General features: G+C 41.8%; 4 protein-coding genes, 3 long non-coding RNA genes and 2 other non-coding genes across 39 annotated transcripts; 6 read left to right on the forward strand and 3 right to left on the reverse strand.

Annotated features, from left to right (window-relative positions):
* Positions 1–1,429: 1,429 nt before the first annotated feature.
* On the reverse strand, positions 1,430–28,552 carry FBP1 (fructose-bisphosphatase 1). Its single transcript, XM_045467636.1, has 7 exons — positions 28,254–28,552; positions 16,250–16,412; positions 13,863–13,955; positions 7,933–8,073; positions 4,577–4,714; positions 3,384–3,503; positions 1,430–1,759 (listed from the first exon to the last, which is right to left on the reverse strand). The coding sequence occupies exons 1-7, from the start codon at positions 28,421–28,423 to the stop codon at positions 1,568–1,570; spliced, it is 1,017 nt and encodes a 338-aa protein (XP_045323592.1). The 5' UTR covers positions 28,424–28,552; the 3' UTR covers positions 1,430–1,567.
* Positions 28,553–28,736: 184 nt separating this feature from the next.
* LOC123592516 lies at positions 28,737–68,255 on the forward strand. Of its 6 annotated transcripts, XR_006709812.1 has the most exons (7): positions 28,737–28,850; positions 30,702–30,995; positions 43,394–43,503; positions 52,560–52,668; positions 62,666–62,825; positions 67,128–67,316; positions 67,506–68,251. It is a non-coding gene; the product is annotated as an uncharacterized LOC123592516 (long non-coding RNA). The 6 variants fall into 6 exon arrangements; XR_006709813.1 differs by having other exon boundaries at positions 67,128–68,254; XR_006709815.1 differs by lacking the exon at positions 52,560–52,668 and having other exon boundaries at positions 67,128–68,255.
* A 919-nt stretch (positions 68,256–69,174) lies between these two features.
* LOC123593389 lies at positions 69,175–75,695 on the forward strand. Its single transcript, XR_006710298.1, has 2 exons — positions 69,175–69,549; positions 75,240–75,695. It is a non-coding gene; the product is annotated as an uncharacterized LOC123593389 (long non-coding RNA).
* A 46,913-nt stretch (positions 75,696–122,608) lies between these two features.
* LOC123593803 (aminopeptidase O (putative)) lies at positions 122,609–466,833 on the forward strand. 15 transcript variants are annotated; one of them, XR_006710539.1, is made up of 19 exons: positions 122,611–122,708; positions 158,790–159,718; positions 174,686–174,852; positions 194,877–195,030; positions 202,427–202,672; positions 313,049–313,238; positions 317,252–317,358; positions 341,108–341,210; positions 341,852–341,959; positions 353,181–353,224; positions 363,853–363,913; positions 390,202–390,264; positions 390,683–390,757; positions 442,929–443,045; positions 449,929–450,070; positions 452,028–452,125; positions 453,914–454,043; positions 454,437–454,621; positions 461,111–461,160. XR_006710539.1 is itself a non-coding variant. In XM_045470312.1 (17 exons), the coding sequence occupies exons 2-16, from the start codon at positions 158,922–158,924 to the stop codon at positions 463,227–463,229; spliced, it is 2,460 nt and encodes an 819-aa protein (XP_045326268.1). In that variant the 5' UTR covers positions 122,613–122,708; positions 158,790–158,921; the 3' UTR covers positions 463,230–463,233; positions 465,656–466,833. The 15 variants fall into 15 exon arrangements, 9 of the variants coding, with proteins under 9 accessions (XP_045326274.1, XP_045326275.1, XP_045326276.1 ...); XR_006710538.1 differs by having other exon boundaries at positions 453,914–454,621; XR_006710537.1 differs by lacking the exons at positions 449,929–450,070; positions 452,028–452,125; positions 453,914–454,043; positions 454,437–454,621 and adding exons at positions 463,089–463,233; positions 465,656–465,902; positions 466,287–466,833 and having other exon boundaries at positions 122,613–122,708; positions 461,111–461,197.
* LOC123593930 lies at positions 131,923–132,067 on the forward strand. Its single transcript, XR_006710607.1, has one exon. It is a non-coding gene; the product is annotated as a U4 spliceosomal RNA (small nuclear RNA).
* On the forward strand, positions 173,362–173,468 carry LOC123593936. Its single transcript, XR_006710611.1, has one exon. It is a non-coding gene; the product is annotated as a U6 spliceosomal RNA (small nuclear RNA).
* An 870-nt stretch (positions 466,834–467,703) lies between the features above and the next one.
* LOC123593805 lies at positions 467,704–486,785 on the forward strand. 3 transcript variants are annotated; one of them, XR_006710545.1, is made up of 5 exons: positions 467,704–472,293; positions 472,800–473,019; positions 475,610–475,724; positions 477,218–477,542; positions 485,939–486,785. It is a non-coding gene; the product is annotated as an uncharacterized LOC123593805 (long non-coding RNA). The 3 variants fall into 3 exon arrangements; XR_006710544.1 differs by lacking the exon at positions 485,939–486,785 and having other exon boundaries at positions 467,704–472,317; positions 477,218–478,348; XR_006710543.1 differs by lacking the exon at positions 485,939–486,785 and having other exon boundaries at positions 477,218–478,348.
* FANCC (FA complementation group C) lies at positions 479,463–755,539 on the reverse strand. Of its 5 annotated transcripts, none has more exons than XM_045470325.1 (17): positions 755,348–755,539; positions 729,347–729,407; positions 657,582–657,824; positions 655,909–655,993; positions 650,342–650,436; positions 575,557–575,670; positions 574,607–574,671; positions 549,022–549,186; positions 528,571–528,727; positions 517,787–517,839; positions 516,419–516,518; positions 508,384–508,459; positions 505,764–505,845; positions 503,119–503,293; positions 498,742–498,948; positions 483,254–483,516; positions 482,143–482,188 (listed from the first exon to the last, which is right to left on the reverse strand). In XM_045470325.1, exons 3-16 carry the CDS (start codon positions 657,744–657,746, stop codon positions 483,262–483,264), a joined length of 1,794 nt encoding a protein of 597 aa, XP_045326281.1. In that variant the 5' UTR covers positions 657,747–657,824; positions 729,347–729,407; positions 755,348–755,539; the 3' UTR covers positions 482,143–482,188; positions 483,254–483,261. The 5 variants fall into 5 exon arrangements, with proteins under 5 accessions (XP_045326278.1, XP_045326281.1, XP_045326279.1 ...); XM_045470323.1 differs by lacking the exon at positions 482,143–482,188 and adding an exon at positions 661,971–662,077 and having other exon boundaries at positions 482,701–483,516; XM_045470322.1 differs by having other exon boundaries at positions 479,463–483,516.
* An 85,941-nt stretch (positions 755,540–841,480) lies between these two features.
* On the reverse strand, positions 841,481–913,293 carry PTCH1 (patched 1). 6 transcript variants are annotated; one of them, XM_045469996.1, is made up of 24 exons: positions 913,186–913,293; positions 902,979–903,171; positions 883,502–883,691; positions 880,335–880,404; positions 880,138–880,229; positions 878,536–878,734; positions 878,123–878,244; positions 877,201–877,348; positions 876,228–876,359; positions 875,666–875,821; positions 874,915–875,013; positions 874,022–874,147; positions 867,888–868,006; positions 866,789–867,191; positions 866,059–866,368; positions 861,310–861,452; positions 859,069–859,252; positions 857,377–857,657; positions 855,475–855,612; positions 851,323–851,465; positions 847,876–847,975; positions 847,072–847,326; positions 844,929–845,484; positions 841,481–844,397 (listed from the first exon to the last, which is right to left on the reverse strand). In XM_045469996.1, the coding sequence occupies exons 1-23, from the start codon at positions 913,186–913,188 to the stop codon at positions 844,930–844,932; spliced, it is 4,161 nt and encodes a 1,386-aa protein (XP_045325952.1). In that variant the 5' UTR covers positions 913,189–913,293; the 3' UTR covers positions 841,481–844,397; position 844,929. The 6 variants fall into 6 exon arrangements, with proteins under 6 accessions (XP_045325952.1, XP_045325949.1, XP_045325954.1 ...); XM_045469993.1 differs by lacking the exon at positions 913,186–913,293 and adding an exon at positions 904,821–905,059; XM_045469998.1 differs by lacking the exon at positions 913,186–913,293 and adding an exon at positions 903,859–904,080.
* Between the last annotated feature and the right edge of the window lie 240,140 nt (positions 913,294–1,153,433).

The following is a 1,153,433-nucleotide window of genomic DNA, read 5'->3' on the forward strand; positions in this document are numbered from 1 at the left end:
AAAAATCAAAAGGTGCTTTGTGAGTTCAGACTTCCCTGAGAGGTCCAGCCACAGCTGGAGTGGGAAAAATACTAGCTTTGGGTCTAGTCAGTGGACAAAAGCAGACCCAATGCTTAAACTCAAACTAAGTTCCTTGTTGGAAAACATGAAATTGGCAGGGATTATTTGGAGGGAAAAGAGCAGGATTTACAGACACATATTTAAACTTACAAGTAAAAAAATATATATATTTATCTATTACATATCTATATTTTATTAATACATTAAATATATTAAGTATTTAAAATATTAAATATTTTGGGGCGCCTGGGTGGCGCAGTCGGTTAAGCGTCCGACTTCAGCCAGGTCACGATCTCGCGGTCCGTGAGTTCGAGCCCCGCGTCGGGCTCTGGGCTGATGGCTCAGAGCCTGGAGCCTGTTTCCGATTCTGTGTTTCCCTCTCTCTCTGCCCCTCCCCCATTCATGCTCTGTCTCTCTCTGTCCCAAAAATAAAGAAACGTTGAAAAAAAAAAATTTTTTTTAAATAAATAAATAAATAAAATATTAAATATTTTAGTTAATATGGTAAATGTTTTATAAAATATTTTACTATATCAATATAATTATGGATTCATATAGCAAATAACATTTATTATATATTAACATATCTGTTTAAATCTAGAGCTCAAGAAAGCCCACAGATGTTTTTTAACATATAACTTGCCATGATCTGGGAATTCTAGTCCAGGGTCAGCTAAGGGAGACACTGTTTATACAGTGAGCCTAGTGAGAAATAGACTTGCTTGCAATAAATTGTATTTCCTTAAATTACGTTCTATGATTAATTTTTTACTTAAGGTAATTAGACCTTAGGAATTATTAGGCTTTGTTGTTTGATAGAGTGCTATGTTTTTATTGAAAAGTCACTACTGAGTGGCAACATAAGCCTTCAGACTCAGAAGGTTAGGTCATAGATGGGTGGCCCCCTAACTTTTCACCTGTCCAGTTCCCAGGAAGGCATAAACAGCTCTCTCTGCTCAGGTTAGTTCTGCGCACTCAGACCTGAACGGGCAACACAAAGAACAACGGACACATTAACTCTAAGTTCAGTGGCCAGAGTACCTGGGTTTGTATCCCAGCGCTGCCGCGCATCGGTTGGAGACCTTGGGCAAATTACTTCACCTCTCTGTTCATTCCATCACCTGTGAAATGGGTCATTTATAGATGGTGCCTAGTTGGTAAGGTTGTTGTGAAGATTAAATCAGCTATCTAATTTCTATGCATTCACTGTTATTGTTATAATTATCACTACTACTATTGTTTGACACAAAGCAAGGACGACTCTTTTTTTAGAAATAGAAAGAAGATGTTTATTTCTCTCCTATCCACTCAAAACATGCCATCCATAGCATTACTAAGATAGTAAGGCAGCACCAAGCACTACACAGCATTTGACAGTGAAAATATGCATGCTTTTTATTTCTGCTGTTTAGGAATGTATCATGCTCAGTCAGAAAGGGGTAGCACCGTGTGGGATAAAAGGTCCAGGTAAATGGCACTTCTTTCTGGTGTGGGCAAGGTCACTTCTTCATTTGGCAGCGTGCTTCTTATAGATCTCCAGGAACTCCTTCACGTCTTCAGGCGACCCCAAGATGATTGGCGCCCTCTGGTGGATATCAGTGGGAACAATGTCCAGTACAGCTTCCTTGCCAGTGGTAGCCAATCCTCCAGCCTTCTCCATGACGTAGGCCATTGGGTTACATTCATATAGCAGTCTCAACTGAAAAAAAAGAGCCAAGAGCAGCGCCCTCACACCAGAAAATATTACATAGAAAAGGGATTCGTTCTATACCAAACTAATACAGAGCTAGTGGGAGTTTCCAAGGTAACATGTAACTCTCCCTTTCCTTCTATGAGGTTGTAATAGCCCCTACCCCCAAGGCTGCCTCTAAGACCAAATGGTTAACTTAACCATTTGGTTAAATTAAGCCATTCATCAAGCCAGAGCCAGAGCCAGCAATAGATGGCCTGATGCAAATGGGAGACAGACCACCTGGACTCAGGACTGAATGACATTTTGGCAGAACTGATGGTTCCCTTCTCTTTATAGCACGGAAACTGGACCTAATGAGTGACTCGGTGTGTGTTTTGGATGGAGCTTTGCCTATTCTAAAAGCATTAAACATCCATGGTAGTGTCTGGCTGCAGACATCTGGAAAGCAGACTGGCTCCTCCAAACAGTATGATATTGTTTGCAACGCTGTGCACGTTCCTTTTACAATTCTCCAAAGGCTTCAGGGTTGGGATTTAGTATGTTATACATCTTGGCATTTACTTTTAAATATTAACTTTTTTATTGTGTTCATTTTCATGCAGTCTGCCTATTGAGCAGACAGCTTTTTGCAGGTGTTTCCTGACTCTATTTCCATACAGGTGTCATGGCCAGAGTTGCAAAATTGAGGGGGAAAAAAGGAGGCACCTCAATATCTGTGTTCAGAAACAATTTTTTGAGGCATTAAAGAAAAGTGCTATGGAGCAGGCTAATCACACAGGCTGAGATGCCTGACGTGGCTGTGGCAAGGGCGCTGTTTTAAGCAAATAAGAATGCCTTCAGCAAACTGGACACCACCAGCTGTAAACAGAGATCTGAACATATCTGGAACATATACACTTCTAACTATCTTAAAGGGATTATTGTTCCCATTCCTTCTCTTGCATTAAAAAAAAAAAAAAGACAGTCTGTCTATCGGGGAAAACAAAGGGACAATACTTGGGAAGGAAACACACTGTCACTGTGTAGAAGAAAAGCGGGGCATCCCTCAGCCAGTGTTAAGCAAGCACAGCTCACCCCATGGCTTTGGGACTCTGCGGGCATTAGACCAGTGCAGTCAGTGGTAACAGCTTCCCTGAAAGCTCTAGGTTTCCCCAGAGTCTTTCTTTCCCTAGGAAGGTTTCATTTTCCAAGCAGCCAATGTCAGCTCATTAGTTATTTCTATTTTATGCCTCTTGAAAGCAATCAAAGGAAACCTTTACTTGGATACATATTCGATTTTTCTGCCTTGGCAATGAAGCTGAACTGTTTCATTTCACATTATGAATGGCATTCATTTTTCCCAGGCCAAACCACGCACCCACTGGAAGCACCCGTCCTCACCATAACACTATTACTTATCTTTAGCAATGGAAGGGCTCTCAAGAGACCATTTTGAGCTGATATCACCTGGCTTTAATGAGGACAACCTTTAATCTAGGAAAGAAGATGCCACACATATCCTCAGCATCCTACTGCAGAGCACAATGGCAATATAATAGCTACTGTCATCTTTCTTTCTTCCGAAGTCAAATTCCCTGGGCTGCAAAGGAACTCCACTGCCTCTCAATCACCTTTCGGGGGATTTGTTTACCTTTCCATTGGGGCTCTTCTTGTTAGCTGGGTACAGAAAGATCCCTCCATAGACCAGGGTGCGGTGGACATCAGCCACCATGGAGCCCACATACCTGGCACCATAGGGCGCTGTGTTGTCCTGCAAGGTTAAGATTAACAATAATTAGGGATGCCGCAAAGAAAATGAGTTCTGTGTCCTCTATGCTCATCTGATTCAATAGTCATTTAATGAACACCTACGAGGCGCATATTTGGGGCTGTGATAGGAAGTGTGACGAATATCCTGTTCCCAAGGAGCAGAAACAAATAGCCCCATTCTTACACAACTCACAATAGGTCAAATAACCTGCAGAAGCCCCAACCGGGGATGGGTTGATTCTGGTTATGAGGTTGGGACGGCCATCACAAAATCATACGTTTTACCGGGACATTGCAGGCTGAGAAGGATTTTGCCAAGCTAAGGCAAGGGGGGAGGGGGAAGGGAACCGCCCAAGCAAAGTATGGCAACACAAAGAAGGCAAATGCAAATGCTGTCCACCAGGGGCCTGGGGAGGACCCTGGTGCAGTGCGTGTGTGCAGGCTTCAGGGGTGGGAGGGGAATCCAGGGTAAGGTGGAAAGAGAGATAGTAAAGCTGGAAAGAGAGCCTGGGGCCAGCTCTCAGGCCCTGAATGCCAAACAGTATCTGGGCTTCCTCCTCAGTGGCATTTAAGTAGGAGTATGACAAAACTGGATATTCCTGCATAGAACCAGCTCTATAAACAGCCATTCCTTCTCTTTGTATTTGGTAATTTGTAACCTCTTCAGAAAGATGCCAAGATGGACACTCTTAATCTTGAGATGGTGGATAGAAATCCATTGGACACCACAAGGCGGGCACCTGGGTACGAGAACCACATTCTGTGCCATCTGAGATCAGGGACTACAGAAGTGAAATGTTTTACTGCCATGAACGAACTCATTCATCCGGCGACTTTATTATCCTAATTTTCTTCTGCCAAGAGAAAGTAGCAAAGGCTGACACGGACCCTCGGACTTTGACTTCTGAGGGCAGGGGTTCCAGTGCCCAGGACTAGGTGGGAATTTCATCATGGGGTCAGTGCACAGTGGAATCCAAGGCCCTGTGATCCCTGCCACCTTTAGCCTCCAGGCTAAATCATGAACCAACAGATCTGTGCATAACTCACGGGCCCTTGCCCAGAGCCCTCACTTACCGGGGGGAACTTCTTCCTCTGGACATACTCAGTGACAGCAGGGTCGAATTCCTTGGCATAGCCCTCATTGAGGCTGAAGATATTTCCTTTCTTTTTGATTTTCACATCCCTGTCCACCAAAATGAACTCTCCAATGGCCTGGAAACAGGAAGGAGAGGGAGAGGTGATGAGCTGCCTCCTCCAGGCCTGTGTGAGGGCTGGGCTGGGCTGGGCTGGGCTGGGGGTCCTGAGGCTGGGGGGCACAGGATGCTTCTCCTGGAGCTGGGACACTATGTCCCCAGCCTGCCACTTCAGTAATGGCGAACAGGACAAGGGAAGAGTCAGTGGGCGAAAAGGAAAGAAGAGAAGAGGCTGCCGCAGATGTTGTTAGGGGATCAAAATTTTTGGGTTTGCTTTTAAATGGTTTCAGTAAGACGAGAGAAACCATACAAAAACAGGGAGGGCAGAAATAGGTAAAACAGCAGCAAAACCTGAGGGAGATTGAGAATTGTGTGTCCACTCATATGTGGAATTTAAGACACAAAACAAATGAGCAAAGGAAAAAAGAAGAGAGAGAGAAAGACAAACCAAGAACCAAACTCTTAACTACAAAGAACAAACTGATGGTTACCAGAGGGGAGGTCAGTGAGGAGATGGGGTCTGCAAAGTGTTTCTCAGAACACAGCCCTGCCACCAAGTCCCAGTGCTGAGTTGATGCCTTTAGGGCTGAGGTACTTTAGAGGAGATGACAATCTGGAAGGAAAGTGTCACCTAACTCCTACTGCTCTGGACTGAGGGTTGTTTGGGGCTCCTACATATCCTGAGAAGAGGGCGCTTGAAGACCTGTCCTGTGGGGAGGGGGCTGTTCCATGGAGGTGAGAGGGAAGAAAGGAGGTATCAATACACCTGTCTCCAGCCGTTTACCTCCCCCCCAGCAGAGAGTGTTTCCTGCAGACAGGGAGTGTGTCTGACCTAGAAAGAGAGGAATAGAAGGAGGGAGGAAAGACAGAATGGAAGGAGAACAGGAAGGATGAGGAAAAGGAGAAAAAGAGACTGGAATTAACAGTGGTCATTGGAAGGCTTCATTGTGAGTGTTTCTTCTTTTTTCCTTTTATGCTTTTTTTTCCCCAAAAATTCTGACCACAGTTATGTAGAAACATTCTTTTATAATCAGAAAAGTAAATAAATAAATAACTATATTTAGAAAAGAATTCTTGAGGGGCGCCTGGGTGACTCAGTCAGTGAGTGACTGGCTCTTGATCTCAACTCAGGTCAGGATCTCATGTTCATGGGATTGAGCCCCAATTGGGCTCTGCATAGAGAGCACAGAGCCTATTTAGGATTCTTTCCCCCTCTCTCTCTGCCCTTCCCCCTCCCTCCCTCCCTCCCTCTCTCTCTCTCTCTCTCTCAAAATAAATAAACATTTTTTTAAAGCATTTTAAAAAAGAAAGAAAAAAAGTCTTGAAAACAAATCCATCACACAACAGGTGCTGAGAGCTCATGAAGCCATGCTTCCAGATGCCCTGCCCTGGTACCTGGCCAGAGCATGCGAGACATGAAGGAGTAAAGTCTCTTGCAAGTGCAGACAAGAGACTAAAAAGCCTTCTGAAAGTTAAAGCCTGCTGGAAACGCAGAGAGAGCTGTCTCAGTATTTTTAGCAGAAACCATCAGCCAAAATGAAAAGAAAGCGCTAAGGGGGTCCGAGGTTCGCCCCGCAGGCACCAGAGAGCAGTGGGTTAATCAGATGGTGTCCCCAGCAGGGGACCATTACAGCAGGCATGCACTATTCTTCCAGACACCGAGGGGCCATTAGGTCTCAGGATGGCAAAAGACTATCAAATACACAGAAACTTACTCCCAGAGACACGGGTCTACGATCTGGAAACAAGAAAAGATTTCATTTTTTCTACACGTCCACCAACTCAAAGGTAACAGAGAAGTCACCAGAAGAATGTCTGGGGGAAGCAGTACATCTTTGGCAAAACAGTAAATCTGCAAACATCAGTGATTCCAGAAACTGTCCACTGGGCTCCCGGTGAACTTTGCTCTGGTTCTGCCACTATTTTCCCCTGAGGTCACCTCATTTGGAGGCTTAATCTGGTATTGTTCCCTTAGCCTTGTTTATCTATTAAGCACCGGTTCTTCCAAGGAGGCAAAGTCCAGTTGTGCAAGATTGTAGGGGGCCAAGGCAGCCTACGTTCTCATTTATACCATCTGCCATGCACAGAGTCCAGGGCCTCACCAGGAACAAACTGTCTCCCGCCAGGTGCCAGCCAGGCATCTATACCTTGTGTTCAGTGCGTCAACCAAAAGCACCAAATAGATGAAGTTTCATTACTGTCATAGGAGGACTCGTCAAAAACTAAAAGGTATTTATAAGCCCAGTTCTTTTCCCTTTGGGGCACTGTATCGAATGCACAATGAACGTGCCGACCTACTGAATTCTACATTCAACAGGTTTTAAGTGGGCCAGATATTTAAAAAGATTTCTTTCCCCAATTCATCTGCTTTGTTGAAACCGTCATCTACCTGAATAAAGAGATAATTCCAATTAACAGGCATGTGGAAGGAATTACCAACAAATTAAAACTGTTAATATTTTCATGGCACCCTGGACTCCTCTTTGTAAGGTAGCTTTTCTCTATAAGGTGGCAGGAGGAATTATCTTCATTGCCTTCTTTAAGCTCTCTTCCTTGAGTTTTTCAAAGCCTTATCAAAACTTCAAGGGTTCACAGAAGGTGTGCATGCATGAGCACAACATCAAATGAATTAGGTAGCTATTTTTGAAGAAATGTAAGCCACTGCATTGGGACACCCATTCACCTCTGCAAAACAAGCTAGTTAACGGAGATACTGAGTGGCAAACAGACCATCTACAGGCCCTATCTGGCCCATAAATGTGTTTTAGTTGGCTAGCACATACATTTTTTAAATCCAGTGTTTCTTGAAACATTGGAAGCCTTGGCAAGACTGGGCCCCTATTCCCAAATAGTAACAATTGCTAGACCTCTCCAGCTAGCTTTCCCCATTCCCCACCATTGCCCCAGTCTTCCTTCCCCAGCACACTGCATTCACTTACGTGGCCTGCCTGGACTTGGTGGACATTTGAATCCATTTGGTAATGTCTGTTCTAAAGAATTAATCTTGGAACAAAGTCCCCCACTTATGCTCTGGACAAATATTTCTCACCTCAGTAGGCTTCTCACGATATACACAGTGCCCCTCCATCTCCCTCACTCTTTCCCCACTCCATTGTCTCTGCCCCACTGTGGGCCTCATTTCCCACCTCTACATACCCCCCCCCTTCACCCTCCCACACAAATAACAGACATTTGCAGTCACCAGCCAAGCACCTAACTTCACACAGTGTCTCTCACCGGGTCCAGCATGAAGCAGTTGACGCCATTCGCCATGGCCAGGACCAACATGGTGGCACTGCCATACAGGGCGTAGCCGGCAGCCACCAGTTTCCTGCCTGGCTGCAAAGCGTCCTTCTCAGAAGGCTCATCAGCTGAACTCTGGGATAAGAAAGAAAACACAACATGTTTTTGTTTTATGTTTCCTTTTTCCAGTTCAATCATTAGCAAGATGCATTATCAAGGTACTCTCCTAATACAACAGGGCATCTTCCTAGAAGGGCCTTCCTCCACACATCAGTAATATCCTGATTACATTACCACAGCAGCCTTCCCCCCATACTGCAGATTTCCTGCATCTGGATCCTTCTTTCCAGTCAGGGGCCTCCTCCAATTTTACTAATTTGATATTCCCTCATTTCTCCATTATCACTTTCGAAAAAGAGCATGCCTCCTTGCCAGCTCCCACTAATTTAATCTTATTACAGGCATCAATGTCTTTCACCTGCCTACTCCATCTTTATTTAAACATATTAAGGCTGGGCTGCAGGACTGTTAGTCTGGCGAGGAAATCAATTTTGTGGGCTTTGGCCAGTTGCTGCGCGTGCCTTAGTGGGCAGTGTGGCCTATTGCCTCACACACCCAAGCAATTCTCAGAAATACGGGAATTTAGAAGATCTCTCCAGAGTCATTCCAGGATAGGGCAGTTGCTTTCCATTTTGTTGACCACATCCCACAGTAAAAAAATACACTCACACCACAAACCAGTACCAACACACGTGCACATGCACACACAACTACACAAATTTAATAAAGCAATACTCACACTTAGAACATTACATGTACCCTAATCTTTTCATTTTTCATTAAAAATATAGCCCACCGGGTCATGTGACCATAGTTTGATACTAAGGAAGGGGACGCCTTAAGGGGATCTTCTTTATTAACACCTGATTGGCTTCTTCAGTCCTCAAAACAGCCCCAAACAAATCTTTCAGCTCGAATACTCTCTACTTGGATTCAAACAGAATAAAAAATGAGCAATTTCTGCCAATTTCATTTATTTCTTCCCCAATCAGAGATTCCAGTAGCTGAAAATAAGTACACACATCTGTATCACAATGCCGGAGGTGGAAGTCATCCCAGCAAAAACATCCCTGGTAATTTTTCCCTGTAACTTTTGACACTGTGGCCCAGAGGCCATCTGCATCAGAATCACTCAGTACGCCTATTAAAAATGTGTATTCTGGGGGTGCAGCCTAAGCTTACTAAGCCAGACTTTCTAAGGGGGAATCTGCATTTTACTGTGCACCATACATGACTCTTGCACTGTAGTTTATAAAAAAGGAAGAGTCCAAAAGCCATTTTTTCTCCTTTTTCCCCTCATTCCCACTCCTGTGTCTAATAAATGGTTTTCACTAAGGCGGTTTGTTGGTTTTTTGGCTGGATTGGGTCATGTTATTTGATTTAGTTTGGTTTGTATTCATAGAGCAGTGCATTGCATCTAAACACAGACCAATCACGCTGTCAAGATTTTGAGTTGTTTTCCCAAACTCCAAATTTTGCCAGTGTCCAACCTGAAAAAAAGAACCAGCTTTCTTCAAAGCCAGTGACATAGGGGAGGACTCAGTCCTCCAATTTTCCTCTATCACAACTACTTAACCCTGCCAATGCAGTGAGAAATCAGGTAACAGCAATATGTAAACGAATGAGTTGATTGGGAGCCACTAACGTCTTGAAATAATCAGTTCTCCAGTAAGAAAAGTCCCTCAAAGATCCATCTCACCCGGAACCATCTGTGCCTGCCTGTGCCAACAGTGCAAGAGTAAACAGCTTTTCCTGAAATGTCGCCACCTGAAAAACTTACCCTCTGACTTCCATAGAATAAGAAATGGTCATGTTGTCTATGATCCACACACTCAGAGAAAATAATGCCATGGAATCATGGATTAGGAGGAATTCTTTCCTAGCCTAATCTTTCTAATGCATGGGTTCCCTCCTTCAAACCCCAGCAGTGAAGGCCTTTGTTCCAAGGGATCCATCACATTCCCATGCAGATGCTCATGGACCCACTGATGAGCCCTAGGCAAAATTAGAGAAAGTCTCTAGACCCTACCTTTCACTACCTATCCCAGGCCCCCACCTGCTGCAGGTATGGGTTTGTTTTACTCCACACCACTTCATGAGGAAGACATCATGGAGTCTGGAGACTTAAGGCAGTGGAAGAGAATATCAGGCAAGAGTGGAGCTATGCTATCTTGTCACTTATCTGGTCTTCCCTCAGAGGGGCAGCCAAACACTCCTTGGAAGGGCTCACAGGCATTTGAGAGTCCCCCATAACTCAGCCAATATTGTTCATTTACTATTACACTAGACAACCTAGCCTACAAAAAATAGATAAAACAAAGCCCCTGCCCTCAAGGGGTTTATAATCACTAGTGAACATGGGTAAGTTTTGCCTGGTCAGCAACCACAATCCTTCTGATAACTGCACTCACTGTTAATCTCCTTAACATACTCCTGGGCCCTCAGCTCTCAGGGGGGGCACATGACCCTGGCCTGGCCAACAAAATCATCGCATGCCTCAAGCCATAGTGATTGGTTGAGGGATGGCCAGGTGATCAAAGCCAAGCCAATCAGACCCAATGAGATGACATTCTTATTGCAATTGTTGGAAAAGAGGCTTCCATCTTCTGCTCGACTTAATTGAGAGGGATGGGTGTGAGCCTGGATTTGCTAGGCGCTGTTTTGCCACCAGAGAGGAGGAGCGCAGTAGAGATGGAGAGGACGCGTCTCCTGGTTGCATGGTCTGAGTCCTTGAGTGCAGCTGCACCTGAAGCAAATCTATCCACTGGGCTTTCTACTTATGAGAACCAATAATTTTCTTCTACTTTCCTTCCTTCCCTCCCTCACTCCCTCCCTTTTTTCATTCCGTTCTTTAGTTTGAGTTCTGATACTTTCCATTGAATGTTCACATACAAACCAAGTAATATTAATAGCTAACATTTATCAAACACTTTTTTTGTGCCAGATACTATTTTTGAGGCATTATTTTTAAGTTTCAGTACCTCCCCTTTATAGATAAGGAAACAAGAGGTACAGAGAGTTAGTTACTTTGCCCAAGGTCCTATAGAACTGGTGTCAGTGTTAGGAAGCTGCATTCCATATGGCTATTAATTAATAAGTCTCCCTGTGCTCAGTTAAAGGACTTGAATTGGATTCTGAAACTGCCCGAGCACTTGTGAAACTACATTTAGTTGTGGAGACTGGATATTTCCAAAACCATCTCATACGAAACACGTTTAGCTTAAAAACATTTTTTTTTAAAGGAAAGGAGGACGGGGCAGGGCAGGAAAGCCATTTCCAAACATGTAAAACAAAAACAACCTTATTTTCTGATGCTTTAAAAGGCCAAATGAGGGGCACCTGGGTGGCTCAGTTGGTTAAATGTCCGACTTCAGCTCAGGTCATGATCTTACAGTTGGTGAGTTCGAGCCCCCCATCAGGCTCTGGGCTGACCGCTCACATTGACAGCAGTAAATGTGTCACTTGAAGCATCAGACACATGGATGTTTACCCCCCACCCCAAGACCTCAAATGGTTTCAAAGAATCAATAAGATGTTTGAAAATTGAAATGACATAAAGGCAGGTGTCACACTCTTCTTTTCTTTTTTTTCTTTCTTTTTTTTTTTTTTTTGGCTTTTAAGAGAGCCACTTCGGGTTTATTAAGAGCATGGAGACCTGTTGTGGAGTTTTAGCATTCATCATTCAAGCTGCTGTTGCAAGCTGCTTTGATATATACATATATATATATATATATATATATATATTTTTTTTTTTTTTTTTTTTTTTTTTTTGGGTTGATAGCTAGTTTTCTGGCTCTCAGTTTTCTAGGGATTTTTTCTTTCCTTAAAAGAGTCTTTAATTAGGGTTTTGAGATAGAGACTGTGGCTGGCAAACATCAACACTCCTTTAGTTTTGGTGAAGTCATTAACCAGGAAGGAGTCTACCATCATAGGAAGAATTTTGCTAGAAACCTCTCTTGCTCTACTGTGGATTCGATACTTGATAGGTAAAAATTACCTCCCTCCATGTCTATAATAGGAATGTATGTTTTATGGTATGACTTGGAAAATAACTGAGTTGTTGCCTTTGCCTTTTTGTTATGAGCATTAGAATCCTTGGGGCGCCTGGGTGGCGCAGTCGGTTAAGCGTCCGACTTCAGCCAGGTCACGATCTCGCGGTCCGTGAGTTCGAGCCCCGCGTCAGGCTCTGGGCTGATGGCTCAGAGCCTGGAGCCTGTTTCCGATTCTGTGTCTCCCTCTCTCTCTGCCCCTCCCCCGTTCATGCTCTGTCTCTCGCTGTCCCAAAAATAAATAAACGTTGGAAAAAAAAAAAAAAAAAAAAAAGAATCCTCTATTACCCAAACTGATTTTGATGTGGATCTGCCTCTCAGCCAAGACAGAAAACCAAAATCCACACCAATGATGAAAGAAAACCATCCCACGGTGGTCCTACTTTCCATGTGTTCAAAAGGAGATTATGTGCAACACCAGACAAATCACTCTGAGAAATAAGGTGCAAACTGTGGTCCCGCCTCTCAAGCTGTGGCCTCCCTCTGTCTCCCGAACAGGAAAGCTGGGAGGAAACTCAGAGGTCAGCTGAATGAAGCTGCCTCATCCACTGAGATGAAGGAATGGGCTCAGGCTTCACAGAGGTTTTATTTCTAAAATAAACAAGAGGGGCAGAAGTCAAGATGACATACTTTAGATTTCATAATGTTTATGATGGGCAATGGGGACCCATTCTATTTTTTACCAGTCTGTGTACTTGAGTTATTACACACACACACACACACACACACACACACACACACACACACCAAAAAAGAAGGAAAGAGAGGCTCTGGAGGTAGAGTTACCCACCCAGTTCACATAAGCGAGAGACCCAGGCCAGGAGTCTGGGGCCCCATGCTGTACCAGTGTGCAGCAAACCCTCCACAGAGGGACAGAGGGTAAACATTCTAGGCTTCACCATCACAATCGCCATCACAACTACTTTACCCTGCTGGTGCAGCTCAAAATCAGCCAAGGGCAATATGTGAGCAAACGAGTTGACCATACGCCATTAAAACTTTATTTATGGACAGTGAAAACTAAATTTTATATGAATGTCATGGGTCACAAAATGTTTAGTTTTTTTTTTCAGCCATTTAAAAATGCAAAAGGGGCTAGGGTGCCTGGGTGGCTCAGTCTGTTAAGGGTCTGGTTCTTGGTTTCAGCTCAGGTCATGATCTCACAGCTTTGTGGGTTCGAGCCCCTCATGGGGCTCTGTGCTGGCAGTGCAGAGCCTGCTTGTGATTCTCTTTCCCTCTCTCGCTGCCCTTCCCCCACTCGTGCTATCTCTGTCTCTCTCAAAATAAATAAATAAACTTAAAAAATTTTTTTAAATAAAATAAAAATGCAAAGGGGCATTTTCTTCTCACAGGCCATACAAATCAGGCAATGAGCTGGATTTGGCCCCAGGGAGTCATGGTTTGCAGACTCCTGATTCAGGGTCTTGAAAGGACAATTTTGACATAACTATTACTTTATTGTTGTATATATAATTCTCAGTTCACATAGTATGATCACTGTGACAAATCTATATTGATCCTTATTTTTATTCTCATTTTCCCTCATAAAAGAAAGCAAGATATAGCTAAAAGAGAGAAATAGCTTTCTCTTCCCACCCACCTATGTTTTCCTATATTTTCTTTTAAACGACTTAATGGATCATCATCAAGACGTTAATGCTGGAAAAGTGGGAACTTGAGATACAAACCCATTTCAAGCCTCCCAGTTTCATGATATACATTCTGACAGCTTCACCCATAGAGAAATAGTACTGGGTGCTCAACCTTAACTTTTCTTTTTATCTCAACCAAGGGGCTTGACATATTACATGTTACCTTTTTGTAGATGCCAAAAATTGTTCCAATGGACACAAGGCAGTCAATATTGGAAGATCCATCGAGGGGATCAAAACAGACCACATATTTACCCTGAGCAGAGAAAAAGGAAATACAACTTTACTTTTAAAATTATAGCAAAACAACAAGAATACACTAAGGGGTTAAAACAAGGGACTCTAGGGGAAAGTTCAAGAAATGTGAGTCATTTATCCTCTGTCATGGAAGGGATAAGGTGGCATACAGAATGAAAACAACAACAAAGTATACATCCCAAAAGATCATTAGGCAAAAACACAGAATAATGGGTCTAGATGAAAATGATGAAATACAGATAAATAAGTCAAAAATTCCTACACTGTTGATACAGATGGATCATGATCTTGGTTTGAGTTTCCTGGCAGCCAGAGGAAAAAAAGAAACAAGGTTAGTCACTTATTTTTCTTTATTCATAAGGGGAAAAAACGTAACAATTCCTTAGGTGAAGCAAAGACAGAATTAAGATCTGTAAAAAATCTTCTCGTGCAGATAAATAATGATACTTGAGGTTATAGCGCACAGAGCTCTCAGTAATAGCCCTACTGTGATTCCCAAAGGGCATAACTCTCTGTGGTAGTTGGACTATCAAAATGTCACTCTTTGAACTGGATTTTCAGCGGTGTGCTGGAGCTGGTCCCTATGGGTGCCCAAGAGCTAATGGTGCACATCTCTTCCCAACTGTGCTTTCAGTGATGTCATGTTGGTAGCTTGAAATAAACTATGGGAGTATTGACACAGTTGAAATTGGCATGTGCTACACATCAGAGATTTTTTTTTTTTTAAGAGAGAGAGAGGGGCGCCTGGGTGGCTCCGTCAGTTAACCGTCCAACTTTGGCTCAGGTCATGATCTTGCAGTTTATGAGTTCAAGCCCTGCATCAGGCTCTGTGCTGACAGCTCAGAGCCTGAAGCCTGCTTCTGCTTCTGTGTCTCCCTCTCTCTCTGCCCCTCCCCTGTTCACACTCTGTCTCTCAATAATAAATAAATGTTAAAAAAAATTTTTTTTTTAAAAGAGAGAGACAGGGAGGGAGAGAGTTTACCAGTACACCACTGGGGATTTTCCACCTCCAAATCCACCACTTTAAGATGTGGTTTTTAAATGTTCTGCATCAAATTAAGAGGTTTCTCTGATTCCCTGACCTATTGCTCTTAACAAATCACCCTGGCTGATGCAGAGGAAGCTGTCATCTGGAAAACAGAAACATGCCTATTATCAAGGCATGTTACAGTCAGGGAAGTTTGAGGTAACTGATAGAGGATATTAAACACAAAATTCAATCCACATGCCTAAAACTGCCAAGTACCTTGAGAAGCCCAGCAGAGAAAAACATGAACTTTGAATCTGACATGAAGTGGTATTTTAGGAATGATGTAAAACAAGTTAATCCGATATGGCTTCCCACCCCTCTTATAAAGGTCAAAACTGGGTAGCAGGCAACCTCTTTAAATTAATCCTCCAATTGCTTTTTTCTAATGCTACTCCTTCCTGTCCCCAGTTCATCTCAAACAGGGAAAGGCAGAAAGCCCATGTAAGTGCACATCACATCTCAAAAGGTTTTTTTCAAATCATGATTGCTGTTCTTCAAAAACTGGCTATACTCTTTCATTCACTTCTTCAACAACAATTTATTGTTGAGCCCCTACAAGCTGCCAGGCAAGATGCTGGGATACATAAAGAATATAACCCATCAATGCCTTCAAGAAACAATCAAATCAATGGGATCCAAATAGATTATAATGCATATATCAGTGATAGGAATTGAAAGCAGTTTTTTTTAAGTGTATTTATTTTGAGACAGAGTGCACAAGTGGGAGAAGGGCAGAGAGAGAGAGAGAATCCCAAGCAGGCCCCATGCTGTCAGCATGGAGCCCCACACAGGGCTTGATCCCACAAACCGTGAGATCATGACCTAAGCTGAAATCAAGAGTCAGACACTTAACTGACTGAGCCACCCAGGCGACCTGAGCAGTTTAAATTGGCAAGAAAGGTGAGTGTGAAGGTTGGCTATTTGGTGGGTGGAGATGAAGCGAAAGAGGTAGTTAACAGAAGCCAGACTTTGAAGAGCCTTGAACATGACAACAAAAATTTAGGGTTGGGGATGAGTAGGAGTACATAAGAGTCTCTCCAATGTATGAGTTCAGTGGTGGGGTGATATTGGCATGAACTATGGTGTAGACAGTAAATTTCAGATACAGAAGTGAGGTGCAGTCTGTGAATGATGACTGATGGTTTGAGAAGAAGATAGGATGATTCCTAGGAATCCAGCTTGGCTGAACAAGTGGAGCCATTTATAAAGCTAGGAAGAAAATGGTTACATTGAACCCCTCAACAGTAGAAATGCAGACCCACCCTTTTTTCGGGCTCTACTATAATGGCATGCTTATCTTCTTCTGACACAAGAACACAGGTGGCAAAGGATGACTTTAACATGTTAATAACCAGGTCATTGGAGAGGACATCCAGCTTCTTCACTTGGTCACCTGTCACGTTGGTAGAGCCAGCAATTCCATAGCTAGAGGAAAGAAAAGCCACAAAAATATAAGCCATGACCACCAGAATATGCTAATGCACCTATAAACCCATTGGAAATGGGTATTAGTAGCATTTAGAAGACAGGAAGGAAGACACATGGTTTGGGAGAAAAAAAAAACAGAAAAAACAAGAACGGTCATCTCCCTGGATTATTCATCTGTCCAGTACCTATCAAGTTTCCCAGCACACGTTTGTGGTTACATACATGTTTCTCAACCGTTTTTTAATGGCCCCTAAGAAGGCTTTTTAGCTTTTTTTCCTAATCACACTCCTCCATGAAATTTTAATTTGAATACTACAAATATAGTGTGTATCTGTGCTTTATATATTAAAAAGACTGATCTTTCTCACTTCCCCCCGAAACCAATCTTTACCTCCCAGAAGCACAGGTTTAATGCAGAATGAATCTGCTGAGAGGTGCAGCAGGCAAGGGAAACTTCGGGGGGGGGGGGGGGGAGGGGAGGGGCGGGGAGCCTTAGATATGAGCAAAGACAAGGGATGCTATGATTTTAGAGCTGTAAAGGTCCTGAAAGAAAATATTGGCTGGTCGCATCACCTCATTTTATAGAGAAGGAAGCTCACACCCAGACAGCAACAGGCTTGTCTGAACCAGAGAAGCAGAGCAGAGGTGAGAAGCTGCAGGAAGTGGAAAATCTGGAGTTGCTACTTTATTTTCAAGGTACCTGTAAGTCAGTAATTACAGAATTCCAGAAGCGGAGTGGCTTGTGCAAAATGCAGCCTAGTTTGCTAGAATGTAGTAAGAGGCAGGTTGTTCTAGCCCGGTGTTGAGCAGGAACACTGAGAAGAGGGAAACGTTTTGGAGAAAATGCACAGTCCAAGAGAAGAGATTGCATGTGGGGAGGACAAGTAGGAGTGTTGAAGACACCGCCAAACAGCTGAGAGTGGGTGACAAGGGGCACAGTGGCGGCCCTCGCTGAGGCTGCCAGGAGCACTTGCCTGGGAACCGGTGGTCCCAGGAGCCGCTGCTTCAACTCCTGCAAATTTGTTTTCTCTAAACAGAACTCACATGTCTCTGGCTGGACAGACAAACCTGAGCCAACACTGGGAACCGTGCCACCCAAAACACCTGGCCTGGCCTGACCTGGCCTGACCGTCTCCAGAAGGTAACTCCGGCTTCCCAGCAAGCCCACCATTAGTGCCGCCTCAATGTCATTCACCTGCCCACCTGGGGATGGTGTCTCATCCCACCAGCCCTCTGCCCACTGCCACCCTTCCCACTGTGTCACTCCTTGTTCATGAGTCAAAGACCGAGGGATCTGTCAGACCCACAGCTGTAGCCCGTGGTCCAGGCGTTGGGTCCTCTCCCCACATAATCTTTCTCTCACCTCAACGGTGAGGCCGATGCTGCTGGAGAAAGAAGGCAGCCAGATTCTGGGTGGAACGACAGGGGCTTGGCAGGGCCACCAACCCAAATACACCTCCCTCCCTAGCCCCACTGGCCCTCACTGCTGCTCCTTCTAAAGTCACTATGAATTCAGGCAGGCAAACAGGCTGTGGAAAGGAACCTGAGCTCTCTAACAGAGACCCAGCTCACACCTCACCTCTGCAAGTCGCTTTCCTCTCTGTGCCTCCTTTGGTGCGTGAGCCCACTGAGGGCAGTGATACCTTGTGCAGTGCTAGAGGATTCCATGAGATGAGGCACGCAAAGGGCTTAGCACAGCCTTTGGCATGTAGTAGTAAGAAAAAATGTTAATTATCTTGGTTGCTCTCTCAAGGGAGCCCTCATTAGGGATCTGCACCTGCTGAGGGAGGGGAAGCAGGGGTTTCGGAGAGCCCCCAGGCTTCATCCCCCATCATGTTAGCACGGATGGTTTATCCTTCACTCCTGTGAGGAGGACGACAGGGGTATGTTTTCCTCCATTGTGTCCTGGCTTCCAGCACATAGTAGGCCCTCAATAAACACTTGCCGCATGAATGAATGGCATACACCCAGGAGAGCAGAAACCTGAGCCTGAAGGAATGAGTATAGGAGCAATGGACTTTCAAGGTCATTCCACGCCTTAGAATGCTGGGGAAAGCCACTGGCACGGTCTCCAGAGGGGCAGGTCTATGGGGACAGCTCCACAGAGGCCTGGAAGCCTGGGGCAGAGGGACGAGGCACCTGAGGTAAGCATGGGAAAGGCCTATTTCACACTTCAGCCTATGTTCCACCTGCTCAGGTACCGTGTCCAGCAGTATGGGGGAAGAAGAGTCAGACTCCAAGGCTTCCTAGAGGCTCATGTGAGTGTCCATTCATTTCACAATATTTATCACGCCCCCAGGAGATGTTCTGAGTGCTGGGGGTACAGTGTGGAGCAAGACAGATGAGACCACTGCCCTCATAGAGCTTATATTCAAGTGAGTGAGACAAACAAGAAACAGTAAGTGCTCTGGAATGGTCAAGACCACCAGCCTGGTTCCTCACTGCTGCCCCGAGTGTTAAGCTCCCGCTCTGGGTCACAGCGGGTGGCACCACCTCTCTGTAATGGGTGTCAGGTGCGCCATATAACACTCTGGGGACACGTGCTACACCTGGCACTGAAATGTCCATGTTCCCTGCCAAACCAGTGCAGGTAACTGGCCACCTCTCTGGCTCCAACTCCCTGCAAGGTTGGGTGGTTACCTTTCCCTTTCTCCTCTTTACGCCATTGAGGGTCCCTCCTCTGTTCTAATGAGAAGGACCCTTTCCCAACTATCCTCCAGTTGCTTGTGAAACATGAAAACAAAATATATGGAGATATAATGTTCTAGGCCCCTCAAACTCAAAATTCAGGTACTTTACAACTTTCTTAGGTCATCTCGTGGCAGGGTTTCCCCTGGTGACGCCTGGTGTTTAAGAAAGTCTTTTATAAAGGCATAGGAAAGTGATTCTGAGGTAGAATCAGGGTTCAGGAGAATGAGTTCCCAGACTGCCACGTTGATAGTAATTACAACCAAGTTCATATCCTATCACTGGGTGTTCTTTGCGTTTTGTCTTAGCACACAAAGTTACCCTGACTCGTGTTTGTCCCATGCATTATTCCGCTCAGGGATGGTAAGCCAGGCAGGACAAATGCTCAGTCGGGCTTCTCCCCAACACACCACAGGAGGGGCCCTCAGAAGAGCTGCAAGATGTCCCTGAGGGAACACATTTCCACAGCCCAGTGAAAAGCCAGAAGCATGCAGGGCTCCTGCAACTCTGACAGAGGAGAAACGTCCTCAGAAATACCCTCAAGGAACTAATTAGCTGAACAACACATGGAGCTTATTTTCTCCCAAGTTTTCAGAAACCCTCTTGAAACAAGAAATGTCTGCCTTCTGATCAGTCATCATTCCTCAAAGGCCCCAAAGGATAGATGACAAAGAGCCTTCACTGTGTATTCCGATGGCCACAAGGAGAGAGCAGCGTCACCTGCCTTTGGGATGGACAGCAGACGTGGGCCTTGGCTTCTAGTGAGGCGGCCCATGCCTCTGCCCGGCCACTTTAACTAGGGCTTGGAAAGTGAATCAACTGTGTTCCCCAAGCCAGAATTCTAGACAGATTCCAGAAGAGCCCAGCAGAGGCCAGAAGCCTAGCCTGGTGTAGAAGCAACTTTCGTGCCAGCTGTTGTGAACAGGAGGGCACGGAACCAACTACCCTTTCACACACCACCAGGCTCTTTCTTACATCAGTTCCCAATCTGCAGTTCCCTGGGGCCAGAATCAGGCAGCAAATGAGGCTGCAAGGTTGTGGGGAAACCATAATACAACTCCGTCAAAAAAAAGCCTTCCAGAGTCCAACTATGCCTTACGATCAGTGGAGAAAGAGAATCAAGCCAAAAGGTGAAAAAATGGGTTGCCCTAAGCAAGCTGTAAACCTCTAGGCTGAGCTCCACCCTCTACCCCACCCAGAGGACTCAGTTGGGCACTGATCATGCAGAGATGGGGTCATCAGTTGTGACCGAGCTAGTCATTTGATCTGCCAACGAAGCTTTTCCTAAATGCAAGTTATATCACAGAGGGAAAGGGAACACATCATGGGCTTTAACTCCACGTGATGAGGGAGCATAAGTCAAGCTGAGGGTCAAGCACCAAGTAGCATTACCCCTGCCTTCCCCAGGCGGGATATGTGTGGCATTCCTCAGGCAATCCTGGCTGCCCAACAACAAAGGAAAGGACAGAAAACAGATGGCTGGACTGGTCAGAGTCTCCATCAGTTTACAAATCTCTTAGTCAATTACAAGAAAAAGGCAATTTTATCAATAGCCTAAATCTCCAGAAACCTATAGACTCCCTTTCCTGGAACCCCAACACCACCCTCTTCTCCATAGTGATGTGGGGGAACAAAGGAAGGAAGAAAATGGCAGATAAAATTGTATAACCTACAGCCCATTGACAGATACTTGAGGCAGGCAGAGTAAAAGTTTCTCCAGGAACTCCCTACTGGTCTCAATGTTAACACTTTGCTAGAGGGAAAAACAACCTTGGCCTGACAATAGCTAGGCCTCCAGTAATCTGTGAGTCTTTAGCATATGAAAATCTCTTTGGAAACTTCCCTTTTGACATAACCTCCCCCAGCCCCAAAGTATATAAAAAGCCACTCTTCACAGCCTTAGTGCAGTTTTCTGCCCACAGGTCCTGTCCTCATGCTTTAATAAAATCACCTTTTTTGCACCAAAGATGTCTTCAAGAATTCTTTCTTAACCGTCAGCTCCGAACCCCACCGTCACCCCAAAACCTCATCACACAGGCTAGGACTCTAGATTACTGGAGTTCAAGTCCTGGCTCTGTCACAGGCTAAGCAAGCCAAGGAAAGTCACTTAGCATCTCTAACCTTTGGTTCATCTGTAAAAATGAAAATTAAGTACATCTACTTGGTAATATATGGGGGAAGCGAGGGTCAATGAATTGATATAGGCTTAGAATAGAGCCTGGCATATATAGGTGAGTGAGCAACAATTGGTATCATTCCATTCTCATCCCTAATTTTCCTTGGAAATAAATACACCCACGCTAAGAACCAAGGTGGGTCCTGGCAAGAACACTGCACCAGAGACACCTGGGTCCAAATTCTGTCTCTCCTTCTGAGTATTTATCAAGGTGCCTCAATTTCCTGATGGATTGTTTCTGCTTCTACATTTTGTAAGGACGAGGGTTAATCCAATGCACCTGGTTCACAGCAGCCAAACGGCAGCCATGATGTTCTCAAGCAAGCCCCACAGGCGTCCACTGAGTAAATGTTAGTTGATGATGGGGGAGGGGCAACAATGACCTCTAAACCAGTTTTGCCTGCAACTTTTGAGAAGTCAGCCAGAGCAGAACTGTGTCACAGGCAACTGGCAACAAAAGAAAGTACTCAAAAGTTTGCATTTGAAGAGTCTTAATGGGGATAGTATTGCATTTGAAATACCTTCAAATGCACTCCATTTTTATTCAAATTGTTGGCCTTGCAGTCTAAGTAATTCAAGGGTGGGAAGCATCCTGTCAGGGTTTGAGTCCTTGTGAATTGTTCCTTTTTAAAGGCCTAGACACATAAGAGTTCTTTTTGGAGGTTGGGGAACAAAAATCAACTTGAAAAGTATCTGCTTTCACTTGCACTGTAAACCTCCCTGAAAATTTGAAAAAGCTACATTGCTTTAATTCATATAATAGGGAACTCCTTAAAAGGATAGGCTAAATTTGGCCAGTATTTTAAAAGCCTTAGACATTTGGATTAAATATTAGCATTGTGTTTCAAATTTGCACATGACTTCTAGAATGGATGTGCCATTTCGCAGCCATAAAGTTTGTGATTTATGATGATCAGGGGAAAGCCACCTTTAGCAACATTTCTGTAGCACAGCCCAAGAGACCAGGATTGGAGCCAACACCCCTCTCAGGGAAGAACTCTCCAGAGCATTTCTTCCTGACGTCAACAGGACAGCAGACAGCAAGCAAAAGAACCAAATGAAAGAGCTCATTTTCAGAACACCCACCTGAAGAGAAAGGAAGACAGATTACTATTTACTCCTTATCACTGCAGTGGAACGTAATAAGACCTGTTATTGATTGATTCTGAGGTAAATGACCAACTGTTCACCCACACAGGGATATCCAAGGGTCACGTCGGAAGTTTGTTGAAAGGGCGCCTGAGTGGCTCAGTCGGTTAACTGACTTCGGTTCAGGTCATGATCTCGGGGTCTGTGAGTTCAAGCCCCACATCAAGCTCTGTGCTGACAGCTTGGAGCCTGGAGCCTGCTTGGGATTCTGTGTCTCCTCTTTCTCTCTCCGCCCCTCCCCCCCTCCTCAAAAATAAACATTACAAAAAAAAAAAAAACTTTGACACAAATGCTTAGAGCAAAAAAAAGAAAAAGAAAAAGAAATTCGTTGAAGAAGAGATGCCAACCAGAACAGCGTTCAAAAGTCGCAAACCCCAACCTTCGCTTGTGTTCCTGCCAGTCAAAAGCAGACAAATAGGATTCCCTGTGACTGGCTGTGCTTCTCGTATGGAAAGGAAGTTACAGTTCACTCTCTGGTAATAAGGAGAAGATAATTTAAGAAATATAAAATAAATCTGATAAAGTTTGAAAAATTCAATATCATAAACTCTGCAAATTTGAAAATAAACATGTTAACTGATCTGTAATTCCAAAATTAAAACTGAAGTTCCTTATTATTTTTTTCCATCAAACAACCAAGAGAACCCCATATATAAAAGCAACTTTTATGGGGCACCTGGGTAGCTCAGTTGGTTGAGCGTCCAACTTTGGCTCAGGTCATGATCTCAGGGTTTGTGGGTTCGAGGCCTGCATCAGGCTCTGTGCTGCCAGCTCAGAGCCTGGAGCCTGCTTTGGGTTCTGTGTCTCCCTCTCTCTGCCCCTCCCCCACTCGTACTCTGTATCTCTTTCTCTCAAAAATAAAAACATTAAAAAAAAATTTTTTTAAGTGCTATTGGGGCACCTGGGTGGCTCACTCGGTTAAGTGTACGGCTTTGGCTCAGGTCATGATCTCACAGTTTGTGGGCTCAAGCCCCACATCGGGCTCTGTGCTGACAGCTCAGAGCCTGGAGCCTGCTTTGAAGTCTGTGTCCCTCTCTCTCTGTTCCTCTCCTGCTTGTGCTCTTTCTCTCTCTCAAAAATAAACATTGAAAAAAAATTTTTTTAAAGCAACTTTTCTGGATACCACATGAGCAGTATAGGAGGTTTCCTGTAATCGACCTGATGGTGCAACGTTGCTCTAATATATAACGTTCCATCCTGAAATACATGCCTGGGAATGTATGAGTGCACATGGGTGACTACTATGGATTGAAAGGCAAAATAGAAAGACATACCAGTTTATAACAAAAATAATAATAATCTTCAGCCTAACAAAGTAATGACGATATTGGTACCTGTTTAATGAACTCAATTCATCCTTACACAACGTTCTGAGGTTGAAGAAAAACAGTGGTCTCCATCTTGTAAGTGGGAAAACTGAGGCTCAGAGATATTCCATCAATTGCCCAAAACCTCACAGAAATTGAATAGCACAGCAGGACTCCAAGCCCAACTCCACTGCTCCCCAAAACATGCTCTGAACTCCTGCATGTTCTGTTAAATCCAGTCCTGATTTTCTTCCCCTCTTCCTCTCTGCCTCAGGGCAAAGGTGCCAAAATCCAGTGGCCAAACCGTGAGGCAGGATTTCTTGCCCTAATCCCACGCAGCCCATCCAACAGCAGGCTGAACAACACCTCCAACTGGATAGCGCTCCAACATAACAAGTTTAACGTTTCCAAAATGTTGGAATCACCTTCTCATCCATCCCCAGCCTCTAAAACCAGCTTCTGCTTTGGAATTCTGTTTTGGGGTTTTGTTTTGCTTTGTTTTTGGATGGCATGGCCCTACTCTCAATTGCTAGAACCTTCTCTTTGAGAACCTCACTGCCCTTTCTCACCCAATCCATACTCAAGACTTCCCTGGGGTCTCTCTCCACTCCCCTCCAATGCTCCAGCTCAGCTCAGTGCTTTCCTCACTCCCCACCCTCAATGGCTTTTCCCAATATTTCAGCTGCCTTCCAAGTCTAAACTTCCAGCCATATCTTCCCCAGATTAATTGCTAATCATGCCACTGACCCACTCAACAACTTGTACTCACTCTCTCCCCTTTGCATACACCCGCAAAATATATTCACCCCTGCCATTGGATGCTCCCAACACACTCAAATTTAACATCCACAAATGCCCACCACATGTGCTCCTTGCTTTAGTCAAACTAAATGAGCACATTCTCCAGAAATATCTTCCCACCACCCCTTACCTTCCCTCACACAACTGCTCACCTCAAAATGCTCTCTAGCCATCAGGACTTGGGATCATCTTTCCCTGCTCACTGCCAATGCCCATCTCAGTGCCCCACAGTCCTTTGCATCCATCCACATTGTATTTTTGGCATCTCTATGAAAGCATCTTTCAGGAACTCTATTGTGTTTTGTAACTAATTCTATAATTGTCTTACAGCATAAACTCTCTGTTGTTCTCATCCCTCAATCTCTCCTAGAATTCTGCACATTGTGGGTGTTCAATAACGTTCTGTTGAATTAAACAGAACCAGCAGATTCTTCAGGCAATGATTTGGAAACACGTACAAAGGGAAATCAACTTCATATGCCTTAAGCAAAAGCCTAAACCACTGGAGAAGCACTTTCTCCCAAAGGAGTGAAAACAAAGACAAGAGCAATCACTTCAGTTTGAACCATAAATTCATCAGATCCACTTACAGGCTGACTGTTCTCCTTGGGAGAACAGAAGGTGGGTTGCCCCTTGTATGAATGTCATTACCTTCCCTCCAGAGAATGGATGGAGGGGAGGCAGAAGCACAGAGATAAGCCTTCAAGAACAGGTTTTCTAGAAGCACAATGGCTTCTTGAGGTACAATTCTTAATTTGCATCAAAAATAAAATTAATGGGTAAGGTTTACAGTCAGATGAGCTTTAACTGACTTGGGGAAAATAAAGTCAGAGACACGTGGTATAAAGACTCCCAGCCTGGGCAACAGGTCTATGCACCTCACCCTCAGCCCTCAGCCCTCCCCTTCCCCCCCCCCGCCCCCCCCCCCCCCCGCCCTCAGGGCCCTCATCTGTACAAAGAGGGGCTAGACTAGGTGACTTCTGAGTCTTTCAAAACTCTGTGATTCTATGAATGTCTTATCAACTACAATGAAGCTGGCTACAACAGCAACTATCAGTTGAAAGAGAGAGACAGACAAAGAGAGAGAGAGAGAGAGAGAGAGAGCAAGAGATATTGCACTCCAGGCTCTACTTTTAAACTGATGTGTCCCTGGTGAGACATGACTGAGCTCTATAAACTGGCTTCTGTGAGGTTCCTGCAAATTTGCAATCATGTTGTTCCTCTGGGTACATGCCCTCCTAAGGGCAAGTCTTCAGCAGTAACAAGTTATTTGCAGGCACGGCCTTTTCATCAAAGCCTATAATGAATGTAATTTGGAGGCCTGGCTTGAGATCTTGTCTTACTGCTGCCTGCCCAACTGACCATGTCATACTGAGATAACCAAGTTCTTATTTTCCCACAGGGGTTCAGAAGTGTCCAAGTTCCTGGTCCTTCCCTGTCAACTACCCACACAACCAGGCATCAACCCCTATTCCATAGGTACAACACTGCTTGAAACAAAGACCTGTGTAATGTCCTACCATAGAGGAAGGGTTAAATAGCCCATGATACACTAAATAGCTCATGAAACACTACACAACAGGTAAAAAGAAGGAGGTGGATTTATATGTCCTGACATTGAAGGCTTTTCATTATATATGTTAAATGACGGGAGCAAACTACAGAAGAATATATTAAGTGTGATGCCATTTTGTTTGCTATATTACATATAGGCTATATACATATGTAAATACATATCCATATATAAAATTGTATGAGTATAAAGAAGTATCTGGGAAGATAACCAGTAAATTATTAATAGTTGATACCCCAAGAAATGGATATGAGATGGGTTTCACTTTTTCCCTTGTGTTCTTTTGAGTGATTTGAAGTTTTGTCAAGGAGTACAACTTATTAGGTAGCTTATAGTAATAACAGCAATATATTTTTTTCAAGTATGTTTCACGCCTGACGCAGAGCCCAATGTGGGGCATGAACTCACAACCCTGAGATCAAGACCGGAACTGAGATCAAGAGTTGAACGCTCAACGGACTGAGCCACCCAGGCGCCCCACAACAGCAATATTTTTTTTAATCTGGTATTTACAACTATCTGGTCTAAAATACACACTCTAGGGGCGCCTGGGTGGTTCAGTCAGTTAAGCGTCCGACTTTGTCTCAGGTCATGATCTCGCGGTTTGTGAGTTCGAGCCCCGCCTCGGGCTCTGTGCTGACAGCTCAGAGCCTGGAGCCTGCTTCCGATTCTGTGTCCCTGCTCATACTCTGTGTCTGTCTCAATGATAAATGAACATTAAAAAAATTTTTTTTTAATATACACTCTTATCTAGCACCCTTTTGTCCAGGTCCCTCTAAGGCTGAGGCTATTTTAAAGGTGAGAAAGATACACATCAGAGCACATCTTGGGTTTCTGAGTCTTTTGAGGATTTTGAAAGGTACTGACATGTTTTTTAAATAATACAAGAAATGCCAAGCACCCTTTTTCACAAAGCTCCCTGGTCCTCAAAGGCAAGAAAGGTGGTGAGGGCACCTATACTTGTAAATTAAATCTGAACGAAGATGTTAACTGAGTATTTCCTAAAACAAAGGCTCCTTAGAAACATATTAAGAGTGGCTCTAGGTGAAATAGTAATGGAACCACCACCTTCCTAACATACTTGTTCCAATCCCAGCAAGGCCCGTCTCTGCTTATCATCTGAATAAACGTGATCGACACTCCCCCCCTTTTTTTTAAGAATTAGCTCTGCCAACCCACTGTATGGGACCAAAGCCAGACAGCTCATTAGAAAAGGAATCCAGGTCGTCCACATTATATTTTTTCAGATCAGCTATGAGCATCATACACATTTTTACAGTATTCCTAAGTGTAGGAAACATTAGGAAGCAGTGTGGGCAGTCTGAAAACCCAGGGACATCTCAGCTAAGGCAAGGACCAATCTAAATATAAAATACCTGTGCACACCAGAGTAAACCGAAGGGTATCTGTGTTACTTACAAAAGCCTCATAAAAAGGTGCCCTTTGAATCCCATGTCCCATGATTCCTCTGCTACACACACAACATGATGTGCAGATTCTCAGCATCTGCACCACCTACCGCAGAGCTTCTTGGAAATGCAGACTCTCAGACACCCCAGACCTATAGCAGCCCTTTGCTACTCTTAGGAGCTCTGGGCATGCAGGCTTCCTCCCAGCCTACCTTGGGTTTCCTTTCTTCCTAACAGGACTTGTTTAGGGTCAAGGAGGTACTAAATCAGAAACCTGAGCTTGGGACCCCAATTCCAGAGGAAGTGAAGGAGGTCAAAGAAGACAAAGGGAAAGGAGGCACCTGCGCCAGCACTCTCCTGTAGGAGGCCCTGTTGGGTATGGTGGGCAGGCCAGGTGCTCGGCCTGGCTAGCCAGTTTCACCAGGGAGAGGCAGAGAGTGGGTGCAAAGGCAGGTTGCTCAGCCCAGAGGAGAGGGCTGCAGAATGGAGACGGCTGTGGACTGTGAGCCAGGTCCCCCCCACCTTGGGGCACCCCCAAGCTCAAGGGAGGGGAGCCAGGGCATAAGTGCAGTTGGACAGGCTTTGGGAGAAAGAGGCTACCAGGAAAAGGGAAAGAGAGAGACAGACTCCCATCTGTCAGACAGACAGGCAGGCTGGCATTAGGAGGAAGGGGACCACACATCCCCAGCGGAACAGACAGGACGCTGCTGCCCGATGGCCAGAGGCCTGACTCACAGGTGCGCAATGCCCGCTTTGCGCACAGCGGTGGAGATGGCTTTGACCGCAGTACAGAGCGAGTTGAGCAGCTGGGTCATCTCGCCTGTGCCGCGGGCCTTCCTGCCCTCTTCCATGACGAAGCGGGTCAGGGTGACGATATCCGTGTCGAAGGCCGCCCGGTCCGTCATGCTGAGGCCGGGCTGCGGCGGGCTGGGCAGCAGGTGCAGGCAGCAGGTGCGTACGGCTGGGCGCCGTGAGAGGACTGAGCAACCGCGCAGCGTGTCAGCACCACTCGGAGCGTAACTGGCCAAGGCCAGGTTCAGGCGGTGTGTCCTAGGGGAGCCTATAGACACAGATTGCCGCCTCCCGCCCCCGGGAACACCTCCGCGCCCGGGCCTCCGCCCTGCTCAGATTGCGGCTCCGCCCACGCCGACCCGCGGCTGACGTCCGGGATCCCGGCCGCAGGCTCTGCCTCCAGGCGCCGTCACCTGTCCTTCCTCCGCCGTCGCCTCACCACGCTTGCGCGCCGCCTGCCCAAGGCCTCCGACACTGCGGAGCGGGGCTCAGGGTCACCTGCACGATCTCCGCCAGTCCCCACAACGACCCTGCCACGAGGTACAGCCCTGAACACCCCTCCCCTCGTTATAAAACGGAAGTTCGGCAGGTTACCTTAGTGCTCCCTGCGGCGGGCTGGTGGGTGCGCGCTCTAGGGTACTTGCGGGTGTCTGCGCTCGCGCTCCTACCGGCTGCCGCTCGCCGCCCCACTTGCCCCCTGGTCGCCAACCTGCCCCCTGCCCTCTACCAACCTGCTGGGCCTGTGATCTGGCTCTTCTCACCAACCTCCAGAGAAGTGGCTTCCCTGTGCCTCACTTGTCTGATGGCCCTGGCTAGTTCCTTCATTCGGGCTTTGAGGAGTCCTATAATCCCAGAGCTATCGGCAGACCACAGTTTTCAGTGTCTGCGTGTGGCAGAAAAAAACAGTCGCCGACACAGGGAAATGCCTCCTGAATGCCCCACTGAGGCCAGAGACTCAGTAGACCACATCCTGATCTCTTTGTAGCCACGAGCTTTTGTCTTCAGGCAGTTCATACACTGATTCGTGGAACAACATTTATTGAACACCTACTATGTGCCAGGCACTGTCCTGTGCTGCACTGGGGACAGAGCCTGAACAAAACAGACAAGACTCCTGCCTTTTTTTGACCTTACATTTTAACAGCGACGATAAAACAAACAAACAATAGATGGGTATGTTAGATGAGCCATAGGAGCTGTAGAGAAAAATGAAATAGGAAACCAAGACAGGGAATGTTGAGGGTGAAGGTTAGACAGAGTAGCGAAGGAAGCCTTCACTGAGAAAAAAGGCTGGGAAGCGAAATACTTAAATATAATATCTGAAACGTAGCGACTACTTCTTTGGCCTAGAAACCAGCTATAGCAGCTCCATTCAAGGGTTTGCGGGGTTCTGTGTCAGAAACTTAGCCCCCGGGACATCTCACATTAGCTAGGACCCCAGAAGTCAGCTGGTCCAATCCAGTGCCTCTGATATTTAATCCTTTGGAAACTGGCCCAGGTGAGTGTTGGAGAACTCTGGATTGGGGTAGTCAGGCCTGCTGGATTCCCAGCTCCAGCCTCACCAGCCCAGAGACCTAGGCCAGTTACCCAATCTCTTTAATTCCAGTATATTTGCCTGGTAATCGAGATGACAATTTCAGCTGGCAGGGGTGTCACGAGCGTGACGTGAGATGCTGTTGGCAGAGTGCTCAGCTCCAAGCCAGACACAGAGGATACGCTAAATACACGCCAGAGACCTCTCTGTCTAGCTCGGTTGCTGACCCCTATCGTTGAAAGATTTTTTACTGCAATACCCAGTGTTCGTTGTCTCGCTACTTGGAAGAATGATGAGGTGGGCACCAAATGAGCAGCAGGCACAAGTTTATTAGAGTATAAGATCAGAAAGGAAGAATAGTATGAAAACTCTCTTTACAGAGAGAGGGCATTCGAAAGTGAATGCTTGAGGACTGTAGGCGAGGGTCCTTGTTTCATAAGGTTCTGGTCATGTCCCCTTCCCTTCCCCCTTTTTCCTTCTCAGGTCCTACCTACCCTTACTGACTGGGTAGCTCTCGGTACTGGGTTGTCCATTCCTGATTGGCTCGTTTGAGTGGCGGGGGAGGCATCTGTGGCCGTCCATTCCTGATTGGCTCATTCTCATCGTGAGGACCGTTCCTTGTGGGTCATACGTTTTAAGGTCTACTTGTTTTCACTTAGGTCTTTCGTCAAATTCCTGAGGGAACCTGGGGGGGAGTAGGTGGTGTCTGTTACATTCTTAAGGGGAACCTGACGTCCAAAGGGGTTGGCTGTGGTCAGACCCTCCCAGCATTGTTCCAAACTGTGTTTTTCCCCACCCAGGGACCTCAGGTCTGTCCTTTCCCTCTCTGCCTACTGAATCGTATCTTTTCCTATCAGACTGCCACCACAGTAACAGGAAGCCCACCGTGGACAAGACAAACCATCCCCCTTAGACATAGGCCAGTTTGCATGGCGATCGAGTACGCACTCCGGAGCCAGACCGCCTGGGTTACCGTCCTGGCCTTGCCCGTTGCCGGTGGCATAAGCCTGTGCAAGTTCCTAACCTCGCTGAGGAGCATTTCACTCATCTGTAAATGGGGGGTAATGATGCCGGCCACCGCATAGGATTATACAAGCGACGCTGGTGACGTGCTGCAGAACCGTGACCAGGCTGCTGTGAGTGCATGCCGTGTAGGTGTTTCCTTCTTTATATGGATAGTGTCAGCTGCTGTTGTCATCTGAACAGAAGAAAGACATTTCCCTTGCCATCACAAAGGGGCAGAAGGGACATAGAGATGATAGCCTCAGCCTGTATTTACCTATTGTGCAACAGTGTCCCCTCTATCATGTTGGCTGACTGTGACCAGCTCTTTTCTGGGTCAGGATGCATGAACCCGTCACCTGCGTGTTAGCCAGAGGAAGGAAGGTGCAGGACCAGCGGAAGGTGGGCTCCTCTACACACAGGACCTCTCCCTCCCGGTTCCACCCACCCCCCGTGGCAGAGCTGCTCCCAGCAGGACCCCAGCTTTCTCCTGCTGCCTCATCACAAAACACACTCAGCTTCACACAGTAGCACAGATTGGAGTAACGTGTGCCATATTGGGACTCTTGTAACAGCTAGAAATCTTGCAAAGAAACCGCTCACTGTTTCCTCACCTGGCTCCAACCCCAGGAGATCAGCTCTGGTTTGTGTCAGTGGCAGGAAGTGGACAAGTTACAGTCTAGATGGTAACTCATGACCCCCACCCCCACCCCTGAACCCAGGGAACTTCTGCTTGCTTCTTCCGGCCCCCAGGGCAGTTAGTGTGACAGGGAACAAAATATCAGCTGGTTGCCTGGGAAGGGATTGTGGCAGCACGGTCCCCATGTGAGTCCCCAGCTCTTGTGGCCTCATGGAGGTAATGGCAGTAGGACCAGTAATCTCTGAAGCAACAGAAACTGAACAGCCCAACTGCAGAGCTAACATCTATTGAGCACTTGCTAAGTGCCCAGCACTCACTGAGGGCTTCCCAAGTTTAGTCATCCCAGTGCCCCTAGGGAGTGGCTTCAGCTCGTACTTCTATCCTTACAGATGAGAGAACTGAGGCTTTTCAAGGTCAAGGAACCTGTCCGAGGCTGTGGCCAGCTGGGAAGTGGCAGAGCCAAGATGTACACCCTGATCTCTCTGACTGCAAACCCCACATTCCCAGTGGCCTACTGGTTCCCTGCTAAGTGACATTCACCTCCATGGTGAGGCTTTGAGCCTGCCAGCTCAGCTTCAAAAGTCTGCTCTACAAATTGTCCACCTCTCAGCTCTAGAGCTACTTTTGAAGCCTGTGGTCATTTATTATTTTACTCAACAAATAGTTATGAGCACCTGCCGTGTGCCAAAACCATACCACATGCTTTAGGTACAGTGGTGAAGAGGATAGACATATCTCTTTTCATGTCAGGTTTGCATTCTCTATGAGAGATAGTCAGGAGACAGAATCACATAAGAAGCAAAGATGCAAAACCATCTCAGGAAGCAAAGAGTCCTAGGAAGGACACAAAAGAGGGCAATGAGGTAGGGACTGAACAAAACAGGGAAAGGAGTGAATAAAGAGCTCATAGAAGAACAGCCAAAGAGAGCAGCTGGTGCACAGATCCTGAAGTAGCAATTGGCTGGTGTAGCAAAACCATCTCAGGAAGCAAAGAGTCCTAGGAAGGACGCAAAACAGGGCAATGAAGTAGGAACTAGTTAAGGGAATATTTCTTACAAAATAACCTTTGGTTCAAGACTGAACAAAACAGGGAAAGGAGTGAATAAAGAGCTCATAGAAGAACAGCCAAAGAGAGCAGCTGGTGCAAAGGTCCTGAGGTAGCAATGGGCTGGTGTATTCAGCGAACAGCAAAAAGAAGGCCAGTGCAACTAGAAGAGTAAGTGAGGGGAAGATACAGTAGAGATAAGGTGGGAAAGTGAAAGCAAGAACCAGATTAGGAAAGACCTCCAGGTCATTGAAAAGACCCTTGTGTTCTATAAATAGTATGCCAAGTGGCTTCTGGGTAGCCCAGTCGGTTAAGCATCTGACTCTTGATTTCAGCTTAGGTCGTGATCTTGCAGTTGTGAGATCGAGCTCCATGTCAGGCTCTGTGCTGGGAGCCTGCTTGAAGATTCTCTTCCTGCCTCTCCCCTGCTCAGGTTCTCCCTCTCTTTCTCTTTCTCTCTCTCTCTCTCTCTCTCTCTCTCTCTCCGTCTCTCTCAAAGGAATAAAAAAGAGTATAAATAGTATGGTGAAAAGCCACTGGAGGATTTTCAGCTGGAGAGCGATATGACCTGATCTGAATTTGTGGGAATGAACTGTAGAGGGTCAAAGGGAAGACCCAGCAGAAGGGTTTGATCCAGCCCCTACTTGATTGCCTGTAAGTATGTGAAGAATGCAGTCATAATCTTCCCAAATCTCTCCTTCTCTACCAAATATTTTCACTTCCTTCACCTGTTTCTCCTGTGGCAACGTTTTGAAGTTCTCCCCATCCTGCTTTGGACCCACTGACTTCTTGAAACTCCTTCCCAAACCATGTTCTAGTTCTGTGGTTCCTCCTCTTCTCCAAATCTGCTCCACCCCATACCCCAGTGGTCCATTCTCCTATGTAAAGCAATTAGCCCTATTTCCTCACCCCTCCTGAGAATATTAGCAACAGGCTGGTTACCGCAGCACCAGGGTGGGCAGAGGGGAGAAGCTGAGCCACGGTGCGGTTGCAGTAAGGAGCCCAGCGGGCCCTGCCTAGAGCTCTAAGCTGGGATGACCCTTCAGAGTTGTCCTGGGTTGGGGGCAAGAGGGCCAGCAATTACATCCCCAAGTCAACCCATCATTAGCTATAGGCTGCCCTGGAAAGGGGCATGACACAGGATAGGTGGCTCTCTTCTGCCAGGGCAGCAGTGCCAGGGGCTGGAGAACAAGTTTTTTGTCCTCAGTGAAGAACCGGGTGGCATATCCCAGCATCCACTAGAATAAGCAAAGAAGACCAGGACTGGAGGCAGGGGCTGTCCCTGCATCGCTCAGCTTCCCTCTCCTCTGTGTGTTACCACTTTCAGACATCCCTCCCCTTGCAGTAGCGCGTATGACCACAGGCATTTCCAGACCCATGTTCTATCAGCTGAGCTCTTCCCCCTTGTTCCGACAAAAATTGGTGTTGAACTCTTACTGGCCCAGATCGGTGACCATTCCTCAGCCGGTGATTGTTGTTAGAGCGAGAACCCTGGATCTGCTCTGATTTATAAAAGATGTTACAAATGTTAGTAACTACCTGTTAGACAGATTCAGTGAAATCATGAGTAAAAGCACAGGGCCTGGAAATTAGGAAATCCTCAATCTACATCTGCTGCTGCTGTTAGAATTTAAATAGGCATCAAGGGTTGGTAGCCAGGATGGAACATTCTAGGGCCAGGGGAACATGAAATAGCCTGAGAAAGCTGAAGATGAATCTGAAGGACAGTGAGCAAGCCAGATTGACATGGTAGAGCGTGTCAATGAGAGACCAATGGCCAGCAAGCCTGGAGAGCAGTTTGCCTGAGACTACAGAGGGTTTGAACAAGAGGATAAGGAGTTGGAATGTTGTCCTGTAGACCATTACCACTGTGGGTGGCAGTGACTTTGCTTTGCAAAGTCGCCTGTCCACCCATAACAAATACAGAAACTGGGCGCAAAAAGCCATAGCAATTTGACAGAATAAATTTATGTCTATTGAATCTGATAATAAATATTTGGGATGTATATTTTACATCTTTTTTATTTCATTTTTCTGGAAATTAACTTTTAGGGTATTTTATGAAAACAATGACCCATGATGGACTGGAAATGTTTTTTAAAACTGGTCCTTCACCCCAGATAGTTTGAGAAGCAACACTGAGGCCGGCAGAGGGCCATCAAAGTTTTATGATGAGTAACGTGTGCAGGATACTGCTTTTCCTAGTCGTAACACGTAGGGTAGATTGAAGTAGAGAGAAAATGGAGCAAGAAACGACAAGCAGGAGGCTCCCGTGACCGTCTGGGTTAGAGTCTGTACCGGCCAGTGGCAGCAGAGAACTTGGGGAGGAAGGAATCAGGGCAGGGACTCCTTCTCTACCAGGGTCTTGACTGCATGGAGCCTTTATGTGCAAGGAGAATTATAATCTTCGTAGGTACTGACCTACCTAGAGGCCCCCACACTCCAGACACCATGTGGAGTAAACCTGGGACTCCGAGCAGGATCTTTGGACAAGATGACATTGCCACCTGTCTGATCACACAGACCCGCAACCTCAGTGGAGTCTTGACCCTGCTGTATTCCTGGGCCCCACACCCAATCAGGCCACATTTGTTCTGCTTCTGAAACAGCTCTCCCATCCCCCTACTTCTCTCTAGTCTCCTTTCTGTCATCGTCCATCTCTGCCTTTAGTGCTTTATCTCCCCTGAAGGCGCTCAAGTCTTGTCACTCCCTCACTCCAGAATCTCTCATGGCCCCCCACTGTCTGGGAAAAACAAACCCAGCTCTTGAGCAGGACGTGTAAGACCACCACTGCATGTCACCAAACTCCACAATTCCTTCCAGTGAACTCCCTCTTCTCCCTCTCCCAGTGTTCCAGCTGCTGCAGAACAGCTTCCTGCCCTTTCCCCCTTCCTCCCACATCTCACTCAGCGGCAATGAATTTGTACCTACTACATTGAACCAACTCCAAGGCCACTCCCCGAAGCAAAGGATGCATAGGGAAATTTGACCATTTCATGGTCTGCCGGGGTGCTCACCTGAGACCTGGCTTCTGTGTGACGGCTTCATCATTTTAGCTAATGAGAAGAAAGGTCACAAAGGAGGCATAAGGAAGCTGCCTTGGCTGGGTTTCTTGCTGGTGTCCTAGCTGCCTGTCATCTAGTTTAATCCCTTCTTGAAAAGGAGGGGATCAGGGCAGAGCCTCCTTTTTTACCAGGATTTTGGCTACGTAAGAGTTTCAACATATAAGGAGAATTATGATGAATTGGGTACGTAGGTGCTGATCTACTCAGGAGGTTCCCACAACGTAATGAGGTGTTTAACCCGATTTATAGCAGAAGTTTAGACAGGTTTACTGTGGTGTCTAATGCCATGGAGTAGTAAGTAGCAGAGTGGGGATTCGAACCCAAACACTATACATGTTGCTTCTTTATCATCAGATGAGACCGAGAAAGGAAACACCCAGATTCCAGGACCAGCTCTGCCAGAAACCAGCTCGCCTTAGGAATGTCACTTAGGATCTTTTATCAGAGTGGGGATTTGAGCCCAAGCACTAAGCATATTGCTTCTTTATCATCAGATGAGACTGAGAAAGTGAACACCCGGATTCCAGGACCGGCTCATCTAGAAACCAACTCGCTTTAGGAATGTCACTTAATTTCTTTCAAAAATAAGGAGGTAGAACTACATGTTTTTGCCAGATTCCTTCCTTCTCTTACATTCTTTGACCCTGTGTAATAATAATAGCTGCTATTTGTTGAGTGTGTTTTACACGCCTAGCATCATGCTAAATGTGCTTTCAAACCAATTATCTCATTTGATCCCACAAGACCTTGTGACTAAGTGCAGCTGTGATTGCCCTTTGACAAAGGAGGAGATTGTGGTTTGGAGAAGTTAAGTCGCTCTCCCAAGGTCACACAGTTAATAAGCAGGGGAACCAGGTTCTAACTGGTTGGAACCAGATGGGCTGACTCCAGAGCCCATGCCCAGCCTGTCTGGCTCCCAGACTCTCCAAATCCAGGTCTCCTGTAAGGCTTGGCTCTCTCCAGCCTCAAGGCTGGACCACCCGCTGCCTCCTCACTGAAACCATCCACCCACCTCCACCAGCTCTAGTCCTTGGTAATTTCCTTCCACCGGACAGGTCTCCAGAGGCCCAGCCCCTGTTCTGGGTCAGCTACCCTCTTGTGGTCCCTCCTGCTGCCTGGATCTCCTCCATTATTTTCTTCCTACTCTGCTCTTTCCCTTCTGCCCTCCACACTGGGCTATAAGCTCCAAGGACGGCAGGAACTGCCTTTGCTTCTCCAGGGCATGGAACAACACACTGTACCGTGAAAGAAAATGTGTTCACTTAAGAGCAGGACTTGCTGAGGAGATAGCAAAACTGAATGCTGCTTCCCCTCAACTGGTTCTCACCGGCTGATGTGACCCTAGACACTAGGCCCATAATGGCAGTCACTGAAGACTCTTTTGTGACCAAAGAACAATAGGACTTTTTCTAAACCATCCCATCCAGGGTACTATTGTCAATCCTTAATTAGCATAGCCACCTTGAAACTGGTTTTCCTTTCTTTTTTTTTTTTTTTTTTTTTAAGGAGAGGATGATTTTGTTTTTAATTTTTTTTTAATGTTTTTATTTATTTTTGAAGGAGAGAGAGACAGAGCATCAGCAGGAGAGGAGCAGAGAGAGAGGGAGACATAGAATTTGAAGGAGGCTGCAGGCTCTAAGCCGTCAGCCCAGAGCCCGACGCGGGGCTCGAACTCAAGAACTGTGAGATCATGAACTGAGCCGAAGTCAGACGCTTAACCGACTGAGCCACCAGGTGCCCCTGATTCTTTTTTTTTTTTTTTTTAATCCTATTTATTTATTTATTTTGAGGGGCGCCTGGGTGGCTCAGTCGGTTAAGCGTCCGACTTCAGCTCAGGTCATGATCTCGCGGTCTGTGAGTTTGAGCCCCGCGTCGGGCTCTGGGCTGATGGCTCAGAGCCTGCAGCCTGCTTCCGATTCTGTGTGTCTCCCTCTCTCTCTGCCCCTCCCCCGTTCATGCTCTGTCTCTCTCTGTCTCAAAAATAAATAAAACGTTAAAAAAAATTAAAAAAAAAATAAATAAAGCCTATTTATTTATTTTGAGAGAGAGAGAGAGAACGAGTAGGGGAAGGGCAGAGAGAGAGGGTGACAAAGAATCCCAAGCCGGCTCTTGCACAGACCCGGGTGCGGGGCTCGATCTCACAAACCGTGGGATCATTACCTGACCCGAAACTGAGAGTTGGACACTTAACTGACTGAGCCACCCAGGTGCCCCTGTTTTTCCTAATTCTTTTTTTTTTTATTTTTTTTAACGTTTTTTATTTATTTTTGAGACAGAGAGAGACAGAGCGTGAATGGGGGAGGGGCAGAGAGAGAGGGAGACACAGAATCGGAAGCAGGCTGCAGGCTCTGAGCCATCAGCCCAGAGCCCGACGCGGGGCTCGAACCCACGGACCGCGAGATCATGACCTGAGCTGAAGTCGGATGCTTAACCGCCTGAGCCACCCAGGCGCCCCTGTTTTTCCTAATTCTTAAAACACAAACCCCAAGTTTCCTCCTCCCAGAAACCATGTCAGTGAATTTCTTCACTGGTGTGTTCCCTTGCCTGGCAAGTAAAAAACTCAGCATTATTATGACTTATGGTTATGATTAATCATTCTATTTATGAATGGCTCTGATAACTCTGCTTTAGTCTTTGGCAGCATGTAGTAGGTTCAGCAAAGTTTTGTTGAGCATCATAAACACAAACAACCACTGCCTTGGGTGAGGGGTAATATCTCCATGGATGCCTGAAGAACCGGGGGGCATCCTGGCGAGAATCTCTTCTCCCCAAGACAACTGGGGAAACATTCACAGAGCGAGTGAACTCAGGTTTGCTCATCATCTTTTATTTTTTCCTAATCCAGTTCTTTGTTCCAGCCTTCCTTTTCCAGCGTAGATCCCAAAAGGCATCAATTCAGCGTCCTTCTTGGCAATATTCTCAACGCCTTACCTTCCTGTCTTCCATCACCTCCCCCTAGATACGCTCAACCATCTGCTCTACCCACTGGGCACCGCTGGAGGTCACACCAACTGGATACCTGGAGTTCACCATAAATTCATAAGGCGACACTTTTCTCTCAACACTGTTGGACATGTCTCCACCCAGTTCACTCACCTATTCTAAAACTTCCAGCCACTCACCTCGTCCTTCACTGATTTACTAAAAGCCTCAGCTAGAAATCTAACTATATCTGCCCCAACCAATTCTTTAACTTCTCCTGCCTCAGCTAGAAATCTAACTACATCTTCTGCAACCACTTCTCCTTCCCTCGTTGTAAAGCCACCTCTACATCTGAGTTTTGGAGCCCATCCACTGACCTTCTCAGTAAACTCTGCCCCACCTCCCCTTTCTCCTTCTTGCATATTCACCTACCTCCTCTCAGATGGATCCATCTCATTATCAGTTAAATATGTTCAAATCCTTCACATCTTAAAAGGAAACCAAAATCCTTCTCTCTCTCTCTCTCTCTCTCTCTCTCTCTCTCTCTCTCTTTTTCTTTAGTAATCTCTACATCCAGCATGGAGCTCAAACTCACAACCCAAGATCAAGAGTCATATGTTCTACGGACCGAACCAGCCAGGCACCCTTCACAATCCTTCTCTTAACCCCCTTACTCCTCTCCAGCTACAGTTGCACGGTCAAATCTCTTGAGAAAATGGAAAAAGGTTACTTTCACTTCTATTCGCCCATTGAAAGAACTCTTGCCAGGGTCATGTCACTGATGACTTCCATGTTACTAAACTTAACAGATAATTTTCAGTTCTCCTCTTGACTTCTTAGGAACACATACCCAACATACACCCTTTTTCTTGCAACTCTCGGAGTTTGTCACACCCTCCCCTGCTTTTCCTGTTACCTCTCGAGTTCCTCATGGACCCTCTCAGTGGGTGGTCTCCCAAGGCTAGCTCATGATCTTAATTACCATCTGTTTTCTTATGGCTTCTAAATCCAGTCTCCATCTTACATCTCCCCTTAGAGCTCCAGATCCATATATCCAATTTCTCCCCTGTTTTGCTAAGCCTATATCTTAGAGCTGTGTTAAGATCACAACAAAATTGACAGGAAGGTATAGAAATTTCCCATATACCCTATTCCCCACCCGTGCATAGCCAGCATCACTCACCAGAGCAGTACATTTGTTCCCAAGGATGTACCTACATATACACATCATAATCACTCAAAGTCCTTAGTTTACCTTAGGGTTCATTTTTGGTATTGTACATCTCATGGTTTGGACAAATGAATAATGACATATATCCATCATTACAGTATCACATAGAGAATTATCACTGCCCTAAAAATCCTCTGTGTTCTGCCTATTCATCCCTCCCCCCAACAATTGATCCCTGATAACAACCAATCTCTTTTACTGTCTCCACAGTTTTGCCTTTTCCAGAATGCCATATAATTAGTCATATGTATGTAGCCATATCAGATTGGCTTCTTTACTTAGTAATATTCATCTAAGCTTCCTCCATTTCTTTTCATGGCTTGATAGCTCTTTTCTTTTTAGTGCCAAATAATATTGCATTGTCAGGAAGTAGCACAGTTTATTTATCCATTCACCTACTAAAGGACATGTTGATTGCTTCCAAGTTTTGGCAATTATGAATAAAGTTGCCATAAATGTCCTTGTGCAGATTTTTGGGTGGACCTAAGTTTTCAACTCCTTTGAATAAATACCAAGGAGTGTAAATGCTAAATTACAGAGTAAGAGTATGTATAGTTTTGTGAGAAATCACCAAACTGCCCTCCAAAGTGGCTGTGCCATTTTGCATTCCCACTAGCTACACATGAGAGTTCCTATGGTTTCACATCTTGTCAGCATTTGGTGTCATCAGCTCCAACTGCTTCTTGACTTCCCTACCTAGATGCCTACCTTGATCAAACCCAAGACTGTACTCATGGTCTTCCCACCCCCTCCACACCAAACCAGATCTTCAGCCCAATATTTTATCTCTTGGATGATGACATGACCAACAAACAGAAACCTAAGTTTCTTCTTTGATACCCTCCTCCCTCATTCTCTATATTCAATCCACCCTCAATTTTCTTATTCATTTTATCTTCATCATGCCTTTTGGATTGGTCCAGTTCTCTTCAGCTCCTCTGGTGCCAGTCCAGCCCAAGCTGCCATCTTTCATCCAGGCTATGGCAAAAACCCCTAACTGGTCTTCTTCTGTCTACCCTATTCCCTGTGTGGCATCCAAAGTGATGTTTCCAAAACCTTGAAATGATCATGAAACTGCCTTGTACCTAGTGGGAGCTTAGTAAATCTTGGTAGGACTGAACTGAATTGAATTGATGCTCCATACTATTAATCAGAGTGCCATACCAACTCCACTCTGAAATATGTCTTGGGCTGTCATTTACTGAGCAGAGAACTATGTGCTCATTATTATGCTGAGTGATTTTCATGTGTTACCCGATTTAATCCTGAAGACATTATGAGATGGATATTATTTTATTTAATTTTTATAAGTGAATGGGGCTGCATCAGTTCAGATCTCTATGGAGAAAGATGGCACACTCAACTCAGGGTGATTTCAGAAGAATTACATAAAGGGACTCTTGACAAGGCTTTGTTCAGGGGAAAAGTAAGACACAAGAGAGGATGCAATACTCTAGGGCAAGTAAGGACTGGAAGGACTTCATTACTATTCCTAGGCCTGAAGGTTACCAGGACCTCCTTACCACAAAGAGGGCAGGGTGGAGGAGGCTGCCAGTCAGGAGCTGAGACCAGGGGTGGAGGGATGACAGTGACCCTGAAGGAACATGAATAAAATGCCCCAACATTGCTTTCCTCCCTCTCTCTGTGACACTACATTGGCTGAACCCAACTGGAAGCCAGAGAGCAAGGGAATCCTTGATGCTGTATTATAGTTCAGCTTCCTAAGGCCTATAGCATCTGGGGAAGGATGGAGAATAGAGCTGGAGATGCAAAACTAGAAACATGCAGCACGAGTCCCAAGAGCACAGCCCTCAGAGACAGAGCTCTCTTCCCCCTAAGGTCTAGGCTGCCCACCTCCAGAGCCCTCAGAAAACATAGACTCGTTGTGCACGTAACCACCTTCTTGGAATGGAGATCCGAGAAGTTGAGTTCTTCTGCCAGCCAAGTAATGATGAGTTGATATTCTGAGACTGAGTCATTAACTGGGACAGCATGGAAGGTGGTCCAGGAGATATAGGAAGTACAGAGAGGACATATCAGGGTGGTCACCAACCCAGCAATTTCCCAGTATCCATGTCTAGGGGGATCCAGAGGAAGGGAGGAAAGAAGAGTCTATCCTGACCTTATTCATCCACAGGGTGGAGGGAATATGAAATCCAGCCACTTTTATGACTCATGCTATGGATCCAATCCTATACTTTAAAACAGGTCATTTGATCACCTAATGTCCATTTTGCCCTGATTTAAATCTGGCCACTGTGGTTCTTATGACACATCCCATATCCTTAGACTTCCCCAGTGGCTCACTCTCCAAAATGAGGATCAGAGAACATGGGGACATCCCACACTTGCATAATTCTAATGACCATCTGCAAAGGAAGTACAGTGAGCTGTTACTATCTATTATGAGCATTCTTTCCAACATCTTCCTCTTTCTATTTTCAACGGAAACTTTTTTTTCAGAACATTATTTATTTTGAGAGAGAGAGAGAGAGAGCATGGGAGAGGGACAAAGAGAGAAGTGAGAGAAAGAATCCCAAGCAGGCCCCACACTGTCAGCACAGAGCCCAATGCGGGGCTTGAACCCATGAACTGTGGGTCATGACCCCAGGAGTCAGTTGCTTAACTGCCTGAGACACCCAGGCTCCCCTCCACAGAAGCTTTTAAGACTAGTAGACATCAACCAGCTGAAGGAGAAATACAAAAGTTATTAACCAAGAGGCACCAATTCTGGCAAACTTGGCTCAGTGCTGACAGTTGCTCCTTCTACTTCCTTAATAATTGAATACAACTCCTGCTGGCCACACATTTTGTTGTTGTTGTTGTTATGGTGCCACAGGCTGCTTGAAAGTTTTACTTCCTTGTCCAGTTTGCATAAATTTGTCATCAATAAATTTTTGTTCTCAACATAGCCCCTCCTCCCACCATAGCAAATTATTGGATGCATTTTTTACATGGCTATGTTGAAGAAACGTATTTTCAGACAATATGAAAATGTCAAAATTCATCATAGCTTTTATGCTACTCAATAGACAACTTGAACTTGTTGAAGCTTGACCAAATGTTGACATCCAGACCAAAATATGAGGACAATAGCACTAAAGAGGACTGTAGTGGGTTGAATGGTGGCTCCCTCCAAAAGATATGTCCACCCAGAACCTCTGAATGCGGCCTTATTTGGAAAAAGGTTCTCCGTAGATGTATTTAAGGATGTTGAGATGAGTTCACCCAGGATTACCCAGGTGGGCCCTAATGCAAGGACAAGTGCCCCTTCAGGAGAAAGGCGGAAAGAGATTTGAGACACACAGAGAAGAAGGTGATATGAAGAGAGAGGCAAAACCTGGAATGATGTGGCCACCAAACTGAGGAGCATGCAGAGCTGACTCCTTCCAGGAAAGGTTCTCCCCTGGAGCCATTAAAGCAACCGCAGCCCTGCTGACACCTTGATTTTCAGATTTAGTCTCCCTCCACAAATGTGAGGAAATACATTTCTGTCGGTACCTAGGCCATGGTACCTTGTGATGGCAGCTACAGAAACTAACACAGGGACTCTTCAAATCCCCTGATTGAATTCCTTTGTTACAGATGAGGAAAATCACAGCATTCACAAGTATGAAATGTTTCACATAACTGATCATGTTCAGTCTCTCTAGCAGCTCCGCGAGGTAGCCATTCCTGCTCAAGAGGGAACTTAAGCCCAAAGAAGTTCAATGATTCATGCAAGAAGAAGTTAACTGGGCAACAGTCACAGCAGGTGGGTTCTTCCTGCAAAGCTGATACTTTTCCCACAGAACTTCCATGCCTGGGGTTCAGAGATGTGCAGCAACATGTCCATATAACACAGGGGATGAGAAATTGTCTAGAACACAGATTCTTTTTTTTTTTTTTTTTCTCCCCACGGCTGCTGTAGGGGGTCTACCCAGGTATGACAGTTGCATCTTAAGGTCAAAACTGTTGAACAGTAAGTTAATTTGATTAAATGGGATGACTTCAAAGCTCATTGCTTAGACCCTGGGGCCAAATAAAAATTGATGCCTCCAAACGCAGGGGTAGTAAGCCACCAGTTATTTGAATGGGTGGTACAGGCTGTTCATTTGTTCATGAAATATGCTTTAAGATTCTCCAAACACTCATAAAATCAACATAATCAACAGCTCCCCAAGGCCAAGCTAGTTTGGGTGACCCTGCCTTCTGGTTTGTCTTATAAAATGCTTTATTTATGTGCTACAAGGGCCCCACTTCAAAGTCTCGGTGGTTCCAATGGTAATGAGTGAATAATCCAGTTGAGCAAGTAATCAAAGAACAATAACAATTGTTCTAACCATAAAGCCCCCAGTTTGCAATTACTTAGCAGTTTAAATTCACTTCATTTAGAAAATTTTGCCTCTGAGGCAGGCTGAGACTCTCATTCAGAGGCCAATTAGATTAAATTAGGAGTGACACGTTAGCTGGGGAGACTTAATTCATTTTGGGTTATTTGTAGCTTTAATTATAATCCAGACACAGCCAGAGCCACATTTTGGAACATTTTCTTGCCTCTGTGGGTGCTGGAGGTGATTGGATCCCTGGGAGAGATGTTCCAGGTGGCATGTGACCAGCCAAGTGACCAAAGGCTGCTTTGTCATCAGACTCTGCTCTAGACCTATTCTCCCAGCTGCTGTTGAAGACTCACAGGAAGTGAGCTTGTCTACAAGATCTTCCTTTTTAAAAAATAGCTTTATTAAGATATAATTAACAAAACAAACACATTTAAAATACACAATTTGATAAGTTTGACACATGTATATACCTGTTTAATTATTCTCACAATCAAACTAAATAAACATATCCGTTGCTCTCCTAAATTGCCCCATATCCCTTTGTAATCTCTCCCACCTCGACCCCACACACTCAGGCAAACACTGGTCTGTTTTTTGTCACGATAATTTGTATTTTCCAGGATTTCACATAAACAGAATCATACGATAGGTACTCTTGTTCTTTCACACAGCATGATTACTTTGACATTTGCCTAAGTTGTTTCTAGTATCAATAATTGATCCTTTTTTATTGTTCCATAGCATTCCATTGAATTGATATACCACAGACTGTCTCTCTATTCAGATGTTGAGAAATGTGGGCTGTTTCCAGGTTGGGGTTGTTACAGACAAAGATGCTACACAATTTATGTGCATATGTTTTCATTTCTCTCAGCAAAATACATAGGAATAGAATGGCTGGCTCATATGATAGCTATATGGTTTGTTTTTCAGAAGCCACCAAACAGTTTTCCAAGCCATTGTACCATTTTACATTGCCATCAGCATTGTATGGAAAGTTCCAATTGATCTGCATTCTCACCAGCACTTGCTATAGTTAATCATTTCAATTTTGCTTCTTCTTTTTTTTTTTTCTTTTGAGAGAGAAGGGGGGAGGGGCAAGAAGAGAGAGAGAGAGAGAGAGAGAGAGAGAGAGAAGCTTAAGCAGGCTTCACGCTCAGCACAGAGCCCAACGCAGGGCTTGATCCCACAATCCTGCGGTCACAACCTGAGGCAAAATCAAGAGTCAGATGTTCAGCTGGCTGAGCCATCAGGGCGCCCCTCAATTGTAGTCATTCTAATAGTGGTATCTCATTGTAATTTTAACTTGCATTTCAATTATGACAATGATATTGAATATCTATCTTTTCATATGCTTATTTGTCAACATGTGTCTTCCTCTCCCAAGTGTCTGCTCAAATCTCTTGCTCATTTTTAAAATTTAGCTGTGTTCTTACTGAATTTTGAAAGTTCTTTACATATTATGCATACAAGTGTTTTTATCAAATATATGATTTGCAAATATTTTCTCCCAGACTGTGGTTTGTCTTTCCATTCTCTTAACAGTATCTTTTGAAGGGTTGAAGTTTTTAATTTTGGTGAAGTTCTGTTGACCAAGTTTGGTTTTTTTGTTTGTTTGTTTTGTTTTTTATGGATTGTATTTTGGTGTCCTATCTAGGAAAATCTTTGCCTAGCCTAAGCTTGCAAAATTGTCTCCTATGTTTTCTTCTACATGTTTTACAATTTCAGGTGTGCCTTTAGGCTTACTACATTTTGAGTTAACTCTTCTTTTTGGTGCAAGGTACAGATCCAAGTTGAAATTTTGGCATGTGGAAATCCAGTGGTTTGGTACCTTCCCTTCTCCACTGAACTGCCTTTGCAACTTTGTGAGAAAAAAGTTATCCGTATATATGTGCATCTCATTTCTGGACTCTATATTCTGTTCCATTGATCTGTTTGTCTGTCTTATAGCAATACCATATGTTTTGAATATTGTATCATTAAAATAAGTCTCGAAGTCAGGTAGTGTTAGTCTTCCAACTTTGTTCTTCTCTTTAAAAGCTGTTTGGGCTATTCCAGGTCCTTGCAATTCCATATGAATTTTAGTTTATCAATTTCTACAAAATCCCACAAGAATTTTTTTTTTTTTTTTTTTGAGAGACAGAGAGAGAGAGATAGCGTGAACAGGGAAGGGGCAGAGAGAGAGAAGCAGGCTCCAGGCTCTGAGCTGTCAGCACAGAGCCTGATGTGGAGCTTGAACCCATGAACCATGAGGTCATGACCTGAGCTGAAGTTGGATGCTTAACCAACTGAGCCACCCAGGCAACCCACAAGATCCCCCAAGAATTTTGATTGGCATTTTGACCCACAATTACAGCAGCATGTGTCTTGATTTATCTAGCTATTCTTTCATTTCTGTCGGCAGTGTTTTATAGTTTTCAGGTTACCTGATTTGTTCATCTTTTGTCATATTTAGTCCTATTTTATAATTTGATGTTATAATAAATAGCATGGTTTTTTGTTTTAATTCAACCTCTGATAGTTCATTGCTAGTATATGTAGAGGGAAAAACTGATATAATGTTGTGTCTGACCACCTGTTGTTTTGTCCAGCCTTTTCCAGGTATTTCCAGGTATATTCCCCATTATTCCCTGTTATTCCCTGTTGGCTCAGAAGTCCTCTTTGAAAGTTCCTAATTAGAATTTGGATTCCTTTCTTCTCTTACATGGCTGTATCCCTTTCCATTCCTAGCACCTGACTGCCTTTTTATTATATCATAATTATTATCATTACCATTATGATTATTAAGCTTCAAACTGCATTGTAATTTCTCATTTGCTGTAATTACACCCCAGAACCAGAACAGATGTCAGACAGTTGAGAAGGAACTTTTGCACCAGGGTAAAGGCTTGATTCTCCATTGTTTTAAATCTCCTGTTACTGAAAATTCCCATAGGGTAGTTTTCCTCAAATTCTGGTGTGCATCAGAATCATCAAAGGAGCATATTTTTAAAATATAGATTCCCAGCAGAACTTCTGCCCCACCCAAGGAAGCTGAATCCAGGAAATCTATATTTTTAAGCCACTACACAGGAGAATCTGTTATATACCAAAGTGTAGGCACCACAGGCAAGTCTTGTGAACCACCCGGTTCAGCCACTTGGAAAACCACTAAGCTGTAAAACTTGTCTCCTCTGTGTTCCTATTCTTCATTTTTTCTCTACTCAGGCTCTTTGGTTTCTCAGTTCTCTCTCTAGCAAAGCAGACTTTGGCAAATTATTTTCAAGTGTTGTTCTAAGGATATCATATTGGCATGCTTTCTCACACTTCCTTCCAAGAGAAGTTACACAGTCAACAGCCCCTCCTGCCTAGGAGGCCCTGTGACCCGGCCTCAGCCCAGTCCCCCACCAGCCACAGCTTACTGGTTCAGGGTAAAGTAAACTGGAACAGTGGCTGGCGCTGGTCTCCTGCAAGGGCAGTGTCTAAGCTGGGCCAGAGCAATTCCTGCATTCCCTGCCCAAATGTCCAGAATGGGTAAATCCACAGAGACAGAAATCAGATGGTGGTTGCCGGGGGCTGTGGGGAGAGGGGTGGGGTGTGGCTGCTTAGGGTTATGGGGTTTCTTTGGGGGCAATGACAATGTTTTGGAACTAGATAGAGGTGACGGTCACACAACATTATGATTGTACTAAACGCCACTGAATCGTTCACTTTTGAATAGTGAATTTCCACCAAAGAACAAAAGTCTGAGCAGTGGGTGCTGGGGTGGTGATGTGAGCATCCCAGAGCTCCCAGAGGTCATGTTCCTCAGGAGATCCTAGAGGATTCACCTTCTGTGTCAGGGATGGTGAGGGACACCAGGATCACTCAGAAGTTCTATGTGATCACCTCTGCAGGCAGGGCCGAAGGAGGAGAGAAGGTCATGGAGCTTGGCTCTCTCAGAGCAGTGGGGCTTGCACCTTAGACTGGAAGCAGGAGGTCAAATGGCAGGGCCCCTGGTAGATGGGAAAGGGAAATTCTGTCTCTGTGCCTTCTTTTCCTTGGCCCGGATTTTGAAGAGTTAGGCTAGTTAACAACATCCCTGAATGATAAGGAAAATGGTTCCAGCCATGTGGGGGCAGGCCAGCAGCCAGGTCCAGAGGCTTCCCTGTGAGGCAGTAGGTCCCAAATGTGGGTGTGTATCAGAATCTACTGGAAGCTTCAAAATATTATACCTACCCCAGGGCTTCACTCCCAGAAAAGTTTCACTTCAGAAGGTGGAGGAGAGGAAGGGCAGGCGGGAATCATATTTTCAAACATCAATCCAGGGGAATTTAAGGCATATTCCCCAGAAGAGAGCAACTGCTAGGAACCCTCGGGTGCCACTGAAGATGAGTAAAACACAGACCAGCATGAACAGAGTCCTGGGTGGTGGAGAGCAATGCAGAGCCACAGTAAAGGGTTTAGATTTTATCCCATTTGCAAAAGAAGACATTGGAGCATTACAACTGGGAAATGATAGGATCTGACTCACCCTTCAAAAATTATTATCTCAGAGCAATTAAAATACCATGATACTAAAGGGTTGATCTTATCCACTTGTAGAAGAAAGGCAAATTGTAAGCTTTTAGGGTCATGCAGGGTAACTTCCCTTCATATCTCCGCTGTCTGCCGAGTTTTATCTAAAGCAAGTGTGAGTTGGTAATTCTAACATTTTACCAAGGAATTCGAAAAATATTGGCTTGGCAAAGACCTCAAGAGAACATGTGGTCCAACCTGCAGACTTCCAGGTAGGTCCAGACATAAATCATCTCAGAGAGATAAATACCCAAATCACATGCCAATGCTGATCCTGAGAACCAGCTACCCATCTTCTCTGGTGTGATGAGGACACTCAACACCACTGATTAGAGGTTTGAAAATGTTCTCGTTGTTCTAAAGAAATTAAACAACAAGAAAAACAGGAAACTAAAAAAACGTGGGATACCTTTAGATGCTCAGAATCTGGTTTCTTCATATCCCCCCTCAGACCACTGCAATCTACCATTTGACTTTTTCCATTGAATGCATTGATTCAATTCACATCCAGTCCTCAAATGTTGGTGGAGCACCCAGTAACTGCATGGTCCTCGGAGGACACAGGACAGTCACTGACGCCTAAGACAGGGTCCTAAAAAAGGCAAATTCGACCTCTTAAAAAATCACATGAAAAGTGATATTTATAAGCATGGACATATGATCTCTGTATGTTAGTATGTAAAAATAGTAATGCAAATGTAAACAATGTTGTAAATTTTAAAGAGGGAAAGACTGGAATAATTTTCTTTTTAATATTTATCTGTTTTTGAGAGAGAGAGAGCACGAGCTGGGGAGGGGCAGAGAGAGGGGGACAGAGGATCCCAAGTGGGCTCCGTCACTGACAGCAGCGAGCCTGATGCGGGGCTCGAACTCTCAAGCCACGAGATCATGACCTGAGCCGAAGACGGCCACTCAACCGACTGAGCCACCCAGGTGCCCCTAGAATAATTTTCAAGTTACAAGCTTAAAAGAAAAACAATAATAAAATGTATGACTGTATGTGCAGCATTCTTCAGCTTGTGTTTTAGAAGCTGTATATAAGTGATTGGAAAATCATATCACAGGACTTCTTGTTTAAATCACTTGCTATTATAAGAAAAGGCAACATAATAAAGAGCAAAACAAAACAAAAAATAAAATAAGGCTGCTTGTGGTATGGCAGGAGGCAAAAAGAAACACTGGAAAAAATCTACCAAGATCCACATCATCCTGATGTTCTCTGTTGTTTTCAGATACCCTCCCAGCAGTTTTGCTGTCTCGGGCACATATCGACACACGCCGGTAATGGGAGCATATTAGAGCAGCAGTACTCTGAGGAATCCGTCCGGCTTTTAAATGTGGTTCCATTATGGCATTACACGGCGCCTCCGAGTCCCATGGCCACGTACAGAGGATAGGAGATGTGACCCAAGGAACTCGGGCAAAATGACAAAGGAGACCAGTCAGGCTCTGTGGCAGCAGATAACATTTTCTTCTTCCAACAAACCACAGAGCCTTTTAAAAAACAAATAGAATAATGATGTGGGCGAGAAGTACCCCTCCCTGGGATCAGCAGATGGAGAGGAAGAAAGTAGAAAGCAGGTGAATTGCCAAAGAAAGGCAGGAAAGTGAAAAACATTAAAATTTCAGAGTTAATTATATACCACTGCTCAAGAAATGAGAGATAAGAAGCCAGAAAAATACTAATTTAGTGAAGGTTGAACAAACAATTCTTCTCCCAGTGGCAAAGAAAGGAAGGAGCAAGCATTTCTAAACGCTGGCGATTATACAGATGGCAGAAAGAATAAAGATGAAATTTCATTGACGACGCAAGCCCACATAATAAGGGAAAGTATTAGGAAGACAACAGCAGTCTGAAGTGTTTACAGTGTTGAGTGCAGCAACAGCTCAGCAAGCACGTAGAACGCATTATCTGAGTTGTGAAAAATTACCCTCAGAAATCATGGAAATTAATCCAGAAGTTAAACATTTATTAAAAACAAGATTAGAGATTACAGGAGAAAGGTCGAGTCTGAAGGGTCAACGAGAGCTGCATCAGCTGGTTTCTGCACCGCCCGCCAAGTGGGTTGTGTTTGATTGGGAGTGCAAGGTCCAGATGCAAGTGGAGCTTCTGGGGGCCCCATCCTCTCGGGGGGCCTCCAGTCTGCGCACGGGGAAATCGCCATTGATGTCAGCCGTTCTTGCAAAAAGCTGATGATGCAACGAGGACCCCTGACCCCTGATCCCTCCGTGACGTTCGTAACCTGGGAAGGGAAGTCAGCCTCTGTGTGTGATTAACTGCGTGGCTTGAGTACTGGACAACATTCAAAATTGAACCCAGCCCCTTCCAGCACTCGGCTGCCAAGGTATTGACTCCAATGCCCAGGTGAATGAAACACTTTGCTATGGGTGGCAGAGTTTTGCCTCCCATCCTTTTTTGTCAAAAGCATCAAGCAAACAGGAAAGATCATTTGAATAGACAAGGGAGAGTCTGTCTGATGTGTTTCTTAGCACAGCACTGGAAACGAGGGATGTTGCAGGAATGCGCACAGAGCCATTCTGTGGGTGCAGGTGAAGAAGAGGTTTTCTTGATGACTAATGAGTTTGTACCATACACCCCTCTGCGTGTGAGTTCTTTCCACGCCAAGAGTGAGATTCACCTAGTGTCAGGTCCTCTTGAAACTCTGCAAAAATGTGAATGGCCCAGAATCCTCAGGTAGTCGAGAGAGAAACAAAAAGGAACATTTCCTGTCCTCCTACCTTTGTCTAATTTATTTTCTTGTGGGTATGCATTACTGGCTCCTTCCCCTTAGAACTCCATGAATTTGGACATATATAAAAATTTTACATGACCCAAATTTTCATCAGGAAAAGAAATAAGATTCAAAAGAAAAAAAAAAAATCCATCCCCTTAACACCCTTTAGTTACATTAGAATTTTCAGCCCACAGCCTGAACTTCTCAAAACTCCGTGAAACCCTATTCTCTCCAGCAGGTGCTATTTTGGGAGACAAAGTTGGAATGGTTATGAACTTGGGAGTCAAAAAGGTCTAGGTTTTCAAATGCTAGATTTGTCAGTTACCAGTCGTGTGACCATGAAGGTGTTCAATCTCAGTGTCATCAGTTGTAAAATGGAAACAATAACATCTACCTTATGGAAACATCCAATGCATGAGATAAAAGGCGTTTTACCACAGTGACTGGAGCATAGGAAGATGTCAGTAAATAGCAGTCGTTGTTGCTCTTACTATTATCATTATTATTAAAATAAGCTAGAATTTTGGAATAATTTTTTTCTCTAAATGATTAACTTCAAACCATTACATGGACTTTATTTTTTTTTTTTTATTATTTTTTTTTCAACGTTTATTTATTTTTGGGACAGAGAGAGACAGAGCATGAACGGGGGAGGGGCAGAGAGAGAGGGAGACACAGAATCGGAAACAGGCTCCAGGCTCTGAGCCATCAGCCCAGAGCCTGACGCGGGGCTCGAACTCACAGACCGCAAGATCGTGACCTGGCTGAAGTCGGACGCTTAACCGACTGCGCCACCCAGGCGCCCCAAACCATTACATGGACTTTAATACAAACCACTTTCTGGGCCAAATGTGCCATATAAATAAATGCATGCTATATTGTGACAAAGCAAGAAAGTACTCAGCATTAGAAATATCTCATGGTGCACCTGGGTGGCTCAGTCGGTTGACCGTCCCACCGGCTCAGGTCATGATCTTGCAGTATGTGAGTTCGAGCCCCACATCAGGCTCTGTGCTGACAGTTCAGAGCCTGGAGCCTGCTTCAGATTCTGTGTCTCCCTCTCCCTCTGCCCTGCCCCTGCCTGTGCTCTCTTTCTCTCGGAAATAAATAAACATTAAAAAAAATTTAGAAATATCTCATACAAATATTAAGAAGAAAAAAATTAAATGTTCCTATCCTCCAGTAACTCTTCTTGAGTCAGATGTTTGTTCTTTCACCAGGCACCCTAATTTCAAACTGAATGAAACCTCTGGTATTTCTCCTGATGCCTAAAGTTTTGAGATGTGACAATGTTTGTATTCCAGTATCCTACAGTTCCAGGAAGTTCAGGTGATGACATAATATAAATTCTAAAATAAGAATATATTGTGAAAAATGTTTGTGTTTCAAATAATGTGCATTCATAGTCAGAGAGAAAAGGAGAAAAATGGGTCACAGAGCTCCTCCTGACCATGATTAATTGTGAATATATGCCTCACACTTAGGAGAGTGAAATGTATCAGCAGCAGAAAATAGAAGTGCCCTGGGCACTTGAAGCACAAAAGGATTTAATGTTACGTGAGTTATGTGCTTACCAAATTATCAGAAAGGTAGGAGGAATCGCCTTCTAGGAGCTGTTTGTTGCCTCGCCATCATCAGAAAGGTTGGGAATGGATAAGCTGCCTTCTGGGGTACTTTGATGCGGGTCAGGGATCAGAAAGCCTCGTGGTCTCAACTGTTTCCCCAGAACCACACCTCTTGTCCTCCATCTGCACTGGCAAGAGCGAGTGTCCTTCGCCTCTTGACTCCCACGTGGCTGTGCTGTAGCGTCTCACCTCCATCCCCAGGTTTGCCAACAGAAAGAGTAGAAATGTGCTCTGTGCTAACTTCCACTTTCAGACATCCTGGGAGCACGTCTACTCCAAGTAACCCCAATTGTATCCAGAACCCAACTATAGGAGTGTCTGGAGAGGAGCTTTCTTACTTCTGAAGGAGGTGCAGGTGAAGGTGTGAAGGAAGGCTTGCTAGAAGGGGCTGGAAATGATGATGAGTAGTATAACCACCCTCGCATCCCATGTGGTGTGGAGTGGGACTGGGTCTGGAAACTGAAGAGCCACACATGACCCCCGACTGCCCTTGCCAATAGCTGTGTGGTTGCGGTGAAAGCTTTTGGTTCCCTCACAGGTAAAACAAGGAGGTTGGGCCACACCCTTTCTAAGAACCCTGTCAGTTCTTGAAGCAAAAATGCACTTCTATAAAAAGCATGAGGAGAAACCATCTCCTGTCACCATCCTCCTGCCCTTACTTCCCAAATGTAGCATTGGTTTTGTCTTCGTGGTTCTTGTCTTTTCTTGGAAGCTGATAGTGGCAGCTGGAGCTCAGCTGTTCTCTGCTTAGAAGATTCCTCTAGAAGTCCTCCAACAGATCCTACCTTGGAACTTTACAATATGATGGAGTTGGGTGTAGGTAGAAGTAGGAGTAGAGCAAGAAAAAGAAAGTTGGCAGGGCCGAAGTTCTCTGATCTCACACCTGAATTTCCAAGAGTCCCTAGATAGCCTCTGCCATCAGCCAATATTCTTTGAGCCACTTTTGTGAACAGAACTGAGCTGAAGACCTGTTTCAGGTCCCATGGGTTTGGCATTGGGCCTCCACACAGCCTAAGACAAATCTTTCTTCTTAAGAAACTCTCAGAGCACTGCTTCTCAGACTTCCATGTGTATGCAGAGCCTTAGGATCTTGTGAAAATGCAGATCCTGAGCCAGTGTGTGTGAGGAGGGGCCTGAGATTACACATGTCTGACAAATTCAGGTTCCACGACCACTGCTTGGTAGACCATGCTTTGAGTGGCAAGGTTTAGGTTTGCACGCACCACACTCCCACCAGCCTCACCCCACGTGGGCTGATTTAAATGCAAATATCTGGGATAGACTGTCATAAATTGAGGATTCTGTAAAGGACCCTGAAGACAAGGAGCTGAGGATTTTTTTCCCCAGTAAATATTAAGTACCGATCCTGATGTAATAGGCACCACACAATGTGTTGCTCAGAGACACATAGACCAATAGGTCTGGTCTAACAGTTGCTCCCCTTCCCATATCATCACTTTTTCCTTGCCCACCCTTTCTTCTGAATCTAGCTCTCTGGGTTTGGGCCTCAGTTTCCTCATCTATAAAATGGGATAGAAATATCTACCTATAGAACTGGTCAGAAGAATAAGTAAGATACTACATGCCAAGAGCACTTGGTATATTACTAGGAGCTTTGAAATGTTACTTGTTTCTTCATCATTATGGGTGTCATTGCCTAATCCTGCTTCACCCTGGCACCTTTCTTCCCTCAGGTGAAAAGAAAGATACTACTCACAGTTGCTTGTCTCATCTTCATAGCATGGAAAATCTGCCATTCACTCTCAAAGGATAAGGGGGAATATTGATTGAATGGTATGAAATAGAGTTGTAAAAGCTTGAAAAAATATCTTAAGTTTGTTTATTTATTTATTATGAGAGAGAGAGAGAGTGAGCAAGCAAGCAGGGGAGGGGCAGAGAAAGAGGGAGAGAGAGAATCCCAAGCAGACTCTGCACTGTCAGCACAGAGCCTGGTGTGGAGCTCAAACCCACAAACTGTGAGATCATGAGCTGAGCCAAAGCCAAGAGTCTGATGCTTAACCAACTGAGTCACCCAGGAGCCCCCAAAAGCTTGAAAATTTTTATTCTAAAGTGTTACCCTGTGAATTTATAGAACTGCTTGGCCTAGTAAGTAAGGGTAAGAAAAACAGAAAAAACTAAGTGACAAAAAAGAAGAAATTGAGCAAATGATTAAAATATAGGCATAAATTAAGAATGAGGATGTTCATGGCAGCTTTGTATCTAATGACAAAGAAATTAGAAACAACCTAAATGCCCAGCATTCCAGATACGGGTGTGTAAAACACTGCATATCTGTACACAGAATATTGCGTAGCCTTTAATGTTTACTTTAGATTTTTAGAGGCATGAAAAAGGCTTTTGACATAATGTTTGGAGTAAAAAGAAAATCAAGCTACAAATTTGTATATACCAAATGAAAACATACAGAGAAAAAAGGGAGGAAGGAAACATGCTATAGTGTAAATCGTGGTTGCATCTGAGTGGCTGTGGTTTTGTTTGTCTCCTTGTACTTCTCATACTTCTGAAACCCTCAGTAAAGTAACCACAGTGTATTATGAGCACAAGTGGTGGAGCCAGATTGCGGCTGTACTGGTGTTTTACCTTCTCTGCCACCTACCAGCTGGGCTAGTCACTGCACACAGTTCTCTCCATGTCTCTATTTCCTCATCAGTAAACTGGGGATAGTAATAACATTTAACTGTTGGAATCCTGTCAGGATGAAATGAGTGAACATGTATGAAGTACTTAGAGCAGTGGCTTACACAAAATAAGTGTTTTGCAAGTATTAGCTCTTATTATGTTCATTGTTATTCAAATCATCAAAAGAAAATCAGTAAAAACTGAAAGAAAGATCAAGAATTAGAGAAAGATCTATAAAGATTAGCATGAGATCTGTTTTAAGTCGACATTTTATTTTGAACTAATTTTAGATTAATAGAAAAGTTGCAGAGTTCAGAGAGACCCCATATATCTCTCACCCAATTCCCTTGATTGCTGACGTTTTACATTAGTATAGTATAGGCATCAAAACTGTGACATTATCATTGGTAAATTACTATTAACTGAAACCCAGCTTTTGTTTGAAATTCACCTATTTTTCCATTTATGTACTTTTTCTGTTCTGGAAGGGTAAAATTTCTGAATTCTGACTAATGTGGTTGGGTTGGTTTTAATTGTGAAGCATACATAAAAGCTTATAAAACAAAAATGCAGTGTTTAAAAGAAACAAGAAATAGAACACCACTAGTACCTTTGAACCTCACTTGGTATCCTTTTTCCATCACATTTTTCCTTCCACCTTTCCACCCCAGAGATAATTATCACTCTGAATTTTGTGGCAATAATATCCTTGCTTTCCTTTATAATGTTACCATCCAGCTGTGAATATCCCAATAAAATATTTTTGCTTCTTTTTGAACTTTATATACATGAAATCATATTGTATATACTCTTTCATTCAACATTATTTTGTGGTTGGGTTTTGTGTGTGTCTATGGCTCATTCAGTTTCATTGCTATGTGATACTCAACTAATGTGTTTTTTGTTATTTTCTTCTGCTCCCTACCCTTCCCTGATCAAATAGACCTTCTGCTTTCATGCCCTAAGGATGGCAATAAAACAACAGAAAATCAGATTAAAATGCTTTTTAAAAAATTATTACTTCAAAAGCCCAGATCTTCTAAGATTTAAAGCTTAAACAATAGATTTACTATAGGATTTCTCTGCCTCCACCGTATAGACATTTTAGTCCAGATAATTCTTTGTTGTGGGAGTTGTCCTGTGCATTGTAAAATGTTTAGCAACATCCCTGGTTTCTATCTACTAGATGTTTGTAGTACCTACTTCATCCCCAGTTGTGACAACAAAAAAATATCTTCAGACATTGCCAACATCCCTGAGACACAACTGAGAACCACCAGTTTCGAAGACTAAGGAAAGAGCCCACGTAAACTGCTTGAATCACATGAAAATTCTCTACATGGGAAATTAAGAGAGTGAGAAAGGAATACAGGAGCATGGAATGAGTTGCCTGTGAGATGGGCTCCATAGTCAGTCCCACCCCATGACCAGATCCTGGGATACAGGGTCAAATGACCAAAGCTCCATGTTTATTGGGGACTCCAAAGGAATTCATATTCACCATGTCCAGGAAGAGCCCAGGGTACATGTTCTCCTGTTGCCCATCAGGGCGAGAGAGCAATGTTATGTTTAAGCAGACAGATCTAAGACAGTCTCAACAGTTTCCTGCAACCAGAGAAACTTGGGAGCTACTGAATGTTTTGTGAGTACCCAAGGGCTATAACAAGGTAGCACAGAGAGCTAGAACTCTGAGAAGGCCTACAGCTTGGGCCAGGAAGGACAAAGCAGTGCTCTCCGTGCATCAAGGGCTGAACACTCAATAGAAACAGGAATGAAGGTGGCACCAAGGACCAGCCACTGCTCTCCTCTATTGATAACTTAATTCCATATAAGCTTCCTAAGAAATTAGGCACGAGTCCAGAAAATGCACAGCAGATCCAAATTGATAATTATGATTCCATGGCTTGGCAAAATAGAAGCTTAAGAGGAAATTATTGTTTAAAAATAAAGTAAATCCAGGCTAATTAGACAAGAAAAAGAAATAAAAGACACCTATATTGGTAAAGAAGAAGTAAAACCATCTGTATTCACAGATCACATGATTTTATATATAGAAAATCCTAAGGAACACACACACACACACACACACACACACGACCTATTAGGACTAATAAACAAGTATATCAAGTTTGCAGGATATAGGTTCAATATACAAAAATCAATTGTATTTCTAAACACTAGTAGTGAACAATCCAAAAAATAAGGTAAGAAAATTTATAATTTAACAATTAACAAAATTCACAATTCAATTTACAGCAGCATCAAAAAGAGTAATTATTTAGGAATAAACTTAACAAAAGAAGTGTTGTAAGACTTGTATACTGAAAACTACTGTTAAAGAAACTAAAGACCTAAATAAATAGAAAGACATTCTACGTTCATAGATCAGAAGACTTCATATTGTTAAAGTGGCTACTTTTTTCAAATTGTTATACAGATTCAACACAAACTATCAAAACCTCAGCTTCCCCTTTTGCATAAATTGAAAAGTTGATACTAAAATTTATGTAGAAATGCAAGAGATCCAAAATTACCTAAATAAGCCTGAAAAAGAACAAAGTAGAGGAACTCACACTTCTACTATGAAGCTACAATTATCAAGACAATAGTATTGGCATAAGGATAGACATATTGTATAAATCAATATAATAGAATTGAAAGTCCAGAAATAAGCCATTCATTTATGGCCAACTGTTTTCCAACAAATGACAATATAATTCAATGAGGAAAGGACAATCTTTTCAACAAATGATGCTCAGACACCCAGATATCCATGAGCAAAAGAATGCAGTTGGACTCCTACCTCACACCACATATGAAAACTAATTCAAAATAGATCAAAGACCTACATGTAAGAGCTAAAACCATAAAACTCTTAGAAAATGTAAGTGTAAATCTTTGATTTTAAATTAGGCATTAGATAGTACCCCAAAACACAAGCAATTTTTTTAAAAAATTATAAATTCAACTTCATCAAAATTTTAGTACTTTTTTTCTATAAAAGACATAATTTAAAAAGTAAAAAGAATGTACAGGATGGGAGAAAATAATTGTAAATCATATATTTGATAAGGGACTTGTATCAAAAGTATACAAAGAACTCTTACAACTCAACAGTAAAAGAGCAAATAACCCTCCCACTAAATAGACAAAGGGTTTGAAAGACCTTTCACCAAAGAAGACATACAAATGGCCAATAAGCACAAGAAAAGATGTTCAACATCATTAGTCACTAGGGAAATGGCAACTTAAAACCACAATGAGATAACACTTTACACAAATCAGGATAATTATAATAAAATAGTAAGTTTTACCAAGGTTGTGGAAAAACTGGAGCCCTCATACACTACTGGGAGGTATGTAAAATGGTGCAGCCACTTTGGAAAACAGTATGACAGTTACTCAAAAAGTTAAACAGGGTTACCATATGACCCAATAATTCCTCTCCTAGGTATATACCCAAAAGAGATGAAAACATATAGCCACTTAAAAACTTTTACACAAATGTTCATTGCAGCATTATTTTATTTATTTATTCTTAAAGAGTCTTTTTTTTAATGATTCATTTATTTTGAGAGAGCAAGAGAGAGAGAGTTGGGAGAGGGGCAGAGAGAGGAGAGAAAAAGAATCCCAAACTGACAGCACAGAGCCAAACAAGGGGCTCAATCCCACGAACTGTGAGGTCATGACCTGAGCTGAAACCAAGAGTCTGACACCCAAGAGCCACCCAGGCATCCCACACCATTATTTTAAATAGCCAAAGACTCCACTGGTTGATGGATGGATAAACAAATGTAATGTATCTATGTAATGGAATATTATTCAGCAATAAAAAGGAATGAAGTACTTATTTATGCAACAATATGGAGAACACTTGAAAACACTGTGCTAAGTGAAAGGAGCCAGTCACAAAAGGTCACATATTATATGATTCCATTTAAATGAAATGCCCAGAATAGGCAAATCCATAGAGACAGAAAGTGATTAATAGTTGCCAGGTGCTCGATGAAATGGAGTGACCCTTAAGGAGTATGAGATTTCTCTTTGGGGGGAGGAAAATGTTCAGGAATTAAATAGTGGTAATGGTTGTACAACTTTGTAAATATACTAAAAACCTCTGAATTGTACACTTTAAGAGAGTGAATTCTATTGTATATAAATCATATTTCAATTATTCTTCCAAAAAATGTTTCTCAGATTAAGCATTAATAGTAAATAAACCACAAAAGCAAAAAATTAATTGACTAATTAAATATGTCCTATTTCTTGCAGACCTGAGTTTGTAGCCTGAATACTATACTGGCCACAACTATTCCGAGACATCTCCTATTTTAATTTTTTGTCTTTTTTTCTTAGAGAGTGAGCATGAATTGGGGAGAGGGGCAGAGGGACAGGGAGAGAGAAAGAGAGAGAGAATCTTAAGCAGACTCCATGCTCAATGTGGAACCCAGTGCAGGGCTTGATCCCACGACCCTGGGGATCATGACCTGAGCAGAAATCAGGAGTCGGACACTTGACCAACTGTGCCACCCAGGTGCCCCTGCCCTATTTTAATTTTGAAATTTGCTCTCTCAGTGGTCTTAGCTGCCCTGCGCATCCTCAGGGTTCGTGTGTCCGCCACAGTCTCCCCACACATCTTCATCTCTGGGGCCCCCTGAGACTGTGCCAAAAGCACCTTGGAGATGCCACATGATGAGCTTTGTGGATTGTGGTATTTTATATAAATATAAACTCTCTATTTGTGACCCTCTTTGTGACAAAAGAGCACCCTACCCTTACTCATCTCTTTGCCAAGATTCCAAAACCTGTATTTCCATCCCTGACCTTGGAGTCTTCAACTGCCCACAGGGGCATTCACAATTAGCTATTCTACCATCACTTTCTCTATCCAGGTAGATACTTCATATTTCATAAAACCAAGTGGTGAGGAGAGCCTCTCTTCTCTCTTTCTGTCTGTCACTATTAACAGCCTGTATTTCCACTTTGATGGAAGTTTAGCGTGTACTCTCATACAACCTCCTTGCACTCACAACAAGACCTTTGTGAGGTTGCTCTTACTGCTCTTTCCATTTTACACACAAGGAAACTGAGACTTCAAAGAGGTGAAGGATGTGGCAAATCCAGGACAACCAACCCAGGTCTCAAATGTCCACACCTATGAGGAAACATTCTGTCCTCCATTTCTTCTAGCCCTCCACAGCCATTCAGCAAGGTGTAGCCTGTGTGAGCCAGGGACTGACTGAGTGGACAGAAAAATTTAGCACTGATTCATCCTTCATAACATTTCACCAGGTGGCCCTCTCCATCCCTACTTCCACTGCTAGATGGTTCTCAGGCTCCATCATTGTCTGGAGGGCCTGTTAAAACACAGATTGCTGGGCCCCATCCCCAGAATTTCTGATTCAGTAGGTCTGGAGTACAGCCTGAGAGTTGGCATTTCTAACCCCATGGCTGGTGCTGCATTTCCCTGCTCTGGTCCATCCTGCACACCACCATCCTATTGACTTGCCATCTTGTCTTTCTTCCCAACTAGACTGTGAGTCTGAGGAATGAGGCTCATTCCTCTTTGTCTCTTTTCTGCCTCACCCATTACCCTGCACAGGCCTAGCATGTAAGGCTCCTCCTAGTCTCACCTGAGCCCTCATCCTGAATTCAAAATCCTGCCTGTGGATAATTCCTTGACCCTGGAAAGTCACTCAGCCTTTTCAAAGACAGTGTCTACCTCTGTAAAAATGAGATAATAAGAATGCCTATATGTGGGGTTATTGAGAGATTTAATGAGAATAATGTTGAAGGGCTTAGCACAACCAAATGGACTGTAGGTGCTCAATAAACACTATTATTATTTCCCATTCTGCCCCTTGACAATGGCATGCACATTACCCCTCTATGCCTTTACTCATAACTCTCTTCTAGCCTAGAATATTAGCTCTCTTCAGCCCCTTTTCTCCACTTAGGCTCTTTCCATCCTTTCAAATTCTGCCTCCACCCTATGCCTCCATTGATTTGTCCAACATGTGGGGTTCTCTCTTGTAAATTTGGAGCCCTTAGCTATCTTTATCCCTCACTAGTCCAGACTTTCAGACTGCCTTATACCATCCTTTTCACAATTGTACTGGTTAATTGTCACATATTTGCAACTAAATTGTAGGAAGCTCATGCAATGCTTGCATATTAATGTCCATAGCCCCAACCCCAAATCTCAAGGAGTATTTGTGGAATGAAAAGTTCTGTTCTTAATGGACTCGACAGAGAATTAAGGCATCCAGTTGTATGCCATGTAAAGAAGTAACAAGCAACATGAGAATACCAATTTTTAAATGTTTTGGCTTCAAGGTTTAATTCAGCTGTTAGCACTGGATCTGTTTTCATTGTGGCTTGGAATATTTTTTTCTTAAACGTGAGTTTCTTGGCTGAAATGCAGTGTGTTGCCGCTCTGTAGTGAAACTTGCAACCATTCAATATAAGTGAATGTTGAGGGGAAAAGTCAAGAGCCTGCTCTGGGAACTTTGATGCTCTTATCTCCCAAATTTAAAAGAACAACCCTGCCCCAGTGAGACAACAGATGGAGATGTGAACTTTTGCTCTAGGTCTACATGATATTTTTTTTAAAGGTAGAAACAAGGTGGAGTAAATATTTCCAGCATTCTCTGAATTCCTGAAGCAATGTTGAAATAGACATTTTCCTGAGGAGCTGTTAGAAGCTATTGTATTTGACTACTACAGAGTGAGTCTTTTCCATCCAAAGTTATTTAACTCTTGCTTATTATTATTCTGCAGAAATGTTTTTGGATCCCATCCTATCCCACCACTTTCATGAATATAGTCATAACAGCTGCACATCACTGTTGGACCAGGATCCAAGTCTGTCACCACATCCAAGTGTCTGCCCTGTTTCCTTGTGACCTACTGATCACAGGTTCCTCATCATTTCATAGATGATTAGGAGCTCTCTGGTCAATGGCTGAGCACTTAGGAGTTCCCATCATCTCTTCCCTTAGCAACCATTTATTTGAATACTAAGGTTTTTAATTCATTATCCTGTTTCATCCTCAAAACAGCTCATGAGAATGTTGTATAATTGTGTTCATCTGACCAAAGAACAGAAATGAGACTCAGAAACCACCAAAGAGCTAGACGGCACAACCCGGAAGTAATGGGCATTTGGACGTCTAGGGATGACCACCGAGATGCAAGAGACAAGATGGAGTTGGGAAGTGGGTAGGTTCTACCTCTGCCATGGAGTTGTAACCCTTCCAGAAAATCCCCCTTGGACAGTGGATGTGCCTGCCTGCTGTACAGTCTGCTGGTTCTCTTCGTGGGTCATTGTGATGCCATCACGTCTTTTCTTTCCTTATAGCTCCCTTTTCTCTACCCCTGCTGCCCTAGGTCTGCATCTCCCAAATGACATATCAGCACTTTCATCCTTGCCTCAGGCTTCACTTTCTTGAGGACCCGGGTTAAGACAATTATGTTCTACTCCCAATTTAAAAAGTTAGGTTATTGTTTTAAAATGGTTCAGTGAGGCCTGGAGAGAAAATGGAACACAGTAACATAAACTACAGTTCAGAAAAGCATCTCAAATAGAAGCAGTGGGTAGGACTTCCTTATGAATATGGAATATGAATCTGTGTAGATCAGACAAGTGATTACTTCACATAAAAGTCAAGTTGAACACGTATTGTCTTCTTTGAGGCTTTGTCAAACTTTTGCTTTATTTTCACATAAAACATTCTGGCCTCTCTAGTAGAACAACTGAGTTTTTCTAGAATGAGTACAAGACAATGCTTTCCAGTATGCAATTTTGTTGCTAAGGCCTAAGAAGAGACAAAAACCATAGAGACATCATTTGAACTCCCACTCCTTTTTAGTAAAAACAAGTAGTTTACTTCTCTGCCAAGATTATTATGAAACCAGCCCCAAATTTACAAATGTTATGCCAGGAGAAAAAGCAGAAAAATTTATTCATAAAATTCCTATATAAAACATCTCTATGGACATCACATAAAATTCAATGGCATAAAATGTGAAAAAGCCATTACTATCGTATGTATATGAGCAGATATTTTACTTTATAGCTGGATAAAAATGCTCATGTCCAAAGTATGAGTCAACTTTTGGCCTACATACAAGCCAAGTTAGACTGGACTACATGGAGCAACAAATAAACCCTGAAACCACGCCTTTATAAAGTCTGATGCAGCTGGGTGATCCCCTCTTGTATTGTAGCTGGGCCATGTAGAATGAGGGTCTTCCAAGATCATTGCAGCATGGAAAGAGTTGGCAAAGGCACACCAGCTCTTAAATACACTGGCCTGGAAATGACACCATGGGAAATGCTGGGAGGAAACAATGTGGGGACATCATAACACTGTCCTTGCCATAGTATTTGTATGAGGGAGAAAAATTAATGACTTTATCACTGCTGATTACCAATAAGAATCCATGCTATGGGGAAATGATGTGTGTGTGTGTGTGTGTGTGTGTGTGTGTGTGTGTGTGTGTGTGATTAAATAACCTGAGCAATGTCATGTGACCTGGAAGAGCAGTCATGTGATCAGTACTGATGGGGTATGAGTCTTATGTCCACAAGAGGCGCCATTACTAGGTAAAGAGAAGAGAAATGGATAAATTCCTAGAAACACATTACCTCCCAAAACTGAAGCAGAAAGAGATAGAACATTTTGATAGACTGATTACCAGCAATGAAATTAGATCAGAAATGAAAAAACTCCCAACAAACAAAAGTCCAGGACCAGATGGCTTCACAGGTGCATTTTACCAAACATTTGAAGAAGAATTAATACCTCTTCTTCTCAAACTATTCCAAAAACATAGAAAAGAAAAGTTCCAAATTCATTTTATGAGGCCAGTGTGACCCTGACAACAAAACCAGATAAAGACACTACAAAAAAAAAAAAAACAAAAAAAAAACTGTAGGCCAATATCTCTAATGAACATAGAAGCAAAAATGCTCAACAAAATATTAGCAAACAATACATTCCAACAATACATTAGAAAAATCATATACCACAATCAAGTGGGATTTATTCCCAGGATGCAAGGGTGATTCAATATTTGCAAAACAACCAATGTAATCCATCACATCAATAAGAGAAAGGATAAAAACCATATGATCATTTCAGTAGATGCAGAAAAAGTTTTTGACCAATGTGAGACCTGAAGGCATAAAAATCCTTGAAGAGAGCACAAGCAGTAATTTCTCTGACATCAGCCATAACAACATTTTTCTAAATATGTCTCCTGAGGCAAAGGAAATAAAAGCAAAAATAAACTATTGGGACTGATCAAAATAAAAAGCTTCCACACAGCAAAGGAAACAATCAACAAAACTAAAAGGCAACTTATGGAATCGGAGAAGATATTTGCAAATGACAACTGATAAAGGATTTCTATGCAAAATATATAAAGAACTTATATAACTCAAAAACCCCAAATAATCAAATTTAAAAATAGGCAGAAGGCATGGACATTTTTCCAAAGAAGACATACAAATGACCAACAGACACATGAAAAGATGTTCAATATCAGTCTTCTTCAGGGAAATGCAAATCAAAACTACAATGAGATATCACCTCACACTTGTCAGAATGGCTAAAATTAAAAAAAATCCACGAAACAGCAAGTGTTGGCATGGATATCGAGAAAAAGGAACCTTCATGCACTGCTGGTGGGGATGCAAACTGGTGCAGCCACTGTGGAATACAGTATGGAAGTTCCTCAAAAAATTAAAAATAGAACTACTCTACAATCCAGGAATTGCACTAGTGGGTATTTACTCCCAAAATACAAAAACACCCATTCAAAGGGATACATATATCTGTACATTTATTGCAGCATTATTCACAATACCCAAGATACAGAAGCAGCCCAAGTGTTCATCAATAGATGAATGGACAAAGAAGATATGGTATACACACACACACACACACACACACACACACACACACAATGGGAATATTATGCAGCCATAAAAAAGAATGAAATCTTGCCATTTGCAATGACATGGATGGAGCTTAAGAGTATAATGCTAAACAAAATAAGTCAGAGAAAGACAGATACCATATAATCTCACTCACGTGTGGAATTTAAAAACTGACACAAATGAGCAAAGGATAAAAAGGGAGAGACAGACCAAGAGACAGTCTCTTAACTATAGAGAACAAACTGGTTATTAGAGGGGAAATGGGTGGGGGGGTTTAAAGAGTATCATGATGAAAAAAAATAAAGAAAATAAAACAAAGAAAAGAGGCTACATATGAATGTCAATCCACACTCAGCATTACCCCCAGAGAACAGCCAGTAGTCGATAGCATATTCCTGATCTTGAATCGGTATTTAAGAAAACGGAGAAAATTCCACCTGTAATCCAAATGCATGCACCTTTTTTTCAGTACATATGTTTCAATTATAGATGTAATTTCCACCGTGGCAAGAAACAAGCAGCAAATACGAGACATTGCTTTTCCAAAATGAATTATGACAGCTGTCAAAGTAAAGAAGGCTCACATGAGGTTTTGAAGTGAAGGATGATAATTTCAGCAAAGATCATTTCTGTGATTTCAGGAAGATTATTCAAGGGACATCTGGCAGCAAACTTTTCAGTATCTTGAAAGACCTGAATCAATCACTTCAGGCCCAAACTAGAAAAATTCTTAGCATTGAGAATAGGCTCTCCAGACTTCATTAAGACAACCAAGCTGAATTGCAAACAACTTAGTCCCTGAGAGCTGGACTGTTCTCAACTCTAGGTGATTTCCTTCGCTTATCGGTGGAGTAGATTGATGGCATATTGTTGGGCATACTTAAAAACTCAAGCCCAAATGTTGTGACAGAACATGAAGAAATTATTTCTAGGAATATATGCAACCCAAGAATGGATTAGGTACCCAAGCATTCAGGACTACCTTCCAGGCTGAAACATTCCATCTTTCAGCTTCCTGTCAATATCACAATTGCAGGATGCTATGAGGTGTCCTAAGGAGAAATCTCCCCATAAACAAACTCTGACAAAGTCACCACACATTTGCCATTCTCAATGACCTATGCCCTTGAAATAGGATGCTCTAGAAATACGGAATAAGAAAATAACAAATGGGGGGGTGGTGCTCATCTATGCACGAATCCATTTTCCTCCTAGCCAGATACATATTTTTGGTGAAATAGTATAAAAATATTATCCTTGCCACTAATATGAAATATATTATCTAAAATGTTAACTGCTTTTATTTAAAATTATGATGAATCTTTTAAGTTTTCCTGAAATTGCCTGAGTATGCATTGCATATCATTAAATGGCTCATAAATGAAAAGATGTTCCAGGAATATTCTTAGCTGCTCCTGTGAATAGCCTTTGAGGAGTCAGTAGAAGTGTAGGGCTTATCTTCTGGATTCTGTTAACTTTGAGGCCCCAGGGGAGGCTGGGCCAAGAGGAAGTCATAGTCCCTGACTCCCTGGTGGTCTTTTTACCTGCTTCTGTTCCCTTTGTCTCCTGGTCCACAGGTCTGAGCAGGGATGTCCAAACACTTAAGATCCAGATGGTGAAATTCCATCCAGATATGAGGAGACAGTCACTAAAGGCCTGGAGACAAATAGCAGCTACTGGCCAATGGAAAAGGTCTCTACTCCATGACCTTGAGCACTGGGAAAGCAGGAAGGTTTTGCTGATGTTGCAGGCTGTCTATTATCATGGTGTTTCTCAATTTTTTTTTTTGCCTACATTTTTTGGTAAGAAATATATATGTATATAATATATAACTATATATATAATGGAAACAGAAATTTCCTAAATCAATATTTTCCCCTCCCCTTTGAAATATGCTTATTTTCTCTCATTTTCTATTCTGCTCTATTCTATTTCATTTCTAAAATGTTGCTCAGATGGAAAACAAATCTGTGGTTTCCAGGGGTTATGAACAGTATGTCTGGCAGGAGGAGACAGTGACTATAAAAAGGTAATTTTGCCTTTCGTGGTGAGGGAGAGTTTTGTATCTTGATTATGGTGGCAGTGATCATACACATATATATGTATGACAGAATTGCACACACACATAAAGGTGTGCTCGTAATAATGGGAAATCTGAGTAAGGCCACTAGTCTGTAGTAGGTAAATGTACTGGGCCAGTGTCAGTTTCCTGGTTTTGATAAGGTGCTATAGTCAGCTAAGATGTGTCTATTGGGTGAAGCTGGGCGATGGGTACACGGGACCCCTCTCAACTACTTTTGCAACTTCTTGCGCATGTCTATTTCAAAACAAAAATGTTTTGAATATTACTCAAGACCCATTAAATTACTCAAGGTCACAATCCGTAGTTTAAAAATGAAACCCTGTTCACCAAGAGTGGATGTTGGATCAGCAGCAACTGTGCCTACATAAACTGATTTGTCTGAAGAGATACATCGGCCTGTGCAGACCTGTATTTGAACTGGCTGGGACTCCACAACCTTAAGTCTCACTAGCCCCCGCCTCAACCCCTGCCAGTGGACTGGGAAGCTAGGGGTTGCACAGAGTAGACAGACGTTTATTTCATTTTCTTTGTGTGTCATCCTCTAAATGTCCCTACCCTATCCCTCCCCCATTTTTTTTTTTTAGACACTTGATCCTGGGGCACCTGGGTGGCTCAGTCGGTTAAGAGTCAGACTTTGGCTCAGGTCATGATCTGACAGTTCCTGGAACCCCGCGATAGGCTCTGTGCTGACAGCTCAGAGCCTGGAAACTTCTTCGGCTTCTGTGTCTCCCTCTCTCTCTGCCCCTGCCTCGCTCACACTCTTTCTTCCTCTCGCTCAGAAATAAAAAATAAAAAAGTTAAAAGACACTGATCCTCATTCCACCGCTCGGACATTAGAGCACTGTTTCTCAAAGCACCGTCGTTGGCCCCCTGCCTCACTTAAGGCTATGAATGCAGATTCCTGCTACTCACTGAAACTCACTTAATTAGATTCTTTGGAGGCGGTGTTCAGAAATATACACTTTTAAACAAGCTTGCCAGAGGTTTTTATGTGCACCACGTTGGCTTGAGAAGCTTGTTGAAACCGGATCTGTGAATATGCAGGATGTCAATTACAACACTGGAAGTGAATTTGAGTTAAAAAGTTCCTCTGTTGTGAAGATAGGATTTCTGAGGTTAGCTTTCGTTCCAACTTATATGATCTTTGAGCAATAAAGTTTCCAATGTTGACATAAGCCATGTTTCCTGCCTTTTATGACAAAAACATTACTTTGGTGACTCAGTTTCTCCAAATGTGAGGACAAAAATTCCAGTAATCTCCCTAATTCACAGCACTTCCGTAGATAATGACCGTTTGTTCTCAGATGGAAGTAATTTCATTAGCATAAGTGGATGCATATTTTATAAACACAGACGCATGTGTTTCATATTCTTCTCATATTTATTTACACATTCTGTAAACACATGTATACACAGAGCCACATGGACATTTTTAGAGGAGCACATGGAACATTTTGCACATGTAAATACCACAGTTGATGCCTCTGGGGCTTTTTTTCTCAGGTGGCAAATCGGTTACCACTCAGAGGCTCTCAGTTACTACTTTTCCCAAATAAAAATACACCCAGGTCAGCCTCTGGACTCTTCTCAATCTCCCTCCTCCTCTCGGAATGTCCTGGCCTCTAGAGCGTCTAATTTATTGGGGAACTGATGCATCCTAAAATGGTAATGATTTCTAGTAAGTCAATATCATGGCTTTCCAGATAACATCTCTAAATGTACCCAGCCTTAAAGAAGAGAAGTTAGTCAGATTGACGAGGTGCCTACTTTCCGCCAAGAAGATTTTATAGCTCCCTCCTATGAACACCAAAGGTCTTGGCCATACTTGGAGTCAAGTTAAAGTGAACCTTGTCCTGGAAATTCAGGCCCACACAGAGCTCAGTGGTGGAACGCATGGAATAGCAAAGGTGGCAAAGGTACTCTTAGATGTTAAGATATTTTCTTTCGGGGCACCTGCCTGGCTCAGTTGGAAGAGCATGCAACTCTTGATCTCTGGGTTGAAATTTCCAGCCCCTCGTTGGGTGTAGAGATTACTTAAGATGAATAAATTTTTAAAATAATAAAATAAAATGAATAAATAAATTTTGGAGCACCTGGGTGGCTCAGTGGGTTAAGTGTCCGACTTCGGCTCAGGTCATGATCTCACCATCCATGAGTTCTAGCCCCACATCAGGCTCTGTGCCAATAGCTCAGAGCCTGGGGCCTGCTTCGGATTCTGTGTCTCACTATCTCTCTGCCCCTCCCCCTGGTTGCACTCTGTCTCTCTGTCTCTCTCAAAAATAAAATAAAAACATAAAAAATAAAATTTGAAAATAATAATAAAATAAATGAATAAATAAATTAAAACTTAAAAAAAATAGTTTCTCTCTACTGAGCCTCTTACACGAGGCTGAAATAGACCCAAATGTTATCTCTTGCATCAGAAGCACTCAGTTAACTACAATCCAGTGTCTCTTGAACTAAATTTTATTTTTTTCCAGATACTAAATATAATGTGAGAGGGAAAAGAATGTTAGGTAGAAATGGTGCTCTACCAATGTTCTCTTGATTTAAACAGTGTGTTTTGGTCCAGAGACCGTGTGATCCTGTTTTCCCCCCGCTTTAAATTTGTTAAGTTTTGTTTGTTTGTTTTTTCTGATAGTGAAGGCAAAAATAATAACTGTCGCCTGCTAAGGGTTTATGTTGCACCAGGAACATCCTAAACCCTTTTACATTCATCCTTGCAAAAGGGCTAGGGGGTTAGTGTTCTTGTCCTCATTTTATAGGTGAGAAAATGGATGCTCAGAAAGAGCCAATGGCTTGTTCAAGATTACACAGCTAATTAGTAACTGAATAAAAAGATGTGAATCTAACACCCATGTGCTGGGTTGGATAGTGTTCCTCCAAGTTCACCTATTTCCCAGAACTTCAGAATGTGACCTTATTTGGAAATAGGGTCATCACAAACATAATTAGTTAAAGTCATAGTGGAGTAGGGTGGGCCCCTACCCCAATATGGTGGTGTCTATAAAAAGAGAAGAAACAGAGAGCTCCAGGAGAATGCCACGTGATGACAGAAGAGGCAGAGATTGGGGTGATGAGGATGGCTGGTAACACATGAAGCTGAGAGAAAGACACGGAACAGATTCTCTCCTAGAGGCTTCAGAGGGGACATGACCCTATTGACAAGTTGCTTACCGACTTTCAGTTTCCAGAAGTGTGAGACAATAAAATTTTTGTTGTTTCAAGCCACCCATTGTGTGGTACTGTGCTACGGTGGCCCTTGGAAACTAATACAGCCCATGACATACCCTCCAACCTGTTTACTGTTGAAATTTCGGAAAATTTCAAAGAGAATTTACTTGATCTCAAGTTCCAGAGCCAACCACTGTGGACTGTTACTTTTCAGGCTCCCTTTACTTCCTCCCCACGGCCATTCCACCCATTTCTATGTTTTAAAAATAGTACCAGCACTATTGTGTATTTTCTTCTCCTTTGTTGTTTGGTCAGCTGTATTCTTTACGGGATGTGCCTTTAGGATAGTGAAAACAGCTGTGAACGCCAGCATCCTCTGTGTTCTATCATCATCATCAACAACCTCATCCTCATCATTTCAGTTCCTGGAAATTGGTCTGGTTGAGATGATGGTGGGACCCATCTGTGATGTGGAACATTGGCACAAACAATGGAACAACTGGCTATGCGTGAGGTCCCCAGAAGATGGCAGTGTGCATCATAAAACCATGCCATCCACATTTGGCCACTTAGCCACCAGCCTGTGAATCCTGGTAGATGGCAGGCGACAGGCCTTAGGCTCCGGGAAGGACCTTTGTGAAGGATACTGGAAACAGCAATCAGACCGCTAATTAGCCTGAGAGGCCACTTGGAGTGAATATTTTCAGGCTTTGCAAGGTCTTTCTTGTTTTGTTTTGTTTTTTTATAATTAAATTGTTTTGTTTACTTTTTAAGTTTATTTATTTTGAGAGAGAGAGAAAAAATGAGGAGGAGGGGCAAAAAGAGAGGGGGACAGATAATCTGAGGCAGGGTCTCTGCTGACAGCAGAGAGCCCGATGTGGGGCCTGAACCCACAAACTGTAAGATCATGACCTGAACTGAAAGTCAGATGCTTAACCGACTGAGCCACCCAGGTGCCCTGCAAGGTCTTTCTTGGTAAAGAGAGAAACTGAACTGCCACTCTAAACCCTCCACTTGAAGAAATTTCCCATTCAGACATTGGAGATTGTTGTCACTAATATTTTGACGTATCAGCTACAATCTCTATAATCTGTCCCTTACTGATCTAAGGGTTTAAGGCAGGCATCTCAGTTCCCATGTATATAGACTGTGCATAAAAGAAGGGACGGCTCAGCAAGAATGAAGCAGGGCAAGCTTGGAAGGAGCAAGGAGACAGAACACCAGGACACTATTTCTTCAGTGTTTACTAGCTGTGTGATTCTGGGGTTCTCACTTAACCTGTCTGAGCCTAAGTATCCTCTTGTTCTGTTTTTATTTTGTTTTTCATAGGCAGAATGTCTGCTCTGCTGATCCTGCACTGTCATAGCATAGCTCAAATGAGAAATGACTATTAAAGCTATAAAATATTTTTGTTATCAATTATTTTCATAGCAGTAATTCTCAAACATTATCTTAGATTAGAATCACCGGCAGAGCTTACTAAACCATGGATTGCTGGGCCCTGCCCCAGAGTTTCTTTCTTTTTGTTTCTTCTTTCTTTCTTTCTTTCTTTCTTTCTTTCTTTCTTTCTTCCTTTCTTTCGAGAGTGAGCGTGAACAGGGGAGGAGCAAAGAGGGAGGGAGACAGAGAATCTGAAGCAGGCTCCGTACTGTCAGTGGGCAGCCCAACATGGGGCTCGAACACACAAACCACGAGATAATGACCTGAGCCGAAACCAAGAGTTGGACGCTTAACCAACTGAGTCACCCAGGCACCCCACCAGAGTTTCTGATTCAGTAAGTCTGGGTGGGCTGGAGAATTTGCAGCCCAGACAAATCCCGGGGGGATACTAATGCTGCTGTCAAGGAGGACACCTCGAGAGCTCTCGAGGACACCTCTAGGTTACTTCTTAATGCAAATTAAAGAAATTATTTTCAAAACATTGGGAAATGGTGTCCTAGCCTTTATCCTGTGTGTATGTGTGGTCAGTACCTAGATGTAGTCAAATATGTAACTATCTTTTAGATTGTGTCTCTTCTGCTGGTCTATAATTTGCAAGAGCAGGTGTTTTTGCCTTATGGTATCTGCCATAGTCCACCCACCATGGCTGCCACCACCAGCTAATGGTTGCTGCATGCCTAGTGGGACCAATGTGGCCCTCAGGGTTCCCTCAAAGGCCAGAAGGGAAGCTCAGTGAAGACAAACACCTATCTTGGGAATGCTACCAGAAGTGGTTGGAAGTGTTTGGGTCACTGCTGGCTCTCCAGCCCCTTACCCTGCTCTATTTTCACCATAGTACCCCAAGTCTTATAATACAATTTTCTCTTGTTTCTTAGGTTTATTTCTTGTTTACCATCTTTCTCTCTGCCCCCAGATATAAGGAGCAAGAGTTTTGTTTACTTCAGTATGTCCCGAGAGCAGTGGCCAGTGAATAAGAGGTGCACAAACATTGCCCTGAATGAATGGATAAATGCTGGCCATGCCCTGCCTTTTCCAGTCACTCCTGATTCCACAAAGCACACATGAGCCTACTTACCGCCTTCCAGGATGACCACAAGGACTGTGGTATTGTTTTAGGGAAACACACACTAACCACAATGAACTATAAAACCCAGGTACTCAGTTCACGTTTAGAGCATGAGGTGGGGTTTACTGTATTTAGATTTTACCAAAAATGACAGTGCTGCTGCATTTTCTACATTTTATGGATTCTGAGGTCAAGGCTAGGTAGCTATTATTACCAGTTTGAGATTCTGTTTTTTCTGATCCTATAACTTGTGATTTGGGTTTTGGGATGGAACTGATCATAAGGTTGGTTCAAGATGATGATTAAGATTCTGCACTAAGAGCCTGAATAGACTAGGAAGTTGTAAAGAGAAGGCTCAGAGGAACCAGAAGCTCAGAGAAAGTATAACCTGAAGAAAAAAGATATGCACACCCAAATAAGTGCTCCCCAAGTCCAGTTAAAAGGCAGTACTATGGGGCACCTGGGTGGCTCAGTCAGTTATGCATCTGACTCTTGATTTCGGCTCTGGTCATGATCTCACGGTTTGTGAGATTGAGCCCCGCGTTGGGCTCTGTGCTGAAAGTGTGGAACCTGCTTGGGATTCTCTCTCTCTCTGTCCCTTCCCTGCTTGAGTGTGTGCTCTCTCTCTCTCAAAATAAATAAAAAAACTTTTTTTCTTTTAAAGGCAGTATTAGTGGAACTAGCAACCATTCAACACTGACAACGTTGCAGGTGGCAAGCCAAGTGCTTAGTCTTCAGGAACATTTAATTCCCTACCCTATAAAGTATACGCTAGGCTGTACCGTATGAAGTTATCATTTTTATAAGTCAAAAAAAGGTTGAGCACAGCAATATCATTTGCTTAAACTAAAAATTATCATTCCCATCTTATAGATAAGGAAAATGAGCCTCAGAGGGGATAAATAACCTGTCATCAAGCATTTGGCTAGAAAACTATGGAGTAAAAGATTTTGAACCCAAATCTGGTAGTCTCTAAAGACCATTCCCTTCCCACTATATTATGAGGCTCTTGAAAGAAGGTGAAGCTTAGGAAAAGCCATAAAAAGCCAGTTTGTATTGTACTGGTCAACATTTCTTTTAATAACTTATAGTTCTTTACTCTTCCTTTATAGTCATAAACAATGCACTTCAGGAGAACTGTATGTACAATGTTGAAGGAGCCTGAGTACTGAAAGAACCACAAATGGCTGTTTTCAGGTTATCAAATTTTAATAACATTATTTTGTTGCAATACTGCATCGAGCCTTTTAAAGAGAATGTTCCAAGAACTCATTATGTGATTATAAAATAATAAGCCTGTTTTTACAGAGTGATGAACAAGAGCCAGTCCCTCCTTGTGACAATATTCAGAATGCCCTAAATTTTTTAAAATCCTAAGCACATAATCCTCAAGCAAGAGTAGATAAAGCACAAAGTAATATAAGCAGAGAACTAAACAAAACGTGATCAAAATTAATCTGGTACATATTAAGGACACTCTTTTTTTAATGTTTTTATTCATTTTTGAGAGGCAAAGCACGAACGGAGGAGAGGCAGAGAGAGAGGAAGACACAGAACATGAAGCTGGTGCCAGGCTCTGAGCTGTCAGCACAGAGCCTAATGTGGGGCTCAAACCCACTAATCACGAGATTATGACGTGAGCCAAAATCAGACGCTTAACTGACTGAGTCACCCAGGCGCCCTGTGACACTCTTGATCATATCTCTGAATGATAATAGTCTAGACGTTGGTGATTTTTCAAGTAACTGTGATGGGAATCTTTGGGGTCTTGTCTTCAGTGTTCTGGTTTCATTGTTGTAAGTTTTCCCTTATAGTGTGTTGTTTCATCCTAAACGCACACATTTTCGTGGCACTACTTAGAAGCTTAATAAATATGGCACAAGTAAGTGATGTTGAAAGACGAACATCTTGGTATCATTTTTTCAGGCAGGTGGTAACCACTGTGCTAAACACTGGGATGAAAATAAAGCAGCATTAGACATGTTTCTGGCTGCTCACATTGTATGTCTCAAGATGAAACTTCTGTGATCCGACACTGATTGGTGGATGAACAGAACAGAAACAGTTTTGGACTTCATGAGATTTTGACACTACAGCAGTAAGAGGGGTAAAAACGTGAATTGGTCAGTTTAGACGTCCTCATTCACATGCAATGGGTAGAAATCCTGCTATTTCCACAGTATTAATAGCCACTCTCCAATAACTGGCTTTTTCTAATTGTGACAAGTTGTAACAAGACAAGATGGAGGCACACAAGTGGCTGTGCCAGAGGGTTAAATGTATAAGGAATGGGGTAAACGGATAATAATGGGGATTCTTATGTCCAACTTCACTTAATGAAGGATCCTGATCAGAATCAAATACATATGATGCTTCATGGTATCTGTGGTGTCCAGTGTCACCTTGTTTAAGATAAAATCTGTTGGGGCGCCTGGGTGGCTCAGACGGTTGAGCATCTGGCTTTGGCTCAGGTCATGATCTCACAGTTTTTGAGTTCGAGCCCCGCGTCGGGCTCTGTGCGGACAGCTCAGAGCCTGGAGCCTGTTTCAGATTCTGTGTCTCCCTCTCTCTATGCTCCTCCCCTGCTCGTGCTCTCTCTCTCTCTCTCTCTCTTAAAAATAAACATTAAAAAAAATGAGAAAAAAAAGATAAAAACTTGTTTCCCAGAATCTCCTCCTTGTGTGGTTCCAGGTTAGATTAGCTCAAAAGAGGAATTTACATGAGGAAGTGAAGCAACAGCCATACCTTTTGGAAGGTCACGGTGGTTAGATGCAGTGACAGACATTCTTACAGGTGCTGGAAGATTCCAGGTTGTTCTGTCTCCTGTGCTCCATATCTCACTCTTCTTCCTGGCTTCCGGCCCCACTGACCAATGGCAGCCCCCAGGGCCATCATCAGATGCCTAGCTGTGTAGCCCCAAACACAACAGTTTCTCCTCCAGCTGCTTCTTGGTGGTCCCATCTGGGGGGTCTGGATGTGCTTGGCTTCTGGGACTGATGATGCCAGACTCCTGTGATCCCCTGACCTTCCTTTTAAGCCTTCACTTCTCAACACCTCCCACCATTTTGTAAGGCCAAATTCCTGTAACAGAACCTGCCTTTCATAACTCAAGGTGGTTCCCTTTTCCTCATTGGACCCTGACAGAAATGGCAACAATTTAATTTGTAATAGCTCTGTTGTTGGAAATTGAATACACACTCATAATCTAAAAAAGTTGAGCAATATACAAAAGTATAAGGAAGAAAGCAAAGAAATAACCCCAAATCCCATTTACTTAGTCTCACTAACCACAAATAGATTCGGTGTTAACTTTCCACCAATTTACCTTCTATCCATCCACAGAAAAAAGGAGAAAATTGTTGTAATGGATCTGGGTAAATAATTAAGTTTCATGCCATTGCCAGCCTGAATCCTATATGTGGATTATTTTTTGGATTGAAAAATAGATGTGCTTATTTCTCATTCTACGAGCCTGATTCATAAGCATATATGTTAAAGAAAATTTTAAGTGGCATTTCTCCCTCATTTTAATTAGGCTCCATATACAAGACATTTTTGTTCCAATCGTAACTATAACTACAAATACCTCCCTTCCTCAACCCAAAGAAGCAGAGTTGAGTGTAATTTGTGGCACACTCCATTTCTAACTTGAGTATCATTGCATTTTTTCCCAGAAGAGCAATCTCTTGGGAAAAGAGTCAGGATACTTTGGGTAAGATGTCATAGCAACAGCTTAAATGGAGAAAAGATTGTGGAAATATATCTTCCCACACTTTCCAAACCCAGACTTATGCTCCATTCATGCTTTTAACCATGAAAGACCCAAATAAAGCATGAGAAATTGAAATCATTTTTGTTTCTTTAAAAGCACCCCTTAATTTTCCCTCCAGAAAACAGGTTGGAAGAGAAAATTTGGCCCTTGGCCCTTTGCCAAAGATAGATCCCAAGACCTTCCAACTCTGCAAACCCTCCAGCATGTACCACAGGATGGAACAATGGTATTGAGCTGAGCTGTGGTTGCTGGACAAGGGGACAGCCTCACTCACTAGTTTGGGGGCTCCCTCCTACAGACCAGCTTCCCGGAACAGAGGATTCAAGGCTGTGCCAAGGCATAAGTGTCAAGCTACCGCACCACCTGAAATAGCTCAAAGCTCAAATATTGAATCTGCAACAACTAGGAGTAATGCAGTAATACATTTCACTTCTGGTCTGAAGATCCAAAGTTTAGCTCCAGCTCGGACACACATGTGATCTTATGTAAATTACCCAACCTCTCTGTTGTACAAGGTGGAGATAAAAATGACATAATGTCCGAAAACATTTTGTGAATTGTAAAATGCCACGTGCACTTTATAGAGTGTATCATGGCAATCCGAGTGACTGGTATGAGAAGGGACCATTCACTCCAAAGCATTTCCTGAATCTTCCACAAATTCTCCAGGCTCTGTATTCTCAGTGTCATCCCTGGCTTCATCCTTCCTTCTGCTTCCTCTGAGTCCCACTTCTGTATCATTTCAGATTCCCTACTTGCTGTTCCTGCACCATAATGTGGCAACCCAGATGTGGAATTCAGGTCCTTTCCTCACTTTTTCCCCCCAAAACTTCACACAAGGCCTGTGCTCATAGCAGACTTTGCTAAAGTTTTTAAGGAAACAAAGTGGGTTGCAGAAACTCCAAACAACGTAAAACTGAGTCACCGAGTGAAGTTTCCCTCCCTGCTCTTTGATCTATTTCCCTCACAAAACCAACATTGCTGACACTCTTCCTGGTCTCTTGCTACACTGCCTAAGAGACCTCCTCCTCCGTATTTAACCATGCTCCCTGCACTCGATCCAGGCAAGTCGCCATCACCAGGTGTCTCCCTTTCTTCTTCTTCACCCCCAGTCTTTGCAGGGGAAAGGGAGCGATAAAGAAATTTTATCTTCTCCTGGAGGATAAAGTGTGTGAAAATCACCCCTCCCCCTTAGAAGACAGAAGCAGCTATATAGTCCATTTGTTTTTAACAATTTTTTTCAATTGTTCATTCATTCAATGAGTATTGAATTCCTTCAATGTGCCAGGTCCTGTTCTAGATGGTGAGATGCAGCCACAACAGACAAAAATCCTGCCATTGTGGAGCTTCTACTCTAGAGCAGGGGGCAGGGGGGACAACAAACAAACGCACAATTAAAAGGAATGTATATCCAGGTATGAGAAGTAGACAAAGATAAAGCAAGATAGGGCAATAGGAAGAAACGATGGTGGGAAGGTAGCTTGCAATTTTACGCTAAGGAGTCAAGAAAGGCCTCTTTGAGAAGGAGCCTTTTTAGCAAAGACCAGCAACATGCTTGGGAATGGATCATGAGATCATGGGGGGATGATGTTGCAGGCAGAAGAATGAGCCTGTGTAAAGACCCCGAGGCAGCTTGCTATCACAACTGTATTCTATCTCCATGAAAGATAAGATTTCACTGTTAGCTTAGCTCAATGTTAAGAGTTCCTTTAGGGTCCCAGAAGTTCCTCAAATTTATCCTTACCTTCCTTTTGTATATCCTTTTGGTTGTACCTCCTAAATATATCTTGAGTCTATCCTTTCCTCTCAATCTGACTTACCACTGCATTCATGGGTTCTCCCCTGAATTACAGACATTGCTTCCCAACTGGAGAGTCCAGCCCGCTTCAGTCCCCATCCGAGTGATGTAGAATTTAAATATAAACGCATTGCTCTGCTGCACTAAATAGCTCAACCAACTCCCTCCAACCCCCATACACTTACAGTAAAATCCCACCCTCTCTGCATGGCTGCAGCAAAGATTATCAGGGCCCTACTCCTATCCGCTAGCACTGGCTGTTCCAGGATATGCCCAGAGCATCCTACTGTAAGCACCTGCTGCTCTTCACTTGAGGGAGTTCTTAGTTTGAGCAATGGAGCATAAGTGCCAGGAAATTAATGCTCCTGGGCAGCAGCTTCAGTCAATGATAAATGGGAACTGAAGGATGAATTCTCCATCTTCCTGGCCCCTGGGGCAGGGAAGCAGGGGAAGAGGGAGAGAATAACTGAGGTATTGTCCATGATATCTCCCAGATTTTCCCAGTGGAATCGACCCCAATGGCCCACAGGAGCAGTCTGCTCCATAATGCACATTATTGTTGCTTCTTTCCCTTCTCTGTCTTGCTTCCCCACTCCTCCACCAGTGCTTCATAGAATCACCTCTCCCAAATAAACTACTTGTACTCAAAACTTTGTGCTTTTGTTATTGTTGTAAGTTGAATTGTGTTTCCCAAAATCATATGTTGAGTTCCTAACTCCCAGCTACCTGTGTATATGACCTTATTTCTTTATAGATGTAATTAAGATGAGGTCACACTTGATCAGGGTGGGCCCTAATCCATCCAATATGATGTGTGTTCTTGTGTGTATTTGTGTGTGTGTGTGTGTGTGTGTGTGTGTGTGTGTGTGTGTGTGTTTAGTTACTTTAAGACAGAGTACGAGCAGGGGAGGGGCAGCGAGACAGGGAGAGAAAGAATCCCAAGCAGGCTCTGCGCTGTCAGCTCAATCCCACAAACCATGAGATCATGATCTGAGCTGAAATCAAGAGCTGGTCACCCAACCGAGACACCCAGGCATCCCAAAGTGTGTTCTTTTAAGAAGAGGGGAGACACGCACAGGGAGGAGAAGGCCATGTGAGGGGAAGGCCGTGTGTGACAACAACACAGGGAGAATGCCATGTGACAAAGGCAGAGGTTGGAGCGATACATCTACAAGCCAAGGAATTCCAAGGATTGCCAGGAACACCACAAGCTAAGAGAAAAGCAAGGAACAGATTCCTCCATAGAGCCATCAAAGAGAGCATGCCAACACATTGGTTTCTGACTTCTGGCCTCCAGAACTATGAGATAGTAAATTTCTGTTGTTTTAAGCCACCCAGTGTGTGGTACTTTGTCATGGCAACCCTAGGGACATCAATGCAGTTATCTATTGCTATGCATAACAACTGCCTCAGAACTCAGTGACAAAAACAACGACCATTTTGTTTTATCTCACAACTTCCTGGGTCAGGAATTTGAGAAGGACTCAGCACAGTCTTCTGTCCCATGTGCTGTTGACTGAAGTTACTCACTGGTATTCAACTAATAACAGGGCAAGTCCAGAGTATCCAAGACAGCTCGTTCATGTGTCTGGCACTTGGGTAGGGATTTCAGGGATAGAAGGCTGGACTCAGCTGGGACAGTTGTCCAGAAGGTCTCCACATGGTCTCTCTAACATGGCTATCTTAGGGTTGTCACGGTCCATATATGGCAGCTCAGGGCTCCCAGAGAAAAGGTGTTCATGAGACCCAGGCCGAAGATGCAAGCTTTCTGTGACTTGACGCCAAAGTCCCAGAAGGTCACAAATGAATAAAGAAAAAGCAGAATCAGACCTATAAGTATAGAGAACAGACTGACGGTTGCCAAAGGGGAGAGCGATGGGGGGATGGGCAGAATGGGTAAAGGGGAGTGGGAGATACAGGTTTCCAGTTGTAGAACGAGTAAGTCACAGGGATAAAAGCACAGCATAGGGAATATAGTCAATGCTATTGTAATAGTGCTGTAAGGTGATAAATGGTAGCTACACTTGCAAATATAGCACAAGCTATAAACTTGTCGAATCGTTGTACACTTGAAACTAATGTAACAATGTGTGTCAACTGCACTAGAATTAAAAAAAAATTTTTTTTTAAGGATGGCACTTCTAATGCATTCTATTGTTCAAGAGGGTCACTAAATTCAGTCCAGATTCAAAGTGTTGGGAATAAGATTCCCCCTGTCTCAGTGGGAGAAGTAGCAAATCTACTCACCTGTCTCACCTGTCTCAGCGTCTGCTGCTGGGGGAACCCAACCTGACACAACAGCCTACAAGGGCCTTTAGCATCTGGCCCCTGATCATCTCTAGGGGCATCTCTGGCCCTCACATTCACCTTTGGTACCTGATATGCCAGATTCCTCACTCTTTTCTAACACCCCAAGTTTTTGTCTTGCTTCCATGCCTTTACTTCATTTTTTTATACACAAAGTAGAAAATATATATACACAATAGTCGTTCTTGCTCTTCTCTGCCCAAAATGTCTTTCCCCCTGATTTTTGCTCACCAGGCAGGTGAACTCCTCCTTCAAGACCTAGATTACTGGACATCACCTTCTCCATCCCAGCAAGGTCACACATCTCTCTTCTTGCTTCTGTCTCAACTGCTGGGTAAATATCTGTTTGCTTGTCACTAAGTTCCTCAGGAGAATGGACTCTTCTACTCTCTATCTCTGTACATGCACATCTGTTGATGGATGAATGATCTGTGGGCCCTAAGAACCCCAGGGTAAGTATCCAATCAATTAAGCAGATTGCTGAAGTTTTACATCAGTGTTATGCCAATTCTTGAGTGATCTTCTTGATTTCAACCAGCTCAGTGTAGGAGATGGTCCTCAAGCTGTCATGGGAAAAAGAGACATAGGTGAGAAGACAAATCAGAGGAGATGGGGGGGGGGGCGGGATGAAAGAGGTGATGGGGATTAAAGAAGTCACTTGTTGTGATGAACATTGGATGATGTATGGAAGTGTTGAATCACTACAGTGTACACCCGAAACTAATATTACATTGTATGTTAAGTATACTGGAATGAAAATTAGAAAAATAAAAATAAAATAATGGGACAGCGTATACACTGGATTGTCTCTACACCACCATTTAATTCTCCTTGTTCCCTAATAGGCTTTGTTGACATCTTAAGAGAGTTGTCTCTTTCTTGTCCAGTATAAAAGACGTTACAAGTGCTCCCAACAGGGAAACTTTTGTTCATAGATTCTGTCAGTCCTACTGAATATAAGCTGGAATAAAGCACAAAGGCAGTGCAGGCATTGGTAGAATCTTTCTACATAGGGATCAATAGTAAATATTTTAGACTTTGTGTGCCAAGAGGCAAAATTGAGAATATTTTGTGTAGATGCTTATATAACCAATTTAAACGCAACCTTTGAAACATTTTTTAAAAACATCCTTGAGCTGGCAGTCAGTGGGCCAGATTTGGACCATGGGTCATGGTTTGCCAAGCCAGGGTGTAGCAGATTGGGAGCAAGATTTGGGGCAAGGAGAGCTGGGCTCAAGCCCATACCTGGTCACTTATCACATGATCCTCGGCAGCTTCCTCTAGTGCAGAAGGCCCCATGAAGATTCTACAATATAGAGTCTCTGCTTCTGAAAGGATGGAGCAGAGTTAGGAATCCTGGCTAACCTCCCATGTTCCAGGGCCAAAGGGAGCTCCAGATACTTGATCCTAGCAGAGCAATAGAGAAAAGGTATATACTTAGAGCACTGAACCCCAGGGAACAAACTGTGAGCTTAAACCCCACCTAACACCATGTTGAAGGCCTAGTGATGCTGGGCCATGGATTATGTAAAGGGACCTATATGATGGACCTCAAGCCAATGCAGTGACAGTGGTTCCAAGCAGAGGTCCCCACCCAACATCCCATCCATTTGCATGAAGGCCCAAACATGCCTCTCACAATCCTGGATCCAGTTCTTTTGTTAGTTAGGGATTAATTTGTACTCAAGTCCCATTATCCAGGAATTCAGTAAGCCCAAGTATTCTCAGCCAAGGGTTGTAGTGTGCTCCTGCAGCACCTGCAAATGTGCAAAGGTGTTTCTGGTCAGCCCATTGGCCTTTAGGGAAGCGCATTTGCCAGAGATGATACACATTCTACAATTCATGGAACAGACCCACACAATGAAGACATGTCCTGACCAAATGCCATTAACACTTCCATTGAGAAACATGGCTACTGAGGCACTCCAGCATCTCTGGGCTGTTGGAATGGGGATAGGCGAGACATCCTCTTTATCTTTAACTCCAACGAACTTCACCTTTCTCATCTAAGCTCACAGATGCTTGCAAGAATCAAGACATTATGCATATGAGAGACTTTTGTAGAGTGGCAAATGTTAAAAATCTATCAACCATTGTTATTGTTATGAACAACAGTGTTCTCAGGTAGCTTCTAAATGTGATGCCCTTTTTGAAAAAGTAAATGAGATATAACCTACATGCAGTATTGTGGACAAATCTTAAGGTATAGCTCAATGACTTCTCACAGGTGTGCATACACTTCTTTACCACCCAGATCAAGATATAAGATGTTCCCACCACGGCTAGAAAGTTCCCTCATGCCACTTTTCAGTCAATACCCCCTCCCAGAGGCAACCACTCTTTTGAACTCTCCGTAGATTACTTTGCATATTCTTGAACTTCGTATAAATGGAATTACACCACATACACTCTTTTGTGCCTTCTTTTGAGACTCAGCCATGTTACATTGCTTGTATCAGCAGTTTATCCCTTTTTATTGCTGTGTCATGACATATATCTTTTTTGGGTTGAAAGGAATTTTTTAACCTCACACTTAGAGCAGAAGCAACAAAAAATCATTTCCTTCCCAGCACGACTTCTGATCCTGGTCTCTTTACCAGCCTTGCTCCCATGCTTGGGGAATTATAAAGTCAATTAGCTTTCAGCTGCATTAGATTCAGACCACACTGTCATCCCTAACAACGACAAGGTCCTAGAGGGGAAAAGGATCTGTTAGCTTAACATTCATTAATCTATTTATCTGTCCTTCCAATCAAAATTTGTTTGTCCCATAATTAACTGTTTTATTTACACAGAAATAAGAGAGACAGACTACTCTCTCAATTTGGGAACACGGTGCCTTAACACAAAAAGTACACATGCTGCAAACAAGACATGGGGAGTGGAATGGAAAACTCCACTGAGTGCTTTCCTGGCTTCTTGCCATTCTGTGACTACTTAATGATATATATACATATATATATATATATATATATATATATTTTTTTTTTTTTTTTTTTTTTTTAAGCCAACTGGTCTCACATTTAGGCCAATTTTTCTTTTACTAACATGGTCTTTTTTGTCTTCGATCCAAAACAGATTGAGAATCAAGGAAGATATATTCTATCCACAGTTTTATTCCAATAGTCTGTTCAATTTCCACTAATGACAGTCATTTATATATCTTTAAATATAATATTGGTGCTAAAGAACACAAGGCAAAGGCAACATTCGGAGCCCAAGTTGAGTAAGAATTCCACAGAGATGCAGGTGACGTGGGGTTTTATCAGATTGGTCAATTTGGTCTGCTAATGCCCCTTGCTGGAAACGAGTGCCCCTCAAGGAAATGAGTGAGCCCATAGGGAAGTGTCTGTCAACAATCTACAGGTTTACGTATATGGTGCCTAACACATATCGTCAATGGTGCCATATTAAGTTGAATCTGGACTCCCTTCAAGGCTGAAAAGAAACTCAGGGAGAAATGACCTTACTGCCCCCACTTCTTGTCACTGACATCACTGCACCAATCAATATTGCCAGTATGAGTCTTTGTATTTCGTTGCTCTGTCCCAGGGCTCACCCCAGTTTTGTTTGTCAACTAACCCAAGAGGTGATTAGGAAAATGTTATTGCCACACTGAGAAGTTTATGGGGCTAAATGAAGCCTGTAAATAATGCAGTTAGCAAGTGGTTCTGCCCCTTTTCCTCTTCTGCCTCCAGATCATTCAAGTTGCCCTAAGGAAAGCATCAGAATAAGCCCTTCAGAATATTTCGTAAAGGCTAATTAAAAGACTCCCTATTTTCATGTAATTAAATAGAAATCTTGCCTGTAGAATCAGAATAAAGTTGCTTCATTTGTCCCACTGAACTGACTAAAAATAATCAGGTGTTCTGACTTACTGTCTGTCTTCTCTCCCACCACTAAAAAATAAGCTCAAATACGACAGTGACTTTGTTCAGTTCACCATTATATGCCTGGTGCCTAGACCAGCGCCCGACACATAGTAGATAGACTACACCTACTTGTTAAATAAATGAGGGGTTGTAGAAAAGAAAGAGGAAGGAAGGAAGGAAGGAAAGAAAGAGTAAAACTGAGATAGGTGAAGTGGCTTGCCCAAGGCCCCATAACCACAGTAACCTGGCTATTCAAGAAAGATTGACTGTAAATATCACCTCTTTGTTAAATCTTTTCATTTCTTTCTTCATATCTATTGGCAGTATTCATGGTCTTTAGAGGGGATAAAAGAGGAGAAGAGTTGTCACTTTTCTAGTAATGAGTAATGAGTCATCAGAGTTACTGTATATCATACATGAGAAAAAGAGCAATAAAGATGCTTTGGGAGTGAATACTGGTGACAGGCTAGGCCCAACAACCAGCCAGTAACTTGCTGACTTACAGCATAGGATTCAAAGCCACAGGTCACAACATATCTGAGATCTTAGCCAGGCTAAGACTGCTGTAATTGCATGGGTATTAAAGGTCTGGGTAGTTAGTTGCCCCAAGGGTCTTCTATTCAATCTACTTTTTTTTTTTAACCATATAACCTAAGATTCTTGTGTATCGCAAGACATGCCCATAGAAAAGGTAGAGTTGAGAGCTGATGCTCTTTTTCTTCATGCTTAGGGTATACGAAAGAAATATATCTGTTCACAAATATGCAAATAATTGACTTAAAGTCCAACTGATTTGTAAGAAAATTCTTGAATCACCTCCTGGTGTTCTAGGAATTCAGTATTTCTCAGTGCAAATATCAGACTCCTACTCAGATACACCAAATGGAGACTTGGCTGCTTTTGAAGCATCTATTTACTTAGAAGAATAAAGCCCACACTTAAGAGAAAATGTGCCTTATTTTATTTGATGTTCCAAACGCTTCTTTGCTTAAGAATTACTCCACAGAGATGCCAGCACAGACAATGCAGCTTTATAGTGAAAGGTAGATCCAATCCAGCTCAATATTACCTATTCATATTTCACAAAATTACAAGGCTCACAGCAAGGAGAAGGAGGAACCAACACAGAGAGAAAGTGCTCCTTCTTCCTGGAAAAAAGGAGATGCCAATATGGGGATGGTACCGCATAGCATACCTTAATGCCTTTTTAAAAATTTATGTGTGTACCTTTCTCCTTCTAGTATGTGTTCTCAAGATAGAGAGCAAATCTGTGGCTTTACAATGTTTTCTACCAGCAGAAAAATCACAGTAACCAAGCATACCTGAAAGCTCATAATTTTCCTGGCCAGCCATCTTTAGGTTTATTCCTTTCATTGCATTAAAAACGGAGGCTAATTAAGGCAACTGGGGAGAGAGCAAGCCAAATTGGATTTTTCTTATAGCTTTCCCTTCATCTCACAGAATGATGTCATTAAATGTTCAGACTATGAAATGCCAAGGACAGCCTATTTCCACCGTACTATGGGTCATGCTGGAATGCCAGGGAAATATGCCACAGAATGTCATAAAGCTTTACAGCGCTACAATAAAACCTACATGGAGGCCAAGCAGAGTATGGGCATTTACTTCTCTTTGTAAACAGACTCCATGAAGCCAGAAGGAACCTAGGTGGGAAGCAATGCAGGAAATAATGAAGTGAACAGCATTGCATTGCATTGCCACTCTGCAGGCTTTTTGGTCTGGAGGCCTCTTGAATGACTCAAAGGCTTTACGTAGAACTGAGGATTGGGACTGCCAAATCACACACCTTCTTGGCAGATATACTTGACCACAGGTGGCTCTTGAGTTATAGGGCTCTATTACGTGGCCCCTTGATACCTCTTTATAATTGAGCAAGCTCCAGTGGGCTTTCATAATTGAGATATATTAATCAAATCGGTTTACCTCATTTGTTTGCATGAACCCTGTGATTTGAAGAGTTAAGAGTTAGGTTATAATCCACTAACCAAGTTTGCTTCATACAATTGATTTCCTTAAATTAGGATAGCTTGATTTCATTCTCAGGTGAAAATTATGTAGTCAGACTCCTCTGCTTTTATTGTTTTCATGTGTCTAAGCAGTAGTTGAGTCCTTAACCTTACCCAGATATAACCATTTGTGTTGATGTTGATCAAAACATGTGACTATTACCAACTACCCAGCCCATATTACTAATCTGTACTGTGTGTAAGGCATGGCTCTAAGTGCTAGGAGATAGCCATTGATCCAAAAGCAATAACACCCGCTCACAAAAAAATAAACTAAACACACATTAAGGTGATTAATAACATAAGCCTATGAAAAGGGCAGAGAAATGCAGCAGTTTAAATTAATAACTGGAAGAACATGAATGGAAACAAGGTCAAAAGAGGTAAATATAGCTTATGAAGATCAGGGAAGATGTAAAATTTAAGGGCGGTGACCTGTAAGGATGGTTAAGCAGAGAAAAGGAACAAACAAGTGGAAACCGTTACCAGACATCTGACTAGAATAAAAGGTTGGTTATGTTCCTCTTATGGACTATCTCAACTGCAAAGCTGAGGAATTTAAACTTGTTTTTATAGACAATGGGGAGATATAGAAGTTTCTTAACAAGGGACTTACATTACCTGGGACTATTTTATCATGAGTAACAGAGAAGCCAAGTTGACCTGGCCCAAACAATACAGTGACTTTCTTGGCTTACAGAATGGAAATATCCACAGGTGATACTGGCCTCCAGTGAGGCTTGATCTAGCAGTCCCAACAAGGACATCAGGGGACTTCTCTATGTCATCTCCATCCTCACATGCCATATTGTCCCTCCTTCCCATCCCATCTGCCTCACTGGCAGCTCCAGGCTACTTGTGGTAGCAAAATGGCTGTAGCAATCCCAGACCCCAGATCCCCTCCCACATTTTCCAGAGGAAGAATGAATATCTTTTCTGGTAGCACCTGTGTAAGATAGAGGTCTCAATGTCTCCTTGTGCCTTGATGGATCTGACTGGGTTACTGGCATATCTGGGAACCAGTGAAAGAAGTAAGACAAATGAAAAAAGCTGAGTCTAAGCCAGGAGAAGTAGGTGGGGTCTATCCCCTCTAAACCATAAGGCTCAAAATGTGGAAGGAGAGATTTCATAAAGGAATATCCAGGTACTGTTAGGAAGAAAGAATGGCTACTGGGTGGCTAGAAAGTGACAGATGTCCACTAGAGGGAATAACACAATAAAAGAAGGATTATGTGATAGGCAAGACCAGTCTACCAAGGTGGTGATTTCAGACCAGACCCAAGGGTGATTTCTCAAGTAGAAAGAACTATTAACATTTTTATTTGGAAATAAAGGAATTATCTTTCTAGAGATGTCAGCATTATTCAGAAATCATATCCATAGTTTTCAAGTTTATTCTGCACACTGACCAGCCAAGAGAAGGCAGTGGGCATTCAGAATGCATGAGAAAAGCATGGTCAGCCTTGAAAACTGCCTTTTTGTGTGTGTGTTCCTTTTTTTAAACTATTGGGCTCAGCCCTTTGGCCCTCACAAAAGCAAATTTTGACACTGACTTCAATAGAAGAAGGAAGCCACATTTTCAATAGAAGGGCATTTTTTTTTGTCTGGCTTCAGTCACTGCAGCCGGAACCCATTGTGAACTACAAAGCTATCTGCGCACAAATTAGGAGCACACCCACCAGGCCTTGCCAGCTGTTCTGCCTTCTTCAATGAAGTCACAACTGTCGTTGCCACCATAGTTCAATGCCACAGCAACAATTGTGAGGGCTTAGTGTCTGTATTTCTCAAAGTTTCTGGGGGTGGGGGAGAGAGACAGGTGTCCCCCACCTGGCTTCCTACAACAGAGGCTCATACTCCCCCCAACCCTTACTTATCTGTTCTTTGCAAACGAATGCAGTCCCAGGTCCCAGGACAGTGTGAAACTAGGCAGTGCTGGGAGAAAATCCTTGAATGAGAAGGGTTGACTGAAGGAAGGACAGCGAATTCTAAAGAAGACAATTTGATGGTGATTGGAGACGTGTCCCTTATCAAGTGCATCTGAGCTTGACATGATTCTCTAACCCTAAGAGGAACTCCTTTATGTATGGAAGGCTTTTAATTCACACGAACAGGCTGAACCATCACAGCTCTTGATTGGGAAGGAAAATGCAAGTTCAAGTCAGAAAGAAAAATGAGGAGTGAAGCAGGAGTCTTCCACTCCCAGCCTAGGCTTGTTGGTACTCATTGAACAGCTGGACAGAGAGGGATTTATTCTTATCCTCTCTGGCAGCAAACACACTCAGAATGAGGAACGCTGATTTGATGCTAAGACCAAAGGCTCCAGGTTTAAAAAAAAAAAAAAGTCGTCTTCCCCATGCAGATGGCACGCCCTTCTTAAACACAGCAGCTGATAAATGACCCATTGAAGATAATACTGTGTGTCTGAAAAAATTTGATACCGATGAAAAGCGAAGAGAAATGAACATCTGCAAATTGCTTAGTGCCAAATAAACAGGGCCTAGGTATAGAGAGGCAGAGAATGAGAACAAGAGGAAGCCAGGAGGCCCGGGATGGGTGACACATGATAGAATGTTTTTCCCCAAGTGTATCAAGCACTTGGTCAGTACTAAGGTTTTTGACATTTAAAGCTAGTGGGAGCTATTTCCACTACTGATGGCACCAAGGAAGTGACCTTGGACTTGTTTCTTCCCTTTCCTTCTCTCCCCCTCGTTCCCTATTCTAAAATATCTCTTTGCTAAGTAGCTTGAGCTTTGCCAAGTAGTTTCTAAGGGCCTTGAGGCACAAAACAAATGCAAACAACTCTAATTCAATTTTCTGAAAGCTCACCAAGCAGATGCCACTGACGACATTGCTCACTTTTGCCTAAAGAGAACAGGACAACCACATCTTTGTTCCACAACAGCAACATCTTTTTCTTGACTTTTTATCAGTCTGTGCCCATGACAGTGAGTGACACAGAGCAGCTCCTGATAAAATCAGTAGTCTTCCCCACAGCCCCCCTCATTCTGCTCCAGTCATTGAAAAAATAAAGTGATATTTCTGTGTTTAGTTCTTCTGGCAGTTTCTATCACAACTCCGTATTTTATGCTTATTTCTCAATTTCTTGACTTTAACATGAGACTTTTTTACTAACTCTGGTAAGAAAGATGATGTTTCAGTTGACTTTTGTCTCCCCCATCACTTCTTTCTACTTCTTTAGTGCTTGAGAGTTAGATGGTGATTATTAGATCTTCTACAAGTGATTGTTTAACTATAAATAATATACTATACTTAAATATTATTATAAGATAATAAATAGTATACTTGAATCTCTAGTTATTCCAGCAACTTCCCCTTTTATAAGATGAGGATGTTGCCTAATTGGGGCTCGTCTCCTTTTCTCCCCACTTTTTGCTCTCCGCCTTCTGTTGGCTACAGCCTTTCCGTTATATCACCAAGATGTGGCCTAAACCTCCACCATGTCTTCTGTGCTTTGACTGAGACTAGTTCTCGAACTGGAAATCCAATGCACAGAGGTGACCACTCTTTTACTCTTGGTCCCTGCCAAAGAGATGTATTCCTTTCCAAAGTCAACTATATTACCAAGCACCAGCTCAAAGAGGCACCTATTTGATTGGGGGAGACAATCATAACAGAGACTTTTAACATCCTACTCATTTTCCTGGCCTGAGAGTTTCAAGATATAACCTTGAACCTTGCTTCTTCAATCATTGTTTTTGTGTAAATTAACACCACTTCACCTGCCAAACAAACCCACCACCCAAGGTTTTCTGATGCAGGGAACAAAGCACCAAACTACAAACACACAGAACTTTTGGCAGTCAAATGCCCCATTTTAATTGTTAATGGTCTCCAAGTGTATTCATCAACATTTAATGGTGCCCCTTGAGCAAGCTTCTAAATATATAGAACTCAAACACACCTCTTTCCAGTAATGGAGATCTAAACGTGACTAGGGTTAATAGGAATAAATTTGCTTTTTAAAATATAAGCTGGAAAAATTTCCATTGCAACCCAATGTTTCTTGATAATTGACAGAAAACAATCTTCATATGTTACTTGAAGTTTAAAGTAAGTGCAATAGTATAGCAGTACTTAACTTTTTCTGAGCAGCTGCTAAGATGGCCAACTGTCCTAGTTTGCCTGGAACTTCCTCAGGTTTAACACTGAAAGGCCCACATCCCAGGGAAGCCCTGAATCCTGGAAAAGTCTGAGATGGTTGATGCCCCTGCATATGGTAACAATCATGACAGTAATATTATTTGTGTTCATTATGGGCCAGGTGCTATGGTAAGTGATTTAGATCGTTTTCAATTTTAACCTTCATAATAACCATGCAAAGTAGGTATTACTAGTATCCCCATTTTAGAGTTGGGAAAACTACAGCCTGACAAAGTCAAATTACTTCCCAAGCTTGCAGAACTAAGTGGCTGAACTAAGATTCAAACTCAGGTTATCTGAGTCCATATTCGCTCCCATATTAAAACAAATTCCATCGCATTTTAGATTAAGGTTATCAGATAAAATACAAGGCACCAAATCAAATTCAAATTTCAGAAAGGCAACAAGTAATTTTGTAGTGTGTTCCCAACTGCATGGGACGTACTGATCCTAAAAAATTATTCATTGTTTAACAGAAATTCAAATTTAACTGGACAACTTATAATTTATTTGCTAAATCTGATGGTCGTAGTTTGGGGCAATCACCTGTTCCAATAAAAATAAATTTTTATTGATGCTTTATGTGGCCCAGTATATTTATGGGCTGGTGAGATCTAGCGAGACAGGTTTCAAATTAAAGGAAACCAAATAAATTAGAGCAAAAATGCATCCACGTGTTGTTTTATTTGAGCAACCTGGTTGATCTAAATAGCCTCTTTCTGAGATAGAGTCGTAATTCTGATATATTTGGCTATGAGAATGGAATGAAAGTAGGGGACATTTACCCATTCATTCATTCATTCACCGTGTGTTGAGTGCCTACTATGTTCCAGGCACTATTCCAGATATTAGGTTACAGCCAAATAAAACCAACTCCTAGTTCTACTAGAGCTTACATTTTCTAGGGGGGAAATGGGCACTCAATAGATACACTAGCAAGTAACATGGTTTCTGGGAGTGGTATAAACCATGAAAAAGAATACAGCAGGTTAGGAGGCCAAAATGAAGCGAGGTGTTGCAATAGCTATAGTCAAGAGAAAGTATCCAGTAAGGAATAAAATCCTGAATGAAGAAACTGAAGCCCTGTGTATATGTGGGAAGAAAGATGTTAAGTAGAAGAAAGAGCTAGCGCTAAGACCCAGAGGTGAGAATGTGCTGGGCAGGTCAAAGGCATAGCACAGAGGCTGCAGACAATTAGGTAAATTGCAGAGTAGGAGGCAATGAAGCTAGAGAGAAAGAGGCAGGGGTTAGTCACGTAGGGCCCATTGGCTGTGGTGATAACCTTGGATTTTATTCTAAGTGTGAAAGATTATGAGCAGGATGTTAAGTGATCAGGTTTATACTTCAGATTCACTGTGGGTGCTGTGCAAATAGAGATACTGTTGCAGAAGTAGAGGAGAGAGATGCTAGTAGCCTGAATTAAGATGGGAGCAGTAGAGAAGGGGACTGTCACATTTAGGCTATATCCAGACGGTGTGACCCAGGCAAATGTGACATTTAAAATCATTACCGGTGTCGTCACAAGGGAATCTCCAAGATTAAGGAGCACTGCTACTTTACATTATGATAAGTCATTTGGACTCTTAGTTCAGTTTTTCAATGTGGTTGCACTTTGTAAGCACCCAGGGGACTTAAAAAATACTAACGCTTTGGTCCCATCCTTTGAGATTATGGGAGTACAGGCCTGGACATTGGGTTTTTGTTGGTTTGTTTTTTATTTCTTTATTTTTAGAGACAGAGTGAGAGCCCACAGGGGAAAGGGGCAGAGAGAGAGAATCTTAAGCAGGCTCCAGGCTAAGCATGGAGCCCAATGCGGGGCTCAGTTCCACAATCCTGGGATCATGACCTGAGCCAAAAGGAAGAGTTGGATGCTCAACTGACTAAGCCACCCAGGAGCCCGACATTAATTTTAAAGTCTCCTTGGATGATTCTTATGTTCAGGCAAGTTGAACATCTCTGATTTAAGAATAGTGGGAACGCTGGGGTGTGAAGAGATAACATTTCAGGGCATGGGGCAGGAAAGGAATAAGAGTAGATAAATGAGGGCAAGGAATTCATCAACAAAGCTTTGTTGTTAAAGCAAGTCCTATTAAAAACACGCAGAGATGAAAAAAGGATGGGGGAGGTGCCTGGGTGGCTCAGTTGATTAAGCGTCCGACTTTGGCTCAGGCCATGATCTTGCAGTTTGTGAGTCTGAGCCCCGTGTCAGGCTCTGTGCTGATAGCTCAGAGCCTGGAGCCTGCTTCAGATTCTGTGTCTCCCCCTCCCTCTGCCCCTCCCCTGCTTGTGCTCTGTCTCTGTCTCTTAATAATAAATAAGTGTTAAAAAAAAATTAAAACACTCAGAGATGGCTATAACCATGTATGGTTCCAAAGCCTCTGGCTCTGGAGAGATAGGACAAGTGTTCTGCATGACTACAAACTTTGGGGCTGCCACAGCCTCCCCCACTTCCTGCTTCCCTTTCCCATATACACTCAGAAGCAGATCTGGTCAGCAGTAATTATTGTTGCCTTGCCCTCAAAGCCTGCCATGGCCAGGTGGTGACCTAACTTGCAAGTGTCATCTCCTTCATCAATTTTTGCCTAGGCCAATTCAGTTTCAATGGGACTTCAAGGTCTTAGAGATTGCAAGATAAATTGGGAGGTGACCAGACCGCAGTTCTCTTTTGTTCCTTTCCAGGGAAGGCATATGGCGACCATTCTCCTATACTCTCAGGAGCAGGCCTGAAATTCCCTTGCCATTGATGGGAAAACTCAAACAAAAATCAAAGTAATAATCAATGTCACTTAGTGAATTAGTGATGGAGACAGGAACAGAATCCAGACTTTCTAACTTGGGGATCTCCCGCTTTTAAGTCTAAATGCTTTTTATTTTAATCCAGCTGTGCTGAGTTAATAAGACTTTGACGAAATCCAGCCCTGTATTTTGTAGAGTTAACATATTTGATATTTACCTCAGCTATTTGTTGTCTGTTTAATAAGTTTTGTTTGTCTTCCCAGATGCACACTATTTGGCAGTGTATAATCACATACGATTGTTTACACCATTTACTGTTTGCTTTCAAGTCTTGCCAAGCAGGACTTGGTGTAAACTAGCTGTCTGCAGCAGCCACACTAAGTTAAGCCTTTAAAAGGGTCTAATCGGGCTGATATAAATAAACAAAATGGTATGGAAAATAAGTCCATACAAATTTACTCCGTGCCTGGCCAGCTGGTAAATATTCAGACCTTTTCTCCTACGGAACAGATGGGATTAAATCTTACTCAGGACAGTACAGTCCCTTTGTAATGATTACAGATAGCTATTTAAGTTTTAATTTAGAGCTATAGCCAAATCCTACATGCACACACACGCACGCACACACACAAACACATACACGAGAAATCCTTTCTGTGGAAATAAATTTCAGTCATGGGATTAGCAAAGCTTCACTCTTTTATTTTCAGAGAAAATGGTCAGGGAAGCAAATTTCATAGCTGCTCATTAGAAGGCCAATGGGCAGGTCATGACAGCTGGGGAAGCACAGACAGTTTGATCATCTTTCAAACTAATAAAGGAGATCAGCAAAAATTCACCAACTAACTGCTTAGGCTTCTGAGGGAACTCCGAGTCTAAGGAGAGCAGTTTCTTTCTGAAAGTGTCCAGTGCAATCCATCCCTTATTGTAAAATAGCTCAATGCTTACTTCTTCCCAGTAGTGGTTGCAGGGGTCCTATGGCATAGTCTTTGTGTATGAAAACAATGCAATATCACATAGGAGTTTTCGAACTGGCTGAGAGTTAATATTAATAGTCCCTTGGGTAAAAAGTGAATTTTACATTCATTTCTTCAGTAAATGTTAGTTGAATAGCCACTACATGTCGGGCACTGTGCTAGGTGTCACAGGCCAGGGCAGCAAATTTGCAAAGATGGAAGGCCTAGTCTTTGCTCTTGAAGAATAAATAATTTAGGAGATTTTGTCTTCTTTTTTTTTAATTTTTTTAATGTTTTTATTTTTGAAAGAGAGAGAGACACAGCACAGGCAGGGAAAGGGGCAGAGAGAAAGGGAGACAAGGAGTCTGAAAGCAGGCTCCAGGCTCTGGGCTGTCAGCACAGAGCCCCACGCGGGGCTGGAACTCATGAACCGCAAGATCATGACCTGAGCCGAAGTCGGATACTTAACCGACTGAGTCACCCAGGCACCCCAGATTTTGTCTTCTTTATGCCTTTGTTCACGCTACTTCCTCCAGTGAAAAGCCCTCTTCTGCTAATTCAGAAGAGGCACAGATCCTTCAGAACTCTTTGATTGCTCAAGCTACATGTACACTCATTCACGCCTGGTTCCTCCTGCTTTGAGTCACATGTACTTAGATGTAAACCTATATACTCCATAGGCCTCAAGGGCAAAGGTCAGATCTTGTCGATCTTGGTATCCTGCACCTAGCAAGATGGGCATTCAACAAATACCCGTTGAATCAATGAGTAAGTGAACAATAGTAATATTTCTTTGAAAAATGGCAAGCTATTTGAATAGTTGATTGGTGTGCTTGAATTTACCTCCCCTGAAGTGGTAACAGAATGGTATTTGAGCTTGTCCACATTGTGTAATTAATACCAGAAAGGTTTCTGCTGGCTAAAATCCTGGGAGAGCATTTCTATTTCATCCAGCAAATTTTATTTAAAGTGCCTTTTTTGGAATTGCTGTTGATTTTGGAGCGTGTGTGATGAGGGCATTGTGGTTATGTTTAAAAGGGAGAGTCCTTGTATGTCAGAAGTACATACTGAAATATTCACAGATGAAATTAGGTGATGTCTGGAATTTGCTTCACAATAACTGGGAGGGATAAAGAGTAGGAATTAAAATGAAGAAAGACCAGCCACGAGTTGATTGTTGTTGGGATGATGGAGACATGAAGGTTTGTTAAACTATTCCCTTTACTTTTGTATGTTTTAAATTTTCCACATATAATTAAATTTTTTCTTTACATTACAAAAAAGAATAATCCTTTTTAAAAAAATGTTTATTTATTTGGAGGTGGGGAGAGATTGCATAGGGGAGGGGCAGAGAGCGCGCGCGCGCGAGAGAGAGAGAGAGAGAGAGAGAGAGAGAATCCTAAGCAGTCTCCATGCTGTCATAGCAGAGCCCAACGTGCGGCTTGATCTCACAGACCATGACATCATGACCTAAGCTGACATCAACAGTTGGATGCTTAACTGACTGAGCCACCCAGGAGCTCCCAGAAGAGAATAATCTGATGTAAGGGTCACAACTGGACAACAAGATGTAAAACCACAGATCAAAGTTGCTTCTGCTCAGAACACCCACAATGCTGTAGTTTTGGGATGAAGTAAAAAAAAAAGAAAGAAAGAAAGAAAGAAAGAAATGTACACTTGCTTCACTTCTTTAAAAGATTTTTTTAAATTTTTATTTATTTTTGAGAGACAGAGACAGAGTGTGAGCAGGGAAGGGTCAGAGAGAGAGGGGGACACAGCACCCGAAGCAGGCTCCAGGCTCTGAGCTGTCAACACAGAGCCTGAGCACAGAGCCTGAGCCTGGGACGCTCAACCAACTGAGCCACCCAGGTGCCCCTACATTTGCTTCACTTCTGACCATGCCATTTCTTGACCCTCAGAAGTTGTCACTTTTCTGAGGGCCAAGATTCATTTTCAAGGATTACAATCTGACCATTTCCTCTTATAAGCACATTTGCTATAATTATTTATGGCACACTCTGAGAACCTGTGTAGACAAAGGAAAGAAGTGTATGGTGATGCCAGGATCTCACCCCAGAAATACGTTGAGCTCAACTCTGGAACACCTCCACTGAGGACGAGTAAATGAAAAATCTTCCACCTCCTACCCCCATGCTGTGCTCCACTCTAGCAATTTTCGTGAACCACGTATTTCTTAGATAGCGTTGTTAGATAAAATACATGATGGCAAGTTAAATTTGAATTTGGGGTAAACATTAAATAATCCTTTATTAAACAGAATTATGTCTCAAATACCCACGTGGGACATATTCATTTTTGTTTGCTAAATCTGACAACCCTATTCTTGGGGTTTATATGGTGCTTATAGCTCCAATAGTTAGATTAGTTGATTAATTAATTAAAGGATGATTTTCCATATTCAGTTGGTTTAATTATCCTGAAAAGCCTTTCAGCCCTGCCCTTCAGTAAAACAATGAACTGAAAAAGGCCCAACTTAACTCAAAACCACCAAACTGTGTAGAATACCTGTATTTTCAAATCTATCTTTATTTTAAGCAAAGAACATATACACATTGTTAAAATCAAATAACACTAAAAGGCTGATAATAAAAAAATATTAGGCTTCTGCCATGCCCTCTTCTGAACCCTAGATCCACTCACTCCTTAGAAGCAAGAGTAAGGTGAAGTCATCAGTCCAGTGGCTACCTTCATATCACTAAAAAATAGCCATATTATGTTATTTCAATTTTGGGTATTATATATTGAGTTTCCTTTTAATAAGTAGGGATTTCACTTCTTTCCCACTATTCTCATTCTGTCCTTCTGGTTTTATTACCACTTCTAGGGAAATCAATAACCACATGTTTGCATCATTGTCATTATTTCTATGGAATGAATCATGTCCTTCAACATTCATATGTTGAAACCCTAACCTCCAATGTGATGGTATTTGGAAACAGGGGCCTTGGGAAGTACTTAGGTTTAGATGAGGTCATGAAGGTGGGGCCCCACATGGGGTTAGTGCCCTTACAGGAAAAGGAAGAGAGACCAGACTGCTCATTCTCCTCTGTTTCCATGTCTGTCTCTGTCTCCCTACCCCCCTTTTCTCTCCCTCTCCCCCTTTTTCTCATCATGTGAGGACACAGAGAGAAAGCAGCAGTGTACAAGACGGGAAAAGAGCTCTTACCAAGAACAGAGTCTACTGGCACCTTGATGTTAGACTTCCTAGCCTCCAGAACTTTGAGAAAAAAAATATATTTGCTAAAGCTACCCACTCTGTGGTATTTTGTTATAGCAACCTGAGTAGACTGATATAACCATACATATACTCACTGCAGAGCCAAATAATGTATTATGATTACATTTTATTTCTTTTATTAATTTTTTAGATAAGATTTTCTTTGTTTTTTTCTAGCTTTATATCCTTAATTATTTGCATACATTCTATTATAGTGCAATTCAAAGTATGGCCCCACAGACCAACAATCAATACCATGTGGGAACTTATCTAAAATGCCTAAAATATTAGATATCGACATGCAAAAAAATATATTTAAAAAATTGTCCAACTGTTTTTCAAAGTAGTTATACCATTTTAAATGCCACCAATAGTGTATAAGAATTCTAGTTCCTCTACATCCTTGCCAACATTTGGTATGGTCAGGTTTTTAAAAATTTTAGCCATTTCAGTAAATTTGTAGTGGTACAATGTTGTGATTTTAATTTGCATATCTGTAATGATGTCAAGCGTAATGATATCAAAATTGACTAATGATATCAAACATATTTTCATGCACATATTTGCCATCCATATATCTTCTTTGGTGAAGTGTCTGTTGAAATTTTTTTCCCATTTTCTCTTTGTTGTTGTTGTTTATTTATTTTGAGAGAGAATGAGAGAGAGATAGAGAGCAGGGGAGGGGCAGAGAGGCTCACCACTGTCAGCACAGAGCCCAACACAAGGCTTAATCCCATGAACCATGAGTGAGATCATGACCTGAGAGAAAATCAAAAGTCAGATACTCAACCAACTGAGTCACCCAGGAGCCCCTGAAATCTTTTGCCAATTTTCTGTTGGCTTGTTTCCTTATTACTGGGCACTTTTTATATTTTCTTGCATAAGTCTTTATCACGTATATTCTTTGAAAATATTTCTCTAGTGTATGACTTGTCTTTTCACTATTGTAAAGTGTTTTTCAAATAGTGTAAGTTCTTAAATTGATAAAATCCAATTTGTCAATTTTATTTGGTCTAACGGATCATGTTTTTGTCTTTAAAAATTAAACACATGATACAGGCATCCCGTTTCTAGGTATTTACCCAAAAGAAATGAAAGTGTATGTCTACACAAAGACTTGTACATAAATGCTTGTCACAGCCTTATTTGTAATAACTAATAACTGACAACAACGCAATGTCCATTAATAGGTGAATGGATAAACAGATTGTGGTATATCCATTCAATGGAATTCTATGTAGTAATAAAGAGAAATGAATTACAATTTACCCTTGAATAACAGGGGTTTGAACTGTATTGGTCCACTTACATGCGGATTTTCTATATACATATATATATATAGTACCATACCATAAATGTATTTTCTCTTCCTTATGATTTTCTTAATAACATTGTCTTTTCTCTAGCTTAACTTTATTTTAAGAACATAGAATATAACGCATAAAATATACAAAATATGTGTGAATCAACTGTTTGTGTTGTCAGTAATGCTTCCAATCAACAGTAGGGTATTAGTACTTAAGGTTTTGGGGAATCAGTTCCCATAACCCCTAAATTGTTCAAAGGTCAACTCTCCTGACACACACTACAACATGGCTGAATCTCAAAATAATTATGCTGTCAAAGAAACCAGACCGAGAAAGAATACATACTGTAGGATTACATTTATGTGAAATTCTAGAAAATGCGCACAATCTATAGTGACAAAGAAAAAAAGATCAGTGGTTGCCTAGGAAGGTAGAGGAGTGCAAGAGAAGAGAGGATCACAAAGGGACAAGATGAACTTTCTGGGATGACAGGATGTCGCAGGTATGCAAATTACAAAAAAATACCAAATTGTACACTTTAAATATGTGTGCAGTTTGTCATATGTCAATTATGCCTTGATAAAGCTGTTAAAAAATACTGACTGATAATCATGGTGTTATGTGGGTTGAGGGGAAATGTGGGGGGTGCTTTTCCTTGGGCAGCTTCACAGCAAAGGAGATTGTTTTTGTAACTCCTAGAAGCATGATGGTACTGTCAAGAAACTAAAGTATCAAAATAAGTTCATGGAAAGGGCAACGCACACGGAGAAATGTTAGCTGCTGATGCAGTGGGTCTGCAACAATGCAAAAACTGCAAACTTTTCATCAAGGTAGAAAATAATGCCATGAGCTGTTCTTGTGTTCGGTTGGCGGTGACAGTCTTGCTGTCTATGTGACCCAGTCCACCCCTCCTTTAGTATTGATTTGTAGGTGCATGTGGCCACTTACACAGTTTTCCATGTCTTAGTGCATGGTTTTTCATCCCTTTTCAGTTGTTTAAAAATTTCAACCATGATCAGGTGTAGTTTCTTTCTTGGAAACGTCAGTCAGTTGAGTATGATATCAGCAAAGAATTATTCCTTGAAATCTTTCAGTGCCCCTACCTCTCCAGTATCTCTGCGAATTATCTTTGTCTCTCCTCTTTTCTATCATTACCTCTGCCCTCAAATTGTTGATGATTTCTAGAAGGTTCCCTTGGCTGGTTCAGGACCACTGAAACTGTGATTTTATAACCTTGTCCCACCCTGCCTTTCATGCAATTTTTTCTTGTGACTCAAGACTGCCTAGTTTCACCCTAGGTTTGCTGCAATATAAATTGATTCCAGAAAAAGTCTCTCCAGGGTGGTCACAAGTGATCTGGATCCTCATGGGACATTAAACATTCTGAAGACTCTCTTCTCTTACAATTGGTATTTTGTACTCGTTTGAGTCGACAACAGTTTTGGAGTAGTTTAAGGTGACCATAGTTTTTTTTCCACTTCCAGGTACCTTAAAAGCCTCCCTCCACTAAGTAAAAGAATTCCCTAGGACCCCAGCACACTAGGAATGGTAACAATATGCTGGGACATTCTAGAGTTCTGTGTGTTCACACACAGACAAAATTACACAGATGCTCCTTTAATTAAACCCATGGGGGCTTATTTGAACAAAGTTCAGAAGTCAGTGGAAATCCAAGACTGGAATAGTCAAGGTGTCTTCAATCAACTGTGCAGTAAACTCTACTCCTTTCTGGAAGCTGGCATGGCTCAAGCCAAGCCATCTGCTGTTCCCTCTAACAGTGACTAAAGCCACCCTCGCTGTGTCTGCAAAAGTAAAGTAGATTTGCAAACCTTATGAAAGATTCAAGTAGGACACTACATTGTGCCATTGGGTAGGTACTTTTAGAAAAGCCACCAAATGCATACCACTTTCAAAGACTGGAGTTCATGCTCAAATTATAATTTGAGGCATAAAGCCCACCCATGACATGTTTGCCAATATATGGTCTTTTAAATAGAAAATGTGAAATAAAAGATAGTGAAATTATTTATGACTGTAGCTAGAGATTTGGCAAGCTTTACTTCATATCTTGATAAATCATCCAAACACTGAATAGCATTTGTGTTCAATGGAGATAGAACTAGAATTAATAGGGTAATGTCATCGAAGAGTGTATATTATTAATTCTTAATGGTGTGACATTATTTTCACTGATGGAGATAATTAATGTCCTGGAATCAGAGCAAAGAGGAATATATTAGAAAATAAGTACTATTGCTCTATCATACCCCCATATAGGGCCACCTACATGCAAAATTGTCATCTTTCTCTTTCCATCATTTGTTTCTGTTCCTTCTTTGAAGTTGTCACCTTCTACCCAAAGTAATGGACCCATTAGGAGTCATAAATGGCTCCTTTGTACCCATTGGTACAGGGCCATGTACTCATTAAAGTCTCATTAAATTGATCTCAAAATAAGGGAAGTTTTTGGAAATTCTCCAACTGCTATTAAGACAGGCATAGACTGTACTCGTTATGAGTTGTCTTAATTTGGGTTCCCCCAACAACAGACCCTGAGACAGGGATTTAAGTGCAAGTAACTTATACCAAAGCTGATCAAGCACTGAGGGAGAATTAAGGAGGGAGGAAGGCCAATAAAAGGTAAATTACTGATCAACTTATCTCTGTGGGCAAGTAAGGCTAATTTCTACCGGGGACCCTCTGAGAGACTTTGCACAGCATACCTCAGAATCACCTGAGTGAGGGGTGAGGAAGCTGACCTTTTCATTTACCAATTCTTGTCCTCACTGGTTGAGTGTCACTTCTATGAATTAAATCTCTGTGCACAGGTCAAGTGGGAGCGAGTAACCAGAGAAGACCCTCACGCAGAGATATCCAAGAAGCCTGTGGGCATAGAGGGAGACTCTTTGCAGGTGACCTCCCAGGTGGGTGTGTGGGGGCTGACTGAAGGGGGCCTCAGAGGTGGGTGTGAGGGGGGTCATCTGCAGGTACCCTCCTGGTGGGCCAAGGGGGTATTGGTGGAGCACCAATCACATCTGCTACAAGAACTCTGGTCAGGCCAACCTCGATTCAAAGCCTCACTCTGAAACTTACTAGCTGTTTGGTCCTAAGGTGGTTCATCTCTCTCAGCCTTGATTTCTTCATCTGGGAGGATAATAATAATAGTGTACACCTAGTGGCAGTTCCAGATCCCAGGGTGTTAGGAAGGAGTGCTTAAGGACTTGTCTAGAAGCTGCATTTCCATTGTAAGCACACTGTTGCATTATAAGAATACATGTTTATTTGGGGTGCTTGGTAAAGATTACAAGGTTGCTAAGCTTCCCTAAAGCTAGTTCCATTGTACTTACCTTAGAGAAATACTGTAAAGATAAAATGCATATAGGGCAAATATGATTGCATCACTCCCCTATTTAAAACTCCTCAATGGGGGCGCCTGGGTGGCGCAGTCGGTTAAGCGTCCGACTTCAGCCAGGTCACGATCTCGCCGTCCGTGGGTTCGAGCCCCGCGTCGGGCTCTGGGCTGATGGCTCAGAGCCTGGAGCCTGTTTCCGATTCTGTGTCTCCCTCTCTCTCTGCCCCTCCCCCGTTCATGCTCTGTCTCTCTCTGTTCCAAAAATAAATAAACTTTGAAAAAAAAAATTAAAAAAAAAAAAAACAAAAAAAACTCCTCAATGGCTTTGCATTACCTTCAGGAAATGCCTTTTTTTTTTTTTTTTTTTTTGGCAAAGACCAACACAAGGCAAAGACGATGTAAACCTGACACCCTCCCTATTAACTCAAGTCTTCTTTCCTACCTTTGTCCTCCTCTCTTCTGTAAGTTTCTTGGATGTACCTGTCTGCCACAGGATCTTTGCATATACTGTCCCTCCTGGAATGCTCTTCAGCCCTCACATCCTTAGGCTAACCTGAACTTTCACCACTTAACTCTTCTTCTCACTCTTCTCCTTGCTTGGGCCAGCTCTGCCTCGACCCCACACTACCCTGGCTCTCCCATCACACATTATCATCACTGGATGGCAGGGGGATAATTTCCAGGCACCTTAAACTTCAGCTTTCCAAGAGAAAATCTATTCTAAGGCTAGGGAGATAAAATGCAGGACACGAAGACTTCTTGGGATGGGGAAAGACAGCTACTCCCCACTCATTCCTACAGCACTAAGAACAGACCCCAAATTAATATCCTACCATAATCATCTCATCAAAAGCTGGTTTCGTATCTTACCCATATCCATTCATTATTAATGTAGGAAGAAAAATTGCTTACTGCTTGAAGTTCCTTTTATACACATGTTATCTTTTCAAAATATTACTATATTTCCCTGTAATGAGGAACTTCACAGTCAACAGCTGCTTTGACCGTTGGCCTTTTCTGAGTACATTTCAGTCAATGAAAATACTTACTCATGTCTTCTTTTCTTTTAATTTAGCCAGAAGAAAATATTGAATTATCAGTTTCTCTGGATGAAAACCAAAAACACTGATGGAGAATAGGAGATATGGTGGAACATATTAATGTGTTTTTTTTCCTGTGTTCAAAAGAATCTCTCAAGAGCCTCTGCAGTGTGACTCTGTCCCTGGATTCCTGCTCTCTAAAACTTAGTTAGTAATAGAAAGCTACATGTTTTTTTTAAATCTATAAACACCGCCAACCAGAACAGTGAATGTTCACGTTGTCCCACATGCAACTTCATCACAGGGTACGTTCCTCTGAAAAGGCTAAAGGTAGGTAGAGAAAGAATGGTTGTGATTCTCCTCAACTGATTCTATGTTTTCCATTCTTGAGAATTAAAAAAAAAAATTTCCTCTGAAATTAGGTTTTAATAACTTAAAAGAGACTGAAGCTTATGAGAAAGAACATAGAAATAGGCCAGGCTGTATAATCTCTATTGATCTCCGTGATGTGATTAATCACATTAGTTTTCTGGCAGCAAAAGTAAAACAGTGCTCAGTGCAAGAAACTTTTCTGAAATTCTTGTGCTATTGTTGGTCTTATTTACAATGAACATCACGGTTATACAGCCCAAGGGGTATGCAAGCATTTAACTTGGGATCTTATCTGGTGACCTGCAGATTTTAGTCAAGCTTTTCCAGGGGTACAGTGAAGGATAGGAGGCAGCAATACTGTCCAGCTGCCAAGATTTATCTTTGTCCTCTCTGTAAGCCAACATTCTCATATTGCTATACGATAGGCCAATGATTACCTAGAGCCGGGTGTCTAAATTTTATCTAAAAATGTGCATGATTAGCGTAGGAATTTGCTTCATCTGCTGGGTGGGGTATTTTCACACTCCTGGCAATTAAACATGAGATTTGGGGATCTCTCTCCTCCCATCCTCTTCCAGAGAAGGCCACTCAGCAGCGATGTTTGTGTTCCCTGGCCAGAGATGAGTGGATTAGGCATACACACTTGACCTAAAATGGTCTTAATCGTGCTCTTTCTTTCAGTGATTTGGAATTGGAATTAAGAGATCTGCTATCTCTTAGAAGGAAGAGATATAAACTTGAGTATTCTGAGATGACCATCTTTGCTTATTACATGGCTACAGAGCAAGAAAAAGTGTATCTAGGAAGAAAAAAAAAGAGTAAAGCAGAAATACTTGAAAACAAGAGAAGAGAGAAGACAGCTCTACAGGCTTCCCATGGTTCCTCTGACCCAGATGCATTCCTGCCTTTGGGTTCTGTGAGTCACTACTGTGTTTTTATAAGAAATTCCCTTATATGATACTTGAAACCAGAGTCACAACTAATACAAGCATCCAGCCAGTGGTAACCTTTTGTTACAAGACAAGAGATTAGTGTTTATCAATCCTTTTATGGAAGTGTTTATATTTTAAGTGGGTTTGAAAACCAGTTATTACTGACAGTAATGGAACCAGAAAAAATTAGTGACTTTTGAAGGGCTTTCAGTCAAGTTGAATCCTACAGATTCTTAGGAATATATCTCTCTAGGTTGAGACAAATAGCAAGTTTTTGCATTCAGATAGAGTGTGAATGCGGGATGCACAGATAGAGAGGGGGATACAGAATCGGAAGCAGGCTCCAGGCTCCGAGCTGTCAGCACAGAGCCCAACACGGGGCTCGAACTCACAAACCACGAGATCATGATCTGAGCCAAAGTTGGACACTTAACAGACTGAGCCACCCAGGTGCCCCCACCCATTCTTTTAATAAATAAACATATTGAGCACCTTCTGGATGAGTCAGAACTGGGTGTTGAGATCAGCTGCTCACACTAGCCTGAGGCTGGCAAACCACTTAGTCTTTCCCATTCTGTCAACCACAACCACAACCACAAAAACCATCCTAGGGCCACGCAGGCTATCTTCCTTTGGCTTCTTGCACTCAATCTGTCTTCAGCTTTTTTAAAAAATACAATTTATTGTCAAATTGGCTAACATACAGTGTGTAAAGTGAGCTCTTGGTTTTCGGGGTAGATTCCAATGATTCATGGTTTACATACAACACCCAGTGCTCAACCCAGCAAGTGCCCTCCTCAGTGCCCGTCACCCATTTTCCCCTCTCCACCACACCCCCAGCAAACCTCAGTTTGTTTTCTGTAATTAAGAGTCTCTTATGGTTTGCTTTCCTCCCTCTCTGTTTGAAACTATTTTTTCCCCTTCCCTTCTCCCATGGTCTTCTGTTGTTTCTCAAGATCCACATATGAGTGAAAGCATATGATATCTATCTTTCTCTGACTGACTTATTTCACTCAGCAAAATACCTTCCAGTTCCATCCAGGTTGCTGCAAATGGCATGATTTCATTCTTTCTTATTGCCAAGTAGTATTCAATCATATATATAAACCACATCTTCTTTATCCATTCATCAGTTGATGGACATTTAGGCTCTTTCCATAATTTAGCTATTGTTGAAAGTGCTGCTATAAACATTGGGGTACAGGTGCTCCTATGAATCAGCACTCCTGTATCGTTTGGATAAATTCCTAGCAGTGCTATTGCTGGATGGTTGGGTAGTTCTATTTTTAAATTTCTGAGGAACCTCCACCCTGTTTTCCAGAGTGGCTACACCAGTTTGCATTCCCACCAACAGTACCAGAGCGTTCCTGTTTCTCCACATCCTCTCCAGCATCTGTTGTTTCCTGAGTTGTTCATTTTAGCCACTCTGACCGGTGTGAAGTGGTATCTTAGTGTGGTTTTGATTTGTATTTCCCTGATGATGAGTGACGTTGAGCATCTTTTCATGTGTCTGTTGGCCATTTGTATGTCTTCTTTGGAAAAATGTCTATTCATGTCTTCTGCCCATTTTTTTCCACTGGATTATTTGTTTTTCATGTGTGAGTTTGGTAAGTTCTTTATAGATTTTTGGATACTAACCCTTTATCCATTATGTCATATGCAAATATTTTTTCCCATCCTGTCAGCTGCCTTAGTTTTGTTGATTGTTTCCTTTGCAGCGCAGAAGCTTTTTATCTTGATGAGGTCCCAATAGTTCAATTTGCTTTTAATTCCCTTGCCTTTGGAGATGTGTCAAGCAAGAAATTGCCTGCTTTCACCTCTAGGGTTTTGATGGCTTCCTGTCTCACATTTAGGTCTTTCATCTACTTTGAGTTCATTTTGTGTATGGTGTAAGAAAGTGGTCTAGTTTCATTCTTCTGCATGTTGCTATCCAGTTCTCCCAGCACCATTTGCTCAAGAGGCTGTCTTCTTCCACTGAACACTCTTTCCTGCTTTGTCAAAGATTAGTTGGCCATACTTTTGTGGATCTAATTCTTGAGTTTCTATTCTATTCCATTGGTCTATGTGTCTGTTTTTTGTACCAATATCATGCTGTGTTGATGATTACAACTTTGTAGTAGAGGCTAAAGTCTGGGATTGTGATGCCTCCCACTTTGATTTTCTTATTCAATATTACTTTGGCTATTTAGGGTCTTTTGTGGTTCCATACAAATTTTAGAATTGTTTGTTCTAGTTTTGAGAAGAATGCTGGTGCAATTTTGATTGGGATTGCATTGAATGTGTAGATTTCTTTAGGTAGTATTGACATTTTAACAATATTTATTCTTCCAATCCATCAGCATGGAATGTTTTTCCATTTCTTTGTGTCTTCTTCAATTTCCTTCATAAGCTTTCTATAGTTTTCAGCATACAGATCTTTTATATCTTTGGTTAGGTTTATTCCTAGGTATTTTATGGGTTTGGTGCAATTGTAAATGGAATCAATTTCCTGATTTCTCTTTCTGTTGCTTCATTATTGGTGTATAGAAATTCAACTGATTTCTGTATCTTGATTTTCTACCCTGCAACTTTGCTGAATTCACGTATCAATTCTAGCAGACTTTTGGTGGAGTATTCTGGGTTTTACATGTAGAGTATCATGTTATCTGCAAAAAGTGAAAGTTTGACTTCTTTGCCAATTTTGATGCATTTGATTTCATTTTGTTGTCTGTTGCTGATGCTAGGACTTCCAACACTATGTTAAACAACAGTGGTGAGAGTGGACATCTTGTTCGTGCTCCTGATCTCAGGGGGAAAGATCTCAGGCTTTCCCCATTGAGGATGATATTAGCTGTGGGTTTTTCATATATAGCTTTTATGATGTTGAGGTATGTTCCTTCTATCCCAACTTTCTTGAGGGTTTTTATTAGGAAAGGATGCTGTATTTTGTCAAATGCTTTTTCTGCATTTGAACCAGCCCTGAAGCCCAGGAATGAATCCCACCTGATCGTGGTGAATAATTCTTTTGATATGCTGTTGAATTTGATTTGCTAGTATCTTGTTGAGAATTTTTGCATCCATGTTCATCAGGGATATTGGCCTGTAATTCTCCTTTTTTGTGGGGTCTCTGTCTGGTTTGGGAATCAAGGTATTGCTGGCTTCATAGAATGAATCTGGAAGTTTTCCTTCCATTTCTATTTTTTGGAACAGCTTGAGAAGGATAGGTATTAACTCTGCTTTAAATGTCTGGTAGAATTCCCCTGGGAGGCCATCTGGCCCGGGACTATTATTTCTTGGGAGATTTTTGATAACTGATTCAATTTCTTCACTAGTTATGGGTCTGTTCAAATTTTCTATTTCTTCCTGTTTGAGTTTTGGTAGCATGTGGGTGTCTAGGAATTTGTCCTTTTCTTTCAGGTTGTCCAGTTTGTTGGCATATAATTTTTCATAGTATTCTCTGATAATTGCTTGTATTTCTGAGAGATTAGTTGTGATAAGTCCATTTTCATTCATGATTTTATCTATTTGGGCTCCCTCTCTTTTCTTTTGGAGAAATCTGGCTAGGGGTATATCAATTTTATTTAATTTTTCAAAAAACCAGCTCCTAGTTTCATTGATCTGTTTTACTGTTTTTTTGTTTTGTTTTGTTTTGTTTTGTTTTTGGATTCTATATTGTTTATTTCTCCTCTGATCTTTATTATTTCTCTTCTTCTGCTAGCCTTGGGGTTTATGTGTTTTTCTGCTTCTAGTGCCTTTAGGTGTGCTGTTAGATTGTGTATTGGTGATTTTTCTTGTTTCTTGAGATAGGCCTGGATTGCAATGTATTTTCCTCTTAGGACTGCCTTTGCTGCATCCCAAAGCGTTTAGACTGTTGTGTTTTCAATTCATTTGTTTCCATATATTTTTTAATTTCTTCTTTAGCTGGCTGGTTGACCCATTCATTCTTTAGTAATATGTTCTTTAACCTCCATGTATTTGGAGGTTTTCCAAACTTTTTCCTGTGGTTGATTTCAAGTTTCATAGCATTGTGATCCAAAAGTGTGCATGGTACTATCTCAATTCTTTTATATTTATTGAGGGCTGTTTTCTGACTCCGTACATGATCTGTCTTGGAGAAAGCTCCATGTGCATTTGAGAAGAATGTGTACTCTGCTGTTTTAGGATGAAAAGTTCTGAATATATCTGTCAAGTCCATCTGGCCCAGTGTATCATTCAGGGCCATTGTTTCTTTATTGATTTTCTATCTAGGTGATCTGTCCATTGTTTTAAGTGGAGTATTAAATTCCCCTGCAGTTACCACATTCTTACCAGTAAGATTGCTTATGTTTGTGATTAATTATTTTATATATTTGGGTGCCTCCAAATTCGGTGCATAGACATTTATAATAGTTAGCTCTTCTTGATGGATAGACCCAATAATTATGATAGAATGCCCTTCTTCATCTCTTGTAATAGCCTTTAGTTTAAAAAAATTTTTTTAACGTTTATTTATCTTTGAGACAGAGAGAGACAGAGCATGAACGGGGGAGGAGCAGAGAGAGAGGGAGACACAGAATTGGAAGCAGGCTCCAGGCTCCGAGCCATCAGCCCAGAGCCCGACGTGGGGCTCGAACTCACAGACTGCGACATCGTGACCTGAGTCGAAGTCGGATGTGTAACCGACTGAGCCACCCAGGCGCCTGACAGCCTTTAGTTTAAAATCTAGATTGTCTGATATAAGTATGGGTACTCAAGCTTTCTTTTGACTTCCAGTAGCATGATAGATAGTTCTCCATCCCCTCACTTTCAATCTGAAGTTGTCCTCAGGTCTAAAATAGGTCTCTCGTAGACAGCAAATAGATGGGTCTTTTTTTTTTTAATCCATTCTGATACCCTATGTCTTTTGATTGCAGCATTTAGTCCATTTATATTCATTGTGTTATCTGTAGGTTTCATCCTTATAGTGATGTCTCTGGTCCTTTGTGGTCTTTGCAACATTCCACTCACAGAGTTCCCCTTAGGATCTCTTGTAAGGCTGATTTAGTGGTGATGAATTCCTTCAGTTTTTGTTTGTCTGGGAAAACCTTTATTTCTCCTTCTATTCTGAATGACAGGCTTGCTCGGTAAGGGAGATTCTTGGCTGCATATTTTTCCTATTCAGCACATTGAAAATTTCCTGCCACTCCTTTCTGGCCTGCCCAGTTTCAGTAGATAGGTCTGCTACTACCCCTATGTGTCTACCCTTGTAGGTCAAATCCCATTTGTCCCTAGCTGCTTTCAGAATTCTCTCTTTATCTCTGTATTTTGCCAGTTTCACTATGATATGTCATGCAAAAGATCGATTCAAGTTACATCTGAAGGGAGTTCTCTGTGCCTCCTGTATTTCAATGTCTGTTTCCTTCCCCAAACTGGGGAAGTTGTCAGCTATGATTTGTTCAAGTACACCTTCTGCCCCTTTCTCTCTCTCTTGTTTTTCTGGAACTCCTATGATACGTATATTATTATGTTTCATTGAATCACTTACTTTTCTAATTCTGTCCTCATGGTCCAGAATTTTTTTATTTCTTTTTCTCAGCTTCATATTTTCCCATAATTTTATCTTCTATTTCACCTATTCTCCCCTCTACCTCGTCAATCCTCACTGTCACCACTTCTATTTTGTGCCTCACTTACAGTATTTTTTAATGGATCATGACTATTTTTAGGTTCCTTGATCTCTGTAGCAATAGATTCTTTGCTGTCTTCTATGTTTTTTTCAAGCTCAGTGATTAATCTTATGACTATTATTCTAAATTCTTGTTCAGTTATATTGTATATATCTGTTTTGATCAATTCTTTAGCTGTGATTTCTTCCTGGAATTTCTTTTGAGGAGAATTCTTCCATTTTGTCATTTGGCTAGTTTTCTGTCCCTTATGTGTTTTACAAGCTTGTTATGTGCCCTGCACCTGTGAGCACTACTATATTAAAGAGGGGTCATACACTGTCCAGGGCCTGGCCCTTCAGGAGGTGTTTTTTGGAGATTGTTATTTGCTCTCTGTTTTTGTGACTTGGATGACTTTATCTCCCTACTCATAGTGATGTTTTGGACCCTCCACCAGGTGTGCTTTGATTTGTTCACTAAAGTAGCCTTGGAAAGGAAAACAAACAAAAAATAAACAAAAACAAAAACAAACACACACACAAACAAAAAACCCAAAAACAAAAAAACAGAAACACCAGCTACAAGTAAACAGCAGGCTGGGGGTGGCGCTGATGGAAGAGGTCTTATCCCATACAAAGATAGAAATGACAGAGGCAAGGAAAAATAAAATAAAATAAAATTGACCAGACAGAGAAACTATACGACTTAATCCAGAGAGTGAGAAAGGAAAATAAAGAACGGGGTGTAGAACAGGTATAAAGAGAATAGATTAAATATGTCTGCTTAAATAAACCAACAACCTGAATAACCAGACTAGAGGAGAGGAGAGATAATAAGGAGAAAAAGAAGGAATAAATGTGTATATATATAATATATATATAATATAATAGAACATAGTAAATATATTATATTAAATTATATATTATATTATTGCATATTATATTTTATATAATATATATAATATAATATAAATATATTATATTAAAATATAATATAATATAATATAAAAGATATATAATATTATATATATATAAGAATTGTCTGAGAATGAAATCAGGCAATGCAAAACTGCTGGGTGCCTTGGAACCCGTGGCAGTGCTGGTCTGGCTCGGAGGAAGGGCTGTCCAGTTCCTCAGCATCAATCTCGCTCTCTTAGATGCGGAGTTACAAGGGGCAAAGGGGCGTGGTTTGGTGCAGGCGGGTACCGCCTCCCCTGTGGGTCCCCTGTCCCAGGCCCATCTTGTTGGTGATGGGGAGAAAAATGGAGACACCCAAGTCTCTCCTCCACAGACTGGGAGTCCAAACCACTGTGTTCATCCCATTCTCACTGTGCCTCAGGCACCAATGAGGCGGTTTTTCCTGCTCCACCGACTCCCACGCCTCCCTGGTGCTTGGCTGGAATTTAAACCCCGATGTCAAAGGGACGCACTTGCGGGTGCAGGCAGTCTTTGTCCTTTGAATGGTTATATACTTCTTCCCACAGCACTCCAGGGAGGGGATTGCTTTCTCCTACTGTGGATTACGCCTCTGAACTAGTTACTGAGCCCAGGGCTGGCTCCCTTCCTCCCCAGGTGTGGGAACAGGGCAGCCAGTCCCAGTCCAGAGATAGCCTCGCAGTTAGAGATTGGGTCTATCTCCAATTCCCATCTGTGGTTTTTCTCTTGTCCAGATACAGTCCTACGCTTTCCAAACTCTCTTTCTCTTCCCTTTGTCTCTCTGCGGAAGGGCATCCTTCCCCTCTGTTCCTCCGCCGCCCATTTTATGTCTCCCGGTTCGCAGTCACACAGCCATGGCCTGTCATGTTGTCCCAGTGGGTCCCTGGAGGCGTCCCTCTCACTTTGCTGCCCAGACTCTTGGAGTTCAAGGTCCTTTGGCCTCAACACCGCTATGTGTGAGGGACAGGGGAACTTTGGTTCCGTACTTCTCTGCCATGTTGGATTGTCTTCAGCTTTCTTGGTTCCTCAATATCCATCTCCCTTGCCCAATTTTATCTTCATGTCCTGGTTTGTCTTTTTCACCATCCTGGATTTGCTATTTGGAACCCACCTAGGACACAATACCAGAGCTCTGATCTCTAATGAAATAGACCCCTTTTATCTCCACAATAGCCTGGAAGTTCTTTGATGTCAGGGACATATTTTTCATCTTTGTATCCTCAGACCCCAGAAATGTACCCAATACATGGCAGCACTCAGGAAATGTTGCTAAAAGAAAAAGAATGAATGTGGCTATATGACAAACGTCCAGTTAGCAAGGAATGTATCAATCTTATGTCTCACATATCCTCTTTTCCATTGAACATACTCCTGCGTTAGAGAAGAAAAGAGAGACCAGAGATGAGTGTAGAAGGACTTTCTTTTCTAGAAGCCAGAGGCTCTGTGCCATCTATGGCTGAGCCACTTTAGTGTTTGCTTTCACTGGAATCCTTTGAAAATTGTTGTTTCCTTCTCTGGTAAAAATAAATATTTTATCATGAATGCCACTCTCTTTCTTTCTAGGAATCACTGTATTCCATCCATTTTGACAATACTTTGACGGCTTCCTGTGCCTTTTTTTCTTACTTTTAGTAAAAGGATCATCATTTTCAGTTTTAGTGCTCTTGGAAATGACCCTGTCACTCTAAGCCACAGGATCTCTTCTGTGTTTACTTTTCACATCAGCCTCAATGTGGCAATAAGATCTGTGGCCTAAACTGCTATATGAGTATAAAGTTAACCCTTAAACAACTTGGGGTTTAGGGGCACTGACCCCCTCCCCACCCTGTGCCGTCAAAAAATACACATATAACTTTTGACTCTGCCAAAACTTAGCTACTAATAGCCTACTGTTGACCAGAAGCCTTACCAATAACATAAATTGGTTTTATTGATATATATTTATATGTTATATGTAATACATACTGTATTCTTCCAATAAAGTAAGCTAGAGAAAAGAAAATGTTATCAAGAAAATCATAAGTAAGAGAAAATACACTTCTTACATTACTGAACTGTATTTATCAAAGAAAAAATCTGTGGTAAAAGGACCCACACAGCTCAAATCCCTGTTGTTCGAGGATTGACTGTCTATAAAATCTATAGTAATCTCTTCAATCTATATTGACCAAGTCACTGAGATGACCTGTGGCCCATGTTTGTTAGGCCAATCATATTCAACTTTCATTTACCAACCATCCTTCTCTGGTATGATTTTCCTTTTAAAAACTTGCAAATATTTCATATCCTGAATTTATATTTTGACACATTCACCCCACCTGTCTCTCATCAATCCATAGGTATTTTTAGAGAGAATTCTTTTTGCCACAACTCCTGCCTTAGGAAATGATGGAATGCAACCCATGCTGGGTTCTAACATGCTCACTCCCTTTGGTGTGACATGTGGCTGGACTATGGTGACATTAAATGGGCTAGAGACATGGCACACAGGCTTTAGGCTAATTTCCTTATTCTTTAAGAATTTTTTTTAATGTTTATTTATCATTTTTGAGAGAGAGAGACAGTGTGAGCAGGGGAGCAGCAGAGGGAGAGGGAGACACAGAATCCAAAGCAGGCTCCAGGCTCTGAGCTGTCAGCACAGAGCCCGAGGCAGGGCTTGAACTCACAGACTGCAAGATCATGACCCAAGCCAAAGTCAGACGCTTAACCAACTGAGCCACCCAGGCGCCCCTAATTTCTTATTCTTAAGGAAATTCTATTAAGAGTTTAGAGGCTTATGTAACTATGTTTGGTAGTTAGGGGAAGTTAGAAAAGTAGAAATTTGAAATTAAGAAAAAATGACAACAAGCATGAAATCATTTAGTGACATTTTCTCATTATACAAATGAAGAAAATGCAAGCTCAGACAAGATGAGTAAGTTGCTGGGGCCATGCAGATAGTGACAGAATCAGAGATAATTATGAATTTTCCTTTAGTGGATGGGAATTTAGTAGACCACTCATACCAGAAATCCTGGGGCCTTTTATAACAAGGCAAAGCACAAACTTTATCTTCTAGAGAACATGAAGACCCATTTCCTTTCTGTGAACTCTTTATGGTTCATCCTAAAATAGTGGTAATGGCTTATCAAAAACTGCACTGGTATTAGAGCTAGGCAAAAGGGTATTTTAAAGATTGTTTAAATCTAGTGTACAGAAGAGTAAATTGTGGATAAGTGTTTATTTAGCACATTCAAAGAGTAAGATGGTAGCAGTGACAAAAACAAAAACAAAAACAGAACAGGAGAGGGGCACCCGGTGGCTCAGTCGGTTAAGTGTCTGACTCTTGGTTTTGGCTTAGGTCATTGTCTCACAACTCATGAGTTCAAGCTCTGCATCAGGCTCTGAGCTGATGGCAAGGAGCCCTGCTTGCAATTCTCTGTCTCCGTCTCTCTCTGTCCCTCCCTTGCTCATGCTGTCTGTCTCTCTCAAAAATAAATAAATAACATTAAAAAAAAAAAAAGCAAGAACAACTATAACAGCAGAAGCATCAGCACGGAGTACTATTTAAACATGGAAGAGAAGGCTTGGTATAGAAAAGAGTGAAGAGGGGCGCCTGGGTGGCGCAGTCGGTTAAGCGTCCGACTTCAGCCAGGTCGCGATCTCGCAGTCCGTGAGTTCGGGCCCCGCGTCAGGCTCTGGGCTGATGGCTCGGAGCCTGGAGCCTGTTTCCGATTCTGTGTCTCCCTCTCTCTCTGCACCTCCCCCATTCATGCTCTGTCTCTCTCTGTCCCAAAAATAAATAAACGTTGAAAAAAAAAATTAAAAAAAAAAAAAAGAGTGAAGAGGTAAATCCACAACCCCCCAAATGCTGGAATTACCCCCCCCCCCTTTATTTTCTTTAAAAACATTTTTTTAACATTTATTTATTATCGAGAGACAGAAATAGAGCATGAGCATAGGAGGGGCAGAGAGAGGGGAGACACAGAATCTGAAGCAGGCTCCAGGCTCTGAACTGTCAGCACAGAGTCCAATGCAGGGCTCAAACTCATGAACTGTGAGATCATGACCCAAGCCGAAGTCAGACGCTTAACAGACTGAGCCACCCAGGCACCCCTATGCCCCCTTTTTAATTGCACACAACAAAAATTAATTGCAGCTAGCAGCAGCAACAACAACAAACCTAACTAACAGGCAAAAACCAGAAACAGTATTGTTTACTAAGAAGTCCAAAGAGATATCAGGGTCAGCATCTCAATGTCAGCAATGACTCAGGATCCACTCTCTTTCTCCTCCTCCTTTGTCAGCACATTGACTTTTCATCCTTTCTTAACTTTTTTTTAAGTGTATTTATTTAGTTTGAGAAAGAGAGGGCACGAGTTGGGTAGGGACAGAGAGAGAGAAGGAGAGAGAATTCCAAGCAGGCTCCGTGTTGTCAGCGCAGAGTCTGATGCGGGGCTTAGACTTACGAACTGTGAGATCGTGACCTGAGCCGAGATCAAGGGTTGGATGCTTAACTGACTGAGCCACCCAGGCACCCACCTTTTCATCCTTAGGCTTACCATTCAAGGTCAAGATGGCTGCCACACTCCAGCATCTTTGCCCTCAGGCCAGCTAGCTCTTCTTTTATGACTATCTTTTTGTTAGAAAGGTAAAATCTGTCCCGGGAGCACTTAGCAGTCTTCCCCTTCCTTTTCATTGCCCAGATGGTCCCACATCGCCTAACTTAGCTGTAAGGAAAGCTGGGACCATGAGGAAGGGCAAAGAGGAACCGGATTCCGTAACCAGTTTAGATTTGTAACTGTTCATCCATTGAGACTGAAGGAGGGGCCTACCTTCTTTGAGGTCAACGGATTTTCTTCCACAAAATCAGGGTTCTGTTACCGGGGGAAATGAGGGATATTACGTAGGATACGAGTGAGGCTACAAGAGGGAAGTACCTGATTTATCAAGAAACTGAATTTAGGAGTTAATGCCTTCAGACAGTATCTCTTACAGGCCTCTGTTATGTTCTCTCAGGGGCTTGGGGTTACAAAAGTGAGCCTCCACTTCCTCTGAGAGGATTTTTCTTTTTGGTACTCAGGTCTACATTAAATCCACAAATGCCTTTACTGTGTATTTTTCTTTTGACCCCTAGTCCTCATATCAGTTCGTTTTAGTAGAAGAAACAAACCCAAAATAAAGTGACTTTAAAAAGAAAGCAGCCTATTTCTCTTGGTACAAGTGCAGAGATGGATAGTTTAGAGCTGGTATGGTGGTTCTGTCCACAAAGTCCTCAGGGGTCTGGACTTCCATCTTGGTGCTTTTCCTTAAAGTTCTGAAGATTGAATTATAACCCAAGATAGCTACTGTGGGAATAACCAAGGCGCCTGGGTGGCTCAGTTGGTTAGCATCTGACTTCTGCCCAGGTCATGATCTCATGGTTCGTGAGTTTGAGTCCCACATTGGGTAAGCTTGAGCCCTGCTTCCGGTGGTACAAGCCCAGGTTTGGGGGAGTCCCGCTTCTCTCTCTCTTTCCCTCACTCACTTGCACCCTCTCTCTCAAAAAAAAAAAAAAAAAAAGGAATAACTAACACATCTGTGTTCCAATCAATGGACAGGAGGATGGGAAGAACACAAACTATGTCCCATCTGTTTTGAATTTTTTTATGTTTTCTTATCTATGAGAGGGAGAAAGAAAGAGACAGAGCGTGAGCGGCGGGGGTGGGGGGGGGGCGGCAAAAGAGAGGGAGACATAGAATCTGAAGCAGGCTCCAGGTTCTTAGCTGTCAGTACAAAGCCTGACACGGGGCTTGAACTCATGAACCATGAGATCATGACCTGAGTCAAAGTCAGATGCTTAACTGACTGAGCCACCCAGGTGCCCCTGTCCCATCTGTTTTGAAAGGATGGTTGCTACATTATACTTACTCTTACTGCCATTATCCAGCACTTAGTTACAGAGCCACATCTAGCTGGAAGGGAGGCTGAAAGGTAGTCTAGATACTTTTTTTAATACTTATTTATTTTTGAGAGAGAGAGATAGAGTGTGAGCAGGGAAGGGGCAGAGAGAGGGGGAGACGCAGAATCTAAAGCAGGCTCCAGGCTCTGAGCTGTCAGTACAGAGCCTGACGTGGGGCTTGAACGCACAAACCGAGAGATCATGACCTGAGCCAAAGTCGGACACTTAACCTACTGAGCCACCCAGCTGCCCCAGAACTGTCTTTATGTTGAGTGGCCATGTGTCTGGCTAAGATAGGATTTTCTATTATTTAAAATTTGAGGGTTCTATTATTATGAAAAAAAGAGATTAGATATTGAGGAATAGCCAGCAGTCTCTGTCTTCCCCTCCTCTATTGTACAGAGTTCACCTGAGCCAAGCCAGAAATTCCCTTGAAAATGTTCCAGTGCACTAAATTGCAGTGGATATCAACAGATTTCATGGGCTGATAGCCTCAAGGGGAAAAACAGTCATTAATGAAAAGCATATCTGCTATATGTACTCCAATTATTCCAGAACTTAGGAAATACCTCTGCTTGCGGCATGAATAAATACTCATAAATGTGAGTTTTAGAACTGAAAGACCAGCTAAAGATTTTTAAGAGTTACTGAATAAAGATAAGATGTTGACTCTGTCATTTTGATTCTGTGGTGTGATGATTTTGTATATGTGATCATAAACATTTAAATCAAAATTATACCTACAGCAACAATTGTAAAGAAAAACAGTGTTTTCTAGAAAACTGTTTTTTAAATGGATTATGGCAGCATTCAAAATAAACTTCCTGAACCCTCTTGGACCCAATCAAAATACTTGCTTTTTGTGAAAAAATTTCTTGAGAGACCTTCGAGATTTATCTTTAAGAAATAACACACAAGTTGGGTACCTGGGTGGCTCCGTTGGTTAAGCATTGACCTCAGCTCAGGTCATGATCTCATGGTTCGTGAGTTCGAGCCCCATGTCAGGCTCTGTGCTGATAGCTTGGAGCCTGGAGCCTGCTTTGGATTCTGTGTCTCCCTCTTTCTCTGCCCCTCCCTGACTCATGCTCTGTCTCTCTCTCTCTCTCTCAAAAATAAAGAAACATTAAAAAAAAAAAAAAAAAAAAAGAAGTAACATGCAAGTTAAGGTAAGCCAAAAGCAGGGATGGGTGGACTTCTGCAGTTTGGTGGCCTGGATGCTTCAGCTTTACAAGCTGAGGGATTCTTTTCCTTCAAAAGACAAATACCGTATTTTAAAATATCTAAAGACTGAAGCTACAAATGTAGAACTAGGGACAGAGTGTTTAAAAAGGCAGTGAGTTTGATTCTTTAAATATTCATTTTTAAATATTTAAAATATTTAAATATTCATTTTTAATCTATGTTTGTGTGAAGAGTGAAAATTTGTTGACATTTACAAAATTGTATTGGAAAGAAAACATTTATCACTTAGCTGTTTGTGTATGAAGAATATAAAGTGACTTAAAAATATCTTTGTCTATGTATTTTGAGATATGAGAAATTGACACAAAAATATTTGGACTTTTTAATGTTTCAGATTTAAACGCATCTTCTGTATAGGAAAGATGGCACTTATGTAATTATAGTCTTAACTGTTGTGCAAAAAGTCTTCATAGAACATACCCATTTGACATAGGCCAGAGTCAAATCCTAGAAATCTATTCCTTTAAAAAAAAGATTCCATTTTTTCATAATAAGTTACTTTGTAAAATATAATTTATCCTATATAAACATAAGAAACAGGCGGGAAGAAAAAAGACAGTGGAAGGGGACCTTTATCCTTATTCTTACGAGTAACAAACAACAATATAATTGGTAATGCATGAATAACTTAGAAAAACAAGATAGCTTTTACCACATGGTTTGTTGTCTTGGCTATAGTTGTTGGTTAGCTGCCATACACAGAGTTTTAAGTGAGTACTTGTCCACTTTTCTGAGTTCTTTTTACTCTGAATCATCAAAATGAGAAAACTCTTTTTTTCCCCTTTTTTTTAGATGGGTGGGGGGAGGAAGGGCAGCGAAGAGAGAGAGAGAGAGAGAGAGAGAGAGAGAGAGAGAGAGAGAATCCCAAGCAGGCTCCATGCCCAGTGAAGAGCCCAATGCAGGGCTCAATCCCAGGACCATGAGATCATGACCTGAGCTGAAACTAAGAGTTGGATGCTCAATTAACTGAGCCACCCAGGCATCCCAAAATGAAAAAATTTTGCATGTAAACCAACTTTTAATGACTGTTAATATCAGAAATCACCATACTCTCAATTTCAACTCCAGGTTTTAAAATTCTACTCGAAATCTTTAAAATCAGATATTAAATTCTTTAGAATAAAAAAAGGGCAAATTTCATCATGCTTTTGAAATGCCATGTTCGATTTTATATAAAATTTGTTTCTTGTTTTTCCATTGTACCAAAATTATTTTTACTGGAATCAGTTTCAGTTTTTTTACATATAAACTTTACACTAAAGTTAAAATTCAGTATTTTTTTTCTTCATGAAAAATTATAGCCATTAGAGCTTCTGGTATTATGAACTTTCTTTTGCGGTTAATTAACCAAGACAGATTTTTTTCTGCACAAACCTTGTAGATTTAAATTTTGTCAAGAATATTTGTTTTCCCATCAACATTTAATAAAAGAGAAATTGTATTTGCCATGTCTGTTTTTCTCAATTTTTCCAGTTTTCAATATTACCAACCAGTAGTTTCTTTCATTTTTTATTCTATAACAAAACTGTGAGTAGTTTTAGCTATTTGTTAATTTCATTTTGTATTGCTTATTTTAATCAAGTCCTTTTTTTCCCTGTTAACCTATTCACAATATCTTTGGTATTAAAACAGCCAGGCAAAAACCACAAAAAAATTCTAGGCAGTGATTGTGATATGTTTGGTGGCTTTAGAAGACAGAATTTTACAAATGGAACAGATCTTAGAAATCAACTAGCTCAATCCTCTCATTTTACAAGTGAAAAAACAGAGGCACAGAAAGGTTATGTGACTTTCCCAAAAAGAGATACAAATGCTTCATCAAAGGCAGTAGTCAGTTAAGAATGGAGGTGATGGGCAGATGTGATAAATATTGAGAAGAACAAGGTCAGCACATGTTTAGTTGGACCGTGGGATAAGGGAGAGATACGAGTCTGGGATCATCCTGGATTTTAGGCTTGGGTGACTTGGTGGATGTTGATACTGTTAACAGAGACAGAGAATAACTAAGTAGGTTGGGTTTAAGGGTGAGGGTAGATGATGAGTTCAGTTTTCAACGTTTATTTATTTTTGGGACAGAGAGAGAGACAGAGCATGAACGGGGGAGGGGCAGAGAGAGAGGGAGACACAGAATCAGAAACAGGCTCCAGGCTCTGAGCCATCAGCCCAGAGCCTGACGCGGGGCTCGAACTCACGGACCGCGACATCGTGACCTGGCTGAAGTCGGACGCTTAACCGACTGCGCCACCCAGGTGCCCCTGATGAGTTCAGTTTTAAATGTCAAGTTTGAGATGAGAACTGGATGTCTGGGTGAAGTTTGAGTATTTCGATAGGAAATTTTAGAAAGGCCTGGGTGGAGAAACAGACTTGGGAGTTATCAGCTTACAAGTTGTAGTCCCACAAGAGTAGATGAAGTCACCCTGCTGGGAAAATATCCACCAAGGAGGCAAAGTTGTAGCCTGCAGATGTGTTTTGTTTGGTCCAAAATAAAAATTTAACAAAATTTGAATTAGTGACTAACATTTAAAATTTAAGAAATTTTATGTAAGTATCTGTATATTTATCCGTATATTGATTTATCTTTAAAAATGAGAGGATCTGACATCACCAAGCCAGCATTCCTGGTTGGCAAAAAAAATCATCTAGAGCTAAGTAGGGACCATGAACTCCATTTCTCCATAGTCTCTATTCGCGAGCTGGCCCATAATTTAGGAGTAATTTTTGACACCTTTCTTTCCCTTTATCGCCTTATGTAATCCATCTCCAAGGCTGTCATCTCTAGCCCCAAATTATTAAACTTGTCAACTTTTCTCCATAATTCCTTACACCATCACTGCAAAGCAATTGTCTCTTTGCATCCTTTCTTGTCTTCCAATGAGCTACTATACACAATATCGTTCATTGTATACACAACAGCTAGGGCGGTTTTATAAAATCAGATCCTGTTACTTGCATGTCTAAACCTCTTCACTGTCTACCCATTACACTTCAAATAAAACCCATGCCACTTATGATAACCCAAAAAGGCTCTGCAATATCAGGACTCTCCTTGCCTTGTTGTTCTCATCTTCGGTTTTCTTCCCTACCCTACTTTCTCACTTTCTCAAGGGCACCACATTTTATTCCCTCCTCATAGCTTGCGAACATGTCAACACTTCTCTTGGTTGTTCTTCCTCCAGATCTTGACAGAGCTGGCTTCCTCTCAGTTCAACAAGTCTCTTCAGAGTTACTTCCTTAACATCTCAAACTAATAGGGCACTCTCTGTCCTTTAGTTTCTGCGGCAACTTTTTCCGTCCACACACTTCTGATCTCTACGAATGCATGCAGATTTATTGAGTTATTCAATATGTACTTTCTCAACTAGAAAGGAATCTCCACAAAGAGATTACTGTTTTGTGCACTGCCGTACCCCAGACTGCTTGCCGGGCACATAGTTGGATTTTAATAAATTGTGGTGGAGTGAATATGTACACTACACTCATATATAACAGAGGCCGAAAAAACATAAGGAAAAAAAGTGCACTACTGTAATTCAGTAACTTTTCCTTTCCTAAATACTTGTAAGACTTTGCAATTAGAAATAATCGAGAAACAAGGGCAACCCCACACTTCCCAAAACCAGCCGAACATTCCCCACCAGTCCACGCTCGCCGCAGCTCTGCGCTTGCGCAGACCTCCCCTCGGAGACTCCGCCCAGTCTTCCTGAAGGGGTGGGCCGGGCCGGCAGCGGCCCGGGCGCGCGTGGATGACGTCACTCAACGCGGCCGGGGTAGCCCGTGGTAACCCAGAGTCTGCGGAAGTGGAGACCGGTGGGCAGGCGACTGAGACAGGTAACCTGTACGCTCCCAGTTGGGTCCTTGCCTTCCTCTCCTTTCACGCCGCGATGGCGGCGGGGACAGCAGCATCCTGTTCTAGAGGCGACCGGGAACCCTCCTCAATCCTCATCTTCCGTCGGTGGGGTCCCTATCCCCTCTGAGTCGTCTCAGACTCCTGAGGCTGAACCCGTCCTGGGGACTTGGGCTGAGCTGCCACTTCTCTCCGCCTCAGCTCTTGGGGTGGCGATGGGCACTGACCTCTCCTCTCCCCACTGGCACAGACCCTTCTTCAGCCTGCATATGTCTCTTTCTTTTGCCTCCAGGCCCACTTCACCGCCCCCCCCCCTCCGCTCCTAGCTCCACAAGACTCATCTCCAGTCGTGTTTAAGGAGACAAAAACAGTTTACAGGTCTCTTAATTTCCACTTGCAATGAAGCCCAACCACCTTCCCTGCCCCCCAACCCTGTACCACCCCCAACACCCGCCCCAAGATCCTTACTGAGATCACCAAGCTTTGAATTTGGGTGTCCCTAAAGAGCATTCTTTCTGTCAGTCAGTTTTACTCCTTAACGCACGTATTTGTTGAAAAAGGGAATGGCGAAGGAATGTGAAAATCTAGTGTGATAATAAATGATCCACATGGGATCCAATCAACTGCTGAGATGGATGGAACAGTTACAGCATCTCATTAAAATATTCCTTATTCCTAGTTTTCTTTTTGGTTTTCAAGCGGTGGTGACAAGTACCTTTGCAAAGTTAGTCAGCAAAATAAGTATCAGAACCCCACTGGGAATGTGTAGACAGCAAAAAAAATAAAAAAAAAATTCATATTGTTGATAGTGGGACACCGGTTGTTACAAAACCAACCAGAATAGATATGGGAGGAAAGGCAGGATTCTGAAATCTATGATCTGGTGATGGTTTGGGTTTGTGTTTGTCTTTAAGTATGTTCCATTTTTGAATAGAGCATATCTTCATATAATTTTGAAAAGCCTGCCAATTACTTGCTAATTGGTAAGATTAGATTCTTCTAATATTCGGGGGACAAAGTAGAATAAGGTTATGGAATAATAATAGTCACTCATTGTTAACCATCTGCTGTGTCTCAGGGACTTCATTTGACACTTTGCATATGTTTTCTTCTTAGCTCACACAACAACCTTGTGTGAGTTAGGAATTACTAATCCTCAATTTAGAGAGAAGGAAACGAGCTCAGGTATGTGAGGTTAACTTGCCAAAAACTCTAACTAAATGCTGGAGCCAGGCTTTAAGTTCAGGTCCATGTATGACTTCACAGCATGTACCTTTTTGTTTGTTTGTTTTTAAATGACTCTACTATAAATGATAAAATTCCAGCCTTTTCACAGTAGTCACATCTAATTGTGTGAGTTTATTCACTCAACTATCTAAATGATTTGACACTTTGTAATATCTTTAGTATTAAGTTCTTATATACCTGGAATTAAAATGCCTGGAAAGCTTAATTTATGATTCCCCCTAGACATACACACACACACACACACACACACACACACACACACACACACAAAATCCTTAAGAATGAGATAAGTGGGAAGCAAGATTGCTCAGTACAACCCTTCTTCCTTCTTTTTAGACCCCTCAGGGAATGTGTAATTCATGATTTTGGAAAGTTTTACCCCTTTAAGAATTGAAAATCGTATTGACTATTTTGGATAGAAAAATTTTTAATGTCCTAAACAATTCCTTGCCTTCTTAAATACTAAGTATACTGATGTATTTTAATCTTTTCTTAATGTCTTAGAGCAGTCATTTTATTTATTTATTTATTCTTTAATATTTATTTATTTTGGAGAGAGTTCAAGCAGGGGAGGGGCACAGTGAGGGGGACAGAGGATCTGAAGTGGGCTCTGTGCTAACAGCAGAGAGCCCAATGTGGGACTTGAACTCACAAACCATGAGATCATGACCTGAGCTGAAGTCTGACGTTCAACTGACTGAACCACCCTGATGCTGCTCAGAGCAGTCATTTTATTTTTTTAATTAAAAATTTTTAAATTTATTTTTTATTTTTATTTACTTATAATATAATTTATTGTCAAATTGGCTAACATACAGTGTGTGAAATGTGCTCTTGGTTTTTGGGGTAGATTCCTGCAGTTCATCGTTTACATACAACATCCAGTGCTCATCCCAACAAGTGCCCTCTTACTGTCCTGTGTTATAATTTGGTAATTTCCTCAGAGATTTTATTATATTTGACCACCCAAACTGCTTTGCATTTGGAGTTTACCTATACTTTATGTATTCCATTCCTCACTGTCACCAAGAGATAGTAAACCATAGTGATTAACCATAGGGATGGGGTTGGGGGGAGCATGGGGTGGCTCCTGGGTGGCTGTCATGATCTCACGGTTTGTGAGTTAAGGCCCCTCATTGGGCTCTGCGCTGGCTGCGTGGAGCCTGCTTGGGATTTTTTTCTCCCTCTGCCTCTGCCTCTCCCTCTGCCCTTTGCCTTCTCTCTCTCTCTCTCTCTCAAAATAAATAAATAAACATTAAAAAAATAAAAACATTCAGGGACTGGGGAACCACACTTCCATTATTCAGGTCCTAGCTCTATCACTTACTAGCAGCTCAGTGAGCCCAGACAGGACAGTTGACCCCTCTACACCTCAATTTGTTCATTTGTAAAATGGGAATAATAAGATACTTTTTATCAGAAGATGTTGTGAGGATAAAGTGAGTTAGTTTATGAAAAGAGCTTAGAACAAATCGGGCATATTGGAAGAGCCATGTAAGTGTTTGCTAATATTATTAGTCTAGTTTGGGCCTTAGGTTCTTTGAAAATTGCATTCTAGTTCTCTGAAAATTGTTATTCTTTGAATGATATTTGACATATAATATTTATGAGTTTACTGGAGAATTAAATTATCTTAACTAGAGTGCCTTAACCTTAGCCATTCTGGGAAAATGCTAATTTATTAAATTTACTTTCATTTTGTCTTTGAAATGCAATATGCTTTTTGGTTGCACTGTTTGGAGTGAAGACTTCAAATATTTCATATTATTATATGTATCAAAATAATAGACTTTTAATTTCTGTTTTGAATTTGGGGGATATTTCAGTGGTTTAAATTATGGTTTACCAATATATGGGAGCCCACTCTACTTTTGAATTGAATACCAGTTGATTTATATATCTGTTTATTGTGCTCTGCACAGGTATGCTGTTGCTCTCATGTTATGATTCTATGTGGATAAATACCTCCTCATAGAACTACCATTATGCATTGGTCACATATAAAGCTACCTTCTCAGTGTAATTCTCTTTTTTCTGTCTTCAATGAGCTAAAAAAAAATTGACTATAAGCAAAATGAAATAATGTTCCTTATTGAATTTACAAAGTGTGTACCCATTTTCAAGCATGTATTTTAAATCAAGTTCAAGCTAGGAGTTGATATTGACTCCTTTGGTATCCCTAGTCAGGAACTTAAGAATAAGTGATCTACTTTTTTAATTTTAGTGCCATTAAAGCTGATACTCATGTTAAAACTTCCTGTTGAAAATGTAGGTTGTATGTTTTAAAGATTTTGATTGTGGTAAAATATTCATAATATAAAATTAACTTTTAACCATTTTTAAGCATATAATTCATTGCAATTAAGCACATTTGTAGTATTGTTTAATTATCACCATTATCCATTTCCATATTTTTTTCATCATTCCAAACAGAAACTCTATACCCATGAAAAAATGATTCCCTATTCCCCTCTCCCCCTCCCCCCAGTTCCTGGTAACCTCTATTCTACTTTCTGTTTCTATGAATTTACCTATTCTAGGTGGAGTCATACACTATCCTTTTGTATCTGGTTTATTTCACTTCATATATTTTCAGTGTTTACCCATGTTGTAGTAGAGTTCATCTGTGTGGTAGCATCTATCAGAATTTCATTCCTTTTATGGCTGAGTAACATTCCATTGTATGTGTATAGCATACACTATACTTTTGATGCATATTGAATCATGCTTTTATAGACTTCTCATTCCATATAGTATGAATTTAATACTTGGTGATTTGGTTTGTGAACTTCTAGAGGATGGGAATGGAAATACTTGAAATAATGTTATTGAACAGTAAACAAAATTCCTGGTAATAGTGTTAAACTGGAGCTTGAGCATGCATTATAGTGTAATTTTTCTTCTCACCTATTATTTAGTCTAAATATAATAAGGGAAATAATAATCATGATAACATTACATAGTATTTCTATAGTGTTTACAGCATACCTGGCATTATTCCAAGCACTTTACCTGTGAAGTAGGTACTATCACCATTCTCTTTTATAGATGAAGAAACCAGGCACAGAGAAAAGTAATTGAATTGTTAAAATTGCAAGGCTGGCAAAGTGGTGAAATTGGGATTTGAACTCAGGCTGGGTGGCTCCAGAGTTGATTTATCCTGTTTTGTGTTGACATTTGGCTCACTACCAATTTTGCAAGGTAAATTCTCTTGCCTGCCACACTCTTCCTCTACCTTCTCTTTTTATACCGTTTTAAAATAGAACATTACTTCTGAGCTCAGTAGGTAACAGAAGAGCCTCTGAGCCCAAATTGCCAAAAGGATGACAGGTGCTTCTTCTTTGGCTGGGCGATAACATTTGAATGGCATTCAAACTGCATTTTCAAAGCTTAGTTCATATTATCTTTCTCTGAGAGCCTGTCTTTGAAAAAACAGATTTTGAAACGTTTCAAGATCTCATATTGCATATATATTTTGTTGGCATTTGACTTTAGATGTCGCACAATTCCTTCACTCTTTTTCTGTGTGTAAAAAGTTTTTTGTTTATAACGTTACTGTCGGGATGGTTTATGGCACATTCATTTTGTTGCTAACTCATTACTCTGCATGGCTTGATTCCTGAAGAAATTATCTTCAGATAACATTTTTATATATATAATCAATTTCATTATAATTTTTTCTTGGCTTTTTCCTTTGTTTACATTTTATTTCTTTGACACTTGCAGTTGAAGGTTTGGTTTTTGAAACTGATGGGAATTGGGATATGCTTGATAGATTTTGGCAGCAAAAGAGAGATATATCAGCCTATTTTATTTGCAGTAATAATGTTTTGCATATGTAGCAAGTATGGTGCATATTTGGAGGTATCAACTGTCTGAGTAATGTCTGGTGGAAATAGAATTATAGAATGAATGTTAAGGGTGCAAAGGGTCCTTAGATATTTCTCTCATACCCTTCATTCAGCAGTTGGGAATCTGAAGCCTGGGATGCTTAAATGATTTCCCTACATTCAAATGGTATTAGAATCCATTTTTTAAAAAAGAGTTCCAATGTTCTGTGTTCTTTTTAATCATACCTCATTGTATTTATGTAGCATCCTTACTTGTAAGAGGGACTCCCATTTTTACTCATATGTACTTAATCTTATAATACATTCTAGGTGAGAGAGAATGACTTGAATTGGATAGGTTGCCAAGAGAATGAATTGATATGATGGATTCAAGAGATACTCAAGTTAAATCAGTAAGACTTTGCAATTGTTTACGTGTGGCTGAGAGTAAGAAATCTGGGGTACTTGGGTGACTGAGTAGATGGTGGTGGTGTTCACTAGGAAAACTTAGAGGAGATCAGGACTGGGTGTATGAGGTCAAAGTGAATAGAGCATGGATTGCACATGAGAAAAACTGAAGCTAGAGCTGGAGGACACACCAGCATCTACGAAAGGGGGAGAAGGAAGCACCAAATTGGCAGGAAGGGATAGAGGAGAATGGTATCACAAATACCAAAAGAGGAGAGAAATTTAAGGAGGGTACGGTCATGTGTGTTAATGCTCCAGAATTCAGGACTGGAAGAACCTACTGCAGTTGATAAATAGGAAGTCATTTGCCTCCACTGTGGAATTTTTGTGGCACGGTAGGATGTAAGCAGTGGACTGGAAGGGAGACGGAATAATGGGGGTGGGGAATGAAGACAGTCCTTTTTAGGAATTTGGCTGTGAGGGGAGAGAGAGAGAAGAGCTGGAGGGGAATGTGGGAGTAAGGAAGGGTTTTTGTTCATGATTCCCCCGCCCCCACCCCAAGAAGAGATTGGAACAATCACTTATTTCTGAGATGTAAAGGGTGGAGAGAGAGAGGATGAAGTTGAGGGAGGGGCCTTAGGGGCTGGATGATTGATGAAGCAGGGTTCCAGAGAAGGCCAGTGGGAGAGGATGTCACAGGCTGTGATCAGGGAGTCCTGGGACAGGAAGGACACTTACTCCACCTTCCTGGAAGGGACTGCTTGGGGAAGGGTGGGGATAAGTGTGAATAAGTTTGTAGGTGGGGAGGGAATATGGGAAAATTCTTGTCTGATGGTAGCAAACTTTCCTAAATGAAGTGGGTAAATTTGCTGATATTGAGTGCTGATTCGGTGGAGGATTGGGGATAGAGGTAAAAGTTTAGAGTAGTCACTGAGGGGAAAGAACAGGAGTTGAGGGGGCAACTAGAGAGAGACACATGAAAGGTTGCCTGCCTGGTAATGCTGGGGGTCTCATTGAGGTTGGAATCTGTGAATATGTAGCATCCACCTTTTGCATGGTCGTGTGATATTTATTTGATAATTTATTTCTTTAGCTTTGGTTGAGTTCAGTACACTGACTTTAGAAGTAGAAAACTTGGATGTTCAATTGGTTGAAAGGTTTTATAGAATAGGTATCAGAAGGATGAAAGAGCAAGAGAATTGAGGTTAAAATGTTCTAAGAGTGATTGAAGAAAGGAACCACATTATCTAAAGAAGACCACAGAGTAGAGATTCTCAACTTCAGAAATGTAGAAGCTGTGGGGCTGTTTTGTGCGGTGTAGGATGTTTAGCCTTCTTGGCCTCTACCTACTATATGCCTCCCCCTCTAGTTGTGACCATCAGCAATATCTCCAGACATTGCCAGATACCCTCTGAGGGGCAAAATCACTCCCCGATTGGAGCCTCTGTCCTAGAACCAGAGGGAGCAGATGCATTGAAGATAATGGAAAAGCTGAGGGACTGGAGTTTCAATATAATAAGAGTTGGTGAATAATTAAGAGAAAGAATAGGGAGAATAGGAGGCCATGCTCTGATACAAGATTATGGAAATGAAGTATTTAAGTGATGGAACTGTTCCAAGTAGTGAAAATGTCAAGAATGGACCATTGGTTCACCGAATGGAGTGAAGGCAAAGGTTGTTGGCACTGAGTAGGTAATTTGGGGATAGAGAGAAAGCCTATAGTTACGGAACAAGCTGGGAAAGCAGCTGCCAGAACTGATTTTTTGGATGTTTGTTTCTTTACTCTATCCATTAAGTGTTTCTCAGTTCTTTTTCTAACATCAATTCCCTGACCATGAACCTTCCTTCTGTAGTGTTTTAAAAAGTCATGGTGGGGGCAGGGGGGGGTGCGTGGGTGGCTCAGTATCCGACTTCAGCTCAGATCATGATCTCATGGTTTGTGGGTTCTGGCCCCGCATCAGGCTCTGTGCTGACAGCTTAGAGCCTGGAACCTACTTCAGATTCTGTCTCCTTCTCTCTCTGCCCCTCCACAGCTCATGCTGTGTCTCTCTCTCTCTGTCTTTCAAAAATGAATAAATGTAAAAAAAAATATATTTTTAAAAAAGTCATGGAATTTATTCAGCTTGGTTTTTGTAGTATTTTTTAGGTGAGGAGTTCTTTTTTGTTTCTTTTTCAATATTTTCTTGATCTGATTTTGTGATCCTTTACTTATAAGTATATTACTTTTCAATAAGCCCAGGTTCTGTGCTGTGTGACCTAATTTCGGGGTATTTATTTCTTTTGCATTTGGGCACCTCATTATGAAGCCTGCTATCTTTGGCAGAAGACGTATCAACATATCCTGAAATCTTACAACCTCTTAGAGATGTTCTTCTTTTCCCTTGCCTTCCCCCACCCCATTGTTTTCTCTTTTGCTCTTTATTATTTCATATTTATTATTTAAAAAAATTTTAATGTTTATTTTTGAGAGAGAGAGAGAGAGAGAGGGACACAGAGTGTGAGCAGGGGAGGGGCAGAGAGAGAGGGAGACACAGAATCTGAAGCAGGCTCCAGGCTCTGAGCTGTCAGCACAGATCCCCACGTGGGGCGCGAACCCACAAGCTGTGAGATCATGACCTGAGCCGAAGTCGGACACCCAACCGACTGAGCCACCCAGGCGCCCCTGTTTCATATTTATTTTTAAGCTGTGATTATATGTATGTGTGGTGTTGATTGAGAAGTAATTACAGTGGACTCAGTAAGCTGGACATATTCATGGAATATACCTTTAGATGCTTTTTCCTATGTAATAATGCTTACTTTGCATTATTCATCAAGAAAGAGTGCAGTAACTCCCACCTCTTTTACAAGGCATTAAAAAAAAACTTATCCACAGATGTAAGCTGATGTAGGTTTTATTGTAATATCCCAAGTATTGTCTTGCAAAATAGGAAGTAAGTAGGTGGCATTAAAAGCCTTGACATTTTTACTTGATTCTTACATGAATTATTTTTTGTGAGTGCTGATCTATTTGATCAGTATTATACTGTATTTGATCTAGTATAATAAGTAGCTCTGTCTAGGAATATCCTATTATGGCTAAATCCCCTAATGGTGATGAACTGATTTTTTATGACCTTATTTCTATACTTAAATATGAGGATTTCCAAGAAAAAGATTAATCTGTTACTTCAATAAAGAACGATGACCAATTTTTCTTGAGGACTTAATTTTGGTATTTAGGATCTAACACCTCAAAGGAGAAATGAGTTGTTCTCTCCAAACCACGAAAATGAACATTCATCCTAAATACAAAAGCAGGCCAGAAACATTTTATCGCAGAAGTTGTGCTTTAAAAAGCAGCAGCATTACATCCCCATCGGTTGTTCCCTAGTGGCAGATGACACTTGACGATTTTTGTGCTCAGTCTGCAACCACACTCAGTATTGGACAAATATAAGATTCTTCAGTGATGGCATTCGAACACACGTATGCCCAAGGACTTTGTTGTTAGTAACAAATCATTTTGATTCTGAACATGGTTTAATTACTTTTCTAATAGAGTGTTTTAGGTTCTGGAAATACCATGGTCATAGAATATGTTTTGTTTAGTCATTTACTTACAATGACTTAAGAAAGTCATATTTTTCACACTCCTTGGTAAATTGTTAATGTTATGCAGTATTTGCAGCATTTAACCAGTTTATGGCTAACATTTTTAAAATATCCTTCCAGCTTTGCGCAGTGGCAGTATCGTAGCCAATGAGGTTTATCCGAGGCGCGATTATTGCTAATTGAAAACTTTCCTAAAAATATCCTTCCCTGTTGGAGCACCTCGGTGGTTCAGTTGGTTGAGCATCTGACTTTGGCTCAGGTCATGATCTCGCAGATTGTGGGTTCGAGCCCCGTGTCTGGCTCTGTGCTGACAGTTCAGAGCCTGGAGCCTGCTTTGGCTCCTTCTCTCTCCGCCCCTAACCCACTTGTATTCTGTCAGTGTCTGTCTCAAAAATAAATAAACATTAAAAAAAATTTTTTTTAAATATCCTTCCCTGTTGCTATTGTTCTGTATCATTCTCCAGGTCTGCACTTTTTCCTTAAGCATATATCGAAGTCTCAAAGAAAAATAAATTGTTTTTTTTTTAATTCTTTTTTTTTAACGTTTATTTATTATTGCAAAACAGAGAGAAACAGAGCAAGAGCATGGGAGGGGCAGAGAGAAGGGGAGACACAGAATCTGAGGCAGACTCCAGGCTCTGAGCTGTCAGCACAGAGCCCGACGCAGGACTTGAACTCACAAACCGCAAGATCATGACCTGAGCCGAAGTCGGATGCTTAACTGAGCCACCCAGGCACCCTGAAAAATAAACTGTTTAACCTGCCTTTTAAATCATCCTAATTAATTTTAACATGGTCTCTAATTACATATGTTCAGTTGTATATTCAAATTGAAAAGATAATGGAGATCCTGGAGATCTTCTAAGATATTGAAGCTATATCAAATATGTTTTCTTTCTTATCTTTCTCCCAAATGCTTTTCAGTTTCTAGGAATTAGTTGAAATCTCTTTTCTTGGGAAGGATGAACTGCGTATGTGTTTAGTTCACCACTGAGACCATGATAATCACTAGGAGTATATTTTAAACCTCAGTGAGATGGATTTGAAAGCCATTTACAGAGAATGGGACACCTATTTGTAGTGTGTAAATTGTGGACCTCTCAATGGAGAAATCTGTTATATATTTATTCCCATGGAAGAGAAGAGTGTAAATATTGAGATCTGAATGCTATTTCTAAAGAATCTAATTTTGTCAAATTTTGCCTTTGGGTACAGTACTCGTTTCCTTGTCCTTTGTTGTCTGTAGCTGTAGCCCTGTGACAATCACCAAATAAATCACTAAGTAGAGGGAGTCTGTCTTGATTTCTGGCTAAAGGAAATGTAGTTTCCTAAGACAGGAACAGAGTGACCTCTTGCCCTTCCTACAGCTTTCCTGCTGTAGGAAGTATGGTTTCCTATAGAGGACAGAAAGGTTGTCCACGCTGGGTAGGAAGTGGGGGCTGTAAGGTCAGACAGAGTCCAAGAATTAGGGGAGGGATGTGAAGGGTATTTATCCCTGCAGATGCCAAGAAAGGACAAACTTTTCACCCATACTACAAGTTCTGAATGATGGAAACTTCTTGAAGATACTGAGAAGAGTCTTACACAAGAAGCCCTATGGAAAGTGGTTAGAGAATTTGCCAAGTGGAGCCATTTTTTAGCATCCTTGAACTCCACAGTGAATCCTAAACAGTGTTGATTGGGAAGAGACCAGAGTTACTATAACCAGAGTTAGATTAAGCTAGTGGTTCTCAAAGTCTGGTTGCTAGATCAGCAGCGTCAATATGGAATTTGTTAGAAATGCACATTCTTGGAGCTCACTAGTTGGTATTTTAATGAGATCTTACTATTATTATTTTTTTAAGTTTCTTTATTTTGAGTAAGAGCACATGAGCAGGGCAAGGGCAGAGAGAGGGAGAGAGACAACCCCAAGTAGGTTCTGTGCTGTCCTTGCAGAGCATGACATGGGGCTTGACCCCACCATGATCATGAGATCATGACCTAAGCCAAAATCAAGAGTCAGACACTTAATGGATTGAGCCACCCAGGTGCCCCTCACCAGATCATTCTTATGCATGTGATCCTCAGCCTACACTTTGAGAAACACTGTGCTAGATCTTTGAGAAGAGCAGTAATTTATTGGATTACAATTTTATCCTTGAGGAGTTCTGAGATACAGATGTGTTCCTGAATTGCTGAAGATATTCACAGATATGAATCTTAATTGCTAGCAGTGAAGCTCTCTGAATATTTAATACTCACTGGTAAATTGTATAGAGATGCTTGGGATAAAGTTCTAGAAATCATGAGTATCCTTCGTAGGTTAAAGATGCCCCCCAAAGGCCAGTTGGACAGTATAACATTATAACACAAAACCAGTCAGATTTAAAAATTTGTTGTTATATAGTTCATGTTTTCCAAATAGTCTTTAGGAAACCTACGTTTTTTTTTTTTTTTAATTTTTTTTTTTCAACGTTTTATTTTATTTTTGGGACAGAGAGAGAGCATGAATGGGGGAGGGGCAGAGAGAGAGGGAGACACAGAATGGGAAACAGGCTCCAGGCTCTGAGCCATCAGCCCAGAGCCTGACGCGGGGCTTGAACTCCCGGACCGCGAGATCATGACTTGGCTGAAGTCGGACGCTTAACCGACTGCGCCACCCAGGCGCCCCTGGAAGCCTACGTTTATAGTTATGGGGCTACATATTAAAACTTTATACAGAAAAGGAATGGATTTAATTGAGAAAATACTGGAAAAGTATATCTTTTTGCAGTCTCCAAGCCATGTGTTAGAAGCCAGAAAGGGATCAATAGTATTAAGAAAATACTGTGTCAGTGTGCCTATAGGCTAGTACCCTAAGTTCACTGTTGGGGCAGGAGTAGATTTATCTAAAATGATATATGATTTTTTACTGCATAGAATTATATAAAAATTATTTTATCTAGTTACCAGAAAAATGATTCAAGAACAAAAATTGGGGCAGGAAGCATCTCTCTCTCTTTCTCTCTCTCACCCTCCCCCCTTCCCTTTCCCAGTTCTCTTTGGAGACAGCCTCAGTTACCGGCTTTCTCTATGCCTCACTACCTAGGACTCAGTTAGGGCTTCTTGAAATGAATAAGAATAAAGGCAGTGACTTGTAATTGTGTCACCTATTTAGGATAGATAACTACAAAAAGAGGTAGTCCTCTTTGCAGTGTGGAAAGGAAGTGAAAAAAAAAAGTGGTTAAATATCTAGTGTCTTCAGGGTGTTTTTTTTTTTTTGAGGGGTGTGAGGGCATGGTATCATGACATCCCCCATCAGGAATGGGGGTAAGCTCCTTTCGGGAAGCTGTTTCAAACCACCTACGGTGCTAATATTTCAGAATGAAATCTAACCCATATTTCTTCTCGATGGGAGGAACAGGTGTGGTAGAGCCCAGACTCTTTCTTCGCCCTAGAGTACTACTTTAGGAGTGGGCCCTTCTGCAGGCTTTCAGTACTGGTGTTGGCAGGAAGGAAGCAGGATAAATAAAAAGCCCTGCCCACCTGTCCATTAGGCAGTCAGTCTTCTGCCAAGTTCAGCTCTGTTTGATAAGCAGAGCATGGCTGTAGCAAGAACCCAAGAATTTGTAAAGAGGACCTAGCATCCTTGTTCTTTCAGCTGCTTCCCTCATGGAGGCCTACTGCCTGCCATCTTTCTGTACCATCCACTCCAGTGTTATTCTCAAATACGTTTTCTTGGCTGAATGCCAGCCCTGTGGCTCCCACTGATAATGTGCCTTCATAGAGTAGGACAGTCCTAAATTTTGCTGCAAAGTGGCTTTTGAAAATTCTGATTTCCTTAACAGTTTTTAAAGTGTAGATACAGATATGTTACCAGGCTCAGCTGATTTTTTAAAACCAGTGTTTTCTTGACTTGTGTGCAAGATGATTTAAAGTGGTACATGGATAAGCATCTTTTGAATTGTAATAGTTATGTGTCCATTTTAATATACGGTGGAAAAATGTAAACTAGCCAGTCAAACCCATGATTTCATGGATATTATAAAAGTTGAGTCAGTGGTAAAGTGGATTGAAGAAAAAGTATTTAATAAATAACAAGGTGGCATGAAGATGGCAAAAATACTGAAGGTGGTACATACATGACCGAAGTTTGGGAGATACTCAGGGCTTACACTTTTTGAAATAGTCTTTAAAACAATATACAAAATAAATTCTGAGGTTGAAATGCCATGCCATGTTGGGAGATGTGCACTGGGTGTAGCATAGATCTTTAACTACAAGTTCCTATTCAAGTCAATGTACATCTCTTTTATTTATTAAAAAAAAATTTTTTTTAACGTTTATTCATTTTTTGAGAGACAGAGAGAGACAGAGCACGAGTGGGGGAGGGGCAGAGAGAGAGGGAGACATGGAATCCGAAGAAGGCTCCAGGCCCTGAGCTGACAGCACAGAGCCCGACATGGGGCTCAAACTCACAGACTATGAGATCTTGACCTGAGCCGAAGTCGGATACTTAACCGACTGAGCCACCCAGGCGCCCCAATGTACATCTCTTTTAAATGGCCCTTTTAAAACATGAAGCTTATACTAATCCTTGCTAATATCATTGATACGTTTTTACTGAGTCTTTTCTAAATTATGTAAGATTTTCTATCTTCTGTAGGACATGCATAAGAAAACCACTGTAAGACTTTGTTAAAACAGTTTGCTGTTCTTTTTTGCCACTTTTAAAAATAATAGCTTTGGGGCACCTGGCTGGCTCTATTGGTAGAGAATGCAACTTTTGATTTCTGGGTCATGAGTTCAAACCCTACATTGGGTGTAGAGCCTACTTAAACAAATAGCTTTGTTGAGATGTAATTTACATACCATAAAATTTAGCCTTTAAAACTGTATAATTCAGTGGCTTTTAGGATATTCACAGAGTTGTGCAGCCATCTCCTCTGTCTAATTTTCAGGTATTATCATCACTCCAAAAGATATTTTGGACTCCTAAACAATATTTTAAAATACCTGAGGTCTTTGGGGGCACTTGGGTAGCTCAGTTGGTTAAGTGTCTGACTCTTGATCTTGACCCTGATCATGACCTCCCAGTTCATGGGCTCGAGCCCCATATTGGGCTCTGTGCTGACAGTGCAGAGCCTAGTTGGGATTCTCTTTCTTCTCTTTCTCTGCCCCAATCCCACTCACTCTCTCTTGAAATAAACTTTTAAAAAATTAAAAAAAAAATAAATTGAAATACCTGGAATCTTTGAATAGCTACTAGATGACTCTGTCGGTGTGTTGTAGAGGAGCCTCGTGCAGTAAGTGGGAACTGAATTTTGAGTCTCTTGTTATCATCGGATTCAAGGAGTCTGTATCTGTCATCTGTTTTTGCTAGTAAAATGTATTTTCCTATGAGCCAGAGCAGTGACTTTTTCTCCGTAGCAGAATGTTCATTAATAAACTATTTTCACAATACCTCTTTAAGTACTGAGTTTCCAAAATAGTTTCTATTTAAAAATAGTGTTTTTCAACAGTCTAGAAGAGGAAATCTTACGGAAAAAGCTGATATTTTTGTCTATATTTTCTTTTCCGATTTCTTTATTTTTACCCTACTGAACTCTGTAACCCAGCTCTATTAATCTAGATCTTGTTTCCACTCTATGAATATTTATAGATAATAATAAATTATATTAATTCTCTTAATGGAGTTTGAAAAGTTTTGTTAACTTTTATCCTAGCACAAAAATTCCTGGGTGGTCTGATAAAACCCTCATCTTTATTAAATATTAAGCCAGTTCTTTTATTTATTTATTTATTTATTTATTTATTTATTTATTTATTTATTTATTTATTTTGAGAGAGAGAGGGTGCAGTGAGGGGCAGAGAGAGAGAGAGAGAGAGAGAGAGAGAGAATCCCAAGAGGGGCAGAGAGGGAGAGAGAGAAGCGGGGCTCACCCAAAGCAGTGCTCGAGTTCACCCACTTGGGGCTCGAGGTCACCAACTGTGAGATCATGACCTGAGCTGAAGTTTGATGCTTAACCGACTGAGCCACCCAGGTGGCTTTTTATGTTTAAAGGCTGTATTAACTGAATTATGTCTACTAAAATGTTCAATAGTTATTTATCTTGGACCTGTAGTGTACAAAGCACTTCATGGAATAATAGCCCTTCCTTTTGCTTCTGCTGAAGTCCTACCTGATTTCAACCATTGTACTCAAATTCTGCAGTGAGGACAGCGAATGAATTTGAGCATGAGCTGGGATTATGAAGGTTTTAGAACCATTGTCGGGTGAGTAGCAGGTGAAAGAACTGAGCTTGGAAGAGAAGACTTGGGTAGTGTCATGAGGGCTCTCCCAGCCCTTCCGAGTTTGTCTTGTTCTGGAGAGTGGTGGGGGAAGTTGGCGTGAAAGACGCCTGTGTCAACAAGGCTGGTACTTCTGCCAGCTGAGGAGGCCTACAACATGGGTTTGTGTTCTCGTGTTCTAATTTCCATCCTTAAATACCGTTCCACCATCTTCCAGTTCCTAGAATATCTTGTCCAGTGTCTGATGGTAAGAATGGTTTCTGGACAGTATTTTGGCTATTCATGGATATATGGAATGTTACATTATTACATGAATGCATGATTTTATCTTTAACACATAGAATACAAACATGTAGCATTGTTTGGTATAATGCAGTTTTATGTAGTTGTGTTATTAGGTCAGGATTTAAATTTACTTTGCATTTGGTGTATGTGGAAGATTTTGTTGTTCCTTGAAATGTAGGATCTATAGAATAGTATAAACCCCCTTGCCCATAAACAACAGAATATGGTGTTGTTTAAGAGTGGTGGGGAAGACTCTGGTAACAGTAGGTGTCCATGTTTGTACGGGGATATGGGGATAGTTCTTGACCTGTTTCACTGTTGCTTGTGTCATTCAACTTACAGGGTTAGGATCTAATGAGCTTTGCTGCGCTTGAAATGGGTATTTTTGATCTAGGCTTGGACTGTACTTGAGGTAATACAGCGTAGTGCTGATCTAGGGTCTAGAGCCAGACCATAAGAATCTAAATTTCAACTATGGCATCTAATAACTGTGAACTTAGAGAAGTTATCTTAACCTCTCTGGGCTTCAGTTTACTCATCTGTAAAATGGAGATAATGGACCTCACTGGATAGTGAGGAGTAGATGAAATTATGTATTTAATATGCCTTGCTTATCTCATAGCAAGCACCCAATAGATGTTAGATGCAGTTGCTAATTGTTATTCATACCGGGATATAAAGGTGCCTTCTCAAAGATTTCTAAATAGTCCAGATGAGTTCTGAATTGACTGAGTCCCCAAAGGAAAAAGACTCTGGTCTTCTTGGTCTTTCCAAGGACTTTTAGATTCATGTTGCTTGTTTGGGACCAACACATTCTAGGGAAGTTTTGGGTGAATGGCATTCTCCTGGCTGGCGATAATCTGGATATCTTCCACACTTTGTTCCTGGAACCTCTGAAACATGGAGCATTTGTGGGATGGGAGTTTCTCTGGCATTTTTTTCAAAGTCCATGGCTGAATGTGCAGATACTCCAAAGAAATATTGCAAGAACACTTTGAAATATATCAGAGCACTTTGAAAAATTGTACCGCCTTATGCTACAGGAGAAAAGCAGTATATTTGTCTCAAGGGAGATATAGTAAAGGACACAAAGAGTTTAAGTTAATAGGATGACAAAGTGTACTATATCTAAATCTTCATGAGTGTCATAAAACTATACTCAATTTTATAAGATTGAGGTATTCATTCAACAAGTGTCGATTAAGCACTTATACTGGTTAGCTTTGAGTGTTAGTTAGCTAGGAGAGTGTTAGGAAACCCGTTGGAGTCCTAGTTAGTTAGGAGAGTGTTAGGAAACCCCTTGGCTTTTGTTGCTAAGACTGCTTCTCAAATCAAGGTAGGATCTTCATGCTCTTTTCCTGGTGGCAGGTTTCAGGGGCTTATCCTGGTTTTCTCTCTCAGAACTGCTTCCACCCACTCCTTTCCTGGGATTTTATTTTTCCCAAGACTGGCTGCAGATAGGCTACACTATCCTTAGCTTTCACCTTTCCTTGTTGCCCCTATGGTTATCTTCGGATCCTTGTGGGATTCAGGATTTTACTGCTAATCCTTATGGAAAAAATAGAAGGCGGCTAACAAATGCAGAGTCATTTAAAGATTTGTTGTTTTTACAATTATAGTTACCAATTCAGTGCTAAGATAGTAACTGTTACAATTAAGAGTGAAAGACAATTAAAAAATAACCGGGGCTTCTCTTTTCCTTATGCTGAACATGAAGCTCACCAAATATATTCTATTCTATATTTTTTGTCTCTTCTACCCCCTTGAAAATCCTTTTTCTATCTCTTCTATCCCCCATGAAAATCCTTCTTTCCAACAACACAGAGATTGATGGAATCAAGAGAGAGCCTTAAGAATCCTCCCTGATATCAAGTATGTAGTTTGCATTCCCAAAGAGCTCCTGATAGGATGATAACATGTTTTAACATGGACCCGGCATTTGTTTTAATCAGGTATGATCAGGTGACAGACATGGAGACGAGTTGTCTTTGAAAGAAAAGTTTCTTATTTACAGTTCCCAAGAGGAGGGGGCATACCCCTAAGGCCACACATGGGAGCACCAGGGTGGTCAGGAGGCAGAAGAGCAAGGGGAGAGCAGGAGCCTGAGCCTTTATTGTGGTTTCTGGGGAAGACCAGGCAGGGCAAAGTCAGCAGACTTAGGACTGGCTAGTTTGAGTCCTTTTGGAGGGGTCTGGGCTTTTGGGGTGGTCCCTAGTCCTTGATAGCTTGCCCTGGGAAGAATTGGGGCTGGGGGAATATTGGCTTGGTGTGTGAGTATTAAAGGAGGTGGTTGGGAGCAACTTCTTACTCAACATGTCTCCAAAGGGAAGGGAAATAAAAGCAAAAATGAACTATTGGGACTTCATCAAGATAAAAAGCTTCTGCACTGCAAAGGAAACAATCAAAAAAACTAAAAGGCAGCTGACAGGATGGGAGAAGACACTTGCAAACATATCGGATAAAGGGTTATTATCCAAAGATCTATAAAAAACTAACCAAACTCAACACATGAAAAACAAATAATCCAGTGAAGAAATGGGCAGAAGACATGAATAGACACTTTTCCAAAGAAGACAGCCAGATGGCCAACTGACACATGAAAAAATGCTCAACATCACTCATCATCAGGGAAATACAAATCAAAACCACCTTGAGATACCACCTCACACCAGTCAGAGTGGCTAAAATTAACTCAGGAAACAGCAGATGCTAGTGAGGATGTGGAGAAATGGGAGCCCTCTTGCACTGTTGGGAATGCAAACTGGTGTAGCCGCTCTGGAAAACAGTGTGGAGGTTCCTCAAAAAATTAAAAATAGAACTACCTTACAACCCAGCAATTGCACTATTAGGAATTTATCCAAAGGATACAGGAGTGCTGATTCATAGGGGCACGTATACCCCCAATGTTTATAGCAGCACTTTGAACAATAGCCAAATCATGGAAAGAGCCATCAACTGATGTCCATCAACTGATGAATGGATAAAGAAGATGTGGTTTATATATATATCCTGCCATTTGCAATGACATGGAATGGAACTGGAAGGTATTCTGCTGAGTGAAATAAGTCAGTCAGAGAAAGATATCCTATGTTTTCACTCATATGTGGAACTTGAGAAACTGAACAGAAGACCATGGGGGAAGAGAAGGGGAAAAAAATAGTTTCAAACAGAGAGGGAGGCAAACCCATAAAAGACTCTTAAATACAGAGAACAAACTGAGGGTTGATGGGGGCTGGGGAGAGGGGAAAATGGGCGATGCGCACTGAGGAGGGCACTTGTTGGGATGAGCACTGGGTGTTGTATGTAAGCGATGAATCATGGGAATCTACCCCCGAAACCAAGAGCATACTGTATGCAATGTGTGTTAGCTAACTTGACCATAAATTATATTAAGAAAAATAAAATAAAGAGAAAATTAAAAAGATAAAAATAAAAAGAGGTGGTTGGGGATGTGAATTCTGGATTGGTTGATTTGCATATCGGCTAGCCCTGGAAAGACTTGTCTGTCTGGGGGCAGCAGGGCCCCAAGATGTCAAAGCATCATCAAATGCAAAAAATGAAAACCATGATTAACAGATCTCCTGTCTGGTAGACCTGTGCTTTTATCACAGAAGGGACTCTTTCAGCAGCGTTTTACTGAGTGATACAAAACATGGTAACGTGGCTCCCTGACCTTCAGGAACTTACAGTCTAGCTTAATAGAGAAAGCCTGCACGCATCAGTGACTGGTCATGCAGGGCACAAGGTTATGTACTGGGGAGATCTCCAGAGTGTCCTGGAAGTTCAGTGGAAGGGGAGACAGAGTGTCCTGGAAGCAGTAGAGGGCAGTGGTTAGGAGGATGGGCTGCTGGGTTCATCCGGCTTTGTCATTTATTCGCTGTGTGGTTTTGAGCGAGTTACTTAATCCACATGTTTTAGTTTCCTCATCTGTAAAATGAGTTTAATAATAATAGTACTCATCTCATAGAGTTACTTGAGTAAATTAGTTAATACATGACAAATGCTTAGAACAAAACCTAGCACTTAACAAGTATTCAGTGTTAGCTGTTGGTAGAGCTGTGGGGGAAAGTTTGATTGAGTAGATAGAATTGATTATTTACCATAAAGAGAAGAGAGAAGGGAAGTGTTCCTTTTTTGGGGGCGTGGGTTGGTGGGTGACTGGAAGGGAGCCTGACAGTTGGGAAATGAGAGGTTATAGTCTGGTAGGATAAGACTGAAAAAATAGGTTGGTAAGAGTTTTGAATGCCAAGGAGTTTGCATTTTTCTTTAATAGAAATTCATTCAAGGTGCTTTTTTTTTTAGTAGAGCCAGGATATTAAATTCACACTTCAAGAATCAGTCGTGGTAAGTATGGTTTTAGAGAGAGGAGAGTCTTGGTACAGAGTGTATGAGTCAGAATAGGTTAAGTTAGTATAGTAACAAATAACTCTAAAATCTTTGTGGTTTTAACAAGGTAAAGGTTGTTTCCTGCTAATGCTGCATGTCTATCACAGCTCAACTGGGGACTCTACTTATAATCATCCAGGCTGACAGAATAGCCACCCTCTCATGTTTTGTTTGCCCAAAGAGAGAGAAGAGAGCACTCTGGAAGGTCATGCACCAGCAATTAAATATTAGGCCTGGAAGTGACACTCATGCTTCCGTTTAAAACTTATTGGCTAGAACTAGATGGCAGTCACAGGCTACCAGAAATTGTAGTCCTTCTATGTATGAGGATTAGGGACTGGGGAAGAAGAACTGGAAATATTTGTAAATAGCACTAATGACTGCTCACCACCCATGGAGACTCATTTAGAGGGTTGTTGTATAATAGTTCAAGTGTGTGGTCTTAGTGTATGGATTAGAGTTGTCCCAGGCAATGTGGAGAAGAGCTGGATAAAAGAAAGAATTTGAAGGAGTAGAATTTAAAGGTTGATAATTGATTGGGTAGAGTTACAAAGGAGGGAGGAGTCAAGATGAGGCAGAACTCTTAGACCCAGTGGAAGGTGATGCTGCCATAGCAGACAGAAGTGTGGAAGTTGGTATGTGTTAGGGAATGGTAGGGGCCCACTCCATGCCCTGCAGGCCTCTGGAGCAATGCTCCTTAAGGAGTAGTCTGCCAGCCAGTGCTCAAACAGAGAGTAATCATTTAAAAACTATTATAGTGGGGTGCCTGGGTGGCTCAGTCAGTTGAGTGTCCCACTCTTGATTTCAGCTCAGGTCATGATTTCATGGTCCTGAGATTGAGCCCCATGTCAACACAAACACTGCTTGGGTTTCTCTCTCTCCCTCTCTCTCTGCCCTTCCCTCTCTCGTTCTCTCTCTCTCTCTCAATAAATAAACATTAAAAAAACTATTATAGTAATTATTTTCTTCTTTCCCATGTTATGGTTTATTCTGGTTGTGCTTGTGTTAAATCCGATGATAAAATAATCAGGGCTTGTGTTTTGTAGGGTTTTTTTTCTTTTTGTGATTTGTTTTCATTATGTTTTACAAAAGTGTTGACCTGTAACGGGAAAAAATAACTAGCCCTTCGCCACAGATAGTTTGAGAAGTATTGCTTTGAAGGTAAGGACAGGGACTTAAAGACAGAGCTGGAGGTAAGGAGCTGAGTCCTTTCCATAGGGAGGTTAGTTGAGTACCAGAGATGTGAGCAAAAGACAGATTCCAGAATGAGAAGAGGGCCCAGGACTGTGAGCCTGGGGGACATCCAATGTCTGAGAGCAGAGATGTAAGAGGGGGTGTAGACAGTATAGTCTCCTAGGAATCATTGGAGGTGATGGGAGATTAGTAGTGACAGATGCCACAGAGAGTCAAGGAAAAGGACTGAGGTCCAGCTAGATTTGACAAGAAGAAAATCCCTGTGAATGTTTAAAAATAAACTTTTAGTGAAGTGGTATGGTCAGATACCAGATTTCAACATTGTAAGAAATGTGTGATCATAAAATAGAAGAGGGTATGGGCTATTGGCTGGGAAAGTTTGATAGTAAGACAGAGGCAAAAGCTAGAATGGTACTGTTGGGCCAAGTAAGGGAAAACATATTTTGCTGTTACTCTTTTTTGTTGTTGTTGTTGTTTTGTTTTGTTTGCTGTAGGAGAACCTGAGCAGCTTTAAAGGCTCCTATCAGCTGGGAGGTGGGAGAGTAGATGTGGGAAGGAAGGAGGTGGTGGCCATGTTCATGGCAGGAGCAGGAGTGGAGAGCAGAGGTCATGAGTGAGCCTGGGGGGTGGGAATGGGCTCTGCCTGAACAAGAATGGAGAATAACCCAGTAACTGCTGGTAGATGGCAAACTGAGGGTGGTTAGCAGGAGAAATGGATGGGAACTCGCAAGTCTCTGTGGCTTCAAAACCGGAAAATGCATGGTAGGGCATTACAGGGGTGAAACACTGATGTGGTCCGAGTTCAGTGAGCAGGGACTCAGAAGCCCTGGTTCTGAGAGCATTGGTGAAATGGCTCGAAACAGCATGGGTCCAGCCTGGGAAATTCAGCTTCATACTCCAATCACTGCTCAGTAAATAGGAGCTACTGAGAGACAGAGTCCTGGGGAGATGGGGAGTGGGTGTCGTATAATCCCCTACATGGTTCAAAGAAGAATAAAAATGTGGTAAGAAATGGACTTAACATAAAATTATTTAATTAAACTTACATCTGATATTTAGAAACACAATTGTTATTCATTAAAAGTATGAAAAAATACAAGTATGTTTTAGGTACTGTAAACATTATAATATTTGAAATGCACCTTAAAACCCTCTACCTGTCAAAATCATCTGTTAATTAATTTCTCATTTTCATGGACTTCTCTCTTCTTTTAAGTATTAGAATGGGGGAGGGGCGCCTGGGTGGCTCAGTTGGTTAAGTATCTGACTCTTGATTTGGCTCAGGTCGTGATCTCATGGTTTGTGGGTTCGAGCTCCACATCAGGCTCTGTGCTGCCAGCACAGATCCTGCTTGGGATTCTCTCTCTCTATTCCTCCCCTGCTTGTGCTCTCTCTCTCTCTCTCAAAAAAAACCCAAAACAAGACAAAAAACACAACAACACCAAAAACAACAACAACAAAAAGCAACTTAAAAAAAAGTATTAGAACGGGACAAGAGCTGGGCAGAGATGCAGTGTCTGTTGTTTGTCCTCACCCCTCCCTTCCCTGACCTAATTTTGCTCCCTTCATACTCCTGTACCCAGTTCTAGGTTTTCCCCTCACCTTTGCGGTTTTCTATGATGGGCTTCTGTTTGGTTTTACCTGTGACATTAACACATGGTGGCATGCCGTGGTTACTCTGTAGGATTGCCCTGCAGTAGAGGGCAAGAACACTCTGGAGTCCAACTACTTGAGTTCAAATCTTGGTAATCTTGGACACTTAGCTTCTCCCCACATCATTTCCTCATCTGTAAAAGGGGATAGTAAGAATAAAAAAGATTGCCAGGGATTAGGAGAGTATCAGATACATAGTAAGCACTTAGTAAACAGCAATTATTTTTTCTTCTAGATAGATTGTCTCTAACAGATGTTTTCATTGCTTTTCGCTAGTGTCCAGTTTTTCATAAAGGCACTTAAAAAAAAAACCTGACAAATCATGGTCTTTGCCTCTGGATAATGGAGAGTTGTCAGTATATGTTAGTAGGTCTTGTGCCATCAGCAAGACGGCAAAGAGCACGGGAAAGGGGAAGGATAAAGGGATTCTGTGAGGACAAAGTCAGCTTGTCTGGAGAGGTGTATCCACAACAGGCCACGCTATGATTGATGAGTTCTTTGTTGTGTTCTATTGACATGTCTAACAGTTTTGACACAGAAAAGCTGTTTTCTAGTTTTAAAGTTTAGATGTTTATATGAAACCTTTAATTGTTGTTAGTGCCAGGAACAAATCAGTGTTGATGAAGATACATCTCCTAAGGAGGAATGAGATGTTGCAGTTCAGCAGGTAAAGAACTTTTCCAGTGCCTTTGCTGGTCAGTATGACTTCTTCAAAAAGGAGTAGAAAAGTGAAATTTCTATTTTCTGTAACTGTAATGTGTTCTCCTAGGAATCCTTTTGCGATCACTCTGCTATAATTTAGTTTAAGTGGCACTTTTAGAAAACTGGAACAAGTTCTACTTTGCAAGCAAGTAGCAATCAAAGGGATAAATTCTTTTCTCTTTGAAAATAGAGTGAAATCGCTTCCAATCTGATCTTTGCAACCCAATGCCTGCTGATACTGTGAGCATAAACACATTAGGCACCAGAGAGGAATGGCATCTGGATGCTGAGATGGGATCAGAATAGCCAGAATAAACACAAGCTGCCATCAGGGAAGCTGAATTCCATCATATCACATCATGTTCAAACATAATTCAGGGTAGTCATATACTGATGTGAGTAAAATCAGTTTTTGTTTTCTGTTTTCACATGTTAGACCTCTCTCCCTCCCCCTCCCCCCGCTCCCCCGCCCCGACTGGTTATAATATATAAATCAAGCCACAGCTGACAGTGATTTGCTTTCTTTATCCGGAAAAAGGCCTTTGACTCTAGTTCTGACTTGGCCTCACTGTGCTGATCTTCATCACAGGCACTTTCTTTAATTCCCACAACAACATTAACTCCAGTTGTTGTGTTTTTTTCCCCACATATACATATCACAATAGCTCTTTCATTGCAGGATCACAAATTATATGCAGTCACCCTTATATGCTTCATGAAAGCAGTAAATTTAAAGAAAAGAGAGTCTATTTAAAACTTGAGACCAGAGACCTTAGTTTATCTTATTTACAGTTTGGTTTAAAGATTGGTATTTAATCTTTATTAAATCATACATATCATACCACATGGTAATCCTGAAAAGTGCTACATATTTTTATTTATAGTTAAGGGAATAAAGCAAAATCCCCTTTTCAGTATGTTATCTTGCATTGTTTACTCAGTGATAAATGACATTGCCTCACAGGTATGAGTTTTGCAATGAAAGACCCTATTGTAGCATATATTTATACCGCGGGCGGGGTGGGGGTGCAGTGCAGGCTGTTAGAATTAGGGTTCCAGAGGGAATTTAAACTCTGAATATCCTGGTACTTTGTTCAGTTAAAACATATAGCTTAATGTTGTTTTAACACTGCATTTTTACTTGAAGTAGAAGAAAAATAAAAAGAAATGAACAAAAGGGGAAAGCTTAATGTTAAAACGCTGGAAACCAAATAAAGTGACTGAAGGCATATTGGCATATCCTAAACTCAAAGATCAAAACTGTACCAGAGATAATGGTGATTATCTGATTGGCTTGTTTCTGCTGTTTAAAAATAACTTCCACTTTGAAAGTTTATTAACTGTTTAAGGCATCAGTGAACCATTGCTATCAAAGGTATTAAAATGAGCAGCTGAAAGAAGAGTTCTGAGGGGCCAGACACTTTAATAGCTACTCAAACTTTTGGGTAGAAAACCTGCTCCATGCTATGTCAACTTGTCTGTGATTCATGAGCATTTCTACTGAGGAAGGAAAGAGCCAGATATTTTGGAGAGAGGGTTAGTCTTTTAGAGTATACATTTGTCTTTAAATACAAAGAATTAAAAATTTAAAAGTAAATAAGAGGAAATACCAATTTTAAATAAAGTAGAAATTTGTCCAGGCCCCCTTTATTCAGAAGTTTGGATAATTTAAGCGGAAATGGGCTGCCGTCATGCTAAGCACAAAAACAAGAGCTTCCTAGCAAATTGTTCTTATAAAATAAATAGTATTTTAGGACTAATATATTTGAGGCAAATGTGCTTCCCCAAATTCATTAAACACTTACAAGATATCATTCCATTGTTTTCTGAGCTACCATGATTTCTGATAAGTGTTATTCTGATGAGAGGCCAGATGTCGTTTGTGTCATTTTCCTCCTGTATGTAATATCATTTTGTTCTGGCTACTTTCAAGATTTTTTTCCTTATTTTTGGTTTTAGGAGTTTGTGTCACACCTAGCTGTGGTTTCCTTTGCATTTATCTTGCTTGAGTTCTCAGATTCTTGAATCTTTAGATTTATATCTCTCACCAAATTTGGAAAATTTTAACTATTCTAAAAATAAATGGTTTCTTTTGTGATACTTTCAGATTTACCAGAAGATTTGCAAAGATACTATAGAGTTCCCATATATGTATCACCCAGCTTCCCATAATCTTACATAATCATGGTGTATTTGTTAAATTATAAAAGTAAATTGGCACAATGCCACTAATAACTACAGTTTTCCCACTAGTGTCCTTTTTTATTTTCTTCTTTTCCTGTTTTGGGATCCAGTCTAAGATACTACATTACATTTTATCATCATACCCTAAGCCTCCTTCAATCTGTAGCAGTTTTTCAGATTTTACTCACTTTTCATTGTGTTGACAATTTTGAAGAACACTGGACAAAATTTTTTAGAATGTCCTTCAGTGTGGGTTTGTCAGATGTTTTATAATACTTAAACTGAGCTTATGGATTTGGGGAAGAATACTACAGAGGTCAGGTGCCCTTCTCAATGATTGAATCATAGGATGGGATAATGATACCAGAATGACTTATCACTGGTGATACTAACCTCGATAATGTGGTTAAGTTTATGTCTGCCACATTTCTCTACTCTAAACTTCATAGTTCTTCTTTTCCATTCTCTATTCTTTGGAAGTGAGTCACTAAGTTGAGCTCATACTCACGGGGAAGGAAATTAAGCCTTACCCCTGCCTTTTGGAAGAGGTAGTATCAATTTCTGTTATTTGGAATTATTTAAGGAAGATGTTCCCTTCTTCCCCATTTATCAATCATTTGTTTTTATCAGAATTGAGTTATAGGTGTTTATTTTATTCTTTGGGTTCTAATCCAATACTGTCATTATTTATTTTCCTGCTCAGATTGTTCTACTTTTGGCTATTGGAAGCTCCTGCAGTTAGTTCCTGTGTCCTTTTGAGATGCCCATTCTCCCCCACCCACTGCCTTTTTTTTTTTTTTTTTTTTTTAAGCTTTCTTACTTTTGGGATCTATATGATGCTGTAGGCTCATCTTCTGTTTTTCCTGCCCCAGTCCTAGAATCAGCCCTTCCTCCTAGGAGTTCCTTTCATTGGAAAATGGTATTTAAGAACCGTAATCTGGGTGCTGGTTGTTGTCACTGCTCATTATTTTTTAATGTATTCTTTGCTGCAGCATTCTTATTCACCTGTTCTTCTTGGACTTCAGTTCTATATATGTTAAATCTTTGACCCAAAGTACCTGGGACTCTGTTCACTGGTTCATATTTTTTCTCCCTGGTCTTCAGATTGCTAATAATAATATTTGCTATATAAATATTGCCATATAAATATTTTTGCTATATAAATATTTTCAAGATTACTTATTCTTCTATAATCTCTGTTAAACTTCAGTGGATTTTTTATTTCAGATATAGTATTTTTCAGTTCTTAGAATTTCCTTTTTTTTTTTTTTAAGTAATTTCTTTTTCTCTGCTGAGTGTACCTTAGTTCATTCATTATGGTATTTGTGTCCTTAATTATGATACTAATAACTGCTTTAAAGTCCTTGTTTGCTGTTTCTAGCATTCTAATATTTGGGTCCACTCATGTCAGTTTCCATTTGATTGCTTTTTAAGTGTGGGTCATATTTTCCTGTTTCTTTTTGTGTTTAATAATTTTGGATTTTATCTTGGACATTGTGATTGATACTTTAGTAGAAACTGGATTTATGTTTCTCTGAATAGTATTAATGTTTTGTATTTGTATTAGGAGGCAATTAACTTGGCTGAACTTAAACTTTCAACTTTGCCTTCCCTGAAGTGGGCAGCAGCAGAAATCTTACTTCAGTTCATTTAGCCATACTTGGACTATTTGGTCTGCCTCTAAATGCATGGTTCAGGGGTTCCATAGAAAATTAGGCAGTATATATGCAGAATATGGGCCTCATACCTTTTCTGAAGTTTTCCTTCTTTACTTTCCAGGTACTGAGTCAGTCCTGAACTCTGTTTTCTGATTTTTTAGCCAGTAAGGTTGCAGGTTTCAGTCTGAATTTTAGTAGTATAGTGCCAACTAGGGCCTGCCCTCAGATGAAAAGCAATAACCCAGGAAACTCAGTGCCATTCCCTTCTCCCAAGTGTTAACTCCCTACAGTTTCTGTCAGCTTTCTGTTCATTCTCATGTACCTTCAGATTTTTATTGTTGTTGTCTAGAGTTTACGAGTGCTATCAATAAGAGGATTGGTTTGATACAAGCTACTCTGCTATTACCAGAAGTGGTACTCTCTTTCATTTAAGAGGAAGAACAATATTAATTAAACAATCAAACAAAAAATGTAAAATGAAAACTATAGTGCTATAAAGAAGTACACAGTGCTATGAGATCTAATAATAGGGAAATTGACTTAATCGGTGAGGTCTGGAAAGTTTTCCTTGAGGACATGGTTGGGAGAGAGAAAAAGTTAATAAAGAGAATAGAAGAGGATTCCACATAGTTGTTGAATGAATGAGCAATATGGTCCAGCGTTCTTTGCATCTTGGCTTCTTTCTTTGCATGTATTCTTATCTCCTCAGTCTTTAATCATCTCTCTAGGCTTCTGTGATGATGAAAGGGAGTCTGTCGCTATGGTTCTTAGAAAGTTATACAGCAAACCATGGCCTGCATGAAAACTTCTTAAGCCAGGGGACTTGTGGCTGTGGACCATTTAATTGGTAAAGTGGATTTCGTGGGTTTCTGGTCAGTATGATGAACTGAATTATGAGGAATTCCCCACCCCCACCCCCCCCCACCTTCAAGTATTTAGAAATGCTGGGGGCATCTGAGTGGCTCAGTTGGTTAAGCGTCTGACTCTTTATCTGAGCTCAGGTTGTGATCTCAGGGTTGTGAGTTCAAGCCCCGTGTTGGGCTTCATGCTGGGTGTGGAGCCTACTTAAAAAACAACAATAACAAACAAAAAACTTACCAAGTATTTAGAAATGCTGGACAAAGTATAACAACACACACACACACACACACACACACACATGCAGATTCACAACCAAGAAAGAGTTATCCTAGTTAACCAAAATGGAGAGGGAAAGTGTAGGCTTAATCGCAAGGGGGTTGGATCCTGATACATACCAAGGAAGAGGTGCTTGGCCATAGACCTAGTACCTGTGGAGAACTGAAACTGAGATACCTGTATAAAGCCAGAAGCCATGAAGGGGCGAATGGAGAAAGAAAATTCCATTACACTGTCTCAATAGAGAGGCAAGGAAAATTTCTGTCTACTTGGCGTTATACATGGAAAGAATTCCTCAGACTAAAGGAGTACACTGAATCTTGAGCAAGCCATATAAAAATAAATTCACATTTAAATACATCAAATGAGACAATAGAACATCAAAGATAATGAAAAAGTATAAAAGCTACTAGGGAGAAAAAAACAGATACATATCAAGAAATGCAGATTAATATCAAATGCCTTATCAGCACAAAGAAATGTCAGAATATAGTATAGTAATATGTTCAAAGTACTAAGTGAAAATAACTACCAGCCTAAAATCTATACTTAGTTAAGTGATCATTCAATAGTGAGGATATAATAATGACATTTTCAAACATATGGATGTTGAAAGTTTACTACTCATGGACTCCTGAAAGAATTACTAAAGACATACTTAAGTAACAAGGAAATTGTGGCAGAGTGTATTTTCCCAAAATGGCCATAACAGTGTCTACCTTCTCACAGGCCACTCTGCAGTATGACCTAGCCACTCTCCCATCAAGACATGAAGTTGAGTTCCCTCTCCTTGAATCTGGACTAGCTTAGCTATACAACTCTTTTTGAAACCAATAGGATATGGTAGAGTGATACCACAGTGACTTTTGAGGCTAGGTCAGAAAAGGTCATTCAGCTTTCAACTGGTCCTTTGGGACACGTGCTCTGAGGCCCACCAGTTGCCATATAAGTTGTCCAGCTCTTCTGAAATCTCTATGTTAGATGGGCTGTGTATGACTGCTCCTGATCATCAGAGCCCCCAGATGAGCCATCCTCTTACCACTGAGTGCCGTAGTCATTTTCATAAGATACAGAAAATGGCCCAGCTGAGTGTTACCCAAATTCCTGACCCACAGAACAGAATCAAATGGTTGCTTTTTGAAGCCACAAAGTTTTGAGTTAATTTTTCAGGTAGCAATAGCAACTGGGACAAAATTGAACCCTGATAGGATGAATGGAATGCATAAATCAGTCATGAGTAAGGAATCTGGTAAACAAATACAAGTAAGTATTAACTTTTTTTTTTCTTTCTAAGTTGGATGAGGGTTGTTAAAGATGTGATATTGGGCTGCCTGGGTGGTTCATTCAGTTAAGTGTCTGACTCTTGACTTCAGTTCAGGTCATGATCTCATAGTTCATGAGTTTGAGCCCAATGTTGGGCTCTGCACTGGTAGTACTGAGGCTGCTTGGTATTTTCCCTTGCCTCCCAGTCTCTCTCTGCCCCTCTCCCTCTTGCTTGTATGCCCTCTCAAAATAAATAAACTTAAAAAAACCCACAATGTGATATTAAGACATTAGCAACAATAATATGGAAGCTGATAGAGAGTGGGGAAGAGGAGAGACTGAGGGTAAAACTTTCTAGGGTCTTATTATTTAGAAGACTACTAGAGATTGACTTTAAGTAGGCATGTTAAAGAAATAGATTGTATAACTTATGAAACAGTAGAGGGAAAAAATATTTCAGAAAAAATGCAGCAAAAAGCAGAAAGTAAAAGCTAAGTAGCAAAGAAATCATGGTAGATAGAAGACACAAAATAGGGGCGCCTGGGTGGCTCAGTCATTTAAGCCTCTGGCTTTGGCTCAGGTCATGATCTCACAGTTCGTGAGTTCGAGTCCTGTGTCATGCTCTGTGCTGACCGCTCAGAGCCTGGAGCCTGCTTGGGATTTTGTGTCTTCCTCTGTCTCTGCCCCTCCCATGCTCACGATCTGTTTCTCTCTCTCTCTCAAAAATAAATAAACATATGGGGCGCCTGGGTGGCGCAGTCGGTTAAGCGTCCGACTTCAGCCAGGTCACGATCTCGCGGTCTGTGAGTTCGAGCCCCGCGTCAGGCTCTGGGCTGATGGCTCAGAGCCTGGAGCCTGTTTCCGATTCTGTGTCTCCCTCTCTCTCTGCCCCTCCCCCGTTCATGCTCTGTCTCTCTCTGTCCCAGAAATAAATAAACGTTGAAAAAAAAAATTAAAAAAAAAAAAAATAAATAAACATTTAAGAAAGAAAGAAAGAAAGAAAGAAAGAAAGAAAGAAAGAAAGAAAGAAAGAAAGAAAATACAAAATAAATTGGTTGAGATGAGATCAGTGCTGTTATAGCAGTAATCATGATAAATGTAAGTAAATTAACCTCAGTTATTAAAAATGATAATTATATGTTTTAAATACAGCCAACTGTTGCTTTAAAAGGATACTCAAGGCAAAACAACCCAGAGCAGTTAACAATAAAAATAAAGAGATAGAAAAGATGTATCAGTTAAAAACAAACCAAAAGAAAAGTTGGTGTGGCAATACTAATCTGAGGCCAAATGGAATTTCTAGGTGTTTCACCCAGGGAACACTTGCACCAGGAGACCTATATAGGGATGTTCATTGTAGCATGGTGTATAATAATGACAAATTTAAAAGGATTTAAGTATCAGTAGGGAAATGTGTAGATAAATTGTAGAATATTCATATAGGGACACTAAGCAGCATTTACAAGACATGAGCCAGATTTATGTGCATCTACATGGCTGTATTTCAAAACCACTGAGTGAAAGAAATAAGTTACAGAGTAATATGTCAGTGTGACATTTCTAAATACAAAATAATACATTTGTGCTTCTAAGATTCCTTCTAATTCTGAAATTATTTTATCAAATTTCACAGCAATAAGCTATGTTCCTATGATTATATGCATTTGAGTGTCTGAGGAACTGTGCCCAGAAACAGTATACTTCAGCAAGTAAACTGGCTGTCATTAAGAGCAATCACTGTATTCTACAGAAGGAACACACTTGGAATAGCAGAAAGCTATCTTCCTCTGAACAAGTAGTCTGTAGAATGAAATATTTTGTAACCACTCATAGTGTGCTCAGTGGTATACGGTAAATTTCTCCTTTTCCCTTGACTTGCTTACAAGGAAAGAGATGTGGCATAAAGAGGGACAGGTATGAGAAGAAAAAGTGAGAACCATTTGGAGAAAGATGTTTTTTAAGCCATAACTTTCTACTAGAACCTATGCAAGCCAGAATCCCTGCTCTGTAGATAGCTAGACATAGAAGTCATAAATGACCTCAGATGTCAATTCCACAGATATTTGCTGAGAACCTACTGTGTACGTTCTACTCAACATGGCCATGCATACAAAGATGAATCAGGAATCTCTAGTTGTTTTTAGACCATGGAAGGGTAGAGGTAACTGCAGAACGAGGCAGGATAAGGGAAGGGTCATGAGAATCACACATGTGGCTTTGTAGCTTGAAAGGAGAGTGAAATTATTTTCTTTAGAGGTATCTGGAATGGCTCTACAGAGGCTATTTTACACATTTGTAGGTGTGTGCACTTCTGTTTGGCGAGTGAAAGTGGCAGGGCAGTTTCTTCAGTGTGCCATAACTGTTTAGTATTTGATCCTCTCTTTTGCCCCCTCCTCCCACCTTGCTCAAGAAAAATATTGCTGTATGTTAATCCTTTTGAAGCCTTTAATGGTGTTGCTAAGACAATCATTTAAGCGTTTAAAATACATACCACGCAGTACACTTATTTTAGAGGCAGCAGTGGTTAGCCACTGGAAACTAACCATTGGGTTTGATAAAGGGGGGAATTTTATATGTTATGGCTTATGACAGAGAATGGAAAAATGCTTCAGTGAGACAAACTGGCATTTTAAATTGGAGCACAATAATAGCAAAAAGTGCTGAAGTCAACAGTCTGCTTAGAAATATGGTTACTATTTGCTGAGAGAAGCCTTACAAGGTGGCCACGTACTCGCATTTGCAACAACAGTTAGTTCAGTTCTTCCCTAAACGTGGGGCTGTGACCCTGATTGACATCAGTGAGAGTTGTGAACTTGTCGAGAAAGGAGATTCAGGTCATCTAAGAATCCAAGGCAAGGAGGAAATAGGTGTAATAAGCAGCGAGTTTAACAAACTTACGTACGTATTGTACACAGCTTGGGTTGGAAACCATGCAGAGGTGACCGTGATCTTCTGAATCTTCTGGGGCTGGCCTAAAAATTCTCCTTTCCCCACAAAGCTATTACGGTATGAAATGAGTCTAGTCCATATGACTTGAAGGATAGGAAAGGGAGCATGGGAATACAGAAGACAGTCTTAGGAGGTGACATTTGATTTATGACTTGGACAACTTAAAGAAAATGGCCACAAGAGCTGGAGGATGAGAATTGCAAGGGAAAGAATTGGCAAGGAGAAAAGCATCAGAAATGAGTGACTTTGGCACATTGCTCTACCTCTCTGGGCCTCATTGTCATGATTTGTAGAACTAGACAGTTGCACTAAGCCCTAAGGAATCTGTCAGTTCCAGAATGCAAAGAAATAAAAACTTAGTTAACATAGGCAGCAGGGTCGAATGTTTTTGTTTGTTTTTATTTTTTTCCAGTTTAATTGATGTAATTGACATACAACATTGTATTAGTTTAAGGTGTATAACATACTGCTTTGATATGGATGTATTGCAATGTTTGTTTTTGAAGATGGCAGCCCCTGGGAGTGTTTGAAACATTGGGAATAGGATAGAAACACTGAGAGGAAGAAGATGTTGGCAAGAGAAAAACATTTTTTGTCAAATGTAAGAAGATTCCAAATTAGTAGGAGGAGATAGAGTTTGAGGGAAAGCTTCTTATTTCTGATATTTCCTGTCTTGTGAAGGGTGCTTAATTACTGTAAAATTCTTGATCACTTTACTCCTTCCCTCTTAAAGGAGGTGGAGCGGGAAGAAGAAATCGAGCACGTTCTGTTCCTTTGAGTTCCTCCCTTTTGCTTTTGGGCCAGCAGTCCTGACCTTGGAGGGCTATTCTCCTTACTTCTCCAGGCCCTAATTCTTACCTGGAGAGGGTACCCTTTTGTGGGAGCTTTGACCTGATCCAGTGTTTCCTGTGACCCTGGGGGTAAATCTGTTGAATTTTGGGATTGAGTTTTCAGGTACCTTTGGCTCCCACATTAAACCATATTCTCCAGTTTAACCTCCACCTGTAATAATAGTGATATTTTGGTATCCCTCTGCCATATCCTCATCTTATATTTCAGTGTGTTCAGAATTTGAGTGGGCAAGAAGAGTGCTATTCGTTTGGCCCTTTCATACCCCAGAAGCTAGGATTCAAGGGGAAAGGAATTAGCTTTGGGGAGAAGGGATACTGTTTTCTTTGAGTCAAAAAGGAGAAGGCAATAGTTGTGAAGAACTACAGATACTTGAGCCATGAGGGAGTTTCAGAGATTTGAAATAATCTCAGTAAAGTGGGAGGCCAAATAATTAGCCGAGAATGAGTCAGCAGGCATGGAACTGGAAAGTTAAAAGAAGAAAAGATTTAGAACTGCAGCTATGGGGAGTGTACTCAAGAATCCATGGAAGAGAAGCAAATGATTCCAGTTAGGGTGACAAGGTGATGTTAACAGGCTTGGATGGATGGGATTCTCAGGCTGCCTTATTATCGGCCACCAGGGACAAAAGTGGTGACAACTGCTCTATAGAATACATTTTATTCTTAAATTATATTAATTTTTACAAGTAAATGAAAGGATCTATTAGGGTTAGACTATGAATTATTCTTTACATGACAAGTTCAATTGCTTTCATGCAGAAAAGAAAACACTGTCTTCCTCCTTTGGCCTATTGATTCTTCTAGAGCCCAGGCGAGTGCCAACTTCTTTATAAAGTAATCTCAAAATATTCTTTGCATCCCTGATTTCTCTCAGTTCCTATTACTTTTAAAGTCAAACTGTATATTGCCACATACAGTTTGGTGAAGAGTGGGAGAATAGAGAGTAAGGAAGGATTTCAGGAGGTGATTGCACTTGAACTGGGTGTGGAGACAGAATGGAATTTGGCAGGTGGCTATGGAACACTCCAGGTATGGCCACTGCCTAGTCGAAAGAGCAGGTCATATTTAGGGACAGACTGTTGAGCAGGCCCTTTGGCTAGAGGACACGGATGCAAAGGGAGTATGGTCTCCGTGCCGGGAAAATAGCTTGAAACCAGATTGGACAAGGATGCAGGAAGCCAGGTTTTCCACCCCCCTCCCTGCTTAGGGTAGGTAGGATTTTCCTGAGGAAGTAGCCTGTGGAGAGGTAGAAAATAAAAATTCAATAGGTTTGATTTCTGGAATGAGATTCTAAAAGGAAGGAAGTAAGAGTCTAGTAGACAGGCAGATAAAATCTGAGGGGAAGTGAGGAGGAGTTAAACAGAATAAAAAGGGAGGGTTCAGTTTTACTTGAAAAGTCAAGCAAGCAATGTTGTTTTGTAGTTGATACAAGAATACCTCCTGATATGTAGAAATACAAAGATTATTTTAAATATATCTACCCTGTCAGAGTTGTTATTTCTTTCCCTCGTTTTCATTTTTGGTAAAAGAATAAAAAATAAAGAACAGCATACGCTGAAAGAAATTAGGTACACAACAGGGACTGAAATAATTTCAAATAATTTTTCTTGTAGCCGGATTGCTATTATAAAATAAGAATACATTTTGATTCAGAACTTTTATGAAGAACTTGGGCATTTTATTACAACATCTGTTTCTACATTTTAATTTCTCTTTTTCCTTTTATAGGTATTTGCATACTATTTTTTTTTCAAATGAGAAGACCTTTTTGTTTGCCACAAGAAGGCTATTATCCAGAATGTTAATGGGTTTTCAGCTATTAAGATGTAATGATATACCTTGAGTATTTAACTATAAATTTGAAAAATCTCCATGAACAATCTCAAAGGAATACTTAGAATGCACTCCTGGTAAATTGGCTCATTTTCCTGTAATTTACTGGAAGTGCTGATATGAGAGCAGGCCTAATGTGAAAAGTACATTAATCCCTGGAGTTACATTTTATGTATTAAATTATTACTCTCAAAGAATAAAACGTATGAGGCTATTTAGCCTTCGTTCACATTTGTTACTTAGAATCACAGTAGAGAAACAATCACTTATCTTTGATGCACAAAATTAGAAATGATGCATTTAATATCTTTTAAAACAAGAGGCGCAGTGATGCTCAGTTACGCTTTTGCATAACAATTGCTCTTTCCCAGAACAAGGACTGTTCTAGTTAAGAGCAAGAATCTTCAGGCTTTGTGGAGGCCCCTTTCATTCCATTGGTAATTGAAATATTTTTAGAAACCCATAATGCAGCCTTCTTTGATGTCAGTCAGAAAGATTAGTCTGCCTTCTAGCCATGAGCTTCTACCACATTGGGGGATTATTTAAGGAGGGAGTCAGTTTGCTGAAGTGAAGCAGTGGTTGTAGGAACATTTAGGGTCTTGTTTGGAATTTTGTCTAATGGTGTTTTTCTTCTTTGCCAGGGGACTGAAAGAGCCATAATTGTGACATCAGGTGTTTTTTTGGTAAGCGGCCATTTATGATTCTGGAAGATTAAGGCAGCTAGGAAGCCCCTTCTGAGATTTTAACAAAGCTCTCGAACAACAACCAACGCCATGGACACAAAGCTGGACCCTTCCCGGGATGACCTACCTCTCATGGCCAACACCAGCCACATACTTGTGAAGCACTATGTACTGGATTTAGATGTGGACTTTGAAAGTCAAATCATCGAGGGCACCATAGTGCTTTTCTTTGAGTCTGGAAACAGATTCAAGAAACAGAGTGGGTCCACCAAGGAACCCTGCCGATCAGAGTCAAACGAAGCCTGCAGATTTAGGATGCCTGAACCCTGCCATAGTCCTGTGACAGATACAAGGACCTTCTCCTCTAAAACAAGATCTAATGATTTTACAATCTGTGGTAAAGGTGAAAAAGATACTTCTGGTAAAGATGGTAACCATGACAACCGGGAACAGGCTTCTGGGATTTCTAGCTCAAAGTACTGCTGTGACACAGGGAATCATGGGAGTGAGGATTTTTTGCTAGTGTTGGACTGCTGTGATTTATCTGTGTTAAAGGTTGAGGAGGTGGATGTTGCTGCTGTGCCAGGTATTGAAAAATTGACAAGGTCTCCCAAGCTCACAGTTGTTTCTGAGGAGCTCAGGAATCAGATTGTGTGTGAACTTGTGACTCTGCCTGCAGATCGTTGGAGGGAGCAGTTAGACTGTTATGCTCGTTGCAGCCAGGCTCCTGGCTGTGGGGAACTCCTGTTTGACACTGACACTTGGAGCTTGCAGATCAGGAAGACAGGGGCTCAGACAGCTACTGACTTTCCTCACGCCATAAGGATACGGTACAGCACCAAACCCCAGGGGCGATCAGTTACCTGGACCTCAGACCAGAGTGGCAGGTAGGTTATCTGGGCGCCCCACAGCCCCCTGCCCGTTCATCTCACACACTGGGAGAGAAGCCTTTGCAGGGACACTCTCAGACAGGGGACAGTCTCTGCAAAGATGCTCCTCTTTATTCTGTGGCATTACCCATCTAGCCTCAAATCCCTAGACCCATGGTGAAGCAGGTAAATTCCCAGGCATGCTCAACTCTTAATGGGATTATTTCCCTTAAGTCAGGATGAAAAGATTACTTTATTAAGCCCCTGTATTTCTGAGTTAGGAGATTGAAAGGCAAGCCTAATGATTAAATCCTGAGCCTAGCTCTCTGTTGGGATCTCTGCTGGCGACTTGAGTGCTGTAGATGGAAGCGATATGTGGCTCTGAGCAAATACTTTCTCAAAGTTCCTTCAGATTCCCCCTGAGGGAACAAACTGCCTCCAAGTTTTGTTGGTGTGAGGCCTGCTAAAGTGGTTCCAAATAACGCCAGCTCTGCTTGGGGACTTTTCTTACTGTACCTGTGTCTTGGCAGGTGTGCCTCCCAGACTGTCAGTTGTCAGGTAGCGTGAACCCCTACAACACTGGAATGGTGTGTTTCTGTGGGGTGTGGCGGTCCTGCTGAGACTGCACACTTGCTCCTTTGGCGCTGATTCTTCCTATTTGACACCAGGAGCCTCTGGGTTTTTCGTGTGGAGAGAAGGAATTGATGAAGCATCAATTTCCAAGGGCACGTTAGGTTAGGCAGCCATTTGTTCTGTTCTTCTTGCCCTTCCTCCCACAATTGTTCGAGGTTTTTAGAATTTGAGAATTTTTAAATCAAACTTTTTTGATTCCTCATTATTTTACCTATTTCTTTGTGCTACTGTACTGCAAATCGATAGGAATGCTGATCTCCATGATCTTGTTTTGAGTGCCTTCTTTTATGGCATTAGACTCCCTTGACAGAAGTGGTCGTCTCTGGAAATTGCTTAGATCTCTTCCCTAGCCCCCTTCCCCCTCAAACCTTTTAGATTTGCTTTTTTTAAAGCATCACTTTAATTTTGGGCTCTAATTATCCTATTCCTTGCCTCCAATCTTACCTCTCTGCTCTGGTCTCCCACTCTACTTACAATGAGTTCAGTTCTTGTCTTATTTCTGTTGGAGTCTGAGACAGTCTTTGGGAAATTGCAGGGTTGGTACAAACTTACACCAGTACAAAAGCATACTGACTTATGTATAGAATAACTTATTCGATATTCTTGGGAAACCAGGAGAGAAAGAAACAAGTGTTCTTTCTTTTTTTTTTTTTTTTTCTTTTTTAAGTTTATTTATTTATTTTGAGACAGAGGGAGAGCGCCAGCAGGGGAGGGGCAGGGAGAGAGGGAGAGAAAGAATCCCAAGGAGGCTCCGTGCTGTCAGTACAGAGCCTGACGCGGGGCTCAATCTCACAAACCGGGAGGTCGTGACCGGAGGAGAAATCAAAAGCTGGACGCTTAACTGACTGAGCTAGCCAGGCTCAAAGAAACAGGTGTTCTAATTGTATCTTTAACATTTTTTGAAATTATTAAGGATAGGGTTTTCAATGAGATTTAACAACATATGGTCTCTGAATACTTGATTAGGAAATCAGTTTTTAATACTCCTAGATATTTCATTTTTGAAATAAAATAATGGGGAAGAAGAATCTATTAATAGTAATTGGAAGAAATATTCATTAATGGCCTCACACATGGCTTCCTTCTCAGTGCTCACTACACAGAAAGAGATTAGATTTTTGAATTACGTTCCATGTCAGGTGTGAATTACGTATGGATAAATGCTGCTTTCTGTAAAGGAACTGAAGGGGTGCTTGGACACATCTTGTTCCTGCAAAGATTGTCTTGGCAAATTTACTTGTAATGTTTCCTCTTCTGATAATTCAATAAAATGCATGATCATAGCAGGAGTTTAAACTGTATCCTTGGAAATTTGTGATTATCTGTTAGTAAATAAATGGCATTTATGCAGCCTTACGAGGATAATAAATTTTGTTTTAAAAAAGAAATCCTCAAAAGATGTTTCCTCTCCCTTTTGTCTTTTTTTGGGGTAATTTATGGCCACTAAATCTTTTTAAACTCTCCCACATGCTTAAGAATAAATCTAGGTGTATATTGGTAACTGTTTGGATAGTTTAAGGACTTTAAAATGCTTAAGGATCCCAGGTTGCTAGACAGAAAAAATTCCTCAGTGATAAGAAGTTAATCATCATCAGGGTTACTAGGCTTTATGAATATGATTGTATGAAAATAGAAAATTTTACTGTTGTGTGAAAAATATAATTGGGTAGAGCTTATTTTCTCCAAGGCATAGAGTCTGCTTTTATTAAAACTAACATTTTATCCTTGAGTGGCAGAATACTATATGCATACCTACCATAAATTCTTAGTCCTGGATAAGAAATGTTTTATTCTCATTTTACAATTAGGAAAATTGGATAAAGTTACTGAAAGCTCCTAGAAAAATCCATGTTTCAATTATAAGAGGGAACTATTTTCTTACTTTTGATCTTTACCATGTCCATTTTTATGTGCAAAGATTTCAATATGTTTAAAAAATAATTACATTAGTTTTCAATAAATTTCTATTTTTAATCAGATAGTAGAAACTTAAGAAAATCTCTAAATTGTTAATACCTTCCCTTTTGAGTTCCATCAGTACCTTCTCCCCTTGTCACCCTCCCCCTGCCCCATGTTGAAAATAAAACTTAAATTATTTAATTTGATAATATATAAATAATTATCATTTAGGAGATCAGAGGATCCCAGGCTGGAACGCACATTGTGACCAAACAATCTAACTGTATTAAAAATGTATGAAACAACCTCGCTGGCGGGGGTTGGGGGAGAAGGTGCTGACCTGTCACTTTGGAAATGAGGGGAGTCTGTAAAACTAAAGGCAAAAGGCAGTGCACCTCAGTACTGTGCTGTAGTTGATTAAGGTATTTCCCATGGGGATACAGGTTAACAAGTCCAGGACCACTATACATGTCTACTGGAATTGAGCAATTCAGTCAATTATGTAAACCTGGGAACCAGGTTTCCTACTTTTGAAGTGGGAGGTTACAGAGAGCCAGGGGAGGACCCTAGAATAATCTATGTGCTGATAGATTAGAATTGGAGGCATCACTGTAAACTTATGTTTGGCTTAAGAGGGATACAGATCGTTGTATGTAGAAATACTGTAATTATAAGTAGGTGTTTTCCAAGGGTTAGCATGAAAGCATAAATTTCCTTGCTTGTCAGCCAAGAGGGTCTAAAAGCACAGTGCCTGGATCTTGGTTTTTACCATTCTCCAGTAAGGAAACCAGGGCTTCTTGGAGGAATGGCTAAGACTGGAGGAAATAGACAAGATGAGCCCTGGACACCTTGTAGTGCCAGAAAATAAGGAAGTGTTCAAACAGCAGCAGTAGTAGCCTGCAATTGTGAGTATATGCCCAAGGTCCAAGGAGCCATCTGAAAGAACTCCTAATGAACAAAGCTGGGCAACAATGTAAAATAGTTTTGGATGATGACCTAAAGTATAAAATAAATATTCATGAGTTCACATTGATATAAATATTTGAATAAACAAATGGAGGCGAACAGACAAATCTAAGGTATAGAAGTTGTCCAAATTATGTAGATACTCTATCTTCAAGGAGATGGAACATAACTCCTGGCTCCTTACCAAGTATGGACTGAGAAAAATGAGTAACTTTACATTAGAAAAACCTGACAATCATGACCTGTCAGTGAGGAGGTCAAAATTAACATCAGTAGTGATGAGTCATGTTGATAGTGTGTACCCTTGGTATGATGTGATGAAATGACATCTTTGTGATTGTCCTCTCTCCAAACCCATCATCCCAATGGAACCAAGAGAAAAACATCAGATAAATCCCAGTTGAGGGACATTCAAAAAATACCCAACCTGTACTCCTCAAAACTCTCAGGGCTAACATAAACAAAAAAAAGAAAGTCTTAAACTGTCACAGTCCAGAGAAGCCTAAGGAGACATGAAGGAGATAAAAATAGTATATCCTGGAACAGAAAAAGGATATTAGGGAGAACCAAGGAAATCTGAATAAAATACAGACTTTAGTTAATAATGTGTCTATTGGTTTATCAGTTGTGACAAATATACTAACGGAAAATGTTAATAAAAGTGAGTACGGGGTAAATGGGAAATCTATGTATTATCTTTGCACTTGTAAAAATAAATCTAAACCTGATCTAAAATAATGTTTATTAAAAAAATAAACTACAAATTTGGAAAGCAGTCACCATCTTATACCTTAAAATCTCCTTTTTGTAAGGGAGATTTTTATCAAGTGACCGTGTTTTCTGGGGAACCGAAAATGTATTTGAAGCTATAATAGAGTATTTCTTCCAATAATTTTCAGTAATTTCTTCTTCCCCATTATTATTCTAGTTCTAAAGTGAGATATCTGGGGGTGCCTATGTGGCTCGGTCGATTAAGTATCCGACTTCCGCTCAGGTCATGATCTCACCACTCGTGAGTTGGAGCCCTGCGTCAGGTTCTCTGCTGACATCTCAGAGCCTGGAGCCTGCTTCAGATTCTGTGTGTCTTTCTCTCTCCCCTTCCCCCGCTCACGCATTGTCTCTCTCTCTTTCTGTCTCTCTCTCTCTCTCAAAAGTTAATAAACATTTAAAAACATTTAAAAAAAAATAAAGTGAGATATCTGGTAGTGTGAAAGCTACAGTTTCCTACCTAGGTTTAGCCATTGTGGGATTATGGAAGATCTTGAACTGAAATGCTCTTTCTTGCCTCAGTCATTACAGGTGACATTTAAAAAGGGCTGCCGAAACAAACACGTATGTAACAATTCGATACAACATGCTTCTTGAAAACCCTGTTTACGTTGTGTAGTGTGAGTGTGTGTGCCCTCTAAAACTATTTTGAAGAACTATTTCAGAACAGGGACTGAGTCAAGAATGTGTCAAGGAGTTATTGTTAAGCTGGGAAGGAAGGGGACTTAATCTCTTTTTGGTTCTAGATCCCTAGTGTACCTAAGAAAAAAACTTTTAGAAATGAAAATCTTTAAGGGTGGTGCCTGGCTGGCTCAGTTGGTTAAGTGTCAGACTCTTGATTTCAGGTCAGGTCATGATCCCATGGCAATGAGATCAAGCCTGAGTCTGCTTAAGATTCATTCTCTCTCTCTCTCTCTCTCTCTCTGCCCCTCCCCTCTGGACCTCTGCCCCTCCCCTGCTGGAGCACGTGCATGCTCTCTCAAAAAAAAAAAAAAAAAAAAAAAAAAGTCTTAAAAAAAAAAAAATAAAGAAGAGGTGCCTGGGTGGCTCAGTCGGTTAAGCATCTGACTCTGGATTTCAGCTCAGGTCATGATCTCACAATTTCTTGAGTTCGAGTTCTACGTGGGCTCAGTGCTGACAGTGTGGAGAGCCTGCTTGAGATTCTCCCTCTTTCTCTGCCCCTTCCCCACTGCACTCTCTCTGTCTCTCTCAAAATAAATAAATTTAAGGGAAAAAAAAAGAAATGGAAATCTTTAATTCAAAGTTTATGTACGTTTCCATTTACTTTTCTTTTCCACTGAATAAAATGTTATTTAAAACCAAAGCATTCTCTCTGGTAACCCATTTTCTTTTCCCTTAGGATCATTATAATAGTCGTGGAACCAGCCAAGTGGTGTAGATAATCTGGGTTTAAGCTGATGACATCACTGAACAGGAGTTGGAGTTGAAATTCAGTTAAATATAGGAAACTTATTTTTAAAGCCCCACTTACTTGGATCATCGTTAAAGATAAGGAAACTGATTAGGAAAATACACTATAATTTAAAGTAATATTAAAAGTTTTTAATTCCTTACATCACTATGATGTTGTTTTAGACAAGACCAGAATGAAGTTGGCAAGATACTAAAGAGAATAATTTTTTTCAATTATGTTTATTATTTAGCTATTGGACCAAGGAAAATGTAGACTTCAGGAGTATTTTTAGTTTGATAGCAAAACCAGATGTTAAAACATGTTCCCCCTCCCCCACTGAAGTAGTTTCATTGTTTAATATCTCACTATAAAGGAAAGATTTAAGAGAATTGAGCAGATCTTTTGGAAGAGATTTCAGGTCTGAAAGGAACATTTCTACAGCTAATCCTTTTTTTTTCTTGTTGCTTCAAGAAACCAATACAAATTCATGAGGACTGAGGTAGGGATGCACAATAATGCTGTGATACCATTGTAAGAGGAGGAAGTGATAGTCCCAAACTTAAAAGTTTGCAAGCGTTCTACTCTAGCCTCTTTCTCCCCTTGCTGACATTCTAGATCTATCTCTGTTTCCTAGAATCCCAGGAGAAAAGGCAAGGATGGACTGTCTTAATTTACAAAAGCAACCCAAATGACTAACCAACCAAACGGAAAAACCCTGAATAACCAAACATCAGTAGAAAATAACAAATCACAATGACCTATACCAAAGAGCATAGTATGTTGGAAAGAAGCTGGAAAGTGAGAGCCAGGAGACCTGAGGACTTGTCCCTTGTCCGAGTCGTGCTGCCCATTAGCTGTTTGACTTCAGATAAGGCATTTTACTTCCCCGAACTTAATTTTCTCATGTGCTAAAAAGAGATTTCATTGTAGGATCTCTAGATGAGACTTCCAGATGAGAAATACTGTCTTTGCCTTTATAAACAAGTTGCCTGTTCTGTACCCAAAACACTTGTGCTGAAAAGTGGTGAGTTTCTGACTCAAAGCCACTTCCATTCAGTCCAGTTCCTTTTGTACACAAAATCTGAGTCAAAGTAGCATTCTCCTTGCACCTGCCACATGTCCAGTATGATTGATGGATCCTGGTTTCAGTAATTATGCCATGAAGGAGAATATAATGAGGAAGGTGTGTGTGGAGAGTTGAGGGGAGAGAGTGAATCATAGTTGACATTTCCTATTTTAGTAGTTCGGTTCTTGGTTTTTGTGGCACAAGAAAGCAAGAGGGTTGCTTGCCTATAACTTGGGTTTAAGGAGAACATGGAGTCTTACAAAAGATCAGGTGCTGGAAAGGGAAGAGATGGTAATGAACTGGAAGAGGCCTGATGACTTTGTCACCCTGGCAAGTTTATGAAAGAATCTGACCCACCGGCACTGTTAACATCTGCGGCCCCCTAGCCTCCAGTGACCAGATCAGTATCTCATTATGGGAAAACACCCCAACAAGCTACACTCATGGCAGCTTCAAGCTCATCACCTCCTGCCCGCTTCTCCTGAAGCAGCCCTCTCCCCAGTCACTGAACCAAGTCTCTGAAAACAGGTGATTTTATGGAAAGCGGTGGAATTTGAAATGTTATTTAAACTAAGAATAACCCCCTTTTCACACTGACTGCAAAAAGACAAATCATATAATCATCACCTGAAGAAAAAGAAAATATGTGGTTTGAATCAATCCCCTTCAAGTGTTCCTTCTATCTAGAAGTTTATCTTCTATCTATAAGGTGGCTCCTTAAGACAATGAGCAAGCATGGGAGTGTTTGCCGACCTCTTACCTTGGAAGGCATAGGTCATAGTCCATTGGGCTACTGTAACAAGATGCCACAAATTTATTTCCTACTGTTCTGGAGGCTGGGAGTCCAAGATCAGGGTGCCAGTGTGGTCAGGTTCTGATGAAGGCACTCTTCTGGGTTGCAGACTGCTGATTTCTAGCATGGGGGAAGGGGCTTAGGGGCTAATGGTATCAGTCACGTTCATGCAATCCTTGTCCTCATGTGACCAAAGCACCTCCCAAAGGCCCCACCTTATAATCCCATCAGTTGCATTGGGCATTAGGATTTCAACACAGGAATTTTCAACATATTCAGCCCATAGCAGCATAGTGTGTCTCACCCTTGTTTGACCACTCCACGAACACAAACGTGTCAAACTGAAGTAGTAGCCATTCTGGCAAGTTCTTCCTCCACTTAGAAGTTCTCTTTTATTTATTTATTTATTTTATTTTTTAACGTTTATGTATTTTTGAGAGACAGAGAGTGACAGACAACGAGCAGGGGGAGGGGCAGAGAGAGGGAGACACAGAACCTGAAGGAGGCTCTGGGCTCCCAGCTATCAGCACAGAGCCTGACGTGGGGCTCGAACCCACGAACTGTGAGATCATGACCTGAGCAAAGTCAGATGCCCAACCAACTGAGCCACCCAGGCACCCCCCAACTTAGAAGCTCTTTAATGGCAGCAAGTCATGGGGCCGCTCTCATGCTGTCTTACCCTGTTCTTTTTCTGATTTTCAGTGTCTTCCTCCACATTCCCACAACTCCTGTGCAGTTAACTGAGCTCTCCAGGAAGTCTTTCATTGGGTGGCTATCCCAGGGCATGTGGGATGAGCCCTGGTGTGGGAGAATTTTCCTTTGCGTGCTAGAAGGAATTTTTCAGTCTGGAAATAATGAAGTTCTAAGCATTGGAGACTGGCGCCTGCACATCTGTCCCGTGAGCGTTTTAGCAACATGGCCGAGGTGCAAGGCTGTGCATGTTGAATAAACACAGCTGCATTTATTTCTGTGATTACACATCCAGATAGCTGCAGAGCATGTTTATAAATGCACATAGATTTTCCTCCCCTCTTGGGGCACCAGGGGTGGGGGACAGGAAATCAGCTGTCTGTAGTTCTTGTTTGTAGGTGTGCATGATGGGAGCCATCTTTACTCTTGAATCACTATGTGGGGAGTAAGATTTTCATGATTCAGTGAAGTCCCTACATTCACCCATTCTCCACTTTTTGTTGGATGCCCCAAATTCCACCATTAGAGTTTTATCCAGAGGTTAAAGTTTTCATCTCTGTTAAAATATAGTTACATAACTTTAAATTGTATTAGATATTTGCACTAGGGCATGTGACATGCATAAGGATACCAGGTTGTAAAAGCTCAAAGCGCCATTGCTTATAAAGTCCCTGGTGCTTGGTTTGGGCATGTTGGGAAGGAAGGAGAGAGGCTGCAACTGAGAAAGAAGAAAAGGCCAAGAAAGGAGGAGGCTGAGAGCACGAAGATAATCTGCGATTTCAAGAAATTTTGCCTAGGACCTCCCTCTTTGGTGATTATTTTCCTATTGGCAAAAACATTCCAATAAGAAAGCAATGAGGTCTTCTATCAGACGTGGCTATATTTATGGATGGGGCTTTTACACTTTCAGAGTTACTGCTCTGGAGACCAAGGGGAAAGTGTGGTGTTTCTCCTAATCAGATGGTGGGGGGGGGGTCCCCAAATGTGCGGCGTCCTGATAGGGTGGGGGCAGGCAGCATGGGCAGTGAAAGAATTCACCAAAGGCAGAGCAAAGGAGATAGAAGTTTACTGAATACACTGCAAGGGAGCCCAAGGGAGGACAGCAAAGGACAGACTGTCTGCATCGAGGCTGTGGTTGGGGCTGTTTTTAAGGGGGAAGGTGAGGACATATGGGGACATAAGGAATTTTCCCCTTTTTTCGTACCTGCACCTGGTTGTAAGTAGCTCATAAGTCAGTTGGGGCCTGTGGATATTCTGAGGTTTGTCACCTGATGAGCCAGGTGGTTGCTGTGGGCCCTTTTGCCTTCCTCTACATTCCATTACTGAAGCCTGTTGCCTAAAAGTGGCCTCTACAGAAAATAGAAAACACATAGATTAAAGTTTTTTTTTTTTTTCTTTTTTTTTTTCAACGTTTATTTATTTTTGGGACAGAGAGAGACAGAGCATGAACGGGGGAGGGGCAGAGAGAGAGGGAGACACAGAATCGGAAACAGGCTCCAGGCTCTGAGCCATCAGCCCAGAGCCCGACGCGGGGCTCGAACTCACGGACCGCGAGATCGTGACCTGGCTGAAGTCGGACGCTTAACCGACTGCGCCACCCAGGCACCCCAGAAAACACATAGATTAAAGAAAAAAAAATGTTTAATGTTTATTTTTGAGAGAGAGAGAGAGCAGGGAAGGGGCAGAGAGAAAGGGAGACACAGAATCCCAAGCAGGCTCTGTGCTGTTGGCACAGAGCCTGATGCGGGGCTTGATCCCATAAACTGTGAGATCATGACCTGAGCTGAAGTTGGGCGCTCAACTGACTGAGCCACCCAGGCGCCCCTAAAACACATAGATTCTAGCAGCAAGGGTGCCCCGCCCCCATGTAAAGAGAAGGTTGCAGAAGAGGATTGTGAGGACAGTGGGGGGGTGGGAGGCAAGAGCTTTCTGGGGGCCTGGCTGCGTAACTAATCTCCTTGATGGGAGAGTCCTGGAACCCAGTGACAATAGGACAGAAAGAGCCTTCAAGAGGATGCCAGGGACGTCAAGACGGAACTCTAGAATAAAGTATCTAGAACTAGACCATTTAGAGGGTAAATAATGGAGAATGGGAGAAGAAAGGATGGTGATAACAGTGCTTTTTAAAAATCCAGCCAATGGAAGGATTTCCTTCCCCACACACTCCCTGATTTGTGGGTGGTACCCAGACTCAAATCTGCCAGCAGCATCAGTAGTTAGTTCATAAACCCATCATTCCTCAGTTTTCTAAGATCGGTCTGATTTCTAACACTCAGTCCCAGTGCTGAACACTGTACTGTTTGTGGTTAGAAAATCATGATCTCTGTGCCCATACAAGTGTCCTCTGCCATAGAGTGTGTAAAGCCCTGTACGGGCAAATTAATTAGGAATTCTTCTTCCTTGTCCCTTCCTGTGACCTTGCTTGTCATCTTGAGTTTCCTTTCTTGCTTAATAGCTTTGCAATCCATATCACCTGAGCCAGAAACCTGAGAATATTCTCTTATCTATTGCTGCATAACAAATTACCCCAAACTTAACAGCTTAAAAGAACAAACATTTATTATCTCACAGGGTTTCTGAGGGTTAAGATTCCAGGAGCAGCTTAATCGGGTGGTTCTGGCTCAGGATCTCTTACAAGGTTGCAGTCAGCTATCTGTCAGGGCCACAGGCATCTCAGCTGGACAATTCTCTTCCAAATTCATTTGCATGGTTATTGACAGACCTCAGGTCCTCCCTGACTGTACACCAGAGGTCTCTATATTCTAGCACATGGGCCCCTCCAGAGGCTGTGTGAGTACTGTTTTGACATGGCAGCTGGGTGCCCTCCACAGCAAGTGATAGGGAGGGAGGCAGGCGGGGGGGTGGGAGGAAGGGAGGGAGAGAGAGACACTGAGAGACCCTAAAATGAAAGTCACAGATTTTTAAATTCTGTAATCTCAGAAATGACATCTCTTCTGCCATATCCTATTGGTCACACAGACCAACCCTGCTACAGTGTGGGAGGGGACTCCATAAGGGTATGAATACCAGGAGGCAAGGGTTATTGGAGGCCACCTTGGAAGCAGCTATCTCTGAGTGGCTCCTTTCCTTCTTCTCCTTCAGCAGATCATTAAGTCCTTCTGATTCTTCCTCTACAGTGTTTTTCAGATATGACAGCATCTGAAATCTGTTTCTTCAGGGAAGAGGCATGGAGGCTGATGGAGGAAGTCTTGGGGACCACACACCTAAGGGCACAGGGGGAATATATAATACTATGCTCCAGCCCAAACTTATAGGGAGAAGGAGAGCATACCTCTTGGCAAGCCAGTCTTTTGGGGAGGATTCATTCCCTGTGCAGGGAAGGGGAGACATGTAACACTAGAGTCACCCTACAGAAACCAGGTGCTGAGCACAATAGCAAGTGAGCATGGGTGCTTTCAGACTTGACCTAAGCACCTAGGATTTAAGACCATAATATGAGGTCAGCTCCCCCTTTGCATGGGGCAGAGAAAGTCTTTTTTTTTTTTTTTAATTTTTTTTTTTTTTAATTTTTTTTTTTTTTTTTTTTCAACGTTTATTTTTTTTTGGGACAGAGAGAGACAGAGCATGAACGGGGGAGGGGCAGAGAGAGAGGGAGACACAGAATCGGAAACAGGCTCCAGGCTCTGAGCCATCAGCCCAGAGCCCGACGCGGGGCTCAAACTCACGGACCGCGAGATCGTGACCTGGCTGAAGTCGGACGCTTAACCGACTGCGCCACCCAGGCGCCCCTTTAATTTTTTTTAATGTTTATTTTTGACAGATAGAGAGAGAGACAGAGCATGAGCAGGGGAGAGGCAGAGAGAGAGGGAGACACAGAATCTGAAACAGGCTCTAGGCTCTGAGCTATCAGCACAGAGCCCGATGTGGGGCAGGAACTCACAGACCACAAGATCATGACCTGAGCCGAAGGCAGACACTCAGTCAACTGAGCCACCCAGGCACCCCTTGGGCAGAGAAAGTCTTAGGAGATCTCCAGTCAAAGGTCTGTCACTTCCTTGTAAATATCACAAATAGGTTTAACTCCACATGTCTACTTAGTTTGGAAGTGGCTTCCTAGAGCTCTTGAACTGAGAAAAGTTGTGGGATCCATTCTGCTTCAGTGAGGAAGAAAGCCTTGATTCTCAATATCTACCATTGTCAGAGGAAACGAGTTTATACCTGCCATTTGGCTGGTGGGAATGCACCCCATTTCCACTGATGATACCTTTCTTCCTTGAGACCCTCCTATAAGGTTGGCTTTGGGGGAAAAAGCAAAACAGTTCGTAGAGTTTTCAGAAGTAGGCATACCTTGAACCCCAACTCCGTGAGCTACTTGAGCTGCTACACCGCTGTGCCACCATGCACCCACCACTACCAGCCCCACCTGGGAGGAAGCTGGGAGAACCTCATTAGGTTCTTCAACAGTCTAAAGCTGGATGGTTAACCAAGATTAAGTCAACTGACTAAGGGTCCAAGGAGGCCAAGGTGGGAGTTCAGAACTCGTTGGTGGGAGATTCTGGGCCTTCTATGAAAATTTACCTTTGTTCTTAGATTTATAAACTTGGGACCAGAATCATAAGTTTATGGCCCAGAATAGAGGTCAGCTCTGCCCTCCATTGCCGTTTGACTTGGGACTCGGAGAGGTCAAGGGACTTTCTCACAGTCATTTGATAAGTTGGCCAGGACCATGGGCTCCATCATTTCTAATCTTTCCCTGCCCCGTGTTGGACGTGCGAGCACACTGGCATGCACACTGCCTGGACAGAGAGGCTGCAGCTGCCTGTTTGCTCTGACATCCAGTTTCTGCCCTCCTTGTGACCTCTGAATGACAAGGAACCTCATTTCCCAGGCTGCCTTGTCTTCTGCCTCCTACTAGGTTTGGCCCACGGTTTGGGGCACTGGTGGAAAATTTGACAGCAGGAGTTGGTGAGAAACAAGGTATTTCTTCCTCCCTCCCTGCTTTCTTTGGCATCTCCAGTAGTGACTGAGTCTCCTCTGGTCCCAGCACCTGTTGGACAGTCCCCACTGTGCCTCTGGCTTCTGCCACATGACCCCTTGAGCTGCAACCCAGTAATTCCCAGTAACACCAGCTCCCTCAGCCTGAGGACTCACTGTTGTTTACCCCTTCAGCTAATCCCCGGGTTGCCTCATTTTCCTCTGGCTTCTCAGCTCTTCTATTATTTGTATAGCCAGTTGCCTATGTTAAATTACTTATGTTTGGTAAGATCTAGACTGGTGTGTCCTTTCCTTACTGGGCCCTGAATGATGGAGTAGGACCATCATTCTGTGTGTTCCCTCACATTATAGGAACACAATAAATGTTGAGTCATAATCATGTTAATGAAAAAGGAAAACCGGTTTACCCAAGAGAGTTAGTGCTCTGCTCTATTCCTTTACTCTATAAATCAAGCTGATTAAAACTACATCATGTTGTGCTTGCTTCGGCAGCACATATACTAAAATTGGAATGACACAGAGAAGATTAGCGTGGCCCCTGTGCAAGGATGACACGCAAATTCATGAAGCATTCCATATTTTTGGGTAAGGGGCATCAAGGAATCTACCCCTGAAATCATTGTTTCACTGTATGCTAACTAATTTGGATGCAAATTTTAAAAAGTAAAAAATAAAATTAAAAAAAAAAACAACCCTACATCATGTTTGTCATAATTCCTGAAAAGCAAAAAAGTGGAGACATTTTCTTAAGACATTTTCCTGAGGGTCAGTCGTGTGCCTTCAACTCTGGTGTCAAAAGAATGGATTTCTTTGATCTCCTGGATCTTTTCCATCTCTGTCCTCTGATTTAATCATGGAAAGGATCGTTCTTAGTATGGGTGGGTTTGTAATTTTTAATTGTTGCAGAACGAGCCCTAACGTCATGCTATTTGATTTCCTCCACTCGCTTTGATAATGACTCTACACTTGGCCTTCCCATCACAAGCTTGGTTGTTGTGACCTACAGTCCTGTTTATATGCCAACCCCTGTTCTTGGCCTCCACACAAGGATTCCCGCAAGGGTTCCATTTGAGATGGTGGTTTCCAACACTGGGGATATCTGCCCGCCAGCAACTGGATTTGAGACCACCAGCTTGTTTTTCCAAACATTAATATCTCAGTGATCTCTAAACATATTTTCTTTTCCAGAATGTTTTCTAAAAGGTTTGTAAGAATGTCTCTAAACCTTTTTGTTTTCTTCTGAAGGTATAAGGACCTAAGGGGAAGTGCATGGGTAATATAAATTTTAAATTGGCAGAATAGTGGGGCACCTGGGTGGCCCATTCGGTTAAGCGTTCCACTTGATTTCAGCTCAGGTCATGATCTCATAGTTTGTGAGTTCAAGCCCCACGTAGGGCTCCCTGCTTGGGATTCTCTCTCTCTCCCTCTCTCTCTCTGGCCCTTCTCTGTTTGTACTCTCTCTCTCAAAAATAGATATATAAACTTAAAAAAAATAAATTGACAGAATGGTATTTAAAGCTATATCCAAAAATATATTCTTCCCTTAAAAAAAAAAAAAAAAAAAAAGCAACAATTCTCTTTACATATTTAAGTAATTCATTTGGGAGAAGTTACTACCCAGCTATTCACATAGCCAGCCCTTGGCAGTTTTAGTTCAAAATGCTTTGAAACCAGTCAACTACAAAGCCTCAAATGTTTTCTCTTTAAAAGCTCAACTTAACCTTCACTATGGCGGTGGTGAGAAAAGTGACAACTCATTTAAAGATTCTCCCCTTTTGTTTCTTTGTCTTTCTTCTGCAGGCCATGTGTTTATACTATGGGATCTCCCATAAACAACAGGGCCCTTTTTCCCTGCCAGGAGCCACCCGTTGCCATGTCAACATGGCAAGCTACAGTTCGAGCAGCTGCATCTTTTGTTGTTTTAATGAGTGGGGAAAATTCTGCCAAGCCAACACAGCTTCGGGAAGGTACCGTACATGTGTTCTGTGCTTCTTTCTGTATTGCGCACATGCTGGACCCAGGGATCCAGTACGCAATGTTTTTCTCAACTTTAAAGAGCTTCTTGATTAGTTGGGTTGGAATGAACCTACTAAAAACGTTTTGCCAGAGAAAACAGCAGGGGATGGGGAGGGGCACTTGAGAGTCTGGACAAAGCATGCGGGGCTCTTCATGCCAGAGTTATCAATTCCTAGATTATTTTAGCAGTTGCTTTCACCTGGTGGTTTGTGGGCCATAAGCGGGTGGTCTCAGCTGAAGACTTTTGGGCAGGCAAATGTGTCACAGAAACACTGTTACAGTTGGGTTGTCTGGAGTTCAGTCGTGGAGCCTGTACCAGGTTATTCATTGCACTGAGCAATCGAACTCCTGTTGGCTGACCCACCGGAGATGCCCTGCTAAGGCATCTGTTCTACACACTGTTTGCCGATTCGGTTCTGAACCAAAGGTGTGTAAGAAAGATGGAAGGCAAGTGCTAACGCATCAACGTTTTGTCTGCGAGTCACGTGCCTATTGCACTAGCTAACATTTTCAGTTAAGATCCAGAGTGTGTTGACGCCAGGTAAAACTTTTGTAATTATATTATATATTATTTCTTCATTTAAAATATGGTGTCTCCTCCTATGTACTTATTATAGAAACTTTAACACTTATAGAAAAGCAGAAGTAATACAAAATAACTTTAGAGAAAGTGGTTGCTAACATTTTGCTGCATTTCCCCCCAGTGTTTGAAATCAGTATGTATAATACGTGTTATCATTTCAAAATTGTCGTCGTAGCACGTAAGAGTTTTATATTCCACTCTTTTCACTTGTACTGTATCTTGAATTTTTTCAGGCCACTAAGTATTTTTCAAAAATATGATTTTAATGTCTGCATAATAATTTTGTTGTATATATATCAGATTTTATTTAACATTTCCACATTATCAGGCATTTTTATTATTTCCAGGGTGTTTTTCCTATTACGAATAAAGTTGCATTAAATTCCTGAGGAGATAGTGTGTATGAAATGAGATAGTGTGTATTGAGTCAAAAGTTTTGAACGTGTTTAAGGTTGTTGATACATATCTCAAGTTATTTTCCAGAAAGGTTGCACCAATTTCCATACCTATCTAGCTCTGAGGTTAACCTGGAGCTTCACCTGTCTGACAGGCAAGAGAAAGTCTCTCTTTAATTGGATCGCTTCGATTATCAGTGAGGTTGCTCCTGTCCTTGTAGGTTTCTTAACCATTTTCATTAACTATTCACTTCCTTTGCCCATTTTTTTCTGATAAATGAGCCTTAGTGAAGCTTTTTGAAAGTTTGTTTCACCTTTTAATTTGATTGGGTCTTTAAAAAATAAAGATACTGGAGCCTCCAAGTTGGTAAACGTGAAGATGCAGGGAGAGGCATGGATGTTTCGTGCATCTTCCCACGTCCCTTCTCATATGTGTCTCTTCCATCTAGCTGTTCCTGAGTTGTCTACTCTTCATCAAACGTAGCAGAGAAGTACACTGGCTGAGGGTTTCTTTGGCTCTTTGTTTCCTTATGGGGCCCCCTCATCACATAAAACTTATATTAAACAAATCTGTAAGCTCATCTCCTATATAAAAGAATAAAATAAAATAAAATAATTAATCTCGTATGATATTTGTGGAAAGTATTTTTCCTAGTTTATAATATGCCTTTTAATTTCATATAATGTTTTTGACCTAGAGGAGATTTTAATTTTTATGTAGTCAAATCTGTCAAGTTTCTCTTAGAAAGTCTTTTGTTGCTCTGAGATTCATCTGCTTTGTTCTAATATTTTTACTTAAATTTTAGTTTAATTTTTGTAATTTAATCTGTTGGCAGTTTATTCTGGTCAACTGTATGAAATGAGAACTAAACTTTTTTTTTTTTCCCAAATAGGAAACCAGTTGCTCCAAGATCATTTATTAGATTTTGCTGACTTGTAGTATCTCCTTTTTTAAAACAAAAAAATTATCTTTATTTTTGAGAGTGAGAGAGAGAGAGAGAGAGAGAGAGAGAGAAACTGAGAGGGAGAGTGGGGGAGGAGCAGACAGACAGACAGACAGACAGACAGACATAGAATCTGAGGCAGGCTCCAGGCTCTAAGCTGTCAGCACAGAGCCCCACGTGGGGCTCAAACTCAGGAACTATGAGATCATGACCTGAGCCAAAGTTGGACGCTCAACGGACTGAGCCACTCAGGCTCACCCCTCTCCTTTTTTTAAATTAAGTTTTTTATTTTAACTCCAGTATAGTTAACATACAGTGTTATATTGGTTTCAGGTGTAAAATCTAGCGATTCAACAATTCTGTGCAGTACTCAGTGCTCATCATGACAAGTGTTATCTTTTGATTTGTGAGATCTCCTGTGTCAGAAACTAGTTTTATGCATGTAGTGGAAGGTTCAGTGACTGTTTACTTGATTCCCAAGGTCAAAGCCAAACAAAACAAGCAATATATTTAAAAATTTTATTTTATTTAAAAAAAAATTTTTTTTTCAATGTTTATTTATTTTTGGGACAGAGAGAGACAGAGCATGAATGGGGGAGGGGCAGAGAGAGAGGGAGACACAGAATCAGAAACAGGCTCCAGGCTCTGAGCCGTCAGCCCAGAGCCTGACGCGGGGCTCGAACTCATGGACCGCGAGATCGTGACCTGGCTGAAGTCGGACGCTTAACCGACTGCGCCACCCAGGCGCCCCAAAAATTTTATTTTTGAGGCAACTGGGTGGTTCAGTTGGTTGAGCATCTGACTTTGGCTCAGGTCACAATCTCGCGGTTTGTGAGTTCGAGCCCCGCGTTGGGCTCTGTGCAGAGAGCAGAGCCCACTTCTGATCCTCTGTCCCCCCTCATTCTCTGCCCCCTCCCAGCTCACGTTCTCTCTCTCTCAAAAATAGTAATAAAAATAATTATAATTTTAATTTAAAAAGTAAGTAAATTTTTACTTTTAAAAATTGGTCACATTTACGTGGCTCATTTGGAAATGAACAAAGGACCGGGGTGCCTGGGTGGCTCCTTTGGTTAAGTGTCCTACTTAGGCTCAGGTTAGGATCTCACAGTTTCTGAGTTCGAGCCCCACGTCAGGCTCCGTGCTGACAGTTCAGAGCCTGGAGCCTGCTTCAGATTCCAGGTCTCCTCCTCTCTCTGCCCCTCCCCCACTCACACTCTGTTGCTCTCTCTCTCTCTCTCTCTCAAAAATAAATGTTAAAAAAATTAGAAAATTTTTTAAACAAATGAACAAAGGACAAGAAAATTGCAATAAAGTTACCTTTTTTGCTCCTAATTTCCACCTACCCAGTAATTGTTCCCCAAGGCAATCAAGGTGACCAATTTTCTTTGTGGATGGTATAGTTTCTCCTTTTTTGTTGCACAAATCATAACATGCTATACACCTTTTTGTATTATGCTTCCTCCTCTAGAATAAATGTGTCTTATAGCTAATCTTATATCTGAACATAATAAAGAACTTCCTCATTATTTTTATGACTACAGAGTATTCTGTAAATGGATGTTTCACAATTTAGTTAACTGATAGCTCTTGACTTCACTCTTTATCAAATAATAAATTAAATGAGCATTTACTTCTCTCCTCTTCCCTTACCACATTCCCCAGTTTTAATTAATACAGTTTGTGGTTTGGGACTGATATTATCTTTATATTTTGTTTTTGTATTATACCTCATTCATTTAAGCCTTGTTCATGAGGTGTGACAAATATATATCTCTGTGTAATTAATCAGCCCCCCTATGAAGATGTAGACTCTTTCTGTTCCCCTGGAAATTCCCCATGCCTTTGCCATCTCTCCTTAAGTCATTTCTCCCCAGCCGCACACCAGTCTCCCACTGCTCTGATTTCCATGTCTCTGCGTCTCCTGTGGATTCACATAAATGGACTTATTCTTTCATGTTGGGCTGCTTTTGCTCTGCATGTTTGTGAGTTGCATCCATATTGTTGTTGGTGTCAATAGTTTACTTTTTTATTATTTTTTTATTAAATTTTTTTTTAATCTTTATTTTTGAGAGAGAGACAGAGCGCGAGCAGGGGAGGAGCAGAGAGAGAAGGAGACACAGAATCCGAAGCAGGCTCCAGGCCCTGAGCTGTCAGCACAGAGCCTGACACGGGGCTTGAACTCACGAACCGTGAGATCATGACCTGAGCTGAAGTCTGATGCTCAACTGACTGAGCCACCCAGGCGCCCCAATAGTTTACTCTTTTAAGGAAATTGGTTGGGGGGGGGGGGAGGGGGCTTGGCTGGCTCAGTCGGTGGAGCATATCTCTAATCTCAAGGTTGTGAGTTTGAGCCCCATGTCGGGGGGTGGACTTTGCTTGGAACATTGTTGTGTTTTTAAATAAGATAATTGCTGAGTAGTCACCCATTATATGAATGAACTGCAGGGGTTTTTGTTTGTTTGTTTTTTGTTTTATCTGCCCACCTGGTGAGGGACATTTGAATTGTTTTTGACCATCACAGAGCATATGCTGTGGACATTCAATTATAAGTCTTTTTGCGGATATAGGTTTTTATTTCTGAGTAATCGTGGAGTAGAATTGTGGGATCATATATGTATATTTTAACTCTGTAAGTATCTGCCAGACTAGTTCCAAAGTGATGGAGTCATTTTCTGTTCCACCAGCAGAACACGTGGTGTTGTCAGTCCTTTTAATTTTAGCCCTCCAGCTGGTGGTAAAAAACTTCTCCTTGTGGCTTTAATTCACATTTCTCTGACGGCTAATGATGGTGAGCAACTTTTCATGTGCTTTTTGTACATTCCTATATCTTCCTTTAAAAAAACATCTCTTCAACTCACTCATTTATTAAATGTGGGTTTTTGGTTGTTTTTATTATTAGATTGTGACAATATTTTATATACTCTAGATATAAGCCTTCTGTCTGATATATGTATTGCAAATACACTCTTCCAGTCTGTATGGCTTGCCTTTTCATTTTTTACTAGTAGTCTATAATATAACACTGATTTTCCTTAGAGACGTTTTGTTCTGTAGTAATTCCATTACAGATTAAGTTGTTTCTGTAACAGTTTCTTGCAATCCTTCCTCATCTTTTTTATCTCATTACTTTGTTGTCTTTTGATCTCACTATGTTCCACTGTCTCAGCCTGTTGCTTTCGCGTGGTTTTTTACTATTTTTTTAATAGAAGTTATATCTTGTATCATAATTGGAATGCCAGTTTGCTGAACTTGTTTGGGGTCTTGTAAATTGACTTCCAAGGCTTGTTCTTCCTCTGAGTCCTTAGAACAATGTTTTCTTTGACCTTTATTTTGAGGTTTTTTGTTTTTTGTTTTTTGTTTTTTAATAGTGTTCATGGCTTTCCTCTCTGCTATGTACCAACAGACAGGATAAAGTCTATGGATTTCCCTGCATTCCATTCACTGTCTACTTATATGCTGCCTAAAACCCTCTCTCTGTTAATCACAGGAGAGGTTACAAAGCACACCGCTCCTTTATCCAGGCTCTGGTGCCTTCTTGCAAGTTGTCTAATGAACTTCTGCTGGGCTCACACAGGATCTTTTTCTACCCTCCCTATGTGGTTCCGTGACATGCTGAATTGATTGAGTATATGAAATGCCACAGCCTCAAGCAGGCACTGATACCTGAACTCCTCCAGGCTCTGTGGCTGCCTATTGTGGTTTACTTGTGATAACTACACTTCCTCGGATGCTGTGTGGCTCTCCCTCCTCCCACTTCACCAAGGCTACATACTTCCTCATTCATAATTTGGCTCTGCAGTTCAGATATAAAGGCTGTGTTTGGCAGTGTTTCTCAAACTTGAGTATTATTTGTCTTTTTAGAGGGGAAAAAAAAAATCCCCTGATTCACTGGAGTTGACTTAAATTACTTGTTTTAGAATGATATTTTAGAAAGTATAAATAGAAGACTGGGTATAAACTTTTACATAATATATGTTATATTACATTATGGATATATTATTGATGATATATATTATTATGATATATGTGATATGGTCAGTATATTTATTATTATATATTTCGATAATATTTGTTATATATGTTGTTATTATGTAATAACTCTTACACATCTATAAAGCCAAAATCAAATATAAACTAAACATAGACCAAACTATTAAATCAATGAAATTCAAATTAGCAACTTAATTTAATGTAAAGATTATTATTTCGCTGAAATGAAATTGCCCCTCACTATAACTGTAGTGTGGACAGCTCCATGAAGGTTCTGTTGAGATTATTGTGCGTCTTCTACCCTGAGCCACACAAGGATCTTGTCCTCCACCGCTTTTCTTCCACGTGTTGTAAAGCTTTTGTTTACACAGCATACTATTATGTCATCTAGTCCTTATTCACCAAAAACATCATCCTTATGTTCTTTTCTCGTTATCTTTCAATAATTAAAGCAGTTTTGCATGTCCCTGTGCAATCATATACACTAGTGCAGATGTAAACTGTGAAATTGTTTACCAGTACTCAGTTATATCTGGATGATCCAGCCTGCTTGCCAAATCTGGCCTGCTACCTGTTTTTGTAAATAAAGTTTTACTGAAACATGGCCATCGCCTATGGCTGCTTTCGTGCTACAGTGGCAGAGCTGAACTGTTGTGATAAAGATTGTATGGCCTGCAAAGCCTAAAATGTTTATTAACTAGCTTATTACAGAAAAAAAGCCTTCTGACCCCTTTCGTATCTGTCTATAATTGTCTATTTGAAGATTATCAAAATTAGAACAAGAATTGATTTTAAAATTTTCATGGAAATTTTTCATGCCTGCAGGAATATATCTGAGAATCTTTTTTTCAGAATTAACCAATTCAGGGCAGAGTTGTAATAAAGGAGATGCCTACTGGGATTTGCTTATGTTCATACCACTTACACTTACGTGATATCATGGAGTAGACTTTACCAATTCAAACTGAGAAAGGATTGACTGAGACAAGGAAAAATACTCATACTAATACCTAATACTGCAGTTCCCCTACAGACCACAGCTGAGGTTTTCCAAAGGACAACCGGAAAAGAGTACTAGCAGAGCTCTTTGCTAGTTCCAAAATGGCTATCTCGAGGATGGAATAATGCCTCCAAATTTCTGTGCGCTCCCTAGAGAAAAAGGGTATGTGGCTACAAGATGATACTACTTCCTTTCTAAGTTATGTTTTCTAGATTGTAGAGTGGTCTCCTAGGTCCTCCACTCTGTTGTGCACAATGCCCTTTAAAACGACGAGCTCCCCTAAAAAACATGAGCGGAAAACTGGGCCCCCAAGTCACAGTTGCCATCACAGTGACACATCAGCGTGATTAGCACATTTGGCAGGCACCAGCTGATTTCCCGAAAGAAGCAAAGCACCTGGGAGCAGCATAATGTAATGAGGCAGATAACAGCAACAGAAATGACAGCAGCCTTTGGGCAGGGGACAGACATCGGAAGATGGACCTCTGAGCCCTTGCTACAGGAGGGAAATCATTCCTCTTCGCTCTTTACAAAAAGGAGACTAATGGTTTAGATTGCAGCATGATGACCATCATAAGAATTTTATTAGCTCAGAAGTCACTAGCCTTTTTTCAAGAAGGCTACATCAAAGCTATCGATTTAGATTGGCTGGTTTGGCCCCTTTATTATTTAACTTCCCCAGCATAATTTCATTTGGGCAGATAGAAATGTTAGCTTGTATGTTACGTTGGCCTCTGTTGCCTGCCAAAATGTAGCTCAACTATTATGCACAGAGACCCATTGCCCCCCAAAAGTGCTTTGTATGTAATAGGTGCTCAATACTTGCTTAAAAAAATGTGTTCTGTATAATCAGATAGAAGTTCATGGAAGGAGCATTTAAAAGCACTACTGAATAGTAACAAAAAAGATTTCGGGGTCATTTCTGTACTTACGCTTCTGTTTAGAGTTTATGCCTTTTTTCCTAGGCTCAATAGATAATAAAAGAAAAAAGAACTGGCACAACATTCTTATTTTTCCCTGTTCTGCAATTCTTTTGTTTAGTTTAGTTTTATTTTATTTTTGTAGAGTCTAATTTAGTTTTATTTTTGTAGAGTCTAATTTAGTGTATTCCTACTAACTAGATAAATAAAACATTCCACTTATTTTTCATGGAAAGCCTGATGTAAATGAATAAAACTAACCTAAGCTGCTTACAAAAGTAGGAGAAGAAGCATATGAACAAGAGAAAGGTGTTAAAAACTCTATGTGCCCTCGCATAGTATCTGATTTCATTTTTCTGTGCAAAAGTAAGAAACTGTAGACATTACTTCATCCTGGGCAAAATGCTACTCTGGCCTGCCCAATAGACTAAGTCTCTGACATTCTCTCTCTTGACTTTGTGTGGGGAAATTCCAGGAAAAAGCCAGGATTTCAGGGTCCAGACCCTCCTGTGTGCAATTGAAAGCCAACTTTCTTTCCTCTTGATGGCTCAAAATGAGCAATACTACTTAGACTGCTCCCACAGTATGCAACCAGGAATTACGTATAAGGAAATGATAAAGTAAAAGACGTTTAGGAATGGTTATGATTAAGAGTTTTCACCACAAAGAGAGAATGCAACGTAGAGAAAGCTCCTTGTTTCTAGAACTGAGGAAACTGTATTCTGAGCTAGCACACATACATATGTTTCAAGGGATAGGAGTACAGAGTGAATGCATTCACCTTTTCCTCTTTAAAAAGCTCCTGGTGATCGAGACAGTGTTGTGCTCTGTTACATCCCTCACTTTAAGGCCTCACGTCATGTCTCAGCACTTTCTAAATCTTTGTCCATTCATTCTTCTCATTTGTGACTTGCTTCTGACTGGCTCTTGCTTGCCCTCCTCGTGCTGTACTTATCATATTTGGCATACGGGAAGTCATCATGATGTCTTTTGGGTAATGATGATTACAACAGGCATGGACCGATTCTTTTTGCTATGGATTTTTGTCTTAGGCTTGACATTCATGAATGTTCTCATGTGAATAAAGTTCTCAAGTGTACCTGTGACCATCTGGAGCAGTATGATTTGGTGCCTGGTTTGGTGACCCATTTGGTACTTAAGTTTAAGGGGAACTGGGTAATCTGTGTCACAGGTCAGAATGGTGGGTGAGATGTGGAATAACAAGCCTGGTGAAATGCGATGTATTCCTTTAGGTATTCATTAACCGCGAGGGAAAACCTCAAAACCAATGGAGGTACTTGTGTTCTCAGTTCAGTAGGTGGCGCTCTTTTACCTGGTTCACAAGAATGATCTTGAAGGTCATTCTCTTCGGGGAGTCCTGTGCCGCAGGCAGTACCATGTTGCGGGGAAGGAAACCCGAAGCCCTGCTGGGTGGCATCAGTGCCTGAGAAGTGGTGGCATGACCTGGCACTTGGCCCTGGTTAGGCAGTGCTGGTGCATACCAGCCCAGGGCATTCTTACTGTCTCCTTTGTTCTGGTGCCAGTTCCCGCCCTTGAGCAACAGCAGAGAAGAACTAACGAAAGACAGTCACGCTATGGGTATTCAAGAGGGTGGCACTAGCTCATAAAACCAGAACGTGTAGACTCAGCAGCTCAAAAGTACTGAAAGAGAAAGGGCTGGGGTTTGCTGAAAGACCCAAGCACTGGACAGGCAAGCCAAGAGAGGAAGAGCAACCCAAACCGGGACCTTTCCCTCCTTTTTATTTATCTGTGATTATTAAAAAAAAAAAAAAACACAACACGTATATAACCTGCGCATTGTGTATGGTGTGACTATCTCTATACACATAAAAATACACATTTTCCTTTATACGCATGTCCCTATACACCTTACTAAGCACCTTTAATTTGTAATACAAAGATACTGCAAAATCATAAAATAGCTTGATGCATGGAATAATTTGGGCAGGAAATTCTGAAATTAAGAAGAGGGGCTGGAGAAAAAAAAATCAGTCGTGAGGTAGGAAACAAGCAGGGGCTACAGAAGAATTGAGGAAAGAAACCTGATATGTTAAGTAAAAGCATGTATCAATCTGATATTTCCAAATGCTTCATGTTATTTGTCTAACCTACAGTGGAAGGGTTTAAAAGATAAAGTGAGAGCTTTTAATAGGAAGAATTTAAGTGCCTGTTTTAATTTTCAGGGAAAACAATAACTCCTTAAATAACAAAAAAATTCTGTGAGATGTTTAACTTTGCAAAGATAAATTATCTGCATTTGCCTCTAGAAGCAGGGTGGTTGTGGATGGGGTGGCTGTATTTTTACAGTGTGTTTTGTATTTCCAAGACTCCCCTAAGAATAGGATAATGACTTTTCATATATTTTGTATTTAATTCACTATTAGTGGGCATAATTGATGTGTCAAAATGACTACAGTATCTTAATTTTCTTCTGCTTTTCTTTTTATAAAAGTGATATTCCCAAATAATGAGCAAGGTTTTTTACAGGCTTAGTGTAAAAAAGTTCTCTCTGCCTCCATGGGCTGATTCCATCAAATTCTTCCTTTTTCCTCTTTCCTCTTCCGATGGAGGAAGACTGAACCTTTAAAACCATTCGTAGGACGGTGTTTTAAAATGTGATAAATAAGAAAATAATTAAGGGAATTGTTTTAACACTCCAGTTATAAGAATTTTTAAAACTAAATTTTGAACTGCCTCTTATGATTTAAAAAGTGACCTATTTCAAATCCTTATCATACCTACAAAAAATACAATCATCTTCAAAGAAAATTTCAGTTCCGTTCTGGACACGAACAGGTCTATTTGGATCTTATAGCAGCTGCTATTGTGATCATAAGAACAATACTTGATATGATGTATCTGTCTTACCCGTGAGACCATCGGAGTATAAGAATTTTCCACCCTTAGTAAGTTCCAGTTTGAGGAGGTGGTGAAGGGGTATTCAGGAGCTTTCTGAGGAGGCCCAGAAGGGAGGCAAGATGGGTGGCTGCTCAAGCCTGCTTGGTTAGGGAGTGCCACTTCCTCTGGGCCCCTTCCTACCTCCCCCCTCCCTGTTAGTCTTGCTAATGAATCCGGCCTGGCCGTGAAATCATCCAGTGGTGTGATGGGCTTCTGGCCTTTGCAGAGGAAAAACTCTGGGTTAATTCAAGTACAGCGTGTTCTCTTTGTTTTGCAGCTGGTGTAGCAAGGGAGTCTAGGGCAAGTGGATTGAATCAAAAAGGAAAATGAAGGCATTCACTGTCTGTTTCATCGAGGATGGCTCATTTAAAGTAAACACCATTTAAATAGTCTCCAAATGGCCCATTCTATATGAAGTCATACAGGATGCCCCCTTTGGGCTGTCATTCTCCTTTAAATGGATCGCTTTGTGTGCACTGCGTTTTAATGCCATTCAACCTTAAACCCCCATATGTGGGCCTCATCAGGCCACAGGCTTTGGTGCACATGTGGCAGCCATACCTTCAACATTCTTTGTCTCTGTCTCCAGACAGTCAGCCCAAGCAACAGGGGGAGGTAGTTGTAAAGACAACAGCAGTTAACATTTCTTCAACACTTATTATGTGCCAATTACTATGTCGAGTGATTTCTATATATATTATCTAATTTAATCCTCACATAATCCTATGAGGCAGATACTATGATTATTCCCTTGTTATAGATGAGGAAACTGATGCATAGAGAGATTAAGCAATGTGCCCAAACTGGTAAGTGTGGCTCAGGGAGTTGGACCCCAGCAGTCAGATTCCAGAGCTGGAACTCAATCAATGGACATATTCAGAAAAAATAAGCTCTCATCAATTCTCTTTGCAAGGTAGGCTTATCCCAAACAATAGATAATCCAGAAATTATTTCTCTTTGTCTTTGGAATGCATGCTCTGCTTTCTGGGGCAGTATTTCCACCTTGTTACTTGCATTTTTTGCTGTTGGGTTCGAAGATGAGATCAGGTATTCCTTGAGCAGCTAGCTCCCTGTGGCAGTGGGCAGTCTTCATACAAGATTGGGCTCAGTGGAATAATCCATTAACAGACAACCCCAATGAGACTTTTCTACCAGACATGCCCTCATAGTAAGAAACTAGTAAAAACCTCCCCCAGAGAACTGAAAGCGTTCAGTTGTCACAGTGGTCGCTCCAACATTCACCCAGGGTTGGGCAAGAAGCCCAGGGCTGGACAGCTTTGGGGAGCCTCTGTGAAGGGTCCAACAAGGGTCTTTGGGAAACGCGTTTCTAGCCAGTTTTTATTTGGCCCAGCGCATTGATCCGCCCCTGTTTAACCGTCACTTGGTAGCCTAGAGAAACTTTTTTGCTGTTAAGGCTCGAAATATGAAACAGTTTATTCTAAATGACCTCCACTAAGTAAAGGAACTTTAAGAATCTTAAAAAATGAAAAATCCTGAGGATCATATAGAAGAAAATCATCTTGAACATTTAAGATATGGGTTTGAGTGATATTTTCTTTTTTTTTTTTTTTTTAATTTTTTTTTTTTCAACGTTTATTTATTTTTTGGGACAGAGAGAGAGAGCATGAACGGAGGAGGGGCAGAGAGAGAGGGAAACACAGAATCGGAAACAGGCTCCAGGCTCTGAGCCATCAGCCCAGAGCCTGACGCGGGGCTCGAACTCACGGACCGCGAGATCGTGACCTGGCTGAAGTCGGACGCTTAACCGACTGCGCCACCCAGGCGCCCCTGAGTGATATTTTCAATACATCCTGCCCCTGCCTCCCAAATCCTTTCTTTCCATTGTTTAACTTCAGAGAAGACTACAAGGGAGCAGTGGGAGTTTGGATATATTTTTGCTGGGCTTGACTGAGGTTCTGCTATCACTTTTGCTATCTCACTCCCAAACTTCAGGTCGTTTAAGGTTTCTGCCCGAAAAAAATAAAATAAAATAAAACAAACACATTGATCTCTCCCTCTTCCCTGCCACATCTCTTTCTGGCTTCCAGTGCCCTCCCCACATCACCTCTAGGATACAGACATTCCAGTAAAGGCCCTGGGACAGGATGTGATTGGGCCCTCTCTGTGACCTTGTATAGGCATCTAGCAGAAACCACTTATTCCATTAGCACTGTTCTCTCTGGAAAGCAGTTCTAGTTCTTGCTGTTTCCAGAAGCCTCCTCTTGCCCATGTGCCAGTTGTATGGTACAAGAACCAAAGAGACAGCAAACATCAGATCAAAACTTCAATGCAGAGTGTAGGGAGAAAGCCTGTTGTGTACACGGTTTCCTCTCTTTTCCCTCCCAGCTTTACTGAGATATAATTGACATATAACATTGCTTAGGGTGTACAACGTCATGATTTGATATCTGTATATACTGCAAAATGATTACCACAATAATGTTAGTTAACACATCCTTCACCCCATGTAATTACATTTTTTTTGTTTTAAGAACTTTTAAGATCCACTCTCTGATCAACTTTCACATATACAATACAGGATTGTTAACTGTAGTCACCTTGCTGTACATTACACCCTGTGAACTTATTTCTCTTGTAACTGGAAGTTTGTTTCCTTTGACCACCTTCACCCATTTCTCTGCCACCTCCCCTGCCCCCCAACCCCTGGCAGCCACCAATTTATAATCTGTCTCTGTGAGTTTGACGATTTTTTTAGATTCCACAAATATGTGAGGTCATTCAGTATTTGTCTTTCTCTGTCTGATGTGTTTTACTTAGGATAATGCCTCCAAGGTCCACCCATGTTGTCAAAATGGCGGGATTTCCTTTTTTTTTTTTTATGGCAAGTAGTGCTCCATTGTGCGCGTATACTTCACTTTCTTTACCCATTCATGTGTCGATGGACACTTAGGTTGTTTCCATGCCTTGGCCTTTGTAAAGAACATTGCAATGAACATAGGAGTGTAGAAATCTCTTTGAGATAGTGATTTCATTTTCTTCAGGCACAAACCCAGAAGAGGAAGTGCTGGATCGTATGTTAGTTTTATTTTTAATTTTTTTGAGGAACCTCTATACTCTTTTCCACAGGGCTGCACCAATTTACACTCCCAGCAACAGTGCACAACAGGCCCCTTTCTCTGCTCCACATTCTCACCAAAACTTGTTGTTTCTTGACTTTTTGATAGTAGCCATTCTAGCAGGTGGGAGGTGATCTCTCACTGTTGTTTCGATTTGCATTTCCCTAATGACTAGTGATGTTGAGCGTGGTTTCATGTACCTGTTGGTGATTTGAATATCTTCTTTGGAAAAATGTCTATCCAGGTTCTTTACTCATTTTTAATCGTGTTTTTTGTTGTTGAGTTGTAGGAGTTCCTTATATGTTTTGGATATTAATTCCTTATCAGATAGGTGGTTTGCAAATATTTTCTCCCATTCTCTAGTTGCCCTTTGATTTTGTTGATGATTTTTGTGGGTTGTTTTTTTTTTTTTTTTCTGTGCAGAAGCTTTTTAGTTTGATGTAGTCCTGCTTGTCTAGTTTTGCTTTTGTTGCTTGTGCTTTTCATGTCATATCCAAAGAGTCATTGCCAGTGCTTTATTCTTAGAAGGACTTTCTAATAGGTTAGTACCTCTTCCTTATCTCTAAATTGCCTCTTACTTCTGAGTTGTATGTTATCATTTCAGTATAACCTTAGGACCAAAAATATTGTTCTTTTTTCATTAGTTGACTGATTATTTTTATTTTTTTATACTAAAAAGGCACATATTCAAAGAGTGAAATAGTTCTATTGGGTTTATTATACTCCTCCCCAAAATACCTCTACTGTATTTCTTCTGTTTCAGAAGTAACCCCTTTCACATCTTTTAGCTGATTATCTGATATATATGTCCATGTTGTTCAGTAAGATGCAGGACTGTTCAGGTTGATCTTCCCACTCTGGCAGGTGAGGATTTAGCTCTCTCCATGCCCTCGTAACACACATACCCCCTTCCCCAAATCCCATCGTCCCGATGTAATAAATTTCATAACCTTGATTAGATCAATGTTCTTCACATCATTATATCTATGTTCTTAGAAGCTGAGTCTTGTACAGCTTTGATTATGTTATTGTTTCTGTACAACATGTTAGTTTTTCATGGCGTTAATCATTGTTTTATTGTTTGTTTTTCCTATTTGCTTAGTATTTACCAACCCCAGAGGTGTTGAAAGTTGTTTCAATCTTCTAAGGTGCTCGAATACATCAAGTTGCCTATCAATTTCCTCCTGAAGCAGTCTTTCCCAGGGTCCTGGAATCTGCTGCAGAGCTGGGTTACCCTCTCTGCTGGGCGCATAGCTGGCGCCTGGGATCACCCTTCTCCATTAGTCTACAGATTCCCTGTGCTTCTCTCTTGTATTGGCTTGTCTGCCTTCCTCTTGGTTTACTATATCTTTGTGAAGCATATTTTACATACTTAAGTAGCTTCCAGAGAATAGGATACGTGGGAGGTGAATTTTTTGTGAAACTGCATGTCTGAAAATGTCCTTATTATATGTTGATTTTTTTTCCTTCTTTTTGGAAGCTTGTGGAATCTTGTCTTTGTCCCTAGGGTTCTAAATTTCAAAATGATGTATCTTGATGTAGATTGATTTGTATCTAGTGTCCTGGGTTATGTGCCCTTTCAATCTGGAAACTCATGGCCCCTTAAATTTGAGGAAATCTTCTCAAATTTTTTAACTGATGATTTTTTTCCCTTTCTCTTTTCTCTGTTGTCTTTTTCTGGAGCTTCTATTACTTGGATATTGGGCCTGCGGAACTGGTTTCTATTTTTCCCTCTTTTTTTTTTTTCTTCTTTCGCTACTTTTTGGGAGATTTCCTCAGCTTTCCATTCCATCTCACACCTTTATTGAATTTTTCTTTTCTTCTATCGTGGTTTTAATTCTCTTTACTTTGGAATGCTCCTTTTTTATATTATACTCTTCTTATTTCAGCACTGCAATACTTAGCAGTGTATACTTAGTGGGTATATGTTTGGTGTTCTTTGAAGTTTTCTTCTCCTCGCAAGACCACTGACCTTCAAGTTGCTCGTTTTCATCTCTGTTTCACGTCAGAGGCTTTCTAGATGTCCTGGAAGTGCTTGATTTGTCTGTAGGCATTCAGGAGTAGGGACTAAAATACTGACCGGAAGCTCTGTGCCCACGTAGGGCTTCTCAGCTGTGAGCTAGCTTCACTATAGGCTGATCATAGGACACCTCCAACTTAAGTCTCCTTAGTTGCCTTCTCTTGGGCTGTTCAGCTTTTTCATTCCTCTGCCTGGAGGGTAAAAGACTGATTGCCTGCACTCTGGGAACCAAATGAGAAGCTGGCTGGTGGTCTCAGCATCTGATATGCATATGTTCATCTAATCCCATTTATTTGCCTTCAACTGTGCCAGTTTCCTCCCTTCTTCCCCACCCCCACCCACAGCCGCCCCTAGTCTAGAGGCCTTCTCTCTTACTCTCTATAGAAAACAAATCTCCAGTTATTTGCTGGGGTGTTGTGGGGGGCAGTATGGGGGAGAACTAGCACAGGTGTGTGGAGTAGGGGAGTCCATCTGGGGATCTAAGCCCTTCTTAGATGGTCATTCAGCCAGGCCTGCTTAGTTTTGTGCTTCTTCCACCCCCAGCTTTCTGGGGTTTCTAGAGGATAAAATGAGGTGGCTCTTGTCTTTCTCCGTTGCCAACTCAGGATTCAGATCGGCTGCGTCATTAGCCCTGCCTCCATCCGCATGGTAGCTTCCAGTATTTTGCAGCTACTGTCTCCTATCTTATTCTCCCTGTTCTTCTTGGTGTATGGATTTTTTTTTTTAATCCTTTTACGGAGTGCCTGTCTGGCTCAGTCATTGGAGTGTGCGACTCTTGATCTTGACATTGTGAGTTGGAGCCCCATGTTGGGTGTAGAGATTACTTAAAAATTTTAAAAATCTTAAAAAAAAAAAAAAAATCCTTTTACTGTCCTTTAATTGGGCTTTGGGAGGAGGCAAAAGTAGCTTCATGTGTTCAGTCTTCCATTTTTACCTGAAAGCCTCACCATTGCCATTTATCGAATGCCCAGTGTCTGAAGTTTTTAAAAGGAAAATTCAATGGCCCACGGTAAACACTGCAAAGTGTACGTCACAGAAAGCATGACCAGACCACAGCCCTTTGATGAAAAGAATTTTGTTAGTCAAGATTTTTCTTTTAAACTGAGGCTGTTCCAAAGATTTAGTTCCTCACCCACAACTCCTTTCCCCTTCTTTCATCTCCAGCCTCCCCTCAACCTCTCATCGTGTTCGGTCCAAACTGAAGGTCTTCATGGAGCAACCATGGGGCGGCATCAGGTTGCAGGGAATGAGGTAGTTAAGGGAAGGTAGGAAAACGAGGGAGGTGGGCTCAGTGCAGCGTGTCATGCTGAGTCCGTGTCATGCTTTTATTAGGTCTGCTGTGACTGTCTCTACCCTCTTCTTACTGGCTGGGGATCAGAGCAGCTGTTCTCTTTAAAGCTGTGGCTTTCTTTCAAGCTGAGTAGAAGCTACACACATCACCGGATTGGCTCCAACATCACTGGATTTGGTTGTCTCTTTAAAGAGGAGTGTGCCTTCAGCTTCTTAGAGTGGCTGTTCTGACTCCAGAAGCAGGATGAACTTACAAACAGGTTTGGGAGCATGGCTGCCTCTGTGATGGGTTTCCAGTAGTTCTGAGTATGCCCTTCTATATTCTTTCATCAAATATCTCCTCCAGTGACTTCCAAACTTCATGTCCTATCATACTTATTCAAACTTGATATCATAGTTTTTCTTTATGTTTAAGCCTTTGTTTTCTATTTAAATTTTTTTCTTAAGATTTTATTTTATTTTGGGGTGCCTGGGTGACTCAGTCAGTTAAGCATCTGACTTTGGCTTAGGTCATGAATCTCACGGTTCATGGTTTGAGCCCCTCATCGGGCTCTGTGCTGACAGCTCAGAGCCTGGAGCCTGCTTCAGATTCTGTGTCTCCCTCTCTCTCTCTGCCCTCCCCCCCCCCCGCCCCCCGCTCATGCTCTGTCTCTCTCTCTCTCAAAAATAAACAAACATAAAAAAAAAAGATTTTATTATTATTTTTTTAATGTTTATTTATTTCTGAGACAGAGACAGAGCACGAGCAGGGGAGGGACAGAGAGAGAGGGAGACACAGAATCAGAAGCAGGCTCCAGGCTCTGAGCTGTCAGCACAGAGGCCAACACGGGGCTCGAACTCACAAACCGTGAGATCATGACCTGAGCCGAAGTCGGTCGCTCAACTGACTAAGCCACCCAGACACCCCAAGATTTTATGTTAAGTTTATTTTGAGAGAGAGCGGGCGCGTGCAAGTGGGAGGAGGGGCAGAGAGAGAGAGAGAGAGAGCTCTGCTGTTAGCACAGAGCCCAACGCAGGGCTTTATCCCACAAGCCATGAGATCATGATACAAGCCAAAATCAAGAGTTGGACATTTAACTGACTGAGCCACCCAGCTGGTCCAGATTTTATTTTTAAGTAATGTTTACACCCAACATGGGGCTTGAACTTACAACCCCAAGATCAAGAGTTCTGTGCTCCACTGACTGAGTCAACCAGGTGCCCCTAAAATTTTGTTTCTTTGGATCTAAGTTGGTAGTTTCAGGGGATAATAAATAATGACCCCTCTAGCTTTTGGAGTTTCAAATGACTTGAGAGACAGAGAAGACAAGCATAGGGAGATCGAAATCTAACCTTTATTATTGATTTTTACAGGTAAAACACTTTGAAAAATGTCATGTTAGGTCTGCTGGCCAATGTGGGCATGTTACTATTTGACTCTGAATTTGACATCTTATCCACTCACTGATCATATTGGACAATCACAGGCCACTCCATGAGTGTATGGCCCTCTAAAACTTTTAACAAGAATGACAAAGGGGCGCCTGGGTGGCTCAGTTGGTTAAGTGTCCGACTTCGGCTCAGGTCATGATCTCACGATCTGTGAGTTTGAGCCCCGCGTCGGGCTCTGTGCTGACAGCTCAGAGCCTGGAGCCCGTTTCAGATTCTGTGTCTCCCTCTCTCTCTGCCCCTCCCCTGTTCATGCTCTGTCACTCTCTGTCTCAAAAATAAATAAACATTAAAAAAAATATATATTTACTTAAAAAAAAAATGACAAGAATAGCTCCTGCAAAAGAATTAGTATGGGGCTGAAAGAGAGGCTAGGGCTATTTGAGTAATGGAAATTCCCTACATGGAACATGAGGAAAGGAGAAGTGTGTTCCACAACAAGAGGTGATATGAATTCTCCTTAAGCACATCATCAATTTATAGCAGATGCTCAGGAAAAAAAAAAAATACTGTATTAGATCAGGTTGTAGGGTGCATTCAGATATCAGAAACAGTGAAAGCATTTTCCCATCGTAGAAGTAAGAAGTATAGTGTTATAAGCTATCAGTCATTTGTTTTTTTTGTAAACACCTTCACTATGTTTTGGCCTAAGTGGAACGCACACCCTTGGCTGGGGTGGGGAGCCTCAGCTGAAATTCCAGGCCTGTTACAAACTAGCTGGGAGTCCTTGGCTCCCCTGAAACTCTCTAGGCCTGGTTTTCATCTGCTCCTTAAGGAATGGGGGAGCAGCCCAATACCTGAACAGATAAAAAGGATAAGGGATAAACCTAAGCTTCCACAGCTAATTAGTTTCAGAGTTGGAACTAAAACCCAGGTATCTTCCTTCCCTGGTCTCTCCATTCTCTACCATATCCATTTTAGATGGACTTAAATTGAATTTAGACAAAATAGTTTAGCAACACAGTAGTGATCATTCATGTGTTCATTTCTTCATCTGTGTATTCAGCAGAGCATCTTTTTTTATGCCAAACACTGCTCTAGGCAATATGTATGAACAAAAGATGTTCTTGTCTCTATAGCAGCATACAGCCTGTGCCCTTTATGTGTTTGTAGCCCTTACGTGACCATCTCAAGTACTGCCCTTTATTTATAGCCTCATTTGAAGTGCTTCAAACTGATCCCTGGTCTTTAAGGAGATACAAACTTCCTTAGCTGCCCTGAAACCGTCATCCCTCTAGGCTCTGCCTGAGAACTGCAGTGATGCCCCTTCAGTAGATATGACCCATCTCCAGGAGTAGCTCATGCCATCTTATCACACAAATTCTTTAAGTGCCTAAAGCGAAAAGGTACAGAGTGACGTCCAGAACCATTCATTGGCCTCATTATGGTTTTTCTCCTTCTGTTTATAGGGTGCTCAAGCTGGCATTACTATGTAACCATGCCGATGCCGGCCTCCACCTTCACAATCGCAGTGGGATCCTGGACAGAAATGAAGCCAGAGACCTGCTCATCCAATGATCTGGCAGCAGAGAGATCTCTGTCACCTTCCGAGGCCGACTTCAGGTTGGTATTTGGGAACTTGCTGAAAAACAAACACTTAAGGGAGCAGTATGATGCATTTATTCCAAGCACTGGGAATGTGAGTCATCCCTGCTGAGAAACTAAACCAAAATATGATTAATCAAAGCAGGAAAACCCTACTGGGAGGGAAAGGGAGTTGAGAGGCAGAAATGTGGGCATATTGTTTATGCAGAAAGAAAGAAAAGAAAAGAAGTATATATGAAATCCGCTGTGAAGTCAGGTGAAATATTTTTATGTGTTTGGTTAAGTCAACAGAATCCTCAGATTCAATGCCTTCCCTCCTTCTACACTTTTTAATTTTGGTTTTCAATGCCAATTTGGTCAAAAACACAATAAAGAGGAGTTGCTTGTCTGCTGGATTACTTTGTAGGCCACTCTACTGTTTTCGTTCCAAGGACTGCTGTTAGCAGTGCGTTTGTAGGGGTGGCCCTCCGTCAGTGGGGCTTGTCAGTCTGCTTTGGAGCACAGGACACAAGGTAGCTTGTCACAAGGTCATGGTTACAAGTAACCTCCTGGGTTAGGACTCCATTAACTTGAGTAGTGATTCCTTCTTTTTCAAAGTGGACCAGAGAAAATCAGTTTAAAGTGTTTAAAAATCAGCGTGGGCCATTGGATATTCACTTGCAGCTTCCCCAGACCTTCAACTGTTTCTAGCTTTGAGAACCAAAAGGGAGGAAGGGAATGGACATAGGAGGTACGAAGTGTCCAAATTGTGCATTATTGCATCATGCTTCATTCCTGGGACTTGTACACCCAGCTTAGTTTAACCACTTTTCCTGTTTATACACAGTCACTATGTCCAGTACCTTCTGGTAGAGAAAGCCCAGAGTAAACCAACCAAGGTACGCTTTTAGTGCAAATTCCCTTGTGTTGGTTGTGTTTTGCCATGTTGTTTCCACTCTTACTGCAGTGGTTGCAGTGGTGGTTGGTACTGTTAGGACATAAAGCCATTGAGCCCTCTCCTATGACAGGCATGTCTTACCGCTTGCATTTTGGTTTTTGGAGGAATGGAAGGGATTTCCACTTCCTGTTTAGTAACTTGCCTATTTTGGACTAGTCTTCCCTGAGCTATACACAGTATCCTAGATTGCTTATTGGATTTTACTTATGCACTCTTGGGAAGAGGAGAGTTGTGGATAGAAGTGACACATATTACTTTCATGTGGGAATACTTACTTGCACGTGAGACCCTTTCCTGCCATTGAGCTCAGAGTAGGCCAATGTGGCCTACTCTGTTTTGGGTGGCAAAATTTCTGCATAGGGAGGACAGGTGCTCTAGAGAGTTAGTGCGATCCTCAGTGGACTTGTTAGGAGCAAGAAATAAACTTTTTTCTGTTGTTAAGCTACTGAAACACTGAGGATGTTTGTTATTGCAACATACCCTAGCCTATCCCAAAATGATAGAGAAGTCATTGGATGCTTGAAATCAGGAAAAGTCTTGACTTAAATGTCATCTTGATTAGTCCTGAGGATAAGCCTATAAGATAGATAGGCTTTATTATCTCCATTTTATAGATAAAGGTTTTGAGGTTTTAGACAGCAATGTGTCCGTGTTCATATCTCTACTGAGTTACAACACCTGGATTCCCATCTGGGCTTGATCCCCTATAGAAGTGATTCAGAATCTTTCCTGGGGAGTTTTAAAGACTGTGTATAATGTCCATGCCTTACTTGGAGTCTGATCCACCTTCCCACCTGGAGAGTCACTGCCATGTCTGAGTCACTCTTATTGATTGGAATGAGTTGCCTTGGAACGGAAGATAGAAATTGAGAATTCTGCCTTTGAGCATGAGGGTGCTGTCCCTACTGGTTGGGTAGGTTTCCTGGGGCAAAGCTGTACTGTGCTGCTCTGTAGAATAAAGACTTTGCTTGGGGTTGTCAAATTCTTCATGATGAAGAAGCACTGTGCTCTTCTTCACCTACAGCCTCAGGGCTGCTTGACTGTTAGAGGAGGTGTGCAGTTGAAAACCGTGCGCTGTAGTGCAAGGCAAAGAAAGACATTTGTTATTTTTTCCTTCTAGCCATATTCCCAGGGATACGAGGTTGGGGAGCGGGCAGGACCACTTCTTATGTGCTCTGTCTACTGCCCGTAACAACGGAGATGGCTTTTCACTTTGCGCCCATAATTGTGAAGGAGGAAGCCATGGCCATTTCCATTGGGCATTCTGGGAAGAGATGGCATCTGAAATTCCTGTTGGGGTTCAGGGGAAGGGGATGTTGTCCTTTAGAGTTTATAGCCAGCTGAGACACCATAGAAGGAGAGCACAGTAAAGGTTTTGTTACTGACAGAAGCTGGACTTGGGAATACTCAGGTATACAGTCACAGTGGGCTTTCTAATACTCCATTTCCAAACTAGACAAACTTACCCGTACAGTTACCTGCCTACCTGGACTGCTTCCGGCCTTCACAACACAGATACACGCAGCCTGCCTCTTGGCCAAAAAGTACCCCGTCTGTGGGCAAGCAGATAGGAAAAAAGGCAGCCCAGAGTGGCCAAGCCAATCAGAGCAGCTGGAGAGAGGTCAGAGGTGCCACTCCAGGGGAGCATGTCCTTGTGTGGAGAGGCCTGAGGAACGGAGTCCTTCCCACACTCCCTTCCATGTCTGACATGCTATGACTAAGTTTTCCCTTCATTTATCACTGTGCTTGTCTATCAAAAATGTACTGCTGATAAAATAATAGCTTGCATTTGCTTAATCCTTCCCTGGCTGCGTGCTTCATGTGTGCTGTCTTTAGTCATCAGAGGGTAGCTTTGTGTTTTTATCCATTAAATCTCTGGCTCCATGCTACGTTTGCCAACAAAGGTACTCTGAAGTGCCAACTGCAACAGTGTTTTCGGTTATGTTCACATCTGGTCCCCTTGCTTTCCCCACCCCCCTCTTCTACTTCAAACCTTCCCAAGACCACCAGTTCAATGCACGTAAATGTAACTTTTATAGGGGCCTTATATACCACAGGCTTTCATTTACCTAAAGTGTTCATCTGGGTCCCAGAAATTTGGCCAAAGTATTGGTCACTGAACTTTTGATCACTGTTCATGTGGGCTAAATTATAGGAAGAACATTCCCTCTTCCAGCTCAATTCCACACGTGCTCCAGCCCACTCTGGGTGAGCATTTTCATAAATACGTTAATTAGAAGGCACTTAGGTAAACCATTGAAAGTTTTATTAATTTTCTTCGGCTGCAATATAACCTTCTCTGGCCACAGAGGAATCTTTTTATTATGTTTAACCTCTGGAGGCCTTTGTTAAAGCATTGTCTTCGCTTTGGGCCCATACAGTTTAAGCATGACACGGAAACTTGGATAAAGTCCAGAGGAACTCAGGAAAAATGATTAAAAGCGTGGAAAATAGGCACCACAAAGAAAAGGCATTGAGGTTGCTCATCCTAAAGAAGGGAAAGCTTGGGCAGGGGGCGGGGGGAGGGGGGGGAAAGCAGTTTTCTTTAGAGTTGTGGAGTCTGTGGAAAGTTGCCTTGTGAACCTTGCAGGGTGAGGCCCTATTTCTGTGTCTTTGGAAGGCTAGGAAAGAACGAATGATATATAAATCATAGGGGAAAATGCCAATTTCCAGTACACGCTTTGCTGTAGAGAAGCCTTTCCAAATCTTCCTGGCTTGGTTTGATTTCTCCAGCTCTAGCTCCCTGGTATATTTCAGCTTTCTGGCTTTTATTGTACATCCTGCATTTTGCTTTGCATTATATGAGAATTCCCCTAGGAAATGCATCCAGCTTTCAGATATGACTGCATCACTGCGTATGTATTGTCATCATTGCCAACAGCTCACTGGTGGCTGGTGGTGGCATTTTGAACACTTGTGATTTTTACGGTATGCAAGCATCTACTCTGCTTGCTAAAATATGTTAATAAATTGTCCAAACATCTTAGAGTGTCATTGTATATACCAGAATTTTAAATTTTTTCTTCCATTAAAACTGTGAACTCTTCAAAGGTAGGGTCAGAAATTTATTCCTACGTGTATACGTGGCACACCTTTGGGGTGCCTCGAGTAGAGCAAGAATGCAGGAAATCATTACTAAATGATTGAGTTGAACTGTCAAAAAAGGACCTGCATCTCTAAGGGAAATTTTGGTGATTCCTTTTGAGCCTATGACAGGGAAATGTCTTTGTCAGCTAGTTTCCATACATCTCATTCTGGAAACAAGAGGAGGACCAGAGGAGAACCTCTGTAGGCAGTGTCCAATCTTGTGATTCTGAATAAAACCTGGTCACTCTTCTTCCTTGGAAAGACCTCATGTGAAATGATTTCAGCCCAGGAATCGCAGGAGAGGGAACCAGTGGTCTGGTTCCCATCATTTACCAACCTAACATTTATTTCACCAGTTCTTCCCACTCTTGGCAATATTAATGGGCAATATTGACAAGGAGGAGCAGGAAACCAGAGAACCACAGAGCAGCTGAGCTCAGCTTCTAGAAAAATCTAGGATCCAAATTTACTCAAGAAGATTAACGGAGTATGTGGGGAAGGAAGGTCGGGAGGGAGGAGCTTGTGGTGACTCACGATGTGATGAAAAGAACAGTTCTTATTCCTCAGGAATGCTGTGTGGATTAATTGGGATAATGCACATGAAGTGTTCAGAACAGTTCTTGGCACACAGTGAATGTTCAATAGCAGTTGTGGTAGGAGTTATTGTTTACTATTCTTAATTCTCATCAGTATGGATTATTTATAAATAACAATCAAGCATTATTATTAATCTTTAACTATTAAAATGTTTACCCTGATTATGAGCCTGGGCACAGGGAATAGCTATTTACAAATGCTTGACTTGCTGATGATACTAAGAGTGGGTTGGAGCAGGCACAGCTATAGAAATGAACGGTCGAAGGTGAGTGTGAGAAGAAGCATCTTTGAGTTCATACTGCTTTCATAGAGGACTATTCATGACTTCATAAATGTACAATATGAAGAGGGGCGAGGGCCTCATGTGGAGAGTTGTCAGAGAATCACAGTACCAGAAGAAACCTTGTAAGCCATTTTTTTTGTTTGTTTTTAATGAAAGTATAATTAACATGAAACAAAGTGCACAGATTTTAAGTCTGAGTTTTTGCCAATTGTTTACACCCTAAACTAATAGAGGACGTTCCAGCATCCAGTAGTTCTCTCACCTCCTTTCCGGTCAGTTCCTCCCCTCCCCCTGCAGCCATTTTCATGAGACCACATTAGAGATGAGAAAGGGGCCCTGGGCACTGAGTTGCTTGCCTCACATCACAGTTAGCCCGTGTGAGAACAGCCACTGAAGCCCAGCTTTCCTGATCCCGACGTTGGAACTTATGTGTGGCCTTCCCTGATGCCATGTACATTTTTATTGGGAGAGCCTTAATAGTCTCATTTATCTATAGGTTGATTACCTTAAAGTCCTGCATTTTCTCCCAGGCTTTGATTATTAAAAAATGGTGCTAATACACACAACTGGAATAACCTTCATTCCCCCTGGCTAGTGCCGTTCATGTCCAGAGAGAATTTAACTCACCTTTTCTCTTCAACAAGTTGACTTTTTTTGATACCTCAAATTATTTTCTGATCTTTCTTGGCTGCAGGAAATAGTCTGGCCCTGTGGTATGTGTCTAGATAGGCCAGTGGAATGCCTCGTTGCGAAATTGTGCTTTGACACATAGAATTTAAACTTATGCCCCACCTTTGTACTGAAGATGCCTCCGCACCTCCAGTTTCTCTATTATCTAATGTGCTCTGAAAGTTTTTCAGGAAGTGTAAGCTTTAATTATTATAGCCCGTTATATCCCTATGTAAGTATCTTAGGTGGTTAACTCAATAAATGGCTTTCTTTTTTATTTTATTCATTTATTTATTTAGAGAGACAGAGAGCACGTGAGCAGGGAAGGGGGTTGGAGAAAGAGAAGGAATCTTAAGCAGGCTTCATGCTCAGCGTGGAGCCCGGTGTGGGACTTGATCCTTCTACCCTGGGATCATGATTTGAACTGAAATCAATAGTCAGACACTCAACCAACTGAGCCACCCAGGCACCCCTTAATAAATAGACTTCTTTACTTAATGAGACCTTTGAATGTATACACCAGTACAGTACTTGTCATTAGGTGGACATTTGAAGCCTTTTCAGGTGAATGTTTACCAACAGGCACCTTTAGTCACTTTCTCCATAAAGCAAGGTTATCAACCCAGGGGCTTTGGCTAGCATTCAATGTCAATAATTATATTCTCCCTGTTGCCTTATCCTGGCAGAAGTGTTTATGGGTCTCCACCCATTTTTCTTACCCTCAACAGCGGTGAAATGTCACTGGTGCTGGAAGCTGTGTTCTATGCACCAGGCTGTGGGAGGGCAAGGCTCATCTCCATAGCTGTGTGGATCTCCTTGGGCAGTGCTGGCCTTGGATAAGTGAAAGCCACTTCAGAAACTTGGAGAGGAATTATTGTTGTGGCCTGCCCCTATTGGGACATGCCAGCATTTTAAGGTTTTTCATTATTCACTGTGAATCCAACAAGCACCCATAGGTAAAATTATAATTTGTAAATTAAAATTAGAGGGGTTTTCCATTGTGTTTGAATAAAGGACGTGCTAACAGGCAAAAAAATAGAGTTCCCTTTGATGTGGGTTTCTTTGGGTAGATGAGTTCTCTCGAGGCCTGTGAGTCAAGTTCTAGGAATTCTTTTTCAGCTCCACCTTTGACAGAATAACTGGCAGCGATCAGATGGTACAGGCTGAGCTCTGATCTGTTTCCTTAAAAGGTTGATTCTGTTCAATTTGTATCAAAAGTGGATTGGGGAAAATAAAAAAGTGTCTCTGTATTCCATAAGAGCACAACTTCTGATGGCTTTTAACATGAGCATCTGGATTACTTTTTTAGTAAAATGGACTGGGTTCTTTTGGAAAGTCGAAACCTGTTCTGTCATTTGGTTCATTTTTTATTCTAGGAAATTCTAGAATGGGATCTTTAATTTGGCTTTGCACCATCCTTGCCTTTCTAAGTTATGAACTGTTTCTGATTTGGAGATTTTTTTCCATGGTGATACTTGAAAAGCACATTTCTGAGGGGCAGAAATTTTGCTTTTTATTTTCGGGAGGGGGTTGTTTTGTTGTTTTGAGGCTTGGGAGGTTTTCCTTGTTTACTCTAAAATAAGTAGGAAAATCTACTTTCACTTAGTTTAGATTGAAGCTACTCGGTCAATTCAGCACATCAATAAGTATTTTGACCTATAGTTTTTCACTGCTGCAGAGAACAGACAAGCCAAGAATTCCATTGAACTGTCTTGATCGTGAGCCCATCTGAACTGCCGTCTCTTAGAAGTTGTGCATGTCTGTGAGAGTTCCCCACCTCCATGGCAAGAATAAACCTGATTTACCATAAAGTGCATCTATTTATTTCGTGTTGTTCCCAGGTATGTTGGCATTTGTGGTCACGTGGAATACCCCTGCCGCTTCCAGAATCCTTCTGCCACCACCCAGGAAATTATTCCTCATCGGGTCTTTGCCCCACTGTGCCTCAAGGGTGCCTGCCAAGAGACCCTTCTGCAACTGGTCCCTCCTTGCCTCTCAGCAGCACACCGTGTCCTGGGAACACACCCATTCTCCAGGCTGGACATACTCATCGTCCCCGGCAATTTTCCGAGTCTGGGGATGGCCAGGTACGTTGTTCTATTGTGGCACTTGGATAACATGCTTTGGACATCCTTTGACTATTTCTTGCTTTCCCTGGGCTCTGTCAGGGCTCCATTAGGATGGAAGGGCCACAGTTGCTCATGCTTGGACATCTCATTGCTGCCTCGAGGGACAGTTTGTGTGTAGCCTCCACCATGCGGGAGCCTTTGGGTGTCGTGGGCTCAATCAGCTGCTCTGAAAATAACAAGCTCACATTGTTGCTTGGATTGAAAACACATTGTGCCCCCAGAGTGATGTATGTTGGATCGTGGCTGATGAGTGACTGGTTGGCTTGTGGTGAGAGCATAATGCTAATGGGCCCAAGGTCACAACTCTGGGCAGAGGAACACGACTTAGTTCCTGGGCCACAGGCTGCTCTCCTAATCCTGACCAGCTGTCTCATCCATTCTTGCCATTGGTCATAAGGGCAACGACTTGAGAGCCCCTGTGTCAGAGAGACTGTGGATGGATCAGTGTAAATCCATCACCACTGCTGGAAAAACAGCTCAAAGCAGATGGCTTACCAGGGGGTGGGACAGTGGGGGGGGGGGGGGTCACTTGTCTTGCTAATATTTTTTAATGTAATAAATGCATTATTCTTACTGTTTTCTCACTTTAGTTCTCGTGGATAATCCAGGCCTGCAAGGTGAACCTTTCCCTATATATTATTGACACCTAAAACCCATTCGTTAATGCTATTGTTCCTTCAATAATAGGTACCTGTGTTCCACTCAGCATTTTACTTGTTACATACTCAGGATTTCACTTGGTTATATTTCTGTGTGAAAATCTTAATCATTAACAGTGAATATGCTTGACTGAAGATAGGAAAAATAAGCTCATCAAAACATGTGACTTTAAGTTTTTCCCTATTAGTCAAGGAAATTCCTGCTGCCAATTAATTTCCATGCTTTTGAACAGCTGTCATTTGTGGTGTTTTCCCTGAAAACTGCATACATTCTTAGTAAGACCCATGAGTAGAAAAGAACTGACCAGAACATTTGCTTTTGATCTTTACTACATACGTATACTTTTTAAAGCTGGCTGGCTAGTCTTAATCCTTGAGGAGGTCTGAGAAAGTCATTTTGGCTGATTTTTATCCTGTATTTATGAAGATAATGAGAACATAGAAACTAGGATAATTATATATATTTGGTTATGTGCATCAATATTGTTTTGGATGTCTATATATAGAATTTGTCTTAACAAGGGGGATTCTTTGGTCCCTTTGAAGAGTCTGCTGGACTTAATTTAAGCAGAATTATTGGCGAAGAAAGGGTTGTTCATTAAATGTTTCTCATTTGTACCTAGTTTTGAGGGGCTCTATTTATTTGGGAGTTTTTAGCACTTTATGAGAGTTGTAGCTTTTCAGGGCATGTTTGCTAACAGTTCCAAGTTCTGACGTGAGGGAACCAAAGGCAGAGTATTTTTCGTACAGAGGACCTCATTTTCTGTAGCTCCTTCCTGACAGCAGTCTGCCAAAACCAGAATTTGTTGACCTGCAGGCCATTCTGGAAAGCCTCTCTTTTCGAGTTTGCGTGCCCAAGCAGGTAGGCAGTGGGTTTGCTGCTCTTTGAGATATTTAAAGTGACTTAAACATGCTTTGCTCTGTATTTTGAAAGTAATAAGCCTAAGAACCCTAAGGCCAAATGGTACTGGGCACAAATGTCAGAAAATGTGATGGTTATAACTCAGCAGCAACAAGACCGTTTTTATGCTTTAAAAACAGGAGACCCGTACATTTAAAATTTTGTGGTTGGTTGTCAAATATCATTTTCCCCCCATTTTTTTCTTCCCCTTTAGACTGTGGAAGTAGTCTGCCCTGGTCTAGATGTTTTCCTGGGCTTAGTTACGGTTCCCCATATTTGAGCTGTGGAGGGGGGATTGTGTATCTTCCACTGCCAGCCAGGGGTGGGGGGAGCACTCTGTTTTTCCTAACTCTGGCCTAAATTGATTCCACTTGCTTGGCTTGACTCTCGCGGGATCCCAACACCTTGAGCCACATGCGAGTGAGTGGGGTTTATGACTCAGCTGGCTCCGGGGGCCCTGCTGCCTTATTTATGGTCAGGGCTTTGCTTGGGGCTCTGTAAAAGCAAAGCTGGAACAAAAAATGACAGTCTTGTAGGTCAACCCTGTACCCTAAACAGGAACAGAGAAATCCCAAGTGTAGTAGGAGCCATCCAAAAAGACCTCTGCACTGAAACTTGCCATTGTCCTGTTAATTGCAATGCTCTAGAGATCAAAGGATTTCTTGGTAGATTAAATGGTTCTTTGCCGAGTCCACATTTATAAACATGTAAGCAAGATCATAAATTCCATACCTCTGGACTTCTCGAGTGATTAGGTCTTAATCATAATGAATACCATTTTTTACCATTGTAGTATTCTTTTTTGGTGAATGGCATTAAACATTCCCACATGAACTAAAATGGGTAAATTGTTGGTAACCGTTTTCAAGAGTTTTCAAAAATTTTGGATGATATCCATAAAGATTCTACTGTATTTCAAATATTACATATCGTAGTTTGTATGGAAAAATCTTAAAACTCTCCTCTCTGAGTCTGTTTGGAGCCTGATTCTGATATTTCAGTAAAGTAGGGAGAAACACACTTGTATAATATGATACTTTGAACATATGATAATGACAAATCAATTTATAAGAAGGCAAACGACACTTACACAGTGTTTTAGAATTTGGCGGGCTTTTCAAACATAGCAGTAACTAGAACATCTATCAAAACTGCACCTCAGAGGGGCACCTGGGTGGCTCAGTCAGTTGAGCGTCCAACTTCAGCTCAGGTCATGATCTCATGGCCTGTGGGTTCAAGCCCCACGTCAGGGTCTGTGCTGACAGCCCAGAGCCTGGAGCCTGCTTCGGATTCTGTGCCTCCCTCTCTCTCTGACCCTAACCCACCCGCATTCTGTCTCTGTCTCTCTCAAAAATAAATAAACATTAAAACAAAAATTAAAAAGAAAAAACTGCACCTCATTTTTTGGGTCACCTTTAATATAATAGGAGCCATTACTTATCAACCTCCTTTTCTCAGTCACTGTTCCGGGGAGAGATGCTTTCATTCTCTTCTGATTCTGAGAAGAATCACCGGTTTGCCCCTGAGACACTACTGACTAGTTCCATTCCCTTAATTTTCTCACTTGGTGCATGTACGCTTTCTGTTTGTTTCATTTTGCTTGTGCCTTCCACAGAGGTTGAATCTGCCATATAAGGAGTATACCTTTCTTGGATTGAGTAATAGGGTGTCTAGCCAAAGACGTGAATGCATTTTAAGTGAATCTCCAATGTATAGATCCACTCTCTTTGTGTGGGTATAATTAGTGTTCTGCCATTTTCATTGTGTCCTCATGTTTTTCTCAGGTGTCTCAGCTAGAGATTGACGAGTAAGCCTCGTTTCCCAGGTATTGAGAAATACATGAAAGGAACTCATCATCGTGCTTACATTCTTTGTTATAATAATAATAATGTTAATGGAATAATATCCTGGAACCAGATTGATGACAGTTGCTTAAAAATTAACACCTCAGTCTTACCTCTGTGTGTGTTTATAATAAATGCTTTGCTTTGCCATTTGTCTTTCAGCGGTTCACAATTACATGTCACGGGGCATAATTAGGTTGGCAGAACTACCTTGCTGACATCCAAATACATTCTTTTTTTTCCTCCTCTATTTGAATTTCAAGAATCTTCTGCCATCATTTCAGAGCGGTTTTGTGTTTAGAGCACTGGAAAAAAAAAAAAAAAGCTGTGTTTTCCGTGAGTCTCCTTCTCAGATCTACTATTTGCATGTAGCTTCACCCCTGGTTCCGCTTGGAAAATTGAAAAAAAATACAGTGGCATTGTGGTTGACATTAGGTGACAATTCTGCTTTGACTTGTTTTTCCGCTGGTTTCATAGCAGATTGTCTTGTTTGTCTGACCATTGTTTGCCTATTTATTTATCTATTCATCCTTTCAGTAAATTTCTATTAAGCACATACTGTGTGACAGGTAGGATTTAAGATGCTGAGTCTATGGGGGTGAACAAGATTGATGAGATCTCTGTCATTTCAGAACTTACATGCTGGTCAGGGGAGAAAATCGTATACTTACAAACAAGAAACTAAGATGTGTGCTATGAAGAATGAAAACCAAGTAAGTGACAGGGTGATTGTTAGGGTGGGGAGGCAAAGGCTTCTTTAAAGAGTGACGTTTGCTATGAGACAGAAGAACAGAAAGGAGCCAGCCTGTGACGGTCTGGTGGAAAAGCAACCCAGGCTGAGGTAGTGCAGGTCCAAAGGCCCCGAGATGAGAACCACTGAAATGGGCTGGAGGGGCAGAAAGAGAGCAGTGAGCTTTTAGAATGGCTTCTCTTAGTTCCTTCCATAAACTCATTTTGGGTGCCAGGAGATTCCATGGTCCTTCAGTGCTTGGGTCACCGAGCCACCTGCACACCCTCATGAGGAGCACTAGGAAGAGCGACCAAGAAATGGCAGAGATTGAGTGGGGATTGATGGTTCCAGGCAGTGAGGTGTTATGGGGAGAGAGCTGCAAGAGAAGTCAGATCTTTTCTCCGTTTTGTGAGGACCAAAAGTGCCATACCATCTTGTGATTGGCTAGTTAGAACCTGACTTGGCTTAGCATTTGCTGTCCTTGAGCAGAATTCTCCATCGCGGGGCATCAGAACACCTGGAGCAAGGACTGGCAACTGTCCTCTTGTGGAGAAGAGAGAACACAGTCTCAGGCCACCACATGGCCTTTCCCAGTGGCTGATTGATTCCTTCCAAGCTTTTTTGACACATTGGATCCAGGGAAGGAGGCTGTGTTTATATGCTCTCATCCTAATTTTATTTATTTATTTATTTATTTATTTATTTATTTACTTACTTACTTACTTTGAGGGGGAGAGGCAGAGAGAGAGGGAGGGAGAGGAAATCCCAAGCAAGCTCCAAACTTGGCACAGAGCCTGACACAGGGCTCGATCCCACGAACCCATGAGATCATGACCCAAGCCGAAACCAAGAGTAGGACACTTAACCAACTGAGCCACTCAGGTGCCCCTACTCATCCTAATTTTTAAGTTTTTCAAAGACTGAACAAAAATAGGATCGATAAAAAGCATAGAGAAATAATCACTAATTACTTAAATATCTTCAGTGCACTTCACAGCAGAGAAAAACTATAAAGCTCCCTATTATACATGGCTTATCCTAAAAGATGCGATTGTGCAATAAAAGGCTTCTGGGTGCTTATACTAGTTCCTGACTATTGCAGGCACAATTTTCTCAAGTACCTCAATTTGGGAATGAATGGTGTGCACATACATGCCCAAGAATGAACGTCACCAGCTTTCCCTCCGCCCCCTCCTCCTGGGGTTAGACAGGGTGTTGTCCTGTTTATTCTTATCTCCCAGCCAGTGTGTAATAGAATAAGCAAAACATAACATGCTGGTACAAAGGGCCTGTTGTTTTCAGCCTTCTAATTGTGCTCCTTTTTGCCGGGGAAGGAAGCAGTCATAAATTTCTGTCATTATCTTAAGTAGCAAGGTTTCACAGCTTTGGGAATTTTTCTTTGCTTGTTCTTTGTTGGCTTCTACTTGAATTTTTTCACCCCCTCCCCCCAAACCGAAACCGCCATATTTTTAAATAGCCCTTTAAATTTTAGGGGATGTGACCCCATGGTTTCAATGCAGGATGCAACTGTAGTGATTCTTCCATTCAGGAATCTGATTTGAGCCGTAAATGAGGGCACCTTTCTGTTCACCAAGGCTGCCAGCTCTTCCCCTCTCTCTGATGTGCTGAGGATTTGGGGGGTCTGTGTGTGGGTTTTGTTTCTTTGTTGTTGCTGTTTGTTTCCCAAACTCTCAAATTCTCAAATTTCTTTCTGAGTGGATTGGTTTTAAAAATGTCTTGAAGGGGCATTTCATTCCCGTGTTTTCCAGCATAACGCTTCTGTGTTTTTTCAAGTAGGTGGGTGTGAATGATAGAAAGCAGCTCGAACCATCCTTCTCTTTTTCCTGAAAGACTTTAATCCTGTGTTTACTGGCACGCCAGCCCTTGCCATAGTGATGAACAAGCAACATGTGGGTGAGTGGTGAGGTCCCACGCAAGGAGGCTTAGCTCACAAGTGTCCCCTTTGTGGCTTCCTTTGTGTTCATTCCTCCATTTCGTTTTTGATCTCCATTTTTCTTCTTGAGAAAATTATCTGACTTCTTTTCCATACTGTCTTACAGAGAAGGGTCTAACATGTTCTAGTTCTTCTGTTTTTCTTTCTTGAAATAGAAACTGGTATTCCTACAGTCACATTCTTCTGAGACCTTGAAAGCCCTTGGCCGTGATTATTTGGTTAGTTTTGACAGTACGAGTTTATACTGAGTGGGGCAGGTAGTGAGAAGGTGTATGTGTCTCCATTCTTCACGGCGCAGGTGCAGGAGGATCTATGATGCCTCCAAGTCACTTAAAGCCAGCACATCAGAGAGAGAAGTAAAACGGCCTCATCACGGCATGGCTGTCAGAGTCTGGGGTTCAGACTTAGGCAAGTGTTTTCTGGAACCCTCTCTGAGGTGTATGTATTTGCTTCAGGGTCTCTCCCTGGGAATCCTAGTGTCATGGAGTCTACCTGAAGCTCAGCTTTCACCGTGGGCCCATTTTGAGGCAGCCACAGAGTCTGGGTAACCAGGCAGATTCCTGGATCACATGAGTAAGTTGGGGCCAGGCTCTCTCTCTCTCTCTCTTCTGTTGGAACAACAGCAGAGTGAACTCACAGCTTTTGGCTTAGCCAGAATCTTCTTCTTGCCATCAAACAGCTGTGCGGCTTGTCAGACCCAGAAGTAGCATTTTATCATCATTACGCCACGATTCCTCACCCTCTGAAAGATTAGGCTTAAGTGTTTTGTTTTCTTTGAACTGTTCTCCACACACATAGACTGACAGTCCTACCTTCACAGAACACTGCTGGGGCCGTCCTTCAAGAGAAGTTGTCAGGCCTTTGAAAGGCCTTCCTGAAGCAATCATCCCTCTGCCTACATTTGTAATCTTCTTCTCTCCATAGGCCCCTAATCTCTTCCAGCCCTTGAGCCTGAGATGGCCAGTCGGCACTACCTTTCCATTTTTCCACTGCAAAGAAAAGGCTTTTATTTTTTCCCCCTCCCACTTATTTCTCCACAGAAGCGTCATTACTAAATAGAACATACACTCCCTGGCTGAAAAAGAACAATGGAATTCAGTGCGCAAAGTTGCCTGAGTTGGAATGTTCCCAACCTTGTGGGTTCTCACTCCTCAGACCACTACACAGAGTGAGCAAATGCTACCAGCTTCTGGACTGTATTGTATATGTATGTGGGCATGGAGTAGACTCCTTTGGGGGAAAACACCAACTCTGGAAACAGTCCTCAAGCAAGGCACAATGCATGAATAGCTCTGCTCGGTGGGAACATTGCCTCTGTTGTATTACAGCCAATATGCACCTGCAACCCCCCGACATCTGAGCCACAGAGGCCTGTGTGCATAAAGTGGGTGATTGTCACTTTACCCCACCACTGAAATGTAACTGGAAGAGTGTGCTAGCTACCTTTTATAAAAAGTAGTATTCACTTTAAAAGGCCAAAGATGTGATCCTTTCGAAAATGGATTACTTTTTAAGAAATTGATTGCTTTGTGGGACTTGCAGGTACAATGCAAAAGTTCACCCTGATTTAACCCGAGTGGAGCTCACAGTAGAGCATGTTATATTTCTTAGTTAACTAACCATGCTATTTATAGAGGTGACTCCTCAGAAAGTCTAGACATTGTTCCGGGAAGACAGAATGCCAGATCTGCCCTTCACTTTCCCAGTTAGCTTGCTGAAAATAACCACCTCCCCTTCTCACCAGAAAATGGAAAACTTAGAATTCCATTTCAGGAAAGTGTGAATGATACTTGGGCTCCTCAGCCAGGATTTGGGATGGGCAAAGAAGAGGGGGTGCTCTTGTGATCCTGGGGGCCCATCACTGGGCCTTTATTCCTTAGAGGCCAGCTTGCTGAGTTGTGGGGACTGTGGTTGGCAGATCCTCATATTTGAGTTGGTCCACTCCAAGAAGAGACCCTGAGAACCTGCTTTGAGAATGAGCCAGCTGCAGTTCCTGGCTTTTATCACACATGTGCAATTTCTGAACATCCTATTGAAAGCTGGCAGGTGGAAAGGCCTGGATGGGCAAAGCCAAGAATTCATTCAGTAGATGCATATCAATGGACAGGTATGATGAATGCTGGTGATTCTGTGGCTGCAAGGAAGTAGGAGACCTTTAGTCTAAATTAGGGTTTTCTACAGTAGGTTCCAAGGAAGACTAGTTTTGTGGCATGTTAATAATGTGGGAAAAGGAACTGTGGCGTAATTAATTCAGGAAATGAATGGATTAAACAGAGTTAAAATGGAGTCTTTGCTGGAGGACTTCTAAGAAAGCCTTTAATATCCTATTATCCTGATTTAATATCCTGGTGTATATGTGCCTACTGAAGATGGGCCAGAAGGTGCAGTATCCCTCCTTATGTGCCCAGGGATTCTCCTTTACAGTGTACATTCCTCTTATGGTCTCAAAAAAACCTCCTCAAAACAGAACTTTGAGAAGGGATTCTATTCCAAAATATCTTGGAGCCCACTGTACAGCTGGCTGTGGAATCCACCTTTCATTGTGTCAGTGTCAGTGTCAGTTGAGGACCTGCCATGTGTCAGGCACTGGTGAGAGCCTTGCTTTATCGCAGTGAGGAAGATGGGCTCACAGTTTAGTGCAGGAGGCCCTACACTTTTCTGATTCTACATCTCTTTTTGAACTGTCACCCGCACGAGGAATTTACAGGTGTTTATAAGTTATATACATTTCATACAGCGTTAATATACTTGGGCACACTTTAAAATGCACACAAAAATGGAAATGAGATAGGATGAGAAAAATTTTAAGGAGTTTCTATTTCTCCTTGCATCTAGTGGGTTGGCTAGAGCCCTGGCATCCCTAGAACCTGGGTCCCACCACGGAGACTCAGATTCGGTGGGTTTGCAGTGGGATCTTGCCATCAGCAAATTTAACACGTCCACACAGGTGATTCTGCTCAGGTGTTAGAGAGCAGTGTGTGCACTGGAGACTGTGCAGGGTTGGCAGGCATCTCTGGACAGGTTAAATTCTCCTGGGAAGCCCTGAGACTCCACACCCTGCCATCTTCTCTCAGGTGAGAATGTCAGACTGAGGAAAGAGGATAGCAGGGATGCTCCGTGGTCAGGCTCCCTGCTTGTCTGTTACTCGAAAGGAAGGGGTGTTCTGGAGGAGCTGAACCCAGTGACAGGCCAGGATCCCAGGAAAAAGGAAGGGGCCGATTTAGAATCGCCTGCAGAGTGTCTTAGAGCCCTAAACTTCATTGATTTAATTAGGTTTTTATGCTGAGTTTTTATGCTGAACAGGAGTGGAGGTGATTCAATTTCATTTAGCAATTTACATACACATATATTTTCTTTTTGATGTAAGAGCTAGTTAGTCATAAGCTTGGGATTTTCTTGTACTCCTTGGGCACCTAGGCAGCAGTGGGCGTTTAAATTTTAGGCCCGCAAGCAGAAGGTTCAGAAGGGGCCTCTCTTAGTCCTGGTTAATTGCAAAATAAACAGATCTCAAGGGCAAGGGCCCCTTTCTTTCATAATAACCGCCTCTGCTCAGCGCACCGTCAGTGCAAAACAGCGTTTCCAAATACCGCATCAGGAGCACGCTCCGTGGATAAAGGCCTTCATCCTCCAGCCCAGCCATTTACAACTGAGACCCCCCTCCCCTCACCCCCTCTGAGATGGCAGCTAACTTGTTCCCCCACCCCTTGTTTTTAGCCTCCAGATACCTCCATTTGCAAGCTAATAAGTTGCACGTACATATGTTTGAACAGTTGTCAGGCTTGTCTGCCACTCAAACTGTGCTTTGGTTTAAAACAAACAACAACAGAGAACCCAGAGGAGGGGATGGATGAAGACATTTTAGTTGTACCCGCAGGTGGTGTTGTTTTGACCTTGACAGTCAGTTTTAAACGACCTGTCAAGCACCTTTGTGTGCTTCTGGGCACACCCACCTGGAAGATATTATATCCCCTAAGCTTTATGTGCCCCAGCAGGCCAGCCCCAGGTCCCTGGATTTTGTTTTCATCGATGGAGGGTTAATGCATGCATGGCAGGACTTTACTGAAAGGGGCCCAGCTACAGACACTGTTTTCATTTAATTCTGATTTCTCTTCTCCCTTGGCCTAACCCTCCCCACCCTCAGGCCCTCCCCACCCATCCCCTCCAGACTCCCTCCACCCCCAATCAGCCTTTCCTGCTCTCTCACCCCTCTGTTTGGCTTCAAACCATTTCTTCCTGGCTTTGATATCTTCTTGCAGAGCTGCAAGCAATCAAGAGATTATGGGCCCCAGAGCTCAGCAGGGCACACTGCCTGGTAGGGGGCTCAGGCCCCAGGCCACCGCAGGAAATCGGGCCCAGAAAGCCTGCCAGCCTCCAGGACCCTGCAGCCTGGCCCCCTTCCCCAGGGCAGGGGGCGGGGGCACCTCCTCAGCTTCAGTGCTATCTGGGGAGACATGTTTGGGAAGGAGTCTTACCTTACCTATGTGGTCCAGGGTCACCTCTGTTGTATCTGTTTGAAATTTATCTTTTACAACTTCGAGTCTCCCCTCTGCTTCTGAGCTGTGCATGGTGGTGCTGGAACTTGGGGTGAGGAGAGTGAACGGACGAACAAAAGGAGCCCATTGGATCCAGCCTCGTGCCTGCCAGCACCGGGATAGTTTCATGTTATTTGAGGTTACAGATGATGGCTCTTCACCTGGGGAATGCCTCTTCTGTGGCTTCCATGTCTGAGGCCCCAAGTTGTTGAAGGAAGTCTGTCCCCCTCCCAAAAAATGATGAAGAAGGCAGCAGAATAGAACCGCCAGACATTTTTGGTTCAGGTCAAGTTCATTTCTAAAAGAAGAGATGACAAAGAAGGTGCTTGTTGTCAAGACTCAAGACCAAGTGTCTATCTTCTCGCTCTGTAATACTTCCTCCAGAGGCCCAGATCTAGACAGTCACCTAACCGGCATTGCCACCAGCACGATGTGTTCACAGAGGTGGCCAGAGGAGGGGGTCTCACCGAGGTCTGACTCAGGGTCTGAGAGGAGACTGGTGCTTGTCAGCCTGTCCTCCTCAGACCCCAGGAACCTTCCCAGGCCGTGGCTGTACCTCACAGTGCCTCCCTCCCACGGCCACGTTCTACTCATGTTCATAACTTCTCCCCCGAGGCACCTGTGTACTGGAACCTTAAGATGGGCATGAGTTCCTCCCTGGGATCTCCCAGTCGGGGATGAGGGGCAGAGGGGGCTGAGGAGTGTGTGGGGTGGGAGTGACCCGGCTGGGTCTCCATTAGCCTGGTCTCAGAATGGAAGAGGAGCAGAAATCTGGGCGAGAAATGGCATTCATGTGTGTGCCCCTGCTCTTCCCGTGGGTCTGCGAACCTTCCCACGGGGCTCTGTTTGGTCCAAGCTGGTTGAGTTGGTTTTCTGTCATTTACAACCCAGGGCCCTGACGAATTTACAAGGGCTACTTCTTTTTCACATGTACAGACAAAGCATCATTAGACCTTAGGATTGCAAAGATGCGTCAGTGGCTTTGAGCAACTTGGGATCCTTTCCCTTCCAATTCTTACATGGTAATACCATTGACCAACTCTTCCCAGCTTGCGGAGGGTCTTCGTGCATATATTCTGTCATTTGATCCTCACAGACAAGCTCTCAGCCCTGTGATGGCCCAGCTGTCACAGGCTCCCCGAAGCTACCTTCAGGACCAGCCCTGCCATGGCTCTCCTCATGGAATCCCTCCTACTCAGAGAGGCCTGTCTGCCCAGCGCCTGTCATGATTTTCCATTCTCCCCCCGCCCCCCCCCCCTACCCCGGCAGGGCAAGCTCTGCTTTCTGCTTGGCCCAGGAGTTTATCTCGTGGGGCGATGAGTCTCAGCAGGTGCCGACAGCCAGGATCAGGACCTGGGCTTCTGTCACTCTTGGCCTCTGAGGCATCGGGCAAGTGGATTCTTTCTTTCTTTTTTTTTTTTTTTTAATTTTTTTTTTTTAACATTTATTTATTATTGAGAGACAGAGAGACACAGAGTGTGAGCAGGGGAGGGGTAGAGAGACAGGGAGACACAGAATCCGAAGTAGGCTCCAGGCTCTGAGCTGTCAGCACAGAGCCTGACGTGGGCTCGAACTCACAGACTGCAAGATCATGACCTGAGCCGAAGTGGGTCGCTTAACCAACTGAGCCACCCAGGCGCCCCAAGGGCAAGTGGATTCTAATGGTGGGTTGTTTGCTTGAGGTGAGGAATAGAAACCTGTAGACCCATGCACAGACTGTGAGCTTAAGCAGGGGCAAGACGTGCACTTAATATCCTTTCCTGTGGTTTATTTCTCCTTGGTTAGCCTGTTGAACCATTGTGCTGTTACTGCACGCTTTTTCAGAGCCTATATCAGTCCTTCCGTACTTGGGACGTAGATGATGGAAGGAGGCACAGATTTTGGAGTGAGGAAAGACTGTGTGTCATGCAGCTGTGCCACTGACTGTTGTGACACTCGGCCCAGTTAGTCGTTTGTAAAATCTCTGTGGCTGCTCACCTCCAGGACTCCCGTTTGCATCAGATAAGATCACATGTAACAGCTGGTGCATAGTAGGCTCTTGGCAGATATCAGTCCCTTGCTTCGGTAGGCTTGGAGACATTTGGTAGTTTTATGGGTCAGAAAGCACCTCTATGATTGGCTGCTTACTAGTATGAATCACAAAATTTAAGGTTCCTTACCAACCCAGGATGTCCATGATTCTCTGAAGTAATAGCTCCAGGGAAAAAATAAAAATAGGTGTGATAAGTTACCATGGTACTATGAAAACATGAATGGTTTGTTACAAAGAGTTACTGAGCCCAGATTACTCAGACCGTACAAATGGAATTTCTCAATTCAGTGGAGCATTTTAGAGTTGCGCCTACATTCTTGTTAGGTCTCCCTTCAAGGATGTAGCTGAACTTTAGTAGTTCACATATTAATTTTTCTCCTCCTCCCCAAAAAAGTTGAAGATGGCAGCAGAATAAAACCAGCAGACATTTTTGATTCAGGTCACATTCATTTCTTAGTTCCTTTTCCACATCTAAAAGAAATCCTGAACTTCTGGGGATTTGGGATCCCACCCGGACTCAGCTGGACTGTCCGAGCCCCCTGGGGCTCTGGGTCCAGCAGTTGGAGAAAGCTCTGTGTCCTTGACCCCTTTTCCTGTGGCTTTTGGATCAGAGATGGAGCCCTGTTCAGGAGCCACTGCTCCTGAGGCAGCAGTGTCTGGTCCGTTTTCGGTGGTATCGGAGGCATTATCCAACCTATGCTTGAAAGGACTATGTGATGGAAACTTCCAAAAAAAACCTGTGTCACCACCCCGCCACTTCCAAATGGAGCCAGAGAGGCTCCGAATCAGGAAGAAGGCCAGGCGAGCAGCGGCGGGGCGGGGTGATGTCCTGCTCTGCTCTGCTTTGAATGCCGGCCCTGCTCAGGCTGCCTTCCCAAGGCCCCTCTCCCAGAAGCCCACACAGCATTTTGTAAGTAGTACTCTCCTGTGTTGGTTGAGATAATCCTGTAGGCCAGAATGGGAATGGCTCAAGACACTTTTGCAAAGGAATCAACCTTAAAGGGCCTTTGAATAGTAAGTTTCTATAGTGAAATTGTTTTCTATTTTTGTTCCTAACCTCTGTTCCCATATACCTCATTCCTCATTCTTTAGGTACTTTTATTAGCTTTTTATATAACTTCCTGTGTCTCTTCATGCAAATGCAATAACACCCAGTAAAACTATATGGATATTACCACCCCTCCCTTTCCTTACACAAAAGGAGGCAGCACACACACACCCTGTTTACTCTGTGCTTTTTATCACTTCACATTACATCCTGGGCTGCTTTCTACCAGTAAGTCCTAGTAAGTTTTCTCTCTCTCTCTCTCTCTCTCTCTCTCTCTCTCTCTCTCTCTCTTTTTAAACTTAGTGGCATTGGTGTTCTACTCTGAGGATGTTCCCTTTTTATTTTTCCAAAATACAGATCTTTGAGCTTTCCCCCCAGTATTTTACTGTTGTCAACAATGCTGCACTGAGTATTTGGTGCATTTTGAGGAGTCAGTAAATGCACAAAGATTCCATTAATTTGCCTGCTAGTTGTGGGAATTAGGGCTGTGCCTGCATCTTATTCATCCCCCACTACAGGTGGGACCACACGAAGTTTCTCGGGAAGTTTCAAAAGCAGTCAAATGTCAGCGCTTTCGTGTGGCTCTCCAAAACTTGGAGGAACCTACATGCAATAAAGCAGGGATGGAAACGAGAATAATAATCTTCACCTCAAACCTAACATTCCATGGTGAGGCTCTTGTTCCTTTAGACCCAAGCCACAATGGATGATCCCTTCTCAGTGTTTGGTAATGATGTTGTTTTTCAGATTTCTTAATTTCAGCAATTTTAAAGATGTATTCATCCCATTCTCAGTAACTTGGGAAATTGAGAGAGAGCCTCTTTTTTAAAAATGAACCTACATGTTTGACATTTTTAAATAGCCCATTTAATAGCTATCTCTTTTCAACCGCATTAAGAAATGCCATTTATTTTCCTGGTTAAGAGAACTAAATATTGTTTATACAATTTGGGCTGTTGGTTTTATTTATTTGGGTTGTGCCCTGGTGTTGAGTGAATGGTTGTAGCTGGTGGAGGGACCCACAGCTGGGCTCTCGGCAGCCGGGTGTTTACTCCAGAGACACGGAGGTGGGCAGGCAAGGGGCCGGGCTGAGCCCAGGCCAAAAGGTCAGCAACCCGTCTTATAAAATAGTGCTGCTGTGTAGGTTTCGAGTCAAAAAGTTTGAAAGAGGAAAAGGAGAAATATGCTTTTAACCTTGCAAGAGAGAAAAATAAAGGGGAAAGCCAATGTGGACTCTTTTTTGTAAATAGGAGGATGTTGAGAAGACAGAGATTTTTAATGGTTTTAATCTTCAGACTTGGGCAGAAAGCCAAGCATGATCCGAAAACAGAAAAAGTGGAATGAAATGCCAGAAAGGGAAGTGGAAAGTAGTGGGATATGGAAACAACCAAACGTGTCCGAATTTCCCGGCTTCTCAAGGAATGGGTTGAATTGTGGCAGAGTTGCTGAGACATGTTTTTCTAAGTCCAGATGAATGTCCATATACCACCCCCCACATAATTCTAGAGCATGTCACCCAAAACTCAATTTTAAATAGTGAGCAGAGGCTAGGCAGCTACCCCATTATGGTTTCATGTTGGCTAGAATAATCTAATTTTTTTCAGTGACATCAACGGGAGGTAAGCAAGGGATGTGATTTATCTCAGCTTTAATAAGGCATGACACTGAAGAACAAATTCAGAAGATGTTCTTTATTAGCATAGCAAATAATTTTTTTTAATCTCTAAAGGGCAACCATCTTAGTGGATTCAAAATTGATACGAACTGCAGGCCTTTGCGCTGCGTGTGTGCAGACACACACACACAAGCATTCAGCCTGTTGACCTCCCTGGTACATATTTACCAGAGATACACAAAATACGGTGATCCTGGCTGGGCAGGACACTGTATTTTGTGTGTGACACTGTTAAGGACAGTCATCACTTGCGGGGAACAGACAAAGAGAGCCATCACAGAAAGGCTCGGAGGCTCAGAGAGCACGGTGAGGGGAGCTACTGGCCATTTGTGTTACTTCCCCTACCTGGCAGGACCCCTAGGCCCCTTTAGGGATGTGGTGATCTTGTTAGAAGCTGGAAGGTCATTTTTCCTATGCTCTCAAATGGATGTCTGGTTTGGTGAGAAATAGACTTGTGCTTGTCTGACTCTGAGGCCAAGGGAAATGACTCTTCATAAAAAGAAAATTATAAGCGAGTCCTTTTCTATAGCTAACCCTTGCTCCTCTTGCTGCGGCAACATACGTCCTACCGTGACCGAACTCCAGCAGCAGAACAGCTGGTCACCCCATGCTGAATAACGGGGTGCCTTACTGCTGTTTTGCTTTCTTGCTAAGCCTGTTCCAGCTTTTGCTTTGCCGGCCTAGATAATCCCAACAGTTTCACCGAGCTCCTTTTCGTAATTTCTGTTTTCCTTTTCTTAATCATCTCACTTAACTTCTTCTGGATCACTTTCTAGTTCTCTTCATTGCCCAGAAATTGGAAAGTCCAAACCAGGCCCAGGAAGCTACAAAAGTGTATCTCCTTGGTGAATATAGGATCCATTTATGGAGTACTTAATTCTAGGCCCAGCACTTGCTGGGGACATTTCATGTGTGTCTGTCTCATGGAAGCCTTACAACCGCTGCTGGGTGGAGGCTAGTATTATTGGCATTTGATAGATGAGGAAACCAAAAAGACTAGTTGGGTCTTGCTCAGTCTCCCAAGTTACAAGGCTGAAACTCAACCAGGGTATCTGACTGTGGAGCCTGCAGTTTGAGCCGTGTCTCCCCGGTGCCGTGATTTCATTCACTAATCCCAGGTCCTTATGTTTGACAACTGTGCTGGGTAGCTGTCTTGCTTTCCATTTAAAGATTGTTATGGCCACCTTTTTCTACTTTATTAGCACATGGTTCATCATTCCTTACTTCAGACTGGTCTGCACATGTTCCTGGAAATTCATTTTATTTAACTACTTTTCTAAGCTCTTTGATGCTCCTTGAATTTGAATTCAAGCCTTTGAAGAAGCTGTTAACCTCTCTTAGCTCGGTTGCCTGGAGGATCTAATGAAGTCTCTTACCTGGCGAGTGCCTCCTGGGAGTCTTGGGTGACCAGTGCCCTCCCTGATGTCACCCGCACACTGCCCTTGGTCCTTCCCTGGGTTTCCATGGCATATGGAACGGAAGGATGTGTAGCGTGAGCCACAGTGTGGGCTGCCCAGTCCAAATTTGGGAGAATTTCACAGTAACTTCAGACCTGGGGAAAACTAACTTGCATTTTGTTTCAAGGCCAGGGTTATCATGCACTCATGGCTCTCACCGAGAACCTGGGGCACTGCCAAGATCGCATTTTGTGGAAGCCATGCCTTTGGAATGAAAAAATACCACCTATGAAAAATATTCACCTGATGGTGAATTGTATCACAGCCAGCACGCTACGCAGTACCAGGCGTATAGAGGACATTCAGTTGATTTATTTATTATTTATAAAGTGAAGGAAAGGGGTGCCTGGGTGGCTCAGTCGGTTAAGCGTCCGACTTCAGCTCAGGTCACGATCTCGCGGTATGTGAGTTCGAGCCCCGCATCGGGCTCTGTGCTGACTGCTCAGAGCCTGGAGCCTGTTTCAGATTCTGTGTCTCCCTCTCTCTCTGACCCTCCCCCGTTCATGCTCTGTCTCTCTCTGTCTCAAAAATAAATAAACGTTAAAAGAAAAAATTAAAAAAAAAAAAAAAAGTGAAGGAAAGAATGAATGCCCGTAGGGATAGCAATAGTGATGAAGGTCGTTTTACTTTTGGCAAAGATAGCTAGTGTAATCTCCCCAGTGTCTGGACAGCAGTTTAAGCAAGAGAAGGCAAGACAGGAATCACCATTACAGTTATCTTCCAAATTACAATTAAAGTAAAAAAAATTCTCGTAACACATATTTTAGGACTAGCAGCAGCAACAACAACACGTCAATGTTCCAGAATCTCCTCATGCCCCTGAAACAAGGATTTCGAGAGTCTCTGGTCTTCAGCTTTTCTTTCCTACTCTCCTTCTCTGGTTTCTTGCCCAAAGATGTTAAAATCCGCCAAGGATGGTCTCCTGCAAATCGCTTGCAATTATACCCATCATTACAAGTACAGTGTGGTGTCTACTGCGTTTAAGAACTCAGAAGTACTTGGAAACACTGCTGGGAATAGTTGCTAACTTTCAAGTGGAACCAGAAAATAAACAATTTCTTTTTTTTTTTTTTTTTTAACGTTTATTTATTATTGAGAGACAGGGAGACGCAGAGCGTGAACAGGGGAGTGGTAGAGAGAGGGGGAGACACAGAATCCGAAGCAAGCTCCAGGCCCTGAACTGTCAGCACAGGGCCCGACGTGGGGGCCTCACAAACTGTGAGATCATGACCTGAGCCGAAGTTGGTCGCCCAACCGACTGAGCCACCCAGGCGCCCCAACAACTTCTGCCTCCACGATTATGCTCTTCCAACTGTTTGTCACATTCAGCTCAGAGCAGGATCTTGAGTACAGAATATTTTTTCTGGTTGCCGCGTGGCTCACGGAATCTGTAAACCATGGGAGTGTGTTATTGAAAGCACTTGCAGAAGGGTGGGACCAGGAGCTTGGGCTGGGAAGGCTTTTCGTTATTTACAGAGCAAGGCAGTGAACCCCGAGACTTGAGTTCCCTGTCTCCTCCAGGGAACTGAGGGTGCATTCCTTTACCTTGATGGAGGAAGAGAATTAAAAAGAGAAAACAACCATTCTTTTACATCTCTTTTTCCTCTTTCAATTTCACTGTCTAGTTTTTGTCATTTACCCTTCTCAAGTCTTGAAAATACAACTGCTTCCCATTTGGTAAGCTATTTTTTTCCCCCTTTTCCATTTGGCAACAGCATTTTCCTGTGTTTTCAATGGCACCAAAATTAACATGGCTGTTTTTATTTAACAGGAACAACTTCAAGTTTTACATTACACGCCCAGCCAAAGAATCTTTGATTTTGCCCTGGCGTTTCCCAAGAAGTTATCGTGGCTTTGAGAACTGGGCTGCTTAACTGCTCTTGCAAAGACAGTGGGGGCAGGAGGGCAGATTGGGGAGGCAGGAGGGAGAGAGAGAAGGGAGGAGATGAGGGAAGATTGGCCTCCCCCAAGTTGCTATTTTTAATGTTTGCTTGCCTACTGAATAGCTCGATTTACCAATCCTACTGGATATCGTTTTGACCTTCCCCAGTTTTCTTTCCTGTTGAAAGCGTGATGGATGCGTTGCTGGGACACAAACCATTTGTTCTGTAGATTTTGCCATGTGCCTGCTCCCTTATGAACACCAGACCCTCCACTCCCCTCAATATGGGATACCCACATGGTCAAAGGCATCATGCGTGCGGGAGGTATCCAAGCCCAGAATTTCCTAGGAGGTGGGATCTGAAACCCCAATTAGAAACACTCCAGGAAACACACATCTTTATTTGTTAAACAAATAGCCTTATGTGAGCCTTGGCAAAGACACTCACTTATTTTAAATAAGTGAAGTAAACATTACCGTGCAGGGGAGTGCCTCCTTAGGCAGACTGTGACTTTGAAGCCCAGTTTTAAGGTTTTAAGTTGGAACATGCACTGTTCTTTTTTTCCTTGGCTTGGGTTCTAGAAAATGTTGTTTCCTCATTTAGTAATTGGAGAGTTAATGGGGTTCTTTGTGATGCTACTGTAGAAGAGAGACTGTGTTTTATTCGATTCTGGGACTGTAATTAAAGTGGCGCCCATCGGCGTACTTAGAGTTAAGGTTGCTTCAGCTTTTCCAATATAAACTCATATTTCAGGGGTTTATAACCAGCTATAAAAATTTGCTTCTAGCTACAGACCTGGCATATTCAATGTCAGCCTAGGAATAACCTTTACGCTTTAAAAAGTTTTAAAAAGGATAATTAAAAATTCAGTTTAGCTGTTTATAACTGTTAAGTTACAAGGATACAAGGAAATAAAAATAGCTTCTTTTTATTTTAGCAAAAAGTTGTGACCCATTTTTAAAAATGTGGGCAAGGTTCTTCGAGATTTGTTACGTCTTCAAAGGAAAATACAGCAAAATCTCTGTGAAAGATATTTTAAACGGATATTGTTTCAGTTTTCCTCATGGCGACAGGCGGGGCACTAGTAAATGCCTGCCTCGTCTTCCAAGACATGAGCCTCCCATAGGAGTCCTGGCAAAGCTGTTTTGCCATTGGACTTCAAGTCATTGGAACAGAACTCCTGGCTGAGGAGTGCACAGCAGCCTCTTGCTCGCGCGTGGAAACACAGCCAGTCCTTCCGGTTACGAGGCCGGGGCTACTCTCGCATCCCACCCAGCGCTAGCCTTCTGGCCCCTGCATGTGGGGATACGGTGAGCAGCCCCAGTACAAAACCATGTTAGAGATCCACTTGGGGGCCTGAGAACCGTCTCCCAGCCATTGCTCTGTGAGTGTAGGGAAGGGGAAGAGGGAGATTGCCCCTCTGAGAATCTCTCTTAAGCTCATTGGCAGTTGCTGCAGCAAGTAGCTTTAGGTGGGGCCATTTTTGTTCCTGCTGAGAGATGGGTGTGATCCTGTTTGCACATGTGATTCAGAAGTCCACCAAATAGAACCTTCCTTAAGGCTTCATGCTAAACAGCTTTACCTTCAGTCATTCCTTCTTTAGTAGCTGGGGTTTTGATTGATGCCCTGTGGTGATGATGATGGTGGTGGTTGTGATGGGGGAAGGTCCTGATGATTGGGTTGATGGTATTACTAGTGGAGGAGGTGATGGCCACAGTGGTTGTCGTGGCGGTACCAACATTGCAGTGATGGTGGTGATGGCAACACTGGGAGTGACAAACTTCTGCCTGCCCAGGCTCTTTGCAAAGGCAGTGGCGTTGGGAATCTGTTTGTTGTGCTTTCCCAACACGCAGTATGCCCAGTGGAGCCAACAACTGGCTTTTGATAGATCTCGCCTTCCAGTGAACAATGAGTTTGGTTTGCAGGAGAGGTGATTACACGCCCTTTTTAAAGGGCAGGTCTCCCTTTGAGAGCCAGAGAACAACTCATCTTCTTTTCTGTGGCTCCCAGTTTAGGAACATGGTGATCTGAAGCTTTAGAACCCTAGACCTGTTACTAGAGACACAGTGGGACATAGGTAATATTTCTACCAAAATTGAATTGCTTGCTATGTCCCAGGAGCTACGCCCTGTGCTTTCCATGCATCATGTCTGTAAATCCTTTCAACAACTCTGTAAGGCAAGCTTTTATTATCTTTGTTTTGCAGCTTAGGAAAGTGAAGCGTGGCTCATAGGTAGCAAAACTGGGGCTTGAAAATGGTGACCTTTGTGACATCAAACCCTTTTTACTTCTTCCTCCACTGTGGCCGCAAGATAACTTTTCAGTCCTCCTAGGACTTTCTGGAATATCTCTTATCTTTCCTTAGGTAAGGGTATGGGAAGAAATTCATAAGAGATTATTCTATATTTGGTTTTCTGCTGTAACTTAGCATGAGTGCAGAGAATGTCTTTGCTCCCTACATATTTCCTTATACTCATCGTGTACTCAGATGACCCTGTTAAGATTCATATGGGAACTGTTTGGAGGCTCTTCCCGCATGTTTTCAAGGCTAGAACTGTGGAGTGATCTTTTCCTGACCTGGCTGGTCTTTGGCCAAATAGGACATTGGGCAAGCCAGAAACCAGGCCCAACAGAAAAAAGCAAATAGAAATAAATATTTATCCTCATCCCAGTGGGATCCCTCCATTTTCAGGATCAAAGGCCTACTTTGTGTGTGTCTGTTCGTAAGCCTTGGGTAAGTACACAGAAGCGGGCGACCTGTAGTATGGCAAAGACTCTGTGGTACCCAGGATCTTTAACCCTCAAACAAATTCCCTGGTGATGTTAGGAAAAAAAGAAAAGAAAAAAAGAAAAAAGAAAAGAAACACAAAAAACCAGAATCCTATTTATAAAAATAAAAATATAAATTGCATTCCCTAGACACAGAATAAGAAAAAGGAGGAACGGGGTGGGAGCAAAAAGAAAAGAAAGATGAGAAGAAATGGAAAAGACCAGAGACAGAAGGCTAGAAAAGAAATGATGGAGAATAGTGGTTTTGGAGTGGGTGCTGGGGAATATTTTTATAGGAAGCATGGAAGCAGGCGATAGATGTGTATTCCTCCTGTTGTGTGCGTTGTCTTCTCACTTGTCTTGATAATATCCTTTGAGGCATAAAGGTTTAGTTTTGATGAAGTCCAACATATCTGTTTCTTTCTTGGTTGCTCGTGCCCTTGGTGTCCCATCTGAGAAACCATGGCCCAATCCAAGGTCATGAAGATGTGCACCCGTGCTTTGTGATAGTGTTATAGCTTTAGCTCCTACATTTAGGTCTTTCATCCATTTTGAGTCAAGTGTTGTGTGTGGCATGAGAATGTCATCCCTTGCATGTAGATGCCCACTTGCCCTAGATTCGCATTCCTTCATGTAACAAACAGGTATGACATACATATTGTGTGCCAGGCATTGTGAAAGATGCCTGCCAAGGAGAAAACCGTCAACAAAATAATCATCAGTGTCAGAGTGTTTCAGAACCTGGGGACAAAAAAGGCAGTTTAAGAAATTTGGGGGTAAGGTAGACTTTCAGAGGATTTAGACTTTTGAGCAGAGTTTGTTTTTGTTTTGTTTTATTTGGTTTTCCCAAAAAAACTGGGAAATGAGGAAACCTGCATTAGGATTACCTGGAATACTTGTCAGGAGAGCAGAGTGATTTTATATATATGTGATTCTTCTATGACTAGGTATAAGATACAGTGCTTTATTTTTTAAAATTTGTTTTAAACGTATGTTCATTTATTTGAGAAAGAGAGCGCTCATGCATACACACGGGGAAGGGCAGAGACAGAAGCCCAAGCAGGCTCCGTGCTGTCAGTGCAGAGGCCCACGCGGGGCTCAATTCCACGAACCGTGAGATCATGACCTGAGCCGAAGTCAAGAGTTGGACACTCAACCTGACTGAGTCACCCAGGCGCCCCTAAGATACACTGCTTTATATTAGAAGCCAGCTAGGCCTGGTTATTATTTCCTCTTAGATTATTATCAAATATCTGAGTAACATTGATTTATATATTTTAACATTAAAAAAAAAATCAGATCTTTTTTGTGGTCTTATTTTGAAATCCAAAGAAATGAGGCTATTGTCTAACCACATACCAGACTGCAGTTGTGGAAGTCATTCTCCTAAAAGCCTATTGATGAAGAAATGTTTTAGATGGGAAACATGATCTGTGTCTGGAAAGGGACATTAGAAACTGTTCCCCATTCCTAAATTGGATGCACTTCACAAAACAGGCCATGCCCATGATGCCAGGGCATTGGGCAGAGTTTCCCTGAGCAGCTGGCTGCAGCTGCTCATTCAACCAAAGTTCTTCTTTCTTCCACAAAAACACCCGCAAAAGGACTGCACGAGTACCCCCAACTCACCCTGGCCTCTTGGCAGATCCCGATTGGCTCTAGGTAGAATTCATTATTCCCTTGCTCCTAGATTTCCTTTGCTGTTCATTCCCTGGATAGAGATGGGATAAAATGCCTTGACTCTAGCTCTCTCTTGGTATTTGAGGCCCTTGGTGGTGTGGATTTCACCTGATGTTATGACTGCAGGTGACACAGGGGAGCTCCGTAAAGGAAAACACAATGATACATTCACACGCATGTCTCTGTGCTTTGCCTGCACAATCCAAGGGATCATGCATGTGAAAGAACAGCATTACCAGAAAGACTACGTGAACTACATCAGACATTTGACTTTTAAAATGAGAAATTAGTTGCTTACAACTTGTGAATTGATTGGATATAAGACTTTTTGTATATACTCTAAGGGCCTGAAGGCAAAAGGGTGAAGATCATTAAAAATACTGTGTTAAGTTCTAGAAGAAAAACATGAGTGAATTCCTTTTTTAACTTCAAGCCGAAGAAAACTTCTAGGTTCAAAAATAGAGAACCAATAAAACAAAATATTGATAAATTAGGGCACCTGAAAACAAAATGCTTTTGCATGTAAAAAAAAAAAAAAAGGCAAAGCAAATGACTCATTGGGGAAAAAAACATATCTGTACTTTATGCCGTAGACAAATAAATAATGAGCTTCTAAAAATGAAAGAGGAAAAAAAAAAACCCCAATAACCATATAGAAAAATGAACTACAGATATAAACAAACAGTTCACAGAAAAGAAATCAAGTATCTCTTAAAGCTATGAGAAGACACTCAACTTTGCTCATCATAGAAGAAGTGTACATTAAAACCACTATCATTTCTTACCTATCAGGATGAGAGTCTGACAACATACACTGCTGGTGGAGCTGCGGGGAAACAGGCAATTTACATTGCTGGTAGAAATGCAAAACAGTTTAACCTCCATGGAGGGGAATTTACATATCTAACAAAATTAGATAGTCCCTTTCTTCAACAGTCCAGCTTGTAAGAAATTATCTTACAGATACATTGGCAAAAACAGGAAAATACTCATGTGGAAGGTTATTTATTGGCACAGTAAAAGACCAGAAGCAGCCCAAATGCCCACCAATTTGACTGACTTAGAGAAACTATGGTACATTCACACAATGGAGCACTATGCGGCTATAAAAAAAAATTGCAGACTGTCTCAAAGGCCATGTAATCTTTATATATATTGTTACATGAAAAGAGCAAGGTAGAGAAAGTATGTACAGTATCAATTGTTAAATTGATACTAAACATCAATTCCTTTGATATTTAACAAGAACAATGGAAATATAAATGATAAAAGTTTTTAAAATGGTTACCTTTGGTGGAAGGGAATCAGATGATAGGGACAGAGATAGGAGCTAGACTTCTTTTAACCACACCTTGTGTTGGAGACTCGACTTTGGAACTGAGAAAATATTATACACAATTGTAAACCTATGGTATTTTTTTAAGCAATCCCTAAAAATTGAAAGCAAAATGAAACAAATGAACTTAACTGTGTTTCAGATTGGCAGCATGACTATACAGAGTAACTATTCCAAGTACTTTAAAGTACAGTAGTTTGATTGTATACTTCCAGTGGAGTTACTCTGTTCTATTATATCGTGAGTGGTAGTGATGATGTTAATTTGAGGCTGTTGTCTATTGTAGGATAAAGCAAATGAGTAATTACGTTGGGGTCTTTGAGGACTGAGATTTAAGCCATTGGAGAAAGAAGATCCAGATGTAAAATTGATGGAAGTTAAGTAAAAACTCCATAGTTATGAATTTGAAATGGAAGTGTTTATGGGCTTATCATGTAGTTCATGTTGAGAAAAAAAAATTTCCTATCTGTGTCAACTGAAAGGCCAAGGGATAGTGTCGCAGTGAGCATCTCTAGCACATAGTTTGTGGTTTCTAAATACCATTTCTCACTAAAGGGACCTGGGACTCCTAGTAGAAATGATTGTTTCCAAATTTGGGTCAGGAAATGTACAACTTGTGCCTGAAGGTTTTTGGGTTTTTTTGTTTGTTTTTGTTTTTGTTTTTGTTTTTTCTTTTTTATCATACCAGAAAGCAAAGAAGCTGTCAAAGACAACTGGAGCCACAATCAAAGGACTTGAGAGCCAAACTGAAGACTTTGCCCACTGGGGCAATTTGAGCATTAATAGGATAGTAACTGCAGTGGTTTAAAATACATCAAACATGTTTAGATCCATGAGTTAATAATAATAAAAATAAACTCACATAATTGCTCATCCTCTAATGGTGCCAGAGAATGAATTCATTATTTTGAACACAGATAAATAAAGAGAAAGAATCAAGCATTTATCCTGTCTTTCCTGCATGAGCTGTATCTCAGCATAATCAAATTGTTAAGAAAGGGAGTTTCTCTTTATAGAAGAATTCCAGCTCATAAATTAAGAAGTGATGATAGAATGGAGTATTACCATTTTGCAACCCCTGCTTAATTAATGGATGTAGGCAGTGATCATTTAGGCCTACTAATGGGGGGGGGGGGACAAAGGCGCACACCTCTGTTGAAATTTTCTTAGCCAGCTAAAACCAACCTAAAGTTGCTCAAGCTTCTAGATGTGATTATCAATTTACAGGAAATACAGAGGACAGAGAAACAAATTAAATGACAGACACTACAGGCATATAATGAGCAAAATCCGGGCAATCTTAAAGACTAACAATCTGGTTTTTCACATAAATTGCAGAGAAGAGGGGCATTGGAATCTAAAAAGAAACTTAGAGAAATACCAACCAGTTCTAATTATGGACCTTATTTGGATTTCAGTGTAGACAAACCCAACTGTAAACAAGCATTTATGAGATAATTAAGGAAATTTTAACACTAGGTAGTTGATGATATTGATGTAAATACAATATTTAAGGTATAAGAATAGTATTGTAGCTTTGTTTTAAAATGAGTCTTTTTAGGGGTGTCTGGGTGGCTCAGTTGGTTAAACGTCTGACTCTTGGTTTTGGCTCAGGTCACCATTTCATGGTTTTGTGAGTTCGAGCCCCATGTCAGGCTCTGTGCTGACAGTGCAGAGCCTGCTTGGGATTCTCTGTTCTTCCTCTCTTTCTACCCCTCCCCCACTCGCATTGTCTCTGTCTCTTTCAAAATAAACTTTAAGGAAAAAAAATGAGTCCTTCTGGAGCTACATACTGAAATATTTATTTGAGGGACACAAAATGTACATCATGAAACAATTATAACGTGTTATAGTGAATGGTATGAGAGAGCATATATTGAATTATTTTTGTCTGTTTACTTGATTCTTTCCTCACTAGTCTGTAAGTCTCTGGGCAATGATGACCCTTTATTTTCATTTCTTTCTCCTCGTGAGGTGCCTACCACCATGCTTTGCCATGGTAGAGCCTCAGTAGCTCTTTGGAATGAATATTGAATCACATTTAAGGATGGAAGAGTATGATATTGGCATGTATTGTAAGTATAATGAGAACTATAGACAGTGAGAGAAGAAATCTTTTGATACATACAATTATCAAGGAATGCTTCATGGCTGGAGAAGAGCAGGCAATGTTTTAAGGATGGTAAGAGGAGCATCCTAGGATGACAGGAAGAGTGGCATGGATCCCCAGGATGATAGGGCAGTGCTGATAGTGCTGTATTCAGGGAATGGAACGGCCGGGTTGGGGGGGGGGGTTGGAGGGGCAGGGAGGTGGAGTTGAGGTAGGTCCAACTGAACCCAAAAGTTGTTGGAAGTACTTTGACTGTTAAGAATGGAAATTTTATACTTGTTTTGATGGACAATGAGGAGCCATTATAGATCCTTGAAAAAGGAAGAGACATGGTAAAGGACAGGGGACAGGGATGCTATAAGAAGACTCACACATAGGGGCACCTGGTGGCTCAGTTCAGTTGAGCATCTGACTTTGGCTCGGGTCATGATCTCATGATTCATAAGTTCGAGCCCTGCATCAGGGTCGCTGCTGTCAGCACAGAGCCCGCTTTGCAACCTTTGTCTTCCTCTGTCTCTGCCCTTCCCCTGCTCGTGCTCTCTCTCTCAAAAAAAAAAAAAAAAAAATAAAACCTTAAAAAAAAAAAAAAAGACCCACAAATATATGGAATTCATTTTTTTTTTTTAATTTTTTTTTTTCAACGTTTATTTTTGGGACAGAGAGAGACAGAGCATGAACGGGGGAGGGGCAGAGAGAGAGGGAGACACAGAATCGGAAACAGGCTCCAGGCTCTGAGCCATCAGCCCAGAGCCTGACGCGGGGCTCGAACTCACGGACCGCGAGATCGTGACCTGGCTGAAGTCGGACGCTTAACCGACTGCGCCACCCAGGCGCCCCTGGAATTCATTTTTGACAGAGATGCCAGGTTACTTCGTGTAGGATAAGACAATCTTTTCAACAAATAGTTCTGGAACAACCAGATAGCCTTTTTTTAAAAAAATAATTTTTTTCAGTAGAAAGCTTGGACTTTGTTTTTATTAAAACATTTTTAAATTGAGATATATAATTCACATATAACATTATATTAGTTTCAGGTATACAACATAATGATCAGATGTTTGTGTATATTGCAAAATGGTCACCACAGTAAGTACACTTAACATCCATCACCATACATAGTTATAAAATTTTTTTTTCTTGTGATGAGAACTTTTAATATCTACTCTCTTAGCAACTATCCAATATATAATACAGTATTATATATTAATTATAGTCACCATGCTGTACATTACAACTGCATGACTTTTTTTGTGTTTTATATAAATTTATATTTTATATTTATATATTTTACTATTTTACAGCTGGAAGTTTGTACTTTTTAACCCCCTTCACCCATTTTCCTTACCCCCACAACCCTAGATTACTGTACTAAAAATGAAGAGTGGCCTTAACCTCATGCAATACACAAAAATTTACTTAAAACAGATCATAAACCTAAATTAAAGGTAACATAAAACTTCTACAAAAAAACAGACGAGAAAATCTTCATAACCTTTGGATAGGAAAATATCTCTTAGGATACAAGATACATGAACCATAAAAGAAAATATTGATAAATAAGAATTCATCAAAATTGAAAATTTCTCCTACTTGAAAAATATAGTGAAGACAATTAAAAAGGCAAGCCAGAAGACTGGGAGAAAATATTCATAATACATATGTCTGACAAAGGACTTTTACTCACAATAAATATAATTCTTACAACTCAGTAAGAAGATAATCCAATAAATAATTGACAAGTATTTTTTAACAGATACTTTAGAAAAGTAGATATACAGATTGTCAACAAATACTTGAAAAGGGATCATGCAAATTGACCCCCCCAGTGATACCTCAGTTGACCTCTACATATTAGAATGGATAAAATTAAAAAGACTGACTGACAATATCAAGTTTGGCAAGGATACAGAGCAACTGAGATACTCCTACATTGTTGCTGGGAATGCAAAATTGTAAATAACTCTGGAGAACAGTTTGGCAGTTTATAAGTTAAATATACATTTTCCAAATGACTCAACCATTCCACTCCTAGTTAGTTCTCCTAGAGAAATTAAAGTTGTAAATGTCCACACAATAACTTACACACCAGTATTCATTGCTGTTTAAACTGCAGACAACCAAATGTCCACCATTATGTGCATGGATAAACAAATTTGGTATGTCCATGCTATCCATATAATGGAAAACTACTCAACAATAAAAAGAAATGATACATCTAGCAACATAGTTGTATCTCAAAAATATTATGCTAAAAGAAGCCAGACATGAAAGAGTATATATGGTATAATTACATTCATATGAAACTTTAGAAAGTAAATCTTTAGTGACAGAGAGCAGATCAGATCTACTGAGTTGGGGCACAAGTCAACTTTTTGGCAAGATGGAAAATATTCTATATCTTGACTGTTGGGTGGTTATGTGGGTGTACATATTTGTTAGAACTTATCAAAATATACCCTTTAAACCAGTACATTTTATTGTATGTAATTGAGTGAGCAAAATAGATTGGATGGGTAAGAGTCCAGCTAGGGGAGTGCCACCACAGGATGTACAGGAGTGATTCTGTCCTCTGTCCCCCGCCCCCCACCCCAGCAATGTGTATTTAACTCTTTACTAAGGGTTCATGGAGTCAGAGTTTTTCTTTGGCTCAACTGTTGCCTGTTGTGTGGTCATCCTTGGTCTGTGCCTTCCTAGCTTTAGCCAATATTTCCTTTAGTCTCTATATCACTAGAAACAACAGGACACTGGGGAGAATTTGGTGACTGATGGAAGAGAGCACAGAAAATATTCCACCATCAAATGAGCCTCTATTTTTTCTCCTTTAAAACTGGGGCACCTGAAACAAAACATTAAAAAGAATGTTTTTAAGGAGTGCCTGGGTGACCCAGTCAGTTAAGCGTCTGACTTTGATTCAGGTCATGATCTTGCAGTTTGTGTGTTCAAGCCCTGCACTGGGCTCTGTGCTGACAGCTCAGAGCCTGGAGCCTGGTTCAGATTCTGTGTCTCCCTTTCTCTCTGCCCCTCCCCTGCGCACACTCCATCTCTCTCTGTCTCTCAGAAATAAGTAAAACGTTAAAAAAAAAAAAAAAAAAAAAAGCAGGGCACCTGGGTGGCTCAGTCAGTTGAGCGTTTGACTTCGGCTCAAGTCATGATCTCATGGTTCGGTTTGTGAGTTTGAGCCCCACATATGTCTTGCTGCTGTCAGCAAAGAGCCTGCTTTGTATCCTCTGTCTCCCTCTCTCTGCTCCTGTCCTGCTAGCGTGCCTGTACTTGCAAAAATACATAAACAAACAAAAAAAGGTAGTCTAACTTACCCTCATGGTCTCTAACTTAATTTCCTGCATTTCTCAGTGACTTAAATTAGAGGTATGAAACTTCGCTAAGAAATGCATTAAGACTCCTGCTTATTTTTTTAAAAAAATGTTTTTAATGTTTATTTATTTTTGAGAGAGAGGGAGACAGAGTGTACCCGGGGGAGGGGCAAAGAGAGAGGGAGACACAGAATCCGAAGTAGGCTCCAGGCTCTGAGCTGTCAGCACAGAGCCTGATGTGGAACTTGAACCCGGGAACCGTGAGATCATGACTTGAACCGAAGTCAGATGCTTAACCAACTGAGCCACCCAGATGCACTGAGACTTCAGCTTATTTTTAAATTTTGGTCTATTAACCAGACAAGAGCAAAGACTTTGACACAGAGTTAGGTGAGTGCTTGAACTTTTTTTCTTTTTGCTTCAGTTGAAATGGTATCTATGTAAAATCCCAAAGAGCAGGTGAGTGGAGGGAGTAGACAGCCAAGGCAATTCTGTATTTATGACTAGTCCCAAGTGTGTCTTCCCAGTGATGAGTTCAGAGGCTCTGATGTTTTAGTGGGTTTTTCTTAATTCTTCTATTGTTCCTTGTTTTTGCCTTTGTTCTCTTTGCATCCCCAAATCAGTCAATCCCAGTTGAGGGGATCTTGAACTCAGAGATGTAGTGGTGTAGGGGAGGGATGTGTAGCTGGACATGTTTATCTGCAGGAGAAAGCACCTTGATGAGATTGCACACATTTGGCTGACCTTTTCCCCTCGTGGCTTGTGTGCGTGTGTGCACATGTGTGTGTGCATACATGCATATTTGCAAGTGCATACCTTTTCCCAGGAAAAGGTAATTGCCACATAACTTAAGACACGCATAGAATTTCTACAAACATTCATATACAGGTTTTTGTAGGAGCATAAGTTTTGATTTCTCTAGAGTAGATACCTAGAAGCAGGATTGCTAGGTCATATGTTAAGTATATGTTTAACTTTTTAAGAAACTTCCTAACTTATTTTTGCAGTATTACCTTCCCATTAGCAATGAACAGGTGTTCCCCTTGCTCCACATCCTGGCCAACACTTGGTATTGTCAGTTTAAAAAGTTTTAGTCATGGGTCGCCTGGGCGGCTCAGTTGGTTAAGCGTCTGACTTCAGCTCAGGTCATGATCTTGTGGTTTGTGAGTTCGAGCCCCCTGTTGGGCTCTGTGCTGACAGCTCAGAGCCTGGAGCCTGCTTCGGATTCTGTGTTTACCTCTCTCTCTCTGCCCCTCCCTGCTCACACTCTCTCTCTCTCTCTCTCTCTCTCTCTCTCATAAATACATTAAATTTTTTTTTTAAATTTTTAGTCATTCTTTTAGGTAGATAGTGGTATCTTATTGTGATTTTCATTGCATTTCCCTACAGTTCATGATGTTAAACATTTTTTTATATGCTTATTTTCTTTGGTGTAATGTGTGTTCAGATATTTTACCTATTATTAATTGGATTGTTTTCCTACAGTTGAGTTTTGAGAGTTCATAATTTATTTTGAATAGAAGTCCTTTGTCAGATATGTGATGTGCTAATATTTTCTCCCGCTTGTAGCTTGTCTCTTCATTCCCTCATATTGTTCATGGATATTGTTAAAGTCTCTTTCAAAGAGAAAGTGATATTAATTTTGATGGAGTCTAATTTATCAATTTTTTCTTTATAGATTCTGTTTTGGTGTTATGTCTAGGAATTCTTTGTCTAACTCCAGGTCATGGAGATTTTCTATTATGTTTTTTTAAAAAGTTAATAGTTAGGAGCACCTGGGTGGCTCAGTCAGTTGAGCATCTGATTTTAGCTCAGGTCTTGATCTCACGGTTCATGGGTTTGAGCCCCACATGGGGCTCAGTGCTGACAGCTCAGAGCCTGGAGCCTGCTTCAGATTCTGTGTGTGTGTGTCTCTCTCTGCCCTTACCTGCTCATGCTCTGTCTCTCTCTTTCTCTCAGAAACTAAATAAACATTAAAAAAATTTTTTTAAGTTAATAGTTTTATGTTTCATGTTTAGATCTGCGATCAATTTGAGAAAAAATTTTTGGTGAGATGTAATGTGTAGGTCAAGGTTCATTTTTTTGCCTATGTATGCCCAATGATGTTTTAACATCATTTGTTGAGATACTACTCTTTCTCCATTGGATTGCCTTTGCACCTTTGTCAAAAAATCAGTGACCATATTTTTGTGGTCTATTTCTGTACCTTCTAATCTCTTCCATTGATCTGTGTCTAATGGCATACCTGCTTTGATTCCTGAAGCTTCTTTATAATAATTCTTCAAATTGGGGAGTATGATTCCTCCAACTTTCTAATTCTTTTCAAAAATTGTTTCAGCTAGTGTAATTCTTCTGGCCTTCCATATAAATTTTAGAATTAACTTATCTGTATCTGCAAAATATATACATATACTGGAATTTAGATCATTTTTGCATTAAATCCAGAGATAAATTTGGAGAGTTGACATCTTTACTGTGAGTCCTTACTTTGAGTCTTCCAATTCATGAACATGATGGTGTATCTCTCCATTTTTTTAGGTCTTCTTTGATTTCTTTCATCAGTGTTTTGTACTTTATAGCATACAGATTCTATACTTGTTTTATTAGATCAAGTCCTAAGTGTTTCACTTTTTACAGTTACTATAACTGGTATTCTTTTTAAACTGTGGTTTTCAGTTTTCATAGCTAGTACATATACATACAATTGCATTGACTTTCTATTTGCAATCTTATTTCTTATGTATTAGTTCTAGGAATCTGAGGAAAAGAGTGGTTCTATTTCTTGTGTACTTTGTGTGACTTTTTTTTTTTCTTGCCTTATTGCACACTTAGGACTTCCAATACAATGTTGACAAGGACTGGTATGGGTAAACATCCTTGCCTTGTTCCTGATCTTAAGGAAAGTGCATTCAGTCTTTCACCATTAAGTGTGATATTACTTATGGGTTTTTGTACATGTCCTCTCCAGGTTGAGTATACTCTCTTCTGTTCCTAGTTTGCTGAGCAATTTTAACATGAATGGATGTTGAACTTTATCAGATGCTTTTTTCTGTGTTAGCTGATATGATTATCTGGGTTTTGTTCTTCTTTTTTTAAAATTTTTTTTCTGGAATGTTTATTTATTTTTGAGAGAGAGAGCATGAGTGGGGGAGGGGCAGAGAGAGAGGGAGACACAGAATCTGAAGCAGGCTCCAGGCTCTGAGCTGACAGCACAGAGCCCGACGCAGGGCTCGAACTCACGAGCCATGAGATCATGACCTGAGCCCAAGTCGGAGGCTCAATGGACTGAGCCACTCAGGTGCCCCTGGGTTTTGTTCTTTAGGTTGTCAATATGGTGGATTACACTGACTGATTTTCAAATATTGAACCACCTTTGCATTTCCAGGACAAACCCACACTTGATTGTGGTGTATGGTTCTTTTTCTATACTGCTGGATTCAATTAATTGATATTTTGTTGAGGATTTTTGTATCTATGTTCATGAGCTATATTGGCCTACAGTTTTCTTATATTATCTTTGACTGGTTTTGATATCAGCGTTATTCTGGCTTTATCAAACTGAGTTGGGAAGTGTGGGAGGTTTTTTTTGCTTGTTTTGTTTTGTTGTTTTGTTTTCCTCTTCTGTTTTCTGCAAGAGATTGTGTAGAATTGATGTTATTTATTCTTTATACATTTGGTAGAAACTACCAGTGAAACCATCTGGGCCTAGAGAATTTCTTTCTTAGAAGTTTTCTAATTACGAATTCAGTTTTATTAAAGTTAAGTACTATTCAGGTTATCGGTTTCATCTTGGCAGTTTTGGATGTTTGTGGTTTTCATGCACTTGTTGTCTTTTATCTAAGTTGTTGAATATTTGTGTGTAGAATTGCTGATAGTATTCCCTTACTATCCTCTTAATGTCTGCAGAGTGTGTAATGATAATTTCATTCCTGATATTGGTAATTTGCTTCTTTTGTCTTTATTTATTTGTTTGTTTGTTTGTTTATTTTTGTCTTTCTGAGTAGAGATTTATCACTTTTATTGATCTTTTCCAAGAACCAACTTTTGGTTTCTTTGATTTTTCTCTCGTTGTTTTTTCTGTTTATAGTTTAATAGATTTCTGCCCGTATTTTTATTACTTCCTTCCTCTGCTTGCTTTGTATTTATTTTTCTCTTCTTTTTCTAATCTCTAAAGATAGAAACTTAGCTTGTTGATTTGAGACCTTTCTTTACTCATATAAACACTTTATGACATAAATTTCCCTTAGGCGCTGCTTTAGCTGTATTCCACACATCTTGATATATTATGCTTTCATTTTTGTTCACTTCAATATTTTTTAATTTCCTTTGAGACTTTCTCTTTGACCCATGGGCTGTTTAGAAGGTGTTGATTGATTTCCAATTGTTTGGAGATTCTCCTCTTTTATTATTGATATCTAGTTAATTCTGTTATTGTCAGAGACCAAATTTTTTGTGGTTTCAATTTTTTTTTTTTTAATTTGAGGTTTTTATGACCCAGGATATGTTGTGTCTTGGTGAATGTTCCACATGCACTTCAAAAGAGTTTCTGTTCTGCTGTTATTAGACAGAGTTGTATAAGCGTTCCTTTACCTGTCTCTCTTGTGTTGTACTCGTCTTGTATATAACATCTGCAAAGATTGTAAATCTCACCAGACAGTGTTATATTTACTTCCAACTGTCAAACATATTTTAAAGAACTCAGTAAGAGAAGTATTATATTTATAGAGACATTTGCCATTTCTCTTGTTCTTCCTTCATTTCTAATATTCCAGATTTTCTTCTGGTGTCTTTTTTTATGTGTTTGAAGAACTTTCTTTTCCAATTTTAGGGCACATCTGCTAACAAGAAATTATCTTAATTTACCTTCATTTGAGTGTGTCATTATTTTATTTGAAGGATATTTTCACGTAGACTCCTGGGTATATCTTTTCTTTTAGCACTTTAAAAATACTGTTACTTCCTCTGGCCTCTTTAGTTTCTGATGAGAAATCCACAGTCATTCAAATCATTGTCCCCTTATAAGTGATTTTTCTGGATGCTTTCAGGAGTTTTTCGTCTATAGTTTTCAGCAGTTTGAGTCTGATTTGTTTTGGAATTGATTTCTTTCAGTTGATTTTGCTTAAACTTGCCCATCTTTTTGAGTCTGTAGGTTTATATCTTTGGGCAGATTTGTGGGGTTGTCAGCCATCATGTCTTCAAATATTTAAAAAAAATTGTTTTTTAATGTTTATTTATTTTTGACAGGGAGAGAGACAGAGCAAGAGAGGGGCAGAGAGAGAGAGGGAGTCACAGAATTGGAAGCAGGCTCCAGGCTCTGAGCTGTCAGCACAGAGCCCAATGCGGGGCTCAAACTCACAAACTGTGAGATCGCGACCTGAACCAAAGTCGGTCACTTAACTGACTGAGCCACCCAGTCGCCCCTCAAGTATTTTTTCCTGCACTGCAGTCTCTCTTCTCTTTGGGACTTTAAATGACACAATGTTAATTTTTTTAGTGTTATTACACAGGAACCTGAAGCTTTGAGCATTTTTTTTTTAATTTTTTTTTCCTCTTTGTTGTTCAGCTTGGATTCTATCACTATATCTTCAAATTTACTGAATCTTTGCTTTGTCACTTTTAATCTGTTATTGAGCCTATCCAATGAGGGTTTTTGTTTGTTTTTTTGCTTCTGCTTTGTATCTTCTATTTCTTTGCTGAAACTTTCTACCATTTTATTTCAAGAGTGTTCACCCTTACTTCCTTGAGCATTTTACAACTACTTTAAAGTCTTTCTCAGATAATTTTAACGTCTCTGTCATCTCTGCATTGTCATGCATTGACTGTCTTTTTCATGTGACTGACATCGTCTTGATTCTTCACGTGACAAATAATTTAGGATTATATTCAGGACATTTTAAATTTTAATGAGATTTGTGTCTTGTTTAAATCTATGAATAATTTCTTTTTTTTTAAGCATGCAACCAGTGCAGTTAGGTTTAGGCTAGAAATTCTGACCAGTCGTTTGTAGATTACGGTTTCAATGTCTGCCCTGTTTTAAAAGTCTTTGCACTGCTGTTTGGATTTGTCCATCCTCTGTACCACCCTATGGGAAGCCTAGTGGTCTTTTGTGCAGTTCTCAAACTCTTTGGTATGCTGTTTATGGTCAGATCCCCACATACATGGCTTGGGTTGGGAGTAAACTCAGAAGTTTATAAACAGTGTTATTGGGTGCTGGGCCCTTCCGTCTCTGCAGTCTTCCTTTACTATCTGGTTACCTGGGTCTCCTTTTTTTTGGTCCTCTGACCAGAAAGCTGGGGCTTTAGTTGCCCCCTTCTGTTATACACTGCCCACATCTGTGCCCTTGTCCAGGGTCAAACAGCAGAAGTATTGACATAGGAAAAAAAAAAAAAAAGCAATAGGTGTTTACCCCAGCCTTTTGGACCAAGGCTTCAAAGGAAGCTTACCTCCCTCAGTTTTAGGTGCTTTCCACCACCCCTCCTCCCCCCTGCTGTCTCCACTGCCTGTCACCACAGCCACTGTAGATTGCCTCGGGCTAGGGAGTGAGCAAACAGAGAAAAGAAAAGAAGAGGAAATGGGGAATTTGTCATCTGCCCCCCTCCCCGCATAGATCTTTAGTACCTTATCATTGCTTTGAGTCTAGCCTGGGGAATATTGCGTGATAAATGGAGATTTCACTGGTTCCATAGTATTTTGAGTTCTAGTCTTTATCTACAACTTTTTCTGCTATTTCTTTTTCAGAGTCTTCAAATAGTCATTCCATGCATCTGTCAATATCTCAGATTTGCCTTCATTGGGAGAGAGGGGGTGATGGGAGCTTATTCCACCTGACTTGCAACCAGAAATCCTCTGGGCCTGTGTTCTTTTCATTAACATGTGGGGCCCCTGTGTGGACCAAGAGTTTTCCTCAAAGGACTTTATGGTATTCTTAACTTTTGCTTGTAGTTTGCATTGTAATGACACTAATAAGAACTTACTGAAATTGATTATAGTGGTAGTTTAGAAGGTTAACAATTTATTAATTCTTTTTTATTCACCAAAACTGGATAAAATTCCAAAATGTTTTCATATTATGACTGAAATGTTTATCTTATATGGAAGTAATAATACTGAAGAAGAAACAAACAGAGGTAGTAAGAAAATGTTGAAGTCTTCAAAAATTACATGCTTCCTTCCAAACAACTTACTCATGTGCCAGTAAACTTATTGCATTCTTTGAAGGCTGTGGGGAGCCAAGTCCTGTGGTTTTTCACTTTCTCTCAGCAGGTGAGGTCAACTATGTCACTTCTGCTTTATTTACTGTGACCTTTGTGTGGTGCAACAAGTGTAGGGGCACAGTACCAGGGAAGCAATGCCCTTGACCCTGTGAGACCAGATCTCTCCAGAGAGGCCACAGGCAGGGCTGTCCCACCTACTTTCTCCTCAGGCTGGCTCTGGAAGCTCCAGAGAACAACCCGAGTGTAATGGAGGCCCCACTGCCACGTTCCGGCCGAGGTGAGTGCATGGATGCACCAGTTCTTTAATAGTTGTCACCCTCCTCCCTTCCGTCTTCCCCTCTTCTCTTTTGGTTATTGGCGTTGCCATCCACTCAGTGACCGAGGTCACAAAGCTCCACACGAGTCTGAACTCTTGCTGACCTCCCACTCACTCCATCAGTCAGTCATCAGACGCTTCCTGAGCTTCCTGAGGGCTTTCTGAGCCCTCTCTTCTCCCTTCTGAGGGTGTTTCCGGATTAGAAACCCTGTCATTTCAGTTGGCCTTTGAGGAAGCCTCCTCCTGGGTGCCCCTGCCTTTGGCCTTGCTCCCCTCAAAATCTGTTTTCTTCACCATAACGGAACTGTCCTCCTAAATCGCAAACCTGATTATCCAACCTGTCTGAAAAGTGACTAGAATTGGCTGCTGATCACCTTAGCACAGTATACAAGGCCCTTTCCTGCCTGCCTGTGCCCAGGTCATAACACGGCACCCCACAGAACCAGATTTCTTCTCAGCTCAGATTCCTCCCCCATCCAGGTTTTTTGGGCCTCTGCATCTTCTTACATCTTGTTCCTTGGGCCCAACTTGTCCCTGTTTCCCCACCCCCACCCCCTTTGCTGCCTGGCAAGCTTGTACTCATCTCTGAAAAGTTGCTTCAGGAGTATCATCCTCAGTGGTCCATCTCTGATCCTTCAGTGTGAGTTCATCCCAGCCTCCTCTTTTCCCATGGTACATTCTACATGTTTCTATTACTGTACTTTTCATTCTTGTGTTGGTCTGTGTTCATGTTTCCTTCTCATAGGCCTGGTTCTCAAGGAACTCATAGTCTACTGTGTCTTATTTGTACTTCTGTCCCCGGCGCCTGGCACAGTGTCTGGCATCTAGACGAGGCTCAACCGTGTATAACTAGTTTGTTATTGTTGCCATTCTTGCTCCTTCAGTCTCCTGGGTAAGTTGAGTACCAGACACAGAATGCCTGTGAGTCTTCGAAACCAAGTTTTTTATGGAAATTATAGATAAAATTTATTCAATTTAACCAAGACTCTCTTTTTGCTTTGTCTGATATTGCTGTAATGATTATAGCTTTTGAATACTCTATTACTCTTCAGAACAGAAAAGATTATGTTGTTTCATAGTTTTGGGTTTTTTGTTTTGTTTTGTTTTTTTTCCCCCCTCACAAGCCAAAGTTTAGATTTTACACTTGGCTTTTTATTTCCCTCCAGTATACCTTCCCTTCTTTTTTTTATGTGCATCTCAGTGTTATTTTTTTCAACTATTACTATCTCAGTATTGGTAAGATCTATGCTATGGAAAATAATTTCTGATAAATCTAGGTACAGTATTGCTTTATCTCACTATAGCTAGGTTATTTATGTTTCCTCCCCAGAGTTGCCGAGTCATACCGGGCATATTATTTAAATCTGTAAACACGTAGTCAACAGCCACTTGGTGCCAGAAACCCTTAGCACAGGGGATGCAAGTTAATGCAGAAAATGTGCCCTGGAGGAACTCACGGTCCCCAAGGACAGATGGGCCTGCTCTGAGGGGCTAGGGTGGGGCTGCCTGTGGACGTGGAGTTCAGGGGGAATGGTGTGAAGCCTGTTAGGCAGGGCATAAGTTACCTGTGCCAGTCAGTGAATACCATGTAGAAACTTAAAAAGTGTCCATTTCAGAAAAACAGTAAAGAAGCCCAAGAATTTAGTCATCCATGCAGTCTGTCAATTAACAAATACTTGTTGAACACTTACTATGTAGTACATACTGTTCTAGTTGTTCAAACCAGACACAGTTCGTTCCTTTATGGAGCTTAAGTCCTGTTGGGGGAGACAAATAATAAATGAGTACGTATGTGGGGAGATAATGAAAGTGCTAGGTAGAATAAAGCAGGGTAAGGGCGCTAAGAGTATGGAACTTGCTCTTTTGCAAATGGTGGTGGTTCCGCTTCTTCTTTTCCAATTTGGATGCCTTATATTTCTTTCTTATATTTTCCCTAATTGCTCTGGCCAGGACTTCCAATACTGTGTTGATACAGTGGTGTCGTGGGCATCCTTATCCTTGTCTTATTTAGATCTTTGAAGAAGAGCTTTCATCTTTTCACCATTGAGTATGATGTTGGCTATGGGGGGAAATTGCTATTGTATATGGCCAGTTCAGGGGGAACTCTCTAATGATGTGATATTTGAGCACAGACCTGTTGGAAGCAGCCGAGTGGGCCAGGTGAAGCAGAGCCCCTGAAGTAGACATGTATTTAGCAAGTTGGAAAAACTGCCAAGAAGGCCAGGTTTCTTATGCTGAATGACTAAAGGGAAGAATGGCAGGAAGTGTACATGGAGAAGTTGCTGAGGACCCAGTTGTGTAAGGCCTTCTAGGTCTTTCATTTTGCGTGGTAGGGGGAACCACCTGAAGGTTTTGTGTAGTTAGTAACATGATTTGATTTATACCTTGAAATGGTCATTCTGGATGGATGCCTGATATTTTGGTTTGGGGGATAGGGACTGGTAAGAGCAGAAGCAGGCAAACAAATTAGAAAGCAAATGGAAAAATCCATGTGAGAGAAAATGATAGCTGGGACTGGGGTGGTGGTAGTGAATGAGGTAAGAAGTGTTCATATTTGGGATATTTTGAAAATAGAGCTGATGAGATTTTGGAGAGGATTGTGTGTAAGACAGGAAAGAAAGAGGAGACCGGGACCACTTAAAGATTTGTGGCCTGAACAAAATGTTGATGCCATTTTGTTGAGATGGAAACAGCAGGGAAGGAATAAGATTGTAAGGGAAAATCAAGATTCGTTTTAAATTCATTGATTTTGAGATGTCTAAGTGGAACTGTCACTAGAATTCAAAGGGAAGCCCCCGACTGGAGATATAAATTTGAAGAGTGTTTAGGATGCAGATGGTATTTAAAGTCATGGGACTGGAAGAGCATGTTGCAGAAAGAGGTAGAAAGAGATGATAAGAGGTGTGAGCACTGAGATGTGGTGGGCAAGAGTGTGAGCCACTGAGAAGTGGATTACATGAGGACTGTGGGATTTGGTCCAGTGGAGGTCACTGGTGACCTTGAAAAGAGCAATGGTGATGGAATGGTGGAAAAGGACGCTTACTTGCAGAGAGTTAAGGAGAGGATGGGGGCAGGAAGTTGAGATATAAGAAAAGGAAGCTCTTTCAAAGAGTTCTGTTGTAAAGAGGACCAGAGGGCTGGGGAAGTTGCTGGGCAACCTGCGAAGTCCCGTGAACATGTTTCAAGGACAGACTGTATCAGAGCACACGTGTGTGCTGATGAGAATGATCTGAGTAAAGAGGAAGAAGTGATGAGAAAGGAGAGAAAGGATGGGTGATGGTGGCACATGCATGGTGGTGGCACAAGGGATGGGGGTCCAGAGTTAGAGCAGAGTGGACCTTCGATGGGAGCAGAAGAGGCTCACCTCCCTGTCAGAGAAGAGGAGGCAAACATGGAGGCGGGTGCAGGTAGGGTGGTAAATTTGGTGGTGAAAGAGCGAGGGAGTCCTGTGTCGGTTGCTTCTGTTCCCCACATGGGACTAGGTGGAGAAAACCTGGGGGCAGGAGGATATTCAGAGGCCATTGCTTGGAACAGGTGACATCTCTCTTTAGTTCTTTATGCTATTGATTTCTTGTTAACATCTACTTTTTTGAAATTGAATAGATTCTTATAGAAGATTGAAGAGAATGAAGTTCATTCAAAAAGTAATGAAGCAGAACTGTGTTATTAGGTGCCAGGCGAGGAGCTGATTTCTTTAATGGGTTGAATCATTAATGGGGTGGGAGATGGGGGCCTTCTGTGCGGTAAGAGAGGAAACAGATATGAGTGGGAGAAAATTTGAGTTATGTTGGAACCGAAACAATCTCATTAGTTACTCTTAATATCCTTAGACATTCTGTAGGGACAGTTGATATCCTTTAGCAGATGAAGAATGAGAGCCCAGGGCATTTCAGTAACTGCCCATGGCATCCAGCAAATTAGTGATAGATCCAGGAGTTAAGTGGTGTCCTTGAATTTCTAGTTCATCACTTGGTCCCTGGACTGAAGCAACGTGCTAAATCTTGACTGTAAACCACCTGCAGATCGGGGACATATCCTCATTCTTTAACGTTCAGGCCCTCACTGCTTCACAATTATTCTTCACAATAATTTCTACAATTAGGATGGGAATTGTTTGGCTACTGGCTCCAGGGGAAATGTGATACTCCAATTAGTTGTTCAGTTCCCAATTTAAGGCCCTCTGTAGAAGAGAGCATCTCATCAGCATACATTTGGTTAATGAGGGTTAATGAGTAAAACATGGAGGCTGACTCCATGATGGCTGTAACTGCTGTTTCCTTCTTTTTTTTTTTTTAATCTTTTTTGGATTTATTTATTTGTGATAGAGACAGAGCACAAGTGGGGGAGGGGCAGAGAGAGAAGGAGACAGAATCTGAAGCATGCTCCAGGCTCCGAGCGGTCAGCACAGAGCCCAACATGGAGCTCGAACTCACCATGAGATCATGACCTGAGCTGAAGTCGGACGCTTAACTGACTGAGCCACCCAGGCGCCCCCTGTGTTTCCTTCTTTATGCAAGTGCACTTCCAAGATCATAACCGGGCAGATACATACGTGCGTGCGCGCACACACACACACACACACACACACACACGCTCTAGTAAATATAAACATTGAATGTAAGATGCATTCTGATTTTAGCAATGTCAAAATAGGAGTAGGGAAAGGAGGCAGAAGAGAAAACATGTCGTAAAACTAGAAATTAGGTAGCTCAAGTTTTCATTTGATGTTGTACTGTGGAAACATTAACACTTTGAAGACAAATCTGTATTTTGTTTGAGGTTAGCTTTAAGACAGTTTCACTGGTAGCAATGCCTGGATGGCTCAGTCACTTGAGTGTCTCTTAGTTTCAGCTCAGGTCATGATCCCAGGGTCATGGGATCGAGCCCCCACATAGGGCTCTGTGCTAAGCATGGAGCCTGCTTGAGAGTCTCTCTCTCTCTCTCTCTCTCTCTCTCTCTCTCTCTCTGTCTCTCCCCCTCTGGCCCTGTATTCTGCTCACACACTCTCTATCTTTCTCTAAAAAAAAAAAAGTATTTTACTGGCAAACCTGACTCCATGGATTGGTTTTAGGATTAAATGAGATAATGTATGTAAGGCATTGATAGCAGTCTCCAGCACATAGTAGAGGCTCAGTAAATACTCACTGTAAGTAATAATAATTATTGTATTTTTCTTAATATATTTTTCAGTGAGCAATAGAATTTTTGAAGTATTTGTAATGGTAAAATGTTACTTTTAGTCAGTAACAGCTTTTGCTAGCAATAAGAAGAACTGTACCTTTTGGGGTGCCTGGGTGGCTCAGTTGGTTAGGCATCTGACTTTGGCTCAGGTCATGATCTCATGGTTTGTGAGTTCAAGCCCTGTGTCGGGCTCTGTACTGACAGCTCAGGGCCTGGAGCCTGCTTTGAAATCAGTGTGTCCCTCTCTCTCCCTGTCCCTCCCCTGCTCATGCTCTGTCTGTCTGTCTCTCTCTCTCTCAAAAATACACATTGAGGGGCGCCTGGGTGGCGCAGTCGGTTAAGCGTCCGACTTCAGCCAGGTCACGATCTCGCGGTCCGTGAGTTCGAGCCCCGCGTCGGGCTCTGGGCTGATGGCTCAGAGCCTGGAGCCTGTTTCCGATTCTGTGTCTCCCTCTCTCTCTGCCCCTCCCCCGTTCATGCTCTGTCTCTCTCTGTCCCAAAGATAAACGTTGAAAAAAAAAAAAAAATACACATTGAACATTTTTTTTAAAAAGAAGAAATTTACCGTTTAATCAAATTATTAATATGCAAAAAATGCACAAATGAATTATTGAATGCCTAATTGAGCATGGTACTGGGCTCAGTACTCATCAGAGAGAAGTCTTCTCCCCCACAGATCTGGTCCCTGCCCATTAGCTGTTTATAATCTATGACAGATGCCTTGGAGGTGAAGATGACCACTAATGTTGATTAAGCCTTAATGTGTGCCAGAGTCTGTTCTAAGCACTATACATTTATTCCTGCCAGCAGCCCTCTTAGTTAGGGACTCTGGTTATTCCTTTTTCAGAGAGAAGAAACTAAAGGCTGCACATCCAGTTAGTCGATGGTCCAGTGGGATTTGAGCCCACTGCCTGACTCCCTTGGCCACTGCCCTCCCAGCCTGTTTCCAACATGAAGTAAGTACACTGAGGCTGACCCCATTGATTGCCTGCCTAAAATCCAGTTCCACTGTCTTGCTTGCTGGAAGAGCCTTGATTCTGTTTGGTTCTTTGCCCCTCTCTATGTTTCTCAGAGAAGATGAATCCTGTCCACATTTCCCTTAGTAAATCCTGCTTCATCTGAGCCAGTCATGGTGTCCTCTTTCCCCTTGTCAAGAATGTGGTTAGGCAGGGGCATTTTACAAGATTCTGGCCAAGGACTATGAGGGGTGGCTTTTTACATACTTCCGAGAAAGAGAAAGGGGTTTCTTCACTGAGAGAAATAGACACATAAGGAAGGACACCTCTCTTTTTCTCTTGACCTTTCTCGATCACATTTGGATGTGATACCTAGGAATGTGGCAGCCGTCTTGCCACTGACCTAAAAAGGAAGCCAATACCCAGAGTAAGGCACTGCAGAGACCGTGGCTGAGAAGCAGAACAGGACCTGACATTCTATACCTGGAGGCACTTAGCTCCTGCCTGTCTTGTTATATGAGAGAATAAGACCCCTCATTATTTAAGTTAGTTTGAATTGGCTTTCTGTTACTGGTAGCTAAAGGCATCCTCATTCGGAGCATCCCCGCAGGTGTGCCATGGCATGCTGGTGTTCTGTAGATGTGTAACAGGTATGCTGAAATCTAGATGCCCTCAGCTTTCAGGTGGCTGGGAAGGACCAGGGGCAGCCGGAGTCCCAGACCTATTACCTTTAGCCACAGGCAAGCTTGGTGTTTAATCCAGAGAATTTACAGATATTTTCTATGTGTATCATGGCACTGAAAAGGTTGGGAGGGTGAAAAGATGCTCCACGTCACATGTCGTCAGGGAAATACAAATTAAAACAAAAATGAGGTGCACTATTAGGATGCCATTAGGAGGTGCACATCCCTATTAGGATGGCCAAACACCAGACGCTGGTGAGGCGGTGGAGCAACGGGGACTCTCATTCATTACCAGTGGGAATGCAAAATGGTACAGCCACTTTGGAAGACAGTTTGGCAGTTTCTTACAAGACTAAACACACTCTTACCGTATGACCCAGCAATCACACTCTTTGGTATTGTAACCAAAGTTGAAAACATGTGCACACAACAACTTGCACACTGGTGTTTGTAAAGGCTTTCTTCATATAATTGTCAAAAGTTGGAAGTAACCAAAAGGTCCGTTAGTGGGTGAATTGGATAAATAAACTGTGGTACATCCAGACAGTGGAGTGTCATTCGTCACCAAAAAGAAGTGAGCTATCAAGCCATGAAGACATGGAGAAACCTTAAATGCATATTACTAGGTGAAAGAAGCCAATTTACAGTATACTGTATGATTCTGACTACATGACATTCTGAAAAAGACAAAAAAAAAAAATAAATAAAAAACAACACGGAGACAGTAAAAACATGGGTGGTTAATAGGGATTGAGGGTGGGGAGGGATGAATAGGAAAAGTGAAGAGAATTTTTAGGGCAGTGAAACTGTCCCACATGGTACTACAATGGTGGATACGTATCATTTTACATTTGTCCAAACCCATAGTATATAACACCTGGGGTGAACCTTAATGTAGACTGTAGACTCTGTGTTATAATAGTGTATCCATGTAGGTTAATCAGTTGTAACAAGTGTACCACTCTGGTGCAGGGAAACTGATAATGGAGGAGACTCCACCTGTGTAGGGTTAAGAGCTATAGGGGAAATCTCTGTACCTTCCATTTAATTTTGATGTGACTCTAACACTACCCTAAAAAATAAAGTCTATTTTAAAAAGTCAAAATACACAAAAAGCCTTAGAAGTAAGTTGAAAATGTACCTATGGCTGTGGCAGTTAGCTATATTGGTTGGAAAAAAAGGTTGGGAAACCCTGTCCTAAGTTATCAAAAATATATAATGAAAGTATTATGGGGGCACCTGGCTGGCTTCATTGGAAGACATGCGACTCTTGATCTTGGAGTCATGAGTTCGAGCCCCATGTTGGGTGTAGAGATTACTTAAGTAAATAAAAACTTAGGGGTGCCCAGATGGCTCAGTCACTTAAACATCGGACTTTTGGTTTTGGCTCAGGTCATGGTCTCACAGTTCGCTAGATCAAATCCCACATCAGGCTCCGTGCTGACATCACAGAGTCTGCTTGGGATTGTCTCTCCTTCTCTCTTCTCTCTCCCTCTCTCTCTCTGCCCCTCCCCCTCTTGCTAGCTACATACGCTTGTGCACTCCCTCTCAAAATAAATAAACATTAAAAAAATAAAAACTTAAAAAATATATTCTGCATCAGTGTGTCAATAATAAAAATATATTTTAAAAAAATTTGTTTGAGAATGAGTGGGGGAAGGGCAGAGAGAGGGGAGAGGGAAGCTTAACCGACTGAGCCACCCAGGCACCCCAAGAATAAAAGTATTTTAAAAGATAAACATATGTTTCTAAGAAAACATCCTTTTTCCCTTTTACTCTTCCAGTCTGATGACACCCTCAAGACCCTGTTCAAGTATAATTTCCTCCAAGAAGCCTTCCTCAGGCCTTTAATTGCTCCCTCCTCTGTGTCCTATAAAAGATTTTTCATATTTCCATTGTAGTACTGACATCACTGTGATTTAAAGATTGGTTTTTCAAGTCTGTCTCTGCCAGTAGGACTGTAAGTTCTTGAGTGAAGAAATTTCCCTATTGAGAATGGCTGTCAGGAAGCCAGAACCGAGCTCAGTAGTCATTGCTAAATGAAGCTAGATGTGGTCATAGAAAGATACTTCAGGTCCCACAGTATTGATTCTCAATCTGGGCTGCTTTTTAGCAACACTTGTGCCTGGTTCCCATCCCCAGAGGTGATGATGTATTGGGTGTGGGTTGCGGCCTGGATGCTGGTACTTGAAAGGCCCCAACGATTCCAAAGCGCAGTCAAGTTGAGAACCACCATCCTGGAGAGAGAGAAGAACAGCCAGAGGGAAAGATGATGAAGGCCATTTGAGATCTGTGGCAACAATAGGTGTAAAAGGCACCAGCATCAGTAGATCCACTAGCCAGAGAATCCAGCAGGGGGCTTGTCACAGTAGCCCTGATGAGAGATGGTGATCCCAGCAGGTGGGTGAGAATATTCAGACATAGTAATGGAGGGGCCACTATGGGAGATGCCTTCGAGCAGTGCCACCTATGGCAGCGATTCTTATTCTGCCTACATGTCAGAGTCATTGGGGAAGCTTTGTAAAAACATAAGTACTGGGGCCTCATCCCAGAGATTGTGGTCGAACTCATATGGAGTGGAGTCTAGGCAACGGTACTTTTTAATCTTTTTAAAGCTCTCCAGGTGATTCTAATGAGTTGCCAAGATTGAGAACTACTGCCTTAGAGAAAGACCAGTAGAATTTGACCACACTTCGATATGAGAAATTGAGCAGAGGTTATCCCAAGCTTCCTGACTTGAGATGTTGAGGGTAAGTTTGCATAGACCAGGGGTGGTAAGAGGGCTGGCTGGAAGTTGGACATAGGGTAAGGGATGAGGGGAAAAGATATGAAGATAACTTTTTCATGAGGTTCAGCTTGAGTTGACAGTGAGTCTGAGATCCATGACAGTTTTTGGTGGAGTGTTACATAGACCCAAGTCAAGCTGGAAGTCTGAGAGCAGTTTTTCAGTGTGGCTCATCTGGATCTCCCCACCCCCATTCCATTCCATCAGGTGGTCTGCAGGTGCTTTGGCAGTTCTGGGGGATAAACCAATGAAGTCATTTTATTCATACACATTTTACTTATTAGAAATAATATTATTTTCATGGGAATCCTGTTCTTAATAATCTTTACCCTCTTAAAGATAGTATCTGTGCTAGAAAGACTGTCAGTCACTTTGTCTTAGACAATACTTGGTCAGCTGAATGAAGTTCATCTCAGCTGACATGTTTTTATTTCATCTGCCATTATTGTTCACATAAATTTTCATGTATCACAGCTATACGCCAATTTGAAAAAAAAATGGCTCAATGGTGAAGGGAAAAAGTAGAATGGAATGAGTCATATTAGCACTCAGAGTAATGTTAGAACTTTAACAGTGAACAGGACACCAGTGAAAATATAGAATATGTATCTGTAGCTGGTGGGACAAATGATTCCATGAGTAGGATGATTTAACCAAAGTGACCAAATAAGGATGAAAAGCATGCTGATGGATATCTAAAATTAGATTTTATTGAGACAGCCATCCCCTCAACCCTACCTCATTGTAAACTGCCCTTTTTATCAAATAGTGGCTTTTCTGTCACCGACCGAGACAATATTCGGTGCCCCACTTCATGTAGAGAAAAGCAGGCACAAGTCACACTACTGTTGAAGAGTTCATAGGACTCTCTCCCAAGTTAGTGGCGAGTCTAATTCTCAAAGAAAGCAGACTAGGGAATTTCGCAAAATTCTCTTATGAAATGGAAATTGCAAAACATCCATGGTACAAATGTGTAAAAGCAGTTACTATTGGATGTACATATTAGTAGATTTTTTACTTCACATTTGGGCAAAGCCAGTGATGTGCAGATTAAGAGACTCTTGGCATATATGCAGGCAGTACTTATATGAAACGAATTGCTTGAAGAGTTTTTGTTCATGAAAACCCATGTCACCAGAAAAGGTTTGCTTTGGTTAATGATAATGTTGTGAGCCATGAAGGGCAATGAAAAAAGGTAAGGAGGGACCAGTAGTGACAGATTCGGGAGGAAAAAGAACACCGCCACATGAATAAAAGAAGTTACACTAGAATGTGATAACATTATTTTATTCTCAGAGAACAGTTTGTGATCTGTAACATGCCTCTTGATCCTGATTACATTTGAAAAAAAATAACAAAAAGTGTGACAATTTCTCATAAATGAAGAAAATGGACAGCATGTAGCATAGTGGAGGCAAAGGTCCCTCTCAAAAGATTTTAGAACATGATATGAGTTATAAGCATGTCTTCATGACCCTGATTAGTGTCTGTAAAAGCCATTTCTATTATTTAGGTGGCTTTTTCAAGTGATATGCTATTTGGGGGCTGAACATTAAGATATTTAATGTTAAGTACAAGAAATCCTGTTATCTTGTGGATATATGAGGACAGAGACCCTATCTTGTGACCCTAGTGCCCAGCAGTGTCCGCAGTAGCTCAATTAATATTTGATGAGTGAATGGATCTTTATTCCTTAGAGAAAGAACTAATGGTGTATTGTAAGTTACGCTTTAAAGCCATATCCAAATGCTGCTACATGCTTGCCAAATGCAACCAAAAAATAGATTTGACTTCTATCGGCTGCTCTCTGCCCTGATGGAACATTCAGCCCTATGTTCCAGCTCTTGGATCTGATGTGCTCATCAGTTTGTGTTTACCAAGCCCAATTTATGTTTCCTTGGTGAGAAATCACCCCATAATTTTTAGGACAGTGCTGAATCTGAATATCCAAATGTATCTAACAGAGCTACCAAACACTTGTAGCCCTTTCTGACAGTCTCTACATACAAGGATTCTGATTTAGTAGAAATACAGAATAAGAAACTACGTAGAAGACAGCTCAAACTATTTGTCATTTTATGTCTGACAAATTAGTTTGTCATTATAGATATAATGTCACATATACATTAGGTAAATACTTCTATACCATATCATCCTTCTCACTGATGTGAACTAATTTAAAACAACTTTGTGGGGCTCAGTGGGTGGAGCATCCTTCTTTGGCTCAGGTCTGTGAGTTCAAGCCCCGCATCGGGCTCTGTGCTGACAGCTGAGCCTGGAGCCTTCTTCGATTCTGTGTCTCCCTCTCTGTTCCTCCCAAGCTTGCACTCTGTCTCCCTCTCTCTCTTTCTCTCAAAAATAAATAAATATTAAACAAAATTTTTAAAAAATGATAATTTTGTAATATGCTTTAGTTTATCTTTAAAATTGTAATGAATCTTATTTTTTGTTGTAGTTGTTGTTTTTTTGAGAGAGAGAGAAAGCCGGGATCAGGGGCAGGGGGGGAGAGAGAGAGAGGGAGAGAGGGGAAGAGAGAGAGAGAGAGAGAGAGAGAGAGAGAGAGAGAGAGAGAATCTTAAGCAGGCTCCATGATCAGCATGGAGCCCAACATGGGGCTCAATCGCACAACCCTGGGATCATGGCCTGAGCCAAAATTAAGAGTTGAACGTTCAGCCAACTGAGCCACCCAGGCACCCTGGAACATTTTTTAAGAACAACATACATGGGAGTCTGGCGCTCAACCGACTGATCCACCCGGGGTCATGAGGAATTTTATTTTTCATATACCTAGAACTGTTGGTCGATGTGTGGGTCAAATGCCCATTATGTTTGATAAATAATGGCCTAGAGATAGATAAAAAGAATGTATTTGCAGTTTATCCTTATAAAAACTACATTATACAAAGTCACAGGTGTCCTCCTCTTGGACTCTGGCGTGAGACCCAAAGAATATATGACAAAGGAGAGACACTCTCTTGTCACCAGATGTTCATGAGTCATCACTGAAGAAGTATTAGAATATAAACCTGGCAAAGGGGCATGTACGTGGGGTTCATACCTTAGGGTTACACACCAAAGTTCTTTCTACCAAAGGCCAAGAAGCAAGCTCCTGCTAGGGAGGCTGATGCCCTGGGCATCAGCTCTGGAGTAGGGGCACAGCAGCAGGGAGGTCAGTGCCCCGAGCACTGCAGCTGGGCACACACCATCTAGTGATACGACTCAGGCCACATGCTCACAGACCAGTATGCACGAACACACCCACCCAGCATCTGCTCCTGTCAACACAGGCTGCTGTCTTCAGGGTGGCTGATAATAACTCAGGTGTAAAAACTTGATCGTCTCAGTGAAAACAAGTTATTTGGCCAAGTAGCTATTTACCACCCAGGAGATTAAGGGGAGACCAAGGGTAAAGGAAGACGCAGGAAGATGACTAGATGCTACATCTGTTTGAACATCATATTGAAAAGAATTGATAAAAAGCAATCAGCTTGAAATAGCTCATTATAGAATAGGTCTACAGTGCTTAAATATCAATTTGCCTCTAGAAATAAAAGGTAATTTGTCATTATTTAAGCTAGCAGACGCACCTCTCACGTCTGAAATCAATGTGGAGGGGTAGAGCACACAGCACCAGAGGAGGGTCGAACAGACCTGAGTTTGAGCCCCAGCTCGGCCACTTGATAGCAGACTGTCCTTGGGAAACCCTTGGTGGCTTCAGTTTCTCATATATAAAATGGGGCAGTTGAGCTAAATGATCTTCAGAGTTTTGTTTCGTTTTTTACTTTCAAAATCTCATGACAAGTGAAGTGCTTTATAATATATCTGACTGCTTCCCAAATAAGCTCTGGGCTCTGTGAGAATCATCTTTGCTGAGATTTTCTTACATTGAAATGTCCTCACCTTCCTGCCCTGCCCTCTGTCAAGACTCAGCAAAGTTGAGCCACTGCACCTAATTGCCTCAACCATATTTTCTCACTCCCTCTCATCTGGAGCTTTCTTTATGCTCTCTTACAGCAGTTCTTATGATCATCGTTTCTTCAACCAGATTTTAACTGCTGTGAATTTACCTCATGTATGTTCATCTTTAACTGCAGAGCCATATTGACAACAGCTTTGAAAATTTCCGATTTCCTTTGGCAGGATTAATTTCCAACGACTTAATATCCTTTTCCCATCTGGAAGCTCTGAACGGAATAATAGCAAGATGGCTGCTCCGGCAAGAGGGCTATTATCCCTGTCCTCTGGGTGGGAATATTGAGGGTATGTTAAAATGTATTTCTTCACAGTGTGTCTCACCTCATAAATATTATTTGACTTCTTTTATAATGTTAAAATGAGTCATTGGAAATTTATATTTCTAGGCATCTTGTCTTACAAAATTGTAGATTGTCTTAAAGCAGCGTATGTTATCTGTCTGCCAAATCCGAACTAGTAATATATGAGGCAGGACCATGACCAAGAGGCAAGCCGAAGGACGAATCTGAAAGTACAAGGCCTTTACTTTCATGGAATTGAATTCTCGAGCTATTCTAAAGCAGTTGTTTATCTATTATAAATGTTTTACTGTATTATGTAGGTGAAAACAGAATATCTTCATGGATCCTAAACATTTTGGAAGCAATACTAAGACATTGTTCACTTTGGTTTTTATACAAGTCCTCAGGTTTGAGGCATTTTTACCCCTAGTGGTCAGTGGTTTCTTCTGTCTTGCCTTACAGTTTTCTCATTCCTCACCGCTAATTCTTGACTTAGGGCGTGTGTGGTAGAGGTGGTGCCACGAGCGCCATGGTGGTGCCATGTTTACCTGTGACTGAACAGTGTATGGCACAGTACAGACGGGGGATGTTGGGAAGGGGTAAAACTTTTCCAGATGTAAACTGCTGCGTTTTAGCAAAGTAATGTTATGGACTGTGTACTAGTTTCCTCGGTCTGCTGTAACAAATTGTCCCAAACTTGGTGGCTTGAAACAATGGAAATTGATTCTCTTGTGGTTCTGGAGACCAGAAGTCTAAAATCTGTATGACTGGGCTGAAATCTAGCTGTTGTCAGGGTTACACTCTTCCCCCAAGTCTATAGAGAGAACCTGTTTCTTGCCTCTTTCAGCTTGTGTTGGTCACCAACATTCCTTGACTTGTGGCTACATCACTTCACCATTCAAGGCCAGCATCTTCAGATCCCTTTCTGCTCTATTTTCATATCCCCGTTTCTTCTGTGTGTCAAATCTCGCTCTGCTTCTCTCTTTTAAGGACAGTTGTGACTGTATCTAGGGCCTGTCTGGATAATCCAGGATCATTTCCTCATCTCAAGATTCTTAGCTTAATCACTTCTTAAAAGATCTTCCCCCTTATTCCTCCCTTCCCTTCCCTTCCCTTCCCTTTCTCTCTTTCTTTCTTATGTATTTGCCATATAAGTTAACATTCATAGACTTCAGGAATTAGGGCATGGATATCTCTTGGGGGGGGGGGCGGTGTCATTTTTTAGCCTATCCCAAACTCCATTTGTTCCAAATGAATCAACTAACCTTCAAGGCTCCTATATCTTCTCTCTCTTCCCATGCAATCTGGTAAGTGTTAAAAACAAACATATATTAATTCAACACATATTTATTTAGGACCTACTATGTGCCTGCCACTAAATTCTTTGGCTACAATGATGAACAAATAGATGTGGTCCCTTGCCCTCATGGGGCTTATAGTCTGGTTGGGGAGATGGACATTAAACAAATACTTGAAAAAATACAGTACCACACACTGGTAAATGCTACACAGAAGGGGTAGCTTCTAGCAGGGTCCTGAGGAAGGTCCATCAGAGGAAGTAATGTTTAGGCTGAGATTTTGAAGGACAGTGAGCAGTAAGCCAGGCTAGGAATAGAAAGGAGAGCATTTCATGCAAAGGGCCAGCCTATGGCTGGAAGGAACTTGGAGCTTTGGAGGAACTGAAAGAAGTGTTGGTAGAACTTACAAAGCTGTGGGAAGACTGGAGTGAAATGAGATTGGAGATGTCATCAGGGGTCAGACTAGGCAGGGCCTTCTAGAAATGTGAGCTTCATCCGAAGTGCACTAGGAAGACCAGAAGTTTAAATAGTGGCAGGGTGGGAACAGGTGGGCATGGCATGATCTTGTTTATGTTGTTACAGAATTACTCTGCCTTCTGGTTGGAGAATGGGTTGACAGGATGAGGGTGGTGGCAGTGGCATGGTGAGATCCAAGGTGTGACCATAGTTCCAGACAAGAGGCAAAGTTGGCGTGGACCAGGGCTGGCGATATTGATGGTGGAGAACGTTGGAGAGATGCAAAATATGCCCCGGAGAAATGACAGGAGGGTCTCAAAAACTCAAGAGTTTTATGTGAGGGAGTCATGAGGAAGAGGGAGGTGTCAAGGATGACTCCAGGCTCCTGGCATAAGCAGCTAGATGGATGAGGGGGTGCCATTTGATGAAAGCAGGAGGACATATGGAGGAGCAGATTTAGAGAAAAGATCCTGAGTTCAAGTTTGTATATGCTAACCTTGAAGAAGTCAGTTGGCACAGTGCCTGGCACGGAGCACACTGGAAATAGGAGCCTCTATTTTAGTCATTTTCGAATCATAACTGGCCTTTAAGTCTGTACATTTAGGTTCTAGCCCTGGCTAGGCCACTTCAGATAAATAAACCTCTCTAGGCATTAGTGTCCTCATCTATAAATTGGCAGTTGAACTGGATGCATTTTGTGGTCCCTTTCAGCTTTAATATGCCTACGATGCTATGAAATTCTTTGGTCTTGACCACCTGGACGCTGCTCTGGCCAGCTGGATCTGCTTCAGAGAGGCTGATGAACTAGAACCCTGCACATGGGTGGCAGTTTCTGGTGGAAGCTGACGCAGGGGGAGCCCTGGCCAAGGCAAACTGTGGCTAGTGAGGAGGCCTCATGACGAAGGGGAAGGATGTGGTTTGAGGAGACCAGCAGCTGCTGCTGTCACCAGACAAACATGAAATTCGCTGAGCTGCAGAGGAGATTGTGGCCGAGGAGGGCTGCTTATTAATTGGCGAATTAATGTGATTTGGGGCATATGGAGAAATGGCGACGGGCAGAAAAGAAGATGAAGTCAGAAAGAAAATCTTATTTCCTTCTTTCCTGTGCACTTGTCTGTTCTTGGCAGAGTGGGTTTCAGGGATAGATCATCTCGAGTCCAACTCCTCATCACTGACAGATAAAGAAAGCAAGGTCAACACCAAGTTCCTCAGCCCCAGAACCATGCCCGCCCTCAAGGCTTTTCACACCTGGCCCGTGCTTTCCTGCCCCACCAGGATGCTAGGGATGGTTTCCAGGAGCCATTTTAGGCCCAATTTTGGAAAAACGGTCAAGTTTGGTTTCATTCGTCTTAGAGCCCACCCCTTGAGAGATTATTCATTCCTCCACACCCCCAGATATAAAAACACTGTATGTAATTTGCTACACTTTGGGCTCCTCTCCTCAGTCAGTGCTTTATTACTCAAAGTAAACCTGGCTGGGCCCTGATTCCACAGGGCTCCTTCTGTTCAGCTGACCTCGTCTGGGCTCCTTGGTGGTCATAACGGCACTTGCTCTCCTGAAACACATCCTGTGAGGGAAGCCTGTGTCCAGGTCTTCCATTAGCTTCGATCAGCCCCTTCCTTTTCCTCAGGTGTTGATTGGTTGATTTTTAAAAACTGAACAATGGCTTTGTTTATGAGGAACAGCTGAAAGGGAACTTATTAGGAAAGTTGCTGCTTCATCCTGTGATTGTGGTTAGCTTGTGAGTAATCTAATTCCCTGGCCTCTTCTTTGGAAGCAATGAGCGGTCAGTCTGTGGCTTTATTGTTATTTCACAACGTAGGAGGCACAGCACCCCACCCCTACCTAACAGTTTAATTTAAAACACCTCATTGGAGGATGTAAGCAAGACTTCAGATGGGTCTGTTGTATGGGAGGAAGCACATTTCTCTAGAAGTCACTACTGGGCTGAGGTCTGAGCAAGATCCTTAAAGAAAAGCAGGGGTCCTGGGCCTGAGGCATATTGTAGAGGAGGCTCAGGGGACTTGTAAGCAATATCAGGCATGTGTTATATGCAAGGCAGGGAGAATCTGGAGCAGAGATTCCTCTCCTAAATGGGAGGAGGGGGTGAATGGTGAGGTGAGCCATCCTTTACGAGATCCTCTTTAAGGCTGAGAGACCACATTCTGAGAAAAGGGAGGGCTCGGTTTCCAGAGGCCACACATCTGGTTGACCTCCTTCCAGTCTCCTTGAACATGTTGTGCTCATTACTGAAACAGAGGCTTCCCTGCTGTTGGTCCCCACCCTGGGGACACCCAGCCCATTTCCACTGCTTCTGCAGGTTGCCCCTCTTGCAAGGCTCACCTCAAGGGCCAGTTCATCCCTGGAACCTTCGCCAAGAACCCTTGTCTTCACTGGCCCTTTGGTTTCTGCATTCTTTCCACAGTTGCAGGCTTAGCACATAGTTTCACTTTGTTTTTTGCTGCTGTGTGTTGTTTCCTCTGGGTGGCTGTCAGGAAGATGGGCAGGTTGTGGGTGTTCATTTTCACTGGCTAAATCACTGACATCTTAAGGGGAAGAGCTAAGTCTTGAATTACTCTGTATCCTCTGACAGTATCAGACTTAATTCTGAGGACAAAATACGTGCTCACAAGTACTTGCCTACTTATTGGTTGTCAGTGTTTTTGTCAAGTAATAGATTTTTTCAAGCCACGTGTAAAGTCTACCTGTGTCTCATTTTCCAAATTATTTTCAAAATCATATTGCTAAGATTTAATGTGGCTGCATGAGACAGAAAACTGGAAGTATGACTTAATTAAGATAGGACATTCTTTCTTTTTCCATGCGATGGAAGGGCAGAGGGAAGAGTCCAGGGTGGGTGGGACCCCACAGGGCAAGCACCTAGCCCTTAGCCTTCTCTTTCTTGTTGCTCTGCCCCATAACAAGTGATTTTCATTCTCAAGATCAACACATAATCTACAGTGGCTGATTGAGCTCCAACCATTTTAGGAGTACATTTTAGGCAGGAAGAGGGAGAGAGGGAGGAGGAGGAAAAAGGGACAAAAGGCTCACATCAGCTGCCTCCCAAGGAGCTTTCCCAGAAGCTGCTGCAGAATGCTTTTGTTTGCATCTTATTAGTTCAGACCTAGTGACACCTGGCTGCAAGGGAGGCTGGAAAATGTAGGCTTTATTCTAGGTGGTCATGTATGCAGTGGAAACTTGGGGGTATTAAGGAAGAAGGGGAAATACAGCTAGAGACTCTGACACATGCGACCAATTAGATAAAGTGAGGTACACAGGAATAACTGAGTCCTTTTAGCTTTGTCTCATCAGGCCATTCAAGAATTCTCCAGTGCGCCACTCTTTGCATCGACTGCGTGCCTGTTACTATGCTGTGTGTTAACAGTAGAGAAGAGAACAAGACAAATGTGGTCTTTACGTTCAGGAAGTTTACATTCAGGTTGGGGAGACAACAGTAAGCAGGAGAATAAATAAGTGAGCAATAAATAGTAAGTACTGAAAAGAAAAGAAAATCACATGGCCTTGGTTGGTTTTAAAAACTATCCATCCATTGGGTATGCTTAGAGTTGTTTACTACATGAAGGAAACAGTCTTCTTCAAAGCTATTTTGGTTTCTCTCTTGGATTGTGCTTCTAAATCTCTATGAGCTTTTTAGGTGAATAAATGTGTTAAAATTGCTTTGCTAGACCAGTCATAGGAAGATTTATTTAGACTGGATAGTTTTAAGCTCACGTTTCTAAAAAGTTTATATCTGAGTATGTTTATATTAATTAGGGTTTTATTTATATAATGTAAATGCACATTTTCAGGAGCCATTTATTTAAACATGTAACGACCATTAAGCAAAGTGTTGTCAGTTCTAGAAGAGACTTCTGATGCTATGTGTTTAATAAAGCTGTGTAATTTATAAAATACTTAGAAAAATGTTAATGTTTTATACTTTTTTCCCCAAGGGAGGAATTTTTATTTCCCTATGTTCCAGACACAATGGTATATGATTAAGTTATTTAAATTTTATAATAGGTTGCCATCAGAGTTAGATATGTCTTTGCAAAGGATTTTTTTTTTTTTTAAGTGAATAAAACAAAACAAAGAGCCATCAGCAACAGTTGGGTGGCTTTGATTTGATGTGCTTTGTAGCAGTCCAAGCTGATTTCTCGAATCCTATGGTAAGATTGCTTAGGGTTAAATAGACACTTTGTGAGACTTTCATTGTGTGACTGTTTTATTAACCCATACTTGAATAACTTTCTACTTTCTAATAGTAATTTTCAGCTATTTCAGGCCACGGTTTATCATCTTCTAATTATGGTCAACTCCTCAATCTGAAGAAGAAAGAGAACATCCACATTGTTTAGAGTATCTTTAAGTAAAAAGTCCTGGAGAGCAGTTCTGGACTGGACACGTAGGAATGTTAATCAGCAGCAGTAAACTGTGCGCTGAAGACGTGTTTAAAACAAACCAGGGCTTAGGGAAAAACAGGAAATTTGACCAAACAACTCTTCCTCGTAACAGGTTTTGTGTGTCTTTGTTAAGATCATCACAGCTTGTTTTAATTCTTCTTTAACTTCCTTTCCAACATGTGACGTTATGTTTCTTTGCAGTTTTATATACAGCTTTCATTTAATAAGCGCTCTTCCCTTCAGACGAACCAGGTTCCTATAACAGGAATTGCAAATGAAAGGAATCTATAATGAAATTGCAATGCTGCATATTAGTCCGTAGGCAAATTGGTGTTATAGACTGCTCATTAACCAGTCTTACGCTGGGATGGCGTTTAAACAGCCTTCCAGCCCAACTTATAAGTGGTGACATTATCTGGCATTTGGAAGAATGGGAACACATTTTGCTTACCATTCCTAGCTTTATTCTTATATTCTTAATTTTAAACTTGACCCTTTGTTGTCATCGTAATGTAAGAAACCATTCCCATTTAATCTGGGACAGACAGCTGCAGATGTTTAGAGACTGTAATGCATAAGTTCTCACAGAAACCTGACCTAAAACGGACAGATGTTTGAACTCCTATGTAAAAATCTACTCTAAACATTCTGGGCTACTGCTAGACAGGAATGCCAAACATTCCCAACCACAAATTATACTTGATAATAACCACCTTGATAACAGAAAGCAGCAGACCCCCAGTTCCATTACATGATCTGGAGGAAGATAACAGGGCTTTGGCATTTTAGCTTGGCTTTGGTATATTTATAGATGATTAAGACCAGTGCAAATTGCATCGTTGTGAAAGTTAGGAACGATTAATTCATAAACAAAAATTCACTGAGCACAAAAGGTGTAGACTCTCTTCTCCATGTAACTGGACGGGAGCAGCGAGTCAGTCCCTGACTGTGAAGCAGAAACAAGCCTAAAACCTGGCAGGCTGAGTACACAAAAAGCCATATGGCTCAAGAGAGGAAATGGCCACGCGTTCCCTTTTCAAGGTTCTGAAATCAATGTATTCCTGAAGAACCATTTAAATAAGCTCACCAGCATGTTTTATTTTATGAAACGTGGGGCGTGCCGGTTATGAAATGGGAAGCCTGAAATGTGATACATCCATCTTAACCAGCTCAGGGTTTTTATTCAATTCTTCAAGCTTTAATCCTATTAACTCTCATGCACAAAGGAAATGCAGGGCTCCTCTCTGCCCAGGCCTGGTGGCATTTGTAAACCAAGTCTTGAATTTTACAAATAAAGCCTATTGGTTGATCAAAAATATAGCAAGCATATAGCAAGAAAATTTTTTTTCAAAAAAAATTATCTTAGATTGTTCACTTTAAGAAAAACCCTTAGGAGAGATTGATGACTTCAATCAGTGTATAGATTTATTTTGTTTTTAAAGCAGCTCACTTGGATATGCAGATTTTTGTGGCTTTTTTAAACCAAGTCTTTCGTTGATTTAGGAAAGCTCATTGGTTGATTAAAAATATAAGCAGCATCAATGTAACCACTGTCCAAAAGGATTTTTTTCTTTAGACCTTTTACTTAAGGAGTTTTGAAGGGTGTGGTGATTCACAATCAGTTTATAAAATCAAGGATTGTTTTAAAAGCAACTTTACTTAAGTAAGTCAGAATTTTGGTGTGAAATGCATCATACTTACTTCTGGCTGTATGTCCTCTGGACATAGATCTAACCCAGCAAAATACCAAGATCTGATTATGATGCTGTTGGGAGTTAATCTCATTGTCGTGAACATGGGCTAATAACACATTAGTCCATATTATATTATACCCTTTCCAGCCTGTGGCCTGCTGTTTTGATTAAATTTGGTTCTTGCCATTCAGATTTGAAACCTCAAAGTCCTCCTGTTACCACCTATCCCGTTTATAAAGCCTTTCTCTAAAATTTTGAGCTATTTTAGATCTCCATTACTTACAAAATTGTATCCAACGTAGAATGTTATCACTAATGTAAAATCAGAGAGGGTATTTCCATCCATCCATCCCCTTTGTGTTCAGAAATACTTGCTATTTACAGGTGGCGGGTTGTCATTAGCACAGCCTGCCCTATGCTGCGGTGGCCTGGAATGTCTAGTCATTTTGGTTTACATAACAGTTTCACTGGGGTGTTTGCTTTCAGAGGTCACTTCAGTGTCAACCTCACCAGCACACACATAAGTCTGCCTGTTCCATGCGATTGGCCAAGGAAAAGAAAATATTTTATCCAAGCATTCCCCCCTACTTCATTTCCTTAACCTAAATTATTTGAATATACATTGAAAGAGTGATAAAATTCACCTCATATTCTGAAGAGTAGGTTTATTTTTCTGTCTGATTTCCTATCCTGTCTGACTCTTTTCCTGCCTGGGAGGCACCTGGCCTATTAGCTAGGACGGCTGACTGCTCCCTTTCCAAACACCTTGGCCTGAAGTTAGGAATGCCACTAGGTCAGTACCCCTTAAGACTGTCACCAGAGTCCTCCCAGCTCTGATAGGATCCATTCTGACTCAGAATACCAAGGAACATTCTCTTGGTGAATGAACCTGGGTACTTATGTGCTAGTGCATTGATTTTCCTATAGCTGGGTTTAAGCCAGTTGCCTTTCATTTCAAAAATGCCAAAGTATCACAGAAAGGTATGACATCAGACCAGCTGGCAAAATGAGAGTTAACATGTTTATAATATAATATGATATGATATAATATAATATAATATAATGTAATATAACATAACATAATATAATATAATATAGTATATGTATGCATATACATATACATATACATATACGAGATTTGCCTACAGACAGTGGCCACCAATTTAAGGATTTGTTGATTATTTATTAAGGAAAATTGCAAAGCTCAAATAAACAAACCCGTGCTGGGTGAAACAGTTGACCAAAATTAGCAATTCCCAAGATTCATTAGCATTAATGAGCATAACAGCCAGGGTGGGCAGGCCTTTGTGTCACTCAGTCCCCAGGAAAGCCACAAGTGGCTCCATCTTTTTTCCAGACCTAGCACAGTTCTGCAGTGTGGGCAGGGCAGTCTGCTGTAGTAAGAATACCTGCCGGTCCTTGATCTGGAGGACTGTGCTTTCTGCATTTGGAGAAAATGTTTCAAAATGTTGATTTTCCGGGGCGCCTGGGTGGCGCAGTCGGTTAAGCGTCCGACTTCAGCCAGGTCACGATCTCGCGGTCCGTGAGTTCGAGCCCCGCGTCGGGCTCTGGGCTGGTGGCTCAGAGCCTGGAGCCTGTTTCCGATTCTGTGTCTCCCTCTCTCTCTGCCCCTCCCCCGTTCATGCTCTGTCTCTCTCTGTCCCAAAAATAAATAAACGTTGAAAAAAAAAACAAAAAAAAAAAAACGTTGATTTTCCAGTCATTGCCATTACACATCACATGTCTCTCAGGCTTCTGAGCCATTTGAGGAATGTTTGTGAAATGCTTTAAGTAGGATAAATGAAGGTAAAACTAGGGGCCCTGATTCTTAGCTGGGAATCTGAGGAGGCGCCCAAGGGAGTTACCAGCAGCCCAGAATTAGGCCTCTAAGCCCCACTCTGCTGAGTGTGCACTTCTGAGTGTTCTTTCTCTCTCTTTCTCGCCCTCCTCCTCTCCCTCTCCCTCCCTCCCTTTCCGTCTCTCTCACTCTCTCTCTCTCTCTCTCACACAGAGGTATTCAAGGTAGCTTCACCACAAAGTATGACCATAACTACTTAATGACATTTGGGGAAAAGGTGGTTCCAGAAGAGAATGTGATTAGCATTACCAAATAACTTTAGGGAAGGAAGGATATATTCCAATTAGATTCTTGCCTTCTCTTTAAAATGGCAGACTCGGGGGGCGCCTGGGTGGCGGAGTCGGTTGAGCGTCCGACTTCAGCCAGGTCACGATCTCGCGGTCCGTGAGTGCGAGCCCCGCGTCAGGCTCTGGGCTGATGGCTGAGAGCCTGGAGCCCGTTTCCGATTCTGTGTCTCCCTCTCTCCCTGCCCCTCCCCCGTTCATGCTCTGTCTCTCTCTGTCCCAAAAATAAATAAACGTTGAAAAAAAAATTTTTAAATGGCAGACTCGGGCACCTGCCTGGCCTAGTGGAGCGTGTGACTCTTGATCTCAGGGTTGGAAGTTCAAGCCCCATGTTGGTTGTAGAGATTATTTAAAAATGTTTTTTAAATCTTGAAAATGAATAAAATGGCTGACTTTTCTTTTTAATTTTGCTGTCTTTCAAAGCATGTATTCAAAACTTACACAGTCTAAGATGCTATTCAGGAGTTGCCCTTAAATACAGATACTATCAGTTAATTGCTCATTTGAGACTATTAGAAACCATACTTCTTTGGGACAGAAGTTGGTAGTTAAGTATTCCCTGGACTGGCTACATAATTGGTGGGGCTCGGTGCAGAATCAAAATTCAGGGCCCCTTATTCAAATGCCAGGAGAAAGGTATTAATATAGAGGACTTTTCCTTTTATTCCTCAGTCTTGGTCTCAACTTGTTCTATGTTTTATTTATTGCTTAATGTGATTTTTAAGTAAAGAAAAATTTTACAAATTTAATTATTATTACAACTCATCTTTATATTATGCAAAGCCAATTTTAAAAGCTTTTTAAAAATTTTTATTTATTTTGAGAGAGACAGGGAGAGAGAGAGAGAGAGAGAATGAGCCCATGAGATCTGGGAGAGGCAGAGGGAGAGAGAGAGCAAGAATCCCAAGCAGGCTCCACACTGTCAGCATAGAGCCCTACAAGAGCTTGATCCCAGGAACTGTGAGATCATGACCTGAGCCGAAATCAAGAGTTAGACTCAACTGACTGAACCACCCAGGCGTCCCTAACTGATTTTTAAAGCAAATATAAGAACATTCAACTCACATGCAAAGTCATTGAAATCACATAGTTCTTTGTAGCATATACATACCTAGATTTTCTTACCAGAAGTGGAAAGGCTGCAGAAAACTAGCTCACTCTTTTTTATTTCACTTCTTGATGCATGCACATTCTACCAACACTGTCTACTTTTGACTTCCTGATGACTGAGGAAGAACTAAGAAGAAAATGAACTATAGCTCACCCTATCCTACCCTTTTCTTCTGTCCCATCATTTTCAGCATCTGTGGTTGGCTAATACAGGGAAGTAACAGGAGTAAAAATGATTAGCTAGGGTTTCTCAGTTGTTAGTGTTTCTTAGAACTCTTTTTGATTTCTGGCTTCTGAAATCTGGCTTCAGATTTTCCGAAGAAAATTCTGGCTCAAATGGAAAGCAGAGCCTCTTGGGCAATCCCACTTACTCAGTCTCAGCCGTAGCACATTCCTGAGCTCCCATGCAGTGTGGGTCCACCAGAATTCTTTGTTCATGGGCATTGTGACTGCTCTGTGCGGATAGAGTGGCAGGGACCATAGTCAGACACATATGATGCATATGATAGCTTCTCTGCTCATGTGCATGCTCCATTGTCCCATTGTCTTGGCTTACAAAACACAAGTTCAAAGATAACATTATTTAAGAATTTCAAGACTGAGACATTAAACCAAGCACAGGGAAACAGGGCGCTGTGCACAGGTGGCACACCCATGAAGTTTGCCCTGAGTACTCCTGTGCTTTAGCTGACTTCCAGTGTAGACCAAGATCCTAAAAGGTGTAAGGCTTCATGCTTCACCGGTCTCATTTTTTTTTTTTTTTTTTTTTTTTTTTTTGCCTGATGGGTAGGTCTCGAGAACAAGAAGATGCCAGAGGCTGATGCCCCACCCTGACCCAGGTTGCCCCCATCAACAAGTGATCCAACGGGGGGGGGGGAGGGGAGGGGGCATCAGGGGGGTCTTCTTCCCTTTAGCTCAGCTCTTATCAAACCTTCATCCAGTCTTACTCCCCACCCAACCTAGTGAAATGGAAATAAGAATTGCAGGGGTCCATTTTATTATCACTAAGAGCTTACAGATATTATCAGACTTTATTTCTCTCCTAGGTCAACAGCTTCCCACCATGGAATCATTTTTATTTTTTGTATTTTCTTAGCATGAAATATTTCAGAAATAGAAAAAGATTTAGAGAATTACATAAGTATCCAAGGGCACCCATCATCCGAATGAGACCTGAGACATTACAAATACAACAGAAGTTCCCTGTGTTACCTTCCCCAATTTCATTTCTCTCCATGCCCCTCCCTCCAGCAACCCCTATTCTTTCTCATTCTCCTTCATTTCTCTACAATTTTACTTCATATGTATATACTTTCAAAACATTTATTTAGTATTTCTTGTCATGTTTTAAAGCTTAACATGAATGTGAATTCAGTTCCTATCCGACAGCTTGTTTTTTACCCTCAAAAACTGTATGTTTTTGAAATGTGTCCATGTTGCTGTGGCAGCCTTTGTGTCCAGTTTAATTTTATGTTTCCGAAGTTCCAAGTTTTTGATCTTGTACAGGGTTGTTGATTGTTAGTGAATGCCCTATTTGTAGCTTGGGTGGATTGCATCTAGTGATTAGCCTTTGAAACTTTATGTAACCAAAAATTTGTTTGGAGGCTTGAGTCATCAACTCTTATCTGTTCCATTGAGTTTTCCATTCAGCCTATTGTCTGGGCAAAATATGTGTTGGAAAAGTTTACTAGTATCTCTTGGCAGTCGTTTGCTGTGGATGGCACAGCCGTGTAGAATGAGCTGGGTAATTTTTTTTTAATCACACCATTTACCTTTAAATTAGATTGAATTAGTATAAAAGGAAGCATGTCAAGATACAGAATCCAAGGCAGATAAGACTCATCTCACCTAAAAGCAGAATGAATGATTACTCATCTATAGAGTGCCATTTGGGGACAGCCTATCTGCTGTGACTATCTCTCCACAAATTACTCTTTTATGTAATCATTGCCCAATACCATTATATACATTGCTTTTTAAAGTCTGTAATATTGAGCGTCGTCCTTTGATATGAGTAACATTATCAAATTGATTTCTCTCCTGACAGGAAAGATAGAGCACGATAAGGGCACTCAGCACTTGGGCAGGAGAAAGCCATGAATGTTTTTTAAAGGGAAACGAAATGGTCAAAACACGATTTTTTTTTTTTAATTTTTAAATTATTTATTTTTTTACACAGTTTTTTTAAAGGACAAGAGTACAGTGAGTTGATAATAATTGTTTCCATTTCTAGAGTACCAATTACATGCCCAGCACATACTAAGTGTTTTACATGCATTCAAATTCCACTTAGTCCTCACAATGACCCTGCAGAATAAATACGTGTTTCATCATTTGATAAATGAAAAAAGTTCAAAGACATTAAGACAGTTCCCTCCAAGTCCCAGAATTGGTAATGGGAGGGCCAGAATTGGACCCGGATGTATGTGTCCACAGAGGCAGGGCTCTTTCCACACTCCAGTAAACCAAGCTTGCTGATGCCACAGTTTAGCAACAACCCAGCCCTGCCTTAGGCAGGAATCACCACTGGTGCCTGGCACAGCACGATGACTGCATGTATGCCGTGTCTCTTGTGGATCGGGAATATATAAGTTGGATGTGTGTCCTCTCAGTGGGAAAAGAAGTAGAATGTTAGTGGTTATGTGGTTTCCAAGGAAGAGCCAGAAAAACTAAAAAGTCACTGTGATTTGGGTTTTTACAGACCCGCCTTTGGCCTGGAAGGATCCCTGCCCTACTTGAGGTCTGTCTCAAGTAGCTGGCTGGCTTCTGAAGGGTGGTCGAGCCATCACCCGCCTCTCTCTGCCTGCATTGGGTTAGGCCAGTATCCACTGCTCCAGTAGAAATAATGGCCAGCCGTTCCTCTTACTCTCCATCCCTCTCTCGGCCTTCTGCCCCAACTCTTGAAACCTGGGAGTAACTTCCAATTCCATTCTCTAAAAAGGTCTGTACGCTGGAGTGCATTCTGGTGCCCCACCCTGACATCATATTTTTGAGCCTCTGTCAGCAACTTTTCTACTCACTCTCATTATAGCTCTTTCATATGACCTTGATTCATCTTGCTATCTTTAGCTTTTCTCTCTTAACCATAGCCACAGGTAGTGCTGCGACTCAAGCGATCACAGGATCTCTGCGCCATGGGTGCTTTTCGGCCTTTCTGTTTTAAATGTGTCTTTCATTTATCATCCACCCAGGAACCTCTCTGGGTTGATGGCATAATTTTCAGACTTCCTGACATCTGAATGCGGCACGTACACACCCTCCTTAATGTTGCCTGATTTCAGTCTTCTCGGCCACAATAAATCTGACACATACCTCAAGCCAATGGCATGCTTGTCTTGATATTTTGATCCTTTTTGCTTTACCACAGTGATTGCTTGATTTAAGAAAGTAGCTCTGGCATGTACTATTTTTACTAACATTGATGTGTCAAGTTGGGCTTGAATTTCTGCAACCCCTTACCAACCTGATCATTCCAGACTTAAAAGTATTTTGCCTATCTGATATTTGCTAGTATGACAATTAGGTTTTTTCCTTGTCTTGTATCTCATAGAATAATAAGAAATATGATGAGTTGAAGTTTTTTTTACTAGTTTTTTATAGTCCAACAAGATAGGAACTAAATGGTTCTACGACAGTAAAAAGTAGACTCTAGAATTTTCATATGACTTTTCATCCTCTCTTCTCCAGGTCTTGTTTGGGTGGCATATCTTTGCGTATCTGAAAAGGTGGTCCTCCGAATGGGGCATATGTTTAGATAGATTACACTATTCCGACTATTCCGATAAAAATTGAAATGGGGGTACTGATTCTTTAGTCTTGGTTTTTTTTTTTTTTTTGGCTTGTTTGGTTTTTAAATGTCATCTATCCAACTCCCTCATTTTACAGAGGAGAAAACCAAAGCCAAGAAAGGTTGACCTACTCATGGTTTTTCATATAACTCATAGCAGAAATGAGCTCAAACCCAGGGCTCATGAGTTCATACATGCAGAACTTCTAGGAGAAATTTTGAAACCTCACTTCCACATAATATTGGGTCACTAACTGATGAAGCAATAGAAATGCCTCTTTGAGGCCAGAGTTCTATACTCTTATTATTTATCCTCATAGCTATGTGTTTCCTATATTTTCAAGTAAAAGAGTTTAAATATCTAAAATTCATTTAACCTCAAATCCTGTTACCCCCAAAGAGGCCATCACTTATTTCCATGAGATATGTTCACTGTCCTACTCAATCAGTGACCATTTGTTCAAGTGATACTGCGTGTTTTCTGAGACTTAGCTGTACTATTCCCTGTGCTTGAGCGGAAAGAAGAGACAAAAAAGATTATAATTTGGAAATGCTCGTTTGGAAAGAAAAGACACAAAAGATTATCTAGCAGTAATAAAGTGCTAATTGTGTGGCACCAATCATTAGTGCCATGGAACTTTAAGGGAAATGAAAATCACTGCAAGTTGGAGCAGTCAGGGGAGGCTTCCGGAGTGGTTTCTCACTTGCAGGATAGTTAAGCTTTCCACAGGGAAGTTAAGCAGCAAGACAGGAAGATTTGTCAAAGAGGAACCCGCAGGTCAGGAGAGGCAACAAGAACAGAAAATATATCCAAGGGGGTAGTGAGTTATAACACAAATAAATAGATCAAGAAGGATAGCAGAGGTATGGACGATCCAAAGAAAAAACCAACAAGGAAGGGTGGGAAAAGGAAACGGGGAAAAAAATGGGGAAGAAAAAAAAGATGAAAATGAATCACCTAATTAATGGGTGGGAATGCTGGCTGATGGTTTCCAGGGCCACTGTTTCCAGGCCAATTATCTGTCAAAAATGCTTTGGTTTGGTGGCCAAAGGAAACCGAGGCGAAAACTCCCTGCGAAAATACTTGAATGCTTTCCCCAAACCTCGACTTTTATTTCTCTGATTTGAAAGAAGGCGTTATACTATTTGCCCAAGAATATGACTTGAAAGTTCTGATTCTAGAATTCTTTGGAATTAACATACGTGTGGTGTGGTCTTTATCTCATCACTTCGGGAAGCACCTGACGTCTTTGGAGCCAAAGCATAACTTAATAAATTACAGTTTCCTGGGTGGTTAGGAGGTAACTCTGCGAAGGAGCTAGGGACTTTGGCCAAGTTGGAAGAAGGAACAAAGAGGAGGGGAAATTGCTGCTCTTCATTTCACTTTTCTCTCCCATATTTGGTTCGTTCACAAGAACTCACCAACTCGCAGAACCTAGAGCAATTACTTGGGGACCATCAAAAATTTTTTTGTTTTCTTTATTCTGTTTGTTTGACTTACATGTGTTATACACTAACTTAATAAAGGCTGAGAAAATGCTTAGTATAATTGTTTTCAAACTGCTTCTTTGAAACAGTAATACCTTCTCTGTTTCACCAGCATGGCTATAAAACGTTGTAGGTAGTAAATGCTAAATTCCTGACATAATTCAGTGTAGTCCCGGCCACTGTGCTCAGTGAAGTGATGAGATAACATGCCCTGCTCTCAGTGGAGGGTGAGTAAACCATTAGTAGTTGACTGAGGACATTCCGTCTTGTGTGCGGCCTCGACGAGGAACACAGCTTCTCTCCAAAAACAGAAGGTACAGCCCGGAGCATGTAAAGAATATGAGAGAATTATGTTCGATTTTGTGATGGGTTCCCTCTAAAACTAAATAGAAAAAAGGTGGAAAACTGTGATTAGAAAATTACTTGTTAAACGTCATTGATATGATTATTAAAAAATTTTGAGTGTGTTATACAATTCTCCAGTGTTCCCATCCTGGCATTCTCAAAGGCATTGCTCAACCACCTACTCCCTTTTTTTTAATCCTAGAAAAGTACTGATGATTTAATGTTCTTCTACAAGAATATCCTCCTTTTGGTGGTTTTTATTATTTTTTTTAATTGGTTATAAACAGCAACCAAAAGAACATTCCTGTTTAAAGAAAAAAATAACCACAGGAAAATAGAGTTATTTTTATAATGATAATACTTTATACAGATCTGTGGTCTTTCATCTCAAAACGTTCAAGCACTTTTCAAATGTTGACTCATCACTTAGAAGATTGGGCAGTAATTCTGCTTCCATTTGATTTCAAAGAACTCACTGTGTCCTAAGACATGTGGACTCTCTTTTTTCTTTTTTTTCCTTTCATCCTCCCTTCCTCCTTCCCCTTTTCCTTCCTTCCTTCCTTCCTTCCTTCCCTCCCTCCCTTCCTCTCTCTCTCTCTTTCTTTTGTTCATTTGTTTGTTAAAAGCCAGAAGAAATGTGGCTTTATCCCAACCCACTAGGCACTCTGTGGATGAAGGAAGGAGCCATAGAAAAGCTCTTCGAAATTCTCAATAACACATGCTACAACTTAAAAACCAGAGATGGAAATCTCTACACGTTTTTCAAGGTCCAGAAAGGCATTCAGGAGATTTCGAGGCCTGAATTACTCCAAGATTCAGAAAGCAGACTGCTTTGCTGAATTGACTTTTAATGAGTATGTTTCTTATTTATTTTTTTAATAGGGCAGTTATGTTATTTCTCATAATCCTGCCAAACATGAATTTATGCCTTTCACCTGTGTGGGGAAAGATGATCAAGGATGGATTCTTGGCTGAAGAATATTGTAAATATTGTAAATATTTCTCAGGCCAAGGATAGGAAAATAAGCTGCCAATAATTAAAAGGCTTATGAAGTATACATTAAGATCTAGCCTTTATTGTCTTACTGATTTCCTGTGGTAGGTAGATTTCAATGGCCCGTCTAGCTACTTGTGAGTTGTTAAAGTAGAAGACATGGTTGGGGGCTCTTTTTCAACTCAGGGTCCATAGTTTTTCACCCACATGCTTTTTAACTCCTCCACTTCCAGTTCAAGAATAGTATGAAAATATTTTTATGAGTATGGATCATTAGTATGAGAATAATAAAGTAATGGGAATAAGGTAGTTACTTATAAGTATCAGAAAAATATGTTTCTCTCTCGTCTATGTGTCTAGCATAAGTATACTCCTATGAAATAATTTAGGTCAGTGGCAGAAGATATTAGTTAAAAATTTTAGGGGCGCCTGGGTGGCGCAGTCGGTTAAGCGTCCGACTTCAGCCAGGTCACTATCTCGCGGTCCGGGAGTTCGAGCCCCGCGTCAGGCTCTGGGCTGATGGCTCAGAGCCTGGAGCCTGTTTCCGATTCTGTGTCTCCCTCTCTCTCTGTCCCTCCCCCGTTCATGCTCTGTCTCTCTCTGTCCCCAAAAAAATGAATAAACGTTGAAAAAAAAAATTTAAAAAAAATTTTTTTAAACGTGAATTGAGGGTTGAGATAGAGATCAGATTAATATTGTCTGACATACTAGAGACCATATAGAGAAAGTGAGAGGAGAGACCCCACAGAATGATGGGTATTTGAGACCTCCATCCCAGGCACAGGCTCTGAAAGCTGGGACCTAGGGCAGCCTTCTGGCCACCACTTTATTTCTCAGAACTACACCCGAAGATGGAGGCACTCAAGGCTTAGAATTTCATGAGGAGCATCACTAACTCATGGTCATCTGCTTTGGGATGCAAATTGCCACCTGGATCTTCCTTGGGGGCCTCTGTCTTCATCACACTAAGCAGATCACAAGCCCAGGAAAAAGCCCTTCCCCTCTTGGTCTGGAGAGAGATGGAGAAAGGAAGAAACCAAAGAAACCATAAAATCCCTTTTAATGCTGCTGTTTACTTCTTCCTTTGTCTCAGATTTCCCCCCATATATTAGCAGGTAATATTGCTAAATAAAGATGCTTCAGTGAGGCTTTGAAATCCATACCCAAGATAAGCTGTTTTACCAACTAAAGAATGAATTCTTAAGGAATTGGCTGTGGCACCCCAACTTGACTTCTAGGAAAGCTGAAGATGAGATTCTCTTAGGCAGTTAGGGCTTTCAGACTGGACACATATTTAGGCTAACCTTGAATTATCACAAAATATGAGACATGTGTTAGCAATTCAAAAAGAATCAGACTGAGCACAGACACTGGAGTTGGAACTTCAGGGTGCTGACCTCAGCCCTGCCATTTAACCGTGTGATCTTAGGGAAGTCACTTAATCTCCGTGCATCTCAGTTTCCTCATCTGAGAAGTGGGGACAATAGTACCTATCTCATAGGGTTGTCACGATGAAAGAAATTAATGCATGTATAGCTCTACAATCAGGGACTGGCACAAAGTAGATGCTATAATAATATTTGCTGCTGTTACTATTGTCATTGTTGTTTTGTATAGATAGATAGATAGATAGATAGATAGATAGATAGATAGCTAGCTAGCTAGCTAGCTAGCTTATACTAGTTGTCTACTGACATTCAGATCTTTGAAGGGGAAAGAGCATGGAGTATACACAGGAAGCTTTTATGAGCTGGGCCCTGGTCATGGCGAACATCACTCCTATTCATATTCCGCTGGCTACAACTCAGTCACATGGCCACAGCTAAGTGCCTGGGAAGCTAGAAAATATAGCCTAACATTGAGAGTCCAGTAACAAGAGGAGAGTGGATTTTGGTGAAGAGAATCCTCTGCCACAACCCTAAAACCCATCAGTAATCCCCTAGCTTTTTTTGCTTTTTCAAGAGATCAAGTGCATAAATTACATGTGATACATGTAATAAAACATGTATTTTGCTAACTAAACATTGAAATATGTGGCTTAAATTTTTTACTTGAAAAGTCTTACAAAATCATCAAAATTAAATTAGTTTGGTTTCATATTTAAAGAGTTATGTTAATTGAAAAGGATATCAATGTGTGAAATCAAAGCAGTGCCAGAAGATGTGAAACACATTCTTTTTTCGGTAACAACTGACCCACCATTATAATAAAATCTACATTCACTCCATTGGCTCCATGGCCAGGGTCAATGTCAGTACAATCTGAGGTTAGTGCAGTTGAAACCAGAAAGTATTGGTGAAAATTAAAACCACAAAGCATTGTGGAAAATTGAGAGATCTGGGTGGAATACAAAGGTCAGAACGGTAGAAAATTGTCTGGTGAAAAAGCTAACCCCAAAGAAAATTAAAAGTAATGTGCATCTGACAGGTGGTAGGCAATGGACTTTCTTTGGCAGTTATTAAAGCATACAAATAAAATATAGCCAAGGGCCAGATGTGCTTTGCTGGGTGTATAAACACTTTTGAGAAGATGTCTATAAACTGCATTTGTAGAAATCCAGTTTTAATGCTTTGAAAAAGATACCTATGGGGCACCTGGTAGCTCAGTCGGTAAGCATCCGACTTCAGCTCAGGTCATGATCTCATGGTTCATGGGTTCAGGCCCCGCATTGGACTCTGTGCTGACAGCTCAGAGCCTGGAGTCTGCTTCGGATTCTGTATCTCCCTCTTTCTCTGCCCTTCCCCTGCTCGTGCGCACGCTCTCGCTCTCTCTCTCTCTCTCTCTCTCTCAAAAATGAATAAACATTTAAAAATTTTTTAAATAATAAAAAAAGATATCTGTGTAATCAAGTCCTACAAAAAAGGCTAAACCTTTTATTTCCATGGTCTGTTAGCCTAAGTAGTTACTCATTTTTTGAAGTAGGTCATCCTATCAGGTCACGTTATATGTGTATGAAAGCAAACTTGTGATAATTTAAAAAATCTGGAAAGACATGGGCTGACTTCATGCTTTTTTCTTTTCAAATATATCAGTTTTAAAAGAAAAGTAAAGAAGAAGGTGATATCATGCAAAATTTCTTTAAAAAAATGGCTTTAGACTGATTTCCTACAGTGGGATTGTTCTTTGCTCCTTAGTATTGTTGAAATTTGTGGGACAGTACAGTCAGTTTTCGACAGGGTTAATGCAACACTTTATATTAAGTTTTGTAAGTCCCAATATTTGAAATTATCTTTAAAATGCCTTAAAACATCCATAAAATATACTATATGTAGATATGTTTATATAATCTATCATGTAATAGGAATGTATAATGCAGATTAGTATACGGTGATGAAATACACATGCACGTATTATCTCATGGTACTATTTAAATTATTAGTGTCTGTTTTTTCTTATGTGTGGGTGTGGTTTAATCCATGTAAATTAAATCCATGAAAGATGGAGTTCCGTGGTGTAGAGGAACAAATACTGGACTTGAGTTGGAAGTCCTGACATTTTATGACCTTGGGCAGGTCATTTGCTCCTTTCTAAGCCTTACCTCTGTTGCCTGTAACATGAGGCTACTACTTATTTCGTAAGTTGTATTAAAGATCAAATGAAATGGTATGTAAACTCTAATGGGCTATACATATCAAGAGGTCCCTACTAGATTGAGAGTATCAGAAGGGCAAGCACCATGTCAGTCTTACTGCTAGTGAATTTTCATGAGTCTGTGCTGGAAGTTATGTTGGATGACCAAACCAGGGAAGTAGTTCAGTCCTGTGTTTTCTGCCCAGGAACAGACATAATCAGATGGACTTATGCACAGAACAGTGTTAACATTCTGAAGTAATGAGGGCAAACTAGACTCTTTTCTTGAACTTCAGCCTGTACAAAGAGAAGCTAGAGCTATTCATGTTTAAGTGAAATAAGTCCATAGAGAAATCCAGTATAAACACTGGAAGTTTCCCTCATTAGGCTGTGAGCAGTGGGTTTTATTGGGAACGGATTTGTCATGCTGAAAGTTTTCTAATCATAAGGCCATTGTTTGCCTTGACGGACTGTTAAAAATATGTCTGTTCACCAGACTTTCACCTTTTTTCCAATATTACATCTTAAAAAGAGGATTACTTTAATTATAGTAGCATATAATTAATGACAAGGAAAGGAGTAAAAATGAAAGTGGACAAAAAATCTATTATTAACAGCTGAGGTGACAGTGTCAACCAATTAGAATTTTATTCCCTTCTCCATAAAAATGAGACTTTAAGCATTTTTGGCCATGGCACGTATGTAAAGTTAATCTATCATAGAATAAATTGAGACGAAGCACGTGTGTGTGTGTGTGTGTGTGTGTGTGTGTGTGTGTGTGTGTGTTTTATTTTGAAATAATTATGGAGTCACAGAAAATTGCAAAGAAATGTACAGGGATGTCCTATGTATGTATCACTCAGCCTTCTCCAGTGTTAACATCTTGCCTAACTGTAGAAAAAACTAGGAAGTTGGCATTGATACATTACACAGTTTATCCAGATTTTAGCAGTTAGACAATTGCCCCTTGAACAATGTGGGAGTTGAGGGCACTGACTCCACACAGTCAAAAATCCACATGTCACTCTTGACTCCCCAAAAACTTTACTAATAGCCTGCTGTTGACTGGAAACCTTACAGATAACATAATTAGGTGATTAACACATATTTTGTCTGTTATATGTATTATATACTGTATTCTTAAAGTAAGCTAGAAAAAGAGAATATTACTAAGAAAATCATAAAGAAGAGAAAAATATATTTACAATACTGTATTTACTGAAAAGAATCCACATATAAGTGGACCCACACAGTTCAAACCTGTGCTATTCAAGGATCAGCTGTACGTACATTTATTTCTCTCTACATTTGTGTGTGTGTTTGTAGCTCTCTGCAATTACATTCTGTATGTAGTTTCCACCATGTGTAACCACCATCACAATCAAGGTACTTAAGTATACCATTACCACAGGGCTCCATTGGTGTTTCTTTATAATAATGTGTCATTTCTCTCTGACTTCAAGATTTTTTCTTTCTCTTTGCTTTTCAGAAAGTTAATTATGATGTGTTTGTGGGTTTCTTTGGCTTTCTTATTTGGAAATAACTTAGCTTCTTGAAACTATAGATTTATGTCTTTCGCCAAATTTGGGGAATGTTCAATCATTATTTCTTTGAATATTTTTTAAATATTTTTTCAGTCCCACACTCTTCCCCCTCTGCTTCTGAGGCTTTGATGATATGAATGTTAGAACTTTTGTTATTTTCCCATGGAGCCCCAAAGTTCTACAGTTTTATTTTTTTTATCTGTTTTCTAACTGTTCAAATTGAGTAAATTTTATTGATCTACCCTTCAAGTTTACTGATTCTGTCTTCCATTATCTCCAATTACTGTCAAGTCCATCCAGTGAGTTATTGCGTTATTGTGTTTAACATTTTAGTTATTGGGGGTTTTTTTCAACTCTATAATTTCCATTTACTTATAACTCCTCTTCCTTTGCTCAGATTTTCTATTTTTTCCCATTTATTTCAAGAGAATTTTTAATTAATTATTGAAGCATTGTTTTATGACAGCTGCTTTAAAATCCTCGTGAGATAATTCCAGCATCTGATTTTTCTTGGAACTGAGGGGAAATTAATGATCCCAACCTCAAAACATTTTAAAGTCAGTGGTGAACTGAATCAAACTAAAACAGCAACAAAACAAAGCTGCAGTTAGACTACAGGGTGTATTGATTTAGCCTGACAAAGAAAGGGGAATAGCTTTTCCTGGAATAAATATTATCTACTTAAGTTTTTACTTTTCTTATACTCTCAGTTGAGTATACAGTAAAAAATAAAATTATGGGAAGGAAGGAAGGAAGGAAGGAAGGAAGGAAGGAAGGAAGGAAAGAAGGAAGGAAGGAAGGAAGGAAGGAAGGAAGGAAGGAAGGAAGGAAGGAAGGAAGGAAGGGGAATAAGAAATCAGTCATTAGAAGCAGACCACAGAACAGCCAGATGTTGGGTTAGCAGACAAAGACATTAAAATGACTGGATAAATATGTTAAAGGATCTCATAGAAAAGATAGACAATGTGAATGAATAGATGGGGAATATCAACGACAACAACAAAGGACACTTTAAGAAAGAACTAAATGGAATCTCCAAAAATTAAAAATATCATAAGTGAAACATTTATATGATGGGGTAAAGAATAGACTACACACAGAGGAAAAAGGATGAGTGAACTTAGGAACAAATCAATAGATTTTATCTGAAATAAAATGAAACATTTTTTCATTTTATGAATGGAGCATCTTAGAACTGTAGAACATTATTAAATGGTCTGACACATGTGTAGTTGAAGTTGTAGAATGCAAAGAGAGACAGAATGAAGAAACAAAATATTTGAAGCAATAAGGGCCAAAAATATTATAAAACTTATCCAAGAAATTAACCCACATATCTACTAAGATGTTCAGCAGATCCCAAGCAGGATAACAAACTACAAACAAAACTGCATCTAAGTATATCATGTCAAAATGCTAAATATCAAAGATAAATAGAATATCTAAAATGAAGCCAGATTAAAAAGAATTATTACATTCAGAGGAACAACATTAAAAATGATGACAGACCTCTTCTTAGAAACAATGGAAACTGAACACAGGGCAGTATTGCTGTAAGGATGACAGATGAGTGGAGCAGAATACAGAATCTAGAAACTGACCCATACACATATGGTCACTTTGTTTTTCACAAAAATGCCAAGGGAAATCAGTGGGGGAGTGGGCTGAAAAAACTAGATATCACTATAGAAACAAATGAATCTAAATCCTTCCCTCACCCCAGAAACAAATATTAATTTGAGTTGGATCAAAAACTACATATGAAAATTAGAGTCCTAACTCTTCTAGAAGAAAATATAAAATATTCCTGTGACATTGGAATACAAACAGATTTCTTAGGACATAAAAGTGCTAACAATAAATGATAAAATTAATAAACTTAACAATTCTAATTATGAATATTTGGAAATGAACAGGTTAGCCATAGACTGGGACACAATTATTCACATTATAAAGGGCTTGTATTCAGAATATATAAGGAAGACAACTCACTTTAAAATATGATAAAAGGCTTGAATAGTCAACCACCCACACATACACAAATTAGAAGTGGTCAAAAGGACATGAAAACATATAAAAAAAATCGTCACTCATCAGGAAAATGCAAATTCAAGCCATTATGAGATAACATTTATACCCACAAGAATGACTAATGGGTGGATAGGATTATGTTAGCAAGTATGTGGAACATCTGAAATCCTTATCCATTGCCTATAGAATTGTAAAATGATACAGCCACTTTAAAAAACTCTTTGGTACTTTCTTACAAAGTTAAAAACACACCTACCATATGACCTAGCAATCCTGCTCTGAAGAACTTATAAAAAGAAATGAAAATGTATTTACAAAAAGACTTGTACAAAAATATTTATAGCAGCCTAATACTTGATAGCCCCAAACTGGAAGCAACCCAAATGCCTCCTAAGAAGAGAATGAGTGAACAAATTATGGTATGTTAGTACAATGAAGTACTACTCATCAAGAGAACATGGATGTCAAAAACATTCTGCGGCACCTGGGTGGCTCAGCTGGTTAAGCGTCCAACTCTTGATTTTGGCTCTTTTCATGATCTCGTGGTTCCATGGCACACCACATCAGGCTCTGTGCTGACAACATACAGCCTGCTTGGGATTCTCTTCCCCTCTTTCACTGCCCACCCCTCTTTCTCTCTTTCTCAAAATAAATAAATAAACCTTTTTTTTAACTTTTATTTATTTATTTGATAGAGACAGAACATGAGCAGGGGAGGGGCAGAGACAGAGGGAGATGTGGGGCTCGAACCCACAAACTGTAAGATCATGACCTGAGCCAAAGTTGGACACTTAACTGACTGAGCCACTCAGGTGTCCCAAAATAAATAAATAAACTTAAAAAAAAATTCTGGTGAGCAAAATCCAGTTACTAACGAAGGCATATTATATGACCACTTATATGAAATTCAAGAACAGAGAAAATTAATCTAGGCACTGGAGCTCAGTAGTTATCTTTGGGGAGGGGGTGAGATTGACTGGAGCAAGGCATGAAGGAACTTTTGGGGTAATGGGAATATTCTAAATTTTGATTTGGGTGGTTGTTACTTGTGTGTATTCAATTATCAGAAATCATCAAACTGTTTAAGATCTGTTCATTCTATTGTATATAAAATTTAATTCAATTAAAAAAAAAAAAAACCTAAAGCTCACTAAATATCTCAGAGAGACCCAAGTTCTAGGCTTCACCTCTACCATTTACTAACAGTTGCTCCTTCAGCAAGGTATTTACCCTGAGATTTGTGTCCTCATCTAAAAAGTGGGCATTAAAGCAGTATCTACCCTATAAGGCTGCTTGAGGTTTAAAGTGGTTTAATACATATAGATCATTTAGCATAGTACCTGGCAGATAAAAAATATTCATTAAGTGTTAGTCATTATTTTCTATTGTCCTTTTCTTTTTTTTTTCCCAGTTGTAAAAACAGAATGGTTCACTATTTTGCCCAGGGACACCGGTTGTATATTTAACAGGTGGCGAATTAATCCAAACAGGTTCATTCCAGAGTGAAATTTGTATATCAAATTGTTTTAGAAGAACATGGAGAATTACTTGTGATTGATTGTTTCATTGGTTGGTTGATTGGTTAATTAAGCCAACACAGAGACATGATAGGCAGTTAATCAATGTCATCATATTGAACTGTACGGTAAGAAGATTAATCTGGCAGTGTTGCATATGATTGATTGGCTCATACAGAAACTGGTTAGTTATGAAACAATTAGAGTTGCCCTGAGAAGTGGGTGATGCAAGCCTCAGTTAGGTGGTAACAAAGGGAATAGAAATGAAAGCATGGATTCTAGACGGTGGAGAGGTAGATTCTTGATGACATGACAATTGATTGAATATGGGAGTTGAGGGATAGGATAGAACCAAAGAGGACTCTGAGAAGGATGGTAGGGGCATTAAAACAAGTAGGAACATCAGGGAAAGGAATTGGTTATGGGTTGGGGGATAGGGGAGTCAAAATATGAGCTTCTGTGAAATGAATGTGCACAACCAGCACAACACCCAGATACATTGTGTATCTGTCAGCACAATGCCTGATAATTGGATGTCTGTGGCTGCTCTGGAGAGGTGGGCCCAGAGGGAGCACATTTTAGAAACACATGTTAGTGACAGTTGACATTCTGTGAGTGAGTGGAGCAAGAAGGAGGAGTGAAAGCTGAGGAGGGCCTCGGTGGAAGAGCAGAGTAGAAACAAACTATGGAACAGGGTGGTTTTTGACGTCTGTGTAGAACAATGGTGCTATTGTTGCTTGACCAACTGGATGCATGTTTTATGCTGTTTCCTTCATGTGATTGCCTCTCTTTCTCCTTCATAGAATCAAACATATGACAAAAATGGTTGCGTTTCTTAAGCTTTGAAAGGGCTTTAGTGTGCCCTTTTAGAAAACTGAGCTCCAGAGATGTAAAATTAAATAGCTGAAGTCACAAGAACGTGATATGGTAGAATGTCAACCAAAGTACTAGTTTCTCTGAACTTTTGTTGATACAGCAGGTGTTTACTGAACATTCTTCTGGGTACACTGTAGGATAGAAAGGAATGTAAGATTCTCAAGGAGCTTTTTGTTTTACCAGGAAGACAAGAGAGATAATAAACAGCTGGGTAACAGTACAAAGCCCTTTAAATCACATGCCAAAATGATTCTAGTCAATGAAAGTCACAAGACTAGAGACTCAGTAAACTCAGATGGCCTGATTTCATGTATGAGTGAAGACTTGAGCCTTAAAAGATGAGTATAAAATGAGCAGAAGAGAAGACATTTAAGAAACAAGAAGAGTATACAACTAGGTTTTTAACAACCTACATACCAAATCCCGTTTTAACCTTTTTATTGACACATTTTACCATGGATCGCTATGAAGCAAATGGCTTAGTAGTCAGTCAGTCTTGTATTGGTGTGAAGAGAAACTGTCTAGAGCCAGTTAACCCCAGAAAAATAAGCCCACTGAATACAGGCAGCATTCATTCATTAATTCAATAATTCAACACTTACGGAACAACTGTGTACCGAGCGTAGTACCGGGTGTTAGAGATACAAACATGAATCACGTAGGTCTCCTGCTCTAAAGAAACCAGTCATACAGAAACAACTCTATACTGTTCTTAGACAGAAAAATGTGAAGTGTATAATTGTTTGCTTTATTTTATTTATTTATTTTAAGTAGGATACATGCCCAGTGTGGAGTTTGAACTCACAACCCTGAGATCAAGACCTGAGGTGAGATCAAGAGTTGGACACTTAACCAACTGAGCCACCCAGGTGCACTTATAATTGTCTGCTTTAAAAAGTGTTCCTAGTTCATGGAACATTTATAGAAACTAATCATATTGGGACTTACTAAAAATGTTGATCAGTTCTTCAAAAGAAATAAGACTATCTCTGATCCCAATGCAATAAAATAATAAATTAGGAAACCAGAAAAGAGGACCAATATCTCTCTCCCCTAAAATCTTCTTTCTTCACCTTTGCATCAAAGAAGAAATTAAAACCTAAACTGCAGAGAATATCTAGAAATCACATGAAACACCATCTAGCCCAATTTAAGGGATGCCACTAAAATTGTTCTTGGTGAAAAATTTGTAGCCCAAATCACCCCTTAAGAGTTTAGAAAACAGTGATAAAGTCAACCTAAAGAACACAGAAGAGGCAAGGGTCAAAGCAGACACGAATTAGAAAGCATGAAAAAGAAAACCAAAATTAATGAATGCATCCAAAAGTTGCTTTTTTGTCAACATCAATAAAGCAAAGATAACATTGGCTAGCTTACTTAAGAGGAGAAAGGGAAGAACTAACACAGAAGATTAGAAATGAAAAATGGCAAACAACAACAGATGGCAAGGAAAATTTTTTAAAAATCATATAGTACTCTCTGAACTTTTCAGCAAATAATTTTGACAATCTGGGTGAAAGACATGATTTTCTAAGAACAAATGAATCACCAAAAATTGGCATCAGAATAACTATCACTAGACAATATCCATGGAAGAAATAGAGAAAGTTACCTGAGATTTCCCTGGGAAAAACACCAGACCCACTTGGGTTTCATACATGAATTTACTCAGATTTTCAATAAACTGGTAAGCCCTAGTCATAAAAATATTTCCATAGAAAAGAAGTCTTTTAAATTATATATATGAAGCCAGCAAAATACTAGAACCATAATCTGACAATTTAAAATAATCATATACTATGAACTGTTCTTATTTGTGAATATGGATGTAAAAATCATACACAGACTATTAACAAGTGTAATGGAGTAATACATAATATTTCAAAAGCATGATAAACCAAAACCAGGTGAACTTTATACCAAAAGTATAAGAATGGTTACATCTGAAGAAACATATTAACATAACTTACTGTATTTATAGGTCAAAGACATCAAAGTTCAGTAGTTGCAAAAAAAAAAAAAAGGCAGTTAACAAAACTCAACAATATTCCTAATAAATACTCTTAGAGAAAATAGGGCAAGGTGGATTTTGTAAACATTATTTAAACTATGTGTACGTATGTGTGTATTTGTGATCAGATGCTAGCATTATGCTTAATAGTAAAACAGAAGAATGTGCTGTTTATTTTTTTAAAATTTTTTTTTTTAACGTTTATTTATTTTTGAGACAGAGAGAGACAGAGCATGAACGGGGGAGGGTCAGAGAGAGGGAGACACAGAATCTGAAACAGGCTCCAGGCTCTGAGCTGTCAGCACAGAGCCCGACGCAGGGCTCGAACTCACGGACCATGAGATCATGACCTGAGCCGAAGTCGGCCGCCCAACCGACTGAGCCACCCAGGCGCCCCAAGAATGTGCTGTTTAAAATGAAGATTAAGACAAGGAAAGGTACCCACCATCACCATCATTATGTAACATAATTTGTATTCTAGGGCAGTGGTCAATAAATTATACCACCTGTGTACCAACTGCCTGTTGTTGTGAATAAAATTTTATTGGTAAACAGTACTGCCCATTCATTAACATTTTGTTTCTGGCTGCCTTCACACTACAATTCTAGAATTGAACAGATGTGACAGAGGGTACATGTGATAAAGCCCACAATATTCACTATCTAGCTCTTCATAGAAAAAATTTTCTCATCTCTGTTCTAGATAATACAAATAGATAAGACCAAGTGATATATAAATATTGCAAGGGAGAAGCAAAACTATCATTATTTGCAAAAGATACATATAAAACCCAAAACGATCATCTGAACAGAAAATAAATATAATAGGAAAATTCAACAGGACGGATGGTTACAAAATAAGTTTCTTGAAAATCGTTGCTTTACAAACAATAAAAAGTTACAGTGGAAGAAGAGCTTTAGAAAATCAAAGAAAAAAATATTTTTGGAATATGGAAACATGTGAAGGAAAACCTAAACTTTCTTGAGGATCAGAACAAAAGAAAAAGGATAGAAAGACTTATAAAAATATTTCTCATTGTCACTTATTTTACATTAGCCTTTTATAAAAAAACAAAAACAAAAAAACCCAGCCCCGAGTCATCTGTAAATTCAATTTGATACCAATTAAAGTATCAGTAGGTTTTGGGTTGAACTGATGGGGGAAGAGGGACTTTTAAATGATATTAAATATTATGATACAGATGGGTGCATATGGAAATATGTACATATACATGGATTAGTATGCACACTTCCATTTCATGGTTCTGTCAGCTCATAGGACCTAGAAGCCAAGAAAACCCCAGCAGGAAAAATCATAGTCAGCATAGATTTGGGCATTAGTAATAACATTTTCCTGGAGCGCCTGGGTGGCTCAGTCGGTTAAGCGTCTGACTTCAGCTCAGGTCATGATCTTGTGGCTTGTGGGTTCAAGCCCTGCGTTGGGTTCTGTGCTGACAGCTCAGAGCCTGGAGCTTGCTTCAGATTCTGTGTCTCCCTCTCTTGCTGTAACTCCCCTGCTCATGCTCTGTCTGTCTCTCTCTCAAAAATAAATAAACATTAAAAAAATAAAAAAATATATATTTTCCAGTAAAAGGAGCCATATTCCTCAGGGAGAAATGGCTGATTCTAGGGCTAGGACTGGGAATATATAAGATAAACCTATAGAAACCTATAGAATGCCACAAACTAAGGAAGTACTGAAAACATCAAAGCCCCTAACAGTGATGTGGTTATGTCAGTGGGACATAGGAACCAACTGAAAGAAGTCTCACTGTCCAAACCTGGAATAATTTGAGCAATAAACAAATAATGCAGTATTAGATTATAACCCAAAGTACAAAATAAATACCTTTAAGTCTGCACTGATATAAATAAATGATTGAACAAATAAACGAGGGAGGAAAGACAAATCTTCTGTGCAGAATTCCAAATACCTTATACTTTAAGTAGGTGGATCATAATGCCCCACATCTTAAGTGTGGACTGTGCATGGTGGCTTCCTTCCAAAATATCACATGGCAAGAGGCAAGAAGGAAGTTTGCAGTGGAGAGACCTGACAGATTGTCCTACCACTTCAACTCTGTGATCAAGGCCAATGTCAACAGTGATAACTCATGTTGATATCGCATCCTTTGATATGGTGTGATGAGAACAGCACTTTACAGCTATGGTCTTCCTCTGCAAAACCTGTAACCTCTCTCTAACTATGAGGAAAACATCACACAAACCCAAGTTGAAGGACATTCTTTAAAATACCTGACCACTCAGAATTGTCAAGTTCTTGAAAACCAAGCAGTCTGAGAAACTGTCACAATAAAGGAGGCCAAGGAGAGATGACAGCTAAATGTAATGTGCCCTTGAATAGGATCCTACAAAAAAAGAAAAAAGGGGGGACATTCAATAAAAGCTAAGTTTGTTCAGTCTGTGTGAATTATGGACTTTAATGATAATGTATTAAGATTGGTTCATGGTACTAGTATACAATTGGACCAATACCTTTACAACTGCGTATACATTTTGACAAATGTACTAATGTAAGACGTTAACAATAGGGCAAACTGGATGGGGGTTCTACTGTCTCCCCAACTTTTCCATAAATCAAACAACTCTAAAATAAAAAGTGTAAATAAAAAAGTATACAAATTGAATGTAAGAAATAATAAGGTATGTAGCTCAGCCTCAATAAATTTCCCATGAAAATAATATTTTTAAAAAGAAAAGGAAGAAAAACACTAAAAGTCATCTGAAAAAATAAACGTGAGAATGAATGGGGAAACATTTTTTAAAGATTAATAAAGGGTTCTAGTTCTATCAAACATGAAAACATGTTACCAAGATACATTAATCAGAACAGTCTGTTACTGAGATGGAACTAAACACTTGAAATGTGATAGAATAGCACTAGGAACTAGATTCAAATACATTCAGAACTATTTTTATGTGAGAAAGGTAGCGTTTCAAATCAGCAAGGAAAAGATGGATTGATCAGTAAATGTTAGTGAAATAACTTATAAGCAATTTGGAAGTTTAGCTGCACACCATATTTTCTTTCACAAAAATCCAGACCAAACATCAAATGGAAGCAAATAAATGAACAAACCACATCAATATACAAACATGACTATTTATGCTCTTAAAATGTGGGAATCCTTTTATAGTCAAATGATAAAACCCAGAAACCATAAAGAAATGGTGATAAATATGTTTACATCAAAATTTTAAACTTCTTTATTGAAAGAAATGCCATAAACAAGACTGGAAGAAATAAAACAAAAGGTGGGGGGATATATATAACGCATGGCAAATAAAGGGCTGGATTCCTTATTTTTTAAAGTATTCTAACAAGTACTTTAAAAATCTCTCTCCCCAAAATGAAAATCTAATGTAACCCAAAAGAAAACTGGGCACATGAACTTGGCATTGACTTTTTTTTTTTTTTTTTTTTTTTTTTTTTTTTTTTGTGGGAGGAGAAATTGCTGTAATTACTTTTAAGGCAATTTGGCAATATTTACCAAACTTTCAAAACCATTGTCTCTTTGACTCAGCACCTCCACTGCTAGGAATTTCACCAAAGAATGGGTGGGTGAATGGGCGAGAATGTTCAGTTTAGTATTGCTGGTGAAAACAAAACTCTATAAGCCATCCAAGTGTCCATTAGTAGGGCCAGGATAACTGCATGCTGCCACACCATTCAGTGGGCTTTTCTGTAGCCTTCCAAGGAATAAGGTAGAAGAACTACAGTGGGAGAAGCTCCAAAACACGGTATCATCTTAAGAAGCAAGATGCAGGAGGCATTATGATTTGTCCTATACACCTGAACATATTTTCTGGAAAGATTCACAATAAGTTTTTAACACTTAGTCTTGGAGAAGAAAGACTCAAAGGGGAGGACTGATGAGAATTTTCCTCATCGTTTGTTAATTTTTTACACTGAGATCTTTTTACGGTGCACATGTTATTCATTATTAAAATTACAAAAACAAAAAATAGAAACAAATTACAGACAACCGTTTTCCATAAGTATCACAGAGTGTTAAAACTTACATTGCTTGAGTCCCAAATTACTATCTAACTAGAATTAACAGAGTTAAAATAAATTTAACGAAAAGCAGAGACTTGGCATTTGAATCTGTGTTGTTTTTTTTTTTCTTTTTTTTTTTTCTTTTTACCTCCAGCAAATATATGGATTCATTTGAATCTGAATATAGTTTCATTTGAAACACTGAACATAGTTTATTCCCATGGACTTACAGGAGTCACAGGGGTCTGGGGAACCCAGGATGGGAACTGGTATTATAATATGAAGAGCACTGGACAGGGAGTCAGGACAATGAATGCCACCACTAACTACTAATTGCGACCAGCTTGCTCACTGTGGGACTTTAGCAAGCACCTTATCCTTTCTGAGGCTCTTTTTTCCTTTGTAAAATGAAACCACTGGGTAAAAGGTGGTGGCAAAAGTCCCTTCCAGTTATCAAATTCTGTGGTGTATGTACATTCCACTCCGTAAACTTTTAATGCCCCCAAAGCGATTGTGATGACTACATTAGCTAGCTAACGTAAACATTATTCTTCAAAGTGCCCCTTTCTTGGGTTTGAGCCCTACGTCTGGCTCTGCAATGACAGTGCAGAGCCTGCTTGGGATTCTCTGTCTCACCCTCTCTCTCTGCCCCTCCCCGACTCCCGTTTTCTCTCTCAAAATAAATAAACTTTCGAAACAAACAAAAAGACACACGCACAAAAAAGCAAAGTGCACCTTTAACGGACAAAAACAATAGTATCCCTAGACCCTTGCTGGTATCTTACGGAGGGCTGGTGGTTCTTCACACCTCATGAAGGGGAGTACAGAGGTCCCTTTTCTTACATTTCTGGGCCTTTCAGGACTTCCCTGTGCTTTCCTCCCTCTCCAGAGAATCTCTTGTGTTGTTATCATCTTCTTCCCCATTTCCCACTGCACTTGCCCCAGATTGCACTAGGAAAGTATTTTATGGTACTTGGATAGAAATAATCATGGGACACAAGCTATCACTTCTGTCATAGTATTCAGTACTGATAATTCTTTGAAACATTTTTCTCTACATATCTGTATCTTCATCAACTTTCAGGTTTCTCCCTAAGAGAAGAGAATGGGGAGTGTTGATCATCCAAATGTCATCTATATTTGGCTTCAGAGTGTTTTCTACTTAGCTTCCAGTTCTGGATATATCTGAGATTCTGGGAACTGACTTTAAACAAAATCACGAAGCTTCGCTGTGAGGATACATCTGACTCACAAGTTAAGTGGGATGCTTCCCAGGTGCCCCGTTTCTTAGACCTTGCTCAAGTCTTTCCTACAATAACTTCATACTTGGATTAGCTCACTTTTTCTCAGATCTTGGCAAAACTGACCTTTCTGTATTCCTTAATGTCAGGAGGTGGGTACCATTTGGGCTTCTATTTCTAATCCATGCAAAGTTGAGTAACTAGTACAAAATACCACTTCACTAAGTGGTTAGATGGGAGATATCATCAAAACAATTAAGTAGAATGTGGTACTCACGGTCAACAAGCAGGAAGTCAAATGTTATAATCTTCCCTGACTCGTGTGGAGTTGGCTTGTATTTATGGCAAATTCTACCTTTTAATGGGCAATGACAAAAAATAGAGTATTTGGATTTGCTCAGATTAAAAAAGAATTGATTGCTTCCTCCTCTGGGCCCCCATACCTCTCAATACATTCTTTCATTCTTTCAATTCATTAGCAATTTTAATAACCTAACCTAGTATAGTGTAGTGTAGTAAATGTTAGTTTTGTTTTTCATTTTTAACTTAGATATGATTGGCATATAACATATTAGTTTCAAGTGTACAACCTGATGATTCAGTATTTGTATATATTGTGAAATGATCACTGTAATAAGTCTCTTTAACATCCATCACCATATATAGTTTTTTTCTTGTGATGTAAGTTTTTTCTTGTGATGAGAACTTTTAAGATGTACTCTTATAGTAGCTTTCAAATATACAATACTATTAATTATAGTCCCATGCTGTACATTATATCCCCAGGACTTACTTATTTTATAACTAAAAGTTTGTAGCTATTGACCACCTTCACCCTTTTGGTGATCCCCCCACCCCTTGCTTCTGACAACTACCAATCTGTTCTCTGTATCTATGAGTTCAGTTTTTTCTTTTAGATTCCACATGTAAGTAAGATCATAAAGTATTTGTCTTTCTCTAACTTATTTCGCTTAGCCTACTATTCCCAAGGTCCATCCCCATTGTCACTAATGGCAGGATTAATTTTTATGGCTGAATAATATTCCATTTGTGTATGTACACCACATTTGCTTTATCCATTCATCCTTCATGAATGTTAGGTTATCTTAGGTAGTTTCTGTCTTGGCTATTGTAAATAGTGCTGCAATGAACGTGGGGGTACAGATATATTTTTGAGTTATTGTTTTCATTTCCTTTGGATAAATACCCAGAAGTGTTATTACTGGGTCATATGGTATCTTTTTTTTTTTTTTATGATCATATGGTATTTCTTTTTTTAAGTTTTTGAATAACTTCCATAGTACCTGCACCAATTTACATGTCTTTCAACAGAGCATAAGGGTTCTCTTTTCTCCACATTCTTGCCAACACTTGTTATTTCTTGTCTTTTTTTTATAATAGCCATCCTATACAGGTGTGGATTGATATCTCATTGTGATTTTGATTTGCATTTTCCTGATTATTAATAATGTTTATTAGCACATTTTCACATACCTGTTGGCCATCTGTTGGTTAAGTGTCTGTCTTTGGCTCAGGTCACGATCTCATGGCTCGTGAGTTCGAGCCCCATGCTGGGCTCTGTGCTGATAGCTCAGAGCCTGGAGCCTGCTTTAGATTCTGTGTCTCCCTCTCTTTCTGCCCCTCCCCTACTCATGCTCTGTCTCTGTCTCTGTCTCTCTCAAAAATAAATACACATTAAAAAATTAAAAATATAAAAGAAGAAAGAAGAAAGCTCTACTTTCTTAAGATTTCTTTGGCTATTTGGAGTCTTTTATGGTTTCATACGAATTTTAGGATTATTTGTTCTATTTCTGTGAAAAATGCCATTGGAATTTTAGTAGGGATTGCATTGTATGTAGATCACCTTGGGTAATATGGACATTTTAACAGTATTAGGTTTTATCATCCATGATAATGGAATGTCTTTCCATTTATTTGTGTCTTCAGTTTCGTTCATTAATATCTTACAGTTTTCAGTGTGTAGTTATTTCACCTCCTTGAATAATTTATTCATAGGCCCAAAGCAATCTTGTAAAAGAAAAACAAAACTCCAGACTTCAAAACAATTCCAGACTTCAAGTTATATTACAAGGCATTAAAAAGTATGATACAGGCATAAAAATAGACACATAGATCAATGGAATAGAACAATAATAACAAAAACAGAAATACACCCACAATTATATGGTCAATTAAACTTTTAACAAAGGAGGAATGAATATACAGTGGGAAAAAGACAGTCTTTTCAACAAATGGTGTTGGAAAACCTGGACAGCTACATGCCAAAAGTGTAACTGGACCACTTTCTGTCACCATACACAAAAATAAACTCAAAATGGATTAAAGATCTAAATGTGAGACCTGGAATCATAAAAATCCTTGAAGAGAGCACAGGCAGTAATGTCTCTGACATCAGCTATAATAACATTTTTCTAGATATGTCTCCTGAGGCAAGGGAAATAAAAGCAAAAATAAACCATTCAGACTACATCAAAATAAATAGCTTTTGCACAGCAAAGGAAACAATCAACAAAACTGACATACAACCTGGGGTGCCTGGGTAGCTGACAGTGTGGAGCCTGCTTGGGATTCTCTCTCCCCTCCTTTGTGTCCTTCCCTTGCGTGTGCGCTCACTCTCTCTCTCTCTCTCTCTCTCTCCCTCCCCTTCTCTCTCTCAGAATTAATAAACATTTATTTAAAAAACTAAAACACAACCTACTAAGGGGAGAAGATATTTGCAAATGATGTATCCCAATAAAGGGTTAGTATCCATAATACATAAAGAACATATACAGCTCACCACCCCAAAACCAAATAATCCAGTTAAAAAATGGGCAGAAGACATGAACAGGCATTTCTCCAAAAAAGACATTCAGATGGCCGACAGACACATGAAAAGATGATCAACACCACTCATCATCAGGGAAATACAAATCAAACCACAATGAGATATCACCTTACACCTGTCACAATGGCTAAAATCAAAAACACAAGAAACAAGTGTTGGTGAGGACGTGGAGAAAAAGGAATCATCATGCACTATTGATGGGAATGCAAATTGGTGCAGCCATTGTGGAAAATGTAATGGAAGTTCCTCAAAAAATTAAAAATAGAACTGCCCTATGATCCAGGAATTGTGCTACTGGGCATTTACCCAAAGAATACAAATACACTAATTCAAAGGGATATATGCACCCCTATGTTTATTGCAGCATTATTTACAATAGCCAAACTGTGAAAGCAGCCCAAACGTCCATCAATAGATGAATGGATAATTGCCATTTGCAACAACAGGGATGGAACTAAAGAGTATAAAGCTAAGCAAAATAAGTCAGCCAGAGAAAGACAAATGTCATGTGATCTCAGTCATGTAGAATTTAAGAAGCAAAACAAATGAGCAAAGGAAAAAGAGAAAGAGAGACAAACCAAGAAACAGATTCTTAAGTATAGAGAATAAATTGGTGGTTACCAGAGGGGAAGTTGTGGGGAGGGAATGGGGGAAATAGAGGATAGGAATTAAAGAGTACCCTTATCATGATGAAAAAAATAAAATGATTAAAAAAAATTTATTCCTAGCTGTTTTATTTTTTTCCAATATAGTTGTAAATGGGATTGTTTTCTTAATTTCTCTTTCTGATAGTTTGTTATTGGTATATAGAAATGCAATTTATTTTTGTATATTAATTTTGTATTCTGCAACTTTACTGAGTTTATTTATTAGCTCTACTAGTTTTTTGGTGGAATCTTTTAGATTTTCTTTATATAATATGTCATCCGCAGTGACAGTTTTACTTCTTCCTGTCCAATTTGCATTTCTTTTTCTTACTTAATTGCTTTGTTTAGGACTTGTAATATTATTAGAAGAAGTCTAGGACTCCTAATATTGACCAAAGTTGTATTTTTGTGTTTTTCCTGATCTCAGAGGTAAAGCTTTCAGCTTTTCACTGTAGACTGTGATTTTAGTTGTGGGCTTGTCATATATGGCCTTTATTATGTTGATATAGTGAGTGTTTTAAATGGAAGGACAGGCCCTATACATGTCATCCTTAAACCCCTTCCACTTGGCTCAGTGTTCCATATGTGTCCAGTATTCCTCTGATTGTTAAATGTGAGTTTTATCTTTTGAATGTGGGATTAACCCTGAGTCCTTAGGACTAACCCCCACCCCCTCCAGTGTCTCACACCCATATTGCTATCCATAAGAGAATGAAAAAAAAATCTGACTTCTTCAATTGATTTCACTTAAAACACATGTACTTTTCACTTAGGAAAGTGCTTCTAAAATTTTAATATGTGTATAAATCCACTGGGGATCATGTTTAAAATGCAGATCCTGATTTGGCAGTGCTGAGATAGGTCCAAGATTCTTCATTTCTAGTAAGCTCCCAGGAGATGTTATGGTCCTCGTTCCAGACCACATTTTGAGTGTCAAAGTGTTGCAGTTGAACTTGTGTGTGCTGTTAATTGTTTAATCAGGAAAGAAAGTCATGTTTCAATTTCCAGTGAGTATGTCATTTATTGTTTCTTACACACACATAAATGAAAAGGGGTAAAAAAGGGTGAATAGGGTTACGTGTGAATGATGCTCAGAAAGTGAGAAAAAAAACAATGAAGCTGGCTAGATTTTGCTTTGTGTGTTGTTGCTTCAGCTCCTGAGGAAGGTGAGCGGGTCAGCTGCCAAAACACAGGTTAGTGCGTGGGCAAAACACAGCAGCTGCTCAGTGTTTTCCCCAACAGCATGCCCCCTTTTAGGAGTGGAAGCATAGACAGGTATTGTATCCAAAAGAAATGACAAGGAATGGGACTTTAAACAGGCAGGTGGCAATTGCCCAATTGGGAATTTACCCAACACATTAGTGGTGTGATTTGTGTAACTTATCTTCTACAAAGATATGTTTGTCTACCTCTTTCATCACAATTTAGGCACATTTTCTGGCCCTGAGTTTCCTATGATTTTCTTAATGTGTATGTATGCGCACGTGTACACACACTCCATTTAGGGAAGAAAATTGGAAGCTCATTTTTATCTTTCTGTGATAACTTTTCGTATTTCTGTTTCTTGAAGTAGTTCTGCTTGTTTGCTTCTGTTTTAAAGATTGTGAAAGGGCAGCAGGCCCCCGTGCTGGGGGAGAATGGTAGCAAATGGATCTGTGGTCATACACAGCAGGTGTCATCCTTACACTGTCTTTATGGTAATTGAATTGGTTGAAGATACATGGAAATCCAAACTAGATACACTTTTTAAAATATCAGTAAAACACTTGAGATTGCCATGTGATTGCCATTTGCTGCGATTTGACTGCACACCATAACTACACAATTTAGCCTTCTTCTTGTCCAAAATGGTGCTCTTTGCTATATCTTCAGTTGAGTGCCCACAAGCCCAACTAAATTAATCTCTCTGAAAGTAGAGGGGGTAAAATGAAATGATTTGAGGGAAGTCTGGCCAAGACATTCATGTATCAATATTGTACATGACTTTGGAAATCCTTACAGCTTCCCTGCCAAGGTGGGTGTGATGTCCATTTTAGAGATAAGAAACTGCAGCCCAGAGAGGTAAAGAACTTGGCCTGAAGTCACACGCTTATCATGCACTTGAACCAGGATTTGTACTCAAGTTCTGTCTGGCCTCGAAGCCTGCCAGACCCACTAGCTCTTCGACTACTTCACTGAGAGTCCTCTAGGGCACTGGGCATCATCTGAAGCTGTTTTTAAAAAAAATCATAGGAAACGTCAATGGCTCTCTCTCTCTCTCACACTAAGAATAGAGTCCCGCCTCTCAGCATCACCCATCCCCTTTTCTCTTCTGGCTTTTCTTTTTAAAATCTGCCATAATGCAGAATATGACAACCTCAGTTGAAATATCCATTTTATCAGGGCATCTGGGTGCCTCAGTTGGTTGTGTCTGGCTCTTGATATCAGCTCAGGTCATGATCTCATGGTTTGTGGGTTCAAGCCCCACATCGCTGAACAGTGTGGAGCCTGTTTGGGACTCTCTCTCTCCTTGCCCCTCACTTGCTTATACTCTTTCTCTCACTCTCAAAATAAATAAATAAACTAAAAAAAAAAGGAACAAATTAAAAAGTACATGTCCTTTTATCATGATCAACAATAAAAATCAGGAAGATCCTTCCATTGTACATTTCAGACCTTTAAGAATTTCATTTTGCTCCAAGTGGTCTTGTTGAACTGAGTTCTAAGTCTTCCCTATGACTTCCATTTTATTTTTCAAATTTCTTTTTTTATCCACGAGGAATCCATGTATTTGGGTCATGTACACCACCACTCTTTACTACAAATAGGTGTCTTCATGGAAATTCTGATAGTTTGGAAGCAGTTGAATGTACTAAAATCATAGCCAGTATTTCAGCTGCTATTAGCATTCTAGCTAAGGAGAGTTTATTGTTCCAGTTTTAGTCATTATAATACAGTCCTGTTTAATATTGCATGATCCGTGGGTTGCCATAAACTTGGTACAAATTGGAGTGCTGATATAACATGAAATGAAGCGCCTTGTCTGAATGTTGCTTTTGTTTTGCATTTAACAAATTAGTATGTTGACATTTGTCACTGATGGATTTCATTATTTGCTGAAAGGGTTTTAGGGGGTTTGACAGCATGAATGGTTTGTCCTACAGACTTTTGAGAATTGATAAAAGCATCTTTGTTCTTTGTACAAAAGCACAACAGATATCTTATTGATGGGTACACAAAAAGGGATGGCTTGTGTAGCTGCAACATAAAATAAACCAAGAAAATAATTTTTGAGTTGCTACTTATGCTTTTATGTGCTGTTTTCCCTCTCATCCTTTTTCCCCCCCTGATTAAAGAATGCATTTCATTCACCACAGGAACAAGCTCCAGAGCGATCAGTGATCTTTTAGTAAATTTAAAATATTGGTTTCTTTATGCTCTGCTTACATATTGTTTAAGAAAAGTGGTTTTAAAATGTTATAAAAGCAGTTATTATGTAGGGATTGCATTAAATAACTGTCCTAACCCCTCCAATAATAGAGGTAAGAGGAAGGAGCCAGCCTGTGTGGATCAAGAAACTAAGAGTTGCATATAGAAAAGAAAAAAGATAAAAATTTGACTTAAAAGTCTAGTTTAATCAAAACAGTAAAAACACATGTTCTTCTGTCATCTCTTTTCTATAGTTACATGTACAGGGATAACCTTGTTGTTCAAATGCACCTTCTGTCTACGCATCATCGAGCCCTTATTGGAAAGTTGCTCACCTCACACTTTTGCCCCAACCATTTTAAAACTTACCATAAAATGTATTCTGGGAAACACACACACACACACACACACACACACACACACACACACACTTCCAGTAAACGCCACGATAGAAAGCTACACATAATGAAATCTATCAGTGATCAGATAATAATGTCCATCACTAACTGCCACCACTCAAACTAAAGCAGTCAGACACTGTGCAGAACCATCCATCACCACTGTCATTTCCACAGGGAGTGGAGATCAGGGCCTCTGAGGGGAGGGCTACAGAGGCCCTTGAGCAAGCAGAACATAAAGCAGGTGGGGGGTGCAGATCTGATTTTGCACCACAAAAAACACAAACCAAGGGAGGGAAAGTAAGTACCACTTACTGAATGTCTCCCCTGCTAGACTGTGGTCTCTCTGACCACCCCAGCCTCTGCCCCTTTTGTTCATGAATGTATCCCAGGCACCCAGCACAGAGCCTGACACTTAGCAGGCTCTCAGTAAACATCTGCTGAGTGAATGGATGGATCAGCACCAGTGTCCACCCTATGTGTCCTGTTTGTGCAACCCAGTATTGGACCAAGAATTTCTGTTCCCTGAGTGAATTCACTTTGTAGACCATGGAACCAACGCTGGTCCTACTGCACACGTGTCCAGAGTCCAGTTAGAAAGAGGAGCTGGGCTTGAGTTCCAGCTCCTACCCATGAGCTTGCTGTTTCAGGTCAGTCTTTTCCTCTCTCTGAGCCTTCATTTTCTCCCCCAAAGGGAAAAAATCCACAATCCTCACTAAGCTGTTAAGGTTCAGTTAAAAAGAGAAAGAACAGATGGATGTGAAGGGCCTTTTAAAATTATAAGGATATTGCAATTTATTAATTGAAGAATGTCTCTTTTGGGAAGTCACTGATGGGAGAGTTAATTTACTAAAGAAAATACAAACACATTTGTGAGCGACATAATGGTATTTTTAAATCGGGCTTATTGATTTCCCAACACACAGAGTAAAGCTGAACTTGCAGCCTCGTGTGGAATGTGTGGACAATGCTGCTTGGTGACTTTTGCATGCTGCTTCCCAGTCGTCCCTTAGCTGTCATCTCAGGGTCCTTTCTGCAAAGGAGAAAGCTGAAGATCTGAGAGATCTGGTGGTTGGCCCCGGTTCCCACGCAGTATGGTTTCCCAGAGTTCCAGGGTGCAGGGGCCACTGCAAAGTGTGCTCAACCCCACACATCACGTTGTTATGGGCAAAGGTGTGCCCCTTACACACACACACCCCAGCCTCTCCAGAGCTTCTTCCCAAGCAAGATCTTGGGCCTCAGAGTATCAGTGGGACAGCACATTTCCTCCTTCAGTCATCCATGAACTTCTATTGAAACGATCCCTCTGCAAACTGAAGTGCAAGGTATTTTCTCCTTTGAGCCACTCACAAAGGTGTAGGTAGGCAGCCGGCTTTGTGACAGTCTGGAGAAGGAGCTGCCCTGGACATCCAGAAGCCAAGACTCAGTCCCCAACCTGCTCTGAGCCTCAGTTTCCTTCCTTGCTGTTTGGAAGTGGTAGTTGCCCCAAATGACCACTAAGTGCCTTTCCAGCACTAAGACTCTTTGAACTCCAGGTTTCTTCCTTTCCAACTTATGGAAATTATTTTCCCCACTTTTCCTGAGAGGGGAAGTATAGACCCCAGGCTGTCTCTGACGACTGCCAAAGCGGCTGGTTTTTAATGGAAAGTCAGCTTCCTTCTCAGGTTGCTTAACATAGCAGAAGCTTCTCGAGAACAGAGAAGCCCAATGTTTCCCTCTAGCTTTTTGACGTCATTTGCCTGTGGGTGGGTTCCCGTCCGCCGCCACCTCTCCAACCACACCAAATTTTATTGCACAGATTTAAAAAACACACCTCGGTGTGGCAGGCCACCTCAAGAAGCAGTTTAGCTCAGGGACCCCTGCCGCTAAGCTGTGGCCGAGAGAGCTAGTTTCAGTCCAGCCGTGGACTGTGCCAGCATCCCGTCTGGAGGAGTAAATTAGCCATCCTCTCCCTCTGGGCCCCCCGCCAATAAAAGCGGACTGTTCACTTTACACTATCTCATGGGGGATTTGAAGAATCAATTCTAAACACGGACTTGAAAGCACTTAGCGGTCTAAGAGACAGCATAAGAAGGAGGGTCTAACATTTGTGGCAAGTTTTCTGTGTGCCGGTACTGAGGTAGGCACTTGACTCTTATTCTTTATTTAACTCAGCTAAATAATCATCATATACAAAACTGTCAAAACAGTTGCTTTTTAGGCCACTATGAACCTAAAACTTTTCAGGAAGACAGTGGAAAGAGGGAGAAAAGGAGAAACCAGACCTACCATAAGCCCCCGAGAAGCTGAATGTGTTTGCCGTACGTTAACACCATCCACACAGAATTAAAAAATCTAGTTATGTTCATTCACAACTCCCACATATGAGGCATTGGAAATACATCCACTAACACAAATATTTTGCCCTCTTTGTGCTTTTAAATGTCAGAGGGTTCAGCTGAGTGATTGCATCTCTAGCCACTGATAAATCACCAGGAGACATTCATCTTATTCCAATATTTTCCTTTTTAAGTTGAAAATAATTTTGCCAACCCTCCTAGTATATGTTTAGGTGATTAGTCTTAAATGTGCACTAGGTGGTAAATTCAGGAGAACTGAACTTGGTCGCCAAAATAAGCAACGTTGCCCATGACATTATGGAATAAAAACACACACTCGACTTGGTCTCTCCTGCTTTGAGGCTTCAATCGCCTGGTAACGTGAGCAGTGTTCACGGTGAGGCTCATGTGTGGAAATCACGCCACACAAAAACTGTGAGTCAGGTCTGTTCTCAGAAGAACTGAGGTAATGGCTATTAATATTTTATTTCATACGTTACAGTGTTTGCTTTTGCAAACACTGTAGTTAAGGTTACCTGCCTTGACGCTCCATCATAACCCAGTTTTTCTTTACGCCAGGCTTTCTTTCCATAGATGTGTTCAACCCAAAGGTCAGTTTGCAGAGCCTTAAAAAAAATGAATTAAAGAACGAGAGAGAAAATTTGAAAACAGTTAAGTAAACCGTTAGTTACACACTGAAGGTATGACACCTTTTATACCAAGAAAATAGCATGAAGTGTTCTCTTTTTCTTGTTTGTTGTTCTTTTCCTCCTATGTGAAACTGGTGAGCGGAAAAAAAAAAAAAAACAAAAAACCAACAGACAAAAACAATGTGGTTGAAGCTTTCCTTCAGGGTAGCCCTCTGTCAGTAGGAGAAAAAGCCAAATCTTACCAGAGGGCGCATCCCAGTAATCAGTGGCTGTTAGGTGGGTAACATCCATCTCAGAAGCATTTTGTGACCATGGCTAGAGAAGATGGCGTCCACAATGTCTGCCCTCAGTCGCCACGAGCTTTGAGTGAGACACCAGTCTCAGGCAAGGGGGCTCCGCTGGTTCTGCTGTGACTGGGATTTTGTGAAACACTTTAGAATAAAATGTCTGGCAGAATTGGGTCTGACATGAATTAGCTGTGGCACAGGCAGCTCTCACCATGTGGAATGAATGAGCTCGCTCTCTGGGTCTTTGTGTTCTCATATGTAGAATGGGGAGGGGCAGGTCTCTAAGATCGCTTTTGGATGGACTGTCCAGGGATTCCAGAACCAGTCTCATACCTTCCCCAGCTTCAGTGTTAGCTCATCTCCCTGCCCCAGCCCATCTCCCACCTGTGAGCCAGATTCTACCCAGGCCTTTGAATCCCGTGTTCCTGCCCCGGATCTGCTCCTCTTACTCACCCCCATGACCCCCATGGGCTGAGTTTTTCTTCTTGACAGTGCTCCTTGTGCTCACCTTTCCTCCCCACCTCCAGTCCTCCATCAAAATGAACCTGTTGTCTTTCCCAGAGCCCTTCCTGGCAGCTGGCTAAACAAATATCACATGCATGTTCATCCTGTGCACAGTGGCTATGAAACAGTGTGCTGTCTATCTCCCCCCTGGGCCCTGGGACCATGTAATACCTGAATCCATGGGGGCTGACTCTATTACGGAAGGGTCAGGTGTCTTTGCGAGGCTGGGTCACTAAAATCACACCACTCGGTTGTGATTCCAGCTTCTCTGCCATGGCACCCCAGGCTCATTGCCTCTGGCTTCCGGGCATGGGTCTTAGGTGGCCGTAAGGCACCCAGCACATCAGCTGCGGATACACTCGGTTTCCCTCAGGGCGTGGGAGTGGTCACTGCTCCAGTCTCCCTGTTCTGGCCCACTCCTGCTTTTGCTTTTGACTTCAGGATCTGCTCCTGACCTGAGATGCGCAGCTTCACACTGAGCTGGCCTTGGCCAGAGAGGGCTCTGATCTGGGGCACTGACCTAGGCAGGGTCCACCTCTTTCTGAGGACAACTCAGTGTCGTTTGCCCAGGCTCTGCACTTTTCCGCAGTGGGATGCAACAGTGTTTCTAATTCCCTGCTGCTTGAGAAGTATGGGAATTTTCCCAGATCTCGTGGCAGCTCCTGACATTGCTGCAGAGCAGGATCTTGGGTGGGGGAGGGACAGTCTATAGGATGAGCCATACGAGATCGCTCATCTTTGGACGTTGAGAATGGTCAAATATCAGCAGTTTCATGTGGTTCGTCCCAAAAGTTGTAAAGATGGAAGAGAGTCAGGGCCTTGTCCTGTTTTTATTTGCCTAATCAGCATGCTGGGTTTTGCTTGGAGTGTTACGTTACAGAAATGTCAGTATTCTACATCGAAGGATATTAGTGTAGGTTCTACTACTACTGCTACTCCTTATGCTATTATTATGATGACTACTACTGGAGGTCACTTGAGAAACAATTGATAGCAGTAGAGGGAATGCTAACCCACCCCCTAAGAGTCACTGCGGGCCTGGCCTCAGCCCCTGGTCTTTTGCCTTTGGAACTAGTTATTTAAAACGAACTTTCTCCTAGTCCCGTTCTTGTCTTGTTTGGCCAGTGTGGTTAGTTGTGGCGATAGGGGACGTTGGGTGATCAATGGCCTCCGACAGTGTGGCTGCCACAGTTTCATTTTCAAAATGTCATCGCAATAAAAAAGTCACTTGCTAATAAAAGGTGGGATTCATTGCGAGTGGCGTTCACATCCATGCTGTCACTGCCTCACCCAGATTTCTCAGAGCGGCCGCTGGCTGAGTGTCATAGCTGTATGATGTCATTTCAATCATAACGTAATTTTCCAGCTGGCCAGGATGGAAAAGGGGCTTATTATTGTGGCATGTTTTCCAGTGCGTCTGAAAGAAAATGAAGCAGACATGGATATATGGCAGTATCAGTTCTGTTTTTACAGGTGTGTCTGAAGGATACAAGGTACCTTTTACTTGCAATAGAAATGTGACTCTATGGCAAAAGAAATTAAAAAAAAAAAAAACGTTTTCTCAAGAGATTTAAAGTATATACATAATTAGTGTTGGAAACTGGCCTGGACTACATTCAGCTTAAAGAACTAGGGGAAGGCTTCCCAGTCTCTGGTCTCGTTCCTGTCCCTACTGATGGGACTCTGGCTTAATCTTTGCCTTGATTTTTCCGAGAAGAAAATGGAGACAGCTCCCCCCAAGATATTCGTCTGCTTGTTTTTAACCTTTCACTAAAGGACAACACATTGCAGAAAAGTGCACAGCTTAAGTGTACAGCTCATTGAGCGTTCACAAACTGAGTTTAGCTTTGTAACTAGCACCCTGATCAAGAAGCAGAATGCGACCAATGCCCCGGAAGAACCCATGCCCCCCCTCCTTCCAGTCACTTCCCTCCTGACACACACAAGGCCCAATGTCCTGACTTCTAAAAGCAGTGAGACCCATGTCAGACTTCTGACCTGAAGAATGGTAAAATGGAGATTTGTGTTGTTTTAAGCCTCTAAATTTGTAGTGATTTGTTATAGCAGCAACAGGAAACTGATACAGTGTTGCAGCTGGTAAATGGGAGAACCATGATTTAAACCCATGGCTCTGTCCCCAAAGCTTGAGTTCTTAAAAACCACCATAATATATAGATAGCATTACCTTTAGCTTGAATGGGTTTCAGTCTTCTGTGGAGGATAAGAAGGTAAAATAAAAGTCCAGATGTCAGCCAGCATCAGGGTAAGTTGGGAAATAGGTAGAATATGGCCTTGAAGTACATACTCTTGCCCATCCTGCAGTCCCTGCGTTCAAACTGCCTCCTGTCTAGAAAAATATGAGATACATTACTAACACTTAAGGGTGAATTCTTTTAGCACAGTAGCTCTTCTGGAAGTATTTGCATTCTAAGAGACCCAAGGAGTGGCTCTTTAACATCTATGAGAAGGACGGCTGAACTCGGGTGCTGTGGCTGGCCCTACACCTATATGCAAACCCCTTCTTCCTGCCCACCTCTGCCATGGAATCAGAAAAAGCCAAAGAGGGGCGCCTGGGTGGCGCAGTCAGTTAAGCGTCCGACTTCAGCCAGGTCACGATCTCGCGGTCCGTGAGTTCGAGCCCCGCGTTGGGCTCTGGGCTGATGGCTCAGAGCCTGGAGCCTGTTTCCGATTCTGTGTCTCCCTCTCTCTCTGCCCCTCCCCCATTCATGCTCTGTCTCTCTCTGTCCCAAAAATAAATAAACGTTGAAAAAAAAAAAATTAAAAAAAAAAATTAAAAAAAAAAAAAAAAAGAAAAAGCCAAAGAGACTCTTCCCCATGCTGCTTTACAGCCTTGGGTAACCAGTGAGAGGAAATCTGCTCTGGGCTTTCTGGAGCAAGTTTTGCTTTCTTGATGAAAGCAATAGATATTGCTGGCACAGCACCCCTTTTCTCCTGCCTTTTTGTTTTATGTTGAACATGAATGTGATGCCTGGAGCTGCAGTAGCCAACTTGAGACCATGAGATGGCAGGTGTGAGGACGAAAGTGAAAATAGGAAGGATGGCTGGCAGAATGGGATGATAGAAAGATCTAGAGCTCTGACTGGCATTGCTGAGTCACTGAACCAACCCCAGCAACCACCCTCTTCCGGACGTCTTGTTATAGGAAAGAAGAGAACCCCTCTTCGTGTGTACCAGTGTGAGTTGTCTTTTCTGTTAAATGAAAAGCTTAGTTAAAAACCAGAAGACTGAAGAGTGAAACCTTTTATTTGTTTATTTTTCGTTTCTGGTGCACTTTATTACCTTTTAAAGGGAAATGCTGTTAAGTTCAAAACCTCTGAGAATGACCCTCTGCCCCATAGTTTCTAGGACCACCCTGGAAAATATGAGGCATATTGTCTGTTTATATCCTCAAGCATGCTGTTAGTCTATTTGTGGAGTCAAATAAAGATTAGGGAATATGGCTATTGTTCTTAAAAGCAAAGTTATTTATGAACCTCCAACAGTCAGGTGATCCCTTGTCTTTAATGGCACTTACTGATGCAGATGAGTACTTTCAAAAACTCAGAGAGACATTTACTTCGTGAGCAATTACTAAGAAGATCCCTGACCGGATAAAGACAACTTGAGCAGGCTAATCCTTTCAGCAAAGGTGGTGATATATATTGTGGCAGCTGAATGCTCTTTTACAGCCTAAAGAGAACAATCAGCGAATTCATTCATTTAATTCATGAATTTCCCTTCTATTTACACTTTAAACAAACATGCCAGTTGTTTGCTTAGCTAACAAGCTCTGCCTTCATTATAAGCCATTAGTGACTAGTAATAATTGAAACTGTGTTTGCATTTCAAAAATACAATCAACCTGATTAATTCCACTCTTAGTAATATGGAATTTGTAGTGAATGGCTTGAGCGAGGCAGGAGTTTGTGTCTTTGTCCTCTCCACGAAGGAAGAGTCTGCTAAACTGTTTTATAGACACCAACAAGTTTGACAGTAGAATGTTTCATGAAAAACCAAGAGATTAAATCCACATGCTTATAAGGAGTGAGGCAGCAGATGAAAATGAGTGCATGGCAGAGGATTCCCTAGAACACTTTGTCTTCTCTGCCCACTTTTAATAGAGACGCGGGTAGAAGAAATATTTCACTTTGCCCTTAATCCTGCTGTAAGAAAGGGGGAGAAAAAACACACAAGTGGACTCACCCAGTGGTGGGGAGACAGAAAGGAGTGGTGGGGAGCTGGGGTCTGAGGGCCCAGGCTCCCACTCAAAGGGTCACCTGCTATTCAGCTGCAGTTGCTACATGGGAATATGGGTCTGGTGTGGCCAAATCTTTCAAATTTTCAGTATAATTAGAAAATCTGGATCTCAAGGTGAAATATTCCCACTTAGAAACTTTGACGGTGGATTTTTTTTTTTTTTTTTTTAATTAGAGCACTACAGCCACCACAATGTAAATCAGTGGCTCTCCGAGTGTGATCCCTGGACCAGCAACATCAGCATCACCTGGGAACTCATAGAAATGTAGAATCTCAGACCCCAACCAGGCCTGTGAGTCAGACTCTGGAGGTGGGGGCCCAATGATCTATTCTAACGAGCCCTCCAGGTAGGGTTGCCAGGTTTAGCAGATAATGCACGGGGCATGACATACCCTAAAAAATTATTCATTGTTTATCTGAAATCCACATTTAACTGGGTGTCTTGTATTTATCTAGCAACCCTACCTCTGGATGATTCTGAAACACACTGATGTTGATCAAGCAAAACACATACATAAGCCAGGCTGCCTGTGTTTGAGTCAGATTTGACATCTGCTATGGGATCTTGGACCAGCGATGTAACTTCTTTGTGGCTTGGTTTATTTGTGTGTAAAATGGGGGATAGTAATATCTCCCTCACGGGATTGTTAGAATTGAACGGGTTAGTGAGTGTAAAGTATTTAGAACCATGCCTGGGTGAGAGTAAGCAAGGTCTTCAGAGTTTACCATCATCATTATTTTGTTTTTCCTCTCATTTTTCTCCACTACCGCCACCACCATTGGACCAACCAGCAGGGAGTACTTGAACTCAGCTTCCTTTAATTCTGTCTTCCTGGATCTACCTTTGATTTAGTTAGAGATCTGAGTCTGTTACCTCATACCCTAAGGTAGCTCTGGTGCTTGTTCCTACAGAGTACCCTAGTGCTTTGGAAGCTAGCTGACAGTGTGGCTGTCTGGCAGGAGGACCCTGTGCCTTCTGCACAGATCTGCTTCCAGGAGTCATTCTGTCAGTTTGCAGCACCCTGCTGTGTTCAGGCCTATCGCTGTCCAGACCCACCTTTTTGCCCCCTGTATGCTTTCATCAGCCCCCTGCACAGCACTTAAACATATTCTTAAGTACATCTTGAGGTTTCAGATTCCCAGAGTGCTTCTCAGTGGTGGAAGCAACTGATGACCTCCCCTCCACCCCAGTTAAATTTCTAAGTACTCTTGGGGAAATTCCCGCAATTTCTTTCTCTAGACAAGGAACATGGGAGGACGTGGTTTGTGGATCCAAAGAGTGCTCACACCGTATTTCAAGGGAAACCCATAACCATGTGATTCTTACTGAGGGTGGTGCAAACTGCCTGAACATATTCCTTCATCAAAGCAGCTTTCCAGGCTTCCACCTGGCCACGAATGACAGACCTGTACATGCAGCAAAAACCGACTGGATGAGATATTATGGTGCTGAGTTGCGCCATTTTGTTGCTAATATGAGAATGAAGCAAAATGCATTATTTTATTAAATAAAATTTCCCCTGTATCACAGGGGAAGCTAATTTTATTAGCTCTTTTTATGGGAACAAACATCATCACCCTGGTTGGGGAGGACGGGAGCAGGGGGTGAAGGAGTGGAATCACATTTTGTCATCCGTGTGCTTTAGTGGAGGCTGCCAACATGTTTTAATTGGTAATTACTTACCAGGAGGGTTCTCCAGATCCTGCAGAACACAGCTCTTGGTTCATAAGTAATTTAGTGATTTCAAAAGACATGCTCAGCTACAATAAATATTGTTCATGTAGTTTTGGTATGGGTAGGTCCCCGGTGTCCAAAACATCAGAGTGTTCAGTAACTTCAAAAAAACCTGTTTCTTGGGGTGCCTGGGTGGCTCAGTTGGTTAAGTGTTCGACTCTTGGTTTTGGCTCTGGCCATGATCTCACGATCTCTCGGTCTGAGCCCACGTGGGGCTCTGCACTGATAGCAGGGGGTCTGCTTGGGATCTTCTCTGTCCTTCTCTCTCTGCCCCACCCGAGCTCATGTGCTCTCTCCCTGTCTCTCTCAAAATAAATAAATAAACTTAAAAAAAAAAAAAAAAAGCTCTTTCTTTGTTTTCGTCTGTGAAAATCCAAAGACTCCTTAGGTAGACATTGCACATTAGGATTCAGAAGGAAAGGAGTCCAAATCTGGTTGGATAATTCAAATACTAGTTCTACCTATGATTCTTAAGCTTCACTTGTGGCTTTATTTAGCTTTTTAGATCAGCATAACCATGAGATACCAACCGCCACCGCCTTCCTCAGGCAGGGTAGCCCCAGTTAGATGTAGCCAACTCCTGATAGCTCATTGCTAGCACTGTCTCCACTTTTCGTTCAGGGCTGAGGTCTAGACAGCATTCCCAATGGACTGATTGCCCAGCGGTGCAGGAGTACGGTGTCTATTGCTCTGCTTTTTGACAGCTAAGCACTCTGCCAAAGACAATCTCTGTTTTCTCAAGTCAGAAGTGGTCTTTGTGTTTGCTAGAACGAGAGGTGGTCTCTGCGTTTTGTTGCTGCCATGCTATGATTTTTCCCATTAGCAAGAGGCCAAGGCCAACACTAAACAAAGTTGTGGAGCAGGCAAAAATGTTTTGGTGTCCCCAGCGCCAACCCTTTTTCCCTCCTTGTGCCTCACTTGGAACCCCATGTCTCCTCCCAGCTGTCATCTGTGCTCAGCTATTGAGCCTTTCTCTGTCTTCCATGAGCCCCATACTGAACCCTGGTAGGATGCACACCTCAGTGTGCAATGAAACCATGAGCTTCTTCACCTAAGGTTACTGCTTTAAACCAGAGAGGAGAAAGATTGTAGCCCCTGTCCATAGGTTTATTTGCTTTGACCTGGGGTTTGAAAAAATTGCTGCCTATTTCCCCCTATTGTTTTCTACTTCCATCTTGTAGTTACCTGTTTCCCTATATTATTATCACCCTCTAATCTACTTCCTTCATCTTGTTATTTGCTTCCCATCTTGTTGTCTATTTCCTCCTTCCTTTTGTAATCTGCTTTTCTCATTTGATCTGTTTCCCTCTCTCCTTGACTCCTTCCCCCTCTCCTTGTCTATTTCTCTGTCTCCTTGTGTGCTCCTCCCATCTTTTTGTCTACTCCCCTTATCTTTTTATCCATTTCCCCCATCTCTGCATCCCTCATTGTATTATGTTCTTGGCTCCTGTAAACCTTTGAGCTTGCGACCTGCTTTAAACCATCTCTTCTTGAAAAAAATTTCAGAGGATGGTTGCAGGCAGTGAACCTACTCTGTGTGATGCTATAATGGTGGTTACATGTCATACATTTGTCCAAACCCATAGAAAATGCCCCACACCAACAGTGAAACTAATGTAAACTGTAGACTGTGAAAATGATGTATCAAGGTAGATTCATCAATTACAATAACAAATGCACCATTTTGGTGGGGGATGTTGATAGTAGGGGAGGTTATACATTTGTGGGCAGACGGGTATATAGAACTCTCTGTTCCCTGCTGCTCCGTTTTGCAGAACCTAAGTTTTGAACCTAAGACAGCTCTAAAAAATAAAGTCTATTTAGGAAAAGGAACATCAGGAGTTAGCAAAAATGGGTGGGAGATAGAAGGCAGGGAGAGTCTGGAGTGTTCCTGGCCTCCTAGGGACGGGCCTAAGCACCTTTGCACCTGCTTGTCTAAGCATCCCCTTGTGGTGGTCCATGAGGGACTCCGGGAATAGGACAGGGTTAGAAAGAATGAGGTGCTACATTCAGGAATTTAGGCCCTTTGAAGGCATCAGAAGTGGAGTGGTAATGTTTTCCTCGCTTTGTCCCCTGTCCCTTCCATCCTCACCTGCTTTCCCACAAGGAAGAGGCTGAAGGTCTACTGATCAAAAGCCTGGTAACCCTGGCCGGTTCTGGCTGTGACATACATTTAGGGAACAGAGGTCCCAGGGCATGGCTGGTGGCTTCCCTTCGGTGGACTCTGAAGATGGGGCTCTATCAAGGACATTATTGCACCACTGGGCTTGAGCTAGCACAGAGGGATGGGAGCCCAGAAGTTGCAGATCTAAACCAAATGACCCTGGGCAGAGTTGGGCAGAGTAAGGCTTCAGGGTCAAGACTGTATGAATAGAAATACTCCATTACTTGCTTGCTATGTGACCTTCAGCTAGTCACTTTACCTTTTTCTACCTCACTTTTAGAATCTGTAAAATGGGGATAATAATAAAATCTATCTCCTGAGGTCATGAGATAGATCAGATGAGATGATATATATATATATATATATATATATATCATATAGTGCCCAGCACATAGCAAGCACTCAAGCAATATGAATATTTAGAAGGAAGATTTGCTTTTGGTAGAAGCCTCTGGAATGTGGCCTGGGGATTCTCTTAGTCACTCTCTGCTGTAGTTATGTTGGTAGTTTCAGCCAAAATCCATTTAGGTAGGGGTGCCTGGGTGGCTCAGTTGGTTGAGCGTCTGACTCTTGGTTTTGGCTCATTTCATGATCTCACAGTTCATAAGTTCGAGCCCCATATCAGGCTCTGCGCTGACAGCAGAGTCTGCTTAGGATTCTTTCTCTCTCCCTCTCCCTCTCTCTCTCAAAATAAATAAATAAAACCTTAAAAACCTGAATTCATTTAGGAAAATGAGTAGATGTTTTGCCACCTGTTTGCTATTCAGAATTTTTAAAGGAAAACTTATGCTAATGTTAGCCTTTTCTCCCAAACCTAGATCTCAGTGTTGATCGGATGTAGTAGGTTTTCTTCAAGGTTTTAGAGCTGGTTTCTACCTCAAGCTCCTGAAAGTCCCATATCCCTGAAAGAACATTCCCTCATCTCCTACAGCTCCAGTGTAAAGACTACCTTGTGTGACCACAGTGGGATGCCAGATGGGGCAAATGAAGCATAACTAGTTCCTACTGAGCAGTCTCGGAGCCAGATGGGAGCAGGGGCTCTCCAGGTCATCTGCGCCACCCCTTTGCCTTTGGGACCACAGATGCCTCCCCTACGTCAGACTGCATGCCAGAGATAGGGACTACAGGATTTCATTGCAGAGAAGAGGGGCTCCAGATTGAGCATTTTTGTTTGTAAACACACCGGTTGAAGGGCTTGACATGTATCACGCTAACCTTAAGGATGAAAGAGAAAACACATTCTGAATCTTAGGGAGTGGTAACTAAGATTTGGTCTCCCTTGCAGATTGCCCCAGGCTACTACGAATTTACTTTTAGCTGTCCAAATTAAATTAGCAAGTAATTAAGTCATGCAAGCAAAAGCTGCTTTCGCATGATTATGAGACCCTTAAAACTATCCAGGTTGACTTTGCAGGGAAAAGAGCCTCTTTCCTGGTTTCTTCCTTCCTCCCCATAATGGGACATTGGAGTCCACGTATTGTTGAGATTGTGAAAAACTGAACCGCTAAGAAGTTCAAGCTCGAAGAGTATAAATCTGTTTCCTGGATGCCCCTCCCAAGGATCTGTAGAAAAAGTGAATCTGCTCCTCCTCCCCCCACCCCCCCACCCCGGGGGAATTGGGATCAGCTCCAGTATGATGGGAGGGGTGGCCTTAACCAAAAGCCATTTCCTGTCCGGGTCCCACCCGCAGCCTGCTCTGACCCGCTGGGTGGCAACGTGGAGCTGGAGCCCCTAAGTGCTGTACCTCTCCCTGGGCAGCAAGATGGGCCACGCTGGTCACGTCTCCCTGGACAAAGCTGAAATAAATCACACACCAGCCCCTGCTTAAGATCTGATGAAATTCTCCATTTCCGTTCCAAATTGAATTCCTCCCGAAGGATTGGAGCAGCTCTTGAGAGTAATGAAGGCACTCCTTCCTCCTCTGCTAGAAGCATGTTTTACATTAACAGACACAGCCTTCTAATCTGGATGGAGAGGTAGCTTTTAGGAACAGTCCTGGGAAGCTGTTTTCAGGCCAGAAATGATATTTTTAATCTCGAGGGGCAAGGCAGCAGACATCCACCACCATGTGGCCTCTGTCGGGAGCAGCCCCGCTGGTGGTCTCCTGGGAAAGAATGGGAACACGTGTCCTGCTGTCGCTCTGTGCCGCCCCCCTCCTCTGCCCCCTGTCCTCCTCCGACCACTTGTAGCAAGGGAGAATTTATGATACAACCCAGGAGGCTTCTGCTTTTTGAGAGTTGGAAGTATTACTTTTCTGCCCATCTCTTATTTGGGAAAAGTGATAAACTCGGTGAATTTAAAAAGAAAACAGTTTTTAGGATGAAGATATCATTGAAGTGATTATCTTCATCCTTTGCAGTGATGAATCGACAGTTTGGCATATTGTAGAGGCAGCTGACACAGGCCCTTTTAGGGGGAAACAAGACAACCTGTTTTCAAATGGGCCTTGTCAGAGTGAAGACGGATGACCCACTGGCTGATTAGGACCATGAATAAGGTTCTGAGAATGCGGGAATGTGTGAGGAGCCCAGGGGTGAAACTTATAAATCAAGGTTAAGGTAGAAGTAGAAAATTCTAAACATCCATCCTGTTTTGAAGGTGGGCAGGAAGTAGATTATCTGCTGGTAAAGGAGTATTTAATATTACTCCTTAAAGTGAGTTTAAGAGCATTATACTTTTCTTCACTCACTGTTGAAAAAAAAACAACAGGGTAAAAATCGTACGTAACATGAGCAATTCTGACATTTAGGGTCGAGAGGAGGAAATTCTCCTTAAAAGTAAATTCTATTGGTCCTTTTGTGTCAGAATTTTGTTAATAACCCTTGAGAAAGATTATCAAAACCTTACTCCATTTTTAATCCATGTTTTTAATTTAGTTTTAAGAAAGAAGCCATTTTCTTCATAGGGAAATACCACCCCAGAGTCGCCCACAGGTAAAAAGCCAAGCTCAGAGTGCAGACTCCACTGCAGGAGGATTTGGGGTCTGGTTCTCAACTGGAAAATTGCTTTTCAGGGAGAAGGTCATGTTTTCCACTGATAATAGGGTCACTTATATCAAATGAAACACCCTTCCTTCCGACCCAGGAGGATGTTTAAGCTTTGATCTTTCTCCGAAGACAGTAGGAAATCCATACATTCCTGGCTAGGAAGAAGGGCCTGGGGATGGGAAGTGGGAACGTAGGATTCCAGCCACGCCGGTCCCGTCCTGAGCCCGGCCAAGATGCACGGAGGCCAGGCTGGGTGGAGTCTCCAGAGCACTGGCAGGTGGGGAGGGAGGTCTGGCGGAGACAACAAAGGCCGTTGGAGGGAAAAGATTAAAGGGCAGGAAAGCGCACAGCCACCCCTCACCCCCCACGCAGCTGCTTTTGTGCATTCCTTCAGGCTCTCTAGACTTTGATATTTGCATAAATGGGCCTTGGCTGGACTTCCACGTTGGGACAGAACAGCGAGCCATCACTGAGGACGGGGCAGGCGGTTTCTTCGTGGACAGTCTGGCCGTGACTTCACAGTCATCAGCTTGTGTAACCTTCGTGGGTTGAGTGGACGGGTCAGTTGTCCAGTCTCTGTAACTACATGCGCACCGTCTGTGTCTCTGGCCAGCAGACCCTTCCGATGCAGACTCCTCTTTGAGCCTGTTTACAAGGCCTGCAGTTACTTCTGTTTTGTTTTAGCCAAAAGGGCAAAGCGCTGCCAGCAGTATGTCTGGAATGTTATTTACTTGGTACATTTCTGTGGCTTTCCTTTGTAGCGCTGCACATGCCAGAGCAAGGGGTCATTTACTCGAAAATGCCAGGTTTCACAGTTTGTCTTCTCTATGGGGTGACTTTCTCAGTAAGAAGGTTAGCTCCTGTGCCTGTCAGTTCCTTCCTCCCTTGCTTCCATCGGCCCTCCTGTCCTCCCTTCTTCCCTGCCTTCCTTTTTTGTTTTCTGACTTTGTCCTCTGAACTACTGCTGGTGGCTGCTGCATTGCCCCCCTCCCCCACCCGCCGCATCCTAAATGCCCCAACCACACGTTTTAATTCCTGGGGTTTCTGGTGGACTCTGCTGAGGGCCTGGCAGACACTTCATTTGCGTGCTTGCCCTGTTATTATTTCACATGAAAGCTGTCTATTTTGGCACACGTGGCTCCTACGATTTCAGTGGAGCTCTCCGAGCTGAATGGGCGATGTTGTGCAAGGGAAATACAGGTGGGGTTTTCTCTACTGGTGGCCGTGGGGGCGGAGGACAAATCTTCGAGCAGTCCCGGCTTGTGCAGAGCCGGCGTGGTAGCAAACAAATGGCTTTTGAAGGAGGGAACCCGTGTGTGCAGTTTCTTAATTTGGGAGGTTTCCCAACTGTTCTTGTTCAAATGAAGGAGGAGGGATTTTTTTTTTTAAAGCAAATTCTTCATTAATAAAAGTGTAAACAAGTCCTGGATAAATGAAAAATGTGGAAGGTGGAAGCAGAGGAGGTTTTCTATCTGCCTCTTCTTTTTTTCTGCCTCCCTTCCTCCCATTTGTCTATGCAATCTAATCATGGTATTTGGGGTTTTAAAACAAGGTATGGAAAATGAGATTAGATAAATCTCCCCAGCTGGGGCCAGCCCTGGGGCCGTTTGCACACCTGGGTGTGTTGGCTCCCCCCACCCCCTGCCTAATTTTGTTATGTCATGTGAATGTATAAGCAGCTACAGATAGGAGATGATACCTTTGAAAATCTTTGCCTTACAGAGACTGGGCCTTCATCTGAGTCTCTCAGAAACCTCACCCATCCACGGCACCTGTTAGTGTGTTAACTCCATAACCAGCCCCAGTCCGAAATGGAAAATTTTGGGTTCCATTCTTCTCGGCCTTTCCTGTCCTTCTGCATGACTTCTCAATTTGCGTGTAAGCTGCTCGGATTTTTGGCTGAAGGGGCTTCTTTGATCACTCTCTTGACAGCATGGGCTTCACAGTCTCACACCTGCTCGTCTTTTACAGTCCAGATTTCAGAGTAAATGCTTCCATTGCCTTGTAATTTCTTCGGCATAAAACTTTGGTGCAGGTTACTCATTACAGGTAATAGCCGTTGGGTGACGGAGACGACTGCTTGGCACAAACGGCCACCTGAACCGCTGCCAGAAACGTAAACTGCCACTTTATTTGTTTCTGAAAGCATCTAAGCTGCAAGCCTATCCGTCATGATCTGGCATGCACATGATAATAACAGGCTCGCCAGGCTGAGAAAGCCGCCCCATGGGGCAACCACGAGGGCAGGCTCTAACAAGACTCCGTGTGTTTTCTCCCCCATTATCCACAGCCCACACATCATCTTCCTCTCTCAGAGCGTCTTGACGGGAAACAGCCATCTCTGTGGGACCCGGCTCTGCCATGAAATCGCTCACGCCTGGTTTGGCCTAGCCATCGGGGCCCGGGACTGGACGGAGGAGTGGCTGAGCGAAGGGTTCGCCACTCACTTGGAAGATGTGTTCTGGGCCGAAGCACAGCAGGTAGGTTTACAGTGACCCTAAGCATTTCCCCACCCAGAGTCAGATTCTCTTCACAGGCATCTGTTCATTCAACAGATATGTAGAGGGCTTATTGTGCACCAGGACTGTGCTGCTTGCTGGGGAGAGAGCTGTGTAAACAGAGAAAAGTCCCTGAGCCCTGGGGGTTCTCAATGCAGGGATAGGAGAGAGAATGGGGAAACAGACAAACACATCTGTAACACGTCAGGTGGTGAGGACTGGAAGGCAGATGAAGCCGGAGAGAGTGGTGGGAAGCTGAGTTTTAGAAGGCACTAGAGGGCTCTCTGATAGTGGACATTTGAGCAAAGACTAGGAGCTCAGGTCAGGCTGTGGCATACCCAGGCACTCCCTTGTGGTTATGGTTGTGGTGATGTTGACTCTGTATGGTTTTGGTTCTTTACTAATAAGATAAAAATTTAAATCGGGAGTTGTCATCTCAGATGTCTGCTGGCAACTAATGAAGACTGAAACGCGGCTGGTGTAATAGGTTAGGGAGCGGTGAGGACTCAGGCCAACTGGGAGCTGCGCATCAGTGAGGGCCAGTTGTCATCGTGTGGACGAGAGGGCTCGGGGGAGCCTGGACTCGTAGTTGTTTAAAGGAAGTTCTCAATCTGGATTTTTATGTGAAATTTAGTAATTTAAAGAATACTATGCCAAGCAAACATACCCAGAGGTATGGGCAACACTTTCCCAGTTTACAACCTCTGCTTTAAAGAATTGGATGCCAGTGCTAATGAGGATATGGCAGCTAAACTGGTTCCTGCTTATGTTTTAGTTCCGAATATTTGGTCACTTCTCTTCCCTGCCATCCCCACCCCTTACACGCTTACTGGACTAGTTAACATTTTCTGAAATCTTCAAGTTTGTGCATACCTGTGTGGTTTTGTTCGAGTTCCTTCTGCCTGTTGAAATCCTGTTTATTTTTCACTAACCAGCTCAAGATCACCTACTCTGAATAGCCCAGACTGATCAGTCCACTCCCAATTCAATACTTACTCTTCTAGAAGCTTTGAACTCCCCCCAGTATTTGGTACCTGCCTCTTTTCCCTCACTTTTTTCTTTTTCCCTCGAACCTCGCAACTAGACTGTGACCTCTTCCCGAATGGAGCTACATCTTACTCGCCCTCCCACCCTCTCTGCCCCTTGGCCTGCAGCATGCACCCTGTGTCCCCTGCCACACAGTGAAGAGCAGCCACGTGGCAGGTTTGGGAAAGGTGGCTGGGTTTGGAGTCAGACCAGGTGTGGAATCCCACCTCTGCTGTTCACCAGCTCTGTAAGTGTGGGTAGTTTATGTAGTCTCCCTGAGCCTCAGTTTCCTCATTTGGAAAATGGGTATAAGAATAAACATTTGCACTGTGAATGGGAAAATTATGAATGACACATGGAGCTTGTGCAAGAAATACCAGTTCTCCTTTTCTGCTCTCTTTCTCTTTGCATTTTCCACCATCTGACGCACAGTAGACATTTAGCAAGGGTTAAATAGGCTAATATCAATGAGCCTCTATCAACATCCCTTTTCTCAGGTGCTTCTGTCCTGAGACAATCAGATTTGTGCTATTCTTGATAAGTGTGAAATTTATTTCAGGCATGTAATGATGAACTCTCTGTTCATCATCTCCATCCCCACGAAGCGCTCCTCCTTTGGCTTTGCCCCTGCCCATAGTTCCAGGGTATCATGCCTGAGTCTCATTGCATAGGTCCTGCCTCTTACTGCCCTGAATATGTCCATCTCCACTAGCAGAGACATGAAGCCAGTCTGGCCTCATCTCACAGCTGCATACCTTCTGTGTGTCCATCTGTGTTAGACCTGTAGAGACAATAAGATGGGTAAGACACAACCCTGCTCTGAAAGAGGTCATAGTTGAACTGTGAAGATAAGAAAAGCACACAGTAGACAATAAGTTAGAAGAGAGAGGTAAACACCGAATACTGTATGGCTTCAAAGGTGGGAGAGGTCAGGTCTGAGCTGATCCAGAAAGTCTTCTTGGAGGAGGTGACTTCTGACATGGGCCTCAAAGGGAAAGCAGGAGTTGAGGTTTCTTTATCCCTCCTTTCCCCTTAACCTGGCGCAGGAGACAACCCACCTCATCATCCTTTACTCTCTGGGCAATAACTCTTCTATATGTGAAAACACTTTGGTCTGAAATAAAGTGGCCATTCCGGATTTTAGCACAAAGTTTGGAAACATTTCCAGAGCACGAGGATCACTCTAGCTCCTTCCTTGAAGGGAGGTCTGAGTGTGTGCAGCGGACCTCCCAAGCATGAGAGGAGGGCTCTTTGGGGCAGGGAAGGGTGCACCGGCTCACAGGACTCTCCTGGCCAGCAGTGGATGTCACCAGGGAAGAGGTCATGAGGCACACTGGCCACTTGGCTGCCCAGATGACTGTGCTGTGCAGCACTGAACATTAGCAAGCAGGGCAAAGTGGGGAGGGGGAAGTCACTGAATGAGGAGATAGAAAGTGGCATTCCATAGGGAGAAGTGAATTGAGTTAGCTGCAAGATTGTATCATATAACTTGTCATCAACCCTGATAAAAATCTAAACTCCTTCACAGGTGTCTTAGCTCAGGCTGCCATAACACAATGCCACAGACTGGGAGGCTTAAACAACACTTGTTTTCTCATAGTTCTGGAGGCTAAAAATCCAAGGTCAATGTGCTGACAGGCTTGGGTTCTGGGGAGACCTTTCTCTCCTAGCTTGGTGATGGTCACCTCTCACCATGTCCTTCCATGGCCTCTCCTCTGCACATGTGGAGAGAGAGCTCTGGCGTGTCTTCCTCTACTTGTAAGGACCCCATTCCTGTTGGACCAGGGCCCATCCTAATAACCTCATTAACCTTAATTACCTACTTACAGATCCCGTCTCCAAATAGAGTCACATTGGGGGTTAGGGCTTCAACATACGGATTTTCCATAGCAACAGAGCACACAGAACCTATTGATCATCTGGCCTCTGCTGGCTACTTTGCACCTCTGTCCCTCCCCAATAATAGCGTGCTCCCAGCCTGACCATATCCTTCACCATTCTGTAAACACATCACGCTCTTTCTAGGCCCCGTGAACCTTGCACATGCTTTCCCTCTGCCTGAAATTCCTCCTCCCTTGGCTGACTCCTCCTGTCCCTGGGGATCAGCACAGGCCCCAGCACCTCCTCAGGAAAGCCTTCTGACTCACCTGGCTGGCCAGAGGGCATCTAGATTCTTCCTTAACCTCTACCATGACTGCACTCTAATGGCTGGTGTTCTTATCAGTCTTCCTGGAGTACAGGCTGTGTCCGTAATGTACCCAGGGCCTGGCAGAGACTCAGTAAATATCTGTTGAATGAACCATTAAGGCTCTTTAGTTTCCAGAAATGCCTGTTGATACTGACATTTCCCTCCCTAGTGGATGTTCTGCTGCCCTCCCTTACAGAGACTTTAGCCGCAGGGCCTCATGAGCCCAGTGACAGCCGCCCGATTCTCACTAGCAGGGCAGAGAGTGATGGTGCTCCCCTCCCCCAGACTCAGTCCAGGCAGTACACTCTTTCTGGTTATATGCAGACAGACTCATCTGGGCTGCATTAGCAGGCTCCACTGTAAACAGCCCTTAACAAAACTGAGGGCTGGGAAAAGTAGGAGGTAAATGGAGGGGACCTGCCCCACCCTGTGCAGAAAGACAAAGCAGGAAAGGTCTGGATGGAATCAGAGTGGAAATGGCCCCCTAGGGAAGCCTGCTCTCTTGGGGCCAGGGTTGTGTGAAGGGTGGGTCTAGGACCAGGGGGCGCCTTCCAAACAGTCAGGCCCAGCTCTGTCACCAGCAGAAGAGTGAACAGCTGGCTCTTTGAGGACCCGCCAGACCCCCTCTGCCCTCTGACTTTTCTGGTGGGGCACAAGGCACAGTGGAGAGACTATCACCCTGAAACTGAGCAAGCTGCTGCTTTGGGCGACTGTGACCCACACAAGGACAACAGTGACCGTGTTTTGTGCACATGTGTTTGTGTGTCTGTGGCCCAAGCAGCTGGACCCCCACGAGGCCCAGGAGCAGCAGGAGCTGAAGGCTTGTCTACGCTGGTGTCGTCTCCAGGACGAGGTGCGGAACTCCCCGGAGGAAATGCAGGTGTTGAGGTAAAGCGCCAGGTGATCTCTTTACCTTCTCATCCTCTGCCTGCCACCTCCTTCCTTCTCTCCTTCCAGCCACCTCCTGGCCATCTGTGAAATCTGCTGCGTTTCCTTTTTAAATCAAATTGGGTTAGGTCACCACCACCCTCCCCATCCCAGGGATGTGATTGTTGTGTTTTGCGTCTTTCAGGGCTTTGCCTTCTGACATTTTCCTGGTGTCTCTGGCCAGGAAAAAACTAACACAAGGCCGTTTCCAGGACCAAATTCTTCATTTGACGTTCTAAGAGTCACTTTTTGTGGTGGCTGAGGACTCAGACAAGGTTGGGGTCTGATGACCTGACAAAATAATAAGTAAATAAATAAATAAATAAATAAATAATAAAAGCCAAAAAAAAAAAAAACCTTTAGGAAAAACTTGATTCCTAAGTGTTTAGTAATAACAGATGTTTGTGTCAATGGGGCCTTTTGTTTCCCGTCTTCCCAGCAGGAGGCCGCTCCCGTGCCTGGGGAAGATTCTACTCCTAGCTCCTGAGTTTTGTTTTCAGAGTGTGACTTGTAGCACTTACTTGTAGGATTACTTCTTGCACTTTTTCCGTTTTTGCCCCTCTCTGCTTTGCTCATTTCCTTCACTTCTCTAAATAGTTGTTATTCTGAAACCCGAAGCCTAGGCCCTAGGAACGCCACGATTGCTATGACAACAGAAGCTTTCATCCTGCTAGAGCCAAGCATGTGGAATCCTCAGTCTGACAGGTGGGAAGGCAGCCATCCAGCAATAGCCCCTCATTTTTGATGACGACCCTGAAGGCTAGTCCGCCTCCCCAGCAGAGCCGGCCTGAAATGGTTCAGTTGTTGTTTTTAAATGAACACCCCCACTCCACAGTGAGTGTCCACTGAGGCTAAGTCTGAGGGAAATGCATGGGGCCCAGCCCGACCCCAGGGAGGCTGGCTGGTGCTTTTGAGCAGCACTGCAGCCTGGGCGTGGCCACTCTTCCCACAGACAAGTCCCCCCAGCTCGCACGCAAACCTCTGCGGTCCGCTGACTCATCCATTGTTTAGGAGAGCCAGAGCCAGAGCCAAAGCCAGAGCCAGGAGCCCCGCGTCCCCCACCCAACACCACTGTTTGTACACCTCTGCACTCAGCCAGTGGGACGGCTATACCTCCCGTGGGACTGATATGGACAGCGTCCCTGATCTCATGGAGCTTCGACTTAGCGGGACTCTGTCATATTCACAGCTAGTTATGCTGAGAAGTGGCACGAAGGGAAGGTGTCTCTGAGGACCATGAAGGCTTGAAGTAGGAAAGGGCCTGACGTGCTGGTGCCGGAGGGATGGTGGGGCCAGATGGGCAGAGAGAGGCAGGCAGGAGTCAGGTCAGCAAGCCTTACTCCAAGTGCCTGCAGCAGGGAAGGGTCGTGATCTGTCTTGTGTTTTCAGTGCTGCTCTGGCAGTTGGGGGGGGGGGGTGGGCTACAGGCAGCAGAGGGATGGCAAGGAGAAGGGTTAGAACCCGCAGTTATCCATGCAGGAGATCCTGGGGGTGGGGGGCAGATGCAAGGAATAGACCCATTTGAGACAGGTTTGGGTGGTGGAGCTGCCAGATCTTTGGTCATTGAATGTGGAGAAGAGGGAGATGGGAGTGTCCAGAATGATTCCAGGCTTTTGACTTGAGCAGCTGGGTAGACGGTGAGGCCATTTGGTGAGACAGCCGAGATACCGGAAGGAAAAATAAAAATCCCAGTTTTGTATGTGTTAAGTTTGGGATGCCAAATAGATACTCAATATTGAGAACTCAGTGGGGTCTACAAGTCAGCAGCTCACTGGAGAGATTGGAACATTCAGACTATAAATACTTAAAACTGAGCACATTGAAATCACCAGGGAGAGAGGACGGCAAGGGAAGAGGTTGGAGGAAGGTGGGGAGCCAGCAGAGGAACTCTGGAAATCAGTGTGAAAGGGGGGTGGGGCATCGTAATGAACGTGAGTTGATGAAATGTGCTCCCAATTTATAAGCAGGCCAACCGCACACAGAGAAGTCATCACACACATGAGGAGAGCCTTATCTCTGCACTCCATGGGGCTGTGATCAACCCAGCCTCTGAGGGCCAAGAGCTTTTCCTGTGTGTATAGAGCCGGGAGAAGAAATACACTATATTTAGACCCTTGTGCTGGAAAGCTTATTATGGCATTTGTTTTTGTCTTAGTATTCAGAAATCGTGTTTGCCTAAATTTAGGCAAACCATGAAATGGCTGCATTTGAAAGATTTGTTGCACATCAGTATAGAAACCAGGGCTATCAGATGCGCTTACGGTGGAGATGAGATGTTTCTGAACCTGCCCCGAGTTACATAGTCTAGGTTTAGTTTACTCCCATCCTGTGGAATTCTCCCTTAAATGGGAACAGAGAGCCTAGAAATAACCGAAAGTGAAAAAGAAAAAAAGAATCAGAGTTATGAGAATTTGTCCTCAGGTTTTATTTTGGTTTAATATGCAAAGAAATAGCTTAAGACAAGACCATAATCAAAGACGCTATCTTTCTCCTCCCTCTCTTTCAAGATACCCCATGGTCTTGAAATGATGGACCAACAACAATTTAGAAGTTTGGTTTGTGTCTTGCTACGTTCCTCCTTCCTCAGTGTTGACAGACAAAATGGAAACTTTTCTTACTCATCTTTGCAGTAGCTTTCAACATGGTTGACCACTCCCTCCTTCTAAAACCACTTTCTGCACTTGGCTTCTGTGTGTCACACTCTCCCTGATTTCCTTCTGCTCCGATGCCAGCCCTTCCCCACCCCTCCTGCTGGCTATTCAACATCTTCACTTAGATGACTCACAGCTCAGAAAGAGAGATTAAGGTGTCCAACATCATACAGCTGATAAAGAGCAGAGCAGAGATTGAAACCTAGAGATGGAAACGACCCTCTTTTCCCTAGTCTCTCTCTCTCTGCTTTCAAGGAACTCGGTATAGCATTTAGTTGCATTTAAAAAAAAAGACAAAAAACAAAAAACAAACCCTGAAGGTATCTTGAACCATGGAAGGATACGAAGGTTAGGGTTAAAAAAATTATCATTAGGGGCGCCTAGGTGGCTGAATTGGTTAAGCATCTGACTGTTGATTTCGGCTCAGGTCATGATCTCACTGTTGGTGAGTTTGAGCCCCGTGTTGGACTGTGCACTGACAGCGTGGAGCCTGCTTGCGATTCTCTCCCTCCCTCTCTCTCTCTCTCTGCCCTTCCCCTGTGTTCTCTCTCTCTTTTTCAAAATAAATAAAAAAACTTAAAAGAAAAAAGTATCCTTGGGCCAAGCATCTTTGTCTTTTACACATGAGTGCATGTGTCTGATTATTTCAGTAGCTATAAGAAAAAAAAAAAAACCTCAACATTGTGTTGATTATAGATATTGGAGTATTAACAAAGTGAGAAGAGAAAAACTAAAATTGTATTTGGCTCTGACGTGCTAATGTTATAACTGTTTCCCAATTGTGTCTTCCATACACCCGGTGTTGAACATGGCTCTCATCGGATATGTCCTGGATTGACTTGGTTGTAAGATTTCATTTGGTTACAACAGTTCCTGTGTTTTCCTTCTCAGCGTTCCTTGGCTGGGGAGCCTGTAATGTGGCGGCAGGCTCTTGCGGCATGACGATTTGCTCATAATTTCAAAATGCTAGGGGTCACATTACTCACTCCATGTCTTTTCTCATTTGTTAATTATTAAAGATGCTTTTCCCATAGATGAGAGCCCAGCGACTCTCCCCAGACCCCCCCCCCTCACCTGTCCACTGACCCTGGACAGAACTGTACGAGGCAAAGCTGATCTTACTGCTGTCCTACTCTGCCTGGCCGCCACCACTCTGCTCTCCTATTGTTTCCAGCCCCGCCCCACCCTTGACTGTGCAGCAGTCGTGACTCTTGCCAGGGAAGATGCGAAGGGCCTTCTGTAAGACTCCCATGCCTTTGGTCCCTGGGGCGCTGCTGGATTCTGGCATTCTCTCTCTAAAGAGCTTTACCCTGTGAGTGTTAGTATACTCTGACAGGTCTGCGGGACGGAAGAGCTACAGTGGCAGGGTCAGGAAAAATCTCTGTTGGTTTTTATTGTTTGTGATTTATTATCACTTCCCCTCTTTTCTGGATTCATTGTTAAAGTCAAGCTCATGCTGAGAAAAACGTGAAAATATATCATGTTGAGAGGGCGCTGACAGGCCCAGAGTCTGATGTGGCTCTTTCTCCTAGCTGCTGCCTCCACAGACGATATAATTCTAGAGAAACACCAATATCTTTTCCTACTTTCCTCATAAATGTCTCATTCCCTGGTCGAAAAGACATCCCATAATAATAGGGGGGAACCCCACGTATGCAGCTCTCCACAGTGAAGACGAAGTGTGCGTGCCGTTGGTTCTGTGGGTTTGCGTGACACCTGAACACTGGATGTTCCATTTAAAACAGTAATACTCTGGGGGGCACCTGGGTGGCTCGGTGGGTTAAGCGTCCAACTTTGGCTCAGGTCATGATCAAACGGTTCTCGCGGCTCTCACAGTGAGTTCGACCCCTGCCATCGGGCTCTGTGCTGACAGGTCAGAGCCTGGAGCCTGCTTCAGATTCTGTCTCCCTCTCTCTCTGCTCCTCCCCTGCTTGCTCTCTGTCTTCTCTCTCTCTCCCTCTCACTCAAAAATAAGTAAACATTAAAAAAAATAATAATAAAACAGTAAGACTTTTGAAATCAGTCTATGTGTACGCCTCTGGTATGCATGAAGCTTTTGCCTTTAAAGTTTTTCTCAAAATTTTTATTTCTGATCCTTGAAGAACACAGCAGTCTTTTCCCACCCACATGTGGGAACTCAGCCACTCGTAGCCACACAAAGCTGCCTCATGGGAAAGCTCCCGTCCTTCCAGAGTCCCTTGTTGCCGTCACGCACCCACCTCCAGCCCAGAGGCTCAGCCTCCGCCGCTCCTCCATCCTGGGGCCAAGACTCCCAGCGTGCCCACCTCAGTCTCCACCAGCCCCACAGCCTGGGAACAAATCTGTTCACTCTTTCCTGGGCAGCTCCCTTCCCCATGGTCTTCAGTGTTTATTCCAGACCTTTCCTGCTCTCTCTTCTCTTGCCTCCTGTCCCCCAGGGAAAACTGAAGCCATCAGCCATGTTCTCCCTTCAATTCTATAAATGCATCAACATCCATTTCTCCCTGACCTCTCAGATGCCTGAAGGCAACCTGTCAGTCTTAATACAGTTACAGACAAATTTCTAGTTCCAGAGGTAGAAGTGGAAATGCATGTGCATCGACACAAGTCTAGAACTTGCATATACCTAGGTGAGCTTTAAACCTGCCCATAAGGAAGAAGGGAAGGGGGGAGGGATCCATATATGAAGGGAGAATGAAGTTGCCATCACTTTGGGCCATGGGCTGGGGTCATGATTCTAGGGAAACTTTTTTCCTAAGGCCATTTTGCCCTTAAGATCACCAGATTCTGTAAATGTATTCCGGTCTTTATATTATTGGAACTCCTCTGCTTTGTTTGATACTATTGATAACTCTTGCCTTCTGGGGATCTCAGTCGCCTGGCTTACCTCTTCTGGCTCTTCTTCAGAGTTCTTGTTTCCTCGGGGGCTCCACTCTTAGAGTAGTCTCATCCCTCTGGAGTAGTCTCATCTACACCCCCTGCCTTAGGTGGGATTCCCCAGAAGCAGACCCTGAGACAAGATTCATGGGGAAGAGATTTATTAGGAAGTATTCCCAGGAGGGGAAGTAGAAGTGAGGAGAAGGAAAGGAGGCCAAGCCAGGATATCAAGTCAAGTCACATAGGATTGCTGTGGAGGCAGTGCAGGTCAGTCTCAGAGTTGTCCCCACCAGGGTGTGGCTTAGCGTGTGTACATCCCTTTGCCTGTCCTCATTGCTTGGACAGATGTACATCCCGAGGTACTTCTGTCTGTTGTGTTTACAGGTAGAAGAACCTCAGGCCACCAGAGAGCCATATCTGACAGAGTCATGGAGAGCAGGACAAGAGCTAATGTGCACACAGATAATAAAAAGGCCCCACAGAATGTGAGTGGGGCATGGGCACTGCTGACTATACCTCCTCTCTGTGCTGGAGGCTCCCACATCCCCAGGCCAGCCCCACTCTCTCTTAAAGATCACATGTGACTGCTTAGCTGCCCACTTGACATCCTCTTTTCCTGCTGTCCCTACAGCCATCTCACACTGGTAACCCTGTCCCATGGGCCCTATCTGCTCACCTCCTATGGTGGTGAGCCCATCAGTGGTGGCTCAGGTTCTCACGTTCATCCCAGGTTGAAAATGGGGGTCTTCCAATTCCTCCCTCCTCTCTCCTCCTTGCCCTGGGAGGGTTTAAGTCATCACTATGAACTTCTCTCACAAGTGTTCTCAGTTGGGCCCTTCTCCACTCCTAATACTGCTGTCTCCCTGGTTAGAACTTAACTCGCTGGCACCAATCCAACAGCTCCGGAATTGTTCTTTCTGTCTCTAGTCATCAAGCCCACCTTCCTCACTGCCACCGTGGAGCTTTCCCTGAAACACCTTCTAATTCCGCCACCTCCTTACTTAAAACTCTCCAAAAGCTTCCCTTCACCTCCAGGAAAAACTTCCAAGTTCCTTAATACAGCAGGCACAGCCCTGCACGCCACCACTCCTACCTGTTTTTTACAGTCCCTTCTCTTGCCATTTTTTGCTTCACCCCAGCCCCCTCGCTGAGGTCATATAGAACCCTACAGTATTAGTTTGCCAGAGCTGCCATAACAAAATATCACAGACTGGTATGTGGAAATTTATTTCTTATGCTTCTGGAGGCTAGAAGTCCAAGATCAAAGTGTTAGCAGGTGTGGCTTCTTCTGCAACCTCTCCTCCCTGAGCCCACACATGGTCTTTCCTTTGTGTGCCTGCATTCCTGGTGTCTCTCTGTGTGTCCTAATCTCCTCTCCTTGTAAAGGGTACCAACCAAATGCCTCATTTTAACTTAACTAGCCCTTTAAAGGCCCTGTGTCTAAATCTAGTTGCATTCTGAAGTAGGGCGGGTTAGGGCTTCAACATAAAAATTTTGGAGAAATGTAATGCAGCCCATAACATCTACTGTCTGCCTGTTCTTTCTTAACCTCCTTGCCTTGTTTTCATGTGGTCTCTATTAGAATGTCCTCCCCTTATTGCATGACCCCAAATCGTCATGATTCAACACAGATATCACCACATTCCAAAAGTCTCAGGCTCTCTCCTGACAATATAAGCATGTGACCCTCATCTGTACCCCCTAAATGCTCTGGTTGTATCTCCATCCCTCATCTTACTACATTATTTGATAATTAAATTCAGAATGAGCCATGTTATATCGCCAATTATTGACCCTTTTTAACCTACAAACACATTAGTTTCATATGGTCCAACCTAATGCATCTTTCTTCTGAGTCATGAGCCTTGTGAATCCAGGGACTTCTTCACCTCTGTATACCACAGGGTTTGGCACTAAATGGATACTCAATAAATGTTGAAGAAATGAATGTCCTAGGCAACAATGATCTCTGTCCCTGAGGTTCTTTCTATATTATTTGCAGTGTTGAAATATTGGTCAGAAGACAGTAGATAGAAAAACCCTAGGCTGTATCCTCAGAGTTCTAAGGACTGGGAGATTACTGTTCGCAGGTTTAGCTAGAAAGGGTGGCTGGGAAGATGTGAGGTTTGAACTGGGATGGAAAGAAAGGCTAACATTGAGACTGGGAAAGAGCTGGAAGGAAGGGGACTCAAGGAGCAAAGCATGGCAGGCATAAACAGTGAATTAATTGTGGAAATGGACATTAAAGTGAGAATGAGCTTCCTGGAAAGGATAGCCATCAGGAACCCCATGAGACTGAAGGGGGCCAGGGAAGGACAGGCTAAGTAATGGAGTTCCTTAGATGCCAGATTCAAAAGTTTGCACGTGACCATCCAGGCATTGGGGAGCTATTTTCAGTTCCAAGAATGACATAATGAAAATGAGAGTTCTGGGAAGATTACCCAGCCTGTGAGATCACACATGATCAGAGAGACAGAGACTAGAAGCCATTTCAGGAACCCACACCTGAATTTAGAAGAGCTTAGGATCCTCTTCCTGGTTGGCCTAGGGCTCTAAGTGGCTCATTTGGGGCTATTCAAAACTGGTTGGAGAGTCCATACAACTTCAGAGAAGGCTTCTAATAATAGGATGTAAAGCTTTCTCTGATTGCAGATAAGGATTGGATTGACCCACTAAAGGAAGTGGTTGAATATGTGGGCTTTGTGAAGTTTGTTATGACTTTAACAGAGTGAAAGGCAATAGTCCCAGCTCCTTATTGGCCAAAGCCTGGTCTGTCCTGCCTCATTTTAGAGAAACAACAGCTGCGAATGAAGGTCTGGACCCTCTCCAGAGCTTGTCAGTCTTCAGGTCTCAACCCCGGAGAGTAGTCTAGGGTTTAGGAAGCCAGAGTGCCTGGATTTGCGTCCTGTTCTGACTCCTCCACTTGCTGAGTGACCTTTGCAGAGGTACACAGCATAATAAGCTTTGGTCTCCTCACTCTAACATGGGGATAATAACACAATGGTTTCTACTTTATAGATGAGTAAGAGGGATAATGTGATGAATATGTACAAATCACTTAGAACACATATATTGGGTTGAGTCACAGAGAATTGCCATTTTGGTAGATCTAAAATGGCTCAGTAGTGTCAGTTTCCAATGATTCAACCTACAGTAAACACTCAACACATGTTAGGTACTGTCATCTAGACCCTCTGACACTTGGTCAATATTTACCCAACGAGTGACGGAGGGCACAAGGACACAGCCCTCGCAGCCAGGCCCACTCTCTCTCCTGGTTTGTTCTGGTTTCTGTCTCTTCTCTCACGGCTGCCACCCTCCTCTGGCGAACACAAAGGCACTCTTCTCCTGTCTCTTTAGCAACTGGAGCCTGGAAACACTACTTTTCCTCTTGATTAACTTGGAATTGGCAACAATGTTCAAAAAGTTAATTTATAAACTTAAATTTTTTTCATTATTTATTTTTGAGAGAAAGAGACAGAGCGGGGGAGGGGCAGAATCTGAGAATCTGAAGCAGGCTCCAGGCTCTGAGCTGTCAGCGCAGAGCCCAACATGGGGCCTGAACTCGCAAACGACGAGATCACGACCTGAGCTGAAGTCGGATGCTTAACCGACTGAGCACCCAGGCACCCCGAAAAGTTAATTGTATTAAGAAGTTAAGAGGATTTTTAAAAAAAATTTTTTAATGTTTATTTATTTTTGAGAGAGTCAGAGACAGAATGCGAGTGGGTTGGGGCAGAGAGAGAGGGAGGCACAGAATCTGAAGCAGGCTCCAGGCTCTGAGCTGTCAGCACAGAGCCTGACGCGGGGCTCCAACTCACGAGCTGTGAGCTCATGATCTGAGCCGAAGTTGGACACTCAACTGACTGAGCCACCCAGGTGCCCCAAGAAGTTAAGAGGATGTTTAAAGAGGGGGTGGGGGAGCAAGAATGCCTGGTTACCAATGAAAAAGATGGGATTAAAAGCAAAAACAAACCCCCCCCAAAAGTTTGAACATTAAACAAAGATGCTTAAACTAATAGCTTGAGGCAAGAATTACCTCGGCAATGCTTCTAAGACAAATGGAATCTTCATACCTTCCTGGAACCTACTTTTGGTCTCATCTGTACATCAGGGCCACACTGGTGTCCCCTCTGGTGCTGCTCGCTCGGTACAGTTCCCCTGGCATTCTGTGCAGAATCTGACCACAGCCCTGAGGAGAAAACAATTCTGGCCTCTATGGCTTCAAGCATTCTTACCTGAGTTCTGACCGCTGGCACTGGCCTATGCACTTCCTGGGATCTCTACATACATACCTTGGAACTCCTACCCTCCACTCCATCCCTCAAGCCCGGGACCCCCTTCACTCCATTTTTTCTGTCTTGTTCTCTTTTTTTGAGCTGCACACACTAGCAAGCTAGCTGTATAGACGGTTTCTACCCTTTCGTGACAGGATGGTGCTGTACCTGTGCCAGCATTTTCTGAAAAACCTTAAGGCTCTCAGCTAGCCAGAAACAGACTCTGCCCTTTCCTGTCTCAAAGGCCAGCTCCCTCCCCCTGAGCTGCCCACTCAGTTCCTGTTTCCTGTTGGAGGGACACCCTCAGTTCACACTTCTTTTACCCAGCAAAGATGATAGACATGTCCTGAATATTTGAACTCAAATAGCACTCCCTATTCATTTTTCTGAACCATTCCCTGGTTACTCATCACTCAGGTATTTCTAAGGGAGGGATAGAATTCTCCTTGATAGGCCCCTAATTACATATTTACTGTACATCGTGTTTCGTTTTCACAATTACATTTAGTAGGGTTTTTTAAATATAGAAAAACTTAAAGAAGAAATAAAGCAGTTCATAATCACTGCTTAGTTAGCCATGGTGTGGGGGTGGGTTTGTTTTGTTTTGTTTTTGTAATAAAAGTACTAAGAGGAAAACCCAGACAGTTTAGAAAGGTGTTAATTCCATCCCCACCATTGAAGTCTTCATTCACCCTAAGATAATCTCTGCTAGCATTTTCTTGTGAATCCTTCCAAAAATAAATTTTGTAAGTATACACGCATACTTCTGTATTGCTCCCCCGTGTGCGACTGATTCATTATAACACTATTTGCCTGTGAAATATTTTCCTAAAACATAATACTAGTCCTGTATAATAATAATTCATGTATATAAACCAATCTATAATAATTCACTCTTACTTTGCCTCTGAGGATATCTCACGCACTCAGCCAATCCTAGCATGATGTACACTACATTCATGGCTAGTGAGTGTTAGTTGCCCGCTCAGAAAAACTCTCATCCTCCCTGTACACTTCCCCCCAACACCATCATTTAGTTTGTGTTTTGGCCAATAGTTTTGACCAAGAATGGCTGACAAACAATACAGGTATTTGACTGGACTGCTGCAAGGACACATAAAAAGAATCTTCTACATGTTAAGTTTTATAAGGGCTTCTTCCTCTTTCAAGTCAGTGGTGGAGGAGATAAAGAATAAAAAAGAGGGATTATACTTCTGTTCAAGATTGCACTGGAGGTTCTAGCCAAGGCAGTTAGGTAAAAAAGTGAAATAGAAGGCATCCAGATTGGAAAGGAAGAAATAAAACTATCTCTTTTTGCAGGCAAGATTATTTTATATATAGGAAATCCTAAGGAATTTTCTCTCCAAAAAACTAGCAGAACTAATAAACAAGTTCAATAAGGTTGCGGGATACAAGATCAATGTACACAAGTCCATTGTGTTTCTATACACAGGTATAAATAATCTGAAAATGAAATTAAGAAAACATTCATTTTCAATAACATCAAAAATAATGAAACAGTAATAAATTTAACAAAAGAAGTACAATACAGTGGAAACTACAAAACATTGTTGAAGGAAACTGAAGAATGAAGTAAATGGAAAAACATCTTGTCTTCATGAATTGGAAGACTTAAGATTGTTAAAATGGCAATGCTCGGGGTCAAAATTCCAGCTGCCTTTTTTTTTTTTTTTTTTCAGAAATGGACAAGCTGATCCTAAAGTTCATATGGAAATTCAAGGGACCCAGAATAACCAAAATGATCTTGATAAAGATTGAGGACTCATACTTCTCAATTTCAGTACTTACCACAAAGCTACAGTAATCAACACAGTGTGATACTGGCATAAGGACAGACATATAGACCAATGGAATAAAATTGAGAGTCTGGAAACAAACTGTTCTTTCTGTTTATGATCAGCTGGTTTTTGACAAGGGTGCCAAGACCATTCAATGGGAGAAAGAAGAGTCTTTTCAACAAATGGCCATGGGGTAACTGGATAGCCACATGCACAAAATGAAGTTAGACCCTCTGCTTCATACCACATACAAAAATTAACTCAACATGGATCAAACCCCTACATGTAAGAGCTAAAAACATAGGTATAGATCTTCATGGCCTTGGATTAAGCAACTGTTTCTTAAACTAAAGAACAAGTGACCAAAGGGGAAAAAAATCAATAAATTGGACTTCATCAAAATTAAAAACTTTTGTGTTTCAAAGGACTCCATCAAGAAACTAAAAAGACAACCCACAGAATGGGAGAAAATATTTGTGAATCATATATGAGGGACTAGTATTCAGGATATATAAAGAACTCCTATAACTCTTATAACTCAAAAGACAACTCAAATTAAAAATGGGCAAAAGGGGGCACCTGGGTGGCTCAGTCAGTTGAGCATCTGACTCTTCATTTTGCCTCAGGTCATGATCCCAGGGTCATGGGATCAAGCCCTGTGTCAGGCTCCGTGCTGAGTGTGGAGTCTGCTTGGGATTCTCCCTCTCTTTCCTTCTGCCCCTCTCCCCCATTCATGTGCTCTCTCTCTCTCTCTCTCTCTCTCTCTCTCTCAAATGATTTTTTTAATGGGCAAAGGATTTAAATAGACATTTCTCCAAAGAAGATATACAAATGGCTAATAAGCACATAAAAAAATGTGACATTATTAGCCATCAGGGAAGTGCAAATCAAAACTTCAGTGAGGTATCACTTCATACCTACTAGGACAGCTATCCTGAAAAATCAGATAGGAACAAGTGCCACAGAGGATTTGGAGAAATTAGAACCCTTGTACATTGTTGCTGGGATTGTGAATTGGTGCAGCTCCTTTAGAAAGCAGTCTAGTAGATCCTCAGAATGTAGCACATAGGGTTCTCATACAACCCTGCAACTCTACTCCTAAGTATTTACCCAAGAAAAGTGAAAACATAAGTCTAGCCAAAAACGTGTACACAAATGTTCATAGAAACATTGTCCTTAATAGCAAAAGTAGGAACAACCCTAATGTCCATCAGCAGATGAATGGATAAATAAAGTGTGTTATATTCGTGCAATGGAACATCATTCAACCATAGAAAGGAATGAAGTACTGTTATGTGCTACAAAAATAGATGACTCTTGAAAACATTATGTTAAGTGAAAGAAGCCAGTCACAAAAGGCCATGTGCTGTATGATTTCATTTATTGGAATTTTTGGAATAGGCAAATGGATAGAGACAAGAAGTAAATTAATGGTTGTCAGGGACTGGAGTGAAGGGGAAAATGGAAAACCACTGCTAGTGGGTGTGGGATCTTTTTTGGGGGTGATGAAAATATTCTTCAATTAGGTACTGGTGATGGTTACACAACCTTATGAATATACTAAAACCAGTGAATTATACTTGTTTTTAGTTTTTTTTTAATGTTTAATTTTGAGAGAGAACACAAGTTGGGGAGGGGCAGAGAGAGGGGGACAGAGGATCTGAAGCGGACTCTGCTGACAGCAGCCCGTTGTGGGGCTCGAACTCACAAACCATGAGATCATGACCTGAGCCCAAGTTGGCCACTCAACTGTACTCAGCCAACCAGATGCCCCTGAACTTTTTTTAAATGGTGAATTTTATGATATGTGAATTATATCTCAATTTTTTTTAAAGAGAGGGATTGATGGAAATCATTGCATATTTTATAACATTTCATAACATCATTTCAGCCTTAGCAGGGTTGACCAGCAGTGTCTGAAGGAGAGATGGAAGATGAAGTTATGGCAGAAGGCAACTGGTTTCCTCAGGGCATTGGATGAGCCCCAAGGAGCCATATCTAGCACTGGATGCCTGGAAGATATCTCCATAGGGTTTGTGGTATAACAACCCCACCTAGAGATGAGTCACTTCCAAGAAAGCATCCCTCAAGTACAAGTATATACACATGAGTGAGTGTGTGTGTCAATTTGTTTCCACCACATACCGTCCCTTCCATTGTTCTCTTAATAATCTGAGGTGCCTGGGTGGCTCAGTTGGTTGAGCATCCAACTCGATTTCAGCTTAGGTCATGATCCCAGGGTCATGGGATCAAGCCCTGCATAGGGCTCCATGCTGAGTGTGGAGCCCGCTTAAGATTCCCTCTCTCTCTCTCTCTCTCTCTCTCTCTCTCTCTCTCTCTGTGTGTGTGTGTGTGTGTGTGTGTGTGTGTCTTCCTCTCTCCCTCCCTCTGCCCCTCTCCCCTGCTCACACACTCTCTCAAATTAATAACCACAATAAAAACTAAAAAAAAAAAAAATAATATAGTCCTGACTCTAGTTCTATTATCAACACATGTAGGTTTTTTTTTTTTTTAACTACTGAAGAATATTCCAGGATATGAGTGTCCCACAACCAACTAACCACTTGTCAGCCACTGGACATTTTGGTGATTTCTAGCTTTCTGCTTTTCCAAACAATACTGTGGTGAATGGTCTTACTGTTAATGCACAGCATGTTAAATATAAGACCTAAATAGTACTCAGTTGCCCGCAAGGCTGAGAAGAGAGCTCTTCTCCCAACTACTCATCTTGTTTTACATCCTGGTGCATACTGGGCTTCAAACCCAGACAAGCCCTCCACCCCCCTGTGGCTACCAGTCCTCAGCTCTGTGCCATTCTCCACCAAGGAGGGAAAGTCCTTCTCCAGCTCCCACAGACCATCTGCTCCTCTTTGAGTCATAAGATGAGACGAATCTTCCCACCATCTCAGCACACAGCAGCACACATGCTGTTGGTGTTCAAAAAGTGCTTCCAGCCCCCCTTACAAAATGAAGCCAGTGTTTGTCTCATTTGCCTCTTTCTGGGATAGTGTCGTGGGTTTTTTTTTTTTTGTTTTTTTTTTTTTGATGCAGTACAAAAAAGTTTTCCCTTATTACCTTTTCTCCTGAAATCACCTCCTGTAATTTCCAAGTTCTCTGTATTCCTATGTTCTGAATGTGTATAGCTGACAGACAGCTTGCCTTTCTTTATGATCACCCTAAGCCCTGAATAGAGTATGCGGCTCCATTTAACCTGGATTCTGAGAATTCCAGTTCAGGTTTACTGCATATGCACCTCTCTTGCCTTCGCCCTCTCTCCTAGACTACAACTCTGTAAAAAATATAATGAAAGCCTCTTATGCTTGGATCATATACTCTTACACTACATCTATCCCTAAATATATGTGGTTGAATGAAATTAAGTTTCCTCTAATTCATTTACGTGTGTGTGTGTGTGTGTGTGTGTGTGTGTGTGTGTGTGTGTGTGAAGTTTATTTATTTATTTTGATAGAGAGAGCAGGGCAGGGGCACAAAGGGAGGGAGAGAGAGAATCCTAAACAGATTCCACACTATCAGCACAGAGCCCAACACAGGGCTTGAACTCAAGAAATGTGAGATCATGACCTGAGCCCAAGTCAGATGCTTTACCGACTGAACCACCAAGCTCCTTGTGTGCTTGTTTTAATCAGAATTTTTACTCAGAATCACCCTTGATGCTGATTTGGCATGACCAAGGCTACATAGCAAACCTGTTGACTCCACTATAGTGGATGAATAATGTTTTACATCTAAATACTGCAGCTTAAATAATTCTGGGTTATTTTATCTCCTAAAATCCTAGAACATTAGGGTCAGAAAGGACCTTGAAAGTGATTCTGCCTAACCTTCTGTATCCCTGACAGACAGCTACCCAGCTTCTACCAAAGGATTTCCAGGATCCGATTCTCCCTGCTCTGGCAAGCAGCAATTTCCCTGTGGGTATGCCCATCTTAAAATGGCCTTCCTCAGACTGGGCTGGAACTGCCTCCTTGTAAGTTCTGCCAGGTCATCTTATTTACCTCCAGAGTTGCACAGGATTTGCCTTGTTCTCACCCAAACAAATCCACATGTGTGAAGACCATTGTCTTTCCTTTCCTGGTCACCAGGTCCCAAGATTTGGAAATCTGTCATACCTAATGCAAGGTTGGGAGAACCCTTGCCTTCCTGGGCTTGGTCCTTTGTTGTCTTCATTGACAGTGACTTTCTCCAGATATGACACCTGAACTGAACACAGTGCTGTTTGCAGTTACACCTTTGAAGAATTCAGTGGGACTATTCCTGCTTCTCTTGTCCGGCTAGGCCAGAAAAGAATGGACAAGTACTGATCAAGTTGGATGCACTCACATATATACCATATTTCATTTTTAAACCAGTATCCTACACCTTCTAATGGTGGTCCTACCATTCCAATCCCCACACATTTTTCTCTCCTCAGTAACGTTCATTGAGTGCTTCCGATGTGCCAAACACTTTTCTAAGCACTCTATGTACATTATCTCATTTTGTCCTCAGAATGGCCCTATGAGATGGGTTCTGGCACCATCTTCCTTCCCATGTGAGAGATGAGGAAACCAATGCATAGGGGTGTTAAGCAGTTGGCCACTTTTCTACAGCCAGTAGGTGGCAAGCCGGGATGCAAGTAGAGGGAAGTCTGGCTCCAGAGCTCAGCTCTTGACCACTGCTCTGGACGCTGTCCCCAGCAGTATTTCCAACTACCTTCTCGTTGCTCCTGTTGAGCCCACCTACCAGCGTGGTTATTATTTTGGAAGTCACATCAATCACTGTTGAGTTTATGGGGAAAGACTTATTCTTTCAAACCTCTTTGTTCTTATTAACTATTGTCTTATTAATTTTGGATCTTCATGTCAGCATGTGCTTGCTGTTCTTGCCTGTGGATGCTGTCAATCAACCAGCTAGACTCCCAGCTTGGACTAAAATGCAAATCTGTTACACCAGTACATCGTCATTCCTGGGGCTCAGCCTAAGTAGTACTCCCTCCTGGTTCTAGCCAGTAATTAATCAACAGCCTTGAGTTCTGTTTTTTAACCTAAAAGGCATGAAACAACCACTATGCACTCACCACTGCTACATCCATTCTGCCAGCTGACTTCTGTCAGGATGCCTGATGCCCGCAGTGAATTTCTGGAAGTGGCCCTCCAGATTCTATGTTCACTCCTATAGTTCCTCATTTTCTGTTCTAAGAGCTCACAAGCTCTGTGTGAGTCACAGTCACGAATTTCGTCTTTCCTCCTCTTAACCCCTCTTCCTTAGCAAATGAGAATAACATTTGTCTGTCCCCACCAGTCCCTTTCCTGTTGTCTCCGTTGGTGATGTCCCCAGAGGTCTATGATTGCCAATGGAAGCTTTCAGAGTTGTGGCATGTCCCTTACTGGGGCCTGGCGTCAGAACTCTTCAAGGAGGAGGGAGCCCCCGTCACCTGTCCCAGGCATCAGTTCCCACAGAACAATGCTGTTCTGCCATGTGCAATTTGAAAATCATTCTCCTTGGCAGGAAAGTTGAAGCAAAGTGGGAGTTCAAGTACTTCTGTTGGTTCCATTGCGTCTTCACACCTGGTCTTTTTTATGCTCCAAACAATCCCTCTAAAGCCCCTTTTGTTGTCCTAAACATTCTCCGTTAGCATCAGCTCCTTCTGACTTTTTGCCTTCCTGACAAGGATTTTATAGTTTCTGGGCTCTTATATTTAGCTTTGTTTTTTTTCTCTCTCCAGCATCCCCCGCTTTCATCTTTTGAATATGGCCTCTGAAAATTCACCTCATCGGAAACCTCCTAGGCAGCCATCTTGGTGTCTTTGCTCTCTGTTGTCTTCCTTATGTCCTTTGAAGACATGTCCAAATTACCTCTGGCTACGTTGTGGTGATATACGGCTCAGACCATTGTATTAATCTCTATTTTATTTTATTTTTTTTCCTCTGGGATTTTGTTTCCTAGGGAGTTCTGATTTATGGGCCCTCAAAAACCTGAGAACTATTTTGGTTTTGTACTGATGCTCATTGCTTCCCGCTTTTCAAAATTTCATCCTTCATTTTCCTACCCTGCTTTTCAGAGCTGGTGGACTTTGTATTTTCTACAGTTCCGCTAACTACAGATCTTTCCTTGGTCACCTTCAGCAACTGACCTCTCTTTCTATAGGTTCTGACCACTGGCTCCTTTCACCATCAGGGGTTACAACATATGTCTGCACTTTTCTCTGGCTCCTTGGAGGGAAGCTTCCTTCTGTCTTAAATCATCTTAGCAATTGCCTTTTTCAACACCAGAGCAATATCCTGCTGTGTCTGCTACAGGATAATGGTCCCTGATGGGGAAGAGAACCTTCAGGCTGGATAACTGTTAAATCCATTGTGAAAAGCACACAGATAATCAAACTTGCCAAACGGTAGCTCTGACACAATACAACTTCATTAGTTAAAGGTGTGCACAACTTTCTGTCCACTTCTCTCTGGTAGCACAGTCCAAAGTCAGGTCGGTGGCAAGGATGCACATTTTATAGATGGGAAAGTTGCTGCACAAACAAATGGAGAATATAAGATTCCTGTACTTTGAATTATTTCCGCCTTCATTTTTTACCCAGGATTTTAGAAATCTTCTCACAGAGAGTGGTGTAGACTATGGGCTTGTGTGTCAGAAATATGCCCAGACCTGGCTCACAAGAACTTTAGGCAACACCTGAAATTTGTTGTTTTTTATTCATTTTCTGCTGATTCTTCAAGGAGCAGATTTAAAGACTGTCCCCAGCAGGGTTTACACTCAAAATTGGGTTTCTCAAAGGGAAGGTGTAAGTCCTCATTAATGTGCCGTATCTTCTTTAAAATACTTTTTATTTTGCAATGATTTTAGACTCACACGAAGTTATTAAAACAAGAGGTTCTGTGTACCCTTCGCCCAGCTTCCCCTAATGATAACGTGTAGGACCACAGAGTGAGGTCTTTTGTTAATGCCTTTGCCTGTCATAGGCGGGGTCAGCTGGTGTTCCCTGAACTCCAGTCAGAATGCATTATGCCGATGACAGCATTCATGCTGTGCTTACAAAATGCCAACAGGAATTCTGGCTAAGTGCTACTAGATGCTACAACAGCCTGATGAGGTGTCATGGTCACGATCGCTGTCCCCTTTTTTACAGATGAAAGAACAGGCTTCGTGGGGTTGCTTGACTTGCGTGGTTCTTAAGCGGCAGAGTTAAAATTCACACCCAAACTCTTACCCAGTGTTTACACTGCTTCCTCTGTAGGTCCCACATGTGCATGTGGGGCTCAGATAAGTACAAGGAGGCCAGTTTCTGGGCAAAGGTAGTGTTTAACTTCCTCCATTGTGGGGGCATGAGTGAGGCCCAACTCCCGGCCTTTCACACCTGGCAGGTCAGCTGTGATGGATAGACAGATAAGCATGTTGAAAAGCTAACGGCCTGTGGTCTCATTTCTTTCTCTCTCATTTCTGGGATGCTTAGTTTCTGGCTCAGGCACAACAGTGGAGAATTTATAGATGAAGATATCTCGTGGCTCTCACTTCTACTGCCAAGGGGTAGGAGATGGAGAAGGCTGGCAGACGGCCCGTCTGGGCGGTGGCAGAACAGGAGGTGTTCAGACCCAAGCTGACACGCCTGAGCACCTTTCGGAGGCATTTTCCCAAATCCCACCTTTGGTGATACTCCTACAGAATCGGTCCTTTCTTCGGGAGGTTTGAGTCTAAGTGAAATCACTGTGTTATCAGATATCACTGCTATCTGACAGTTCTTTCAATGTCCATATTGCTTCTGAGCGCAGCGGAAAAGGAAGGAGGCAAGGAAGGGAAAGGTCATGCTAATCTCGGTTGTTGCATTTGGTGCCAGGTCCAACAGAGACCAAGGACATTTAAGCCCAAACGACCTTGGTAACTTGATCTCCCACATTCCATGTATTCCAGCCAAGGAAATAAACACTGGTGTGTCATGTTAGAGAGATGCTTAACACTTTTATGTTCACAAAGTGCCTTCATGCTATCTGAGCGTCATCACGCTCTGGATAGGTGAGGAAACTGAGCTTCAGGGAGGGTAAGCCACCTGTCCCAGTTTCTCCACTTCTATTTGGCGCATCCACCATGGGGGCCTGGATCTTGGGGACACCTCAGAGTTCAGCAAGGACTTCAGTGTTCCCGCCTCAACTCTGCCACTAACTGGCTTTGTGGTCTTCCCCAGGCCTCACTTTCCAGCACTTTAAGTGGACATAATCATAGTACCTGTCCCAGCAGGTTCTTGTGAGGGTAGAAGGACATCATATGTAAGAAGAACTCTGCAGTATACCTGGCACAGGAAATGGTAGCTGTTAGTATTAGTTCCATTCTCCATCCATTAGGAATGAATCTGGCTACAATTAATAGAATAGTGAAGCGATTTTGGCTTAAACAAATGAGGGTTCTTTTTCTCAGACAATAAAAAGTTTGAAGGCAGTCAGTCTCGGGCTGGCCAGCAGCCGAATGATACCATTAAAGACTATTTACGTTATTTCTTTGGTTGATTCTAGTCTCCATAGCATATTGACTTACTGCCTCCAGGTTGCAAGGTGGCTGCTGTACCTCCATCTTCCAGTCATATTTCCCTCTTTTGTAAGGAAAGCAAAAGCTTTCCAAGAACCCCACTTCAACCACAGTAGACATCTGCTTTTGTCTCATTGACCTGGACCGTGTCTTCTGACTATTCATAGCTGCCAGGACACTTGGAAAGTGAGCATTTAACTTTTCAGATTTAATTGTATAAGAGGCAGGAGAGAAGGTGGATGAGAATGGGATTGAGCCAAATTATATTTGCCACAGCTCTTCCTGCCTCTCATAGTGTCGTTTGAAAAACATACTGCAGGGGCACCTGGGTGGCTCAGTCGGTTGAGCCGCCAACTCTGGATTTTGGCTTAAGTCATGATCTCGCAATTCGTGAGATCAAGCCCTGAGTTGGGCTCTGCACCGACAACACAAAGCCTGCTTGGGATTCTCTCTCTTCCTCTTTCTCTGCCCTTCCCTCCCTCCCTCTCTCTCTCTCTCTCTCTCAATATGTAACTAAACATTAAAAAAAATTAAAGAAAAACATACTTCATTGGTCCTCAGGTGTAGAGAGCTTCGTTAATGCTAGTCATGCGTTCTCAGCACATGAACAGCAAACTCCCTTTCTACACAGATTCCCTTTTATTCTCACAAAATGTGTACTGCTTCACGTGCGTCTATTTTTTCTTAACTTTCTAACTGAAATGTAACATGCATGAAGCACACAGATACTTCTAGATGGCTCAGTATATTTTTACCTATGTATCCTTGTGAAAGTACCACTGAGATCAATATATAGAATGTTCCCAGCATCTCAGAGACCCTCCTCTTTTTCCCTGCTCTGTCAATACTTGCTCCCAAGGGTAACCATTGTTCTGATCTCCATTCTCACAGGTCTGTTTTGCCTGTTCTTTGACTACAATTATTTAAATGCAATCATACATTGGCATGTGCTCTTTTTAGGTGTGCCTCCTGTCACTCACCCAGGAGAGTCATCTGTTTTTGCATGGAATGGTACTTCCTTTGTTTCCTGCTTTCTCTCTGTGCTTTGTCTCTCTGCACAGACCTGGGGGTAAATGGCATCATGAGAACCGAAGTAGGACAGCAGAGCAAGTCACCTTCTTCCCGCTCATGGAGTATCTTTTCCTTGTAAAAACCACTCCCTTTGATTTCTCACAAAGCTTGCCTGCACACTGCTCTCTCCACCACAACGTCTACTTTAAAAGGAACCTCTTGGGGACCTGTACGTTTGCCTTGGATGCTGTGAGCATAAAAGAATTTTCTTGAACACCTCTTCATTTGGAGAAGGTGGAAGAACAAAGTAAGAGAGGGACGCTTTCTGGAAAGACATTTTTAGGCAAAGGAAAAAAGAAGCACCAACTAAAGGCATCATCAGGGGCGCCTGGGTGGCTCAGTCGGTTGAGCGTCCGACTTTGGCTCAGGTCATGATCTCATGGTCTGTGGGTTCGAGCCCCGCGTCGGGCTGTGTGCTGACAGTGAGATTGTAAAATGGCCTCAGAGTACAAACATTTCTTAAGCTTTGAACTACTTAAGTACCTGCTTCAGATTCTGTGTCTCCCTCTCTCTCTGCCCCTCCCCTGCTCACTCTCTCTCTCTCTCTCAAAAATAAATAAACTTAAAAAATACAATACAATACAATACAATACAATACAATACAATACAATAAAATGAAGGTGTCGTCAGGAACTTGAGCTAGAAGGCAACCTTCAGAGCAGACATTTACATTGGTCTTTTGTGTCCCTCCCCTTCTGATAGTCTCAGTTTAAAGTTTAAGGCCTAAGACACTCACAGCCAAGTCTGCGTCTCTTGGGGCTGGGAAAGCTGGTTTGAATTCAAGCCGACTCTGAGAAGCCTTCCTCCTGCCAAGGCTGTGGGTGGTGGGCTTTCCCTATCAAAGCCAGTGCGGCTTTCTTTATAAAAACGCTCAATCCCAGGACAAACTTGAGAGCAGGAATAAAGCCGATGCGTTTCAATGGAGTCTTAAATGAAGATGAAAGAGACTAGTTATAGCTGCAAGTATGGTCATGTATGTAAGTCAGGGATCAAGCACAAAAATGGAAACTATGCAGTTAGCTCCATCGGCCAGTTGTTGTCTCTCCTTTAGGAATCTGCTGGTCCCGTGCCTTGTGTCTGCCGGGATAATGTACTGGAATATTCAGCAGAGACTTAATCAGAGGTTCTGGCTTGGCAGCTTGAACACACTGCAAAGGTACTGACTGGCAAGGTGGGCCATCCTCAGATACTTCCATTTGGGTACAGCGTCCTTACACCCTTGTGTCTGTGAGCATATGGATTGCATGGGTGAGCCACTGAAATCCATTGCCTCTAATATCATATGATCAGCCTTGAATTTAGCAGTATTTGTTGCTTTCAAATATTTTATTAAGTTGATTGAGTAATTTTTGTAAATTTTTTTTGTAAATTTTTGTAAATTGTGTATCCCTGGCCCTTGCTAGGGGCTTTGCATGTATTTTCTCAATTATTCTCCATAGGACCTGGGGAGTTAGGTAAGATTAGTCCTGGTTTGCAGATGAGTAAATTGAAGACAAGAGAATTTAAGTAATCTGCCAGTAATTAACAAGTAGTAAGAAGTGGGGTTGAGATTCGACACCAGGTCTCTCAGATTAAAGGCCATGGACCTTGAAATACCACACTACTTTTGAAAAATAAGCGCCCCCCTGTCTGATATGTCAGCCCTCTGGTCAGCCCTTCCCTCCCCTCACCCCAAATCATGCTCTTCAGTTGTCCAATAAGCGACTGGTTTTAGAACAGCTGAAGGCTGAAAATACCTTGCCACTTATTTTGATTTTAGCTAGTTGTTGAAGCTTCTTTGTTATGCACTTATATTTTTAAAGGGATTTTTAAAAAATACTCGACACTATAGAGCAAAATGAAAAGCACCCTGATAGATAATAAGCAGACATTGGTTTCAATGCTGATATCACCACAAGTCGAAACAAGCTGGGAGACTGGGGATGCAGACTTAATTTCGGTGTGCCTCAGTTTCCCTCATTTGTGAAGCAAGAAGGTTAACATGTAGGATGTTAATGTCTTCCAGTTCTAAAAACGTGGGCTTCTACAACTTCTGTTTTTGTTTTTGAGATTGTAAAATGGCTTCAGAGTACAAACATTTCTTAGGCCTTGAACTACTTAAATGCAAATTAAGAGAAGTGGATAACATTGGGGCTTTCAGAATTTTTTGAAAATGATATTAATTCTTTATCCTTCCAAGTAAAGCTGCATTTTCCATTGCATTTCCCAGTTCATCACTCCCACTGAAAGAAAAGCCCATCGGTTCTTAAATAATTCATATTGGAGCTCAGATTCCTTGAGGGTCTGGCAAGCTTTAATCTTGGATAAGATGATGTAAAATATTGCCAATAGCCAACCTCAGGTTGCCAACCCAAATATAAATCCCTCCTTGTTTAGTACATGAATTTATAATATAAACTGTTTTAAATTATACCTGGTACAATTGAGCTGAACTCAGACACTGTTGAGCAACTTTGAAAATAAGAAATAAGATGATGTTACGGTTTAATTAGTTCAGAATGTGCATACTTAAAATTTTTCTGCATCATTTTAGACCCAATAAAGAGAAGACTGGCCATGTGAGTGACTCAGGATCATCTGTCGTCAAACATGGACTCAATCCTGAGAAGGTCTTCATGCAGGTTCATTATTTAAAGGTACGTGTAGCTAGTGGCAGAGGCCAGTTGTTATGGGGCAGCACTTTTTAGGCTATACATGTAAACAGGGAAGACTAATCACATGGCTGGTGCCAAACAAAAACATTATCCACATTGTAATGTCACTTGACTGGGCAGATATCTTGATTGTCGCATAATTAAAACATGTCATACCCCCCAAATGAGACATGAATCAAATTCCCTACCCTGTGCTTCCCTTCTCTCTGCTTCCTGTCACTTTTGAAGAAAAGAATCTTGAAATTGCTGTTAGGTTCCAAGTAGAAGACAGGAGTAATAAGGAAGTATTTTACATTGCAAAAGCTTTTCCTCATAGCTGAGGGTGGCAGGAGCTGGGCCCCTCTTCACTTTTGGTCCATGATGGACATCAGGCTTCATGTAAACAAAGGAAAAACAAGATGGTGATACCATTAACCGAAGAGTTGCAAGCAAAGTAGGCCTTCCTTAATTTCCAGGACCCGTCTTACTGGTAAGGGTATGGAAGGCAGCCCAGGACAGGTCAGAAAGAACACTTTACATGTGCATAAAGCACTGGTGGGTGAGTTAGAGTTGGCTGTGTTTTCTCACAAACCCATGACAGGCATCTTTTTTTTTTTTTTTTTTTTTCCCCTCCTTTCTTCTAGGGCTATTTCCTTCTCCGGTTCCTTGCCCAAAGACTTGGAGATGACACCTATTTTGCATTTTTAAGAAAATTTGTGCACACCTTTCATGGGCAGCTGATTCTTTCTCAGGTAATTTATGAGTCATCATGAGTCCATGATATATAATTGGAGGGAGTGTGGTATGTAGGGACTAGGTTATGTGAGTATTAAAAAGTAGGGGAAAGATTTACGATTTAATGCAGTAAGAAAAATAGAAACTTAACGAAGTGGACACAGGGCAGTGTTGTTTCAGGGAGGCTGACCTCCCTATAGCTTTGGGACAGGCTGTAACCCAAAGCTGTTCCTGTGCACAGTGGTGTGGATAGTTGCACCTTAAGTGACCCTAAAAACAGAAACAGCGCAGTCCCTCTCTTCTCTCTACCTGGAATGATCTTTGCAAGCGAAGGTGCACCCACCGTGTTATTCTTTCCCCTTTGCCCTTATCATAACCTTCGTTGTCATTCCCATTATTTATAATTATATTTTCATTTGTGGGTCCATTTGCTTTTTTCTGTCTCCTCCACTCTGCGTATAAGTTCAACAAGGCCAGACCATGCTCTTTACGTCACCAGTACCTAATATACAGTTGGTACAGTACATGTGCCATATATATTTTATAAACAAATAGATTAATAAAAAGATACACTGACATAGTCAGATAGCCTGGCCACAAAACTATCAGAGAAAGACACTGTCAGCTTATACTGGCATGAGGCCGGGCTGCACATAGCAAGAAAGTTAACAAAGAGGGAGAGGCTCTGAAAACAGCACTCATAACTGATAGAGAATAGAAGATGCAGCCTCAGCACAGATTGGTCTGATGGGTATTTTTGCTATTTGACAGTGGTGCTCATACACAGTCTTGAAGTCACATTGCCCACAGTGTTAGATGTAACAGATGTGCATGCAGTCTAGACACTTGTGGAGGGAATAGCATGATGTGACAAGACTGGATGGCTGTTCCTTGCTTCTACGTTCTTTTTTTTTCTTTTGGTTGCGGGGGAAAGGAAGGTGTTCCTAAGCATATACTTGGAAAGACATCTCGAAAAGGGGCTCAGAAGTCTTTATGCTTGGTTGAATGATTAGCCCAAACTCCTACTGCTTAAAACGACTTCTCACCAAGATTCTGCATTGTTAAATGAGTGCCTCACATTTACCGTGACTTCGGAGGTTCCGATTTCAACTTCCCGTGAAATACTTAGTGCCCCCCTCCACCAAATTGCTCGGTTTTTCTGTTGTTTATCTTCTGTGAACAACAGCTTTATTGTTTTCACATAACAGCTTTATTGAGATATAATTCACATACCATAAATTTCACCCTTTTAAAGTGTACAAGTCGGTGGTTTTAGTATATTCACAAGATCGTGCAATCATCACCACGCTGTAATTTCAGAACATTTTCATCACCCCCAAAAGAAGCCTCCAATCCATTAGCAGCCACCGCCCCGTTTCCATCTCCCCCCAGCGCTAGGCAACCACTAACCTACTTTCTGTCTCCATGGATTTGCCTGTTCTGGGCCTTCCGTGAAAATGGAGTCATATCATATGTGGCCTTTTGCGCTGGATTCTTTCATGTAGTACAGTGTGTTCAAGGTTCATGTTGTAGCGCGTAGCAGTACTTCATCTTTCTTTTTTAATTTTAGTTTTTACCCTTAAAACTTGGGTAAAATGTACATAACAACATTTACCATTGGAACCATTTTGAAATGTGTAGTTCGGTGCATTAAGTACATCCGCATTGTTGTGCAGCTGTCACCGCCATCCATCTCTAGAATGTTTTGATCTTCCAGATTGAAACTTGTATCCATTAAACAATAACTCCACATTCTTTTCTTCCCCCAGCCCCTGGCCACCATCATTCTACTTTCCGTCTCTATGAGTTTGACTACTCATGAGTTTGAATCGTACGATACTTATTCTTTTATGTCTGACTTCTTTCACTCAGCATAATGTCTTCAAGGTTTATCCATGTTGGAGCACATGTCAGAATTTCCCTCCTTTTTATGACTCAATATTCCATTGTATGTATCTAACCACATTTTGTTCTTCCATCCATCTGTTGATGGATGCTTGGGTTATTTACACCTTCTGGTTCTTGTCAATAATGCTGCTTTGAACATTAGTATACAAATATCTGTTTGAGTCCCTGCCTTCTTATCTTTTAATTGTATTTGAGGAACTGCCATACTGTTTTCCACAGCAGCTGTACCATTTTACATTCTTACCGGCAGTACACAAGGGTTCCTATTTTTTCACATCCTTACCAACACTTGTTCTGTTTTGTTTTGTTTTGTTTGTAATAGCCATCCTAGTGGGTGTGAAGTGGTTTTAATTTGCATCTTTCTGAGAATTAATGATGTTGAGCATTTTTTAAAGTGGCTCCACCCTCAAGACTTGAACTCATGACCCTGAGATCAAGAGACCGGTGTTCTACCCGCCGAGCCAGCAAGGCACCCCGATATTGAGCATCTTTTCATGGCCTTTTGTGTATCTCCATTGGAGAAATGTCTATTTAGATTCTTTGCCAATTTTTCATTTGGGTTGTCTCTTATTTTTGAGTTTTAAGAGTACTTAGTATATTCTAGATTCAGGTCCCTTTTCAAATATGTGATTTGCAAATGTTCTTTCTCATTTTATGGGCTGTCTTTTCACTTTCATGATAATGTCCTTTGTAGCACAAAAACTTTTAATTTTGATGAAGTCCAATTTATCTTTTTTATCTTGGATGCTTATACATTAGCTATGATATGTAAGAAACCATTACCTAATTGAAAGTTGTGAAGATTGACTCTTATGTTTTCTTCTAAGTGTTTTATAGCTTTACCTCTTACATTTAGGTTTCTTATCCATTTGAGTTAATTTTTATATATGGTGTGAGGTAGGGATGTAACTCCATTCTTTTGCATGTGAATATTCAGTTGTTTCATGACCATTTGTTGAAAAGATTATTCTTTCCCTCCATTGAATTGTCTTGGCATCCTTGCTGAAAGTCAGTTGACTTTATTTTATCTACAGTTTATTTCTGGACTATTAATTCCATTCCATCAATCTCTATTTCTGCCAGTACCACAATAAGTTTGGAAATTATGGCTTTTTCACTGACACATACTCATTATAAAAAAAAAAATTCAAGCAATACATAAAAGTACAAAGAAGAATGTGAAATAATATTTAAAATCCCACCACCTATAAATACCCATAATGAATATTAGGTGAACTTCATTCCAGGAATTACACTCTCTATTTCTCCCTTTCTATATGTTATAGATGATATGTATACATGTATCTGGATGTATATCTGTATATAGTGTATATATGTGTGTGTATGTGTGTACACATGTATAGACACAAAGATATATTTTAAAATAATTTTATAGGGGCGCCTGGGTGGCTCAGTCGGTTAAGCGTCCGACTTCGGCTCAGGTCATGATCTCGCGATTCGTGAGTTCAAGCCCCGCGTCGGGCTCTGTGCTGACAGCTCAGAGCCTGGAGCCTGTTTCGGATTCTGTGTCTCCCTCTCTCTCTCTGACCCTCCCCCGTTCATGCTCTGTCTCTCTCTGTCTCAAAAATAAATAAAAGTTAAAAAAAATTAAAAATAAAATAATTTTATAAAAATAGGATTATATTGTATGTGCTTTTTAATGAAGTGTTTTCAACTTTATTTTACTTGAATTTAACAAATGAAAAAGAAACTAGTGAATGCAAAAAACTTTCCTGAACTTCAGATACATGTAAGAGAGAAAAGAGTCTTCTATAGTTAAGAAGGATGATTACAAAAAAGTCTTTGAGGTTGAAATTATTTTTTTCTCTTTAGCTATTTATTTTCTTTTTAGAAAGCATTTGTTTATTCACTTCTGTAAAAGCTGAAGAAATTAGCAGTTATGTATTTCTACTACTTTTCCCCCAATTTGAAACTTTTCTTAGTGAATATCTTCACATAGTTAAGGTTTATATACTTTACAGTATGTGCTGTAGCCATACTTTTCACAGTTGTATAGTCTTAGCTCTGTATGTAAAGGACTTCACTTTCACCCCCTGTCACTGTTTCATGCTTATGTATTTAGGAGTGCCATATTTTGATTTGACTTTTTGTTGGCTGGACTTGTTATCAAATTGATGTTCAAGTTGAAGACTCACTGCTTCTGTGATTTTTGAGTTCGTATGTGCTTGAGAATGTTTGTTGCCTTTATAGTTGAATTACAAACTGGATTGGTATAAGATTCTCGGGTCACATTTTCATTTCCTCAGAACTTTGTGGATATTGCTTAACCTGCCTCCTGACATTAATAAAGCTGTAGAAACTACTTTTTCCTCTATATACCACTCAGATGAAAGAAGGATTCTTTTTCTTTTATCTGTGACATTTAGTAATTGACTCAGAAAATAGCTCGGTGTCTATGAGTCTGCATCAGTTTTATGTTTTTGTTTGTTTTTCCCTAGAAAGGAGTGTGCACTTCCAGTTTTACCTTCTGTTCTTCCTTCTTTTAGTAAAATTGTCTTAGCTGTATGTTTGAACACATTTGGGTTTTTTTTTCCCTTGAAGGGTCCTGAATTTCAAGGTTACCAGTTATCCTTATGTTACATCATCTTTGTTTTGTTTTTTGGGAGAGAGGATGCAAGTGAGCGAGGGCAGAGAGAGAGAGAGAGAGAGAGAGAGAGATAGAGAGAGAGAGAAGCGGGCCTCTCCTGAAGGTGGGGCTTGTGTTCACCCAAAGCGGGGCTTAAGATCACCTGATGTGGGGACTTGAACCCACAAACCATGAGATCATGACCTGAGCTGAAGTCAGATGCTTAACAACTGAGCCACCCAGGCGCCTGCCTCTATTTTATATCATCTTTGCCTTCCATATCTTTTATTTTCTAATTGCTTTTGTCTTTTTGTTCTTGATGGCCTGTGTTTATCTCAAATGATATTATTTTTGTTATTAATGTTGTTATAACATTATAGCAATTTTTTTTCTTTAATGTCTGTTTTTGTTGCTGTTTCTGTATTATTGGTGCTCCTGTACTGGTATTATTTTGGTCCTTAATTTATTTTCTTTGCTTAGAAATCTCTCTTTTCATCTCATTTCATTGGTTTGTCATCTTGTGTCTGAGCTTTCATTTTACTGACTTTATGTTCTTATTATAATCTTTAAATTATTTTATAGTGTAAATGTTCATAGAGAATTTTCTTCTGTTCCTTAGATTAGGTTTTCTTCAAGACTGGAGTCTTTGTCTTTTATTTTATGTTTCTTAGTTCTTTCTCTCTCTTTATGTGGGTTTTTGTTGCATTAATTTGCATAGCTGCCATACTTTTCGTCTTGCTCATTCTCAGTATAAGTAGCCCTGTCCTGACCTTTTATTTATTCTCATATGTATTAGAACTTTGTTCTTGATTTCTTTCCCAACTTGTCATAGACATGTTTTCTTTCCCTCTGAACTACAGTTTAAACCTTGGGTGTTAATGCACGGAGAGAGTGAAGGGCAAGAGCTCCACTTGGAGCTACATACAGCTTTTGTTGCAAAAATTTGGCTGCACTAACTCTTGAAATTCTGTTAAATGTCCCCAGCAAAGATTCTCATCACCTAATTTGGGTGCAGCTTTTTCCCACTGCAGGTACTCTCTCAATAGTGTTCCTGCAGTTCTGCTTGGATCTCTAGAAGCTATACAGTCCATCAAAGAGCATCCTCCTCAGTTGTTTATTTCCCAGGTTTTGCTTATCTCTCTCTAGTAAACATTTCTAGTCCCTTCATGGTCAAAAAGATATATAAAATAAAAAATAAATAAAAAGAAGAAGGAGGAAGAGGACTCGGTGGTGGTGGTGGTAGAGGAAAGGTAAAGATAGTCCTGTTTCTTTCCAAATGTGTGGGTATCTGTGAGAATTTTCAGGGTTTGGGCAATTTACCAGTCCCACTACTGCTAAGCATGAGGTTGCGTGGTGCAGAGGGAGGGCTTAAGGCTGTGTTGGATTCTTATGTTTCTTTCCTTAGTATTGTCTCCTTTTCAAATTTATGCCGTGACGCTGTACTTCTTTCCTTGTTTGGATGCTGCCGGTGCCATTTTTTGTCTTTTTTTTTTTTTTTTTAATTTTTATTTTTTGATGGTTTTTGTTTTCTGGGGTTTTTTTACTTGTTAATGATGAGTAAGGCTGTGATTCAGGTTCTTTGCTCAGAAGTCCTTCAGGGGTACCTGGGTGGCCAGTCGGTAAAGCGTCTGGCTTCGGCTCAGGTCATGATATCGCCCTCTGTGAGTTTGAGCCCCACGTCGGGCTCTGTGCTGACAGCTCGGAGCCTGGAGCCTGCTTCGGATTCTGTGTCTCCCTCTCTCTCTGCCCCTCCCCCTGCTCATGCTCTGTCTCTCTCTGTCTCAAAAACAAATAAAAACATTTAAAAAAAATTAAAAAGAAGAAGTCCTTCAATTTCTTCTTTTTCCAGTTTACTTCTTAATCATATCCCTTGTGAAACCCCACCTGTCCAATATTTTATGGTATTACCATCTTCCCCGTCCCCTCTACATGTTAACAATGACTTCTTGCTGACTAGTTCATTTCTCAGTTCTTACCCTGCCAACCCTGTCCTTGCTTAAATTATTTGGTTATTTGTTTTGCCTCTCCTACCTCCCTCTCCCCATGACCATGGTAATTATTCATAAAACATCTGAAAGAAATCACTAGTCCTGTGCAATTATCAAGCCATTGTCAGTTTGTCTGGTAGAATATATGTGTACCTGCTTTTTATTGAATATTTTTACCAGGACTTAAAAAAAAAAAAAAGAAATTACCAAATTAGCCTTGTGCCAAAAATTAGTGTATTTTTTTTAATCATGCCTAATTCACTGTTATTAGGTATTAATCAAACTAAGCTATCTGGGACTGACCTGATTATATAGGTTATTACAAGAGTAGGAATATAGATTATTATGACAGTAGGAAATGACAAAATATTCACAAGGAATGTATTTTTTGATTGGGATGAGGGCTTGTAACAATTTCCAAGGATCCAGATAAAAGTTTATCCTAGCCCACTGTCAAAACAACAGGGGTTTTGGGTTTTGGGTTTTGGGTTTGGTTTGGTTTGCCTTTGGTTTTAATCTTTTTTTCAGGCATACTGTAGAGGTGACAAACTGGGACTGTGGCATTTGTTGCTAGCCAGCTTTGTCAATGATCCTAGAATCAGGCTTTAAGGAAAGTCCTCCTTGTCCAGTTAAGATTTGTAACTTAAAATTCAGCCAATATGTTGAAGGGAAGAAAGAAGCTGGATGGAAGAATTGAAAAGAGGTAGTGAAGGAAAGAATAACCATAGGAGACATTTTTCCTTTTATGTCTTCCTGTTGTGAGAAGAGGGGGAAAGCTTCTATCATGAGTCCACTCTGGGGTATATGCCAATTTCCAAAAAGAGCCAGGAAAACTAGCAGGTTGTGGTTAATGATTAGGTCTATAAAAGGAGTAAGAAGGACCAGCAGGGTTGATTCCATTGATACAGCAGTGGGGCCAAGAATGTCTTTGGATTGGATGGATCTAGCACTGTGGATGGCATTCACACAGCCCATGGGAATACAGGCACCATGACTTAGAGATACTCGAGGTGTTGGGGTTTTGTGATCCTTCGTGATCCTCTAGACCTGTTGTCCCCAGCATTGGTTGGAAGCCACCAGCAAGCTGCCATGTGACCTGCAGGTCTCAACCCTGAGGCAGGATGAGGCAGATGACCACCTGCTTTCTTAAAAATGAAGCAAGGTTTCTTGGAGACCTCCTATACTTTTCCTATATTCACACAAAATTCTGGAACATTGTGTTCCGTAGTCCTATAAAGAAAGATCCAATTGTGATTGAAAAATGCAAAAGGGAAGAATTAAAGTTAACTCTGAATTACCTGCTTCTCCTGCAGTTAAATTCTCCTCCTTGTCATTGAGTTAACATCACTTTCTCTCCTATATAATTGAGCATAAATTACTGAACGAATATGGAATGAGTCAGTATGGACTATAAGGAGATGATGAAGCAAACTTAGTAAAGTATAATTATGGCACTCAGATTAAAAAAAAATTTTTAATGTTTATTTATTTTTGAGAGAGAGAGTGTGAGTAGGGGAGGGGAAGAGAGACAGAGGGAGACACAGAATACAAAGCAGGCTCCAGGCTCTGAGCTGTCAGCACAGAGCCCGACGTGGGACTTGAAACCACAAGCTGTGAGATCATGATCTGAGCTGAAGTCTGATGCTTAACTGACTGAGCCACCCAGGCATGCCTCAGCACTCAGATTTTTAAGAAGCAAGAATACTATCAGTAAGCCAATGAAAGAAATATTTGCAAAGTAATCAGTATACCAGATTGTAACAAATTAATTCCTAAATTAACTTTTTTACAAAATAATTATTTAAATTATAAAACTTTGGCTCAGGCCATGATCTCATGGTTCACAGGTTTGAGCCTGCATTGGGCTCTGTACTGATAGCTCAGAGCCTGCTTGGGATTCTGTGTCTCTCTCTCTCTCTCTCTGCCCCTTCCCTGCTTGTTCTCTCTCTCTTTCTCTCTCTCTCTCTCTCTCTCTCTCTCTCTCTCAAAAATAAATAAACATTAAAAAAAATTAAATTATAAAAATAATGACTTTAAGAACCTCAAACAAAAATAATTCCTCACAGGGGCACCTGGGTGGTTCAGTCGGTAAGTGTCCAACTTCAGCTCAGGCAATGATCTCACGGTTCATGAGTTCGAGCCCTGCATCAGGCTCTGTGCTGACAGCTCAGAGCCTAGAGCCTGCTTCAGAGTCTGTGTCTTCCTCTCTCTCTGCTCCTCCCCCACTCACACTCTGTCTCTCTCTCTCTCAAAAATAAATATACATTAAAAAATTTTTTTAAATAATAATTCCTCACATTCTAGATATTATTCATTTCCTCTTTTTTCTCCTTATATCTACTGAAGGTGCTAGGAAGGACTTTAGATGTGAGACATTATTCTGTTTGGAGTTGTCCTTTTCCATTCTGACTACACAATACATTTTTTAAAAATTAGTTTTGTTGCTCTTTGTATCATTTATTGTAGGTGAAGCAGCAGTAGACAAATAATAACTTGGAAGGAGAAGGGAGGTTAGGAGAAATAAACCTTTCATTAGTATTCCAACTAGAGAGACTTTGCCTGTGGAAGAAATGGCCTTAACCACCTGTAAACACACAGAAAGGGATGGCGGCTATGCTTGGTGCCATGATGGAGAGAGAACACCTTGTCATACAAATTGTTTGCAGATTTCCATTCCTCTGCAGTTCCATCTGTTTGTAATATGAAGGTCAGTGCTGCTTCCATCTTGCACCGTGACTTAGATGGATCTCATCAGAGCCCCGAGCTGACCCTGGATCTGAAGACTTGGTTCTTGGGGCTGGGGCAGAGGGTGGGGCTTCTTTCTGAAGAGAGTCATTTGGTGGTGTCTTATTTGATCAGTTGGGCTCACACACAGGTCCCTCTTTAAAGGACCTATTTTAAAAGGTTGTTTTCAATTTATTAAAAGAAAAACTTCATGCATAGACCTTGTTTATTGTTCAATATCAAGCCCCTAGAAACTTTAATATTCATCTTCTCTCTTTCATATTCTACATTTATCCAGACTGAGTATTATCAAACCCTGCAGATAACTTAGGGTTAACACTAGTCTGGGGTCACTCAGCAAATAAAAATGCATAACATCCACTTACATTCAAATTTCAGATAAACAGCAAATAATTTTTTAGTGTAAGTATGCCCCCAATCTAACTGATCATCCTGTATTTTATCTGACAAACCTAGTTGAGACCAAATCGAGATTCTAGAATTAGATGGGCTGAAAAGATTGGTCACAATACTTAAGGTGCCAATTAAATATAAATGTAACTTTAAACATTTATATGTGAAATTTTTAGGCCTATGGTATTGTGATTATGTTTTTATTTTTATTTTTTTAATGTGTGTTTATTTATTTTGAGAGAGAGAGAGAGAGAGAGAGAGGGAGAGAGAGAGAAAGCAAGCTCCTGCTTGAGAGCAGGGGAAGGGAAGAAAGGGATAGAGAATCCCAGACAGGCTCCGTGCTATCAGCGAGGAGCCTGACGAGGGGCTTCATCCCATGAGTTGTGAGATCATGACCTGAGCCAAGATCAAGAGTTAGCCACTTAACCGACTGACACTCAGGTGCCCCATGGCTATTTTTTTTTTTTAATGTTTATTTATTTTTGACAGAGACAGAGACAGAATGCGAGTGGGTTAGGGGCAGAGAGAGAGGGAGACACAGAAGCAGAAGCAGGCTCCAGGCTCTGAGCTGTCAGCACAGAGCCCGACGCGAGGCTCGAACTCAGAGCTCTGAGATCATGACCTGAGCCGAAGTCGGACGCTCAACCGACTGAGCCACCCAGGCGCCCCATGGCTATTTTTTTTTTAAAGAGTCCTTATCTTTTAGAGATAGTTTATTGAAACATTGATTGATGCAATTGTGTAACATTTGGGATTCACTTCTGAATAATACAGGAGGCAGGTAAGAGGTTAAGGCGGATTGGCCGTGGGTTGATGGGTACATGAAGGTTAATTATACTCTTCTCTACTTTTGAGTGTATTTGAAATTTTCCATCATAAAGGGAAAAATGAGTGTGTCTTAAGTCATACCTTTAGTTTAGAAAAATCTATTAGTGAAAGATCCTAAATGTGAAATAATTGACGTTTTCACAGCAGCATGGAAGAGGCTGCAGGTGGAGGCATGGGCCCATGAAACATTTTGTAATTGTGACATCTTTGTTCCTCCACTGGGGTATTAATTGTCTTGATTTTTGTCTTCATCTTTTTTTTTTTTTTTTAAGTAATCTTTACACCCAATGTGGGTCTCAAACTCACAACCTTGAGATCAAAAGTCACATGCTCCACCAACTGAGCGAGCCAGGTGCCTGTCTTTATCTTTCCTTAGAGTAATGCAAGAATGTTGCAAGTTAGTCACTAGCCCCTTGGCCTTGTGATTGTCCAGTTGTAACAGGATCTCTAGGGAAAGCTCATGACGAGAACGTGGCTGAGTAGAGAGAGGATGGTGCCTTTTGAAAATAGTTAAACATGAAATAAAATAAACTGGTGGGTTAGGTCAAAATAACAAACAGTACATTTTTCAATTTGTTTGTGGGTTTTACAAAACAAATCTCTTTAACTGATTGGATTGAAGCCCTGGTAAATTAATAAATACAATATATCATATAATAAGTCAACATAGGCCTGGCTTCCCTACCAGGTAAGCTGTCAGCAGCTGGGAGCACCCGGTCTCTGGCATGATTCTGGACAGAGTTATTTATTGATGGACATCTTTAATGGTTTGCTTTTTTCTTATTCCAGGATTTCCTTCAAATGCTGTTGGAGAACATCCCAGAAGAAAAAAGGTGAGGACCAATTTAGGAATTAAGAGCCCGGTTTTACTTTTAATGTTAAAAAAGGATCCTGCCATTGTTTGGCTTGTTACAATCTAGAAAATTCAATCTTCCTCCCTTAACTAACTCCCTCCCAGGCGGAGGGAGTCCCAGGACAGTCAACCAGACCGAGAGTGAGGCCCAGGTGGGTGTTGGGAGTTAGGGCATGCAGCCTTGGGAGGGCCCAGAATAGATGAGCCCTGAAAGTAGTGTAAGAGGCAAGCCAAGGACACTTTGTGGCCTTAGTTACTGTGAAAAAGAATGGAGGAGAGGAGAGTTCTGGGTTAGGGTTCTCTAGTTAATGTAGCTTAATATAAGGAAATATTGTTTAATTGAAGGTAAAAGCATAGTGTAGTAATAAGAGCCTGGGATTTGAAGTCAAGTTCTCCTAGGTTCTTACATCACTGTGGCTCCTTCCTAGATCTGAGATTCGGAGCACGTTACTTCATGCCTCCAAATTTCAGTTTTTCACTCTTGGGAGGATTAAAGGATATAATACCTGTGAAAAGTAGGTGCTCAATCAATGATTGATACAGTTAAAACAATAGTCATGTTCCATGCATCAGTCACTGTATATAGGATCTATATACAGTAAGTCATTTAATCCTTATTACAGTCCTCCACCACCACCACCATCATCATAATGGTTAATTTTTTTTTATTTTTTAAATTTTGTTTTAGACAGAGAAAGAGCAAGCAGGGGAGTGGGGCAGAGAGAGGGAGAGAGAGAATCTTAAGCAGGCTCCATGCTCAGCACAGAGCTCAACGTGGGGCTCAATCCCACAACCATGAGATCACTACCAGAGCCAAAATCAAGAGTCGGATGCTCAACTGGCTGAGCCACCCAGGCGCGCCATCATAGTGGTTATTGTGAGCCAGCACTCATTGGAAGGTTTCTATATGCAGACACTCAGTTAACCTTCCATCCAACACCGTTTGGTGCATTACATGCCTGCCCCTATTTTACCAGTAACAGGACTGAGGCACGAGGAGCTGACCACGTACAGGAGGAGGAGGTTTAGGACCTACATCAAAGTTTAGACTAGGTTCATTCCAACCCTCTCCTTCTAATTTCCTGTCTTCATTTAGACAGTAAAAGTGAATACCCTGAAACATAATTTCTAATAGCAAAATTGGTATTTAACCTTAAAGGGGGGCATCTTGAGAAATCAAACATTTCTTTGAAGTGGAGCCAATGTTCCTCTCGTTTCTGACCCACAGATTTAACTATGTTTTTATGCTCACACTGGGTCTCCAAATGTGGAAATGAATTCTTTCACACAGACACTACTTGGACCCACACAAGGTCGTCTTCCATGTAGGTGGGCCAGTCTTACAGGCAGTCCAGATGAATGTCTTAAAGGGAAGGTGGCAGGGTTTATGCCACCAGAAGGTGACATATAGGTTCAGGGGAGTTTCCAGGGGCTGTGAAGACATGAAGATTTTTTTCTAAGTGTTAGATTTTTGCCTGCCCTTTTGTCTTAACTCCCATCTTTCACCTTCTAATTCCAATTCCAATTCTACTTCTAATTCCAATTAGCCACTTACTTTTAAAAATTAGATGTGGGGGTGCCTGGGTGGCTTATTTGGTTAAGTGTCTGACTGTTGGTTTTGGCTCAGGTCATGATCGTGCAGTTCGTGGGTTTGAGGCCTGCATTGGGCTCCGTGCTGTTAGTGCAGGGCCTGCTTGGGATTCTCTGTCTTACTCTCTCTCTCTCTGCCCCTCCCCTACTAACTCACTCTGTCTCTCTCTCTCAAAATAAATAAACTTTAAAAATAAAATAAAATTAGATGTGAACACACACACATAAAGCAAACCAGTGCACCATACAGAATGAACATACCTCTATTATTTGATAAATTCCTTTATTTCTACCTCTTCATGTTCATGCCTTTTGATGCTGTAGGAAGTCTTATACGGGGAGATTGCATGGAGCTTAGTAATTGGCCAAGATAATTAGCTTTTCAGGAGGCTGCTCCTGAAGGAAGTGTGGTTTGTTTTGGAAAGTCTAAAATGTTTCAGATTTACAATCCTTTCTTTTAAAGCAGAGATATGGGTTTTCTTTATGCAAAAATCACATCAGATGTGGCCATTATTCCTAAGGTCAAAAACAACAGTATATATATATATTTTTTTTTTTTCTTTTCTTTTCTTTTCTTTTCTTTTCTTTTCTTTTCTTTTCTTTTCTTTTCTTTTCTTTTCTTTTCTTTTCTTTTCTTCTGTACCTCCCTGAAATAAGTTTTCATGCCCTCTGGTAGAATTAAGCAGTTTCCTTAGAAGCTAATGCAAGAAAAAAAAAGAAAAGAAAATTAATAGAAATGGTGTATTGCTGTTACCGAAGTCTGTTACTATGCATTCTTTCAGAAGAACCTCTTAGGGCACAAATACAGCAAATTTCATGGAAGCAACAAAGTGCATTTTTGGTTTGGGAGGTCTTTCTTTTCATCCTCTTGCTACTGAGGTTATGAAGTTCATTTGGATGGCCCTGAGCCCTCTGGCTCCAGGGGACCTGGATTTTATCATTGTGAATATTTATTGAGGGACATTCTGTTGGACCCATCAAGAGACTTTTGTTGTGATTGTGGAAGAGCCCCGTCTGTTTGATAGTGGCCACCGACCACCAACCTTCACCATTGGAGAGGATGCCTCTCCCAGTTAGGATCATGTGTTGGCTAGCAGGTTTAAGCTTCTTTGTGAAAGTCCCCTTAAAAGTTAACATCATTTCCTCCCTACAAGGAATCTGTTTCAGCAAGTATACCAGAATAGTTTTTGAGACTCAAACATCTTTCCTGCTAACTAAACTGAGAATCTAATTCAGCTATTAAAACAGACCGTTTGCCCTTTTACCTATGCAGCATATTGTACCAATTTTATCTGGGTCTCCGAAGGCCCCACACCTACCCCCAGAGCTTCTAATCTGTGGCTCTGCTGCAAACTGATCCCTGGGCACATCTGTTAGGCATGTGAGCCATTCTGATCGGGACAAGGTTCTTCAGATTAGACCAGTTAGTGTTCAGGAGCCAGCATCCTGTGTGTCATAGTGCTTTTGCGTTGTTCTTTTGCTTTGATTAATTTAACATTATCTCTTGAGCACCTCCCATACCAGGCTTTATATAAAGGCTGGACACTAGGGGATGGGAAGGAATAGATTCCATGCCCAGCCCGCAGGGATCTCCTAATCCACTGCTGAAGATACACGTGAAACAGATCATTATGACTCCTGGGAGTGCTCCTGGGAGTTTCAGACTCCTCGGTATACAGGGAAAGGCCCCCCATGTCCTAGCCTCGAGCCTGGAGGCAAGGAAGTACCTCTGAAGGTTTAAAGTAGGAGAGTGCCATCAGCAGGTTTGAAAGATACTGGGGCGGGGGGTGGGGGGGGGGTTGCTGTGGAAGATAGATGGGGAGGGACTGGAAGTCAACCAATGAGAAACCAAGACAGCTGTTCACCCAGCAAGATCTAGAGCTGGAACCCGGCAGGGGTTGTGGCAGGAGGGTTTGAGAATAATGAGCAGATCTGAGGGATATTCCAGAGGGGCCACAGGTAAGACTTGGTTGGTTGTTTTTGGAAGTTATAGGGAGGAGTCCAGCACTACCTGACCTACCTTTCTTGGCCACTCAGTTATTCTCTGAGGTAGCGCTGGAAACATAGCTCGGGGAGGGGAGATTTGTCTCAGGAACCAGTATGGGGCAGAGGGAGTGAAAGGGAGAGGATTTGAAGGTGGAGGGAGGAAGGTGAGGAGCTGTGTTTCACACATCTTCAACGTGAGATTTCTGTTTAAATGCTAATGTTTTATGAGACCAAGGGAAGAAAAAGCTGAAAGGGCTTAGAAGGAAATCCAAACGGATCCTAGGTGCCAACCAGCCCTGATACAAGAGCACCCTGCCCACCTGATACTGCAGCCGTATCAACAGTGGGTCTCATCAATTATTATGTCTGTGTGTGCATGTTCCTATGTTTGGTTTAATTCACTACCCTTCCTCCCCAACAGAGCTAGGGAGTACTTGCTTATAAATGTGACTTCAGCAATCTTCATTATCTACCCGAGCACAAATGACTCCTTTTGATCAAGAAACAAGTAACCATGTGCACGGTTCTGAGATGCACACTATTTGTATCTACCGTAGAGAGAAAATTTAAAGACAAATTATCGGGGTACCTGGGTGGTTCCATTGGTTGGGTGTCCAACTCTTGACTTCAGCTCAGGTCATGATCCCAGGTTTGCAGAACTGAGCCCTGCATTGGGCTCTGTGCGGACAATGTGGAGCCTTCTTGGGATTCTCTCTCTTCCTCTGCCCCTCTGCCCTGCTTACGCTCCCTGTCTCTCTAAAATAAAAAAATTTTAAAAACCAGAACATAAATTACTAAAATTTGAAAATCCATGCAGAATGTCAGTCATGTGCCAAACAAGGGCATTTCCATTTTAGACCAGAGCACTGAGGGTCCCGGTGCTTGAGTGCGTCTAGTACCTGCACTTCCAAAGTCCGTCCCGTCTGTAGTTTAGTTCACGTGAAAGTTGCAAGGGGCTTTATAAAGTTGCGCAAGTTGTGCTTTCCTTTAGAGATATGGAGAGTGTGTGATCTTTGGAACCTCAAGAGGCTGCAGGTGGGAGCCAGAGTGATAAAGACATCTCTTCTGGTCAGCAACAAGCTGAGAGGCACAAGTGGCAGAAACAGCTGATGGTCAGCCCACCCAGCCTCGTCACTCCGCCCTCAGATATCAACTGAACAAGCAATACCACAAGCGCAATACCATTTTCACACAAGCCTGGGTCTATTTCTATGCATGTTAACCTCACAGAGAGAAGAGCCATTGCCTTTAAACTTTCTCAGCTTTAAACACAGCTTATTTCTCTAGCCAGCATTATGCCAGGGCGTCCAGCATATTCTTTCCCCTGCCGTGTTAACTATGTGTGACCACATTTATAGCTCAGAGGGACTGGAGACAGATGCCTGAAATGCAGAGTTGCCTTACAGGATGTAGGAGTACAGAGAGGGAACTCTCCCAGCCGGAGGGTGAAACAACGTGCTGTTCCAGATATCCAGGAGGCCTGGGTAATGAGGCAGAAGTACCGCTCGCTAGTACAAATATGGGGGCATGCATCGTGGGCCTGTGTACTTTTAGCTATCTGTATAAAATCAATTTCCATAGTGATCAGACATGCAGAAGAGTAATTTCCTGTAAGTCCTGGGTCCCAGCGAAGTGGAAATGCTTCTGCTTGTTGTTGTGATGCTTTAAGCCACATGATCTCAGAGGGGAAACATTCACCACTGGCTTAGACTCTGAGTGTCTCGATTTGAAAAAGCCAACTTTTGCTTTACCATGGCTGTATATCCAAGTCCAGACCTAAAAATTCACCGGCACTGTCACCTCAATAATTATGACAAAACAGCAAAAACTACATAATTGTCACTTTTTCCCTCCAAACATGCAGTCCATTTCTTCCTTGCAAATGAAACATTATTGGGGCACCTGGCTGGCTCAGTCGGTAGATCTCTTGATCTTGGGGTTGTGAGTTCAAGCCCCATGTTGGGCAGTGAGCCTACTTAAAAAAAAAGTAGCCATTAATCACACATCCCTTATAACTTCTTTGGGAGGTAAAGCCACTTCTAGTACCTTAAAAAAATAATGGTTTTTTTAGCAGCTGGAGTTACTGCTTTCATCTTCCTCTCATAGTTCAGCGTCCCATTCCCCATTAGCAATTCCCAAATACGCATCAGTGCGGTTTGACATCTGCATGGCACTGGGAGTCGAGAAACCTGGGTCTTTTCTTTGGCCCTTTGGCCCAACTTTGGCCAGTCTTCTCATGCTGCAGTTTCTCCATCTGCTAGAAGCCACACACAACAATTGACACCCACTTCACAAGGATATTATGAGGAATGAAGTGATAATGGTTATAAGATGCTTTGAACCTTTCCAAAGGAAAGTGATCTGAAAACACATGTTCTTTTCATTCAAGGAAGAGTGTCTTTTGCCCCTCAATGCAGCTGAACAATGAACTCTCCTGCCCTCGCACTTTTGCCCCTCCTAAGGGTCTCTCCATCTCTTCAGAACTGAAATCGAAGGGCAGACAAACAGGGTGACTACAGCAGGGGCCAGGCCACCTTCAGCAGGAGAGACATGAGCAAGAAGGCAGGAGTGTTGGGAGCAAGCACAGGCCCTTCTTTTCCACAGATTTGCCTGCACCAAAAGTCACGACCAACATATCACGATGCCCAGGTTCAGCATAGAAAGAAAAGCGGGGGCTTTGTAGCCAGGCAGCATAGACTTGGATCCCAGCTCTTCAAGTACCACCTGTGTGGCCTTGGATAAATCCCTTAACTTCTTGGAATTTGTATTTTCTCATCTCTGAGATGGGGATAATAGTATTGGTCTTGTACAAATGTTGTAAAGTGTAAATGAGATTTCGCTACAGTGCCTGGTACATAGTAGGTGTTCAATAAATAGTAGCTGCTACTTTTATGCCTTTACTTGATAGTGGACAGAGGAGTTCTTATTTGCTTTGTTTTTGGTGCCATGGTATAGTAGTACCTGTGTGTGCAAATACTAAATATGGCAAAGCAAAATTTGCCTTAATACTTTCCAACGGAATAAAACCACACAGTTGGCCTGGTCTGTTGTTCAGGTTGTAGACCGTAGCACAAATTGTTCACCAGCATGTATATTCATTCCATGGGGAATCATCCTGCAGAGAGCGATGGGGCCCAGTGTCTGCACATGGTCTCTCACTCATCCAGTGCCCCCCTCCACATCCATCCCCAGCACACCACGTCTGTCTAATCCTCCTCACATAGCCTCTCATGTGAACACATTCACAGCCTCCACTTTGGTCTCCCTGCCTCCAGCCTCTTTTCCCTCAGGTACTCTTCCTCGACTCCATTTTGTTTGTGCCGTTCTGTAGCCATATTCAGTGCCTCTTTGATGAAGCCCAGGCCCAGGGACAGGGTTTCAGCGTTCTCAAAGGTTACCCCTTTTCTTCCCTCACCTCATTCCGTGTGCCAGCCCAGGTGACCATGGCTTTGCGCTTTCCTGCTTCAGCTCCCTTTACCTGCATGCACTTTCCTTCTCTTTTACTGGTCCTGCTCCATCACTGGGCACAGCACAGCCTTCCTCCATGACGTGGTCCAAGCTTTGCTTCCTTTAGGAAGACTCCTGGCATGCCTGAGTGGTGCAGTCAGTTAAATCAAACTCTTGATTTCGTCATGATCTCACGGTTTATGGGATCGAGCCCCGTGTAGGGCTCTGCACTGGCAGCACAGAGCCTGCTTGGGACTCTCTCTTTCCCTCTTTCTCTGCCAGCAGCCTGCTTGCATGAGCATACTCTGTCTCTCAATATAAATAAATAAGCTTCAAAAAAAAAGGCTCCCCTAACACACCTCCCACTGTCCTCCTTCTAGCTGTCGCACCTGATGCAGCCGGTGCCCCTTCCACACATAGTCCCACCTCTCCGCGCAGGCCCTGGCAGCACGGTGACTATGTCTGTTGTGTGTCCCTAACAGACAGGCCCCAGGGTTTCCGATCTGAGCCTTCCCCAGAACCCTGTGCCCTATAGATCTATGCAGGGAACGAACGCCCGCAGGCAGGAGGCACTGCCTGTTCTTCAGTTTTCTCTGGTGAAGACTGGGCCTTGCTCAGTAGCATTCCAGGACTCCACTCCTCAGCCCCTCCCCATGCCACCCCTAACAACGTGTTTTTAAGCTAAAATTCCCTGAAGGAAATTTATGTCCGTGCTCTTACTCCTCCACGGGGAGGCACAACAGCTGTTCGCCATCTTTTGTAAAATCACTCAAAAATGGCCATGAAGTCACTCCCAGACTTCTCTTCTTCAGGACATTTAATCCCAGTTCCCTTGACCTCCCTTGTGGATCCAATGCACTCGGCCCTTTGATCCTCACTACCACTCTTGTCTAAATCCTTTCTAAATTCCCTGTCTTCCTCTCAAGTTGTGCAAGGTTTAAGAATGCCTGTTTTTCTAGAATGCCACAGCACAACAGAGCTCAGGTCAGAGTGAGCCTCTTGCTTTGGCTTTCCTGAGTTCGCTGGAAGGATGGCGACAGGAGCTTTTGGCCCCAGGGCTCCTGACCCAGGAAAGGAAGCAGATGAATGGGCGGCTTAGGAGAAGCTTCAGCAAAGCTTCTGGGAAGGAAGGACAGGAAGAAAGCAGGCATGCCTCTCAATCAGGACAGACAACTTAGAGCACCAGCAGATCCCCCCCACAGTTGTTGAGGCCCCAGGGCAGGAACCCAGCACCACCAAATGAACCGCCCTCCTGAGTGCCAGACAAGGTGGGAATGGTCTGCATTTGTTCCAAACGAGCAGGCCTTGCATGGAGCACCTTGTCTTCAATGGAAATAATACAGTCTCTGCCTTTGCAGCCCCTCACATTTCCTTAGAAAATAAGACCACTTTGAGTTTCCTCAGATACTTCTCCAAGAGGCCCCTTCAGCCCTGCCTACTCCCCCCAGCAGATCAATCAGGCCTGTTACAGGCATTTCCAGCACTGCTCCGTGCCACCAACCAAGCTCAAAAAGGAACAGTGACCTGGATTAAGGTGTTCTGGGAGCCACCTCCTCTCTTCCAGTCATCCACCCACCCCTGCCCCATGTGCTGCACACACACACACAGGCACATGAGTGCACACGTGCATGCACACACGTCTCTACACTCTCATGGTCATGAGGGGGAGCTTGGCCACTCACACCTGGATTGATGTTGCTAACTGGCCACAAAGAGGTGGGGCAAGGCTCGGGGACAGTGGCACCCGGTGGTACCTGCACACGAGGCACATCCAATAATTCCACTGAGTCTGGGGTGAGCAGCCTTGGGAGGTCGTCACTCTCCCCTTCTCCACTGCTGGCCTCTCCCCTTCCCCTGCTGTTCATCCCACAGATGGACATCACCTTGAAAATGAATCCAAACCGCTTTGTCTGTGTAGTCCCTCTTGCCCCCTGTTTTGTTTGGAAATACCAACAGCTGAGCCCTTCGGCAACCTTGGCTTTTGCCCTGGCCCCGGGAAGAGCAAGGCACCCAGCGACTTGCTTCTCACTGGGGAAGAAAAAAGAAGTGAAAATATCAGCCCGGCCCCCTCTTCCCCACCCCCACCCACTTTTCCCTCCTCCCTTTCCCACCACTTCCCAGCCTGGGAGGTGAAAGGAGCGCTGGCCTTCAGTACCTTCACAATGCAGATAGCACTGTATCTTTCCACAGCTTCTCTGCAACCCCTAAAGGGAGGGAGGAAAGGGATATTCTATATATATACAGTTTTTTTAACGTTTTGGAGCCTAACACCTTGGGAATCTCTTACTGGGAAAGGTAATTTTTAAATTAAAAGGGAATATTTTTTATTGAGTCCACTGTGAAATGTGTTTTCACTCATTCCAATAAAAAATACCAGTGGGAATCGTCTTACACCAGGAACTGGTCTCCGTTCTGGATTTAGAGAAGTGAGTAAAACAGACATTAGACCCTGATCTCAGAGAGCTTCAACCCAGCGAGGGGACAGGTAAAGGGCAAGTGGTTAAATAAATGACAGTTACAAACTGATGAATGCTGTGGCGCAGGGGACAGGGAGCACAGTAGGTGTCACACACAGCCTGGGAGAGGGCTTGGGAAAGGCCTCTGTGAGCAGAGATACGGGGCATGAGTGGGAGTTATCTAGAAGTGGGCTGGGGTTGCTTTAAACGTCATTAGCCCAGGAAGACAGGAAGACACAACCTAAGGTCTCTTGACCCTAAATATACTGGATATTTCACAAATGTAAGGAGTATTCAAATCAGCAGGACCTGAAACCAAAAGAATTTCAGCTGGGGTGCCTGGGTGGCTCAGTCGGTTGAGCGGCCGACTTCAGCTCACGTCATGATCTCACGGTCCGTGAGTTTGAGCCCTGCGTCGGGCTCTGTGCTGACAGCTTGGAGCCTGGAGCCTGTTTCAGATTCTGTGTCTCCCTCTCTCTCTGCTCCTCCCTCGCTCATTCTCTTTCTCTCTCCATCTCTGAAAAATGAATAAACGTAAAAAAAAAAAAAAAAAGAATTTCAGCTGACTTTGGGTCAGACTTAACAAGCAACTGTAATGGTTCAAATAAAGCAGAATGTGGGCCTGCTTAAAACAGAGGCGTGGAAACCGTGTGCACTCCTGCAGCCAAGCCTGTCTGTGCTCTGACGTTGAATTGCACCATTTATGCCTGTCACAGCCCCTCGTCACGATAAAGTTCAAATGTCACTTTGGTGTACTTAGTGCTACAGCATTCGGATTTCACTGTGCCGTCAGCTCTGGGGGAAGTGGTCACGCCTGATGTGTCCTGTGGACATGCCCTATCGTCCCTGAATCGGTACTCCCAACCAAACAGTTCCTGCCAAGGCATTGAGAGCACCTACGATGGTGTGCCTCTGATGTTTAGATTTCATGGTGCACCTTCCTATTGACCGAAGCTGTCCTGAGTGTGGCTGGGTACCCCCCCCTGCACTTTAACCTGGGATAGCGTTGCTTTCTCCAGAGAGTAGCTACCTCTCTGGAAGACAGATGCTGTGAGGTACCATAGAAACATGGTATGTAATAAGTGCTCTGTACCTTTTTAATCCTTTCCTTTTCATTTTATTTTTAAAGGCTTGAGTTGTCTGTGGAGAACATCTTCCGAGACTGGCTTGAGAGTTCTGGAATACCCCAGGTGCGCCCAACATTGCTGCTCAGGAGAGTCTGTGGAGGATAGTAAAGCTTGCTGCTTGGTGTATTGCTTAGGACAGTGATTTACTTATGTGTGTAAATATAAAATTAATCATCTGGCTGAGTTGGAGTATCCCTGAGTCGGGAAAATGACAGTCTCCCACCCTTGTCGGCCTGCCATCATGACGTGTGCCTCTGGCCTCTGCCTCAAGTGGTGCTGTAGGAGGGCGCCTGGTTGACCTTGAGCGGTGTGTTAAATGAGATCTTGCAAAGTGTGGTGTATGTTTTGGGTGCTGTCACCAGGCAGCACTTCGAGGCTACTAGTGGGTTGAGCAGGTGGCCTCCAGCTCTGCTCTTTGGACACAGCCGGATGAATGAGTGAGCCGGCTCGCCTGCAGCTCTCCTCTGACCTGTTGTGCCCTCATTCCCCATCATTTCCCCGGTGCAGCTAGCTCCTCAGCTTCCTCCTCTGGCTCTGCATCCCTGCCTCAAGCTGGTCCTATCTGCATGCGCTATTTAGATTCATCTCTCTGTCTTAGGGACCAGGACCTGCCCCTCCTGAAGGTTCTGCTGTCTCCTCCTCTTTCGGCCCATGGGCACCTCTGTGGGAGAGACGTTCCCACCCAGCCTCAGCTCCACAGGAGCTACCTGGCTTGAGGCCTCCTCTCTCTCCACTCTTCCCAGGTCCTGTGCTTCCTGGAGCCTGAAGGGCAGCCCCCGAGTGCTGACCCTCATTAGAGCATGGGCCCTGGGAAGTCGAGGGAGGCATCCTGCGTGGGGCTGGTCAAAGGACTCTGCAGGCCTGGAGCTTCCCAATCTGGGCCGGTCCCCCGAGCAGCTGCAGACCCATCACAGTGGGCCCTAGTGTCTGGGAGTGGACCCCCATGGCTGTGAGAAACTCTGCCCTGGGTCCAGGCAAGCAGCCCCCTTAGCTTGCTCGTTTCTAGTTTCATGGCTGGTTATATGAGCTTCCCCTTGGGAGTGTCTGAATGTCAATGAATGTCTGTGAACCATGAAATTAAGGAACAGGAGGGGCTGCTCTCCATTACCTTTTCATCCTCTCTTTGCATCTTTGTCCTTTCTGTCCCATGGGGGGAGATGTCGGCCACCAGCCACCATGAACTCATTCCTAAAAAGGACGCATTGCCTTCTGTTCGGGGATGCGTGGCACCTGTTAAAAGTTATTTGTTTGGCCCAGTCCTTGGGACCAGAAAAGAATAAAATCCTGAGGTCTAAAAAAGCGAAACAAAACAGGGGTGGATAAGGCAGCACCTTGTCCCGGGAGCCAGTGCTCTCACCTCCTAGGTATTGTAATGAGGTTCTGTGACTTCCACGATGGTGGAAGTCATTTGCCGAAGTCATTGCCAGGCCATTTGCCGACTAGAAAAATCTCAAAAACAAAGTTAAGGATTGTCTGATCCCAACTAGCCAAGTGCTGCCTTCTTGTTTTAGATGGGGGCAGAGGGCATTCGCCAAAGCTGCATGCCTTGTGCTCTGAGGCCAGGCGGTTGCAAGGCGCCCAGACATTCTTTCCGCGGCCTGGCAGCTGGGAAGAGTGGGGAGCTCAGAGAGCAGAATCCTGAAATTTCCTGGCTCCGAACAACAAGGCCGCTGTATTCAGCAGTTAGCCCTCAGGGAAGAGGAAAGAAAGAGTCCTTAATCGGGTGCCCAGAAGCAGGCGCACCCCGCTTGGGTTGTAACACTGGGGCTGACCCTCGTGGTCCCAGGAGGTTCCCTGATTTCCCCTGAAGAGAAGGAGGCTGTGCCACCAGCAGAAGGCTTTTGCTTTTCATTAAAAGTGGGAGGGGTGCGGCGAAAGGGAGATTTGCCTCTGAGCGGTACATTTTTTCCAAGGTCTAGTTGCGTTTGTGACAGCTTATAGTGTAGACAAGAATTTCTGCTATAAACTGACGAAACCTGCTGTCAAAACACAGCCAGGTGCAATGAGGCCAACCCAGCTATAAATTGTCTTTAAGACCCAACTGGTATTTCCTTGGGCGCTTAACTGTTCAGTAAAAACAACAGCGTCAGACAGAAAAGACCCTGATTTAGTGCACATCTTTCCATTGGTGAATGATCAGACGACATCGTTTCATCTCTGTACCCATTCTCTGCCATTACGTATATGGTTGATGCTGATGTACTTGCTCACAGCCCTTTTTGTGCTCCTTGAGAGTTCCTTCTCCCTTCCACTGCAGTGAAAGGTTCTGCAAAGGCCCGGGACCCTCTGGTTGCAGGAGCCTGGCGGTGAATGGGACACCTTGTTCTTTGTCCTCATCGTTATAATATAAAGTTACTAGTGTGCTTGGCCTGGATTGACAACCAGGGCACTGAAATCACTTCGATGCTCTTTGTTCTCGTTAAAAATTTCTGTCCACCAGCAATTGAAGTCATTCATGACAAAAGAGTCACGTTCTCCTGGTAAAGTTTTCATTCCACAGGTTACAGAGGCTTTTTGTCTCCTCTCAGGAAGGCTTGCCTTGTGGTTGGCCTCGATTTTCCTTTTTGGCCACACTGAATGGAAATCATTAAAAAAAATGTGGAAATCACTTCAGCAGCAATAAAAGTAAGCATGAGCCCCAAAGAAGTAAAAGAAATTGGATCCAAACCTCTTTAAAGAACACCCAACCCTGTAACCTTTGGCTTTGCAAACAGATTTAAAATTGATTGTACCATTGGTATTATAGGTTATTTCCTTTTATGACTTTTTTCTAATTATACAAGTATTACATATTTATTTTAGAATATAAAAAAAATTGTAATAAAATTAAAATGGCCCAGAGATAATTTTTTGGGATAAATCCCTTCAGTCATTTTTTTTTGATGCATGAATACATAGTTTGACCTTTGTCTACCTTTTTATTGTTGTTTTTGTTTTGTTTTGTTTTGTTTTGTTTTGTTTTGTTTTGTTTTGTTTCTGAGAGAGAGAGAGAGTGCATGCGTGAGCAGGACAGAGGGGCAGAGAGGGAGAGAGAGAATCTTAAGCAGGCTCCACACTCAGTGTGGAGTCCAACATGGGTCTCAATCCCATGACCCCAGGATCACAACCTGAGCCCAAATCAAGAGTTGGATGCTCAACCAACTGAGCCACCCAGGTACCCTGTCTCCCTTTTTAAAACTCAAAATAAGATGTTCTCTGTAGCAAGTTCAAGCAGTAGCAAAATATAAAAAGCAAAAGCCCTTGCCCCCTCAGTCTTACTCCCCAGAGCTCATCCATGCTTGCTAACCACTTAGTATGAGTCCTTCCACACATTTTATGTGATATACAGAATGTAGGTGCATATCTTAAAAAAAAAAATGTTTATTTATTTATTTTGAGAGAGAGAGAAAGAGAGAAAGAGCGAGGGAACAGCAGAGAAAAAGGGAGAGAAAGAATCCCAAGTAGGTTCTGTGCTGTCAGTGCAGGGCTCTATCTAACAAATCACAAGATCATGACCTGAGCCAAAATCAAGAGTTGGAGGCTTAACCAACTGACCCACCCAGGCATCCCTAGGTGCATACCTTTTTTAAATAAAATTGGAATCTTTTTATTCAAACTGAAAGTTCTCATTTAAAAGTATATCTTAAGCAGTTTTCCATATCCTTTGATATAATTTAAGAGCCATAATTTTTTTTTTAATTTTTTTTTTCAACGTTTATTTATTTTTGGGACAGAGAGAGACAGAGCATGAACGGGGGAGGGGCAGAGAGAGAGGGAGACACAGAATCGGAAACAGAAGAGCCATAATTTTTAACAGCTGCATAACTTTCTCTTTTTTTAAATTTTTTAAGTTTTGAGAGAGAAAAAGAGTGTGAGTGGGGGAGGGGCAGAGAAGGAGATACAGAATCTGAAGCAGGCTCTAAGCTTTGAGCTGTCAGCACAGAGCATGATGCAGGGCTCGAACCCACGGTCTGTGAGATCATGACCTGTGCTGAAGTCAGAGGCTTAACCGACTGAGCCACCCAGGTGCCCCTGCAGCTGCATAGCTTTCTAACAAATGGTACTGTAATTTAATTTACTCAGATTCCCTCCTCGCCCCCACTGTTGGAATAGTATACATTATTTCTTAGAAAGTCACCCATTCTGCTAATTTGGCCATTCTATAAATAGATTTTGATTTCTTTTCATGTCTGCCCAAAGGTCTCCTCCCGCCCCCTACCAGCCCATATGTACACATATTCCAATCTCCTTTTAAAACATTTATATGCAGATACATTAGAAATAACTTTTCCCATCCAGTCTTTCATCTCTACTTCCTTATTTTAGCTGCTACAGAATTCTCCGACTCCTCTTTTTCTTTGAATTCCTGGCCACATTGCCAAGTCCTGGTATCCTTATGTACATATTTATTAAATTTTGAATTTTCTTTCCTTTCCTAGCACCTCCCCCATTGTTCCATTGTATTTTGCTTGGACTGGTTCAGTAACTAGTTGGTTTTTTAGCCACCAAACCGTCCCCCATCTATTGCTGCATCAATACCAAGTGAATCTTTCCAAAAGACTCATCCTCACCAGGAACTTTTTTCCCCACTAACAGTGGATTGAGGACAAACTCTTTGGCCTGCTATTTGAGGCTATCAGCAGAACTGCCCCAGGCTGTCTTTTTAAACTTTAATTTCTACCCTCCTAGGCGTATGTCCAACCATAATTTCCAATCTCTACATGATTGTTTCTTTGCCCCCAGCCTTCCTTTGCACATGCCTTTTTCTCTCCCTGCAATGCCTTCCTTTCTGTGTCCTTAGCAAGTGTGGTAGCCTGCCTTACATTGTTGCTGTTTGCGTTGTGCCTCATCCACAGGCTGCCCAACCCCCCGCCCTCCGCCCCCTGCCAGAGGAAACAAGGGCTGTGTCTGACTCATCCTTGCCTTACCTGCTGTGATGCACATAGTAGGTGCTCAGGGTCTATGGCAATATGGCAGCTGCTAGCTACATGCAGTTATTAGTGCTTGAAAAATAATTAGGGTACCTGAAGAGCTGAATTTTTAATTGAATCTAAATCTAAAGGTTAAAAGAATAATTCAGTTTTTGTTTGGAACAACTTTGGGTATGTGAATGAATCTACTTTTTTTTTTTTTTTAATGTTTATTTTTGAGAGAGAGAGACAGAGTATAAGCTGGGAAGGGGCAGAGAGAGAGGGAGACAGAATCTGAAGCAGGCTCCAGGCTTTGAGCTGTCAGCACAGAGCCTGACGTGGGGCTCAAATTCACGAACCTTGAGATCATGACCTGAGCCGAGGTCGGACACTTAACCGACTGAGCCACCCCAGCGCCCTAATGAATCTACTTTTTAAACTAAATTTTATGAAATCTAAATACAGTTCAAGCATTTCTGGTTAAAATTTAGCACTTGAGGTGGACTGTGAAAACTCATCAGATTTAGATTTAATATAAAAAAATGAAGGGTAAATATCTCTTTAATCTTTCTTAAAATATTGTTTACATGTCAAAATGATACTGTTTTGGCTACATCATAACCCAATGCATATATACCCAGTAAAAAATACTATTAAAATTAATTGTGGCTGTTACATGTTACTTTTTAAATTCAGCAACTAGAAAATTTTAAATGACAAATGTGGCTTGCGTATATTCCTATTGAACAGTGCTGCTCTAAAGCTATTAGTTGAATTAAAATCTGAGTGCACCATGCCTTAAAATCCCCCACCAAATAAATGTAAGTGAAAACATCTATATTTTTGTCAGATGTATGGATAAAGATACAGCTTGACCAACCCATACACGCCCCTCAATCTGCTCTGACGGCACAGATGATTATAATGCATGGATGGGAGTGCTTATTCACAGTGGACACCCAGAAGGGCATGAACTAATTACCAGCCTCACTTCAGCTCTTCATTTCAGCTCCCAGGCAACCTGTTTCCCGAGGTACTATTAGGTAGCACACAGACGCCAGAGCGCCTCACGGCCCATCTCTGGCTCTGTCTGCTCTGGGGGAAGTGCTCAGCACATGTGAAATGGCAAAATCACAGGCAGCAGTGGCACTGATGAGGATAGAGAAGATGGGGGAGAGCTGATCACATCGAGTGTCTGGGAAATAGGCAGGAAGCAGCTCAAGCTCCCAGACTTGCTCCTGCATCCCAGAAGTTACAACAGCAGGCTATTGTGTTGTCTTGGAAAACACCACTTCTTTTTAAGCACACATCTACAAGTTGCCAAAGGCCACACAAGCAAATGATGGAAAACTCAAGTCTCCTAGGGAAAGTGTGCCGGTTACAAAACAGGAAATTTGATAAGATGTGGTGCTTGTAGCGCAGAGAAAGTCAGTGGTTCATTAGGCGAATAACTTGTAAGCTTGTTTTTGCACGGTTTAGGTAATAACACCAACATTATTTTTTGTTTGTTTACTTTTATTTTTTATTTTTTAAAATTTACATCCAAATTAGTTAGCATATAGTGAAACGATGATTTCAGGAGTAGATGCCTTAATACCCCTTCCCCATTTAGCCCATCCCCCCTCCTACAACCCCTCCAGTAACCCTCAGTTTGTTCTCCATATTCAAGAGTCTCTTATTTTGTCCTTCTCTCTGTGTTTATGTTATTTTTGTTTCCCTTCCCTTACGTTCATCTGTTTTGTCTCTTAAAGTCCTCATATGAGTGAAGTCATATGATTTTTGTCTTTCTCTGACTAATTTCACTTAGCATAACACCCTCCAGTTCCATCCACGTAGTTGCGAATGGCAAGATTTTATTCTTTTTAATTGCCGAGTAGTACTCCATTGTATATATATATACCACATCTTCTTTATCCATTCATCCATCGATGGACATTTGGGCTCTTTCCATACTTAGGCTATTGTTGATAGTGCTGCTATAAACATGGGGGTGCATGTGTCCCTTCGAAACAGCACACCTGTATCCTGTGGATAAATGCCTAGTAGTGCAATTGCTGGGTCGTAGGGTAGTTCTATTTTTAGTTTTTTGAGGAACGTCCATACTGTTTTCCAGAGTGGCTGCACCAGCTTGCATTCCCACCAACAATGCAAAACAGACCCTCTTTCTCCGCATCCTCACCAACATCTGTTGTTGCCTGAGTTGTTATTGTTAGCCATTCTGACAGGTGTAAGGTGGTATCTCATTGTGGTTTTGATTTGTATTTCCCTGATGATGAGTGATGTTGAGCATTTTTTCATGTGTCGGTTGGCCATCTGGATGTCTTCCTTGGAGAAGTGTCTATTCATGTCTTTTGCCCATTTCTTCACTGGATTATTTGTTTTTTGGGTGTTGATTTGATAAGTTCTTTATAGATTTTGGATACTAACCCTTTATCTGATATGTCATTTGCAAATATCTTCTCCCATTCTGTCAGTTGCCTTTTAGTTTTGCTGATTGTTTCCTTTGCTGTGCAGAAAAAAGCTTTCTATTTTGATGAGGTCCCAATAGTTCATTTTTGCTTTTGTTTCCCTTGCCTCCGGAGACGTGTTGAGTAAGAAGTTGCTGCGGGCAAGATCAAAGAGGTTTTTGCCTGCTTTCTCCTCGAGGATTTTGATGGCTTCCTGTCTTACATTGAGGTCTTTCATCCATTTTTTTATTTTTGTGTATGGTGTAAGAAAGTGGTCCATGTTCACTGTTCTGCATGTCGCTGTCCAGTTTTCTCAGTACCACTTGCTGAAGAGACTGTCTTTATTCCATTGGATATTCTTTCCTGCTTTGTCAAAGATTAGTTGGCCATACGTTTGTGGGTCCATTTCTGAGTTCTCTATTCTGTTCCATTGATCTGAGTGTCTGTTCTTGTGCCATAACACCAACATTATTTTAAGGCCCATTGGGATACTCCATCTCAGTGGTGTCTATAAGAATTCTACATTTAAATTCTTTTAATGTTTATTTTTGAGAGAAAGAGAGAGAGAAACAGAGCATGAGTGGGGGAGGGGCAGAAAGAAAGGGAGACACAGAATCCGAAGCAGGCTCCAGGCTCTGAGCCATCAGCATAGAGCCTGATGCAGGGCTCGAACTCACGAACTGCAAGATCATGACCTGAGCCGAAGTTGGACGCTTAATCAACCTAGCCACCAAGGCGCCCCAAGAATTCTACGTTTAATGGTCATTCAAGAAAACCGAGACCGGTTGGTTTGTTTTTTACAAATTCCAGAGAAATTGTATTAGTTCTTTTTTTTTTTTTTTTTTTTTTTTTTTTTTATCAATAATAGCATTTACCATTATGAGGTGAGCTTTGGGGGCTCCTAATAATTTTGCTGTCATTTTTGTCCAGTGGTTCGACTCATGTTTTCTAAGTGAGTAGACATCTTGTAAGGGGTACTTTGAGATACATTGACTAGATTCTCTGGCCTCAGTTTGGGCAGGGCCTGTAATGTTGAGTCACCATGGTTTATCGAATAAACCCCTCAGAGTGATACACTGTTCCACAGTCACAAGAGACGGAGAGTTTTCGTTTGTAGCCTGATTTTACATGAAGGTGTCTGTGCCTTCATGCTCGTATTAGTTCAGGCTGCCACAACAAGATCCCACAGACTGGGAGGCTTAAGCAACAGACATTTATCATCTCACGGTTTGGGAGGCCGGAAGTGCAAGATCAAGGTGTGGGCAGGTTTGGTTTCTCCTCAGGCCTCTTTCCTTGCTTACATACAGCCGCCTTTTTGCTTTGTCCTCACGTGGTCTCTTCTTCTGTGTTCGTACAGATCTCTGTCCTAATCTTCTCTTCTTATAAGGACACCAGTTGGATTATATTAGAGCCTACTAATGTGATCTCATTTTACCTTAATCACCTTTTTAAAGGCCCTATCTCCAATACAATCACATTCTGAGGTATTAAGGGTTAGGACTTCAACATGCGAATTTTGGGGAGAAAACTTCAGTACTTGGCAATGTTTATTCCCAACACTTCCCTGATTAGTTCCACATTTCTTGTGAATCCCTTCAAAATGGCCAATGAAAATCACTCAAGTCAACCTCACTATATTTTATTCCCCTAGGGATGTTTATTTTGGGTGTCTATAGTTTTGGGGGGGTCCCAAATGACATTCTGTCTTGTGGAATGAGAGAGAAAGAAATATGGGAAGGAAGGGTCTGTTCTCCCAGAGAGTGCTAGGCAACTGAAGGTCTGTGCTGGGCATTGCGTGTTAGTGGGGGCATCTGATCTGACACTGTCTATGCATAAGGCACCATGAGGAAACAGGAGGCATTTCCCTTTGGTGTGCGAATGAAAGCTCTGTGTCCTTCCTTCTTTTCTCTCCCTTTCAAAACCCGATTTCCAGAAAGAATTTGAATCTCATTCGCAAGAGTCTAAGAGGAGACTCCAAGGGAATAATAAGGATGAAAAGTGTCTCCTCTCCCTTGAAGATTTCCTTTGTAACTGTGTTGGAGCCTAGGCTTCTACAGAGCTGTGAAGCATCCCAGGCCAGATGGATGAGATTTGTGAGAGGAATCTTCCAGGGTCTGAAATCATACCTACTCCAGTGCCTTCCCTCTCTTTCCCCTCCCTTCTTCCCACAAATAAAGCCTGTATGGCTGTCCTTTATGAGGGACTGTGGATGACTCAAAGATGAGAGAACACAGGCTTTGCCCTCAACATGCTTAATAATTCAGTAGGGAAAACAGATACACAAATAACCAACCTAAGACAGAAAGCAGTAACTGTGAAAAATGAACTAAAGTTTAGCATTTGGAAGAAAGAGGTCATTTCCCATGTGTGGAAGCAGGGAGGGCTGAAGTACCATTTGAAGGCAATCTTGAAGGACACATAGGAGAGAAGGCCATTCCAGGCAGGAGGAGAGCCATAACCAGCGTCTGGTGGTGGAAAACTGAGCATGTATGTTGGAGTCAGAGCTCTATGATGGGGAGGCGGGGCTGAGGAACCAGTTTGTCATAAACATGATTAAGGCTCGGTGGGTAGTGCCCAGAGGAATGGAGGAATGGAGGCAGTATCCCAGAGGAATGGAGGCAGTATCCTGATGGAAGGGAGGGGGGAAAGCAGCTTCCTAGCCAGCCTCACTGTCACTCCCTGCTCCCTCCCAGCCTCTGCCACATTCTAAACAAGGTCATTCTGCCCACAGTAATAGAAGGGTCAGTGCATTTTTTTTTGTAGCGATAAAAAAATATAATTGGTGAATGCATTTTTTTCTTTTTAGAGAGAAAGTGTGCAAAAGCAGGGGAGAGGGGCAGAAGGAGAGAGAATCTTAAGCAGGCTCCATGCTCAGTGTGGAGCCCGACACAGGGCTCAATCCCATGACCCTGAGCTGAAATCAAGAGAGTCAGACACTTAACCAGCTAAGCCACCCAGGGGCTCTAGGTGAATGCATTTTGGCCACAGTTTGGAATAGTGATCTTTCCCCCTTCCATTTCCCTTGTCAGGGACGGGTTTATTGTTGCTTGCTTTTCGTGGAGAGTGGGATCTGCAAAGGGCATTGATTAGTTAGGCAGGACCCTGCCAGACTGCACAGGAACTTGGATGTGATGCTGGAGGGTTCCCACAAGATTCAAGAGCCACTGAGGGCCGCCAGAGGCTTGCAGATGTGCAAGCAGCCTGGCTAAAAGGAAGACTCCCGGATGAAAGGCCAAGCCTCACTCCTCCATTCCGGTTCTAGGGAGTTTCGGGAAGTGAGAGGAACAGTGAGGGAGTGACTTTCACCCCATGGTTTTTAACTTCGAACTCTTATGTCCAGGAACTGTTCATTTACATGGATGCTTTTTAAAACATCATTCGGTATCTGGATGGCCAATGGTGTCTCCCCAGAAAGCACATGCAGTGGGCCAACAGATAGAGAAATACGTAAGAAGCCATGTGAAACAGGCACAAGTTCATGTAATGCAGATAACATGCCTGAATCCTGCTAAGTGATGAGGGAGAACACTGAGGATATTAACCTAGACGGAAGCCTGCATCCTTTAGGATCTCAGATTGGGCATCTATTTTTATTTTTTTTTTAAGTCTATTTATTTATTTTGAGAGAGAGAGAGTGCACACATCTGCATGAGCAGGGGAGGGACAGAGAAAGGGAGAGAGAGAATCCCAACCCTCCCCTGCCAAACTGTGAGATCATGACCTGAGCTGAGATCAAGGGTCGGACACTTAACAGACTGAGCCACCCAGGTGCCCTGGACACCTATTTTTAAAGTGAGCTCAGGAAGGCATATGGGAATGACTCTCTCAGGTGGGTAAAGAGCATTTAAGAACTTGTTTCTTTAAAAAATAAAAACTCTGGGGGCGTCTGGGTGGTTCAGTCTATTAAGCATCCAACTCTGGCTCAGGTCATGACCTCACAGTCAGATCTGTGAGTTCGAGCCCCATGTTGGGCTCTGTGCTGACAGCTCAGATCCTGGAGCCTGCTTCAGAGTCTGTGTCTCCCTCTCTCTCTGCCCCTCTCTCCCACTCATACTCTGTCTCTCTCTCTCTCTCTCTCTGAAAAATAAATGGTGAAAAACAATTTAAAAAAAAAGAGGAAAAATTCTGAACTGGCCCAGAGGGACACTAACATGATCAGGGTATGACACTATGGAGAGAAAAACAATATTTGCTTCCTTTTGAATCAGAAGGAAAAGGAAGCAGGAGCCACTAGCTTTGAAAAGTCTATTTGGCTCCGTCCAGTTGATAGAGACAGTTGGTAGGGGCTTGTGTACACACATGGTTTTTAATAAAGAGATAAGTGTGGGTATTTTCTAGAACCATAGCTTTGTAGGCTTGGGTTAGAGATCCACAAGTCCACGAAGCCCAGTCGTGCTGAGACCTGGTTATCAGAATCATCCAGGAAGCTGTTTAAAACTACGGACCCTGGACTCAGACCCTACCTAGTGAATGATGCTCTCCATAAGTAGGGCTGGGACTAACTGACAGAATCCATAATTAGGTCATATTCTGGAATGTATTGAATCAAAAGAAGTTTTCTTATTCACTGAGTATAATCTAAGCTCTTAGGATCCTTTAGTCTTACATTCCTCCTGGGCAATCCAATTATTTGGCAGTATGGTTCGGGTTTATTTGTTCAACCATTATGCCACGCATTGTGCTAGACAGTGGGCTTATGGAGCGGAAAGGGCACAGCTCTGCTCATGAGCCCATGGCCCATGGGGGCATCTACAAACCAACCATTTTTTCCAGGTGTGCAAAAGGGTTAGGGTTAGGGTTAGGGGAATCAAAGAGGTTGACTTCTTTGCCACATTCAGCTAGGAGACTAAGTCCATTGGAAGACTGCATGCCTGGAGGCAGGAGACTCAGCTGTGCCCCACTGGGTCACAAGTCAGCCAGCTCATGTGCAAGGGAGCCAGTGTGACTGGCCTCAAGGTATAAAGTCTGGTAGTCTATTTTGGATCTACAGGTGTTACTTGTTTTTCAGGCTCATATATACTGTGTACCCATGAGAGAGATTCACCTAAGTAAGGACATCGAAGCAATCATAGTGATAACCACTTATCAGGACTTCATTGTAATGGTGCTTTATCTATTTCATAGAGAGACATCTCTGGAAAGAAGGAGCAATGTAAACTCAAAGAATTAGCACAAAGATATCAGCTTTAGGTTGTAAACCTTTATGTCAATAGAAAAGCATTTGATTCTACTTTTGAAGAACTGCCCCTATTCTCTGTTTTATTAGCCTGAAGGCATATTCTTGTAGACTCTATCAAAGGCTGGTTATTCTGTATTTGCCTTGTACTCTTCCCACATCTGGGGAAAGCCCTGAGACCCACACACCCACCCACACACAGGGCCCCTTGGCACTTTGACATTGCACAGCATTGTTGCACATACTGATGTTCAGCTCTGCATCCCATGCCTCTGGGCAGCGGCTCTGATGGTGGCCCTCCACGATGCTCACAGGGACTTCCACCAGCACCTGCCGCCAGAGCACCTGCTGACAAGGAAAGCTGTTAGGAACACTTGGCTGATTTTAGGCCACAGGCCTTTTTTTCCCCTTCTCTTTTGTGGAAAGACATTATATCGTACGAAATAGGTGTATATTTACTATGCGCGTGGTATGTGCTTCTTGGGTGTGGCCTCTATTGCTTCCTGGTTAAATATTAGTCTTTTCTGGTGTTGCACAGCCTTCAGTCTGCTTTAGAATCCTAGACAGGAGCAAGTCTTGGTGAGGAGCTCATTTTTTCTCCTATGGGGGAGCTGCACCCCAGGAGTGGTGGCCTGATCTGCCCAAGCTGATAGCTCTTGTGGATGACAGTGCCACGGCTCAGCTTTAGGACCCTTAATCGTCTGTCCATCCAAGTAAGGTATTTTGTGTTTTTATCAGGGTTACTTTTAATCCAAATCAGCTTGATCCCATCCTTGTCTTCAGTTTTACAAGACTTATGAAGAGATAACAAATGAATACAGCAGGGAGCTCTGAGCGGTGGTGATTTTTAATGTAATTAATGACTGCTCCTTTTCCTAAATCTGTTCTTTATTCTTTAGTTGGCAAAAATGTGCCTTGTGCGTGCAGTAATATGAACCTCACTTTCCAGGGCTTTTCGTAAGTGTGTGCCATAGTGTATATACATCCTTCTTCCAATGGATGTTTCTAAATAGTAGCCCTGTGTATCTGACTGACTACTTTGCATGGGAAATTTATGGCTTTACGGCATTTTTTGGTGTGAAAAATAGGAGTGTGTGTAGAGATGAGTTTAGGTCTTTGCCTTTAGAAAGACATAGCTATTCCTCCCTTGAAATGGCAACTAAATTAGGTAATAAATATCAGGTCACCAAGATAACAAATGAGAAAAAGCAATTGGTCTAACAAAAATGTGTGCTTATGTACTTTCTAAAGCATTTAAGGGATGCATCCTTTATCTTCTTACTTGCATTCAAAAGCAAATTCCAACTAGAGTCCCTGGCTTTTGCCCTCATTTTGTCCTCTCCACTTCCCCAGAGCAGGAGAGCATTGGGGTGCACGGCCCAATGGTGACCCACCAGCAAGTGTATCGCAGGTCAGGATAATAGTTCGTGATTGTCAAACTTCCCAAATCCAAATACGTGTTTAAAACAGGACAGCATGTCACACACATATCTCTGTATGGCAGTTGTCTGTGATTTATTGGCACTTGGCAGTGGGTGTGTTCGGCTCATTCAACAGAAGACCCTGTCCTTCCAGGTCGGCCTTCCAGCTTGGGCCTTCACAGGCTCAGTGTTTCTGCTGCTGATCCTATTTATAACTACCACCACCATATCTAAGTGGGGTCCAGACAATTTGATGCATAAAATGCAAGGCTGCATTATTTTGAGGTTAAGGAGCAGGAACAGAGGCTGGGTGGGAGAGGAGAGTCAGTTGTGTTGTATCCAATTTGCTGTTTTCACAAAGCACGCTGTAGTGAATTTTTGTTCTGCAAACTTAATCCTATATTGGATGCAGGAGGCAACTGATACATTAGATGCAGCTTTGCAAGCAGTCCTGTACTGCACTAAGCTGTGTGGCCTTGGGTGAACCACTTGCCTTCTCTGAGCCCTTCCTGCTTCTTTGGGGAATGGGGGGCACTGGCTTGGGTGAAGGCCAGAGCCACTTTTTTACCGTATGCTGCGCCCAGTACCTGGCTGAGCTGTGAGCTCCAGATGAGCCTGGTGGCCTCTGAGAGGAACAAAGTTGGGATTTGCTTTTCCTCTAAGCATCTTCCTTTCTTACCTGGGAATCTGTGGAATTGCCCTTAGTTTGGAGTGGTATTGGGAGAGTTTTCGTATGTTTCCTCCTGAGTGGTGTTTTACAAAGGTATACTCTCAAGAAATCTCGTGTGTGCATTTCTTTGCTCTTCAGTTGGCAAATTGCTATTTGAAATGATTATTAGGAGAAATCATAGGTAATAATCAATCTGCAAGAGCGTTTAGGCTGGCTGATCATTGAAGAATAGGCATTTACTTCTATTGCAAATCAGTTATTCACAGACCTGTTTGGCCAGCAGGAGGTGAAAAAAAAATTTTTGCCAGGGTCTTGAAATGCCTGCAGATCAATAAAGGCTGCAGGTGAGTTTACCTTAGACAGAGGCAACTATTTCTAGGACACATTTTGAGCCATAAAAATAAGTATTCACTTATGTCTGTTGTCCAGATGACCTTGGGGGGAAAAATGTCCAGTGAGTTCTGGGAGAGGAAGACATTGGGGCCAAATGGTCCAGAATGGTCATTTTTTATGCTGCTTTTATATTTAAATCTGTAGATTATTTACCACTTTAAAAAATAAAACCAAGCAGAGCCAGTAATGAAATGTTTATGAGAAATTGCTACAGTGATCTCTGAGCTTGTAACAGAATGTTGCAATATTCCTTATATTGACAAAGTAGAACCTATTTGGCATTGAGGTATAACAAGAAATGATCAAACCCAGATGCTTTCCTAAAATTATATTTTCAGTGCATTTATATGTCTGTTACAAAGTGTGCTACATGCTAAAAATATTTTCCTTTGTAGGCTAAGGGAATTTCAAACCACATTGAGAGCTACATAGATCAGATGGTTTTTCTTAAAGAGCATTTAGGGCATCCTGGTTGTCATTAGTCCTGACCTTGCAATACGACATTATTTATGCCAGGAACCTTCACAATTCACTTCTTAATCTCAGCAACTTTATTGGCATGAAAATGCATGGAAGGGAAACCAGAGTCAATACATCAGACTTGGGGGCTAAGACTCCAGGGCAACAAGTGATAATAGGGTTGAACTGGAGAGAAAGGCCCTCACTCCCATGGCCTGTTTATGGGGAGAGGTTGTCTTCCGTGTTGGCAGCTCCTCTGGTCTTCATCTCCTTTGCTCTGTATTCTCTTCCTTTTTCCTCAGTTGTGTGTGCAGTCACTTTTCATATTCCTTGTGGCCAGGCAAAGATACATTCTCTGTAAGACTCTTCCTGGTTATACTTATTGGAAAGTTGGTTTCTCCAGAGTTCTTGCTGAGTTTCTCCTCCTCAGATTGTATTTCTTCATCACTGTCGGTGATTTTGTGACTGAAAGATGTCTGCCTGAGTTTTGTATAAATGCATCTAGTGAACGAAAGTGTAAATGGGGGCGCCTGGGTGACTCAGTTGGTTAAGTGTCTGACTCTTGATTTCAGCTCAGGTAACGATCTCACGGTTTTTGAGGTGGAGCTGTGTGTCGGGCTCTGTGCTAACAGTGCAGAGCCTGCTTGGGACTCTCCCTTCTCTCTCCACCCCTCCCCTGCTCACTTTCTCGCTCTCAAAATAAATAAGTAAATAAACATTAAAAAAAAAAAAACTGTAAATGGGTAAATCCAAGAACATGTAGGTTAGATAGCTCTGTGTAGAATTGTATTTATCAATTTAATCTTTCTCTCTTCTTAATTATTACATTAGCTTTAAATGCACGTAGCTACTATCAGGATTTTAGATGTTTTTGCATCTAACACCTGGTCATATTGGTACCTTCAGAGAACAATTTGGAAATATCAAATTTCATTTTACAATATTCTGAGAACAACAGTGGGCTTATTGTTTTTGAGAGAGATGGGACCAGAAACAGAATGATCCCCTTTATAATAAGGCACATGAGAAAGAGAACATGCTTCCTCACGTCCACCAGTCCTTTGGGAAGGGACAGGCACTTGTTGGTTGTAGCTCAGCCGTGCCATATCACCGTAGGCCCCATCAGTGGCATCACATCTGTGCGGTGGTCAGGTGAGGCTTTGTATCATGATGTCACATCTCATTGATTTGATACCTTTGAAAGTTTACTTAAGTTCAGAATATCAGACATAAGGCCCAGGCTTTTGTTCTGGGGCTGGGGTGTGGGAGGAAGAGGAAGGGAATTAGCATCTACCGGCCCATCTTTGTGCCTCTTGCTTTATGGGCTATTTCATTTCATCCTCAAATCTGCAAGACAGACAGCATAATCTCCTAGAGGTCATGTGACATGCCCGAGGTTACACAGCTTCTAGCTGGCAAGGATGGAGGTAGCTGAGGTCTAAATTCTGAACTGTATATTTCTTATTACACATGGCTTTGTATAAAGATTGTTAAGCCACATTCATAAGACAGCACTTAAAAGCAACAACAGCACATCTAGTGGTATATTAGCCTGGTTTCCAATGCTCTTGGACCTCAGAGAGCAAGGCAGTGAGGTAAGAAATGTTCAGATGGAAGGCAAAACTAAAGCAGAGTATTTATGGTATAAATTGAAATCCATAATTGTAAAGACAGAAATGACCAGCAGATTGTTAGGTTTAAGAGAATCTAACATACGTAATATTAATATGAATATGAATTCCCTGGGTAGATTCTTAAATTCTGCATATTAGGTGCTTATGTTGAGGCTAATAAAGCTTTAATGTTCTTTGTGGTTCTTTTTCATCTCTCCTACTACTGAGCACAAAAGCTGTGTTGTATGCAGAATGGCTGGGTTGATCCCTAGTAGAGAGAAGTTATGTTTGGTATCTAAAGAACAATGAGAGTTTGCTGCTTGGCTGATCAATGCTGGATCAAGTTCACATTCTCTGGCTCCTACTCTCCCACCTACACAGGCAGGGGGGTGGAAGCGAGCAAAGGAGGGAGGCTGGGTCCTTTCTTCACTGAGAAAGAGATGTGAGCTTGGGCTTTCCTAATATGGACACAGCTGAGCCTGTGTAGCATTAAACATTGATTTAATCCACTGCTGGAGGAAACATCCTACAAAAAGTGAAGAGATTAGCAGCCAATTAATTCCGGCCCTTCCCGTTGTTTTCCTGGAACACCTCTTCTATGGATCTAAATGTTTGGTGAACAAACAGTCTGGAAAATAGCTTTTTCTCATGTATTATTTATATTTGGGACAGCCATCCTACCCACCCTCCCATTGTGATGGATTTTACTTTCCTTACTCTGTGTGTGGTGTGTGTGTGTGTGTGTGTGTGTGTGTGTGTGTGTTCTTACTTCTGAACAGAGGTGGGATGATTTAGGCCCATTGTGCTTGTTTGCAAATTGTGACTTCTCTTGGGAGGCCAGATGAGAGGCAAGCCAGTCTGAGTGCCAATGTTTTTAAAAATAGACATGCTAGGGTCCCAGACTCCCAATGCATAGCCTCCTTTAAAGGTACCATGAAGCACAAGGCACTCCCAGTGCAAATATTTACAGGTACCACACCCACTCCATCTTAGGGAATAACCAAAGGGACCTAGGCATGAGCATTTGCTTTTCAAGCTACTGAAATATTAAAATATATGTTTATGCTTTTAAAAAATAGTAACTAATATCTTCTGTAAGGCTTGTTGCCAGAGTAGTTTTCCTATAGCATCATTGTAGTGTGTTTTTCTAAATAAGGAAGCCCATCTGGTAAGAGAATGGTGTCCAACACTAAGCAGGATCAACCTGGGTTGCTTCCTGTGCAGAACAGTAGCTTTTGCACATAACGAAGGGTCTTTTCCATTGGTTCACACTGACCCTTAATCATGGCCAGAAATCTTCCAAATGCAAGATACTTGTTTCCAGGGAATAGGTGGCAGCCATCGACATAATTAGAACATTGTCTACAGGGGATGAGTGGGGAAATAACCACCTCATATATACAGCTTTCCAGGTTCCCTGAAAGGCAAGGATCTATGCTGCTTTCACTCAGGATCCAGAATTGTATTAACTGCGAACCTGGAAAAAATTCTGAAAAGCCAAATACCCATCCATTCTTGCCTCCCTTCTGGTTAGTGTTGAGATCTTCCATTTCTTTTCAATCTTTTGTCTATGTGTGTACTTAACTAATCTTGCTGAGAAGTTCATCCCTATGTGTAAACTATAGGAAATGCTACGCTGGGTCAGGCTGACAGCATTGTGTCTGCTGACTACCCAGAGACTTATTGAAATAGAACTTAATAGATGGCTGTCCTCTGTGGCACTGACCTTGAAATTTAGATGTCTCCCAAACATCTGGAATTTCTTAATAGTAACTTGTTAGAGATAGGTCATCATTAAAATGATCTAAACCAGGGGTTCTCACCACTGGCAGTACAGTGGAATCACGGGGGAGGCATGGGGGTGGGGAAGGCTTTAAAAATGACTGATGCCAGGGTTCCACTCTCAGGATGTGAATTTAAGTGGTCTGGAGTGCCACCTGGGCATTGGGATTTGTAAACCCTCCTGGTGATTCTAAGAAGCAGTCAGGGGACCCACTGATCTAAAGCCACACCTAAATAACTTTATATTTCACCTGTGAAACTCTTTAAGGTCAAAGTGTCCGTGAATGTTAAGCTTCTGTAAAGAATTGCAGTCATACAGGTGCTGAAGGGGTATACAATATCTGTTTTCTGAAATGGCCGTTTCAATGGATTTTTATGGTATGGGATAATATTTTATGGGCTGTGTTTTGATCTGACGTTGATTGGATCCACATAATAAGCAACTATTTTATTTTTTTTTTAATTTTTTTTTTCAACGTTTATTTATTTTTGGGACAGAGAGAGACAGAGCATGAATGGGGGAGGGGCAGAGAGAGAGGGAGACACAGAATCGGAAACAGGCTCCAGGCTCTGAGCCATCAGCCCAGAGCCTGACGCGGGGCTCGAACTCACGGACCACGAGATCGTGACCTGGCTGAAGTCGGTCACGCTTATTGGGGTGCTTAACCAACTGCGCCACCCAGGCGCCCCAATAAGCAACTATTTTAAAGTAAGACAGTCATGCTAGATGTTCCTTAAGCTCTCATGCTAGAGTAGGAAGAGTACTACATTTACAGCCAGGAGATCTAAGGGCGACACAATATTAAGTACTAAATACAGGAAAATTTAGGGCACCTGGCTGGCTCAGTTGGTAGAGCATGTGATTCTTGATCTTGGAGTTGTAAGCTCGAGCCCCACGTTGGGTGTAGAGATTGCTTAAAAATAAAATCTTAAAAAAAAAAGATACAGGGGCACCTGGGTGGCTGAGTCAGTTAAGCGTCCAACTCGATCTCAGCTCAGGTCATGATCTCAGGGTTCATGAGATCAAGCCCCATGTTGGGCTCTGCACTGACAGCATGGAGCCTGCTTGGGATTCTCTCCCTCTCTCTCTCTCTCTCTCTCTCTCTCTCTCTCTCTCTGCCCCTCCCCTACTCTCTCTCTCTCTCTTACAAAATAAATAAACATGAAAAAAAATTTTTTTAAGGTCCCAAAATTCCCCAAGACTCAGTTTCTTCATCCTGAAAATGGGACTGTGTGGGAAACAAACAGAATGGCCTACATGTGGAAGCACTTTGCAAGCCTTACAAAATTGACCACCCTGGTTCTTTCTACCAGTTCTGAGGTTCCGTCATCTCTGATATACGTAGCAGTTCAGTACTTTTTGTGTCTTAAGGTCTCTTCTGTCCAGCTTCTAGCGATGTTGTATTTTTAGTTTTAACGGTCTAGAATTTGATAAATAACAACTGCACATCACATGTGTCTCTCGATTTTCACAACTCTCTAAGAAAGGAGGCTTAGACCTCACACGATGGATATATGGCAGAGCCTGGATTCAAAGGCTGTCTGCATGCTCCTTCTACCATGCCGTGTCACTGCCTGGTCACATGTGTGTCCTGAGGTGAGGGACCGTGTCTTACTCATCTCTGTGTTCACAATCTAGTGTTCTGTTTTGCAGTAGGCTCTCAGTACATTTGTTAAGTGACTAACCTGTCCATATGTCCAGTCTACATTCTTCTTCTGGAGGTCAGAGCTCATTTCCTCTGGTTTGGATATCAAAAAAGATAAAATACTTGGTTGGTTAACATTTTTATAGTATTTCAATGTGATGTCTATATAGCATTGTATTTACTTTTGTTTTATATTTTAACAGTTTTTTCCCTTGAATTTTATGACTATAATCGTACGTCCTTACCTTTTGTGCTTCACTTCTAAGTGTTTTTAATGGAGAGAAATATTAGAACCATAACATTTTTTCCAGACCCCCTTCCTCTCCCAGAAAAGAAAAAGAAAATTAAAGAAAGAAAAAGAAACCAAGAATATTTTATTTATTCTTATTCCTCCTTTCCCAAAACGGAGTTAAGACAGCTTCCAAAGCAAAATACAACATGATAAAAATAAATTAAAATATTAAAAATGAAGCAATGTGAAAATAATGGCAAGAAAATAAGATGGGGCCAGGAATTAGCATACAGTATGCACTCCCTGCAGTTCCTATGCTTGGTTTAGTGTAAGGTCACAGAATTTTCTAGAAGAGGGAAAAGGGATCAATTTGCAGTGTTCATGAGGTAAAACAAACCAGGTGCCTCAGTCCAGCTATTCCTGATGTTGATACCAGGGAGAAGTTTTTCCTGTGGGTCCTCTCAGAAAATTACTCTTTAATGTAATAAACAATCCTCTGAAACCATCCTTACGGTAAACATTGTGATGGATTTTATGGGGCTGTTTCTTATAATGTGCCTCAATAAAGGTTGATGGCTTCTTACCAGAACATAATGCGATAAAAGGAATTTCACAGAGCACCAGTAAGATGTAGTCCTGCGCCAGCTGTATGGTGGTCTGCTCTAATCCAAAAGGATCTTAGAGTATCTAGGGTAAGGGTTTGGGCAATCAGAAAAATCTGTAAACCTTCTGACAATTGATGTGTGTGGAGGAAGTGGGTAGGGGACCGTGTGTGTTGTAGGGGTATTTTTTTTCCTAGGGTGCCAACAGCTGATAGCTAATGCTTCAGATTCTCAGAGGGGATCTACCAATGCAAGAACCAAGCATGTTCCCTCAGGCACGTTCCGTAAAAGTTTCTAACAGTTTGGGGTTATGATAGCTGAGAGGAAGAGGTTCTGTGAGCCCATTCACTGCAGAACAAATGTGGGAAGGATTTCCTTTTTTGAAAACCATGCTTTATAAGGATTCCACTAAGAGGTCCACTGGGCAGGGCCAAAATCCTTGTGAGAGAGAATTAGGCATTCATTCTTACAGAGACACAAAATGGGCAATAATAGAAATTATAGCTTTTCTAAAATCAAACAAAAGATATCATAAAGGAATGCTACATTCTAAAATGGTAGAGCAAAGTTTAAAGACATAGACATATGAGAACTTTGACCCCAATCAGGATTACTTCCTTGTTGTTATTTGCAACTTAAACTAGCCTTGATTTTATTTCCAGTTTTGTGTAGATGCTTACTTTTCCATTTACCCTCGATATATGTTGGCTATAGATCCCTTCTGAAACCAGCAAAAGCTTCTGGACCTCTCTACCTTGTTTGGTATTAAAAGGTCTTTTGACTTCTTACAGTAGATAGTTTTTCCTCTGCTGTGCCCAAGGGAGTGTAATTTGCCATCTGAGGCTGTTTGGACTAATTAAAGGGCTCCCCTTGTCTGCCCTTTCGGCCTTCTAGGTGACTAGGAAAGTGTGCTGCTGCTTCTCATTCCTCCGGACTATAGCTCATCATGAAACAGAAGCACATATCCATCCTAACAACATGACATTGATATCACTATCTTATTACAGTGAAAGGAGTCATTTCCTCTTAACAACAACAACAACAACAACAAAACCAAAACAAAACAAAACAAAACAAAACAAAACAAAACAGAAAAAGGTTTTCTCTCCAAAAGTAGTCTCGAGCCACTAGATTAAGTAATGCTTTTATTCTAAAGCAATGGCATTTTCCTCAGCCTCTGAAATTGTCTTCAGCTATTATAAACTGCATTGACAAGAAAGTTTCTTAGAACAACTTCCTTTCAAAACTTGCATCTCTACTAGACGAAACATTTTTCAAAACATAATTCAAATAGAAAACATCTGTTTTTAAAAGATAGCTTTAAAGTGCTTTCACCACTTTCTTAAAGATAGTTATTAGACTATCCATCCCTGACTACAGAATTCCAATTTTTAAAAAGTGGTCTTCTTCCAGTTTCTCCACACCTGACCTTTGTCAGGGTCAGCCCATGAAGAAAGAGAGATTCAGGTGGGCAAAAGGAGAAATGTGTGGAAGTTATATTGAACACAAAAAAAGAATTAAAATTTTTCTAATAATATCTTCCCAATAATTTTGAAATATGTTACTGTTTTATTCCAAATTAAATTCAGCTGCTAGCACCATTTTAGAATATAATTTTTATGATTAATATTAGGGAATTAGGAATCTTTATTTCTCATTTCTATTTTTGTTTTCTTTTTGCTTTTCTGTTTTTATTTTTTTTAAGTCATTTTAGAAGTACCCTAGCAATGAACTGATGTCCATGGTCTTTCTCTTTAAAAAATGCACAATTTTGTGCTCTTTACAAAACAAGGTATTTTAGTGGAAAAACAAACAGGAGCTAATTAGAAAGATCTTCATCTTGAGACTCTTCCCCTTGAAATTTCATACGCTATTCATTCAGCCATTTGTTCCTATGTCTTCCACTCACTTACTTAACATATGTATTTCGTATATACTATGTGCCAGCAGTGTTTTTATTGACTGGACAAAAATCAACAACAAAAGAGACAGTATCTCTTTCTTCCTGGACTTTATTTTTTTTTTCTTCCTGGACTTTAAAGCCAGTTTGGGAGATAGACATTCAACAAATTAATAAAAAATAACTCTAATAGAATGTACAACACAGAGCGAGCCCTAATGTAAACCATGGGCTGTAGTTACTAATGATGGATCAAATATTGGTTCATGAATTGTAACATGCAGCACAGTAATGCAAGATGTTAGTAACAGAGAAAACTGTGTGTTATGTTGGCATATGAAAACTCTGCTTTCTGCATAAATTTTTCTGTTAACTGTTCTAAAAAATAAAGTCTTAATTAAAAATAAAAAAAATTTAATAGCTCTAAAAGATAAGCAATTTAAAAGAAATAAACAGGATGCTATTAGAAGGAATAGCAGGGGTGACATAATTTGGATTGGGGAATAAGGAAAGACTTTTCTGGAGTTGTTGTTTAAGGTCAGAACTAGAGAATAAGTAGGAGCCAGCCAGGCACAGAAGAGAAAGAAGTACATTCTTGGTGAAGCAAAGTGATATCATTTGAACTACCTTTGGAAATATTCTTCTGGCTTCTCCATGGAGGATGGATCATGGGTGTGGTCATGAGGGTGCATGAGTACAAAGGAGACAAGTTAGGAGGAACTTAGAATGGACCATAGCTTTCATCTACTCAAAGTAGTAGTAGAACAGAATGACAGTAGGATTCTTTCCTTTGCTCAGCTTATGCCAGAAGCCATTAGGTTCTCCATGAGCCACAGGCTAGGAAGACAGAAGACTGTTAACTGGCAGCAAGACGGGGTTCCCAGGTCTCCATTCCTAAGATCTTTCCAGCAGCTCAGTGGGATTTTTAGAATGAGGAACAATCGTGTGTGTGTGTGTGTGTGTGTGTGTGTGTGTGTGTATTTGAGACTACAATAAGATGAGAATTATAAGGGAAAACAAGCCTTCAAGTACTAACTATCCAGCTGTAATAACAGATTTTCATAGAAATCTGTGTCAGATTTAATTTTCAATAGTTATCCATTCCTGCTACTGGATTTTTGGAATTTATTTTGTTTTTTGTTTCTTTTAAGGCTACGTGTCAAAAAATTTTTGATAAGTCAACAAAAAGGATACTTAAGAAAGGTCCACTTTAGGCAGGGTGCTGTTTTAATACATCAGTGGTGAACGATTTGTAGCAGAGTTCTTAGGGATAGTGAATTCCCAAGGAAAAAAATTCTAGTGAGTAAAGGGAAGTGTTTACCAGTATATAGATTTCTATTGATTCTGGAACTGTAATTAGCAGCGTGGAAGCTCAAATAGTTCAAGGTTTTGTTTCCATTTAAATTTAAGCAGCTCTGCATATACATAATCCACTTCATCATTTGTAACTTTTATCTGCCTATGTGTACTGTGCACTGGAAATTTGCACTATTTTTATGCATTTCTTTTACAGTGAAAAATTGTATATGATAGTTGTACATTACATAAGGATTCACTACCACTTTGAAAAATCTTTACCAAATGAGCATGCATTTCATAGCACTTAGCTAATAATGATACAAAATGGCTAATATGCCTATCTAACTCTATAGAGTGACTTTTTTTTTCTTTGTATTCCTGGAAGCACAAACACTTAAGAATCCCCCATTTGAGCAGACCTGTTGTTTATTTTAGGACATATAAGTGCATCATCAATGTAATTTTAAGTAGTCCAGTTATGAATATGGGATGAAGGGATAAAATAAAGTTTTCCACTCTGATGTGTCCATTAAGAAGCTCCTCTTTGTGTAAAATACTCCGTGGCAAAGTTGCTTCTATTTAAAGTAGTGAGTTTGATCTTGGCTTTGATCTAAAGCTTTTGATCTTGAAAGAAGGATGGGGTAGCAATAAAGAGAGGGCAAGACAGATTTTCTTTAAAGAAATGCGATAAAGTTAAAGGGATGGTCAAGATCAACAAACAGAAATGCTACCCGACTCCTCTCCCCAAGCGCTCACCCCCATTCTGGTTCAGCCAACTTCTGATGCGGATGGGAAGAACGTCTTTTGGGGGTCGGCGGAAAAACTTGGAGTATCGCAGACTTTTACAAACTAAGGGGAAACTTTCCCCTAATAAGGAATACAGAATGTCCCCCTTTAAATTCTCCCCCTGTCGCTGGCGGGGGTGGGGTGGAGGTGGGGTTCCATGGGCAGAGCGCGTGCGGTGCCTACTGCGCTTAACCGGAGCGTGTAGGCTCCGTCGAAGGGCGGGCGGTGCGCGGGGCTCGCCTTTACGCGCTCCCGGTTTCTCCCTGGGGAGGTCACCTGCCACAGCCCCGGAGTCCGGAGGGGCCACTGAAAAATGTCTACTTAATGGCGTCTAATCCATTCCCGGAAAAAAAAAGTCCACTAGGAAAGTTCCTTTCCGCTCCGCATAGGCCATCTGGACACTTAGGTTTCTGACCGGAGAAGCGAGGTGGCCTGGCCGCGGGGGTGGGGGGGGCACTTCTCAAGCTAAACCCTTTCTCCTGCGGCCGGGCCGCGCTCCGGCGCGCTCAGCGGCTGAGAAACCCTTTCGCGGGTCCCCCGGAGCCCGCGGGGGTGGGGGCTGGAAAGGTAAGGCGTGCGCGCCCGGGTCGGTCCGCGCGTGGGAGGACGCGGGAGCGCGGGCGCGGGCGGGACTCGCGGAGAGGAAGAAAGACGTTCGCAAAGAGAACAATAAAATAGGGACGCGCCGGCGGGGGCGGGGGCGGGCGCGACCTGCGGGGAGGCCGGCCCGGCCGCCTATACCTTTAAGGCAGGCCCCGCCTCCGCCCCAGCGCCCGCCCTCCGCCCGCGCCGCCGCCCCGGCCCCGCGCCGCCCGCCTCCCGCGCTGCGCCTTAGGTGTTGCGGGCCCCGCGCGCCCGCTGCTCTCGAGCGGGCTGGCCGGGCGGCGGGCGCTGGGCGCGGGCGGCGGGGCCCCGGCTCCCACCCTCACCTTCCGCGGTCGAGGTAGTGGGTCAGCGCGCCGAGTTGGTGGGGCGCGGGGGAGGGAGGCTGGGGCGGCTCCCGGGGTAAACTTGACTCTGTCCCCTTCCCCCGCAGCCGCTGCAGAGGGAACGCCAGGCCGGGGCGGAGTGCGGGCTCGCGCGTCAAGTGAGCGTCGAGGTGAGTGCGGGGGGCGCGCTCTCCGCGCTCCCCTCCTCCTCTCCCTCCCTGGGGCTGTGGGTCCGGCGCCGCATCCCCACCGCTTGAGTCCCCGCGGCGCGACGCGCGACCGCGGTGGGTAAGATGGCCCCGTTCGGGGGGCTCCGGCGCGCACCGGCGCGGGGGCGGGCAGCCGGGCCCGTGACCGGAGGGAGCGGCCCGGGCGAAGGTCACGGCCTGGGTGCGTCGCACCCCCGAGCGCCTCCCGGGCCCCCGGCGCTGAGGCCGCCCAGCGGGCCCGGAAGGTGCCCGTGGCTTCCCCAGGTGAAGCGCAGGAAGGCTGCGTCGCGAGGCGGTCGATCGTTTCTTTCTCACGCCGAGGAAGGGCCCTGACGACCCGTCGTCCTGTTTAAAATGCTCTGTGGTTTTTGAACTTCAGGTCGAGAAATGGATTCGAATGAACCGGAGACCCCGAAAACGGAAGCGAAGGGAGACCGAAGAAGTGTTTGAAAAGGTAGGGCCCCCCGAGAGAGAGCACCGGGTGGAGTTCTTGAGAAAGCTCCCTGTCCGCCCCAGAGGACTTGGTCACAACAATAGAGTAGTGTTTGTTTTTTTTTTTTTTAAGTTTTAATTAAATTTACAGTAGGCTGTAAATTAACGTGGATAGTTACACAGAAAAATTGGTTGACAGTGCTAATGATTATGGACGTACTATGTTGTCAGGAAAAGGATGACCCCGGATGGAGTTATGTTTCGTGTCCATTAAATAGAGCAATGGGACATAAGCGGGTTCCGTTATTATGTTAGACCAGTAGTAGTTATTATGGCAGTTGTTAAGGTACTTCTAGACGGGCAGGGGCGGGGGGGGGGGGGGCGTTCTGAATAAATTGTCCACAATATCGGGTTTCTCTGTTTGGTTGTGATAGACACAGCACACTCACTTAGCTTTGGGGCTTTAAATTAGAGTAATCTTAAAAATGGAGGGAGACGATGGATTTCTTTTGAAACCCTAGGAGGGATTTTATTTACTGTAAAGCACATGAAAAACTTGTTTTTCTAAATTTAGAATTTCAATATGTTACTTTGCAGAAGTTTGGACTACTTATTTTCTCCTGAAATTATATTAAATTAAAACTTGATTTGTCATTGTAATAAATAGTATGAAATAAGGTAAGTATAGTCTTGTTATTTTCTAAGTGACTTTTATTGAAAGCTCTTAAAAGTGAATAACGTTTTCACAAATGTTATAGCAGATACGATTTTTGTTGCGCCTACTTAATTACCGTACTGTTTTTTGATTCTTGATAGCACCAGGGGATTAAAATAGATGTGTGTTGTTTTTCTGCTGCTAGAATGTATGATGAATCACTCCTGGTTCTGAAGCCAAGTTCTTGCTGATAGCATTGCTGCTGACTTCTGTGATGTGTTGCCTTAGTATGGGCATTGCAGCGTCCGAGAATGTGCACAAAGCACATCATAATGAAGGTGATCCCAGAGTTCCAGAGTGCATGTAAGGATACCAAGGCCAGCTTCTAAGAGAATGGGGAAAAGAACTGGCCTAGGATCCTGGTCATTTGTAGGGAGACATTCAGTGTGTGAAAAGTGGCACCCCAGCCCTAACCTTTTTAAACAGAGTCATATCTGTCAGTTCAGTTAAACAGTAATAGAAAAAGGTGTCATTTTGAAGAGACTTGAGTTTTCTGACCATACCTCGGCATGCTGTGGTAGGTTGTTTGTTTAACTTTCATGCTCTAGGTGTTTTAAAAAATGTAAGGTGATGAATCTCATCATAAAATGTCCAAAGAAGGGAAAAGTTTTATGGCTTGCTTAGTATTGCAAAAAAAAATTTCCAGCTATGATTTTTTTAAGCCAAAAATAAGATTACTCAAGTAGACCGTATGCCAGGTGTGAATGAAGGGAAGCCGTTACCTTTGTGGATTACTAGGTACCATCACTCCCCAAATCTGAACTTGGAAGTATTGTGATGCCTTCAGAGAATGAGAAGGGGGTGCTGAGGATTTCACCTACCAAGAAAATGGGGTTCTTTGCTGAGCCTTCTCGGCTCCGTAGAGGCTGTGTATTAGAGCTTATGGGCAAGGTGCACGTTTGACTTTTCTTAGAAAACGTGGGCAACAGTTTTAAAGAGGATACGAAAATGAAGTAGGTTGGGATCAACACACTGAACTTCATTTCAAAGAATGAAGCTGAAAGCTGAAGCTTTGAGGGAGGAGGTAGAGAGGTCAGAAGATGGGAGATTTCAGAGTTGGATCAGAGAATATTAATTATCAGCGTGTCCAGTCTTTCTTCCTGGCTCTGCGAGGCAGCCGAGCCCTTTGCCCACTGTTTTGCCTGTGTTACAGCCAGGAGAGGGTTTGGAGCTCCCTGAGGCAAAGCCTGCGATATTTTCAAGGGCAAGGTGAAATGGAGTGCGATCAGTGACCAAGGGCATCAGAGCAAGTTCTGAAAGGCACAGAGGCCACCCTGCAGCTGGAAGCCAGGGTGCCGTCCCCTGATTGCCTGAGTGTCTATTCTGAAGTACAGATCAAATTCTGTGTGGTAATGAGTATTTAAACCGAGGTCATGTGTTAACCTTTTGCTACGATTTGAACCTGTTAGTAGGAATCTCAGTAGTTAACTCTCTGTTGAGTTTAGTAAGGGTTTTTAAATGTCTGCCACGCGACAAGTAGAGGCACGTTAGCCAGTTTCTCCTTTTTCCTGCATCCGCTGCCTATTTCTACAACATTCAAGTATCACTGTGGTATTTTCAGCTTTTATTCATTTTATATTACTGTAAAATATGAAAACGAGTGGTAGTCATTTCTGGTAGGCATAATTTTCAGTCTACCCATCGCTTTTATTTGCCTACTTTGTTTTCTTTGCCCCGTCTCTCCCCCACGCCGCCCTTCCTCCATCCCCCAAGTCTGTATTTACATCTTCCAGGCTCACGTGGGACTCAGCCCAGATCTGACTGAACTTGGTTAACTAGTCTGTGTTTTACTGTGCTAGGGTCGGAACATTTCTCCTGCAGTGTTTACTGACTTGTGGAGAGCAGAGTCTCCTGACCTGCCCGCGGAAGGAAAACCGAGCAGCAGTGCGAGGCCACAGTCTGGAAGTGGGCAGCGGGCGAGGAATTATAGGTGGCGAATGTAATCTTACAGGAGGTATTTGTCCCCCTCACCCCACCCCCCGTAAAGAAAATCATGAAGGTGCTAAGTGGTAGGCACGGCCTGATCTAGGAGTTGAGTTTTTCAGTGAACTCAGAAGGGGAAGCAAAACAAACTTACCCTGTTCTCAGCTGTGGGTTAAAATAACGAATAATGAAATAAAGTAAACTGGGTGAGTGAGAGGTTCTACCGGGAGAAGTGATTTAAAATGCTCTCCTGGCCTTTCCAGGCTGTTCTCCTTCCTGTGCGAGTCCTTGAGTCCTTCCCTCCCACCCAGCCACCGGAGGCCCAGTGCTGTCTTACAGGTTTCGCTTCTCCTCTTCCTGAAGCTCATAGTGCTGTCTTACGAGTGTTCTGTCTTCCCTGATATTTACTTTCATTTTATTTTCTCTTCATACTTTAGCCCCCTTCCCACTAGGTGCAGCTCAGATCCTTTATACTGTTCTCTGTCTTCTTCATTTTAAATTACAAACTCACCTCTCTTTTGCTTCTGGTCCTCAGGTGTTTTCTCCTTACATTATGATGTTCTTCCTTTTATGTTATTTCAAGTTCCTTTTATTTAGTTTCAATAATTTGTGCAGCAGAAAGGCAAGGAGAGCAGGAACAACTACACAAAGAACAATTAGGGAGAATGGCTCAGCTCTGCAAGGGGCAGTGAAACAATGGGGCTGCAAAAGTGAATTGTATGTGTGTTTTTTTAAATAATGTTAATAGATTTTTCTAAATGGCTGTTGGTTTTGGAAGAGGAACATTTTTTTCCCTGCTTTTATCTTTCACTGATTCAAAAATTCAAATTATCCATCACATTCAAAGATTAAGGAAAAATATACTTTTATAAATATATGTGAAATATAAAGATTTTAAATAGTGTTTTTTTTTTTTAATTTTAAGGGTTAGTAATACTATACTACACAATAATAAATAGTATATTGAGGAGAAGAATGTGTGAATGACGTATAATTCCTTTAGAAGAAGAAAATGCCAATTTTCAGATTGCAGAGAAGCACCTGAAATCATGTTTTATACGTACCTGATAATATACAGAGGATAAATTTTAAGATATTTATTTCTGGTCATCATCGAGTATATATGTCACAGGTATTCATTGGCAGACTTTCAGAACATTGAAAATTCAGTGATACTAAGGTTGGCTATTATTATTAACAAGCTATCTTTTATGTGTGTTTGTTTCCAAGCTAGTGGTCTTGGCGAGGCTGAGTGTCTGGCCTGTGTTACGATTAGTCATAAGGAACACGAGGTGCAAATGGTTTCTAACAAAAGCACCCTTTAAGGTTACCTTAATTGTTCTTTCCTGCCAGAACCCTAAAAACAATACTCCAGAGCATAAGATTGTTAAAAATGTGGTGAAATTTTCCTTGAAATATCGAGTGAAACATAAAGATCTAGAGAGATGGTTGTGAAAATGTGGATTTTATAGTATTTAGTCGCCATCTCAGAGTCTTTGAGAAGAGAAAATGCGGACAGTTTTCTTTGTGATCTGGAGCATTTTCCCTCAGTTTTACTTCATGTGTTCTTTCCTCACATTTGATTCTGAACTGCAGTGATTATCTTGGTATGAATAATAATTTACAGATTAAAAAATGTGTATAGAACCCATTTTGGCTTATGCATTTTGCCACGTTTATTGCTCCTTTTAAAATTTTATATGTTCTAAGAAAATGCGTTTATTACAATTCTAATATTGAAATATTCAACACGTTAAAGGTAGGTACAAATTTTAAACTATTTAACAAAGTGCTTTACTGCTGTTTGTCTTTTGTGACAAAGGTCTGTTTTATATTAAGTTTATGATTTCTGGAAAACTACTTAAGACTAATAAAAATTATCTGGCTCTTTCTTGGACCTGTAACAGCAGACGGTGACCGTGTTAGGCTTGACTCTGGAGCGATCAGGATACAAAGCTTGAGAAAATGGCACAAGACGAATTTAAAGAGTGCTGAACCAAGGGTCCCTTCACTTTACAGGAGCTACCCCACATTTAGCAAAATGGTAGGCTGCAGGCAGCCACTCTTATGCAACTGAGGCAGCATTGGTGTTGAGTGGTTTCCCAGGCATCGGTGCCCTTGCCTCTTTTGGAAAATGTTCCTGCCCTGTGAGAATTCATAACTAGTCTACATTTATATAGCTGTAATCTCTTACAATAGCTTCATTGATACTTGATCTCCATAGAAAAGCTTTATGGGTTCTAATGAGTCACTGCTCTTGAGGCACCAGCCGCCCTCCCTATCTGTGAGTGGCTTTGTGTCCTGTGTTGTACTGATTGTGCCTTTGGATGACAACTTACTTGAGTGATGGAGAGAGGCAGGGTAATTTATTAAAAGTAATTACAAAGAAACCTAACAAAAAGAGTAATTACAGCGCTGTTAATATGCAATTCGTTATTTTATTGCTGCAATATTTAGAACTGGGTCTTACTTGTGGGTCTCCCTTTTTTCCTTGTAAATCTCTGACAAATACATAATTTATTAAATTCTCTATACCTAGGTCTCAAAGTAGATTTGGTTTTACAAAATCTTGGCTTTTTCTGCCTTTTTTTTTTTTTTTTTTTTTTTAAACCGGACCGAGGAAGAATGGTTGAGAAAATGTATTTTTGGTAGCCTCGGGAAAGAAGGCTGATCTGCATAATTTTATGCCATTAAATTTTCATCTGTTCCATAGATTTATTTTTTTAAGAATCTGCACCTTTAAGAAAATGTTCTAAGAATTTTGAGTGTACTGAAATTCCTTCCATTTTCAACTAGCATAACAGAGAAAATTAAAGTACAGTCATCCACTTACCTCACGCACTTATTCACGTATTTTAAAAAGAATCTGTGAATGGGACTATTAATATAATAATAGCTGACACTTGTCATGTGTCAAGCTCTATTCTAAGTGCTTTGCATGTACCCGCTCATGTAAATGTACCATTACAGTAGTACCACCAACCAGCAATGTGCTATGAGGATGTTGTAGACGGGGGCAAACGCTTTGTGAAAGTAGGTGAGGTATAAACAAATCAAATAATTGCTGCAGAAAAGAATGCTTTGGGCAAGATTTAAACAAATTTTTTTAGCCCAGGCTATTGATAGCCCTAGACCATGAGCATAAAGGACGCATCTCTAAATGAGGAAAATCCTAGCCAGCGAATGTTTTGAAAACACATGAAAGTGTGCAGATAATTACACTATTGTTGATTTTAGCAGATCTGATGCCAGCAGCCAGCAACTCTTCTGTGCCATGAAAGATGAAAGCCATTTTAATATAAAACATGAGTGTGGCTGGAACAGGGAGGCGGGCAGAGAACAATCTCGTGCTTTTTTAGTTACTTTTATAGGAAGCATTAGTTACATTCCTGTGATAGAATGCTTTACTTGGCCATCATTCTCATCTCAGGCGTTTTAACGATTGCTGTTTTGTGCCTAGCATCATACAGCAGTAATAAGATGCATTATTTTAGTAGTACCTACTGATGTCAGTGTCATTTAAGACCTGTGAATGTTTCCATTCATCTTCTATTTCAGGAGGCGGACACTACTATGTGTCTTTAGGTATAGCTGACATGTATTTCACTTACGTTTCTGGGTCTCTGAGTGCAGCAGAACTGACACTCAAGCCTTTTATTTTATCTCCAGCACTTAGGAAGGACCTGATTACATGCAGCCTTGATTACTATTTGTTGAATGAGTTAGATGAATGATTCCCACACATGGCACTTACCTTCCTAAATCATACTTGGCGATTACATTTTTTAAAAATTGTAATGTCCCAGTTCTTGTTTAATTATTTTGATCTTTAATGACAGAGGTTTTCACGAAGGCACATTGGGGAGAGCTTTCCTGGTTGTCATGGGTCATCTTTTTCATCTCTTCTGTAAAGAGAGCTCAGAGCCAGGAAGACCTGACCCTGGTCCCAACTCTGCCACCCAATCATGTGCTCCTTGAGTTTGTCACTTGACTTCTGCTTTCATCTGAAAATCCTTTCATTTAACAGGCCAGTTAGGCCAGTGTACCTTAATGATAAGATTAATGTGTGTGTTTGGCCTTGACTCTTTCTTATACTTTTATGATGTAATTTTTCTTTCATCCATTTTTGGTATTTAGGAGGCTTATATTTTTGTTCTAGTGGTTACTTTGACATAATAATACATTTTGGTGTCTTTTCTTCACTTTATTTATTTTTTTGCTCTTGTGTATTGATTTCCTGCTGTGAGCAGTAGTGAAATTAGATGTTAACCTTTTCTTGCCCCTCCTCTTTTGATCTTCTGTCATGTGACTTGAAATACTGTTTTTTTGCTCCAGTTAAACACCTTTAACACAGCCAACAAGCTGACGGTATTTATACAGTCTTCCCATTTCCTCCTCTTTTTTTTTTTTTTTGATAGTTGTACTAGATTTACAGTGTCAGTGCATGTAGACATAGTATACCATATGCTTTATAAAATCAGATAGTTTTAATTCTGCAAGTAAATTTATAATGCTCATCAGCTGCCCTTATATAACTGATCTTCAGCAATTGGGATTTTTTGAAGCTAGTTCCAGAGTGGATTTCTCAGGAAGAGCTTGGGGCAACTATATTTCCTGAGGTCTTGCATTTTAATAAGTTTGTGCTCTTTCCATGTGAGGGTCAGTTCAACTAGACACAAAATTTTGGATTCATGTTTTCTTTGTTTAAGTGTCTTGAGTATGTTACTCCATTGTCTTGCATAAAGTCTTCTGCTGGTGTCAATTCTTCCCCTCAGAGTGACCTGGTCTTTTCTCTTGGACATCCAGATCATTTCTTCTTTAAATTCCAAAAATATTACTTGGGTATGTCTTGTTGTGGGCTAGTTTTCACAGTTGTCCATTGGCTTTTGAGCTTTATTTGCCTCATTTGTAAAATGAGAATAATGGTAACTTTTTTTTTTTTTTTGCTACTCAAGAAAGTGGATTTGAAGACCACCTAAGATACTGTATATAAAGTGCTTTACATTTATTTTAGTTTCTGTGACTCTTCAAAGTCCCCTGTTGTTAGGAACTTTAAAATTTAGAGTATTTTACGGGCATTTGGACTTGAGTTGGCTTTATATTTGGGATAAATCTAAAGTGGATTCTCTGAAGTCTTTTGTCTGCATTTTAGCGATGTATAAATGCATGCCGACTCCTTGCTGTAAGCAGGTGGTCTGTGCCCATGCGTGGAGAACTTCTGACCTAAAAACAGTGGTGCTTTTTGAAGGAATCTCACGCAGAAAACACTTCCTCCATTATATTCTACTCACACTCTTCTCACACTTAGTTTCCCACATAAAACTGGGTTTACATGACCATGGTCTACGTGTAGAACAATACACAGGAAAAAAAAAATTTGTTTTTCAAATAATGAGGGCTGAAAACTCAAGTCAGTTCTCATCATCCAACATGTTTTCTTGGATTTGCTGTACATAAGTCCTATGTAAGAAGCTGCTGGAAAATACCAGAGACACAGGAGATGTCATTTCTGGCCATGGGAGATAAAACACACACATATCAAAAATCATTTACAAAGCAGCATGTGATAAATAAATTCAAACCAGTGTGGCACAAACTAAGGACATGAGTATATGATGCATTTTACCTGAGGCTACCCTGGACTCGAGTTTCCACGCCTGGGCCTTGTTTTGATAAAGCAGCCTTTACACATGCAGCCTGGAAGTTGCGGTGGGAAATTGGGTAACTGAATTAACTGAATCCATTTTAAAAATTTTTTTTTTTTTTTTTAACGTTTATTTATTTTTGAGACAGAGACAGAGCATGAACAGGGGAGGGGCAGAGAGAGAGGGAGACACAGAATCAGAAACAGGCTCCAGGCTCTGAGCCATCAGCCCAGAGCCCGATGTGGGGCTCGAACTCACAGACCGTGAGATCATGACCCGAGCCGAAGTCAGACGCTTAACCGACTGAGCCACCCAGGCGTCCCTAACTGAATCCATTTTAATGCTTTTACATGATTTGTAAGCACAGATAGGGTTTTGGTTGACGTACATGTAAATAGTGTTAGTGTCTTTATTTGAAAATGTGATTCTTAAAAATAAATTCATCCATGTTTTGCAAGTAAGGCTGGAACCTATCATAGAAATTCTGCTGACACTTATGAACCAGAATCATTCAAAAACCCAAGGCTAGAAATATAATACTGTCTATAATTCCATGTTTAACACATTCCTTATTAAATTCTATTTTTATTTGAACCATTTATTTACTGACTTAACTGCATATCCACAGCACACAAAACCCTGAATAAGGAATATGCATAAATACAGAGATGAATGGAAAACAGGCCTCAACTAGCTTACAGTTTGGTGTGAAAACCTGTACAAAGTGGGAAACAGAACTGAATCAAACGTCTATGAGTGGTAACGCAGGTATGTGCACAGAGTAGTTTGGATCTCTGTAAGGAAAGGGAACCCTCTCACTTTGGGCATTTTGCGTTATCCGTAAGTCTGGTCCTGGATGATAGCAGGGTGTAAATATTTGTTCGAGTTTATTCAGCTTTTGTTATTTTGTAGAATTGAGGGTACCAGCATTTCGGTTCTCAAGATTCTGATGGTCTTCCCGAGAACATACTGACGCTGCAGTTAGCACTTCCCTTCGGCTTTTGCAAAGTGCCACCGCCAGGTCATGCTATCTCTGGGCTTGAGGACGTCAGGTTTTCAGTCTGTTTCACTCTATTTTGCCCTTTTATTTGCATCGTTAAGTTTTGGAGTTTTTTCCTTCCCTAAACTTTTGGTTTCAGAATCAGGGATGGTGACTGCAAGCTCTAGAGCCCGTTTCCTCTTGTGATTCTTGAACGTTGGATCGTGTTATTCACAAAGCATCACACTTGTTTCAGCACCAGAAATATAGCATGACCTTTAAAAAAAAAGAAAAGTATTAAGGAAATAATTCTATGCCCCTTTTACCTTTCTGACGATGAGCACAGACTCATCGAACGAGCCACTGAATGGCATTAAGTGCACATCCAGATCATTAACATTTTAAATGTCTCTCTACAAATCAAGAAAGGTTTGTTTTTCAGAGTGTTAAATTCTAAATCATAGGTACGTGAAGGTTCAGACTTCATAGACACGAAGCAGGAAAACAACCTGATTGGCAGTGGTTAATACCAAGGAAACTATGTAAAGTGGGAAAAGATGGTCTTAGAATATGTTTGTACTTCTCTGGCATTTTCGCAGAAAACAGGAACAGTAGCCCTCTTAGGCAGCCGCCTTTATAACTGAAAGACAGAAAGCTTATGCTGTTCGCTTTCTGTGACCATTTTCATTTGATGTCCAAGGAAAGAAATTCATGGTCTCCATGAGGAGCAGGAGAAGTCAAAAAGGAACAGCACAAATCTAGAAGAGAAGCAGGTCACAGCTCTGGACTGAGTTCGTGTACAATTTGGTTTCTCACTTTTTCTCCTTAACTGTCAGCCACACAAACTCTAGTTTTCAGTGTCGAAGGTATGGCGTGAGCATTTATTCCTGACTCTAATGGTAAAGAATGCTGAGTACTTCCACAGACAACAGAAGATTATGGTTCTGATTCTCTCTTTTAACAGTTTCATTGAATTTAATGTCCTGTGTCTTTTATATGACATAAAATTCACCCACATACAGTTTGTTGGGTTTTAAGACACTCACACAGTTGTGCAACCATCATCACAATCTAGTTTTAGAACATTTCCATCACCAAAACGTTCCCTTGTATCCATTTGTGGTTAATCCCCATCCTGACCCCTAGCCCCAGGGAACTACCAATTTACTTTCTGTCTTTAGTTTTGCATCTTACACAAATTTCATATAAATGGAATCTTACACACTTTAGTCTTTTGGACCTGGCTGCTTCCATTTATCATCCTGTTTTGAGTATCAGAAGTATTGCGTATATTTGTGTTTGTTCCTTTTCATTATCAAGTAGTATTCCATTGTGTGGGTGGACTGCATTTTGTTTATCTGTTTACTGCTTGATAGACATTTGGGTTTTTTGCAGTTTTGGCTTATTATGAATAGTGTTTAAGTGTCTTTATGTTGACCTACTTCTTTTGGGCATGGCTTGGCCATAGGGTAAGGGTATGTTTAACTTTTCAAGAAACTTCTAAACTGTTTTTCCAAAGTGGCTGCAGCATATTTCCACCAGTAGTGTTTAAAGTTCCCAGTTTTTTTTTGTGCGTGTGTGTGTTTTTTTTTTTTTTTTTTTTTTTTTTTTATAGAGAGTGAGTGCAAGCTGGGGAGAGGGGTAGAGAGAGAATCTTAAGCAGGCTCCATGCTCAGCGTGGAGCCTGATGCAGGGCTCAATCCCACAACCCTGGAATCATGACCTGAGCCAATCAAGAGTCGATGCTCAACCAACTGAGCCACCCAGGCACTCCTAAGGTTCCCAGTTTCTCTGTCTCCTCCTCAGCCCTTGGAATTGTCAGACATCTTTATTTTAACCATTCTCATGGGAGTTGAACTATGCTTTCTATACTTTTATTTCTTGTGAGGATCTCAAAGTATCTGTATACCCCAATATGCTTGTGTCCCTCATTTTACAGATCAGAAGGCAGTAGAGCAGTACTTGGAGAATCTAAATGTCTCACCCAAGATCCCCAAATGAATCACTGAGCTTAGAGTCCTCATGTAGCAGTTGGGGACACAGCAGCCTGTTTTCCAACTCATGGCTCCCTGTGACTCAGGGCCTTCTTTGTCCTCATAGCTTTGTTGGGTGTGGCTTTCTTTTGATCTTTGTAGAATGATCCATTCTTATCCTCTCTGGAATTTTGTCTGATGAAATCCAGTTGTTTTCTGCAGAGATGTGCTAGTCTCTTGGAGAGGTGCTCCTTAGCTGCAGTACACAGGCTTGTGTGGCTCAGGCCTGGCTCCCAAGGTGGGCCCTGTGGACTGTGCCACCATGTGTCATCCTGTCAAAGGGGGTAGATGCTTGCCTCACCAGAACCTTGTGGGAGTCAAGTGAGGTGACTTATGGAAAACAGCTGGCATGTACTAAATATTTAATACATTTTACAGCACCTCTTCAGATGACTGTGAAAGGCTGATTATCTTGTGGTGTGTGGATGGTAACACCAGTCATATGGTTTTTTTTGTCTGTACAGTGAGGCAGGAAAACATTCTTAAATTTATTTACTAATTAAAAAAATCAGCCATGGTGTCTTATTGTTCTTTGGTCTGCAGCAAATGTAGCAAGCAGTAGTACTTTTATAAGTTTGTATGTTTAGTCCCTGTCTTTTGGCTTCACTCAAGAAGATTAATCCTACTTCTCAGAGCTACCAGATCAATTCATGTGGGTCTCTCTTCGGTTTGTCCACTCTGGTAGAATAAGGTGTTGTTGTTCGTGTTCCAAGTTGAAGTGCTCAAAGTGTTCTTTAGGCTATAAGATCTGTGTTCTAGCAAAGTTCGGCTTTAGATCAGTCTATAATCATTTCTTACACTCAACGTGTCATTGCTTTTGTTTCTTTGGACCAAAATGTTCTGATATGAAGTTCCTTTGAAGGCTGGTGAGGTTTATACAAATACCCAGCTAATGAAAAGCACTTAAATATGGGGCACACCTCCCCACTCCGTTGTCACTTTGCAGGTCATGTTGAAGAGAAGGTTCCAGTTAACCTCTGTTGCCTTTTGCTGGCCAGAGTTGTAGTGTTTATTTCATGACAGAAAGTGAATTCTAGATAGTTTTCTGTGAGATGATGATTTTCTCTGAAATGACTCTTGGTCACGTTGAGTTTCTAAGTGTTAAAAGGGAACGTGGTTTTTGGATCTGTGAAAAATTTCATCTTGGTCTCTGGCTGCTGCACAGAACAGGAGCTAAAAGGTTGAGAACTTCAGAAACTAGCCTCCCCACCCCTGGAGCTGTCTAAAATGACTGGAGGAGCGTGCGCGGGGCTGTAATGTTATGAGAGCTACTGGAGGTCCTAAGCGCGCAGGACCACGAGGGGGAAATGGAGGGGAATGTCCCATGGAAAGTTGAACAACTCCGGTTTCACACCACTTTATTTGGGAGGCCGTACGGGATGGAGCTGTTAGACACAGGGAAGACCTTACGGCTTCTCCAAGGCCAGCCTTTCTACATGTGAAAACACGGGGACCTTGAGAACATTTCGGTCCCAGGCTGGAGTGCCTGCCTGGAACCAGAGCCCGCGTCTGTCCCCATTTTTGCTGTTTTCACCTGGGCGCTTCCCCCAAAGCAGGGTGTGGGGGCAGAGCGGCTTTGGACTCCAGGTGAGAAGTGGGTCCCGCTGGTCTTTGTTTTGTTGTAGGGCATGGACAGCTGAGGGAGGCCTGGAAAGAAGGTCTGGGGGACTCAGAATGTCCCTACAAGGCCACTCCTTGTCACCTAGAAACACATCCGGAGTGAGGGCCCTTTCCTAGCATACAGAGGCTTGGGTAGGCACGGGCCAGGTCTGATTTTGAGGGCTCAATCATGTCCGAACGCAGAGAAAGACTTCATGGTGAGACAACTGGGTGTCTGCAAGGGTGGATGTGAACATTTGCTTTTCATAATAAATGAGCGAATTTTACAAGGCACAGATTATTTGAAGTTTTTGTGATGCTTATCACAGGCCAGGCAACTGCAACACGAAAATGTTGTTGGGGTAGTTTTTTTAATCAGACATAAGTGTGACCAGATTACTAGGCATTTTATTTTGGAATGTGGTAAAGGCACACCCACAAATGCCTTTTCTTCAGTCTGTGCAGATATCTTCAATGTTTATTCTAAAATGCAAGGCTGCTTTCTGTGTTTCTACATATTCCTACCTCGATGTATCACACATTTAGAGTTATGTTTTTCTTCAGTGTCTCTGACTTGGCTCGTGTCTTACAGGCCAAATCAAACCACCTCCACCTCCAAAACAGTATTGATAAAACCAGTGCTGAACTTGGATTATGAAAGGTTTAGTTCCCAGAACTTGCTGTACTGTTGGCAGGGCAAAGTGAGTAGGAATATTATGATCTAGGGGAAAAACTGCTTGTGTTTTATCTGCAACACAGCTGGCAGATACAGAAGGATAGTGCCCCAAATGGGCAGACGAAAAGGGGAGTGGGTACTGAGCTGCCTCAGACTTGCAGAAGGCACCCTGTCCCCTCACTCCCAGCAAAATGAAAGGGGCTGGAGAGAAGGCACGGGATGAGATTCCTGCACTGCTGATCTGGTATACTTTGAGTCTTCAACGTTTATTTATTTTTGGGACAGAGAGAGACACAGCATGAACGGGGGAGGGGCAGAGAGAGAGGGAGACACAGAATCAGAAACAGGCTCCAGGCTCTGAGCCATCAGCCCAGAGCCCGACGCGGGGCTCGAACTCACGGACCGCGAGATCGTGACCTGGCTGAAGTCGGACGCTTAACTGACTGCGCCACCCAGGCGCCCCTCTTTGAGTCTTCTTTAGAGATCAAGTCCCTGGCTTGGTCAACAGTAGCATTACCCAGTCCTAGAGCACCAGATTATCATAAGACAAATTTCGATGATGCTGAACTGTCCTTCAACAAAGGATTACTGCTGCACCCGCACGCACATATAACTTGGTTGGTATGCATGCAGACGCACACACGCATGTGCACACACATTTACCTGTTCCATCGACCTCTGGCCTCCAAGCAGGGGAGGTTAGGGCTGAGGCCTGCTGTTGTGACCACTGTCTCCCATCTCAGAGGGAAGCTGCAGGCTCTGTTTCCACAGCTGGCGCTGTTTGAGTCTGACTCATGCTCCCTGTGCGTAATGCAAAGTCATTGTCATTGTGAGCCATCTGAGGGAGAGGTTTGGTGGAAAAAGTGACGGTGGAGCAAAGCAGGCTCCAGAACAGGGGGTGAAAGATATGTTTTTTGTTTAGTTTCGCTGAACTTCGTAGTCACTTTTCTGAGAACTACCGTCATCCTGCTAGAGTTGGAGATGCTAGAAGAGAGATCTGGCTTATTGCTGCAGGACTCCTCACTCTTGTGTTCGCATTCTTAAAACAGGAGGAGGGGAGGAAAGTAAACTAAGTGATTGTTGTAGATTTTGAACATGTATCCATAATTTCTCAGTTTCCAGTTTTTTGTATCGAGCCTGTTTTGTGATTGTGTACTGTTGCAGAGAAGAGAAGGGGATGTACTATAAATATGTGCAAACTTCAGTGTTCAAATTATTTCTATTCAAAAGGAACTTCCAATAATCGGGAGGGTGAGGCATGTCATTTACAAGAGGGTTAAGAATAAAAAAGTTATCTCTATGCTATTTTTGATGGGACTTTTTCCTATGAAAAACAGTTACCAGCATATATGGAAACACTTCCTCATTTTTTATTCATTTTAGTATCTGAAATAGTTGAAAATCAAAATAAAGTGGTTATTTTAATAATAGCTCAGTAGACAGAGTTCATGTGTCAAGAGCATTTACCTCCCAAACAGTTTTCTGACTCTAGTTTTCTTAGCAAGAAAAATGTTAATCTGTTGTGGATGGACACTTTTTTTTCCCCTCTTCTCAGAACATGTATGGTTTCCATTAACTTCTTTCTCCACAGAACTTTGGAGATGGCCACCACTGATGTCTATGGGTCATCTGTGCTCCTAGAATTGAACTGAAATGGTACAGTACATTTCTCCCCCTCTGTTGTCCTTCACGACATGGAATTCATAGTCAGATAGATGAATTGAAATCCCATCTTTATCCCTTACTAGCTGTTTTACCCTGGACAAACTAGCCAGTGTAAGCCTCAATTTCCTCATCCGTAAAATGGTTACTATAAAGCATTTAGCAAAGAGCTGCCACTAGATCATTGTTCACTGATACTGGTTATTAGCGTTATTGGTGATAGGCTTTTCCAATACCATCGTCAGGGGTGAAAGGCATTTATCATATGTGGTGTATTAAGAGAACAGAAGGAGCCCTGAGAAGCAGTAGGATAGATCAAGAAATGTAGCCACAGAAGAATGGCCACGTTGGGAACATCAGCCTGGCATCTCTGGACCAGCTGGAGTGTCCCCAGCATTAAGACCAGGGAGGCAGTCCAGTGACTTCTCTGGCAGGTCTCAGCTATGCCTAAAGGTGCATCTCTCTCCCAAGCTGACCCAGGAGTCTGCTCTGTGGGGCCACTCTACTTTAGACAAATGCTGCTTTGGGTTCTGTTGGAAGTTTCCACTAGGCTCCTCTGAGATAGTTTTAGTTGGAAGTCCTCAGAGAGGTTTTATTGATTTGGGTTGAGGTCTTAATTAAAGTCATCTCAATCATCAAAAGGTCTGGCTATCCAGAAATACAGTGCTGGTGTCTGAGCACTGTAGAATTCCTGGAAATTATCAAAAATAAGCGTTGAGATACCCCCGCCCCCCAGCAACCATAGAGGTCTGAGTTTACAATAATTATTATTCTTATGTAGAGCTGGCTCCGAATAGTGAGTTTCCCCAGGCGCAGACTTACTAATAGAAACCCACTTAGACACTGAAGAAATGGGCCCAGTGTTTTTCTCAACTATAAGTAATGTATTATGCATGATTTAAAAAGGCTTCTCAGAATGTCCTTGCTTATGTAAATCAAGAATCAATATTTTTTAGAAAGAAGTTTTTATAGATAAGCCATCACATTATTTGATAATCAGACATCATTTTCAAGTAGTTAAAAGGGTCATTGGACAAAACCCAGTGGACTGACTTTGCTCCCTAATTGCTAAGGATTGAAACTCCACATACCCTCTAAATTATGAACAGGCTTGAATTTTTTATGGGAAAGAAATTATTTTTTTATGTAGGATAATTTTCATGTCAACGTTATATTAGCCAGCTAGCTCTATCAGGTTATGCACGTTGCTGCTTTTACTCACCTGATCCCTACTTTTCCTCTGTGAAGTTTATTTTAAATAAGAGATTCAAGAATGAGAGAGAAAGTAGGTTTGGAACGAGGGGAATGAATCATGGGAAAACACTGCTGGTCCTTTTCATTCGTCCTTGGCATTCTTGGAATATTCTTACCTCTGTTGACAGAGAGCAGCAGTTCAGCTGCAGGCTTGCTAGCAGTAAGGGGCATTGTGGGGCCCCCTGAGGAGGCGGTCGCTGGAACATTGTCCCCGTTTTCTCCCAAGCAGTGCCTTACCTCTCTGTGAGTGGCGAGAGCCACTGGAAGGATTTCATGAGGGGGGGGGGGGGGGGGGGGGGAGCTCAGCAGAGGGCAGCACTGTGACCCCGTGTGAGCGCTGACTGCCCCAGAGATGGCGTGTTCCTATACTCTGGGCCAAGTGGGGGCCCTGCCGGCCAGTGTGTCTCCGAGTACAGGCAGATTGCTGGTAGGGGGAACAGTTTTATTGGTTTTATTGCTTCTGAAAATAGAGGAAATACTCAAGAGTGGTGGGAGAGAGGAGGATAAATATAGCGTTTCCTTTTTCCTGCTCATTCTACTGTTCTTCACAGCATTTCATTTTTCTTAAGATGGATTTTTATCCTGCCAACTTCAACAGAAGATAATTGTCTACCATTTCTATCAGATTGGCCCTCTCATCACTTGTGTACTTACCGTTGTTTGTTTATTTTTCCTACTCAGAAACTTTTGTACAAGGTGGTCCTGAAGGTGCTTGTCCGTAGACGTGGCACAGGTATCGTGGGTTGCGGCGGGACCTCCCGTGAGTAGATGGCAGGAGCAGTCCTGGCGTCCTAGCTATGGATGGTCAGAGATTCTGGATACTGACTACCTTGTCCTTGTCTCTTCCATGACCCATTTCCTAGAGGGCTATTCTATGTGCTTGTCACCCTGCCCCTTCCATCAGCCCACAGTGCCCAGAACCTGTTCCTTGTGCACAGGAACGGTGCCGGATGCCATCCAGCGTGTTACCTTGCTGTGAAGGCAGCTAGCACCCTGGCTGCGAGGCCCTGCCCAGCTGAGCAAAGCAGTGAGTGTATTTAGGAGGTGCTTGGCAAAAGTGGACTCGGTAGGAGATGGGAGGGGAAAGCAGGCTAGGTCGTCTTAGGGCATCGTACACGGTGTGCCTGTTTACCAGACTGAAGTTTGTCGTTATGTAAAATTATTAAGTAGGTACCCATTTTAACAAATAAAACTAACTTTGAGGTTTGGGAGGTAAGTGGCTTGTGTTAGATTTTCGGCACATAAATTGAATATAAGCATTTCCCTAGTTTCTCATTTCTTAATTGTTCAGAGTGTCCATTAGCATGCTTATCCTAGTGCCTGGCCTAGGTTTGCCCATTACAAAGGTCCTATGTTCATAGGGCAGTGGACTCTGCGTTCCCAGGCCCCAGCACAGTCCCCGCCGGCAGTGTGCAGTAATAAGTAAGCTACTCGTAGTTACCGGCTAATAGGGCCATGACCCGGTTTGAACTCCATAATGAGGAAAGAGCAGATTTATTTGCTCCCCCTGTGTGCCTCCCTCCCTGCCATGCTCCTTTATTATCTTTAAGAGGAAATTGAATAGCAAAATTCTGCATTCTCATAATGTTAATGGCCTGATGTCATCTTTTCCAGTCTGGAGTCAAGAGAGAGGGATGACCAAAACACAGATTTAACATTTCATAGCTGTCCAGAGCTTCAGCTGTAGGCTCTATGGGTATATGTGTGTATATGTTTTCAACAGCTTGTGTAAGGTGTAATGTAAATAGTGTGAAATTCAGTGTGTAATTCATTGTTTTCTAATAATTTTGCCAAGTTGTGCGGTCATCACCAGACTCCAGTGTTAGAACATTTCCGTCGTCCTTGAAAGATCCTTGGTGCCCATTAGTAGTGGCTCCCTCCCCATTTCCCCCCACCCCTGCTCCCCAGCCATGGGCAACCAGTCATCTACTTGCTCTTCATATAGATTGGCCTTTCTGGACATTTCCTATCAGTGGAATCAATGTGGTTTTAATACATTTGCCTTCTTTCACTTAACATTTTTGGGGTTCACCCATATTATAGCATGTATCAGTAGTTTGTTCCTTTTTATTCCTGAGTAGTATTCTGTTGGATGGATATACCACATTTTGTCTGTCTCTTCACTCTTTGATAGACATTTGGGTTGTTTCTAGTTTGGGGCTATCATAGATGCTGCTGCTATAAAGACTCACAACTTTTTGTGTGGACGTGTGTTTTCAGTTCTTTTGGGTAGGTGCCTAGGAGTATTACAGTAAATTTATGTGTAACTTATTAAGAAACTGCCAGATTGTTTTCCAGAAAAACTGTATCCTGTTACATTCCCAGAAGTGAGTGATGTATAAGGGTTCTAGTTTCTCCACACCCTAACCACAGGCTATATTTAAGGAATAACCTTAATTTTTAACTTTTATTTGATATTCTATGCATAAAAGAAAGGTAGAAACTGTTTTAGTGTTTTTGCAATTTTTCAAGCATTGTTAACACAATTTAACCGAAATTGTAGTCCTTGGTACTCTGTCTTCTCTAATCTCCGGGGTCTACCACCAGTCAGTGGTGCAATAGTTTGCAGTAGTTTTACAGTATTCCATTTAATTATGTTGTGTGTGTGTGTGTGTGTGTGTGTGTGTGTGTGTGTGTGTGTGTGTACTTGATATGAAGTATGCAGGGTATGTGTGTATGTGTGCTGTTAATCGTCTCAACATTAAATTAGTTTACTTTGAGAAGGGATTTTCTTTTTTGGACTTTTCTTTTTAGTTTCTCTGTTCAGACAAAAGGTTACAAGTTTATATTTCTTTTTTTTTTTTTTAAGTTTATTTATTTTGAGAGAGAGTACACACAAGTGGGGGAGGGGCAGAGAGAGAGGGAGGGAGAGAGAATCCTAAGCAGGCTCCACGCTGTCAGCACAGAGTCTGACTTGGGGTTCGAACCCACGAACCATGAGACCATGACCTGAGCAGAAGTCAGGAGTCAGATGCTTAACCGACTGAGCTACCTAAGCGCCCCAAGTTTATATTTCTAACTATACAGATTGTCTTAATATAGAGTAGACACATGTGTTGTAGAACCAGGTTTATTGTACTTTAAATAATCAAATGGTAAGTTTCTAGTTTATAGAATTAGGTAGCTTTTAAGCATTCTTTATTAAAAATGCAAGTAGAGGTTTTTGTATGAATCTGGGCCATTTCCAGAGGCATCACAAAAGTTGTGCAGGAATAATTTATCACATAATTTGACATGGCAGGTATTTCTGTGCACTTTCAAGACCAAGTGGTAAAAGTTGCTTATTATTTTTGTGTACTCTAGGATTTGCAGGTGTGTTTTATTCTGGCAGTGAGCTTATCAAATAAGCATTTTCTAAGCACGCCCTAGTTACAGCCAAGCTTCCTGGGTGATGTCTGTGGCTGCTCCATGGGTGCCTTGGGACACCTGCAGGCCTGCTTGTCTTTTGAATTTGTGCTTGTCCAGAGTTGGGTTTAGCAGTGACTGGATAAAGATAACGGTTTTTCAGGAACGAGAGCACCTGACCTCCCAAGAAGAAAGGATGAGAGGGGTACCCGAGTGCCAAGTGACAGAAGTCCATGGGAAGGAAACAGCAGCAGAGATGTTCTCCTATGTCCTGATGGCTGAAGAGACCACCGCAGCTGAATACAATTGGCATGAACTGTCCTAGTCTCCATATCTGTTCTGGCACTTTGACATGTGGAAGCAGTTTGGTATAAAGGAGTAGTTCTCAAGGGGCAGAATCGCCCCCATGAGGATGATGTGGTTATCACGGCAGTTGGGGGGCACTGTGGCCATTAGTGGGCTGCATCCAGGAACCGTGTACCTACAGTCGTAGTTCTTCTCAGGGTGGTGAGGAATCAGCTGCTTTCCTCAGCGTCTAGGTGCCTGCTGGAGAGTTACACAGGTGAAAATCCTGGCTCTAATCTAACTCTCTTGTATGCACAGTTTTAATATTTACCAATTTTCTCTAGGAATGTGACTGCCAAGTAAATCTGTGAGGATTGTATGTTGTTGAATTTTCCCCAAAGTGCTTGCCATTTCAGAAAACTTTGTCCTCAGTGGGAATGCTTTTGTGTCTGAGTAACTACACAGCGTGCTTGATTCAGTTTGCATTAATAGCTGTGTGTGTATGGGGATTCTTCAGGACTCTCATTGCTTCACTATGTCCTTTAGGGTTCAAGGGTTTGTAAATACCGCAGTGCACATTACTACATTTGGACCTGCTTTCCTTTGACTTCTCCTTTATGTTACAGATGGGGCATTCTGTTAAGTTCTCCCTCCCATTATTTGTGGTATGTGTGTTAGGCTATCTAAAGATTTCTCTTTGAGTTAGTTTTAAAAGCGAGGCATTGTTTCTGATACCATGAGAGCCGTTGGCTCCACGTTCCAATAGGCTTTCAGTCCATGTTACAGGTGTGTGTGGAAGGGGGTGTCCCAGGTGATGGGAGGTGCAGGGGGAGCTGAGTTTGCAGATACCTGTGGAGGGCGGGGTGCTGCATGTCACTGAGCTGTGCTCCTTTGCTGTAAATGGATTCTCCTGTGGGCTCTGTAGTACTCCCTGGGACTACTTGCTGTCTCCTCCAGTGCAGAACCCTCCCCTCAGTAGGGAAGGGGGGCGGGGGGATGGTCACGAGACTAGTCACATATTTCTGAGAAGAGATGCAGAGTGGAGAGTAAGAACTGAGCTGTCGGGCTTCATGATGACATTACCTAATTCCTTAGGGGCGCTGCATAGACGCACACGTTAAATCATCTTACCAGTCTCAGTTTTCACAGCCTTGGCCCTTCTGTCTGTGTGTGTTCCTGACAAGGAGCTGTACCCCCTGATACACACTGGAGCAGCCCCTTTGGGCCTGTGTTTTCTTAGCAGGGCAGTTACTCGGAGCCCTCACCTGCAAGTGTCCTTCTCCCTGTGAGTGACAGTTTCCCCTCCTGGGCCCTCAGACACCTGCCAGCCTGTCATCACTCTGAGCCACTTTGTGCCATGCCAGTCCCTCTTCATCCCTGGGTTTTCGAGACGTGATATTTGACCGGCTCCTAACGATCTTAGCACTGATTCAAGTTTGCAGATTTTCCAATACTAATTATTCTCCTTCTAATTGTTACTGATATTTTGGGCATTTCAGTGCTTATAAGTGCCTTCTCCAACAGCTTATTAGGGACACAAGGAGGGAAAAAAATTAATTCAGCTTTTTCATGGAAGCTCCTGAGAAAGATTTACTGGGGCAGGGACTTGGAATTAATTTTAATTTAGTTTATTTGTAATAACCCAAGTCCACTGTTAATAGAACAACTTGAGTTTCCACTAAGCCATGCGTAGGCCTTTGAGAGTTTCTTGGTAAAATCTGAATGACACTGCAGGGTAGCCTGGGCCACAGTATGCCCACCCCACGGGGCTGATTGGGTGGGCTCTCTGGGGATCCCAGTTTATGTTGCTCGAATTGTTGGACATCTAGATCGAGTGCTGAGCTAACTGGTGCAAAGTGGTATGTCCCCAGTTTCTACACAAAGTAATTTCAGTTTGTTCTCCTGTGTGGCACCTTTCCTGTATTTTTACTTCAGCATGTTTAGCTCTGTTTCCCGTTTCAAACCAACGTGAGCCAAGAAAATCAACATTTTTTTGTTGCAAAAGTGGTATACTGTCAATTAGAGAAGACTTAGGAAATACAGAAAAGGATCAAGAAGAGGGTTGAAAACTGACAGTAATCCAGTCACCCAGAGAGCTACTTACTCTTAACATTTTGGTGTTTGTCTTTTAAGTCTCTTAGTGAAAAAACTTATTGAAAAAGAATGGGAGTGTGTTTTGGGTTTATGACTTCAAAGGTGGTTCATTCAGGCTACTTTTTATTTTTTCCTAATTAACTGAATTCAGTGATTTTGAAATTCTGCCTTTTAGGAAAGGTCTGTTTTATACCTTTCATAAAAAGTTAACTTGCTTGACAGTGAATGCTGGAATCCTGGCTTTCCCAGGGACTTGTGTACCTTAACTAAATCCGTGTGGAAATGACCCTGTGTGTACTAGAGTAAACCTTTGTAAACACAATGTCACGATCTCACGAATGGATGGCAGGAGTGGGTGTCCAGCGCTTGTGGGTTACTCCTTTTACCTTTGACTTTCTGCGTGTGGCCGCTGGTGTAAACAGTGACAGCAACATGCTGTGTCTCTGCTTCCTCTCTCGATGTGAATCAGACAGACATCCATTTCAGGATCTGAGGGTATGCTACCAGCTCGCCTCATGACTTGTGGGTCGAGCTTGCAGTCACAGTATGGGAACTATGGAAGATGAGCCTCTGTTCAGCAGTTAAATATGGGGCTATTTCTGTTCCACTTCAAGAGTTATGCTGAAATTGATACTCCCAGCTTGTTTCTAAGGAATATGCAGTTACACAGCCATCTTGTCTTTTCTGGCTTCTATTAAAATGCAAATAGTCTTAACTTCAAAGTAGTATAATTGAGTCCTGAACAGGGGTATAACTGATGCCGTGCCTCTGGTTTTTTTTTTTTTTTTTTTTTTTTTTTGCAGCCAGGCTTGCTTTTCTGGCTGTCTTGCTCTCTACATTGGTGAAAACCCCTCCCAGAGAGGCTTCGTCCCAGGCTAGTGGAAAGTCTGGCATGTGCATTGCCCATTTCATCCTTGGGGTGTGCAGGTACACACGTGTGCACAAACACACACACATCGTCACGGGCCTGGTAGTGTTACCACACAAAGTGAATGTCATACACAAATCTGTGTGGGTGAATAGTGGCGATTATTTTGGCGATGAATGGATTTTTCAGTATTTACCAGTATTGGCTTAAATGGAGTCAGTGTGTCTGTCTGCTTTTGCTCTTGGTGCATCTACTCTTTTTAGTTTAAAAAGAGTGTCATGAGTCTTAGGTAGGCTCTCTTGTGTTGCAGGACATATTCTGGTTAGGCACGGCCCACATGTTCCCAGCATGCCAGAATGTGATGTCCAGTAGGTCTTCATTTTAACATGAGAAGATAGCAAGTCCCTTAGAAAAATTTTACAGCAGCTGATACCTGCCGAGTCGTGGCTCTCCGTGAAAGGTCAGGTGCACAGCTCCTTGGCAATGCCCTAACAGTGCCAGCTGGTGGAGCATGACGTCAGAGCTGCACAGTCATGAAAATGAAAGGGGCCACTGGGTTTTAGTCCCCCGAGGAACCAAAGAATTGCAGAAGCTTCCCTGTGCATCTTGAATTCTCTTCCCAGCCCAGCTCCCAGAGGGTGGCAGAATTAAAACACGAGCTTCCTAAACTGTTACTCGATCATGTCATTGAGGGTCATTTTTGGAAATGTATCTCCGTTCCAACAGGCGAATGCTATCTGCTCCCCCATCTTTCAACTTGACCCCAATATTTGGAGGATTATCCTGTTTGTGGACCTTGTGCCACCCTGAGGGGCTTTGGTGTTCCACAGCCCCCACCCTTTCTTTTGATTACATGTGTTTCTGCTAAAGACATCTTTTTCCAGTGCTTATAGGGGGCATGAATAAGTTGCTCAGTCCCCTGTAGTTTTTTGTACTTTGTGGTTTCTCTCATCCTGTTGTGTTAACCATAACATGGAAAGGGGCCTGATCAGAAGGCACAAGTCCAAGGATATCAGACTCATGTGTAGTGGCCCAGAAACTCTCCAGTGTGCCTGAAAACACACTTTGTTGTGTATGTCTGAGAAAGCCCCATTGGTCCTGACCAACCAGGGCCAAATGCTTCCGGTAGTGTGGCTTTCCTTTTTGGGTCACCCCTCTTGGAGCTGTAGGTGCAAGTCCTGGCCCCCCTGGGGCGCTGGGGTCGACCAGGTATTCCTCAGGTGCAGAGGAGCTGTTCCACACCCAGCAGTCTGTGGGGCCTTGTGGCTCATCAGAAAGCCTATCCCTTCTGGAGCAGAGTGGGCTTTTGCCTCCAGGGAAACAAGAGGGTCCCGTAGCCCTGTTTTTAAAACATGCCTCGTGGGTATGTTCTCAGTTAAGTACGGTCTGCTGTTCTGCCATTCAGAGGTATTTCTATTGACACAGAAGCCACTGGCTAAAATCTGGAGATGTTTTTCTCTGTCCTTGGAAAGACAGCGGTGTTCGCTGTTCACCCTCACCTTGGGTGTCCAGTGGGACTGGTCAGAAGAGTTGATGTTCCTCCAGCATACTCTCTGCTCTGTAGGTCTTTCTGAGGCACGGGATTCAGTCGTGGCACATTTCAGGAGTGCCAGAGGCTAGTTTTTGTAACCAGTAAACAGTAGGTGCTATTGAGGAATAGAGACACGTTCTCTGAAACAAATCGGTAAATACATGACTGAATAAAGTCAGGGCAGGGTGATTTCTTGTACCCAATTGTGTGCTGTGATGAAATAGCCTTTACTCTATGATAAAATAGCCTTCTCGCTGATTTTATAGGCTGTGCTGCCCTGAAAGATTCCCAGAGGTCTTTACTGACTGTGGATGTACATGTGCATGTGTGTGTGTATAATGGGGACGGGCTTTCCTGATACTGTGCCGAGTGCTGGAACACCCGAGTTCGTTTTAGAATGGCTGTTTTTTAGAGCACCAGTGTAGTTTCTGAGGAGATTTCAGTTAGAAACAGTGGAGTCAGAGGAACGCCTTACGTGGTTTGAGGGCAGGTACCTGCAACTCCGTTCAGCACAGATCGCTAAGAATAGCCCTGCTGCCATGTGCTGTTAATCTCAGAGGCAGTTCTCTGGGTCACAGAGGCTGGAGGGTGGCACGTCCAAGGTGTCTACCTAGTCTGTCCTCGTTTCACCCCTTCTTTTGATACCTTTGTTCCCCTTTCTGGTGTTAGCCTCTCCCCCCACCTGTTGATTTGGGTGGCTCGTCCCCTCAGGGTGCCCAGCATTCCTCTCTCCATTCTCCTCTCTTATCCCCGCTCCCCTGCAGCCCACATGGTGACTCCTTCCGTCCTGAGGAATCTACTTGTCCGGTTTCCCTCTCCTTCCACTCAGTCATGTTCCACCAGACGGCCTCTCCACCACAGGTGACGTGTTAACCCAGTAGCACTGATGGGCTTACGTGTGTGTGGTCCTCTCTGTATCGGTCAGTGACTCTTCATGTTAACTCCATAACTCAGTTTCCCCTCTTTGAAAATGAAATACTAGGTTAATTATCTGACACTAATTAATAATAAATTTAGTCTACTTAATATTCCTTTCACCAGAAGGATCCCGTTGGGAATATTTGACATTTAGGAATATGAGCTTTATGTTGAATCTGGCAAGATTCAGTGAATCACAGTGCTATTTTTTGTATTTATTTTGTGCCATATCAGAAATGGGACTAGAGTATGAGTTACATAACAATTTAATATACAGAAATAATAAAAATCATATAGCCAGAAGTCAAATGTCCAAAGTTCTTTGTGTTGGGCATTAAATTTAGTATACTATACATAGCAGTTTATAATGTCAAACCGCATCATTTGCTTAATCAAGTAGGGGTTCTAACATGTTGTATGTTCTCTGCCCATTTTGCTGTCACCTGTGTTAGTGCAGTTCTGTCCCCTAAATTAAGAGACTTGCTTTCTATGTGACCTGTTGGTGACACATGTCCCTGCTTTGTCTTCTGTTTAGAGATTTGGTTCCGAGTCCTGGCATTCATGTTGTTTTCTCTTTAGGGTATGTATTTGAAAACCAGGGGTTTTCAGTTATATTTGAAACTTAATCATACTTTTATTTCTTGTTCAAAGCCAAAATGTAAGTAGTGATTACTTCATCTTTATTCTTGTTACACTTTTGAATAAGAGCTTAGGTATCTTCATAAAGTGGATCCTTCACAAAGGAGAATGGGTTCAGACAACTACTAAAACATACTTTTTCACCCCCATTTTCTCCCTCCTGGTAATATAGGTTGATTTGAAAAATAACATCAAGATATAAGAAAGGGCAAAACTGGTAAATACAAATTGAGTTTTCTGACACAGATCACAGAGGTGAGAGAATTTGAGACCATGTTCCTTACAGTTTGAGACAATAAATGGGGCAGAAATGGCATAAAGGGTGAGGGTGAAACAGTTGAACAGTAAAGATGAGCTAGTATTGAAACTGTACTTGGGCATTAATAATTTCTCCCTTGGGGCGCTTGGGTGGCGCAGTCGGTTAAGCGTCCGACTTCAGCCAGGTCACGATCTCGCGGTCCGTGAGTTCGAGCCCCGCGTCAGGCTCTGGGCTGATGGCTCAGAACCTGGAGCCTGTTTCCGATTCTGTGTCTCCCTCTCTCTCTGCCCCTCCCCCGTTCATGCTCTGTCTCTCTCTGTCCCAAAAATAAATAAACGTTAAAAAAAAAAAAAAAATTTCTCCCTTAAACCATGCACTGTGGCCTGGGAGGCCTCCTTTGGCTCATCAGTTTTTATGTGGGCTAAAGGCACTTGTTTGGAAGATGTAAATATCCTCATGTTTTTTTAATGGAGAAAGGTTGGAACAATTATGCCTTCAATTCTGATCAACTGACAGTCCTTGATTTCACATGAGCCACACTGAGAGAAAGCACATACTGTTTCGGTGATGTAATACACATCTCTAGAAAGAGGAGCTTGACAGGCAGGCCTTGCTGTGATTCTTGCTAAAGGCTAGATTGGATTGATTGATATGTTTCTGGTTTTGTTATGAACCTGGGAGGGAAGTGGGAAGACATCCTATACATCTAGCATTTCGTTTAATAATTTGGAAGAAAAACATTTCTAACAGTAGTCACACTTCATTTTTTCCCTGAAACTGGACATTAATTGTTGGCATATTTGAAAAATCTGCCCCAAAGATGCATCCTATGGGAGCAGTCAGAAACTAACTCAGGTTGAGGACCAGTTGGAACACCTTGAAGATCTAAGCAGTAGTAACTCTCTAAGGAATTTCCTTTGAACTGGTGCCTTGCTATTTTTAAAAATGAATCCCGTTGACACCAGATTCACACAATATATATATTTTAATTTTTTTAATGTTTATTTATTTGAGAGAGAGAGAAAGAGTGTGAGCAGGGGAGAGGCAGAGAGCAAAGGAGACAATCCGAAGGAGGCTCCAGGCTCTGAGTGGTCAGCACAGAGCCTGATGCGGGGATCGAACTCATGAACCACAAGGTCATGACCTGAGCTGAAGTCGGACGTTAACTGACTGAGCCACCCAGGCGCCCCACAATATTTTTTAAAAGAAATCAGTGCGTTGCATAGCTTGTCTGTCAGTAAGAGCAGGCACTGCCCTTTCATCATTCATTGACCCAGACTCGCCCCCTACACCACATGCTTTCAGATGCTTCATCCAGAAAATGAAAATGAGAGGCTGCAGACGCCGGGGAGAGGCTCCTGTGACGTTGGTCACACTGAACTCTCTTGAATACAAAAGACTGTACAAATACTCGTTTTAAATCTCCCCAGATTTTTGCTATCTCGTAATTGAGGTGTCTTTTAAGAATTCCTGCTGTGTTTAAGGGTTCCTTTATGAGGATGCACCTGTGATTTTGTGTGTGCACATTTCCTGTAAGCCTAAGCTTCTCTAAGCTTGAGGGCAGTTGGAATCTTCCAGTGAGCTTGCTTGCTTTTGCAAGATCTTACTGGTTTCTCTGAAGGGCACTTTTTGTAATTTAATTATTTGGAAGTATGAAAATACAATCTTTTGATTTTATTATCTGAGGTTGTAATTCTTGAAGATGGAATTTGGTAGGCTTCACTTGATTTTTTTTTTTTTTTTTAATGTTTGTTTATTTTTGAGAGAGACAGAACACAAGTGGGGGAGGGGAAGAGAGGGAGGGAGACAGAGAATCCCAAGCAGGTCCCGCCCTGCCAGGGCAGAGCCCAACCCAAGAATCCGACGCTCAACCGACTGAGCCACCCAGGTTCCAAGGTCCTTGCTTTTAATTGTCACCTATGGAAAAAAATCCTAAATTTTAAATAACTTTCTAAGAGTAGCAACCCTTAAAATGACAGGAATCATAATGCAGGGTGGGGGAATGTCCTTCATCCCTTATAAAGGTATTTAGTCTTTTTGTAAAAAATCTTTCCTTGATCCCTAATTAGCTTAATATATAACTGGCCGTAAAACGTGTGTATTTACTTGCTCTTAAAAACCAGAAGTGTGGTGTTGTATTCCTTTCAGCAGCTACCAGAATGGTGGGGATTTTTTTGTTTTATGCGAGGAGAACACTAGTTTGTTGCAGACGTCACCAGGCGTGACACAATGGAAAAGTAGAGGAAACCTGGCCCGGGAGCTCCAGGTCTGAGACCAGCTCCTGGAGACCACAGGGCTGGAAGTCAGCCGGGGTGGGGGCAGGGCTGTGGCTCTGAGAGCCCGTTGACTCCTTGTCCCAGCCTGGCCACAGCTCACTTTAGCAGTCCAGGCCCTGAATGTCCCTCTCTTGCCAACTCAACTGTTAGGGGATCAGATGCTCACTGCGTTTGGGCAGGTTGCGCATTCTGAATGCGCTACTTGCAGAAAGTGGTAGCATCTGTTAAACTTTTCATTTGAAACCTGGATGCCACTGTTCTGTTGGAACATCACACATGTGTGAGGTGTCTCCAGCCTTACTGTGGGCATGAAGATTGTAGAGAGCCTACAGAGGCTTTTGAAGTTTTTTACCAGCATGACCTCAGAACGGTATTGGTAGTTTGGTTATGAATAACTGTTTTATGATGTTTCAGGAAAAATGTATTTATTTGTTCATCTTTGTATTTTTTTGTTCGCCTTTAAGTTGGGGGAAAAAAAGAAAGGATTTTCTTTTATCAGTGTCTATTTTATCTTAAGAATTTTTTCTGAAGTCATCCTTTGCTTATTTTACCCAAAAGCTTATTAGAGTTCATTGATACAAAATAATAGGCTATACAAGTAACTACAGAAAATATTTGTGTCCTTAGGACATATAAGTCATCAGAAGTATTGCCACATTTGGTCGTAAAGGTTGTACAGGGTTTTATTGTTTGAGATTATAGTATAAAAAATAACACCGTATCTTGGGCACCAGAGCTTGATGAATTCCGGTGTGCTACAGAAATTTAACATGCATTTTTCCCTAGAATATTCACCTTTCTTCTCCACCACTCAGTTTGTGGAGTGAATAAGGCATCATCTTTGTTCTGGGCATAGTGCCTCCAGGAGATGGCTGAGGGACGGGGACAGGATGGTAAATCGTCCAGTTTGCTAAACTAGAAAGGAAAAGCCCGTAAGTGCTGTTTATTTCTCTTCAGCTGCTCTCTGCAGGCCTTCAGATGCTCCTGGAGAAGGAAGTGCTTAGTCCTGAAAACTATGGCAACATTATAAGTGATTTATCTGTATAGTGTAGCCCATTACCTGGCAGACAAGCTCATAAATTCCTGAACGTTTATCTGGCTTCACTTGCTGATTTATCGTGATCCTAAGCAGCATTATTACTGGGCCCCTACTTACCGAATGTGACCAGGAGTATGGTGCCATGGTGGGGAATGTTGGCACCTCCAACATGTGTACAGAATACATGGAGCTCTTTCGGTGAAAGTTGCTCGGCGTGAAGAATGCTTTCAGTGTGAGAAACCATCCATCCATCCACCCACCCATCCACCCATCCTCACTTTGTGCAAGGCCTGTATCTCTCAAAAGTAAAGCTACATGTATGTACTGTCCTGAGACAGGAGAAGGAACGGAAGTTTCCTAAAGAATAAAGTACATTCAAGCAAGGTGGAAAACAACACTGATTCCTGTCATTATACCAAAGGTGATGGTATAAACTAAACCAAACGCCCTGGAAAACTAGATCCCATCAACCTTGAATGACAGAACTAGATAGGAATGAGCCCAGCCCAGAGTGTAGTTGGGAGAACATGCTGTTTCCAGCAGCTGCAATTTCACATACATCAGACTGTGAATTCTTCTGTGCTTTGGTTTCTAGGCAACTTGCACAAATTTTAAATCTGAATATAAACACATAAACTCTCCCTTCCCCTCCCCAACCAAAAAAAAACCCTCCTGAATACAATGATAGAAAGCCTAATGACATAACCCCTGTTTGCCACAACTCTTGGTAACTACAGCAAACAAATCCAGGCCACTACCTGGCTATTTAGAGATTCTGGTGGTTAAATCTAGGAAGTGAAGACAAAGCAGCTGTAAATAACTCCTTTTGTTGCAAAATGATTAATATTTCTATGGTACGAACAAATCGTGGGTATTCTGCTTCCAGGATCCCCTGCAAGAGAAGGGATCTTCTCATGGAAATGGTTTCTTTCATTAAGGGAGATTTCTTTTCCTGTATTTTTAATTTGTCCTGTATTAAGATTGTTAGAAGTCGTAGATCTCTTTATTGACAGCAGCATGTTTTGTCCATGAAGGGGTACTGGATGGTTTCTTGAATACTGGCTTATCTTACCTTTTCCTGTAGCGGCTCTCAGGACTCACGGAGTCCTGTTTGGATGGATCAGGGCCTACACTGCCACAGGGAGGGAAATGATAGGAGCAGTCCCTGAATCACTGTGGCTGACTGTTGGTGTTGGGGATTTGGACTTCAAGATAACCGTGGCGAGTTTATAGGTGAGGCAGGTTTAATAAAGTTGCCAGTAAATGTGGCAGTCGCAGTGATCTTGGTAGACCAGGCACTGTTTAGATTCATGTGGGAAACTCCCAGCCCTAGGTTTGAAAGCAGGGTTATTGTGGATCCACTGGGCAGACAGAAGTTGAATGGGACACCTGTGGGGATTTGCCCAGTGCCTCTAAATATTTAATAGTGTAATGGCTGGGAGGGGATCAGACAGTATGCTTTATGCACTTTGGGAGTCTGCATCTCGAGGAGTGTGGATCAGTTGGGAAAGGTCCGAAGAGAGGTAATATTAGAGAATAAACATTAAGATCTATGAGGAGAGTTTTTCTGTCTAGTAGCAGCAATGTTTGAGGCTTTGGGGATGAACTGCCAGCAGGGTTCTAGCTTTTGTGCCTCTGGACAAGTCACTGAGTGCCTCTCAAAACTCTCCTGTAGTGAGGAAGCCAGACATCCTGCCATCTTTGTATTTTGTCCTGTATTCAAAGGAGGTGTCCACAAGATAATCTTTATTTTCACAGGACAAAAATGAAGTGATTTAAACTGCACTGGCGGGTTTAAGAGTCCTATTTTTGCAAATTATAAATCAATATACTGTGTTACTAATAGAAACGGTTAATAAATTCATATTTTTACACAGCTGTATCTTGATCTTAGCTCAGATGTTGATCTCAGGGTCATGGGTTCGAGCCCTGCACTGGGCTCCACACTAGGCTTGAAACCTACTTAAAAACAAAAAGTAAACCCACAACATTTTACTTTAATAATACTTCTCCTAAAGTCTTTAGGGCAGGCTATACAACAGAAACAATTTAAGAGTTTACTAATTTGTTTACCCCTGCTATGGACATCATGTTTGTTTATTGTCATTCCTTCATTTTTCATGTTATTAATTTTTAAGTCTTTAAAATGGCCCCTGGTGTTATTTACTGTCAAGAACAGTGACTTGTAACGGCAGACTAAGATTGCTGACATTATTTTTTATTTCTCAGAGTTTGTAAAAAGTTTTCAGGATGTTAAATTTCTTAAGTTAGTACATGATTGATATATTTCCTTTTCCCACAGAACTAAACCATGTTAAGGATGCTATTTTAATTTAATGTAATTCTGGGAATATAATAAGAATAGCATTAGGGGCTTGTAAGAAGGGCTAGAAGAGGAAGCACGGGTCTTGTTAGCCCTCCTCGAACACAAGCAGCACCAGGTGGAGACGGTTTCTCCTCAGTTCCAGAGGACCTCAGGAGGGGAGAGGAGCACAGGGGTCAGGTGGCTTCGAGGCCACAGCTTCACCAGAGGGCCCTGCTTCCCCAAGCCCTTCCCATAGGCTTGTGTCTACATTGATAGGAATAACCGTCCATACATAATCAAACATCAGTTACTTTCCTGTGCTTTGTAAAATTTAATGCCCGGCCTCTTTTTCCTGTGGGTTTTTTTCCCCTTTAGAATTACATTGCTATCAGGAATGGTTTTCTGAGAACTAGGGACGAAGGAGGGCTGTATTTCACGGTGTGCAATTCTGCTAATAAAAATGGATGGTCAAACACAAAGCCAAGTTTAGCTTCCAGCTAAATGCTTCCAGCATTTAGACCATTGTACAGCCACATGATAAGCACTTTTTTCTAAAGAAAAATGTCAAGGCCCAGGTCCAAGTGTGTTTCATCTTGGGCTGCTTCCCAGTGCCTGAAGTTCCACATTTTCCAGCTCTTCTCCAGAACCTGCCTCCATCCCTGGGATTAAAGAGCAGGAAGATCTGACTCCTTTGCTCATTTCTGACCAAGTGCTCCAAGACACACCTACTGGTAAGGATGCTTTCCCCCTCCCTCCGGTTGAGTGTTCATGGAGGTGAGGCCATTCCTGACAGAACTACCCCTCCCCCCTCAGCCTTCCTCTCTTGCAGGAGGGAGGGTCTTAATTTGGAATGATTCCAGTTCCTCTCCTGCTGGTTTAGCTTCACAGACCAAGTAATGCCAAAAGAGAGCCAAAGGTATTTAAAAAAAAAAAACACTGATCCAAGTGAGGTATGATTGGAAACAATTGCTTTTCTAATATAGGACATGACAAAGAATTACACTTCTTCCCTCAGTGAAGAGTTTACCTGGAAAGATAAGGCTCATTAATTCTCTTTGGAAAACATAAAGTGTGAAATTTGGAAAACATAATTGGGCAGTTCCGTGATAAAGTCTGTATACCATAAAAAAAAGAAATTAATGGCACTGATCTTGTGGACATGTGGATTGCTCCGCGTCCTCTTAACCTGTTCCTTTATAGCTCAGGCCTTTTGTCTAGCTTCTGCAACCACACGGTGTCAGGCTATTCAGGAACTTGGCCAGGTTTAGCACACCTGAGTGAAACATCTGGGGCAAAGGAAAACCCCTTCAACAGCAGCTTTGTTTCCTTTGAACAGTGGAAGAAATGGCCTTAGGAAAAGATTGATTTGTGCTAGAAAAATAGAAACCATGGGGATCTATTCAAAAATAAGTTTTTGTTTTAAATCAATTATGTACTAAAAATCTGATACGGACCAATTGTAATTGCAGTGCTCTGTATTCAGATTCCTCGATTGTGTGTATATATATGTTTTGGGGGGAGGGCAAGTGAACATTTCAAAAAACTGTAATAAACTGGGCTGTGATCTCACCATATGTGTTGAATTGAACACAACTCTTCTGCTTTTAATGAAGACTTTAGCCTTTAGGGGTAAATAAAACATCACTAAACAGGGATGGCCTGAATATTTTTTACTGGCTGTAATAATTAAAGCCATGAAAAAGGTGGTGGGGTTATGTTACTTATTAACTTGAATCACTCTTAGATTTGATCAAGACGTGGTTGCCCATGGCGTTTTGTTTCATGTTTGTCCTTTGTTTCATTGACATGCTCTGCCCTGGCCTCCATGGCACTAGAAAAGCAGTGAAGCAGTTAGGAACCAGACCCTAAAGGGCTTTTAGACCCCTATCCAGCTTTCTTCTCATCTCAGCCCACCGACTCCAGCAAACTTCTCAGCCACTAGAGTCGAGCCTGAAATTCCCTATGAAGCTGTGTCCTTGGGGATGAGGGGAGGGCCCAGGAAGGAATCCTCCCCTCTTAGGAGGAAACTGATCAGAGTGCAGGTGTAGCTGAGAGCCTTTAAAGAATGTTTTTATCTTCCTCACATATTGAGCCAAACACAAACCAGCAGTGAGGTTGATTCTAAGAGGAACTTAGAACCCACATGTATTAGTTTCCTGTTGCCGTTGTAACAGATTACCACAAATTCTGTGACTTATAACAACACAGATTTATTACCTACAGTATCTGGAGGTTAAGATGTCCAAAATCATTCTCATTGGGCAAAGTTCAGGGTGTCAGTAGGCCTTTCTGGAGGCTCTGGGAGAATTCACTTCTTTTCCTTTTCCAGTTTCTAGAGGTCCCTGCAGTCCTTGGTTCATGGTCTCTTCCTCCATCTTCAAAACCAGCAAGGCCCGGCCAGTCTTTCTCACGCTACTGTCTCTCTGGTTCTCTCTTCCTTGCCTGTCTTCTTCACTTCTAAGGACCTTGTGATTACATCAGGTTCACTCGGTAATCCAGGATCATCCCATCTCTAAATCGGCTGATTAGCAACCTTAACTCTCCCTTGCCGGGCAACCTAAAGTACTCACTGGTTCCAGGGATCAGGGTGTGGCCATTATCTTGTTTACCACACTAGAGAGTATTGATAATGTAAGAGATTAATGAATTAGGAGTTCATAGAGTTGGATAGTAGATACAGGCTGTGTGGTATTAGAAGTGGGTTTTCATAGCTTCTTACTAAGGTTTCTTATAACTACTATCTGGAAAAATTATATATGTACATGAACACACATGGTATGTAACACCAATAAATAAAAAGGTCTATTTTTAGCTTGAGTGGGTTTCTATTTTACTGTAATATCTAATGTCAACTAGTAAATATAAAGACACTTTAAGTGTGACATACACATATTTATAATTTTAGTTTGGGGGGAAATGGCATTTCTCTATTCAAAAGAATGATCCAATTATAGTTTCATTGACTTGAGAATAATTGAATTAATGTTTTGTCTTGTGAATTTCTTGTGTTATAATTTGTCATTAACACCCCACTTCATAGGAGAATGTCCAATAAAAATGATACTCTATTTAAAAAACAAAGATACTCTATTTTTAGCACTATAAAGATCCTTTTTGGTGCTCACATCTATAAAAGTTTTACATAGTTTTAAGCACTGTGTGCATTTCTTGTGTGTCAGTGGCTTGACTTTTCTGTGGGCCCTTGCCCCAGTCATCTCTTTTGAAGGCCCTGGGTGGTGTGAGCCCATGTCTGCAAGGCCATGGCAAAATCAACTGAGATAGCAGATGTGTGAAGTTCTCTGGGAGAAAAGCACCATCTGTATTTGCATAAAGCAGAGCTGCAGTGGTTAAGCTGTCAACAGCTTCCTAGTAGAAAATGTCCCTGAAGTAGATATGACATTTACCTGTAATGGCTTTCTTTGCCTGTGAAATTAATGGTGTAAGGCTTAAAAAAAGAAAAAAATTATCTTTGAATTTCTGTTTTAAAGTTGATCCTGTTTTAACAAATGTTCGTCATTTTAGTTGCTAAAATCAGTGCTAATGGGCACAAGATTGAAACTTTGATCTTGCTGCAAGACAGGTTACATTAATTCCGAATCATGCAAATTGGCTGTGCTGGGTGCTGAGGGTGGGGCGACTGAAAGAAAAGACCTCCGGGGGCCCTTCCAGGAGCTCAGAAGCTCCGTGTGTGCACAGCAGCACTGACAGTTCTGTTATACGTCAGAGCGGGACTATCCACGTGGGAATAGGTGAGAGAATAAAACCCAGGAAGCACAAACTGTTTCTGGAAGAGTTCTTGAAAAAGGTAGCCCCTGAAAAGTGATTAGGGGGATCCGAGGGCATTCCAGGCAGAGGGACTGGTTATTAGCAATTCATAACAGTTTGCAAAAAAAGCTTGACCGGCTGAGAGGATTGGAACTGGAAATGAACGTATTGAATGACACATTGGGGCATTCAGGTCACTGTGTCAGAGAACAGAGAGAAGAGGCGGCCAGAATCAGAGTTGTGCGTAAGCGACACTCACCTGCCCGGTGGGGTTGGGCAACATGGGTTTATAATCCAGATCCATGCCGTCACGCAGGCCTGACGAGGCCCTGGGGCCCGCACAACGGGAGGCGCTACAAACCACGGAGGGAGGGAGAATGAAGAGCTGCTTTGGTTTACGTTTGGTGGTTAACTTTGGTAGAGTCACCGGTTTCACTCCGTGCTCTACGCACCTTGTCTCCTTGTGGGCACAGTTGGTTCTTGGGGAGCATGGAGGGAGGAGGGTGGGCCGTTGTAAATTCACGCCATGGACCAAAGTGGGTCACGAGCCCAGAAGTGCGCTGGCTAGTATTTCTTGACTGACACCCTTAAGAGTTGGGTAGAGTTTTTGGGGATGCGAGAATGGAACTCGCAGTTTGCGCCCAAGGTCATTAGGCAAGTAGACCCGGGTTCTGACTCGCCTGCTGAAGGCGCCCCTACTGCCTGCTGTTTGTGTTCGGAGGAAAAGGACGCTCGTGTTTAAAGAGAGGCAAGGCAGTCTTACCGCCTGCACCAGGCGAGAGCCGCTCCCTCCCCCCCGTGCCGCCCGGTGCAGCCAGGTGCGGGAGGGTGCCGCGGCCGGGTAGACACCTGCAGGGCTGGGGGGGGCGGGGCCGGAGCGGAACCAGGACACCGCCCCCTCCGTGAGAGCCCCGGCAGCCCGCCCACCACCCGCTCCCTCGGTAGGTTGACCCCTGCGGCGCATGGGCCCACTCTCGGGCTGCGAGGCCGCCCCGACACTGGCGCGGGAGCGGACTTTATCTGGGCTTGGCGATTCGTGTCGCGTGAGGGTCCGGGTAGGAGAAGACGAACCGCGGCCGGTGGGGCCCCAGAGCCAACACGACTTGCTTTGGTTGAAACCTTCTTGTATTAGGGGTGCTCCCGGCTTCGGATCCAGGCATTTGGGCACCCCAGAGATTCCCTAAATCCCTTTTGTTCTTCTTCCCTGCGGGGACCGACTGCGCCTTCCTCGTAGACGCTGGGTGCTCCGTTCTCCCGGCGAAAAGGCTTCTGTGCGTATCGTGGAGGAATCCGGCGTGCTCATCCAGGGTCTCGGCTTCGTAACCGGAGAGCGTTATTCGCGCATTGATTCTACGCAACAGCCGTAGGCTCCTAGGAGCTAGGTACTTTAATTTTGTGCCCCCTTCCACCCTTCATAATTTGTTGTCCCCTGCTTTCTAACTTAGGTCATTCTTTGCTTCGGAGACAAATGTGCTCAGGGACAGATGTCAGTGTAGTCCTACCTGGTTTTAAACTTAGGTGAAGTTGGTTGACAGCGTGGAGCGAGACGTGTAGAATTCGGGCAGCATCGTCCAGCGGGACCTGTGGAATTGATACTGGCGTTTGGGGACTTGCTTTTGAAAAGCCTTGGAGAGGTGTCACCCCCACTCCCACCCCACCCCGCTTTGAAGAGAGGTGGGAGTGCAGGGTGCTGCGTAGGTGGTTTCGCAGTGCTGGCCCTCAGAGGACAGCGCTCTGCTTAGGAGGGGGGGGGCAAACGTTTCCTAAATACTGCTTCCCCCCCCCCCCCGCCCCAAATAAATAACAATTTCATGGAGTAGGGCTATTGATTTGGCTTCCAAAGGGAAAAATGGTAATTATAATAATAGCTTGAGCAAATAGTTTTGGAATCAACGAGAAATGAAATCTCTGATGTTGAGAACTCTGCCTTAAGTGGAGATACTTTCAGGACGGTATGTGGTATTTTATTGTAACTCTTGCTCATTACCTTGCAATGTAATGTAAAGCCGAATTGCAGCTTTGACCAATAGCTTAATCGACAGTAGCTTTTCGCTTTTAAAAGTAAATGTTAAAATAAGTTTGTGTCAGTGATGAGGCTGATAGCATTGGTACTTGGCTGTTAGAGGTTTGCTTTTATGAGTCATTTTGGTATATTTTGTAAAAATTCTTTATTCTTTTCTGTCTCTTATTGCGGAATATTTATGTTTATTATTTGAAGGAAGATAACATGGATTTTTCAAACAAACTTAAAAAAGTGTTATATTGAATGATTTTTACGTTCTTACACTTTTGAAAAGCATATTAATGTTCTTAACTAATTTAAAGGAGGCTGTCCTGTCTTGTGCGCAAAGAGATTGGCTTAGCTAAGGAAGACTTTAAAGCCATTTAAATATTTAGATGTTGGCTCAGTGGGGAATTTTGGAAGGATAAGTTTTGGGGGAAATATTTTTTTTTCTGAAAGAGGTTTCTCCCTGTGTTGGTTCTCAGTTGCCCACTATGTTTATTTCATCTGGAGGACAAGTGTTGGGAAGTCCTTTCTATGTATATCGCAAGCACCTGATCTACTTTAAGTGTTTAATTAAGAATATTATCTTATATTTAGGGCTTTATCCTTTTAAACGGGGTAGGCACATTAGCATTTGAAAGTGTTTCCATTTGGTTTTAGTTGTTTCTTTGTTTTAACTTGGAATTAGTTGTTTTCCTTGTTAAAAGAGATTAACTTTTTAAATGATTACTACAATGAAACTAAGTTGTGTTCAGGTATTTGTCTTAATTAACATCTAGAGAGGCAAACAGCTGCTAAACAAAAATCACATTTTGTAACAAACTAAGGCACTAAATTAGTGTTTCATATTGTGAACAGTTAAGATTTCCTTCATTTAAAAATGGAGAAACTTTCAGGCATATCCTGGTAAATGCATGGAGTGGAACTGAAAATTGTACTTATGCCTGAAATTTTGAAAAACTTAAAATCTGTGTTTGGGAAAAAAAAATGTAATGAAAGGGAAAGACTTGAGACATATACCCTATTTTGTGCAACATTTTTGTAGTGGTTGCTTTTATTTCTCCAATAGTTCATTGCCTTTTTTTTTTTTTTAATCATTCACGTAAACTTCTATGTTGTTGAGTAATTCTTCTAAAATGGATGCACATTGCTTTAAAGATCAAATTAGTACTGGAAAGTAAAGTAAGAAAGGCTTTTTTGTTTTTAATGTTTTTTAAAGTCTTTCTAACACATACTTTACGGTTATAATTTTACTCGTCCTGAAAATTCCAGTGTACATTTAAGCTAGCACAAAGAGTTTAATACCCAGAAGAGCTGTGAATGGGCTATTATAATTTTCTAGGGAAAACAGGCCTGATCACATCCCTTCCTGAGAGTTCCTTGGGTTTGGGGCCATGTTATCTTTTTGACTTTATTGTGAAGTATATCTCTCTTTGAGAAATGCCTTATTCCTGATAAATACATTTCTCCCAATCTTTGAAATAGTTACTGTAGTTGATGGTAGTTGCAGTGTTTGATTTTGTTGTTGGAATCTGTTCTGGTGACCTTTATCTACTGGGATTGCTATAAGATTGGAAACAAGACTGGCCTCTTGTGTGCTGTTGAAATATTCTGGTTGTTTCTGGCGAACATGCCAGTCATTAGGCATTAAAGCTTGTTGCTCTTGCACCCAGGAAACAATCCTGTGGTGTTTTCCTCCCTTGGATAGGAAGGTAGCCATTCTGCTGATATTAGTATGAACAGTTAGCAACCTTCACCGGTACTACTAAAGAATTGTGCAGATTGCTTGCTAGAAAGATGCCCCGGGTAGTTTGTTTCCCTTTCATTCATATAATCTATAAACTGTTAGAAAAACAGTCCTTCCACGTCTCTGTACATTTTACATATTTCCAAGTGATCCAAGAACGTTGGTTCTGCAGGAGGGATCAAACTTACAAGTTTAATATTCATTTGTTTCTTTTTCTTTTGTTACATGTAGCTGGTATGTGCTGGTGTTTTTCCACAGAAATGCTGATATCTTTGTGAAAGGGCATGTATACCAGAGGTTAAACTTTTTTTTTTTTTTTTTTTTTAAGTACAACGTTCAGAGAGAGAAAGTCTTCACATTCTGTAAATTAGGGGAAAAATTGCTACAGCTATGATTGTCTTTGTTCTCAAAGCCACTTGAATTGCAGGCTGTGTTGGGACTGGTTCGTACATTGTTTAACTGCTGAGACTAAGACTTCTAATTAGAGTAATTACCGGGCGGGAGCGGACTGGCGGGGCGGGGCGGGGGCCAGGGGTGTGGCCGGGCTGGGGCGCTGCGCGCTGGGAGCCGGGCCCGGACTGGCGGCGCGAGGCGGGGCGGGGCGGGGCAGGGCGGGGCGCGGCGGCCGGCCTCTCCGGGGATTGGCCGCAGAGGCGGAGGCGGCGCGCGGGGCGGCCGCGGGAGATATCAGCCGGCGCCGGGACCCGTCGGAGCGGACTCCAGGCTCCGGCCCACGTCCCGACAGGAGCCTCAGTAAGTAAGACGTTTTCCCCCCGGCAGGTCGGCGGCCCCGCCCGCCGCAGCCCGGCCCTTCTGACAGCTGCGGGGGCCCGGGCCGTCAAGTGGTGTTCGTTAGGAGAATTAGAGTGGTTTCTTCTCCTTCTACCAAATCCCTTCTTGCTTGCCTCTTTTTAACCTCAGTGTTTCCACCAGATGAGCTTTAGCGGGAAAGGAAGCCAAGTTTGCTTTACTGTTACTCGTTCTGCTTCATAATCGTGCCCTTATTTGCTGACAGCTAGCAGCCCATTCTGTGGAGTTTGCATTCCCACCACCATGGTGATAGCGTTCCGTGTGAATGGGAGCTCTCCTTTGCCTTCAGAAATGCTGTAGGGGGCTTCTGACGGGCTGTTTGTTGCCTTTGTTATCCTGCCTTTGTAGTCGCTGTAAACATTTTAACTTTCAGAGTGTGTTCCATGGCCTCTGCGTCGGTGTTGTAATTTTTGGTGTGTTATATTCACCAAGCCTTCAAGGAAAAAAGACCAGGTAAACAAGTGTGTTCGGATGCACACAAGAAAACTCATTTAAAGGACAAATCCATCAGGAAAGGAGTAACAAAAATTACTGCTTCTGGCGGGAGCCTTCTTTAGAAATGTTCTACAGGGTAACTTTAGTCTCTAGAGAACTGTTCTCCTTTTTCTTCTTCTGTCAAGGGTGTGTGCTGATCAAGAGGGGTTCTGGTCTTTGAATTCCTAGGAGGCATTCTTGGATGGAAATGTAGACTTAATGCTGGGCAGCTGACCACAAACAATTTTTAAAAACCTGCATTTTAAATATTGACTCTAAAGAGAAGTTTGTTTGGGTTGCCCAGGAAGGAGCAACCTGTTTTTTATTTGTGTCTCAACTATTCCTTAACAAAATTCTGAGATGAGACCCTACGTTGGGAAATCAGCGGAGAAATGGTTCTCAACCTGTTGCATTTAGTCATTAAAAAAAAGTATGTGTATCCATTTTTCTTTTTCATTTTTGGGGGAATCTGTGAGGACTGTTTTTTCAAATTAATTTATTTTAAATAAGTCAAGTTTCACTTTGATATAGAACGTGTAGATTATGATTGGTGTGTTGTAACTTTGATATAATGACAGCAAAAATTGTGTTAAAATGTTGAGAGTAAATATTTTTTTAAGTTCTTTTTAGTTTTAATTCTATAAGAAAAAATTTTTGAAAATCTCTTTTTTTTTTTTTTTTTTTTTTTTTGGTAAAGATAAATTCCAAGTTAACTTATACAGATAATTTAGGATACTAGGGGGAAGGGAAAGTTTGCTTTTCCAATGGACTATTTTCCACTGAAATTAAATAAACAGAAAACTTAGAAATGTCTTAACATGTTCTGTAACTTCCAAGAGTTTTTCTGTGCTATTAAAATGTATTACTCCAGTAAAATAATACTGATATTTTTTTTTACATGAGCACATTATACATAAAGAAAGGAAAATTGTTTTAACAATTTTTATGAAATTTCTTTAGGAATCTATTAGGGATAACTCGCACATCCTTGAGATTTTAGATTGCCACTAGAAAGCACATTGTAGGGTTCAATCATGTTCGTGCCAACACGCATTAGAAAGGTCTCTGACCTACCAGGATTTTAGATCCATGGTTAGTATCTGTTTGCATCTTTGAAGACTTACTTCTGTTGGATTGACTTTCCAGTACTTTAATTCAGATGAGAAAATATTTCCATGGCAGGAAACAGGGCCGCATTTCAGATTTCCTGTTCCCATATCAGCTTCAGGCTGCTCCCCCCCCCCCCCCCCCCCCCGCCGGGGGCGGCGAGCCTCAAGTCCCAGCTGGAGCTCACAGTAGATTTAAGATTATAGTGTGTGAACTCTCCTAGTGATAAAGTGGATATTTTGCTCCAAAAGAACATTTTTATTAAGCTTACTATTTTAATCTACTTGTTCTGTTGGGAATAGTTTCTGCTGTGATGAGAAGTACATTAATTTGTGAATTGACCATTTGTACAGAGCATGCAACTTGGTGTGAACAAATCTGGCATCGATGGTGTCTGTGTGGTTTTATTGTTGTTTCCCATTCACTGTTTCACCTTCTTACATGATGTGCAACCACAAGACATCCCCTTCTCTTTATATAGAGCTCTGACCTCTAGGGGTGTCGCTTCCCTCAGGTGTTAATATGGAGGAGGGGGAAAAGAAGTTAAAAATGAAGTAAACATTTTTTGAAAGTATGTGAAACTTGTTCTCTACCTTTCTTTCTCTTGAAGTTCTTAAGTCCATATCTTTTTCAAGAATACGAATTGCTGTAAGTGTCAAAGTGACCCTTAACCAGTTCATCCTTTATTCTTCATAAAACTTATCAGAGTTAGTCGTGGATATAAAATGTCTGGACTTGAATCCAGAAGTATACAGAATTTGAGTGAAATCTGATTCGTGTGCTTTATATACATTCTGTGAAATAACCCTGAGACATTGGACAGTCCATTGAACTGTACTCTCAACGCATTTTTATTAGGTAAAAATAACTTTTTGTTTTATTGCCCCAGAGTCATTCACACAGTCTGGCTCCCCACCCTTGTCTGCCTCCCACTCCCACAATGCCTCCTTACTTGTGGTTGGCTATACGTATATTTAGGGATATGTGTCATGTCAACTTCATGACAGAAACCGCAACACATTGTAGGCATGTGGCTAAATTCATGCTTAGTTTGAATTTGGTAGAAAATATAGAAAGAATATTAGAAAATAAAGTCTATTTAAAATAAAAGATATTTCTGTTGTTTTGACTACATGCCTGGGAAGAAGAAAGGGCAGGAACTAGCAGTAATGGAATGTGAGCATTCTAGACCAGAATAAACACCCAAAGATGAAATTGGTTTATAAATTACGTTCTGCACTTTAAAAACACCAATGTGTGTGTCCCTCTGTGCCTGAGTCGGTTTGTAAGCTGAGGCCATTGGTTGACTTGGTTTCTCCCTCCTCCCGTTTCTTGTTTTCTTTCTCACCTTAAAGTCTTGTTCATATGTATCATTGTCTCTAAAATGATTTTGTGGCTTACTTTCTTTTTGGCAGGTAATTTTCTAATTTGAAAAAAATCTTGAATAGCAAGTTTTAACAAGGAGACTGGAAAGCAAAAGGCAGGTTTCTCTTAGAGATGCTATCAAGTTTTTGCACGTAGAGCAGAACGGGTTATTGCAATTCCTCATACAGCGTAACTTACTTTTTAGCTCTTTAAGAACATTACAGAGCCATCATTTCACTGAATACAGTCGATTACAGTTGAAGAGGCATTTCTACCGTTTAAGAATCCTCTACCACGTCTATTATTATACAGAATGCTTAAAAAAAACTCTTTAAATTGATGTATTTGAATGTTTGTATTTTTTGGATTTGTTTTAGGTTAGACATGAGAATCACTCCTGGCTAGAATTTTCATTTGTAGCTGTAAGTCTTTTTGTAATAGATTTAAATCACCAAATCGTTGACTGACAACCATTCTTGCCATCATTTTTACTATATTACTCCACCTACTACATTGTACATTAAGTCCTTTGTTTAAATTTGATAAACCTGTGCATGTCAGGCCTGGGGTAGATGGCGCAATAAATGAGCACTGTCGGTTCCAGTCTGAAAGGAGTTGCCTTATTAGACTTTTTACGGAAATTAAAATATAGTTTTGTTTGAACTCGGCTATTCTTTGATTAAACTTATAAGGATCTTATTTTTGTCTATAAAATACTGAAGAGAATATTTTCAGTAACTTAAGTTTCTCCCCCCCCCCCCCCCATTTGCTAACTACTTGTTTAGAGGAAAAAGTATGTTTTTAGACTGAATGTTCCTAAGGGTTACATATTTGTACTTATGAACACCTTTTGTGCATGTTACATAGATCGATCACTCTTTACCAGGAACATAGGGCTGAAATATATTCAACCAAATGTTACAAAGAGGCATTAAAGTTGATAGTTATTATTTACTAAAGCATTTAATTTGTAATAAATAATGTTCCACAGACTATCTGATTTTGACATTTGAGGGGTAACACAGGAAGTTAGAGAAAGATGGGAAGAAAATTCTCGGTTTGAATGAAATTACTGTTTGCTTTTTTCTCTTGGAAAAAACTGAACGTATTTGATAGTTCATCTGTGTTGTAAATGACAACATAAAAATCTGAGCGTGCAGCTGTTTGATGCAATGCCTTATATACAGAAAGCATTTCAAGGTTGTAGAATTCTAGCCGTTTGCTTGCACAGAACTAACGTCTTATATTTAACGGTGCTAGCATTCATCTTTATATAGTTAACGTTGAAATCAGAACTTTTGAGATCTGGGTTATTTTCAAATATTGTTGTTATGACTAAGAGTAGAGGGTTGCCAACAGGTTTCTTGTGACACTAGTGCTAGAGATTCTGCCTGTACTGACTGAACCTCTTCACAGAAGCCCCCAGTTTCCAGGTGCAGGCTTTGTTAGAGCACGTGCTTTAATCGTTTATGCATTTCAGTGCTTAGATTAGATTGCAGTATTGAATTTCTTCATAAAGTAGATCTTCTCTTTATTAAGTAAATTGGGAAATGTTTTTTGACTTAAGAAAAACGTTTCGCTTCAGCTGGAGGCAGAAAAAAGGGAAAAGACCAAGACCAGGCAGTTCATGTACTGTACTTTTGAGTCATGGGTGGGGTCAGTACCTCCAAAAGTGACCCCACAGAGACTAAAACAGACACCATCATTAGCAAATAAATAGTATCTGATATAATTTACTGGCGTAAGTCAGTCTCATGTGTACACATTATATAAGAGTCACATTTTCATGTGCTAACTTAACGTCACCAACTTTTATCAAAGTATTATCCAGGCTATATGCTGACATAAAGCCTGTTTAAACTACATAAAATGCAATCCTCTCACAGCTTTTATAAATATGTACGTTAATCATTTGTGGCATTATATATCTTGGAAAAGAAATCTTTGTAAACACTCAATGTTGAAAATTACCAGAATTTTACCAGAGTGCTTAGGAGTTTTTATGTCTGTTTCCCCTACCCAGGAACCTGCCAAATCAGTAACCAAAGGGGCCACAGGGTGACCATTCCTGATCTGAATTTTAGGCTTCTCAAAAAAATCCTCACTCGTGAAGAAGAAACTATAAATTCCTAAGTGATGCAGTCTATTCACTCTGCCATGACAACAGTGGCATGCTCAGTATAGGGCTTCATAAAGCTTTCTAAAGAATTTGGAACACTTGAAAGTATCAGAGAATACTTCTAACTTTTCTTGCATTTGCAGTTTTTTTTTTTTAACGGAAATCTTTTTGTTTCCTTGGAATTAATTGTCTCACTTAAATTAATAATATTGTATTGAATAACTGATGTCTTTGTCTTGAATAAGTGCATGTGTTTTATGAGCTAGAGTTCCTAACTTGTACATAGTAATAGCTTCTAACTCAAAATTCTAGTTGCATATGATTTTATGACCCCCTAAAGTCCAACATGCAAATACCTTTATCATGAGAACTGTCAGCTGGTTTTGTACATCATATTGTGGCCATGGTATATAACCACATAATGGAGTAGTATGCAGCTGTTAAAAAGAATAAGATGGAACTGTTCCCGTAATGTGGGTAAGATGGCAAGAAATGTGTATGAGGGGAGTTACTGTATTTTTGTTTTGTAGTAAATACGCTTTTTTTCGGTGTGAAATGAATTATATGAATAGTTGCTTCTGCTTAAATTTTCTTATTAAAATTTGACCACAGACCTACTCCCTAAAGATGTTTGACAATCAAAACTGTGCTATATGAATTTTTATTTATAGATAGATTGCTTTCTTATTTTGAAGGAAATTATTTTTGCTTTTAATTATTTGGTGATTTTCATTTGTTGGTAAATCAAGTTCATGTCCCCAATATTATATGAACTATGACTTCTTTTCTTAAATTTGGCAGTTCTTTAAAATGTATTCAGTTTTTGCTTTAGCATGTAGGGGATGGTTTTTCTTTTGTAGGCTTTGTTTTTAGTTTTTCAGCAGAAATTCAAGCCAATTGTTTTTCCTCTACAGAAGTTACCAGTTTAAACTAGAAATATTTTAATTCTATCATGATACTTTAGTTGATAAAAGCTCTTAGGCAGAGACTTTCCTGTGTAAATGTTATTACATAATTCATTTTTGTCAGCTAACAACGTTTATCATTAAGAAGGTGACAGAGGGGCGCCTGAGTGGCTCAGTCATTTGGGTATCTGCTGTTGATCTCGGCTCAGGTTATGATCTTACAGTTCATGGGATCAAGACCTGTGTCGGGCTCTGCGTTGACAGTATGGAACTTACTTGGAATTCTCTCTGTCTCTCTGCCCCTCCCCTGCTCATGCACGCGCACGCGCACACACGCACTCACACACACGTGCGCGCCCTTTCTCTCAAATAAATAAACTGGAAAAAAAAAAAAAGGTGACAGATGAAGGAAGATTATATACTAATGATGTGAAGACCATAGTCCTGCCCAGTGTCTGGAGTCTATAAGGTCAACTTCACCAAGGTTCTGATACTGTTACGATTTTGTGTGTCTTTTGGGGTTGTGGAGAGGGAGCATTTATGGTTTGAGGATTTTTTTTTTTTTTTTAGTATATCTTAATTTTACCCATTTCCAAAAATCATCTTACGAAAATTTATACAACTTAGAGATTTTTATTTATTTTGTTTCATTTGGGGTCAGAGCACCATCTGAAAGCTGACTTAAGTCTCCATCTTTGTGTCCTGTAGTCAGTCCCTTGTTGCCCTTAGTGAGAAAAGTGCGTGAAGGGGCACTGTTGTTCTCGTTCTGGACTGTGGGGACACCTGAGGCTATGTAGTGTGGTGTGAGTTTTCTGGGAAGAATGGAAAGGAATTTGGTGGACTTGTGGAGAAATCTTACAAAAATGACTTTTTATATCTATGAGTTACCTTTTTAATCCAAAGGCCAGAGAACTGCTGTCTCTATTGTGCCCCTACACCCCAGAGCCTGTGACTTTGAAAGGTCAACAGCTTCAATTCTGGTTGGACCCTGCTTCTGTTGAATTTCAGCCAGCAAGTCTCCAGCATACAGGAGAATTTGAGATTTTTCTCCCTCCCCCATTTCTTCTGTTTTTGTTCAGTGTAAACAGTTCCTGCCGTAGTAACATAGACAAATATAGCAGAGAATGCTTTTCTGGAAGAAGAATGCTCCCTAAGCATTTTTTAACCATTTTTGGGAAGAATTGATCTTTCTGTGTATTTCAGACACACTGAAGGAGGGAGGTTGTTGCTGTAAATTGAAGTGACATCATATGTATTGCCCCCATTGATCCGCTTTTAGTCTCCAGCCAGGATAAAAGGAAATGGCAGCAGGGAGGAAGCATGCTTCATTTAGGCACAGATCCAGAGTGATAATGGGGTAATAATAGAACTCACGCCACTGTCAGTCGGTGGCTGCCTTAGTCCCAGGCTCATTCCCTGCCTGGGAGCCTCTCAGAGACTTCCTTCGTGTGCGGCTGCAGCCTGGCCAGCTGGGCCAGGAGGGGAGGTCCTTTCCTTTTGAAGGGGTGCAGGCGGTGGGACTTGGACGTTGGTGGCACTGGGTTCCTTGTGTCGGTTCCTGCCTCTGGAAGGTCAGTAGTGAGACGCATTGGTGACATTTTTTGATCTAGGAGGCAAGCTGGCCTTTTCTGCATCCTGCTAATGGAAGAAATGGTGGAGGGGCTCAGTTGCGTGGGTGGTCCTCTGGGAGCCAGGAGTGAGTGATGTCCCTGTGACAGCAGTAAGGGGCTTCTGGAAGAGTCAGGGTTTGTTTGCTTTGTGCTGCTTGTAGACTAGGAGGGTGGGTTAGGAAAATTCATATTTTCTTTCCAAGAGCATGTGTGGAAACTCTTTAAAACCATTCCGAGTTGTGTGGCTTGCCCCAGTTCTTAAGTTGACTGGGAAAATACCAGGTAGACTCCTTTTTTCTTTGTACGTTTCTGGGTAATTAGCAACTATGGAATCCTTTCTCTTTAAAATAAGAACACAGACTTTTAAATCCTTAACAAATAGCATTTGTGTTGACTGACCCCCCTTTACCGTTTTATTTTTTGTATTTGAGTAAGTTTGACAGTGCTGTGAAGTTCTCTTTCGCACACAAAGTACGCACATGACTCGGGCACCCCATAGTCTTATTTTGTCGGAGTTTCTGTGGCAGATGAATTTTTAAAATACCGAGCCAGTTTCCCTATGGAAAAAATAATTACCCCGTCATGAATTCCTTGTTTGTGCAAAAGGAAAGGACCTTCTATTCTTGTCACTGTTGAACTGTGGGTGTAAGCACCATTAGACCCTCAGAAGTAAAGGCAAGTTCTTTTCAGAATGTTTAGAGGAGCTGCTTTCTCAGGAGATAACGCTCTGAAACACGTACTTTATTTTTCTTAATTACTTCGTAGTGCAACGGAAGCTCTCAGCACTGCTGCGTTAAAGCACAGTTGGCCTAGAAATCACGTGAAATCTGATTTGATTTGTACGTGGGTGGAAGTGGAGTGACCCACGCCACGTTTCCCAGTGCTCCCGTGCCAGCTGCCGGGCCGGTGGTGCCCAGCACTGCACTGGCTGGTGTGTGAGCTCTGAACTGCTGTGCAAAACGTTTCGCTTTATTACGTAGTACTTCTTTCTCATTGTAGGGTGGCTTTATGGGGAGTAAATGTTGATTTTACATTGGGAAATGTACTGTATTAAAGTGAACAACTTACCACATCTTTGCTTTAATATCGTCGCTTCAGGGTCTGTAATGTCATGTAAAAAAATTACGTCACGTTTACTTGTGAATGAAAGACCTTTGATCAGTTTTATTGTCTGTGTACTAAAGTAGCATTTGATTACTGATTTTCTCTAGTTTTCCCATTGTTTAGAAACTACAGTTTTCCTGGTGAATTAGAAGAGCTGCAGCTGAAAGCCAGACGGCTACAGGTTGTTTACTAAGGGAGAGTCATCTAGAAGAGTCCATCCCGAAGCGTAGGACTCGCAGATCTCCCTGTGTTAGGAATGGTCTCAAGTCTCTGTGTGGGCCCTCGTTGCCGGCTCTCTCATCAGTAGGGGCCAGAGGCAGGGGGCGCTCCCTGGCGGGGTGTACAGCTTGCTCTGTGCCTCTCCCCAGTTAGAGGAAATGAAACGTGTTAGAGAGCCCTGAAGGTTTCACACACACACCTCTCCCTAATCCATCTCCGCCGTCTGTCTTAAAGCAGGGGGCTTGGCTTTAAATATTTTTCCATTGAGGAAAATTTGGAGAGGACAAAAGCTTTCAGTGATCCTTGTGGTTTTGTTTCTGTGTGGATGTGTGACCTTTCTGCTCAGAAGAAAACGAGAGATATAAAAGTGTGAATCCAGGTATCTTGATAGATTCACGTTAGTAATTCTTCATTTGTAAATTGGAGTTGTGTTTGTTGGTTAAACCCAGTTGGGGGTAAGTTAAGGACCAAGCGACTCGTCTTACTCAAGGGTTTTTTCCTCCGTGGGTCTCTGTACTTTAAACCAAATCCCAGACTTGAGTTGTAACAATAGGCCTCTTTGTACGTGTGTGCACATAATAAGGAGATGCTTTCCTTCTTTCTCTTTCCTTCCCTGTAACTCTGCAAATTGGCAGGCTAGTTTCTGCTGTATTTAGTTAGCTAACAAGTCCCACACCCCCAGCTGATGGGTAGTGTTCTATGCTGTATCAGGTGGGCCCCTCCCCAGAAGCCCTCTTCCTGTATCCAGAGTGGCCTCGACATGAAGCCATCGCTCCTGGTGTTGGCTAGCTGTGGAAGTGCTGTGGACCAGTTTTGAGAGTGCCTTTTGGGGGGAGGGAGTGTAGGGCTGGATGGGCCCCTGAGTCAGTCTGGGGCTCTCCCCTCCACAGCCCCCACAGAGTCAGATGCCAGGCTAGGTCACTGCCAGGTGGGGGCCACTGGGGCACACTTTGTAAAGGAAAGTAGTGAGGGGGTGGGAACCCTGATGGGGCAGAAAGGCCAGCTCTCTGAAGAGGGTTCAAATGCAGGAGGACAGTTGAGGAGTTGACCTAAGGCGACTTGAGGGGTTGTACTCAAGGCCAGTGCTGAAGGATTAGCCTCCACTAGAGAAGAGCCCTTCTTAGAATGGGGGAAGGAAGGATCCAGAGAGGGAGCTGCAGCATGCTGTGGGTGGGAAGGAGGGCTGACAGAGCCTGGGTACATGCAGGGCCTAAGGAAATTGCTCATGGTGTGAACTGGTGGGTGAGGAGGCTCCCTAGAGGCTGGTGGTCCTGGATTTGGGCTGTTTTAGAAACAATTTTTTTGAAAATATAAAAGTCTCGTGTCTGGAACTATAAAAAATGAAAAACTGGCGTTTTTACTTCTTGTTGTTACGTAGTGATTTGATCCCTTGGAACATCTTAAAGGCACATGACTTAATAATGAAAGAAAATGAAGTGTTAGCTATTCTTTGAGTCTTCCTACAGGACCTCACAGGTCAGTGCTGGTTGTAACCCTCTATTCTTGCTGAAGGCACCTTGTTCTGATCCTGTCAGCCTGAGAGAGGATCCACAGCATGACTCTAAGGTAGATGAAGTGCTGCTGTAAAATACAAATGCCAAGGAATCAAGTGATGTGCTTCTGCGTCTATCTGTAGGAAAAGTGGGAGTTTTATTATCACTTAGATGGGCATAGTGAGAAAATACAAGAAATGCTTTCCTTGTGGAATTGCCTGGTGAATGTTATGCTTGCAGGCTGCTTGATGTTCCTCCACGTACATTTTGAGCAAGTGTATGTGGTGTTTGGGAGTGAGAGTAGGGCGGAGTGCCACTTGGGGACAAAAAGGCAGAAGGGTAGCTAGAGAAGCCAATGATTTTTAAATTTTCTTCTAAAGTAACAGAAAGTGGGGATTAACATCCAGGTGGTGGTATGAACATGCTGTTGATCTAGCATTGACTTGCACACTGACAAGATTGAGTTTGCTGACAGGGATTATCTGGGTGCAAGCAAGGAGGGAGGGCAGCTTAATGTGGAGAATAATGGAATTCATAATAGTTTTAAAACCTTGACTTTAGAATGGATATTTTTCAGTTCCTATAAGATGTATCTGAGATTAATTTTTTCCTCCTTTGTTTGAGTGCTGCTCTTTGATAGAGGCTGATCTAGGCACTGCGTGCGGTTCAGTTTTGAATAAAGACATTTTTCCTTGGATTTCACAAATATCGTTTGCTCACAAATTAGTTTTTGTTGCTTTTATGTTGCATAAAAACATTCTCTCCTTGCCTTTAAGTATTAAACACCATTCTTTTGACCCATCCTTATGAAAAACTCAGGAATAAGAGTGACCTTGTGTGTGTTGTGTGTGTGTATGTGTGTGTGATTACACATACATACGTACATCCATGTGTAAAATCACGTGTACAATCATTTTAAAATTTTGATGGAATAATAAACTTACAACTTTTATAATGGAGGATTGTGAGATATGGTTCTCCATTATGTGCTTTTTATTTCTTGGTGTACATTTGCAATGTTTAGGGGATAACAAAGGAAATCTGAAAGCTGCTTTTTAATATCAGATGGCTTCTTGAATCTTTACCTAGGTTAAATGGCATTTTTTGGCATATGCCAAAAAGAAAGAGGTTTAATAAACCATGATATTGTTTTATTAAGATAAGTACAGTTTTTGTCATTTCAGAGTGTATATATTGTCATGTTGCACACCTTTAAAAAAAATCACATTGTACAACCTAAAAATAAAAAGATAAACACCAGATCTTTTGATCTGCTCTAAATTTAGAACTGACATGAAAAGCCATGGAGAATAGGGCTTAATCAGGCCCCGGAATGCAGTGTCTTTGAGAACACAGTGTAAGCCCTGAGGTTTTACCAAGGTCAAGTTTGTAGTCTTTTCACAAGCTTTTTGGTTTTGCCTTTAGCTCCTTCCAGACCAGCTTGTCTTACTTCTGGAGCATCTCTTGGAGCAGAAGACTTTGACCCCCCGGACTCTTCAAAGCCTTGAAAGGGCATATCGCCTTACCCAGCAGGATGCAGAGGTAACCAGGAGCGCTCTTGGAGCTTAGACGCTGGGCCCTTGCTGTTGGGGAAGAGAGGTGGTCCCATCGCCCCCATGCTGCTAAAGCTGCTGTTTCCATCAGCAGCATCCTTGCTGTGTGGTTATGATGAAGAGCAGGTACTTGGAGCTGAGCGTAAGCTGTTCCCCCGGTTGTGTTTGCTCCAGCAGGGGGCCTCTGCTCCTCATTTCACCAGAGTATCTTGCCGTCCTAAGTTTTCCCTTTTTACTTCTCAAATCATGAGGATGGAATAAGTCTCCTAAAGGAATGAGCAGACAGGGTGCGGTGTTTCTGAATTATAACTCAGGCGGTCATTTTGTGCACGATGTGCGCCATCCTGCAGCACGTTTAAGGAAACTTGGCTCAGATGTGCCACAGCTTCTCGGTCGTGTTCAGTTAGGACAGGAAAGGAGCCATGTGTGAAGGAAATGAAAACTAAATCTAACAGCCGTGGTTTGAAAAGCAAAATTGGATGCTTGTGGAAAGCAATATGATGTGGTTCATAATATCTTCTAGTTTATTGTTAAGAATGCAGTGTGAATCCTAAGGTGAATTCCAGGAGTTTTTATATATAAAATAGTAAATAGTTATTGTAGTAAGTCATCTGAAGAAAAAAACAAGCACCCAATCAAAAAGAGAAAAGCTCTTTTATGTAAAACCCTTAAAATGCAAGTAAGTGTGGTTTGTGTCTGATTGAAATAACTGAACATTTAAAAACCGTCCAGTCCAGCGTGGCAGCCTTCAGGCACGTGTGGCTCTTGAGTAATGGATACGTGGCTGTCGTGAACTGAGACGTGCTGAGAGCGTGAGATGCACCCTGGATATTGAAGACGTAGTGTGTAAAAAAGCAAATTATCTCATTAATAATTTCTTCTTGTTTTATACAATGTCAAAATGATATTTTGGTACATTGGGTTAAATAAAATAGTATTAAAACTAATTACAGTCATTAAAATGGAGTAAATTGAGAAAAGCCCCCTCGTTATTAGATTAAAAGGTAAGATGGACATTGTTATGCATTTTAAAGCCCCATAAATTCGGGAATTAATGGAAAACTCCAGAGAAGACCCATGTAGCTTTTTACCCACCTGAGCATAGATCAAACGTGCAATGGTTGCTGTTTATTTCAACTCTTATATTTTTGTTTATGGGAGTTTCCAAATGCCAGCGTGTTATTTTTAATTAGTATTTAAAAGACGTTTTTATTTATAGGCATGAGGTTATGTTTTAATCAGAGCTGAATGCTGCTGAAATGCCAGGCCCCTGTGACCGGCAGTGGCCAAGGCGAGGGCAGGCGGATCACAGCAGGCGCCGGGCACCTGTCACTCTCTGCCCGGAAGCCAGGAGGTGGGAGACCCTGTTTTCCCCCTTCCTTTTGGCATAAAACACATCGTGTTCTTCACTTACAGCTCAACGAAGTTGTTACCTGTAACCTCTTAAACCTATGAGAAGTAGGGCAGGTTTAATTTGGTTACTTACAATATCTCACAAAACTTATAAACCAGGATACCTGAAGCCAGGGCAGGCTTTCCAGCTTGGGTCTCTGTTGGCGAGAGCCTGGGGCCTGAGACCTGCTTTAGTCCGTTTGTATAACTAATGCAGTCCCTGTTGCTCTTTGCAGATACTTAGCTCTGCCAGGCACTAGGGTGACAGCAGTGGTCATGAGCAGCGAGGGTCACCGTTAGGAAGTTTATAGTCTTCTGGAAAGACAGCTCATAAGTAAATGAGTAAGACCATTTCAGGTAAGAACTATGCAAGAGATACACAGGATAAAGCCGGGCTAGGTGTCTCTGGATAGAGTACTCCAGAAAGGCCACGCAGAGAAAGTGACATTTGAGCCAGGACCTAAGGACAAGAAGGAACTGGCCATATCAAGCCCAAGGGCCAGGGGTGATTTCCATACAGGGGTGACGACAAGTACAAAGGTGTGAACTCGGCATGTGCTAGGATAGGGGTCAGCAAACTTTTTCTGTAAAGGAGATATTTAATATTTCAGGCCATATGCTTTCTTTTGCAGCTGTTCAACTTTGCTGTTGTAGTCCAAAAGCTGCCGTAGATGGCATGTAAACAAACATGTGGCGTGCATGGGTAAAACTTTTTGTGGATCCTGAAGCTTGAATTTCATATAATTATCACATGTCCCAAGACACTCTTTTTGTTGTTGTTCTTTTTAAAAACCATTTAAAAGCATACACACCGCTCCTAGCTGCAGGCTGATCTGGCCTGCCTTATCCGGGGTTTGTTGACCCCTGTGCTGAGGCCTGCAGGGCTGAGGTCACGGGTGGGCAGGGGCCAGATCAAGGAGGGCTTTGGGGCCGTGGTGCACGGTTGGGATTTTTTTCTAACAATGTGCCCTCGCCTCGCCCCCTCCCCAGGTTCTCTGAGGTCCTGGCATGTAGTTGGTTATGCTGACAGCTTGTCTCACTGTGAAGTTTCCTTGAAATGTCACTCAGAACCAGAAAAGCAACAGGATTTTGGCCAACCAGGGTGTTTTCTAGAAACTTCATTAGTTAAGTGTGATTTCTTGTGACATTGATTAGCAGGAATTTAGTTGAATAACCATCTGCCTTTATTTTAAATGACAGAACATTTCATGGGAGAAAGAATTGTTATTTGGTTGGAAGGGCTTGAGGATTCTGACTTTATTCTCAGTGTTTCTCCTTGACCTAGATCAATAAGGATAGTCCTCTTTGGTTGTTATCGGGGCTTTTAAACATGTAGTAAATAGCAGTTGGTGGAAAGCTGGCAGAACTTGAGTGTGGCAGGCTGTGTGTGGAGCACGCCTGTGGGAAAGGGTTCTGGATGGGCTTCCCCGGGAGCAGTGTAGGCTAAAGCCCCGTGATCCTTGTTCAGGGTGCTGTGACCTTGGGATCAAGACTTGAGCCCCAGGAACTGCCGGGCTCTATGGCCCACAGCAGGGAGTGTCATCCCCCATGTTTCCAAGGTGTCTCCCCTCATTCTTGAACAGGCCTATTTCCTGAAAGCGTATGTGTAAAGTTGTCTTGGACAGGGGAGCCCACTTCCCCGGGCTTTGCTGCTACAGTGTTTCCACAGCTTGCGGCGGTGGGGTCTTCAGCTGTTCATGCCCCTGATCACTGCAACCCTCCTTTTTTGGCAGAACAGCACGTCCTTGATGCATCCCACCAGAAGATTCTCACCTATTTAAGGCGCCTGTCTTGCCACGAATGGGGCCCCTCTGTTCAGTAGCTGCTTCAGCTTCTTTGCTGTCACCCTCCTCGGCCCCTCCCTCCTTCCTTCCCTGTGTGTGGACAGCCTAGTGCAGGCCCACGAGGAAGTCTGTGTCTCATTGTTCTCTCCAGGTAGCTCAGTGTCGGTGCCTGTTGTGCAGCTTCTGTGTGTCAGCTGTGGTAGAGCGTCTGCTCTGTGTGTCAGCGTTTCCGAGCATGGTGCCGTCTGCTCACCAGGGTGTTGTGTGTCAGATTGGTGGGTGTTGGCCTTCTGACTTCCCTATGCCCGTGTCACCTGTGGCGTGAATACACGGGTCTGCTCCCAGTCTTACAAGAAGAGCGCCGGAGTACAAATGCGATTGGAAGCTGGGCAGTCATGGGTGTCCTCCTAGGCCACTTTGTGCCTTGCCTGCCCGCTCTCGTTGCCACCATCTGAAACGGGCACTGGTGGTGGGGGAACGTTTGCCTTCCTTAGCCTGGAAAGTATCGTTGATTACAAGGGTCACCCATCTTTTACATCCTTAGCTACCGAAACTACTAACCTTATTGTGGGGCTGCTTTAACCAAGATGGAAAATGAGCTGAGGGAAAATTTAGTTCACAGAAATATGATGTCTACACTTTTTGACCATATTGGCCCAAATAAAGAGCTATGGAAGTTTACAAATACAAGTTTTAACTGATTCTTGAAACAAAAGATCTTTTCTAAGTTCCTTTCTAAGTGAAGACTTTCCTGCCCTCTTCAGCAGGTCCTTCAAAAGTGTAAAAATAGCTGCTGTGGTAGTGAGGTGAGGGTCCACGCAAGGTGGCTCTGGGACCTTTCTCCCCAAGAGCCCCACAACTGACCTGGAAGTTAACTTCTTTCTAAACAAGTGTTTTGGTTTTTTAAAAAAATTTTTTTAATGTTTATTTATTTTTGAGAGAGACAGAGACAGAATGTAAGTGGGTTAGGGGCAGAGACAGAGGGAGGCACAGAATCTGAAGCAGGCTCCAGGCTCTGAGCTGTCAGCACAGAGCCTGACGCGGGGCTCGAACCCACGAGCTGTGAGGTCATGACCTGAGCCGAAGTTGGATACCCAACCGACTGAGCCACCCAGGCGCCACAAAGTTAACTTCTTCCTACAGACTACAGCCAAGCACTTCAAAATTAGGGGCACACCTCCGATGAACTTTCAGGAAATTCAGAATCAGCAACTCAGTGTCTTATCTGTCTTAGGTAAGAGTGGGGGACGTTAGAAAGGTCCCCAAGGTGTCATGCCCTGCCCTGGTGCTTCAGTTGGTAGATTGAGCCAGAAAATTAATTCTTGGGAGAGGCCATGACCAGCATCAGCTCCCCCCATCATTGCGTTTGGGGAAGTACTGAAGGCTGAAAGGAGAGGTCTCCTGGGTTAGGTTGGAATGGGACAGCTGAGTGCTAGCCCTCAGTCTCCCTGGATGTGCTCCCATGACTGGCCACACGAAGGGAAGGATGGCGCCTGTTCCTGACCTCAGGAGCCACTCTCCATGCCATGATCTCCTCTTAACACCCCCGCAGAGCATCTGGTACTGGCCAAGACACTGACTTAGGAACGAGCTACACTCAAGTGCCAGGCCCCCAAGAGGCTGCTGACCACAGCCAAGTCGTTCCGTCTTCGTGTCTGCACAGTTGTTGCCGGGACCAGACTTCAGGTGTTCCAGCTTGAATGACCACAGCCAACTGGCAAAAACAGTTTCACAAAACCAGTTTTACTCTTACATTGTCTATTATAATTTCCTATTTTGTTTTCTTTTAAAACGTGCATTGTGATGCAGTAAACTTAGTTTATGACCCACCAAATGGGTGCCAGCCACAGTTTGAAAAATGCCAGATGAGATGATGTCGGGGTCCTCACCAGCTCCCCTGCTTCCGCCCTGCGGACTGTGGACGACGATCCTGTGCCTCCACCTTCTCAGGATTAAAGTAGAGCCATGAACCCCTTCTTCATGGGACCGTCAGCAACATGCTGTGAGAAAACATCTGTGAGCATCCATGGCTTTAACGTAATGTGTGTTCATGTAAGACTCACAGTCTCTCATTTGTTGTGAAATGGTCAAGTTATGTTATTTAGCTTGGACAACCTTTGTATTCTCTCCTTCCTTTAATCTGTCAGGGAGAAAGAGAGAAAAGAAACATAGGCTACCTAACTGCTGGGAGCCCCTAAGCATCTGGTCACAGAATTCTTGATCTGGGGGTGTGGTGGGCTTGTGGGGTACGATGCCGGGGAGAACTGGCTCTGAATCACGGTTTGCCAACCTTCTGGACTGTGGTGGGGTGGCCTGGGCATTGCAGGAACTTTAGCATCCTTGGCCTTCACATGCTACCAGGTGTGCTGCCCACCCACCCCTGATCTGGCAGTCAGAAATGTCTCCAGACATACCCAAGTGTCTCCTGGGGGGCAGAGTCACCCCATTTAAGAACCCCATCTCTATAGCCCCAACTGATTCACAAAAGGCAATTTTTTCCTCTCATCTAATAAAGCGTCTGATGAGTGGTTACAACACAACATGGAGGAGCTAGAAAGATCGTTAACAACATGTAAGGGCCATCCTGAGTCATCGTACTCATGAGGCTCCAAACAGTGTAACCTTGGGAGAGGTGAAAACAAAATCTCTTACAGGGAAGAAAAAGAAGGAACTTATGACTAAAGTAGTAGTAGCAAATAAAGCCGAGGAAACAGATTAGCAAAGAAGGGCAAACCTGTTTTACCACTAGTGTGCAGAAAAAGCCCTGCCAGCATCCGTGGGCTCTGCTCTGAAAAGGACACGTTCAAGGTTGATTGCAAATGGAAAAACATCCAACCTTGCAGGCCTTTCCCACACCGCTGCCTTTCCTCTCTTTCCCGATGAAGAGCCCTTGAACCCTCTCCCACAGTGGGCTTTGCCTATGCAGGGAGGGCATGTATTTGCATACATCCTTACTAAGAGAATTTTTCATTTGCTTGAACAGAAAACACGACAGGCTCTCTTTGAAGTCCAGAGGTAGACAGGATAATTCCAGGAATGCAAGGGTCTGACAGCTCTGGTGCCCATTTCTGATTTCGTTTGGGCCCAAAACATAGTTTCTATGAATTGAGAGAATTTCATGGTTCGGAGACCTTGACATGTTTTAAAGGGCAGAGAATAAAAGTTTAGTGTAAAGTGTTATATCTCTGAATTCTGAAATTGATCCACAGTTGTGACTCTGCCCATTCCTTTTAATGCTAACATTCCTTCCATTCAAGGTTACCATCTTCTTCTGCAGGGTGTTCCGGTCTGTTCCCTGTCATGCAGAGCTCCCAGTACCCTTTTCCTAGGCTGCTTGCTTTCCCACAGTATTCCAGCTACAGAATAAATAAAGCACTCCTATTTTGTTTTCCACACAGAACAGTTTAGAGGAGAGATTAGATGTGATCACTTAGGTCTTGTTGCCGCCTCAGGCTGCTCTGTCGGTTGCATTTGTTAAAATGCAGTCCACTGAACTCCATGCCTTCTTCTGCTCTGGCTCCACGCACAATCTAAGCACGAAGGCAGATGCTGTGCCCTTGCTGACATCTGGCCCCGTAGTCCTGGTGCCGTGTGAGAGCTGCATGGTGTAGGGACACTGGGCAGGACCAGTGCCGGGGCTCAGCATGCCCCAGACGTGCCTGCAGTGACACCCTTCCTTCCCTCCCTCCCTCCCAGAGGCTGCTCTGCTGTACACGTACCCCAGGACGTCTCCAGGTCCTCAACCAGCATTGTCAAGAGGCACCATCCTGGCCCAGAGCCCCACGAGGCAGTTTTGGGATTAAACCTGAAAGAGAGACCATTATGGAGAGTGAGAATGGTGTGGTAATAATTAGTGAGATGGTTTACCAGGGTAAGATATGGGGTGGGAGCTTCCAGAAAGGCAGGTTGGCATCTGCCATATCCAGCATTGGGCTTTTTGTCACAGTTTTTTTGCAGGGACAAGGGGTCTGGCTTGGTGGCCCCTTGATGTGGTTAAGCTCAGGTTGCAAATCAAGAGGTTAACTGCTAATGAACCCAAACTTTAGGATGTGAGCTATAAATAGTGTGAAATAATACCCACTTTTTAAAAAAGCCAAGACCGTGCTTGTGGGGGGCGCTCAGCTGCCCCTTTGACACAGCATCATATTTCCTTTTCTAGTTTTCAGAGCTGGGTGGGGTACAAGTTGAAAAAAGAGATCAGGGTAATTTTCTTTAGTTGCTTTAGATATATACCTGTCTTTAAACTTTGTGCCTTTTATGATATGGGAAAGAACAGAGCTCTTATATAATTCTTTAGTTATATTTTTTTCTTTGTTGTATTTGGTTTATGAAACAATGTTTTAGAATATTTCCTTCCAAGTCAGGAAGATCTCTCTAGGTCTTTCTTTCTTGGAGTTTTCTTGATTATTCAGTTCAGTGCCTCTAGAATTTTCCTGGGGAAATCTTGAAATGACTAGTTTCCCCTGCTATAGTGTGATAAAGGAACTTTTCAAAAAGTGATCTAAAGTGACAGAGTTGAAAGACTTATTTTTTAGATGAATATTCCTCTTTCTTTCTGAAGGCAGGGATTGTGTTTTATTTACCTTGAATTGTTACAGTATGTTGGGGCTGCTGAAATATGTGTTAAATGATGAAGATAAAGGAAAAAGTGAGCCACTTAATGGCATAGTCTCAGTTTTTCTTCTAAGGACCATTTAAATAAACACTTAACATCAGTTCATACTATTTATAATTTATCTGTAAATACAACAAAAAGGAAAGGAACATTTAATAGAGGGGTGGTTAGCCATAGGCTCAGCCAGACTTGATTAGAAAAGTTCCTGGTCTCTTCCTGTTCTTTGTTTTTGGCCATTTGGTGCTCAGCAGCAGGTCTTGTGGTATGGAAACTTTAAAGGGGCATCATCTAATCTTGCTGTATACCTCTCCACCCCCAATCTGTACAGATTTTCTCAGCAAGATGCAGAGATGAACACATTTTCTGGGGTTACAGATAACATTGCCCTAATGCTCTTTTGGTAGAGCCCAAAACCCAGCTACAGCTCATGTCGATTTTGTCTTTAAAGGGCTCATGAGTGAAATCACTGGGGGGTTTTTTCGTTCTTCTGGGCTCTTTATACCTCCAGTAGTTTACATATTTTTGTATTTCTGTGCTGAAATACACACCAAAAAAGCACTGTATTGTCTGTGAACACTGCCCTTTTTTTCCCCCACAACTATAAAATGAGCCATGTTCACACATAAAGTGTCCCATAAGTGCCCTAAAATAGAGGACTCACTTTTGCCACTTTCCAGATCGCTTTTCTTCCCTCCAGTGCCTTGCCTGGACACTTTCCTTGCTCTCTAGTTCCATGGCACATCAGGAGTTGAGGTTGGGTTAGTAGCCTTTGAGCTGTCAGTACCTATGCACCACACACAGAACACAGCCTCTCCTGGGGGTGTGTGTGCAGGGAGCCTTCCCCAGGACAGCTGCTGCAGGCAGGGGGCAGTGTTTTGTGGACCCCACACAGTTTCTTGGCAGCGTGTGCCTCTCACGTGCGAATGTTTGTGCCCGTACCTGATGGCAAAGAGAAGATGATCTTGGATTTAAATTGTTTAAAAATTTAAGAGTCCTCGTTTATATGCAAATGATGGCATGTGGGGTGTGTGTATGTGTGAGAAATTTAAAGATCAGCTAAACCTTATGGGGTGGCATTGTAACTGGCTCTTCTAAGCTACTTTGTCTGCATGTTGCTGCACTGCAGCCTTGAACCACGTGGACCCATGTTCGGTAGACCAACCGTCTCGCCCCTCTGTAGGGAGAAGCAGCCCACCGTGCTGAGCACAGGCGGAGCCTGCCATCCGGGAAGCAGTAGGCCAGACCAGCCCTGCCCCAGCCCTGCTGTCAGGACACCAGGTAGTTCCCTCAAGAAGAGACCCTGGGGGGGGCGCCTGGGTGGCGCAGTCGGTTAAGCGTCCGACTTCAGCCAGGTCACGATCTCGCGGTCCGTGAGTTCGAGCCCCGCATCAGGCTCTGGGCTGATGGCTCAGAGCCTGGAGCCTGTTTCCAATTCTGTGTCTCCCTCTCTCTCTGCCCCTCCCCCGTTCATGCTCTGTCTCTCTCTGTCCCAAAAATAAATAAACGTTGAAAAAAAAAATTTTTTTAAAAAAAAAGAAGAGACCCTGGGGGCACCTGGGTGGCTCAGTCAGTTGAGCTTCTGACTTCGGCTCAGGTCATGATCTCCCAGTTGGTGGGCTCGAGCCCCACATCAGGCTCTGTGCTGACTGCTTGCTCAGAGCCTGGAGCCTTGCTTTGGATTCTGTGTCTTCTTCTCTCTCTGCCCCTCCCCCACTCACACTTTGTCTCACTCTGTTTCTCAAAAACAAATAAATGTAAAAAAAAATTTTTTTTAAAAGAAGAGACCCCATAGTAGTGCCCTTTGCTGAAACAGCCTTCCCCAGTTGGGCTCTTGAGTTGTTTTTAATAACAGCTCTGAGAAATAATATAATTTATAATACATAAATATAAAATATTTATTATTTATATATTATTTATGTGTATGTTTATTATTTATATGTTATATAAATAATATAATAATTTGCTCATTAAAGCAAATAGTATATCCACAGGAGAAGCAAGAAGGGTTAGAACTTGCCCGAGAGAACTCTGAATAGGGCTGCCTCCTTTATAATCCTTGATGTCTGTCATACATTTATCCTCCCTGTCACTCTCTGTGGACGTGTCCAGTGTGGGGGTGCCCACAGCCGTCTGAAGGATCTCTGTTTTGCAAGTTGCCTCAGCATGAGTTGTATTTGGCTGTAACCAGTTATGACCGGTTTTACATAACCAGAGCGTGACGGATGGTTGGTAGGAGCCCTGAGAAATTGCTGAGAGCCTCTGAGGCCTCCCGTGTTGCCTTTACCCTGGGCAGAGGGATCTGCCCACCTGGCTTCGTGACATCAAGTGCAGAAACTTTTCATTTCTTTTTGTTTCAAAAAATCGCGTAAAGACTTCTGCTCTTCAAGAGAAAAGGAGAATTGCTAGGGGTCTTGATGTGAGGGCCACACGGCTGAAGGATCTTCCATGTTTCCTCGTGAGGGAGAGCGGACGAGGCGTGCCCAGCCCCAAACAGAACGCTGGTCGGAGATGCCGTCTGTCCCGGAGTCGCTGCAGAGGCTTTCCTGCCGTTGCGCTGCTGGGCAGGCCTCCATCACCAGCTGTAAAGCCACTTTAAAGCAAAGTTAAATCTAATTTCAGACACAAATGGAAAAAGTAGGTTCATTTATTGCAGTGTTAGACTTATTAACTCCCAAAAGCCATGGGCCTTGGTCTTTCTGTTTACAGATATAAAATGGAACTCTAAATGAGGTTTAATGGGCTTCCCAGATCATGTTCCCCAGACAGACTTTTTCCCCTTTAACAGTCAATTTTGAAATCAAAAGGACTGAGAAGAAAGGGGAGTACTTCCTGTCATAAATAGGATGGGTGGTATTCTTCACAGCGTTTTACAGCTTCCAACTGCGCCTTATAATTCCAAAGTCGCTGGGAGGCATTTGAGTCTTTAATAGTGATTCATTCATTCAGAACCGTTTATCAAGCGTGTACTGTGTGCCAGGCACTGAGATGAGGCCTTCAGGTCATCTTTAGATGACCTGAAGTCACCCAGGCCTCTGCTCTCACTGAGCTTGTACACTGCGTACACAGGCAAACAAGGAGATGCAACCTGTTCCATGAGGCACAACACCGAGTGGCCAGTGGTGGTGGAGTGCTGATGAACTTGGACCACAGAGGCAAGGTCAGGGATGCACATGTACAAGATCCAAAGAGCAAACAGGTGTTCTGGGAAGAGGGGGACCACAGCAGGGCCGTCTAGTGTCACAGCAGAAGTCCTTGTCCCCTCCCCTCCTGTGTGCTGGCCCCTCACAGCCTGCTTGTTAAAAAGCCATAGTCTCTTAACATACTTTGGGACTTTCTGGGACACACTGAGACTTTACATAGCAGGGGAGCATTCCCTGCCGTTGTTTTTAAGTGATGGTGTACAGGCTGCATTCAGCGAGCAAACCCAACAGCGGCAGGTAGGGAAAAGGAGAAATGCAAAATAATATATCCATGTTGAATGCTGCTGTTAAGATCAGAAATGAATTTGGCTGAATGGCTAGAATTTCATGTTCATTGGGTTCTCCATTTGTGCAAACTTAATGTGTTTATAATTTTTAAACATTTAAAGATAAAGCAAGGGAAGCAGCTTCCTACAGGAGCCATAGGTGCCTGCTCAGGCTTGGATGTTGACGTGCATCAAACCAAACCCTGGCTCCCAAACCGCAGCGACAGAAGCAACATGGTTGACTCTCTCTCTGACCTTGACTGATGTATGGTGTTGGTGACACAGTGGCTATCAGAGCCAAGTCTAAGGTATTAGCCAAGTTACTGGAACTAATCTCTTGTCTTACATATACAGCAGTCTCTGCTCATTCTGTGTGATTCCATTTATTTTTCAGGCACAGTAACTCCTCTGTGAGACTCTGTTTTTCAAACTCTGCCTGCAAGGCCCCACAGAGTTTACTGTTTAAAGGTGTTTCCTACCTGACACAGAGGTTCAGACTGCTTGAAGAACCACTTAAATTCTTTTCTCAAACTGGTCTTTAGGAGGTTCCAGAGTACACCTTTTTTTTTTTTTTTTTTTTTTTTTTTTGAGAGAGGGAGAGAGAAGAACATGCACGTGCAAGAGGCGCAGAGAGGGCAGAGAGCGAGAATCCCAAGCAGGCTCCTTCTGTCAGCACAAGCCCGACACAGGGCTCAATCCCAAGAACCGTGAGATCATGAGCTGAGCCGAAATCAAGTCAGACCCTCAACTGAGTCACCCAGGTGCCCCAGAGTACACTTTTAATAAAAGTTAGAAAAACTACGTTTAAGAAAAGTTTAAAAACCATTTCAGAAAATTAGTCTGTTAGATAGTAAGCAGGCTGTCAGGGAGCATTCCCATAGAAGAGTTTTTTGTTCTTTGAAATTAGCTTCATGGAAAACACTCAAATTGAAGTAAGAAAAGAAAGAAAATTAGGTAAAAGCTGTAAAAGAGCCTTGGGAATTGTGAAGCGTTAGCAAGCATGGGATCTGGGGTGTGTGGTGATTCACAGAGGGGAGCCCCGGCAGTGTGGGGAGACGAGCGAGCTGGTTGAGGGGGTCACTCTTCCTAAAGACCTCATTTCCTCAGTGTCCTGTCACTCACCCATGCGTGATGCCTAACCATCCGCGTTTGTGCTGGGCCCACCGGCTCAAGAGACGCTCTATTTCAGAAGGAGTTTAACTCAGGCAAAATGGGACTCAGAAGCCCCACATTCAGGAACATCCTAGATTTCCGGGCAGGACCAGGCTGAAGCAGGCCTGAGCCAGCTCACGGGGACCTCCCAGCTCTGTGTTCTGTGACATGGTGCAGGTAGATTTGGAGGTTGAACATTTTACCAGCACACTTAGACCTTTCCTCACTCCAGGGGCCTGGGGTTTGGGCTTCTTCCGTCCTAGAGCAGGTGACCAGTCTGTAGCATGTAGCCATGCCAACTCAGCCCACCCTGTTTTTGTAAATAAAGCTTTATCTGAAGATAGCAGATCTCACACCATGTACTTACATACTGTCCAGGCTGCTTTGGCAGTACAATGGCAGATGGGCTTTGAAAAGCCAAGAAACGCTCACCCTCTGGCCCTTGACAGGAAAAATTTGCCAACTCTTGTTCAGAGTTCGAATACAAAACTGGTTCTGGATGCATGAAAATTGTCAGGTTGAAAAGAGATTGGGGTTGTGGGGGGTGGGCTTCTTCTCCAGCAATCTCTCTTTGCTGTTTCCAGGAGAGAATAATTACATGAGAGGAAGCACCAGCACGTCCTAACAAAGGTCATGGTCATATCACAGGGAGGCCCCACTGGGTCATGGGACTTGTCCCCTTGAGTCTGAGACATGGATTGGGAATACAAATGACCCTGTGAGGCAGGTGCCAATTTTTGGGCACTGCTGGAAATCAGGGGAGCAGGCCAGAAGCAGTTCAGCTTGGCCAAGCCCTTTGGGTAGTAATAACTTTCTTGAAATGGCAGAAATGCCAGGGGGCTGGGGCACAGCTAAGGGTTTTGTTTTCACAGGTGGTTTGGGAAACTCCCAGGTGCCTGGCCCTTGGGTGTACTTCCGGCAAGACTGAAGAGCCAGCTTCCCTGGGCCTCTCGGCCGCTCCCTGGTGGTGCCCCTGCTGCTTCTCCCAGGGGGAATCTCAGACTCCTGAATCCCCTCCCCAGCCCACCCGAGAGAGCCCAGCCCTCTCACACACCTGCCTTCCCTCACACACCATCCAGGCTGCCCTCTCTACCTTCAGCACAGGCGCCTTGCTCTGTCATTTCACCAGTTAACAAACACTTCCTTGGAGATGATACTCCCAAGATTTCATAATTTCAATAAATAACAGAACTTCTGAAGTAGAAAAAGCCAGAAACTGGCACTCCAGCTAAAGTGACAGACAGTATATGGGACTCTTCGCTACTCCCAGTGGGTGACCTCATTTTCACAATAGCCCAGAGGGAACGCACACTTACAACCCACCCACCCCCACCCCCCACCCCGGGGAGCAGGGCCAAGCTGGCGGAGCTGCTGAGTGGCTTACCTGGGTCTCCAGCCTGGGGCCTCAGGCTCTGTGACTCGGGGCCCAGTGGGTCATCAAATCAATGGAGTACCAACTAGCATAAAGAAGAACAAAATACCTGAGTAGGGGAAAGGATTAAGAAAAGAACCATGTTTCTGTCTATGTGCATGTATATCCACATGTATACACATCACATGCAGGGGACTGTTTGGACACCTAGGCCACATGTCTACCACGTCCCCCAAGGCTCAGGCCTGTTGTCACAGACACAGCCCATCCTCTTGGAGAAGTCCCTGCTGAGGTTCAGGGATCCACCATCCTGGAGCAGTTATGTGGATTATTGGAGGATTTTCATTCTCTGTCACCAAAAGTGGGTCTGATGAATCTGCTTCTGCACACCTACCCTTCATTGTCCCCCCCCAACTCCCAATTCTAAGACTTGCCCATCTGGACCCAACCCCAAAGGACCAGTCACGTTGTTTGGCACTCTGGGGAGAACAATGATGTCTGTGCACTCTCATCATTGTTCGTGGGGGCTTTGGAAACCTGGAAACTTCTGGAATCCATTTCCATTGGTGCAGATTAGCATGTGTTTTAAAACCCACCTGTGCACTGAAGCATCCACATCATTTTTCTGTTCAGAGTGTCCTTTGAGCAGAACTCTAGAAAGCAGATTTTCAGACTAGTTTTTATCGGACCACAGTATTTGTGGCCACACAACCGTATATGCATGTCTGTCTACCACAACTTCATTGCGACATTTCGGGAAGAACCAGGAACATAAGTTCTCTTTTTCCGTATCCTTCGTCAGTCCCATGCCACATGCTCTGCTAAGTGCTCCGTGTGTGCGCTGGGAACCCCCTGCGTGGCCATTGTGGGGTGTGCCTGCTTGTCCCGGCACTGGTAGGGGAGGTGGGCCAGGACCCATCCTGAAAACGCAACGGTGGGGAGGTGGACACGTCCTTGGAAACAAGGCCTCCGGTACCCTCCCACACACACTCGGTCCCAGGCAGCCAGAGAGAGGGCACAGGCACTCAAGGTCCCTGGGACTCCCCTCTTTGCTGCTGTGGGCAGCTCTGTCCCTTTTCTCATTCTCTTCAGGTTCTTGGCCTTTCCTTCCCTCCCCACGTGGTCCTCACCCCTACTTCTCCATCCAGCCTGATCACATTGATGGTGTTCGGGGCTAACCTGTTGGCTGACTCCGGGTTTTCAGGTGATTCCTATGGGGCAGGACTGGGAGTGATGTGAATTTGAGTCTAGTTCAAAAGGTCATTAAAAGTTTTCATCTCTATCAGCATAACTGCGGCGTAATAAAACGTGACTCTTTGAAGTGTAATTTGGTCAGTGTTGGCGTGTGTGTGCACCTGCAACATTGGAACTAAATGAGCAGAGTCGAGAAGCCACAGGTGCTGTGGGAGGGCTGCTGGGCCCGCACTGTCATGTACATGCACGATGTTTATTTTTCATCTCATGGAGGAAGTTAAAAGTCCAAGTGACCACTACCCCCATTAACTAATTAATTAATTAGAAATAAGAGCAAATGTACAGGATGGACAGCTCTCTCCTCAGAGACCTGTTTGAAATTCTCTGGCTCTGGCTCCACAGCATGGAGAACCTCACTTTCCCCATTTCCAGAGGGGGCAGGAACTTAGTACGAGTATGTGACAGCCTCTGTCAAGGACTGTTCAAGTTTCTCAGTGATCTGGAGAAGGACTATTCTGGCAGTGCCCACTATGGAAATGATTGCTAGGAAAAATTAAGATAGGTGTGACTTTGCTGCCAGCTTTTCAGCAAGACCCCCATTACGTGTGGTGGCAAGTGGCCATGTGAATTGGGTCCTCAAGTTTAGGGGATAAAAAGTGAGAGTTTTCTTTGTCAGCGAAATATGAAGAGAGGTAAAAACCCTGTGTGCAAGCAAGAAATGTGTCAGGCCCTTAGCCTCACACAGCATGTCTGAGATGTCTTTTAAACATCCTGTCACTGAAATACTGAGATGCACTGAGTTCTTTTGTAAAGAAAAAGCTTGTTGTTTTTTCTGCTCTTAGAGGGGAGGGGAGGGGAGCCTGGGCTGTGCTTCCTGGATGCCATGTTGGCCCTCAGGGGTCAGAAGACTAGATCTCTTATTAATCGTGACAATAAACCCTTTTTAACAGTAAGAGAAGTGGCAATACTGACTTCATGTTGGTGTGAAGGAGCCTTCACTTGGGGCTCCTGGACCTTCACCCGGTGTGGTGGGACCACCCCACCTTCTGCCAGCCTGGGGGGTCTTACTTTACCAGGAAATAGGCCCTTGTTTAGGCCTTGTTATCTCTGTGTAGATTGGGAGAGGAGAGCACGGGAAGAGGAAATGAGAGGCTGAATCCTCCATTTCAAAATCAGGTCTAAAAAATATAGCCTCCCCAGGTGTTAGAGTGTGAGAGGTACAGTGTGGGCACGTCACACACACCTAGGCGGTCAGGTCAGAGCACTTGGAAAGCCGACGGAGCTCTCCATCACCCCACCAAAAGCTGGTGCAAGCCTTCCAGTGTGCAGGTGTGAGAGGGGATTGCTCTTCCCCAGGGGGCATCCCACCAGGCCACACCGACTTGCCGGTCCTTCTCCTGACCTTGGGGAGCTGGCCCCACTTTCACCAAGCTCTCAAGATATGGCCAGCGGTATGTGAAGTGTTTAGGTTACCGTGATAGGGAGAAAACGGTGGGGGGGGGGGGGGGGGGGGCGTCTAAGGGTGCTGGTCAGGTGCTCTCCAGGGCTCAACCTGTGGTACTTGAACCAGAGTGTAGGAGCAGGGGTCTGGTGGTTCTGGTGGCTTCTGATTAGTGTAGTGGGACGAACTGGCTTGGAGCTCTGTTCAGTTGTCTTTTTTGTGAGACTGTTTTAGGGGCTGCCCTTCATGGTCTGTTCATTTCTGTTGGCTGTATAGGAAAGAACATTCTGTGGAAGATGGAAAGATTGGCAAGACCAGTGCAGTCCAACCTCTTCCCATTTCTTGTGATGCTCTGAGGCTATTAGCTCATTTCCATTCGCCTCTGAAATTCCTTCGTAGATGTAAATTCATTGGCATCCTGTCCTTAGAAGTTCAAAGGGCTCGGCTGCCCACAAGCAAAAAGCAGCACCACCAGATCCCCCGAGTTAACACCCAGCCTTGGAGAGGACTGTAGCCCAGGGGAAGGATTCTTCCCAGAAGATTTGTTTCTTCATACTTACTTGTTTGTGTGCAAATCTATTTATAGTAGATTAAAGGAGAGATCCGGCCAGCAGTGGGTAATGATATAATTTACAGGGGCCCCAGTCAGAATGTTGAAATTGCTTACATTATCCCATTGCCACAAATGGATTACTATGCAGGGTCTCCTTTTTTCAAAGACAACGAAAAACAAAGAGGGAAGGAAGGAAGTTAGGTGCCTGTAATCACTTCCATGTATGGCTGATGTTGAGCCAGGAATGGAATAGAAAGTGGTGAACTCCTCACTGGGGATAATTGAGAGGGCTTTGAGGCATTGGCCTGCAACTAGATTCTGAAAACCAAATTCGGGTAGACTCTCCAGCTAAAGAATGTGCCAGAAGTGCCAAGAGCTGGCTGGGGCTCTGCCTGCATCAGCAGAGCTAGCTAGTGTTGGGACTAGACCCCCATATTGTCTGTAGGGGCTGGAGCTCCTGGCAAGTGCGTTCTGGTAAACCTTTAGTCAAGTGGATCTGGACTGAACGACGCCCACATTTAGCTTGTTCATTGGTGGCAGGCTGCACAGACCTGCGGCACAGTGCCCTGTTCTCCTTCCTGTCCCCGGGCGCCCTCCTCAAATGCTGCAGAGGTGAGCTGTGCATCTTCTTGGGAATGTGGAGAGCAGTGTCTTCCTGAATTTACCGTGTTTATTGTTAACAGTCAGCAGCATTGAACCAGATTGGTTATTGCAGGAAATTAAGCAGTTGCTGTTTTAAAGGGAACCTTCACTGGCTGCATGCTGGAGGACAGAGCAGTCACCTGGCTGGGATGTGCACTTCATTTCCCACTTATGTTTTGCATTTATCTGTTTTGTCTTGTAGGATTGCACTTAAAAACATCAAAACACCTAACTAAAACGTGTATTTTGCTCTCCTAAAATTGACAGCCTTCCAGTGAGGGACATGGTTCCTTTCTTTGCAAGAGAAATTAAAATGAGATTTGGAACGAAGTATCATTAATATTCTTGAGAGTGTAACTTTTGCTAATACAAATTCTGTCATTAAGATGGGCTAAGGAAACCCACCAGCTTGTTGCTTACTGGATTTTCTCTCCTTCCTTAAGGTTCGCCATCGGTGGTGTGAACTCATCATAAAGCATAAATACACAAAAGCGTACAAAGATGTGGAGAGATTCCTCCAGGAGGATCAGGTAAGTTTCATTTTTCAGCAGATGGGAATTCTTTTAATGCTGTCTCCTGACTGTCCAGTGCATTTACTAACACAGGGACCCAGGTCGTTAACATCTTCTTCATCACAAATACTTAAGATTTTTAAGAAGTAGGTAGGAGCTTACCTAACACATTTTGGAGCTGATTCCCCGTCTCCCCCCACTTTGTCTCTCTAAAGCATGAATTACACCTCTTAAAAGCTTTGGTGGTTTGACCCAGCTGTGGACCACTGTCATTACTAAATGACACACATGCAGACTTCACAGCATCCCCAAATCTCAGGTCAGGCCGTGGCTTAGCTGTCACGGTGTGTGTTCGTGTCTTTAGCGGCTCTAATTTAAAGTATGCGTGGACATGAGACTAGTCAGGGAGAGCCGGCCTGGCTAGGACAGTCTGGTCTATACCTGCACCAGCCACACCCTGCCACACCTCACTGTTCACCAGGGGAAGGCAGTCACCTTCCAAGGAGCCTGCAGGAAACATGTATGCGCATGAACGTGTTGGGGGGTGTCTGCCTTGCGTCCTCTGCACCACCCACGTCTGCCCCGCACAGCCGTGCATGGTGATGTGTGTTCTGTGGGTTCTGTCAGCTGCTGGAAGGCAGACCGCAGCTGGTTGCTGTTAGCGTGACCATTGTGAGCGAGCTTTCCGCCGGGTACTGTGGGCTGAGAGAATGGAGCCATGCTTCAGTGGGGGTGGGGCAAACAAAGGGACTTTTGATAGGGCCTGAGTATGGGGGGCAGCCGGCAAGTAAGGGCTCGTTCTTCCCACAAAGAAAAGTACATGACTTTGTACTAGGAGAAATGTCACATTTGCACAGTTGGAGCAGAGGTGTTTGGAAACACAGACAACAAAGACAAAATATAAGAGCAACTTAAGGTCTGTTCTGAAAACCAGAAGTAACTCCTTTTTAGAGCCAAGACCGTTGCCAAATAAGGATGACCATAACTCAGCTTTTTAAGGAAAGGATTTTTGAGCCCCATACTACCAAATTTTTATCTTGTGCTAAAAGGATCTTTTGAGATCCACCCTCTAATTTGCTCCAACAGAATGTAACCCGTGGCATAAGTAAGCTTGGAATCAGAGAAAAGGCAGAACCAAAGGGTTCTTTTGGTCTTCCAGAACCTAACTGGCTGTTTGTAAAACTGTAGGAAAAATGCAGATGTGCATGTCTGTGGACGATTGTCAGTACCAAATGACTCACAGCATCCCCAAGTCTTGGGTCAGGCCGTGGCTTAGCTGTCACTGTATGTGTCCATGTCTTCAGTCGCTCTAATTTAAAGTATGTGTGGAGAACATTGTTTTGGGAACTGAAGAGGCGGTGTTTGCTGCCACGGCAGGATGGTTGAGGGGCTCTGTCGGGCTGGGCTGACGCAGCGGACATATTTCCCTGGGTGGGGTGACGTTCTCCCTGCCGTGGTGCCATGTGACGTGCTGGTCTTCATTCCCCAGCCGCACCTCAGGGCGTACTTCCCTGAGAGAGGTCCTGCAACCCTGTGACACGCACACCACGCCTCAGAGGCCACTTTCAGCCACACACGTTTCCGTGGTGGGCATTGTGGGGACCTCCCTGACTCTCCCTGGTGATCCCGACACAGTCATCCCTGGAGAAATGCTCGTGCGTCATTCTGTCACCGATTAGATTGCCACCACAGTCCTGTTGATGGAATTGATTGTTAAGAATTCCAGGGGGCTTCAGTGTGAACAAGAAAGTGAAGGGATCGAAAACTGTTGGCTTCAGGAGGACAGCCACTCGGCTGTCTTCTCTAGGGTCTTTGTAGTTTCCACACGGGCAAGTGTGTGTTCCAGCAGCGCAGACCGTGTGCATGTGGACGTGTCATTTCTTTCCCTTCCGTGCTCTGTGCCCCACAGGCCATGGGCATCTACCTCTACGGGGAGCTGATGGTGAGCGAGGACTCGCGGCAGCAGCAGGTCGCCCGCCGCTGCTTCGAGCTGACCAAGGAGCAGATGGACAGATCCTCAGCCCAGGTGGTGGCCGAGATGTTATTCTGAAGAGGTGATTCTCTCTCTTCCATTTCTCCACTGTTCAGTTCTAACCAGAGATTCCTCGTAGGAGCCACGTGAGTCGATAAGGAGGCGCTGAGCCACGGTCCTCCACTCCTCAGTGGCTGGTGGCCTGGGAGTGCAGGCAGAACTCACGCCAGGCTGGCTTGGTTGGCCCCAGGAGCAGAGGCGGCCCTCCCTGGCGGAATCACTTCCCTGGGCACTGCTTTGGCCACTTTAGGTTTTGTTACTTGTAGGGACAAAAACACAGGAGAGCATTTGGAATAGGTTTGGACGGTGGAAGCACTGATCCAGTCTTCTGGTGAGGGCTCACACGGGAGCACGTTGCTGGGTTACCTCGAACCCTGAGCTCCGTGCAGGCGTCTGGGTCCATCCCCAGCCCACCATCTGTATGAGAACATGAGGGGTCTGACCAACTTGAGGGCCTCCTGCCAAGGTGTGGCATGTGCTCCTCGACCCCGCTGTGCCTGGTTTATTTCTCTCCTCACGTTGGAGTGGAATCTCCTCCTGGTCTACGCTGCAGTGCAAGTCCTAAGTTATTTAAGCTGCTTCCTGTTAATTGTCTTGGAATTGACCTATTAGATGTACATTCTAGGAGTGTTTAACTGTGGGTTTCTGCATTTCACAAGTCATGTAGCAGGGGTATGTGCAGCTTTGTTAAGTACAGCTGTGGGGCTGTGGGTGTATTGTCGTCATTTGTTACCTTCTCAGTGTTTCTTCACGGTTTCACATGATGTAATGGGGCCTGTCTAATTCTGTCTTTTTTTTTAATTTCACATCAGATCTCAAGCATTTTTCATGTTCTACAGCTTATCGACAGGTAGAATTCTTAATGGTTATTTAATATTTTATGTTGGTATTCTTAACCCAGTGACAGATTTTGTTTGCTTCTGATGTTTTGCTGCATATTAAGACCATTTCTAACATGTGTTAGTGTCTTAGTTATTTGAAAGAACTGTGATATGAAGGGGAGAAAAGGGATTTTTAAAGTAGGATCCTCTTTTTCCATAAGAGTGCAGGAACCACATTTCCCAGGAAACAGAGTAGTGGAAATGATTGCCATGGCGGTGCGTCCTGTATAGCGAGACCCAGACCCTTTCCTTGGTGGCTTCGGGTCCTTCAGGGCCGGGCCAGTTGAGAGGGACCGGTTCCCTTGTGGTGGGCCCCCTGTAGTAAGAGTATAGATCATATTTCTCTTTAGATTTTTGGTTTCATGGAGAGTTTGGGGTTCTTGAAGACTGAAACACAGTGGGGCGGGCTATTCGGCCCACTGTCCCCTGTTCCAGCTTGTGGAGAACCACAGCGGGCACCATGGCTCTCCGTTCCTCGTCGTGAGTTTTCGGGGAGATGGTCACGAGTCTGCTCCTTCCTGGGAACTCTTCCCGTTCCTGCCCCTTGTGGGTGAACGTGGGGGCCCCGTGCGTGCCCCGCCCCTCGGCCGTCCCTCAGCGACGACGGCACCTGCCGGCCCAGCGGGTGCAGACGGCAAACCGCGCAGGGGCAGCTGCTCGTTGCCTTTTTAATTTTGTGCTCCAGGGCTGCACAGAGCCCTTTCGATTTAAGACACTGGGCCTCTGGGACGCCAGGTAAACGCTCAACAAGGCGAAGTCAAGGCCACGCGGTAGCGGGCGGAGCGGTGTCGGCGCCTGGTGCGTGAGGAAGCCAGCGCGTGCGGTGCGGGCGGTGAGCAGGCGCGGCGCTGCTCCGAGTGCTCTGGCTGCTTGGGTTCCTGGCATGCTGATTTGTGACTTCAGATTAAAATCACATTGCCAGGGATTACCACGCAACCACGACCTTGGCTGCTCCTCCGGAAGCCATAGTTCTCTCTCTCTGCAGTTCGGAGAACACGCTCATCTTGTAGCTCTTCTCCAGAAACGGAAGAAGCCGACGGCTGTGGAAGATGCTCGCCGGCCCCCCCCCAGTGTGCCCAGCCGACGACCTCTCTGACGAGGTGCAGAGCTTAGCTGATTGGTGAACAGTGACTGGTTTCCGCTTTGTTCACAGTGGCTAAGTTCTGCACCTGAAGAGAAGGTGAGATGGGGACAGTTAAGTTGGAGCTGCTGGGGCAGAGGCCGCCGCCGGGTGGTCCGCTCAGGCGCCGGGCGCCGCTCCGGACGAGGCGACACCCGCGTGGCTCCGAGGATGCACTTTCTCCTGTCATGAATGCACGAGTGTACCGAAAGTCTGCGGAAATATCAGTCCACTGATTGGACACCTGTCTGAACGGTCAAATGTATTGAAAGCTGCAAAAATTCTTCTTACATACAAACTAAAGCTAAATGCGCCGGCAAAAAGTCCAGACAAAACTGTCAGCAGTTGGTTGCATGTGAGTAGGGCTGTTGCTTTCAGAGGAGACCCCTGGTTGCGGTCTCCCCCTCCTCCCGAGCATGGTAACCTCTTTTTTGTGTTTGCAGCCCCGCGGGCCGGCGCAGGAGCTCCCAGCTGAGGCACTGCTTCCGGGCTGTCGATTGGACCCGCCCTCCGGTGCCTACTGAGCTGATATCAGTTCTCATTTTACACACTGGCTCAGTTCAGCAGGAACAGGAGTCGAGCCCTAGAGCAAAAAGCCTTCCTGTGTGTAAGTGCCCGGAGGCTCCGGAGCTGGGACTGCGCTCACCGAAGACCGCGCGCCTGGACCCCCGGCAGCGGCGGCGCCCGTCTGTATGTGGCCCTGGGGTGTGGATGTTGGTGGCATCGTAGTGATATGTTGACACGCAGGGGACGAGGGGACGGGCTTCCACTCCTAAAGGCAGAACGCGGTTAGTGCTTCACGGGACCCAGGCCACGCTGCCTCCTTGTGCGCTGGGTTCAGGCTGCGGAAGCAGGTGCAAAGAATGGGGCCCGGGTTATGGTTGCTGGCTTTCACAGCCGTGTGTGAGCAGTGCGGCTGTGAACCCCACTGTGGGGTCGTGAGGTGCGACGGGTCTCATCCCATCCTCTCAGTCTTGTCTCCAAAGTGGAGAGCGAAGGCACGCAGCGGTACTGGTTTACAAGAATTCCTCCGTTGTTACCAGGCTGTAAATTTTATTGCTGTTTCCTTTGCAGGAAAGATCACAGCAAGATTCTTTTTCATGCATCTACTCCTAGCCCTGGTGGGACCAGGATCGCATTGACCCTGGACATCAAAGGAAGGGTATTGGGGCTGCTAAAGCCATCAGCCAGCAGCGTCCAGGCCTTGGTGCTTCTCTTTCCAGAGGCTGCTGTCCCTGGAGTTCACGGACCGCGTGGTGCCTTTGTCCCCCGCCCTGAACTTGCCACCCCAAGACACGGAATCTGAATTGGATCTCTTCTGTGAGGTCAAGGCAGTTCTTTCACACAAACGATGAAAGCTGTCTGAGAAAAAATCAGAAAAACTGCTGAACTTGTTTCGTGGATCCTCTCAGCATATGGCTGCACTGGATGTTTTTTTAGAATTCCAGGAAGTCAGAGATTCTGTATACTGGGATCAGTGAACACCATTTGGTATTCTTCTCTGGGTCATTTCAGAAAGATCCTACAGGATTGTCTTGATTGCTAGGTCTTGTTCTTTATTTCTGAAAGGGCAGGGTAAGAATCCAAGATGTGTTCATAATAAAACATTGCTATTTTTGTATTCCTGCGTGCTTCTGAATTTCATACTTTTTATTTTTTAATACTGTTTAAAAAGAAAAATGACGGGGGCGCCTGGGTGGCGCAGTCGGTTAGGCGTCCGACTTCAGCCAGGTCACGATCTCGCGGTCCGTGAGTTCGAGCCCCGCGTCGGGCTCTGGGCTGATGGCTCAGAGCCTGGAGCCTGTTTCCGATTCTGTGTCTCCCTCTCTCTCTGCCCCTCCCCCGTTCATGCTCTGTCTCTCTCTGTCCCAAAAATGAATAAAAACGTTGAAAAAAAAAAATTAAAAAGAAAAATGACGTTACCCCAGGGATATTCTCTGCAACCTGATACCGTCCCTCCTGTCCACCAGTTGGTCTGTCACCCTCCCAGGTGGCCATGGGAGCGTGAAGGGTATGCTCCTGCTCTGATGGCGTACACGTGCACACACGCACACGGAAACCAAGCTTCCAGGCGCTGTTCTGGAGGGAGGGTGGTGTGAAACCACGGGAAGCCCTAGTGGTTGGTACCATCCCGAGATTGTGCCAGAGCCCGAGCTGGACGAGAGCAGCCTCAAGTGCGGCTCCAGGCTGTGTTCACCCGGCTGTGCATCGGGCTTGTGGGAGGAAGCGTGGTTTTAACACATTCCTTCATTAAAAGCTCTTGGTCTCCAGAATTCTTTTAACGGTGACTGTTACTCTAGAAGGTTTCCTAGGGGATTGCTCTTCTCTGTTACATGCGTTGCATATGATTGTATGTGCTTTGTTAGCCATAGTGGTACAAGATTCAAATTTTGGGGGCCCCCTGGGTGGCTCACTCGATTGAGCACCTGGCTCTTGAGTTCAGCTCAGAATCCTGGGGCCATAGGATCGAGCCCCTTGTTGGGCTCCACGCTGAGGGTGGAGCCTGCTTAAGATTCTCTCTCTCTCCCCCCCCCGGCTTGCATGTTCTCTCCCTCAAAAAAGATTTTTATTTGTGAATTTGAATAAATGCAAGAACGCTGCTTCCTGGGAAGCGTTGGGATAAATGACACTGTCTCCCTCTGGTCTGTGTGTTCGGCCGTCTCAGGTGGAGCGGGAAGGGACCCAGAGGCACCGACAGCGCTTGCCCACCTAGCTGCGTGCACACAGCCACTCACTGCCTCCTCGTGGGCTGTGGGCAACCAGCCGGCCCAGTGCTTAGCCTCTTCTTGTGAAAGCCTCCTTTGTCCTTAGAAACCACTGAGGCAGAGCTGAGCTACCGCTCGCACGGGATTTTGCACCAAGACAGCTAATTGCCTTGCTCCTGTGATCCCAAGTCCTCTGGGGTCATCTGAACTGACACCCCCGGTCACGGCTTCGGCTGAGTCCCGTGGGTTGTTTGCCTTCTCGGCTTGCAGACGCGGGCATCCTTACCTGTGTCGGGTGTGGTCCCCACAGGGACCACAGGGAAGGTGAGGGAGGAAGAGTGAGTGGGCCTGCACGGAGACCTCCTGTTGGTGCTCTGACCACACCCTGTTATCCACCCCTTCCTAGTTTCTTCAGAATCTCGAACAGGTTTTCCTAGCTTGCACCTCAGCATCTCCTAAGAGGACGGCAGCGAGGGTGCAGAGGAGGAGCCCGTGGCCAGAGCCTGGCGGGGCTGCTGGATTGCAGAGTGGCCGCCGTCAGCCAGGAGGCAGGTCTCTAAGGCCAGCATGCTACTTTTTTAAATGTTTCATCTGCTTGCAGAAAAAAGCTTCACGCTGGTAACCGTGGCGGGTCACCTAGGGTGTGTAGTAGGATTTGAGTTAGAAAGCACCCTGCCCTCCCTGGGCTGCTTTTCTTCACATGACCACGTGGCACCTCCCAAGAGTGGCCTCGGTCCAGGCCGGAGAATTCACAGAAGACCCAGGAGCCCTGGGGACAGAAGATGGGCTGTGGTGGAGACCAGGATCTGGGTGTGAGCCTGCCCTATCCTGGTTCCCACTGTGGATCTCGCCTCGACGGGTTTAACAGGCCAGATCCCCGAGGTGTCCTACTAAGTGACAGGCAGCGTATGAATGTGGGTCCACATGCCTCAGGATTTTCCTCCCTGGGACTGCACCACATGCTGTGGCCTGTGCACTCAGTGCTGCACTTGTCAGGGACGGCCCACCTCTTCACCAACGGGCTGAGGGTTGACAGGCCTCCCTCTTCATCCCATTTGCTGTCAGAATGGGCCTGGGCCAGGGTGGGGTCAGGTGCCCCCATGTGACCTGCTTTGGGAAAATGGCAACTTGAGTCGGATGCACTCAAGTCACCATGGAGGAGTCACAAAAAACCTGTCTGCATGGCAGTCTGGCACACTTTCTCGGTGCCACAGTTTCTGCTGTCTGCTCCCCCGGACCCCGCTTCTGGCCTTGGTGGTTCCCCTGACCCCTGCCACGATTCCCACGTGAAGCAGATGTGACGGGATGAACCATCCCCAGAATGAGCGTGGGAAGTAAACCAAGAGGAACGAGCCTCTTACCAGCAAGATCACACATCCCCAGCAGAGGGTCCCACAAATCCTCGTGGGTTCCCTGATCTAGCAAAGCAAAGAAACACCTAGCAACCGTGGTGCCTGCCCCTTACAGCTTCCTTAAGTGGTAACTCTGACCCCGAAACACTCAGCCTTTACTGGCTGTCAGGAACCAGTCGCTTCACGGGGGCTGTCGGGGGATCCCCACCAGGAGTGGAGTCTGTAAGCAGTCTCCCTTCTTGGGAGGAGCCCAGGCCCGCCAAGCCCTTGCAAGGGATGTGGGGGACACTGCGGGAGCCTGCCACCACCCCAGCCAGGCAGTCAAGCACAGGACGGGTGGTGTTCTACCAGAAATTATCCAAGAAGCAGTCTTGTTCTCTGAGTTGACTGGTACACTGCCAAACACCGTCCACCTCTCTAGAACCAGAGGCCTCCACCCCTCAGTGAGCAGACGCTGTGTCTTCCAAGAGCAAGTTAGGCTGGGGACAGGAGCCCATCTCCCCGGTTCACCTTGGCTTCCAGCATATTTGGCAGCGGCCAGGCCTCTGGTGTCCCCTGGGTCCTCCACCCTGTGCTTGGCCTGGCTGGGGCCTGGCTGCCACCCCCTGGCCAGCCTGAGGTGGTCCTGTGCCCCCTCTTCTGCAGTTAGGCTGAGGGGCAGAGCTTCAGAAGGAGGAGGTGTGGGAGCCCCCACCCCACCCCAGGACCCTCCGCTGCCTGTCCGGCTCCCACCACCCGGCTTTGGGCCTCAGCCAGGGCCGAAGTGCTGGGAGCTCTGTCTGTACCAGGACTGGAAATGGAGGTGGGGGAGGAGGCAGGGAAGAAATACAAGGGAAGATGTTTCAGTTCTCCCTCTTGGCCTCTATTTTAGGATTACAGGGTTTCAAAGCATTTATTTTTATTGGAATTTCAAATCAAAACATCGAAGTAATAGTCTCCATCCCAAATGAGGTACAGACATGTCACAATAGCAAGAAGAACCCGGTACCCCAAGTATAGGAACCAGAAATAGTAAACTGCGTCCCTAACCTTCCACCATCCCTTTAAAATGAAGAACAGAGCTCCAAAAAAGAGGCTTCAGACAGACGTTTCCAGTGCGTTCTGGCTTTCTTCCCTGGCCTGCCTGGTTCAGTGTGGACACTTGGCGAAGGGTGAGTGCAGGCTGCACCTCGGCCTGGGTTGGAGCCGTGGGGAGCCGCGTGGGGCGGCCCATCTCACAGTGCCTGCCTCGGCCTCAGTCGGCCTCACCAAAGACACCTGAAACCCACCGGGCAGCTGGAAAGCAAAAGCTGAGTGAGCTGTGATCAAGGGCCAGTGTTTTTAGAGCTCTATGTTCTGGGCCAACCACTTGCTCATTCAGTAGATGAGCGGCCAGGTAGGAGAATGAGGGGCGTGAAGGGGGTCTGCCCACCCCTTCAGCAGGGCAGACCTACACTGGTGAGTGAGTAGTCTGTCCCAGCGGGCCTCCTGCTTGACAGATCTCTGGGCACCCCAGGCCTGTGGCCTCTGCTAGCCAGCCTGCCTGGGGTGACAGGGCCCACCGCACCCCATTCCTGAGAAGTAAGAGAGGGGCTGCTGCAGCTGTCACAGGCAGGTGACAAAGTGCAGCTGCTTTGGGGTTAGATGGTCCATTGGAGCGCCCTCTCCTCAGGACACCTTGGGCTGAACCGGCTCTTGCTACAGAGGGGGAGGTGGGGGGGGCTTCAGTGCGGGTTGGGGGCGGGGTGTCCAGCTATGGTAAAGACTCCATACCTAAGGAACCCTAGACTTCTGGAGCCCCTTCAGCCCAAGGTCGGGGCTGGGGGGCGTAGAGAGAAGCCTGAGGGAGGTGTGGGTTTAAAGGGCTGTCTGGACCTCCCAGGGTGGTGCCCGAGGCCAAGCTCAGCGGGGAGGGCATGAACTCATGGCCCCCGCCCCAGGCCACTGTCCTGAGGACAATGACCTGGGCCTTCCCTGGCTGGGCCCTGGGGGTTTACAGGGTGGAATGGGAGGAGAGGCGGATCCGGGCTATTCATAGGCGGGGGTTTTATAGATCTTTTCCCACCCTTTGGTGCTGTCTGGGAGATTGATCGGCTAATAAGGCATTTCTGTTCCAGTCCAGAGGGTGTGAAAAAAGAAGGAGGCGGCCATCAGCCGAGCCCGGGGGCAGAAGGAAATTCCTGTAAAACGACGTTCCCAGGACCAGCACTGGTAGCTGAGAGCCTCCTGCCAGGATGGTGGGTGGGGATCGGGCACCCTGGTGTCGGAGCACGGGTGCAGAAGACCTGCCGGAGCAGCCCACGCTTGGGAGCCGGGCCTGGGAAGGGCTGGTGATAGCAACAAGACCGGTGTGCGTGTGCGTGTGTGCGTGTGTGCGTGTGCGTGTGCGCGCGCATGCGTGATGCAAAGCAGAACGCAGAAATGCAGGTAAAAGTCTCTCCGGCCGCAGAGTTCCATCTGTCCCACACAGCGCACGTGAAACTGCCCTGGGGGAGATAAAATGAGCCCAGGGCTTTGGCTCCTCAGCCCCCAGGACTGGGAAGGGACGGAGAACTCTCAAAAGGCTCCTCCCGCCACCTGCTCCAGCTCCCTGAGTCACTTCCGACGGCTCTGCCACTTTACGCCGCTGTCACACTGAGGGGGTGCAGGATGCCGCGGTTTCTCTTTTCTTAAGCCTCCTTGTGCTCCTTCTGCCGGCCTGTGGCGGTGGCTCCTCTGCCGGAGCCCAGCCCAGGAGGCGTTCCTGTCTGTGGGCGGTGCGGGAGGTGCCGGAACCGCATGTGGTTGGGCCCTGGCAGTACTGCCAAGAGCCCCGTGTTCCAGAAAGTTCTTTTCCGTTCTAACAGTCTTCCCTTGTTGCACCAGGTCTGGCAGAACAGGCCTCGGGGGCAGGAGTGTCCTAGGACTGGAGAGGATACTCCCGGAGATGGGAAAGGCAGAAGGAAAGGAAGCCCTCTGGGCTAAGACCTCAGCGCTCCTCAGCCTGATGCTTCAGGCTCCACCACCCGACCGCCTGATTTCAGTCTCCCAGGACTTGAACATCAGGTACGGTAAGGAGAGGCTCTCAAAGTAAGTGTGTGTCATGGGGATAAATGAGAGGATAATTGGGATGTTGGGTCATGGCCCACACCCTGCTCCCACCGGGGATGCTCGGGAAACCCCAGTCCTCAGGCCATCTTCCCTGTAAGTCTGGCATCTGGATGCAACCAGGTTGTCTTTTAGTAGAAGACTCAATGTTCAAGGCTAGAACATAAGTCCCTTAAATAAGCTGTAAAATGGCATGGTGCTGAGCAAAGTGCGGGAAATACCAGGGAGGGTGTCCCCTTGTGCAGCTCCAGGTGGCCCTGAACCCCCGTTCCCTCCTAGCACCGGTTGACATAAGCCTGTCTTGCAACAGGCAAACCTGAATCCACCTGTATGTGTTGCTGAATACAATTTTTTTTTCTTGGTATACATCAAAGATGCAAACAAATAGAAACAATATGTAGAGCAAAAAGTAGGTTTCCCGCCACATGTTCACCTGGTCCCTTCTCCAAAACCTTCACCATTAGGAGCTTGACGGGCCTGGCCCCGCACAGACTGACTCCACAGATGCACTCCGGTAAGCGCACGTCCACGGCCCCGGCTCTGTGCCCACATGGGAGCAGAGCGCACACCGATCTTTCCACGTGACAGACTTTCAAGATTGGCTCGCAGGAGCTTGACTTCTGTTTGGACGTTCCTGTGGTCTGAACATCACACCCTTCAGGAGGCAGTAGTGGCACATAGCTGGTGGGCTCCTTTGCTCAGAGCCCGGCCCTGCCAGACGTCGTCTGTGCATCTCCCTGGGTTTGTTTCCTCATCTGTAAACTGGATAACTCTGTTAGGTGGTTGTGAGAATTTGATGAATGAATTGATGTAAAACCCTGATAACAGGGCCTAGCATCAACTCTTAGGGTGTGTGTTCCTCTTTGTTCATTTGTTGGTCTGTTTAACCGTCCCTTTACCGCGGGGCCTTCGAGCTGTTTTCAGTGAGCGCCTATTTGAAACAGTGCTGCAGGAAGTCTCCCTGGGCATTCTGGGTATTCACGGCACCAGTGTGTCTGTGGGTGGGTTCCGGCGGGGTCCGTGCAACCCGAAATGGAAAACGGTGGCTCTGAAGAACTGGATATTTGTTAATGGAGAACAGGATATGTAAAATTTTTTTATTTAATATTTTAATTTTGGAAAATTTACATGAGAAAATTTACCGTCTTAACCATTTTCAAGCATACAGTGCAGTGGCATTAAGTACCTTCCCAGTGTTGTGCGACCATCACCACCGCCCGTCCACAGAACTTTTTCATCTCCCCAGGGTGAAACTCTGTCCCCATTAAACACTAACTTCCATCCCCAGACCGCCCCCCTCCCTGCCCCTGGCAACCTCCATTCTGTCTCTATAAATTTGTCTACTCTGGACACCTCTTACAAATATTGTGTGTAATCACACAGTATTTGTCTTTTTGTGTCTGGCTTTGTTCACTTAACAAAATATTCTCAAGTTTTGTCCATGCTATAGCAGGTGTCAGAGCCTCATTCCTGGTAATATTCCTCTGTCCGGATAGACCCCTGTGTTGATCCACTGATCTGTCGATGGACCCTTGGATCGTTTCCATCTTTGGCTGCTGTGTAGAGCCACAGGGAACATGGTGGACAAATACTCCTCTGGGTTCCTGCTTTCAGTTCTTTCAGGGATATACCTAAAAGTGGAATTGCTGGATCATATGGCGATTCTGTTACCACACTGTTTTGGGGATGTATACATTTTATTTTTTAAATTTTACTTAAAAATTTTTTTTTAATTTTATTTTTGAGAGAGAGAGGCAGAGATCGAGTTGGGGAGGGGCAGAGAGAGAGGGAGACACGGAATCTGAAGCAGGCTCCAGGCTGTCAGCACAGAGCCTGATGTGGGGCTTGAACTCACGAACCACAAGATCACAACCTGAGCTGAAGTCAGATGCTTAACCGACTGAGCCACCCAGGCGCCCCAGGGATGTATACATTTTAAATATTACAACATGACCACTTGTCCTTCTCTCTGTATGTGGGACAGTGCCTGTGTCCCACCCCTCACCCATCTGGCCGTGTCAGTCCTTTTGGCTTTTCCAACCATATCGATATGAGACAAAAAATTGAGTTTCTCATAGCCGTGTTAAATATTTTTTAAAAGTCTTGCCAGAGTCCTTTGTATTTCTCCTGTTAATTGTGTGCAGTGTTTGTATCACTGGCCCATCAGTCTCTGGGTGGGAGGCCTTCTATTGATGTAGAAGAGCTTTTACAGTTAGAAACTTAGTTATTTGTCATGTGTTGCAAATGATTTCCCCCAGAGTGTTATTTCTATTTAGATTTTTGGTTATTTTGTTTTTAAATTTTTATTTTATTTATTTGGGGGGTGCAGAGAAAGAGGGAGAGAGAGAATCCCATGCTAGGTGTGGAACCTGACATGTGGCTCTATCTCACAAACCATGAGATCATGATCTGAGCCAAAACCAAGATCAAGAGTCAGACAACCAACTGAGCCATGCAGTTGCCCTGGATTTTTGGCTAAAGTTTCTGTATGGTCAATTTTATTTGTCTTCTGTGGTTTCTGGGGTTTCTTTTTTAAAAAAATGTTTATTTTTGAGAGAGAGACAGAGCCAGCAGGGGAGGAGCAGAGAGAGAGGGAGAGAAAGAATCCCAAGCAGGGCTGCACTGACAGCACAGAATCCGATGCAGGGCTCAAACCCACAAACTGTGAGATCATGCCCTGAGCTGAAACCAAGACTGACTGAGCCACCCAGGTGTCCTGGTTTCTGGGTTTTCTTTTTTAATGTTTATTTATTTTGAGAGAGAGAGAATGTGAGCAGGGGAGAAGCAGAGAGAGAGAGAGAGAGAGAGAGAGAGAGAGAGAATCCTAAGCAGGCTCTATGCTGTGAGCACAGAGCCCAACTCGGCTCAATCTCATAAACTGTGAGATCATGACCCTAGATGAAATCAAGAATTGGACACTTAACTGACTGAGCTACCCAGGTCCCGTGGGTTTTCTATCTTACATAGAAAGTGCTCCCATTTGGCTGAAGGGCCCCAAATGGAGAATCTGTGGAAGTTTCCATGTGATATGGGTGGGACCTCAGGCCCTCCCCACCTCCGGCAGGGAAAGACCCCTTCCCTCCTCCCTGGCCTCCCCACAAAGGACTAAGAGGCCTTCTTGGAAGCTGTGGCCCTGGGACTTCGACTTGCAGACCCAGGCAGGGACGTGGGTGTGTGGGGGAGGGGGAAGCAAGGAATTCTAAATGAAATAGAAAAACATTCTTTCTACATCAGGGAGGTTCTGCTTCTATAAACGGCTTTTTATTTATCTTAGTAATAGGCTCTCTTCCCAGAGTAGCAGCAGCCTTCCTACCACCCAGTTCCAAGCAGAACTGCCAGAGCCTTCTGTGGAGAGAACCCCAGCCCAGACTTCAAGATGCTGACATTTGGTAAAGAAAGAGGGTTGGACATTTTATTTTGGAATGTGTCTTTTCATCAAAGAAGTGGAGATCCAACTGGATTTCCCGTCATCATCTTTTCCCTGTTGATCAAAATGCTTTTATCATATACTAAATCCCTTTACAGATCAATTCAAAAAATAATTATTGGGCATCTTTGATATGCCTGCAACTATTTCAGGCACCTGTAGTGGAGACAAGAATAGACAAAAGGTGTAAGTAGATTACCTGGTGTCTAGGAGTGGTGTGTCGGGGACAAAAGCCAAGGTAGTGCAGGGTGAGAAGTGGAGGAGAGTGGAGTGCAATTGTCAATGTCAGGGAGGCCTCATGGAGACGGTGACCTGTGAGCAGACAAGGGAACTGGCCTGCATGTCTAGGAGGTTCAGGACAGCCCGTTCAAAGGCCCTGGTGTTGGAGTATACCATGTGTGGAGTCACTGTTGGGGGCCCATGTGGTGGTGGTGGTAGGTGGGTGAAGGAGTTGCAGAGAAAATTAGTAGAAGTCAGAGAGTAAAAGGGGTCCAGATTGTGTGGGGCCTTAAAGCCATTTTAAGAATGTTGGGTTTTACTCAGCGTGAAGTGCGGAGCATTTGGAATGCCTGGAACAGCGGCATGCCATGTTGCACTGGAGAGAGATCTCTAAGGCTGCTTGCAGCAAGGTGGGCAGGAGCAGGGAGGCCAGGCAGATGACGGTGTCTAAGAGTGGAGGGCAAGAAATGGTCAGAATATTCTAATGGCTTGGATGTGGGAGTGAGAGAGAGAAGAATCAAGAGTAACTACAGAATTGGGTCTCAGTCACTGGAAAGATGGAGTTACCATCCACTGACGTGGGAAGATCGTGGGTTTAGGGGGATGGCATGGAACTGGTGGCATCGGCTTTGCACATGTTAATTTGAGATGGTCATCCGACCTCCAGGGGATGCCCAGTGGGTAGTGGGACGTCCAGGCGTGTGGTCTGGGAGAAGGTGTGGCCCCTCTGCACAAAGATACTACGTGAAAGCCCAGTGCAGGGAAAGTACACAGGGCAGAGGTGCAACGATGAAGCCTGGGAGCGCTCCCCAGGAAAAGGTCAGGGGACAAGCAGGGACCAGCTCTCCAGCTGAGGGGAAGCCCTAGAATGTTCTGCCAGCCAAGGGAAAACTGGCAGGGAGGAAACAGGGACTGACGGGATTAGAGGCTGCCCAGGCCTGTGCGGGACCTGAGGACTTCTGGCTGGGTCCATGAGGAGGGGCTCGCCACCCAGATGGGGGTCTCTGTGTGCAGCTCCCTTGGTCCTACCACACTGCGGTCACACTGCAGCCTTAAAGCACATGCCAGTGCTTGTTCCACCTCTTTATACCGCATTACACTTTACTTTCAGATTTTTCCTGCCTGTTCCTGATTGCTTATTTTTTCCCTAAGAATTTTGGATTCAGATTATCTAGTTCTATTAGGAGCCTATTAAGTCTAATTTACATGTCTGAAACTGTTCGTGTTTCTCTCCAGGATGTCTTTCCAGAAACAAACCCCCAGCTAGAGCAATGGTTCTCCAGCGGAGGGTGAGGGGGGTTCCTCCCAGACATTCTGGAGAGAGTCTTGTCGCCGCTGGGCTGGCACGTAGTGGGGAGAGGCCAGGGATGCTGCTAACACCCTCCAGCGCACATGACACCCCCACATGGATGCACCTGCTCTACACTGTCAATCGCGCCACACTGGAGAAACTCGGCCTCAGGTGTCTGCGCACTGGCTCTCTGCCAAGGGCCCTTCTCTACCTCTTCTGGATTAGCCGTCGGGCTGTTTCATGGTACTCAACCTTCTCGAATGCTAAAGAGTAGGTGATACATATTGTGGAGTTTTTATTCTCTCTAGCTGCCTAGGCCCTGACCCCTTCCTGTAAGTAGGAGACCACTGGTATCCAAGGTGTCCAGTAATGTCATGGAAGCAAAATAAGCAGGACACGTGCTTTTCCAGGTGCCCTTCCAGCCAACGTACAGGTTGTCAGATGCACTGGTGCCCCAGAGTGGGGACAGGGACTGTGTCCCTGTGGGGGTGGTGGGCCTCGCACAAACAAGCCACAAAGGTTCTATGTGGCAGGATTTGGTGGCGACAGCAGGAGGTTCCTCACAGGTCATTCTGAAGCCAGGTCTGGGCACTGTTGTTAGCTGCCTGGCACCAAGTCCTGTCTGCCTGACAATTCTGTGGGCTTTTAGATACTTTTGATCAGTTCCCTTTTACTTTTAACATTGTGTCCAATCCTGTGGCTTGCCACCAAGAATCCCGGCTGATATCCGTGGATTCGTCATAGTGAGGGAAACACCAGAGGCCAGTGAGATGTTCAACACTGATTTAACTCTGCTTTTCTACAGAAAAGTTAAATGTGAAACTTTCCGCATAAAAGAATCCGAGTGTCCTACCCAAAACCCCAAATACAGGAAGTTATCATCGTGATTATGTTGCGACTGGGGAAAAGGAAAGGCTGACATTGTAGACTTCATTACCAGTCTGTGTATGAGGGATAGGATTTGGACTCACGGTATAAAATTGTGGAATTGGATTTAAGAAGAAGGCCTTACCACACACATATTTTGCCTTGCTTTTGGTTCTTTAGGAGTAAAGTGGCTTGGTGTGGAGTAATAAGTGACAAGTGTTTGACAGTCTGTGGAATCCATGTGAAAACCAGTGTCAGGCAAGGAAAAGGCTATTGCCAGCACTGCTGACGGGGCGGGGCGGAAGGGAGGGGGACAGGAGGGAAGAGAGGAAAAGAAGGGAGAGAAGCACAGAAAATTCATGTCTCTGCTTCCCTGGAAGCAAAATCAATTCGCATTCCTTGTCAAACAAGGACCAGCGTTCCTCACATTCGCCCCCTGCCCCTCTGGGTAACAGGACAGGCTCCGTTCTGATCTCCTTCACATCTCTGGCCACCGCGGTGGTCCCCCCTTTCAAGCCCCTGCTTGTGACTTCTCCACCGTGACAGAAGGTATGGCTTCCTCCTGCCCTCTAGACATGTTTCCATTTTTGTCCCAGCATCCTTGTCCCACCAGTGAGCAACGGGGCCGAGAAGTGCTAAAAATGCACAATGACATGAACAGCCCAGGACAGTTCAGCAAGGGGCTTCTTCAGAGACACATCTTGGCCACCTGCCCCCTGCTTGCTCAGGTGCCTCTGGCCGATGGAGAGGTGTGGGGTGGCACATCAGGAAGCAGAGCGATCATCCAGGAAACCCATGCCAGCTGTCTGACTGCAGAACCAGGGTGGGCTGGGTCTGGCAGATGCCACTGGAGCGGGGGGATTCCATCCCATGACTCCTAGGGGACCCTGTGGAGGCTGCAGCACGAGGGTCACAAGTCTGTGAAACAGTGGTGCGCACAGCGGGTATGGGCTGTGCTTTGTCGGACGAGCTCCATCTTTAGAATCGGGGAAGAACAATGTGTACAGGCCAGTTCCATTTACACTGGGTGGTAGTATGGGAGGCTGGCTTACAGAAGAGAAAGACCTGTACGATGCACGTTGTTTTGTTTCAGCAGCCCCTGCCAACCGCCTCCCTGCAGCCCCCTCCCTTCTTCCCTGGCTGTGGGACCCCAGTTTGTAGGTATCTGACGGCAAGATTCTCAGGCCCAAAGGCTACGCCAAATTGGTCTTTTCTAGGGGCAGGTCTATACAGGTTTTGTGTGGCCTGAGCTTCCATAATTGAGGAGAGAAGGGAAGCTTTTTTCTGAGAAAGACTGTACTCTTTAGTGAATACAAACTCACGTGTATTGTGACTTTTTATTTATAATGAAAAAATAAATTACAGATTTAAAAGAGCTAACATGCCACACACCGTGAAGTACCAGTGGGTGACAGCCTTTGCATTAATACGTGGCCAGTCATGCCTTTCCTCTCTAGTTTTTGGCAGCTCTGCCTCTCTGATCACCTCTTGTTGGCACAGTGATTTTATACATTCCCACAGTCTCTCCAGCACGCTTACCTAAAACTTCATTACTAAGACTTTAGAAAGCTCTACTCAGCTTCCCGGCTTGCTGTGGGGAACACAGAATTGTAGAGCTGTTGTCAGGTCTCCAAAAACCTCTATCAAGTTCGCCCCAGACCCAAGCCAGAGGTCTTGGAAGGACTCTTCACACTTCCTCATTGTTGCTCCTGTGCACCTGCGGGCCTGTGGTGGCACAGGCCACCCTTCTGCTGTGCCACAGCCCCTGGGCCAGCACCAGCTGAACTGGTTGGGCTGGTGCCAGCATTCTTGGAAGCTGGTCCTCCACAGTAACTTCACTGTGCCCCGAAGTGGTGCCGAACCAACTTGGCTTCCCTCAGCTGGATCGCAGAAGGTGCACACTGCCCAGGGGCAGGGGGGACAGTAGGAGCACACGGAGGCATTTTTGCCAGTTGCAGTTAACGTTTCTTTACAGATTTTACAAAAGAGACGACCATGGGAGCACAATGCCGGGGCCTCTCCCAGGGCCTGGGGAGGGGCCAGGTGGTGCAAGGCCCTGAAGCTCAAGCCTCATTAGTGTCCCAATAAATCTTAGCAACAGGGTGGCAGCAAGCCCCATTCTGTGGCGGCTGGGTCTGCCAATGACATGAGGGTCTGGTGTGGGCTTGCGAGCAGAGACACGAGAGCCTTCTTGGAGGCTGTCAGAAAGGCCTGGGCTTGGCAGCTTTCTTGAACTTGGAGAGAAAAGCCAGAACTCCAGTGAAGCTGATCTGCAGCCATGACATTGTTGAGTGGCTGAATTAGCCACCTCTCTGGGTTTTGTGTGTCTGACACCATCAGGTGTCTTGCCTGTTTAAGCCACTCTTCACTGGATATTCTGCTGGCGGAAGCCAAAGGCACGTGCCTGGCACAGACCCTGTGCTGGAAAGAAACCCAGTCCGGTCAACCCCACATACAGCCTCTGGGCCTCAGCCCTGCTGCTTAATGCACGCCGTAGGCCTCCGTGCTCCTGGCTCTCCAACGGGGGAAGGGGGGACAAGGCTCAGTGGCCTACAGGGCCTTCGCTTCGCTCATGCCACCTGCCTTGATGTGCATTCTCACCAGAGCCCTTTTCTAGCGAGATCTTCTTTCAAGAAACTGAAAAACACCCATGTCTCCAGACTTTCCCCCCCCAAATCCAAGGCAACTGAATGAGAAGGTGGAGTTTCCAGCCTGCCCCTGGCTTTCTCTGCCCTGACTGGGTTTCCTTACTGGTAGCTGGGTATGGGCTTGCTTGGGAGTGGAGGGAGCACAAGGTGTCTTCTGGGGTTGTCAAGTGGAGGGTGTCGCTTCCTACCTTTCTGCCCTGTGCCCCCCTCCATCTGCCCTTTGGGAGGTTCCCTCCCCCTCAGAGAAGTGAATGGAATGATGGGGTAACCCCTTCTAAAGTGATGACCAGGGCCTGACTGCCTGTGAGGCTTTGCAGCTGCCCCTCCAGTTTGCGGAGCAGTCCTCTTTTCCTTGGTTTCCCCCGTGGAGCATTCTCCCTCTTCTTAGTGGGAAAGGGCAAGGAGAGAAAACAAAATCAGTACACAAACCAGTGCCTGCTATTCCCTTCATGAAAGCCTTCACAGACAATGAAGGTTCACTTGAGACCCAAGAACCGCTTGGCTGCCAGATCAGATAGTCTGGTCAGGTGCTGACTCACATGTCCAAGGCTTGAGAGAACTTAGAGGCTTTGTAAAGGAACTGAAGATACTACAAACAGGCTGAGGTAAGGTCAGGACAGGAAGGAACCTTCTAGAAATGCAGCTTCAACAGTCTGAGGTGGGTAACAGTCTTGTTTATATTGTTTGCTGTGGAATACAGCATGACTGGATTTCTAGTGGGAGCACACCCACAAGGGAATTTGATTCCTGGTGGGAATCAAACTTTAGGGACTATTCACAGCCACTAAGCAGATTCCCTTCTTCATGCCCACAGAGGCTGGTCACAGCTTCCATGGCAAACAACATAGGAGAGATATCCTTGACTCTAAATGAAGCCTAAAACTCCTTTATCAAAACTACTACACATTTTGAGGAAGACTTTTTCTATGAACGTGAGAATGCTGGTAGTCATGACTAAAGTATTTTATCAGTGCACTGTTCAAACTGCAGTATTTCTCAAAAGTTAAAAGTTCTTGAATTTTTCAGATCTTTAGGTAGATCCATATACCGAAACGGAAACTCCCCTAAAACCACGACCTCTAATACAACAAAACGCTACTCACACCTCAAATAGGAGCTCAAATTGCAGGAGACTCAGAGATTACTAACACTAACAAAGTAGCCATAAAAGTTCTGACTGATTCGACCCACACAAAAGAGTGTGTACACACAAAAGAGTACACAATCAATGCATATGAAGAATAAACTTGAGGAGCACCTGGGTGTCTTGATCTCAGCTCAGGTCATGATCTCATGGTTTGTTGAGTTTGAGCCCACGTCGGACTCTGCACTGATAGTGCCTGCTTGGGATTCTCTCCCTCTCCCTCTGCCCTTCTCCTGCTTGCTCACTCGCAGATTAAACTTAAAAAAAAAAAAAAAAAGTGAGGTCCTGGGAGGATTTTAGCTCATGTAAGAAAAAAAAACAAACTTGGAAAGGGAAAAAATTTTCAATTGATGTGAAATAAATATTAGGGTTATTCTTTTTTTTTAAATTTTTTAAAATATTTATTTATTTTTGAGAGACAGAGAAAGACAGAGCATGTGCAGGGGAGGGGCAGAGAGAGAGGGAGACACAGAATCAGAAGCAGGCTCCAGGCTCCAAGCTGTCAGCACAGAGCCCAACGTGGGGCTCAACCCACAAACCGTGAGATCATGACCCGAGCTGAAGTCGGATGCTCAACCAACTGAGCCACCCAGGCGCCCCTGGGGTTACCTATTCTTTATTAGGAATTTCTAATTCCCACCTCAGTTAATTAGACAACTGAAATATAATGTCTTCTTCCAGAACATATCCTATATTCTCACATCAGGCCTCTCTGAGGCAATGTGAGCTCCCTTGGTGGGAGTGTTTAGCAAACAGAAAGCAAAAAGAGTTAGCATTAGAACCGGCTTTATTTCATTGCTAAGCAGTGCTGTTCTCCACAGCTGAGCTGGCTTGACTGCCCACCACAGCAGTGGCCCCAGTCACTACCACTTGCTACTGGGCCTGATGGCCTCTGCTTCCCCTCGGAGGTGCCCGAGAGACTCCTTAGTGAAGAATTTCTTAGGGAAGCAAGAGTGTGGCTTTATCTCAAAGCCCTGTGGATTAAAAGAAACACCAATAACAGTAGCCTGATTTCTGAAAAAAGAGATCTGTGGAAAAGGACTAAGTTACTTCTAAACTGATCAGTGGTTCATGACCAATTTCTCGGTCCAAAGACTTTGAACCACTCAAGTAATAGTTGTGTATCTTCATTTGATATAAGGAAAAAGGGAAACGAAAGTGTTCTCCTATTCAAGGCTTGTCTTCAGCGATTCTCTGACAGCTGGGCTGAGCAGGTAGGGAATGCTCAACGCACAATCTAGTCATGAACTAATAAGCCAGACTGAGTTTGGGCTAAGGAATTTGTCTTCTGACTTCATAAAATATGTTCTAGCAGCTCTCACCAAGATGTCTATGGCTCATCCTCACTACTCGTTCCACGATGAATCAGTCTCATTGTTTCGTCACAAGATCTCGGGGAGCCTGCTGCATGCACGGCAGCTCCATGTGCAGCCTGCCGATGCTGGATGTGAGCGTGCAGCTCAGCCAGGAGCTCTCGGGCCAGTTTTCTTGACCTAGGTGCTTCCAGGCAGAGGCGATCCCATCTGTACAAGGTCTGGTCAAGAAAGCCAGCAATCTCGTGGCTTAGCTCATCGGTTGGAGCCATCTGCAATGAGCACAGAGGAGAAAGAAAACTAAAACACTAACTAGACAGATTCATCTCTTTGTCTAGTAGACCAACCGGATCCGTCCTTCCCTGAAAAGCAGCTGCATTCCTGTTAGCTTTCAATGACTCTCATTTTGTTTTCAAGGTGATGAGCAAAGCCAGTCTGTTCTCAGAGGTTGGCCATCCAGGGAGCAGAGTCATTTCCTAATGATCACCCTCTTCTGACAGAATGGCCCCAGACTCACAAAGGCTACAAATAAGCCCCACATTTCCTGGAATGCCAGTCACAGGCTGTGCGAGTATTTGCTGTGGGGAAGCAGAGGCAAGCCGTGCTGCAGCCTGTCTGCAAAAGGCTCACACGAATATGAGAACTGGAAAGTGCTGAAAGGAAAATGCCACCTGTTTTCACACAAACAGCTTTATAAATGGCATTCTTGGGCTAGCAACCTGGGCCCACTTGCTTTTTAATAGACATCTAAGGTTTTAACACCTGATTCTCAAGGGAAGCAGGAAACACAGGAATTGTTAGTTCTGCTAAATACAGCCTCAAGGCATTCTTAGGTGTATTTTCCTAAGAATTTCAGCTCAGCAAAAAGGGAAGGGTGGGAATCTCACAACTGAATTGTGTTGAGTTTGCTGTGATTTTTTTAGACACAAGCACATTAAGAAGCCCTGATTTTGACAGTAATCTACATATTCATTTTGTGTGTGGCAGTTTCTATAGACCACTCAAATATTTGATTAGCCACAGCAGCCAAAGGTCAGCTTCCTCTCCGTCGCCACAGAGGGCCTTCTGGTAGGGTGACCGACCGCCCTCGGACTATCGCATGGCCCTGGATACCCTTCAATCCAGGGCTACCACCTCTGACCGGCAGTCAAGGCACATGCTCAGGCAGCACAGGATACCGTGGGGCATACCTTGATGGCATTAGCTCTCTTCAACCTCAGCTGGGAGGGGCTCTGCTGGGGGGTGGGGGGCAGGCCACCAGCCTAGGTGGGGTTCACTGTGGCTCTTGGTGTTCATATTACCACTGCATGGTTTTTACTCAGAATCACAGATGCTGTGGGTAACCTCTGTCAGACACAGTCTGTCTCTGTGGATGAAACTGCATAAGCCTGCCTGAGACACCTTAAAAGAGTTAATGTACTTCCTAGACCCCAAGTGCAGGGGGACTGCCATTGATCCCAGGGCCTCCATTGGGCTGGAAGCACCGCAGTGGCACAGCCATGACAGCGGACTGTGGAGGCCGGCCACTTGGACCTCGTGTCATCTTTATGAGACAGCTCAACCTCCACACTGTTCCACTCACGGTCTCTAGTCACACATGTCCACCTCCCTGCAGCTGAAGTAGGCAATCTGCATTGTTGGCTGAATTTAAGTTCATTTGAGTTCAACAACTACAGAACTTAACTCTGCGTTTCAGATGCTAGCTAACTTTTTACCTGTGACTGCTGTGGTCCAGCAACAAAGACAGAAGGAGAAGGAGGGAGAAACATGAGCTCAGAGCAGGACAGAAGGCAGAGAGAGCAAGCCTCAGGGGCAGGAGGAAACCGAACACCGCCTGAGCTGCTTGTGCCTCATCCGGGTCAAAGAGGTGCAGAGGAAGGGAGCACGTGAAGATGGCAAACGAGTGGGGCAAGAAACGTAGGAGCCACAGGAGAAGACTGCACGAGAAGAGACAGGGCTTCTGAAGAATGAGTTCAGTGGAAATTCTCAGAAGCCCAGGACAGGCAGAAGCTGATTGCTGGGGCCTGTGCAGGAGCCAAAGGAAGTGGTTCGTAGGGAGTGTCCTACGGCAAAGGCTGGGGCACAGGAACATATGGAGGCCTCAAGAGACAGGGTTCAGACACGCAGCCCCCTCTGTCCACAGCATAGAGTGCTCCCCAAAGCTGGTGCTGGGAGAAGAGGGATAAGATAGGGCACAGGCCCAGGAACTGTTCTGCTCGGGCCTGAGTTCACATCAAAGCTGGGTCAGGGCTGGGGTCCTCAGGGCAGCTGGAAGAGAAAGGCCGTCCTACCAAAGCCAACACTGGCCACTGCCTGCTCCCGGCCAAGCAGCCTGGCCCAGGGCTCCTGCCAGGGTGCTTCCAGAGAGAGGAACTGATGAGATGGGGGGATGAGGAGAAACCCATGAGAAGCTGGCACCGTGTGGAGGACTCCTGCCCTCTGTTCTGTTTGTAGCTGCATTAGCCAGGCTGTCTTCAACCTGTCATGGGGCCACTGCAGGAAGCCTTCCAGTTAAGAAGTATGGTATGTTACTAAAAATAGTTTCAAAACACCTGCAAGGACAGTGTCTAGGAGGCTCTCTCGGCCATGATGGGCTCCAAGGTGCCCAGACAGCTAGCACCTGCTAAGAGGCCAATGTGTAAAGAGGAACATTGGTGCTTTTCCTTCATTTTTTTTTTTTTTTTTTTTTTGCAGCTGAGCTGACTTACGATACTTTATGAAGATTCACCGGGTTTTCAAACTTCCCTCAGCCTCACGCACAGGTCTGCAGCTGGACTATTTTGTGAGAATGCACGGCACAACCTGAATTTGTGGAATACTCTAGCTCCTTATTCACGGCAGCTTCTCTGTGGGAGAGACTTAAAGGTGGTCCATTCTGAATGTGACTGTTTCCCCAGAATGGGTGAATATGTGACTGGAATAACTGGGTGTCTCTGAGGAGCATTCTCTGGGCCACTTCCTTTCACACCCCATGAGCAAGGCCAGGCCCACCATCATCTCTCTGGCCTGTAAAGCAAGGCAAACTCCAGCAAGGGTCTGCTTCTCCATTCCCAAGGTGACAGAATTGGAGACCAGCAGAACAGGAGTTCCCCAGGGAGAAGGAGGGCACAGGCTCCAGGAGGAAGGGTTTGAGTCCCAGCTGCCAGGCTTGAGAAGGCTCCCCTCAGGGCTGTGGTTCCATCCACAGGTACTGAGGATAAGGACAGAAGGTCAGAGATCAGGTGACAAAAAATGCCACCAATGCTTTCATGATTCAAAAGTGCCTGCTGTTGACTTATAATGTTGAAAAATAATTAGTTGAAAAACTAATATCCTATCAGTTTCAGGTTTACATCATAGTGATTTAATATTTTTATACATTATGAAATGATGTGATATCTAGTTATCATCTGTCATCACACAAAGTTATTACAATAATATTGACTATATTTCCCATGCTGTACATGACAGCCTCATGGACTTTATTCATTTGTTTTACTTTTTAGATTCCACATATAAGTGAAGTTGTATGATATTTGTCTTTCTCTGTGTGACATATTTCACTTAGCATTATACCCTCTAGGTCTACACATGTTGTCACAAATGGCAAGATCTCATTCTTTTCTATGACTGAATAATATTGCATTGTGTACATATATCACTTCTTTATCCATTTATCTACTGATGGACTCTTAGGGTATTTCCATATCTTGGCTATTGTACATAATGCTGCAAAAAACATACGGGTGCATGTATCTTTTCAAATTAGTGTTTTTGTTTTCTTTAGGTAAACAACCAGTAATGGAATTACTGGATTGTAAAATAATTCTATTTTGAAATTTTTGAGGAAACTTCATACTGTTTTCCACAGTGGCTGCACCAATCTATATTCCCACAAACAGTGCACGAGGTTTCCTTTTTCTCCACATCCTCCCTAACACTTGGTTTTGTCTTAATTTTAGCCATTCAGACTAAGGTGGCATCTTAGGTCTAAGGTCTAAGGTGGCATCTCACCGTGATTTGGATTCACACTTCCCTGATGATTAGGGATACTGAGCATCTCCTCATGTCTGTTGGCCATCTGTATGTCCTTCTTAGGAAAAATGTCTATTCAGGTCCTCTACCCATTTTAATTGGATAATTTGCATTTTTGGTGTTGACTTGTGTAAATTCTTTATATATTGGGGATATTAGCTTTTTATCAGATATCATTTGCAAATATCTTCTTCCATTTAGATTACCTTTTCATTTTGTTAATGGTTTCCTTCACTCTGAAAGCTTTTTACTTTGGTATAATCCCAATTGTCTATTTTTGCTTTTGTTTCCCTTGCCTGAGGAGACATATCTAGAAAAATGTTGCTGAGATCAATGTCAAAGGAATTACTACCTATGTTTTCTTCTGGGAGTTTTATGGTTGTAGGTCTCATGTTTGTTTTTGATCCATTTTGGGTCTTTTTTTTGTGTATGGTGTAAGACGGTGGTACAGTTTCATTCTTTTGCATGTAGTTGTCCAGTTTTTCCAGCACTATTTAGTGAAGAGACTGTCTTTTCCCCATTGTAGATTCTTGCCTTTGTCATAGATTAGTTGACCATATAAGTATGGGTTTATTTCTGGGATCTCTGCTCTGTTCCAATTATCTGTGTGTCTATTTTTGAGCCAGTACCATAGTGTTTTGATTATTATAGCTTTGTAGTATATCTTGAAATCTGGGACTGGGCTTTGTTCTTTCACAAGATTACTTTGGTTATTCAGTGTCTTTTGTGGTTCCATACAAACGTTCAGTTTATTTGTTGTAGTTCTGTGAAAAATACTATTGGTATTTTGATAGGAATAGCACTGAATCTACAGACTGCTTTGGGTAATATGGACATTAATTCTTCCAAGCTATGAGCATGGTATATTTTTCAGTTTGTGTCATCTTAAATTTCTTTCATCAAAGTAGTACTGTTAGATTGTTTGAGATCTTTCATTGATGAAAGTAGTTTTCAGAGTATAAGTCTTTCAACTTCTTGGTTAAGTTTATTCTTGGGTATTTAATCTTTTTGGTACAACTGTAAATGGAGTTGTCTTCTTTTTCTTTCTGCTACTTTCTTGTTAGTATATAGAAATGCAACAGATTTCTGCATATTAATTTTGTATCCTGAAACTTTATGGAATTCATTTATTCTTTAATTTTACTTTTTAAAAAGTGTTTATTTATTTTTGAGACAGCACGAGCAGTGGAGTGGCAGAGAGAGAGGAGGACAGAGGATCCAAAACGGGCTCTGTGCTGACAGCAGACAGCCTGATTGATGCAGGGCTCAAACTCACAAACCATGAGATCATGATCTGACCTGATAACTTAACAGACTGCACCACCCAGGCACCCCTCATTTATTAATTCTAATAGTTTTGCTGGTAGAGTCCATGGTTTTCTATGTATGGCATCATGTCATATGTGCAAACTGTGACAGTTTACTTCTTCCTTATCAATATGGATGCATTTTATTTCTTTTTCTTGTCTGACTGCTGTAGATAGGACTTCCAGTACTATTTTGAATAAAACTGGCAACAGTAGATGTCCTTGTTTTGTTCCCAATCTTAGAGGAAAAGCTCTCAGTTTAACTTTCTCTATTGAGTATGATGTTAGTTGTGGGTTTGTCATTTATTGAGATACCTTCCATTTAAACCTATTCTGTTGAGAGTTTTTATCATAAATGGGTGCTTAATTTTGTCAGGTGCTTTTTCTGCAAACATTAAAATGACTATGATTATTATGCTTTATTCTGTTAATGTGGTATATCACACTGATTGATCTACAAGTATTGAACTATGCTTGCATCCGTGGCATATATCCCACTTGATCATGGGGATTGTACTTTAAAAAATTTGTTTTTATTTTTGAGAGAGGGAGAGGGAGAGGGAGAGGGAGAGGGAGAGGGAGAGGGAGAGGGAGAGGGAGGGAGAGAGAATGAGGGGGAGAGGGGCAAAGAGAGAGATAAAGAATTTGGAGCAGGCTCCAGGCTCCGAGCTGTCAGCACAGAGCCTGACGCGGGGCTCAAACTCACAAACCACTCAAGATCATGACCTGAGCCAAAGTCATGGCTTTGACTGCGTTTGCCATGACTGACCCACCCAGGCATCCCATGGGAAACTGTACTTTTAATTCTGTTTTATGGCCTAATGTGTGATCTGGACAATGTTCCATGTGAAACTGAAAATTCAATTCAATTTGCTAATATTTTGCTGAGGAATTTTGAATCTGTGTTCATCAATAATATTGGCCTGTAATTTTCTTTTTTTTTGTGCCTTTGGTTTTGGTATGAGGGTAATGGCCTCATAGAATGTATTTGGAAGTTTTCCTTCCTCTTCCATATTTTTGGAATGGTTTGAAGAGAATAGGTATTAACTTTTCTTTAAATGTTTGGAAGAATTCATCAGTGAATCCATTTGGTCATAGATTTTTGTTTGCTGAAAGTTTTCTGAAAACTGATTCAATTTCACTATAGTAATTAGTATGTTCATATTTTCTATTTCTTCCTGATTCAATTTGGGAAGATTATGTTTCTGGGAATTTATTTATTCTAGATTGTTCAATTTGTTGGCATGTAATTTTTCATAATAGTCTCTTATAATCCTTTGTATTTTGGTGGTTCTGATTGTTACTTCTCCTCTTTCATTTCTAATGTTTATTTTTTTATTTCTGAGAGAGAGACAGAGCATGAGTGGGGAAGGGGCATTGAGAGAGGGAGACACAGAATCAAAAGCAGGTTCTGTCAGCATAGAGCCTGACAGGGGCTCAAACTCACAAACCACGAGATCATGACCTGGGCCAAAGTTGGGTGCTTAACCAACTGAGCCACCCAGTTGCCCAGTCCTCTTTCATTTCTGATTTTTTTTTTTATTTCAGTTTTTTCTTTTTCTGCCTAAAGGTTTACCAATTTTGTCTAACTTTTCAAAGAACTAGCTCTTGGGTTCACTGATCTTTTTTTTCCTTTCCTTTCCTTTTTTTTTTTTTTTTACTCTCAATTTCATTTATTTCTGCTCTGATCTTCATTATTTCTTTCCTTACACTAACTTTGGGCTTTGTTCTCTTTCAAGTTCCTTTACGTGTAAGTTTAGATGGTTTGAGGTTTTTTTTTTTGTTTCTTACAGTAGATCTGTATTGCTATAAACTTCCCTCTTAGAACTACTTTCACGGCATCTGAAAGATTTTGGACCATTGTGTTTGCATTTTGTCTCTGTGTATTTTTCTGATAGCCTCTCTGATTTTCTTCATTGACCCATTGGTTGTTTAACAGCAGGTTGTTTAGCCTCCACATGTTTGTTTCTTATTTTTCTTTTCATTTTTTCTTGTTATTGATTTCTAGTTTCATACCATGGTTGTTGGGAAAGATGCATGGTATGATTTCAATCTTCTTAAATTTACTGAGACCTGTTTTGTGGCCTAATGAGTGATTTATCTTGGATAATGTTCTATGTGCACTTGAAAAGATTGTGTATTCTGGTATTTTGGGGTGTGATGTTCTGTATATATGTAAGTCCATCTGGTCTAGAGGGTCATTCAAAGACACTGTTTCCTTATTGACTTTCTGCCTGGATGATCTAGTTATTGGAATAAGTTGGATATTAAAGTCCCCTACTATTATTAGCAATTTCTCCCTTTATGTCTGTTAATATTTGCTTTATGTATTTAGATGCTTCAGTGTTGGGTACATAGATATTTATAATTATTATACCCTCTTGGTAGATTAATCCCTTTACCATTACATAATGCCGTTGTCTCTTGTTACAGTCTTTGTTTTAAAACCTATTTTGTCTCATATGAGTATTATTACCTCACTTTTCTTCTTTTTTTTGTTTCCATTTGCATGAAATATCTTTTTCCATTCCTTCACTTTCAGTCTGTGTCTTTAGGTCTGAAATGAGTCTCTTGTAGGCAGCATGTAGATGAGGGTCTTGAGTATTTTTAAATCCACTTCATCACCTATTGTCTTTTAATTGGAGCATTTAGACCATTTACATTTAAAGTAATTATTGATAGGTATGTATATATTGCCATTTTGTTCATTGTTTTCTGTTGTTTTTGTAGTTCTTCTCTATTTCTTTCATCTCTCCTTCTCTTTCCTTATGATTGACAGCTTTCTTTAGTGTTATGCTTGGCTTTCTTTCTCTTTATTTTTTGTGTATCTACTATAGGTTTTTTAGTTAATGACTACGATGAGGTTCGTGCATAACATTCTAGTTATATAGCAATCTATATTAAATTGATAGTCATTTAGGTTGAACACATTCTAAAAGAACTTCCTTTTTACCATCCCATCCAAGGTATGTACTATATATGTACTACTACTTTTTGCTACTTTTGTCTCATAACCTTCAAGTTATAAGTTATTGTTCCACTATCTTTACTATGTGTTTCCTTTTACTCATGAAATTTTTTCCTTTTATAATTTTCTTATTTCTGATTATGGCCTTTTATTTTCCAATTAAAGAATTCCCTTTAACATTTTTTTTGTAAGGCTGGTTTAGTGATGATGAACTACTTTGACTTTTCTCTGGGAAACTCTCTTTCAATTCTGAATGATAATCTTCCAAGAGAGTATTCTTGCTTGTATGTTTTTTTTACCCTTTCATCCTTTTGAATCTATCATGCTGCCACTCCCTTCTGACCTGGCAAAGTCTCTGCTGAAAAGTCAGTTGAAAGCCTTATGGAGTTTCCCTTTATGTTACTAGTTGTCTCTCTCTTCTTACTTTTAAAATTCTCTCTTCATCTTTAATCTTTAACATTTTAAATTAGTATGGTTATGGTGTGGACTTCCTTTGGTTCATCTTGTTTGAAATTCTTTGTGCTTCCTTAACCTGGATGTCTGTTTCTTTCCCCACTTTAGGGAAGTTTTCAGCTATCATTTCTTCAGATAAATTTTCTGCCCCTTTCTCTCTTCTTCTGTTTGTTCACTTGATGTTGTCTAAGACAGCCCTTAACCTCATTTAAAAAAAGTCTTCTGTTCATCTTGGGTGTTGTTCTATTACCCTGTCTTCCAGATCACTGATCCATTCTTCTAATCTACTGTTGATTTCCTCTAATGTATTTTTCATTTATTTATTTTTCATTGATTCATTCTTTAAGTTTATTTATTTATTTTTGAGAGACAGAGAGAGAATCCCAAGCAGGCTCTGCAATGTCAGCATGGAGCCCTAACCCACGAACTGTGAGACTGTGACCTGAGCTAAAACCAAGAGTTGGACACTTAAACAACTAAGTCACTCAGGTGCCTCTGATTCATTCTTTTTTATATTATCTATGTCTTTGTTAAAGTTCTCAGTAAATTAACTGAATTTTCTCTCCATTCTGGTGAGAATCTCTAGGATCATTACTTTGAACTCCTTATCAGGAAGACTCGTAATCTCCATTTCATTTAGCTTTTTTCCTGAGTTTTGTGCTTGTTATTTTGTTTGGAGCATATTTTTCCATCTCTTCATTTTGCCTGGCCTGTATTTTGATGAATTCAGTTAAACAGTTAACTCTCCTCAACCTGAAAGAATGGCCATCTTCTGTGTAGACAATGTAGGCCTGGTGACTTTGGCTGGCTGCTTAGATCTGTGTCTAGGTAGGCTGCAGTCCCAAGATGCTCAGTACAAGGGGCTCCTGATGGGGCAGCAGAGGCCAAGGTGGGAATAGGCTGGGAGGGCCCAGGATGCCCTGCACTGGGGGTATCTTAGCAAATTGTCTGGAACCAAAGTAGTGCTGTCCTGCATCTGTGTCACCTTGGTGAGATGGCTAGAGCTACAGTGAATGCTGACCAGGGGTACCCTTGTCGGCACTGTGCTGACGCCACCTTGGTGGGAAGGCTTGGGTTAGTATGGGCTAGGGACCCAGGCTCACTGTGGTGATAGGCTGGCTGGGGCACCTGGACCCTGCTCCCATCCATGCTACCAAGGTGGAGGGGGAGTGTAAACCATGGCACTTGACAGGCCCTTTGAACCAGAGAGTTCCACCCTCACCCCTTACCCCCCAAAACACACACACTGGCAGGGTTCTAGAGCTGGAGCCTTTATGTTCTAATTACTCTTTTAAACCACAGGTTTTTGTTTTTTGTTTTTGTTTTTTCCTATTTCACAGGTGTCTGGTGCTGTGTGGGCTAGAGGCATGGGGCTTGCTGAGGTGGCAGGCTGGCTGTGGTGCCTAAATACTGGCCAGTCTATGCTATGAAGATGAAGGGAGAACGTAAATCATGGTGCTCACCAGCCTCTCAAGCCCAAAGAATTCCAGCAGCTCCCCCACCATTTGGCAGGCATCTAGGGCTAATTCCTCTATGTTTTAGTTAGCTTTTAAACCATGACTTTTTTTTTTCTGTGCCCCAGGGCAGATGAATCTACTTATGGTACTGAGGGACTCTCTCCACTGTAGTTTGCAGTGTGTGTTCCCTTTATTACCATGTCTCCATCTCTCTTGCCATTCTCTATGGCCTATCTTTTGTTGTGCAGAAGCTTTTCAGTCAGCCTTCAGTTTTTCAGGAGGAATCGCTCTATAAATAGGCATAGGTTTGGTATGTCTGTGGAATAGGTGTCTTCCTACATTGCCATCTTGAACCAGAATTTATGACTTACTTATTTTATAACTGTAAATTTGTACTTCTTAATCCCCTTCATCTACTTTGCCCCCCCCCCCCCCCCGCACTCCCTAACCACCATTCTGGTAACTATCAGTTTGTTCTTTGTATCTATGAGTCTGTTTCCACTTTTTCTTATTCATTTGTTTTGCTTTTAATTTTTACTTTTTTCTTAAATAGTTAAAGACATTTTATCTATCTATCTATCTATCTATCTATCTATCTATCTATCTAAGGTAAGCTCTTGTAGGGCTTGAACTCATGACCCTGAGATCAAGAGTTACATGCTCTGCCAGCTGAGCCATCCAGGCACCCGTTTTATTTTTTAGGTTCCACATATAAGTGAAATCATCTGGTATTTATCTTTCTCTTTTAATGTTATTTTTTAGTCTTTCTCTTTATTATTTCACTTAGCACAATACCCTCAAGGTCTACCCATGTGTTTGCAAATGGCAAGATTTCATTTTTTTATGGCTGAGTAATAACAGTCCATATACATACCATATATAACCTTTTTATACATTCATCTATTGACGGACACTTAGGTTGCTTCCATATCTGGGCTATCGTAAATAACGCTACAATGAACATAGGGGTGCAACGTGTTATCTCTTCGAATAGATGTTTTCATTTTCTTCAGATAAATACCTGGAAGTAGAATTCCTTGATGGTATGGTAGTTGTATTTTTAAATTTCTGAGTGACTTCCATATTGTTTTCTATAGTGGCTACACCAATTTACATTCTTACCTACAGGGTATATAAGGTTCTCTTTTCTCCATATCCCTGTCAACTCTTCCTTTTTGTCCTTTTGATGACAGCCTATCTGATAGGTGTGAGGTGATATCCCATTGTAGTTTTGATTTGCATTTCCCTGAGGGCTAGTGATGATGAGCATCTTTTCAAGTGTCTCTTGGCCATCTGTATTTCTTTGGAAAAATGTCTTTTTAAGTCCTATGCCCAACTTTAATCAATTTTTTTAAAGTTGTGAAAGTTCTTTATATATTTTGGATATTAACCCCTTAGCAGATGTATAATTTGCAAATATCTTCTCCCATTCAGTAGGTTACTTTTCATTTTGTTGATGGTTTCCCTCACCACGAAAAGGCTTTTTTAGTTTGACATAATCCCATTTGTTTTATTTTAGCTTTTGTTGCCCTTGCCTGAGGAAACTGGTCCAAAAAAATACCACTAAGAATGATGTCAAAGAGCTTACTGCCTATGTTTTCTCTTCTAGGAGTTATATGGTTTCAGGTCTTACATTCAAGTCTTTAATCCATTTTGAATTTGTTTTTACATATGGTATAAGATAGTGGTCCAGTATTCCCAACACCATTTATTGTCTTTTCCCCATTGTATATTCTTGCCTCCATTTTTGTAGATTAACTGTATATATGTGGATTTATTTCTGAACTCTCTATTCCATTGATCTATATGTCTGTTTGTGCCAGTTCCATACTATTTTAATTACTAAAGCTTTGTAGTATAGTTTGAAATCAGGGCATGTGATACCTCTAGTTTTGTTCTTTCTCAAAACTGCTTTGGCTATTTGGGATCTTTTGTGGTTCCATACAAAATTTGGGATTGTTTGTTCTAGTTCTGTGAAAAATGCCATTGGTATTTTAATGGGGATTGCAATGAATCCGCAGATTGCTTTGGGTAATAACTGTAACAATATTAATTCTTCCAATCAATGAACATGGAATATCTTTCCATTTATTTGTACTGTCTTCAATTTCTTTCATCAGTATGTTATAGTTTTCAGAGTACAGGCCTTTCATCTCTTTGGTTAAATTTATTCCTATGTATTTTAGTCTTTTTGATGCAATTGTAAATGGGACTGTTCCCTTTTTGATGTTTCATTTCTGTAGGGTAATTTTGTATCCTGTGACTTTACTGAATTCATTTATTAGTCTTAATAGTTTTTTGGTGGAGTCTTTATGGTTTCTTAAATATAGTATCATGTCATCTGCAAATAGTGACAGTTTTATTTCTTCCTTACCAATTTCGATGTCTTTTCTTTATCTTGTCTGATTGCTGTGGGCAGGGCCTCTAGTGCTACGCTGAATAAAAGTGGTGAGAGTAGGCATCCTTGCCTTGTTCCTGGATCTTAGGAGCTGTATTGCTATGAACTTCCCTATTACAACTGCTTTTGCTGTGTGTCATAAATTCTGGAAAGTTGTTTCCATTTTCATTTGTCTCATCGTATTTCATTTGTTTCAGGAGACAAAAATGGCTCTAATACCTTCATGATTCAAAAGCACCTGCTGTTAACTTTTGGAAATAGCTTTTAATTTTAGAACAGTTTTAGACTTCTAGTTTACTGAAAAGATAATACAGAAAGATCCCATATCTCCGACATCTGGTTTTCCATTAACATCTTAAATTAGTATAGTACATTTATCACAATTAATAAACTGATATGGATACATTTTATTAACCAAAGGACAGACTTTTTCTCATCTCCCCAGTTTTTCCATAATGTCCTTTTTCTGTTCCAGGATAGTATCTAAAATACTACATTATATTTAGTTTTCATGTCTCCTTATGCTCCTCTTGGCTTTGACAGTTTCTAACACTTTCCTTTTGATGATGGCCTGGACAGTTTTGAAGAGTGCTACATAGGTATTTTTGTCATTTGTTTTTCTCATTATTAGACTGGGATTATAAAAGTTTAGGGGAGGAAGATCACAGAAGTGCCATTTTCATCACATTATATTAAGGGTACTTATAGTCAACATGTCTTATGACTGTCATGTTGACCTTGATCACTTGGCTGAGATAGTGGCTGAAAAGTGACTATTATTACTTATAGCTGGCCAGAGGTAATGTTGGTTGATATCAAGGTCTATGGACACATGGACATTTTTTTAGCTCTTAGCCTTCTGTCTGAACATGAGAGGCAGGACTAACAGGCTGGCTGCTGTGGCCTGCCTGCTCCATGCTGACTGTTTTACCAGGACTGAGAACCTCCTGGGTGCTGGTTTCTGAGGTTCTTGGCAGTCCTACTTATCACTGGGACTCTCTTCATATTCACATTCAAACAGAACCTGCCCAGGGAAAGGAGCAAGAAGGGGCTCTCTGGATGCTGAGAACATTCCTGATTTGGTTGCTGGCTGCATGGTTATTTTTGGTTTATGAACATTAATCAAGCTGTATGTTTTCTGTATGTATATTATATGTCAGTAAAAAATAAAAACAAAAGCAAATAAAAATTCCAAAAGCTAGCATGTGGACGCTTTTTAAATTTGGTCTTTTAACCCTTTTGAAGTGGACAGTTCATTGGCATGAAGTAAATTCACAATATTGTACAACCATCACTACTATCCATTTCTAGAACTTTTTTTCATTATCCAAAACAACTCTCCATTCCTCTCCCCTGCCCAGCTCCTGGTAACCTCTATTCTACATTTTGTCTCTATAAATTTGCATATTCTAGGTACCTCATAAAAGTGAATCATACAGCATGTGTCCTTTTGTGTCTGGCTTAGTTTACTTAGAATAATGTCCTCAAGGTTCATCCATGTGGTAGCATATATCAGAATTTCATTCTTCTTGTTTTTTTTCAACTTTTTTTTTTATTTTTATTTTTGGGACAGAGAGAGACAGAGCATGAACGGGGGAGGGGCAGAGAGAGAGAGGGAGACACAGAATTGGAAACAGGCTCCAGGCTCTGAGCCATCAGCCCAGAGCCCGACGCGGGGCTCGAACTCACGGACCGCGAGATGGTGACCTGGCTGAAGTCGGATGCTTAACCGACTGCGCCACCCAGGCGCCCCTCTTTTTTAAGGCTCAAAAATACCCCATTGTATATACAGACCATATTTTATTTATCCATTTATCTGTTGATGGACACTTGGGTTGTTTCTACCTTTTGGCTATTGTGAATAATGCTGTTATGAACAGGGTGGCCAAGTGTTTAATTCTATTAATTCTTTTACACAGAAGTAGAATTGCCAGATCATATAGTAATTCTATTTTAACTTTTTCAGGAACTATCAAACTCTTCCACAGTGGCTGTACCATTTTAGCATTCCCAACTGGAAATATAGGAGTGTTCCAATTTCTCTACATCCTCACCAACACTTGTTTTTTCCATTTTGTTTGTAATAGCCATCCTAGAGGGTGTGGAATGTTACCTCATCATGGGTTTTAATTTGCACCTCCCTAATGGCTAATAATGTTGAGCATTTTTTCAGGTGGTTATTAGCTATTTATGATCTGTTGTCCATTTTTGAATTGGGTTTTTGCTGTTGTTGAGTTGTAAGAATTCCCAATATATTCTGGATACTAACCCCTTTGTCAGATACGTGATTTCCAAATATTTTCTTCCCATTCCTGAGTTTGTCTTTTCACTGTCTTGCTTGTATCTTTGATGAACAACATGTTTTAATTTTGATGAATTTCAGTTTATCTATTTTTTGTTGGTGGTGCCTGTGCCTTTGGGGACATTATCCAAGAAGTCATTGCCTAACCCAATGCCATGAATGATACTCACTTTTGACTTGGACCATTCTTTATCCCTCATGTCAGCTGGGTTTCAGAAAGAATTCTTTGTAATCAGCAAACACTGTTTTTTTAATTAACAAAATTTTTTGGATTGCTATAGTGAACACTTCTCACTGAAATCTTGTCTGTCTTCATGACGAATGTAACTGAAAGAGTAAGTACATGGGAAGACAGAAGACCTAGCTTTACTATGGACTCTGACAGTAATTGTGACCTCTTTTTTCAGAGCCTCCATTTTCTTCCTTATTATGAAGGTGTCACAAGGGGCAGGCTCTGGGGTCCATCCCAACTTTCAACTTCATTGCCTGTCCATCCATGTTTGGACAGCACCCTGGTACACATACTTGTCAAAGACCAGGCAATCCTCATACCTGGAATGCAAATGAGAATTAGCACACTATTAAAGGGGAGACTTACAAGGGTGATGACTTCTCGAGCAATCGCATGGCCTCCAGGAGCCCAGAGCAGGAAGTTCAGGAGGAGGTGCCTGATCAGCTGTTGACATGAAGGTGGTCTGGGGTCTCTGTCTTGGCTCTCTGCAGCTGCTGCCTGCAGATCCCTGGCTGAGAGAGTTGGACTTCTGAGCAGCTTCTTGAGATGGCTGAGCACTACCTTTACCTCTACCTGGGAAGTATAATTTCAAAGGTGAGAGATTAGGGAAGAGTCAGGGCCTGTATCGTTCTAGGATTCATTTGGGACTTTGAAGGAAGCCCTAGAAAGAGGAGAGGACTGGCGACCTAGGGAAGGCAGACAGAGGCGACTCATGTCTGAGCTTATACTCTGTTCCACACAAACCCAAATGGGCGTAGTGGAAATTTCTTGACTTTCTTTCGTCTTGCTAAGCAGCCAAGGCACCACGCCAGGAATTGACCTTTTTTTTTTTTTTTTTGTAAGGAAAGAGACAGAGAAAAATCCTCAGCAGAATGTAGTCAGATTTTTATATTGTGGGAAAAGGAACAAAAGGCTCCTTGAAGACTCGCTCTCTATCATAGCCACAAATCAATTAAAGCCCCATGCAATTGGACCTCCACTGAGCCAATGTTCTGATAAGAATGAGGTTTGCCTTTTGCCTTTTGTTATCTCTGAAGGGAGGAAACACACACATACACACACACACCACATTTGTTTTGTTTTAGACACTGGGACAGTGTTCATACATGTTGAAAGCATAAGCAGAGGTCACAAGTCTGTAGAATTCACATAATGTGATCGTTATAGGTCTGTGGGTTGTTTTTGCATAAAAAATACTTATTTCATGCTGAGACTTCTGCTTGCTATAAGAATAGTACATCAAGATGTGACGTGGAAAACAAAGAAAAACTGAAAGTCATAGATCCAAAATGCCACATGGAACTCATGAACAGCTATGTTCCATCATTTTCGAAAGAGTACTTAGGCCTATTCTGAGAATTCCCATGACCAATTTTATGGATTTTGTGTGAGCCGTCTTTTTTTTCCCCTGGAAGTTAAAGCCTCATTCAATGAAGTCTGTCATAAACTCCAATACACTAGGAGTGCTGTGTGAGCTATTCTGACCACAATCCAAGACCGTGAGAAACTGTACCATGGGGCTCTTCCACGGAGAATGGCAGCGTTCCAACAGGAGAGGGCTACTCTCTCACCACCTCCTCTGTCAGCTGGGCCCAGCCTGCCCTCATCTGATGGCGTCTATGGGAGCCCAAGACCATCTTACCATCTAAAAGGTCTGCAAAAATGTCAGGACTTAGGAAGCTATGCCTTCATATCCATTTTCTTCTTGACTGGCATTTGATTTTCTACCCTTGTTCAGTACTCCCTAAGACTGGTTGTCTTCATCCCAGACCATCTTTCCCTTCAAATGCCTGTAGAATGGCACCTGACATGCCAAAACTTTAAATGCTTTTTAATTTGTTTTTAGTAAAAGAGATAAGCTTTCTTTTCTAAGGATTACTTTTTATCCTGCATTATGAAAATTTACATATGTTCACTAGAAAGTCTGAACAACAAGGTATGATGTACCTCCACCATCCAAATGAAAGATCTGATCTAACTTAATCTCAGGCTGGTCTTGCTCCATTTTCTCCAGGGGAGATGGAGGAAACCAGGTTCACAACCTTCTCATCTTTTCCCCAGGCCTTGTGAACCCAGAGCTCACTATGTGCCATGTTTGCTTACACTTCTCACAATGCACTGTAAGTAATTTCACGTATCTATGACATAAAGTCTTTGAGAACATGATTTTTCATGGCAGAATGTTAGTCCATGGTTAGAATATGTCACAATTTATTTAGTCAGTTCCATACTATTGAAAGTTTAGGCCATTTCTAACATCTGCAATTACAACAATGCTGTAATGATATTCTTATACATAAATCTTTGTATGGATCTCTAATTCCTTCCCTAGGATAATTTCTAGAGGTGGAATAACAAAGTCAGAGTATGAACCCTGGCTTAATTCTTATGGGTATTCAAACACAGGCATTTTGTGTGTTTTTCTTTTTTTTCCAATATATGAAATTTATTGTCAAATTGGTTTCCATACAACACCCAGTGCTCATCCCAAAAGGTACCCTCCTTAACACCCATCACCCACCCTCCCCTGGCATTTTGTGTTTTTATCATGATTAAATTCAAAGTTAGCAAAAGAAGATGAACACTGGCTGGCAGCAAACAGGGTCTGCAGAGAGAAGGGCACGTCTTTGTGCGGCAGCTGCCCTTGCTTCCCCGTTACTGAACCTCAAGGATGGCCAGTGGAGGCTGGCCCACAATACGCTGTCGGGGCTGAGCGACTAACCAGGATTTAATGACACCTTTTGAGGAAAGGGCACAGATGTTGTCAGGCTCATTCAAATCTCACAATAAACATGCGTTCAAAGGCAGCTCACAGTTTGTTTCTCAAGTCACCCAACAGACCATCAAAGGAATTTAAAGTTCACAAAACCCAGGAGAGAAAGAGGTATGTATTACTAAACTAGGAAAACTGGGCTCACTTGCTCCCCAGGATGTCACACACACCAGTGCCTCAGGTTGGGCACCAAGGAGGAAGAGGCTTTAGGCTCACAAACATGAAACGTGTCTTCAGTCACAAGACAGATAGCCCCTCTCACAGGATAGCTAAGAAGGAAGCGAACATGCTGGTGCTAAACTACTCTGAGTGAACTAATCTATTTTTATCCAGTATGCTACAGCATCCCTGCAGTAAGAACTATGTACAGATTAAAAAAAAAAAAAAAAAAAAAAAAAAAGCCAAGGTAAGTATTAGACATGCCAATGCAGAACTTTCTAGAAATTACCTTTCTTTTGGACAATTTATTTCTCTACCTTTCAAAAGTGAATCTCTGTCCGTTTCAATGATTGATCAGGAATTTAACATATAACTTACCAACTTAGCTTATAAGGAATCAAATATAAAGTATATATAACAGGGCTTTGAAAATCATTAGTGCTATATACATTTTAACTATTATCACTAAAAATAAGATAATGAAAACATAATTAGGATTTCTCTTAATAAGTTTAAGTTTAATGTGATATTTTAAAAGGGAGATAGAAAGCTTTCTTCTTAGTCATAAAGCAACCCTCAAACACATATGTGGATTATGATAATTTCTTAAAAACGTATTTTTGATCCAAAATAAATTATCACCAAATTTCAACTTTTTAAAATCTAAAACTCTTTCTTTCCTTTGCCATGCAAGTATTCGTTCATTTTTTTAAATGTTTATCCATTTCTGGGAGAGAGAGAGAGAGAGAGAGAGAGAGAGAGAGACAGTGTATGCAGGGGAGGGGCAGAGAGAGAGATGGAGACAGAGAATTTCAAGCATGACATGGGGCTCGAAACCACAAACTGTGAGATCAAGACCTGAGCCGAAATCAAGAGTCGGACACTTAACCAACCGAGCCACCCAGGCACCCCATGCCATGCGAGTCTTTAAATAAGAAAAATATACACACATATCTGTACTAGTCTCTGCTTTTTTCAAACAGAAAACATGAAGCAAATAGGAAACTTACTCTCTACATAAAGAAACTTGCTCCCTTTAATTATTAAAATTAGCAAAAAGTGTTAGCAGCTAAAGTTTTAAAAACCAGCAAATAAACATTTGCAAGGGAGGTGCCAATGCCTTTAATCAAAGCACTGCTTCCTGTAGTCATTATACTCTGCATAAAATAAAAACTCAATTTGCCATAGACAGCCAGTCCTGTACTAGCTGCTCTGTTATTTAGGGAATGTCCAAGTCCTTTTTCAGAAGCTAAGGGGTTAATATCAGATTACTTTAGTAAGAGTGCTAAACAAAGCCTGTAATGTGAGGATTTGTTGTCTGATCCAAGAAAGCAGTAAGTCAAGACAGAAGCAGACAGGGACAGGTTGCTGATCAGAGAGAGGACAGTGCTCCTTAGAGGAGCGGTCAGATTCTGCATGGCAAATGCTAGAGGACTTGGCCCCTGGGCCAGGGCTGACTGTAAACAAGGGCATTGGTGGCAACTGAGCAAGAACAGATAAAACAATGTAGGGGACAGAAGGGCTATGCCTCATCTCTGTGGTGCTTCCCAGGAAAGCAGAGTGGCAGTTTCCCATGTCTAGTCAACTCTGTGAGGCAAGAAGATGTCTCCAACCACAAACCTAGCATGCGTGCACTCACCCATCTGGGTGGATGTGTACATGCTACCACACGTGAGCACAGTGAACAGCCAGTGCTTAGGTGCCTGGGGGTTACTGGAGGCCAAACCCACCACAGGCCCCTTCCTGCAGCATCTTTTCTGATCCGAAGAGACGAACCCGGAGCACCACACACAGCACGTCCTGCCACCCACCATGGTCTGTGCTCGCTGCTGACTCCTGTCACGTGGACTGTGGCTGAAGGCCAAGAGCCACAGCAGGGCTTCCGGGGGTTCAGCTTCTGACATCACTAACTGCTCAGCCGCGATGTCAGCCCATCCTCCAAAGTGAATGAACAAAAACCAGCACTCAAAGGGGCCTCCGTAGGACCTGGAACAGAACCAAAACACATGGCAGCTGGGCAACTTGACTTCTTTCTCTTCTTGGTTCTTAGAGCAGCTGTAATGTCTGCGAATGGTTGGCTTAAATTGTTCTTATCCACTGAGGTACATCTTGCAAGGAATACAAGTTAGATTTAAAAAATAGCTCACAATGCCATTCTGAACCCATCACAGGACCTTCAAAGGCAGGTCTTTCAAAATCCCATGTGTCCCGAGGACTTTAGACACTTAAATCTTTATATCCAAGGACCATGAGTGGCTACAGGCTTCGACAAAGAAAGGTTCTGGGCCATGACCAACAGGAATGCTACAAGATGAGAGCTTTAAGGCCCCCTCTGCTTTCTGCAAGGCCTGTACAGCTGGGCTGCTGTGAAGAGGGGGCCTCCCAGCCCTGAGGCAGCCACCCAGGTAGCTCCAGAGCAAGAAATGAGGGGGCTCCCTGGGGTCCAGATGGAGATGAGGAAGGGATGCAGACAAAAACATATGTTATTTCCTTTCTGACAAAACACAAGGTTCTGGTCAGTATTTTGGCAATGATGAACTTCGAACGGGCTGCATACTGTATATTCTTTCCTGTCATGTATGGGAAGCTGAAAAGTTAGAAGCTTTTATGAAGCTATCCTTTTTGCCATGCTGGGAATGGACAGGCACACTGGCTATTTAAAAGATAGACTCTGTTCAAGGAAAGGACCTATTAATATGCACAGTGACAGTGTCAGCAGCTTAACATCTCCCCTGGGGAAAATGGAGTGGGACTAGCCTAAGATCAGAACTTCTCTTCTGAACCGGGGAGGTTCCTGGAACAGGAGAGCTCTGGGCCCCTCTTGGTTGGATCTGGGTCTGCTATGTCTGTTCTGAGAGCAAGTGATTAAATGTTTTAACATCTAGCTTGTGGAACAGTGGAGAGAAGAAGAAAGGGGAGTAAGTATTCATCTTACTTGTCCCACAAGAGGAAGAACTGGTGTTCTGTGGGCCACATTAGCGGTCTGCTGGGTTATGATGGCTGAAAAGCCAGGAATGGGTTCCACAGAGGATCTTCCCTACAGACCTCACTATAAGCTGAGCAGCAGGGCTCTCTCACACTCCCTGGACAGGGGCTACAGGGCCTGCCTTGCAGAAATGGGCCGGGTTCTTTTTCCTCTTTTCTACCAGTAACTGAGCATGTGAGGCAGTCCTAGTGGCTGGCTAAGAAAGCACCGGAACCTGTTCACTGGCCCCTCCCTGCAGGTGGACCCAGAAATCTAGTTAAGGCAGATCTAAGTTAGGTAAGAGTCCCATGAGGCTTTGCGTTGAGGTCCTGCTCTTCACCAGAGACAACCAGAAAGCATGCACATGGGACTGACAGGTGTTACAGGCCATTACCATGCTGATACTCTGAACCCCACTTGTCTGCCAGTTCTTTTTGTCTCCTTTATTGGTAAGAATCTTGAGTGCGGGGTGGTGAGTAACCGGCACCAAATGTGCATCAGTGATCATGAACATAAGGAGCACCAACCGTAATATGTGATGGCTCAGCGAGCAGATTACAGAGAATTTCAAGAGGGAATAGTGGCAAAAGGAACAAATAGAGACGGTCTTAGTAAGTTAGTACAGACAACAAATAAAATATTTGTACTCTAAAAAAAGAAGTAAATCAAGAGGAAGGTGTAGGGTGTTATGTCACAAAGAAGTTAGTAAAGCCTAAATGGGATTGCTTTTAGGAAAATTAACGCATGAGAGTACTTAATATCATGTTAGAAACTAATTTATGTTAGAATATAATTCTAATTTTAGACAAATATCTATTTAAAAAAATTTTTTTAAGTTTATTTTTGACAGGGAGAGAGAGACAGAACATCAGTCAGCGAGAGGCAGAGAGAGGGAGACACAGAATCCAAAGCAGGCTCCAGGCTCTGAGCTGTCAGCACAGCGCACGATGCAGGGCTCCAACTCACGGACCACGAGATCATGACCTGAGCCAAAGTCAGACGATCAACCCACTGAGCCACCCAGGCGCCCCTAAACAAATATTTATTAAAAAGAGGAGGAAAAAGGGACATTTTACCCTACTGTGCAGGAGAAGTTTAGAATTTCCTTCCCTAGAGAGCACAGAGGAAGGGAGAAGACCAAGGGGCCCAGAGAGCACGGTCCTCTGCATGGCTGGGGGCGGCGGCAGCATGCAGGCTCTGCTTTTTCCTAGGGTCTGCTCTTCTTCTCGTTATGCTTGTACATCTCAAGATCCAATACCAATACTACTCAGGACAGTTTCTATACAAGGTATTTACATATGCACTGCTGCTGAGCTGCTCAGAGTGACACACGTGCAGCTATGTGCTTCTTCCACTTCGCACTCAGCAAGGTGCTTACCTGTTTGGGCGTGGTCACAGACCAGTAATGCCTTCCCCTTGGCCCTCCTCAGATGATAAGGATCAAGAGAAACCACTGTGAGATGGACCTAGGCGTCATTAGGATTTGCTTACCCATGAGTCTGGTCTTCAACTATTTCTCTGAGCATTTCAGAAATATGTTTCAGTGGCTGGTGCCACAGTTTTTGTGGGATATCTGTGGGTGGAGAGACAAACCAGAGGGAGCTGAAGAAAAGTCAAACCTATTAGGATCGTCTGCAGCTAAGACCAAAAGAGCTTTGGAAAAAGGCTATATTTTTCCTGGCCCATGGGACCCATACCACTGGTCTCCCGCTGTTCCCAGCCAGCATCCATCCCTTAGGCCTGGGAAGATCCTCAGTGTTACACAGAACTAAACTTCAAAGGCTCTTAAAGAGCCTCAGGTACACAGAAGTAGACAAACTCCATAAGCAGCCCACCCTAGGACTGAAAATGTTACGTTGCAGATACCTCACGTTTTTTCTTTTCTACCCAACCCCTCACTCCTTATCACTGACAATTTGTGATTTCAAAGTACATGGAGATGGTAATAAAAGTCAACAAGGAACTAAGGATAGGCTGCTCAATTGTTTTTCTATGACTGTGCTGAATTCAGAATATGATTACAGGTTTATAGGGAAGAATGGGCCAGAAAAATAATACATGGGTATCATGTGAACAAATGTCTTTTCTTAGTTAGTTTTTCTGGTTTCATAATTATCCCAAGGTTTTAGATACGCACGTATCTGCAGTTCTAAGTAATATCTGAAAAAGTTACCACATATCCATACAGTGATAGATTCTATAATTAAATACACGAGAAGATAATGTAAGTGATAAGGCAGCCACTATAACTACCCCGTAAGTGTTACAGATGAAAAGATCATCTTTCCCTCCTCTGAATGCCCATTACTCTTGATTTGTAGCCTTTGAAAGCATTTTTCATTTTCTTCTTTGTATTAATTATTTAGATACTTATTTCATGCCCCCCCGCTTGTAGCTCTTGGATAGTCAGGACTTGTAAGTGATCTATCTTTTACGCCCCACAGGACTTTACTTTTATGTCCCACAGGGTCCCAAATCAATTTCTGATGAATAGAAGATTCTACTATTAAAAAATACTTCAATTTGTGAATTAAACATTCATTTTTTCCAAAAAGAATAGGCTGAAAAGTAGCATAGGAGCAACTTCTGCTTAAATTTACTTATTTATTTTTGGACACAAATCTAAGACCATCACACAAAGGAAAAGGTAAATAGGTGAGTTCCATGCCCAAGGTACCCCCTTAGTCTTGTGTTTATATGTTTCCCAACTTACAAAATAATAACTCCAATATTTCTTCTGGAGCTCATAGGCTGACCTCAGGCTTCTCTAATCTGACCTAAGCTGTAAAGTGTACTTCTAGAAAGAGAAATTTGTTATCCAAGTTTTCCCACTGTGTTCCCACAGGTTAAATTTCACCAAACTGTTGATCAGAGGTCCCAGCAGCCTCACTACCACCTCCACCACTAGCATCTGAGAGGACAGTGTCAGATGGGTCATTCTGGGTAAAAACCTACATCTTTTAGAAAAACAAAGAGAAGGGGTGCCTGAGTGGCTCAGTCAGTTGAGCGTCCAACTCTTGATTTCAGGTCAAGTCATGATCCTGGGGTTGTGGGATCGAGCCCCACATCGGGCTCCAAGCTGAAGACTAAAGCCTGCTTAAGATTCTCTCTCTCTGCCCCTCTCCCTGCTTGCTCTCTAAAATAAAATAAAATAAAATAAAATAAAATAAAATAAAATAAAATAAAATAAAATAAATATTTAAAGGAAAATGAAGAGGAATTTGAATTTTGTAAAATACTCTGAAACTTGAAATACTTTTGTAAAATACTCTTGAAACTTTTCTCGAATGAATCAATCTACTCAGGAAAAAGGCAAGTAAAAATGGCATGAAAAAGGAAATATCACTGGCTCTTTCCCTCTTTCCTTCCACAGACAGTTAAAATGCCTTCTTCTCTGGCACAGAGCCAGTGCTGTGTCAGTGCTGCCTTTCCTTCAGATTCTAGGCTTTAGTGGAAGGGGAAGGACACCTTTATTCTCTATGCCTGAAATGTTTCCTAAACACAAGTTCTCAGACATGTTAACAGACCAATGCCAGTTGGATTAAAGATGGGATCATCAATTTCCCAACTGGATGTGGCCAATGGAAGGCTGGCAAATGAGACCAGAGAAGCCCATGATTTAATACACTTACTGAATTCTTTCAAAAGTCTTTTTCCCTTGGCTTGGTTAGGAGAAATTTCCCCTAAATTTCCTTGGCTTTGTTCATTGTTTTATCTTTTCTTCTGTAACAAGGGGCACAGAGCGGAAAGAATGAAATACAAATAAATGTACTGTTCTAACCTACCTCAGCCAAGTCTTAGCCTGTTCTTGGCATTCAGGTGGATCTAGCTGGCACCAGCATAAGCCTGGGTTATCCTGAGCAGGCTATCCAAAACCTAACAAGAGGACATTTTTTTTTTTCTTTCTTTTGGTAAGTAATGGTAACTGGGAAGTCCAGCAAATTCTCATATCAAAATCCCACAGATGTGAGACCCTGGGAGCTTAAAAGGATGTTAGAGATGACTGATTCCATCTCCCTTGTTTTACAGAGAAGGAACTGGTAGGGAAGGGTTATGATTTGTCAGCCCTCTTTCTCAGAAATTAATATAGGCAGAATCAACTTTCACATACCTTTTGGGTGTTGAAGCAGCACCATAACAAGAGATGGAGAAGCATAAGGAAAGTAGGTCTTGAGTGTAAACTTCAGCTACAATAATTCAAAACCAAATGAATGTTAGGGTTGAAAGAGGTATTAAGAAAGAACAAAATCTTGCATCATCTGCCCCAAAATGACTGCTTAGTACTAACATGGTCAGAATGTTTTCTTAAACATTTATTTAAAAAAAATTTTTTTCCAATAAACTTGTAAATATGTTCTAGAAAAATGAACCTTTTTGAAATCACCTTCTGGAGCTTAAGAAAAATAGAGTTATCCTCCTGATGTCTTCACAGCAAGTCTTTACCTCAAATGAACCAGATTATGCACATAAATCCATTTAAGTGAGAGTTTCCAAGGCAGTTGTGATATTAGATATGCCAGCATGATTTTTTAACAACAAAAATAAGCATGAAACAACAATGGTGCTCGCTATACTTTGAGGGCCAAAGTGCTATAGTTATTTACGCCTTCAGAAGGCACAGAGGCTTTGAAGTACTTTGTAAGAAATTGAGGGAAAATCTAGAAACGGTGAAGTGCATAGGCTTTGATGAGTTTTGGTAAATCTGTAACTCCATGTGACCATCACCCCAGTCAAAATAGAGAACATTTCTATCACCCCAAAAAGTTCCTTTGTGGTCCCACCACTCCCTGGCAACCAATACTGTGATTTCCACAAAAGAGATTTGTTTTGCTTATTCTTGGATTTCATATGAATAGAATCATAGAGTATGTATTCTTTTGTGTCTGGTTTGGCTCAAACTTTTTTTTTTTTTTTTTAAGATTCATCCATGTTAATGTGCATAAGTAGTTCATTCTTTTTTTATTGTTGACATAATCATTGTATGAATATACCATAATGTTTATTCATTCTCCTATTGATGGGTACCTGGGTTGTTTCCAGTGCGGGGTTATTATGAATAAAGCTGCAAATTAACATTCATATTTATGTCTTTTTGTGAACATGTGCTTTTTCTTGGGTAAATACCACAGGAATGGAATTAATGGATCATGGAGTACACGCTGTTTAACTTTATAAGAAACCGCCATGTAGTTTTCTAGAACGGCTGGTACCATCTCACACCCCTATCAGCAATTTATGAGAATTCCAGTTGCTCCACACACTGCAAACATTTGATATTTTCAATCTTACTAACTTCAGCTATTCCGGTGGGTATGAACCGTCACCACTTTATGGGTTTACTATGCATTTACTTGATGGCAAATGATGTAGAACAATTTTCATGTGTTTATTGCCAACTTATATATGTTTTTTGAAGTGTGTATTCATCTCTTTTGTCCATTTCACAAAACTGAGTTGTTTCTTAGGGACTAAGAGATTTTTATTCTGGACACAAATTCTCTGTCAAATATATGTATTAAAAATAATTTCTTGGGGAGCCTGGATGGCTCAGTCGGTTGGGTGTCCAACTTCAGCTCAGGTAGTGATCTCAGAGTTTGTGAGTTTGAGCCCCAGGTCAAACTCACTGCTGTCAGCCTGTCAGTGCAGAGCCGGCTTCAGATCCTCTGTCCCCCTCTCACTACCCCTCCCCCACTCACGTGCTCACGTGCGCTCGCTCTCTCTCAAAAATAAACATTAAAAAAAAACAGAAAAGAATTTCTCTCAGTTAGTGGCTTGCCTCTTCACTTTCTTAACAATGTCTATCAGAGAACAGAAGATTTTAATTCTGATGAAATCTATAATTTACCCATTTTTTTTTTTTTTGGATGGTTTGTGCTCTTTTTGCATCCCTCCTAAGAAATCTTAGATTGTTCCAATATAAAAAAAGATACTCTCCTATGTTTTCTTCTAGGAGCTTTATAGTTTTAGCATTTACGCTGAAGTCCATGATCCACCTCAAATTAATTTTTGTGTTGGTGAGTTAAGAGGTTCATTTTTTTCTCATTTAGATAATTGGCTGTTTCAGCACAACTATTCAAAACTTTCCCTATTGAATTGCCTTGGTGTCACTCTCAAAGATCAACTTACTGCACACACACACACACACACACACACACACACACACACACGTATAAACTTTGTATGGATATATCTCTCTGGACTTTTCAGTTCCACCAATCTATCCTTTTGCTAATACCTCACTGTCTTGTAGCTTAAAGTCTTGAAATCAGGTAGTGTGAGTCCTCTGATTTTGCTCTTTTCTTTCTTTTTTTTTTTATTGCATTTGTTTTTCAAAGTTGTTCCGTTGTTCTGGAATTATATGGGTTCTCTCCTTACATATTCAAGTTTCTTTAAGCAATGTTTTATAGTTTGCAATGTAGAGATCTTATGCATCTGTCATTAAATTTACTTCTTAGTATTTTACAGGTCACTGTGCATTTGTCTTTCTCTTCTTACTTCTGTCAATTTTTGCTTCATGTATTTTGAAACTGTTATTAAGCACATATCCATCGTTAATTGGTATTTCTCCTGATGACCTGACCATTCTGTGGCATTAGAAAACGTCCCTCTCTGTCTCTGGTCATACTCCTTGTTGTGAAGTCTATGCCATTGGCTGCTAGTAGTGCCATCCAGCTTATTATTTGCACAACCTAGCTCTCCTTTCTTTTACTTCAATCTACGATTTTATCATTAGAATGAGTCTCTTGAAAATAACATACAGTTGGATCTTGGTTTTTATCTACTCTGACATCTGCACCTTTGTACTAGCATATTTAGCTAATTTTTATTTAATTTTTGCCATTAACATACTGTTAGTATGTTTGCATTTAAGTTTATCTTTTGACATTAGTTTTCTTTTTTTGATGTTAGTCCTTTTTGTTTTGTTTTTGTTTTTGTTCCTCTGGCAGCTCACGGCCCTGTCTGTTGACACCTCAAGTCAATCAGATTGTGCCTTCAGTTCCGGGCACCCCTGGCCCCACACAACCCCCTCCCACTCCTCACACGAGCAACCTAAGGAGACAGTTAATAGAGACCCCAATGTGGTTTCCTTTTTCAAAGCTTAAATCTCCTGTAGTTTCCATCTGCTTTTTTGGTTGTTCTCTAGTACCTTCAAATAGTTTTTAAATATATCTTGATCAGACTCTATAATTTTTTTTTTGGAAATTTAGTCTAATACATTATCAGACTCGGCCACTGCTGGAACCAGAACCTGAAGTGATTTGCTGTTTGTACTGAGCCATTTTGCAAGTTTACAAAAAAAGTGGTTTGTCGTGGCAACACTAGTTCAACTGGGCACATTGACAGAGCTGCACCGCACTCACCAAATACGACAGGCGCGAGGAAGGGACAAAAAGAGAATGAGAAGGACTGAAGATAAACATTTCTGACAATGGGAAAGAACGTGGATGAAGGGGATTTCTCACGAACTGCTGGGGGGAGTATAAACTGACACAACCACATCTGAAAACAATTTGGCACCATCTACAGAAGCTGAATCTTCGCATACCTAATAACCAGCACTTCCACTCCTAAACATATCCCAGAATGTCCAGAACGACACCATTTCTAAAGGAAAACAAAGTCTGGATGCTTACCACCACTTTCCCAACAAAGTATTACGTGGCACCACCCCACCATGGCCACACACAACACAGAGTGATCACAGGGAGTGGAAAAAGCAAGATTCAAAAGACTGCATACAGTATACTACTCTTGTTTGTTGTTATTTTCTCAAGTGCAAAAAAGCAAAGAAAGCATGGTTTGGGAAATCATATATATGTGATCATACTATTTTCAGAAAAAGCAAAGGAATGACAGACATAAATTCAAAACATTTATGGCTAAAGTGGAGGAGAAAGGCAGGGCTATAAAACAGAGATGGGCTACATGGATACATATTAAGTTGTTATTACCAGTCCAGGTCTTGTTTGGATATTGGATTCATATTCATTTTATTAAGAATAAATACATGAATGAATGAATAAAACACAGAAAGGAAAGAGCGTTACGCATGGATCACACAGGACACAGGGTGTTATGCATCAAGGATTATGACTAATCTAAAATGGGCACTTGAGAAGGCAGGGGATCAGTGATGAGAAACGGCCATCAATTAAAAAGGCAGACAATTAGGAACAGCCCTAGAAAGGGAAGTGATATAATATACGTATATGAAGCCCTGTGCAAAGCTAAGAGGTTATTGCCCTCTTATTCTGAGTCCAAAGTCAGGGCGATGAATTCTTTTTTTTGACCTCTGCCCTGCTTTCCACTGGGACTCAGTATGTGCCCCTCCACACCACTAAACCCATGTTCCTAAGCAGGGTAATATTCTAAATGAAAAGAAACAGAGAAGAGAAAAAGCAAAAGAGGAGAGGAGAGGAGAGGAGAGGAGAGGAGAGGAGAGGAGAGGAAAGGGAAGGGAAGGGAAACAGAAAAGCAACAGAAACAGAGGAAATAATCTTAGAATTTGTATGGAACCACAAAAGACCTTGAATAGCCAAAGCAATCTTGAGAAAGAACAAAGCTGGAGTCAGCATACTCTCTGATTTCAAACTTTATTACAAACGTACAGTAATCAAAACAGTATAGTACTGGCATAAAAACAGACCCACAGATCAATAGAACAGAATAGAGCCCAGAAATAAACGCACACATATATGGTCAAGGAGCCAAGAATATACAAAGGGGAAAGGACAGTCTCTTTAATAAATGGTGCTGGGAACACTGGATTGCCACATGCAAAAGAATGAAACTGGGCCACTATCTTAACAACATATACAAAAACTAAACTCAAAATGGATTAGAAACTGGAATGTTAGGACCTGGAACCATAAAGCTCCTAGAAGAAAACACAGGTGGTAAGTTCCTCAACAATGGTCTTGGCGATGATTTTTGGTTCTGACTCCACAAAAACAAAGGGAACAAAAGAAAAACTAAGTAAGTGAACTACATCAAACTAAAAAAACTTCTGCACAGGGGAGCCTGGGTGGCTCAGTCAGTTGAGTGTTCGACTCTTGACTTTGGCTCAGGTTATAATCTCACGGTTTGTGGAATTGAGCTCCGTGTAGGGCTCTGTGCTGACAGTGCTGAGCCTGTTTGGGATTCTCTCTCTTCCTCTCTCTCTGTCCCTTCTCCTACTCACACATGTGCATTCTCTCTAAATAAATAAATAAACTTAAAGAAAAACCAAACTTCTGTGCAGCAAAGGAAATCACCAACAGAATGAAAAGGCAACATACTAAATGGGAGAAAATATTTGCAAATCATATATCTGATCAGAGGTTAATATCCAAAATATATAAAGAATTCATAAAATTCAATAGCAAAAAAAAAAAAAAAAACACCCCAATCTGATCAAAAAATGGGCAGAAGATATGAATAGACATTTTTCCAAAGAAGGCATACAGGCGGCCAACAAGTACATGAAAGGGTGTTCAGCATCACTAATCCAGGGAAATGCAAATCGAAACCACCATGAGATATCACCTCACACCTGTTAGAGTGGCTATTTTCAAAAAGACAAGCTGGCAAGGATGTGGAGAAAATGGAACCCTTGTGCACTGTTAGTGAAAATGTAAACTGGTGTAGCCACTGTGGAAAACAGTATGGAGGTTCCTCAAAAAATCAGAAATACCATATGATCCAATAATCCCACTACTAGGTATCTACCCAGGAAAAATGCAATCATTAATTCAAAAAGGTATCTGCACCACCCACATTCACTGTAGCATTGTTTACAACAGCAAAGACATGAAAACAACCTAAGTGTCCACGGACGGATGAATGGATAAAGAAAATGTGTTCTACACATTCAGCCTTAAAAAAAAAAAAGTGCTATCTTGCCATTTGTAACATGGATAGAACTTGAGAACTTATTTCATTACTAAATGAAATAAGTCAGACGGATAAAGATAAATACCATATAATCTCGCTTACATGTAGAATCAAAAAAACAAAACAGAGCAATACACCACTTGAGCTCACAGATACAGAGAACAGATTGGTGGTTGCCAGAGGCAGGCTGGGGAGTGGGCGAAATGGATGAAGGTGATCAAAAGGTATAAACCTCTAGTTAACAAATAATTAAGTCTTGGGGCTGTAATGTATGGTATGGTATACAGTTAATAATACTGTATTGCATATTGAAATGCTGCTAGGAGAGTGTATCTTAATAGTTCTCATCACAAGAAGTTTTGTAACTCTAGTTACAGATATTAACTGGACTTATCGCGATCATTTCACAATATATATAAATATCAAATCATTATGTTGTACACCTGAAACTAGTATTTGTTAATCATACCTCAATAAAAAAAAAAAAAAGACTAAAAAAAATAAGAACAAACAAATCAATTAAGGGGTGCCTGGATGGGTCAGTCAGGTAAGCATATGACTCATGATCTTGTGGTCATGAGATGGAGTCCTGCATCAGGTTCTGTGTTTACAGTGCAGAGCCTGCTTAGGATTCTCTCTCTCCCTCTCTCTCTGCCCCTACTCCTCTCTCCGCTTACCCGTGCACTCTCTCCCTCAAAATAAATAAGTAAACATTAAAAAAATAATAATTTTAACAAATTAATTAAAAGCAACTGTAACTCTAGTCCAAATCCACAGTGCCCAAGGCCAACAGTCAGGAGCAAGGCTGATAAGAAAAACACCCTTAAGCTAATGCTTTAACCAGTGTCATCTGCCCTAACCTAGGTGTCTTCAGGGCTCAAAGGGGCAGGTTTTTTAGAGGTTGGTTCCTAACTGGGAATACAGAGAATGTATAGGGAGGATAAAAGATGTTTATAGTTATGCCTCAAAATAGGTGTGAGGGCCAACAAGTGCTTTTCAGCAGAGCTCTCCTCCCAAATTCTAGGCTGGGTATTGAAATGTGGTTTGCTACAGTCTAGTTAACCTCTCTAGGGAAAAAGGATGAGAGAAAATCATAAATATTTATGATTGTCTTAAAAAGCAGAACATCTGCTAAAACCTGAGAGATTTCTTTGGTGTAGGGATGTGTGGGATTGCAGCAGGGCCAAGCATCGCACAGCACTGCTCTCCTATGTGAGGCTGCAGAAAGCCACCACGAGGGGACCATGGCCCACCTCCTGGGGAGCTGCAGTGGACCCCACACACAGTAAAGGTCAGTTAAAATATCCCAAAGCGAAAGCTCTGGTAGAAAATGCCGGGGCGCCTGGGTGGCGCAGTCGGTTAAGCATCCGACTTCAGCCAGGTCACGATCTCGCGGTCCGTGAGTTCGAGCCCCGCGTCGGGCTCTGGGCTGATGGCTCAGAGCCTGGAGCCTGTTTCCGATTCTGTGTCTCCCTCTCTCTCTGACCCTCCCCCGTTCATGCTCTCTCTCTGTCCCAAAAATAAATAAACGTTGAAAAAAAAAAAAAATTAAAAAAAAAAAAAAAAAAAAAAAGAAAATGCTTCCTGTTTCACAAGGTCCCTCTAGTCGGTCACTGGCCCTTGGCAGCAGCTGCCTGGTGTCTGCTGAGGGGGCCCTGCAGTACAAGGCTTCCTGCAGCCCCCCACGCGTGGCTTCTTACTGACTGTGACCACCTCACACCTCTTGGTCATTGTCATTCCTACCTGCTTCTCTATAATCATTCAAATCTCTCCTCGTCATTCTCACTGGCTCCTTTCTCTCCTGGAACCCAGTTCACATTTGCGTTCCTCCCAGGCAGGGAAACTCTGATGATTAAGAATGTCCAGCACTGCTCTGTACTCTGTGGCATTTCCTTCTTAGCACATGCCACATACACTACTGCTGGCCTGACAAGGGCACAGTCCCGCTCAGCAGAGAGCATACAACACAGGGCCTGGAAAATGCGTCCTCCAGGGTGGCACATGCTGGCACGCCAGTTTTCTTATACAACAGTAGATAAATGCTTCCAGGTACTAGGGCGCAGGGCAGACAAGAACTATCTGGATTCATTTTCAATTAAAATGGTTTTACCTTTGCTGGGCATTCATTTGGAAGCTTTCTTCATAAGCAAAACAGTCTATCAAAATCACTAAAAATTAAGTGTTCCTTTCTGGTGATTAGCCAGATACTCTTAACAGCCTTCCCCCCCCACCCCCGCTTGAGGGAAATGACTAATATGTGCAATATATCAAACCTGCTTGTTTTGTTTTTCCAGAGCTTCCACAAAGCACCATGTAAACACTTGAATAGCGGCTAGTACTTCTGGGGCTCCATCGGTTTCCAGGAGTGCATACCTGAGCAATGCAAAGCCAGATTACACACGTTTAATGATTAATCTGGCAAACATGTGACTCTGAACTGTAAAAGGGAAGAGTGGAAACATTTTTTTGTGTGTGTCATAAGCTTCAGCAGTATCCTAGCTCATTAGATTTCGGTCCTTGTGCGTCACTCCTTTCCGAAATACTTTCTTTAAAGTAGCAATCTGCAAAGCTTCCTTGCTTGGTTTTTAAATTATGAAGCACTGCATATCCCTTCCATATAGGCCTGAGTGCTCTCTAGAAGTATTTGTACACTGTATGCCCAGGCATGCAAAATCAACAGACCGTTTTCTTTTTCAAGTGGAGAAAGAGTTCCAAGGGGGTAAACTGTCAGGGTCAAATCTACCCAGTAAACGGTGGAAGAATCTGTGTGTATCTGGATTGGTTTCTGTGCATTTTCACACAACTAACTTTATATTGAAACAAAAGAAATCAACTCAAACCTTGCCCGCTTTAAACTAAAAACCGCATTGTGACTTATTCCTATGCTCATTTAGCTTGAGGCTGGTATGTTTCAAGACGAACTTAAGGGCTGCTGTAAAAATTCCTTTCCCCAGGGTTACTGTCTGCCCTGGAGGCTCTACTGGTGAATGCCAAGGGGGACGGGTGGGGGAGGGTGAGTACCAGGGCTGCACCAGTACCCACAAAAGAGGACAGAAACCCTCTCTGGGTAACAAGCTCCCACTAACTGCCAGCCATGGTATCCACTGCCTGGTATCCACTGGGCTCTCACCTCTCATCATCTATAAATCCAACGTACTTCCCAAGAAGTACTCACATTTGCAAAATTAATGTGTCAGAGGATAACACGCATAGTTGATTTTGCCTTTCAGAAGAGCTCTCTTAAGAATTGCCTTATTTTTCTTGGTTTTTCTTAGCTTTAAAATCTTTTAAAAAGATTGGTCAGCCCTCATGTGGTGAAGGGAGTACACTGCTACACTTTATTTTGAGCTGAGAAAAATCCTACATGAATATTTAATGATTTAATATCGAATTCAATTCTGCCTTTCCACCATCATTAGAATTTTAAATGGTTAAAAAAAAGAAAGTTATCTTAATTCTTAGGCATTGGCTTTTAAATATACACTGGCATTTGGGTTTTACCAAATAGCTTGGATGGGTAAGACAGAATCAGAAACTAACTTCCCCATGGTATAGCCAGAGACTACCACAAATTCTTTTATTCATATTTGGAAACTGAGCATTTCTAGGCCAATTATTAGCAGAAATAGCACACCATTTACCTGAACATTTCATCAACAATTCTGAATATGGCAGGGTAGCAGGCTGCTTCAGGCTGTAAAAGAGACCAAAAGTAAAATATCAGAAGCATTTCACTGATAACATAATGACTGGTTATTATCGGGGAGATGAGTTGTCTAGAACATGGGAAATTTAAAATCATGGACCTGACCACCTCCCATGGCCTAAAAGTGCCTCAAGGTCAGGTCTGGGCCTGCTATCTTTTCATTCCTCCTTACTGAGCAGTGACAACATAGTAATTGAGGATTATTAGTAAGGAAAGCAGGGACTACCACCATCCGGAACTATATATGAATTTAGTGGGGTGCCTGGGTGGCTCAGTCAGTTGAGCGTCTAACTTCAGTTCAGGTCACAATCTCACAGTCCATGGGTTCGAGCCATGCATTGGGCTCTGTGCTGACAGCTCAGAGCCTGGAGCCTGCTTCACATTCTGTGTCTCCCTCTCTCTCTGCCCCTGCCCTGCTCACATTCTGTCTCTCAAAAATAAACAAAACAAAACAAAACAAAAAATTAAAAAGAAAAGAATTTAGCAGCTTCTATTATTTACAATGGAAAAGGGGTTAACGAACACAAAACATAGATACCATCATCTTGAACAAGGGAAGTGATCTAATTTATTCTATGAATATTTTTGTGATGGTTCTGATGGTTCAAGCCTGCAGAAGTTGACCCACCATAGCTTAGGTAGGGCTTTAATGGGCCTGACTCAGGTTCCCTGTCTTTTCAGCCAGAGCTCAACGCATGAGAGTTAGCCAGATGAAAAATGCCATTTGTGAAACAAACACATATTTTACAGTAGCATCCAAATGTGAGTGGATTAAGGAATTTCTTTGAGTCATACCGCACTTGATATGACCAGCTTTGGCAAACATTTTTTCAAAGCCCCCTCAACAAAAAAAGAAGAAAGGATATGCTTTGCCTCTCAAGTTTTCCGGACCACGCTGAAGAAAGAATGGAACCTATCTCCACAGATTTTCTTTTCTACTCTCTGGTTTGAGCTGGGCATTTTGAGTTGCAACATTGAATGTGTGCCATCTAGTGTTCATACACTGTCACTACAGCCTGCCACAGAAGGCTCCAGGCAAGAGCACCACCACTTATTAAAATGATGGGATAACTTCCTTTTAATTATTGGAAGAGAGAGATTTGTGATTTGTAAGTTACAAATCTCTACTCTTTAGGTAGAGTAACCCATGCTCCCTCATCCTTCACTGATGTGAATTTTTATCTAAAAGAGACCAACTAAAAATTCTCATAGGTAAAATCATTATGTACTCAAGAAATAATCTGGCAGGGCCACAGTTCAACAGAAGAGATGCAAGTTATTTCTTGGCTTTGATCTCAGGCAAGTCTGTTAATCTCCTGGAGTCTCAGACCCACTGTAAATAATAACAGTTATGAACAGGTCACTGGATAAATGCCCAGAAAATACCATAAAAGTTTCTACGTATTCATAATGGAAAAATCAAACAAGAAGGGAAAAGCACACTGTATGTCTTTTTTTTTTTTAATGTTTATTTATTTTTCAGAGAGAGAGAGAGAGAGCGAGTGGGGGAGGTGCAGAGAGAGAGGGAGACACAGAATCTGAAGCAGGCTCCATGCTCTGAGCTCTCAGCACAGAGCCTGATGTGGGGCTCAAACTCATGAACCATGAGATCATGACCTGGGCTGAAGTCGGATGCTTAACCAACTGAACCACCCAGGCACCCCAGCACACTGTATGTCTTAAAGTGATTCATCAAATTCGCCAAAAATTTTTCAAACTTTTGTAGATGGACAATATGCCTCTTAAGTGTTTAAGACCAAATACTGTCAAATGCCCACAGGCAGACAGATACAGAGCCTGAAAATGCACTGATAGAAAACCAAAACTAGAAATGGTAAACAGAACCATTCCTTTTGAGAATGGTCTAACGAATCTAGAGCCACTCTATACATTTGATGCTAGTAGAAAATCATTCAACACTGATCACAGATTTCTAAATGGCAAAGGAGAGGATGATCCACTGTGTAGAACAGGGCTACTATGAAACTCAAGGGGGAGAAGAAAGGACCCTGTAACTCAATTTATTAAAAGAGAATTCGAGTTTGGACATACTTCTATTTTATGCAGTGTTTTCTATCAAAACCACTCAATCCAATGTTTTAAATGTCTCCAGAATGTGTGGAGCTGCCTGCTCTCTCCATGCCAATGGACTCTCTTAGAGTTCCTTCTGTCTAAATATTTCAGACCTTCATTGCTCTCAACCTGCTTCTACAACCCATTTCAGCTTTTACAACAGATAGGATGCCAGGAGGCAGGGAAGCCTTGCTGAAACAGCAGTGGCAGAGATTTTGATTTAAAAAGCAGTCTTCCTTGCTGTTCCAGAGCCGTGAACAGCTCTTTCTCATCCTCAGCCCTTATGGATGGTTTTTAAAACAAGACTCTTTACACTTCCCGAGCACATAATTTCAGGGTCAGTGAGTCCCCTCATGAAGCCTGGAGTGCTCACAGGCCAGGCATGTGTCCCAGTGACATCAAATCACAAAAGCAAACTTAAGCTGCTTTTCCTATCAAGAGAATCCTCCAAATAGAATTAAAGTCTTAATTTATGCTTCTTTGGAAGCCATAAATTTCCCTTCTGAATCTTTACAGAATCCTTGTGAGGGAAGAGGCGAACATTTAACCCCTCTGTGTCCTGGCTTATTTGTGGAAGGGGACCCTACAGTAAACACACCACAGGCCACTCTGCAACCTAGCTCGAACCCTAGCTCTGAAGCCCTACAATCCAGGGGATTATCTTTCCTGTAAAAATGAGGGAAAGAAAAACTTTTTTGGGTTCCATCTGTTTATCTGTCTTTCTCCATCCTACCAAAATCAGTTCCTTCTCAAGCTCTGCTTGCTCTTCTCCAACTGCCTAATGATTTCCATGTTCAGATTATTTCAAATCTAGGGAAACTATGTCACCAAGAGGCCATCAATAACACGTGTTTTGCCCTTCTCTCTTCCCCTCACACCACCCCAATCCTTTCAGTGAATGTCAGAGGACTAACAGAGGATGATGATGGAGGGCTCCAGACTCTGACTTCCTCTTCCTACGGACCAGATTGTTCTGTTGGGTGTGTATCCCCTTCCTATCTCCCACAGTGATTCCAAATTGCCTTGTGTATCTCCTCTCTGCCTAGGACAGCCCATTCCCATCCCTCAACAAAACAAGGGATGACAAAGTCCACACAGAAGAAATGTGTGGCGGCGGTGTGCTCTAGTCCTGTGTCGCGGGGGAAGGTGAGGGAGAGGCCAACTGTCCTTGATGTCCAATCTGTTATTTCCATCCCAATTTATCGAGGATTATTACAAGCCACTTGTCACTTAAGAGAGGCCTGAGAACATGGAAGAACATAACTCTCATGGAAGAAATCTTTCCTCTTTTCTATCATTTTCTGATTCCTTGTGTGTGTAAGATAGAGTATGGGGAGGAGGGGAAAAAGAGAATATAAACCAAAAAGGGATATTATAATATGATTTGAGGTAATTCACAGACAAAAGTGAATGCCTCTTAAGAAAAGGGCAGTGAGGAAACCGAAAATTCTGAAGACTTTTTCATTTATCATCCTTCATAGATATTTTTATCTAAAAAATAAAGTGGGCAACTGCAGGTGAGAGGTAAAATGAGGTACAGGAAGCCTGGAACAGATTCTCTTTCATGGTCTATTTTAATATAGTTAACTATTTTTAGTTAGGAATGGTCATTCTTTTAAAAAGAAGTGGCTGATTAGAAGCTCCCCCTTGAGCTGACCCAGCAGCCTCCAAACCCTGACAGGTGGGAACCCTTGTGTTAATATATGTATATAATTAATTTAATATAGTATATTAAGATATATATAATATATTACATATAATATATTACATATATTATTATATATTATATAATATATTATATATTATATAATATATAATATATATTATATAATCTATAATATATAATATATTCTCTTGTAATATAATTAAAGGGTGACTGTATTTATCAAAAAATAACTTTGCTCTTTTAAAAAGGGGATTCTTCATAAGATTCATTTCAATAGTAAGCTCCTTTATTGAGTTGAAAAACAATTTGGTTTTTAAAATATCTACTTATATAAAATCTTCATATCTATTGTGTAAAATAAGGCACCTTTATAAATATGTATGTTTTATGATGCCATTTTCTTCTTTTCTACTTCCAAAATGCTAAGAAGAAGACTGTAAATATCCCTTTTACATTTCAGGACCCATTTTGTTTCAAAACACTCAAGTTTCTTTCAATAAATTTGAGCTTGGAAAAATTTTTCTTTCTTTTAAATCTTTACCAGATGTTGTTTATACTACAAGCAATTTTTTTCCATATTCCATAATGTAATTATTGTTTAGTTAGTGATAAATGTATCATTTCTGGGCTTAAAGAAAAACTTAAGTTTTTAAAATTTTAAATTAACCCATGCTCTCCAAGGGCGTTAAGACAAAGGGATGCCAGCTCTGGATGTTGAACAAGATCCCTAAAACCTGAAGTTCTTTCTAGCCTCGCCCACTGGACTCTATATAGTTAGCTTGTGCAGCTTGAGCAGGAAGACGGTCCCTCAACCTGAGAGCTACTTCTTGGCTCAGTGACTAAGTGGCACTAAAACCCCAGGTCGAACACTGTGCTTTTTTTTGTTTTTTCTCTCCCTTCATTTGACTGGTCCATTGCAAAGCCCTGAACCCCCCAACAGTAAAGCAGCACTTGCAATATGGGCCTCCTTTGCAGAGACAATGCTGGGGCGGGGGCGGGAGAGGGGGGTCGGGTGGGGGCGGGGGGGGGGGGGGAGCGGGGTCTGGTGCCCCCCAGAGGTCAATGATGGGAAGTGCAACTACTGTACGAGATGCAGATTCTTTACCTTTCTGCTACAAGCATAAGCCACCACACTTTCAATTCGATCACTGCTAAATTCATGCGCCACATTAAAGCACTCAAAAAAGAAATGCTTAAAAAACTGCTAATGAAAAATATGTTAAAGAAAACCCTAGAACATTGGTAAGAAGTTATTCAAGTACAGAAAACTGACATCATCTGGGATCTGGAGTTAATTCTTTAGTATAATCTTTTATTAATGGGGAACTGTGCTTGGAATTTTGTGTAAAGGAAGTTTTTCATTTTGAAGTGGCTACAACTGCTCTTTGGAGGACGAAGACAAGAACATATTCTATTTCACATCAGGGAGGTTAACAAGGACACTGAGATACCTTCATGTTTTTTATTCTTAAGTTGTTATTAGATTAAGAATTAATTTTCCCCCCAGCTTTATTGAGGCATACTTGACAAGATAAAGAATTTTAACTGAGCTGTGAAGACTTTTGGGTAGGAGAGAATATGAGGAGTATTTTCAGATTTAAAATCCGAATAAACAAAAACAAAATGAACCCAGTCTCCCTTCCCCCTCTCCTCCCTTTCTTTCATGGGCAAATCTATCTGTGAAGATGAGGGACCAGCTCCTCTGGACCCAGCTGGAGGGGCAGGCGGCATGTGGGGTCAGCCAACAGAGGAGTAGAATGAAAGGGCATGGGAACGAGGGTACATCCCGGCCCTGGCATGCAGCAGGGCAGCCAAGCACAGCGCCACTGTGCCACCCAGCCAGCACTTTTCATTCAAATGTGGAATATAAACAATAGCTTTCTGGGCTCCACAGACAGAATTGTAACTAGAAAACATAACATCCTTCTGATCTGGGTCAGCCTTGGGAAACCAGTGTCAAAAAAAAACCCCTGTATAATTAGCAAGTAGTTTTCACTGCTTTTGGTGACATTAGTTTTTAAGGTAGGTCTGAAGCTATAGATTATGGTCTTGAAGTGTGTATTCTGTCAAGGAAAACACAAGACCATCTGCTTTGAAAGGTGTCAGTCTGCACGGTAAATGACAAACTGAGGTTAATACTGCAATTTATTTAGGAGCCACCACATGCAGCAGGTGGCCATGAACTTGGGGCCAGCCCAGCCCATGGAAGCCAAAGGGTGAGTCTCAAAAGTAAGCAGGTTTTGAAAACTTGTTTTTGTTTTGAAGTCAAAAAGATATATATGCATTTAGAATTCAGGTAATATTAGGTTGGTGCCTGTCTTAATGGAAGATAGCAGGCTTTCCAATATACAAACTTAATGCAATCCCTATCAAAATACCAATAGCATTTTTCACAGTACTAGAATAAACAATTCTAAAACGTTTATAGATCCACAAAAGATCCTGAATAGTCAAAGCAATCTTGAAAAAGCAAAGCAAAGCAAAGCTAGAGGTATCACAATTCTGGACTTCACATTATATTACAAAGCTGTAGTGATCAAAACAGTATGGTACTGGCACAAAAACAGACACATAGGCCAATGGAACAGAACAGAAAATTCAGAAATAAACCCACAATTATATGGTCAATTAATCTTTGACAAAGAAGTAAAGAATAAAACCAATGGGAAAAAGATGGTCTCTTCTATAAATGGTGTTGGGAAAACTGGACAGCTACATGCAGAAGAATGAAACTGGACCGCTTTCTTACACCACACACAAAAATAAATTCAAAATGGATTAAATAATTAAATCTGAAACCTGAAAACATAAAAATTCTAGGAGAGAGTACAGGCAGTAACTTCTTTGACATTGACTACAGCAACTTCTAGACATGCAACTTCTTTCTAGATGTCTCCTGAGGCAAGGGAAATAAAAGCAAAAACAAACTACTTGGACTACATCAAAATAAAAGGCTTTTGAACAGCAAAGGAAACAATCAACAAAACTAAAAGGCAGCCTATGGAATGGGAGAAGATATTTGCAAATGACATAACTTATAAAGAGTTAGTATCCAATTTATAAAGAACATATAAAAGTCAAAACTCCAAAATGAATAATCCAATTAAAAAATGGGCTGACGACATGAACTGACATTTCTCTAAAGAAATACAGATGGCCAACAGACACATGAAAAGGTACTCATCAAAGAAAAACAAATCAAACACCTCACACCTGTCAGAATGGCTGAACTCAGCAACATAAGAAACAACAGGTGTTGGTAAGAATGTAGAGAAAAAGGAAGCCTTGGGCATTGTTGGGGGTTATGCAAACTGGTACAGCCACTATGGAAAACAGTATAGAGATTCCTCAAAAAGTTAAAAATAGAACTACCTTATGATCCAGCAATCACACTACTGGGTATTTACCCAAAGAATACAAGAACACCAATTCAAAAAAAAAAAAAAAATATATATATATGTATATACATATATACACACAATTACACACACACACACACACACATATATATATATATATACAATGGAATATTATTCAGCCATAAAAAAGAATGAAATCTTGCCATTTGCAATGGCATGGATGGAGATAGAATAATGCTTAATGTATAATGTCAGAGAAAGACAAATCACATATAATTGCACTCATATGTGGATTTCAGAAACCAAACAAGCAAAGAGGGAAAAAAATGAGAGAATGAGAAAAAAATTAAAAAACAGACTCTTAATTCTAGAGAACTGATGATTACCAGAGGGGAGGTGGGTGGGGGATGAGTTAAAGAGGTGATGGGGATTAAGGAGTATACTTGTGATGAGCACAGGGTGATATATGGAAGTGTTGAATCATTATATTGTACACCTGAAACTAATATTAATACTGTCTATTAACTACCTGGAATTAGAATAGAAACTTAAGGAGCACCTGGGTGGCTCAGTTGGTTAAGCCTCCAGCTTTGGCACAAGTCGTGATCTTGCAGTTCGTGGGTTTGAGCTCCACATCGGGCTCTGGGCTGACAGCTCTGGGCCTGGAGCCTGCTTTGGATTCTGTGTCTCCCTCTCTCTCTGCCCCTCCCTCACTCGCACTCTGTCTCTCTCTCTCTTGGAAATAAACAAACATAAAAAAAATTTTTTTTAATAAAAACTTAAAATAATAAAAAATGAACTACCAAAAAAAAAAAGGAGAAAAGAAAATACCAAGCTTTCAAGTCACCGAGAGGCCAAAGAACATTTGGGGAGATCATTTCCCTTTGTACAACCTGTACCACACTTTTATCTTTTGTTTTTGCAACATCTTGTAACTATAGAATTTCCAGGGCTATTTCTGGACAGTCCCAAAAGATGGAAACATAATTAACAGTGCTCCATATAAAATACAAGTTACGTAGACCATCACACTTTAATTACTCTCAGAATCCAACCCTAATGTAATAGGCATCAAGTTTCTTCTGGAGGCAAACACAGCAGGACCCTGCTAGCAGAGCCTAGGAGATCTCTCTGATACTTCTGCATGGCCTTGTCACTGCACGGAGATACATGCTGTGATAAACGAATGAGATGATGCAATTAGGAAGCAGGTTCTTCAGGTTACCCTTCTAATCACTCAGTCACGTCATAGCCATCTTCCAGCCTGCCTGGTTTTCTAGCACTGCAGCCCCAGGATGCCTGAGGAGAACAGCCCACGCCAACCAGGGACTTGCAACTCTGCACTGTAATTACCTCCTTGAACGATAAGGCATAGAGAGGTCACATCCTGCCAATGCCACAATAAATTAAACCAAATAACACCCTCTGGAATCCTCCTCTGACCATAATGGAAGCTCTGAAATCTACACACATGATCCTGATAAATACTTTTGTAGATCAACGGCCTTCGAAGCTGTCTGCCTAGGGGAGATCAAACTATAAAAGTTGGGAGACTTGAAGGCTGTGTAAGGGCACTGTTCCGTGGGGGTGCCTGCTTCCTGGCTCTCAAGCCCGAGGGCCCAGGTAAAAAGGACATGGGGGAGGTTCAGAGAAGAACCACAGGACCAATGAAGGGCCGCAGAATCAAACCAACTCAGAATGTCGATAGAACTGGAATTTATCTACAGGGAGAGGATCTAAAGACAATTTAATAAGGACCCTGACAGCAAGGAAATAGGTACTATATTTTGCCACGGAAAAAGGACTAGAGAAAATTAAATTATACCATCACATTTACGTTAAAAATAGAAATAGAGATTTACCTGATAATAAAAGTAATGTTTGAAAAGGGCTATATAAACAAACACCTTTGTTCATTTTGAATTTTACTATAATTATTATTATGTAAGATGCATTCTTATTTCTCACCTAGTAAGGTACTATGCAACTCTTTTGAATGGTGAGGTCAAGCAGTGATTTTCCTAAAAACAAAAAACCTCTCTGCTGCTCTCTCAGTCTTCTGTCCCTATCTTCCTTCCTTCCTCCCTTCCTTACTTTTTTTTTCCTGTCAAACATTGCAAACTTCAAATCAGCTGGGTTCAGTTTGTGCCACTTAACTTACAGGTCCATGGCCAACGGTGACTATAGCACCATCCACAGTCACCTGGGAGGCCCCAGAACGTGAAGGCAGAAAGAAGCCTATGGAGTAAGAGAGAAAGCCTGGACAGTTACATATGAGAGCTGGGGGGTACCTACAAGGAACAATGGACATAGGAAGAAGGCAACTGTTTCAATTAGGATTCCCTAACACAGCCTCCAATTTGAAAGAGAAAGAAAACAGGACGTTCCAACTGAATTATAAAAAATAGAAGGTGTCTGGGAGGTGGGCATTGTGGAAACTGAGCCAACCTCAGAGCTTCCCCCTTCCGAAGTCTCAGCTCAAGTGGCGAGGTGAATACACTCTCCTGCCAGTTTCCTTGCCCCCAACTGAAGATCTGACTTCCCCATCTCTGAACTAATTTTCTCCGTCTGTACAGCAGGAAGAAAATCTCTGCGCCCTATCTTCCCCAGGTTATGACAGCTAATGAGAAAGCATGTTAGAAACCACAGGGGTTCTGGTAAAACAGAGGCACAGGGAGCAAGGCACCTCCCTTAGTTTTTGACTGTTTTTTTTCAGGCAGCATTGGTCTTTATTCCTGCTCTTACAAAAATGCACATAAATTCCACAGAGTTGCCTCCTACAAAAGGAAAACAGCCCCACCCCTCAGGTTCTGGGGGCTGCCTGTGAACCCTGCCACCTAACACTGGATTAGGCAATGAGGCCATTCCATTTGGCCCACTGAGCCCCCAAATTCCCAGGCCCAAGAAGTCCCAAGTACAAGGGAGGATAGGCGAGCCACATCGGGGGAGGAGGGTTCAAGGCTGGAAGGCTTATACCAAAAGAAAACTTACAGAATTCTTCCTTGTTTTTGTTGCTTTAACATTTCTTTTAGGGTTTTGTTTTATTCCTCCTCTCATTCATAAGATCTTCATTTTTTAAAACTAACTTTTCATATGGAAATAAGAAATATTGTTTGAAAACAGTATGCTCTAATATCAATTCTTGTGAATATGCAATAGAAGGTGCATCAGCCAAGTAAATCTGGAAGCCCCCATTTTCTTTTTTTTTTTTTTAATTTTTCTTAATGTTTATTTATTTTTGAGACGGAGAGAAACAGCATGAACGGGGGAGGGTCAGAGAGAGAGAGGGAGACACAGAATCCGAAGCAGGCTCCAGGCTCCAAGCTGTCAGCACAGGCTCCAGCTCCAGCTGCTGGACGCGGGCTCGAACTCAGGGACCGTGAGATCATGACCTGAGCTGAAGTCGGATGCTCAACTGACTGAGCCACCCAGGTGCCCCTAGAAGCCCCCATTTTCAATACACGCTCCAAGTATGCAGAAAAGCCCGGCCACTGGTATTTCTACAACAAAATGCAGATACATTAAAATTCTCTGTTTACATTTCCCCTTGCTTTGAGAAAAAGAGATGATACCCAGCATCCTCTTTAAGGAGTTTTCTCCTAATCAAAGCCCAGCACGTACCAGCAATGAATCTTTCAAAAAGCATTCGATCCTTCTCAGGAAATTTCTCTCACTGGAGATTAGCTTTTCAAAAAGATGCAGTGTTGCTTTTTCAAGGCTGGGAAGGTGCCGAAGCCAGAGGCAGATGACAGCTGATGTGGGGAGAGAAATCTTCTTCCTTTAAGCAAAAAACAAACAAAATTTTAAACAGAAAAGGGTTACTGAGAAAACAAGACTGAGAGAGATCAAAATGCAGTCACGAATCCAGCTTGTGAATCTTTTCATCATGGTCAGCAGCAGTTAATATTTATAGTATCCATGAAATTCACCAAGTGTCCATTTGCAAAATAACATGAATTTGCTTCCAATTCAGCTCAAGAAATCAGAGAAATGCTCAAAGGAAAAAAAAATGCTTTCAAAAAGGATAAACAAATATCAGTGAAGGAAGAAAGTGATAAATAAGATGGAAAAAGGCCTTGAGGTATACATCCCTAATTTTTAAAAAAGTTATGTTTGGAAGACATTTGTTGGGATGAGCACTGGGTGTTATACGTAGGGGATGAATCACTGGATTCTACTCCTGAAATCATTATTGCACTATATGCCAATGAACTTGGATGTAAATTAAAAAAAAAATTATGTTTTAAAGTACATCATAAAGATTTAATATGTGTAATCAGACCTGGGTTTGAGTCCCAGAGCTACCACCGACTAACTGGATGGCTTTTGAGAAAATTATTTAACCTCCAAACCTCAGCTTACTCATCTGTAAAATGGGCCTATCTCCCTCATAGTGTTCTCAGAGGTATCAAATGCAGTAATTATACATGTACAAAGATTAGCACAATGCTTGACATCTAGTAAACGTTCAGTAACTGTATTTGCAAATCTGTTGCTTGAAAGTTAAAAAAAAATTTTTTTCCTTTAGTAACAATTTCATATATGGTGGTTATGACCTGGTAGATCCAGAGTTGATCCCTACCATGGTACTCTGGGCCCCAAACATTTTGTGGAGCTGTGTTTCCATAGAAGAAGGTATGTGGAGGTTCCTCCTGTGTCAGGTCGGTGAATCAGGGGTTCTACCTCCTGGGAGGTAGAGTGAGGAGACACCGGTCTAACTCTGAGCCACTGGTGGCCGTCCCCACAGGGCCCTCCCTGTGAACAGTGGGCCTGTTCTGGCCTGGTGAGACTTCTCTTTCTTCTTTCAGCCCTACTTTCCCAAGGAAGGCCTCCTGCCTCTTCACCTGCAGCACCACAGACAGCAGAGTGCTTTCCAGGTTCTGCCAAAGATGTTTACTGCCTTTAGTAAGAAAAACAAAAGCTGAGGGCACAAAGCCTCCCTATTACCCAAAACCCCCTTCAGGGCTTTCCCTTCACCATGGCTTCTGGGCCATTTCTCTGCAGGAGCTGGCGTGAAGCCCAGGGAATGGGTGCAGGAGCAGGAAATGAATAGGCGGAGTCACGGTGCAATTTCTCGTGATTTCTCTTTTTTCTTCTCCCTCAGCATAACTCCTGCAGACCTCTGTCCTGGATTAACTCTGGGGCAAGGCTAGACAAAGCTGATGAGTTGGAATGAGTCTCACAGAAGCAAACAGAGGGCAGGATAAAGGCCCTCCTCTGACTCTCTGATCTCACATTCTCACCCTGAGCTTCAACTCTTCTGGGAAGTCCTGCTGGACCCCTTTCCCCCATCTCCCCACGCCTGGCAAAGAACAACTGCCATGGTGCCCCCACCCCTGCATCACCTGGCACATCTGGGGGCCACACCATGGATGCCACCGGTGCTCTAGGCTGCAATTCCCATGCCACCTCCCCTGTTATAATCAATGGCAAGGAGCTGGTGGTCATTCGCTCAAGGAAGATGACGGAACACTTCTGTGTGCCAGGTACAGGCCAGAAAACTGGGAACAAAACAAACTAGGTCTGTTTTGGGGCCCGGTGGGAGGTACACATCACATACACACACCAAAACTGAGAAAAAGGCATTAAGGAAAAGGACAGGCTGAGGTAAAACAGAATAAGAGAAGTGTCCCAATTTAGATTGGGTGGTCAGGGACCACCTCTCCAGCTGAGCTGAGATTAGCTAGGTGAAGAGTAGCCAGAAGGGCATTCCAGCTGGGGGAATGGCAGCTGTGATGGTCCCGAGACAGAGAAGAGCAAGGTCAGAAGAAGAGAGAAACCCCAGAGTGCAAAGGTGAGGTGGCCTGTGATGAGGCGGTACCAAAGGAAGGAAGGCTCTGGGATTCTATTCAGTGATTATTCTGGCCTGAAGGACTTTACACAGAGGAGTGCCAGGATGTGAGTTACAGTCAAAGATCACTCCAGCTGCAGCACAGAGAACAGAGTGCGGGACTAGAATGGGTGCAGGGAGCCCAGGGGGAGCTGGTAGCTGGCGTGACCCAGGAGGCAGTGGAGAAGTGAAGAGTATCTGGAATGTATTTTAGCAGTAACATCAAGAGGAACTGGCAATGAATTTGATGACAGGTGGTGAAGGTGAGGTAGGAATCAAAGTTGTCCCAGGTTTCTTGAGCAACGAGCTGGATGGATCTAGCATTACTCCAATGGAAAGAAGGAAAGAGAAGATTTGTGAAGGATTTACTAAGAGCTCAGTTTGGGGTGTACAAATTTACTTGTTTTTTAAATGTTTATTTTTGAGGGAGAGAGAGAGAGAGCATGAGCAGGGGAGGGGCTGAAAGAGAGGGAGACACAGAATCTGAAGCAGGCTCCAGGGTCCAAGCTGTCAGCACAGAACCCGACATGGGGCTTGAACTCACCAACTGGGAGATCATGACCTGAGCTAAAGTCAGATGCTTAATTGACTGAGCCACTCAGGTGCCCCATTTTTTTAAATTTATTTTTTAATAGAATTTAGAATATCTGAGGAGCGCTCAAAAAAGAGGGATAAAGTAGGCCCTTGAATATCCAAGTTCAAAGTTCTGGGGAGCTATCTGGGCTGAAGATACATATTAAGGAACCGTCAGCCAGCATGGAGTGACACAAGAGTGGAGAACTCCAAGGGCCCATCGGGGAACTCCATCAGGGAAGAAGAGGGCCCAGGTCTGTGCCCTGAGCAGTGACAACAGGTAGATAAGGAGGAGTTGCAGACGGAGGAGGTAGGAGATACACAAGCAGAGAATAATGTCATCCAGGAAGAGAAGGAAGGTCTGGCTCTGATCAGCACTGCTGAGACTGAGGACATGGGAGGGGAGGGAACCACACGCATTGCACTGGACAGGCCCCCTCTGACTTCCCCAAGGTCATGGTTTTGATAGAAGCCAAGAGCAGTCAATGAGAGAGGATGGAAGTGCAGCCATTACTGGTGACAGGTCTTCAGAGGGACAGCTGTGACAGAAGCAACACCAGGAGGCTGCACAGAGGTGTAGTGTGCGGGACAGCAGAGCTGACTGGTAAGCCAGATGCAGAGGAACAGGAGAGGCTTAAAGACTGGTAGCCACCATTTATTAAGCATTTACCTGAAACCATGCTAAGCATGTTAACTGTAGTTTAATCCTACAAAACAGGTACCATTATTATCCTTATTTTACAGAAAAGGCTACTGAAGTTGGAGAGAGACCAAGGACTCACAGCTACAATCTGAACCCAGGAGGTCTGATGCTGGAGCTGGTTGTCTACCTAAGGTTATACACGAGCCTTTCCACTCTGCAGACTGAAGAGTGGAGGTGCTGCTTGGAACAGGGGCCCGGGCCCAGGGGAGCAAGCAGATGGACTTCCCATGTAAGCCAGATGCCCAGATGCCTGGACCCTGTGTTCACTCCCTCCAGTATTTAGGGAAGTCTTTTCAAAGTCTAGGCTGTCAGCCAGTTTTAGTCACATTAGTAGACCCTTGGGAGCGGTTTCCATCCAGCTTTCTAAAGTAGAACACTACTGGGCAGGGGCTAAGGGGATCTGTAGCCTCTGTCATGGAGCCAGGAAGCCCCCAAGAGGCAGGAAACTCTGAGGTGCAGAGGGAACATGGCTGCTCAGTGGCTCCTCCCTTCCCAAACAGCAGGGATGTCTTTTGACCTGCATTCACCACATGTTATCTTTTTTCAGGATCCATATGAAATTATGTACATCATTAGAGAAGTTTCTCACTTCAGTGACAGTTTTCAGGCAGCACCATTCCTAGGCTCTCAGAGCAGCTGTGTGCATTAAATGTGATTTTTACCATCAGGTCACAGTGGCTGAGTGATGCCTGGGAGCACAAAGGTAGGAGCTGTTGGGAATGAGCAGTAGATAAACATGAACACATGTAACAAAGAAACTAGGGTAAAATGGTAGTTCCACCAAACATCTGAAATAAAAGATATTGCTTAAAAATTTATATAAGATCTGCAAAATTACACATTCAAGTCAGCAAATACATAATGCTTTTGTTCTATTCTCACAGTTTAAAAAATGTGTATGTTAACAATTATCTTTTATTGCCTCTGATTCAGACTACACTCAATTATTTGCTGTGAATTATTAAATTTATGGACCCATGTTTAATATTTGAATGAAAACAATCTATTTTGCCCCCCAAACACCAGAAGATAACTTTTTATAATCAATACTGGTTGCAGAAATCACCAAATCAATATGATCTTAATATATTTGCATAACAGAATTTGACTGGACCAACATATTCAGATTATATAAAATGTTCTAAAAGTGTACCAGGTTGGTTTTGAAATAAAAAAGGCAAATTACATTATATGTCAATTATATCTCAATAAAACCAGGGGGGAAAGGCAAATTACCAAAGAAGAAATGCAAAAGGCCAATAAAAATATGGAGATTTCGGGGCGCCTGGGTGGCTCAGTTGGTTGGGCAGCCAACTTCGGCTCAGGTCATGATCTCGCGGTCTGTGAGTTCGAGCCCCACGTCGGGCTCTGTGCTGACAGCTCAGAGCCTGGAGCCTGTTTCGGATTCTGTGTCTCCCTCTCTCTGACCCTCCCCCATTCATGCTCTGTCTCTCTCTATCTCAAAAATAAATAAACATTAAAAAAAAATATGGAGATTTCAACCTTGTTAATAGTAAAGAAAGGTAAACTAACATAGCTATCATTTTCATCCTCACACATCAGTAAAGTTTCAAAGAATGACATCCATGCTGAAGTAGGTACAGGGGACATATATCTCAGAGGTGAGACAGGGAATGGTTTTGTTCATTTGGTTGTGTCATACCACATAATGAACTGTGAAACATACATCTTCCTGGCCTTCATAACCATACTTTTGTGACTCTGCCTGGCAGAAATAAAAGCATCACTGGGAGGATATTCACTGCAGCAGTACTATAAAAACAAAATTAAAAACAGTTTGAGGGGCGCCTGGGTGGCGCAGTCGGTTAGGCGTCCGACTTCAGCCAGGTCACGATCTCGCGGTCCGTGAGTTCGAGCCCCGCGTCGGGCTCTGGGCTGATGGCTCAGAGCCTGGAGCCTGTTTCCGATTCTGTGTCTCCCTCTCTCTCTGCCCCTCCCCCATTCATGCTCTGTCTCTCTCTGTCCCAAAAATAAATAAATGTTGAAAAAAAAAAATTTAAAAACAGTTTGAATGCATCCGTTGACAAGCAGCTGAATAAATTAAGGTCCATTCATATCAGGGAATATGTTCCTATTTTATAAAAATGAGCTGGATCTATATCCCTTGAAGGTTATCCAAGATATATTGGTTAAAAAACAGGTTCCAGAGTCATGTGTAGGGTGTGATGCTGTTTTTGTTTTTTGTTTATATAACTACTTAAAAAAAGAGAAAAATTGTTTTATACAGATGTCTATGTCTCCAAGAGTATAAGGTATGGTTATCAGAAGTACTAGAGGGTGATAATGAGGGGATAACTAAAGTTTTCTGCATACACATCTGTACTGTATTGTCTGACCAGATAAAATGAATATACATTTCTATGGAAATTTAAAAAGCCAATTATCAGTATCTAGCCTGGATACTGATCAAAATAATGGATTCAAGAAAAACATGATAAGCTAAAAACTTGGCTCTCTCAGACTTCTAGCTAATCAGGGGAGGTTTTCTGCATTATAGCTATGTTTTAGGAAAATGAGATTGGGTGTTTGGGACTTATGTGTGGTACATTATAATTTTCTCATTTAAAATACGAGGAAGAGGCTCCCAGTCAGTGCTTTCATGTAGAACATCTGAGCCTTAGTAACAACTTCTGACACAAAGCAGGGAAGCCTGACAGGGCACTCTGCTGTGTCCAACATCTTCTGCTATTAGAGTCTTCTATATAGATGGCTCCTTGGCATTTAGAAAACTGTACTTTGTCTCTTCAAAATACTGAGACTGTTGTTTGCCCCATCTTTTCCAAAAACAGGCAGTATAATAAAGAAATTAGTTCAGGTGCTTATTAAATAATTTTGGCTCCAAATGTTTTTTAATAGCTGTAATAAAAATAGAACGCGGAATTCAATTCTCTGCAAGAACAGTTCCTAATGAGGGCAGTGCCTGTCGGTAGGGAATGCCAGAGAGGCAAAGGGAAGGAAGAAGCTTCCTCACTCAAGACAAACACAGGCAGTATTCACCTTTCCAAACCAGAAAGAGATCAGGGCCATTTGGGTTGCCAGAGAAGCCCACAAAAATTGGGGTCAGCTTTTCTGGATAACTACTTAATTCCAAGGCACTAGAATGTATTCTTTCCCAAAGGTGTATTTCCATGAAAACTTGATCTAAGAAGCATGCCAAATTTGAGGACTGTGCCATCATCACCACTTACATGTGCAGAGAGATTACTTTTCAAAGCAAACAGCAGCAACACCAAGCAAACACAAACCCAAACACAAACCCAAACACACTGTAATGTCTATTACAAATCAGTATCAGCAGGTTTTTATTTGAAAAGTCAACTTTTTCAATGACTAATTTTGTTATCCTATTAATGTTAAAAAAAAAAAAAGAGGCTCTCAGGGAGTCTCAATAAATAAATAAATAGAAATGAGAGTTTTAGTTACTACTATACTTCTTTGCTACCTTTCTGTCCATGGTATTACACTAGCCTTTCATTTATATACATTCGCCTATGTTATTCAACAACACTGAAAGCCTGAGTTTTCTTATCCGAGCTAAAAAAGCACATTCACAGTCGCACCGTGAGGCCAGTTGGTTCGTCAGTCCTGCATCCATTCTTCCTTTGATTTGTTCAATTGATTCATTCATTCTACTATGTAGGAAAAAACTCTCCATCCAGTCATCAAACTTCTCAATATTTTTGAAGCAATGGATTTAGATTTACCTGAGACGTCAGGTCATGCTGAATTACTTATACTCCACAGACTTATGGAAGGATTTCAGCAGCTCTCCCAGAAAGGTTTTTTGCAACCTGCAGCCTGCAGGGGGCTGTGATAGTAACACCAGGGATAGACTTGAGAAGTTAGGTTTGATTTTTAGGCCAAGAATAAAAAATTTCTTCTAGGTTATCTAAACCACAGAGAGGGACAACCATCTGCTGTTTAAAAGAACACAGGCAGCCCATTTCTGAAAATACATGACTGTATTTGGAAGCCAAGGCCAAAGACACCCAGCCAATGGTAAAACATGAAATTCCACTGGTGTACTGTGGTAGGCAAATAGTTGGAAGTCTAAACATAGGGCAGGGTGCACTGGTCAAAGAAAGTATGTAGCTTCTAAATGACCACACAGCACATGTGGGGAACTGTTCAAGGGGCGGGGGAGGGGGGGGAGGTGGAGAAGAGTTGGGTGTGGGGGTGGTAATCTGCACTGACTGATTGAATCAGCCTCCCCATGTCAACATGTGGCTGGGATGCTCAGTCCATGGGAAACTGTCCATGGAAAGGCTCCAGCCCTTACGCCACTGCTTGGGGAACTTGCTGAGCTGAAGCCATAGGAATTGGACAAGTTGAAGGCCACCCAGCATTTCTGGACTGTCTGTCCCCTTTGGATTAGCAGACACAATTTTCCAAACCAAATAAATTTTTTATTAGTTGCTGAGGGAGAACATGCTATCAGAAGTAAAATAAACAGCAAAGGAGTTCAGGCCCACTCATGAAGCCACTGCCCTCAGCTTTCCATCTGAGCACTGTGGGTGGAGCAAAAGTAGCTATTTTCTGAGCACATCTCTTCCTCACCAGTAATTTCTGAAACAGCTTTGAGAGACTTCACAGGGAATACCTAGGGGCATTCTCCTCCCATTTCCCTTTAATTAAATTCTTGCTGAAAAAGGCTGAAAGTATAGGTTGCTAAGACCCTATAATTTGATGAAATGTATTACTAAATAAATCACAAATAGAGCTGCCATGGTGAAAGACAAAGAGCATTTTACTTAAAAATAAATACTTTGAAAAACTGCTTTGGAAAATGAAAGCTGGTGGGGTAAGCCATTGGAGACTGAAGTATGAAATGGTATGAAGGGCACACACATGTGGAGCACATTTATCACATTATACAAGCTTTTAAACTGATTATTACTCAGTCTTTTACATAAATAACAAAGATAACTGATCAGACTCCTTAAGGAAACTCACTTTTTGGGTACATTTTGACAGAGGTTTAGAGTAGATAGAAAAAAAGACTGCATATTTTAACCATGAGAATTATGTTTTGACTTCTTTTTCAACATCAAATAATTTAACCTTCTATCTCTTTTTCTAAGATATTGCCTTAACAAATTCCTGTACTATAACATTTCATGTAAAATGAAATTAAAACTTATATTCTTACATTAATTTTTAAGAGTGATACATGAAAAACACCATCTACTCCACTGGTAACTACTTCCTTTGGGTTAACTGAAAGAATGATGATGGTTTTGAGGTGTTATTTTCCAAATACGATCATATAATAAAAATCAATTTAAAGTTGGAAAGAAGATACACTTATATAGAGCAAAAAAAATCCCCCCAAGCCCCAAAACTCAATAAAACCTTGGGAGTAAAAAATGCCTAACACCTATATATGTGGAAAATATTTAAAACACTCTTTTAAGATCAAAAAGTAAATCTGAACAAACCAAAAGACATAAGTGTTCTTGGATAGGTAGACGAAAGCCTTAATGTCAGAAAGATGTCAGTTGTCCCTCAGTTAACCTATATATTTAACATAAGCCTCCCCCAAATAACATTAGCTATCTTTCCTAAAGCTAGGCACACTGGTTTCAAAGTTTATTTAAAAGATAAAACAAGCAAGAATTGTCAGAAAAATCCTGAAAAGTAAGAGAAATGGAGAACTAGCCCTATTTTATATTAGGTATATTAGAAAGGCTCCACCATTAAAACAAAGTGGTACTGGTGTGTGAATATACAACAGGTCAAAAAAAAAAAAAAAAAAGAGGGAGAGAATAGAAAATAACAAAATAGGCCCAAATGCACACAGAAATTGAATGTATGATTAAGAGAGAGAGGAGTTTGCATCTTTTATTACCCTGGAGATGGCAGAATGCTCTATAATCTGACGGTGGGGAAAAGTAACCATATTATTTCAACAAATACTTTACAAAACAAAAACAAAGAGAAATTGGGAACCTACAGATTGAAAGAGATTTTTGAACCTATCAGCCAAATTCAGCTTTGACCTCTGATTCCAAAAGAATCAACTGTAAAAAAAAAATGGGGGACAATCAAGAGAATTTACTGTCTGACTAAATACATGATGGTGCTAGGGGCGCCTGGTTGGCTCAGCCAGTTAAGCACCCGACTTAATTCAGGTCATGATCTCATGGTTTGTGAGTTGGAGCCCTGAGTCGGACTCTGTGCTGACAGCTCAGAGCCTGGAGCCTGCTTCAGATTCTGTGTCTCCTTCTCTCTCTGTCCCTCCCCCACTCACATTCTCTCTCTCTCTCTCTCTCTCTTTCTGTCTCCCTCCCTCCCTCTCTCAAAAAATGAATAAATGTTAAAAAAAATTTTTTAAATAAATACATAATGGTGCTATGGAATTAGTATCAATTTTTAAATATAATAATGGTATTGTAGTTATATAGATTTTCATATACGGCATATGGAGACTTCCAGTCTCCTGTTGTGCATGAAAGGACCTTGGAAGTGACCGCTCTGTCTTAACAAGTACAAAGCAAAACAGACTGAAAAATCAACAACTCTTCTTGCATCCTTAAGGGAGGGTCAGGACACAGGACAAATCTTGGCCCCCAAGACTGGAAAGACAGACAAGCAAATACAGGAAATTGTGACTTACTGGAGTAGAGATCCACAAGTGTTAACTGCCATGGGAACCAGTGCCCAGGTAGGAAACCTGAGTTGTAATTAGTGAGTGGTTGCAGGCCCAGTGTGGATAACTCTTGAGAGTTAAAAATTCCAGTGGGATCCAGTTATGGAAGGGTCCCACAAAATTATGAAACTTAGGAGCTTAACCAGGTCCTCAGAGTAAACAGTGGGAGTAATTCCACTTCTACTTTAGGTTTTGAATACAATAGAGCACTCCATTCTTAAATTGTTTTCTTTTAACGTTTATTCATTTTTGAGAGACAGAGAGAGACAGAGCATGAGTGGGGAAGGGGCAGAGAGAGGGAGACACATAATCTGAAGCAGATTCCAGGCTCTGAGTGTTAGCACAGAGCCCAATGTGGGGCTTGAACCCATGAACTGTGAGATCATTACCTGAGCTGAAGTCGGACGCTCAACTGACTGAGCAACCCGGGCACCCCTAGAGCACTCCGTTCTTAACAAGGCCTGCCTTCAAGGGAAACTAGTTAATCAGAGCCTAACCTCATATGGTATTATCAGAACCTAACAGACCTAGGGGAAGGCAAATAACCAATTCCAGTCAGCTCTGGACATCTAAGTTAGGTGGAGAAAAAAACCTGAGGAATCTCATGAAGTTCACAGTCCAGAGGCATAAGCTCACTAAGACTGAGACCTAACTAAAAGACTATAGAACACTTCCCCTCCTCTCATATCTCACCACCAAAATACAAAAGCCTATTCACAGCAGTTGCTGTTACCTAGTACAGCATATCTAGCTATCAAGAAAACAATTACAAGGCATAGCAAAAGGAAAACAACAACAACAACAACAACACAGTTTAAGAGACAAGGCAATAATTATAACCAGACATGCAGAGATGTTAGAATTATTAGACTGGGAATTAAAAGCAACTATGATTAATATGCTAAGAGCACTAATGTATAGACAGCATGTAAGAACAGATGGGCAATGTAAGCAGAGAGAAGGGAATCTTTAAAAAAAAGTAGTATTAGAGATCACTAACAGAAATGAAAACACTAACAGAGATGAAGAATGCTTTTGGTGGGCTAAATAGTGGACTGGCTGAGGAAAAAATGTCTGAGCTAGAGGATATATCCATGGGAACCTTAAAAACAAAAAAAACCCAAAAAACAAAAAACAACAACAAAAATACCCGAAAAAACAAGAAACAAAGATTGAAAAAAACAGAACAGAATATTCAAGGAATGTGGGACAACTACAAAAAATATATGTGTAATTGATGTACTAGAAGGAAAAGAGGGAGAGAGAAAAACAAAAACATTTTGAAAAATGACGGAGTAATTTCCCAAATTAATGTCAGATACCAAATCACCATTCCAGGAAGCCCAGAGAATACCAAGTGGGATAAATGCCAAAAACTGCTCCTAAGCATATCACTTTGAAACTACAAAAAAAAAAAAAAAAAGAAAAGAAAAAAGAAAAAAAAAAATCAAAGATAAAACGTCCTGAAAGAAGCCAGAGGGAAAATACATCTTAACTATAGGGAAAACAGATAGGATTATATCCAACTTCTCAGAAACCATGGAAGCAAGAAGAGTAGACTGAAATATTAAAAGGGTTGTGAGAAAAAAAAAAAAATACACAATCTAAAATTCTGTACCCTGTGAAATTATTCTTTAAAAGTGAAGGAGAGGGGCACCTGGGTGGCTCAGTTGATTGAGTGACCAACTGTTGATTTTGGCTCAGGTCATGATCTTGTGGTTTGTGAGTTCAAACCTCACATCGGGCTCTGTACTGACAGTGTAGAGCCTGCTTGGGATTCATTCTCTCTCTGTTTCTGTCTCCCTCTCCCTCTCCGCCCCTCCCCTGCTCCCACCCTCTCCCTCTGTCTCTCTCAAAATAATAAATGAATGAATGAGTGAATGAATGACATGACACAAAAACAGATGCTCAGATCAATGGAACAGAATAGAAAATCCAGAAATGGACCCACAAACATATGGCCAACTAATTTTTGACAAAGCAGAAAGACTATCAATGGAATAAAGACAGTCTCTTCAGCAAGTGGTACTGGGAAAACTGGACAGAGACATGAAGAAGAATGAACCTGGACCACTTTCTTAAACCATACACAAAAATAAACTCAAAATGGATGAAAGACCTCAATGTAAGACAGGAAGCCATCAAAATCCTCGAGGAAAAAACAGGCAAAAAACTCTTTGATCTTGCCTGCAGCAACTTCTTACTCAACATATCTCCGGAGGCAAGGGAACCAAAAGCAAAAATGAACTACTGGGACCTCATCAAAATAAAAAGTTTCGCACAGCGAAGGAAACAATCAGCAAAACTAAAAGGCAACCGACAGAATGGGAGAAGATATTTGCAAACGACGTATCAGGTAAAGGGTCAGTATCCAAAATCTACAAAGGATTTATCAAACTCAACACATAATAATCCAGTGAAACAAGTAATCCAGTGAAGAAATGGGCAAAGACATGAACAGACTCTTCTACAAAGAAGACATCCAGATGGCCAACAGATACATGAAAAAATGCTCAACATTACGTATCATCAGGGAAATACAAATCAAAACCACAATGAGATACCACCTCACACCTGTCAGAATGGCTAACATTAACAACTCAGGCAACAAGAGATCTTGACGAGGATGTGGAGAAAGAGGATCTCTTTTGCACTGCTGGTGGGAATGCAAACTGGTGCAGCCACTCTGGAAAACACTATGGAGGTTCCTCAAAAAATTAAAAATAGAACTACCCTAAGACCCAGCAATTGCACTACTAAGTATTTATCCAAGGGATACAGGTATGCTGCTTCGAAGGGACACATGCATCCCAATGTTTATAGCAGCACTATCAACAATAGCCAAAGTGTGGAAAGAGCCCAAATGTCCATCCATGGATGAATGGATAAAGAAGATGTGGTGTGTATATAGTGTCATATGTATGTATGTGTATACACACACACACACACACACACACACAATGGAGTATTACCCAGAAATCAAAGAGAATGAAATCTTGCCATTTGCAACTATGTGGATGGAACTAGAAGGTATTATGCTAAGCGAAATTAGAGAATGACAAATACCATATGATTTCACTCATATGAGGACATATGTTTTGTAAGATACAAAACAGATGAACATAGGGAAGGGAAGCAAAAATAATATAAAAACAGGGAGGGGGTCAAAACATAAGAGACTCTTAAATATGGAGAACAAACAGAGGGTTACTGGAGGGGTTGTGGGAGAGGGGATGGGCTAAATGGGTAAGGGGCATTAAGGAATCTACTCCTGAAATCATTGTTGCACCATATGCTAACTAACTTGGATGTAAATTTAAAAATAATTAATTAATTAAATAAAGACATAAAAAAGAGAAAAGAAAAATAATATAGATCAGATATTCAGATCTACATAAAGAGCATCAAAGAAAAAATAATGAAGGCAAAATAAAAACTTATTTTCCTATTTTCAATATTTTATTTATTTATTTATTTATTTATTTAATTTTATCTATCTATCTATCTATCTATCTAGTTAGGGAGATCGTGAGCAGGGTAGGGACAGAGAAAGAGGGAGAGAGAGAATCCCAAGCACACTTCACACCCAGCACAGAGCATGACGCAGGGCTTGATCTCACAGCCGTGTGATCATGACCTGAGCCGCAATCCAGGGTCAGACGCTTAACTGAGCCACATGGGTAACCCTATTTTTCCTATTCTTAGCTGATGTAACAGAAAACAAATTGTTCAAATAATATTAAATAGGAACAAGGTACTCTATTATGTGTGTGTGTGTGTGCACTTATGTATGCTATGTATAAGTGAAATGTATGATAATGATACAAGAAACAAAAAGGGGGAATTAGGGTTATTTTATTATTGAATAGTACTCACACTATCTGTGAAGTGGTGTAGTGTTATGTGAAAGTGGATTTAGATTAGCTATAAATGTATATTTCAAACACAAAAGGCAGTAAAAGAGTGGAAGACAAAAAGAGGAACAAATAACAAAAGCAACAAATATAAACCAGTAAGGAATATAATTGATATTAATCCAACTATGTCAATAATCACGTTGAACCTCAGTGGTCTAACTGCACCAATTTAAAGATACAGATGGACAGAGTGGATCAAAAACAAGACTCAACTATATATACATTGTCTACAAGAAACCAGCTTTAAATATAAAGAAACAGACAGATTAAAACTAATGGATGGAGAAAAATATAACTAACACTAATTGAAAGAAAGCAGGAGTAGGTATACTAATTTTAGAGCTGGCTTCAAAGCAAGCAAAGTTATCAGGAATATAGAAGTTCATTACATATAGATAAAGGCATAAATTCTCCAAGAAGATATAACAATCTTTAACTGGTGTGTGCCTAATAATGGAGTATAAAATTATATGAGTAAAAAATAACAGAATTGCAAGGAGATGAATCTACTATCATAGCTGAAGATATGTCAACATCACTCTATCAGAAATGGACTGATCCAGTTGACAGAAAATCTGTAAGGACATAGTTGAACTCAAAAAACCATCAATCAACTATATATATTGCCATTTGTAGTCTACTTCATCCAACCAGAGCAGAACACACATCCTTCTTAAGTTCACAAGGAACGTTCACCAAGATACACCACATTCTGGCTATAAAACACCCCTTTCCAAATTTAAATTAATAGAAATCACACAGTATCTGCTCTAAGACCAAAAAGGAATTATAAACCAGAAATCAGTAACAGAAACATAACTTGAAAATCCCAAATTATGTAGAGATTCAACAACACACTTCTAAGTAACCCATGGCTCAAGTAAGAAACCTCAAAAGAAATTTAAAATTATCTTGAACTAAGTGAAAATGAGAACACAATTCATCAAAATTTGTGGTATGCAACAAAAGTAGTGGTTAGAGGAAAATTTATAGCACTAAATGCATATTCAGAAAATAAGCAATATCTAAGATCAACAACCTAAGTTTCTACCTCAGGGAGCTATATAGATAAAGAAGAGCAAATTAAGCTCTTAATTAAGATAAAGAAGAGCAAAGTAAACAGAAGAAATAATAACAATTAACACGGAAAACAGGAAATCAATAGAGAAAATCAATGATTTTCTTGGTTTTTGGAATAGATCAATACAATCAATTTAAGTCTCCATCCAGGCTAAGCTGAAAAAAAAAAAAAAAAAAAGAAAAAGAGAACATAAATTGCTAATGTCAGACATGAAAGAGAAGACATCACTACATCACTATGGGCATTAAGAGAATAATAAAGGAACTCTATGAGCAACTCTATGGGGATAAATTTGATAAACTTATAGACCAATATCTCTCCTTAACATAGAAACAAAAATCCTCAACTAAATATTAGCAAACTTAATCTAACAGTGCAAAAAGAATTCTGCATCACAACCAAGTGGAATTTGTCACAGGTATGCATGGCTGTTTTAACTTTTGAGAATGAATTAATGTAATCAATCACATCAACAGGCTAAAAAAGACAAATCATGTGATCATATCAATAGATGCAGAAAAGTATTTGCTAAAATCCAAACCCATTCAATACAAAAACTCAGTGAACTAGGGACAGAGGACAATTTTCACAAACTGATAAAGAATATCTATAAAAACCTAACAAGAATTAATAATGTTAAAATGTCCATATACCCAAAGCAATCTACAAATTCAATGCATCAACTATCAAAATTCCAATGGTAGTTTATAGAAACAGAACAAACAATCCTAAAATTTATATGTATCTCTGAAAGTCCCCAAGTAGCCATAGCAATCTCGAGAAAGAGCAAAGCTGGAGACATCATGCTCCCTGATTTCAAACTATTTTACAAAGCTATAGTGATTAAAACAGTATGGTATTAGCATAAAAACAGGCATACAGATTAATGTGATAGAACAGAGAACTGAAAAATAAGTCTATGCATATATGCATTTTATGACAAAGGAGCCAAAAATATAAAATGGAGAAAGGACAGTCTCATCAATAAATGAAGCTGGGAAAGAACACGAAAAATAATACTAAAATTTGTATGGAACCACAAAAGAACCTGAATAGCCAAAGCAATCATGAGAAAGAACACCAAAGCTAGAGGTATCACAATCCCAGATTTCAAGATATACTATAAAGCTGTAGTAATCAAAACACTACGGTACTGGCACATAAACAGAGACATAGATCAATGGAATAGAATAGAGAGACCAGAAATAAACCTATGCTTATATGGTCCTTTAATCTGACAAAGGAGACAAGAATATACAATAAGAAAAGACAGTCCCTTCAATAAATGGTGCTGGGAAAACTGAACAGCTGCATGCAAAAGAATGAAACTGGATCACTTTCTTATACCATACACAAAAATAAACTCAAAATGAATTAAAGATCCAACTGTGAGACCAAAAACCACAAAACTCCTAAAAGAAAACATAGGCAGTCATCTCTTGGACATTAGCCTTAGGCACATTTTTATGGGTATGTTCCATTGGGCAAGGGAAACAAAAGCAAAAATAAGCTATTGAGACTATACCAAAATAAAAAGCTTTTGCACAGCAAAATGAAAACACAACCTGCTGAATAGAAGATACTTGCAAATGATATATCTGAGAAGGGGCTAATATTCAAAATATATAAAGAATTTCTACAACTCATCACAAAAAAAAACAACAAAACAACCTACAAATGGTCTGATTAAAAAATAGGCAGATGACCTGAATAAACATTTTTCCAAAAAAGACATATAGATGGCCAACAGACACATGAAAAGATGCTCAACATCACTAATCATCAGGGAAATACAAATCAAACCACAACGAAACATCACATCACACCTGTCCAAACGGCTAGAATCAGAAAGACAACAAATAACAATGTGTTGGTTAGAATGTGAAGAAAAGGGAGCCCTTGTGCACAATTGGTGGGAATGTATATTGGTGCAGCTACTATGGAAAACAGAACAGATATACCTCAAAAAATTAAAATTAAAATGACTCTATGGGGGCGCCTGGGTGGCTCAGTCAGTTGGGCATCCGACTTCAGCTCAGGTCACGATCTCGCAGTCCGTGAGTTCGAGCCCCGTGTCGGGCTCTGGGCTGATGGCTCAGAGCCTGGAGCCTGCTTCCAATTCTGTCTCCCTCTCTCTCTGCCCCTCCCCTGTTCATGCTCTGTCTCTCTCTGTCTCAAAAATAAATAAACGTTAAAAAAAAAAAAAATGACTCTATGATCCAGCAATCCCATTAGTGGGAATATATCCAAAGGAAATGAAAATGTATCTCAAAAAGATATCTGTACTCCCATGTGTACTGCAGCATTCACATTAGTCAAGATATGGAAACAACCTAAGTGTCTATCAGTAGATGAATTAATAAAGAAGATGTGGTATATTTATGTAGTGGAATATTATTCGGCCATGAGAAAGACAGAACTCCTGCAATTTGTGACACAGATGGACCTGAAGGCATTAAGTAAAGTGAAATAAGACAGAGAAACACAAATACTGTATGATATCACTTTATGCAGAATCTAAAAGAGCTGAACTCACAGAAACAGAGACTAGAAAGATGGTTACCAGGAACTAGGGTGTGGTGAAATGGGGACATGTTGGTCAAAGAGTATAAACTTCCAGTTAGAAGATGAATAAATTCTGGGGATCTAATGTACATTATAGTGATTATAGTTGATATAATTTTAGTTGAAACAATATTTAAAGTTGCTAAGAGAGAAGATCTTAAATGTTCTTGCCACCAAAAAGAAATGGTGATTATGTGACATGATGAACGTGTTAGCTCAGCTATGGTGGTAATGATTTTATAACATAAAAAGTGTATCAAATTAACTTGTACATCTTAAGTTTACACAATGTTATATGTCAATTATATTTCAATAAAGCGGGGGGGGGGTGGAGGGGATGTAAGTAAATAATTAAGTAGATAAATAACTAAACAAACTGATATTTCCTCTTGTACCTACATGGAAACATAACAAGAAGCAAGTACACTTTATTGTCTAGTTTTGCAATAATACTTAAACATTTTTGGAAAACTCTTCTAAATTTTATCTAAATTATTTTAGGTGTACATATACTTAGATATTCTTCAGAAATATATAAATATGACATTTTTAGATTTTCTCATAATTTGTTATCTTATTCAAAAATAAAATTCATTTATAATATATTTTCTTTTTATTTTTAAACATTTATTTATTCTTGAGAGAGAGAGAGAGAGACAGAGCATGAGTGGGGGAGAGGGAGACACAGAATCTGAGGCAGGCCCCAGGCTCTAAGCTGTCAGCACAGAACCCGATGAGGGGCTCGAACTTAGAAAACTGTGAGATCATGACCTGAGTTGAAGTCGGATGCTTAACCGACTGAGCCATCCAGGCACCCCTATAATATATTTTCTTACACTTAAGAATGGATCATTGACTTTATGAAGGAGAATTAAAATGTTTGCTTTCTCATCTCCAGCTGTTTGTGAAAAGATGAAACCAATACATCAGGTATTTCTTTTGACTCATGGCAGGGAGACAACTACTCCAAAGGAACTGCACTAAACTATAAATGAAAGCAAATATGAGGAAAGCGATTTTTCCCCTGGCTTCAGAGATGTTAATAATTTACCTCATTGTGCCATATTCAATAGAATGTTTCCAAATTACTGTTGTAGTACTAGTTAACTGTGGCACCAATTTGAGACCAATCATTAAGAGTCTAAACAAAAAGGAATTAAATAATTCAAACATAGATGTAATACATTAATATTTCATCAAGAGGATTACACTGCTGCCTTAAAACTGAATCTCTAGAGGTGGATGAACTTGCTGTGTTGCTCATATTCATCTGGTATCAACAACAACAGGTGTCAACAGGAGTTCTGTTAAGAGAACTGGGCAGTACGCACATGTGGTAGAGAAATATCAATGTGTTGAATAACTATTCCGAAGCTCATGGTTTTTCCTGGGACAGCCGTGTTGACATTTGCACTCGAAGTGCAGCAGCACTAGTGAGCAAAACCACTGTGCCCAGCACGAGTCAAGCAGGGAAACGGTCACCGTGTTCTTCACTCTGTGTACAGTAGTAACACTGCCGGTTTCACACAAAAATGTGTTTGATGAAGCAGCATAAAATATTAATTTTACTGAATTTTACACTGGCGAATACTTTTGATTAAAAAAACATTGTGTGTGGTGAAAAGGAAAGCATGCATAATGCCCTTCTGCTGCATGACAAATCCGGGTGGTTGTCCCGAGGAAAAGCACTTGCAAGTGTAAGAGCTGAAAGATCAACTGGCCACCTTTTTGTCATGGAAATTTACATGGAAGAATGGCAAACAGTGGCTGCTCAGAGTTGAGTATTTGGCACACATTTTCTCAAAAATTAGTGAAATGACCCTTGTACTTCAAGGAAAACAAATGACAGTATTTTGTAGCCAATGATAAATGTGAGTGTTTAAGCAGACTTTGAATCCTGGAAAATTCACTCCTGTCCGTGGGAGCTTGACAGCTCCCCAACACCTGAAGACATTTCTGATGGGCTTGGTGCTGACAAGAATGAATGTAAGTTTTGATACTATAAAATGAAATATGTCAAAGTTGAAAAGGTCTACATAACTTAATAAACCAGTATTTTCCAAATGAACCATGCATAAGGCTACAAGATCCTGCTTGGGCAAAAGAGCTTTTAAAAGTATACCACAGACATCCAATGGGTTTTAATGCAACAGTATGAAAAGCTCATTGTTATAATTTCAGATTCAGCATAGCAACTAACCTTACAACACTACCATTTTCAAAACATTTTGAAAATCCACAATTATCTGAGATGGCTACTGCAGTATTCCTGTCTGTTCCAATATATCTCTATGAGGCTGAATTTTCTACACTTCAATAGAAACAACATACCAGGCTGTACCAGGCTGCACACAGAAACATGTATGAGAGCCCAGCTGTCTTCATCAGACAATAAAGAGATTTGCAAAAACGTAAAATAATGCTGCTTCTGGTATACATATTTTCTTGGAAAAGATCACTTTTTAATAAAAATATGCTATTTATGTGAACATGTAATCAATTTATTATTTGAAAATGAATACTTTTAGAGTATCTGTTATTTTCAAATATGATAAAATATTGATAAATACAATGCACATTTTTTAAAAAAAGAACTCACTGGGATCCTCAATAATCTCTACGATCATAGAGTGGTACTGGAACCAAAGTTTGAAAATCGCATTTCCAATATGCTGAAGTATTCTAAGAAAAGGAAAAACAATGCTGGATGAGAGAGTAAATGGTATCACTTACAGCAAGAAGGCCTCATTCACAGCATCAAAGAATTCGGGCCAGAGCACTTCCTGAGGTTCATGTCCATGGTAGGTGAGCAGAGCCTCCACCAGTGGTTGGATATCTGGCAGAGTTACAAGTGGTGCACAAACTCGCGACAGGAACCTTATCTTTTCAGGAGCCATTCTATGGAATGAATAACAAATAATTATCCAAATCTTAGAAAATCTTCATGCTAAGATTGACAAGTTACTTGCTTTGTCCCTCACATAAAGGGGGCTACCCTAACACCATCTATGAATTCTTCTCTTACTCCATTCTCTAGAAGAAATCCTTTAGTCCCATTTTTTTTTTTTTTTTTAAATTTTTTTTTTCAACGTTTATTTATTTTTGGGACAGAGAGAGACAGAGCATGAACGGGGGAGGGGCAGAGAGAGAGGGAGACACAGAATCGGAAACAGGCTCCAGGCTCCGAGCCATCAGCACAGAGCCCGACGCGGGGCTCGAACTCACGGACTGCGAGACCGTGACCTGGCTGAAGTCGGACGCTCAACCGACTGCGCCACCCAGGCGCCCCCCCTTTAGTCCCATTTTAACACCACTTATTCTCAAGACTTTGGCATAACTATCTAGAGGCACCTCCAATTTACCATGCCCAAAACAGAACTCTTGAATTCCTTCCCCAAACATTCTTTCCCCAGTCCTGACAATCTCATTTCCTCAGGCTTTGAAGGCCATCCTTGATTCCCCCCTTTCTCATGCCCCTTACCTAATCCAACAGTAAATACCGTCAATTTATCTGACAACTTCCCTACATGCGCTTCACTACCCCCTAATTCACCATCACCTCCAGCCTAGGTTACCGTAGGAGCCTTCTAAGTTCTCCCTGCTTCTGTCTTCACTCCCACTGTTTATCATTAAAACAATTCCAGCAACTCTTTAAAAATTCAGATCACTTCACTTGTCTGCTCAAAGCTTTGCAATGGCTTCCCACCTCAGAGAACTAGCAAAGTCTTATACTGGCCGCTGAGGCCTTCCATGACAGGGCCCCTTCTGTTTCTCTGGCTTCATCTCCTTCCACTTTTTCCCTTGCTCATCCTACTCCAGTCCTCTAGGCCTCTAACTACTCCAGGTGGGTCCTGTTGTTCATTCTGCCCAGAACTCATGGCTAGCTAGCTCCTTCATTCCATATCAATCTCAGCTCAAATGCTGCTTTATGTGACGGCATCCCTGACCATCCCATTTAAATGTACTTACCAATATGGTAGCAATCAGCTACATGTGGCAATTTAATTTAAATGAAAGAAAATTCAAAATTCCTGTTCTCAGTTGCACCAGCCACATAACAAATGTTCAACGGGTACATGAGGCTAGTGGCTTAAAGTACTGAACACTGCAAATTTCCAGAACTTGTCCATAACTCCAGGAAGCCCCAGTGGACAGCAGAGCTTAATAGAGAAAATGCCATCTCACCCCACTGTGTATCTCTGATCTCACTTACCCTGTTTTACTTTTCTTCAGAGTACTTTTCATCACCTGACCTATAATGTATTTATTTATTTATTGTTCATCATCTGTTTTTTCCTGTTAGGATATCAGCTTTATAAGGACAGATACTGTTTTCTATTTTGATCTCTGCTCCGTTTCTAGCATACAGGAAATGATTCCTTACACATACACATATATGCTCAAGAAATAGATGTTACATGAATAAATCAACTAGAGATCAATAAAATGAAAAGTTTGAGATGTATGCTATTAGAGCTTTTCCTAGCTATATTCATATATAAATCTAGAAATTTAGCATGTGCTTTTTGAAACACAAATGGAACCATAGCAGAGAACATAAAGCTGTTCCTCACTTTTTTTTTTTTTTACTTGCTGCCTCATATTAAAAAATGTATGTTCTAGGGGCGCCTGGATGGCTCAGGTTAAATGTCCAACTTAGCTCAGGTCATGATCTCATGATTCCTGAGTTCGAGCCTGCATCAGGCTCTGTGCTGACAGCTTAGAGTCTAGAGCCTGCCTTGTTCGAATTCTGTGCCTCCCTCTCTCTCTGCCCCTCCCCGATTCATGCTCTGTCTCTGTCTCAAAAATAAATAAACGTTAAAAAAAAATTAAAAAAAAATTTTTTAAATGTGTGTTCTATAATTTAACAAAGCCTCTATTTATAGGCATTTAGGTTATTTCTAATTTTTCAATATTACTGCTGAGAATTACTGTTACTATTACTGCTATAGTTTATTACTAAAAACACTGCTGCAGTGGTATCTATGCATATGTCTATCAGTGACCCTGTGTGAGTATTTGCATATTAACTGCATTCCAAGAGACTACCAGTTTACTTTTCCCCAAACTCCAACCCAAGTGCATAATCTCCTTGCAATACATTCAAATACATCTGACATACTACCATTTTCATCATATTAAAGAAATTTTTCCTAGAACCCTCTGACCTGTTCCAATCCAGGCAGATTGCATTTTATTCCTTCTGTACAGTTAACATCTTGGTCTCTGTCATGGGGATTTCCTTCACTTCTCTCCTGAACCCCACATCTTTTTCTTTCTTGGTTCATTCTTCTTATGTGGAAAAAGGTACATGAGTGATAAAGTACTTGAGACCTTGCATGTCTGGAAATATCTTTATTTTACTCTCACACTTGATTAACACTTTGGCTGAGTATAGAAATCTTGTAATTTTCCAACAAAATTGTGAGGGTGTGGTTCTAATGCCTTCTAGCTTCCTCCAGTGTTGTTTCTGAGAAGCTCCATGCTATTATGAATTTTCATCCTTTATATAAGTCCTGTTTTCACTCCCTGGAGGCTTTTGGAAATCCTCTTTGAAATTTTACACTGATATGTTTTGGTATGGATTTATTTTTATTCATTGTGGTCAGCACTCAGTGGATCTTAAATAAGGAAAGTTCTATTAGATCGTTTCTTTGACAATTTCCTATCCATTTTTCAATCTGTTTTCTATGAGAACTCCAATGATTCTGGATATTGAATTTCCTGGACACTTTGCTGTCTTTTCTTTCTTATTTTTCATCTCTTGGTCTTTTTACTCTAGATTTAAAAGAACTTTTCAAATTTATCTTCCAATCCTTTTATTAAGTTTTTCATGACCAATCTCTCATGATTAATTTACAAGAACATTAAAAAAATTTTTTTAAGTTTATTTTTTTTGAGCGAGAGCATGCGAGAGTGAGTTCAGAAGGGGCAGGGAGAGAGGGAGAGACAGAAAATCCCAAGCAGTCTCCACACTGTCAACATGGAGCCCAACATGGCTCAAACTCACAAACCATGAGATCATGACCTGAGACGAAATCAAGAATCAGACACTTAACTGACTGAACCACACAGTTGCCCCGCAAGGCAGGAGTATTATAATGGCTGCTTCATATGTGTGTATTATCTTTTGATACGAGATCAAAACTCAAGCGCTGTCCACCCCGGCTACTGCAAGCCTGTCTAGAAATGCAGGTACAACTGTCCACCACGGGTCTAGGGGATTGGTTATGGGTAGTCTCTACCATGGTAATAGCTGAAATGAACAATTTACTGGCCAAGCCTTCCCCCAAAAGCTGTAAGCCTTCAAACAGACTTCAGAGTTCCAGAACAGTTACATCAGACACAGTCTGTCAGTAAAATTTTTGTCTAAGTAAAGTATGGATTCCTGGTACTTCCTCCTCCATCATCTTCCCTGACATCCCCTTCTGATCTCTTGTATTAAGAAAAAGAAAAACAAAAACAACCCCTCACCTTCTTACTTTTTACTACTCTGCCCTTTTGTACTTTATCCTAGGAGAACTATTTGGCTCAATCTTTGAAGTCATTACTTGCTATTCAGCTGTATTTCCTATTCAGTCTTTTTTTTTTTTTTTTTTAACGTTTATTTATTTTTGAGACAGAGACAGAGCATGAACGGGGGAGGGGCAGAGAGAGAGGGAGACACAGAATCGGAAGCAGGCTCCAGGCTCTGAGCCATCAGCCCAGAGCCCGATGCAGGGCTCGAACTCACGGACCGCGAGATCGTGACCTGAGCTGAAGTCGGACGCTTAACCGACTGAGCCACCCAGGCGCCCCCCTATTCAGTCTTTTACTTTTTTTTTTTCGTCTATGAGTCCCCTCTTTTAAAGACATAACCAATTTATTTCTATTTCAAGGATTTGATAGTTTCTCTTATTATTTTTAAGACATTAATTATCATCCCCCCCTTTTTTTTAAACCACTTGCTTGTCTCAGGTAATGTATCTTCCGTTTTGTGGCATTTAGTTCATCTTTCCTTATGGTGTTGGTTTTCCATGAATATCTAGGGATTTTTGTTTCCCCTCTCTGGAATTTGGGATTTCCCACTAGCCTCTCCATGGCTGCTTTTTACCACAGCCTCCTCTGGTACTTGTGGAGAGGGTCAGGATGTATTCCTGGTTGGGGTTGCCAATAAATTGCACTCTGGGCATTGGAGCACCCCCAGAATGGCTGGGAATTAATAGCCATTTCATGCTCATTCCTCCTCCAAATCTTCTCCCTCCTTCCTGCTGGAAACAGGACACTTCTGTTGTCTCTTGTTTGAAGGCAGCAGATAAGGACTGCATGAGGGCCTAGCCCTTACCTGGCTTCTGTAAATTGAGGCAGTGCAACAGGCGGTCTTGTCGGCTGCCAAGTACCTCCTGCTCCATGAATCCACTCCAATGTTACTTTTACCTTTTGCAGTAGTTTTCTCTTGCAAGCTTTTTGGGCTGTGATATTTTCCTTCAAAAATATCCCATAACCTGCCACTTGAAGTCTTTCTTGTAACTTGTGGGTCATCAAATGCTCCCTTATTTATTAGTATTATATATTTGTTAAAATTTCTCCATCATTGCTAAGAGTTGGGAGGATAAAGTGAATGCTAGGCCATGCATGAGTTTAGTTCACCACTTGATTTTGTCTCTTATATTACATTTTCATCTTACTCTCTTGCACTTTAATCTTTAGGATCTGGCCAACTTCTCTACATTAGAGCTACTCAAAATATGGTCCTCAGAATCACCAGCAACAGCACCCCTATGAATGGGGCCAAGAAATCTGTTCCTTAACATCTTAACATCAGGTGATTCTTAGGCCTACTGTAATTTGAGAAATATTGCTCCACACTACTTCTTCAGTAGCAATCCCAAGAACTAGATGATTATCAATCTCTAGTAACAATCTGAATACTTTAATAGATATCATAGAACTATGTTTAAGGTTTTTTGTTTTGTCTTTTTTTAGTTTAGCTATATTTTCTTGATAATCAACAATAAAATTCTCAGAGATAAATTTTTTGTCAAACTACACTAATGATTTCTTATGTGCAAACAGTTTGTCTTTTCTCCTCAAATAATTACCTTTTGCAAAATCCACTTCTTGTTCTTTACCACTTTCCTAAATGACTGAGGTCTCTTCAACCACAGGTATCTTCCACTATGCTTTACTGTCTTTCTCTAACCACCAAGGTGGTTTTAGATTTAAAAATAATTGTGTTTTTGAGTCCATTATCTAAGTTTAATGAAAAGGCATATTTAGCTTGAGTTGTAAATACCATAAAGTTTTGGAATTTATGAACTTACTGGGTGGGATTGGAGAAGGGAAGAGTTGTTGTGTGTATGTCTGTAATGTGGACTGTTTCTCATGTATATTTTGCACAGAATCTAGCAGAATATTTTGCATAGAGTATTAAGGGCCTGATGTGTATCTGAGAAATGGAAAAATAGTTACATGTACTCAATAAATCTAGAACTCTGAATGAAGCAGGGAGGTGGTGATCTTGCCCTTCAGCAATCCTCTCTGGAAGAACCTGTTAAGTCCAACTTTTCCCTCATTATCTTAAAATTTTTACCATTCTCTCATTACCTTAGAAGAGAGGGCTCAGAGACTATCACTGGCTACTAGGTGTATGGAAAAGACAATCCTGGCAACAAGGGCATTTATCAAGCACTGAAATTTATGGGATGCAGACTGTATCTCCCAATCTGGCTGAAAAGGTCCAAGAGAATTTTGTGAAAATTTCTAAAGTCTTTTGGGGTGCTTCGGTGGCTTAGTTGGTTAAGCATCTGACTCTTGATCTCGCTCAGGTTTTGATCTCAGGGTCGTGAGTTCAAGCCCTGCATTAGGCTCCATGCTGGGCATGAGCCTACTTTAAAAAAAACCCTAAAGTTTCATATAAATTTCAGTAGCTTTTCAGTTGACCTACCTAAGTGCAGGTCAACTGATAATGTTCTGAAGGGCTTCAAGGTACTCACAGCCTTCATGGCTCCCTCTTTTGGTCTTGAGCTTGCCAGAGTGTGGGGATCCAACTTCAACTAGAGTTAGGCAACACTTTCCAGACTGGAGTACACTAAGCATTATGTCTCGATTAATTGCCAGAGCAACACTTCCAAATGATTTTTGCACAAGAATTCAACTGCAGAAGGTTCAACAGTAACCATATACTGCTAGAAACATCATTCTCATGTGGCTATGTTGAAGTTTCCAAACCATCTGCAGCAAACCACAGAACTAACTACAAGATAAACTGATGATGCTCAGAAAGTCCAGAATGTCATTCCTTCTAGACGGTTTATAGCAAAGAACAGGAGAGAATTTAAACATTCTGTCATTGAATTGTTGATTTTAGTTGGTGGCAATGAAATTCTATTTAAAATGCCATGACAAGGCCATTTATCAGCCGTCTAAAAAGAATGCAAAAGGAAACCAAACAGATTTTCCTATTTTTTTTGTTCCTCTGACATTTTATGCATCAAAGTTATGAGATTAACTTTTATATTTTCTAAGAGACTTTTGAGTCTTTTGAAATGAACTTGAAACATTCAAGTAGCAAAAAGTGAAAAAAATGTACAGATGCCCTCTTTAAAAAAAAAAAAACAACAGAGAAAAACAGAATAGCATTGTTTGTATGGTGTTTAAGTTTGAGAGGCCCTTGGCGACTTGAACATTTCAAGTCTTCTAAGCAGAAGGTAAGTAATGATAAAATTCAAGTTTCATAAATAATGGGAATATCTGCATTCAAGTGTACTGGAAAGTAGTTTGCCCACTATGCTATATTCTTATTCAACTTTTTTGATTTTTAAATCTTAGAAATGCACAGATAACTTCATATATATATAGCAAATTTATATTGTTATGATGCATATTTTAGTTATTATTATAACTTATGACAGCAACAAATATAATGGCTCCAGCATGTTTGGCAGCTCTTTCAAATGTTATCATGATGGCATTTCACTACCTGATTTCATGAAACCAGTTTCTAACTGAGACAAGAGAACACACTTGGTTGGATTTATAATTCACTAGAGAGCTGCAGATGTGGAGTTCTGAGTCTCACATAAGCTTTAAGGGATCCAGGTTCTTTTATGGATGGAGAACAGAACTTCCTGGCTTGAGGTCTTAAAAGTAGAACTTTAAATGCTCATAAAGAGACTCAAAAAGAATGCTGAGCATCAAATTGCTTTTTTAAATTCAATCTTCTGATAATTATAAATGAACTTAATTGAATTTCTCTAAAAATTCAACACATTCAAAAAAATACCTGCAAAAATTTCTTGTTGAATTCTAAAATTCATTCTAAAAATTAAGACTCCATAGTAAACACCATTCAAAAGAGCAAATTAGGAATGTATCAGATGTATCAGTGTCCAAAGGACATTCTACTAGCATATGCATCTCATATTCTTGGTAAATTCAGTTAAGAGTTCTACTAATTACATCAATGATTTGCTTTGACTAAAAATGTTTTTAAACTATTACCAAATTAATCACCATGTTATCCTTGATGCTACTGCCAGCTGGGGTGCCAGCATGGGCATCCTTCAGAAAACTGCTCTGTGCCAGGGAATGTGCATATTATTTTTTTTAAAAACATACATCCTTACTGAAGAAGCAATCATAAACTCGGGAATTAACCTGCCCCACAAAATGACCCAATCTGGCACAAATGGAAATTTCTCAGATGTAAAGAGTATATTAGCTAATAGTTTCCAGCAGGCTTTCCTAATTGTGGTCAATGGAGTTTAGATGCCTTTTTGAACTGCTGTCCTCTTCTGTCCTGAGGGTGAGAAAATGAAAAGTACACATTCTGAAGAAAGAATCTGAAAGACCAGTATAGTCAAATAATGGGTACAGTGCAGAAAGACACTGTAAAGGAGAAAAAATACTGCAGAGTGCAGAGAGGAATCAATATTAAGCAATCTAAGGCTGATTAAAAATGATTTTTTTTTCATGAACTACAACTGCCATTTTGGAAATAAGACCCTGTGGCAGGAAATTATTCCTTTATTATGAATGTTATCTTTTAATTTTTGGTATTTTGCCAGCTAGCACTGTATTTTCATTTTTAAAAAGTCTAATTATAAAATTATGATGTATAGAAGAACATAGGGAATTACTATAACATCAACTGTGCACTCATTGCCATGATTTCACACTGCTAACATTTTAGTGATATTTCTAGTTGACGTTTTAAAGAAATAAAAATGTTTCAGTTACAGTTGAAACACCCTCTCCTGTCTCATTTTCTCTTCCCCTTCCCAGGAGTTAGCACTCCCCTAATGATGGGAGTCCTCTCTGTCTAGTTTTTTTTTTTTTTTTTAATGTTTATTTATTTTTGAGAGAGAGAGAGAGAGAGAGAGAGAGAGAGAGAGAGAGAGAGAATGAATCTCCAGCAGGTTCTGAGCTGTCAGTTCAGAGCGTGATGTGGAGCTTGAACTCAGGAACTATGAGATCATGACCTGAGCTTAAATCAAGAGTCACTCAACAGACTTAGCCACCCAGGTGCCCTCTTTCTGTCTAGTTTTAACACTTTTACTTTATATGTGTGTATTGTTTTGAGTGTTTTAAAACTTTATGTAATGATGACATTACAGGTATCTTTTTGCCACTTCGTTGCTATTCTGTTCTGTGGGTCTTTGTGTCTGGCTTTATACAAGTACCAAAGTGGCTTAATGACTAGCTTTGTAATATGTTTTGAAATCAGGAAGGGTGAGGCCTCTAGTTTTGTTTCTCTTTTCAAGGTTGTTGACTATTTGGGGTCTTCTGAGATTCTATATGAATTTTAGGACTTTTTTAAAAATCTATTTCTGCAAAAGAAAAATGCCATTTGGATTTTAATAGGAATGCATTGTATCTATGGGCTGCTTGGGGTAGTATGGACATTTTAACAATATTAAGTCTTCCAGTCCCTCAACACGGAATGCCTCTTATGTATTTGTGTCATGTTTAATTTCTTTTACCAACATTTTGTAGCTTCCGGTATATAAGTCTTTCATTTCCTTAAGTTTATTCCTCAACATTTTATTCTTTTTGATGCTACTGTAAATGGGCTTTTTATATAAAAAAAAATCTCTTTGTAAATCTGCTCACTGCTAGTGTATAAAATACAATTGATATTTGAGTATTTATTTTGTATCCTGTAACTTTACTGAGTTAATTTACTAGTTTTAATAGTTTTTCTGTGGAATCTTTAGGGTCTTCTGCATATAACATCATGTCATGTATAAGCAGAATAAGCGGTCCTTTAAAATTTGGATGCCTTTCGTTTCTTTGTCTTGCCTAATGGCTCCAGTGCTTCTAGTACTGTGTTAAAAAGAAGTGGTGAGAGAGGGTATCCTTGCTTTGTTCATGATTTTAGAAGGAAAAAATTTCAGTCTTTCACCATGGAGTGTGATGTTAGCTGTGGGCTTTTCACACATTGTCTTTATTTTGTCGAAGTATGTTCCCTGTATTCCTACTCTACTGAATGTTCTTATCATCAAACGATGTTGAATTTTATCAAATAGTTTTTTCTGCTTTAATTGAAATTATCATTTGGTTTTGTCCATCATTCTGTTAATATGGTGTATTACACCAATTGGTTTTTGAATGTTGAACCAACTTTGCATGCTAGGAATAAATCCCACTTGACCATGATGCAGAATCTTTTTAATTGCTGACTTTGGTTGACTTGTATATTGCTGAGGATTTTTACACATGAATATTCATCAGGAATATTCCTGCAGTTTTTTTTTTCTTGTAGTGTATTTATCTGATTTTGATATCAGGGTAATGCTGGCCTCATAAAATGAGTTTTGAAGTGTTCCCTCCTCTTCAATTTCTTGAAAGAGTGTGAGAAGGACTGGTATTAATTCTTTAAATATTTGGTAGAATTCTCTAGTGAAACCATCCAATTCTGGGCTTTTCTGGGCTTTCTCCCTCCTGTTGTAGATCTGTTCAGATTTTTAAATTTATGAGTCACTCTTGGTAGGCTGTATGTTTATAAAAAATTTATCCATTTCTTCTAGATTATCCAATTTGTTGCAATATAATTGTTCATAGTAGTCTCTTTTTATTTTTCTGCAATGAGTTGTAATGCCTTCTCTTTCATTTGATATTTGTTATTTTAGTCTTCTTGCTGATTTTCTTAGTCTAGTTAAGGGTTTGACAGTTTTCTCGATCTTTTAAAAAATCGAATTCTTTGTTTTTTTCCCATTCTCTCTTTAGTTTATTTCTCCTGTAACCTTTACTATTTCATTGTTTTTGCTATCTGTGGGTTTAGTTTATTCTCCTTTTTCTACTTCCTTGAAGTATAAAGTTAGGTTGCTGATTTGAGATCTTTTATTTTTATGTTTTTAAACGTTTATTTATTTTTTTTGTTTTGTTTTTTAATTTAATTTAATTTTATTTTTTCTGATATCTTTTTTTTTATTATATGAAATTTATTGTCAAATTGGTTTCCATACAACACCCAGTGCTCATCCCAAAAGGTGCCCTCCTCAATACCCATCACCCACCCTCTCCTCCCTCCCACCCCCCATCAACCCTCAGTTTGTTCTCAGTTTTTAACAGTCTCTTATGCTTTGGCTCTCTCCCACTCTAACCTCTTTTTTTCTTTTTTCCTCCCCCTCCCCCATGGGTTCCTGTTAAGTTTCTCAGGATCCACATAAGAGTGAAACCATATGGTATCTGTCTTTCTCTGTATGGCTTATTTCACTTAGCATCACACTCTCCAGTTCCATCCACGTTGCTACACAAGGCCATATTTCATTTTTTCTCATTGCCACGTAGTATTCCATTGTGTATATAAACCACAATTTCTTTATCCATTCATCAATTGATGGACATTTAGGCTCTTTCCATAATTTGGCTATTGTTGAGAGTGCTGCTATGAACATTGGGGTACAAGTGCCCCTATGCATCAGTACTCCTGTATCCCTTGGATAAATTCCTAGTAGTGCTATTGCTGGGTCATAGGGTAGGTCTATTTTTAATTTTCTGAGGAACCTCCACACTGCTTTCCAGAGCGGCTGCACCAATTTGCATTCCCACCAACAGTGTAAGAGGGTTCCCGTTTCTCCACATCCTCTCCAGCATCTAGAGTCTCCTGATTTGTTCATTTTGGCCACTCTGACTGGCGTGAGGTGATACCTGAGTGTGGTTTTGATTTGTATTTCCCTGATAAGGAGCGACGCTGAACATCTTTTCATGTGCCTGTCGGCCATCCGGATGTCTTCTTTAGAGAAGTGTCTATTCATGTTTTCTGCCCATTTCTTCACTGGGTTATTTGTTTTTCGGGTGTGGAGTTTGGTGAGCTCTTTATAGATTTTGGATACTAGCCTTTTGTCCGATATGTCATTTGCAAATATCTTTTCCCATTCCATTGGTTGCCTTTTAGTTTTGTTGGTTCTTTCCTTTGCTGTGCAGAAGCTTTTTATCTTCATAAGGTCCCAGTAATTCACTTTTGCTTTTAATTCCCTTGCCTTTGGGGATGTGTCAAGTAAGAGATTGCTACGGCTGAGGTCAGAGAGGTCTTTTCCTGCTTTCTCCTCTAAGGTTTTGATGGTTTCCTGTCTCACATTCAGGTCCTTTATCCATTTTGAGTTTATTTTTGTGAATGGTGTGAGAAAGTGGTCTAGTTTCAACCTTCTGCATGTTGCTGTCCAGTTCTCCCAGCACCATTTGTTAAAGAGGCTGTCTTTTTTCCATTGGATGTTCTTTCCTGCTTTGTCAAAGATGAGTTGGCCATACGTTTGTGGGTCTAGTTCTGGGGTTTCTATTCTATTCCATTGGTCTATGTGTCTGTTTTTGTGCCAATACCATGCTGTCTTGATGATGACAGCTTTGTAGTAGAGGCTAAAGTCTGGGATTGTGATGCCTCCTGCTTTGGTCTTCTTCTTCAAAATTCCTTTGGCTATTCGGGGCCTTTTGTGGTTCCATATGAATTTTAGGATTGCTTGTTCTAGTTTCGAGAAGAATGCTGGTGCAATTTTGATTGGGATTGCATTGAATGTGTAGATAGCTTTGGGTAGTATTGACATTTTTACAATATTTATTCTTCCAATCCATGAGCACAGAATGTCTTTCCATTTCTTTATATCTTCTTCGATTACCTTCATAAGCTTTCTATAGTTTTCAGCATACAGATCCTTTACATCTTTGGTTAGATTTATTCCTAGGTATTTTATGCTTCTTGGTGCAATTGTGAATGGGATCAGTTTCTTTGTCTTTCTGTTGCTTCATTGTTAGTGTATAAGAATGCAACTGATTTCTGTACATTGATTTTGTATCCTGCAACTTTGCTGAATTCATGTATCAATTCTAGCAGACTTTTGGTGGAGTCTATCGGATTTTCCATGTATAATATCATGTCATCTGCAAAAAGCGAAAGCTTGATTTCATCTTTGCCAATTTTGATGCCTTTGATTTCCTTTTGTTGTCTGATTGCTGATGCTAGAACTTCCAACACTATGTTAAACAACAGTGGTGAGAGTGGGCATCCCTGTCGTGTTCCTGATCTCAGGGAAAAAGCTCTCAGTTTTTCCCTGTTGAGGATGATGTTAGCTGTGGGCTTTTCAAAAATGGCTTTTATGATCTTTAAGTATGTTCCTTCTATCCCGACTTTCTCAAGGGTTTTTATTAAGAAAGGGTGCTGGATTTTGTCAAAGGCCTTTTCTGCATCGATTGACAGGATCATATGGTTCTTCTCTTTTTTTTGTTAACGTGATGTATCACGTTGATTGATTTGCGAATGTTGAACCAGCCCTGCATCCCAGGAATGAATCCCACTTGATCATGGTGAATAATTCTTTTTATATGCCGTTGAATTCGATTTGCTAGTATCTTATTGAGAATTTTTGCATCCATATTCATCAGAGATATTGGTCGGTAGTTCTCTTTTTTTACTGGGTCTCTGTCTGGTTTAGGAATCAAAGTAATACTGGCTTCATAGAATGAGTCTGGAAGTTTTCCTTCCCTTTCTATTTCTTGGAATAGCTTGAGAAGGATAGGTATTATCTCTGCTTTAAACGTCTGGTAGAACTCCCCTGGGAAGCCATCTGGTCCTGGACTCTTATTTGTTGGGAGACTTTTGATAACCGATTCAATTTCTTCGCTGGTTATGGGTCTGTTCAAGCTTTCTATTTCCTCCTGATTGAGTTTTGGAAGAGTGTGGGTATTCAGGAATTTGTCCATTTCTTCCAGGTTGTCCAATTTGTTGGCATATAATTTTTCATAGTATTCCCTGATAATTGTTTGTATCTCTGAGGGATTGGTTGTAATAATTCCATTTTCATTCATGATTTTATCTATTTGGGTCACCTCCCTTTTCTTTTTGAGAAGCCTGGCTAGAGGTTTGTCAATTTTGTTTATTTTTTCAAAAAACTAACTCTTGGTTTCGTTGATCTGCTCTACAGTTTTTTTAGACTCTATATTGTTTATTTCTGCTCTGATCTTTATTATTTCTCTTCTTCTGCTGGGTTTGGGGTGTCTTTGCTGTTCTGCTTCTATTTCCTTTAGGTGTGCTGCTAGATTTTGTATTTGGGATTTTTCTTGTTTCTTGAGACAGGCCTGGATTGCAATGTATTTTCCTCTCAGGACTGCCTTCGCTGCGTCCCAAAGCGTTTGGATTGTTGTATTTTCATTTTCGTTTGTTTCCATATATTTTTTAATTTCTTCTCTAATTGCCTGGTTGACCCACTCATTCGTTAGTAGGGTGTTCTTTAACCTCCATGCTCTTGGAGGTTTTCCAGACTTTTTTCTGTGGTGGATTTCAAGCTTCATAGCATTGTGGTCTGAAAGTATGCATGGTATAATTTCAATTCTGGTAAACTTATGAAGGGCTGTTTTGTGACCCAGTATATGATCTATCTTGGAGAATGTTCCATGTACACTCGAGAAGAAAGTATATTCTGTTGCTTTGGGATGCAGAGTTCTAAATATATCTGTCAAGTCCATCTGATCCAATGTCTCATTCAGGGCCCTTGTTTCTTTACTGACCGTGTGTCTAGATGATCTATCCATTTCTGTAAGTGGGGTGTTAAAGTCCCCTGCAATTACCACATTCTTATCAATAAGGTTGCTTATGTTTATGAGTAGTTGTTTTATATATTTGGGGGCTCCGGTATTCGGCGCATAGACATTTATAATTGTTAGCTCTTCCTGATGAATAGACCCTGTAACTATTATATAATGTCCTTCTTCATCTCTTGTTACAGCCTTTAATTTAAAGTCTAGTTTGTCTGATATAAGTATGGCTACTCCAGCTTTCTTTTGGCTTCCAGTAGCATGATAAATAGTTCTCCATCCCCTCACTCTCAATCTAAAGGTGTCCTCAGGTCTAAAATGAGTCTCTTGTAGACAGCAAATAGATGGGTCTTGTTTTTTTATCCATTCTGATACCCTATGTCTTTTGGTTGGCGCATTTAATCCATTTACATTCAGTGTTATTATAGAAAGATACGGGTTTAGAGTCATTGTGATGTCTGTATGTTTATGCTTGTAGTGTTGTCTCTGGTACTTTGTCTCACAGGGTCCCCCTTAGGATCTCTTGTAGGGCTGATTTAGTGGTGACAAATTCCTTCAGTTTTTGTTTGTTTGGGAAGACCTTTATCTCTCCTTCTATTCTAAATGACAGACTTGCTGGATAAAGGATTCTCGGCTGCATATTTTTTCTGTCTAGCACACTGAAAATCTCGTGCCAATCCTTTCTGGCCTGCCAAGTTTCAAAAGAGAGATCAGTCACGAGTCTTATAGGTCTCCCTTTATATGTGAGGGCACGTTTACCCCTTGCTGCTTTCAGAATTTTCTCTTTATCCTTGTATTTTGCCAGTTTCACTATGATATGTCGTGCAGAAGATCGATTCAAGTTACGTCTGAAGGGAGTTCTCTGTGCCTCTTGGATTTCAATGCCTTTTTCCTTCCCCAGTTCAGGGAAGTTCTCAGCTATTATTTCTTCAAGTACCCCTTCAGCACCTTTCCCTCTCTCTTCCTCCTCTGGGATACCAATTATGCGTATATTATTTCTTTTTAGTGTATCACTTAGTTCTCTAATTTTCCCCTCATACTCCTGGGTTTTTTTTATCTCTCTTTTTCTCAGCTTCCTCTTTTTCCATAACTTTATCTTCTAGTTCACCTATTCTCTCCTCTGCCTCTTCAATCCGAGCCGTGGTGGTTTCCATTTTGTTTTGCATTTCATTTAAAGCGTTTTTCAGCTCCTCGTGACTGTTCCTTAGTCCCTTGATCTCTGTAGCAAGAGATTCTCTGCTGTCCTCTATACTGTTTTCAAGCCCAGCGATTAATTTTATAACTATTATTCTAAATTCACTTTCTGTTATATTATTTAAATCCTTTTTGATCAGCTCATTAGCTGTTGTTATTTCCTGGAGATTCTTCTGAGGGGAATTCTTCCGCTTGGTCATTTTGGATAGTCCCTGGCATGGTGAGGACCTGCAGGGCACTTCCCCTGTGCTGTGGTGTATAACTGGAGTTGGTGGGCGGAGTCGCTGTCACACCTGATGTCTGCCCCCGGCCCACCGTCAGACTGGTGTGTGCCTTCTCTTCCCCTCTCCTAGGGGCGGGATTCACTGTGGGGTGGCGTGGCCCGTCTGGGCTACTTGCCCACTGCCAGGCTTGTGATGCTGGGGATCTGGCGTATTAGCTGGGGTGGGTAGGCAAGGTGCACAGGGGCAGGAGGGGTAGGCTTAGCTCGCTTCTCCTTAGGTGATCCACTTCAGGAGGGGCCCTGTGGCAGCGGGAGGGAGTCAGATCCGCTGCCGGAGGTTTGGCTCCTCCGCAGAAGCACAGAGTTGGGTGTTTGCGCGGAGCGAGGAAGTTCCCTGGCAGGAACTGGTTCTCTTTGGGATTTTGGCTGGGGGATGGGCAGGGGAGATGGCGCTGGCGAGCGCCTTTGTTCCCCACCAAACTGAGCTCTGTCGTCTGGGGGCTCAGCAGCTCTCCCTCCCTTTGTCCTCCAGCCTTCCCGCTTTCCGAGCAGAGCTGTTAACTTATGACCTCCCAGACGCTAAGTCGCGCTTGCTGTCGGAACACAGTCCGTCAGGCCCCTCCGCTTTTGCCAGCCAGACTCGGGGGCTCTGCTTGGCCGGCGAGCCGCCCCTCCGCCCCGGTTCCCTCCCGCCAGTCCGTGGAGCGCACACCGCCTTGCCGCCCTTCCTACCCTCTTCCGTGGGCCTCTAGTCTGCGCTTGGCTCCGGCGACTCCGTTCTGCTAATCCTCTGGCGGTTTTCTGGGTTATTTAGGCAGGTGTAGGTGGAATCTAAGTGATCAGCAGGACGCGCGGTGAGCCCAGCGTCCTCCTACGCCGCCATCTTCCCTCGGACCAGTTAAACGTTTATTTTTGAGAGAGAGAGAGAGAGAGAGAGAGAGAGAATGCACGCACAAGCGGGGGAGGGACAGAGAGAGAGGAAGACAGAGGAACCGAAGCCGCCCGATGCGGGGCTCAAATTCACAAACCGTGAGATCATGACCTGAGCGAAAGTCAGGCGCTTAACCAACTGAGCCACCCAGATGCCCCAAGATCATCTTTTTTAAACAAGATGTTTACTGCTATGTACTTTCCTCTTATACTGCTTTTCCCTCATCTTATACATTTTGGTATACTGTGTTTTCATTTGTCTGAACATATTTTCTAATTTCCCTTGTGATTTCTTCTTTGACTCATTGTTCAAAAATGTGTTGTATAATTTGCACATATTTGTGAATTTTCCACTTTGCTTTTATTTTTTTTTTCAAGTTTTTTAATGTTTATTCATTTTTGAGACACAGAGAGAGAGACAGAGTGAGAGCGGGAGAGGCAGAGAGGGAGAGAGAGAATTTGAAGTAGGCTCCTGGCTCTTAGCTGTCAGCACAGAGCCTGATGCGGGGCTCAAACCCACAAACTGTGAGATCATGACCTGGGCTGAAGTCAGACACCCAACCGACTTAGCCACCCAGGCACCCCTCTCCTTCATTTGTGAAGGATACTTTGCAGCATATAATAATCTTGATTGGCAGGTTTTTGTCTTAGCACTTTGCTATGTCATCTCACTCCCTTCTGGCCTTAATGTTTCTGCTGAGTAATCCACTGACAATCTGGAGTTTCCTTATATGTGTTACATTCCTTGTATTCTTGCTACTGTCAACATTCTCTGTCTCTTGACAGTTTAATTACAACATAACTTGCCATGGGTCTTTTTGGGTTTATTTTAGTTGGGAGTTTGAGCTTCTTGAATTTGGATGTCTAATTCCTTCTTCAGATTTGATAGTTCTCTGTCTTTTTCTCTCTTACTTCCTCTGTGATTCCCACAAAACATACAATTGGTTCACTTGATGATGTTTCATAAGCTCTATGGTTTAATTAACGTTTCATTCTTTTTTCTTTTTATTCCTTGATTTGATAATTTCAAGTGACATGTCTTCAAGTTAACTGCTTGATCAGTCCATTGTTGAACCTCTCTAGTGAATTTTTCAATTCAGTTATTTTTTTCTTCAGCTCCAGAATATCTGTTTGGTTGTTTTTAATAATTTGTATCTGTTGATATTCTCATTTTGTTAACACATTTTTCTGATTTCATTTAGTTGTTTATCTGTATTCTACTGTAGTGCATTGAGTTCCTTTAGGACGATTATTTTTAATTGTCAGGTGGTTCATTCATAGCTCTCCATTTCTTTAGGGTAGGTTTGTGCAAATTAATTTTGTTCCTTTGGGCCATGTTTACCTGTTTCTTTGTGTGCCTTATTTTTTGTTGTGTTTTATGCAATTGAAGAAAGCCACTTCTTCTAGTCTTTATGCACTGGCTTTGTACAGGGGAACTTTCACTAGTGAGAGAAATCTGGGGGTCCTTTGAATCTTTTCTGGGGATGTGTCTTCTCTGGGCTTATGTAATTTCCCAGAGAGCGTGCCAGTTTTTCAGGAGTTTGCAATCTCTTCCTCCCTCTGGTGTTTGTCTGTGGTACTGCAGGTTCTCTGGTGCTACAACAAGCCACTAAGTTTTTGTTCTCTGCAGCCCCTCTGACCTTCAAAGTGGGCTGCTTCAAGTCAGGGGAGACAAAAACCAATCCCTAGGGTAGCCCCTTCAGAAGCTGGAACATTAGATACACATTCTACTCTTCTTTTCCACCCCCCAACCCACCCAGACAGAAGCTGTGAGTTGGGTGTATTCTCCTTACACCAACCTCCATCTGCAGCACTGCCAGCTCCCTGGGGCTACAAAAAGCAGCGTAGGGCTCTCTAACATTCATGCTCTCCAGGTATTGAAAGTCTGCTCATTCCCCATCAGTGGTCAGAGTCAGGTAAGCTACCTGAGGTAGTCCCTTAGGCAGCCCCCCCAAAAGCAAGAACACTGAACATATTCCATTCTTTTCTTTCTCCCTCAAGGGACAAGCTGAAAGCTAGAATTTTCCTCCCAGTCCCACCAAGCTGAGCCAGCTTAGGGGAAGGGCTACAGTGGTTGGTATAAAATGGCTTTCTTACCCATTTCAATATGGCCATTTTTGACTTTGAGCTTGCCTGGAGTATTGTAACTTCTTAATTGGTTTCTGGAGTTTTCAAATAAAGGCTCTTTGGGTCATATACTATTGTTGAGTTAGTGTTTCTATAGGGAAACAAGGACTGGAGCTTCCTATTCTGTCTTGCTGACCTCACTCTTGAATTTTTTAAATGTTTATTTGTTTAGTTTTCCTCTTTTGGTAATAACTTGCTTATATTTCTTGTCCATTCCTTTAAAAACATTTTTTTATTGGGGCACCTGGGTGGCTCAGTCGGTTGAGCGTCCGACTTTGGCTCAGGTCATGATCTCGCGGTCTGTGAGTTTGGGCCCCGTGTGGGGCTCTGTGCTGACAGCTCAGAGCCTGGAGCCTGCTTTGGATTCTGTGTCTCCCCCTCTCCCACCCCCTCCCCCCTCATGCTCTGTCTCTCCCTCTGTCAAAAATAAACATTAAAAAAAAAATTTAAAAGCAGGCTCCAAGCTCTGAGCTGTCAGCACAGAGATGAAGGGCTCAAACTCACGAACTGTGACATCATGACCATGTCAGATGCTTAACTCACTGAGCCACTCAGGCATCCTTCTTGTCTATCTCTATACTGGAGTGTTTGCCTCTTTATGACTAATTTGCAGGAGGATTACTATACTTTGTATACTAATCCTTTATCTGTTTTACAGGTTGCAAATTATCTCCCAATTCTGTGGCTGATGTTTTCCACTTAACAGTGTTTTTGTTTTATTGTTTGTTTGTTCTTAGTTGAGTTTTTTAAAAAATCGTCAACTTGACATATTTTGGGAGGATGGTGTAGAGTACATACACATTGCCTCTTACTGATGTTTTAAGTCTCTTACTAAATTTGTTTTTAAAGAAAATTTTTCAATTTTTTAATTATTTTTTTCAATGTTTATTTTATTTTATTTTTGAGAGAGAGAGAGAGAGCACAAGCAGAGGAGGGACAGAGAGAGAGGGAGACACAGAATCTAAAGCAGGCTCCAGGCTCTGAGCTGTCAGTGCAGAGCCTGACATGGGGCTCAAACCCACTTGTGAGACCATGATCTAAGCCGAAGTCAGACGCTTAACTGACTGAGCCACCTAGGTACCCCTCTTAATAAATTTCTATTATTCAACATTCATCTCAAGGTAAAATCAAAGTCTGCACCCGACATGTAAATAAATGACTGTAAATGTTTTCTATGTCCCCCTTGGAATTCTTCTTATTACTTTTTAGGTATAATTTATATACGGACAACTATTACCACTAATGATCCACTTTTAGGACTTTTCCATCACTTCAAGATCTTTTGGGCTCATCTGCAGTAAATCTCTGTTCCTATCTTTAGCCCCAGGCAGCACTAACCTACTCTGTCTCTATAGATTTGCCTATTCTGGACACTTGGTAAAAATGAAATCATATAATATATGGTCTTCTGTGACCGGCTTCTTTCACTAAGCATAATGTGTTGAGGTTCACACATGTTGCAGTGTGAATCAGTAGATTGTTCCTTTCTTACTGAGGAATGGTATTCTACTGTGTGGACATAACATATTTTGTTTATCCATTCATGAGTTGATGGGTATTTGGGTTGCTTCCACTTTTTGTTTATTATGAATAATGATATGAATATCTGTATACAAGTGTTCACATGCTTATTAGCCATTTGTACATATTTTCTGATGATATGTATTCCAATCTTTTGCCTATTTAAAAAAATTTTTTAATGTTTACTTATTTTTGAGAGAGAGAGAGAGAAAGGCAGAGTGAGAGCAGGGGAGGGGCAGAGAAAGAGGGAGACACAGAATCTAAAGCAGGCTCCAGGCTCTGAGCTGTCAGCACAGAGCCCAGTGCGGGGCTTGAACTCACAAACAGGGAGATCATGACCTGAGCCAAAGTCAGACGCTCAACTGACTGAGACACCCAGGTGCCCCTTCCTATTGTTTTAACTGGGTTGTCTTATTACTGAGTTCTTCATATATTCCGGATAGGAACCCTTTATCAGATGCATAATTTGAAATTATTTTCTCACAGTTTATGACTTGCCTTTTCATTTTTTAAATGGTGGTAACAGACAATACTTATTTGTTTAATCCATCCAGTTAAGGTGGACCTTTGGATCATTTCTGGTTTTGAACTATTACAAAATTAATATTTGTATGAACATTTGTTTACAAACATTTGTATAGAGGGGTGCTTGGGTGGCTCAGTTGGTTAAGTGCCTGACTTCGGCTCAGGTCATGATCTCACCGTTCATGAGTTCAAGCCCTGTGTCGGGCTCTGTGCTGACAGCTCAGAGCTTGGAGCCTGCTTGGGATTCTGTGTCTCCCTCTCTCTCTGCCCCTTCCCTGTTCACACTCTCTCTCGCTCCCTCAAAAATAAATAAACATTAAAAAAAATTTTTTTAAAGAAATATTTGTATAGCAATATTTGTGACTACCTATGTTTTCATTTGTAGTGAGTAAATACTCAAGAATAGAGTTGGTGGGTCATATGACAAGGGTATATTTAACTTTATAATAAACTGCTACACTGTTTACCAAGTGGTCATACCACTTCACATTCTCACAGACAGCAGATGAGAGATCCAGTGGTTCTAGATCTTCTCCAACACATATTGATGTAAGTGTTCCCAATTTTAGTCATTTGAGGGAGATACACTTGGTATCATTTTTGGGTTTTTTTCTTGCTTAATTATTTGATTGCAGTAAAACATACATAATTGTTATCATTTTAATCATTTGTATTTGGTAACCATTCAGTGCCATTAAATACACTCACATGCTGTGTACCTGTCACCACAATCCATACCCAAAGCTTTTCAGTATCCTTAACATAAACTATAGAGCCATTAAACAGTAACTCCATTCCTTCCAGCCCCTGATAACCTCTGTTCTGCTTTCTGTCTCTATTGAGTTTGCCTCTTCTAGGTACTTCATATAAATAGAATTACACAATATTTGCCCCTCTGTGTCTGGCTTATTTCACTAAGCATGGTGTTTTCAATGTCCATCCATATTCTTGCATATATAAAAATTTTATTCCCTTTTATAGCTGAACAGTATTTTCTATTGTACTTATATACCTTGTTTTGTTTCTCCACTTCATGTTTCATTGATGGGAACTTGAAGTGTTCCCACCTTTTGGCTATTGTGAATAATGGTGCCATGAACACTGGTGTACGGAGAGATATCTGTTCAAGTCCCTTCTTCCATTTCTTTTGAATATATGCCTAAGAGTGGAATTGTTGGGTCTTATTTTAAGTCTCTGTTTAATTTTTTGAGGAACTGCCAAGCTTTTCCACAGTGGCTGTACCATTTTACATTCCCATCAGCAAGACTATTCTTTCAGGAATCATCTTTATAGTTTGTTACATTCTCACCAACAATGCACAGGGCTCTACATTTTTAACTTACTTGCCAACATTTATTATTTTTCTTTTTTGTTTGTTTGTTTTTTAAATAACAGACCACTCTGGTACATGTGATGTGGTACCCATTGTGCCTTTGATTTGCATTTCCCTAATAACTAGTTATGTTGAACATTATTTCATGTGCTTATTGGCCAGCTCTATATCATCTTTTGAGACATGTTTAAACAACTCTACTGACCATTTGGGGTTTTTGTTTTGTTTTGCGTTTTATAATATATTTTATTGTCAAATTATTGCCCATTTTTGAATTGAGCTTTTTGTTATTGTTGAGTTTCAGTTCTTTATATACTCTAGATTTTAATCCTTTATCGGATACATGACAAAAGTTTTCACTCATTCACTAGGTTGCATTTTTGCATTCTTGATAGTATCCTGTAAATTCATAAAAATTCTTAATTTTAATGAAGTCCAATTTATCTACTTTTTCTTGGTTGCTTATGCTTATGGGGTCATTATCCAAAAAAAAAAAAAAAAAAAATCACTGCCAAACCTAATGTCATTAGGATTTTCTCCAGTGTTTTTGTTTAAGAGTTTTATAGTTTACTTTAAAGTTCAGATCCAAAGGATCCTATAAGCTGAAGGCAAAGACAATTTGTGATATAGCTTTAATTGGCAATAGCTTTACAAAAACAAAAAGGGACAAAAGTCCCTTGTTCCCAGCTTCTCTTAGTTAATAATTCGTTAAAAATGAAATGCTCACCAATGAAGACAACTTTGAATTCTCTTACACAGTGAAGAACATTTTGTAATGTGATTAGTTGCCTTTTAATTTGTTTGAATCTATTTGATTTGTTTAGTCTAGATTTTGGAATATTATGTTTCTTTTTTTTAAATATAATTTATTGTCAAATTGGCTTCCATACAACACCCAGTGCTCATCCCAACAAGTGCCCTCCTCAATGCCCATCACCCACTTTCCCCTCTCCCCCACCGCTTATCAACCCTCAGTTTGTTCTCAGTTTTATGAGTCTCTTATGGCTTGCCTTCTTCCCTCTCTGTTTGTAACTTTTTTTCCCCTTCCCCTCCCCCCATGGTCTTCTGTTAAGTTTCTCAAGATCCACATATGAATGAAAACATATGGTGTCTGTCTTTCTCTGCCTGGCTTATTTCACTTAGCATAATACCCTCTAGTTCCATCCACATTGCTGCAAATGGCCAGATTTCATTCTTTCTCATTGCCAAGTAGTATTCCATTGTATATATAAACCACATCTTCTTTATCCATTTGTCAGTTGATGGACATTTAGGATCTTTCCATAATTTGGCTATTGTTGAAAGTGCTGCTATAAACATTGGGGTACATGTGCCCCTATGCATCAGCACTCCTGTATCCCTTGGGTAAATTCCTAGCAGTGCTATTGCTGGGTCACAGGGTAGTTCTATTTTTAATTTTTTGAAGAACCTCCACACTGTTTTCCAGAGCAGCTGCACCAGTTTGCATTCCCACCAACAGTGCAAGAGGGTTCCCATTTCTCCGCATCATCACCAGCATCTATAGTCTCCTGATTTGTTCATTGTAGCCACTCTGGCAGGCGTGAGGTGATATCTCAGCGTGGCTTTGATTTCTGTTTCCTGGCTGATGAGTGACATTGCGCATCATTTCATGTGCCTGTTGGCCATCTGGATATCGTCTCTGGAAAAGTGTCTATTCATGTCTTCTGCCCATTTCTTCACTGGATTATTTGTTTTTCAGGTGTGGAGTTTGGTGAGTTCTTTATAGATTTTGGATATTGGCCCTTTATCCAATATGTCATTTGCAAATATCTTTTCCCACTCCATCGGTTGCCTTTTAGTTTTGTTGATTGTTTCCTTTGCAGTGCAGAAGCTTTTTATCTTGATGAGGTCCCAAAAGTTCATTTTTGCTTTTAATTCCCTTGCCTTTGGAGATGTGTCAAGTAAAGAAATTGCTACGGCTGAGGTGAAAGAGGTTGTTGCCTTTCTCCTCTAGGGTTTTCATGATTTTCTATCTCGCATTCAGGTCCTTCATCCATTTTGAGTTTATTTTTGTGTATGCTATAAGAAACTGGTCTAGTTTCATTCTTCTGCATGTTGCTGTCCAGTTCTCCCAGCACCATTTGTTAAAGAGACTGTCTTCTTTTCACTGGATATTCTTTCCTGTTTTGTCAAAGATTAGTTGGCCATACATTTGTGGGCTCAATTCTGGGTTCTCTATTCTATTCCATTGGTCTATGTGTCTGTTTTTGTGCCAATACCATACTGTCTTGAGGATTACAGCTTTGTAGTAGAGGCTAATGTCTGGGATTGTGATGCCTCCCACTTTGGTTTTCTTTTTCAATATTACTTTGGCTTTTCAGGATCTTTTGTGGTTCCATACAAATTTTAGGGTTGTTTGTTCTGGCTTTGAGAAGAATGCTCGTGCAATTTTGATTGGGATTGCATTGAATGTGTAGATTGCTTTGGGTAGTATTGACATTTTAACAATATTTATTCTTCCAATCCATGAGAATGGAATGTTTTTCCATTTGTGTCTTCTTCAGTTTCCTTCATAAGCTTTCTGTAGTTTTCAGAATACAGATCTTTTACATCTTTGGTTAGGTTTATTCCTAGGTATTTTATGGTTCTTGGTGTAATTGTAAATGGGATCAGTTTCTTTATTTCTCTGTTGCTTCATTATTGGTGTATAAAAATGCAATTGATTTCTGTACATTGAATTTGTACCCTGTGACTTTGCTGAATTCATGTATCAGTTCTAGCAGACTTTTGGTGGAGTCTGTCGGGTTTTCTATGTAGAGTATCATGTCATCTGTGAAAAGTGAAAGTTTGACTTCTTCTTTGCCAATTTTGATGCCTTTTATTTCATTTTGTTGGCTGACTGCTGATGTTAGGACTTCCAACACTCTGGTAAACAACAGTGATGAGAGGATATCCCTGTCCTGCTCCTGATCTCAGGGGCAAAGCTCTCAGTTTTTCCCCATTGAGGATGATATTAGCTGTCAGCTTTTCATAAATAGCTTTTATGATGCTTAAGTATGTTCCTTCTATCCCAACTTTCTTGAGGGTTTTTATTAAGAAAGGATGCTGTATTAAGTCATATATGCACATCAACTATCTGTGGCCTTGGAAATACTGTTTGTATGTGTATGTATACTGTATGTATAACACAAACACATACACACTCTCTGAACTGAGTCCTTCCTTTGTTTGTGTATCCCTTACTGTATGTGTAGGGATTTTTACTCAGGGTCACAAGGGACGTTACATGATTTACTGCCCTAAAAAGCTGAAAGAATAGTGATTTAAAAAGAAAGTTTCATAAAATTCACAAATTTGCCATGTATAAATCATCTCTTCACACAGAATATAACTGTAACTATGAACATGAATTTCCTAAGAATTATAAAATTTTTCTCTCATAACCAAACTGATACATTTTGAAACTTGAGAAGGGGGATGTTTAGTTTAACACCTACCGCCTTTGAGTGTTAAATCCATTAAGATGATTCTCTCGGAGTTCAGACACTAACGATAAAACCATCTGTAAAACAAAATCAGTTGCAGGTTAACTCACACTGCAAAACAGGATTACATCAGTTCTATTTTTCTTGGTGTGAGTGATACTTCCGTTGAGATTCCCTACTCTCCCCTACCCGTCCTCTCCTTGTTTTACTTTGTCAAAATGAAAAGAAAGCAGTGCCAAGTCACATTTACAAATAACTTGGATTTTATTTTTAATGTCCCTTATTCTGCATTCCAATGTAAGCAAATGAACAATAGATCATTAATTTCCTAAGAAAACCAAACCCGTTAAAAAAAAAACACATTAAAGTTAGCTTATTTTTTCTTGCCTAATTTAGTACTTTCTCTTTTAAAAATTCTATTTATGTATAAAGTTTCCAAAAGACCAGAAAAGTTAACAAACATTATTTAGAAGAGTTATGTTAAGATCATAAATTAAAATTTCTTGAATTTGGCTAAAATTCAAGGCAGAAGAAAACATAGCTTTAATAATAAGATGAGAATATATAACACTATTTACAACACTGTCATTTATTGAATTTTTTGCTTTAACATAAATTCCTATCAGGAATTTTAAATACAAAATGCGTCCAACAGTAAAAGAGTGTGTTTACATTGTTTAAGGAAATCTCTTCTTCCAAAAATCTTTGAGAGAATAAATGAGATCTGTTAAGAGAAGAAAGGGGTTGGGTGATTTAGAATAACCTCTCCTGGTTTCCCTCTTTTTTCTCAGAATCTCCCGCCTCAGGTTTCTTCCTTATATGGCTATAAGTCTGCCCAAGGTAAGAAGAGATAAACAGAGAAAAGTTAAACATCTCTCCTGGAAGAGTGAAATATTTCCATTTACCCTTTTTGCTGATGGTACATTAAACAACAAAAATTTCAATACATTAAAAATACTCACATTTTTAAGCAAACCAGGATAGTAATCTGCAGGTGCATATCCAAGACCTTGAATAAAAAGACCAACTTCTTTTGTATCAAATTTGAACGCTGACAGTACATGAGATAGCAAGCCCTTAAAAACATGAACAGAAAAAGTTATCAACAGTGAGTGCAAGTGGCATGTGCCTATTACATATAATGCCTAGAACCCATGTCCTCTGTAAATGCGGTGATCTCTATGAAAGGAGTAACCTTAGTTTGTCCAAATACCCAGTTCATGTGGATTCAAGATATAAAGAAATAAGTTGGCCTTAAAATTATCATATTAAAATAGGTCATTTATTTTACTATTCTATTTTTTCTCTTTATTTTTAGAGAGCAAGAGAGAGCACACAGGTGGGGGAGAACATCTGGGGGGGTGGGGAAAGAGGGAGAGAAAGAGAGAAGGAGGGGGGGGATGGAAGGAGAGAGAGAGACAGCCAGAGAGAGGGAGAGCCAGAGAGGGAGAGGGAGAATCTCAAGCAGGCTCCATGCTCAGGGCAGAGCCCAACACGGGCTCAAGATCAAGAGATCAAGAGTTGGATGATCAACCAACTGAGCCACTCAGGTGTCCCCAAAATAGATCATTTTAAACAAATGTTAACAGTGAAGCAAAAATAATGAATGAACAATGCTTACCCATATTAAGAATGTGATCTTTATTGTTTTTAACTCAGCAAAACATTTTTATCAAAGTAGATACAATAATTTAACACATGACAAGGAACACACCACAAATTACTAGGGAAAGATTATGAATTAATAAATGGTGCTCTGGGAAAAATATTTTAAAAAATTAGATTTGTACCTTATGTCATTCATTAAAATATACCTGAACTTAATGTAAATTAAAGGGATCAATGTAAAAATTAAGTAAGGGGTGCCTGGGTGGTTCAGCTGGTTAAGGGTCTGACTTCGGCTCAGGTCATGATCTCATGGTTTGTGAGTTTGAGCCCCGCGTCAGGCTCTGTGCTGACAGCTCAGAGCCTGGAGCCTGCTTCAGATTCTGTGTCTCCCTCTCTCTCTGCCCCTCCCTTGCTTTATGCTGTATCCCACTGTCTCAAAAATAAACATAAAAAAAAATTTTTTTTTTAAATGAATGGGGAAGAACTTTGTAAACTGAAAATTAAGAGAGCAAATCATTGGCTGTTCTAAATAGAAATAAAATCTTGTGTCTTCAGAAAATAATATAAGCAAAACCTAGGAAGAATTTTAACAATAACATATAACCATAAGTAGTCAAATTCTTGTGCAAAATATCATATGACAAACACTAAGAACATACATAAAAAATGAGTATGAACAGATAATTCATAAGACAAAATACAAACGTGCAAGAAACACATGGATAAATTCTTCACCCTCATAAACTCAAAGGGTAAATTTAAGCATCAACATACCATTTTTCACTTAATGAATTAAAGATTTTTACAGACCTAAATACCAAATGCTCATCTGGGTTCTCTGAAACAGGTACTCTGTGTGAGCTATTAAAATATAAATGGGTATCCATATATCCTGCTGCTGTGAACCACACTGAGGCACCCCCAGAGAGTGTGAGTGGGTATAACACAGCCTATAACCCACCCCAAGCTTGGACTGCCAGGGCTATGTCTGCCCAGAGGTTTATAACCTGAACAAAGGTGCCTTATAGATTAATAGAGGCCTGCCTTATAGAGATCAACTTGAAAATATATATTAAAGGTTTTTTAAAAGCATTCAGAAGTTTTAATGTACCTGGCACACATTTAAGGAAATAAACCTAAATATGATGATGGGGATTATACTCAAAAGATGTTCACTACAATGTTCTTTCTCAGTGAAAAATGTCTAACAGCAGAGACTAATTTATCATACCCTCATTCAGTGGCTCTTTGTAAACCATTAAAATGTTTATAAAGAATTTATGAGAGCATTTTAAATGGTTATATTACAATTTTAAATGAAGAAAGGAAGATGCAAATTTTAATACACAGAACCAATCTCATCAATTTAAAAATAATCCACACCATACATGGAAATGAAAAAATAATGAAGAAACTATCACCAAATATTAATAGTCTCTGTGATGGTGCTATTATGGATATATATTTTTTCTTTCCTTTTTTTTTTTTTTTTTTTTTGTTCCTTTAAGAGAGGGAGAGAGTGCAAGCAGGAAGAGGGACAGAGGGATGGAGGGAAACAGAGAGGCACAGAGACAGAGAGAGAGAGAGAAAGAGAGAGAATATCTCAAGCAGGCTTCACGGTCAGCACGGAGCCCGACACAGGGCTTGATCCCACAACCCTGGGATCACAGTCTGAGCCAAAACCAAGAGTCTGACACTCAACCGACTGGGCCACCCAGGCGCCCCTATATTTTTCCTTCTTTCTACTTTGGTATATTTTCCAGTTTCCTATGCATGTATGTGTACTATTTTTATACTCAGGAAAAAAAATTTACTTTTTGAAAAAGTGTTATACTTGGAAACATTTTGTTTTTTAGTAGTAGCTTTATTGAGATATAATTCATATACTATTAAGTCTACTCTTTAAAGTATGCAACTCAGTGGTTTTTCGTATATTCACAGGGAAATAAGCCACTTTATTTTTTTTAACTCCTGCACTGCATTCTGTAAGTACACATTACAAGATAAACTGGTGTATGTGCATCTAAATTTGTGAGTCCATATACATATACTTAGATAGGACTAAACCTAGGGAAATAAAATAATATAATAAATTTCACCTACCATCACACTTAATAAACATTAAAAACACCAAAGGCTGACTCTCCCTCACTGGCTTGTTTGAAGCTACATAGGGGCTGTAGGTTCTTTGGCCCCTCAGGACTTTACGATGTCCTACTCTCTCTGCCATGAAGGTTCTTCCAGACCTGTTTAAATGTCACTTCTTGAGGGAATTCTAACAGTTAAGACAACTAAAATTTACTGAGTGCTTTCCATGTGTGAAATGTTGTGCTAAGTTCTCTAAGTATGGCATCTCAGTTAAAATCCCATAAATCAAATTTTTAATAAAAATTCAATTAAGCAAGTTTCAATTAAGCCACCTATAAACAGGCGGCTACTATCATTATAATTCACACGATTGACCCTTAAAAAGTTAAAGCACAAAGTACTACAGACCTAGTTGGTATAAAAAGTAATGCAGTGTATGTACAATAGAAGGAAACTGATTTCAAGGCTGCAACAGTTAAGAATCAGTTACGACTGTAGATCCTAAGGAAAACCATGCCAAGGCTTTCCCCTATAAATCCAGTGCCTCCCAGAAGCACTCACATCCTGGGCCTTGGACCAGTGAGTGGAGGCTGGCTTCCCAAAAGTGAAGGAGTTACTTTGGTAGCTGAGCCAATGAAAGTTAAAAAAAAAAAAATCTAGGACACTCAATAGATTCAGAGGGGGTGACCAGGGATTGTAACTAATTCCTGAGAAATATTTAAAGTAGCCATAAACAGTTCCCTAGACAGTATTCACAATGCCTGTATTATGCAAGCTGACTATAACACCTAAGGTCTTGGAAAAATGAAAACAACCTAATTGTCAGACCTGTCCTGGCCCCTAAATTCCCAAAATGATATGGGTAGAAACTGATTTTTAAAAAATCAAATGCTATAAATATTAGTTTATTTATAATAACCCACCCCACTTCTTGACCTGTTTAAAAAACAAAAACAAACAAAAAACCCCATACTGTAATATTCAGTGTTGGCAAGGATGTGGTGAGAGGGGTACTCTGCTGTTGTTGGGAGCACAAATTTATAAAGCCTTTCTGGGAAGTCACTTGATGTTATGTAGCCAAAACCTTAAAATTCATATCCTTTTACCCAGTTATTTAATTTCCAAGAATATATCTTAATGAATGTTTTAGGTTCATAAGCAGCATTACTTTTAACAGTGAAAAACTGCAAGCAACAAAAGTACTCCACACAACACTGAACTGGTTGAATTCATCATGGTTTACCCAACAGTGTGAATTATGTTGTAAAAAGATATTTAATGACAATGCAACAATTTAAAAAGCAAGGTGTCAAACTGTGTTTGATGTGATTTTAATTTTGTATGGAAAAAAAAATGCTAGGTAGAAATGTAACAAATAGTTAAAACGGATTTTTTTCTAGTAGTGATTTAAAATTTCTTCTTTAAACTATCTGCATTTCCAAAGTTTCTACTATTACCAAAGCTGGGGTTACTTACTCTATGGCCAAAACTTATAAGGAACCTCCCTATATCCACTCTACATGAGGCAGCTTGAATAATTTTTTTTATCATAACAATGCAAATCTGATTGGTCTTCAGCTTAAGATCCTCTACGGCTTACTTTTTATCATAAAAAATGTTTTGTAGGGGTGCCTGGGTGGCTCAGTCAGTTGAGCAACTGACTTCGGCTCAGGTCATGATCTCATGGTTTGTGGGTTCAAGCCCCGCCTTGGGCTCTGTGCTGACAGCTCAGAGCCTGGAGCCTGCTTCACATTCTGTGTCTCCCTCTCTCTCTGCCCCTCCCCACTCATGCTCTGTCTCTCTCTGTCTCAGAAATAAATAAACATTTAAAAAAAATGTTTTGTAAAATAAAATTACATGCGGGGTGCCTGGGTGGCTCAGTCTGTTGAGCGTCCAACTTTGACTCAGGTCGTGATCTCACGGTCTGTGGGTTCAAGGCCAGCGTCGGGCTCTGTGCTGACAGCTCAGAGCCTGGAGCCTGCTTCCAATCCTGTGTCTCCCTCTCTCTCTGCCTCTCCCCCACTCTCACTTTGTCTCACTCTGTCTCTCAAAAATAAATAAATGTAAAAAAAATTTAAAGAATAAAATAAAATTACATGCTTTAACTTATGTCTGTTTTCCCCATAATTCCCTAATACAAACTGCTATGGAGGGCCAAGAGAGTTTTATTCCTGGATAAAATAAGCATAGGTCCTGAGAAACAGCATACTGAGGTCTGGCTATGGTTACATAACTTCCAGACACCTCAAACTCTAGACCTTCAAATCTCTTTTTTAAAGTAAACTTAAAAACTGACAAGCAGTTCTCATTGTTAAGAATTTTTTTTTACTGCCACCTAGTGGCTACCAGAAAACCATTAAACACAAAACCATTCAAGATTCTGTAGGCATCCAACGCCTGGACAAAAATTCATTCCTACAGTCGTATGATAATTGATTCTTTTGTAAATGCCAACAGAGCAGTCTTGGAGATTCTCTATTTCAATCTTCTCATTTTACTAATGAACTGATGAAGAACTGGGTTTCTGAATACAGGAATCAATATCAACAAAAAGGACATGAATGTAAACAAACAGGCTCTGACTTGAAGGGCTTAAAGAAAAAGTGCAAATCATTCAATCATCCTGGGTGTGGTCTAAGATCCTTCAAGGGTGGAAGGTGCAGTAATGAACACAGCTGTGGGCAAAACATCTGAAGTCCAATTTTGATTCACGCAGGAGTTTTAAGAACTCTGCTAGTATTTAAAAAGCCATTTTAAAAATGCTTATACCATTTATGGTGAACTTTCATTAAGGAGAGACATTTTAAATAAACCAGAGGAAAATCCACTGCCCTTGTTTTCAGGTGCTCTTTTTGTCCTCACCTCACTGTATCTGCTCTATCTTGAACAGGCAGCACATTCACAAGCGGGTTAGGAAAGTTGGACCAATGAGGCTGTGGTTTGGCTCACTGTTGGGTTGTGGAAGAAGGGCTGTGGTTTCTGCTCAGGCAGAGGGTTAGGAGAGCCAAACTGTGGTCAATCTTCTTGAACTGAGACAGAGCACATATTTCATGCTTCTCCAAACAATTTCTTCATCTGATCATTAAAGTCTTTTAGAATTTCCATCACTTTGGTCTCTATTGCATCTAGCTCTTTATACATACTATAAATAAAAAACTGTTTAAACAAAGATCCCTTATTCATTCAACAAACATTTTGAGTGTGATCTGTATTCAAGCCACTCTCCTACGGTATTGGGATATGAAGCCCCTGCAGCCCATGGAAGGGAGATGGAGATGGAAACAGACGTAATAGAAGACAGAATGCAGTAAGTGCTACAACGAGGGGGTAAGACAATCACTGTGGGAACAGAGGAAGTAATGATTAATTCCAACTGTAGGGTTTCAGAGTGCTCCCAGAGATGATGACTTCTGAGCTGATTCTGATAGCTGGGTAAGGACAGCAAGAGTGAGGGGAAGGAGGCAGGGAAAGAGAGAAGATAGGCTGTGTAATGGGACAGACAGAGAAAACAACTAGGGAAGGAGAGAGAGAACTGGTGGGAAAGAACTATGGGAAAGGCCATAGTAGGCAGAGCAAAGACACATAGCAAATACTTCTGTCAATCCTCCTGCTCCCAGCCCTTGCTGGATGCCTCAGCACAGCTCACCCCCTACCTCTCCCACTCCTGCACCACACAGGGCTTCAGCCCACCTGGTCAAACTTACTTCTCCTGGTCTTTCTCTTTGATCTCTGCAATCTGGTGACAGCAGGCTCCCTGCTGGTCACCACATTCATCCTCCCCTTTCCCACCTCCATACCATTTCCTTATCCTGAGAAATCCAACAACCTCCACACATTTCTAGCTGCCAAAATTACACATATTTTTCAAAAATCCATCTTTCTCCAAACTCCTGTTCCAGTGCCTGACAGGATGAAATCGTACTCTCCTGAAATCTCCATGGTACCCTATTTGTAGTTCTCTGACAGTGCCTACCAAGTTCTGCCTTGCACCGTAGTTACCTGTTTCCTCTTCTACTCATTGGCCCACCGGCTCCCCAAGAAAGGGACAGTCTTACTATCTTTATATTCCTTAGAGCAAAAGCTAGCCCACTACACTGCACATAATAGGCATTCAATAAACACTAGCCTGGGGCACCTGGGTGGCTCAGTAGGTTAAGTGCCAGACTTCTGTGGGTTCACCACCTTGGGCTCTGTGCTGACAGCTCAGAGCCTGGAGCCTGCTTCAGTCAGATTCTGTCTCCCTCTCCTTCTGCCCCTTCTCTGCTTGTACTTTGTCTCTCTCTCAAAATAAAATAAAGACATAAAAAAAATTAAGAAAAAAAATAAAAATAAACACTAGCTTAATAAAAATAAATAGAATGAATTGCTCATTTACAGTTACTGAACAATATAATCACTGCAGGATTCCTCTGTGACCTTATTACAGGATAAAATAATAAATTTTGACCAAAAAACTTAATCCTCAAGGTATAGCACAACATGTTTAATCTTATCTTCTCTCAAGCCTTTACCAAAGCATCTGGTCTATCATTTGTCGGCCAATAGAACTGCTACCATTTTGAATACTTGGCAGTTCCTTTATTGTATAAAAATACATGTACCCAAATACTGAATTAGTCACTTTTTTTATATTCCCATGGCATTTTATGTAAATATCTAGTAAAACATTTATGTTATTATCCTGTTTGTTATACTTAAGTAATATTAAAATTCCCAATTAATTATATCATTGCAAGTGATTTAGTTTCCTAAATTAGATACCATAGTGAAAACTGGCTAATTTTCTTAATAACACAATCTTAAATTATCATTGCCCCCTGACAAGAAACACAGTCTAGAATCTAGACTAACATCTAAGCACCACCTAAATATATTACTTCACTGAAAAAGAAGAAAAATCCTCTATAAGGTAAAATGGACCAGCAGTGCTCTGTGCATAGTACTACACGACAAAACAACAAAGAAGATAAATGTTACAAAACTTTAAAAAGCATATATTAAAGACCTGCCTAAATGGAAAGATATACTATAGCCTCAGCAAGAAAAATTCAATGTCATGAAGAAGTAAATTCTCATACAAACTCAATGGAGTGCCATTAACAATCCTAAATAGGTTTTTGTTTGGTGGGACTTCTGAAGCTTGTCTAAAACTCACAGAGAAAAGCAAGTACTCAAACATATGCTAAGGAAAAGAATAAAATTACAGAAACACACAGCATGACTCCATTTCCATGAAGTTCAAAAGCAGGTACACTAAACAAGGTGCTATTCAGGGACACATACACAAGGGGCAGAACTACAAATTCTGCAAATTACTTCTGGATAAAGGTTCTAAGAGACAGAGTGAGATAAAGCGAATTAAATATTTTACACCATCGCAATGATTCTGTGCCTGTTTGTCTGAAGCACCCATAATACTGAGATTTCTCAGGGAAAAAATATCATTGTGGTGATGTAGTTTCACTGCTAACTCTTCTAAAATCTGAAATCCTTATCTAAAATTATAAGGCAGACTGTTTTCATATTATGATATAATGCAATACCCACTGTTGTTGATAAAACTAGAAAGAAATGATACAAATGCTCGAAGTTATTTAGAATTCTGTAAATTAAAAACACTTGACAAGCTTCCACAGTATTTTTTTGTTATTTCTATAAATTAAGAATTAAAAAATATTTCAAAATGCAACTGGCACATGTAACTGGCATACCATCAGATACTAGCATAATTTATAATCCAAATCAAGAAGAAATGAGTCCTAAATTAAAGATATGGATTTATTTCTAGTATGTTCTTTCTAAAAATCAGATGTTTAATTTAACATAATTTTGAGGGGCACCTGGGTGCTTCAGTTGGTTAGGCTCCTGACTTGGTTTTGGCTCAGGTCTGATCTCACAGTTCGTGGGATTGAGCCCCATATCAGGCTCCCAGCTGACAGTGTGGAGCCTGCTTGGGATTCTCTCTCACTCCTTTCTTTCTGCCCCTCCTCCACATGCGCACTCTCTCTCTCTCAAAATAAATAAATAAACTTCAACACACACACGCACGCGCGCACACACACACACACACATAAAACTATTCCTTTAGAATAAAAGTAAAGTTTTAAAAATAAAGAACTTACTACATTATTTCTTTCAACCCAAAACACTAGTCTGAATAAATTAACCTAAACAATGCCAGTATCCAACTTGGAACACGACAATTTGTTTCCAACAGTTAACAGTCTTATTAGTCTCATTTGGGTATGATAGGTTCAATCTAATAGATCTGCAATTACCATAGTTCCTTTTATTTCAATTCAATATTGAAACTATTAAATGATTTTTAATTTTCCAGAATGAGTATCTACTTAAGCCAAAGTGGACAAAGTCTAATTTAGTGAGCAATTTACTATGAAAGAAAATTAATCATACAAAACATGTACTGAGAAACACCTTTCCCTATTACATGGGGAAGTATGGTTCAAGAAACTAGGAAGCAAGATTCAATAAGTAGTTAGTCATTGATTATTTTGCCATTCTCATAAACCATACACTGTGAGGTATTAAAGTTCAAATATGACTCCAAATCAGGGAAGAGGACAGAGTACAATTGCTTTTTTCCTGAGAAAACTTGAAATCCTACCATTTAAAACAAATGGATTTATTACTCAGCACTCTTTTAAGTAAAGGTTAGTGCTGAGAAACTATGTACTGATCTAGCCCCTTCATGGGGCTATTGAAATACCCTTAAGATGATTAGATTTTTCTCAGTCTCTGCACTATTGACGTTTTGGGCCTAATTCTTTGTTGTTGGGAGCTGTCCTGTGTATTCCTAGCTTCTACCCACTAAACACCAGTAGCCATGCCCGCTCCAAGTTGTGACAACCCAAACTGTCTCCAGATACTGCTGAATCCCCTCAAGAGCAAAACAGTCCCACCTAAGAAGCTCTGGTTTAAACATACACCTGCTTTTTAAAATTAGTTTGGATTAGAGGTTTTGCATATTCCTGTTGTTTCTGGTATAAGGATGAGTATTGGCAATATCAAGAAGACTCTGTAATTGATATGGAAGAATTACAGAAGTTAGTATTATGTGAAGAAAGTAAGTTGCAGAATAACACATGCAGCATACTTCCATTTATGTGAAAAGAAACATAAAAAAATAATGTATTTTCATATATAAATGTAAAGACTAGAAGGATCTATAGATCTTCCATGACTTACAATAGCATTATGTCCCATTAAGTATAAGACAGAAAGCGCATGTAATACCCCTAACCTACCCAACATCACAGCTTAGCCAGAGCTACCTTAAATGTGTTCAGAACACTTACATTAGCCCACAGTTGGGGTAAATCACCTAACCCAAAGCCTATTTTATAATACAAAGTTGACTATCATATAATTTATGGAGTGCTGTACTGAAAGGAAAAAAAACAGAATGGTTGTCCATGTGGGTACAGAATGTTGGTCAGTGTACGGGGTTGTTCACCCTCACAATCACTGGCTGACTGGGAGCTGCCACTGCCCAGCATCACGAGGATTGATCACCCACTGATACCCTGGGAAAAGATTAAAGTTCAAAATTCAAAGTATGGTCTCTCCTGAATGCGGTCATTTTTATACCATCATAAAGTCAAAAAATTGTCAGTTGAACCCTTGTAAGTTGGGGACTATCTGTACAGTCAGTTGATACCAGATATTTCTTCTGTGGAGGGATGTGAAGGCTCCTATGTTTGAATTGTTTTCTGTTTGTTTGTTTGTTTGTTTGTTTTTGGTCTGTGAGACATTTATATTGATGTATTATTTGTATAATTTAAAAAGGAAAGGAAGGAAAAAGGAAGACTTTGATTTTGATTCTAGCTATATGATCTTGGGGTAATTTTTTTTTTAAATAGCCTCCCCAGTTCCCATTTCTATTAAATGCAGATGATAAAGTTGATTGTATACATTTGTTACAAAATTAAGATAGGTACATGCATGGGAAGTAGCCAGCACAGAGTGTTGGCTCATAGCACGTCCCTGATCATTGGTAGCTGCTCTGTTGTAAATCTCAGTTTGAGTTAGGATGGAATATAACAGACAGCCAAGTAACTCAGTTCTTGGGTTTGGGGTATCTTTAACCTTCTCTGTCTTCATTATCATGGTCAAGGTCCACCTTCTGCCCTCTGAATCATCACAATGCTGGGTCTTGCATACATTCATCTGACAGTGGGGCTATCATCTTCAGGTTTATCATCTCATAATCAAGTAAGAAACAGATGAAGAGACCGAGGAAGAACCAGTGAAAATGAGGTCGCCTACCTCAGTGTTTCTCCTGGTGTGATGTGGAGACACTTCAATCAGAATCATCTGGTTCTCAATACCATGCAGACATTCCACTGAATCAAAACCTCTGGGTATAGAGCTTCTCCAAGAGGACCACTACCCACCTCACTGCACTGTGAAGTTTAAGGATCACCACTCTAGCAGCTGACCACAACCTGAACACCTGTGTATTTATCTTTTATGCACTGGGGGGAAAATGGAGACAATAGAGAGAAGCCCACATCTTCCTATCACCTCCCTAACTTTGCTGGAGTTAATCCTTCTCTGATCCAAAATCTATTCTAACAATGATCCAAACAAGCCTTACACCATCCCATGTAGTAAGATTACTCAAGCAGCTGAATGAGAATACGTTCAGAGTGGAAATATCCCAGAGCGGAACTTGGAGTCAGACACACTTAGGTTCACCTAGCAGCTTTGTTGCTCAATGGAGAAAATCATTTACTGTCACTAAGCTTCAGTTTCTAAGATATCTTTGAAATGGAGAAAATAATACCTCTCAAGGTTAGGAGGACTGAAAGAAATCAGGTAGGAAAATCACCTGGCTAGAGATCTGGCTCATAGTAGGTGCTAAATAAATGTTAATTCTCATGGTTCAGTGCCAGGGTTGACCCAATTTCTTTGAGACAGGCCGAACATCTACAAGTTGCCCATTTTAGGAAGAGACAGAGACAGAGACTGAGAGAGAGAGGAGTCTTCGATGCATTCTGTTTCATAATCTGCCCACAAATCAAACATTAACAATTGCTTCTATCGAACTTAAATATTTTCAATGTCTCCAAATTAAAGACATGATTTGCACTCTCTCTCCCTAAGGTCTGTCTTCTGGGGTTCCCAGGAAAGCAAGTGTGGTGTCACTGTGGCCACAGCTTCAGGATGCACGCAAGCTGGTATTTTTCATGCAGGCCTCTCCATAAAAAATTCTCATTGGCTCTTGTCCCACCTCCTTCCTACCATGACTTCATTTTCAAAATACCCTCCCTCCCACCTCAGCTGTCCTTGCTTCTGGGGAGAGGACATTGTCAGAGTCCACAGGGCCAGTGAAGAAGGTCAGGGTTCCTGGAAGGCAAAAATTCCTGCCCAGTGAAAGGAAAATGTTAGTTTTCTTTGTATTTTGTATTCCTGTCCATACTTTTAATCTTCATAATCAATACAACTTACTATCCCTGTTGTTATCTGGCAGTCTGAAACAATGAAATGTTTGAGTCTGTTTTGTCTACAGGTTATCTCTTTGTTTCCTACTAACTTCTATTCCCTGCGGTGCTCCCAGGTCTCATGTCTAGCTTGCATACCCCAACTAATAATCTTTCCTGGTATGACTTGTGGTCCTGGTCCCTTGTCCTAATGCTTAATCCACTCTAATCCTTTTCTCATTTCATTCTGAACACTCAAAATTATGGTCTGACATGCCTCTACAATTAAAAAAATAATGTTATAAATAAATTGAAAATCAACTTCTAAAAGAGAATTTCTTTTAATTTAAAACTTGGTATATGCGACACTGTCATGATTGCATAGTATTTGGACATTCTGGTGTGCTATTATTCAAATCCTTTGTAGATCAATTAAACGTACCAACTGATCTCAGTAAGATGAAGCAAAGTTACTCACATCTCTTTTACACTTTCACATCCATAGCCAAAACAAATTACTACAGACAGATTTCTGTAGCTTTTCCTTCAAAATCCTGCTTTCAGGGTTTTTTTTTTTTTTTCTTTTTAAAATTTATACGTCCCACTGCAGTTTCAATGAAATGATCTACAATAAAAACCTAACTGGCCTGGTATTTTTAGAGCCCTTTTTACTATGAAATAAACACTCAGAAATCTGGAGAATTGCAGTGGTTAAGTGTGTTAAGTGAGAAGGAAGGCTGCTCATTCATAGAACCGCCCAACACCCATTGTTTACATAGCCTATTCCATGAGCAGGATGCTGACATAACACAATTCACAGAATTTCCAAACACAGGTCCAATCATAACAAAGTCTTCAACTTTTACTTTTGCTTACAGAACCTCTTGCTTGCTCACTGCGGGGGGAGGAGAGGCAGGGGGAGAAATACAGTTGGTTTTCCAAAAACCAAAATCAAAAGGCTTTAGAAAATAAGCCTGAACTAAAATAGCGGTATGAATGATTCAAACAATGGCATTGAAATATATCTATAATCACATACTATAGAAAGACATAGGTAGGGAGACATAGAAACGTACGCTTTATACTTACTGTAAGCAGGTCACGTGTTTAATAACCATGTTGCCAAGCTTAAATGATCACTCCTTTGCAAGCACCCTCAGTTCCCTGCTTGCCACCCTCACCCTGACGTGCTGAAGTACTTGCCTTGTAAAATCCCAACCCTGTGAACCCATCTCTACCTTGTCTCCACCAGACCCCACACACTTGACACTGGTGAGAACATCAGACACCTGAGCCGCCTGCTCTGGCTCTGATTTCATCACCACACCCCATGAATGGGCTCAGCATTGCCTCACAACCCTCCTATGCTTGTGGTCAATTTGCTCCACAACTTTCTGAGCAATTATTTCATAACTCCTCCTCTCTCATCACACCACTGCCCCCTTCCCACAACTCCTGGCTAAGGACCTCGTCTCATAGTTGAGAAAACAGCAATTAGCCTGGAACTCTCTCATATCGTCACCAACCAGTTCATAAACTTACCTATACGAACAGCCCCGTTTTCTGTCTTTCCCCCTATTCTGAAGGGGAGAAGTGTGTCTCTGCTCCTACAAAGTACAGGTGTCCAAGTGGGCTCTGACCCCCTACTACCTTCTTCGCCAGGACTCTCTATAGCAGTGATCCTCATGCTCTCTGGAATCATCACTGGACTGTTCACATCAGTTCATAACATGCTCTAAGATCTAACTTAAAAAAAAAAAAAGTTCTCCTTAATCCAACATCTCCCTCCTAATTACTGCCTATTTCTTGCTCCTTGTTTAGCAGTCTCCTGAGGAAGCTGTCTAAACTTGCCTTCTCTATTTCCCCACCTCACATTCATTCCCCGGTCTTCTCTAATTTGGCTTCCACCATTTCACTTACCCAAACTCCATGATGCAAACCAATGGACCCGCCTCTATCCTTAGACTGCTCACCTCCTCAGCAGCATCCTAGGTGTTGGCTCTTCTCCCAGAGCCACCACCTTCTACACACACCCAGCACATGCCACAGTGGGGTGGGGCACACAGCCAGTGTGGGCACACTGTGTCCCCGGCTTCCATTCGCTTGAAACATTTTTGTTTTAGCTGGTGGCATACTACACTATACACGTTTCTCTCTTCATCCAGTCTAATATGCTGGTACTTTTTCCTCAACCTGATTTTTAAGTTTTGGAGCCCTCAGAGCTCATTGTGAACCTCCAGGAGATCTTTTCTAGTTCTATCATTTTAGACATCATTTACTACTGAAGTCTTCTGTTATAAAGAGTTTAAATCCACTTTTGATATCAGATTTCTATGAGCTTTCAAGTCCCACTGCTCCCTTCCCCCTTCTGCTCTATATCTCAACAGCTAACAAGGAAGCTGATAAGAAAGCCTCGGTGCTCTTTCCTGTGGCTTACACATGGCAACTCCTGCCCAAGTCCATCCTCTAACCACCATAAAAGTCAAACCAGTCTCCTTTCTTCCTCTCTCAAGTCATTTCTGGAACAGCTGGGGAGCCAGCTCTCATCTCCTTAGAAAGCCCCATTATATGAGTACTAAATCTTTTCATACCCTCTTAGTATGTGTGCAGTGCCCTCTTGGTTTAAGTGTGAGCCACTGATCTCTACATCAGAACCAAATTTAGGGAGGGCGTCAGGAGATCCATCTCACTCTTGTTGGGTGACTGCAACACATTCCAAAATTCTAGCTCCAGCCCTGCTCCCTCTCCTATGCTCCAGATTCATATATGCAACTGGCTTACTTGATGTCTTTGAATGTGGAACAGATCTCTCAAATTTAACAAGTCTAAGACTACTATTATTCCAACCTTCCCCAAACCACTTTTTCGTCTTTGTCATCTGAGTAAATGTCACCATCCACATGGTTGTTCAAGTCAAAATTTTAGCTGTTACCTTTGATTCATCCTTCATACCCTTTCCCTCATCCTCCATATCTGATCTATCAGCTGTCCTGGTGTCCTTCTCTCTAGTACCCTTCCTTCCTTCCTTCCTTCCTTCCTTCCTTCCTTCCTTCCTTCCTTCCTTTCTTTTAATGTTTATTTATTTTTCAAGAGACAGAGAGAGAAAAAGAGAGAGAGAGAGAGAGAGAGAGAGAGAGAGAGAGAGAGAGAGAGAACGCAAGCCAGGGAGGGACAGCGAGACACAGAGGAAGAAAGAGAGAATCCCAAGCAGACTCCACACTGTCAGCATGGATCCTGATGTGGCGCTCAGACTTACAAAAACCATAGAATCACGACCTGAGCTGAAACCCAGAGTCGGACCTCAATTGACTGAGCCACCCAGGTGCCCCATCTAGTACCACTGCTTTCACTCTGATCCCTTCCACTATGATCTCTCACCTAGATGGTGTCATAGCCTGCTACCTGCTTTCCCTCTTTTTATTCTTGCCTCCTCCACCCAGATCCATTTTCCATAAGGCAGCAAGAAGGGGTGTCAGGATATAGTCTTCTCAGGGGCAAAACAATATTATAGCGAGAAATTCTGTGAGTTTTGAGTGCAGTAACAGTTTTGATGAGACTGGTTTCCTAATGGAATGGAGATCCAGGGAACAATGAGATCAGCCCCCAGAATGTGAAAATCAGAAGCTCAGTTACCACTGTGGTTCAGCTAAACCTAGGTAAACAGTTCGTTTCCTGGAGCTAACAACAGGAGGAAATCACTAGGTAGCCATCACGTGGTTCAGAGCATTGACCTGGCAGTAGTCACCTTCACTTACTCCAGGATTCAAGAACAAGAAAGTTTGTTCGCTCTCTAGTTCCTGCCATAGATATTTTCAGTTGAAACTTGACACCCAATAATGGGAAACCCAGTAATAAAACAGAAAGTGGACTACACGTCCAAAGACCCAAGTCCTGGTTTCCAACCCAGTCAGCTTTCTAAATGTTTCTTAACATTTAGATCCTTGCTTTCTCATTTTCAAAATGAAGATATATTTTTCACAAGGGATTGTTAAATGCATTTATGTATGAACAAACCGTAGAACACCACACAAATTTGAGTTTTTAACATAACCCCCTTTGACATGCCCTTTAAGCAAAAAATACTTTTGATGCAACTGAACTTTTTATTACTAACAATTATAGAAGCGACAGAGTAAAGATCATTATGGAAATTTCAGAGATACACAACTATGCACACAAAGTGAAGATTCTTGGAACTGGCCTAAATACAGAATTCTATTCCCAGCTTGTTTCCTCCCAGATTGTCAGTCTTTTCCTACACAGTTTCATTTTCCACCACACTCCCTGGCCTCCCCTCATCCAAAGGTTACATGTGAGAATGGATTTCAGTCAGTAACCATAAATTCATATATTGTTAACACCAGTGGAAAAACAAGAGTCTCTTGTGAGAGAGTTGCTTTACCATTAAAACTCTACCATAATGTATCCATATTCAAAATAAGTTAGGGCACTGAGCACCTAATATGTACCTCACTTTGGAGATGTAACAGTCAACAAGCCAGTTTAAGTTGCTGCACTCATGGAGTTTACCTTCCAGTGAGGAGAGAAGTAGGAAGGAATGGATAAATAAAATACACAATGATAAGAGATGATGATCAGGATGCTGTGACTAGAAAAAAGGGGAGAAAGAGTAGGCTTACTGTATATAAGGAAGGGAGGCAACTCTGAAGGCTGAGCATGAGACCAAGGCCTTAAAGAAAAGGAAGAAATAGCATTTCAGGCCAGTAATCAGCAAGTTCAGATCAACGGCAAATAAGAAAGTACACTGCAGAACCCCCAAGAAGGCCAGTGTTGCTAGGCCGTGTGAGTAGGGAGTAGAATGGGATGCTACAGGATGGAGGTAAAACAGGGTTCCAATCACATAGGATCCTGAAGGCTGTGGTAACAGGAACTGGGGATGTCATTTCAAGCATAACAGGATGAAACTAAAGGGTATTTAGAATGAAAATGATCTGATTTATATTTTTAAAACTATTAAATTTAAGCTTTATTTTACAGCTAATGAAGAGCAATGAAAATGTTTCTGAGGAGGGTATTGGCATAAGCAATGCTTTACGAAGACTGGGTTGGCAACACTGTGCAAGGCATACTAGAAGAGGAAGAAGACATTGGAGGTTGCCATTAACAGCCAACTATCACGTAAAGTCAAAAGGCAGCAAGTGCCTGAAGTGCCCTGATAACAAAGGACTGAAAAGAAAGGATGAAAGGGAGACATACCACACAGGTGGGATGCACAGGACTTGGTTTGAATGAAAGAGAAGAGGAGGAACTGTGGGGAAGTTTTCAACCAAGACACACGAAGTATAAAGGCAGAGGCCCAGGCAAAGGAAAGATTCAATTTTAGCCATGATACCACTTGCTTCTCATTCTACAGTTATCACTCTGCTACCTCACTGTATTATTCCAGCCCAACAACACTCTAGTTGTTTCTTACCCAAGGCTGGGCATCAGTATCATCAGACCCCAGGCCACACATCAAACCCCCTGAAGAAGGACATGGAAGTTATTTTTTAAAAATCCCCCCAGTGATTCTGATGTGCAGCCAAGGCTGAAACTCACTGGCCCAAACAGAGTATAAAACCAGAATTGATTTTGTTTGTTTTTTGGGTGGAAGATTATTTTGGTCACGTTCCTTCTGGAAGAACAACGCTAGCATTTCCTTTACTGTGGGTCAGCTGGTGATAAATTCTCTTGCTTTTTGTCTGAAAATATCTAATTCTGAAAAGAATGACAGCCTTTTCACCCCCACCCCTCAGCATTTGAAGATCTCATTACACCGTCTTCTAGCCTTCATGACTTCTCTGAGAAGTCAGTAGTCAGTCTAATTGTCAAAGCCGGTACCACAGTGACAGAGGTAAGGCACTTGCTTTTAGTGTGAAACTGGATCCACTGCCATGTTCCTACCCAGCAACATATGAGTGATCCACTTCCTCGTCATCCTCATGAGCATTAACTGCTCTATTTTTGAGTCATTTTGACAGGTGTGTGGTGATATCTCATTGTGATTTTATTTTTTGCATTTCTCTGATGGCTAATGATTTGAACATCTTTTCATGTGTTTAATTTACTATCTGTACTTCCTTTTTGTAAAATGTCTGTTCATGTCTTCTGCCCATTTTCTGATTGAATTGCTTGTGGTTTTACTGTTGAGTTTTGAGACTTTTGTTCCCTTCATGTACTGTACTTTTGGTAGTAAGTCTAAGAACTCCTTGCCTAGCTCCAGTTTCTAAGGATCTTCTATTTTTTCCCAAAAGTTTTATAATTTTACATTTTATGTTTAGGTTCCTGATCCATTTTGAATTAATTTTTGTGTAAGTTGTAATGTTTAGGCTGATGTCCAAGTACACCAGCACCACTTGTTGAAATTCCTCCACTGAGTTGCTTCTGTACTTGTCAAAAATCAGTTGAGCCCTATTTGCGCGGCTGTATTTCTGGAGTCTATCCTGTTTCAATCATCTATGTGTTTATGCCTCTGCCAATAACACCTGATATAATTACTGTAGCTATTATAGGAAGCCTTGTGATTGAAGAGAGTGATTACTCCCACTTTATTCTTCTTTGTCAAGATTGTTATACCTATTCTAGGGCCTGGGCCTTTCCATATAAGTTTTAGGATAAGTCTATGTGTACAAAAAACCTTGCTGGGAAGTGCTTTAAAATTACAGATCAATTTGAAGAAAACTGACATCTTTCTTATGTTGAGTCTTTCACTGCATGAATACTATATGTCTTTCTGTGGATTTAGGTCTTTTTAAATTAATTTAATCAGCATTGTATTATTTTTATCATTTTTAGATTATACAGCCCTGTTTTTGTTAAGTATATAACTAAGCATTTCATTTTCTTTAGGGGTGACTATAAATGATATTGTTTTTAATTTCAGTTCCCACATGTTCATTGTTAGTATATGGATATGTAGTTGACTTTTGTGTGTTGATCTTTTATTTGGCAATTCTGCTGAACTTACTTATCAGTTCTAAGGGTTGTTTCCTTTTTTCTTTTCCTTTTTTTTTGTTTGGTAGGTTCCTTGGGATTTTCTATATTGACAGTAATATCATTTGCAAATAGGGATAGTTTTATTTCTTCCTTTTCAATATAGGCCTTTTATTTCTTTCTCTTGCCTTATAATAGTGGTTAAAACTTCCAGTGCTATGAAAATAAACACCCTTGGCTTTGTCACTGATCAGAGGGGGAAAGCATTCAATTTTCACCATCAAGTATGATGTTATTAGTTGTAGGTGTCTGGTAGATGCTCTGTATTAAGTTAATTCCCCTCTATTCCTAACTCACTGAGAGATTTCTGTCATAAAAGGGTACTAGATCTCCTCAAATGTTTTTAACTTGCATCAATTGATATGAAAACATGATTTGTCTTCTTTTGCTTATTAAAATGGTATAGCACATTGATTTAGTATAAGCATTTAAAAAGTTTTTTTAATGTTTATTTATTTTTGAGAGAGAGACAGAGTGTGAGTAGGGGAGGGGCAGAGAGAGAGGGAGACACAGAATCCAAAGCAGGCTCCAAGCTCTGAGCTGTCAGCACAGGGCCTGATGTGGGGCTCAAACACATAAGTGAGATCATGATCTGAGCTGAAGTCGGATACTCAACCAACTGAGCCACCCAGGTACCCCTAGTATAGGTATTTTAAAGTATGAGACTTATAACGCCAGTATCTAAAATTCCTATGTGTCCGTGTTGCTGTCTTGTTGTATCTATGGATTCAATTTTGCTGTTGTGACTCTTTGTGTGCCTAGTTATTTTTATTTTGTGCCAAGATTACATTTACTAAATCTTGGTAGAAATAATTTGAGGTACCAAGATGATATGAGCTTCTTCCAAGGAGGCTTCTACTAGACCTGAAGCACGAGCAATTCAGGACCATCTTAATCCAATTTCAGCAAACTAAGATGATCTGAAGCAAAGCTGCACTCCTTGGGAGGACCCATCTACTTCAGTTCATACTTACTCTCAAGGTCCCAACCTAAAGTGAAGGGCTCCACAGGGCTTCCTCACTGGTAGCCCATGGACTCTAATCCATATCCTCCTCGCCCCACAGTGCTGTTAAAAGCACCTTGCTCCTTATTAAGTTGATTCCTCTGGAATTTGTGGACACCTTCAGCCCCAAATAATGGGTTCACCTCCCTTGGCCTCTGTCCTTACTTGGATCCTGATATGGTAAGCCTTTACTATTTTATGGGCTTTTCCATGCCTTCAGGCATGTTTTTAATATATTGTCCAGGCTTTCTCATTCTCAGGAGGAGAGTTTTTGAGTTTGCAATAGCTAGAAACAGAAGTTCCATATGACCTATTCTGAATATCTGATGAAAGTTGTGAACACACTTCCAGGAAAGCTATCCATACCAATAACCTTTTAATACAATTTCATGGAATTTGCTGACCCTCTGAAGCCCATCTATGAACTCCCAGGTTCAAAGTTCTCAAGTTAAAAAGCCAAATATAGTAAAAAGAAAAAGGAACTGCATGCTAATCAGAGTCCACAGGTACTGACCATTTTGTGTTAGGCATTATGCTAACAGCCCTACAATCGTGCTTATTTTTGCACACACTCATAGTCTCTGCAGGAAGCATGGCCTGTTGGTACTGAAAGTGCTGGGCTGGCTCCTTAGGAAAACCAGTGGTGCATGGACAGGAGAACTTTCTACTGCTACCACTGCTGCTGTAACGCTGAACCCTGAGTCAACATAAAGGAGCTACTATGCAGAGGCCAGAAAACAATGTGTAAATCTGGGCACATTTTAAACTGATGGAGCCATCCATGGGGCGCCTGGGTGGCTCAGTCGGTTAAGTGTCCCGACTTCAGCTCAGGTCATGATCTCACGGTTCATGAATTCAAGCCCCTCATTGCGCTCTGTGCTAACAGCTCAGAACCTGGAACCTGTCTCAGGTTCTGTGTCTCCCTCTCTTTCTGTTCCTTCTCCCACTTGTTCTCCGACTCTCTCTCTCTCAAAAATAAACATTAAAAAAATAAATAAATAAACTGATGGAGCCATCCAAAGAGACCTTCCTGGTAGGTGGAACAAAACAGCAGAGGTTGCCATAGGACCCCAAAATTATAGTGAAGTGGGCAACAATGACCAATTTCTGGCGTCCCTAAAGGAGAGGCCAACCTCAGGAAGGTAGATGGCCTACAAGCAAAAATATAATCAGACGTTTGAGACTCAGACCCCTAGAATGGTCACAAGGCTTCAGGCCAGATGCAATAGCCATAGCTTTGTAGGTCTAGAGATGGACTAAAGGCACCCAAAGCCAGCACTCACAGCAGTAAGACATGCTTCATGACCCAGCAGGAGCTAGGGATGATGGAATTTCTAAAACGCTACCACACTTGACCGGCATTAAATACTGTAGATATTAGGCAGAAAAGGGCTGTAGACCAGAACAGTGGTTCTCAATGGGGCCAATCAAAACCCACCTTTTTTCCCCTCCCAAATTTGTGGCTCTACTGGTATTTACTAGTCAAGGAGGATTAGCAATATGTCTTGTAACAGTGAACCGTCAGACACAACTTTCATATGTCCCACTGTACTTTCAGGTATATAATACCTACCCTTAGAGCCTAAATTTATTTTACATATAAACACAAAGCATTTTTTACATGTTTTGACATCCTCTTACTTCTCAAAAAATGTAACTTCCAATGTCTATCAGGGGAGGTTTTAGTGCATTTTAGTCAGAACTTTGTCAGGAGTTGTCTGTCATTCTGGAAAACCACCCTGCAGAAGGCAAGACCACTCGTTGTATTTTCCCCACTGCCACATCACTCTCTTATATCAGTCTACGTTTGTGGTGGTTACATTCTCATATGTGTGTGTGTAGATACATACCTCAGATTATTTATTATGTCTTCTAAGGTCATGTCAAAGCACTTACATTTTGAAATGTATATTATTTCATACATTTTATAGTAAAGGTGACATACTGTGTGGGTTTTTTTTGTTTTTGTTTTGTTTTGCTTTGTTTTGGAAGAGTATGAATTTCACTTCAGGATAGCTAAGGAGACATTATAAAATGTCTTCTAAAAAACTGGCATTGAGTCTAAAAGTGTTGAGAATTCTGCTATGTACCACCGTCCTTAAAACAATACTTCATTCAGGCCACACTTTCAAAGTCCCCACAGTCCTTAAGATCCCTTTCCAGTGGGGTGCCTGGTTGGCTTAGTAAGTTAAGCGTCTGACTTCCTCTCTGATCATGATCTCACAGTTCATGGGTTAGAGCCTGGCATCAGGCTCTCTGCTGTCAGAGCAGAGCAGCTTCGGATCCTCTGTCTCCCTCTCTCTCTACCCCTCCCCCGCTAGCACGTGCTCTCTCCCTCTCTCAAAAATAAAATAAACATTAAAAAAAATATATCCTTTCCAGTACGTAGGGTTTTTATTTCTTTTTCTTGCCTGATAACAGTGGCTAGAACTTCCAGTGCTATGAGAAAAAAGGGGGAAAACATTCAACTTTCCACCATTAAATATGACGCTCTTAGTTTAGATATCTGGTAGATGCTCTTTATCAAGTTAAGGTAATTACCCTCTATTTTTAACTCATTGAGAAATTTTTGTAATGAATGGGTGTTAGATTTAATCAACTGCTTTTTGCTGTGTTAATGGACATAATAATGATTTATCATATGATAATATGATTTTTCCTTGTTTTTTCTTAAAAGATTTTATTTTATTTTTTTTAATGCTTATTTTTGAGAAAGAGAGAGAGAGAGAGAGAAAGAGAGAGAGAGATAGACACAGAATGTGAGCAGGGGAGGGGCAGAGAGGGAGGGAGACACAGAATCTGAAGCAGGCTCCAGGCTCTAAGCTGTCAGCACAGAGGCCAATGCAGGGCTTGAACTCATAAAATGTGAGATCATGACCTGACCCAAAGTTGGACGCTCAACTGACTGAGCCACCCAGGCTCTCCAAAAGATTTTATTTTTTAAGTAATCTCTACACCCAACATGGGGCTTGAACCTACGACCCTGAGATCAAGAGTCACATACTTCATCTACTGGGCCAGCCGGGCACCACCCCTTCCTTTGCTTGCTACTATGGTAGATTACAGGGTCGCTGGGTCTGAGTCAGCACTAACTGATGGCAATCTGTGCCCTGGACAATATGCTCCACAGGGCAGTGCCTGGGTCAGTTTGAGTGCCACTGTGTGTTCAGCATAGCACAGGTAGGGCCTAGTGTCCATAGGCATACCATTTGGAGAATGAAGGAGGGGAAAAACACTGGTCCCTAGTTTCCATTCTAAGAATGAGCATTTATAGGGGTGCCTTGCTATGGTTCAGTGGGTAGAGCGTCTGACTTTTGATCTCAGGGTCATGAGTTTGAGCCCCACATTGGGCATGTAGCCTACTTAAAGAAAAAAGAAAAAGAAAAAAAAGAATGAGCATTTACTTCCAGGTTTTGAAAGGTGCACATTCACCTTGGTACAGTGACTCTTGTTTAGATGAGATCTTTCCATATTTTACTTTCCCTGCAAAGTTTTATATTATAAGAACCTTCTATACAAGAAAATGGTCATCTATTAGGTGAAAAGTTCTCACAGCTCATATGAGCTTTCTTTTTTCCTTAGGAAACACCTGTTTTATTTTTAGGATGGTTTATACTAGTTGCCATCTATCTACTCCATGTAGTATAGCTACTGACAATAGCATTTAAAACTGTTTTTCTTTATTTTGGTATAAATCTAAAGGATAAAATCTCTTATTTCTAAATTTTCATTGTCAAATCTTCAAAATTACAGACAAATGCAAACAGATGCTATCAGAAATATCAGTGAATATTTGGTATTTGAATACCTGTGCAAATGAGTCACTATTGAGAGCTAATGTAGTACAGCGGTTAGGAATCCTGAATCTTAGACATCATCTCAAAGTGTGTGTCACTTTGTCAACAGTCAAAAAATGTGCATTATAAAAAATAGCTCTGTTGTTCATCCACATGACATCTTATAAAATACAAAGGAGGTGTACCCAGAAGCCAGACTGGCTGTTTCACTTTCATAGAAGCACAGTAAGATGTTTAGTGGAGTACTTTCACATACCAAATGGGGGGAAGGGGAGGAGTTCAGGCAAATTCCTTACATGTCTCATCTCATCTAAAATATGGAGATAATTTTACATGTCCTTCAGGTATCATAGGGTCGTCCTGAGAATTAAATGAGATGTGGATTTGCTTTGAAATCTACAAAACAGCATCAAAATCTAAAGTATTAATATAATTGTTATTTTTATTAGAATCTAGTGATTTCTCAAGTAACATACATGTATAATAAGCAGATCACATATAAACAGCAGATTATTGTGTCATTTTTAAAAGTTTTTACTTATTTATTTTGAGAAATAGAGCAAGTGCACAAGTGGGGAAGGTGCAGAGAGATGGAGTGAGAGAATCCCAAGCAGGCTCCATGCTGTCAGCACAGAACCCAATTCAGGGCTCAATCCCACAAACCGTGAGATCATGACCTGAGCCGAAATCAAGAGTCAGATGCTTAAGTGAGCCACCCAGGTGCCCCAAGATAACTTTTTCTTAAAACATATAACGATCTAAGGAATAAAAGGCACCTGAAGAATAAGCCTGCTTCAATCATGAATGTAATAGTCAAGTGTTCTTCTGGATTTAGACAATCAAAATGTACTCTCTAGAACAAGTCACCTGAGATGATGCCAAATTGTAAAGCATAGTACTTCTCCCAACAAGAAAGCAAATCCATATAATGCAATCTAGTACTCTGTAATATAAAAATAAAATTAGTTGGGGCGCCTGGGTGGCTCAGTTGGTTAAGTGTCCAACTTCGGCTCAGGTCATGATCTCACAGTCCATGAGTTCAAGCCCTGTGTCAGGCTCTGTGCTGACAGCTCAGAGCCTGGAGCCTGTTTCAGATTCTGTGTCTCCCTCTCTCTCTGACCCTTCCCCATTCAGCTCTGTCTCTCTCTGTCTCAAAAATAAATAAATGTTAAAAAAAATTTTTAAATACAATTAGCAAAAGAGAGGTCATTTTTGAAAGCTTTAAACTTTAGTAGTATAAGTATAGTATTAAGCATTTTAGAATGGTTTGATTTGTTTCCTTTTTCAGAAAGAGGCAAATGTTAACTCTGCTAATGCATTTTTTTAAATAAGTCAAGAGGGAAAAAGCTACATATAACACATTCGTCCCCCCTGCGCTGCTAGTCTCTCATCAATTCCAGCTCAGTTAACCTCTGTGAAACTAGTACAGGAAAAATAAACTGTGCTGCTACTGTGGCTGAGACCACACAACTTTTTAATGGAACTGTTCCAAGGCTTGAAGTTCCATTTGAAAGTCACTAACAAAACCTTTGGAAATGTTAAGGAAAAAAAAAAAAAAAAAAACCAAGCCAAATAACTGGAGGCCTGACAAGCCCTAAAGCCTGTGCTTATCCACACTCACAAAATGTAATCACAGGTCCAGTCAGTTCTGTCCTTCCTTCTGCATTTTCCTTCAAAGCAATCCACTAACAAAATTGCTATTTCTGTTTTCAGTTAAAAAAAAAAAAAAAAAAAAAGGAGGAAAGGAAAGGAGGAAGGAAGAGGGAACAAAGACAGATTCTATATAAATTAAATGTGGAACAAAACCACATTTATGCCACCACATAACAAGAACTACAATAGTTCTTAACTAATCCACATTGAAATCTGTTGGTTTAGCACCTAGTGATTTAAATTTGTTCCCTTTGCCTAAGAAACACCACACTCCAATACCAGCCAAGACACAGAAGGCCACCTGCTTAGACAGTTGTAGATTCCTTTTTAAATGATAGGTAATAGCAGGTTTAAAGGTTTCCAGAAACCAAGTCCCTTAATATACTCCAAACCTCAGATTAGCGATGTTGCATTGCTTTCTATAAGATACACACCTACATTCTGCTTAAAGAAGCATTTGCAGCTGCACTATGTAATACAGAAGACAGATGGCTCTTGACTACTATAATCTTGGAAGAAAACTGAAAAAATTAATTAGATATTTGGCAGAACTCAATAAACAGCATAGTAAGCTCATTATCATGCAAATCACCTAAAATGCCACATATACAAAATTGCTGTATTAAGCTCAGAGAAAGAGGAAAACTTCCTCCCCAACCATGTGACTGGAGACTCAATGGAAGACTTCAGGGGTGCTGCTGGCTATGAGGAGAATTGGGGAAATCTACCCAGCGGAAGTGGGGATTTCTGAGCACAGAGGACAGGGGGTTAATTGGAGAAAGGCTGGTCTGAAGAAAGAGCCAGCTCTCCCGGTATGGGTCAGAAGTTTCACAACTTCCTACACAAATAGTGAATCCACCCTGCCATAATTTTCAAGGCATAGTCTGTTTCTGGAAGATACTTGGAAGATAAGCAATCACTTGTTCTAAAGATTTATGGCAATTCTAAATAGAGGCAATGGAACCATGCGAAATCTTACCTATCTCCATTTTCAATACAGAAGTTTGCTCCATGGGGCAGTTAGCCCCTCCCAAGTCAAAAGTAATCACATTCTAAAAATTTTTTTTTTTTTCAACGTTTATTTATTTTTGGGACAGAGAGAGACAGAGCATGAACGGGGGAGGGGCAGAGAGAGAGGGAGACACAGAATCGGAAACAGGCTCCAGGCTCTGAGCCATCAGCCCAGAGCCTGATGCGGGGCTCGAACTCACAGACAGCGAGATCGTGACCTGGCTGAAGTCGGACGCTTAACCGACTGCGCCACCCAGGCGCCCCAAAAGTAATCACATTCTAAAGGATTCATTTACAAAGCAAGATAAACTAAAAAGAGAAGGTTTAAAGTAAGAATAAAAGCAAAAATAATGGCTATTTTGCCAGTTACTTTCTTTTTCTTTTACATCCCTAAACCGGAAATCAATAGAAAAATTTTTAAAAATTTAGGTAACTGAGACAAATGTGGTTAGAAATATCCCAACTACATCTAAGACTGATGTATTCTACACTTATTTCAATTGCTATAGATTCTATGATTGCCAAAGAATTGTCATGAAAGATGGCAATCTATGTTTGTTAAAATAAAAGCCATGTATTAAAATACAAATGGGTACAGATGACGTCAAACTAGAATGAATTATCCGTTAAATAAGTGAAAGGGATCATAACTATGTTACCTATAGCTCCTTCTTAAATTTATAAGAGGACGCTGGAAGTTTTACTTGATAGATATTTCATTTATAAAAAGACACATCGTGAAAATGTCCTGAAAGCGTAAAGTGGACAGTTAATACCTCATGGCTATGGGCTAATTTCATGTGCTTTATAGGCTCACTTGGATCAGACTCTCAGAAAAACCAACAGAGTATTAATTTGAGAACCACACCAATAGTCCCAATATCTATAATAGCAGTTCTTAAATTTTTTGGTCCTATGATCCCCAAAGAGATTTTGTTTACATAGGTTTTATCTATTAATATTTACCCTATTGGAAAATAAATCTCAGAAATATTTACAATGTTATCTATTCATTAGAGATTATAAAACCCTTTACATGTAACAATATTGTTTATGAAAATACTAGATTTTCCAAAACAAAATAATTCTGAGTAGAGTGACACAGTTTCACATTTTTTGCAAATCTTTTTAATGTCTAGCTTAAAGACAACACCTGTATTCTCATATCTGCTGCCGCATTCAATCTGTTGTGATACGTTCCTTTGGCTCAATATTTGAAAAAAATTCAGCATCACAAAGATACATAGCTAGAAAAGGACTGATATGGCAGATCTCTTAGAGACCAAAGCATCATTGGACCACACTTTGAGAGACACTAATCAATAACACAAAACACAATGATGAATACTTACACTTATGGTGGAGTAAGGGTAATACAGAACTGCAAACATCACTGGGAGCATATTAAACACCATGTTGTACTATGTCAGTATGTTCTTTATAGACTAAAGACCAGGAAAGGAAATTAATTTCAAGAATAGTAATCTAAATTCATGTAATATATTCACTTTAATTTCATTTAAGAAACCCCAAAAAGTATATAGTACATCCAGTCTTTTAGTCTTCATATTACTTCTGTCTCTCATATTGCTAAGCATCTTTTTTATGAAAGGCATTCAAGGGGTACATCTATATATACCCATGAATCTCTGCTATGAGGACATTATTAGCTTAATTACATACTGGTAACTAGGGAAATGTTCTGAAAGCACATCTATGAATAGAAACCTGCTGAACCTTCATTGGGTCTCAAACAGGCCACTCCGTGGGAACCACAACATGTGCCTGAAATGAGGCATTAAGAACTCTACAGCACATTTTCTGTGGAGGAGGGTTTACCCTGGTGTCCTAAGGCAAATTCTGAGACCCATCAGGAAGCTCAGGGAAAGGGAGACTGAACACTCAGTCTTAAGTATATGTTAACCAGTACTATTAAAATAAAAAATGTCAACATCCCTGCTTTTGATATGGTTACTAAGCTCCAAATGGTAATTTCTCAAACCAAAACCAACCTGCCTCACCCGTACTCCATTTAAAATTAAACGTAATCCTTCAATTTATAGATGAAAGACAATTCCAAAAGAAAGTTAAATTCAGCATCGTTAACTTGTCCCAGTTGCACCAAGACTCTCAAGTTCCAATCCCCTCTGCCAGAGGGTCCCACATCAAACACAGGATGGCTCCCCATATACAGACTGTAACTTGTACCACAGAACAAAGGGTGCCCAAAATAGCTTCAAAATACCAAAGGGGATTAGCCAGCAATTTTTTTCTTAAATTAAGCCGTGGTGATCTAAAGCTTGGCTAGTAGCATCAGAACAGAGAATTAGATTAGCTTTATCATAAATGAAAATGACTGAAGTATTTTGTAAGTGCTTTCATGAAAAACAATTAAATTCTCCAAAAAACTACTATAGCAATGGATTTTCTACAGGTATGACTTTAAAAGGAAGATATTCCTTCTAAAGTGTATAATCATTCTGCTTTCTCTTTAAGCTGGTTTTGACAATGTCATTAACAATTGTAATTGTAGGTAATTTATTTATAATCAGTTTATGGAAAAAAGTACAGTATAATATGACTTTATTAGGGACTGTATCTTATGAAATACAATTGCAAACTATTTTGTTTTTTTAAAAATCTCCTTTATATTACTTAATTATGTACGCTAATATAAAATAGTATAAAGTATTGTTTTATAAAAAACAAATTGAAGACTAGGAACAGCTGTTTATAATTTTAAGCCATAAGACATTATCCCCTTAAGGAAATCAATAGGGGTGAGGAGGTAAGGGTATACATTTGTAATATTAACTGGTCTCCTATTAACATATCTATTTTTCCAAGGCTTTCTTTTAAAAATCACTCTTTTAGGAAGAAAATGTTAAAGCTTCATATAATACATTACCATTTATACACTTTATCATTAAAAATAACTCTTCCCCAGGAAAACTGACCAAAGCTTTAATAAACTCCTAATTCTCATGGACAAAAACTAATGACTTTGCATTTCCATCACTTGCTTCTTTTGTTAATAATTCATAAACACTAAGGGCTAGGGTAATAAAAGCTTATAAAAGGGGAAAATGGATACTAAATAGCAAAAGAGGCCAGCAAGGACAACATGTTTTAATAAGGAAGAAAAAACTTTGCAAATGATTCCGATTTTCATTCAAACAAACATCAAAGGAAACAAGGGAAAGACATTGAATGTTTTAAAAATAAAATAAGGAAATAAACTGATTAAATTCATTTACCAAGGCTTTCTAGTAGAAGTTGCTAACTTGTAATGATCACCATATCCTACAGGTCATTTTCAGCTTTTGTGCTGAAAGAAAATTTTGAAGTGTAAAACATAATTTTGAAAAAAAAATTTAAGTCACTGGACAAGGAAAGCAATAGCATCTGCTTCCTCTGATAAAAGCAAACAATTTAAGCAACAAACATTTAGAGGAGGAGTCTAGAAAAGGAGAAGAGAGAGGAAAAAGCAAGCTAAAAAGAAATGCTATCCTTTCTCAAAACGAAAATCCTGAAAAGCCTGTGGAATGCTGTTTACTCGAGCTCTGCCTCACAATCCCTCTCGAAAGGGGACTGGGCTGCCTGAAAGGTCTGCGGACCGTGACCACCCACACTATGGGAAGCACCGTGATTAAAGAGAGTGCTGTACTCCAGTATCTGCCAGAACAGTCTGCGCCATGTTGTAATTATTAAATTTGCAGTCTTTTTATAATCTGTTGCATGTGTTGTGGCAAGTCCCCTACATTGTCTAACAAGAAAACCACTGAACATGAATAGCAAACTATTTTTAATGTGCACAAACAGCTAGAAAACTGGATACTTTTAATATTACAATTTCAACTTTCACAAAAATGGTTCAACTAACCATACATCTAACACTACCATGAAAACAGATATGCCACGCCAAATTCCCTTTCAATCCTCTTAAAGAAGATAAACAGCCCAAGTTAAATTCCTTAATAAGTAGCTAAGATGTAGGTTAAACATATACTAAGGAACAACTTATCCTTACTTCTGTCCAATGATTAAACACACAAAAGAATACTAAGGGATACAGGTATAAAACTCTATTTACCCCAAACTTTTGTTTTCTATCAAAAATTTGCTTTCCTTTCTGTGTAACTGTGTTTACGACAGTAATATGGCTTTAAACACATGCTTTTCGAGGAGTGTTATTCCCAGGTGGTGCTTAAATATCAGTCAGGACACCCAAGAACAGGCATTCAGAAAAGGATGGGAGCACACCCAAATCCTGGCTCACCAACCTACCTGACCCCACCCTCCCACCCTCGCTGAGGGAGCTGTCACCTAGGAATGGCAGGTCTTCTCTGTAGGAGTAAGGCAATACAAAGTTTTTCCTAAAAGTCTTTTTTTAAAAAGGACAAGTCGGCTCCACCAGAAACTGGCAGGTAGGCCTGCCCCAAAGGCGGGTAAGTAAGACCTCCAAACCTCCACCTAAACTCATCTACATCAGGGCCCTGGCCCTTGGAAGGAAGGGGTGTGTGAGTGAGCTCACACAGAGAGCTAGCGGTGGCTTCCATCACTAAAAAGGAAAGAAACCAAGAAGAATTAAAGAAAACAAAACAACCATAAGAATTTTTTTAAAGATCCTTTCTAGAAGCATAAAATCAAAACAACCAAAAAATTGTGACCCATCTCTGTAACGTTCCTGCCAAGACAAGCCTTTCATCTGGAAGACAGATGACAGTCTCCCTCTTCCTAGTGATCAAAGTCCTTGAAGATTATTTGCATAGGTTAAGCAAGGAATGAGGATCCTTCTTTCCCAAACATACCTCAGAAAGCCATAAAATCTCCCAAAACCACAAGCCCGAGACTGAGAAAACCAACTTTGAACTGTGCTGGCCTCCAGGAGCCTTAACATTTCCATCTCTCTCCTGGACGTACGCTCCCGTGGATTGCAGATGGCTCCATTACTCAGTGCTGGGGCAGGGACAAGAAGGGATGGTCCCAAGTATCTCTTTCACAGTGTTACAACCTTCCCCTACTTACTTCATTATATGCTTTATCTTTGGCAAAATGCTACAAAGTAAAAAATGACACAAAGCTGTGTGAGCTATGCATTGACCTTAACAACCATAAAGCAGTTTATGTTTAGAGGCTTAATGTAACAAAATTTACCCTGTTCCAATGAATGGAGAAAAAAATATACATATATATGTTCATAAAATTATGCACTTGAGTTAAATGCCTCAGGCTGATTCACAGTTCCTTTTCAATGTTATTTTAGAACTTTACTAATAGATTAGACTACATTTATAAGTAAGACACAAACAGCTCTGATTGCAGTCAGGCTCTTCGTCTCCACCTTCTACTAAACTTTTCAGGGAAGAGGGAAGGGATTCAGAGAGGAGTAAAGCATTAAACTCTTTAAATGACTCGTGCTAACCCACAAGCATTTTAAGATAAAAATCATCCATATATATTCTTTACTACATGCCTTCTAATATGGAAGCTGTTTTCTTTCCTTTTGATAAATCTGATACAATTTCAAATTTAAGAAGTTTGCAATAGAGCCACTGGTCTTGGGCTCATAAAGTTATTGTTCCCACCTACTTAGCTTAAAAAATAAAAATAAAATGGGGGGGGGCACCTGGATGGTTCTGTCTGTTAAGCATCTGACTCTTGATTTCAGCTCAGGACATGATCTTATAGTTTCAGGAGTTCAAGCCCTGCATGGACTCTGTGCTGACAGTGTGGAGCCTGCTTGAGATTCTCCCTCTTTCTCTGCCCCTCCCCCACTTGCACTCTGTCTCTCAAAATAAATAAACTTAAAAATTTTTTTAAATAAATAAAATGGGGATTAGAGCTTATGCATACTTTAAATATGTCATTTATACACATTATACAGAATACACTAAAATCCATACATATCTCCTGAATTTTAAAGTGCCTGATTTATGGACACAGAGATAAAAGATTAAAGTGTATTATGAGCCTTTAAGTGTTTTCTTGAATTATATACTGGCTTCAGTATAAACTATAACATAAATAATACCTGCTACATTTGCAAACTGCTTACTTTTTAAACAAGTACTGCCCCCCCCCCAAAAAAACCCACCTGTACACTTAAATCTGGAGGTGATACTGGTGGTATTATCATCATTATCATCATCATCTCATCATCATTACTGTTGTTGTTTCACAGATAAGAAAGCTACTCAAGTTGCCTGTGTGACTGACCTGTGAGCACCAAGTTTGTGGCAGGTATGTGTGTACATGCACACATGTGTCCTATTCCCTGGAGTCTATATTACGTTTCTTTTTTTTTTTTTAACGTTAATTTATTCTTGAGACAGAGAGAGACAGAGCATGAACGGGGGAGGGGCAGAGAGAGAGGGAGACACAGAATCGGAAGCAGGCTCCAGGCTCTGAGCCATCAGCCCAGAGCCTGACGCGGGGCTCGAACTCATGGACCGCGAGATCGTGACCCGGGCTGAAGTCGGACGCTCAACCAACTGAGCCACCCAGGCGCCCCTATAATACGTTTCTTTACAAGGCAAAAGGGAACTGAGGTTGCAGATGGAATTTAAGGTGCTAATGATAAGATTATCCTGAATTACCAGATGGGCTCTGTATAATCATAAGGGTCCTTAAAAGTAGAAATAGAAGGCAGAAGCGGGAGAATCAGAGAGACGGCAGTCTGAGAAGGACTTGTTGGCTCTGAAGGTGGAAGAAGGGGCCATAAGCCAAAGAAAGTGGGGTAGCCTTTAGAAGGTAGAAAAGGCAAGGAAATGGAGTCTTTCCTAGAGCCTGCAAAAGAAACATAGCTCTGCCCACACCTGAATTTAGTCCAGCGAGACTTACCTGGATTTCTGAACTGCAAGATGAAAATGTATCATTTAAGCCACCAAATTTGCAGTAATTTGCTAAAGAAGCAATAGGAAACTACTATGTAGCTCATTTGCACCAGGGCCAAGATTCAAGTCCACAGCTTCAGACTTGGTACTTACCATGTCCCTTGGCATATATATTATTGTTTTCTACCTCTAAATGTCAATGCATTTAAAACTTAAAAAAAAAAAATTATGTTTATTTATTTTTGAGAGACAGAGTACGAGACGGGAGGGGCAGAGAGAGACAGGAGACACAGAATCCGAAGCAGGCTCTAGGCTCTGACCTGTCAGTGCAGAGCTGGACATGGGGCTCGAACCCACAAACCATGAGATTATGACCTGAGCCAAAGTCAGACACTTGACTTACTGAGCCACCCAGGCACCGCTAAGTGTCAATGCATTTAAAATTACTTAAGTATGAATAAAAGACCTTAATGGGATCATACTTCACCTATCTGAAACTTAGCTAACTATTAACAACTTCCACCAACACAGCTCAGTACTAGATGTATTCAAGAGATAACAAGTCCAAATGTTAGGATATTCCTGAGAGCCTTTTGAGTCTTTATTCAGTGTCATTACATATAACTGCAAACTACTTAGTTCTTACTATGTTTAGATCAGATCTAAAGCAGCATATTGGAAACAGAATAATGCATTCTATAGGCAAGCACCATGACATTAGGAATGGCAGCTAATGAGACAACCATAAAAAAAGGAAAAAAGATGGGGCGCCTGGGTGGCGCAGTCGGTTAAGCGTCCGACTTCAGCCAGGTCACGATCTTGCGGTCCGTGAGTTCGAGCCCCGCGTCGGGCTCTGGGCTGATGGCTCAGAGCCTGGAGCCTGTTTCTGATTCTATGTCTCCCTCTCTCTCTGCCCCTCCCCCGTTCATGCTCTGTCTCTGTCCCAAAAATAAATAAACATTGAAAAAAAAAATTAAAAAAAAAAAAAAAGGAAAAAAGAAATACCCATGTATGAATTAAAACAAAATAAAATGCCTTATCTGTTGGGAGCAGTACCCATTTCAGTAAATGCACCTCCACTTAAAATTTTGGGAGTCGGGCACCTGGGTGGTTCAGTGAGTTAAGCATCCAACTCTTGGTTTTGGCTCAGGTCATGATCTCACAGTCTTGTGAGTTCGAGCCCCAAGTCTGGCTCTGTGCTGGCGGTGCAGAGCCTGCTTGGGATACTCTCTCTCCCAACCTCTGCTTGGGATTCTCTCTCTTCTGCTCTCTGCCCCTCCCCCCACTCCCACTATCTCTCTCTCTCTCTCAAATAAATAAAACTTTTAAAAAAATTCTGGGAGTCATCCTTGATGTTCCCTCTTCCTCACCCTGCTCCCACTTTTGTGAAATGAAATGTCAACACCTGTTGATTATATTTCCAAAATGAATCTGAAATACACCTGCTTTCCTCCATCACTTAACAACCATTCTGGTTCAAGCCCCTATAATCCTTTGCCTAGAATACTGCAACAACTTACTTCCACTCTGATCTGCTCCCACAGGCAGCCAGCTGAAGATTACAACCTGAAATTTCTGTTTCTAGACATGTACTTAAAGAAACTCTAACTCAGGAGGCCTGTACAGACATACTCAGAGCTAACTGTGGGTTGCAGCAAAAACCTAGAAATAAGGAAAATACTATACAGCAGTGAAAATGAAGGCACTATAGCTTGATGTACACTAGTACAGATGAATCTCAAAAAACAAAAATGAAAAAACACTGAGTAAACTAGTGGAAGAATACATGTCATTATATTTACATAAAATTAAAAAAGCATGAAAAATTATATGTTCTTTATGACTCAATATGTAGTCAAATTATGTTTTATAAAGCAAGGCAATCATAAAAAGAAAATTCAAGGTAAGAGATAATGGGAGTTGAATTGTATGGATGACTTTGAACATAATAATATTCTTTTGCTAATGCTGAATGGCAGATACAAGTATTCATTATTCTTTAAATTCTACAATGTACATGTTAAAAAAAAAAAAACAAGGGATGTTCCAATTAAAATGGTGAAAAAAATTCTGAGCTTTAAAGGAATAAATCTTAATCTAATCAGAAACTTAGTACGACAATTACAACAATGAAATAATAACTCACATTTGTTGAGCACTTAACGTCTAGCATTGCTCTTAAAACTTTACACACATACACTCACCATATATAATAATTTAATCCTCCTAACAATATTATAAGGTAGCAAAATTGTTTTTGCATGCAGATGGGAAATTGTATTTCTGAGAAGTTCTGTGACTTGTCTCAGGTAATACCAAACTATTAAGTGGTAGATCCAGGATTTAAACCCAGGGAGTCTGTTGCAGAGTGCCTGTGCATAATCATTCCGCATTACACAGTCGCAAAACGTTGTAATTCCTGTTTGATCTGATCTAGAGGCCCAACAATTTTTTTTTTTTTTTTAATTTTACAACCTTAAGGAAGGACAATGATTACAGAACAAAAACAAAGACTCTTAAAGTATTTCCTGGACATTCTGTAAACTCTTACAATTCATATGCTAATGAACAGTTTACAATAGAGCTTTGTAACCTGAAAATGTTAACTACACAGACAGCAAGTAGCATATTAATACATACGCTAATCTGTAAAACTGACTTGTCAATTTCCTAAACTCTTACAAATTTGTTCAAGGTTTTTAAAGTACTCCAGTTATCTTCCGGACTTCTAATCCTAGGCAGCTATTGCATTTATTCTCTTCCTGGACAGGAAACTGGACAAAATGTTTTCAGACATTTGACAAGAGGAAGCACCAGGCTGCCTGATCCCTGAAAGTAGAAAAACCAATGAGGTAAGTCCTATGATTGGCTGGCTTTCTGCCTGGATGCACTTTCTGAAGCATGGAGCAGGGAGAGCCATTTCAAGCAGAGCACAGAAGCCTCACTAAGTTAAGGAGACTGATAATGGACTTTGCCCTAAAATTCCAGCTGCCTTTGTGTTTCCAAAGAAGGAAGCCAGACAGAGAAAAACCTCCAGAAATCAACATGGAAGTTGTACCTTTGGTTGAACAATAATTCATGTATATACAGGTGAAAATCCATAAGGGCAAACAAAAAACTGCCAGGGAGTGATAATGATAGGGAAAAATTATGTTATAAGGTGGCTGACAGGACTGATCAGGGGATTCCAGTCCCCGCCCAAAGACTCCCCCTTCCAGGTTCTTCTTCCTACCCCGCTTGCCCAGCGGATGCCAAACTACTACTAATATGGAAGTAACAGACTATAAATTGTCCCCCATGCTCGAGTTTGGAACTCAGACCTTTGGAGAGTGATCTCCTATGAGACCGCCAGTGTGAAATAAACCTCCTGCCTTCCAAGATCTCTGAGTGCCCCTGGGTTCTTCCACCAGGTGATCCAAACCAGGTTCCATAACAAAAAGATAAACAATTCCCAGATATCACACAAGACTGGGAGACATTGGAATTCTGTGTTCAGGCAATCATTAGACACTCAGAAAGGGTCACATTTTAATAGTAGGCTAAAATTAGCCCTGGAGGAAGGCTACTACAGATCCGCCGCAATACAGTTTAAATAAAATGAAGCCTGGGAAGGACTGACCTAATCTTCAAGGAACATAAATGTCTGTCAAAACAAAACTAAACTAAACTAAAAAGAAGACAACATAATCAAAACATGCAACAATGTAACATTCACAATATCTGGCATCAAATAAGAGGTTACTAGATATGCCTAGAAGCAACAAAGTATGACACATAACCAAGAAAAAAATCAGTCTAAATAAAGAGGTTGAAAATGACAGAGATGATGCAATTAGCAAGCAAAGACCTTAGCAGGTATTTGCATATATTACAATTATAGATGTTAAAGAAAATTATGAACATCATAAAGGGAGAAATGGGTGGTTAAAAAACACAGGCATACCAGGACGCCTGACTGGCTCAGTCAAGTAGAGCATGCAACTCTTGATGTTGGGGTAGTGAGTTTGAGCCCCACATTGGGCACAGAGCTTACTTTAAAAACAACAACAACAAAACCACAGACATATCTTGGAGATATTGTGGGTTTGGTTCCAGACCAGTGCAATAAAGAAAATACCACAATATAGTGAGTCAAATTAATTTTCTGATTTCCAAGTGCCTATAAAAATTATGTTTATACTATGCTGTAGTCTATTAAATGTGCAATACCATTATGTCTAAAAAAATAATGTACATACCTTAATTTTAAAACACCTTATTGCCAAAAAATGCTAACCACCATCTGAGTTTTCACCAAGCTGGAATCTTTTTGCTAGTGCAAGGTTTTGCCTTGATGATGTTGACGGCTGCTGACTGATCAGGGTGGCAGATGCGGAAGGCAGGGGTGGCTATTCCAATTTCTTAAAAGAGACAGCAATAAAGTTTGTCGCATCAACGGACTATTGCTTTCATGAACAATTTCTCTGTAGCATGTGATGCTGCTTGATAGCATTTTGCTCACAGAAGAATTTTCAAAATTGGAGGCAATCCTCTGCTTTATCAAGCAAGTTTATATAATATTCAAAATCCTTTGTGGTCATTTCAACAATCTTCACAGCATGTTCACCAGGAGCAGATTAGATCTCAAGAAACGACTTTCTTTGCTCCCCCTCTGTAAGGTGCACCCCCTCTTCCCTTCAAATTTTATCATGAAATTGCAGTCATTCAGTCACATCTTCAGACTCCACTTAAAAAAAATTTTTTTTGATGTTTATTTGTTTTTGAGAGAGAGAGACAGAGCCAAGTGGGGAGGGGCAGAAAGAGAGAGAGACACAGAATCTGAAGCAGGCTCCAGGCTCTGAGCTGTCAGCACAGAGCCTGACGCAGGGCTTGAACTCACAAACTGCGAGATCATGACCTGAGCCAAAGTCACACATGTAACCAACTGAGCCACCCAGGCCCCCCTTCATCCTCCACTTCTAATTCTAGTTCTCTTGCTACTTCTATCACATCTGTTGTTAATTCCTCCACTGAAGGCCTGAACCCCTCAAAATCATCCATGAGGGTTGGAATCAACTTCTTCCAAATTCCTGTTAATGTTGATATTTTGATCTCTTCTCATAAATCATGAATATTCGTAATGACATCTAGAATGGTGAATTCTTTCCAGAAGGTTTTCAATGGACTTTGTCCAGATCCATCTGAGAAAGACTTGAAAATTGGAATTACTCCTTGATCCATGGCTACAGAATGGATATTACGTTAGCAGGCATTAAGAAAAAACATTAATCTCACTGTACATCTCCATCAGGGCTCTTGGGTGAACAGGTGCATTTTTAATGATCAGTAATATTTTGAAAGGATTTTTTTTTCCTAAGGAGTAGTTCTCAACAGTGGGCTTAAAATATTTAGTAAACCATACTACAAACAGATGTGCTATCACCAGGCTTTGTTGTTCCATTTAGAGCACAGAGTAGATTTAGCATAATTCTTAAGGGCTTATGACTTTTTTGGAATGCTAAATGAGCATTGGCTTCAACTTCAAGTCACCAGCTGCCCTTAACAAGAGTTTCAAGCCTGTCCTTTGAAGCCAGGACTTCTCTCTAGTTATGAAAGTCCTAGATGACATTTGCATCCAATAGAAAGCCGTTCTGGGGGCGCCTGGGTGGCGCAGTCGGTTAAGCGACCGGCTTCAGCCAGGTCACGATCTCGCGGTCCGTGAGTTCGAGCCCCGCGTCAGGCTCTGGGCTGATGGCTCAGAGCCTGGAGCCTGTTTCCGATTCTGTGTCTCCCTCTCTCTCTGCCCCTCCCCCGTTCATGCTCTGTCTCTCTCTGTCCCAAAAATAAATAAACGTTGAAAAAAAAAAAAAATTAAAAAAAAAAAAAAAAAAAAAAGAAAGCCGTTCTGTCTACACTGAAAATCTGTTAAATGTAGCTACCTTCGATATTTTATCTTTGCTGGATCTTCTAGATAACTTGCCGCAGCTTCTGTATCAGCCCTTGCTGCTTTAGCTTATACTTTTAAGTTATGGCTATGGCATCTTTCTTTAAACCTCACGAACCAACCAACCTCTGTTAGTTTCAAACTTTCCTCCTTTTGCTTCCTCACCTCTCTCAGCCTTCATAGAATTAAAGAGAGTTAGGGCCTTCCTTGCTCGGTATTGCGCTTTGGCTTAAGGAAATGTTGTGGCTAGTTTGATCTTCTATCCAGACCAGTAAAACTTTCTCCATATCAACAATAAGGTTGTTTCACTTTCTTATCATTTGTGTGTTGGTCACTGGACTGGCACTTTTAATTTCCTTCAAGAATTTTTACCTTGCATTCACAACTTGGCTAACTGTCAGGTGCAGAAGGCATAGCTCTTGGTTTATCTCAGGTTTTGACATGTTTTCCTCACTAAGCTTAATCATTTCTGGGTTTTGATTTAAAGTGAAAGACCTGTGACTCTTCACTTGCGCACTTACAAGCCTGTAAGTAGGGTTATTAACTGGCCTAATTTCAATATTGTTGTGTTGTTGGGAGGTCTAAGGTGAGGAGGAAAGATGAGGAACGGCTGGTTAGCGGAGCACCAGCACCAGTGGAAGTTCAGTATATTATATGGGCATGGTTCAGGGAGCCCCCAAACAATTACAATAGTAACATCAAAGGTTAATGATCACAGATCTCCATAACAAATACAGTAACAATGAAAATGTATAAAATCTTGCAAGAATTACCAAATGTGGCCCCAAAAACCCACAAAGTAAGCAAATATTACTGAAAAAATGGTGCTGATAGACTTGGTTGATGCAGTTGCCACAAACCTTTAATTTGTTTGTTTTTTTTTTAAATGCAGTATCTGTGAAGCATAACAAAGCAAAATGCAGCAAAATGAGGTATTCTTGTAACCAAACTGAACTTCTAGAGCTTCAATACCTGAACTGAAAAATACACTGAATTGAATTAAAGCAGATTAAATATTGCAAAAGGGAGATCACTAAACTAAAAGACACAGCAACTGGAACTATCCAAAATGAAGCAGACACAGAGAGAGGATAGGATAACTCATGACAAGAATCTCAATGACCTTTGGGAAAATATCAAGTACATTAATGTATAATGTATCTAGAGTCCTAGAAAAGAAGGAAAAGATGCAGTAAGCATTTAAAGAAATGATGGCTGAACTTCTTTCAAATTTGATAAAAACTATAAATGCACAAATACAGGAAGCTCAAAACATCCCAACTAGGATAAACACAAAGAAAACCATACCATGATGCATCATAATAAATTTTCTGAAAACCTGTGATAAAAAAAAAAAAAAATCTTAAAAGCAGCCAGGAGAGAAAAAGACATAGATAAACAAAAAGATAAGAATGTCAATAGCTTTCTCAGAAACTATGCAAGACAGAAGTCAATCAAATTACATCTTTAAAATAAAAGGACAAACAACCTACCAAAACAGAATTGTATATTCAGTGAAAATGTCATTCAAGAATGAAGATGAAATGACATGTTTTTCAGACAAACAAAAATGGAGAGAATTCTCAATAGCAGACATATGCTCCAAGCAACATTAAGTTTTTCAAAAAAAAAAAAAAAAAAAAAAAAAAGTTATCAAATGAAAATGAGCATCTACACAAAGAAACAGAGTGCTGAAAACGGCAAATATGTGTATTAATAGAAAAGATTTTTTTTAAGTTTATTTACTTATTTTGAGAGACAGAGACAGAGCACACACACAGGAGGGGCAGAGAGAGAGAGGGAGAGAGAGAATCCCAAGCAGGCTCCTCACTGTCAGTGTAGAGCCCGATGTGGGGCTCAAACTCACTAACTGTGAGATCATGACCTAAGCGGAAATCAAGAGTCAGGTTGCTTAACCGACTGAACCACCCAGGCACTCCTAAAAGATTTTTTCTTTTTTTTTCTTTTTTTTTTTTTTTTCAACGTTTTTATTTTATTTTTGGGACAGAGAGAGACAGAGCATGAACGGGGGAGGGGCAGAGAGAGAGGGAGACACAGAATCAGAAACAGGCTCCAGGCTCTGAGCCATCAGCCCAGAGCCCGACGCGGGGCTCGAACTCACGGACCGCGAGATCGTGACCTGGCTGAAGTCGGACGCTTAACCGACTGTGCCACCCAGGCGCCCCAAAGATTTTTTCTTTACTTTTCACTTTTGTTAAAAAAATAATTGACTGCTTAAAGCAAAATTAATGACAATGTATTCTGGGTTCATAAAATTTTCATAAGTAAAATCTACCATAACGATCAACAAAATCTAGAAGAAATGGATGTAAATTGCTGTAAGGTTCTAATATACACATATATACTATATGTATATGTTATACTTTCAAATAAAATAAATACTTATATGATACAAAATACTATAACTCCTGGAGCTGTGCTGCCCAATACAGTAGCCACTAGCCACCTGTAGCAAATTGAAACTTAAAACATGACTTGTCTGAATTGAGATTTGTTACAAATAAGTTACATTCTGAATTTTCATGAATTAGTATAGAGAAAAAAATGAAATATCTTGTTTGTAAATATTGATTACATGTTGAAATAATAATCTGGTTGTATTATGTTAAATATAATATTTTTATAATTAATTTCGTCTCTAATTTTTAATGTGGCTATTGAAAAATTAAATCTACATATAGAGTACATAATTGTGATTCACATTATATTTCTAATAAACAGTGCTGTGTTAGAGCAACCACTACAAGATAAAATAAAAAGGTATAGCCATTAAGCTAATAGTAGAGATAAAATGGAATAGCAAAAATAATATTTTTTAAAGTTAGGAGTATACGAAAAAGTGATGAAGATCAAATGAGAAAAAGAGAAAACAAGAAGCAAGATACTAGACATGGCAGTCTTCAAACACAGCCCTAAACATCTTTGATACTCTTCACATTGAGCAGTGGGGTTTCTGTCTTCTTCCCTTGAATCTGGTAGGGGCTTGTACCTGCTACTAAGAGATTGAAGTGAAAGTGCCATTCTGTGATTTTTGAGAGGAAGTTACAGAGAACAGGCAGCTTCTACATGGTTCTTTTGGAGATATTTTCTTTTCTTTTTTTTTTTTTTTTTTAAACGTTTTATTTATTTTTTGAGACAGGGAGAGACAGAGCATGAACGGAGGAGGGTCAGAGAGAGAGGGAGACACAGAATCTGAAACAGACTCCAGGTTCTGAGCAGTCAGCACAGAACCCGACGCGGGGCTTGAACTCATGAACCGTGAGATCATGACCTGAGCTGAAGTCGGAGGCTTAACCGACTGAGCCACCCAGGCGCCCCGGAGATATTTTCTTGAAACCCAGTCACCATGCTGTGCGGAAGCCAAGATGCCCTACACAGTGGCTGTGTGTAGATGGTTTCCAGCCAATAGCCCCAGTTGAGTACTAGCTAACAGCCATCATCAACCACCATTAATTAACAGGGTAAGCTTTGAGATGATTCCACCCCAAGTCATTCAATTCAGTTACTAGCAGCATTCAAATCTCCCCACCTGAGGCCCCTGACATTGAGAAGTGGAGAAAGCCATCCCCATTGTGTCCTCTCTGAGTTCCTGACTGATAGAAAACAAAAAGGAATTAAAATGATTACTATTTTTTGCTATTAATTTTGGGATGGTTTGGGACTTAACAACAACAACAAATACAAAAGATTTAAGCCCAGCACACCAATAATCAGGAGAAATATTTCAACATTCCATGAAAAGGCAGCAATTGTCAGACTGGATAAAAACCAAGAACCAACTATATGTTACCTACTAAAACCCCACTTTATAAAGGCACAAATAGGCTAAAAATAATATGATGGAAAAGGATATACCATGCAAACACCAATCAAAAGAAACAAAGTGTGTTTTCTGTTTTTCTCTCTAAAATCAAAGTATACTTCAGAACAAAAATTATTACCAGAAAAAAGACATTTCATTATAATAAAAGGGTTGATTCATCAAAGATGTCACAATTCTTTTTTTTTTTTTTTTAATTTTTTTTTTTTCAACGTTTATTTATTTTTGGGACAGAGAGAGACAGAGCATGAACGGGGGAGGGGCAGAGAGAGAGGGAGACACAGAATCGGAAACAGGCTCCAGGCTCTGAGCCATCAGCCCAGAGCCTGACGCGGGGCTCAAACTCACGGACCGCGAGATCGTGACCTGGCTGAAGTCGGACGCTTAACCGACTGCGCCACCCAGGCGCCCAGCACAATTCTTTTTTTTTTTTAATTTTTTTTTCAACGTTTTATTTATTTTTGGGACAGAGAGAGACAGAGCATGAACGGGGGAGGGGCAGAAAGAGAGGGAGACACAGAATCGGAAACAGGCTCCAGGCTCTGAGCCATCAGCCCAGAGCCTGACGCGGGGCTCGAACTCCCGGACCGCGAGATCGTGACCTGGCTGAAGTCGGACGCTTAACCGACTGCGCCACCCAGGCGCCCCAAAGATGTCACAATTCTAAATGTGCTTACACCCAATCACAAAGCTTCAAAATAAATGAAACCAAAAAAATGACAAAACTGAAAATAGAAATAACTCACAATTGTAACTGGAGACTTCAACATCATCTCTTAGTAACGGCAGAAAACAGAAAATCATTAAGGCTACAAAAGATTTGAACAACAGTGTTATTGGGAGACAATGCTCCTTAAGTCTCTTGCATCTCTGCACATTTTGTAAGCCAAAGCAGTGACTGCCTTTGTGCTATACAATCTTTTCAAGGAAGCAAACAGCTTTGGAAGAAAAGAGGTAGGGTCTTAATCAGAAGCAAAGGGCAGGTTTGTTTACTTCTAAAATAATATCTCCCTCCAGGGTAAAAGGAAGTTTATGTGCAGCCTATTACAGAAGATTTCACTACTCCAAGCTGAAGGTTTCTCAGCTGTGACTCATATCCATATATATGAACAGTATGTACCTGGAACTCTGCATCCCCCCATCAGAGAACACAGGGGACAAAGAGAATAGACACATACATCAAAGTCATACTCTTTGTTAGGAGTAATATAGCCCTTTGTTTCTACCAACAGTCATTAAAAAGTGACAGACTGGGGCGCCTGGGTGGCTCAGTCGATTGAGCATCTGACTTCAGCTCAGGTCATGATCTCGCAGTTCGTGGGTTTGAGCCCCGTGTCGAGGCTCTGTGCTGACAGTTCAGAGCCTGGAGCCTGCTTCTGATTCTGTGTCTCCTCCCTCTCTCTCTGTCCCTCCTCTGCTCATGCTGTCTCTATCTCTCAAGAATAAACAGACATTAAAAAAAATTTTTTTTTAAAAAGTGACAGACTAACTTCTTAGGATTCAAGGAGGAAAAAAAATCTCAGACTTTCACAGTCTTCAACAACTATCAACCACCTTGACCCAACTGACATCTACAGAATACTCCATCCAATGATACTATGAACTTTACATAGAAGTAACCACAACACACCAAATTCAGAACCATAAAACACATCCCAGAGCATTAAAAATAACTAAAATAATACCAATATTTTCTCAGACACAACAGAATTAAATTATATATTACTAAAAGAAAGAAATCTGGGGGCGCCTGCGTGGCTCAGTTAGTTAAGCATTCAACTTCAGCTCAGGTCATGATCTCATGGTTCACGGCTTTGAGCCCCGCAATGGGTTCTGTGCTGACAGCTCAGAGCCTGAAGCCTGCTTCGGATTCTGTGTCGCCCTTCCTCCCTGCCCCTGCCCTATTCACACACACTCTCTCTCTCTCTTAAATAAAGTTTAAGACACTTTTTTAAAAAGAAAGAAATCTGAAATATCCTCATATATTTGAAAATTAAACAAAACATTTCAAAATAGAGTCAAGGAAAGTTATGAGAGAAAATTAGTACATATTTTGAGGAAAATTAAAATGAAAACACAATGTCCCCAAACTCAAGAGATGTAAAGCAGTGATTACAGGGTAATTTATAGCTTTAAGATTTAGGTTCCAAATGAAGAAAGGTCCCATTTAAGTTTCAGCTTAACAGTTAGAAAGAAAAGATCAAAGTAAATCCAAAATAAGAAGAAAGGAAATAAGAAATACAAAGGCAGAAATAAAAGAAATTTTAAAAATGTACAAACAAGAGATAGAAATCAGTGAGGCCCAAGACTGGTTCTTTTTAAAAACATAGTAAATTTGTTAAACTCTAGTCATGGGAAAAAAAGAGAGAGGTTGCAAGTTGTAAAACAAAACAAACAAAAAAAGATGATGCAAGTTCTAATGTCAGAAGTGAAAGTGAGAGAAGACCACTGCATATCCTATAGATATTAAAAAAACATTATATATAAAAAAAACATCATGTCAAGAAAGGTGCAAAGGATAAATTCTTTTTTTTTTTTTTTTAATTTTTTTTTTCAACGTTTATTTATTTTTGGGACAGAGAGAGACAGAGCATGAACGGGGGAGGGGCAGAGAGAGAGGGAGACACAGAATCGGAAACAGGCTCCAGGCTCTGAGCCATCAGCCCAGAGCCCGATGTGGGGCTCGAACTCACGGACCGCGAGATTGTGACCTGGCTGAAGTCGGACGCTTAACCGACTGCGCCACCCAGGCGCCCCGATAAATTCTTTAAAAGACAAAAGTTACTGACTCAAGATAAAATTGAAAACCTTAACAGAATTTACCTAGTAAAGAAACTGAACTCAAAATTTAAAAACTTCCCACCCAGAAAAGGGGTGCCTGGGTGGCTCAGTTGGTTAAGTCTCCAACTCTTGATTTTGGCTCAGGTCATGATATCATGGTTCATAAGTTCAAGTTCCATGCTGGGCTCTGTGCTGACAGCATAGATCCTGCTTGGAATTATCTTTCTCCCTCTCTCTCTGTCCCTCCCCCACTCGCTCAGTCTCTCTCAAAATAAATAAACTTTAAAAAGATAAATAAAAACTTCCCAGAAAAAAATATCTCAGGATCAGATAGTTTCAATACTGATATTAAGCAAACATTTAAGAAAAAATTCTACATTCACTTAGAAAATAAAGGTGAATTTCTGTGATATCAAAGCCAATAAACACATTATTGGAAAATGAGAGACAAATAATGCACATGAACATAGATGCAAAAATCTTTAACAAAATTTTAGCAGTAGAAAGCAACAATCTATAAAACGGAAAACATTACATCACTAAATGGGGTTTATCCCAGTAATGAGAGGTGAAGTTAATCTAAACTGCAATGATGCGAGGTGCCTGGGTGGTTCAGTCAGTTGAACATCCAACTCTTGGTTTTGGCTCAGGTCATGATCTTGTGACTCCTGGGTTCAAGCCCCACCTTGGGCTCTGTGCTAATGGCAGGGACCCTCCTTGGGATTTTGTCTCCCTCTCTCTCTGCCCCTCCCCCACTTACTCACTCTCAAAATAAATAAACTTTAAAAAACAAGAAAAAAATAAATTGCAATAATGCAATATTCGCTATATTAGCATTGATAGTATAAAGAAGAAAAGTCATATGATTATCTCAATTGATACATAAAAAGCATTTTTTACAATATTCAAGATTTGATGGAGTAATGTCATCAAAACAGCAGACTAGAAAGTTCCAGGCCCTCATCTCCCCCAATGTTAATGTCAAGAAAATAGTTACCGACTGACTAAAACAACTTTGTGGGAACTCTTGAAAAGCAGTCAAGGATTTGCAGCACCAAACAAATACACAATCAAGGAAAAGCCACACTCAAAACAGTAGGAAATTTCATGGTGTTTTTGCTTGCCCTTGTCCCACCCTCTCCCTGATGCAGCTGACAAGGAAGTGATCCAATTTCTAATTTCCTCCTTCACAACAACAGAAAAAGAGTGAAACTTGTTCGTAATATTAAGGCCTGCCTGTGGCCTGTCCAAGGGACTGCTTTCTCTATTGCCTGACTCAGAGATCAGATGCAAATGGTGGTACAGTTTGGATTTCAGGTTTAAAATCATAGAAGGCAGTTTTTACTACAACCTGTAAAAACTACAGAAGATGGGAGACCTACAGACACCTAGAGGTAAGACTGTAGGAAAAGAAAAACAGTAGAATGCCCAACATCCTATACTGAAGCAGGAATGAGACTCATAAACATACTAAGACATTTTAAAGAAGCCATGTATACAGAAAACTTGGAAAAAGGAAATGTACAGGCCCAGAAAAAATGCATCCAGAAAAGGCCTAAGAAAACCTTAAACCTTCATGCCAGGCTAACTAGTGAAGGTTTTCTCTCACGTACAGCAAACCTGTTAAGATTAAGAAAATTGGCTTTTTGAAATGACAAAATTCCAACAAATATAACCATGCATGCAAAGAAAAAGGGAAATATGGCCTATTTAAAGGAACAATATAAATCTCCAGACTGATCCTAAGAAAACACAGACTTTGGACTTCCTAAAAGAAGACATAAAAGCTGTGTTCAATATGCTCAAGAAGTTAAGGAAAAACAAGAAAACTAAAGAAAATCAGAAAAACTGCAAATGAACAAAATGAGAATATCACTATAGAGATAAATATCTCATTAAAAACCACAAAGTAGAAGCTCTAGACATGAAAAACAGAACAGAATTGAAAAATTTGCTGAAGGGATTCAATAGCAGATGAAACAAGCAGAATAAAAAATCACGAATTTAAGGAGAGGTCATTTGAATCTGTCAGAGGAACAATAACAACAAAAGAATGAAGAAAGTAAAGAAAGCCTATGGAATACAATCAAGTAAACCAATATATGCGTTAGGGGAGTCCCAGAAGGAGATGAGAGAGCGAAACAGGCACAGATAATACATATAAAGGTCAAAAATTTCCCAGCGGAAGGAATTGGAGATCCAAATTCAAGAAACATAAAGGACTCCAGCTAGGATGAACCAAAAGAGGTCCACAGTGAGACATATAATCAAATTGTTGAAAGTTAAACACAGAGAATCTTGACAGCAGCAGGGGAAAAAGGAACTAACCACAAATAAGGAAGCTCCCATAAAATTATCAATGGGATACTCAGCAGAAATATTATATGCCAGAAGGGAGTGGGTGATATATTCAAAGTGCTGAAGAAAAAGCTGCTAACAAAGATTACTAATCTGGCACAAATATCCTTCAAAAACAAAGGAGAAATTAAGACCTTTCCAGATAAACAAGTGAGGGGAATTCGTTTCAAGACCTACCATACAAGAAATGCTACAGAAAGTACTTCAAGTTAAAATGAAAAGATGCTAGACAGAAACTGAAAACCATATGAAAATACAAAGTTCTACAATAAAGTTAAATACATTGACAAGCATAAAATCATGTATTATTGAAATTTAGATATGTATATCCACTTTAATTCTTTCAGAAAATTTGCAAGAAGCATAGAAAATAAATCAAAGTTAATGGGCACACAATGTATAAAAATATAATTTGTGATATCTATATCATAAAGTGAAGAGGCAGAGTTATAAAGGAATTTTTGTATGTGACTGAAGTTAAGCTGGTATCAGTTTACAAAAGACTCAACAAAGAAAATACCTATAGAATCTGAACCAAAGAGATAAGAGGGGAATCAAAACACATCACTATAAAAAATCAACTAAACACAAAAGAGGAAGTAAGGAAGGAAATAAGGAACAAAAACTTATGACATACAACAAAAACATAATGATAACAGTAAGTCCTTCCTGTAATTACTATAAATGTAAATGGGTTATACTATGTCTAAAGACATAGATTGGCAGAATGGGTTAAAAAACAGAAACAAAAACAATGGGATCCAACTATATGCTGTCTAAAAGGGACTCACTTTAGACCTAAGGACAGGCATAGATTGAAAGCAAAAGAATGAAAAAAATAATTTCATGCAAACAATAAGGAAAAGTAGAAATACCACATTAGACAATATAGACTTTAAGTCAAAAACTAATGCAAGAGTCAAAGGACATGATATAATGATGAATGTGCCAATTCACCAAAAACATATAACAACTATAAATATGATGTTTGATGCACCAAACATCAAAGCTCCTAAAATTATAAAGCAAGCAAACACTGACAGAATTTAAGGGAAAAATAGCTTAAAATAAGAGTAGGAGACCCCAATATCCTACTTCCAATAATGTACAGAATAACCAAACAGAAAAGCAATAAGGAAACACAGGACTTAAAAAAACACTATAGACTAATTGGACCTAAGAGACATATACAAAACATTCTTCCCAGTAATAGAATACACTTTTTCTCAAATGTTCATACAATATTTTCCAGGATAGACCACCTGTTAGACTACAAAACAAATCTTAGTAAGTTTTAAAAGACTGAGATCATACTATTTTTTCCAATCACAATGAGACAAAATTAGATGATGGTAGAAGAAAAACTAGAAAATCCACAAATAATGTGGAAATTAAACAACATACTCTTTTTTTTAACAACACTCTCATACAATCATTAGTTCAAAGAAGAAATCACAAGGAAATTAGAAAACATTTTGAGACAGATAAAAATAAAAACAAAACATATGAAAACATACAGGATATAGCAAAAGAAGTGGTAAGAGGGAAATTTATAGATGTGTTTATATTTTAAAAAGGGAAGGATATTAACAACCTAACTTTAAACTTTAAGAAACCAGAAAAAGAGGAACTAACTCAAAGTTGCCAGAAGGAAGTAAACAATAAACATTAGAGTAGAGATAAACAAAAAATAGAAAAACAACAGACAAAAATCAATGAAATCTAGAGTTTGCTCTATGAAAAGAACACAAAAAGAACAAAATCTGACAAATGTTTACCCTGCTTGAATAAGAAAGAGACAGAGACAGAGACGGAGAGAAGACTCAACACAATCAGATATGAAATAGAAGACATTTTATATAAATAGGATTATAAAAGAGTGCTCTAAACAACTGTATACCAACAAATTGGATAATTTCGATAATATAAACAAATCCCTACAACAACAAAACCTATCAACTTCATTCTATGAGGACCAGTATTATCTTGACACCAAATCCAGATAAAGACACTATAAAACAACAACAACAACAACAAATTATAGGGGTACCTGGCTGGCTCTGTCAGTAGAGCATGTGACTCTTGATCTTAGGGTTGTGAGCTTAGCCTCATGCTGGGTGTAGCAATTGCTTAAAAAAAAAATAAATAAAATCTTAGGGGCACCTGGGTGGCTTAGTCAGTTGAGTGTCTGACTCTTGATCTCAGCTCAGGTCTTGATCTCAGGGTCAGGAGTTTAAACCCCACCTTACACTCTGTGCTAAGCATGAAGCCTACTTAAAAACAAGCAAACAAATGGGGCGACTGGGTGGCTCAGTCGGTTAAGTGTCCAACTTTAGCTCAGGTCATGATCTTGCAGTTCGTGGGTTCAAGCCCCTCGCCAGGATCTGTGTTCACAGCTCAGAGCCTGGAGTCTGCTTCTGATTCTGTCTCCCTCTTTTCTCTGCCCCTCCCCTGCTCATGCTCTGTCTCTCTCTGTCTCTCAACAATAAATGTTAAAAAAAAAAAAAAAAAAAAACATTTTTTAAATAAGCAAAAAAAAAAATTAGAAATTTGAAAACTACAGATCAACATCTCTGATGAACACTGATGCAATGATCTTCAACAAAATACTAGCAAACCAAACTGCAACACATTAAAAGATTACACACCAAGACCAAGTAGAATTTACTCCTCAAATGCAAAGATGATTCATCATACAAAAATCAATTAATGAAATAAACCATATTAACAGAATGAAAGGGGGAAAAAAAAAACCCATGATCATGTGAATTGATAGAGGAAATCTATATGATAAAATTCAGTATCTCTGAATGATAAAAACACTCAACAAACTAGAAATACAAGAATACTATCTCATAATAAAGACCATATGTGAAAAGTCCACAACTAGCATCATACTCAAAGATGAAAAACCGAAAGCTTTCCCTCTAACCTCAGAAAAAAGCAAAAATGTCCTCTTTTGCCACCTCTATTCAACATGGAACTGAAAGCTGTAGCCAGGGCAATTAGGTAATAGAGAGAAATAAAAGCAATCCAAACTTGGAGTAGTAAAATTATTTCTGTTCACAGATGACATGATGTAATATATAGAAAACCCTAAAGATTCCACCAAAAAAAAAAAAAAAAAAGATAGAAAGAAAGAAAAAGAAAAAAAGAAAGAAAAACAAACCCTGTTAGAATAAATGAATTCAGCAAAGTTGCAGGATACAAAGTCAACACACAAAATCAATTGTGTTTCTCATGACATGAACAATAATCACCCAAAAAGGAATTAAGAAAACAATGCCATTTACAATAGCATCAAAAAGAATAAAATATTTAGGAATAACCTTAGCCAAAAAGAAGAAAGACTTCTAAACTGAAAACTACAAGACAGTGCTGGAAGAAATTAAAGCTTCCAATAAATGAAAAGGCATCCTTTATTCATGAGTTGGAAGATTTAATATTATTGTCAATACTACCCAGAGCAATCTACAAATTCAATGTAATCTCTATCAAAATCCCAATCTAGTTTTCACAAAACTAGAAAATCTATTCACAATTCAAATGGACTCTCAAAGGTCTCTAAATATCCAACATAATCTTGAAAATGAAGAACAAAGTGGAGGTCTCCTGCTTCCTGATTACAAAAGCTACCACAACTATGCATTAATCAAACTATGGTGCTATGGAACAGACTAATGGCACAGACTAGAAAGCCCAGAAATAAACTCTCACATATATGTTCAAATGATTTTCAAGAGGAGTGTGAAATACATTCGATGGGGAAAGGGCAAAAACAGTATGGCAGTTCCTCAAAAAAATTAGAGTGTTACTACATATTCCAACAGTTCCATTTCTGGGTATATATACAAAAGAATTGAAATCAGATTCACAAATATTTCTACACCCATGTTCACAGCAGCGTTATTCACAAAATACAAAGGTAAAAGCAACCCAAATGCCTCTTGACAGATCAGAGGATAAACAAAATGTGATATATACATACAAAGGAATATTATTCACCCTTAAAAAGGAAGGAAATTCTAACATATGACACAACCTTAAAGACATTATGCTGAATGAAATAAACCAGTCACAAAAAAACATTGTATGATTCCACTTCTATGAGAAACCTAGAGTAGTCAAATTCATAAAGACAGAAAGTAGAATGGTGGTTACCTGGAGCTGGGTGGGTGGGGAACGTGCTGTTATTATTCAACGGATATAAAGTTTCAGTTTTGCAAGATAAAAAATTTTCTGAAGAGGAATGGTAGTGATGGTTGCACAATGTAAGCATATTTATGCAACTGAAATGTACACTTGTTAAAATGGTAAACTTTGTTATGTGTATTTTACTACAATTTTTGCAAATTAAGTAAAAGAAAAAAGAAAAAACATTCAACATTCATTTATCATAAAACTTTCAATGAGTTATAAATACAAGGGAATTCTCTCAAGTTGATGAAGAACATCTATGAAAAACTCACTGTTAAGGTCATGTTAATGCTAAAAGGCTGAATGCTTCCCCCTAAGATCAGGAAACAGGCCAGGTGTCTACTCTCAAAGTATGTATTCAACATTATACCGAAGGATTTTTCAAGTTCAATTACATAAGAAAAAAAATTAAGGGCATATAGACGGGGAAGTAAAAATTAAAATATGACTATCTACGTACAAAATCTTGAAAAGTCTATGAAAAGCTGGTAAGTTTAGCCAGGCCCCAGGATACTAAATCAATAAACAAAAGTATATTTCTATGTACTGGCCACAGAAAACTGTAACATAAAATAAATAAGCATCCAAAAATATAAAACACTTAGATATAAATTTAACAAAATATGTGCAAGAAATGTACAGTATAGACTTCCGGGAAAGATGGCAGAATAGAAGGATCCTAAGCTCACCTTGTCCAAAGTACACAACTAGATAACACCCATGTCTGTGTAATTAACCCAGAAGGCAACCCAAAGACTGGCAGAACACTCTCCACAGCTAAATGTAGTGAAGAAGCCATATTGAAGAGGGTAGGAAGAGCAGAGAAGCAGTTAGGAGACAAAGATATGCATGGGATGTCTGCAGGAGGGACACAATGGGCACAGAGTGGGGAGAGGAGCAGATCCCCATGCCAAGAATAGCAGGCAAAGGGGTCCCACATGGGAAAGACGAATCCCTGTATCATTTGGCTTTGAAAACCAGAGGGGCTTAACAAGCAGTGGGACTTAACAGCTGAACTTTAAAATTCACTAGGTTTGACTCTGGGAGATCCAGGAGGGCAGAGTTCTTGCTTAAAGAGATAGTACAACAGACATCCCCACTGAAATACGGCATAGAAGCAGCAGTTTGAAAAATACATGGAGTATACAGGAAGGAGATTTATTTACCAATCTTGAAGTGTGTACTGGAGGGCAGGGATCTTTGAAAGACCTGTGCAAGAATAAAAGAGCTAGTGGGTACCATTTCCCTGGCCTGCCCCCAGTCTAGATATATGGAAACCTGTGAGAACCAGCACAGGACCAACACTCTCTACCTAGCTTGCTAACAGTGAGCCCAGTCCCCATACTCCTCTTTGGACTTTTTCCATCGTGGCCATAGCAAGAGTTTTTCCTAGTGACTGCAGGTCCCCTACCCCACAGTGGACCATCACGACCTTGTTGATACCACCCCCCCTCCCCCACCCCCACCACCACATTCTCCTATGAACCCACTCACTCCAACCTGCCAGGCCTTGGCAGGATCTTTCCCAGGCAGCTGTAGGTCCCCTCCCGCAACAAACCAGACTGACCTTGCTGGCACCTAATATTCTGTCCCTGTGTTTTCCTATGAACCTGCACCAATATACCCTTGGCCAGAGCCTATCCAAGGCAGTGCCACAAGCCTGGCAGTGATCAAGCAGTGGCCAGCACCACCACAAAGTGACTCCTGTTCCAAGAAGAGGAGAAAATAATAACACACACCAGTCCAACTGCAGTCCAGGAGTGGGCTGGAGGCAGGTATCAGATCTGACTGTAGGCTCTGCCTGCCAATGAAAGCTTTTCAAAGGACAACACAGGGGGGCACCTGTGTGGTTCATTCAGTTAAGCATCAGACTCCAGCTCACGTCATGATCTGACAGTTCGTGGGTTCCAGCCCTGCATCGGGCTCTGTGCTGACAGATCAGAGCCTGGAGTCTGTTTCGGTTTCTCTGTCTCCCCCCCACCCCTCTCTCTGCCCTCCCCTGCTTGCACTCTCTTTCTCAAAAATAAATAAATAAACATTTGAAAAACGAAAATAAGGACAACACAGGGAGAGTACCCTGCAGTTTGCATCTCTGACAAATACATAGTATGATTAAACTCAAGCCCAAGGCAACCCCAGACTGGCCATTAACACAAGGATCAAACCCTGCCCACAACAGGCAAAGAGAGCTGCTGCAGATGACTGGAATGAAGGCAAATAAATGCAGCTCAGCCAAAACAATAGGGTGCATGCAACACACATAGCATATACCCCTGAAACGCCAGGTTCTGGTAAACAGGGAACAATGCATTGCAGGGCATTACAGGACCTCTTCTTCATTATAAGGTTGCTACTTTCAAGAACAGAAGACATAGAAACAGAGAGTTAAACAGAAAGAGGAGACAGAGGAATATGTCACAAATGAAAAAAAAAAAGACAAAAATCGTAAGAAACCTAAATGAAGTGGAAATAAGTGCCTGAAATGGAAAAATGCCTGATAGAGAATTTAAACAAATGGTCATAAAGACAAAAATCATAAGAGACCTAAATGAAATGGAAATAAGTAATATGCCTGACAGAGAATTTAAACAAATAGTCATAAAGATACTCACTGGATTTGACAAAAGAGTGGAGGACCTAAGGAAGACCTTTAACAAAGAGACTAAAAACATGAAAAAGAACCAATCATAGATGAAGAACTAAATAACTGAAATTAAACATAGACTGGCTAGAATAAATAGTAGACTAAATGAAGCAGAGGAACAAATCTGTCACATGGAGGACAGAAAACTGGAAAGCAATCAAGCTGAACAGGAGCTAGAAAAAAATAATAATAATAAATAACAACAGACAAGGAGAATTCAGAGATACCACCAAATGTATTAACATTTCAATTACAGGGATCCTTAAAGGAGAAAAGAGAGAAAGGGTGCATAAAATATATTTCAAGAAATAATAGCTAAAGACTTCTCAAATCTGGGGAAAGAAAAAGAAATCTAGATCTGGATGCACAGAGAACCCCTAACAAAATCAACCAAAGAAGGTCCATATCAAGACACACAGTAATTAAAATGGCAAGGGGCGCCTGGGTGGCGCAGTCGGTTAAGCGTCCGACTTCAGCCAGGTCACGATCTCACGGTCCGTGAGTTCGAGCCCCGCGTCAGGCTCTGGGCTGATGGCTCATGATGGCTCAGAGCCTGGAGCCTGTTTCCGATTCTGTGTCTCCCTCTCTCTCTCTCTGACCCTCCCCCGTTCATGCTCTGTCTCTCTCTGTCCCAAAAATAAATAAACGTTGAAAAAAAAAAATTAAAAAAAAAAAAATGGCAAAAAGTAGTGACAAAGAGAATTTTAAAAGAAGCATAAGAAAGTTACATACAAGAGAAACTCCATAAGACCATCAGCTGGTTCTTCAGCAGAAATGTTGCAAGACAGAACAAAGTGACATGATTTATTCAAAATCCTGAAAAAAACCCCCTGCAACTAAGAATACTCTATCCAGCAAGGCTATCATTCAGAAAAGAAGGAGTGATAAAGAGTTCACTGGACAAAAAATGTTAAAGAAATTCATGACCATTAAACTAGCCCTACAGAAATGTTAAAAGGGACTCTTTGAGTGGGGAAAAAAGACCATAAGTAGGAGTAAGAAGAATAGAAACCACAAAACCAGTAAAATCAAGTATGTATATAAAAATCAGTGAAAGGATTCACATAATAAAAACATGTAAAATATGACACCATATACCTAAAACGTGGAGTGTGGGAGGAGCAAAGAATAGATTCAAACTTAAGCTACCATCAACTTAATATAAACTGTTATTTGCATAAGAGGTTTTGATATAAAAACTTAATGGTAACCACAAATCAAACACTGGTAATAGCCAGCAAACCATGAGAGAAGAGAGCAAGAGAAGAAAGGTACAGAGAAGAACTACAAAACAAAAACAAAAACAAAAACAAAAAAACCCCTCAACAAGTAACAAAATGTCAATAGCTACATACCTATCAATAATTACTTGAATGTAAATGGATTAAATGCTCCAATCAAAAGACACAGACTGACAGAATGGATAAAAATCAAGACATGTCTATATACTACCTTTATTTTTTTCTAATACTTAAAAAAAAATTTAATGTTTATTTTTGATAGAGACAGAGAGAGTATAGTGGGGGAAGGGCAGAGAGAGCGGGAGACAAAGAATCCGAAGCAGGCTCCAGCTGAGCTGTCAGCACAGAGCCCAACACGGGGCTCGAACTCACAAACTGCAAGATCATGATCTGAGCTGAAGTTGGACGCTTAATCAACTGAGCCACCCAGGCACCTCTACACTGTCTTTATAAGAGACTCCTTTCAGACTTAAAGACACATGCAGATTGAAAGCAAGGGGACAGACAAGATATATAGAGATAGAGATAGAGATAGAGATAGAGATAGAGATAGAGATAGAGATAGAGATAGAGATAGAGATAGAGATAGAGATAGAAAATATATATAGCCACCTAGGTGGCTCAGTCAGTTAAGCGTCCAACTCTTGATTTGGGCTCAGGTCACGATCTCACGGGTTCATGGGATCGAGCCTGCATTGGGCTCCATGCTGACAATAGGCCTGCTTGGGATTCTCTCTCCCTTCTCTCTCCCCTCTCTCTCCCCATGCTGGTGGCTCTCCTTTTCCCTCAAAATAAACACTTTAAAAAAAAAAAGAATATACTTATGATGAGCACTGAGTAATGCATATAATTGTTGAATCACTATATTGTACACTTGACACTAATAGAACACTGTATGTTAACTACACTGAAATTAGAAAATAATAATACATTTTTTTTTAATTAAAAAAGACATACTATAAGCTACAAAATACTGATGAGAGAAATTAAAGAAAGACAAATAGACAGCTATAGTATGCTCCTCTGTTGAAACACTTAATATTAAGATGTCAATTCTCCTCAAATTGATTTATAGATTCCAATCAGAATCTTCTGAAGCATTTTTGAAAAAATTGTTAATAAATATATCTGGAATAACTAGATATCAATTTAGAAAACAAATCTCTACCCCTACCTCACATCCATATGAAAAAGTTAACTTGGGGCACCTGGGTGGCTCAGTTTGTTAAGCATACAACTTCAGTTCAGGTCATGATCTCACAGTTCATGAGTTTGAGCCCCACGTTGGGCTCTATGCTGACAGCTCAGAGTCTGGACCCTGCTTCAGATCCTGTTTCACTCTCTCTCTGCCTTTCCCTTGCTCGTGCTCTGTTTCTCTCAAAAAAAATAAATAAAACATTAAAAAAAATTTTTTTTACCTCAAAGTAGATTATATATCTAAATATAAATAAAAGCTAACACTATAAAACTTTTGGAAGAAAACAAGAGAAAAATCTTTATAAACTTAGTACAGGCTAAAATTTCTGAGGACACAAAAAGTTAAGATTCATAAAAAAAATAGACAAATATAGATTTCACCAAAATTTAAAACTTATGGACTTTGTAGTGTATTAATAAGAAAATGAAAAGGCAAGCCACAGATGAAGTGAATATTCTTTTTCTCTCATGTATATATATCTATATATATATATGAGACATATATAGGTCTACACATATATATACATATGTATATGTTTATACACAGATATGTCTATACATATATATACACAAATAGATATGCCTATATATATATATATATATATATATATATATATATATATATATCTGACAAAGAAACAGTATCTAAAATATTTTTTCAAAAGCTCAGTCATTTGGGCCCCCAGCTCTTTGATTCGGTTCAGATCATGATCTTACAGATTCGTGGGATCAAGCCCTGAGTCGGTCTTCATGCTGATGGTGCACAGTCTGCTTGGGATTTTCTCTCTCTCTGTCTCTCTCTCCCCCCCATCTCTTTCTCTGCCTCTCCCCATGCTGGTGCACTCTTTCTCTCTCACTCTTTTTCTCTCTCTCAAAAGAAAATAAACATTAAAAAAATAAATAAATAAAAGCACACTGAGGTGCCTGGGTGGCTCAGTCAGTTAAACGACCAACTCTTTTCGGCTCAGGTCATGATCTTGCGGTTGTGAGATGAGCCTCGCATTGGGCTCCACACTGAATGTAGAGCCTGCTTGAGTTTCATTTTCTCTGAACAAACAAAACAAACAAACAAACATTTTTTTAAAGCATGCTTACACTTAAGGCAATGTTTTCTTAGGCAAAATATTTGAATACACGCTTCACAAAAGAATCATGTGCACATGAGGGGCGCCTGGGTGGCGCAGTCGGTTAAGCGTCCGACTTCAGCCAGGTCACGATCTCGTGGTCCGTAAGTTCGAGCCCCGCTTCGGGCTCTGGGCTGATGGCTCAGAGCCTGGAGCCTGTTTCCAATTCTGTGTCTCCCTCTCTCTCTGCCCTTCCCCCGTTCATGCTGTGTCTCTCTCTGTCCCAAAAATAAATAAACGTTGAAAAAAAAAATTTAAAAAAAGAATCATGTGCACATGAGAAGATGTTTTAACATCAAGTCATCAGGGAAATGCATATTACAAGCACAAAAGGAGACCACTATACAACCATGACAATGACTAAAACAAACACAAACTGAGTATACTGTGTTGCTGAGTATATTAAGTATACATATACTAAGTGTATGTTGACTATGTGGAGCTATTGGAACTCTCATGCAGTGCTGGAAAAAGAATGTGAACCATGCGGCAGCTTCTTATGCCATTATGTATGTGTATCACACACAATCCAGCAATTCCAATCCTAAGCATTTATCCATGAGAAATTAAAACATGACTATGCAACACTTATACAAGTATGTTCATAGCACCTTATTCATAATAGCCAAAAATTAGAAACAATCCAAACTGCTATCAACACATAAATAGATAAACAAAATGGTGTACTGACACGAGGGAATACTAGACAATAAAAAGGAATCAACTACTCAGATAAACTACAACATGGAAAAAATCTGAAAAACATTATGCTGAATGAAAGAAGCCAGACAAAAGAATAAATACTGTATTACTCTGTTTATATAAAATAATAGGAAAAAAGCAAATCTGTGGTGATAGAAAAAAGATCAGTAATTGACTAAGGCCAGGGTTGAAGAGTGATTGATTGTAAATGGACAACAGAGAATTTTTTGTGATGACAGAAATGTTTTATTTCTTGATTGTGGTGGTGGTCAGAGGGATGTATATACATTTATAAAAACTACCAAACTGTATACTTTAAAAGGATACATTTTATTGTATGTAAAGTTTGCCACAATGTCAATTTTTAAGATAATATTATAACCACAATAATACATTATCATAATTCAATGAAATAAAAGCAACAAATTAAAAGAAATATTAAAAGGAAAAATCCACCCATATCCCACTATCCTTACAAAGCTTTTTCATTTCTGCTTGTAATCTTAGTCAATGCATATATATTTTGCACAACTATTATTGTTTTGTATAAATAATTTGACATCCAATATTTAATTTTACAATACACATTTTTCACATTATTTCTTAGGCTATACAAAATGACAACATAGTATTTCTTCAAAAGATATGCTATAATTTAGTTATCCACTAATCTTTAGACATGTACATTGCTTCTCATTTTTTTCCAAATATAAAAATTATTAAAATGAACATCATGTATAAACTTCTTTTCTTAATTTGCATACTGTTTGGGATAAACTCCCAGGAGTCATGGCTAACTTTTTTTTCTTTTTCACTCGTCAAATTTTGTATTACTTGGCTAGGGCTGCTGTAACAAAATACCACAAACTGAGTGGCTTAAACCACAGAAATTTATTGTCTCACAGTTCTGGATGCTAGAGTTCTGAGATCAAGGTGACATCAATGTTGGTAGTTTCCTGACAAATTTTGGCATTTCTTGGCTGGCACCCCAATCTCTGTTTTCATATCACATGGCATTCTGCCTTTGTGCATGTCTGTGTCCAAATTTTCCCTTCTTATAAGGACACCAGTCACACTAGATTAGGGGCCCACCCTACTTCAGCTGACTTCATCTTAACTAATCAATTCACCTGCAAAGATCTTATTTACAAAGATCACATTCTAAGGTTCTGAGATTTAAGACTTGAATGTACATGAATTTTGGGGGAACACAATTCAACCCAAAACAGAAGTTATACTTGTTACTAAAAACTCAAAAAGCAGAAAAAAATATAACAAAACAGTAAAGGCTCTTCTCAGTCTCTACTTTCCACATGAGTAATCGCTATTAACCCCTTAACTATTCAAACATTTGAAGACCAACTTGGCCTCTCATAAACAGCATTTGGTGTTACTGATGTACCAAAGACTAAATCCAGCATGAATTTTTTTTAATTTTTTTTTAATGTTTACTTATTTCTAAGAGAGACAGAGCACGAATGATGGATGGGGAGAGAGGGAGAGAGAGAGACACAGAATCAGAAGCTGGCTTCAGGCTCCAAGCTATCAGCACAGAGCCCGACATGGGGCTTGAACTCACAAACTGTGAGATCATGACCTGAGCTGAAGTCAGACACTTAACTGACTGAGCCACCCAGGCACCCCCCAGCATGAAATTTTAGTTCACTATAAATGGTAAACGGGTGATTTTTGAACACCTAAACATTTGAACTTTCTTTTTTCTCACTTGAAGGATCTCTGCAGGGTCCCTAAGACATCTCAGAATCATAGAATCACAGATTCCAGAGCTAAAAAGCCTTAGAGATAGGTTGGCTTAAGTTTAGGTGGCGGCAATATATTTTTTGAGTGGCTTTAGAGTCAGACCTAGCTCCAAAATGGTCTGCCACTCATTAGCCAGTAAGTTACTTTTCTAAATCTAAACTCTCTTGTCTATAACAAAGGGTAATGATACCGGTCTTCATGGAGTTGTGAACATTTAGTAACATAATTCATCTAAAACACATACTAAACACTCAATTAACAGTAACACTATCCATTAAAGTTTCTTAAAAAAATTTTAAATTGTGATAAAAAACACGTAACATGAAATTTACCATCTTAACCATTTTCAAATATGTAGTTCAACAGTGTTAAGTATATTCACATTATTGTGCAACAGATCTCCAGAACTTTTCTTCTTGCAAAACTAAATTCTATACCCATTAAGCAAATCCCTTTTCCCTTTTCCTCCATCCCGTTTCCATGAATTTGACTACGTTAGAAACTCCCATGTTCTACTCTGTTTCCATCCATTTGACTACTTTAGATATACCCCCATGTAAGTAGAATCATGTAGTATTCTCCTTTTTTAAGATATGGAAACAAGGTATATAATTTATGTAATATTTCACTAGCAGAGCCAGAAGAGATCTGGATTTCCTGATTCTTAAAAGAGTGACTCATGTGAGGTTATTTTTTAGTTCCAGGTGAGCTACAAAAGCTGCCTGATAGCCAGCATTTTTATAAGTACTGCTTATGTCTACCACTGAGTGAAGGACTACTTAAACCACAAAGCCTTTAAAATACCTGGAAATCAAGATTTATGGATTTAAATATGCCTGGTTCTTTTGCTATGCTGCTAATTTATAGAAACTCCAATGTTGTCAATATTAAACAGAACCAGATCTGATAGGAACAACAGTCAAACTAAGATAAAGTGTAACAATCTCTAGGTCAAAGAGAGTAAGCCAGTTATAGTTACCAGCTTACAATCCCTGGATCTTGGGAGGGATAGATGTCAGCCTCCTAAAGAAATGCACATGTGGTCTGGGAAACAACTGAACTTCAAAACAGATGTACAGATCATGTCGCCACATGTAGTGCAGACATCCACATGGCCCTCAATGGTGGCTATTCACTAAGAAATAACTCTACTATAGACATTACTGTTTAAATTTACTTTTCATAGGGATTTATCCCAAAACAGTCCAAGGAGCACTATCCAGAAAATTTAGATTGAAACACAGTGAGCCTATGTCTTAGAAACATATATTACACCTGTAACACACAGACCTAAAAATTCCCCTTTTACTCCAGACTGAGGTTGGGGCACAACAGGAGAACTGGGTGAGGGGGTTGTAATAGGGAGAAGGCTGGGAGTTACAGAAGGGGATCTGGTCAATGTTCTATTAACCAAGCCAAGTCAATTAAAGTTATAGTTTAATGGAAAAGCCAACATGATCATAAAACAAAAATAAAACAAAATAAACAGAAAACATAAAACAGGTCATCCGGAGAACATCACCAAACATCTCAAACATCCTGTTCCTAATTGGCAATAAATGTCTTGATCTGGCCTATTTGAGCAGCAGCAACTTACTAAAAAACAATCTGCTACAATTTAGAATTAGAAATCCACCTAAATGAAATGAGAAAGAAAAACCTAGCCAAGAACACAAATGGTATCTCATTTTGCCCTCTCAGAGGAAGCAAATTTTTATTCCAGGAAGTTCAGTGTCTTCACATTAATGATTCAGGAGACAGTTACCACTCCCTAAAACACAGAAAGATAAACATTGACAATTCAACTTCGCGTGTGTGTGGAATGAACAGCTGATCACATCGAATGGATGTAAAATACTTGGGAATAACAATAGCAGGGTTTGCACATTTTCCAGAATGCTGCAAGATGCTAAATACCATATTTATATTGCAAAACCATTAAATGCTGAGGAAACTTTATCAGACTAAATAAGAACATGATATTTAATAAGGCAGGTGCTATTTCATGGAGTTACTGAAGTACCTGCTGCTAGTACCTACTACTAGATATCACTGCCCTAACACAGTATGGCAGACAGCTTCAGTGGTTTCCAAAAGCCTTGGGGAAAACACACTTACAAAGCTATAAAGAAATTTTCCACGCTTTCCCTTTTTCAGTTGCGTGTTCCCAGCCAGTTCTATTGAATAACAGGCAGAAAAAGGAAGAGGATTCAATTTGTATTACAGTCTCTGCGTTATGTAAGTCCCAAGAGGTAAAGGGAAACCAAATGACAGTGAGGAAGGCAAGAGAGAAAACAGGGTCTCTGCATGCCATGGTCCTGGAAGATGGTGCAGGACAGGAATATGCAACAGCTGCTGGGCTACCAGATCTCCTCCTCCTCCCTCTTGTACATTCTTAGTTGGCTTATTTTAGGGATTCTGCCACATCTTTCCCTTATATTTCTCAGTGAATGGTCATACCATCCACCATGATGTTCAAGTCAAAAACCTAGGAGTTCTCTGTTAGATTAGAGGGAAACAAATTGCCCATCCTCATGTTTCCAGAGAGGAAAGAATGTCCACCTCACTCCTTAGGTGCAAAAAGCTTTAGGAACAGTTTGGGTATCCGCGAAGGATGTTGTGATGTCACATCCATATCATTCATAGCCATCTCTGCCTTGCCCAAGGTCACACCTCCTTCCCACAATGGCCACATTCGAATGATTGATGGAAGCAGAGGCATTAAGGCCCAGCCCTCCTGTCCAAAAGCAGGCAAGCTCTGAAGGGTCTCCTATCTCTGTCCCTGTAGGCACAGGAGAGGTCTCCACTGAGACTGCACTATAGCTGAATTTTTTTCCTCTGCACAATCCTGCATCCCTCCTTTCCCCTCCACAGCTATTACCCCCTGCACTCTCCATCTCAAGGCCAGATTTCCAGAAAGCCCAACCTATGACATCATCTCTCAGTCCTGTCACTCTCTTCTCCCCAAAAGAACTGAACTAGTTGGTCAGTTTGGGAGAAGAAACTAAAAATGCCCAGCACCACACATTCCTCTCCCGACTCTGTCTTTCCAACTTGCCTTACCTGCAAAAAGTATGTGTTCTGGTCTACTGCTGCACCATGCTTAGCCAGGAAGGCTCATTCCCTGCCAGGTAGGCCTATTGTGGTCCATCTTAGCTGTGACTAGCTGACTTGGCTACCATAGGTAGATGGGCCCGACTGAACCATAGACATAAGCTACATTCTTAAATCTGTTTTAAGAGTTAAGGGACTAATGTTTCATAACCAACTACCTAACTCTGATGTATCTCAACTAGTTCCTAACTCAGAAGATGGAAGTGTTATTTATTACTCCCCTAAAATCTCAACATTATCCTTAACTGCTCCTCTATCCATTCCTTAACAACCAATCAGTACCAAGTCCTGCCCTCCTATACTCTCAAATGTATTTTCAGCATTTAAGTCACTATCTAATTCATATTCATATAATATAAGTGTCCCTCACTCCCAGTTTAAACCCCTCCAATTAAAATCCTTGCTTCCCAGATTAAGGACAGACATTCTTTACTGTGGGCCACTTGAGCCCTCAGGATCTAGCTCTAACTCTCATGCCTAGTCAGTATATGACACATGGGATAGCCCGTTCTTATTATCATTACCAGGAAGACCTTTTCTAGCTTTTTCTTTGCCGCCTCTCCTACATGCATCTCATATCACTTTCAGTTCTTCCAGTTCCATGTATGCCCCTGGCCTCAACTGTCATCTTCCGAAAGCCTTCCTGGCCAGCCCTATAAACTTCCCCAACTCCCAACAAGGCTTTTCCCCCTTTTCTTTGGGCTACCACAGTACCTTCTATATGCTGTTCGTCTACTCCTTCACTTGTTACATTACAACAAAACCACATGATCTTTCAAGGCAAGGCCTTCATATCCCCCAATATCTGCTTGTACACAGTAGGCACTCGGGATATATTTATGGAATAAATGAATGAAGGATTGCGAAAGACTAGAGGAGAGCAAGGGAGAAAACAGGGAAGCATATGAATCACAACAAATGCCCCTCTCCCAATGCCACAGTTAAAATACTTTCAGTAGCTCCTTCCATTGCCCTATGCTAATTTATGAACGAGCTCACAAACTGGCATTCATGGCCTTCCAAAATTTTTCCCAAACTGTTTTTTTTCTAACCTTAATTTCTGCTTTTCTCCCTAAGCTTTTTTTTCTTCCCAAGCTTAAATGGAATAATCATTCTTTTTTGACTATACCCAACCTTCTGTCTGTTCACTATCTTCTTTCCAAGTGGAACCCCACCACCACTAGCATTTACCATCTAAAATCATACTCATTTATTCACTTATTCAGCAAATAATCACTGAATATTTACTATGTGGCAGATACTGTTCTACACTTTTAGAACAAAGTCTCTACTCACATGGGCCTTGTAACCTAGTTGGGAGAGAAACCTGGACTTGTACAAGGCTCTGGCATCTGTGGGTATCTGCTTAAGTCAGCGTTTTCCAGGTGCCTCTGCTGTGGGGCTGAAGCCAGTTCACAGGCTCTAGCCAGGTCCACAGCCCAAACTGGGGTCTGTCTGTCCTATTATCTGATACAAAAGTGGATGAGACTCCACTTGGGTCCCTTGGCATATGCTACTGGATCTCACAGCTCCACCCAGGCATTTCTGTTCATGGAAAAATGTCAAATTTTAAATGATTAGCAGGAACAAAAACGAGAACATCTTATGCTGCCATGATGCTGCCATCTTCTCCCAGGATGACTTCTTTAACACACATCTTCATAATCAGTGGTGGTGGAAAACGACTCTGAGCCAAGTATGAATTAAAGCAACTTTTAAGCAACTGTAAATATTTTGTCAAATTCACTATTTACTCATAGTATCCTTTGAGGAAATAAGATTTTTTTCTTTTACAACTGTGTACACATATACCTGAGTTTCAAAACCCTTCAAAAAAATAGTTTATGAAGACCCCAAATAAGTCTGTTTTCTACATTAGGATGTTGTTGGCTGCTAGAGAAAAACAAAACAAAACAAACCTCTAAACCAAACTGGCTTCGACAGGAAAGGGAATGTATTAGAGCACTGAAGTCCAGGAATGGCTTGGTCCTGGGCCCAAACAAAACCAACCCGAACGTGACCCTCTTTCTCCTTTTTTCAGCTGTGTTTCCTCAGGACTAACTCTTTTCCTAGGCAGGCTCTGTCCTCGTGGTCCCACAATGACTGACAGCAACTTCAGGGACTATGTGCTACCTAATTCATGTTCAGCAGGAAAGATAAAATCTACTTCCCCAACCATTGAAACAAAAGGTGTAGGACTGACTTTCCAATGTGGGCTATAAGTCCATCTTGATCAATCACTGTGGCCAGGGAAAGGGGAAGGGTGGTCTTGGTTAAGCAAGGTAAGACTAACCTTAAGACCTTGGTGTAGTAAGTCTCACCTCAGATGCACAGTGCACAGCTGAGAAATGCAGGGTACTATAAGAAGGTAAGAAAGGAGGGGCGCCTGGGTGGCTCAGTTGGTTGGGCGTCCGACTTTAGCTCAGGTCATGATCTCACAGTCCGTGAGTTCAAGCCCTGCGTCAGGCTCTGTGCTGACAGCTCGGAGCCTGGAGCCTGTTTCAGATTCTGTGTCTCCCTCTCTCTCTGCCCCTCCCCTGCTCATGCTCTGTCTCTCTCTGTCTCAAAAATAAATAAAAACATTAAAAAAAAAAAAAAAGAAGGTAAGAAAGGACAGAGATAGATACTGGGAAAGCAATTAATTACTGTCCACTGTATGTGTGAATACAAAAATTCCAAGAAAAAGATACTAGTTCTGTGTTTGTTACTTTGAAAGTAAAACCAAAACAAAAGAGATCACAGTCATACAGGATTGCCAATGTTTTTCCAGAGTGAGGTGTGGAAGAGAAATCTCCAGCATCTCCAGCCTTGTCCCTGAATTTTACCTTGCCTCTATTGTCTTACTAACTGCCCTCAAGAAATATGATATTTTCCCTTTTAAATTACCATTTAAAACTTGGGCAATAATTCTTTCCCTAGGTTTCAACATCTGAACTGAGCCAGGCTAGCATTTTCAAATCCCAAACAACACGAAAATGAATAATAATAGAAATTATCTACAGTGTAGACACAATCACGTTTCCCAAGTACCAGTGTCTGTCCCCTGGCTGGCCAGTCCCAAGTGCACTTGTTCCAAACCTACTTTCTCCTCTAAGCCCCTTACCTGTCTTGCAACTTGTTATATACAATACCAGCATCTCTGAAACCACTAGTTTTCTAAAAAGTCAGGACTGTAGAATGCCTTGACAATGATGTGTTACACCAAAAATAACAAAACATACAATTTGGGGTTCACTCAAAAACCACTGTTTATTAGATTCCAATACAGAGAAAACCCTCAGAGGAGGGTTTAGCCTTTTTGGCTAATTGGATGAGATACCCACACACATTAGGGAGAATGATCTACTTTACTCAATCTATTTAAATGTTAATCACATTCAAAAGTACATCACAGAAAAACCCAGAATAATGTCTGATGAAATATCTGGGTACCCCATGGCCCAGTCAAGTTGACACAAAATTAATCATCACAGATCAATGAGACCAATGGAGAGATTTAGAATATGTGCAAATACAAAGATGCTTGACTTATGACAAAGGTAGCACCATCTACCGGCAAGGAAAGAACTCAATAATGGTGTTGGGACAGTGGGTATCTGTGTGGAAGCAAAGTGAAAATGGATGCCTATTTAGACCATACAAAGGAACAGTACCTAAATGGGAAAGGCAAATCAATACACTTTTAGAAAATAATATGGAAGGTCTTCATGACCTTGCAGTGGGGAAAATTTTCTTAAGCAAAATACAAAATTATTAACCACAAAGGGAAAGACTGATAAATTTGACTACAATAAAATTTAAAATGTCTTCCTTAAAAGAAAATAAAGAAATGTAAACACAAACCACAAGGTGGAAAAAAATAGCCACAATATATATAAATTAAAAAAGTGCTTAGATTCAGTACATCTATAGGAATTTCTACAAATCAGTAAGAAAGACAACCAAGTAGAAAAGTTATTAAGAAATCTGAACAGGAATTCCACAAACATGTGCTCAACTTCAGGGAAATACTTCAGGGAAATAGTAAAACCATAATAGACACTACCACATGCATCTACTAGAATAACTGAACTTTAACAGACTGACAATGCCAAGTGACCAGGAAGCTACGGAACTCTTACACATTCATCATAGGAATTTAAACTGGTACCACCACTGTGGAAAACAACTTAGTATGAGCTAATACAATTAAAGATATACATATTAAATAACCTACAATTCCATTTTTTTTTTGCATGCTCTTTATTTTGACACAACAGGGCATGTGCAAGGCATGTTCACAAGTATTTGTTTGAAGTTATGTACAAAACACATCCTTTCCTTCTCCAGCTGCTCTTCTTTTCCTCTGTAGTTTTTTATAAAATACATGCTTTGTGGGGTGCCTAGGAGGCTCAGTCGGTTAAACATCTGGCTCTTGATTTCAGCTCAGGTCATGATCTCATGATCATAATCTCACAGTTGTGAGATCAAAGTCCACATTGGGCTCCATGTTGAGTGTGGAGTCTGCTTAAGATTCTCTCTCTCTGCCTGTCCCTCTGCCCCTCCCCTTGCTTGTGCATGCGCACTCTCTCTCTCTCTCTCTCTAAAAAACAAAACAAAACAAAAAATAGGGGCACCTGGGTGGCTCACTTGGGTAAGCGCCGACTTTGGCTCAGATCATGACTTCACGGTTCATGGGTCTGAGCACTGCATCAGGCTCTGTGCTGAGAGCTCAGAGCCTGGAGCCTACTTCAGATTCTGTGTCTCCTTCTCTCTCTGCTTCCCCACCCCCCCCCCCCCCCCGCAGGCTTGTGCTCTGTGTGTGTGTGTCTCTCTCTCAAAAATAAATAAACATTAAAAAAAAAATACATGCTTTGAAACTTGGATATACAGGAGAGAATATTACAGCAACTCTGCTCCTAATTCTCCCCAACCAGAAACAAAGTCCCATCAAAGGTAGAATGGATAAACACACTATAGTACATTAATAAAATGAAATACTCTACAATAGTGAAAATGAACAAGTGACAAATACATCCAAGATCATGGGTGAACCCTACAAACATCATACTGAACAAAGTAAGTTAAGCACAGAACAATATATTGCATATTATTTCATTTATATCAAGTTAAAATCTTAAGCCAAACTCCCATAATTAAGTGGTAAAACCATAAAGCAATGTAAATAAAAGCTAGACTAGTGGGGGAGACTACCACCAGAGGGGGAGAGAGGAGCACAGAAGCAGGAAGGAGCACCTGGGGGCAGGGAGATTATAAGAGGCAGGTAATGCTCTATTTCCTGACCTAGGCGGTAGTTACAAAGGTATTTATTTTGCAATGATTTTTAAGCTTGGCATTTATGCTTGATGCACTTTTCTGCACATGTGTTAGATTTTAAAATTTAAAAGTTATGTGGGGGCACCTGGGTGGCTCATCCGGTTGAGTGTCCGACTTCGGCCTGGGTCATGATCTCCCCATTCGTCAGTTCGAGCCCCACGCTGGGCTCTGTGCTGACAGCTTGGAGCCTGGAGCCTGCTTCAGATTCTGTGTCTCCCTCTTTCTGCCCCTCCCCTGCTCATGCTCTGTCCCTCTCTGTCTCTCAAAAATAAATAAATGTTAAAAAAAAATTAAAAGTTATGTGGGTTGTTGTTTTTTTTTGTTTTTTTTTAAGAGGGATGAAGTAGAAGACTAAAGCAATACATGTAGCATCTGGATACTGCTTAGCATTACATTTTGAAAGGGAAAAAAGACAAAGTAAAACCCTTTTAACTGACCTTACCCCTGGTATTGTTGTTTTCTTCTCTTCAAAATAAAAATTACAGAGGTATGGTCTTGCCCAGAAAGGACAGATATCTCCTAAATGTGGCAGGCCTGGAGATCTGCCCCTTGGGTTATAAACTCTCAGAACAGACTATCTTTAAATCCACTACTGTATCCTCAGCTTCTGTTATAGTGCCTGACAAACAGTAGGTGCTCAAAAAATATCTGCTCAATTGATTCACCAGTAAAACTAAGTTTTACAAGAATCAAGTATTCTGAAAAGATGTAAAAGAGTCCTGTGACTTCAATAAATCTCTAAATTTTAAGAATAGCCACTGAGGTAGTTATTTGATGGTACATTTGAGGTTACCAGTAAAACTTCAAAAAAAACACCCCACATTGTATTAATGTATTTCCAACATAACATGTTAACATATGCTAGCATATGGCCAGCAAGTAATTTTAATTTCATCTGTTCTTTTTTTTTTTTTTTAAAGATTTTATTGTTGTAAGTACAATATGGGACTTGAAAGGACAACCCCAAGATAAGAGTCACACGCTCCACCAGCTAAGCCAGCCAGGCACCCCTTATTTCATCTCTGCTCTAAAAATACAACTTATACAACTCAATCTAACATTTTCAAATTTAATAATCTGAATTTTACTGAAGTTTAGAGTTTACGGAAGAAATTCTTACTTTTTGACTTAGGCTGTTTCAATCACACTTGTGATGCTCCAGGAATACAGAATGACCCAAGATTTTATTACCACAATTAGAACTGCTTAGCACATGTAGCGGGCACAAGATAAATAAATGCTCATTGAGTGAACTAACAAATATTATTAAAATATGACTTAAAAACTGAGAATTAACTGAGGGTTGATGGGGAGTGGGGGGGTGGGTGATGGGCATTGAGGAGGGCACCTGTTGGAAGGAGCACTGGGTGTTGTATGGAAGCCAATTTGACAATAAATTTCATATTAAAAAAAAGAAAGCAAATAAAGGTATAAAAAATCAAAAAAATATATATGACTTGTATAATTTTCAGAAGGATATTGGATGACAAGTTACATATACTTAATGTATAATATGTCCTTCTAAAACTTTTAGGAAGAAAATGTCACTTCTAAGATAAATGTATATCCAAGACAAGTACAACTGATTCATAAACCAACAAACATCTTCTGTCTTACTGCAATTATGGCCAAAAAATATACAACTGTGTGGGTACTGATTTGTGATAGGTATATGCAATTAGCTTTAGACTGTTAAAAGTTAAACAGTATTATTCTTATACATGTTTTTATCAGGTAATATTACAGGCATGCCTAATACATTGAGGAGGGAAACTGTTTTCCCAATTTCATATGCCCTCGACCCCTCCCTACTAGCATTTTCTCTTCAGGGTAAAGCATATTCAGGACTTCTCAATTTCAATAAAGTCAACTGTATGATCTGGTCTGGCTACCACCTCCTATCTCCCTCCTTCAGGGCTAAGTTTCTTCAAAAAGTAACCAAAGTTTATCATCTCCACTTCCTTACCTTACTACCTTCATTCCTCAAACTATAGCAATCTGGCAACTTCCTTGCACCTCCCACTCAACCCATTCCCACCCAGGTCATTCCTCCTAGAGGCTAAATCCAAGCACTGCTTTTCAGTCCTTACCTTGCTTTATGCTCTAAGCTGCTCTGTCCAATACAGTGACCACTAGCCACACGTAGCTACTGAACACTTCAAATGTAGTGAGTACGATGAAGGAAGGAAGTTTTTAATTTTTAAAATTTTAATTAAATTTAACTTTAAAAACTGACACTTGGTTCAGTCATAAGTTTCTCTGTAACAATTTGGGTATATGAACCTACTCTTTCAACTGTAAATTTTGTGAAACTGAAATACAGATCAAGAATTTCCAGGGAGGGGCACCTGGTGGCTCAGTAGGTTAAGTGTCCAACTCTTGATTTCAGCTCAGGTCATGATCTCACAGTGGTGGGATCGAGCCCCGTGTTGGGCTCTGTGCTGAGAGCTCAGAGCCTGCATGGGATTCTCTCTCTCCCTCTCTCTCTCTGCCTCTCCCTCATGAGTACCAGTACTCATACTGGTACATTGTCTCTTGCAAAATAAATAAACAAACATTAAAAAAACTTCCAGTGAAAATTAGGATGTAACATGTAGATGTAAAATGTAAGTGTAACACACACACTGGATTTCCATGACTTAGTGCAAAAAGATTATAAAATAATCTCGTTAATAATTTTTATAGATTATATGTTGAAATGATAGTATTTTGGAAATACTGAGTTGCATAAAATATTATTAAAATTAATTTCATTTATTTCTTTTTGTTTCTTAAAGCAGCTACTGGAAAATTTAAATTATCCATGTAGTATGTATTTTATTTGCATTGGACATTGCTGCACCATAGCATCAGATATGAATGACCACTCATTCCTTCTCAAAACACTGCTGCTTCTCTCCTCTACTTCTTTGACTCCCTGTTTTTAACCTACAGGGTAGCTTATTCTTCCACTCACTCCCTGAATGCCAGTGTCTCCCAGGGTTGTCCCAGGCCTTTTCCCTTTCCCATTGCCCTGGGCAACCTCACCCTCACCCAAGGCTCCACTGTTCCCATACCCTGAAGACTGTCAACCCTCTAAGTATAAATCAGCTCTTCTCCTAAGAAGGGTATGCTCGACTCCACCTACACTTAAGCAATCTGCACTTAGCCTGCCATTACACCTTTTGAATATTTACCTCATTCATATTATAAATCTGGCCCCTCTTCTCCATTTCACTCGGGGCTGCATGATTTCTCACTTGATCACTACTATAGCTTCCAAAATGCTATCCCTGCTCCTTCCAAATCAACTTCCCTTTGCTGTTAAGCTTCTAAAATTCACACCTGGCCAGATGATTTCTCTGTTTAAAATACTTTGGTTTCTCCACTGACTCAAAATAAGAGAAAAACTTATTATTATACATAAGGTTTCATGCTTCATCACCAGCCTTACAAAATCCCAAGCTCAAGCACATCTAAGTACCTGTAGTTCCCTGAATATGACATTGGCTTTCTTGCCACCATCTTTGTGCATGCTCTTTCTGCTGACAAGAATATCCTTTCCTAAAGCTCTATTCCTGCTCTCCTAGTCATCCTTCAAAATTCAGTTGATATATTACCTTCTGAAGGACACATCTCCAAACCCCCAAGTCTGAGCAAGTGTCCTCTGTGTCACCATCACACCTATATATAACTCTGATTACCAGTCTATGAATTCCCTGACGCAGCAGGAATTAAGTCTCATTTAACCTTCCTCTGCTATACTTTGATATGTACCTATTGATAAATGGATGCAGTATTAAAGGAAATCCACAGAATAAAATATAAGGTAAAAATTTTAAAATAGGCTAATAAAGTCATGAGTTTAAATGAAAAAGTTAGTCCGATCACCCTAAAAACACTTTATTAGATGGCCTATTTCAGAACTTCATAAGCTAGTGAATACAAACATATATTCTAAATAATCATTGAAACATCAACTACAAAAGCAACAATTAAAAAGATTAAAGACTAAATATGTTATTCTGTTGATACAGCCTTGTTTTTCATAGCTTTTCTTCCCTAATTCTACTTAAATCACCTTTCTTCAGTTCTTTACAGTAACTTACCTTCCAGTTAAAATCTGCACCCTTTCCTTCCCTGATCCAAACCTTTTCACTTCTACTGTCCTTTCAATTCTTCTTTCAATGTAACAGTAAAATACAAACACTGTCTTTGTCAGCTCAGTCGGCAATTTTGTATAAAACAAAGGAATAGTAAAAAGCAGTGAATGGAATGATATCACCAGTCAGACTGATAGACAAAACCATATGCACCTGGGTGGGTGATTTCATAATACTAAGCAGTTAATCTGAACCATATGCATACTAAGTGGAGTCTGACAGGCATCAGCAAGTCCTTAGGGTTGTTACAGCATGACAGTGGGGGGCATGAGAAAAAAATCAGGCAACTTGCTAGTGGTGAGGGCAGCCACAGCCCAGCCCAACAACATTCGCCAACTTGTGCTTGCCCTTCAAGAGACAGCAGAAACAGACGGGGGGGTGCAGGAAGCTGTCAGCTACATGCACTAGCACATTTGACTGACCGATTTGACGGTGTAAGCAGTGGTAGCCAACAAGCACCAGGTGCTAGTCTGAGCACCCTGGCCTGGATACCAACTTCAGGACATAAAATAAAGGCAGCAACTGAATTTTCTGAATTTTTGTTTTACTACAGATTAGATTCCAAGAGACACAGAGAAGTACTTAGAAATTATGTAAGTATTTAAACTAGGTTAGTAGAAAAAATAAATAAACAAATAAACTAGGTTAGTAGGGAAAAACAATTTTTGAAGTATACCAGTTGCTTAAAGGAAAGAGAGAACATTCTTTTAATTACCTGAAAGTAACTTTACAAAATCACACATTAGTTAGGTCTTCCAGGGAAGGGAAAGTTCACCTTAAAGTCCACTATCTTCTGGAATTAACAATCAAGCAAAAATGAAATCTCTTGAATAACTTTATACCCAGCAAGATAATGGGACAGTGAAGCCTGTATTTGAAAAATTTTCTAAAATGTCACAGAACTGCACTACTAAAGCAGCACATTTAAACAATCAATTTAATGCAAAGCAGTGCAGGACAAGATTTACTCTTACCCGTGTCCAGGAGTTCAGTTTCAGTTCTTCAGAATTCTGTGGTTCTTTATTAATCAGACAACATAAGCACCATAGTAGAATTTTTTGGCTTTCATCTGCAAAAAAGAAAAACTAAAATTAGGTTGTAGCAAATACAAAAAGATAATCAGTATAAAAAATTTTTAAACATTATACTAAAGGAAATATATTTATCATATTTTATGAAAATATCAAACTACTAAAGTTACTGAACAAGCATCCAGGACCATGTGTGAAACTTTACTTTGCAGGGGTTTTTTATTCTTGTGGTTTTGGGATCACTTATGCTTAGCCCTTGTGTGGTCAATCCCTTTCTGATAAAGCCAGAAAAGAATGATGGAAATAACTAAAAGAAATGGGCTTTTCTCAAGATCATTTCTTTCAAAGCATATTTCAAACCATTAGTAATTTCAACCTTTTTAAGGCAATACAACTGTTACAGATAGTAGTCTACATTTCTGTCTTACTCTTTTAATTTTCTAATTTCCCAAAATACCCTCACTTGTTAGAAAAAAATTTAACAAAATGATCATTTTAAAATATATTCTGTTTAGCACTAAATGGCTTGGATAAAATAGAAGCCTCTTACATGTTCCTCATTCTTTACTCTAAAATTGAAAACTTTACCAAATATGTATTGAAAACACTGAACTTGGAAATCTTATACTTGGCAAGAATATCTATTCAGTGAGCCATTTTCTTTTTCCTCTTTTGGTAACTGAGTCCATTCCAATTGGAGATTTCACAACACAACTGGGAAGCAAGAATGATGCCTCAAATGGAAGATGTCAGTACCTAAACTAGAGCCAAGAAACTATGGCCTTTATTGGACAGCCATTGAGTAGAAGAAGCTGAGGAAACCAAGCACCTGGACTCAATCCACTGCAGAATCACCTGCTGCCCTTGACCTTCTTACCTTCTGCAATCTCATAAACACAGCATTTCTAAGGGTTAGAAATAAGGAAAATACAAACTACAGCAAGCTACCTCTGTACTTTCAACCACACACCAAAGGACACTAATAGTAATTTTTAAACCCATTTTTTTCGCCATAAACATCATAAGTTTGTGCTCTCCTGGTAATACCTCTGAACAAACTTTATCAGGCATTATTCTGAGGGACATTCATTTTTCTTTTTCCTAGTTTTTATTAGCTCAAATACATCACTGGCTTGCCTATTTTAAGTTTATCTCACAAATCATGTAATTTAACTTTTGAAGGTCCTAGGATTCTTGAGGTTGAACCAATGTCACTGATTAAAACTGTGACTGTTGTACTTCCAATGCTTTAAATATTAGAATAAATTCTAATTATCTTCATGTCACAGGGTATTGGGCAGATCCCATGATATGCTTACTACATAAGGCTTCCCCTGTTAGAAAAAATGCAACCCAATGCGGGGCATTTCCAAAAAGCAGACACTCACCTCTAAGAGAGGAGGAGGAGGAGGAGGGAGAGGAGAAGGAGAAGACAAAGAAAGAAAATATTATTTTATGGACCTTAAATCTAATAGAATCTAAAAATGGAAGTTTTCCCTAGGTGTTGAGTGAGTCTGCACATTTAGTTCAACAAATGTATCATTTTTTAATTTTTCTCTCAAAAAAACACAAAAACAAAAAAGAGAGAGAGAGCAGCCAGAGAAATGTTCACCCAATCTTTAGGAGGTGTCTTACTTTGCTCAAAGTACTTAAATTCACTAAAATGTACTGCTAATGAGTTTACTTTGCTGTAGGTATTTACAGGTAGGTGCAAGCCATCACTTGCTATTCCTGAGCGCCTCCAACACTCAACTACAGGGGAGAAGGCATCTGTCAGGCTCCTCCCCTAGATCCAGAATGGACATCCTGCAGGGCAGTTAAATGAGATGGGAAAATGCCTGGGATTCATCATGCAAGCAGTCACCGACAGCAGATCTTCGTGCAAATTTGGATTCTAAAAATGAGTGGAAGGGAAAACAATATACCAACATACATTTGCCACCTAATATTTTATTTTACTTAAGTTTATTTATTTTGAGAGAGACAGAGACAGCATGAGTCAGGGAGGGGCAGAGAGAGAATCCCAAGTAGGCTCCATGCTCTCAGCACAGAGCCCATCCAGGGCTTGACCTCACAAAACCGTGACCTGATCATGACCTGAGCCAAAACAGAGAGTTCGATGCTTATCCCGACTGAGCCACCCAGGCGCCCCTATTTTTTGATATCTTGAATTAAAATTCCAAATGAAAAGCTAAATTAATTCTGTAAACTTTATATCTGTAATTTAAAAGTGTGAAGGTAGCATTTTTAAGACAATAAATATTTATTATTTTAAGCTGCCAAGCTTGGGTGCAAATTGTTATATAGCAATAAATAGCAAATAGTGAGGTTATAACTGTTACATGCTTAATCCTGAGGGCAGAACTAGAAACAACCGGCCAGAATTCCAAGAAGGTGAAATCTGTAATTTTATGCAGAGAACAACCCTGAATAAAAGGTGTACCCTCCCTTTCTATTATGTTTTTTCTGGTCTCTTTGTGGTGTCTTTACATTTCCAAATTTCCTCCTTCCTTATTGTCTTTATCTCTGATCCAATTCTCATTTAACATTACCAGAGGTTTACTTCTTTCTTTGATAGAAACTGTCACATTTCCTGTATTTAAAAAGTGATTTTGATAAAATTTAAAACCATAAGAAAAGATCCTTTCCTGGACAATGTCCAACTAGCAAAACAAAAGTAGCAACATAGGCAAGACTTGATTCATCGTGGAGTTCTGTTGCCTATCAGTCTCCACTAAGCTCAGAACCAAAGGCACACCTCAAACAGGAAGCTCAAAGTTCAAAACGTAACACAAGCTTTGAAACAAAAAGAGATGGAGAATTTGTTTCTGGTTGTCAGAGGGGCCCAATGTAATGAGGATAGGTGCTAAGGAAAGACCACAGACACTTACAAGTTTAAGGCCATAGGGATAAATCAGTCTAGCCTCTCACTTTTACAAATAAGGAATCTGAAACCTAGCAAGTCTGGCAGCTTGTCTCAGAAAAATCCCATCTCATTTACTGTCCCCTAAGAGTTGGCCCCAAATCAAACTCCTTTTTCTTTTAGCTCTTTGTTCATGGCTCCACAACACAAGCCATGTCTGAGTCAGGCTGATTCGCTGAGGTCTCTTTTCTGACTGGATGCTTCCAGTGGGCAGAAATTATGAGCCATGTTTTCCTAGGCCTGGCATATTGGGGAACAAAAAAAAAAAAACTTAGCAAATATCTGCCCAGTGAATATATACTTCATGTGAGGCTGGCTAGTGTTAAAGCCAGAACTAGACTACTTCAACCACAATGGTGTGATCCACAGGCCAGATCATCACAACAATGCAGGATTCAGAGGGGTGGGATCCTGGCTTTTATCAGTTTTACATTATGGGGAAAGTGATTTACTTACTCTAATCCATAACTGCCTATCCTGCAAAACTGTCAAGGACTCGGGGCACCTGGGTGGCTCAGTCAGTTAAGCGTCTGACTCTTGATTTCGGTTCAGGTCATGAGCCCATTGTTTCCTGAGTTCGAGAGCCACATTCAGCTCTGCGCTGACTCTGCAGAGCCTGCTTGGAATTCTCTGTGTCTGTCTGTCTGTCTGTCTCTCTCTGCCCCTCCCCACCTCACACTCTGTCTCAAAATAAATACACAAAACTATCAAGGACTCAGATCCACTCTGCAATCCACAGAGAACAGTGCCTAGCACAACATCAGCAATGCCTCTCATTCCACTTCTTTATTGTATAGCACAAACTTTCCCACATCTTAACATTTCTGAATTAGAGTTGTATTCTACATTCACCATATACACTTAAAGGATGTAGTATTTATTTTTCTAAAAAGTGGCTATTCAATGTGTGAAGTATCTCACAATGGATGGTGCCTTTAAATGGAGGAAAGTCAACAACTTCTTTTCCTTTCTCCTGCCATTAGTATCATTGGTCTAGCTCAGTGTTTTTCACATTTTTGGTCATGACCCATCCGGGGGGTTGTAAAAATAATTTGGGGTCATGAAAACTATTTTTAAAATAGTACAGTGAATGTGGCTACACAAAATCAAAACAAGCATCCTTTCATGAAATGTGTGTATACACGTCTGTGTGTATGTATGTATGCGTATATACATGTATACATGTACAGAAAATGTATTTCTGGTCAAGGATATTTGAGAAACACTGGCCTAGTTAAAATATATGAACTTAGGGCAGGTAGGTATGGCCCTGGTGGGCAAATACAGTGATGACTTGGCCATATTAGATCAAGAACTTCAACAAGCTGGGGAAGGGTAGGGGAGGAAGAGTCCACTCAAAAGGGAACGGAAGCAAGAGGACTAAGTGGAGAGGAAGAGGGACAGATGAGGGTTGGGACAGAGTGAGTTTGTCTGTGTAGTGCATCCATGTATGTATGCTCCCGGGACCTAATGCAGCCCTGTCTCTTCCCCCCTGAGTTCATGTTTCTTATAATTATTTATGATAGGCTAGGAAAGAGAAATTGTACAATTCTTTAAAATATCATAGGGTAATACTGACTTTGTTTTTTTATTCTCATCTCATTATATTATGCAATTAGTCTTTGACTTTAAACAATATGAAAAGTAAATATTAAACTAGCCAAGTCAAGGCAATAAACCTCAACTGTACACCTTCAGATGTGCCTCCTCCACCCTATTCTAGGCCCTAGGATGATAAAAAGAACTAAAACCACAGTTCCTGCTCTTGAGAGGCATTCAGTCTTCCAGGACATCAGACAGGCAAACCAATAATTACAAAACAGTATAGTAAGTTTTATGGTTAAGGGGGATGCTATCAGCTACGAAGAGACTTAAAGAAGCTCCTAAAGCAGCCCTAAGCAAAACTATTTCAAAGAAAGTTTAAGAGGACAGGAGATGAGAACAGAGCTCCAAACAAAGGAATCACATGTTGCAGGCCCTGATATCATGTGCTTTCAAGGCACTGTTAGTAACTTGACCTGGCTACCATGTGTGTGGTGTGGTTGCAGAGGATTATATAGGAAATGAGGCTGGACAGGTAGACAGGAGGTCAGGGAAAGAACACCTCCCCCAATGTGTCCCCAGGTTCCTCTTCACCTTAGGTAAAACCAAAACGTTACCCCTAAATAATGTCAGGGCCACAGGAGGATTCAGATACTAAAGAATGACTTTACACATGGAAAACAGTAGTGTGCAAGTTAATGTGAAATTGTGAAACAAGAAATTATTTCATTATTATAACCATTTTATACTGAATTAAAAATGAAGTTATGATAATCATCTCGAAGAGTCTACTCTATAATATAAGGAGTCCTATTTTCTTACAGATGTGTGTGTGTATGTGTGTGTGTGTGATTATCTATCCAAACATATATGGACAAGAAAAGGATGCTATCTTTCTAATGGAACAATGAATACATTTGAATAGCTGTTTCATAAAAATAGGAGAAAATTTATAATTTGAAACTCTGTATTTTGTTAAACAATGCAAAGATTAAAATTATCATTAGAAGTTTATATTTTGAGAGGACAGGCTTTGGATTCTTACCAAATGCTAAAATAAAAGGATTCCAACAAGTTTTTGCCAACAGTTGACCTATTGTGGGAAATCTTTCAATGATCATATTTGAATCCTGTAAAAGAAAGTTACGTTTTGGTCAATAAAAAGACAATACGCAACTTAGAAAGGTTGAACTGACACTACAGGTTGAGGGAGTTTGAATGTTTAGTATGTATTTCGGAAAAGTAGGAGATTCAAATAAAATTTAACAAGTAACCATCTTATTTCATCCTTAAACCACATCACCAAAACTAAAATGTACAGCACATTTATGTAAAATCTTGATACAAATTAACTTTATTTTACTCATACTTAGGAAAGGTCAATTTGTTTAAAAATAACAAAGACTGCACAACAGTGAACAAAATATTGTGAGCAATTAATAGTTCTATGATCCCATGTTTTCAACCTGGTTTTTCACTCTAACATAAGAGAGATTCCTAACTCAGCTTCACTAGGGCTATTTCAAAAAAGGTTTGGGAGGACAAGAACTCTGGAACTTGTAAAAAGAAATAAAAGCAGCCCAAACATAAAGATATATATCTCTGTTCATTACTATTTCAGTTGCTACATGCTTAATGACATCATACTTAATCTACAACAACCTAAAACCTGAGATGAAAAAGATCAACCAAATAGAAAACAGCTTAAGATTAAAAAATGTACATGCTGTTAAACAACTGGCTCTCTCCCCACTTCTTTACCTCTCAAGAAAGTTCAAAAATAAGACCTAAATGAGGTAACATGTACATAAGCTGAAATGTAAGCTGCTGTACCAATAAATTCTTCACATTTGTCTTAGCATCAAGGCCAGCCCTAGACTTTCTGGGACCAATTTAAAGCCAAGCTGCAGAAGTCGAATTATAGAGAAACAATTTTAAAAGTTAGCTTTGGTTGATCACACAGACCATATCTTTCCTTCTAGTTGCTAAAGACATATGAGCTCATATCATCAACATGAATAATTCTTCAAATTTCTGACTTGCTTCTTAGATTAAGAGAAGAAAAACGTAACACAAGAACACTTACATTAAATGAAAATTTTGCTTCTCATTTTGAAATTACAAAGTAGGTGTAAAACAAATAATATTTTCATAATATGAAAGCATGTTAATTCATAAAAATATCCACTGAAGTAAAAATAAGAAATCATGTCAAAATGAAAATATATCAAATTTTGAACAATACATTATACAACAATAGTGAAGATACTCAAAATCTTAATATTCACCAGAAAAGACCACTTAAAATATTCATAAGAAGAGATCTTAATACCTATTACCTCTTAGTAGAACCTTATCTAGGACAGCATTAAAGAACAACATAAAGAAGCATTTCAGAAAACTTTTCAATATTTAATAGATGCAAAGGTCTTTAAAAGAATCCCAATTCTTACCTGACAACGATTGTCACAGTCTTGTTTTTTTTTAAAAAAAAAAAAAACTTTACTGGTCAGGAAGTCTCATGTGACAATGTAATTAATTAAGAAGAAAAGACTGAAATCATAAGAAATCAGAGATAAGGAAACCATCCCATCCATATCACTTACAGGTAATTTGTCTTTCTAATCCATCAGGTCAATACCACAAGTTCCTGACCCTAGATAACATTCAAGCTTGGTGAAATGTAGTAGAGATTCATTATTTTGGTCTACTACCTACCATCTCTTTCAAGACTTCATACATCTGCCTCAGGAATTCCTGAAATCGAGGCAGATGAAGGCAGGTGTCTTTCTGGGTTTCCAAAGTGGAGGCCTGGTCCCACAATGAAAGTTTCTGCATCCAAAATTGGTAATCAGAAGAAAAGCCTACTGAATCTTGAGCCATCTTGGAAAAAGGGAAAAGGTGATGTATCTTCACAGCAGCCCGCCAAGCACTGAAGGAAACAGTGGCCACACATCAAATCTATAAGAGAGGGGAAAAATGAAACATTATTTAAGGGATTCTTATTGGTGACTTCATGTTCTACTGACAAGTGAAAGGGGGAGTACAAGGGACTAAAGTAGCATGATTTTATGGAGTCACCTTTGAATTATTTTAAAATGTGTCACCCAGCTGTAGCTCCAATTTTTACCATCTGAATTTTTTATCAGAGTAATATTACACTAGAAGTCATTATACTTTCACAGACACATGCTAATTATGCACAAAAAGCACAGCTGATAATACTTTATATCTACTTTTCAAGATAGAGCTATTTTAAAATGTTCTGAACATGAAGTTCATTTGGATATTTTAATGTAATGGGAAATCAAAAACATCCATGTGTGTTAATAATAGTCTATGTCTAAAAAATGTTTTTGAAGTTCCCATGTTTTATATGCATTTCTGGCTTCTCATTTACGTGTTAAAGAAAATCTCTATGCATTACTGTCCACTGACATTTCTTCCCAGTTTCTCTTCATTTTTTAGAAAAGAGTAAAATAATTCATTCCATATGGATCAATTTGAACAATCTATTTCATTAAAGACTAGTGTTTATGCTTGATCTCAATTCTTTCACGAGAAGAAATACTTTAGTGAAATATGAAAAACTGCAATTATTGAGGAAGTGTACTAGTCCTACATGACAGAAAATAGCTCATAAACTTGACCTACCACATGGGAAGTACATGTTAAAAAGAAGAGTGGAGTTGTGAAGTGAGCAGGCACCTCAGGCAGAGCTAGGTAAATAAACCGCAGGTGCCCCACCACCATCCCAGCTCCTCACCGTCCTCACCTATAAGAACCTCACCCGGCAGAGAAGGGAGGGCTGCTTCTCATCAGGTGCAGGCTTTTACAAGTTCTCCTACTTTCTAGGGGCAGGGGTGATACTCAGTTATCTGATTTCAAAAGACAGCTCTGCAAATGGTGAGTGAGTTCAAATTCTCAGCAGCAGTAATTAACAGATAAAATGGTCCCAATTAAGTGCCAAAAACATCAACAAAGGGAGTTTCATTACTAAATAAGAAAGCAAAAAAATTTAAAGAGATCATAAAATTTGGTTGCAGTGCAAAAAATTTGAGACCAGGTACTAAAAATTGTACTAAATGGTACTAAAAATTTAGTTTTATAAAGGACCATGAGGTAAAAAAAAAAAAAAAAAGGTTTAGCAATAGTGACAAATGGCACATAATTGCCATGAATCTAGGCCTTCTCCCTGATTCCTCCCTTTCTCTCACTGACTTCCTGATCTAAGCCATCAACACCTGTCAATTCTACCTCCAAAATAAATACATGATCTCACTCAGCTTCATCCACTTCTTTCCAGCTCCACTGCTGCCATCCTATCCTATCCCATCCCATCCCCATCCCCATTCATTTCTTCCCTAGAGGCTTCTACCTGGTCCCACCTGGCCCTCTGTAATTTATTGTCTACAGTCAACAAAACCAACTTTCCCAAAAGGAAATCAGACCCAGCACGCTCCTGCTTAAAACCTTCCCACCCCAACTTCAATAGCTCCTTGAAAGAAATCCCAACTCCCTGTAGAAAAGACCCCAGCTCCTTGTTGGAGTCTCTAAAGTCCTGCAAAAACATGGCCCACACCCTCCCATTTCCCATGCTGCCTCTCCTCTGCTGCTCACTGTCCAGTCCAGGCCTCTCCTCTGTTCCACCAACACAGGGAATCCTTCCCTGTTTCCGGGGCTTTCTGTTGATTCCTCCACAGCTCTTATCACATCAGTAATTATCCTGGACATTTATTTGCTCATTTAGTTACTGCTTCTTCCACCAGTATATAAATTCCCTGTCTCTTAGAATTTAACACGGGCCTGGGGCACCTGGGTGGCTCAATCAATTAAGCGTCCAACTCTTAGTTTCAGCTCTAGTCATGATCTCACAGTTCATGAGTTCAAGCCTCGCATCCAGCTCGGAGCTTGATTGGGATCTTCTCTCCCTTCTCCCTCTTCTCTCCCTTCTCTCCCTCACCACCCCCCCCACCTCAAAATAAACAAACTTACAAAAAAAAAAGATTTAACACAAGCCTGGCAAACAATAAATACTGAGTAAAGAAATGAATAATTCACGGATATTTTTCAAAGTATAGTTCTAAACTGCTGTAACAAAATAACAAAATGCTTTTCCAGATAGAGCAATTAACTTTTTAAAAGATAACTTCCCCAGAAAAAAAATTTTAAAGGCATATCTATGGGAAACTTAATTACTAATATCCCATTTTATAAATATAGTAATAGCTTATACATACATACACTTACTATGCTCTTGACAATATATTAAATGCTTTATGCACATTAGCTATGTTAATCCTCATAGCAACCCTATGAAATGGGTACTATTATTGTCCTCATTTTACAGAGGCACAGAGAGATTATGTAATTGCTCAAAGTAAGATTATGTAAAAGCCCAAAGGAAGTAACTGCTAGTAAATAGCAGAGCTACAGGTTGTGGGATTTGAATTTAGAGAATCTGGCTCTAAAGTCTGTGCCCTTAAAGAAATAAACTGAAGAAAGTTAATGAATTTCTTATATATTTCATACAGTTCTAGATGCAGGTCCGTTTAGATATTTGGGGACACTAAACTGAAGACCTTTTTGGTAGAGGTGACAGGAAACATTTTATTATAGCCAAATTACAAACATTTTGCCTAGCAATGGGGATGCATCTGGTTGCTTTAAATGCAAACAGTTTTAGGGATCATGTAGTGCAGTGGTCCTGATGGGCTGTTCCACAGCATGTCTAGGGGGGAGATGGTGATAGCTGGGAAACAAGTGGTGCCCTGATTGTGAAGGCTGTTAGTGGGGGTGCTGATGACATTTAGTGCCCAGAAGCCAAGGATGCTGAACATACTGCAATACTCTGGGACAGCAGCTCACGAAGAGAAATGGTCTTCCCCCAAAAGCCAATGACAACCCTACTGCTGCTGACCTAATCTGAACACTATGGAATGGGGCATCTGTTGATTGGCTGGTTGCGTATTCCTCCTCCCTTCTTTCCCTTGAGGAAAGAACCTCTCCTCCCTTCTACAAGTCTTGGTGAGTCTATTAATCAAGGCACGTTGTGGCATCAGCTAAGAGGTGAGGCAGTGATTCAAGTTAGGCAAATCATACTCTGTGCTGGGAATCTGTCTTGAATATATGGACATAAGGATGGAACTAAGTCATTCCAAAGACTCTCTTAGTCTAGATCCCTAAGGCTACCCTACATCACATCCTTAACAAGGTATAGTTTTAAGCTCTCTTTTTTTTTTTTTTTTTTTGGAGATTTTATTTTTAAGTAATCTCTACACCCAACAGGGGGCTCTAACTCATGACCCCGAGATCAAGAGTCACCTGCTCCACCAACTGAACCAGCCAGGCACCCTTCAGCTCTCTCTTTAATTCTGTCCACTACCCAGGGGCTTGCCACAAAATCCTTTTTTTATTTTTTCTTAAATTAACCACCATTGACTTCTGTGATTTAAAAAAAAGCTCACAAACTAATATCGTCTAATATATACTGATACAATATCTAATACAAACCAGATAGCGGGATGCAGGCAGCAAAACTTTGAAGAAAGAAGGAGAATTTAGAACTGGTTACTGGCCCAAATCATGGAAAATGGCAGGGAAACTTCTGTTCATATTAGGGTATTGGAAACCAGAAGTCCATGGAACAAGAAGGTAATGTAGATCAATGAGGTATTGCCTATGATCAGGGCCACTACCTCATTATACTCTTCTAGTATAAAGTGAAGCCAAGCGAAAGCCACTGGATTATCAAAAAACAATGTCTGGTGGTTTGCAGAAAACCCCACTTTCCGACCAAGGGACCAGTGAGTCTTAGTCAACGATATTAGGCTATCATAAACATACTCAAATGGTGACTCCAGCTCAAACTGCACTTTCAGATATGGATCCCAACTGGATCAAATTAAAACCACCCTAGTCACCTAGAATGCAGTTATGAAGCTGGCAGTAAATGTATTTCTCCATAAAGATAACCAGAAGATATGAGAAAGCAGTTCACTTTTACCTCCCTTGGAGGTATCAACTCAGGACATGGTGTTACTACACTGGTCTACCACAGTGAAGTTAGCTGCTAACAGAACCTGGAAACTAAGGAGACATAGGTACCTTGCATGTATTCCAGATGGTGGAATATAAATCCCATAAACATACAGGGCCTGCCATTTCAGGAAGTCTCCTGTGATCCAATGGTCCGTGCCAAGTCAGGATATGCCCTTTAAAATAATGGTAAACAACAGACTAGTGCCAGTGGTTGCCTCCGATGTGGAGACCTGGGTAGCTGAAAGACAGGTGCAGAAAAGAAACTTGGGTTTTACCATACACCTTTTTGCACCTTTTCAATTTAATTCTATACTAATTACTGACTCAAAATTGTAACAATGAGCAAACAAAAAAGAAAGTGAATAATTGCTATACCTCACACCTGCTAAGAGGCAAAACATTTGGCTGATATATTTGGGATTCTGAACATAAACTGTCTGGGCTTTAGACTGTTTATCTGCTTTTACCTACTTGTCAGGCAATGAGAAAATATGGGAAGGGCCCAGAGCAAGAATCACTGTACAGCTGGTCCATGCTGAAGCGCTCTGCCACTAAGCACTTATGACCCAGCAGATCCAATGCTGCTTCAAGTGTGTGTGAAGATCTGGATTCTGTGAAGAGCCTACAGCAGGCCTCAGTGACTTGGACTGATCGCTCAAGCCACAAAGCCGGGTGTGCCCAGCAGCACTCCATCATAATGTGCAAATTCTGCCTGCTTGGGCAAAATGCACAAGTGAGGTTTTTGGATGCTATCTGTGTGTATGTATTGCTTTCTGTGTCATATACTTTTTTTTAAATTCCCTTCCCTTTTATTTTTCCCTCTCCTACTGGTGAACCTAGAGAGTATATCATTAGTAGATAAATTTTCCAAAGTCTATAATTGACAGACTATAACAGAGATAGGAAGAGGAACTGACATTATCCAGAATTCCTGGACCTGAAGTCAGAAGCATCAACTTCAGATTATCATTCAACATTACTTCAGATTATCTCCCTTTTCGAAGGAAAAGCTAAATTATGTTAGTTGGAAGTGTTTTAAAAATTCTTTGTGTAGAAAGCAGTAGGTCTGAGTGTACTGAGTAACCAACAAGTGAAAGGTAGTGGAGTTCTGTGGTTTTTGCCCACCTAGCACCCTTTTCCTGTTCCTTCAATATGAGCTCACCCTACTTTTGCTTCTTCCTTTTCCTTCTTCCTTTCCATATAGTCTGAGACTATGGATCAAGGTGTTCACACAGGTCTAACAGATAAGACTAACAGGAAAGAATGCTGTGCAAATAAAATGAAGTTTGCCTCTTTTTCTGACACCACTCATACACAACAGACTTTTACCCAATAGAGAGAACAGCTTATGATTGTCTCACTTAAAGCACAGGCTATGTTATAAGCGAATTTTGTTTATGATGTTTCTTTCTCATAACTATTTATGAGTATTTTTAAATTTACCAAAAAAGTAGACAAAACAGCCAAATGAACTCCTATGTATCCACTAACTAGTCCAAACAATTATCAAAAATTTCCATTTTAAAGCACATCACAGACATCACACCACTTTATCCAAAATACTTTGATTTCTCTTTTTTTCTCAGGATTTAAAAACAAAAAAAAAAAGAAACCTGAGTACACTCTTTCACACCTAATAAATCCAGCCAAATAAACACAATAAATATCATCTAATGGCCCATCTATGTTCAAATTTCTTTAAAATTTTCCTTCATAATGGGTTGTTTATATTACAATCCAAACAAGATCCACACATTACATATGGCCAATATTGATATTTCTCCTTTAATCTGTAACAAAATAATGTAAAAATAAGTCTCCCTTAATCTGTAACAATTGCCCCTCTTTTATTTTTTAATCTTTTCATATTATTTATCCCCTGAAAAAAAAACCAACCAACCAAAAAGGCTAACAGAATCCATTGTATTGACTAACAGAACGTTTCATACTTGTGTATTTGGCTGATTGCATTCCTGTGGTGTTAGCTTGTTTTGTTCCCCCTATACTGCGTACAAACTGAGAGCACAATTTAGAGGTTTTTTTAGATTCAGGGTCAATCTTTTTCCAAGAATACTTCATTTGTAGTGGTGTGTCCTTTGAATTAAACAGATCAGCTGTTTCAGGTACTGTCAACCTAATCCATCCATTATACTTTCCTTTCACTATCAACTCTTTCCTGAATGGTCTTAGGATCCACTGATGATCATTTTAGATCCATTAGGGGTTGAAAAATAGTGATTTTCTAATTTTATCCATTGGCTTATTTTTATGATATTTCTGGATGTATAGAACCCTTACAGTTGTAGGTAGTAAGAATAACAATCTTTTCCCATGGAAATCCAATGTATGTCTGCCCAACCCCGTGAAACTGCCAAAAGAGTTGCTAACTTCACTGACTCAGTAGCATAGGCCCTCTTGCAGGTTCTTGGGTCTCCCCTAGCTTCTCCAGAAATGGCAAATTGCCCTAAGGGTGAAAAGCTGCTAAAGAATGTCTACTCAGTGCTCTACACTTCCCTTCACTGCCAGGGTCTTAACCCCTTGAGTACTGGGCATCTCTGCAGTTTTCCCATGGCTTCAAAAGATGTTTTATCTGGTTCTTCTAGCCACTCTAAAAAGCTGGAAGTAAAAGTCTATGTAAGTTTTCTTGATTAACCAGGATGTATGAGGTAAACAAAAGTACAGAATATATTTAAGTGTAAACACACTTAGTAAAATTGCATCCAATTTCAGTTCTACTTCAGATAACGGTAGACTCTGTAATTGAAACCAACCTTCCTGATGAACACTATTTTATATGGTTACATGAAGTATGGAAGTGTAATAAAAAAAATCATCAAGAGGCACCTAGGTGGCTCAGTCAGTTAAGCATCTGACTTCGGCTCAGGTCATAATCTCACAATTCATGAGTTCAAGCTCCACATCGGGCTCTATGCTGACAACTCACAGCCTGGAGTCTGCTTCAGATTCTGCATCTCTCTCTCTCTCAAAAATTAATAAACATTTAAAAAAATGTTTAAAAGATCAACAAAGAATCAGAAAGACAGTGTTAAATTATTGAGAAAGATCTTGACACATGGGGTTATACAGGCCTAGGAAGGCATTTCTGATCCTGAAGAGGTGGTTAAAGGCAAAAGTTAAAAAGCTTTTTTTGCAGCCTTGCCAGAAAGTAAAAGTAGGAGCCCAGGCCTACCAAAGTGAGGTCCTGGTAAACCACCCCACACTTAGAGTTGGTGCCTATGAGGGTACACCCTGGGAGGATAGGTGAAACCAGAAATGAACCAACCTGCGTATACTACAGTCTAACTATGAAACTAAAGCTAAACTAAGGTGGTCCCTGGTTTCTAGGTCTGCTGCCAGGTGCCTGGAAGATGCAAACAAAAATCCTCTCTGAAGGAAAATAACTTCAAGGTTTCTAACTATTTCTAACTATTTCTAAAAATAATTTTTCAAGTTTTATTTACTTGTTTTGAGAGAGACAGAAACGGCAGATGTGGGGGAGCGTCAGAGAGAGAGGAGACAGAGAATCTCAAGCAGGCTCCATGCTGCCAGCACAGAGTCCTATGCGGGGCTCAAACCCATGAAACCTTGAGATCATGACCTGAGCTGAAACCAAGAGTCAGATGCATAACCCACTGAGCCACCCAGGTGCCCCCCAAAAATAATGTTTCAAATACAACAAAAATTATATAATGAAAGACAATCAAGCACACAGGAAGAAAAGAACACACAAGAAAGAACCCCAATGGAGGATAACAAAACAAAACAAAGAATACAGTAGAAATTCTAAAACTGGAAGAAAAGAAAAAAGGAACTGAAATTAAGAATTCAACAGATGAAGAGGCGCCTGGGTGGCTTGGTCGGTTAATCGAGTGACTCTTGATTTCAGCTCAGGTCATGATCTCATGGTTCATGGGTTTGAGCTCCACATCAGGTTCCATACTGACAGCATGGAGCCTCTCTTTCCCTCTCTCTCTCTGCCCCTCTCCCATTCACTCTTTCTCTTAAAAATAGATGAATAAACTTTAAAAAAAGAATTCAACACATGGGTTTAATAGCTGATCAGACCCAACTGGAAACAGAATTAGTGAACTTGGAACATACATCAGAAGAAACTACCCAGAATTCACATGGAAAGTAAAAACAATGGAAAACACAGAAGAATGGGTAAGATACATAAAAATACAGCAAGATGGCCAGAAAACATACCTTCAATACAGTCAAAAGGGGGGGGGGGAATGGCCAACCTAGAATACTATACCTAACTAAAATATTCTTCAAGATAAAGTGAAATAAAATCTTTTGACACATTGAGAGAGTCTGATGCCAGTAAGCCTAATCTAACTAAAGGATGCTCTTCAGAAAACTGGAAAATGATCCCAGACAGAATTCTGCAGGCATAAGAACAAATGAAAAACAACAAAAATGGTAGATACATGAAAAAATTTAAATTAACATTTATGATATAAAATAAGAATAGTGTCATTGGGGTTTTTAAATATATACAGAAATTAAAATATATAAAAACAATAGCATACCTGGAGAAAAATAGAGTCAGAGTTCTAAAGTCCCTGCATTTTCCAGGAAAAGGAAGATAAAAGTGTTAAATAATTCAAGTATGCATACTGTAATTTCTATGATATCCACTAATAGAATATCAACAGGTAGTATATAATTTCCAAATTATCAAAGGAGAAAAATTTATAATAAAAAAATGGCAAGATTGGAGAGAAAAAGGAATACAGAATGGACAAGATTTAAAAAACCACAGGGGTGCCTGGGTGGCTCAGTTGGTTAAGCATCTGACTCCTGATTTTGGCTCAGGTCATGATCTCACAGTTGGTGGGTTAGAGACCCACACTGGGGCTGTCTGTGCAGAGCCTGCTTGGGATTCTCTCTCTCACTTTGTCTCTGCCCCTCCCCACTTGCGTGTTCTCTGAAAAAATAAGTAAATAAACTTTAAAAAGAATTTTAAAAGGGGCGCCTGGGTGGCGCAGTCGGTTAAGCATCCGACTTCAGCCAGGTCACGATCTCGCAGTCCGTGAGTTCGAGCCCCGCGTCGGGCTCTGGGCTGATGGCTCAGAGCCGGGAGCCTGTTTCTGATTCTGTGTCTCCCTCTCTCTCTGCCCCTCCCCCGTTCATGCTCTGTCTCTCTCTGTCCCAAAAATAAAATAAATGTTGAAAAAAAAAAAAAGAATTTTTAAAAAGCGCACAGTAAGATGGTTGATTTAAACTAAAATATATCAGTAATTATACAATATGCCAATGACTTAAACTCCCAAGTACATCCCAAAGATTATCAGGTTTTTCACTTTTTAAATTTATTTTTTATTTATTTATTATTTTATTTAAGATTTTATTTAAATTCCAGTCAGTTAACATACAGGGTAATAATTAGTTTCAGGTGTCCAATACAGTGATTCAACACTTCTGTACATCAGCTGGTGCTCAGCATAAGTGTACTCCTTAATCACCGTCACCTATTTAACCCATCCCCAACCCACCTCCCCTCTAGTAACCATCCGTTTGTTCCCTGTAGTTAAGAGTATGTTTCTCAGTTTGTGTCTGTTTTTTTCCCCTTTGCTCATTTGTTTTGTTTCTGAGATTCCACATATGAGTGAAATCATATGGTATTTATCTTTCTCTGACTTATTTTGCTTAGCATAATACTCTCTAGCCTGCAAATGGCAAGAGTTCATTCTTTTCATGGGTGAGTAATATTCCAGTGTGTGCGCACACGCACGTGTGTGTGTGTGTGTGTTCGTATCACATCTTCTTTATCCATTCATCAATTGATGGACACTTGGGCTGTTTCCATAACTGGGCCATTATAGACAACGATATCAGTTTTGAATTAAAAAAAGAAACAACTACATGTTATAAAACACACATCTAAAACATAAGAATATAGTGATTCAGAGAGGCTAAAAGGAAAATAAGAAAACAACAACAACAACAACAACATACAAACCTAACCAAAGGAATCAAATAAAAAAACAGTATCAATTCAAATACACTTTGGAGCAAAAAGAATTACCAGAGGTAAAGAGGGTCACTTCATAATGATAAAGTATTCAATTCACCAGGAAGATTAAACAATTGTAAATTTGTATGCTCCAGTAATATGGAAATATAAAACAAACTATAAAGCTCAAAATGTAACACAGAAATTGATGTAACTATAAAAATAAAGTATTCCATTCATACTGGGAATTTTCACACATCTCTCTCAGTAAATCATAATCATACAAAAATCCACAAATTACAAACTCTCCCTCAAAGAACACTCCAAGCTTGTTAAGTGTTTATGAACACTAGCAGAATGTTCACTGCAGCATTATTCATAACAGACCCAAATTGAAAAGAACCCATATGCCAGTCAAGAGTAGAATGAATAAACTAAATATGATATATTCATATAAGGGAACTCTATGCAGCAATGACAATGCAGGACCTACCACAGGCATAGAGATGAATTTTCAATCATAATGTTGAGAAAAAGAAACCAACCCATAAGAATATATAAGATGTGATTCATTTACATAAAGTTCAAAATCAGGTAAAACTAAACTGTAGTGATTACTCTGAAAAGTCAGGAAACCTATTACCTTTAGAAGAAGAGAAGAAGTACTATGGGGAAGGTATACATGAAGGGCTCTCAAGATGCTGGCAATATTCTATTTCTTGACCTGGATGCCACTAACGTGTGTGTTAACATTTTAATAATTAAAAAACTGTAAGTCATGTTTATGTGCTTTCCTGTATGTATTATTTTCCATTACACACACACACACACACACACACAAATTCTCTAACTTCTAGATATACATTTACCACACACATATTACCTCAAAAGAAAAAATAAAAGCTGTCATAGCTTATAAATGCTAATCAATACATAAAATACTTGATGAATACAATTAAAAATTTTAATTACCAAAAGATTCTGTAAGTATTTTCTATTTTCTAGCTGAGTCTCTGAAAATATTACAACTATCAGAACTGGCCAGCGATACAAACCTAGGGTTTGTTTTCTCTTCTTCCTTCCCATCCTCAAATTAACGGCTCCATCTTCCTAGGCCCGGCTCCTAGAAGTAAATCCAAAGGCTTCTCTATCTGCTCCCACTTTCCCTAAGCTATGTGGCTACTGCTTTGCCCTGAGAGGGCTATTGTCATAAGGAGGAAGAGACATCCAATTCATCACTCAGGGAAGGATAACTAGTGAGAGGTCTGTACTCAAGCAGATAAAATAAGGCGGTGTCCAGGCAGCTTAAAAAAAAAAAGCATGCCTCATAAAAAAGACAGGATTCTTCAGGTTGATGGCGATTTTAACTTTTTTCACAAATACATTAATTTTTTTATCCTAGTTCATCTGCACACTTATTAGACAACTGAGATCTGACTATATATTTTTTGATTGATACCAAATCCTTCATCTAGCCCCAATGTAAATCCTTGACTTTCTTAGGACTCTGCTTAGTGTGCATGCCCTCACATGGATGTCTATGCCCATATCCATTTCAGAGGAGCAACTAGAGAAATACTGTTTAAGCATCTTTTAAGAGCATTTAAAAAAAGGTGGATGTCAATCACATTATTTCCTTAAAACTTGGGATTTTAACAAGCATTTTGTACACAAACTGTATATATTAATGTAGCAAAAGCAAATGGCATGGAAAGTTGGAAGGAAATCCCCATTTTCCATTTCTTGAGTTATTTCTCTTTTGGCACATTTACCCAGTCCCAAGGAATCAAAACCAGGATTTCACCTTCTCCACATATACAGACTAAAAATAACAAAAGGTCTTAGTCCCCTCACTGTATATTTCCAGGAGAAAATAAAATGGCCTTCAGAAATTGCCATAGAGAAAAGATAAAAAATGTCCTAAACCTGCGTGCGAACCACTATCCAGCGAAGGATGCCCATGTGCTTGTTCACATCCTTGTTTCCCGCTATTAGAGGAGATCCTACAGAAGGAGGCAGAAGGAAGGGGGATGAAGTGGCAGGGAAATCCAGCCATCAGAGCCAGCAATCAGAGACACTGAAACAGGGCTGGTTCAAAATGGTGTCTGCTTAGAATCACTGTCTCTCCCCTCTTCTCTCATTTTTAAATTGCTTGAAAGTTACTCTACTGCTTGCAAGTACTGTTTTATGAACTCAAATCACCATGGCACAAAGATACACCACTGTCCATGAGAGTTCACAGTCTGAGTTGCTAGGATAGCATGGCTTGGATTCACAGTACAGCAAGTGAAAAAGGTAATGCTTCAGTGCTAAAAGGTTCCCCATTTTGGTGATTTACATTCTTTGGGAAAAGAATATTCAAAAACTTCATGGAAATGTGCTTCACAAAGAACATGGAGTTTACCAAGCACAATTCCTGAGAGGTGATAAAGGAAATAAAAGTATCACAACAACACTTGAGCAGCGTCTGAAGAAAATAATTAAGAAGAAACAAGCCTGTCATTACAAACTGGGGCAAAGTATCCGAATTCACTGAAAAACAAAACAACACCATTTCTCTTAATTTTTTAAAAAAATTTTTAATGTTTATTTACTTTTGAGAGAGAGAGAGAGAGAGAGAGAGAGAGAGAGCAGGGGAGGGGGAGAAAGAGAAGGAGACACAGAATCCAAAGCATGCTCCAGGGCCTGAGCTGTCAGCACAGAGCCCGATGCACGGCTCAAACTCACAAGCTGTGAGATCATGACCCGAGCTGAAGTCGGACGCTTAACTGACTGAGCCACCCATGAGCCCCCCATTTCCCTTACTTTAGAAATCAACTGTTAAGACAACAGCCCCTAGCAAGGGACAGCCCCTAGACCAGTGGTTCTCAAATTAACTTTCAGAAAGCAAGGTGGGTTCCCAAAGTTCCATGTTGACACCGAGCATTTAAGCAGCCCTGACTTCAAAGAGTAAACCCTGCAGGCCCAGGCAGGCCCATGCAAGATGTCCAGTCTACCACAGCACTGGAAGTGACCAGTAATACATGAGCCAGCAACTCCAGCCTCTCATTTAACATTATGTGACATTATTATCCTCTCTTAATTTACGAAGTTTCAGGATGGAAAAATCCCTTCTATAATTTAACCCGCAATTTTCTGATCCTCCATTAGCACTGTTGTTGAAGGCACTTCTGTGTCTCAAAGGGCTGTCCCATCTAGAGACAACTTAGAATTCAACTGTTTTTATATTTTATGAAGAGTCTAAAAAGACTCCTTAATCAGCTGATATGGTGAGGAATCTGGTGCCTGTAAAGTCCTGTCAAAGGCTATGATTGCCACAGAGGTAAAGGAAAAATATTTTAAAAATCATTTAGTCTGAATCATCATTGTTTTCTTCCATGGCAAATAGTTGGTAACCTATAAAGCCATGTACACAAATAAGAGTAGCCAGGGCTACATTTTGAATAGTGTGAGAAATTCAAAAGTAGTTCTTATAAATTACCAAGTAATTTATAATATGAGGTAATTACCCAGGTCCTACCATCCATATCTTCTAAACCAGTATAGCAGGTAAACATCTAGGATGAGGTCACAAAAGTGAGAATGGCAACAATGGCACAGAGCTTTAAAGCTTTTTAAAAAATCTTTAGTAAAATGAAACCTTGGGTTTTTTTTGTTTTCTTTTTGTTTTAAGTATGCTCCATACCCAGTGTGGAGCCCAATGCAGGGGTTGAACTCATGACCCTGCTATGAAGACCTAAGCTGAGATCAACAGTCAGATGCCTAACCAACTGAGCCACCCAGGCACCCCTAAAATGAAACCTTCCATAAAAGTTCAACATATAAAATGGACAGACTTCTGGAAATCATATATGAAAGAAGAGATCAATATCCAGAATATATTAAGAACTCGCACAATTCAATGACAGAAAGAAACAAAGGAAGAAAGAAACCCCCAGTTTTAAAAAAACTGGACTAAGGACTTAAATAGGTATCTCTCGAAGATAAAATGGCCAGGAAACATATGAAAAGATGTTCAAATCATTAATCATTATAGAAATGCAAATCGAAACCACAATGAGATACTATTTTACACCCATTAGGGTGACTTACTTAGAAAATACAAAAAATAGCAAGTAATGGTGAGAGTATAGAAAAACCAAACCCCTGCACATTGCTGGTGGGAATACTAAATAGTGTAGCTGCTGTGGAAAACAGTATGGTGGATCCTAAACAGTTAAACACTGAATTACCAAATGACCCAGCAATTCCACCTCTCTCTTTCTCTTTATACACTTACACACACACACACACACACACACACACACACACACACACACACACACAAAAGATTTGAAAGTAGGAACTCAAATGGGTATTTGTATACCCATGTTCATATTGGCATTATTCACAACAGCCAAAAGGTGGAAACAACACAAATGTCCATTAAGAGATGAATAAATACACAAAATAAATACAATGGAATATTATTCAGCCTTAAAAGGAAGAAAATTCTGATATGTACATGCATGAGCCTTGAAAACATTATGCTAAGAGAAATAACCCAGACATGAAAGGACAAGTATTATATCATTTCACTTATAGGAGATACCCAGAGTAGTCAAACTCACAGAAGCAGAAAACAGAATGGTGGCTGTCAGGCACTGGGTGGGGAATTATTATTTAATGGATACGGAGTTTCTGTTTGGGAAGATGAAAAGGTTCTGGAGATGGATGGTGGTGATAGTTGCAGAACACTATGAATATAATTAATGCCGCTAAGCTATATATTTAAAAAACAGTTAAGAGAGTAAATTTTATGTCATGTATATTGTGCTACAATTACAAAAATAAACACAGACTTGGAGTGGCTGTGGTCAAAGCAGGGCCTGGAGTATATCCTATGTCCCCGCCATGTCCTCTTCTCCAAGTCCCTCCTCAGAATAGTCCTGCACACTATGCTGGTTGTCTACCTGACAGCCCTAACCCTTCCAACTGCTTCTTTGTTAACAGAATCAGTTTATCGAGGAATCTCACAGCATAAGTCTTGGGGAAGCTGGGATGTGCCCCAACGCCGTGGGTGAACATCTTGATTAATGTAGACCAGTAAATCAAAAACATTTTCAGGATCCTTTTATATCCTTAAACATTACTAAGGACATTACTGAGAGGCTTTTGTTAATGTGGGTTATATTTATCAATATTTCCCACATTAGAAATTAAACCTGAAAAAAAAATTTAAGACCCAAAACTATACACACATACATTCCATTAGCTGCTAGAGCAATGAGATCATCATACGTCATGTAACCTTTGACTCCACGGTCGATTAGTGAGAAAATGAGAGTGGATAATGCAAATAATGTCTTAGCATTATTATGAAAATAGTTTTGTCCTATGATCCTCGTGAAAGGGAATCAGGGATACCCAAGGTTTCCTGAGTCACATTTTGAGAATGGCTGGTGTATGCAGACCAGTCATGGCATTTCCACTTGCCCTCCTACCAACTGCAGGAACAGCCAATGTTAGTCTACATAGAACAATGAGAACTGAGCTTCGGGCTGGAAGGTTTCTGACAGAGTCTTTCTCAACCTAGAATAAATTCACATTTTTTTTTGTATTAGACACTGTGGTCTCCATGTGACACTTAGAATGGCAGTAGTCGCCTTGGGACCCAGCAGTAAGTAAGCCTGAGAGCACAGCTGAGGCAATAAAGTAGTCAACCTTGGAATTTTATTTTCCTTTTGGTTTAAGCCACCTTTTGTTGGGTTTTCTGTTACTTGCGGTCAAACACATCTTAACTGGTACATCTCCTCAGAACCTAGGAGTTCTGAAAAGCACTGCTGTACACAGTACCTGGCACACAGAAACTCAATAAATATTTGAACAAATGTGTGAATATAAACCCACTAAGGCTACCGCAGAGGAGAGACTAAGATAAAATTTGAACTGATTTTGTGTTGATGGAAGCCCGTGTAGCTCCCAGATTGTCAACATTTCAAACAAAGCTCATTTAAAACCTCATGGTATCAAAATGGATGTGTATCATACCTGTCAGGGGCCAAAAAAGTTAGAAATTGCTCTCCTATGGTCTGTCCCATCTCCAAGCCAGAGGTATGAGAAGTTAAGTCTATACATGCCAAATATGGCCCATAACCAAAGTGGCAAACTGATTAAAAAAAAAAAAAAAAAAAACACTACTTTTTTTTCCATTTCCTCTGAGCATGAATCAACTGAAGTCACTTCTCCCATGAAGTAAGCACCAAACAGATTTAAGGACAGAATACTACAAAATACACTTTATGAAAGAAGAAAAAGACAAATTAAATACCTAGCCTTCAATTAATGTCATCAACTAGGGGCACAATGCCCTTATCAGGAAATATTTAAAACCTCCAGGAATATAATCAAATCTAAAATTAAGAAATTTATGTTCAACTATGCTTAAGGTTGACAACATTCTTCCTCTGCCTTACTGAAAGCCTGATACCAGTATTTTTAATTTACTAAAAAGTAATGTTTCTTTGCTTCACTAAGAGTGATCAATTTGTCCCTGTGTTTGTAACTTTTAAAAAATCACAATAATATATTCTTGTTTCCACACGAAGGGCTTAAGAAATGGTATTTTCCCTCTAAAAACAATGAGGTTTTAAGAAAAGTTCCACTAGGAGGAGCTGGCTTTTTCTCTGTTGAGTCAGCAGTGTTTCTCCTCAAGATGGTCTAATCAAAAACACAGACGTGAAATTTGCAGATAATTTCAAACAAACCTCAATCATAAACAAAATCTAGGTCTAAGGAATCAGAGGAGTCAACTGCAATCCAGGTGCAGAGGGTACACACTCCTCAGATGACTTTGCAAAGAATTAAGGAAATTTAATCTAGCAGATAACTGTCTAGGGATTTATGGAGGTCCATTCTCTAGCCCATGTCCCCAGTCATGTGAAGAAAAGAGCTTGCTCTCCAGACCTAGCTTCCAAGGAGAAACAGCCCTTCATGATAGTGTGTGTTTTTTGGATCTACTAAGACAGAGACCCCTGACTTTGTTCTCCATCAGAGCACCAAAGAGCAATGAATGGGACTCAAAAAAATACCAGTCTTGGGGCACCTGGGGGGCTCAGTTAGTTAATCGTCTGACTTCAGCTTAGGTCATGATCACGCAGTTCATGAGTTCAAGCCTCAAGTTGGTCTCTGTTCCGACAGCTCAGAGCCTGGAGCCTGCTTCTGATTCTATGTCTCCCTCTCTCTGTGCCCCTTCCCGCTTGTGCTCTGTCTCGCTCTCTCAAAAATAAAACAAAAAACATTAAAAAAAATTTTTTTAAATGCCAGTCTTCCCACATACATTCTGTTAGGAATAAATAGTGGTTACTTCCTTTCCTTGCATTCTTGTCCTCAACTGTCTTATCTTACAGCAAGACTGTGGTGTTCAATGAGGCCACAAGTTTAAAAAATGGGCTGAGGGGCACATTAGATATTAAAATATTAGAAATCTTCTTACCTTTGTCACTGGTGACTCAGATCTAAGTTATTCTGCCTCTTCCCACCCTTGGTTGTACTCATAATTTATTACTAAAAAAAAAAAAACAAAAAATCCCACAAATTTACTGGGAGACAACTTTATGAAAGAAACTCTCAAAAACATTGAAAGTAAAAAGATGGCAGTATATTCCTTGCTCTCAAGCAACCTGTTGCTAATGAGAAAATCAGGATCTATAAACAGAAAAAACATTCTTCCTTACGGGAAGGGCTGGGAAAAAGGAAACAGGGTGCTACAAGGAACATTGAGTAGTGGCATTTCACCTGGCACGGGGGTGTCAGATGCTTCCAGGTAGAAAGGAAGCCTAAGCTAAGTAAAACCATGAAGTATGAGCAGGGGTGAGCCAGGCAAAAACATAAAAACCAAACACAGGATGTTCCTACACTGCATAGGAAGAGTTAAGTTACCCCTGATCCCTGTTTCTCAAACTTGAAGAAAAAAACTGCTGGGGGCTCTCAGAGCTGTTTTAGACGGCTTTTAAAAGATGGTTTTTAAAAGCTAATTTAAAGATACTTTTAAAAAGCTAACTGAAAAAGAATTTTTATCCTGTACTAATAAGTACAAAACTAGTAAAACCATTATGCTTATATAGCTCTTATACATCTACAAAATCTTTACATGCACAAATACCAACAAATCTACAAAATGAATAAAATTTCAATCAACAAAATGAATCCAATGTGATCAATGATTCAGGTTACTGAATCTCACTTGGACTGGTCATGTACTGGCTACCAAAAGCTACCAGCAGCTTCTGTTATTTGCTGGTCCTACCATATGTGGGGATGCCTAAATTCGCCCTTTTCTCTTTTTGAACTACTGTGAAACAGCAATCTCTCACTCAGCTCAAACGTATTATTTACCTTTTTACCTCTGTTTGTTTTCAATATCTAAAAGTAGCGCTATTTAGTGCCACTACAAACACAGCTGCAGGCACTGACACCTTAAGACACTATTTAGTTAGAATTGTGGGCATTTAGGTGTTTGGGAACAATTGGATTTTTAAATTACCATCCAAATGAAAAATAAAAGGTGAAATCCTTGCAGAGAAACATAGAATCCTAATAAATCCCACCTGCTTAATCCTACTCATCTTTTGGGGTCTACAAGGCTCTGAAGAAGTTTAAATAACCGTATGCTATGGGTCACTGAACTCACACAAAAAAGCATTTTTGTGGTTAGCTTTTAGTGCTATGTAAAACCAAATATCTCACTTTATTTCCTTTAATCCCTCAGCCCACATGACTTCCAGTTAAGATGGCACAGTGAATTTACTCTGATGGATCCTCTCTACTCCAAACATACAGCACAGAGAGGGGAAACATAAGAAGAGAAAACCAAAAGGATGCAGGCAAGCTAACAAACAATATAACTATTACTGTAAAATAGACATGGGGCAGAAACTCAAAGAGGAAAGTCCTCGAACTGAAAGCCTTGAGCCTTCTAAGGTCACAATTCAGGCACTAAAACCGGAAATATGAGTCCTACAAAGTTCTGAGGCTAAACATAATCCACAAAAGAAAAAGTCAGACCTAGCATCGCTGTGTGACAGCACAGTCAAGGTGATAACTGGAGGAGGAGACCCCTCCATTCCTGAAAGAAGGTTGGCAGCTCCTTGTTTCATATGGAGCAGTGACATAAGGAGGAAGGAGGACACAGGCCAGCCAGCGATCAGGAACCCAATGAAACAGCCTGTGATTGCCCAAGTATAAACCACCACTGCAGGTCTAGACTGGGGTTCTGTGGAAGCCACCCAAGACAACTCCAAAATAGCTACAAAGAGTGAGCAAAGAGGAAAGAAGTGGAAAATGAGTACATGAATAAAAACAATACAAAATAGATCTCAAACAAATCATGCCCTTCAACCAAAGTTCTAAAGTACATGAAGAAATCTAATGCTAATAAAGGCAACTAACAAAATCAGTCATCAGACCACTAATTCACTTCAGATGAAATTAATATTACAAAACAGTCCAATAAAATAAGTATATTTAAGATGCTTTTAGAAAGCTAATTGAAAAATAATTAAAAATTATAAAACAAAAAGGCAGAATTAAAATAAGAGATGGTTAAAAAGAATCAATTAGAAATTATGTGAAGGATATAGTCATAAAAGTTTAAAAATTCAGTAAACAAGATACCTCAGACTGAACAGAATTGAAGAAAGACTTGGTCAATCTGAAGATAATATTAAGGAATTCACTCAGAATGCAGCCCAGAAAAAAAAAAGAGAAAAAATGAAAAGCAGTTAAGAAACCTGAGTGATAGCTCCACAAACACCTAAGAGGTGTCACAGAAAAAGAAAGTGAAGAGAGTTCAGAAGAAAAGCAATATTTAGAGATAAAAGCTAAGAATGTTCAAGAAATACCTGAGTTCTCAGATTAAAAGCACATTCTGAATACTAAGATAATTTTAAAAAACAAGCAGATAACTAAATAAGTCAATAACAAATCTACACAAGTTAAAGTATTAATTATAAAAAGAAAATCTCAAAAGCTACAAGAGAGTGTCCTGAACAACCATTGGATCTGCTGGGTCATGAATCTCAAGAGGCTGGCTGCCAGCACTGCAGTCAGGGCCAGCTAAGTTCAATGGGGAGACAACAGGAATCAGCAGCTCAGATGAGCACACCCAGCAAGCATTTGCCTCTTACTTAATGGCTGGTAAACACAAGGTGAAGCAACTGTTTTTCACTTTTAGAGACAACCCCAAGAAACTTCCTGAAAAAGCAGAACCCTAAATATTTTTGGCAACTACTGGCAATAAGAGATTTGTCCTGCTTGGATAGCTGGATTTAAATTTCTCTTCCTTGCCCACTACACTTCTGCCAGCAGCACCAAATGTGGACTTTACTGGATACCTTGCTCACCATCATGATTTTGCAACCAACTCCGAACAAAAGATCTCAATATATAGCAAAAGAAGTGAGGCAAAGGACTGATGCCAACCAGGTTCACTGTCAGCTATAGTTATCACTGGCTGCTATTTGAACTCAATGTTTTTCATCCATATTTCTTCATCATTTACAAATTTCTCTACCACATATTTAATTTTATTGCATTTAATTTTACATTTAAATTTAACAATTTAAATTTAATAAACTTCCTTTACTGAAGCTAAAGGAAAGGAAAACAAAGAAACAAGAATGATAGCCTGAGTTATCTGGAAAGGAACTTGATGTGGAGGTCACCGATGATTTACAATTAAAAAAAAAATGGTCATACAAAACTGGTAACACAACACATATCATGGCTATTTGAATAAAAACTAGAGCCACAACATTTTTGAAAGGTTAGTAAACCCCTCGGTTAGGTTCTCCTGGAAAGCAGAGATCAGGTAGCTTTAGAGAAGGTACAGACCTGAATTCACCTCATTTCCAGACAAAGGAAAAATCTCTCACAAAAAGCACCCATATGCTGCTATCCAAGTGATGCACTTGGCAGTGACCCACAGGATCAACAGGGACAAGGGCCCTAGAACTACCCACCGTGGTCTCAGAACCTCTCTAAAACCTATGTTACGTTATGGCACAAGAGCACCACCTATTGAAATAGTTCCAAGGGTTAAAAGGGTTAGTCCATTTGTTTAAAAAAAGGGTTATATATACCTACCTCCAACCAACTGTCTACCCTGGCTTCAAAAAAATATGACCATGGAGGGATGGATGTCAAATTATATCAACATAACTGGCTGTCTCTTTCTCTTAAAACTTTAATCTCCTCAAAAAGAAACAGTATGCCTCCTCCTTGCTCCTCCCATTTTTGCTTTAATAACCATAGTAAAACAAATCTTTCCAGTACAATGTCCTCTTTTCCCTCCTATGCATCTTCAGTTATCTTAGTGAATACTGCTACTTCTAGATCTCTTTTCCAAGAGGCTGAGAAAAACTCAAGGGGAGAAGCTGCAGTAGTTCTAACAGATCTGGGAAGGATATATGTAAAGTCAAGTCCCTCAGTTAAGTCTTTCATTTTAAGCCCAAATGGGGAATTGTGCTTTTTCAATTCACTCAAAGATGGTTATAATATAGTACCCCCCACCCACCCTGAAGGAGTTTAAGATGAATATAAAGGTTCTACACCAACAAAGCTGGAGGCCAAATAATCTATTAGTAAACAGGAAATAGTATGTAGGGAAGATGATTTATGGGATAAGTAACACTCAGGGTAGAGTGGATTGTTTCTGCTATGCTGTACACATATAGAATACAACTAAAACCATGGCAAAAAAAACAAACAAACAAAAAACACAAGAGTTCCTTCTAGAGCCCTTTATGGCTTGTGTGAAACACCAAGGTATTGCCAATTACAAAAACGCTGACATAGACTGACTTGAACAATTCGTATAAATTCTAGCCTGTATGTCATTCACTTTGTTATACTTTATCAATCTGCTGGGGGGCCCTCTATTTATGAGCCATTATATGCATGACCTCTACTATGCCTTAGCTGTAATAAAAAAGCAGCAGCTTGTGTTTATTCCCAATCACGTTGCACACCTTCTCATCCAGTCCTAGTCAGGGTTTCCATTACAGCCAAAGCACTCTCATGAAAATAGGGAAAAGATCTCTACACAGCACAGTCAAGGAAGAAAAACATATACCCCCCAAAATACCAGTCATCTGATACCTACAGAAGTATAGATTTGTTCATATGTAAATCACAGAAACTCTGAAACAAAATAATGTCTGTATTCTATTTCAATTACCTCACAAGGGGGTAAAAACACTTACAAAAACTCCAGTCACAGTTCTCTAGTGCATAAATGGCGATGCTAAATGCAGTTTGTACTACTCCGTGTGTTTGCTAATGCCCCATGGCAAGGGGCAACCAAGAGCGTTGCAAGGAGGATAAATCTACTGAATGTGAAAATCTCAGGGAAGAGACCTATTGAAAAAGAATGAAGTTATGCAGGGACAAAAATTCTAAGATAAGGAGCAACTGGTAAGTTGGAATTAATATAGCAAACAACAACAACAACAACAAAACCAACAACTTGGGATTCATGGCCCCATAGGATTTTTTTTTAAAGCATAATATTGGGTAAAAGACCATAATATTAGAATACACTAACAGAGATCTAGCAAAATTTAGCAAGCCTGCCAGATTTGACCCATTTTTGGTCCTTATTAGAATTTTAGGTGTAGTAGACATTTGTGGTTACCTGTCTAGCACCCATTATCTACCTTCTTCCTTCCTAACAAGACTTGTAATTTTCTAGTCAGCAGATTTTGGGGAGACAAAAATGGGTTCTGATTGGGTTAAAGCAGTGATTCATGCTATAGCACACTAAGTAAATCACTATAAGGTAGTATTTCCACATTATGTTTCAAATAAAGAATGGAAGTATTCTTGTGGTCCTATGGAACAAAAAGGTTTAAAAACTGGTTTTAACTATGCCATCTCATTTGTGGTAGGCTAAATAGTGATGCCCAAAATTTATGTCCCTGTCCTAAGCCCCACAGCCTATGAATATTACCCTTAAGAAGTCCGGGAGCTACAGGTAGAAATCAGTGATCCAGCCCAACCCTTTCATTTCATAGAAGAGGTAATAGGGTGCAGAGCGTTGAAGTACTTTCTTAAGACTATCTCCATTTGGTTGGAGTCCCAGCAAGAACAGAATCCAGGTCTCCTAGCACCTACTTCAGCAATCTCCCTGAGGTTATATAAAGAAACTGAAGAAAACTGTGATAACTAAAGAGGCAGAAAAGGACAGAAATTTTTACTGTTTTGAGAAAAGATGAAATGATATAGGCATTCTTTAGCCTAGAAAATGAAGAGTAGTGAATGAGTTAATAAACGCCAGCAGGTAAAGAAAACATTGACAAAAGGCTACTCCATATACACTTACTTTGCACTGATAATCAAACCTTGGTTTTCTATCTTTCTTTGTGTCTTACAATCCAGAGTCTTCAAGATTTTAATTCTATAAGAATCTATTTTACTACTGGCACTACATCTCAGTTGTAAAACAAAAACCCACACAACTAGATTGAGTCAAATGGGGAAGGGAAATGTTATGAAAATGCTACAACAAAAGATCTCAAGGATACTCAAGGAAAGAAAACAAAGTTAAGCTGGACCAAATGAAAACTGGTACTAGAAACTCCTGTCACCATTGTTCATGGGTCTCCACATGTGTCCTCCACTGTCAGCTCCTCTGTGTAGACCACCTTCCTCTACTGACTCATGACTTTTGATCCCCCTGGCTTGCACATGTTGTTAAGTTATGTAAGTTTATGGTATAGTTTGGAGCCTGGTCACAGCTCTAGGTGATCTTTCAGCACAAAGATTCATCATCATTTCATTAACTCAGTATCTCAAGGTCACCATTTTCAGGGAAGAGAATCTAATGGGCTCAATTCAATGGAATCTCTAGATTGGTTTCCACCAGATCACTTGTTCATCTGGCAAAGATTGGTGATCAATGGGTAGTAAAGTCTGGGCAGGTTCTTCAAAAAGGGGTGCAGCAGGGAGGAAATGATAAGCATGTACATTAAGGTACCCAAGAAATATATAGCTCTTTTAGGTAAGGCTATGTAGGAAGAACATACCATTTCTGTATTTGAGATCTGTACAAGAAGTGAGTGTAACCTGTAAACAGAACAGGAACCATTTTTAAATTTTCTTCTAGCTCTATGGGGCTAGAGCAAAACCTTGCTACTTAGGGCTGTATTATCAGACTTTATCACTTGTCCAGAAGTACCTCTAACTAGCAGACCATCAAGGAAATCTCAGGAAATAAAAGCATATCTCTTTTATACAATATACACTGACATGCTACCATTTGGAGAAAGAATGGAGAGAAAGGAATAAAAGGAAGATATCAGCAGTCCTTACGTTAAGTAGAAACTCTTTCAACTACATTATGGTCAGAGTACATATAGTTCAACAGTTCAACACAGGAGTGAAATTATAACAGAACTGGTTCCATAAGTAATTTTAAAAATAAAAGCAAAAGGCTCACAGAGGTGGAGGGGAGGGGAGGATGGACAGGAAGAGTACAGAGGATATTTAGGACAGTGAAACCAATCTGTATTCTATAATGATAGGTACATGTCATTATTCATTTGTCTAAACCTATAGAGTTACCACCTCAAGAGTGAACCTTAAGGCAAACGATGCACTTTGGATAATTATGATGTATCAATGTGGATTCATCAATTGCAACAAATGTACTACTCTGGTACAGGATGTCAATAGTGGGGGAAGTTATACATGTGAGGGGGACAGGATATATAGGAACTCTGTACTTTCTGCTTAATTTGGTTGTAAACCTAAACCCACTATACTCACTCCCATCTGTAAGAAAAGGGTATTTAAAAAGGCCATGGTGGCAGGGCTACTCTGGACCAACAAAATTCAAAACTACTCTAAACTCTGTAGGCATAAAGAACAGAAATATCAGAAGGAGACTGAGAAAGATCTCAACTACATCTGGCAGGAGCCACAGTCCTCACACCCTATATAATAAAATTAATCAGTTCTCAGAGTTCCAATTTCATACAGCCAGATGCTTGGTTTCTCTAGACAGGATAATTCACAGAGGTTGCACTGTGAGGTATTATCTGCTTCCAAGTCTAGAATGTGAACTCCTCAACCACCAGGAGATTAAATACAAAAGTTTTTATTGGTTCTCCCCCTAACTCTACCCCCAAGGTAATATGCATTTTCAATGTCAACTAAGAATTTCAGAGGGGAGATCTCCTCTCACATCTAACATATGAAGTTTTTTTTGTTGCTTTGTTTGTTTGTTCTTAAAGAAGTTCTCATCTTGACTTAGACTATGAGATAATCTAACAGTACCATATGGCCTCCGGCATTATTAATTCCACAAGCTGACTTTTCTTTAAACTTTTCCTCTAATAGATGCTTCCCTTTCTGTCACAGGGAACCTGGTCTTTCTCTTACCCTACCCTGCATCATCTTCAAGACCACTCATTTAGGGGCAAGGTAATCTTAAGTAACACCTTGATTATGTATGTATGTATGTACATAGCCTAAGTCTTAATAAAGTTCTACTGCTCATTCCTTGTTATACCCCAAGAACTAACTATACTTGGTCTGGCAATCTTCAGAAGGTTTAACTATATCCACCTGGGGGGGATTTCAAAAAAATAACTAAGTCAAGAAACAGTATGAGTTACTTTGTCTACTAACTGTGAGGAAAGATCTTGACAAATGTCCACTAGCTAAAAAAGCATGATTGTAACATTTGGTTAATTAAAGTTAAGTTTTGAGAATAAACTAGTCCACACATAACTTTGTCTACATTCTTGTTTCTATGCTTCCTTCCATATAGTACAGATTTCCTCCTTTAAGTATCTGGGAAGAAAAGATCCAATGAAAGTACAAAATGTTTACATGGTATTTTCCTGGGTTTTACCCTTTATTTGCATTGGAAAAAGAAATTTACCAAACCATACTCTCATTCAGCTAAAACAATTCCCAAGCACCATTTCTGAGAGATATTTATAGGGACTCCTTAGTCAAGAGGTTCAGGGGTCACGCGAGGGTTCTAATTCTATGCTGTAACCTCTCTTAGGGCGTCTCAGTACACCATAACTTAACTCTGAGAAGTCCAGCATTCACACGGTCATTCAAAAAATATTTGTTAAGTGCATACCATGTGCCAGGCACTGTGCCAGAAATTAGTGATAAAATCTCAATCCCAAGCATAGTCCTTTGCCTCAAGGAGTCTTAGTCTAGAGAGTGTTTTTTAAATTGCAAGTTGTGAGATCAATTAATAGCAACCAAGCAATTTTTTTTAATGAAGTAAAAGACAGAATAGAAAATACTACAGTATATCATCCATAGAAACAGCAAGTGTGCTTGGTGAAACTTTTGTAAAAAAATAATACATATATGTATGTGTTCAAGATAGGATATATGTATATTTCTTATGGAACATAACTGAAAAATTTTTAAAAACTCTGCTCTAGCAGAAGAACTATATTACACAAGAAATGATAATATAATGTATTTTATAAAAGAGTAAGTAGAGGATACTATGGGAACATCAAAGAACATTCCCCAAACTTTTTTGAGCCTAAACACATTATCACTTCACACTTGTTAAAAACCTATGGAAAAAAGGATCTACTTCCAGCATGACAGTGTGAGGAGTTCTGCTGATCTGCTCCCCCCGAAACTGATGAAAACTGTTAAAACAACAACTATTTAAAGTTTCTGGAAATGGTCCAAGGACAAACAGCAAATGAAAAAAATGTATCTTTTCAAGAAAATCTATGAAAATTTGATAAGAAAGAGTCTGTGATATTTGAACCAAGAACACTTCCTACCTCTCTCCTCTCAGTTCAGCAAGAGGACACTCCACACTACAACAGCCAGAACAGCTCCCTCTCCCTCCAGCTACTAGCCAGAAGGGCTTTCTTTCAGGGGAACTACTGCCAGCCACCTGTTACTGAGGCTAAGTCCCAAAGGAGAATGACTATTAGGTGGAGGCTCCCTTCTTCCACCCAGACCCCACTTGTGAAACGACAGCTTTAACTTGAGTGTGTCACACTGAAAATAATGAGGCCCTAAACACTCCTGCCCCCGTGGTTCCACACCAGGACTGGCAGCTGACTAGACCTCAGGCTGCTGCACCTACACTAAGCATTCACCTCCTGGAGCAAGAAGGTCACTCAGAGAGAAGCTTTTCATTATCACCACTCCAGCTCCAGAGCCCTGGCTCAGAGACTTTGCCAGAAGGGGGAAGCAGGCCATAACAGATAGCTTCTAATCCCTACCCAAAGGAACTTATTTCATTTGCAATAAAGTGTAGAGAAGTTCAAGCCTAAGTGTGTATGCAAAACAGTAAAGACTGTGGTGAAAGGCAACTGGGAGGAGATTCAAGATACATGCTAAACTGCAGGCCAGCTAGTTTGCAGGAAAGAAGTGGAAATAAGTTGAGAAGCCCTCCTGGGGTTGGAATAAGTATCAAACACTGACCTTAGAAATGATTCCTTCAAAGAAGACACAATTTGACAGGATTCATTTATAGAGCAATTTATATCTCCAAGCATTATTAAAAACAATAGGGTAATTATCCAGCTATCAGTGGAGCGCAACAGCTGGGTGAAGTCAGAGAAAGAGTTTAGGAAAGCCCTACCGTTATCACTATCATCCCAGGGCAACTATGGACATACCCAAAGCGGCTGAGGAGCAACATAAGAGACTTAACACTGTAGCCAGTTAATAAATAAATAAACAAACAAATAACATAACAAATCCTGAAAGGGAGCAGTAAAAGACAACCAGTGCCCAGGACTGGTACAGTATATTACATGAAATGTCCAATTTCCCACCAAAAAATTATGAGGCATGCAAACAAACAACAAAGCATGACCCATACCCAGGGGAAAAAAGCAAGCAACAGAAACAGCTTGTGAGAATAATAAGATGTTGATTTATCAGAAAAAGATTTCAAAACAATGATTATGAACATATTCTCAAAACTACAGAAAACAATAGTTAAAGAAGGAAGGTATGATGACAATATTGCATCAAATAAATTATATCAATAAACAGATAGAAGTTACAAAAAAGAGCCAAATGGAAATTGTGGGGTTGAAAAATACAGTAACAGAAAAAAACAAAAAAAATCTCATTAGAGTGCTTCAACAGATTTGAATAGACAGAAGAATAAGCAAATTTCAAGATATAGAAATCAAGAGAGAGATAACAGAGTAAAAAGAATGAAGAAAGATGAAGAAAGCCTCAGAGGAATGTATGACATCATTAAGTGCACCAACATACTTGTAATGAGTACCACAAGGAGCGGATAGAAAGAAGAGGAAAAAAAAATCATTCAAAGAAATGGTTAAACCTTATCAAATTTACTGAAAAAAAAATCCAAGAAGATCGACAGACTCCAAGCATTATAAATGCAAAGAGATCTACAAATGGACATGTCATAATAAAAACAATGAAAGTCAAGGACAAGAAAAAAATCTTAAAAGGAGCAAGAGAAACATAACCCATTACTTACAAGGAAACCCCAATAAGATTAACAACAGACTTCTCAGCAGAAATGATACAAGTCAAAAGAGAGTGGGATAACACATTCAAAATATTCTAAGGAAAATCTGTCAACCAAAAATTTCATATCCAGCCAAGTTATCTTTCAAAACTTCATATGAAAAAAAGACTTTCCTAGATAAACAAAAACTGAGATAACTTGCTCCTAAAAGACGTACCTTACAAAAAATATGAAAGTAAGTTCTTAAGACTGAAAGCAAGTAACCACAGAAAGTAATATGAATCCACATAATAAAACAAGAACACCAGTAAAAGTCATTATAAATGCATATTCTTCCTGAATATCATAACTGACATAAGTATCAACTATATGAAACACAATGTACATGTCATTAGGCCAGTAACATACAAAAATAAGATATATGTGATATATTTGCCAATACCAGTGCAAATGAGGTATATAGGAATACAGTTGTATGAGGCCAAAGAAATTACTACATATGGTAAAGTAGTATCTATAACAATACATTTTTGGGCTTATAATATTAAAAGATGCAATGTGTATAACGTTTTGTGTTGGAGGAGAAGGGAGCAGCGCTATATAGGAATAATGCATCTATATACTGCTGAATAGGAATTAATCTGGTATAAATTGGAAGCTGATTTTGATAAGATATATATGGTAAGCCCTAGAAAACCACTAATAAAAATACTCAAAAAGTATAGTGAAAACACCACTTAAAAAAGTTAAAAGGCTATATTTAAAAATATTCACTTAAGGTAAAAAAAAATGCAATAAAGGACAAATAAAAAGGACAAGAGACATACAGAGAATACAAAGTAAATGTGTCAAAAATAAATCCAAATATGGTTGACCCATGAACAACATAGGGGGAGAAGGGATAACACATGCAGTTGAAAATCTGCATATAACTTCTGACTCCCCAAAAACTACCATTGACCAGAGGCCTTATAGATAGCATAAACAGTTGATTAACACATATTTTATATGCTATATGTGTTATATACTGTATTCTTATAATAAAGCAAGAAACAGGTTATTAAAAATCATAAGAGAAAATACATTTACAGTATTGTACTGTATTTATAAAAAACACACCTATAAGTGGACGCATGTAATTCAAGGTCAACTATATATGGATAACATCACTGAATGTGAGTGGAATAAACAATCCAACCAAAAGTCTGAGATTATCAGACTGTACAAAAACACATAACAAATCTATATGCAGCCTACAGAAGACATACTTTATAGATTCAAAGATACAAGTAGATTGGGAATGAAAAAAAAATGGAAAAGATGTATCATGAAAACATGCAAAAACAAGAAAGGTGGCATGACCACACTGATATTAAAGAAAATAGACTTTTTTTTTAAGATTCTATTTTTTAAGTAATCTATGCATCCACTGTGGGGCTCAAACTTACAATCCTGAGATCAAGAGTTGCATGAGCTAACAACTAAGCCAGACAGGCACCCTACAAAACAGACTTTAAAATTTAAAAATGTTAATAGAGATAAAAAAAAGATATTTATAATGATTAATGTATCAATTCATGAGAAATATATAACAAGTATAAACATGTGCAGCTAACAGAGCACCAAAGCTCATAAAGCAAAAACTGACAGATATGAAGAGAGAAATAGATACTTTAATGTTAATAGCTGAAGACTTCAAAGCTTCACATTCAGTAATACACAGAATAACTAGACAGAAGATCATTAAGGAAACACTAAAATAACACTATAAACCAACTAGACTAAGAGCCAATTATAGAGCACTTCACCCACCCAAAGGATATATACTTCTGAAGGTCACATGGAACATTCTCCAGGACAGACCACATGCTAGGAAATATACCTCCCTAACAAAAGACACACACACACACACACACACACGCACACACACACACACACACACACACCTTAATATATTTATAAATGGATAGGTAATATAAAGAATGTTCTGTGACCACAAAGAAATAAGAAATCAGTAGCAGGAAAAATTTGGAGTAATCAAAAATACGTGGAAATTAACACAATGGTAAATAACCAATGGGTCAAAAAAATCAAAAGGGAAATTAGAAAATGATTTGAGATAATGAAAATGAAGACACAATATATCAAAATCTATGGGATGCAACTAAAGCAGAACTCAGAGGAATATTTATAGCTGTAAATGCCTATATTAAAAACAATGAGGAGAGGAGGAGCTAAGATGGTGGAACAACATGGAAGTATTTTGTGTGTCGTACGTCCATGAAATACAACCAGACCAACACTAAACCATCCTGCACACCTAGAAAACTGATCTGAGGATTAACACAACAATCTGCACAACCTGAACCACAGAATTCAGCAGGTACACAGCTTGGAGAGGTGAACTTGGGGAGAGAGAAGTCACTGAGGACAGGGAGATGTTTTCCTTGTGGACAGAGGACAGAGATGAGGAGAGAGTTCAGGAAAAGCACCCCCCCCCCCAAAAGCAGCTGCAAAGAAAGTGGAAAAGTGGAAACAGCCACAGGGACTGAACTAAAAAGGGAGAAAGGAGAAAGCACAGGGTTTAAATTCCATTAAGACTGTAAACAGGGGGAGCACAGAGTCTGGAATCTCCACAGCTCGATACCTCCTGGTGCTCTGGTGGGAAGGGTGAATCCCCAGGAGCAGAGTGGGGTCCGGGAGGTTCTCGGGCCACACAGGGAGAAGTGGTTCCACTGTTGGAAGGGCATTTGGTAGAGGCTTTGAGGCCACCTGGGCCCAGCAGACCCCAAAGAACAGCCACAGGCACTGGTACTGGAACAAGGTCGTTGGGGGTGAAGCCTGGTGCCAGATGTGTGCTGTGATTTTCCATAATCCCTGAGGGCTGCTGCTACACTATCTCATGAAATTTTTCTGGGGCGGGCTGGCACCTGGCTGCAGTCTCTGGGCACCCGCAGCAGTGCGGTCCCACAAGCATTTTTGGGTGCAGCTGGCACCTGGCCATTGCTCAGTGAGGGGCAGAGTGGGTCAAAGCCACAGTCCCTCAGAAGTGGGGGGCCAGGGAAGGCAGCTGCATCTGGGACAAAACTTGGGAGGGGGGTGCTGCCTGGGGAGTGGTCACAGACAGTGTGGAAGCGGGGAGTGGGCAGAAGCCAAAGATGAAGGACGGGTGTGCAACTGCTGATAGGGGACAACAGAGTTCCATTACTAGAGACTGGGTAGCTGGGTGACGCCATTTTCACCGTTCCTGTGCTTGCACATAGGCACCTACAAGTGCCACAACAATCCACCCCAGTAGGGTAGCAGCGCCATCTGGTGGAGAACGGAGCCGTTACACTAAACCTGCCCAACTGTGTCAACCTCGCTCTTCAAGAACACAAGTCTCACTGCCTGCTTAGTTTATAGACTATAAAGCACTTAATAGTTTGACTTCTAGGGGAGATCAAAGTAATTTCAGTCGTATTTCAGAATGTTAGCTGGTCCAACTATTCTATTTTTTCTTTCTTTCTTTCTTTTTCTTTCTTTCTTTCTTTTTCTTTTTCTCTTGTTTCTTTTCTTTTTCTTGAATAAAGAAAGAAAAAATTCATTTTTATTTTCAATTTTTATTAAAAATATTTTATTTTTTCTACTATACTTTTTACTTTTGTGTAACTTTTTTCAAATTCTATTTTACTTCCATCATTTCATTTTAGTCTACTTCAGTATTTTTTTTCAAATTTTCAAACAATTTCCCTTTTTCTTCCCCCCCCCTTTTTCCTCTAATCTATCAAGCCACCTTCAATACCCAGACCAAAACACACCTAGGATCTAGCATCATTTATTTGATTTTGTGTGTGTGTGTTTGTTTTTAATTTTTTAATTTTAATATTTTTTTAATTTTAATTTTTCTACCTCATTAATTCCTTTCTCCCTTCAAAATGACAAAACGAAGGAATTCACCCCAGAAGAAAGAGCAGGAAGAAACGACAGCCAAGGACTTAACCAACATAGATACAAGCAGATGTCTGAACCAGAATTTAGAACCATGATAAGAATGCTAGCTAGAGTCTAGCCTGCTACTTATTCTGTGTCTCCCTCTCTCTCTGCCCCTCCCCCACTCGTACTCTGTCTCTGTCACAGAAATAAATAAACATTAAAAAAATCTTAAAAAAAAGGGGCATCTGGGTGGCTCAGTCGGTTGAGCGACCGACTTCAGCTCAGGTCATGATCTCACGGTTTGAGTTCGAGCCCTGCATCGGGCTCTGTGCTGACAGCTCAGAGCCTGAAGTCTGCTTCTGATTCCGCGTCTCCTTCTCTCTCTGCCTTTACCCCACTCATGCTCTGTCTCTCTCTGTCTCAGAAATAAATAAACATTAAAAAAAATTAAAAAAAAATACTAGCTGGAATCCAAAATAGATTAATTTTTTTTTTTACGTTTTATTTATTTTTGAGACAGGGAGAGACAGAGCATGAACAGGGAAGGGTCAGAAAGAGGGAGACACAGAATCTGAAAGAGGCTTCAGGCTCTGAGCTGTCAGCACAGAGCCCAACACAGGGCTCAAACTCACGGACCGAAAGATCATGACCTGAGCTGAAGTCGGCTGCTTAACCAACTGAGCCACCCAGGCGCCCCCAAAATAGATTAGAACCCCTTTCTGCGGAGATAAAAGAAGTAAAAGCTAGTCAGGATGAAATAAAAAATGCTGTAACTGAGCTGCAATTTCCAATGGATGCTGCAGCAGTAAGGATGGATGAAGCAGAACAGAGAATCAGTGATATCGAGGACAAACTTACGGAGAATAATAAAGCATAAAAAAAGAGGGAGATTAAGGCAAAAGAGCACGATTTAAGAATGAGAGAAATCAGTGACTCATTAAAAAGGAACAACATCAGAATTATAGGGGTCCCAGGAGAGGAAGAGAGAGAAATAGGTGTAGAAGAGTTATGTAAGCAAATCATAGCGGAAAACTTTCCTCACTTGGGGAAAGACACAGACATCAAAACCTGGGAAGCACAGAGGACTCCGTTAGATTCAACAAAAACCGACGATCAACAAGGCATATCATAGTCAAATTCACAAAATACTCAGGCAAGGAGAGAATCATGAAAGCAGCAAGGGAAAATAAGTTCCTAACCTACAAGGGAAGACATATCAGGTTTGCAGCAGACCTATCCACAGAAACTTGGCAGGCCAGGAAGGAGTGGCAGGATATGTTCAATGTGCTGAATCATAAAAATATGCAGCCAAGAATTATTTATCCAGCAAGGCTGTCATTCAAAACAGGAGAGAGGAAAAGTTTCCCAGACAAACAAAAATTAAAGGAGTTTGTGACCACTAAACCAGCCCTATATATGTATATGTACATATATATACACACACACCAAAAGCAACAAAGATTAGAAAGGACCAGAGAACACCACCAGAAACTCCAACTCTACAAGCATCATAATGGCAATAAATTCATATCTCTCAGTACTCACTCTAAATGTCAATGGACTCAATGCCCCAATCAAAAGACATAGGGTAACAGAATAGATAAGAAAAAAAGATCCATCTATAAGCTGTTTATAAGAGACCCATTTTAGACCTAAAGACACCTTCAGATTGAAAATAAGGGGATGGAGAACCATCTATCATGCCAATGGTCAACAAAAGAAAGCCAGAGTAGCCACACTTATATCAGACAATCTAGACTTTAAAATAAAGACTGTATCAAGAGATGGAGAAGGGAATTATATCATTATCAAGGGGTCTATCCACCAAGAAGACCTAACAATTGCAAACATTTATGTGCCAAATGTGGAGGCATCAAAATATATAAATCAATTAATCACAAACATAAAGAAACTCATCGATAGTAATACCATAATAGTAGGAGATTTCAACACCCCACTCAGCAATGGACAGATCATCTAATAAAAAAATCGACAAGGAAACAATGGCTTTGAATGACACTGGACCAGATGGACTTAACAGATATATTCAGAACATTTCATCCTAAAGCACCAGAATATACATTCTTCTCCAGTGCACACGGAACGTTCTCTAGAATAGACCATATAACGGGACACAAATCAGCCCTAAGTACAAAAACATTGAGATCATACCGTGCATATTTTCAGACCACAATGCTAGGAAACTTGAAATCACCCACAAGAAAAAATTTGGAAAGGTAACAAATACTTGGAGACTGGAGAACATCCTACTAAAGAATGAATGGGCTAACCAAGAAATTAAAGAGGAAATTAAAAAATATATGGAAGCCAATGAAAATGATAACACCACAACACAAAACCTCTGGGATGCAGCAAAGGCAGTCATAAGAGGAAAGTATATAGCAATCCAGGCCTTCCTAAAGGAAGAAAGATCTCAGATACACAACCTAACCTTACGCCTTAAGGAGCTGGAAAAAGAATAGCAAATACAACCCAAAACCAGCAGAAGACAGGAAATGATAAAGATTAGAGCAGAAATTAATGCTATCAAAACCAAAAAAAACCAGTAGAACAGATCAATGAAACCAGAAGCTGGTTCTTTGAAAGAATTAACAAAATTGATAAACCACTAGCCAGTTTGATCAAAACGAAAAAGGAAAGGACCCAAATAAATAAAATCAAGAATTAAAGAGGAGAGATCACAACCAACACAGCAGAAATAAAAACAATAATAAGAGAATATTATGAGCAATTATATGCCAATGAAATGGGCAATCTGGAAGAAATGGACAAATTCCTAGCAACATATACACTACCAAAACTGAAACAGGAAGAAATAGAAAATTTGAACAGACCCATAACCAGTAAGAAAATCGAATTAGTAATCAAAAATCTGCCATAAAACAAGAGTCCAGGGCCAGATGGCTTTCCAGGGGAATTCTACCAAACATTTAAGGAAGAGTTAACACCTATCCTCTTGAAACGGTTCCAAAAAATAGAAATGGAAGGAAAACTTCCAAACTCTTTCTATGAAGCCAGAATTACCTTGACTCCAAAACCAGATGGAGACCCCACTAAAAAGGAGATCTATAGACCAATTTCCCTGATGAACATGGATGCAAAAATCCACAACAAGATATTAGACAACCGGATCCAACAACACATTAAAAAAAATTATTCACCACGACCAAGTGGGATTTCTACCCGAGATGCAGGGCTCATTCAATATCTGCAAAACAATTAACGTGATTCATCACATCAATAAAAGAAAGGACAAGAACCATATGATCCTCTCAATACATGCAAAGAAAGCATCTGACAAAATACAGCATCCTTTCTTGATAAAAACACTCAAGAAGGTAGGGATAGAAGGATCATACCTCGAGATCATAAAAGCCGTATATGAACGACCCAATGCTAATATCATCCTCAATGGGGAAAAACTGAGAGCTTTCCCCCTAAGGTCAGGAACAAGACAGGAATGTCCGCTCTCACCACTGTTGTTCAACATAGTATTGGAAGTCTTAGCCTCTGCAATCAGACAACACAAAGAAATAAAAGGCATCCATACTGGCCAGGAGGAGGTCAAACTTTCACTCTTCGCAGATGACATGATACTCTATATGGAAAACCTAAAAGATTCCACCAAAAAACTGCTAGAACTGATTCATGAATTCAGCAAAGTTGCAGGATATAAAATCAATGCACAGAAATCAGTTGCATTCCTATACACCAAGAATGAAGCCACAGAAAGAGAAATCAAGGAATCGATCCCACTTACAATTGCATCAAAAACCATAATATAACCTAGGAATATAACCAAATCTAACCAAAGAGGTGAAAAATCTATACACTGAAAGCTACAGAAAGCTTATGAAAGGGGCGCCTGAGTGGCTCAGTCGGTTAAGCGTCCAACTTCATTCAGCTCAGGTCACGATCTCGCCATCCGTGAGTTCGAGCCCCACGTCGGGCTCTGGGCTGATGGCTCAGAGCCTGGAGCCTGCTTCCGATTCTGTGTCTCCCTCTCTCTCTGCCCCTCCCCCATTCATGCTCTGTCTCTCTCTCTCAAAAATAAATAAACGTTAAAAAAAAGTTTTTTAACAAAAAAAAAAAAAAAAAGGAAGCTTATGAAAGAAATTGAAGAAGACACAAAAAATTGGAAAAAAGATTCCATGCTCCTGGATAGGAAGAACGAATATTGTTAAAATGTTGATACTACCCAAAGCAATCTACATATTCAGTGCAATCCCTATCAAAATAACACCAGCATTCTTCACAGAGCTAGAACAAATAATCCTAAAATTGATATGGAATCAGGAAAGACCCCAAATAGCCAAAGCATCTTGACAAAGAAAACCAAAGCAGGAGGCATCACAATCCCAGACTTCAAGCTATACTGCAAAGCTGTAATCATCAAGACAGTATGGTACTGGCACAAGAACAGACACTCAGATCAATGGAATAGAATAGAGAACCCAGAAATGGACCCAAAACTTATGGCCAACTAATCTTTGACAAAGCAGGAAAGAATATCCAATGGAATAAAGACAGTCTCTTCAGCAAGTGGTGCTGGAAAAACTGGACAGCGACATGCAGAAGAATGATCCTGGACCTCTTTCTTACACCATACACAAAAATAAACTCGAAATGGATGAAAGACCTAAGTGTACGACAAGAAGCCATTAAAATCTCGAGGAGAAAGCAGGCAAAAACCTCTTTGATCTTGGCCACAACAACTTCTTACTCAACACGTCTCCGGAGGCAAGGGAAACAAAAGCAAAAATAAACTACTGGGACCTCATCAAAATAAAAAGCTTCTGCACAGCGAAGGAAACAATCAGCAAAACTAAAAGGCAACCGACAGAATGGGAGAAGATATTTGCAAATGACATATCAGATAAAGGGTTAGTATCCAAAATCTACCAAGAACTTAGCGAACTCAACACCCAAAAAACAATCCAGTGAAGAAATGGGCAAAAGACATGAGCAGACACTTCTCCACATGAGAAAATGCTCCACATCAGTCATCATCAGGGAAGTACAAATCAAAACCACAATGAGATACCACCTTATACCTGTCAAAATGGCTAACATGAACAACTCAGGCAACAACAGATGTTGGCGAGGATGCGGAGAAAGAGGATCTCTTTTGCACTGTTGGTGGGAATGCAAGCTGGTGCAGCCACTCTGGAAAACAGTATGGAGGTTCCTTAAAAAAACTAAAAATAGAAGTACCCTAGGACCGAGCAATTGCACTACTAGGCATTTATTCAAGGGATACAGGTGTGCTGTTTTGAAGGGACACATGCACCGCCATGTTTATAGCAGCACTATCAACAATAGCCAAAGTATGGAAAGAGCCCAAACGTCCATCGATGGATGAATGGACAAAGAAAATGTGGTATATATATACGATGGAGTATTACTGGGCAATCAAAAAGAATGAAATCTTGCCATTTGCAACTACGTGGATGGAACTGGAGGGTATTATGCTAAATGAAATTAGTCAGAGAAAGACAAAAATCATATGACTTCACTCATATGAGGCCTTTAAGAGACAAAACAGATGAAGGGAAGGGAAACAAAATAATATAAAAACAGGGAGGGGGACAAAACAGAAGAGACTCATAAATATGGAGAACAAACTGAGGGTTAATGGAGGGGTTTTGGGAGGGGGGATGGGCTAAATGTGTGAGGGGCACTAAGGAATCTACTCCTGAAATCATTGTTGCACTAGATGCTAACTAATTTGGATATAAATTTAAAAAAATAAAAAATAAAGCAAGTTAAAAAATAAATAAATAAAAATAAATAAATAAATAAATAAATAAAAAATAAAATTACATTGCCATCAACTTAAAATAGACTGTTATTTACACAGGCTATTTTAAGTGAACCTCAGAGTAACCACAGGAAAAAAATTTAAAGTAAATACAAAAAGAAAAATGAGAAAGGAATCTAAACATAACTTCAAAGCCATCAAAACACAAAGAAAAGAAGAAAGGGAACAGAGAGGAATTTTTTTAAAAAAGGCCAGAAAACAATTAACAAAATAGTAATAAGTACATGCTTACTAATAATTACTTTAAAAGTAAATGGACTTGGGGTGCCTGGGTGGCGCAGTCGGTTAAGCGTCCGACTTCAGCCAGGTCACGATCTCGCGGTCCGTGAGTTCGAGCCCCGCGTCGGGCTCTGGGCTGATGGCTCAGAGCCTGGAGCCTGTTTCCGATTCTGTGTCTCCCTCTCTCTGACCTCCCCCGTTCATGCTCTGTCTCTCTCTGTCCCAAAAATAAATAAACGTTGAAAAAAAAAAAAAAGTAAATGGACTAAATTCACCAATCAAAAGACATTAGAAAGGCTCAATGGATTAAAAAAAAAGATCCACCTATATGCCGCCTGTAAGAGACTCACATCAGAAGTAGGAACAAACATAGACTGAAAGTAAAGGGATAGGAAAAAATATTCTGGGCAAGTAAAACTGAAAGAGAGCTATAATCACATCAGACAAAATAGACTATTTTTTTAAGTTTATTTATTTATTTTGAAAAAGAGAATCCCAAGCAGGCTCCACACCATCAGCAAGGAGCCCAGTGTGGAGCTCAAACTCATGGAACTGCAAGATCACCACCTGAGCCAAAACCAAGAGTCAGCTGCTTAACCAACTGAGCTACCCAGGTGGCCCCACAAAATAGACTTTAAAACAAATATTGTAATACAAGAAAAAGGAGGGCATTACATAGTGATAAAGAGATCAATCCAGCAAGAAGACACAATACTTACACATGTACCCAGCAGGGATGCACCTAAAAATAGGAAGTGTATATTAACAGACCTAACAGGAGGAACTGAAAGCAACAGAGAAGACCTTAATACCCTGCGTTTATTGATGGATAGATCATTCAGACAAAAAAAAAAAAAAAAAAAAGCAATATGGAAAACTGGGCCTTAAACAACATATTAGACCAGACGGACTTATGAGATATATTTAGAACAATCCATCCAAAGCAACAAAATACACATTCTTCTCAAATGAATGTGAAACATTCTGCAAGACAGATCACATTATGGGCCACAAAACAAGTCTCAATAAATTCAAGAAAACTGAAATATCAAGTATCTTTCCTGATCACAATGGTATGAACCTGGAATTTTTTTTTTAAATTTTTTTTTTTTTCAACGTTTATTTATTTTTGGGACAGAGAGAGACAGAGCATGAACGGGGGAGGGGCAGAGAGAGAGGGAAACACAGAATCGGAAACAGGCTCCAGGCTCTGAGCCATCAGCCCAGAGCCTGACGCGGGGCTCGAACTCACGGACCGCGAGATCGTGACCTGGCTGAAGTCGGACGCTTAACCGACTGCGCCACCCAGGCGCCCCTGAACCTGGAATTTAATTACAAGCAAAAAATGGGAAAAACCAAAAAACATGGATATTAAACAGCACACTACTCAACAACCAATGGGTCACTGAAGAAATCAAAGGAAAAATAAAAAATGCCTAGAGACAAATGAAAATAGAAATATGACATAACAAATATGACAAAAATGAAAACAGAAATATGATATCTATGGAATACAACAAATGTGATTCTAAGAGGGAAGTTAGCAGCAATAACAGGCCTACCTCAAGAAACAAGAAAAATCTCATGGTACCTGGGTGGCTCAGTCGGTTAAATATCCGACTTTGGCTCAGGTCGTGATCTCACAGTTTTTTAGCTCAAGCCACACATGGGGCTCTGAGCTGATAGTGCAGATCCTCTGTCTCCCTCTCTCTCTGCCCCTCTCCAGTTTGCGTGTTCTCTCTCTCTCTCTCTCTCTCTCTCTCTCTCCCTCTCTCTCAAAAGTAAATAAACATTAAAAAATTTTTTTAAACAAGAAAAATCTCAACTTTATGCCAAAGAGAAGAACAAAACCCAAAATTACTAGAAGAAAGGAAATTAAATAAAGATCAGAGTGAAAAATGAAATAGAGAAAAAAAAAAAAAAAACCAGAAAAGTTCAATGAAACTAACAGTTCGTTTTCCGAGAAGATAAACAAAATTGCCAAACTCTATGCTAGAGTTACCAAGAAAAATAGAGCTCAAATAAGGAAAATCATAGAATGAAAGAGAAATTACAACTGATACCACAAAAATACAAAGGATCATAAAAGACTACTATGAACAATTACATGCCAACAAGCTCGACAATCTATAAGGAATGGATAAATTCCTAGAAACATATAATCTTCCATGACTAATCACGAAGGAATAGAAAATCTGATTAGACTGTAAGGAGATTGAAACAATATCAAAGAATTCCCAACAAACAAAACTCCAGAACCTGTTTCACTCAGGTGAAACATTTTAACAAACATTCAAGGCAGATTTAATACCTGTTCTTCTCAAACTCTTCCAAAAGCCTGAAGAGGAGAGAAAATTTCTGAACACATTTTAGGCCAGAATTACCCTGATACTAAAACCACAGTCAGACACCACAGAAAAAGAAAATTATAGCCAATATCCTTAATGAATACAGATGCAAAAACCCTCAACAAAATATTAGCAAACCCAGTGCAACAATATATTTGAAGGATCATCATCACAATCATGTTGGAATTTATGCCAGGAATGAAAGGATGGCACAACATTTACAAATCAATCAACATGATACATCACATTACAAAATTAAAGATGAAAATTATATGATCATTTAATAGGTGAAAAAAAACCACTTGACAAAATTCAACATCCATTTGTGATAAAAACTCTCTACAAAGTGGGGATAGAGGGAACACACCTCAACATAATATAGGCCACATATGACAAACCCACAGCTAACATCATACCAATAATGAAAAGTTGAAAATGTCTCCTCTAAGAATAGGACCAAAACAAGGATGCCCTTACTCTTACCACTTTTATTAAGCATAGTATTCAAAGTCCAAGCCACAGCAATTAGGCAAGGAAAAGAAATAAAAAGCATCCAAATTGGAAAGGACTAAGTAAAATGTCACTGTTTGCAGATGAGATGATATATACAGAAAACCTTGAATATTCCACCAAAAAAACTGTTAGAACAAATAAATGAATTCAGTAAAGTTGCAGGATGAAAAATCAATATACATGGGCACCTGGGTGGTTCAGTTGGTTAAGTGTCTGACTTTGGCTCAGGTCATGATCTTGCAATTTGTGAGTTCAGGCCCCGCATCAGGCTCTGTGCTGACAACTCAGAGACTGAGGCCTGCTTCAGATTCTGTGTGTCCCTCTCTCCCTGCCCCTCCCCTACTCGAGATCTGTCTCTCTCTGTCTCTCAAAAACAAATAAAAACATTTTAAAAAGTTAAAAATGAATCAATATACAGACATCAATCCCATTTACAATTGCATCAACAAAATGAAATATCTATGAATAAATTAAACAAAAAGCCAAACGACCTATATACTAGAAGAACTAAAACTATACAAACTACACAAAAGACCTAAAACTATAAGACAATGAAGAAAGAAACTGAAAAAGATACAAATAAACAGAAATATATTTCATGCTCATGGATTAGAATACTATTAAAATGTCCACAACCACCCAAAACAATCTATAGATTCAATGCAATCCCTATCAAAATTCAAATGGCATACTTCACAGAACTAGCACAAATAATTCTAAAATTCGTATAGAATAAGAGATTCTGAATAATCAAGTAATCTTGAAAAAGAACAAAGCTGGAAGTACCATGCTCCCTGATTTCAAACTATACTACAGAGCTACAGTAATCAAAATTGTATGGTATTGAAACAAAAACAAACATAGAAATCAATGAAACAGAATTGAGAATCCAGAAATAAACACACACATATATAGACAATTAATCAATGACAAAGGAGCCAAGAACATATGATGGAGAAAGGACAGTCTCTTCAATAACTGGTTCAGGGAAAACTGGAGAGCATGTGCAAAATAATGAAACTCAACCACTGTCTTATACTATACATAAAAGTTAACTCAAAATTTATTAAAAACATGAATGTAAGAAGCTGAAACTATAAAATTCCTAGAAGAAAATGTAGGCAATAAGCTCTTTGACATCAGTCTGAGTGATATATCTGACTCCAAAGGCAAGGGAAACAAAAGCAAAAATAAACAGATGAGACTACATCAAACTAAAAAGCTTCTGCACAGCCAAGGAAACCATCACCAAGACAAAAAGGCAACCTACTGAATGGGAGAAAATATTTGCAAACCATATAACCAATAAGGAGTTAATATGCAAAATATGTAAATAACTCATATAATTCAACAAGAAAAAAAACCTGATTTTAAAAATGGGCAGAGGATCTGAATAGACATTTCCCCAAAGACAACATACAGATGGGCAATGGGCACATGAAAATATGCTCAACATGACTAATTGTTAAGAAAATGCAAAGCAGGGGCGCCTGGGTGGCTTAGTTGGTTAGGCGTCCGACTTCGGCTCAGGTCATGATCTCACGGTTCATGGGTTCGAGCCCCGCATTGGGCTCTGTGTTAACAGCTCAGAGCCTGGAGCCTGTTTCAGATTCTGTATCTCCCTCTCTCTCTGCCCCTCCCCTGCTCGCGCTCTGTCTCCCTCTGTCTCAAAAATAAACATTAAAAAAAAATTTTTTTTAAAGAAAATGCAAATCAAAACCATAGTGAGATATCACTAACATCTGTTAAAATGGCTATTATCAAAAACAAAACAACAACAACAACAAAAAAAGAATAACCAGTGGTGACAAGGATTTGGAGAAAAGGGAAGCCTGATACACTATTGGTGGGACTGTAAATTGGTGCAGCCACTATGTAAAACATTCCTACAAAAATTTAGAACTGCCATATGACCCAGGTATTCTACTTCTGCATACTTTTCCAAAGAATAAAAAACACTAATTCAAAAAGTTATACTCTCTCCTATGTTCATTGTAGCATTATTTATAATAGCCAAGATATGAAAGCAACGTTAAGTGTCCACTGATACATGAATGGATAAGGAAAATGGGACACATTTATACAATGGAATACTACTCAGCCATAAAAAAAAAAATGAAATCTTGCCATATGTGACAATTTGACCCCAAGGGTATTATTACACTAAGCCAAGTAAGTCAGACGAAGAAAAATAAATACCATATGATTTCACTCATATGTGAAATCTAAAACATCTAAGAAACAAAACAAGACAAAAACTCATAGATACAGAGAATAGACTAATGGTTACCAGAAGGGAAGACAGTAGGCAAAATGGGTGAAGGGGGTCAACTGTACGGTGATGGATGGTACTAGACTTTCAGTGATCATTTTGTAGTGTACACAATGTTGAATTATATAGCTGTGTATCTGAAACCTATTTAAATTTTTTAAAAATGATTTCTCTCCAGAATGTTTGGTTACTGAGTAAATACCTATCACTCATTCTCACATTTTTTTTTTTTTATCTTTGGCCAACAAGTCTTTCCATTTATTTCGCTTTCTCCTAGATATCAAAATATTTTTTTCCTCTCTGTAGGAGTTATTCTATTTTTTTGCTTTTTGCTCCCCCCACCCCACCTTGCTCCTTGGCTCAGACTCTTTAGTTTCTTTCATTGTACTTGTAGATGGGAGAGAAGAGGGAGTCTTAAAACTCAGAGAAATGACCATCACTGTGACATCAAATTGGACACTGGTCTGTGAACCTGGGTTATCATTAATTGAAAACATTAGTTCCCTAACAAAATGTCATCCACAATCAACAGCTAAATATGTGGCATACCAAGAGCAAATGGAAAAAAAAGAGAATCTGTCAGCATTTCTTATATATAAGGAATATAACTTAACTTTTAATATCTTGAGAGATGACCTTTTTACCAATATATTTTAAGAACAGACTCCAGAGTTCAAACAATCAAATAATAATTTTCAACATATCATAGTATAGAAGGCAAAAACTAACCAGATTTACATTTCATTAAAAAAAGGAGGCGTGCCTGGGTGGCTCAGTTGGTTAAGCGGCCGACTTGGGCTCAGGTCACAATCTCGTGGTTTGTGAGCTCAAGCCCTGCATCGGGCTCTGTGCTGACAGCTCAGTCTGGAGCCTGCTTTAGATTCTGTCTCCTTCTCTCTCTGCCCCTCCTCATGTGTGCTCTGTTTCTCCGTCTCTCAAAAATAAATAAAAGTAAAAAAAAAAAAAGGAAAGGAGGGGTGCCTGGGGGCTCAGTAGGTTAAGTGGCCGACTTCGGCTCAGGTCATGATCTCCCAGTTTGTGAGTTTGAACCCATGTTGGGCTCTGTACTGACAGCTCAGAGCCTGGACCCTACTTCAGACTCCGTGTCTCCTCCTCTCTCTGCCCCTCCCATGCTCATGCTCTCTCTCTCAGTCTCTCAATAAATAAACATTAAAAAAAATATAAAAAAATTTAAAAAAGGAAAGGAGATGAAACTGTCTCAATCTTTATGTATTACCAAATTCAAGGGTGGCCTATACAAATAATTAGGTCATAAAATCATAGTTTTTGAACTGGAAGCAACTTTAGGGATTGACTAAACTCAAATTCCCAGGTTCACAAATGAGGAGACTCGGACCCTGTATCAGTCACTTACCCAACTAAACCTAGAATGATTTAAGGACAGTCAAAAGCCATGTATTATAGGGGAACCTGGGTGGCTCAGTAAGTTGTGTTTAACTTCGGCTCAGGTCATGATCTTGTGGTTCATGAGTTTGAGCCCCGCATCAGGCTCTGTGCTGACAGCTCAGAGCCTGGAGCCTGCTTCGGATTCTGTATCTCCCTCGCTCTCTGCCCCTCCCCCACTTGTGTTCTGTCTCTTTTCTAAGATAAATAAACGTTAAGAAAAAAAAATTTTTTAATGCCATGTATTATAGAGCAATAAAAACACACTGAAGAGAGGGAGATGACCTTGACCCAGCCCTGTCATTGCCACACTTCCAGTCTTTATTCTATGCTACTGCCTTAAATTTGAGGTACACCTCCACTGGGGATCTACAGAGATTTTCTAAGGAATACACAGGCACAATTAGTTTTAAGATCAACTTCTAGTTCTTCACCTTTCTTATGTACTGTTACTCTGTTCAGGTGACTGTTAAAAAAAATACCGCAAATGGGGTGGCTTATAAATAACAGAAATGTATTTCTTACAGTTCTGAAGGCTGAGAAGTCCAAGTTCAAGACACCATAGATTCAGTGTCTAGTATGGGCTTACTTCCTAGTTCACAGACAGCCATCTTTTTGCTGCGGACTCACACATTAGAAGGGACTACGTGGCTCTCTGGGTCCTCTTTTATAAGGGAGTAATTCTACTCATAAATGCTCCATCTTCATGACCTAATCACCTCTCAAAACCTTACCTCCAAATACCATCACTTTGGGGATAAAGTTTCAAAATATGAATTTGGCATCATTCTCTTTCCTAAAAACTCTGCAAGAACAAGTGAAGTCTAAGCCCCTGTTTTCCTCCCTCTCCTGTCATAATCATTTCTCTCCCACTTTGCAGAAGAAAGTTGTGATGCTATACTGTGAAGTAAGAAATATGTTTTTTGGTCTTTATCCAATGTTCCTGGCTCACAACTCCCAAACCCTTGGAATTTCCTAAGTGATAAGAGTAATGGGAACATCTTCTGTTCTATTTGGTCTCTAGTTCTTGGTTACTGAAATAGCTTCACAGACATAAAGGTGAAATGGGCGTCTTGTTATTTATAATAAGCCACACTCAACCATACTTGAGTTTATGTTAATGCTTTTGGAAAGCTCCTGAAGATAGAGGCTGGTTGCCAGGGGAACCAATCATGATTCACAGGTTGGAACTTTCAGCCTCACCCCTCCACACATACCTCCAAGGAGGAGAGAGGGGCTGGAGGATGAATCAATCACCAATGGCCAATGATTTCATCAATCATGCCTCCATAACAAAGCCTCCATAAAAATCTCTGAACTTTGGGGTTTAGGAGAGCTTCCATGTTGGTAAAAAAGAATGCATCCACGTGCCAGAGGGTGGTATACACCAAACTCCACAGAGACTGAAGCTCCTGTACTAGGCACCCTCTGGACCCTGCTTGTCTCTTCATCTGGCTATTCATCTGTTTCTTGTTGTATACTTTGTAATAAACTAGTAATATGGCAAGTAAACTTGTTTTCCTGAGTCCTATGATCCGCTCTAGCAAATGAATCAAACCTAAGGAAAGGGGGTGATGGGAACCTTCAATTTACAGCTGGTAGGTCAGAAGTGTGGGTGACAACCTGGACTTGTAATCTGTCTGAAGGGTGAGGAGGAAGGGCAATCTTGTAGGAGCCAGCTCTTAACCTGTGCAATCTAACACTATCTCCAGCTGGTGTCTGAGAATTGCTTGGTGTGGGGAAACCCCTACACCTTTGGTGCCCAGAGTGTGAGAAGTGAAATAAAGTATTATGTGAGTACAGTATTAACAGCAGAGGAGAGGTAAAGGAAGGGAAATGTGTTTTCCCTTTACAGAAGCCATTCCTGACTATTACTCCACCTGACTCTCCCTGAGGTACATAATAGTGCTAAGATGTCAAAACCAGGGCTCCAAACAGGGACCACTCAAAAGATTAGCACTGACACATTTCTCAAGGAAAATATCACCACCATCCCATCCATCAAGAGCTGCAGTTCACATAAAATTTTACTTTTACGTTTAACAGATTATTTTCAAAATTTGTAAAATGTTTACATCATTTTAATCAACTGTGTATTAGGAATAATTAAAAAGATAATTCAGAAGAAACTTTAAATGTATAATCTTAAATTCCATGCACTTTTATTGCAGAATGTTTTGAAACTCTATTATGTGTATTTTTTTTTTTTTAACGTTTATTTATTTTTGAGACAGACAGAGACGGAGCATGAACGGGGGAGGGTCAGAGAGAGAGGAAGACACAGAATCTGAAACAAGCTCCAGGCTCTGAGCTGTCAGCACAGAGTCTGACATGGGGCTCGAACTCATGGACTGCGAGATCATGACCTGAGCTGAAGTCGGACGCTTAACCGACTGAGCCACCCAGGCACCCCAATTACGTGTATTTTTGTATTCACTGTATTCTACTCAGTCAGAGACAGTTTCTCCACCCTTTGAATTGTCTAGAATGTCAACTTCCCCACACTTGCCTCATTGTCAGCTGAAATTGCACCCTTCCCTGAGGGCTCTGAGACCCCTGTCTTTTCCTACCCATGCTCTACTACTCCTATCTTTTCCTTCCCATCTCTTTTAGGACTTTTCTCCCTATCCATCATCTCCTTTTCTCTTGGCCTATTATAAACTTTTCTTTCCCCATCCTAAAAAGAATAAAGCGAAAACCTTTTCTTTGATCATGTCATCCTACTTCCTACTTCCTTCTTTTCCTTCACAGTCAAGCTTCTTGAAAGAACAGTCTACACTCACTCACTGCTGTCTCCATTTCCTCAGTAATTGTTCCTCAGTTTCCAGAAATGACTTCTGCTCCCACCATCATGTTGAAGATTTGTGAACAAAGATCAACAGCAACTCTGTGTTACTAAACCTCCTGGGACAAGTCCGGTATTAACTGTTCAGGCCTTACCTTGTTTGCCTTCTCTGCAGCAACAAAGAGCTTAGTACTTGCCCTACACGGGCCCTCCTCCCTCGGTTTCATGAACACCACTCTTCCTTTCTCCAACAGCTCCTTCTAAATCAGTCCTTCTGAGGGCTCTTCTTCCTCTGGCCATCACACAAAACATGTTTGTCAGGACTGATTCTCTGTCCTTGCAGATCTTCAACTGTGTAAAACATCCCGCCTCTAACACACAACATACCACAAAAGCCTATCCTCATGCCATTTTAAAAACTTAGGCTGACATTCTCTCCATGTCCTTGCCCTGGAAGAATGACCTTAACCATTACCAAAGCAAAAGCTCTAATTCTAAGACCAAAAGGGATATTAAGAGAGGCCTCTGCAAAAGACAAAGAATAGGGAGAGATTTATGTCTCTGGATCCCTCTACCCTCTACGTGTTACTTATGATCCTAACTCCATATTCTCCCTCAGGCCTGCTAGTGACACCTGATTGCACCACACACTACTGCCTTGGGAACAAATGGAGAATCAATTGTACCACACCTGAACTGACCAATTATTATCTGACCAAGGGCCACTTTAAGCAACAGACTGGCAAACTGGCAAAACTGCACAATCCGCTATTTTCAAAAACTGGGTTGGAATTTTCAGTTTAATCTAACTCGTTTACCTCAGTAGTTTTGATGACAATGAGGAGGACTGGTACAGGACACAGGGTAATATTAAATGCCCAAAGATGATAAACTACTCACTAGATTTCAACCATGGGAAGAAGGGGAAGGTGAGATCAAAACAGCGGTCTACAATGAATCACTTCCAATCGTTCACCATTATCATTATTAGCATGTCACTGGTGGTAAGTTGGGCCAAGACTCCTCCTTCTTGGAACTAGACTTGGCAAGAGAACAAGACAGACTGATGACAGACAGACAAGGATGAGAAGGAAAAATCTCCTGAGCTTCAGGAAGGAGTGAAGAAGCAAATCTCAAAAGTAACCCTATAGCCTGGCCTTTGATTTTTTTTTTTTTTTTTTTTGTTAAATGTAAATGCCCTAAGAAAGGGTGTCCCATACTTTTAAACATTAATATGAATATCTTAGAAGGGACTTACTGACAGTGAATAAAAATGGTGGGGTACCCTACCCAGTAATGGGAAAGGCAGAACAGACAAACGTGCCAGTGGTGGGTGAAATGAGAAGATGTCAAAGACAAATTCTGCCTATAGCCAACCTGGGCAATTTCAAAATATTCAGCCTGCCATTTCTGAAATATTCAGTGATAAGGATGGAGTGCAAGACCAATAAGGCATGGTCTACACTACTTGATCATTCTGTGACTATTACTATGATTCTGAATCCACTCTTCAAAGTTTTGTTTTAAACACTATCTTTCTAGAAAGTCATTTTGTTTACTGGAAATGCAAGCTTACCTAAATTTATATAAACACAAAAAATATGATTTACTCATTATGTTCCACCATAAGATTAGATACAAGACAACTCATCCTATATGAGTTAAGAATTTAATGAATGGTAATTACTTAACTATTTTGAGCTGCTACTAGGCATAAAGTCAAACCTTTCCAAAAACGTGAACAGCTATTTATGAGTCACCTATGCCTCCTTCTTTCCATCTAATAAATGCCAGTATAACAGAATGATGAAGGAGGCTGACTCTGGAGGTAGACGGCCAAGGTCTGAATCCCCACTCTGCCATATACTAGCCCTGTGACCTTGAGAAGTTATTTAACCTGTCTGTTCTTTAGTTTGGGGATCTGAAAGATAGGAAAAAACCTAATACGACTACTGTGAATTTTTTTTTTAATGTTTATTTATTTTTGAGACAGAGACAGAGTGCAAACAGGGGAAGGGTACAGAGAGAAGGAGACACAGACTCTGAAGCAGGGTCCAGGGTCCGAGCTGTCAGTGCAGAGCCCAACATGGGGCTCATACTCACAAACCGTGAGATCATGACCTGAGCCAAAGTCGGATGCTTAACCAACTAAGCCACCCAGGCTCCCCAGGGCTACTGTGAATTTTAAAATGGGTCAATATAGAGAAGGACTTGGATCTGTGCCTGGCACACTGTAAACATTCAAGCAATGTTAGATATTATCATTTCTAATAAAAAGCAGCTGATGGTTTCTCCAAAATTTCTCCACTAGGTAGAAATAATATCTCGTCAAGCCTAAATGTCAGCAAAACTGCTCATGAAAGCAACGGAGTCAACAATGAGCATAAGCATCAATATCCTGGACAGGCTGTGCGCCATACAAAGCTGAATGCCCCAAAATTGTTTATTTTATTGTACCACAAATATTAGAGTCAGAGGTTTCAAGACTTTGCTAAGCCAGTTCCTGCTACATTCAAAATATGGAATATAAGATGGTTTGGTCAGCTGTCAAGTCATGGGTTGTATAAACATTAGTTTACAACAAAAATTACTACAAAAGTGCTATGCTTCTTATTGGCTTATTAAATTGTATTTGAGGTCTTTTATTTTTCTAGCTGCAAATAATAGGGAGAAGAGTCTACTTGAGAACAAGAACCAAATTTAAATAAATTATAAATTTCAACATAACTTGGAAACCTCAGCTCACCTTCTTTCTACATGCAAGACCAAACACAGTACAGTTTATAATGTGAAATCCAAACACATCACTAACAAACTAGGTTCCAATCTCAACTCAACCACTATTAGCTGTGTGGCCCAAAATATTTCATCTCTCTATAAAAGAAAGGGGTATTGATACTAATGTCATAGAACCAAAAGAGATTAAATGAGAAAAATGTTAACAGTAAATAGTAATTATTACCATTAATAAACAGGAAAATGTCATTTAGTCAATCACACACACACACACACACACACGATTACAGTAAAAAAGAAAAAAATCTAAGCCAAGAAGTAAAAAAATAATTTTAAATTCTTTCTATATAGATTTTATACCTGGAAGAATGTGAAGATCAATAAAATGTTATGTTGCCAAAGCAAAGACATGAACTAAAGAAGATGAAGGAATCTGGAAGGAAATAATTTATTTCTCATTCAATATCAAAGGTGAAATCTATAGCCAGTAGGATGTTATGATGGAATAACTTGTCACAAAAAGAAATGAAGGTTCAACATGAAGAGTAACTTTTGTTTGTTTTTATTCGTGTCAAAAGCAGAATTCTTCAGAATATTTGGCTTCTTTTCTTGCTTGAGAAGGAACTATCATTTTATTATGAGCATTTGCATTCCTCACTTGTGTCCACATTGCTTAATTCCTCCCTTAAGTCTCTCTAACAGCCCCATCCCACCCCATCCCATCCCATCCCATCTCATCCCCCCTCCTCAGTGCAAACAGTCTCCTGCTAAGATCTCAGTGGGACCTTCCAACAGTCAGAGGTTATCTCTCTGTCTACTGTTTCTGTTTACACATCCCAAGTTTACCCACCCAAACTTCAATAGGGAAACCACAATGTCTGCCTCTGCCAAAGGATAAAGGGAGCAAAGTGTTTTCCACACATTTTAAAAGAATTCCATTTGTCAAATCAATCCAATGATGCTAGATGAAAAGAACACTTCCATCTCACTACCTTACCATTCACTATTTAATATGAAATTGCATAATTTCCAAAATGGAAATCATTCAAATTTTCAAGGAGTTAAACTAGAATTTTTTTTTCTTTTTTGTTGACAACAAAAAAGCAGGCAATTGTAAATAAGAGACACATATCTGCAGTATGCTTTTTTTTTTCCTGAATAAGAATTTATTTCTATTCCCCTTGTATAAAAATTCAAGATAGATATCCAAAATAAGGGTTTGGCAAAAATTTTTTTCTACCATTGCCATATAGTAGTAAAATCAGTTTTTCCAGCTGATTAAGTTTCCCACATTCACCCAAGTTCAATTCAAAATTTCTCTCAAGACCTCTGAAATTTTAATTCTCAGCTGAAAAGATTCATGTTCCAAATTCTTAATAATCTATATATTAGAAAAGGGATATCAAACAATATCAATGCTTAGCATTTAATATTAATAGATGGGATAAGGGGCGCCTGGTGGCTCAGTCGGTTGAACGTCCGACTCTGGCTCAGGTCATGATCTCATGGTCTGTGGGTTCAAGCCCCACATCGGGCTCTGTGCTGACAGCTCAGAACCTGGCGCCTGCTTCTGATTATGTGTCTCCCTCTCTCTCTCTGCCCCTCTACCACTCGTGCTCTGTCTCTCTCTCTCAAAAACTAAATATAAAAAATAAATAAATGGGATAAGAAATTATTTTTTTGAGAGAGATAAAGAGTGTACATAAGCATGCACACAAGCAGGGGGATGGGAGGGGCAGAGAGAGAATCCTAAGTAGGCTCACACCCAGCACGGAGCCCAGCATGGGGCTTGAACCCATGACCATGGCAAATTCAAGAGTCAGAGTCTTAACCGACTGAGCCACCCAGGCACCCCATTTCTTTTTCTCTAAAAACATTCTTGCTTTCTCTAAAACACAGACTAATGCTCCAGCAAAAAAGTACAATTTGTAAAGTAGTGTTTTGTTTACAATTTCATTGTCCATGCTGATCATGTCTTCTTTACATAAGATAATCTGTCTTTACTAAGACCATATATAGAAGAAAATTCAACTTACTATGGCTAGGGTAATTTTGTTCCAGAAGTATTTTATCTGCCCACGTATTTGAAAACCACTGGACCATTTCAAGGTGGTGACTTAATCTTAGCATGCACTGATCCAAACTCCACTGGCAAGTTGTACTTTCATGCAGGCATTTACGGTTTTGTGTTTTCCATAAATTTCCTTTTGCACGTTCTCATAATAGGTAATAGTTACAGTATTTAGCACATGGATTCAACGTGTTTAAGTCTGGTCCCTGATAGCTTGAATTACCAAGCTCTTGCCATGACATTTCTATGCTCTTCCACCCTGAGGACAGTTTGTTGAGTATTTACATCTTCTGCCTCCATCTGATTAGTCCTATAACTTTTCATTCTTTTTCTTATTTCCAGTTGTACTTCTCTTCACTGTTCTCTGTTCATCTAAAAGTTTTATTTCAATCTATGGTTTCTCCTTTTATACGTTATCAGTGTGTCTCCTAAAGTTTCTCGCAGGTACTTCAGCTCTTCTTTTTTTAAATTTCCTGAACCTTTAAAATATCTGGCGAGGTAAATGCTCAGAAGCGTATGTAATTCTTACATATAGCATTATCTGTCTACTGACGGTGAAGTATACATAAATTAACAAGTAAGGTTTTCACATCATCACTATATATCTGCATATCCACTGGGTTAGGAGTGGGAACCGGAAAACTACCCAATGGAACCTTGAAGAAATACTCATGAGTATACTATAAAAACAGCACTCTACAGAAAGGCAGTTGTCTTTCAGAGGGGAATAATAATTTCATGCATTAACACCGATAAGTTAACTTAAAGCTCATGATCATGCTAAAATTCATAAATCATTCCTCTCTACAAAACTCATATAAACCCCCCATATTCATAAATTCTCTGTTCTTTCAAATTAAAAAAAAAATTTTTTTCATTTTAACCTTAACTGTAGGATATTCCATATTTCAGAATGGAGCCTGAACATGCCTGAAGGTTAGGCCTGCTAAGACACTGCTCCCAGAAAACTAGTCTTCATGTGTATCCAGTCTTGCAGTAAACTCTGAAGAATGTCTGGGGATTGCTGTTCATCAGTTACTCCAACCGCCTGGGTGGGCAGGCATATTACTGGGTTCCAGAGCACTAACACTCAAGCAAGGGGTGGGGAGGATGGCCAAAAATGTATAAAACCTCATGAGAACAGCTGGGGGTGGGGGCAGCGCTTCTCATGCATGGTAGATCCACCATTTGGGAAACTCTGGGGGAACTGAGAAACCTACATATCTGTCTGGGATCAAGTATGCTCTGTCTTGATCCACAGGTTTCCAAATCTTTCACCATTAAGGAAACTGAACATCTCCCAAGTATATCTTTGTGTCACCCAATACACACACTAATCCACAGATCCTGGAAGCTTAATTAATCCCTAGAAAGATAAATGACTTATTTTGGGTTCCCTCGAAGCAGATGTTGAGAAAAAGATTTCAGTAGAGGTCATTTATTTGGAAGGTGACAACTGTTAGGGAAGTAGAGAAGTGATGGAAGAAAAAGGGAGCTAATAAAGAGTTATTAAGGCAACACCAGGGTGGGTAACTTGGGCTCAGTCTAAGAGCATTCTGTGGGAAATGGTACCAAACACACTCCTTAGAAACAAAATATATAGTAAAACTGCAGAAAACTAAAGGCAAAGAGGAAATCCTAAAAGCAGGAAGTTTCAATATTCTGGATGAAACTGGTGACCTACAATTCTATACAGAGCAAAAATATTTTTTAAGGATAAAGATGCAATGAAGACATTATCAGGTAGATTTTTAAAGTGGGAAAGTTCATTCCTGCAAAGAAAATTCTGAGGAATGTTCTTTAGGCAGAAGGAAAATTACCCCAGGAGGAAGGCAGAAGGCAGAAGATGTAACAAAGAAGAAAGTGATCATGTATACAATGTAGAAAACTGACAACAGCAATAGCACATAAGCTAGCAGGTGAATTGCTATAAAGTGTTTATATGGTCTGAGAGAAAAGGAAAGGTAAACTTTGGTAAATTACACATGCATGCTGCAATTTCTAGGATAACCATGAAAGAGAACATAGCATAGGGGTGCCTGGGTGGCTCAGTTGATTGAGCGTCCAACTTTGGCTCAGGTCATGATCTCACAGTTCGTGGGTTCAAGCTCCATGTGGGGCTCTGTGCTGACAGCCCAGAGCCTGGAGCCTGCTTCAGATGCTGTGTTTTCCTCTCTCTATGCCCCTACCCTGCTCTCACTCTTGTCTCTCAAAAATAAACATTTAAAAAATTAAAAATAAAAAAGAGAGTATATAATTTTGAAACTAAGAAACTATGGAATGGCTTTTTAAAATCATCAAAGGATACAAGAAAGGAAAGAAAATGAAATGTAGAATAGTTGGAGTTAAAGAAAAAAGGAAATAAAAAGCACGCTTAAATCCAATGGTATCACCAGTCATATTAAATACAAACAGACTAACGGAGAGGTGCTTGGATAGCTCAGTCAGTTGGGCTCCCTCTTCAGCTCAGGTCATGATCTCACAGTTTGTGGGTTCATGCCCCATGGTGGGCTCTGTGCTGACAGCTCAGAGCCTGAAGCCTGCTTCAGATTCTGTAACTTCCCCTTTCTCTGCCCCTCCCCTGCTCACACTCTGTCTCAATCTCTCTCAAAAATAAACATTTAAAACTATGAATAAAAAAATTAACTCAAAATGGATCAAAACCTTAATATAAGGACAAAAACTATAAAACTCTTAGAAGAAAACATAGGGGAAAAGCTGCATGACACTGGATTTGGCAAACAATTTTCTTAGCTCTAACATCAAATATACAGGTAACAAAACAAAAAGAAACTGGACTTCATAGAAATTAAAAAGGTTTGTGCATCAAAGGACACTATGTAGTGAAAAAACAAACAGAATGAGAAAAATATTTGGAAATAATGTATCTGATGAGTTAATAACCAGAATATATTTTTAAAAACTCCTATGACTCAAGCAACAACAATAAACAATTTAAAAATGGGTAAAGGTCTTGAATAGATATAACCCCAACAAGATATACAAATGGCAAATAAGCACATGAAAAATGCTCAGCAACACTAATCATTAGAGAAATGAAAATCAAAACACAACGAGATACTACTGCACACCCATTAGGATGGCTACCATCAAAACAAATAAAACAAAAAATAACAAGTGCTGGCAGTTTTACAGAAATTGGAACCTGTAGGCACCGCTGGAGGTAATGTAAAATGGTGCAGCCACTGTGGAAACTGGAAATACCTCTGAATGTATATCCAAAAGAACTGACAGCAGGGACTGAAACATGTACACCCATGCTCACAGCAGCATTATTCACAAAACCCAAGAGGTGGAAACAATACAAATGTCCATCAACGAATGAACTGACACACATAGTGAACACACACACACACACGAAAATTATTCAGTTTTAAAAAGAAATGAAATTCTGATTCATGCTACCACAGGGATGGACCTTGAAGATAAGATACGCTAAGTGAAATAAACCAGACACAAAAGGACAAGTATATTATGATTCTACTTCTTAGAGGTAGCTAGAATAGTCAAATTCATAGAGTAGAATGGTGGTTGCCAGGGGCTGGGCAGGGGGATGAGGTAAAGAAGAGCTGTTATTTAATGGGTTCAGTTTCACTAGGGGAAGATGAAAGTTTCTGAAAATGGATGGTAGTGATGGTTATATAGCAATGTGAATGTACCTAATACCACTGAAAGGTACACTTAAAAATGATTAAAATGGTGGGGCGCCTGGGTGGCGCAGTCGGTCAAGCATCCGACTTCAGCCAGGTCATGATCTCGCGGTCCGGGAGTTCGAGCCCCGCGTCAGGCTCTGGGCTGATGGCTCAGAGCCTGGAGCCTGTTTCCAATTCTGTGTCTCCCTCTCTCTCTGCCCCTCGCCCGTTCATGCTCTGTCTCTCTCTGTCCCAAAAATAAATAAACGTTGAAAAAAAAAATTAAAAAAAATGATTAAAATGGTAACTTCTGTGTTTATGTATGTTTTATAATAATATTTTAAATTAATCAGTTAGGTATCCATCTCAAGAAGGTTTTTTTTTTGATTGTTTGTTTTTTCAGGGGCACCTGAGTGACTCAGTTGGTTAGCCTACGACTTCAGTTCAGGTCATGATCTCAAGGTTCGTGTGTTTGGGGCCCGCCTCGGGCTTGATCTGAACCAGAGCCTAGAGCTTGCTTCAGATTCTGTGTCTCCCTCTCTCTCTGACCCTCCCCTGCTCACACTCTCTCCCTCTCTCAAAATTAAAAACATTAAAAAAAAGAAAAGCCAAGTCATATAAAATTCTGCCATTAAAATCAACTCAATGTTACATAACATCATTACTACAGAAGCATGGAGCATCCATTTACTGAACTAAGAGGTATCAAAGTGATTCTAAATGATGAATGACAGACAGTGCTTTACATTACTATTCATGCTTTATGGCTGCACCCAAGATGAAACATCCAAAAGAGCATGTTATAAACTCTTAATTTTATTTTTTTTTTAATTTACATCCAAATTAGTTAGCATCTAGTGCAACAATGATTTCAGGAGTAGATTCCTTAATGCTCCTCACCCATTTACCCATCCCCCCTCCCAAAACCCTCCATTAACCCTCAGTTTGTTCTCCATATTTATGAGTCTCTTCTGTTTTGTCCCCCTCCCTGTTTTTATATTATTTTGTTTCCCTTCCCTTCATCTGTTTTGTCTCTTAAAGGCCTCATATGAGTGAAGTCATATGATTTTTGTCTTTCTCTGACTAATTTCATTTAGCATAATACCCTCCAGTTCCATCCACGTAGTTGCAAATGGCAAGATTTCATTCTTTTTGATTGCCCAGTAATACTCCATCGTATATATATACCACATTTTCTTTGTCCATTCATCCATCGATGGACGTTTGGGCTCTTTCCATACTTTGGCTATTGTTGATAGTGCTGCTATAAACATGGCGGTGCATGTGTCCCTTCAAAACAGCACACCTGTATCCCTTGAATAAATGCCTAGTAGTGCAACTGCTCGGTCCTAGGGTACTTCTATTTTTAGTTTTTTTAAGGAACCTCCATACTGTTTTCCAGAGTGGCTGCACCAGCTTGCATTCCCACCAACAATGCAAAAGAGATCCTCTTTCTCCGCATCCTCGCCAACATCTGTTGTTGCCTGAGTTGTTCATGTTAGCCATTTTGACAGGTATAAGGTGGTATCTCATTGTGGTTTTGATTTGTACTTCCCTGATGATGACTGATGTGGAGCATTTTCTCATGTGGAGAAGTGTCTGCTCATGTCTTTTGCCCATTTCTTCACTGGATTGTTTTTTGGGTGTTGAGTTCGCTAAGTTCTTGGTAGATTTTGGATACTAACCCTTTATCTGATATGTCATTTGCAAATATCTTCTCCCATTCTGTCGGTTGCCTTTTAGTTTTGCTGATTGTTTCCTTCGCTGTGCAGAAGCTTTTTATTTTGATGAGGTCCCAGTAGTTTATTTTTGCTTTTGTTTCCCTTGCCTCCGGAGACGTGTTGAGTAAGAAGTTGTTGTGGCCAAGATCAAAGAGGTTTTTGCCTGCTTTCTCCTCGAGATTTTAATGGCTTCTTGTCGTACACTTAGGTCTTTCATCCATTTCGAGTTTATTTTTGTGTATGGTGTAAGAAAGAGGTCCAGGATCATTCTTCTGCATGTCGCTGTCCAGTTTTTCCAGCACCACTTGCTGAAGAGACTGTCTTTATTCCATTGGATATTCTTTCCTGCTTTGTCAAAGATTAGTTGGCCATAAGTTTTGGGTCCATTTCTGGGTTCTCTATTCTATTCCATTGATCTGAGTGTCTGTTCTTGTGCCAGTACCATACTGTCTTGATGATTACAGCTTTGCAGTATAGCTTGAAGTCTGGGATTGTGATGCCTCCTGCTTTGGTTTTCTTTGTCAAGATGCTTTGGCTATTTGGGGTCTTTCCTGATTCCATATCAATTTTAGGATTATTTGTTCTAGCTCTGTGAAGAATGCTGGTGTTATTTTGATAGGGATTGCACTGAATATGTAGATTGCTTTGGGTAGTATCAACATTTTAACAATATTCGTTCTTCCTATCCAGGAGCATGGAATCTTTTTTCCAATTTTTTGTGTCTTCTTCAATTTCTTTCATAAGCTTCCTTTTTTTTTTTTTTTGTTAAAAAACTTTTTTTTAACGTTTATTTATTTTTGAGAGAGAGAGACAGAGCATGAATGGGGGAGGGGCAGAGAGAGAGGGAGACACAGAATCGGAAGCAGGCTCCAGGCTCTGAGCCATCAGCCCAGAGCCCGACGTGGGGCTCGAACTCACGGATGGCGAGATCGTGACCTGAGCTGAAGTTGGACGCTTAACCGACTGAGCCACTCAGGCGCCCCTTTCATAAGCTTTCTGTAGCTTTCAGTGTATAGATTTTTCACCTCTTTGGTTAGATTTGGTTATATTCCTAGGTTATATTATGGTTTTTGATGCAATTGTAAGTGGGATCGATTCCTTGATTTCTCTTTCTGTGGCTTCATTCTTGGTGTATAGGAATGCAACTGATTTCTGTGCATTGATTTTATATCCTGCAACTTTGCTGAATTCATGAATCAGTTCTAGCAGTTTTTTGGTGGAATCTTTTAGGTTTTCCATATAGAGTATCATGTCATCTGCGAAGAGTGAAAGTTTGACCTCCTCCTGGCCAGTATGGATGCCTTTTATTTCTTTGTGTTGTCTGATTGCAGAGGCTAAGACTTCCAATACTATGTTGAACAACAGTGGTGAGAGCGGACATTCCTGTCTTGTTCCTGACCTTAGGGGGAAAGCTCTCAGTTTTTCCCCATTGAGGATGATATTAGCATTGGGTCATTCATATACGGCTTTTATGATCTCGAGGTATGATCCTTCTATCCCTACTTTCTTGAGGGTTTTTACCAAGAAAGGATGCTGTATTTTGTCAAATGCTTTCTCTGCATGTATTGAGAGGATCATATGGTTCTTGTCCTTTCTTTTATTGATGCATGTTATAAACCTAAGTTTATTTACTTTGAGAGAGAGAGCAAGTGAGCAGGGAAGGGGCAGACAGAGAGGGAGAGAGAAGGAATCCCAAGCAGCTCCATACTGTCAGTACATGGGGCTGGAACTCACAAACTGTTCAACTGAAATCAACAATCAGATGCTTAACCGACTGAGCCACCCAGGCACCCCCACTCAGGCATTCTTAAAACTCCACTTCATTAATATATCACAAATGATGAACATGTCAGTTAGCAACTTCTAATATTAGACTACTTCACTAGAGTTATGGACATCACACATAGCTTACTCATGTTCTTCATCACTGTCTTTATCTCCACCTTTGTCATCTGTGTGGAGCACATTTCCAGACTATAACATCTTCATCTTCTAGAATGCAAAAGGAAAATTGTCCCTAGCACTATGATGGGTTGATGCTTCACATTAAATCTGTGTTACAAAAAGAAAATCAAATCATGTCTTAAAATAATGAAATCAAACTGTACTCACATAAAATTTATTTCAGGAACTGACAAGTACTTTCAATACCGGATATTTTGTATCTGTTATCCAGCCCTGACTTTCTACAGAAAGATATTTCCATAAAGAATAATGAAATTCTTCATATCCTCAGAACACAAATGAATCACCTACCCAACTTCCACATTCTCCCACTCACTTGAGCAATTTTCACACTGGTTAGGGTACTCACTGAAACAGGTTCACCAACTTGATGACTATCATGGGCTCACTCTCATTTTAGTTCACAACCACAACTTAATTAGACATCCTAGTCTTCAATTTACCCAAAACTTTACTGTTCACACCAAGAACCAACATTTCCTTAGATCTTAATGTTATTTCTTCTCTTTCATCAAAGGACTAGCAGTTAGCTTTATGAAACCATGAAAAAATGCTTTATTGTTTCATAAGAACTAATGTATAAGCTCTGATTATGTGTATACAGCAAAGGTACCCCGAGAGGCAGACTCTGAGGGGTATGGTAGGCTTACTGACTATCTCAATGTCCCATGCCCCCAAATCTGTCTTATCATACCTACTACTCAAATATGAGACTTAGCAAAATCACAACTTAGTGTATGTCATCAATTTTTTAGATCAATTGCAAACCGTCAAAACCGCACGAGGTAAATCTGAAAATATCAAGAGTCTGCTGTATATTAAAACCTCTCTATATTAATTCCTATTTAAAATGATACAACAATAAAAACATACTGATTTAATGTATGAGGAGGCTTCATTTCTAGGAAAATAACAAAGAGCCAGATGTCCTTTGGATGACAAAGATGGCTTTGGTAAAGTAAGTAGAAAAGAAAATCACATTTGAAAGAACTATTTGGGCTCCTGGGTGACTCAGGTGGTTAAGCATTCAACTCTTGACTTCAGCTCAGGTCACAATCTCACCGTTCATGGGTTTGACCCAGTGACAGGCTCTGCTCTGACAGCACGAAGCCTGTTGGGATTCTCTCTCCCTCTCTCTCTGCTCCTCCCCCCCATCTCAAAAATAAATACATAAACGTAAGAAAAAAAGAATATCAAATGTGAATACTGGCATTCACATTCAAGACATTCACAACTGGACTCAGATTGGCTGGCTCTGATTCACAGAATATCTTATAGTATGGTATATCACAAATATTTCAAAATTGTAATTAAGTTTAAAGAAAATTCATGGCTTTCGTGGTGGAGTGGAGAAATGTCTCATGACTCTAGTCAATCCTCTGGAAAACATTCCTGAAACTCCTTTCATTTCAAATAATAAAATTAGTCATATCAGTGAACTTAAACCATAAACTAAAGCTGCAGTATAAGAAGCATTCTATGGCACAGGACACTCAGCAGAGCACTTAACCTAAACTTGGGGTGTCAAGCAAGGTTTACAGGGAAAGAGACCTGAACCATATACAGGTGCTCAAACAGTAGGTAGAATATTCCAAGTAGAGGGAAGAGCATTTGTAAAAGACTGAGGTAAGAGGACCTGTCTTCAGACAAAGCATAGATTAATAAGACATAATGCAGTTGTTTTACAGTCCTGCCAAAATCAGAGATTGCTCCCTTCTCTGGGAGACGCCTACACTGACTTCATTTTTAATAATGAAAACAAACATTTTTGGGCATCTCAAGATAGAGACCAGCAGAAGGACTACTCTATTAATGCTTTTGTACTATGACCTCACCATTTTTATCCCTCTACTGGTGACATTCATTCCTTTGTTCCTTCCTTCTTTTCTTCCCATGACTTTCAGGAATCCCATTCTCTTGAGCGAGAAATAATGTACCTTTCCTACAGTCAACCTCTGTTGGCCTGTTTGAAAACCTGCTTCCCAAGTAGCAGATGGTTAACTCTTTTATTACTTCTGGGGAAAAATGACAGGCTGTGGTGACATCTAATCACCTCCATTACTTTATCTCAGTCATGATCAACAGATAGATTCTCTATAGTTTGTAATAAAAACAGTATATCAAGCATAACTTCTAGATGGAGACTTCTCAGAGGAATCTGCCAACGATTACAACTACCTGCTGCAATATGCATGATTTATCTTTAGGAAGAAGGGTGCACAGATCTGACAGGGGCTTACTAAGGGACAATAGATCACAATAAAATTTCACGAATGGTGTCGGGGGACTTCGGACTATAAAAGCAATTTTTTTTTTTTAACTTGAGAGAGAGAGAGGGAGAGAGAGATTTCGAGCAAGGGAGAGGAGCAGAGAGAGAAAGAGAGAGAGAGAGAGAGAGAGAGAAAGAATCCGAAGCAGACCCTAACCTCAGCACGGAGCCTGATGAGGGACTCCATCCCACGATCCTGGGATCATGACCTGGGCTGAAATCAAGAGTTTGACATTCAACAGAGCCACCCAAGTGCCTGAAAAGCAAATCTAACCAAGGTTGTCACCTTGCTCAGGTAAGCAGATGAATTTGAAAGGACCTTATAAGATGTGGTAAGGACCTTGGATTTTCCTGTAAGAGCAATAGGAATGCTCCTGTAAGAGCAACTGAAGAATGTTTAGCACCAAAGTGGTAAAATCAGATTTGTGTTTTAGAAAGATCACACAGAAGCAGTGTACAAAATGGGCTAGAAGGGGAAACAGAAAGACCTATCTTCTAGTTACCCAAGGCCTAGTTGAATGGCATGAAAAAATGGAGAAAAGTGCCTAGATATGAGAGACACTTATAAAAACATTTTTTAAATGTTTATTTATTTTTGAGAGGGAGAGACAGAGTGCAAGCAGGAGAGGGGCAGAGAGAGAGGGAGACCCAGAATCCGAAGCAGGCTCCAGGCTCTGAGCTGTCCGCACAGAGCCCAATGTGGGGCTTGAACTCACGGACCACGAGATCATGACCTGAGTTGAAGTCAGACACTTAACCGACTGAGCCACCCAGGCACCCCAAGAAACACTTAAGATGTAGGGTAATGCAATATTTAGTGTCTGACTGAACACAGCAAAAAAAGTATAGGGAGGAATTAAGAATGGTGCTCAGGTTTCTGATTAGAGAACTAGGTGTACAGTACCATCATGCACTGAAGGAGGGAACAGAGGAGTGAGGATTTGCTTGGATAGAAAGATGAGTTCAGTTTAGGACATATTGAGTACAAGATACTTGGGACCTCCAAACGAAAATGTCCAACAAGCAATGGGCTATAGGAGACAGATCTGAGCTAAAGACATAGATGTGGGAACCATCCACACATAGAAAGTAATGAAAGCCATGGAAATGGATGACATAATCCAGGGATGATAAGAAAAAAAGACTAGGCAAAGGACAATAGGGATGTAAGAACTACGGAGGGTTTAATTGACCTGTAGACACTTAATTGAAGAAACAAGGAGGGGAGAGGGGGTTAATCATGGCAGTATTATGTTAAGGAGCAAAGTCTTAGACCCCGAGAGAACTCACGCTAGTTCTCCCGGGAAAAATTAGCAGACATGTGGTAGAGAACAGGAGGGGCGCCCACCCACTCTGTTCTTGGCTCTAGTTTCCAGGTTCAGTCTGCCACCTTTACAGTGACTACAGTCATCCAAAATAAATAAAAATCAGTAAAAATGAACTGGCAAATCATTGTTGTTCTAGTTTTCTTTTACTTAGTAGATTCAAAACTGATACCATCTGTGCAGTGTATGTTACTTAAATACAGGAATCATTCTTGTACCACTAATGCAATCCAAAACTGTATCAGGACAGCACAGACATAGTAATATCAGATGTAGTTTTAAGTTCTATAAAACAAAATGATTCTACATTTTGGATCCAGGTTTTAAAAGTACTATAGTATATGTGGTTTTGTGTAAGATTCTAAACTATAGTCAAGTTCTTAAACTAGTTTTTTTCTACTCAGGTGCTGACAGGAAAAAATATAGTTTTAGTCTGACCTTACAGGCACACACCATTTACCCTACTTTTAACTTGATTTAAACCTTAAGGGCACTCTTGCAAAACAACAAAAATGTGCAGAACTGAGGTCAATTAATAACTAGTTTCTAAAATCTACTGAAGTTTTTGCTGGACAATATCAAAATTCCCAAAATTTATAATGAGCTATAATAAAGCTTGAAGTTTTTCCAGTTTTAACTAGGATTTCCCCAAAGGATAAAAATATGTTATTTTAAGAAATTCTGATTCATCTGTATATCTCTTTAAATGCTTCACTAACAACTATTCTATTGCTAGATATGTTACATATAATAAATAACAATATTCCAGCCACATTTTAAAAATAAAAAAAAGTAAAAACTTATGCAGTTCAGTACTAAAGTTGTTAGCTATATTTAATTGTCTTCTGAGTACAAAACCTTGTTTTCCAAGCCCCAGAATAGGTTCTTTCCCGTAGTCAATATTTAACCTTTCTTCAAATAAAAGTTAACAGTATAGCTCTATTTATCACCAACATAAAACATCTCTATATGCTGAAAACTTATCTGCTTCTGAAAGCCTTTCCATTTTTCTCTATCAGCCATTCACAATGCATCTCCTAGTACAGTTTCTCCCTCACATGTTGGTTTACCTTTGCTGACATATTTTTCTTACACTTCCTACGTGGCCTGCTCCTCTCTCCCACAATGCATCCTGAACTCCTAGGAGGTAGGGACTTATCAGTCTTCTTTTTGTAAGACTGCATTCAAAAACCATTTGATATTAGTGGCTAGCTTAGTCTATGGTCTCTCAAACACAAGGAATCAAATACTTTGTTTTGTATTAAATAATTCTCAGGTGGAGTATTTACCTCCACCTTTCTCACCTTACCCTCCCTGTCCCGAGCCAATGAAAAATCAGATTAGATTCAAGCAGAAGGAAAATCAGATTAGCATAAGGCTGATTTAAAAAGAGAAGTCCAGGGGCGCCTGGGTGGTTCCATCAGCTAAATGTCCAAGTTGGGCTCAGGTCATGATCTCGCAGTTCATCAGTTTGAGCCCCACATTGGGCTCTGCGCTGACAGCTCAGAGCCTGGCGCCTGCTTTGAATTCTGTGTCTCCCTCTCTCTCTGCCCCTCCCCAGCTCATGCTCTGTCTCTGTCTCAAAGATAAATAAACATTAAAAAAAATTTTTTTAATAAAATAAATAAAATAGAGAAGTCTAAAGAATCACAAAGGGGAAGATAAGAAAAAATGATCAAAGAAAAATGGCTAAAAGGAAAATTTGAGCCAAAGATAATAAAAGGGAATAAAATAATAATAAGGCAATAATATCAGACGATGACCAAGAAAAAGAAGCCTGTAAGAAATAAATTCAATCTCTCCCTTAAGTAGATCGCTAAACCACAGCTCACAGGACAACTAACAACTTTTAAATCCCAGGCCAGGGATGTGTGGTTATCCCACCCTGGTACTTGTTATGCCAAGTATTACTGCTGACTTGGGGTGCTCTGGAGTCAACCGAGAGGACCACCATCATTTCTGTTCCCTGCCAAGAAACACATCAGTGACTGGGGGCTGGAGGGAAAGCCAGTGGCAAAGACAGCACAGCAGCAGGCCAAGGACTGCACAAAACAAGTCTGGTATTGAGGTTAAAATTAAATGAAATGGAAGAGAAATAAAGACAAGGGAGGATGAGAAGAACAAACACAGCATCAGACTGAGTTCTTTCTATATGCAGGGAAAAGCAAACATCTGGAATTATTTGGTGCTGAGTGCCACCAAATTTAAGACTTTGTTCCTGTCTTGCAATTGTTTCTCACTAACCCCATACAAAGAAAAAACAGACCTAGAGGCTAAAATGGAGAAGAGTAGTTAAAGTGGGTATAACAATAACCATTTAAAAAACAAAATACATTTTTCAAGTAACAGAGCAGTTAACTACAAAATGACTATTCCTGACTGACTTAGAGAGATGTTCATCCTAACTTCCTAAGTCAAATGAGGAAGCTGCAGACAAATATGTATAATACATGATATGTGTATGTATAAGCAGGGGAAAATGATTCCAAAATAAGTGCTGGTATAATGAGTGACTCTTCTCCTTTAAAAAAAAAAAAAAAGTTTCTCTGTTTTCAATGTAATTAAAATAAAAACAACAATGATCCCTTAAAATAAAAGGATAAATATCCCTTTCTAGGTCATTCAGTCTTTACCTGGAGTTAAATGTGTTTGGAATTTACAAAGAATCCCTTTTATAAAGAACACAGCTTTGAGAGAGCTATTTCCCACCCAGTGGGGAGATGGGGCCCCTGGCCAAGTCCAGCTGCATTATGGTGGAAAAAACACAAACTGTGAAGACCAACGGAAAGGTTTGAATCCAGCATCTCTGTTTACTAGCTTGGTGACCCAGAGCAAATTATATGAAATTTCTGAATGCTGCCTTCACTTGGCTTCGGAAATGAAATAATACCTACCTCACAGGGTTGTTCTGAGGATTCTCAAGAACAGCTCCCACATACGACATGGACTGGTAGAATGGGGTACCATGGAGAATTAAGAGGCTTGTGACCATTATTTTACTTACTATCTCATGAAACAATCTGTTCCAAACAATGCCAGATCATTTGCAGCTTTCACTGACCTACCCTTGGCCTAGGATTCCTCAGATTAACCAGTGCTCACAGCAAATCAGCCTGGTTACTGATGCTTCCTGTTTATCACTTCCAGGAGAATAAAACAGGAAAACAGGTATCAGAGAACAAATGTGTGCTTATCCAAGTTCTTTGTCCTACGGATATATAAGCAAACCCACTAGGGATAGAAAACATCTCTTTTAAAGGCACATACTGCAGAAAAGTGACCAAATGAATAGCATGATAATCACAGATACCGTTATAGACTCTGCTTGACATGCTGTGCTTTAGCCGAATTTGCACCGCAACTATTGTTCATTTCTTAGTGTTGTTTTAAAATCTTTCAGAAGCCCATCAAAAATCTTAGTAGTCAGAAGTATGCCTTGAACCTGGAAAAGCTCAGAACCACCAAGACAGAAAATAAAGAAGAGAGAATTGTTGTGAAGCAACAATCTAGAAAAGTGCTGCCCCGCAAGACTGTATGCAATAATGGTAATATTCTATCCATATCTATGTTATCCACTAAGATAGCCACTAGCCACATGTGGCTACTGAACACATGAAATGTGGCAGGTACAAGTGAAGAAATGAATTTTTTATTTTATTTTATTTTATTCCAATGAATTTAAATTTACAGAAGCAAATGTGGCTACTGACTATGATACTGGAAGGCACAGATCCAGAACCCTGGTTTAATAACTTATACTAATTCAAAAAGGGTGGTATGGGGATGAGTTAGCTAAGTAAAAAGCAAACAGACAAAAAAAGTATCCAGCAAATCACCAAAAATCAACAGAAACAGAAACCCAGTGCCATGTTAATATTCTCCTGCTCCACACAGAGTTCACCTTGATAAAGCTGAGGTCCTCATCTGATCCCAATCTGCCTTACGCTGCTCAGGCTACCATAACAAAAACAGCGTGGCAACACCGTTTATTTTCTTAGTTTTAGAATGTGGCAAGCCCATGATCAAGGTTCTGGATGACTCGGCTCCTGGTGAGGTTCCTCTTCCTGGCTTGTGGATGGCCACCGTCTCTGTATGTTCACATGGCCTCTTGTTTGTGCACATGCAGAGAAAGAGATCTCCCTTCCCCTTCCTTTAAAGCACTAATCCAGATTCTGACCCCACCTTTATGACCTCATTGAAGCTTAATTACTGCCTCTAAAGGCCTGATCTCCAAACACAGTCACATCAGGGCTTCAACATATGAATCGGCAGGGAATAGATGGAGGCAAAATTCAGTCCGTAGCATAACCTTCCACTCACCCATAATTACCTTTTTTATCATGAGTTCTAATATTCCATGGAATATATTTCTCACCCTGAATTCATAATCTTCTAGAAGGTTATTAGTCTTTTGCCTGCACTTACCACACCACCAGTTTACACCTGTGCAGGACTCTAACCCTGCCATCAGACACCTTTGCAATTTACCAAGGTTAAAACTTAACTTGGACCCTCAAAATGGCTTAATTCAAAAAGAATTAACACAGCAGGCCTAAAACTCATCTCCTCAGAAAGGAGTGTTTGTAACACTGGGACTCGGCTGGACTCTGGGAACTTGGATACTGGAAGGGTTCCCACCTCCCTAACTATTAAGAGGGACTCACAGTGCCTAAGCTGTTCAGACAATGTGATTTATGCTGAACATCTACTTTCCTACTAAGGGTCTGGAATTTGGTACCTGCTAGGCAGAGGATGACTATGTGATCAGCCCCCAGTAAGAACCTTGGGCACTGATTCTCTCTAATGAGCTTCCCTGAGGGATGACATTATACACGTTGTCACAATTCTGCTGGAGGAAATATGTCCTGTGTGACTACAAAGGCAAAAGACTCTTTAGAAGCTTGTGCCTGGTTTCCTCTGGACTTCATCCCATGCATCTTTTCCCATCGCTGATCTTGCTTGGTGTCCTTTCCCTGTAATCAATCATAATCATGAGGACAACTACATGCTGAATTCTATGAAGTCTTCCTCGTGAATCGTCAAAGCTGGAGTAGTCTGGAAGACCTCTAACACTTCAATCAATGCACTGTCTTAACTCACATCACCAAACATCTATCCCTACTAAAAGAACTCCATATACCTATATTTTAATCTTCCCAGGTTCCACTCCAACCCATAATTCTTTCAGCCCTGGCCTTATCCAGTCCATTTTCTACAATTATCACAATCAGGCTAAGATGACCATCACCTCTCTATATATCAGGGCTTCTATAACTGGGGTGAATATTCTCTAAGAGATAGGGGCGGGGTTTTTTTCTTAATATGAAACTGTTTGTTTCCTAAATCTTTTAGTAAAAAAGTGTTCCCAAGCACTTCTCCATGTTCAGCCTCATTTTACTTGATCTTTCTACAAGGGAAGAAGCTACAGAGCACTCTATCTGCCTGTAAACTTCTTCTTCCTCCAAATACCCATAAATGTTAGTGATCCAGGGGGTTCCATCTTCTGGCCTCTTTCATCTCACTTTTCACAAACCATTCCATTTACTTTCATAACATGAGCTTCTACTGATGATCCATCCACCTTTAAGTTCAGCTCTATCACCTGTCCTAAGCCCCAGAATCTTACTTCCAACCACTTAGAGGATAAATATATCTATGGAGCCTATGAATCACTCAGACTGATATTCTTCTTAACATGTGTGCTCAAAAAGATCATCTAGGTCTGTTTGCTTTACAGTTCAATTGATATGTCTACAGCTACTATATCACAGCAATCCTAAGTTCTAGAAGCCTCTGAATTCTTTCTTTAACATGTCGTTTTGGTATTACAGCCTACCCTGTTCTTATTTAGTAGTTCACTATTATAGTAGAGCCTGGTGCAAAGCTATGCACAGACCAGATATTTAATAAATATTCATTCAATAAATTAATATCATCATCCATCTATCAGACCTGCAGCAAACAGAATGGAACACCTTTCTGGTAGCATGGCTGCATATAGAAATGTCACTACCGGTAATCCCAATTTATTAGTTATATATGAATCAGAAATTTCAAAACACAGTTTGGAATAACAAGCAAGCCATTTTAGGGAGAAAATATATACAGAAAACATATATTTAAGGAAAAAGAGAGGTGTTTGCTGGAGGAACATCCAGATATAGATGGCCAGACTAATAAACACAGGTTTCAATCCTTCCTGAAACCCTATAAAGATGACAATAAAGAAATTTACTTTTCTTTTTCTTTCTTTCTTTTTTTTTTTAAGGCATAAACTTACATGGATGAAGAAAATAGAAAAGGAGAAAACAGTAATAGAATTTCACAAGCTAGAAAGCAGATAGACAAGTGGTGACTGACTTAATAGACTGGAAAAAAACAGAATCCCAGAGGGACAACAAGAAAGCTAAAACCAGCTCATTGTACATCCCATTTTATACTGCTGGGCCAGTAACAAGATCAGGAAATAAAGAAATCTGGGACATCTGGAAATAGGGATGAAGGAGACCAAAAATAAAGTCAACTGGTTTGAAGTCTATCTAAGAGGCAGTTAGATATCCACATTCCCACATCATTCCAACTCTTGGCAGTCCAGCCCCAACCTGACCAAAAAGAGGTGATTTATTTTCTGGAGATGATAAAATGCAGGGTCTCTGGACCAGGAGTCAATAGCTACAGTTGAGAGCAGAGCTACAATTCAACAAATGGGGGCAGTGAATGGGGTGGGGTAGAGGTACAGGGTTAGAAGTTACATAAAAACATGTAAACTGGGATACTGAATGCTGACATCTGCCCCCTCCCCAAATTTCCTACCCCACTCAATCTGACTTACAGTTGACAAGCAACTCTGATATGCCTACTGATATGTGAGAGTTCCCCAAAACTTGGCCAAACCTGACCATCTCAATGGGAATCTAAGTCAGTTAAGTGTCTCCCATGCACTCAGAATGAGACTTTTAGTTCCCTGTTGCAAATATAAGCATACAACCAAGGACTGATTACCAGACATCGACATCTGAAGAAACCTCTAACATAAAAGAGGAAACCAAAATATACAGATAAAAAGCAACATGGAAGTCACAAGGGGGGGTGGGGGGAAAGAAAGAGACTTTAAAATCTTTTTCCAAAAGTCTTAACGTTAACATTTTCAGAATACAGAAGAAATAACACTATACCCATGACATAAGGACAGAATATTAACAAAAGAACATTCAGAGAATGATTCTGGAAATTAAACATACCATAGTAGAAATGAAAAACTCAATAGAAAAAAAAGAATTTAGGGGAGCCTGGGTGGCTCAGGCGGTTAAGTGTCTGGCTTCGGCCAAGTCATGATCTCAGGGTTCATTAGTTTGAGCCCTGCGTCAGGCTCTGTGCTAACAGCTCAGAGCCTGGAGCCAGCTTCAGATTCTATGTCTCCCTCTCTCTCTGCCCACCCCCCCCCCCACTGGCACGCATGCATATGTGCGCGCTCTCTCTCAAAAAAATGAATACGCATTAACAAAAATTTGTTAAAAGAAACAAAAGAATTTAAATTTGAAAAAATTTCTCATAAGTAGAGCAAAAAGACAATGTGAGAGAAAACAGGAGAAAGATAAGAAAATCAGAGGATCAGTCCTGGAGGTCAAATTCCAAACAAAGGGGCTCCAAAGAAAATGGAGGAGAGGATACAGTGAAAACAAATTTTCTCAGAACTAAAAGACAAGAGTCTCCAGATTTAAAGGGCAAACCAAGGACCCAATACATTGGATGAAAGGAACATCATAGCACACCATAGCACACCACATAAAATTGTAAAAACATTGGAAGGTAAATGGAAATGCAACAATGCCTTCACAATTTTGAAGGAAAATTGTTTCCAACATGGAATTCTATATTCATCAAACTATCAATCAAGTGTGACTAGAATAATGATACATTCAGTAGGCAGTGACCAGTAAATAACTCACCTTTCACACACCATTTAAGAAGATACTAGAGGATATCCACCACCAAAAGCAGGGAATAAACCTAGAAAGAGAAACAAGATGTGGTATCAGAGAAAGGACAGAAGAATAGATGATAATAAAGGAAAATCCTAGAATTACTGAGAAAAGTTTTAAAACAGGAAAAGAAGCTTTTGTATCTGCCCAGATTTCCTTCCCAAAATGCAGAATTTTATGTAAACACTGAAAGAATTCAAAGAAACCTCTACAAACTCTTAAATTAAAAAGAAAAAAAAAGGGGGGGGAAAGAAAAAAGAAAGGAGGAGACAAAAGCAACAGCAATCATTGAGGTATACACCAGTCTTCTATACTGATAGAAAAAGCCAGTTCTTCTGATCAGCTCTGCGCTTCCACGGTTACCAACTTTAGGTTACAACATGGTATTTGACAATGGTTGGCTTCAATTCTTCAGATCAGAAAATGTTTAACAAAAATTGAAGAACTAATGTAAATAAGGGAGAGTCAACTGCCTCCTCTTGATAAAAATGTTGCCTCTTTTTAATCAAGGACTAAGGATAGTTTAGCAATAATCATTTAACTGTTCTATTACCCAAATTAGAGGCTTCCTCAACAGTCCAGTAGAGTAATTCAGTAAAGGCAAATGGAATTTTAAAACGCAGTCATCAATAAATAAGCAAACAAAAGCAAAACAATCACACACACTCCCAGAACTATTTGACCCAGTTCATTCAAAGAGCTTCCAGTGGACTCTTGTATACTTAAATTTGACACAAAAAAATCATACCAGATTTCATAAGAAATCAAAGCACAGAACGTAGCTCTAGAAAATACTATATCGCTCAACTGATACCCCACCAGTAACCACACTTAAGTGGAAAATAAGGAGAAAAACAAATTAGAGCAGTGCAGATTTTGAAAACTTGTCCTACCGCAGTCTAGCTGAAAGACAAGACCACAAGAAACATGCTCAAAATCATTTAGAATAAAATTCTTCCCTTAAATACAGCATTCTAAATTGTCAAACTGATATAATTCTAAAATAGCAACTCCTTTTACTTTTTTTAATTGACTAAGGCAATTGGATTCCATTAACAGCTAATTTTTGCCAAACTTAATTCTAACAAACTAATTTAAGAGACCTTAAATAAAGAATAAAATACTTATACCGTATTTTTGCATTCCTACAATTCAAAAGCAATAGGATCAAGTTTTTTCAGGGTGTGAATAAACATGCCACACTTCAGGTTAAAAACATATTCTATTCCAAAATTAGGAGTGAAAATAAAGCTCAAAAAGAAATGACTTCCCAGCCTTGAATTCAGTGGCATTAATATTAATGACAATCCCACTCATTTCAAAGGCATGTCCCAGAGTGTTTATATTATGAAAAATGGCTCTGGAATGTCATCTTCAGTAAATTTTAAATTGTTTAATCTGAGGTTTTGCTAGATTTGTAACAGCTGCAGTTGTGTTTACAACTATAATAAGATCTTTACAGCATGGCACTCCTTTACACATTTTTTAGATCTGGTTGGTACAAACATGTTGTACTGATCAATGGAAATGAGTTTGGTATCTCTCTATAGCTACAAATTTAGTCAGAATAAAGTTTTGTTTTGGATTAACATTGTACAACAAATGCATCATAGACCTTAAGAAGTTTTATGGTATTGGTTACAGAGGGATAGGACAGAAACTTCCATTCATATACAAACATTTAGAAAATGACTCAATTTGTGTTTGTGGAATTCAAATTTTGTTTGGGGAGAAAATATGCATATCAAATACACTGTGGATCTAATTTACTTGCTGGCATTCTCAGGGTCTCAGGGCAAGTTACCAAGCAGAAACTGGTTGGGCAGTATTCAAAAAACTACATTTCTTCTAATACCTTTATTTACACAGTAGAAAGATGCAACAAAAAAAGTCTGCCAAAGACTTGGCTCAAGAATATTCCAATAGGGAGCATCAGCAATCCTTGGCCATGGGGCTGCCGATGCAATGAGAAGAGCACCAGACCAGAGTCAGTTTCTGGGGGTAATGATCAACAGCTTTGCCACTAACCTCAGTTTCCTTCTCTGTAAACATTTCAAAGAGAAGTTATTATTGAAGGTGAATGTTTTCTGCTAAAATAAGTTGAGTATGGGTAACCAGAAATGCTCGGCTCCTTTAGAAACTGAAAAGGTTATCATGCTGTAATAACTAAGACATATTCAAAAATTACAAAAACAGAAGTAACCCCAGAAGTTCTTCAGCACTATCCTCTTTTTGGGCCATCTCTCAGGAACTTCTAATCCTGGTCCAAATTAATTTTTTTGAAAAGCCTCCACTCTATTTTTCTTCTTTTTTTAATGCTTCTCTTACCTTGGCACATGTGGTTACTATCAGAATCAAATACAATCTGTATGAGAATAATTTGGAAAGTGCAAAACACATTGAACAGGGCTTATGACCAAAGTACTACTACAAATGAACCAAGAAACCAAAAGAAATTAAAAAAAAAAATCCATGCTTATAAAATCAATTAATTTTTTTAAAAACAATAGGACAAAAGCTCTGATTTCTGAAGGATATATAGCATATTATTGTTCAGGAATAATAAAGTTTCTACAGTATGAACTTTGAACTTACCAGAGAACAAAGATTATTGTAGCAATTTCCACAATAAGTATGATAAATTTGTTCAGAATTACCCATTTTCCCCCCTAGGTATTACTTTGACAACTGAATGCATTTCAAAATGATTCAAGTGTTACTAAATTACTTCAGACAAAGGTCATAAATTAAAATAACCAGAATGGGTAAGTTAAATGAGTAAAGCAATCAGATGGGCTTGAGGCTACTGGAAGACAAGAGCACCATCCAAAGAAGATAGCCAGAACTTAGCTCCTACCAGCTGCTGCCAAGAGAAGTCAGATATAGTTGCCAGACTGCCTTAATAGAAACCCAGAAAATACGGATTTTAAAGGTGAAATTGCTTAGTGTTTAAATGTTTGTAAATGACTCAAAAAATCTTAAACATCAAGCAAGCCACACAAAACTTAAATGCAAAGCAAATACGCTCTCTGCCTTATCATCTCCACCGTGTTTTATATGGATTTACTTAAAATACCATTACAAGGTAGACACGAACTTTGGTGACTTTTTTTTTATTATTATTATTATGAGCAGCATGTGCAAGAGAGGCAGAGGGAGAGAGAGAAAATCTCAAGCAGGCTCCATGCTCAGCACAGGACTTGACATGGTGCTCGATCCCACCACCTGGATCATGACCTGAGATGAAATCAAGAGTCAGATGCTAAACTGACAGAGCCACCCAGGCACCCCTGGTGACTTTTTTTTTTTTAATGCTTCAATCATACTATGACTTATGTTAATATATTCCACAAGGTTCACTTTTTTTTTTCCTTGAAGTAAAATTGGTATGTAATGTTATATTAGCTTCAGGTATACAAGATGATTTGCTATTTGTATACACTACAAAGTGATCACCACAGTAAATCTAGCTACCATCCACCACCATAAAATTGCCCTGTTCACCCATTTCATCCACCCCACCGTCTTCCCCTCTAATAACCACCAATTTTCCATATCTATGAGGTTTTTGTTTCATTTTTTTGGATTCCATATATAAATAGAATCATGTACTTGTCTTTCTCTGACTGACTCATTTCACTTAGCATAATACCCTCAGATCCATCGATGTTGCTGCAAACGGCACAATTTCATTCTTTTTTATGGCCAAGTAGTATTCCATTGTATATATATCACATATTCTTTATTCATTTACCTATTGATGAATATTTTAGTTGTTTCCATATTTTGACTACTGTAAATAAGAACTACGATGAACACAGGGGTACAATATATTTCTGATAGTGTTTTCATTTTCTTCAGATAATAGATCATATGGCAGTTCTATTTCCAATTTTGTAAGGAACTTCCATACTATTTTCCTTAGTGGATGCACCAATGTACATTCCCAACAGCAGTGCATAAGGGTTCTCTTTCTCCACATCCTCAAAAACTTTTTTTGATAATAGCCATTCTAACAAGTGTGAAGTAATATATCACTGTGGTTTTGATCTGCATTTCACTGATCAGTGATGTAGAACATCTTTTCACGTGCCTGCTGGTCTTCTTTGGAAATATGTCTATTCAGATACACTACCCATTTTTTAATCAGAATGTATGGCTTTTTTGCTATTGACTTGCTTGAGTTATTTATTTTAAATGTTATCGCCTTATCAGATGGATGATTTGCAAATATTTTCTCCCATTCAGTAGACTGTCTTTTCATTTTGTTGATGGTTTTCTTTGCTGTGCAGAAGTTCTTTTAGTTTGATGTAGTCCCATTTGTTTATTTTTGTTTTTGAAATCAAATCCAAAAATTAAATGTTAAGACCAATGTCAAGGATCTTACCACCTATGTTTTCTTCTAGGAGTTTTATGGTTTCAGATCTTACGTTCAAGTCTTTAAACTATTTTGAGTTCATTTTTATGTATGGTACAGGATAGGGGTCTAGTTTCATTCTTTTGCATGTGGCTGTCCATTTCCAAAACCATTTATTGAAAAGACTTACCCAGTTGCAACTCATGGCTCCTTTTCAGAAATTAATTCACCATATATGTGTAAGTTTATATTCTACCCCATCAATGACTGATTTTATGCTAATAACATACTGTTTTAATTACTATAGCTTTGTAGTATAGTTTGAAATCAGAAAGCATGATACCTCTTTGTTCTTCTAAGATTGATTTAGCTATTCAGGGTCTTTTGAGGCCCATACACATCTTTAAATTATTTGTTCTATTTCTGTGAAAAATGCCATGGAAATTTTGATAGGGACTGCACTAAATCTGTAGATTACTTTGGGTTGTATGAACACTTTTAACAATATTAATTCTTCCAATCCATGATCATGGAATATCTTCCCATTATTTGTATGTTCTTCAATTTCTTTCATTGATATCTTATAGTCTACATTGTACAGATATTTCACCTTATTGAATTTTTTCATAGGTATTTCTTTTATTTGCAATTGTAAATGGGATTTCTTCTCTTTCTGCTACTTCATTATTAGTGTATAAAAACAACAGATTTCTGCATTTTAATTTTGTACTGTGAAATTTTACTGAATTCATTTACTGGTTCTAACAGTTTTTTTGGTGAACCTTTAGGGTATTCTATACAGTGTCACAGCACCTGCAAACAGTGACATTTTACTTAACTCCTTTCCAACTTAGATGTCTTTTAGTTCTTTTTCTTGCCTAATTGCTGTGGCTATGACTTCTATTCTATGTTGAATAAAAGTGGCAAGAGTGGGAATCTTTGTCTTTGTTCCTGATCTTAGAGGAAAAACTTTCAGCTTTTCACTGTTGAGTATGACATTAGCTGTGAGTTTGTCATATATGGCATTATTTATGTTGAGGTACATACCACCTTCTATTCCCACTTTGTTGAGAGTTTATCATAAATGGACATTGAATTTTGTCAAGTCCTTTTTCTGCATGTATTGAAATGATTATCTGATTTTTATCCTTCATTTTGTTAACACAGTGTATCACATTGATTGACTTATGGCCACTGAACCACACTTGCACCCCTGGAATAAAGCTCCTTTGATCATGGTGTATGATCCTTTTTCAACTTGGTTTGCTAACATTTGAGAATTTTTAATGTAAGTTCATCACAAATATTAACCTAGGATTTTCTTTTTATCTTGTTTTTGTCTGGTTTTAATACCAATGTAATGATGGCCTTATAAAATGAGTTTGGTCCTATTTCCACCAGAACTAAGCACTCTATGATCAGTAGACTTGGTGCATGTCGGCAGTGGGGGCTGTGTTGGTCCTCTGGGGCAGAGGCCAGCTACACTGGCTCACACAGTCAGACTTGCCCTAGCAGGGTACAGGGCGGGTGGGGTTTGGTGTAAGAGGCTGGAGCCTCCACTGGGGGCACTATGTTGCTCACTGAAGTCCAGCTGCGCTAGTGCAGGAAGGGAAGATGGCATCACCCCACTCTCTTATCCCTAGGGAGGGTAGCTTGCACCTGCCACTGTTCAGGGAGTCCAGACAAGCAAATGATCTCTCCTTCTGTGTCCCAGACTTCCATCAGAACCCTGCCCTCAACCCTTCTGTGCCTGAGCCACTGACACACACACAGCCACAGCTCTCCTGTGTTTTATCTCTGGTGTGCAGCCAGGATTCAAAACTCCAAATCTTAAAGGAGTTAAAGGCAGACTGCTGCCCCCCTCCAGAAGAGAGCCTTGCAGCACTGTGCTTAGCACCATTCTGTCCCAGAAAAGTAGTCATACAGCCACAGAGCTGCCTGGAGTTTATGGTGAATAACAACAGAAAGCTGCAACCAGATTATCTGCCCTCTACATGTGCCTCTGTCCCTTGCTGTTGAACGGCTGCTCAAAGGCACCAGCTGGGTCTTTAATCATTGGAGAGGCAATACACCCTCTTCCAAATGCACTCTGGGAAGGGGAACATTCTCTCCCAGTGCAACCCAGGGGACCCCAACACCACGCTATCTGCTGTCCACTCCCAGGGCTCTGCCCTTCTCCCAAGAAGCACAGCTGCCCACCCAGATTGACTTCAGCTAATGGTACAGACTTTCAAAACCTCCAAATTTGAGCTCCACCATTTGCAAAAACTTGTGATAGTTCCTCCTGATTCCCCAGTCAATGGTTTTGCGGGAGTGCTTCTCTTTTGTGAACCCAACATCCTGCTCTCTTCTCCTCTCTTCCTTTTCCTCTCCACAAAAAAGGCTCCCTCCCTTCTGCAGTACTGAGGCTTTTCTCTCTCCCAAGTCTCCATACCTGTACCTGCCAAGTTTTCTCCCTCAAAACATGCAGATTGTTCTCTTAATCCTTCAATCAACTTCCTAGATGTTCAAAATGATTTGATGTTGATCTAGCTATTTTCAATGGACAAGGCAAGCCCAGGGTCCCCCTATTACTCCACCATCTAACTCCTCCCCTCATGAGATTGGAAACATTTTTCCAAATCTTCAATTTTTTGAGTCTGAGAAGCACAGGTATTAAATCTACTCTGAATATTTGGTAATTCACCAGTGAAGCTATCTGGTCCTGGGCCTTTGTTGGGAGTGCTTTGTTTAGAGATTCAATCTCCTTACTAATGATAAATTTATTCAGATTTTTTATTTTTTCATGATTCAGTCTTGGAAAATTATGTTGCTAGGAATTTATTCATTTCTTCTAGGTTGTCCAGATTATTGGTACATAATTGTTCACAGCAGTCTTTTATGATCCTTTGTATTTCTGTGGTATTAACTGTAACTTCTCTTTCATTTCTGATTTTATCTATTTGAGCCCTCTATTTTTTCTTGGTGAGTCTAGCTAGGGTTTGGCGATTTGGTTTATCTTTTCAAAGAACTAGTTCTTGGAGCACCTGGGTAGCTCAGTCAAGTGTCCGACTCTTGATATCAGCTCAGGTTATGAACTCATGGTCATGGGATCAAGCTCCACGTTGTCAGGTTCCAGGCTGACAGTGTGAAGCCTGCTTGGGATTCTCTCTCTCCCTCTCTCTCTCTCTGCCCTTCCCCCATTTGCATGTGTGTGCACACTCTCTCAAACTTAAAAAAAAAAAAAAAACTAGGAGCGCTTGGGTGGCTCAGTTGATTAAGCATCTGACTCTTGATCTTAGCTTAGGTCATGAACTCATGGTTCATGCGATCAAGCCCCTCATCAGGCTCTGTGCTGACAACACAAAGCCTGCTTGGGATTCTCTCTCTCCCTCTCTCTCTCTCTGCCCCTCCCTCATTTGCATGTGTGTGCACACTCTCTCTCAAATAAACTTAAAAAAAAAAACAAAAAAAACCTAGGAGCGCCTGGGTGGCTCAGTTGATTAAGCATCTGACTCTTGATCTTAGCTTAGGTCATGAACTCATGGTTCATGCAATCAAGCCCCTCATCAGGCTCCGTGCTGACAACACAAAGCCTGCTTGGGATTCTCTCTTTTTCTGTCTCTCTGTCCCTCCCCTCCTCACTCTTTCTCTCAATATAAATAAACTTTTAAAAAATGAACTCAAGTGGTTTAACTCGTCTTTAAAAAAAAAAGAACTAGTTCTTAGTCTCACTGATATTTTCTATTTTTTTCTTTAGTCTCTATTTCATTTATCTCTGCTCTGATCTTTATTATTTCATCCTTTCAACTAACTTTGGGTTTTGTTAGGGCTTAACTTTTACTCTTCTTTCTCAAATTCCTTTAAGTGAAAAGTTAGATTGTTTGATATTTTTTCTGTTTCTTGAGGTAGGCCTGTAAATAAACTTCCCTTTTAAAACCACTTTTGTGGGGCGCCTGGGTGGCTCAGTCAGTTAAGCATCCACCTTCAGCTTAGGTCATGATCTCATGGTTCGTGGGTTCGAGCCCCACATTGGGTTCTCTGCTGACAGCATGGAGCCTGCTTCAGATCCTCTCTCTCCCTCTCTTTCTGCCCCTCCCTGCTTGTATGTGCTCGCTCGCTTGCTCTCAAAAATAAATAAAAGTTAAAAAATAAATAAAACTGCTTTTGCTGCATCCCATAGATTTTGCAATGTTCTATTTCTGTTTTTATTTGTTCCCAGGTATTTTCTAATTTCCCTTTAGATTTCTTTGTTGAGCTAATGGTTGTTCAGTAGCAGACTGTTTAATCTCCACATTTTGGTATGGTTTCCAATTTTTTTCTTGTAACTTATTTCTAGTTTTATGCTACTGTGGTCAGAAAAGATGCTTGACAGGATTCCAATCTTCCTAAATTTTGAGATTTGTTTTGTGGCCTAAAATGTGACCTATCTTGAGAATGTTCCATGTGCACTGGAGAAAAATGTGTTTTCTGTTGCTTTGGATAGAATGTTCTGTATACATGCATTATGTTCATCTGATCTAATGGGTCATTTAAGCCCAATGTTTTCTTCCTGTTTTTTTTAGGGGAGCTGGATAATCTATGCATGGATATAAGTAGGGCATTAAAGTTCCCTACTATTAATGCATTGCTGTCCATTTCTCCCCTGAAGTCTATTAATATTTGCTCAGCTCAACTCCTATGTTGAGTACACAAATATTTATAAATGTTTTTTCTTCTTTTCTTTCTTAATGTTTTATTTATTTATTTTTGAGGGCAAGGGAGGGGCAGAGAGGGAGGGGGACTGAGGATCCCAAGCAGGTTCTGTGCCGACAGCAGTGAGCCAGATGTGGGGCTCAAACTCACAAACTCATGAGATCATGACCTGAGTGGAAGTCAGATGCTTCACCAACTGAGCCACCACCAGGCACCCCAAATCTTCTTCTTAAATTGACTCCTTCATCACTATGCAATGCCCTTCTCTGTTTTTTTTTTATTACAGTTTGTTTTTAAAATCTACTTTGTGTGATAGTTTAGGTAAAATAGTTTCTTTTTGTTTGCATTTACATGGAATATCTTTGTCCATCCCTCTACTTTCAGTCTGTACATTTGTTTAGATGTGAAGTGAGTCTTTTGTAAGCAATATACATAGATGAGTCTTGTTGGTTTTTTTAATCCATGCAGCCACTCTGTGCCTTTTGATTGGAGAATTTAATCCACCTATATTTAAGGTAAGTATCAATAATTATGCACTTATTGCCATTTTGTTAACTGCTTTCTGGCTGTTTTGTAGTTCCTCTCTCTTCCTTCCTTCCTCTCTTGCTCTCTTCCCTTGTGGTTTGATGACTTGATTCATAGTACCATATTTACATTCATTTCTCATTATCTTTTGTACATATACTACAAGTTTTTGCTTTCTGGTTACCATGAAGTTCACATTAACAGCCTCTCTATACACATATATTGATAGTATATTTTATGTTGGTAGCAACTTAAGTGTAAATGCTTTTTAAGACTCTCATTTTTACTACCTCTTCCAACATTTTACATTTTGATATCCTTTTTTACATCTCTTTATTTTGTGTATCCAACATTTAATCATAATAAGAACTCTCAACAGTATAGGAAGGAAAGTTCTTCAACCTGATAAAGACCATTAATGAAAAATTTACATCTAACATCAGACCTATTGGTAAAAGATTAGATGCTTTCCCCTTTAAGATCAGAAACAAGTCAAGAATGTCTACTCTCCCCACTTCCATTCAGCAATGTACTGTAAGTTTTAAGGGGCAAAAAAAGCATCCAAATGCAAAGGAAAAAATACAATTGCTTATATTGACAGATAACATGACAGTATATGTAGAAAATTCTAAGCAATTCACAAAAAAACCTGCTTGAAGTAATAATCAAAGTTGCATGGTACAAGACCAATATATAAAAAACAATTTTATTTTCATATACTGGCAATGAGAAACCTAAAAATGGGATATGAAAAAAAATTTTATACACAAAAGCATCAAAAAGGAAACACTATAAAGATAACAAAAGGACAAGACTTGTACAATGAAAATTACAAAACAATGCTCAAATAAATTAAAGATCTAAACAAATGAAAAGACATTCCATGTTCACATTACAATTTTATTTCTCCCTCAAAAGAGACCTACCGAGTCAATGCAATTTCTACTAAAATCCATCACGGCAGGCTTTTTTCAAAAAAAAAAAAAAAAAAATGACAAGATGATACTAAAACTTGCATGGAAATGTAAGGAAATCGGAATAGCCAAAACAATTTGAAAAAGAATAAGAATACTAGACAGCTTCTACTCAATTTCAAACTTTACTATAAAGCTACCATAATTAAGACAGTGTGGTGCTGGTATAAGAATAGGTGTTCAGATCACTGAAACAAAAATGAGTCTAGGAATAATTTATGGCCAATTGAGTTTTGACAAAAGCAGGGAAAAGTCAGTATTTTTTTTTTCCCAATAAACAAAGCTGGCACAACTGCATATACACATACAAGAAAGAAGATGAATTTGGATCCATATCTCATACCACACACAAAAGTTCATGGAAACTGATCATAAACCTAAGATCAAAAAAAAAGAAAAAAAAACTGATACATTGGACTTTCTCAAAATTAAAATTTATGTACTTCAAAAAATACCATGAAGAAAATGAAGACAAGTGGAAAGAATTATTTGCAAAACACATGTCTGATAATGGGCTTCTATTCAAAATATACAAAGAATGTTTACAATCCAATAATAAGGCAAACTACTGTGAAAACGTGTTAAGGAAACCCAAGTCAAAATCGGAACTGGGAAGTCATGAAGGGAGGGCTCTCACATACATATCATTCATTACAGCTTGCTTAGTCCAGCAAGAAAAATGAATATTTCCTCTCTGCATAGCAATAAGCTGCAGGCACCCAACAGCAACCATTCTCCCCTGTGGCCAATGAGAGGCTGTCACCACTTCACTCACCTACAGCCAATTAGAAGCCATCAACATTTTGAACCCTCATGTTCTTCCAATGGACATTGTTCAAAACAACCCCTCCAACCTCTTTCCCTCTGTAAAAGGATGCTCTCCTCCTTTGTTCTCAAGATTTGCCTATGGTTCATGAACATAGTTTTCTTGAGTTTCAATTCCTCTGCTATTATCAAATAAACTTGATTTTGCTGGTTATCATTTATATTTTTCCTTTTAAAAAACTGACATTTCATGGTGTCAGAAGTGGGATTCAAAGGCAATGAACCTGCAAGGAACTAACAACCCCTAGTACTATGTGTGGCACCAATTTGTGCTTCTGTGAGTTGTCTTCTCCCTTTCAGTTTGATAAGTCTTCTCTGAGATTCAATCCTCTAAATTCTCTCAAGACGGTCCTCCTTCTGGGACCCAGGCCAGTTTTATGTTAAAAAAAAAACTACAGTCCTTCCTCTTGTGCATCCTTAACTAAGTGTAACAACTTGGCCAAAGATAACTTAGAACTCCAAACGCCATCATGGGGAATCTTCAACCACCCAAACTTGTATTTTTCAGAACCAAATTAGAAGACCACAGCTTTGAAATTAAACAGACTGAATGGGGTGCCTATTTTAATTGATACCTGGAGGCTTCCAAATGTATCCAAGATTCTAAAATCACCTTTTTACAAAATACCATTTCCAAATTAACTAAGGTAAGCAAACAACTGAAAGAAAAGTCAAAAAAGTTTCTAAGGCCTCTTTTTCCCCCTCCCTTGTGCTCTTTGTCTCTGGTGGCAGCTTCTTTCCCTTCTGCACTATCCCCACCTCCTTTATATCCTCGGCTTTCTCATTCTGATCCCCTCACTGAACTTTCCTTTTTCTCCAAACCTCTCCCCACAACCTTCTGCCCTGAACCTATTAAAACCTGCCCCTTTAAAATCAGATCTTGTGCCAATCCAAATGCTAAACCCTTAATTTCTTATGTTGCCTGGGCTAAAGTTGAACTAGAAGCCATAGTCAAAGATTTTCCCAAAGTAACTGAGGATCCCCATAGATTTGCTGAGGAATTTAGTGCAGTTTTTCAAACTTATCAACCTGGTTTCTCTGGTTTGTATCAGCTAATCCATATGCTTGTTAGCGAAGGCAAGGCCCAACACTGGATGAAAACTACCAAATGGAATGATTCCAAGAAATCTAGAATTACAACATGGGGACAAAGAAACCCTTGCTGCCTTATTATATAATCAGACTTGAGGAACTGCCAAGTGACTCCTTTTGGTAATTCTCAGGAACTTTCCCAAAGCGAGCTGACTGGAGTAAGACTCAGGCTTGTACCCAGAAGCCCAATGAGTCCATGCATGACTATTATATATTATGCCAGCTCCAAATTATCTTTAAAGAAAATTCTGGTCTTCCTTTGGATGTTGAGTTCACCTGGATAGCCTTTAACGCTATGTTCATTAACAGGCTGAACTGGGATCTTTTTATTCTAATTAAAAGGATCAGGATGGAATGAAAAAGTATGTCTACTCCAGATTGAATTAATTTAGTAAACAAGGTCACCTACATCCTAGATGATTCAAATAAAAGGAAAAGCACAAAAACCTTTCATTTGAACCCCAACAAATGAAGTCTCCTAAACAAAACTAAAATCCTCCTGGTCTCTGCCATTATTGCAAAAAGCCAAAACATTGGAAGAAAGACTGCTATAAGCTCAAGTGCTCCAGGCACCTTCATTCAGCCCTCTAACGAGCCTTTCCAAAGTCCTCCTAACCCCAGTGAAGGAACTCCAATGAACTTCAAGACTTTATCCAGTCCTTTCCTTTAGTTGACCTGGTGAAACCACTCTCCAGATTAGGAACCGATCTCTCTCTGTCCTTACTGATTCTAGAGCTACATTCCCAGTGCTCAACTCCAGTACCATTAAACATCCTCTACCTCAGAGTACTAAAACAGTTCAAATAGTGGGAGTCTCTAATAAATCTCAACGGGTTCCTATCTCTAACCCTATCCCTTTTTGCTTAGGCATTTCAAGATACCCACCCTTTTCTCCTTGAAGTTTCTCTGACCCTATTCATTTATTGGGCCAACATTTCTTAGAAAAATATCATGCTGGGAGTTCTCTCCCAAAAGGGGGAAATAATTCTAGAATTTGATAACAGCAACCAAAATAGCCAACTAGATAAGTCAAATGATGCTTCAACATCTTATTTGCTCTGTCTCTGACACCAATATAGCTAATTCCAAGGGCACTAATCATTTGTCCCTGATGGATCAGCTATCACCGTCCCTGTGGGCAAAACCCTCAACTGATAACTTGCAGAATCCACAGTGCCCCGCCTGTTAAAGATCCAAACAGATTCCTCAAAAATTCTCCCCAGAATTAACCAGTACCCTATAAATAAAGAGGCCCTTCATGTCATTAAGTCAATAATAGAAGATTTTAAGACCGAGGGCCTCATTATCCCCTGCAACACCATTTTACCTGTGAAGAAACCAAATGGCCACAGATGGAGGCTCATCAGACCTTTGAGTCATAAACGATATTGTCATTGCTTTGCCACTCTGTTGTCCCCAATTCACCTTAGTAACCTTCATCCGTACTGAGAGCAAATTTTCTTTCATGACTGATTCATGTAGTGTTTTCTTCAGTATCCCAGTAGATTAAAACTAGTCAATATCTTTTTGTCTTTACTTGGAAAGAACAGCAATTAACCTGGACAGTAATGCCCCAGGGTTTCATAGAAAGTGTTAGGGTCAGGCGTAGGCTAGGGTAAAGGTAAGAGTCAAGAACTAAAATTTTAGGGGCGCCTGGGTGGCGCAGTCGGTTAAGCGTCCGACTTCAGCCAGGTCACGATCTCACGGTCCGTGAGTTCGAGCCCCACGTCAGGCTCTGGGCTGATGGCTCAGAGCCTGGAGCCTGTTTCCGATTCTGTGTCTCCCTCTCTCTCTGCCCCTCCCCCGTTCATGCTCTGTCTCTCTCTGTCCCAAAAATAAATAAACGTTGAAAAAAAAAAAAATTAAAAAAAAAAAAAAAGAACTAAAATTTTAGCAGTCAAAGTCTTTATTGGGAACTAAGGTCTGGGGCGAGGTTCCGTGACTCAGGGGGAGAGAGAGAGAGGAGTCAGGGAAGTCGCGCCTGGGTGTGGTGCGGTGGGGTGGGGTTTTTAAGCTGCAGCGGTTCTGGGTTTAGGTCTGGGTGGGCCTTTTTCGCATCAGGTCGTGCTGTCGCTGGGTAATTGGTTGACCTCCAATTCATTCTGGCGCGCTACTCGGGGCTTTCCGGTTGGGTTGCGCTGGCGCTCGGTGATTGGTTGACCTTCAATTCATTCTGATGCGCCGCTAGGGGCTTTTCATTGGGTTGCACTGGCAAGATGGCCGTCCCCTCTACTGTGGTTCCAAGGACATCCTAACAGAAAGCCCTTCTTATTTCCTCACAAACTTTAAAGGCTGATCCAGATGATATCAAGTTCCCTGGATGCTCCACTTTAATATAATATGCAGATGACTTCTCTGCTCCACTTCCCAAGCCTCCTCACAAGAAGATAGCATCCATTTGCTATAATTCCAAGCCAAAGAGGGATATAAAATCTCTTTAAAAAATTACAGTTTGTTCAGGGGCACCTGGGTGACTCAACCGGTTAAGAGTCTGCCTTCAGCTCATGTCATGATCTCATGGTTTGTGGGTCTGAGCCCCACAGCTCTCTGCTGTCCATACAGATCCCACTTTGGATCCTCTGTCCCCCTTGCTCTCTGCCCCTTCCCCACTTACGTGTGCTCACTTTCTCTCCCCAAAATGAATAAAAACAAAAAAAAATTACAATTTGTTCAAACTCAAGTTTGATATTTAGGGTATCTAATCTTACAACAAAGACTGCATCTAGATCCAGACAGGCTTCATGGCATCCTAAACTTCTCAAAGCCCAAACAAAACCAATGTCCCCTGAGAGGTTTTCTCACAGTGGCAGGATATTGTTGCAGCTGGATCCCAAACTTTTCCCTTATGGCCTAACCTTAATAGACCTTGTTAAAAATGTATTAATCAACGAAGATTGAGATGACATGACTTTTCAAATCTTAAAAGATCTGGTTTAATAACAACCCCCCCCACCCTTAGACACCCCAATTATCAACGCCCTTTCTTTTTTGTATATGGAAAAGGGAATGCCCTTGAGGTACTCACCCAAGAGCATGGAGATCACCACGGACCCGCAGGATATTAGAGACAACAACTAAATCCCATAGCCCAGAGATATCTCCCCCACTTATAGCTATACCTGCTACTGTCCTTCCTGTAAAGCCACTGAAAGAATGATCATGGGATCCCCTTTAACCATCTCTGTGCCACATGCTGCCAAAGCTCTTCTTAACTCTCATCATACTCAGTATCTTTCATTAAGCCATTTCACTTCCTAGGACATTGCCCTGTTAAATGCCCCTTATGTCACTCTTGCTTGTTGTAATAACCTTAACTTGCTACTCTTCTCCCCTCCTCTACTTATGAAAGCCCCCACAACTGCTAAATACTGACAGATCACCTTCTGATCCATGTGATTATTTATTTACATAAAACTTCAGATGTTGATTTTTCATAGTTCACTGATGGTTCATATTGGAAAGATGAAAATAGTAAATATTGTGCTGGATATGCAATATTCACCTCTGAAATAATTGAAGCAGCACCTTTGCTTTTGGTTACTTCAGCCCAACAGACCAAATTATATGCACTCTTACCGGCCTATATCCTAGCCAAGGGCAAAATTGCAACATTTGCACTGACATGCCTTTGGAGTGGCTCATGATTTTGGAATGTTACATAAACAACCTGGCTTTTTTTTTTACTTCCAACAGAGATATCATTAAAAACAGCCCTTACTTTCAGTAATTATTGGATGCCATATTCTTACCTGCTGCTTTGGCTATTATTAAAGTCCAGGAGCATTCTAAGCTTCATTCACTGGAAGGTAAAGGAAATCGCTTCACTGACATTTCCACAAAAAAATGCTGCCTTCAAAAGGTCCAAAAGTCAAACCTCTGTTACAGTCCAAAGGAACTCACCTCCAGATGGTAGTCTGGAGAAACTAACTAGAGACACACAACAATCTCCACCAGAAAAGTAAAAACAATATTGACAAACAAATGGTTGTTGATATGATAAAAAGAGAAACATGTTCAGGACCAAATAAAAACCCAGTTCCACCAGAAATTCTTTAACTCTCATTTTTTATTCCCCTTTTTAAAGTACAATTAACATACAGTGTTTTATTAGTTTCAGGCACAATATAATACTTCAACACTTCTAAACATTATTAAGTATTCATCAAGAGAAGTTTACTCCTTTTTAAATGTTTATTTTTGAGACAGAGCACAAGTGGGGAAGGTGGAGAGAGAGAGAGGGACCAAGGATCACTGACAGCAGTGAGCCCAATGCGGGGCTCAAACTCATGAATTGCAAGATCATAACCTAAGCCGAAGTATGACACTCAACAGAGTCACCCAAGCACCACAAGTTTAAAACATACTCTTAATCTCGCTCTTTATTTCACCCACCCTCCATCCACCTCCCCTCTGGAAACCACCAGTTTGTTCTCTGTACTTAGGAGTCTGTTTGTCTTTTTTTCTTTGTTCATTTGTTTTTGTTTCTTAAACTCCACATAAGAGTAAAATTATATGGTATGTCTTTTCTCTGCCTGACTTATTTCACTTAGCATTATACCCTCTAGGTACCCTCTAGGTACGTCCATGTTGTTGCAAATGGCAAGATCTCTTCTTTTTTATGGCTGAGTAATATTCCATTCTGTGTGTGTATGTATGCACACAAATACATCGTCTTCATCCATTCATCTATCAGTGGACACAGGGCTGCTTCCATATCTTGACTATTGTAAATAATGCTGCAATATACATAGGGTGCATATATCTTTTCAAATTAGTATTCTCATTTTCTTGAGGTAAATAACAGTGGTGGGATTACTGAATCAAGTGATAATTCTATTTTTAATACTTTGAGGAAACGCCATACTGTTTTCCACAATGGTTACACCAATCTACATTCCCATCAACAGTACATAAGGGTTCCTTTTTCTCCACATCCTCATCAACACTTGTTATTTCTCGTCTTTTTGATTTCAGCCATTCTGACAGGTTTGAGGTGCTATCACATTGTGTTTTTGACTTGCATTTCCTTGATGGTTGAGCATCTTTTCATGTATCTGTTGTCCATCTGTAGGTCTTCTTTGGAGGAATGTCTATTCAAGTCCTCTGCTCATTTTTTATTGGATTATTTTTGGTGTCAAGTTGTGTAAGTTCTGTATATATTTTGGATATTAACCCCTTATTGGATATGCCATTTGCAAATATGTTCTCCCATTCAGTAGGGTACCTTTTGTTTTGTTGATGCTTTCCTTCGCTGTACAAAAGCTTTTTATTTTGATGTAGTCCCAATAGTTTATTTTTGTTTTTGTTTCCCTTGCCTCAGGAGACATACCTAGAAAAATGTTTCTATGGCCAATGTCAAAGAAATTACTGCCTGTTTTCTTCTAGGAATTTTATGGTTTCAGGTCTCACATTTAGGTCTTTAATCCATTTTGAGTTTGACTTTTTTTTTAATGTTTATTTATTTTGAGAGAGTGCACGTGCACGGGCACACACAAGCAGGAGAGGGGCAGAGACAGCAAGAGAATCCCAAGCAGGCTCTGCGATGACAACACAAATGCGAGGCTTCAATCCCACAACCCTGTGACCATGACCTGAGCCAAAATCAAGAGTCAGATATTTAACCAAATGAGCTACCCAGGTGCCCTCAATTTTTTTAGGTTATTTTTAAAGTTCCCATTATTGACCACTGTACATGCATTAAACAACTGGTCTATGGATAAAACGACAAGGTTTCTGAATACTAGTGGGGAAAATAGTAAGAAAACCACAAAAAATGTCTACTCTGATCATCCCACCTGCCCAAAATACAATCCAAGGAAACCTATCTTCACTGCTACTGGGTACTTTAAATTGCCTAATGGACCATTCGAGATTTGGAAAATTGGCTTTATTCAGCTACCCCCATCTCATGGATACAAATATGTCCTGGCAGTGATTCACTTCTTCCCACTGGGTCAAAGCCTTTCCTTGTAGACAAGCTACTTGCCTCTTCAGTAGCTAAAATCCTGCTTGGGGGAAAAAAAAAATCATACCTACTGGAGAAACCCTTCTTAGCTCCATAGTGACCAAGAAATTCATTTTATTGGCGGATTATTATGGTGAGTCTATGCTGTATGACCAGTTCTGTAGCATTTTCACTGTCACTTATCATCCTTCACTCATCCTCGGTCTTCAAGACTAGCTGAACAAATCAACAGCACTATCAAAACTCAATTGGCAAAATTTGTTGAAAACCTCCAAACACCCTGGCCAAAAGAACTGCCTTGGTCCATCCTAATCTCAGATCCACCCCCTTTGGAACCCACAAGTTTGCACCTTTGATATAATTATTGAGTACCCCATGCATCCAGCTTCATTCTTTTTTGACCTACAGCTAATAAAAGAAGGTATATTTCAGGGGCACCTGGGTGGCTCAGTCAGTTCAGCATCTGACTCTTGGTTTTGGCTCAGGTCATCATCTTGCAGTTCATGGGCTGGAGCCCAGCATCGGGCTCCGTGCAGACAGTGCAGAGCCTGCTTGGTATTCTTTCTCTCCCTTTCTCTCTGCCCCTGTCCTGCTCATGCTCTCTCTCTCTTTCTCTCAAAATAAGTAAATAAACTTAAAAAAAAAAAAGGTATATTTCAGTATTGCAAAGGTCTCATTACATCCCTTGAAAGTAATCATGTGCTTATAGGGCAATGTTTTCATGGCACATTCCCAGGAAATGAAGACTCCAAGCACCACACCCTGTAACCTGAAGATTTCATCCATTGGAAAGGACGTCTTCAAAAAGACTCTCTTCGACCACACTGGAAAGGCATATTCCTGACCAATTCTTGTGCCATCAAAACTCCAGAGTTGACTCCTGGACCCATGTGTCTCATCTAAAGGAAGGCCCAAATGCTGACTAAACCTGCACACCAACAGTGACCTAAAATTAAAGATTTCCAGGAACTGAATCAAACAACAGCTGAAACAGTTTTCCCAAGATGATGAGGTTAGACCTGTATATTCTCCCCTTTCTGCTTTTTCTCAATTTATTTTCTTCTTCTGTATGCTGGAGAGACAATGACCTTGTTTGCATTTTGTAGAGGTCACTTTTAGACAACAGACTTGAACAATGGAAACTTAATCAAGGCACAAGGGCCCACAGCAACCACCTGGCTAAATACAGACAGGCCCTTTAGGCCAACATAATATCCATAATACCCATAAGCCCAAACTGACCAATGGGATACTTACAATAAGGCACAGGTAATAAATTTGGGAAAATTCCATCTGCTCATACCTCCTCACCACCCCCCTTTAAAAACAGCCTGCATCCACTACCTCATAGCAGACAATCTCTCCTTTGCTATCCTGCCTGCCCGATGCTCCCTTGCAATGTATTCAATAAATGTCTCCTTTGTTATGCCTCAGGTGAATCTTTCCATTGCCTACACAGCCAGCTTCCACCCCATCGGGTGGCCCCACATTTTAGGGGCCCCATCCGATCATGTGAGACACACCACAAATTTCCCAATCCTTGGCCAAAGGAAGAAACATTTCTGTTAGATCTGTCCTCAGAAACCCTGATCTGTCCCTGACAGCTGTGAACCTTTAGTCTTCCCTGTAGCAAACTTCTCCCTCATCTCCAATGCCGCCACCCCTTGGGAGATTTCTGAGTCAAACTTCTACAACCAGGTTTTCCTGTACCTTGCTTTGACCTGTCCTGTCATAACTCTCAATGCAACTAATCATACCCATTCCATCTACACAGTTCCTCATTCTTACTACTACCTTAGGTCTACCTGCTGCAGCAAAATATCCCCCCTTTGTACGGCCTTCAAGAACCAAGTCCACAGAACAAGATGGTTTCTCCTTAATTATTCCCTAAACACCTCTGACCCTTGGTTCAAAAGGGCCAATTAAATAATCCCAATTAACATCATTATTAGTGATCAAACCCTAGCAGGATTATTATGTATGTATGTGTGTACATACATTATGTATGCACTACCTGGTTTTGTCTTTCTCTGTGGTGAATCACTGGGCCTGTGAATGTTTAGACCACTGGGGGATTGTAAGACAATGCATACTAGGAGTTCTAACTGTCCCCAGGGACATCCACAATAAATCTAAAGTCTTTCAGGTTTTCCCCATTAAAACTTCATCACCACATTAAAAGATAATTCCCAGGAGGCATATGTGACTCTGGATTTGCCTCCATCAGGACGGCTGTTACCCGTTTTGTGGACTTTCATGACAACGAACAAATGATTAGAAATCTCCCTCTGGAATTGGGAAAACTTGCCAACCCCAGCCCTAAGGCAACAGCAGCCCAACAACACTTAACTCACTGGCTAAAGTACAAGTATACCTCATTTAATTGTGCTTCACTTTAATGTGCTTCACAGATATTATATTCTTTTATTACAAACTGAAGGTTTGTGGCAACCCTTTGTCAAACAAGTCAATCAGTGCCATTTTTTCAACAGCATTTGCTCATTTTGTGTCTCTGTGTTACATTCTAGTAATATGCTACTTCATGCTCTTTCATTATATTTGTTACAATGATCTGTGATCAGTTATTACAACTTGCTGAAAGTTCAGATGGTTAGCCGTTTTTTAGCAATAAAGTACTTTTTAATTAAGACATATATTTTTTTAGACATAATGCTATCGTACACGTAATAGACTACAGTACAATATGCACTGGGAAACCAAAACATCCTTTTGACTCACCTTATTGCAATATTTATTTTACTGTAATATTCACTTTATTGCAGTGTTCTGGAACTGAACCCACAATATCTTCAAGATATGCATATAGCCTTTGATTACCTACTTGCCAAACGAAGCATTTATACAATAGCAAACACCACCTGTTGCACATGGACAAACCCTCCAAAGTAGAAACCCAATCACATAAAATTAGGGAACAAGCACACTGACTACAATAAATTCCACCTGAAGATCTAGGTAGGGTCCTTTGCTCCTTTTAGCTTATAACCTTGAATGGATACAGATTTCGGATGTGAAATACCTGAGAGTTCCCCCTCCCACTGTTTGTTACTCAAACGTGGCTTCCATGATTTCCAATCTGTGCACTTCCCTCTGATGTGGGACATGACATTCAGGAAGTGTCCTTCCTGACACTGAAAGACAAAAACAATTCTAACGAGGAACAGATGACCCAACTCTTGATTGGTGAAGAGTTGATTGGAAGACAAGTGTGAAAATATGATAAGGAACCCTAACTGAAAACTGGAGTTTGGAAACCATGAAGAGATGACTAATACACATATCATTCATCCCAACTTGCATACTCCCAGCAGGAAGAAGGAAGGTTTCCTTTCTGCCCAGCAACAGCAAGCTGCCCTCACCTACAACCAATTAGAAGCCACCACCACTTCAAATTCTCATTTTCTTCCAATGAACTTTTGTTCAAAACAGACCCTCTCAAACTCCTTTCCTCTATAAAAGGACACTCTCCTGCTTTGTTCTCAGGACTCGCCTAAGGTTCACCATAGTTTGCTTGTCCAGAATTGCAATTCCTCTGCTGTTCCTCAGTAAACCTGATTTTGCTGCCTGAATCACCTTTTACTTCTTAAACCTTTTACTTTTAAAAGGCTGACACAAGCCAATTAAAAAATGGACAAATGTTTCGACATTTCAAAAGTGACCTAGAAATTGCTAATAAGTACATGAAAATAGAGTCAACATCATTTGCCAATAGGGAAGTGCAAATTAAAACCACAATGATACTACTTTCACACCCACTGGGATGGATATTTAAAGAGACAATTAACAAATGAAGTCGTGGAAAAATTAAAACCCCCATACACTGCTGGTGGGAATATAATATGGTATAGCCACATTGGAAAAGTCTGACACTTTCTTAAAAAGTTAAACATGTGGGGCGCCTGGGTGGCGCAGTCGGTTAAGCCTCCGACTTCAGCCAGGTCACGATCTCGCGGCCCGTGAGTTCGAGCCCCGCGTCGGGCTCTGGGCTGATGGCTCGGAGCCTGGAGCCTGGTTCCGATTCTGTGTCTCCCTCTCTCTCTGCCCCTCCCCCGTTCATGCTCTGTCTCTCTCTGTCCCAAAAATAAATAAACGTTGAAAAAAAAAATTTAATAATAAAAAAAAAAAAGTTAAACATGAACTTACTATACAACTCAGCAATTCCACTCGTAAACACCCCCCAAAAATAATAAAAGCATACGTCCAAAGACTTACATATGAATACTCACAGCGCATTATTCACAACCAAAAAGTAGAAGCAACTCAAGTGTCCACCAACTGATGAACAGATAAACAAAATGTGGTAGAGACATACAATGGGATATTATTCAGCAATAAACAGGAACAAACTATCGATACATGCTACAAAATGGATGAATCTCAAAAACATCATGCTAAGTGAAAAAAACCAAAAGCACTTTTATGAATCTATTTATATGAAATGCCCCCAAAAGGCTAATCTATAGAGACAAGAAAGCAAATCAATGGTTGCCTGAGGCTGAAAGCCAGAGTTAGGATTGACTATGAATTTGCACATGCAAAGCTGCTAGGGTGATGCAAATGTTCTAAAAATGAATTGTACTAATCACTGCACAATTCTAAAAATCTACTAAATTTACTAAAAACCACTGAATTCTTTAGAAAACAGAGTATACATAGTATACAGTTTCAAAAAAGGTAATTTCCTTTAAAACTCTGCCTTCCTATAACTAGAGAAAGGTACCAAGATTATAGATGTTCCTGTATCACTGATCTTAACAGAGAAATTTCTACACGCTCAGCAGGACTTATGAAGAGTCTAAGAGAATGGACCAGAAAACTTGCAAGGTCTCTTCCAGAGCACAAAAAAAAAAAATAATAATTGATATTTAGAAAACAAAATGCTCAAGACTTGTAGTGTTATCTAACTTTTCTGATGAATTTTTAAGTTTTTTTCTTCTCAATTTCTACTACATTTTTATTAAAACACTGCAAACTCAATGGACTTCTCCCATAGGTGTTCTTTCATATTAAAATCAGTCATTCAAGGGGCGCCTGGGTGGCGCAGTCGGTTAGGCATCCGACTTCAGCCAGGTCACGATCTCGCGGTCCGTGAGTTCGAGCCCCGCGTCAGGCTCTGGGCTGATGGCTCAGAGCCTGGAGCCTGTTTCCGATTCTGTGTCTCCCTCTCTCTCTGCCCCTCCCCCGTTCATGCTCTGTCTCTCTCTGTCCCAAAAATAAATAAACGTTGAAAAAAAAATTTTAAAAATAAATAAATAAATAAAATAAAATAAAATCAGTCATTCAGGGGCGCCTGGGTGGTTCAGTTGGTTAAGTGTCCCACTCTAGGTTTCGGCTCACATGATATCAGGGTTTGTGAGTTCAAGCCCACATCCAGCTCCATGCTGCCAGTGCTTGGCATTCTATCTCCCTCTCTCTCAGTCCCTTCCTTATTTGCACTCTCTTTCTCTCAAAATAAATAAAATTGAAAAAAAAAAGTCAGTCAGGCAGGATCCATAAACAAGAACAGAGAATATTCATACCCCAGACTAAAATTTTACAAATCCATTTGGTACTGATTTCCAGCCTGATTTGAGGCTCCACCACTACCAACTTGGAACTGCCACGCCATGTGAGATTTCTCTGGCGCTCTCTGTGGCCTAGGTAATCAATCCAACTTTCTACTGGCCAGGCTGGCCTCCTTGTAGCTGGTTTTCATAAATACAAAATTTGTATAATTGTTACTGGAACTACTTGCTGAAATATGGAACTGGTTTAAAATACCATTTATTTTAAAATGTACATGCAGTTTCACATACATGCAGCAACACATCTTCCACACCCAGCCAATCAGTCAAGTTAATGCTTTTTATTAGAGAACAAAAAATTCCAATATAGAGTTTACCTTTCTTTTCTGGACTTCTGGTAAATGTTTTTCAAGAAAACAAGAATAGGACTGAATAATGAAAAAATGAATTAAAGTGTAATATATACTAAAGTATAATTAGTCCAATTCTAAAGAAGCAGGACCTAACTTTTACAGGAAAAGGCCTCTGATAAAACTAGGAAAAGCAAATTGTTTTGATGCGGTCTTTCTTTTTTTTTTTTTCAACGTTTATTTATTTTTGGGACAGAGAGAGACAGAGCATGAACGGGGGAGGGGCAGAGAGAGAGGGAGACACAGAATCAGAAACAGGCTCCAGGCTCTGAGCCATCAGCCCAGAGCCTGACGCGGGGCTCGAACCGCGAGATCGTGACCTGGCTGAAGTCGGTTAAGACGCTTAACCGACTGCGCCACCCAGGTGCCCCGAATGCGGTCTTTCTTGTATACGCATATGAATGCTTATTTCCATGTGAATCTGGCACAGCCCATTATTTTGAAACATCAATTTAAGTTTAATGGATAAAGTCACAATGAACATGTTTTCTATATGTTTATGTAATAAATGATCCCAACACATGGTATGAATTCTACCATTTGTAACAACCTTTCCTCCCCTCCTGAAGAGGATAGTGAGAAAAGATGCTGAGCTGCACATCACTGAGGGTGAGTGGCATCCATAAATAGCTGAAGTTGGGTGGCCCAAAAGTGCCCTGCTCATGTGATAAATGGTAAGTCAATCATATCACAGTTAAGATGCACCAAATGGGACAGAAGTTACAAATGAAAGCTGGAGCACGAGAGTTTCAGATTAGGACAAAATCACTGGCACATGGAGGTCTTTGCTGGAAAATTCCTCGGCCTCTTTCAAAATTCTGGTCCCAAATTTGTCATGTTTCAAAAACTCCTAATCTTTTGCCCTCCAAACCTTTAGCCCATACACGATGACCACAGAGGGTTCACGGTTGTAAAAGCGCCCACGTAAATACAAAAAAGCAAGCCAACAAACAACAATCCCCCAAAATATCAGGGCTTTGGACGTGATTTGGCCTGGCGGTCAAAGAAAGAAAGTTGCAAGGAGACAATCACCCATGAGAACCTTTCTGCCCTTCAGCGACAAAAGACCTGGAAGGCAAGAGGGGTAACAGGCTCGCCCCCTCCCAACGCCCTAGAGGCAGGGCGACGGAGAGCAAGCGGCCAGCTGTAGAGGGCGATGGGGTAGAAGAGGAGAGCTTTTCACAGCTCCCACGGATCCGGGTCGAAGAAATTCACCTTTGCTCCTCTCCTTTTAAGTAGACGTAGCTGCCAGCACTCAATGAACCAAAAGAACCAAAGCGCCAATTCCCAGTTCTCACCGTTCCGGGGGCTCTCTTCCGCGTGACCCCTACGCCGGGCCCACCCCCAGGCCTGCCCACACTTTGGCCACGCCCCTCGCCCGCCGCTCCGCCCCTCCGCGGGCTCGCGCCACCTCAAGCCCCTACCCACCTCCTCCCCTCAGCCCCCTGTACACGGCCGGGGCGCAGCTCACCTAACTAGATGCGCAAAGCGCGGCGAACGTTCTCGCGAGTCTTCCCTCCCTACCCTCCCCCTACCCTACCTCCACCCTTCGGCTGACGTGTCGGCCAGACCCCCGAGGGAATCAGCCGTCTTTGCTCTCGTTCTGCGGCCTCTCGCTTACCGGGTGGTCTGCGCCAGCCAGAGCTGCTTCAGCAGTTTGGGCAGTGGCAGAAAGGACGCCTCCGCCCGGGTTCTGTGACTTGCAAGTTTGGCTTTGCCCCGTACTGGTTTTTTGTTTTGTTTGACTTTTTTGGAATTTTCCCGCGGTCGCTCGGCAGTGGAGCCGCGCGCACGCGCTCTTCCCCGCAGTGCACTCTGGGGCCTGGCGAGCGGTGCCGCGCGCCTCCGCGGCATCGCGGGAAAATTGCAACGAATCTCGCGCTTGTGGGGGCGGGGCGGGGGCCAGCCCCGGCTCGGCCGGAAGTTAGCCGGGCGCGCTGCAGGACCTGTGGGGGAAGCGGCGGATGTCTTAGTTTTCGCGGGATCGCTGCTGGGTTCACGGCCGAGAACCAGACGGCAGGAAGGACCCGGGGAGGAAAAACTTGGGGTTATTAATCAGGTTGCTGCCCAGGTATTGCAAGACTCAGCCCAAAATGCGGAAGAGGTAAAATGGGAATCGTTTTTTAAAAAGAAAAACTGAGTCTTTGTCCAGGGGTAAAACCTCTAAACACGGACTAGAATATGGTTTGCTAGCTGTGGTCATACAGAAATAAGGAATCTTTGGGGGGGGGGGGGGGTTAATAATCCCACCCATCCCCTCCCAATCAATTCCATACAGTGTGTTTCGGTTTCAGATCAGTTCAACGAAACCACTTAAATGAAAACATTTTCGGTAAACTTGCATTCCTCTTAATGTTACCTCGTCTTGGTGAATTTTTTTCTTTTTATTCTTTAACTTAGCAGTGTATGGAGGTTTTTCATAGGTGTTTAAATTGTAAAAAGAAATAATCAGGGATCTAACCTTAAGCTTTAGATTATTTTTTAAATCAGTGCTTTATAATCTTAAAACTACAATTTAATAGTTGCTTTCAAAACAACTTACTGCAAAGCAGTGTATGCATGTAATGAAAATACTCAAGCACTTCCAGCCTTCTATGATGAAGGACTACCCATTTTACCTAAGAATAAATTGAATACAGGGATTAGGTAATTTATCAAGTTTACACAAGTTGTAAGTGACAAAGTTAGCCTGTAGGTTAGTGGTAGTGATGTGGGAAACAAAAGCAGAAGGAAATGGTAGATAAAATTAAATTTATTTATAACCTGCAGCTCTGACAAATACTTGAGGCAGGCAGAGCGAAATGTTTCTCCAGGAACTCCCTACTCTCTTAATGCTTTGCTAGAGGGAAGAACAACCTTGGCTTGGCAATAAGCTAGGCCTCCAGTATTCTGTGAGTCTTCTTTAGCATATGAAAATCTCATTGGAAAGTTCCCCTTGACTTTACCTCCCCAACTCCTAAATATAACCTGTCTCTGCAGGGTCCAGGGCAGCTCTTTCTGCCCATGGGTCCTGTCCCTGTACTTTAGTAAAATCACCATTTTTGCACCGAAGACGTCTCAAGAATTCCTTCTTGGCCATCAGCTCCAGACCCCATGAACCCCACTATCACCCCAAAAGCCTCATCAGTAGCAACAATCTTTTTTTTTTCCCTCCCATAAAGGGAGATCCAAAAGGAACCCAATTGGGAATTTGAAACAAAATTGGCAGGATCTGCAACTGTATTGAGGAATTCATTCTTGAAAATATACCCTTCCCGCTAAAGAGGTCTGTGCTATACTAATGTGCATAGTTCTTTCTGGGTAAATCCAAAGCAGAGCCTGTGTTAGATACATGCTTGAATGACACTAATCATGGTACCTTGACGATAAGAAGAAAGTCATTGTGTTTGTGGGGACAAATGTGAGCAAGTTAATGTTTAAAGACTTGCTTCTACTGGCAAAGGAAACAAGCCATTTATTTCTTTAGAGAAAATATCTATTGTGGTATTCAGGTCCTTTTCTAGTATTTATAGTATTAATAAAGTCTTGCCATATTGCAGTTATATGTGGTTTTGATTCAGTGGTTAATAAAGCGTTGCTAGACTAATTCAACTTTACAGTAGATGAAAAGATGTCATGTTTAGGCCTAGTTTAGACCTAAATTAGTAACGTGTATAAATACATAAATGTAAATTTATGGAGACTTATAAATACTCATTTTATTTGGCACCTGTATGCATAGAACTATCCAAATACTTTAAGCAGTAATGAAATGAACTTTTTGTAAAATGCCTGAAAAGTTTCCTGAGAAACAAATACCTAAATAAAAATCCTAGTTTTAATTGGCACACAAAATTGAGTGTGCGTACCTCTAGAAACAATTTTGGGTTTAGACCCAATTGTTTGGGTCTAGAAACAATTAGTACAGAGTCTAATCATAAATAATGTGGCAAAAATGAAAAATATCATGTGTAGGTGAAAATTACTTCATTCCTAGAAATAATTAGAATTTATTCTAATGGGATCTATCCATTAGAATCTTTATATTCTGAAGGGGAGAACATCACAGCTGAGTGCTGCAAAGTTCCTTATATCAGAGGCACCTGGTGGCTCAGTTGGTTAAACACCGGACTCTTGATTTCTGCTCAGTTCATACTCTCATGGTTTGTGAGTGAGCCCTGCTGACAGCATAGAGCCTGCTTGGGATCCTCTCCCCCTCTGTCCCCCTCCCCCACGTGTATTCGCGCTCTCTCAAAATAAATAAACTTTAAAGAAATAAAGTTCTTGATATCAAATCTTTAAAATTCAGCAACAAATAGAATCAACTGTCTTGGATTCTAGCTATTGTAGTAAGACTCATATTTCCAGGGTTAGTCCAGACACGCACCTAGTTTTCAACTTTCATTTGATGCCTCAACACTGTATTGTCCCCTGCTCTGATACTTGCCTCTGGTATTTCAACTGTGAATATTTAAGGAGTGTTTATTAAGTCCCAGGCACTGGGCTGATTCCTTAGGGTGATTATTTTCTTATTACCGTGATCTTATGTGGTAGGTAGTATTCCAATTTCCCTGATGCAGAGCTCTACTTCCTGCTACTCTACTAGCAGGTGTTGCACCTTCAAATCCAGATAGATTTACTCTGGTGCTTTGCTTATTACCACTTGCTGTGTTCTTGCTCATGCCCCAGGCTGAGAACTAGAGCACTTTTCTAAGTTCTTGGTGGAGCAGAAGTGGGGGAGGAGATGATGTGACCCTGGAGGCTTATATATGGTAATCACCACATTGCTTTCCTCTTAAAGCATTCTGTCTTCGGAAATGTACATGGAATTAGAAGAAAACAATAAGAATGTGCACAAAATGCTTTAAGAAATGGTGCAAGTAATAGTGAAGGTCTTTGATCTCCCACCCTGATAGGGGAAAAGCACCTGAGATAAGGAAACAGAGGGCAGCCAGAGGTGGAAATTAATGGAAAAATGGAAATGTATTTTAACTGTTGCAGGTACATCTCCCTCCCCTCACATGCTCACTCTCTAGGGGCTGCTGAAAGACTGCACCTTAGGAGGACACATTTGTACTAATTGCCTCACTCCTTGCAATGGAATGCTAACCTGACCCACGCTGATTCAATGAAGCTATTGCTGGGGAATTTGGAATGGCAGAACTGAGAGACTGTACCTCTTCTATACCACAGGAGCCAAACCCCCATGCCAACCAAACTTAATGGGGGAAGAAAAAATATGTAAGGAGTAAAGAAAGGTGGTTCACCAAGAAAAGCAAAAAAAGTTGAAAGGCCATGTCATGCCATGAGAAATACAGGTAGCTTCCATTCCTAGCTTTTTTAAAGCCCAATTGTAAGGTGAACTGACTATTTTTCTGTTCATAGCTCTCCACGAGATTCCCCCATACCCTCACAACAATTACTCCCTTAATTTTTCAAAGAGTTTCTCTCACTTGCTGCAAAGTGTTAACGTTAAAAATAAAACTGTCAGTTATTTGACCAGAGAAAAAAAAGCTTATTTGGAAACAGCAGAGAACTGCAATTTGAAACATGCAAGCTTCTGCAAAACCATAGGCAAATCTGAAGAACAAAGGAGAGAAAGACTCTTTCATAGAAGAAAGGAGGGAGGGGGAATTAGGAGCTGCTGTTATAAATAAAAAGTCCAAAGTGGGAGTTCCAAGTGTAGTCACTTCATTGGTTGAGTTGCGACAGTCTCATTGGCTGGACTGTTGCTGGGACAGGAGAAAATCTTCCTCCTGTTGAGGTAAGAAACTATAGGCTTAGTTCTGTTGGGGTCTGCAATAGAGGACAAATGGTAGGGTGAGAGCTCCCCCTTCTAACGTACTGATTCCATTTTAAGTCCTTTTTTTTTTTTTAAATGTTTATTTTTGAGAAGGAGACAAAGTGCAAGCAGGGAAGGGGCAGAGAGAGAGGGAGACACAATTTGAAGTAGGTTCCAGGCTCTGAGCTGTCAGCACAGAGCCCTACATGGGGCTTGAACTCATGGATGGCAAGATCATGACCTGAGCTAGTCAGACGTCTAACCAACTGAGCCACCCAGGCACCCCCGACTCCATTTTAAATGACGTTTATTCAGTTTCACAAAAGAAATCCCTAAGGACCTGGAGGTGGCAGCTCCTCTGTCTCTAAGCATTAGCACTGGCTGAGGCTATTTCATAAATTAAGCACTAGTGAGAACTTCTAAGCAGAAGGCGTGAAGCACGTAGGCTATGTTGAAGACAGATCCATCTGAGTATCTTGGAACCCAGAAATCTAGGTCACCTATACAGTCCCAGGAATTCCGTAGATTTTTAATTTCTTGGACCAGTAAAATGTCAATAATATTAGAAGACTAACAGTTAACAACTTTTTATCCGGGAGGAAAAAAGAAAATTACCATCATTTCAGTTTTTAAAAAACATTTTTAAATTTAAGAAAAGGGGGGTACAAGTATCAAGGAATATTCTTGTTAATTCAATAAATTTGCTTCACAGAAAAATTATTACATTGTCCTTATTGATCTCATTTTACCACTTCCTCCCCTTGTTGGTATGAGAACACTACTTAGCAAGGCAATGTGCCCAGTTTAAAAACAAAACAAAACTACATTTCCCAGACGCCCTTGCTATTAGGAGGCCATGTAACTACATTGTAGCCAGTGAAAGATACAGGGAAACTGTTGGAGGAGAAGTTCAGAAAGGCTTCTTGAAAGGTAGAAAGAAAAGGGCAAAGAGCTTTTTCATTTTAGCCCTTTTCCCCTTTCAGCTGTTTCCTAACTAATGTCAGGCAAGATGGCTGGAGTTCCAGCAGTGTTGGAACAAAGGTATCCTCAAGGATGATAGTCATGGAGTAAGGATGGCGGAGCAAAAGAAGTAGAAGGATTCTGGGTCCCCAGTAATCATGGGAGTCACCTAGTTTGCCTAAAACTGAGCTCTTTTACAATAAAGAAAAATAAATCTGTTTCCACTCGCATTATTTTAGATCTCTGTTGCTTGTAGCTGAACTCAGCTGAGACACTGTAGCAGGGTCTGGGATTAACACGGTGAAAAAATATATATATTCTCTGGTCTTGTGAAGTTCATTCTAGGGAAGGGAGTCTGCCTTTAATTAATCAACACCTTGTTTTCCAGCAGCATAGGTCAATAGACATATATTTGTTAAAATGAGATTAACTCAAGAGAATAGCACATTTCAAATAAAAGTAGGGGAGGGGACCTAAACCACACCAAGAGAGAGGAAGGCAAGGGACTCTCATAACCACTTGCTTAAATTCTGTCAACATTGTAGAATGGGGAAATGACGTTATCATTGTACAATCTCTGACACAGAATTCCCAGAAAACAAAAATCTGTCTTTTTTTCATTGAGCAATGATACATTGTGTTTCAAAAAGTATACACATATTAAGGCAGTGTTAATCTGATTTTCTTTAGTTCAGTAAAAATGCATTCCTATATGGAACATGCATTCCCACCCATAATGGTATGTTGTAACTAATATAGCATATTTTTATTGCCTGCAGAAAGTAATAAATTATATTTTTAAATGAGCACATGGCTTGAAAATATTTTTCCTCATATTTCATAATGATTCATTTAACATGAAATTAATATTAAAGAATGAAGAATAGGTGCTTTAAAATTCCAAATGAAAAGAAATTATGCACATTTATGATTGGATTAATTCTGGCAACTATTAAGTCAAAAATAAGTAAGTTTCATCCCATTCTTTTGTCTGTTTCAGACTGAACCTTTAATTGCCTAGTGTTTTCCAACAAGACTAGCTAACTTCATCTTTCTATTTATTGATGTAGTAAATTAAGATTTCGGTACATTCATGCCATACAATAAAACAATTGCATGGGGTAGAGGTAATGAGAAGATGTTAGTCAAAGGGTACAAACTTCCACTTGTAAGATGAATAAATTCTAGAGATCTAATGTACAGCTTGGGGGTGATATTTAACAATACTGTTTTATATACTTGAAAACTGCTAGGATAAATCTGAAACATTCTCACCAAAGAAATAAAAAAAGAGAAAAGGTAATTATGTGAGGTGATGGAGGTGTTAACTAACCCTATTGTGTGTAGTAATCATTTTGCAGTATACACATGTATCACATCATCACGTTGTCACTTTAAACTTATACAATGTTTTAAGTATTTTATCTCAATCAAGCTAAAAAAACTGCTGTATGATAAAAAAAAAAAAAGCATGACAACAACATGTATAAATATGCTTTTATTACTCAAGATCTAAGCTCTGTAAGGACAAATAGAAGGGAACTAACATTTAATGAGCACTTGCTATATGTTAGGCATTTTGCTAACCACATTAACATTTATTGTCTCTTTTGATTTAGTTTCTCTGACATAATTTCATCACATGGCAGTGTATTAAAATTGTCACTCCTATTTTGCATGCAAGTCAATAGAGATTTGGTATATCACAAGAAATCATTTTAACTATAAAAAATATTCTAGACAGCAAGTGACAAGAGTATCATAAATAGAAAACCACTTTCCTCTGTTTATGTTTGAGACTTAAAAAATTTCAGAAACTTTCATACTTCATGTCTCCTGTATCTCTTTGTCATTTGTATTAATTTCCTATTGCTGCTATAATAAATTACCACAAACTTAATTGTTCAAAACAATACAAATTTATTATGTTGGGCTTCTGGAGGTCAGGAGTCCCAAGTCATCTCAATGGACTAAAAACAAGGTGTCAGCAGGGTTATGTCCTTTCTTGGGGTCCTAGAGGAAAATCTGTTTCCTTGTCTTTTCTAGCTTCCGAAGACTGCCTGCACTGCTTGGCTCATGGCCTCGTCCTCCAGTTCTCCCTTTCTGACTCTGATCCTCCTGCCTCCCTCTTATAAAAGCCTTTATGACTACATTGTACCACCTAGATAATGCAGGATAATCTTCCCACCTCAAAATCCTTAACTTAATCATGCCGGCAAAGTCCTACTTACCATATAAGTTAACACATACACAATTTCCAGGAACTGGAACATGGACACCTGTGGGGGGGGGGTGCATTTTTCAGCCTACCACACCCCATCTGTTTATTCAAATGAAGTTTTATGACTCCGTTTTTCAGATAATGATCATAATACCATTTGTATGTTTCCATAATACTGAAGACAGTTGCAAACCATACAATATTTAGAAAATCTTTTTCTTTCTGCAAGGACTCTGTTTCTTGTAGTATTCATGACAGATTCCACTAATATTTGCAGATGAATCTATTTTTTTTTAACATTTATTTGTTTATTTTGAGAGAGAAACAGAGTGTCAGAGGGGAAGGGGCAGAGAGAGAGAGGCAGACAGACAGAGAATCCCAAGCAGGCTCCACAGCTGTCAGCACAGAGCCCACTGTGGGCCTCAAACTCACAAACCCATGAGATCATGACCTGAGCTAATACCAAGAGTTGGACACTTAACCAAATAAGCCACCCAGCCCCCTTTCTTTCTTTCTTTTTTTTTTTAATGTTTATTTTTGACAGAGAGAGAGAGAGAGAGACAGTGTGAGTGGGGGGGGAGCAGAGAGAGAGGGGGAGACACAGAATCTGAAACAGGTTCCAGGCTCCACACTGTCAGCACAGAACCCAACCTGGGGCTAGAACTCAGGACCAGCGAGATCATGAACTAGGCCTAAGTCAGATGCCCAACCGAGTGAGCCACCCAGCTGCCCTGCAGCCCCCCCTTATTTCTTAAACCAGAATTGCCTCAAGTCACTGTTACCTACTTAACTATCAAAGTTGGTACTGAACAGTAATAGCTCCACTGTCTATCCATCAGCACTAATTAACCCATTAAGACAAAATAAATAGCTATTTTCCATCCATAGGACATTTCTACAAATCATAAGATTCAGCTCTGGGATAGTTTCTGCGTTCTGACTGGGGCTTGGTTTCATAGCCTCCTTAAGCGGCTTACATCTTTTTTTCCTCACACTTGCAGACACACATCTTTGCATTGCTTCCTGGCTATCTCATATGCATCCGTCTTAGCTCTCAACAAGGCCACACTTACCTTAGTAGCTGAAACCAGGTCCTTTTTTAAAACATCTCTCCAGGGTCTGGCAAAATACTGGACCAGAGAGAGTAAGCAAGCACCCCGAAGTTCGCATCTGGCCAACAGACTTATTTTAGCTTGAAGGATGCTTGGAAAAAAATTAATGGAAAATATAGAAGTTAGAGGATTTCACACACAAAAATTTCTATATCCCAATTCTCTTTAAGAAATTGGACAGTATGGACACTCTGTGCCAGCATTTCTGCCTGGGAACCATCAGCTAGAGTTCAAGAGCAGAGTGCACTGTCCACACGCAGAAATTCTCCAGCCTCATGGTCTCCATTGAACCCAGACTGATGCCTATAAGCACTTGAGTTTGAGATTCCTGTACTAGGTACCTTGTGGAAATCTTTAATGATCTAGCATATCCCTTCATTTTTCAAGCATGGAAACTGTTTGTTAAACCCATATTTGGCCCATGAACTACTTGAGGGCATATTCACAAAAAGTTTCTAATGTGTAAGTTGTCCTCTAAAACCTTGCTAATCAATGGATAAACCACAGACCCGCAGCATTACTGTCAACTGGAAGCTTGTTAAAAGGTCTTGTGAACCAAGGATCATACCCAGGTGATTTGAATATATATTAAAATTTGAGAAGTACTGCTTTAGATGAGTTTATAGCTCCCATCACACGTGTGCACGCGTGCGTGCGCACACACACACACACACACACACACACACACACACCACTAAGGCCAGGCCTAACTCATTTATGTGTCATGGAAATAATACTTTGAACATTATTAACATGCCATTCTCTTTTGCCTGTCTAAGTGCAGAATCAGAGGCATTCTTCTACATGGATAGAAAGAGTTTTAAAATAGCAAAGAATATCCAAACGAAAAAAATGCGGTAACTTGTCTTGGCTTAGGCCAGGAAAACCCAATTTACCTATGGAATTTACCTATCACTCTTAATGTCAGAAAGAGAGTATATTATAGGAAAAGGAATAGAAAAGCACAACCTTTTTTAGCACCGAGAACTGAGGAAAGAATACAGAGACATGAGAGACAGTCCAGGATGTGAGCCGTCTGGACTCTGTAAGGCTCTCAGTGAAGGCACAAGGGTCTCTTGTCCTCTTAAAATCTGCCTGTAACAAAAGGACAAGCAACATGATTTAAAAATGGGCAAAGAACTTGAATAGACATTTCTCCAAAGAAGATCCACAAATCGCCAATAAGCACTTGAGAAGGTGTTCAACTTCATCAGTCAGTAGGGAAATACAAATCAAAACCTCTTCATACCTACTAAGATGGCTCTTATTAAAAAAAAATTACAAAAACAAACAAACAAAATAACAAGTGTTGATGATGTGGAGAAATTGGAATTCTCATAAATTGTTGGTAAGAATATAAATCGGGGTTCCTGGGTGGCTCAGTCGTTCAAGCGTCCAACTCTTGATTTCAGCTTTAATGATGATCCCAGGGTCGTGGGATGGTGCCCCACAGCAGGATTAGCCCTGAGCATGGAGCCTGCTTAGGATTCCCTCTTCTTCTCTCTCTGCCCCTCCCCTGCCTGCATGTATGTGTGTGTGTGGTCTCTTTCTCTCAAATTAAAAAAAAAAACAAAAGAATATAAAATGATGCAGCTGCTGTGGAAAACAGTTTAGCAGTTAGTTCCTCAAACAGAGAATGACCATGTGACCCAAAAATCTGCTACTACCCCAAAGAATTCTTACCCCAGAGAATTGAAAATGGGGACTCAATCAGATACATGTACACCAGTGTTCACTGCAGAATTATTCTCAATAGCCAAAGGTGGAAACAACCCAAGTGTCCACCAAGAGATGAATGCATAAACCACATGAGGTATATACATACAACAGAACATAATCCAATCATAAAAAGGAATAAAGTTCCAACACATGCTGCAACATGGATGAAACTTGAGGACGTTGTGCTAAGTGAAATAAGCCAGACACACAAAAGAACAAATATTTTATGACTCTACTAACAAGAAATATCTAGAATATCTCTATTCAGAGAGATAGAAAGTAGGTGGGAGATGACCAGGGGCTGGGGGAAAGGGGTAATCAGAATTTCTATTAGGGACGTTGAAAAAGTTTTGGAAATAGTGGTCATGGTTGTATAATACAGTGAATTGAATTAATGCTACTGAATTTGACACTTAAAATGGTTAAAATGACAAATTTCAAGTTATATATAATTTTACCACAATAAAAATTGTTTTTTGCCACAACACATTTTTTGCCTCTGGCGCTCCCCACACCAGTGTGGGGTGAGTTAAGACTTGAATGAGTGGATAGTAAGTAAGCAGTAAATAAGCCTGTGGCTGCTGAGCCCGAAGGATGGAAGGACAACATGGCACAGACCCCAGGATCTACAGCTGGTGGAGGCCAGTGTGATTGACCCCAGTCAGGAGGGAATCACCCCAGACTGTGATCAAACTGACAGAGACCAAACCAGGGATGAATGACATCTGGGGGAATTACAGAGGGACTAAGAGCCGTCATCCCAGAGGCCAGAGAAGTCAAAGGACTCCTCAACTGGAGCCCCCAGCCCTTCTCTGTCATAGGAGTTATAGAAAGCATACTCGACCCCCTACAGTTCAAGATACCACCTTAAGAAGAGAAGCAAGGGGGGAGGGGTGGGGCAAGTGAACAAGTAAATATTTCTATCTGAGAAGGCCAAGCCCACCTAAAAAGACTGACTACACCAAGTGAACAGATGAGAAACTTTAAGCCAGATAGAACTAACAGTTCCTTTTTTTTTTTTTTTTTTTAACTCTTTCTCTGCTCTGTACCCCCACCACAAACCAATGGGTAGGGAATCATGAAGGAGATCTTATTAAGTAGACTCAAAGAAATTGCAGGAGCTCCCGTTACCTCTTTTCACTTCTCTGCTTTTGTGTTAAAGGTCAGGCCCTGCAGTGATTTGCTTTGGAAACTGGACGTGGGCTCCAGGAGCTACCTCACCTGCAGGTGCAGACTCTGACGTTGAACCTTTGCTTGGTTTCTTCCCCTCTCCTGTCCATCCTCCATCCCCTCCCTGGTTTCTTGAGGGGACTTCTTAGTAAATCACTTACACACCAGGCCTGTTTCTGTATAACCAACCTTAGACGTGCATTTTCTCTGCCCTCCCGAGTTATAATATGACTGAACAGTTTCAACCTTGCCACATCTGTTACTTGGCTGACCCCAAAAGTATTTGAGTCTGTGGCCCCTGTTCTGGGCGTTCCACCTTGTTTTCGGGAAGCACTGAGCCAGCTCTGTGCTGGGAGCACCTCGGGGAGGGAAACTTTGAGTAAGGTCTGCAGAACCAGTTAATGAGCAAGATCACAGAGGTGGGCCTCCTCCTCCTTCCTTCTCGCTTTAACCACTCCCTCCCCTCAACCCCAGTTCTGCTACTATATGCCGAACTCTGGGCAGGTGAGGTAGTTCTCAGGTTCACGTCCAGTTTTCCAAAGTGACTCACAACAGGACCTGACCCTAAGAGCAAAAGCAAGCTCTTTAACATTTAAAAAGTAATATGGGTTTATTTGAGGAAATATAGACTAGTCAGAAATAAATAAAAATAAATTCAACAAATTCAAAGCTCTGTTTTGTTCTTGTTTTTTTTTTTTTTTTTTTTTTAGCATTTCTTCATTTTTTGAGAGGTGGAGAGAGACAGTATGAGCAGGGAAAGGACAGAGAGAGAGGGAGACACAGAATCTGAAGCAGGCTCCAGTCTCTGAGCTGTCAGCACAGAGCCTGATTGCGGGGCTCAAACTCAAAAACCTTGAGATCATGACCTGAGCCAAAGTTGTCACTTAACCAATTGAGCCACCCAGGTGCCCCACATAGTCATGTTAAAAGCCAAAGTGGGGGCGCCTGGGTGGCGCAGTCGGTTAAGCGTCCGACTTCAGCCAGGTCACGATCTCGCGGTCCGTGAGTTCGAGCCCCGCGTCAGGCTCTGGGCTGATGGCTCGGAGCCTGGAGCCTGTTTCCGATTCTGTGTCTCCCTCTCTGCCCCTCCCCCGTTCATGCTCTGTCTCTCTCTGTCCCAAAAATGAATAAACGTTGAAAAAAAAAAAATTAAAAAAAAAAAAAGCCAAAGTGGCATTCCTCTACCGGACCTCCTCCAGTGGTACCCTATATTGACTCAAATGAAAGAGTCAAAGCTTGGCCCACAAGGGCCCCTAGGGTGTGAATTCTTGCTCTTGCTCTGCCACTAGCCCCTATTAAACCCCTCTTAGCTTGCTGTACTCCAGCACTCTGGTCTTTTTCTCTTCCTTCAACATGCCATTGGAAGTCCCACCATAGAACCTTTGTACTAGCTGTTGCTTCTTGTTCCTCTCGCCCCTTTCCTGTCTTTGCTCAAATGTTCCTTCTTAATCAGATACACACTGATTGTCTTATTTAAAATGAAAACAAGAAACAGCAAAAAATCCTTCCATGCTCCCAATACCCTACCCAGCTCTATTTTTTTTGTTTTGACCAAAGCATGGATTGTCTCCCAAAATATAATTTAATTATTTATTATGTTTATTGTTTATTTTATGACTCCTCCAACTAACATGTGAAATCTTAGAGGGCAGAGATCTTCTACTGGTTTGTTTACTGCTGTAGCCTGAATATCTGGACGAGGGTCTGGCACAAAGCAGACATTCAATGAGTATTGGTTGACTGACTGACTGAATGAATGAGTGATGCTCTACTTGTCTTATAATTTTTCTTCTAATTTTCTAATTGTCTTTTTTCCTTTTAATTACTGGGATACTTCATCAACTTTAGTTTTGAATATTATGTTAAAATTTACATTTCTGCCATCATATGTTATTGTCAAATGCTTTCTTGTTTTCCAAACATCCCATGTTTATAATCTGTTCGTATCATGGATGTAATACCTTCTTATTTTGAAGTTTTCTTGAATTAGCTGTTTTCTCTGCATTTCTGTTTTTGTTTTTATTTTCCATACCAAAAGATTGTTTCAAATTTATGACAAACTTTGTCTATTCATATTTAAGACTGAGGCACTAGGGCTTATAGGAAACTCCACATACCTGGGTGTAACCTATCAGTGAGTGGACCCCAATGGGTCCTGATAAGTGTCAACCTGTCCTTTCCATAGGGGAACCTCAAATATCAGTATCTACAGAATTGGGAAAAGGGGGCTGGCTATTTTCCCAGCAGACTGTAATAAGCTTAGTTCCTGCCTGGGAGCATACCCCTGGCTGCCAGTTTTAGGGGACGTGAGCAGGGGCAGGGGGCTGGGGGTCTCTCGGTTCCGTGTGTTCATTTACACTTGCGTTTTTCAGGACAAACTTTATCCCTGCCCTAGGTTGGATGGTGTGTCCCCAATATCAGAGTCCATGTGGTGAAACCCCTCCTTGTCTTTTGCCAGCGAAGGAGCGGGGGTGATTCTCTGCCTGCGTGGGGGGCAGGGGATGGAGCGCCGCTTGAGGGTCTATTTCTCACAAACACCACCAACTTTCTTCCCACTTTTAGCCCTGCTCTGCATTCATGCTTCTGAAGTACCTAGCACCTCCGATTCCTGAGCCATCCCAGGGTTTAGCAGTGCAAACTTGTTCATTGCTGATCTTCCCAGCAGGCGGAAATTTTACTTTCTGGTTTACTATGACAGGTGCCATCCACCGATTTGCTTTCGGGCTTCCGAAGTTTTGTGGAGATCTCGCCTTTGTTACCTATTGCTGCTTTTTTTTTATTCTTCTGGGTTCATGCCTGCTTAATTTATTTTGCCCTGTTTTAGTGGGGTTTTGAGAGGAGGCAAAAATGAAAATGTATTAATCACCATATTTAATTATGTCCCATATAAATAATATTTATGTAAAAAAAAACTTCCATTTTTCTTTGAAGGGTCATTTTTCAGATTTCCCATCTCTTTGAAAACTAGTTAAAATTTACAGTTGACACGACTTCTAGAAAATAGGTATAGTTTGGACACCAGACATAATCATAAGATTATGATCCATGTGAATTTCAGTTTTTGGTGAAAATAAGAATCAGCCATAGGACAAGGTTAAACTAGAGCAGTTGGTTGTAGTAATTATAAAAAACTGCTCGGGGCGCCTGGGTGGCGCAGTCGGTTAAGCGTCCGACTTCAGCCAGGTCACGATCTCGCGGTCCGTGAGTTTGAGCCCCGCGTCGGGCTCTGGGCTGATGGCTCAGAGCCTGGAGCCTGTTTCCAATTCTGTGTCTCCCTCTCTCTCTGCCCCTCCCCCGTTCATGCTGTGTCTCTCTCTGTCCCAAAAATAAATAAACGTTGAAAAAAAAAATTAAAAAAAAAAAAACTGCTCGAAAAAAAACTGCTTGTTTTATGAAGATGAATCGCTGACTTAATTAAAATTAATATCTGTATTTAAGGTATGTAATTTTTAGCACATAGTTATATATAATGACCCAGGGATTATGGAATTGAGTTAATGTGAGGACACTGATTATTGAATGGAACCGTTTTACTCCATATATATTTTTTTATACAATACTATCTTTTAGTTTATCTTAAGTATCAACTGTTTAAAGACATTTAAACATGGTTAAATGATGGGTGGAAGCATTGTGATTTGACCCTTTACAACAATCCTTTATTGGGTCACTATTTCCCAACATTTTTAAAAAATGTTTTATTTTATTTTTGAGAGAGAGACAGAACACAGGCAGGGGAGGGGCAGAGAAAGAGGGAGACACAGAATCTGAAGCTGGCTCCAGGCTCCGAGCTGTCAGCACAGAGCCTGCTGTGGGGTTCGAACTCACAGAACTGTAAGATCATGACCTGAGTCCAAATCGGAAGCTTAACCAACTGAGCCACCCAGGTGCCCCTGTTTCCCAACATTTCAAAACTCACATCTCTTTTGGACAAATATAAAACTCACCATTTCCCCCCATCCTTGCCATTTCTGATGAATTTCTTTTTCTTTTTTATTATTCGAGTATAATTAACATACAGTGTTATATTAGTTTCAGATGTGCAATATGATTCACCAATGTTACACCTTACTCAGAACTCATCACCTTGTGCATTCTTAATCCCCTTCTTCTACTTCATCCATCCCCCCTCTGCAATGTTTCTCTTAAGAGCCTAGAAGATATTTGTTAAACTGCATCTTTTATATTTTGAATTATAAAACTAAGATTTTATTTTTATTTTCAAATATAAAGTATTGAATATAAAGTACTTCAAATCACATTTTCTCACTTTTCCTGATTCTAATTAGTTCCCCCTTCTGGGGGCGGGAGGAAGGACAGGTGACCTTCCCAGGTTGATATTACTAGGTTCAGGATAATTTTAGAAGTGATGTTCCCTCCCCTCCTTATTCATGAACAACTGTTCTGTGAAATTTGGGGCAAGGGAAACAATTGTCAAATGATATGAGTGTGTTACTATTTATGGTGATTTTCAGAGGAGTCCGTTCCCTTTCAGATTTGACTAAATCGTTGTGATAATTGAACTGCTGACATAATGTGGATTTAAAAACTGAAGTTGACTAGGTATACGCCTTTATCATGAAAAGCAGTCTCATAAGTTACCATTATAAAATCAAATGTGTTGCATTTAACATCTCCACAACTACAACACAATTGTTGTTTCATGTTTTTAATAACTTATTTAATTCACTACATGAAATTAATTGGTGGAAAATTTTTTTGTTTGTAGAGAGAGAGCATGAGTGGTGGAGAGGAAGAGAGAGAGAGAGAGAGAGAGAGAGAGGGAATCTTAATCAGGCTCCACACTCTGTGTGGAGTTGGACATGGGGCTCAATCCTATAACCCTGGGATTGTGACATGAGCTGAAATCAAGGGTCCCATGCTCAACTTGCTGAGCTACCCAGGCACCCCTGGAAAAGTTATTTTTAAAATCCAATTATAGAAACACAGAGAAACATACAACTGAGGAAAGAAAAATTATATAAATGAGACTTTATCAAGAATTAAAATTCTATGCCAAGTGATATCATCAAGAAAGAGAAAAATCAACTCTGACAGAATGGGAGAAAATCTTTTCACATGATATAGCTGTGAGGGACTTGTATCTCGAATGTACAAAGAATTGTTACAACTCAAAAACAGATAAATAAAGTAATATAAAAATCAACAAACTATTTGAATAGGCATTTCTCTAAAGAAGATATACAAACATCCAATGAGTGCATGAAAAAATTCTCAATATCATTGATTATTAGGGAAATGCAAATCCAAACCACAATAAGATACCACTTCATAGTTACTAGGATGTCTGTAATAAAAAGGTATAACATCAAATGTTGGTGAGTATGTGGAGAAATTTGAATCTTTTCACATTATTGATGGGATGTATAATGTACAGCCACTTTGGAAAGACAGTTTGGTAGTTCCTCAAAATGTTAAAATGAACGTGCCATATGACCCAGCAATTCCACTTTTTGGTATATACCTTAAAGAACTGATAACATATGGCCATATAAAAACTTAGACATGAATGTTCATGGTAGTGTTATTCATAATAGTCAAAAAGTGGAAACAACCCAAATGTCTGTCAACTGCTGAATGGATGAACAAAGGTGGTATAATCCATACAAAGGAATATTATTCAACCATAAAAAACAAATAAAGTACCGATACCATGTTACATAAATGAACCTTGAAAACACTATGTTAAATGAAAGAAGCCAGACACAAAAGACCATGTATTGTATGATTCCATTTATATGAAGGGTCCAGAAAAGGCAAATCCATAGAGAGAGAAAGTAGATTAATTCTTAGTATGGGTTGGGATAATGGGGAAATGCCCAGTGACTCTTAATGACTATGGGATGTTTTTTGTGGGGTGATAAAAAGTTCTGGAATTAAATAGTGGTGAGTGGTATACAATATACTGACTATACTGAAAATCACTGAATTTTACACTTTTAAAGTGTAAATTTTCTGGCATGTGAGTTATATCTCAGTAGAGCTATTATTGAAAAATAATTTCCCTAGGAGTGCCTGGGTGGCTCAGTCGGTTGAGTGACTAAATTCGGCTCAGGTCATGATCTCCCATTCACGAGTTCCAGCCCCACATCAGTCTCTGGCTGACAGCTCTGAGCCTGGAGCCTGCTTCAGATTCTGTGTCTCCCTCTCTCTCTGCCCACCACCCTCATACTCTCTCTCTCTGTCTCAAAAAACAAAATTTTAAAAAACCTTAAAAAATAAATTAAAACGCAATAATAATTTCCCTAAATATCTCAAAATTCTTTGATTTACCAGGTAGTTGTTGGAATCAAGATCTAACAAGATCCACATGATTTGGTTGGCTGATAAATCTCTTCAGCCTCTTTTATTTATTTATTTATTTAATAATTATTATTTTTAGTATTTTATTTTTGAGAAAGAGAGAGCGTGGGGGAGGGGCAGAGAGACAGGGAGACACAGAATCTGAAGCAGGCTCTGAGCTGTTAGCACAGAACCCAACACGGGGCTCAAACCCACAAACCTTGAGATCATAAACCTGAACCGAAGTCAGATGCTTAACGGACTGAGCTGCCCAGGTGCCCCATCTTAAGGCTCTTTTAAAACATCCATTTCTCTTCTCTTTCTCAGGTCACTTATTTGTTGAAGGAGCCTCTTAATTACTACATCAGGGTGCTGTTGAACTTGCATTGGAGTGGTAGAACTATATAATAGTGAATTTCCTTTATTTTAAATTTTCTCTTAGCCCCTTTAACATTCCACTTTCATTCTGGAAAAAATAAGTCTGGTCTCCTGTTATGGGAAATTCCCAAGTTTTCAAAGACTTAGATTCTCATTAGCCTGCTTCTCTCAGCATCCCCCCTAATCATCCCCTCGACCTCCCTCATAGCTGACCTCTGCCTGTTCTCCATTACCCTTCGGCCCAGCCTGGCCTCCCCAGGGTGGCACACAGAATTGCAACTCCAGATGTGGACTGACCAGAGACCCACCTATTGGGATGATTATTTCCCTTGATCTGGACGCCATCCTTCTGTTAATATAAATTAAGATCTCATTAGGTAGTTCATTTGCCAGCTCACACTTTTGGCTCATTTTCTCCTTGAAATCAACTAAAACATCTAGAGTGTGTTTGCACATGTGCATGTACATTTTTTCATATAAAATTCTTATGCTAGTTTGTGTACTTTACAGTGGCATTTTTCAGCCTAAATGCAGGTTTTTAGTTTCATTGTTTGCATTACGTTTCATTTTGTTGATTTCTGACCAGCTGTATAATCTTGAGAGATCTTTTTGAATCCTGAGTTTTACATACTTTACAAATCTGAGAGGCACACTTCTCTGGTGCAAGGTCAAATACAGAACCCTAGACCTCTCCTTTACAGACCTTCCTTTCCATGTAATATTAATACATTGCTCCTTTGACCTTTATGGTGTGATCAGCTATGAGTCCACCAAACTGTACCATTATCCAGGCCTTAGTTTTCCCCATATTCCACAAGAAAATTGTGACAGACTTTGAGAAATGCCTGTCTGAAACCCGGAAACTGTTCATTTATTTCCAGACCTGTTTAATTTTTCCTCACCTTTCATTATACCTCACTAAATAATACAGGAGTTTCCTTGATCTCCAGGATGAAATGAGCCCCCCAAATTTCAGGACTAGATTATTTTGCTGACATTTTTGATATTCACATTATTCTGCTCACAAAACTATAATTTCTGGTCTTTGAAATTTAGTCCTCAAAGATTTTTTTAAGTTTACTTATTTATTTTTGAGAGAATGTGTGTGTGTGTGAGAGAGAGAGAGAGAGAGAGAGAGAGACAGAGAGAGAGAGAGAGAGACAGAGAGAGAGAGAGAGAACAAGCAGAGGAGGGGCAGAGAAAGAGGGAGACAGAGGATCCAAAGCGGGCTCTGTGCTGACAGCAGAGAGCCCTATGCAGGGCTCAAACCCACAAAGCATATCATGGCCTGAGCTGAAGTCGGATGCTTAACAGACTGAGCCACGCAGGCACCCCTGACATGTAGTCTTTAAAAAAGTGATTGCTGAGTTGTTTTAATAGACTTCTGCCTTTACTGATATTTTCCTTCTTTCACCTTGTCTGTCTTTGAGTTTTGTCTTATCCATGTGACGTTTTGGACAAAATATTTATTGACCTCACTATTTTCTTTTCAGAAAAATATTTTCTAATATTCTAAAATTGCTTGAGAGTATCTTTATATTTATTTAAGCTCTCTGGGATGAGTCTTATGATAAACACCATACGCATATAGGATATATCTTAACTACTTATTCATTTTTACATCCCCTAGTTGGCAAAGGCATGCTTTAATCCATACACTGCTCTACAGAAAATAAAAATGCAAAAAGTAACTGCTGAATCCAGCCATGGATGCAGCGAGTTGAACTCTAAGGCAACCTGAGAGACTCAGAGACTTCTTCCTGTCATGTTCCTAAAGAAAATCCCACACTCCCAATAAAATGATAGGCATTTATGGGAGCCCCACAGACTGTGAATGGTTGGAGAGTCTTTCATTTCTATGACTGGCACTCTTGTAGGACCACATTAGGCTCTGCATCTGAACTGGCCACATTCAGCAGTGTGACTGTGGCCAGGTGAACTCCATGCTCTGCCATTTGCACTGTCATTCATCCAAGGAAATTTGTATTCAGGAAGCTCTGGCCGGTTTAGGATTGTGAGGAACTGGCAGTGCTCCTTCTGCTTGATGGGGTGATCCCACTGTAGGAAGATCTCACATTTTTTTCTCAAGTGGGGCTAGCTCTGCATTCCAAGTGGAAAACAGTCAAACTCTGGACAGCAACACATGGTTTGGTCTTTGCAAGACGCACACTTACCCTGCTCAGAGAATTTTCCTCCTACTAAGATAGGAAGCAAAGCAGTAAATAAACATTCTGTAGGAATCTTAATGTGGAGGGTGTGGGGAAGGCTGGTCTGCCCAGAGCTGACATTTTAGAAACATCTTCAGCCTGGAGGATACGTATGGCTTTTGAGTTATTCAGCTCAGTAATGAATAGACTGTGCTTCAGGGAGACATTCTAAATGTAACCATATTAATGGAGCTCATAACTTTACTGGTAGATTAATGAGGATTTGAAAGATAGGGTAAGTCTGATCTGTTACTGGATAATGTGGTGATTAGTGTTCGTGATGTAATAAGGAAGCCCTAATTAGGAAACTACAGGGGGAAAACCCCAACAGGCTTTTTCACTTAACCAGAGCTTCCACCATCGAAAGAAATTTTGAAGTGTCATTTAATAAGCTTTATGGACTCAGGATGTAAAAATCAGCAGAAAGCCTATTAAATGTTGAATCGGGAGTGAGCAACATTGTGATCCACTGAGACTTTGTATCTTTCCTCATGAAAATTCCTGTATCAGAACAAATTATTGTAAAAATATAATTTGTGGTTACAATAATATACTGTCCTATGTTTGTAATGTTTCAACTACACTTTATACTCTGTTCTTTTAAGAACATGGGACACGTATGGCACCATTTTCAAGGGACACCCACGTACAATCCAATTTTCATCTCACTGTAACTTTTAATAAAATCATTCCCAGTATTAAAGACAAAAACAATCACTTCCATTTTTTAAAGTGAATTTTACACTCTTTTTGCTTTGGGCCAATATAAACATTTTAGGATGCCAGATCTTGGTAATAGTTTTCTCTACATAAGGTAGTATATTTATGTCAAATTATTCTTTTGTGTTGGAAGAAAATCCTAGAAATAAAAATGTAGAAAAACTTCAATCCATCATGTATATACTTACACAATAAAAGAGAGACATTTTCTTGCATTCGAACTATGTGTATGAAACAATTATACAACCTTTTAAAGAATACAGGTAAAATGCTTTTTGCATCCTACTTAGCTGTTTCTAGAGGTTAATGACCAGATTCTAGAGGTTAATGACCATCTGAGGAGGATCAATGAACCAAAGCTTTGTCAGAACTATTAACCTCAACCAATCATTAATTGCCAGAAATGTCTTGGGTCTAAGAGGTTAACTATAGTACAAGATTAAGGAGAAGGAAATATAAACTCTTAATACTATCTTTATGGGCTATGCCCTTTAATTTGGAATGTACATGGCAATTATTGTTTTGTACATTGGCCCATCAGATGGTTTAAACCATCATTCAGCATTCTGCCCAACAGTGCTATAATTAAAGGTCTTGTGTTTTAAAAGGACATAGGTCTATTAATTTCTGTCTACTTTAGTTGTTTATGATTAGAAAAGTCTAGCCATCTGTCTGTAAGTCTACTTGGGTACTCAAAATGATCTGGGACAAAGTCAAGAAGTCTTCCCAAACCACTGCAATTTAAGCATTTCTCATTTCTCAGGTCCCAGAGAACTCCCCCTGAATCTTTCAATTTCACACTTGTCACTACAGGCTTTGTACTGGGCAGGAAAACACCCTGGGTCTCTCTTCAGTATACACTTTATTTTCAGCACACAGTAGGCCCTCAAAAACATATTGATTGGACTGTGTAAATGTGAACCAAGTCTCCTTGTATGTGTCTTTGAACACAGGAGGCATTCTTAGTTTCAAATGCCATGCAATGCAGCTGTTCAGAACAGTGAGGCCCATAATATATTACTAAGTGAAAGAAGAAAGAATATGAATTATTAAACTATTTTTAAAAAGAATAGAAAATAGTCTTAAATTATTTGAATTATTAAATAAAGCCAGAAAACTATGACGTTTGCAATTAGGTGTCTCTCTTTTGGAAGAAATTCCAGGTTTCTTAGAGAACGAGTTGGGAAGCTTTAGGCAAACAAAACAAAAGTCCTCATTCTACATAAACATTCTATGTAACCTTGCCCTATGTCAATCATCCTTTCTTATGAACCTCTCACCCTTAGAAGGTGTTGGGGACAAGGTGGAGGGGAATGTGTGGTAGACTTGGGGATGAGGGGACAATTATAAAATGCAAATCAGATAAAAGGGGCTACAGCTTTAACAACCACTCAACTTTCCTCTGAGACTCTCAAAGCTTTTATAAATGCTATCTCCTTAATCCTCTGGGATGAGTGGGTGCTAAGATCCTTGATCTTTCCTTGACAGATATTTTATTTATGACAGAGAAAACTAAAATGCCAGCAAAGATCTTAACAGAAAGCAGTTGGATAATGAGGAAGATTAATCTTAATGTATGCTGCAAGTACAATTCAGAGCAATCTACCTTCACTTTTGATTTTTAGCTGCATTTCTTTGCCTCTTCTAATGTGCAAAGGTCCCATGTGGTAGAATTCCCAAGAAACTGGCCGTAGTGGTTGCCTTAAGGGAGAAAAATTTCGCAGCTGGACAGAAGGATTGAAGAAGGGAGGGATTTTTTACTGTATACTCGTTTGTATCTTTTGGATTTACCTATTTAAAATATTAATTAAAATTTAAAGATTAATTAAAATTTAAAAGAAAGTTAAATTAATAAAAATTTAAAGATTAATTTAAATATTAATTAAAATTTAAACTAATTAAAATTTAAATGACGAGGTAATCTTCCTCCTTTTCCTGATTTCACCCTGCCTTCAATTCCTTATCAACTTGGTCTTGATTAAATAAAATACATGTAGGGTCTTAGGTTGACTAGTAATGAAATATAACTTTATAGTAGAAACAAGGAAAGAAAATAATCAAGGTAACTGGTGGGGGGGGTGGTGTGTGAGAAACATACTTAATGACTGTGTATATACAACTTTGCACCAACCTTCCAGTGTTTGAAATTTATCCCAGTAAATCCCAAAGGTAGCATTATTTCCAGACAGACCGTATCTTCCAGCCTAGGGCAGAAGAACTCAGGGCCATTTCCCTCTCTGACCTCTGTGAGTTTCAGGGCAGTGCTTCTCCAACTTTAAAGTGCATACATATCACTCCTAGAAAATGAAAGTGCCTAACTTTCTTGTGAAAATGCAGATTCTGGTTGAGCTGATCTGCAAAAGGGCCATAGATTCTACATTCCAACACTGGCAGTTGATATCCTTGCTGCTGGCCCATGGGGCACATTTTGATTAGTGATTATTTGGATAGAACTTGTGTCTATTAGAACCAGATTCAGTTGCATAAACTGATTATTCTGGCACCAACAATTAAGGGTGCCTTTTTCTCAGGTAACAAGTCTATAGATTGGCAAGCTCAGGCTAATGTGGCATTTCCACGATGCCATCAGGAATCTCAGATCCTTTGACTGTTTGGGCTTCACTATCTTTCATGTGTGATTTTCATTTCCATGTTCAAAATATAGTGGCTGTCCTTCTGGGTATCATGTTGATTTTCCAAGTGGAATGAAGAGTTAATGGCAGAGGGCAAAAGGTACACACCAGCTGAATCTCCTTCTTTTAATCAAGAAAATAACAGCTTTCTTGGAAGCCAGAATGTTACTTCTCATTGGCCAGTAGACTGCTAACATCTCATTGGCCAGACTATGTCACATATGTAGCTTCAAGAGATTGAAATAAATTTTGAAGCCAATCTTACCGTCTCCATGAACAAATATATACTCTGTCAGAAAGGAATTAGGAGAGAATAGAGGTTGGGTAGATGTGGTATGCAGAATAATGGCTCCCTAAAGATGTCTGTGTCCTAATTTTTGGAATCTGTGATTATGTTACCTTACATGATTAAAGGAACTCTGCATATGTGATTAAGTTGAGGCTTTTCAGATGGGGAAATTTTCGTGGTTTATCTAAGCCACTAAATTTGGAGTCATTTGCTATAGCAGTCTTAGAATACTAATACAGTATCAAATAATATTGTCTGCCACAGAGCTCAGAAGGAGAAGGGGTGAAGAGGGCTGCAGTGAGGAGACAGAAAGAAGTATGAGAACATAGTGCCGTGGAAGGACCATGCTCTGGTCATGTAACACACACAGACAGCTCAAAGGGTAGGTCATTTTAGGGTGAGTGGCTAAAGATCAAGAAGACAGAACACAAATGCATTCAGCAACTGAAGACAATTGTCCTGAACTATGAACATTTCTTTTAATTAAAAAAATTTTTTTTATTTAAATGCAGGTTAGTTAATGTATAGTGTAATAATGGTTTCAGGAATAAAATTCAGTGATTCATCACTCACATATAACACCCAGTGCTCATCCCAACAAGTGCTGTCCTTAATGCCCTCCACCCATTTAGCACATCCCCCCCCCCCCACTGATTTCCCCTAGCCACCCTGTTTGTTCTCTGAAGTTAAGAGTCTCTTATGGTTTGCCTCCCTCTCTGTTTTTATCTTATTTTTCCTTCCCTTCCCCTGTGTTCATCTGTTTTGTTTCTTAAATTCCATATATGAGTGAAATCATATGGTATTTATCTTTCTCTGACTTACTGCAGTTAGCATAATACATTCTAGTTCCATCCATGTTGTTGCAAATGGCAAGATTTCATTCTTTTTGATCACCAAGTAATATTCCTTTGTGTATATATGCCACATCTTCTTTATCCATTCATCAGTGGATGAACATTTGGGCTCTTTTCATAATTCGGCTATTATTGATAGTACTGCTATAAACACTGGGGTTTATGTGCCCCTTCAAATCCACATTTCTGTATCCTTTGGATAAATACTTAGTGCAATTCTGGGGTATAGGGTATGGGGTATAGGAAAGTCAATACTGTTCTCCAGAGTGGCTGCACCAGTTTGCATTCTCACCAACAATTCAAAAGGGATTCCCTTTCTCTACATCCTCGCCAACACCTGTTGTTTCCTGAGTTGTTAATTTTAGCCATTCTGACAAGTGTGAGTTGGTATCTCATTGTGGTTTTGATTTGTATTTTCCTGGTGATGAGTGATGTTGAACCATGTGTCTGTGAGCCATCTGAATGTATTCTTTGGAAATGTCTGTTCATTTCTTTTGCCCATTTATTCACAGGATTATTTGTTTTTCTGGGTTCTGAGTTTGATAGGTTCTTTATAGATTTTGGATACTAACCCTTTATCCAATATGTTGCTTGCAAATATCTTCTCTTGTTCTGTGGGCTGCTTTTAGTTTTGTTGATTGTTTCCTTTGCTGTGCAGAAGCTGTTTATCTTGATGCGGTCCCAATAGTTCATTTTTGCTTTTGTTTCCCTTGTCTCTGGAGACATGTCAAGTAAGATGTTGCTGTGGTCAAAGATGTCCAAGGTCAAAGAGGGTGTTGCCTGTTTTTTCCTTTAGGATTTTTTTTGATGGTTTCCTGTCTTAAATTTAGGTCTTTCATCCATTTTGTGTTTATTTTTGTATGTGGTGTAAGAAAGTGGCCCAAGTTCATTCTTCTGCATGTTGCTGTCCAGTTTTCCCAACACCATTTGCTGAAGAGACTGTCTTTTTTCCATTAGATACTCTTTCCTGCTTTGTCAAAGATTAGTTGACCATACACTTGTGGGTCCATTTCTGGGTTCTCTATTCTGTTCCATTGATGTATGTGTCTGTTTTTGGACCAGTACCATACTGTCTTGATGATTACAAGCTGCTTTATAATACAGCTTGAAGTCCGGGATTGTGATGCCTCCAACTTTGGTTTTCTTTTTCAACATGGCTATGGCTATTTGGGGTCTTTTCTGTTGCATACAAATTTTGGAATTGTTTGTTCTAGCTCTGTGAAGAATGCTGGTGTTATTTTGATAGGGATTGCATTGAATGTGTAGATTGCTTTGGATAGTGTAGACATTTTAACAATATATATTCTTCCAATTCATGAACATGGAATGTTTTTTCATTTCTTTGTGTCTTCTTCAATTTCTTTCATAAGTTTTCTATAGTTTCCAGCATATAGATCTTTTACTTCTTCAGTTACATTCATTCTATTTTATGGGTTTTGGTGCAATTTTAAATGGGATTGATTCCTTGATTTCTCTTTCTGCTTCTTCATTATTGGTGTTGAACTATGAACATTTAAAAATTTGTTCATTTTATTTTGTATTGGCAATAGAATATTTCTTCAGTGGAATCATGGACTATAAGGGAACCACAGTGATCAGCTAGGTCAAACCCCTCATTTTATACCTGAGGAATCAGGCCCAAAGTTAAGAATTTTATCCCTGTAGTCACCTGTCTCCTCTGAGAGTGCTTTCTGCCACACCCCACTGCTTCAATGTCTAGTTAAATTGCCAGATACAACACAGAACACTCAAATAAAATTTGAATGTCAAATTAATGACAAATAATTTTCTAGTATAAGTTTTGTATGACTTTCCCTATTGTTCCTGTAACAAATTACCACAAACTCAGTGACTAAAAGCACAACATATTTATTTAAAATTTTTTAACCTTTATTTATTTTTGAGAGACAAGGGCATGAGTGGGGGAGGGGCAGAGAGAGAGGGAAACAGAGTCCAAAGCAAGTTCCAGGCCCTGAGCTATTAGCACAGAGCCTGATGCGGGGCTCGAACTCATGGGCTGTGAGATCATGACCTGAGCTGAAGTTGGACACTTAACCAACTGAGCCACGCAGGCACCCCAGCAAATTTATTACCTGACAATTCTGTACATCAGAGATTCCCCTGGGTCTTACTGGGCTAAGGTCAAGCTGTTGGCAGAGCTGTGTTCCTTCTGAAGGCTCTAAAGGAGATACTGTTTCCTTGCCTATTCCAACTTCTAGCATCCACTTGCAATCTTCGGCTTGGGAATCCTTCTATCTTCACAACTGACATTGTAGCATCTTCCAATCTCTTTCTGTCTCTGACCCTCCTGCCTCTCTCTTACAAAGACCTTTATGATTGCCTTGGGCCCTCCAGGATAATCCAGGGTAATCTCCCTGTTTGAAGAGTCTTACCTTGATCACATTTGCAAAATTCCTTTTGCTATGTAAGGTAACACACTCACAGGTTCCAGAGATTAGAATGTGGACATCTTCATGGACCATTTTTCAATCACAAGTATGTCCCAAATATTCATGGGACATACTTATACTAAAAAATGATTCAGTATTTTTCTGACATTCAAATTCACTGGGCATATTGTATTTTTATTTGCTAAATGTAGCGACCCTCTTTTTAGGGAACATCGATAGAGTTGTATCTTCTACGGCATGATAAATATTACACCAAAGACTCTAGCAATAAAAAAAAAACTATTTTTGCACTGGTGAACTGCTTTTGAAATAAATGGTTTCCATTTTATAAAAATGGATATTAACCTTTTAATACTATGTGCCATATTTTTAGTGGAAAACTGCTATGTAATTTCTATTAAATTCATCTTCAGTATGGACATTTTACCCCTAAAAATAACTGGACATATTGTATCAGTCAGAGAATAAAGATGTCAGATATTTATTTTAAACATTTCCAGTTTTTCCAAACACCAAATGGTTCGATTCTCTCAACCAGATCATTAATAAATCTGTTATTCAAAAATGTGGGTCTAAACATGGCTTAGCTTGGCCGTACTTAATTACTGAATGTATAGAATGTCTTTCCTTTTTAACCAAAACACATTATGGGTGAGAAAGGGACCAGGAGGTGGGATTATTGCAGGCTAACATGGGTTCAGAAGTGATGTTTCTTTGACTGGCAGTGTTGAAATAGGCCCTGATTTCCACTCCAGCTGCTTTCTGAATAACCCCCTGGAAAAGTCATCTCTGTGGGTGCTGGAGGCCCAGGCCTTCTGCTTTCTACTGGCTCCTCTTGTTTCTTCTCTTGTCTGACAGTAGCAGGGGACCTCCCCTTCCAGTGAAGTGTGGCTGAATTGATTTACCTTCCCCTCCAGAAATCAGTCAAAATGTCTTTCTTTGAATAGATTTCCTCAAACCTCTTCTAATGACTAATTAAAACTGGTTGTAATTAGCAGTATTCACTGGTATGCAAGTTCTATAAGGTTCAAGTCCACCTAGAGAAATCTCAAACTGTCTTAAATAGATTTTTAAGAAAAACATTATTGAAAACTTAGAAAGAAAGCCAAGAAGATAGCCATCTTTTTAATATCATACTAGAAAGAAAGAAAGAAAGAAAGAAAGCAAGCCAAGAAGATAGCCATCTTTTTAATATCATACTAAAGCATTCTTTAACAGGCCCACCTAAGGATTATTTAATTCTCTAGGTCTAGGAGGTTGTACTATTATTTTACTTTTCTTGCTACTGTTTTGTTTTGTTTTATTTTTTAAGTAGGCTTCACACCCAGCACAGAGCCCAGCGCGGGGCTTGAACTCAAAACCCTGAGATCACGACCTCTGCTGAGATCAAGAATCAGATGCTCAGCTGACTGAGCCACCCAGCTGCCCCTGCTTGCTACTATTTTTTTTTTTTTAAAGACTCAGACTCTATGCAGACTTAAGTATTAACTTGTGTCCTGTCCAGTAGAAAGGCAAGTCATTTCTCTCAGGTGGAGAAGATAACCCCAAGGGTTATGATTTCATTGTCCCAAAACACATTAACAAGTTTCATTTCTAATCAAGTACTGTTCTTTTAATATCCTTTTTATTTTTTTAAATGCCTCTCCTGATGAGCTATATAAACCCTTGTCTCTCAGATGCTCTTCAAACCAGTTTGATACTCTTTACACTATTAGTGGATTCCTCATTAATTAATGAACTGAATAGACTTTTTGGCATGTTCTTATCCTATATCTATGTGAGAGTCATGTTTTAACTCACTGAAAATTATGCTTTGACACTGGTAAGTCCATCTGACTTATGCTATGGATTTGCCTTACCAACTTCTTTCCTCATAGTTTGAAGGTCCAAATTTCTTAGCTTGACATTCAAGGTTCTTCACATTCTGGTCCCATCTGTCATCTCCTCTTTGGAGAAGGATTCCCCAACCTCGTCTTTCCCACTCACACCTACCCTTCCTCAGGCAGAATCAGAAGTCTGTCTCTCCCCCCCACCACCCGCCCCATCCTTTGCACCAGCATCTCCAACCAAGTGTTTGATAAATTGAACTATTTTCCTACCCTTGTGGTTGACATGTGATCTAGAGGTTAATTCAGATAATACATTTCATCTCCTAGCCACAGTAATTGTTGCATGGCGGCAGGAGGTCTTACGATCCGTGTTGGTTCAGTCAGCATTGTGCTCAGGACATTGAGGGGAAAGGTGTAACAACACCACTCTTTTTTTCCTGCTGGATGTAGACAAACTGTAGCCCTAGAATCTGGCGGCAGCCATCTTGGAACCATGAGAGGACCAAATCTCAGGGGAAAGCAGTGAAGGGTGTTCAGCTTTGAGAATGAGAAAGAAGCTGAGGCCTTGGTAACATGACTTAGCTTCTGGATCAAGCCTTAAGATAGCCCTGCTTATAGACTTTTCAGTTATTTGAGCCAGGATATTTCACTGATCATTGAAGCCTGTTTGAATCAGGCTTTCTGTTATTTCCAGCCAGAAGCATCCTAGCTGATACATAAACCTGCATCAGTTACTTGTGTATCCATCAATGTTTCCTCAGTAATTTTGTATCTGCTTAACTTTTGCCAAAGAGAAACATCTTCGAGATCCCAGCACCTCACACAGCTTCTGGTTCAATTGGACTCAATAAGTGTTTCCTGAATTCATTATGAAAACACTTTTGGAGGCTATATCTTGATATTTCTACAAGTAATGAAATAAAAACCTACTTTCCTCACCTTCTGCAGACTCCAGTGTTTCCAAAAGTTCAGGGCTTGATAATGTTTTCTGGCATCCCTTTCCTCACACCTGGAGCCACATGAATCTCTCCATACCTATATCCCAGTGTGCCCAACCCTGCCCACTTCCTCTGGAAATTTTCCTCTGAGAGGAAATGCCTGGGCAGTTAGCCAGGCTGGCAAGCTGTGGGTCTAATGGAGCCCTACATAAATATGCCCACATCCTATGTCAACAAGATGCACTTTGTCACTTTCCTGATTGTGGAAACTCAGCATGAGATGTGGAGATCTACTCTGGAGGTCATGTGCTCCACCCCCTGCGCACCACCACTTTGAGACCAGGCTAGAAAATCGCCGGGGCAAGAAGTTGTGCTAGCAGAGTCGGAGGGCCTGAGAGTGAATCTCTTTTCGATGACCAGGCACAAATGCTGGGAAACACTTTGTAATCATCTTTCCCAACTACATTTACAGTGTCTCCATCTGACAAGTGCACTTGTCCTTTCTGAATAACCACGTTTTGACAGCATGCCAATTTTGTTTATGGTACTTCTGGCATCTCATTGTGTGAAGAGTGAGAATTCAAAATATGTGTGGGCAGAATGAGCCTGGAGAATTATTTTGTACTTAATATATTTGCATACATTGACAGCAGCAAGGAAAATATCTTACTTGGAACAGGTTCAAGTAGCTAGGAGCCAGATAGAATTGGTTATTTAAAATTGAAATCCAGTAAGTTCTTAAACATCAAGGGAGGGAATTTGTCTGCTTCAATTTGTAAATAAAATTGGTATCAATTTTAAAAGAATTGAATGACATGGAGCACTTTATGCCAGTTCCAAATTTCAGATGTTATTTACATTGTTTTAGCTTCCCAGAACCCACATGGTCTGGGGCAAACCATTGCTAATAGTTTATATATGATTTACTGTCTCTCCATGTTGAAATAGAGTTATATAACCAGTATCAACCTGGTTTTTATTCCACAGGCCAGAAACTTCTTTCCTACTCACCACCTGGGGTCACTTAGGGGTGTGGTGTTACCATTTAAACATGCAACACCCTCAATCCCTATATTTCTTTCTCTTTCTCTTGATTCAGGAAACACCCAGAGGTAAAAATAACAAGTAGGTATGTGAGGCAGTCACCCACACAAGAAAGCAGAATTTATGATTTGTGTCTTACAGATTTGTTAACAGATTTGCTAACACTTTTTTCTTTCATTGACTTGGTACTTGATGCTATCACAAGCATGTAATTAGTAGACTCATGGTGTTCCCGGTTGAGGTGTAGCTGCTGGAATACAGCAGGTGGACACCCATAAGTTATTTTTTAACAGTAATGACCTGCCCCACACGGTCACTATGGACTTTGGTTTTGAAAGGTGAACCTGAAATATTTCACACCTTAGTGGCATATGACTCCATTCACATTTTAATGAATGTTTTCTGCCCTCAGATTGAAAATGTTTAAAGGAAACAAGATTAACATTTTAATATAACAGAAGGGCAGCTGTTATCTCCATATTGTCTAAGATGCTCCCATTTTTATTTTGGCAACGTCACCATCACATTCTCAAAAAATTAGATTATCTCAGTGTGTGTCAAAGAACACAAATTTGCAAAGCTTAATGATAACTGTGGGAATTGCTCAGTATAAATGGAAATTCTAAGTTGAGAAGTCTGGGTATCTGTCCATCCATATGAATTTATTAATTCACAAATACATATTCATTACACACTCCATGCAAGGCTGGCAGGTATAAGGGGAGCTGAGAAATATAAGGCATGGTGCTTGTCTTGAATTGCTTATAATTTAATAGATGATAAAAGATTATAACATTAAAAAGCTTCATAGTCATTCTTCAAGCATCAGTTCAAGACTGTCATGGGGCGCCTGGGTGGCGCAGTCGGTTAAGCGTCCGACTTCAGCCAGGTCACGATCTCGCGGTCCGGGAGTTCGAGCCCCGCGTCAGGCTCTGGGCTGATGGCTCGGAGCCTGGAGCCTGTTTCCGATTCTGTTTCTCCTTCTCTCTCTGCCCCTCCCCCATTCATGCTCTGTCTCTCTCTGTCCCAAAAATAAATAAACGTTGAAAAAAAAAAAATTAAAAAAAAAAAAAAAAAAGACTGTCTTTCCAACCTTCTTCAGGTATTTCTTCCTTGAAAATGTTAATAACACCTTTTTCCGAACTCTCCAATACTTTTCCTCTGAGCTCTGATGGTTTCTATTGCTATCTTCTTCCCCTAACAGCTATCTTTGTAGTCCCCTAGTATAGAGCAGCATACCATGTGTTTGAAAAATGTAAATTAAATAAACAATGAACAAAGTCAATGCGGAAAAGAAAAGAAAAGAAAAGAAATAAGAAAAGAAAAGAAAGAACCTCATAGATACAGAGAACAGAATAGTGGCTGTCAAAAGCAGAGGGTGGAAGTGGGAAAAGTGGGAGGTAAATTAAGATCTTATAATTTTTTTTTACAGCTTGAGTTATAACTGACTTAAAAGAAATTACACATATATATACTTGTGAAACCATCACTACAATCAAGACAATGAACATATCCATCACCCCAAAAAAGTCTTCCTGCCCCTTGGTCATTCCTCCCTCCTGGTCCTCCCTATGCCTCTCCCCCATTCCCAAGTAACCAATGGTATTTTTAACACTATAGGTTAGTTTGAATTTCCTAGAATTTTATAAAAATGGAATCATAGAGGGTGTACACTCAACATAATTATTTTGAACTTCATCCATGTTGTATTATATCAATAGTTCATGCCTTTTTTTTTATCCCTGAATAATATTCCATGGCATTATATATATATAATATTCCATGAAATAACATCACAATTTTTTAATTCATTCATCTATTGATTTTTATTTCCATTGTTTTCAGTTTGGGACTATTATAAATAAAGCTGCTATGCATAATCATGTACAACTCCTTTTATGCTTTTATGTCCTCTGAATAAATTCCAAGAAATTTAGATCTTAATCCCTAGAAATCAAATGGCTGGGTCTTACAGTAGGTATCTGCTTAACTCTGTGAGAAACTGCCAAACTGTCTTCCAAAGTTGGCTGTGCATTTTATATGCCCACCAGAAAGGTAGGAGAGTTTCAGTTGCTCCTCACCAACACTTGGTATAGTTAGACCTTTTAATTTTAGTCATTCTAATTAGGTATGTATTAGTATCTTGTTGTGATTTTAATTTGCATTTTCCTAATGACTAATATGTTGACCATCTTTTCATGGGCTTATTTGCCATCTGAATATTTTCATTAGTCTGTTCAAATCTTTTGATGACTTTTGAAGAATGGATTGTTTTCTTAGTTTTGAGAGGTTTTTTTTTTTCATATTCTGGATACAAATCCTTTATCAATATATAATTTGCAAATGCTTTGTCCCATTTTGTGGCGTATCTTTTCACTTTCTTAACCTGTCTTTTGAAGAGTAGAAGATCTTAATTTGATGAAGTCTAGCATCATTTAAAAAAAAAATGTATTATGCACTTGGGTGACTCAGTTAGTTGAGTGTCGGCCTTTGGGTCAGGTCATGATCTCATGGTTTGTGAGTTCAAGCCTGGCATCGGGCTCTGTGCTGACAGCTCAGGGCCTGGAGCCTGCTCTGGATTCTGTGTCTCCCTCTCTCTCTGTCCCTCCCTGCCTTGTGCTCTCTATTTTTTATAGGAACTAATAAAAATTAACTTGAAAATGTAAAAATAAATAAATAACAAAATAAAATTAAAAATGTGTTATTCTTTTGCTGTTTTATAAAAGCTTTGATCAACCCAAAGTTTCAAAGATTTTATTCTAGAACGTTTATAGTTTTAGGATTTAAATTTCAGTGTGATCCATTTTGAGTTTATTTTTATATATTGTGTAAGATATAGATTGAATTTCCTTCTTTAACATATCCATAGCCAACTGTTACAGCACCATTTATTGACAAGACAATCCTTATCCATGGAATCACCTTTGTACTTTTGTTGAAAGTCATCTGATTATATCTATCTATCTATCTATCTATCTATCTATCTATCTATGTCTGGACTCTATTTTCTTCCATTAATGTATTTGTCTATCTTAATGTTAATAAGACATTGTGTAAATTACTGTAGCTTTATGAAGTTAGGTAATATAAGTTCTCTATTTTGTTCTTTTTTACTGTTGTTTTGGCTATTCTAGGTCCTTAGCATTTCCATATGAATTTTATAATCCCCTTATCAATCTGAACAACAAAAAAGTATGTTCTGGGATTTTGATTTGTATTGTATTGACTCTACAGATCAATTTGGGAATAACTGTCATTTTAACCATCTTCTGTCTTCCAATCTATGAACATAGTATATCTCTGTATTTTTTAAAGTTTTTCTTTAATTCTCTTAACCATGTTTCATAGTTCTCAGTGTATAAGTCTTGCACAATTTTGCTAAATGATATACCTATATTTTCAATATGCTTAGATGGTAAAAATATGATGATGAAAAAGAGACAAGGAGATACATGTGTGATGTTATGCCAGCCAATGAAGACCTTAGACCTACCAGAGTGAGTCTTTTTTAATATTGAGGTTATAGAGAGCATCTGCCACCTTTTTCATTAATTGCTCTGCATCTTTTCTTTTTGGGGGAACCAGGCCAGAACCAGAACTGACCAGAGTTAGCTCCTGCCACACTGCTGGTAGATCCCTCATGCTCAATACATGCAGTACAGATGGAATTTCCTGTGTGGACACCTCACCTCCACCCCATCATGGTGATTTGATTCATAGTTGCTTATTGAATCCAAGCCAGGCCAATGAGTCCCATCTTTGAAAGCCTGGCTAGAATGATTAGGAACCAATATTTTCCTTTTAGAGGATTACCAGCCATGAGAAAGATGTCATAATCTCAGATCTGTAGAAGGCCACTTTTGTCACCTGCTATCGAACCTACCTATCTGAGAAATCTAGAGAACATCAGATTAGGTATAGAGTGTAATTTGTGATAACCAGCCTCCAATCCAGCCTCCAAGAAAGTCTCTTAGATAGTCCCTGGATGATTATTCACCCTTGTGGAGGCTCTACTTTGAATAGAGCTGATCTGTGTAATGAATAAGATATTACAGAAATAATGGGAATTCGAATTCCAAAACTCAGTCATCAAAGATATTGCAGCTTCCACTTTGCCCTCTTGCTTGGGATACTTGCTTGGGGAGAAGCCAGCTTCATGCCCTAAGGACATCAGTAGCTTTGTGGAGACTCCCCTGAAGGGCGAAACTGAGGACTCCCACAAATACATGGCAGATTACTCTCTGGCCTCAGTAGAGCCTTCAGATGACATCAGCCCCAGCCAACACCTTCACTGCGACCTCATGGGAGACTTTGGGCCAGAACCACCATCTAAACTTCTTGATGAACAGAAGCTGTGTGAGGTAGTAAATGTTTATTTCTGTTTAAATCCACTAACTTTTGAGTTAATTTGTTATGCAGCAGCAGATAACTAATACACAGTCTAAGAACGCGTGCTCAGGTTTGCTTTGGCTTAAAGACAATCAATTTTCTCCTGACTCTTCTTATTTTTATTTTCCTATGGGTCAGCTCCTTCTGGACCATGATTGTTAGGTTTCGCCTTTTCTTAATTATGTACTTCTATTCCTTTTCAGAGTCCTGTTGCCTGAAAGCTCTTTTGACTAGTGATATACAATCGTTAAGTTCATTTCTCACAACAACCAGACCTCTGGTTCTGTAGTACCTGAACTATTCCCGTGCTCTCATTTAAAAAATTTCTTTTCTCCCTGTCCAATTCCTCTCTTTCCAAGAAGTTCTGCTCTTTGCATTATGCTTTTCTTGTATCCTCCATTATTTTTTGTTCTAACCACCTGTCTTCTTTCTCTCTTCTATGATTATATAATTTTCCAAATATACCATTCCCTAAATATGCTGACTTTTTTACAATACTGGTGACTTTGTCTATGCTATTTGTTACGTTCATCAATTCATTCATTCACTCATGCGTTCTTTCGATAAATACTTCTTGTGTTCCTACCATGTGCCAGGTCCTAAGCTAGTTACTGAAGGTACTTCTGCCTGAAACCTTCTCCACTTGCCTCCAAATGCCTGTTCTCCACTTGAACTTCCACTTAATCAAACTATCTTTGCTTATAAGCTCATTCAAAGTCAGACACTGTGTATGTGCTTTAAGTCTCAATTCAAATCACCATCTTTTATAAAACATCCCTTTTCCTCCAGCCAGTTAATTGCTTCTACCACATTCTGTGTTGGTAACATGAATAATGTTTTGCTTGTTCATTTGTTTATTCATTCATTATTTCATCAGGTACTTCTGAGAGCCTATGTGGCTGACACTGTTAGAAGCTGGAGAAGCCATGGTGTGAGGTAAGTGCCAACAGACGTTTGTGCCTAGTGCAGTGGAAACTAGAAGGTGGAGCAACTAATTGTGTGTTCTAATTGTTTCCATTAGTCCCTGTGTTCTTCGTAGAACTTGAGCCACCTGAGGGCATGGATTACATCTTCTTGTTGTCCCCAGTACCTAGCAGAGCCTCCAGAACAGGGCAGATGCCTATTAAAGACTTCTTGTGTGTTGGAAGAACACCACCACGCTGTTTGACAATTGGGAATCAGCCACATTGGATCATCATATAGCCACCAAATCAATGATCTCTCCAGGCCCCACACATGTTGCTTTGTGCCTTTTCTCAAAGCTGATTTAAAACAAAAGCTCACTGGGGTGCCTGGGTGGCTCAATCAGTTAAGTGTCCTGACTCTTGATCTCAGCGCAGGTCTTGTTCTCAGGGTCTTGAGTTCAGAGGTTAGGGGGCGTGAAGCCTACTTGAAGTAAATAAATACGTAAAAAATAAGAATAAAACAAAAGGCCATCTACAACTCAACTGTATTGCAGATGCTCTGCCTTGGTCAGGCTGGTGACACTCCAAATCCATATTTCCAGGAGATCTCTAGGAGAAGGCAGGTGGATTGGGAGGGGTGTCCCAGAGCGTGGGGAGTTTAAAGAAAGGTGAAGGGAAAAAAATAACCAGTTGGAAGAGGGGATGGAGGCCAAACACGAGGCTTGTGTCTCTCTCTCCATTTTCCTAGGGCCGGTCAGCCCTGATAAACCTCAACAAGTTAGTTTCAATCTGGGGTCTGATAATAAATGAAGCATTCTAGATGACCGAAAACCAAAAAAATAACTGAATAACATTTAAAAAGATGCCCCCAGCCCTGGGTAAAGTATTGCAGTTGCCGGCCTGCTGAGGTCTGCATCCTTGCCAGCTTCGGATTGCTGGCATTGCTTTGCTCATGGATGTATTAAGAGCTGATGAAATAACTTGCAGATTTTCCACCTAACAATGCAAATATTTCCTTTATTTGTAGATAATCGGATATGCTCAGAGGAGTCTCATGAACTAGTTTTGGAGTGTCATCAGATTTTGTGGTTTAAAATCTATCTCCAGTTACGTGGTAGTCAGGGAGGCTCTTCTCTAGGCCGATTAATTCATGAGATGATGAGATCACAGTAAGCAGAGAAATATTCCACTGTTTGGAAGACTTGCATTCCAAAGTGGATATTAAGGTAATTTGTTTATCTTAATCCCATATTTGTATTAACCTGTGTTTCAAAATGATGATGTGTTTTGGAATCTCAGACCTCCGTATGGAGAGTTCAGGCAGAACAGAGGGGCAAGACGCCCTCAAAGGCATTGCTACTTTGCTAAAAATAAATAAAATACCCCTATAATAAATACATTATTATAGAAATCTCTTGTGTCACAGAGTCTCAAATGAAAGCATTGGCCAATTTATTTCTCCTAATTATATTTGAGGAAAAATGATTTCGGGGCGCCTGGGTGGCTCAGTCAGTTAAGCGTCTGACTCTTGGTTTCGGTTCAGGTCATGATCTCACAGTTTTGAGTTGGAGCCCTGCATTGGGCTCTGCTCTGACAGTGTAGAGCGTGCTTGGGATTCTGTCTTTCTCCCTTTTTCTCTGCCCCTCCCCTGCTTGTGCAAGCTTGTGTACTCATTCTCTCTCTCTCTCTCAAAATAAATAAACTTAAAAAAAAATTCAATCAACACAATAATTACATTGATCATAACTCAGAAGTTACCTCCAAATTTTGAATTCTTTATCAGCAAGTTAATTTATTTTACTAAAATGGATTAGAAGAGACACAGTTTCATTTAAGCTAAATTGACCTGATTACTTCTGTTCTTGGACGATTTCTTTTGGAGGATTTTATGCATCCCTGGAAATACCAATTAAAAAAATAATACAAAGGTACCTGGGTGGCTCAGTTGGTTAAGCATCCTACTCTTGACTTCAGCTCAGGTCATGATCTCAGTTTTGTGAGTTTGGGCTCTGTGCTAACAGTGTGGAGCCTGCTTAGAATTCTCTCTCTCCATTCTCTGCCTCTTTCTCAAAATAAATAAATAAACTAAAAAAAAAAAGGGGGGGGGAATACATCATGAAATATTTTTTCCCACAGAGTGGACAAATTTGTCTACCCATCTGGGAGGAATACTTCCTCTGATTCAATGCTCTTTCTCTCTTTCTTTGTCCATCTGGAGAACATTCACTCACCTTGCCAGAATCAGGCCAAAGGCCATATTATCCATGAAAACTTTCCTAATTCCCTGCTTAACACTGGAAGAATTACATTCCTTCCTCTATGTACATTTCTGTCTCCTATTACCATGTGTGCACAAATATTTTTAAATTTAATTAAGCTTTTAAATTTTGAGATAATTGTAGATTTGCATATACTTATAAGAAATAATACAGGGAGATCTGTATAGTGTTTATCCAGTTTCCCTCAATGGTAACATCTTTAGAAACTATGTACAGTGTCACAACCAAGATACTGATGTTGATACAGTCAAGATACAGAACAGTTCTACCACCACAAGGATTTCTTCTGTTGCCTTTTCGTAGCACACCATGTGACCTCTCCACCCTCCTTGACCATTGGGGATTGTTGTGGGTTTTTTTTTCACTCAGCATAATTCCCTGGGCATTCATCCAATTTGTTGCATATTGCCTGTATCAATAGTTCCTTCCTGTTGCTGAGCAGTTTTTCATGATATAGATGCAGCAAAGTTTGTTTAACCATCCACACCCTGGCTCTTACAAATATAGGGGCTACCTACGTTTATGTATAAGTTGTGTGTAAATATAAGTTTTCATTTCTCTGTGATAAATGTCCAACAGTGCAATTGTTGGGTCATACAGTGATAGCATGTTCAATTTTGTAAGAAACTACCAATTTGTTTTCTAAAGCAGCTGTAAAATTTTACCTTCCTACCAGAAATGTATGGGTGATTCAGTTTCTCCACATCCTTACTAGTATTTGGTATTCTCATTATTTTTTATTTTAGCCAATCTCATAGGTGTATAATAATATTTCATTGTATTTAAAATGTTTGCATTTCCTTGATGACTAAAGATGTTGAGCACCTTTTCATATGCTTATTTCATGAGCTACCTGTATATCCTTTTTGGGCAAAATATCTGTATCTTTTGCTTATTTTCAATTGGATTTATTTATTTGTTTATTTTTTCATTTATTTATTTTATTGTTGAGGTACTTGTCCTTTGTCAGATAGGTGATTTGCAAATATTTTCGCCCAGTCTGTAACTTGTCTTTTCATGTTCTTCACAAGGACTTTCACAGAAAAAAGGTTTTGATTTTGATAATGTCCAAATGATCAAATTGTCCTTTAGTGTACTGTGCTTTTACAATCAAATCTAAGAGTTCTATGTCTACCTCTAGATCCTAAAGATTTTCTATATTTTTCCCCAAAGTTTTATTGTTTTACATTTTTCATTTAATTCCGTGATCCATTTTGGGTTGGTTTTTGCATCAGTTATAAAGTTTATGTCTATGCACAAGGGCTTCAGCACCTTGTTGAAAAAGCTATCCTCCCTCCATTGAATTGCTTCTGTACCTTTGTCAAAAATCAGTTGAGCATATTTGTGTGGGTCTAGCTCTCTATTCTGTTCTATTCATCTCTGTGTTTATGCCTCTGCTAATATCACATGGTCTTACCATAGTTACTATGGTAAGCCTCAAATAGAGTAAATCTACCCACTTTATTCTTTTGTCAAGACTGTTTTAGTTATTCTAGGGCTTGTGCCTTTCCATATAATTTTTATGACAAACTTGTCTGTGTCTACAAAAAGTCTCATGAAGATTTTAATAGTATTTCATTAAGCCTATAGATTAATTCAAGGAGAAATGACATCTTTACTATATTTTTCAATTGGGAGCAATTCACGAATATAATATGTATCTACATATATTTAGGTTTGTTTTGATTTCTTTCATCAGGATTTTGTAATTTCCAACATACAAATTCTGCACATGCTTTATGACACATATACCTAAGTATTTTGTTTTATTTTCAATGATTATAAATGATACTGTGCTTTATTTGCAGTGATTATAATTGATACTGCATAATATCGTTTTTCATAGGTTCATTGTTAACCTATGATTGCTATTTATATATTGCTCTTGCATTTTACAACTTTGCTGAACTCACTTATCGGTTTTAGGAAATTTTTATAGATACCTTGGGATACATAGCCAGTTATATCATCTGCAAACAGAAACAGTTTATTTCTTCCTTTCCATTCTGTACACCTTTTATTTCATTTTCTTGTCTTATTGCAGTGGCTAGCACTTATGGTACTATGCTGAATAAGATGGGTATGAACTGTCATCTTTGTCTTGTTTGTGATCTTAGAGGGAAACTGTTATGAACTTCACTATAGAATATGATGTTATTTGTTGCTTTTTTTGTAGATATTTTTACCAAATCATGGAAGTTCCCTGTATTCCTAACATGCTGCAGGTTTGTTATTACTGTTTTTTTTTCCTTTAAACTCCATGCCCAATGTGGGGCTTAAACTCACAAACCTGAGACCAAGAGTTACATGATCTACTGACTGAGCCAGCCAAGCATTCCTAAGTTGCTGAGAGTTAAATCTGAAGCCAAGAATTTAGTTCAAAGTGAACCAAATGCACAGATGCATGGCAGATGCAAACTAAAATTCTCTCTGGAAGAATGTACCTTAAATTCAGTCCTCAAATAATTTTTTAGATAAAATTATAGAGAATGTGAATCAATTTCTTTTCAGACTTTTATATTAATTCCAGTTAGTTAACATAGAGTACAGTATTAGTTTCAGGAGCAGAATATACTGATTTATCCCTTACATATAACACCCAGTTCTCATCATAAAATGTACCCATTTTAATACCTATCACCCATCTAGCCCATCCTCCACCTCCCTCCCTCCATCAATGCTGTTTGTTCTCTATTGTTGAGTCTCTTATGTTTGTTTTCTTCTCTCTCTCTTTCTCTTTTTTTCCCCTTCCCATATGTTCATTTGTTTTGTTTCTTAAATTCCACATATGGGTGAAATCATATGGTATTTGTCTTTCTCTGACTGGCTTATTTCACTTAGCATAATACACTCTAGCTCCATCCACATTGTTGCAAAGGGCAAGATTTCAGTCTTTTTGATGGCTAAGTAATATTCCAGTGTGTGTGTGTGTGTGTGTGTGTGTGTGTGTGTGTGTGTCACATCTTCTTTACCCACTCATCAGTCAATGGACATTTGGGCTCTTTCCATACTTTGGTTATTATTGATAATGCTTCATTTTTTTTTAAATCAGAAAACACGTAAGTAAACAAGGTACCGTGAATGAGAATCTGCAAAACAGCAAACAGTAGAACCAGACCAGAGAAGACATCAAACATTAGAATGATCATACACAGAATATACAATAACTATGTTGGATTATATTTGAAGAAATAAAAAGGGCTATTAAAAGTATGAGTAAGGAACAAAAGGCTTAAAAATGACCAGACAGACTTAGAAAGGAAGTGATGGGAGGTGAGCCTGTGATGCACATACTGGCATATGTGGGAGCCTCAAATGCCAGGTGAAGAACGTGGTCCTTTGTATAGAGACCCAATTGAATCGCTGAAATCTGCAGAAGTGAGACTGATGTATGCTGAGTGGGGTTTAACTAGGACTAATCTGATAGCTATGTGCAGAAGAGACTAGAGGGAGAAGGTGGCACAAAAATCAATCAGCAAGTCCATGGCAGGAATGCCAGTGTGTGATCCTAAGAAAGATGAAAATGGAAAGAATGTGTGGAAGGGAGAGAGGCATTATGATGGAGAAACGAACAGTATTTGGTGCCTGGATGTTGAAGGAGTGGAGAGGATTCTAGTCTAAACTTCAGAGTCTCTAATTAACATCTTGTATTTCCTTTTTCTAGAACTTCCTCCAAACTCAGCTTCCACTCAGTCCCTAAGAGTGCCTATCACTGGGCATGAGCAATGTGTGAGCAGAGGAGAGCTGAGGGACCATGACCCTTCTGGAAGCAGTAAGCCTCCTACTAACCAAACACATATGGACTTCAGACAACTCTGCTGACACTGGGGTAATAATAATCGTGCGTTAAATATTACAAAGCCCTTGTATACACCTTGTCTCATTTGATCCTTGAAGCAATCCTTGACATGGACTGACAAGACCTTTTATTACTTACCTCTGTTTTATGAATGGTGAAACTGAGGCTCAGTACTATGAAGGAACATCCCCCAAGACCCACAAGTGGCTTCGTAGTAAAGCCAGGACTAGACTCTGCCAGGCTAGAACTCTTTTAATTCTTCCATATCTTGGAAGGAGAGATCTCAAGATGGACCGTTGGTTTTCGTTATGTTCCATTGTATTTGAGTCTTTGCATGGATACCAGGCATACAAAGAAGAGAAGTTGCTGGAAACTTTAGTTCTAGCTGGTTCACAGCTATAAAGAGGGAATTGTGTAATGCAATGCATTTTGCAATTTCTCTGATGCTTTTGATCATAAGCAAGTAGGATATGGGGGAGGGGTTCTGTTGTTGGGGGAGGGTTGAAAGAGAGGAATGGAGTTGCTTAGAGAGATACAGTTGTAAAGGGGGATAGCAGCTGAGTTTCTGACACTAAATTTTTTGGTGCCCTATGGTGTTAATTAGACATTTCTTTTCAACCTGATTGACAGTGCATTTTAATGAAGAAATAACAGAGCCCAGCAGAGCCTGGCAATATATTCTTTTCTTACAATTTACAAGCTGAACTTCCCTTGGCAACCTACATCTGGTTTGCTCTGCTAGTAAGTCTGTCAGTAGAACAATGTATAGGCTCTTTCATTTCAATAGGTTTGCTGTTATTAAAGCCTTCTGCATTTTCCTCAGCTTAATTCATTAGGGCTGTTAAATTTCATCAAATTACTTTCTTTAAATTATAAAAAAAAAAAGCAGCACAGTTTTGACTGTGCTGAATAAAAATAGGATAGTATGGAAATGTGCAAGTTTTTAAAGGAAGAGGCTGTATGTTAAGGCTTGTATAATGGAGGCTTCATGGGATTATTTTTTTAGTATTTTTTTCTCCCTTTAAGTGGGATATTTCCTGGAAAATTAGAATAAATCCTAAAGGATCCCCTAAGCCTCCTGTGACCAATTGGAAGCAGAAGGTCCCCATGCGCTAAACGCCTTGACCACCTAGGAGGGCTGATACTTGCCAAGTGTTTGGGAGTACTTATTTTTCTAAGATTTCACCTTTGTTTTAAATTTACAAACAGACATTTAAAAATAAATATATCTTTTGTTTTTCATTCCTAGCCAGGAGTAAATGCCCGTCTCTGCCAGAGACTAACAGGGAAACTTGCTCTTCATAGATGAGCTGGTGACCAGTAAAAACAGGCAGGAGAGGCTGGGTGGACATACCTTCCCTCCGCCTGAGGACAGGGTTGGGAGCAAGGCTGAATCTACAAATTGGGGGTTAAGTGACTCCAGTAGAGGGCTGTTAAAGGCAGAGAGCCAAGCAGATCATTACAAGCTACTCCTCCAGGAAAATGGAAGCCATTTAAAAAATTCCGGGAATTGCTTGGAACACACAGTGTTCTGAAACAAAGGACCTTTGTGACATTCAGAATTACCAAATTTAGGAGAGGAAAAGACTCACACCTCACCTGCCTCCTTTACCTTGGTTTCTACCACTGCTTTGTCTAGATCAATTGAAAAGACCCCCAAATTGGTGGAGTCTAACCGCAGTTCTACATTTTTGCAATGAAGGCAAAGGGGGGTTGTACCTTATTAAGGATTCTGTCCAATATGCTATTTCCAGGTGTTTGCCCACCTGGCTTTCATGATCTTTAGTCCTGTCTTAGTTTTCTTAGGTAGGAAAAATGCATGAATTCATGTTTCATACAAACTCTTCCTATTGCTACAGGCGAATAAATTTAAAACCCACCCAGTGACTTCTGCTCACATCTTATCTATTAGAAGTGGGTTGTGTGACCAGCCCAGGATGCAAAGGAAAGTGAGTGATTTCTGGGCCCAGTGCTGCCCTATGTAAAGTCTCAGGCTGATGGTAAGGGACAAGGAGAGAATGGATATTGGATGGACACTCGTAGGCTCTGTCAACTCACCATCTTTTGGAAATTGGGGCATTTCTAGTTTCTGTGAATCAGTATAGCCAAGACCATCATGAAAGTCTTACTTGTCCTTTATTATCAGTAAGACAAATTCATTGTAAAAAAATTAAAAATTGGAAAGTTCAGTTGAGATGAAACAGAAAAAATACCTTTAATCTATTAAGTAGAGAGAACCAGTATTAACCCTAAAATATTTTTCCTTTCAAACATGAACACACACACTCACATACACAATACTTTTTTAAAAAACAGTTGGTTAACTCTCAATGCCTCTATTTTTATTCCTGGCATTGCCATACTGTTTGCTTGATTTTATTTTACTATTTTTTTAAGTTTATTTATTTATTTTGAGAGAGAGAGAGAGAGCAAGCAGGGGAGGAGCAAAGAGAAAGAGAGAGAGACAGAGGGAGAGAGAGAGAGAGAGAGAGAGAGAGAGAATCTTAAGCAGGCTTCACACTGTCAGTGTGAGCCTGACTCAGGGCTAGAACTCACAAACCGTGAGATCAAGACCTGAGCCAAAATCAAGAGTCGGACGTTTAACCAACTGAGCCACCCCAGTGCTCCTATTTGTTCTATTTTAAGGCAGAGTGTTGATATGACCTCGGTCAACCTAAAAGGATGCTGGTATAATTTGAACTGATACATCAGTTCATCTCTCTCTTTCTCTTTCTGTCATATGTGCATGGGTGCACACACACATACACACACATATCACTTTAAGAAGTTGCCTTTTCTTGCTGGCTAGACCTCTCCCTCTCTCTCTCTCTCTCTCTCTCTCTATTTTTTGTGGTAAGAATATTTAAGATGAGATGGACCCTCTTAACCTGTTTTTTTTTTAAGTGTACCATACAGCATTGTTACCTATAGGCACAATTATTGTATGGTACATCTCTAGAACTCATTTATCTTGCATAACTGAAATTTTATACCTATTGATTGGCAACTCCATTTTCACCCCCCTCTCAGCACCTGGCAACCACAGTTCTATTCTTTGCTTCCATGAGTTTGATTAATTTAGGTAATCATGCATATTTGTCTGTGACTGGCTTATTTATCTTAGCATTATGTTCTAGGTTCATCCAATGTTGTCACATATTACAGTATTTCCTTAAATTTTAAGGCTGAATAATATTCCACTGTACGTATATACCACATTTGTTTTGTCCACTCATCCATCAGTGGACATTTAGGACCAGGTTGACTAGAGGCTCTGTGATCACAGTGACTCTCCATCTGGGGCTGTCCACAGCCCCTCCTCAGACTTAGGGTGGCTTCACTTTGTCAGCTGCTGGTGCCGGCTGTGAGGACTTTATGGCAGCAGCATAGGAGATTGGTGCTTGGCAGCTGAGCATAAAAGAAAGGATCCTTGGGGCCAAGGAGGTTCTCTACTTCTGAAAATGAGAACAGCAGTGCCCAGCTCATATTACGTGTGTATGTTAGAAAACATGATAATACAAAGTCAATTTATGTGTTACATATAAATTGTTACACAACTAGAAAGTAATAGCATAATGATGATTTTTGTTGTCAGTGTTAACAATAATACTAATACTTATTGAGCACATGTTATATGCCAGGCACCGGGCATCAGGTATACATGAATGATCTTATTCCTGGGTATTATTATCCCCATTTTTATAGATGATAATACAGAGGCAAGGTTAAGTGAGTTGTCCAAGGTCACAACTGGTAATTTATAGAGCTGGGCCTGTAACCCAATTCTGTTTAACTCTGAACCTTGTTCTCCTAGCTAATCTAGGAATGATTATTTTGTATGGTTTCTAGCTCTTTCATTTTTCAGGCTGTCCTCTTTGGCTGCTTTCTGGTTTATTGATATCTATTTTAAAATTCATCACCTATAACTGAAAAAATACCCCAAATATGGCCTGACCATTAAAGAGTACAATGGGATCATCACCTCTGTTGTTTGAGACATTCATTATGCTTTTATTAATGCATCCCAACATCTTATTGGCTGTTTGAATAACTAGGTCGCCCTAATGGCTTAGCTGGATTTGAAGTCTCCTGAACTCCCTAAGTCCTTTTCTCTTGAATTGTTGGTAAACCTGGTCTCCCCTTCTCCAAATTTTTACAAATGAAAATGAATGTCAGGCTTTAATACGCTGCCTTGATTGAAGCTCCAGGGAGTGTGTGAACTCTTAAGAAATCATAAACTATTCTTCTTCTGAGTGTTCTAAACAAGATTCTCCAATGCTAATTATTATTGTTAAATGGGTGAGTCATCTGAAAGGGTTTCCTTTTCAAGTTGCATTGCATCATATGGGAACTGTTTTAAATAGACCACCCTGTACACAAACATTTTCATCTTAAAGCATTCAGGCACCACTTCCATGTAGGAAGAGATTAATTGTCCTCTCCACCTAACAGAGGGGATGACTTCCCAGACAGCACAACGTGAGAGCTGCAGTGAGGCCAGGAGCCCCTGCTTCTCCTCCTGCTTCGTTTCCAGAGGGTTAGATTGTATCTTTTCATAAAAGGGAAAATCTAACAGGAGAGAGAAAAGGGACTGTGCAATCCAACCAGTTTTCCACCGAATTAAAAGCAGGCTGTTCGTAGAGTAAAGGGGATTCTTTAAAATGGGGTTAAAAAAGGAAGACAGATGGGATAAGAAATCAAATTAAAATATTTTAAATGTTACTTTTAACACGGCAGGGCAAAACCAGAATGAATTCCAAACAGTCCTGGAGGGGAGAAAGACGGTGATCCTAGAATAAGTGTGACTAGGAGGTGGAGAGAAAAAAGGGCCTTGGCTTGCAAAAATGAGTGAATGTAGGGATTCTAGTTAACTGGTTAATTTGCAGACAAATAAGAACAATATGAATTTCACTGTTTGGATGAGGGGGAAGTCTCTTCTTAGGAAAACAAAACAAGACAAAACAAAAGCAAATCTTCACCTCCCCGTGCATATTTTCCTTCTCTGCAGTGATGAAAGTGTTTGCACTAATTTTCCAGGGAGACCAGAAAATATGTATGGTCTGTTTTGTCTCCGGTGGCATCCTGGGTCACTGAGCACCGTCATTCAATGAGATTTGTTGATGGATAGATGGAAGAATCAAACCTTTCAGCATTTGGGGGAAAAAAAATAACCAGAAGCTAGCATCTATAGGAGCCCCCATTAAAAATAATTTGAAATGTTAAATCTAAAAGTTACAGAAAATACCATGCCATGGGAGGAAACACACTGTCACTGGGAGAAGACAAGCCAGTTCCATTTTGCCTGGGTTGGATAAGATCACGTTTCTAGAAGCTCAGTGACAAAAACGGAGTGTTCCATGTGATGTTTGAATGGACCAGATTCGGGAGCTCCATGTCAATTGTGTGCAGGAAGAAAGGCCCAAACTGCTAACTGGGGTTGCCCAGAGAACCAGTGAGCTACGAGTGGATGGGGCAGGAGGTGGGGGAGGGGCGGGGGAGGAACAGATAATTCTCTGCTTGGAGGGGAAAATACTCCACCAGCTCATTCCCAGCTGAACGCAGAAAGGGGACACATACGGACACCCCCTCCAGTTCCCAAGGGAACCAGAGGCAGCCTAAGCTCTCTCCTCAATGCCTCTTGGGTCATTGAATGGAGTGGCCTTTTCCCTGGGGCTGGGGTGAGACCCCAGGCAGCACCCTCCGTGGCCTGCTGCACCTTGGAAAGCTTGTCCGGTTGATTCTATCCCTTCAGGCCCCAAGTGGCATCCTCTCTGAGCCAGGCTGAGCCCATTTCCCTGACCTTATGTAGGATGTTGAGAGCAAATCTCCCTCATGGGTGAGGGTGGATGACTGGGAATGGGAAAGAATGCTCTGTGAGCCCTTGCCACACACTAGGCCTGTGCTAAATGCTTTCCAGCAATTCTTTCTTTTACCCTCAGTTTACACAAAAGGACATGAAGGCTCAGGGACAGTAATTTTCAGAAGTCAGATTCTGTCACTTCAGTGGTACAGCAGGATGGTAGCCTGCCTCTGAGTCACATCTTCAGGAACTTAAGAGAATGGCTTTGGCCCAGAAAAGCACCAGCCCTGGGCCTTAGGAAGTAAATCAAGGCTTCAGGTATGATGCTTTCATTTTCACACTGAGACGGATGATGTCCTCAGGCCTAAAAACCTTACATGCCAAGAGAATCTTACCTTCGGCATGAAAGGAGGCCAAAATCTGAAATTAGACTTCGACTTTGTTCCAGGTTGGCCTCCCAGGAAGCTGTTTCTGAGGGATTTGCATACCGGTGCTCTGTTGGGGAGTGTTCTCGGGATTTACATGCATGGAGGGGATCCTCCAGGCAGGATTGGGCAGAGGGAGAAGCTGAGGTGCCCGGCAGTCTCAACAAAGGCCTCAGCCAACTCCCAGGCAGCTCTGGGGCTCAAAGGCCTTTCACACCCCTCCCCCACCATTCTGCGATGCAAGCTGTTCTGGGGAGGGGGCATGAACTTGGGGAAAATGTCTCTTCTGAGCCAAAGGCAAATCATAGGAAAGGACTCTGTCAAGAGCTGTTGGCAGCTGACAGTACAGCTGAGGGAGCAAGGTCCTCAGACCCTGGAGACTGCTTCCAGTAAAACAGCTGTATAAAAATACTGAAACCAGGGGTGCCTGGCTGGCTCAGTTGGTTGAACGTCTGACTTTTGATTTTGGTTCAGGTCATGATCCCAGGGTCATGGGATGGAACCTTGCATTCGGCTCCACGCTGAGCATGGTGCCTGCTTGGGACTCTCTCTCTCCCCCTGCCCCTCTTCCCTGCTCATACATGCTCTCTCTCTCTCTCTCTCGCTCTCTCTCTCTCAAATAAAATTTGAAAAATATGTATATATTGAAACCAATAGACCCCAGATGGGACATGTGGAAAATCAAGAAACAAGGTATTTAAAGTTTCCCTCAGTTGAAAGATGCACAGTCCTCATATATTAATATTTCTGAACCTGGCATGCATCTTGCAATTCATGCCAAAGTAGGCTTGCCAGTCACCCCTCCTCTGCCTGACTCAAAGTTGTTATTAAATTAATATTGGGTATCAGAATGGATGATCTTAGAATTGAGGAAGTACCCTATTTAATTGACTGGTTGGTGGTGGTAAAGGGATTTTCCAGTCTGCAAATTGCCTAAGGAGAGAGCATCCTTACTCCCACTCACAGCAGGGAGGTTAAGTGTTCCCATTTCTTCCTTCCTGCTGAGCTGCTTTCAATGTTTTTGTTTGTTTGTTTGTGTATATGGTTTCAGTTTGAATCTCTGAAACAAGTAAACAAATAAATGAGTGAAGATAAATTGCAGTGTCTGTTGTCTGTGTCTCCAGAGCCTCTTGAATTAATAAACTACCTTACTTAGTAAATGGCTTCAGATTTGTTTTCAAGTTGCTCTAGAAACATCCCTAGAAGGTTGAACTCTATAGTTGGAAAAGGCTAATGTTACCTTGTAAATACAATTTAAAGTCCACAACAGTTTTTAGGTAATTATTATTTTATCAATGTGGCATGTGTATAATATTCATAAAGAGAAATAATAGTCAATAGTTTGTGCCGAAGCACGGTGTTTCCTGCTTTCTTCATGCTCCATTCCTTTCCTCCGAGCAACTACTTTCAACTTTTTAAGCTATTTTTTCCTGGCATTTACATGTATGTAATTCTAATGTGTGTACCCTACTTTTCATTCATCCATTTTATCTACTCACCTCATATTACTGTAGCAGATCCATCCCTTCAGCCTTCCCTCCTCTGTCCCCCAATATAATTATGTTACAAATTTTAGGATTGGTTAATATGTTGTATTTACATTATTATGATTATGTAAATATTATCCTCAGCTGAGTGTTTTTAAAAAATTTTTTTAATGTTTATTTTTTGAAAGACAGAGACAGAGCATTAGCAGGGATTAGTGGGGCAGAGAGAGAGGGAGTCACAGATTCCAAAGCAGGCTCCAGGCTCCAAGCTGTCAGCACAGAGCCCAATGCGGGGCTTGAACTCACAAACCGCAAGATCATGACCTGAGCCAAAGTCGGACGCTTAACCGACTGAGTCACCCAGGTGCCCCATACCCTCAGCTGCGTATTATAGAGTACTCTGATCATGGTAGTTTCCTTACTTTTCCTTTTTGAAGTTAATGATTGCCTTTCATTTTCTTTTCCTTAGTTTTCTTTCCCACACCTGCCTCTCAGTACAACTTTCCACAAGAAGTCCTAAGGCTTCCTTGTGAAGGGATCTATCTGTTCCATTATTTAGAGAATTCCCTCCTGCAGACCTCTATTCTCCATCTGGGCCTTGGAATTTCCTTTCTCTGGGATTGTATTATCTAGATCCTAGATCTTATATCTTCTCAAAGGAGGAATGGAAAGGAGTGGGACAAAGAACAGATATACACATATATCATGTGTTAAGTTTATTGAGATGTCACTTACATCCAGTAAAAAGCACAGATCTTAACTTTATTTCTCCACGGGACTTAACAAATTAATATCTCTGAGTAAGATATAGAAGGTATCTATCCCCGGGGCGCCTGGGTGGCTCAGTCAGTTAAGTGTCTAAATTCGGCTCAGGTCATGATCTCACATTTGTGAGTTCGAGCCCCACATCAGGATCCACTGACAATGGGGGGCCTGCTTGGGATTCTCTCTCCCTCTCTCTCTTCCCCTGCCTCACTTGTGCTTTCTCTCTCTCAAAATAAATAAACTTAAAATAAATATAAATAAATAAATAAATAAGTTTCTATCCACCAGAAAGCTCCCTTGTTCTGCTACCTAGTTTATCCCACCCCACACTCTCAAAGTAACCACTGATTTAATTTCAATCACAATAAATTGAGTATGTTTTGCCAGTTCTAGAATTTTATATAAAAATTGTTTTTGGAAATCTGGCTTCTTTCACTGAGCATAATATTTTTAAGATTCATCCATGTTGCATTCCTTTTGATTTCCAGAAAATGTAACTACTAATAGCCTGCTGATGACTAGAAGCCTTCCCAATAACAAACAATTATGCCTGGGAGGACAAGCTAGCCTGACCCATGGCAAGTTGGTTACAGAGAAGAGGGCATGATCATGAAGTAGATACCTTTTTTTTTTTTTAAATAGACTTTATTTTTTAGCCCAGTTTCAGGATCACAGCAAAATTGAGCAGAAGATACAGCTATTTCTCAGGTATTCCTTGCCTCCACAGAAGCATAGCTCCCCCATAAATAGCATTCCCCATCACAGTACATTTGTTACAATTGATGAGTCTAAATAGATACATACTTTGGGTTTGGATTTGCTTCCCAACTACCATGTTTCTTCTAGCAATTGCATTCATGGTCTTACTGAATTCCTTATGCATCTTTGTGCTTTTGACAAAGAAGCTCACTCCATAAAGGAGTAAGGCAATGGAAAAATGAAATAGGTTTCACTTCCCACATATTCAAAAGCATTTCACTTTACAACAAAATAGCCAATTAAAGATTGAGTGTGTTGCCAACATCTTATGAGATTGGCATGTTATCTTAAGGGATACATTATATACTCGGAATCAATGACCAATAGTGTGGTTTCTCCCATTGCCAGAATTAATGAGTTTAAGAAGGCATGACACCTCTCACTATTATATTTATCACCCACTTCAATTTTTTTCCCTTATTGTCACTTGCAAAGTTTGTTTATTGGCTCTGCTACTTTAGGGTCTCTTGATTTAGAATCTTAATATTGAAGAAAGGAATGCTTCCAATGGGTACACAACCACTTAATTGTTAGCTACGACTTTCATCTTGATCATTTGAGGCTTCTATAACCACTAAGTAATCAAGAAAAAGTTAGATTAAGCATTGGATGGGTTGATTTATTCTGATTTTCCAGGGGAATAGGGTTTATGTCACACAACAGGAATAGGGAAGAGTGTGAGTGAAAGTCAGAAGACCCATCTACTGGTTTGACCATGTTCAATAGTAAAAAATTAGTGGAAGACCACAGAAACCCTGTGCAGTGAGACAAAAGGCTTACATTTCTGTTAATAAAGATTTGGGTCAGTCCATTGGATAAATAACCCTGGAAAGTAAGCTCTCCATTAAAAGGAAACATAGACTGAATAGTGGAATTGGTGTGGGGAGAGGACCATCAGTACCAGTTAAAATCTTACAACCTATTATGAAAATGAGGATCATAACATCAATCTCTTTTAGTCTGAGCTGGCATCACTTTAACCAATATGAATTTAAAAGCACTATAGATTTCTATGTATTTCATTCCACTCCGTGGCAAAAGTCACAACACAGTTCTTTTTGAGGTACATTTTTCTCTCTGGAGTTATTGTTAATTAGGCGCATCAAACTGTTGTGGAACCATGCACCCTTTGGGCTCCTAGGAACTCTGTTATCTAGCTTAAAGGGTCTTCTAGATGCCAGCTTATTTGTCTGCATGGAACAGGAAGTTATAAAACATGGGAAACATGTTACACATACAAAAATGAGTTGGGGCACGTGGGTGGCTCTATTGGTTAACTGCCCAACTTTGGCTCAGGTCATGATCTCATGGTTGGTGAGTTCAAGCCACAGATCAGGCTCTCTGCTGTCAGCATGGAGCCTGCTTCAAATCCTCTGTCTCCCTCTCTTTCTGCCCCTCCTTCCCCCCCCCCTCTCTCTCTCTGTCAAAAATAAATAAATATTGAGGTAAAAAATGAGTCTAACAAAACTCGTTGAAGTAAAAAATGCTTTAATAAAATCAGTAAATAAAATACTAGCTTTAGAAGACAGAATCCATGAACTGCAGTACAGAACAGAACAAATTATCCAAAATGTAGCATAAAGAGGGGCGCCTGGGTGGCTCAGTTGGTTGAACGGCCGACTTTGGCTCAGGTCATGATCTCGCGGTCTGTGAGTTCGAGCCCCGCATGGGTCTCTGTGCTGACAGCTCGGAGCCTGGAGCCTGTTTCGGATTCTGTGTCTCCCTCTCTCTGACCCTCCCCTGTTCGTGCTCTCTCTCTGTCTCAAAAATAAATAAACGTTAAAAAAAATTAAAAAAACAAAAACAAAAACAAAATGTAGCATAAAGAAAAAATATGAAAATGGAAAATATAGAAAAGAAGGTAAGAGCTTAATGTACTGAGAAAAATCTGACATATATTTAATTTCCAAAAGAGGAAGAAAGAAAGAAATAGCAAAGGCAATATTTGAAAAGATAACGGATAAGAATTTTCTAGAACTGACTAAAGACATGTATTCACATATTTAAGAGGCACACTGAACCTCAAACATGCTGTATTCATTTTCTGTGGCTGCTGTAAGAAATTATCGCTAATATGGTGGCTTAAAACAATAACAAAGGAGGGGGATCCAATATGGCAGAGTAGTAGGGGTACCCAAAGTTCCCTTGTCTCTCAAACACAGCAGTGTTGAGGCCAAAGGACTTTGAATTCCAAGAGTGACAGAGATGCCTCCAGGGACTCACCGGGACAAGCTGGCAGGCCTTGGGTGAGTGCGAACTGGGAGAGATAAAATGGGCCAGGTAAGAATGGAGGGGAGGGATCCCCTTCTGCAGAGAGACAAAGGGAAGAGAAAGAGAGGCTGGGGAAGTGTAGGACTGTATTTGGACAAGAGAAAAGCCACGGACCAGGATGGAGAAAGATCCAATCTCTAACTGTGGGGTTTCCTCTGGACTGGGGCCAGCTGCCCAGTTCGCACACCTGGGGAGTAGGGGATCAAGCCCTGGGCTCAGTAGTTCAGAGACACAGTCCACAGTGGGAGAAAGCGTTCCCCTCACTGGAGTGCTGTGGGAAGAGGTATGTAACTGTTCAAAAGACAAAGACTGCTGTGCCCACCAGCTGGAGACCATTTATGGACGAGGAGTGGCACTTCCCCCAACCAGGGCACATGGAGCAGGACCCTTAAAGACATCGGGGTTTAAATCCCAGCCAAACACTAGGGAGGTGTGGGAGTCAGTGGAGCGGGGAAAAACTCATTCGAGCCTGCGGCACAGTGAGGACAGCCTGAACAGAGTGGTTTGGGACACCTGGTTAGTGGAGGAGAGACTGGGATGTCGCCAGGTGGGGCCTCAGGGGATGGACAGCAGGCCCACAGGGAAGGCAGGACCTGCCTACACCAAACCATGCCCCTCTGTGCCTGGTATCTACTGGAGAGGAATTGATGCTAATGAACCAGACAGCCTCTCCTCCCAAACAGCTTTGTCACTGGTTCCAAGGCACCCAGTGGTTTTGCATTTTCTGGATTTAATTCCTGGACAATTCTTATTATATTATGTATATACATATATATGTGTGTATATATGTATATATATATATTTTTTTTCCCTTCCTTTTCTCTTTCATATTTCTTTCCTCCTCTAGTCTGGTTATTCTGGTTGTTGGTTTGTTTAAGCAGACATATTTAATCTATTCCCTTTATACCTGTTCTATATCTCCTTCTTTATTTTCCTCTCTCTCTTTCTCTGGATTAAGCCATTAACTCTCTGGATAGAGTTTCTTTGCCTGCTCAATTTTCTTTTCTTTTCTTTTTCCCTGCCCCTGTCATTTCTCTTTTTGTATCATATAAGGCCTCTTCCATCAACAACAGCTCCACCCTGTTGTTTTGCTGCAGCTGGTGTTTCTGGTTTTTTGTTTTTGGGTTTTTTTGTTTGTGTGTTTGCTTTTGTTTTTGTTTGCTTGTTTGTTTTCCTTTCCAGGGTTACTTCAATGAACAAATCAAAGCACATCTGGTGGAGGGTCCAAAACATCACTACAAGTAGGGAGATAAAGCAACCAACCAAAGACATAACAACAGAGAGCAAGTAACACACTGCAAAAAACACATCCTGAAGGGCCAGGCCCTGGACAGTGTATGACCCCCTTTTATATGGTAGTGCTCACAGTTGCAGGACACATAACAAGCTTTTAAAACACTAAGGGACAGAAAACTAGCCAAAGTGATGAAATAGAAGAATTCTCCTTAAAAGAAATTGCAGGAATAAATGACAGCTAGAGAATTGATCAAAACAGATAAAAAAAATATACAACTGAACAAGAATTTAGAATAATAGTCATAAGATTAATCGCTGGGCTTGAAAAAAGCATAGAAGACAGAAAAGAATCAATTGCTGCAGAGATCAAGGAACTAAAAAATAGTCATATGAATTTTAAAATGTTGTAAATAAGGTTCAAAATAAACTAGAGGCAGTGACAGCAAGGATTGAAGAGGCAGAGAGGAGAATAAGTGAAATAGAAGATAAAATTATGGAAAAAGATAACGCTGAGAAAAAGAGAGATAAAAAAATTCTGGACCACAAGGGGAGAATTAAAGAACTGACTCAATGAAATGAAATAATATCTGTATCATAGGAGTTCCAGAAGAAGAAGAGAGAGGGAAAGGGGCTGAAGGTGTACTTGAACAAATCATAGCTGAGAACTTCCCCAATCTGGGCAAGGAAACAGACATTGAAATCTAGGAGGCACAGAGAACTCCCTTCAGACATAACTTGAATTGATCTACATGGCATATCATAGTGAAACTGGCAGAATGAGTGTATTATGAAAGCAGCTAGGGGCAAATGGGGCCTTAACCTACAAGTGTAGACACATAAGGGTAGTAGCAGACCTATCTACTGACTCTCTTGGCAGGCCAGAAAGGAGTGGCAGGAAAGTTTCAGTGTGCTGAATAAGAAAAACATGCAGCCAAGAATCCTTTATCCAGCAAGCCTATCATTCAGAATAGGAGAAGAGATAGAGGTTTTCCCAAACAAAATCTGAAGAAGTTCATCACCACTAAAGCAGACCTACAAGAGATCCTAAAGGAGACTCTGAGTGGAATGTTGCAAAGAGACCACAAAGGACCAAAGACATCACTACAAGCATGAAGCCTACAGATAACACAATGACTCTAAATCCATATTTTTCAATAATAACACTGAATATAAATAGACTAAATGCTCCAATCAAAAGACATAGGGTATCAAAATGGATATATATATAAAAAAAAAGACCCATCTATTTGCTCTCTACAAGAGACCCATTTTAGACCTGAGGACACCTTCAGATTGAAATTGAGGGGATGGAGAACTATCATGCTACTGGAAGTCAAAAGAAAGCTGGAGTAGCCATACTTACATCAGACAAACTAGATTTTAAACTAAAGGCTGTAGCAAGAGATGAAGAAGGGCATTATATCATAATTATTGGGTCTATCCATCAAGAAGAGCTAACGATTATAATGTTTATGCACCGAATTCAGGAGTACCTAAATATATAAAGCAAGGAATCATGAGCAATTTATTGGTAAGAATGTGGTAACTGCAGGGGACTTTAATACTCCACTTACAACAATCGACAGATCATCTAGACAGAGAATCAATAAAGAACAATGGCCCTGAATGATATACTGGACCAGATGGACTTGACAGATGTATTTAGAACTTTTCATCCTAAAGGAGCAGAATACACATTCTTCTCAAGAGCACATGGAACATTCTACAAGATAGATCACATACTGGGTCACAAAACATCCCTCAATAAATATAAAAGAATTGAGAGCATACCATGCACACTTTCAGATCACAATGCCATGAAACTTAAAATCAACCACAATAAAAAGTTTGGAAAACCTCCAAATTCATGGAGGTTTAAAGAACATCTTACTAAAGAATGAATGGGTCAACCAGGCAATTAAAGAAATTAAAAATATATGGAAACAAATGAAAATGAAAACACAACAGTCTAAACCCTTTGGGATGCAGCAAATGCAGTCCTAAGAGGAAAATACGTTGCAATCCAGGCCTATTTCAAAGAACAAGAAAAATCCCAAATATAAAATCTAACAGCACACCTAAAGCAACTAGAAGCAGAACAGCAAAGAAACTCCAAACCCAGCAGAAGGAATAATAAAGAGAAATAATAAAGATCAGAGCAGAAATAAACAATATAGCATCCAAAAAAAAAAAAAAAAAAAGAAAGAAAAGAAAAAGAAAACAAAACAGTAGAGCAGATCAATGAAACTCAGAGTTGGTTTTTTGAAAAAATAAACAAAATTGATAAACCTCTAGCCAGGCTTCTCAAAAAGAGAGGACCCAAATAGATAAAATCATGAATGAAACTGTATTTAATACAACCAAGCCCTCAGAAATACAAGCAATTATCAGGGAATACTATGAAAAATTATATGCCAACAAACTGGACAACCTGGAAGAAATGGACAAATTCCTAAACATCCACACACTACCTACCAAAACTCAGACGAGAAGGAATGGAAAATTTGAACATACCCATAACTAGTAAAGAAATTGAATCAGTTATCAAAAATCTCCCAACAAATAAGAGTCCTGGACCAGATGGCTTCCTTGGGGAATTCTATCAGACATTTAAAGCAGAGTTCATACCTATCCTTCTCAAGCTGTCCCCAAAAAATAGAAATGGAAGGGAAACTTCTGGACTCATTCTATGAAGCCAGCATTACCTTGATTCCCAAACCAGACAGAGACCCACAAAAAAGGAGAACTACAGACCAAAAACTCTGATGAACATGGATGCAAATATTCTGAACAAGATACTAGCAAATCAAATTCAACAGCATATAAAAAGAATTATTCCCCATGATCAAGCAGGATTCATTCCTGGGCTGCAAGCCTGGTTCAATATTCACAAATCAATCAATGTGATACAACACATTAGTAAAAGAAAGGTTAAGAACTGTACGATTCTGTCAATAGATGCAGAAAAATCATTTGACAAAGTACAACATCCTTTCTTAATAAAAACCCTCAAGAAAGCTGGGGTAGAAGGAACATACTTAAACATCATAAAAGCCATATATAAAGAGCCCACAGCTAATATTATCCTCAATGGGGAAAAACAGAGCTTTCCCCCTGAGATCACGAACATGACAGGGATGTCCAGTCTCACCACTGTTGTTTAACATAGTGTTGGAAGTCCTAGAATCAGCAATCAGACAACAAAATGAAGTAAAAGACATAAAAAATGTCAAAGAAGAAGTCAAACTTTCTTTTTGGCAGATGACATGATACTCTACATGGAAAACCCAAAAAGACTCCACTGAAGGGCTGCTAGAACTGATACATGAATTCAGCAAAGTCACAGGGTACAAAATCAATGTTCAGAAATTGGTTGCATTTTTATATACCAATAATGAAGCGACAGAAAGAAAATAAACAGAGCCCACTTACAATTGCACCAAGAATCATAAAATACCTAGGAATAGATATAAAATATCTGTATGCTAAAAACTATAGAAAGCTTATGAAGGAAATTGAAGAAGTCACAAAGAAATGGAAAAACACCCCATGCTCATGGATTGGGAGAATAAATATTGTTAAAATGTCAATAGTACCCAAAGCAATCTACACATTCAATGCAATCCCAATCAAAATTGCACCGGCATTCTTCTCAAAGCTAGAACAAACAATCCTAAAATTTGTATGGAACCACAAAAGACCTTAAATAGCCAAAGTAATATTGAAGAAGAAAATCACAGTGGGAGGCATCACAATCCCAGACTTTAGCCTCTACTACAAAGCTGTAATCATCAAGACAGCATGGTATTGGCACAAAAAACAGACACATAGACCAATGGAATAGAATAGAAACCCCAGAATTAAACCCACAAAAGTATGGCCAACTAATCTTTGACAAAGCAGAGAAGAGTGTTCAATGGAAGAAGACAGCCTCTTTAGCAAATGGTTCTGGGAGAACTGGACAGCAACATGCAGAAGAATGAAACTAGACCACTTTCTTACACCGTACACAAAATAAACTCAAAGTAGATGAAAGATCTAAATGTGAGACAGGAAACCATCAAAACCCTAGAGGAGAAAGCAGGCAATTTCTTGCTTGACATATCTCCAAAGGCAAGGGAATTAAAAGCAAAAATGAACTATTGGGACCTATCAAGATAAAAAGCTTCTTCACTGCAAAGGAAACAATCAACAAAACTAAAAGGCAACTGACGGGTTGGGAAGAGATATTTGCAAATGACATATTGGATAAAGGGTTAGTATCCAAAATCCCTAAAGAAGTTACCGAACTCAATACCTGAAAAACAAATAATCCAGTGAAGATGAGCAGAAGACATGAATAGACACTTTTCCAAAGAAGACATCCAGATGGCCAACAGGCACATGAAAAGATGCTCAATGTCACTCATCATCATGGAAATACAAATCAAAACCACACTGAGATACCACTTCACATTGATCAGAGTGGCTAAAATGAACAAATCAGGAAGCAACAGGTGCTGGCGAGGATGTGGAGAAACGGGAAATTTTTGCATTGTTGGTGGGAATGCAAATGGTGCAACCACTCTGGAAAGCAGTGTGGAGTTTCCTCAAAAAATTAAAAATAGAACTACTCTATGACCTGGCAATAGAACTATTAGGAATTTATCCAAAGGATACAAGATTACTGAAGTATAGGGCCACAGGTACCCCAATGTTTATAGCAGCACTTTCAACAATAGCCAGATTAATGAAAGAGCCTAAATCTCCATCAACTGATGAATGCATAAAGAAGATGTGGTTTATATATACAATGGAATACTACTTGGCAATGAGAAAGAATAAAATCATGCCATTTGCAGCAACGTGGATGGAACTGGAAGGTATTATGCTGAGTGAAATAAGTTAGAGAAAGATATATATTTTCATTCATATGTGGATCTTGAGAAACTTAACAGAAGACCATGGGGGAAGAGAAGGGGGAAAAATAGCTACAGAGAAGGAGGGAGGCAAAGTATAAAAACTCTTAAAAACAGAATAAACTGAGGGTTGATGTGGGATGGCGGAGAGGGGAAAATGGGTGATGGGCATTGAGGAGGGCACTTGTTGGGATGAGCACTGGGTATTGTAAGTGATGAACCATGGGAATCGACCCCAAAAACCAAGAGCACACTTTACACACTGTATATTAGTCAATTTGACAATAAATTATAATTAAAAAATAATAAAACAACAAAAATTTATTATCTCACAATTCTGGAGACCAAAAGTTTGAAATGAAGGTGTCAGTGGGGCTGCTCCCTCTTGAGGCTATAGGGGAGAAGCTATTTCTTGAGTTTTCTAGCTCTTGATGGCTACCACCACTCGTTGTTCTTCGGCTGATAGACAAATCAGTTCAATCTCTGTCTCCATAGTCAGATTGCCTCCTCTCCTGTGTGTATGTCAAGTCTCCCTTTGCCATTCTCTTATGAGAAAATTTGTGGTGGCATTTAGGGCCCACCCAATAATCCAGGACAATCTTCTCATCTCAAGATCCTTCATTTAACTACATATGCAAATATTCTTTTTCCAAATAAAGTAACAGGGCACATTCCAGAGATTAAGACATGGACATGTTTTTGGGGGTGATTTTCCACCTACCACACATACTAAATAATCAAGACAATTTCTTTCAATGGATTAATAGTTAGACTGAGAGCTCATCTACAATAATGAAAGTCAGAAGTCAGAGAAATGACACTTCTGATGTGCTGAAAGAAGGTAACTATTACCTAGGGAAAAAAAAAAACAATTTTAGAGAAAAGAATTGAGAAATCTTATAACAAGCACACACTTATTAACTTTAATTCTAAGGGATATATTTCAGGCATAAGGAAATTGATCATAGATGGTAGGTGTAAAATGCAAGAGAGAATGAAGAGCAAAGAAAGTGGTAAAAATATAGGCAAATTTAAATGGATTCTGATGGTAAAGAAACAACAATAATGTCTACTTTTTAAAAAGAATAAATAGAATAAAATATAAGGCAACAATAATATATTGGAGTAATTCATGGAGTCAGAGTGTTCAAATTTGGTCTTATCATTCATTCATTCATTTGTTCAACAAAAGTTTTTGAGCTTCTTTTATGTATCTGGCAGTGTTCTCGGCACTGGTAATGTAATGATCAACAGACAAATCCCTTACCTTTATAGACCTTACTTACACTCTAGTTAGAACAAAGAAAATGAAAAAGAAATAAAAGCAAAAAATTCATCTTGTAAAGTGATATGCATAGGAGTAACTAAAGCAGAACAGAGGAATGTAAAATATTGGGTCTTGGCTTTTAAATTACAGATGGGATAGCTAGGTAAATTTGCACAAAGGAGGTGACTGCTGAGTCAATCTGAAAGAATTGAGAAGCAAGCTATGTGGATATCTGGGGCGTGGGGTGGGGTGAGTACGTGAGGATGGTGGATAGAGGAATAGAGCATTCCATGTAGAAAGAAGAAAAGCTGCAAAAGCTCTGAATTGGGAACATGCCTAGAGTGCTCAAAGATCAAGAAGGATGCTAGCATGGCTGGATCTGAATAGAGAGGGAGAGTAGTAGGAAATGAAGTGAGAAAAGAAATAGGAAATCAGATCCTGTAGGGCCTTTTATGTCATGATAAAGACTTGGTAAGGTTTACCCTGAGTAAGAAGGAGGCTTCAGAGAGTTTGACGTGATCTGACTTGAGTTTGAGGAGGACTACTTAGTTGCTTAGGATTACTTAGTTCAGTCAAAAGATGATTGTGACTTGGACTAGGATGGTGGTAGTGGGAAGGAGGGTGGAGAGAAATTGTCAAGTTGTGGATATATTTAGGTGGTGAAGCCAATAGGAATTGATAATGGAATAGATGTAAAGCATGAAGAAAAAGAAGAGTCAAGTACATATTAAAGTCATGACTAGTTACACAATCTTCAGGGCTCAGGGAAAAATAAAAATTCAGGGCTCCCTCTTCAAAATTTATAAAGAATTTCAAGACAGCCACAGCAGGCACTAAACCAATCTCACTGCTCTTTTATTGTGGGGCCCTGTGTGACTACATAGGTCACAAACCTGTGAAGCCAACCCTGATCAAGGTTTTAGGCCTGAACAATTGGAAAATGGAAGTTATCACTAACTGAGACCGGGAACACTGGAGAAAGCTTGGAATAGTATTTATTAACTTTATCTTTCATCAATTAAATACGCTCATTGTAATTTTTTATATAACTATAAAATAGAAACATCTATAATGTCTAAGCTAGCAAAAGAAGAAAAATGAGAGGGATGTAAAAATAGTCCATGAGAAAAACATGGAAGAAATTTCAGTAAAATATGCAGGAAAAAGTGGGATAAACAGAACACACATGATAAGGTTGTATATTTAAGTGAAAATATGCCAATAATTATAATAAATATAAATGAACTAAATTCTTCAGATAAGAGAAAAAAATTATCAGTCTGTCATATATTAAAACAAACACTCAACTATATGCTGTTTAAGAGAGACACATATAAAGAATGGAAAAACATATACCATACAAGTATTAACCAAAGAAAGCTGGTGTAGCTTTATGAATATTAGATAAAATGGACTTTGAGGCAAAGGGCACTCTGAGAGATGAGGAGCCAGTTCCTAACGATACAGACTAGACTTACAAGAATAATTTTATATTTATAAATGCTTAATAGTATAGACTCAATATATTTAACTAAAATTTAGCAACTGAAATAAGAAATGTACACACTCACAATCATGGGAGGAAATTTAAAAACATATCTCTCAGCAGATGAAAAAAAATCACGCTATAGAATATTTGAGCAAAGGGCTGTCTCAGTCAGTAGAACATGCAACTCTTGATTCCAGGGTTGTAAGTTTGAGCCCCAAGATGGGTGTAAAGATTACTTAAAAGTAAAATCTTAAAAAAATAAGATTTGAGCATGATCAACAAATTCAACCTAAATTATATATGGAATCTGTCCCCAGCAATTGCAGAGTACACAGTCTTTTTCAAGCAAATTGGAGACATACAAAAATTGACAATCTAGTAAGGCATAAAAACAAATCTCAATAAATTTTATAGAGGAATATTCTTTGACCACAATGAAATTATGTTGGAGATTTGTCACTAAAAGTTAAATCAGTAATTAAAAGAAATAATTTCTAGGGGTGCCTGGGTGGCTCAGTTGGTTGAGTGTCCGACTTCGGCTCAGGTCATGATCTTGCAGTCTGTGAGTTCGAGCCCCGAGTCAGGCTCTGTGCTGACAACTCAGAGCCTGGAGCCTGCTTGGGATTCTGTGTCTCCCTCTCTCTCTGCCCCTCCCCCACTCATGCTCTGTCTCACTCTGTCAAAAATAAATAAACATTAAAAAAATTAAAAAAAAAAAGAAAGAATTTCTCTTTGGTTGGAAATGATAAAGACTCTTAAATGTATTGAGTCAAATAAGAAACAACAGTGGAAATTAGGAAATACATAAGCTGAACAAAATAATACATATTAAAACATAGGGAATATAAAACATTAAAATAGAAAAAAAGTCTAAAAATAAACAACTGAAGTATACGTTCTCAAGAAGTTGAAAAAGAACAGTGAAGTAAACATGAAGAGGCTTGCATGAAGAAAGACATAAATATAGGAGCAGAAGTTAGTGAAATGCAAAACAGACATATAAAATGAGGATCAATAAGATCAAAAGTTGGTTTTTTTAAAAGGTTGATAATTTACAAATCCCTGGCATGACTGCTCAAGAAAAAAAGACAGAAGGCACAAATAACAAAAATCAGGAATTTTATGAAGAAACATCTCTACAGATGCTGTAGACATGAAAAAGATTATAGGGGTGCTGGGGGGCCGAGGCGGTTAAGCATCAACTCTTGACTTCAGCTCAGATTGTGATCTCACAGTGATGTGATCGAGCCTGTGATCTCACAGTGATGTGATGTGGAGCCCTGTGTCAGGCTCTGTGTTGGGAACCTGCTTAAGATTTTCTCTCTCCCTCTCCCTCTGCCCCTCCCCGGGCACCCCTATAATCTTTTTCATGTCTACAGCATCTGTAGAGATGTTTCTTCATAAAATTCCTGATTTTTGTTATTTGTGCCTTCTGTATGTGCTCTCTCTCTCTCTCATTCTCAAAAATAAATAAATAAATAATAAATAAATAAATAAATAAGATTATAAAAGAATATTATGAACAACTCTACATTAATACATTTGAAAACTACAAGGTAGAAATGTTTCTAGAAAATGTATAACATTAATTTTGATATTAAAAAAATAGAAAAAAATTGACTGTTCTAGAATAGTGCTGTCCAAGAGAAATATAACATGAGCCAGAGAATGTGAGCTATCTGTGTAATTTGAAATTTTCTAGTAGTCACACTTAAAAAAGTAAAAAGAAACAGGTATGATTAATTTTAATAATGTAATTTATTTAATCCATATATTCAAAATATTACCATTTCAAGATGTAATCAATATAACAATTATTAACAAATGTTTTTCATTCTTCTTTGGTACCAAGTCTTTTGTACTTAAGTGTATTTTAGACTTAAAGCACATCTCAATTTGAACTAGCCACGTTTCAAAGGCTACCGTTCTTTTTTTTAATGTTTATTATTTTTGAGAGAGAGAGAGACAGAGAGAGAGAGACAGAGAGCAAGCAGGGAAGGGGCAGAGAGGGAGACACAGAATCCGAAGCAGGCTCCAGGCTCTGAGCTGTCAGCACAAAGCCCGACGCGGGCTGAACTCACAGACCACGAGATCATGACCTGAGCTGTAGTAGGTCGCCTAACCCACTAAGCCACCAAGGTGCCCCAAGGGCTACTGTATTTAAGTGCAGATTTAGATCAAGGTTAGATACGCTACTCTACCATATATCATAAATTTATTTTTTTAGTGGTGTAATTATGACAGTGTAAACTTTGTGCAGAGCTAGACAAATATACCTATGGTTGTTTTATTAATAATCAGGAAATGCAAATTAATATCACTCTGGGTAATACTACTTACCCACCAGATTTCTAGAAATGGAAACTTCTGATAATATTAAATGTTGGTAAGAAAATGGAGCAATGTTTTATTTAATTGCCTGGGAGGCAGTTATTTACATGATCAATTTATTTTTTTAACTGTTTATTAATATGGAAGCAACACTGAAGAAAATAGAAAATAGAGATAAACAAAAACCAAAAACAAACCAAAATCTTATTTCTGCTACCTGGAGATCACCACTGTGGCCTGTGTGTGTGTGTGTGTGTGTGTGTGTGTGTGTGCATGTGCATGTGTGTGTTGGAGGGAAGGGGAGATAGGCTTGCTTTTCAAAAGCCTCAGGATGCAGTGAATAGTCTGGTGTATTGAAAATATTAAAACTGTCAATAAGGCTGGGAAGGTCTTAAATTAAATCTTTAGATTCATCAAGAAGGGTTATCTGAAATAGAGTATGTAAACAATGGGAATCTAAATGCTAGATTGTATGCTTTATAATGCTCATTGACTTCCATAAAGAAAAAATTTTAAAGTAGTTCATGGGCTCCTTTTTGTATATAATTGTTCTATTTTTAAAAATAATATTTAAAAAATACTAAAAGCATGCAGAATATAAAAATTTCTCCAACTGTATAATTTTGGTATATTTCCTTGCACTTTTTAGTGTGTGTGCATTTAAAATAAATTTGTGCAGTTTTGAACACATGCACTAAAAAAAAATTAGAAAATATAGAGAAGTATTAAAAAATCATCCATAATCTCAAAAGCCAGTGGACCCCTTCCAGCTTTAATCATTTTGCTTCTTTATAAACTTTTTAATACAACTCAAGCAAGGGAGCTTTGTAGCTGTAACTTTAAGATGAGGGGTAGTGAAGCATTTCTCCACTTCAATGAAACTAGGAAATCGAATGGGGTCTCCCTCACCCAGTCAGTGGAGGAAGCTGGAGCTGCATAATAAGACCCTGCAGTGGCATGTATAATTAAGGGGCTCTGTTGGTAAATGTATCATGAGCAAGAAAAATTACAAGATTGAAGGAGTTGAGCATGATGGATTGCTTCAGAGCAAGCTGCTTACTGAGAGTGGCCTATATCATGCGCAAGACAATCTCTGCAAAGAAAATTACATTGTTGAAGATCCAAAGGAGATGTATATATACATTTAAAAATCCCTTGGATGGACATCTGATTTGTGTTGCCCTCTTTCAGTTTCAGAATTTCCATCTTTTTATTCAAGTCCTTGAATGCTATATAGACACAGTAAGTACCCACAGTTGAAATCGAAATTGGAGGCAGAAAGGCACCAAGGAACTGAGTGTCCAGCTATCTCGGGTTAGAGCCTATGTCAGAGTCACTTCTTCTTCCTATAGTCCTTAGAACCGTTCCTGAGCTTGTGCTCAGAATATGTTTGTTGATGGACTGAATGAATGAATGAGTGAATTAGTGTGCGAGCACATTGAGTTGTAGGCTGTGCTATAGATTGTTTGGTGTAGCCTATGTGTTTTGCTGAGTCACTGATTTTATGACTGTGTGGCACTCACTCAAAAACAAAAAAACTTTTTAAAATATAAAGTCAACAAATCAACAAATTTACTCATGGATCCGTGCACACAGACTTTTTTTTTTTTTTTTTTTTACAGAGATTGTAAACACAAAGATGGATAAATCTTCATGTGTGGAACACGTTGAGATGAGATTAAATAACAAATGAACATTAAATGCATTTGTGAATACTGAGAGCCATGGGAACATTGAACAGCTTGTAACTGAAGACTTACCTTACTCCATTGTACACCAAAATTAAAAATAGCGCTTTTTAAAAAATGTTTATTTTTGTGTGTGTGAGAGAGAGAGTGCATGCATGTGCACGTACATGTGGGGGGAGGAGGAGAAAGAGAATTTGAAGCAGGCTCTGTACTGTCAGCGCAGAGCCCCATGTGGAGCTTGAACCCATGAACCTTGAGACCATGACCTGAGCCGAAATCAAGAGTCTGACGCTCAACTGAGTGAACCACCCAGGCGCCCCCAAAATAGCTTTAAATTACTATTATTTTGACATATTTCACTCTCTCCCCCTCTATTAGTGCCATCAAAGGTCAAGCATTTCTGCCTACTTGGTACACATTGGGGTCAGGCTGACATGAGCAGCTGGATGAGACTTGATCTGAAGTTTTGGTTGGATCAATTTTCAAGTCCCACTGACCCAGAATTGTAGGGATGATTCCACCACTCACATTCTGCCTGATTATTAAAATCATGGTTTACTTACTGGGACACACAGACTTAGTCTAAGGGGCTAAACTCATCTGAAGTGAGGTAAAGTGAAAAACCCACATTTTATATCAACATGACTTTGAAAGAGTCAATGAATTTGGTAATGAAAAGTCAAGCCCAAAGAGTCTTCATGTCTGAGAGGTAATGATGGCTGCCTGAATCCAAATCTCTCTTTCTATCCTTATACATCTATTTCCCAAAACATAAAATTACTAAGAAGTGCAAATAAAACCATGCATGACCCACTCTCTCAGCATTACTAACACACAGAGAATTCCTTGACCTTCAAATTACATGTAAACAAAGAAATAAATACCAAGTTCCAGGATACTCCCACCACTGCTGTGGTGGTTAGAAAGAAGAAGACTTAAGTGACCCATAAAAAATAAGAGAGGGAAAAAATGCAGTTGAAGCATAGGCAAAATCACTCCCGAGGAGTCCAACAATAAGTGTCAAAACACTGAACACATGTCTGGGACTTCATAATTCAAAGCACCAGCTATAGCAGAGAAACTTAAGATAAGCAGCACCAGAAGTGGCATCATTGAAGAAACATTGCTGCTTCCATGGAAAAAATCAAACAGAAAAATGAGAATTGTGCCTGAAGATGTTGCCAAGACGGACAAGAAGGAAATGAGAGGGGAAGTTAAAGATCACGCAAAAATAAAAGAGAAATAAGATGTTCAGGAGATATAATGGCTCACAAAGACTGACAGCATCTCTTCCCAAGTCTGTGTTCAGCAACATCCCTTTGGTAGTTTGAAATCCACCATGGAGGGAGGACATGCACCACAGAAACTGGCAACTGTTAGAATTCAGACTATTTCTTCCACTGGAGATCTGGTTGTTAAACATTTATCACTACACTATTGCACCAATCAGTTCTCCACCCCACCCCGCCACCACCACAACTGTCAATATCATCTGTTAAAGAAGATACACTTTAGTAAACTGGAATAAAATAACTGCCCCCAAGTAGTCAGAAATTGAAAAAAATCAAACAGACTTCCTATGAGACAGTTAGTTATAAAAAGAAAACAGAGCATGTTAATCATGACATTTGAGCTAATGAAAATTCTCCTCACAAAAACTATTCACAAAGCAGAAGAAAACTTAACGCTACTCTCTAAACTGAATTAAGCATCCTAAAGCAAATACACGTACATGGAGATAGATTTTTAAATTTTATTTATTTATTTATTTATTTATTTATTTATTTATTTGAGGGAGAGAAAGAGAGAATGTGAACAGGGGAGGGGCAGAGGGAAGAGGGAGAGAGAGAGAATCCCAAGCAGGCTCCACACCCAGAGCAGAGCCCAACATGAGGCTCAGTCTCACAACTGTGAGATCATGACCTGAGCTAAAGTCAAGAGTCAGAAGCTTAACCGACTGAGCCACCCAGGTGCCCCAGAGATAGATTTTTTTAAATCCTCGAATCATAAAATTAAAGAAATTAAACCCCTAAGAATAGAAATGGTTGTAAAACAAGAAGGGCAACATGAATTAATTGAAAGATACTGAAGAAAAAAATGCAATTATTAAGAAATTAAGAACAAATTACAAAAAAAAAAAAAAAAGAATAAATTACAATCCCAGTGGAAAATAAATTTCAGTGGAAACTTATTAAGGAATATCAAAAAGGAATAGACAATCAAGAGAATTAAAATGAGATAAAGAGGTTAAAAAGACCTGAGACAAAGTGGCTAAAATGGAAGGCAAATAACAAAGGTTCAATGCATGGATAATGTGATCTCTGAAGAAACAAACAAAACATTGTAACGGAACTAGTATTTAAATTTATCATCCAAGACAATTTTCTGGAAATAAAAGAACATTTCAGTCTACATATACAACCACAGTGTAACTTTGAAAACTGATATGAGATAATTATCTCCAAGACATATCCTAGTAAAACCATTAGACTTTAAGACAACAAAAGAAAGAAACAAACAAAAACAAAAACAGAAGACATCCTCAGAGCCTCCGGGCAAAAAGATCCAATTACTTACAGGTTAGAAAATCAGGCAGGGTATTGGCTTCTCATGAGCCACATACGAAGTAAGGCAATAGTGAAACAGCATTTTCATGATGCTCAAGGACAGAAAATCCTAGTCAAAGATTTTATACTCACCTAGACTATCCAAACTGTGGAATAAATACTGCTGCATATGCCCTTCCTGAAGAATATAGCAGAGAATGAACTTCATCCAACTAAGTGGTAACAGAGAAAACTTAAGCCAAATAACCAATGATGAACACTTAATATAGTTAATTGCAGATCTGGGAGTAAATTAGAGAGCAAATATGGGTGGAAAGCATAAATATTATATGTTCTGACAAAGTAGAAAGAAAACAACTAAAAATGCAAGGAGACAGGTCAAAGAGGGGGAAAGCAGCATAAAATCGTTATGTATGGTGGTGAGTGGGAGTAAGAAGATACCACTGAGGAGTCAGATAATAAGAGAATAAGCAAAAAAAAAAAAAAAAAAAAAAAAAAATGGAGTTAGGGAAACTATAAAATGTATAACTACAAAGGTAATAACTAGAATAAAAAATTCTTTGGGGCACCTGGCTGGATCTGTCAGTAGAGCATGGAACTCTCAGTCGTGAGTTCAAGCCCCACATTGTGCATAGAGCCGACTAAAAAAAAAAAGGTTAGAACAAAAATTCTTAAATACCAAAAAACCTTTAAAATTAATATAGATCATAGACTTAATAGAGAAAGAAGCATAGCGAATACAACTTTAAAAATACAACTTTAAAAATATGACAAAGTTGAGACCAAACATAGGTCATCTTGTTAAATGTGAATAGGTTTAACTTATCTATATATGAAAATATCTTCAAATTGGCTTATATAACAAAACCCAACTCCATGCTGTGATCAAAAGACACACCTAGGGGTGCCTGGGTGGCTCAGTTGGGTGTCTGACTCTTGATTTTGGCTCAGGTCACGATCTCGTGGTTCATGGGTTTGAGCCCCACACAGGGCTCTGCCCTGACGGAGGGGAGCCTACTTGGGATTCTCTTTCTCTCCCTCTCTCTCTGCCCCTCTCCTGGTTGTTCTCTCTTTCTCTCAAAATAAGCAAATAAACTTAAAAAATTATTTAAAAAACAAAAGACACACCTAAAACACAGTGAATCAAAAAGAGTAAAAATACAGAGATGGACAAAGATTTACCAGGCTAATGGAAACAATAAGAATTCAAGGATCATCACTATGATTTAAAACAAAGTAGAATTTAGGCCAAAAAACATTAAGCAAGATAAAGAAAGGCACAATAAATTTAAAACCATAATTCACAGAGGAATGGAACCTGTATTAGAGGGGAAAATGCTAGGAAGAAAATTATTGGGATCACTGTCAAAATTGGAATATGGACTGTAGTTTAGATTAAAAGTGTAATATCAAAGTCAAACTTCCTAAATAATAGACTTGCTTTTAGGAAATGTACACAAAATTATTAAGTAAGGGTACATGACATATGCAACTTACTCGTGACTAGTTAAAAAAAAAGTAGTGAATTTGGGAAAAGGGCAAATGAGAGGTCTTTGTATTATTCTTGCAACCTTTTTTTAAAATAGACAAATTGTATGCGTTGGTTAAAATTCATCAAAAGGTCCACTTACGATGTACTCATTCCTCCGTATGTAAATTTTATCTAAAAAATTCCACTAACCATAAACAAATATTGAATTCTAATTAATAGGTGCACACTGAAGTGCTTACGGGTAAAGAATGCCAATGTCAGCAACTTCAGAATCTTATAGAATAAGATGGCCTGATGGACATGTGAGAGGGATGGATGGGTGATTTCATACATGATAAAAGCAGATGGAACAGAGGCATGTGGGTGGCTCAGTTGATTAAGTGTCTGACTCTCGATTTTGGCTCAGGTCATGATCTCACCATGTCACTGTGGGTTGTGAGATCGAGCCCTGTGTGGAGCCCCGCGTCTGACTCCGCACTGGGCTTGGAGCCTCCTTGAGATTCTCTTTTCCTCTCCCTCTCTCTCTTAAAAAAAAAAAAAAAAAGCAAATAGAGCAAAATTTTCATTATAGAATATAGATCGTGGGTATCTGATTCTTTCAACTTTGTTTTTCTATATGTTTGAACATGTTCATAATAAAAGGGAGGAAGAAAAGTAAGTCAGTAGTTTGATGTTGTGTAGACTTTATTAATAACTAGACGGCTGACTAGATCTTCCACTTTCCAGCACTTTCTCTTTTTACTTGGCCCCTGTTAGCTTCTACCGTCCCATTCTGTCACATAAAATCTTGGAAACACTAGGAATGAAACCACCACCTATCTCTCACCTGGGTCCTGCCACTTTGTGGATGGGCAAGTTATTCACCTACAGAACTGGCCTTCACAAATCTAGCTCTGTTTTCCTTTTTCTCTAGCTTGAAATAAATTAGGCCAAAGTTCTTCATACTTTGAAATTGCTTCCTTTAACACACACACACGCGTGCGCGCGCGCGCGCACACACACACACACACACCTGTCTTCGCCTGGGTGAGGCAAAGCTAGTTCTTACTGCATGGAAGTCTGGTTCTGGTTTATTTTTTAGGGAAAGAAAAAAGGCCATTAAAATTCTCTCTGATGGTTGAGTCAGTCCTTGCAGGGGGAGGGGAGAGACGGAGCCAAGGGTAGAAATTTCCTGGTAAGTAAAACCCCACTTAAAAATTTTCCCTTTCTTTCTTTTTGTTTTTCCTTTTTTCTCTCTTGAAGCGGCTCTCCCTGGAGTCAAAGCATTTTGCAAAAACAAACCACTCCAAAGCTTTCAAGTCCAGGGAAAGCTCAAGCAAAGTTAATTAACATGAAAGTTCTCACAAAAGTTAATTAACATGAAGGGACTCACAAAAGCTGTCTGTTGGCATCTGCTCGCCTCCCATGTGCTGCGGTCCCTTTGTCTGATGGCAGACCCCAGCCCGGCCCTGCCTCACAGCATCTCCCAGGGGCCAGGCTGCCTTCGTTTCTCCCAGAGCATGTCTGTGGTCATCACGAAGTTCTAGGAGGCTCCTTGCTTCCATGATGATCCATGGGTGCTTGTGAGCAATCCCTGAAGAAAGCTAGTTTTCAAAATGTTAGTTTGAAAGGGGAAAAGAGGAAAGATGGGTGGGTGGGGGAGAGGGACAGAAGAGGGAAAGCAAGGGAGGAAGGAAAATAATAAAGTCTCTCTTCATAACATGAAAGCTGTTTTTTGCAGAGTAATTAAGACATACAGATTCACACAAAACATAAAATCACCTGAAACAATGATACACTGAAGTGACATAACAGAAGAAACAATGAATAAGGCAACACATTAAGTAATGACATAATAATTATTAAATAATATTACATTAATATCAAGAAATAATACTGAAAACTATTTGTAAGAATCACATCATGAAAACGTACTCTCTCTCTGACTTTGCCTCTGCTGTCAAGATACTTTTTTTCAGAAAAAGGATTATAATGTACATACTTTTTTGTAATCTTTTTTATTTAAAAATTTTTTTAATGTTTATTTTATTATTTTTGAGAGAGAGAGAGAAAGTGTGAGCGGGGGAGGGGCAAAGTGCAAGAGGGACACCCAGAATCTGAAACAGGCTCCAGGCTCTGAGCTGTCAGCACAGAGCCCGACACAAGGCTTGAACTCAGGAATGGTGAGATCATGACCTGAGCTGAAGTCCGGCGCTTAACCAACTGAGTCACCCAGGCGCCCCTGTAATCTCCTTTTTTTTTTTTTTTTTAAGTTTATTTGTTGTTTATTTTGAGAGAGCGGCGGGGGGGTGGGGGGCAGGTGGCAGGGACAGGGAGAAAGGGAGAGAGGGAGAATCCCAAGCAGACTCCACACTGTCAGCACAGAGTCCGATGAGAGGCTCAAACTCAGGATCATGACCTGAGCCAAAGTCAGGTCTTAACCAACCGAGTCACTCAGGCGCCCCAGTAATCTGCTTTTTAACTGACCATGAACTTTTTTCAGTGTCAGTAAACATATAATCTCTTCAGACCCACAAAGATTTTTCTGATCTTACAGAAAATCAACTTGTTCCAAATAAATATGTACATAGGTCTTGCTGTGTGACTTATCAGTCCTCATATGTATACAGCCAAATTATATACGTGTGGTATTTACTGAACAAGCCACATGAAGCAAGGTTATTTCCCTGAAACAAAGACTTACTGTGGAGATTCCTCCCCAGAAAGAAGTTGTACAATTGTGCCAGAAAAATCTCTTTGCTTAGATTTATGGAGTTATGTATCATTTACCTAGAACTTTGATATTGGGGATATTTGCCAGGAATGTTGATTTGGTTCCCTCTAGAGACCTTAAAATGTCTATTTCTGAATTCCTCATGGCTACAAAGGAACTAAATTTCATACTGACCCATGTGTAAATCTTTCCTCATTCATGAACTGCCCACCTAGCTAGCCTAGGTGTGTTCACTGGGATTTATTCAGGAGTTTTGGGGTGCAGGAGTGATATGACCAGGACACAAATAGAAGATCCAAGAAGACCTGACTCTCCTTACACTGTTGCCAGAAGGGTTTTTGTTTGTTTGTTTGTTTCCCAAATGCTTCTTCTCATTCCAAGTATCACTAAGACCACTAGGTTTAATTGCCCAGTGACCACTTTGCTAGCTTCCATAAACAGAAGATTTTGGAGTGACTGGCTCAGGAAGAGAGGGTTCCACATAATCGCAGCCTCACCCAGTGCCTGAGGCCATGTGAGCAGGTAGAAACACAGTGGGTTGTTTTTATTTGCTCCTGGATAGGTGGTTTCAGAGAAGTCTGCAGCCAATGACAACAATGAAAACTGTCTATAATAGGTGAATGCAAATTTAGATAGTAAAGACCAGGAATATCTCTAGACAAGGCCCAGAAAAAAAGTCCCAAATCTGAAAAGGGAGGAAAGACCATTCTGGATCATGGGAAGTGTACTGTGGGGGTTAAGAGCCTGTCATGGATACTGGCTTTGCTCTCTAATGGCTGGAGGACCTTGTATATTATTGTGGTGGATTGATGCCTAACATCCATCTTACATCTCAGAGGTGAGGAACTGAAAGCATTTCTCAGGCCCCCTCGCAGCCAGGAGTTAGGATCTGATTTAGTCTTACCCATCTGGTGCAAAGAAGACAGAAAGCAGAAGTGAGTCTGGGGACATATTTGTGTTGCTTCTGGTGTTTTTCCTGGGCAGCATGCTTGTGGCGGCTTCAGTCAAGAGCTGTCAAGAACTGGCCAGTTTCACTGTTGGCTTCTTGATCTTATTTAAAACCTTTTTTTTTTTTTTTTTAAGTTTATGTGTTTATTTTGTGAGAGAGATCATGTGCAGGAGGGGCAGAGAGAGAGGGAGAGAGAATTCCAAGCAGGCTCTGCACAGTCATATGTGGGGAGGAGCCAGATGCGGGCTCAAACTCATGAACCTGTGAGAACATGACCTGAGCAGAAATCAAGAATTGGATGCTTACCAACTGAGCCACCCAGGTGCCCCAGCTTCTTGATCCTAAAAGAGGCAGAAACCCTCTTGGTAGTCTGCCTCTGTGGCTTTGGCAGTGCTTCTCAGAACACAGCTCCCAGTTTTTTTCTCCAGCCTTTTAAGTAATTGTTACTATTCTCAATTATTTGTTACCTTCTAGGAAATCTCTTTTGGCTTAAACCAGTAAGAATGGATTCTGTTCTTCATAATGGAGACAACAGAGTTCCTTAACCTTTCTGTGGTGACTTCTGATGTGTCTCCTTGTAAAGGCTCAACTACAGTCCCCAGAATTCTCTTTCATTAGTTTCTCCTTGGGTTATTCTCCTTTGAGAATTGGGGGGTTGGAAAGGAAGCAGTGGCCTTTTTGTAACATGCACTCACCTTCTCTTAGTATTTAATGAAACACTAATGTGGGTGCGGCTGTGAAGGAATATTACAGCTGTGATTACAATGCCTAATCGATCACCTTTAAGTTGATTAAAAAGGAGATTATCATGAGTGGGCCTGACCCATCAGTTGTAAGGCCTTCCACAGAGGGTACAGGCTTTCCTTGAGTTTAGAGATTCTCTTTAGCTCGTGCCTCTGGGGTTCCAGCCTGATCACTATCTTCCCTTCCTGTCCTCCCTAAGGAGGACCTTGGACTTGCTTAGCCAGTCCCCACAACCGCATAAGCCAATTTCTTGTAATAAATCCGCCTGTGTCTCTACCTATCTAACTACCCATCTATATATCATCTATCTGTCATGTCTTTTATTGGCTCTGCCTCTCTTGTTGGACCCTAACTGACAGACTCTCTGAGCCTTAGTATAATTAATTGCGTGATTGGACTTACGGTTTCACATTAGGCTGGCTCTAAGGGTTACCTAAGAGAGGGAATGTAAAGCCCAGCACCTGGCAAATATGTCAGCTCTATTTTGGACACTCTCTCTACTCCCATCTGATCCGAACATTTATTCATAGGGTGCCAATAGCTCTGCCAGATCGGTGACCTCAAAAACCAGTCCTGCCTCCCACAGAAATACCAAAATGACCCTGCCAGTTCACAATGACCCTTCATGCTTCTGAATTTCTAGGTTCTGCTTACCTCTTCCCGAAGTTTAACCTGACCTGCCATTTAGTATCCTTTCTCATCTGATACATAGCATCATGCATCATTTACTCCCTCCTAGCTCCCACAGAGGAACTTAAAAAGATTAGGGCATCTACTGGATAGATTGACTCCAACTCCAGACTCTATCATAAGCAGCATAATACTCTTTGCAAGTAAAATATGTACATTATTAGGATCAAAGGACCTGTTCTATTCTTCTTTTACTCGTCCCACCCCCAAGAACAGGTGGTGACAGGAAAGGGTGGGGAAACAGCTAAATTCATGGCTACCCTGTGACCAAATGGGGTTATCTCTTTAGGACTGAAGATTTGGAATCTCAGAGGTTGTCATTCCTTAGGATGGTCATTTGTTTGGTTTTATTATTATCATGCATTTTTGGATGGGAAACACTCCCAATCTTCCTGTAAATGTCTCCTCAAATGATTAAACGAACAGATATCCAGCATGACCCAGCAGTACCCAGGAGAAATGAAAAAAGATGTCCGTACAAAAATTGGTACAATGAATATTTTTAGGAGATAATGAACAGGACGCAAATGTCCATCAGCTGGCTGATGATAAAAACAAACAAACAAACAAACAAACAAACAAACAAACATGGTATAGCCATGCAGTGGAATCTTATTTGACCATAAAAAGGAGTGAAGATTACTAATACCCAGAGGAACCTTGAAAACACTACACTAAGTGAAAGAAGCCAGCCACAAAAGACCACATGCTATTTGATTCCATTCATATGAAATGTTCAAAACAGAGCAGACAATACGTTAATGGTTACTCAGGGCTGAGGGGGAAGGGAAGGCTCTAGAGGAGTCACAGCTAAAAGGAGGCAAAAATGTGCTAAAGTTGGCCATGGTGATGGTTGTGCAACTCTGTGAATACACTAAAAACCATTGACTTGTACACTTTAAATGAGCGAATTGTATGGTATGTGAATTCTATCCCAATAAAGCTATTAAATGAAAACAGAGTAGAGAGAAAATTTATGCAGAAAACATACTCTTGTTTCTGACGACTTTTATGTTTTAGTCAGCCAATACACATGCTTCAAGTACACTTGTCCTATGCCCAGATTCCAGATTCTTTCCTTAATTTAACTGCTCATCAACTGATTAACCCCCACCCAACTCGTCTGCCACCACCTTAAGTTCCTTGCCCACAAATGATCACAGCCTGGCACGGAGGGAATATTTGTATTTGCTATTAGTGTGACTATCTTGGAATTTGCAGCACTGCCTGATCTGTTACCTCTTTAATTAAGCTCCTCATTTCTCCCTTCATAGTTTCCTTTTCTTCTCCTTTCTCCCTAAATGGGGAACTCCTCAGTCTCCATCCTCCTCCCTTTCCACCTCCAATCTCTCTTGGCAGGTGCTTGTCAACTCTGCTTTCTATTCCAGTGCTCCCCAGATGGATGTCAGTCTGGACCTCTGGGAATATCTCCTTAAATGTTTAAACAGAGGTTTAAACCAGTTCAAAACTGCCTCCACCCTCTCCCAGATGCATCAACTCCTCCTCCCTCCCTCATTTCAACTGCAGGCATTCCTGTCCTCACAGCTGCACACTAGGGCAGGAAACCTGGATGTCATGAATGCTGGGCTGCTCTTTCCACACCCAGATTCAGCACTCTTCCCCAGCTGTGGGGTTGTTGGTGGCTGATGGCTCAGCTCAGTCTCTCTTTGGGAGTTGCGCTTGGTGGAAGAAAGACACCTGGCCCAATATTATGCCCCTTTTCTGGAGGCAGCCTATATCCAGTGACTGGTCAATGTGAGAGTGTAGAGCTCTGGCCTCCTTGCTATAATTTGATCCAACTCTGAAGGGCCATCTCAGTCCCCATAGGACCAGCTGTGTGGCAGTTCAACTTCTCCCTCTGCTCAGTGTTTGCTTCTTTCACTGTCTCCAGTGAACATTCCCCCCCACCCCCCGCCCCCCACACATGTCCTTCTCAGAGTCTGCTTCTCATGGAATCCAACCTGCAACAATGTCAATCACGTTTGGCTTCCTCAATTTCTTCTCTTAATGACAATCCCAAGTCAGTGTCCTGTGAATCTGTGGCTCCCTTCATCAAGCCCAATGCCATGCTAAGTTTAGGTCATTCAGAACAAAAAACCCTGCCTCCAGTTGGCCAGACCACAAAGCCTTTCAGAACTGAAAATGTTGAGCTTTAGGTAGAGCTTGATCCAGGGTTCAAATGATGGAAGCAGTTTTGACTTCATCGTCTTATTTCCTTGACTGTGCCTTCTTCCACTGTACTGGCTCCTTTCTCAGAAACGCGGTCTTCCACACCACTCACAAGATGGGTGCATGTTTCCCATTGGGTAGCACATCTTCTCAAAGCACATCTACTCTTACAAGTTTCAGATGAAGTCTCACAACATCTAACAGATCCTAATTGGTTCCTGCTCCCGTCCTTGAACCAACCACTGTGGCCAAGTAATTATGCACTTATTGGATAGTCTGAGTGAATGATAAACACTGGACCCTGGACAACTGTACCTGCAGTGAGTAGGCTGAGGGTCAGGAAAGGGATGGTTCCTCTAGATGAAAATTGGGTTATGGGAAACCAACGAGTAAATGGATGTTGGGAGACACAAACAATGGATTGCTGCTATAATTCCATTTTACAGCCACTGCAATAGCTTCCTATGCTTTTCCTGCTTCAAGGTTCTATTTCTGTACCTCTCACTCATCCTCCAGAGCTTTGAAACACAGGCACAATCAGGTAACTGTTTAACAGTTTTCCAGAGGGCAAACACATAAGGCCATTATCTGTAGGCTAGCTTTTAAGGTCACTTTCTTCCCATGTGTCCTACATGTGCCCTTCCTAAACCTTTGGGAGCTTAAGAATCACCTGGAAAGGGGCGCCTGTCTGGCTTAGTTGAAAGAGCACAACCATTGATCTCAGAGTTGTGAGTTCAAACCCCAAGTTGGGTATAGAGATTACTTAAAGAAATACAACTTTCAAATAAAAAAGAAACAAAGAAAGGAGAAAGAAAGAAAAAGAAAGAAAGAAAGAAAAAGAAAGAAAGAAAAGGATCACCTGGACAGTTTCTTAAAACTGATTCCTGGGTCTCCAACCCAAAGGTTATGATTTAGTGGAGCTTGGGGTGGGGGTGGGGGTGGGGGTTTGCCGTGAGTTTACATTTCCAGCAATTTCCCAGGTCATGTTGAAGCCACTAGTCCTAGGACAACACTCTGAGAACCATAGCTCATGGATGACATCTGCTCCAACAAAATGGACCTCTCATTTTTCAGACACACCCTCAATTTCTTATCTTCTGGGACTTAGCTCAGCCTGTTTCTTTTATTGATAATGTCATTCCCGCAATCTCTACCTACTGAAATCCTATCTCTCAAGGGCAAATTTGAATGCCATCTCCTTCATGACATCTTTCCTGATCTATTCATCCCTTGGGTCCCATTTTGCTTGATTTATTCCTTTTTTGAAAATGATGTATCATATTATATATTATATTTGGTTGTATATCTTCATTTATCTAACATATTTCATTCTAAAATTGAAAAAAACCATTTGTTTCCTTTTTTTGTTTTTTTTTTTGAAAGTTTATTTATTTAAGTAATCTCTACACCCAGCATGGAGCTCAAACTTGTGACCCCAAGATCAAGAGCCATATGCATGCTCTACTGACTGAGCCAGCCAGGCACTCCACCTTTTTTTGTTTTATTTTGAATAATTATGGGAAGGTTTGCATGAAAACATACGAGAAAATAAATACACACACACACACACACATACACAAGTCAACTTTGGGACAATCAGGCGGCTCTAGTATGAATTGGGTATTCTGTGACTTAAAGGAATTATTGGCAATTCTGTTTGGTGTAATAATAACAGGGTGGTTAGTTTGCCAGAGAAGGAGAGAGGGAGGGGGTTGGGTAAAACTGGTGGGGTGGGAGGTATGGGCTTTCAGTTATGGAATGAATAAGTCACATGGATGAAAGGTACAGCATAGGGAATAGAGTCAATGGTATTGTAATAGAGTTGTATGGTGACAGACGGTAGCTAGCAAGTAGTGAGCATAGCATAATATATACAGTTGTCAAATCACTGTTTTGTACACCTGAAATTGATGTAATGTTGCGTGTCAACTATACTTCAATAATAAAAAAATCCTTCTTGGTTAGAGATACGTAATGAAGTATCTGTAGGTGAAATGGGATGATGTCTGGGATTTGTGTTAAAGTACTCCAGTAAACAATGAGAAATTGGAGGAGGACAGACAAAACGGAACTGGGGAAACGTTGCCAGTTGTTGGAACTGGATACATGGGGGTTCATTATCCTATGCTATATTTGCGTACTTGACATTTCCTGTAATAAAAAGTACAGTAAAACAAAACAAAAATGCACGTATATGTGTCATTATATTTATATATATTTGTAGGGAAATAGAAATAGAGTCTAAGGTTCTTTGTATCAGGGACTGTGGCCCTGTTACTCTTTTTATCCTACCCAGAATCTGGAATGGTGCCTGGATCTAGGTAGGGTACTAGGCTCAGTCACTAGCCGTGGAAAGAATGCACAGTAGAGGCAAAAAGTAGCAATGGAAAGAGTTCCCACTGGTCATACTTAAGCCTGGAGGCTCAGAAATCCATTACTTGCATTACAATTTCTAGCAAGTCTTGTAACCCCATAGGGACTTAGTTTTCTCATCCATAAAATGGGAGTAATTACAGTAGGTACTTTGTAGGGTTCATTCTCTTAACAAATACTGTAGTTACATGGTTCTAGCCTTCAGGGATACAGTAGGAAGCGCCAGAGCCAAACATCCATGTCCTCAAAGAGCTAACATTCTATTAGGGTAAGAAAGACAATAAACAGATAAGTTGGCAAAATATAGAGGATATTAGGAAATACTAAATGGTGTGGAGAAAATTAGGCACAAGAGGGAGAGAGGTGTGCTGGGGGGGAAGGTGTGGAGTGTATTTGCAGTTTTAAAGTGGATGGCAGGGACCCCCTGAGAAGGTGACGTTTCCACAAAGACTGAATTCGATGAGGGACTGAGCCTGTGTCTGTCTGGGAGACAAAATGTCCAGTCCTGGTGGGGTGAAGAGTAAGTGCAAATGTCCTGAAGCAAAATAGTGCCTGGCCTGTTTGAGGAATAGCAAGGATTGACATCGTTGTCTGTACAGTGGTCAGAGTTCACCTGATTTGATATGGAGGCATTATATTCTAAATCAGGAGTGGCAAGCTTTTTCTAAATGGCCACATAGGAAATATTTTAGGCTTCATAGGCTCTATGGTCTCCGTGACAACTGCTTAGCTCTGCCACTGTGGCATGAAAGTAGCCATAGACAATACAAAAGTGAATGAACATGTCTGTGTTCCAATAAAACTTTACTTACAAAGACAAGTGACAGTCTGCATTTGGCCTATGGGCTGTAGTTGGCCTACACTACATCTCTCACTCTAAGATTTTGGAAAGTAAAAGGAAGAGGAAACAACGAACACATACAACAAAGGAACTGTTCTTTTATTCTCTGTCTTCTCTCTTGGTTTCAGATTCACCACTATTCTCAGGAAATTACTTTGGTGTGGGTGAGGGACTCCTATCATGGCCTCGACTCCTCAGATACGCTTCTGACTCAGGCTTTGCCTCTGTCTTCTCTTTCTTTCTTTCTTTTTTTTTTTTTTAATGTTTATTTATTTTTTTTTTTTGAGAGAGAGAGAGAGAGAGAACAAGCTAGGGAGGGGCGGAGAGAGAGGGAGACACGGAATCCGAATCAGGCTCCAGGCTCTGTCAGCACGGAGCCGGATGCAGGGCTCAAACTCAGGAACCGTGAGATGATGACCGAACCACCCAGGCGCCCCTCTGTCTTCTCTTTCCTAACTCACCACAGTCATTCCTCATGTCTCTGTGGCTTCATTCCCTCCTCAGCTCCCTGCTTTATCTCTTCCTTCTCTATTTCCCCTATTTCGCTGTGCACTCAGAGTCTCTGTCGATGTCATATGTATCGGGTTTGTTCGGTGAAATAACCAATGGCCTGACACATGCCGAGCAAGAATACCAGTATTACTGCTCCCCAGGCTGGGCCTCCATCAGTAGCATCTATCTGTATTCTATCCAGACTTCTCTTGGCGTTGCTGTTGAGAGTCTGACTTGACCAAGTAAGGGAGAGAAGACAAGCCTTCTCAGGGGAGAGAGGACAAGAGAGAGGGGAGGAAATTCGGAAGGGGTCAAAGTTGGCAGGTCGGGACTTGTTACATGTGTGGGTGTGTTTGGGCTAGCGTGTGCAGGCATGATGTGTGTTTTGTAGTCCCAGGTGGATGTGGGCTATGTCCTGAGCAGTGGAAGAATAGGTCATAAATCCAGCCATCCTCCCTTACTTACACTTTGAAAATCCCACCCTAATTGTGTGTGCCTTATGATTACGAGCCATTAGAGACCATTAGTAAATGAACTATGAGATTTCAATCATGAAATGCAAACTCTCTTGTGAAATGCAAACCTAGCTTCACATATTAATTGCTTCTAATTAAGGAGGAACATTTTAGCCAATTAGCTTTTGGAATTTAAGTGTAATCAGAAGGATAATTCAGAGATTTGCTAATTGCTTCGTCCATTGCAGCTGTTTGCCTTCAGTGCAGACATATACTCTCTGTGCACAGGATCGGGCACACACATGGGAGCCGAGGTGTCCAGAAGCTCTTCCGCTGTAGTAGTTGTGTAGTTGTGTAGCAGTCACCCATACCTTTGAAAATAACACGTAAAACAAATGGCTGGGAAATGAAGGCAATAGGAGAGAATAAGAACATCAGACCGCAACAGATCCAGGGCCGAAGCCTGACTTGACTACTGAAGGCATTGGCTAATGTTAAGAATGTCATATCACTTCTCCAGACTTTTCCAGTCCCAGAGGGTAAGGACTCCTATGGCTTTAGCCTTCCATGATCCATGACAAATTCTCATGATTCATGATACCCTTCCATGATTCCACGTAAGGTGGGAGCTTAATAAAAAAAGAAAAAGCATCCATCGGATGGAAGGGCCAGGTGTGTTCATTGACGCTTTGGTCACAATGGAAGTATTATTGGCTGGCAAGTGCCCTTGCAGCCCGTGGACGTTTTGAAGAAGATCTTCATATCTCGGTGTTCTATTCCTCTCTTTTGTCATGCCCCTTCCTCATTTTGACGGTCTTTTCCTAGTTTGGGCAGCACTTTGGCCTTTTCCACGGTATTGGCCTCACTCTGGACATCTGGCCGCGTGCCCTCTGATAAATAGCTGTTTTCTCTCCCAGTGCGAAGCAGAGGGCCTCCTGCCTTTCTCCATTCCTGCCTCATCTTGCTTCTCCTCTTGCTGCAAAAGAGGCTCTCACCAGGAGTCTACCCACTGCTGCTGCTGATTGAAATTTGTAATTACAAAGATTATTCTTTTGGCATCTTAGTGTGGGCTTCAGGCTGCAATCCTCCTATAATAACTCACCAGTCAGAACTTGCTCATCAATTTCTCCTCCATCTATGTGATTTTTCTCTTTATAAAAATAAAACCAGTTCTTACCCCCCACCCCCTTTTCCACGAGAACACAAGCTGTTGTCCACTGTGTACAAAGATGGTAGTATTGACAGAGGTATTTTCTGGGCTTGCTTTAGTGTGAACTCTTATTTTGCCTTTTTTTTTTTTTTCCTTTTTGCCTCATCGATAACTTACATCACACTCCTATGTCCTCAGTCTTGAGTCCTGTAAATAGGAAGCAGATGAAGAGAACACACTCCAGGAAAAAGGTGTAAAGGGGTTTGGTCGACTTTGAGAAAGATATGGCTGTGGTTGCCTCTTCTAGATTACACTGCTTCCTGGGCGGGGGCGGGGGGGGGGTCTCATTGTCAGGGCACAGGCTCCCTCTCAGTTGAAAGGCTTGTTCTCTTTGCCCCAAGAAAATAAATTCCTAAAGAGTTGGTGGGAATCAATGATAAAAAACACCCTGCCATGTAGAACGCCCATGCTTTGGCCAGGCCATACTTAATTTGGGTCATCTCTACTGATCACTTCTTCATGGAACAGAGACCCCCGGGTCCCTCCGTTTTCCTGAGGTCTACCGAGTTCCTAACACACCGGAATGTCCCTTCAAGACCCCTGTAATGGCAGTTGTAATTTCCCGGCAGGGAACTGAGGCAGAAAATGGTGTCCAACAGGCTCTAATGTGAACGATTAAACAGATTCATGTTCTAGGCGTGTTCTCATTAGGTGCAACCTTCATTAAAAGTAATTAAAACTTGGCAAATATTCTTTTTGGATGATTAATAGGCCATCTCCTCTTCTCCTTTTGGGAGGTCAGATGCCAGTTACCAAAAATGAAACACCTGCCTTTACATCAACGTGGCTGCTGCCCGAAATTTAGCAGCATGCAGCATTCCCAAAGCTGTTAAATATGCCCATCGTGCCAAAAATAATGGGGCCTTATGTTTACCTAAGTCCTGAATAAATATGGTGGATTTTGGGACACAAATCTGATTAAAAACTTCTCCCTAGGCCAACATGAAAAACTAAATTAGCTTACTTAGTTAGGTATATGTAATTTTAAAAGAATATAAAATTGGATGGTAATGAATGGTCATTTGGTGGTATAAAACATGTCTAAAAGAAAGCGTCTCTCAATTCGAATTCCAATTAATGCAATTAATATTTTCCATGCCAGTTTTAGGGAGTACCAACTCCTCATGACTTTTGAATGAACCAAATGAGCATTATGTATGAAATTTACCACTGAAAGGCTTTAGGAACAGATTGCTGATTAGACCCATGGTAGGAAGATGAGGTTATTAGAAAACCCTGCTTAACACTTTATGACTTTTTTTTTTTTTTTTAGATAAAGCATCTATCAAGGAAGACATTGTATTACCCAAGCATCTTATTCAGTGTAGGGTCCACAGAGGTTCCAATTCTTTCAGTTGACTCTTACTGTCCCCTCTGGGCCAGACCTCATCACAACCATCACAGCTTTTGACCTTCAGATGTCTGTAAAGGATATGTGTTATCTTTAGTTTATATACGGATGAGGAAAAAGAAGCTCCAGGGTTTCCAGAGAATTGCCCAAGTCAGAGTTGGTCACCCGTAACCCTCTCAGCAGGAAGGGCGGATGAGGGTCTGAGGCCCACACCCTCCACTGAGGTCTGTCCTGCCCCACAGCAGTAGTAGAGCACCAAAAAGGAATTCCTCTCTCTGGCCTCCCAGACACAAATGCAGTTGACAGGTCTCCTCCACTGTTTCCCGGGGATGAACATGCGTTTTTGTGGAAAGACCACCCAGAGGAGTTGGGATGTCTATGCTGTTTTCAGATCTGGCCCGCATTGGTTGTGTAGCCTGAGTCGAATAATAGAACTATGGTCACATTCAGCTGGAAGGAATTTAGGGATTGCCTCTGCTCGTTCATCAGAACTATGGACAGCTGGTTAAAGCACAATTCCTGGCCTCACTCCCAGGACTCAGTAGGTCTGGGGTGGCAGTGAAAGTTCTGCTTTTCTAGAAAACTTCCAAGACACTCCAATGCTGCCGATCCATGAGCCCCACTTGAGTATCATCGGCCTAGGACGACCCTATCTTAAAATGGATCGGCAAACTCTTTCCCAAGGGCCACTCGGTAAATTATTTTAGGCTTTGTAGGCTGTACACTGTGTCACAACCACTCAACTCTGCTACTGTAGCTGGAAAGAGGCCATAGGCAGACAATCTGTACGTCAATGGGTGTGTCTGTCTTCTAATAAATTTTTACAAAAACAGGAGGAGGCCCATGGACTGCAGTTTGCCGACCTCTCACCATGTGTTTGTAGTCTTGAGTTTGGGTCTTGAGTTCTTCCCCACCGCTCTTTGCTTTCAGATCGCTATGATATTCCTGGTCTTATTTTTCTCCATGGCTCTAGTAAAGATGGGATGTAATTATATAAACATTCAGAAGAAAACATTCTAGATCAGGTTCAATCAGCCCCGTATCGTCAGCCCTCCTATTTAAGTATCGCACCTCCATTTATTTTAATAGTCATCAAATTTATCTTTATAAATGTTCCCTCTAATTATTAGGCATCACATACAAAGATGTTAAGTGATGAGGAGGGGATCCCTTTGAATGGTAATTGAGGAACTTTCTCGGTGTCAGAAAATAAAAACCTAGAACTTTTCATATATCAACAATGCCTCCATGAGGTAGAACAAGAAAGGATTCTTTAGCAATGTTACTAAGACAAATCAACAAAGTTTATGATGGCCTGACGTGCTGCCTACATAAAACACTGTAATAAAAAACATTCCATGAACAAAGACATAACCAACAAGTTATATTATTTTTTATTCATGTTAGAATTTCTATCAGTGTTTGAACATTAATATTTAGAGAGTTTGTACATTTTTGCCTTCCAAGGTTTAAAATGAGAACCACACTAGGTCACAAATGGTAACTAATACACATTTCACAATTGCATGAATATTTACTCCATCTCACTCTCTTAACACTGTTAAGCATTTTCTTTTCCTTGCTGTACTTTACAATGAAAAGCGTGCCCCACTCATGTCTCAGCAAAGTTCCAGACATCATGGATTCATCACATATAAATTCTTTAAAAATATACTTCTGTCAAAAGACTTGATGACTACTATGTACACTACAAAAATAAATTTTCATATAAATAAATTATATGGCATACTTTTATCTTTGTAATTGAAATGACACAAACCCATTTCTGCCAAAATTGGCAGACAATGAGACCCAGTTTGAATATTTATTTCCTTTAAACTCCTTACACTAAAACCTACCATGAGTCTTTAATGAAGATGTTATATACTCTGAACTATTTAACATTAGTAAGCACTCTATACAAATAAAAATTCTGTTCAAAAGTAAAACATAGCTGTAATAGTGTTTCCAATAGAAATAAAATCCCTGCATTTTTTGTTATAAACTGGCATGACAAATACTGTAGGAAAACATTCTTATGATACAAAATTATAAATATCAGCAAAGATTTAAAAAAAATTAAAACATCCAAATGAACAAACAAGACAGACAAAATAAAACTATTTTAAAGAGAGAGAGAGAGAGAGGAGAGAGAGAGAGAGAAATTCTAGTTGCCTGCCAGCCCCCGAGTTCTCCCTTTGCCAATGTGACTACGGGAGAAAGTTCTACACTGTGCAGAAAGCAGGGCTGTGCAAACTGTCATGCGCCACACAAGCTGGGCTCAGGAAAGGAGCGAGGAGGGCATGCCACGAGCCAGAGGGAAGCAGACCTCAGAATTTTGCATCATCTCTCTCCTGAACGCAGGTTTTCTGAGCAGAGCTGGCTATTAGGTGGACAGACAGTGTGGCTGACAGAGGCACCAAACAGTAGACGTGGGCCCGTCGGGGCCCCTGGCACATTAACACACACACCTGGCGGCCACAGGTGGCTTACAATTAGTATCTTACAGTTTTGTGGCAAGTTTTAGGGTCTGAGGTCACTATACTGCTCGGTACTACTGGGAGCCCATTGACTTTTGACTGAGATTTTCCGTGTAAAACAGGAGGGCACAATGGAAGCTGCCATTTTTGTGCTCCTACAGTAGCTTAGTCCGGGTATCCACTGCTTCCCCGACAGTTGCTGGTCTCTGGCTAAGAGCTGAGGAAGACCAAACCTCAAAGCAAGACCACAGAATCGATACAGAAGCAAATCTTTAAAAATAATGCCTGGTTGACAGATCTGCCTCCATATACATTCTTCAGTGGGGTGTATGCAATTAACATCTCCCTGCTCTTCGATCAATGTCACATTGAAAGAACACTAATAAGGTTGAGAGGAGGGACACAGTTTATTTAGGAAGCGTGTACTCATAATGTTAACATTAACGCACTGAGAAGGATCCTTCTGAAGCTCTCATCCTGTAGAACTTCTGACTCCATACCACCACACTGGATGCTCACTACTTATTTTTAAAGAAGATACAAAGAGATCTAGAAAGCCCCACCAACTGTGCAATTTAGGAAGAGGGGAGTTTAAATTGTAGGAACTCAAAACATCACCTCCAGGTTTATTGTGGACCCAGAATCAACAGGTTTTTCCACTCATAGCAGGATCATTGTCTCCAAAAGATTTCCAATCTGCTCTTGAACGTTTGAGGGTGTGTGGGCGTGTGTGTGTGTGTGTGTGTGTGTGTGTATGTGTGTGTGTGTCACGAGAGGTACAATGATGCTGCCTACTCTAGAGTAACATTCATGGCTCAGGTGAGGCTCACCACTAAGCACGTTCTAGAACTCTTTAACACCAATGAAGATGAACAGATGTTAGCTCTAAACCCTGAGGTTCCAACGTCCACCACAATGACCCACACAGCGGAGCCCATCTCCTCCGAGGCATGAACTAGGAGTGTCTGGATAGCAGCCAATGATCGTAAGAGACGCCCCGTACCTGAAGCAAGTCGGGCAGAGGGATAAGGCGACATTCAGGGCTAGCTTTCCACCAGCACCAAGCAATAAAGATATCCTGACTCTTCCAGCCTAACTAGGGCGGAGCCCACGAAGGGTTACAGACAGTAAAAAGAAACAAAAAAAGAAAAAAAAAATCACAGTACAGTACATCGGGAAACCACACACGTGTTCACACGCACAGCCAAACAGAATCGCATCCAACTACACCTGGAGAAGCCACCGGGGTTAACGTACTTTCTTCATATCTGCTCATTAAACAACAAAATTATCACGCATAGCGTGTTTGAAAGTTAACAGTAACATTTCATACTACCACAGGGTTGTGATATGCAAATTTAAAATATTTTAAACAGAAACCTTTACAAAATAATCCTATTTCATAAGCAATATTTGCATAGAATTATACAGGTAAATTATACAATATTTAAGCAGCAGCAACATATGCTGAAATTTAAGACTAAGTTAAGCTTGGTTGTGGCACAGAGACCAATGTACAAATCAGGAGGGGCCCCGCTGTGGCCTCCCCACCGCCCACTCGGGGGGTAGGAGTGGAGAGAGCCCAGATCGCACTACTTTACATCGGTTCCTTCGTATATTACATATGTGTACACCTCTTAAATATTTATAGAACTATTTCACAAAATAATACAGTCGGTTACAGTAACACTGAACTGCTCTCCCGGTGCGCACATCTGTATAACTCTTAGCAGTTCTCTTCAAGCAGTTCGGGGGGGTTGGGGGGGGGCTTCCAATCTTTGGCCTCTTTGCTTCAGATTTTACTCACCCTTTGAAAGAAAAAAAAGGAAGTCAAACTAAGCAATGGGTATACGAGTCTGTATATTCAGAAAGCACAGAAGTAGGCAAACTGCTCAGTGGTATTAGAACTCAGGCTGGGGGTGCTGGGTGGAGGGTATGAGAGGCTGATCTGGGGCCTGGCGACACGGATGTGTTCACTGTGTAACCGACGCATCGAGCTGTATGTGTGGCATACATACCTGTGGTGGGGCTTTATAAAGCCTGAAAACCAGGTGAAAGGTGCAGCTGTTAGCGTCTTTGTTAACTTGCACTAACCCTCAACAGGTGAGCAGCGAGGTGAGACACCCAGTTTGGGGCTCCATGGGTTCCCCGAGGATGGCAAAGCTTGGACATGGCATCCTTGCCAGGGAGATGAGAGGTCACTGGGGCTCAGTGTGGGACATACCAATGCCCAGGGGCTCCCCAAGGATGCAGCCTAAAGAACTCCCAGGGAGCTCTGCCCTCCGTGCCCCTGGGTGCCCCTCCATTGCTGCCGAGGCCCACCCACCAGCCGCACATACCTCAGTTGGAGCTCCTGCCCCGGGGCCTCTCCTCACATTCCACGTCCTGCAGCTCTATGACTTCCACCTTGGAATCCCTCCTCTCGCACCGGACGTTAAAAGGCACGTGGGGGTCCTCAAACAGCCCGTGGTCAGTCTCAGAGTAGTCCCCGTAGCCTGGGCAGAGACCCCCTCGGGGGTTCCGACTGGATCCGGGCCCGGGGGCAGGCGGCGGGTGCACGGCAACAGTCACAGACGCCGAGGCCGTCACAGTGGTGATGGGCTGGCAGTAGCTGGGCGCAGAGCTGCCCATGGCAGTGAATGCTGGGTGCCGAGGGTTGTTAGAACGGGCTCCCCGGGGGCCCGCACGGTCCCTATTGCTAGGGCCAGAATGCCCGTCAGTAGAAATTTCAAAAGCGTCTCTGCGCGGTCTGTAGGGGGGTGGCCGTGAGCCTTCTCTGGGGGGTTCTCTCCGGGGCTGCTGGCCTGGCCGTCCTGGAGGCAGGGACTCTGAGTCCAGGTGGGGCTGCTGTCGAGGGTTTGAGGGTGGGTGATGTCTCGCTTCGGGATGGACCACCTGCAGAGGGCGAGGGCAGGTTAAAACAGGCGGGGTGCTAACCCCAGGCGGGGCATCGCCCCCAGCCGCTCCCAGTCTTCCCTTCTTGGCTCCGGTTCCCGCCGGCCACCCACACACAGCTCTTCACCAAGTGCTCAGTCAGCCCCACAAATGGCTGGGAGAGGCCCCCGGGAGCCAACTGGGCCTTCCACCCACAAAAGAAAAACTTGTTCTTTTAGAACCTCCACGACGTGGCAGAGGCCTTATTTGGACCCTATGTCTAGGCTTTCTGTAGCACAGCTGGCCAGACACATACAGCTGCTGCCCATAAATGCAGGGCTGTGGTCGGAGAGCACCCGGGCTGCCCCCCTCTCGGTTTGCCACTCCACCCTGTGCCGCACAGTCAGATCCCAAGCTTGTCCTTTTGTGAACTGCTGAGCATCTGGCTCTGGCTCGTGCAAATGCAGCACGTCGGCAGGACTGTCTATACCTATGCTGTTGAGGGCGGTAGCCATTAGGAGCATATGCCTATTTGCATTGAAATTAACAACAATTCCAAATTCAGTCCCTTCGTGGCACTAGCCACATCTCAAGTGCTCAACAGCCACATGTGGTGAGTGGCTACTATACTGGCAAGCACAGAGGGAGCGTTTCCATCATCGCAGAAAGTTCCATGGGGCAGTGCTGCTCTGTCCGGTTGTTAGGAATTTGGTTTCTGGGTCTCTATACAAAGCATGGAGCAACACAGTGGCCACATCAATCAAAAGGACCGTGACCAACTTCAAAGTCGTTCAGCTTGTACCTATTTTTAGGCTCCCGCTGAACAAAACCAGATTCACACTGCAGCTCAGCAGGCATCGTCACGGGGGGTAAGAGGAGGAAAATTTAGGTTATTTGGTTGGCCTCTCTCTCTTTCATGGAAGGGCTGCTCTGGCCTGGGACTGGAATACCCATTTCCTGGAGGGACAGCGGGAGGCCCTGAGTTGGAGCAGCACGCGCCTTAGAACCTTCCTCGGGTTTTGTGTGCTGTGCTCTAGGCCTGGGGGGCTAAGGACATCCTAGGGAGCATGGCTGCGGCTCTCAGAGCCTCTGAGAAGGGGCTCCCAGGCTGCTTATGGCTGTCCTGAATTACTGAAGGCTAAGCTTCTCTGCTCCCTCCAGCTCCTTCTGGTAAAATCTTGGACATTAATACTTGAAATAATTTTGTACCAAGGGCAATTAAAGGTAACAGAAGTGAGAGGAAAAAAAAATCATTCTGTTGGCAATAAAAATACCACTACATTAAAAAAAAAAAAGTATTATTCTAAAATGATATACGGCTTAAAAAAAAAAAAAAAAAGCAAAGCATGCTTTACCTCTGGCTCTTAAACTCAAATTATACTTAGCCCAAACAAGACACATACCAATGCTTTTTGTAGCTACTGTTACTGGCCCCTGCCCTTTTCAATCTATATGAGATAGAACCACACGCGACTCATGTTTTTATAGTTGGAGTCAAAGATTGGCAATTTCATAGGATTCTACCTAACCTATACTTTATTTTTAAATCCTATCTGTCTGGGATTTGCTGCATAGAGGAGGCAGGGGCTGGCCTCTAGGGTGACTTACTGTAGAGCGGGCAAACACAGGGTTTTCTGTGGCTTCCACGATCACTTGGTGGGCAGGGCCCCTGGTGCCCTGCTGGGCCTCGTAGTGCCGAAGCTCTTCGCTGATGCCCGACACTGTCGTCTGAGAACTGTACTCTGAGTCAGAGGAATCGGACCCATTGTTTGCATGACCAGGGGGCACGGCAAACCGGACCACGCTGGGGGGCGGCTCAGGGGAAGGGGTGGGCAGTCGGTTCAGCCCATTGGCTGGAGACACCTATTGAAGGAGATTCCATGTTAAAAGTGTGATCATCCATTTACCTGCTGGTCACAGTTAAAGTGCAAAGCACAGTATTTGTTCAGGGGTCTCTGCACCCATCCCCCGACTGCCCCAGCCTCTCCCGCTATCCCCTCCCCCACTCTGCCACCTCGAGGACCATCAGGCCTGACAGCTGGAGCAAAAGAGCTGCCCTCTGCTTTTACACTTTGGAAAGGCAGGCTGTGCCCCTCTTCCTTTGATTCAAGCCCAGATATTCATCTTGAGTGGAAAATGCTTCACTGATACCAAACTACACGACTCAGGCCGCCAATCAGTTGGTTTAAAAAACCCAAACAAAACTAGTCCTGCATCTCCCAAACTATTAAATTGAAGAGGACAAAAGCCATAGTTTTTTTATGAAAAACTTCATAATTACTGAAATATTTTGAAAAAGTAAACAATTGGCAATGTGGGTCTGCCTAAAGATCTAAACAAACAGTGACACAAGGAAAAACAGCATTCAGGTGGCCTGGGGACTGTCCATTACAGCCCGGCATAATTACTGACCTCAGGATACGGTCCAAAGAAGGACAGCAGGACTGGAAGCAAAACCAGTCCATTGAGAACACCCAGGATTGTTAGGATTGCCAGGACAGCAAAGAAATACCTTGAAGATAAAAGGGACACAGGAACATTCACTGTGGCAAAAGTGAGAGCAGCAAGCCTTCACATGCCCAAATATTACACAGCGCATCAAAACCCCAAATTAACAAAACCCACACAGTTTAAAAGACTGTGGTTCAGCACGACATTAGTTTTTTTTCTCTTTTTACCTTGTGACTCTCGAGGACTACATTCCACAACCCAAAGTGTTAGTTCGTGAAGGGAAGAGAGAAAAATTAGTTTGTTAATTTGCTGAAATCTCCTGGCATGTAATGTTATTTATGAATGTGTTACACAAACACAAAAATATGGAATGTGAGCTGAATGGCTGAGCAGATTGGAAGCACAAATACAATGCAGAGGGGCCCCGTCCGTGAAAACCCAGCAGAAGCAAACAAATGAAGTGAAGGGTGTAGAATTTAAACAATTTAGCTCAGGAGGAAAAGCAGCCCACTTCTGCAGGCAGCTAATCCACTGTGAAATGCTTCAGCATCTTAGAGCAGAATCTCTAATTAAGTCTCTAGCGTATCAGGTAAGGCTTTCCCTGGGCTTTCATTAATCACAACTTTCTGCCTAGAATTCTGTGAGTTCCAGTTTTACCAAACAGCTCCAATTGCAACCTTTTTAGAACACAAGAACCAGCTTTCTGCAGAGAAAATGCTGCCCATTCTGTGCGGGGGAGGGCGGTCCACAATGAGGGGGCTGCTCTGCGGGCCAAGCTTTTGTTGAACAATTTAGCATCTCTGAATACTCTTGTTTTGCGTCAGCCAATTCAAACATAAAGGCCGCAGCACCATGAAGAAGGGGAGAGTGCGCAAGTGGCCCTGCTTTCCCACCATTGAGGGCTAAGGTCTGGGATCCTTCATGAATACCAAGGTAAACCTGTCAGCCCGGGAGAGCTGCTGGAGGACACTCCACACAGCTGGAGGGAGTGGGCTCCACGCAAACGTGCATTTCTGGAACTGAGTGTAGGGTGATTTTGCTGCAAGGAGGGGCTGCGGTGGGGGGCGGAGAGCTCAGGATGTTCTGGGAAGAGGGAGGGCAAGATATCTATCTGTTAAGGGTCCTCTTGATCATAAAACAGAACAGGCACCAAACTTTGCCATGACTATATATGTTTCGACATTAGATGAAAGGAGAGAGATTCCCTATAAAAACACAAATACCTTGCAGCTATTGTAAACACTAGAAACTTCTGAACTGCATTAGTAAAAACCAAGCCGCCAATGTCTTGCTCTAATGTAAACTGCTGGAACTTTAGGCTGAAGCATATATCAGCAGCAGGCATTAAGACATTTGCATCCCATCCATCTAACTGTAGAATAAACAGACCAATTAGATTTCTGACGGCTTAGCGTATACAATGTCTGCTCATTTAGTTGACCTCAGTGAGGGCTTTATCAGGTTAATCCATCCAGTTCTAGAAAATGGGAAGCCCTTTTAAGTGCTTGAAACAAGAACCCTGATATCTCTGGGAGAGAACAGGAAGCTATGGGTTGGATGAGAGCTGGGATTCTGCCCTCCATCGTGGTTCCCAGCTGGTTGCTCTAATTCTGGCTACGTTTCCCCTCTGTGTCTCACTTAGTGTCCCCACAGGGCTGAGTTAGATCCTCTGAGACCCCATCACACTCAGTGTTTCCCATGGTTCTGAAGTGCCATGAACTCTCTCTCCCCCCAGAGACTGTAAGCTACATGGAGGCCGTCGGGGTCCACATTATTCGTTGTGTAAAATGGCACTGAGGTGCTTGTAACTGCATTGTGTCAAGTGAGGAAAAACACAGAAGAAACTCTGCTTGACACAGGGGTTTTATACCATAAAGAAACATCTACTAATGGCTGAATATGTGTGTGCTAAGGAAATAAAGGAAAAGCCAAAGTGAAGTTAAGAGCTGAAAATAAAACTCAGGCCAAAACCTTGATCTAATTTAGGCATACATCTATCTACCTGGTATTGGCAAACAAGAATGTACTAATTGGCTTGTTAGGTGATTAACAGTGTGTGCAGAGAAGACTGGCAGCCTGGGTTATCACCTGGGAGCTGGCTGGAAATGCCAATCCCACTCTACACGCTCCCTGCACCCAGTGCAATCCGACCTGCATTTGCAGAGAGCCTTGGATGATTCATAAGCGCTCTGTGGTGTGAGAAGGACTGGTCCACGATGCAAGAGCTATTTTACCTCTTCATTTACCCTGTACTAAACTACACACAGTAAACTCCGGCACTCCTTCAAGGAAGGCTAACTCTCTGTTGCCGAACTGCCCAACGGGTTATGGGGTATGCCACAGACCAATGGATAGATCTTTTTTCTGTAATAAGGGAACTTGGGCTGAAACTTTAAACCCTCTTCTTTTTACTTGAAAATCAAAGACCTATTACAGGCATGCACACCAAGAAAGCCTTTTTCTATTCTCTCTCCAGATTATTTGAAGCATCCCAAACAATGCAGTCATGTCTCACATTTGGTTCTGCTTTACCACGGTTCTAATTCTGGCCTTTCACTTATTGATGATTCTGGCCTTGTCCCTCCACAGAGCAGCACTGTCACATCCAAGAGTAGCTACTTTACGATGCTGTGGAGGCTCTTCAGACAAGACAATGGTCTTTCCCTGCAGTTGTCAAGTTTTTTTCAGAAGGAAAGCTTGGCCCTCCTTTTCTACCTCACAAACTCGCATTCTTCATAAGTCTACCAGAAACTGCCTGCCTTGGGTTCCAAGGAGAAGTATCCAAACTAGGCCTGGATTTCAAACACATGGCACCAGAGTCACATACCCAAGACTCCCTAAATCTTAGTGAGAACTTGAATGTGAAATCTGGGCATTCCACCTTTGCTTCCTGAAAGAATAAAATGTAGGTGACAATTTCAGGTATTTTTAAGTTTTCTATAGTTTCGGAAGAGAAGTCAAGGTCAAAATTGGGCAGTTGAGGGGAACCCAGGTCAACGCTGGGGTGCTGGGTGGCCCTCTGGTTTCAAGCTGTGGAGCTGTCTTTGCTGCTGGCCACAGACTCTCCATCTCTTCTCCCCAAGATGTTCCCTAAAAGGCCTCTAAAAAAGACCTTTTCCTTATACCTCTCAGCATATCTCTGAGTTAATAAACGCAAGAGAAAGTGGAGTCACAGACTGTGGTAATCATTTCACAATGTACTGGTTGGCATATCAAAACATCATGCTGTATACCTTAGACACTACGATTCTGATTTGTCAGTTATACCTCCATTAGTCTAGGGGGAAGGAGAGTAGAGTCACAATGAAGACATGCTGCTGTCTACCGGACACACAAGGAAGTAAGCAACAGAGATCCTAACAGTGGTAACAATTCTTAAAAATAAGGATTCTCTCCCTTTCTGCTTACCTGACAATGAAATCAAACTCAGATCCTGCCAGCATGAGCACTCCCAGCAGAGTGGAGACAGCGCCGTCCAGGACAGGTGCAAACATGTGCTCCAGGGCAAGCACGGCCCTGCAGTTCTTATCACCAATGGCCGTTAGGAAGGCCTGTGCAAGGAGAAGACGTGGGGTGAGCAGATGCCCGGACTGGGCCTGGTCCATGGTCAGCTTGGTCCAACATGCTACATACAAGCTGTTTTAATTGGTCTGTATGGACCTGTACGGACCTCCTCACAGCTTCCTATTTAGCTCCTGGGCTATTTAATCCGGGCTGCTCAGGTACCTAAATCTAGGCTTACGCTAAAATGACCTGTTCATGATACTGCATCATATTTGATATTGACGCAAATCTTGAACAATGACAAAAAAAAGACAGAAAGCATATTTACTTTAAATTAAAAACCAAACCAAAACTATACAAAAAGAAGCAAAATGTCCCTTTATTCACTGCTACTCCCCTTGGGTTCCCCCCCGCCCCCAACCTGAATGAGCACACAGCATTCACATGGGAGAGCTGTGATGTGAGAATGACAGCATTCTTTCTGATTTTGTGGCAGGTCAAGATCTTACTTCCGAGTAGGCTTAGTTGAGGGTTGCATGCAACTGGGTGCTAAGTACGTATTTCCTCGTGGATGACGTGGCATTTCTGTTGTTGTGTTCTCTAAACACCATGGAAGTATCACAAGAAACATACAGGACTTGAAATTCAAGCCTATTTTGGGGCGCCTGTGTGGCTCAGTCGGTTGAGCATCTGACTGCAACTCAGGTCATGATCTCGCGGTTCGTGGGTTTGAGCCCCGTGTCGGGCTCTGTGCTGTCAGCTCAGAGCCTGGAGCCTTCTTCAAGTTCTGTGTCTCCCTCTCTCTCTCTGCCCCTCACCCACTCATACTCTCTCTCTCTCTCTCTCTCTCTCTCAAAAATGAATAGACATTAAAAAGATTAAAAAAAAAAGAAATTCAAGTTTATTTTAACTCCATGTGGTTATATCCCCACCTCCTTTACCTTCCTAAAGCTCTGCTAGGTCAAGAATGCTGTTGACACCAATCAGACTATTGGCTTGACAGTGTGACCCAGGACCATTTTAACGTGAGTCAGTTACTGTTATACCCTGCCTGGCCTTTCAGCGGGGCCCCAACAGAGAGGACTGAGGCTGGCACAAGTCCTTTCTTTGCCTGAAAGTTAAGGGCTGCCCTGGGACATGCCGAGATGAGACAGCTCGGGCACACTGCAGGTCACAGCCCCTTAAAAATCGAGGTCTAGGGGCGCCTGGGTGGCTCAGTTGGTTAAGCGTCCGACTTCAGCTCAGGTCACGATCTTGCAGTCCGTGAGTTCGAGCCCCGCGTCGGGCTCCGTGCTGACGGCTCAGAGCCTGGAGCCTGCTTCCGATTCTGTGTCTCCCTCTCTCTCTGCCCCTCCCCCGTTCATGCTCTGTCTCTGTCTCAAAAATAAATAAACGTTAAAAAAAAATTAAAAAAATAAATCAAGGTCTATAACACACTGGGGGCATTCCCATCCCTTGGGTAGCCTGTGGAAGAACACTAAGGTTGTTCTTCTCAGCAGATGGAGAAAGAAACGTTTACAAAAATGTGCTATGAGTGTCCATACTTTCTCTAAAGTGTATCTGCTCTTTCAGAGTGGGGTTGACTTTAGGGTCAACACAATTACCTTTCTTCTTTTGGGAGAAAAGCAACAAGATGGTTTGGAACCATGTTATTTTGTGCCATACTTGGGCCATGAGGCCACAGGGGTCAAGCAGGGTTTTATCATCTCATGTACAACTTAGGCTGTGGGAATAGCTAACTGACAGGAACCACTGATTCCCTGAAGACTGCTCCTCACCAACCTTATTCCATCATTTTACACACCTTGGAAGAGCAGTAACTGCCTGCTTTATTTAAATAGATCTTCACATACAGGATCAGGTAGGAACACCATATCCTGAGTGTAGAGAGTGTCTCAATGAAAGTGTGGGCTACCAGCACTGAGCGGGGGATTACTGCTCGCAAAGCTGAGTTGTGTCTTGAGAGTCCTTAAATTCTTGCAATTAAATCTATACAACCGGTAGAAGCATTCCTCAATTGTTTACCCAGCACCGGTATGGACATTTATGTTCACACTACCTCACATGTGAGGCCCAGGGCGCCACAACAGTTTGAAGGCTGCAGTTTTCATTTTGACTGTAACAACCTGTTCTAGAATGCTCTTATTTGCATTGCTAACTACCAAAGTTTTTTTAAAAAGGTGATTTTCATTCACATCAGAATAAAATGACTGGTGGATTCTTTTTTTTTTTTTTTTTTTTAAATTTTTTTTTTCAACGTTTATTTATTTTGGGGACAGAGAGAGACAGAGCATGAACGGGGGAGGGGCAGAGGGAGAGGGAGACACAGAATCGGAAACAGGCTCCAGGCTCTGAGCCATCAGCCCAGAGCCCGACGCGGGGCTCGAACTCACGGACCGCGAGATCGTGACCTGGCTGAAGTCGGACACTTAACCGACTGCGCCACCCAGGCGCCCCTGACTGGTGGATTCTTAACTCTCAAGGTTTTCTCCTTTTTGAAGAAATGATACTAAGAATTATTTACATTCTAAGCTCTAGGTTAGTGGGCTCTTCTTTTTAAAAAAAATCCCCTCTCAGGGGTGCCTGGGTGGCTCAGTCTGTTAAGCATTGGACTTCAGCTCAGGTCATGATCTCATGGTTTGTGGGTTCGAGCCCTGTGTCAGGCTCTGTGCTGACAGCTCAGAGCCTGGAGCCTGCTTCTGATTCTGTGTCTCCCTCTCTCTCTCTGCCCCTTCCCTGTTCATTCTCTGTCACTGTCTGTCTCTCTCTCTCTCTCTCTCTCTCTCTCTCAAAAATAAATAAATAAACATTACATAAAAAAAATACCCTCTCCCTCCTCTCAGATCAATGGAGGAAAAAAATTTGGGTAGGCTCCAAATTTAGAGAATATTGCTTCTGTATTATCAGCTGTTCCTTATACACTGAGGAAAAACAGGACAACCTCAACAAAACATTTTTTTTTGAAACACAAAAGTTTACAGTCTCCAAAGTGCATAAAAGTGGCCCTGAAAGACTCCTGTGGAGAAACTAAGAAGGTACAAGACACAGCATATGTGCAGATGTGCACACATATACGCATGCATATGCCACGTGTTGAGCCCAAAGAAAATCAATGCTAGTGACTGAGAAAGCAAGGCCAAAAGGACTTTGACCCAAGCTCAATGCTAGGTTTCCTAGGTAGGGCATTCCAAACATGAGTATTTACTCAGTCAGCAACTATTTATCGAGCACCTGTCAATAACCCCAAGGATGAGGGTGTAATAAGTGTGAGTGTGCACAGAACTCACACACTGCTAGGAGGCTTTTGAATCATTTTCTGAGAAATATACACAATTGGTTTGCCTCTTGGATTAAAGACCCTGACGTTTAACTTCCTCCAACAAACCATTCACGGGACTAGGCACAGAATGAGAGAGTGGGGAGAAATGCCACTGAGAACAACCCCAGTTCTCTTGCTTTCTGCTTTCATGAATTTGGAGGCCGGGAGGTTGAAGGAACTGGGTGGGCTTAGCTGGGAGAAGGAGTTCTTCTGCCTTATCGGCCCCAGGGTATCTCCTTGGCTGCTGACCTGCCTCACCCTCAGTCATGCCATCCCTGCCAGGCCTATGAGTGTGGTCTCACTTTACCCATGTATATTCGTGTGTGTGTGCGTGTGCATGCGCGCACACACACACACACACACACACACACACACACACACACACTCACAGCATGGAACTTAGGAACCAAGGTGACAACTTATGGACCTGACACTAAGGGCACCAAATAAGCAGAATCCTTCCTGGCCCACGCTGACCTGGCCCAGTATTCTTTCACCTTCCGTGCCCTTCTCCTTAGTGGGCCTCCCTCCTTCCCAGTGGGGAAGGACACCGCCTAGATTTCAGCCTGTCCCAGCACAGGACTGCCTGTGCTCTGAAGCCTCTTCACTAGGACATGTCATTATGTGTGTTCCTTGACACTGGAGAAAATGGAAAGGTTTCCAACTTGGGAGACTACGAGAGCGAGAGGAAACACGCTGCCTCTTCATAAAGTTCTCAGTGAAGAGGTCCACCATACCAGAGCAACGTGAACGGTGAACTCCACTCCGATGCCAACGGAAGCGATCAGGATGACCACAGGCACAGCACTCAGCTTGATTCCAATGAGGCCCATCATTCCGAAGAGCTCGACCGTCATCAAAGCCAGGACCGTCACCTTCAGGAAGATGCACAGCATGAGTGGATGGGCACACACACACACTGGAGGTGCTGAAGACAAAGGAGGGAGGGGCTCGCTGAAGGTGGGGCATGGACAAACACCCGGGACCCAGACAGAAGGCAGGCGCTGACTTGCTTTAACTTGGGACACCTGCCTTTACTTTCTAATTCACCGTGTCCCTGCTGACAAGGGAGATTTTGGGACAGTTTTGGGACAGCTGCTTTGGGACATCAGCCTGGACAAGGAGTACATAGAGGCAACCCTTAGTATTCTACCCTGAATTGTTTTTCCAACACACCTGCTCTAGAAAGCGAAAAAAAAAAATGACAATTATTCCATTTGAGGCATATAAGAATTACACAAACATGGACTCGTCACTAGCTACAAATCTAATACAGTTTAAAACAAGGTATTTCCTTCTGTTTTGATCTTAATCATCAGAAAGTATCCTTCCAAACTTACAACAGAGTTGAAACGTTAGTGTTTTGGGTTTCTGTACCCTGCATCCTAAAGAAAGCAGACAGGACGGGTGAATAAAAGTTCTTTTACGCAAAGGCAGCCTTGCTTTTGTTTGGAGAGCCCATGGGTTAAGAGAGGATGGCTAGGGAAAAAGAGGACCTTCTGGTCAGCTGACATGGGTCAGGTTACAGGCGCCTTCACTTTGAAGAAATGAGGAGAGAGGCGGGTGGACACAGCAGACAGTTAAATCCAAGGAAAAGCTTTTATTTGCCTTCCATCTGCCTTGTAAAAATTTGCGCAGAGATGGAAAGAAAATCTGTGAGGTAGACACTGGAGTTTCTTGAGTCAAAGGGGGAGAAAATCCAAATAAAATGGTAAACTTTCCCCGGGCGGAAGACAAGGAGTGAATGGTCTTTCCTTGTTGGGGGTGGGGCAGTGGACAGTGGTGGCGGGGGTGGGGAGCAAGTACGATAAAAGTTTCCTTCGCTTTCTTTTAGTAAGCTAATGAAAGATGGACAACATCAATTGCTTAAGTACCATGAAAACCCCTGCAGACTAAACATTTACCTTTTAACATACCTGCTGCACAGACTTATGGTACAGAAACCAGCCCTGGTCTCTGTTTTTATAATTTTGGCATTTTGAAGTCTATACCACAGTTCATGGAATTTAAACACTGCCATGATTTTATTAGACTCTCTATGAAACTTACTTCAAATCTGAGAGTATTATACTTGGAAGAAGGATGCCAAAAAATCGGTCAGCAATACTAGTTCATCATTATCCTTCAATGTTTGAAACACATACCACCCACAAAACCATCTGAAAACCCATTTTACCTCTGTACCCCTGGTCCTAATTTCTCTAATTACTCCCCCTCCCCTGTTTTAGAAGAATCTTCTCTATGTTAGGTCTGGGATGTAGTCACAAAAAGGCCCTTTAAGTAAAAAAAAAAAAAAAAAAAAAAAATTAAAAAAAAATTAATTACATTTGTATTTAATAAATGCTCAGAGTGTTTGTGTTTAATAAATGCTAGGAGCTATTATAGAACATGTGTTTAAAAACTCCCCTATCTTTACATGGAAAGTTTAAAGTTGTAGGAGAAGGGACACAAGATGAAGGCCATTAAAGGCTCTACTACCTAACCACGAACCTCGCCACCTCCAGCAGAATAAATATAGTAAGAATGATGCAATCTATACCCTCCTCCAGAGGCCCAGACATAAACACAACTTCCCGGCTGCAGCAAGAGCTAGGCTGAAAGGAATCCGACTTCCCCAAAAACCCTCCGAATGAACTCACAATGATCCCGGCCGTCCAGGGGTTCAGGAGGAAGACGGCGCACACGAGGAACGTGCAGGCCAGCACCACGCTGATGGATAGCAGGAGCCAGTGGCGGAGGCCGATGTACTGCTCCCAGAAGAGGAAGGGGTAGCCATTGGGGTAGCTGGAGAGCCCCAGGCTCGTGTAGTTGTTGCAGATGGTTCTGACCTTTTCGATTGCTTCCACGAAGTCTGAGGTGTCCCGCAAGCCGTTGAGGTAGAAAGGGAACTGAGCGTATTCAATGGGCTCCGCTGCTGGGACTGGACAGACAAGACAGGGGGAAGGGGCTGTGGCTGAAGGCTCTGGTCAACAGGCATGCCCCAGGCATGGAAGAGAAGTGGCAAACCCTGCTGGCGGCCATCCCCAGATCTGTATCCCGCATTCTCCGCCACGGCAACGAACAGACAGGGAACTGTGCAACAGAGTCCCTCACTGCACTTCTCCCCTAACGAGCTACGGAGGGCAGTCTTCAGGCCTTTACAGTTTTAATCTTTGGTTCAAAAAGGTTTTAATAATCAACATTTGATTTTTTTTTTTTTTTAATTTGCTTGGGGAGAGGAGGAGCCCAGGATCTGTGTATTTATTTAACCTTTGATTTTAATCTTCTAGAAGCAGTCACTTTTGTAAGAATTCAATGGCGGGAGCATTTTTTTTGTTCAACTGACACAAGAGAAAATACGAAGTTCAAACTGTTTTACTCAATCACTTATGAGAACAAAATAACTCGAAAGTCATGCTTTACTGAGAAAAACGCTTAACTTTCTTATCCTTTTAGTGATCTAACACACTTAAACCTTCCATGCTTCTTTTTTAATGCAATGCTAAGTCTTCAGCAGCAGGGGAAGAAATCCTCACACAACAAGCATTTAGTTACTGCCGTTGTGTGTTCCAGACCCTTTGGGGTCATTCAGTTGACTTGCTAAACATGATTTGCCCTATTATAATCTCAACTATAAATTTTCATTAACACAAGCCTTGGCTGCTTGCCACAAGGCTCTGGGGTTTAGATACAGAGAAGCACAACCCGCTTCCTCTCCAGCCATGTCTGCAAAGGGACCGGTCTTCTTTGTCACATCCTCCCTCGGCCTCATATCCAAGGTATAAGCTACTAACGCCTCTAAACATAAATGCAAATTAAATCCGTATGGGACCACCTCTCCAGGTCGGGGCTGAGAGAGGAAAGGAAGAGGATGCTGCTGTGTACAGAACTATTCTGCTCCAGTTTCAACAGATTTGACAGAATACAGGTGCTTGGTGGCTTATAGGAATGACCCAACTTGCCAAAAATCCCTTCAACACCAGAGTTGACAAAGTAAAGATAAACATATAATCCCCAGCGATAAAACTCTGCAATAGTAAAATACCACTCAACCTGGAGGCGTCCCCAGCTTTCACATGGAACAGCTGGCATTAAAGAGAGCTGCCTGGTGGACATCCTAGAGTGCAAGCTACAAACGGAGGTTAGGGGCTCTCACTTCCCAACGTGACAGAGCACGGGTTGTATCCCATTACACATCCTCATGTGTCTCCCAGAGTTTTAAACTCAAAGAAATATATTGTTCTGTTTACACTTTTGAACCCTGGGTAGCGTCAGCAGATGAGGGCCATGACAGAGCTTGGGAGAGCAGGGTAAGGCCCTTTGCCGGCGGGCCCCACTGGAGGGCTACTTACTTCTGAGCCTGGTTTCCGGCATGTAGTCAGCTTTGTCGTGCACCCACTCAGGACGGTGAGGCCGGATGTTGGCCTGGGAGGCGGCATAAGCCACGGGGTCATTGCTGACCCAGGCGGTCAGATAGATGTAGAAAGCACTGGGGTTGATGATGCCGTCTGCATCCACCAGGCGCCGTTTGGTCAACTGCGAAACGGGAAGAACAGGGGTCCTTCAGAATGGGGCTGGAGGTAAACATACTCCTCCCTGGAGGGGTGGGGGGAGCAGAACCCTGCCCCAGCATTTGCAATAATGACTAGAATGCCCCTTCTTTGAACATGTAGAAAATCCCATCAGAGCACCTTTGCTTTCTTTCAAAACGCACTTATCAGAGGGTGCAGTAATCGGTGTGTTTATAACACACACACAGTTCTGCAGATGGTCCAGGAATTGACTGAACCAATTAAATTTGAATGCTAAAAGACTGTCTGCAGCCAAGGCAGAGAATGAACAATCTGGAGAAACATATTTATAGGAGGGGAAGGGGAAAAAAAACCTGGCAAGAATCCCCATACACGTCTGTGTGCAGTTAACCTCTGCTGTTAACACTGAAGGAAATGCCACCCAGTAAATGGAGGAGAGCTATAAAAATAAAACAACATCTGTATAAATTTTGCTAACACTAGCCTCCTATGACCTGTGTATTCACAAAATGCCCATCGCCAGAGAGTGGAAGGGGTTGTGCACGGCTCCGCTCTTTCTGGGTAACCTGATTTCTGAGGGATGTGGTCACGCTTAGCATGCCCCATCCCGGGCATGGCAAACACTAGGTCCTGTGGGCTTTGCTTAGGTGAAAACACTGTGAGAGAGACACACATACACAAACACACAAATATATTGTTCCTGTTTACTTTAGGTCCAGGCCTGATTCCAATGCTTTGGGCCTTCTTAACAAAATGAAAAACACCAGTGACAGCAGTTAATAGAGAAAGAGTGAAGGAAGAAAGAGTAGAGCGAGAAAACGAAATTTCAGGGGTCTGGATTCAATTAATCCCTGGGATATGTAACAACTGCATGTCTTCAAGCCGTCTCTGGAATTACATAGCACAGCTCGTGGCCTCCGTGCACGCAGCACGCTTTTCTCCCTCCCAGGCAGAGGAAGTGATATCCAGGGGCCTGGCCCAATCAAGTTTGCTCCTCCCTGTCCCTGGTCCCTAAAGCCTGGCCCAGCCCCTGGGCATCCCCCTGCTATCTCTCCGACAGGCTCCTCTGCCCACATCCTTGTCAAACCTGACAGCCTGCTGCATGCGGCCATAAAGCACCAAGTTCACACTCCATAATAACTCTGAACAATGTACTTTGTAAATCTGTCACCTTTAATGCCAGCAAAAAAGGGGAGACAATAAACAGAGCTGCTGGGAAGATCATTAGCATGACGGTTTTCTGCCTGAGGGAAGCAAGTAAGCTGCAAGGAGCAGAGGGAATGGGATCCGGGGAGAGCTGGTAGTAAATGCTGGACTCATGTGAAATCTGAAGGGTCCGAACACACTCCCAACACGCCCGAGGAATCAAAAGGGATATGCCGGGATGCAGGCATCACTGAAGGTGCAGATGCAGTTGCAGAATATGATCGCCAAATTGAAACAGCTCCTATTAGCTAGCGGGGTGATCAGAGCAGTGGGTGCGCTCAGGGTCCAGCAGCCGTCATTTCTGTTTGCCTCACCACAGAGCCACATGCCTAGCCTCCTCCTCTACCTGCTGGGCCAGGGTGACCCCAGGAGTCGAATGCAACCAATCCTCCCCTCTAATAACCTCTCTGGTCTCCTAACTTACACATCCGCCCCAAATTCTGCTCATTCAAATGATTGCTACCAGCCCTCCAAGTCGGAATATAAAGACCAACATGGTAACAAGTACTATTTTCAAAAGAGAACAGTACAACACAGCTTTTCTAGGATCCGAAAGAGCCTGCACTGCCTTGAGGGTCCTTGGTTAGAACAACTGCCCCCGAGGGAGGGTAACACACTTGTCCCCACTTGACAGAGGAGCAGAGCGAGGCACTCTGCCTGTGGTCACACAGTTAGCTGATGGGATGAAGTGAATTAGAGCCAATTCAGTATTCTCTCAGCCCCTGATGCCTCAGGTCTCCAGACAGCGCAGGCTGGGATGGTAGGCTGTCGAACAGTCTTCAGTATAGCAGCTTCCCCAAAGCTCTGCTCAACGATGCCCTCTGAAACCCCCAGGGTGTCAGGCCATGAGAGTACCTGACTGATGTCGATGGGTTTATCACGGCTGCCGGTTTGCACCAGGAGTTTGTAGGCAAGGACTCCATCATCGGATCCATTTTTGTAATTGTTTGGCATGATTTTCCCAGTTTCCCAGTCACTGTCAAATGCATCCTGAAGTCCTAGAAAAGGCAAACGTGTATAACACATTACACTTCTTAACCAAAACGATCCACGGGATGGGCTGAGGACGCTGAGCAGGACAAGGAAGTACTTGACGTCAACCTCAAAGACTCTCTGTTCTACTTGTTTTCCTATATCAAGTTCAAGTGACACTATTAGACTTTTCATGAGTGAACTTCAGGTTGCTAACAATCCCTGCTTCAAAGGCGGAAGAGGGGAATAGTCATTTCTGGGAATCAAATATACGTGTTTTACCTTTACATAAAAAAAGAAACCCCTGCTTCTCCCCCATGGCTATTTGGAAAGAAATCGAGAGAGAGAGCTTGGGAGAGCCGGCTGGCTGGGTGAGGACGACGCATGGGCTCATTGGCCACTTCATGCCACGGTCAGGTGCTGAAGCCGTGGGTTCTTCAGTACACTCAGAGAAGGAAAAACGCATTCAAACTCCCAACTTCAAACAGCAACTCAGCTGCTTCTCGAGCCCAGGGTGAGTGAACACGATTCTGTCAATTTGTTCCATCTGTTCGACTTGTGGAGCTAATACAAGCTGTGGGATCGGCTGCCAGGTTGTGTAAAGATCACAGCCAACACCTATTCACTCTCGACTGTTCCTCTTTGCCACCCTTCCTCAGAAGGGGGGTGTGGAGGAGGGGGAGGGGAGGGATCTCGGGTGCGCCTATGTGCGCAGGGAAATGCCTCACGGGGTAAATTTGGATCAGATTGAGAACAGGAAGCCACAGGCCAATACAAGGGGGCTCTGTGAGAACAGATGACAAACCGCAAGCACAGGGAGGGGAAGGAAAGGGCTTTCTGGGGGTGGGGGATGGGCGAGCCCACCAGCCCACCACACACAGCTGTGCTTGGCCTCTGTAATCAAAACCATCATTACAGACCTGATGGTTTGGCTACAGCTGTAAAGAGATAAGCGTGCTGGAAGAGAAAACAGGGCCCTGGTGACCCGGCCTTAGGGGCTGAGTGATCCCGTGTGCACATACTCTCCCCCCACCACACCCCCCTGACACCCCACCCCCTTCCCACTGCCCTGCTTCCCCCAAATCCCCTCCCAAGTAGAACTCCCCAGCCCCGGCAGCTCAGGAAACCACATCTTTTGAACAAGCTGCGTATGCACGGGTTAGACATGGCCAGTAAGAAGGGAGAAGGGTTCCTTTCATTTCACGACATGCCTCGAGTGACTTCAAAGACACCACCCTCCAAAATACCGGCTCCCTTAGTGCTCAAAATAATTAAGCTCTTGGGGTATGAAGTAGGGTGAGAGGGCGGCACAGGACCCTGTCTCCCGGTCTCTCTCTTTAAACCTTCCTGCTGACATTGCTGTGGGCATTGTTTTTACATGAACAATGTGGGGATGAGGCCCGTGGGCTCGGTGGTGAAAGAAGGCCCAGTGTGGAGGAGCGGTGGGCGGGGGGGACCACCGGAGCAGCCGCGCTCCCAACTCTCACACAGACTGTTTTTCACAGTGAGGCATGCACACAACAAGCTGTATGGAACAGATGTTATTTTATTACCTAAAGCCTTTTTTTGTTTTTGAAAAAAAATAAACAGGAGAGGAAAAACAACCCCTCCTCTCCCCAGAAAAGAGACCTGGTCTGTTTTCCTCGCCTTAATAGAAACTTCATCACTTCATGGCCTGTGTGGTACTTTAACCCTTTCCCTCTTGATCCTTTAATCCTAGGAAGCCACTCGTGCTCAGTGAGCCCTGAGCTGTCTCGCATTTTACACTGATCACTGCTCATGTAATTCTTACAACCACCTCATGAGACAGCCTGTTAGCATTATGGTTCCACTCAGTTTCCTCATCTGAGGCTTGGAAAGCAACTTGATGAAGGCTACCTAGCAGGCCAGGGCTGGAGCTAAGCTTTGGATCCAGGCAGCAGGTTCCAGAGTTCCAGGGTTGGCTTGAACTGTGGATGCTCTAAATTGCCCTGAACACAGTAAGGTGCTCAGGAAGTTATTTGCTGAAGGCAGGAATAAGATCAGCAGAGTTCTCGTGGGCACCGATGATGTCTAGTGGCAAACAGGGTGTTCCAAAAATCTGAGTGTAAGTTTAAGATACTTATGCACTAAGGATCTGGGAACACCCTACAGTGAACCAAAGTAAGAGAGATTGGATTTGGGGAGGTCAACCCTGCCGGCAACTCAGCTCAACTCATCATCCATGCTGCCGGCCTCCCCATGCCATTCACTCTATTTGGGAGTACAAACACCAATGAGAACTAGTCACTGACCTCATAGAAAAGTTAAGTCCGTAGACTCAGATTATTTTATTTTCTGACTAATTACTAAAAAGCTTGAGTAACAATGAGTTGGCCTAAGATGCATGTATAACATGATTCTATACACAAAACGAGGCACACAGATTTTGCCTCCACTCCCATCTTATACCAAAACGTAAAAGTTTCAGCTAGAACCTGTCTCATTTTAAATTTTATACTAAATTTCATTTTCTAGTGAGAGTTTTGAGCTAATTATCCCAATTGTCAATTTCTCCTTGATATGGAACCCTAAAAAAAAAAACATTAATTTAAATTTTATCTGCATAATTCAGTGTGAAATATAAATGAACACCACTTGGACATGATGTACAGTGTGGTTTTTACCTGCAACTTAGCCTTCCTTGCACGTGCATTTAGAGATAACATGTGGTATTACCATTATGTATTTTGTATGAGTTAACTACTCCTCCCAAACTACTGGAATGTCGATAAAGATTAACAGCACGACATGGTTTTTAGTGATAATTCCACTAAAAACCAACAAGGTTCCCAACACTTAACAATCGCACAGTAAGTTCTGAACGATTCAAGGAGAGCTGATTCCTTGCAGGAAGTGTCCAAAGACCCAATCAACCACTTGACAGGCCTGAAAAGTATCTAGGCAACCCAAGTGTCCCATTATCTGGCCATTCTGTGTCCAGTGCTCTCTGCGGGACCTCCTAAGAGTCACAAGCAGAGTTCTAGAGCTGGCTGGGACCCTGACTTGGGAGCATGAACAGGTCTCACTTGGTTTAGGTGGGTGCTGTTCACTTAGCAATCAGAACATGATTCAATGGCACCTTTAAAAAAGTGTGATTATCAAGTCCAACTGCTTTAGGTCTTTAAATGGATGAAAGCACAGGGATAATTTACAATACGCTATAAAAAGGTTAGCCCTCAGCACTGCCTGCAGACAATACCCCTCTGCCCTCTTCCCAAGCTCCGCCTAACATGCCATATTGAGCTTCCAAAGGAATGGCTGAAGACACTGAAATCAATTCTACAACAAGCCTCCTTTGCTCAGATACTGGCAGTGCACTCTTTTGTCATTCGTGGCAAGCTATTTGCATGTCTTTGGCCAACGGAGGAAAAATGAAAAGCAGGGAATCTCTCAACTGTCTGGTCCTGTTTTGACCCATTATCTGAAAAACACTACCTCCCAAACTACTGTCAAAAATAAGACTTGGAACAAATTTGAGTTAATCTCAGAGCATGTTAAAAAATAGTATTAAGATCATGTGGTTCTCTTTGCCTTCCTCAAAAAAAGAGGTCAAATCTGGTATACACGTATGAACAAAACTGTAAGAACAGAAGTCAAGGCCAGAAAAACTGTACTGAAGAATTTTCAATCAAACTCAAGTTGTTTACCATTCCATGCAAACTCACAGGGAAATTGGCTGCTTAATCTTTACATACAAGTGTATTGACTTAAGACCAAAAAAGGCACTCAAATCTGTGTTTAAACAAGCCTAATTAAGTGGGAAATTAAGACAGTCATTTGGATAACTTAAGCCAAAAAATGTTGGGGGCCATAATTATTTGGGTATTTCAGTAAAAGCATTTTTGCTTGAATTGTGTGGATAATTATCTTGATTCCCCACTTCACTTTGCATGTGTCAACACGGAATAAATGAACAGATGTTCTTTGAATCACTGAATACATTCATATTCAGTCAGCAGTTAGGAGCATATTTAAGCCATTTTTTTTCTTCAGCTGACTACCGTTTCCTAGAAATGTTTCTAAGAACAAGGTAAGAAGTAAGAAAGGCATTTTACAGCAGAATTTGACTCATTATTACAGTATGAAGTACTGTGAGATGTGGTTAAGCACTGATAAGTTTGTTTCATACGCCAAATCAAAAGACGGTCAAAATATGGAATTTTACATTATATTCACCAATGATGCAAAATCTGCTGGTATAGTAAGCCATAATCTGACAAGAAGTCAGTCTAGAAATTCCATCACTCTGATTTCACTTGGTCATCCAACTGACCACCATCCAAAAAAGAGCACTAGAAGCACCCAGCTCCCTATTTTATAACATACTTTCCCATTTTCTAATGTGCACCCATAAATTCTTACGGAAGTTCCTGAGTCACCCGTGTGAACTGTTTGCATCATTTAATAGGTGAAAGCCAGATTTGGGAGGCTGCCCCAGAAACAGTCTATATAAGAATTTTAAGCAACACTTAGGAGTCAATGAAACACGTCAGTGTTACATTATAATCTAACACTTTAATTAAGCGAACAAAGGGAACTTGTGGACGCTGAACACACCAAGGGCCAAAGGGTGAGTTTACAAAGGGCGAACGCCCTCTAGCAGTACCTTACCTTGAAGCCAGTCTCTGAAGTAGTGCAGCCACATTTTGGGAAGCTGTTTATTTTCTTCCAACATGACATACTTCACGCTGCTGAAACTCTTGTGAAGGTCATAGAGTAAGTGCTGGATATTTGGGTAGTCTGCTTTCTGGGTGACTATATACATGTTGTAGAAAGAAAAGTATTTGAACTGTGCAGCAATAAAGTCATATTCTCTGGTTTCCCGAGGCACAATGTCTGTAAGGTCCAGCCCATCGCGCACTCGGGTGGTCCCATAAAGGCTAACCCCCAGCAAGCCCAGGAAAAGGAAGATCACCACGACCTGTAACACAGTAAAAGGCACAAGATCAGAGTCAGAGGATGGGATAGACTCTCCCTCAACAAAAGCAAGCTGTTTGGTTTAGACCTCACTTTTATCACCACAATGGCCTGGATGCAGCATGTAGGGGTCATTCTCCCGCAGGGAAAAACAAGTAATCATAGTAAGCACATTTTAAAAATAAGCTCATGAAGAATGAAATGTTTATAATGTAAGAAGTTGAACTAAATTCACAGAAGCACTTGCTGCATAGAGATTCACTGCTGTAGAAGATGAGCTCATTAAAATGGCCTCACATGCTAAATGGATGGACTCTTTAGAAGGCCTGAAAGAAGCGACACCCAAAGAAGCAACCTGATGAATTCCAAAGGAGACTGTTTTGCCATTTCTTGAAGACAAGAATCTTCTGTTTTGGTAGATTACCTTGGCTTTTGGTTTCAAGAGAAAAGGAGCATAGTGTTTCTCGGCAAAAGATGAAAGTGTCCACTTGGTGCAGGGGGGCTCAAGGCAGTGAAGGCTGGAGTCCGAGAACTGGGAAAGCAGATCCCTCGTGGAGCTGGTGCTCTCAGGGCTCTGGCAACTGAGGGTATCCTGGGTCATGGTGACGGGCTGCACGGAGATCTCAGAGCGTGGTTCAGCAGTGGTATAGTACACATGCGTGTGGGGGTCGTACTCTGTGCGAAGCTGTACTGTGGACTGCATGGTGATCTGGGTTTCGTGGGTGAAGCTGTGGCTGCTGTAGGGGGGCGGGGGGCTGTAGCGGGTGTTATCGTGAGTCTCCGTGTAGGCCTGAGGTTCAACCTGAATCACTCTGCTGACGCAGGGGCTGAGAGGGAAAAATATGTTGCAGTGGTATAACTGAAACAGGGAAACAAAGTGCTTTCATTTTTGCCAATGACTGACAAGATCCATTTTACATAGCTCTGATTTAGGAGGAAAATATCGTACTGCTCAACTTCACACATGTCACCTGATTTAACCATCTGGACATAGACACTAGTAAGTCAAAGGAAGCCAAATGGATGGCTGAACCTGAATTTGGTTGACAAAATCAAGTTACACGCTGATGAACCCCTTCAAAGCATAATTCCTAAAAACTGCCCCAAAACACCCCTCCCATCCCACAACACCCCCCCCCCCCAATCCCACAACACCCAAAGGGCTGTATTTTTTCTGGATGGTTGGTTTTCAAACCTTTGTCCTGCCTGAATCCATACAGATATGACACACTCCTGATAATCAGCAAAACTGATCCACAGGAGAAATAATGGCCATGCACATCACAACCCTGGGGCTGTGATTGTGTCTTCTGTTGGCAGGGGCGGGGCAGAGGGGGCGGGGAGAGCCCCAGTCTTTCGATATCCCTAAAAAAGCATCCTCTGTCCATTATCTCCTCTGCCTCCATCACGCTGGTACAAGCCCTGTTGATTACATTTTCTTCCAAGTCCACAGACTAAAGACCTCTCTAAACCCTACCACTTTGTACCCAACAAATAAAAGTCACAGCAGCCAGAAATTGTACCTTGTAAAACAGCAGAAAATATCCAATCTCCTGTCTTCCCGTCGATACAAATCCATGCTGAGAATTGCAGGAAAAATTAGCAGAACCATAGCAAAATTGAATACCACTACTACAGCCGCCTAGAAGCAGGGAAAAAAAAAAAAAAAGCAGAGGTCACCAATATGCCAGAGGACTGCTCTGAAAATAAAGATGTTTTAAACAACATCTTTCTGGGCGACCTGTGTGGCTCAGTCAGTTAAGCATTCGACCTCGGCTGAGGTCATGATCTCACGGTTTGTGAGTTCGAGCCCCACATTGGGCTCTGTGCTGACAGCTCAGAGCCTGGAGCCTGCTTCAGATTCTGTGTCTCCCTTGCTCTCTGCCCCTCCCCCGCTCATGCTGTCTCTCTCTCCCAAAAATAAACAAACATTAAAAAAATTTAAAAAAATTAAACATCATCTTTAAACACTTCAGTAAGGAAACGAAAGAAAGTTGAAATAGATGTTGGAGTTTCTCATCATTTTGCTTCTCTTCCATCATTAAGAGACCATCTGACTAGAACAGGCCCCATCGTTCTGATCCTTTCCATCTCTTAGAATTTCACGAACCCATGATGTACAAACACAGGAATGAAATGAGTGTCTTGGTAGCAACCTAACCAAACCAAATTTACAAAGGCAGAATACAGAATATACTTGAGATGTTTTAATTTAAAACAAACATTCCCCTTTCAGAACATTTCTAAGAGTTTCACGCAACTCTGATTTTATACTTAGAATATTTATATGTAAAGTGGATTGGGTATATCAAAATGTCACCTTTAAAACATGAAATAAAATTTCAAACACATCCCCTGAGGTTTTTAATAGGCACATTCCAAATAGCCTCTGGAGCAGCCTGTGGGGTATGTGAGCACAGTAACATAAAAGGTCAAGGAGAGTAAGGCAGAAAGAAATTCCTGCGTGTGATTATAGTATGCAGAATAAATAAGTACAGATTCAAAAGTCACTCCATAACCTAGAATAAACATGGGGCTAGATTCTGTAGTGCTTTGGCAAATCTCCTGCTGACCTAGTAAAAATTACACAATTGGGCTGTTAAGAGGGGAAAGTCAACAGAGGACAGTTGAAAGGGCTCTCCCCTTCAGAAAAGCGTGGAAAGAAGCGGCACAATAAAGAAAAAAAGCAACTGGAATGCTAAGTAACCAAGAAATCATCAGAAAATTTTTTGCAAATTAAAAATTCTTAGGAAGCTTTCTGAAGAACTTAGTTCTAAAACGTTCTCCAACTGGGTAAATCTCCAGGTGAGAAAAGAAAACCTGACTGATTATAACTGATACCTAACAGAATTAGAAGAGAACTTTGCAAAAAACTTTTCATAGTAATTGTGAATTTATGCTCAAGGCGAGAGAGCAAGTGTAAGTTCTGGAAAGGGACCTTCAATAATTTATTCCCTGTCAAGTCTACAAAACCAAAAAATTATCAAGTCTTCTGCTAAAAATTACATAACTTCTCTCTTCTTAGTCTGCTTTGAGATTCCTCATCAACTCAAAACATATGAAACCTGTGGACTTAACCACTCTAATGTATGGAAGGTCAGACTTGTTTTAATAAGCAAATCACTATTTTGCCTGGAGGATTCATCCAAGAGGAAAATACTTTAAAAAGAAAAGGCAAGGTACTGAGCTGGGTACTAAAGACAAAAAGAGAAATAAGACAAAATCCTGGTGCTCTCCAAGGACCGACACAGCCAAACCCTTAAACAAATTATGATTCAGGCTGATATATACAGTAGTAAAAGCTTGCACAGGGTTTCAGAGCAGCTCAGAGGAGGAAAGAACGTGCAAGTGCGGGTGCGTGTGGGGATGGCGGGCAGAGGGTGGTCAAGGCAGGTACTTGGGAGGTGTAGAAGACAAAAATAGGACTCTGGGGGGCAAGGAGGAAGGATGTACCACGTGGAGGAAACTGACAAGCGGTGTCTGAGGGGGACACGTAAAATTCTGTGGAGGGAAAGAGAAAGGAGTAAAAGGGGGAGTAAGGAGAGACCAGGGAATTAACACATGATTCATCCGGTCTTCACAGCAACCAGGTCAGCCATTATTACTGCTGTTGACACTATTACCTAACAGAGAGTCCGAGGTGCAGAGGATGGTCACCTGCCTCAGGTTATGGAGTAAACAGAATTTAAATACAGGCTTGATGTCAAAGCCCTCAGCCTGAGACCTGGGAGTTCTTGTCACCTGGTCACCTCCTGAGGGGATGGATGCAGGCGGGGTTAGGACTCCTGACCAATCTGACCACAGGGGTGCTGGGAAGAATGGATTTGATTCTCAAGGAGATTTTTCAGGAAAATTCAGTCCCAGAGGTGGAATCCCTTCAGCTTTTCTTTCTATGATAGGCATATTCAGAATTCAGGGGTGGAATGCAGATTGAACACTCTGGGCATCACTCTGGACAGAAGTTCCTGAGGATGAGGAACGCAAGTGGCCCAGGTGCTCTGGGCCGAATGACACCGATGCTTCCACAGTGACTGTGGAACACATCTGGTAACAGCCATACCCACTGGAGGAGTCTGTGGGGGAAATGAAGAACCCCAGAACTCCCAAAGTGTAGCATCTTGCCCATGCTTACTGTCAAGTGGCATATTACATACACAGGGAGCACATATTCTGACAAGAAAACGACACAGTTTCAGTGCCCTGTTCAAGTGCACTAAAATAGTAAAAATAAATAAATAAATAAATAAATAAATAAATAAATAAATAAATAAATAACTGCAAGGTCTCTCAGCAAGGGATACGTGTCATTGCTGGAGCAAAGGGGAGTTTAAGAAATTGTAGAAAATCTGAAAAGATGATGGGGATGATTTGCACTGTCAACCAATTCTAATTCCGGTGCTTAAGGGAAATGTCCCCATCCTCTGTGTTCCACCCTGCCCCCTGCAATGCACCCATGGTGGCCCTGCTGTGACACGGAGACAACTGGGCCCTGCCTAGGGGGGCCCTCATTGAAACCCTCATACTGTCTGGAACAATAAGACATTCTGTTCTGGGAGTTTTCACTGAAGAACAAACACCACTCACTTACCAGCAAAGCCCAGTGCGGGGCACTGGTTACCAAAGCCACTGCTTTCTGGCACAGAGGTGGTATTTAGACAGATGGATGGACATTGACAAGGAAGTCTAAGATGGTTTCTTTGGGGAAAATTTTTCTATTTATTTTTGTAAAGTTAGACAATTGGAAAATTTCCATAGGGAAAAATCCTAAATTAACATGGACTTATTATTAGACCGAACCACTGTAGAGCTCTCTCTTTTGAGGCTTAATCTGTAGTATCCTGAAAATATAAACACAAATGAATACCCAGAGGCACAACTTAATGTCATTCACTAAAAGAAAGAGAAGAAGCTACCTAATGGTCGATTTTGAATGTCAGTGTATTTAAAAGGAAACCAATGTAAATTTCTGATGGCTACTGCAAAACACATTCTCTCTCTTTTCTTTTTACATTATCTTCTTTTTTCTTTCCTTTTCTTTGCTTTTGTTAGTTTTTTGACAGAGCATGAGCCAGTGCTATGGTGGAGCCAGTCTTTAATAAATGAAATCTCCTGGAAGTCTTCAATTTTCTAAAGTGGTACCCCAGTGGCCAGAATAGAAATACAAAACTCACAGTACTCCTCTATTCTTGGTAAGGTGCTTACCTTGGGAGAATTTAGCGCACTGGATTTTCTAAAAGACGTAAGGACAACTCATGTAGCTTTTCAGCACCACACCATAGGATATCATTAAAGGAGAGTATGTCTTGATGAATCATCAGTGTATACTGAGAGAGGAGAGGAGAAAATGAGAGACACACACAAGAAGAAAAGAAGGAGTGTGAGGCAGAGCGGAAATAAAGAACAGTGAGAAAAAGGCAAGCAGAAAAGGAGAGAGGTTGGAGACAGGGTCCCACTGTCCAAGGAGTATAACAATTTTTCAATACTAGAATCTGTTCTATATGTAATAAGAACGGGAGACAAAATGCGGGGGTGCAGATGCCCATGCAAAAAGGCATTCTAGAACTTTGGTTGCACCCATAATTTAGTGGCAATGTTCACTCATCTTCCACATTACTGAGCACTTATATTTTCATTTTCCTGTGCTTTGGTCATTAAAGGCTTACCTTTATTCATTAATTCACTTACTGCTTCTATTTTTATATATATTTTTGTAATAAACCCTTTTTCTTTTGGGGGTGGTGGTCATAGTGACTGGTATAAAAATCTTTTTTCATGTCTTGTTTTACACTAAATATTAACTAAATCTAGCATCCCAAATGCAGTAGCATCATTACTTGCTTAGGTCTTTATTAGCCATTAGTGAAGTGAAATTCAAATATGAAGACTACAGAAGAGCGAAGCATGTTGACAAAGTATAAAGAGAAACAATTTATCATCTGTCCGTTTCTCTTCCTGGTCACAATCACCTTTTGGTGATTTACAAGAGTAAAGCAACATGAAGAAGACGGACGTAATAAGGCTTAAAAAGTGACACCAAAGGTAGTTTCCTTTAAAAACCTGGCCATCTCATAAATTACGTATCACACTGTAAGAGAAAAAGAAAGGTAAAATTTGAATTTAATTCACAAAACTGCAATAACGTCTTTGAGACATCAAAACCCAAAACCATCTTGGGCTCAGGAAGGCCACATCTCAAACTGGGCGGTGAGCTTTCACCTGCTGTGCTGATCGATTTCCGGATCCCTGGGGGCTTCAAGCAGCTGAAGGGCGATACCGGCACTGCAGGCCAAGCACAGAATGGACCATTGCTGTGGCCCCAGCCCAGGGAGCTCTCCATTCCTACCGTTCACATAAGCTGGCTCTTTGTTCAAAAAATATCTTGGTGCTTTGAAAGGGCCTAGTTTGGAAGGATAACAATGCAGGAGCCAAACTGCTCCGCATAAGGAAGGGAAAGGAATTCTGAGTCTTTTTGTGCAGCCTGAGAGGGGACGAGGAGACCAAAAGAAGGCAGAGGAGAGGACAGAAGAGACTGTGGGGGAACTGGGAGAGAGGTGGCAAGCAAGGGCCCACCAATGAACCCCCTGAAGGCAGAGGGTGGCCAATACATCTGCACAGTGGAAGCTAATACAGCCAGCCCTTGAACAACTAAAGTTGGAACTACACAGGTCCACTTGGAGGCTATTTTCAATAAATAGACTACAGCACTGTAAAAGTACTTTCTCTTCCTTAGGATTTTAATAACATTTCCTTCCCTAGTTTACTTTACTGTAAGAATACGGTATATAACACACGGAACATAAAATATGTGTTAATTGACTGTTTATGTTATCAGTAAGGCTTCCAGTCAACAGCCACTATTAGTTAAGTTTGGGGAGAGTCAAAAATTATATGCAGGGGCGCCTGGGTGGCTCAGCAGATTAAGCATCAGACTCTTGATTTTGACTCAGGTCATGATTGCATGGTTGTGAGACTGAGCCGCATGAAGGGTTCTGCGCTGGACGTGCAGCTTGCTTAAGATTCTCTCCCCCTCTCCTTCTGCCTCTCTCTCTCTCAGAAAAAAAAAATGTTATATGTAGATTGGACTGCAGGAGTGGGGGAGGATCTGCACCCATTATAACCCCCATGTGTTCAATTCTAAGTGATCGCCTAGCCTGGTCTATACTGCAAGCTCGTCTTCATAGTCAATGAAGTGTGTTCTGTACAACTGCCTTGTGTTGAGGCTGCTTTAGGGAAATAGACAGAGGGTGGCATGTTGGGGTAAGCACAGAAACCGAGTGGGATTTCGAAGCAGGGATGGCCAGAAGCTGGCTGCACTGTGGATGAGACCAGAGGACTTCTGGATATCTGGAGCAGGGGCTTCCTGGCATCCTATATGGAGCAGCTCTGGTGTCATTTTAGTTTAACTGTAAAGGAAAGAGCCGCTCCCTAAGGCACCAGGTCTTGAGGACACCCAGGCCACAGGCATCTGGGCTACAGGACTAAAAGGAAGGGAAGAACCCTGGGCTGTATTTCAGGGGAACTGTGAGGGTTATGGCTTAAAGAAGCACCCACCCCATATGTACTCCATATGGTACATGCTACAGTAGTACTGGAAGTGTGTTAATGGAGAAAAGTCAACGTGGGGTGCTCACCATAGGTTTCATCACTGGAGACTCACCTGTAGAGAGAATGCCCGCAGAGCGGGAATCGGGATCAATGCGGCCATGAAGAAGGCAGTGACGTTGCTGATGGATGTGAGGGCCACGCTGGCTCCCGTGCGCTTGAGGCACTCCCCAGTCCTGTCCTGAGCACGAGAAACCACAGTGCTGAAAACTGCACAGGGCAGGGTGCCCTCAGAGCACGGACGGTGTGAACAATTCACATACATGACAAAGTAAGACAGCAGAGAGTCGATAATGCTGACATTGGGGTATAAGAAAGAAAGGGCGATCTCTGCCTTACCCCCTAACACTGGTATTGAGAAAGTTCTCAGGATTATCTACGTGGTTATATGTTGTTCATGGCTCTGACATCCAAAGCACAGAGCTGCAAGCTAATGATTTAAGTAAAATTTTCAGATTTAAAAGGTGTGGGGGAGGGGCACCTGGGTGGGTCAGTCAGTTAAATGTCCTCACTTGATTTCAGCTCAGGTCATGATCTCAAGGTTAATGAGTTCGAGCCCCACACTGGGCCGTGTGCTGAAGGTGTGGAGCCTGCTTGGGATTCTTTCTCTCTTTCTCTCCCTCTGCCCCTCCCTCGATTGCTCTCTCTCAAAATAAATACACTTGAAAAAAAAAAAGGTGTGGGGGAGGGTGTGATGGGGACAAAGTGAGACGCACACACACACACACACACACACACACACACAAAACAGAAAAGCAAATTTGGGCCTTAGAATAAGTGTTCTGAGATTCTTCTAACTTCTTTTACTTATTTAGAGCCAGTACCACGTCACTGACTTGGGACTGAAATATTTATTGGGCCAGATTACAGAAAATTAGAGGACAAAAACTCAAGAACAGAGGGGAGTTTGGCTGTCCCCAAAGCTTTCTTCTTTTTCTTTTCTATTACCTCAAAAGGGATTCTTTTATTCTGTCCTGTTTCACTAAATGCATGTGCCAGAAGGAAAACATCATCCACACCAACACCAAGAGCAAGAAATGGCAAAACCTGCGGCAAAAACAAAGGGCAGCAGATTAGATGCGTGAAGCCCAATTCTGACCACTCCCGAGCCCTTGAAAACACTACCCCCAGAGCCCCCCCCACCAAGCTCCCCAAAGGACAGCTCACACCATTGAATCTAGTTTTCTCTGAGGCTTAAATCCCCCAGATCGAGCTGTTTAAGCGCACAGGAGATCTTGTGCATTTCTATTTCTAAGCTCCGTTATATTTTTTAAAATTAATAAATGAGAAAGAATCTGACTCATGGAAAGCAGCAGATTTCAGAGCATGAGCCCTGGACCAGCATCACTGAGAAGTGATGACTGGAAACTCTGGGGGTGGAGCCGGGCAGTCTGAGTTGTCCAAGCCCTCCAGGTGACTCTAGCAAATACCTAGGTTTGGGAACCACGGCTCTAATAAATGGTCTTAATTTCACTGATAAGTGAAGTGCCTCAACCAAGCAACAAGCCCACTCAGACCCCCCCCCCCCCCACTGCCAAGAGCTCCACTTTGAGGCAGCAGCCCCCTCCCCCGAAGTGTGGCATCTTGGTGGCAAAGGACGGAAGACTCTTTAGGTGACAGGGACACATAGGAGGCCGCAGGGCTAAGCCTGGGGAGGGGTGTTTGTCAATAAACAGTGGATGGATGTCTCCTTTAGTACCTGAGTTGTTGCAGCGTTAAAGGAAATCCCGATCAATGAGCACAGGCCCAATCCTGCAGCCACTGACAGTGCAACCAACAGGACGCCAGCCAGCCCCACGGCACCCTGGGACTTGGAGCAGTCCCAGCGCAGCATGGTTAAACAGGCATAGGCAAGCTGCGAGCAGAACCACAGGGTGGGGGGCGGTGAAGGAACAAGGGGGGATGGGGGGCGGTGGGGGGAGACACAAAACAAAAGCCAAACATTAGAATGTGTAAGGATTCTAATGTTTTCCCCCACCCATCACCCCAAATCAAAAAGTAGAACTTATTGAATCCAACAACAACAAAAAATTTACATTACAGACATCACATGAAATGATATGAGTCAGAGATGGGCAAACTACAAATGGGAGAAAACGCTTTCACGACCACTTTTGAAACCGTTATGAAGCAGAGCTCTCTCTGTCTTGGATGCACGTGTGTGTTAAGAGCAGTTAAAAAGCAGGAGCGGTCATGGAAAGATAAAAACTAAAAACCAAACCAACCGCCCCATCCCCCAGGAGAACTGAATTGACTGTTACCATCAGTAAGTAGCCACTGGCCACTCGGATGACACTGACATCAGAGAAGGACTTGAGGATGTCGTCCAGGGTCGTCGTGGTAAAGGAAAGCACCTTCTGTGTGGAGTTCGGGGCAACACTTTGATGAACTACCTGTGGTCACAACATAAGGATAAAGTCCGACATGGAATTAAAGCTTCAATGGGCTTTGACAGCACAGATCTTGGGGGACATGCCCCCTCCACTCAACCCTCACTTTTTTCTGATGCATTAAAGAGTTCTACATGATCCAGGTTTGAACTTGGACTAACATGAAATGACCCTGGGCCTGGAACAATGAAGGCCTTTGCTAATCAGGTGAGAATCTGGTGCTGCGGTGAGCCAGAATCCTTGAAGCCCACTCCAAGCTTTATTTACTCCACCTATTCACCTCTCTGCCACTGTACAACTGATCTGTGGGTCCCCTCGGCTCCCCACTAATCTAAAACAACTTATTCCTGTGGTGACTCCTCCCCACTTTGTTTGCTGGCCATTTTTAAAAGGTCACATGCAGCTCAGCAGAGGTCACTGCTTGGGAAACAAAGGCCAGCTCCTGTCATATGACCTAATCAAGGGGACTGCAGCTGTGAATAGATTCTATGCCTTGCTAATGTTTTCCAGACACCTTTTCTTGCTAACCAAGTGTTGTTGTTGTTGTTGTTGTTGTTGTTTTAAACACTGTTATGCCTTAGTTCTGGAGTTCACAACTGGTTACTCAGAATATTTCAGGCATCCCAATTAGAATTAGCATCACCCAGACATTAAGATTTTCAATGTCTATCTAGGAAAGGAAGAAAAGTTTCCATCCCACCAAGTACCCAAAATGACAATTTGCTTTGAAAATAAATTCTAATGAAAAAAAAAATGTTTTAAAACATTGCTACAATGAAGTATTTAGTAACTAAGGGGTTTGTACCCAGATTCAAAGGTAGGCGTCGGAATGCTGGCGATTTACCTCCACGTACGTCCTCTGCCAAGCCTCCAGGATGGCTGCTGCCTTGTCCTCGTTCCAGTTGATGTGTGACACATACTCGTACCCCTTGAAGTGTTCGTACATTTGCTTGGGAGTCATTAACTGAAACATGGTCTGCAGGGCATGGGCACTGTGATGGGTGGTAAAGACACAACATCAGCATTTCCAGGAAGTAGTTCTCACTGCTTAGAATCACAAACAAGCACCCCCAACTCACTTGTGGCCATTCTCTCCTTCTATGTGAGCACATGTTTCCATTAAACAGGACCTGATGGTTATTTTATTTAATAGATTGATGTACCATATTAAAGGTGTAACCTTACAAACCTTTTACAGATATACCCCGAAATTAAATTAATAGGCAATTTCCTTTCTCAGTTTCTATTCAGTGAAACAGGAAGGGTCGGGGAGTAGATAGCTTGACCAGATATGCTGGGCTCAGCGCTGCGTGCTTGCCTGTGCAGAAATCCCAGACGACGGCTCTCCCAAGGGACAGATCTCAGATGGAGAGCCTGACGCTTGCCGGAGCAGAGTCCGCGAGTGCACAGAGGATCATTCTTGTTTAGCTGTCACAGCATTTCACCCCACTGGCTATGACCAATGTTTTCTGCCCACTTTACACTTGTCCTGATTTTCTACCTGACAGGTCTTCTAAAAACCTGTAGTCACTAACTAGAGTCTCAATGAAAACAACAAATCTCCTCTTGAAAAATTCCCCACAAGGTGTTCTTTCAAGCTGGTCTGGTCCAGTAATATTTCCTAAGATTCTATTACACCAGGCGGCTAGCTAGGATAACAGTTAGGTATTAATGCAAATACACTTGCAGATGTCAGAAGGGAAGTGGTTTCTGAGGAAAGGACAAAAAATAGACGGCTTGGATTTTTCCTCCATATGTTGGATTACCTGACAAGCTTCCCAGTGCTATTCTTGACTGTGCCACCCACAATCAGTTCCTCCTGCCAGTGCATATACTTTCTGGATAATCCATGACATCCACCGTTCAAAACAAGGGCCACATCAAGAGGCTAAAATAAAAAGACAGCCACATAATTACGGGAATCAGTAGGCAGGTCACATGCCTTGTTAAAATCCAGAGCTTTAAGGGCTTGTTTGTTTCAGAGAGAACATTAATAACAAGGCTAATGAGAGGCGTATGGCAAATCTTACAGCAAAATTTAGCTCTATAAACAAACTTAGCTCCATAGACAAAAAAAGTCGTTGAGAATCAAATCTTAAAAATGAAAATAATAGAACTCCAAATGGGGGAAAGACATCAAGTTTTTCTCTCTCAGGGAAGAATCGAGGACTGTACTCACTTTGGTTGCATTTTTGTTGGGAGCTGTGGCAGGGCAGTCTGGATCAGCCGGGTTGAGGCAGGGCCGGTCCATGTAACCATGACCAACTTGGGCCTTATTCAGCATTTCCTCCCAGCTGTCCACTTGATAGTTTATTTTCTTTAACTCTTCTAGGAATTCCAAAGGGTCAAAGTTTGTCCACTGCAAAGGAGGCTTACCTCTGTGAAAGAAATTAGGAGACGAGACCATGAAAGGAGGCTTCCAAGCCTCTTTTCCCAGCCTCCAAGACGGTGTATATTGTATATACTGTGTCTGGATTGCATGAGGCTTTCTGGTTGTGCTGCAATTCTGGGACCCTGGCATACAAAATAAATGCTCCTTTCCAGTGTATCTGTATGCAAACCTGAGTCAGGAAAGTAATCCATGAACAAAAATGCCAAGCAGAGAGCTTGTAAATTAATGAAGCGATCAAAGAATCTTTACTGGCTGATATGTCATATTTAATACCTACTACAGAATTAGCCAAAGGGCACTTCCTAGCAAAAGACTGAGATCCAAAATTAGGGGGGTGGGGGGTGGGTGGGAGAAGGAATCACAATGTCAAATTAGCACTTGCCAGCCTAATAAATGCTTTGTAAATGTCATCAATCAAAATATTTGATCTCCATTACCTTTAATAATCCCATACTTATGAGCTCTCTCTGACAGCCTGGCAGTCGACCCCGAAAGCCCCCCGCTGCCTCTGCCATCACCACCATCAAGGCCACTTCCCCCCACACTCACTTTTGAATTTGTGCTGTTGACAGACCAGAAAGGCTTTTGGCTGCCTGTTATGTGGTTCAAACCACACTGTAGCTGCTTAACCAGGCTGAAGTCATTATTCAGAATCTCCCAACCAGAAAACACAAAACCCCTTATTTCCCATCTAAAACTGTACACTGAAGGTCAGGGTATGGCCACTGCAAATTACTTTTGCAGATATGTGCAAGCTAGGACAGAAACAATAACCCAAGCACGAACTCTTGCATAATTAACTGAAAATGTCTACACTGATTAACAATTATTCCTTAAATGATGTGGTATGTATAATATCCAACTGCTAAACTGTGAAGCATCCCCTGCCACGGCCTTCAAAGATAGCGGATTTCCCCCTTAAATGCCATTAATGTGATCCAAAGAAAGGTTAGTATTTTACTTCACAGGAAGATCTTGAACTTTAACTCAATATGTTTAATTCTGACATGCACACACTAATAAATTCTCTGTTTAAAAAATAAACTAAACCTATGGAAGGGCTTGGTCAGCAAAACTGCAAATATCTTATTAAAGAGTTAAAAATCATACATACTCTGAAATAATTTGCATTTTATTTGCATATAAATAGGTTGGTAAAAGTGAATGAAATTTAATGATGCCTTCAGAACTTTTTTTTTTTTTTGAAAAGAGGAAAAATATTCTGCTAAAGTCCCCTCTCCCCCAACTATTCACTCAAAACATGCCCATGGAATCTCAATGTTTTTATTTCTTGTTCAAAACTGAAACAGAATAAACAATGATGAAGTAACATCACAGAAACCTTCTAAAGTTCAGAAATCAGACATCAGAAAATGATATCACACTTACAGTAGGTACGCTGTCCCAGATTGTAACTTTGCCCCTTCCCAGAAGCAATCCAAAGGTGTAATAATTAAACAAGGGTAAAGATATTCTATTATCTGTCAAAGTTAAAAAAAAAAACAAAACAAAAATAGGCCACACATTAGGCTAATGCATACCATTGAGGAATTTTTGAGAATTGTATGCAAAAAAAGAAAATATACCTGATCCATGTAACCTGTTTCTGTGATAAGTTCTCCAGATTTGTAACACAAATGTTCCAATTTCCACTGCCTGTTAAAATAGAAAGGAGAGACAAACATTTCTCACTGTAATAAAGTATGGAAATCCATGCAAAATCAGGACAACAGAACATATAGAAAGAACTGCAATTTTGATCACTTTTAGGTATCTGTCAAAATGAACACAATTTTTGGCAAGTAAAGACTCAACAAGCTTAATTTAATGAATAGATAATACTCAATTGTAATTAACATGTGGGTGTTTATGTAAATGAATGCTACCAAAGTACTTGAAAAGTCCTGTTTTCTTAAGTGTTCTCCCAATAATCTTGTTTACGCCATTATCTGCTTTTCTACATACACTGAACAACTTCAGGGCAGATAATTCAGTTGAATTATCACAAATTCAAAATACGTGGAGACTAATTAGTAAGGTTTATAATGTATTAACATATATTTAGGTGGGAAAACGTAACTGACTTATTTTTACTGGCAGTTAACGTCCTTATTAACAGACAGTGTTCCAAACGAATTCTGCTCTGAACCATGAATGCTGTAAACAGCATTGCCAGGTAGACAGATTTCCTACTTTACAGTTTTTTATTCTTGTTCTATAGAAATGTTATTAAATATACTGATCACCAATTATCTCTATTATCTATCATCTATCTATAGAATACTAAAGAACTCTGACAAAATGCTCTATAAGCACATGCCTTTCCAAGCGTATCAGGGAGTTTAACTTGAAAAAAGAAGAAATTTGGAAAGTACAGGGATGGGAAACCCAAGAGAAAAAAAATTTTTTGAGTCTCTCTAAATTGCTCTAATTTATTTATTCATCTCCTTTTTGTTTTTTTTTATTGGTCACCCAAAGGAATGTTCTGGACTTAGCCCTCTTCCCTGTGGAACCTTCGCATCTATCCCTCAGGGTTCTCACTGAAATGCCACACCTTCCCACTAGGCTTTTTTTTTTTTTTTTTTTTTTGCCCAGGGCTATTGAAAATGACCCCTTTCTCATGAACCACAGAACACTGCTGTTCTGATCTGTTTGATAAGTGGAGCACCTAGACTTGGGAGTATCTGTGTTTGGCTTCGTACATGCCCATCTATGGTGTGATACTTTCCTCTTTCTAGCTAGACCATCGGCTCCTAATGCAGGGCCCAAGTTATCCATCCATCCTTCCATCCACTCACCCACCCATCCACCCACCCACCTACTCATGTATCTATGTGTATGTTTATACTGAACTCCACATAGCATCAACACAGACCATCTAGCCTGAGTAGGTTGTCAATATCACTTGATCAGTGAACTCATTTACACTTGCTTGAGAGGTCATGGCTGTGCCTTAAAAAAGCCCCTGGGCTTGGAGCCAGAAGAAAGGGTTTGAAAACTGGCTCTAGTGTTTAAAAATTGTATGAACTTGGACAAAGGGTCCAGTTAATCTAATTCCTGGTTTTCTCGTCTAAAAAATGAGATGGGTTTAACTAGGTGTTCTTTAAAGCTCATTCCAACACATAAAAGTTCTCTGGTTCCATCTCAGATTAAGAATATAATTTCATTGTACAGACACTCACATCTTCTCCTTAAGTGTCTAAGTGACAAGTCCTTCAAGGTAGGGTCCCATTGTGTTAAGAATGGGTCACAGCATGCTTTCAGTGGCCCTGGAACTTATTTATTTCCAAATTCCCAGCAGGGCCTCTACTTGAAAGTTCTGCAAAACTGCCCTGGGGAGTTGCTTCCACTGCAGAATGGGAGGGATGGGCTGATAAGATCGGGGATGTGCTCACTAGCCAAGTTTGCTTGACAAGAGTGCTAGAATACCTCCTTACGTTTTCCTTTTCATACATTATATATCTCGTTCTCAGAACCTCCTGAGGATAATAGACCACACTTGATCAGTAACTGACTTTACAGATGAGGAAACAAGAGCATGTCAAAGATCTGTGACTCATGCTGGACCTTAGGGTGCTGCCTCCAGCTAGATGGGTCTTAGAGACAATCCAGTGAAGACCATGGGGAGTGGAGGTTACCGTAGCAGGGACAAGTACAGATTTTCCTTTTATTTTCTCCCTTCACTCTCCCTGGCCTCTGAATAGGTGTACAGTGGCACTTCCTCACCTCCCCTGTGAAAAACTGTGTCATCAACCAGTCAGTTAAGAGGTGAGGGACAGGTTGGGGTTAGGCAAATGCCAACTGAGTAAGCAGTCCCCTGAAAACAGGGTTTAGTGACAGTCATCCCAATAGTTCAGGGAGAAGATCCAGTTCAAATGTATCAATCTAGGCAGTCAATCAACAAATTCTGATCTAAATGCTGGGGGTGGAAGAATGGACACGATGTGGTCCCTGCCCTGAATAACGCACTGTTTAAATAGAGAAGAAGGACTGTCAATTTTGTTCCAGAACTCTTCATATGCTTTTATTATACCCACAGCACTGTTAAGTTAGTTTTGAAGCTAAAGGGAAATATTTTGTGAGGCTGTATTATAATTCCACCATATCTGCCTACCCGTCAGTAAGAATTCACCATAGTGACTCAACCGCTATATGCTTTGTGACACATGCTGTCAATATCTGTAGTGAATACAAAGTAACCATATGTAAAGTCTTTCATTTTTCTCATTCTTTTCAATTTTTTTTCATGTTTATTTATTTTTGAGAGAGAGAGCGTGAGTGGAATAGGGGCAGAGAGAGAGGGAGACAGAATCCGAAGCAGGCTCCAGGCTCTGAGCTGTCAGCATAGAGCCTGATGCAGGGCTTGAACCCACGAACCACGAGATCATGACCTGAGCCGAAGTCGGGCGCTTAACCAACTGAGCCCCACCCAGATGCCCCTCTTTTCTCAGTCTTTTTGACTAAAGGCAATTCAAAATGTAACTGCTCCAAAAATATCTTAAGCAGGAAAGATCCTCAGAATGGCTGTATAGCCACCCAAATGGCTGCTTGAAAACTCATACTCATTTGGGTATACAGTGCCAAGATACTTAGTGAAAATACATTATAACATATTTGATCTGTTACCAAACTCTAGAAATGAAATTCAAGATTTAAGAAAATTCCACTTATCAGAAAACTACTTGAACACTGGAAGCATATTTCCAGCACAACCTTATTTAGTAAAACCAGCCGCTTCTTCCCGCTACCTTACCTGTTGTACATATATACATGGACTCTGCTGGCCTGGAGGGCGGAGTCCAGGTGTTGTCGGAGAGCTTCCGTGGTCAGGACGTTAGCACCTTCTTCTTTCGGGGTCTGAATCATGAGCTGAGGATTAAACATAGCCTCCTCTCCAATCTTCTGGCGAGTATAGTTTAATTCGCGACTTACTCGTCCACCAACTGACAAACATGTACAGGTTTCAATTAGAACAGAAATATCCCCGTGAATTCATGTTCTGTTATCTCACTAAGAGGTACAGGATACAGGATAAATTATCTCTGGTCATGAAAATGCAGGGCTGATGTTTGGGGGATAACGTTCACTTTATTATTACTGGCAATGTTCATTTCACCAATTAAAAAAGAAAAAACACGGAAAAAATACTAAGGCCATGAACAACTGTCCTGTCTGTTGCATATGCAAACCTAATGCATACGTGCTTTGTGCACCTTCTAACTAATATGCCATATGTATAAAGGGGGAAGGGGAAGGAAAACTTGAGACACCTTTTCCTTGCAGACCAGACCAAATACCCCTGTTACAATTTCTTTCACTTGTGTAAACAATGTGCCCCTGCAGCACATTTCAAGATAAATGGCTTCAATTTACACTCTTCTCCTAAATAATCTAGTAAAGGTAACAAGGAAATGTTTCTCCCTGTTGAAAAAGAAACAAAGAAAGGTGGCAAATGTGTGCTCGGCAGAAAACTTGCCAGGAGAAGATAAATAATGTGATTTACATCAGATGTACTTGAGAGGAACCAAATGTCTCAGCTGTGGCCAGGACAGCCAGTCTCTGGATCCTGGCTCTATCAGACTCACCTAGTCAGCATCCGGAAACAAAGGTACCAGGTTCTGAGTTGCCTGTGAGCAGGCAGCCTGTGTTCCAGAAGCTCCCCAGGCATCCTGAACCTGCTGCAAGCCCAGAAGCCTTGCCCCAGTAGCACCGGGCTCTCCAGGAGGCTGGGCACAGTGGGGCATGCTACAGGTGAGGGCAACAAGGTACGCTTTTTGTTTTCTTTCTCAGGTCTTAGGTTATATTTCAACTATGGCTTTAGAATAAGCCAAGCTCAGAATGCTGGACCTGGCTGGGAGGTATGGGGGGGGGGGGAGGGAGGGAGGGAGTGTCACTTCCCAACAGGGTAGGTGTGGGGGGATGCAGTTGGGAGTGCTCTGGAGAGCATGCTTTGATCCAATATGGTCACAGGGAAGGGGCTGTTCCAGAAGGGCCCGGGAGGGCAGGAGAGAGACAATGCTAGAGCAAGCAGCACCCCTTACCCTTCTCCCCCTCCCTACACACACACACACACACACACACACACACACACACACACACACACACACACACACTCCAAGGCCAGCTGATGAGTCTGAACAGGGAGTCTGAAGAGTTCCTAAAGTCACTGGTAAGTTGCATGTTTACTGGAAAACAGGCCTTCAGCTACAGTGTAGAAAGAGCCTTCAGCAATCATGGTAAGCTTTCCCACGAGGAGGAATCCTTTTTCTTCAAGTTTAGCATTCAAGGACATAAACATTTGGTTTGGGCAAGTAAGGGAGTACTGGGAACAGCGGGCTGTTTAGTTCTCTTGGCATATTTTATAAACAAGGGGGCAAGCTAAAAAGCAAATAATGCCCTCATTAGGAAAGCTAGTCCAGATTCACAGACTGGCAGGATCATGTGTGTGGGTCCACGCAGATGGCCAAGGCCACTGCGGAATACTGTGAGGTGAGGCCCAACATACTGTTGGGTGTGTCCAAGAGGAGAGAGGAGGGGGAGGATGAGGAAGAAGGAGCGGGGAGGGGCAAGGAGAAATGGGGAGGGGCAGAGGGAAGGATATTATCAGTCAGTTACAGAAAGTATTAAGACTCCTTGTGCAGAAAACTTTGACAAATGCCCTGGGGAATTGCCCAGGATACTGCAATCAATTTGAAGTTAAAGAAAGACCACAGGAAAACGTAGGAAACTTGCAACAAAGGATAAATTTACATGAAGTCCTAGGCCTTTTCAGGATGCTGTTCTAAAGCTGCCTGCAGGCAGGGTCTGGCTCCTTCTGGCAGGAATCACAATGAATTATTTCAAGCAATTAACTAGAGAACTGAATTAGACTCAATCCACATTCTCTGGAGATAAAAAGGCTGTTTGAGGCTAAAAAGCCAATTATTAGTCCAGAGGTCACTTCTGAAAAGCTACAGACTGCCATGCCAAGATCTCCAAATAGCCTTTTTGAAAAAAAGCTCAACTCCTTCCTTTTTCCTGGCTATATGACATCAATACCCCACACCTATAAATCATTTATATTTCTACCAGCTCCTGAAGCATTGGCACAGCACACGATCCCTCATTCTGCTTACAAAGTCCTACTTCCTTTATTTTTCCTGACGCTTAGAGCTTCAGGTGAATTCAACCATGAGGTAAAAACAAACATCAACAGAGTGGGACCACAGACACTCCCTCCCACCTCTCCTGCTTTATAGCAGCTGCCTCTAACTATAACCCATAAGGTGAGGATCCAAGAGACGAGTGCACACAAAAATAGAGATCAAATGCAAGGTTCATGCTCCTGAAAAGAACTGTCTACATCTTCCAGACCAACCTCACATTCGAGCAATTATTTTATTACAGGGGTTTTCAAAAATGATGCTATTTCCTACAAGATATAAAACGTACCTCAAGGACTTTATAGTGTCACTTTTTAGATGTTTTAAAATGTATATTTAAAGATGTATATTTTTTAATAAAGGTGTCTATCATGTCTCTGGAACTGAAAATATTTTTTTCTTCCTTCATTTCTTTGCTCTAGTAATAAATGTAATATTTTGCTAATGTGACAATCATTTTCAACCAAGACAAGACTCTCATCATAGGTAGATTGAGCAACTGGAGTTCAAAAACCCTGAATGGCCTCCAGCACCTATGCTGTATCCTACTTTTCAGTAGCGTTCAATTCGGTTTTACATACGACATGGCCATATTTTATTTAACATTCCATCTATGATTTTTGCAAAACTATTTGGTAACTTTTTAAAAAGTTTCGTTGACATCCGCTTTACTTGACAAAGAGTCCTAACACTCACCCAGAGAGCATATGAAGGTGCCTGCTGTGTGCTACACAGCGGGGTGCTATGCGGGGTGAGACCGGTGCGTTCTCTGCTCCAAAAGGCTTGCTGGCCAGTGAAGCACACAAGCAGTAGACAAACAAATCAATAGGATAATCTCATGGGATGACAAGTGCCTTGGAGGAAACCAGATGGTAATGCCAGGATAGTTACCGGGTGGTGGGGAAGGGGGAAGCCCCCTTCAAATGGAGTAGCCCGGGGAGACCTAAATGGAAGTAACATTTAAGCTGACTTTGATGAGCTGGGGGGGACAGTGTCTGGGCAGAGGAACCAGCAACTGTTAAGCCCTCATGTCTGGCTTGCTGCAGGAAGAGAAAGGAGGCCAGTGTGGCTGGAGCTTGGTGAGACCATAATTATGTCATTCATTTGGTTGCACTGGTAGACTTAGCTCCTTCTCGGGTGTACCTGTGTCATAAGCTGCTCAGCGTTCGTATGGTCTTACATCAGTATTCACCCAAGGTGCTCTGGAACAAGCTACCAGAAACAGAAACCTCTCTGGACAGAGCAACTTTATGGACTCCCCTGATTTTTGCTATCCTAGCAAATGCCTATCCTAAATCACAACGGGGTGACAGCCCAAAGCTGTTCCTTTTCTTGTGAGTCTTCCTCATCACACATCAGCGTGATGCTCCATCAGCAGGAAGCCCCACAGACCCCATTTCAAGCGACTGAAGTTACAGGTGCAGTCTGGGGGAGATGGTTTTTCTCCCTTCTCTGTCCCATGTTCAAGGTCAAGGTCCTTTCTATTTAAAAAACAATCTGTTCATGAAATACTGCATAATTATTTCCGACTACTGAGCAGAATGAACCATACGATCCAGTATTTGTGATGTAGATGTATGAATGCTGACAGCCATGTGAACAGCCACTACTGCTGTGTGGTGGTTTATGGATAATATTTACCCATTTCCCTTTTTGAGGGTTATCACTACTTCTTAATTTTTCTGCAAAGAACCCATATAATTAAAGACTTCCATGTGACAAAAAGAGAAAAATAACAAAGCTACTTGGTAGGGATCTGAATTAAAAAGCTCAACGCAAACAAAACAAAACATGCATATTCATTAAATTCTAAAGTCCTCTTATATTCTTTTCCTTCTCCCAAATGCAATAACTTTTAACAATAAAATAACAATCAAACTCTTTGAACAAGATTCATGAAAAATGTTATCTCAGGATCCTGGGACATGAAATAGCCTTTTACATTTGTGTATGTTTTTCATCTGCAAACCCATTTCCCACTCATTCTTTACCTATTTATAAATATTTTGCTCAGTGCGGTGCTGTTCCCTCATCAAGCTGGGGCAAGCTGACTGGACAGTCAGGTGGTGGGAACCAGGACCAGAAAGGCAGCACTGAGATTTGGGACGAGTCCCTGTGACATAATTGGGCTTCAGTAACCTTCTCTATGAAATGGGATGAAAACGATACTACTAACCTCATAAATTGGTGTGAGTGTTAACAACGTGTTGTGAAATTTCCCAAACCCTGAACTCATCCACTCATTCGGTTGCTTATTCATCACAGGGCATGTATCATCACCCTTATTTTACAGAAGAGGAAAAGTAGCTGCAATTGCCCAAGGTCCCCCAGCTGAGAGGAGGTGGAACCGACCCTCAACCCTAGTCCAACTGCCTGGAGAGAGCCTTGTGGCTTCTGAGCACTAGTTGAGGATAGGAGTTTAGAAGTCCTGAATTCCATATACCAGACTGTGTCAAGCTCATAGCTAGAGCTTTTAGAATGCACCTGCACCAGAGTATTACACAGGACAACGGTTGGCATTTTTGCTTAAAGGACAACATTGCTTCCCACAGTGTTTACTGCCACTGTGAGGAGATAGTTTTTTCAGTAGAACCTCATGGGCAGCAGTAACAGCCCCCCATTTTCCTTGGGGTCCCCAGAGGGGCCTGATTTGGAGGAGGGGGTTAGAGAGACTAGGGTACACAGCTTTAGGCCTCTTTACCTGCAAATTCTCCAGAAATCTGAGGCTTAAACCAATTCTTTGAAAGAGCTGGGGTAAAAAGCATCACTTCCCCAAAGAAGTTCTTGCTCAAGCTCTGCTGATCCTTTCCTCCCTAAATCAAACCATTATGGTTTTCCAAGGTGAAGAAGGGCCAGCACAGGTGAGAAACCATTCCACCCAGAGGTCCATACCTCTGGGCCAGTGCTGTTCCATTCCATGGTAGACAAGAGATGTTCCCCTCATGATGCTCTCCCACCTTGTACCATTCTTCAGCATGGCCCTTGCGCAGAGCTTAATAAACGGCTGCAGCATTCATGCACAAAACTTTTAGCAAAAGCTTATTGTGATTCACATAAAGGTGATCTGAGGGACCAAACGAAGTATTTTCCCCAGTAAATTCCAATTCCTTTCAGGGAGGCACCGCCCGCTGCCCACTTATCTCGGCACACCAGGCGCATGCGCACACTCAGTGTGTCAGAGGAATAAATGAATGAACAGCCTCAATACAGAGCCTTGGGAACAGGCAGTCATCTGTATAAGATATTAATTCTCCCCAAAGCCTCAAAAAGTCAATCAGTCAAAACAAATGACCCTTTCAGCCTGAAAAGTACCCACTCAGAGTCCAATTAGGAAAATGGGGTCTGTGTATATGCAAGCGGAGCATTTGCATTTGATTAATCCCATGAATTATCTAACAGCCTCTAGAGAGATTTTTTTTTCTTCCCCTTTAGTTACTTCAGGTCCTTCTTTCAATGTTGCGATTAGTTATTGTGAGGGTGAAAAACTACAAATCTCCAAAGGGTGTAACTGCAAAATTATTAGCACCAGCTCGTTTTCTAAACTGAAAAAAATGAAGATTCCGTAATTTGGGCAATTGGCTGAAAACTCCTGAGCTGTGAGTTTTAGTCAGTCTTCCAGCCATCTCTTTTATTCATGACTAGCCAACTGCTGCTTAAGCTTCAGGGCTGTTTTTCTCCTCGTGGGATTGTGCCCTTGGGTGTTGCCATGGGAAAATGCTAGAATCAGATAGCCCAAAGAGAATTTGCCTTCATGAAGTGAGCCCAGTGAGTGAAAACCACAAAAACAAGACAAGAGCAGGACACATCCCCACACCTCCCCAGGGACAGCTTGAGGGGGGTGGTGGTGGTGAGGAGGGCGGAACGTGGTAGAAGGGGTAGCAGGCCTGAGCATGTGCCCACCACAAGCCCCCACACCAGCTGTTTGTGGTGCCATCTGTTACCGCCCAGGCTGCTTCTCTGAATGGCTTTCCCTGAAGCTGCCCACTCACCCTGTCGGACACGATCAGGTCAGCCCAGCACTGTGCCCACACCGGACCTGCTGCCTGCCACAGCTCCCCCCACCTGGTATTCTCTCCAGGGCCAGCAGCTCCCAAGATCACACTGCATCTGTTAGGAGACCCATTCTTCTTTGGTCACTTGCTGCTGTGGCAAATGAGGGCTGCGGTCAACCCCCCCCCCCCCCCCCCCCCCCCCGCCCCCTCAAAGACAGGCCGAGTGAAGCCACAGCCTGTGGACTCAAGAATGTTCCTGGCTTCCGGCAGGCTGGAACGGGATGGAGATCTGCTCTATCCCTAACTGCACACTTGCCCCACTGGGAACTGTCCCAGGCACTACCAAGATTCACCTGAGTGCTCCAGTCTATAAGCAAGTAGATGCAAACTCAAGTCCTGTCCTTTTGCAGGAGCTGAGCAAGCCTGGGAGGGTTCGACACAGAGCAGCATGCTCAGAGGCAAAGCTGGACCAAGAAGCAGAACCCAGGGACCAAAGACAGTGTTGTTATCAAGTTTTAAGTCCTTAGTTAAGGCCTCCTAAATTCTTCACTCAAAAAATAAAAACAGAACACAACACAACCACGACAAAAGCCAAGTGCCTGCCTGGGCTGCGGGCTCTCTACCCCAGCATTCGGGCTGCTGCATAACATTAACCCCAGCTCCCTTCTCTCAGCTTCTGTGGGGCTGACATCACCTCTCTGCTCTCAACAGTCTTCTTGCCATTATCCGGCCTGGGGCTCTTGGCACCGGCCTCCTACTTGAGCACGCACAGGGGAGAAGACAATGTGAGTCCCCACCTCCACAGGCAGGCTCCCAGGGCCCTGAGGAACATCACGCTGGCCTGCTTTATCTCCCACACCCTCCCTGGGGGCCACTTTCATGATTTTGTTGCCATCAGGATTAGCTGGATTAGGGACTGATGCATAAGGACCCCCTGGTGCCTCGAGGAAGTTTCATCACCAGGTCAGCATGGTGTGAACTATATTCTGTCACCACCACTGCTCCTTATAGCCACCAACTGAAAAAAAGGGGAGGGGACAGCAGAGAAAATGCATGAACTCGTTACAGCCATAAATTCCCCCATCATGCATTCCCAAGGGTGTGAACCATTCAAGACTGTCCTCCTTTCCAGCAAGAGCCCTACTGATTCTTTTCTTATCTATAAAGGATGTCATGGGTCTGATAGTGGCAGTGAAGTGGTGAGCAGAGCTGCCTCAGAAAAACAACACAAAGGAACTTCTAGTCCTTTGCTAAAACCAGTCAAGCAATTTGGGAAGAAAGTCTTGCTGTTGGAACCTTATATTACAGTCCTATCCCATGGGGTGGGGGTGGGGGAGGTAGGGGTGTTCCCATTTAATTTGAAGGAAAACAATGTGGGCAGGAGTGGGGGGGGGGCGGTCAGCAAGAGGATGGAAAGAAACAGAACAACTCTTAACGCCTTGTAAAAATTCAGTGACTGAAACTTTTCCTCCCAGAAAAATCACTTGGTCCTTGTACCTCCCCAAACCCGCATCCTGGCTGCCGCTTACGTGCACCCTGCATGAAGTAAACACGATTTGTAGAGAAAGCAACGGGATTTCTGCAAATGTGTGCAAGGGTGTGTGTATGTGTGTGTTTTATAGAACAGTCCTTCTTGCACAGAACTGGGCTGTTCCATCAAAGCCGTATCTGTTATATTTCTGTCTTTCTCTTCTGTTTGGCGTATTCACCAACAAGAGAAAAGGAGGTAAGCTTTGGCGGCCCTGACCTGCAGCTGGAACACAATACTTTCGCACAGCCCTGCCGACCCCTGACATAAATTTTACACCGCAGCTGGCATTTACACACTCAGCATTACCATATGTATAGCTGCTCGGTGCTAATTATGCTAATCACCTGTCTAACTCGCTGCTGCGAAAAATGGTTGTATTTAGCAGTCCAGTGCCTACCAATGCAGCTTACTGTGTGGCTGAAATGTACATTCAGACGGCCCTGAATGGCAAGATTTTTCCACGTTGCTGGCTACATTCAGGCCTCAGAAAAATTTATTCAAGTCAACTGGTTTCGGTCCGCAACAAAAAAGTTACGAGAAAAAAGTGAGTGTGTTCTTGCCCTAACATTCTGGATCTGCTTGCAAGCAAAATGATAAATCAATTGGTGTGGGAAACAAAAAGGGAGAGAGATTTCTTTTGGGAGCCATGTGAAACTGTAGCCTATTTAAAAAAAAAAAAAAGAAAAAAAAAAGGGTCATCCTATTCCCCAAATCTCTAGAAAGAGCAGTTAATAGATATTTAGCCCTAATCCCAATTCTCTCAAATTGCAAGCTTTGTTTGCAATTAAGCAACATATTAAACGTGCAATTTTTTTTTTCTGGATCATGTGTAGCCTTAAAATGATGGCATCATATTTATCATTTTTAAACTTAGTGCAACAACGTATGAACCTCATGGAGAAAAGTCAGGTAAGAGAAGAAATAATTTCTTAGGTAGCTAGGGAATATTCTTTTGTTATTCTCTTAGAATGCTTTTATTTCAAAAGACACTGTGTGATATTTATCTCTATTTTGTGAAATTTCCTGGTTTCCCCACTAAAGGAGCAAAGGAAATCAGGGAATGGGGGTGGGGAGATGGGAGAGTTCAAAACAGAAAAAAAAAAGTGCTGGAGGGAGGTGGGGGGAGAGCCAGAGTCAAGAAGCCTACATTTTCCTGAATCTCAAAACGCCTGTTTCCCATCCCTGTTCCTAAAAGCAATTTTCTCAGATCACTCTACAGAATGGATTTCTAAAATCAGGATAATATTATTGCAGGTTGCAAGTTGTTTTAACAACTCCCCAAATTCAAACTGAAACCCCATTTCCTCCTAACTCCCAAAATACCTTCATATTAATGTTTAAACATCCTAAAGTTAGTAAGTCTAAGGACTGCTTAGTATTAGATTATTTGGATGTACAGCTAATGCCTAGGCGTTCCAATTTCCTTGGGTTGCCCGCAGCACTGTAAAACCAGTTGTACTTGGAGGGGTGGCTCAAAGCGTCCAGTTACTTTCTTACCTCCAAATGAACATCATTAGTAGCTGCTTTACTGAAATCTAGGAACTGGGAGCAAACTGGAAGGCCATTTATTCTGCAACATAGATCTTGGGCTACCCCTCCGCCCCCCCCCCCCCCGCCCCCCAGTGCTACAAAACACCAGAGAAGCTTTGTGATACCTCTTAGGTTTACACACAGAAGGTGCACCAAGCCAGGAGGCTTTCTTATACACGGGAGAGGGGGGTGAAAGAAGCTGGTCTCTCCCTGCCTTACTCCACTCACCTTTCAATTGAGCTCACAGCAGATGAAAAGCGTGATGCTCACAGATGCTGCTATGAAAACAACAGCTTCGTTCCTATCAGCCCCTCCCCATTCGGTTCAACATTTTATAAACTTATCTGACCCAATGAAGCAACATTATCCAAGCCACATCGTGCTCTCTTTGGCATCCCAATTCAAGCTGCTTTTCTTTGCCAGTAAAAAGTATTAATTCATCTAGGTTTTTGTACTTCCAAATCTTGACTCTGCAGCCAAAAACACAAACAACACGACCACAACTGTGCCACTGCAGAGGGCTTACCTCTCTTTCCCTCTCAATCTCTCGCTCTTCTTTAATAGGAGATGGACCACCCTGCCTCATGGCACAGAGCACTGTTTACATTGCAGTACTTGACTGTGTAATACATCTGGCATTTTTGGGCAGGATTCCTGAGCTAGGGGCCAGAAGCCCTTAAGCAATGATTTAAGGGGAAAAAAATCATGCACACTGACTTAACAAAGCCTACTTCCAGTTCCTTTTGCTTGCTTTTGTACGTGTTTCATCAATAACTGAAAACTATGTTGGCTGATAAATTGGGGAAACCTACTGCTTCTTTTCATTTATCCTAACGAGAATAAATCAAGCTTGTGCTGTGGTACGGAGACTTGCTTCTCACTAGCCTCACCTTCATAGCCAGTGGTGTTCTGGGACCCACATGCAGTGTGGACTATCTGGGTCAACTCACAACTGGGTTTCTAGAAATAGGGCCCTACATCCACATTATACATCTCCCCAACAACTAACTTGTCACTCATGAGCAGGTGCCTGACTGCCCACAAACGACACAGTTTCCCTAACACATGACAGCTGTTTTTCCAGCTATGCTCTGAACCCAAATACAACAAAATAGTCAGAGTCTTGAAAGGTTGTGGACAGGATGCATCTTTCCTAAAAATCTCTATGACAGTCAAGCAGTTTCCCAATGCAGCATTCTACTGTTTTGGAAGATGAAATTATTTGTGTCAAACCTAAAGATACATACATGTAGGGAAACAAACTGCCATTTAAAGAAAAACACAATCCTAAATCCAGTTTAAGAGAAACAAATGCAATAAATAGGTCTTATGATGAAGGGCCCAAACTCAAAGTTCTAAAGCAAAGAACAAGTAATAAAAGTGCTTATATCCTGATGACCCTGATGGTACCTGTGTAGTCAGGGAAGCTTCCCACTAAGAAAATCCCAGGGAGCTTTCTCCGTATGAACTGCTGGAAGTGCCTTCATGAGCAAAACCCTCTGCTCTCTGGGACCTCTCATGTGGGATGGACCATCTAATGCTGCAGCGTCGGCCAAAGTTTGGATAAGGAAATCTGTCCTCTTCCATCTATGCCCAAGCACCATGTTCCTTTTGCCTTTGGTGAGAGTTCCATCCATGCAAAGCCTGAAGTATGGTGCCTGGGTTGGAATGTATTGGCTTACATTTCACTTACCATCTCAAGAAATGCTAAGGGGCCCAATTCTTCATACTCCATACAACACATTAAACACATGGGACCAAGACTTATTTAACACTCCATTTGTCAATGAATTCTATGGCACTTCAAAAGTCCATAGGATGCCATGACTCTTCAACAGGAGAAGTACATCTTCTGCTGACAAGACCCAATCAGAGAGTGAGGTCCGGGTACCACCCGTTACCAAGACAAGAACCTCAAGGATGCAAATGGCAGCTTGGGATTTGGTATCTCCCACAGCTGGTTTGAAATAATACATGTTCTAATTCCCTCCTGTCAGTTTGTGATTAACCAGATTTACTACCATTTCAGATTTCACACTAGTAACTCCAGAGATCTACTGGGAAGAAATGATTAGGGCAGTTTAGGAGTCTGTCGGGGGAAAGAAGGGTGGGAGGGAGCAAAGGGGGGTTGGGAGAAGAGGTTCTGGGAGCCAGTGAGGGGCAAACGAAATAGTGTTATAATAACAGAATCACACAGGTATGGCGATTATTTAGGGATGTCTTTTTTTCAAAATAGTATCACACTAGTGCTGAGTCAAATACTATACTTCTGCAAAATGGCCCCTATTAGATATGGTGTCCTTTAAAGTAAGTTTAGGGGCACCTGGGTGGCTCAGTCAGTTAAGCGGCCAACTTCAGCTCAGGTCATGATGTCACGGTTTGTGAGTTCGAGCCCCATGTCAGGCTCTTTGCTGACAGCTTGGAGACCGCTAAGGATCGTCTCCCTCCCTCTCTCTGCCCCTCCCCCACTTGCACTTGGTCTCTCTCTCTCTCAAAAATAAATAAAACATTTAAAAAATTTTTTAAGTAATTTAAAAACATTTCCATATTTGTTTTAAAAGCCAAAAAGACTTTTAAAATCAAACCCCCCTCCACCTCCCCACCTCCCACCCTCATAAAATAAGAGTACTTTTCCGGGGCTAAATCTGGGTGAACAGCTGGCATGGAGCTGGGTGGGGGGTGGTAAACCATGAAAGCAGCCCCTTCCGCTGCACAATTGTGACCCCCCAACACGAGAAGAAGGGCAGACAAGTTACAGCTTGGCCTGAGTGGACAGAGCTCTGGGGGTCATGGGGAGGTCAGCTTTGAAGGAGAAATCCCAATGAAATATAAACACAGCATTGTGGAAACCAGACAAATCTCCCATAGCTTGTCCAGCCAGCGTTAATCTCGCCATCAGCTGTGGTGCATAATCCAAACAAACGGATCCGGCGGTTCGTACATCTGGAAGCTGTCATCTTCTGGAGCCTCCAAGCGGCGGTCCGTGGATCTGAAACACCCCATTGCCCAACCTGGCTTCTACACTCCTTGGCAGGGTCAAGAGTGGCAGGCAGTAAAGAGACACGGAAGATTCCCAGGGTCAGCTGCCCTGGGGAGAAGGCACCTGAGGCTATTTGGTATTTTAAAGCAATTATTGTTGGATGTAAATTTTTCAGCTATTTTTCTCCTGATGTAAAAGAAAAACCACAATTCCTTGCACCTGTATGTGTGCGCCTGCTACTGCAATCTAATCAATACCTAGCTAATAAACATATTCTTAATTTTTCAAAGTGCTTAGGGGACCAAGGAGAATACGCTGCATTTCATTAGGTCTTTCTTGTGTCCCTTGTTCCTTGTGAAATGCACCCAAACTGACAGCCCTGCAGAGCAGAAACTGGCAGTAAAATCAGAGCTCATATTGCCCATATGGGCTCAAGGTCTCAGCCCCTCACTATCCCTTTGGTTCTGCTGCAAAAGGGCACCCGGGGAAAAGCGGTTTGTCATAGGAACATCTGGAGGAGAGCTAGACCACCGAAGAGCTAATGTACTGAGCGGGCTTCCAAAAGGAGCTCTTATTTCAATATGAACTAAGTTTAGTGGTGTCTTTTCCTGCTTTTTACAAAGTCACCTTTATGCTAAATAAAACCTTCATCCTACGCTTCTTGAAATGCAACAAGGTCTGTCTTCAAAATTAAGTTACCTGAAGAAAAGCTATTCTAATATAAAGCTTTCTCTTCCTTGCATAGCTGGCCCCCACCCACACAGTGTCTTTCCCGCCTCCCTCCCTCTGTCAACTTGTCATGCATTTTATTTGATATTTAATGTAATTCTAAGAAAAACAAAAAACTTAAATTATTAGCATAAAAAATTAGTTACCTAGATGAGTAAATATGGAGATGGGGAGAGGACATGATCTTAAAGAAAAAAAATTCCTTTGCATGTAAGGCAATGTATTTGCAGCCACAATGTCATCATAATAAAAGCCCTCCATTTGCACAGCATGAGTCTTCCAATTGGAATCTATTATCTAAACCAGTGCTTCTCAATTGGGGTGATTTTGTGCAGCTCCCCCCCCCCCCCGCCACATTTGGCAACGACTGGAAACATCTTTAGTTGTCACAACTGGGAGGCTGCTACTGGCATCTAGTGGGTAGAGTTCAGAGATGCTGCTAAACATCCTGGGGTGCTTAGGGCAGCCCCCATAACACAGAATTATCCAGAAAAATGTCAAGAGTGAGAAAACTTGCTCTAAACTTAAAGAAAGGATGGTGAAGCTCATTTATTTCCTACAACTGCCTGAGTTCAAGCCAAGAACAATGAAACCATCATACCAGCAAGAAACAAACTTGAGAGCACTTATAAGCATCAAGCAGGCATTAAGAACATCTTTTAAATTTTCCTTAACAAAAAAAAAAAAAAAAAAAAAATCAGAGTCACAACTTGTGCCTTCTTCCTTTGATGTTAATAACCAAACACAACGCAATATGGATTCATTTCAAGGCTGTTATAACCCTTTGCAGTAAAGGACGCCAGGGGCTGGGCAAAGCTTGAGGGGAAAAACAAATCTCAAAGAGATAAATGAATGTTTTGCCACTGGAGAGTTGTGACAACAAACTTGCATCTGAGAGAGGGTTGGAGTGGGGGGTAGTATCTATTAAGGGAGACAGGAAGATATGGGTGCTAAGCAAAAAAGGAAAAGCCAACAGAGAAATGGGCAAGATTAAAAATAAAGTATTTCCCTTCTGTGCCCAGAGAGAAATCCAGCTGAAGCACTCCAGTCCCGGGGAGGGCACTAGAGGCCAAATATGCTAGTACAGATAATGAGACAGGCAAAGAATGACTAAAAGGAAGAGCTGGTAGTCCCTCAGCCGAATGCCCTGCACACAGCAGAAACCATACTGCCATGCAGCTGGGCCTTCCAGGCCCCAAGGCTCCCCGCCTCAGACAGGATGTCCCAACTGGAGTCAAGCACTGGGAGTTCTCCTGGAGGCCACACCCCCAGCCTCTGAGCCTTTGCAGGAGCTGTTCCTCTGTTCTGGAATGCCCCAGCAGCACCCCCACCTCTCCAGCCCCTGTGCCTGGCTCAGACCCCTGTCAGGGCTGTCCTGGGAGGCATCCCTGCCCTAGTGCCAGTGGTCTATGTGCCTGCTGGGTGGAGGTCCTGAGGGCAGGGACTGTGGCCTTTCACTAACATCTTTCTGGAGCTTCATGCAATGCGTGGTACAGAGCAGGCATGGAGAACATGTGCTGAATATTTTTATTTATTTAAAAAGTTAAAAAAAATTTTTTTTAAAATAAATATTGACAGAGAGAGACAGAGCATGTGCGGGGGAGAGGCAGACAGAGAGGGAGACACAGAATCTGAAACAGGCTCCAGGCTGAGTCGTCAGCACAGAGCCTGATTTGGAGCTCGAACTCACAGACTGTGAGATTATGACCTGAGCCGAAGTTGGGCACTCAACCAACTGAGCCACCCAGGCACCCCTAAAAAAATTTTTTTAAATGTTTGTTTATTTGGGGGGGGGGGAGAGGAGCGACAGAGAGACGGAGACACAAAATCTGAGGCAGGCTCCAGGCTCTGAGCTGTCAGCACAGAGTCCAATGCAGGGCTCAAACTCACAAGCGGTGAGATCATGACCTGAGCCAAAGTTAGACTCTCAACTGTCTGAGCCACCCAGGTGCCCCGAATATTTTTATTTTTAAATAACAATTAGTCTCTCCTGGACCTTGCCACCACTGGCATGTGCTTCAGTAACAGCAGATGTCCACAATATCATTCCACATATTCTTTTACTAAACCTCATGACTCTATTCACAAGTGAGCTAAATTTGGTATTTCTGACTTGCAAATACTCTAACCCTGAGACCTAAGCTAACATCTAATGTATGTTGAGTTTCTTAAAAGAAACTGGTTGCTGTTACAATGATGGCAGCAATCGTTGTACGAACATTTTAACAAGAGAATCAAAAAATTCTTATCACCAATGAGATAAAAATAGGACAGAATCTTACTTATCTAGCTTATATTGGTCTGCACATTGTGGCCAATGTATTCAAACTGTCCTTATAAAGCCACATTTCCCCAGCATGTTAAAAGCATGAAAGTCAAATCAGTGATGTAGCCTATCAAGTGGATCCCTTTAATTTGCCGGCAATATTAAAAAGATAACAATTATCTTGGCAGATACAAAGATAGATGTAGTAAGTCTATGTGTACACACAAATACAAATATAAGTGGAGATATATGAACAACACAGGTTTGAACTGTGCAGGTCTACTTATATGCAGATTTTTTGGGGATATAAATACTCTACCATATCTATATATTTTCTTCCTCTTGATTTTTGTAATAACATTTTCTTTTCTCTAACTTATTTTATTGTAAGAATACAGTAAATGATGTGTGTAACATTCAAAATATGTGTTGATTGACTACTTATGTTATTAGTAAGGCTTCCAGTCAACACAGGCTGTTTTTTGTTTGTTTGTTTGTTTTTTAATTTTTTTTTTTAATTTTTTTTTCAACGTTTATTTATTTTTGGGACAGAGAGAGATAGAGCATGAACGGGGGAGGGTCAGAGAGAGGGAGACACAGAATCGGAAGCAGGCTCCAGGCTCTGAGCTGCCAGCACAGAGCCCGACGCGGGGCTCGAACTCACGGACCGCGAGATCGTGACCTGGCTGAAGTCGGACACCTAACCGACTGCGCCACCCAGGCGCCCCAACACAGGCTGTTAGTAGTTAAGTTTTTGGAGAGTCAAAGTTATACACGGATTTTTAATTGTGGAGGGGTTGGCGCACCTAACCCCACATATTGTGCAGGAATCACCTGGTATATAATATGTATTCGTGTGTAGGTATGTAGATATATGTATCTCTAGTTGCCTTTGTATATTTATCTATGTAGTGTGTGTGGCAGGTCATATTTTTAAATATCACAAGGGAAATAGCATTTTTCCAAGCTGTCCCTCAGCATTCCCCTCCCCTTAAAATCTCTTATGCTTTCTCAGTCTGTTGCTTTTTAACTAGGGAAATACGCAATCTCTATTCATTTGGTTTATTTAGAGTAGTAAGCACCCATGTTTATGTTCAGAACATTTACAGTCTCCATTAAGAAAACAACCATCTAACAGACTTCTTGTGCTGATAGTGATGAAGAATTTATCAAAGAGATTAAAGTACAAATTAACCTAAATTCTGAGTTGCTGCTCATTTTAATCTGCTACAGTGTAGGACAGCAGGAAATTCCAACTCCTGAAAACAAATGCTTACACTATTTATTGCTGATATGAACACCAAGCTCACTACATCATAAACAAGACCTCCTCACTGTTACCTCTTCTTTGAATTTATGTTAAAATTATAAGATGGTATGGTGGCCTCATGGGATCCCTGGTGGGGTTTACTCGCATTTATGAAACTATTGCTTCTTCTACTGGGAAGAATCTAATACCCAATGAATGAATGAATGAATGAATGAATGATGACAAATCAAGAAATCAAGAGGCCAAGTTGACTTAAATCATTAGTAGGCAAAGTGGACATTTTGCCATTGTAAATGGAACAAGAATTCAGCTATTACATGTAGAAATACCACATACACTATCATGTTATAAAAATAAATATAATAGATGGCTACTTTATTGAGTTGTAAGGCATGTGATAATAAACAGTAATGGCAGTTGCTCAACAAGCAATAGCATTAAGTAAAATAACATTTGCTTAAAGAACTTGTGAGCCACGCTGAAAATACCAAAACTCAGAGGCCCAAAGTTGGCAAACTGAGTCCTGAGTGTCTGAGGTATCACTCCTTAATACTCTCTCACTAAGCGGCAGCTCAGGGAGACTGCCCCTAATCATGTTCCTCCTTCTTTCAGGACTTGAAATGAAGTGTGTAATGCAGAAACACAGTTGCTTCCAGAAATATACAATCTTAAGAAAATACATCGCATCACTTCTCTTTACATGTATTAAAGGTCTACCTAAAAGTCTTGCTCAAAACAGCAAAAAATTATCTTTTGTCATCATCACTGATACTTAGCAAATTCATTGGTCTTAGTGGTGCAGTGTGAACATATGGACAGAGCTGGGAGGCCCCTCTGCTCATCCCTTGTTTCGACCAGCTCCCCACAGCCTAGCCAATCACATCATTTCTGAACTACAGCCCTGTGCTCCAGGGCACACATGAGCCATGGCACCCTATTCCCACTACACTAGGGGCCTCCACTCACTTGGGCTTTGCTTGACCCCGTTTCTGAGCTCTTGTGCAGAACTCCCTCTCTCCTTCTCTCTCTCTCCAGGTCACCCTAATTTGCCTCACTTCCGCAGAAGCTTTTTTTCCCCATTTGACTTTCATGGCCCACTTCAACCGTGAGCTCAAATTTACTGCAAGCCCATTCAACTCTAGTATTTTGTAAGTGAGTGGATTTGTGCACAGAGAGTGTCTCACAGACTTCAGTGACCCTTACAGTACCTAACACGTGCTGGGGACATTATTGGTGCTCAGTAAGCTTGGTGCTAAGATATCATAGGTGTTCAATAAAACCCTTCTTTTATCTACCAATGATGCTGAAGTGCTCAACTGAGGTAAATTACCCCATGGATTCAATCCAAAGAATACTTTTGTATTAATTATCAAGCTACTTAAAGCAAGAATGTTTTCTGGCCTTAATTATTTGGACTATTATTTTAATTGTCACTTCTCAATTAAAGACTCCACCATATGCTTGCAACACAGAGAGCTGAATCTTCATAAACAAAGCATAGTTAACAAAATATTCTCCAAGATTAGTTCTCAGCATTCTAAAAGGAATCATTCACATAATTACACATATAACTCTTAGGCTTCCAAATTTTGGGTTAGGTAGCTTTCCCTAGGAATGCTCAAGATAATTCTGTTTTGAAAAATCTGCATAATTACCTCAATCCTTCCTTCCCATCCTATTGTCAGAGATATCCAAGGCAGTGTTTAGGGGTTAAATGTTTCCAAATAGCAAATCTGTTACTTTCCAGAAAATAATTAAAAAACAACCACCAATAACATCCCCCCCCCCCCGAAACAAAAAAGCCGTGCGACCAAAAGAATGTAAAATGTTTCGGGGGGGGGAGATCTATTTTAAATTTACAACTGCTTAAAAAAAACACTTCGAGAACCCCCAAATTGAGGAATGTGTATAAAACACTGGCAGAAAGCCTTGGAGAGCTCCCGCGTGGCCCCGCCCTCCAAACCCGCGTTCTTAAAACTCATTTCTTTCAGCCTGCAAAACGCAGCCTTGCCCCCAAATCATACCATTTAAAAAGCCCCCACCCGCGAGGAAACATTAATCTACTTTGCAAACATGCGTTCCAGTCTATGCTTTACTGTTTTTTTTCAACTCCTTTCCTCCCCACCCCCACTTTTTTTTTTTTTTTTGTACCTTGAGACAAATGTTTTTTTCCCCCAGAGTTGAAAGCTGTCCAAAAACAGGACCACACACGCCGCCGCCTCCGCAGGCCCGCGCTGCGCCCGCCCCCCGCCCTCCGCGGCGCGGCGGCCACGGCCGCCGGGGGCGCGCGCACTCCCTCCAGCCGGAGGGGTGGCCTCTCTCTGCCCCCCCCTTCTTTCTCTTTGGACGTGGTGGGTGGGGGTGGGGGAGGGAAGGACGCCGAGGAAGAGAGCCAGGAGCCGAGAGGCCTTCCTCCGACCGCGTCTCCGGCGCGGCGGAGGCGAGCAGCGGCGGCGGCAGGCCCCAGGGGTCCCCGGCCGCGCGGAGTGGTCCGTCCCGCGGAGGGGCCTGGCGCCCCCGCCGGCCCGCCCTCGCCACTCTCTCCCACAACACCTAGCAAAGCGCAGCGCCCCGAGTAGATTACAGCGCGGCCTTTGTCGGGCGGGCCTGGCTCCCAGCCAGGCGCCCAAACAATAAACAATTCCCCCTGGTGCGGGCAGGGGGTTCTCGCTCGCCACAGAAAGGCTCTAGGTGTACGCTGGCAAATATCTTTATCAGTTGGAAGGAGGACGGGAAGGGGGCCTGGGCTGGGGGACGAGAGGGCGCTGCGGCGGGCGCTAGGTCTCTTACCTTCCACCCACAGCTCTTCCACGTTGGTCTCGAGATTAGCTGCCTTTAATCCCACAGCGAAGGCCCCAAATATGAGGAGGCCCACAACCAAGAACTTGCCGCAGTTTTTTTGAATGTAACAACCCAGTTTAAACAAGAGTCTCTGAAACTTCGCTCTCAGCCACAGCGGCGCTTTCCGGCCAGTAGCTTTCCCCTGAGGATGAAGCAGAAGGGAGGAGTGAGCGCCGGGGAGTCGCGGCCCGCGCGCCCACGCCCGCTTGCGCGCACCCGCCCGCGGATCCCGCGACATCCGTAGGTGGGGGGTGCCCTCGGGACTGGAACCCAGGCTGGCCCCGGGTAAGGCGAGCGGCGTGGGGGGGCGCCTGGACATAAATCAAAGTGGGGCTGCAGCGTGGGAGCTGCACCTTGGCGACAGCAGGGGCAACCCCCCGCTCGACCCGCGCAACATCCCCGAAGGTGTCTTGGGGGCGTTGGGGAGAAGGGCTGCAAGAACAGGGGGAAGGGAAGCCGAGGCAGAGAGGAGAGAAATCACTCATCACAGGCAATATTCACCCCGGAGCCGGGAAGGGAGGGGCTGCTCAATGTCTGCGATGGAGCCCACCATTTAAGAACCAGCAAACCAAGGGTCCCTTCCCCGCAAGTCAAGCCCCATCTTTTAGCCCTCTCGGGGTGCCCCGGCAGGGATGGGGACTGGGGGACGAGCGCGCTCTGGGAACAATGTATTGCGGGCTCCCCGAGCCTGACCCCCGCCCCGCGTGGTAGTAAGTGGGGATCCACGTGGTGAGCGCGGCCGCCGGAGCTCACTCGCGACGCATTTCCATAGCGTTGGGAGACGCTGTGTGAGCTGAATTAGGAAGTGGGGCAGCCATCTGCAACTTACGACAACATTTGTGATCGGAAGAGGGCAGCCACATGGATCTTTCCCTCCTCTCCCTTCCCATCTGGTTAAACGTAAAAAGTAGCCAAGTGCACAGGGTAAGGGCCCAGGCCGGCGCAGGCGGGGGTCCTGGCTGGGCGCTGGCTGCTCCCGGCGGCGGCGTTTCCCCGGCGCTGGCCGCTGCCCCGGCGGGCCCCCGTCTGGGTGCTCGCCTTCCCTGGATTCCACACATTTCAGCGAGCCTCGTAAACACAATGAACCCGGCCGCTTGGCAGACAAGTACCGCGGATTTAAGGTGGCAATTTGTTTACAACTTTCCCTTTCCCCTCAGGCTCTGAGAAGAGGTGGCTCAAAAACTAAAAAGGAAGAGGGGAGATGCCCTCTTCCAAGGGTAATTTTTAAGGGGGTAGAGATCTCATGTTCAACAAAAGCAAAACCGGCTGCCAAAAGAGGAAACCACCTTTATTTCGGCTCCCTCCCCCCCCTTCCTCTCTCCGCCTCTCTCCACTCCGCCTCCCCCTCCAAGATGTTAAGAAATGTGGCAGCATTACAGGGGTTTAGGTTGCAAATAGGGGCAGGGGCGCGGGAGCAGGGGGCTATGGGGCTGGGGGCACTGGGCTGTGCCGCGCTGAGGCCGCCCTCGAGGTGGTCCTCTGTGGACCGCTTTCCAGTGCTCCGGAAAAGGCTTGCCGGGGAGGGCGCGTGCACACACACACACACACACACACACACACACACACACACACACACACCCTCCACCCCCTGCGGACCTCAGACAGCCCTTTCCTCCTAGGACCGGAGGGAGGGTTTGAATTTTTCAATCCCCACTTGTCTGCTTCTTTTCCTGGAGAGGTGTGTGTGTGTGTGTGTGTGTGTGTGTGTGTGTGTGTGTGTGTCGGGGGCGATCCCAAAGAGGAAGAGGAGGGAAGAGAGAGTGGGAGGAGAGGAGAGAGTCTGAAATGCACCTTGGAAATCTGCTCCAGAGCGAAGGCGGCGTCGCAGTAGCTGGGCCGGTGCAGATAGTCCCGGTCCAGCGCGGCGTTGCGGCGCAGCCCCCCGGTCCGTCTGCGCCTCCCGCCGCCGGCCGGCCGGCCCGGGGCCCCGCTGCAGCTGCCGCCGCCGCCGCGGTCCTGGGGCTCCGCGGCGTTACCAGCCGAGGCCATGTTGCCGCCGCCGCCGCCGCCGCCGCCGCCGCCGCCGCGGGAACCGAGGCTTCCCGGGCGGCCCGGCGCGCTGCTGCCGCCGCCGCTGCGGGCTACCGGCGCGCCCGGGCGCTCGGCTGGCGAGGACGCTGCTGGCCGCCGGCTGTTCGGGCTGGGGTTGACAGACCTGCTGCTGCTGCTGCTGCTGTTGCCGCTGCTGCTCACACGGCGGGCGCTGCTGCCGCTGCGGCCGCAGCCGCTGCCGGGGAGTCAGACCCTGCGCCATCCATTGCCACATTGCGCGGGGGTCCCGAGGTCCCTGCGGCCGCCGCTGCCCACATCCAGTTCTCGGGAAGGCGAGAGCCGGCGCGCGGAGCCAGCCTGTCCTTCGGGCGCTCGCGCGGAGCTCCTCGCGGTCCCCAACTCCCCCTACCCGCCCCCCGCCCCGCGCCGCGACCCCTTCACTGCAGAAAGCGCCAGCAAATCCCCGCCGCTCCCGCCGGCCTCGCAGTCTCCCTCGGCGCCTCCCGGGTCGCCCGAGCGGCCGCGGAGGGTAAGCGCAGAGCCACTGCCGCAGGGTCCGTAGGTGCCCGGCGGGTCTCAGCGCTGCCGGGCCGGGGCAGCCGCCGTCGCCGCTGCTCCCGCGGCGGCTGCTGCTGGCGGTGGCGGCTCCTGAAGCTGCTGCTCGGGCTGCTCGGGCTCTGGCTGCTGGGTTCGCGGTGGCTGTTCGGTCCCGGACTCTGCTTTCTTGTGCTCCTCGCCGACCCGCTGGACCATTCTGCCCCAGTGCAGCGCGCCTCTCTCGCTCCCGGGACCTGGGGACTCCGCTCTGTGTGTGTGCAGCGGGCAGCGGCCGCAGCAGCTCCTTGATTCAATAGATGAGATGGAAGAAGAAAAAAAAGAACTCTCTCCATTTGGAGAAAGAGGAGGAGGAGGGGAGGGGGTGGAGGGGGAGAGACCGAGCGAAAGAGAAAAAGGCTGGAGCTCCCGCCCCCGGGGCTGTCAGATGGCTTGGGTTTCTGCGACGCGATTGGCTCGCGGAGGGCAGAAATTACTCAGCAAACATGACTATTATTAGCTGCTTAGCAACAGCTCACCAAAGTAGAGAGACCACCCAGGTAGGCAACCCCAGTGTGTGCATCCCCGGCTTCGGGGGGAGCCTCCGAGAGCGCCAACCTTCTCGCATGCAATACTTCCATTAAGGAATGCTCCCCCCTCCCTTTTCTTTCTTATTTCTTTTCTTTTCAACAGTGTCTTCTTTTTGTAAGACGACTTTTGCGCGCGCACACACACTCTCACACACACACATCCACGAGCATTTGCCTCGCGATAGACACGGGGGGAAATGTAATATTTTTTTAAGCGCTTAAACAATTTCTGAAATTCCTCAAAGAAAACCCTTTCAGAGGCACCTTGGCCTCAAGCTGCAGCAAATACTGGGAGGTCCGGCTTGAATTCCCAGGCCTGCACCAATAATGACAGGGTGGTGGATAGTGCGCCAGTGTGTGCCAGATTTTTTTTTTTTTTCTCCTCTCTTTTCTTTTCTAACTAAAGAGAAGACTTAGGCTCTCGCAGGGAACAACGCCTCGCATTAAGATAAACAAAATGGAAAGTTAAAGAGGAAAGTAAGGACGTTGGGGAAAGCCACCCTTTCTTAAAATCCTCCCCCCCACCCCACACCAAAACCCACGGCAGCACAGTCGCCGTTTGAAGGAGTCAGTGTTTTAAAAACGTGGAATCCAGACACCGAAGTAGTCTTGTGGAGGCAGAGGCGTTTTTATTTGAATCTTTAATATGACATATGCAAAAGAGAAACAACAGAATCTTTTTAACAATCCGGAGCAACGGAACTGTTTCCTTAAGAGAAAAAAGTTTTCCTGACTATTTGGGGTTCGTTTGGACGCCCCCCTTTTATTACTCATGTGCCTTTGTTTACTTAAAGTCTGTTTTTAAAGTTTTATTATTTTTTTCAAAAATTGGTACGCATCCTGTTATATTTAATAATAGCGTGACGTTGGGGAGAATAAAGGCTTTGATGTTGGATTCATTCGAAACAAATTGTGCGCTGATTGCGAGGACTTGTCAGGACACTGCGGCCAGTGTCACCGAGACATCCCGGGGATTCGCTTCCCGTTGGGGAGGAAAACACGCGACCCTCTGAAGTAGATCCTGGGGCCATAGACAAATTAAACTATCTACACAGTTCCGCTTTTTATTGAAAAATAGAATTTTTGAAGAGTATAATTTGTTTTTCTTAAGTTTGCAAGTTATTAAATTCCTCCCTGAGATAGGGACCGGACCCCGCAAATTCGATTCTGCTTCCTTTTAGTATTTTTCTTTTTTAAAAACGTGGTTGAACTGCAGAGGGGGACCCCGCGGCAGCTAGAAGCCGACCGCAGCAGTGAATTGGAGCAGTGTGGCTTTAAGATGCACACGGTGTGTGTTCATTGAAAAAAAAGAAGAAAGAAAGGAGAGGAAAGGAAAGAAAGAAACCCAGATGGAGGGAAAGGGGGAGGAGCAGGGAGAAGGCGGAGCCCATGCGGCCACGTGACTCAGGGCCGGGCCAGCACGGCGCGCACTCGGCTGCCGGGAGGCCTAGGCGCGCGCGTGCCTCCGCCTGCGCGCGCACCCGAGCTCCGGGACTCCCCGCGCGGCCCAGGCGGAGCAGGTAGGGAAGTCGGTGCGCTTGGCTCGAGCCGGGCGGACTCCAAGTCTCCAGCGCGGCCTCCCGGGAGCCCAGACGAGGCTCGCACCCCGCCGGCGCGGACGGACGTGCCGAACGCGCCGTAGTACATTCCTGAAGGCGGTCCGGCCCCCTTACGTTGCCCAATGTCCGCGCGGCCTCCCTGCAGCCGGCCAATGGCCGAGCGCACGGGTTCCCTTCCCATTCAGCTGCCGGGCGTCCGCGGCCCCTGCCCGAAGGGGACTGCAGCGGGGCGCGCCGGCCACCCGGGCGGCCCACGCGGTTCCTGCGGGGGGCTTGTCGGCAGCCCTCCCCGCTCTCTTCCTTCCTCTTTGGCGGTTTCCCCCTCCCTCCTTTCCCTTTTCCTTTCTTTTTCCTCTTTCACGTGAACCCTTTCTCCTCCCTACCCAGCCTCACCACCTTCCTTCTAGCTTTTTCTCCGTCCTGGTGTCAGTGGGAGGCCCTGTCTCCTGAATCCCAAACCGGCGGAACGTGTGGGGGACCCTGGGCGGAATAGGGTGGCTCGTAGAATAGAGACAAAGACAGTAAAAGTGTCTTGAGGATGTTTTCGAGATCAACAGGAGGACCGGAGCACTCGGCTAGCGCGGAAATTCAAAACTCAAAACTCTGAAGGAGCACGTGATTTTGTGCGCAGCTCTGGGAGGGCTGCTAAAATCCAGAAGGGAAGGCAAGCACCGTGCAATTAAAATGACACTACCTTAAAATATAATATCGCAGGAAGATTGAGCTCGACACATAGCAAGTTTAATCTTGAAGCGATATCCTGATCTTTGTTTGATAAAGAACATAAAGCAGGAAAGGTGATTCATTCTAACTTTTTTTACTGACTGGTTCTGCAGACGTTTCAAGTCAAACTCTTAAGTGCTTGCCGCTGGAAATTATTTTTCAGAGAGTTGGGGGTTGTGCCCCTAGTTTTACATGTCAGTCTTTTGATATTTGAGTCGTGCTGTATGTATGTAGCAAGGTAATCATGTAGCCATAGGTTGCTATTGCTATGTTTGTCTTTTCAAATTCCTTTACAGCGTTTGAGACCAGAACATTAGTTGTGCCTCCTAATCTTTTATTTATAGCAATTTTAGTATAGCCACTTGGATTATGGAATTCTAAACTGAAATTATAGGCTATGTACACATCATGGTTACTTACTACTCTCTGCACGCAGCTGCATATCCTCTCGTTCTGACTGCTTCTACATGTGCACCATTTCAATGGTAAAGCCTCTTCCACTCGGGCTCATTTCCCTCAGTTTGACTTAATTCCTAAACGTTTTGAACATTGATCTCCCGGGTTTTCAGCGCCCTCAGCCTCCTCACCCGCTGTTTGATAGGTTAACTTTTCAGCATCTCAGACAATAGTCCAGGCCTGTAAATTCTACCCATCGGTTCCAGGACGCAGTCCCCAGCCTGGGCTCTAACAAGCGCTATCTTAATCTCCCCACCCCCACCCGCCGCTTCCCCTGTGGTCTGCTTTTTTCATACACAGAGATGAATTACTTTGAGGATCTAATTGGCCTTGTTTCTGTAACGTTTTAAGAAAGGGAAGAGGAGCCAGTGTAAAAGCCTGCTCGACTTGGGTGGTCAGGGCTGAGGCTGCCCCCAATTTGCCTCATTGCTGATGCATGCGAGTGCGACATTCCCAGCGATAATGTTGTTCCTAATCAATCTGCCCTTATTTACATTTGTAAGCGTTGTCGGCTTTAATATGCATGCCCTGTGCAGGGGACTGCTGTGCCACACCGGGTTTGTTAACTTCAACTAGCCATAAGGATTCTCCAGACCTGAAATGAGGCTGGCTGAAGCAGCCAGGCCTGGGAAGGTGTCTGCTAGGAAGACAGTCCCTTTTGGCCTTTCTGCAGGGTGGCTCCCCTCCTGAGAGTTACCAGATAAGTGAGAGCTTGGGGCCTTTTCAACCAGCAGGAGTTGCTGGCCCTCTTTGGAGCAACAGTTGAGTGCTGTCTTTCCCCTTTCCAAGTAAAGGGGAATGTATCGTTTCAATCTATCAATTGTCTTTTGGGTCTCCCCATCATTATCCAAGACTTCATAGGAGTCTGTAGTTTTCAAACAGATATTCTTAAACTTTTAAAATCTGAATCCTTCATATATTTTCCCTTCTCCATTCAAATACTTCAAATATCCATGGCCACACCACACACATCTCAAAATTGACATCCAATTATCCAAGTGATAACACTGGGAAATGAAATCTCTGCCCTTTGTATCTGGACATTGCAATGATAAGCAATTGTGGACTTGGCTGAGTAATGAGAAACCATAGTGAGATTTGACTTTTCACTGGTTACTCAGACGCAACTAAATGGGTCTTTAAAATCTAGTGTGATTTAGCTAGTTTTTGCAGAGTAGAAATGAATAAAGGGGTAAATGTATTCCAGTCAATTGATCTCTGGGCCATGTTATAATTTTGCCTGAGTTTAATATTCTTTTCAAATGCAAAGAAGTGCAAGTATTATATTAAGTCCCACAGTATGCCTGTTGAGAGGCTGGGATGGGGAGAGGAACTGGGGATTTGATGTAATGTCTGTTTCTGGGTGGGGAGCCCAGGGTGCAAGATGTGAGTGATGGGCCAGAGCCTGAACAGTTCAAAGCAGGTACCTTGGATAACTAGTCTATTCTATTTGAGCAAGTATGCCACCATCCACCACATTTTCTTGGCTCCCTAAGAATGCCTTATTATTTTCTCATTGGCAGCTTTTGTATTTATTTAAAAGGTGATGGTAGAAAATGAGTCTAAAAGGTTTCAGGGGTGGGAGTGAAAAAAAAGACTCAGCAGCCACAGAATGTGAAACCCCTAAGTATGACTCCCCTCCCCTTCCCCTTCTACCTTCTGTTTCCTCCCCTATTCCCCCCTCCCCAGGACTGGAGGAAAGGGAACAGCTCTAGCCAACTTGTCAAAATAATGCTGCTAATTACCCCTGATCTCCTTTAATGGGAAGCTGCTCCCAATTCCACAAAGGAGTAAATGAGGGGTCTACAGCACAAACCCAGGAACACTGGCATTTTTTGAGTCTGTAGTGAGCCTGGGGTGGGGTGGCAGAGGGGAGATGTCCTGAGAAGATCCCAGAAATATCCACATTTATTACTCCAGGTTCAAATACTAGTTTGAAAAGGGGAATTAGACTTTATGCAGCAGAGAAAATGTCCAGAGCCTACAGTGAACTTGAAAGAAAACACAGCATTGATCCTTGTATTGATTCCCCCCTTCTCAAGTATCTTCTTACCCACATTGCTCCAGTGGATAGAGATGTATTCTGGAAAGACCCAGACTTTGAACATTTTTTTCTCCATCTCTCTCTTGCCTCATCTCTATCTCCCCATCTAATATATCTGTATCAAGCTTTGCATTTGGCAGAAGGCACACCATTCATTTCAGTGATCTCTGCCATTGGGTCTTGCATGAAAAAGAAGCTGAGCAACATGATCCCTTTGACCCACTGCTGGAGCAACAAATTTATTAGAGATATAGGCATGAGAAATGAAAGGGAAGTAAAACAATTCCAGCTTATTGTGTGTCTTTCTTTCATACTGCTAATCCGGTTTACACATCACGCCTACATGTCTCAATAGGGCTTTATACACTGTGGCAGAGGCGGGAGAAAATAAAAGGTGTGTGTGTGTGTGTGTGTGTGTGTGTGTGTGTGTGTGTGAGAGAGAGAGAGAGAGAGAGAGAGAGAGAGAGAGAGGAATGAGGATAAAAACAGGGAAGACAGATATTTTAATCCATATTGTTTTGCTATCTGTAGAAAGTTGAAGACAATTTGCAAAAACAGCCCCCCCCCCCCCACAAAATCATTCCAAATGGTGTGAACTCCTATTCAAATAGCTTGTTAGATTAGGACTAGATTATAACCAGAAATTAGATACACTTCTCACAGTGAGTTTGAAATGAAGCTAATACCCCAAATTGAGAATGGGTCTATTGGTGTCCACCTTGATTCAACATTTTAATATAAAAAGGTCTTGGACTCAAAAGGCATTTTACAGCCTTGTGGAAGGAAGCTGGGTGACAACTGAACACACACAAACTCTCAATTGAAAGCCCCTTGTTTTACAACATTGGTGCACAATGCACCTGAGGCAACAATTTATCCTGAGGTACCACCCAGAAATAATAAGTTACAGTAACAAAGGATGACACCAAAAAGCATTGTCTTTCTTTGTGGAGGCAATTAATTGCATGTTGAACTACTGGAGGAAAAACAAAACAAAAACGGAACACACACAGAATGCAATAGTCCTGAAAAAGCACTATTGTAGTTCAAGACCTCAGTTACACAATTATTAAAATTTAGAGCCACCCATTGTGGGTCTTTATTTCTGTCTAGTCCTTTTAGATTTCCCCTCCCCGGGGAGGATAAAAGCGGAAGAAAGTAGTCTTCTCTCCCAGGTCTAGGAAAAGATTGGTCTCTGGGTGTCTTCCATAGACAACAATCCATATGGTTCTTCTTAGGTGTTGTAAATTGACATCTGAAAACTTTGGACTGATTGCTCATCCACACACTAGGAGTCGTTTTTAGCATGAACTTAAATACCTGGAGGCATAGCACATGTCATCCCAGAGGTACAGTCTCTGGAGGTCCTGTGGGCCCAGCGTGGCATCGGGTCTAAAGGGGTTTGAATCAGCCCACCCCACTTCAGGACTCCCCTGAGGCCACACTCAGCACCCGGCTAGCCGGCGACCTCTCTAATGGGTGGCAGGCACCAGAACGCCCGATTCCGTGGGCACAAGAGTCAACACGTACCTCTCTCCCACCCGTGCCCCCTTCCTGAACTCAGAAAAGCACCTCTGGCCCTTTTTCCCACCTACGACGGAAGGAGGGGGGAATGTGTGAGCTCCGGGATTTTAAGGTGCTTCTCTCCTAGCCCAGGGTGTAGCACTCCAGGCGTCCGGGTGTGGGTGCGGGAGCGTGCGCCCGTGCCCTCCAGCAGGTCTCCACCAGCGCCTCCGAGACGAGAGGACTAGGTCCGGTGCGCGCGCGCTCCCGGCCCGCACCCTCCCCCCGGCGCTGTCACTCTCCGCACCAGCCCTTCCGACCCAGCTCTGCCTCCGCTGGCGAGTCGGGAGCCACCAGCAGGCTGCGGAGCGGAAGCCAAGGTGGCGACCCTTTCAAGCGTGAAAATGGGATCCCAGGCGACCCCCTCCGTGAGAACTCCCCCCGGAGCCGTTCCCCGGCCGGGCCCGCCGCCGCCATCGGCCCCCGCCCCGCTCCGCGGGGCCGGCCTCGGGGGGCGGGGGCCCGGAGCGAGCGAGCGAGCTTAGAGACGCGGACCGGCGCTCCCGCGCCCCGGCGGCGCAGCCCACCCAGCCCCGCGGCCCCGGCGCGCCGCCCCCCCCCCCCGCCGCCCGGCGCCCGGCCCTCTGTCCGCCGCGCGGGGCGCCCGGCCCCGCAACCCCGCGGCCCCGGGGGCGCACGCGGCGCGAGGGCAAGGCGGCGGTGGCGGCGGCGGCGGCCGCGCCGGCTGCACTCACCATAGCCGGCCGTCAAGCCCTGCCCGGAGCGCGGGTGCCGATGGCGCGGACGCTGGGCTTGGATTTCACATCAATTCCTTTTTTCCCCTCGCCCCCCTTTCCTGGTCCTCCGCTCCTCCGTCTTCTCCCCGTCTTCCCTCGTCTCCCCCTAGCCTTGTCGCTGCGGGTCTCTTTGTCTTCCCTGTCGTCGTCTTTTTCTTCGTCTTCGTCTTCGTCTTCTCCTCCTCCTCCTCCGTCTTTACAAAAGGAACGGAAAGTGTAAAAACCCCGGCGCGCTGGGCCGCCGGAGGCTTTCGGCGGAGTGCAGCGCGGACTCACAATTACAAGCCTGTTTCTATTAAGCAGTTCCATGGCCCTCGGCGTGGGTGGTCTGCCGCGCCATAGGCAGGACCTGTCAGGGTCACGTGACAGATCCGAAAACTTTACCCCTTTACAATAAACTCAAGGAAAGCAAAGTAAACTCGAGGAACGTGCTATCAGCACAGCCCTCCTGGGTAAACAGGCGCTCCCCTCCCCGCCTTCCTGGGAGGCGCCCAGCCGCGCGAGCTCCTGCGAGCCCCGGCCGCCCCCTCCCCGCCCCCCGCGGCTCTGTCTGCGGGGGGCCGCTGGGCGGGGGGTCTCGGCTCGCCACCTCGCCTTCCCCACCTTGTGCTCTGCCCCCACCCCCACCTTATTTGCTAACTTTTAGCCACTTGCCCGAACCCGGGGGCGGGGGTTGCTAGGGGAGCGGGGAAGCTCACTGCAGCATCCCCAGCGCTCCGGGAAATGCGGGGTGCCCAGAGCGCGGCCGAACACCACCACCTTGCCTGTCCTCAATTCTCAAAGCCCTTTCCTGCTCGCATTCCCACGGAAGCCCTGAGAAGCTGGGATCATTCTGGTTGACAGGCCCACAGGCTGACAGGGAGGCAGAGAGCCAGGGAAGCCGGGCAGATAACAAGAGCCTCCCTTGGGGAAATGTTCAGCGCACCAAGATGTATGTAGATTCGCGTCGTTTCTGTCCGAGGTCCCTGGGAAGCTGCTGCTTCTGAAGAGCCCAAGGTGGAGTCCCTTGGAAACCAAGATTGGTAGCTGGCTGAGGAATTACTAATTGATATTTGCTTTTTTTCCCTTCCAATTACTGTGGTTTTTGGGGTATGCCACCCAAATGCTCCCACCCACGCTGCTTTCCCAAACGAGGCAAGCTTGGGTGATGGGGTTAGACGGAAGTGCCTCCATGCGGAAGGGCTCTCAGCCTCTTGCCCTAAATGGAAAGTCCTATTCCGGAGAGACCCTGCTACAGTGTTTAACATTTCATCTGCTCAAACCTGCAGGCTACACTTGTGTTTCACACACAGATGAAAGGTGCTATTTTAAATGGTCCACATTATGAATATAGATGAATTACAGATGAGGGGGAGGGTAAGATAATTTCTTGAAAATATAAAGAGTTAACTAGCTAGCTGCCCTTTAGGTAAAACCAGCCTTTTCTCACCTCATTCTGGGCTGACAGTGTGATTAGGGAGGGGTGTGTGTTTGTGTGTGTGTGTGTGTGTGTGTGTGTGGTGTTATTAAAAAAAAAAAAAAGCATACAACCAACCTAGGAGTCACAGTTGTCTCCTAGGTCCCTAGGTCCCTAGGACAAGTCTCCTTGTCCCAAAGATGATATTCCATTCTTTAACAGGGTTATTTGAGTTTCCAGAGTGCTTATGTTTGAGACACACTAGGTAATTAAGCATTGGAATGCTGGGCAGCCCTGTGAATTAGGCTGGTCCAGAAAGTCACTTCATACCAATTGACTTAAGTAAAAAATGGTCTTAAATAGATATTATCCATTTATCCAAGCTGAGCAGGAATCCTAAGAGTCATAATAATTGGAAAAACAAACCCACCAACGTTTCACTCGGAAACACTACGTTTTGGTGTCATATCAAAAGACTCTATTCAGAACCTCCTATAAACTTGGGTGGGGTGAGGAAGAGGAAGATATAAATACGTCTCCAAATAGAGTAGTCTAGAACTTGAAAGAGAAAGGGGGGGAGGGAATAAGAAAAAAGAGAAACAGCTTAGCAAAGGATATTTAAAAGGTCCACAATATCAAGTCACTAGGTATGCTAATTTTGCAGAGAAATTCCAGCAGACCTTGTGAAGTTTGCCTTTCCTCATTAAAATGAGCCCCTCTCCCCACCCTCAGCAAGCACACTTGGCCACACGATCCTTGAGCATGTGGCCAAGGCTGATAATCAGGGGTGGGTCCACGTTTGGTGGGGCCTGAGCTTATGCAGTTTGGGATGGGGGTGCTTCTTTAGGGACTCAAAATTACAAACACAAAATAACAGTCCTTGGCTTTGGACGGGGTCTGTGCAGGGAAGAGCCCTGAAGCTGCGTGAGCCTCCTGTCCCCCTTTATAGTGCAGAACAGGGAGATTACAGAGCTACCCAGATTTTGTGGTCTTACATCCATTAGTTAATACTGAATGTGTTCATATTATGTTCTATTTCAGTCAAATGCTTTATAATTGGAGCAAAGACAGTTTGAGTGTAAATAGTTCGAATTGCCAGTGGTGATGTAAAGAAACAGGGAGAGAAAGCCTGTGGTGTTGGAACCTAAAAGGTCAGCAAGAAGGGAACTCACTGGAAATCCTTTCTCCCAAGAGCAGGAGAACTCCCTGCCTGTCTTTTCCTTCCTCTGAAATCAGCCTTTGAAAATAATCTCGGTGCTGTCCCCCTCTTCCCTCTACTCCTAGATGCTAGAAATGTTAAATCATCAAGTCTGAAATATGTGTGTTCTGCAGGGCCCAGAGCCCCATATGTTGTTACCTTCTGGCATTTCTCTGAGACTCCCCACCAGGGCAGGCTCTTTGTCACCAAACAGCTGCCTCCACCCTTCTAAAGTTGTTTGTGCCCCATCCCTTCCTGCAAAACCAGCTCTAGCACTGTCCAGTCTGATAACCCACTTGGTATGAAGGTGTCAATGACTGACAAGGCTTCCAGGCAACAGAGTTCAGCTCTAGCCTGTGAGTCTGATAAGCCAATTGGCATCAAGGTGTTAATGGTTGACAAGGCTACTAGGCAATATTTTTGCAAGTTAACTTGGACTTGTGGTCCTATATCTGAAGTAATTCTGAAGTTGGAGATTTGAGGGCATTAAGGCAGGACCAGAGGGAACATTAAGGACACATCAAAAGAGGAGATAACAGAGGGATTTCTTGAAACAGGTCTGAAACAAATCACATGGGCGTAATCAAATCTGTTGATGGGCAAGGTCATCCCTGGCTCTGCCTTTGTGACTATCTGTCGCTACTTGAGATTAAGTTGTTAACCTTGTTACTTACACACACACACACACACGTATGCACACAGACATATTCTTTAGTTTTTAATGCTTGCATTGTAACTTTTTAAAAATTTATTTATTTTGAGAGAGAGAGAGAAGGAGAGGGGCAGGGTGAGAGGGAGAGAGAGAATCTCAAGCAGGCTCCACGCTGTCAGCGCAGAGCCCAACACAGGGCTCGATCACACAAACTGAGATCATGACCTGAGCCCAAATCAAGAGTCGGACATTTAACTGACTGAGCCACCCAGGTGCTCCCAGACACATTCTTCACTGTGCGTTCCCCTCTTTCCTGGCTCCCGCTAAAAGCGGGTGCCAAACATGTTCACTCAATCCCTCCCTCAGAGCAACCTCCAGCGACTGGAATGCTTCAGATGACTGATTGAGGGTTCAGAAGAAATATTTGTCCACATCTAAGAAGCTATCCACCACTCTTGCACACAGTCACCTCAGGTGCAGCCATTCTTTGATCCTGGATAGACAGATCAAGCTCTCATAAAAAGCAATTTTGTTCAGTGTAGGGATCCCAGTTCTGAAATGAGCCACCCCCACCTTCTGCCTCCTTCCTGTCAGGACGATACCCACAGCCAAGCCAACTTGAAGAGCGGGGGCTTTGAAGCCTGGAGGGGTAAGGAATATTTAAAGGTGGTTGGTTAGAATTAGGACACTGAGTGAGCAATTGAATAGCAGTGCTGAGTATGCTGAAATAGTAAAAGGAGAATTGTTTAAACAGCAACAAGAAGTAAAACGGGATTGCAGAATAGAAGAATCCAAACAAACAGTTTAGAAACAAAAGGGGTGGGGTGAGATCTGCAAAGTGTGAAACCAAAGGCTCCAGGGGACCCTATTACTGAGTGGAGAGGCTCATGTAGAGGGCTCGTGTAGAGAGTCCACTTAGGACTCCTGATGACAATCCCCTGTGTACAAGACCTGCAGGGGACAAGCCTTGCCAAGGGAGAATGTGGTAAGAAATGAACTGCCAAAGGAGATTTTTAAACTGTGGGAGGCAGGTGTGGCCAGGCTGGCTGGTGGGGAGGGTGACGGTGGTAGCTGGTGGGTCAGGGCCAGGAGAAACAGCTGATTGCAATCAAGCAGGTCCGAAAAGTTACCATGAGGTTCTAATTGTACCTAGGAAGACTAAAAGAGATATTAAATGTGGTATATACAAAACAAACAAACAAACAAACAAACAGCCTCTGTCTGACACAAAGGGCTGTTTTACACAATTGGCATTATTGCTACTCAGAATTCATCATTTGTCATGACTGAGACTGGTGGGAAGAGGCACAGAACCGAAATGCATTTACCTAAGCTACGTGCTTCAAAATCTGGGGGCATGAGCCACAGTTCATTTTTCATGCTGTGAGTGAGAGAGTTTGTGTGAATCAAGGCTCCGTGTGGGTGAGCTTTTAGGGGGAAGGGTTGAAGTGTAAGGGGTGAAACGTTCTTGAGCCCTGTCACGGTGCTGTGCTCTGGGGGGCCAGTCAGCCACAGGCGGGACTGTTGGTAGCTCTGAAGACCCCTCCTACGTATAGACAGTTCTCCTCCTTGTGTTTGTGGGGTAGACCCCTCTGAGGAACAAGGGCCTGGAGTGAAGGTACGTTCTGTTTCCCAGCAGCCCTGTGGGGAGGGCCCTGGGGCCAGTGGCACCTTCTCCTGCAACCATGGCCAGTTGTTGATGGAGGCCTGTTTTGTGGGAGAAGGGAGTGGGAGCCTGGGTCTGCCTGCCCTGCCATCTGACCCCACGCTTGGAGCCTTCCCATCTACACCTGGATCAGATTGCTAGGGCTGCCATAACCAAGTACCACAGACTGGGTGGCTTAAACAACAGATTTATCTTCTCGCAGTCCCAGAGGCTGGAAGTCCAACATCAAGGTCTTGTCCAGGTTGGTTTCTTTGGGGCCTTTCTCTTTGGCATCTTCTTAGGTCATCACGTAGTCTTCCCTCTGTGCGTGTCTGTGCCCAAATTTCCTCTTCTTGTGAAGACATCAGTCACATTGGATTGAGACCCACCATACGGGACCTCATTTTAATTTAATTACCTCTTTAAAGACCTTAACTCCAAACATAGTCGCATTCTGGGTTACTGGTTAGAGCTTCAACACAGGAATTTGGGGGGTATATAGTTCAGCCCCTAAAAACACCCAAACGTTGAAAGGAGCTGGCTTGGATCTGAAGGGCAAGTTCCTGCAACTATCAGAGTGGGGAACAGGGTGGACAGGACCTGGGTGCTTCTTGGCTTCTGGGGCGAGGAGGACCTGACCCACCACTTCCCAGGAACCTGCGCACACCTCCGCCAGTCTGACATGGGGTGACACATTTCCGAGGAATGCTGGTGGTCTAAGAAAATGGCTTTAGGCACGCAGCAGAACTCTAATCCCCCCACAAAGAATGAGCCCTGTTAGGCTAATTATAAATCTGTCTTCTTTATTTATTGCTGCAAGTTCCTTCAGGCAGTGGTTTCTAAGGCTGGCTGCTCATCAGAATCACCTGGGGAGTTTAAAAACAGAAACGAAGAAACAAAACGAGATTCTTTGCTCCCATCCCAGAGCTATAGAATCAGAGTCTCAGCCCTGGGGAACTGACATTCTTCAAAAGAAACTCCTTAGAGAAAGTGTGGTAAAATGCTAATGGTAGGATCCAGGTTGGGTATTCACTGTAAAATCCTTCCAATTTTGCTGTACATTTGAAGTTTTTCATATAAAATGTCAATGAGAAAATAAAAGGATACCTGGGTGATCCTGATACGCAGAAAGATTTACAAATATGTTCTTAACATTCTCGTCTCTACTGGCACTTGTCACCTTGCATTGTTGCTGTTGATTCATCAGATAACAGATTTGTGAGCTCCTGCTGCAGAGTCTTCTGTTGGGTGCTGGGAATTGGGGAATGAAAAAGCCATCTTCCTTAAAAACGCCATGAAATACTATCTCATATCCATCAGATTGGCCAAAAAATTAAAAGTCTGACCATATCAAGTTTAACCAAGACTGAGTAGTGGGAACTTTGGGGCACCACTGGTTGGAGTGCAGGCTGGAAAACTGCTTTTGGAAAATAATTTGGCATCCCCTAGAAAGGTTGAATCCCATTCCTAGATATATCTCTACGAGAAAGATGAGGCCCTGGAGGTGCATTCAAGAACATTCATAGCATCATCATTTGTAATAGCATAAAATGGACATGACTAAAATGTCCATCAAAGTAGAAAAGGTAAACTATGGAGAAATCACACAATGGAATTCTACCAAGAGGTGAAAACAAACGAGACCTAGCTACCTTAGAGCAACAGGATGAATCTTACAAACGCTATCTTGGGTGAAATACCTAGGTCAGATGCAATTCTCATAAAAATGCATACATAAATTCCATTTATACAAAGGTCAAAACCAGGTAGTACCTAGAAAAGCAAGAGCTTGACAAACCCTCTCAGGGAAGTGGTTACCTCTAGGGGTGCAGGAGGCAAAGAGATTGGGAAGCTTCAAAAATGATTCACTTTGGGGTGCTCACCTGCCTCAGTCAGTAGAGCACACGACTCTTGATCTCAGGGTCATGAGTTCAAGTCCCACCTTGGGCATGGAGCCTACTGAAAGAAATTGTAAAAAAATTTCATTTTATTATTGTTCTTTAAAATGTACATACAGGTGACAAGTATACTTTCGAATGCATGATCTATTTCATAATAAAAACATTAAAAAAAAGACATTATCCTGGTCCTAGACAAACTCATAACAGAACAGGGTATGAAGAAGAACAATTAACTGTAGAATAACATGACTGGTATAGGACCCAGGAGCACAGGGAATGTGAGTCTGAGCCCTGTCTCCTGAGAGGGCAGGGTCTAGGGAGGGGGATGCTGAGAAAAGGAAGAGGGTTATTGACCAGGTCAAAGGAAGAGAAAAAGGGCATTCTTGGGGGTGGGGGAGGGGGAGAGACAGAGGCACCTGAAAGAAAACCCTATTCTTAGAAGTCCTTATTTCTGGACCCCGACTTGGCTAAGCTCTGAGCTACCACCTTCATGCTTTTCCTGTATCAACATGACACCCTAGGTAAAGACTAGAAACCCGAGCAATCTTTTCCAGGGGAATGAGGCTATACAAGCTGAAAGTCAGGAAATGTGTGTAGTTGATGGCACTTTATGGGCTCAAACCTGGATTAAAAAAAAAAATGCTGCATTATATAAGTCAACCAACTCTTTGATGCGATCATCTTACAATGACATTTCAGTTATTCTTTGTATGTAAGGCAATGTTATTAATTTACTATAAACACTATGAGGGGTTCTAAATGTGAGTAATAGTAAAAATCCATAAAATGGCGACCTCAACTCTCTTCCCTTGTGAATTTGCATGTTGATAGGATGTTTTATTAAGAAGTCACTTAGCTATGGGTAAAATGACAGACAGACTGCTTAAGAAATATTCAGTTACAAACAAGCATTGGCCTGGAGGAAGCCAAGGAGAAAGCAGCTTATGGATTGCAGTTCATTATTTGCTTATACAGGTGAACACTTCTGTTTAACCTTCATGATTTGAAACAGGCTACCAGCCCACCCACCACTGAGTGTTCCACTCATATCCCTGCCCCCCACCTCTTCTGCAGACATACAATTCTATCTGGCCCCACCAATCACTTCTTGATACTCTCTCTTCTGGTGTTTCTAGTGCCTTCCAACGTTTTTATGCCATGATACACATAGAAAGAATTGGTACAACACAATGGAATAAACTGGCGGAGATGTGAAGGCACCTATCTGTGGGGGGCTTGGAATTTTTACATCTTTTTATGTTATGCAATTATAACAAAGATAAGTAACTAGATAAATAAATAAAAATGTAGGGAAAACATTATATATGAAATTTGTATAAAACTTCCAAATGAAACCTTTTCAAGTGTTTGACTGAGAAACCTGGACTGCCTTCCATGAATACCACTTTTAATGTCAGCTTTTATGCCTAAAATGACTCTGAGTAAGATTTAAATAATGGTCTCTTCAAGATGTTTAAATGATGATTTCTTAAAATTCTTCCTAGTTACCATGTTTTAAAACTTTGCATGAGCAAGTGGCAGAAATTTAAAACCGTTTAAAAAAAACTTTTTTGTTAATGTTTATTTATTTTGGAGAAAGAGAGAGACAGAGTGCAAGTGGGGGAGGGGCAGAGAGGGAAACAGAATGTGAAGCAGGCTCCAGACCCTGAGCTGTCAGCACAGAGCCTGATGTGGGGCTCAAACTCACGATCCGCAAGATCATGACCTGAGCCGAAGTCGAATGTTCAACCGACTGAGCCACCCAGGCACCCCTAAAAACATTTTTTAAGCATGCAAAATTTAGGGGCACCTAGGTAGCTCAGTCGGTTAAGTGTCCGACTCTTGATTTGGACTGAGGTCACGATCTCACAGTTCTTGAGTTTAAGCCCTACATCGGGCTCGGCAGACAGTGCCGTGCATGCTTGGGGTCCTCTCCCTCTCTCTCTGCCCCCGCCTTGCTCACCTGTGTATGTGCACTCTCTTTCTCTCTCAAAATAAATAAAATAAACATTAAAAAATTTTTTAAGCATCTAAAATTTGTACCTGTTGAAATGAAAATCAGAACCACAATGATTGAAATGAAAATCAGAACCACAATCAGAACCACATATCACCTATGTGTGAGAGGTTGGGATGGCTATTTTCAAAAAGGCAAGACATAACAAGTGCTGAAGAGGATGGGGAGAAAATGGAACCTTCGGGCGCTGTTGGTGGGAATGCAAGCTAGTGCAGCCACTGTGGAAAGCAGTGTGGGGATTCCTCAAGGAATTAAAGGTAGAACTACCATATAATCCAGCAATCCTACTTCTAGGTATATGTCCAAAGGAAATGAAATCTCTATCTTGAAGAGACATCTGTGCTATCCCCATGTTTGTTACAGCATAATTCACAATAGCCAAAGTATGGAAACAGCCTAAATATCTGTTAATGGATGAATGTATCAGGAAAATGTGGTGTATATATAAGCAATGGAGTATTATTATTCAGCTTTTAAAAAGAAGGAAATCTCTCTCTACATAAAATAAAATAAAATAAAATAAAATAAAATAAAATAAAATAATAAGATAAAAGTGGTGCCTGGGTGTTTCAGTCCGTTGAGTGTCCTACTCTTGATTTCTGCTCAGGTCATGCATGATCCCAAGGTCATGGGATCGAGCCCTGCATCTGGGTCTGCATGGAGCATGGAGCCTGCTTGAGATTCTGTCTGTCTGTCTGTCTGTCTGTCTCTCTATCCTTCTACCCCCAGCCCCACTCATGCTCTCTCTCTCTAAAAAAAAAAAAAAAAAAAAAAAAAAAAAAAATTTAAGAAGAAAGAAATCTTGCTATGCAGGACATAGGCAGATCTTGAAGGCATTATGCTAAGTAAAATAGCCAAAGAAAGACAAAAACTGCATAGTAGCACTTATATGTGGAATCTAAAAAAATAAATAAATAAAAGTGGAACTCCTAGAAACAGAGCAGAACAGTGGTTACCAGGAGCTGGTGGGTAGGGACAGTAGCACAGAGCCCAACGCCGGGCTTCAACTCCTGAGCCATGAGATCATGACCTGAGCTCAAGTCCAGTGCTTAACTGACTGAGCCACCCAGGCACCCCAAGGAAGCTCTTTTTTTTTTTTTAATTTATTTTAATGTTTATTTTATTTTTGAGACAGGGAGAGACAGCATGAACAGGGGAGGGTCAGAGAGAGAGGGAGACACAGAATCTGAAACAGGCTCCAGGCTCTGAGCTGTCAGCACAGAGCCTGACGCGGGGCTCAAACTCGCAGACCACGAGATCATGACCTGAGCCGAAGTCAGATGCCCAACCGACTGAGCCACCCAGGTGCCCCATCAAGGAAGCTCTTTTAAGAGAAGTAGGAAATTCAGTCAACAAGAGGGGGGAAAAAAAGACGTATTTTAACCCAAAAAATAAAATATTTTTGAGTGGTAAAAAATATAATAAATTAAGTGGCCAGAGAAACACAAGCTTCTCTAGGGGAAACACTAGGGAGTGATAGTGTTGCAAATTGCTACGTCCTGTCCAGAAGGACCGGCAGCTACTGAGCTCCAGCAGACAGTTTGGTCACGCAGGGGTGTGGGTGCTGTATGGCCACACGTTCTGGTCCTTCAATTCCTTTATAACTCAGGACTTTTATAATCTCTATCTCAGTTGTCGTGCTCTAGCCAAAATATTGCTCCTCTCCCTCCCATCCCCCACCCAAAAGGCATCAATGTCCGTCCATGCCTGGCACTCTATGTACACTCCTGTTTTTATTCTTTTCTCTTGGCTGGCTTACTCCCTACCCCCATTCAAGCAGTCGCACCGCTCCCTCCACCCCACCACCCCTCCCGCTGTCCTTTCGCTCATGCTCATTCTCTTCCCTCATAGGTACCTCTTGGCCCCCCGGCACTCAGGACTTCTCTCACGACTATTATAATAGTCTTTCAGCTGGTTCTCATGCACGATGACAAAATCCCATTCCTCAGGCACAGGTTTTTCAAGCAAGCCCTACGCCAAAAACCTTCAATCGGTCCCAGCACTTTCTGAAGGAAGGCGAATGCCCAGCCTAGCTGCCAGCACCTTCCTATCAATGTCCATCCACAGCCTTGTCTAACTCAGTGCCTGCTCACTGACTGGAAGCCCTAACCCCAGGTGCTTCCCCTGGGTGACCTACTTTCTCACCTGTGCTCATGCCCAGACACCAATAATCGCTGCCTGGGTATTGCGCCACAGAGCCTGTAGGTTAAAACAAAACAAAATAAAACAAAACTCTAGGACTTTCTGGGGCTTTGTAACTTCCTGTGCAAAGGACAAAGGAGTTGGTGGAGGCAATGCGGTAATAGCTTTTCTCCAGACTGTTAAGCATTGGAAGTGTATGTAAATCTCACTCTCCAGTTTCTGCGTTGCTGAAAAGCGTCTGCTCTTGGGAAAGAACTTTTCTGTATTCTCATATTATCATGGGAAACCTTGCAACCGTTTTGTAAACAATTTTTAAAACAATTAGGCTTACAGATATTTAAACACTTTTTAAAGATCTTCATTGTTAAAAGTGTGGTAAAGTACACATAACCTAAAACGTGCCATTTTAGCCGTTTTTAAGTATTTGGTTCAGTGGCATGAAGTACATTCACACTGACGTGCGACCATCACACCATCCGTCCCCAGAGCTCTTTTCATCTTGTGAAACAGAAACTCTGTGCCCATGAAACACTAACTCCTTATCCCCTCTCCTCCAAGTCCCTAGGTACCACCATTTGACTTCTTGTGTCTACGAATTTGGCTCTTCTAGGTATCCCATCTAAGTGGAATCAAACGGTATTTGTTCTTTTGTGACTGGCTTATCTCACTTAACGTAATATCCTCAAGGTTCATCTGTGTTGTAACCTGTGATAATTTCATACCTTTTTAAGGCTGAATGGTATTCCGTTGTATGGATTTACCACATTTTGTTTATCCATGCATCCATCGATGGACACTTGGGGTGCTTCTACCTTTGGGCTATTACTGATCACACTTACATGAACATGGGTGTGCGAATATCTCTTTGTACGCTCAAAGATGTTTTACATGTTCATCAATATGAGTTTTGGTCGAGCCAGTGTTTGCTGGTGTCAGTTCTTCCATAATAAAGCTAATTTTGTTTTTGATTTATTTTATTTTCTTTAAAATTTTTTTTTTAACATTTATCTATTTTTGAGAGGTAGAGAGAGACAGAGCATGAGCAGGGGAGGGGCAGAGACACAGGAAGATACAGAATCCGAAGCAGCTGCAGTCTCCTAGCTGTCAGCCAGAGCCCAGCACGGGGCTCGAACTCGCAAAAAGCAAGATCGTGACCTGAGCTGAAGTCGGATGCTTAACCAACTGAGCCACCCAGGCGCCCCATAGTAAAGCTGATTTTAGAAGATAGATTCTGATCCAATCTGCATTATTTGAGGGAGTTCTGTCTACTTCAAACACTTAGATGACTTTACGATTTGAATTAGTCTTCACAATGTATAGCTAACAAACCTTTAGAGTATTTCTGCCTACTCACCCAGAACAGCTTTGGTAAAAATTTTATGCCACTTTGTGAATGTTAGAGTTCCAAAAATTATGAAGATTAGAAAGAATAAGTGAGATGGCATAGAATATGGATTCATTTTAAGAAAACTTAAGACACTGATAAAACACCACTGGGGGGGGGGGATGTTGTGGGAGAATATTGGTTCCCTGAAGAGGTCCATATACTAATTCTGTGAACTTGTGAATATGTTACATTCCCTGGAAAAAAAAGACATTGCTAATGTAATTAAGTTAGGGCCTTGAGATGGGGAGTTTATCCTGGATTTTTTGGATGGGTGGGTCCAAACTGGAGTCTTTAAAAGCAGAAGAGGGGGACAGAAGAGGTCAAATGCCATTTGGGAAGGACCTCACCTGCCATTGCTGGCTTTGGAGGAAGGGGCCACAAGTCAAGGATTATGGGCAGCTTCCAAGAGCTGGAAAAGGCAGGCAAACAGATTTTCTCCAGAGTCTAGAGAAAGAAACACAACCCTGCTGACACTAAATTTTAGCCCCGTGAGACTTGAGTTAGACTTCTAATCTACAAACAATAAAATAATACGTGTGTGTTGTTTTAGGTAAGTTTGTAGCTAAAAATTTAAGAGCCAAATTTGATAGTCTGTGAGTGGCTTCCAATCATCTGATGTTGAAGAGTACTTTGAGTCAGTTCAGGTCAAAGAGGAGAGTGACATAACTGATCAGTAGTGTTTTCTATGAGTGGGATGACAGCACAGGGACCTCGTGTTTGCCACTGCTGTTCTGGCCTCAACATTCACCGTTTTTTTTAACTCTTTTATTTCCTGTGTTGCTTTCCACGGATCCCGCTGTCACAACTTGTAAAAGCATAAACAAAGCTCCTGGTCAGATGCAGCCCCAGAAATGTTAGGAACCATCCACAGGTATCTGCCAGAGACACCCAGTGATGGTTGGTAGGTCACTACATTGACCTCAGAAATGGATGCCAGGAGGGGAGGCTGGGTGGCTCAGTCCGTTAAGTGCTCAACTCTTGCTTTCGACTCAGGTCACGATCTCATGATTTGTGGTTTCGAGCCCCGCATCCAGCTTTGTACTGACAATATGGAGCCTGCTTCGAATTCTCTGTCTCCCTTTCTCTCTGTTCCTCCCTGCTCGTGCGCTCTCTCTCTCAAAAATAAATAAACATTAAAAAAAAAAAATTTTAAAGAGTGGTTGCCAGCAGTGCTCCGTCCTACCTCCATGACTTATCAGCGTGTTCTTCAGTTTCCAGCTGCTAGAATCTGCATCTCTGTGTGTGATATTGTACCGGAGCATATTTGGACTTTGCACAAGAGCTTTTAGAATGCTTGGAATTTTCTGAGTGACAGTGGTGAGAAGAATGTCTTATGATAAGCCCCTTTCAGTCACACCTGAGTTTATGCTAATGAGCTGACTCTTCCTGGGCCCCAGGAGGGCATTAGGGAGGGGGCTGGTTGCCAGAGGAACCAACCCTGTGATCAGAAGGCTGGAAGTTTTGGACCACCCTCCTCCCTGCCTTCATTTGTATCAGTAGCGTTTTACAGCCTGCGAGGAGAGGAGAGGGACTGGGGACTGAGTTCACTCACCAACGGTCAATGATGTAATCAAATGTGCCTATGTGATGGAAGCTCTACAAAACCCCTAAGTGTGGGGGTTTGGGGAGCTTCTGAGTTGGTGAACATATCCATGTGCCAACTCCATGGGAATAGAAACGCCCGTACTCCAGACCCTTCTGGACCTTTCCATATGTACCTCTTCACCTGGCTGTTCATTTTTATTCTTTATAATAAATTGGAAACAGTAAGTAAAACAGTTTCCTGGGTCCTGAGAGTCATTATAACAAATTGAGGATAGGGCTGTAGGAACCCCTCACAAAGGTGTGCATGACCTGTAGTGGGTCCCACTACTTGTGGTTGGCTTCTGAAGTGGGGGGCAATCCTATGGGGTTGAGCCCTTAACCTGTGGGATCTGTGCTAATTCTGGGTAGTTGGGTCAAAACTGAATCAACTTGTAGGACACCCAGTTAGTGTCCATGGAGAATGAGAGACTTGCTTGGCGGGGAAACCGCACACATTTTGTGTCAGAAGTGTTGTGAGTAGAAACAGATCATAGTACTGTGCCTGAAGATTCTTCTCCCTCCCAGGAAGCAAACCCACACTGCCCCACAGCGCCCAGGAATCAAACCCCACCCTCACCCCCACCCACGTAGCAGATCAAAGAGGCGTCTGTTTTAGACAGAATGCCGGAGGATGGTGCATCAACACCCCGCTATTTCAGCTTGGGTTGGATAATTCCGAGGCTTGTGTTTTGTGCCCAGAGTTTCCCTGCAGGGTTAAGCTTCGTTCTCCCATCACTCACCCACCCAAGAGATAAACTCGCCATCTCCAGACCCTTAACTTAATTACATTGGCAATGTCTCTTTTTTCCAGGTAATGTAACATATTAATCAATTATTAATCTCAGGATTAGGATGTGGGGAACCAGTATTCTGCCTCTCACCAACCCCCCCAAATTAGTGTCTTATCAAGGTCTTAATTTTCCCTAAAATGAATACTAATTCCATGCCACTTATTCTTTCTAATCTGTGTAATTTTTGGAACTCTAACATGTGTGAGGTTGGATTTTCTGCTTCTCTGCTCCTGCTTTCTTTCTTTTTTTTTTATAATAAGGAATTTCTTTTTTTTTAAGTTTATCTATTTTTTTTTGGGGGGGGGGAGGGGCAGAGAGATTCCCAAGCAGTCTCCATGATGTCATCAGAGAGCCCAACTTGGTGCTCGAGCTCAAGAACCGAACCATGAGATCATGACCTGAGCCAACATCAAGAGTTGGATGCTTAACCAACTGATGCTCCCAGACACCCCTCTGCTCCTGCTTTCTAAACAGGCTGTGCATTTCCAAATATTCAGTATTTAAAAAGAAGAGATATACGGACATGATAAAAAGCCAAGCAGCATGAAAGGGTATATAGAGAGAATGAAAAGTGTCCTTGTTCTACTCTTGACTTCAAATTCTCTAAATTACCTGCAGAGGCAGACGTCATTTTAGGATTTTATCTCTTAAAAATTTTTTATTTTTATATTTATTATTATATTATTATATTATTATTAATGCTTACTTTTTAATTTTTTTTTCAACGTTTATTTATTCTTTTTGGGACAGAGAGAGACAGAGCATGAACGGGGGAGGGGCAGAGAGAGAGGGAGACACAGAATCGGAAACAAGCTCCAGGCTCTGAGCCATCAGCCCAGAGCCCAACGCGGGGCTCGAACTCACGGACCGCGAGATCGTGACCTGGCTGAAGTCGGACGCTTAACCGACTGCGCCACCCAGGCGCCCCTAATGCTTACTTTTTAGAGAGAGAGAGAGAGAGAGACAGAGCGCAAGCGGGGGAGGGGCATAGAGAAAGGGAGGCACAGAATCTGAAGCAGGCTCCAGTCTCTGAGCTGTCAGCACAGAGCCCAATGTGGGGCTTGAACTCATGAACTGTGAGATCATGACCTGAGCTGAAGTCAGGTGACTGACTGAGCCACCCAGGGGCTCCGGATTTTTTTAAATATAATTAAGCCTGTATACATATATGCCCCTTTTTTATACAAAAGGTAATGTATCAAACTGCTGCTCTATCTTGTACATTAAAAAAATTTTAAGTATTCCTTTCCATATCAATGTACATAGTTTCTAATTTTTTGCGTTATCTTTTATCTGCTGAGCTTGAAGATAGGGAATTGCTTTTCTTTAGCTATGAGATAAACTGCAGCTTTACCCTCACTCATTTTTAAAAAAATGAGTCTCTTATTTCTTAGCATCTTTTTTAGCACAGCCTAGTGCTTTTACGGCCACATCTGTGCTGATATGCACAGGTGATGTATTTGGCTGGCACAAGTCACAATCAAGACGACAACATTGATGATGGCGATGCCAATACCTCGTGATTTTCCCCATACCACAAACTCTTCATCCACATTTATTTTTCTGATTGAGTTTTTATGAGTTAGGAGTTATTATTTCATGTGAAGCCTAACCAGTTCGTCTCAAAATTAGAGCTATTCCACTGCTTTATGGAGGAGAACATTTTAGTAGAGAAAGGGCATCCTTTACATATGAGCATGAACCACAGTGTGTTTGAATTAGTATTCAGAAGAGTGTGTCTCTAAAGGAAGCCTGCTGTGGCTGGGAGAAAAGGAGATGGTCGTTGGTTAAATGGGAGAGGACATCACAGAGACCTCAGGAGTCCCCACCACTGCATTTATGAAACAGTCATTCCTAAGGCCACGTTTTGGTGGTTTCCTCCCAAGGGTAGCTAAAATGTTCTTTCATGCTACTACACACTGGCCTTTTTACAACGTCTATGTTAAAAGAACAAACCAAATTCCCTCTAGAAGAGGTGATCTCAGGGGACTCCTTATCAGCTGGAATTCAGAAGACCCTAATGTTTCATGATCTAATTTGATTTTCAAGTTGTTCCAGATGCCTTTCTGCAGTAACACTTCTAGTAATTAATGGTCGCAGACAGTGGGGTCCGCTCACACTTTTTTTTCTTTTTTTTTTGACCTCCGGAGAATGCAAACCGTGGTAGAAACTTTGCATGACAGAGAAAGTTAACAGCATCAGGCAGAACCTGGAAGATTCCTTGTGTCAGCTGAGCTCCTAGCTCCTGCTTCAATACATTTGATCTTATATTGGATGCGATTACCTTTTTAGTTGTTTTTAAATAGTTTTTTAGTTTTAAAAAGGATTATGGGACAGATTATTATTTTTTTCTTAGTAGTGGGCTTTCCATAGAGTCAAAGAATTTAGGGAGATTCTTTAAGCAATTATAAAAGAAAAAGTGAGGATTCTGAGAAGTTAGAAGTATAACTTCTGAATAATTCAACTTTTTTCCCAAAACAAAATAAAAATGCTATGACTTTAATGCATAAATGCATAGGAAGTTATTATCATACTTTCTCAGGAGGATGGAAATTTGGTTGGTTCAAATTCACTTTGAGTATACACAGCAAGTTCCATCAAATAAACCCCTTTATTACTGTAACAGTCTATTAAAGGGAGGCTATTTTAGGTACATGGATTTTTCTCTGTTGGAGGGAAAGCCTCTGAAAATAATTTCATGGTCTAGATCAATGCCCTAACTGGTCCAATTTTGTCATCATGATCAGGGACTGGGGGATAGGAAGCATTTATGATGTGATTCATTGTACAATTACCAGCTATTTCAGGAAATTCCTTTCCAACTTCAGATAACAGTTACTTTGTGCCCTAAGCACTGGGACGACCCCCTTATAATTGTATTCAAGCTCGGGTGGTTCAGGCGCTGCTTTTAGTCATACGCCATGCAGATTCATTAGACCTTCTTTCTCGCTGAGCACTTGGCCACACGGAATGTTCATTTGGAAGTTTCAGTGAAAGGCCCATAGAGCTCCGCTACCCTGCACAAAGTTGTCCTGTATTTGGTCAACTGACTGTTGAATAATTGGCACGGCTCTCGATGCCAACGTGAAAGAACCAGTAAAGGCAAAGAGTGCAATGGCCCGACGGTTAGGAAGGATACTCTGGTCTTGCGTGAATTCCACGGTGTAGGAATGGGTGGTATGTGTATATTTATTGAGGTGCAGGGATAATCCTTCCAGCATAGGGTAGTGGTTCGGAACTTAGACTTTGGAGCGGTACATTAGTGCATGACCTTGGAGACGTTCCTACCCTCTCCCTTTAGTTGTAAAATTATCATAATAATACCTACCTCCCAGGGCTGCTGTGCTTTGGAAAACGAAATCATAAATGTAAAGGACTCTGCCCAGAGCAAGCACTCAAGGCATAGGAATTATCTCTGTACCATTCAACAGCGTGGCGGATGCTATGAACGGGTGCCCCTGCTCTATCCTCTGTCCCTACCCCAGTAGCACATGCTAGCCCAATCCAACTGTTGGTAGCTGCATTATCTCTGCCAGAGGGCTTTCTCTGGCCACCAAACCTGCTCTGTCGTCCTCACAGCAGGCTGGAGAAGCTGAGGAATGAACAACTCTGGAGGTAGCCTTCTAGTAAGGTCAGACTGGTGTATACATACCCCAGATCTCCTGCCTTTTGACTGGAATAAATTAGAATCCCATGCTTCTGCCTGGCTCTGGAATTCCCCAGTGGGACTGAGTTCCAGTAATACACAGGGATGACTTTCTTGATAATGGACCTTTTGCTGGCTGTCTTCCCTTCTGTTTCTCTCTACTGCACTTCTCCACTTGCCACTCCTAAATAAGCTACTTGTACCCAAATCCTTCCTCAGAGTTGCTTCTGGGGAAACATACATTAAGACATTCACCTTGAATATGAGGAAAGACTTTCGTTGTCAATGTTGGACTCAGTCATGCCTATTTATACAGGTCCAGGTCCCAAAATTTCTACAAGAAACCTTCTTGCCAGCAGGATTTGAGGCCTTTTAACCAATTGAGTCATAAATTGTTTTTTTTCTTCTTCTTAATTAGCACAACTGATCTAAAGGGCAACTCTCCAGGGGCTGCTGCCGTGAAAAGACTACCCATCTCTTCCAGATTTGTTCTCTTGACATAGTCATTCTTGATGTTCGATTTGCCATGCTTCTTACCTTGTGACAGAGTTATCTGTTGTCAGGCAGCTTTGACCTTAGAAGGTGGTGCGAAAAACATCACAACTCTCTCTCTGATTAAACCGAGTATCTTTTTTTTTTTTTTTTTTTGAGGAAGATAGGAAAAATAATAAATATAAACACTGAAGATTCAATCTCTGGACACTGTTTTGAACTGAATGCCTTCTAGTTATTTTTGAAAAAAGAGGAAGCATTTAATGAAAGTTTTGAAACTGGCAGTTATTTATTCCAGGAGCATTTATTGCTAGTGGGTGGTGAGCATGTGGGCCTGAGCCCTTGGCAATAAAAAGATCAGTGAGTCCTGCTCCCGCTATGGCTGAGAAAACAACCATGTGAAACACTGACTAAGGTATATAGGTATGGGTTCTTTAAAACATATTTACAAAGCTTGCCTAACACTTTTAAAATTCTATATTTAACCAGCAATATCCTGATTAACTTTCCATAAAGTTATATAGATTGTTCAAAGCAACATTAAAAAATATTTTTGTTTTATTTTGACTTTAAAAAGTGTCCATATTATGTATTATGGTAAAGGAGGGAATGAATTAGCTTTTGATTTGCCATTTCTCATTGATTCCGTCTTTTTAGTGACAGAATGTTTAAGGGGAGGGACTCTGACATTCTTACATGAGTATTGATCTAGTTTTTCACTTCAACTTGAAAGGTTAAATCAGATGAATCACCAATAAATAAATGTTTTTGTCAAGGAGTAGGTGTGGGCATAGCTTGTATAATAACTGAGGTAGGTGCAGAAACATGTGGTACTTATGTTTTGGGAGATATTTTTTGGTTAATAATTCCCAATCCTCCCAAATATCCAAAGTAGACATTGTAGGGAAAAATGCACAGACCTACTCATTCATGCATTTATTACTTCAGTGGATATTTATTAGCAGCTACTATGTACCAAGCACTGATCTAGGAGCTGGGTGTATAATAGGGTTCAAGAAACTAATATGAAGGCTTCTGGGTGGCTCAGTTGGTTAAATGTCCGACTTCGGCTCAGGTCATGATCTCATGATCCGTGGGTTCAAGCCCCGCGTGGGGCTCTGTGCTGACAGCTCAGAGCTTGGAGACTGCTTCCGATTCTGTGTCTCCCTCTCTCTCTGCCCTTCCCCTGCTCACGTGCTCGCTCTCTCTCAAAAATAAATAAACATTTAAAAAAATTAAAAAAAATAGAAACAGACATAAGACTTATGGTCCAACAAACAGATATTATTTAATTAAACAAATGAATGTATAATTATATAGTGAAGAATGTGTATAGTTATAAAGTGACACGTGTTCTGACGAATAGCAGTAAAGTTCTGTGAAATCCCCTAATAGTGGAATCTGACCTAGGCTGAGGAAGGAATGTTTGTGCTGAGACATGAAGGATAGTAGGGTTACCAAGGCCCAAATGGGTTAGGTTACAGAGTGGGGGCTGAGAATGTTCCAAATGGAGATAATAGCAAGTGCAAAAACCCTGGGGTAGGAGGGGAATGGTGTAATTAGATTCTGAAGGAAAGTCTGAGCCCAGAGCAAGTGTGGGCAGTGGGCTAGTTGAGATTGGAGAGAGAGGCTGAGGCTGTGTTTTGAAGGCTTTCTAGGTCATTTAAGGAGATCTGTCCTTATTGGGTGAGCCTTGGGAAGCCAATGAAGGGCTTCATATAGGAGGGAAATGTGACAGGTTTGTGTTTTGAAAAAACAGAAATACTCAGATTGGCACCAAATACATTGGGGTGGAGGGAGGGAAAGTCAGAGACAATACAGGGAGGGATGGAGAATTACTAGGCTGTGGGGAAGTCCAGGGGGCAGATGGCAGTTCCTTGGAGTAGCGTGGAGTGAGGGGGAGAAAGTGACTTGGTTCTAGAGGTAGGTAAGATGTGAAGCTGACAGGACTTGGGGATAGTGTAGCTATGACAAGCAGGAGGGAGGGAGGTGTGGGAGATGGCTCCCAGTTTTCTGACTTGTGTTTCTGCATGCACGATGTTGCCATTCACCAGGAGCTGGGGGCAAGATCATAAATTCGCTCTTCAACATAATAATTTTGAAGTGCGTTTGAGTCTTCTAGGTGGAGGTTTTTTTTTTAAGTTTATTTATTTATTTTGAGAGAGAGAGAGTGTGCACACAAGTTGGGGAGGGGCTGAGAGAGAGGGAGAGAGAGAATCCCAAGTAGGCCCTACGCTGCCAGCACAGAGCCTGACGCGGGGCTCGAACTCACGAAATGGAGATCAAAACCAAGAATCAGACGCTTAACCGACTGAGCCACCCAGGTGCCACCTAAGTGGATTTCTTGAGCTGGCACGAATACATAGATCTGGAGACCAAACTGTTCATTTTTATTATTATATAATTTGTTCTTTCCAAGTTTTTAAAAATTAGATGAAACACTAGGAGTTTGTGTTTGCAAGGGCTTGTGTGCATTTCTCATCCATTTGTAATATCCACGTTAGCTCATAAAAATCAGTTGAAATACATAAAATGGATTTGTCTCCCCACTGTAGATTAAGAAAATGCTTTTCTTGTGCTTTATTACTCTGGAGGTAATTGCATGACGGGAAGTACTGAAATTATTTTTTAAAATTTTTATTAATTTTAATTTTGAGAGAGAGTGTGTGTGCATGTGCGGGCAGGGGAGAGCATGTGGGGAGGGGCAGAGGAGAGGGAGAGAGAGAATCTTAATCAGGCTCCATGAGCCCAATGTGGGGCTGAATCCCATGACCCTGGGATCATGACCTGAGCTGAAATCAAGAGTCAGACGCCCAACTGACTGAGCCACCCAGGTGCCCCAGTAAGTACTGAAATTATGATGTGTAATTTTAACTGGCAATTCCTTTGTAGTTTCTACTAAACTTGAAATATAAAGTTGGTGTTGGCAGTGTGAGAAGTGGAGATGCCCAATGAGTATCTGTTTCAATGTGACCGTGTGTCCTCTGGCGACTTCTTATTCTGCATTTCTACCTAAACAATTCCCTCACTCCCATAAACTTACTGCTGTTCACCTGATAGTTACTTATGGTGTGCACTGGTCCAGGGGCTGGATATAGAGCAGTGAATAAAACACGTAACAATAGACAAAAATCCATACCCTTAAAATGCTTGAAAATGAGAATGAGTCCCAAGTTCATGCTCAGCTCAGACTTCTCTTTAAAGATTTAGACACATCTACATCTAACTATTCCTCAAATTCAAGATACCTAGAATCAAATTCCTTATCCTTTTGTTCTGTTATCTACTCCCTTGAATTCTGACTGTCCAACAGCCTGTGCATCCATCCTTCCACCCAGTTGCCCAATCCGGAGACCTGGGAACCACCCTTAATTTCTCCCTGTCCCTCACTCCTGAAACCTGTCAGTTATCCAGTCCTCCTAATGCTTCGAAAATTGTTGTCACATTTGCCCTTTTGTCTGGCTCCCAAGTGCCCCTGCCTAATGAAGTTGGTTGGCTCTCACCATCTCTTGCCTGGACTGTAAGAACTACCTTGCTGGTCTCTCTGATTCTGTATTGTATCCTTTAAATTCTTCCTCCGTGCGGCTGCCTGAAGGACTGGTTTAAAAGCAGATCTGGCTGTGATCCTCTTTAATGACTCTAAGCTCCTTAATGTGGCATTCAAAGCCCTCCACGATTGTCTTCTGCCCACATCTCCAGTTCACCTCCTCCCACCCTGTCCTTTCTTTGAATGACAATAACAAGGAGGGGCCCGTGGTTACAATTCCCCAAACCTAGAAGGTCCTTCCCGGGATTCTTCACGCATCCCTGCTTCATGCATCCCATGCATCACTGCTATTCAGCCTCTAAGACTAGGCTCATTTGCCATTTCTTCCATGAAAGCTTACCTTGTCCTCTAACTCCCTCCCCAGGACCGGGCAGGTGACTTCCACGGCGTCATGAGAGCGGTCCTTTATGTGCTGTCTTGAAACTTCCCGCCAAGCATTGGGGCTGCCTGTCTTCCTCATGTTTTGAAAGTAAGAACTGTATCTTGGGGCACCTGGGTGGCTCAGTCAGTTGAGTGCCTGACTCTTGATTTTGACTTAGGTCATGATCTCACAGTTCATGAGGTTGAGCCCTGCGTCGAGCTTTGCGCTGACAGCTTGGAGACTTCTTGGGATTTTCTCCCTCTTCCTCTGCCCCTCCCCACCCTCTAAATAAATAAATAAATAAATAAATAAATAAATAAATAAATGTATGTGTGTATATATATATATGTAAAAGAACTGTGTCTTAGCCAATGAGTATAGCCTCAGTGCCTACTGTAATATCTGACACACAGAAGGCCAATAATCAATATGTGTTGAACTGTGCTGCTAAATGTACATTAGAATACTTTTCTATTGGGGAATTTTCAAGAATGTAATGTGTGATTTTTCTTTTCATGGGAGCACGAGTGTAATGTAGAAGAGGCCCTTTAATCTAAACTATATTTGAAATAGAAGGGGAAATAGGACTTTCTGCAAGAAAAAGCTCTTGTCTGTGGCTAAAAAAAAAAAAAAAAAGGTTGAGACCATGAAAATGCTTTGGTATCTAGAAGTCACAATATGCTATTGTTTTTCTTTAAAAGAAAATTGACTTTTACAAATGTCTCAAATGTAATAGCAGCAGACGATATAGCCAGCAAGGGAGTCACTGATTATTTTACATTCTGAAAGCTTCGGCTTCCAGACAGGCTCACATTGTGCTGAATCTGGCGTCGTCCTCTCTTGACAAAGATATGTACACAATTGATTCTATCACCTAGTTCTTTCCTGTCTTCAACTTATTTTCCTACAACAAAGGATGGAAAATATTCACAACTCAGAACATATGTATATTTGGAATAGTTGGTCATTTCTGGGTTTTTTTTTCTCTCCTCTGAAAAAATGTACTTTGATCTTCAGTGTATCACATGAAGGTCCTTTGAATGCACTACCTAATGGGGAAAATAAATAAGCCAAGAGCTGCTGTAACTTAAGATGTTTGCCTTGAGAACGACTGGTCTTTCTGTCAGTCTGTCAGCCTGCCTGTGTTTGTGTGTGAGACTCCATTTTGACTGCCAGTGTTTTGTGTAAGTAAAGATTTTCTTTTAATATCTAAACACTAGTTTCTCCGTGCCCTTGCCAGTTGCTGTACAATTCTTTTGTCCCTTAGCAAGGACGAATTTTCTTTGTTTCTTGTTCAGCTTTGCTTGCTAGAGCTCTTAGACAGCTAAGGAAGACCTCTTCACAGACTACAAAGGATGACTTTTATCTCTCGATTGATTTAGTCAAAACATCTTCAAATTTCACATTGATTTGGCGAACATGGGAACATTTAAGGTAGAGTGGATGCTGTCGTATGCTGCCCAATTTCCCCCTTCAAGACAGGGCACTCATTCTCCAAGCTGCCAGGAATGTTGCTGATAACTCACAGGAAGTCGCTCTCTGGGAATTGATGTCAGCCCAAGAAAGCTGCCTGAGCAAGGTATGCTGCTTCCTTGACTTGCCCACATATATCTGAGTCCCAGAAGTCTTTCCTGAGAAATCCAGCCTAAGACACAGGAATCAGACAATGAATCAGTTCAGGGGAAAGATTGGTATATTAGCCAGAGTTCTTCAGAGAAATATTACCAGTTGGAGAAACATCTACATCTTAATATATGTTTCATATAATGTATATTTCAATATGTTGGATATATATCCTTGTATATGCCATATAATATATATCCTTATATATGTAAATATCATATATTCTACATCATTCCGTATATACTATTGACTTTGTTTCTCTGGAAAATATACAGTTGACCCTTGAAGAACACAAGATTGAATTGGGCAGATCCACTCACACATGGATTTTTTTTCGATAAATACAGTATAGTACTCTAAATGTACTTTCTCTTCTTTATGCTTTTCCTAATAACATTTTATTTTCTCTAGCTTACTTTAGTGTAAGAATTCAGTATATAATATGTAATATATAAAATATGTGTTAATCAATTGTTTATGTTATCAGTAAGGCTTTTGGTCAATAGGCTATCAGTGGTTAAGTTTTGAGGGAGTCAAAAGTTATACACAGATTTTTTTATTGAGTGGGTGGTGAGTACCCCTAACCCCCATGTTGTTTGTCAACTGTGTATATATATAATATATAATATATAGGTAGTGTATACATAACAAAATATACATGTAGTACATTACATACATAACACATATATGCAATAAATGAATCTCTATCTAGCTTGCTAGCTATCTATCATCTATACAAATCCATGCCTGGAGAAGGGGATGGCTAAGCAGGGACCAGGAAGACTCCAAATGTGTATAGGGTTTCTTTGAGGGACATTGGAAATATTCTAAAATTAGATTGTGGTGATCTAATTCAGTGTATCTTTGAATCAGTGTAAGTGTCATGTCAAGCACAATTGCCTTTTTTCAGCTTAGCTTTTTGGAATGTTTGAACACAAACATTGCCTTGGAGATCATCTGGTAGCTTTCTGACTAGAGACAAACCACGGATTGAAAAAGTAGCAACTCTGTTGATTGGCTGAGACAATGATGACTGAGAAGACAGCATTGGAGACTGAAGAGTCCATAGTCTTTTTTTTTGGGGGGGGGGGGCGGAGAGAAGGAGAGTGTGAATGAGGAGAGGGGCAGAGGAAGAGGTAGAGTTTCTTAAGCAGGCTCCATGCCCAGCGTGGAGCCTGATGTGGGGCTTGATTCCACCATCGTGAGATCATGACCTGAGCCGAAATCAAGAGTCGGACGCTTAACTGCCTGAGCCACCCGGGATCCCTGAAGAGTCCATAGTCTAAGGTTGTTCACTCACAAAAGCACTTTCAACTCTGAATTTTCTCCAGTTCCTTCACTTCTCTATGCAGGTACAGAGAGTGGAGGGAGATAAAGCCTCACAGGGCCAGCCACAATGCATGGTGAATAGCACATAGCCTGTTGTGTTAAGGATATGCTATTTCTGCTTTATTCATGGTTTCCGGTATCCTTCTAGACCAAACAGTTGAACCTGTTGGTCCTTTTAGCTGTAGAAGCATGTTGGGCTAATATGTTGGGGGAGTAGTCTACAAACAACAGATATTTATGGACCATTTACTGTGTGCTAGGCACTATTCTAGCTGCTGTGGGTTTCTGGTGAACCAGTTTGATCACGGATTATAGAGTCAACATTCGTTCCCCCAAAACCATGTTTTTGGATGGATTGTGTTTCATGGATTGTGCTAGGCTCCAACTAACAATGAAAACTCACAAACAAAATCGCAAGTATAGCGAATCATGTTTTAACGAGTTGTGGAGTCAAATAAACCTAGCTAGGCAATCCCAAATTTCGTCTCTTACAAGTTGTGTGCCTTTGGGAAAAATTACTTAAGCCAAGAAACCTCAGTTTTCTCGGCTGTAGAAGGGATATAGAGTGGGGCAACCACCTGTGTCATTATAGCTTGTAAAATTTTATTGAGGTAACAGATCTCACCGAACACCCAGCTCAATGCTGGTCCTCACTATAAACAAATAATAATTCCCTTTTAATTTTTAGCTTACTCCCATGGATTTGGATTATGGTGTATGTAGAAAGCCATTTTATCTATTTACTTATGTATTTATGTATCTATGTATCTTTCTATGTATGTATGTATCTACCTATCATTGTTAAGAGTCTAACATAATTCTTTTACTTATTTATTCATTTTTATTGAAGTATAATTAACATACATTATTATATTAGTTTCAGGTATACAACATAATGACTCAACAATTCTATACATTACTCAGTGCTCACCATAAGTGTAGTCATCTTCTGTCGTTAAACAACACCACTCCCATCTTACTGACTATAATCTCTATACTGTACTTTTCATCCCCATGACTTATTTACATTGTAAATAAAGTAAGTTTGTACCTCTAAATGTATAAACCCATTTTATTTTATCTATTATTATTATTATTAATGTTTATTTATTTTTTAGAGACAGATAGTGTGCAAGAGCAAGTGGGGTAGGGGCAGAGAGAGAGAGAGAGGGAGACAGAGGGTCTCAAGCAGGCTCCAGGTTCCATGCTGACAGCAAAGAGACCAATGGAGGGCTTGAACTCATGAACTGTGAAACCATGACCTGAGCCAAAGTTGGACGCTTAACCGACTGAGTACCCAGGTGCCCCTATTTTACTTTATTTTTTATTTCAAAGTTTATTTATTTATTTTGAGAGAGAGTGCATGTGTGCAAGTAGGGGAGGGGCAGAGAGAGAGGGGGAGAGAGAATCTCAAGCTGGCATCAAACTGTCAGCACATAGCCCAATATGGGGCTTGATCTCATGAACTATGAGATCATAACCTGAACTGAAATCAAGAGTTGGGTACTCAACTGACTGAGCCAGCCAGGCGCCAGTATAAAGTAATTTTATTTTATTTTTTAAAAGTTTTTTTAATGTTTAGTTTTGAAAGAGAGAGTGAGTGGGGGAGGGCAGAAAGAGAGGGAGGGAGAGACAGAATTCCACGCCAGCTCTGCACTGACAGTGCTTGAACTCACAAACCATGAGCTCATGATTTGAGTTGACACTAAGAGTTGGACGCTCAACTGACTGAGCAACCCAGGTGCCCTAGGAGGCCATTTTAATAATTCGTAATTCAACTTCCTCATCTGTAGGTGAGAAAACATGTGCCCTGGAAAGGTTACGAATCTTACCTAAGGTCGCATAAGTAGTTAATGACAAGGTAGCACTGAAGGCCGGCCCAACTATATCAATTCCCAATTCAGTGCTCTTCTACCACAGCACGGTAACTTAGGAGATTTGTTTGTTTCCTGTCTCTGTTACTTGCATTCTTAGGAGGGCTTAGCATTATTTTTAAACCTGGATATTTCACTGTGGAATTTCAGAACATTAAAAAAAGTAAAAAGTCACTCAAATCTTATGCTGATACCAATCCCAGGAAACTCCTACCTCTACCTCTTCTCTGTCCCAGGAGGGGCTCATTTAATCTTTATTTTCAGCCTTATGTTAGTTCTCAATCCCTGACAGATTATTTATCCTGTTCCCAATGTAGCTTAGTTTTGCAGTTCAGGTGTGGTGTTTAGAATGTCTAAACAGGATGGCAGGGCCCCTTCTGAATGGAAGAGCTCCTTGGCCACACTCAGTGGGTTATCTCAGAGCCCAGGATGCTGGATGTTGCTCATTGGGCTTGCTTCTCGTGGGGAACACACCCAGGAGGGCACACCCAAGACTGTGCTCTGTTTGAGCTGCCCTCTGAGGATCCAGGGCATGATTGTGAGGATCAACACAGGCCTGGCTACTTGCTTGCATGGGGGAGAGGGTTAAAAACAATACACTTAATTTAGTATCTCAAGATATTGTATGGTCACCCGTAACACTTTTACATGGGTAATAAAACTCTAAGGCCTAGAGATGAGTAAGTATTGCAATACAAAGAGCTCTGGTGAGTTTGTGTCTTCTTTCTTGCTCAAGCTAGATATGAGAATAAAAGATTTTTTTTTAGGGGCACCTGGGTGGCTCAGTCGGTTGAGTGACTTCATCTCAGGTCATGATCTCAAGGTCCGTGGGTTTAAGCCCCATAATGGGCTCTGTGCTAACATCTCAGAGCATAGACCTGCTTTGGATTCTCACTACCCCTCCCCTGATCACACTGTCTCTCTTTTAAACATTAAAAAAAAAAAAAAAAAGACGTTTCCTCAGACCCCAGAGGAAAGAGTACTCAGAATAGAGGGACGAAGGAGTGAGCCACGGTGCCGTGCCGTCGATGGGGAGGGGATCTTTAAATAACCATGGCTGACATTTGGGGAACGCTCTGAAAGAATACGGATCTCCTTAGATAGGCACATCACATGGACATTAAAATCTTGTAACAATTTGAACAGCTGGCCACGCAGGAGTCCCGAAGCATAGCGCAATCACTCCAGTTGTGCAGAAGCCTATGGAAAGCAAAATCAGAGCAGTATGCATTCAGGAAAGGTCTCAAAACTGGCCCTGCAGCAGGAGCAAAGCTAAGATGATCGTGTGGAGGGAGCGTTTAACAAGCACAAAAAAAGCAACCTCGGTTATTTTCTCTGAGCGACACCACATCACCAGGGAGAAGTGAATTTACTGGTCCAATGAGAGCATCAGAGCCTGGAGAAGAACCCAGGTCTTGGACAACTTCCCTCAACTGCTCTTTCAGCTACCAGTGTTCCTCCACTTGAGCCACACGTTAGAATCCCCTGGGGACCATTAAAAAGTATGAATGCCCTGGCACCAATTCAACCCCATTAAATCAGAATCTTTGAGGGAGGGGACTGAGTTTTATTTATTTATTTTTTTAAAAGAAGTTCCCAGGTGATTCTAAAATGCAGCCAGGGCCCAAACTGCTGTGCCACACCCAGTCATCACGTTGTCCCCTGTGCCAGCTACCTCATTGACCTGCTGATCCTGTCACACCTGCTCGCCTGACTTCAGAGCCTTCATCTAGCTGCTTGCTTTCTGGCTTCGTGCCCCTTCCTGTTTCTCCCCTGCTTCTCCCCTGCTTCTTACACGTGTGGGGTTGAATTCTTACTATGTGCAGTTACTTTGTGCTCGACATCTCACTTTATCTTGGCAACACCCTCGGGCTGCACTCCTGCTTCTCCCAGGTGGTGGAGGCCGTAACATCTACCATTTATTGTGGGCTGTTGTCTCTAGAAGTGTCCCTTGGATGGGATGAATTGTGGCTCCCAAAAAGATATGTCATATCTTGGAATGTCATATCTAAATGAAGGCTGTCCAGAGGAGATCATCCTAGGTTTAGGGTGGACCCTAAGTCCAACACAAGATCCTTATCAGAGACACCTTAGAGAAAAGGAGGAAGAGGCCATGTGAAGCCAGAGGCCGAAACTGGAACCAAAAACCAAGGAATGTCCAGAGCTGTGGGAAGCTGGAAGAGGCAAGGAAGGCTTTTCCCCATGAGTCTTTGGAGGGAACACAGCCCTAGTAATACCTTGATTTCAGACCTCCAGCCTCCAAAAGATGAGAGGATACAACTTGCTTATTTTAATCCACTTAGTTTGCAGCATTTGTTAAGGTAGCCTGAGGATACCAATAAAGAGGCTTGCTTTCTCGATACCCTGCTTCTTGTTTGGTTGTGTCTGTGGCAGACAACCATCCAATTCAACACGCTTCCTGTGGAATCATCAAGTTCAACCTTTTATTACTATTAAATCCAGAAAGTTTTGGGGTGTCCACCAGGACAAAGCACTCCCCGTCCTCTCTCCCTTCCAGTTTTCTCTTCCTTATCCAGACTGAACAGCACCCACGAAGGACCACCTCAGAATGGTCATATCCCAGCATCTTCCAATAATTTTACAGGTTTTAGTTTTTTCATATCATGTTTCCTTTATTTTTTAAAAATTTTTATTTATTTATTTTGAGAGAGAGGAGAGAGCAAGAGAGAGAGAAAGAACATGAGCAGTGGAGGGGCACAGAGAGAGAGAGAGGAAGAGAGAATCCCAAGCACCTTCCCCGCTGTCAGTGCAGAGCCCTATTCGGGAGCTTGACCTCCTAAACTGTGAGATTATGACCTGAGCAGAAATCAAGAGTCAGACACTTAACTGACTGAACCACCCAGGTGCCCCTCATGTTCCCTTAAAAGGAACAAAATTTATGCCTGGTTATAGTACATAGTTGCAACAATTTAGAATAACTTCTACCTTTGCCTGCTGGCTTCCTCTATCCTCCCTCCCATACCCACCTATGATGACCATGGATAACCAAGGACAGTCTGGTGAATATCCTGCAATCCTTTTTCCCAGACAGATTTTTTTGCAAGCAGTAACTGACTGACAGGGAACGTAAGCTCTGGGACGCCTGGCTGGTTCAGTTGGTAGATCTCGCAACTCTTTTTTTTTTTTTTTAATTTTTTTTTAACGTTTATTTATTTTTGAGACAGAGAGAGACAGAGCATGAATGGGAGAGGGTCAGAGAGAGGGAGACACAGAATCGGAAACAGGCTCCAGGCTCTGAGCGGTCAGCACAGAGACCGACGCGGGGCTCGAACTCACAGACCGCGAGATTATGACCTGAGCTGAAGTCGGAGGCTTAACGACTAAGCCACCCAGACACCCCAGAGCTTGCAACTCTTGATCTCAGGGTTGTGAGTTCAAGTCCCACATTGGGTGTAGAGACTACTTAAAAATAAAATCTTAAAAACGAAACAAAACAAAAAAACAGAAGCTCTGACACAGATGGAAACAGAACATACTTGTTGAAGCAAGCAGGGGTGGGTGTTTATCTCTCTGAAGAACCCTCAGGATACAAGGAACAAAGACCAATTGGAAACTACTGTCTTAGCCCTCTTGGGGTTCTGGTCTTAGGAGCCAAGTTCTGGACCAGGGTGAGGCAAAATTTAAGGAGCTGCTCACTCTCGGGGCTATGCATACCTTGAATCTTCAGGTTGGATTGCGAAGATCCCATCAATGGCAGAGGAGGGGTCCTGGCTCTCTCTGTAGCTTCTGGGGTTTCAGAAGGAGGAAGAAGCTGCAGCAGTTATTTCTTTTAAAAAAAAAAATGTTTACTTATTTATTTTGAGAGAGAAAGAAAGAGTGCGAGCAAGGGAGAGGCAGAGAGAGAGAGGGATAGAATCCCTCAGGGGCTCCATGCTGTCAGCACAGAGCCTGATGCAGGGCTCGATTCTATGAACCTGGAGATCACGACCTGAGCCGAAATCAAGTTGGAGGCTTAAGCAACTGAGCCACCCAGATGCCCCTGCTGCAGTTATTTCCGGCTACATACATCAATCACACTGGGCTTGAAAGCCTCCAATGTCTTCTCATTTCACCTACAGTGAAAGCCAAAGCCCTGCTGGCCACACACAATCTGTCCTCCACGCTGCCTCTGACCTTATTCCTTTCTGATGCCATCTCCCCATCATTAGTCCCAGCACCTACCTGACTCTAGTCACCCTGGCCTCCTGCTGGTATTTTCCTCAGGGCCTTTACACTTGCTGCTCTCTCTGTGCGTGCAATGCTCTTTTCAGGGATTCTGGAGACTCTCCCTTACTTCCTCCAGATCTCTGCTCAGATGCCATCAAATCAGAAAGGACTTGCCTAACTATTCTATGAAAACAGCTCTGGTCAACTTCATCACTCATTGTCCCCCTTAAGCCTCTTCCTTTTCGTGTGTAGCTATAGTCAGACTACTGCAGGTTTTATGAGAAATGGTACAAAAATAAGCCAGATGCTCTCTCCCACCGATTTCACTGAGGACCGGCTGCTGAGTGCAGGATCCACTTTGTTGATTTTTGTTCCCATATGAAAAGCCCCAGAGATCTTTTGGAAATAGGATATAGGGAAGCCGCACATCCCTGAAAGCGCTGGTTCATATGTTTGTGAACTTTCTGTTCTAAGGTGCTAATTGTCTATCTGTGGGGCTTCCTTTTTCTCCTTGGCTTCCAGGAAGTTTGGGGCCAAATCTGAGATGGAACGATAACAACTTTATGGGACTTGAATATCTTATTCTCTCGTTGGGAGTTTCCAGGCTTATTGACATTGCCCCAACCCTAATTGCTCCTATTATGTTATGTTATACTGTATAGCTTGTTCTTTTTTGCAATCCAGGGATGAGGTGGAGAGAAATAAGCTAATTACTGAGGACACAAATGACTATACATGCGTGGTGTGCAGGTGGGACGGTGGCCCAGCAGGCATTGCTGGAAATTTAATATTGCCTGGGACAGAGAGGGAAAAGATGGGTGGAGACAAGTAGCACAGTTAAGTCTTGAGGTCAAGTTTTTGCTCACATAGTCCTTACATGTAATAGAATACGAATAATGTGTACCCATAAATTTATAGAATTTCTGAGCTGGAAGAAATTGTTGGTAAATCCAAATGCTTCCTTGTAGAAATAAGGAAACCGAAGACCGAGCAATTTGCGTAAGGCCTCAAACTATTTATTGGCAGAAATGAGAAGAGAATCCTTCTCTCTCTCGTCCTGGCCCAAAGCTTTTTCCAGGATACCACCCACAAAGTTGCAGTTCTTCCCATTTTGTGTATTAAATTTTTTCATTTGAGATCCTTGGAAAATGCGTTAAGAGGTTATGCTTGCATACGCATAATACTTTTTCCTTCACAGACTTTCCAAATTCAATAAAGCAATGGAAGCTTACTGCCCCCTGATCATTTTCCTCAAAGCCCACCCTGATTGTAACTCTCCAGCTTAGGAATACACCCTTTCCGGCAGCTTCCCTTTGCTTATGGGGTTATAGATGGGAGGGTGAGGTTGAAACACAGAACACACTCCTCTGGCTGGTGGGAAACAATCCGGGCAACAATAAGGCTTGGGAAGCTTGGGGTTGGGGACTGGCTGTGAGAGGACTCCCGGTGGCAGGTGGGATCATCAGAGTAGGGGGGTTTTCAGGGAAAGCTGTCCGCTCGGTCCAGGAAAGGAAAGATAGGGATTCCAGATGTGCCCAGACATGTCTGGCTCCAGTCAACATTGGAGGAATCCTGAGCACAGGTCCTTGAAAAATCATAGAACCCAAGAGGGGTTGAGGAGCAGGCAAAAAATAAAGGGAAGACCCCACCGCGTGCAGATATCACAAGTCTCCAGGGAACTGAAACACAACACAACACAACACAGGCTTCTTCGGTGAGTAGCATTAGGGATTAGGACCTAACTTTAAGAGGCAAGTGGTTCTGATGAATGGGTATATTTGGCTAGTTCTGGCTGAGTGGTTTTCAATGGTGACTTCAGCCCAGCAGAGTTGATCGGCAGCCTCCCTGTTATCACCACTGCTTGCATACCATTCTGTGAGGCACAGAGCCCTGCGGGTGCAGGTGGGGGTGGGAGGGCACCTGGGAGAGGCCTGGGGCCCAGGAGCTGCTGCCCAGAGAGAAAGCTCTGGGAAGTTCTCTGTTAGAGAGGCAAGGAAACAATGGGTCTGAGCATGCCATCCACCTGCATTTCCCTAGGAAACCAGTGTTTCCAGCAGGGTACAGCTGTACTCGACATGGGTGCTTGCAGATTTAACACCTCCACCAAGACGGGCCTGGTTTTCTGTATCGCACATCGCAAGATCATGGCCCTTCGCACCTGACAAATAAGCAACGCTGAGCCCAGTGATGATTATAAATCCACTCTTTTAAAAGCTACAAAAGTGATCAAATGTAGTGAAGAAACTCTGCAATGGTTAATTTTCTCATGAGACACACAGCTGTGACCTTAGAGACACTGCAGTACAATTCTGAGCTTCTCCCTCACTTTGTTTCTAAGTTTACTTAAACCGTTGCTGGGTTGCAAGTGGTCTTTGTATCTCTGTCCCCTACCAATGGGCTCCATGCCTGGATCAAAGGAGGGCTTGAAGGAAGGACCTTGAAGCCCCCGAGCCCTTCATGCCAAGCGATAAATTGGGAATCTGGGTAAGCTTTCTGACTGTCCCTTAAAGTCCTTTCCAACTTTGAGGTTGTCAATCTTTATTTTCCCAAGTCTGGCCTGAGAACCACCTGCCTTAGAATCTCTCAAGTCCTTTGTTAAAAGTGTAGCTTCCTGGGGGCACCTGGGTGGCTCAGTCGGTTGAGTGTCCGACTTCGGCTCAGGTCATGATCTCATAGTTCGTGAGTGATCCCCGCGTCCGGCTCTGTGCTGACAGCTTGGAGCCTAGAGCCTGCTTTGCATTCTGTGTCTCCCTCTCTCTCTGCTTATCCCCTGCTCATACTCTGTCTCTCAAAAATAAATAAAAATTAAAAAAAAAAAAAGTGTAACTTCCTGGGCCTGAGTTATACTCTTTGAATCAGACTCTCTGGGTCTCGGGCTTGAGAATTGTTATTTTTAGGGGCGCCTGGGTGGCTCAGTCAGTTAAGCGTCTGACTTCGGCTCAGGTCCTGATCTCACGGTTTGTGGGTTCGTGGGTTTGAGCCCTGCATCGGGCTCCATGCTGCTTGGGATTCTCTCTCTCTCTCTTCCTCTCTCTCTGCCCCTTCCCCACTGCCTCTCTCATTCTCTCCATTCTAAAACAAAAATAAGTGATTCTTATGCATATTTAGTTTTTTAAAACACCGTTCAATATTTACCCGAAAGCAAACACTTATTTAGCTACCACCCTGGTCAAGAAATAGAACTTTATCGGGGCGCCTGGGTGGCGCAGTCGGTTAAGCGTCCGACTTCAGCCAGGTCACGATCTCGCGGTCCGTGAGTTCGAGCCCAGCGTCGGGCTCTGGGCTGATGGCTCAGAGCCTGGAGCCTGTTTCCGATTCTGTGTCTCCCTCTCTCTCTGCCCCTCCCCCGTTCATGCTCTGTCTCTCTCTGTCCCAAAAATAAATAAACGTTGAAAAAAAAAATTAAAAAAAAAAAAAAGAAATAGAACTTTATCAGCAATTAGAGACCCCCTCATGGCCCCACTGCTCCCTAAAGGTAACTAGTACCCTGATTTTATGACAATCACTTTCTTGCTCTTTCTTAGGATCAATAGGATCAATACATTTACATTTAAGCTTGTATCCCTAAACACCATAGTTTAATTTTGTCTGTTTTTTTGAGTTCTGTATAAATGGAATCATACAGTTTGTGGCTTGAGCATCTGACTTTTTTTTTTTTTTTTTTTTTGCCTCCTCTTCATTGAGTTTGTGAAATTCATCCTTGTTGCCGTCTATGGTGGTAGTTGTGTTATACTGTATGACTAAACCATAATTTATGTATCTAGCCTACTGTTGGTGGTCACTGGGTGGTTTCCAGTTTAGGACTGTTACAAATAATTAAGTATTATTCCTGCATTCCTGCACATGCGTCTGTTGCTTATACAGTAAGAGTGGGTTTCTGGGTACACTTATCTGTAACATTAGTAGATAATGTGAGCTGTTTTACAAACTGGTTATTGCAACTCCAATTTCAAGGACCGTTATCTATATTTTTGAAGACTGGCAGGTGGAAACAACACAGAGTGAGCAGTATATGTAATTAGTTGTCATTTCTTCCCCCCAGCTTCTGGAGGTACTGGCCAGATCCGTTTTTCAACCAGAGTTTTCTTCATTTAAGTTTAATTCCCCCTTTGTTGCTTATTGCTAAATCCTTCTGAATTAATATCCTAAGAAGCTTTTTGATCTGTCCAGAAGTTAAAATGGATACACATAAGATCCTGCTATGTGCCAGGCACAATGTTACGTTCTAGGAACACAATGGTGAATAAAATAGGGAAGGGTCAGTCTTTGAGAAGCTTAAAGTCTAGTGGGGAAGTGACATAAACAGGATAAGATACGAGTAAATATATGATTACAAACTCTGAGACAATCTGTGGGAAAAGAACAGGTGCTGGGGGAGTATAAGGGGCAGTGGGGTGGGACATACCATGAGGCATGGGGGTGTGGGGGAGGGGGTGGGAGAGAGCCTAGCTTGAAAAGTGGCAGTGGGCTCAGAGCTGAGTGAATGCCACAAAGAGTCAGGGAAGGACATTCCAGGCAGATAAGATGTTCTCCTGTGTGGGCTCTGAGAAAAAAAGGAGGGTGGCCTGTAATTAATGGGAAGGGGAATGTGATGAAGCATGGTGGATGGTACTGAGATGAACCTGGCAAGGTGGGCAGGACCCAAGCATGGTGTGGAGGCAGGTGTGGCCTGCTGCCCTGTGGCTAACGTTGGCTCTGGCTACTATGAAGACAATGGCTGGTAGGAGGCCTGGCAAGGAAGCAGGCAGGCTGGTCAGGAGGCTGCTTCGGTTGTCCAGGCCAGAGATGATATTCAGCTGGACTTTGACGTTGCCAGAAGACTTGGAAAGACATGGATGAATTCAAGAAACATGTTGGAGCTGGAACAGAGAAGTTGGGTGATGGATCATCTATGAGAAGTGAGAAAGGGACGGGAGTGGAGAATAACTACCAGGTTTCTGCCATCGGTAACTGAGCGAGAGGAGCTATCCTTTCCTAAGATGGTGAAATCTTTTTTATGGACATCAAATTCCTTTTCTAGTGCTTAAAACCTTCTCGTCCCCATCCTCCTGACATCGTTCTATACTCAGGCTCAAAATAAGAGGCATCTAGTTTTTGTTTACAAACTCATACCCTCTTCCATAGTTATTATTTATTTACTGAGTATTTATATGCTCTGTGCCCAGAGCTTCTGGGTCATGGTTTTCACGTGTGACTCAGTGAATGAGTTTTTTTTTTTTAAGTTTATTTATTTACTTTGATATAGAGAGCAAGCAGGGAAGGGACAGAGAGAGTGGGAGAGAGAGAGAATCCCAAGCAGGCTCCACACTGCCAGTGTAGAGCCCGATACAGGCTCGATCTCACGAACCATGAGATCATGATATGAGCCAAAAATCCAGAGTTGGATGTTTAACTGATCGAGCCACCCAGATGCCCCATGAGTTCTTTTTATTATGTAAACCTATAGCCCTAGGTCAACTTCCAGATTTTAAATAAGGGTAAGCTGCCCTAATAGGGAAGGTAGCAGAGATAGATATGTTCTCAGAATAAATGCAGTTGCTTAAAAAAAATCTTTTGAGGAGAACCTCAATGAAACATGGAAACCCTATGTTAAAGCCTAATAAAAAGTTCTGAATTCAGAGATGTAAAAGAAGTGACAGGGGAAAGAAAAACAACTTATTAAACTCTTCACTAATGAATTGGACTGCATATTTTCCTTTAAGTGTTCTTTTTCTTAAAAAAAATTTAACTATTATGAAGCTCATTGAAGTGGGCTTCCTGTATAAAATATAGGATATGATTAATTTCTTCAAGATAGGTTCCTTCAAACATAAAGATATCAGCAGTGTTTTCAGGATAGAGTTTGTGAGGAAATTCTGAACTTTTCACATTGGTCTTTCTAGTGTCTTAAAGATTAGGTTCAGGTCTCTTAGCTGGCCCATCAGAATCATCTTTCAGATGATTCGTCTTTCAGAGCCTTATCTGGTCATGTGGAAGCACTGGAGAAGAGAGAAAGATATGAATGGATTGTGTGGCCATTCCCTGCCACCTCATTGCCTGGAAACCATGAGGAGGCCAAGTTTTCTCAAAGGCAAACAACAGAATCCACCCAGCTAGTTCAAACAGAGTTAGTACAGAATTTCTGGTAGGACCAGGGAGCTAAGCTTAGACACTACATAGTCAGGAATAAGCAACCAGAAGAAACACCAACCACACAATGAGACTTTTCTAGCAGAAACCTCACTGCCCCCACTGCCAACTAACCAGACCACATGCTGCTGGGACCATAGAGGAGACCTTGGCCATGGCTGCCACAGATCCCTCTTCCCTCATGAGTGCTGCCTTCCATCACTCACTGACGCTTTCCAAGTCTCTCGTGGATGCATCTGTTTGGTATAATCTAGAACGCTTGCTTACTCCCATAAAAATGCAGACAATAATCGGATCCAATTGGAGAGCAACAAGTGCTTCTTCAGGGAGTTTGGGAAGGATGGATTTCCCCCTTTTAAGACTCTATAGAGCAGGGACCTGTACTAGACAGAGTAGGAGATGATGTTCGAAATAATATGCAGTATCTGCCGCAGACAACTAACAAAATCACCAAAAGAAAATGTCTTCTCGGATCACTGTTCTCCTCCTCCCAACACTAATTCCATTCAGAAGAAATGTTTACCTGGGTCTTGCCTGCATTTCCCAAACATTGTCCTTTCAGGCATTCCCTCTGCCAGAACCAGTCGCGTCACTATGCACAGAGCACAACAGTTAAGCATCCATGTAAAGCCAGTAGACTTTGATGATCCCTACTTTCCATGAAAGGCCCTTGGACACCAAAGGGTCAAGCACTTACTTTTAGCTCAGTGGCCTTTATTTTCCCTGATTTCTGTTAGGTTTTTTGGTTTAGGTCAGATCATGGATCAGAGGGTATTTTTTATTTCTCAAGCATATTTCTAGAATGTACTCCAAGATAACATAAAATGTTGAGTGTAATGGAGGGGCGCCTGGGTGGCTCAGTCAGTTAAGCATCCAACTCTTTGTTTCAACTCAGGTCATGATCTCATGGTTTTGAGAGTTCAAGCTCTGCTTTGGGCTTTGTGCTGGCAGTATGGAACCTGCTTGGGATTCTCTCTCTCTCTGTCTCTCTCTCTCTCTCTCTCGGTCTCTGTTCCTCTCCCACTTGGGCTGTCTCTTTCTCTCTCAAAATAAATAAAAAACTCAAAAAAATGTTGAGTGTAATGGAGATAATTATTTGTAATGAAGCTGTTATAATTTTAAAAGTCATGCTTTCCCCACTCGCTGCAACTTCCCCAATACATTTCAAATAAGTACATCTTAAAAACAAAGATAACATAAAATGTGGATGGTGGTAGTCATGCTCCCTGTCTTGTTTCATGGTATAATGGTGGAGACAAAGGGGATTTAAAAAAATTCTTGGGACTTTCCGCTTCCAGCTCTTCGTGGAAGGAGCTTGAGGCCACCACTCCATCCTAAAAACAAGTGAAAACCTGAACAGACTGGAAAATCAACAACTCTTCTTGGATCTGTAAGAGAAGTGAGGACACAGGGCAAACCTCTGTCCCCAGGGCTGGGGAGATAGGAGGTCATGGCTTACTAGAGCAGAGCCAAGTAGAAGCTGTATGGGAACCAGTGCCACCTGGGAGAGCAGGAACTGGAATTGGTAAATGGTGGGGGGCTCAGAGTAGACAAGTCTAAGAGTTAAAAACTCTCCAGGGGGAGAACTCTCCACAATTTTGTGAGATTTACCTCCAGGAGCTTCACCAGGTCCTCACAGTAAACATCAAATATCTGGGAAAAATTCCCTTGCCCAGCAGGGGACGAGAAAAGGAGCCATTCTGAAATAGGCTAGAGCACTTAGCTCTTCTTAACAGGGCCTGCACTCAGTGGAAACTATTTTACCAGAGCCTGATCCTGGGAAGGAAATACCCAACTCCAGCCCACTATAGCCATCCTGTCCCATCTAAGGAGAAAAAACTGAGAAACACTTGTGAAGTTCACAGTCCAGGGTCATAGTGTCACTAAAAGGCTTGGACCTAAGCACAAAATTATAGAATGCTTCCCTCCCACCCCCACCCCCTGTGCCTCACCACCATGTTACTAAAGGCCTATTTATGGCAGTTCCTTTCATCCAGTACACTATGTCAGGCTATCAAGAACAAATTACAAGGCATAGCAAAAGACAAAAAACACAATATGAAGAGATAGTGCAAGCATCAGTACCACATATGGAAGGGATGTTGGAATTATCCAGCTGGGAATTTCAAAAAATTATACTAAGGGCTCTAATGGATAAAGTAGACAGTATGCAAGAACAGGTGGAAGTGGAAAGATGGAAATCCTTAGAAACAGCAACAACAACAAAAATAAGTCAGAGACCAAAAAAACAGTGACAGAAATAAAAAAATCTTGTATCCCATTGTGTCAGAGCCCCCAGTGCTGAGGCTGTGATGCAGTGGTTCAAGCAGTACTAGCATTTCCTCATCTGATAGGAAGAGAACAAGACTATGTGGACAACGATTGATTTCAACTGGAGTTCAACCAAGAAAGATCTTGATGGCTCAAAATATTAATACCTCCATGATCTCCTCAAGGATGAGTCTGATGTCTGGTTTGAGAATATCACCATATATCCCAATATGGCTCCATAAATTTCATTCCATGAGATAGATGGGACAGTGGCAAATGTCTTATTGATCACTTCAAGCTTTTGAACCAGGAATGTGCTCAAGTTTATTGGCTCATCTCATGAGCTGGGTCCATGGCCGGCAGTGGAAATCCTGGATCGGATTTAGAAACATAAAGAACGATAAGACCAGTGAAGATCCAAGCTACTGAGACAGAAGAGAGATCTTTGGTAGCCTCAGTCCTGATTTCCTATGTCTTAGTCATGGTTCAGCTTCCAATAAGACCTGAGCTCTGACATATCTCCTCCCACCCTAACCCAGTTTCACTGAAGAGTTGCATCAAGCACTGATACAAAAACCAGAATTGCTGCCAGGTTTCATAGTTGGGATGCCCAAGGAGAAGGCAGACAGGGCTGGGCCCCTTGAAAACAGTAAGACAAACTAGTTTTTCCATGCTTGTGAGAGTGGGGGATTCTGGGGACAGGAGGTAGTTGAAAGTTGATATACAGCCTTTTTGGCTTCTGGAAATAAATTACTGATAAAAGCTGCTTACTATTCAAAAAAAGAGGACTTGCAGGAGGAAGAGTCTTAGCAAACTAATAAATTTGGCTATCTGGCTATCTGGTACATATTTGGTATGTTCTCTTATTAACAAAAATAGTGGCAATTAGGGAGAATTTAGGAAGGCTGACAAATCACATGTTATTGGATGTAGAAAGTCAAACTTGAAGGACACAATGTTCAAGGACTGAGGAGTCATAGTGCCTAATTCACCACATTTTGGGATGTGTTTGATTTTAAAGTCTGTATTTTAAAGAATGGCTTCCACACGGGGGCAAAGGTGGAAAAAGTCAACTCCTCTAAAAGCATAGTCTAGCAGAAACTCTTTGAATTTCCATTCCAGTTTTAGAAAAGCAGATGTGCTAAATCTGCTACAAACAATTCTTCATAAGCCATTGCTGGCTCCTATGACCACCTCCTTTGGTCTGATTTTTCTGCCCTGGAATCTTGCACAAAATAGAGTCAAAGTTCACAAGGTGGTAGGATCCACGACCTGCCCACCCTCATAAAACCCAGACAAAGATTTTCTATGTCTGTATTTTTGGCACTACTCCTATGTTTCACAGTTCCTCAGAAATTGGTAGCAGAGACTTGGTGAAAAATACCCATGTTCTCCTAGTCCTTAGGGTGTACGTCTTCCTCCAAGCCTCTCGGAGTCTCTCATCTGTGTTCCCAGGTTCTTTGGACCCCAGGACAGGAAGTGCATTCAGGCTGGCTGAGGTAGGTGAGAAGTATTGAGCCCACCATGTTAGTGAAGGAGCCAGCCTCTCTGGAGGTGAAAGATGGCGATCTGGGAAACACTTGGGGCTCCTTCCCTGATGCGGCATTGTTCCTGAGAGCACCAGCATCTCTTCGTGAGTGTTTTACATTCTCCTTCGTGGCCTTTCTCTCAGCCTTTCCTTCTAATGGTGTCTTCTTGCTCCTCTTTTGTTTACCAACCAGCTCCTCTCCATTCAGCTCATGTTGTCTTCTTCCTCAAAACGTGGCTTCCTTGTAACTTCAGTTTGCTTATGGCCTCTTGTGGCTTCTACTGTACTTCATGTGTCTCCTCTCTCTGCATCCCTTCGGCTCGGGTTCTCAGCTTGGATTCTCTTGTCTCTCAAGTAAAATTTGCAATAGTGAGAGAATCTCACTGGCCCAGCTCCTTCTCACTTGGCTAGTCCAAGGAGTGGCTACACCCAGGTCCGATCATGTGGGTGGTGGGGGTGGGAGCCTGTGATACAACATATGGATCCTAGGTCTTTGGAGACAGTGGGGCCTGTGTGAGCACTGGACATTGGGATTCCTCAACCTGTTATTGCTTTGAAGCTGAGTCCATAACAATCCATAGACCAGTGTTGGTGACAGAAAGGAAAACTAGACAGCGGGCCATAGTTTTCTAGCCTAACCGAAAAGGGAGCAAAAGGTAAGGTAGGAATACTGATGACCTTATTCTCGATACCTAGAGAATTTGGGATCAGATCAACCTCTTCATTTTCCTGGGCTTCATTCTAGTTCCAAGAATTCACCCTTCCCCGTGCTCATCTGCTCAAACTCAAAGTGTAGGTCTGTTGATTTTCTCTTGGGCACCACAAGTGCTCTGTTGGAAGGAGCCAGAACCTGTTCCCCACTACATGTCACCTTGGCACTTTCCTACTGTGTTGGCCCAGCTGAGTACACTGCGTTAGAAACTCCCTGAGATGAGGCTTGGGAAATCTTGACCTGCAAGTGTCTGCAAAGGGAGACTAAGGTGGGAGTTTTATATCATTTAGGTTTTAGTTACCCTCATCTGTCTGTGGCTCATACCTGACACTCACAAACACTCGACGATGTCTCTTCTTACCTGTGGGCATTAGTTTCCCCCAATATCTCCCAACCTGGTCCTGCCTTTTTGTTGCTGTAAAGGCTCCTCCCCTGACCTGACATATAGTTTTTCCATTGACAGAGCAATGAGCCAGTCTGCAGTGTTCAGCCCAGCAGGGAAAACCTATAACTGGGTGTGTAATGTGCCGGGGAGGAGAATTTATTACATATACACGATCTTTTATTTCTGCTTACCTCCCGAGCTTCTCCCCTGCATTCGCATCGCCTGCTCCACCTGAACTATCTGTGTTACTGGCTACCTGCTGAGTTGCTTGCATGGCTAAGCTTTGCTCCTGAGTTCTGTCTGGGACATATTCTCATTCTACCTGACTTTTTTCAGTCTTAGATGTTGCTTCCTCTGAGAATCCTGACCTGATTCCCCTCTTTTAAGACTGGCCTGAATTCTCTGCCACCCACACCCATGTGCTCCTGAGGCACCTAGCACCTTTCCTTCTGCTGGAACTGCCACTCATTTCCTGGAGTGAGTACTCCTGGAGTGCAGTACCAGGAGCGTTTGGTGCATGGAAAGTGCTCAATAACTCCTTGTAGACAGCTGAGTGTGTGAGTGGAGTCTTCTTGTTCATTCTGGATTTGGGATGATATCATGCATTCTGGTGGGAATGCCTCATGGTGCTTCTTTAATAATGGTAGTCAATATTTCTAGAACAGCTATTGTATATCCTCAGTGCCCCATTAAGTGCCTCTCTGAATCATAGAATTTTATCTCTGTCACTCTTTTCAACCGGTGAGGTAAATACTATTTTTAACTCCATTCTACAGACTGGGAAATCGAGGCTTAGAGAGGGGAAGGGAATAGCCCAGACCACCCAGCAGGTAAGAGGCCGAGGTGGAGTTGGAACCTCTCTGCCTACAGTGATGTCTGCTGCCATCAAGCCCCTGGAGCTCCTAGACTCGGCTCAGAGCTTGGGGACCCACAAGAGACTTACAATGAAGCTCTCGGTGTCTTATAAGTCTTTTGCTTTCCACTAGTGACCTTGAAAGTGCCTTCGGCTTAAAAACACACAAAATACCAGGGCATCCTGCCGACTGAGGCATGACGTTTAAAAAAAAAGTTGTAATTCTTATTTATGTGTGTAAATCCAATTTCTTTTTTCCCTCCTCTATTATTTTTTCTTGCCTTTGTCATTTTGCAGGTAATACCAGAGTGAATTTTTCTTTCTTGGAGACTCAAATGAATTAAGAATACTGTGAAAAGACTCTTCATCACTGGCTTCTCCTCACTGGGGATTCCGTTTCCTTTTTCAGAGATAACAGTTGTTAGCAGTTTGGGGTGGATCCTTCAAGTCATTTTTCTGTGCATTCACACACATGGATGTGGCCATGGAATAAAGTTCTCTTTCCTCAGAAGTGGGATGATAATCTGTGCATGGTTTTGTCACTTGATTTTTTTTCCCTGCTGGACACTAGATTTTGGAGATGAATCTCACTTTATTTAAGGGCTCATAGTATTTACCATCTTTTAACTCTTCCTTTAATGATGGAAACGTAGGCACTTCCCAGAAACATGGCAAATCACAGCTTGCCTCTCTAAAAAAGTGTTCATTTTGCTTTAAAAATGCTTGAGAAGAATGCTCAGCTTGTTTTGGGCTTTCCTGCTCCTTTTCACACACTCATACAATCGGTGCTGCTCACACTTTCTAGAGTGTGGAATGCAGTCCACTTTGTTTTGGTAAAATTCGTGACTCACAATGTCTTCCCCCTTCCCTTTACCCCTCCCAGCTGAAAGAGGCCCAGCCTATTGTGCTCTTGGAAGTAGCACAGGATGTTGTTACACTTGGCTACCCAGTGGCACAAAGGTCTCCGAAATTAGGCCCCGCACTAGCTAAGCCCTTGTTCACTCTTCAGATACTTACCACAGACTGGCACAGTGGGGTTACTACCTGTGCAATCAGGGCTTACGGGCACATGTGCGTATGTGTGGTATGTGTAGTGTGTGTATGTGTGCGCGGTCTTTGGTATACGTGGACACGTGGTATGTGTGGTGTGTACCTGTGTGTGTGTGTGCGGTGTGTGTGTAGGTGTGGTGTGCGTGTATATGTGGCATGTAGTGTGTGTGTGGTGTGTGAATGTGTGTGTGGTATGTGTATGTGTGTGTTTATGTGTATATGTGTTGCTGTATATGTGTATACGTGGTGTGTGTGGGGTGTGTGTGGTATATATATGTGTGTGGTGTATGTAAGTGGTGTGTCTGTGTGCGTGGTATGTGTGTGTGTGGTGTGTATATGTGGTATGTGTTCAGTGCGTGTATATGTGCTGTGTGTTTAGTGTGTGGTGTATATGTGTGTATGGTGTGTCTGTGTGGTGTGTGGAGTGTGTGTGTGTGACACGTATGCGCGTGGATTGTGTGGGTGGTTGTGTGTGTGTGCTGTGTGGAGTGTGTGTGGTTGCATCTATGTGGTGTGTGTAGTTTGTGTGGTGTGTATATGTGTGGTGTTGTGTGGTATGTGTTATGGTGTATATGTGTATGTGTGGTATGTGTAGCGTGTGTGTGATGTGTATGTGTGTATGTGGTACGTGTGTGTTATGTATGTATGTGTGTGGTTTATATGTGTGGTGTGTGTAGTGCATGTGGTGTATTTCTGTGTATGTGGTGTGTGTGGTGTGTATGTGTGTGGTATGTGTAGTGTATGTAGTGTGTGGTGTGTGTGTGTGTGTGTGTGTGGCGTGTAGTGTGTGTGTGATGTATATGTGTTTGTGGTGTGTGAGTGTAGTGTGTGTGGCTGCGTACGTGTGGTGTGTGTAGTTTGTGTGGTGTGGGTATACGTGGTGTGTATGTGGTGTGTGTGTGTGTATGTGTGTAGTGTGTGTGTGGTGTGTGGTTTTTGTGATGTGTATGTGGTATGTGTGTGTGGTGCATGTACATGTGTGGTCTGCCTATGCACGCACTGTGTGTGTGGGTGTGGATGCCGGCCCCTCCTCTGTGTTGGCCTACTTGTGTGGGGGGGGTTCCAGGGGAAGAAGGGCTCACAAAGAGTGACGCAGTAGAGGGACGTTGCTCTAGGACTCATTCCATTTCATCACTCTTAACAACTATTTCCAAGTCAAGAATGTACAAAGAAGTTAACGAACAAGTATTTCCCTTTCTGTATAGAACGTTCTGTAAGGATAATAACACCGACTAATAAATCTGCCAATATAGGATCTTGTGAGAAAAGCTTGAGAAAAATGTCTCGCTAGGAGGTATCGCTACAGAGGAAACACTATGCAGCATGTAGCTTGCCAATGAGTTTTGGGGATTAATTTCACTCAAATCTGTCGCTTGGACATTTGGCTTCAAAGGCCTGTTGGCCATACTGTTTTCTGTGATTAGAGAGATATACTCTACTGATGTAACTAGCCCGATGCTGATCTTTTTTCTTAATTTGGTTCACATTTACCATTTTCTCTTCCATTAGTACCTAGAATTTTCCATTAGAAAATTTCCTTTCCGCTGGTGTCCGGAGATGTCCAGATGCCCATTCCATTAATATTTAGTGCCTGGAAGCCACAGCTGAGTCCACGTGCCGCTGAGGGCACTTACTTAAGGACCACTTTCCATCTCAGGCTCTTAGGATTCTAACTCTGAGGTTGGGTCCATTATGACACCAGAGCGATCTATCTTTTCAGTGAAAAACTATTGAGAATTGTACTTTGGGATTATAGTGACACAATTTTTAAGCTTCCTTCCTTCTCTCCCTCCCAACTTTGGGATACTGTTTCTTTTCTCCAAGAGTCTAAGTGTTTACAATTAAGTGTTGCTGCTTTTTCATTTCTTTAAAAACAATTTTTTTCCTATTATATAAATAATTCACCTCATTGTTTTAAAAAACTGTAGAAACACATAACATAGAAAGTGAAAACTTTTATCTCTTTCAGAGATGAGTTTGTTGTTCTTGGGTTTTATCTACTTTACTTTCAATTCTCTCAGACCATGAAATTTGAAAATAATCCATAAAAAGTACAGATGTAAATTCATGTATTAATTTAAACATTCATAACCCATAATGCAAGTTTCTGGGGCGTGAGTACCTTCTGAAATAATTATCAAGAGAAAAAATAGTGTACTGAGGTTGATTTCAGGGACTTTTCAGTAAGTAGAAGCATATAAGTTTCCTTGTATCATGTATTGAGGAAAGCGGAATTCTTTGTTCTATTTCCCTTTTGGGCTGGTAACTGAATGACAAAACACCAGAAATCAGATGAGGGTGAAAAGGGCAGTATCAGCTTTAGTCCTCAAAACACAAGGCTTCGGGAATAGCTTTAAATGCAGCTTCTTGGAGGAAAGCTCCATCTGTAGGGCAGACCCTGACCATCAGAGCTCAGCCTCCCATGTGGAGGGTCTCCTTCGGGTCTTAGTCTGCACATCTAGACTCACAGGACTGTCAGGGCCTTGGCTGTCCCTGGTGACCTTCCCATCTGGGAGCAGACAGGCCTGTCTGCCCACTCTCGACTACTGTCACCCAACATGTAAGCCAAAGCTTCTGGAAGGGTGCCTCCAAGGGTCTCTTCTGGAAGAGATGTCTTCTTTCTTGAAGGGCCCCTGGAGCAGGGCATGACAATGCCCCCAGAGGTATGGTTTAGTTAATCAACTGAGTCGGAAACCATCAGCTTCATAACCCAAGACCTGACACCAATCTCTGGTTCCTCCAGCTTGGCTTCAGGGCTGAGCGGGTAGCTCTTTCCTCCCAGAGTGCCTGCATTTTTTGAGGATGGAGTGAATGTTTGTGTTTTCATGAGGCCATGCGAAAGGAATGTGAATATTAGAAAAGAGCCCTATTTGTTAAAATGATAATTGCTAGAATGCTCTGGAGCCGTCCATATTCACTCTTCCATGGTCTCATGAAAGCCCGAGGAATAGGGCAATGTCTGACCCCGATGACTTGGACTTGCCAAGGCCCTTCCAGATGATAGAAATTTGCTGTCATTTTGCTTATAATTTTCACTAACGACTTGGATTTCCTTTTGGCCACCAAATATTTCAAAGCAACTGATTTTTACAGCATCCAAGAGCTGACTAGCCCCATGGCACTTGCCCAGGCTAACTACATGGAGCGAGCGTGTGAATAAAATAATAAACGAGTGTATAAACATGCATAATTTATTTGAATCAATATTCATGCCTGATTACACCGTGGGCCGTTTCAGATGTTTGAAAGCCGGGCCTGGCTGGCCCCCGCAGACACCCCCTGCAGTAATTCCCTCAGGAAGTGAGCTCACCTCCCCTCCTGGAAGAGCATTTATAAAATGCTTGTGTTCCTCCTGGTGCCAACTCCACAGGCTTGGGGTCAACTACGAGTTTCAATTACTCCTTAAAACTACTGAGAGAGTCCTTGGGAACAAGCTTGCCTTCTTGTGCCTTGAAATTTGCTTTCTACCGTGCAGATAAAGTGTGGTGCCTGGACTTTCCAATTAGTAGGCACAAGGGGAGAGGGGAAGGGGAAGAACACGGCAGTCTGTGAGAGCTTGGCCTCTTGTGCTCTCCCTGGGCCCAGTGAACTGTTGGTGCTATGGTTTAGGGGAGATGCTCGGTGGATTCAAACATCTGCTTGTCTTGGCTTTAATAATCTGAAGGTGTCAGCCTCCATTAACTGAGATCTCCATGCCGAACGGCATCATGGCCTGGTGGTCAAGTGTCAAGCCAGGACAGATCAAATCAGACAGACCTAGTTTGAATCCTGCCTCTGCGTCTCACCAGCTGTATGGCCGTGGGCCACTGACCTAACTTCTCTGTGCCTTAGATTTCCCACCTGCAAGATGAAGATGGCAGTAGGGCCTTCCCCAGCATGTTGAAAAGAGTTTAGAAGAAGGCTGGACTCATAGAAGAACAAATGGGGAAACTACCAGGAATCGTGAAGTCCCATCTCCACAAGGCTCTGTGTGTGTACACAATGTGCGATGTGCCCTGAGAAGAGAGGGTGGAGAGCCCCTTGGATTTACCCGTGACTGGTTCAGAAGTTTAACACAAGCTATTGTGTTCTTTTATGGGCTGGCCATCTCTCACCCTGGTATTTTTTTTTTTAATCATTTTATTTTGTTTTTTTTTTTTTTAAATGTTTATCTATCTTGAGAGAGAGACAGAGAGAGAGTGTGATGAGAGGTCACTCTTGAGAGAGAGAGAGAGAGAGAGAGAGATAGAGAGAGAGAATCCCAAGCAGGCTCCACACTGCCAGCACAGAGCCCGATGCAGGGTCTGATCTCAAGAATCATGAGATCATGACCAGAGCTGAAACCAAGAGTTAGACGCTTAACGGACTGACCCACCCAGGCACCCCACTCACGCCAGTATTTTTTACATTTCTTCTGTGGAGTATCAGGGGCAGTAGACAAGCTCTCATCTTTCAACAAGTTCTGGATTCTGGCCCAAGCGTGGCACCCAGACTTTCAGAGGCTTACATTCCATCCCATTTCTGGGTCATCCTAGCCACCCGTGTCTTCCCCCTATTGCAATAACATAGCAAAAACATCTCTCCAGCATACAAACGGGGGTTGTGTTTTCAATGGCAGGCTGCTCTCTCTCAGTTGTCCAACATGCTTTGAGATCCCCTCATTCTTTTACTCCCCCTCTTCTGCGTTTAGGTCTCCCTAACCCCTCACCAGTGAAACAAATTTTCTTTCCCTAAAGCTCAGTGTTTCTCAACCTTGGCACTACTGACATTTGGGTCAGATAATTCTTTGCTACGGGGAGCTGTCCTGTGTACTCCAGGATACTTAGCATGCCTGACCTCTCCCCACTACATGCTACCAGCATGCTTAGCCCTAATCGTGACAGCCAAAAATGTCTCCAGATATTGCAAATATCCTCTTGGGCAGGGGAGAGTCCAATCACTGTCCTAAAGGAATGGAAACTGCATTTAATGCTCTCCTAAACACAAAGACTGGTAGCTATATGTACATATGTGTGTGTGTGTGTGTGTGTGTGTGTGTGTGTGTGTGTAGGGGGTTGTGCCACAAAAATAGCTCCTTGATGCAATCCAAAACCAGATGGTTGGAAGTTCTCTTATTTCCATTCTCTTCCTTTCTTCCATCCAACCCCATGTTCAAGCAAGTGGCATTCTGAAAACAGGTCAAGGACAAAGTAGAGTCCTGAAGATCATAAAAAATGGGACCACTGCGTGTGTGTGTGTGTGTGTGTGTGTGTGTGTGTGTGTGTGTGTGGCAAGTTTTGAGTTGCAACTTTAAGAGGATAGTGGCTGTCTCTTTGTTCTCTTACTCCCCCTTCTCTCTTTCCTCTCAGTGTGGCTGGCGAAGTAAGACTCTGGAGACACCTTCAGCTCTGGAAAGCCAGGAAGGCTGGCTGGGGCTCCAAGAAAAGGGGGTCTAGAGTGGGCAACGTAGGCAGGCTCTTCCCTCACTTTGTCCTCCACCCTGGAGCCCGTTCTGATGAGGGGACCTCCATCAAGGTGGTGGAGGGAGCGCTCCACTTCGAAGAGGTGCCATAACCTGGAGAGATGCCCACCTCCCCACCCAGTCAGCTCCTGTCAGATCAGAGCTGGAATTGGAGGCAGCCAGTGGAAGGGCGGGGGTATGGGGAGGGTACACTTGGAAGGAAGACAAGAATGAGAAGCCATGAGGCAGAGGAGCATGGGGTATGACGCAAGGAACGGAGAGTAGAGAGTAGAGGTGGGGACTCAGGAGCTGAGTAAGGAGACAAGTGGTTTTGAGAGTCTCCCTTGACCATTTGATTTGCTGCAATTGCTGACCAGCAGGAGCAGGGTTCCTTTGCTCACTGAAGTTTGACTAGATGGGTTCTTATAAACTCTTACTGTCCAAGTCAGTGCTTCTCCAAACTGCAATCTATGGGTCTCTGGAGGTCCACACACATATCTTCTGCAGTTTGCAAGCTTTCTGAAAGTAAGCCTGGCTTTTGGATGAGTTGATCATTTTGAGTTAAGTGAATACCTGTAGCCATTGTCTGCATATGGCTATAGAGAACTTGAAATGTGGTTAATAGAGATTGAGTTGTAATTGAAGTGTAGAACACATTTTAAAGTCTGAGTAAGAAATAAGTACATAAAATATCTCATTAGGAAGTTTTCGTACTTGTTATCTGCTGGAAGATAACATTTTGGATATACTGAATTAAATAAAATATATTATGAAATTAATTCTACCTGTCTCTTTTTATTTGCTTAATATGGCTAATAGAAAATTTAAAAATTATATGCAGTATGTGGCTTGTATTAGATTTCTGTTGGGCAGCACTGATTTAGATTATGCATTATCAAAGGGCATGATATTGTTCCTTAGGGGGTAAGAATTGATTCTTAGAGGAGTGTGATGAAAAATTTGTAATCTTTTAAAATCTTTAACTATACATATGGCATATAACGAATATACCGTATGTCTATGGTATTAAAATTTCATGGATGGGATTAGGAGAAAAATATGTCTCAAGAAGCTCATTGAGTGGATAATAATGAAAAACTCGAGAAACACTGATCTAGGTCAACACCTTATAACCCAAGAACTACTGTGTATGTATAGGCCTGTGTCTGCAGTTATGTTTGGGGTCATATTAGTGCCAAATAGAAATATTTTCATTACCTTGAGTTAATAGGGCAAGAATTGAGGTAGTCTTATTAATGATGAATTTGTACTCAATGAAGGCAAAATGATACCAAGGTGTACCTTTCAAGGAAAGTGTCAAATTGGTAGGAAAGAGAATGATGGAGTGGGTGGGGCTCCCTAGGGGACCATGCCAACAAGAGCGCCAGTGGTTTAATGTCTAGGAGACAACAGAATCCATCTCTCACATCATGTTAATTACCTTGAATTCTATAGATTTTTATGTATAATTTGTTAATTTGTGTAGCATATTCCTATAGCATCAAGTACTCCAAACTCAGTGGAGGAAGAGAGGTGTGATTCACACCAGTAAAACCTAACAACTATAGATAAAGCAGGAGTCAGACAGATGATCAAAATGTCAGCTCTGTAACTGATACAAGGTAGATGGGAGGTTGTGGCCTGGATGTGTTACACGTCACCCCAGAATGGAACTTGGCCACGTGGCCTTAGACTGAGCTGGACAGCATCACAGATGCAGCAGAGCAGCAACCCAGCCCCTGCAGACACCTTCAATTCCAGCAGATGGGGAGGCAGCACTGAGCATGCCCAGTTCTTCCCAACCAACCAACCTTCCCCTCCCACCCCCCAACCCTTTCCAGAGGGGAGCCAGGGACTCCCAAGTGTTAAGCTAATGGATGAGTCCCTGGTTTTTTGCTTGTACTTATTTATATAATGTAAAAAATGTAACTCAGCTTGTCATTTACGTTTGTAAGACTTTTTGTTTTTGTTTTTGTTTTTATTTATTTTTAAAAAAAATTTTTAACGTTTATTTATTTTTGAGACAGAGAGAGACAGAGCATGAACGGGGAAGGGTCAGAGAGAGAGGGAGACACAGAATCTGAAACAGGCTCCAGGCTCTGAACTGTCACCACAAGCACAGAGCCTGACTCGGAGCTCGAACTCACGGACAGCGAGATCATGACCTGAGCCGAAGTCGGCCGCTTAACCGACTGAGCCACCCAGGCGCCCCTGTTTTTGTTTTTAAAGCATTTATTCTGAGGCACCTGGGTGGCTCGGTCCGTTAGGCTTTGGACTTTGGCTCCCGTCATGATCTCGCAGTTGAGATCTAGCCGCGTATCGGGATCTGTGCGGACAGCTGGGAGCCTGGAGCCTGCTTTGGGTTCTGTGTCTCCCCCTCTCTCTGCCCCTCTCCTACTCATGCTCTGTCTTGCTCTGTCTCTTAAAAATAAATAAACGTTAAAATTTTTTTTTTATTCTGAGCCACTGTCCAATCACAGGGAGATTTGGGCATACTTCCTGTCAGTGTGAACATGCGTGACTTACTTCTCTGTGGAACAAGCCCTGCTTGTCTTGCTCTCTATCCTGGCCTGGTGGGGCCTGCTTCTTCTCTCCACTTCAGTGATTCTTTTACAGCCTCACCCCTTGAAGTCTTTAACAATATGGCAGAGGGGAATGTGGAGGGACGAGCACACGTGGGTTTGGAATTGACAGCTCCCTGTTCAAACCTGGGTGTTGCCATTTCCAAAAGCTGTGTGATTCTGGGCAAGTTACTTAACCACTCCCTGCCTCACTTTTCTCACCTAGAAAGTGGGCTGATGCCTTTGCATCAGAGCTGTTACATGGCTGAAAGGAGACCACATAGGTTAACTCATTCAGTGTTCAAAACCCTCTCCTTTCCCTCCTTCTAGACTGAGTTTCTGGGCCTTTTCTAGTGCTACATCTGTTCAATTTTCAACTCTTTGAGTGCTTATTTGCTTTACATAGGTATCCGACTAGCAGCAGCAGAAGGAAGGGTCTATGAGATGAGCCAGGATCGAGCCCTAGGAAATTTCAAAGTATCATTTTCAAAAAGTTAAAGGACCCTCCTACACACATTGAGTGTGATTAAATAAATCTTTGTGTTAATGAGAAAACCAAGCAGATAGTAAAGCAGGTTTGAGGGAGGATAAGAAAGACTGGTGTATACAGTCAGTCAAAGAAAATAGTGCTGAAATCATATTGCCAAGTTAGCTACGAAACTGGTTAATGTCCTACAGCCCAGCAAAATGGCAAGCTTTGCAGATATCTTTTCTCCTGGATAGAGATATTTGCTTTTTTAGTGGACAACACTAATTTTCAACTCTACAACTTAATATCTTACTTTACAGAGTCTAGGCCCCAAACTGTAGTAAATATTGAGTCAAACATAGATTACCAACTTCAGAAATCAGGTGGGCTGGTTAGATAATGCTCTGCTATGACATTGAAAGAATAGGAGTTATGATTTTGCTTTAAGTCCGCATTATGGATACTTTTTTAAGAAGCATAAGTGACATTTGATAGCAAAAATCAATGGTGGGGAGGCTATTAACGGGTTGGCATGAAACCTGCAGTTATAAATCTTAGTGATGCTTACTGAAAACTCTTCTTCAAAAATGGAAGAACCACCCAATTGCCACTTAAACTAAATTTCCCTATGGGGCCCAGTGATTCTAGCACAATTTTTCTCTCTCACAAATTGTGTTCTACCATTCTGAACAGTGTCTTTGGAGAGTAACAGCAGATTCAGTCACACCCTACACTTGACGGTGATGTTTTAGGACAATTCCTAACCGCTAGAATCTCCAGGGTGTAGGGTCTTGTCTTGAACCATATTTGAACCTTTTGGTATGAGAACCCTGCTGTTGGCTGGCAAACCATAGCTTCCTGGTTTTTAGAAAAAAAGGCTCAAGAGAGGCGCCTTGGACTTCAAATGACTATTACAAAACAACATTTTGATGAGTTAAGTGTAAATGAATCAGAAGCATATGGATTTAATTAGCCTCCAAACACAGCCATTTCAAAATTCGGAGAAGGAAAAAAGCATGCTTGTGTCAAAACACATCTTGGGGTTTTCCTGCTAAATTCAAAATGATGGAAAAACAGATGGAACCATCTGCCAAGCATTCAGGTTGTACTCTCCACACATACTATCTTATCAGGGAACACAGAGCAATGGGAAATTTCTACCACAGAAATGGACAGCCTTTCGACGTCGTGTTTGCCAGCCCGTTTGTGGCCTACAGTTAATTAAACCAGGCCTACGCATGGCTGCAGAGCGTGCAACTTCCATGTTTTTGAAGAGGGTCCAGGGCGCAATCCACATGGGACCATGTGTGTGGTCTTCTTTTACAGCTGAAAACCTCCATATTATTCTCCTCATGCCCCTATAAGTTTTTCCATGTTACCCTTCAAGCTGGCCACGCAGACGTCCAAGTGCTGAACACAAGCTACTCCTGTTGCCTGTTCTTGGTGAAAGTGAGTGGTGTCAGGCAGAGAGTCAAGGAATATACATGCGTTTTCACTTAAATGTGGAGCTGTTCTTTCTCCCCAATGAGGAAGGTGCTAAAAGTTCAAGGGTCAAAACTGCCTTCACATTGAGTGAAAGGAGGGGCCTGGTGGTCTGAAAAAGGACATGCCTCAAGATGAAGTCAACAGAGTGGAAATATGGGGGCAATTTTTCCCATAACTTTGCTAGAAATCACGTATCAGATCTGACCTTTTTCATGCAATGAGGTTGCCCAGATTTGTTGCGGAATGGACAAATAACAACACCACCGCCCATTTGTTGGATGAGAGCCTACAAAGTGCTTTCTCTTACATCAGTCTTTGATCTCCACAACACCCCCTGTGAATGGTGGGGAATCACCCCAATTTTACAGAAGAGGAAATTGGGTTAATTGAGGTAAAGAGATCTGCCCAAGTCCTGTCAGTTAAGGAGGTGTAGAGTTGGGCTTGGATGCTGGACTTTTTAGTTCTAAGACCAGCACATTTCCCACATTTTCCACGATTCCATACCTACCAAGCAGGAATATGGGACTTACCAGTTTTATTTAACTGCAGATCCTAGACTTTCAGTTGCAGCCAAACATGTCTTCCAGTTGGGGAAGCAGAATGTGCCCTGGGCTCCTAAACTCATGTCACAATTTGCCTGGAACATCCTGGTTTGTGCCAGTTGTCCTGGCTTAATTATTCCTAGTTCCCTGTTTCACTTTCAAAAGTGTTCCAGTTTAGATGATAAATTATCTGGATACTCTACTATGAACCCAGTCTCATGGGTTTTATTTGGATAAGTCACTGAACCTTTCTATATCAGGTGCTTCCTGTGTTTTTCAAATCAATGTTTTCCTCTATGGAAGAGGAATGTCTGTGTTTTTAGAGTTTTGGGGTCCCCAGATATAAATAGCTAATGTAGAGTAGAAGCCTTGGTTAGATACCCACACAATCCTTTACCATCTAATTCTGACCAGAAATCCTACAAATCGTGCCAAAATGTCCCCCAGATTGTCCTCTGGGCTTCTATAACCTCTTTCATCAGCCCTCACTAAATCTCTCACTATATCCCATTAAAGGTCAAATTTTATCAACTTTATTGTCCCCAGACATACCTTAGGAAAGCGACAAAATGTCCTTATTTCTGTTAATCCTCCTACGTCTCTGTTAGTGGAGATGTTTGGGACAAGAGGACATTCCATTTGTTATTTAAGTCACAGAGCTCACACATAAGGCCAATCCCTATAGGGGATGGGACAGGAGAGAAGAGACAGAGTCACATTCTTTTTTTTTTTTTAATGTTTATTTATCTATTTTGAGGGGGAAGAGCAGAGAGAGAGAGAGAGAGAGAGAGAGAGAGAGAGAGAGAATCCCAAGCGGGCTCCGATCATGACCTGAGCTGATATCAAGAGTCAGACGCCCAACGAACTGGGCTACCCAGGCGACCCAATCACATTCTTATTCCAAGGGCAAGACAGTCCATAGAGACTGAGAGTCACAAGTGAGAAGTGGAACAAAACTGCAGTATGGCCTCCCTGAAGAGTCATTTCTTTTTGTATGGGCTTGCCCCAATATCTTCCACAGAGCAGCCTCCTCTGTGGTTTCACTGTTATGTCCCTCAACGATGCCGGCTGGCACTCAGACAATTGTGGCTCTCATACTCTCTCTCTGTCTCCTTTCTAGACTCTATCACTTATGGTTCTTTGCTTGAAAGCAAAAGAAAGCAACTATAGTTAATTTACCCAGGAAAGGAAGATTTTGGGAGAATATGGGGTATGTGTTTGATAGGTTCTCTCAGAAGCAGACTTTGAGAAAAGGATTTGGGTGCAAGTTTTTTTTTTTTTTTTAATTTTTATTATTGAAGTATAGCTGACATGCAATGTTTCAGGTGTACAATATAGTGATTCGACTATTCTATACATCACTTAATGCTCGTCATGATAAGTGTAGTTACCCTCTGTCACTGTACAACCTTATGACAATATTATTGACTATAGTCTCTCTGCTGTACTTTTCATCCTTGTTACTTATTTATGTTACAGTTGAAAGTTTGTACCTCTTAATCCCCTTCACCTGTTTTGCCCATCCCCCCAGTCCCCTTCCCTCAGGAAACCACCAGTGTGTTCTCTGTATTTATGAGTCTATTTTGGTTTTTTTTGTTTGTTTGTTTGTTCAATTGTTTTAAAACTTATATAGTATTTGTCTTTCTCTGCCTGATGTATTTTACTTAGCATAATACCCTCTAGGTCCATACATGTTGTTGCAAATAGCAAGATCTTGTTCTTTTTTATGGCTGTGTAATATTCCATTGTGTATATAAACTACATCCTCTTTACCCATTTATCTACCAATGGACATTTAAGTTGCTTCCATATCTTGCCTGTTGCAAATAATACTGCAATAGATGCAGGGATGCATATATGTCTTCAAATTAGTGTTTTCTCAATTTTCTTTAGGTACATACCCAGTAGTGGAATCACTGGATTATACGGTATTTTCTAGTAATTTTTTGATGAAGGAAATTAAGGATGAGACAAGCAAATGGAAAGGTATTCAACCCTCATGGATTGAAAGGACCAATATTGTTAAAATATACATACTACCAATGCAACCTACAGTTTTAATGCAATCCCTATCAAAATACCAATAGTATTTTTTTTTTCAACGTTTATTTATTTTTGGGACAGAGAGAGACAGAGCATGAATGGGGGAGGGGCAGAGAGAGAGGGAGACACAGAATCGGAAACAGGCTCCAGGCTCTGAGACATCAGCCCAGAGCCCGACGCAGGGTTCGAACTCACAGACTGCGAGATCGTGGTCTGGCTGAAGTCGGACGCTTAACTGACTATGCCACCCAGGCGCCCCTACCAATAGTATTTTTAATAGAACTAGAAAAAATAATCTGAAATTTTTATAGAATCACAAAAGACCCCAAACAGTCAAATATTGTTTCCCACAGTGGCTGTACCACAGTCTAGATTTCTGCCAATAGTGCATGAGGGTTCTCTTTTCTCCCCATCCTTGCCAACACTTCTTATTTCTTGTCATTTTGATACTAGACTTTCTGACTGGTGTGAGGTGATGTCTCATTGTGGTTTTGAACATCTTTTCACGTGTCTGTTGGCCATCTGAATGTTTCCTTTGGGAAAATGTATATTTATTAAAATATCATCTGCTTGTTTTCATTGGTTTTTTTTTTTTTTTTGGTGTTGAGTAGTATAAGCTCTTTATATATTTTGTATACTAACCCTTTATTGTATATATCATTTGCAAATATTTTCCCATTCATCAGGTTGCCTTTTTGTTTTGTTGATGGTTTCCTTTGCTGTGCAAAAGGTTTTTATTTTGGTGTGGTCCTATTTGTTTATTTTTGGTTTTGTTTCTCTTGCCTTGGAAGAGGTATCCAGAAAAAAGTTGCTAAGAGATTACTGCTTGTATTTCCTTTTAGGAATTTAATAGTTTCAGGTCTTACATTTAGGGTTTTAATCCATTTTGAATTTATTTTTATATATGGTGTGAGGAAGTGGTCCAGTTTCATTCTTGTGCATGTAGCTGTCCAGTTTTCCCAGCACCACTTATTGAAGAGACTGTCTTTTCTTCATCGTATATTCTTGCCCCCTTTGTCAAAGATTAATTGACCATATAAGCATGGGTTTACTTCCAGACTTTATAACCAGTTTCATTGATTTATGTGTCTGTATTTGTGTCAATACCTTATTGCTTTGAGTACAATACCTTTGTAGTATATGTTGAAATTGGGATTGTGATATCTCTGTCTTTGTTCTTCTTTCTCAGGATTTCTTTGACTATTCAGGTCTTTTGTGATTCCATAAAAATTTTCAGATTATTTTTTTTTAGTCCTGTGAAAAGTATTATTGGTATTTTGATAGAGATTGCATTAAATCTGTAGGTTGCGTTAGTAGTATGTATATTTTAACAATATTGGTCCTTCCAATCCGTAAGGGTGGAATTATCTTTCCATTTGTCTCATTCTTAATTTCTTTCATCAGTGTTATAGTTTTCAGAGTACACGTCTCTTACCTCCTTGGTTAAATTTATTCCTAAATATTGTATTATTTTTGCTGCAATTGTAATTTTTTTTTATTTTTTGTAATTTTTTTATTCATTTTTGAGAGACAGAGACACAGTGTGAGTGGGGGAGGGGCAGAGAGAGGGAGGCACAGAATCTGAAGCAGGCCCCAGGCTCTGAGCTGCCAGCACAGAGCCTGACATGGGGCTCTAACCCACAAACCCTGAGATCATGACCTGAATTAAAGTCGGACGCTCAACCAACTGAGCCACTCAGGCGCCCCTTTGCTGCAATTGTAAATGGGATTGTTTTCTTAATTTTTTCTTTCTGCTACTTCGTTATTAGTGTATAGAAATGCAACAGATTTCTGTATATTAGTTTTGTATCCTGAAACTTTATTGGATTTGTGTACTAGTTCTAATAGTCTCTTTGGTGAAGTTGTTTTTTTTGGAGAGGAGATCTCAGGAGGTGCAGGTAGAACAGTGGAGAATTGAGTTGGAGAGGGTAAGGCAACCACTGTGGGTATGGCAAGAAGCAGGTGTCTACTCTGGGTGATTGTGGCTCAATCACTCTGGGGACTATGCAGATTCTACCTCTGATTTAGCTCAGTCAAGTGTGAGGAAGTTGGAACATTTAGACTCCCTTTGAGTTGCAGTTAAGAACTGCTCCTGGGAGTGTGAACTCTCTGGAATGCCATCTGCCATAGGCAGATAATGTCTCAAATAGAGTTGCCAGTGCTTGAAGTAAAAAGCCAGTGGCTATGGGATGGTTTGTCTCCAAGATGGCTACCCTCCCTCAATTTGCTCTTTCCTTGTATGTATACATTCCCTCATGGAGAGATGGAAGGTATTCTATCCTTTGAGTCTGAGCAGGCTGGTGACTTTTGAGAAATAGAATACAGTGAAAGCAATGCTTTGGCACACTCACTCCGGGAGAAACCAGCAGCCATGGAAGAATTCCAACTTCTCCAAGATCACCATGCTGTGAGGAAGCCCAAGCTAGCTATATGAAGAGGCCATAGAGAGAGAGAATGAGGGATGCCCAGCCAGTCTCAAGCGTTTTCAGACATCTCAGACCAGGCACCATGCGGGTGAGTGGAGAAGATTTCAGATGAACTTAGCTTCAGCTATAGGCTGGCTACAACTGTATGAGGGACCTCAAGTGACAGGTAAGGTGGGAAAGCTCAGGCACATGTTACAAAAACCTAACTGTGCCTCCTGGCAGGGCCATGGGTAGGGCAGTAACCTGCAAAAGAGGGTGTGACTGGGCAGGCATTCTATATTGGCCACATATGCAGAGGTTATAACCACAGAGTTGAGGTTGAGATCCCAGCTTTACCCGTGGCAGGACTCTGCAGAAGCTACTCAACTGTAATGGCCAATTAGCTTGTCTGTAATCACAGCATCTTCCCATAGGTTTGTTGGGAGAACCAAATAGAAAGCATCTACATTGCCTGATACAAAAGCTTTTGGTGGTGATAGTACATCATTTTATCTAAAGATCAACCACCGTGTGTGATGCTCAATCATTAGGAGGACCAGAGCCCTCCATGCAGAGGCTACAGCAGTTGCTGTGTCCACCTTGCCCATACCCCCTCACCCTTACCCTTTTCAGTGCATGTTCATCTCAAACTGCCAGCCCTGGCCTCTCATTGCCTGAGGGCTTTTTTTGGTCTTCTGGAGTGAGCTCTACTCAAGCAGGCCCAAATGCAGGGAATTCATGACCACTCTTCACCCCCAATTGCCTCCAACCAGTGATTGTTGGAAGTTGGTGTGTAAAGTACCCCAGTGCTCTTGCACGTCAAGTGAGATGCTGTAGAATCATGTGTTCTATGGTATCTTCCAGAATTCCCCAGAGACATCAAGCTCCAGTTGTTCACTGTGGTAGCTTGCTTGACTATGCATCCCTAATGGATGGCCTCTCTTACTCCATCTCACTTCTCCACTCCCAGTTGGTGTTTCCTAGGATCCCCTACTAAGTAAACTGCTTGCGTTTGAATTCTTATCTCAGGGTGTGCTTGGGGCAGTGGGGGAGGGGGGGCTCAAACTAAGAGAGACAGGAAGGTCTCTCAAGATCTCTCTTGATCTACTACAAGAAAGGTCCTGACTCTTGCTATTTATCTTGTTATGGCTCCTGTACCTCATCGGGATAATTCTTGGAACACCTGGACTCCAATCCTGGACCCTGTGTTCCTCTGAGCAGCTTCCTGTGCTGCTCAGCTACTCCCCACCCAGGCCTCTGCAATATTAGCATTAATTTTCTTCTTTAGACCCCAACTCCTTCCTGGCTCTGAGTTTCTAGGGGATGGGCTATGGCCCACTAAGATGCTTCTCAAACTTGACTTCTGGAGGAAGGGATGCACCTGCCAGCTGTGAGACTTCTAAAGGGATACGTTCAAAATTTGTTGCATTGTTCCATCTCTCTATAAAGGTTTATGTGAATTTTACATTTAATACAAAATAAATATATGCATAATATTTTAGGTACATACATTAGGTGTGTACATTTACAGATAATTAAGGTATGCGTTAATATTTTCAAGTGCTTACCATCAGATAAATTGATGGCTCGATAAGATGGTCCACACTTACTCTTAGAATTGAGGGTTTTCTGGTAGTTCCCAGCTTCTCACCTTGACCTGTTGGGGAATCCTGGGTCATCAGGTAACTTGGGACCTAGGTCTTTTCCAGGCTATTTACTGTTCAAGATGAGAGCCAGACAAAACAGTGGGGTTTTTCAGTTCCATGGCCCTGTGTGGGGAAAGCTGAGCCAGGTGATTTGTTTCTTGGGCGCCGGTGGTGGCCCATAACTCATTCCTCCCAAGTCTCAAACTCAGCTCTTCGCTCCAGGCAGACATTTAAAGCATGAAAAGTAACAAAATCTTCATATTTCCTCTTTCCAGTACTTTCTATCTCTTGGAACTACTCGCCTCTTTTGAGGAGGATTGGGAGAGGAGAAAGATGAAAGGAGAATGTGACTCAGGGAAGCTCTCAGTAAACCTGCCTTCCTTGAAGACCTTACATTAGCATCCCTGAGATATGTTCTATGAGATTTAGCCCACTGCTGCTCTTCTCTAAAGATGTATAAAAGTCTCCCTTCCTCTCACTTTCTGAAAGCAGAACACCAGGAAAATTTAGTATTTGTTGAAAAAGACATTAATAAGTTCACGACATCCCTTGTCAATGCCTGGATGACTGGGAGAAAAAGGTGAATGGGAAGTATGCCTCCGCACGTCACGGGTGTGTGGGAAGTGTTAAATCAGATCTGGGGACTTGAGAAGGTATCCTGTTTCTTAAAAAATGCACCCAGACAGCATGTTTAACTGAAGTCATTACCTTTTAAAATTAATTCAAGAAGCTAATAGGATTTAATTCCGTGTTATCCTCACACAGCCAGAGCCGAGTCCTCTTTTTCCAGTTTCCACCCCAAATTTCATTCAAACATAATGTGCCAAAGGAGACAAAGGACAAAGGAGAGAGAGGGTGGGGTTGATGAGCAAATTAAATGGCCTTTATCCCTTTAGCGGGCTGGCCAATTTACAGCTGAAACTTCACAACAGGGGCATTATTGCAACATCTGTATTTTATAACGTGCCCTGTGACAGCGGCTCTACCATTATCTGCTGTGTGTGTTAGAATATGTGCTGTGCCGAGCGCCCAAGGCATGGTCAGGGAAGGCCTTCTTTGCACAGTGATTAGATTTATGGCCCTGGTCTCCATCTGAGGAGAGATTAGCCCGACTAAGGCTGTTTAGTTTGGCAAAGACGAGAGGAGCAGGGGATGTGATAGGTACATTATAGAAAATGATAAATGAAGAAAAGGAAGGCTTTGGGGGCCCCTTATTTGCCATTGCAAAGACACTTCACACACTCGGGTCCCCACCCGGAGCATGTCATTAACCCGGGTGGTTGGAGGCTGTGGAGGGGGCAGAGGCGGGAGAGCCGGCCTCGGGGAAAGGCGCTGTGCTGATGGGAAATGTCTGGGTGGATGTATTTATATGAAATAGCACCTATGGTTACATTAGCGAGGATCGGCTTACCGGGGCCATCCATCCTACTTTAGGGCATGGTGACAAGGCTGGCTGTGCTTCCTGCTTCCCCGGGGGAGGGGGCCCCAGACGACTTGGCACCAGTCCCCTCCACGGGGCGTCTGGGTTTCCAGCAGCCTTTTCTCTGTAGGAGGCGGAGAGGGAATCCAAGCATTGAATGGATGCAAATATTTGGGGGGCTGCGGGAGGGCATGCCGGGATGTTGCCAGTCCTTAGGAATTCAGTAAGGGTCGGTATCAAAGTGGGCCACCGAGACAGCCCTCCTTGAATGGAAGGGGCCTGGAAACTACTGGATTTTTATTATTCACCTGGGACTTCTGTATCTCTGGCCGCAGAGAGAACTGTCTCTTTCAAGCCCTGGGGCGTGCAGGCCGGCGGCTGATGACAAAGGGCAGTAACCTTTGATGGCTGGTGTTAGTAATGGGTCTTGGCAGAGTCGCGGAGCTATCCCTACTTTCTCCACTGGCTCCTTTTTCTTCCTCAGTTTCCCCGCGGCAGATTGCCACCCCCCGAGGCTCCCCGAGGCTGGGGGGTGGCAGGGGCGGAAGGATCAGTATGTTAATGTCCGGCCGGCACTTTGAAGTCTGCGCCGCAGGGGGCACTGCTCCCGCCCTGGGGGCTCTCGCGGTAAACAGTTCCAAAGTGATCCCCGGCCGGCAGGGAATTCTTGGGCTTCCACCCTTTCCCTCCCAGCAGCTCCTGGAGCGACTGCCCTGTGACCTCTTTTGCAAAGCAGGTTCCTGGGACTTCCCCTGCGCTTCTTCCTCCCTTCCTACATCTCTCTCCGCCCTCTTGCCCTGTTTCGTCTCTTTCTCTCTTTTTCGTTTTCGGTCATTTTTTAAAATGCAACGTTGTGTAAGAATCATAATTCAGAACTTCCTGTTGTCTGTGTACAGAAAGCCTTTTGTGTAGTGCGGCAATCAGTGTGGTGGATGGATCTCCCCTCTGAAGTGAAAAGCCAGCAGTATCCAGATTTGAATGGGCGCTTCTCAGACCTCCAGTGTTCTGAGGACAGCAGAAGGGACAGTAGGAAGAAAGCATTTTATTTATTTATTTATTTATTTATTTATTTATTTAGGCTTTTTTGTTCTGTGGCTTTGGACAAGTCTCCTGACCTCTGGGTCATTCTCTTCGCAAGAAGGCAAAGACTCAAGCCCTACGGGACGCCTTGTCAGGCAGGGTTCCTCAGAGCCCCCGGTGGCACCTGTTCTGAGATGCTGAAGGGAGTGTAGGTGGGGAATTAGGACGTTGAGTGCAGGGTTTGGCAGACCTCAGCTGAGAGTAGATAAGACAGATTATCTGCACAGCCAGCCACTACTAAGTGCTAAATGGCTTGGGAAATATTATTTTAATGTATACCTCCATGTATTATTTATACGAATTCACACAAAATAATATGCTACTGTGCTTTTGTAAGTGGCAGAATTGAAAGAGGCAGTCGTAAAGCAGATTTCGTAGGTATCTGTAACCGAACTGAAAAAGCTGAATGAAATGCGTCATGTAAGGGGGCAAAATCACCAGGCGCAGAGCACTGAGATTGCCTTTCATTATCATAGGCTCTTGGCATTGGGAGGGCCTTTAACATCTCCTAATCCTGGTCCTGTCTTAATGTATTTAAATGTGGTGTTTAAGGCCTCAGACTATAGGGGGAAATAACAAAAAATGTTTCCTTTTAAAGGACCTGCAGAGAGAAAATGTAAATGTCATTCCTGATCTTTGTCCTCGTGAAGGTGTAAGGTGAACTAAGAGTGTCATTTCAAAAATAGCCCAGACAGCATCCTGAGCAACAGTCAGTAGGTCTTGGCTATTTGATTTTGAATACTTTGACATTTTTTTTAGAGGTTTAGAATAGTCCCATGTTATGAAGATCCATTATAACTTCTCATTTAAATTCATGGTCAAGGGGTGCCTGGGTGGCTCAGGTGGTTAAGCGTCCAACTCTTGGTTTTGGCTCATGGTTCATGGGTTCAAGCCCCATGTCCAGCACTGGGCTGACAGTATAGGGTCGGCTTAGAATGCTCTCTCCTGGTCTCTCCGCTCATCCCCCACGCACAGGCACGTTCTCTCTCTCTCAAAATAAATAAATTTTTAAAAAAAAGTCATGGTCACAATTGTGGTTAAGTCTCAAGTCATATGTTGAGCTCCATTTATACAAAATGGCAGGTAATGTTAACCTAATTGTCCTCTGCAGGTACCATGTTCCTCAATAGAGAGGAACAGTATTTCAAGAGACAAAGTCTCCTTTTCAAGGCATTTCTACATTCCCCTTCTCAGTTCTATGTGTCTGTCCTCCTGGTTCATCTCTGGGGCCCTAACCAGGAGTCCAAGCTGGGGCAGGGTGATGGAAGTGACGGGGACCTTAGGAGCCAGCTGCCCCATGTTCTACTCACAAGGGGTGCAGGGCCTCCTGGGCCACCCACCCTGGTTTTATTTACTTCCAAGCCACTGTGAGGTCTGGGGAGTCACTCCCAGGCGGGGCCCTCTCCCTGGCAAGCAAGTCAGCTGAGGGGGGTGGGAATCGCCCAGGGCAGTGCCTTTGAGAGATGTGGCTGACTCTGTCTCAGTTCTCCAGGGTGGTCAGCCTGTAATTTCAAGATTTACTGGCCTCACGGAGATAGCCACAAATGGGGCAACAACAGTAATTACAAGAGGCTGCTCTGCTAATCCCCAGTTACAAATGCTAGTTAGAAGCTAAAGAAGCTTCATGCAAGTATTTCCTGGGCTTGCATGGGCCCTGTGTCCTTTAGCTTTTATTTTCTTTTCCTTAAAGATGGGAGAAAAAGTAGAGAGAGAGTGGGAGAGATTGAGACAGGGAGTGAGAGAGAGAGAGAGAAAGAGAGAGAGAGACTGATTCTTATTTAATTTCATTGTGGCCACTAGGAATTAGAAAGAGTCTTTGAAGTACAATTATTTTAATGCTTTTTTGGTTTGTTTTATATTTGGAATTGGAAAAAATTAGGAAGCTGGATTCCTAAAGCTCATGAGAACCATGTTGTAGGTTCTGCCAGTTGTGGCTGAAGATGGGCTGAACAGAATGATTTGGGGGAAAATGTCTCCAAACTGAGCAAAAGAAATGAAACTTCTGGGGGCTCTTCCCTCCTTGGAGAAGCCTGGAACTTGAGTGATTCCTGATTGCTGTTTCCCCCCCTTCAAGCCCAGTTGCGGGGTCGGGGGGGGAGGGAGAGAGGGAGAAGCCCTGTTTCATATTGCACTCATTATCCTTGGAGAATCTTCCCTGAGTCAGTAGGAATGTTAACCCCATGTGCTGTGTGAAAGTAACAAAAGACGCCCAGGACTTCTGGAGACGGTTCATGCCCTTTGCCAGACCACTTGCCCTCCTGGTCTTGGCCTCTCTGGAGGCAGTCAAAGGTCATTCACTGGACCCAGGAGGACTCTGAAAATGGAACTGACCCCAGAGGAAGAGAAAAGCATCGGCTTCTTGCCTCTGATTCTTATCTTAGTTTCCAAATGTTTAAACTCACCCCAGGCACTTTTGATGTGCTTCTGAGGGCTATACAGACCCAGCAGTGAGGCTGCTTCACAGCACAGGGAATAGTGGGAAGCCACCATCATAGGTCAGGCCAGCTGCACTCCCTTCCCTTGAAAGGTCCATCTCTTTAAAAGACTTGTGGTCTAAGGCTCACCTCTAGAGATCCCCTGTGTCCACCTTCTGCCCTGGAACAGGTCTCTTCCTCTCTATCCTTGGGTCCTCCTCTGCAGAGCAGAATCCTGACTCCTGCTGTGGGCTGCCTCGCAGAGAAGCTCTGAGTTCAGGTTTTCTTCTCTCCCACAGAGAGCTCTTAGGTGGGGAGCAAGGCAGTGCAGTTACCATTAAAAACAGCTGGTATGACAGTCAACCTCTTTAGCACGTCCATCTGATTCTGGAGTAGAGTAAGCATACAGGAAGGGGACAGAACTTCCCTCAGGTTGTTTTTTTTCCTCTGTAACTTTGGACGATACACTGATGGATTAGAATAAGAAAAACGTTTTTTACTGAAATAACTGATGTTTTTCCTCTGCTCGACTGAGTAGGTTCCAAAGTGGCGATTACTAAAACCTGAGCCCATGCATATTTATTTCATCTTGACCAAAGTGAGTTTGTGGAAGGTCATAGGGCAAGATCTTAGCCCTGATTTGGGGTGCATTTGCCAGATCCTTGGAAACCAGGTAGACATCTTTGGCATAGAAATGAAGGGACATATTTTGCGGATCTGAACTCAAGTGTTGACTCTATCACTTATCAGCTCAGAGATCCTGAGTAAGGCACTCCAGCTCTCTGTGCTTCTGTCTCTGTCTGTCATGTGGGAATGATGGCGACTTGTGCATGGGGCACTGTGAAGATTGCAGGAAGTGAGCAGATGAGATTCCAGCACATTGCCTGGCAAGCAGCAAGCACTTAATAAATGCCCGCTGAAACTTAGTTTGGATGAATGGGTGACCCTTCTCTCATGGCCTTCTCATACCAAATATTGGAGGTCTAATGTCCCCTGTATGGATTTTTCTGGTCTAGGAGGGCGTCCCAGGCTGCACATTTAATAACAAATGAGTAAAACCCATGCCAAACCCCGAACCTCAAACCTACTTATTAATAATGAGGCTGAGTCACTCACCTCTTTTTAAACTTCTTTTCTTTTTCTTTTATTTTCAACTTATGATGTACTTATTTATTGTGAGGCATCCCCATTATAAGTGGAGTAAAATCTGTAGTTATATAATACATAATTAATAATACATATACATTAATATATAATATATATTTTTAAATTTTATAATTGGACAACTCAAAGTTGTGTGTGCATACAGTCTCATGAATGCATATATTTTCGATATACCTAAGAGTCATTACATTTCTTTTTTTTTTTAACTTTCTTTTAACTTTATTTTTTATTTTTTAAAATTTACATCCAAATTAGTTAGCATATAGTGAAGCAATGATTTCAGGAGTAGACTCCTTAATGCCCCTTACCCATTTAGCCATCCCCCCTCCCACAACCCCTCCAGCAACCCTCAGTTTGTTCTCCATATTTATGAGTCTCTTCTGTTTTGTCCCCCTCCCTGTTTTTATATTATTTTTGTTTCCCTTCCCTTATGTTCATCTGTTTTGTCTCTTAAAGTCATCATATGAGTGAAGTCATATGATTTTTGTCTTTCTATGATTGACTAATTTCACTTAGCATAACACCTTCCAGTTCCATCCACGTAGTTGCAAATGGCAAGATTTCATTCTTTTTGATTGCCGAGTAGTACTCCATGTGCGTGTATATATATATACATTTGTGTGTATATATATATATATATATATATATATATACACCACATCTTCTTTATCCATTCATCCATCGATGGACATTTGAGCTCTTTCCATACTTACGCTATTGTTGATAGTGCTGCTATAAACATGGGGGTGCGTGTGTCCCTTTGAAACAACACACCTGTATCCCTTGGATAAATGCCTAGTAGTGCAATTGCTGGGTCGTAGGGTAGTTCTATTTTTAGTTTTTTGAGGAACCTCCATACTGTTTTCCAGAGTGGCTGCACCAGCTTGCATTCCCATCTTTTCTTTTTAAGCTACCATTTATTGATCACTGTTTGCCAGCCGCCCCCCCCCCCCCTTTTTTTAAAACGTTTGCAAATAGTGTCTCATTTAATTCTTAAGTAACACGTGTGAGACCTGATGGTTAACTTTACGGTCAACTTGCCTCGCTCATGGGCTGTCCAGATATATATAATCAAACATTCTAGGTGTATCTGTGAAGGTGGTTTTGAATGAGTTTAACATTTAAATTAAAACTGAATAAAGTAGATCGCTCTCCCTAATGTGGGTGGGCGTCATCCAATCATGAAGACCTGAATAGAACAAAAAGGCTGACCTTCCCCTAAGAGAGAATTCTTTCTTCCTGACAGCCTTCAAACTGGGACATCAACTTTTTATAGCCTTCAGACTTAAACTGAAACATTGGTTCTTCCTGCATCTTGAGCTTGTTGGCCTTCAAACTAGAACTACACTAACAGCTCTTCTGAGTCTCCAACTTGCCACCTCACTCTGCAGATCTTGGGACTTGTCAGTCTCCCTAATTGTGTGCCTCAATTCTTTATAATAAATCTCTTTTTGCATATCCCATTTGTTCTGTTTCTCTGGAAAGCCCTCACTAGTGCATGAAGTTAGAACCATAATGGGAATGTGGATTCAAATCCTGCCTGTATCACTTCTGAGCTACATGAGCCAGGGTAAGTTTTTCACCTCCCCTTGCCTCAGTTTCCTCATCATTAAAATAGATACTTATCTACTTGGCTTATCATGATATTAAACGCTGAGAACAGTGCCTTGTACATGGGAATTTCTTAGTAAGTATTAGCTATTATGACAACTGAGAGGCTCAGAGAGGTTAAGTTAGCTGCTTAAAGCCACACAGGTTCTGACAGAGCTGTGCTGGCTGATTCAAGAACCTTCCCTCTCCTTTTGACCAAATTCACTTTCAAAGGCTCCCCTCACCATGGAATGACTGTACCTCATGAAGCAGGCTGAGACAGAGTCGTGTTTGAATCCCCATCATTCAACTTCATGGCCATGTGGGAGGCTTTGGTGCAGGAGCAGCTGTTACCCATGGCCACCACTCTCTGTAAGGATGAATGTGACCATGAAGCTTGTCTTTGCCCTTTTGGCGGCATGCTTCTGTTTCTTCATCTATCTCCTGCCCTCTCTAAAGCCCTCCATCAGCCTTGCTGTTCACCCTCTGGGCAGCCTGCTCGAATGATCTCCCAGCAGTAGTATCTGGCTGTGCCCCTGAACGACTGTGTCTGGGGCGGTATGGCACGTGGATTGGGTGGCTCAGGACTGGGCATACAACAGAGGGCCAGGTCCTGGGGTTGTGTGGAGGGAGGAAAACATGGTCCAGCTCTTGAGGTGCCACAACCAAATGAGGGAAATAGGGCATGCCCAGAACAGGCCTGAGAATAGCATTCAGCATCTGGGGGCACATAGGCACAGAGCATGACAAATTTTCCTTACAGATAAATGATAGGTAAAGTTTTATTAAAGGCACTGAAACTAGATATGACCAATCCGGAAGGATACCAGGAAGAGGTGTGCTGAGTACTGTTCTTGAAGAATGGATATGGTTAAGAGTAAATGAGGATGCATGCATGCAAGTTTCTTCAGTAATTATCATTTTCAGCCTAAAGCTAATAGTCATAATATTAATGTCCACTTATTAAACACTTGCTATGAGCCAGGTATACACTGTACACCTGTAAAGGAACTTTTATGCTTTAATTTATTTAGTCATCTCATTCTATACAAATGCCTTCAGTTATTGTAGTTTATGTTCATTAGGGGCACCTGGGTGGCTCAATCAGTTAGGCATCGGACTTTGGCTGAAGTCATGATCTCACAGTTTGTGGGTTCGAGTCCCACATTGGGCTCTGTGCTGACAGCTCAGAGCCTGGAGACTGCTTTGTCTCCTTCTCTCTCTGCCCCACCCCTGTCTCTCTCTGTCTCAAAAATAAACAATAAACATTAAAAAAATTAAAAAAAATACAGCTTATGTTCATTAAAATAGCAGTAATAATGATGACCTTCTTTGATCAAGCACTTGTGGTAGACCAGATGTCCAAGACTATGTTTAGTATCTTTGCATGCAGTATCACATTTAACCAACATAGTGGTCTGGGGAATGGGGATTAGTACCTGAATTCTATATATGCAGCTCCTGTAGCACAGAGAAGTGGAATGACTTGCTCCACATCACACGGGTGATAAGTCACAGAGCCCAAATTTGACCTCATGGAACTGGACTCACAGGAATGACCCAACCTACCTCTTCTATAATTTGCCACTCTTGTTTTTGAGAATTACCACATTGCAAAATGTGTCATTCATGTATGCAAATTGTATGCAAGGTGGTGTGCTGGTGTTGAGTTGTAAGAAGATTATCTTTGTGCTCAAAAAACTTTCCATTTAGTTGTGGTGCTCGTGATGAGCATCATTGCTTTAAGTTGAATAAAACCATCAATAGGATAGACATTTCCTTCTGGTAAGTTTTTTTGGCATATTAAGACCTGGATTTACATGAAAAGTATTGACAAAGAGCTTCATTGATAAGTTCATTTCCTGAGTAGAAATAACTTCCTTGTTTTTCATTGTTTATATGCACTAAAGAAATGCCAGTCAATGTGGTGTGGGCTCCCCCCACCCAATTCCATTTGGAAGCACTCGACCTGCTTGTGGTGGGCAGTTTCTGTCATGACCTTTAATGACCCCTGCCTCCTGGTACTTATGGTCCAGTGTAATCCCTCCCCTTGAGTGTGGGCTCAACCTAGTGACTTGCTTCTAACAAAGAGAATACAGCAAAAATGCTGGAATGTCAAAAAAAAAAAAACCATAAAAACAAAATGACACACAAACAAAAAAGTGCTGGGATGTTACTTTTGTGATTAAGCAACAAAAAGCCTGACTTCCATTTTGTCGGCTCTCTGTTCCTGGCCAACAGCCAGCAGGAACTGAGTCCTGCTGACAACCATGCAATCAAGCTCCTTCGTCCAGGTGAGGCTTCAGATAAGACCACAGTTCTTACATCTTGGACCCAACTGAGCCATGCCCAGATTTGTGACTTTTAGAAACTTTGAGATGAGAAGGTTGTTTCAAACCTCTAAGCTGGGTGTAATTTGTTATGCAGCAGTAGGAAGCTAAACAGACCCCAGAGAACCAGGTACTATCTCTGGCTGCATGCTTCGTTATGGCCCTTACCCTTGTCCCATAGCCCTGCCCACCTGTGCCCCTCTGCAACAATAAGGAATATAGAGAAAAAAGCCTTCTTTTTCCATGTTGTGATATCTAAAATAATAAGCTCCCTCCTTGGGCAGTTTGCCAGAGGTCACACCTTGGCCTTCATCTTTCCTGACCTTTAGAAGTGATTGACCAATTGATCACTTGGTCTTCCTCCACACACTTTCTTCGCCTGTCTTCAGGTCATTGCACAGTCCTGGTTTCCCTCCTACCTCACTGGCAGCTCCGTCTCAGCCTCATTTCCAGGTTCAGTCTCTTCTTCCCAACCTGTTGACACCAGAAGACTCCACACCTAAGACCTTGGGCCTCCTGTCTCCTCTATGGACACACTCCCTTGGGGCTCATGTTCCATTGCATGGCTTCAAATGCCATCTAGTTGGTAAAGATTCTCGATTTATATTTCAAACTCGGGCTTTTCTCTGGAATCTAGACTTGTTTATCTAATTTTTTACCTGAGAGCTCTACTTGGAAGTCGAATAGACATTTCAAATTCAACGTGTCAAGTGACTCTTGGTCTTTCCCCAACTTGTTCCTTCTGCAGCTGTCACCAGGGAGCTGATGGCAACCCTAGCCTTTCAGTTGCTTAGGCCAAAAACTTTGGGCTCATCTTGGTTCCTCTTTTTTACACTGTCAATGAATCTTGTCAACTCTGTTTTTAAAATATATGTAGAATTCAATATCACTATCACCCTGGATACTGCCCTGGTCCACTGTCACCTTTCTCAGGATTACTGCATTAGCCCCCAGCTAACCTCCCTGATTCTTTCTTTATCCCTTTGGAAGGTTCTCTGCACAACAACCTCAGCAATCTTTTCCAAACCATAAGTCAGGTGAGGCCACTCTTCTGCTCCAGCCCCTCCGATCACAAGACTCTACGTGGGACATCCTTGCTATTCTGCTGCAGCCACAGAGTGGCTCTGGCTGTTCCTCGAGAACCTGCCTGTCATATTCTTGCCTTTGCTCTTTCCCTGGCTGTTCCCACTGCTGGGATGTTAAACCCTTGCAACTCCATCACCTCCTTCAGGTCTTTCTTCAAATGTCACCTCCTCACTGAGGAGCAATTAAAAATCACAACTCTAACCCCCAGGAACCCCATACTCCTTACCTGGATATGCTTTTTCTTTTGTTTTAAGTTTATTTATTTATTTTGAGAGAGAGAGAGAGAGAGAGAGAGAGAGAGACAGAGAGACAGAGAGGAGCAGAGAGAGAAGGAGAGAAAGAATTTCAAGCAGGCTCTGCACTCTCAGCCCAGAGCCGGACATGGGGCTCCAACTCATGAACTGTGAGATTATTACCTGAGTTGAAACCAAGAGCCAGACGCTGAACCGACTGAGCCACCCAGGCACCCCTGCTTTTTCTTTTCTCCATTGTACATGTCACTTTCTAACATACTGTGTTGTTTACTTTTTAAAAATTATGTCTGCTTGGGGTGGCTCAGTCGGTTAAGCGTCTGACTTCAGCTCAGGTCATAAACTTGCAGTTTGTGACTTTGAGCTCCGTGCTGGGCTCTATGCTGACAGCTCAGAGCCTAGAGCCTTCTTCAGATTCTGTGTCTCCCTCTTTCTTTGTTCCTCCCCTACTTGCACTCTGTATCTCTCTCTCTCTCTCTCAAAAATAAGTAAAGAATAAAAAAAATAAATAAAAAAAATAAAAATTATGTCTGCCAGGACAATTAAGCAAGGAAAAAACAAAAGGCAGCCAGATAGTAAAGGAAGTTGTAAAACTATCTCTATTTGAGGATGACATGATATACAGAAAATCCTAAGAAATCCACTAAAAAACTATGAAAACTAATAAATGAGTTCAGTGAGGTTGGGGGATACAAGATCAATATAAAAAATTATTGTTAACTAACTTGAATTTAAATTTAAAAAGTAAAAAAATTGTACTGGACAATCCAAAAATGAAATTAAAAAAACAATTCCACTTACATTGTGTCAAAACAAATAGAATACTTAAGAATGAATTTAACAAAGAAGTGCAAGACTTGTACACTGAAAGTCAGAAAATAGAACTCAAAGAATTAAATGGAGAGGCATCTCTTGTTTCTGTCTGGAGAACATCATACTGTTAAGATGAAAATAGTCCCCAAATTGATTTATAGACAATACAATCTCTATCTGAATTTTAACTGCCCCCCCCCCTTTTTTTTTGCTGTATAGATCCATGGGATAGAATTGACAGTCCACAAATAAACCCTTCTATTTATGCTCCATTGATTGCAACAAGGGTACCAAAGCAATTAAATGATGAAAGAAAAATCTTTTCAGCAAGTGGTACTGGGACAATTGAATATCCACAGGCAAAAGACTGAAGTTGGACCCTTACCTTATACAGTATGCAAAACATTAACTCAAAATGCATCTTAAACCTCTACCTACATGTAACCGCTAAAGCTATAAAACCCTTGGAAGAAAGCAGAGCAGTGAATCTTTGTGACCTCGGGCTAACAAAGCTTTCTTATTTATGATACCAAAAGCACAGGTGGCAAAAGAAAAGTAGATGAATTGCATTTCATCAAAATTGAAAAAAGTTTGTACTGCAAAAGATGCCATCTAGAAAGTGAGAAGACAACCCACACAGTTGAAGAAAATATTTATCAAATCCTACAACTGAGAAGTATCCAGATTATATGCAGAACTCTTTTAACTCAGCAGCAAAAAGACGAACGACCCAATTCAAAAACGCTGAAAGGACTTGAGCCATTTCTCCAAAGAAGATGTACAAATGGCCAACAAGCATGTAAAAAAGATGCTCAATGTCATTAGTCATTGAAGAGATAGGAATTAAAATCCCAGTGAGATACTACTTCTGACCCACCGAGATGGCAATAACAGAAAAGAAAAGAAGGTAAGTGTTGGCGAGGGTATGGAGAAATAGGAGTGCTCGTGCATTGCTGGTGGAAATGCAAACTGGTGCAGTGACTATGGAAAATAGTTTGGTTGTTCCTCAAAAAGTGAAACACAGGGTTACCAATCCTACACCCTAGGAATATACCTAAAAGGATTGAAAATATGTCCCCAAACAAATTCATGTATATGAGTGTTTACAGCAGCACTCTTCATGACAACCCAAAGGTTGTAACACCCAAAGGTGTAAACAATCCACTCTTCATGTAAACAATCCACTCTTCATCCACTCTTCATGTAGCACCCAAAGGTGTAAACAGCACTCTTCATGACAACCCAAAGGTTGTAACACCCAAAGGTGTAAACAATCCAAATAAACATTAATTTGTGAATGAGTAAATCAAATGTGGTATATCCATACATTGGAATATTATCTGGCTATAAAAAGGAATGAATGATATATACCCCAACATGGATAAACCTTAAAAACATGAGGCTAGTGTTGAAAGAAGTCAGTCACAGGAAGCCCCATGTCACATGATTCCATTTATATCAAAATATTCAGAATAGGCAAATCCATAGGGACAGAAAGCAGATTAGTGGTTGCCAGAGGCTGAGGTGAGGGGGAGGGTCGTGGAATGGGGACTGACTGCTTATGTGAATGTGGTTTCTTTCTGCGGTGAAGAAAATGATGGCTGCACAAACCTCAGTATAATAAAAACCATTGAACTGTATACTTTAAATGGATTTTTCTGGTATGTGCATTATATCTCAATAAAGCTCTGTAAAATAAAGTATGCTTGTTTATTGACTGTCTCCTCTAATAAAAATTTAAGTGACATGAGGACAGGGACCCTTACCTGTTTTCTTTTTTTTTTTTTAGGTTTATTTCTTTATTTTGAGAGAGAGAGAGAGAGAGAGAGAGTGCAGGGGAGGGGCAGAGAGAGGGGGAGGAAGAGAATGCCAAGCAGGCTCCACACCATCAGTGCAGAGCTCAATGTGGGGCTTGATCTCATGAACTGTGAGATCATGACCCGAGCCAAAATCAAGAGTCTGGATGCTCAACCAACTGAACCACTCAGATGCCCCCTTATCTATGTTCTTCACTCACTTATTTCCAAGCACATAGAACAATGCCTGGTGCTCAGTAAATATTTACTATATGAACGAATACAGGAATGTTTTGTGTTGACTTTTTCATTTCCAAAAAACATAAATACCTCTGCATTGGGCAATAGTGCTACCTTGGCTCATCATATAAACCTACCTGTAAAGGAATTAATTTACTACCTCCTTCAGACAGAATTTTGATGAGAAATAGTGGAGAAAATAAGAAAACTCTGGAAGGTACCTGTCATCCATGGGAGAGGAGGCAGGATGGGTTATGGCAACGAGGACTGGGCTCTGTTCCATGGCAAAGGCAGACTCAGGCATCCTCTATGTCAGAAGGTATAGACTGGTCACCCAGGAGCCATTCTGGCCTCTGACATGTTTCTCTGGCTCCTGGCAGTACATTTGACATCTATGTGTGAATTCCAGAAAGGTGCTTTGGTCTCTGGCTGACACCACTCTCACTCAAGTGCTGTTAAAGTGGGCTTGGTGGGAGAAGCTAGGCTGGATTTTACCCTCCACACATTCTATCCCTTCATGGATGTCCTTGGAAAATGGACGTGATGTACAACCTTATACAGTGGCTCTGGGCATTAAAAAAATCATTAGTAGGTTTCAAGATTCAAGTGCATAAAGCTTATATGGGAGGTGATTCCAGAAAACGCCAGCAGAGGATTATGGACACAAGAGAGAGAAAGTTGAGAAGACAATTAAGGTCCATGATCAAACTTTTTAGTAATGGTCCTTTCTCCTGGTGGAAAGTCTGGGAAGCACTGTAGGATACAGGCCTCAGAATTATCCCAGCCTAGAGAGAGGGAGCTGGGGCATTTATACACCAAGTCCTATCAGCTGGTGAGGCCTGCTCCTGAGACATTAACTCCCTGATAATTCCAGCCTCTGCACACAGACAACAAGGCCTTCCAGTGCTTCAGAGAAACTCCCAGGCCCAGAGATGCTGTTACTGGCAGCTGGGAAGTCAGCTTGCACACACTGAAATAGTGAGGCCCTAGGATTTGAGCATAGCACCCATTGTTTCTTTTTGGTTGCCAAAATTTTAAAAATGAGAGCTTTTATGCAAAATATGAATTTCTGGTTTCTTTTTTTTTCTTTTTTTAAATGTTTATTTATTTACAAAAATTTTTTTGTTTATTTATTTTTGAGACAGAGAGAGACAGAGCATGAACAGGGGAAGGGGCAGAGAGAGAGGACGACACAGAATCCGAAGCAGGCTCCAGGCTCCGAGCTGTCAGCACAGAGTCCGACTCGGGGCTCAAACCCACGGACCAAGAGACCATGCATGACCTGAGCTGAAGTCGGATGCTTAACCGATTGAGCCACCCAGGCTCCCCATTAAATGTTTATTTAAGGGAGAGAGAGAGAGTGGGTGAAGGGCAGAGAGACAGAGAGACAGAGGATCTGAAGCAGGCTTCGCACTGTCAGCACAGAGCCCGGTGCTGGGCTTGAACTCACAAGCTGTGAGATCATGACCTGAGCCGAAATCGGACATTTAACCAATTGAGCCACCCAGGGCCCCAAATTTCTGGTTTCTTGAAGAAGAAATGTGAACAGCTGGCAAAAGTAGGCTGACATTTCCACTTGTTGGAAGTGGATTATATTCCAGTTCTTCACTAGCTCTTTCCAGTCTCCTGCACTTGGTCACATTTCTGCCATGGCCCTGGTGGGTGCTTACATTTGTGATTCTTGCCTGAGACCACACAACTCTCAGCCCAGGGTACATAAGTAATGGCTGACCTGATGTACCCATGAAAAATGGCATAAAGAAAAATAAGATATAAATGGATTTTTTCCCCACTTCTCCCCAGAGAGCTATGACCTGCACATGCTTGGCTTGTGAGAGTATTGAAAACTCTTGCCATTATTTTCATATATGTAGTTCCTTCTATCCTCCCTCAAACCTAGGAGGGGCCAGGACTTTGATCTGGGGCCCCTTCTCGCATGACCGACCCTCGGACTTGCATGACCAAGCCCGAGACACTTGAGGACTCAACAGGCCAGCCCTTGTGTGAAGTCTCTGGTCTGGGCCTGGCCTGGGGCCAAGGCTTGGTGGTGCTGTCTGCTGGAGAAGTCTGCTGACACTGCGTGACCTGGGGCCTACAAGTGCAGAGAGGGGGCCAAGTTGGGGGTCTTGTACAGATTTGAGGATACCTATTAGTAGCATCACAGTACTCAGTTGCCATGGAAACCAGTGACAACAGTCACTTGTATAGACTTCACCTTCCCACCTTGAATGCAGGACAGGCTACCATCAAAGATCATCAGAACAATTGTTTAGTCTCTGCAAATATAGAAAATCTGATTGCAGGTTCCTGTGGTTTTGGCACTGGCCTCTATCTGTGCGGCCCTATCTTGGGTTGCATGTCAGTACTCTAAGGGTGGGTCTTTTCCTTAAGCATCTCTATCTCTACAAGGTCTTTCCATGGGGACTCTCCAGCATGTCCATGTCAGAGCGGTGGGACTTTTTAGAGAGAGGCTCAGGGCTCCTAAGAGGCAAATCCCCAGAAGGAGAGACTCCAGAGATGCTCTGTCACCATTTATGATCTAACTTTAGAAATCAAGGGGCATCACTTGCACAGACTCTACCAGTGTGAGCAGGTTCAAGGCTTGTCCATCTCTTGGTGGGTTAGTTGCAAGGTCCTAGAAAAGCATGAGAAAGGAAAAAATGTTACAGCCATTTTTGGAAAATGTAACGTGCCACGGTCTCCTAACTGGGCCCTGGTCTATGGGGTGGGGTGCAACTCCAGGGATTCTGCAAACTCTGGAACTCTCATGAGCCTCTTGGCATTATTTGTCACTGGAATTAGCCAGCCAAAATGAGACCACCATTTATGACTGCTCCATATGCTCCCGGGTGGTGTGGAGGTGTTTGGGGTTTGGGTGAGCTACCAGAGAGTTCTGCTTCAGAGATCTCTAACTGAATAAACGGAAGAAACGTCAGATTCCAGTCAATATTCATCAAATTTCTGGGGTTTATTAGGTGATAGACCCACTCCTAACATTTATAGGGCTCAAAGCAAATGTACACATGGTGGCCTACCTACCAGATGTCTGAACATTTACAATTTACAAATACATACATTGTATTTATAAAATTTATGAACTAATTCTTAAATAAATATCTTACCTTGCCCTTTTGTCAAATACTCTTCATAACAACCTGGAAGGTTACATTTGAATTGGGATTTCTTGGGATTCCTGGGAGTTCCTGAGTGGGGAGAACCAGTCAGTCCTCAGCCCTCAGCCCAAACCCTGCTTGCTTCACAGCCCAGCTGTTCCCACCACACGGGCTTTGAATGTGTGAGGGTGAACATGCCAGTTGGCATATTCAAGCCCTATCTGTGCCTCCTGCAAACAGCCACCTCGTGGTCATTTCTTGGGCTTAACATGTATGCACAGGAAGCAAAAGTCATCATGGGAGATAAATCAGGGAAAGAGACCCACAGGCCCCGGAAGCAGGCATGAAAACTCTTTGGGCAGAGAAACCTGGGTCCCAGTTACCAAGAGTGTAGTTTAGAAAAAGAAGATCTGGGGCGCCTGGGTGGCGCAGTCGGTTAGGCGTCCGACTTCAGCCAGGTCACGATCTCGCGGTCCGTGAGTTCGAGCCCCGCGTCAGGCTCTGGGCTGATGGCTCAGAGCCTGGAGCCTGTTTCCGATTCTGTGTCTCCCTCTCTCTCTGCCCCTCCCCCGTTCATGCTCTGTCTCTCTCTGTCCCAAAAATAAATAAACGTTGAAAAAAAAAATTTTAAGAAAAAGAAGATCTGGGCTCTAGGTGGGCCTGTCCTGGGCCTGTGGCCTCTTCACTCCATGTGGAGGACGGGGAGGCGCAGGGTGGTCAGAGAAGAACCAAACGAGTCCTTTAAAGTGTGAGAGACACAGGGCCCACTGGTGTCCAGCTTGGTGTCTATCCCAACTGGCTGCAGGCCTGCCTCTTCTGCCAGCCTCGAGGGTGCTTTCTTTGGGTTGATTTGGATAGATTTCCACAGGTAGGTGGAATATTGCCCTTGTATGTCTTTAGCGTTTATGAAGATGATCTGTATTTTGTTTTCAGTTCCAATAAAAGCAGGGGAGATAGGAAATTGGAAGGATTCTTGGACAGCAGTACCTGTGATTGCACGAAATTTCCTCCAGAACTTCCTAGGTATAATAACTGCCAGGTACCCAGGCACTGTGTGAATGCTGTCCATGCACCATTTTTGTTCATCTTTACCACAACCCTACGAGGCAGGTTCCATTATTTCCCCCAATGTACAGATGAGAAAATTGGGGATCAGAGAGGTTAAGTAACGTGCCCAACATCACAGTTTCAGGGTTTGAACCCAGGTTTCCTTAATTCTAAAGCACATGATTTGACCATTACACTTGAGGAGATCTTACATAAACAACATCGTTTTTCTTTGAATTGTTAACTAGTGGGTTCCTGGGAGCCTCTTCATCTGGGGACGGGATATCCCTGGATGCAGGAAGCGAGCCACCAACCCGTTTTCCTGCACACCGCAGTCTGAAAGTTGTGTTTCACATCTGGGCTTTCCCTTAGGCTGGGGCTTCCGTGAGAAGAAGCTTCAGAGCTGAACCTGACCGCACAATGCTTTTGTGATGTGGAAATATGCCAGCTAAGGAGGGGAAGGAATTTTTTCTGTTTGGTTTGTTGCCAAACCAATTCAAGACATCCATAAAATTTAAGTCTTTGATTCCCCTTATTTTTGTTCCCCCTCTGCATTTGGCTTTCCCATGAGCAGCCTTTCATCCCTTTTACTACTATCTTTGATTGAATTATGAAACCGGAAGAATTTGCAGAACTAGCCAGAGTAAATGGGTCTTGCTAATCCTGTGGTTAGAAGGTCAAATCAGCAAACACTTGGGTGTGAAATGTCCAGGGCCAATTTCCTTATGGCCTCTATTTGTAAAACCCGGGTGAGAAAAGTTATATTAATAACCATAACAGGATACCTTGAGTGGTTTCCCTATTTCACTTATCCCAGCCTCCTCTACGGCACACTGCAGAAATCCAACCATCCTGTAAGAAACTCGTCTACCTCTGTGACCCAGCTTTCTCATCTGGAAATGTAATTCTTTTTTTTTTTTATTATTATTGTTTTATTTATTTTTGAGAGAGAGCACGAGTCGAGTAGGGGCAGAGAGAGATGGAGACAGAGAATCCAAAGCAGGCTCTGTGCTGACAGCAGCAAACCTGATGCAGGGCTTGAATCCACGAACCGTGAGATCATGACCTGAGCTGAAGTCAGATACTCAATGGACTGAGCCACCCTGACGCCCCTGGAGATGTAATTCTTTATTCAACTTCACAAACGTTCTGGGTGCATTAGCAAGTCAGGTTCAAGGCGGCAGCTCTGCTTCCAAAGAACAGAGTTCCCCGGCCATATTCGATCTTGTTGTTACTGACTTGCGAAGACTATGAACGCATGTGTATTCTCAACTGTGAAATGTCTGACACCATGTGGCATTGCTATAGAGTCAAAGAAAAGCCGATATGGCCGATTGCAGAATTGTTCCCATTATTTTTTTTTAACCTCTCCTTCTGTGTATGTCCTTTTCCTTTTGACTGGACATGGTGACTGCTCTCCTGCTCAAATGATGTAGGGTTTGGCCCCGTGACTTGCTTGGCTAGTGGGCTATTTAGCAGATATAATACAAACAAACCAAAAACTTGAAATGCGCTTGTGAGATTAGATCTGTCCTCTGGTGCTTCTTTTGTCACCATGATAATGTGCTCTGGAAATCTTGTTCATCCCCAAAGACAAGGAAATGTGAGAAGCAGAACCAAAGCAAATCTGCAGCCTGGACTCAGGCTCAGCACAAAGCCTGGCTGACCACAGAAATGTGAGCTGGTAGGCACAATAAATGCTTATTGTTGTAGCTACCAGCTGGAGGCGTTTTGTTTTGCAGCGACACTGAGAAAGCTAACAGATACAGTCTATCAGCGTTCTTGAGAGAAACAGAACCAATAAGGTATATCTATACCTGTATCTATATCTATATATCGATATCAATATAGATATCGATATATAGAAGATGGTTTGTTATGATGGATTGGTTTGGGTGATTATAAAGGCTGAGACCTGCTACCATGGCTGTCTGCAAGCTGAAGGCTCTGGAAAGTCCGTGATACTGTGGTTCCAGTCTGAAACTGAAGAACTGATAACTGGGCACCAATGTCCACAGGCAGGAGAAGAGTGATAGCTCAGCTCAGGCAGACAGCGAACTTACCCTTCCACAGCCTTTTTGTTCCACCCCTTCCTCAGTGGATTGCAACATGCCCACCTGTATTGGCAAGCGCCGTCTTCTTCACTCAGGCTATAAATTCAAATACTAATCTCTTCTAGAAACACCCTAGCAGACATACCCAGATATGATGTTTCACCAGCTATCTGGGCATCCTTTAACTCAGACAAGCTGACACATAATGTTAAATATCACAGAGTCGTTAGAGATGAGATATGTGCCCTTTATTTCATTAACACGACTCAAGAAAGCATGAATGCCCACGCCACAGCTTCACCATGTAGCTTGGAGGAGTCTCCAGTTGACCCAAGCAGGCCTGCAGTAGAACTGTTCGTGCAGAAACGCAAACGATGAGATCTGATAATACAGAATTTATGGATAACTTTTAAGGCTCAGCAATGGCCATCTAAGAAAGCTGGCCTGGCAAGGACCCGAGGGAATGAAATGGAGCAGTCATGAACGGGGCTGTGAAGTTCACGGCTGAGCTAAAATCATGAAATAAATACTGAGAGAAAAAAAGGAACATTTTATGTATATTCTCCAGGACTAAATTCCTCAAGACTACCTTCTGGGAGAGGAGTGAATGGTTTGTGTGTGTATGTGGGCTGTTTTTGTTGATTTCTTTTCTTCACTCTCTGGCTGTGGATTTGTTAGAAAGGATTACTTCTTTTGTAAACTGGTATTTGAATAACCTCTTAAAGCCACCCTGTGAGGACATGTTTGACCTCTGTGCCTGGGTCTCTATTTCCCTTTCCATATTCACCCTCTGGGTGATCCCACTCAATTCCATGTCTGTAGATCCCATCTTGAACCTGATAAATTGAAATATATCAGTTTTCAGTCAGGGCTGTCCTCAGAACTCCAGTCCTATACAACTGTTAATTTGAGGACTTTACTGATAAGTATAATAGTTCTCACCCACTAAGCATGCCCAACATTGAACTGATGTTAATTTTCCAAAAGAATCCTTGCTTCCTCTTCCATCCTCGTGAATAGAAATTTCATCCTTGGGGCGCCTGGGTGGTTCAGTTGGTTAAGTGTTTGACTCTTGATATTGGCTTAGGTCATGATCTCACAGTTTAATGAGTTTGAGCCCGACGTCAGGCTCTGTGCTGATGGTACAGAGTCTGTTTGGGATTCTTTCTCTCTTTCTCTCCCTCTCTCTCTCTCTCTCTCTGCCCCACTTGTGTGTGTGCACTCTTTCTCACTCTGTCTCAAAATAAATTTTATCCTTCTGATTGCTCAGTCCAAAACCAAAGAGCCACTTTGATTTCTCCCATTCTTTCACTCCTTTATGTTCAATCTGTTAACAAATCATGTGGACTCTGTTCAACATGTAACCAGAATGCAACCACTTCTTTTTTTTTTAAATAGCTTTTTTTTTTTGTTTATTTATTTTTGAGAGACAGAGTTCGACTGGGGGAGGGGCAGAGAGAGAGACACACACACACACAGAATCCGCAGTAGGCTCCAGGCTCTGAGCTGTCAGCACAGAGCCCGACGTGGGGCTTGAACTCACAAACTGCGAGAAAATGACCTGAGTTGAAGTCGGACGCTTAATCGTCTGAGCCACCCAGGCGCCCCAGAATGCAACCACTTCTCACTGCAAGCAAGGTCACATCACTGGCTCAGGCCACCATGAACCACTAACTATCTCTCTGCTTAAACCCTGGACACTGTTAGTCTATTCTCAACACAGTGGACAGAATGATTCCGTTCGGATGTAAGTCAGATATGTCGTGCCTCAGCTTCCTATTTCATTCACAGCAAAAGACAAAGTTCCTGCTCTGACATATGCAAGTCCCCACGTCCCCTTGCTCACTTCATTTAGTTGGCTGGGCTCCTTGCTTCTCACTGACTATGCCTTGTCTTTGTGCTTGCCGTTCCTGCTGCTGGGAATACCTTTCCCTCCCCAGGACTCAGTGTGGCTCCCTCGCTTCTTCTTGCAGGTCTTCACTCAAAAATCATATTCTCAGGGCAGAAGGGACACAATAAATACCTGTAAAATGAATGAATGAGCTAGACGCTCAGGGAAAGTGTATTCTGGTGAACACCACCCTGTTTGTCACACTCTGCCCTGGGGATGGATCCAGCTTGTCCCACACAGCCTCTGTCAGCATCAAGTCTGATGTTGACACTCTACTTACCTGTGCCAAGCGCTTCCTCTCCTCTGTCTCATCTAATTTTCCAACCTCCTCAGGAGTCAGATGCTGTCACCCCCAACGCTGGGGGTGCCCCTAGGCCGAGTCCTGGGGTCTCCCAAGGCCACTTCCTGAGTTCTTCTAGGCTTAGAGAGTCCTTCCCTGACACTGTAACCCCAGCTTATAGAGGGATGGAACGTTGTCCAATCTGATCCTTCAAGGGTCCTGGGCAATTTGAAGTCCCGGGGCACCTGGGAGAACAAGGGCCCAGGACTGGAAGTGACACCCAAGAGGTCACAGGAGCCTAGCTCAGTGCCTGGCTCTGTGTTTGCTGACTGAATCAGTGAAAAACCTCCCCTCCCGGCCTCCTGGGAGCCGCCTCGGCATGGGACAGCAGAAAATGAGTCAAAGGGATGAATAGAATTAGATTGATTTTACGGGAACAATATTTGGTCAAAGTTGGAGTACTTTAAAAACTAGCCCAAACAACTGGAGGGTCCTGGGTGGTCTCTGAACTCAGAGGGGTATAACTACATGTAATGGGGTGAAATTGAGCAAAGGAAAATGCTCTCACAGGAAAGCTGATTATATGGTGCCACTGGGTCCCAAGGAAGTGGTAAAATCCCTTCACTGAAGTCAATTTTGACTACTTCGGGGAAAGTATTCATCAGGCACAGAGCGGAGGTGGGGGCTACCCTTGGCGGGGGGGGGGGGGGTGTGGCTTCCTCCGACCCATAGAGCCTCTAGAAGGCAGCAGGGCCTTCTGCACTAAAGAACCCTAGTTTAGGGCCAGGGTTGGGAAGTTTGACCTGAAAAAGCATTTTGAGGAGATTGTGTGGGAAACCTTTAGTATTTCCTGAGTTTATGATCAGGAAATAGAAATGAGTTCATTTCTTGCCTCTGTGAACACCCTAGAAACATCTCAGTGCAGATGGGGAGACAGCAAGCCTCTGGACCCCCCAAGTCAGCTCAGAAATGCAGATGGAGTGTGTGTTTGGAATTCCTCTTACATGGATCAGAGTCTCCTGGGGTTCCCCTGAGAGGTTTCTGGTCGAGTTTGGGGAAAGGACAAGGGACAATGACCAAGAAATATCCCCTTTTCAGTAAGCATGTGGGGGTACATGGCAGAGGGGATTTTTTTTCTTTTTCCCAACTTGTTCAAGAAAACAAAGGACTTGAAATGACAGCTCTCAGGCCAAACTCAGTCGCAGACGTGTTTTGCTTGGCCCATACTGGGTTTTTAGAAAACTCTGAGCCAACATTTAAAAATCGGGTGATTTCACATAAATATCTGCATTTTGGAATGTCCTAACAATTCAGGAGGCCTAGGCATTCCAGTCCACACTCCAGTGTGGCAGCAGCCAGGGGCGCCCCTTTGAGATGAGGCCATCACTCTCCAGCCAATCTCAGTCCCCACCAGGGGGGCCTTCTGTATTGCCATTCGCTGCCTTCTGGATTTTGGCTTTTGCCACTCTTGAGATAAAGTCATCTTTCATTTCAAGAAGCAAGCATGGGAATTTGAAAATTAAAGCAATTGCTTCGTAGCACAAATAAATTGTACAGCAGACCAAAGGCTGTAAACCTGAGAGTAACGCCTCACTGGAGTCTATGCGGGGATGGAAACAAATAATTCCCTGTCTTAGCTTGGGTTTCCTAGAAGCAGAGCCCAAGCCAAAGATTCTTGTGCAAGGGATCTGTTTCCTGGCGGTCTCAGGAGAGGGGGGCTAGGGAAGCAGGGCCCAGGGAAGGATCCCGGCCCCAGGGGACTCTGGATCTGGACATGCACAGCAGCACTGGTCCACTGAAGCAGGGGGCGCCCTTTCCCACTCCTGTGTGAGTTGCTGGAGAGATAGATGGAAGATGGGCGAACACCCAGGGCCAGCGGCTGGCGTCCAGGCTGAGAAGGCTGTAAGCTGTTAGCGGACACGGCTGGGATGGGTAGGTGTGCTGGCTTGACGAATGGGATCCAAGTTACTATACCTTCTACCACCAGTTACAGGAGTAATTCTTACTATAGGGGAATTGACAAATATAGGGAAGGTTAAGGAAAAATGATTATTTATCCCACAACTTAGAGATAATAATTGTTCCTTTTTATATACCTAATTATCCTTTCCTCTTTCCTTTAACTCTGAGTGAAAGTTACTTGGGTCCTCATCAGCTCGAATTGGGGGAATCCAGTGCCCTTCTCAGTATTCCCAGCATTCTGCGTGTGCAGTGGAGAAGGGGGAGCTAACTGGCCAAAGGCCACCCTCCTCCTCTGGGCTCTGAAATCCATCACAGTGGTTGTGCTGAGGCGGCTTCCAGGACTCTGCAGGGCAGACCTGTCTGGAGAGAGCCCGACAGCTGACTGGCTTGAAGACTCCCTGAGGGCCTTGCCTCCCTGGGGCTGCTCCCACCCAGCTCTCCTTCCCTCTTTCCTCTCTAACCAGTCTGCCTTGCCTTGCGTCTGCTGGTTCTCCCAGCCGCCTCCAGCTCAATTTTCTCTCTGGGCGTTTCCCTAACAAAATCCTTGCATGTTTCATCCTGTCTCGGCATCTGCTTCTCAGACCTGCACCAACACAGGTACTTACGTCCTCTTAGGGGGTAACTGCCGCTTCCTCCACAATTTGTGGTTGTCTCTGGCCATCTCGGCTTTGGCCCCAGCTGGAGCATTCTGCAGGCAGGGGCTGGAGTGTCCAAAGGGAGAGAAGAAAGCAGAGAAAGAGGCCCCAAGGGTTCATCCGGCTGCTTGACAACTTTCTGGGGGCCTTCTTTTTTTTTTAGGATTTCTCTCTCAGGTGCTGCGTCCTGGCCTCCCTTGGAAGCCCACCCAAGAGGCTAAGGAAGGGCAGGGCCAGGAAACAGAGGCTGTACCCCACAACCAGACTGGGGAGGTGTAGCAGGTCTTGACCCTGACCCCGCTGATCTTATCTCTTCTATCATGCCTGGGGTCCTCATTCTCCATCTTGTAAGTTAAAACTTGATGTCAAGGTCACTTTCTTATTCTCTGTACCCCAGAGTGAGCTCCTCACCCAGCTTTCTGATTTTGACACTGACGTTTTGGTTTCCTTTTAGAGTAGAGGCTGCCCGTGCCCCACCCACTTCCCCTTGACATTCATCTCCATGCACCAAGGCTGCACATAGTAGGCACCTGTGAAAGCTTTTTCTGGTCATGGGACATGCTCAAGACTGGCCAGAAGTGCTGTGAAGTTGATGTTCCAGAAGACAGACAAGGCATCGGATAAATGCCCTAGCTTCTTGCCTCTTGGTTGGGATAATTCTGAGGATGCTCCACACTGCCTCCAAGGTTCCCCCAGGGATTGCCTTCTGGAATAGCTGGCTTAAGCAAACCTTTTACTGCCTCCTCTACTGATTCCCCATTTTCCGACCAGCATCTCTTGGAATTACCTCCCAAGTAAAACAGTAGCACTGGAATCGTTCTCTTGAGGTCTGTTTCAGGACAGCAGAGCATGCTATCTCCTCTTGGTCACTGCTGCTCTGGGTTAGATCTTTGGCTGAGTGAAAACCCTGAGGAGCAGGGGTGAGAGAGGCACATGAAGACCTGTGCTGTCCTGCAGGCCTGCAGTGTCATTGCTGAGAACACAGAAGAGCAAACCCCCTCTCTTGGAGGCCAAAGGGACAGGAAGCACAGCCTAAGGATCCAGACGCAGGGGTTGCAGAAGAGGACCGTTGGATTGGACTTGGCCCATGGGATGATTTTGTTTGGCCTGTAATTTTTTGAACTTGATTTAGTTGTCAAACCCAAAAGAGTTCACATAAAAGTCCACATTTGTGTCTCGTCTGGAAAAGTTGGAAGATGCAGCTGATGATGCCAGCACTTTCTCATCATGCCAACAAGCCACCCTAACTGAGCAGCTGCCGCCCCCTTCAGATGGGACTTGTGTGTTCCAGGTTTCTACATCTCCACTGACCTGGTTTGGTTGGTTTCCTTGGCTCGAGGAGATCCTGTCTAGAGATGGCCGGGGTCCTAGACTTGGGGCAAAGGCATATGGCCCTGTGCTAAATCACACTGACAGAATGGTGATGTTGGGGCTGCTGAGCTCTGGGCTTGCTATTAGGTGATGCATGGACTATGATTATTTCAGGAGCCTGGTACCTTCTTAACTGAACAAAGCCAAAAAGGCCAACAGGCCCTTGAGTATGAAGGTTCTAGTCCAGTAGTTCTGAAACCCTGGCCTTACTTGTTAAAAATACCAAGATATTTCAGGGCCTCTGGGTGGCTCATTCAGTTAAGCCTCCAACTTCAGCTCAGGTCATGATCTCACTGTGAGTTTGAGCCCCACATGGGGCTCTGCGCTAACAGAGTGGAGCTTGCTTTGGATTCTCTCTCTCTCTCTCTCTCTCTCTCTCTCTTTCTCTCAAAAACAAATAAATAAACATTTTAAAAATACCAAGATTTGGGCCTTATCCCCAAGGATTTTGGTTTGACTTGTCTGGGGTTGGCCCAGGGTACTGATATTTTTTAAGACAGCTGGTGCGTGCCAGAGTAGGCTTGTACAGCTCAGGAGAGCCCATGGTGTGTCTTTTGTTGAAATGGACTGTGGTAGAAGTATTTACACTGCAGTGACCAGAGCTCACTCCGTGTCTCCAGGGAGCCTGTTGTTAGACATTAACCAGCACACCCCTAAAGAGCCCCATGTCATTCTAATGGGAAACGTGACACAAGCTGTGGCCTTCAGAGGGATTAATATTCCCAACGTGAGATTTGTTGCCCAGTTTGAGGCAGAAAACTCTACACACAGAGGGCCTTAGGTCCAAGCTGGTGGGGGCCTCATGGAATCTTTAATTCAACTTGAGAGTTAGAATTTCCGTTCTTCTGATCATTAACTGTGTGACCTGGGATAAGATGTCCTCAACCTCTGGGCCTCTGGCTTCCTGTAGATTCAGTAGGAATAGCACTGTCTACCTCTCAGGAGGGTCGTAAGAATGAATGAAATCCCACAAACCGGTCATCGCCACAGTGTCTACCAGAGTCACACTCCATAAATGCCATTTGTCTCTCCCTTTGTCTGAAAAGGTACAAAGTACACAGTGTAGTTTCTAGAGGCTTCTTCAAGGAGCTGTGTCATGGCTGACCGCTGATCTGAGTGGGTATTGGAGAAGGTCCACTTGGAGGCCATCTGAGAAGAGCCACAATGGACTGGTTCTTCCATGGCTGGGCCTGGGCCCCGGGGGTGGTAGAGTTAATTTTTCAGGTGGAAATGACTCTTCCAACTATGACTGCTTTCTTTGATACAGGAGAATCAAGGGCTGTTGTCCATTGAAAGAAAAAAAAGAGCTACATTAATTACAGTCTCACCCATGACAATTTACTCTGACTAAAATCTCGCTGCTCACCGTTTCATATGATCTCTTTTAACCTGAAAAGCAGCTTTTTTTTGCTCCCTTTCTAACCCAGACCCAGTATTTAGCAGGGTAATGGGATTTATGATTTTGTTTACATCGGTCTCCGTGGCGATCCACCATAAAAGATCAGTTGCTTGGCAACTTGGCATTGTGGCGTTGCAATGGAGGGTGGAATTTTTTGTCCCTCTGAAGCGAGGGCTTAAGGAAGAATGAAAACTTCTGCTCATACTTCTCATGAATGCTTTTATTTTCAAGGTCAACCAAATGTTTTTTCAGGAAAGACTAATGCACTTTTCTTCAAGCGATACACCGTAAAATGTTTCTCCAAGATTATCCTGTCTCTGAGCCGAGGACAACCGGCTCTCGGTGCTTTTATTCTGTCCTTGTTGTTGCAAAATTAGGTTTGAGCAACTCTGGGACCATCATAATGGAGGGGGTCCTTCTCATTTACTGGCATTTTCTGCACTCATTAGCAAATGCTTTTTTTTTTTTTTTTTTTTTTTAATGAGCTGCTACACACTCTGAATCACTTCTCCTCATAGAAACCAGTTTCGTTTGGTTTGCAGTTGGTTTACCACGATCCCTTTGATGATGGGGTCACTCTTAGCAGAAGCCTGGAGGGCACAAAACAGGACCCCAATTTCCCTCTGAGGTTCCTATTGATGATAGGCGTTTCTACAAATGATCAAAGGGCCTGTTTTAAAACATGCAAATGCCCTTTCCTGACCTCTTTCTCAACACGGGTACACACGAAGGGGAGAAGTTGACTCATACAGATGTGCATGGACACAGCCTGTGCTGGATAGTGGAGGCTGTTGTGGAAATCACAATGAAGGTCACAGGAGCTAACTGAACACCTGCCATGTGCTTTACATATAGTACCTTGCATGATTCTTGCACTCAGCCTCATGTAATCTGCTGGAAGGCCAGTCACAGCTGTCTTATCAAGGGAGACCACCCCTCAAATCAGTAGCTCCATCCTTGGCCCATGCTTCCCCCACTGCTGTCTCCCACCACTAACTTCTCCCTACCTTTGTTCTCTCAAGCTAAATTCAGACCCCAGCTCCTCATGGTGAGTGATCTCCAGCTGCCCGGGTCACAGGCGCATCCTTGCCCTAAGTCCACTTTAACCTAAAGACTCTTCTGCATCTTGGTGAGGTGTGTTAATAATCTACTTGTTTGTGACTGACAGAAAGTATGCTAGGCCATGACACCTGTGAAGCAACTCTCAAACCTGAACGTGCATGAGAATCACTTGCGGGTCTTGTTCACATGCTGATCCTCACCCTCAGAGATTCTGATTCAGGTCTTGTGGGTCCAGTAAATGTTTGATGAGATACTTCGTGATGTCCAGTTTTCATCTCACTTCTTGCCAAGGCCTTGGCAGCTTTACATTTGTGGATTGTTGATAATTTACATGCCTTGCGTTATATTTGTGGAGTGATCTATAATTTACATGCATTATGTCATCTGGCTCAGTGGGGAATGGTTTTGCCCATTTTACACATTAATAAATGGAGGCTGAGATGGGAGCTTACTCATGCTCAAAAGGCTGGATATAGACTACAAGCCAGACCTTTGGGTGCGGAGTCCCAGCCTGTTCACCCTGACTCCATTTCCTGTCATGAAGTTGTCCCAATGCTGTGAGGCAGTGGGACACACACACCTTAAGGAGACAGAGAAGGAACCTTGGTGAAGAAAGGAGTCCCCAAATAGAGGCTGAGAGCTTGAGGTCCAATCACTGAGTTGGCACCCAATTCTCCATCCATTAAACAGGGGTAATAGTACTTCTATCTCAGAGGTTGTGCCAAAGATTAAACGTGTATGGTGGGTTTGTCCCCGAGTAAGGTGTTACTAGAATTGCCAGTAAATAAGAGAAGATACTAGCAGTATGAGGATAGTGAGGCCACTTCTCACATTGATTTTAGAAATTTCACAGGCAAAGACACACTCTTGTGATTTCTGTTTAACTCTGAAGTGCTCATACAATTTGCAGAACATTATTTTTTGGTGGAATTAAATCTTGGTTCCGAGGTGGTCCTCCTCATTTTGGAATATGACAACCTGTGGTTGGAGTTCATTTTGTTTCTTTTCTTCCTTTGACTCACATTAAAGCATTTGCAAAGGGTTTAAGAAATTGGTTGTTCAGCCGGCTCATGGACACACATGTTACTGAAGAGTCAGGGGTGTTAGAGAAAAAGAAGAATACATTCCAGTTATCAAGCACTGACCATGCACCAATCCCAGGGCTGGTGTGTAGAGGTGTGAGGGAGGAGGACATCGAGGCTCAGATCAGAGGATACTGTGCTCAAGCTTGCGTTGGAGCTCACACGGCTCAGTCTCCAAATCCGGCTTCTTAACCACTCTGCTGTATTGCCATGCCTATCAAACCCAACCCAAAATCTACCCCTGATTTATTAAAAAATTTAAATTTGGGAAGAAAACTTTTGCCTTATTTCTATCACAGCTCAGGCTGTTTTCTGAACTGGCAAGTCCAAGGGCGTGATTCATTTCATCTTGAGTTTCTTGCCTCGAGACACCAATGAGCGAGGGGCAAGGGGCAGAGAGAGGCTAAAGGCAGAAAGCCTGAGCTACTGATCCTTCAGAGAAGGCCTGTGGCACCCAAGGCCATACGTCCCCATAGTGTGGCTGGTTGGAAGGCCATGGGTGGTGGGTGCTGCGTGGCCAATAGGCTTCTCTGGTGGTAGGTTGGGGTTCATTGGGGTCCTGGTGCCTATTAGGTGAATTCTCAGGCCTGATGTAACCGTGAAGCATCTGCAACTCTGCCTGCAAAGTTCCCTCTGTCAAGGTCTGGAAAGTTCCTGGGTTGACCCCTAAACTGGATAACTTAAGCCCCCCTGCAGATGCATCAGCTCATGATGTCATCAAAAGAGCAGCTTACTCTTCTCAGATACTGGTGTAAGGAGACACCCTGCAAGGTAGCTAGAATTAACTGCATTTTCCAGACATGGAAACTGGGGCTTATAGAAGTTAAATAAGATGCCCAAGAACACGCAGCTGGTAAGTAAATGGGCTGGGTGAAAGCATCTACACCTAAATCTGCCAATTCTAAAATACATGTCCTTTTTGCTGTTCTATGCTGGCTTTCATGGAAGGCCCAGCCCCTGGGAATCTTCTATAGTAGGAATGGGCCGGTGAGAGAGGACTCTTGTGGAGTGGCTGTGGTATCCCCAAGCCCACCTCCTCAGGCCACTTGGCAGAGAGACTGGTGGGTATTCACAGGTGTGGAAAGGTGCTGGAGGACACTCCTGAGCCACAGTGGGCATGTCCTTTTATCTGGACTTAACTGGGACCCAATGTGGATTAAGTAATGCTGTTGAAGCAGTGTTGACCCGGCCTGAGCGAGAAAGAAAGAGCAGGAACATGGTGAGTGGATGAGATAATGCCATGCAACGTCACGGTACTTGGCTCTGCTTCAAGAAGTCCAGGTAGAGGGTACAGTGGCTTTCAACATGGATGGACCCCCAGGATGCTTCTCTGAGTGAAAAAGACAAATCATAGAAGGGTAACATACCATTTATGTAAAGATATATAATTCACACAAAAATGCTATAAGGTTTCTGAGAGCATATATGTGCACACATGTGCATGTATACGTGTGTGCACACAAGTATCTAGAAGGAGTTGCTCCTAACTCTGGCTACCTCAGGGGGTGGGATTGGAGTGGTGGACTGGAGAAATATCCAAATACTTTAATTGTTAAAAGTAGAGTGGATTTGTGTGTTATTTTTGCAATTAAACACTAAATTAAAAATGATGGTTAAAAGAGAGAAAGCTCATTCTATGATCACTGGTTGAGGGGTGCCATTTTGACAACTCTGCATTGACCATCCCCTGAATAACTGAGGCATAGAGGATTCTTGCTGCAGTTCTGTAACTTCAGTCTTTGACTCTGAAGCAAAACAGGTGGAGGCTCTGCCAAGTTCCCATTGCTCTTATGGTTTGGGCCAGCAGCAGCCTTAGTAAAGTAGGGAAGTCCTTCCCCAGAGTTGGTGGCCCCTTGCTTTCTCACAGGCTTTTTACTCCTTCTACTCTCTCATTTTTAAGTGTCTTTGATCAGTTTTGCTACAGGAAGAATAAATAGTAAAGGCTTAAAGAATCTTCCTTTCCATACACATCTAGATTTCACTAAGGAGTAAAGAAGGCATTCTGGAGGAAAGGATGAGTCTGGGACACTGGCAACCCAGTTTTATGCAAGTGATCCCATAGCTGGCATTCGAATCTGGCTTTGCCTCAGGCCACAGGGAGAAAAGAGACTTGTGGTCTGTAAAACAGGCAGATTCGTTTTAACAGAGAATTCCTTCTCAACTCATTAGCCATGGGATTAAACAGGTACTCTTTTTTCCCTTCCCCTTAATCTCTGATAATCCCAGATAATCTCCCTACTGAAGATGACAGTCCTCAATGGGGTTGACTCATACATCATCAAGGTTTGGGCAGCCAGATGCCTGCTGAAGTACGAGCTGTCTCCCTCTGGTGCTGACTCCAGTGAATGGATGGGACCCTGGAGTTGGCAAGTTGATCTGGTGTCAGAGTAAAATTTTTACCTCTCCCTTGGCTGTGTAATAGAGCTCCAGTCTTCATAATCCAAGAGTCCAAACCACACAGCCTAACAGAGAGTGTTGGAGTCTGGATCTCACATACCTTTCCTTCCTTCCTTCCTTCCTTCCTTCCTTCCTTCTGAATGGTAAGACCAGCCAGAATTCCTTATTGGGCATTGAAGTCACACAACACAGCAAAAGATTTGGTGAAAAATTATCCTTTCCTTGATGAGACAGCCTGGTGTAGGGAAAAGAATATGGATTCTGGAGGCAGGAAAACCTGAGTTCGAATCCCACTTCTCCTACTAACTAATGGTGTGATCTTGGACAAAAGATTCATCTCTCTGAGCCTCAGTTTCCTCACCAGGAAAACCAGTCTTATAATGGCCATCTTACATGGCTCTAAAGCTTAGAGAGAATATATGTTTAATCTGCCTGGCACATACTACGTCCTCAATAAATGGTAGCTACTATTAACATATCATCATTTGTGCTGCATTAGTCAGGATTCATAGTCACAGTGACATCAACCTTTTCACAATAAGACATAAGCAAAAGGGACTTCACTGGTTTATCTAACTGTAAAGTCTAGAATTTCAGGCATGACTTAATCTAAATGCTCAAACTGATTTTCAAGAGGACTCAGTCTTTCTTTTTCTCCACCTCTTAGGCTGCTTCCCTTTGAGCTGGCTTCATTCAAGTGAGAGCAAAGATAGACATCAATAGATCCACATTTATATTCTAACAGTTGAGCAACCTTGGGAGAAAAAGGACATGTTTTCCAATTGCTTAGCATATTCGCATATTATTCTTTTAAAAAATATTTTGTTAACATTTATTTATTTTTGAGACAGAGCATAAGCAGGGGAGGGGCAGAGAGAGAGGGAGACACAGAATCCGAGGTAGGCTTCAGGCTCTGAGCTGTCAGCACAGAGCCCAAGGAGTGTGAACTCAAAAATCACTATTTCATGATCTAGGCCGAGGTCAGATGCTTAACTGACTGAGCCACCCAGGCACCTCACATATTATTCTAATGTGAATGATTTAGGTATATTTTCTTCCTACCTCTACTCCAATTATTGTGTCCAGAATATTTGACTATGTTTGTCATGCTGTGGTCGCGTGTCTGACCTTGCATCCAGGGACTGGTAAACTCACATGAACCAGAAGGAGGCTTGGGGGGATAATCCTAAGGAGAACTGGGTTGGGTGTCATTATCAGAAGAAGGGATAATAGATATTGGGCAGGCACAAACAAAAGACTCCTATTACAAGGGCATGGTGTCAGTGGATTCTCTAATTGCATGATTGACAGCCTTGGAAAATTACTGTTCCACAGAGTGTTGCCATTAATCGCTGTTTGTAAATTTTCTGATTCTCTAGTTTTTCAGAAATGCAAATGAGTGAGCAAATTAACAAGTACTTCTTAACGGATATGTAGGATTATAATTTGAAAGTGGACAACATCCTAAATTTCCATGTGAATGATCATGTTGCAGTTTTGTTTTGTTTTTAAGTAAGCTCTATGCCCAACAAAGGACTTGAACTCATGACCCCAAGATCAAGAGTTGTATGCGCTACCAACTAAGTCAGTCAGGTGCCTCCATGCTGGAGTTTTAAAAGCAATTGGAATGGACTTCTAGAAAATGTTTTTCAGTTCTTACAATCAATGTGGAGGGAACTTGGACACCCCAAGCCCCCAACCTGCTTTAGGCATATTGCCCCAGGACATACATATGCCATTCCTTCTGTATAATTGAGCACCTTTGAAAGTGGAAGTTCCTATCATGCTCCTGCCAGTTCTCCTGCCATCACAGAACACTGGGTTTGATTTGCTCCACTTCCACGATTGAATAGCATAACTCAATGACATAGAGACACAAACCCTTACTGAAGGGCACAATAAGTACACAAACGACTGATGCAAGACAGAATATGAATGTTACTGAAAATATATAAAAGGCTATGGGGGATTCAGAAAAGGATAAATGTTTTGGGAGCTTAAAACCACTTCATGAAGGATAGGAAATTGAGATGGACTTTGAAGGGAGTGGTCATGTTTGGCGGAAGCTCTTCTTGGCAGAAGGAACCTGAGCAGATGTCATGAAGGGTTGTTTCCTGTTGGTCTCTGCCTATAAATACAGATGCTATCAACTAGGAATGCCTGGGAGTGCTGGAGGGTACATAGCATGCCTGTGGGGCAGTGAGGTGTGGGGTGGAGTGGGGGAGGGAGAGAGAAAGAGGGCAAGCAGACCTGGGGTTATGCCATTATTGGGGCTGAGGGGTTGGTGTCTAGGGTTTTGCAGGTTCATTGGTGAATTTAAAACATAAGAGTGGAATTAAGCCATGGGAAGGGAAGAGTGGGGTCCCTTAAGTGATCTCCTATTTAGTTCATCCAAGGCTTTCTAAACAGGGAACCTCACAGGTGGGGGCAGCCTGGCTCCTTATCTGCTTGTTTCACTAGTAGCTGTGTCACACAGCTGGCAATACATTTATTTGAGATGTTGTCCTTAAAATGGGTGCCTTGGCAATCAAAGCTTAATGTCAGCTGCTTACACTCCAAGGGTTCAAGCCTCCAGAGGAGTTCTTTCACAGCCCCAAATAAGAACAACTGGATTTCAAAGAGTGCTGTTGAGCTCACAAAATGCCCTCACAAGCATTTTCTATGGATCTGAGAGCAAGGTCTCCCAACCAGTAGACACACTCTCTCTAACTGCTTGCTTTGGATCTAGGGTTGTGGTTCTGAGGTGTGACCTGCCTTATAATGAATTCATTTCTCTGCCCCTAAAACTGGACTTCCTGCTCTCCAACCTTTCTTTGAGCTCTATGTAGAGGCTTTGCAGCTTGATCTGGGAGTCAGATCTCACCACTGCAAGTTTCAGAATCTCAGCACTGCTAGCACATCAACATTATATGTGAATGGATTAGAATTCATTAGCAAAGGCAGAAAAGACTAAACTCTCTCCTTCTGCAAGCAGATGGGAACCCAGTGTCCAGCAAGGCTCTATCTGAGAGATGACTCTCTCAGAATCATACAGACAGGAATTTTCAACAGCCACTTAAATTGCTTCCTTCACCCCATATTTTTATCATGGCCTATTAATTTATGCTCTGGAAAGCCTTTTAAAGATTAAAACACTTTTTTTTTTTTTTGAATTTTACTTGGCTTCTGTTCTGTGTTATAATTTAGCTGAAAGGCAGGCCAGAGAGCAGGCTGTTTTGAAGGTCTAAGATTGGAACCAGGGTTCTGGGCTGCTGGATTTTAATTTATACCACAGCATGGCTGCCTGTTTCTGGCTTTGCTCAGCTTACTTTTGCTTTTTTGGTGGCCACCTCTCCATTCCTGAAAAGAGCTCCTATTCTGGAAACAAACTCATTTACAGAACAGGGAAACTTTCTTGCTCTCAGTTTCCTCTTTCAAAGACACTGAGTTTGGTTCACATCTCTTGGATGGTACAAAGATGAGTTCCAGAAGAGGAAAAAAAAAAAAAATCCCTGCCAGGTCAGTGGGTGATTCAGGGCCCATGAGAGTCTTCCCTGGGGATCATGTCTTGACATTGGTCGTTAGCAAGTATCATCTCTTCTTTCCTTCACTGGCCAGGCTTTGGCTCTAAGAGGCATTTCCCTTGGCAGTATTAACATGAGGGGGAGATACTCATGGGACAGGGGAGGTGTTTATCTCTCGCTATCTAGATTTAACTGGAAGGGAGCAGTGGAGGCTGTCTGGCATCTCAGGCAGTGTCTGAATTCATAGACCCCATTGCCACCCAAAAGGGGGAGAACTGGTTTTAGAATTGACATTGTTGGCGTGCCATTTGTGACTGTGCCAACCTAAACACCTTTCATATAGAAACCCAAAACATTCTACCCGTGAAAGCCACCAACCTAAATAAGAAGGATTAGAGACCTCCTGATATTTGGAGATGTTTAAAAAGAGAGAAGTGAAAGCGGTATGCTCAGTGGGTGTTGGCCCCCAAAAGCTGTAGCCACAATAAGGTGCCAGGGTGACAGGATTACACCAGGAAGAGAAAAATATCTGTACCCACAGCTTGGGTGGGAGAACTGTCAAAGGTAAAGAGGAAGTCTGTGATTGGAGGAGTCTTAGCCAAGTGGGGAGTCTGAAATAAATAGCTTTGCTTGGTGGTTCTTTATATCTCCTGTTGGCAGAGTTTGAGAGTGGGGTGAGCAAGCTGGGCTGTGTGAGGAAGGAAAATCACTGCAGATTGCTCTTGGCTGCTTTGTCAGTGGCCACCTGTGAATAGAGGGTCTTCCCTGGGAGAGGTTCCATTTGATCCACTAGGAAATTTCTGCAAGAGTTGTTAGAAGGAAAGATTATCAAGAAGGAAATCAAGAATACAGGATGCCAGTTTTTCTTTTATTTTTGCTTTCTGTGTGTGTGTGTGTGTGTGTGTGTGAGACAGAGAGAGAGAGAGAGAGAGAGAGAGAGAAAGAGATGCATGGATTCCTCTTCAGCTAGTGAAGAACTGTGATGGTTTTCCCTGCCTTGCTCATGGGGGCACACACTAAGGTCATGAAGTGTCAGGCAGCTTACTAAAGTCCTTGATGAGCTCCTGGGGTAAACTGTACTCTGGATTCAAAGGCAAGAATGCACACCTTGTGGGGCAAAGTGAACTTATCACTGTATTAACAGTGTGGAGAACAGTTCAGATCCTTTCCTAGACCTCATTCTATCTGATTCCACAATACTTCCTGGGGTGGACAAGGTAGGCATTCTCCCCATCTATGGCACCAAGGTGCAGGCAGTTTGGGTCTCCAGCCAAGGGTATGTGTACCCCTTGGCAGAATACTGTTCTCACCTCCTTTATAGCTTATGAGCTCATGAAACAGCTTTGCTGGGGAATTGGAGCTACTTGAAAGGTAGCATCTCGATTAGCAGTTGTGATTCTGTGGCCTGAAGGTATGTAACTGACTTGCCACCTCTCAGGGAAGGGCAAGCTCAACAAACACAAAGCGTTGGGTTAAGGTGTGCTGGCTTTAAGGGAACAAACTCCACACCTATAACTCTCACTGGGGTCAGGCAGCCCTTCTCAGCTCTCCTGCCATGTGACTCCTTACTCAGCCCTGATATCTTGGGATCTGGAAAGAGTAGAGCCCAAAGCAGACAAGAGCTCTCTGTCCGAATGGCAAAGGATGCAGGATTTTTTAAAAAAATGTTTATTTATTTTCAAGAGAAAGTGAGTGGAGGAGGGGCAGAGAGAGCGGGGTACAAAGAATCTGAAGCAGGTCCTGTGCTGGCAGCAGAGAGTCCGAGGTAGGGATCCAACTCATGAACCCGTGAGATCATGACCTGAGCGAAAGTCAGATGTTTGACCGCTTAACTGACTGAGTCATCCAGGCACCCCAAGGGTGCAGGATTTTTAAATAAAAGTGTGGAGTATCACATGGTGGTAGGTGCTGCGAAGAGGAATAAGAGCAGGAAAGTGGGAGGAGGGACAGGAAGAGCAGGAGTTGCATTTTGGAGCAGAGTGGCCAGAGAGGTGCTGCCAAGGGGATGCCATGTGGTAAAGTCACAGAGACTGCAAGGGATGAACCGGGAAAGTACCTGGGGTAGAACATTCCAGCAGAGGGAACAGCAAAGAGGTCACATTGCTGGGACCGAGGGGGGAGGGCTATGGAGGCAGAGTGGGGCAGTGATGCCCATTGTTCAGGGCCCAAGGGCCATCTGAGAGGAGTCTGGCTTTTCCTTTCAGTGAAATGGGAACCTGTTAAGCGTTTGACCAGTGGAGTCCTGTGCTCTATAATCACTGGCTGGTGTTGAGAAGAGACACAAGGGAGGCAAGGGCAGAAACAGGAAGACAGTCTGGGAGCCAGGGCACTAATCAAAGGAGAGATCACAGTGACTGGGTTCTGATAGACTTGATGGGTTTTGTGTAGGGTGTGAGGGAAAGCAGATGTCAAGATGAACCTAAAATCTCCCCAGAGAATATAAGATGCTTGCCATGAACTAAGTCTGTGGAAGGACAGGTTATTTTGGGAGACTCTCTGAACGCCCTTTGGACATGTTAAGTGTGAGAAGCCTTTTAAACACCCAAGTAGGAATGTCCAAAAGGGCCAGTGGATATACATGATTGGAGACTGGGGGCAAGGCTCAGGCTGGAGATGTACCAGCGCCAGCCTGTAGCATATGGATGTCATCGAGAGAAGAGCTGTGCACCTCCAGCATTGAGAAGTCACAGAGAAGAGGGGGACCTTGGGGAACATTTTCTGCTATTTTGGAAATGAGTTTGTCAAGACAGAGCTATAGCTGAAGTAGCTACTGACAACTTTACTTCCAATCACCTGCCTGTAGATGAGGTTCCTTTTAGCCTGGGACTTTGTGGGTGACATTGGCCTGTGCCTTTTCATTCTGTTGGGGCGGCATGGACCTGATGCTTTGAAGAGCCAGAGAAGGACTCTGGACACCTGAGACCTGCACAGAGCATCTCAGGCAGGGGCAGGTGAGGCACGCAGCCAGGTGGGGGTGTGACTCTCTTCTCCCCTTAACCTGCTGCAGAACACCTCCCTCCAGCAGCATCTTGAACTTTCCAAGCCTGGGTTTCTCATTGGTAAAGTAGAGACAATAATGGTATGTGAGTCATAGGATTATTTCAAGGAGTAAATAATGATGAAGGTTAAAACCACTTAGTTGAGTGTCTGAACATAGTAAGCTTCAATAAGCATTAGCTACTATTGTTTTTATGTAATATTACCTTTCTTTAAGAGTACTTTGAGATTTGAAGTGAAAATTGGCAAAAAGGAGAAAAGTACCATTGACAATCAGGAGTTTGAGATAAATTTAAATGTAAATTTGACCATATTTTACTAATTCTTAAAGACTAAAGCTCTTGAATATTCATGTAAATTAACTATTTACTAAAATCTATGTTTGGGAAACCTGGATGGCTCAGTCAGTTAAACATCTGACTCTTGGTTTTGGGTTGGGTGATGATTTCAGTGTTGTGAGATCCATTCCCATGTTGGGCTTTGTGCTGAGTCTCTCTCTCCCTCTAATCTTTCCTCTACCCCCTCTCATGGGCATGTATGCTCTCTCTGTCTATCTAAAAATCAAATCAAATCACATCACATCAAATCAAATCAAATCAAATCTGTGTAAACTAAAGGGGGAAAATCTAGGTGCTCCAATATTTCTCCAGTATTTACTTCAGTTAAATAAAATTCTATTCGATAAGCAGCTGACAATGTTTACTTTATCTAAGGAGACACTGAGATTTCAAGAGTTAAGTAATAAAAATCATCATTTCCCTTTTTCAGTGTGACTGAGTCTAGAGTCTGCCTTCGTTCTCACTGCCTCTGGGTCATTGGTTTCTTTACACTCCCCTCATTCTTCCCTCCTTCTCTTACAAAACTGTGAGCTTCTTGGGAGCATGGTCATCTACACCAGGTAGATGTCAGGTGTCACTCACCCATGGACCCTCAGTTCATAGAGAGTACTCAGGACATGTTTGTTTGAAAAAAAAGTTATTGGTGACTGATTGAGTAACTGATTGACTGGATGAATGAATGAATGCATGAATGAAGCTCAGTGCTTTCCATTAAGCTCTCTGTGAAATGGAAAAGAAAGGTGTTCACATAGATCAATTAAAATATAGTGTGTGATTATTAGGGCAAACAACATGTATAGGAAGGAGTTTTGAACTGCAAATCCAAAGGCCTTCCAGGGTGCATGTGGGCTGAGCTGGTTTTAAGGGAATCAAATTCAGATGCTCAAATTCCACATTGGCTGAAAAAATGGCTGCCTATCACCTTCCTCAACTCCCAATTCACCTGGCCGGAGAGAGGTATGGGCTCTTATTCATTATGAGTCTCTCCATGGGGTCTTGCACAGGGGTGTAAAAGTCTTTGGGGCAGTAAAATTATGATTCAACATATTGGTGTTGGCAAACCTTCTGTAACTGGACACCACTGACCTGCAGAGAACCTAGTGTCTTTGTGTTATAAGCTGAGTTCTCCAGAAGCAGAAGCTGAAACAGAGTTTGGGATGCCAGCTATTTATAGGAATCAACACCTGCCATAGGAGAGGGGAAGAAACAAGATTGGGCAGAAGAAGTCAAACTGAGATGCAGGCCTGACAAAGGCTTGGCAACTCTTGGGGAGCTCTGGAGCAAGCACTGGCTACCAGATGGGTCCTCACTGGGCAGGAAAGGCACACAAGGCTGGCTTTCTTGAGGCTGAGGCCAGCCCTGAAGGAGCTGACAGTTGCAGGCCATCTGCTGGCTCACTTCCCACACTTGGGCAGCCAGGGTTTCCTTGGAGGGGATCTTCATGGTGCATCGTTATGTCTACCACACTTTTGCTGTGTTGTATGCAGTTCTGCTAAGGGTGAAATGTGGTGCTCAGAAAGGAAGTTTTTGGGTCTGTGAATTTAGATGTTTTGTAGAGTGAGGCAGTGGGAGTGATGAGGATTTCTGCTCAACAACTTCTCCTCTTCCATCCTCAAAATAACATCAAAGGATATATACCTCCTAAAGAAAGAGTCTCAAACATGAAGTAAAGGGGGCACCAATAAGCAATAACAAAGGCCTATTTCATCAAGATAATTCATGACATGGTGCTGCGCCTTCTTGATTGGACAACTGGTCTATCATTTATTTGCCTATGTATTGATCTCTTGTTTCAGAATTCAAATTCAGAAGTAAGGTTGTTGGCTAGGGATGCATATTAACACATATATTTGAAATTGAAATCAGCATTTTTCTAACTGAAACTAAGTCTGGTTTGGCTGCTTGGCTTGACAGTGTGGACTACTTTGCCAGACAGGTTATATAGGAGACGTTTCCCTGAACAGAATCAGCTAAATCTGAAAATCCAAGCTTTTGAAGCAAATATATTTAAAGCATGCGATTTTATTAAAAATTGTTTTGGCTGGAGTTGAGGGATGGGCAATGAGGAATAGTACTCATAAAGTGTAGGAGTTCTTAATTGGGTTGATGAAAATGTTCTGGAATTAGATACTGATAATGATTGCATAACTTTGTGAAGACACTAAAACCCACTAAGTTGTGCACTTTAAAGGGATGAGTTTTATAATATGTGAATTATATTTCAATTTCAAAAGTAAAAAAAAATATTGTATTGGCAAAGTTGTATTGAAATAACAAGTATTTTAATTTTCCCAACCTTTTCAGTTTAAACAAGAAGGCTCTAAGTAAATGAGTAGCAGGTATAATTAGCAGTCATCTGAGAAGTTTGGGTACAGTCTTTTTGGTGTATTTCCCAGAGTCAGGAAAGCAAATGACTAATGACTGCGTAACAAATGTATTTTCAGCTCTTATGGTTTCTAATTCTTTTCTTTCAACAAAATTTAAGGATCAGACTGGTTTGTCAGGTGATAGATCACTACTAACTTTAGAGATTGTCATGGAATTTCTGGCATCATAAAACTTCTCATTCATATCTTATTTGGGGGAGAACAATGTTTCTCAGAGTTTCCTCTCTAGAAATGTTTTTTTCCATTGTTACTTTTTAAATTTTATTATTTTATTATTTATTATTTTTTAGTGTGGAGCTTGATGCAGGGCTCTATCCTATGACCCTGAGATGACCTGAACTGAAATCAAGAGTCGGATGCTCAACTGACTGAGCCAGCCAGAAGTGCCTCAAGAAATATTAAATAGGAATAGAAGTGACTCTGAACCCTATCTCATCCTAGTAATAAATGTTTTTCATCCATGGATACATCTAATTGGATTAAAAAAAAGTGCCATTTAAATTCTTTAAGATGTGAATTTTTAATAAAATTTACCTTTGTGCTTAATGGTTATTTATAAATAATTATTGAAGTTTTAAGTTGGTGTAGAAAAAGCTGCTTAAAACTCAGACTTATTTACAGCAATAATGAAATTAAAATTTCAATGTATTTACATTTTCTGTTTCAGAAAAGAATGGTACAATGATCACTTGTGAAAAAAAACATTCCAACATGAAAGTATATGACAATTGCTAAAATGTACAAAGAGTAAATAGAATGGAAATGTGAGTTCAAGTAGAAAATGGACCAATAAGTTGATAAAGAAGACTTTTCATGAGCGCGCCTGACTGGCTCAGTCAGAAGAGTGTGAGATTTTTGATCTTGCCCAACTCCACATTGGGCATAGAGATTGGTTAAAAATAAATAAAGAAAATAAATAATAAAAAAGAAGACTTTTCACGTATTTTTAAAATTGATAAAGTTTCGGAGTATAGAATTGCTCAGATACCTAGATCCCTTTGGCAACATTTAAAGAGCAATGTAATAATTTTATTTTAAAATGCTAATATTTACAATACTAAGGAAATGACATCCTCTGGAACTATTTAAACTTCCAGTAAAAGTTTTTTATGTCATCTTAAAACTGTGTGAGAGGGTGTATGGATATTCAAACCGCTTCTGGGGAGCACGCAAACCAAAAACTTAGGAGGCCACAGCTCTTGGGGGCCAGACAAGGGGCAACTAGATCTGCTCAGATGGGTGGAGCTTTAAGGGGGAGTGATGTGTGAGATGGACCTAGACAGATGGCGGAAGGTGTCTGCCAGGCGGAGGAGGGCCCTTGGCAGCTGCCAGCCTGGGGAGGCTGATGTTTTATGGGCATGAAGCCAGCTCCTGACATTTTCACCAGTATGCCCATTACCATAACTTTGAGCCCCATGAATGTGAGAACTAATACCTTGGCCCTTTTATAGGGACCTGAGTGAAAGAAGAAGTTAAGTGATGGGTCCACAATTTAGCCTCCAGGAGACACTGCCATATGCTGGCAGATGCGCTAAGTATTATTCTCCACTTTCTCTGCCCGTTGGCCAAACTGTAGCACCTTTTCATTGTTCAGCTGTGCCCTGAATTAGCTTGGCTCCAACCTCATTCTTTCTCTTGCCCTCAAGTGCAATCTTAGGGTCCACAGTATATCAAAAGAGCAGCTACTCATCCTCAGCCTTCCACAACTCGGGGCAGCATTTTCCATCCCTGTGATCTGTGGGGTCAATCTGAGACTGGATTTGGACAATGGACAAGAATAAGCTCTCAAAGAGCAGGAGCAGAGCTTTGGCTTCTCTTGTCTTAGTGGGAAGAAAAACCTTTGGTAAAGTGGGGGGGATGGGGTGGGGATGGGTCTTGGGTTGGAGAGTTTCCAATGAACTTGAAGAGAAACTCAGGCTTTTTTTTACCCTCTGAGCTGAGCTCAGAAGTTTGTAGATGTCTTTGGGGGGGGGGGGGAATTTGTGCTGCAGACCTCAAAATTGTATTTGTGTTGAATGGCGAACCACAAAGCAGGTATGATATTCTAACGAGTTCTCACACTTCTCGAAAATGCTACAATTAGAGCCTGTCCAGGGTGGCTCTCCTTGGGGAGGAAAGCAGCTTTGGGTCAGGGTCCACCCAGAGAAGAACCTCAGAGGCCCTTCTCACCCCCCCAACTCCCCTCAGCTTGGATTCTGCTTTTATGCATATTTATTTTAAAGTGTGTATACAGATGTGTGGGTTTTCTGGAAGGAATCTGAGAGGCGGGAAGCAAATGTGGCTGTGCAGAATGTTTTGAGCCGCAGCCATCGAGACCCAGAGGAAACGAGTTTACTTTTTCAAACTTGCCCAGATGGGCCGTGCGTGTGGGTTGTTAGCTCTGGCACCAGCTGCCAGGCTCTGTAAACACTGCATGGCCTCTCCCCCAGGACGTGTGTTGACTGTCATGCCTTACTGCCTAATTGGTTCTTGCTGAAGAGCTACAGGCTGCTTCTTTCTGGACTCCCTTGTTCTGTGGGGAAGCTTTGGGGGTGGTGATGGGCGTCAAGTTATTTGGTTCTGTCCCTTTGTTCATTTGTTCACTTCCCAGTGGACCCAACTTAACAGCTAAGAGGGACTTGCCTTCTCTTCAGAAGACCTTTGAAGCATCTGTCCTATGTGTCTTTTGTGATGGAAAGGCAAGTTGAATTTGCTGCTTTAAGTCAAGTCTCAGGCCATGGGAGGCTCATTACCCTCCAGCCATTTCCTCCAGCAACCCGTCCCCACAATCACAATTTTTGCTCCTCTCTGGGTTCCATTTTAAATTTTCCCTCTGGATGAGTGCGTTTTCTTTCTGCTCCTTTCATTCTAACTGCTCAGATACTGCTGTGCATAGGGGCGATACACGTGCATGCTGAGTTAAGTCAGCATGGACGGATGCCAGGTGCCAGGCTCCACAACCAACAAATCACACCCTCTCCACAGCCTCGCTACAGCCCTTCAGAGACTTATGTCTATAAATTGCGCCATGACAGGTCGCCTGGAAACTTCCTTTGCTGCTGGCAGCTCCACACCCATGCATTTCCTTTTTCCTGTAAAAAAATCCATTCCCAGCTCCAGCTCAAGACAGAAGGTCAGTTATATTGACACCTACTGCACACAGACACTGTATTTCAGGAAAATATTTTCACCTTTGAAAATTTTCATGTTGGGTCCCTTCCCCTCCCCACCCGCTGCCTAACCCCTCAAACCCTTGCAGTAACAGTCAACATAGAGGCCTGTCTTACAGCTGCACACCCCACCCCCAAAAGGATGTGTATCTTGGGAAATTTTTCCAATGGTAGTGAGGGGCTCTGCAGAGATACCCATGAATTCTCCCTTCGATAGGGAGAGATGCCTGAGTTCTTTGGTGCATGGCAGGCAGGCTTTCTGCTTAGCTGATGATCTTGGGCAGGGTTTCTCTCTTCCCTGTCTGCCTTTGTGAAATAGGAGACTAATAATTTCCCAGGAGGAAATATACATACAGGCACCTTGTAAGTTTCCAGTGTTGGGATGTTTTATGGGATGGTGCTCTCTCCTTTATGATGAAGCCAAGGGACGCTTTCCTGCTTTTCCACGGATGTCAATCTGTCTCCAGGAGCCTTGGGTTAAAATCAAATATATTAACTTAGGGAGGAGGTGCGGTGGACATTTGTTATTTTTGCTGTTCCCCATTCATACTAATAGCACCCCATTTCCTTTCCAGGAAATTACCTCATCTCCATTCTGTGCATTCCAGGGAATTAGCTCACCCGAGTTGGTAGACTGTCAATCACAGTGCCCCACTCTCCCCAGCCAGGAGGTGGGCTTGTTGTTCAAGTTGGGATGGCTGGATTCTCCCTGTTAGGTGTCAAATCTGGAGCAGTGTCACGAGTGAGGACATGTGTTGGAGCTGATACATGCACTCCCTCACCCAGCAGCCATGGTTCCTGTTCATTTTGGCTCTGAGAAAGACTAAAGTTAATGTTTCCTATTGGCCTGGTGCTAAATTAGCAGGAAGTAGAGTTCTTCTTACCTATCTGAATCGGTGAGCTGGGGGGAGCAAGTTAATCCTCAAATAGTGGTGGACTGAAGGAGAATATGAGTCAGAAATACTGGGAGAACTCTCAACAAATAATGGGATACTGGATTCTGGCATGGCCAAATATACACGCCTTTCTGCATTTGTGTCAAATAAGGAAGACAGGGCATGAACCTCTTCTTCCTATTCTTCCTTTTCCTCTTTTTCTTTTTTGTTTCTTTCTTTTAATGGACAAAGATGGACCTTTTTTGTTTGAGGCTACAGTTCTTTGTCTTAGTGTATCTATTTAGCTGAGGGAAGGGTCTCTGTTTATCTCTGGATGATCAGAGTTTGAGGGGTTCAGCTTCCATAACTGGAGTCTGAAAACCAAATTCGTCATTCTGAAGCAGGTTCTCTGGAATTGAAGCCAGTGCTGAAAGTATGTCAAACCAGTTGAACAAAACAAGCTGAAGGACCTAAGTCATGGCGTCTCTCTCTTTCTTCCATCACCTATGGCAGACGGCATAGTTTTCTTGCAGTCAGGCGTGAATCTTCCTTTGTTCCACCTGGGCTTTGGAGAGACACTTTTCTTTCAAAACAACTTTTCATTGCCTGAGCTCACTGGCAACCTTGATGTGAGCTGTACTTACCTCAGCAGAACTGCATGGGGCTTACAAACAATGTTAAAGTTCCAACAATGAAAAACTGTGGTAACCATATGAGCTTTTCAGTGGAGAGAGCCACATTTGAGATGGGTCTCAAGGACCTGCAAGTCTGAACAACACAATCTCAGAGAAAAGATGGACCTTGTCTCATAACTTGGTCCGAGAACTTGGGTAATGAGTTATAAGTTGCACTTTTTCCTGTATGCGTGGAATAGTAAATAGCTTCTCTTTCCCAGAACTCCAGTAGCATAGTGGCTACTGGAATGGTTAGCAGCAAATTTTCACTATTCTTTCTGTTTTCTCTTTGTGTTAGTTAGAGTAATGATAGCTGCTGTAACAAATATCCCCAGATTCCAGTGACTTAATACTAGTTTGTTTCTTATTCACTCCGTGAAGTCCATGGCAGCTGTCCTCCAAAGCAGTGACTCCGAAATCATCGTGTGACTTTGCTGTCTGGGCTGAATGCTTCTAGTCATGTGAGCAGAAGAGAGAAGATAAAAGGCATACCAGATACTTGATCACTTCAACCAGAAGTGCTAGCTCATTGGCCAAACTAGTCATGTGATCAACTTAACTATGAAGGAATAGGGGAAATAGGAAGGCGCATGTGGATATCAGTGAGCACTAATGCACTCTGAAAGGTCTGCAGTAAATGTCCCTCTCAACTCCTGGTGAAACTTCTCCTCTGCAATAAGTCTTTCAGGAACGGTTTGAAACCTACTCAATACTGAGGTACAAAAGTAACATGGCCTCTTCCTAAGGAATTTTATAATATTTTTTAAAAATTAAAAAAAAATATTTTAGAGAGAGAGAGCATGAGTAGGGGAGGGGAAGAGGGTGAGAGAGAGAATCTTAAGCAGCCTCCATGCCCAGCGCAGTGCCTGACATGGGGCTTGATCCTAAGACCCTGGGATCATGACCTGAGCTGAAATCAAGAGTCAGACGTTCAATTGAGTGAGCCACCCAGGTGCCTCAGAAATTTTGTATTTTAGGGAAGGCTAAACTTCTTAACCTGAAGGGATTAGGGAGAGGTCTTTTTCTAGCTTTACTGGTTGACATTGGAGTTTTCTTCATTTCCAGGCCCCTGAAATTTAGGCGAATGCATGTAAGGATGGCTTGCTGCACTGTACTCAACCCTTGCTCGAAGAGCCATCACTCTTAGAAGAAATCAACACAGAAGGAAGTTTCACTGGTGATACGTTGAATGAGGGAAAACCTGCTAGGCACTCATTCTTTTGGGTCCAGAGCTTGTCTCATTTGCCTTTTAATTTTCTAGTCAGACTTATGCTTGGGGCTTTTCAGCTCACAAACAATGGGAGTGATTTCCATTGGGTGGTTCTGTCATCTGGTAGGTCACCCTGGAACTTTATTCTTTGTGCTCTGATTGAGAACAGAAATAAGCTAAAGAAAGAAAAAGGGCAACAAATCTTGACTCACAAGTATAATGTGAATCAGTAACAAAGCTCTACGTTTGGTGTGTGGGATAAAACATTGCTTTCTGTCCATCTATTTCCTGGTTCTAATTTCCAAGAACCAAGAAAAGAGCTTGAGAGAATGAGGAAGAAATAATAAAACCGTGGGGAAACTTGAGAGACATAATCAACGAGAGGCTGAATTCAGTATGAAAATATCAGATCGAGGTTACAAACGGAAGACCTGGAGGCCAGCTCCAGTCCCCATATGTATTTTGATAGTCCACACAGCATTGGGTAGACAATCTGAATTAGTAGCCAGTATCTAAATACTTGGAGATTTCACGTAAAAAGGCAGATTTACGACTTCTTTGGAAAAATCAAAATTTGAAGCAACATTAGCAGAGCAGCAGAGCAATAATTGGTTTGAACTAGTGAGTGGTTATCCCGTTTGGATAGGACAGTGGCTGTCCCCTTGCAGTTGACTGTGGTCTCACTACTCCTTATTGTACCCCCAACTCTAAGCCCAGTGTCTATCTTCTTTATCTACTACCTGCTTCTTCCTAGCAAGTCTCATTCATTCACGCCCCCTGCCTGGACACTGTGGGTATTCGCATGTCATGCCCTAAGGGGCTTCTATGCCTCAAACTCAAAGTTGCTGAAAGGCATTTAAGACAAGGAAAGACTGGGGCGCCTGGGTGGCGCAGTCGGTTGAGCGTCCGACTTCAGCCAGGTCACGATCTCGCAGTCCGTGAGTTCGAGCCCCGCGTCGGGCTCTGGGCTGATGGCTCAGAGCCTGGAGCCTGTTTCCGATTCTGTGTCTCCCTCTCTCTCTGCCCCTCCCCCGTTCATGCTCTGTCTCTCTCTGTCCCAAAAATAAATAAACATTGAAAAAAAAAATTAAAAAAAAAAAAAAAAAGACAAGGAAAGACTGATCTAACAGATATTTAAATACAAAAGAAGAAAAGAGGAATAAAAACCTTGAAGGCTGTAAGAAAAACTCAGGGAGTCTCATTGCTTCCCAGATTTAGAGCTCCTTGATAGTCCTGTATTAGGATGATAAACTGGGACTGTTTCTATCTCAGCTGTGACTAAAGCCCAAAGGCCAAGGATAGAGGATACAGTAAGTGCCAGGTACCACCCTGTTGTAAGTGAGGGGTTGGACATGGTCTGTTCCAGGCTTGCAAAGGGGAAAACAATCAAATGGGGGTGGGGGGAATGGAGATGGAGTTTAGACAACTTTTTGAGGAGTTTTGCTGAGAAGTGGAGCAGAGTGATTTGGGGCAACAGTTGAAAAAGATGAGGTCAGCCTTTGTTTTTTAAGCTGAAAGATAGCCCAGTATTTGTTTATTGATTGGAATTATTTAATAGAAAAAGGAAACTGTTGAACTAGGCCCTTGTTCGAGTATAGGTGTGTGGTCTCTGAGTCAGTGACAGAGAATGAAGTTGCACCTTAAGTTAGAAGCCCAGATGATCCATACATTAAAGTCAGAAAGAAGGTGGAGCATAAGAGGCAGGCGCAGTGACGTTGGTAGATTTAGACGTTAAAGTGTGGAATGCTCTTTGATAATTATAGCCTAGTCATCTTCTTTTCAACTGTTGATAATCATAGTGAAATTTGATTAAATTTAATTTATTGGGTCTTATCTTCACGTAAGGTTGTGTAAGTTGTTCACTGCACATAGGGCACCTGGCTAAGAGGATGAAGTGAGACAAAAATTCAGTCCATGCTCTCTGCTCACAAGCAGTGGGAGCAGGAGTAAATCCCCTTGGAGTAGGGAGCATCTCTGTTTTCCAGTTTGCACAGAGCATCTGATGGGCTAGAAGAACTCTCTTTATTTCGTTCTCTGGTTGCATGATGTGAGTCAATCCTGTCTCAGAAATGGGAGTGTGAGATCCTTGAAGGAAGAGCCTGTCTCGTGTTTGTTACCACCAACAGCACCCAGACCAGCATATGGTCCATGGGGCACTTCTATAATATTTATTTTTTTTTTTATTTTTTTATTTTTTTATTTTTTTTTAATTTTTTTTTTTCAACGTTTATTTATTTTTGGGACAGAGAGAGACAGAACATGAACGGGGGAGGGGCAGAGAGAGAGGGAGACACAGAATCGGAAACAGGCTCCAGGCTCCGAGCCATCAGCCCAGAGCCCGACGCCGGGCTCGAACTCCCGGACCGCGAGATCGTGACCTGGCTGAAGTCGGACGCTTAACCGACTGTGCCACCCAGGCGCCCCACTTCTATAATATTTAAATAGATATTCTGTAACAAAGAAATCCATGCAGAATTTTTTAAAAAAATAAGGGGGGTGGGAATCTGCAGTGAAGACAGTCGGTGTCACAAAACAACCTTGAGAAAAGTAGCATTTACACCCTCCAGTCATGTATCACTGGGCTGAAAGGTGCCCACTGTGGTCGTCCTGCTGAGGCCTCTGCATGGAACACCCCTCCTGGAGGTCTGCGGTGATGTCTCAGGGCACTTAGGCTCATAGGCAAAAGATGTTCCTCTGGCTAATCTGAGTACTCCAAAAGGGTTTATGTTACTCCCAAGAGTGAGGTTTAGGCCCTGGAGCAATCTGACTCAATATCTTCCTTTACCAGGAAGGTAGTGCCTGTAAGATTCGCTGCATCATTCTCACTCCTTAGCATATCCAGAACTCTTTCATTGCATTTAAACTCCTCCCAGATTTCTCTCAAAACCATTCTAAGTTTTTTCATTTTTATTCTTCTCTCCAAGAAAGAGCAAAACTGAAAAACAATAAGCTATCTTTCATGTGGTAGAACTGTGGTGATAGTATCTCTCAGGGGTACTGGTGAGAGGTCGACTTCAGTTCTAATAGTTGTGTGGCCTTAGATGAGTAATTAAACCTCTCTGGGCCTCAGCTTCCTCATCCAAAAAAAAAAAAAAAAAAAAAGGGAGGTGGTACCAGGACTTTTGTAACAATAAACAAAGTAAATATAGGTAAAGTACTTAGGGCTTGGTTCATTGGAAGTGCTCAGAAAATAGTGTCATTGTCACCATCATCACCTTGGTGCAAAATTCTAATCTTGATACATTGAGAATATCCTTGGTGCAAAATTCTAATCATAGTCAGACTGCACTCCCTCTTTCTGTCTTGCAAACTTTTACCTGTCCCCTCCCTCCAAATGCCACGTATATCTCTCATCATCTGACCTACCTTTCCCAGATAGACTTTCTCTCCAGAAGAATGTGAGAGCTCATTAACAAACCTTGCCAAAGATGGGCTTGGATCATGTTTAGCGCCCAAGACATCCCTGAGTACGATCCGAGTCCTCACATGTTCTAGGTGTAAGATTTTCTGCACACAGTCTTGCCTGATGCTCACACTCAGAGCCCTAGAGACACAGAAGGATTCATTAAGGCCCAAGTTTGAGAGCCTGTGGTGCATCCTGCTTCCTGGAGGCAAGAGGGCAGCCAGAGCTCCTAGACACAGGCAGCTTTGTCTTGTTTGGAGACCAACGGGCACCCTCATTCTGGTCATTTTTATAATTCCTCTCAGTCTCTGTTCTCCATGCAGAGCTGACAGCCTCAACCAGAGTGCCCCAGGGAGGCAAAGGCCAACACTCGCCTTTGGAGAGAGCTGCATTCTCTCCGCAGGCCTTTGAACTTCCCGGGAGCATTGCTCTGGCCTGTAGATCTTATCTGAAATGTTTTCTTCAAGAGGCCCATTCCCTCACCCGCAGCAGCAGCGGTGTGACACGGGCCACTCTCTCATCTGGTTCCCAGCAGCTGGAAATGTGAATGTTTGCCTCCCGGCCAGCACACACACAGACTGGGGCTGCCCCCCACATGTTCTTGGAGAACTGGCACTCAGGCCCCTTTTCTTGATGCTTTGTTAACACACACTTCAAATGAGTGGGCAGGGCTTGATCTTAATCAAGTGTCTCATTAATATCTGCCCTTGGCTTAGCTCCAATTCCCGAGTGCTGTGTGTGAGAGGCATTTGCATAAACATGCACATACCCTCACACATGTGGCCGTACCACCCACCGTCATAACATGAAGATCCCAAGCATATGATGAGCCTATTTTTTCAGCAGAGATGGTTTAAATAAATGGATAGAATAAATACTTCCTCTCCCAGCAGTACGTGCTCAAGGTCACCCAACAAGAAGGAAATGGGATAAAAGTTCCTGACTTGATAGTTAAGTCTAAGGCAAGCCCTATTCGCAACATGTCTTTTTTTCTTTTTGCCTTTTTTTAAACTCATGAGTGTAGATGCAATGGATGAGTGTTCGCTTGGGATATATCTGGATATTTGGACCCAGATTACCATGTCAAGTTCTTCTAGCCCATGAAGTAGATGGTTGCTCTGGCCTGTAGATCTCATCTGAAATGTTTTCTTCAGGAGGCCCATCAGAAGGACCTCATGGAGACACAGTTTGAGGTTAATGTAAGCTTCAGAGCCTGAAGCTAGGTTTTTCCATGCTGAGTTCCCACAGTTGCGCTGTTTCTCTAATTTTGGTTGGCATGCATGGAAATTAATGGGGGCAGCGTTGGAGGTACAGGGTCCTTTTAAACCCAGTTCCTGAGCCTCATCTCCAGACATATCAATCCAGCAGGTCCAGGATGGGGCCAGGAATCTGTGCTTTGACAGCCTGCTCCCCATATCCTGATATGGCTGGTTCTCAAAGATGGAGACGCTTTGAGGGTACTTGTGGATGCTCCCGCCCCTGAACCCCTGAATCCTGCGCCTTGAGGCCCCCTGAACATGGGAACTTGGCTGCCACTTTGCCTTCCTCATTCTTGGCAGCCTTGGCACAGTCAGCATTGGGGACAGGCCCTGCCTGTCAAGGTGTGGACGCTTCCTGCAGAGACCCTTCCAGGGGATGCCAAGGCATATTCTGTCCTTTGTTTCATTTGAGTTTTCTCTGATAGGATGATGACAAGTGCCACAGAAATGTGTAGACCACAAGTTCTGAATCGAAACGAAAATGTCTTGAAGCTCAAATGAGATTTTCTGCAATTTTTTAAATTATTTTTTTAGAGGTTTTTTTTTTTTTTTTTTTTTTTTTTTTTTTTTAAGTAGGCTCTATGCCCAATGTGGGTTTTGAACTCACAACCCTGAGATCAAAAGTCACATGCTGTGCTGAATGAGCCAGCCAGGCACCTGAGATTTTCGTCAGTTTGAAGCCTAGAGACCTTTGTTGTTGCTATTGCATTAAAACAGTGCTATAAAACCAGGCATGGGGTGGTTTTGTTGCCTCTGGTCATGTAATATTTATCAGGTACTAGTAACAGGCACGTGTCCATCATGAACAGTTCATTATTCTGTCAGACCCATCCTAAGCAAAGTCCTTTTTCCTTTTTATAACAGTTTTTGTTTTTTTAAAAATGATTTTAAATTTTTATCAAAGTTATATGTGTACATACTTCTGAAAGTTAAATAGCACCATAAGGCTTATAACAAAAAGAGTAATATCTCCTGGGAAATTTTTCCCCATTTTCTTTGTGAATTTCCTGCCTTGTTCTTGCACTCCCTTGCATGTTGAATCCCCTAGGTTGATACTCTAAATTCTTTACCTTTTCTCGTGTTCATCTCTTTATCTTTACCCTCATCTAAGGGATTCCTTTGTCTTTGTTATCCAATTCTCCATGGACATTTTTACTTAGCTACCATATTTTCTAATTTTCAAAATACTTTTCTTATTAATATTTACAGTGTCCTGGTATTGCTTTATGGATGCAATATATTCTATTAGTTCTCTGAGGTTTGTGATTTCTGAAGTTTTTATTTAGCCCTTTAAATTGCTTTTGTTTCTTCCAAGGCCCTAAGAAGGACCCAATCTCTTGAATTGGGGCCAAAGAAGAGACCAACGCTTATTTTTTATTTTTATTGAAAAAAATTTTTTAATGTTTATTTATTTTTGAGAGAGAGCCCGAGCATGAGTGAGGGAGGGGCAGGGAGAGACAGAGACACAGAATCTGAAGCAGGATCCAGGCTGTCAGCACAGAGCCTGATGTAGGACTCAAACCCACAAACCGTGAGATCATGACCTCAGCCAAAGTTGGCTGCTTAACCAACTGAGCCACCCAGGCACCCCAAGAGACAGGTGCTTATATTCTGGTTTTGGGGCAAGAGGAAGCTGGAATGCAGGCTTTTATTTAGAACTCCTGTTCAGTTCAGTTCAGTTCGGGAACTGAGACTGCCCTGTGCCTGTGTCTTTGAGTTCAGGGGTTTTTGGTTCCATTGCTCTAGACCTATGCTGTCTAATACCATCATCCCCTGCTACATGTGGCCATGGAGCCACAGAAAAATGGCTGGTCAGAAGTGACATGTGCTGTGAGAGTAAAACACAAACATGAAAGACTTTATGAAAAAAACTAAAATATCTCATTACACATTTAAAAATACTGATTACATATTGAAATAATAACATATTGGGTTAAGTAAAATGTATTATTAAGATTAGCTCTACCTCTCTTAATGTGGCTGCTGGAAAATTTGAAATCACATCCGTGGCTTGCATTATATTCCTATTTCACAGAGCTGTTCTTCTGTGGTTGCAGGGATGGGACCCATGGCTACACTGTTACTGTTTCAGCCCCACGTGTTAATGGGAGCCATTGCTTCCAGTTCCCAGTCCTTTCTGGGCTATGCACAACAAATCACTTGCTTCTCCCCAGTGTAGGCTTGGTTTCAACGGCTTCTGCTTCCTCTGCTCTGTTTAGGTCAGTTATTCCCCATCGGCTTTCCACCTTAAAAAAGTTGATTGACATATCTCCTCTCCCATTTTTCTAGCATTTATGGGTTGGATATTTGTCTTTCCTGTCATTTTAGTAGGGTTTGGAAGGGAATGGCAATAAATACATACAATCAATCTGCCATTTGTAAGTTCTAATGGCCCCTTGACTTAAAATAAACCAGCAACTTTAAGGACCATGATAATTTCCCCTAAGATCTCTGTGCCAGCCAGCCCAGACTGCAATAATGAAATATCATAGACTGGGTGGGGGCTTAAACAATGAATTTATTTCTCATGGTTCTGCAGGCTGGAAGTCCCAGATCAAGGTGATAGGTGATTTGGGTCCCTGGGAAGGAATTCCTTCATGGCTTGTAAACAGTTGTTTTCTCACTGGGTCCTCACATGGCAGAAAGAGAGAGAGGAAGCAACTCTCTGGTATCTTTTCTTATGAGGGCACCGATCCCATCATAAGGGACCTACCTCCATGACCTCATGTAAACCTAATTAGCTCTCAAAAGCCTTATTTCCGGGGCCCCTGGGTGGCTCAGTCGGTTAAGTGTCAGACTTCGGCTCAGGTCATGATCTCCCAGTTTGTGGTTCAAGCCCCGTGTTGGTCTCAGTGCTGACAGCTCAGAGCCTGGATCCTGCTTCAGATTCTGTGTCTCCCTCTCTCTCTGACCCTCCCCTGCTCATGCTCTGTCTCTCTCTGTCTCAAAAATAAATAAAAACATTAAAAAAAAGCCTTATTTCCAAATACCATCACACTGAGGGTTAAGGGCTTCAACATACAGATTTTTGAAGGGACATGATTCAGTCTAAGCAGTCCCCATTCTGGCTCATGGTGCAAGATTTTAATCAAGAAAAGCTTCTAATTGCCCTTGACACACATGTTGTTTGCTCCCTTTATCCCCAGGCACATGCTTGCCACCAGGATATTCACCTCAAAGTTTGTTTCATCTTTCTCATAGCAAAGCCTTGTACCATCACCTTTAATATATTGCTGGAAGACTTTTATCCAGAAGTTGATAAGACAATTATAAAATTTATTTGGACAAGCAAAGGACCAAGGACAGCCCAAAAAATCTTGAAAAAGAACCAAGTTGGTAGACTTATGCTACTTGACTTCCACACTATTAATTAGATTAGAGTGGTATTGATGACAGGCTGGACATGTAGATCCATGGGGCAGAATAGAGCATCCAGAGATAAATCCACAAATATATGACTAAATGGTTTTTGATATGAATGTTAAAGTGATTTAATGGGGAAAGGAAAATCTCTCCAAGGAATGGTACTGGAACAATGAGACTCATACGTATATGAATATCCTATTATGTGTGTATCCTATTATGTGTGTCCTACTTTATGCAGAACAATCAATTTGACATAGATGTAATATCTCAATGTAATGTTTAAAACAATAAATCTACTAGAAGAAAACCTAGAGGGATATCTTCATGACTTCAGGCTAAGCAAAAATGCATTGGAAAGGATACAGAAAGCACAGATCATAAAAATAATGTAAGTTAGAAGGAGCATGAGGATACATTTTGGGGGCAACAGAAATGTTCTGTGTCTTGATAAGCATTTTTCAAAACTGAATGGTACATGTAAGATCAGCACATCTACACTGTATAAGTCATGTTTTAAAAAAGGAAAATAGGGGCGCCTGGGTGGCTCAGTCGGTTAAGCGTCCGACTTCGGCTCAGGTCATGATCTCGCAGATTGTGGGTTCAAGCCCCGCATCAGGCTCTGTGCTGACAGCTCAGAGCCTGGAGCCTGCTTCGGATTCTGTGTCTCCCTCTTTCTCTGACCCTCCCCTGTTCATGCTGTCTCTCTCTCTGTCTCAAAAATAAATAAATGTTAAAAAAAAATAAAAATAAAAAAGGAAAATAATTAAAATATAAAATGCTCTTAAAATTCACCTACTGGGTTCCATTTTATCAGAAGAACCTAAAGAAGTTACTCATCTTACTTCACCTACTTCCTTAATTTACACATTCTTCTAACTGGTATAAATTGAAATATTTCTTAGTTTATTTGTTATGAACTTTCTTTCTCCAAAGATATATCTGTCTAGATAAGATGCTTGGCCTGCCTAACTGGTAACCTGGAACTAAAAACAGGAAAAGGAATTTCTTACAATGTCCCCCAAAACACTTGGATTGTTAACAGCTGAGTTACACATCTCTGCATATGCTCTCCTTTATGGCCAAGTTGCTCTTTTCAGAATTCTTTTTCCATTGCATCAGCTGACAGTACGCTTTGACAAAGCATCTTTATTTCTGTATCTGAATCACCCAGGAGGCTTTCAGCTGTATGTATTAAAAAATTCATCCTGGAATGGCATATTCTTTAAGGAAAATGTATTATCTCATGTTATGAGAAGTTTGCAGAGAAGACAGGTCCAGAATGGGTTATACTACCAGCTCAATAATTCATCAAAGTCTTCCTTTTCTGCCATTCTCAATACAACCAGCTTTGTTCTGAGGTAGTAAGTATTCCTATTCATGGTTGTACCTCATGGTTTTAAGACAGCTGCTGCTGCTCTAGGCATCACATCAAGAAAGAAAAATCTAGAGGATGAAGATCCATTTCTTATTGTCTTTTTTCTTTTTTTAAGCAAGAGGATCTTTCTCAGAAGCCACTCAACAAACCTCACTTGGCCATCTCATTGGCCTGACATGCAAAGGGAAATGGGACTGTCATTGTTGAGTTAGACTCACCAGGCCCTTCCCCTGAGGGTGGTACTTGGGCCATTCTCCTTGAAGTCATGGGCATATACTGTAGGGTTTATACCTGTCCATAATTAATATCTGTTAGAAGACTGGAAATGGCAGTCTTGATGGATATTGGGTTGGCAATTAAAAATATCTGCTACAGTGACATTTGTGTTTGTTCTGTTTTCCTCAGAAACTTAAACTTGAGGATAGAGACTCTTTGCCCCATTTCCCTATATACACAATGAATAGCCTACTGTGTACTCACAGCAGGCCAGCCCTTCATAGTATTGCTTGATTGATCACATTCCAGAAAGAATCTAATTCTTCTCAAAAGGCACTCAACAAATAATCTCAAAATGTTTCATGATCTCAAAATGTTCTAACTGATGGGACAAGTTTAATAAGAGTACAGCTGAAATCATATAAAAATGATGTATTTTTAAGAAAAATGGGATTTTATTATACAACCAACTAGAGTATCCTGTTTTGGGGGGATTTTCCTAAGTTTCCAGGTTATCCTGCTCATCTTGGTCTTCAGTGTGACCATTCAAGAATACGAAAGAATCAGGAGAACTTTGACTTTTTAAAAATTGATGTCCCTGCTTGTGGAGTGGGTTTGGTGTCTACTTCTTCCGGCCTTCGTTAGTGCTATCACCTGTCATCTAGAATGATCCAATTCGAAGGATACCGCCTTGATGTGTTCACTATATATGGGGCCAGATGTTATTTGAGCTGGGAGCTGGTTTTTCTCTGGAGTCAGGGGGAGCTGGTAGCTCTCTGAGATGCCCGGAATATCTGGTGCCCAGTTTACAAAGCGCTTTATGACAGCAGATGGAGGTGTGTGGAGCAGGGGATTCCAGAGTGGTTCGATGTCAGCACCCCTGCGAGGAGGGGGGTCTTGTTAGTTGACCTAAGAGATTCCATTCTAATGTGCTGAAGATGGATTTTAGGCCTGGCCTTTGCTGAGGCTAAGAAAGATTCATTGCAAATTTCTGTTTACTTGTCTGGCTTTCGTGGGATAGCCAGTGTTTTCCCTTGTCTTAGGTTATCTTTGGCTGGAGGGCAAGAAAAATAGTCAGTGATGTCTTGGAAGTTTAAGTCTATACTATATGGCTCTTCTAAAAACTATTTGGTTATCCAGCAAGATATTTCTTGTGTTTCTACATCTACAATTTCGCTGTGGTTTGGCAATATCATAGCTTTTCATGGCTGCCAGTCATATCTTAATTGGATCACCTTGTGGAAACTTCAGAGACGTTTCCTAGAATTTGTTTCTAATTTCTGATGCCGACCCAGCTTTTATTATTTAAGGTGAGACAGACATGACAATCTCCTCATTTCCTTTTCTTTAAAAGAACTTGTAGCATTTTCCAAAATATCTCCCAGAGAGTGCTCACTGGGGGGTAGCATTCTCCTTTCTTGGCAAAAAATGTTCTTGCTAGCTCTGTGACCCCTCAAATGATGGTAACTTATTTTTTTTTTTTTCAAATCTGATTGAGGAACTAGGTAGCCAAAAATTCAAAGGGGGAGAAAAACTTTACTTTGTACTCATCCCTGAGCCCATTGTGCTGTTATTTTTAAAATTCATGCTTATCTACCTTATTCTATCTTGTATTATGAGCTACAAATGTCCTTGCTTCTCTAAAAAATTGTTTGCATATGCAAAATTATAAGCTCCTTGAAGGCAGGCAAAACATTTAATTCCTCTTTCATGTTTCAACATCAGCCAGAAAGGCTAACATGGAATAGGTAGGTGCCTAGGACATACTTATGGTGAAAATACTTGAAATACACCCATGGAAAACACTTCAGTCAGTATTTGGGTCTTAAAATCTTTTTTCCCAAAACATCTAATGGCATGGAGAAAAATGGTTTTAATGAAAAAAGCCAGGCACAAACTTTACCTATAACGGTATTTCACTTTTTTTGTAAATGGGCATAAATGTGTAGACACAGGAGAAAGACTGGAAGGAAATACGATAAAATAGTAAGCATAGTAATTTTAGGGTGATGAGATTAATTTTAACGCTTCTGTGATTTCACTTATGTTCAAATTATCTACAATAATAATTTTATAGTTAGAAAAAACTAAACTTGAAAAGTTTTGCGCAGTTAATTTTTATTTTTTCGAATTTTATTTATTTATTTAAGATTTTATCTATTTTTAAAGATTTTATTGATTGATGAGTGAGTGATTTAAAAAGACAGTTTTTAAAAAAAATTTTTATTTGGGTGGGCTGGGGGGAGAGGCAGAGGGAGAATCCCAAGCAAGCTTCATGCCCAGCCCACCGCAGGGCTTGATCTCATGATGGTGAGATCATGACCTGAGCCTGAATCAAGAGTCAGTTGTCCAACTGACTGAGCCACCCAGGCACCCCTTTAAGCTTATATTTTTAAGTAATCTTCAAATCCAACATAGGGCTTGAACCCAGAGCCCTGACATCAAGAGTTGCATGCTGTACTGACTGAGCCAGCCAGGTGCTTCTGTGCAGTTATTTTTAAAAGATCATTTTCCTTAGCTATTTTAAACCAAAACATTGCAATATTTATTACATTATGGCAAAATTTTGTATCTAGTCTGACTGTGTGCCAGGCACTGTGTGGAGTGCTTCACATTATTATCTCTTACAGTTGTTACTTAATGACCTTGCTCCATGTATCTTACTAGCTCCATTTTATCCATGAGGCAGTTGATACGCAGAGAGGCAAAGGGGCAGCCCCACAGGAGGAGAGGGCATGTGGACTGGGTCTGGCAGATGAAAAGTCTCAGCTATTAACCACTCACTCCACTTGCTCCCAGTTGGACATCACACGTGGATCTCCAGCACGGACCTTTGGCACCTGTCAAATTTATGCTATTCTTTTTGCCGCTGGCTCACGTATTAAAACATGTCACGACTGTATCATCTTTCTGAAGTTTTTAGTCCTTTGTAATTTATGAATATATATCAATGTAACAAACACTGATAACACAATTGTAAAGGTAAAGGTTATCATATGTGTAGAGAAAGTGAACCAATGGGGAACATGCCCCACACTTTTGATGAGAGTTGTCAGGGGAAATTTACTTTCCAGGTAAAACATTACTCTGTAGTGTTTTAATTTTGTATAATGAACATGCATTATTTCCAGTGCAAGAGGACAATGAAAATATGAGAAAAGATGGAAATAATTTGTAGCTGAAAGCAGGGTCAGTAAATTTTTTCTGTAAACGGCCAGGTTGTAAATAGCTTCAGATTTGCAGGCCATGTGGTCTCTGTCACACCACTTGACTCTGCTAGGGTAGCAAAAAACCAATCAGCAACATTTCATAAAGGAATAGGCAAGGCTCTGTTCCAATAAAACTTTATTTACAAAAAACAAGCAACAGACCAGATTTGGTCCATCGGCTATCATTTGCCAACTCTCGTGTATTAGTCTCTTCTTAACATTGTAGCGAATTACTGCAGATTAGTGGCACATAAACAACACAGTTTTCTTCTCTCCCACTGCAGGAAATCACTACCACTAGGCTAGAGTCAGATATCAGCAGGGCTGCACTCACCCTGAAAGCTCCAGGGGAGATTCGGGTTCCCTTCTCTTCTGGATTCTATGGCAGCAGGCTTGGCTGGTGGCCACATCAGTCCCTGCTTCTGTTGTCACGTTGCCTTCTCCTCTTCTGTAGGTACATCTCCCTCTGCCTTCCTCTTACAAGGACACCGTGATTGCATTTAGTGTCCACCTGGGTAACTGAGGATACTCTCCCCATTTCAAGGTGCTTAACTTAATCATTTATGCAAAGTCTCTTTTGCCATGAAAGTACATTTACAGGTTCCAAGGATTAGGATGTGGCTATCTTGGGGGCCATTGTTCATTCTCCCACTGCCGTGTTCAAAGTAACTGGAGGCTTGGGGGCTGCTGTAAAAAGAAGACCAATTTAGGATCTAGCTCACTTGAGTTGGGCCCCAGATCCAGAACCGTATGTATGGCCTTTGGAGGGTCATTTTACCTCTCTGGCTTTTAGCTTTTCTCATTTATGATGTGAAGGAATTAGACTATATGGTCCCTACATGCTTTTTGAGCTCTGTCATCTTTACGTTTTATGATTTTGATAAAGAATATCTTTTAAACATCTGCCTTATGTCACAGTGACCTTTATGGTAAGTAATATAAATCCATTCTAGGCATCTTTGTGCTAAGTTGTATCAGGGAAGATTCAATATTTATCAGCAAAATAAAGGAAGAGATAAATTTTAACTATTCCCAAGTTAACATAAGCATAGAGGAATTATAAGCCAACCCTCTCATTAAGAATGAAACAAAAATTTTTACATGCCACTCTGCACAGAAAAGCATTCAGAGACTCCACAAAAGTACTTTAAAAACTTGTAGGTAAAGAATAATAAACTCAGGATAGTGAGAGAGATAAGATTGAATTACTATGTGGAACTAGATCAAGGGAAAATATGTAAAGCCATACGCTTAGGGCTTGTGCAATTTTTAAAGGTAGGCTGTAATTCTGTCTCTGAGTTTGCTAGTGGCAAGAGCAAAGAGGGAAAGATGATCATGTAAGAATAACATTGTTAATAGAATTTTAAAAATTGCTAGCAATGCCTGCAACATGAGTGATGTTTCCCAGGAACCTCCCTAAACAGGGAGACTAAAGTTGTTCTAACAATATCAGGTCATTTACTCATGCATTCAACAGGTATTCACTGATTGCCTACTACCTATCCGGCTCTGTACTAGTCAATTAGGAAGAGAGTTGTAAACCAGAGAGAAATGCCTCTGTGCTTTTGGTGCTCACAGTCTGGCACTGGGTGCAAATATTGACCTGTGCAGTGAGTACCAAAGAAGTGGAAGAACAGCGAGGCACAGGGGTCTAAGAGCAGGTAAGGAAGTTTCCAGGTAAGGTGGAGATAAGGCTTGTGCCCATGTTAAGGATTTTGGGCTTTGCCTTACGGTTTATGTAGAGTGTATTAGTGTACTGTCAGCTGCTGTAGTGAATAACACCCAAGATGTTGGTGGCTCAGTGCACACTCTAGTGTACTTAGAACCCTCATAGTGCTCTGACACCATATTTCTGGTAGATGGGCAGTTTTATCTCAGGTGGTGACTCTGTTGGGTGTTTCCTCCATCTTCTGCTGATAGTGGGGGTGAAAGGGAAGTCGTGAGAACATAGGTATGTCTTAATCACCTTGGCCTTGAAAATGACTCCTGTTGCTTCCACATAATTTGCTGGTAAGTGGTAAGAAGTTGTCCCAGAGTCTCCCCTACATGCCGGAGGAGGGGGGAGTGGAAAAATAATCCCTGGCTGGGCAGCCACTTGGCAGCAGTATCTCCCCACTCTGGAAGGGGGCGTGGGATTTGGAGGACAGTCAGCTGTTTCTGCTGCAGGAAGCCCCTGGAGAGTTGTTAACAGGGTCGTGGTATGCTCAAGTTTGAATTTTACAAAGGCCATCCTGACCGCAGAATGGAGAGTGGATTGGAGGGGTCAAGACCAGACACAGAGACAAGTTATATTGTGCAATAGAATCAATAGCAACAGTTACAGCAGAGTTCCTTAGTGCATCTCTCAATGACAGCCAAGGACATGATGCCAATGTGCACGTCAGTGAAATCCAGGGTGTCAGGGGACTGTCAGTTAAGAATATGTTCAACAAAGGGATTCTTTTTTCTTTTATAAGCAGAAGTCTGTAGGTAGACAGCTGATTGGCTGATGCCAAATGTGATCAAATGTGCCCCAGGAGCTGGTTTCCTTCTGTCTGCTGCTTCACTGTCTTTAGTGTGTGGTTTTTATCCTCAGGGTCATGGGATTGTTACTGCAACACTAGGCCGGAACAAGGTGGGGCAGACTGACCAGTAAGAGTTGTTTCCTACTGACATTTTATTCAGGAAGGTAAGACCATCCCAGGGACCTCCACATCTCATGGCTCACTTGACATCCTGGGAGTCTGAGAAGCTGAGTATTTTAGCAGTGTGTATGCAAGCACGTGCGTGTGTGGAAGTGTGTGCGTGTGTGTGCTTATGCACATGGATGTGTAGGAGGAAGACTTGACCAAGCATTGTAGGGGACACACTGGGGATGAGCCATGAGACTGGAAAAGTCTAGATTGTTCCTAAAGACTAGCCTTATAGCAGAGGGTAGTATTCTCTGCTGAAAACAATTGTTCCGTTGAGGCTGGGAACGCCACAGCCTTTATTCTTGTGCTGACTCTCCAAAGTCCTACAGATGGTTTATAAGTGATCTCCTATTCATAGTGCAGTCACAACACCAGTGTGAGGAATCTGTTTGAATGTCAGGGATAAACATCTGAGCCCTGTGATCTAGATGGCACCAGCTCACTGCAGCAATTCCTGTCACCCCAGTCCCAGGCTAGGAACTGACACTGGGTTACCCCAGCCTCCCAGATGCCGCTATGGGAGAAGGGGGGTATGAAGATGAGTTCAGCTCTGGTTCTCTCCCTCCCAAACCACCTCTGCTGCTGAGAAGGGAGGGAACAAAGAAAGAAGAGGAAAATTTGAGGGCCGGTCGGGAGATCTGGAGGCACTGGTCCCAAGAACTCTCCTCTTTACACGTCCACAAGGTTAGTGCCTGGTCACCATGGCTCTAGTCAGACCTGTGGTAGTAACACCTCTGCCATGTAATATGTGTGTAGCAGTGACTTTCAAAAGTCTTCTTCTGGGATGATTCCTCTTGAAAGGAGTTTCAGGTGATACTAAATGTGTTAAGAGGGGTATTTGGGGGAAAGAACCCCTCAGCCCCTGAAATAGTATTAGACATGCAGGGACAGACTCTGCTTTTTGCAGCCTTGTGCTTATCCATGGATTCCCTTTCCCTGGCTGTGGCAGCTGTCCTCAAGATGGCATTTCAACTCCCTGTTTCTGCACAGGGCTCCTGCCTTACTGGCTTCCTCCTACTTCCCATGGTGTTTGTTGCTGACTTCACCTGCGTTCTGGCTTCCTTGTCTGGGAAAAGGGTTATTATTTATCATGCAGGTGGACATATGGCTCACCTGCATTAGAGGAAAATGAAAAAGAATTTTACTTCCATCTCATTTACTCCACTTACTGTTGCTTAGATTCCCTGAATGGCATCTTGGTTTGGAATGCAGGCATTCTTTTTTTTTTTTTTTTTTTTTTAATATTTATTTATTTATTTATTTAGAGAGACAGAGCATGAGTAGGGAAGGAGCAGAGAGAGCAGGAGACACAGAATCCGAAGCAGGTTCCAGGCTCTGAGCCGTCAGCATAGGGCCCGATGTGGGGCTCAAACTCACTAATGGTGAGATCATGACCTGAGCCCAAGTTGGATGCTTAACCGACTGAGCATCGTTGGTGACCCAGGCACCTGGAATGCAGACACTCTTTATCCTCAATAGCACAGTCTTAGACTGTATTTCCTCTAATCTCTGAAATCAAAGGGGTTCTAAGTGCCCAATGATCAACCATCTATTGAAGGATGAGGTTGATTTCCTTCTTTCAAAACAAGTGATTGGTTATGTTTCTCAAGAGGACTTGACTTCCTGATGTCTTCTGTGCCATCAGGCTGCCACCCTGCTGTTGATGCTGACCCACATTCAGTGACACCTCAACAGCACTGTCCTGTATTTCCACTTAGTCTGAAAGACCGTTTCTGTAGATCTTCTCTAAGATACCAACTTATGGGTAGGAGGTGTTTATCAAGATGTAAGCATCCATTTCTTTTTCTGACTGACTGGGTACAGAAATCCCAAGAAATAAGAAGACACATTCTGAGTGGAAAAGCTGTAGATCACCTCTCTCATTATAAGCTGTTTCTCCTGCAGGGGATAAAAGAGTCTTATTCCTTGTGAGATGTAAGTGAGATGATTCATTTTCAGAAATACCGGATAAAAGCTGTGCTGTCTGTCTAGTTAATAGTAGGTTTACAACCTATTGGAAACAACCTATTGGAAACAACCTATTGGAAAGATGTATGAACTCATCCCCCCCCCCCCTCCACAATGGAGTCCCAAACCCTTAGACACTTCACTTCCTGGTTCTTCCCCTCTCCATTTCTTGGGCTTATTTTTCACGGGCTTTGCAATGAGTAGGCACCAAAGAACTGAAGTGTCTGCATCACCTCGAGGAATGTACATTTGTTCCAGTCAGACTACTTTTTGGCCTTATGTGGGCATAGGTGACTTCTGGATGAGGCTGTAACCTCTGTAGTACTCAGCCAATGAGGAACCAGGGGAGGGACTTCATGCTAGGAGATAAATTGCCTGCTGTAATGGCCTGGAGTATGCCTGTCCATGAGACACCTGCTCTTGCGGGAACGTTGATTAAAACCTTGCTGCACTGTGTCCGAGTCTCCATGTCCCCCCTTTGATTGTGGCAATGGACTTATTTCTCACACCCCTGCTACACAATTTGGAACTGAACATGGTAACAGCAAAATGTAACTAAGAAAAGGAAATGAGTTACGGTGGTAAGAGGTACTTAGCAGGTACTGCACCATGGATGGAGAATATGATGACAAACCTCTGGTACCTTGGCTGAAAGAAAGCTTTCCTCTGTAGCTAATAGGACTACTGGTTTTGGTTTTTAAAATGTCCCTCCAGCCACCAGACATTATGTGTGCCTCCTGACAGAAGCATGAAACACCACCTATGCAGTATTTTTGCCAAAAATTCAAACCTGACATTTTGTCAAGTCTAGATTTGATATATCAATTTATAGGATACAGAGTGTAGTATAATAAACAAATATATCTAGTGTTTTTCCCTGTTTCCTGTCTCAGAGCTTCAAAAACTCTTGGAATTCATCCAGCTCAGAAGTGTTTTGTTTTGCTAATGAGGCAATCCTGGTTACTCCTAGATGGTTTCAGGATGGGACTGGTCACTAGAAAGACCAACCATGGGATTGGTTGGAATCCAACCCCCCCCTCTGGTGGGGCTTTCCTTTTTATATTAGCATAGTCAACCACATTCCAAGACTGCAAAACTCTGCAGAAGTGAAATGCATCAGCCAAGTTTGACCCAAGGTTTCCCAATCTATTGGCCTGTGGAACACTTTCTTCTTGCCATCCATATTAAGCTCCATGGAAAAGCGTTCTCTAAATTACTCATTTGGGAAACAAATTATCCATCTGGTTTAGCACAAAAATTTTCATTTAAAGAATCTTTTCTGAGAGGATTAAGAAAAAGAAAATACAGGGTTCTTCTGGCTTTTATGAATTACCAAGAAATGAAATGCACTGATTTAGAAGAGATTTAAGAAGAAATTAGCCTTTTCAAAAGAATGTCATTTCCTATTATGTTCTGTTGTACACTGGGCAATATATCCTTACCTGAATAATTTGGAAATGATTTACTAAGTTTAAAAAACAGTTTTAAATTTTTAGCTTTGGCTTTCACTATTTTTAGGGGAAAAAAGGAATCAAAACTTGATTATTAAGAAAATTGAATAATTTTTAAAATCCTTATCTTGTTAGTTGGTCCTTTGATTCAACTTGATATAATTTTGGACTCTGATAGTCTGCCCATCATCTGAGATTTTAATAAATACGTAGTCTATGTTTTCATTTACATCATTAAAAAATGTTAGGGACACCTGGGTGGCTCAGTTGGTTAAAGTGTCTGACTTTGGATTTTGGCTCAGGTCATGACCTTGAGGTTTGTGAGTTTGAGCCTTGCATCAGGCACTGTGTTGACAGTGTGGAGCCTGCTTGGAATTCTCTCTCTCTCTCTCTCTCTCTCTCTCCCTTTTTCTTTGTCATTTTCTCTCTCTCTCTTTCTCAAGATAAATAAATAAACTTAAAAAATTAAAAATAAATAAAAGCCGTTGAACAAGACAATTCCCAGGTCTGAATCTTGTGACGCATCACTAATGAAACAAATGAATTAATTGATTCAGTCATATGTCAACCCACTCATCACTATCCCCATTCATCCACATTGCCCACATTTTATCATGATTTTGTCAAATGTTTTTTCTGATATCAACATTTTCTGCATCAACCACATTTCTCTAAGCTACTAGTCTAACAACCATTTCAAAAAAGGAAATGAGGTTAATCTAAAATGGCTTGTTCTCAGTGAGCCTATCAAAGCTCATAACAATCACGCTGGTCTTTAAATAATCTGTTCATGTTGCTTGCCTGAGATTGAAATCATATGGTATTCAGAATATGCCTTTTTCTTCTTTCTGGAAATTGAAATAGCATTTGCCCATTTCTTGTCTTTTGGCCCCTCTCCTGGTCTTCATTATTTTCCAAGGTCATGGCTAGGCATTGATTCTACCATTAGCCTCAGGTATGATTTATCTGGATCAGAAGACTAGAATTCATCTTAGAGTGCTACAGAGTTCAATTCCCTCTAACCAATACTCTTTTTGCTAAAGTAATGTCTTTGAAAGAGAATACAAACTCATACTTGCTTTTTGCCATCCATCAACATTACAATATAGGTTTCCATGGAAGATCTACTTCTTCTATACATGTTTTTCAAGCGAAGTTGATATGATCCATCATAGCTTAGAACTGCAAAAAAAAAAAAAAAAGTGTATGGCTATTTTTCAGAGTCAAATATGTATTAAATTAGCAGGATACTCAGTTCCTCTGGAATACTTGCTTAACCCATCTTCCTGTGAGTTTTTCAAGATTTCCAGGGTTTTAGCCAGTTCAGGGTGCTATTTTGTTTGGTGTACACACTGTTGGAGAATCTGATTTACTCACTAGCTCCACTTGCTCCCACACCAGTTTGTTACCCTTGTGCACTGCTGGGATGGTGCTTCTGCTAGTTCAGTGCCTCTGAGATGGACAGTCCTGGCTCCTGAAGCATTATACTCCATTCTTGGTCTTCCAAGGTAAGAATCTTTGGATTTATCCTCCTAAGCCATTCACTGTCCAAAGTGGTCTGAATACCAGGGTGGCTGGGTCAGAAGGTCCATCTGAGCTCAGCCATACTTTGGCCCAGAAAGAGTTCTCTTCTCAAGATCGCCCAGACTTTGGTGTGAGCCCAGATCTCCAGCCACATTCCCCTCCCTCATGATATATTCTTTTGTAAGGCCCTTCATGCTTTTCTTGCAGACATCAGTGAGAACATCCCAAATCCAATAAGGTGGGGGTTGAGTTCTTTGTCCTGGTCTCCAGTAGAAGTTTACCAGTTTTTCAGGCCTCCAAACCACAGGAGAAGAGGCAGTCTCTGCCATGCCACAAAAGCCCCATCACGCTCCCTCCCAGGGCAAAGGGGGCTGGGACTCCCTAAATTTGAATGACCAAGACAGCCATGACCACATTATCCTGTCCTGCTCGAAGGGGTCTTCCTGTCCTTACCTAAAAGACAACCGTTTTTGTTTTTGTTTTTGTTTTTTTTTTTTTGAGAAAGAGGGACAGACAAAGAGAAAACAAGAGCTTTGATCTAGGGAGAGGGATGGAGAGAGAGAGAGAAAATCTCAATCAGTTTCCACGCCCAGTGCAGAGCCTGATGCGGCGCTCAGTCTCACAAACCACGAGATTGTGACCTGAGCCGAAATCAAGAGTTGCACGCTTAACCGACAGCCTCCCAGGCGCCCCTCTGCCTAGAAGACAACTTTTGAACTTCAGTTCCTCTAGCTAAAGCTCTGCCTAGTCAGCTCTTGCTGCATGAACATAACTAAAGGAAGACATTTAAATTGCCTTCAATGTTTTTTCACAAGCTTAGTTCATTTGAAAGTTTGTCCTTCTTCCTTCTCTTCTTTTAGAACTCTGATAGATGGAGCTCAGTCATGGACTAGTGGGAGAAGGAGGGACCATATCAATCTGGGTAGGCTAGGCTGTGGTTACAAAGATACCTAAATATGTAATGGCAACAATATGGAAGTTATTTCTCACTCACATGATGGTACTAGGCTGGTCAGGGAGGCAGTGGGACAGTCCTCCTGAGCAGAGCCACCCTGGGCCTAAGCTGATGGAGACTGTCATCTTCAACGTGTGGCATGTCAAGAATGTATCTTACACCTTACTTTTTTATATATATAGCTTTTTTATTTTGAAATAGTTTCAAACTCAGAGGAAGTGGCAAAAAATAGTACAAAGAGTTCCTGCACTTCCCTTAGTGATTATATCTTACAGAAACAGAGTACATTAGCAAAACGAAGAAACTGACATTGATACAATACTATTAAGTCAGGTGCGGACTTAATTTGGCTTTCACCAGATTGCACCTGCATTTTTGAAAATATGCCTTACTTCTCACCAAATGAGACATTATTGTGCGTGCATGCATGTGAACGTGTGTGTGCGTTTCAGACACTGTGGTAGACTTGCTTCCAGGGGCTGTCTGGATAACTGAATGGCCTCCATCACTGCCAAGTGTTTCTTCCATCTAGCCGGCAGCTAACCATATGATCTCACTTCTTTTCCTGCCTCCTTATATCTACATCCAAATGCATTCCAGTGGTATTCAATCCTGGACTCACATAGATCCAGAGGAGATAATTTTCTCAATGTCCAGTTACTGCATGGTTTAAAGACAGCTGTGTCCAATGTACAGTATACACCTTTCCCTCCCACCAAAATTCTGGTGTCGATTCAACTGAAAATCAAAGTCTGTGTTTTTCAAAATTCGTGTTCAGTTTCTTCTTCTGCTTATCCAATAGCCCAATAATTCTTAGAACAGAATTGGCTCCTCTTGAAGCCTCTGGTGGATAATGGCAGCATTTAATTGTGTTTTAGTTTTCATTTTCAGCTTAATACAATGATCTGGAGAAAATACTTCCATCTGTATTCGCAGCTCTATGGCACCTCCTTGCCACTGAAAACACTGTTCTTAAACTGCACAGGAGAGTTTAAACAATTGTGAAATTCCTAAAACTGCCCATTTGGTTGCCAAGAAATCTTCTTCTGGCTGGTGTCCAAAGTGGTGGCCTCAGCTACCTTTCTGGAGCCCGATTTCCGACATGGCACTCTTTTACTCTTAATAAATGGTTTGAACATCTAAAGTAGCCACAAGGATTCCTGGCATTTGTCAGAGGCGGAAATCCGCATGGCAGACTGAGAGAGTCATAAAATCTTTGTTTTAGTTTGGACTCGTTTAAAAACTGGAATGAAATTAAAAACGTTTTTTTCTTATGTGGTCACAGCGGTTTCCTCTTAAGAGATGGGAATTCTACCAGGATGCAATGTATAGGGAAAATGACTATTGGAGTTTCGTTTTTATGCTTTGTTTTGCTCATCCGTGGAAGTATGAATCTGCTAGCCTTCTTCTGAGTGCGCTCAAGCCCCTTCCCTATAGTCAAAGCCCTTTGTCTCACATGTATTCTTACTGGTGAGTTTTAAGTGTTTTTACACCATGGTCTACAAATATGCTTCCAGAACGTGCCCTCCTTTGTGTGCAAACATCCATTCCCACATTCTCATGTTGGCGGATTCTCTTTGTCTTCCAGAAACACTAGTGTCTGTCCAAACCTTTCAGACCAAAAGGGTGTAACTTTTGGTTTGTGGTCTCATCTCTCAGTGTCTCTCATTTCAATAACACACAGAAGCTCAGAAAGTTCTGCTGGAAAGGGAAGAAACGGTCCCTCATCCCTGTTTCCCAAGTTGCTCTATTTTAGACACATTCAAAGGCACGAGAATAGAAGGCATTTGGTGTGGTGATCCTCTAGTTGCTGGACAATACTGATTGATTAGAGACCTGAAGACTATTTATAAAACCATAGTTTAAACTAAGAAATATGTCAGCGAATACAGCTTCAAGCTTGAATGAAATTTGATCTTGAAGTTAAATAAAAAGTGATTCTTGTGATGAATACATTCAGTTTTTTGAACTTTAATGCATCCAAAGCCAGCTGAGAGCCACGATTGAGATTTTCTCCTCCACCAAACCCTCCATGAATGTCTCCACCTTTGGCCAGATGCTGTGTTTGTTTCCAGGGACACAGTCCTGATAGCCAGCCCTCAAGGGGTTCCTGGCCCTGGGGTGACAAGCACGACAGTCACCTAACACAGATCTGCGTCCTGAGGACTGTGAACATATGTACAACAAGCAGGTGGGGGCCTGGAGAAAGACTGGGGAGGGGTTGGAGATGGGAAAGAGGTGTTGGAAGCTGTTTTCAAGATGAAATAAGGCATGGCCTGAATCTTGAAGGTCAGGGAGGAGTTAGCCTCATGGGCACGATTAAGGATGGGCATGTTGAGGCAGGGAGAGTGCAGAAAACACAACTGTGTAAGAGAAGAGCAGTGGGTTGAAGAGAGAAGAGGTTGAAGCTAGGGGGGCTTCCATATGAAGTCAGCTTAAGGAGTTTTAACATTTTCTTCTGCAGGCACTGCAGAGTGACTAAAAAGTTTAAGCACAGACATGATGTGGGCCAATTTGTGGTTTAGAATTACCTGCATGTGTGTTATTTATTGCAAACAATAGGTGGCCCGTGTGATACAAAAATAAGAGGACAGTTAGGCCAACCTGGTCCTTTCGAGGAAGACTTATCCGTTGAAGCAACTTGAAAACCTTAAGTGGTTTATTCTTTCAACGTAGGAGTTGTGGATTAAGATGTGCTTCTAGAAAAAAAGTTTCCTTTATGTTCCCATGTGCAACAGTGAAATTCACTCCACTAGCTCTCCAATTGCTCCTTGCCCCTTGGTAAGTGGAAATCAGTAAAACTTTATTTTGAGTAGAGGTTAAAAAGAGACTATAAAAGCTTGGGTGGAAATATTTACACATTTCCATTACAGAAATTAGAATTGAGAATATTCTCTGGCTAGCAGAATTTATATACTACTTACGTGTAGAGAAAAGTTTTCTCAATTAAAAATATTATGGTCTATTGAGATGCCTTGAAGATGCTAATGCTTTAAGACTTATTAACCACAAAAAGTGACTTTGAAGAAGACTGCTGGCAGTTTTATAAAAAAGATAAAAGGTGATACCAAAACCAAATTGAAGAAAGTATATTTTTCAGACAAAAATATTAGTGGCATGACATTCAAGAGAGAGCTAGCTAAGAAACTAATTAGATGGGGCGCCTGGGTGGCGCAGTCGGTTAAGCGTCCGACTTCAGCTCAGGTCACGATCTCGCGGTCCGTGAGTTCGAGCCCCGCGTCGGGCTCTGGGCTGATGGCTCAGAGCCTGGAGCCTGTTTCCGATTCTGTGTCTCCCTCTCTCTCTGCCCCTCCCCCGTTCATGCTCTGTCTCTCTCTGTCCCAAAAATAAATAAACGTTAAAAAAAAAAAAAAAAAAGAAACTAATTAGAGCAAGGGGCTATGCACCAAGAATAACTCTACTTATGTTACTTTCCAGCACTCAGATAATCAATATGGAGAAGTTTTCAAGTTTGACTCCACAGGTATGTATTAATTATTATTTTAAAAAGTTTATTTTTTTTTATTTATTTTTTATTTATTTTTTCAACGTTTATTTATTTTTGGGACAGAGAGAGACAGAGCATGAACGGGGGGGTGGGGCAGAGAGAGAGGGAGACACAGAATCGGAAACAGGCTCCAGGCTCTGAGCCATCAGCCCAGAGCCCGACGCGGGGCTCGAACTCACGGACCGCGAGATCGTGACCTGGCTGAAGTCGGACGCTTAACCGACTGCGCCACCCAGGCGCCCCTAAAAAGTTTATTTTTGAAAACAGCTCTTGAACTATTTTGTAGATCCATCAAAATAGTAACACCAATGCTAGTCAATAAAAAATAGTTCAAAATGACATAACTTTAATTGTTTCAATGCCCATTTCCCTCCAAAAGTGTCCCAGGTGGGGTAATAAATTGCTTTGTAATTCTTTTTACTTTTTGTACTAGTTAGGCTTAGGTTTCCAGGTTTTGTTGTTTTTCCCAACAGCAGCGGTCTCAGCAAGGGATTGGCTTCTGTTTCTCTTTTTTGTAAAGTCTGGGGCTGACTGTCCAGGGCCTGCATGCAAGTCTTGCCCCTTCTGTCTGACTCATCCAATGTAAAGAGTTCCCACTGCCAGGTCTGGCTGTTCCAGCCTCAGCCCCACAGGAAATCGGCAGTCAGCCAGAAGGAAGGCAGAGGGAAAAGAAAGATGGGTCATTTGCCAGTTGTCTTTACGGAAAATTTCAGAAATTGTCTCATCACAATTCATCTTTTGTTACCTTGGCCAGAATTTAGTCACAGAAGCGTGCTTAGCTGCAAAGGAGGCTGGGAAATCCAGAATTGGGCATGGCTGGTGACGGATCAAGGTTAAAATGAGGGATGTAGGGGCACCTGGGTGGCCCAGTTAGTTGAGCGTCCGACTTCTGATTTTGGCTCAGGTCATGATCCAAGGGTCATGGGATCGAGCCCCATGTCAAGCTCTACACTGAGTGTGGAGCCTGCTTAAGATTCTCTCTCTTTTTCCCTCTGCCCCTCTCCCCTGCTTGCGTGCACTCTCTCTCTCTCTCTCTAAAATAAAACATAAAATAAAATAAAATAAAATAAAATAAAATAAAATAAAATAAAACAAAACAAGGAATCTATTACTCTGAAAAGACAGTACATAACAGCAGTCCCCAGCACACACCCTCCCTGCAAACCCATGCCGCCCTCCACCAACCCCACGGGCTGACTGGTTTGGTTAGAGAACACTCTTGTCTGTGCTTTGTAAGTATGACAAAGACAGGTCCTTAATACCTCAGGCCTGAATTAGTGTTCCTCATAACATTTCCTTGAATCTCTCCTTTCATTTGAAGATTCATGCAAATTTTGGTATTATTCTATAATATTTCTGTATTTGGTTTAAAATATAAATTACGTTAGAGTTTGTTAGGGTAGAAAAAACAAACACTCTAGGAAAATGCACCTATTTTGTCTGTGTACACATAACTCTGGCTTGAAGAGAAACTGTTTCTCTAACCTTGGATGGCTCAGCTATCCAAAGGGTATTTGCATTTTAACAGGGCTCTTCAAATTCTAAAGAAACACATTTATTCTGGTGGAACTGAGGTGACTAGGAAGGTACTGTGGACACGTTGTGGGGGGGGCTCCCCAGCCCTCTACTCAGACCTCCCAGATAGACACCCCTTGGCCATGAATTTTGTCTGTGTCTGCAACTGGTCCGGGGTTTTGATAGACAAGGGATTTACTTCTTTAATTCACTGTTAAAAAAAAAAAAAAAAAAAAGCAGAGGCAAACTAAAGTTCTAAATGAGGAGGCCTGGAAACCACGTGTTCTCTATGCGTTGTTCGTGTCAATATTTAGAATTCCTGTGTCAATTATTTGGAACTTCAGTATATGAGCCATACGCCCCTTGCATCCATCCACTAATTATTATCACACTTAGCCACAGCATGCACAGCCTTCCTAGAAAGGAAACTGTACAATAATTATAAGGCAGCATGTCTAACATCCCCATGTTGCAAGGCCAAGATTAAATCTTTAACTAACGCTTTAGTTCCCATTAGAACGTAATAGATACGCTATAGAGATATCTATCTGGAATTCTGAATGTGGGTGGGAAATAATTATTCATTCAAAGAATTTCCATCATGTGCCCACATGTGCCACTCCTGTGCTGAACACTGAGGAAAGATCAGCGACCCAGAGTGAGTGTGGATGTCAGCCTAGTCATAGACCAGACACTCACGTGACATTTAATAAATTAATTGTAATACATGCTATGAAGGAAAAATACAGCTTGTTGAAAGACTGCATAATAAAGATACCTAAGTTACTCTGAAGGTCTGGCAGGCCTTCCAAAAGAGCCCCACCCACAGGATGACAAACTTGGGGAACGGTGTTTTCAGGGCAAATGGATTGCCTGTGCAGAGGCCTCTGAGCTGAAAAGATCTTGAGTTATTAAAAGAACTTCACATAGGCCACCTTAAGGAATTATTGAAGGGTTTAAGCAGAGAGATGATGTAGTTAGATGAGCCTTATCCAAAGACCCTGGGGGTTGGTGACACTGGCTTGGGTAAGAGGGCAAATGGCTCAGGTGGAGTGGAGGCTGGAACTGGAGGTAAAGACAGGTAGGTGGAGATGTAAGGAAAGATACAGGACATAAAAGTGACGGGGCTTGCACGTGGATCAGATGTGGGTGTGCCGGGGGGTGAGGGGAACCTGAGAGGGGACAAGTGGCACTGTAGGTGGTGGCACCAAGTACTGCAACGGGGGTCACGGGGGAAGAGAAGGAAGGGCAGACTCGAGGGGAGGCTCATGAGTTCGTAGGATTTAAGAGGTCAGTAAACGCAACCCTTCATCTGACAGTGGCAGTTACTCAGGCCCAGAAATAAGAAAATGTCTCCATCTGGGGTGGCCTTTCTCCTTCAAGTGTGAGCCAGGGACCAGCAGCATGGGCTTTGACTGGAAGTTTGTTGGAAATGCAAAATCTCGGGCCCTCCCAGAATTACTGAACTATCTTGTAACAGGATTCCCCAAGTGATCTGTATAAATAAGATTTGAGAAGCACTACTCTAAGGAGCTCACTACATTGCAGAGGCGGATTAGTACTAAACTAAACATATGATTTGTAATAACTTTTCTTGTTTGTATTAAACTTTTTCTATCTATGTGGGTTAGGAGAGATGCCCAAGTTAAAAAAGTTAGGTTGAGGGCTGCCATAATTTAGGGATACTTTATTTAATGGACAAAGGGCTCCTAATGCTTTACCTGTAATATTAAGGAAGGAAGGAGGGAAGGCAGAGAGGCAAGGAAGGAAGGGAAAAGAGAGAGAGAGAAGGAGAGAGAGGGAACAGGCAAGACCTTCAAAGGCCACATATGCAATGGATTGTTCACAATGTGAATTTGGGATGAGAAAGAACTGGCCCAGTCCACTGAGCATTACATATTGTGGACACATGCTTCAATATATTCTTAAAAAGGGAATCAAAACTCCCAAATTCCTTTTTCTTTCATGAGTTTCTTTTTAAGGAAAGGATATCGGTAATGATTGTGGATTTCTAAACATTGCTCACATAACCAGCACTATAAAAACTCCTCAGAAAGATAGTTCCTTTTGTGTTTGCTATTTGCTAAACCCCACTGGGCAGAAATTCCAGCTCGCACTGTGCCACGTGCCAGTGTGCCGAGCACATTGTTGGTGCTCAAGTCTCAAACCTCAGCACAGGTGTAGAGTTCAGAAATGATGCATAGCAGTGTATGGCATCTAGTGTTGTGTGACAAATTGCTGCAAAACTTAATGGCTTAACACAACAAACATTTCTAGTCTCATAGCTTCTGTGGATTAGTAATCTGAGTTGGACTTCACTAGGTGCCTCTGGCGCAAATCTCTCATGAGGTTGCTGTGAATCTGTTGGCTGGGGCTGAGGTCAGGTCTGCGGGGGCCACCTTCTCTGAAGCCCACCCAGGTGTTTGCTGGCAGCCCTCAGTCCCTTGCCATGTGGGCCTTTCCATGAGGCTGCTGCCTCATTTCCCCAGGGCAAGCCATGCATGAGAAAGAAGGTAGGTAAGGCAGAAAGCAAAATCTTTTTATAACCGAATCCCAGCCTGGTCACCTGATCATTGCTGTCGTTCTGTCTTTAGAAACAGCTCATTAAGTCTAGCCCACACTCAGGGGGAGGGGGGCTGCACAGGGTGTTGCTATGTGAAGGTGGGCGTTCCGAGGGACCTGTTAGAGGCTGCCTACCACACAGAGCTATTTTCTCCTTAATTTATATTCTTATCAGAGTGATATGATACTTAAAGCTTCTTTTCCAATGAATCATTTTTTCTTTTTTAAAAAAATGTTTATTCATTTTTGAGAGGGATCTTTTTAACAGATGGGATGTGCTCCCATCTGTTAGCACAGAGCCCAACATGGGGCTTGAACCCATGAACTGTGAGATCATGACCTGAGCTGACAAGTGTCAAGCACTCAACTGACTGAGCCACCTGAGGCACTCCATGAATCTTTTTTTCTGAGCAGCCCAGAGTGTTGGGTTTTCACCCCAAATGTTCCAAGGAGAGACCTGGTTTACTGCTTTTTGCCGGTGAATAAGACAGGACCAGAAAGCCTGCTGAGGAGATCTGAAAGGGCTAGGAAGGAAGGAATGGGCGACTGTCCTGGCTGGCAGGCCTCTGCTGTTCTGCTGGCCACCTCTCACATTCCAGGACCTTGCATGCAATAGGGAAAAGGTCTTCTCCTGTCCATTTCTTCCCTCCTCTCTGCCTTCGTAGTTGAGTACATTCTAAACTAGGCAGATCTTTTTAAGATCCCTTTTTAAGGCAGATCCCTTACTCCCTTCTTTGCATTTCTGAAAGCCCAACTCAAAGTACCAGCTCTGCAGCAGGGCTCATTCCCCACCCCATGCTCCTCTAGACCTTCATGACTGACAGCCTGCATATGCCTCCCCTGGGCAGGGTGCTAAGCACTCCAGTGTAGGCAAAAGGGACCTGTTCCCTGCCATTAAAGACCTCACAGTTCATTTGGAGAGACAGATACTAATCAAATGACCACATGAATAAATGTACAACTGCTACAGAAGAAGTGGACCAACAATGCAGAGACCCAAGCCAGGCTGGGGGTTTGCACAAGGACTCTGAAGGGACATTTATGCAGAGTCTTAGGAGGGGAGCAGAATTGGCTGGGTGTGGCAGAGAGGAGAAGTCATTGAGTGGAGGCAAGCCCAGGACAATGTTAAGTGTGGCCCTTCTGAAAACGGAAAGAAGGCCTGGGAGCCTGGGATGAAGATCCAGTGGCAGGAGCAGGGGAGAGCAGCACACTGAACATAGGCTGTGACACAGAGGTGGGGCACATCATTTAGTGTGTGTTATGGAGAGACAAATGTGGACGACTGAAGCAGCCCATAGCTCAAAGCCAGCTTGGGTGTAGAATATGGGATTCCCAGCTTCCCAGGAAGGTGACAGATCTCAGAAGGTTTAGGCCCCCTGGGACTTTTTGGGCCAATTCAGGAAGTGAAGTGGACAATCTTTACACCTGAGCTCCTCCCCTACTCCCCTCCCCCATCACTGTCCCCTCTCTCCAGAGCTGAAAACTCCTTCTGGACCACCCCATGGAGTCCTCCCTCAGCCCCTGGTTGTGCCTCTTCTTCTTGTCCCTCATTCCAGCCTCTGCCTTGATCAGAGTTTCCTGCCATTGTCAGCTTTCTGTTCTGTGAACACACTGAGCTTATGCCCACCTCAGGACGTCTGCACTTGCAGCTCTCCCTCTTTGGAATAATCCAACCTCTACTCTAAATGCCCCTTCTCAGAGCAGGACCAAGGATGTAATTTGTGGGGTTCAGTGCAAAATGAAAATGTGGGTCCCTTGGTTTTAAAAGCAGGAAACAAGCTTGTACCTCTCTTCTTATGGTCTCTTCTTTGACCGTCATGGGGTTTTTATTTGCTATTTAATGTCATGCTTCCTTGGGCATGAAGAAAGTTGTAGGCCAAGTGCAGACCCTCACAGGCTCCTGGGGGTCACGCTTAACCTCGCGCCTCCTTGCACTGGTGCCACAGCCCTTGCTGGTCACAGACCCTGAGAAACCATCCTCAAGCATATGCTCCATTACCCATCAGACGCCACTTACAAAACACAGAGCTAAAGATAGAATTACCAAGAATTTTAATATGGCAACTGCAGGGTATTAATCTCAGAGTGGGGGGGGGGCCCTTTGAACATAGGGTCCTATGTGACTGCATTGTCTCAGAGACCTGCTCAGATCCCAGATCTAAAATAGCCCCATTCCATACACACTGTGCAAGGCACACCATATCATATCACCCTATTTTATGTCTCTTATAGCAATATTATGTTCCAAAAGTATCCCTTTAATCTGTTTTCTCTTTTTGTTGTCTGCCTCCACCACGAGAATGTAAACTTTACAAAAGCTTGTCCTAATTATCTCCATGCCTAGTGTGGGAGCTGGCACATGTAAGACCTTCAATAAATATTTGTTGATTGAATAAATAAATGTAAAAGGGAATTTATTGTGCATAGTTTTAAGTAAACTTGCTGTTTCTCCTAGCTCATGCAAACTGGCAACACGACAGAACCTTCTAGCTAATCATTTCTCAGTCCTTTATTTGGAGTTACTGGTCAAAACCTGGATGTTCCTGCCCACATCATGTCCATGTAAAGACAGGTCCAGTCTACCTTTGCCTTGAAACTTGTTCCTGAATTCCTCTGGCCCCTGGGTGTTTTCTCTTTCTGTTGCCTTCTCCTGGCCTCAGCACTGACAGAAGGGCACAGGGAAGCCTGGTCTTCACAGTGACCTGTTGTTTCTTTGTTCATCTATGCCACGGCTGGCATTCCTGGCACTCCCATCCTCCCCTTCTTGGTCTCTCTGCCCACAACCTAGGAGGCTCTACCGTCTGGGGCGCCCATCCAGTCACTGTGACGACAATCACCTCCCATGTTGCTGAGCAATTGCCACTCGTCTACAATTAGGCTGGATTTTTGGAAAGCTCCCTAGTGTACCAAGATCTCCTGTTCCTACTGAATATAGGCAGTAATTCATCAAGATGAATTCTAAGCAGCTTAAACTATAGCTTTTAAAAATTATATATTTAGTGCATTATTTCTGACAAGTGTGCCATTAATGGAGCCCTGAAAGTTTTCTTAGTTATGTAGAGAGTTTTATACTAAAAAATAATGCGGCATGAAATATACCAGAAGGGTGGAGAGAAAAGTGTCTACACTGTAGTTATAAATGATTTCAAACAGCTCTATTTCATATATGAGATGAAAAAATATAGAAATGAAATAATCCTCTATTTTTAAAAGCAACCTTGGGTCTTATTTTTTTTCCTAATAAAAATAGCAATATTTTGGGCAAATTCCCACATGTGGTGTGTATGTGTATGTGTTTCAATTTAAAATGTGGTTTAGGTCTTTTTCTGTGGGCTACTCAATTTGACCAGACATATGAAACCAAACTATTTATTGCATGCATAAATATGATTTTTTTCCTGCTTTTTTAATGGAATAAATATTAATGGCTAATCTTTCTGGAGCAATTTTGCCCTCTGAACAAAACATAAGAGTGGACATGTGCTATATGTGTGATGAAGCATTTTTTTTAAAGTAAGTCTTTCCACAAACCAGCATCTGGCTTTGTTGATTTTCTGTATTGTTTTTTTTTTTCTATTACTTTGATTTCCATTTTTATCTATATTCTTTCCTTTCTTTTCCTTTGTCCTTCCTATTCTAGCTTCTTAAGGTAGACTCTTAAATCACTGATTTTAAACATTTTTCTTTTCTAATATAGGCATTTAAAAGAACACATTTCTCTCTAAGGATTGTTTTTGCTGCATCTACATACAAATTTTGACATGCTGAGTTTTTATTATCATTCAGTGCGAATACTTTCTAGGTCTCTGATGACTCTTTCCTTTAAAAAAACTATTTGTTATTTAGAAATGTGTCATTAATCTCTAAATACTTGGATGTTTTCTAGTAATCTTTGCTAAAAGCATCATATTATTGATCTCTGATTTAATTCCATTGTGGTCAGATTTCAGTCCGATGCCGTTTATGGATACTTGCTTTAGCATGACATATGCATCTTTAATGAGCCTCCAGAGCACTTTTTGTTTTCAAATCTCACTTCAAATTTCTCTCTCCTCTTTAAACTTAGCATGGAGGCTAGCTAGAGTGAACATGTAAGCCCAACAGATAATGCCAATGTGGGCTCTATTTCTGTTGGAAAGATGTTTATTTTGCAATTAACAAAGATTGGTGGGCTTCCCCTTAAAATGTTGACTCCAGGGCACAGATTTCAAATATCTCTCCTGAAATCAAGTAATGAATACAAGAAAAATGTGGTCATTTCTGTGGTTTCCAGTGAGTTACCTTTGACAAGCAAGAGACATCCAGTGGGTTGCAGCCTAGTACAAAGTGTAGGATTTGTCACTATCATTCAGTATTTAAGTGTCCGTGTCATTGTCCCATCATGGTTTCTAGTTCATTGACATCCCACAGTGCCCTCACAGTCTTGAGTATGGCAGATACTCAAGAAATTCTACTTCAGGGGCGCCTGGGTGGCTCAGTCGGTTAAGCGGCCGACTTCGGCTCAGGTCATGATCTCGCGGTCCGTGAGTTCGAGCCCTGCATCAGGCTCTGTGCTGACAGCTCAGAGCCTGGAGCCTGTTTCAGATTCTGTGTCTCCCTCTCTCTGACCCTCCCCCGTTCATGCTCTGTCTCTCTCTGTCTCAAAAATAAATAAACGTTAAAAAAAATTAAAAAAAAAAAAGAAATTCTACTTCATTGAATGATGAATAGGTAAGGAGCATCCTCTAGCAGTGAAATGGTGACACTGAGAAAACAAATTTATGAAAATGGACATCCCCATTAGACACTGGACTGAAATCTTTAACGAAATTAATGAATTGGATGTTGCCGAAACACTCAAGTCGTTGTTAATACTGCAGCTTCTCTGAAACTATAAAGTCTTCATTAAAAATCACAACTATTGGACTCTAAAATCAAGCCCCTAAACTTTAACATGAACATAGTGAGGAGCTTTATTTATCAATTAAGAAGTAAAGGGTTGAATATGGCATCACAGTATAACATAACAAAAGGCAGAGTTGATGACAGGTGAAGGCAGTGGAGAGAGGTAGTTTTCTCTCTTATAGGCTGGCTGGTATATTTACATTTGTTGGTGGATTAAAGAAATGTCTGCAAGACAATTTTATCCTTGTGATTAAATTTAATCTTGTATGGAGAATGGTGTGCCAATTATATTTTTATGGTTTTGTTTACCAGATTCCAAAAGAATGTGTTGATTCAGTACATTTAATTTTCAAATCAATGAGTATCATGTACCCAGATTTGCTGAATGTTTGACTCTTTCTGCTAATAACTGGTTATTCCAGTGTTGCACTGTGCCTAGCATATTATCTGATACATAGTAGATGCTCAGTACATATTCTTGGATTTAATTGATTTTTCATACAACTGGAATGGGAAACAAAGTAAAGCCTTGCTGTCATGAATGTCCATTTTTATTTAGTGGGATTGACTTAGACTTAGAATCAATAGCTAAAGAACTAAAGAAGATCCTTTTCTTTCTTCTATATCAACCCCCATTTCAACAACACTCCTTGTTCCATTCAACCTTGCTCATGACTTTGTAAAACTGACTTTCACTTTTCACCCCTCTTGGATGTGAGGGCATTTTTTGTTTTTAGAACCCTGACTGATGAGGCAGACTTGGGCTTTGCTAGGTGTTAAGTCTGGTTCCCTGGAAGGAGACTCTGAGAGAACATTTGCGAGCAGAAGGTTTATTGGGAAATCCTTTGACAAAGAAGCAAGGGAAGCAGGATGGGGCAGAGGGTGAAGGTACTGTGACACAGGTGCAACCAAGGTCTCAGCCAGTCCTACCAGACTCTAGAGCTGGGCTTGTTCAGTGTTGTCTGAGGTCAAGGCTAGGGAGCCAGGCTTCTGCACCCCTGTCATGGATGCAAGCTGCCCTTGGAGAGGGGCGGGGGTGGTGGTAGTGATGCTTTGGACGATTGGACAGGACAAATCCCTATTGCCAAAAGCCATTCCCAGAGAGCAGGTGAGCTGTGAGTCTACAGGCAGCAGTGATTCTGGCAGCTATGGGACCATGGTCTCCATTCTAAAGGGTAGCGGGCCACAGCGCCCACTGCAGCTGGTGAGTATAAGGTGAAGCAGGGGCAAGAGGGGCGAGGAGGGATTCAAGGGGGTGTGCATAATGACAAATCCTAGATTCTAGGTTCTAAAGAGAGGTGTGAGAAAGGGACGGTGAAGGCAGACCAGTGGACCGTAAGCCCTGGTGGAGTCCTGGAGCAACAACACTACACCTGCCAGCACTGGACCTTAGGGGTTCCAAGCGCCGGAAACGGAGACCACAGGTTTCCGAGCTGGTGCCGGTGAGTGCGGAACACAGGACGCGAGGGAACCAGGAGCGTCATCTACAGTGACAGTAAACTGACTCAAAAGGTTGGTTTAAAACCACAGGAAAATACTTCAAAAAAAAGATTCAAATGTCTTTTATTGTCCTTTTTTGGTATTTGAAAGAAAAAACCATTAAAAAGTGTGTGGAGGAAGATAAATACATGTTTTGTTTAAAACAAGACCACCAGTTGAGTCAGATTTTAGTTCCTAAATGAGATTTCTTAGGATCGAGGAGCCCTTTTCCACTCTCAAGCTGTGGCCTTTTTTCCTCTTTGGGAGCTGCTGCAGCCACCTCGGACCTCTCGGAGTTGTAGAGTTGTAAACCAGTCTGTCCAGATACTCCTCTCTGCTCCGTTTCACTGCCCTTCTCCTTGGGAGGTTCATTCGTAACCATCTGCACATGGTTCTACCGTTCTCTGCTGCCTCGCTCGGGGCCAGCTGTGGCTGCCAGATGTCTGACCTCCTCTCAGGGAGAGAGCTGGGGTCACCTCTTCTGCCTGGAGGCTTTCAGCTTTTGTGTCATTCTCTGAACCTGGTCTTGGCTTCTAGCTACTAGGAGAAAGCCAACTTTGATCATGCTTGGCTTACAGAACACCATTAGAAGTCGGAAAGTGCTATAAATTTTATTTTGGACAGAGCATTTTAAAGGCTAATGAATGAAATTGAATGCATAGAATTTTGTTCTCTCTCTTTTTGTAGATTTCTGAAAAAAAATTCCACTCTTTGCTCATACTTAACATCTAGCTATCTAGATTCCCCACTCTTGGTGTCTGTTGCTGCTGGTCCCATTTCTGGGTCTGACTCAAATTTCTTTCCCCATGTTGATTTTTTTTCACCATGCAAGTAATCACTATTTTGAATAATCTACTCTTTTCTCCTCTCTTCCTCCTCTTCTCCCTTCTTGCAATATAGTATCTTCATTTTTCTAATACCCTTTCCTGAACAATTCCCAACTTAGAGATAATTCCCTCTGTGGTGCTTCATTGGTCTTTAGCCTCATAGTTAAGGCTTTTTTGTCAAATTAGTCTTAGAATACCTTTGTGGCGTTCCAAAAAGGCTGCTGAAGCAGTTTTGCTATTGTGGTTAGGGACCTTTAGGTGGTCCGAGGCTACTGCTTGAATTTTGTGAGATGGTTTCTAATTCATTAAATTGGAACATTTTAAAGCATTTAAGTTTGGTTTGTACATGGAATTCATGTTGCTTGGTCCAAGTATAATGGTTCCCCATGACTCTAGGGACATTAGTTGGACGGTCATCTATCTCTGCTTTCTCAACATCATTGTCAGCCATAGATTACTGAGTTTCCTCATCATATGGGTCAACAGGAGGATCTTCCCTTAATAGCACATAACATGCCCTAATCACTACTATTGTCAAAACCTGGCATGAATGCTTCAGCAGTGTAGAAAGTGAACTTTTGTCGCTACAGTTCTAGGACATCTTTTGCAAGTAGAGTTTTGAGCGTCTATGTTTTCCTTAATTATTATCCAGTTAATTATTCTTATCCAGTTAATTAAAAATATAAAGTATTTCTCTGATTATTATCCAGTTGATTAAAAATGCAAAGTATTTCTCTGATTATAAAGTGAATAGGTGTTAATTGCAGAAAAATTAGAAAATGATGAAAAGTGTAAAGAAAAAAGATAAATTGACCTTTGATTGCACTGATTACAGAGAATCACTGTTGATCCCGAGGCAATTGCTTTCCAATTTTTTTTTTCTTTTCGTATTACCAAAGTGGGACCAAAAGAGATATATAGCATGTAAACTTTAATTCTTTTCATATTATGGACAGTTTCCCATATCATTAAATGTAAGATAATTTTTAAATGACAGCGGTTAGTTATAATTTATTTTAACATTTCTGATTTGTCCTATATATTGGCTGTTTTGAATGTTTTATCACCACAAATTATGTTGTCATAAACACTGAACACTCCAGTAGAAGTGTTATTATTATTGGGTCATATTATGTGTTTTGCAATCTGACAAAAGCTTGTAAGATGAAGGCAAAATTTCAAAATCAAATTTATGAAGATTTTACGATCTTAAAAGAGATTTCATTATTGTTTTGGATGAACAATTGGGTGAAGTCTCCCTTTCATTTCTTCTTTTTTGTAGTTTATAAAATCATTACAAAGATTTGCATGTGGAATGTTCATCCCCACCATTTTATTGGTGCCAAATGGGGCACAGTGAGTGAGGACTTGAGGAGGGGCTCTGTATCCTCACCAAGCTAAAACCACCAGTTTAATCAGTGTGTCACAGTGGTCACATGCTTTACTGAAAGCCAAAGAAGACTGTCGACCTCAAATTTGCCTGGACTTGTATTGTCTGACCCTGCAGTCTATAGCCCTGTCATCCAAATTCTAAGCCACCACTCTTCTCTCATGTCTATAAATCTATTTGTCACCACCATTTCTCAGCTCTGCATTTGTTGGACCAGAAGTTAAAGACAGAGCTCCTCATTTCCTGTGGCCATTAAGATCTCTCTGCTCTTCATTCAAGGAGTGACCCCAGGGTGATCATTTTTTACTCCCTACCTTAATGCATCCTCATTCTTGTGCAACTCAGTGTATTTCTTCTAGGATGTCATCTCTTCTTCTGAAACAGTTAACTATTCTCTCTTTCTCATACTCTCCTTTCTCATTGGATAGTAAATTATGTTATGTGATGATTATTAGTTTACCTGCCATGCATTCCTCATTAGAGACTACCTATTTATCCTGATATTCCCTCTGTCTTCCCAGAACTTGCCAGAGTGTGCGTAATACGAGGTGCCCAAATATTGATTAAAAGTATGAATGAGTGCTAAGCTTTCCTAGCTGCCTACTTGTGTATAACTCATGGGATATTTAGAGGGGAATAGACCGTATTGAAGACTATTGTGCGTATGGTGAACATAAGCTTTTTTTTTTCTTTCAGATGGCTTGTAACTTTCCAATGTATTAAGAGCAAATGGAAAGGTTTCACTAGGTTTTGAACCTTTTACTCATAGGCTCTTGAAGTTTTATAAGACTGTTTTTTATCCATAGAACTTTGGCTTATTTGCCACCATGGAAGCATCCCAAACTGGGCCATTCTGCTCTCAAATTCATGAGAATTGATGGGAACACTTAACTAGATTTATTCCATTTGGTTATCTCCTAGTCTTTCTATTGTGTCTCTGCACTCCTCTTACTTTTTAAACTCTGTAAATATACAGTATTTTATAAATGTGCCCGTGGATAGTGTGTATATAAGAGGAGCTCTCATGATATGAAAAAGATGAACCAAGAAAAGACTCAAATAATTACTATTAATCTTTTACATTAGCTGGGATTTCAAATTCCACAACAAACACTGCTTCCCCTTCAGCATACATACTGGCCCTCTACAAAGGAATGGAATTTTGTTGAAACTTTGGGTCTTTGTGATAACCAAAAAAAAATACAAGAGTATATTTCCTATACATCAAATCTTTTAGGGATAAAATTAGCAAGTGGAAATATTTAAGGTAAATTAATTGGTTTTCTAACTGAGAAAAGTAGAATGGTATCTCTTCATATTGGACTATAATTAATTGACCAGTAGTCCTTAGAATATTTATTTTGTTTTGGAATATCCAAGTTGCAAAATTAGGAAGAAAGATTTTGCTACTGAGGACATTTCAAACATGTAAGCACGTTTTAAATTGGTTAAATAAAAGCATGTAGAAGTTAAAGGATTCGTTTTTATGCATCCATTTTAGTCTAATTGTCAGTATTGCCTTTTTAGATTTATAATATTGCTGAGCAAAAACACTTGGGTCATGCATTTTAAAACGGCCTCTGCAATTTTGACCAGCTAACCAAATATCTGGGGATACACAAGAGTTAGTGAACTAGAACACTTCAACTGGCACAGGCGTGCCGCCACGCAGGTCAGGTACAAAATTCTACATAGTGTTCAAAACCTGCTAAAGAACCTGATGTTTCTATATAAAATTATTATAAACAAATAAAGCATAAGGCAATGTGAGGCTTGTATTTTAGCTGGAGTCCAAAGAAATAATATTCTCTAGCTATAAGGCTAATGCTGCTTTGTTTAGTTTTAATTTTTGAAAAGCCCTGTGTTTAAAAAATAATTTACTTTTGTTGAAGTTTGATCATTAGTATAACAATTAGGCAGCTGCTAATAATCAGTTCTCTTTCTGGGGGTCTCAGAGGAAATGAACAGTTTTCTTGTTCAGCATTTTTGAAATAAAAATTGCAGGTCAGGTAGAACTTTCTGGGTCACTGTATTCCTTCTGTGACTTAGGGAAGGAGAAGAAGGAGGTGAGAAAATAGTGCTTATTTTACACTAATTGCTCTTCCCATTCCTTGAACACTCTGATGAGCTAACAAGATTCCCAAAAGAAGCTTGGGCTTTGGCTCAAGACCACTCAGGGCCCACTGTTCAGTCCACTCTCTGCACCCCTAAGACAGATGGCACAGTGATGTGTTCCACCTATAGCTTCATTGCAAAGCATAAGTGCACAAACCATGCTCTCTGTCACGTGAACCAAGCAGCCGCATCTACGTGTGCATGGACACCACTGTTCTCAAAACTGGCTCTGTGCATTGACCCCTGGGGCTGGTTGGTTGATCTGTGGCACAGCGGAGATTGCCATGGTGGGGGAGTGCTTGTACTAGTTCCGTGGCTGGGTGAGGCATGATCTGGCTGGGGCTGTTGCCACTCCCCATCAAAGAGAAAGAAGGTTGTCACTGCCATTCTTTCTACTGCCTGCAACCTTAGATTTTAGGGACTAGTGACTGTGGAGACTGCTGGCGTGCCCTCCAATAAAGATGTCCCTGGGTCATCTCCCCATGGGCTGGTTAGGGCTTTATCATCCCATGATAGAAGGGGAGAGCACCCACTGATCATGGCTGATAGACTTTCGCCTCATCCAACCATGAGCTGCTTAGTGATAAAGCTGCATGCATCCCCAAACCTTCCTATAGACAGGTGGTTGTGCCAGGAAGGGCTGAGTAAGGTTGCTGCCTGTTAATTTAGTGGCTTTGTTTGCACGTTTCCTGTACAGATAAGTTAAGCATATATGTCAGATATATAGTGTATTTGATCCTTCATGTTCAGTTGATAGTGGGCCTAAATGTCTCATTTCTTCTCTTATATTAGAGCGTGTGTTCTTGATTTACCAAATGCTTGAGACCTTGCTGTGTAGTATGAGATGGAGTGCTAAGCACTGAGTAGAAGCATCATGGTCCCCCCCACACACAACTAATTAGAAATGGTTATTGAGTTTTATCAAATGTGTCTTTTTTTAATTTTTTTATTAAAAAATATTTTTTTAACGTTTATTTATTTTTGAGACAGAGAGAGACAGAGCATGGACAGGGGAGGGTCAGAGAGAGGGAGACACAGAATCTGAAACAGGCTCCAGGCTCTGAGCTGTCAGCACAGAGCCCGATGTGGGGCTCGAACTCATGGACCGCAAGATCATGACCTGAGCCGAAGTCGGCTGCCCAACCGACTGAGCCACCCAGGCGCCCCTCAAATGTGTCTTTAGGAGGCTGACACTGTATTATGCTTTCCCTAATTTCTTGGTATGATATGCTATATTGAGAGCTTTTTTATGTTGAGTCATTCCAGAATGGTGTATACCAAGGGAGTCATAGTATATACAGTGACCCTTGAACAACATGGATTTGAACTCTGCAGGTCCACTTAGAGACAGATTTTTTTAATGAATACAATGTAGTACTGCAAATGTATGTTCTTTTCCTTACAGTTTTCCTAACATTTTCTTTTCTCTAGCTTACTTTACTGTAAGAATGCAGTATATAATACATGTAACATACAAACTATGTGTTGACTATATTATCAGTAAGGCCTTCAGTCAACAGTAGGCTATTAGCAGTTCAGTTTTGGGGGAATCCAAAATTATAGGTGGATTATCAACTGAGTGGAAGGTTGGCATCTGTAAGCCCCACATTGTTCAAGGGTCCACTGTAATTATTTTATATGCTGCTGGATTCTATTTGCAAATATTTTATTTAGAATTTCTGTGTTTATACTAATTTGAAAATATTTTATTTAGAACTTATATTCATGAGTGAAATTCGTCTGTAGTATTTGTCCGTCTTTATCAGATTTTGGTATTATGGCGGTCTTAGACTTCAAAATGAACGGAGGAACTTTTCTGCTGACCTAGAGTAGCAGAGCAGTGATCCGTTGTCATAAATCATTTCCTGAACTTCAACCTCACCTCTGCAAAATGAAAATCACAGACTTCTTTTTCTGTGTTTCAGAATTGCTATGAAGATCAAATGTAACGGAAATGTTTTGCAAATTAAAGCACGCTGTACAAATGTTAATTATTATCATTCTAACCCAAAGGTTGAACTTGTCTGTGTGTTTATAGCTGCATTGCCTTCAAATATCTTTTCCTCATCCTTTCTCTTTTATGTACTTTGCAGGTTTTTGTCTAATTGACTTGGAAATCCACTACGATTAAGAACTCAGTTTGAATTTTTTTGAATGTTTTTATTTTAGACAGCGCAAACGCACACACGCACATACACAAATACACACAATGGGGGAGGGGCAGAGAAAGAGAGAGAGAGTATCCTAAGCAGGCTCTACACTCAGCACGGAGCCCATTGCCAGGCTAGATCTCACCATGGTGAAATCATGACCTGAGCCGAAATCAAGAGTTGGAAGGTTAACCAACTGAGCCAACCCAGGCGCCCCAGAACTCATTTTAATCTTTGGTTCTGGCTGTACTAATTTTATGACCTTTCATCTAAACACTGAATATTTTCAGACTCAGTTTCTTTTTTTCTTAATTTTTTTAATGTTTGTATATTTTTGAGAGAGAGAAGGAGAGAGAGAGAGAGAGGGAGAGAGACTGCATGAGCAGGGGAGGGGCAGAGAGAGAAGGGGACACAGAATCCAAAGCAGGCTCCAGGCTCTGAGCTGTCAGCACAGAGCCTGACGTGGGGCTTGAACTCATGAACCGTGAGATTATGACCTAGGCCGAAGTCAGATGCTTAACCGACCAGGTGCCCCAAACCTCAGTTTCTTTATGCAACGAGGATAATAGAACATTATCCCATGGGCTGTTGTGGGGGTAAACCTACTTCAACCACTCTTTAAAGTGTACTCATGGGGTATCTGGGTGACTCAGTGGGTTAAGTGTCAGATTCTTAATTTCAACTCAAGCCCCACATCCAGCTCTGCACTGACAGTAAAGAACCTACTTGGGATTCTCTGTCCACCACTCTCTCTCCCCTTTCCCTGTTTTCTCTCTCTCTCACAAAAATAAATAAATAAACATTTAAAGTATACACATAAAAAGCATATCTTGGTGTCTGGCACAAAAGAAGCCTGAGATAAGTGTTAGCTATTATTACTATTATTAATAATACTACATTTAGAGATCGACTCTGAATTCTTTGGAAGAGCTGGGTTGGATTTATGAAGCAGTTTGACTTACTGAGAGGCTTGTTACTATCCTGCTGTTAGTAGGTGAAAAGGATTTCAATTCAAGTTCTTCCCTGAAATGACATTTTAAAATTTTTTATTATTTTTTTTAAATGTTTAAAAATGTTTATCTATTTTTTTTTGAGAGAGAGCACAAGCAGGGGAGGGTCAAGAGAGATGGAGACACAGAATCTGAAGCAGGCTCCAGGCTCTGAGTTGCCAGCACAGAGCCTGACATGGGGCTTGAACCCACAAACCGTGAGATCATGACCTGAACTGAAGTCTGGCGCTTAACCAACTGAGCCACCCAGGGGCCCCAAAATGACATTTTTAAAAAATGTTTATTTATTTTAGAGAGAGAGAGAATATGGGGGGGGGCAGAGAGAGAGAGGGGAACAGAGGATCTGAAGCAGGCTCTGTGCTGCCAGCAGACAGCCCGACGCAGGGCTTGAACTCACAAACTGGAAGATCATGACGTGAGCTGAAGTCAGATGCTTACCTGACTAAGCCACTCAGGTGTCCCACCCTAGATGGCATTCTGATACACACTAAATAATTTGTTTTTTTGTTTTTGTTTTTGTTTTTGTTTTTGTTTTTGTAAATCTTCACTTTAGCTACTGCAAATTGTGTGACCACATGGACATTTGGGGAAGAACTAGGTGATTTTCCACTTTTTTGGTGCTCTGGGATTTGAAATGCAAAGGCACATATTTGAAACTGTGTTATTTTATTACATTTGGATAACACCCCAGATTGTATGCAACCCTGTTGAAAGATGGGGGAAAGAAGAAATCTTGAGAAGTTTTTTTTCCCCCAACTATACATCCCTTCTGCCAATCACTCCTGACTGGTTGTATTTATGACTCAGATGTCCCCAAAGCAGGGCCCAACAGGATGGAAGAGGAAGCAATCTGAGGGTGGTTGCTTCTTTCCAGAGGTCACTCCTACCCTCAGCTTCAGATGGGTAAGATCCGGACACACAGCATGCCATGGAGAGTTGGTTTTCCTGAAAAACTTGAGAGAGGAATTTATTTGTATTCCCCAAACAAACCTGAGGACATGTCCACTCAGTGTGCTGTCTGAGGAGCTGACTGCAAAGAACAAGCCTAAACCTTTAAGATGGTTTTTCTTAGTGAGAGTTTTACCTTAGTCTCAGCCATTGTGGTTATTTCTTCGTTCATAACAAGTCACCAGTGTTCTGAGTTACAGCGTTGACTGCGAACCTTGTTTTTGTTCATTCACCAGAGTGGAAAATCATAGGGTTCATGTAATTAGCAGTCTAGAAAAATATCAACAAACAGATGTGTCTTCTGTGGCCAGAAAATTTTGAGCATAGGAGACCACCCTGAGGAGTAAGTGACATCTCGGGGGACATGGTGTGCAGAAATGCTTGACTGTGCAGCAGTTCATAGGGACAGAGGGGATTGTGGCCACATAATTGCTGTTTTTCTCCAACATTTTATTTAGACTTAGGAAGGCTATTTTAATGTGGCTATAACACCAACCAAATGATGGATCTGCATGGTTTCCATCAAAAGTAGCTAAAAATATGTTTATTTTTGACAAAGTGACAAAGATACCTCTTGTAACTGTTCCCCTACCCAACCCTACCCCAACCTTCATGTCTGACTTAATTTAGTATGTTTTGAGGTATTTTGCTATCACTTTGGTGGCATAAGTAAGGTATTCAGTTTGCAAAACTCTTATGAACATTACTCATTGTCAGTGGTGTGCTGGCACCAGCTTATACTGGTTTGTACCAGCTCATGAGGGCTGGCAACACACTCAGTGGCACCATGTTGGTAACTTGAAATGGGCCATCATAGGAGTGTTTACACCATGGACATCAGCAGATGCTACCAATCATCTCTCCAGAATGCTGGCTGTCCGACACTTCCCAACAGTCTGCCTCGAATCACTACTCTTTCAATGTTTGAGCAATTGAAACAGAGTTGTGTTTTAAAACTTACTTCATGGACTTCACAATCCATGAAGATATATTCTATGACTGGTCCTTCTTGGAAAAGGGGAATTTCATTCTGTAGTGAATGTTTGGCTCCATGTGGAGCCAATATATTTTCTTTTTATTTAAGGTTTTCAGGGTTTGGTTTTCTATTGCTGCAATCCAAACAACATTCATTGGCATCATGACGAATCTGCCAAGTAATTTCTTCCTGATATCATAAGAAGTATTATATTAACCCTGCTGCTAGCCTAAGGAAATCACTTCTAGGTCTCCATAACCTGGAATGACATAGTATACTTTACCCATTTTATAAGGGGCTAAAGGCATTTCTTAGATAGTATCATTTATTCATAAACATCTATTGCTCCTAATTTGAACACAAATAAAAAGAGTCTGGAGAATCTCAAATCAAGAATTCTTCATTTAATTTGCTGCCTCAATCTTTAGAAACAGGATGTGGTTCCAGGAAAAAAAGAACATTTGGACAATTCTATAATTCATCAGTGGTGGACACTCATGACAAACACTCTTATGATATTTGAACAGATCCCTCTAAGCCAAGGAAGAACATAGTCTTTCTGCCATTGCCCAAATTCGTGTGTCATTCAGCCTCATGGGGAAAACGCCCTTCTTTGATCTACAGAGGACACTGTGTTAGTGTAACCACAGTGTAATTCCCTACATTCTCCTTATTGGGCAAGAAAGATGAGGCTAATCCACTTGGATTCATGCCTTTCCCAAATCTCAGATTTGTCAGCATGTGGTGTGGCCTTGTGCAGTACCTGGAACAGGGCAGGTTCTCAGTAAGTGTGCTGAATGGATGGCCAACAATGACCCTAATAAACAAGTAAATCACCTGGTACTGCGAGGCACGCAGGATACAAAAATTACTTGTTTATATTAGTCCACCTACTTAGGTACATTCTGAAATATTATTAAATATTTGTTTCAGCTTTAAAAGAATAAAGATCTGTTAGAACACAGGCTTTTTCTTTAATTGAAAATTTTATTCACATATTGAAAAAAAGGTTTTTGATACTTTTATTAGTACATTTATTAGTCAACTATTTCCCTGCAGTTGTAATTTTGCCTATTTCTCTTGTTACAGGAAAAAGGTGAGGTTCTTAACTCATTGTTGCTGAAATAAATGCACTTAGCATTTCCCCTTCTCTCCCGAATCCCAATCTGGACTCTCTCCTGTGACTAATTATGCTCACTTAATGACTCAATCAGCTGGTTTAATTGCATAGCAGAGTTAGCTTTAAAAGAGAGCTGGCGGCTTTATTAAATCACAGTAATCACAGTGATCAGAGTGCTGATGAGGTCAAGGTAGTGAGGTAAAACCTGAACAAGGCAAGTAGTTTTATGCAAAGCAAAACAAGAAAAATTTCACTATATCCTAATCAGTCACAGAAAGCGACCTCAAACCTGGCAAGTCTAGTGGGTTTTTGTTTTGTTTTGTTTTGTTTTATTTTGTTTTGTTTTTGTCACAAGTAGACAGGGCAAGATAGTCCAAGCCCATTGTTGTATCTCCCTGATAAGGCTTGTGAATGGCATCTGAATCTGCAGAATGGGGACATTTTATGTTGCAAGAAGCCACTGGTGAAACCCAAGGTAACAAAACAGGTCCTTTGAATTTCCTTTATGCAAAGAGTTCATTCTGTTAGGCCTTTACATTTGTCTTTGCACTACAAAACCAACAAAGTCTTTGGAATCCAAAAGTATCCACCCAGTGGCCTACAGATGAAATAGTTACTAAAAGAGCAATATAACAGTCAATTCAATAACAGAATAGGCCAGAGATACCCAAACGTTTTTAGTTCAAGTCTCCTTTAATGTCACAGTAACTTTTTCATGGCACTCTAGGCCAAAAGAAATAACAGATAATTCCATTTATGGAGTCCAAACACCTTAAGATATTTATGTCCGAACAACTTAGTAACTGTTTGAAAAAATAAAACACATACATTAAAAAAATATTTTATTTCATTCTTTAATAACCGCAGTTACTACTGGGGTGTATGTGGCTATTGATACTGCATAACTTCTCAGACTTTGGAATTAGATTGGCCATCACCCTCTCATTTCCTCCTCCACATTGGTTTTCATGCAACATAGGCTTTTAATCATAGAAACCACAAAAAACCCAGTTTTGCAAAGATATGGCACCATCAAAAGCATGTCAAGTGGCTCCACATTTCCTTCAAAAATCTAACATATTCTGTTATGTCCTTTGGTGTTCACGGTAGCCTTGATACATAATTTGAGAACCATGGATACAATCAATAGTAATAAACACCCTTGGTTCATCATTAACAGTGACAACTTTTATTATACTTCAGCAGTTATTTTGAAAACTGTATAATGTGTTTCATTGTGATTTTGTTTGAAGTTTAAATGTTTTGATCATCTGTAATACTTGTCTAGCAAAGAATTTCCTCATTGGTAAGGAGGGTCAAGACAAATAGTTGTCTGTCTCCTATAGTTTTGAGAATACCACCATATTTAAGCATGTATGGGTCAATTTTTGTCATAATTGTTCATGCTTTTCATAAAAGGATATATAGGAAAGTTGTTGAATTGAATTGAACTGGCAACTAAACTAGATGGGTCCAAAAGAATTTGAGTAGCTGGATAAGGAAAGTAGTAAGAAGTAAAGCAATAAGATATAGGATGAACTAGCCTTTCAATGGAAAGATTGGAAATCCACATTCATCCTTGAAGACCCAGCTCATAGATAATCTTCCCTGAGAAGCTTCCTGACTCACTGTTACTAGAAGGAACTATTCCGTGTTGACCTCTATCGCACTATTGATCACACTGTTCTATGACTGCTGGCTCATACACTAGCCTCACCCACTCCATCAGGAGCTCTTTGTCTTTGTTATTCAAGAACCAAGAACAACACTTAACCATGAAAGAATAGATAAATCACAACATTAATAATAAAAGCTATAAGAGTTGGGGGAGAAAAGTACTGATAAGAAACAATATTGCTAAGAAAAATTATAGAGGGTATAGGAAACATAGGAATTCATAAGAAAGCAAAGGGGAAGAGGAGCTTGGGGGAGGCATTGTAGGTAATCAAAACAGTAAGTGTGAATTTCAGCAGGTATGGATAGAAGTGGAATATTTGAAAATATATGAGAAGTTCTGAGGGGTTGAGAGGGCAGTGGATGTCTGGAAATGGTAGGAGTTGAGAATGGAGAGGCAGGTTTGGGCTTGAACATTAACAGCCTTTGACTGTTGTAAAGAGTGTGGGTTTAATCCATCAGACAAGGGGAGCCAATAGGGGATTCCAAGCAGGGCAGTGGAATAATCAGACCTGTGTTGGAAATAGAGTGCTCAGGCTGTGGGGTTGGGGAGTGAATAAAGGCATGCAGATCAGTTAAATGACTTTTCGAATAGCCGAGAAAGGAAAGGAGGCGGATGTCCTTCACAGGGCCTGGGTCTCTGACTCCATGACCTTCCTCAGCCTTTTATGTGAAATGTGTTGATATGACATGACAGAGACATTTTCAAACTTTTTATCTTGAAATAATTTTAGACTTACAGAAAAGTTATAAAAATAGTAGCTATGGTCCTATAGAGTATTCACCCAGTTTTTCTTAAAGTAAACATCTTACAAATCCATAGTACAGCTCTAAAACCAGGAAATTAATGTTGACAAAATACCAGTAACTGATCTACACACCTCATTCGATTTTATTTTTTCCCCATTAATGTTCTTTTTGTGTTCCAGGATCCTACACTGTATTTAACTTTCATGTCTCCTTATCTCTTCCAATCTGGGCCAGTTCCTCATCTTTCCTTATGTTTCATGATCTTGACACTTCAGAAGACAATTGGCCAGCTGTTTTGAAAAAACTCTCTCAGTTTGGGTTTATGTAATATCTCCTCATGATTAGTTTGCTGTTATACGTTTTTGGCAGGAATACAGAAGGATGTTGTGCCTTTCTTAGTGCATAGTATCAGGAAGTACATGATACTGATATGTCTTATTATTGGTGATGACTGATGAACAATTGGTGAATATCATTGGTGAACATTTTAGAAAATCTTGGTTTTGAGCCTCTCTCCTGTCTTCTCTACCAATTTAGATCCTTTATTGCTTTTATTCTTCCCTTCATAAAAACGTTCCGTGAATTTTTTGGTATAAATTGGTCTCTCTGGAGGCACCCGGATGGCTTAGTCGGTTAAGCATCTGAACCTTGACCTCAGCTCAGGTCATGATCTCGCAGTTCAATGGTTTGAGCCACACATTGGGCTCTGTGCTGATGGCACAGAGCCTGCATGGGATTAGCTCTCTCTTTCTCTCTGCCCCTCACCTGCTTGTGCTCTCTCTATCTCAAAATAAATAAACTTAAAAAAAATAATAAAGTTTAAAAAAAGTAAAAAAATAAAGTGGTCTTTCTGTTCTCAAACAGCAGTCATGTTACTGCTGACTTCCCAGTAGAACCCTTCTTTTCTTCCTCTTAGTAATAGACTACCCCAAAGTGCAGCTGAGTACGTGGCTGTCCAGCCGGGGATTATGTTTTCTGATCCCCATGAAACTAGGTGTTACTTTAGACCAAAGTGAGGCCAATGGAATGTGAGTAGAGATGACTCCTGCTCATTAGAGATAAGGGCTTTTTCCCCTAGACTTCCTCTGGGAGCCATCACCACCCATGCAGACTAGAGCTGCCACCTCTGTCCCTGACTAAACCACAGGACAAGGATGGCAGAGCTGCTCTGGGACTGTTTCATCAAAGAAATAATACCACTCTATTTGAGGTCTTTTCTGTCACAGCAGCTAGCCTATTCTCCATCACAGGTACATAGAGTTAAGAGAGCACAGCCAAGAGGATAGGTGTATTTTTTCTTCATATGTTAGCCTTGTTTATATAGATATGTTGCTTGGGGGGAGGGCGCTAAAATTGCATCATATATTCCTTATTATTTTCCAGGGGCATATTCCATAGCTTATGGATGTGAGTGTTCCAGGCTATTGCATTCTTTTATGGAGGTGGGAAATATGATAAGCTGTCAGAAAATTCTTCTGTTTCAGCTAGGTGTAGGTTTGCAAATAGTAACATATGGGTTGCTACTCCCGTCTTCTAAACACAAGACAGACATTGCTAATTGATCCCATTACTCTGCTCCTGAGTTGAGATACAGCATCATAATCTTTCTCAAATAAAATGCCAGCAGCCACTACTTTTCTATTGCAATTGATTCAAAATATGGCTCTTGTTTGCCATCCTGGAACTAGAATTTTCATAGAAATAGTTAACCTTATCAAGTAGAATATCAAGTTTTCTCCATGAACAATTCTGTCATTTTACTATAAATAGTAGAGACTATTTTAAGTATAGATCAGGTGGTAACTAAATACATAAAAGATTTTCCTTATCTTTTTCCTTCACATTTAAAGGGAAGAAACATCTCTCATCACTTTTCTTCACTTTTTAATTCCCCTGAGGCTGGGTTTACCATTCACCTGTGGCTATCTAATACTCATAATTGTTTTCCTGTCTCTCTCTCTCTCTCTTCCTGGGCTAGGAGTTTCTGCAGAAGAAGGATACTGTGTGACCACTGTGGTGTCCTTGGAGCCTGGGTACAGAGTGGACAACTGTCAACAGAGGTCCCATTACACCGGAATAGCAAACTCCCAGATCTCGCTCTTAATGAAAGATTCTCATCAAATGAACTGGGGCATGGAGGTGCCAACTTGCCCTCTGCCTCCATGGTTGTGGATGTGTGGAGAAGGGAACGTGGGGAGTCACACAGTAGCAGTTGGAGCTTTCACATTTCATTGGTCAAAGCAAGTCACATGACCACTCCTCACTTCAAAGAGGCTTCCAACTTACAGTGAGGTAGAAGAGAGATGCGAAATAAGATATTTGTGAAAAATCCTAACGACTACCACGTATCCAGGAAGTTGTTGGAAATGAATGCAGTCATGTCTGGCTTTTGCTTAACAACTGGGATGAGAACCTCAGAGACCACACTTTTCTCTCCCTACAGCTTGAAAAAAAGCCAGAACAGAGAGACAGTTACACCAAACAGTACAGCTACAGGTCAGCAATATGAATTCCCATCATTATCTTTGTGTCCCCAATCAGAAAGGAATATATTTTCTTTTTAAAAAGGAGCATCAGAAAAAACTTGAAATTTTCAGAAGGGATTACACGTATTCTTAAAACACTTCAGCAGTGTATCTCCCACAATTGTTTCAGATGAACTAATTTCAGTGAAGAATATCTCTTTTCTTCTTATAGAAATCCAAACCTATTTATTTATTATTTTTTTAAGTTTTTTTTTAAGTTTATTTATTTATTTTGGGAGAGAGAGCACAAGTAGGGGAGGGCAGAGAGAGAAGGAGAGAGAGAGAATCTGCTGTCAGCGCAGAGCCTGATAAGGGCTTGAACTCACAAACCATGAGATCATGACCTAGGCCAAAATCAGGAGTTGGATGCTTAACCAACTGGGCCACCCAGCCACCCCTGGAACTTTACTTTTAAAACATATTTATACTGAGCATAATGACATTTTATTCATTAAATTATGAACACTAAATATTAAATATTCATTAAAGAGCCAGTGTTCTTTTCTCCCATGCTACAACACCAAACCTAGAGCATATGGGTGTCCAATAAAAATTTGGTGTTGAGTTGGTTTTTCCCTCTTTAACTTTTAACTTGGAGAAAACTCTCTCCTTTCTTTGTTTCTTTCTCTGTTGGCCAGAAAGACATTCTGAGACTATGGAGAGTTAATTTAATCTTTTTAGTACTTTAAAAAGATTTGCTAAATTTTTTACATCCTGATTTTCAGTGTTAAATGTAATAATGGTGCAAGTGCTTATTTTAATTTCGATTTATTTTCACTAGTGTTTTCACTCATTGTCATTATGGTTTGGCTTGAGAAAAAAGATGAAAAGATCCCGCGTACTAGAATTTCTCAAACATGAAAGGCCGTTGCTTTGTTGAAAATACTGTTTCTCATCACCATCCTCCTTTGGACCCAAGGAGGATGTGGTGCATCCCCATCACAAGTTTGTTCTGTAGCATGATGTGGGCAATAATGGACTGGGAACAGGCTGTGGGTAAATACCAACCTCCATGGCATGATATACAAGGCCTTACATAATCTGACCCCTCCCTACTTTCCCAGTCTTGCCTCCCACTGTTCTCTCTTTTCCAGAGTAGAATAATAAATGTCCCGTGGGTAGAGATTGTGCCTATTTCATTTAGCATCAAATCCCTAAAACCAACCACAGGAGGACTTAATAAACACCTGTTGGGTGAAGAACCCTGCTGTAGTCTGGGCATATGACGTGCTCTTTCCTACTACCATGGCTTCCCTCAAGCTGTTCCCTAACTTGGCAAAATCCCCACCCTTCTTTCAAGGCTTGGCTCAGCCATAATCTCCCTTGTGCACCTCCTTCAACCCAGCAAGCAAAAGTGATCGTTTCTTTATTTCTGTGATGCCATGAACATGTCCCCAGGATGTGTTATTGTTCTATACCTGCCCATCTCACTTACTGAATATACAACACCTGAACAGTAGGATATTGTCCTATTTATTTCATTTTACCAGAACCTAGTTACAGTGTCTGGCATAAACCCTTTGTATTTAGGATTTGTTGGTTATAGCAGTATACCTTCATTCACACAGGTCTTAGTTAGAATCATACAACCAAAGACTAATGTTTATACAGACATCTAATGAATGCTTGCTGACATGAAATGAGAAGCAAGCATAAGATCCAGTGAACCTATATTTCAGATCTCAGGACCAATGTGATCGCTCCAGATCTGTGTTGCTGCGATGAATCCTGTGCCCAAGTTTCAAGGTGACCGTCAACTCTACCATTGGGGGAGATGCTCCTTCCCACTTTTACTGTTTTTTTCCATATGGAGGGTGCACAGTTAGTGTAGACTCCTGGTCTTTTTCTGCCACTTTATTTACTCCGTCCAGGGACATACAGAGACTTACTTTTTTTTTTAATTTATTTTTTTATTTATTTTGAGAGAGAAATGGAGAGAGCAAGCGGGTGAGAGACAGAGAGAGGGAGAGACAGAATCCCAAGCAGACTCCAATCTGTCAGCACAGAGCCTGATGCAGGACTCGAACTCACAGACCATGAGATTATGATCTGAGCAGAAGTCAAGGTCCGGACACTTAACCGATTGAGACACCCAGGCACCCCAAGGACTTACCTTTTTGATAAAGCTGAGAGGAATACATTGGGATTGCTCATTTCAGCCCCTCTCTTTTCTTTTAGATGCGCACAGAAGTATGTGTTTTCCTGTGCTCCATGTCATAAGTTTCACCACGTTGGGAGCCCCCTGTCATCCAGTGCTTTCTTTGGCTGGATGATGATGCCTACCTAATTCTGGGGTTCACAGCATAAGCCCATGAGCGTATAAGTCCTGAAGCTGCATCCCCCCTCATCAGCTTTATCAGAAGGAATGTGAAGTTCCAGTCCCCGGCTCACACACATTGGGTGGTGGGGCGGGGGGATTATTTTTTCTCTATTGGTTTAAGCTCAGGTCGGGGAGAGGGCTGCTATTTATTGTTTCTCCTCAAAAGACCCAAACAGCTTCCATGGTGTGACAGGGGGGTTCCAGGAGACAAGACTGAATCCACGATCCACCTCAGATCTGCTCAGAGCCCACCCTGCTGCCAGCTCTGGGCAGTCCAAGCATAACGTGGGTGGAGGTGAGGGTGGGAAGTCCTCTGAGGATCTCACTCTTGGGTGTGCTTCATTTTTAGCTGATTACTGGTAGCTCACCACACAAGTATGCCCTGCCACAGGCAATAGTTCAAGCCTCAAAACTATTTCTTTCTTCTCCCTTCTGTTCAAGAACTAAGACTTCTATTCCTTCCAAAACTCTGATCAGAAAAAAATCTGATCCATTTATTCATACTTAGGAATTAGAGTCCAAAGAAGTCAATTAGATGGATGATTATGCCCGGGGATGCCTATACTTTAAACATCTAGAAGGCGGAAATACATTAATCCAAAAGATTCAAACTGAAGAAATAAGCTGGTGTCCAGCTGGGAGCATTTCTTTCCTCACGTAATCTCTGGGCTTTCCATGTGGTCTCTCCAGTGGCCTCCCCAGCATGGTGATTTTGGGGTAGTTGGGCTGTTTACATGGCAGCTCAGGGCTCCAAGAGCAAGTGCCTCATGCTACATGTACATCCTAAGCTGGCACGGGCTCTGCCTGGGTAGGAGCTGCAAAGCTTCTTATGCCATAACCTCAGAAGTTCCATAACATCACTGCTGCTGCATTCTGTCAGTCCAGCAGTTTACTGAAACCAGCCCAGATTCAAAGAGGGGATAATTAGACTCCAACCTTCCATGTATTAATCAAGTGCCTACTTAAAATGATTAAAGCCTTGGAAAATGGCCTCTAAAAATTAAAACATATGGAACATTAAATATAGCTGAATTAGATTTCCAATCCTTAACAAATATCATTCTGAATTATCATTTTCTATACAGTCAGCCATTAGTAAGTAAGGCACTCTATTGTTCCACTTAAATTAGATATAGGGGTGCCTTCGTGGCTCAGTCAGTTAAGAATACGACTCTTGATTTTGGCTCAGGTCATGATCTCATGGTTTGTGGGTTCAAGCCCAGTGTTGGGCTCTGCACTGACAATGCAGAACCTGCTTGAGATTCTCTCTCTCCCTCTCCCTCCCCCACCTTTCAAAAAAGAAAAAAAATTAGGTATATCCATGGGACTTTCTTTGGCCAAAAAATAAAAAATAAATAAAATAAAATAAAATAATAAAATAAAATAAAATAAAATAAAATGTAAATGTGATATGTCATTTCCAGGCAAAAGCTTTAAGAACCAATACATGATTCTCCATTTCCTTTTTTCCTACCCCCAGCAACCGTGGAAATGTGTATGGGATGGCGGCATCACCAACCTGGGTCCCTGAGGGATTACGATGGGCCAGGTCACCCACCAATTTAGGATGTATATGTAGCATTAGCAAGAAACAATCCACTGTTGCTGAAGCCCCTGAGACCACGAGGGTCATTGTCACTGCAGTGCGACCTAGACTGATCCTGACTGATACATGGTTATTCTTCAGAATCACAATCTTTCAAAAACACCTATCTTCTTGAAGCTCTGAGTCTGACGTTTTTGAAAACATCTCACATCTCATGTCCATGTTCTCTTAAGTAGTTGTCTAGAGAGTTCAGTTGTTTGTTTATAACAAGCATAGGCTTTTTTATCTTGAATTTGAAGGGGAACAAATAGCTCACTGTCCCATATCCAAGACAGAAGAACTGTCTTCTGTTTCTCCTGCAATTTGTCAATGAATTGAACACACAGCTACCACCTGGAAAGCATTTTTGCTGCAAGTGGATGAAAACTCCCCAATCCATGGTTTAATTTTAGTTTTGGGAACTGAGAGAATACAGAGAACCACTGAGAACAAGTCCTCATCTGGCACTTTCAACCCGTATTTCCCTATTTTAATGGTCTATGTGTACCTGGAGGTGTCCTGTCCTCTGAGGACAGGTCTACTAATATGTAACCTGGACCAGGACAGGCCTGTGATTTTCTTCCATGATAATGAACATTTTTCATGTGTGACAGCAGGTTCACCCATTTGAAATTTTCATGGTTCCTGGAACCTTTTCTCCTTAGGATCACATCTGCTACACTCATTTACAGTTGTACTCCCCATCAGAATGCAAACTCTGTGAGGGCAGGGGCTCTTTCTGTCTCACAGCACTGAGTACAGTGCTGGCCCAGAACATGGACACTGTCGTCAAATGAATGACTGAAGCCACCATCTTTTTAGCAGCAAGGTCTTATGATACCTGGCAGAGCTGTCGTAGGTCACAGAGACAACACCCAACCAAGGACTGAGAGTTATTACAGACAATTAAGTATTTTGTTGTTAAATACTTAAAAAACCATTTACTGTAGAGCAATCTTTAAAAATGTTTTCATTACTACATTTACATTATTTGGTCATTTGCATTCAGACCATTTCTGTAGCATTTAGGAAGTAATATGGACATAAATTTATTTTCTTATTTTGATCTTCTACCCAGTACTTATTTCCTGAGAAATGTTGAGAAAGAAGAACTTCCTATACCCTTCTGGGTTCATGCCCTGAACTCCATATATGAATAAAGATATTCTGGTCTTTGACCTACAGGGTCCCACACCCTCTCTGTCCCAGGGTGCTTCTCTCTATCCTGCTGGAGGTAAAGGGAGGGAGGATCCTATCAGCAAGTAGATAGCTTTAATAACAAATTATAATATTTACTCCATCTGCCAGGCTTGTCCACTCTGTTGTGCCTGGCACCTATGTGAGCCCTGTAGGTTGGTGGTTGGTGGCTGTGATGGACACCTAATGTCTTTGTCAGTCCAACTCTTTTTCCCTTTCTTCAGAGAAGTGCTGCTTTCACCTCTCCAGCTTGTCGGTTCAAGTGAGGGCTTCCAAGTTTTTACTCAATGCCATTTCTTGGACTAAAGAAGTCCCCTGACCAACTTTTCATCAGTCCTAGTGCTCCACTCTCACACATCTGGCCATAGCTGATTGACCACCTGATCTAGTTTTGACCAATCAGTGCCCTTCCCTGGCAGCTTTTTAAGTGCAGCTGTGGAAAAGGGTTGGACCACTCTCTGATGGTGATGCTGAGGGATAAAAGGTATAGCAGAGTCTGGAAGACATATATATTACCAAGTAGAGAAGGCCAACCTGAATGATTTAAGCTGAAATGCAGAAAGAAGCAGAAAAGAGAGGGAGAGTGCAAGAATCTTGTCAGGGTTCACCCCATATTCTAGTTTTTTTGAGCCCCAGCTCTTTCTCTGTCCGATGACTGGGTTGTTCAATTCTCCTGTAGAGTCTGTGAGATAAATCCTGCATTCTTCCTGAGCTAAACTGGTTCCTGTGGCTTATGACCAAAGGATCTGACCAATCCAGTGGTTTCCTTTGACTTCCCCATCCCCATCAACTCCCTTTTTCAGGATATGTGATCAAGAATATCTGGGAATTTCTAAGTTTTGAGATAAAAGTTCTCACCCATGTGATATCATAAGGGAATAATGAACAAAACCATTGTGGAAAGTCCCTCAGGTTCATGGTGAATGGGTCACTGTTTCCTCCCTCTCTCCTCCTGTTGCCCAAGTAAGGCAGAGTTACTTAGGACAGTTTGTCTTCTCCTAAACGGGAGGAAAGTTTCTCAGGCCAACTTATGACTCCACTATATCTATATACTTAAAATGTGTGCATGTCTGGTGCCCAAGGATTGGGGGATATTTTGCTACCCTCCTTTGGTATACAACTCTTTTTATGTTAAAGAACTTTTAAAAATGGAAACATCCATAGTTCCTAGGATAATGCTGTACACTTTGTGGTCACCTCTTGGTGTCTGTCTGCTTATCAAACAACTAAGAAATCTCTACCTCTTGTGGATTTTTAGAAAGTTCTTACTCGATACCTGTGCATCCCTCCTTTCCTGACGTGAACCTGCCAGAGGACTGAGACTATGGCCTCACTCTTGTCTTACCATCATACTCATTGGCCTGAGCAAGGCATACAATGACTCAGATTAGGCTTCAAACCAATCAGCAACAGGACTGAGAGAAATCTGTTCATCTTGTCCTTTGGGCAGGTTTTGGTGGGAATTGGTAATGGGGTGAAATTCAGTTTGTGCCACAGAATCACCATGCCTGAATTTTTTGAAAGATGACATAGTTAACTGCAGGTGGGGGCAGCTCAATTCAATGTAAGGTCAAAGGTGACACTGCACAAGTGTTCATTTGGCTAAGAAGCTGCTGACTATATTCATAAGAATGTTTTCCTTTCAATATGGGAATGATTATATCCCCAATCTTGTTTTTCTCTCTTTCTTTAGTTTCTATTTTTTTCCTACTTTCACGCTCTTATGTTGGAGGTTTTATGTTCTTTAAATTTTTTTTAATGTTTATTTTTGAGAGAGAGACACAGAGTGTGAGCAGAGACAGAGAGAGAGGGAGATACAAAATCCAAAGCAGTCTCCAGGCTCTGAGCTGTCAGCCCAGAGTGACGCAGGGCTCAAACTCACAAACAATGAGATCATGACCTGAAGTTGGACGCTCAACTGACTGAGCCACCCAGGTGCCTCAGAGGTTTTATATTCTTATAAACCAACTGAAATCTTTCTTGGAACAAGGCAAGTGAAAATAGATATACATATGTGAGTGTTTTTACAAAATAAGTACCAATCAATATTCTTTGTGGCCTTCAGGACTGAAAAAAAGGGAAGGGATTGAGATCCAAGCTGGGAGGATTTGGTGGGACATGGAGAGGTCTGTGCTCTCTAAGAGATAAATTCATGAGCAACCTTAAGAACAATGATTCGTGTTGTCCCCAATGACTCATGATTCTTGTCTAGGACACACATGCTCAAGGTCATGTGTGGCTTCTTAGTTTTTTGAGATGAAGTCATTCACATCCTTTCTGACCAAATCCATGTGCCAGGGGTACAGATAGGAAGACACAGTCCTGCCTTCAAGGAGCTCATGGTCAAACAGCAGAAACATACATAAAACAGATCATCACAATAAAGTGCGATGTATACAATAATAGAGATGGGCAAAGAATTATGGGATCCCAGAGGATGCTAAAAGGATGATATAAGAAAGACATGATACAAACACACACACACACACACACACACACACACACACGCTAGAATATTACACAGTTATAAAAAATGAGATCTTGCATTTGTGACATGGATGGACCTAGAGGGCATAATGCTAAGTGGCATAAGTCAGACAGAGAAAGACAAATACTATGTGATTTCACTCATATGTAGAATCTAAAAAAATAAAACAAGTGGATAAACAAACAAAAAACAGAAATAGACCCGTAAATACAAAGAACAAACTGATGGGTGCCAGAGGGAGGGAGGGTGGAGGGATGGGCAAAATGGGTGAAGAGGAGGGGGAGATATAGGCTTCCAGTTATGAATGAGTAAGTCACAGGAATATAAAGTACAGCATAGGGAATATAGTCAAAGACCTTGTAAAATCGCATCATATGGTGACAGATGGTGGCTACATTTGCGGCGAGCCTAGCATGATGTACAGGGAAATTAAATCACTATGTTGTATACCTAAAACTAATGTAACATGTTGAGTACACTCAAAAAAAAAAAAAAAAAAAAAGAAAGAAAGAAGAAAAGAAAGGCTCTGTGATAAGTGGAGAGAGCTTAAGCTTAGGGTCTAAGTGCATTGGTTTTAACAGTATACTCTTAAAAATTTTTTTTAATATTTATTTACTTTTGAGAGAGAGAGAGAGGGAGTACAAGCAGGGGAGGGGCAGAGAGGGGGAGACACAGAATCTGAAATAGTCTCCAGGGTCTCAGCTGTCCACACAGAGCCCTATGCAAGGCTTGAACTCATGAACCATGAGCTCATGACGTGAGCCTGTCTGATGCTTAATCGAATGAGCCACCCAGGCGCGCTTTACAAGTAATACAAGTCCATTCTCCTCAGGGCAAATAACTATCATCTTAAACACTGCAAGCCTCTTCCCGTAAACCTGTTGTCTGAGACACAAGGTAAAGATGCTACCATCTGAGGAAGAGCATTGAAGAGCAGGATACAGCAGCACACACCTTTCTCAGCACACAAGGCATTAAAAAAGAGAGGGCAATAAATCTTGTGTTGTCTAAAAAAGGAGAGGGAAAAAGAGAGGAACAGGGAGGGAGGGCAGACAGGAAGAAACCCAGGTGACAGGAAGCTCAGAGAAAGGGATGTTGAGAGGGAAGAGTGAGGACACAGATGAAAGAGATGCTGGCTTTATCTCTTAGGGGTGTGTTGTTTGTGATGCTCAGCCAGGGTGGTGGCCTGGTGCAGTAGCACAGGTTGCTTATTGCACCAGTGCACTCAGCCACAAGGGAAAAGCGGCTGAACCAGAGCCTGCACCCTGAGCCATGTGTCTCCATGCAGGGCTGACTCTGCTGGTGGGAAGGAAAGGCAGTTTTCTAAATTATACAGAAGATTTATTAAGCAGTGGCCTTGAGTACAACCCTCTCCACCCATATGTTTCTGCCTTTAAATGAGTGCTAGCCTTGGCTTTCATAGCTATTTAAACAAAAATTTCATACTATGCTTTTTAAAAACAATGTTTGTTACATGGCTTTAACATCATAAAAGCAACGCATAATCTTCAAAGCGTGGTGTGGTGGAAAGAGTGTGGCGTTTGGAGTCGAACAGATGTTACTTCGCATCTTGGTTCTCTCGTTAACTGCTCTGTCGTCTTGGACGAGGTGGCCAATCTCTCTGTACCTAAGTCTGCCTACTTGTACAAGAGGGATCAAACTGACCTTGACTTCTGTCCTGGGGATGAGAGACCATATCCACAAATGGTTTACCATTGGGCCTGGCACACATGTGCCCAATAAACAGGAGATATTATTACATGAAATCTGGAAATTATAGGAGGAAGATGGGGGGAGCAAGGATTATGCTTCATCTTTCTACCCAGTCACAGCCAACTTTAATATGTTAACATATTTTCTTTTAGTCTTTTCTCTGTGCATTGTTGTCTCTGGTACAGAGTTGAGATCACAGTACGTGTGTGTTGTACTGTTTTTGTTACAGTACAAGCCATGGCATTTTCCTATATTCTTAGAAACACATCACAAATGTCATTTTTAATTGTTGCATAGTGGGCATCCTGTGGCTATACAGACTTTACTTAACCAATCCCCGATTGTTGGCCCTTTGAGCTGTTTCCAGTTTTGGGTTTTTTTTCACAATTATAAATCCCATGCCTACTTTTAACTGCTTACAGGTTGCCAACCCCTTAGCATGCTGTTGTGTGGAAAGAATGCAGGATAATTTACAATCCAAGCACTAGACCAATGTTCAGATTATAAATTCGCCCGAGAAAGGCAGAGGATAAGTAGCTAAAAGAGAGCCCAATGATCCTTCTGTGGCTGACCCAGAAGATGAGATCTTCCAGGTGATGAACAAAGAACCGAATCAACAATGCAGGTGGAAATGAGAAGCATTAACAGGACATTCAGCTCAAATTTTTACTGTGACGAATGCCGTGCCTGCAGAGCTGAGAGAGTCGCTGAACAAACTCTTAGAGCAAATGAAGTAAATCACAGGTAAGCCCTGACTAGGGTACACCCACAGGCGGTTTCATACATGAGAGACACCTTGGAGATGTTCGGGTTCTCAGCAGCCTTCTTACACAAGACCACACTCCAGACAGCTAAAGCATAACTATCTGAGAACCGGGTCAGACTGCCAGTTCCTTTAATGCCACAGCTGCTGCCCATGGAGTGCCATGTGCCAGGTGCCCCTGGCAGGCTCTGCTACCCCTCCCATCAGTACCAGGAGCTCTTCTTACCTGTTTTACAGGTAAGAACATTGAGGCTTAAAGAGATTAAGCAACACGCCCAGAGTCAATGACTAGTAGGTAACAGGGCTGAGCCTCTCCAATTCAGAGCACCTACTGCCAGCCCTGTGTGTGGTTCCCTTTCGAGCCCCAGACCCCAGGGTTCGTGCTGGTAGCTTGTCCACCACAGGGGGATTTACGTCACAGGAGACAGATGCTACAATTCAGGGCTTCTTTTGTTGCTGAGAGCCTTCTGTTCACCACTGCACTATTCTGCCATCCTACTAATTGCATGTGTCCATCAAATACATGCATTCCTTTCCTCATTGAAGAAAGGAAATAAGACAAATAAAAATGAGGCCTTTATCTATTCAATGATGGGACATCAACCCAATTATATCAAGTCAAACAGCTGATAAACTTAATTCTGAACCATTAAGATCACTGCCTGATTAGGGGCGCCTGGATGGCCCAGTCGGTTAAGTGTCATGGGTTGGAGCCCCACGTTGGGCTCTGTGCTGGCAGTGCGGAGGCTGCTGGGATTCTCTCTCTCCTCTCTCTGTCCCTCCCTTGCTTGTGCTCTCTCTCTCTCTCTCAAATAAATAAATGCTCAAAAAAATCACCGCCTGATTGAATTCTTTATCTAGGTCAGTGTGATGTGGGAAACAAAGGCAAAAGAAACAATTAAATTCCTTACAACTTATAGCACATTGACAAGTCCTTGAGACAGGCAGAGTGACATTCTTCTAAGAGTTCAGCTGCCTCCATGTTGGCAGTTTGCTAGGGGCAAAAGGGAATCTTAGCTTAACATTATCCCAACCTCCAGGATCCTGTAAGTCTACTTTAACATATAAAATTCCTTTGGAAACTTCCTTTATCTCTACTTCCCAAGATATATGTTAGCAATCATTGTCCAAGCATATGGCCCACTGATACACATCTGAAGGGTCTCATGACTGAAGTTTTATTAGATAATAAAAAATGACCTTTTCCTAACAGCAGCTAGCCCCCTCAAGGTCCTGGAAACCTTGTTTCCAAAATTCCTTAGAGACGTATGCTGTCCCTAACTCCTTCCCAACTTGAAAGTATGTAATCAGTCACCGCTCACAACACCAGTGCAGCTCTTTCTGCCCACAGGTCCTATTCCCATGCTTTAAGAAAACCACCCATTTGCACCAAAGACGTCTCAAGAATTCTTTCTTGGCCATTGGCTCTGAACCCCAACATTTCCACATCAAGTGGTCCTCAAAGTGTGGTGTCCAGACTAGCAGCATCACCATCACCTGGGAACTTGCCAGAACTGGAAATTCTCACAACCTACCCAGCCATTTGTGTTTTAACAGAGCCTTCAGGTGGTTCTGATGTTCACTAAAGTTTGAGAACCACTTTATTTTATTTTATTTATTTAATTTATTTATTTATTTTATTTCTGTCAACATAGGTGAAAAAGCACTTACTAGAAAAATTCAGTTCATATAAAACATGTAAAAATATTTTTCTGTAACTTTTCTTAAAAGATAATTCTATTTTTCTTGTTAATGTGTGGGATAAAACCCAAGATACCAAAGCAATTCTAGAGCTGCTTTGTACTTATAAATTAATTGATTTTAAAGTTCAGGCAAAGCATCAAGTCAACTGAATAGTGGAAGATCAGTTAGCTGATTAGTTGTTTAGTGTTCACCATGCTGAGCTACTGGTTTGGGTCAATGCGAGGCTGAGGCTGACCCAAAAAGCTACTACAGCCAAAGCCAGAAGAGGTCTGGAAGGACAGAGTTTCTAGAGTCTTCAGATATATTCATGTATGTGGAAGTCCTTGTAAGTGTTAAAAGGGTTGAAATTCTATATGGCCACTCAATCAGCAGGCATCTATTTTATGTCCTAGATGTTGCCCTCAGCACTGAGGATCAAAAGTCAGCAAGCACATCTTTAAGCTTGAGGAGGTCATGGCTAAGTGGCCCAGGCAGAAGTGTTAAATGTGTATTCCCCAGTTGCAGTGTGAATGAAGAACTCTGGGAGCAGATGCAGAGGTGACCAAGTCTGTGTGTGACTGGTGTGGGGTGGCAGGATTTTGTTAAAATATCACAAGAACTTTGGTCTCTTCCACCCTTGTGTTTTTCTCTGTGGGTCACAAATAGCTGTCATCAACTACTAATAAGGCTAATAGGCAGCACACTGACTTATTCCATTCTTGGAAACCTTGAAACACACCCAGAGGTACCTTTATTAATCGGAGAGGCTTCATTTGCAAGACAATGGAAGCAGAGTTGGAGCTGCTGATGTTTCTCTTGGAAAGGGCCCTTGTTTGGATGGCAGGGGTGGGGGAGGTGGAATTCCAGAAGACACATTTTCCAAAGCTACTGTCTACATCCGGAAAGTGGAGACTGTTTGCTTCATCTTCGCGTTGTCATCTTGGGGTGGCAAACCCTTTTTCCGCCCGTGAACATAAAGCACGTGTTGTCTCCGCAGAGTGCATCGCTGTCTTGCTTTTCTTACTCGACCAGAAAGGCCTCTGACAAAAGGCCCAGAGCTGATGGAAAAATCTTGGAGTAGAAGTAATCAATCTCAGGAATACCAGAACAGTATTCCCATGGTTAGTCAAAATATACATACACACACAGCATACATACAATTATGTCACTTAGATCGTCTGCATTAGTGGCTCCATTTGAGAAAGAATGTAGGGGAAATAGCTCCTCTCAGGTTCCATTTGTGGAAAGAAAAATGTTAAACTTCATCTACAGCAGAACATGCTATTCTTCTTAAGTATGAACTATGGAGACATCAAAAGTTCATAAAGCATTCTCGGCAGAAATCAGAAAAATGATATAGCAAGAGTGGAAATAGAGCTCACTCTTAGTTAATACAGTTATTTACAAAGTAGTTTATGAAGTTTATAAGGATAACGAACACAGTTAATGAATTCAGCAGAAGCATGGAAATGTCATGTGCAAATTGCAGTAACTATGTCAGGATAGAGCAAAGACTAGAGTCTATTTATCAAAAATGGTATGGACACAATTAGCAAAATATCTTTGCACTTGGCAATCTGACCGTCATCTCAAAAGATCAGTTTCCTGAGCGATTCTTCTGTCATAATGGCTTACTGAACACATATATCAAGACTTTTGCTGCTACTGCAGTTACTCTCAAAAATATCACAGCAGTAGAACCATAAGAGACTCTCTCCATGACACACAAATGCACACACATACACACACACACACACACACACACACACACACACACCCACACCCTGCTTGTCTTTTTCCACCAGGAGATTCCTGGTGATGAAGTAAGTGGCAGAAGGAGCAGATGGCTTGTCTAAAGCCACATTGAGCTTGCAACTCATAAACATGAAAATTTGAACTAGAAATTATATAGAAAAAAAAGTAGATGAGAAGTCCCACACTATCCCTTTTACAGAATTTCTTCATTTCCCCACTTCTGGCCTCCTAAAGCTGAGAATCACTCTTCCAAATCTTTCTGAGGTTGACTTTCCATGTTGGTGAATGTATCCTGGTGTATGGGGTCTGGGGAGGTGTTTTCAGGCATCCATGGTTCCAAGCCACTCATGTATAGACCAGAGGCTCTAGAAGCAGACAGTCCTCAGTTTTAAAGTAGGATGAATGTAGGTCTGTGGTCAGAACCCTGTGTGCCACCACACTTGATCATTCTTGTTGAGGGAGCTTGGATTTGTCCAGAAGTTTGCTTGATGCCCTCCAAACTTTATTTTTATATTTTTTCACTAAATAATTGCAAGCTGTTTATAACAAATTCTTCTTGCTCAATCCTTGCATGAAACCATAAGAACAAACAACACAAAGGCTCTCCACAGACATGTTTCACATTACAAAGTGATTTAGGGCTCTACAAAGGATTCAAACTATGCAAAACAGCCCCCTGCTTTTTGGAAGGAAAAAGACTATTATTAGATATTCCATATTGTCATGAAGTATGATAATTGTGCCCAAAGGGAGCAAAGCCCTCATAGAAGCTGACTGCCTCCAGGTGAGTGGTCTATGTCCCATGAACAGAAAATGGACCACCACCAGTCAATACCATGGCTTCCTTTGCCCACCATTCTGGGAAACTGGATGACATTTGACAGTCTCTAGTTGTACCAATTCCTAAAATGTTAGGTCTGTTTTTGGTATAAAATGCCATTGAATTGCTCCGGACTTCTGTTGGCCCCTAGCAACCAGAGTGTTTCAGAGCGTTTCAGGGAGTCCTTTGATGGAACATCCTTTATGTAATGCCATCGGGGTTGGTACTTTACATGATTTATCTTGTTTAAATATGCTAACAACTCTACAAGTTGGGTATGATTATTTTATAAAAGAAGAACATGGCTCAGAGGCAAGATTTGGCAACCAGTAAGGAAGAGGAAGAGACAGGTTCCCAAACCAGATCTGCTCGATTCCAAAGCCCCTGCACAATCTCCTACACCAAGAAGAATCTCTCATTTCCATGATGTATCTCCTTTCTGAATCTCTTTCTCCTATATCTGACACAGAGCAGACCCTCAATAAATAAGTATTCTAATACGTATTAGAATAGAGCCTCTTAAAAAATTGGAAATGAGTAAGCTAAGTGAGATAGAATCATGAACTCAGATTTGACCTATAAATCATCTTTAACAAGAAAATAATATACGCCAGTGAATTTTCGGTGAATTTGTAAGTACTATGAAGGCTTCCAGGTCAAGTTTTCTTGGTTTCCTGGTTGGATTTAGATATTTTAGAAAGTAATTTAAAGTGTTTACTTCCATAGTCCAAATCAGATCAATCTTCTGAGAACAGAGTCAGGTTGCCACAAATAGGCAACTATTCCCACCAGGTGCTGCACTCAGGGCCTAGCACAGTGCTGGTTACATTATTATTCTACCACAGATATTGATTGAAATCGTACAACACAATATAATAGCAAATAATATGGGTGTGTCCATGTTCACAGGAGGCAAACTGGGTACAGATAATCCCCTACACTCAGGTTTGGAGACCTAAATCTTTCCTCATCCCACAGAGGCTCATCCACAAAGGATCACCATCATCATCCAAAGTGATTAAGTCTGCATCAGTTTGGGAAGAATCTTAACGTCTTACCTTTCCTTGTTGGGCATTGTTATGGCCAATGCTGAATGTAAAAAGTAGACAAAGGAAGTATCTCCTATCCTATCTTCTACTCTCTATGCCTTCCATTTCTTAACTGTGGCTAATAAATTTTTAAAAAATCGTGTTTTTGGAATGGAAAAGAAATCCCCCTCTATTCTTCACTCAATGTACTTATTATGCAACTACTGTGTGCTAGGCACTGGTTTAGGTGCTAGGAATACAACATTCAGCAAAATCAGGGTCCTTGCTCATGATGCTTATCTTCTAGTTGATAGGAAACAGATAACCAAAAAGAAAGACATTGTATGACAGGAAGCAATGAGGAGAAAAGCATAAACAGAAGAAGGACACTGAAAGGGGGTACTGAGATAAGTGGGGGGACATTTATCTGGAGGGAGTCAGGAAAACAGCCCATGTAGTTGGTATTCTGGAAAGCCCCAGGCAGGTGGTACCATGTCCAGGATCCCAGTAGAAACCTGATCTGTGTTTGGGCCTGGTATCCAGACCAGTTGTGGGGGCTGAGGGAAGTTGAGGAAATGCTGTGGCAGAAACAGTTGAGGGCCCAGCTTTGGCTCAAGAACAATGGGCCGGTGGATGGGAGGGTGGCTCTGAATATGTATCATGATGTCAACTACTCACACTGTCCTCAGCCCAGCACCAGGGACCATTGCTGAGTCCTGGGAACGGAGGCTGCAATAGTCCTCCAAGCTCAGAGCTACACAGTGTGGGGTGCCGGCCTCACTGCCCTGTGTGACAGAGCAGCTGTGAGGCTTGGGGTGATGACAGTCCTTTCTCTGGGGGTCTCTGTTGGAACCACATGTAGCCAGCATGCCAGATGTGCCATTGCATGGACATATGGACATGATAGCCCCCAGGGAGTTTGAGTGGCCTCAACTGCAGGTGCCACAAGAGAGCAACAGCATCCTAAGAAGAAGATGGCAAATTTACTGAAAGGCTACATATTCAGTATGTAGGAGAAACCCCACAGGTTTGTATGTTCTGAGGAAACAAGACCAAACTCAGCAAGAGCACTCTGCTTTAAGCCTCAGTTCTAAAGCCCCCTGGCTTTGCTGGAGCCCAGAGTGAGGGCAAGACTTACAGCCTCCAGGGTTCTTGACAAAGAAAGGCCTCCCCTCCAGCAGGCAGTGGGACTGATCTAAATGGCCTGCTGTGCCAAAAATGTTGTCATAGGGTAAAAGATTAGGACCTGGGAATTTGCATTTAATAGGTAATAAAATGATTATGAGGAATGCAGTAAAAATAGTCCAAATATGTGGCCAAGAGAAGCTAATGCCTCATGACAAATGTGCCACTTTCATGCTTGCAGGGTCCTCATACCCAACCTTTGGACAATAATCTTTAAGCTAAACTATGACCTATGACCCCGATTTGCCATAATTAACCTGCCAGGCTACAAGTTCATCAGGCATCATTTAAAAGGGAGAGCTTGTACTTCACCATACAGAGGTGCTTCTCTCTAAACTCATGTTTCCTTACAAAACACAGGAATCTCAAACTTGGAAGCTCAAAGGAGCCATGCAGGAGGTCTAGTGAGGAGAAACCAGGCCACTTGGAGACTCAGGGACACTCGGCACCAGAGGACACACAATGTATGAGAAAGTAGGCCATGTTTCTACAACTTTGAGTTTTTTAAAGAGAAGTTAGAAAGTTATTTTTAATTTTTTTAAATGTTTATTTTTGAGAGGGAGGGAGAGGCGACCAGGGGAGGGGCAGAGAGAGAGAGAGACACCGAATCTGAAGCAGTCTCCAGGCTTCAAGCAGTCAGCACAGAGCCCCATGCAGGGCTTGAACACACAGACCGTGAGACCATGACCTGAGCTGAAGTCAGACGCTCAACCGACTGAGCTACCCAGGCGCCCCTAGAAAGTTATTTTTAAATGCAAATTCTCTCAATAAAATATTAATGCTTTACATTTTCTCCCAATAAAAGTTGGCAATTACTTTTTGTTTTTTTTTAAGTACAGTATGGACCAAACAAATATGTCTGTGGGCTGTTTAGACCACCAGCTATTCTGAGGCCTCTGGATGAAAGGCTGGCTGGGACCCTCTGTAGAGCACTGTGCTCTTTCTGTATTCTTTCCTTGGTGCTCCCAGCACTTCTGTTAATAAGTCTTCCAAGGTGAAGTAGGATCTCTTTTGGCCAGGTTGTGCCTCAGGCCACCCACAGGACATGATCTCTGTCTGTGCCCTGAATCAGCAATGTTCAGTCCAAACTGCAGACAATTTGACTTTAACTGCAGCTATTATTCTACATCCTTGAAACTGTGGACAACTCTGTGCTGGCTGTGGAGGTGAAGTGTGAGGGGAAATGGCTCCTGGAAGAACAAGGAAGTAGTGATAGGACTCCAGCAACTTGTACATCCCAGTGGTGTCCACCTTTCACCCAGAGAGCAGCCTGAAGATGGCACGAGTGTCAAAGTTAGAACTCAGAGATCTGAATTGGGATCACTGCTCTGTGACCTGGGCCCCCAGTCATCCCAGCTGACGCCCCAGGCATCATGGAGCAGAGACCAGTAGCTCCTGCCAAGCTCTGCCCAACTGCAGATTCATAAGCCAAATAAATGACTTGTTTTAAGCCACTAAATTTTGGGGTGGTTTGTTGCTCAGCAACAGAGAGCCAGAATAGTTCTTATGACTATGGATGGCCAGGAACTCAGAGCTCTGAGAACCTAGGGCATTACAGTTGCCCCACACAGGCTCTGTGCCTTTTGGCCCTTGTGGCCATGAGTCTGCCCTTGGGGTCCTCCCTCTCTTTCTGAGCCCCCTTAACTTCTGTTCGGTCTTCTAAATGCATGGCTTTCTTCATGTCCCATGTCTCCTCCTCAAATCCCCTTGAAAGAGAGCCTCTGATGGGCTCAGCTTATCATCTTGTGCCAGGCCCTTGATTGCTGGCCCACCTATAGATTAGCTTTTGTCCCATCAGATGCCACCCGTGCTATAGCTGTGGCAGGTGTCCCTGGGACCACACAATTGCAGGGTATGCCATTTCAGAAGGCCATGGGAAAGGATGTTGCGCTGGGAATGTGCTTTGGAATTGATTGATATGATCAACATGTCTAGAACAGAGATGAAAGGAAGAACAAATGGAGGTAGAATTCTGTGCAGTGGACAGCAGTCTTCAAGTAGGGTTCACACATTTCCCAAAAGGTACACTAGCAGTGTGATCTGTGATCCAGATCTGGATAGTTTTCAGAGAGTCAACTTGTATTGTTCTCTTCCTAAAACTGATCAGGAGATATTCTACTGCTTTTCTTTGCTCATCTTTACTTTTTTTTTTTTTTTTTTAATTTTTTTTTCAACGTTTTTATTTATTTTTGGGACAGAGTGAGACAGAGCATGAACGGGGGAGGGGCAGAGAGAGAGGGAGACACAGAATCAGAAACAGGCTCCAGGCTCTGAGCCATCAGCCCAGAGCCCGACGCGGGGCTCGAACTCACAGACCGCGAGATCGTGACCTGGCTGAAGTCGGACGCTTAACCGACTGCGCCACCCAGGCGCCCCACATCTTTACTTTTAAAATCAGCCTTCTCCCATTTTACAAAAGCAAAGCGTATCCTTATTCTTCCTGAATATTCTCAAGTGAATTGCTTCAAGGTCTGAAAACTTTCACAGTGACTACCAAGGTCATAGTTAAAATATTAGTGTCTCCTAATGTGGATCCTCCATTCTAGGGACCAAAAAACAAAATCTCCCTCCATCACAGTAAGAGATTCATTTCCAAAAAGTTACTTTTTTCTTTTTAAAGATCATCAAAATTAATATCAACATTTCTTTCAATCAATTGTAATAACAATGAAATGACAACTCAATCCAGACTACATTTTTAATTACTTGAAACCTTATGGTCCTAAGGAATGTTTTAAAAAATGAATTTGGATTTATGTATTTTTGCCACAGAGGAATAGGATGACCATTTTATTTTTATTTTTTAAATGTTTATTCGTTTATTTATTTTGACAGAGAGAGAGAGTACAAGCAGGGGAGGGGCAGAGAGAGAGGGAGAAAGAAAATCCCAGGAACCATGAGATCATGGCCTGAGCCAAAATCAAAAGTCAGATGCTCAACCGACTGAACCACCCAGGCTCCCCAGGATGACCATTTTATTTTGAAGTGGCATTGTGATTGAATCTCTGGGAAGGGGATTGTGACATTGAGTTTTGTGTGCAGAAAGAATGTCCTCTGGGGGTCCCTTGAGAGGAACCTCAATTGAAAGAAGAGGGGGAAAGCAGGAGTGGCAGAAAAAGTCAACCTGCGGCACAGTCCTGGTGCAGACTTGGCCAATCCTAAGGGAGCTCTGCCACTAAAAAGGTCTGTCAGCATTGCCTGCCCCTGCCCTATGCCTATCACAATCATCCAGAAGTGGTAGGTTGCTGGGAAAGGACATGACCTTGGATGAGGCAGCTCTGCAGCTGAGACAGACCCTGGCTGGGCTGTAGCGCAGCATCAGGGGGTTTGGGGGCAGCAAGTCTTTCTTTGAAGGGGGATCTGGGTGGCAGCTCACTGCAACCATCACAAACATCCTATTTATAATATGCTAGGATTATATGCTTTCACAACTATTTTATACTTATGGTGAAAAATTTCAGGTGCAAACTTTAAAATGCAAAAGGGTACACAATTTGTGAGCACAGTTTTGGGATATGAATGCAAATCTCTGGAGTCATGGCAGCAAGATTGTCCTCACCCTGATCACTGTTGGAAAGCTTCTTTTGGAACCTTTTGTAAACATTGACATCTGTGGCAGAGGCATATTAAATGTCCATTAAGCTCTGCTTTCTTTTCCTCCTGGACACCCAGATAGACTTCGTTTCCCAGATTTCACCTGCAGACATGTGGAACCATGTGCCCAAGCTCTGAGCAGAGGATGTGGCTGAAGGAACATCCTTCACTTCATCGTGTGGTGTATACCACATGTAAGTACAGACCATGAAACCACCTGTGGAATCCCCTGCCCTCTTGTTCTTCTCTCTCCTCCTGCTCAGGCGTGGATGATCCAGTGGAGGCCTGCAAGGCCTGAGGGCATGGCAGAGCCACCACAAAAACGGTGCTTGGTCCCCAAATGCCTGGGGAGAGGGAAGCCTCCTCCAACCTGCTTTGAACTGTAATGTGATCAAGAAATAACCTTTATTTGCTATGCCCCTGAGAGTTTAGGATTTTTTGTTGCAGTAATTAGCCTATTAGTAATTGACTGATACAAAATCTGTTGAAAAGAAGAAACTCCATGAACTCAGATGTTTAATGTTTTTAATATTATACATGGAGGGGAGGATGCTGCTTGATTTCCAGGCAGCTTAGGAAAATTAAAGTGGGAAAGATTCCTCTGGGTAGCTTTCACTGAGAAGGAACACAGGTTGAACTGAATCAGAGGGTGTTTGTCACAATGAGAAATCAGTGGTTTATTAATGGTACCCATGTAGGTGATCTTGGTGAGTGTGGATGGTACTAGGGATGTGTATCACTTAGGGTTCAGTTCAGCAATATTTACAAGAAAACCTGTAACTGAAGCTTAAATAGCATCAAAGTTTATTTTTCTGTCATGTAACACACTTAGTGTTATATGGTCCAAGCCTTTATTAGCTCCATGGTGACTCAGGAGCCTAGATTTCTAATAACTTTCCACTCAGCCCTTCTAAGGGTATGGCCTCGTCTCATGCTTATGGTGACTAGAGTTCCAGCTGTCATGTTTACAATCTGGGCAGAAGGAAAAAGAAAAAGTGGAATGCACATGGATGTGTGCTGGTTCTGGTAGATGCTGTGATGCTCTGACCACATTCCCTTGGCCCCTTTATTTCAGCCAGCCAACACATTATAAGCATTACATACCAGCCACACTGCAGCATCTCTTTGCTTTGTTGGGGTCACAGAAGACTACTCAACCACAAGCAAGAACAACTGGTTAGTGTAGATCTCAATCAATGGAGTACAAAGGGTGCCAACTCACTTGTCCTCCAGTGAGATGGTCATGAGGCATGTTCTACACAGCTCCTCTTAGGGTCCCTAGTCGGACTGAGGCCACCACTGGCAACTGGCTCCCTAATGCTTCCTTCCTTTGCCCTTCTGCATTCCCCTTCCTACTCTACCTTCCATTTCTGTTTCCTGTGATCACTATCTGAGTAAACCACCTGCACCTAAGTCCTTATCTCAGGATCTTTTGGGAGAACCCAAACTAGGATACCAATTGAGTCCACCCCATTTAAGGGGCTTTCCTAGGAACCCTTTCTAATAAGCTCCAGCTAATTCATTGGTCAGAATCAGGATGTGTGGTCATTCTGAGCTTCAAGGGAAATTGGGAAATAATACAGTTTCTTAGGTGGGCACTTTGGCACTTCCAACTAAATCGAGGTTCTGTTTCTATGGAAGAAGAAGCTGCATTTTGACAGATAACTAGGTGGTCCTTCACAGACACAGACACCTGTAAAAGTAAAGATAAGAAATGTTAATAGCAATCTTTTGGTGATTTTTAAGCATTAAATTCGTGAAAAAAATTAGGGAAATGAAATATATAAAAGTATAAAAAGTATAAGCAATACAAAAATAGGATTTTTAAAAAAGTTTTTAAATCATAATTAGCATACAGTTTCAGGTGTACAATTTAGTGATTCAACACTTACATACAACACCTGGGGCTCATCACCAGTGCCCTCCTTAATCCTCATCACCTATTTAACACATCCTCAAAATAGGGATTTTAGAACCCAGTCCTTGGTCATTAAGGAATCATTTAAGCTGGGAGTATTTTACATAGTAAGAAAATGTGCTGTGTTTCAGTCAAATTATTCTTTGAGGATGGCCCCTTTGATTTACCATTGTGGTGACTGCAGCTTTTTGAGTTGGCTTTGATAAAACGTGTTGAAATAAGAACACATTAATTCTCTCTCTTCCCCAGCTACCGATTGTTCCTTTTTACAGAAAACTTGATGTGGGTTATAACAGGATATAGTCAATAAAACAATAACAAAATGAAAACCATGTCAGGAAGAACAGGAAGACAAATAAGCCTGTCCTGGGGCCATGCACTGTTACAGCTGTGGTCCAACATTGGATCTGTACTCCCTGGTACCCAAGGCTATGTGGATGGGACCATGCTTTACATTATTTGTGTTTGAAAGAAGACAGCATGCCAATTTCCCTACAGCAAGAGACTCTTTCCCAGCACTGAGCTCTAAAAGAAATCTCTCAGGGCTTAATTTTGGGAATAAGGAACAATGCGTGGAAATTGTCCTCAAGAACAATTTTACAGCAAATCTCAATAATGGATTTCATGGGCTTGGGTCCTATAGTATAAGAGATTCCATGAGCATTTAAATATACCACTAACATCAGTTAAGTGACAGTAATTCTGCAAAGGACAAATGTGTAATCCTTAGTGACTCAGCAACCTTCAAGGATAGATCTCAGAGTTTCTGGAGGAGTGGAGAGAATGCCTGACTCTCTTGTAAGCTCGATGAGAGATTAGTACTGATGGAGCCTGGAAGTCCTTGTTCTCTGCCTATTGAGGCAGCCACTCATCGCTTGGCTAACACAACCTCTATTCCAAACCTCATTTCTCTTGCCTGTCTTTTTCTATAAAAGCCTCTTTTCTCTTCTTCATGTTTTGAACATGGATGTGATGCCTGGCACAGTGGTAGCTATCATGGGGCAAAAAGTGTGAGATTGAAAAGCCAACTAGTGGAGGAAGTCCTTGAGAAAAGAGAGAGAGCTGACACTGAGCTGTCAGTCCAATCTTGAGACAGCCCACTAGTAGATTCTTAAGTAAACAATAAAGTAATAGCAATATAATAAGAAATCATAAATATGGTCTATCCTTCTGGCAGTGAGGCGTTACCTATTTCTTGCTATTGAAAGCAGTTCTACCTTTAACCTTTGTGAGGAGATAATTGAGGAGATAATCTGTGGACTTAAAAAAAAAAAAAAAAACCAGGCAGTTGATGAGGTCAGTATCCTGTTATGAAAATAAAAAGTCCAATCAGGGATTGCCAAGTCATAAGCAAACAGAGATGGGACATTAGTAGAGTCAGAATTTTCCTCAGGAAATAATTTTGTGCCAACTACAGTATGGGAATCATTGCTTAATTGAGTTCTCAATATATGATGGCCTAAAACCTGGCTAAAGAGGTTTTGATCACTAAAATTTTAAAACAGGAATAATTAGTCACCCATTAGAGCCATGTAAGTCCTCAATATATCTATCTTGAACCAATTGATTTGGAAAAAACAAAAAAAAAACAAAAACATGGCTTCTCAGTGAACTTACTGGGATAATTGAGCTGGAGAATGTATCCCTGGATTACTGAATCGATTCATCTCCAGCTTGAGGTTAATAAATACAAATAGATTTGATTCTGGACACTGTTAAAGAAAATGCTTTTAGAGGCACTTGAGTGGCTCAGTCAATTAAGCGTCTGACTCTTGACTTCAGTTCAGGTCATGATCTCAGGGACTGTGAGTTCGAGCCCTGCGTTGGGCTCTTTGCTGTCAGAGTGGAGCCTGCTTCAGTTCCTCTGTCCCCGTCTCTTTCTACCCCTCTCCTGCTCTCTCTCTCTCTCAAAATAAATAAACATACTTAAAAAAATTTTTTAAATATAATGATTTTAGCTTCCAAAAAGTTAATGCACTTCTAATGTCATTATTTCTGAAAAATAGCACTCAGTTCTATTCCTTAACAATAAAATGGTTCTTAACAATAAAAGTATTTGTCTAATTGACAATCAGGTAACATGCATGTAGTTCCTTCCAAAGCAGTTTCAGATAATTAAAAGATAATTTAAAGGAAAGGGAGGATGCAGAACATCATAAGCCTGTTTAAAATCAGAGTTATTCTTTGGGGCGCCTGGGTGGCGCAGTCGGTTAAGCGTCCGAGTTCAGCCAGGTCACGATCTCGCGGTCCGTGAGTTCGAGCCCCGCGTCGGGCTCTGGGCTGATGGCTCAGAGTCTGGAGCCTGCTTCTGATTCTGTGTCTCCCTCTCTCTCTGCCCCTCCCCCGTTCATGCTCTGTCTCTCTCTGTCCCCAAAAAAATAAACGTTGGAAAAAAAAAAAATCAGAGTTATTCTTTGATGTCCTGTGAGCGTTTTCATGCCATTCTTGATTTTTATGATAGCTTTGTGTGTGCATCAATGACCAGAAGTTCATGTTGTTTTCATGCAACTTGACCACACAATTGTTATTATTACTGATAGGGGTGTGGAAAGCATTTCTAGTCCTGCCTCCTTCTTTTGTATGAACTTGCAGACTAGGTAAATACTTCAACAGAATGCCTTGGAATGCAAAAGACAGCTATGCTGGTATGTGCATGTATGGGAATGCTGATGTATTTATTTCATTTGTTTCAATGACATGATACTTGACATTTGTAAAAATTAGAATACTAATGAATTGAGGGGAAAAGGTTTAGTAATACTCCCTATGTACAATTAAGCCCTTAATATGCAGCCTGAGTAGACAAAGTGCCATTTCCAAATGTTTCCAATTATAAGAGGAAAATGAAATTGTTTTTACTATTCTTGGGTCTTTTTTGTTTCAAGTATAGTATTTTTTGAAAATGTGGGAGACAGAGAAGCAAATAACTGTTTTCTTTACAATCATCTGCTATAAAACTCCAAGTTTCTCTTTTGTTTCTGTTGGGTATAATTTATCATTGCTAAAATTGTGTCAAAATTCATTTCTGTGAAATACACGGTGGAATGTCTTCTATGGTAAATGAAATAGTAATTCAACTTGTCATTGTTTGGGTCATAGCCTGTTGTAAGAGACCACTTTTTCTGGATCACCAGCAACATAAACAAAGGGTTTATCACAAAATAAATAAATGTAATCTACAGTTTTCCATTTAACTGTATCAGAAAACATTTGGAGGACATAGCTACATGCTCATTCAATTTAGTTTCAATAACATTATTGGCAAGACCTGGCCAAAAAGTATTGCCAAAGTCAATACAGTAAGCCAGGATGTGCTGGGCAGGTTTCACAACGGTGGTGAGATTTTATGTCAAGAGCCTTGGTGTTCATCCAGGCATGGTCCTGTTTTGGGGCCTCCCAAATAAGGGATCCCCTGTTTCCAAATTAGATAAGACTTTGAGGTTGCTGGGAAGTCTGAAAGGTTTGGGGGAGATAGGGAGAGAAGAAATGACTGAAAAAACCGCTTACATCAGTAATGCGTTAAGAGTCCATGTGTGAAAGTTTGGGATTGAGAAAGTCAAAGAAACATCAATAAAACCTAATCTAGCTCTAACTCTCATTAACATTTTTAAATTACTACATCAATAATTTTATTATTTTTAAAATATTTTTTAGACTTGTATTTGTTAGTTGCTGGAGTAAATCATGCATGATAATGGTACATCACTAAAAGTTAAAAATGTGTATACACTGAAACATAAATCTTCCTATTGCTGCCCTTCAGCCACACATCTCCCCTCCCCAAAACAACTCCTGGGACCAATCCGTTAGAGATACTTTCAGAAACATCGCATGCATACACAAATGCACACATACATAAGAGTTGCTCTTTTGCTTAAAGATATAATAATCCTTGAGACTATTTCATATCAATATGTACAAACCTACCTCATTCTTTTTAATGGCTGCAGAGTATTCTGTTGCTTGGAACTTTCATTGCATAATAATATGTAATTTCTTATGAGATATTTTAATCTCCTATCCTTGGATATTTAGATTGTTTCAATGATATAAGATGTCACTTATAAATACCACTGAAATTATTTCATGAATGTGAAGCACATAAAGAAAATATATTTCTGAAAGTGGAATTATTGGGTCAAAAGAATTTTGTCAGCATTAGAGCTTTTGCCAAACTGTCCTCCAAAAAAGTTTACCAGTTCCCCCTAGAAATGCAGGGGAATGACTCCTCACAATTCACCAACACAGTACATTGTCAAACTCAGTCTAAAATTTGAATGGTCTCTTTTATTCAGACATTAACAGTAAGTCAGAGTCACACTATTTTAACAGCTTCTTTTGCTTTTAGGGACTATAACAGACCAAACAACCATCTATTCATCCGTGTAACAAATAGGCATTGAGTCCTTATTAATTCATTCAAGAACACCTTCTATGTACCAGGCATTCTGCCAGGCCTGGGGATACAGTGGTGATACAATGATCCCAGATTTTATTGACAATGAGGGAGAGAGACAAATAATCACATACAAGAGCTTGGAAGGAAAAGCACAGTCTGTGAGGGTGTAAAATGGGACAGTCTGCTCTGGTCAGCAATGGCTACAAAAACTTCCTTGAGAAATGCTGAGCAGAAGGATGAGGAGGAGTCATGGAGTGTGTGTGTGTGTGTGTGTGTGTGTGTATACACACAGGACTTTCCAGATAGTAGAGAAAGAGCATGTATCCTGCAGAAGCAGGGTAGAATGTGGAAGAAGGGAGGAGCAAAGAATGCAAGAAAGCCAGGAGGAAAAGTCTTGTGGGACACATTCCCCAACATCAAGGGGCTTGATACAGAAAGGATTGGGTAACATCCAACTGTAAATGAATCTAGTAAAGAATTGAATGGTAAGAGCCATTACAGAGGTAAAGTACAAGAGGAACTTAAGTGAATTCCTATGGTTTTAGTTGCCTTGTACAATTTGTGTGCTTGATTTGTTTATTTCACTTATTTGTTTTGGTAAAATAAATACTGTGATACTTCTTAACTCTTGAGTCTACTCAGTTGTGGTTGCCTGGAATCCTCTTCTTATCATCTTATCCTAAAAGAACTAAGAGATTTGGACATGTCAAACTCCAGTGGTTTCTACATGTTCTCATCAGTGTAATTGATAACTGAGTCAAGATGGATGGCCCAATCTACCTTGGGTGGGTCTCTAACCTCCCCAGGTATGTTATAGTGCTTGGAATATTGAGACAGGCTAGGTAGGTGGTAAGGCACCCAGGTATTTTAGAATATATGGAAGAGTAGTTAAGACCAGGAGAGCTGCCCTTTGACATTTTTTTTCTTCCAATTTCACCCCCTCCCCCCCAACACCCTCCCCTCAGGTGATCATCAGTTTGTTTTCTGTATTTATGAGTCTGTTTTCTGTTTGTTTGTTCATTTTTTTTTGTTTTTTTTTTTTTTTTAGATTCTACAATAAGTGAAATCAAATGGTATGTGTCTTTCTCTGAGTTATTTCGCTTAACATAATACCGTCTAGGTCCATCCATGTGTCACAAATGGCAAGATTTCATTCTTTTTATAAAATTTTTTTTTTAATGCTTATTTATTTTTTGAGAGAGAGATTGACACAGCGTGAGCAGGGGAGGGGCAGAGAGAGAGAGAGGAAGACACAGAATCTGAAACAGGCTCCAGGCTCCGAGCTCTCAGCACAGAGCCCCACGCGGGGCTCAAACCCACGAACAGCAACATCATGACCTGAGCCAAAGTCGGACACTCAACAGACTGAGCCACCCAGGCACCCCAGATTTCATTCTTTCATAGGCTGAGTAATATTCTATTGTATATATACAGCACATCTTCTTTATCCATTCGTCTATTGATGGATATGTAAGTTGCTTCCATTCTTGGCTGTTGTAAATAATCCAGCAATAAACATACAGGTGCATAGATCTTTGTGAATTAGTGCTTTTGTTTTCTTTGGGTAAATGCCCAGTAGTGGAATTACTGGATTGTATGATATTTAAATTTAAAAATTTTTTGAGGAACCTTCATATTGTTGGAATACTTGGAATGTTGAGATAGACTAGGCTATAAGGCATCCAAGTATTTTACAATGTATGGGAAGAGAAGTTAAGATCAGAAGAGCTGCCCTTCCCTTTGAAATTATTTTTTTAATGTTTATTTATTTATTTTAGAGAGAGAGAGAGAGAGAGAGAGAGAGAGACAGCCAGAGAGAGAGAGGGAGCGCTCCCTCTTATAAGCTCGATGATCCAAAGCAGGCTCCACACTGACAGTGCAGAGTATGATCCACCCACAAAACATGAGATCATGACCTGAACCAAAATCAAGAGTCGGATGCTTCACTAACTGAGCCACCCAGATGTCCCTGAAACCAGCCACCCAGATGTCAGAACATCAAGCTTGGTTTATATTAACATGATATAAATACCACAAGCAACTATAAATAAAATAATGACTAGAACTTGGGCTATTGATACAATGTACTTTTCAAAAAGTTAAAAACATGATGACTCTTTTATTCAAATATAAATTATATACATTAAAAATTGTATATAACTCATTAATTGGTGAGGGAACCAGTAGAATATTAAGACTTGTTCAAAGGAGATTGTGAAGAACAGCTTTATATATTCAGACTAAAAAATGCTGAAATAAACTTGCTAACAGAGTGAAACTAGTATTCTACAAAGTAATAAACTGTAATGTCTGGGGTTTGATTGGGGCTATCCTTTCCATTAGATGGAAACTGAATGCATCTCTACTGAGCACAATTCATTTGTGTTGTAATACGTAGGAATCATTTGCATTGCCTTCAAACAAGAATCATTTCTCATTGCTATCAGTGTTCTACAAGTTAATCTCTTTTCCTACAGAGCTGTAAAATAGTCTAGTCAATGGGAAGCCAAAGGGACATGCCCAGTAGCACTGCACTGATAGAACAGCCTATAATCCCCCTGCTTTTTTAAACATTGTATTCTAGGGTATTAACTCTGATGAAGTCAGAGCACTCATTTATTCCCAAGGATTTGATGATCAGATGATCACCTCAAGTCTGATGTTAAAAACTAGCATTCTGCTATTGCACCAAGATTGAAGAGAAGTGTTCAGATATCACATATTAATAAGGACTAGAAATTAGTACTTGAAGCAGTTAGGCTATAACCTATAATGAATTATTCTCACAGCACCAACTAGAAGGATCTCTGCTCATTGAACCACATTTATTATCTTTATTTCTACTACAAATCTTTGACTTGAAGTTTTCAGTCACAGAAAGTAAACCTTTATATTGTCTTTAGATTCTTTAGTAGTATGCATGTAGGGTTAAGTTACTCGCTTTCTTTTCGACTAGAGACCTTTGTCAGACACTGGTGAGAGGGTGAGAAATAGAAAAAATCTTGGACTTGTGGCAAGAGGCAGTATCTAAAGATGCCATTTTCAGGGCAGGATGTTCAAAGCAAAAGTGAAGGCTGGGAAGAAGCCCAATGGCCTGTGAAAGAAAACCAGAGTGAACTGGACTCTAATATTAGGGCAGGCCAATAGGAAATATCAAAATCTGAGCAGAAGAACACAAGAGCCAGGGTTCAGGGTTTTATCAGCCAGGGCTTAGAGAAGCTGAACAATGATGAATATCATGGAATGAAGAATTTAGTGTAGAGACTGGACTTTATGCAATTGTGGACAGAGATGAAGAAGCAAGAATCTGAAAATGGGAGTTGAAGGTTTGGTGAAAAGCCCTGATGCTGGTGAATGAGTCAGAGTTTTCAGGAAATCTTGAAGCGAAGCACATTCAGGTCCTGCACTGGGACTGAGAAGGGGAGTCCCTGGTCCCTTGAGGCTAATGGAAATGTGAGTTCATGGCAGTGCATTTGGTGGAGGACCTGACATTGCCATTGGATATCAGGGCAGCATTTGGGAAGGACAGATAGATATGGAGTTGGGGAGGGGTGAGGAGAAACTGGAACCCACTGGCACTGCTTGCTCCACATTGAGCAATGACCTTCAGGAAACAAAAGTACTATTTCACTACTGTACCCCAAGTCTTGTGCAGAGCCATTTTTGGTCAACTCTAACTTGGAACCATAAAGAGAAGAGAATTCAAGGACACACAGTTAACAATAGAACAATCCAGTACACAGTGGGCAGATCTGAAATCATCTGGTGGGAATCAAGTCAAATAAAAGGCATAAATGCCAGATAACTTCTAAGAATCATTTTGGAGCATACTTATGGTACACAGACTTCCTCTGAAGAAGCAGAAGCTACCAGTAAAGACATGCCACGAGAGTACTGAGGGATCCAGCAGTGACATGTATGGCAGCGATGTCTACAGGCTCCTTGTGAACTGAAGAAAAGGTATTTTGTGTCCATCAACATGGGGTAGCAGTTTGGACTACTTGAACCGTGCACTAGTGGTCTCATGTGAATTTTTGTGACCAGTTCACAGCAGCTCATTGCTTGAGAGGAAAACATCAAAGAAAATCAGTCTCCATTTGGTTGATTTGCTTCCAAGTCCTCACTGCCAAATTGATGCAAACTTCTCATTTTACCTTTTCCTCTTTTTCCTCTCTTTTCTTTTTCTTTCCTTTCTTTTATCCCTGCTACTTTTTTTCTCCTCCACACTTCTGCATTTAACCATAGAACACAAAATGGTGGATAGGTTGATGGATAAGATCAGAACTGATAATAATGGGAAACAATTTTAGGGTGCAGCATACATAATACAGTGCAAAGAGCAATGGACTGTGAATCAGAAGGTGTGGGCACTGTTATCAGTATGATGACTGACAGTGAACTAGTCAACAGCTCAGAGGCTCCAGATTTCCCCAAGCGTAAACAAAACAAAACAAAACAAGCAAAGAAAGAAACAAACAAACAGAGGTGTGTGTGTTCTATGAAAAAATTGCTTTGGAGACCTACAAGGCATCTTAATTTAATAAAAGCTCTGAGAACTCCTACAGTAAAGAAACCTTTCCACTCTTATTCACCCCAATGTGTCCCAAACTAATTTGACTCTGAACCCCTTTTTTGTAATGTCTATTAATATTCTGCAGATGAAATACACTTTGAGAAATGTTTCAGATGTCTAGGTAGTTCTTTCACCTCTATAAGACCTTGAACTTACCTACTTTTCTCATAAAACTGAAACCATAACATAAATTCTATGGCTAGTTGAACATTGATCAACCTGGAAATTTATACTTTTAGTTTTTTTAAGTTTATTTTGAGAGAGAGAGAGCAAGAGCACATGTGTGTGCAAGTGGGGGAGGGGCAGAGAGAGAGAGAGAGAGAGAGAGAGAGAATCCCAAGTAGGCTCCGTGCTCAGCACAGAGCCTGACACAGGGCTCACTCTCAAGATTGAGAGATCACAACCTGAGCTGATATCAACAGCTGGACACTTAACTGGCTGAGCCACCAAGGAGCCTGTTTTTTATTATTATTTTTTTTTTAATTTCTAAATTTTTTTCTTTAATTTTAGAGACAGAGACAGAGAGAGAGAGGGAGGGAGAGAATCCTAAGCAGGCTCCACGTTCAGCACAGAGCCCAACTCGGGGCTTGATTCCATAACCCTGGGATCACGACCTGAGCCCAAATCAAGGGTCAGATGTTCAACTGACTGAACCACCCAGGCCTTGCCCATATTTTTATTCTTAAATAAAGACTTCACTGGGCCAATTCAAGAGGCAGTATATAAGATGCACTCGGTAGTATAAAAATATGGATCATATGGATGCGTCTGCAGTCAAGAGACCCAAAGTTAGTTATCAGTGTTTTACAGATACTCCTAGAGAATAATCTCATTCAGGAATGTTGTTTTTAAATTCCAACAGCAGCGATATACAGAAAAGTATTACTGTCACAGCTTGCATTGGACTACATCCGATGTTCCACCAGGATGGCCAGGATTCTAATCTTCCACATTCTTGAGACCTTGGGTAGATCAACTGGCAGAAAGTTGGACACCTTTCGGTTTATGCTGGAGATCAAAATTCAGCCATTCTGTTATACAGATCTTTTGGGTTTACCACTAGGGGTCACTAAAGAGAGATGGGAGACAGTCTCAATTTTTTCTAAGTATTCCAGAATAGCCATGGGCTTTGGACAACATGCAGATTAGTGCTTCTTCAACTTTAATGTGCGTATGAATAACCTGGGAATTTTGTGCAGATTCTGATCTAGTAGTTTTAGGGTGGGGTCTGAGATTCTGCATTTCCATCAGACTCCCAGGTGATGATGATGATGCTGTTGGTGCTACAGTACTGGCTGTTCAGGAAGAGCTCAAGATCTCCAGATGGAACATTGCCTCAATTCAGCTTCCTTATAGAAAATAGAGCTTACATCTCATCCTAGCTGGGTCCATATTTCTTTTTATCCTATCCTCCTCTTCCTCCTTCTCCCTCTCCCATTGCTCCTCTCTCCCTCCTCTGCTTGTCTTTCCTTCTCCTTCCCTCCTCCTCCCATCTGCCAGCTGTATTTTGAGTTCAATCATCTCAAAGGACATCTTCCCAAACATTTGTTATTATAGCTTTTCCTCATGAAATCTAGGTTGGTGGCACTAATATTTATTTATCAAATAAACCTTAGAGAGCCAGAGGCATTGCAAACAGTTAAATGCATATTTTTTCTGCAATTTCTTCCCCCTCTTTTTTTGCATAAATTAAATTTTGTATAAATAGATTAAGGCGGTCTTGAGTAACTGGTTCTGGCTGAGGTAGGCTAGAATAGATGGGTATATTATATGTCTTTGCTGATAGACTCTATTTGGCATTATTTTTTGATTCCAGTTATGAAGGAATTTTCACCAGTGAAAAATCTATTTTGTTTTTTTTTTCCAGAGTTGAGATGAAAAGATAATTGCCCATGCAGAATCCAGAGAATTTCATTTTCCAGACAGTGTAGTAGCTTAATGGAAATAAAAGTGAGAGATAGAGCAAATCTTTTTTAGTGTGTGAGATTTGAGAATAGGCTTCTACATAGGTAAGTGTCAAGATTTTGCTGTTAACTTTTTTTACCGACCGTCATTAAAAAAAAAAAAAAAAAGAAACAACATCAAAATACCCCACCCAGAGTTAAACACTGTTAATTTTTGGAGATCTTCCAGTTTGTTTGTCCTTATGTGCTCATTTTCTTAGGACTATGGGATTCTGTTTTATAATCTGATGCTTTCCCTTCCCAACATAGAATAAAAGGTATTTCATTTCCATAAGTATCTTTGTACACCATAATTGCTAATAGTTTTGTGATAATCTATCATAAATATATTCTTCAATTTCCTTAATTAATACCCTATTGTTGGATATTCAGGTTATTATTAATTGTTTACATGAATGACAAACATTTTTATGAGCATTCTTATACAGACATATTTGCCCACATCTTTGGTTTGGTTTGGAAAAGTTCCAGAATGTAGAAAAGCCAGGTCCAAGGCTTTGAAACATGGCAGTAATGAATCTCCTGGGAAAGTTGCATGCCTATGGGCCAGCAGGAACAGCAGCAGCAGCACAGGGTGCAGGTGGAATTCGCAGGGAGATTTCCTGTGCTTGAGTCAACCCTGGAAGATTAACCTTGGTGCCTCTGTAACATGGGATAATACTAGTTCCTACCACATGAAATTGTTTATCAAGTAACAGGATATATGTAAAGCCTGAAATGGTAAATAATTAACAAATGTCAGCTATTAATACTATTATTATTATTGTTATTATATTTTTCCTTCATGCTCAGCACTAATCCCAGGGTCTTTAAATGCCAAATGATTCATAAACCTGGCTTCTACATTTCTTCCAGGGCCATCTGCTGAGGTCAGAGAGACTGGCAATGGCTGGGAAAAGCTTGTATGGACAGGACTTGTTTGAGAGTGAGGTATAAAAAAGACTGTTCTACCCACTGACCTGGAAAGGCTCATTGCAAACCTTTCCCAGAAATAGAGCCTCAAAAACAATTGAACCAAATAGAAGCTTTCAGGGGTGCCAGTGCTAACCTTTTACCTCATACCAGCAGCCTCTGAAGATAAAACACGCCAAGAGACAAGGAGAGGAGTTTCTGTGGGAGTGACAAACTCATGCTTTACCAGAAAGAGGAGGTAGGAAAGGTAGGAGGTAGGGGTAGGAGAGGTAGGAGAGCTCAGAGGAAATGCACCCTGGGATTGAGGAGAGGGGAGACCAAAGACAAGAGGAGCACTTCCACGTGAGCCATCCCCCAGGCTGGAGTCCTGGCTTTTGGAGACCTCCTGGGGACCAAGGGGAGAGGCCTCACCCCTGCAGGAAAGACCACAGCTGGAGAGGGACTCTGTCCTTGGTGGCACCTTTAAAGGGCATCCACACAGTCTTACTCTTCAGCAAAGAATGATTTCCACCTTCCACCACGTGGATTTAGTCTAGGGAAGGGGTGGGGCCGTTCCTAGGATAGGTAGGGAGAAGTTCTTCCTCCCTGAACATCAGCAGCCCCCAAATAGGGAGGGCAGGGAGGACCCCTCCTGAGAAGGACTAAGGTCACCTTCCTTCTGTCTCTACAGAAGGGGCTAGAGATGCACCACACACAACAAACTGAGAGACCCCCCACAGGATGGAGTTCAAAAATCCAAAGTACATACAGCAGGCATGGATAGGGTCTCACTTGGGCATGTGAGGTGTACTTCTGGGAGAACATTCTATTTTCTCATTAATTAGAGCAATAAAAACGTAGCTGAGAAAGACATGTCCCTATCACATAAACCAGAGGTTGGCAATTTTTTTCCATAAAGTGCCAGATAGTAAATTTTTTTTGGCTTCGTGGGCTACGCTGTCTGTGTTTCAACTACTTACATTAAAGTCCCAGCGTAGACACAGATAATACATAAACAAGTGGGTGTGGCTGTGTTCCAATAAAATTTTATTTACAAATAAAGGGAGTTGGCTGGATTTGGTTCGTGTGTCATAGTTTGCCAAGCCCTGATACAATCTTCTAAAGCACTAGTCCCTTTTCTTATTGGTGTTAGAAATTAAGAAGCTTGTGGATGACAACTCTATAGGCACTATGTTATGTCGACTTCAGACTGACCTTGAGCATTTGTGTTTGAGCCAACATGAGCCTTACCTTGGACAAAGCCTGTTGCCTCTCTGGACGCCAGTTTCCTTTTCAGGGATGTCAGGACCTTATTGAGACATATGATCTGCAGGTGTTCTCTTTACAAATTCACTTATTCATTATAATGAAGCTATATTTAGAACATATTCCTATATAACATAGATCTGAGAATCTTAACTCACATACATTCTAAAAAGCTGGCTCAATAAATATTGTGACCTAATTTACAAGCAGATTATGGTAAGAAGCAAAGTGAAATTTCAGCTTTTCAAAGAGAGAAAAGAAACCTTTGCCAAAGATGTGTGAGACTGTAAAAAAGATGTTGAACAGATCTAAAACCCATGGCTCATGAAAGACCCCCAAAGTTCTAAAGATCTAGAACCTTGCTCATGCTCCCCTTTCTTTCCCCAGAGAAGATATGAGACGGGCTCAATTATTAGCCTATCCTTCACACTATAGAGCATTCACTTTTCTGTAGATATTCATTCAATCAGATCAACAACAAAAACAGCTTAAACAAGATGGAAGTTTGCTTCTCTCAGATGAAGGGGGTAATGAAATCTGACAATCCAAGGCTGGTACGGAGGCTGTTTTGGTATCACCAGGGATCCAGGCTCTTTCCTTTTGTGACAGCATTGTAAGCCTCTGACTTTCACCTCAAGGTCCAAGATGGCCACCCAAGCTTCTGCCACCACATTCCAGCCACAAAAAAGAAGATGGAAGGGGAAGGGAACAGGTCATTATCCAGAACCTAGTTAACTGGCCACAGCCAGCCACAGGGAAGAGTATGAAATGCAGACTTTTCATCCTTAATGAAAAGGCTCATCCACCCATCCACAGGGAGAGATGGCTATTAATCTAACAGTGATAAATATAATGATTTGCTGTGAGAAGCACAAGAAAAGAACTACCAGAGTAAGTCAAAGCCCATGTTTGGAGGGTAGAAGTGTTTAGGAAGCCCTGCTCTTGCAGAGCGACTCTGATCGTGAGTGTGACTGGTGGGTAGGCATCATCCAGGCACAGAAGCAGGAGGAAGGGCATTCCCAGCAGAGAGTGCAGCACTGGCAAGTCCCAGGGGTCCAGGAGAGTTTGGCTCTGCCATGGTCCAGCAGCCGAATACAGGCCGGCCTTGTTGGCCTGGAGTGTGGGCAGGGGAAAGAGGCCCACAGCTAGGCTGGGAAGGCAGGAAGGAACAAGATCACCGGAAGTTTTAGGAGTCATGTTGAAAATTGTGCTTTATTCTTGGTACAACAGAAAGCCATTAAAAGATTCTAAGTGGGGGGTTGGCTCCATCTGATTTATGTTTCCGAAAGATCACCCCCGGCTGCCTGCTGCGTAGAGAGCGCTGGCTGTAGGGCCTGAGGCAATGCGGCGAGAGGCAGTTCTCAGCGCAGGGGACAGATGGTCGAGGACAGACAGTGGATGTAGAACTGAGGCGTCTTGCATAAGAGCTGGATGTGGGGGCATCAGGCAGAGGGGAGAATTCTGGGTAGAATGATTAACACTGAGCACACTGACCAGGAGACCCTGTTTCTGGGGACTAGCTGTGGGAGTCTCAACCCTTAGGGGACAAGGGGTTCTGAATGCTAATGAGGCTTCAATCTTCCTGTGTAGGATCAAAGTGAAGAGTCACAGAACAATTAAGATGGGTTTCTCAGACCAGGTTCTTCTAGCATTTGCTCCTTAACCAAGCTAACAAGGGCATATGCCAGTTTATCAGCTATCCTGCCGGCTCAGAGCCACCAGGGTGAGACAGGAAATGATAGGGTGAAAAGAATGGCATTATGAAGGTGAGGGAGGAGATTCATTTCTCAAGTCCACACCTGTCTTAGGTGGTGTGCGATCCTGGGACTCAAGGGACTGGGGAACTTATTCCAAACTTATTCAAACATAATTAACCACCTCAGCCTTCGAACCTCCAGCCTGGAAGTTTGTGAAGTTTAGCCTCCTCAAAACTCCCTGCGTTACTACTTGGACATGAAGCCTGTTTTCTGAGTCACTGACCCACCCTGATCACAAGAGTTGGCCTGTGCCTTGGAGGTCACTGCTGAACTCGAGTGAAAATTACAAGCTTAAGACAGAAACAAACTGTCACTTCCTTGTAAATCAAACAACACTGATGGAGCAAAGCACAAGTTCAAAGGTCAACACTGACATTACCAAAATGTTTTCTTTGCTATATATTTTAATTATGCGAGTATAACTGGAGATGAATAATAAACATGCTGTAGTTAAGAGTTTTGTTTGGAGAGAGGGCTGGACGATGAAATGAGTGACCCCATCGTGTTCGTTGCAAACCTTGTCAAGAATTGCTGTTTGGGGCAAGGGCTCTAAAGAACTGGACTGGAGCAAATTGTACAGATGGAGCATTTGAAAAGTCCAGATCTGTTATTGATATCCCCATGTCACCTCTGGCCCATGTGCACAACTAGATTTATCTTCTTGCAACAGATGTACACAAATCTTGCATCCCTTTCCCACCGAGATGTTACAGCAGTAATAACCGAGCTCCTTGGGGGCCTGGTTATCTTGGTTGAGGAATTACTAACACCCAGCTCTGAGCTCAAGGCTGCAGGGATGTAATTATCCCATGATAACCCTGAGTACTTTGTTCTCTGGATGTCTCTCATCTAGGGCGCATTTTCTGGATGCCTTCCTTTTCCATGAAAGCATTTATGTCTGTAGAAGTGCTTTAGAAGTCACCAGGGCTCTAAAAATTAAAGGGAATGAATTTAAAACCACAGCTCTTTTACCTACTGGAAAACACAAAATAAAAGCTGACATCTGGTAAGGAAGAAACTTCCCCTGGATCCCAAGTAACTAACTTTTATTTTCCCATCCTGAAAGGGACGGATCTCCATCGGTGGCCTTTCTTATTTACACCACACACATGGCGATGGCTCCGACATCCAGTCCCTTTAGTATAAACAGAAAGGGTGGCCTTTTTCTGTGGAAGTGAATGAATTGAAAAACAAAGCTGTTCTGTATACCCACTCCTTCCAAACGAATAAAAGAACTACAGTGTTCTGAGGCTTGTGCAAAATAGTTGCATTCAAATTAATTTTGCCCCCTTCTTCTTCCCCCTCCCCACTTCCCACCACTCCCCCCTTTTAAGGAGAAAAAGGACCATTTAATCACCTTATAAGGGCAGAGAGCATTAAGGGAATTGAGCAGGAGTCAGGAGGCCCAGATCTTATTCTTGGCTCAGACAGGGACTTTCTGGGCGATCCCGGAGCTGTCCCTTAACCGCGTGCCTCTGTTGATGCAGCTGTAATATGGGGACACAGATGTATGTGTGTGGTGCCCAGGCGGGGCCTTTGGTGAGAGGTCCAAAGCTAAATGTGGGGTCCATTTTGCTGGTTGTGGGCTGTTTCCAATTTGAAATGGTTGTTTGCAGTTCAGGAATTGGAAATGACCTGGTAGGTCTTAAATTGATTACCTGTATATAGGTGCACTAAAAAACCAAACACGCAAATAAGCCTAGGGGCCCCTGATCTCTAGCAGTTAGATTGCTATGAGAACAACAGCTACTAGAATCTGACTGTACACAGAGCTTATCACAATTTTGGACCATTTTGATCAGTAAAGTATGGTGCAATTTTCCTCTGAAAAATTAGCATCATGTTTCCGGTGGTGTATTTGAAGAATGAAGAAGGAAAGGAGTGGGCATGTTCAAGTTCCTCTGGGCAGCATCTGGGGACCCCTCTTGTGATGAAGACCTGGTTAAACTCTGCACCTGGGCCAGAGGTCTCTGGGGTTTTGCCTTTTCCTCTGTGATTTCATTGTTTTCACCTGCCAAAATCATTTAACGCTGACTGTAGTTAACGTTGGCTGGTTTTCTAGTGAACAGAGCTGAGGCTGCCTTCTAACAAAGTGCTCTCCTTGCTTCTTCTGACTTTGGTGAATCCCAGGAAAGCTGCCCTTCTCATGACTCTCCCTGTGGCCCCAAAGCTTTTCCTCCCTTCTCCATGGCTGCCCAGCCCTCGGCTGACCCAGAAACTCTTAAACATGTCTATTGGGAACAGTGGAGAAGATTTGCATCCACTACACCTGAGAAAGAAGGTCCAAGGGTTTGTCTTATTGGGATTGTGGTGGGTGTCTTTGAACTTGGGTTGAGTTAATCACCACCTGATGGCAGTGTGATAACAGAGCTCCTGACCAAATTAAGGCCATGGAATGGGGACCTCACCCATCCTTCTCTCTCCTTCTCCTTAGAATGCATCACTGAACTCCATCAGCCCAAAGTGGATTCTTGTTCATGAGAGACAGTGAGACATTTCACATTGGACTGGCTCCCAAACATCCCATGGAAAAGATCTATGCTTTTAAACTTTTCCACATATGCATTTCAGGTGTGCTGGGATCAGGTCATTTTTGCACACCATGCCTCCTTCTCTTACCTTCTTCTGCTCTAGTCTCTTGTCCACCATATTTACTGCCAGAGTGAAACAAGAAAGTGGTCACACTGTCTTTAAAAACGTCTGACCTCCTCTCCACTGTCTGCAGATGGGCTCCAAATTCCTTTGCACTCTTAGGAGGCCCTTCTTGAGTTAGCTCTGACCTCATTCCATCTTCTTCTCTTTCCCTCCCCTCCTCTCTCTCTACCTCTTCCTAGACAGCTTCAGGTCTGCGGACACATTGTTCCTTCTCTAGCAATGCATTCCTTTCACTTCCTTGGCTTTCCGGTAAACTCCTGTGCAGCCTTCATGACCCAATTGAAATGTTATATATTAAGGTTTCCTAGAGGTTGCTCCCAACCCTACCTGCAGACAGAGTCAATTACTCCTTCCTTTGAGCTGTCATTGCCCCTTTGTGAATTTCTTTCAGAGGAAGTATCATGTCATACGGGAACTATGTGCTCACATGCCCATCTCCTTCCCTAAACTATGAACTCCTCACGGTCAAGGGTAAGATCTTATTCATCTTTATTCTGGGTCAAGGCCAATGGGTGCTCAATAAATAGGACAGGAAGGCATATATTCAACTCTAGGGTCTGATAAGTAGATTTCATTATTTTAGATTTTGAAGGCATCTAGACATTGACATCACTAATAACTTACATACGTTTTCTATATTTTGGAAGGTAAGTATTAATGTAAGCTCACTTTTAGAACTACCACAAAGCAAAGATACACCTTAGGCTAAAAAGCACCATGTAAGTGGAATAGTCCTGTTTTAGACAGACCGCTTTAATGGAGAGAGGTTCACATACTCTCACTGGAGCAGTAAGAACACTTCAGCTTTCCTCCACATTTATTGTGTGTTGGGCCCTTCTCTGGCAATGCATTTCCTTCCCTGTACATTGTCCACTGGGCCCGTCCAACAACCTTTCAAGGTGGTATTATTATTCCGATTTTGTAGGTGGGGAAATGGAAAATGAGGTAAATTGCAAAGTCATGCAGCTGGTAATACAGATGGTGAACTGGCAGGCTAATGTTGAAGCCTCTACATCTCACCAGTGCTAACCACCGCACCATTGCTGCCAACCAGCCCCCCGCCGCTGATCACCACTGACCACCCCTCCCCCAACCCCCTCGCCCCCCACCTTCACTACCATCTAATGAATGAGGGGAATCGGGGTTGTGCAAGTAATACTAATAACAATTTTAGGAAACATCGTGTCTTAATCACTATTGTATGTATTAACTTATTTAATCCTGACACTGACTCCATGAGAGGGATACAATTATTATCCTCATTTTACAGATGAGAAAACAGAGACAGAGAAGTTAGCAGTTTGCCCAGAGGCCACGTAGTTAAGTGGCAAACCTGGGCTAGAAACCCAGACAGACTGGCTCCAGAGGCCACGCTCTTAATGACCTTGCTCGGCAATCTCCCAGGAAACTCGTCCCCGGGGAACCAGGACAGCTGTTCCGAGAAGATCCGGAGCTGTAGGAGCATGAGGAATTTGGGGTCTCAGGGGCCATACCTGGGCCCACTGAGGTCCTCCACTATCAGGTCCTCTGAAGTCACTCTAAATAGACACAACGTTCCAGGTAAGAACAGCGTTGTTGCCATGTAAACACAGGCCTCATGAGGAGCAGTCGGGAAGGCCACCCCTGCTTCTTCTAGACAAACATTCTGAAAGGCTCAGAAGACTCTTCTCAAGGGCTCTGCTCTTACCCCGCTCAGCAGAGTCACTCTGTGGCCTCCAACACCCCCTACCTGCACTCTGTCTCCCTCTACTATACACAGCTTCCCCGCACTCCCTTCCACCACCTCCTACCTTCCTCAGAGGCTCAGGTTGGCAGGACCAGGCTGGCCTCCCTAACATGTGGACTTTGTTTTGCCCAATGACTCTCTGTCCACCTCTCCACTTCAGGTGCAGCTGCCAATCACTTTATATTTTTTCAGATTCAGTTTTTGGAAGGAAGATATTGATAGGTCTGCTTTGACTTTTCAAGCTGAGTATGGCATAGCTTTCCACGAGCCTAAGACCTTACTATCTTTGGTCCAGGTATGAGGTCTTGAGCCAGCTTTAGGGACACAGATGGGGACAAGAAAAAAAAAAGCGCAGAGACACATGGGGAAAGAAATGGCCACCCAGGGCTGTCTCTGCATCAGGAGCTGAGGATAGGGTAGTCCCTTTGAAGGGGCTATAAATATGGCAGTCACCAGGATGGATGTGTTGGGTATAGTACAATGGGGTGTGAACAGTCTCTCTGTTCTGCGTCACCCAACACCTGTCCCACCCCGGATCCAAGAAGGGTTGCTCTAGAACTACAGAAAGCAGGGTCCTCCCACTGCTGAATATCTGTAAAATGAACTGATTCTGTCAAGTTCCAGCAGAAAACAGATGAAACAGAAACAGGCGAGCAGGGTGACTAGAGAGAGTTCAGTGAAGGAACTGTTTACAAAGCTGTGGGTGGGCAGGATAAAGTGGTGACACGTTGGAGACCCACGGCCATCTTTAGGTCACCGGGGCCTGGAGAGAGCTGTAGCCATCACGGTGGCTGTGTCTGCAGGAGACGGCCACACAACAACCACACGGCTTTCAGGAGAGGAATACAGTGTCTGCCCACCTGTGACTCAGAAAGAAAGGAGCCGGGGAGATCAGTACCTCCCTCTCCCCCTCCTCCTGCCCTTTGATCTATTGCCAGAGTGCCTGTCTGCTTGAAGCTGCTGGAGCCAGGGGCAGAGGCCCGAGGGAAGATATGGCAGAGTACAGAGCACGGTGGGACGCAGAAGGGCAGAGCAGATCACACTCAGCACCCTCACTTTCCTCACCCTGAAGTGCTTGTTGGCCAGAAGCAACCACACTGACTTGGTCCCAAGAAAGTAGCATATTCCCTGCTTATTACATTTCACATATTTTCAAGTAAAAGGAAATCAGACTTGGAGCTCGCATCCTGGAGCTTCAAGTATGTTTTTCTGGGACCTTATGAGAATTTCCACCTCAGTGGAGAGGTGGATATTCCTGAAACACCAAAAGGATGTTGGAGAAAGTGGGACACACGGACCTGCTAAGGACAGGCTGTTCAGCTGAGGGTGTGCAGCAGGGAGCAGGAGCGTGTGGCCGGCCCAACTGGAGGCGGGTGAGCCTGTGGCGCCTCAGGGAATGGCAGGCTGTCATCCTTGACAGCCAGGGATCCAACATAAGGCCTCCAGAATTTAAGGTACAACCCAAGAGAGAAACGGGAAACGAAAATGCTGAAAAGAATTTTTCACTTTACGCTTCTGCCAGGTGGTAGAATGAGGGTTTCAAATAGAAATAAAGTTTTATGTAAAAAAAAAAAATAATAATAATAAGGGGCCCCTGGGTAGCTCAGTGGGTTAAGTGTCCAACTCTTGGTTTTGGCTCAGGTCATGATCCCATGGTTCATGAGTTCGAGCCCTGCGTCGGGCTCTGCAATGACAGGGTAGAGTCTGCCTGGATTCTCTCTCCCTCTCTTTCTGCCCCTTCCCCCCAAATAAATAGATAAACATTAAAAAAATAAATTGTGTATGGGGTTTTTTTTTTGTTTTGTTTCTTGTTTTTTTGTTTTTGCTTTTGTTTTTGTTTTTGGCACACTTGCCTTTGGCAGTGGGATATTCTAAACACAGCAAACTCTACTGTTGCTGCTTGGAATAGAGGATAATGCCTAAATCCACAACTACAGTACACCTTTGGCCCTTCCTATATCTGCATTCCTTTAGGATAGAACTATTCCCAGAGGAGGAGTTTATCCTGAGTTAAAAGGTGTTAATTGATGTAGTGTTCAAGTCTACAGAAAGTTGCTGATAGAATAAGATACGGCACTCAAGGAAAGTTGCTTCATTATTTCATCTTTGAAGGTCCAAATGAAGGCTTGTTTAGATTTAAAAAAATACCTCCCAGGGAGTTAAAAATGTACTGGCCTCAAGTATATCTCTTTCCCATCGCTCATGCATGTTCACACAAAGAGGAAACCACTAAGGGATGCTTGATGTTTAGTTGTTCTAGATGTTAGTGGGAGGCAGGGAGGTTGAAGGTCCTGGCATGTGCCTCTAATTTATTTCCTTCTACTTTCCCAGGAGTGGGAAAAAAAATAGTTGTGAACTTTCTGTTATTAAAAAGTTCATGCTGTCTGCTTAGCTCCTACCTATAATCTCCTCCTTTCTCTGGACCAGGAATGAGCTTCGATGTCCAGATTAACTCAACTAGCAGATTGTGATTTTGTGTGCTTAGCAAAAAGATGAGTATGAGTAATTTCTTCTTCAGAAAGACTCTTTTGACCTTCTGCTCTGTCTTTTATGTCTTCCTCCTACTGCATCAGCCACTCCACTCGTGAAAGACACGGACTTTCTGAAAGGGTCTTTCTTCTCTCCAAGCGTGTGCCTCCTCTCTCCTTCTCAATCTCTTTGTCTCTTCCCAACACGCAATTAAAACTTTACAGGTTATGGCCAGTGTTTTCTTAACAACTGAGGATTCTGAGCCTTCATCACTTACTTAAGGTTAATGGTCATGGGACACATGACAGTCGTCCTTGTGTAATAACCTCCCATTTGGCAGCTAACCACTCCTAATGTCATGAAATTAAGATATTGTTCTTTTTTTCTGTTATCCTTGGGCACTGATTTTCACACTTCAGGTCCTGAAATCAATGCAATGTGCCATGACCAGCATTAAAAATTAAAATAGAATAGAATAGAATAGAATAGAATAGAATAGAATAGGTCAGACTATGTTGCATATATGAAAATAAATATGAGAACTTTGTTTTAGTTATGCCTATTTCTGTATGCTTGTTTTGGCTTGGGGCATAAAATGTATTTCTTATTGTGGATCACTGCAAAGTTCTGAAGCCACTGAACTAAATTATTGAAAAGCAAAGTCTTAAACTCACAAGCAAGTTTTTGCCATGAAGACTTGGCCTCATGGGCTGGTGTCAGGTGCCCTGCTAGATTTCAGGGTCCTATCTGTCCCCATGTTTCCAGTTTCTCAAAAACATTTCCACTCCTAATTCCATGTCCCAAAGTGCTGCTGTCCCCCAACTAGCACCACACTCCTACTTCCTGCTAAGATGACAGGCCTCAGAAAATATATTACCTAGATACATGCTGTGGTACATCCTAGAGTAGACTTTGGATTCTTCTGTCTGGGAAACTGTTGCAGACATGGTTCTGGGACTGATCTCATAGAAAAACTTCGGGCTTTTTTTTTTCTTTTCCTTCCAGCACACTCTCTCATTTGTCTAGCCCAACCCACCAAACCATGACTAGGGGATCTTTGAGATGGCTTTATAACACTCTAGGCAGCTATAAGAGGACTGTTACTAATGTTACAGCCTCATTTTTTCTGTTTACTCTTGGATGATAGTCTACTGACTTTTAAAAAGGGGTAAACCCAAGAGAAAATTTAAACTTCAGCCAAAAATCTCAGTGATTTAACAAAACTCCATCAAATAATCATACATTTTCTCAACAAGCATTTACTGAGCAACTATTTTTCTGTGTCAGGCCCTGTGCACAAGACTGGCTATACAACAGGAAAGTAAATCCACTTACTAGCCTTAAACTCTGACTCTGGGGCAAGAGAAGTATCCTGAAAAATAATTATGATGCCAGTTTTTATCGATGTGGGAATAAAGATCTGTGGTTCTTCAGAGAAAGGAAACAACACTTGACCTGGGAAAAGGTGGGAGAGCTTTTACAAAGGAAGGGACATCTGAGCTGAGTCTGGAGGCACTGGGGGTGTAGAGCCTGGCTGGAGAGGAGGCTCTAAGGTGAACTGGGGCTGGATTATAAAGAGCTTCACGTGCCAGATTTAAGAGGATGGGTTTTCCAAAGGACAACAGGGTCATAGCCAATAATGGTTTTAAAGCAATTAGTTGATTTGATTCATCTTATGAACAAATTGTTCAATCCAGATTTGTTTGCAATAGCAAAAAGTTAGAAACAAGTTACTGTCCATAATGATAGGACATCAGTGAATGTCTATACAATAAGATAACATAGGGCCAGGAAAAAAAAGACATATTTGCTATACATTAGCACAAAAAGAATGGTTGATGGAATTTTATTGAAAAATTTTTTTACTTTTACTATCGCAATACTTTCTCTTAACCTCATTGCAAATTCTGACTTTAAGTCTGAATATTTTTAAAGATTTCCCAGTAAAATCCTGTGCAAAAGAAAAGAGTCTAAAATAAAAGGAATAAAAAGTAACTCCAGATCAACAGAAGGCTCAGAATTTTTTCCAAGTCCACGATATACTTAGGGACGTTCTTGGAGCCTTATGGTGATGGTAACAGAAAGACACAATTTTTCCTTGCATTTCTTTTTTTTTTTTTAATGTTATTTTTATTTTTATTTCTGAGACAGAGACAGAGCATGAGTGGGGGAGGGGCAGAGAGAGAGGGAGACACAGAATCAGAAGCAGGCTCCAGGCTCTGAGCTGTCAGCACACAGCCCGACGCGGGGCTTGAACCCACAAACCGTGGAATCATGACCTGAGCCAAAGTCGGTCGCTCAACCGACTGAGCCACCCAGGCACCCCCCTTGCATTTCTTAAATTTCAGTTCCCGGTGATATTCCTGGGATCTTGTATCTATATTGCTATCTGTTGTCATAGTTTTTTGCCCTTCAGTACTCAGTATTGTGGCCCCTGCTCGCATAAACCTCCTTCTCACCCCGATCTGTTATGCCTACTGTAAGCCTAACTGGTTCTAGCAGCCAGGCACTCCTGTCACCACCAGCATCTATTCTTCTACTCAGACCAGCATGATAAAAAGCAAGAAAGAGTGCCCCTTTGTTCTTACCTGGCAAACCAGGTACCATTTCCAGCTGTGTTTCTCATACAGTATTTTGCTGAGGGTTCAATTCTACTATCATCTGGATGTCTCTTCATGATTGACTGATTCCCCTCATGAGTTGGACTACAGAAAGTTAAAAATGATGATAATTCATGTACTATTTCAAGTAGGCACTAGTACAAGGAAGGAGCAGAATATACATCTCAGAGGAGATTCTAGTATATTTAAGAATTTAGTAGTACAATCGAAGTAAAAGAATACATAAACAATGCATTTGCAAATGAGGCACCATTCCAAAGGTAACCCAAATATATGTCCCGCGTGGGCCAGTTTTTGTAGTCCCATTCAAAGAAAACATTTTCAAATGAATATGCTTTGAAGAATGATGGAAATTTTACTATACGTTTTCTTAACAAAATTCATCTCTAAAAAACTTCCCAAAGTTCTCTAGAAATATTTTCTCCTCCCAAAGCTCAATACTCCCAATAGCTACCAAATCTCCCTCCTTCCTCTCATCCATGCAGCATGGATGGATGCAGCATGTTCATTGCTCCCCCACTCTCTCCTTTAAAAGCTCTTCTCTCTTCCACACTGTATCACAGCGTAGTACTTCACTGGCCACTAGGACTTCTGTGTCCACTTGCCTCTTCTCCTAGATCTCTCTAGGATGGCCAGAGAATCTAGAATTGCCCCTCTTCCTGACCATCCCTTGGTTCTTGTGGACAAAATTATCTGGCAAGTCCTTGGAGATAGAGCTGTTTTCTCACTTCAATAAAGAACTCAAGAAGCATTTTGAGGAATAAAATTCTCCACCTTGCTAACAAGTCAGTAGCTCATGGCTGATACTACTGATTCACTATTTGGGGGAAAATGTTAAATTTCCTACCTCACACAAAAATGCACTCCAGATGGTCTGAAGAGTTAAATGTGTAAAATAAAAACATCGATGAACTACAAAAATACAGGTGGATATTTACCTAGTCACATAAGAGTGAAGAAAGGAATCATAAAACTAAAGACCTTGGCTATCACTTCATAAAAATATAAAATTCTGCATGTCATAAAAAGCCACAGAAATTTTTAGAAATGAAAAGCTAAAGGAAGATTTGCAACAGTTAAGACAAGTTGACATTTCTTTTTGCTAACATAAAGAAGCTCTTACAAATCAATATGAAAAAGACAAGCACTTCACCAGGAAAATGGGCAAAAGCTGTAAACAATTTATATAAGTCTGGAAAGCCATTAGATATTGAAAACAAAATGTCCAGGCTTCATGAAGGTAACATCCCTGTGAAAGGTGGTCCTAGCTCTGCTAGAAGGGGTGGCCTGAAGTTGCAAGGGAAACAGTGGCTCATGGCTTACAGTTGGGTGATAGCAACAATGGTCCTGCCTCAGGGCATTAGATGTTGGCTTGGACCTAGGAAGATGTGAGAGCAGGTTCCTAGAGGTGTATCCTTACAGGCTTTTTTCTTGTGAAGCCCTGGAGGCCGAGTATGCAGCAGAATAATCCCCTTGTCCATTACAGCCACTGCAAAATACCTCTGCTCAAAGCACTCTGAGTGGCTCCTCCAAGGTTTTCTGGCCTCAGCCTTTAAGAACCACCTCACCAGCACAGGTGTCTCTCCCACTTCCTTGTATCCCACAGCTTCTGCTGGATAGAGTCTACTGTGGCCATATGTCCCATTTCTTTGTGTCCTTTCCAGAAGGCACTGGCATACAGAATTCCTGGCCTGCCCCTCAGCCATGGGCGCCCACCTCTGCAGGCCTCCGAGTTTAGCTGGTGTCTCTTCATTGTGCTAGATTAATGGCAGTCCACCCCAAAGAACTGCTATTGATGGGAACAAAGCCCAGATGCTTTTCTGGGCTCTGACTGGCATTAGCTCGCTGAACAGGCTTCTTGAGCTGGCTTTGCCTATCCAGTACCTTTCCCTGCACTGACCTCCCTTTCCCACACCATCTCTGACTCTTGACAGTGGAAGGATCTTGAGAATGGGGGTAGTTTTGGATCTCCAGTCACTACCAGCAGGTGGAATGCTCTAGCTTTCACACTTTCAAGGTGAGTGGATGACATTTGTTGAACCCCACTCTAAAGACCTCCTTCCACAAAATATTATCTGGTCTAAATTAATGAGGAGCTGAAATCCTTTCACATATGAGCTGTTTTGACTAGAAGTTTTTTGTTTTTTAAATTTAAGTAAACTCTACCCTTAACATGGGCTCAAACAACCCCAAGATTAAAAGTCGCATGCTCTACTGACTAAGTCAGCCAGGCACCCCTTAACTAACAGTTTTTTTAAAAAGTAATCTTTTCATGGAAAAATGTTTTTAATTAATTGTACATTCTTTGAGCTGAAATCTTTTTTTGATCAAAATGCGTGTATTTTGATCTAGTACACTAATGATCTAGTCAGGATTAAGAAATGGCAAAGCTTGGTTGGTTTCTCTAACAAACGATGGTGGCTCATCACTAAACTAAAAATAATACTGTGTTTGGGGAACTCTGCTTTTCCTCTAGTTCTCCATTAACTTCATACTGAGGACTGAGTGAAGCATTTAAGCATGCGCAATTGAAATGTGCTCCTACCATGTTTCCTATTCACGGCTTTCTCTACTGACATCCTTTTCATGACAACCCTCATAATTTTATGGACCGAGGAGTTTCGTTTTCTTTAAATCACTGCATATTTTATATACTCCTAACTGGTAGGAAAAATGGAAATCTTTAAAAGATCTGGATGATTCAACAAAAAATGTTTAAGCAATTTTTAGTTCCAAGACTCAGAACTTGGCAGGCTTTCAGTGACTTATTTGGCATTTAGAGCCATTGGGTTGTTGTAAGGGAAGAACTCTATAGTGATACACATTACTCTGAACACTTCTGTCCTCTAAATATGTGGTTTTCCTCCCCACACCAACCAATTCGGCAATACCAGCTGGGTGTCCTACGATTTAATTGAATTCTGACACTATCTACCTGGAGACAAGCAGATTGGTTCCGCCTCCCCCCACCACTCACACTTCAGATGCCAATCCCCTGTCCAGGTTGTCACCTGTGCTTCTGACTACCTATGAATTCCACAAGGCCCTCCTCGGATTCAATTAATTTGTTAGAGCTGCTCACGGAACCAAGGAAAACACTTATTTACTAGATTGCAGGTTTGTTGTAAAAGGATATAACTCAAAGCAGCCAGATGGAAGAGATCCATTGGGCAAGGTATGTGGGAAAGTGCTGGGAGTTTCCATGCCCTTTTCAGATATGCCACTCTCCCCAGATTTCCATGTGCTCACCAACCTGGAAGCTCTCCAAACCTCATCCCCCTTTTGGATTTTCATGGAGGCTTCATGACATAAAAGTTCATCAATCATGAACTCACGGACCATTGGTGATTGAACTAATCTCCAGCCCCTCCCCCCTCCCTGGAGGTCACAGTGGGAGTTAGTGGGAAAACTGAAATTTCCAGCCCTCCAAGCACTGTTGGTTCTCCTGGCAACCAGCCCCCATCCTTAAGTTACCAGGAGGTTTTCCAAAAGTCAATGTAAACTCAGGTTTGGTTGAAAGGGGCTCATTTTGAATAACAGGATGCTGCTTTCACCTTTATGTTTTAAAACTATTTTAGGAACTAAGGACAACAGATGTCTAAGGACAACTAAGAGCAGACCATGTAACAAAAGATGCTCCCGTTGCACTTAATTAGGAAATTCCAAGAGTTTTAGGAGCTCTGTGTCAGAAACAGGGTAAAGACCAAATATATATTTCTTAGTATAAACCATGGTATCACAGTTGTGCAAATGAGCTTCTGTGTGTGTGTCCCCGTGAGTGTATGTGTCTATGAGTGTGTGTTTCCTAGTAGTTAACCAACCTAATTCTGGGGTTCCCATTTATTTGTTCACCCTTCTATGTGGACAGCTTAATTGTTATTTTCCTTACGTCTAACTAGAGGTGGATCTGAATAATTTCCAGAAACATCAGGAAGTATGAGTTTGTGGAATGTGTTCAGTCTTTCAGATATTTATAAATTAAGTTAGAAGTCCGTGAAATGTGCTTCTACCCCTAAAAGTGCTTTTTGCCTACAAAATCCTCTTATCACTTCATGGCAATTCAGCTCTATCCACTAGCCTACATTTAATGCTTCTTTGCTGATTAGCGCAAATGGGAGTCATTCTAGCCTCTGGTCAGCATCCTAGAAAACTTTGCCACTGTCCGCAGTAAATGAAGTGATGTTTTCTGTTTTCAAGAGACAAAAAGAAAATATGTGTTGTTTCCAGGTAAATAGATGTTGAAGCTATATAACTGAAAATGCTTGGGCAGTTTAGGAAGCACATTGCATAAAGACGTTTTAGCTCTGGTCACAAAGAGACCTTAATTTGAGTCCATGAGGGCCAAAAACAGCAACAATTCCTTGGATCTTCAAAAACTCCTGCTGGTCTCGAGAAAGTTCCTTGGCTGTAGGTAGAAACAGGTTCCTGGATAAACCAAATTTCCCCAGAGTCTATCGGTATCCCTGGGATCAGCTCCAGAGGGCTTTTGCATTACAATGACTATAATGCAGGAGCCTTTTGGTGTCTCACCTGTAACTTGCATCTCCTCAGTATTCTGCTTCTCCAATTCTCCAAGAGGCTTTCTCAGCTGCAGGATCATGTTGAATCCACACGTGAAACAGGTTGGAAGTGTCAGGGAGCTAACAGCCCCTGGAGTCACTCTCAGCCGACAACCCAACAACGGAGAGGAGCTGGAAAATGACAACTCAGAGGCACGTTTTGCACCCCCCCACCCTCTGTCTCCTAGAGGTTCCCAGCAGGTTGGACCCTTGTCAGAAACGGTGACCTGCTGCCTGTAAGGACATTTCTCTCCTCTCTGCCTCACTCCCCCTCTACTCCTCTTGGTTTCTTTTTATTTTATTAAAAGTGATTTTTTAAATGTTTATTTTTTTGAGAGAGAGAGAGAGAGAGTGAGCAGGGGAGGGACGGAGAGAGAGAATCCCAAGCAGGCTCTGCACTGTTGCCACAGAGCGCGACACAGGGCTCCAACTCAGGTCATGACCTGAGCTGAAATCAAGAGTAGGAGGCTTACCCGACTGAACCACCCAGGTGCCCCTCCTTGGTTTCTGAGATTGTCTTCTAAATGAAGTGGGCCACATCAATGTGTCTCAAAATCAGCTTCCAGGGAAACCAATCCTAATGCAATGTTGTGGAATAGTTGTTTTCCGTGCAATGTCTCTTAGGTTAACTGGAGTCTCTTGGTCTATCTAACATACAGGTGACTTTAAATTGCATGTCAGTGAGTAGGAGGACCTCTTAATTATAGCCAGTCATTTATGTTAGATCGCTGCAGCTAAGAGAGCTGAATTAAGTGAATATGAAAAAGAATACACAAAGGTCACTACCAAGGCAGGACCGTGATGCACAGAACTCTTGTCTCCTCCCCCACAAAAATCCCTGTTCTCCCTGGAGCTTCCCTATCTTAGTCAAAAGCAACCCCAATGCTCAATGCACAAGCTCCTCCCTCGGGAGGTCACTCTTGACTCCTTCTTTCCCTCATATGCTCTATTGGATTTGTCACTGAATTCTGTTGCCTCTATTGTCAAAATACACCCCAGTCTTGCCAGTTCTCATCATCACCTCTGCTGGACTCTGGCCCAAGCCATCATCATCTGCCCTCTATGGTCTAGTGCACGTGTTGGCAAACCTTCTCTTTCTTATAAAGGGCCAAACAGTAAATAGTTTAGGTTTCTCTGGTCTTATGGTCCTGTTACAATTACTCATGTTTGCTCTTGGAGCACATAAACAGTCACAGATAAACGGACACAAGTAAATGGATGCTGAAACTCAAATTTCACAAATTTTCACATGTCACAAAATAGTGCTTTTGGGGGACATTTTTGAACTACCTAAAAATTTAAAAGCTCTTCTTATCTCTCATACTGTACAAAAAAACAGGTGGAAGACCAGATGTGGCTCCCAGGTTTGCGTACCTCCCTTGATCTAATCATGTAGCTATCGCCTGATCTCTGTAAAACCTGCCGCATCATGTCCTTTCTCAGCTCTTCTCCCAGAGCTTAACAGGAAGGGCCCTCAGTGCATGTGGCCCTGCACACCTGACCCCACTTTCTCCGGCACTCTTCCCTGCCTCTTCCCCTGCTGTCCCTTCTGTCCACCCACGTGGGCCTCCTCTGTTCTAATGTGCCTCAGAGCCGTGGGACTAGCAGGCCAGATATGTGAATTCCCTTTCCCTAAATTTCAGGCTCTCTAAAGTACTTTTCCCTCCCCTCCTTTGAGCCTCTGCTTATGTGTCACCCTTTTAGAGTGAGTCCTTCCCCAGCCACTGTATTTAAACAAGCCCACCTACACACACACACACACACACACACACACACACGTGCCGCTCCTTGTCCCCCTTCCCTGCTTTACGGTTCCCCACATCATTCACCACCTATGACCTACTGTATATTTTGGTTGTGATTGTTCGATTCCCTGCACCCCTCTTCCAAAAACTAGAATGGAAGTTCCTTGAGGCTAAAGACGTTATGCCCCCAAACTTCCAGAAGAGTGTCAGATATGCAGTAGTAGGCAGTCCATGAAGATTTGTTAAATCAGTGAGTGAGTGAGTGAGTGAGTGAATGAATAGTTCCCATTCTTCTGCTATTCTTTGGTAGAAAATGGGTACCTGCACTACTTACTGTATGTCTCAGGAGAAACATCATAGAAATGTTCAAGTCAGCCAATCAACTCTCCACTGGGGTGCAGACCCATCTGAGACCTAAGGAAGGAGATTGGCCATGTCCTACTAGCTGCAATTCCAGATTGATTAGTCATGGTGATGGAGAGAAATAAACATCATTCTCATCTTTGGTGGTGTATTTGACTCCAGTTGGATTAGTTTTTTTTAATACCCCCTCTGCATAGTAATATTATTTTCAGTACTAATCATTCATAATCATGGTTATCCTAATTTGTTTATTAGTTCTAAAACAACTTAAAAAGAACAGTAAGTTGCAATTTAAAGATACGATTCACATTTATTAAAATGGTTCGCGGATGAAGCAAAATCTACACTTAATGAAAAGATACTACCCCTTGCAATTTGCACCAGAGTTTTAAATTTTAAACACAAACACTCCAAGTGATCATCTGGAGTACCTGAACTGAATACCTTAGACCGAGCTTCTCATCTTTACACGCACTGGGCTATCCCCGTGGATCGCAAAGCTGCCGCTTACTCCAGGAATATGGTGCCATGGGGGCTGCTCTGGGAAGGATTCCTACCTGAAGTATTCCAAAACCTTCTGAACTCAGTCTTAAGATGAAACCGTAGTAGAGCTGGGCCCTCATGTGTTGGAGTTTACCTGTATCAGTCAGTGGAAGCACTCCAAAGTAACCTCATATACAGTGCAATGTTATTAAAGGATAAGTCCAAAAACATGCTGATGTGAAGCATCTACACCATTAACACTCCACCGTAATCACAGCAATTGTTTACAAAGACCAACAAATTCCTACCCCCCTACCCCCGCCCCCACTCCCCAGGAGTACTTTATCACTGCTGCTGTTTAGGATGATTGCACGTGGAGAAAATAAAAAGCCGGCCACACCTTGCTTGGGTGGGCTTTATGATCGTTTTTAAATTTCCCTCGAACACTCCATCCCATTGTGCACTTGGCTGGACCGCTCCCGTTGCCCCACCCTTGATACACCACCGCTTATCATTTGTCCCCCGTTCAGGAAAATCTTGAATCCCTGGTAGTAGAAAGCAGCTGCCAGTGCGCACAGCGTGTTCCCACATGCCTCAGCTTCAAACTGTGTTGTCGATCCATCCTGCAAATCTAGTAGATTACAGGGGAAAGGACCTAAGAGAGTCTGTTTAATACATTTCATTTTACGAAGAAAAAATTTATTTGTAATTTTAAATTTTGCAAATGCTTTCACTAGCATTATTTTCCATGTTTCTCAGACAAGCCTTTCAAGTGGTCAGGGTAAGCATTATTGCCTATTTAGAAGACATAAGTGTGACTTTGCTAGTTATCCCACATGTCCAAGGTTATACCACCTAGTACATCTCAAAGTCTAGTCTTGAAGACTCAAGGGCATGTAAGGCCTATATTTGCTTTTTACAATTATTTAGAACTCAAGGCCTTTGTTTACACACCTAGGCTCAGACACCATTACTTTAGGGAACTCTGAGCTACAATTTCAAAATCCACAGAGTAACTGAGGAAACAGCCATTTCTTGTAGGAAGGAGCCAAGTTTGATTCAACCTTGTGTTTCCAGGGCACACAGGGGCACTTGGAATCTTAAGAGGTTGGTGCTGAGTTGGTAGGCATAATGCAGTGACTCAAAGACCATTTCCACAAGAAGTGGTATAAAGATCTGAGTGCTTTTATTACTAATTTTTATTTTTTTAAGTTTATTTATGTTTAAAATAATCTCTATACACAATGTGGGCTTGAACTCACAGCCCTAGAGATCAAGAATTGCATGCTTTTCTGAGTCAGTTAGGCACCCCAAGTCCTGTGTGCTTTTAAAGAAGAAAAACCTGAAAACAGTCCCTAAAGTTTTCCATGATAATAATTGCCATTTTTGAGTACTTTCATTTTTTATATAACTTTTTAAATGTTTGTTTTCAAAAGAGAGACCATGAGTGGGTGAGGGGCAGAGATATATGGGAACAGAGTTTCTAAAGCAGGCTCTATGCTGATAACAAATAGCCCAATGCAGGGCTCAAACTCACCAATGGTGAGATCATGACCTGAGCCAAAGTCAGACGCTTAATCAACTGAACCACCCAGGCGCCCCTTAAGTACCTTCTATGTACAGGCACTTTCTCCACCATCATGCCAGAGAAAACCCCACCAAGTTTTGATCAATATATACAAATGTGTTCTACCTACAATCAAGGCTATGTGTGTGCACTATTATGACACCATCTGGAGGTCAGGGTGTTAAGTTATACTGGTTGGGCGAAGAAGGGGAGGTTAAAGGGCACCCTGCTGAGTGAGTTACTGGACAGACCATAGGGTTAAGCCTAGCCAGGGAAAGGTGTCATGTTCATTAGGGCACAGCAAGAGAGTGAGGATGTAAAACAGTGTTGTCAGGGCAGTGACTAGCTCTACTGTGATGCCAACGTGACATGGTAGGAAGCCAAGGGAAGACTATGTTAGGAATACAAGTCATTTTTCCAACTTTTCAAATTATATCCTTTTAAAAAATGCTAACCTGTTGATCCTTTTGGGTGTGCCAAAAAAAAAAAAAAATGTGTTGCTATTCGAGAAGGACCATGTTGGGCCTTTCACATATTATTTGTGATTCTTACAATGTTTCATTTTTGTTGTTGTTTTAATTTTTTTTAATGTTTATTTATTTTTTGAGAGAGAGCGAGAGCGAGAGGGGTTGTTCAGAGAGAGAAGGAGATACAGAATCCAAAGCAGGCTCCAGGCTCTGAGCTGTCAGCACAGAGCCCCACTTGGGGCTCGAACTCATGAACCGTGCGATCACGACCTGAGCCGAAGTTGGACACTTAACCAACTGAGCCACCCAGGCACCCCTGTTGTTATTGTTATTTATTTATTTATTTGTTTGTTTATTTATTTATTTAAATGTTTTATTTATTTTTGAGAGAGAGAGCACAAGCAAGGGAGAGGCAGAGAGAGAGAGAGACAGGGGATCCAAAACAGGTTCCTTGTTGACAGCAGAGAGCCCAATGCAGGAATTGAATCCACAAACCTATGGATATGTATAAGTATATGCCTAAGTATATGCCTATCTTACAGATAAGAACACCAACTGTCATGGGTTTAAGAGCCCACCCCAGTTCACGCTGTAGGTAAGTAGGAATCGTATTGAGTTTAGGTAAGTTTCCAAAGCCATGCCTTTCCCTCCACACCTGCTCCCTCACATCTATGTGAAGGAGGGTGTGGAGAGTGGGAAAGTAGTGGTGTCTTGAATGCCAAAACTTGAACCAGTGGTGGAGCTTCAGGGAGGCAGATCTATAGCCAACCTAAGAGTATGAATGCCCCATCCCAACAAACATAGCTGTCCAAGGGTGGCATGGACCAGCAAAAAAGCATGCAAGATCCTCAAGGTCGGAGAATTCAAGCAGAAGCATGGGATCCTGCAGGAGCAGTTTGTCCTCCAAGAAAGAACTTAGAAGGTGACCAGTCCTGTCAGCTAGCCTCTGGATGGACAGCCGTGATGCTAAAGAGCCAGGCCTACAGAGGTTGGTCAGGGCAGTAGCAAGGGGACCCTCTTCCCATGCCCTTTCAGGGAAGACCTGTGCACATGGGCTACTTCAGCTGCCCCTAAAGGAGATTTTGGTCACATACTAAGGGGTCCCAATGAATATCAGGCCCAATGACACCCACCAAAGGATGGTGACTCCTTACTGCCTTTACTAGTGAAGCAAGTCTTGAAACAGAATATAGGGAGCAGAAAAATAGAAGGTAATGGGGACCAGGAAGAAGACTGCCATGAGAATGGGGGCCAGGGACATAGGATCCCACCATAAAGACCTTCAGCCCTAAATTAGGCTAAGGAGGAATCAGAGAGAGACCACAGGGCATCTTGGGCTGAGATGGGCAGTCCTACCAGCCTGTCACCTCAGCTGGGCTCAGGTGAGAGACGTTAGTGGAACAGAAGCATCCAGATCTCAGGCTCTGGAACCTAAAGGGCTGGGTTGAAATATATCTCTGATGTGGGACCTCCAACAAGTCTCTTAACCTCTTGTTTTCCTTGCCTATGAAAGGGGTTCTTCCTCCTTCAAGATGATTGCAAGGGTTCAAGAAAGAATGTTTACAACACACTTAGCAGGTGGTTTGCCTCCTAGGAAGCAATCACTAAAGGTAACTGCTCATATTATTTTTATTATTACTTTGAGTTTAGGATTTTCTAAAATCCTGTTTTCTAGTGCCCATTATCCACATACATTCAAACTCTTCAGCTCATGTTTGGATTCAGAGAATAGGAAATGGTTCGGAGTTAGAGAATATTCTGAAAAGCACTCTGGGAACAGTGTTCTTGGATCAGGCTCAGATCCTCCATCTATAAAGTTGCCATGATAACGGGACCTACCTCCTTTACAGTGGCTGGGGTTAAAGAAAATACTGCATATTTTAGCACAGTTCTTGTTCCATAGAAAATCCTCGAATATGTTAGCAATTATCTTTACTGTTTTAACTAATCACATTATCATCACCATAGTCACTTCTTAAATTTTGGAGGATGATGTTAGTTTTTTTGTTTTGTTTTGTTTTGTTTTGTTTTATATTTTGTTTTCAATTTTATTACCAAGAATTGTCTAGTTTTTGATTCAGTAACTGACCACCATTTTTTGTCAAGAGACAACATAATCAGAATTTTGTTGGCTAATTAATAAATATTTACTGACAGTCTATTCTACGCTGCTCTAACACACTGCTCTAGTATGGTGAATTTCTCCTATCTTATCAGGGTAGTTCAGGCTAACTTCTATTTCTCATGGATTTAACCCAGTGGGTCTTCCCTGGGGATGAATTTGCCCGGCTCCTAGGCCATATCTAGAGGCATTTTTGTTTGTCAAAATTGGAGTGGGGTTTGCTACTGGCATCTCCTGGCCGAAAGTCAGAGGTGCTGTGAAATATCCTGAAATGCATGAGCCAGCCCCGTACAACCAAGACGGATCTACCCCCAAACAGTAGTACTGATGCTGAGAAAACTCTTGGTCTAACCTCCATTCTTCCTGCCCTTTCTGCTTGAGAACCACCAAGAGAGTGGGCCTGATGACTGGTCTCTCGCACCAGGCAGTGTTTTTGGGAAAAGTGAGTCGTGAGGACTTGTAAAGCTTTGTTAAACCAAAGAACAAAATCACAGACAGCCAGAGCATTTTGAGCAGTCCCTCCTCCTGACTGGGTATTCCGCTCTGGCGTCCGTGTTCTTGGCCGGGGTGTGGGCCTTGTCTCAGCTGGGGCAACATTTTCAGTTTCAATCAAACCTCCTAAGGAATCCATGGAACATGAACACTGAGGCTGTTTGGCCAAACCGGGAGGGGGAAGGGCTTGGGTTCGGGGGGCTGATGCTGAACTTTCAACCCTTCTTAGCAATGTTTGCTGGCCAGAAAGCAAAGCCAGCTGTACTTGGACAGCACTTTACACAAACAGACAACACAGACTGTTATCTTCCAAATTGGAGGCTTTCTACAATGTCTTCTCATGTGGGCACTGCACTCAGGCAGGAAGACCACCCACAGGCAAGCACACAGCACCTCCCTGGGAGGCCCTGTAATCACCCACCGTTCTCGCCACCTGCTCTGGGGCTGGGTTATCAGATGTGAAGGAGCCAGCTAATAACCGTTTATAAGCTATAAATGGAAGTGGCCATGGCAGGGAGCTGACAAACATTTGGGGGGCAAATTATTTGTGTAGCTGACTGTCATTTGCAGCCCCCTCTCAACTGCTTGAAAGTATGTGTTTCAGGTTACAGGATGTCCAAATGGCTGTCTGCAGGGAGGGGTGCCCTACGGAGGTGCTGTGTCTGTGGATAATGACAGCAGCCCTGGATACTTTCAGACTCCCTGGGCATCAGAGCTTTTCCCTTAGCTGTTTTGGTGGTGAAAAGGAAATTCCAAAGCTAGAACTCCCTAAAATATCTCATGTGTGTTGAGATCTTAAATCTCAGTTTGGGACTCAAATGCATGGACAGAGTTGTCTAAAAAGTGAGCTTTCATGCACACACTTAGTTTGGGTTTTTTTTCTCCCCCGCCACTGAAAGAAAGCGAGGATAGGGATGCTGCATTTAGATGCCGACAGTCTGAGACAATTGCAGATCCAGACTTGTACTTGTAGGGGCTGGTGCAGAGAAGCATTTCAGTAAATGCACTACGGTTGCAGCTAAACCACTGTCTTGCCCCAGGTTGGCAGTTATTGGATTAAAAGTCTGAAGGGGCAGTTTTGGAAATGCAAATGGTGTGAGGAATGGGGAAGAAGGGCCCTGGACATTTAAATAACAAAAATGACACCTGTCTTTTCACCGGGGAAGTGAGGGAGTGGGCAGAGCCAGCTGACCCAGCCTGAGATTTCTGATTTCTCCGTTTATCTTCCAGGGAAGCCAAAGTTGGGAACTGGGTATGACCAGAGTTTTCAGAGGCTCTGAGCCACCCGTGTGGTGCCTAGGGATGGCTAATTTTTAGGCCATGGTATGGTGCAGGAAGGGTGCCAGGCAGGTACCCACAGAGCTAGGATCCAGACCCTTCCACACTTACTAGGCCATGGGACCTTTAGCACATATCTTAACTTCTCTACATCAACGTTCTTATTTGCCACAAGAAAGCTTAAGGTTCAAGGCACTGTGGACGCTATGGAAGTCTGGCTAGAAACCATCCTCAGGGAACCCATAATTGGGCTGGACAGAAGACCTTTCATGGACAAGATCATCAACCGTTCAAGGCCATAGAGAATTGGCAAAGCAATGGCCCACAGAATAAATGTCACTAGAGTTGTCAAGGGAGGCATAAGGAGCCAAAGAGCAGGAAGGCTTCAAGAAAATTTGACTTGATTTGACTTCCAAAGATGGTCAAAGTTATCATTAGGGAAGCAAGTTCTGGCCAAATTGTGAAGAGCTTGAATCCTCTTTGAGGAGGTCAGTCCTTCCCTTGTAACGCCTGAGCAGGAAAGGCTGGAAAAGGTGGGTCAGGCAAAAAGGTCAGATACCTTGAAAAGAGAAGATGCCTGAGGGAGTCCAAGCATAAGGAGTGGGCAGCTGAGAGGCAGCTGGAGAGGGGGATGGGAGAGAGCGTGGAGTCCGCTGGGCTCTGTGAGGACAGTCAGCAAGACCAGGCTGGAGGCGAGGCCTGAATCTGAGTGACCGGTAAAGGGAAAATACCTTAGACAGAAACCAGCAATCCCGAAGAATGAAGCAAAGGACAGCACTTTGAATTTAGGGGCAAAGCACCCAAATGGAAGTTCCTAGCAAGTAGTTGGTAATACAGAACTGGAGTTGGAAGGTGTGCATTTGCTTCCCTACATCCCTAACTAGGTTGTTATCGTGTCAAGGGCAGCAGGGCAGGGTGGACATTGTCGTGAGCAATAATTATGTAATGGATCATTAACTATTGCTTTCTGAAGACACACTCTTGTCAGGCCACAGCCTTGCCAAAGTGGGATTAGGAATTCATGATCGTTTTGCCCAGCTGTCAAAAACTAGGTTCAGAGAAGTTAAGCAATTTATCCAAAGTCATACAACTTGTGAATAGCTGAATTAGGATTCAAACTTAGGTCTGGTTGGTATAAAAGGCCACCACGCCTTCCCCATTCTTTCTCATATCCTTTCTTGACATCTTAATGTAGGAATTCTTTTACGTGAGGCTTTTGCTTTTTTCTACAGCTAATACAGTACCTGTGCATGAAAGTTTTCTGATACATGTTAAATATTAATCTTTCTTTCTGCTACCAAATTTCTCACAAATACCAAAATTTTATTGGTTCACTACTTCGAAAAGTAAAACAAAAGCAAGAAAAAATCTTGGTCTTTTTTTCGCAAAAGCATCCAGGTTAATTATACTTATTTGCTAAGTTAAAAAATATACCCTATTTTTTTTTTTTAATTTTGCAAAGCAAAGGGAATTTCTGAAAGGAAAAAGAGACAATATACATTTATTCTTTGCCATTACTACAAAGTATTTCTCTGTAAATTTTTGTTAACTGAATTCTTTGACAAATTTCCATAATTTTCTAAAAGTGAAACCTATATCCCTGTCTTCCAAGTCGCTCTCAGGCCAGTTTCATCCACGCGCTTGTTAAAATATCATTTACATATTTGGGGAAGGAAAGTACATGGATTATGCAAGGCCTCACAGTAACTAGGAGTTAGAATTTAAGATTAGTATTTACCACTTCTGCTCTAACAGGCATGCCAGAGCCACTCTACCTCCCATATAGTTTCAGGGGAAAATGAAATCAGAAACCGAGCTATGGTGATTTTTACTGCGTTGAAGTTTTTGCCAAATTTGGGTTCTGGAAGGAATTTCTCTCTAGGGCATTTTGGCAGGAACTTTGCATTTTTTTTCAATTTTCACCTGGAGCACTTAGCTGGGATCCTCTATTGTATAATCCGTTGGCCTCAACCCTTCCTGCCCTCTTCTGTAATTTAAATCACAGAATAATGATCTTGTATTGATAGAGAAAATAGTATATGAGCCCATCACAACATATCTCTGCTACTGACATATATCTTTGTTCCTTCCTCCATAACCAACTGGCAGGCACGGAAGGGACAGTTTTCATTAATTTGCTTGGGAATTAGCATTTTCTGTTAAGTAATGTTGCTCTTTTACCCAAGGAATTTCTCTTCACCAGAGAAATCCTAGATCAAGTTGCCCATAGGTGGTTTGATGAAGCCATTGTTTCTGTCATAAAAATCAATATGTCCACAGAGGTCTAAAGCAAATTAAGTTAAGCTGTAAAGAAATGGAAAGACATTACTTTTTCATTTTGCTTTATTTCATTTTTAAATGAAGATGATAAAACTTTTAAATATGGTTGTTACAGACAGGACTTTATGCCTCAGGAGCCAGGAAGAAAAAAAAAAAAAGCAAGAGAAAAACAATGGAAAATGTTGGTTTGGATAATACAAATTTTGCAATCCAAACGAGAAAGTTATGGGACTTCATTTTTTTCAGTATATATATATATATATATATATATATATATATATATATGTACGTATGTATATATATATATTTTTTTCCTTAATGTTTATTTTCGAGAGAGAGAGAGAGAGCGCAAGCAGGGCAGAGGCAGGGAGAGAGGGAGACATAGAATCTGAAACAGGTTCCAGGCTCTGAGCTGTCAGCACATAGCCCCCACACGGGGCTTGAACCCCCGAACTGTGAGATCATGACCTGAGCGGAAGTTGGAAACTCAACCGACCAAGCCATCCAGGCACCCCTCAGACTATAAATTAAACCATAGCAGCCTGCTGTGCAAGTCATATGCACTGTTTCTTAGAGAAAAAGAAAAAATTATAATTGATACTGTTGCTGAAATCCACTTTGCAATTCTCAATCCCGGAATGAGTGGGAAACTAAAAAACTGAGCATGTGCAGGCCAACATCCCCACACTGCCCTCTGGTGGTGGCCCACCTCTTGGCGTTTTGCATTGATACTAAAGGTCGGCAGCTGGGAGCTGCCAGGGGCATCAGAGTCTGATGGCCGCAAAGGAGGTCACTGCAAATACTTTACAATTGTATCTCTGTGGGCACCTTACCTTTATTACATGACCTGGTTTTCGGGCATTTTCTGTCCACCTCCCCACTGGCCTGCTAGTACTTGGGGACAGGATCATGTCATCTTCATTTTGTGTACCCAGTGCCCACACTTAATAGATGCCCAATGCCTACTGAATTTGTGTCAAATGTGTGAAGAAAGAGATGCTTCATTAAGGTAGAGTATGGCTGGGGCGCATATTAGTTAAAAATAAAATCTTAAAAAAAAAAAAAGTAGAGCATGGCTGAATGGTTGTCCCCACTGCCTCCAAAATAAGGGAACTGAGTGGGCACCTGCATAGGGGGGCCCAGTCTAGATTCAGTCCCAGATGCTGTGGCCCGGCGATGTTGTTGACGTCTCTCTCCATCACAGATGTGGCTGAGATGATGGAGCCAGCAGGAATCAGACACAGCATTTGAAAAAAACATTTGAAACACCAGTTTTCTCTACACATTTCAAATGCAGGGATATTGAACATCAAAAGTAGAAAGGAAATAACAGCAGATAGCTTGATCTCCACCACCTGCGCACAGTTGCACCAACCTCTCCGAAGGAGTGCTTCCTGGTGAAATAATTTAGTCCTGTTCCTCTTTCTCTCATTCCTCTTCTTGCCCATGGGCAAATCACTTCACAGGGCCACATCTGTGAAATTAGAGCACTGATTACCTAGAACTTTCCAGCTCAGACATTCTTCAACACTAAAGCTAGTCTCTTATAAATTATTTTTCATTTTATTTGAATTCCTTATAAACATTTTTTAAAAAGGTGATGATGTAGACATGTCCGCCTCTCTGCAGAGACCCCTGCTCTGCCTTATTGGTCTTTTGTCCCCAGTCTCTGGTCTCTAACCAGTCTTTGACCCTTGCCTTTACTGGAGATGGCCTTTGTAAAGATGGGCTTCCACTTTTAGCCTTTTTATTTTTTAATCATTTTTAAAAAAAGGTTTTAGTTTTAAATAATCTCTACGTCGAACAACCCCGAGATCAAGAATCCCATGCTCTACCAACTGAGCCGGCCAGGTACCCCTATTTTTAACTTTTTTGAGGAAGCCCCCATACTATTTTCCACAGTGGCCGCACCAGTTTGCATTCCCACCAACAGTGCAAGAGGGTTCCTTTTTCTCCACATCCCCACCAACACCTTTTGTTTCTTGTGTTGTTGATTTTAGCCATACTGACAAGTATGAGGTGATAGCTCATTGGAGTTTTGATTTACATTTCTTTGATGATGAGTGATAATGAGTATATTTTTGTGTGTCTGTAGCCATCTGGATGTCTTCTTTGGAGAAATGTCTGTTCATGTCTTCTGTCCATTTTTTAATTGAATTGTTTGTTTTTTGAGTGCTAGGTTGTATAAATTCTTTATATATTTTGGATACTAACCCTTTATTAGATATTCCATTTGCAAATATCTTCTTCCATTCAGTATGTTGTCTTTTATTTTTGTTGATTGTTTCCTTCACTGTGCAGAAACTTTTTTATTTTGATGTACTCTCAATGGTTTCTTTTTGCTTTTGTTTCCCTGCCTCAGGAGACATATCTTGAAAGAAGTTGCTAAGGCTGATGTCAAAGAAGTTACTGCCTGTGCTCTTTTCTACAATTTTTATGGTTTCAGACCTCACATTTAAATCTTTAATCCATTTTGAATTTTTTTGTGTAAGAAAGTGGTCCAGTTTCATTCTTTTGCATGTAGCTGTCCAGTTTTACCAAACACCATTTATTGAAGAGACTCTTTTTTCCCATTGGATATTCTTTTTTTTTTTTTTTTTTTTTTTTTTTTTTTAAATTTTTTTTTTTTTTTTTCCAACGTTTATTTATTTTTGGGACAGAGAAAGACAGAGTATGAACGGGGGAGGGGCAGAGAGAGAGGGAGACACAGAATCGGAAACAGGCTCCAGGCTCTGAGCCATCAGCCCAGAGCCCGACGCGGGGCTCGAACTCACGGACCGCGAGATCGTGACCTGGCTGAAGTCGGACGCTTAACCGACTGCGCCACCCAGGCGCCCCACCCATTGGATATTCTTTACTGCTTTGCTGAAGATTAATTGGCCATATGGTTGTGGGTTTATTTCTGGGTTTTCTATTCTATTCCATTGATCTATGGTCTATTTTTGTGCCAGCACCAAACTGCTTTGATTACTATAACTTCGTTTTTTCTTAAGATTTTTTTTTAAATCAAATACATATATATATATATATATATATATATATATATGTATGTATGTATAATGTGTGTGTATATATATATACACACATATATATGTGTGTATAATATATATGTATAATGTGTGTATATATATATATACACATATATATGTGTGTGTGTATATATATATATATATATATATATATAGAATCACTAAATTCTATTCCTGAAAAAAATATATATATATGTGTGTGTGTACACATATATATATATTTTTTTCAGGAATAGAATTTAGTGATTCATCACTTACATATAACACCCAGTGGTGCTCATCCCAACCAGTGTCCTCCTTAATGTCCCTCACCCCATTAGCTCTTCCCTCCACCCAACATCCTACCAGCAATCCTCAGTTTGTTCTCTGTATTTAAGAGTCTCTAATGGTTTGTCTCCCTCTCTGTTTTTATATTACTTTTGCTTCCCTTCCTTTATGTTCATCTGTTTTGTATCTTAAATTACACATATGAGTGAAATCATATTGTATTTGTCTTTCTCTAACGGACTTATTTTGCTTGGCATAATACTCTCTAGTTCCATCCATGTTGTTGCAACTGGCAAGATTTCATTCTTTTTGATTGTCGAGTAATATTCCATTGAATATATATACCACATCTTCTTTATCCATTCATCAGCCAATGGACATTTGGCTCTTTCCATCCTTTGACCACCTTTAGCCTTTAAAAAAAAATTTTTTTTTTACATTTTATTTATTTTTGATAGAGAGAAAGAGAGCACAAGTGGGGAAGGGGCAGAGAGAGAGGGAGACACAGAATCCGAAGCTCCAGGCTTCAAGCTGTCAGCACAGAGCCCAATGCGGAGCTTGAACTCACAAACTGCGAGATCATGACCTGAACCAAAGTCGGACGCTTACCCGACTGAGCCACCCAGGCACCCCCACCTTTAGCCTTTTTAAAGAAAGCTCACACTGTAGACAAATATTCATAGTAGCAGTGCACATAATTTCTCAAAGCTGGAACCAACTCAGATGTACACTATGGTGTGGCCATATTCTGGCATATTATACCACAATGACAATGGATGGCTACACCTGCACATGTGAAATGTGTGCTGTGATGGTCTGCCTGCCCAGACACCCATGATGAGGGTGTCCCACAAAACTCACAACAAAGAGAAAATCTGGGAGACATTTTACATTTTAGATTTCCATTTCTTCCTAAATGGGAGATTTTTTTTTTTTTTTAATTTTTTTTTTTCAACGTTTTTTTTAATTTATTTTTGGGACAGAGAGAGACAGAGCATGAACGGGGGAGGGGCAGAGAGAGAGGGAGACACAGAATCGGAAACAGGCTCCAGGCTCTGAGCCATCAGCCCAGAGCCCGATGCGGGGCTCGAACTCACGGACCGCGAGATCGTGACCTGGCTGAAGTCGGACGCTTAACCGACTGCGCCACCCAGGCGCCCCTAAATGGGAGATTTTAAGAAAACACCTTCTGAGACAAACTTTAATTGGCATCTTAGGGCAGAGTTTCTCCCACTGAGACTGCAAAACCCATCAGAGTCATCTGGGGAGCTTGCTAAAGATGAAGATGCCTGGGCTCACCCTGGTACCCCTGCATCAGAACCTCCAGGTGGGACAGGCAGGATTGTATTCATGTCCCCAGCTGGTTCTTTAGCATAGCTACTGCAGAAACTTGTTGTAAAGTTTAACTCCTAAAGAGGGTGGTTCTTTGTTAATCTCCTAGCTTTCTTATTGTCTCAAACACCAGGAATACCCTTGACAGTTGAAGGCAAGAGCTGAGCTCTGTATCATTCAGAATTGGGAAGGACCCATGCCTGCCCCGTTTCCCGGGCTATTCAAGAATCAGATTTATGAAGAACAGTTCGCCAAAGAGAGAGTGCCAAGCAGCCCAGGACCCCTGAGTAGATTTTAGGTTCAATTTTTTAGATCAGAGAGAGGTCAAGAATGCCATTCTTACTTTAAGAACAAGCCTGGAAGCCAGGGTATGTGGCTGCATATTTGCAATGAGTTTAATATGCGCTGAGCAAAAGACAAATAATAATAATCAAGAGAAACCAATTGTGTGTGTGTGTTTTGTCCTTTTTAAAGACAGATTTAAACTCAGTCCAACGGCTGACACTGTTTTATTATTTTATTTATCCCTATTTTATTATTCTAAGCTGTACCATTAGCTTCAGGAAACAATCCTGTTGGTTGGAGGAAATACTTAAGCAGTAATTTTTTTTTTAATTTTTTTAATGTTTATTTTTGAGAGAGAGAGAGAGTGAGCTTGAGTGGGGGAGGGGCAGAGAGAGAGGGAGATACAGAATCTGAAGCAGGCTGCAGGCTCTGTCAGCACAGAGCACGACACAGGGCTTGAACCCACGAACCGTGAGATCATGACCTGAGCTGAAGTTGGATGGTTAACCGACTGAGCCACCCAAGCGCCCCAGCAGTAGTTTTTTTTAGTTTCTGCCAGGTAAGCAATGCAGTGAAGAAACAAATTAGGTATGTTTTATGTTCATCTAGTAGCAACATGTGAGATCATTGACTCAGCCTCTTAGCCATGGGGATAGCTTCTGGATCAGGATCATAAAATGAATGACTAGGTCTTCATGGCCAAGGACAAGGGAGAAAATTGAGGCAAACACTGGATAATTTTAGCCAAGGGGGAATGTCAACTTCATTTCCTCTGTACTCTTTTTGGTTTTGGTGAAGCAGATCCACCTTTTTTTTTCTTTTTGTCATTATGAAAATAAGATTTATTTCAGAGGGTCTTCCTGAATTTGATTAACTGATGGATTGAGTTTTCTTAGGTTACTGCACATCACAAAACCTTGGAGGCCACATTCCATAGGAGTTAAGAGTATGGATTCTGCAGGCCCCTGACTGACGAGGGCAGATGTTTAAATCCCAGCTCTGCTGCTTACAGGCTGGGTGACATGAATTGGATGACCAACTGTTCTGGTTTGCCAGAGACTGAGAGGTTTCCTGGGTTATGGGATTTATAGCATTGAAACGAGGAAAGTCCTGGGCAAATGGGAACAAGATGGCCATCCTAAACTGGAGGAAGTTTATAGACAGTGTCTTGTCCATAAAGTGAGGGCATTACTACAGTAACCAACCTACAGTGTGGTTGGAGGAGTACAGGAGACAATCAGCACTGGAACCATGCCTGACATACAGCAAACACGAATGTGCTTGGTGTCACTTTTATACTAAAAAATGGCCTGCTTATGCTACAGATGGGCTTCAGAGAGCTAATGCAGTTTAATGACCAGAATGCAGACATCACTTATGGACATCATGAAGAGTCCACTGGAACCTTCCTTCACTATGTGAGTTGCTTGTGAAACAGGTATTTGGTAACTTCCATGCAGTGACATTGGGGGCTTGGATATCTCCTGTGCTTCTGTGGATGACTGTGAATCCACCTCCTGGTAGGATGGTGTAACCACAGACTCACTGTGAGCTATTGGAGCGAGAGGCCATGGCTCATTGCAGGAAGCAGGTAAGATGGTCACTGCTCTGGGCATGGGTGGGGATGGATGGGGAGGAGCCCAGGGTAAGTGGGGGTTGTCAGGGCTCGGAGAAGGGGAAGTCAAGCAGAGATTTAGACCGTTGAGCTAGTCAGGAACCTTAAAGATCCCCTCAGCATAGGAGTCCCTTCAGAGAAGGAAAAGGGGCCAGATCTGTTCTCTGATTTCCTCCAAAGCTCCCGGGGAAAGAAAAGGATGATGGGAAGAGCAATCAATAACAAAAGGCAAGTTGAGGAAATATGTACCTGAGTTTACAATAAATCTCTCCATTCATTCAATATGTTCTATAAATCAGCGCATATAATTACTGAATACCTACTATGTGCCATGTGCTGTGTACCATCTGCACTTGAGGTGTGTCCTGGAACACAATAGACAATGGCTTTCTGTTCTGGTGTGGACAGACCTCTGTTTCCTCACTCATCACATAGTCATTGAGCACTCACTATGTGCTGTGCAGTGTTCTAGGCACCTTGAGGCATTTACAGACTAATAAATAAACACATATATAGGAAAATATCCAGATAGTGAGAGAGAACAACCACATCTAAAGTTTACTGAATGCCTGCTCTGGGTCTGGTGTTGCTCCAAGCGCTTGATGTATATTATCTTATTGAATCCTCACAATAATCTACCTCATATTAAACTAACTAACTCAATTCATATAAAATGAGTTAGTATATCATTAATGATTGATATTCTCATTTTATAAATGAGAAAACTGAGGCAGAGATGAGAGTGAGGATTGGTGCTCCCATGCCTACACTTTACCACCATACTACACTGTTTCTTTAGAATAGGGCTTCTCAGCTGGGGCCAATTTTGCCCCCCAGGGAGAATTTGGAAATGTCCGGGGACATTTTCTATTGTCGCAACTTGCCTAGTGTGTAGAAGCCAGGGATGGTGCTAACATCCTACTGTACACAGAACAGCCTCCACAAGAAAGAGTTAACTGGCCCAAGATGTCAGCAGTGCTGAGGTGGAGAAGCTCTGTTCTAGAATCCCTGAGGAGAGGGCAACATCAGATGAGGGTCACAGAAGGCTCGTATCTTCTATAGGTGAGCTGAGTCCATGATCAGAAGACATCAGAAGGCATCAGACATGCACATATTTGGGAAGAGCAAGTGCAAAGACCCTGAGGAGAATGGGCATTGGGCCAGTGTGACAGGTATGAGTGACCAAGGAGGTGTGTGAGAGGGATGAGGTCAAATCAGGTAGGGAGCTGAAGCTGAAATAAGGAGGTAAAATTTATGCGAAGCACAATCAGAAGCCACTGGAAGGCCAAAAATTGTGATTCTATGTGATTTTTTATCTTCTTTTTGTTTATTTGTATTTTATGGCTATTATGGGCTGAATCATGTCCACCCACAAAACTCACTTGTTGAAATCCTAATTCCAGGACCACAGAATGTACCTGCATCTGGAGACGCGGCGTTTAAAAGGTGATTAAGTTAAAATGAGGCCATTAGGGTGGGCCCTAATCCAATCTGACTGGTGTTCTCACAAGAAGAGGAGATTAGGACACAGACACACACGAGGGAAGAGAAGACTGTGTGAAGACAGAGGGAGCAGACAGCCATCTACAAGCCAAGAAGAGAGGCCTTGGAGGAAACCAATCCTGCTTACACCTTGATTTCAGACTTCCAGCCTTCAGAACTGTGAGGAATAAATTCCTGTTTAAGCCACCCTGTCTGTGGTACTATGTTTTGACAGCTCTGGCACGCTAACACAATGACGATTTTCCAGTGAAAGAAAAGTATGTACACAAACGAGTAATTAAAGAAAAAGAAACAGAAAAATCTTTTAAAAAGAATAACCAAAGTAGACATTGTCAACATGCTTGAGACTCCAAGTGGAAATGAAAGCCTTCTTTAAAAACCGGCTGTAAGGATAAGAGGAGAGATGTGGGTACCCCAAGAAGAATAGAAGAGGATGTGTCAGTGGCATCCTGCCCGAGAAGGTCAGACACAGTGATCTTGAGGTGAAGGCTGTACAATCAAAGGGAACCCAGCCCTCAAGGGATTGCATTTGGTGAGCACACTGGGCTGTGGGGAATACATTATAACCACTACCTCTCTGCTTCAGATGAGTTTTTAAAAACTGCTTTGGAAAAGTCAGTTTAGTTTATGAAAGCCATTCAAGGTTATGAAAGGCATGGGCATCATAGCAAGAAAGAAAGAAAGAAGGAAAGAAGGAAAGGAAGGAAGGAAGGAAAGAAGGAAGAAAGGGAAGAAGGAAGGAGGGAAGGAGAGACAGAGAGGGAGGGAGGGAAGGAAGGGAAAAAAAAGGATGAAGGAAGGGAGAGGGAGGGAGAAAAGACATAAGTGACCCAAATGTTTTAGCAGATGGAGTTTGAAAATGGCCACTATGGGTAGATGCCATAATAGAAAAGGGGTTTTAAAGAAAATATATAGGGGCGCCAGGGTGTCTCAGTCAGTTGAGCGTCTGACTTTGGCTCGGGTCATGATCTCACGGTCTGTGAGTTTGAGCCCCATGTTGGGCTCTGTGCTGACAGCTCAGAGCCTGGAACCTGCTTCCAACTCTGTGTCTCCCTCTCTCTCTGCCCCTCCCCTGCTCATGCTCTGTCTCTCTCTCTCTCTCTCTCTGTCAAAAATAAATAAACATTAAAAAAAATTTTAAAGAAAATATATAATAAAATATGGGAAATTGACTAGGGGAGCCTGGGCGGTTCAGTCATTTGGGCATCTGACTTGGGCTCATTGTGGATTCGAGCCCTGCGTTGGGCTCTGTGCTGACAGCTTAGGGCCTGGATCCTGCTTGGGATTCTGTGTCTCCGTCTCTCTCTGACCCTCCCCCACTCAAACTCTGTGTCTCTCAAAAATAAATAAACATTAAAAAAATTTCAAAAAAAGAAATGGATTAAAGAGGAGGGACAAAGGAAGTGTGTATCAACACATCAAAGTTTTCATTTGCATGTGTTCAGAATAGTGTTAGATTGTGGGCCACAGACACAGTACTGTGCAGTGTTTCTGTATGTCCCATTATGAAAGGACCATGAGAGATTACAGCCATCCCCCAAATCTGTGCCCTATCAATTGTGGAATTGCCTTATTTGGATCTCAGAAGGAAAGCTCAATTGTGTCTTCTTTACAATGCAATCTGGCCTGTATGGACAAGGCTGGAGCAGGGCTGTTAGAATTCTCTTTATTTAGAACCATCCATTACTATCATTTATCTGCCAGCTCGTGAGAAACCATCCTCTCAGGAAATGCCCAAGAGCAATGAACACCGACCAAATGTTTCCACTGATCCTCCCTGTCGGGGCCTCACTCCTCAGTTTGACAAAAGCTTCCTGTTCCAAATTCCCTGTGGGGAAAACCCCTTCTTCCTAAGTGTCTCAGTGGGTTTGGCGGGTGTGGGGTCTGACTGGGGCTAGGAGTTTGAAATGGAGTTAAAACCAGCTGAGTAAGTGAGAGTCGTCTGGCCATGCGGACCTGGCTGAGTTGCGGTCAGCTTCTGAGTGAGGCGGCCTCCTTGGGTGAACTTCACTAAGAGAAACCTGGAAAAGCAGATGCAGGGAGGGAATGAAAGCACGCCCTAGCATTCAAGACTAAAGAAATTATGTGGTGGGACTGGCAGTGCTGTCATTTAGTAGAAACAGAATGTGAGGGGCCAAGGAAACCTAACAGAGAAATCCTGAAGGCAGAGCCCAGGGTCCTTGGAGTAGATGACTTTGAACATGGTTCACAACAATTCCTACCTCTTGGTAGACATAACCTGATGGAATTCTCGCCCTGGGCACAGGCTGGGCCTACTGACTTGCTCTATGATTAGGTTACGAAAGACTGTGCCTTCCATCTGGCTAGCACCCTCTCTCTCTTGCTGGCTTTGATGAAACTGCCCATGTGGCAGGAACTGAGGTCCTCAGCCCAGCAGCCTCGGATGAACCGAATCCCGCAGACAACCACCCAGCAAGATTGGAAGTAGATCCTGCCCCAGTTGAGAATCTCTGTTTAAAGTTCATGGTGACGTTGGAGCCAACACCTTGTCAACCCTGAAGAACAGGACCCTGTTAACACCATGCCCAGGTGCCTGACCCACAGAAACTTTGCGATTTTAACAAGTCATTCTTATATAAGACACTGAATTTGGGGATAATCTATTATGCAACAAGAGATAATAAATACAGTCCCCAGCTGTGACTTGTGTCCCCTCACACAAGACCCTGAGTCAGAGACCAGCCTGGTGCTACTCTCATCTACAGCACAAGCAAGTGATTCTAACCTAGAAGAACCCTTGCAGGTCTGAAGCTTGAGACTGTGATGGCTTGCCCATATTGGTATTTGATACTAGCTGTATTTCTCCTGAGCAAAAGTCTTGCCCTTCCTTTCCTCTGTAGACCTGGGCTCAGAACTTCCAGGTATGCTCTGATGCCCAAACGTGGGCACTGAAATCCGTTGTCCTGAAGTCTCCTGAAATTCACAGACAAGAAAAGCTCTGAAACTACTGGAGGCAGAGCCATTTCTTGAATTGTTTTTGAAATAGTCTTTTTCTTTTGCTCTACTTGTTCTTTCTTTCCCTAACACAGCCTTCTAATATGCTTTATAATTTACTCATGTATTATGTTTATTACTCATGGTCTGTCTCCACCCACCTACATATATACTCGAAAGAATTTCTGCCAGATGAGGATCTTTGTTTTATTCACTAATATACTCCAGGGTCCTAAAACTGTCTGGCACACAGCATGTGCTCAATAAATAATTGCTCAATAAATAATTGCTCTCAGAAAATGATTGTTTGGAGGTAAGGCGGGGTGTGGTGAGGAGGGGAAGTTATTAGGGTAGGAAGCAATAAACCTGGAACTGTGTTGCAATAGTTCTTTCTTTCTTCTTTCTTTCTTTCTTTCTTTCTTTCTTTCTTTCTTTCTTTCTTTTTTTCTTTCTTTCTTTCTTTCTTTCATGGCCACGTTTGGCCTGAAGCACCATATTGTGCCCAAACTTAGAGGTTCCCAAGAGTTGACCGCAAAACAAGTTATTGCTCCTCTCAGAACTTGGGATGCCTGGAACTTTTGGCCAGGGGATCAGCAGCCACCGTGGGGATCCCAAAGCCCAACTCCTCCCCACCCCAGGCTGCCTACACGCATTCTAATTCTTCCATGTGAACCAAGACATACAGAAGTTTGGGAACCACTGCTCCAGCTAATCAACCTGAGTTGTAAAGTTCAAAAAAGACTATTTATGAATATTTGTATATTGATAATTATATACCGAACTGGACACATTCTTTTTCTTACCTAGAAATATTTTCCTTTTAATCATAGAATCCATATTTTTCCAGAATGCTTCTCCACTCTTAAATCCCTGACTACATTTATGTCTGGATCTGAGGTGGACACCTGCCCCAGGCCTGAGGAATGCATTTCCCATGTCGGAGTGATTGGTCTAGATTCCTGTATGTAATCCAAGCCTACCTAATAAGATTCAATGAGGAGATGTTTGAACTGTTACAACAGAGATTCTTATTTTTCTAGAGTTTCAGAGGATAAAGAATAAGCCTGAACCTCCTGGCATCTGTCTCCAGTCTGCCTGATAAAACAGCCAACATGGAGGGAAGCTGAACTGAGAGGGAAAGAATGAGGCTAAGTTCTGATGGCCTCACTGGAGTTTCTGGATCTGGCTATGTCTGAAGGTAGACATTTCAATTACATAATTCAATATATTCTCATTTTCTTACACTGGTTTGAATTGTAGGAGACTTGACTAATCAAATAAAACACAGAGAATATAGCACACAAACCAACCTATCTTATTTTCCTTATCCTTGAAGCATGACAACAAAAAAAAATGTAAATGTGCACATTACTGATGATTAAACTAATATTGCTGTTTTTGTGACAGCATTTTTTTTTCATTTAAGAGCTCATTTGAGCAAAAATGATTCAAACTGGGCAGAATTCAATATAGTAAATAGGAGGCCCAAGTTGTTGTGCAAAATTAAAGACTTTAATAGACAGATGGGAGCAGATACAAGAAGTTATAGTAGGCACAAAAGTGGGTTGGTTATTGCAAAGTTTTTTTTCTTTCCTTTCCCTTTTCTTCAGGGGATGGCAGGGATCTATTAGGCAGTTTAACTAACTAGTGCCGACCAGGTGATTCCTGACTGATGGGTTTAAAATTTCATTTTTGGGAGAGCTGAGACTGTAATTAAGTCTTGGTTGGGTGATGTGAGGCTTGGCATAAGTGACTCCATTTTGACCCCCGTTTTGTTTTTAACATCAGTTACATTTCACTGCAGAGCAGTTGGATTTATTATATTTTTTAAAAAATTAAGTATAGTTGATATGCAATTTTATGTTAGTTTTGGGTTACAACATAGTGATTCCACAAGTTTATACTTATGATATGCTCACCCCATGTGTAACTATCATCTGCTATGACAGCATTTTGAATGAACCCAACTTCTCTGTATTTCCATAGAAGAGGAACATTTTGGGCAGTGATGCTTCTAACTTATCTGTGAGAAGTAAGGAAGATGATTCATTTTCAGAAATACTAAATAAAAGCTGACCAGTTAACAGTAGGTTTACAACCTACTGGAAATATGTACGAACTCTCCCCACCCCCTACAATGGAGTCCCAAACCTGTACACACTTCACTTCCTGGTTCTTCTCCTTCTTTCCATTTCACAGGCTTAGTTTCATGGGCTTATTTTCATGGGCTTTGCAATGAGCCTGCGCCATAGGATAAAGGGAGGAGGGACTGAAAGCCTCTGCATCACCTCAAGGAATGTATGTTTATTCCAATCAGGCTACTTTTTGCCTTTCCGTGGCATAGGTGACCTCCCGGTAAGGCTGTGACTCTGTAGTACTCAGCCAATGAGGAACCAGGAGAGGACTCGCCTGCTAGGAGATCAATTACCTGCTGTAACTGCCCCAAGTGTGCCTGTCCATCAGACACCTGCTCTTGCAAATGCCTTGATTAAAGCCTCTCTTCACTGTGCTCTGAGTCTCTGTGTCCCTCCTTTGATTGGGTCAATGGGCTTATTCTCACATTATCCTACTGACGGAAAGACTCACCAAGATGCCCATTTATCTGGTATTTTGTAACTATCAGATTCTTGGTGCCACTTTGTAAACCTCTAAAACCCAGGGTCCTGTCTGGTTACTTGCCTCAGTCTGCAACTATGATAGCAACAAGCTCACACCAAATTTCCCCCCTTGACTATATTCTCTGTGCTGGACCTGTGGTCCTCCTGACTCACTCCATAACTGAAAGTCTGTACCTCCCACACCCCTTCACCCCTCGGCCACTGCCACTTCTTTATGTTTCCCAATTCTATATAAAAGTGAGTTGTGGGATGGCTTCTTTAGCACAAACACAAAGTGTGAGGGGTGAATGGCCCTCCTTATATAAACATTGGGTTTTACTGGTTGAGAACATAAAATATGGTATGTTTCTATTCTGCCACTCCAGGCCACTGCAGCCAGAGCCACATGCAGGCCTAGATCTGAATGAGAGTTAAGTGGAAAGTCTGAGCCAGAGTGTCTGCAGTGGTGGCTCTCTGCCCTGGGGAACCAGCGTGGTGTGTGGTCCAGGAGTGCTCCAATTACACAGCCTCCCCCCACCCCATTCCGACAAGTCCCCAGGGGGCAAACGCTTTGTCAAGCTTCCCAGGGATTCCCCAGCGACCCCTACTCTAGGCTGAGGATCAAAGCTTCTGAACTGCCCTTCCTGTTGCGAAGTCTCATCTCCCAGGATCCGGTCAGATGAGGCGCTGGGCTCCATCTACAAATAGCTTATCTCCAGAAGGAAAATAGCCTCACGATTGTTAAAGTAAGTACTGGGTTCATTAGAGAAGATTCGAAAATACCATAGGATGGAAAGAAGAGAAAAACCCATGTACCCTTGGCTAGCCGCTGCTGTCCCACAGGTGCTTGTCAGCAAGGCCCCACTCCCAACCTCCTGGATCAGATTCTGCATTTTCCCCAGACCCCCAGCGGGGTTGTGTGCATATTCAAGTTTAAGAAGCCCTGAGCTAGATAATCCCACAACCACACTTGAATTCACCTCCTGGTAGTTTATATGTTTACTGAAGTTGGGATAAATACGCAATAATTAATACGGCAGTCGTCGACTTTTAAAACATTTTAATTTTATTTTAATATCATTCAAATGTTCAGTTTAGTGTCCTGCTTCTCTTCCTTAACTGCATTCTCTGACGCCATCACTTTTGATTGTTTTTGAGGCTTTCTTAAAACCCAGCGTCTCCCTCCATTCTCGTGTGAAGAATAAAATGACAGACAGCACACAAAGGGTTAATGTCTGCCAATTGCTTTAATACCCATCTAAAGACCCTGTGGCCACCTCCAGCCAAGCCCAGATTTTGCAATGTTTGCCATGCGTTTGCTTCGTGTTGAAAGATGGACTGAATGGAGATTTCTTTTTGTTTGCACGTATTTGTGTGTGTGTGTGTGTGTGTGTGTGTGTGTGTGTGTGTGTGTTTCTTCGTGCACTGTCTCCGTGTGTGGCCTTCTCTGGGTGAAAGCGCAGTGTTCCCACTGTTGCTTATCCTGAAGGCTTTCCAAACCTCCCTCCCTGCCGACAGACAGCCTGAGGGAGGGGGGCGGGCAGGGGGAACATCTTTCCGAAGAGAGAAACAGCAGTGAGCTGCGGAGATTTGAGTCTGTTCCTAGTCAAGGAAGGTGAGGGAGCCCTCATTGTAAAAGGCCTCTTTTACAACCCCCCTTTCTTTTTAGACGTATAGTTTTGGAAGGTGCCCAAAGGACTGTTTAGAGTGTCCCAACCTTCTTCAACAGTGCTGGGAAAACAGAAGAGGTGCTTGCTAGGAGGGATGAAGGGCTGAGTGATTCCTGGGGCATTTGGGACCAAGAAGGCTGCAGTGGTGGGGGTAGGGGGTGGCAGGGTGGAGGTGGTGATATGCAGTGGCCAGGGCAGGGACTGGCCTGAGGTGAGAGAGGAAGTGATGTCCACCACTTCCCAGGGGCCACCAGTTCACTTGGTTGTCCCCCACCCCCAAAGGATTTCTCTCTTACACACACACACACACACACACCCAGGATCCCGCTCTCCCCCTGCTCTCTCTGCTCTCACACCTTCACCCCTTGTCCTGACTTAGGCTGTTGCCTTGGCCTGGCCCCTTCTCTTTCTTGTTAACAGTGCTTTGGCCTCAGGAGGCCGCCCGGCCTGGGCTAGACCTCACATCCCCACGTCCCCACGTTCCCCGAGTCGGTGGTCGCCGGCCCTGCGGCCCCGGGAGCAGACCGGCCGAGCCCAGCGGTGTCTCCCGAAAACAACCCACAGCTCTGGCGGCTGCCCTCCCCGGGCCTGTGGCCGTTCTTCTCCGCTGTCTCTGCTGTCCTCAGCAGCGGCCCTGCGTGACTCGGGCAGGCCTTTGTTCGCCGCTGAGTCATCCTCCCCTCACCCCCGTGGACCCAAGGCCCCGGGAACATACCTAGCACAGAAACTCCCTGTTCGCTTCGGGTAAGCTTTCAACCAAAAAGTTCAGTGTCCAGGTGAACGAGTTCTGCATCCGACCTGAATATGGAGAAATAAAAGACTGGGCGTTTCATGCGTGTTTGGCACCGGAGGAAACCGGCATCCTGTGGGTGCCCGGCGCCCGTCCGCGCTGGCGTCAGACTGCGGCCCCTGCCCTGCTGGCTTCCCGTTACCTGGACCTCACCCATTCTGTTCTCTGTGGAGGTGGGCGAGCAGGAGACTTTTCAGGGTTCAAGATGGTTTGTCAGATGTGGGCTTTGGCCAGAAACTACTAGAAAAACGTAGGTAGCTTTGGCCACCTAAGTGAAAACTATGGATGGCATTTTTCCCCCAGTCTTGGCTGAATTCACACCACTCAACTTTGTGCTTTCAACAACTTTCCTAGCTATCGGGACTGGATACCTCCAAAAAACCATTTCGAAGTATTTTAAAACTTAGTATTATTTGTTTTTCCTTCCGGAAAACAATTTCTCTGTAGCTTGCTTCAGGGAAGGGGGTGGGTGAGGGACAGATGAGCATTAGTGGGCTAAATAGGAAGAGCGTGAGACATGAAGGAAGCAAAAATCCTGGGTTCAAATCCCTATTCAGCCACTTACTGGCACAGTCAATAATCTTTCTGGGTCTTGGTTTCCTCCTCTGGGGAATGGGAAGAATAAGATCATAGGCCCGACTGTGTTATAAGATGGTTTTACGAATTAAGTGAGCTAGGGTTTGTAAAACATTTATTTACCAGAAAGTACAACAAATGTGAGTTATTTTGCTTTAAAAAATAACTTGAAATAAGTATTAAGTGTTTCTGGAAATCTGTGTATCCAGAACCCGGGATATCTGGGCCATTTGCTCTTAGGTGGCAAACAGTGGTCTCTGCATGATCTGCCACAGTTGCTTTCTCAAGGGTTTGGGGGGGACTTCCCAGTGCAGCAAATATGAAGAGAAAGAGCTCCAGAAACTCATTCTGCAGTTACCTGTTTCTTGGTCTTCAACCACCGCCGTTAGCACCGTGATTAAGAATGCAGACTGGATGGGGCTCCTGGGTGGCTCAGTCGGTTAAGTGTCTGACTTCGGCTCAGGTCATGATCTCATGGTCCGTGAGTTCGAGCCCTGCGTCGTGCTCTGTGCTGACAGCTCAGAGCCTGGAGCCTGTTTCGGATTCTGTGTCTCCCTCTCTCTGCCCCTCCCCTGCTCATGCTCTGTCTCTCTCTGTGCCAAAAATAAATAAACATTAAAAAAAATTAATAAAATCAAAATAAAGTTTTTTTAAAAAATGCAGACTGGAACAAGGCTGACGTAGCTTTGAATCTGGCTCTGCCCCTGAGCTTGCCTAAGGCAAGTTTACTTAGCTTCTCCCAGCCCAGTTTCCTCCTCTGTAAAATGGGTATAATAATAAAAATTAAACTAAAAAAATAATACATAGCTTATCAAATTCTTGTGAGATTAAAAAACAATGCATGCAAATTGCTTACTAGCACAGAATTTAGCACATTAATTAAATAATGTAAGATAACGATGCTGATAATTGTTTTAAAGAATTTGAGGGGGAAATTTCTATTAGCTGGTTCCTTTGCATTTAATGGTAGGAGGTAGGACTTTGCACTGGTCATACATTCATTTGACAAGCACTTACTGGTTACCTTCTATGAACTCAAATGTACTTTTTGGTTCCCTTTAATGAAGAACTACCACCCTAAACAAGCACTCCCCACTACTCTAATACTGAGCACTCCAAGTGCAGTGCACAAAAGGAACATGAACGTGGGGAAAGTTAGGACTTGGTTGAGGGTAATGGAAGGGTGCAGTGAGGTGCTAGGGATGTGGGAACAGAGTTGTGGCATTTGGAGTAGGTCGTGAACATGGTAAAAATGACCTGGAGTGGTGCTGCTTTTGCAGAGCAAAAAGACTCGGAAATATAGTGGCTGAAACAAGACAGAAGCTTATTTCTTACTTAATCCAGGGTTGGGTAGGCAATCCAGGGCTGCAGTGGTGGCCTGATGGCACCAGGCTCTCTCCGCCTGGGCACTGTGCCTTCTCCTGTGGTGTTCATCTGGTCCATTTAGCTCCCAGACACCTATGACAGCTTTGCATTCCAGCCAGCAGGAAGGAGAAAAGGGAAAGCACAACCATTCCCTTTAAGGACAAGACCTGGAAATTACACATATTCCTACAATAATTTAGTCACATGACACCAGTTAGCAAGGGAGACTGGGAAATGTAGTCTTACTGCTAGGTTGCCATCTGGCCAGTTAAAATTTGGTTACTCTTTTACCACAGGAAGAAGGAGTGGATCTTGGAGGAATAGTTAGCAGTCTAGAGAGTAGGTTGAGAGGGATAGCGATATAGTAGATGACACAGCAGATGAGCACAGTTTTGCCAAATAAGGGACACTGGGTAGCAAGAGGGTGGTAACAATGGCTTATTGGCTGAGGGGATCTGAGCCACTGACCCCTGAGAACCCTGTGGGCAGGGGCATTGTAAAGAGGGCAGTGTAGGGGCGCCTGGGTGGCGCAGTCGGTTAAGCGTCCGACTTCAGCCAGGTCACGATCTCGCGGTCCGTGAGTTCGAGCCCCGCGTCGGGCTCTGGGCTGATGGCTCAGAGCCTGGAGCCTGTTTCAGATTCTGTGTCTCCCTCTCTTCCCCCCCCCCCCCCCCCCGTTCATGCTCTGTCTCTCTCTGTCCCAAAAATAAATAAACGTTGAAAAAAAAAATTAAAAAAAAAAAAAAAAGAGGGCAGTGTAGTAGGAGGTGGAGTGTTCATGCATGTAGCTGCACTATGGTAGGCA

The sequence above is a fragment of the Leopardus geoffroyi genome, chromosome D4 (assembly GCF_018350155.1).
Source record: "Leopardus geoffroyi isolate Oge1 chromosome D4, O.geoffroyi_Oge1_pat1.0, whole genome shotgun sequence".
NCBI lineage: Eukaryota > Metazoa > Chordata > Mammalia > Carnivora > Felidae > Leopardus > Leopardus geoffroyi.

Coding starts and splice junctions, on each gene's coding strand:
- FBP1 (XM_045467636.1), bottom strand. CDS start 28,423: ATGACGGACCGGGCGGCCTTCGACACGGATATCGTCACCCTGACCCGC. Junction 16,413..28,253: donor AAAGCGGGCATTGCGCACCT/GTGAGTCAGGCC, acceptor TCTTTCCTCTAG/CTATGGAATTGCTGGCTCTA. Junction 4,715..7,932: donor ACTGCTTCATGCTGGACCCG/GTGAGAGACACT, acceptor TCCTGTTTCCAG/GCCATTGGAGAGTTCATTTT.
- FANCC (XM_045470322.1), bottom strand. CDS start 657,746: ATGGCTCAAGATTCAGTAGGCTTTTCTTCTGATTACCAATTTTGGATG. Junction 505,846..508,383: donor GCTGCTTCAACACCCAAAAG/GTATGTGAAAGT, acceptor CTCCACCCACAG/ATATCCCACAAAAACTGTGG. Junction 498,949..503,118: donor AGCAGCGAGCACAGACCATG/GTGGGTGGCAGG, acceptor TATACTTCCCAG/GTAGAGGTAAAGGTAGTGCT.
- LOC123593803 (XM_045470312.1), top strand. CDS start 158,922: ATGGACACAAAGCTGGACCCTTCCCGGGATGACCTACCTCTCATGGCC. Junction 341,960..353,180: donor GGCAGCTGATTCTTTCTCAG/GTAATTTATGAG, acceptor TTCTTATTCCAG/GATTTCCTTCAAATGCTGTT. Junction 363,914..390,201: donor AGAGTTCTGGAATACCCCAG/GTGCGCCCAACA, acceptor CTTCCCCCGCAG/CCGCTGCAGAGGGAACGCCA.
- PTCH1 (XM_045469993.1), bottom strand. CDS start 905,018: ATGGCCTCGGCTGGTAACGCCGCGGAGCCCCAGGACCGCGGCGGCGGC. Junction 880,230..880,334: donor AAACAGGTTACATGGATCAG/GTATATTTTCTT, acceptor TAACTTTGACAG/ATAATAGAATATCTTTACCC. Junction 867,192..867,887: donor ATTTTCTGCTGTTTTACAAG/GTACAATTTCTG, acceptor TTTCCCTCTCAG/CCCCTGCGTCAGCAGAGTGA.